Source organism: Eschrichtius robustus, chromosome 2, assembly GCF_028021215.1.
Source record: "Eschrichtius robustus isolate mEscRob2 chromosome 2, mEscRob2.pri, whole genome shotgun sequence".
Classification (NCBI taxonomy): Eukaryota; Metazoa; Chordata; class Mammalia; order Artiodactyla; family Eschrichtiidae; genus Eschrichtius; species Eschrichtius robustus.
In genome coordinates, this window is record NC_090825.1 from 7,053,983 (window position 1) to 8,207,415 (window position 1,153,433).

At 40.5% G+C, this 1,153,433-nt stretch overlaps 2 protein-coding genes, 1 long non-coding RNA gene, 1 other non-coding gene and 1 pseudogene across 4 annotated transcripts; 4 read left to right on the forward strand and 1 right to left on the reverse strand.

Moving 5' to 3' along the window:
• Positions 1-69,333: 69,333 nt before the first annotated feature.
• On the forward strand, positions 69,334-70,487 carry LOC137755747 (methionine aminopeptidase 1-like; annotated as a pseudogene).
• Positions 70,488-433,449: 362,962 nt separating this feature from the next.
• On the reverse strand, positions 433,450-925,625 carry SEMA5A (semaphorin 5A). Its single transcript, XM_068531877.1, has 23 exons — positions 925,563-925,625; positions 795,253-795,347; positions 743,970-744,166; positions 691,732-691,831; positions 674,253-674,298; positions 605,667-605,729; positions 594,287-594,385; positions 592,476-592,689; positions 572,895-573,180; positions 568,020-568,155; positions 557,569-557,773; positions 527,061-527,268; positions 511,861-511,978; positions 503,381-503,562; positions 497,315-497,458; positions 486,860-487,007; positions 453,971-454,196; positions 452,514-452,732; positions 448,854-449,024; positions 447,184-447,339; positions 445,718-445,765; positions 440,705-440,916; positions 433,450-433,569 (listed from the first exon to the last, which is right to left on the reverse strand). The coding sequence occupies exons 3-23, from the start codon at positions 744,088-744,090 to the stop codon at positions 433,450-433,452; spliced, it is 3,222 nt and encodes a 1,073-aa protein (XP_068387978.1). The 5' UTR covers positions 744,091-744,166; positions 795,253-795,347; positions 925,563-925,625.
• An 828-nt stretch (positions 925,626-926,453) lies between these two features.
• Positions 926,454-930,218, forward strand: LOC137755779 (uncharacterized). Its single transcript, XR_011072116.1, has 3 exons — positions 926,454-926,513; positions 928,915-929,569; positions 929,952-930,218. It is a non-coding gene; the product is annotated as an uncharacterized lncRNA (long non-coding RNA).
• Positions 928,746-928,815, forward strand: LOC137760370 (small nucleolar RNA SNORD123). The gene has a single exon (XR_011073324.1). It is a non-coding gene; the product is annotated as a small nucleolar RNA SNORD123 (small nucleolar RNA).
• A 74,940-nt stretch (positions 930,219-1,005,158) lies between the features above and the next one.
• Positions 1,005,159-1,006,055, forward strand: TAS2R1 (taste 2 receptor member 1). Its single transcript, XM_068531878.1, is given in 1 exon segment — positions 1,005,159-1,006,055. A coding segment is annotated over 1 exon segment (897 nt).
• The last annotated feature ends 147,378 nt before the right edge of the window (positions 1,006,056-1,153,433 follow it).

Genomic DNA, 1,153,433 nt, shown 5'->3' on the forward strand with positions numbered 1-1,153,433 from the left:
GTTCAAGGGTCATCTGCAGTCTTAATCCTCCCAGCTATTATTAGTGCAAAGTCAGTTGACATATATGTTCTTATGATGCACACAGAAATATTGCAAACACTGAATAGGCACAAATTTCTTTTTTGTTTGTTTGTTTTTACTTTTTAAGTTCAATTGTTTAGTCTTTTTTAAAAATTTTTATTGGAGTATAGCTGATTTTCAATTGTGTGTTAGTTATAGGTGTACAGCAAAGTGAATCAGTTATACATACACATATATCCATTCTCTTTTAGATTCTTTTCCCATGCAGGCCATTACAGAGTATTGAGTAGAATTCCCTGTGCTATACAGTAGGTTCTTATTAGTTATCTATTTTATATATAGTAGCGTGTATGTGTCAATCCCAATCTCCCAATTTATCCCCCCCCATCCCCCCGGTAACCATAAGTTTATTTTTGACCTCTGTGACTCTATTTGTGTTTTGTAAATAAGTTCATTTGTGTCATATTTTAGATTCCACATATAAGTGATATCATATGATATTTGTCTTTCTATGACTTCACTTCACTTAGTAGGATGATCTCTAGGTCCATCCATGCTACTGCAAATGGCATTATTTCGTTCTTTTTTATGGCTGAGTAACATTCCATTGTATATATGTCATTTATTTCTTTTTGTATAAATCAGATGTAAGAAACTTGCTATTTGTATATTTAAGAGATAAAACAAAACTCTGGGTTTTTTTTTTTTTTTTTTTTTTTGCCTTTTCGAAAAAGTATTTTCAAAGACTGACTCATAATCAGTCATTTCATATGAGGGCTTCTGACTCTTCCCAGCTCCATTTTCTCACAACTATCGCTCTTTATTTAACAGTGCATCAAGCCAGACTTCAGTAAAATGCCGTGGAGTAGGTCTCTGAGTCTGACTTGTGCCTCTCTGGCAGCACCAGGGCTTACTCTAGGCAATATGTGATAGTTGAACCCACGTGGGCGTGGGATCATTCAGTGATGTCCGGCCCTGACTGCCCATTTGAATCAGCTGAGGGCCTTTTAATGTAGCATCTTAAGCAAAAGAGAAAAAGTAAAGTGTTTTACTTTTTGAGAATGACATTCTGAGAACAGAAATATTGCAACATTGAGAAACCAACTAGCAAATTTAGCCTCAAACTCTACTATTTATCATTTCTGACCTGTAGAATCAACTATATTCCAGAAAACTGACAGATGCAGGGCTTGACTTATGATTTACTTATGCCAAGACCTAAAAGAAACTTTTAAGACCCTAGAAACTAAGAGCTCATATACTGACCTATAAGATATTGGATCAATGAAATTCAAAGTAAATTCACACTTGAGCTGCAAAACCACATTGTACTAAACAAAGTCATCTATCTCAATGTCTTGTTTAAAATATTTCATATCTTGTCATTAGACTGCATTTTAATAAGATGGCCTGAAATGATTTGGAGGCACAGAGATTTAGGAATAATTTTTAAAAACCCCAAACCCTGTTCTTTCCAAAGCTTATTATAACCACTTTTTCTAATTGCTTAAAATAAGATCATCTTGGTCATGCCAGCTGTGAGTGAATTAATTAATTCATTTTAAGAATAAAAAAACAATATCTGGAGAATATAGCTACCACTGAGCAGATTGCTCTTCACGCTTTTAAGAAATGGAAAAATAATGCATTGATAAATAACCACCATAGATAAATTTGTCTTGGCTTTATTAAAATTAGATTTCCTCCCAATATTAGTTATATTTAATATTCTTAACTCTCAAGGTAAACAATGATAATAGCTTGGTATATATTCTTTCACACCTTTCTCTGTACTCCTACAGATATATGCAAACATATATGGGTTTTTTAAAAATAATCCCTATTTTTTAAAATTTATTTTTATTTTATTTATTTTATTTTTGGCTGTGTTGGGTCTTCACTGCTGTGCGCGGGCTTTCTCTAGTTGCGGCGAGCGGGGGCTACTCTTTGTTGCGGTATGCGGGCTTCTCATTGTGGTGGCTTGTCTTGTTGTGGAGCATGGGCTCTAGGTTCACGGGCTTCAGTAGCTGTGACACGCAGCCTCCATAGTTGTGGCTCGCAGGCTCTAGAGCACAGTCTTAGTAGTTGTGGCTCACGGGCCCAGCTGCTCCGCGGCACGTGGGATCTTCCCAGACCAGGGCTTGAACCCGTGCCCCCTGCATTGGCAGACGGATTCTTAACCACTGCGCTACCAGAGAAGCCCTTAGATGGGCTTTTATTATGGGCTTTTGTTTCCTATTTACAAAAACAGAATCTTAATTAACATATTATTACTTTTACTTTATTATTATTGCATACTATTACTTATTATTAGTCTGCAATCTGCTTTCTTTGAAATCAACTTTACCAAGGTATAGTTTACATGCAATAAAGCACTCTCATTTTAAGCGTACAGTTCAATGAGGTGTGATATAAAGTTATGTAACCATCACTATAGCCAACATATAGAACATTTTCATCACCTCAAAAAATTCCTTTGTGCCCAAAACATCTCCCATCCAACACCCTGACCCAAGCAAACACTGATATGATATACTTTTTGTTACTGTAGATTAGATTTGTCTTTTCTAGAGTTTCATGTAACTGGAATTACAAAGTATACATCCTTTTGTGTCTGCATTCTTTTGTTCATCATGTTTTTGAGATTCACCCATGTTGTTGTGTATATCAGTAGTTTACTACTTTTTACTGCTAGGTAGTATTAGTTTATATGAATATACCACAATTGTTCTTATATTCGCCTGGTGATAGACACTGAGGTTATTTCCAGTTTCAGCTATTATGAGTGTAGCTGCTGTGAATATTCTGGAACAAGTCTTTGTGTGAATGTATACATATTTTTTCTCTTGGGTAAGCACTTAGGAGTGGAATTTCTGGAGCATATGGTAGGTATGTAAGAAAGTACCAGACTGTTTTCCAACGTAGTTGTACCATTTCACCAGCAAGGAACGAGAGTTACAGTTTCTCCATATCCTTTCTCACCAATGCTTGGTATCAATACTGGGTTTTGTTTGTTTGTTTGTTTAACCATTTTAATGAATCTGTAGTGGTGTCTCTACAATGAGATTTTGTTTGAGTAACTGTTTGAAATTAAAGGGAAGAAGAATGATTTTGATTGAGATGTTAGAAATTAATGTATGATACTAACTTGTTAATCCTGTAAATGCTCTCCTCTTCTCCTGGAAGTAACGGTGCAGAAAGACCCAGTTATTATAATCCTTTACGGCCTCATGCAATTTCTTCACTAGAAGCTGGAGAACCAGTTCAGATTCAAGTGCTAAAACAACATTTTTTTTTTTTAAATTTTATTTATTTATTTATTTTTGGCTGTATTGGGTCTTCGTTTCTGTGCCAGGGCTTTCTCTCTAGTTGTGGCGAGCGGGGGCCACTCTTCATCGCGGTGCGCGGGCCTCTCACTGTCGCGGCCTCTCCTGTTGCGGAGCACAGGCTCCAGACGCGCAGGCTCAGTAACTGTGGCTCACGGGCCCAGTTGCTCCGCGGCATGTGGGATCTTCCCAGACCAGGGCTCGAATCCGTGTCCCCTGCATTGGCAGGCAGACTCTCAACCACTGCGCCGCCAGGGAAGCCCTAACAATATGTTTTTACTCTTCATTTGAGACTGTAACAATTAGGATACAGACAGTCGCGTAACATCCGTGGCTTAAACCTAAGGACGCATTGATTACTTAACCGGAAGCAAAGGGCATGTTGTCCCTAGGGTATTAGTTTTCCCATAGTGGCAGGACTGTGATGGGTGCTCAACAACACCGTGACTTTTTGGCTCTTCCCCCTCGGGGTTCCAAAAAGGCTGCAACAATTTTAGCATCATTTCTCATGCGACCACCTGTGCGGTAGGAAGTAGCATGGCTGGGCAGGATGAGATTCCTCTGACTGACTGGCCTCTCAGTCCTTTCCAGAAGCCCCCAGCTGACTTCCCCACAGTTCCCATTGGAAGAGCCAGACCTGGAGGCCACTCCCACAATAGGGGATAGGATGTGAGCCTCCCTGGCCTCTGTCGTTGGAGGTAGTTCAGGCACGAGGGACTGGGAGGGCCTGGTGTCAGCCGTTCCTACAACGGGTGTTACAGAGGCTTTTGGAAGGAAGTGCATTCTGGAGAACAGTGAGACACACCACTATGGTGTGAATAAAAACGGTAGCTGGATTATCTGAACTGTTAAATTAAACAAGCCTAATGAATCTTTCTGAGCTGCTCTGCTTCTAACAAGCATCTCTCTTCCTGTCAGTCACGTGAGGTCTTCAGCAATAGGGACTCCACAGCTACACACCGACCTGGGTCAGAATATCCAGGGACGGTTGCTGAAGACACATCTCTGGGTTTGCAAACCCTGTATAACTGGATTGTTCAGCCCTGAATTTGGGTATCATTTGGAAGGAGAAAACTTTTAAATTCCTCCTTAGTAGGGAAACTTATTCTTAGCACCTTCACTTCCACCACCTTGTTTTAGGACTTCATTACCTCTTTCCTAAATGATTGTAATAGCCTCTTGACTGATTCCCCTCACCCATCCTTCCTGCCTTCAAATTATATTGCAAAGATCTATCAAAATAACATAAGAGCAATGATTATCACGTACCTTTCGTGGCCTGCTCTGTCTACAAGATAAAGTCAAATCTTCTTTTCTGGCATTGATCTTCTTTTTCACATTTTGGCTCTAATATGCAATTTCAGCCCCATCTCTCATCATACTTCAGCCAAGCTGGGGTCCTCACTTCTCCCTTTCTGTCACCTATGATTGCCCTTCTGTTCCTTTGTTTATCCCATTTCTGTTTCCTGGAATAAAATTCACCATGTCTGTATGGAAAAATCCTATTGCAAGTGGAAAGCTGCCATTTTTTCCATGTCCAACATAGCTTTTTCAGAGACCAACGTCCAAATTTTTTTTTAACTCTGCTCCACCTATTCACAATTTATGGGAAGACTGGTCAACATGAGATGTCTACTCTGGGAACGGGTGGGTGTGGGACCCCAGACAGACTTGTGGACCCTTCCAGAAAGGTGCCTGTTAAACCGGTAGCACCAAACACAAATGGCATTCACCCATGAGGTAAGCACCCCAGGGGCAGCACCCTGATGAGAATCTCTGTTCATTTTCCTTTCACTGAGCCCAGCCCTCGGAAGCCTCTAAGCTACTGCCTTTCTCAGCATGGCTGTTCCGCCCCCTTTCTCTGAGTTGCCTCACTCACTTCCTGTACCTCACCTTTTGTTATATTTCTTAGGCAGAGTAAGTTGTGTTTCATGCAAGCCAAGGTTCTGGTCCCCTGTCTCAAAGACTGAGTCCATATCTTTGAGTGCTTTCCACAGTATTCTGAACAGATGTGCTTTCCTACTGTGCACAATTTTTCTTCGTGTGGTCACTTTTGCTTCCTTGTATAGCAGTTATCTGTGCAGGTTATTAACGTGTTCTGACGAGGATGCGATGTGAGTCTGTCAGAGATGGAAACCACATCTCAGTCATTTCTGCACCTGGTCACCGTCATCAGCACTCTGGAGCTCTCTGTGGAAGGAATAATAAGGACAGCTTTTGCCAGGACTCACTTGTGCTTTGATACGTTGCCTCACAAGCTCAGTCATTTCCTGAATGTTCCATGTCTTGGCAAAATATGTGTATTAGTATGTCTCTGGCTGCTGTAACAAATTAACACAAACATAATGGCTTAAAACAACACATATCTGTCGTTTTCCAGTGATGGAAGCCAGACATCTGAAATCAGGGTCCCTGGGCTAACGTCAGTGTATCAACAGGGCTGGGTTCTTCTAGAGGTGCCAGGGAAAATGATTTCCTTGACTTTTCCAGCTTCTGGTGGCCGCCTGCATTCTTTGTCTCACGGCCTCTTCCCCACAGCATTCCAACCTCTTGTCTCTGTCATCACATCTCCTTCTTTCTTTTCTGACCTACTTGCTTCCTATTTACAAGGAGCCTTGTGATTACATTGGGCGCATGTGGATAATCCAAATTAATCTCCATATTTTAAGACCCTTAATTCATTCTACAAAGCTCCTTTGGCCATATTAATTAAAGTTCACAGGTTCAGAGGTTAAGATCTGGATACGTTTGGGGACCACTATTCATCCACCCATAGTGTGGAGGAGTAGGCCAGAGAAATGATACCCAAAGGAGGAGAAAGGGGTCTGGGATCCAGGGAAAAGCAGACAGAAACCCAACAGTAAGCCATTAGAAGCAGCCGCAAGCACTTCCACATATATTCCTTTTGACAAGAGCTTGGTATCATGACCACAGCATCTCCATAAGGTGAGAGCTATTATTCTCAGCATTTTACAAACGTCAAAACAAAGGCACGAAGAGGTTAAGTGAATTACTCAAGATCCCATAACCAGCAGTTCACACTGATTCAACATAAGTGACTTCCCATCCCTAATCCATTTGGTTAATCCATTTCTTTTGCAACATACTCTTATTGCACTTTTCATAATAAATGTTTATTTACCACTTTAAAATTTGTCTTCCCTGCAAAATTGTATGTTCCGAAAGTAAGATATGGGTCTAAAATATTCACCACTGTTTTCCAAACACAGTGCAATGTCTGCCTCATGGCATGTATTTATTAAATTGAATTACATTGGTTTGAATTAAAAGCATTTAATTGAAAGTAGGACAAAGAGTAGAATCATTTCTCTAGAAAATGAGTCCATGATTTAAGTAAAATATGAAAACCATAATGAAGATTAATAAACTAAGAAATAGGAACATAACAAGGAAAGTTGATAAGAGGGAAATCTGAATGCTATATTTCATATGCTGCATTTACCAACACAACCAGATATCCATTCCAGCAAATGTCATTACAGCTTCTTCGCGTTATTTTTCAACTTACTACTAATGTTGCAAGCCCACTTTTAAGGAGAATACTTTTAAATCTGTTTCTATAATAGGCTTTCAATAATTTAGACAATGGATGTTCAGACTGTTCACTTAATGTGAAACTTTGACCTAAAGTTGCTTCACTGAAAGAAAAATAAAAGTGTCAGAAATTTGTAAAAAAAAAAAAACAAAAAAACAAAAAAACATAAGTGACTTCTTCCCTGATGAGTCTTCAGCACTTGGTTCATAAAAATACTTGTCCTGCTGTCCTGAAAATTATTCAACTCCATGTCACTAAGCTGAGCTCTCTTGAGAGTAGAGAGCCCATTATTAACTTTGCAAACTTATTTTCTAGCCCCATGTGTGGGCGTTTGTTCTTGGGAAATGGTGTTCTTGATGTTACAGTCAGGAAATCAGCTCTTTCCTTCCAAAACAATGGCTTCCCAACCACCCCACTGCCTGGAAGGCAGGCATCTTGGCAGGGGTTGTTGCAGCCGTCTTGGATCATGAGGCTTGGATCTGAACCCTCAGGAGGCAGAGCATCCAGCCTGAAGGAATCTGGGGACTTCACAGAGCAAAGTTGCTCTACCAGCCCAGGATCACCTGTTTTGGGGGCATGCATATGTGAGAAAAATTGCTCTTTTTAAAGCCATGTAATTTGGCTTCTCTCCTCCTGGCAGAGGACCCTGATCCTAACCATCATGGAGAATGGGGTAGAATGGGTGAGTGGGTGGTGCAAGAAACTGGAATTAAACTGTGAAGGTGGTTTTTGGTCATCTGGAAGAGTTTTGACTTTAACGGACTACCAATAATATTTTCATGATTGGCTTAAAGCAGAGTTTGATTAGATTTTTCAGGAAGATAACTTTTGGGACCCTTTTGGTCCTGAGACAGAGGAGGCAACTGGTGCAGCAGCATGATGAGAGACAGTGCTCATGAGGAGAGATGACAGTCCAGAATCCAGTGATTTCTGAGGCAGAAACACAGGATTGGAGAACCATTAAATAAGAGAGGTAAAGGAAGAAGAAAAATCAACTGTGAAGTCAACATTTACCTGTGGCCACTGGGAAAGGGCTGGCCAGGGGTCGGCAGCCCAAGAATGAGGGACTGGCATTGGGCAGGTCCTTTCTTCTCTGTGGGGCTGTCATAGGCTGAACTGTGTCCCCCTCAAATTCACATGTTGAAGTCCTAACCCCAGCACCTCAGAATGTGACTGTATTTGGAGACAGAGCCATTAAAGAGGCAATTAAGGTATAATAAAATGAGATCACTAGTATGAACTCTAATTCAATATGACTGGTGTCCTCATAAGAAGAGGAGATTAGGACACATACACACACAGAAAGAAGATCATGTCAGAACGCATCTATCCATAAGCTGAGGATAGAGATGTCAGGAGGAATCAGCCCTGCCAACACCTTGATTGTGGACTTCCAGCCTCCAGAATTGTGAGGCTATAAATTTCTGTTGTTTAAGCTGCCCAGTCGCTGCTACTATGTTACAGCAGACCTAGTGATACAGACTGAATGTTTATGTCCCCCGAAAATTCGTATGTTGAAGCCTAATTTCCAGTATAAGGGGATTTGGGAGTGAGGCTTTGGAGGGTAATTAGGTGATGAATAGGATTAGTGCCCTTATAAAAGAAACCCCAGAGAGTTCCCTTGCCTCTTCTGCAAAGCAAGGACACAGCAAAAAGACCACCATCCCTGAAGTGGGATGCTCTCGCCGGGCACCAAGTACACTGGCGCCTTTATTGCAGACTTCCAGTCTTCCAACCCGTGAGAAACAGATTTCTGCTGTTTATAAGCCAGCAGTCTATGGCATTTTGTTATAGCAGCCCGAATGGACTAAGACACCTCGCTAACTAATACAGGGGCATAGTGTGTCGAGCAGGGAAACTCAGTTGAAGCCTAGTAGCTCCAATGTCTGAACTGGAAAACATCTGAGAGATGAAGAGAGAAGGCTCAACTTAATGGCCACAGGGACACAAGGCTCTTTCCAGGGTCACATGAGGCCTTGGCTCAGGAACCCAAGAGTTTCCAGAACCTTGGTCAGGGTTGATTCACATTTGGTTTAGGCCCAGCCTGCAGGTGAAAATCCCATAGCTTGTGGGTCTGTAAAGGCTTTATGATGAGTAAGTTATGAAATAGTTTTTTGCGTTGCTTTTGTGTATCTAGAAACTAATTGACAAGGCTTGTGATGCAACACAAATAAAAAAGCACTGCTTAAAACTGTATAATCTATATGAAATTAAATTAAAAATTTGTCCATATTGATGTAAGAGTATATTTTAAGTTCTCCACAATTTCTCTTACAATTGTTCCTGGGGGGCTCAGGGGTGCTATGCATTTTCCAACAATTCTAGAAGAGTCTGCAGTTTACCAAAGCACACAAAATTCAAAGCACTATTTAAATATAAGTTTATAAATTTTAAAAAAGTTTGGTAGAGGTAACTAAGTGTTATCTAAATGTTAAGGAGGATATTATGAATCAAAAGAGCCTGCATCTACGGAAAAGAAAGTATCATTTGTTACCTACCAAGTCTCACCTCTTCATGTATTGTCAGGTCAAATTCCTGGATTTTTGTCAATTTTTGATTTGTTCCTCATAAGTCATCTTTGTATCTTTTCATGAGTTCATTAGAAAGAGTGTAAAACCATGATTCCTCAGGCACAATTTCCTCCAACAAGGTGGCTGGGGACAGTTTTAATAAAACATTCTTTCAGGTCAGTTTGCTGCTCATGGTGCAGTCAGCAGGTCTGGGAACTGATGCTTCTTTTTGGTGTTATTGTCGTTAGGACAGGAGGCACTAAGCAAAGTCTGAATGTATGTCCTGATCTGGAAATGTCTTTAAAGACTTATTGGGCCAGATTCCCTGAACGTTCCTATTTAAAATCATGCAATACAAATAAATACCCATTCTCTTGATGATATTGAGAAACAGAAAATAAGCAACCTCTCAAGTTTTTCCTGAAATAGCCCTCCACTTCTCTGGACCTTGCTCATAGGGTTCTTAACAGTAAATGACTTAAGGGAACATGCCAAATATCTCGTCTTATTTTTCTCATTATCCTACCCTCCTCTCTGTCAGAGAGAAAGGACTGGTAAGCTTGCCAGTCACTGTGAATAAAATAATGGAACAAAGAAAAATGTTCTGGGTAGTATTAGCTATAATTTTTTTCAGTGTGGGTCATATGCCAGACAGCATTCTGGGCACTCTCAGCATGCTTTGTTTTCACAATATTTCAGCAAAGCTAGTATGAACTGATCCATTTTACAGAAGGAGCAGGATAAAATAATTGTCAAGGCACTTTCTGAGTCAATATGCCTTCCCCATATGGCACTGAATCTAACTGAGGGTGAGGTGCTGAGGAATTGGGTCTTGTGGATATTGCGCCACCATGATTGAATTGTATGTAAATATGTGTTTAATTAACCATCTTTCCACTAGACGTGGGTTTCACAAAGGCAGGGCTGGTGAATGACTTTTTCACCACTGTATTCACAAAATATGGTAAGAGTTCTGGGACTTAAGGGAGGCTCAACCCATATTTAAGAATGAATGAGTGTATTGGGTTTTCAATGCTCCTAACATCTCTACTGAGAAGAATGCCTTGAATAGCAACCTCTACTATGGAGTGACTCCACCATCTACTTACTCTTCATCCTGCACCAGTTTACCCTTATTTACCAGATTCCACACACAGTTGCTGGCTCTGTCTCCTTTACTCTGAAGGACCCGCCCTCCCATCTTGGCTTAACACTTGCTATAACATTTGGGAAAGAGGAAGGTTTGTCTCTCATCTGCTTTCAGGCCACCCCCTTGTCTGCAGTTCCTTGAGTATCTGTATCATGACTGACCCCCACGTCCTTTAAAGGCTGTGGGTCACCAGCTTCGCACTGGATCGTGCAATCTTCAGACCTCAATTTCCCTCATGTGATGCTGATCTCTTGAAAACAGACACCGAGAGTCCTTGATGTTCCAGGTGGACACACATCAGCTCAAACGAGCTCTTCCTGCCCAAAGGAGTAGCAGGTGTGGCCCATTTGGGGTTCAGTGTCCAGAGGGTCATTGGTGGGTAAAACATGTGTTATCTATGGACAAACTTGGATACAGCAAGAGAACTGACCATGGAGAGAAAGAGAAGCGTCTCCCTAAGATTCCCATAATGAGCAGGGGGGCCCACCCTCACAAGGTGAGAATTCACCAGGAGACAGATCAGCTTCTTCTCTTACTGCTTCTCCATGTTCATAACCTACTCCATGGACCTCCTGGGAAAATACCACCACCTCCACCCTCAAAACCAATGTCATGTGCCTGTCTATGACAACAAGAAATGCAACCTTAGGTTGTGAAATTGAGTGGTGTAAGTTCAGGATTCAGATTTAAACTTGTTTACTACCTTTTATTGATCTTTCAGTGGAGAAAGTGTGCTTCTACCAGCCATCTTTGCTAACGGTACTGGAAAATAGAGAATAATTTGTAAGGCTAGAGAGAATAAATCATGCTAAAAGTGATCATAACTTTCATTTTAGACACAGAAGAATGTGAAATAAACCCAATGGCTAGTATTGGATTTATTTTCCTGAGTTCTGTTATATATAAGCACCATATCTTTGTGTAAGCCATTTGCATACAAACGCTGGATGTCCCCACGGTGGGATGCAAACTTGGTGACACAGTTACACTGGAAGAAACCTAAGTGACTGAATTACGTAATTATACTATTTGCAGTGATAGCATTTGACTCTTCTCATTGGAAATAAATGTATTGGTACCATTTTTGCATTTTTCCTTTGAATATTCTTCAGGGGTTACATTTTCTCTTTGTGGTTTTGGGCTTGTTGAGAACTCCTCACCTCCTGCATATGTAGCTATAAAAGGACTTGTGTGTCCCTTGTGGCTTATTAAGGTCAAGATGCTATTAGGTATAGCCTGGGCATTTAAGGTTTTAATTTCCATGCCCATTTTCTCAAGTGCTCCTGTAGTCTGGCATCCTTAAGCAACTAGGCTAATGAGGTCCTTTACCCTTGGAGATCACCTTTTTGAAAGGAGCAATTCTCTCACCTTTGTTGGGTTTCATCTTCTCAGTCAACTTTCACATCAAGGTAGGAATCACAGTGCTGTAGTGAGACCAGCCTCTTCCAGGTCTAAATTGAGCATGAAAGCCACCTATGAAGCTTTCGCTTGTTTTCTTTCTGTGTTTCTTCAAAGCTGTTCTGTCACCTGTATATTCTGATTAAGCATTCCTAGCTCCCCTTGCATCTTTGCAGTGGGGTCCTGACATCAGGGCAGCCTTCAGGAGCCCATGCTCAGAAGGATCCCAGGAGTGGTGCAGTGCTCTGCCATTGTTGCCTTGAGTCTTAATTTTTAATGAAGGGGCTCTGCATTTTCATTTTGCACTGGGACCCACAAATTCTGTAGCTGGTTCTGCCTGGATTCGAGACCTAGGTAACCTCCTGAAGCAGGCTTAGCATTAGTCCTAATCACTTCTTCCACCTTGACTTTGTAGGAATCTCCAAGTTTCTCCATGGCATCCTCTTTGGGATTCATGTCTCACCTTCTTGAAATTTCTGCCTTCTTTGGGGCTCAGTGAGCTGGGAGGATAGTACTCAATTATCTCAGGAATAGCTTACTGGCCAATGTGTTACCCAACCCAGCCATGTGACATTTTACATGGGAAGAGTGGTGACTAATGATGACCAATTCTGGAATTTCAGATGTCCCACATGAATTGTGTGATACTTTCGTCTAGAGGGGAATGTGTTCACCCCCAGTGGTAACTGCCAAAGACACTTTCCAAGTACCCACCCTGGGTAAATGCTGGTCCCTTACTGTATTTATTCTCTCCTTATCTCCCTCCCACTTCCACGCTCCATCCAAAGGACATGCTTAGTGAGCGTCTGAACTATTTTAAAATAAATGAAATGCTCCATGTCCAGACTATTCTGCAGAGAGGAGAAAGGGGTCAAGAACTGCAAATCTGAGGGAGAATTAAGAAAAGAGCTCTGACTTCCCAAGGTGCTGGCACCTGCTCATCCCCCATTTAGAAACCCTCCCTGTTCTGTGTCCTAGTTCCTCTTTCCCTGTCATCACCCTCTGTCTCTCCTTCCTCTCAGCTACTCTCTCCAGGATCCCTTCTGCGGAATCACTGTTTGGGCACAAAGTTGTCTTTCTTTTCTTTAGTGGGAGGAGGAAGTGCCTATTCTCCATCTTCATCCATCTGCAAATGTGGCCTTGGGTGTCTCCCTGAGATGCTTGGTTAGAATCTCTCACCTTCTGTGTGCGTTCCCTATAAAAACACTCATGTATACCTTGGGACACCTTTGCCTGAGAACTCCCACCTGGGGCTAAAAATTAATTTAAATCTGCTTCTTACAATATATCCACGTGGCTGTCGCATCTTGGTCAAGACATATTTTCCTTTTTGTAACACAGGCCTTCTGAAAGTGTCCACTTTCTCCCCTGGTTTCTAGTTATGACCTACTTATATTAACCCAGCAGGAAGCATCCCCTAATGTGGATTATGTTGGTGGTTTATTAAAGGAAATTTTAACCAAATAATATGCATTTTTGCAGTTTCATATTATAATATTCAAAGTTGAAACATGCTGTCTTCCTGCTATCACATTTAAATATGGAGCAGGGAATGGACATCTCCCAAAGAAACTCCATGTTCTTTCCTTGATATTTAAAACTCTATAAATATCTCATATTGTCTACTTCCTGAAAAAATAGTCTGCCTCAGCTCCAGTAATAAGCCCTTCATTTATAGTGATTAATTTTTAATGTTAAAGATTAGTGTAAGAACCTGTTTAAACATTTGCCAGGAGCTAAAAAAATAATTTAAAATAATTGATTTGAAAGCCTGTAGAGACATTCATTTCAAGGTCAGATTCTCTGGCAAACATTCAGCCACTTCTGTGAGCATCTGGATGGTCCTGGAAAAGTAGAGTCAATCATCACAGTGAGGTGTGCTTTAAAGGGCAATTAAAACCTGCACCCAGAAGTCCCTTTCACTGGGCTGCTGTGGAGATTACTGCTGTCTTATCTTATTCCCACAGTTATTCCCATAGTTACCTGACTAACTATGCTTTACCTATGCAATGCATTTTTTTTTTAATGAGTGAGATATAGCTATACAGCCAAGATACATTACTACTTTAAAAAGAAAAATGCAGAAGTGTGTGGAGTTTGATTATTTTTTTAGTAATAGTTTTTGCATGACATATTTTTTCTGGAAGGAGACATTGGAAACCTAGTAGTGGTTAATTTTACAAAGAGACTGAACTTTGTGGTTTTATTTTATTAATTATAATTTTTTGAACTGTTTGAACTTGTAATCGTTAGCACAAGTAACATTTTTATTAACATCAATATGGTGTGTATTCATACAGGCATAGCTTATGCAGAAATATCGCAACATCTCAAGGGCTTCACATCACAAAAGCTTATTTCTCACTCCATGTAGACTGGCAGGAGGTCTTGGCCCTCATGGTGGAGGTTCTGCCATCTGGACCACATGGCCAGTGGCAGAGGGAGAGAGACTGGATTGGAATCAGCACAACCTCTCCAACCAGGAAGCAGTAAGGAGGCATGACACTCCTGCTCAAATTCTGTTGCCTGGTACTAGTTTCAAGACCCAACCCAACTGCAAGGAAGGCTGAGAATTATAAACGTCCTTTAAATAACTCCCAACCTTAGGGGACATTACTGTGTTAGGCAGATAGATATTGTTTCTGAGACTACAACAGATGGCATAAAAATATTTCTTGGGAGCGCCTCTGATAACCGGCATTTTGCTGTTACTACAATGTAATGGTTTCATGTGCTATGTCCTATTTACCATTTCATTGAGGATACTTCCATTTCAGGTGTGGCTCTGGCAATATGGCTGCCAGATCTCTTAATATCATGCCCTCGTGCAGCTACATTAAAAGGTAGGAAGATAAATTTTTTTACTTACTAGTTTCTCTTAGTCAGCATATTAATAAGGGTTAGGTTCAGCTGTATGGCTCCAAAAGCTAAATTTTGCAGTGGTTCAAATACACAAGATGAAATATTATCAAGTTGATGGAAGCAGGGGTGTTCTTACACTTTTATGACTCTATCTAAGTCCCAGGTTTCTTGCACTATTACGCTCTGCCATCCCTAGGGTTTGCCTTTTACACCATGGTACATGGTGGCCACTGGAGGCTCAGTAGTTACACCTGCTTCATACAAGCAGGGATAAGAAAAGAAACTAATAAAAAGAGACAAAGTTCTATACATGCTGTCTTTTGAGGAAGATTCCCAGTAGCTTCCCCTGACTCTTTGCTTACTCACCATTTTCCAGAACTCAGTGAAATCATCCTACTTGATTGGGAGAACCTTGGTAACACTACAGAATACCATACTGTTTTTGTAGGATGCTTAAAAATGCTTTCATCTTCTATTTTCAAATATGAACCTGGCCTTTAACTAGAGAATTGCTGGAGTGTTTGGTGACACTGATTCCAGAGTTTTGCCTCTGTGTTTCTGTGAGACTTCTAGCACTGATACTTGTTAGCCAATTAGAAAATTTAGTGTGTGTCATTCTTCCCAGATGTTACTTTCCCAGTGGTTTCCACTGAATAGAACATGGGCCTTTTAGAGGGCAATTGACTGAGATCATAGTCAGAAATTGAACCTTGAAAAACTAATAATTAGTATCAGTTAGGATAAGCCAAGCTTATCAAAAGAGTTTACTGACTAATACCCCAAAGATGGAGATAAATAAGCATAGGAGGAATAGTAAAAGTAGAAAGCCAAAATTTTGAAACCTCTAATAAAACAACAGTTAGGCAACTGACTGCCAGCCATGGCTGCTAATACAATAGCATCAGTGAACAGTTGATGGTTATCTGGGTGATGGATATACCAGGCAGAAGCACTGAAACACACTTAATTGTAACATCAGTAAAAGTGGCATAAAGAGAAACTATTTATCCTCTGATAATGATGCAACTGAGAAGCCCTAATGGAACAGATTTTTGGCATCATTACCACCTGCACCATATGGATTGAAAATAGAGTGTTTTCCTAAAGGAGTACCCCCAAATCTACATCTTTCCAAAAGCATATTTAGGTAGGAATTGGGAGGAACTGCATGTTGTGTTGAACCAGAATATCTCCTCCATGTTTCTACTCACTGGGAGACAGACGTTTCCCACTTTCTTACCTGAGCATTCACCTTCATACCAACACAGCCAAGATGTAAATGATGAAATTAAAGAGGAGCAGAGACAGGTATAGACACAAACATGTTGGTACAAATCGTGAGAGAATGCAAACGCTAAACTTCTGCAATTGAAATTAACAGACAATAAAACTTTCTTCATCAAAAGACTCTAATTTAAAAATCTGCCTAATTACATGTAAACCAGTTAAGGGATAGAGACAGAGAATGGGAAAATGTTCCTATGGTTGTAAAGAAACGGGTCTCCCTTGGATTACTTAAATCAAAGGAGAGGGTTAGGAGATACGGTGGGCGGTTAGTGGTGGTGGCAGTCATCCTAAGAACATATGAGTCCATTAAAGGGGGAGGGGGAGGGGGAGGGATAAATTGGGAGTTTGAGATTATCAGATACACACACTATATAAAGTAGATAAACAACAAGGATCTACTGTATAGCACAGGGAACTATATTTAATATCTTGTAATAACCTATAATGGAAAAGAATCTGAAAAATATGTATATATATAAATGTATAACTGAATCACTTTGCTATATACCTAAAACTAACCCAACATTGTAAATCAACTATAGTTAAATTTAAAAAAAAGAATATATGAGAAATCAAGAAACCTTGGTCTTATGCTGAGACCTCTTAGAAACCCATAAAGTTGCATAATCAGTTTCTCTGAAGCATTGGTCAGCTGTGCCGACAGGCTGTAGGGAGCTGGGAAAGGCAGTTCAGTATAACACAATCACCCCAGTCTCTCCTAAAATCCTCCCACTCAAAATGAAACCCACATGGTTTGTAGTCTCTCTGTCTCTCAGGCCTCATCGCAACCCACTGGCATCCTCTTCACTCTGCAGTAACTATGGGGATTTCTCTGTGCTCATCAACTCACCCAGGGGCCCGTCTTGCCCAGGGGTTCCTTCTGCCTGGAAGACTCTCCTCCCAAGTCACGGTCTCTGGCTGCACACTCAGTCCCCATTTCATAGATCTCCTCCTCCAAGAGGACTGTCCTGACCACTCTTGCTAAAGTCTCCGTTTCCCCAGTTTCTCACTGTTGCACCCTTAAGTCTAGCACTGCTCTCATCTATGGTTACCAATGAAATTTTCTTTTCAATGGACCTGAATGAGTGTAATCTATAAGCGCAGACATTTCATAATCTGAAAGAAAAGAATATAAAAAGATGAGAAATATTGATTAAGGACCACAATTGCAGCCTGATTTTATGCTGTTGGTTATAGCATGACTGTGCTAATGAGGGTAAGGAGAACTAGTTATGCGCATTACAGCTGCTTTATGTGAGTGGCAGCTGGCGAGATCACGGAAGTGTTAAGTGTAAAGTGAAAAATGTGACCAGAAATAATAGTTCTGCAGAGACAAAGCGAAAAAGGCCGTAACAGCTATTGCACCCCGTGAAGGCTGGATTTAATAAAAAACCCGCATGTGCACAGTAACAGTTTTTATGGTTAGACATTTATAGCTACTAAAAACATTATCAAGTGATTTCCCACAGAAGACAGCTTTGTTTCTGTGAGTCTGAAATGCTCCCCAGACTCCACTTAAAATCACTGATTTTATTTTTGTAACACTTTTTTTTTTTTACTGTAATTTCAAATTTACAGAAAAATGTCAAGATTAGTACAAGGAACTTTCATATACCCTTGACTCAAATTCAGGAATTGTTTGTTTTGCCCCATTTGCTTTCTCCCTCTCCCTCTCTCTCTATCTCTCTCTCTCTCTGTCACACACACACATAAATATTTTTGTATCTCTTTTTCGGAACCATTTGAGAGCAATCTGGGGACATTCTGTATTCCCTCACTAGACATCTTCTCTTGTTTCCTTGTCTAGTGAGGTGACCCAAACCTCATTCCTGAAGAATCTGGATCATTAGCAGTCCTGCCTGAATTGGATTGTTATAGTTTCCCATCAACTTTAATTACATACTTGAAGGTCCTAAAAGATGCCCTTGATGACTGCTTTCCAGACACACTCTTCCCTGCCTGCATTATGCAGTGGTCACCCACTTTTCCCTTCATAGTCAAGGTCATCACCCCCACCAGCACAGTGACCCCCTTCTCTGCCTGTTAATCCAGAGGAATGAGATACTCAAAGAGCCCAGGAGGCAGTGCTAACTTCCAGTTCGATGGGATCATCTGTCGTGCCCCCTTGTGAAACCATTCCTCCCTTTGGACTTGACCTCTAAACAGCAGAACCTAAAATCATAGCCAGGCAGGCAAATAAACCAACGCTGAAGTCAAATTAAGGAGCATTTTTTTCTATATAAGGTAGAGTGATGTATGTCAGGGTATGCTGATATATAATAGTAATGGAATACTCAGAGCAATGAACCCAAAGAAGGCAGCTCTGAGTTGCAAAAAGCTACTTGTCAAGCAGTGATTAAAATTAGCGGCTGCCACTTGCAGACAGAGAAATCAGTACTGATGACTGTAAGATTTGCCTTCCAGGCTGGAAACAAATGGTACACAGCACTGCAGTGGGAGCCCCTACCGGGAGCTCCTTACACAGCAAAGAGCCCATGTATGGGAGCTTCTGTATTCTTTTTGACGCTCATGACCCAGAGTCAGTCTTTAGTCAATCTGGAAACCCAGCAAATAAACCATAGGGAATTTTTTAAAAGACTAGAGTTCTCTTGTTTCCAATTTTTAATCCCTCCATTCATTTTTAATAGAAACCTGTGTTTCTTCGTACCACATAGAGTAGACAAAAATGATTGAAACTTCAGTAATAACAGTACTTTCTGAATGATTGTTCTACAAAATAAAGTATTAGGAATATCACAGTGTATATGGGTAGTCCTGAGAAAGAGATGCAAAAGTTTATGTGATTTAGAAAATGCACCCTGAGGTCTTGAGAACTATTACTTTTTAAATGGAATTTCTAATTTAGATAATTGTAGATTTACATGCAGTTTAAAGAAATAATACGAAGATATTCCATGAACGCTTGGCCCAGTTTCTCCCAATGGTAAACATCTTGTAAATGTGGTTGTGTAAATTATCGCAACCAAGGTATTAACACTGATATAAATCACTGATCTTATTCAGATTTCCTCAGTTTTATATGTACTTGTGTGTGTGTATATGTGCAGGAGAATATGCATTTTAGTTCTATATGATTTTAACATGAGTATAATTTGTGTATCTGTATCACAGTCAAGATTCTAAACAGTCCCATCCTCATAAGGGTCTCTCATGTTGCCTTTAATAACCCCTCCACCATCATCCCTAACATATAATGATCAGTGATCTATTTTCTATTTCTAGAATTTTCAAAAAAATATTACATACATGAAATCATGTGGTACACAACATGTTGGGATGGGTATTTTTCATTCAGCATGATGTAGTCTATCCATAGTATTCTGACACATACTACAACATGGATCAAACTTGAGGACAACATGTTGACTGAAATAAGCCAGTTACTGATAGACAAATAGTGTATAATTCCACTTAAATGAGGTATCTACAGTAGTCAGGTTCATAGAAACAGAAAATAAAATGGTGATGGCCAGGGGCTGGGGAGGGGGAATGGGCAGCTATTGTTTAATGGGTATAGAGTTTTCAGTTTTGCAGAAAAAAAAGTTCTGGAGATTGGTTGCACAACAATGTGAATATCCGTAATCCTACTCAACTGTACACTTAGAATAGAATTGGTTAAGATGGTAAATTTTATGTTATGTGTTTTTTATCACAATTAAAAAATAATAAAAATCATATAAAGACATATAAAGAACTAATACCTATCTTTCTCAAACTATTGCAAAAAATTGAAGAGGAGGCAACACTCCCAAATTCATTCTGTGAGGCCACCATTACTCTAATACCCAAACCAGGCAAAGACACTACAATCTGAAAAGGCAACATACTGTGTGTTTCCAGCTACAGGAAGTGCCCTACATCCGAGCCTTCAAATTGCGAACTTTCAAAGATGTGAACATGCATTCCATCCACATCAGGCGTGGGTGAAATTGCAGCTTGCCCTTCGTCTCTTATTGCTGACGATCCTTCAGCTCTACCATCTCCCACCTCGTCTCCCTCCTCCAGTCAGTAACTCCTCTTGCCTGTTCACTCTATGCCAGCCCCTGGATGCCAACGGTCGTGCTGTACTACTATACTTTTTCAAGGTACTGTACTGTAAGATTAAAAATGTTTTCTTTATTTTTTGTGTTTGTTTTTCTGTATTATTTATGTGAAAAGTATTATAAACCTGTTACAGTACTGTACTATATAGCCAATTGTGTTAGTTGGATACCTAGGCTAACTTTGTTGGACTTATGAACAAATTGGACTTACAAATTCACTCTTGGAATGGAACTCATTTGTACTGTATATGACATTCTGGAAAGGGCAAAACAAAAGAAACAGTAAAATTGTCAGTGGTTGCCAGTGGTTGGGGGTGTGGGGATGAGAGATGAATAGTCAGAGCACAAAGGATTTTTAGGGAAGTGAAAATACTGTATCTGATACTCTCATAATGGGTACCTGTATGCATTTGTCCAAATCCATACAATGTACACCACCAAGAGTGAATCTTACTGTAAACTGTGGACTGTGGGTGATTATGATGTGTCAGTCGGTGTAGGTTCATCAGTTGTAACAAATGCTCCACTCTGGGGGGGACGTTGATAATGGGGGGAGGTCAAGTGAGGGAGGGGCAGGAGGAATATGGGGAACCTCTGTACCTTCCTCTCAATTTTGCTATGAAGCTGAAAAAGCCCTAAAAAATAAGGTCTTCCAAAAATTATAGAATTCACATACAAAGAAAAGACTCTAATGAGTTCAAGAGAACATGAGCTGATAGCAGTGGGGAGAAGGAAAAAAGGAGCATGAAAGCTTAAGAGACCAAAGGCAAAGGCACAAGAATGAAGGAGAGGAAGTGTGAGTTAGGAGACCAGTTAGGAGCAGAAGATGCATCTTTAACCCAGTTAATCTGTACAAAGGCAGCATTGACCTTCACTCAGATTTTCTTTTATAGGCCTCCAGCAGGGGGCAGACTTCAGTCTCATTTCCATCCCCCTCTGTCTTCAGGTTCACAAAGCTTTCTCACATCCTAAATGATCACAACTGTCTATTACAACTTTCTCAAGGTCCTTCATTAGAACCCAACTGTTACTGGCCTGATATAAATGGGAACGACTGTGCATTTGTTGGCAGCAATCTGTGGCTTATGCAGAAGTGAATACTGTGTACATCTATAAGGTGCTGTTATCTCCTTGAGCACCAAGAGCAGCCTCCTTGGCATGCCTAGATAAATCGACAAGCACTCATTTCTGTAGCTGACTTTGGAGAAGTTCCAAGCTATGCTCTGGGACTAAACGAAGACTCCTGTCTGCTTTTTGAAAAGGCCTGGTGAGCTGGATGAGCAACTCAGATCAAATAAAGTTGGGGAAAAAGAGCAACTCTGTAGAGAGGATATCTCAGCAAGCCGACCACTTAAAAAGAAAACTAAATACTGCACTGATGAATATTATGAAGAAAGACTTCAGGTAAGCGGAATTATTCTCTTAAGAAAATAACAATTAACACATATGAAATAGTTGCAGAAAAAATTTAAAAAGAAAGAAAAGATATTGCTTTCTTCCTCTTCTGTAACAGTAATAGAATAAGAATAATGCCAAACCTCTAAATGATGATTTAGCAGTTTTACTGAGAGCTAAAGATGAAACAATTTCAAAATAGAAATGAGAACAGGAATCCCTAAATACTATCTCCTTTTTAGCTAGGCTCCAGAAAAAGGAAAAAACAGAGTAGCAAGAAAATGAAAGCTTTATCATTAAGGCCAGTTTCATAGTCTCTGTAAACCCTGGAACCAATGAAAAGAAAAAAAATCCAAAGAGGGAGTATTTAGCCATTTAATGAATAGCATATGATCTTTCTCCATGTCCCTTGAAAGGTAGAGGGTATAACTTTATACCTTTCATCCCATAAATCAGTGGTTCCAGGATGTGGTTCCCAGTCCAACAGCATCATCACTTGGAACTTGTTCAAAATGCGAATTCTGTGCCTCTACCCCAGGCCTACCGATCCAGAAACTCAAGGGAGCATCTCGTCAACATGTGTTAACAAGCCCCCAACTGTTTCTGATAAACTCTAAAGTTTGAGATCTACTGCCCTAAATCATGTCCATATTCCATTTTTAAGCCTCTCTGAAGATTGTGTAAGATGGAAAATATCGTATAACTGGACTCAATGCATTTATAATTCACACTTCCAGAGACTTGCAACTTGGGGATCGTACTGACACCTCCCTACTATAGGAATACTGGCATTTGAACAATGATGTCCTGGGAGAATTTTCAAGCAATAAAGAAAATGGGTGTGAAAAGTAAGAGAGAGTTTTATCACTCAAAATCGTCCCATTGTCCAGAATCAAGAGTATGTTCCAGGACGTTTCTCTGGGAATCATCCTCTTCCTGAGAAGTGGGACAGGAGAGAGATCATTATAATCAATACAGACTAAAGCAACATGAATTCAAAGAGGATCTTAGCCCTCTGGTTGACAGGCTGGTGATTGGAAAGTAGCTCACCAGATAATGTTCGTCCTGGTGACATTTTATATACATTTGTCTCCAGTATCCAAGGGGTTGGTTCCAGGACTCCTGCCGATACAAAAAAATCCCTGGATGTTCAAGTTCCTTAATATAAAGTACTAGTACTCAGCCCTCTATATTTGCTGGTTCTGCATCCAAGGACTCAACCAACCTCGGATGGATTTTCTGATTGATTTGTGGCTGCAAAGCCTGCCAATAGGAGGGCTGGCTCTATTCACTACTTTCTTTCTTATTTATGACTTTTAATGATTTTCCCTTAATTTCCTGTGTGTGAAGAGTTTGATGATTCTGGGAGTTTTTCTCTCTCCCTGTTCCTCCCATAATGTTCCAATATATTTCAGTTTACTTGAAAAAATTTTTAAAAGGCTTTAAAAAAATGAGGGCTTCCCTGGTGGCACAGTGGTTGAGAATCTGCCTGCTAATGCAGGGGACGCGGGTTCGAGCCCTGGTCTGGGAGGATCCCACATGCCGCGGAGCAACTAGGCCCTTGAGCCACAACTACTGAGCCTGCACGTCTGGAGCCTGGGCTTCGCAACAAGAGAGGCCGCGATAGTGAGAGGCCCGCGCATCGCGATGAGGAGTGGCCCCCACTTGCCGCAACTAGAGAAAGCCCTCGCACGGAAACAAAGACCCAACACAGCCATAAAATGAATAAATTAAAAAAAAAAAAGTGCCATTGACTTTGAGCTATTCTGACTCATTAAGAAAATAATAACTGAAAGTTAGTCAATCATTTTAAAAAAAGAATGATACAAATGAACTTATATACAAAACAGAAATAGACCCACAGACATAGAAAACAAACTTATGGTTACCAAAGAGGAAGCGGGGGAGGGATAAATTAGGAATTTGGAATTAACATAGACACACTACTGTATATAAAATAGATAAACAACAAGGACCTACTGTATAATACAGGGAACTATACTCAGTATTCTGTAATAACCTATAAGGGAAAAGAATCTAAAGGGAAATAGAAATATCTGTATGTATAATTGAATCACTTTGCTGTACACCTGAAACTAACACAACACTGTAAATCAACTATACTTCAATTTAAATAAGGGTTTTTTTGCACTTTGTGAGAGCAATTTAATATTGTTTTAAAATTGAGATTTCTTAATATTTAATATACCATAAAACAGTCCTTCTAAAGTGTACAGTTCAGTGGATTTTATTGTATTTAGAAAGTTGTGTAGGCATCATCACTAATTCTATAACTGGGACGTTCAGCTGTTTCCTTTTCTTTTATTCCTGTGAAATATGTTGCTTCTCTTTAGGGTCCTCGTGAGGAAGCTTCAGAGAGTGGAGTGAATTCAGGTGCATGTGATAGCACCTGTTGTAGACTCCCAGGAAGCAGTAAGTAAATCTGAAAAGCACAAGAGCGTCAACTAGATAATAGCTTGAGTTTTACAGTCAGCCCTCCGTATTCAAAGGTTTCACATACAAGGATTCAATCAGCCACAGATCTAGATTATCTGGAAAAAAATTTCAGAAAGTTCCAAAGAGCAAAACTTGAATTTGCTGCATTTGGGCACCTGTTTACATAGCATTTCCATTGAATTTACTACTATTGGCATAGCATTTCCATTTATTAGGCACTATAAATAATCTAGAGATGATTTAAAGTATACGGGAGCATGTGTGTAAGTTATATCCAAATACTGCACCTTTTATAGAAGGGACTTGAGCATCACAGATTTCGGTAACCATGGGCATCCTGGAACCAATTCCCTGTGGATACTAAGGGACAAACTACTGTACTTTGCTTCTTAATTTCTGTAGTACTTGAACATAGAAATTCCAGATGATTACATAAATGGCATGATTTTCACTCCTCTTTTGGTATACATCCTCAGGATTCAGAGAAATGCCAATCTTTTAAACTTCACAGAAACAAGAGTAAAAATGAAAGGACCTCCAAACTTTCCTCCTTTTCCCAGATGTTTGTTATTATCTAGTTCTTATCTATCAGGCAAGTAGGCTGCCAAGAATCAAGGGCACCTTGGAAGGGAACCGCCCTGAGGCCCAAGCGTTGGGTCTGCAGCATGAGGGAGACCAGATGTATCTCTCTGCTGCCTGCTCGCGTTGCACCTCACATCCTTCTGGATCTGGGTCTTCCCCCTCTCTGAGTTAAGATCTGTGATCCTGCCAAGTCTCATGTGACCAAATTATGTCAGCTTTGATCCTGCATAATTGTTTGGAGCTCTCTTCTCTGAATCCGGATGACGAATCCTGCAAACATAGTCAAAATGTCTGAGCATTTCCCAATCCTCCTGGAGGCCATTCAGCCAGATACTGTCCGATACATCCACCTGGGAAACCGAAGCAGAGGGAGATCCATTTTGATAAAACACAGAGCAAGAGAGTTTTGATATTAATATGAATGAACATAGAGAGATATAAACCATGGCAGAGTCTTCTGCTGTCTGGCCTCTGAGGCTTAAGTAAGAGCAATTACTTCACATTGTTTGATCAACACAACAAGACACAAGGTCACCCCAGACATGAAGAGGGCCGGGGTTTCTGAGGGGGCACCAGGACACTCAGCAACCAGGCCCTTATTCCAAAGCCGTGTTAGTGCTACATGAGAACTGTGTTACCTGGGCCCGCACTTCTCTCACGCAGGGGAGCAAGAAACCAAGTCCTGAAAATTTGCACCACTCAGAGACCCTGAGGCCACCCCACAGACCTAAGTCCTTTTATCTCAAATCAGAAGAGAATTTCAAAGGGTTGGGACTATCACAACCCTGATTGTTATCATCTGGTTGCTAGGGATTAAGGAAGACATGCATTTAATGGTTTTCCAACTTGGTAAAAGGGTGAAGGTAGCATGTATGAGAGACAGCAAAATTTAAAATTAAACACATTTATTGAGAGCCTGAGAATAGGGTGCTATTAAATTACTCCCAAATTTACATTTTTTAAGACTTTTGAAGATGCATTTTCCTATGTGATTTTTGTTTTAAGAAGGGGGTCTTTTTCTAAGAACTAACTGAAAGTTATTTATTTGGCATCCAAGAATCATCATGAGTGTTCATTCATTTATTTGTCCACTCATTTATTTATTCACAAATCTAATAAATGTTATAGAGCTTCTACCATATTCTCTGCCCTGTGCTGTTTGGTGGGGGAGATGGGGCAGCCATGGGCTACTTAGTGGGGAACCTCAACATTACTTCTAGAAAACGCAGGCAGATCCTAACGTTCCCTTAGATTTCTCCCCCCTTTTTTTCCCTGCTGATTGACCTCTCTACCCTAAATAATTGAGGTATTAATTATTGACACTCTGACAAAAGACAACAATGACAGATTCACATTTTCCCCTCCCAATCCAAGGAACTATATTCAATATTGAAGCTCAATTTCATTTACATGGAGAAAAGATTTACTCAAGAAAAATATTTCCCTGAGCTCTAAATTTTTAGATAATTTTTTCAGACTCACAAGAAAGGAAAATATTATTTAAATACAATTTGGAAAATAGATATATCTTTATTAACATCATTCTCAAATCATCAAATTTCAGATGAAAACATTTCTATTTTGCAAATTTAAGGATATAAGCCCAAGCTATAAAGGATTTAAATATAAAAGTGTAGAGGCGTCACTGTTATAGATTTTCTTCACAAGCGGATATGATGAATTTTGTAGTGTCAGAGAGCTCCTGCAAGTCTGCGGTGCTGAATCATATTTTAACCTTTAGCTTTATGACAGAAGAAAACATTAACTGTAATCTTATTCACATTGCTTTTGCAGGTGTCAGAGTCTATCGTAAAATCCTGGAATCTTCAGTCATCACTCTGAAGTACAATTGTCCTATTCAGACTCAGTCTTGTGCTTCAGCTTCCTCTGAGATAGGACCCTGGGAGGTGCTAATAGTGACAGGCTTTTAATCTGTCTTTTTTAACATTCACATTTTTTATAAGGTCCCTTCTGCTGCAGCACCTACTGGAAAGGCATTTTGAAGTTTGAATATAGTGTTGTATTTAGTCTGAATATGTGAGGACCCCAAAGGCATAATGAGGTACAATTAACTCTCTCTCCATTCAGACAATGCATCCAACCTTATTAAGCATGGAGTCGGATGGTCAGATGTAGCTAGTTTGCATATACAAACATCTCTCAGGGATATATGCAAAATGACACATCTGTAGGATATTGGCAGGAATCATCACTAATAGATATAATAAAGCTTGCCAAGTAACACCAGGAAAAAGTAAAATTTTGGAAGGGCAGACTAAAATGCCAGAAATAGACACAATACCACCATATATTGTGATGTTTAATTGTATGGGAGTTGCCATGCATTGTCAAAGGATGCTGACCTTAATCCACTGCTAAAAGTAGATTTCACCAAAAAAAAAAAAAAAAAAAAAGGTAACTATGTGAGGAGTTGGATATGTTAATTAGCTTGACCATAGTAATAATTATAATCATTTCACTGTGTATATCAAATCATCACGTTGTACACCTTAAATATGTGTAATTTTTGTTTAAAATTTTCAACTAAAACTTATTTTAAAAGTAACCATAATTCATAGTCTCTTTGGCATCCCAAGAGATTAAGATGTTTGTACTGGAACTAAGTAGCCTTTCCACAGGGCTGGTTTCAGAGTTAGGGTGTGACCTATGAATAGCGTAAGACAATGTATTCTGTAATATTTTATGCAGTTTTGTGCCATTTTGAATTTATTATGCCAGGGACTTTCAATCTGATTTATTTCTTAAGTTTCAAAACCCACTAAATTTGAGGAAAGAACAAAACTTTTTGGCACTGTGCAACTGCTAACAAATTCATCTTAGATATTCCACTGAGTACTTACAGAAAAGCTTGAGTGCACTTGAGGAATTCAGCCATGTATTGGACATCAGACATACTCCGGTATGTCAGACTCAGGGTCCAACCAGCCAAGGAGCATACCTGTGTTGGATACTAAAATGCATAGGAAGAGTCTCTGTGCAAGTTGCTGTGGTGTCACAGTATTTTAATATTAATCATGAAAAAGTTACTTTGATTTTCTGCTGACGTTTAACTGACAATAGCTGTATTACAAAAGAAAGGAGTCCTTTGAAAAACTGAAAATTTAATAGGAAATTTTATTAAATACATCATTCTGATTTGCAATCTTATTATGAAATTTAACAAATTCATATTCTACATTTGGATTGTCCGTATGTTTCCTTAATAAGCTGCAATAAAAATAGAATTTAAAAGGCATGCAGCATCCCATCACTTTTATCTTGGATTTAATTAAACTTTTCTGGCTTAGTAAATCTTATAATCCTATTCATATTGATCCTGATATGGGTGTTTTCTCCTTAGATATTTGTTTAATTATATCGTCTTTTTAATACACTTTTTTGTTAATTGTCAAAAACTACTTAAGCGTCACTTTTCATTCTGGTTATATTTTAAATACTCCCATGCTGTTTTATGATCATCAAGAAGCTTAATTTGTCAATATAGATAGAGAAATTTTACACAGGCAGAATATGAGTATAATTTGAATTGAAGATGAAATATTGATAGGTAGCCATTCTAGATACCTCTGCTGACTAGAGGATGAGAAAGAAATGGGACTGAGGTGGAGACTATAATTATATCAGTCTTTGGTTGATCTTGAGCTCCTGTGGGTGAGGTAAGGGAGATAAACCCATTGTTACAATTCAGGAGACCTGCTTTCTAGTCATGGGCATAACCTCCAACTAGAACAGAAGCAAGATACATTTTTCTTTGGATCTATGTTTAGATTTATGTTTTGTTTATGTCTCTGAATAAACAACAGAATTACTCTAGGCAGTCCAACTTTTCAGATTTTTTAAGAGTTTTTTCTACTTGCTTTGTTCAGTTATGGTGTGTGTGTGTGTAAAAATGAAAATTTGGGGATTTAGGAAATGTACTTTCTTATATAAGTATATATAGATTAGCCTGTCTTTACATCTACAAATCACAGAAGTTGAGGTTAGTTGCTTGTTGTAAATACTGCTTTAATTGTCCTTAATATGAACTGGAAATTCAAAAAGCTTATAAAAATACCAAGGCAACCACTGTCCCCAAAGTGAATTTCTCTTGCTTAGCTTTCAGCAAAACAGCAATATGCACATTTTAAGTTTAATATGTGCTTTAAGAAAAAGAAAAGAGTGCTAAGGAATCCGACTTGGCCCAGGAGGTTAGTAAAAGGATGTTAATTCCACCTCTGCAAGTCATCAGTTTGATTCAGTCTGAGGTGGTAGTTTCTCAAGACATCTGCTGTCTAGTTGCTCTTTTGTTATCAGTACATAAGGGAACCCAGGTGTTGTTACCTGAGTAGAAATCCCTCATCCTAAATGCCCCCAAGTGCTTGTATGTCCCTATATTTCCAAAGGTCAGATTCAAATGGACTACACATCCCTGAGAACCCTTTCCCCCAACTATGGCTTGTCAAGTGGTGGACATGTGGCCTCATGCCTCCTTGCTTGACCAGCTGGAGACATGCCTTATTCCCATGTTTCAGCTTGTGGAGGTGAAGAGCACCATTCACCTGTGCAGCTACCTGCCCTGCTGGGGAGCCGGTGAGTAGGGGGTCTGTGAAATAAATCACTATTTTTATTCATGCAGCTCTATCAATCCAAGTACCCATGAGTATTTTCTTGTGTTCTTCAAAGGAAACGTTTTTTCCCTAGAATATTTTTTCTCATCCAGTGAAGGAGATTGCTTTGTGGTCACCTATGTAAGAGGTATCAAACACCCCCTCCCCAATAAAATTTGGTTAAGTTGCCAAGTCTGTTGATGCTACACACGCACGAAGAGGATATGCAAGGGTTTATTCTCACAATCATGATGCTTTCTGGGTAGAGCAGGACAGGGTCCCAAGCAGGTCTGAAATAGCTTGAGAAAGCAGGAAGGGGCCGTGGGATGTACAGTGGTTACGGGATGGTGTCGATGCCTAAGGCTGGCATGGTGCAAACTTCCTGGCAAGTCCAGGGAGGCTGGGCTTCTCATTGGCTTACCCAGATTTAGGGCAGGAGGGGAAGAGGGAGAAGCAGAGCTTGAAAGCTATTAGCAAGCATCCAAAATTGAGTCAGACTCTTTATCACAGAGGGTTAGGGTGATTTTTTTGCGCACAGAACCCCATTTGTTGATGGATGGATGCTAAAAGGCATCTAGTCTAAACCTGTCCTATTTTTTCTAGAAGGTAGATTTTGCCATCATCATTTTGTAGGTGAATGGTTCAGCCATAGTCACATACGCCAACATTTATAGTAAATAACATATTATGTATGAGTTTAAAAAGTGTGGTCTATTTGGGGCTTATCCTGTAGACATAACAATTCTTATAGGGATAGTAATACGAACAACTCAAAACTTTTCCATCTGTAAATGCTAATATTCTTATCCCTGCCATGCAGGGGCAAGGGGCCGGGCGATGTTCTGGAGAAAGGATGGTCCTTTTGGATGACAGTGACAATAAACTAGGCATAGAAGGGGGCAGAGTACTGATATTATTTTGATATTTTGACTACACATACTACACTTTTATTTGTAAGAGTAATAAGGGGCTTGGTCACAGGCATTCACAAGTATTATGTTGACAGTTTTTCATATGCAATTCGTGTTAGAATTGGGGCGAGTCCCCCGGTTAAAAAAAGGGGGTGTCTGGGAAGTTGACTGCATTTCAGAATGGCAGCAGTGGACAGAAAATAAACATCCACCTGCGTCTTGGCCATACCCTGGTGGTCCCTAAGGATGCACTAAAGGGCTGGCTCCAGCTGTTATGGATAAAGAGGGATACTCTAAATTTGCCCAACAACTACTGAATTTCTCCTAGACAGAACTCAAAGCACATAATAGATACCATGTGCTTTCAATGGAAAGGAGAGTGTTAAAGTGCCAAGTTTGGGTGGTAAAGAGATCTCTGTTCTAGAGATAGCAGTGAACCCTCAACCACTGCGTCCAAATGGGCAGGCACAGGCCACTTGGGGTGTCCAGAGACTGCTCCAATCCCACTGTCATTTATCCACTCTCTGATCAAGGGCAGGAGCAAGACAGTTGTTTAAAAAAACAGCTCAGTTGGTGAAGACATGCAATGTGCCCTTCTTCCCCATCCCGGTGCTCTCCTTCCTTCCCAGAGCCCACCATACTTGTAGAGCTGGTGTACACCCGTCCTTCCTGTACTTATGCCTTTATTTCATCGTCCATCACTAGTCAGAACTGTGTGTGTGCCTGAGTGAGTGTGCACTTGCAGGCTGGTTGTTTTTATAATTTATTATTAATAATTAAAAATTTTACATTTATTTTAAATTTACTTGTATTTATCTTAAATGCATTTTAATATTCAAATTTACTTTAAAATTTATTGTATTCCTATTTCTTAAAATGTATTTTAATATTTAAATTTATTTGTAATATTTAAAATAGTTATACTGCACAATATTTAAAGAGTCCAATAATTTTAGAAATTGTGTTACGAACCTTGGGAGCTCCCCACCATAATATGCACCCTATTCTCTTCTTCCCAAAAGTGAATGCATTCAACTCCTTCAGCTGGTTATTTTGTTGTTTATTTCCATCACTGAGAGTAATGCTTATATTGCTGTTTCTTTTTTGTTCAGTTTTAATCACACTCTCTTGACTTCCTGCCATGAAAGATGAGTTTGGCTGTCTTGCATGCATCCTTTTGCACTGACTGCTCTTTTCCCGCACATAGGGATTCTCCTTCCTTTAATCTCCCAGGCTGCTTCCCAGCCGACAGCCTGGAATCCCCCTTCTCTATCACCCTGAAGCATCCTTTCACCTCTTTTTAATGGTGGATGCCACGTTTTCTGAATTTTCTTGTCCTTTATTTCTGTTTTCTTGGGTTACTCCCTGGATGTTGTGTGGCATGTTTTCTAGTAGGTTCTTGGAACAGAGTACAAGGGACATGTAAAAGTTTGAGAACTTGCCCGTCTGAAAGGTCTTTATTCTATCCTTGCACTTGATTTATAGTTTGATTTCCAGTAAACTTCTAAGATGCAAATAAATTTTCCTCAGAATTTGGAAAGCATTTTTTTCTGCATTTTTACCATTTTGCTTAATCCTTTATATAAAGACTCTTTTCCTCCTTGGGAGCTTGTTACATCTTCTCTTTTTTTATACTCAATGTTTTGAAATTTCACAGTGTTATCCCTGATGGCTCTATTTTCATCTGTTTTGCTAGACAGTCAGGGGTGCATTTAAATTTAGAAACTCATGTCCTTCAAGTGTGGAGAAATGTTTTAAAAGTATTTTACTAATAATTTTCTCTTCTTTTCTATGTAAATTGGTACAATCACCATGGAGACCAGTATGGAGTTTCCTTAAAAAACTAAAAATAAGCAGTTCTTTGAACTTGTCACCACATCATAGGGATTTCATCTTGACATCCTTGGCTTATATGATTAAAGTGCCACCATTAATGGTATCAGGAAATTAAATATTTTTTTCATAGTGAGCTACTAAGATTATCACTGAAAAACACAGGTACCTTATTTCACTGAATCTAGAATGCATATTTTCTTCACATTTTAACATTTCAAATTAAGGTGATCCTACAATCTATTGTATCTTAAAATATGGTTGGTGGCAGTTTTGCTTTCTTATTGGTACTTAAAATAACACTACATATACTCGATGGCGTCTGACATTCTTGACTTGCAGTCTGCAGATATCATGGTAGGCACCCTTTGGCATGGCTCCTGGTGACGCCCACCTCCTGGTAGCCATACACCATGTAATCCACTCTTCCTGACCATGAGTGGACCTAGTACGTGGAGCACTGCAGACACCACAGGATGTCACTTCCAAAATTAGGTTATAAAAGACCTATACAGATACCTGTCTTGCTGGTATCTCTCTAGGGCCTTCTTGCATGCTCATGAGGATGGAGAGGATGACCTGATAAGGAACTGAGAGCAGCCTCTGGCCTAAATACATCAAGAACCTGAAGGGAGTAATAATTTTGGAAGATAGCTACATCTCTCAAATTGGAAATATCTAAAATGCCCATCAATGGTTGATGGATATATAAATTTTGATTTTTTTTTTATACAACAACATACATTGCATCAGTGGAAATGAGTGAGTTACTGCTACAAATAATAATATGGGTGCATCCCACAAATGTGATGCTGAGTGAAAAAGGCCATAGTCAAAAGGGCAAACCCTGATTGTGTGGGCAAGTAGGCAAAAAGAATCCAGGGTGTTAGAAGCTGGGATAATAATTAACTAGAAGGGAAGAGACGGGATAAGAATTGAGAGTTTGAATAAGGAGTTTTTTCAGATGCTGGTGATATTGTATTTCTTGATCTGTGTGGTTTTATACAGTTTTGTTTATTTTGTGAATGCAGAAAACTGAACACATGATTTGTGCAAATTCCTCTCTCTCTCTCTCTCTCTTTTTTTTTTTTTTTTTTAATTCGTGTCTTTCTTATTACCATGGCAGGGAAAGAGAGAGCTGAGTGTCATGCACCAATTTTTAAATGTATGAGACCAAAAAAAACAAACTTCTATACGCAGTCCATTGGCCAGAACTAATTTTAAGTTCCTGTCTAACTGCATGAGGCTAAGGATTGGGGTGTTGGTTGTGCCCCATGTGGAGAGATTTGAAACCCAACAAACTGGGGTCTTGTCCATTATATTAAGCTACTTCCTAAGGTCGAGTAGCTGTTAAGTGACAGAGCCAGGATTTAAACCCAGGCAGTCGGATTCTGGAATGTATGCACCAAAGAGGAAAAGCAGCTTGTTAAAATCTTACAGTTACAGATATACATACTCAAGTCCAGGTGTTTCTATTCCAATTTAGTGCTCCCTTAACTGAGTTAGGGACTCAGCTTTGTTGATTTTTATTAATCAATTTCATGCATTAATAAACATTAAACATATTTCAAGAAAACTGTTGCCTATCAGGCATGATATATGCCTTGCAGATTCACAGTGTTTAGGAAAAGTCCCTCCCTCAAGGCTCAGGAGGACAAATGGATGCTGAAACAAATTAAATCAAATTTGACACAGATTTACTGGGTCCAATAACTGCTAGAAATGGGACTAAGCAGTAGGGATTCAGTGGTGGACAAGACATGAAACATGCCCTCAAGGACCTCATAATTTAGTGGAAGAGATGGACAATTTGGGAGGAAAAAAGCTATGGTCATTGCAATCTAATATTAAACACGTATAGGGCAAAGAGCTGGGTGAGCCCAGATGGCCAACTAGGGCTTATCTGGGTTTATCAATATGAATCAAATTTGTAAAGAAGACAGGAAAACATATTCAAGGATGAAAGTGCTGTTTGTGGAAAATGCATAATGTGATGGAGAGATTGCCTGACCTAGCATGACGTGCAGGAAGGGCCCCTGGGAGGGGATTGCACTGTGCAGGAGATAAGGCTTTGCCAACCAGAGCGCGGTCAGTAGTCAGGGGATAAAGGAACTTATCATGACCTTGAGTTATGGCAGGGGAGGAATGTTCTAAGAGATCATTCAGAAACATTCCATTGTTGGGGTGAGAGATAGGGAGGACTCAGGAGTGACACAAGGTTCTGGCTTGAGCAAGTGGGTTCCACTAATAGAGAAAAGAAGTAGTTGTTGGGAGGTGGAGATATTGAATACTATCCTGTGAACTGAGGAGGAACTTTAAGACTGAAAAGTGAAACAGGTAACTCCATAAAGAGCCACTATGATGTTTATTGTGGATAACTTACACGCGGGCAGGATCCGGTGGAGGACTAAGCAGGGGCATTCGAAGCTGCGCTACCTGCCGCAGAAAGGGGTACAGAGGGACTTAAAGGCGTCAAGGCTAAAAGTAGAATTTGACTACCAAGTGAGAAGCATGGCTGCACTGATGGGGTTTTTCCTCCCTTGGTGGGGAGAAGGGGAAGGGGTTCTCAAGATCATTAACCATCCGCTACAGCAGAAGGCATTCTTCTAGTTTTCATGTCAGATGAAGCCAAGGGTAAAAGTTGAAGGGGAACTTACCTGGCTTGGGAGCATTCCTTGTGAGTGGGCTGGAGCTCAGTCATGCAGAAAGGGGAGGGGGCAGGACTGCGGGTCTAAGTTGGAGCTGACATGATGGAGTCAGTGTGGTCCAGCCACACTGTAGTTGTAAAAATTGCTACTGCTTTGGAGTATATTTTTGAACTATTCAGTCCAAGCTGCCTGTGAAACATTTCCGTGAAGAGTCGAAACCAGGTCAGCTCAGTAGTAGTTTGTATATTTCTTATATTCTTATCTCTCTATTATCAAACGTTCTTTGCTCTTTCACTTTCATACATACAGAGGAGAAATTCAAGCGGGAATGTTATTACAATACACAAAAACTAAAGATCCACTACTAAGACCTACTGAGGTTGAATGCTACCTGAAGCTGTTACTATGAAATTAATTTCTGACAGTTGTGAGGGAACCTGCCGTTTTATTTAAGCTTTTTTTTTTTTTTTATCACATTTGTCTTCAAATCCAGGGTAAGGCTTTTTGGGGGTCAAGTTTTAATAATAAAACTAATAAAACATGACCACTAAATTGATTTACCAGGCTTTTTTGGTTGTTTTCACCTTTGAATTTTAACAGCATAATTGAAATATAATTTAGATACTGTACAATTCACTCATTTAAAATCTTTAATATATTTACAGTGTTCTGCAACCATCACTAAAATGTAACATGGGAATATTTTCATCACTCCAAAAGAAACCCTGTACTCATTAGCAGTCTACTGGTTCTTTTAGTATTTTATTTAAACTGTACTTATTTCTGTAAGCACTTGTTCCATTGCTAAAATATGTATCTATAAAATAAGATATTATTCATTCAATATTCACACTTTATTTATTTATTTATTTTTGGCAAATACTTTAATTCTATTAGTATACATTGTAGATATACCAGCAATATCTAATTAAAAATCAATAATACAGGGCTTCCTTGGTGGCGCAGTGGTTAAGACTCTGCCTGCCAATGCAGGGGACACGGGTTCGAGCCCTGGTCTGGGAAGATCCCACATGCCACGGAGCAACTAAGCGCGTGAGCCACAACTACTGAGCCTGCGCGTCTGGAGCCTGTGCTCCGCAACGGGAGAGGCCACGACAGTGAGAGGCCCGTGCACCGCGATGAAGAGTGGTCCCCGCTCGCCGCAACTGGAGAAAGCCCTCGCACAGAAACGAAGACCCAACACAGCCAAAAATAAATAAATAAATAAATAAATTTATTAAAAAAAAAAAAATCAATGATACAGGGACTTCCCTGGCAGTCCAGTGGTTAAGACTCCCCTTTCCAATGCAGGGTTGCAGGTTCAATCCCCGGTTGGGGAGCTAAGATCCTACATGCCTTGCGGCCAAAAACCAAAACATAAAACAGAAGCAATACTGTAACAAATTCAGTAAAGACTTTAAAAATTGTCCACATCAACAAAAATCTTTAAAAATTTTTCAATGATCCGAACAAATAATAAAATGGCAGATCTCAATGCTAACATGCTAACAATTACATTAAAAGTAAATTTCAAGAGACCCACAGAAATTGTCAGAGTGAGTTAAACAAATTAATGACTCACTCAGCTGTATGTTGTCTATAAGAAACTCACTTCTAATATAAAGATACATGTAAGAAATAGAGAAACAGATTAGAAAAAGATCAGCCCTATAAAAACTAATCAAGTAAAGGCTGACGTTCAGACCAACTAGACTTCAGAAAAAATATTCCAGGAACAAAGAAGGACATTAAGTAACAATGAAAGGACTATTTACCAAGAAGATATAACAATCCTAAAAGCATATATACCAAACAACAGAGATTCAAAATACACGAAGAAAAAACTAACAGAACTAAAAGGAGAGAAAGACAAATTCAAAATTATATTTGGGCACATTAATAACCCCTCTTTGTGATTGATAAATTTGATATAGACTGAATATCAGAAAGTATACAGAAGAACTGAACAACACCACTGACAAATGGGATATCCTTGACATTTATAGAACCCTACAGTCAACAACAGAATACACATTTTTGTCCAAGTGCCCAAGTAATAGTCACCAAGATAGTCTTTATCCTGGATCATAAAATATATTGAAACAGATAATAATTATTAGAAATCATAAAAATATGATATCTAAACATAAAGTAATTTAATTAGAAATCAGTCACAGAAAGATGAGAGGAAAACCAACAGATGCTTGAATTTAAATAACATACATCTACTAATCCATGGACCAAAGAGGAAGTCTTAAAGGAAATTTGAAAAATATATTGGACTGAATGAAAATAAACATACAGCAGAGGAGGGACCTTCAAGACGGCAGAGGAGTAAGACATGGAGATCACCTTCCTCCCCATAAATACAACAGAAATACATCTACATGTGGAACAACTCCTACAAACACCTACTGAACACTGGCAGAAGACCTCTGACATCGCAAAAGGCAAGAAAATCCCCACGTACCTGGGTAGGGCAAAAGAAAACAGAAAACATAGAGACAAAAGAATAGGGACGGGACCTGCACCAGTGGGAGGGAGCTGTGAAGGAGGAAAGGTTTCCACACACTAGGAAGCCCCTTCGCGGGCAGAGATGGCGGGTGGCGGTGGGGGAAAGCCACAGCAATCACAGAAGTGTAAGAAATAAAAGGAATCCAAAATGGAAAAGAAGTAAAACTGTCATTGCCTGCAGATGACATGGTGCTACACATAGAGAATCCTAAAGACGTTAACAGAAAACTACTGTATCTATTCAATGAATTTCGTAAAGTAGCAGGATACAAAATTAATGCACAGAAATCTCTGGCATGCCTATACACCAATGATGAAAAATGTGAAAGAGAAACTAAGGAAACACTCTCATTTACCATTGCAACAAAAGAATAAAATACCTAGGAGTAAACCTACTTCAGGAGACAAAAGACCTGTATGCAGAAAACTTTAAGACACTGATGAAAGAAATTAAAGATGGTACAAACAGATGGAGAGATATACCATGTTCTTGGATTGGAAGAATCAACATTGTGAAAATGACTATAGTACCCAAAGCAATCTACGGGGTCAATGCAATCCCTATCAAAGTACTGATAGCATATTTCACAGAACTGGAACAAAAAATGTCACAGTTTGTATGGAAACGCAAAAGACCCTGAATAGTCAAAGCAATCTTGAGAAAGGAAAACGGACCTGGAGGAAACGGACTCCCTGACTTCAGACTATACTACAAAGCTACAGTAATCCAGACAGTATGGTACTGTCACAAAAACAGAAATATAGATCAATGGAACAGGATAGAAACCCAGAGATAAACCCATGCACATATGGTCACCATATCTTTGATAAAGGAGACAAGAATATACAATGGAGAGAAGACAGCCTCTTCAATAAGTGGTGCTGGGATAACTGGACAGCTACATGTAAAAGAATTAAATTAGAACACTCCCTAACACCATACACAAAAATATACTCCAAATGGATCAAAGACCTAAATGTAAGGTCAGACACTATAAAACTCTTAAAGGAAAACATAGGCAGAACACTCTATGACATAAATCACAGCAAGAACCTTTTTTACCTACCTCCTAGAGAAATGGAAATAAAAACAAAAATAAACAAATGGGACCTAATGAAACTTAAAAGCTTTTGCACAGTAAAGGAAACCATAAAAAAGATGTAAAGACAACCCTCGGAATGGGAGAAAATATTTGCAAATGAAGCAACTAACAAAGGATTAATCTTCAAATTTTACAAGCAGCTCATGCAGCTCAATATCAAAAAATCAAATAACCCAATCCAAAAATGGACAGAAGACCTAAACAGACATTTCTCCAAAGAAGGTATACAGATTACCAACAAACACATGAAAGGATCCTCAACATCACTAATCATTAGAGAAATGCAAATCAAAACTACAATGAGGTATCACCTCACACCAGTCAGAATGGCCATCACCAAAAAATCTACAAACAATAAATGCTGGAGAGGGTGTGGAGAAAAGGGAACCCTCTTGCACTGTTGGTGGGAATGTAAATTGATACAGCCACTATGGAGAACAGTATGGAAGTTCCATAAAAAACTAAAAATAGAACTACCATATGACCCAGCAATCCCACTACTGGGCATATACCCTGAGAAAAACATAATTCAAAAAGAGTCATGTACCACAGTGTTCATTGCAGCTCTATTTACAATAGTCAGGACATGGAAACAACCTAAGTGTCCATCGACAGATGAATGGGTAAAGAGGAAGTGGCACATATATACAATGAAATATTACTCAGCCATAAAAACAAATGAAATTGAGTTATTTGTAGTGAGGTGGATGGACATGGAGACTGTCGTACAGAGTGAAGTAAGTCAGAAAGAGAAAAACAAATACCGTATGCTAACACATATATATGCAATCTAAAGAAAAAGGTTCTGAAGAACCTAGGGGCAGGACAGGCATAAAGATGCAGATGTAGAGAATGGACTTGAGGACACAGGGAGGGGGAAGGGTAAGCTGGGACGAAGTGAGAGGGTGGCATGGACATGCATACACTACCAAATGTAAAATAGATAGCTAGTGGGAAGCAGCTGCATGGCACTGGGAGATCAGCTCAGTGCTTTGCAACCACCAAAGGGGTGGGATAAGGAGGGTGGGAGAGAGACACAAGAGAGAGGAGATATGGGGATATTCATATGCATATAGCTAATTCACTTTGTTATACAGCAGAAACTAACACAACACTGTAAAGCAATTATACTACAATAAAGATGTTAAAAAAAAAAAGAAAAAATATACAGCATATCAAAATATGTGGAAATCAAATAAAGTTGCTAAAAAGGAAAGTAACAGCACTTAGAAATAAAGAAAAGTCTGAAATCAGTTATTTTACTTCATAGAAAAGAAGAACAAGAACAAAGTAAATAAAAAACAAGAAGGAAGTGAATAAAAAATAAGAACAGAAATCACTGAAAATAAACACAGAAAAGTAAAGAAAAATCAGCAAACTCAAACTGATCCTTTGAAAAGATCAGAGATCAGTAAAACTGAGAAACCTCTAGCAAGACTGGTAACAAAAAGAGAACACTCAAGTTACAAATATTTGGAATGAAGAAGGATTTTCATGACCAATCTCACAGACATTACAAAAATGAGAAACTACTACAAATCGCACTATGCACATAAATTAGACAACTTTGATAAGATGGATTAATTCCTTGAAGAGTACAAGCTATCAAAACTCACCCAAGATAGATCAAATAATTGAATAGTCCTACTAATATAATGAAAATTTAATTAGTATTTAAAAACTTTCCAGAGTTTCCAGTGGTCTCACTGGTGGAGTCTACCAAACTTTAGAGAAGAAATAACAACTCTGTCCAATCTCTTCCTGAAAATAGAAAAACCATTTCCAAAATTATTTTTGAGTGCCTCATCTTCCTGATACCAGAACCAGGCAAAGACACTACTTTAAAAAAATAAAGAAAATTACAGACCAATATTATTCCTCAAGAACATAAACACAAAAAGTCTCAATAAAATATTAGCAAACTAAATCTAATTATATATATATAGAGTAAGCCCTTGCCACCGAATTGGGGGGTGTGGTTTATTCCTGTGACAAAAAGATAGCCTACTATTTAAAAAATATCAATCAATATAATTTACCACATTAATATTCTAAAGAAAAAATGCCACATGATCAAATCAATTGATGGAGAAAAAGCATTTGGTAAAATTCAACATCTATTCATGATAAAAAAAAAATCTCAGCAACCTAGAAATAGAAGAGAATCATTTCACTCTGAAGAAGAGCATCTACAAAAGCCTACAGCTAACATCACACGTACATTGAAGGGTACAGGTACCAAGTAAAAGAGCTCCAAATGGCCAGTGCTGGAACAATTGGGGCAAAATAAATAGAAAAAGTATCATTAAACTATAACACAAAGTATAAAATAAATATCAATGAGTTCATACTAATATAATAATTGAATAACTTAATAAATGATGGAGAAGAGACCAATTTTTTGTGAAGAGAAATGTTGAATAATTTATGTAGATTCTTGACCCTCAAGAAGAGGGATCCCAAGCCCCATTCCTTACACATGGCCTGTGCAGGTGGCTTCCTTCCAAAGAGTACATCATGGAAAGGGAGGAATAAAGAGTCACTTTACTATGGAGAAACTTGCAAACACAACTTCTACCAGTGATCTTCAAAATCAACAGTGGTAAAACATGTTGATAATATATGCCCCTGATGTGATAAAAATGGCATTTAAACTCTGGTTTTCCTCTCCAAAATCCATAACCCCAGTTTAATCATTAGAAAAATATCAGGAAAAATTCAAATACGGGGACATTCTCTAATACCTCACCAGTACTCTTCAAATTGGTCAAAGTCATCAACGTCAAAGAAAATCTGAGAAATTTTTACAGCCAAGAGGAGTCTCAGGAGAAATGACAACTAAACACAATGTGGTATCCTGGAGGGGATCCTAAAACTAAAAAAGGACATTAGGTAAAAACCAAGATAATATGAATAAAATATGGGCTTTAGTTAAAAATAACATATCAATATTGTTTCATTAATTGTAGCAAATGAACTATACTCATATAAGGTATTAATAATAGGGGATACTGGATGCAGGGTATATGGGAGCTCTCTGTAATATCTTCTTAAAGTTTCTGTAAATCTAAAACTGTTCCAAAAGCTAAAACTAATTTGAAATCAACTAATGCATTTCACCATCTTATGAGAATAAATGAGAAAAAACATAATCTTATAATGTATACATAAAAATAACTTGACAAAATCCAACAACCATTTATGATGAAATCTCTCAGCCAAATTGAAATAGAACATTCTAAATCTGATAAAGAGCATATAAAAAACCCTACAACTAACATCACATTTAATGATCAAATATTGAATTCTCGTCTCACTATGATCAAGCACAAGACAAGATGAAACTCTTACTTCTACTACACATCAACAAAAAATGGACCAAATATTTTAATAGACATTCCACAAAGCAATACGTATGAATCGCCAATAAACACATTAAAAAGTTATCAATCTCATTTATCATTTGGAGAAATCTGAATTAAATCCATAACGAGATATCATCTCATACTGAAAAATGACCACCAAAATGGCTAAAGTTTAAAAGACCTAAAACACCAAATGTTGGTGAGGAACAGGATAGCTGGAACTCTCATGCAATGTTAGTAGGAATGTAACATGGTACAAACACTTTAGAATGTTCTGGCACAGAATATATTCTGACGGTTTCTTAAAAAGCCTAACATATGCCTTTTCTATGACTCAGAATTCTTCTCCTATTTATTTGTTCAAGAGAAATGAAAACATGTTTATGGAAAGACTTTCCCAAGAATGTCCATAGCAGCTTTATTTATAATAGTTAAAAACTGGAAAACATCACTTGTATCCATTGATAGATGAATGGATAAATAAACTTTGGTACATTCCTACAACGGAACATTACAATGAATAGGAACAAATGTGTGACCTATGCAAGACCGTGGATGAATCACAAAAACATGCTGGGCAAAAAGCCCTACACACAATAGACTACACAATTCTATTACGTTTATACGAAATTCTACACAAGAAAAACTGATCTTGGAAAACAAATCTGAACAATGATTGCCAATTTGAGTGAAGCAGAAATAAATACTGACTGGGAAGCGGCATAAGGAAACTTCCTGTGGTGAGATTAATATTCTATATTTTGATAGGGGTTTGGATTACAGTGTATACCTTTGGAAAAACATCAAATGTAGACTTATTAGTTGTGCATTTCATAGTGTATAAATTTTACATAGTCTCTATAAACAAATATTGAAATCTAGTTAATGGCATACATGTTTAAGCATATAAAAAGTTGTGTACTGATGTCTGCAATTTATTCTGAAGTGCTTCAAAAATTAAGTGATCAATATCAATATGTGATAAAGCATGAATAATAAAATGATAATGGTAAAATCTAGGTGGGGTATTTAGATATTCATTGTAAATATCTTTCAATGTTCTGTTTTTGAAATTTTTCAAAATCAAATCTTGAAAAAATTACAATTCTTTATACAAATGTCATTTTCCCACTAAAGCAGAAGATAGGCTGATGAAGAAACTGCTTTAAGTCAACTCACTCAATCTTAATAAGGTCACTGAGCCCCTTGTTTGCCATTTTATATTTTTGTATTTTATATTCATAACTTTCCCTATCTCTCCTACTGCTGTAATCCAGCAATAAAATTATGTGCTCTTAAAGATTATGATATCCCAAGAGACTTCAGACTAGCAAACCTAATTGTTTGGAAGGCTCTTATATATATACCGATACAAACATCGGTAATCCACCAGCAGGAGGCACATTTTAATAACTGCTTTAAGGGAGCAAAGGCTTACAGGGTCTGCTCCCAGCATGTTTCTTATTTACTCTAGGGTCTCAGCTAAGATTTTAAACCCTGAATATAGCAAAGAGACTACAGCTTACCAGAGTGCTGTGAAATTACTCATGTATTGGAGTTACACTATCTATTTTCTCCATCTATTATCGTCTCAGTCAGCACATGGTATCCATGCCCTTGGAATCAAAGTGGAAAAGTTTTACACAATTGGACAGAAAAGGTGGTTTTTAAGGACTACTCTTTGAAGTTGAGTTAGGGTGTTCTAAAAGAACTTGTACAGGGGTGGGCTATTGAGGGCTGTCTACTGGGGCAGTTACTGTTAACGTGCCTCCATTGGTACAAATAGTGTGATTAGTGTAGGGAACCTCAAGGTGTATGAGGTCATGCTTTGGTTATTGCTGTTAGCAACCCCCTTAAAACTTAGTGGTTTAAAATATGATTTATTTACACATGATTCTGCATTGTAGGCAGGGCTTAGAGGGGAAAGCAGTACTCTGCTCTATGTGGTGTCACCAGGAGGCTCGACTGGTCTGTGGTATTTGTTTCCAAGATAGTCTTAATCACATGGCTAGCAGGTTGGTCTGGGTTCTGCTACTTGTGGGTGCCTTGTTTTCCTCTGTGTGCCTCTCCCCATCACTTACAGCATGGCAGTCTTGAGGAAATTGGAAGTCTTACCTGGTTGCTGTCTTATCCCAGAGCACAAGAGTCAAAGCTGCCAGATATTTTTAATATATGAGCTTGGAAGTCTCAGAACATCACTTCTGCCACATTCTACTGTTTAGAGCACTCAAGGGCTAGTCCAGATTCCCAGGGAAGGAAATAGATTCCCCTTTTGAATCAGGGGTCAGGAGAGACAAGAAACCATTGCCAAAGAGCATATGTGTTGAGAGATAGCATTGTGGCCATTTTATTAACACAATCTACCACATCTAACACAGTCAGGTTTTAATGCATTCATTACATCCTATTCCTCATAGGTTTCCTGAATAAAGGGAGACAACATTGCAGAAAAGCCAGCTATCCAAGGATACAGAAATTTATTCTCCAACAATCCTCCTCATGTATGTACAGATTCCTCTCACCTCACCTCTCCTAATTCTCTGCTCCTCAAATACACCTCTTGCTGGGCTCAAGAGAAATTTGTCTTGACTTTTAAAATTAGACATTGAAGTGTCTTTGCTTTACCTTAACTTGTATCTATAATAGTTATTTAGATTTCTCATTGGTAAGATTTGTCTTTTCCCTCACCTTTTTATCACACTTCCTCTTTATTAGCTTTTGCCTAAGGCCGCCAAAGTTACCCCTTTCCTGATTCATGCCCCAGCTAGTTTTCTAATCAAGAAGGATCACATCTTTATACCATGCAAGCCACTCTTTGAATCCCAAGTCAAAAAGTGGGGATAGCAGGAGAAGGAGGCGTCAGAATTCTTGAAAGGCCAAGGAATACGTAGCACCACATATGTTAATTAGTGAAGCTAAGAGATACTGTTAGTCAATTAAAATAGCCTGTACACACGGTTATATTTAAAATGGATGACTAACAAGGACATACTGTATAGCACAGGGAACTCTGCTCAATACTATGTAACAACATAAATGGGAAAATAAATTGAAAAAGAATAGATACATGTATATGTACACCTGAATCACTTTGCTGTACACCTGGAATGAACACAACATTGTTAATCAACGATACTCCAATATAAAATAAAAAGTTAAAAAAATAGCCTGTAAATTGGATCAAAATTTCCCAAGGCTTCCAAACTTCCAACAAGTTCAACCATGCTCCAAAGATAATGAACAGCATCGTCAATTTCTCCTCATTTCATCCAATAAAGAAATTTAGTGTCTGACAACAGCCAAACTCCCTAGTCCTTGCAAATCACCTTGGGCTTCTTGTGCACATGAAATTATATAAAAATAAAAAGATATAAAGGGATTTCTTGCTTATCTTAGGAAAGACCACCTCTAACAGGTTGAAGTTTGGAGGCGATTAACATGCAAGGTATGGAGAGTATTTTTTTTTCTATTTTCTAGTCTTTTTTCTTCTTTGCAATCAGTGTTTGCCCTGTCATAAAACTGGTCATCTTGTGTTTTAACTTCACTTTCCCTCCATTTGTTGAAGTGAAGTAAGGGGAAGGATGAAAAAATAGAAAACAATTTTCAAAAGTATAATGGGCTATTGAGTAACCTATTTTTGTGTCTCTTGGCTTCTGCCTTAACAAAATTACTCTTTTTTTTAAAAAAAAACCTTTTATTTTATATTGGAGCATAGCCGATTAACAATGTTGTGATAGTTTCATGTGCACAGGAAAGCGACTCAGCCATACATATACATGTATCCATTCTCCCCCAAACTTCCCTCCCATCCAGCCTGCCACATAACATTGAGCAGAGTTCCCTGTGCTATACAGTAGATCCTTGTTGGTTATCTGTTTTAAATATAGAAGTGTGTACATGTCAATCCCAAACTCCCTAACTATCCCTTTCCCCCACCCTTACCCCCGGTAACCATAAGTTTGTTCTCTAAGTCTGTGAGTCTCAACAAAATTACTCTGATGAGCTTATCTGGTTAATATATACCTGCACACAAACATACACACACACAAAGGCATATGCACATATTTCTCTTTGCTTTCCTCTTTCAGAGCTTAAAACATTTTATTACCTGATTTGTGCCTCAACTATGGATTTGTAAATTCTCAGATTTCATGTCAAATATATTTCTTTGCACAGATAATGAGTTTGAAGTCTTTATGAACATGTAAAGGTAGTATGCTATTTTACCCTGGTAATGAGAGTGGAGGAGAATAAATGAGAGATGTGACTCAATTATGGAGGCAAATTAGAGTTACCAGATTAGGGGATGAATCATGGCAAGATGGGGTAGAAGAGAAAAAATAACCTATGCTAAGACTGGTCATAAACAGAGCAGATTTGGGGTAAAATACAGAACCTTTAGATTTCCTGTCAAAATCATCACAAGGTTCATCAGTGGTTTGAAAGAGGCAGATGTGTGAGCAAATAATCACGGTAAATGTTGTCCCTGATCTAACAGAAATCTTTAAAGATGCTATGAGAAGAAGATGAAGAAACCAGAACACTTGAAAAAGATTTCCTGGAGGAGGTGGAATTCACTCTGATTCCTTAGGAGGATGAGAAGCGGTAACGGCCCTTTGGGAAGCTGGACGAGCAAGTGCAAAGCATAGAGGTACCCAGAGCGCTGCCTGGTTAAGAAGTGGTGGAAATCCTGTGTTCCGGGAGCCTCAGGTACATGCCCTGGAGAGCTGGGAAAGGATACGGGGGCTCACACACCTGACAACGTTGAATAGGCAGAGCTGCTCCTCACCCTAGGAAGGAGAAACTGAGGACAATGGGGCTCAAACATTGGTGCTGGGGTTAACAACGGGCTGGTGGAGTTTCAGAGAAGGATGGAGGGAAATGGGCTAATGGTTTGAGCTTACCATGAGGACAAAGGCAACAAAGCTGAGATGACTTTGTGGGCAGTGTCCCCAGACCCCTAATTTTCCCTCCAAGAGAAATAACCCAACTTTGATTTTGGGGGCATTTGAACAGAAGGCGTAGGGAGGAAGTTCCCCAAATTCACACTGCCTGGAAAGAGAAGAGAAAGGAGAGAGTGACAACTAACTGAGAAAAGAGACAAGAGCAGAAAAGGCATGTGCATGTGCCTGTGAGGTGGCAGTCAAAAACAGGAGCTTTGGTGGCAGAGGTGACAGCTGAGGGACAGAAGAGGACCCCAACTGCGGGCAGGGCTGAGACCTGCAGTGGAGCCCCCGCCTGCAGCATCTGCACAAATATTAACTCTCCAGCCTGAGATAGAAACTGCTGGAGCTAGTAAAATTTTATTTTATTACAAAATAAAAGCATATGTATGGACATTGCAATAAAGCATATCAGGGAGTTATTAGAAATCTTCAGAGAGTTAGAATCTCTTGTTTTGAAAACTGCTACAAAACTGCAAAGCAAATACCCACAAGCTTAAAAGTAGAAATTAAATTTAAGGATATCACATTCGATGGTAAATAACACTATCTCCATATGAACCTTCAGATGAACCTATTATTGATGAGGAAGATAATTTTAAAATGAATTGCTATGTTATTGAAGATACAGTGATTGACTGCAGAAACAGGAGTTTTGAATTGTGTGCAAATCATGAATCTGCTTTTGGGTTCTTGTATTTCATCCACAGTTTACAGGAAATGCCAGAGGAAACATTAAAACATGATCATGGAAATTTACTTTTAAAATGAAATTGGTACACACAAGAACCTGCACACAGTTTCTTGTTTATAGCAGCTTTATTCATAATCACTAAGACTTGGAAGCAACCAAGATATCCTTCAGTAGATGAATGGATAAACAAACTATGGCACATTTAGACAATGGAATGTTATTTAGTGCTAAAAGGAAATGAGCTATTAAGCCATAAAAAGACATGGAGGGACTTTGAATGTTTATTACTAAGTGAAAGAAGCCAATCTGACAAGATGATTCCAATTTTATGATATTCTGGAAAAAGCAAAACTACAGAGACAGTAAATAGATCAGTGGTTTCCAGAGGCTGAAGGAAGGAAAGGATGGAATTGGAGGAAGGGAGATGGGACACAGAGGATTTGTAGGGCAGCAAAACAATTCTGTATGATACTGTAAAGGTGGATTCATGTTATACATTTGCCCAAGCCCACAGAATACAGAATACCAAAAGGGAACCCTAATGTTAACTACGGATACTGAGCGATTATGATGTGTCAGTGTAGGTTAATGGACTATAATAAATGTACCATCTGGTGGGAGATGTAGGTAGTAGGAGAGGCAATGCATGCGGGGGCAGAAACTCTCTGCACTTTCTGCTCAATTTTGCCTTGAACATAAAACTGCTGTACTATATAAAGTTTATTTTTAAAAACTAGCAAACAGAATTTATATTCAAACACAAAGTTCATAATATTTTAAAAAGTTGTTCCACAAGAATCATTATCTTTAGGTATACTAAAAAACATATTTCTTTTTTTTTTGAACACTGAAAAATTTATTTAAAACCATACAATTTATGATCAAGTGACAATACATTTTAAATTCAAAGTGTTTGCAGACACTTTAGCTAGTACTTATTTTTATTACTTAAAATTTTTTAAAAATCATATTTCAAAATAATTTAACAGAAGTTTATCCTACAGTTTTCACAGCATATAATAACCTTCAGTCATAGTTGCATCAACAAAAGATTCTACTTAAAATTAAAAAATAAAAAAAAAATGCTTTGTGACCTTACATTTGCCAAGAGCAAGTGATGTTGCTGTCAATTATGTCAATAGAAAATTAAGTTGTTTTTCTCAAGAAACAAGAAAAGTCTCAAACAATCTAACCTTACACCTAAAGGATCAAGAGAAAGAAGAACAAACAGAACCCAAAATTAGTAGAAGGAAAGAAATCATAAAGATCAGAGCAGAAAAAAATGAAATAGAAACAAAGAAAACAATAGCAAAGATCAATAAAACTAAAAGCTGGTTCTTTGAGAAGACAAACAAAATTGATAAACAATGAGCCAGACTCATCAAGAAAAAGAGGGAGAGGACTCAAATCAATAAAAATGAAAAAGAAGAAGTTACAATGGACACAGCAGAAATACAAAGCATCATAAGAGACTACTACAAGCAACTCCATGCAATAAAATGGACAAATTCTTAGAAAGGTATACCCTTCCAAGACTGAACCAGGAAGAAATAGAAAATATAAACAGACCAATCACAAGTAATGAAATTGAAACTGTGATTAAAAATCTTCCAACAAACAAAAGTCCAGGACCAGATGTCTTCACAGGTGAATTCTATCAAACATTTAGAGAACAGCTAACACCCATCCTTCTCAAACTCTTGCAAAAAATTGCAGAGGAAGGAACACTCCCAAATTCATTCTACAAGGTCACCATCACCCTGATACCAAAACCAGACAAAGATACTACAAAAAAAGAAAATTACAGACCAATATCACGGATGAATATAGATGCAAAAATCCTCAACAAAATACCAGCAAACAGAATCCAACAACACGTTAAAAGGATCATCCACTGTGATCAAGTGGGATTTATCCCAGGGATGAAGGATTCTTCAATATACACAAAGCAATCAATATGATACACCATATGAACAAATTGACGAAGAAAAACCATATGATCATCTCAATAGATGCAGAAAAAGCTTTTGACAAAATTCAACACCTATTTATGACAAAAACTCTCCAGAAAGTAAGCATAGAGGGAACCTACCTCAACATAATAAAGGCCACATACGACAAACCCACAGCAAACATCATTCTCAATCGTGAAAAACTGAAAGCATTTCCTCTAAGATCAGGAACAAGACAAGGATGTCTACTCTTGCCACTATTATTCAGCATAGTTTTAGAAGTCCTACCAATGACAATCAGAGTAGTAAAAGAAATGAAAGGAATGCAAACCAGAAAAGAAGAAGTAAAACTGTCACTGTTTGCAGGTGAAATGATACTATACATAGAGAATCCTAAAGATGCCACCAGAAAGCTAATCAATGAATTTGGTAAAGTTGCAGGATACAAAATTAATGCACAGAAATCTCTTGCATTCCTATACATTAACAATGAAAGATCAGAAAGAGAAATTAAGGAAACAATCCCATTCACCATTGCAATGAAAAGAATAAAATGCGTAGGAATAAACCTATCTAAGGAGGTAAAAGACCTGTACTCAGAAAACTATAAGACAGTGATGAAAGAAATCAAAGACAACACAAACGAATGGAGAGATATACCATGTTCTTGGATTGGAAGAATCAGTATTGTGAAAACGACTATACTACCCAAAGCAATCTACAGGTTCAATACAATCCCTATTAAAGTACCAATGGCATTTTTCACAGAACTAGAACAAAAAATCTCATAATTTGTATGGAAACACAAAAGACCCAGAATAGCAAAAACAATCTTGAGAAAGATAAACGGAGCTGGAGGCATCAGACTCCCTGACTTCAGACTATACTACAAAGCTACAGTAATCAAGACAGTATGGTACTGGCACAAAAACTGAAATATAGATCAATGGAACAGGATAGAAAACCCAGAGATAAACCCACACACCTATGGCCAACTAATCTATGACAAAGGAAGTAAGGCTATGCAATGGAGAAAAGACAGTCTCTTCAATAAGTGGTGCTGGGAAAACTGGACCGCTACATGTAAAAGAATGAAATTAGAGCACTCCCTAACATTATACACAAAAATAAACTCCAAATGGATTAAAGACCTAAATGTAAGACCGGACACTAAAAAACTCTTAGAGGAAAACATAGGCAAAACACTCATTGACATAAATTACAGCAAGATCTTTTTTGACCCACTTCCTAGAGTAATGGAAATAAAAACAAAAATAAACAAATGGGACCTAATGAAACTTAAAAGCTTTTGCACAGCAAAGGAAACTATAAACAAGACAAAAAGACAACCCTCAGAATGGGAGAAAATATTTGCCAATGAATCAATGGACAAAGGATTAATCTCCAAAATATATAAACAGCTCATGCAGCTCAATGTTAAAAAAACAAACAACCCAATCCAAAAATGGGCAGAAGACCTAAATAGACATTTCTCCAAAGAAGACATACAGATGGCCAAAAGTCACATGAAAAGATGCTCAACAACACTCATTATTAGAGAAATGCAAATCAAAACTAAAATGAGGTATCCCCTCACACTTGTTAGAATGGGCATCAGCAGAAAATCTACAAACAATAAATGCTGGAGAGGGTGTGGAGAAAAGGGAACCCTCTTGCACTGTTGGTGAGAATGTAAATTGATACAGCCACTATGGAGTACAGTATGGATGTTCCTTAAAAAACTTAAAATAGAATTACCGTATGACTCAGCAATCCCACTACTGGGCATATACCCTGAGAAAACCATAATTCAAAAAGACACATGCACCCCAATGTTCATTGCAGCACTATTTACAATAGCCATGTCATGGAACAACCTAAATGCCCATCAACAGACAAATGGATAAAGAAGTTGTGGTACATATATACAATGGAATATTACTCAGCCATAAAATGGAAATGAAATTGAGTCATTTGTAGAGACATGGATGGACCTAGAGACTGTCATACAGAGTGAAGTAAGTCAGAAAGAGAAAAACAAATATCATGTATTAACACATATATGTGGAATCTAGAAAAATGGTACAGATGAACCGGTTTGCAAGGCAGAAATAGAGACACAGATGTAGAGAACAAATGTATGGACATCAAGGGGGGAAAGCGGGGTGGAGGGTGGTGAGGTCATTTGGGAGATTGGGATTGACATATATACACTAATAGGTATACAATGGTAAGTAATAAGAACATGCTGTATAACATAAATAAATAAATAAAATTCAAAAAAAAAAAAAGACAGTTAAATTGCTTTGGATACTCATTTTGATGAGTTAGTAAAAGTATTTTCAGAAAAGTGAGCCACAGAAACCTTATGCTCAATCAAGATATCAAATTAATGAAATATTTTTATTATTTATTTGTTTTATAAAAATATTACACCAGAATATATTTTGCAATTTATAAGTTTGTGTTGTTGCTTTTGTATAAAATTACTTCTATGAAATTGTATTAATAATAAAATATTTCTAAATAAAAAGTGTCTCTGTTTTAGTACCTTTAACTGTACTTTTTTTTCCCCTGCTTTTTGAACAAGAGGGCCCACATTTTATTTTTGCAGTAGCTCTACAAATTATGTCTCTGGTTGTATTGGGTTGGCCAAAAAGTTCATTTGGATTTTTCTGTAGGAAGTTATGGAAATGTACTTATAAATGTACTAAATACATAGGATATACTTATTTGTCTGCCTCAAATGTATTTTCATTTCTTCTTAGAGGTAGTTTAAGCTGCTCAGCTTCCTCCACATTACTAATGTAATCTGGCTAATTTTCTCTTTCAGATTAATTACTCTGGATGAATTGCATGGGCCTATAGGGTAAACAAGTCTAATAATTTGTCAGCTTCCTCCAGCCCTCTGTGTGCTGTAGTTTCTAATAGAAATTGTCACTATTTAATGTATTTGTTCACGTTTGTGAACGTTTCTCCCTCCCAGTGAATAGAGGAGCGTTAAACCCATCAGCCTGAGGTGGTGTTGCCTAATCCCCAGTTTAAATATGAGCTGACAGAGCATCAGCACCAGTTCTTCAGGAACCATCCCCAGGACTGGTTCTTGGACACCATGAATGAGTTTGCATCTGGAGTCTGTGGGCCCAGAAACTGAGGGGACCTTCCTTAAACACTGCTTTGATCCTAGCTGTCCCCTGGCTTGTAGCAGATGCCAGTGCTGTGCCAACTCACTCTGTGTCACACCAGGCCTTGAAGATCCTAAGAACAGGGCCCCACTGTCCCTTCAAATTGGGAGAGAGTGTGCTTCAGGCCTGGCCAGCAGCGTGGCTGGTCTAGGGGAGCCATGGAGAAAGTGCATGGGCAGGGTTCCACGACCAGCCTTCCAGGGTGTGAGTTCATACGAATTCTGATTAACGACTATTGCTACTGTGTTAGGAGAAGGGGAGAGATACTCTGCCATGTGATATAGGCTGGATAGTCAATCTCTGAATCTAAACTATTTTGTTAGAAGAGGCAGAGAGGTGGTGATGGGAGTGGCTCGGGGAGATTTGAGTTGCTCCACAATCTCATACTCACTCCCAATCCAAGATATGACAAACCTACAATATAAGAAATATAAAAAGCAGAGGATGTTTTCAGATGAGCACTCCGAGACCCCTCCTTACATCCAGGTTGCTTCCCGAAGCCCTTTCTATACAGAAATTCTAGAACCTCCCCTGGGGAAGATGACTGATGGGAGGCATGGAGGCAGTCAGTGCTCTCCCAGGAGAAGCACAGTTTCCTGATGTTCTGTGATATGGAAGGTTCTGGAGCCAGGTACAGAGGAGGAAATTTGCTCACCCCATGGTGACCTGGTGCCCTTTTGGTAGTCCAACAGAGACGGAGGTCTCAACATAACCGTGCAGTGTTTACTCAGCGTGAGGCTGGTCTTTCTCCCAGACGTGATTTGGCAGTCTGCCCACAATTTTCTGTATCCTCTGAAGACTTAACTGCCACTCTGTTCTCTGCTTTGGATGATTAACTTCAGATCTCTAGCTGAGAAGTGCCAGTGCCTTCCTTTGACTACACACCATACATAATTTATCTGTAACAAGTCTCTCATATCAGTCCTTATTATCTCTCTTAGCTTTGATTTATGACATAAGGTGTATAACTGTATCTTTTACTCGGTTCTCCAAACTGATATGGAATTTCTCCTTCAGTAGTAAATTTAAGACTCGGTTTTCTGAGAGAAAATTTATTAGACGTGATCCAAGCAGAGGTGGATTGCTGGGGGGCCGGTTTTCTTCCTGTGAAGAATACATGGGCTATAGGCCTGTAACCATCTCTTCAGCATCCCGCCGGGAGGGAGAGGAGTGACTCCCCTGATTGGCCAGTTCCGGAGAGTAACCACGCATGCTCAGCTAGGATCTGCTCTCTGCCTTGGGAACAAGCTAGCTGAGGCCACCGCTGTCCAATGTAAACTGAGACTCAATGGGAACATCTATCTAATTCTGGAATGCAGTGATCTCTCACATAAGCTACATCCTCCAATTTAGCCCCTAGCAATAAACAGGTTATAATTTAACCACTATCTTTATTTAAGGTAGATAAAGGGAGAGAGGCAAGTAGAGCATTGCTATTTATTGTAGGCCTCGGGATAACGCAATGTGTGCTTTTTGGTTAGCAGAGCCAGTTGAAATCCACACCCATTTACCACTGAACAGTACAATTGTCTCTACTAGGTGAAGATTAACTTGACCTACAATTGCTTAGTTTTCCTCACAATTATTTACAGAAGTATAATTTTCATACAGCCCAAGAAACCCTTAAGGATGAAACCCTTAAGGCTAGTTAACGTTTGAAGATGAAGCACGGGATAGTGATTATTTCTGGACAATTCAATTATGAAGAATGTATGCATCTAGGCGGTGTTGCCTCTGGGTCCTTCCTGCTTTCAGGGTTTCTGGCAGAAATCTACGATGAAGGACCTGCTACTGGTGAACTAGTAATTGCTGGGTTCAAGTGTGTGTGGTGACCCATACTTCATCCCTACAGAAAGCTGCTCTGCTACTTTGAGATCCTCATTATTGCATTTTGTTAATCCCAGTATTTCAGAATTAATCTGTGCTTCATCCAAATGCAAAATAGGTGATAGTGCTGCAAATGAGCAGAAAGCCAAGAGGAAAAAAAACAACGACTGAGAAAGAACCGGTCATGAGACAGGCTTTTGATGAATTGTGGAGCAGTCTTGTCAGTAATGTCATGGTTAACAAATCACTTGTTGCTGCACTGTTACACTATTTTTATCCACAAAATGTAGTCAGTCTATTTTCAGCAAAATTTATTCTAAATCTAGCATAGATGGGGAATTCAAAAGGTGCTCCTCGACTTGAAGGACTCATGGGTCCTTCACCTCTGAAACTGAAACAAGTAGAATTCTACACTTGTGCAAGAGATCAGCTGAAGGTACAAGAAACTTCCCTGAGAGGTGATTTAAATTCTGTTAATGAAACCAGGGTATCTTGTCATTAAATCAGAAAGATGAGATGGTTTTCAAAATATGTAGCATTCTTGTATTTTCTAATGATGTGTAATCAATTGCTACAGTGTTATCATGGCCTATCTGGATTCTCTGTTCTGGGTCAATCCAGGTTACAGTTTGATGTCTGTTGGGCTGCATTCTCATCTGGAGGCTTGGCTATGGAAGAATCCATGTCCATCTCATTCAGGTGGACAGAATTCATCTCCATGGACTGTATGACGGAGGGTCCTGCTTCCTAATGAATGGAGGCTGCCCCCAGAATTGAGAGGCCACCCACAGTTCTCTGCCACATGATTCTCTCCATAGGAAGTCATGACATGGCAGTTTGCTTCTTCCAGTTCAGAAGGAGCCTTTCCTCTTAAGGTCTATTTCCTTATAAGGTCCCCAGTTGTCTTTTAAGTGTTTTCACCTGATTAAGTAAGGCCCACTCAAGATAAGCTCCCTTTTGCTTAACTCTAAAAAATCAGCTAATTTATGATTTAATTATCTGCCAAACCCACCACTTTTGCCTTACCATGTAACTTAATGAAGGGAGTGAAAACTATTCCTTTTGCCAAATAACATAGCCTAATCAAAGGATTGACATCTATCACATGTGTCATACTCTATTGGTTAGAACAAGTCACATTTTCTGCCACACTCAATAGGAGGGGATGAATCCTCGAGGGTCAGCATCAAGTGTATCTGCCACAATATTTTATAGTTTACAATATTTGCTATAACTTGTTATGTGGCAAATTGAGTAGAATTTAGAAAGAGGGAATTCAGTATCTTCTTAGATTTACCCAGTTCATCCCAGAGAAATGGGGATTTAACTCTAGTAAATTTTTACTGGTTATGTGGACAGATAAATACCACTCAGGTTTTCCTTGACTAATGAAAATACCCCTTAAGAAAGTCACTCCCTCCATTCTAACTGTGCTCATCAAACAACCTTGTAATTTACATTTTGTTCTCCTGAATGAACATACACATCACAAGAGGCTGTTCTCAGAAAATTAATAATACCAACAGCTCTAACCTTGTTGTGAATGATTAGATTGTCACTCTGTTTTTCTCTCCATTTTGAAATGTTTTTAGTTGAGATACTGCCTGCATGCTTGATCAACTGGAGAGAGCTAACTTTTTCCCGTAGAGACCCACATAAAGTACCTGCACTGAGCAGCTCTGTCTGAAGTGGGCAGGACGGTTTCTTCTTCAGCATCACTCTGTCTGCATTGCCTCTCTCTGCACTAATGTGATCTTCACGGTCTTCTGTCAACACGGATCTAGAATCCATGTTCTTCTGTTAAGGGAATGGTCTCTCAACAGAGCCTTTTAGAAGTATAAACATCTCCCAATACAGAACCATTTCTAGGTGGTGATAAATGAGGGAAATTGGTATAGAAGCAGACAGCTGACAAAGACCAAAGTGTCTGGGTCTGGCTTTAAAACAACATAGTGTTAAGACACAGGTAGAGTGTTTTTCTCTGTCCTGCTTCTGTTACCCCTTTAAGAATGGGGGCAGTGACTCCCCCCTCTCCCCCCAGAGCTGTCACTTAGGGAGTCATGGCAGTCCTGACTTGTCAGCTTTGGAAATTCTCCAAAAGCCTTTCCACGCATTGCATGTTACTGCTGCACACAGTAGGTCCCCCTTGGGAACTCACAGGCAGTTCAGGTTTGAAGGAATAGGGCTCAGTCTCTACATGCACCACAAGGAACTAACTGAATACCAAGACCCTGGATCCAGCTTTTTGGACCCAGAAATCTTGATTTCTGAACCAATGCTCTCACCGACCACTGCTGTCTCTGGCCTTAGATTTTCCAGCCTGAAATGCAAATCACATTAGTGCAAATTTACCAGCTCCATTTGAACTTAGCCTCAGAGAGCTGAGCAACAGCATTAATAGTGAACTACGTATTTCCTTACCAGTTTCCTCTCCCATCCTAAGAATGGGGGAAGCTCTGGAGATCAGGCCTTCCTTGTGTGTCAGATAGGACTTTTCCTTCTCCACCCCATGTCCTTCAGTGCTTGTTAAGATCCCACCACCTTTATTCTCTCTAGTCTTCTCCCTTTATTCACTCTAAGTACATTTCCCTTGTATTGGGGATGAATCTCTCCCCCACTCCAGTCCCTGTTTAAGATTTCTTCATTCCCTCATGAAGAGAAACACTCTTGAAGATACCCAATCCAGTAGGAACAGACATTAAGTAGTATTTTTGCAGAAGATTTTAAGACTTTAAGGGTATCATGAAGGTGTTCTCTGGCTTTTGTAGTTCATCTATGTTGCCAAGACATAATATTAAAAGATCATACATTCTCCAATACATCATACTTGACAAGTGAGCTCTTTTTGAATATATATGATCCTTAACATTTGTTCCATTTACAAAAAATTTGTTTTTCCTAAGGCTAGATAAAGTAAACGGTCAAAACCAAAACACCAGAAAAGAATTACTGTCATGAACCAATTTTCTAAGATTTGTAAGGTAAAACTGGAATCTCAGTATGACAAACTGTCTAATTCTAAGAATGCAGTATTGATTTCAATCAAGATAACTATTTGAAGGCCAAAGTGGAAAGTACACACAGAATGACACCTGGAAAATCTTTTATTTTATTAAATGACACAATAGGATGTCTTACCCACCCCTCACAGAGATCTTGGAGAATTCCCCATATACAGTAAGTTACAGTTAAATGAAACTATGTGAAACACATGGTAAAGCCAAATTCAGTGACTACCTTGTTTAGAACACTCACCTCTGGACCCTCCCCAAAAATGGCACAAGCACGAGAAACTTCCCAGGAAATACCATCCAGCACTCCTGCTGCACAATCTCTCCACCTGTTCTCTTTTGGACACTAATCCTGAATCACTAGTCCCCCAAATAGGTTGTGTTCGAGTATATTTTTAATTTAATTTCACATTGTTAAGCCTGAGAACACAAATGTCGCATATCTGTAAGTAATCATCTGAATCAGGTTTTGTTTTATGTCTTTGGAGTCTGACAGCTAAGGCCTTCGCTGGTGTAGAAAATTCTGTGATTCTCTTTTTGGACGGAAGAGTCCATAATCAACCTAGGGATGTGCTATGTTCAAGGAGAGACAAGTGTCGACCTGAGACAGACAGAAGAATTTATTTGATGGAATAGAGAATGCAGCTTCTGCCAGAAGCTCCTGATAATTTTTGTTTTTCAGCCTCTGTTCTTGACAATTAATTAATCCACTAATGAATATATACTGAGCCCCATTATTAAATATCTATTACATTTATACTTGTGTTAAAGGCTCCAAAGGGAACAGAAATTAGATTGATGAGATATGCATAATGATGATTGCAGAATAGTCTCAGAGAGGATGCAATAATGGCCACCTCTGTTTATTGTTTTCCTTCCATGTGCTAGGCACTATTCTAGGGGTTTCACACAAATCTGAAATTGTCCTTGGGGTGGTATTACTAGCCATCTTCTAAAAACAAGGAAGGCGGGACTTCCCTGGTGGCGCAGTGCTTAAGAATATGCCTGCCAATGCAGGGGACATGGGTTTGAGCCCTGGTCCGGGAAGATCCCACATGCTGCGGAGCAACTAAGCCCATGCGTCACAACTACTGAGCCTGCAATCTAGAGCCCATGAGCCACAACTACTGAGCCCCTGTGCCACAACTACTGAGCCCGCAAGCCTAGAGCCCGTGCTCCACAACAAGAGAAGCCACCACAATGAGAAGCCCACACACCGCAACGAAGAGTAGCCCCCGCTCGCACAACTAGAGAAAAGCCCACGTGCAGCAATGAAGACCCAACGCAGCCAAAAATAAATAAAAATTTAAAAAAACCATAAAAATTAAAAAATTAAATTAAATTAAAACAAGGAAGGCAAGGCTCAGAATAAATTTACCCAAATCTTCACATACATAATACATGAAAAAGAAAGCATCACTATTATATTATCATGACGATATAACCAACAGATAATTGGTGAGGGCTTCTTATGCAAGTGGGATTATCAGAGGATGAGATGTGTATCTGATGAGTTGGAATGAAAATAGGATGAATTTGAATTGAATAGTTCAAGTTTTTTCAGGCTAAGATGGAATAGTTTTAATCTTGGGACCTGAAAATTAGAGAACATTTATCTAGCCATGGTCTTGGTATTGAAAATAGTTACTTAATATCTATAAGCCAATTTGTTTTTCCACTGAACTGGATAGAAATGGCTAATTTTAACCTCTGTGATTATGCTGTTTTCTTTATGTTTTATGACATTTCCAATTTTTGAAGCTAATGATGAAAAGCAACTAAGATGTCAATGATAGAAAACAACCGTGGACAGAGCACATTGTATATTATTTGCCAAAAGTATGAGAGTGGGTGAGGCAGTTATCTTCACTTTCCTCACCTGTAGAAAAAGGAACAGCTAATATACATGATGTGAAAATGAATGAGATAATATATATAAAGTACTCAGTATCTTTGAGGCACATGTAAAGATAGAATTAGTAGATATTACCTTTGGATGGGGAAATTAATTTTTGTCTAATTGCCATCAAATTCAGCTTTTGAAATAAAAGTTCTTGGGTAGTATCTCAATGCATTTTCCTGGTGAGATCTACCTCTCAAATAAATCCACTAGTTTTCGAAAGATCAGTCATATTATGTAGTCAGCTTTTCATCTTGCTCAACTTTCAACACATTTGAAGATCTCTAATATCAGTTTCCCAGCACCACTTATTGAAGAGATTGTCTTTCCTCCATCTAGAGAAAATGCTAATCCAAAAAGATACATGCAGCTCAATATCAAAAAAATAAACAAGCCAATCGAAAAATGGGCAGAAGACTTAAATAGACATTTCTCCAAAGAAGATATACAGATTGCCAGCAAACACATGAAAGGATGCTCAACATCACTAATCATTAGAGAAATGCAAATCAAAACTACAATGAGGTATCACCTCAACCGGTCAGAATGGCCATCATCAAAAAATCTACAAACAATAAATGCTGGAGAGGGTGTGAAGAAGAGGGAACCCTCTTGCACTGGTTGGTGGGAATGTAAATTGATACAGCCACTATGGAGAACAGTATGGAGGTTCCTTAAAAAAGTAAAAATAAAACTACCATACGACCCAGCAATCCCACTACTGGGCATATACCCTGAGAAAAACATAATTCAAAAAGAGTCATGTACCACAATGTTCATTGCAGCTCTATTTACAATAGCCAGGACATGGAAGCAAGCTAAGTGTCCGTCGATAGATGAATGGATAAAGAAGATGTGATACATATATACAATGGAATATTACTCAGCCATAAAAAGAAACAAAATTGAGTTATTTGTAGTGAGGTGGATGGACCTAGAGTCTGTCATACAGAGTGAAGTAAGTCAGAAAGAGAAAAACAAATAGTGCATGCTAGCACATATATATGGAATCTAAAAAAAAAAAAAAAAAGTGGTTCTGAAGAACCTAGGGGCAGGACAGGAATAAAGACACAGACATAGAGAATGGACTTGAGGACATGAGGAGGGGGAAGGGTAAACTGGGACGAAGTGAGAGAGTGGCATGGACATATATACACTACCAAATGTAAGATAGATAGCTAGTGGGAAGCAGCCGCACAGCACAGGGAGATCAGCTTGGTCCTTTGTGACCACTTAGAGGGGTGGGATAGGGAGGGGAGGGTGGGAGGGAGAAGCAAGAGGGAGGAGATATGGGGATATATATATATGTAGAGCTGATTGATTCACTTTGTTATAAAGCAGAAACTAACACACCATTGTAAAGCAGTTGTACTCCAATAAAGATGTTTTAAAAAAAAGATACATGCACCCCAATGTTCATAGCAACACTATTTATAATAGCCAAGACATGGATGCAACCTAAGTGTCCATCCACGGATGAATGGATAAAGAAGATGTGGTATATATACACAATGGAATATTACTCAGCTATAAAAAAAGAATGAAATAATGCCATTTGCAATATGGATGGACCTAGAGATTATCATATTAAGTGCAGTAAGTCAGACAGAGAAAGACAATTTTCATATGATTTCACTTATATGGGGAATCTAAAAAAATAATGCAAGTGAATATATTTACAAAACAGAAGTAGACTCAGAGGCATAGAAAACAAACTTATGTTACCAAAGGGGATAGTGGGGGGAGGAAAGATAAATTAGGAGTTTGGGATTAACATATACACACTACTATATATAAAATAGATAAATGTCAAGGACCTACTGTATAGCACAGGGAAGAATACTCAATATTTTGTAATAACCTATCATGGAAAAAAATCTGAAAAAGTATATATATATACACACACATGTATAACTGAGTCACTTTGCTGTATACTTGAAACTAACACAACACTGTAAATTAACTCTACTTCAATAAAAATAAAGATCGCAGAAAGTCAAAAAAAAAAAAAAAAAAAACTCTAGGAATGTCCAGGGTTATAAACTAGTGCTGGTATTGAAAAGTTTTGCTTTTGGTGGTGTTTATCATCAATGAATTTAATATTATTCACCATTAGGAGTTCTTGGCAAATGATATATCATACACACAGTTAAAACATGAAAATGAACGAGGCCTTTAAAGAGTTCTAAGGACCCAAACAAAACTTAGACCTAGCTTTAAATTCTGACTCCCTCAGGGATCTTTTCAGATTGGAAATAATTATCTTCCCTTCAGGAAAAAATGGAATGAAATCTCTGCATTCTGGTATCTCTTTCTACTTCTACCTGGAGGATGAAACTGATGGAAACGGTAATCAAAATGTTGGATCTCAGTTAACGGTTCTAGGACAGGAAGCTTGATCTGACCCAGACAGAGACAGTTCTCAGTGAAATCTCTTTCTCATTTTGTTGGCACAAGGTCCCATTTGAACAAAGTTAAATTCAGAGAGTAACTGGTTTTTCAGGTATGCTTTTCAGGGTGGGGGGGACAAAGTCTAGCTTGATGTCATGATGGTGAAAATTTATAAGACTATATTTCTGTAAAACCTTTTACAAACAACTTTTCAATGACAGCTTTAATAAACAAATCTTAAATCATGCAGAGTTCTTTAACTATTGTATTGGAATATTTTGTTGCTTTGAAAAAACTTTAACACTCATTGGAATATTCTGTACCAATTCCAGTGAAAGCAAGGAGTTCTTCTTTTTCAGTCGTCATCTCTATCCTACCAAGGAAACAGAATCTTCTTAATAAATAAGGCCAGTAATAGCAATACTATGACACTCTCAACTGCAAACTTTCATATACCAGATGAATGGGGAGCTATTCTGGCTGTTCGCTTTCTTCCACAAAGAATCTAAAATTTTAAGAATTGAGAAAAGAAAATTCATAGAGAAGGAAAGGAAATATTACAATTTATAGGATTGAAAAATGTGTACTAATTCTATTCCCATAGACTATTTTGGATTTTTTTGAGATCCTAAGGATTTAGCCACCAACTCGCACCATCCCAGAATCTTATCACAGATAGATATGAGGCTTATGCTTTGAAGCCAAGCAGAACCAAGTCACAAATTGTGGTCAGAAGGATGCCTGGAAGAATATTTCTGACTCTTAGTTTAGGTCCACAGTCAAGCTCTTAAAAAAAAAAAATCCTAGCTGCTCACTGTTTACTGGAAACCAGCAGGTTGGGTCCCCTGGTCTGAATACACCTGCTATAGGTCACCTATTCTCTTTGCACCTAATTTCTATTTTTATAAAATGAGACTAGTCTCAAATATGCTTTGTAGTTCTACAGCATCAAAGTGGAAAAACGTGCATGACAACAGTGAACTATTCAACACATACTTATTAAACATCTACTACAGAAAAAGCTGGACAATCTAAAAATGAACAAAACATAGTCTCTTTTTATTTATTTATTTATTTTTTGGCTGCATTGGGTCTTCGTTGCTGTGTGCAGGCTTTCTCTAGTTGCAGCGAGAGGGAGCTACTATTCATTGTGGTGCACAGGCTTCTCATTGTGGTGCATTCTCTTGTTGTGGAGCATGGGCTCTAGGTGTGCAGGCTTCAGTAGTTGTGGCGCATGGGCTTAGTTGCTCTGTGGCATGTGGGATCTTCCTGGGCCAGGGCTCGAACCCGTGTCCCCTGCACCACCAGGGAAGTCCTAGTTTCTGACTTCTAAAACTTATAGATAGTAGTCTCTGTTGAAAATTATCATTTGAAAACTTAATTATTTTTCTCAACTACTATTCTTAGGATAAATTACTGGTTTCACCTCATTGTACAGAGTTGGAATAAATTACTGCCTCAGCTTGCTTTCCATATATTTTACATTAACAAGTGTCATTTAAGAGAATTTTTAATGCAAAATACCAGGTAACATAACCAGGTGAAACATTAAAATTTAGTTATTGGAAATTTAACATTTATTGCGTCCCTCCACCGGTGGGGGACTACTAAATAACCAAAGGGAATTTCCATCTAGGAGACCACATGCTGGAGTAGGCAAATAAGGAAGATAAGATTACAAATCAATAAATAAAAATACCTGCATGATATGACTTTACAAGGGCAATCTGCTCTATGATGGAAGGTGAAGCCCTCGATTATACAAATCAAACATACAACTAAGAGAAGAACATGGGATCTGAGAAGAGGATCCACAGTATGTTCTGGATATTTTTGCAAGAACGCATGTTCTCTCCTTTCCCTTCCTACATGGACTGTTCTAGAAATGCCAGAGTTTGTGCTCTTGGGTGGAGCTACAGTCTTTGTCCAGGTGATAAACTCTGTTCCCTATGCTACCATAAATGTGTGCTGCCCTACTGCCCAAGTGGGGTTTGGAAAGCAGTTGGAGAAAGGGAACAGATGTGAAATGTTTAAGTTGTAAATTACCGCAAAGTATGATTCTATTTCTTAAAAAACAAAACTGGTAATACAAAATTATATTTGTTCTTTGCGAAAAACATCTAGGTATTGTATTGGTTGTCAGTGACTTAACAAGATGGGAATACAGTGAGATTCCTTCCAATGCCAAGATATTTATGGTTTTCACGTGCATGATATTCATTCAACACTTTGTGAACACAATTGTTTATAAACTGACACTTGTAAAAGTGACTTGTTCTATGTCATGCCTTTTGTTTTCTGTCTGTATCTGTCCAATTCTTCTGAAATACTGAGAAATCAGAATTTGTCCACCTCAAAAGGAGAATATTTATCTTACATCCTCTAAGGCCTCCAAATCAGAATAAGCTCCAACCAAGTATATACAATTTTTCTGGATGGTTAAGTATTTGAAAATATTAGCGGAAATTATGAATTGTATTGATTTCACCAGATGTTGCTCCAATATATACAGTATTTTAAAAATAATTTTAAGGTCAATAGGAGCCTCTATACTGTGCTTCAGTACACAGCTTTCTCTATTGAGGTGAAACTTGCAAATCAGCTTGCATGTTACTTTCTTGGCATTCCTTGCAGCCCTCAGCCTTAGAGCCCTGAAGAGAGCAGGCAACCAGTGAACCATGTTGAAATAAACGCTTCATCTTCCCAATGCTGGTGAAAAGAAAATATACTTCAGTTTTTATCTCATTAAACAATGTAATTTGGAAACTGATAAGATCAAAATAAAGAGGTTAAAAATAAGGACAAATAATCAGAAGAGTGAAAGGAACAGTTAAATGCAATCTGGAAACCATCCAGTTTTTTTTGCCCAGTGCTTTTCATAGACTGTTTTTTGTTCCAATGAAAGTCATCACTGAATTGTCTGGTAGAAATAATCTAAGTCTATCTTTTTAAATAAACTTTTGATTTAAAAATAGGTTAGGAGAAATGTCTATTTAGGTCTTCTGCCCATTTTTGGATTTGTTTGTTTGTTTGTTTTTGGTATTGAGCTGCATGAGCTGCTTGTATATTTTGGAGATTAATCCTTTGTCTGTTGCTTCATTTGCAAATATTTTCTCCCACTCTGAGGGTTGTCTTTTCATCTTGTTTATGGTTTCCTTTGCTGTGTAAAAGCTTTTAAGTTTCAGTAAGTCCCATTTGTTTATTTTTATTTTTATTTCCATTTCTCTAGGAGGGGGGTCAAAAAGGATCTTGCTGTGATTTATGTCATAGTGTGTTCTGCCTATGTTTTCCTCTAAGAGTTTGATAGTGTCTGGCCTTACATTTAGGTCTTTAATCCATTTTGAGTCTATTTTTGTGTATGGTGTTAGGAAGTGTTCTAATTTCATTGTTTTACATGTAGCTGTCCAGTTTTCCCAGCACCACTTATTGAAGAGGTTGTCTTTTCTCCATTGTATATTCTTGTTTCCTTTATCAAAGATAAGGTGACTATATGTGTGTGGGTTTATCTCTGGGCTCTCTATCCTGTTCCATTGATCTATATTTCTATTTTTGTGCCAGTACCATACTGTCTTGATTAATGTAGCTTTGTAGTATAATCTGAGGTCAGGGAGCCCGATTCCTCCAGCTCCGTTTTTCTTTCTCAAGATGCAAATCAAAACTACAAGGAGGTATCACCTCACACCGGTCAGAATGTCCATCTTCAAAAAATTTACAAACAATAAATACTGGAGAGGGTGTGGAGAAAAGGGAACCCTCTTGCACTGTTGGTGGGAATATAAATTGATACAGCCACTATGGAGAACAGTATGGAGGTTCCTTTAAAAACTAAAAATAAAACTAGCATATGACCCAGCAATCCCACTACTGGGCATATACGCTGAGAAAACCATAATTCAAAAAGAGACATGTACCACAATGTTCATTGCAGTGCTATTTACAAGAGCCAGGACATGGAAGCAACCTAAATGTCCATCGACAGATGAATGGATAAAGAAGGTGTGGCACATATATACAATGGAATATTACTCAGCCATAAAAAGAAACAAAATTGAGTTATTTGTAGTGAGGTGGATGGACCTAGAGTCTGTCATACAGAGTGAAGTAAGTCAGAAAGAGAAAAACAAATAGTGCATGCTACCACATATATATGGAATCTTAAAAAAAAAAAAAGGTTCTGATGAACTTAAGGGCAGGACAGGAATAAAGATGCAGACATAGAGAATGAACTTGAGGGCATGGGGAGGGGGAAGGGTAAACTGGGACAAAGTGAGAGAGTAGCATTGACATATATATACTACTAAAAGTAAAATAGATAGCTAGTGGGAAGCAGCTGCATAGCACAGGGAGATCAGCTCAGTGCTTTGTGACCACCTAGAGGGGTGGGATAGGGAGGGTGGGAGGGAGACGCAAGAGGAAGGGGATATGGGGATATATATATATATATATAGCTGATTCACTTTGTTTTACAGCAGAAACTAACACACCATTGTAAAGCAATTATACTCCAATAAAGATGTTAAAAAAAAAACAATTCTTGGAAGTTTATCAATTAGAAAGAAACACGATTTCCTGTATTGCCTTTCTCTCCTAATTGCCTCTGTAATTGCCCTTTCCTATTATTTTTTACCCTTGTAATACAATACCCTCTTAACTGGTGTCTCTAACTTTTGTGTCTCCTTTCCCCAGTCCTTATTCCACATAGCAAATAAAAAATTATGTTTGTGAAGCACACACAAAAAATAAATAAATAAAAGAAAAGAAAAGAAAAATAGATTAGGATTTACAGAATATTTGTGAAGGTAGTACAGAGAGTCCCCATATGTTCTACACCTAGTTTCTCCTATTATAAACATTTTATATTAGTAATGTAAAGTTATTACAATTAATCAACCAATACTGATATGTTTTCTATTAACAAAGGCCATACTTTATTTGAATTTCCTTGGCTTTTACCTGATGCCTTTTGGTAACAATCCAAGGATTGTTAGTCCAGGATTCCACAATACATGTATCTGTCATGTCCCTTAAGGCTCCACTTGGCTGTGACAATGTCCCAGTCATTTTCATCACATCATATCTAGGGTATATTTATCACCATGACTTACTACTGTTGACGTTAATCTTGATCATCTGCCTGAGATAGTGTTTGTAGGGTTTTTCTAGTGCTGAGTTACTCCCTCCTATTTCTATGTTGTACTTTTTGAGAAGTCACTATACACAACCCACAACTAAGGAGTGGGGAGTTATACTCTACCTCCTTGAGGTTGAAGAAACTACATGAATTATTTGAGCTTCTTCTGAAAGGAAATTTATCTGTTCTTCAATTTTATTTCCTTACACAGTCATTAGTTTACATTGATATGGACTCATGACTGTCTGGTTTACACTGGGTTACAATACAATACTTATTAATTATGTTGTTAAAATTCTCCAGCTTTAGCCATCAGGAGCTCTTTTAGTTTCCTGTATCTCTTTGATGTACTCTCATCACTGGGCTTTTTCAAACACTTACTTTCTGGCACTATGAGATGCTCTAGGATTATCTAGGATTTTTCCATGTGCCAGTCCTAGAATCAGCAATTTTTTTCAAGTATCCTTGGTTCTTTTCATTGCAGAATGGTGTTAGAAAACAAGACCTGGCTGATAAGTGTGCTTGTTGCTACTGGGTGTCATTGCTTCTGGACTCTCTCAACTAACAGAGCAAGGAAATATATGTGTTTATACTAACCTGTCTATATGCACATATCTGTAAATATCTCTGTATGTATGTATTATGTGTATATATATTCATATTGGTTTTTACCACATGGATCATTCATGCCTTCCCCCTTTGCTTGTCTATAGCTTCTATTCCAATAAGCAGAAATCTGGTTCCCACCATCTGCTCTCCATTTATTTAGTTATTCAATGCCAGTTGTTCAATTCCAGTCCATGTATATAATGGCTTCACAATTTTTAACCTGTAGGGAACAACTTAATCAGCTATAGTATAGCACTTATGTACAGTTTCCTTTGCTTTTTCTGCATCAATTGATAAAGTCATAAGATTTTTATTTTTTATATATGATAAATTACACTGATTTTTGAACTATGAGCCAACCTTGCATACTTGGGGAAAAAAATGTCACGGGTCATGATATATAATACTTTCTATATATTGTCAGGTAAAATTTGCTAACATGTTTTGAGAATCATTTTGTTTACATTCATGAGAGATATTGTTCTGCAGTTTTCTTATGATTTCTTTATCTGATTTTATTGTTAGAGTAATGCTGGACTTGGATAGTAAGTTAGGAAGTATTCTTTTGCTTCTAGTTTTTGGAATAAATTATGCAAACTTGGTGTTATTTTGCCTATGTCAAAGGCAGAAGTGTTTATCTAAGGAAATTTACTGGAAAACTTTGATGGGATACATTAGATTTGTTTCCATTACAGCAGATTCTTTCAGAGTGAATAAAGGTTACTATCAGTTCTCATGATTTTCTGAAAGGATTTGAGATTACTAAAAGAATAAAATCAATGTAAAGCAACTTCACATTATATTATAGATTTGAAGAATATGTTTGTTTCAGGGAAAATTTACTGAGATTAGTCTAATCAACCTTCTGTAGTCTGGTGCAGGAAGAAGGAAGAATGAGATTTCTGCTTAGCTAATAAGTTAGACTACTTCATACCTGAGAAGCAGCAACGAGCATAGATGGAGGTTTCTTCTTTACTCAAAACGGTGTAGACTTTCACCCTGATTTACCAATTATGGTCTCATTTTTCCTATTGTCCAATCAACTTGTCCAGTTTGGCATTCGTCCTGGATTTTTCATTTTTAAAGAAATATTGTTAATGGTTGTATGAAGATAAATTCAGATGTTTGAGCCAGACTTCCACATTGTACATCCAGCTTCTCCTTTGGTTGTCATCTAACCCCATAAATAAGCCTATATGTTCCACATGACACTAAATTTTTTTAAATAAACAAGTTCTGTAGGTTTTGCTTGTTTTTGTTAAAACCCGGTTGGAAATATTTAACCAAATATTAAATAAATGTTGGATCAAAAGATGTCAACTTTCAAAGCTTTGAGTGAGTTCCAGATAGGGAAAATGAAGCTTACATGCAGAAAGCATTTATCCTATGAAAACATGGAAGAGACTACAACATACATAGATTTATAATTGCACTGTGGAATACTTCACCTTGTGGGAAGAGTCTTTTGGTGGAGTTCCCATTTTTAATTTGATATGTTAATTCTAAGTACTGCAACAGAATATTAAAATACCTGTGGACTTTCAGCATTTAGACTTGACAAAACTTTCAAAAAATCATAAACACAAGGAATAATACTCTGGAAAACTGAAGGTGCTATTTGTACATGGGAAATATTCACACATTCACTTTAAATATTTTTGTGTTGAGAATACGCTCTATTGAACAGATTTTGCTCTTAAGTTAGCAGGTACTATGGCACTTAGAGAAATGATATTTTCTCTATTAAAACTATTATGATCTATGGAAAAGAGTCAAAGTTGTTAACAATTTTAAATTTGCTAATCATAAGATGCAATTTTGAAAATTAAAACTAATATAACCATATTAATAAAATACACTCTCATAATTATGCACTTTTGGTGTGAACCAAAAAATATTATATATTTGAATATGAATTGTGGTGGTGGTAGAAGCATTAACAGACTAGACGGGGCAGGGGGGGCGGCGGGTAGGTACTGCTGTTGGAAGCTGAGAAAAGAAACTATGGCTGCCCTCTTGTATGCACCATAGTTTGAGTCTGAAAAGAGGAAGCCAAAGCTGGGAGGGGCTCGGCGAGGGGCTCCTCCAGCAGCCAGGCAGCATGGCGGCCTTGGAGATGCGTGTGTGCGAGACGGATGGTTGCAGCAGTGAGGCCAAGCTCCAGTGTCCCACCTGCATCAAGCTGGGCATCCAGGACTCGTACTTCTGCTCGCAGGAATGTTTTCAAGGAAGTTGGGCTACTCACAAGTTACTACATATGAAAGCAAAAGATGAAAAGGCCAAGCAAGAAGTGTCTTCCTGGACTGTGGAAGGGGATATCAACACTGACCCATGGGCACGTTATTGATATACTAGTAAACTCAGACCACATTATCCACTAATGTCAACAAGGCCAGTGCCAAGTCATAGTCAAAGACCAGATTATGCTGATCACCCTTTAGGAATGTCTGAATCTGAGCGGGCTCTTAAAGGTACTTCTCAAGTTAAGTTACTCTCATCTGAAGATATAGAAGGGGTGCTACTGCTAGAGAAGCCTATGTGGACATTGATGCTGGGGTGATTAAACCAGGTGTAACTACTGAAGAAATAGATCATGCTGTACACTTAGCATGCATTGCAGGAAATTGCTATCCTTCTCCCCTGAATTATTATAATTTCCCAAAGTCTTGTTGTACTTCAGTGAATGAAGTGATCTGCCATGGAATTCCAGACAGATGACCCTTGCAAGAAGGTGATATTGTTAATGTGGACATCACTCTTTATCACAATGGTTATCATGGGGACCTGAATGAGATGTTTTTTGTTGGAGACGTGGATGAGGGAGCACGGAAACTGGTTCAGACCACGTGTGAGTGCCTGATGCAAGCCATTGATGCAGTGAAACTTGGTGTTCGATACAGAGAATTGGGAAACGTTATCCAGAAGCATGACCAAGCAAATGAATTTTCAGTTGTTCAAAGCTATTGTGGGCATGGAATCCACAAGCTTTTTCATACAGCCCTCAATGCACCTCACTAGGCCAAAAATAAAGCAGTTGGAGTGATGAAGGCTGGCCACATATTTACAATTGAGCCAATGATTTGTGAAGGTGGAAGGCAGGATGAAACCTGGCTGGATGGCTGGACAGCAGTGATGAGAGATGATGGGAAGCTGTCTGCCCAGTTTGAGCACACCCTGCTGGTCACGGACACTAGCTGTGAAATCCTAACCCCGCGACTCGATAGCTCGTGGCCTCATTTCATGTCCCAATTTTAATTTCTCCTGAGATGGTGCATCTCGGTGATAACTTCTGGCTGTACTCTGTATTTTATTGAGAGTGCAGAATGGAAGAGGAAATTTTTTAATTACTTGTTTTGTTTTGATTATAGATAAGGAAGGACTACAGCATTTGATGTGTGTCCTCAAGAACTTGTCTTGGGTCTGAAAAAGCCAAGAAGAATAAAGGAATCATTTCTCCATTCCTCTCAATGCTCCCTTCTCCCCACAAAAAAGATCTCTGCACCCCTGTTTTCTTATTTTCCCTTTGAGCAATTTTACTTAAACCTGCTTCTAAGTTGATTTTATCACTGCCACAACCAGGCCATTAGAGCCAGCTACTTTCCAGGTGAATGTTGGAGACAAGAATCCTTGAAACTTTAGCAACATACATTGCTCCCGATTTTTTTTATTATATTTGTATGGAACTATATATGTATACATTTAAAATTCCATATATGTAATTACTGAACATTATATGACCTGGAGTTTGTGTTGATTCTGCTCTGACAAGGTCAAAAGCTGTCATAAATGGACTTGTCGTTTGCAGTGATTTAATCCCCATCTGGAAATTGGTCTCCCTTCCCCTTGCTAATTATTTACCTTTATAATTGTGTGTAAGGAAGCACTCGGTCAGCGAGACTTGCCAATGTGGATTCTGTGAGTGAATGGATGTAGAAAAATTCACTTTGGAAAAAGGTTATCAGATTTTTAAAAATCTAGTTTATGGCAAAAATAGCCATGTTCGAAGTGGAAGCTGGCTGTGCAGAGAATGAGATTTTTGTAATCCATTGCTATTTCAGACCTCTGTTTGGTCTTAATGGGAGGAAAAACGCTCTCTTCACCTCTCTGTCTTATTTCAAGGTCATCCCTTGGAGATATTCAGAGAAGGGTGGAAGGTGCACTGTGGATGTTGATGGGGAAAGACAGTTCTGAAATCTCTCCAGCAGTGAGCAGAGTCTGGAAATTCTAACGTTTAGTAAACCTGGTGGTGATGAGAAACGAACTTCTTTGGAGACTGGACTGTTCCCTTGCAGAAGGGATACAGCTGTCCTTGGTGTGCTGAAAACACACTTCTCCTTTACAAAGTTTGGAACCTCATTAGAAATGACCTCAGCTGCCCAACATCTGTGTTCCTTTCAGTAGTTCAGTCCAAATGGGAGTGTATCCGGTGAAGACATATCAGATCAAAGTCATTGTCATTAGAGTGTACTTGATTACTGAGTATCTGGTAACTTTATTCTAAGATAATTTGATACCACTGACATGTTACACTTGTACGAGAACACCTTTCCAAGAGTGCCTCAGACCTTCATCACTTTAAAGGGATTATGATAATGTTTTCACTACTTTTATTATTTTAATGATTTAGTAAAGTGGTTGAATCTGGTATAGACTTTTGGGGGTATGTGTGTGAAGCTTTTTAACAAACTGTAATATTTGTGAATGGAATGCCTTGCAACATGAATGCTAATATAATGTATAAAGTGAGATTTTTAAAGTTTGAATGATTATCCTGCCAAAAAAAGCTGAGAGGGGATTGTCTACACCCAGGTGGAGAGTGTAGTCATGAATTCACATACAGCCCACACGTGAAGCACGTGGACCATGCAGAAACAAACGGCTTCATGATTTCATTAGCTCCACGATCAGAAACAGTATTAATTAATTGAAGGGAGATCCAGACCCACCTCCTATTCCCACCGAGATACAGATACTGTCACATAATTGCATTTCTTCCCCACACCCAACCCATCCCTACTCCTGGAGAAGTGAGAAGATGCAGGTCACACCACACCTTGTCTTCTCTCTCTCTCGGGAGCTCACTATAACTGGGCAGAAGAGAATAAATGGCAATGATTGATTCCTAAATGTGAGTATTATTTACCCCAATAGAAGTGATATTTAATAACTGCATTAAACTACAAACTCCAAAATAATTTTATTTCTTTTTATCTAATCTCTAGAACGAATGGGGAAGAGTGGGTAGGACAATGGCAATGTGGCTTAAAAGGGGCAAGGTTGATAATGATTATTAGAATAAAACCTGTCCTATCTTTGCACCTCACTGAATTCACAAGAAAAGATAAAATACTCTGAACATCCACCCACATTCTAATGCCAGATAATTCAGAATTGTCCTTTGCCTTTCCTTATTCTCTATCTCATGAGCCTTATTGATTTTATTGGGTTGTTTGTTTTTGTTTTTGTTTTTATATTGAGCTATAGAAGCTGTTGGTATATTTTGGGAATTAAGCCTGTGTCAGTCACATCGTTCACAAATACTTTCTCTCATTCCATAGGTTGTCTTTTCGTTTTGTTTATGGTTTCCCTTGCTGTGCACAAGCTTTGAAGTTTAATTAGGTCCCATTTGTTTATTTTTGTTTTTGTTTCCATTACTCTAGGAGGTGGATTAAAAAAGGTCTTGCTGCAATTTATGTCAGAGAGTGTTCTGCCTGTGTTTTCCTCTAGGAGTTTTATAGTATTTGGTCTTACATTTAGGTCTTTAATCCATTTTGAGTTTATTTTTGTGTATAGTATTAGAGAATGTTCTAATTTCATTCTTTCATATGTAGCTGTCCAGTTCTCCCAGCACCACTTATTGAAGAGACTGTCTTTTCTCATTGTATATTCTTGCCCCCTTTATCATAGATTAATTGACTATCAGTGCGTGGGTTTATCTCTGGGCTTTCTATCCTGTTCCATTGATCTATATTTCTGTTTCTGTGCCAGTACCATACTGTTTTGATTACTGTAGCTTTGTAGTGTCTTTTACTTTCTGTGTATTTCCTGGGAGTGTTAACTTCTTTCCAGCACCACCACCATCAGCCCTCACCAGAATTAATGCAGTTTTCTCCCAACTGTTCTTCCTGTCTCCATGTTGGCTCCTCTCCAAGTTATATTCCATACAGCAACCATAATAACATTAAAGAGCATAACCATAACAGGAATTAATCAATTCAATCTATTGTTCTCTTATTTCTATGAAGCGGCTTCTTCAGAAAATAAAATCCAAGGTCATTTACATGATCTAATTGGCCCTGTGAACCACCTTTATCTACTGTTTCAGCTTCATTTCCTACCACTCAATTTTTTTCTCACTATACCCCAGGTGTACCTGTATCTTCTATTTCCTGAAAATCCAACATCACCTCCTATCTCCCAGTACCTTCATACTTGCCCTCTACCTGGGTTGTTCATCTGCTATGCTTCACCTGGATAACTCCTACTAATCCTTCCTGCTTCAACTAAGTGTCACTTCCTTCATCTTCCCCCGCTTGAATTCTCCCAGACCATTTTGAGTCTGCTAGAATCAGCTATTTTCACTTTGCACAGTTCATTATGATTTTAGTTAAATACATTGTGCGACTATGGGTTTCATATCTGTTTTGCTTTTAGACCATAAGTTCTATGGCAGAATGAGAAGGAGTGAAGGGAAACCCACACCAGCCTTGTTAACTGAATATTTGAAAGGACATGGACCAGACTGCATTCTTGAGAGTGTTATCTGGGAAAGAAAATTCTCTGTTATCCAAGTGGTGATGGAAGCATTGGCCAGTCAACACCATGGGGAGTCTCCTTCTTTCCCAGTGGTTTTATAACTTCTTATAAGGCGTTTTGTCAGCTCCTCCAGAGCCTAAGCTGGCATAAGCTGACAGAGTCAGGAATCTAAGCTGGAAGAGTGTGACTCTGTTGACTAACACATGAATCCATTCCAGAAAACAAGGATTGTATTCCCAGTTTCGTTATTAATTTTCTCTGTGCTCCTGAGCAAAGTACGCAGCATTTCCAAGCACAACTTCATCCCTTCAGCAAAATGCTGACTTGGCTCCTTAGGGAAATAACATATTGAAGTGCATTTCAGATTTTTTAAAAATGGTATTGAAATGCAAAGCAATTACTTTCTTATGTTGTAATATTGATCACAATCCAGCTATCTTATTGACCCAACAACACATTAATTATTGATATAAATTGTTTGCTTGAATCTAATTCAATTAAATGTTGTCGTCATCACCCTCATGGTAAAGTTGCGTTTATCGCCAGGACTGTTAGACAGTTTGAATGCCCTGCCAGGTGTTGCTCTGTGAGTGGGTTGCTTCATAGCTAAAAACATGCCAGAGAATGATGGGCTTGATTCTAGTAGGATGTGAAGGGCACACTCAAATGCCTCACGAGATTTCTCCTAAATTGTGACATGTTCAGTAAAACACTTAAACTATTAAAGGGACTCCTTCCAAATACTCCAAGGGGGCGGGGACTTGGCTGAAGATAGACCTTCTGCTTCCCCAAATTTCTAAAGGCACCTAATTCTTCTTGATTTAAAAGAGTATCACTACTTAGCAAACTATATGCTAAGTAGATTCAAATTAGCTAAACTAGACCACCTGATTTTATTTTTATTGTCTTATATATCCAAGCTTGTTAACAGAAATTACAGTGCCAGAAAATCTTTGCTATCATATAAGAAAACAAGAAAATCTACCACAAGCAAGGTGATGAATGTTAAGAAGATTCATTGTAGTGATCATTTTGCAATATATACAAATACTGAGTCATTATATTGTACACCTGAAACTAATATAATGTTAAATGTAAATTGTACTTCAGTTAAAAAAGAGAAAGTCCAATGATATATAACCAAATTCATTAAAAAATAATATATCCTTGAGATGAACTCTCTCCTGTACCAGGCAATTGATTTAGTTAAATATATAGAAAAATCAAATATATTTTTGTGGATTTTGACATTGGGACCAATTCACAAAAATTATACAGCACCATATATTGGTTTAATAAAAAGAAAGGCTTTAAATGATCCAAGAATAAGGTGGACTATTTAGTGAATTCCTGGTCATGGGGAGTATAGGCCTAATGGTTGCTGTCAGATAAAAATCCCATATGATCCAGAGGGTTTATTAAAGGATTTCTGATAGCACCCCTACCTTCAAAGTTCCAAATGTGGGCCATAGAAATAAATTCTGCCCCTAGCTAACATTCACAACCTTGACTATTGCTATATTAGTTATCCACGAGCGAGTTCAGGTTCAGAGTCTCTAATGAGCTTGCAGTCAGATGGTGCCTGGAGCTGCAGTACTCTGAAGGCTTAAATGGGCTGACGGATCCAATTTCAAGGTGTCTCTCTTGCATGCATGGCAAAGTGGTGTTGGCCATTGGCCAGGAGACCCAGCTTCTCTCAATGAGGGCTACTTCACAGGAGTACTTGGATGTCCTCGTGACGTGGTGTTCACCCCAAAGGTGAAAAATCCAAAAGGTCAAGGAAGAAGCTACAATGCCTTTATAACTTAGTCTCAAAAGGCACATATTGGCACTTGGATAAATGTGGGAGGGAACGACAGATTGGCATAGATATTAGGAAGCAAGTCTCGTTGGAAGCCATCTTGGAGATTAGCTACTCTAGTCCAGCGTCTGTGTTCAATGTTTCCTGTTTATCTCACATGTAAACACACGTATGCTTCGTTGGGAGACAATTCTTCATAGGTCTTTCACATTTGTGCACACCTTATGAACAGAGGCACTGACTGCCTTTTGTTTCAGACTCTCTTTTCGGGGGTGTTTGTATAATGAGCACCATGAAAGATACAGTTTTTTCCTCTACAGGGAAAGACAGGTTTGTTTATAACCTTAAAATGTAGTATCTTCCTCTGAAGCAAAGTAGAGGAATGCTTATTTTATGGTAAGATAAATATAATGTCTTCCTCTGGACGAAGGACAGGGAAGCTTTCTATTATTTAAAAATACGGGTTTCCTAAACTCAGTGTTTCTCTACTGTAATGCAATCAACTCTGTGTGCAAACACCTACCTGGGCCTAACTGCATTGTCTCCATGCTACCTGGGGGTAGGGAACTGACACCATTATACTTATGGTCATGCTTCTTGCTGTGCATTGAGTAATAAAGTGCTTTTTCTCTGATCAGGGTACCAGCATCCTTGAAACTGTGGCAAGGCAACATGTTACCATGTAAGTATGGTACACCATCCCCCAGTCTTATCCCATTATAGCATCAGCTTGAAGACCAGGATCCTGGCGTCCAAATCAGATCCAGGTGCACAGGTGTATCCTCAGATACAGCTCTGCGAGGGCAGCTCCTTGAATTTAGTTCCTCTCAGTCTGAAGACCTATGAACTAGAGGCAAGTTATCTCTCCATATACTCAGCATGCAGTGGGGAGACAGGTGTAGAATAACTGCTGTAGACCGTCCTCTTCAAATAGGGGGAATAGGAGGCACACATGAATAATTTCCCCATTGTAAAAATCTCCATAGGAAAATCCTGTGGAGAACATAATGCCAGTTCCTTGATGAGGGCTCAGTATGACTGACTGAAACCTTGGTAAAGTCTCTGGGCTTTTGGTTCTGACCTCTTAGGCATCCTTCCTTTTGGATTAGAGATAGCTAGTGTTTGCCCCTGAACTACCTGAGTAGCTTTCTCAGCTTGCTTTTTGTTCATAGTAATGGAGGAATCCACAGCCTCTTTGTATTTTGTACTGACTCTGTCCGTTTTAGTCCAAGCTGGTGATGTCTCATCTAGTACAATTATGTTAAAAGTTTGTGGGCCTTTTATGGATTTTCAGGGATTCATTTTACTGGAAAATAGACACACAAATCTTATGAAGATATGCCCTTCTTTCCCTTTTGCTTCCTATAAACCTGCTGTAGGACAATGCCTTATGATTATTAGAATTTGTATTTGTTTTTAAATTGGTGATACATGGGATGTGTGCCCTTAACATCCTTAGAGGGGCTTTGGTCTGTTTGAGGCTTCATCTTACATATATCTGGGATCATTACAAAAGGCTCAACATTTACATCCTGGACTTCACCAGTGAACCATGTTTTACTGACAGTGTCCTGGGTTTGATGTTTGCCTGGAAGCCTTTTTTAAATTTTAAGATCTTTTACTATCTGGAAGACTAGCGATGAGAAATAGTTTTATATTTGAACCCAGCAGCCCTGGTTCCTTTACCTTTGGCAGGTTTTTTTTTTTTTTTCCTTTACCTTTCTCTCCTCTCTTACATGTTGCTATTTGTTGCTACAGGAAGCCGGGCAGCACTTCAGTACCTTGCCTAGAAATCTCCTTAGATAGATCATTAAGTTAATTTTGTACTCTGGTGGGGGGGGTGTGGTTTCCCATCTTACACAGGAAATAGTATTACTAAATTTCCTGCCATTCTAAAAATGTGATCTCTTTCCCCCATTTTCCTCAAGTTATGTTAAACACTCACTGAGAGCCTTCGTGAAGGCCATCATTCATGTTTAACAGTCTCTTCAAAGCTTTTTAGGATTTTATTAACACTCTTCCGAGGTACTTGCAGCTTCTGCCCACTGCTGGGTTGCACCACCAATCTCACATGTTTTAGAATTTTTTTTTTTAATCACACCACTTTACTTGTTTGTACCAAAATCTGTACTAGTTACCTATTTTTGTGTAGCAAACCACCCAAAATTTGTATCTTAAAAAATAATCATTCATTATCTCCCAAGGTTTCTGACAGTCAAGAATTCAAGAACAGTTTGGTAGGGAAGTTCTGACTTGAAGTCTTTTGTTGAGTTCCAGTCAGATGCTGGCCTGGGTTAAAGTTATTTGAAGGTTTGACTGGGTCTGGGTTATCTTCTTTCAAGATGTTTCCCTGACTTTTCTATGAAATAGTCGCTGGCTTTGGGTCAAGGACCTCTATTCCTCTCCATATGGGTCTCTCCTTGAGGATGTTTGGGTGACCCTACAGAACAGTGTCTGGTTTAGCCCAAAGAAAGTGACTTGAGAGACCAGGGTGGAAAGTGTAATGTTTTTAATGACCTAGTGATAACTTTCATAAACTTCACTGATCACACCGGGCCAGCTCTGACTCAATGTGATGGCACATGGACCACATTAAAGAAGTGAGGACCACTAGCGATCTTCTTGCAGGCCCACCGCTACTGCTACCAGTCATGATTCTAGAAATTTAAGAGTTCTCCATGACCCATGAAGAAGCAAGTGGTGAGAACAAAACCATTTCTGTGCTGGGTATTGTTGCTCAGAGGAATATAGTCAGACTCTAAATTTTGCCATTCAAATGTGGAAACAAGGGATGATCCCAAATCCTGTGATCAGGTTGAAATGTGCATGTCTATATGTCTGTGTTTTTAGCTTTTTTACATGAAACGTGAAATTTTAAAAATATATAGATATAAGCCTTTTATTTTGAAATAATTTCAGATTTATAGAAAAGTTGTAAAGATAGTACAGAGTTCCTGTATACCTTTCATCCAGTTTTCCCTAATATTAACATCTTATATAACTGTGGTACATTTGCCAAAACCAAAACATTAACATTGGTGAATCATATGGATTAAACTGCAGGCTTAGTTTGGATTTCACCAGTTTTTCCATTGATGTCCTTTTTCTGTTCCAAGATTCAACCTAGGAAACCACATTACATTTAGAGAATGTAAAGGGTCACATCTCCCTCTTGAACCACATTTCATGTTTCCAGCTCTCCTGCTCCCTCTCTCCCACCACGATCATTTCAAACCTTATTGAGATGTCCAGTCCCTCATCTCTTTCCTTTTTCCAATCATTCTCCTCTTGGCTTTACTTAATTCTCTATACACCTGGACCACAGGTTTCACTACACTGATGGTCATTCAGTTTTCACTGTATCAGTTCTCCACCTTCCACAGGTTTTCACTATCCATCAACAGAAAACTCCATCTCTGGATAAATGAAGTCTCCAAATCTCCCCGCAACCCATCCTTAGATTGGTGAGCACTCTTAGAGAATACATACTTGCAGATTAGGACCTCTGAAAGTTCACACTGTCTAATCACCAAGTTTCCTCAGTGCTACCTGGCAGTTCTCCTGAATAGCCCTCATCACCATCCCCTATTTTAAATGGTTCTAAGAGTCAATCACTATTTTACACTTTTTATACTATTACACCTACCCCCATCACCATTCAGAAAACTCTCTCTCCAACTTCACTTAGGAAATACAGGAATTATGAAGAATGTACCAAACTTCTTCCATAGCTGTACCCACCCTGATGCCACACTTTCTGGCACCTGCTCTCATCCTTCCTTACCTCCTGCTCAGTGGAGGAAGCTCTGATTTTGACCACAGACTGTCATCCACGTTACGCTTGTGATGTACACTCTTTCTGCTCCTTTGGAACCTCACCCCATGAATCATCCCAGCTCTGCATCAATCTTTAACCTCTCCCCACTTGCTGCTCTGCTTCCTCCTGCCCATGGGTTCGTGTTCATTTCCTGCCTCAGAAAAACTCTCCTGCAATCCTACTTCCCCCTTTGCCTACTGTCCTAAAGACTTTGGTTTTCAGATGCTGTCTTGGGACCTACATGCATAGTTTTGGCTTCACTTTTCATCATTCACTCCTCAGTCTTGACAGTAGAGCATATGTCCCATTGCTCCATGAAGCTGATCTTGCCGGGGACACTAGAACCCGTACACTGTCAAATGTCACTGCACATCATCACTTATTTTTCCTGAGCCCTCTGCAAGATTGGACTCAATGACCTAGTCTTCCTTCCAAAACACTTTGTCCTTTAATATCCAGATGACAAGGACTCCGTCCTCTCCTGATCTTGCGGGTTGTTTTTTTTTTTTTCTCTGAATTCTCTTTCTCAATCTCCTTTGCAAGCTTCTTCTTTTCTACTTTTAATATTGGGGTTTCATCCTGGCTTCATTTTCTATTCTTTCTTCATGGTTAATGAAGTGCTCATGCCAACCCTTCCTATAAACTATCACCCCGCTGGCTCCAGATTAAAATATACCAGGTTTAGGTTTCTTCATACCTAATTTATTTATAGAGCATGGATTTTCAAGTAAATAAGTTTTTTAAAACTTATTTTTCTGCAAACACATGTGTGAAAGTTACAAATATTCAAAAATATTTCAATTTGAAATAATTATTAAATTAAAATAATTTTAAAATTTCTTAAATTTTACTGACATTTTCTAAAAACTGGTTAATTACAGTTTCATATTACTTGAATGCTATTTCCTAGAGATACATATAGGGTAAAATTTTAAATACTTTTCATTTCTTTTTTTATTTTCACTCTTTCCTCATAAAAAATGTCAAATATTTATTCGTATTTGTGGTCTTCCCAGTGGTATTGCAAACTTTGGAAATATCATCAAAGTTACACCTGCAATTTGAATTTTCTATGTAATACTTATGCCAGAAATTTTAGTTTTTGCATAACTTAATACTCAAAAAAAGTTAGCCATAGTATTAGTCAATTTTTCCTGTGTAAGAAACAACCACAAAATTTCAGTAGTTTACAAGGGTCCTGGGTCTGCAGGTGAGCTGTGGTTAAATTGGTCTGGGCTGAGCTCAGCTAAGCCATACATTCCAGGCCTCCAGAATGTTTCTGGGGTGCTCTCCAGGTCTTCATTTGGGGGGCACAGGCTGAATAGGGCAGGGGCCACGTGAGGCCCAAGAGCCAAGCCCAACTTCACAAGCACATTTAAAGCTTCTGTTTGATCAAGTCCAGTAATGTTCCCTCGGCTAATGTAAGTCACATGGCCAAGTCCATCGCCGATTTGGTGGAGAGGTGCATTCCACCCCAAGGGAAGGCACTGCACTCTTCCTTCCACATACAGTCCTACTATGGTGAGACAGCGCAGAATAAAGATATAATCTGACCTGCCAACACCAGTGTATGGCTATTAGGGTGGATCTTGAATGACCATTCTGATCATGGGGCATGAGCAGGAATCTGGGCTTCTTTCACTATAAACACTAAACTTATGTTCAAGAAAATCATCTCCAGCATCTTCCCTCTTTATCAGCCAGAGAGAGATCCTCCAAAATATGTATTATGCTCCAGCTTTTTTCAAGACACCAAAAATTCCACAAAAATATTTGACCTTTGCAGTGTACTGGCTTTTATCTTTTTAATTGAATTTTCTATCATTTGTTTCTGATGTGTCCTATATGGGAGCTCACTCAATTTAAACTATCAGCAATCCATGGGTAATGAAAAATCACCAACAATTTTGAAAGACTGCCAAGACACAGACCAATTCTCCAACCCTGTTCTCAAACCCTTGAAAAAGGATGTACTCCAGCACAATTATGTCAGGGGGAAATAAGGAAGAAATGACCACTTCACCCAGTTCTAAAACATATCAGATATAGTAAATATGGAGTTACTCCCTATAATTCGATTTGTGATATTCTTAGGGTTAAAAGAATGAGTAAAAATTCCTCTGTATCTCATTCCCTGGATTATATTTTACTCAGTAAGACTGGTTTTCATAAATCCATTTGGTCAGGAGTTTCCATTTACAGCCTATTTCCCCATATCAGTTTCATAAAATCCTACATTAATAGAGCCTTAATAAGCATTATCACCCCTCCCAAATGCCAAACACATTTGGGGAATTGTTAAAACAAGTTATTCGTTATGAGTTTAATCAGAAGATTGAATCATCTAAAAGGCTTTCAACTTCCGAGAGGAAACACAGATGTTCATGGTTTCCCATATGCACTGGACCCCAGACTTTTTTTCTATGGAGCATATTAGGCAATAGATTTCTGTAGAACAAGAAAGGGAAAGGCTTACCTAGGGAATGACCCATGAGAACATAATCCCCTCCCATATGCAGGGGGTGCTATGGTGGTGATTGGTCTCCAGTGGGTCTTCCTTCTGGGAAAGCAGTGTATGCCCTGCCTCAAGGGACTGACAGACCCCACCCACTTCAGATGAATACCTTAAGAACAGAATTTCATTAATGAGAAAATGTAGGGGGAGAGGGAGGAGCCCTGGGATCCCAACCATTGCACATTGCCTGAGAGGGTCCTCAGGTTCAGGTGGGGTCATTGTCTGTAATCACCTATTTGTCCCTTCACCAGTGTTGCATTTGTTCTGTTTCTAACAGACTTTGAAAACCAAATCAATTAGTCTTTTCTCTTCTAGATTCAGCCACTTCTTATCACACATGGAGTTAATTTGTAGGCAGAATAGAAGCCTGTGTTCCTCTCCATCTAAATTCTCCTTTCTGCTGTGAGCTTGAGCCCAAATAGTGGAAGGCAATATGATGATACTGTCTAATAAGGCAGACAACGAAGTGCAATGAAGATGCTTCTCCTTGTGTCTATAAATGAGCTATTACCAGAGGTGGAATCAGCAGGAAATCCTTAATGGAAAGAGATGAAGGTAGGTTAGATAGACCATCCTGCACAGGCAACAGGGGTTGCGCAGGTAGCTGAAGGACAGGGGAAGGGTAGTAACTATGTCTATCCCTGGCACTAGGGACTGAATGTGGTGCAGACTCAACAGATTGCTTTTAAACAAATGGTAACTACAAAGAATTGAGAATTGTCCAGCAGACGCCTCAGGCTTAGATCCTGATGAATGTTGTGGGAGATGAAAAGATTCTATTTTTGAATAAAATTTCCAGAGCAAGTGTTAGGTGATTTGCCAAAAAGCACAATTTAGCTTGATAAACTGTAATATTAAAAAAGGCAAAAAGTACAGCTGGCATGATCATTTCCCAGGTAATCAATGCATATGGAAAGAGGGGTCCTAAAACGGGGAAATGATGAAACCTGGATATTTATGTTAAAACTGAGGCAATCTTCTGCCTTCCGTTACCATAAGGTGGCAGGCAATTAAATTAAGAGGGAAAACTTTTCTCAATTAGAACTATTCCTTGGCTCAGGGACATTCAAAAATGACATTTTGCAATAGCATGCCCACAAGAAATCACACCCTTCTGAAAAACAATCTGAGATTAAAAATATATTTTTAACATATTAAAATTCAAACCCTGTATCAGAATCTAAATTAAAAAGTATTTGTACATGTGTTCAGCCGTCTGGAGATTCCCCCTGACCCCAGCTGCCCCCCCGTCATGCTCCTGAAGGTAACAACTTTCAACAAGCTCTAGTTTCCTCATTCCTCAGATGGCTGTCATTAATCATCATAAAATAATTTATGTTTTATGCTGACATTTATATGTGCTTATATATCTATATCAGATTCTCTACCTCTAACATAAACAATTTCTCATATTGGTTGGGGGAAGAGCGGGAGGGGGAGAGAGACAAAATGAGTGTGTATTGTCAACTTAAACAATATGTACAACCTAAAAATTGAGGGTTACATTTTATTACTATTTTTTTTTTTATTGAAGTGTGGTTGATTTACAATGTTGTGCAACTCTGCTATACAGCAAAGTGACTCAGTTATACACATCTAGACATTCTTTTTTTATATTCTTTTCCATTATGGTTTATCTGTGGTGACCTAAATGAGAAGGAAATCCAGAACAGAGGGGATATATGTATACATATAGCTGATTCGCTTTGCTGTACAGTATAAACTAGCACAATGTTGTCAAGCAACTATACTCCAATGAAAAAAAAAAGAAAAGAGTAATCCTAAGAGTTCTCATCACGAGGATAAATTTTTTTTCCATTTCTTTAATTTTGCATCTATATGATATGATGGATGTTCACTAAACTTATTGAGGTAATCATTTCATGATGTATGTAAGTCAAATCATTTTGCTATACACCTTAAACTCACAGTGCTGTACGTCAATTATGTCTCAATAAAACATGAAGAAAAAAAACGGAATAGTTTGCATCTACCAACCCCAAACTTCCAGCCCATCCCTCTCCCCTCCCCCACTCCCCTGGCAATCACAAGTCTGTTCTCTCTGTCTGTGAGTCTGTTTCTGTTTTATAGGTATGTTCATTTGTGCTGAGAGTTATGTTTTATTTGGAGAAATTTTTAGGACTTCAGGCCCAGGAGAGAGCATGACAAGTAACCCTGAGAGAACTGCTCCGAGGAGGTGAGGGGAGAGCTAGGATATATAGGAGTTTTGCAACAAAGGGCAGGTAGTCTGAACTTCAAAAGATTATTGTTAATTAAAGAAACTAGATATCTCAAGTTAAGGTATTTAGTGCTTTTCTGTGTATGGGAAGGTGCAAGAGTCTGGGCTCACTGAAATCATTCCTTTGATATGCACCTTAGCTACCTGGGGCCAGTATCCTGTGTTTTCACATCCTGAGTTTCCTCAGGGCTCACAGTAGGGAGTGGCCGCAGTGTGATGGCTGCTAGGTGGCAGGTATTCTTTCTTTCCTTCCTGAGTTCCCTCAGGACTCACCAAATCACATCATCACTGCTGACCCTGACATCCTTTGTTTACTGATATGGCAAGCAATATTGCATTTCTCAGTATAATATGTATAAAACTGAGAGCATTTCAAACACCCTCCCATGTGCTAGAATACACACACCAAATAAATTATGAATTACAGTTAAGATTGACTCTAATCTTTCTCAAATTGGGAATTTAACACAGCACTGAACAAATATCATTATTCACCTGAGATGGTAAAGGCTGGGTTACACAAAACCTGCAGCCTTCCTGCTCAATGAAAATAAAAATATTGCAAATCTAAGTCTAGGGGATTTAAATTTACAAGTTCAAATTTAAATACGCCACATGTTCAGGTATTTTTTCTTCTTCTTCTTTTCTTGAGCTGCAATGATGCATTTTGCAGAGATTCAGAAGTGCTGTTACCCCTTTAAAAGTAACGGCCAAAAATTACACTCCTGCCAGCCAATACACACCTTGGAGTGAAGAAAGCATCAGGCTGAAACCTCCAATCCAATCTGCGTGAGATGGCATGGAATCCATTTCCTGCTTTGTCCCGCTAGCTGTTTCAGATGCGGCGGCTGACCCACCGATGGAATTGTTGTTTGTGCTTGTAAGGAATGTCACACCCACGTGTCAGGGTTGGCCTTGTTCCCCTTGGCCACCTCGCTGTGATTCCAGGGTTCCTGTGGAGGCTTGTCACCCTTCTCCAAATCTCCTCTTTTTCTCCACTCCCTTGCCGAAGTAAAAAAAAATGCACAAAGTGAGACGTGTGAGTTAAGTTTTATCTGGGGCAAAATGAGGACTAGAGGCTGGGAGACAGCAGCTCAGATAGCTCTGAACAACTGCTCCCAAGAGGCAGGGGGAGAAGGTCAGGATAGATGTGATTTTGGTGAAGGGGGAGTGCATGCAATCAAGCACATATTTTTGGCAGAAGGTTCTGCTAGCCTCATGAAGGTTACTACTAGTCACCAGGAGCAGACGTCACCATGAAGGATTTTAGTGCTTTTCTAGATATGAGAAGATGCAAGAATTGGGCTCATTAAATTGTCTCCTGAAAATATCTAACTATCTGAAGACCTGTTCTGCCAGTTTTTCCCAGAGCACAGAGGGCCTCATTTCTGCTCTCCACCCTGAACTCCTTTCAGGGGGCGTGTTGAAAGTCAGCAGCTGCAGTGGCTCATGATTTAATCCTTGTAGAGGTAGATGGCAAGTGCCAAGTTGTAGTTGACACCCTGAATCTTTTACTGTTTCAGCACTATAATCTTCTAATAAAGGCCATCGTCGTGTGGATTATTTCCAAGATTAAGGTAAGAGCCAGCGCTCTTTATCCAATTTTACTGTAGTTGGATATCTCCCCTTCCTCTAAATTCACAGTTTTAATAAATAGGACCAGAGCTGGAGAACAACCAGACCCATGACTGAGGGTTTGTCAGAGAGGGTGGGGTGGGTCCGCGGGAGAAAAAGTGGATATGTGAAGTACCAGTACACAATTGTTCTTCTTTGAACATCTGTCGAAAAGCTTTCTAGAACTTCATGGGGGAAAAACAGATGGAATTTGCTCATCAATTAGTCCAAAAGGAAATCCATATTCAGATCCAGAATGGAGTTGAGCTTCCTTCTCAGTCTTACACGTGTGGAAAGAGTAACCGTGCTTTTGATCATCAAGGTCCATTTGGCAGACGCTTCGTATGGTCACACATTCCTTTGATGAGGAATTGGGACTTTGATCATTTGGGACTGACATTCAGCATTCTGTTTACTCAGGCAGTCTGGGGTGTCCTTTCAAAATCTAATTTGGATTTTGATTTGATTGGGAAAATGCTTTTCTCATTTGGATGTATGGTCCTCTGATGCTGGTAAAACTAATAATAACATTCTTAATGAGCGAAGTTGGTAGAGCAATTATTAACAAACTTTTGTCAGAATTGACATTAAGATGAAGTAAGATGGGACAAACAGAGAACCAACAGTAATTATAGTCTGTGTTAAATGCCGCTAATCCAAAAGGAAACAAGCAGTGAATTAAGTAAGAGAGTTTAATCTATATAGATGCAAAAGACCTGTCTCAAACTGCAGAATTTAAAAAAAAAAAAAAAAAAAATTTACAATCCTTGGAGACCATTAGGTCACAAAGTTCATTTTCCAGCTCTGGACTCGTGATTTTTCAGTTATTTGGGGATTTTTTAAAAATTTATTTTGTCTTAAACTTTCCTAAGCAGAGATTTCATAGCTATTCAGATCACCCTTTAATATTAATGTGAAGCAACAGTGGCTCTGTTGCCATAGGATTTAATTTAGACCGGGTGGTTTCATAAATCTATCAAGAGTACTGGGGCGGAGAACCAATTTAGTTATTTTCTCCTTTGGGAGGATATAGCATGCTGCAGTGATAATTTGAGATGCTCAGCCTTGAGTGGGCCTTGTTTTCTATGCTGAGGAGCTAGCATTTTTTGATAGCTGTTTTATGTTACTGTCTAGACGAGAGTACCCTTATATGAGACCCAGAGGAAGAAGGCATTAGTTCTAAGGGAAGGAACCATAATTTGTTCAGGGGAGGGGGGATTTCAGTTTGGAAATAGTGATAATCAGTGGATGTTAGGATATGGTGATAATCAGTGGCAGTGCTAATGACATTTTGGTAGGTGCATTCTTTATTGTAGATTACCATCCCCCACATTGTAGGACTTTTAGTAAACCTACCCTCCTCCCCATTGTGTCCCACTCAGGCATTATAGCAACCAAAATAGCTCTGCACACTTCTATGTATACCACAGAGGGGCAGTATTAACCACACTTGGGATTGAGGGTCTTACTGGGACTAGACCATGTAGAGCTTTTGATCATGTTGGTTTAGAGCCCCTGGGAAAGAGGTCTCAACCCCACAGCCACATGACATTTTATTTTAAAGGGTCCCTACAGGCTATGGCTGCATGTGTTTGGGCCAGAGCCAACTCTCACAGGCTGCAACAAAGTTGTAGAGCTAAGCTGGCCTAGACCAAGCACAGGCCATTCATTCTCAATAAAGCCAAAAAGGCACTTGGGTACCAGCAAATGAGTATGTCTTGAGGGTGGTCATAAGCAATGGTAGGGATGTGAGCTGTCACTTGACACTGAACTACAAGGGCAAAGACATTGGGCCACAGGAACCTGAAAAGGCATTGTGGTCCACAGAGGGCTTGGTAAGCAGATGTACCTAAGGCAGGGCCTACTGGTGGAAAGGCTTAAGGGGACAGCCTCTTCCTCTCCAACCGACACCATGAGGAGGCCCAGCTCTGCTCATGACTGGGTGGGAAATTTTACCTAATTCAGGAGTTCAACATTGCCATCCGATCTAAGATACATTTTCCAGTTGCTCTCCACTCCAGCCTGGGTAGGAACACGTTGGGAAGTGACCTCAAAGCCCCAACAGTTTCCCTGCTCAACAGAGACTCATATTCTGTAACTCACGCGAACTGTTGAGTATATTGTGGCAATCAATTTGTCTAAAATGAAGCCCTCACACACCAGGGTTTTGAGGGCTGGTGGAACTGCTGGAAATATTGGGTAGATTATTCTGAGGAACACTATGGCTTCACAGAGGAAGGAATTAAATTAATATCATTATGTAAGAAAGTATGAGAGTTTGGACAGAGAATGCTATTCATTTCATATTAGATTGTTTCCTTATAAAAGTGATTTCAAAGACTGAAGATAGCGTCTGACATGAGAAGTGAAAGGGAGTTATAATATGGGTTAAAACAAGACTTCACATCTGTGTTGCTTTGTTTCCTTATACAGCAGGTACACAAAAAGACCAAGTCACATTTTGGGAGAATTGCTGTGGAATTTGGTAATGAAGAGTTCTGTTTCACTGAATTGTTTGAAGCTATTTTGAGACAACATTTGCTGTAGTATTATCAAAATTCACCTGTGATCCAGCTCAGAAGCGAAGACTTTGGAACATAATATGATGGCAGGTCTTAGTACCTTCTGGAAGGCAATCACACTGCTGAACAGTTTGCACTGGTCAGGGGTGCTAGAGGGATGTGAATTAGCTTTTGGCTGAATTGGCCTCAGAACACAGAGATGGAATCCTTTAGATCCTTTTGATTGTTGCCAGTTTCCCAGTTGCCCATGTCCTCTTGGCCATATCAGCAATAGCAGTGTAAATATTCATAGTCTATTAGCTTTAATCATCCATCAGTATGTAGGACCTACTCCACCTACTGATACTGGTAGCTATCCAATATCACTACCAATATCACTATCAATTCCAATATCCAGTATGAATATCAATTCCAGAGTAGCAATTATGATACACAGCTCAAAATGGTTTGTTTTCTAATCTTCAGAGGTATTGACATTTGAATAATTTTTTAAAAGCCAGTGTAAAATTTCCCAGTTTCTCTCCTAAGCTAATCCTCTGCAATCCCATCAGGGATGTGAACCTTATCTTTAGTAATCACTGCACAGTACCACTCGGAATCTTAAAGCTCCTGTCGTTTGTAGCCACTTGGATCTCAGAGGCACCATCTCCCAGGCAAGGGGACACAGACTCCCTGTGGTTTCCCAGCTCTGTGGAGACATGTGGGTTCTGGGCATGGCCCAAGGCCCAGGAGGATTTAGTGTCATTGGTGCTTTAAGATCTTCAGAGCGTTTCCCTGAAGTGCAGACCGCCTCTCCACACCATTCTCAAGATGATGCATTTGATCGGTGCCTTGGGAAAAACTAAAGCAGGGGTCACTTTAATCTTCATAAACCATCTTTATGGCTCCTCTTGGGGTTAGACTTATGGCTTCCTCTTGTGGAAAACCCCTTTAAAGAAACAAAATGCTAAGCAGAAATGCTCATGTCAGATGTACACAAATCCTTTGTGAAACTGAAAAAAGCATTCAGAGGATTTTTATTAATATCTACAAACTGACAAAATGAGAAGGACCATTTTTAATGTTATGTCCCATGTAATGACGGCTTCTTGTCTTAGTCTGCTCAGGGTGTCATAACAGAATACCATAGACTGGGTGGTTTAAACAGCAGGATTTTATTTTCTTACAGTTCTGGAGGCTAGAAGTCCAGGAACAAGGTGCCAGCAGGGCTGGTTTCTCCTGAGGCCTCTGTCCTTGGCTTGCAGACCGTCACCTTCTCTTGCTGCATCCTTGTGTGGCCTTTCCTCTGTGAACACACACTCCTGTTGTCTCTTCCTCTTATTTGTCCTATTGGATTAGGGCCCCACCCTTATAACCTTATTTAGTCTTAATTACCTTCATAATGGCTCTATTTCCAAAGACAGTCACATTGAGGGTTAAGCTTCAACCTATGAATTTTGGGGGCACAAAATTCAGTCCAGGAAACCCCTCATGCGATGGGCTTTCTGCTTGTGGCATATGATGTGCTCACGTTGGAAATGAGGCTGTAGGACTCACATTTAATTGTGCTCATGTTAAGAGCATTAGGAGGATCTACAGGTTAACAAGCTTGTATCTGTCTGTTGGTCTCAGATCACCTGAATTGTACAGGGATGGACAGGAAATGAAATAAAATGAGATAGAGAAACGCATTCCCAGCACATTTCCGAGCGACTTAGGGTCACGTCCTAGTTAGCTGCAGGAGTCAGAGGCTGGCACTAACGGGGCTCTGAAATCAGGATCCCACGTGGGTCAGATAACTTCTCAGAGATGCGAATTCTGATACATGCTCCCAGAAGGCACCACAGACCGAGGTCCTTCCCAGAAACGTCTCCTCCGATCATCTGAGTTAGAGAAAGCTGATCCATTGTCACTACCTTAATAAGAACCCGAGGTATAAGCCCTTGAAATAATGCGTTAGCAAGATTATATTTTTCTTCTGTTGAAAATTTCCCTGGCCCTTTCACAGTAAAATAAGTCTGTGAGGTGGACAAGAGTGGCACCCAGCTTCCTCGTTCTCCCCGGACTGCGGGGTCCACCCGGGATCTCTCAGGCTTTAATTCTAGGCTGTATAGATATAGAGGGGCTGGCTGCCTATGGGGGTAGTGGGTGGATCCCTTGCTCCATTACTGCCCAGATCCTAGTCCTTTAACATCATGAAGGGCTCAGGCCCTGGGGCCCCTCCACCTGTCACCAGGAGCTTGTGCTGGATTCACTTCCTTCCCAACGGCCCTTGTCCTTTGGCAGTACCTGCCCGACAAAACCCCAACCTTGGAGGAGCCCCTTTCTCTCCCAGCACCGGGACAAGTAAGCACTCTGAGAAATTAACTGATCCATTTGGAATCCAGATTTCAGAGCCTTGTTGGTCCCAGACTCTGACCCACGGAGCTAAACACACACAGGATTTTAACTTGCTTGGACATGTTCTTGCAATTTCCTTTTCATCTCATTTTATTACCTTTTCAGCCAGTCCCTATACAACTCAGATGATCTGAGACCGATTGACAAATACAAGCCTGTTAACTTGCTGCTCTCCATCATGTTCCGATACGAGCATAAATGAGAGCGAATCCTATAGCCTGGTCCAGACTTTCCCTCATTTCCAGGGCGAGCACATCATTTTGCACAGGCAGAAAGGCTTGGTGTGACTGACCATTATTCAGTGGACATACGTTAAAAATGGCTCTCACTTTGTCAATTCGCAGAAATTAATAAAAATGCTCTGATGTTTTTTCCGTTTCATGAAGGATTTGTGCAATCTGAAATGAACAATTCTGCTTCGAGTTGTCTTTCTTTAAAGAGGTTTTTCCATAAGGGGACCCCGTAAGCCTAACCCCTGGGCTGTCTCACCCGTGCTTAGTCATGCACACCATCACCACCACTGCACACAACTCCCTCCACACAGATCACCAGTTTCTCTCTTCTCCATCGCAGCCAATCTATGTCGAAATGTCTCCAGTCTCCTCAAACTCCTGACGCCTCTGTTGCCCTCACTATCAGCCCATAGAGAAAATGGAAAACAGCAGGAGCGAATGCCCTCAGTTGCCCTGACCCCGACCTTACCTGGATCCTTCCCTCCTGTTACCTGGGGTGCGTGTATTTCCTTCCACCCAACCCAGTTCCTCCTCTGAGACTCTAGACCCCATTACCTCTTCTCTGTTAGGAGTGCAGATGAACGTAATGTTTTAAAATGTTCTAATCATTTTATTAGAGCAAATTATTAGAGATTGAATGGCAGGAGACACACTGTTTGAGAATTTTGGTGAATGGTGGTAAATGGCCTCCAGGTAACCTGAACCAGTTCGCCTCATACTGACTGTGCATGAGTGTACCCACTGCCTTACCTACTCCCTAATTCATTCTGGGTGTTGCAATTGAAAAAACAAAACCAAAAAACTTTTGCCTGCCCCTAAGGGGGAACTGGTATTTTATTTTAAAATTTGTAACATTATACTAGGGAGTAGACATTTCTTAGCATTTTTTTTCTTTGCAAGTGCTTATTGACCTTTATTTCATTTTTTCTCTTTTGTCATTGTCTAGTATTCCTTATCCCTTCTCCAGAACACTTTTAAATATCCCACGGTGGCATCCATAAGAGGTTTTCAAGATTACAAACAGATGAAATATTAACACTTTTTCTGTGCTTATTAGGTTTCAGGAATAATGCTTAGACTTTTATTCTATTATCTTATTTAATACAGTAACAATGCACAGAACTGAACTTTTTACTCTACCAGGTTTCCCCAATGTGTATATAATTGTCCCCATCCTATCCAACACTCAGCCTTGCAAATGAATTTATAATGAATATCTATTGGTTTCATGAATGAACAAGTCAACGAAAGTATGGACGTTTATATGTGACAGTCCAGATCTGATTATTTTCTTGCAAACTTCATATGACTCAACTCATCCGCTGAATTATAAATCACTATTTGATTTACATGAATGTAGTAGACAACACGAATGTCTTTTTTTTTTTTTTTTTTTTTGCTAAGACCAAAGAAACAGATAAGAGTCTAGAGGTAGCAAGCAGATGCTGATAATAAAAGACCAGGATGCCCTGTTGTGAACTCTCAGCGCCGCTCCCCGCGGACGGCGCCCCCTTTAGGCAACATTGGGCATCTCACGTTCGCTTAAACCAGCAGAGGCTACGCTACCCGCGGCGCCCCGGCGGGTGTAGACACAGGCCTCCAGCTCTGAGCATAAACCTGAAGTTTCCTTCTTGGTTTGAAACACACTGGGCCCTAACTGGGCAGATAAGAGAGCAGATACCTACGAGGCTGGGTTAAGTTTTCCTAAGTAGCATGATGCGCGCGTTTGGAGAGTCCGACATTACGGATCTCAGCTTCTTCGGCTTCTTTACCTGCGCCAGGTGTGCCCTTTGCGGACGGCCGGTCTCTCTCCGACTCGGCTGGGCTGCAGGCCCCCGCCTCGCCGACGTGTCCCCCGAGCTGGAGGGTGGAAAGTGAATCTGTGAGGCTCTCGGGTGCAGGAACGACGGTCCTGGGCCAGTTCCTGCCTTTCCCGCCGAGAAGCCTGTGCCCGAGGGTCCGAGGCGTCTCTTGACTCCCGCGGGGCCGAGCCTCCCCGGGACCCAGGCGCCCGCGGCCGGGTTCCCTCCACGGAGCCCGGGCCCCTCCGGACACGGTCTGGGAAGGTCAGGAGCTTGGCCAGACCAGCCGGTCCTCGGTCCCTCGGGGGCCGTGTCTCTGCTGAGTCGCTTCAGTCAAAAAGCACCCACCTCACCCAATTTATTTTCAGTGTTACAACCTTACCGACTGCCATTCTGATACGGGATTTTAGCCGAATCACCCTTTACAGGTCATAACTTCGCCAGGTAAAGTTGACTCATTCTTTTTCTATAAAGTTCAGTTGTCAAATTCCATCGCAGCTTCGAGTTATCAAAGTACACTTTTTTTTTTTTTTTTTTGATGGCCTCGAAGTTGTTTTTTCCTCCTATCTTTTGGAAACTTGCCCTGCATGGAACTGAAAAGTCCCAGGGAAATGACCCTGATCACAGCCAGATCTGCTGTGTGAGGTGGTTGAACAGGGCGGGTCCCAATCCCCGGGCTTCTGGGTTGAATGACACTCCAGTGGGATGTGCTACCTGACAGCACAGATTGCCGGCACGTGTAAATCGTCTATTAGAAATTACAAGTGACGCATCGGTTCCTAGTGGTGTTTGTTACCATAACTGTACAAAGCGGGAAACCCAACAGCACCAACCAACATAGGTTTATTCAAACCTAATATGCTGAAAGACTTTGAATTCAGAAATAATGGCATTTATGAAATCATTCCCTACATATTTATTGAACACTTGTGATGTGCAGTTACACATCTTCCGGGTAGAAACAAGACCTCCTCTTCTTTCTCTAGTTTCTCCCTCGATTGGTTTATGCATGTCCACAGCATCATGGGTTCCAACTGGTTCCTGACCCCAGCAGGGGCCAGCTCAGTCCTGGGGGCCTGACGGGCAGGTACACCCACTCCCCCTGCTCATATCACATGACTGAGGCTGAACCCAGCTCCTCCCACCAGCTCCGTCTGATCTGTCAATCACATTATCATTTCCTCAGGTCAGGAGTTTGCGCACTACCAGGGTTTGCCTTCACTGGGGTCACTTTGGATTCAGCATTTCCTTGCACCCCCTATCCACACGTCCAGAGAATTCTTCATGTTCTCTTTTCCTTCTGTAATTTCTGCTCCTTCCACCACCACCTGACACTCACCTGACACTCATCCTGATACCTGGATCATTGCAAGTGTTCCTGGACTCACCCCGACTTCATTATTACTCCTCCAGCTTCCCTCCCAGCCTCCTCCTCCCTTTCCCTAATACACGTCTATCCAACTTGCTGCAGCCAAGTTGATCCACTTTGATTGTCAGGTTCACAAAACGTCAAGAGATTTAGGACCATTTGCAATATGGCTCCAGCATTTAGTTCCATCTTTCTTTCCTACCTCTTCTTTCCACCAAATCTCTGCTTCAGACTCACTGATTAATCCGGGGCCTTTAAAATATGCCGGTGCTTTGGGTTCATTCTCTTCTCTACTCTTTGTTGTCTTTCTCCTCCTATCATTTTTTTTGAACTTAAGCTTGTTCACACTTTGTGAGTCTGTCCATCTCGCATAGCTCTGATTTTCCTAGCCTTCCGTCATCCTCCTCTTCTGGGCTCTACATTATTGTCTGCTCCATTAACTGGGCCTTTTCAGTCATGCCTATGTGTTTTCATAGCTTCCATAAAACTACAGATGAGCTTTCCTGTGTCGTCAGTTATCCTGCCTCCATCCAGGGCTGGGCAATATGGCCTTTTCTCTTCATCTTCATCTGTTTATGCCCCTTCATTAGCTTAGCATAGCTTAGCATTCATTAGGCATCTATTACAGCATAGGTCCTCTGTTAGGTGCTGGAGTTATAAATACTGTAGCCTCCCTGGTCCCAGGACACTCACAATGAAGTGATGGGTACTCACATAAAAATAGGCAAATACATTTCAATGAAGAACATATTTAGTAGGGTGCTATGATAATAGGTTTGAGTCTAAAGCATGCTGATTTTAATCAATTATTTTTATTGAAGTATAGTTGATTTACAATGTTGTGTTAATTTCTGCTGTACAGCAAAATGATTCAGTTATACATACCGACACATATATATAAATTCTTTTTTAAAATATTCTTTTCTATTATGGTTTATCATAGGATACTGAATAGGTCTCTGTGCTATTCAGTAGGACTTTGTTGTTTATCCATTCTACACAGAAACGCTTACATCTGCTAACCCCAACCTCTCACTCCATCCCTCCCCCGACCTCCTCCCCCTTGGCAACCACCAGTGTGTTCTCTATGTGTGTGATTCTGTTTCTGTTTCAAAGGTAGGTTCATTTGTGTTATATTTTAGATTCCACATATTAGTAATATCATATGGTATTTGTCTTTCTCTTTCTGACTTACTTCACTTAGTATGATAATCTCTAGTTGCATCCATGTTGCTGCAAATGACATTATTTGTTCTTTTTTATGGCTGAGTAATATTCCATTGTATATATGTACCACATCTTCTTTATCCATTCATCTGTTGAGGGACATTTAGGTTGTTTCCATGTCTTGCCTATTGTGAATAGTGAAGCATGTCAATTTTAAAACCTGCTCTATTATTTATTATTTCCGTCTCACATAGTGTCTGTGTTCAGTTATCTTCTCAGCAAGATGAAATTAACAATAGCTCTATCACATGGTGATTGTGAAGATGAACATGATAATTTGATGCAGCACTTAGCTCAGCACCTGGCACCTTATACAAGCACAACAATGGTCCAGGTTGTCGTTATAACACAGCCCAAGCACCAGGGAAACTGTCTGAGACTTAAGAGCAGGGAATGAGGCAGGGGTTGTTTCTCATGTGGGGATACAGGCATTAGGGTTACAGGGTAAGATTTGAAAACTTAGTAAAAATTATTTTCTCTGCTGCTATTCTGAGTACTTATTCTCCTGATAAAAATTTGCTCCACAGAAAGATTTGATACAAACTCAAGAAAGTGGGAAAAAATGAATTAAAATTTAGTTTTAGAACACACAATGTGTTTAGGCAGCAGTATTACTCCTGGAAATACTGTTTTAGGAGAGAATTTTTCATATTCCTGTGTAACTCCTCCTTAGAAATGTTAAGGAATAAACTTGGATAACCCAGTCTGTAAAATTCTCCTCTAGTTCAAAAACATACTTCTTCTCCCATTTGGGACAGTAGAAATCAAAGAGAAGTCCACGCTTTTCTGACCAAGGAACTGTGGGGAGGACGGATAGGAGGCATGGGTTCTGCTTTTCCCACCCCTGGAAACTCAGGCAAGGAAACCCCTCTCTCCAGCCCCACAATGATGTGTGAGTCCAATATCCTCTCCCTGAAACCTGGACTTCCATCAGGTAGAGAAATAAGGAGGGCAGCCCTCAGAGACACTGGGCAATTTCTGAATGAACTAAATGAGTTGTTGGTAAGATGTTTGGGCACCGAGTAAGCTGTTTGTGTATGGAGCTCAACAGGACAAAAAGATAAGTTTTGGACAAAGAAAGAGATTAAAATTTCTTTGCACATTTTTTTCTTAGTCAAATTTGCACCCTCATTCCATTAGTGAGGACAGAGATGAGGAGTAGCATAATGACTGTGGGAAAAACACTAATTCTGTGGTCAGAATGAGGCTGGATGTGTCATATCTCTTACAGTCATGTCCAACGTGTAAACCCTCAAGCGATGACAAGAACATAAGTGACCTACTGGGAGTGTATGCTTTGTGCACTCCAGGGCTGGGCCGAGTTGTATTTATTTTTACTTTATGACTTCTACTGGCAAACGGAAGACCTCCCTAAAGTAAAAATAGCCTCCTTTGTCATCTTATCATGGTTTGTTTCTCGTCTAACATTTCGCCTCATAATTTGTTGCTAGCATGATATATTTGGAAGCCAAGAGCAGGACACAGCAGTTAAGGGGGTCACAGGTCATGAGAAGGAAGGAGGAGATCTTTTCACAGAGAGGATGGGGGGGGGGGGAAATTCGAGAAAGCTCTGGTTATAATTGCATATTTTTGAAAAACAAAATACAGTAAAGTGTTCTGAAATACTGCCACATCCACTGTTCTTATGGATTCGTGAGTGTTGGAAAGGAGCTGGGAGAAGGAAGCTTGGAGACAGAAACCAGACGTGATGTCCTGGTACAGCTGGTATCCTGCCTGCCATGATTGAATGTTTGTATCTCCCCCAAATTCACCTGTTGAAGCTCTACCCTCAGTTTGATGGTACTTAGAGGTGGGACCATTGGGAGGTCACTGGGCCGTGAGGTTAGAGCGTTCATGATGAAATTAGTGTCCTCACAAAAGAGCGAAAGGTTGCTACCTGCAAATCAGGAAGCAGGCTCTTACCAGACACCAAATCTGTCAGTACCTTCTTCTTGGACTCCCCAGCCTCCAGAACTGTGAGAAATAAATGTCTGTCATTTAAGGCACCTGGTCTGTGGTATTTTGTTATAGCAGCTCAGGCAGACTGAGACACTGCTGTTGTCTTCTGCCTGCCTTTGGGTGTGCCCAGGCATTGACACTGCAAGCCCAGGTCGGAAAGAGCCCTGCCTGCTTATTTCTCAGGGATTTGCTGCCGATGACAGTGTGAATGAAACATCCTTTTGTTAAACAGGTTGTACCATGGCTCCTCAATGATTTTGATGCAAAAGTATGACCTCCCAGGGCACAAAGTTGGCAGGTTGGCAGATAATCACTGATGACCACGGGGTGGACATGATGTAGGCTGGTCTCTCCTGAGTGTAGGCAGGAGCAATGACTGCCTGGACAACTCAAGACTGCCCACTGTCTTTTTCAGCCACCTCACCCACTGGCCCCTTTAACGTGTCCCAAATCCCCAGAGTCAGAATCAGTGTCAGTCAGACTCCAACCAAGGAAAGAAAAAACAATCTCAGCATTGAAAAGCTTAGAGATTTAGCTACACAGGAAATAGAAGATGGGAGAAGCCAATGGGAGATAGTAAGACAGCTAAAGAAACTTCTCCACACAGTCTGGGGGCACTCACAGAGGGGGTGGTGTTTCTGGAGCCCAGGAACTGAGGTTGCCTGGCAGAAGCTAAGGTATGGCCAGCCCTTTGAGTGAAGCTGGATCTAGAAAGACCAGCCATTACTAGAGATGACACTTGGAGCAGAGGAAAAAGGTGGGGAGTTTCCTGTTTTCTTCCTTCCTCCTGCTCTGCAGTGGACCCATTGGCAGGAGCCAGGGGAGAAGGGAGCCTGGGATCGGCAACCCTCTGCACACGGAGCTCTGGGAGCAAAATGCCTAAGGATAAACCCAGGATGACAAGATATTTATTGAGCGTTAGCCAAATCCAGCGTTGTGCCGGGTACCCCTGGAACATGCAATAGAATCAGACTGTGAGGAGCTTATGGCCTAATGGGGGGGTGGAGCTGCCCACAAAATCAGAGTGGGAAGTCATAAATGCCAGGAGAGACTGCAGGTTAAGTGCTGTGGGAATTCAAAAAAGGGAAGAGTTTACATCCCACTAGGAGATCATGAAATTGACAGGGCAAAGGAGAATCTGAGGTGCATCTTAAGAAGAGGCTGGGTTTGTGTGTGTGAACATGGGGGAAACACACCCAATCCAGGCTGAGCAAATGGGAGATGAGATGGCACAGGGCTTGTGCAAGGGAACTCTGGATGGGTCATTTGGGCTGGAGCCCTGGATTGTGAGGGGGGAGGTGGAAGGGTGGCGGGCCTTGAAAGCCAGGCTGGGGGATGCTTTACATGAAGGAGTGCCATCAGGTCCACTGATGGAACCAGGGCCACAGTGAGTACCACCCTGGAGTAGAGGCTATGCATTTTCTCTGTCTCAGAGCAGGCAAGAAAGGTCAATGTCAGTCCTACAAGAAGCCCCAGGGATGGACCTGGAGGGTGCCCCAGGATGAGAGGAACTCGGGGTATGCTGAAGGAGGAGGTGATACTGAAGAGAAGACTGACTCAGGACTTGTATAAAATCCCCCTTCCAAAGAACTGTGGAATTTTATCAACTTTCCTGTTCTGTAGAATGGGACTGACTTCCTCCTTGGGTGGTTTAGAAGGATTAGATGAAGCAATGTGCAACGTTGCTGGTGCAGTTCCAGCCACAGCAGGCACCAGTCACGTGATGGTTTTATTCTGCTTTGGTAAAAGGCAGATTTGAGGAACTAGGACTCCATTTTCCTAGGACAGTTTTTCTGTTTTCCTAGGAACTAGGATTCCGCTTTCCTAGGAAAGGAGATGGCTGGGGGTCCCACCCTGCCTTGCATCATGAAGCTGATGTAAATGAAGCTGTGAGCCTGCTGAGTGCCCCCTCCCAGGCAGGATGACCCAGGAAGGTGTATATGGTCAGCATCCGCTGTATGGTATACATTTCTCACTCCTGCTGGGTGTGGAACCATCTCCACTGGAAGAGGCTGAGTACAAGCTACACATGGGATTTTGGCGTGTCTCAGTGACTTTTTCCCAGATTCTCTCCTTGATTCACCAGACACAGCCTCTTCCACTATCAGCATCATCCAGCAGAGTGGTATATTTGTTACAGCTGATGAACCTACACTGCTACATCATTATCACCCAAAGTCCATGGTTTACATTAGGGTTCACTATTGGTGTTGAACATTCTATGGGTTTGGACAAATGTATAATGACATGTATCTACCATTGTAGTGTCATAAGGAGTAGTTGGCTCCACCTACTCGTCCCTCCCTCTCCCCAAATCCCTGGAAACCATTGATCTTTTCACTGCCTCCATAGTTTGCCTTTTCCATAATGTCATATATTTGAAATCATACAGTATGTGGGTTTTTAAGACTGGCTTTTTTTACTTAGTAACATGCATTTAGGCTTCCTTCATGACTTTTCATGGCTTTATAGCTCTTTTCTTTTTATCACTGCATTATATTCCATTGTCTGTATTAATCAAAGCAATAGACCCTTTTTAAATAGGAGAGCCTTATTTTTTTTTATTACAAAAGTAATACCTATATAATTGCTTTAAAGAGCAATTTATAAAACAAAGTTGTATTGTTGGTCCTATAAACTATAGAATTTTAATATATTTGACAGTAAAAGCACCAAGGAGATGCATAGAACAGAGCCATATTGGAGTAAGAAATGGCATCATTTGGTTACTTGAATACACAGGAATAACTAAAAAAACAGGACGAATAAATAAGAAGGTTCATATACAAACACTACAAATATATACTTGTTCTCCTTTCTTCTCTCAGCTTCTTTAAAATATGTGAAAATATATAAAGTAATAATCATAACAAAGTACTTCTGGGTTGAAAACATTAATAGTGGGAAAATCTGATGCCTCACTTTCAGTAATAGATAGAACTACTAGGCAGAAGATAAATAAAGAAATAGAAGACTTACACTATAGAATAAAACAGATTTAACAGGCATCTATAGTACACTTCACTCAACAACAGCAAAATACACATTCTTTACAAGTGCACGTGGAGCATTCTCCAGAATAGACCATATATTAGACCAAGAAACAAGCCTCAATAGATATAAAAGTACGAAAATCCTGCAAATTATGTCCCTGAATACAATAGAATGAAGTTGAACATAAATAACAAAAAGGAATTTAGGAAATTCACAAATATATGGGAATTAAACAATGTACTTCTACGTAACCAATGATTCAAAAAAGAAATGACAAAGGAAATTTAAAAATACTTTGTGATAAATGAAAAGGAAGACAAAACATATCAGTACCTATGAGCTGTAGCTGAAACAGTAGTGAGAATGAAATACAGAGTTTTAAATGCGTATATCAAAAATAAAAAAAGAACTCAAATCAATAACTTAACCTTCCACCATAAAACCTTGGAAAAAGAAGATGAAATTAAACATAAATAAAGCAGAAGGAAGGACATACTTAAGATTAGAATGGAAACACATAAAATAAAAAATAGAAAATATAGAAAATGAACAAAACTAAAATTTGTTCTATGAAAAGATCAACAAAATTGACAAACCTATAGCTAGACTAATAAGAACAAAAAGAGTCCATTTTCTAAATCAGGAATAAAAAGGGAATAATAATACTAATTTCAGAGAAATAAAATATTATAAGGGAATACTATAAACTGCTATAGGCTAACAAATTAACTAAGTAAATAAAATGGAAAAATTCCTAGAAAGACACAAACTACTGAAAGTGACTCAAAAAGAAATAGAAAATCTGACTAGATCTACAACAAGTAAACAGATTGAATTAGTACATTACAAACTTCTCACAAGTAAATGCCAGGCCTAGATGGCTTTACAGATGACTTATACTTAACATTTAATAAAGAATTAGAATTCTTCACAAACATTTCTAAAAACTAGAAGAGGTGAAAACATTTCCAAAGTCATCCTATAAGGTTGGTATTAACGTGATACTAAAACCAGACTATGGCATGACAAAGAAAAATTCTACCCACCAATGCCTCTTATAAGTATAGATGCAAAAATTCTAAAAAAAATACCAGTAAACAAAAAGATGCATCATGTCCAAATGAGGTTTATCTCTGGAATGGAAGGCTGGTCTAGCATCTGACAATCAATTATTTTAATACACCATATCTGTAGACAAACTTTTAAGTGCGCACACACACACACACACACACACACCCCGATATCTAAACTTCCTGCAAAGCCACAACAATTAAGACACTGTGGTACTGGCATAAAGGCAGACATATAGGTCAAAGGAAATTGAGTTTTCAGACATAAACCCTCACATTTATGATCAACTGATTTTTGACAAAGATACCAAAACAATTCAATGGGGGAAATAATATTCTCTTCAAAAATGGTCCCAGGACAACTAGATGTGCATATGCAAAAGAACAAAATTGGACCCCTACTTCATACCACACACAGAAAGTTGTCAAAACAGATTCAAAACCTAATGTAAAAGCTAAAACTATAAAATTCCTAGAAGAAAACACAGGAGTAAATCTTTGTGACCTTGCATTAGGCAGTCCTCTTATATATGACACCAAAGCCACAAGCATCAACAACAACAAAAATAGCTATACTGGATTTCATCAAGATTAAAAACTCTGTGCTGTAAATGATACAATCAAGAAAATAAACAGTCCACAGAAAGGAAGAAAATAATTTTCAAAAAATATATATATGATATGAACTTTTAACCAGGATATATAAAGAGCTCTGACAACTCAAAAAAAAAAAAAAAAGTAAAAATAGGCAAAAGGATCTAAACAGATGTACAAATGGCCAATAAGAACAAGAAAAGATATTCAGTATCACTAGTCATCAGGGAAATGCAAATCAAAAGCACAATGAAAGATCACATCACTTACACCAAGATGTTTAAATTAAATTAAAAAACAAAAGAAAATAACAAGTGTTGAGGATGTGGAGGAACTGGAACTCTCATTGTAAAACATTGAATCTACATGGAAAAACAGTCTGGAAGTTCCTCAAAAATTTAAACATAGAGTTACTATATGACCCAGAAGTTTCACTCCCAAGAGAAATGAAATATATGTCTACACAAAAACTTGTACATGCATATTTATATCAGCATTATTCATAAGAGTCAAAAAATGGAAGAAATCCAAATGTCCATGTGGTATATTCATACAAAAGAATATTATTCTGCAATAAAAAGAAATAAAGTCCTGTATATCCTACAAAATAGATGAACTTTGAAAACATTATGCTAAGTGAAAAAAATCCATAAGGTAAAAGACACACCCCTCACTCTATGATTTTCATGCCTGTGACACAACAGCCATTCTCAACCAAAATCAATGATCAAACAGCATTATTAGTTATCTTTTTAATTAACTGCAAAAACAAAATACTGTAGTACAGAAGTCGAAGAATACATTAGAATGCATAGTGTTCAAATAGAAATAAAGAGGCAATAAGAGAAAGTCAAATTTTTCTCAGGACAATTGACCCTTTCTTAATTTAATTTTTAAAATTCCTACAGCTATTTTTGTTTCTTATTCTTCTGGATTTTTAAAAACTTTTTTCCCCAAATTTATCTTTGTAAATAAAAATTATAATTACCAACTTTAATCCAAGAGCAAGTAGTTCATACATTTTCATGAAAATCAATATATAGTAAAATGACCAAATTATAACCATTTATAAAGTCTATCAGACAGGCACAAGCTACTTTTTCTAAATATTAGATACTAAGAAAACAAACTTTGTATGGGTGTAAAGATTCATATTTTCATGGACACTAGTCCACAAAACATATTTATCTGAATTTAATTGAATGATGGGCCTGAAAGGTATTCTTAATATATAGACACAGAATTAATTTAATTATCTAGTCTGGATTTCCTATTAAAATTTCTTATAGGCTGTGGTCGAGTAAACTTTACAGTGACCGATAAAAAATTATAGGACTGTCTTCTGAAGTGTGAATTAGAGCACAACTCGGATGTACCAAGAAATGAATTCTGGGTATTTTGGGACACAGCAGCTCCAAAGAAAAGCTACTGAATTCTCAGAAGTGCATTTGTATGGTCTACAGCCTACATTTAGCTTTCTCCAGCACGAATTCTTGAAAAAACTGGTGCCTCAGTTCCTCACTTTGAACAGGCAGCCTAGCTTCCAGAAGGAATATTTTTCAGTGCCTGGAATACTGAGCAGAGTAACGTACACCCTGATACTGTGCAGGGCCAGCTTGTACCGACTCCCAGGGGCCAGTTGTGAAATTTTCAGGAATTTTGTGAGCTGGTTGACATCGAGCTAGTAGCTTGAAATAGGCCATCATGGGACTATATACACCACAGAAATTGGCAACGACACTTTTACTCCACTCCTCGGAAGGGGAATATTGAAGGAACACTTCCAACTTCTCTCTTTCCCTCCAGAGAGACTTTCCAGAGTCTGAACTGAGCCTGAGTGCCTTTGGATATCTGGACTTCACCTCATTCCAGATCCGCTATCCCCGGAAGCTCTTGTCCAGTGTGTGTTTGGCTTATCAGTGTGGCCACTGGTCTGAGACTGTACAGTTCTGGCTGTCATTGCACATGTTTCCTTCCTGGTGGAATATTAGGAAGCCCACAGTGGCCACACATCTAGATCAGTTGGGGCAGAAGTAACCATGGTTACATGAGGTTATATTTATCAGATCCTGGACCTATCTATACATGGTTACATCTATCAGAATCCTGGATCTGTCTTCAGTGGGTGCCAAACTCAGAAGGGGAAGAAAGATGCATAGCTTTGGCCTCCAAAGATACTCCCAATATTTTCTTCTTCAAATTAACCACTTTCTTATTTTGTAATTAAAGTTCTCCAAAATTCACCGACTCTCCCCAAAAAACAAATCCATAAATTCAATTCCCTTCTACTTCTTCTCCATTACAAACTTTATTTTTTTTAATTATTTTTTTCAAAGACTCAACAGCTTTGTCTTCAGTTTTCTGCAATCCAGTGTCATTCACTTGTAATTATCTTGTGTTATACTCTGACACATTTGCTTGGATCTGAATCATCCAGCCCCACTACCTGGAAATGACTTCCTTTCCTTTCGTTTTGTCTCTCACATTTCCCAGATTCCAGGTTGTCCTAACCTTCTGCTTTTTAAGTCTGAAAGTCCTGTGTAGGAGCCTTACTGTGAAGGTTAATTTTATGTGTCAACTTGTGCCGATATTTGGTCCAACATTATTGTGGATGTTTCTGGGAAGGTGCTTTCAAAGATGAAATTAACATTTAAATCATTGGACTTTGAGTAAAGAAGATTACCCCCCATAATGTGAATGCGCCTCATCCAATCAGTTGAAGGTCCTAACAGAACAAAGACTGACCTCCCCCGAATAAGAAGAAATTCTGCCTCCAGACAGCCCTTGAACTTGAACTGCAACTCTTTCCTGAGGCTTCCCCAGTTATGTTTTGGACTCTCCGAAATAGAGAGAGTCAATTTCTCAGATATATATACAGAGAGAGGTCATTATCTTTTACACACTTCCCAGTTCAAACGCCATTGTTATCCTGGAACTGTTCATTTTTCCCCATCTAAACCTTTTCGGCGGTTATTGTTTCAGCACTGAGGGAGTGACGATTTGGGGCCTAGATATGGAGTCACCATAGTTTTCTCTGAAACCTAATTATTTCAGAGACCTCTCACTTAATATTGGTTTCTTTGCAGATGCAAATCTCAGTTCAGATACCTTGTTCCCACGGATAAGACTTACAGTAAATTATGTCCTTAGAGATTAATTAATCAAACTGATAATCTGGCCTTCCCTGCATACAGTTTCTTGGAAGCTGGCCTCGTATTTGTCTGCAAACTCCTAAGCACACATCTCCTCTGGGAAGGGTTTTCCTGCTTCTCCCCACCCCCCCCCCCTTCCTCCAGACTTTGGAGAGGACCCACGCACAGAGGGCAGAAGCTGCTTTCCTCTCTGTTTGCTTTCCTCGGCTCCACTTGTCGCTGTCCTGTGCCTACTTTTCTTCCTGGCATCCCTGTCTTTCATAGCAGGCGTTTAACGTGCACAATCTACTCCTTCCAACCACACACATATACACACTTAGGCTTGATATTCACTGCTCAGTGCAAACTCTAGAAAAATCGGCATAATTATCTACATTTAATGGATGAGAAGACAAAGACTTCCCTCAATACTCACAACTACTCAGTGACAGAATGGGAGATGTTACTTTTGTCCTGCACCTACACGCATCTGACCAGGTACCCCAAGGGTATTTCTATCCAGTCTACTGACCTGTAACTCCCCAGGATGATGTTCCTTTCTTGACACTGAATGGATGGTAAGAGAATCCTGACTTCTTCCAAAATATGCGGCAAACCATAGACCTGCATTACTCAAAAGTAGCCTTTTAAATAAATTAATTACAGTTATCTCTACATTTCTGGTATAGAATGACCAATGACTATTAAAAAAAGACTTTGTGAAAATATTTTTAAAAATCAGATGTGTAAGTATTTGTTTTCCAATTCACAAGGGATTCCCACTATGGCTTCTCTCTAGCTCCTACAGCTATGTCTTTAACATTAGATTAAATATTTAGAATTAAATTATTGTTGAAGAATGAATTGGACTGATTATGATTTTTAATACATGCAGTTGGACAAAAATCAGTTTGTAATCCACTAACTATGAAAATTTATAAATGAATGGCTTCAACCAGGGCCAACCTAAGTGCCTGCCTTAGTGGCTGAGCCCCATCTGCTTTTTGATGTTGCATATTTTCTGAAAAGACCAAGGAATATGGAAGTATAATTTACAGTTAAAAATAAAAATTTACACTAATGCTCAGATTTTATGATGGAAAATCTAAATCTTCCAAATAAAGTATAAACAGGCATAGTTACACATGCACAGTCTTATGTATACAATTCCATGCACACAGCCCCATACACACACACACACACACACACACAGTCACTCAGTTGTGTACATACACATGCATTCACATGCATAAGCCCCTTCCTCTTACATTGTGAAAGAATACTAAATGAAAGTTATGAGAAACTAAAAAGCATATCAACAATTAAACCACAAATATGACAACAACAAAACAGCTTAAAACTTAGTCCCATGTGACCTCTCTGCCCTGGCTTTAATGCTAGTGGACATGAACTTAGCCAGTCTGACTTCACCTGGGATGCTCTCACATTTATCTATCAGCCCCTTTGAGGAGCAAACACAGATATGCTCTTTTGTTTCTCGTGCTTTTTACCTCAAATCTACTTTTCACATTAGAAAATAATCCAACTTAATGGCTTCTCCTGGGAGATATCTCTAGATTTATGCATTTATCGATAGAGTGGTCGAATGGAAATTTAATCTAATGTACATTTAAGTGGAAAGAATAAGAACAGGCACATTCATTATTTCTATTTATCCCAAGTTAATGTTTTGAGACTCTACAGCTGAATATTTTTTTAATGAGTATTAAGTAAAATGGAGATTGCCTCATAATTTAATGTTTCTGCTAATGTGTTTCTTGATTCTAAACTACTATAAATTCGTTGCAATTAAGTGGCAGAATTATTTAATGTGATTTTGCCCGTCTGAATCGATTATCGTTTGTCCACAGAAGCTGTCTGGCAAATACCAAGAATGTATATCACTGACAGGCAAATGGATTTTCCCTCTCAGCAAAGTGTAACATGTAATTTAAATTCATTATCTGAGGATGTAAGATCACATTAAATATATAGAAAATAATCATCCTGATCTGGAGCAGCTGAATTTCCACTATCAAAATATTTATCTCTATCACATAACATTTTATCTTGAAAAACAGAAGAAAAGTGCTATTTTTATCAGATTTGCCACATGTATTTGTCAGATTCTAGAATGTGCCCTACATTTGTCCACAACTCTTTAACATTAAGCCAATAAAGAGACCACATGACTCCCTCTTTCTACTACGTGAACTAGCCGCTGGTCCCCCTTCTACCTCTGTATGTTGTATGAGTACCAACATCCTAAAAGACCTTTAAACTCTGATACTTTATTAGTTTCTGAAAACAGATCTGTTGGCTTTTTAGCACACCAGAGTTCCATTCAGGATACTTCCTTCGATTCTAGAACATTCAAGTGGAAAGCAACCTACAAAATCTGTCCACTGGCCCATTTACCAGATAAGAACATTGAGGCCAAGAAATGGCAAATGACTTGCTCTTGTGTAGAAGCACAGCAGCTTTGAGTGTTTAGTGTATATTTCTTTCCCTGGGCTGCCTCTTTAGGTACATCTTACCTGTCCTTCTCCACTGTCCATGCTGAATAGATCAGCGCAGACCGCTTCCCCTGAGGGCTGCCTACCCTAGGGAAGACCTCTGAGACCTCAGAGGGCTGCGACTGGTGGCCCCAGGGTGGTTCTCAGCAGCAGCCAGGCTTCGGGCTGACATTCTCCATGAGGCCCCAGACTCACTCCATCATGTCCTCACTGGGAACACTCCCCATGCCTCACCCACCGCTGACTCATCACCAATCTCAGTGACATTTCCAAAGGGAAATCCACAGGAAGGTTTCGCTGAGCCTCCTACTGGCAACTGCAGAATCACAACCACCTTTTGAAATTCAAGATTCCCTGAAGGAACTCACTCAAAACTCCACAACTGAGCACATGAGAGAGAGAGAGAGACACAGGCACAACAGGCTCCCATCACATTCCTTCATTCAGGAAATGTTTATGGAGCAACTACTGTGTAGGCTCTGGGGATAGATACATTGGTGAACGTGGATGACAAAGTCCCTGCCCTCATGGTGGTGGGGAGGGAGCAGATTATATAACTAGTCAGTACGTAACAAACAATATTACTGCAGAAATTCTAAGTTTTCCAAAGGAAATAGTCAAGGTGAGGAAAAAAAGACAGGTTGAGAAAGCCCTACATTAGGTGGATCTTGGCTCTAAGGAGGTGATGTTTGAGCTAAATTCAGAAGCATAAAAATAAGCTTCTCAAACTCCAGTCACTTTTACCTTTACCCATGAAGCTCCTGCCTCAGTGGCCTCCACTGAGAACCTTGAATCTCCAAACTTGTTGCTGCCTCAGGGCATTTGCTTGAGTGTTTCTCATTCCCAAGGTGCTTCCCTAGTAATCTCAAGGTCAACTCCTTCTAATCTGGCTCTCAAGTTTCATGTGACCTCCTCAAAGAGGTGGGCCCCACTACTCCATGTAAAGTAGCCCCCAATGTTCTCAAACACACCACCCTGTTTCCTTAATTTTTCTTAGGATTCCAGAAATAAATTATACGACCTATCTTTTATCCAACCTTGGTTAAAATTCTAGTTGAAACTGGAAACGGAGAGCAGTTAATTAAAAAAAATTTTGAGAGAAACTAAGAGTAGAAGTTATCAAGAAATATAGTGGACAAAAATATATTAAGTGTATAGATATAATTTTTACAATGTTGATAAGTTAATATATATAGTATAAACATATTAAGTATAATGTAAATTCTACACCTCTTTAAATATTAATTAAAACCATTTTTCAGGTTATAGAAAGTATATGCCATCATAAAAACATTTTGAAAAAAATTGTAACAAGAGGATGTCTCATTACCAATAAACAGAGACAAGTGAAAGACCCAGTAGCTCCTAGTAACTGCTCTGATGGAGCAGAGGTGATCCACAAGTGTCAGTTAGTGCAACACTCATTAAGTGGTTTGGTTGTATCCAGTCAAGCTGATGAAGAGCAAGTTCACAACCCAGCCATGCTCCCAGGTAGATAACCTGGGAGACTTTACACCCCTGAACAAGGACATGTGCACAACAAGTTTGTATTGGCATTGGGGACGCAAAAACAGGACACTACCCCAATTCTTATCAGTAAAATAGAAAAAAAATATTTTTTGTCTATTTCTTCACATGTGCAATTTTGTAGAAGAGTGATTATAGCCGTACACATCAACATGGAAAATCTCACAAATGTGGCATAGACCGAATGAAGCAAATCCCAGAATACATATGTAGAGTTTAAAAACCTTCAACACATTTTGGTTAGCTATATAAACCTACACAAATACATATATTATAAGACTATTATGTACTGACTATTAAAAAAAGCGACATGAGAAACAGGAATTTCAGGAAGGTGGCTCCCTCCTAAGGCAGGAAGGGGAATGGGATTGGGAAGGAATACAGAGGGCTTCCAAGGTGTGGGGATTGCCCACATATCAGGTTGAGTGGAAGGTATGTGAGCATTTGTTGTGTTGTTACGTTAGTTGCATATGTAATTCATATAAATTCATTTATGAAGCATTTCATAATGAAAATGGGAACTAGAAGAAGAGAAACCAATATAAGAGCTTTTAGAATACAAAATTCTGAGTTAACCATTAAATTAATAGAGACATAAGGAAACACAGAGACTACGAACATATCAGTTCTCCTTAAAAAAATTAAATCTCTACTTTCTCTGTATCTTTTCATTGTCGTTAATTAATTTTTGAAACTTTTATTTTATTTTATTTTTCACCCCCTCTCAAAATACTGTTTTTTAACACAGACTTTTGGGCTTAAAAACAATATTTTCCTTTTTTAAAATTGAGGTATAATTGACAGGTAACATTATATTAGTTTAGATGTACAACATAATGATTGGGTGTTTGTATATATTACAAAATGATCGCCACAAGAAGTCTAGTTAACCCGTCACAATACATAGTTAACAAATTTTTTTTCTTGTCATGAGAACTTTTAAGATTTAGTCTCTTAGCAACCTCCAAATATGCAGCACAGGATTATTCACTATAGTCACCATGCTGTTCATTGCATCCTAATGACTTACTTGTTTTATAACTGGACCTTTTGACCTCCTTCACCTATCTTGCCCACTCCTCAGTATATATATGGAGTAAACTTGCCAAAACCTTTGTCGCTTAAATTTCTCTTAAATTTATAAACTGCTTGTCTTGGAGTTCATTTTGATCACCAACCTTCTGCTAATTAAGAAGGGAGAATGACTTCTCTACTGTGGTTAAAATGAATTTAACCAGCTTTCAACAAGTTAGTCTTCAAAAATAAATTACTAGCTATGCCAGGGTAATTGCAAAATACAATGTTTACTCAATTTTCTAGAGCTGTGATATGATAATTTCCTGTTTGTCTACTTGATTATTTTTTCCACCCCCTCATAGAATGTAGATTTTATGAGAGGAGGTTTCCCCTGTGACACAGCTCTTAGAATAGTATCTAGCTCCTAGTGAGCCTAGATAAATATTTGCTGAATACATAAAAATTTAAAAAAACAAAACAAAACCTCTTCAGAGATTTTATAGGCAATGGGCATACATCACAAGAGAGTCAAGTAAAGCCCAAGTCTGAGCTTGCTACACACAGAGAGAGTTTTCAAAATTATTGTCAACTAAAATTTTAATGAATACTCTCATTCCTCATGACTTTCCCCTAAGAATAAAAGATGATATTTCTGATGTTCTTAATTTGAAGGGCCATGGTTTTCCCATTAACTTTCTAAATAGTCGATGGCCATTATCTTTGGTGCCAAATATCAAGCAGTGTATTTTTACAGAAATTGTTGCAATGATTCTATAGACCTTCAGTCCTGAATCCTCACATATTATTTTATCAATATTTTTCTACATATTTCTACTGATTTTTCCTTAGGTGACTATCTTCCAATTCTCTGTTATCAGCTTCAGAGAAGATAGAACTAGCTTTTGAGTCACACATGAGCATGGAAGGTCTACCTTGTTCATCTCCCTACCCCCCAAAACTGGTTCAGACGCTGACCAGTGGCCCATGAGAGCTTTGACAGAAGGAAGCAGCAGTTACCAGGGGTAAGAGAAATCACAAAGGACTACCACAAAGGGCATTAAAATAAATCAAAATAGACATTTTAAAATTATTTTGCCAGACAAAATGGTAGGAGTCACCATGGCGTTGAAGCCATTGAACAAGTAACTGAGCAAGATGAGGATGAAAACTGTCAATACAGAAAGAACTGAGCTGTTAAAATGGCAGGTTTAGAAGGTTCAGGATGAGAAAGCAGATGCTGAATAGACAATGAGTTATAAAACTGGCTAATGTATGCAGTTTGATGAGTTTGGACGCATGCATAACCCATAATACCATCACCATAAACAAGGTAATAAACGTATCATGGGCGTGTGTATATGCCAAAACTCTTCAAGTTGTGTACATTAAATATGTTTTTTGGTATATCAATTATATCTTAATAAAGCTGTAAAAAAAGAATTTTGGCAAAAAAAAAGTCCCTCTACACTGAAATGTAGACTATAGGAAATGGAAAGATTCCATTATCTTACATAATGCAGAATTCAAACACAGTCAAGAGAAGTACAAGGAAAAAAATTATATAGGCCAGTCTCACTTATGAACACTATTTTTAATCCTAAGTGAAACATCAGCAAACTGAAAAAAAAAATTGGCTAAGCTTTTGTAACTTTGAGAAAGTTTAGGTTATGTAAAGCAGACATCATTGTATGGCATGAAGATAATCAGATAATATAAAAGGCTAGACTTAAAGATTTGACAATTTTTTTAAAATGGCTAAATACGGGAGTAAAAATTAAATGGAGATGAGACTGGTTAACTAATAAAAGCAGTAGGTAATTTTTTAGCGTTAATTTTGGTTTACATGGGATATCATTTCCAGTAACTCTACTGTATATGCCTACTGGATAATTTATTCATTCCTGCTTTCTAATCAGCTGTTTATTGAAGGTCAACCACATGCCAGGAACTGGGGGTTGAAGGTTGAATAAGTTTCCACCTACAACCCCAAGAAATACATGGTGTTATCTGAATAATCTTTTTGTGCTGTATCCTTGTTGAAAAAATATTCCACCATTATACACTCATCTTTTTTTTTTTTAATTTGCTGTACTGTTAAAATACAAATACTCCTGTGTGGGATGCTAACATTGTAAATATAACCAGTCATACACACTTTTAACAATTCTAAAAAGTTAGTTAAAGAAAAAATAGCAAGCATTATCACCCTCTTTCTCGATAGCAGATTTACTGGGAGTGATGGAGAGGACAGAAGAGAAGACTATGAGACCTTTGGGCGTCTCTCCAGGTAGAGGTACAGAGGCCCCTGCCACGTATGATGTATGGAAATAGTCTCAGAAATGTCTACCTTATATTCAAAATTTTTCTTAGCACTGACAATGAACATGATTCTTCATGATAATATAACACATTTTAAATTGCATATTTTGAATAGAATCTTCATAGAATTTGACTCATTTGCTGATAAACAGCTGAATTAAATATACTAATTGTTATGGATTGAATTGTTTCTCCCATTAATTCCTACTTTGAAGTCCTAAGCTCCAGTACCTCAGAATGTAACCTCGTTTGATATAGGTTCTTTACAGAATTAAGATGAGGTCATTAGGTCAGGCCCTAATATGACCGGTGTCCTTATAAGAAAGGGGAATTTGATACAGGGAGAATCCCATGTGAATACAAAGATAAACATCTGCAAGCCAAGGAGAGAGACCTGGAACAGATCCTCACCCACAGCCCTCAGAGGAAAAAAAAATCTGCCTACATTTTAATTTCAGACTTCTAGTTTTCAGAACTGTGAGGAAATAAATCTGGATTGTTTAAGGCACCCAGTTTGTGATGCTCTTGTGACAGCCCTTGCAAAGTAATATACTAACAATATCTATTGCAGAAATAACTTTGCTTTATTAAATATCAGACTTACATTCATATAGGTTGTGGTTTAAAAGAGCTATGTTTAATGCATATTGGAATATTTACAAAGTTCATAGAAAACCCATGGAGTTCACTGTGACCATTCTTTAAGTGATCACTTCTAGCAAATTAGGAGGCTTGCAATTTTGAACTGGTTTTTCCAAATTTCTGGATTCTGTTGTTATAATTCACAAAATGAAAGAATTTGGTATAAATCTAACAAAATATGTATAAGATCTATATAGGAAAAACTACAAAACTCTGATGAAAGAAATCACAGAAGAATTAAATAAATAAAGAGATATTCCATATTCATGGATAGGATGACTCAATATTGTCAAGATGTCGGTTCTTCCCAACTTGATCTATAGGTTCAATGTAATCTCATTCAAAATCCAAGCAAGTTATTTTGTGGATATCAAAACATATTCTAAAGTTTATGTGAAGAGGCAAAAGACCCAGAATAGCCAAAGCGATATTGAAGAAGAACAAAGTTGGAGGATTGATGCTCTGCAACTTAAAACTTACTATAAAGCCGCAATAATCAAGGTACTGTGATATTGGTGAAAGCATAGACAAATAGATTAATGGAACAGAATAAACCCAGAAATAGAACCATATACGTTTAGTCAACTGATCTTTGACAAAGGAGCAAAGCAATACAATGGAAGAAAAATAGTCTTTTGAACAAATGGTCCTAGAAGAGCAACATCTACATGCAAAAAAAAAAAAAAAAAAATCTAGACACAAGCCTTACACTCTGCACAGAAATTAACTCAAAATGTGGATCAAAGACTTAAAAATGTAAAACTTAAAACTATAAAACTCCCAGAAGGGGCTTCCCTGGTGGCGCAGTGGTTGAGAATCTGCCTGCTAATGCAGGGGACACGGGTTCGAGCCCTGGTCTGGGAAGATCCCACATGCCGCGGAGCAACTGGGCCCGTGAGCCACAACTACTGAGCCTGCGCGTCTGGAGCCTGTGCTCCACAACAAGAGAGGCCGCGATAGTGAAGAGGCCCGCGTACCGCGATGAAGAGTGGCCCCCGCTTGCCGCAACTAGAAGCCCTCGAACAGAAACGAAGACCCAACACAGCCAAAAATAAATATAAAAATAAACAAATAAAAGAGCCTTCCCTAAAAAATTAAAAAAAAAAAAAAAAAAAAAAAAAACTCCCAGAAGATAACATAGGAGACAACCTAGATGATCTAGGGTATGGCCAGGGTATTTTAGATACAACACCAAAGGCACAATACATGAAAGCAATAATTGATCAGCTGGACTTCATTAAAACTAAAAACGTGTTCTCTGAGAAAGACAGTGTTAAGAGAGTGAGAAGACAAACCACAGACTGGGAAGAAGTATTTGCGAAAGACACATCTGATAAAGTACTGTTATCCAAAACATACAAAGACCCCCTAAAACTCAGCAATAAGAAAACAAACAACCCAATTAAAAAGTGGGTCAAATATTTTAACAGACAAGTCACCAAAGAAGATACAGATGTCAAATAAGCATATGAAAATATTCTCCACATCATGCATCACCTGTGAAATGCATAAAAAAGTGACACCACTACACACCTATTAGAAAACCCAAAATCCAGAACACTGACAACACCAAATGCTGACAAGGATGTGGAACAACAGGAGCTCTCATTCATTTTTAATGGGAATGCAAAATGTACAGTCACTTTGGAAGACAGTTTGGCAATTCTTATAAAACTAAACATATGTTTATCATATGATCTAGCAATCACACTTCTTGGCATTTACCCAAAGGAGTTGAAAACTTGAGTCCCCACAAAATCCTGTATTTTAATATGTATATAGCTTTATTCATAATAGCCTAAACTTGGAAGCAACCAAGATGTCCTTTAGTAGGTGAGTGGTGCATGGCACAACCTGAAAGTGAAATATTATTCAGCACTAAAAAGAAATGAGCTATCAAGCCTTTAAAAGACATGGAGAAGCCTTAACTTCATACTTTAAATGAAAAAAGTCAATCTAAAAAGCTACATACTATATGATTCCAACTATGTGACATTCTGGAAAAGGTACAACTATGAAGACAGGAAAAAAAATCAATGATATCCAGGGGTTGGGGAGGGGAGAGAGAGATAAATAAGCAGAGCACAGAGAATTATGCAATTATGAGAGATATGTCATTATATATTTGTACAAAACCATGGAATGTACAACAACATGAGTGAACCATAATGTAAACTAATGTAAACTATGGACTTTGATTAATTATAAACCAGTTTAGATTCATCAGTTGTAATAAAAGCACCAATCTCCTGGGAAAGGTTTTTTAATGGGGAAGTCTATGTGTGTGTGAGTCTATGCATGTGTCAGGCTAGGGTATATGTGAAATCTCTGTAACCTCCCACCAATTTTTCTGTAAAACTTAAATCGCTCTTAAAACATAAAGTAATAATAAAAAATAAATGTACTGAGGGGTTTGCTAAATTCTGTCAATAAAATAGTAAAACTAAATGAAATCAAAATAATTGTTTCCAACTAGTATTTTCAGTTCTTGCTACATTTGAAAGCATCATATTTCATATTTTGCCCTTTCCACTTAAAATATTATGGCCAATACTTCTCCAATTCATGGTCATTGCCAACAAATTGAACTTCTATTAAAATTCCCTTATTTGGTAGTTGGCATATGTTGGCTTCCATTTTCACAGTATTGTTTGATAGAAGTCTCTAACAGGAGTGTTGGTTTAATTCACCATCTATTGGTATCTTGTTTGTGTGAAAGGTTGCATATATTTTATCTTCATTGCTAATGGGTGTTTCACTCATTCAATGTCTGGGGAAAGCAGCTTGATCTCCTGCTGCACTAGGATGAAATTTAAAACCCAAATTTTCCAGAATCCCACACAGGTCTTCTGACAACAGTCCATAATACTTCTACTTTATGGTACTGTACAACTTTTATGTCTGACATACAATGTCCACTCCATTCAAATACATAATGTGTGTATAGCAACAGTCCCATGCCTAATATGTGAATTTTCATTGTGTTACTGCTCTGCTTTATATATTTCAAAATATATCATACATCAGCCTAATTTTATTTGTCAGTAGCTACTAATTCTTTACATTCTACTCTTTATGCCTATAATTAGTCATCTGTTTTAACAAAGCATGTATATCCTGGGGGTATTAATTTACATATAGACACATTCTGCATATTATTTAATCAGTTTAATACTGGGGACGGATATCAAGACATTGAAGTAACTAAATACAGGTATATTTTTATGTTAATGGGCATCAATACAAGATAGTATTAGATAGAAAAAAGGAGCATGCAGTCCTACTTAAGCAGTCCTACTTAAACAGATGTAAGTGTGATTATGCATAGAAAAATGTTAATAGAGTTTATCTATGGGAAATGGAAATAGAGTAGGTTTTCCTTCCTCCTTATGATGTTCTGAATTAAGGAAGACATGTTAAATCAACCATATGCTATTTGGGGAACTCAGACACCATAAGTTCTAGTTGCTAAGTGAGGTTGACTGTGGCCCTAGGAAATAAGAATCTTTCAACTATTTATATCCTTTGGAAAACTTCAAACCTTCAGAGGTTGTGAATAAATTGATTAAAATATAAACAAATATAGTTTAGTAAAATAATACAGCATACAGGAGGCCCAGCACCAGCTACTCCTGAAACATCATCCCCAGGAGGGACAGAGCTGTATCCTAGGAGCTTTACAGGGGGTCAGCCCAAGAGAATAAGTTCTGTTCCGCCAGATTTGGGGAATTTTGATCTTTAGGATTCTTGCATTAGCTTACTGGGGGGACATAGTGTGTTACCAAGTCTCTTTTTCTAAACATAAGTGGTCTTCAAAGAAATGTTTAGCTCAAACATTTCAATAAATTTACTTCAGCCATTTGAAAGCTAGCAAAACTTTTGAACATAGATCAAACTTGCCAGAGTAAAGAGAAATCAGCCACAGAAGTTTGAATAGGGTTAAAACCTGATCTTAACTACAAAACCTTTTGATTTTATTCCCTCACCTAGCACAGGGCTGCTCTCAGCATAGATCCACAAATTGTATTTTATCTTTAGACCCTGTTTTATAAGCTCTGTATCCTCCTTAACACTGTGCTGTCCCCATTGACTGAAATATCCAGTTGCAGGGGACACATTTGCTCAGGGCCTTCAGCTCTGCTTTTGTTTAAAATCACACCTGGTGGGAAGGTATGCCCTGATTCTGGCTCAGCTAGACCTGGGCCCCAGGCCTTCTCTTCTTGTTCTAGGGCCTCCTGCACATCCTTTAATTCCTCTGTGCCTCAGTTTCTACAGTTGCATAATAACACAACTCTTTGATGATAATGCAACTGTTTGATAAAAATAAAACTATATTCAGCAGGCATAGAATTTTACAGGTGAGCACCTGAGGCCCTGAGAGAAGGAACAGTCTACCTAATCTAGTGGCAGAGGTGGGACTGAATCCAGATTCCCTTCTCTTAACCTGCGAGTTTTACAGGGCACTGTCACAGCCCTTTCCTAGACTAACCAAATTGGGAATCAGTCCTAAATTTCCTATGAGAAATTTGGTGTGTAAAATGCAGTGGACAGTCCTTAGGATATTATTCATATTTTATAAAATGATGGTGTCAGATCTGGATGACGCCTTTTAAAGAGCAAGGTGTAAAAAGTGAAGGACGAATCCTGCTCAGAAAGAAAGCCTCCAATGATACAATGAGGCAAATGCTTGGGTAGAGTTTTCTCCCATTCTGCCTACACTCGAGCAAAGAAATTTTCGTACCAAAAGAAAACAGCCATCACTGAAAATCCAAGACCCACTAGCTGAGGCTTTCCTACAATACAAAGGAGTAAATGCTTCCCATTTTCACTCAGTCCAGGGTGTGTCAGCAGTAAATGCATTTGAAATGCATTTACAAATCTCTTAGACTCTTTACACTAATGAAATTCGTGACTTTGCCCTTGCAAATGTTCTCATGCATAGTGTGTGGCCTTGCAAATGTTCTCATGCATGGTGGCTCTTGATTTTTCTAAAATCCTTTGGCTTTTGCTATGATCCACACAGTTTAGCAGTGGGTTATCATATATTATTTTATAATTGATTCACATTGCTCTCTAACTGATTTCTGTCTGAGTCACGTCACTGAAACCACGTCAAGAATCTCTCCAGAAGCTTAAAGAGACTGAAGGAAAATTACCACCTTCTACTGGGAAAATCTTATAAGCAAACCACTACTATAGATAAATAAACATGAATATATATATATATATATATATGAATGTTAAGACCAAGATGATCTTATAACATTTCCTTCAGCTTGACTAAATTTAAACAGGCTTCTTTTTGACTCCAGGCCTGACCTCCCTTTTCTTAGAGTGTTTACTTTGGAAAATTTACCAATAGTTTTCCTTCCTCTTTGAGATGTAAATTTTTAAAAGGCCTCTTGCCAGTTTTGCAACCCAGGGATGCCTTTCTCAAGGACCTGGGAGCCATCTCTCTGAAGTGCAATCATCAAAGAGGGTAGCACCCCTACCCCCCAGTCTCTGTGGGAGGGTAGGAACCTACCTGGAAGGCTCTTTGCTCCAAGTTGTAAAACTACCTCCTCACATGAAGATAGAAGAGTCCACATTTTGTCAGTGAGCTCTGGAACCCTTTCCCAGTTTCCTTCTTCTCTTACCCTTCCCAAAGGCAGCAGTCACCATGAACCTAGAGCACTGCTTCTGGTGTCCCTGGGAAAGGGAAGAAAGAGACACAGCTTATAAACCAAGACAACAGTGATGGGTCCTGAGTAATATCCACATCCTGCTGGGTTGGAAGAGCAGGACTCTGCCCTGGCAGAGGAGTCGGCTCCGAGGTGGTAACCCTGCCCTCTGGAATCCCTTCCCTTGTCTGTTGTTCTCCAAGGACCCTTTGGAGAGATGCAGGGGAGGCTGTCCCTTCTGGAAAAGCACCACTTAGAAACCTGTTTCTAAACCTGTTTCAGGTTTGGGCCCTCAGGGTCACCATAGGGTATAAGCAACCCCAGTTCTTTGTTTGCAGCGGACCCCCTGTGTCTTTGAGAAAACAGTCCTGTGAAGGTAGATTGGCTTTCTGTTGATTTGCATTTGGTCAACACGGTTAATTAGGCACCAATACTGAAATATTGTTCCTGGATCAAGGGCAAGTCTGGGATATTCTGCCTCTTAGAAATAGACCTGAATATGGGCCCAGATCCACAAAGTTCAGTTTAATATGTACCTTGCTCTCTGCCTCAGAACAACAGTTAAGAAACAATGGAGAGTCTGCTCTTTGTCTGGAGGTGGAATCCTAGATGAAGCCATGCACAATTCTGATATTTGTTAGACAGGGATTGGGCCTGGGAGAAGCAGACATGAGCCAGATGCCCTTTGCATCTTCAGATATATTTCCTGCCCTGGGGCTGCTATTGGCACTGTAAAAAATTAATAAACAGAAACCTCAATTAAATAGAGTCAGGAGACCAGAAGGGGGAGCTCTCATGCCCTGTGACTATAGCAGAGTCCAAGAGGAAGAAGGAAAATGCCTCTTCTTTCCTAGCAAGGATCCAGCCACTGAAAAGCCATGGACTCTTTATTTACTATGGCCCTCCCAACTTTCTTTTCCCCTGTATGGAATTGCCCTCCTTCCCTGGTTGCGAGGGGACTTACACGCGGCTCACCATGGTTGCAGACCAGAATTGCAATTCTCTGCTGATCCCAGATAAATCCATCTTTGCTGGAGAACTATCTGACAATTTATCTGTTTTACGTCAACAGTACCAATTTTAGTTTAGGAGTTGGGAGCTGGACTTTTCCAACATTAAATACTGTGATCTCAATGGCCATCCTAGATGACGGTCCTAGGGAGAAAGGTCTTCTTTCAGCAAAGCTGTGTTTTCTCCCTTTTCTAATTTATTTCCAATGCCTTAAATGTTTTCTATCAAGTCCTTGAAAGTTCAGCCACCATTGACACTTGGTGTGCATTCCAAAACAACAACAGCAAAAAATTTAACAAAATGCTGTGCTAACTCTGTCCTCGGGAAAAGCCTGGAGTGAAGAGTGACCTTTGCTTCCTCCACGTGTCTTGCCTCAGCCAAGCCCACAGTTAGCACCTCTCACTTGTCCCACCTCAGCTGCAGGTGTCATTCTCTGGACCAGTTAGAGTTTCCTGAGTGCAACTGACACACTGCCACTCTGGCTAATTGTGATTCAGGGAGGCTGAACAATGAATCCTCAGAAGGACAAGGGCCAGAGAACAGTGGGGTCCTGGGAAGTGAGATGCAATGGACAGTCCCTTAAAGGTGCAGAGTTTCATATATTTTTATCCTTGATTCTATCTCCCAGTCAAGATTCAAGTTCCAGAACAGGGAAACTCTGATTGGCTTTGTTTAGGTCTCATGCTATCTCCTGTAACCAGGGGTTATGGAGAGGGCAGTTTGATAGATATTCTCACTGTGCAGGACTTGTGGGAAATGGGATGACCAATTCTTGATTTTTCTGGGAATTACCCAGTTTTATTACTAAAAATCCTACACCCTGGGAACCCTCTCAGTCCCATGAAAAGTGGGGTTAGCTGCTCACAATGAGGGAGCCACTCACCTCCTCAGGGAGGGCTTGCTTCTCATAGGAAACTGAGACACTATTACCTTAGGCAGAGTGAATGTTGGGCTGGCCTAAAACTGTAAATACCCATGACCAAAAAAAAAAGAAAAATTGGTGTTATTACCAAAATAAGTACGGATTCTGGGCAGGCCCAAAATTGTAAGTGTTAATTTGTGCCCTCTTTTGATTCCAGTTGTGGTATGTAATTTTCTACATGCTACTGGGCCACCAGAGTGGGAAACATGGGAGAGAATGAGAGCGCCGACATGTGGACTTAGCTTTCCATCCTTGGAGCCCTAGACTCCTCTTAAAGGAGGGAGAATTCATTAGTTAGCCAGGAACATCAAAGCACTGTCATCGTCTTTTTCCTTGTGGTTTTTTTCTGATTCTAAAACCAGTTTCCTTACAAAGCAAGGGTTTGGAGGATAGTGTGTACATGTTCCACACTGACCGCATTGTGCTGTCAACAAATTCAGGTTATTCCAGCTCTAACTCAGCATCTGCTCAAAAACAGGCACAAAAACTCACCTGGAGTTACACACATGACCAGGATCCAGACCACAGCCCTGAGGAGCGTGCAGTGGAGTGGCCGCGGTCATGGAATCTGTTTCCTTGGAATCAGTTAACTTTGCTGAGTTGCACGACCACAAACCGTACCTTCCACCTCCTGCAAACCTCCCTCCAGTGAGTCTCCAGGAGTCCAGAGGAATAAGTTTCCACACGTCTTTGAAAATATCCTGCCTCTCCTGTGAAATCTATAGACCTCTTGTTCTCCTTAGTACAGTCTGTGAATATGGAGTGTTCCATACATACATTGCATAATTAAATGTAATTTCTGCATCATGAGTATATTTAATGATACATCAACTTCACATTTCTTCAGAATTCTTACTTCTATTTCCCATTTCATCAGAAAATTTATATTTTAATATGTGCAACTGAGGTAGGTACACTGGGGACACCTAGGAACTCAGCATTGCCAAAGTCATATGTGATGTCTGTTCAGCAATTGCTGAACATTATTTTTATTTTTATTTTTTAATTAATTAATTTATTTATTTATTTATTTATTTTTGGCTGCGTTGGGTCCTCGCTTCCGCGCGAGGGCCCTCTCCAGTTGCGGCAAGCGGGGGCCACTCTTCATCATGGTGCGCGGGCCTTTCACTGTCGCGGCCTCTCCTGTTGCGGAGCACAGGCTCCAGACGCGCAGGCTCAGTGGTTGTGGCTCACGGGCTTAGTTGCTCCGCAGCATGTGGGATCTTCCCAGACCAGGGCTCGAACCCGTGTCCCCTGCATTGGCAGGCAGATTCTCAACCACTGCGCCACCAGGGAAGCCCTGAACATTATTTTTAAAAAGCCAGATTTTAAAAAGCCTCCTTGAAAATTTAACTTATGCTTCTACTCTGAGAAGATTTTGGAATGTAAGAGCTAAAATCTTAGTCCTTAGCTATTCCTTTAGACGTAAGAGGATTTACTCATTTTTACTTCAAGTTTTGATTTTTTTTTTTTTTTGCATGTGTCCAGATGCTTCTTTTTTTTTTTTAACAACTTTGTATACATTTATTTATTTATTTATTTATTTATAGCTGTGTTGGGTCTTCGTTTCCGTGCGCGGGCTTTCTCTAGTTGCGGCGAGCGGGGGCCTCTCTTCATTGCGGTGCGTGGGCCTCTCACTATCGCGGCCTCTCTTGTTGCGGAGCACAGGCTCCAGACGCGCAGGCTCAGTAGTTGTGGCTCACGGGCCCAGGTGCTCCGCGGCATGTGGGATCTTCCCGGACCAGGGCTCGAACCCGTGTCCCCTGCATTGGCAGGCAGATTCTCAACAATTGCGCCACCAGGGAAGCCCCAGATGCTTCTTAAATGTTGTAAAAATAGATCTTTCTATTTTATTATATTCTTTGCATTCTTTAATCCGAAAGCCACGCACATCCCAAATTTGCAAGGGATGTCCCACTTTTTATTATTCCATTTTCTGTATCAAAAAAATTAATCAGATATTCCAATGTTCACTGTTCAAAGCACATCTCATGGACAACCTCTTGTAATAAAAATGGCACAAAGCTGATGTATTGTACAATTTGCCCCAATTTTTGTTTGGGGGAAGAGGATGATACTCTACAGATATTGCCCTGAAAAACCAAGGCAGGAGCTTCAGCTGTCTCTCTGCCTGAAAGTTGCAAATGTTAAGAGCAGCTTTGATGATCACGGGAGCATGGACAACATACAATGTGTTTTGTTTACAATTTAGTGAACAAAGATTCATAATGTAATAAGAGTGTACAGATCCTGCAATTAGCCAGCACATTTCCTGTGAGGCAGGTAAATGTTCAACATATTACTTGGCGTAAAGGAGATACAACAAAAATGGGGGACAGAATGCTTTGTGTTACGGGGTGAATTGTGTCCTCCCCAAAGAAAAAGTGAAAGCACTAAACCCCAGTACCTATGAACGTGACCTTATTTGGAAATTGGGTCTTTGCAGATATAATCAAGTTAAGATGGGGTCATTAGTGTTAACCCTAATGCTATATGATTGGTATCCTTATGAGAAGATGGAAATTCAGATTTAGACACAGGCACACATGTGATGACAAGGCAGAGATTAGGGTGATAAAGCTGCAAGCCAAGGAAAGTTGAGGACTGTCAGCCATCAGAAGCGAAAAAAGAGTAAAGGAAGGATTCTCCCCTACAGCTTTCAGAGGGAGCGTGGACCTACTGACACCTTGATTTTGGACTTCTAACTTCCAGGACTGTGAAACAATAAAAGTCTGCTGTTTCAAGCAGCCAGTTTGTGGTACTTTGTTACAGCAGCCGTAGGAAACTAATACCTCATCTTCAAAACCCAGCCCTACACAGAGATTTGTTGATCACCAGTTTTGTAATAGACAGTGGGTAATTTCTGGGGATGCAAAGATGAATAAAACGTGGCTGGCTTCTTGAAGAAGTGTGTATATTTTACACTATTTGGATGTTTTGGCACAGCTGGGCATGATAGCTGACGGAAGCCCTAAAAAGCAGTTTTGATTTCTTGCTGCCGTCATACACTTTAAAACAATAACTGTATTGTGAACCTCTTCCCAGGGTTGTAGGATATTTCAAAAAGGTGTAGATTTATAATGATAAAACCTAACAACAGACTGTTATGCAAACTGTAGTTATCAGCTCCTATATTAAGGAAAAATTTCCGTAGGCTAGAAGATTAAGGGTGGGGATTATAAGTCATTGCTTCTCAATATGTTATTTTGAAATCTCCTGTAGGGCTCCAAAAAAGAGAAATCTGTGTTCTTTACTGCTGTCTGGTCCCGAGTCTGTATTTCTTGTTGGTAATTGCTCTTGATTTTTGCATAGCAGCTTTGTGGAAGTATATCTCTTTCTGTCAAACGTGCGATGTTTGATCTTAGGAAAACATTAGTGGCAACTGGTAAATTTGGGATGTCTACCTTTGAAATTGCACTAAAGGCAAAAACATCGTCTATTGTCTAAGGCTTTTATTTAATTCCAACTATCAGCATCTTTAATAGGAAAGAAAATTTGAGGATAAATCAACAGTGTAAGCAATCCTGAGAGATTCTGGCACTATTAGGAGTATTGCTTTAAAATTATTGCTTGGCTTCCTCTTTTAGTTTTTAAACCTTAACAATGGTGTTATGACAAAGTAGATCACAATGGATCCATCTTTCTACCATATGTTCTCACTGTTTAATATTAACACCTGCCCTGGGGTCTTGTAAACTAACCGTAAACTTTTCTTAAGGAATATTACAAGTAAAAGAAAGGTTAGCCAACATTTCTCACCCCATTTTATGCAAATGCACTAAATTATGAGCTCTGAAAAAATTAGGAAGGCTATGGAATCAAATACTGTCTCTTTCATTGAGAAAATTAAAATTTAATACTTAGAGATATCATGCAACTACTGGGTATTGAACTCTGTCTCTTTCTTTCACAGAAACATATCTGGAAAAATTCAAATAAGGACTTAGATTTAGATATTATCTTCTTACCCCCCTTCCATTAGAAAAAATAAATATCGGGCCCAGAGTAGTGATGTTTTTATGATTATACAAATGGAAGTATATATACTGAAACCAAGAGTGTCGTTTTAAAATATACCCAGATATTTATTTGGGGTAACACATAATATGAAGTATACTGAAATCTGAGAGTGTGATATTTCATTTCCTAGAGAATAATAGAAGAAAATTTATTTTGATTACGCTGTGAGAAAAAGAAATTTTGGTGAATATTTTCGTGTCTATACTTAAAGCTATACTTTTAAAAAGCAAATAGAATTTAATATTGACCAGATAGTGTCATATCAGTAGTATCATTATTCTTCTAAGCACCAAGCCAACTTTCACACAGAATCCTAGAGTTTAGAGTTTCCCCTCTCCCATGCAGAGTTCCTGATGGGACTGGGGGAGCTGCTGTGCTACACTTACCAAATAGGGTGATAACACCGCCCCCATAATTACATTGCAAAACACCACCTGCCTCCAAGCTCACGGACTGGTTTGATTAAATTCTGGCTGATCCCTGTGGCATTTGATGATTGTGTCCTTCTTAGGCAGTGATGTTGGAGGAGTCATTTAATTTCAAATATTTTCAGTCTATGACTTGGGAACAAGAGCAATTTGTCACCAGTTTCCATCAGAGAATATGCAGAGCTCAGTGGTTTTTGTTTGTCTGTTCCCAATCCTGAACATGACTTTTCGTGTTTGGAATAATTTGGGAATCTTGCAGAAACACAGGGGAGGGGCCATAACGCTTCTGCATCTCGCCATTGAGCATGGCCCCAGTATTATTATTTATTTCATGCTCCTTTAGAGTAATAATAAAATCACTTCAAAAGGTAGCAGCAACATTTAACTTATGTAAAGTATTTTTTGTTATTGCCAATAAAAGTATAGACATATATAAAAGATATATTTTGAAGAGTTCTACTTTGCTTTGAATTAATTATTTATTTGATAAACTACTAAATTAAAAGAGATACACATAACATGTGAAAAGAAGACAGGAAAGAGGAATTTGGATCTTAGTCAAAACAAAGGGCTTTAACTTCATAAGGAGATTGGGATTGACATGTATACACTGATGTGTATAAAATGGATGACTAACAAGAACCTGCTGTATAAAAAAATAAAATAAAATGCAAAAATTCAAAAAATATATGTATATACAATATGTTTATCTGGCAACTGGAAATAAATATCAGAGCAGTGTTTAAATAATATGTTTGTTAGTTTACTAAAATAGTTCCCCAGCAATTACCTTGGGGAATTTATTTTAAAAATATGATTCCTCAAGAACTCTTGTTAGGAAGAAAAGTAGTGTTAATTATCAAATGAAATGACCATGTAACTGTTGCTAGCTAAAACCCGTTTGAATTTATTACAACTACAGATCTTCCTCAACTTCTAAGTGTTATCCTGATAAGTCCATCATAAGTTGAAGATATTGTAAGTCCAAAATGCATTTAATACACCTGACCTACAGAACACCTTGGCTTAACCTAACCCACCTTACACGTGCTCAGGGCACCTACATTAGCCTACAGTGGGGCAGTGTCACCTAACACAAGGCCTATTTTATGATAAGGTGTTGAATGTCTCATGCAGTTGATTGAATATTGTACTGAAATTGAAAAGCAGAATGGTTGTCTGTACAGAACGGTTGTGGGTGTATCACTTGTTTACCCTCGTGATCACGTGACTGATTGGGATCTGTGTCTGCTGCCACTGCCACGCATCAGGAGAGAGTAAGTATCACACCAAATATCACTAGCCTGGGAAAAGGTCAAAATTCAAAGTATGTTTTCTACTGAATGCATATCACCTTCCCATCATAATAAAGTTGAAAAATTGAAGTGGAATTATGTTAAGTCACGAAACACCTGCATAACTGAGGGCAATATTTTTAAGGGGATTCTGACTTATTAGTGTTAACTTTTAAACCATAGTTTAAAATAGATTAATGTTAGTGAATATAGACAATATTAACGAACATATGTTAATGCCTACTCTTCAGCAAGTTACCTAACTTCTATTAGTATATAAAACGAGGATGAAATAATACGTGTCTCCTTGGGTTACTGGGAGGAGTAAATGAGTTGATATGCTATAGCAGTATTGATTAGTATTGCTAATGATCAAAGAATGTGTGTGTGTGCATGTGTGTGTGTGTGTGTGATGTAAATAGCCCTACACACTAATTTTCACTTCTCGTCATACCATATACATTTTCACATTGTGCTACAAATTACCCTTCTATCAATGTCTGTGTATAAATCTTTTCAAAAATAGATTCTTAGAAAGTTCTAACATCAAGAACAAAATTGTTGTACCAAGAAATGTGAAAAAAAATGTAGGCACCTAGAACATGTTACCCAATTACATTATAAAATTTTATAACAAATATCTATATAAAACAAATATATATAATATAAATATATAAATACATATAAATATATACATAAAAATATATGAATATGTGTATATATATATATTTCCTTTTCACTTCAAAGTAAAACGTGAGTTGATGGCCTAAAAGATGGAGGCCTGGGTAATACACCTTTTACAGGTCTAGACTCTGTTTCGATCAAGTGTGCAGAACCTGACCAGTGTGGGAGGGCCTTACCTAAGTGCTCCTCTTCTCTCAGCCTTCCCCATCAGCCCTCCACACTGGGGTCAATGCCACTGTCGGCTCTTTGATTCTTTAGTTTGCAGCTTCTCTAGGGCAACAGCTACCTCAGATTTACCTTTAATGAGTCTATCTGGTTCCCATTCAAGTCCTGTGAAGTTGCTCATGAGGACAGGCAAGTTTAAGTGAGTCCGGCATGCGTGTAGGGGGAGGTGTTAATAGGTGACAAAATGCCTGGACGTTGGTGGATGCTTCTGCGTGAATCAGGGAGGTCTGGGCAGTCAAGGAAAGAGTTGTGGAAATAAAGACTAGCTGGTGGGAATGAGCACCGTCTAGTTATTCAGAGCTTGCTACAGCAATGGAGTCAGTCACCATCACTTACATTTGGCAGAAATGTCTTATAGTGGAGAACAAGGAAGGCTTCAGGTGTGCCCTGAATGGAGACTTTCGGCATGGGGAAGCTGGAGGTGGGCCAGCTAGAAGCAGAGGGCATCCTTTGTGACTGGTTAGGGTACATATTTCTCTGGTTGGTCCTAAGTGGGAAGTAGGGACAAAAATTAGGGAAGCTGTCAGTTATTAATCAAATCCTGGCCATTTGGGGCTAATGGTTATGGGGGTCATTGTTTGGCTTCCCAGATTATTGCTAGAGACAGTGGTCTGACTTCCTACAAGTCTGATGTAACCAGCAGGCTGGCTTCCTAAATTGGTTCCTTATATAATGGATTGGTTTCCTGGGCTGGTTGCTGCAGATGGTGGGTGGGTCAGAGTTCTATTGCTATATATGGTCCGTGTATTCAGTCTCTCAGCCTGAAGACTATGGAGGCTCCACAAGGCACAGAAATGGGATCTGACACATATGTCACAAACACAGCTTTCATTGTTTTGGCCCTTAAATACAGCATGGCTGCTCCAAGCAGTTGTGGGGTTTAGCAAACTGATAACCTAAGATCTCAGAATTTCTCTCACCCCAGTTTCAACACATTGGCCTGGAGAAGTGTTTCTGTAAAGAGAGATCATTATTCATCTTTGTTCTGTTTATGGCAAAGGAAAAATACAAATGCTGCACTTATCGAGAGATTGAAAGGATGACAGACAAAAATTTCCTCTTCCCCTGAGACTTTACCGAATTTCACTAATAATGTTCTAATTCAAAACAACAAAATCTCAGTTTTTATCAAAGAAGAGCAGACTTACATCATTTCTAGCAAAATAAAAGTTGGTTTGTGAGGTTGAATTTACATTGCCCACATCACCTGAAATTCTTAATCCCATCAGGTATGTAATTAAGTGATTTTCCCCCTGACTGCAGAAATAGCAGGTCCTTGCTTCTTTTGCTGGCTGTCATACCAATGTGCTTTGTCTACGTTATGGACACACCAAACCTCACAAGTTTGGCATTTTGACAAAACCCTTGACCCCGAGTCTTGATGGTACTCATTACTGGCTTGCTCTGTCTGTGTTTCTGCGAGCTGTATCTTGAGAGAAGGCTCTGTTGCACTGGCTGAAGCTTTTCTGAGCCTTGCAGTGAAATCTGGCAGTGACCTAACATTGACCTCCCTGGGCTGGGGTCTTGCCTTCAGGAATGTGATCAAAAAGAACATATCAGCAGCCTGCATCCCAGACGCCTATTAAACACCAGATGTTATTAAACACCAGATGTAAGTTCATGAATAATTTTCACAATCCTGACTCAACTACGTGATGATTTGGAATCTATGCTGCTGTCTCTTCTAGGACAGAGTGTTTGTAATATCTCCTTGTTGAAATGTCCAAATTGTGTTTTCTGAGATCCAGTGGAATAATCATTGTATTTTGTGAGGTGGCTAAGTGAGATGTGTTGGTACCTTCCTTTGGGTGACCATTCCAATGAACTGCTAGAAGTTCATTATCTGTGATTTGTACATCCAGTGGGCAGTCTCTCTCCAAGGACTTTTCCCTGATCAGAATATTAATCCATCAAATAACTTCAAAAAAGAAAGCTGGTCTGAGAGGTGACAGGGAGAGGTGAAACAAGATGAGAGACCTCGTGCAGAAGAGTCACAGGTTTGAGCAGGCGTCAGTCTATAGACTTAGGGACCAGAATGAACAAAGAAAAGACATAAATTGTGTGCAAGTTTATTCTGCAAGGATCAACAGGCTGACAAAATTATTTTGTGATAAATAAATAAACAAGGCTAATGAGTATTCCATTTCTTTGATTCATTCAGAAAATATCTATGTCACTTATCAATCACGTGTTGGGCCTCTCTAGGCACACCATAAGGGGTACAGAGAAAAGACACACAAGCTGATTACAGACACCATGCAAACTTTCAAAGTAAGGGAGGAGAAACTTGAGTCCAAATCCTTTTCCTGAAGACAAAGTGAAAACTCCTGGAGAATGGGTAACAATGATTGTTTTAGAATTCACAGAGACAAGAATCCGATAAGTCTCCTGGGGGAGGTGATGCTTGAGACAGGCCTTGAAGATGAGATGGATTTCAATAGGCAGAAGAGGGGGAAGGAAACAGCCGATATTCCAGAGAAAAGTAATGACATGAGCAGAGGCAGAGGCAGAAAAGTGGAAATTTGTTGAGTACATTAAGTTGTGGGTAATAAACAGGGTGAGTATATGAGAAGATTCTCATCTGTCAGATACCTTAGGTGGTTTGTGTCTTCAACGTTAGAACATTTCACACAAGCTATTACAGATTCCAGTGAGCTTTCATATTTAAACAGAAGCAATGTTATTTTTTTCTACCACCCCTGACAATTTGATTCTTATTTTTTGTACTACTTGTGTTGAGAAAAAACTTTGCACACGTCTTAACTGCCCAGTTTGGTAAGTGCATACAGGCATGCAATGCACATTCCTGCTCTGATATAGAACACTTTTATCTTCCCAGAAATCCCCACCCCCATTCCTCCCAGGCCAATCCTCATCCCCATCCAGAGGCAACCGCCATTCTTATTTCTTCATCTAGGTTACTTCTATATAACTAAAATCATACAGTGTGAATTTTTTTTTTTAAACATCTTTATTGACGTATAATTGCCTTACAATGGTGTGCCAGTTTCTGCTTTATAACAAAGTAAATCAGTTATACATATACATATGTTCCCATATCTCTTCCCTCTTGCATCTCCCTCCCTCCCACCCTCCCCATCCCACCCCTCTAGGTGGTCACAAAGCACCGAGCTGATCTCCCTGCTTCCCACTAGCTATCTATTTACATTTGGTAGTGTATATATGTCCATGACACTCTCTCACCCTGTCACATCTCACCCCTCCCCCTCCCCATATCCTCAAGTCCATTCTCTAGTAGGTCTGTGTCTTTATTCCCGTCTTGCCACTAGGTTCTTCATGGCCTTTTTTTTTTTTTTTTCCCTTAGATTCCATATATATGTGTTAGCATACTGTATTTGTTTTTCTCTTTCTGACTTACTTCACTCTGTATGACAGACTCTAACTCCATCCACCTCATTACAAATACCTCCATTTCATTTCTTTTTATGGCTGAGTAATATTCCATTGTATATATGTGCCACATCTTCTTTATCCATTCATCTGTCAATGGACATTTAGGTTGCTTCCATGTCCTGGCTATTGTAAATAGAGCTGCAATGAACATTTTGGTACATGACTCTTTTTGAACTATGGTTTTCTCAGGGTATATGCCCAGTAGTGGGATTGCTGGGTCGTATGGTAGTTCTATTTGTAGTTTTTTCAGGAACCTCCATACTGTTCTCCATAGTGGCTGTATCAATTTACATTCCCACCAACAGTGCAAGAGTGTTCCCTTTCCTCCACACCCTCTCCAGCATTTTGTTTCTAGATTTTTTGATGATGGCCATTCTGACCGGTGTGAGATGATATCTCATTGTAGTTTTGATTTGCATTTCTCTAATGATTAATGATGTTGAGCATTCTTTCATGTGTCTGTTGGCAATCTGTATATCTTCTTTGGAGAAATGTCTATTTAGGTCTTCTGCCCATTTTTGGATTGGGTTGTTGGTGTTTTTGTTATTGAGCTGCATGAGCTGCTTGTAAATCTTGGAGATTAATCCTTTGTCAGTTGCTTCATTTGCAAATATTTTCTCCCATTCTTATGGTTGTCTTTTGGTCATGTTTATGGTTTCCTTTGCTGTGCAAAAGCTTTTAAGTTTCATTAGGTCCCATTTGTTTATTTGTGTTCTTATTTCCATTTCTCTGGGAGCTGGGTCAAAAAGAATCTTGCTGTGATGTATGTCATAGAGTGTTCTGCCTATGTTTTCCTCTAAGAGTTTGATAGTGTCTGCCCTTACACTTAGGTCTTTAATCCATTTTGAGTTTATTTTTGTGCATGGTGTCAGGGAGTGTTCTAATTTCATACTTTTACATGTATCTGTCCAATTTTCCCAGCACCACTTATTGAAGAGGCCGTCTTTTCTCCACTGTATATGCTTGCCTTCTTTATCAAAGATAAGGTGACCATATGTGCGTGGGTTTATCTCTGGGCTTTCTATCCTGTTCCATTGATCTATATTTCTGTTTTTGTGCCAGTACCAAACTGTCTTGATTACTGAAGCTTTGTAATATAGTCTGAATTCAGGGAGCCTGATTCCCCCAGCTCCATTTTTCGTTCTCAAGATTGCTTTGGCTATTCGGGGTCTTTTGTGTTTCCATACAAATTGTGAATTTTTTTGTTCTAGTTCTGTGAAAAATGCCAGTGGTAGTTTGATAGGGATTGCATTGAATCTGTAGATTGCTTTGGGTAGTAGAGTCATTTTCACAATGTTGATTCTTCCAATCCAGGAACATGGTATATCTCTCCATCTATTTGTATCATCTTTAATTTCTTTCATCAGTGTCTTATAGTTTTCTGCATACAGGTCTTTTGTCTCCTTAGGTAGGTTTATTCCTAGATATTTTATTCTTTTTGTTGCAATGGTAAACGGGAGTGTTTTCTTAATTTCATTTTCAGATTTTTCGTCATTAGTGTATAGAAATGCAAGAGATTTCTGTGCATTAATTTTGTATCCTGCTACCTTACCAAATTCATTGATTAGCTCTAGGAGTTTTCTGGTAGCATCTTTAGGATTCTCTATGTATAGTATCATGTCATCTGCAAACAGTGACAGCTTTACTTCTTCTTTTCCGATTTGGATTCCTTTTATTTCTTTTTCTTCTCCGATTGCTGTGGCTAACACTTCCAAAACTATGTTGAATAATAGTGGTGAGAGTGGGCAACCTTGTCTTGTTCCTGATCTTAGTGGAAATGGTTTCAGTTTTTCACCATTGAGGACAATGTTGGCTGTGGGTTTGTCATATATGGCCTATATTATGTTGAGGAAAGTTCCCTCTATGCCTACTTTCTCCAGGACTTTTATCATAAATGGGTGTTGAACTTTGTCGAAAGATTTCTCTGCATCTACTGAGATGATCAGATGTTTTTTCTCCTTCAATTTGTTAATATGGTGTAACACATTGATTGATTTGCGTATATTGAAGAATCCTTGCATTCCTGGGATAAACCCCACTTGATCATGGTGTATGATCCTTTTAATGTGCTGTTGGATTCTGTTTACTAGTATTTTGTTGAGGATTTTTGCATCTATGTTCATCAGTGATATTGGCCTGTAGTCTTCTTTCTTTGTGACATCTTTGTCTGGTTTTGGTATCAGGGTGATGGTGACCTCGTAGAATGAGTTTGGGAGTGTTCCTCCCTCTGCAATATTTTGGAAGAGTTTGAGAAGGATAGGTGTTAGCTCTTCTCTAAATGTTTGCTAGAATTCACCTGTGAAGCCATCTGGATCTGGGCTTTTGTTTGTTGGAAGGTTTTTAATCACAGTTTCAATTTCAGTGCTTGTGATTGGTCTGTTCATATTTTCTATTTCTTCCTGGTTCAGTCTCGGCAAGTTGTGCATTTCTAAGAATCTGTCCATTTCTTCCAGGTTGTCCATTTTATTGGCATAGAGTTGCTTGTAGTAATCTCTCATGATCTTTTGTATTTCTGCAGTGTCAGTGGTTACTTCTCCTTTTTCATTTCTAATTCTATTGATTTGAGTCTTCTCCCTTTTTCTCTTGATGAGTCTGGCTAATGGTTTATCAATTTTGTTTATCTTCTCAAAGAACCAGCTTTTAGTTTCATTGATTTTTGCTATTGTTTCCTTCATTTCTTTTTCATTTATTTCTGACCTGATCTTTATGATTTCTTTCCTCCTGCTAGCTTTGGGGTTTTTTTGTTCTTCTTTCTCTAATTGCTTTAGGTGCAAGGTTAGGTTGTTTATTCGAGATGTTTCCTGTTTCTTGAGGTAGGCTTTTTTTGCTATAAACTTCCCTCTTAACACTGCTTTTGCTGCGTCCCATAGGTTTTGGGTCGTCGTGTCTCCATTTTCATTTGTTTCTAGGTATTTTTTGATTTCCCCTTTGATTTCTTCAGTGATCACTTCGTTATTAAGTAGTGTATTGTGTAGCCTCCATGTGTTTGTATTTTTTACAGATCTTTTCCTGTAATTGATATCTAGTCTCATAGCGTTGTGGTCGGAAAAGATACTTGATACGATTTCAATTTTCTTAAATTTACCAAGGCTTGATTTGTGACCCAAGATATGATCTATCCTGGAGAATGTTCCATGAGCACTTGAGAAAAATGTGTATTCTGTTGTTTTGGGGTGGAATGTCCTATAAATATCAATTAAGTCCATCTTGTTTAATGTATCATTTAAAGCTTGTGTTTCCTTATTTATTTTCATTTTGGATGATCTGTCCATTGGTGAAAGTGGGGTGTTAAAGTCCCCTACTATGATTGTATTGCTGTCGATTTCCCCTTTTATGGCTGTTTGTATTTGCCTTATGTATTGAGGTGCTCCTATGTTGGGTGCATAAATATTTACAATTGTTATACCTTCCTCTTGGATCGATCCCTTGATCATTATATAGTGTCCTTCTTTGTCTCTTGTAATAGTCTTTATTTTAAAGTCTATTTTGTCTGATATGAGAATTGCTACTCCAGCTTTCTTTTGATTTCCATTTGCATGGAATATCTTTTTCCATCCCCTCACTTTCAGTCTGTAGGTGTCTCTAGGTCTGAAGTGGGTCTCTTGTAGACAGCATATATATGGGTCTTGTTTTTGTATCCATTCAGCCAGTCTGTGTCTTTTGGTGGGAGCATTTAATCCATTTACATTTAAGGTAATTATCGAAATGTATGTTCCTATTCCCATTTTCTTAAATATTTTGGGTTTGTTATTGTAGGTGTTTTCCTTCTCTTGTGTTTCTTGCCTAGAGAAGTTCCTTTAGCATTTGTTGTAAAGCTGGTTTGGTGGTGCTGAACTCTCTCAGCTTTTGCTTGTCTGTAAAGGTTTTAATTTCTCCATCGAATCTGAATGAGATCCTTGCTGGGTAGAGTAACCTTGGTTGTAGGTTTTTCTCCTTCATCACTTTAAGTATATCCTGCCACTCCCTTCTGGCTTGCAGAGTTTCTGCTGAAAGATCAGATGTTAACCTTATGGGGATTCCCTTATGTGTTATTTTTCCCTTGCTGCTTTTAATATGTTTTCTTCGTATTTAATTTTTGACAGTTTGATTAATATGTGTCTTGGCGTGTTTCTCCTTGAATTTATCCTGTATGGGACTCTCTGTGCTTCCAGGACTTGATTAACTATTTCCTTTCCCATATTAGGGAAGTTTTCAACTATAACCTCTTCAAATATTTTCTCAGTCCCTTTCTTTTTCTCTTCTTCTTCTGGGACCCCTATAATTCGAATGTTGGTGCGTTTAATGTTGTCCCAGAGGTCTCTGAGACTGTCCTCAGTTCTTTTCATTCTTTTTTCTTTATCCTGCTCTGCAGTAGTTATTCCCACCATTTTATCTTCCAGGTCACTTATCCTTTCTTCTGCCTCAGTTATTCTGCTATTGATCCTGTCTAGAGTATTTTTAATTTCATTAATTGTGGTTTTCATTGTTGCTTGGTTCCTCTTTAGTTCTTCTACGTCCTTGTTAAATGTTTCTTGCATTTTGTCTATTCTATTTCCAAGATTTTGGATCATCCTTACTATCATTATTCTGAATTCTTTTTCAGGTAGACTACCTATTTCCTCTTCATTTGTTAGGTTTGGTGTGTTTTGACCCTGCTCCTTCATCTGCTGTGTGTTTTTCTGTCATCTCATTTTGCTTATCTTACTGTGTTTGGGGTCTCCTTTTCACAGGCTGCAGGTTCATAGTTCCCGTTGTTTTTGGTATCTGTCCCCAGTGGCTAAGGTTGATTCAGTGGGTTGTGTAGGCTTCCTGGTGGAGGGAACTAGTGCCTGAGTTCTGGTGGATGAGGCTGGATCTTGTCTTTCTGGTGGGCACGTCCACGTCTGGTGGTGTATTTTGGGGTGTCTGTGGCCTTATTATGATTTTAGGCAGCCTCTCTGCTAATGGATGGGGCTGTGTTCCTGTCTTGCTAGTTGTTTGGCATAGGGTGTCCAGCACTGTAGCTTGTTGGTCATTGAGTGAAGCTGGGTCTTGATGTTGAGATGGAGATCTCTGAGAGATTTTCGCCGTTTGGTATTACGTGGAGCTGGGAGGTCTCTTGTGGACCAGTGTCCTGAAGTTGGCTCTCCCACCTCAGAGGCACGGCCCTGATGCCTGGCTGGAGCACCAAGAGCCTTTCATCCACACGTCTCAGAGTAAAAGGGAGAAAAAATAGAAAGAAAGAAAGAAAGAAAGAGGATATAATATAATGAAGTAAAATAAAGCTATTGTAAAGCAAAGCTATACAGACAAAATCTCACCCAGAAGCATATACATATACACTCACAAAAAAAGGAAAAGGGGAAAAATTAATGTATCCTGCTCCCAAAGTCCACCTCCTAAATTTGGGATGATTCGTTGTCTATTCAGCTATTTAACAAATGCAGGCACATCAAGTTGTTTTGGAGTTTTAATCCGCTGCTTCTGAGGCTGCTGGGAGAGAGTTCCCTTTTTCTTTGTTCGCACAGCTCCCGGGGTTCAGCTTTGCATGTGGACCCGCCTCTGCGTGTAGGTCTCCTGAGGGCGTCTGTTCCCCGCCCAGACAGACCGGGGTTAAAGGAACAGCTGCTTCGGGGGCTCTGGCTCACTCAGGCGGGTGGGAGAGAGCGGTATGGAGGAGGCGGGGCGAGCCTGCGGCGGCAGAGGCGTCATGACGTTGCAGCAGCCCGAGGCGCGCAGTGCGTTCTCCTGGGGAAGTTGTCCCCAGATCATGGGACCCTGGCAGTGGCAGGCTGCACAGGCTCCCGGAAGGGGCGGTGTGGAGAGTGATCTGTGCTCACACACGGGCTTTTTGGTGGCGGCTGCAGCAGCCTTAGCGTCTCATGCCCGTCTCTTGGGCCCGCGCTGATCGCCGAGGCTCGCGCCCGTCTCTGGAGCTCGTTTAGGCGGCGCTCTGAATCCCCTCTCCTTGCGCACCGTGAAACAAAGAGGCAAGAAAAAGTCTCTTGCCTCTCCGGCAGCTGCAGACTTTTTCCCGGACTCCCTCCCAGCTAGCTGTGGTGTGCTAACCCCTTCAGGCTGTGTTCACACCGCCCACCCCAGTCCTCTCCCTGCGATCCGACCGAAGCTGAGCCTCAGCTCCCAGCCCCACCCGCCCCGGCGGGGGAGCAGACAAGCCTCTCGGGCTGCTGAGTGCTGCTCGGCACCGAGCCTCTGTGCGGGAATCTCTCCATTTTTCCCTCTGCGCCCCTGTTGCTGTGGGATCCGCGCTGATAGCTGCGGCTCGCGCCCGTCTCTGGAGCTCGTTTAGGCGGCGCTCTGTATCCCCTCTCCTCGTGCACCAGGAAACAAAGAGGGAAGAAAAAGTCTCTTGTCTCTTCGGCAGCTGCAGACTTTTTCCGGACTCCCTCCCAGCTAGCACCGAAGCCCGAGCCTCAGCTCCCAGCCCCGCCCGCCCCGGCGGGTGAGCACACAAGCCTCTCGGGCTGGTGAGTGCTGCTCGGCGCCGAGCCTCCGTGCGGGAATCTCTCCGCTTTGCCCTCCGCACCACTGTGTCTGCGCTCTCCTCCGTGGCTCCGAAGCTCCCCCCCTCTGCCACCTGCAGTCTCCACCCGCGAAGGGGCTCCTAGTGTGTGGAAACCTTTCCTCCTTCACAGCTCCCTCCCACTGGTGCAGGTCCCATCCCTATTCTTTTGTCTCTGTTATTTCTTTTTTCTTTTGCCCTACCCAGGTACGTGGGGAGTTTCTTGCCTTTTGGGAGGTCTGACGTTTTCTGCCAGCGTTCAGTGGGTGTTCTGTAGGAGCAGTTCCATGTGTAGATGTATTTCTACTGTATCTGTGGGAAGGAAGGTGATCTCTGCGTCTTACTCTTCCGCCATCTTCTCTACCTCCCCAGTGTGAATGTTTTTATGTCTGGCATATTTCACTCAGATTTACCCATGTTGTTTTGCATATCAAAATTTTGTTTTTAACTGCTCAGTAGTAATTCATTGAATTAATATAACTCAATGTGTTAATCAATTCTCCTGTTGATGGGTATTAGGCCTGTTTTCAGTTTTGCGTATTGTAAGTAAACTCAAGTCACTTTGTGGAATATTCTCCAAGTATAATATTAAAATAATGATTGTGAGGTTCATCCATGTTTTTATGTGTATCTGTAGTAGTTCTTTTTTACTGCTGAGTAGTATGGATTGTATTGATATACTACAATTTTTTAAATCTACTTACCAGTTGATGGACATTAGAACTGTTTCTGGGTTTTGACTATAATTAGATAATATGAATATACACATACAGGTTTAATTGTAGCTATCTGTTTTCATTTCTCCTGAGTAAATACTAAGGAGTGGGATGTTTGAGTCCCATAAGCACATGGTAAATATACGTTCAACTTTGTAAGAAACTTCCAAACTGTATTCTCAAACTGGCTGTATCGTTGTGCATTTCCACCAGGTAAGCATGAGAGTTTCAGGCATCCTTCTTCTTCACCAAGACGTGGAATGATCAATCCTTTTAATTTTAGCTATAATAATGGTATGTATAGTGGTATCATATTATGGTTTTAATTTGTGTTTTCCTAACACCTAATGATGCGGAGCATCTTTTCTTATGCTTGTTGGCCATTCTCATATCTTCTTTGGTGAGATGTCTGTTCAAATATCTTGCCAATTTTTAAAAATTGAGTTAGTTGTTCTCATTATTATATAAGATGTTGTTCTCATATTTTATATGAGTCTGATTATTGAGTAAAGTTCTTTCATATTCTGGATACAAGTTTTTCATCTGATGTGTGCTTTGCAAATATTTTCTTCCTAAACTCTGGCCTGTTCTTTATTATGTTAAAATATTTTTTTAAAGAGCAGAAATGTTTAATTTTGATGAGCATCAATTTATCTCTATAAGATATTTACAATTTACAGTGAGGTAAATTTGTCCATATAGATAACCATTTTTTTGCACCATTTGTTAAAATACTTTCCTTTCCCTCTTGAATATCTTTGAAAACTTTGTTAACAACCAATAGTCAGAATAAGTATGGGTCTATTTTTGGACATTTTATTCTGTTTCTTTGATCTATTTTTGTATCTTTTTGCCTTAATATTATTTTAACTGGTTCATTCATCAAGTTACTTGAGAATATATCAATATTTCCCTCAATAATTAATGCCTTAAAGCATTTGTTCAGTAACTCTATTTATTTGTGATTGACTTCTCAAGCTCTTGACTTCTCTGAAGGGACATATTCAGATGGAAAACAGACATAAATCATCCCGACGTGAAACTGGAGTTTAACTTTTGTATATGATGTAATTGATTAACTCCTCATTTGTCTGCCATTTTGAATAGTGTATAATTATGTTATTCTTTTCATCTCCTTTTTCTAAAATTAAGGAGCCTTTAAGTTGACATTTCTTACTGTTTTCTCAGACTACTGATTGGCTTTAGTGCATACACCTCAAGAAATAGTGCCTGGGTTGAACACGGCTCTGTCAATCTACTACACAGTTCAACTTCTCCTGCTGCCTAATCTTGCTACCTCCCCATTCGTTTCATAGGTGTTGATCCCTAATTTTCAATTTATATCCCAAACTCAAATCAAGCATCTGATTATGGAGAAACTGATTTGAGTCAGGAACATAAATTTGTCAGATGGGGGTTTAAAATAGAACATTCAGTGAAAATGCCTTACTTCATCTATCTTGTAACAACTTCACCATCAGTTCCTTCACACTAATGCTTTCATCAGATGACCAGTTTTGGGGGGGAGAATGTGTTCTCTTTTTGACACAGAAAGATGAACTGTGTTTGTACAGTTTGGGGGATGAGGGAGTTAGCCAGCATCTGTGTCATTAGCTTTGACTCACTGATGATCACTGTTGCCAGGCAGCCTCTCTGGGGCTCCGCGGAACTGTGTTATATGTGTTTTAGGTGTGTGATACATTGGGAGTCATTGTGATCCTTACCCCATTTTGTTTTACCATGCATGTTTGCTAAGATTGTGCAGAGCTTCTGAGAACAAACCAACAGATAACAAACAAGGCACCACTTTTTCCTGTCAATCGTTCACTCAATTATGGCAAAATGCCCCACGGATGATGGATGGTAGACAGCTACCTTATTGGAGATACCTCCTTTGTGTCAGCTTAGATGTGTCCCGGAGAGGAGGGGGAATAAAAACCAGGAGTAAAGTCAGTTCAGTCTTGTGAAGATGGACCCAAAGTTCCAGTCTCTTGTGAGGCAGGTATCTCCCCATGTTCTGGTAACTCCCTCTTCATCTGCCCACATCACCCACTGCACTTCCAGCACTTGAATTTAACAGACACTGGGTGAGGCCCTCACCATTTCAGATGCCCCTCCCTGCCTCCTTCCCCCTGCCCAGGGGTGTAATTCACGGATAGGTCATGGTTGAAAAAGGAATCAGAAACTTTAAAAAGGGGCCAAAAACAGGGCAAAATGGGTTCAGAAATATAGGCCATGAGGACTTGAAACCAGGAAATTTAATGCCAACTATACAAATTAGACCTCAACTTGAGAAATTTCCTCTAAGATTTGTTTTTATATTGTACTGGTTTTTTTGTTTTAATTAATTTTTATTGGAATATAGTTAATTTACAATGTTGTGTTAGTTTCAGGTGCACAGCAAAGTGAATCAGTTATACATATACATATATCCACTCTTTTTTAGATTCTATTCCCATATAGGTCATTACAGAGTACTGAGTAGGGTTCCCTGTGCTATACAGTAGGTTCTTATTAGTTATCTATTTTATATATAGTAGTGTGTATATGTCAATCCCAATCTCCCAATTTATCCCTCCCCGTCCCTTTCCCCCTTGGTAATCATAAGATTTTTTCCTACATCTGTGACTCTATTTCTGCTTTGTAAATAAGTTCGTTTGTACCATTTTTTTAGATTCCATATATAAGCGATATCATATGATATTTGTCTTTCCCTGTCTGACTTACTTCACTCAGTGTGACAATCTCTAGGCCCATCCATAATTTCCAAACCTTTGATTAGGGAGCTCAAGAGTTTTTCAGTTCACGGCATTTTGGCGATGGGCTCTGAACTAGAGTTTGGATTAATTTCTGAGGGCATCTCTTGAAGGGCGATGTGCCAGGAAGATCAAAAAGAAATCACTTGTCTTTGGGCACAATGGGAATTCCAGGGACATTGGGCATCAATGGAGGGCATTACTTTAGGCCCAGGCTGTAAACTCAAACCTGAGATTTTGGAGACTCAATAATTACTTTTCGTTGGTTATTGAAAGCGGCAGGCGTCAGTGACAATCCAAGTGGAAATGAAGTATAAACAAGAGACGTGAGGGGCTCATTTTCCTGACCCAGATCCACTGCCCAAGTAACACATCTTCTGAAAAACAATAGAGATTAAAACTTTAAAGGTTTCTAGGCAGCAAGAAAAATGAAAAAATAAATCGCTTTTTGACGGTTTAGGAAGTTTGAGGAGACAAAGTCATTTCTAGATCTATAATTATGAGTACATTCACATATTTATTTTCTTACATTAGCACTGAGTACTGGATTTCATGTGTGTGTGCACTCTCTTTTTACAATTGAATGGCATGTGTTGACATTTTTCACATTTTCACAGCCACCAATTACCTGCAAAATATTTAATGTTTACAGAAAATGTATTCAGTGATTCTGTAATGGATTGTTAGCCCCTGCTCTTCTTGTTTATAAATATTTATTTCCTTTTCTTATTCTTCAGGTTTGCTACCAGAGTCCAGAACATGTAAAGTTGATGTTTTTGATACTCAGGGGACAGTAAATGCTGTTAGCAGGTGAGTGTGTGGGGATTGAAACTGGAGGATGGGAGATGTCATTTCCCTTCACAGAAAATCTTTCTCAACTAAAGTGAGGATGCAGTAAGAAACGTATCCAGTGCTGATGAAGATGTGGAAGACTACATTGATGCTCCTACAAAGTTGGGTTACGTATCAGAAGATGCACATAATTTCTAAACCAACAATAATATTTGTATAGTGGTTTTCATCTGTGATGGTTACTTTTATGTGCAACCTGACTGGGTTAAAAGATGTGTTAAAACATTATTTCTGGGTGTATCCATGAGTGCATTTCAGGTAGATATTAGCATTTGAATCAGTAAACAGAGTAAAAAAGACCACCTTCTCCAATGCAGATGGGCACCACCCACTCCGTTGAGAGACTGAATAGAACAAAAAGGTGGAGGAAGGATGAACTCACTCTCTCTGCTTGAGCTGCGACATCCATCTTCTCCGTCCTCAGGCACGGGTGCTCCTGGTTCTCCAGTCTTTGGACTCTGACCAGGGCTTATACCTTCCGTCCCCTGATACTCAGGTCAACTGACTCCAATTGGGGCTCACACTATCAGTCCCCCTGGTTCTTATGCCTTTGGACTTGAATGGAATGACTCCAGCAGTTTTCCTGGTTCTTCAGCTGGCAGACAGAAGATACTGGGACTTTTCACCTCCATAACCTGGTGAACCAATTCCTGTAATAAATCCCTTCTTACATATCTCTCTATACATCTTAGTTGTCCTGTTTCTCTAGATACCTTAATTCAGCATCTCTCACTCTTTCCTACTAGTCTGTCCCACGACACGGAGAACACAGGTGGAGCAGATCTTATTATTATCTCAACATTTAAATGAGGAGACAGATCAGAGAAGTTAGGAGCCTGCCTGAGGGAACTCAGGACCTCGGACTTCACACTCAGAACACCCCTCACCAGCCTTGGAAAAGGTTTGATCTCCTGCTCCTAGAACAAGTCCAGGCAGTAATAAGCCGTTGTCTAACTTCCTCATGAGAACCTGATGAGGCCGTCAGGGCTGGACCCCAGCAGGCTTTCCACGGGCAAGGAGTTTCCCATCAGCCCTGTGAGACCTGAGGAGAAGGGTCTAGTTTTAAGTAAAAAGCTGCTTTCACTCACAATGAATTCACACCCTTGTTTTTCACTGAGAAGTTTTCTTTAGCTTTTCAATGTTAATTTTTATAAGAATATCATTGAGTGATTAAAGTGAAAAGAACGTTAGAAGAAGCAAGACAGCTGCTTCCAACTTTCTTATGGTTTCTTTTTCTAGTGGAATAAGTAACATCACCTCTAAACGTATTTTCTAATTAAAAGTAACACATATCTACAAACGATGAATGCTGGAGAGGGTGTGGAGAAAAGGGAACCCTCTTGCACTGTTAGTGGGAATGTAAATTTTTTTTTTTTTAAATAAATTTATTTATTTATTTCTGGCTGTGTTGGGTCTTCGTTGCTGTGCATGGGCCTTCTCTGGTTGTGGCGAGCGGGGGCTACTCTTCATTGCGGTGCGCGGGCTTCTCATTGTGGTGGCTTCTCCTGTTGCGGAGCACGGGCTCCAGGCGCGCGGGCTTCAGCAGCTGTGGCTCGCAGGTTCCGTAGTTGTGGCTCGCGGGACCTACAGTGCAGCCTCAGTAGTTGTGGTGCACGGGCCCAGTTGCTCCATGACATATGGGATCTTCCCGGACCAGGGCTCGAACCCGTGTTCACTGCATTGGCAGGCGGATTCTCAACCACTGTGCCACCAGGGAAGCCCAGGAATGTAAATTGATACAGCCACTCTGGAGAGCAGTATGGAGGTTCCTTAAAAAACTAAAACTAGAACTACCATATGACCCAGCAATCCCACTCCTGGGCATATACCCTGAGAAAACCATAATTCAAAAAAAGTCATGTACCACAATGTTCATTGCAGCTCTATTTACAATAGCCAGGACGTGGAAGCAACCTAAGTGTCCATCGACAGATGAATGGATAAAGAAGATGTGGCACATATATACAATGGAATGTTACTCAGCCATAAAAAGAAACAAAATTGAGTTATTTGTAGTGAGGTGGATGGACGTAGAGTCTGTCATACAGAGTGAAGTAAGTCAGAAAGAGAAAAACAAATACCGCATGCTAACACATATATATGGAATGTAAAAATAATGGTTCTGAAGAACCTAGGGGCAGGACAGGTATAAAGACGCAGAGTAGAGAATGGACTTGAGGACACGGGGAGGAGCAAGAGTAAGCTGGGAGGAAGTGAGAGAGTGGCACTGACATATATACACTACCAAATGTAAAATAAATAGTTAGTGGGAAGGAGCTGCATAACACAGGGAGATCAGCTCAGTGCTTTATGACCACCTAGAGGGGTGGGATAGGGAGGGTGGGAGGGAGACACAAGAGGGAAGGGATGTGGGGATATATGTATACGTATAGCTGATTCACTTTGTTATACAGCAGGAACTAACACAACATGTAAAGCAATTATACTCCAGTAAAGATGTTTAAAAAAAAGGAAGGTATTACTTCAAATAAATTATGCATTTGCTTTGTAGGTACCTCACAAAAAAAAAAAAAAAAAAAAGTAACATATCATGTTTGGTTTTTGCTTTTGCTTTTTGGATCCCTAATTGGCTAGTTATGTCAAAGGAGATTTGAAAAATTAAGTGGAACTAATTTCTACTTGCTGTATTTGTCTCTAGGAAATATTTCTGCCTTATCTGTTCCTGTTCCACCTTTATCCATCTTCTGAATACATATTCTTTTTCCTGTAGAATACTACACACTTCTTCCTGTGCTTGAAGGAACATCAGACCTGAGAGAGAGAGAATTGGAAGAGCTCTTACACTACTGGGTCCACATCTTTATTTCTCCAGGTATCACTTTACTTCATTTCTTTTTCCTTGGGTTTCGAGCCACCCCACCCAGTTTACCAAAGTTCAATTACTTCATATGATCTCTTTCTTTCCTGACTTTATTTGCTTATTGAATATATTAATTCATACTTATGATAGTCATTGGCCAATATACTTCTTTTTAGTGAAAAAATAAGTGAGGTAGGTAGAACAGACCCCCCCAAAGACCTCCATGTCAAAATGCCCACAGTTGGTGAATGTGATATGTTACATGGAATTAAGGTTGCAAATGCAAGTAAGTTTGCTAATTAGCTGACTTTAAAATAGGGCAATTGTCCTGGGTTATCCTGGTGGGCCCAATGTAATCACACAGGCCCTTAAAAGCTGAAGAGGATGGAGGCAGGAGAGTGAGTTAGAGGGATAGGACAAAGGACAAAGAGGTCAGAGAGATATGAGGAGTGAAAGGCACATGACACACTATTGCTGGATTTGGCAGTGGAGGAAGGGGCCAGGGGACAAGGAATGCAGGCAGCCTCTGGAAACTGGAAGAACAAGAAAATGGATTCTCCCTTACAACCTGCAGAAAGAAACCAGCCCAGCCAACACCTTGATTTTGGTGTTTTGGACACCCATTTCAGACCTCTGGCCTCCAGAACAGTAAGGAAATGAATTTGTATTAAGCCCCCAAGGGGTGGTTTGTTAGAGCAGCCATAGGAAACTAATCCAATGAAGAAGATAAAGACACGTGGGAATCGTGACAGTCATGATTAAACCACAGCTTTCTAGTAACGAGCTAGCTGCTCTGTTGCCTCTGAGTCCATCCCGCGGAGATGGAGCCTGCATGGATAGGGGACTGGTTGTCATGGGAACATATGTGCAAAAGCCTTCAAATTAACATGACCTTTTCTTCAAATGATATATAATGATATTATTTGTATGTGTGTGTGTGTGTATGGTTGTGTGTTCTAAAATTTTGTTTTGACGTTCGTATACATTTTTAATATGCCAGGAGCCTAAACACTGGGTATGGGGAAGCTCCGTGATGTCCCACTGGGCTTTTCTGAGAATCTCCATCTTCAGAGAGCCCGCCATCAATCTCTGGGTGTTTTATTACACTGATTTTGCCGTTGTTCCCTCAGGCAATTAAGACCAAGAAATGCAGCATATTTTCTTCTTATCTTTGAGGAACTTTTTATTCCCTTTCTAACTATACACAAAACTACGGATAACACTGCAGGCTCCTTTCCTATGTTTTCCATATATACATTTATATTTATATATACATATATTTATATATATTTTATATTTTCAAAATATAAACCCTGAAGAAGTGAACAAAATAAATGTAATCATCTGTGTAAGATAAAATATAAATGATAAATCAACTGCCTCTTTAAGCAATGAATGCATACGATTATATAGAGTATACAGTAGTTCCTGGCATTTAAATTATTCTGTAGAGTTAAACCAGTGGGAAATATTTTCCTGCTGTAGAGTAGTCTGTTTATATTTTCACAGCTATTTATCTTTTTTCCATGTTTGGTTAAAATAATTATTCTTGAGGTGCTCTGTATACATTCTATGTTTTGGAAACCCTGCCCGTCTTGTATTTGTGGTGTTTTTAGTGAGTACAGCTAGCACGGCATGACACTATTGCCTGTCCTTTATCCTTTATTGAATTAAAAGGTATAAATACATAATATGAGACTGTGTTTATAAATATTCATGAAAAGGCAATGTGATTGGTGTCACCAATTTTATGCAAATTTCAGAACTAAGTTCCATCCTTAAACACTTTCTATGATCGCTCTGAAAATTCGTGAGAACCGTGCATAACCCCATCACAGCAGATTATCTGTGTGGATATTTTTTTTACAGTAACTTACTGAGACCTTGAATTCTATTTTTATTATCTTCAAATGAGTGGCTTAATCTTTCCAGATAGCTGTATAACCACTGATATAGACAAAGAAAATATGCTGAGAATTTTATAAATTATTACATTCTTAGATATTAGGAACTGAATTGTGTCCCCACTCCCACCCCAAATTCGTATGTCTAAGTCCTAACCCACCAGTACCTCAGAATGTGACTGTACTTGGAGATAAGGCCTTTAAAGAGGTAATTAGGTTAGATGAGGTCATTAAAGTGGCTCCTAATCCAATATGACAGGTGTTCTTGTAGAAGAGATTAGGACACAGGCACACACAGAGTGAAGATGATATGAAGATACAGGGAGAAGATGGCCATGTGTAGGCCAGGGAGAGAGGCCTCAGGAGAAACACCCTTGTGGACATCTTGATCTCAGACTTCCAGCCTCCATAATTTGAGCAAATACATTTTTGTTGTTTGAACCTCTCAGTCTGTGGTACTTTGTGATGACAGGCCTAGCAAACCAATAGACTAGATCAGGATCTTGAAAACCAGCAACTCAACTCCTCCAAATGAAGCAGAGGATGGAATCTGTCGTCTCAATAACTACCATTTCTTCTAGACAGGGCGCTAAGAAAATTGGTGACATTGACAGTGATTTTACAATTTTTAGAATTTTTAACTTATTTTTTTACATTTTGATTAATATGTCCCTGAAATACATTCAAAACTAACTAGAACTTAAAAACATATACATTTTACATGAATTTATTTTACTTTTGTTTTCCATTAACACTCGTATTAAATTTTCCTAATCTATTTGATCTCTTTTATTTTCTAGATTTCAAGTTTATATTTTTGTCCACCCTTTGGATTTCAGAAATTCCCAAGCAAGAATAACTGGAGAAACCAGAGTCTCAACTCTTTTTAACGTTTGCAATCATTATATGCTTGTTTATAAAGAGAGTGTTCATTCAAATTAGCATAGATGATGAGAGTTCCCACTTTTATTTTTTTCTTCAACTATGGGTTCTACCCTTTCTGACTATAGAAGATTAAGATTAGCCATAGGAGGCAAGAAATCACTGGAAAATTGAGTAAGGGAAAGGAATAAATTGGAAAATGGTAAAAGTAGGATGAGGTAAAGATACTTTGGCATGTGCACTTCAAAACAAAAGCAATTTTGGACAATAATTTTCAAAGTTACTTTCTTATTGCAGTTGAGAGCAGTGACAGCCCAGGATTTGTTATTTCTTCAACCTTTTTCAAATTTCTATAACATTTTGGTCATGTAGCTATTTACCATATTTGGAAAGATTCTCTAAACAATTGTTCATTGTCTCAAAAACTACCAGTTTTTAATCATGCAGATGCATTTAGGTAAAAACATAAATAGAGGCAAGATTGGGTTTAAACAACGAGCTATAAACATTAAAAACATGGTTCACTGATTGTTGGCAAGTAATGCATTGATTGTGTATTTGCTTGTTTTTGTCCCCAGGGGTAAGAAAAGTAGTAAGTGGCACGTGTGCTATTGATTACTTTCTTCAAGGAGGTTTTTTTAATTTGATCACCTCTGAGTTATAATCTTTTTCTGACCTTTAGAGTAACTTATAATTAATGCCTATTTAGAAGTAAAAAAGTCATGGATATTTAATGTATAATAACTTAAGTGTTCAGAGTCAATTAACCATTATACCATGACCCAAGGATAAATGAATTGCTGGAAAGAACAGGGCTATTCCAGTTTGTTCATTAGGGCTGTAAGCATGAGCTGTTTTCCCTTTAAAGTTGCTCTATGAGCTTCTAAAATGTGAAGGCTGCCACATGCCCTTTATTCTTCCAATAATCATCTATTTTTTTGACATTAATTAATTCTGTAGTCTCCCTTGGCATTATTAAAGATTTCTGTTAATACAGACTAATTGCATTGGAAAAGTAAACCCATCCTGGCAAAACTTATAAATATATAGGTAATATCTGAAATTAAGTCTTTTTTTTTTTTTTATACTTTTCAATGAATAAAAAGAAATTCTATGTATATGGCTCTTAAATGTGACTTAGGGGGCTTCCCTGGTGGCGCAGTGGTTGGGAATCTGCCTGCCAATGCAGGGGACATGGGTTCGAGCCCTGTCCGGGAAGATCTCACATGCTGCGGAGCAACTAAGCCCGTGCGCCACAACTATTGAGCCTGCGTGCCACAACTACTGAAGCTCGCACTCCTAGAGCCTGTGCTCCGCAACAACAGAAGCCACCGCAATGAGAAGCCCACGCGCCGCACTGAAGAGTAGCCCCTGCTCCCTGCAACTTGAGAAAGCCCACACAGCAACGAAGACCCAATGCAGCCAAAAATAAATAAATAATTTTTTTAAAAAAAAGTGACTTAGGGCATCTTTTAAATTCTACATTTACCTTTAAAAGTTGTCTTCTGAGTTTTGAGCTGTTATTTTATTTTAACTTGTATTAATTTATTAAAAAATTTGTTTTGAACACCTACTATATAGCAGGCTATCTTCTAAGCTCTAATATGTTACCTAAAATATACCAGTTCCCAATGAAAACAATTTAAATTGAACTAAGAGGAATATCTCATCATCTGTCTAAACTTATTAGACTCTCTAGATTGTCCTGATGCATTCTCTGACATCTCAACTAATTTGCCTCATTTTTACCTCTGTTACAGGCATATAATAGTTCTAATATTGATTACAGATTAATATGGTAGATTACTCTTGGGTCATAGTAGGAAATCAGTTGATGCCATCCAAAATTCAAACACAGTTAAAATAGCAACAACAAAAATAATTCCAAATTTTATGTTTGTGATAATCCTATTTATTAGCCTTAGAGAATTTTCTAGAAATTATTCCTTCTTAAAGTTAAAAGAGGGCTTCCCTGGTGGCACAGTGGTTGAGAATCTGCCTGCCAATGCAGGGCACACGGGTTCGAGCCCTGGTCTGGGAAGATCCCACATGCTGTGGAGCGACTAAGCCCGTGAGCCACAGTTACTGAGCCTGTGCGTCTGGAGCCTGTGCTCTGCAACAAGAGAGGCCGCGACAGTGAGAGGCCCGCGCACCGCGATGAAGAGTGGCCCCTGCTCGCCGCAACTAGAGAAAGCCCTCGCACGGAAACGAAGACCCAACACAACCAAAAATAAATAAATAAATTTATAAAAAAGAAAAAGTTAAAAGAGATCTAATATAAATTCAACAATTTTTTTCAACATTGCGTCTTCTAAATTCAAGTAAAACCAAATTAAATTTAATACTTTAATTGCAATTGTTCTGTATAATCAAATATATATCTTTATATTATCATTTTTCTATTCATTCTTCTGTATGATTCTAGGCAGAGGGTATTGTAGGATGATATTTAGGTAACATTAACAATGGTTATTTATGGGTCACGAGATAATTATTGATGTTAAATTTCTTCTTTGAACTTTCTATATTGCAAGGGAATATCTGAGTGATAATGCAGTATTCCAAAATGAAAATAGGGATTAATTTCCTCCCCAATAAGTGTATGACTTTATTATGAAGCAAAGGTCTAGTCATGTTATCTAATGGTACAAGTAAAATTTAACCATACTTAATTGATAATTTAAATGGATTGATTTACATTCTAAAAAATTGTGTATAGGCCTATTTCCTTAAAATCTCCAAAATATACTTAATCACTCCAAGGGTATATTTCTGGATGCACTTGACCAACTCTAAGTGACTGCTTTGGATGAAGGTACATGATAATGGAGAAGAAAGAATCATCAAATCAGGAAAACACAAAGCCTGTTTTGGGAGGCAGGAACAGCCCATGTGGTCTCAGGACTAAGCCGCAGTAGGTATCCCTAGAGGAGCCCGGTCTTTAAAGTGGGGCGCAGACAGACTGCGGGGGATTTTCCATGTGAGGTCCATGAGGTTGTGGTCAATTACGGAACCACTGGACGTTTTGATGAATAGAACCTCATTCACTCGCTCATCCATTCACTCAACAATCGTTTGCCGGCCGCCTCTCCAGCAACATAATGGTGAGTTATGTTAATAATCTCCAATATTTTGGAGATTTTAAGGAAATAGGCCTATACACAATTTTTTAGAATGTAAATCAATGCATTTAAATTATGTAAACTCTGAGTCCCCAAAAGGAGACAGGACGGTGAGCCAATAATGAACGTCCCGGGAGTTAAGGATTAATAAGGACACGTGAACAGGAGCACAAGGTGGGTGGGATGAGTTCTCCGGGGGCTCATCCTTGAACCCGGGCAGTAAGTGCCCCCTGTGTTCTGTGGGCCACGGGGTCCTCAGGGATCCACGTGCGACGGCGCGTTCAGTGCGCACCAGGCCGGTGGACTTACCCCCCGCTGCCCTCGGATGCAGAAGCACAGAGAGGGCGGGAACCTGCGCAGGTGCACACAGCCCTTCTGCGGTGCAGGTGGAATCCTTACTGCACACCAATGCACTGGTAGACCCCACAGCCTACTGTGTGCATTCTGATTTTCATTCGATATGAAAATTTGAGTAAACTGCCGAAATTTAATTCGTTCATACGGAGTGTTTTGATTCTGCAGAGTTAGACAGGAAATGGTAGCGCTCTTTGACCATTTTTTCAGCCATGTATCCTAGAGCAGAGGTCAACGTCAATTCTTTGAGGAAGACATTAAAGAAGGAAAAAGATTATCAGATTAAGTTCTGAATTTTCCCCCAGTCTTCAACAACTCTTTTGTTTCTACTGGCTGTTTTGAAAGAATTGAAATTCAAAGCTATTGGAAAGAGGAAAATAGGTTGATTTTAACCAAATGTCTTACTAATTCTGTCTGCCTGAAATATCTACAGTTCCTTAGTGGCACATACATTTATGGCAGAGGAAGGAGGCTTGCGGGTCAGGAAGAGGTCATAGTGCTTCAAAAAATGCCAACAGCTCCACTGTTCACACCTAAAACTGGTCCCAGGGCGGAGGGATGGGGGCGGCTGCTGCATCAGAGGGGCAAACACGGAGCTGAGGGTCCAGGAGGAGACTTTGGGGTTTACAAGGCACCCACTCCCGAGTTATCCTGTTTGTTCCTCATGACAGTCCCACGAGGTACTGGACTGCATCATCTCCATGTGACAGATGTGGAAGGAGGGATTCTGAAGGACCGGACTCCTTGCCCAGAGCCGTGTGGCTCAGTTAGGGGCACGGGGATGGGAGACGGGCTGTGGAGAGGAGCCCCCAGGAAGGACGCAGCCCAGGGATGGCACTGGGGAGCAGGTCCGCATCGGATATGGGTGCACCCACACCGCTACTGCTGCTCAAGGCCTGCTGGCTGGAAATACACTTGCATTATTAGACGCCAATTCGATTCTCTAATTATAAGAACGTGAATATTCTTTTTGCAGAAAGAACCTATGGCTTATGACTAGCTAACTCCTGTAATCTATTGTGTCCAAAATCCTGTGTAGCCGCCTGTACTGACTCACAGGTTTAAAAGAGTTTCCAGTGTCAGCCACATCATAGAATGTGTTTTCTTGTTTGGGTCATAAATTGTACCTAAGTGCAGAGTTTAAAGGTCAGTGTATGTTTTACCAGCACCATAAATGTAAACTTGGTACAACAGAGTGTCATATTGGCTTCAAGGAAGAAGTAGCATTCAATAACTTTGGGATACATTCCATTTTTAAATTGCTGTCTATTGTGAATATTTCTATGAACTTGGCCAAGTTTTTATTTTAACCAGGATATTTCTCTCAGGAATCAGCCACCTGTATCATTCTCTGTTAAGTAGATACGGAACCAAAATAGGCTAAACAATATTGCTGGTATTTATGCTACAGAAGACATTTCGGTACATAGTTATCCAGACCTCAGTCATGCCTCCTGCAGGTTTTACTAATAAATGTAAGGGTTTTTAAATTGATCATTTGCTGCATAGATCTTTGGATGGAAGTAGCTTACACTGTGGCAGGAAGACACATTTTTGAGCATCCTTTTGCCTGGATTTCAAGGCATCCTTTTGTATTATGGGAATCTGAGTTGGGGAAACATTTGAGAACATATTTTGTCTGAATATTAATCATCTTTTGAATGTGGAGTTTTCTGTATTAAGAGAAAAAACACAGCAAAACCTTTGTTTCATTAAATAAAAAATTATCATAAATGATATATTTACTAAACCAGAGCTTGAGTTCTTGCTGGAAACCTGGGACACATGACGGTCACCCTGTTTTTCTCTACTTTGGGGACATCTGCAGCAGAGACATGGGAACATCCTGACATTTGTAAACACTGCTGCAGAAGTCTGGTCACTAAGAGGGGACAAGAAGTCCTCAGTTGCTTACCCTGGAAGGAAGATCTGCAAGGCAGAACGGCATGTCTCTGTGGTGTTTTGCTGTCACGGAAAACTCTCAGGTGTGATAGTTCATTGGATACGTAAGTCTGCCTTTTGTTAATCTTCCCTAACTGTATACAAAGCAGGGGACACTGGTACCTTTTAAGAAGATAAATACAAGTTATGCTTGAATTGGTTTGAACCAGGACTGAGAACAGCAGGATATTTGCTGGGAGATGGAGAAGGACCAGTTCAGCCTCCGTCTGGTGGTCTGGGGTCACAGGATTGTCACAGTCAGATCTGGAAGACCTCAATTGTCATTGCATCCTTTTTTTCCTTCTAGAAAGTTCTTTCTTCTCCTCCATAACAGATTTCTAAAAAGCATCTGCCATAAGTACCAATTATTTTCTTTGTGCTCAAATTCATGTTTCTGAAGGCTTTCTGTTGGAGAACTGAGTTGCATTTTTTCCCAAAGACTGGAAAGCAATGTATGTATTGAAACGTTGTCTATTTGTCACCTCTGGGGGCCTGGTCATAGTGGGGCAGGCTAGATCAGAGATGACCATGATCACAAAGACGCGGACTGGTCAGGGGCAAGCTGTGATGCCAGAGAGGTCCCTGGAGCAGGCAGTGGAGGACTGCTTAGGATCAGCAGGGAGGCGCCCCAGGCAAAGGAGAGAATGTGTCCTAGTAAGTACTTTTATTCTGCGTGTAGTTAAGGGTTATATGATGAGACCATCAACCAGGAAGAAAGCAGAAGACTCCTTAATCTGAGCAAAAGCTTACGTAATGACATTGAACACAACGTTCCTTCTCGTCGTCTGGCCGTGTATCTTACCAGATCTCCCCGTCGGGTAAGGTCTCCTGACAATATAAACCCTCCTTCTCAAATATTCTCTCCTACTTGACCAACCTCTCTGAGATCAACCAGTGTAATCAAAGAAGGGACTGTAATTTTCATATTTAGAACTGAGCGATCATCGTCATAAATCATGTAAAGTAGAGAGTGGTTCCAAGTTAAGAAGACAATGGCACGTATATAAACAAACAAACAAAAAATGCCAAATGTTCTAGCCAGCACTGAAGACTTAAGCTGAAACAACAAACACTGACACATTTAATGTTTTTGAGTTTCAAAACCTTGGAGGCAAGTCTTCTGAATTTCCTGGCAAAGATAAATTAAAATATAATGTTTCCAGGAAGATGCATGAGCTACACCTAGGCTTAGAAGGATTTGCACCCCTTCCTGTAAATTTGGGTAAGAAAACTGAAATAATGGCACTTATCTAGATGAGAGGGTAAAACACTCATATGCACATACACACACATACACAAAGACTGATATTCTTTGGGCTGATGCAGTGAATGGAGTGAGATAAAACCAAGTTTTAACTTTAGGTTCAAAATTGAAATTAGCTAAATTTTTCCTCAGTTGGCTTTTTTTTTTTTTTTTTTTTTTGGCTAAGTTGGCTTTTTAGTGTTGAACTATTTGACAGCCCAATAATAATTAATTTCAGACCGAGTTTTATTCTCAAAATTATCATAAATTACAAGTAAGAAAAACAGATAACTGTAATTTTGATCAATAAAATATATGTTTAAAACTTTCTAAATAAAGCATATATTTTGTGGTACAGAAAGTCATGATATCTATTCAACATCTTTCTAACTGCTGAACTTAAAAAGAATAATGGCTTATGTTATTTTAAATTTTGCCCTGTGAGAATGCAATTGTGTCTCTGTATATATAAAGAATATTTCTACTTTCTGTACACTTTATAAAAATATTACAATTCATCTTCCTTTCTCAAGAATTCAGATATTTTGCAATATTTTTGGCAAAATTCTTTCACAGATAAGGAGAAAAGAAATAAGCATTGGAGAAATGATTACAGAGACTTTTATTCTGACAGAGAGACCTCAGGAAGAATATTGAACTATAAGTTTTTTTCAAATTGTCAAGGTTTTTCAAAGATGACATCACCTCTGCAAATGAAGCCCATAGATGTTTCACCTGCCATTGTCCAGAAGGTGAACATTATGTACAGTCAAACAGCAAATGATTCTTCTTACTCTTCATCTGTCATATGATTCATCTTATGGCCTGGAGATCCATAAGGAAGGTAGTATTAAAAAGTTTAATGCATCCCACATTTAAAAATCAGCTAGTAAATGCCACTTCTGTAAAGGCAACCAACAACCCTCTAAAATCTGCTCCTCCATATAAGCAATAAGAACACTGGCAAACATTGGCAACATCAACATTTTCAAAACTCTGGAAATTAACCAAGTTTTAAGAAAATTTATTCTACATAATAACTGAATATTGGTAAAAACAGTGATGTTTTAATGTAATGTAACTTGGCCAATTTCTATCACCCTCCACGATAGCCTTAGAAATGAACAGCCTAGCAATCATCGTAGCAATGAAAAACAGCATTCTAGAAGTCACTGAAAGGGGCACAACAGGTTGGAACTCCCCAAAACCCCATCCTAGAGAATTGTTATTATTTGGTCTGTCAATTTTCTATCAATAGATACCCCAACTCATAGGCCTACTCCTGACCCGGGGTTCAGTCAGTATGAACAGCCTTTCTCTGGGATTGTTTCTTGAAAACAATTAGCAGTAGTTGTTTAACACTGAAGCTGTCTAAGGTGAACCAGTTGGGACAAACAAGAAGTTGACTACAGAATTTAAAACGAAAAACTCTAATCTCTCACCTGTGGCTAGCCTTGAGGCTTGGCACAGTAGGATTAAAAGGTAAGGCCAAGTTGTAAACTGCCTGCTGGAGAAATTAAAGCATGCCCCAACATGCACAGAGAGCCCCTCAGCAAAAGCTGGGGAACTTACTGGTTTAAGTCACTTTGGAAAACTTCTGTCAAAGAGTTAGGTGACCACCAAGCTTACTGAACAGAGACTTCAGTTGTCATACACAATAAAGAATATGGCCTTTGTTGAATTAGTTCAGGAAAGTCAGTAAACAAGCAAAGAGAAATCATAACAAAAAAATCCCTGAGAAGGGGAAGATGCTGATTGCCACAGTTGCCACATTATATTTTTTAAAATGTCCAATTTTCAACAATAAATTATTTATTTTATTTTATTTTTTAAATTTATTTTTTTAACATCTTTATTGGAGTATAATTGCTTTACAATGTTGTGTTAGTTTCTGCTGTATAACAAAGTGAATCAGCTATGCGTATACATATATCCCCATATCCCCTCCCTCTTGCGCCTCCCTCCCACCCCCCCCCCCCACCATCCCACCCCTCTAGGTCATCACAGAGCACTGAGCTGAGCTTCCTGTGCTTTATAGCATGTTCCCGCTAGCCATCTATTTTATGCATGGTAGTGTATACATGTCAATCCTAATCTCCCAATTCGTCCCACCCTCTCCTTCCCCCACCAGTGTCCACATGTCCTTTCTCTATGTCTGCGTCTCTATTCTTGCCCTGCAAATAGGTTCATCTGTACCATTTTTCTAGATTCCACATACATGCTTTAATATCTGATAGAAGCTATTGTGTATTCAAAGAACTAGGTATCTAAAGAACTGAAGGAAAATAGAAACAATGTCTCACCAAATAGAAAGTATAAATGCCGCAATGGAAATTGGGGGAAGAGGGGTAGTGGAAAAACCAAATAGAATTCTGGAGTTGAAAGTACACAAACTAAAACTAATAAGCATATTTGAGGGAAGAGATAAAAGAATCATTGAAATTTAAGATAGGACGATTTAGATCAATTTAGATTATCTATCGTGAGGAACAGAAAGAAAAAAAAATAAAGAAAAATAAAAAGCACCTCAGACACTTGCAGGACACTAATAGAATGTACATGTATGCATAATGGAAGTCCCAGACGAAGAGGTAGAGAAACGGGCAGAGGAAAATTTAAAAATACTAATGGCCTAAAATTTCACAAATGTGATGAAAAACTTTAATCTGCATATCTGAGAAACCCAGTGAACTCCAAATTGGATAAACTTAAAGAGATTCACAGCAGGACACATTGTATTAAAACTGTTGAAAACCTAAACAGAATCTTGAAAGCAGCAAAACAGAAGCACCTTATTGCATGCAAGCAACCCTCAATAAGCTAAACGGCTGGTATCTCGTCAGAATCCATGGTGATCAGAAAGCAGAAGAATGACTTATTCAACGTGCTGAAAGTCTGTCAGCCAATATTTCTATATAAAACAAACAAAACCGTCCCCTTCATAACTGAACATTCCCAGACAAACAAAAACAAGGAGTATTAGTTACTAGGAGTAATGTCCTACGAATAATAATAAAGGGAGTCATTCAGGCCCCTGACCTGTCTCCCTAAGTCCCTGATCAGCACCCGACTCCAGGGCATAGCCGCTCCAGTAAGAGTTTGTTCCCACAGGTGGTTTGTCTTTTCAGGGGTGGCCAAGGAGCGCTGAGAAGCTGGAACAGGTCTGTGGGTTGCACCTTCCTGGGTGGAGGCGGAGCCAAGAAGAAGGAAGAGCTTTGACTGACGGGCCCCAAGTCCTGGGCTCTCAAGATATGGCTCAAGGTCCCTTAGTGGCGATGGCTTTGCGCAACTACAGGGACTGCCTTTTCTAGGTCCCAGGGTCCCTGAGATATTTTGTTCATATAGAGCCTATGAAGCTCTTAAAAAGTGACTAGGGAGATCAGCTTGGTGCTTTGTGACCACCTAGAGGGGTGGGATAGAGAGGATGGGAGGGAGACGCAAGAGGGAGGAGATATGGGGATATATGTATACGTGTCGCTGATTCACTTTGTTATACAGCAGAAACTAACACACCATTGTAAAGCAATTATACTCCAATAAAGATGTTAAAAAAAAAGTAAGTGATTAAATTCTGAAAAATAAAAAAGCAAATAGCAAATAAAGGCGCTCTCTCTCTCTCTCTCTCTCCCCACCTCCCCTTCTCTCCCCCCAACACGCTCTCACTTTCTTACCTCCTGTTTGACTGACTTCAATTCTCTCATTCTGGTCTGCCACCATAACATGTAAAATGACAAAGTCCTTTATTCAGTGAGAGGAAGGTACAATTTAGACCCAAGATGATTATCTCAGAATCTGCTTTGTGTGTGTGTGTGTTGCTCACCGTAGCTGCGAAAATTCCTTTATGTTTTTTCTTTCTCATAATAACTATGCTTTCATTCTCCACAATATGAATTAACTGACAGGACCTCCTGCTGCTTATTATCTTCAGTTATTAGGTGGAGGTTTAGTTACTAAGATACCTGATACCTCATCTCTCTCCAGGCCTCATTATATGCATGTGCAGCTCTCCAGGAAGATTTAGAACATAATCACACCATCTTTATTTAAAATAGACGATTCTGTTAAAAAAAAACCTAAATGTTTATCATAAATAAGCCATCAGGTGTCTCTAGTGTCTTCTAAACTTACTTTTATGATAGACACAGATATTTTCTTAGCTATTTTTCCAGCCAGAGAATTGTAAGAGGCTTGAAGATGATGGCTGGAATTCAATGTCTAATTCATGAAAATGTACAGAGAAGGAGAAAAGGCTCCGGTAATTAAATCCCCCATGAATCCTATGAACAGAAGCAGTAACGTTATCCACAGCCTTATCTTCATCCCAGGTGCCTGCTGTTACCAACACACCTGTCACTCCTCCATGATACAGCACTTCTTCTGCCACCGTATCTTTAATTGAAGAAAATTTGTACTCTGAATGGCGATTGCTCACAGGAAGCCGTGAACTGTCAATCACTACTTTGAAATTGTTTGAGTTTCTTCTAACCTTGTGCTTGTCCATGGTTAGCTTACTTTCTATGTTTGGGTTTTGTCATTGAGTGTTTCTTTTTTAATTTTTTCTTTGGTCTTTGAAATTTGATTTCCTAAGACAGAAAACAGGGAAATCCGCACATACACAAATTACAACAGCAGGCTAGTTTAGTGCAGTGGCTGAATGGGTGGACTCCGTGTATACTGACTAGTTTCAAGATATGACTCTGGCACTTCCAAGCTGTGCAACCTTGGGAAATTACTTAACCTCTCTGTGACTGACAGTTAATTTTATGCATCAACTTGGCTAGGCTTTGGTGCCAAGTTGTTTGGTCAAACATCAGTCTAGATGTTGTTGTGAAGGTGATTTTTAGACGTGATTGACCTTTAAATCTCTAGACTTTGAGTAATTCAGATTACTCTCCATAATGTGGGTGGGACTCATTCTCATCCAATCAGTTGAAGTCCTTAAGAGCAAAGACTGAGGTTTCTTGAAGAAAAGGGAATTCTACCTCAAGAATGCGACACAGAAACCCTACCTGAGTTTCCCACCGACTGTCCTGCAGAATTTGGATTGAAGACTGCAACATCAAATCTTCCCTGAATTTCCAGCTTGCCAGCCTGCCCTACAGATTTCAGACTTGCTTGAGTCCACAAGCATATGACCCAATATCTTAAAATCCTTCCCTCTCTCTGTAGTTCCCTCACCTAAAACCCTGTCATTACCTCACAGAAGCAGTGTAATGATATGCTGCCCTCATTTAAAAATTTTTCTTTGTTTATGCATGAAAACAAACATTTATGGGAACTAGGGATATAGAAATTCAGGATCTAATGAAACAAGAATGAACACAACTCTATGTGTGAAACATTGAAATAGACAATGATTATGGATTATAATTAAGGCTATTATGGTAGAAGAAATATTATTTCCCATTCCTCTCCCACATTCTGTAGGTAAGTTGGGCTTGTTAATTGAGCTGATGGACACAGAAATCATTGGTGCAAATGTCTTTGAAGAGAAAGGTACAAAGAATCACATGGAGGTGAATTTTACAAGAGCGGGAATGGTGCAGAAAGACCTTTAAAAAGGACAAGGCACCAATTGTGCATGAATTGTGTGGTACATAACATTCCATAGGAGCATTTATGCTTCTGGTCAAGGTGAGACAGAACTATAGATCTTAATCCCCAAGGCAGGAAGTCTGTACTTGATCCAACCTCTTCCTTAGTGTCTAGAGTTTATCAATTGAACTTGTATGGAAATACAAAACAGGGATTTGTGATTGGCTCGTTTCCTTGGTCAACATGAAGATCATATGAAGAAGTTCCAATAATTTTTCTTTGGACTCTTTGTCATTATTGTCTTATCCTACTCTTTCATTAAACCATGCACAGAGCTTTACTGAGTCTCCCACCTTCTACCCTCCACCCCCTTGCTAGACCCTGAGCCAAGCACTGAAAACACAGCAGCTGAGATACGATTTTGTTTCCTTGACTCATTGAAACTCAAATTTTAGTGAATCGGCAGAACTTTCTAAGATGGCCTTCTTCACTTACATGCTTAGATTTTAGTGGCTTTGCTGTTGCAGAGAGAATTCATTTGTAATTTCTCCAGACTTAGTCATTCTGCACTTCCAAGTTGATATTTCTTTCTATCCTCTTGTGATTGATCCTAATGAAAGATATGTTTTTTCCATGATAATCATGCAATGGCCCTCAGTCATAAGGACCGATTTCCCAAGTGGAATGGGGTCTTTTTTTAATAGGTAAGGGTTTGCCCATCGTCTATGGAAAGTTCGAACTTTGCAGTGGTGGAAACTTATATTACATGGCTTCCAAGAAACCTTTACCAGCGGACCCAGGTCTACCCTCCTAGGAGTCAACACCTTTCCAAGCTTCAGGTGGAGTTGGAATGGGGACAACGGGTCCTTTACTAGATTGCCCAGTGCTGGGAAGACTTGCTTGGATAGCACTTATATCCAGGCTTTTTTCGGTCTGTCTGTTATAAGTAATTTGTTGTGTTGAAAGGAACAAAACCTGGGCATCAGACAGACCTTAGTTTGAGTTTTAGCTTCACCAATTACCATTTGTATAATCTTTAGAAAATTACTTATATATGGTAATCCTCAGTTCCTTCAATGTAAAGTGAATTGAAAATATCTACCTTGAATTACTTCAGTGATTAAATTATGGGACAATAGCTCTAATGTCCATGCCGTGACCCAAGCTTGCATATATGTAGGGAATAGAAATGATCCACATGGTGAATGGATTTCAGAAACTTCATATATGTGTCTGAATCTCAGTGGAGAGATTGGGGCAAAAATATAAAAATGGAGCCTTCAGCATGTAGGTGAGAACAGAAGACATAGATTGAGAGGAGATTAGAAATGAATGTGAAACCCTGAAGGGCCCCCAAATGAAAAGAACCGGCAGGAAAACTAGAAACCAGGTGTAATGGCTAAGATCAAATCAAGGAAAAGGTTGTCAAGTGTAGCTAAAAATTTAAAACTAAAATACACTTTAAGTTCTACTCAAAAAAAACTTTCACAACACAAATGAAGGAAAATATACAAGAAAAAAAAATCATATTAAATGTTTTGCTTTTGCCATTATAATAACAGTATTAGGTGAGCAAGCTCACATCATTGCTTTGACCCTTCAGGGAAGAACATAAGACGGTCCATCAAAGCTATGATGAATTGGATTAAAGGATGAGATAATGTAGAAATTTCACAATTCCACTGTCTATCCATTTTGCTTGTTTTAGTATAATAGTCTAATGCAGTAAAATGTAAGCAATATGTATGACTTTTAGAAAAACATGACACAAATACAATAGCAGAACAAACTCTTAAATGTTTCATTATTTTAATACGTATTTTGGCAAAAATAAAGACTATTTTCTGTGGATGCGAAAATAATAGCAGTAATTACTGCAGGAATGGTAACTCACATTAAAGTTGTGAATATCAAAATACAGTAAAATAGTATCTTTAAAAAGTGATTGATTGACATACCATACAAGCCAACAACTTTATTAAAGAATGACATTTATTTGAAGATACTTCAGTGATATTAGTAACAACATGGCAATATGTTCCAAAATTTACTGTTTCTGTCAAATTCCACTGGCTATTTTGAGGCTAAGTATGAGCACAAATATTATAAATTTTCTCAAAGAAACCCAGTACACAATTTCCTGTCAAATATAACATTTTGTGGAATTCTTATTGATATTTTCAAAGAGTGAATATGATCAATGGGGCAAATTCAAGATTTCTGTTACCATATTTAAATCTGAGATTAAATAGTGATGAAATTGAAACATGAAGTTTTCACTGAGGAATAAGGGCATAAAAAAATAGAATATTTTGAAACTTGGACTGCCTGTCAAAAACATAAATCACTGAGCATCTAATATTTTAAAAATAATTTTGTTAAATATTTTGTTAAATTAGGGAGTCTAAAACTCTCTAATGGTGGTGATAATTTGATTTAATGTAATCTTGATAGCTGTTGTGAAAGTAATTTTGTACAAATATGTTTAAAATGTATTTTAAACATATTTTGATAATTTTTAGTAAGGTTGAAAATTTGTCTATTCTACAGCCCAGTAATTATATTAGTAGATAAACTTTAGCTCCTATTACCATAAGTTAAGAATATTCAAGAGGTTGTTCATAAGAGCAAACAATTCAGATGGCAACGGGATGATGGATTCACACCTTGGAATATTAAACAGTCCTGAAAAGGAATGTACCACAGCCTCAAGCAGTAGCATGAATTAAATTTTGTAACAACATTGAGAAAAGAAAAAAAAAAACCCAAATACATGAAGACTAGATATAGTAAAGTAGCCTTGGAATAAAATTAAACAAAGTGGTAGCAAAGCAAAATGATATTCTTTTAGGCATATACATATATATGGCCAGATAATACACAGGTTTTGAAGTTTGCTCTTGGAAGAGGTGAAGTGCCTTTGGTGTTCAAATTGTATCCCCTCATTTCTTGGTACAACTTTGGCTTTAGCCATATCTGTGTGAACTCAGCCCCCTGTCATGTAGGGGGACAATAACAGAGGATTTCTGGATGCTTCTCAGTAGTTCCTTGTGTAATCAAGTCCCTGTGACCTACAGCAGTGACCTTGAAAATCCACCCCTAAGATTGTCAACTTTGGTAGAGGAATAACCATTTAGAAATTATAAAGGAAATATTGTCAACTTTGGTAAAGGAATAACCATTTAGATATTATAAGAACAAGAAAACAGCTCTGCAAACAATTGCTACCAAAAACAGCTTACAAAATATTTAAAATAAACCCCAGCAAGGAATGTTGAAATCCTTTTGTTAAAAAATATTAAACTATATTGAGCAGAGTTCCCTGTGCTATACAGTAGGTCCATGTTGGTTATCCATTTTAAATATAGCAGTGTATACATGTCAATACCAATATTGTGTAACAACCTAAATGGGAAAAGAATTTGAAAAAGAATAGATACATGTATATGTATAACTGAATCACTTTGCTGTACACCTGAAACTAACACAACATTGTTAATCAACTATACTCTGATATAAAATAAAAAGTTAAAAAAACAAACGAAAAATATTAAACTATATAAAACCTATCTGTGCCCTGAATACATGGAGAGATATACTGTCTTCCCATTTAGGCAGACTCAAGAGTGAAAAGAAAGCAATCTGGCCATAATTATAATATACAATCAGCAAATTTTGATAAAAATTTCCCAGGAGCTCTATTATTTATCTTGATAATTTATTTTTTTATTTTAGTTTATCTAAGGTGTTTTACAATGTTGTGTTAGTTTTTGCTGTACAACAAAGTGAATCAGTTATCCACATACATATATCCACTCTTTTTTAGATTCTTTTCCAATATAGGTCATTACACAGTATTGAGTAGCGTTCCCTGTGCTATACAGTTGATAACTTAATTTTAAATTCATCTAGAAAAAATCCCCAACAATAATCAAAGACATGTAAAACAATAAAGGGACTTGCCTTACCAAGTAGCAAGGTACATTATAAATCCAGACTAATTAAAACATGATATTGATATATAAATATGAAATTCAGTCATTGAAACACAATGAGATAATAACAATAACATAATAGTGAGATAATATATATATATGAAAACAATTAATCATAAAGATAATATTTCAAATCAGTGATGAATAAAGGAATACCAAAAATAAATTCCACAAGCAACCAAGTAATAAATATAAAAGAAAGCAAAGCTATAAATGTATTATAAGAAAATAAAAGGAATTAATTTTTAATTTTGAGGTAAAAATAATTTTGTAAGCAAATAAAAAATGAGAGTTTTTCCCTTTATCTCAATAACGATAAGGAAACAAATGTAAATTTGACATCATGAAAATATGCTTGAATAAGACAAAGTCACCATAAATTTAAATATGAACTAAAGACAAGAAATATTTGCAGCATGTATAAGGAAAAATGATTAATATTTAGAGTATATTTAAAAATCTCTAAGTATTCAAAAAGCATAAAATCCAATAGACCAGGGAACCATGAGTGGAGAAAGACAATTCAGAAAGGAGGAAACCTCAAGGATCCACAGATAGACACAGGGTCCAATTCTATTCCTGAGAGCGAGAGATGTGAAAATAATTTCAAGATTTTTTTTTTTTTTCTGTAAGATTTGCAAGATCAAAAAATGTAAGAATGGCACCATCTGATTTTGTTGACAATGTAGGGAAACAAGCACTGTCACTCGCTGTGATGGATTGGTCCAGCCTACAAAGGACAGCTTGAGTCTTTATTGACATGATCAATGTGCTTCACTTTTAATTCATTATTTTCACTTCTCTGTATCAAATCTTAGAACATACTTGCATGGGAAAAAACCAAGATAGTCACAAAGCTTTCGTTGCACCTTTGTACTTAATATTAAAATATGGGGGAAAAACATTTTGACAGTCATCTCCAGGGGAATAGTTATACATCCACACCATGAAGAAGTACAGGGCAGTCTCCACATTAGTCAACCTCTCTCAAATTCCATATTCCTCAAATGTAGCTATGCTAAAGTGTAGTGTCTGTCTTCCTTGAACTTTAGGTATAACATTCCAGAGTTTTATTTGGAAATTATATATGCATATATGTGTATGCATATATACAAATTTGTATATGCATGCATATAAACCTTTAATATGTAAATGTATATATAAATAATAAATAAATTTGCTTCATATATGTTTTTATAAACACAAAGCATTTTTCTAGCTATATTGTTTTGTAATTTGTATTTTTTTAGTTATTAAGGTTGTGGAAATATTCCTATAAAACCCATACAATTTTTCCTTATTTGTATTAGCCTTGCTTTAAAAACTCTTAATTGACTATAAAGCACAGGAGAATGATGTGTGTGTGTACATGTGTGTATGCACGTGTGTGTACATGTGTGTATGCATGTATGTGTACTTGTGTCTGTGCATATTAATTTTTAATTGTTAAACCAAACTTGAATTCCTGGATAAACCCAAATTGATCATGTGCATTTACTTTTTTCCTTTGTTTATTTCATTTTTTACTTTTTAAAAACTGAAACATAGTTTATTTACAATATTATATTAGTTTCAGGTGTACAACATAGTGATTCAATATTTTTATGGATTATACTCCATTGAAAGTTATTACAAAATAATGGCTATATTTCCTTGTACTGTATCATATATCTTTGTTGCTTATTTATTTTATTTTATTTATTTTTAAAAAAATTTTATTGGAGTATAGTTGATTTACAATGTTGTGTTAGTTTCAGGTGTACAGCAAAGTGAATCAGCCATATATATATATCTCCATTCTTTTACAGATTCTTTTCCCATATAGGTTATTACAGAATATTGAGTAGAGTTCCCTGTGCTACACAGTAGGTCCTTATTAGTTATCTATTTTATATATATAGTACTGTGTATATATCAGTCTCAGTCTCCTAATTTATCACTTCCCCCAGCGTTTCCCCTTTGGTAACCATAAGTTTGATTTCAAGATCTGTGAGTCTGTTTCTGTTTTGTGTTTTTGTTTTTCATTTTAACTTGCTGACTTTGTTAACAATTTGTTCAGAATTTTCGTATTTGCATTCAAGAAAGAGATTGCCCTGTGTCTTTCTTTTCTAGCACTGTCTTTCCGAGGATTAGCAGCAGTATTTTAAAAGTCATGTTTTTGTATTTTTTGTGTGATCTAACAGAGGCTTATGCTTATTTACTATTCGATATGCTTATTGGCTCATACTGCTTATTTGCGACATAATACAGTTATTATACTTTTCATTATACTTTAATAATAATAATGATACTGATATTCGCCCTGGAACTCTTATTTTGTGGATATATTGTAATTTATTCAGCTTTAACCCTGAGCACAAAATCTTTGTTCTTGTGAGTTCATTCATTCTGTGTGGCTTTAATGAGCTCTGTGTTAATGGGCCTCGTGGTAGAAACATCATGCACTGCTTTGAACAGTGAGGGGCAAAGGTGGAAAATAATTAGTATCTATTTTAGGCCTCAAGGTCTTTCAGTGACAATAGGAAGAGGAGAGGGCAAAATAGAGTAATGAGGAAAGAACTTTGCCCAGCAGGACACTGGCATAATTAATTTACCCCAAGTTAATCTGAAAAGAGTGGAAAATGGACTCAAGATGCTTATACTCACATGCATGTATTTTTTAATTACTAAGCTTTTTATTGGAAATTTTGCTTTATCCCAGTAAATAACAAATTTATTTACTTTAATGAAGATACTCTATAAACCTGAAGCAAAAAAAAGGAACACTATCATTTATTCATTTTAATGCATCCATTCTTTTTTTAACCAAATGATAAACGTTGACAATAAAGGCATAAAATGGAAGGGAAATACTTCTAAACAAATATTGTTCCAGCAATAATAAAGTCATTTTCTTCATGATTTGCCAAGATGCCTCATATGTGATTTTTTAGTTATGCTTATTCTTTAATTAGTATTTTTGTGATGTTTTCAATTAGGACCATGAAGCAGATTCAAGGTCCTGTGTGCATTTCAAATAGCCCTGAGTGATCAGGGAAAATATGGAGCGTTCTTTACTAGTTCCAAAGGAGAGAAAAAATAATTTAAACAGTATATGAGCATTACAAAGAGATTCGCTCTTGGGTTTGTAGATTTTTCTAAGAAACAACTTTCTGAATAGATTACAACCCAAGACAATATCAAAGTGAAGAGATAAAGTAATTTATCATGATGTCTCAATGAAAGAGTCTCTCCAAAATCAAAGACTTCTAATGGTCTCTTTTCATCTCAGTTCCTGACCTGGAAACTTCACCAGAGCCCCGTCTTGCATGAGGACCTCTTCATTAAGAATATGTGCACAACACGTGCTGTAAGTAATGTCACAACGTACAGCAGACTAGTCCATGATCCACTGCATGGTTGTTTGATGAGCAGCTGTGATGGTGAATAAAGCAATGAGAGACTCGCAATCACAGAGACTCACTTTCTCAACGATCTCCATTTAGAAAACCCTGTGACCTTTCTAGTATCATTTCCTCAACTGTAAAATAGACATTATTAGTCTCACTTTATCGGATATTTAGTAAAAAGGATCTTTTCTTGGAAAACTTTGCTCACTATGGTAGTATTAATTTTAATTAGGTTACATCAAATATTTCCTAAATTCCCATCTCAAGATACTGCAGCTGATACTCTGGAGTGATGTTGCCAATCATTTCTCATGAAGTACCAGGTATTGGATCTTACTCTGGGCATAAATCTGGGGATACACAGATTTATCTGTGGATTTTATCTGTAGCCTGTGGACGGACTTCTGTGGGTGGGTGTACATTTGGAAGGGAGTGCAGTGCACTGAGCTTAAACCAGGAAAATGGTATCTGTTTCCTTTCAACTACGGAGATAATTGTAGATTCACATGCTATCTTAGTTTGGGCTGCTGTAACAAACTATCATGGGTGGCTTAAACAATAAACTTTTATTTCTCATACTTCTGGAGCCTGAGATGTCTTATACCAAGGTGTCAGCAGATTCAGTGTCTGGTTAGGGCTCTCCTCCTTGTTCATAGATGGCCATTTTCTCCTGGTGACCTCACATGGCAGATTGAGAAAGAGAGGGAGACAGAGAGAAAGATTGATTGACTGAGACCACTAGCACTTGTTTCATGATAAATAAATTTGGTTTATCTTCTTCACTTTCTTCTCAGCTCCTAGGCTGTGATAACTACCATCTAACTTTTTTGTCATTTGATTCCCAGCTTTTGTAAAGGCTGCTCTATGCATAGCATCAATTTTGGACCAGGATATGACCATCTGCCCTCCTAAATGCCCCTAAATGACATCTGAGCTTCTGATAACCTTCACTGTTCCTGATCCCACACCCCTGCCGAGAAACACCTGTTTCTACACTACACTCAATGCCCAATGCCCACTGCGGTGACACAGGAATGATTTTTGTGTCAGTTCCTCCAGACCTCCACAGACCATGCTGGGAGCTGCCTTCAGATGGTTATTATTCTCGGCTTCAGCCATGGCCCCGCTAAAGGCAGAACTTTAGAGATGAAAATTCCTGGATCTCATTATCCGTCCCTACTTCAGACATGAACTCTGAAATTTGAAGGCTCTTCACGTGGTTTCTGCACCTTAAAGACACCATCAGTATCTCCTACCTGAATGAAGGCTGCACTAGTTATGGCCCTGAGATGCACAACTATCTTTCAGTTAATTGAGTTCATTTGCTAGTTTGCAAAAAAACACAATTAAGAACTTGTGCATGTTATATTTTTTGCAGGTCAACTTTGAAATGATAGGCGTTTGATCTGCTCTAAATAAAATGAGAAAAACGTCCATGCTGAACTATTCATAGGCAGAGGTGATGAACATATGTTTCTAATTTGAGCTAGGAGAAAAGCAAAAATATACAATTTTAGCAAAAGCTTAGTTCTTGACAACCACTCACAATATATTTCAGCTAAGAAATGAGCATATGTTTCAAGGTATAAAGAAACTAGCTGGCTTGATGTGGAAATGAAGCTCCTAGGCTCAGAGTTTCATGACTGCTGTAGTCTTGTTTTCTTCTGAGGTTGAGTCTTCAATATTTTCTGCAGATTCTCCCATCAGTAAAAGGACGTTGCTGAGCCATGCAGGTGAGTACTGTTGGGATGGCATGGGTGCCATCACTATTTTATATCACACTTTAGGTGGGATGAGTTTCACAAGGAGATTGTTAGGTATCTTCAGAGCTGCCACATCTGGATGTGATCAGGTAGCTTGATTTACTTCAGGTAAGTGTGAAGTGTGATGGGAGAGGGTGTTGACTGCCATCTGAATGGCAAGGAATTATGGGCTCAAAGTGGGGAAGGAGCTTGGCCACTATGATGCTTGGCTTCTTTTTCAGCCAGAATTGCTTTATTCCAGTCAGACTATGGGCAATTTATTTTATTTTTGGCACATCTGTATTTTTTTTTTTAATTCCTAACCCTAGGTATACAATACTGGCTTTGCATTGTAATTTATAGATAAAACATTGCTTTTAAGCTATCTCTAATGACTGAGTCAGACTCTGAGATGTACAAGGTCCTTAGGTGACCCCTGTACACATTACAGTTGGGGAGTGGGAGGAGACACAGTAACAGTCCCAGGTATTTTCCACTTGTCTCTTAAAGGGAAGCTGAGCTAGGAGCAGAAGACTGGAGCTGAGACCATGCACAGACCCCTCTGCAGAGGGGGTGTCAGAGGTCCCCACATCATACCCACTTTGACCTCAGCTAGCCTCTTGCTTGGTGACACATCCCTTTGGTGCTGCCTCACGTACTGATTATGTATCACCAGGTTCCCTGGAGTCATAATTCATTAAGATGCCACTACTTTCTTTCCAAATAGCATTCTTCAAATGCTGCTTCTCATCCCAGCAGTAAGGGCCAGGTATGTTCTTTATGTCTCTCCTACACCCTCACCCTTCTGAGACCACTGGGATTTTTATGAAGCTGTGTCTTCCTCTGTAGTTGCAAGGGGACCCTTGTCTGAGGCTTGTCTTCTTCCCCGAACCACTCACTGGAATGTGACCACAGGTTCTCTGCTCCCAGAACCTGGTCCTTAAAGAAGGCTCTGTAGTATCTTCCCTTGGGGGGCTGGCGGCTAGAGGACAGATCCTCCAAATTCATTTAGATCTAACTCTTATCTTTTCCCAAACTATTTCTCTCTAAACTTTCAATTCTATTCAGGCAGAAGCCCCGTTCTGTCTGCCTGGATCCTCTCTAAGACCCTTCCATCCCCTCTTGGATATATACTAACTTTAACTGATTTTGCTCCTGAGCTGGAGGTGAATGGCCATCTCTGTCTCTCACCTGCACTGAGGTGGTCATAAGTGAGAAGAGACAAAGGTGTGGGCTATTTTCTCAAATTTGCTTTCTCCTACGAAGATTAAAGCAGCTGATATGAGGGGCCCTGCCATCTACAAGATGAACTTTGCCAACCCTTTTATGGAGACCCTGCTTGAAAGAGATAAGCACATTTTGCGTTTTAAAGAAGTGGCTCTAGATGCAGGATGAGTAGAGGTCAGGAGAAAGATAAAGACAAGACCGAAGGGTTGGTGGCTTTCACCAAGGACTGGGTCCAGATCTGCCCCCAGGTGCCACATCAGTGGACTGCCTGCGTTGTAGACAGTGGGTTAGGCTAATCTCATTCCAATTGTCTACTAGCTTACTTATTTTGGAAAAACCATTTTGAGCAGGGGAGTTACTTTACAACCCAAATGCTATTTGGTTTTCCATTATTTCCACAGTCCTTAAAGTGAGTAGTGGTCTACTACCAGACTTTGCAGACAGGCTTCGTTCTTGACAGTGCACAGCACACCTGCTCATTGGGAGTACAGGTTTGTTTGCACAGGTGTGTGAGTGCCCAGCTCCTTCGGGGGGACCGGCCTGTACAGGATGGTTCCCCCTCATGGTTCATGAGGGTTGAGACCTCACTGGTGAGCAATACTAGCCTTCCACTTCCTCAGAATGGAGCCCTTGTCTTTAGTTCTCTCTCCTCATCCCCTGCAAGGGAGTTAGAAAGGACTCACTTCTCCTAATGCCTTCGATTAAAAAATATCATGGTAGGATGTGTCAATCGTTATGTCAACCAATACTGTGACTAACCTTTCCCAATAAGGTGTGGAATTCGAGCTATAGGGCAGTCCATAAACACATTCCATAAACAAAAAACAGCATAAAATCTGACTCCTGGTGTTTAGTGACATGTGGGACTTTGTCTCACCCACAAGTAGAACTGGAGTAGTTTATGTTCTGGGATGGACCCCAGGCTGTGTGCTTGAGGACATGTCTCTGAAGAACCCACCCCCCACACGGTGCACACACTGTGTACATCTTTTCTCATATCTGCCCAGAGCCCTTTTCACTTCTCTTCCCACCTGTGCTGTAAATCTCTTTTGTGTGGGTCAGCTGAATTATTTAGCACAATTTGCTGAAAAAAATGCCCATAAACCAGATTTGCTAGAACGACCTTCCCATCCATCAACCTGGCCCTACGGACCATCCCCACACATCTCATTCACAATTTTATTTCCTTCATGTTAAATGGTTGGACAAAGTTTCTTGGAAACTAACATTATCTTGAGAGTATGCTCCCTGAAAATGGAGCAAGAGAGAACTTCTACGGGAAACTGTTATTTAAAGGGAATTAGATGTGTACTTGTGTTTCTCAAGCCCATCCCCACAAATAAAAAGAGACTCGTGATCTGTTACTTTTGTTTCATGGACAAGAGACTGGCGCTCATAATGGTAAAATTAGGTGCTCAGACGCTCGTGAGAGTGTAAAAAGTGTGTTAGTCTGTAAACCAGCTACTGCTGGAAAGAACCTGTGCATCTGAAAATAACAAGAGTCGATGGCTAACCAGCATCCTTGGAGTACTTACCATCCCAGTGAAACCAATCATTGTATAATTGAGCCACAAAGATCTTTCAGGCCATTGAAGAGGTGTCACCTCTGACTACACAGCAAGAACAAAGCTTGTAGGAAAGTACTTTTGTTTGGAAAAATTACTGGAGATTCTGGAAGCAAAAATGAACTTCCACTTCACATTTTGTATTTCAAACGTATATACCTTGAAATGTAAGTTACCTTTATATAAGAATATATACCTTGTTCTTTAGTTATCTAGAGCATAAAAGGGACTTTTAATATCTACTTCTATATTTCTTTATTGAAGGTAGGTGAAGTTCAGAAATTTTGATTAAAAAAATTATTGTGGCGTCTTTGTGGATCAGTTTAGGTAAGTAAATCCATGGGCTGGCTTATGTTCTTCCTTTAGTCATGTGTCTTGATTTCAGTTATTTTGTAGGGTGTGGTTTTAAGGCTGCACGATATATTAATATTTTTATTTGGTTGTAAGGTTATTGTCTCAAAGTTGCATCCTTAAATTACCTTCGGCTCAGAATGGTTCCTTTCTCACTTGTTGGAATAACAGTATTAATAGATAGTCTTAATAGCATGATAGTCTTAATAGAATTTGATACTTGAGAAGTGAAAATATACTTCAATGCAATCCATCTGAGCTTTAAGTTTATATAAGCGATTATAATAGCAGGCCTTGTGAAGAGAGTAAAAAGATAAGGGAAAAATTTTTACATCCATTGGCAGTAGTAAATCAGTTAATTTAGTAATTTATTCAATAAAATGTTTGGGTTTCAATTATGTCTTTGCTCCTGTGTTCACTGCTGGGTATAAAAACTCAGAGGCTACAATCTGTGCCCTGCAAAAGCTCTTAGTCCAGTACAGAGTTACCCAAACTCAACACTATTGAGATTTTCATCCAGATGATTCTCTGTTGCAGTAGAGAGTGCTGTGTGCAATGCAGCATGTTTAGCGGCATCCCTGGCCTCCAACCACTAGATGTCAGTAGAGTTCCCAACCCCAGTTATGACAACCAAACATGTCTTCAGAGTTTGTCAAATGTCCCCTGGGAGGCACAATCATGGGTGACTGTCCTAGTTGGACAGAGAGTTTGTTAAGGTCAACGAGAGGTGATAAGTGCTAGGAGAGCACAGGGTGCCTGAAGAAAGCTGTGAACTGACCCCACATCAGGGTTAAGAGAGGCAGAGTGTCCTTAATGGCTTGTTTTGATGACAGTTCATTCAGGAGAAGTAGGCTAAAATTTTTAACTTAATCTGGTAGAAACTGAGATATTGTGTTGGCCAAAAAGTTCATTCGGGTTTTTCCATACCATGTTACGGAAAAACCCAAAAGAACTTTTTGGACAACCCAGTACCTCTAAAGCATTATTCTCCATGAAGTGATGAGATGAACATTTTCGTTATCGACCAATTTCTCTGCTCTGAGACTTGAAACTCGTTTATGACTTTAAGATGGGGAAGATTTTCCTAAATATTGTCCTAAGCTTTTTCACAAGTGTTTTGCTTCTTACATTCATACAGTGTATTCCAACAATTTTAGACTGAGGCATTGATCCAATTTTATGTCCTTCATGTGGTGAGCAAGTTTTTCAGCCTGGTGATCCTGATGGGTGGTGCTAGGCTCTAAACAACTGTGGTTTGCACTCTACACTTCTTCTATTCTTCCTTATTAGCGCATTTATCTGTATCTTCCGAAGAGCCAGTCTTTGGCTTTGTAATATTACCTCCTATCTAGTAGAATAAGTTCTCTCTTTTTCTTTTTCAGAATTGGTTCATAAATCTAGGAAGACTTGTACTGCCATAAATTTGAAAACCATCCAATCTCCCCAAAATCGTTTAGGTTCCTATCAATCACATTAATATTTTTTTGTTTTATTTGGGAAGGATGGATATCTTAACAATGTTTGTCCATACACCTTTTATCTACACTTTATTTCACTAAATAACTTACTTTCTAAAGAGCCAATATGCCTAGGGTAATTCCTGGCTGTGTGATAATCTAATGTTTATGCAAACAGTATACCTTATTGAATTTTCTAATTACATTTTCTGCATTGCCTTAGGTTTATGTTTTGATCTTTATAGCTACTTTGTACTCACACTTTATCAGTCTTTCTGTTGATTCTTCTGATTTTTGTGTGTATCATATTTAAATATACCCTGCAGATAACAATATTTGACTTTTTTCTCCTAATTCTTATGCTCCTTATTTTTCTTTTCTTGAGTAAAAGTATCTAAACTGAAAATCTTATAGATTCAGCTACATTATAATTAGGGAAAAAAACAGAAACAAGAGGCAAGCGATTATCCAGAAATTTATATTTCGTATATAAATTGAGAAATGACTATTATCTAAAACATTGTAGTAACTCTTAAAATCAACATGGATAAAGAAACATAATCCAGTAGATAAATTATCAATGAATCTGAAAAGGCAACTCATAGTTTAAAAAATCTGAATACCCAATAAGTTTGAGCATCTCTCCATATGCTTATTAATAAATGAGAGGATAGTACATTTAAAATTGAAATATTATTCTATGTCTCCCAATTGTTAAAGTTTAAACAGTTAGATACAAAACTCATTGCCAAGGCAATATGTAAACAATGTTTTAGTGAGAGCCTGAACTAATGCAGCAAATTTGAAACAAAATTCAAGCATTTAAATAAAACAGGGTATATGCTTAACTTAAAACACAGTGGTTCCACTACCAAGGAATATACTCGAAGGGAGTTCTGAGTGAATAATTTATTGTCCGTAGTGGAATGAAAGCAGATGCTAAAATTATCTGATCTACAGCAGGAATAAACCATGATCGCCCCAGGCAAACCTGGAATATCTGGTCACCCTCCCCATGGAACGCTCATGTAAGTTCAAAGACATCTAAAGCATGCTAATTTCATCATTGTAACATTGAAAAAATGGAAAAGTCTAGATCTATCAATAAAATGGACAAATAAATCCCGGCATATAAATATCTTGAAATACCATAAAATAACCCAAAGTAGTACATGTCTACATATCAATATAGATTTACCTGAAAAGCAAATTGGGGATGAAAAAAATGTAATCTCTTATATATGGAATTATATGTTTCTATAAAACAAATACATCAAAAACACTATTTGCTCACTATTTATTTGTATATACATAATATCTTAGTCTGTTTGGGTTGCCATAACAAAATACCATAGACTGGGTGGCTTAAACAACAGAAATTTTCTCACAGTTCTGGAGGCTGGAAGTCTGGGTGACCAGCATGGCCAGGTAATGGTGAGAGCTCCCTTCCTGGCTTGTAGATTGCTCTGCCCTGCTATATGCTCATATGGCCTTTCCTCAGTGCGTGTGAGGTCTCTCTCTCTCTTCCTCTTCTTATAAGGCCACAAATCCTATTGGATTAGGACCCTACCATTATGACCTAATTTAACCTTAATTACCTTATAAAAGCCAATGGCTACATTGGGAGTTAGGACTTCGTCATATGAATTTGGATGAAAGGAACAAAATTTAGTCCATCGAATATAGTAAATCAATAGATTTTTATTCATTTATTATAAGTATCTTTTATGAAGTTTTTATGTAGACATTGGTTTATATGAACACTAGTGTTTCACACATATAAGTATATAGTATATATAAGTATATAAGTACTTATAAGTACACATATAAGTATATAGTACATGGGAAGTAGATTCGGATTCAACATATTCAAGTTGCTGTCCATGTGGAAAGGGTAATAAAATAAAGACGCAGATGAAAGGGTCAAAAAATAAGGCTGTCCATGGACTGATGGATGACAATGTATCCCATATTGGGAAATATAATTGATGGTATAAATTCAATTCTATACCACTGAGGATAAGCAGATTACAATATATGAATTTAAAACTCTAACAGTGTGTAGAATGAAAAGTCTTTTGGTAATATATCTTGGAAAACTCCCAAGTCTAATTCAAAATTTTGCTTATTTTGACCAGAGATGGTGGTTATCAGTTATCACTTCATCCTTTGTACCCTGCATGGATTCCAAAGAAAATAAAGCAAAAATTCAGTACAATGTTTTTTTTTTTCAATCTAGTCTTCTGTGAAAAATAAATAACATGGTATCACAGTAAAAAAAATAAAAATCTAACAGTGTGAAATGTAATCAAATGCATGAAAGTGTGGAGGGGAGTAAAAATGAAGGGTAAAATGAAACTATTATGAACCAGCAAAGTTGAATTCATGAGAACTTACAATTGTACTCTAAGTAAAAATAAGGTCATATTTTTATAGATGTTAAGTGGTAGAAATGATACCAGTTGAAGGCTAGCACACATGCACGATTTTGCCCCATTTAGATGAGGGCAAATCCATTAATATTTGTGATATTTGTAGCAATTAATAACTTGAAGGTAAAATATAAATAAAATGAAGAACTCTAATTTAGACGTGGTGTACTTAATGTGATTCATTTGTGATAGAATAACATTTTCACTTATAAGATTAGCAGAGGCCCATGCTTTCTTTAATCCAGGACAATTCTCATCAACATCTCATATAACCTCCATGTTGTCACGCCCCTTGCTTACTTCCCTGTTCTCATCTTACTCATTTTTGACACAACAGATATTTCTCTAAATAACCTTTTTTTCCCTACTTCCTTATCTGTTTCTTTCCAATCTCACTTGCTGGGTTGTTGGGGTTTTTTTCCCCCTCTTCAAACCTGCCTGGGGCTGCTGTTCTCTCTTTTCTCTTCCCTTCATCTGTATGCTCTCTCCGTAAGTGGTTTAATCCATCATATGCTGCTGACTCACAAATCTGTATCTATAGTCCTAACTTTCTCTGGATCCCTGGTCGTTTACAAACAACTGCACACTCGATATCTCTCCTAGGATGTCAGATACGTATATCACATCTAACATACCCCATATGTAACTCTTGACATCTCCCAACTTAGTTCTATGATTTCCCCATGTTAAGAAGCAGCACTAGAATTCACTGAGTTGCTGAAATCCCAAACTTGAGTCATCTTCCTAACCCACCCACTTCTAATCTCTCAGCGTGTCCTGCTGAGGAGGTCCTGAACTACGCATCTTTCTTCATTCTCACTGCTCTCTCTCTAGTCCATCAACTCTAAGCCAGACGCTTGATGGGGAATGGTCCCTGCTTCCAATCTTGCCTTCCCTGTAGTGTCCCTTCCACGTAGTAGCTAAAATGACCTTTCAAAAATGTTAATCAAATCATATAATTCTCCAGTTTAAAAGCCTTTCAGGGTTTCTGATCTTACTAAGGATAAACTACCAACTCCTCACCTGGGCGATTCTGGATCTATATCAGTTGGCCACCGTCTGACGTTCTGACCTTCATTCGCTGAGCTCCCCGCTGATGTCATGTCCCAGGCACACAGGCATTCTTTGTACACTGCAGTGCACCGCTGTGTGACGTTTACGGCTCTAGCTCCCTCTGCCTGGCATTCTCTTCCCTTGGAGCTATATCTGGCTGATGCTGGCATGTCACTCAGTTCGCAGGCCAAATGCTTCCTCTGAAGAGAAGTCTTCCCACATAATCCAATCTAAGCAGGACCTTCACAGCCCTTCCCCACACCTAGCTTGCTGTCACGTTGCCTGGATGTATTTTTTTCATATTACGTTTTCCTTTTTTACTGTAATTATAATTATCATCTTTACTTTTTGAAGTCATTTGGAGTCTCCTTTATCCACTAGAACTAAATTTCACGGAGACAAAGATTGTCTCATTAATAAATATTAATATGTTCCTGCTGTCTAGAAGGGACCCTGGCACATGGGGAACAGAAGAGCTGATATATTTGAATGCTTGTTATGAACCAGACATGGTTCAAACAGTGTTACTTTAAATCACTTATTGCTTCAAACAACCCCGTGCAGTAGATGTGATTAGGATTCTGTATTACCGAGGAGCTGTAGTAGACAAGGACAACGGGCTTCCTGGGGATGTATTGCTAATAACAAGAAGACCTGGGATTTTAACCTAATACGTCTATGTCCAGAGCCCATACTCTACATGGAACATTGTTACTGTATTTAAGTGTAATGAACTAAGTTGAATGAAAGAACAAATAAAAAACTTTTATTCATGCTGTCATACATTATGTTAATTCTTATTTTAAGACTGTTCAGATTATCTAGTACCCTCAATGTTAAATGTTGGAAATGCCCCAGCCACTGGAGGTGGGAACAGTAAATATTATATAAACAAAACTGAAACCATAAAATCCATTGAGAAAGTACAATGTACGCTTATTTTCTCATGAATAACTGGAAACGTTGAGAGTAATGATTTATACCCACCACCCTGAACTTACTGGCCAAGATCCAAGAGGCCTGAGATCCCTCAGTGAATCCTAAATTATCCAATGTTTTAGGAATGTTGTCCTGAGCATAGATTTTTCTTATATGTAATTATTCTGTCTTTGTGGCATAGTATTCCATTCTCCTCTTCAGTTTCAGTGGGTGACTGTACCTGGGCGGTGGTGAGCCAAGATGCAGCTTACCCCCATCCCCTTCAGGAAATCAACCCAACACCCAAAGTGTGAGAAGTGTTTATTCTTATCATTGTTCCAAGTATCCCACCCGCCATTGCTACTAATAGTCATTAATGAACAATATCAATAGGTGGATCCATGAGTCTAAACCTGTGCCTTTAACTCATGATTTATGCCTTGCATATTACAATGTATACCGTGTGGACCCCCTGTGCAGATTCTACTCCACTTTGTGACTTTGCTTTCATATGTGCATAACCGCAAGGAAGTCAGACAAAATGGCATTCCTGCTAACTACTGAATTTCAGCAAAACTCCTATAGGGCTGCTTATTTTGGCCAAAACTTCTGTTCTTTTTAGCTGTCAGTTAATAACATATATCATCATGGCAACACACTCTAGGTTTATAGAACTGAGGCATAAGACTTCACCTTTAGCTACTGAAATAGCAATTTTCATCTTAAAGAATACTGACATATGAAAGCTATTGAAGAAAGCTTTCATATGATTGTATAAAAAAGGGTTTCTAATAGGCATAAATCTATCTCTACAGACCCGTTTGCTTTTACTGAGCCTGGCCTTATTTCAGTTTGTATTATTAATCCTTAAGACAGGCTTTATGCTTCCTTCTCTATGTTGAGCTATTTATGAGGGATGTCTCTGAATTGAGATAAGGTTAATGAGAAAAAAATATCACCTACAGCAGCTGAACCAAGGAAGGGACATAACCTCATGTCAATTTTTTTTTTTTTAAGTATGGTCAAGGAAAAAGACCTTCTGGAGAGGAGAAGGTAATGCAACATGGCTTTTTCCCTAACCACAGCCCTATTTGTGTCACAGAGCTGTACTGTGAACTGATTCAGTCCCAGCAGTGCTCACTAATATTAATACTAAGACTTGCAAATAATCAAAATGAAGGTTTGTGGTTAACTTCTTCCTCTTCTGACTGGGGGGAAATGAGTGAAAATGAGTGACTTAGGAAAGCAGACAAGAAGACTGCTCTCCTCTGTCTGGGTTGAGACTCCATAGCTCCATGGTGAATTGAGAAATGATTTGAAAAATTAGGTATTACCCTTGGGGAACACACACACACTCACAAACACAACACAGTATATGGTAATGGCCTTGATCTAGAATATTTAACATACTCAAAGGAAAAAACCACAGCCAAGTGATCTAGGTAAAGAGGAGACCACAAAGGTGGGGTTCTCTCCTCTCCAGCACCCAAGTCATTCCCACAGGCTATATGCACGGGCACTGCAATTCTGAAGAGAAAATAAACTGTTACCCCATAGGATGGGAAGAGAGTCTTATAGCTAGCATATTACCTCAAGAGGACCAATAGGATGACTGCCCAGGTTTGATCATCATGAACAGGATAGAATGTTGAATATGCAAACATAGAACAAGGAGAAATATACATCAAAGGGGACAGGAGAAAACAGAAACAATTAGGACAAAACTTAACTCAGGATGGAGGAAAATGCTATTAATTATCTCCTGATATGAAACAATAAAAAAAATTCATATTAGAAGCTTAGATATAAGACAGTAGGAAAATGAAATGCCAAGGGAGATTTCCAATGAGGAAAATAAAGTTATAATTTAAAACACCATGATTATAGGTCAAAATAATGGATTAGATCAAGGAACAGAATAGTATTATAAATTTAAAATCACTAACATAGAGGAAAGATTTGAGATCATGATAGAACACATATGAAAACAACAATTAAGAAAATGTGGATGAATATGGAAGACATACAGTAATTTTCATTCCTAAATTATACATTTCAGCATATGAAACAGATATACTTAAAGATATATTAAAATTTTCTCCAGAAATTAAAAGACACTGAATCAACAAGTCAATTGATAACATCATACTCCATGGTACTTGGATACAAAATGCTAAATACTAGCACATATTTGAGTTAAGTGATTAAACCTCAAGGAAAAAATCCTTGAGGCATCCAGGGAGAAAATTAGGCAGGTCATGTTATCAGGATTTGAATATTGGTCTAGGCAACATCTATAAAGTTCTGGGTATATGTGACTTAAGGACACTCTACATAACCAAGCCTGAGATAGCTCAGGAAACATTACTCTAGAAGCCCTCAGAAAAACTAAACTGACTTAACAATGAAATTCTTCCAGTTAGAGATAAATCAAAATAAGTATCTCAGAGATTGAGAAACCATGAAAAGTTGAGTAATAAATTCATTTAGATATGGCACTAAAATATGTTCACATGGTATTTTAAAAGCTATAGAAATAAAATTAGCATTAATGCTAAATTTGTGTAACATTTACAAAGCTAGAGAAATTATAGCAGTGGAATGTGAATATTCTATAGTGACCAGAGATCACTTCAATACTTGATTACGTTAGGACTTCCCTGGTGGTCCAGTGGTTAAGACTCTGGGCTCCCAACGCAGGGCACACAGGTTAGATCCCTGGCCGGGGAAGTTCTGCATGCCATGGGGTGCAGCCAAAAATAATAAGTGACTAAATAAATGGCATAAAAAATAATTGATTACATTAAACAAAGAAAATGTATATTCTAGGTTTGGGGAATATAAATAAATGTTTATACTCATTTTTTAATTTCTAAAAGTAAAAACGTAGAATTATTTTGGTGATAAGTAGGTAACTTTGTAAGTTTTAAGAAAATGAGGTTAATATATAGAATTTCTTACAACAGAAAAAAAGAGAATGGATGGAATGGCTAATGACGATTTCATAGAAATTGGAAATCACAAGTATCTCTAAATTACGGTAATAAGTGGCCTTAAATATAGTCTTTTCTCTTTCCCACACAGATATTAATGATATCTCTCTATGCAGAATATGGAGGTGAAAGCTAAGTTTTATCAGCTTTGCAACCAGTCAGTTCAATTTGCCTGATTGTTTTGCAAGTGAGCCTTGTATCCTGTGTCATTACATGACTTCGGCTGAGTTCTTTTGTGTTCCTTGTCAGGGTTGTTCCAGTGCTTTGGGGGATATGAAAATAACATACAAGGCCCTGATTTTCCCAAAGTGACTCCATCCTGTAGCCAACTGTTGCCATTATTAAGGTCACCCATGGGCTGGTGACTGAAAGAAAGGACAATATTCCCAAAAGCCCATAGTAAACAAATACTTCTTATATATCAGTCATATATTTACCTAAATTCATTATTTCATTGATAGTGATCCATCTGTGATCCTGTTGAAATACTGAACTTGATTTAAAATCTTGGTACCTCAACAGGATTAGCTCAACACCAAATTAATGGGCCAGTAATAGAATTGGCCGCAATTAAGAGCAAGCATCTCGCTCCAAAGCCATCAACACCCAGTCCTGTGGATGGGAGGCTGACGTTTTTCAATACTGCTGCTCTATTCTGTAGGCTTTAAATGGCTTAGCTTAAATTTTATTGGATCTATTTATGTTTAAATATTTTACCAAAAAATCTCATTAATTTGCTTTGTTATTCAACACACAAACGCACACGCACACGCACACACACACACACACACACACACACACACAAACAAGTGGTTTGTTTATCCTTCTGAAATCCACTCTGGAAAATGAATTCAGAGATAGAGACTTGAGGAGTTTTACTTCCTACCAAACAGAACTTTCACACAAAGTTGCCTATTTTAAAATATTATTGGAAGTGCTCAGTAGAAATAAACATGTTATTTTGAGTAACTTTATTAGGCAAAACTCTCATGCAGCTTTATTTTCTAGTCTTCTTATCTTATTTCCAGCTCCCTCCAATGATCCCGTACTCATGCTCTAAGCCAAGGTTGGCATCACTTCTTGGCCTTAGCTCCAGCCACTATCCCACACCAAACCAGTCACCTGAAAATGTACTCCCACTGTTCTTCACGAGCTAAGGTAAACATTAAAGTCTAAAGATTCTCTTCCTCCCGAAACCTTTTCTTTTCATTCCAACCCCAATCATCTCCACCTTTTGTGAATTTCTGGAGCATTTACAGTTACCCCAGTGAAACCTAGTTCCAGGTCATGTGCTAGGTTTCACTTTCTACTGTTTCTAGTGGGCCATCTATGCCTTGTCTCTGAGGGGCTAGACCATGTCTAGAAGAGGCAGGGCCCATGCTCCTTGGGTACCCGCAGCCCTGAACACAGAGCTGAGACCCTCTATGTACTAGACCGTCTTCACCGTACAGTGTCACAGCCAGGAGGATTCTAGCTAAAAGCTTCCTAGCCTGAGACTCTAACAAGGTTCTCATCAAAATTTATAAAATAAAATAATGTCAGAACCCAGATAAAGCATCCAAACATATACACTTGTTTTAGATAGCATGTGATTGGCTCCAGCCTTTGTTCACAAATCTGCATCTCAAAATAATTACCCAAAAGTTTTGAATAAAGAAAGTATTCTCATTTGACAAATGTTTTATTACATTTCCAGGCAGGTGCATTATGTCTTCTTTTAAAATCCAGTATTCAGCAAGAGTGCAATTTTATATTTGTTCGTTTATAGATTCTAAACATGGTTTATGAACAAAGTGAGAGAAAGAAGGTGTCAGACAATATGAACGACCCCCCTCCCAACCCCGGACAGGAAAAGCAAAAAAACAAAACAACCCTGGCGTAATATGCCAAATGTGTCACCATAATGTCAGGAGTCTACAGTCTACATAAAAAATATGTTAAAATTCACAAAGTTTGTAAATGATGAGTCTTTTCACTTATTAATCTAGATTTTCCTCTCTCAGGGAAATTTAATCTTACAGATTTCAGTGGGAAACACATTTTGAAATAAAAAAGGACACCACTTTATCTTCCTCAGCAAAGCTGTCACATGATTCTCTGCATGAGAAAAAACACTTATATTAGTGCAGACTTGTTTGCAGGTTGTAAATGTTAGCTTTTAAAAAATAACCTTTTTTAAATTTTTTAAAGTTATTCTTCTAGAATTTATTCTTCAGAAAAGACACTTTAAGCCATCTGAATAGTATCTTTGAAATTATAGCATCCTAAAATCCTTAGAGTTTTTATTTCTTCACTTTTCACACATATTTGAGATTCTAAGGAAATATTAGAACATATTCAATCAACAGAAGCAATTTGTTAAGTACCTACCATGTGCCAAGCATTGCGATGGATGCTGGGAATATGCTAGTGAACAGGACATCCCATCTTCCTGGGAGACAGACAATGAAACCTGTAAAGCACAATCATGTGATAATGGGGGACACACAGGGAACTAGGGAATGTGACCAGGGCCAACTCAGTCAGGTCTAAAGATCAGAGGAGGGGGCCCTGATAAAGAGATATTTAAATTGAACACTGAACCAGAGGTGAAAGATGCAAGTGGGGGAAGACTGTTCCAGGTGGAGGACACAGCAAAGATGAGAGAGAATATGGCAACTTTGGGACAAATGAAGGAAGTCAGCAGACTCGAACCCTGGAGAGGAATAGTGATGACAATGAGGGAGGAGAGGCCAGATCTGGAGGGCTTGAGAGAGCCCAGTAGTCTGTACATAGTCTGCACAGTGATGGGAGGCCATTAAAGAGTTTAAGTACCATAATTATGTTTATTAACATCCCTCTGCTGTAGAATCTAGAAAGGCAGAACTGGAGGCTCATGATAAGTCAGAGAGCTGGATCTATAGTCCAGGATAAAGATGACTATAGGTCCTGCCAGAATTGGATAGGAAAAAATGGAGGGATACAAGAGATATTCCAGAAGTAGAGTTAAACATATTTGGTGATTGTAAGGACTTTGACGATGAGGAAGAAGGAGAATATCAGCGCACCCCATAAGGCTGTGCAGGTTGGGCACTGAGCAACCCAGGGGTACCATTGTCATCACATCTATATTAAAGTCTCTTGATGAAGCTTTGCATTATGGTGGAAGTTGAGAGCCTGATGATGAAACACTATGTCTTGTTCTCTAGCCTGACCAAATGAAAATGGTGTTGCCATTTATTGCAAGGTAGGAGGCAAATCAGGTTCATGATGGGTAGGTGGGTAGTGGTGGCAATGACCAGGGGAGATGACAAGATGACTGCTAAACAGTTTGAATGAAGATGGATGCTAGTCAAGTGTCTGTGTGCCTGCTATTCAGGATACTGGCATGATGGTGTATGTTTGAAGGATCTCCACATTCAGATGATAATGGAAGCAAGAAAGTTTCCTGAGATGAGACAAACAGTGTGTAGGGACTGAAAAACCTTTGGAATTTCAACATTCATTGGTAAGGGAGAAGCAAAGGATGAAGAGGTGGGAGAGGTAACTGAGAGACCAGGGAAGGCTGCAGACACAGGGTCCATGAATGAGAGGGAGGAAGGGGCAAAGTAGCTGAGTTTAAAAAAGGGAACGTCTCCGCAGGGTATAATGACACAAGGGTGGCCTTGATTAGAATGGTTCCATTAGAAAAAGCAGCATCCAGACTCTAATGGCTTGAGGATGGAATAGGAAATGCAGAAGTAGAAACAGGAGGTGTCGACAACTCTTTCACGCAGTTTAATTAAGGAAATTAGGGTGAGTAGGGCAGTAGCAGAGGGAAAGGTAGAGTAAAGGGAGGTTTTAAAAATGCAAAACAGGAGTAATCTTTTTTAGCAGGTTAAGCAAGCAAAGTTGAAGCGATTAGCTTCCTGTTGAAGCAGATACATATCGTGGTTTGTAATAAGAGAGAAAGTTATCCCACACACTTCTTATTTCTGTTTCACTTGTGTTAGCTCAAATCAAAAGGAAATACACTGATACAGAAAGACATTCAGAAAGAAAATTTTCAGGAAACAGCTTGAAAAATCATATGTTCCCTAATGCAATTACTATTTTATGACTTTTTGGAGAAGTCCTTTTTCCCTTTTCAATTTACCTGTTCGGTGGCTTACAAAATTTTAATATTAGTGGTACAGGAAACTCAAATAGTGATACATACACAGAAGCAAAAGAATATCAGTCTTATACCAAGTTAGTTATAGAAATCTTGAAGCTGAATTTCAAAGCAGTAGCTGGATTCTTGAAAGAAGGGTCCTCTGCTACACATCCACAGCCTGGCAACCAGAAGTCCACATTTTTTTTCTCATAATATTCAAGGGAAGAGTAAAAATGAGTTATAAATAGAAATCCAACAATTTTTGATCAGAAAGGAAATTTCAATACTTTGAGTACTTTCAATATATATTAAAAGGAAGAGAGATTATAAATATTGTATTTATCATTTCAAGAAATTATCCAGGGAAAGATTATTTCCAAGAAAAAGTATTTGAAGAAGTTTCACAGATTACTTCATGAAAACAACACATATAATACTTTTGAAAATAGTAATTTTCAATAACTTGTGATTGCTTCTGTTGAAATAGTTTAATTCCTGTTGAAGGAATTTTCATGTTAGAATTGGAGAAACCATCTAACTCAGTATTCACTGCAGGACCTAAAGCAGAAATTCCATATAATTAAATGTTATTACATTATATATTTGGTTTTCCAAGCCATTTTCTTTCTCTTGAAGATTTGGCAAGAATCCTTTCTCAAATGTATGCCTTCATCATTTACACCAGGGAGTTTGGGGGTCTTCTGTGTGGTTCATTTTCAGTGTCTGTGTTGGCACATCCAAATGGACGGTCCATTAGCTGGGAAGCATCCAGCGTGTCTGCATTTGGCATCTTAGTCACCTGGAGCACCACCGGTCAGTCTAACATGCTGGCATTCTCCCATATTATAATCAGGTTGCAAAGTCCTACTCTTCGTTAGTGTGGGTTCACTGATTTCTCTTGAGGTGCTAAATTTCTTCAGCTGATGTTTGTGTATGATGGATGAAGTAATCGAATCCAAGCATGGCTTCAGAGACACTGTATTGTCCAGTAAATTATTTTTATTTTGTAGAAACTGTCCCATTCTGTTCTCTTTACTCCTGCAGTGTCTAAGAAATTTTCTGTTTTGCTACATCAGTTTACCAAATTGGAGAGAAATGACAGAGTATTTAATGATAATGTATGGGAAGACTAATTATAAATAATTAATAGATAAGGTGATACATTTGTTATTGCCTAATTATTAGGAACATTGCTCATTTTGATTCCTTTTGCATTCTAACTTTTTAATGCATTTTTTGTAGTTCCACTTCCCAACACAGCAAAATGTAAGCATCATTATATGACATTTCGCATAAGAATAAGAAGCCCTTTTCTCTCAAACCTCATCACCTGACAGTCAGTTCCTGGCTCTACCACCCCATAATAATTGCTTCTAATTGACAAGAAACAGTAGGATTTTATCCACTGTTAAAAATAAACAAAAAATTTTTGATGCCTTATGTTAGAAGTTTTTGATATTCTAAACAAAAATCTACTCATTTTTGAGTAGCAAAATCATAGAGGCAAGATGATTCCATGTATAAAATGTATAATATATGTAATTTTCTCAAAAGATCCTGAATTTTTTTTTCTTAAATTAAGTAAGCAAAGTGATGCAAAGTGTAAAAGTCTCCTAAAGCATATTAACCATGGTCAGCACATTATTCGTCCAGAGTGTCTCTTAGTTGAGAAGGACATATTCATTCTCAACAACCAAAACGAATCTCTGCATTTGTTAGTCCCCAAATACAAGATTCTTGCTGTCACTGAATGGCAAGGCTGGTTTTGAGGGTAGGAGGGATGAAAATCACTGGCCCCATTCCCCTCTTTTACTAAAAGGAGGCTCTTGTTAGCATCTCCTTTGCATTCTCTTGCACTGGGTGTAATTTTGGTGAAGGCTCATACTTAGAAAGAACTCGTATATGTGTCGAATTGAAAATAATGTTCACATTTCTGTATTGACACCGTCTGAGACTTTGTGGGAAGGACTTAAGGAACCAGAGGGACACTGTCTTCTCAAAAACTCAAGCAGAATCTCACATGACCCAGGGCATCAGAAGGGATGGCAGGAAGTAGCAGACAGACACTGAGAGGGGAGGGCCGAGGACAAATCTGAAAAGGCTTTTCTGTGATAACTAACACAGAACCTCAAGGCATCACACAATAAACTGTTCCACTGCAGACAACACTCCAGGGCATCTGTTGATCCAGGAATCCTCCATCTTGTCATGCTGCCACCTCCACATATGACTTTGAGTCTGTCACTTGTGGGAAGAGAGAGAGAGAGAGAGTCACTCAGTAGGTCTTAAATGTTCATGCTCAGAAGAGACAGGGGCCATGCTGCTTGTATCACATTGACCAGAATTTGTCACATGACCTTACCGGAGAACAAGGAGGCTGGAAATGTGGGTGAGGTTTGGGCTGTCCAAAACGCAGGGGTTACCTCTGATGCACCAGATTAAAGGCTTTGCCTGGGGTTATTCTATCAAGTGCATCATGTCTAAACCCTTATCAAGATGTCACGTGTGGTGTGTCAAATCTGTCCCCCTCTCTCTATTTTTCTGCTCTGTGTAAAGTAGTCAGACAAGGAAAGGTGGTCATGCAAATCGGAAGTGAGATACCATTTTCTCATTTATGAAAGCTATATTCTCTAGAAAATATTAATTGAGGTCTTCAGCTGAGGATGTGAAAGATTTGAAATTGAAGGAGAGCAAATATGGTGGGGAGGTCTGAGGAAGGGTAGTAGCGTTGTCTCATAGGGTAGAGTGTCTTCCTGAGATTTGCTTGTGGGTCCTCATTTGAAGTGAGTCTGGCCGGTACAGATACTGTTTTCTCAGTAATCTCTCAGCCGTGTGTGTGCACTTGTCTTCAATTCTGGGAAACACTTTTCTATAGTTTAACTATTGTCTTCTCTTCATTCACTGTTTTATCTCCTTCTGGCACTCTCATTAGAAAGACGTTCGAAGATCTGTTCTTTCCTCATGCCTTAAATTTTCCTTCATTCTGTCAGTTTAACACCCTTGCTCTGTGTTCTGAGAAAATTCCTCACTTCCATTTTCCAGCTTCACTGATTTTCTACCTATTTTGTATTTAAGCTACCTATCACATATCTGTTTTGTCAAAAATGTTAATTTCATAGTCTCTCTGTGATACCCTTTTCTCTTGAATACAATATTCTCTTTACACATTCTGGGATGATGACTACATTAATTTTTAATGTCTACTTTGTTGGTTTTTAGAGTTTTGTTTCTTTCTTTAAGAAGGTACACACTTCCATCACTCTATTTCATTCTTGGATCCATTTCACCACGTCACAAAGATGCCTGTGGATAAATGTCCACCAACCTATAGTCTTAATTGATATTTATTTTACTCATGTTAATATGGAAATAGAAATATTTTATGATATTTATGTTTCTTTGCCCGTATATTAACACTTATATACAAATATTTGAGTCATTTATAGTCCTTCTAACTACCTTGTAGTTTTCCTCATATATTCAGTATATCTTTGCTTTGGTTGAATTGGCCAGTCTCTTAATGAAACTGTTTTTTCCGTGTTCTTTTTATGTACTACAATCTATTTTTTGATTTACAGCTTATAACCTAGAAAATCACATGCTTTCAGTGTTAAGACTTCAAAACCATCTGTTAATGTTGGATGATTTTCTCTCTTGTGACTTTCCAGCTTTGGTTGCAGTTGTAGGATTTTTTCTGGGCTATTTTCAGATATTTAGCTATAGTCTCTACTCATTCTCAGCAGCCCACTTTTACTTTTCGAAAAGTTAATACCTCTTTAACAACAAGTATACATGATTGGGCACATGGGCAGTCATAAGGCCAAATATTCTCATGACTTGTGTGTTATTTCCTAGCAATGATGGATATGACCAGGGACAGATGTGATATTAAATGATTGCTTTAGAAACACAACTTGGCTACCTTGTACCTCAGTTTTTAGTTGCCTATGCTGCTCATTCAGGCAAAGAGTTTTGAAGGGAAATTTAGCCTTAACACGTTACCTAAGTAGACAGGAAGCACTCCCTAAGAGTACCAATGGGCCCCCAAATTGGGGCTTACTCTTCTCCTTTCTTCTTCCATCTCAAAACTTTCCCAGGGCTCCAGTTACTGGAACAGGACTTGATTCTTCTATCTGATCCTTCTCTAATCCTGTTTATCATATCTGTGCTCTGGGGAGGGTTTGGGAATAAGCTGGTTATGAAGTTTCACTGACCTATTTATAAGTGAGGCACAGAGAAATCATCTGTTTATCATTGACTCAACTGCACTAATTTAAGGAGAAAACTTAAGCAAACTGTGGGTTTTCTTGTATCTAAGTCTAGTTTTAGGGCCCCTCATTTATTTAATCAGCTTCTTCTTGAGGGAAGAAATATACTACAAATAATACATCAATTATAAGGTACCATCTAATTTTTTAAATATTAAATGCTTTAAAAATTGTGTTTTAGAATAAAGGGTATGCAATTGTGAAATTATGTCTCATTTTGATTCAAGATACATATTGTATGCAGTACCTATCAATTATCTGAATTCTGGCATTTCAGAGAAAGGGTACAAAAACAACATTTGGTCAGGGCTAGCTACATAATTTGTAGGATGAAGTAGAAAATAAAAATGTAGGCTTCTTGTTGAAAAAGCAGAAAAAAATATGTGAAATACTAAAATATGAAGGTTTTTCCTTTGTTCTGTGGTATCTTTATTTGTTATACTGCTTTTTGTATTTGTTATTTAATGTCACTGTAAGTAATGACAGTCAAAATTATAAATTATTAGCAGGGGTTTTACCACTCATTCTTATATTATGCAATACCAGTGTTAAATTCAAATATAAAAGCCTTTAATTCATTTGCAGAATCACCAAAATTATACAATTCATATTTTATATCTCATACACACATGCATCTTTTGTTCTTATCAGAAACACTGTACAACATTAAATCACCTGCTTTTTGGTTTTTGTCTTCACTTCTTGACGTGCCTGCTTTTTACCAACATTCTCTACCTCTGGCTTATTGATGAGTGAGGAAGGACTGAAAGGAAAAGGAAACATGGATTATTCTATTTTTCTCTTTCCTCATCATCATTTTTAGCACAAGTGGTTGACTAATACAGGAAAGTAACATAGGTTTAAAACAAGATATGATTATGTTCCCTCATCAATTGTGTTTCTTCCAATAATATTGCCTTCTTTCTCTGTTTGAAGCAAATTCTCGTTCAAAGCAAAGTCTGGTTTGAATGGAAAGATTGGCTTCTCAGGGCTGCCAGTGCCCCCATTTACTTTGCTGTAGACCTAACATGCTCACCTTGTGTTCATGTTGAACCTAATTGAACCACCAGCATCATGAGTCCGCAGAAATGCTGTGCTCATTGAATATTAAGAAGGTTATCTGGACACAGACTGTACACCCTTCCTAAGAATAACTCAGAACGGATCACAGACCTAAATGTAAGATGAAAACTGTAAAACACCCAGAAGATAACACAGGAGAAAACTTAGATGACCTTGGGTATGGCAATGACTTTTCAGATGCAACATCAAAAGCACGACCCATGAAAGAAATAATTGATAAGCTGGTCTTCATTAAAATTGTGTTATGGTAAAGATAACGTTGAAAGAGTGAGAAGACAAGCCACAGTCTGGGAGAAAAGATTTGCAAACAACATATCTGATAAAGGCTTCTTATCTAAAATACATAAAGAACTCTTAAAACTCAACAATAAAACAACCAATTTTTTAATGTACCAGGAACATAGGAGGGAAAAACCCCAGTACACAAGGTGGCACCCTTGCCAGCCTAACTGTGCATTTAGATAACCATAAATAGAACTTAAAGAAAAAGCCCACTATTTAATAAAAAGCAGTGAACCCACACACCTGTGTCTTTTAATTTCACTCCTAAGCTTTAAAGAACCTAGTGATTGTTTCCCTGTGTCTGCTGATGAATCAGAAGCAAAATAATCTTTCCTGAGTGGTGCCTGAATTCTGCCAGTTCTCCGGCATATTCTGCATACTTGCTTCAAGGAAAACTTCATGAACTCAGCTCCAAAACCACCTACTTTCTGAATCACTTTCTGAATAACAAATCTTAAAATAGAATTAACTCTTCTGGCTCTGGTTGGCTCTAAGAACTTTGATGACCTTAAAGGAACATGAGATATTGACTATCTTCTGCTTTATACATATACTTATTTTTACATGTTTTGTAATTCTAATTCAATAGTAAATGAAATACAAGACAAAAATGTCTTTTTTTCATTTAATTGGTAGGAAAGTACCTAATTTATCTCTTTATGTAACTCATTAGTGTGCATCTAGTTTTATTTCTTATAGCCTATACCTGTGCCTTAAACCTCAAAAGGTTATTTCCGGGTATGTGATAAAATAAATGTGCTTCCATGCTAATTGCCACCAATTATAGAATTGAAGTGAGAATATCAAAAATTGATGATTGGGACTTCCCTGGTGGTGCAGTCATTAAGAATCCACCTGCCAATGTAGGGGACGTGTGTTCAAGCCCTGGTCTGGGAAGATCCCACATGCCGCGGAGCAACTAAGCCCGAGCGCCACAACTACTGAGCTCTAGAGCCTGCGAGCCACAACTACTGAAGCCCACACGCTTAGAGCCCAAGCTCTACAACAAGAGAAGACACTGCAATGAGAAGCCCGTGCACTGCAACGAAGAGTAGCCTCCACTCGCCTCAACTAGAGAAAGCCCACGTACAGCAACGAAGACCCAACACAGCCAAAAATAAATAAATACATAAATTTATTTATTTTAAAAAATTGAAGACTAATGTATTTAAATTGTATTAAAGACAGAATGTAAACAAAAAAGAATATTGCCCTCCTTCAAGCCAACACTGATTCTGCAGCTCTCACCCGTGTTCAGGTTATTCTTTACTCCCTTGCTCACCAGTTTTCTCACCAAAGCTGCATCTCCAGTGCTGGACATCTGCACTCCGATTTGTCACCCTCACCTAGAGTTCAACAAATGCAAAAACAGATTCACCATCTAACTTCTCCTCCTCCGACTCTTCCCTTTTCCTAATGATACAACTTTTTCAGTCCATCACCCTTGGTTGAAGCCTTGTCATCTTTTTTTAAACTGTGATCCTCATTTTTGATTGATCAATTTCTTTCATCCCCTTGGGCCATCCAGCCACCAAACCTTTTCCCTTCCACTCACTGCACAGGAATTAAAGTATCAGACCTGAAACTTCTATCCTTAGAAAGACCTGCTTGCAAGGTTGGTTCCTGGCTGGAGTCTGGGAACTTGGCTGGTATACAGTGCCCTGCACTGATATAGAACTTCCCCTAAATGATAAGAATGGCTCACGGTGCCTAGGCTGTTTGTACAAACAATGTGGTCCATGCCGAACTAGTCCTTTCCTTGTGGGAGTCAGGGATTATACGTGGTAGGCAGAGAATGCCTACTTGAGCAGCCCCTTAGGAAAACCCTGGGCACTGAGTCTCTAGTGAAGCTTCCTTGGTAGATGACACTTCTCACACACTGTCCCAACTTATTGCTGGAGGAATTAAGCACATCCTGGGCGACTTCACTGGAGAGGACTGTTGGAAGCTTGAGTCTGGTTTCTTCCAGGTTTATCTCCCTGCACGTTTTCCCTTCACTGATCTTGCTGTGTTTCCTTTTGTTGTAATAAATCTTAGCTGGGAGTTTAACTCTATCCTGAGTCCTGGAGTCTTCCTAGTGAATCCCTGAACCTGGGAGTGGTCTTGGAGACCACTGACACACTAGTCATTTTGTCCCTCTATTTTCACTCCTCTTTAGATCTTTATTGTACATCATATGCTTCTATTTATTTGAGCCAAAACCCTAGCTTGCCTCTCTGGCTCTTTTCTTTCCACTTTCAAAATAACTCTAGATTATTATTATTATTAATCTTATAATAATTAATTATTATTAATAATTATTGTTATTCTAGCTCTTAAATGTAGTTCACGTCTCTCTTGACTACCCCACTTTCTCACTGGGGCCGTTGTGGCGGAGGCTCCATCTGCAACCATCGGGCCCTCATCTTGCTTAGTCCATCTTTCTTAATTTTCTAAAATAACCCCTGAAAGACACAAGTATAATCATGGTATCCCCCATTCATGACACTACAAAGGCTCCCTGAATGACAGTCGCCTGGTATGTCTCAGGAGGCCCCATGTCCCTAACTTATCACTTACTGAGTCTGAGCTTGTCCCTATAACCCACCCATAGCTACCAGTCACGCCAAACTGCTCCCTGTGTCCTGGATACACCAGATAACTTAATTGCTTTGGGTCTCTGAAAAATGCTCCCTCTCCCAGGGATATTTCCACCTTGCAGCTACACCTGAATTTCCAGAACTCACATGAAGAGTATTCTGCTTGTGAAGACTTTCTTATATCCCATTACCCTCAGGAAGATTTGACCATTTTCTGTGTGTTGTGCATCCACTCCTGGCATGGCTTCCTTCTGTTCTAAGACTCATGTTTGTATACGGGTGTGTGTGTGCCTGTGTGCACACGTTTGCAGGCACACATATATCCTTTCTCACAAGTAGACCCGATGCCCCATTGCATACTCATCCTGAGTCACTCATGCCAGCTCAGTTACTGTACTGGATTAGGCGTATAAGCCTTACTGAGGACTGAATGATTCTGATCACCATCTTCATCATAAAAATCCATTAAGACCCAGGAAAAAGAAACATGTCAGCAACTTCAGCATGAATTAAAAATAAAATTAAAGCTGCGAAACGAAATAGGTGTAATGTAGACAGGATGTTGTTTTCATTCCTTTTTGATATAGATATATCCAGGCAAATAGTGTGAAGTTATTTTCAATAGTCAGGTAAATAAGGTAAATGATTCATATTTGTTTCAGATGAAGCTGTTTATGATAATGCTTTCATATTACCTTTCACTGTTTAAAGCAGATTGCCAAAATATATACAATGATTTATTTCTGCTGTTGAACTGGAGAAAATCTGCAATATATAGTATTGAGAATAATAAAAAAATAAGGGCATGAATGATCCTGATGTTTTACCTTGCATGATATACATATTTCATAAGGTAAAATAACACATTTTTTCTTTAAAAGGAACAAGAAGATACAATTTGGACCAGTAAATAAAAATGTACCAGAAATTACAAGGAAGTATGTTTAGCCATATGAATATGAAAAGTTGAATTAATGATAATAAAACAGCAAAAATTTTGAATTCTTAAAGTAAACATAATAAAAGACAAACTTTCATTCAACAACCTCCTGGCAAAAGAAAAGTGGGTGAATTTGTTACCGGGTTGGCGTGCATTGTGTCAAATAGCTTCAACCGAGGAGGTCAACAGGAAAATCCGGACCAGCAATCTCGGTCCTTGTGACAGCAAGCAAAGAATTGCAGACTACTTCTTCTGGTAAGGGCAAGGCAAAGGGAGAGCGGGCTGTTTCTGCCAAGTGAAACCAGAACTCCTGCACAGCCTTAAGGGTGTTTATAAGGAGCTCTCTGCAAGGAGGTGGCGGGGTCGGAGGGGGACGGGGTTGGGGGAGCGATTATGGATGAGTGACAGGTGATCATTATTTGATTGACAGTCCCGAGCTATGTAACAAGTTCATTATTGCGCATGCCCTTACCCTTGATTCGCTAAAAAAAAAAAAAACAAGCCCACGGGTGGCGGGGGGAGGGGGTGGTGGGAACCACATGCAGATTTTATTATAATGATGGTATAATGAGTTTGGGTTTACTATGGGTCATATGCCTGTCTGGTCTGGGCATGCGCAGCCCGGGGACGTTCCCTCATGTTCCTGTGCTCTGTCTTTAAGTTGCCCACCACCCGACGATAGTTTCGCCCATTCTGGGTGGGATCAGGGGAAGGTCCCCAGACGGTTGGGGTGTGACTTAACTCTTCCCCTCTTGTCTTTTCGCCACTGTCACCTCCTTGCTGTTAATGTCTAACTACCTAACAAATTGGTTGTGAATACTGAATTTAATGTACATTATTAGGTAGTATATGAGTTTTCCTCACTGAATTAAATGTAGGTGAATGCAGGTAAATATAAAAGGTTGAAAAATCATTGAGTTCATAAAATAAGCATCTGAAAGAGTTTCACATTGTGCAAATGAGTAAGATTTGATAGTCGTTGAAGTTCAGAATTGTTATCATTACAATAGGGCCTACACAATCTTTTTAAATATACACAAGGTACATGTGTTATGACTATTGACTTAAAAATCAGTCTGATTAGAACTAGCTAGAAACCTGACTCCACAGGCCTCTCAGCTATAGCGCTGGACTGTGTAGCTCACGAACAAGTCTCTCCAAAGCACTCTTCTGTGGTCAGTAGGCCCTGGGTGTCTTGATTGTGCTTGAGTAGGTTTCTGTTGTTGCATTCAGGATCAGAGTGAGATTTGGTTATCACTTAGAAATTAGGACTTGGAAGGGGTGGGAAACTGCTAAGGACTGTGTATTTGCCATCTGTGCTCTGCATCTGATATCTAGGTCATTTCTGGAATGTTTTATTTATTGGTCCAAAAGTATACCTTCTTCTTTTTAAATAAAAAAATATTATTTTACCTTATGAAATGTATATGAGATTACACAATATCTAGCACAGCATATGAATAGGAAACATTTGTAGAATAGTGAATAAAATTTAAAAATTAAAACTAAAATTAACTTTATAATAAGAGGAATATTTTTGGCTCTATCTGGACCTCTGATAACTGTTGAAGAAATTGGAGCTTCCTGAAAAGGGTCATAGCCAGCTCATAATTCTCCATTAAAAATTTTGACCAGGAAAACCTGAGTATTTTGATCTCAATAACTTAGATTTCCATGTATTTCAGAGAGTACAAAAAATAAACAAGTCATTCTATAATAAATCCAGAAAAAAGTGTATAAATTAGGTTCAATTTTCTTTATCATTTAATTGATATTCTAACCTACAAGAGTAATCTATTTAATACATTGAAAGTGAAGTCATCATAATTTTTTGTAACATTCAGAATCACTTTCTTTTTAAAGTGAGTATACTCGAATTGGAGCCAGCAAGTTTTTTTGTTGGTCTGTTTAAACTTTATTTATTTATTTATTTTTGGCCACCTGGCATGGCTTGAGGGATCTTAGTTCCCCGGCAAGGGACTGAACCCGGGCCACCACAGTGAAAGTGGTGAGTCTTAACCATTGGACCGCCAGGGAATTGAGTATATATGTATAGATTTAAAAGAGAAGAAAAAAATAGGTTAGAAAATACTGAGAACAAGCAGATTATGTAGTATCTTGCTGACAGGAATTCAGTCTGAGTAAAACTCAAAGGTATTTGGAGGGTTTTGAGCAGAGGATTTGCATGATGTCATTTACATTTTAAAGGATCACTCTGACTGCTGTGTTGACAGCAGACTCTGGGGGGGTGGGGGGTCATGGCTGGAAACAAAGACCATTATTATTGTTACACGCACTAGTTCAGTAATTCATGTATGAAATGATGGTGGCTTGAACCTGAATGATATCAGGAAAGGTGCTGAGAAGTGGTCATATCATAAGTGTATTTTGAGATGGATTTGCCAGAGAACATTTCCTGACAAATCAGATGTGGAGTGCTGGAGAAAAGGAGGGGTAGGGGGGGCTCAAAAATGAATACCATACTTTTGCTTGAGCAAGTGGAAAGATGGAGCTCCCACCAGAATTTGGGAAGGTGGCACAATTACGGGGAATTATTGAGTTCTGTTTTGTACACATTAAGTTTAAGGTGTGTATTAGATCTTCCAGTGGATGTTGAGGAAGGAGCCAGTGATATGATCCTGGGAGCTTGAGGGAGAGATGTGATCTAGTACATAGATGGCATTTAAAGTCAGGAAAGTAAAGGAAATCTAAGAAAAAACCATTGATTAAGAAAGCAAAGAGGACCAGGGACTTGGAGCCTTGAGTTTCTCCAACATTAAACATCAGGGAGAAAGGGAGAAAACATTAAAAGAGACTGAAGGAGGAAACTAAGAGTGTGTTATCCTCAAAGCCAGGTTACTAAGGTTGAAGAAGTGATCAACTATGTCAAACATTGCCAAATAGTGTAAGGACTGAGAATTGATCCTCGGAATTCACAACACGGAGATCATCGCGGATCTTGGAGAACAGTTCTGGTGGAATGGTGGGGTGAAGCCTGCTTGAAGGGGGTTTAAAAGATAACAGGAACATAGGAATCCAAGACAGGATGTACAGAAAACTGTTTGGAGAAATGTCATTATAATGGGGAACAAGGAAAGGGGCAGTTGTTGATGGGAAAGTGTAGCGAAGAGAATATTATTTTTTAAGGCAGAAGATGAAACACCATGTTTGTGTAATAATGTGAATGATCCTGTAGAAAGAGAAACTCTGATGACGAAAGAAAGAGGAGAGGGGAGATGTATCAATTTTTGCTCTGGAGTAGGTAGAGGATATGAGAACAAATGTACCAGTGGAGGTATCTGTGCTAGAAAGGAGTTACGTAGTTCATAATTGCAACAGGAAGTTGGGGTAGGTGGGTGCAGATGGTGGTTGATGGGTGTAACTGCTAGTGGGCACCTGTGAAAGTTGTTTTTATCAGTGAAGGGTCCTGGTCATCTGCTGAGGGTCATTGTAGGAAAGGAGAAGTGGCATTGTTTGAAAAGAGAGCCCAAGGTATGAAATGCTCACATAGGAGAGTAGCTAAGCAAATGGAAAAGAATATGTAGAATGATCACCAGGTAGCATTGAGGGCCCAGTTGATGTTGATGATCATGAATTAGATACAACGCCATTCAGGGTGTTGTTACATTTTTATCCAACCCTGGTCAACTGCATGGGTGCAGTGCAGAGCTGGCAAAAACCCAGCAACAAACTAGAGCACAGCAAGAGAGGCACAGGAATTTTAAAGATGTATGATGAAGTAAGAATATAATTTTACTGCCTTAGCTTATGATTATATTTTTAACTGCATCTTTTGTTTGTTTTACTTCTTCACCTTCACATAGTTTGGTCTTTACAAAGTGGCATATGTTCTTCCAAAATTGCCAAGCAGCTCTTAGAAATGTCTGTCCTCTTTAAGAGTTTATTTTCCAACGTATTACCTTTCTGTTGGTCTTCAGCACTTTCTCAGAAAACTGTTTTTCCTCATTTTCTTCAGTTATCCTAAAACAGGGCCAACCTTGGTCCATGTTATCAGAAGGCACCTTGGATTGATCACTAATGTATGGTTGACAGCTAGAGTCTCTTCTTTAACCCATAGCGAGAGAGACAGAAGGATGTTCACAACTCCCATTCTTATTACCATTTTTTTCACATACATTAATTTTAGTATTTACTGTATCTAACTGTAACTAGGTGCTTTTAATTTTTGTTTTTAAATTATGATTCCCATTTTCAGGGGTAAGAAAACGGAAGCTTAGAGTAGTGAAGCCACACTGACATCTGCTTTGAAAAGTCCTGTGTTGCAGCCCTGGAATTTAAACTTTCTTTTTGTTGTGTTGATGACCAGATCATCTTTACAACCATTCTATAATATTGTTTGCCTGTAGTTACACCTACAAGTCCAAACCTTTAAGTGAGTTTGTCATCCCTACCATGGATTTCCCAAATTTCCGAGCCATGGAATCTCTGAGAAAAACAATATAGTCTGTCATAACGGAAAGATAATTAGAAGAACAAGTTAATTCACTGCGATCTATGCTGACCACAGATTGCTCCTTTCTTTTTTTTTTTTTTGAATTTTATTTTATTTTTTTATACAGCAGGTTCTTATTAGTTACCAGTTTTATACATATTAGTGTATATATGTCAATCCCAATCTCCCAATTCTACATGGACCAACCTTTCAGCTCTTGGCCAGAGATAATGCCTTGGCAAAAAGTCCTGCTGCAGCTTTCTTGGTCAGAAGTACTCTTAAATACTCTCTTATTCTAGCTTTGATTGAGTAAACATATGCTCATTTATCATTTCTTCCCCAATACTGAAAAATGTTTTTCATTATGTTACATGCTTCTTTATTTTTCAAACTGTGAATTATTCTTTTCAAACTTATTGCCTTGAGTGAGAATATTTATTATATATACATTTTTTGTTGCTGATGCCAAATTAACAAGTTTTAGAATATAATGATAGCAATTATTTCTACTCAAGTCTTTTGGACATTTGAACATATGGCTATTCTGTGCATGGTTTTTCATTGTGTAGCATAATTTTGCATTAAATCAAGGATGTTTTTGGCAAGATCATTATGGAAAAGTCAACAGGATTTTGAGATTTGTGTAGGTGCCGCTTGGTTCAAGTTTTTGCCCAATATTTTTTAATTTTGAGGCTGATAAATGCTTAATTGTCACATTATATCCAGACACAGTGAATATAAAAAAGCTGTAGTTGAAACCTAAAATGAATGGAAGTGTTCTTTAATCTCATTAGGATTAAAATAGGAAAACAGTCTGCACATCTATTTCAATATTCTCTTGTATAAAATTTTAAATTATTTTAAAAGTTTTTACTTGAAGAATATAGACTTTCCAAATCACAAGTAAACTTCAAGATCATAATGGACTTTAACTTTTTTAAAAGAAGTTTCATAGATGTTTGTTTTGTTGTTGTTGCTGTTTGCTTGCTTCTTAGATTTTGCTTTGAATGATTTTTCACTCTGACCACTTTGTAACTCTCAGTTCCTGGATTCATAACCTTTATCTCAAGGGCTCTGAATCCCCAGAGCATGAGTATTTGAAGTGAAGACTAAGAATGCCATATGACCTCGATACTCTATGCATGACACTAAAGAAGTCAAGGTCAAAGGTTTAATCTTCATAAATTCAAGTTAATACCACACAAATTAAAATGAAACAAAATGATATGTACTGTTCAAAAGAAAATTGTATAGTTCAATGTAACCCCTCATATCTACCAAAAATAAGTAAATAAACAAACATATGTCTGTATTAACGATGGTCTGATAATGTACTTCTAAATGAATTCCCCACAGCAATTTGCAATAATGAAAATTAGGTCCTATTAGGTTTATTTGTTCTTCTAATTATCTTTCTGGTATAACAAACTATTTTGTTCTCAGGGATTCCATGGCTCAGAAGTTTGGGAAGTCCATGGTAGGGATGACACACATCTCTCTCCTGGATGTCTGGGGGCTGGGGATACAGCTGAGAAGACCTTCATGACAGGGAGATGGGACACCTTGTTCCTGGTAAATTTTCGGAATTTGGAGATGAGATAAGGAGGTTAAGAAAGTAAAGTGAGGATTTATTTAAGCAAGAATATGCTCTCAGAGGGAGAGCGGGCAGACCGGTAAGGAGCTGCTGCCCTGGGTTTCTTGGGCAAGACTATTGTGAGGGGCATGCAAATGAAGGGGCGGAATATTCACTGGGGAAGGAGGAGTTCGGGGATCATATTCCCTGATTTCCATCCCAGCTCCATCTTTCTGAGCGGAAGAAGCATTTTTGTCCTTATTTAGCTTAGTCCAGAAGTGTCACGGTGTCAGTGCATGATGGGTACTTCTTATCTGCAAGGCTAATTTTATTATAATGAGAGCATAATGAGCAACAGGTTACATTAAGACACAAGAGATTCCCGCCTCTCTCCGCATTTCTTTGTCTGCTTCCAGGACATTTATCACCCAAAATGTGTGGTTTCCTCTCAGTCTGGAGCTTCCTGCTTTTCTTTGCTGCCCATTGACCCCCCGGGGTTTACAAGATGCTTGATTTCCTGCCACCTGGCCTGTGCCCCCATTTCTCTGCTCATATCTAGCTACCTGCCTGCTGTAACAACCTGGCTAGAAACTCACTTCCAAGGTGGCTTCCACCCTCACTGTTCTGATGCCTAGACTAATACTACCTGAAGGCTGTTACCACTGAGGACCTTTCTCCAAGTATCCAAATGCAGCCTCTCCACATGACTTGGGCTTCTCACAGCATAATAACTGAGTTCTGAAAAAGAACGTGTTCAGGTGGGGCCTCAAGAAAGAGAGCTGCCCCAGGACACAAGCAGAGGTTACATGAGTTTCTGACATAGCCTCAGAAGTCAAGTGTGGATTCCATTCACTCTATTCTACTGGATGCAGGAGAAAAAAGCCCACTCAGATTCAAGGGGAGGGGACATGCCTCCACCTCTTCCTGGGAAGCATGACAAGGTCACGTGGTACAAGAAGCTGTGGAAGGGCGATAACGCTGCAGCCACTTGGAGAATACAGTTTGCACACCCGAACGCTATCACCATTTGCTTCCATCCCCCAGGATAGTCACATGTATAAAGAATACATTCAAACACCACATATGAAGCCACGCCTATGCAAATAACACAAATATCCCGAAATCTCCATTGAGCCCTCTGATGCTGCCACTTGGATCTTGGCTTACTCTTGAAATCCCTTACGTGAATTATTTATTAAAAAATCCATATTTAGTTATACTATGACAACAATTCTCTTGAGCATGTTAACAGCACATGTACAGCACAGAGTAATGAAGATGAAAATCAGTGTTAATGATCTCAGTTCCAGACCAAAAGTGGTGAGATACATTTTAAAGTGAAATGGAGCCAAATCAAAGAACATGCACTACCATGCTAGGATGTCTATTTTTTAAGTGTTAGGAGGGAATTGGGCAAATATAAGATGTTTTGTAATATTTTCTATATGCACTGTAAATTGATGTTATATCAGAAATAATCTAAGAAAAAATATTCAACCACAGCCTACTACAGTATGCATTTTTGTCAATTCCCTTCTGCATAAATGTGAAAGATGTCTCTGAGCACAGAGGGTTTGCTGAGAGCAGTTTGCTTTGCTTAGACTGCATTTTTTAGTTTACTACTTAGAAGTTTTAAAATAAAATATGTTACATACATGGAATATATGAAAACATACAGAATTCTGCCATACTATATACTTTTTTTATTTTTACTGAATGAAAGTCCCTCCCCCTTCAGGAAAACTTCTGTAGTCAAGTGAATATATGCATGTAATTAATTGGATTACCAAAATATAATTTATTGGATAAAATAGATAAATATATGTATTGAGACTAAATTACTGTCCTTTAGATTATTGCATAAAGCAGTACTATAGTACCCGCAGTTGACTTATTAAAAGAGTGACATAAATTTTAAAAATTAAACTATTTAATTAGGTGCGTTGGTGACACCTAAGCCTAATCAAAAGTAATAAAACAATTTTTATGCAGGAACAGTTTATTATTTTTGGTCATGACATTTTTTTATTAGAGATCAAAATCCATGCAGATACCTACACCGTTTAAAGAACATCTATATTTTCAGAACCGATTTGCAAATTGTCCAAATAAAGCTCTGACCTTGTACTGCTTCTTTCAGACTGAATGGGGTCAAAAGTTACTTGTTCTTCTCTCTCTGTCTGTATTTTATTATTCTGTATTCCATGCTATGTTATTACAGCTCATATATCTGGTACTGCACCTGATTATCCAATCAAGTCCATTACTGCACTTGATTATCCATCATATACCTGTTACTGCACTTGATTATCCACTGCACTTGATTATCCATTATCCATTATCCATACTGCACTTGATTATCCATCTTTCCATCCCCACTGTCTAGCACCATGGATAACAATCTCCTATCAAAAACAGGAATATTCAGTCAAATTTATTATTTGGTTGAATGAATGAAAGAATGAATGTTAATTCACTTCTGAATCTGCTACAAAAATTGCTATCATCTACCAATTTCCTAAATTTTTTTTTCCGGTAAAATTGATCATATTAAATTTATTACAGTTATCCAATTCGATAACCCAGTTAAAGCTATGTTTCAGTCATTTCTTAACCTGGACTTATACTGGATATCCAGTGAGAATTGCTTTATCAAGTCACAGTGTTCCAAGGGTTTTCAGAATGATCCAATCCTTACCTTTCATTAATAAGCAAGTGAGGCAAAGCTTAAAATATATCTACTATATTCATATTTTCCTATTTATTAGATATTTGGTACAATACAATACACACATGTGTTCACCCTGGTTTTTTGGACTAAATCCATATAGATGATCATTCCAAAATAAGATGTAGAGTTGTTTTTAGTCATTTTCATGACTGCAGAGGTCTCCACTGGGAGAGTGTTGTTCCTGCAACCAGGCTGCTACGCATGGACATAGTTTTAATCATTTTTGCTATTACAAAAAGTGCTGCAATAAACAGCTCTATGTATATATCTTTAATTTTCTGCTAGTTTATCTTTGGGATAGATTTTCAAAAAAAGTATTGAAGACATGCTAAATTGTGCTATATTTTCAAATACCCCTCTGATGGATAAATACTCAGAAGTGGGATTAGTGGATCATAGAGGATCATATGGTAGTTTTTTTTTTTTTTTTTTTTAATTTTCTGAGGACTCTTCATACCGCTTTCCATCATGGCTCCACCATTTTACATTCCCACCAACAACAGTGCACAAGGGATCCAATTTCTCCACATCCTCATCAACATTAATCTTTAAAAGAAAAAAGCAATCCTAACAGGTTGTAGTGTCAACCCTGCCTGACCCTTGGGCTTTCTCTTGTTTGTAATGCCAGTGCCTGACTTAAGCTTTGAGTCCTGAGGCATCGACTTCAAAGACAGCTATCTCTAATAAACGTGTTGCCGCCACAAGACTAGATAAACATGCAGAAAGACAAATATCATGTGATATCACTTATATGTGGAATCTAAAAAAAGGTACAAATGAACTTATTTACAAAACAGAAATAGAGTCACAGATGTAGAAAACAAACTTATGGTTACGGGGTGGGGGGGGGAAGTGTGTGAGTGGGTAGGGATAAATTGGGAGATTGGAATTGACATATACACACCGCTATATATATAAAATAGATAACTAATAAGGACCTACTGTAGAGGACAGGGAACTCTTCTCAATACTCTGTAATGACCTATATGGGGAAAAAAATCTAAAAAAGAGTATATATATATATATATATATACATATATATATATATATATGCATAACTGATACACTGCTGTACAGCAGAAATTAACACAACATTGTAAATCAACTATACTCTAGTAAAAATTTTAAAAAAACAGAAACAAACAAACAAACAAAAGAAGACTCAGTTCTCCTCCCTAAGTCCCCTACCCCCAGGCTCCTTTGTTTTAGAGACCTTGATTTCATTAACTGACTATTCGGATCACTTGTTTTAATCTTCCTGCACTTTCGTTCCCACTCTTATGTTGTAAATTCACCAATGAAGAGTGAGCCTGGGAGACCCTAGGCCCTGACCCTCAACCCCAATAAAAGCAGAACCCCAGACCCGGGCTCTCCCTCTCTGTCTCTACCAGGTACCTCCCTGGGTGGCCCCACGTGTGGCAGGTAATTTCCGGATCCATGAGTAACAAACCTTTTTTTCCCCAAAGTTTCTTGATGGTTATTCCTGAGAGTGTCTTGCAATCATAATAAGAACCACAGGGGCCAGTCCAGCCACGAATTTGATTAATAATAGTTTGAGACCTGAAACAAAACACAGATATGAGGTGATCTTTCATTGTAGTTTTGTAACAGGGAAGAGCCAATTTTGACTCCATGTTGGATCTGTTTTTTTGACTTTAGCCTTTGCTTTTCATTGCTTTTGTTATTATAATCATATGTAAATGGACTGCCATAGGGAACCCTACCCACCTGTGGATGGCTGAAAGAAACGAGAAATTAACATATCCCCTCCCCGAGGCTGGCCATTCCAGATGTTTTGCAGGACCGATGGCCCTTTTTACTTTACTTCCTCCCTGCCTCTCCCACTCTATTCTGCCTTTTCACTTTACGTCCCTGTCTGATTCTATAAAAGAAACTGGCATCCAGACCCCGGTAAGATGGTTTTTCGGGGACCCTACTCTGCCATCTTCTTGCTCTTCCTGCTTTCCGAATAAAGTCGTACTCCTTGCCTCTACACCTCGTCTCCGATTCATTGGCCTGTCGTGTGGCGAGCAGAGCGGGCTTGGATTCGGTAACAGTTTTGAGTTGCATTTCCCTGATAATTTGTGGTATGTGAATGTAGACTGAAAAAATACACCTAAAAGTTGAGAGTTATGTTTTACTGGGCAGAAATTTTTAGGACTTCAAGCCTGGGAGGCAGCATCTCAAGTAACCCTGAGAAAACTGCTCCGAGGAAGCGAGGGGAGAGCCAGGTTATATAGAAGTTTTGCAACAAAGGGCAGGGAGTCTGAAAGTCAAAAGATTAATGTAAATTAAAGAAAACCAGATATCCCAAGTTAAGGAATTTAGCGCTTTTCTATATGTGGGAAGATGCAAGGGTGTGGGAAGATGAAAGGGTCTGGGCTCACTGCAATCGTTCCTTTGATATGCACCTCAGCTATCTGAGTCCAGTATCCTGTGCTTTCACATCCTGAGTTTCCTCAGGGGGCACCACAGGGAGTGGTTGCAGTGTGATGGCTGCTAGATGGCAGATATTCTTTCCTTCCTGAGTTCCCTCAGGGCTCACGTTGGAGGCCTGCAATTGCTGATGGCTGTGCCATCCCTTGTTTACTGATATGGCAGGCAATATTTCATTTCTCATGAATGCTCCCTCAATAAAGCTGCTAAAATTAAGCTAAATACAAGTTATAAGCTATATTAACAAACTTTCAAAGGTACAAGACTTCATTGGCAGGATTAAACTGGTAGGCAGGACAAGGTATTAAATGGAGCACCTCGTGATTTCCTTTGACCAAAGGCTGGGTACAGTATTCACCAGGGAAGGTGATTTTGGCAAGCAGTTTCAGAGTCTAATATGCATTATATCAAGGCCCAGTTTCCATTTTTGTCCTCAATTAGGGAGTGTGATATTTTCCTTTCTAATTTGTAAATAAAATTTCAACATTTGTGTCTTCCAATGGAAACCCTTATAGATTTTTTCTATCCCTGAATTTATTCAGAAACCATGGGTATATCTGCAGAGTCTCAGAGCTGAGAGGGAAGTTATTAGTCAATAAGTCAAGAAGTATGACCATAGTCTTCCGAAATGAGAAAATATAAGTCTAGATGTTTTTGTTGTCTGCCAAGTCAGAGGCTACTGGATTCTGGAATAGAAACTCATTATTTCAGTTCAAAACAGCTGTCCCACTGTATGGGGTGGAGGGCGGTTCCAGGAGCCGTCCCTCCAGCCCCCAATCCCAGCCTTCCCCCCAATCCGCAGATGCTCACATGCTTTATAGAAAATGGCAGAGTACAGTTGGCACTCCATATCCATGGGTTTCCCATCTGCAGTTTCAACAAACCACAGATCAAAATTTTGAAATTTCCACCCTCTCTTGAATCCACAGTTCTGAAACCCTTGGATACGGAGGGCTGATTGTATTTAAACAAAACACAGGGAGAGATGGTTTCATGAGCCAGCATTTGAGAAGTAATAAGAGCCTATAGGACATAAGCCCTAACAACAACAGCAACAAAAATACACCAGGTAAGTACAATTTGGCTATACGTGTTTGTAATTACCTGATAAATCCAGTTAGTGGCATTTCCTATCATTTTGAAAAGAAGCTTACTAAATCCACTTATGGGATAATATAAGCACCTCATTTGCCTGAGCAAAATTTTTCAGGAAATAAGCCAACATGCTATAACATTATGTAGATTATTTAAATCTAGCTTTGATAATGCTGTTTCCCATGATATTTTTAAACTTTATTTACTTTTTAATCATCACTTTGCCCTAGAAATAAATACGTGTGTGTGTGTGTATATATATGTGTATGTGTGTATGTATATATATATATATATATATGTGTGTGTGTATATATATATAATTTACTATACAGGCTACTATTGTACTTTTTATTCTAATGCTCATAAGAGCTAAAAATTATATTCGCTATCATCATGGTTTCACCAATTTACATTCCCACTAATAGTGTATGAGGGTTCCCTTTTCTTTATATCCTTGCCAACATTTGTTATCTGTGTTCTTATTGATGATGGCCATTCTGACAGGTGTGAGGTGATATCTCACTGCGGTTTTGATTTGCATTTCCTTGATGATTAGCAATGTCGAGCATCTTTTCATGTGCCTGTTGGCCATCTGCATTTCTTTTTTGGAAAAATGTCTAATCAGTTCTTCTGCCTGTTGTTTAATTGGGTTGTTTGATTTTTTGATGCCTAATCAGTTCTTCTGCCTGTTGTTTAATTGGGTTGTTTGATTTTTTGATGTTGAGTTGTATGAGCTGTTTATACTTGTTGGATAGTAATCCCTTATCCCAGTGTGAATTGGTGCAGCCGCTGTGGAAAACAGTATGTAGGTTTCTCAAAAAACTAAAAATAGAACTACCGTGTAAGCCAGCCGTTCCACTCCTGAGTATATAGCTGAAAAAAACAAAAACACTACTTCGAAAAGATACATGAACCCCAGTGTTCATAGCAGCATTATTTATAATTGCCAAGATGTGGGAGCAACCTAAGGGTCCATCAACAGATGAATGGGTAAAGAAGATGTGATATATATATATATAGATATAGATATAGATATATATAGATAGATATAGATATAGATATGTTCATTGGGATACTACTAAGCCATAAAAAAGAATGATTTTTGCCATTTGCAGCAACATGGATGGATTTGGAGGGCATTATGTTAAGTGAAATAAGGCAGACAGAGAAAGACAAATACTGTATGATATCACATGTGGAATCAAAAAAATACAACAAACTAGTGAATATAACAAAAAAATAAGCAGACTCAAGAGATATAGAGAACAAACTAGTGGTTGGTTACCAGCCGGGGTGGGGAGGGGCAGTATAGGAGTGAGACAGTGGGAGGTACAAACTATTGGGTGTAAGATAGGCTACGAGGATGTATTATACAACACGGAGAATATAGTCAATATTTTGTAACTGCAAATGGAGTGTAACTTTTAAAAGCTGTATAAAAAATTTTAAAACATCATCGTGGTTTCAATAAAAATCATAAATACCACTGTTCACTTTATTGGACGTTTAGATACCAATGACAAATTGAAATTATAATGGAGTAATCATAGCTCAGGCATACAAAACTGGAGGGGGTCAACCACTGAGCTTCTGTTCTCAGACACATCCCTGCACCACTGAGAACTTGAAATTTCTGTGAACTCTACCTAACCCAAGGACACCAGTGTTTTTAAAACAGTATCTTCTAGCTGCCTCCTTGTCTCTCAAGGTTGTTTCCCTTGTAACTATGCAACCATTTCGGGCCCCAACCAATCCCTACTTAACAAGCACCCATTACCTCTTACCAGCTTCAATATAATTCTTGATAAAGAACTCACGTAATTAGCTGTGACCTTGTGGGTTTTGCTTTTATAAGCCTCCCCTATTTTGTAGTCTGGCAGAACAATTCAAGTGCTTCTTGAATCTGTGTCTCATGGGCTGCAGTCCTAACCAACCCCAAATAGATGCCTTTTTATTTCAGTCAAGTCTCCATTTCTTTGAATGTTGGTTAACAATACTTAACATGACTTTATTTTCTGCAGCTGATTTTATTCTGGCCATCTGCTTTTACTGAACTTATTTTTTCAATAACTCTGTATAAGAAGACCCAAAGCTGTTGGAATTAATTTCAATATATAATCAATTTATTGTATATATGTTTGTTTCTCACTTTTTCAGCGTCATTATTTGAAATAACAAGTTTATATTCATTATTTGAACTTTGGATCTGTCCTATAGTAGGTGTACCAAGTCAATATTGACAATATTAGCAGCTATTAATTGGCTGACTTTACATTTCTGTTAGTTCTGTCTGGGTAGTGTTTATTCTTAACTCATGGTTACGAAAACTATTACTTATAGATGTTTCTGACATATTAACTTCTTTTTGATAGTGCCAGTCTGGGTTATTATTGTTGTTTTTCCATGGTTGTGGTTGTGGTTTCCATGACAACTTTTACATGTCATTGTACCATTATGATCTGTGAACAGTCACTGGATAAACTATGAAAATTATATTTTTTCATTACATGAGTTATTAGTCTTCATTTTAAATTTTACTTTCATTGGAATTAGAGTATTTTTTATTATTGTTAGCAAAAAATGACCTTTCCATTATAACAACTCAAAGGGAAGCATACTAAAATCATAGCTATAGCTACGTTCCTTTAATTAATTAGGACTTTAGTCTCTATCCATGTTCTTAAGGGAAGTAAAAATGTATTTTTTTTGACATTTAACAAAAGCGTAGGAGAGAACTTCCTGCTTTCTGTTAGATTTAATGTTAGATTTAAATACTTTGGTACATACCAATATGTTCAATGACTATTCAAAAAATAATATAGACTATTTTATGGCAATTATTAATTGCATCTGAGAAAATTCTCTCCTGACTTGAATCCCATCATTATGGGATTCTAATTAGAATATCCATTAGTATCCAGTCTGGTCTTTCTGAGAAATATTGGTTTGAATACACAACATTGATTCTTTCTTGTTGGACATCTTGCTCATTGTTCTTCATCCCAGGAAGGCTGCTCTCTTAGCATTTCAGTGGCTCTTTTATTGTCTGTTTTAGACCTCCCTGTAAAGTTTTTGAGGCTCCTTCCACAAATGGCAGAGTCTAATTTCTCTCCCCTTGAATGTGGACATTTGTAATGAAAAAAGAAGCAAAATTAAAATTACATTACCGCTGAGACAAGGTTAGATATAGTGATACTGCTTTTGCCTGGCACTCTCTCCCTCTTCAGATATGTGCCTTGGAAACCCTAAGGCAACTAGTAAGAAATTTGTCCACTGTGAAGCCACCATGCTGGAGAGGCCTCATGCAGAGGACACATAGAAGGAGAAATGCCCAAGGCTTAGCAGTGCCCATCTGTTTGAGTCTTAGCTCAACCCTCTGACATGGGTGGGCAAATCTTCAGATTATTCCAGTCCAGTTTAAGGCTGCCCTACTTACTGCAAATCCTGAGATGACCCTGTCCCTTTCTTCCCTGTCCAAATTCCTGATCCATAAAGTCTGTAAGCATAAAAGATGATAGCTATATGCCAAAAAGTGTTCACTTGTTTTGCAGTCATAGTAATTGAAACCTCTCTAAAATATATTCTTTAAAAAACCTAATTAATCCATTGATATCACGGGTCCCTTCAGATGTTCTTTCTCTCTCCCATCTCTTAATTTAAATCAATTTGCTAATCAATAATGGAGTATAAAAGACATATCTGAACAATAAAAAACTTTATTTTATTTTAGAAGCTAAGTACAAAGCTACTAATCTTTTCTACACTTTGAACATATTTAATTCCAATAAAATGTAACCTTTATTTACATTTATTTTTAAATATTACCTCTTTCCTTTTTAGACAATGATCATTTGAGTTGGGATAAAGCCCATAAGTGTTTTCTAAGAGACAAATTTTATATGCAAATCATTGAGCCTCCTTCTTAATGAAGTTTATCATTCAATATCCAGATAGGTGAAATTGTTCAGCAATGAGTACCAAGTGCTGTTGAATATTTACAAAGATGAGGAATGAGAGAGACTACAGGCTAATGGTAGCCTTGGTGAGAGACACTTGAATGGAATTTCATGATAACCAGGAGTTTGAAGGATTAATAAGATATGGAAAATAAAGATAGTGAGTATAGCCAAGTCAAGATTTTAGCTATGAAGTTGAGAAGAGATATAAAACTGCAATTCCTAGCAAATGTGGAACCAAAGGAAGGTGCTGATTTTCCTTTTTGTTCTTTTTAAGATGACAAATACTTGAGCAGGTTTAAATTCTTTATTGAAGGACTCAGTTAGAGAGAAAGATTGACAATACAGGTTTTAGCAAAGACAGAAAAGAGATCAAGGTCCCTAACTAAGGGAAAATAAGCTTCCTCATTTCCTACTGAGCTCACAAGGAAGGATTTGTTTAGAGAAGAATAAAGGGTATCCCTTTATGTAAGATAAAAATAAGATAAAATAATATTAAGTGCTAAATAGAAGATTAAACTGAATTTGCCAAAAAATATAAATCCTAAAGTCTTGACAGGATGAAAGGAGATAGAGAATAATCTAGAAAAAGATTTCTATATTAAAGGACTTGCACTAGGATACTAAAGAATATGACTTCTAGTAAAAGAAAAGATGGGGAAACTCTTCCATCTCCAGCTCTTCCAAGCAAAGACTAAAGAACTGCAAATATTTAAAATATCTTCCACAGCTAACAAGGAGGTCTTCTGGCAGAGATGTCCATCAGGTTTCCTTCTTGCTTTTCTCCTCCTAAAAGAAGTAAATGGATATTTTCATATTTTTAATGATCGAAGCCCTCAATTCCAGGAATATATTATACTACTATCTTGACAGTATTTCTTTGACATGATGCAAATGAATAAATCTTCTAAATATGATAACATTTGCCACTACCTTTTTGTCAAGTCATATATAAAGAAACTACACTAAGCTGTATACTTAGAAGATCCACTTTATAGCTACAAAATGTATATTCTGTGTATGTACCCATGAATCTATGAATAAAGATAAAATATACATAAAGCATTTTCACTTACATTCAATTGCTTTGACTAATAAAACTATGGATTGGTTTAAAATTCCAAAAAAACTTTGTGGAGAGTGAAGAAGTGCTATAACACAGTAACATTTTGGAACCATTTCTATTGCACATAGGTGTTTGGGTAGTATTTATTTCTCAAACAGACTTATCTCAAAAACACTATGGAATAAACGAGATTTAAAACGTTTTATTATCTTTGCTATGTGTAAAATTATTGTGTTCATTGGTTAAAAACCTCCAGCCCTAACATAAAAAACAAATCATAAATAAACATTTATGAGACTCTAGACATTTATAAACATTTATGAGACTCTAATTTGGAAGTATTCTTCAATTTCATCAACTTGCATTGTGCCATGTAAGTAACCCCTACTTCCACCAAATATCATTTGGACATTACTGTCTAAAAAAACTATTTTTATCTAGGCAGTCCTTATTATTTTTCAGGCATAAAGCAAATAACTTTAGCATTGTTTTTTGTTGGACTTTATCATTATTACATTTTATTTCTTAACATCATTCTGAGTTTGAGTGACAGGAGGAGTCTGCTGAAGATCTAGCCCGTGGTCCACACTAAAATCCTTAACTATAGGTACTTTGTGGAAGTATAACTGTAGTTATTAACATTTGTTTGTTTATACTTGCACCCCAGCCCACACATGCACAATATACAAGGAATAAAACAAAGACAAGATGTAGAAAACTGTCAGGAAAGGAACCCAAGTGAAAAGATAAAGTAGTACCAGAAATTCAGCAATGTCTGGACACACAGGCTCTTATAAAGGAAAGATAGAAATGAAGTGAACAAGAATAATGGTTGTTATTGAGAGGTCGGAACCAGTACTTGTGAGTGCAAAGGTAGCCAGTCATCTCTAGGTGACAAGATAAACAAGGCTTACCTGCCACTAGAAGTTGGTATTGTTAAAAGATCCATTGGCTTGTCAACTAACTGGTTGTTACAATCAGCAAATCACTCAATCCTTTGAGGCTCAGCTGCTTCATCTGTAGAATGCCTGGGACTGGTAAAACAGAAAATATTAATTTAAAGGCAATAGTACAGGATAGAGAAGTCCAAAGAGTAGGCGTTAGAAGCAGAAATTCTGCTTTGCCTGCTTCTTCCTCAACATCACTTGGATATGGAGATATATAGATATATAGATATATATATACACACACACACATACACACATATATAATTTCATAAACACACATATATGTATATGTATTTGATTTACTGAAATTTTGTTTAGAATATTTGTCTCGATGTTCATAAGGGATATTGGTCAGTGGTTTTCTTTTCATGTGATTTTTTTTTTTTTTTGGTTTTGATATCAGTGTATTAGGCACTATATAATGAGGTGAGAATTATTCCCTCCTTTTCAATCTTCTAGAATAGTTTGTACAGATTTGGTATTATTTCTTAATTCAGTGTTTCTTAGAATTCTCATTGAAGCTATATGGGTTTGATGTTTACTTTATGGAAAGGATTTTACCTATATATTCAATTCCTTTGATAGATAGAGTTCCACTTAATTTTTTATTTCTTCTTGAATAGGTTTGGTAATTTATTTATTTCATGTAGTTGTTCAGTTTTATCTAAGTTATCAAACACTGTCGCAAAATTAATCATAGTATTCCCTTATTATTCTTTTAATATTTAAAATTTTTAGGGCTTCCCTGGTGGCGCAGTGGTTAAGAATCTGCCTGTCAATGCAGGGGACATGAGTTCGAGCCCTGATCTGCGAAGATCCCACATGCCGTGGAGCAACTAAGCCCATGCACCATAACTACTGAGCCTGCGCTCTAGAGCCCATGAGCCACAACTACTGAGCCTGCGTGCCACAACTACTGAAGCCTGTGCACCTAGAGCCCGTGCTCCACAACTAGAGAAGCCACTGCAATGAAGAAAGTAGCCCCCGCTTGCCGCAACTAGAGAAAGCCCATGTGCAGCAACGAAGACCCAACCTAGCCAAAAATAAATTAATAAAATTAAAAAAATTATTTTAAAAAATTAAAAAAATAAAATTTTTATAGTGATGTCCTCTCTTTATTGAGTATTTTGATAATTTTCATCTTCTCTTTTTCCCCTAAGTCTGTAAATCTGTCTAGCTAGACATTTATCAACTGTATTGATCTTCTTAAAGGTTAAAAGTTTTATTTTGTTGATAATTTGTTTTGCTGTTATCTATTTTATTATTTCTGTTTTTTTAGCATTATTATGTTTTCTGCTTACTTTACTTTGATGCGATATTATTTGTCTAGTTTCTTAAGGTAAAAGCTAAGGTCATTGATTTTATACCTTTCTTTTTTCAATAAAGAGTTTATTAGTATAATATAGAATTCCCTATGTATACTGCTTTAGCTATATCTCAGAAGTTCTATATGTTGTATTTTCATTTTCCTTCAGTACCAAAAATTTATAATTTTCCTTTTGATTCCTTTTTGCCTGATGTATTATTCAGAAATGTGCTTTAGTTTCAGAATGTCTGAGGATGTTTCTCAGATATCTTTCTGTTAGTATTATACAAATCAATTGTATTTGGGTCACAAAACCTACTTTAAACCACTGAATCTCTTAGGAATTTATTGATGCTTGATAATACGGCTGACACCATGGTCTACATGGCTTGCCTCTATATTTGCAGGTTCTGCATCTGCTGATTCAACCAACTTCAGATTGAAAAGATTCAGAAAAGATTCCAGAAATTTCAAAAAGCACAACTTGAACTTGCCATACACTGGCAACTATTTACATAGCATTTACAGTGTATGTACTGGGTTGGCCAAAACGTTCATTCGTGTTTTTCCGTATGGAAAAATACAACTATTTATATTGCCTTTATCTTGTATTATAAATAATCTAGAGATTATTTAAAACATATAGAAGGATTGTGTGTAGGTTTTATGCAAACACTACATCATTTTAGTTAAGGGACTTGAGCATTCACTGATACCAAGGGATGACTGTGTTAGAAAATGTTCTGTGTTCACTAAGATTGTGTATTCTGGTGTGTGGGATGTTCTAGAAATGTCGATCAGATCGAGTTTGTTGCTTTAAGTCTTCTCCATCCTTACTGATTTTCTGTCTTACCTGCTCTATCAATTATTGGGTACTGGGTGTTGAAGTCTCCAACTATAATTGTGGACTTGTCTCTCTCTCCTTTCTAAAGCTCTGTAATTGGGTGCATGGTATAAATTATTGTGTCATCTTGTTGATTAGACATCTGAGAGTAATCAGAAAAAGTGAACAGAAATCTATTATCTCAATTGCCTTTGAATGAAGTTGACCATATTTAAAAGGAAGTTGTTTTTCTGTTTAAGACACTGATGAGTTTACACAGACAAATTAGTGATTTAAAGGATAAAAGATGGAGAGGCAATTTAAGTTCTGGGGGGGAAGCTCAAAGGGAAGATGCAGGAGTCAGCATACTGAGCAGGGCTTTGCAGAGAGAGGGGATCAAGAGGGTACCCAGTGACAGGGTGACCAAAATGGTACCTTGCAGAGTTGAAATGTCTAAGATGGCGTTGGTGTTTTCTGTGGGGTGTCTGGCATAAATCTTTCCTATAAGTGATGCACAGAATCTTCATTAAAGTCTGCTTTTATACTAATGCTCTCTGTTCGAACAGCAACTTTTTGCTCAATTCAGAACAGTTTTGAGTTTTAAGTCTGAGTCACCATGGTGAGGCCCAAAGACTGCCGAAGTGCAACAACACTGGGTCAGTGTGGCCATCAGAATGGGGGTGCCTGTGAGTCTGAGGGAATTTAGGAAACTTTGGACTTTATCAAACCATGGAATTTAGGGCTGAAGGTATTCACATATGTTCTAGCTGGAAGAAAAAGTTACAGCAAAAGAAAGGGTTTTTAATCATTAAATACACTAGATTTACCCTTTTCAGAAGTGGATACAAGGGAAGTCCTAAATTTAAAAATCCTAAAAATTGTACTGCTTCCTGTACTCACTATATGAAATCTCAATGGTGAAGCATATCACTGCAACTTTGAATGATTTGCCATTTGTCTATGGTCAGATGTTTTCTGGTTATAGTTTTGAGAATATATAGGTTTACACATTTATTGACATCAGAGGTTCCACACATATGATTATAATGAGTCATAGGGTCATTTGAAGGAAATTTACATTTAGTTGAGGAAGCCTTAAGAGCCGTTACTTAACATGATTTGAGTTTTGTTTACAGTTTTCCATACGCCCAGACTTTAACCATCTGTCACCCAGATTAAAAAAATCAGTTGCAATCACCCAAGTTTGCTTCAGCATAAAGAATATATACCCAGAAATATGTGAAGATAGTTAAAATGAAAACCAGCAGCTTAGAGCGTACCTTGTGTGAATTAAGGTATGCTACCTGCTTTAAGTGGGAATTTTTTTGATAAACACGTGCGCACTTTTCTAAAATGTCAATAGCTTTCACTGATCTACAGGGTCTTTGACTCATTCAGTCTAAATGTGGAGGTGGTGCCGTGGGAAAACGAGAGTGGGTGTGTTGCCAGCAGTGAAATGCCCCGCAAGATGGAATGTTCTCAGAATAAATGTTGAAAAGTGAGTAACAGTTTCTAATAGTTAATTTGGAGACATCATGAAAAACTCAAAAATTCAAAACCCATGCCTCATTCAACCTGTGGAATTGGGGCTAGTTCTTCCCAATATAACTTTACTGTATTTGAAATTTACAAAGAAGTTTAAAAACAGAGCAGACAAAAATCTATAATTATACTGGAAGCTGGTTTATAAGAATGGTCAAAGCACTGGCTTCATATTTTGCTGCAATAGGACCTCATCATGTACCCGTAGGGCTGTTATTTCACTTCTCTGAGGATGACTGGTTCTTCATCTAGAAGACAGAGATGACGATTTCCTCTCCTGATGAGGTTACTTTGAGAACTAAACCAACACGGTACACATGGAAAAAAACTCAGAACCACTCACTGCACATGGTCAATGTTCAATAACTGCTTGCTCACATTGTGAGCAAATTCCTTTATCAGAGGAAGGACATTTGGCACCTTTTGTACTGATTATATGGCACACTACACCTTGGGGATGTATGTTTTAATGGCTTTCATAAATATATAAGTAAAGGCTTTTCATTCATAGCTTTTTAAAATCATTCAAAAAATTTAAGCATTGGGAAAATGGCTCTGTGTCCTGAGTAAATATAAGCAAACGACATAAAAAGGGGTCAGTTTATTGTTTGGGGGAGAAAATGATCATCGCCTTAAGGCATCAACCTCTATTATTATGTTAGTGCTGGAACTTTTTGTTATGAAGTATTTGCAGGATGGAAATTCAGGGACATGCAATTTACTCCATCTCACTAATTATAACACTAAAATGAATGAATGGTTTACTTTACAAGCTTAATGAACTCGTAAAAAGGTCTGATTTACTAGATTATATCCCTACCATAGAAATTAAGTAAAGGCATTTGACTTTGCAATACAGTAAAATTGTGCCATCAGGCAATAAGTGAGGTGCAACAGATTCAATCATGTAAAAATGCAGATTGTGTTTTTGTGAAATTAGAAGAAAAAGATACTTTGCTGTTCATATACATTATCATGAAAAGCTCCAAATAAAAGGTAGTGAAACATACAGCAGCCACTGAACTTTCTCTGAACTGAGGAAATCCACAACATCAGACATCAATCACTTCTTTATCAAGTTCCCTGTAATGAAGAGCTTGAACCCAACCACATTTGACAACTGGGGTTAACAGAAGGACAGAGGTCGCTGGTGTGTTTTCTTGAACTGGAATTTACTGTCTGTTTCAATGCATCTCTTCTTGCCGGTCCACGTGCAGTGAAGATCTTTTACCAGCTCCCACTCAGATGTGAACCTCATTGTTAAGATGATACTCACTTTTCTCTGACTAAATTACATGGTAAACGACCGTTCTCACATGAGGGTGAATTGTCAGTAAAATCTAAAATTCATGTAACTCAGCTCTGGCTGGATAGTCACACTTCAAAGCTCCTCAGCCCTTCTGAAGAGGGGATCCCAGAAGCCACCTATGCCCCACACCTCCTGGGAGGGTAACCATGGTCTTCATAGAGCAGAATTCTGCCCTATGAGGTTGACACCTGGTGATAGTTCTCTGCAAGCCCAGGTAACCTCCCACAAGCACCATGCTCCATTCTGTGGGACTCAGTGGTCCTGGGGTGTAGCCTGGGCTGGACGTTACGACTTCTCATCAGCCAGGACAATTTGGTGTGAAGAGTCAGATTCCCAACTCTCTCATTTGTCTGCACAGTACTGAGGCGAGCTCTACAGGAGGGCTGAGTACTAGCCCACATCTACTAATGTCACCCAAATCTGTAGGGGATGTTTTTTAACACTGTGCTTCTCTCAGTCAGGGTGCCATTTTTTTTCATCCATAATTCTCCATATATATACATGAAGGAAATATAAAATAATAATAAGAGGACTATTTGGGTTATTTGTAACTTATATTCTTCTAAATTCTAAATGAATGAATGAATGAATGAATATACCTCTCTCTTTCAGAATAGGTCTCTGACCAAATATAACCTCCCCAAAGAGGCATCCGCTGACCTCCAATTTAAATTAGGATTCCTGTGACTCTTTAGGAAAGGATAAGTGCTGTTCTTCAGAGCACTCATCTCTACCTAATATTGTATTTTAATGTAATAGTAAGAATTATATTTTTCTATCTCACCTACCAGAATGCTACTCCTTTAAGGCGAGTGACTGTCTCTTTGGTCCCCTGTCACATTCCAGCACCTGGAAGAACAGCCGGCACAAAGAACAAGCTCAGAAATATTAGATGCATAAATCACTGGATAAATAAATGAGTGATTTGAGCACAGACAATGATGATTCCAATTCTCAGCATTTCCCCACGATAACAGTGCTTTGAGGATCCAAAGGTGATTAAGACAGATCCCTGCCATCAAGCAACTAATTCTCCTGGATGACATTGCCCAAGCTAAGACTTTTAACAACTTTATTGAATTCTAATTTGCATACCAATATTCCACCCACTGAAAATGGACCCAGTGAGTTTAGAAAATGTCAATAATCAAGCAGTCGCCATCCCAGTTCGGTTTTAGAACACTTCCTTCAACCCCAAGAGATTCCTTGTGCCTATCTTGCAGTTAATGCCCACTCCCAGCCTCCACCCCAGGCAACCATGAATCTGGTTTCTGTCTCTATAATTGTGCCTTTCCTAGAAATTTCATATAAATGGAATCATATAATAAGTAGTCTTTGCCTCTGGCTTCTTGGACTTAGCATAATCTTCTTGAGGCTCACCTATGCTGTTGCATATATCAGTAGTTTATTCCATTTTATTAATGAGAAGCATTACAATACATGGTTATGCCTCATATTGTTTATCCATTTAACACTGGATGGACATGTTTTGGCTGTTGTGAATAATACTGCTTTGAACATTCACGTACAAGTCTTTGTGTGGACCTAGGTTTTCATTTCTCTTGGGTAGTTACCTGGGATGGAATTTTTGGGTCATCTGATAAATGTATGTTTAATATTCTGAGAAGCTACCAAACTGTTTTCCAAAGTGCTGTTTTACATTCCTACCAACAAGGTACAATAGATCTACTTTTTGTAAATCTTTGCCAACAATTGGTATTGTCCGTCTTTTTGATTACAGCTTCTCTAGTGTGTATGCAGAGTTTTCTCACTGCAGTTTTAACTTCCATTTTCCTAATGACTAATAATGTTGAACATTTTTGCATCTGCTTATTAGTTATCCTCATATCTTCTTTGGTGAAGTGTTTTCTCAAATATTTTCCCATTTTTAAACTTGATTATTTTATTTTTATTATTGAATTGTAACAGTCCTTTATATATTCTAGCTATGAGTTCTTTACCAGATAAATGGCTTGCAAATATTTTCTCCTAATTTGAAGAAGTCCAGTTATCAATGTTATTTTACAGATCATGCTTGTAATACCATATGTAAAAGTCATTGCTTATCCCGAGATAAAATCCATTTTATCCTCTTTTCTTTTAGAAGCCAGATAGGTTTGACCTTGTAGCTATTATTTTCCCTTCACCTTTTGTCTTTTCTCTCATCTCCCACTTTTATTCATTGAAAATTTTTCCTCAGATTTTTGCAACCCAGGAATAACGGGGATCCCATTTTCTTCTTTAAATAGAATGAGCAACTATCATTTGCTTTTGTTTGCTTGCTTTATCTGTTTGTTGTGGTGAGAAATTTCCTCGATGCAATGGTAGCTTCCACGTGTGAGAGCCAGGCTCCTCCTGGGGCCACGGAAAAGAAAGAGACGCTGATCATTTGAGCTACATGAATCACATGGGGTGTATGTTTTTAATTTTTCCGGCTTTACTGAGGTATACTGGACAAATGAAAATTATGTAGGTTTAAGGTGTACAACATGATATTTTGTTATACATTGTTATACATATACATTGTGAAATGATTACACCACAATCAAACTAATTAACATATCCATCACCTCACATAATCATAATTTTTTGTGTGGAGGGGGAAAACACTAAAAATCTCTCTTGGCAAATTTCAAGTATACGGTACAGTGTATACCTATTACCTATACTCACCACACTCTACATTAGATCTCCAGAACTTATTCAATACCAATCCTCTGTATCCTTTGATCAACATCTCCCAATTTTTCCCACCCTGCTGCCCCTGGCAACCATAATTCTATTCTCTTCTTTTGTGCATTAGACTTTTTTTAAGATTCCACATGTAAATACAATCATACAGAATTTTCTTTCTGTTTCTGGCTTATTTCACTTAGCATAATGTCCTCCAGGTTCAGATACGGAAATGAGCGCCCATTGATGGATGATCAGATAAACATATGACATATATAATGAATTTAAAACATACAGCAAGAAGCAGGAAGAAAAAGAAGCAAGGGGAAAGAGAGTAGGATACGTGCATAGTGTCAGGAGTTCAGCTGAGCTGGGAGAGAGAGAAGCAAACTGTCAGGTGTGGGTGTAGCTGATTCAAGCAGGAAGCCCAGAATGAAAGAGGCAAGCCTTAATCACTTACTCTGATTAAAGCAAGTGTCCAAAACAGGAGAAAGTGCCAACTTGCCATGTTCCATTTGTCTCATGGAGAAGCACGCCAATCCTGGGTCAGGTGGTCAGTGCAGAGATGGGGGCCATTTACTTTTGAGGGATCCCTGAAAAAAGGCTCTGGCAGTTTTATGGGCCCAGTTTTATGGGCCCTGAGGTCAGAAGAAGGGCACAGAGTTGAACAGTACTAGGTACTGAGTCAGATTAGGGAAGGCATTTCAAGGTTTCCTGCTTCTCCCCTTCACGAGGAGGTCTCAGCAGAGAGGTCAGAAGAGGACTTCTGCCCAAGGCTGCAGGAAAAGAGACAGGAATGAATAACAAACAAACACTGGGCTTGCCAATAACCAGTTGAGCAACTGTAGCTTTTATCTGAGAGCCTCAGACAACAAACATGGAGCCAGACGATTCTACTAGAGAGTGGCTAATTTAAGGATAGCATAGCTTTCAATTTGAGGTGACAAGATCAGTGCCTTATGCAGAGATACAATTTACTTGGTTCATCCATTCTTCCCCACTGAATTCCAGCACAGACTTAACACATCTTACAAGCTACTTGCTTCTTTTTATTTTGTTTTGTTTTTAAGCCGGATGGAATATTCCATCATCTCAAGATCTTGGAAGAAAAACCACTGTTGTCCTCGTATATGAATAACACGCACAAGATTTTGTCAAATTACATTGACAGTATTTAAGAAGTACATCAAAATAAGCTTGGATTCTTAACACTGTAAAATAAAAATTAAAAACAGAAGATGGTATATGATGAGACAACTGTCTACATTAGCAGTTCAAAAAGATTGGATTTTTTAAAATATAGAATGAAGAGGAAATTTTTTAAACTACCTTCATGTTCATTTGCTAATTAAAATTTTGCTTTGTTAAACGAAAAAAATGACATACGATTTTTATTCAGGGAGAGAAAAAACTCAGCAATGAGGAATAAAAAAGGAATCACTGAAAGAAATGTTCAAAGCAGTGGGAACATGTGTCATTTCATAGCTGTATTCATTTCAACCTTTTCAAAGTAAATTTTAAGTTTTCATAGACTGTAGGGGAAATTAACATATATATGGCAATACATGAATATATGATTTATTTGGGTCTGTACATTCATTAGTCTTTTTTCCACAGGAGAAATGAGACAAAGTCCACAGAAGACCTTTCAAAATTGGCACATCTATCTTCAAACTTGAATGTCTTTTTCATACTTTCTTGTGTGCCTTCTAGTATATATATAATAAATTACCTTTCCCAAAGTATTACAACGGTAGGTATGGTAATTAGAGTGAAACAAATTGCAGTGGTCATTTAGTAAAGTGATAAACTGGTCAGAACCAATTAGAGGCAGAAAACTTAACATTAAGACTATGATGAATGGGTGAGTGATAGTAAGACTTGTCTATGAAATGGAGCTTGGCAAGAACTAACTCTCCATATTCAAAGCAACAAACTCTTCACGGTGAAATTGAAGATGCACGTAAGTTGAAGGGAGATGGATTTCAGTTTCAATATATCATGCCAAGTACTTCATTTTATGGCAAAATTACCTTTCCCCTAAAAAGAGCACCCTTACTCCCTCAAAAAACAAACTGCATAGTTAAAAAAAATCTTATCCTTTATCTTTTTATCCCAGGAAATTACTTTTTCCTTTTATGGCAAAAGTGACATTCCTTGAATTCTTATTTTACTTCTCTACTATCTTTAAAGTTTTTAAATTGATTAAATTCCTCCCCATCCCATCATACAACTTTGTTGATCCTGCACCATTAAATCCTTTTAATTTTATCCAATGGAAACTGTATTAAGATTATTGAAAAGAATAAACTTATAGTAGAAATTTCAAATATACTCTGAATCTAAAAATGTGGTAGTGAATGTGACTGCAAAAGGGCAAACTATTATTTTAAAAGTAATCATTAATTAAAATCTCAAACGAGGGCTTCCCTGGTGGCTCAGGGGTTAGGAATCCACCTGCCAATGCAGGGGACAGGGGTTCGAGCCCTGGTCCGGGAAGATCCCACATGCCGCGGAACAACTAAGCCCCTGCACCACAACTACTGAGCCTGTGCTCTAGAGCCCGTGAGCCACAACTACTGAGTCCACGTGCCACAACTACCGAAGCCCACGCGCCTAGAGCCCGTGCTCCACAACAAGAGAAGCCACTGCAATGAGTAGCCCCCGCTCACTGCAACTAGAGAAAGCCCATGCGCAGCAACGAAGACCCAACACAGCCAAAAATAAATAAATAAAATAAATAAATTTATATTAAAAAAAATCTCAAATGATTTTATGACATTGACTTGTAGACTATTGTTAAATGCAAATACATACAAATATACCTGTATCCTTTTGAATGAGAATTCTCATCCACTACCAATAGTACCTTCTTCTGGAAATAAAGAGAGCTCCAAGTTGATTCAAATTAATCTTTTACTTGTACCAACTTTAAACTCTAAAACTATTTATGGGTAAAATTATCTGTAGAAGTGAAAGATTACTAAAGATTAGTATTTGAAAATACATTATAACTTAATGTATTTTTTTACTCATTATTGCAGTAACTAAAAGTAAATTGCATCAGCTGTGTAACCATTACAAGAAGGTTCTTTTCCGCACACCCACAGGATTGTTACAGATAAGGCCATGTAAATGCAGTGAATGTCAGCTCCATCTCTGTGATTGAATAAAAGATGGTCAAAATTAATGAGCTTTTAAAAACTAGGAATGTAGACCCAATTTCACTCCATTTCTTTTGCTAGGTATTTTTTCTGTGCTTAATCAAGAAAAGAAAATTATTTTCACATTTAGATTATTCACATAACTAATTACATCTAAATATGGATAACTTTTAGATAAGTCCCCTAGAGATATTAAAAATGTCACAGTAGGACTTCCCTGGTGGCACAGTGGTTAAGAATCTACCTGCCAATGCTGGGGACACGGGTTTGATCCCTGATCCAGGAAGATCCCACATGCCGTGGAGCAACAAAGCCCGTGCGCCACAACTACTGAGCCCGTGCACCTAGAGCCCATGCTCTGCAACAAGAGAAACCTGTGTAGTGACAAGCCCATGCACCGTAACAAAGAGTAGCCCCCGCTCACCACAACTAGAGAAAGAAAGCCCACGCACAGCAATGAAGACCCAACACAGCCAAAAATTAGTTAGTTAATTAATTTTTAAAAAATGTCACAGTACACCACCATTTCTCATAGCGTACTCTATTAGAGCTGTTATAACAAATAATTAAAAAGTAATTCAACAAGAGTAATTTTAAACTTTTGAATGATGGCTGACAAATGGGGTATGGGCTGATGACTCATGGCCAGGTGAGAACAAGTCAGGTTCCTTATAACCTTGCTCATGGATGCTTAGCCTTTCTGGTGTCATATTCTAACTTTAAACTTTCCTTGTCAGATAGATTTCTACCACACATTATAAGCAACTCCAAAAAGATAAGAAATTCATCAACATCATACATGTGTGAAAATGGGGTTAAGACAGCAAGGTAAAGTTCTGATAAGCTATCAGCATTTTAATTTCACCACTTTTCTATGAAAAAGAATGAATAGTTAATTTAAATTCTCTTTTCAAACCAAGTTACCAGAATGTAGAGTGTCACTTTTGCTCTGGATAATCTTTAAGAACTTTATTTGGCATTGTATTTGTTCACTTTCCTTTCTTCAAATCTAATAATGTTACCAAGTCCAACACTGTATTGCTTGCCAAATGACAGGCCAATAACTCAAGAGACGAATTGTTGGGGAAAGGAATAGAGACTTTACTTGGAAAGCCTGAGAAGATGGTGGACTAGTGTCCCAAAGAACCATCTTACTCAAGTTAGAATTCAGGCTTCTTCTTTTTTAAAATAATTAATTAATTTATTTATTTATTTATTTATTTTTGGCTGCATTGGGTCTTCACTGCTGCGTGCGAGCTTTCTCTAGTTGTGGTGAGCGGGGGCTACTCTTCATTGCACCACGCAGGCTTCTCATTGCAGTGGCTTCTCTTTTTGCTGAGCATGGGCTCTAGGCACGTGGGCTCAGTAGTTGTGGCACATGGGCTCAGTAGTTGTGGCTCGCAGGCTCTAGAGCGCAGGCTCAGTATTTGTAATGCACGGGCTTAGTTGCTCTACTGCATGTAGGATCTTCCCGGACGAGGGCTTGGACCCGTGTCCCCTGCATTGGCAGGCAGATTCTTAACCACTGTGCCACCAGGGAAGCCCCTCAGGCTTCTTTTATACTAAAAAGGGAGGGAGTGTGGCTGGTTGCTGCAAACTTCTTGGTGCCAGAATCCTTTGTTCTTGCAGCTGTCCCCATAGGTCTGGTAACAATGTTCCTATAAACCTCCGACAAGACAAATGTTATTCTCTGTTCTGCTACTTTTTATCTATACAGTGGGAAAGTGTTATACCTTTAAAGGTCAGGGCCTTGAGAATGGCCTATCCTGTATATTTCAGGCTATAGGCAACATTCTTTTACAGAAGGTGCAGAGCCAGCATGACTAAGCACAGGCAACAGAGCACAAGGGTTAGAGCTAAAGGTATAGATCCAATATGGGGTCAGGTTTGTTCTTCTTTACTACAGTAAGATAAATCAAAGGCTTGCCTATAGTAAAAACAGAGCCATGTGATATTCTCGGCTCCGCAGGCCCCCTGACCCAGGGGATCAGGCATTTTCAACACTGATAATGGATTCTATGAATGCTGACAATATCCATAAGGATGGTTTGGTCCTTCTGACTATACTCCAGGATTTTTAGGCTCCTTGATCCTAGAGAGGGTGCCCTAGCTGAGGGATACCTGAATTCATCTTTGTCCTGGTACACCTCCTACAGTGCATGAATGCTCTGTGGATAGCAGTTAGAAGTACAAGATGCAGATGATCAGGGAGATCTTCAATTCCTGAATCCTATCATCTTCTCTTCATGGCAACTTGGAGAAGATCCAGAGAGTTGTGGACCCACAGAAGACAAGCCTGATAAGAGAACGCATATTGTACCATTAAGTCAGCGCTCCATGGCCTGATGGCATGGTCCAGTGCCACCCCCTAGGAACCGGAACTGTAGCTAACAAACATATTTTGCAGGGCTGGAGGCAGGCCCAGGGCTGGCTGAGCTGCTTCCTGTGCACCTTTCCATCTTGACTTGCCCCTGAGTCAAGGATTTTATTGACACTCTGACGATGATGAAAAGTCAGTCTCAGGAAAGCAGGACAGTCATCAAGAGGAAGGTAGCCTAAGGGCAGGAGAGCAATGTTGACACTTCCTGATGAGTTAACTTTTCTGACTACTCCTGTGAAGCTCTCACGTTTGGTAAATCTATATTTCATCTCTGCAGACTCAGAAAGGACACTTCCTGGGCATAATCTTGGAAAACAAATAAATCGACATGGAATTCAATACAAAACAGCAAGAAAAATGAAGTACTAACTGCCATCTTTTTTACATTGTAAAACCAAATTCCAGTCAGTAGAACTGGAGACACAAGAACCCATTGGGTGAAATCAAATTATGTGATTTACCCTTAGCATGTTATACTTGATCTAGGGAGCAGTTGTCTATGAGAAACTAAGAGCATTAATCCCTAATCAAACTTGGGATAAGGCTAAATGTGTAAAATCCCTTTTACACTTTTGACTTTGCTAGAAAGATTTTGCTTAGAATGACCTATTAATTTGGAGCCCTACCCCAAGATAGAGTCAGCTGGGGTAAATAAATAAACCATGTAAGCAGAATAATGGTTAGAAACACTTCTCACTGGTGATTCTATTTCACCGCTGAGAGAACTTTTCTAGTAAAAAATAGAGTTAATGGGATACTTAGCTCATCTGGATACTGTTAATTCTCTTGAATGAGCTGAAAGGAAGTTAACCAGGCATATTATCCCGATTTTACTTCATCACTAATACTCAATTGCCTGCCCCAGGTCCTACATTCAGTTCACCCCCATCCTTTTGCTTTATCTTCTCAATATTTTCCCAGACTGGCATTGTCATGAATGCTGCTGAGTTCTCACCTTATGTATGAATACAATATGTAATAAATTAGGATGACATTAAAAAGAGATGGCTCATTAAATTGTGATAGGATCTTACTATTTATCATTCATGTTTGATCATTCTTCTTTCAACTTACTGCCCTCTGGCCCCATCAGGGTTGATGTGAAGCCTATTTTAGTCACACCAGTCTCTTCCAGCTGTGTCCTCACATCCTCCTCCTCATCACCACTCCCCCATCTTTGCCCAGACTTGAAAACTGCAAAGAGTATTGATCTGATGATCACGGGCTACTTTTTCCTGCAGATGTAGGGTCTGGCCCTGGTCAGCATCTGTGTGGCCTTGGACAGGTAGATAACCAGAGTCTCGGCATCTAAAGGAGATGATAGTTCCAGTCTCAAAGGCAGCTGAAATGAAACGACTCAGTGCCTGTGAAAGACTTACCTATATTTCCACGCTGTTGGCTATCATTAAGGTTCCCCAACCCACACTCAGCACCACTGAAGTTTGCTCCTCCTTTTCTGGGCATCTTTAACATCCTCATGCCTCAAATTTATGTCCCACTTCTTTCTTACAGCCTTTGTTTGAAATTCCAGTCCCCACTGGTCTCTCATTTCCTTGAACTTCTACAAAGATAGTGGCTCTTAACTTTATACCTGATTCTATTCTTCTTAGGTTTGCTATGTCCTTGAGTCTGGATCTGAGCTGTCTTCATTCAGGATGTCTGTAGGCAAAGCCAGATTATATAATGTAGTTTTCATCTGAATGAGTAGAGGCTGGGCATGCTCCTGACTCTCTTCCTGCCCTCCATTTTCCTTCATAGGTTCTCCGTACCTTGAGTAAGAACACATGTTTCAACCTTCCTTGCTTATTAAAAGTCTACCTGTAGTGGCATCATACATCCTCTTGGTTTCATAGGTGACTGTTAATTAGCAGACAACATAAAACTTTATTTATTTTTATTTTTTTAATTTTTTAATTTTTTTATCATAACAGGATTTTACTTATTTTTTAAAATTTTTATTGGAGTATAGTTGATTTACAATGTTGTGTTAGTTTCTGCTGTACAGAGAAAGACAAATATCATGATATCGCTTATATGTGGAATCTAAAAATAAGGTACAAATGAACTTATTTACAAAACGGAAATAGAGTCACAGATGAAGGTGAAATTTGACCTAGTAAATAATTCATCCTTAGGCATCAATAACATGAGATTTTAGGAAAGAGCAATAAAATAAACCTTAGTATAACCACTTTTGTGATTGGCATCTAATCAGATTTGGACTCTTTTAAATATGTTAGACACGCCAAATCACCGTATTTGCTTACAAGTAGCCTATGTATTATGTAGCTTCTTAAAATATTTTCTTTCAATTAGAATTGTATCTTATTGTCATGCTTTATTCCTACTAATTTAGAAGTCTGCCTTTAGGAATAAAATAAAAACGTAGGGATTTTCCAAGTTTTAAATACATCCACAATTATTTGCTATATAAGTATGCCCAGAATGCTATTAGTTGCCAAATTAAGCCAGAAAGAAATGAACTACATTTGAAAATTCTCAGAAATACAGTCTATCCAGATATAAGCAGTTTCTAGAAGCCAAATAATTGTGATTGTCCAAAAGTTCTTTGATAATTTGTCTGCCACTCTATAGAGGGCTTTCAGTAAATCTTGTTCAACACTCACAGCACCCTAATAATTATGAATGCCTGCACCATGCCCTAGGGGAGGAGAATGCCATCATTTTCTAGAACTCCATAATTTATCTGCATTTACTGATATCTATGTTTTTTCATATCATATAGAATGAACAACTTGAATAGTTTAAAGTGCTCTCCCAGACATTATAAAAAAACTCACAACATTCCTTCCAGATAAATAACTGAGCAACCAAACCTCTCACTTTGTTATTTATTTAGACACAAGGTTAATAGATAGTAAAATCTAAAAAGAAAGATGCTAAGACAACAACAAAAAAATAGCAGCCTGGAAACTGCAGGGCATCTTTTTGAGGCAATCTAGACCTAAAATCTTGGTCTGTGAATGATGTAAAGAAAGGCCTGGGACAGCAGTGGGGATACTTCCACCAGCTCACGTGTTTGGCAAGTTCTCTGCATCCAGGAATCAAGCTCCCTCCACGTGCTCCTGCCTAGGGGGCTGCAGGCAGAGGGATCCAGTTGTCCTTCTGTGTTCACTGAGAAACATACAGGCTCCAGCTTTCTATGGTCTTCCCCAGAAGGCAGATAACTTCACTTGGCAAGATTCTTTAACATTGTTTATTGCTGGGAACCCTCAACTCTACTTGGTTCTACCACTGCTTAGGGTACCTGTGCCTCCCTTTGGCCTTATCTGTATCAACCAAGTCCTCTTCTCACAGCTGTGGCCCCGTTGGGTCCTGATGGTGCAAAGCTGAGCTCTGAAACTGCACATTCATCCCTCTGAATTCTTATCTCCCCGAATGAATAGAATTAATAAAAAGAGACCCATCTTCCTACTCCTTGTGCTTGACATATAGACTGTAAACATTCATTAAGATATTTCTTTTAACTGTGTGTGTTTTTTATCTATTACTATTTATTTGCTTTTTGAGTTATCAGGCAGCCCCTCTCTTCCCTGCTTTTTTATTTATTTATTTATTTATTTATTTATTTATTTATTTATTTATTTATTTAATGGCTGTATTGAGTCTTCGTTTCTGTGCGAGGGCTTTCTCTAGTTGCGGCAAGCGGGGGCCACCCTTCATCGCCGTGCGCGGGCCTCTCACTATCGCGTCCTCTCTTGTTGCGGAGCACAGGCTCCAGACGCGCAGACTCAGCAATTGTGGCTCACGGGCCTAGTCGCTCCGCGGCATGTGGGATCCTCCCAGACCAGGGCTTGAACCCGCGTCCCCTGCATTGGCAGGCAGACTCCCAACCACTGCGCCACCAGGGAAGCCCCCCTGCTTTTTTAATGTGCTTCAGTCCATCAGTTTTTTTTAGAGGCCTTTGACCTATGATCAGAAACATTCTCCCATCTGCATCCTTATATATATTTTTAAGCTTTGTTCTGGGACACAGTTTCTTAGAAAGTTACTTAGAGACTCGTTGATGTTTTGGGGTCTTGCTTTTTAAGAATTAAAAAACAGGAGAAGAGCTGTTTAGTCCAGGGCTGATTATTTCAAACCACTGAGGCAAGACCTTTCTGAGTATTCCACCCAATGACCCAGGGATTAAGAAATGTTTGAGTCTGGCTGTTGGGAATGCACACTATTTTCACCCCTGTGTGACTTTCAAGTAGAGATCTCGCCAATGATTTCAGGAGGGTTTTCCCTCACGTGCATGTGCTGATAGCTCTCTGCTGAGTAAGGGTCCTCCATGGATCTCCAGAGTTCCCGTTAGGGGCAGGATCTCTCCCCTTTGGTGTTCTGTCCTAAGAACTCCAATCACCTTGCTCTCGCCAGATTTCTGGCTCTATCTCCTTAATGAAGGAAGACGACTGAGTTCCCTCTGAGATCCCAATCCTTGCCCTGAGGCAGGGAAATTCTCCCCAAGCAGGAAGCTGGAGAAATTTCACTGCTCACCTCATTTGGATCCTGTCTCTGAGGAACCAAACCCTTGGTTTCTCAATGTCTATTTCACATATTTTGCTTTGCCATATTTGTCTACATATTTCTGTTGTTTCAGGCAGGAGTGTAAATCTACTCCCTTTTGCTCTATCTTGGCCAGAAGCAGAATCCAAGTACCATTCTATTTTAATTACTGTTCCTTTCTGTTACGTGGTTGACATCAGGGGGTCTTGTTCAAGCTTGTTCCACTGCAGTTTTGGAAACATTACACCAATTCATGCACATTTATTTTTCAAAAGTTCTTTAGAATCAGTTTATCTATATATAAAAACAATCTTCTTTCATTTATTGGTGTCCATTAAAGGCATAGGCTAATTTCTGGAAAAATGGTTTCCATACAATAAAACCTTTTATATTCCAAGAATAGGATGTGCTTTCTTATTATTCCAATCTTGTACACATTCCTCAGGAGCATTTTAAAATTGTATTCCTATGGAAAGGGTACGTATTTTGGTTTATTCCTACATATTTACCCACTTTTGTTGGTTTTGAAACTTGATTCTATTGTTTCTTTATACTTATTGTGTTGTTTCTGTTTGGGCAAGTTACTGATTTTTGCGTATTAGTTTTGTACACAGGAACTGACTGAATTCTGTTATTTATTCAACGGTTTTTATTTGAATATTTTGTTATCTTTTCATACAGTTCTATCTATCATAGATACCTACTCTGAAATAATGTATTATTCATTTGTATATTTCAATATGCACACAGCCTAGGTCCCTTTGCTTTTGGACAACCTTTATTTCTATAAATTTATTAAGTTCTGGTTCTACCTCTCACTTTTCACCATGTCAGTTAGAAAATTGTAGTTTGAGAAAAATCTCATTGATAATTCCTCTCTGCTCTTACCTATTCTTTTCCACTTCAAGGGAGTATCACATGGATATATAAGGTAAATTTCTTGAAATGATTAAGACTGTTCAAGAGAGAGATTTTGCTTAAGTATTAAGAATTAGCAGAGTGCTTTATCTTATAAATGTTCACAAATAAAGAGATAGTAACATAAGAATGGTAAGTGGGTTTGGCTGTGTTAAGAATTTAAACTATGTGTTCATGAATTAAAGATTCAGTCTTAATATAAATAATTTATATTAGGAGACGTTTAAGTACATGGCTTGGAGAAATTCAAATGCAAATATCTGTCATCTCATGTTGAGCATTGAGAAAGGACACAATTAAAAGAAAGTAGATGTGCTGAGCATTACAAGGGTGAACAATTTTCACTATATGTCAATTTTTTTTAATTTTCTAAAAATATTGTGATGTCTAGTAACTATAACAGATTAATGCTACAGGGGATAATCAATATCTAAACTTTCAGCAGCTTACCATAGAAATTTGTTCATGCATTTCAGGGATCAGTTGGGATAAAAGAAGCTACACTAAGCATTTTGGATATAAAAGGTTTAATATAGGAAATAGCATCTTATACAACTTCTGAAGATCCAGAAAGCTGCCGTGGCCATCTCAGGCAGCCTGACACACTGAAGTGAGTGTTTCTTAGTCTCGCCTGGAAGCTGCAGAAGTTCTCAGGAATCTCCAAGAAGCTCCTGTCACCTGTGGGGTCAGTGGCAGTGTGGAGAGCTCTCTTCACGGGATCACCGGGAAGCCACAGTGAATCCTGCATCCACCCAGAATCTGCCTGTAGCTGGTTCTGAGGATGATGGCTCCTCCGCTGCTGTCTTCTAAATCATGTGCATATACTCTCGATGGCAAACTCTAACCTGGACCCAGACAGGGAAGGGAATTCTCTGCTTCAGCAACACAGAGGTGTTTACAAAGGGGTGATAGACAACAGAGAAAAATGCAAACTCGTGTAATGGTGCAGAGGGTAGTGGGTAGTCCTGGCTGGTGTGTTCTCTGGTAGTTGGGAGGATGAGGTGACACTCTCCCGTCCCCTCATGTTCACTTTTGTCCCCAGCACTTCACTCACTTTCCATTGACAGGGATAGGCTATGTGGCTCCACCCAGCTACAAAAGGGGCTGCCTCTCAGTGACTATCCATAAGACGGAAGGAGGAAGAGTAATATGAGTGAAAAGCTAGATTAACAAATAAATGATTTAAAGAAAAAAATTCAATTAACCTACAATTGGCAAAAAATTAATGCTGGATCTAGTATGTAATATGAAATAATAATTTATCAACATAAATTATACTGTTGACACCTTAGATTTTCTTATTCATTGAATGATTACTTTTAATATCTTAGAAACAGTCTAGTGTTTTCCTAGGATACAAATATTAGTGCTGAAAATCAAAGCTGCAATGAGGTACCACCTTACACCACTCAGAATGGCCATCATTAAAAAGTGTACAAATAACAAATGCTGGAGAGGGTGTGGAGGAAAAGGAACCCTCCTACACTGTTGGTGGGAGTTAAATTGGTGCAGCCACTATGGAGAACAGTATGGAGGTTCCTCAAAAAACTAAAAAGCGAGCTACCATATGATCCAGCAATCCCACTTCTGGGCATATATCTGGGCAAAACTATAATTTGAAAAGATACATGCACCCCTATGTTCACAGAAGCACTGTTTACAATAGCCAAGACATGGAAACAACCTCAATGTCCACTGACAGATGAATGGATAAAGAAGATGTGTTATACATACACAATGGAATACTACTCAGCCACAAAAAAAGAATAAAACAATTCCATTTGCGGCAACATGGATGATGTTGAGATTATCATACTAAGTGAAGTAAGCCAGACAGAGAAAGACAAATACCATATGAGATCACTTATATGTGGAATCTAAAATATGACACAAATGAACTTATATACAAAATAGAAACAAACTCACAGACATAGAGAACAGACTTGTGGTTGCCAAAGGGAAGGGGGTTGAGGGAGGAATGGAATGGAGTTTGGGGTTAGCAGATGCAAACTATTATATACAGAATGGATAAACAACAAGGTGCTACTCTATAGCACCAGGAACTATATTCAGTATCCTGTAATAAACCATAATGGAAAAGAATATGAAAAAGAAAAGGTGTATATATGTAAATGTATACCTGAATCACTTTGCTGTATACCAGAAAGTAATACAACATTGTAAATCAACTATACTTCAATAAAATGAATTTTTAAAATAATTAATTAAAAAACAAATATTAATGCTGAACTAACCCCAAATTTTATTGTATAAAAGTATTGAATTAATATGCTAACTTTTCTCTGCTGACAGTCACAATGATCTTTGTCCTTAAGGGAATGGTCACATTTCTGGCAACTTGCAGAAAACCTACCTACACTATAAAGTGATGAAGAAGATCTGAAGTTTGCTGATAAAACACAATTTGGTACGAACATAAAGGAGACCCTTTTGAGCTTCACTCGATCACATATAGTATGATTATGTGAAGTTTTACAAATAAATCATTTTATAACCTTGTTTTGGCTAGAAAATAGAGTCTTGGATTTCACTCATTATTGTGAGAAAAATTAGAGGTCACCTGTGGAAACTTTTAGTAAGCAATGAGAGAATGAACATATTTATGTTTTCTGAAGCACGTTCTATTAAGTCTGGAAGGAGATTTGAAAAATTACTTAAGCTAGGAACATGTTATACATTTAATTCACCTAAATACATCTCATTGAATGGTTTCTGAATGAATGAATGGATGAAGTGAATTATTTATGTAATGTGCTTACTTTCCTGTCTCTATAACAAGGCTCTCAAATCAGATATTTTATTGCCTTCACCTAACAATATCTGCCACATTAATTTTTGTGAATGAATAAAAGTGGAAATTACAGTCAGATGTGCCTGATCGGCACTTTTCTTCTCAGCTAAATATCCTAATATTTCTCTGTGCAGAAGGATCTTAATTATGCATTCACATCACACCAATTTACTTCTCTTATGCTACTGTCCCCTTATGCTATTGAAGTTCAAATAAAATCTACACCATTAATATTACCCAGTCACCTACTCTATATTTAGCTTGCAATGTCACATGCATTTTTACTACAAAAATAGATACACTGTGTTTCCCCAAAGCAACACTACTTTTTAAAAGCACAAGAAGAGTTTTACTGTATGTCTCCAGGTCATCTGAGTTATTACCTAAATAGACTTAACCATTAGTAGCTGCCTGAATTATAGCTTCTTCAGGGATTATCTGAAATTTGTTTAAAATTGAGAACAATTAACAGAAACACTGCATTATGGTAGGCAATAATTACAGCTCTGACAAAGATATTTTACAGATCATATATTTCCAAACAATTTTTTTGTTCTAAAATAAGCTTAACCCAAAAAATCTTGTCTTGTAGATGCATTATCTAAAAATTGTAGGCAAATTGGATTTAAAAGTGAATAAACCACAAGATAATAAAGAGCACATTTCCATGTAATCTAAGGTTGAGAGTAATATTATAATTTAAATTCTACAAAGCAACTTTTCATGAATGGGGTTTTCATACATATAATTGTAAAATGCAATTCACAATGGTGAATGGAAGTGGCACATATAGAGTTTGTGAATAGTCAGGTCAGGGACAATCTAAGCTTATAGGAAATTGAGTACCTGCCACTTTATGTGTTTGTAAAGAAAACCTAAAATGAAAGGTAGTAACAGAAATTCATAACTTCCTCAAAAAGGGGACATGAAGTGTGTGTGTGTGTGTGTGTGTATATATACAAACCTTGAGAGCAGGTGCATCTTACACCCTCTCAGAACTGTGCTGCCAGGTAGAATAGATTCCCTAGTATACTTTCCACTGTGACTTAACAGTAATAGAGGCAGTTTCTCAGGATAGATTGTAGCATCCTTGGCATTACTGTGTTAGTGGTAACACAGCTGTCCTAATCAGCTGTTACATCTGTGTTAGTTTTGGTCATATAAAAAGGACTGCAGGGGTTTCCCTGGTGGCGCAGTGGTTGAGAATCTGCCTGCCAATGCAGGGGACACGGGTTCTAGCCCTGGTCTGGGAAGATCCCACATGCCGCGGAGCAACTGGGCCCGTGAGCCACAATTACTGAGCCTGCGCGTCTGGAGCCTGTGCTCCGCAACAAGAGAGGCCGCGACAGTGAGAGGCCCGCGCACCACGATGAAGAGTGGCCGCCACTTGCCGCAACTGGAGAAAGCCCTCGCACAGCAACGAAGACCCAACACAGCCAAAATAAATAAATAAATAAATAATTTTTTTAAAAAAGGACTGCATTTTTAAATTATTATGACATAGTAAGTAAATAAAAATATAATTGAGTGGGATTAATGTTGTTATTTTAATCTAAAATCTGATAATATATTCTGTCACTGGCACGTATTTTAATTTGTCACTAGGCCTCCATGACAATAGAGAAGGTAAACCTGTTATTTGAGATATCTATGCCTTTTCCATAATTAACTATGGAGAAATCAATTATTACAGAAGGTGCACAGTAATGATTGTCTTGTAATTTTATCTCATAGATGACTAAACATTTTGAAGACTTAATTATAAATTAATAAAGAAAATATAGACATGATAAGGAATATTACAACAGGTTATTGCACCTGTTAATTAAGCAGAGGAAATTGATATTTGTCCACCATGAAATATCTGTAATCACATAGCATTATATAGAAAACGATTATATTGTCTTGATGAATAAATGAAAGTTGATGTTTTTATACCCCAGATTGTTGGTCTATATTTTACCTACATTTGATGATTTTTAAAACATGAATGAAGTTATTCGCTCTGTTAAAATGCTAAATTCACACTGTAATTATACTAAAGGATAGTATGCCAACTTTCTGTTCTTTGGCAGATTTTTAGATTAATGAAATAATAGCTTAGCTTTTATTATAGTTTTGTATTTCCTATATAGTAATAAAAGAAACTAGTAAAGCTTATTTAAAGCAATCTATTTAAATAATTGAAAGTCTACAGAAAGATCTAGACAGAATGTGCAGCTCAAATTGCAAATACTCCATCAGAGCTAATACCAATGTAAACTCTGGTCTGCCTGAAATCATTACAAACTAAACTGAAAAAAACTGATATGCACGTGACTGAGCTATTCAGTGTTTAATACCTCCTCACGTGTGCATTTTATTTTTCGATGCATATTTTTGTCAGTTCCTTAGTGCATTTATATAGGAACACTTTTTTCCCTGGATTAAATTGAATATAAAACTCCTTAAGGACATTATGTTGAAAAATACTGAGTAGCATTAGAAACTTTCAGCATAAGAATTTAACCTACAGGAACAGCGGAGGTTTCAAATGCTGTGAATCATTTTAGTAATGCCAAACCCTGTCAAGCAACACTCAAACTTTGCTTAAGGTTAAACATTTTTACTTATAGGGATAGAAATTAACATTTAAATATTTAATCTGTATTTTTTTATGTTTCAAATATTTGAATTTTACATATTCTTTATTTTATAATGTATGTGTTGACTAGTAACAAAGTCATATTCTTATGCATGACAGAATTTACTTTTTTATGTACAAAGAAGTGACCAAAAATAACTTTGAATTGAGACACTTTTTTTTGTACACTTTTTTTTACATCTTTATTGGAGTATAATTGCTTTACAATGTTATTTTAGTTTCTGCTGTATAACAAGTGAATCAGCTATACATATACATATATCCCCATATCTCCTCCCTCTTGCGTCTCCCTCCCTCACTCCCTATCTCACTCCTCTAAGTGGTCACAAAGCACTGAGCTGATCTCCCTGTGCTATGCAGCTGCTTCCCACTAGCTATCTATTTTACATTTGGTAGTGTATATATGTCAGTGCTACTCTCTCACTTCGTCCCAGCTTCCCCTCCCCACCCCGTGTCCTCAAGTCCATTGTCTATGTCTACGTCTTTATTCCTGTTCTGCCCCTAGGTTCTTCAGAACCATTTTTTTTTTTTAGAGACACATTTTTATAAGTATGCCACTGGTAAAGACAAAAGACATAGCAGAAAAAAGAGGAGAGTAATTTCAAAGAGGAAGCAAAGACAGAGATGTAAGCACCAGGTAAGAGACTGTGAGCATCGTGGTTTGGTTTTAACAATTTGCAGGGTCACCATCCTTTTTGGTGAGCACTCTCTGTTAGGACCTTGATAAAACACAGCTAATCTCTTCAGCACCCTCAGGCACGCCCACGGAGGAGCTCTGGAGCCAGTTCATTCATTCCCCGCTATTCATCTAACCTCTGAATAGACCCAGCTATGTTTGTGTCATAGGAACATCTTTAACACTTAATTTTATTACTATAAAAATGCCAATCCATTGTTTCTGACTTCCATTGCTTCCATTGAGAAGTTAGCTGCCAGCCTTGGGGTTTTTCCTTTGAAGATCATGTGTCTTTTATTATTTCAGTAATGCCAAATTGAAATGTTGTATTTCCTTTGATTTTCAACAGTTTTACTATGATGTTCCCAGGTGTTGTTTTCATTGTGTTTTTCTTTTCTGGGGGTTCTCCGAAGTTTTTAATATATGGGTTGGTCATTTGCATCATCATGACTTTGATTTTTGCTCTGTACCCATTCTCCCTCTTCACTTTTTAAATTGGTTATGTATTTATTTTATTTAATATTATATGATAGCTCTATTTTTAGTTTTTTGAGGAACCTCCATACTGTTCTCCATAGTGGCTGCACCAATTTACATTCCCACCAACAGTGCAAGAGGGTTCCCTTTTCTCCACTCCCTCTCCAGCATTTATTGTTTGTAGATTTTTTGATGATGGCCATTCTGGCTGGTGTGAGGTGATACCTCATTGTAGCTTTGATTTGCATTTCTCTAATGATTAGTGATGTTGAGCATCTTTTCATGTGCCTCTTGGCCATCTGTATGACCCAGCAATCCCTCTACTGGCCATATACCCTGAGGAAACCATAATTCAAAAAGACACATGTACCCCAATGTTCATTGCAGCACTATTTACAATAGCCAGGACATGGAAGAAACCTAAATGTCCATCAACAGAGGAATGGATAAAGAAGATGTGGTACATATATACAATGGAATATTACTCAGCCATAAAAAGGAATGAAATTGGGTCATTTGTAGAGATGTGGATGGATTTAGAGTCTGTCATATAGAGTGAAGTAAGTCAGAAAAAGAAAAACTAATATCCTATATTAATGCATATATGTGGAATCTAGAAAAATAGTATAGATGAACCTATTTCCAGGGCAGGAATAGGGACGCAGATGTAGAGAATGGACGTGTGAACACAGGGTGGGAAAGGGAGGGTGGGATGAACTGAGAGATTAGGTTTGACATAAATACACTACCACGTGTGAAATAGATAAGTAGTGGGAAACTGCTGTATTACACAGGGAGCTCAGTCCAGTGCTCTGTGATGACCTAGATAGGCAGGACTGTGGGGGGGGGGGGGGGGATGGGAGGGAGGTCCAAGAGGGAGGGAATATATGTATACATATAGCTGATTCACTTCATCATACAGCAGAAACTAACACAACATTGGAAAACAATTACACTACAATAAAAAAATATTATATATAAAATACATACATACATATATACATGTATAAATATAAGTTTCTGCTGGTTTAATACTGAGTCCATTGTTTCAGATATATATATTTTTTCACCTTTTGAATGTCCTTTGGCTATTTTTGTAAATTCTCAATTCTCCATTCTTTCATATAGTTTGTATATATTTTTTAATATTTTCTTGAACATATAAATAATGTTTTTATAGATCCTTTTGTACCAGCTCCAATGTCTGAACCAAATATGATCAGGCCTCCTCGGATTGTTTTCTTTTTCTTTTTTTATTTGACGTGTAATTTTTTTTACCTTTTCATGTCTCATATTTGTTTTTTATTTTATGTTAGACATGGTATAGAAAAAAAGAAAAAAACAAAACAAAAAAAACTTTGGGGCCTTCAGATGCAGCTGTCTCCAAAAGGAAAGATTTTAGTTGAAGGGCTGATAACCTCAATCCAGTCAGGATGTGGAGCTGGGCTAATATTTAGTCCTATTCACTTTTATTGGCGTTTGTTCCTGTTCCCTAGGTGTAGTTTTCTAGGATTTTAACTGTGGGTATCCATCTCCTTAGCTCTAAAAATACTGTTGGAAATTCAGCTTTGCCCTTTGGAAATTACCAGCTTGACTGTTGGGCCCACACACTATAGTAATTTGCTAATGTCATGCAAAAGAGACCAGATGTGTGTTTGAGGAATTCCCTCAGATTGCGGCTTGGTTCCTGAACACTGCAAGACTATAAGATTTTTTATTGTGCATTGGAAAAGCCTCTAATATAGCTCTGACATATTTTTCTTCCTTATATTACTAACATCCTTCCTGGCATTTGGTATATGTTAAGTTTATTTAAATTTTGATCCATTCTTTCCAATAATTCTACTTCATATGGCATATGATATTTTCTTGTTTTTATTTCATAATTTTTTTTTACCCTTGGGTAGCTAATTCATGGCTAGCTTATTTGAGAAGCAATTTCAGAAAGCCCATGAAAGAGAGTGGGGAGAGTAAGGTTGCTACTATTGTTGCACAGCAAATTAACGCCAAACTTAGATTCTTAAAATTACCATTTCTTTTTTTTGGCGGGTAGGGGTTGTTGGTTTTTTGTGGGAGTTTTTTTTTTTTTTTTTTTTTTTTTTTGCTCCTGAATTTTTGGATTAGGAATTTGAGCTGGACTGCTAGAGCCCACATTTTGTCCATCAGTAAGTTACATTTCTTCCACATGAAAAATTCACTTATCTCACCCAAGAACCATCAAAATTTTCATCCTGTCATAGCAATGGTCCTGGGATTGTTACTATCCACATCACCTGAGAACTTGTTAGAAATGCAAATTTTCACTAACTCTCACCCCAGATCTACTGAATCAGACCCTTTGGCAATGATCCCAGCTATCTCTATTTTAAGAAGCCCTCCCACGTGAATAAGATGCATCTATTTAACACTGACTAAGAACATAGTGACTGAAGTTTCCAACATTTCTGGTTTGAGTGAATGAATGCATCAGCTATGATTCTGGGAAACACAATTTGAAGACTGTAAAGAGTCTTGATTTAACCATATTGGGTTTTTTGTGCTTATAGCATATCCAAATAACCATATCCCAGCGGGAAACTGAATACATGCCCCTAAAACTGAAGGCAGTGATAAGAGTTGAAGTTCTAAATTTGAGAATAATTAGCAAACTGTTGGATAACACTGCTATTTTGGACAAGGTTGCCCAAGGAAGGCATGTAGAAAGAGAATAACAATGGACCATAAATATAATTCTGGGGATTCACATTGTACAGTAAGTGTACAGAGAGATGGAGAAGAGAGATCCGTGACAGGTAGAGATAAGGAAAGATTGGAATTAATGGAAAAAAGCCAGGAAAGAGGAGAGGTATGCAAAATTTATTAGTCAGATAGTTTCAGTTCCCTATCAGTAAAACTCCATTCAATTTTTTTAGGCCAAAGGCGGAAATTAGTTCATTTAAGTAATAGGAACATCTGAATGAGGATTGCTTCAGCCCAGATGCCTTCAGCAGTTCAAAAGATGTATTAATATTCTTTGTTCTTGGTCTCCCTTAGCTTTATTTCCTCAATCTCAGGCTGATTCCTGCCTTGGGATGACCATCAGCAGCTACAGTGTACATTTTGAGAGATTCAAGTTAGTTGAAAGAATTGTTTTATCTTCCAAGAAAATTCTGGGAATCACTCTGATTGCATCATCCTTGCATCAAACACCAAACACAAAATTCAACGCTTGCCTGGGATGAAGTGAGAGAGTGGTATGGACATATATACACTACCAAATGTAAAGCAGATAACTCGTGGGAAGCAGCCACATAGCACAGGGAGATCAGCTCAGTGCTTTGTGACCACCTAGAGGGGTGGGACAGGGAGGGTGGGAGAGAGACGCAAGAGGGAGGGGATATGGGAACATATATATATGTATAACTGATTCACTTTGTTATAAAGCAGAAACTAACACACCATTGCAAAGCAATTATACTCCAATAAAGATGTTAAAAAAGAAAAATTCAATGCTTGCTTTGGTTTGGCCTGGGTTGCATACCCATCCCCTAAAGCCAGGATTAGCCACCAAAACACCATACACTGAAAACACAAGGTGTGTAATTCTTCATGGAAAATACAGGTTATTTTAATGAATAAGAAGCAAGTGTTGCCAAAACTCGGTCTCTGTTCACTGGTGCCGAACAGAAACGTGGAGACAGTTTTGGGTGAAGTAGAAAAGAGTAGCTTTTATTTCTTTGCCAGGCAAAGGGGGCCACATTGGGCTAATGCCCTCAAGACTGTGTGTCCCACCCTGGAAGGGGTAGTGAGGAGTCTTATAGTGTTAAATGAGCGGGGCGTGATCAGCTCACGGACATTCCTCTGATTGGTTGGTGGTGAGGTAATCGGGGGTCAGCATCATCAACTTTCTGGTTCCAACTGGTCTGGGGTCTAGGTGCTTGTGGGCAGCATACAGTTAACTTCTCCCACCTGGTGGGGATTTCAGTATCTGCAAAACAGCTCAAAGGACATGGCTCAGAATATCATCTATAGTCCTTGAGGAAGGATTAAAGGTGCTTGACTTTGCTTAATGGCTAAAGTATTATTACTTTGTCTTGCTTGCCTGTTTTCCTTTCTTTCTGCATTTTCTCACTTCTCTGATTAAACTTATTCGTTGACTAAAGTTTTCCTACAGACAGAAGGCAGGTGGAGGGCATGGGTGGGGATGTATCCTGGGAAGGCCTCATAGGGTCCTGCTCGGTTACGCAAGAAGCACACATATGCCCACAGAACATAATCAACAGAAGTAACTGAGTAAACATCTTCAAGGAGTGAGCTATTGGTAGTGGCAAATTCTACAGAAAAATTCATGAAAATCGTAGTGAGTAGTGTTAGTGGGTCATTGTCCTCCCAAATATTATTTATTGTCTTTAAAACTACTAATGCAATTCTTTTCCAACACCTGTATTAAACGCAGGGTTTTTTTTCACTCAAGCTAACTTTTTTCTTGCAGTACCCAATTAGATTATTATTTCAACTCTTTAGAATATATTATTTTTTGAATCAAGTTTTGTCTGATAGAGACATTTGCAACAATTTCTCCCAAATAGCTCTTGTATAAAGGGATTTCTGTTCAATATTATTTGCCAAGATAAGTAAAATTTAGTTATATTTTTAAAATCATCTTTTCAAAGATTGACCTTGCCATCATAATAGCAAAAAAAATGTATTTACTGAACCACCATAAAGATGTTTAAATTGAAACCCAGACACATTAGTGAATCAGTCCATTACTTTCTATTTGTTTTCCTTACCAAAACACATATTGAAATGTTCAATATGTTTCATGTATTTTGGTAACTATACATTTTTCAATATTTTCTTCTTAAGTTTGTTATTTAACAATTATTTAAAATTGAATACAGGAAATAGTTGATTGGGAAGAATCAGTCGAGAATAATAACAAATTAACTAAATTTCCTGCTGCTCTGACGACAGACCCAGCTTTGTGTTCAGATGCAGATATTTTCTTTCATAATATTTTCTTAATTTTTCTCCTTCCCTCACTTTATTATTCAGCTTAAAAAATTGCTTGTGAATATTATTGTTTTGGGGCAGTTTGCTATAAACTCCTTCAATTTATTTGAGAATGATATATTAAAAATGACTGAAACGTGAGTAAATTGTTGAATTATGAATTTTTCAATTTAGTGTGTCACTGATGGTATTTTGTAATGTAGCTTTCCATACTCAAATGAGGTTGTAGGTTGTTATGTGACACTCATTCGTGACATTTCACATTCCATGTGCTGTCATAAAAGCTTGCTCTTTCTTTAAACCCCCTTAGTGGTAAAGTGAGAAAGGCTGGAGAATGAGCAGAAATAATTTGTCTCCTAGGACTTAGAAGAAAATCTTTCTTTAGTTTATGTACTTTTAAAATTTGGGGCAGTGTCTTACTCGTTTGTTTGTTTTCAGGAAATATGCTAAAACAACTGCCTTTCCACACTCCTGAACTCTGATGAGAGCTGGAGGGTCTCTTTATAGGAGTGGTAATTATACCACATATCTGCATAAGGAAATAAACATCCATAACACTATCCTCTAATAGTCAATGTTTTCAAGGGATTATTGTTAATGCAGAAGTCTCTTTCTGCATATTTTTTTCTCATGAAGTAACATTTTAAGTTATCACTAATGAATGAGTGATTCTTCTTTCAACGTATATTTTACAGTTTTCTAAAATAATGTAGGGAAACCAGCTAACTGCCAAATTCATTTTGCAACCATTAATACTCTGTAAGTCCAGGGTAAAGATGATTTCTAAGGATACTTATTCAAGTTTTCTCAGTCATGATATTTTATGTTCAACAAGGTAATATTTTAGTTTGATGATTTCAGTGACTTATGGTCACATTATGCTAGTGATTTACAAAGATTTATTTGATTAGCTTCCAATTTTTCTCTCTCTTCTCTTTCCTAATTGAAAATATCTTTAACTCATATCAGTCATGATCATATTTTATATGAATTTCTATATACAGTGTTCTGACCTTTCTATATCAATTCGGATTTACTTTCAACTCCTAGTAACAAAAACCTGACTTCAGACGTCTGTACTCATAAGGATTCATTCCCTCACATAAAAGGGCAATGGAAGTTGGCTGTCCAGAGCTCAGAAAGCAGTTCCACTAAGTTGTCAGAGATCTAATGTACATGAATCTTCTATCTATTTTGCCACTTTTAGCATAAAGCTTCCAGCTATAAGAACACCTCATGTACCAGGATGGCAGCTAGAACAGCTGCACCCATGCCCATCACATCAATATTCCTGAATGTTGATAAAAGGAAGTCTGCTATTAGTATATTCCCCCATGTTGGACCCCAAAGTTAATGAGATAAAGACAAATTTTTAGAGTGAAAGTGAATACAATGTTGAAAACATAAATTTTTATTCACAAAGTTTCTTAAATGAGTAATTAGATATGTTTGGAGAATGTGAAGGTTCCTGAAATATAATTTCATTTTATTACAGGCAGAGAGTTTTCCAGATCTATGTTTATAAACAGGGTCATATAAAATTGTGGTTTAACAAATCATTCCTTCAGAAAATTTAAACTCTTTTTTTTTCCTTTTTCAGGAAATTCAGACCTCAAACGTCAATGCTGCCAAAAATGGTAATGAACTGAAGATGGTCTACGTCAATGAGTATAACTTGCACGCCCCTGTGTTAGCAATCTATTGATCATACCCAGCAATAAGAAAGTACATCACCAGTGATTTATAATATATTTGGACCATTAATAGTTTAACACGTCAATCACCCTACCAAACTGATTTATCCCTAAAGATGCATATTTATTTATAAGATTTATTAAAATATTCCTACCTATCTATATGCAGGGCATAAAGTTTATAGTGGTTGGACTATTAAATAGTTATAAATTGTTACGTCACAGAAATTAATTTTATTTAATGGCCATTGATTTCCCAATAAACAGCTTATTATGCACTTCAGCATCTTGTGAAATATGCATCTTCATATTTCAGTGAAATATGAAGCACTTAAAGTGAATATTCTTCTAGTGGAAGCAGTGATGTTCTCAGTAACAATACTGTAAATTGCTCGTGCTTTGCTAGCATATTTCTCTCCACGTGCTTCTGCCACAAATACTTTATTAATGCACTAAATCTGCCATTAAAATAAAGTGACTTAAATCACTCAAAACAGTACTATCCACTTAAGTTATTCATCCCATTTCAAATACTTTGTGCAAAGGCGAAAGTTAAATTAACACTCTGAAACTCATGGAATCCATGCCCAAGATGGTTTTTCATGGATTATTCTGAAAATAGCCTGGTATTAAGTTTATGTCTTGTTTATTATGTGTCTTGGAATCTCTGACGATTTTGAGGTGCCTATGGCTTCATTTGAAATCAGAAACACGAGGACTGTCTTCTCAATCTAGTTTGAGATTTTAGTGCTCTGCTTTGATAATGTATCTACTATTAGAGCTATCAAATCTAAAGAATTCTAGTCTTGGACTGCCTTGCCTATAAGCGTGCTGTATTTCATAAATGTATTTTTCAAGTGATTTTTGTCTCAGTTAATCACATTCAGTCAATTAACAAGTATTGACTTAATATCTGTTGTATCTGAGGCATAACATTTACATCTGAACTGTGTCTTCCGCTGACATCTTACCATCTTAGAGACTTTGCTCCTGTATTTGAGTCACTTTTTTAAGCTCCACATCCGTGCTGATCTAAAACTTTACCTCCTGATGACTTTCCACACGCCTGCCTCTAGGACAAGGCTGGCTGTTCTCCTTCTCCCAAACACCTCCATTCCACTCAACCTATTCGTTTAGAAAGTTCCATCATGCTCCTCGTGTTTCTTAAATTACTCCTGAGCAAGTTTATCCAACTACATATTTCATTTGCTAGTGTGAGGAAATAAATCCATAGATAAAGTTTGAATCAACTGCATGTAAAAATCATCAGTAACAACAGGGAATGGGATTTTATTGTGGGATTTAGAACTGAGACCCTAATGAATTTCTGAGAATTATTTATAATAGTTTATCAGATAGATTGTATTGCTTCATTCATGGTGTTCTCATGATCTTCTTTTAATAGTACATGGAAACCAATGAGTGTATTGTCTAAGATTTATGTATTTCTACTCACTAAAAGCCAACAAGCTTCTGACAGAGCTATATATTCTTGTGGGGAGAAAACAGATTTTAAGTGCTGGACAATTGTCATTTTCCTTGACTTCTTATCCAACTTTGTCTTTGGCACTTGTCATTTAGAATAAAGTATTTTACATTAATTACACTTTTGTGACCCTTGACTTCTCTTGTTGGAAAAACCAAGCACTTCAAGGAATAAAACTGTACTGAAAAAATCCATGAGATCATCTCATCTCTCTAGGCTGTCAATTCGAGTCCTAGTTCCTTTGGGAGATTGTTAAAAGGGACCTCAATGTCATTTCAATACAAGGATACTGAAATGTGTCTTTCATTTCACAGGAAATAGGAAAAATGAGGGGAAATTACTCATACCTCTATGATTTCACGGCACCTTCAACAGACCCAGTGGGGTGTCTTTTGCTGTGTTTACTTGATTCGGCATCTAACTCCCAAATAAGGCTATAGTTTTTTTTGAGGGACCATTAAAAAAATATAAAACCTCTCCAGTATCTAGCATCATATTTGGTATATCAATAGTGATCAACACTCACTTGAATAGAGAAATATCATAGCTGCTAATACATAGTATATATGCCTGCTTTTAATTGGTTTGTTAGATGCTATTTCTAGTTTAGCTTAGGTAAAGTTATTATTTCTTATTCATTTAGGCTTGGTGCAAACTTGTGCTTTTATATTGATACTCATGTAGCTGAGAATATATGCTTTTTCTTTTCGTATTTATATGAAACACTGCAGCTCAGCAGCCTTACACACTCAAGTTTCCATCCTATGGCTGAAGGTCTTCAAAGAGGAGATACAGGCTAGATATATTTTAGTGGGGTGTTCCTATTTTCTTGATACTCTTGGCTTAGTGAGAAGTATTGTTTGTCCTTTACTCTTTGTTAAATGCAAGAATGAGTATGGACTTCTAGGAGATGCTTTTTCATGTAAACTTCTAAATACTGCCTCACATTAACAGCTTTATTAATTTTGAACTTCTCGTGCTTCTGTAATTAACATTACTTTGTCTTATGTGCTGTCCTTCTAATATCTTACTAGATTTCATGGTAAAGGCTTTTACGGATTTTTGTATTTATATACAGATTTTAATGCTAGCACATATTAATCTGAATAAGATAAACTATGTTGAAGTAATGAACAAACTCCCAGTCTCAGTAGCTTAAGCAAGAAAGGTCTATTTTTAGCTGATGGTATAGATATAAAGCTGTTGAGCAAGGGACTCCATAAAATCACTCAGGGACTTTAATCCAAAAAGTCATATTCATCCTTTTCTGGCCTCATCATCAGGAGCATGAGACCTTCACAGTCACTGAGGCAGAGAGAAAGCATAGGAATCTATGCTTTCTCTCCAGCCGAATGTCAGGTCTTGCAGCCACTGGCTTGAAGTGGACTTGTGGCTCACTAAGAGGCCGGGTTGTGTAGTCTTTCTTGTGCCTGAATGCAGAATTGCATATTGGTAAGCCATGGTAATATGGAACATGTTTCTATATGTGTTATGTTCTGGAAGAATTGCAATAATTTATGGTAGCTACTTCATAGGATTTCTGTGATGATTAAAGAAGTTAATACGTGTAAAGCAAATAGAGCTAGGCACATAGTAAGTACTAAAACCTGGCTGCTGGTATAATTATTATACCAATAGGAGTAATAATGGTGGTGGTATAGTGGTCAAGATAGTAACAACAATCGCATTTGCGTTAGTAGCAAGAGTAGTAATACTGGCAATAGCAATAGCAGCAGCAGCAGTAATAATAGCGACAGTGGGGATAGTAGGGGCAGGAGTAGCAGTAGCAGTAGTCATAGAAGCAGTGGTGGTAGTAGTTGTAGGGGTAGCACTAGTAATAGTAACAGTAGTAGTAGTAGTATCGGCAGCAACGGCAGCAGCAGCAGTAGTATCAGGGGAGCAGTAGTATCTGAACTACAGGCAGACCTTGGAGATATTGCAGGTTTGGTTCCAGACCATCGCAATAAAGAGAATATCCCCGTAAAGCCAGCCACACAGATTTTTTGGTTTCCCAGTGCCTGTAAAAGTTATGTTTACACTATTCTGTAGTCTATTGTGTGCGCAATAGCATTATGTCTAAAAAGACAATGTACATGCCTTAATTTAAAAATACTTAACTGCTAAAAAATTCTAACCATCATCTGAGCTTTCAGTGAGTCACAGTAGTAACATCAAAGGTCACTGATCACAGATCACTATAACAAATATAATAATAATGAAAGTTTGAAATATTGCAAGAATTACCAAAATGGGACACAGAGACACAAAGTGAGCAAATGATATTGGAAAAAGGGCACCAATAGGCTTGCTCAATGCAGGGTTGCCCCAAACCTTCAATTTATAAAAAGCTCAATGAAGCAAAATGCAATGAAACAAGGTATGCCTGTAGAGCAAGAGTGGTGTTAGTAGAAGCAGGAGTGGCAGTAATAGTAAGGTAGCCACAGCGGCCGTCGTAATAGCTGTGCTACCAGCTCGCTCAACACTTGGCAAAACTCATGTATGTAGGCATACATACAGCCCTTTACCTTTTTAACGCTTAGCTCGTAGATTCCATATTCCATCTTCAATTTGCTTAGTTTATTGTTCTATTCAATTTTCCATTAGACATTTAGTTAAGCATTAGCATTTTTACCTTCATTTATTTCAAAAAAAAGTTGAAATATTCATTCTGTGATTGCACCTTATATGCTCACAAGACGGTTTTAATATCCTCTGAGGTGCTTAGATTCTTGGATACCAAAACTAGATTTTTCTGGGCTTTGGTGCTGCCCCCCATTCCTGAATTTTCTCTGTTTCCTCAACTATAAAGTGTGAATCATAATAGTACCAACTTTGTCGAATTGTTTTAAGGATTAAATGAGTTAATATATGTGAAGTACTTTGAACAGTGGCAAGCCTAAAACAATTGCTCACCAAGAATTAGCTCTTACTGTTACATAGATGGTGTCTCTTTTCCTGTGCTATTTATTTGCATTTGCTCTCTTTTTCTCTTAATCAGACTTGTCAAAGATTTCTCTATCTTTCACTTAATTGATTGCTTTTAGTTTCTGGCTGTTATATTTTGTAATCCAGTCTTTTCTGCTTTCTTTGGCATTTTTCAGTTGTTTTCACCAAAGTCCTACAGTTGTGTAATTAGTGAATTTAATTTCAGTGTTTGTTTTCTCAGTATAGGCATTTAGAGCTATACTTCTTTTCCCTAACAGTTTGCTTTGTATTTCCTTAAGGACCAGTAATGTACAGTATTTTTTCATGTCCTTATTGGCCATTCATATGTCTTCTTTGTGATGTGTCTGTTTAAATCTTTTGTTCATTTTTATTAGGTTTTTTATTATCGAATAGTAAAATTTTTTATTATTTATATTATATATTATGTTATACATATTTATATAATCTAGGTATACATTCTAGATGCTGCAAATATCTTCTCCTAGTTTATGATTTGTCTTTTCATTTTTTTTTATGACATCTTTAGGAGTGTACACATTTTTTATTTACATTTCCTTTACCATTTTTGATTTTTGTATTCTAAGAAACTTTTTCATGCCCCAAGCTCACAAAGATTTTCTTCTATATTCTCTTCTAGAAGTCTTACAATTTTACACTTAGGTCTTTGTATGGGGTGAGATAGAGTCCATCCTCCCACACCCCACTGCATATAGGGACATCCTACTTCTTTAATATCATTTCTTGAAAATAATACACCTATGTCTATTATTTTACTGTTTGTTTTCTTTTGATCTCACCAATCTGATATATCTTTTTTGTCTCTCTTTTAATTTCTTTTGGATTAATTCATTAATTATCATTATCTGCTCTTTAGTTATACATTCTTTTACATTCAGGAGTCGCTTTAAAGGTTACAACATACTTCAATGAATTATTTTATCTTAAAATAAATTATTTTATCTATATCTTCTTATACTAGTATTTGAGAATACTTTAACTTCATTTACATCAAAGACTTTTTTAAATTTTATTTTTATTGTGCTTGCCTATTTTATATTTACATATATTTTATATACTACATGGCATTATTATTGTTGTGTTCTAATGTTAATATTCATTTACATTTACCAATAGATTTATTCTCTCTGTTGTCCCTGATTCTATTCTAATTTCTTTTTTCCATTTTGGATTATTTTACTCTGGTGAGAAAACTACCTTTAATATTCCTTTTAGGGAATATCTGCAGGTGATAATTCTGTTTTTATTCACTTTCTCTTTATTTTAACTGCATATTTGTAGGATGTTTTCACTTGATATGGGGAATTCTAGATTGGAAATTATTTTCTTCAGCTTTTAATACCGTCATTTTATTTTCTTCTGACTTCCTTTATGTGCTGACAATAGCAGCTGTCAGTCTTAATCTTGCTCCTTGGAAAGTGCTGTATATTTTTATTTCTGTCTGCTTTTCATAACCTCATCATTTTATACCAGGACTTGTCTAGGTGTGGTCATTTTGTATTTAAGCTGCTTGCACTTTCTAAGCTTCTTGAATCTGTAGAGAGTGATCCCTTTACTGATTTGGGGAAAGTATCAGATTCCTATCTCATCCTCTCCTGTTCTTCTGGGATTCTGATTATATGGAAGTCAGACCTTTTGACTAAGCAACCCCCTCCCATTTTAAACTTGAGATATTATCTTATTCCAGAAAAGGTTCACCCTATCCTATGGTAGCTTGCTGGAGTGAAGCAAATAATTTTATACCAGTATAGATCTGGCTCAAATTTGTGTTGAAATTTGGAAACATCTGCCCACCGCTGATTCACCACTGCTACTATTGCATAGCTCTTCAGTTGTCAAACTTAGAGTCTAATGTATTGCCAGGGTTCAAAGCACATCTTAGGTGCTCAGTTCCAGTTTCTACCTCCTCTACATTGGAAATCAACTCTCTGATGTTCAGCTTTTGTCAGTTTCGTTTCTCATGCTTCACCTGTGCAGTTTAAGAGTTTTGCATACGACTACATGAAAACTCATTGCTCAGCCTTTCTCTTTTCTCCAAGATTTTGGCCTCTTGAACATGAATTGTCTACCATTTTGGTTCCAAGTATGCCTTTGGAATAAAATTCTAGAATAGCAATTATTGGGTAAACGTCTTAACATTAATAAAATTTTGACACATGTTGCTAAATTTTCTTTCACAAAGATTGAATCAATTCACTCTCTTACCAAAGTGTATGGCATAAAGTGTATTTACTTGTAAAGTGATTATTTTCTATAGTCTCTTGCATCAATATAGGCAATAAATAACGACGAACAAAATTGAAGGAGCGGTTTTATCTATAAGAAAATCCTTCCATAAGTAAGAGGGGAAATGTAGTGGCAGAGAATTCCTTTTAGCTTAATAAGAGAAGATAAACTAATGGCGCTTCCTTGATGAATCACAAGCATCATATAGAGATCACCATAAATTTAACATTAGACAGTATATCAAAGACTCATGTTAAGAGAACTTATCATTTCACTCACATCATTTGGCTGTGAGAAGAGATAAGTATTTGCTTTTGCCTTCTACGGGTTTGTGTATATTTTTATCAAGGCATAAATGTTTATGTGTTTTAATAGACTCTAAATTATCTGAGGTTTGGGACTCTGTCAGTTCTCCTCCAGTTACATGTCACAGATCCCAGTGCATTGTGGGTACTTAATAAAAGTGTGTTGAGTGAATATTTCTGGAAGGATGCAGACTTAGCAACATCAGCAAAATCTTTAACCTAAAATATGTCATCATATTTGCCTTTTTCTAAGAAATATTTCATTAGTTGGCAATAGATTCCTCTTTGTAGGTCAAAAAACTTTACTGGAGCATCCAAGACACAGAGAAGCCTGGACCAGTCAAATGGGTCAATTATCTTGTTAAACATATTATCTTATAATTTTAAATTTCAGAATCTTTTCTTGATAGTACAGCTAGTATCTGAACAAGAGGGAATTGTTTGTTTTTACAATATTAAAACTAAGACTTAAAAATATGGTCTGGGAATCTTTCATGATTCATGCCCTCAGACTCCCAGGGTCTATAAAGTATGGACACATATGAGCCTGAGAACAAATTGTGACTCATGCAAACTAGAGGAAGGGACTCAGATCACACACACACACCACAGTGTAGTGGGGACATCTGAAGAATTATTCACAACTGTTTCACTCACATCTTTTAGTCAAGGTTCCCCTCGTCCCATAATAAAGGCCACATGGCTTTGTTCACCCTGATAGATTAAATGTGTCTGCAGAACTTCAGGCACATCCTCACAAATATTCTCTCCAAGCACACATTTTACAGGGCAATGGAGCCCAAAGTATTGGTGAAACTATTAATCTACTTGTCATTCTTTAGAACTTTTAAATTACAGCCTTTAATATCCTTGTGACAGTTATGATTTGAAAGGACCTAGACTTCACTGTTTTTATTTGGTTAAAAATTCCCCCAAATTCTCAAAAACTTAATGTCCTAAGACACAAAGTGTCTTCCAAAATATAGGCATTTTGTAGAATTAAAGTAGAACAGTATCAGGCCTTAAGGGAAAGTCCCTGGCAAATAACCATCTCAACAACGTTGGGGAATGATTGTTTCTGCCTCAATGATTAGGTCACCATTTACTATTTTGTTAAGCCAGGTACAAGTATAGTTATAAGTGGAAAGTAGTTTACCATATAAGATTAAAAAGCAACATGAAACGTATGGACACCAAGGGGGGAGAGTGGCGGGGGGTTGGTGGCGGGATGAATTAGGAGATTGGGATTGACATGTATACACTAATATGTATAAAATGGATGACTAATAAGAACCTGCTGTATTAAATAAATAAATAAATAAATAAATAAATAAATAAATAAATAAAAGACAATTCAAAAATTAAAAAAATGAAAATAGAAATAAAATAAAAGATATAACTTGCACTTAGCTGAGTGCACAAATCTTAAAAAAAAAAAAGCAACATGGTGCACATCTAACAATAGTCAGGTTTATGATCAGGAGTGCTCTTATCTATAAAGCTGCTAACTTTCAAACCTTAAAGGGAAAAGATAAACACCAGCGGCCAAAACACCAGTCTTTTGGTTATACAACAAGAAAGCCTGGACAATGAGAACTTTTTCTGGGTTGGTTCCACTGATGCTTTGTCCTTGAAGTCAGAAAGTACCTTATCATTAAGTGACTGCATTTTAAAATTCTATTGATACTGAACAACTCCTCTGGCCACACAAAACCCCATGAGTTCAACACCAAAGACATTGAAGTGGTCTACTTGGCCCCAAACAAAATGTCTTTAACTCAGCCTCTGGATCAGAGGCACATAAAAGCCCTTAAGGCTCATTACACATGGTACTCTATGGAAAGCGTAGTCGATGCTATGGAAGAGAACCCCGAGAGAGAGGACATCATAAAAGTTGGGAAGGATTACACCACTGAAGATGCCGTCATTGTTATAGAAAAATCCACGAAAGCCATCGAGCCTGAAACAATAAGCTTCTGCTGGAGAAGTTTGTGTCCAGATTCTGTGCATGATTTCATAGGATTTACAACAGAGCCAATTAAGGAAATCATGAAAGAGATGGTGATGATGGCTAAAAAGGCAGAGGGGAGAAGGGTTTCAAGATACGGATCTTGGAGAAATTCAAGAGCTAATAGACATGCCACCAGAGGAATGAACAGAAGACAACTTGATGGAGATGAGAGCTTCCGAACCGGCCTAGGCAACAAGGAAGAAGACGTAGAAGAATCAGTGACAGTAGGAATTCCCTGGGGGTCCAGTGTTAGGACTCTACACTCTCATTGCTGATGGCCCAGGTTCAATCCCTGGTAGGGGAACTGAAATCCCAAAAGTCGCTCGGCATGGCCAAAAAAAAAAAAAAAAAAAAGAAAAAGCAGCAGTGCCAGCAAACAAGTTGACATTAGACAATCTGGCAGAAGGGTTCTAATTAATCAAGATTGCTTTTGGCTTCTTTTACAATGGGGACCCTTCTATGATATAGGCACTGAAACTAAAGTAAACAGTGGAAGAAGGATTGGTACCACATAGAAACATTTTTAGAGAAATGAAAAGCCACAAAGTCAGAAATTACAATGTATTTCTGTAGAGTTACACCAAGTGTGCCTGCCTCTCCTGCATCCCCTTCCACCTCTGCCACCTCCTCTGCCTCTGCCATCCCCAAGACAACAGGACACAGCCCCCTTCTCCTCCTCTGCCTGCTCTGCATGAAAACAATGAGAATGAAGACCCTGATGGTGATCCACTTCCACTTAACAAACAGTAAATAATATCATGCTGTACAGGTAAGAAACTCATCTCTTGTGTATGTGTGTGTCTTCATCTGAAATCTAATAACTGTATGGTAAGAACTGTATGAGATGCTTTTGTGCCATCATCATCATCGCCTAAGTATTCATTGTGTAGAGCATTGTATGTAAGACTTGTAGCAAGGCTACACTTACATGGCACAAGGTGAGTGATATTTAATATAAAATTAATAATATGCTAGTTTTCTTACTGCTTTATAACTTTGCTTTCAAAGAATTACATTGCTGTACAGTGTGTCTCTCTCTTACTTGGAGAAACTGAGTATCAGCCTATCATCACAGCTAGGTAGGTTTTTTTTTTTTTTTTTAATGTAACAATGTTTCCAATACTGTATTATAAATATGACTGTAATACTGTATGCCATAAAAATTTTATAATGACTTAGTCATTAGAGTATAGGCTAAGCTACCATGAAGCAGTTGTATCAATTACACTAGGCTACCCTAAAGCAATCTTATTTCTGCTTCTTCATTATCAATGCATAAGTCATTATACCTGCAAATAAATATGAATTTCTTTTTCACATGGTCTTTTCATTTTGGCATCTAGTGTTATAATACATATAATGTCTACATTGTTTTGTATCGTATAAGACAATACTGATGTAGGTACTGATAGATACTTCATCTTGTAAACAGATGACATAAACGTACATTATCAATAAATACAGTACAGTATTGTAAATATATTTTCTCTTCCTTATGATTTTCTTAATATCATTTTTTTCTCTAGCTTACTTTATTCTAAGAATACAGTATATAATACATAAACATACAAAATGTGTGTTAATTGACTGCTTATGTTATTGATAAGGCTTCCAGTCAACTATAGGTTAAGTTTTGGGTTAGTCAAAAGTGATATGTGACTTTTACCTTTACTTACCCAGAGATCATAAAGATATTTTTCTATGCTACAAAGGAAAAAAAAAAAGAAGGAAATAAAAAGCTCTCTCCATCAAAAAAAAAAAAAAATGTCTACAAATAACAAATGCTGCAGAGGATGTGGAGAAAAGGGAACCCTCCTACACTGTTGGTGGGAATGTAAATTGGTACAGCCACTATGGAAAACAGTATGGAGGTTCCTAAAAAACCAGAAGTAGAGTTGCCATATGATCCTGCAATCCCACTCCTGGGCATTTATCTAGAGAAAACTATAGTTTGAAAAGATACATGCTGTTCACTGTAGCACTATTTACAATAGCCAAGACATGGAAAAAACCTAAATGTCCATGGACAGATGAATGGATAAAGAAGATGTAGTACATATATACAATGGAATACTACTCAGCCATAAAAAGAATGAAGTAATGCCATTTGCAGCAACATGGATGGACCTAGAGATTATCATACTAAGTGAAGTAAGTCAGAAAGAGAAAGACAAATACCATATGACATCACTTATATGTGAAATCTAAAATACCACACAAATGAATTTATCTATGAAACAGAGACAGATACACAGACATAGAGAACAGACTTGTGGTTGCCAAGGGGGGACAGTGTGTAAGGAATGGATTGGGATTTTGGGATAAGCAGATGCAAACTGTTATTTATAGAATGGATAAACAACAAGGTCCTACTGTATAGCACAGGGAACTATACTCAATATCCTGTGATAAAACATAATGGAAAAGAATATGAAAAAAGAATGTATATATATGTATAACTGCATCACTTTGCTGTGTGGTAGAAATTAACATTGTAAATCAACTATACTTCAATGAAATACATTTTAAAAAAATAAAATAAAGATAAAGAAAAAAAAAAGTGATATGTGAACTTTCACCTGCTTAGGAGGTCGACACCCCTGACCCCAAGTTGTTCAAGGTGGGGGCTGTATACTTAAACCGTTTACTTAAAAAGAGATAAACTTGAAACCTCAAGACAATCCGGAGAACACATTTTAATAACTGTCACCAACATGATACCTAGAGTAAATAGGAAGAAGAAATAATTGACTAATGGGTATTTTCTCTCTCTCTCTCTCTCTCTCTCCCTCCTTCTCTCCCTCTCTCTCTCTCTCTCCCTCTCTCCCTCTCTCTCTCTCTCTCCCTCCTTCTCTCCCTCTCTCTCTCTCTCTCTCCCTCTCTCCCTCTCTCTGTCTCTCTCTCCCTCTCTCTCTCTCTCTCTCTCCCTCTCTCCCTCTCTCTCTCTCTCTGCAGCATTGTATACTTGAAATAGTATGTAGGAGTCTGTAGGAAGAAGAAAAAATAGTAGCATATCCTGGATAATTCTCAATCTAAATAATAACACCACAGTGCTCTTATTTGCCTTAAAATTATCTCTGTGTACATAGAAATGGAAGGGTTGGAATTTCTAGTAAAATATACAGGTTCCATATAATATCCCAGTGTTGTTTTAAAATTGAGGAGACACAAACTCTTACAAGTGGGAAAACTCTCATGACACTGTGTCTATCCAGTGTGTTTGGAACAGTTGAATTATTCAACTCTATGCCCATAAATTTACCTTACAAGTAATAGAGTATACCCCTACTACCCCTGCCTTACCTAAAGTAGTCATTAGGTAAGATAAACAATGCCAAACACTGAGAGGGGGCAGAATTTTTCAAATGCCTATTTCAAATATTTGTCTCAGTAGCTGGAAAATGGAGGAACACTCTTTCTTCCTCAGCTTTACTGAGATATAATTGACATATAACATTGCGTAAGTTTAAAGCATACAATGCGTTGATTTGATGCATTTGTATGTTGTGAAATGATGATCACAGTAAGGCTAGTTAACACTCCTATCACCTCACATAATTATCGTGTGTGTGTGTGGGGGGGTAAGAACATTCTCTTAGCAATGTTCAAGTATATAATAGAGTATTGGTAACTATAATTACCCTGCTGTGCATTAAATCCCCAGAACTTACTTATCTTATAACTAGAGATTTGTACCCTTTTGACCGACATCTCCTCATTTCTTCCCACCCTCAACCTGTAGCTATCAATCACCATTCTACTCTCTGTTTCCATGAGTTCGGCTTTTTTAGATTCACTACATAAGTGAGATCATACGGTATTTGTCTTTCTCCCTCTGATTTATTTCACTTATTTCAATACCCTTAAGTCCATCCATGCTGTCACAAATGGCAGGATTTCCTTCTTTTTATGGTTGAATAATATTCCATTTTATGAATATACCACATTTTCTTTATTCATCCATCTGTCAAGAGACACTTAGGTGGTTTCCATGTCTTGGATGTTGTAAATAATGCTGCAATGAATATGGTTGTGCAGTTAATCCCTTCCAGATAGTGATTTCATTTCCTTTGGATGTATACACAGAAATGAGAATGTTGGATCATATGGTAGCTCTATTTTTAATTTTTTGAGGAACCTTTGGGAGCACTTTTGAAACCTGAAAAGTTTCTCTTGTATATTCGTTAAAATTTCACATCGTTCCTGGTCTTATTCCGTATCTTCTCTACTGATGTATGAAATACTCCTTAATGCATCTAAATACAAAATATTTTCTTTACATAAATTGGTAAGCAGTCATTTAGTTATTCCCGTTTAGAACTTGTTAAATGCAGTAACATACACAAACAAGATAAGGTACTTAGAGATATGACACTGTCAGTGGATATATATGATCTGTGTCAGTTTTTTTTTTAACAGAGATTCCTCCTAATCTTCGTCTCACTTCTGATGATGAGTCTTTTTAAGTCACCAGCTGAAAATAATGTATCAAAAATATTTGTTTAATATACTAGTTGGATCCCATTTCCCTATTGGTAAACTTCCTTAGAAAATTAAAAACACAAAGTACTTTAAAAAAACATATTTTCTTGGAAATGTTTCATATTTAGAGAGAACAGCATTTACAGCAAAGCAACAAAGAATTAGATGTCAAGATTGAGGATTTTTGGAATTTTCTCCTTAGATTTTTAGTGTAACATTTTAAGCATGTCGCTTATGTTGTTAAACCAAATATGACAATGACATTATATATTTTGAAGATAGATACTTTACATTGGAGTTCTGGGAGTTAAAAATGCTGCTCTTCCATTATTAAAAACTCTAGAATTGCTGTTTTACCCTGAGAAAACCATAATTCAAAAAGAGTCATGTACCAAAATGTTCATTGCAGCTCTATTTACAATAGCCAGGACATGGAAGCAACCTAAATGTCCATCATCGGATGAATGGATAAAGAAGATGTGGCACATATATACAATGGAATACTACTCAGCCATAAAAAGAAATGAAATGGAGTTATTTGTAGTGAGGTGGATGGAGTTAGAGTCTGTCATACAGAGTGAAGTAAGTCAGAAAGAGAAAAACAAATACAGTATGCTAACACATATATATGGAATCTAAGGGAAAAAAAAAAAAAGAAAGGTCATGAAGAACCTAGTGGCAAGACGGGAATAAAGACACAGACCTACTAGAGAATGGACTTGAGGATATGGGGAGGGGGAAGGGCAAGCTGTGACAAAGTGAGAGAGTGGCATGGACATATATACACTACCAAACGTAAAATAGAGAGCTAGTGGGAAGCAGCCGCATAGCACAGGGAGATCAGCTCGGTGGTTTGTGACCACCTAGAGGGGTGGGATAGGGAGTTTGGGAGGGAGGGAGATGCAAGAGGGAAGAGATATGGGGACATATGTATATGTATAACTGATTCACTTTGTTATAAAGCAGAAACTAACACACCATTGTAAAGCAATTATACTCTAATAAAGATGTTAAAAAAAAAAAAAAAGAAGAACGCTCTGTTCCGTAATACATGTATTTTCAGACATCCCTATGGAGATGAATTTAACTGCTGTCACAATGGTGAGTCATTGAAGTCAGACAGAACATTTTGCTGACAAATACTAATTTTCTTATATTGTTTGTATTCCATAAAAATTATTCAACATATTTTAGGCCATGTTAACCTTCTTTTTTTTAACCATTTTTAAAATAAAATATTAATGACATGTTTTCCTGTGGCAATCTGGAGCATCACTACATATGGTTTTGTTGTCATTTGCATAAAAGTATAAATCATAGGTACTTAGATACTGATACATGCATCAGTCCAACTCTACTCCATTTACACTTCTAATTTAAAAAATATTAATTTTTACCAGTACAGTAAATGAATGTTTCCATATAATCATATCTTTATAATCTGATTTATAAAATTATATCATCGCCTGAAATCCCCAGGTTTATATACTACCTTCATTCACTGCAAGTGTAAAATGCCTCAGATAGTCCTAGCGGTGCTAACATGTCTGCATGGAAGGATAGAGTGTGGATATTCTGAGGGGAGAGAATAGCAAGTTTGTCTTTCAGTGACAGTAAGAGGCAATAGAGCCAGATTCTTTCACATGACAGCCACTGACCCTGGGCCATCCGTGAAGTCCAATTCACTGGGAAAGTTAAAGCAGTTTATCCACCAGACTGCAGAGACATTTTGTAGTTAGATAGTCATTTCCCAGCATGTTCCCTTGTGTATTGTCGTTGATTTGAATTCTTGTGGGTCAGCATCCCGCTAACCAAATCTGAAATCCTTTTCTTTGACATAGCTGATGTCTGGTGCTCTGACGTCAGACACCCTCGGTCACCTATCGTGTTGCTGACTAGTGTGGAATCAGGAATAGACTGTAGGTGTTTATGCATATACCTTATATAAATGTTTTATAGATTTCATGGTGGCTAGTACATGCGTTCAAAAGTGGAGTGTTGCTGTCCTGTGTTCCTCTAGGCTACTGCTACATCTAAGTGCTTATATAATATTTGAAGGCTCAAATGAAGAAATTTATGCCCTCCATACATTTCCCAAAGAAATGTGCATTAACCGATCATATCAAAACGTACACTCAAATAACCTATTATAAACTTGGCTCCTAAATATTTACTTTGGTTTGTTTTTGAGGGCTAATAAAAATTACACCAATTTTTCACTTTTATGTCACTATATTTATCACAGGAAAGAAAAAGGGAGGAACTGGGGAAGGGATGGTGAAGAAACCAGTCATACCCTCCAAAAAGGGTATTGAGTAAGCAGTAGCTTTAGGAAAATACCTTTTCCTCCTAGCTGATGGAGAAGCTTTATAATGACTTACTTTCCAATAAAGTTCACGTAATTAATAAATTTGTCACTAAGTAAAAGTTGGTCAAAAACAAGAATGCTTCTTTTGTCTGTGGAATTTTAAAAATGCTTTTTTATATACTAAGGTGTTCTAGATCATTTTAAATATAGTGAAAAACATACCCACTTTGCTGAAACTAAAGTTTCAAAAGCATTATCAGATTAATTGCTTAAATTGCATACAACAAACATAGCTTTGATGACTTGAGGCTATTCCTAGGAACATTGAATTTTGCAATGTCCCAGGAACTATAGGCCTTTCAGATGTGGCACTGTTCTCATTAGTCTATATTTATCTCTGCTCTTGAGCTACCTCGGACCAGATTCTCAATCTTACCTTCACAAGATTAAATCCTCTAGTTGTGTTTTGCTCCCCCAATCATCCTCCTAGGCATGTCTTTATCAAATGCAAATTAGTACAATCAAACTTCCCTATTTGTTTCATTCTGATCTCATGTGACTGCCACCCATAGCTATTTGTAGCCAGTTCTCTGTCAGCAAGACATTGCAGGGTAGACGTCGGGGAGCAGCTTACTTATTTAGTCTGGGGCTCATAGAAGGGGTCAAGGCTGGAGATTGACATTTAGAAGTCATCAGTGTGGAGACAGTATTTGGTGCCCATACATTTAGTGTCACTGGATAGTGTCTTAGTTCAGGCTACTATAACATAATACCATAGACTGGGTGGCCTAAACAACAAACATTTATTTCTCACAGTTCTGAGGCTGGGGATCCAAGATCAGGGTGCCAACATGGTTGGTTCTCATGAGAGCCCTCCATCTTGTTCAGACAGCTGTTTTCTCATTCTGTTTCACATGGACAGGAGAGCAGAGAAAGGGCAAGCTCCCATGTCTTCTCTTATAAAGGCACTAATCTCATCACAGGGGCTCCAACTTCATGACCTAATTACCCCCCAAACTCCCCACCTCCTAAAATTATGACCCTGGAGTTTAGGATTTCAGCATACGGATTTCAGAGGGACACATTCAGTTCATAACAGATAACATGTGATTTCCTGAGAGGGAGAAGCACCAAGGTCTGAACTCTGGGTTACTCAACCATGTAAAGGTTTTACCAAGAGGTTGGGGCCAGCAGAGGAACTTCTCAAGGACTGGCCAGTAAGAACAAGGGAAAACCAAGAGAATAGGTCTCAGAGAAGCCGAGAAGTATAGTGTTTCAGGAAGGAAGGAGATGTCAAAGGTTGAACGGTTTATGAAGAAGAGGATTTTAGGCAAAAAAAGGTAAACTCATTCTCCTGTAAGGCATTGGTGCTTTGGACGATCAACTGTCCATGCACACAATGAAAATACCTACAATTGTATCATAAATGTAGGACACTCTTTCTCTCTCTCATTAATGTGAATAATTATAAATCTCTTCATCACAGGTATTTTAGAAAATGTTAGTTTAAAACCTTTCTAAAATACTTTGAAGGCTAGAAGCCAAGTTGGAAAAGCATTTACTGTCATGGAACCATCTTCTGTGCCAACTGGCTTAGTGGGAAAGGTGCTGATGCACAGCCACCCAATATCAAACAAAAACAAAAGCAAAACCCTTAACTGATCATTGAGATAAAAGCAGATGATATAATGGTGTAACAGAGGAAATGAGACTAGAAGGTAACCATTCATTCCCTCAAGGGGCCTGGGTTTCATCCTCTGTGGTGCAGTAAAAGAGCACTCTTTGATGTCAGTCATAGAGACAGGACTCTGGTTCTGATGAATCTCTCACGAGCTGTGTGATGCTGGCCAAGAAGATCAGCTTCTCTCATCCTGTTTTCTTGCCTGGAAAATGGGGGGAATCATATCTGCTTCATGGAGTTTGTATGTAGACTAAATTAGATATTTCTGTAAAAAGTTTAGAAGGGCATTCAACTGTCCCTCAATATCCATCCTCACCCCCAGCATATACTGATATATTTCCACGTTATCTGAATAACAACTAACCTTTAATATATTTTTAGATGAATAAGTAAAATAAATTTCTCTTATTATGTACTAACCTTACTCATAATCTCCTATATGCTTGTTAAATAATGATGGAAAGATAATCTTTGTCTCCTCCCTATGCTATGTTTTAGCTCCTGTATCCCCCAACTCATAATATTTTAGTTGATTTTTTTTCTCAAAGTATTTCACAAATAAAAAAGCTTCAGGTCATAGTGGATGAGGGACTGGCTCATAATCATATAAACAGTTTGGAATGAACAAGGGAAGGGAAGTTCATCCAAACCTTCTGTTCTGTTCACTAGTCAGAGATTCCAGAAAACATGAAGATTGTATCAGATTCGTTAAAACTGTTGCACCGCTTGTTGTATGTTTACCCTAATATTGTGTACTTGTGGGTGTTTAAGACATCATATCTGTAATTTGGACCTTTATAATACTTAGAAAAATTGGCAGAAACCCCATAAGGCCCTATTAGAAGTTATCCACATAAACTTGCAGAAGAGAGACCTTCAGTGATCACAGATAGTTATCTTGAACAGCACCCAGAAGTGACTTTTTATCAGTTATCATTTATTTTAGAGATACTAAAAATTTTTTGGTTAATACTACTTTGAGAATCTAAATAATTCATTTTTGCTGTTATTTTTCTGTCATCTCACAGCCAAAATCCATTCAGCTTATTTTTAACATGACACATTAAGTGGGAGGTTTAATTAATTTTACAACAGTGAATCACATAATTGTCTGAGTTTTTTAAAGTGTGTTGTCTTCATTTAAAAGTTCACTGTAACTTCATGACAAAAGATTAAATCCCAAAGTCACTTTACATAAACTGGAGAAATAATTTGGCTCTCCAGGTGCGTGGGATGTTTTTACTTTAACAATTAACTGACCGAAAAATAAACATTGTCACCTAAAGATGCCAATTACTGTTGTCTGTTGGCATGGAGGATTTGACTCAATATGCCTTGTCCAGAAGCACTTTTTATCCATAACATATTGCTGCTGTACCTTCTCAAATTCAGAGCTAATCCCATAATATGCTTTAACTTTCATTGAAAGTTAAACTGGTTCCAAACCAGTTTAATTAAAGCTTTGAGGGGTTATCATTATTAATATTTTAAAGCTAAATATTATAGATCATGTTCATCCACACGCAGTTTATAATCGAAGAGAATTAATCATCCTTGATAACCCGCTGACAGGTCAATTTGAAAGCCTGCCCCATTTCTTAGTTCAATTTTAACCTAAATAATCAGCCACATTTCCTAGTTCATATTTGAAAGGTGTTGTCATCCATGTGCCTGAAATTATAAATAAATGAATGAATGAAAAAATAAAGAAAATGAAACAATACCTCCTTTGTCCTGTATAGAAGTATTATCGGCATATGATATAAAATTTAAAGATACAGAACACAAAGATAAAAGCATCACATTCAATGCCCTCTCCTGAGAAAAATCACTCTTTACCACTTTTACAATTGTGATGTTTTCTGCCTGTAACAGTGTCATTATAGAGGTGCACATGTACCTACGTGTGCGAATTTATACAAACACGAGGATGTTTTCACATACATATGGGTATAGGTAGTCATTTTGCATATTCTATGTTCAATTTTTCTATCAGATATTTCAATTATTTTTCATTTTCTAATAAGTGTTTATGTTCAGTTAAGTGGTAAATACAGTCCCTATGCAAAATCCATCTCAGGCTCTTCAGCAGCTTGTTCCTGCCATGCTGGAGAGTACCTGAAGGTGAGTGTACTACAAGCTTTACTGTCACTTCTGTTCAGCAGTCACGCTAGCCCACAATCTGCACCATATTTCATTTTACCCATAGCATCTTACACCCTGCTTTCTAAGGACATGGTCTTTCTTTTTATCTCCCTCCCTTTGGAAACAAGACTCAAATTATATTCTTAAATTTTGGATTTTTTGCCCTTTGGTTTCTCAGAGTGAGAGTGATCAAAGAAAAAGACCCACATGAAAAGAAACATTAAAAATTCTGTACACTTTGTCTCTGCCCCAGACAACACCGTTTTGCAAAGGAGAATATGCTTACGATACTAATAGAGATATTTATCTCAATAAAATGAGTATTGTTATTGTAGAGATTGTTATTAAGGGCAGAGGTGGTATTTTATATGACTTGAGAGGTCAATTATTTTTTTTCTTGGAAATTTATTTATATTGGCTACGTTGGGTCTTCGTTGCTGCACGCAAGCTTTCTCTAGCTGCGGCGAGCGGGGGCTACTCTTCATTGCAGTGCGCGGGCTTCTCATTGCGGTGGCTTCTCTTGTTGCAGAGCATGGGCTCTAGGCGTGCAGGCTTCAGTAGTTGTGGCACGCGGGCTCAGTCGTTGTGGCTTGCGGGCTTAGCTGCTCCTTAGCATGTGAGATCTTCATGGACCAGGGCTCGACCCCATGTCCCCTGCATTGGTAGGCAGAGAGGTCAATTCTTATTTTAAAAGTTCGGTGTTTTTCATTGGGAAATCTGTGCTTTGTTATTTATTAGTGCATTGATCTCTTAACATCATTATTAATAATATATTTACAGTAAATATAATTCTCTCTCTGTGTGTGTCTCTCCCTCCCACTTTCTCTTCTCCCTCTCTTTTTTTCCTCTCCTTATTCTGACCTTCCAAATGCCTTCTCCACCCAGCTAATTCTAACACTGTGCTCTTGGACTTCAAATATTCCTGAGCTAGGGATAAGAGAAAAAGAACAAAATTTAATTTTTTTTCCCCCAAGGACAAAAGAAACAAGGTTCTGTGACAGGTCAGAGAAGAAAGCAAGTTAAATAATTTATCAAAGAAAAGAAAGCCCTGCCCATCAGCCTACAGAGAAGTTGCCAGCTCATTATCTCTGTGCTGACTGGTGGACACACTGCTATACTAAGGTTAAAACCAAAAGCGGTCACCTCACGTTGTCTTCAGGCAACAAGATTCCCAAAAGATAAAGCACAACTTTTTAATTTCTCCTGAGGTTAAAAAATAAAGGTAAGAAAATGAGCTAATTTCTTTAGGAATAATCAAAAGCAATGTTTTCTTTATTAATCTAAAATGTTTAATTACTTACCATACCATTTGACTATTATACATTAATCACATGATTAATCTAATAACCTTGATATTCATAGTAGGAAAATCTTGTATAATATGCACAAAGTGAATCTAGTGAGTTGAGTTTAAGTTGGAATGATATTTAAAATTTTTGAAAGAAGAAAACTTCAGAAACATATAAAGATATGTGACAGATTTGCGTAAGTATATAATGTTTTTATAAGTTACAGAATACGTAAGATGGGCCATGATTCATGATTTAAGAATGCATCACATCTATTTCCTAGACTGCATTTCTCTCATAGGGTCCTAGGAGTTTTGCTTTAAGACGAGGTGTGTCTACTTCATACAGAGGGACCGTGAGAACTTTGCATTTCATTGGTCTACACAGACTTTCACCCTCAGCTAATGGTTCACTTTGAAAAATGTATATAAAGATACAATGTAAGTAGACACTGGGAAACACGCCACACCTCCACCCGACAGCAATGCGTATATGTAGAATGTTAGAGGTTTCAGGCATTTTCGTATTATTTAGTAAGAGTTTTTAACTTTGGCATTCATAGTGAATAGGTTGTTCAATATTTATTCCCTCCAAAAAACTATTTTTTTCCTTTACAAATTTCTAATGGATACTTTTCAAAAAATGTTAATAGTTTTCCTTTTTTATTAAGTGAATGAATGCACGTATGAGTGTATTTTTAGTAGAGCCTATCAGACATCTTAAACTTGGAAGCCTCAGAGATGTCAAGTCAGACAACACATATTGAATAATTCCATGATGCAAAAGCAATTTCAGAAACTGTCCCAGGCTGAAGCATTCCATACTGTGTTGCTCCTTGAGTTATTACATTTACTCTTTATGTTTTTCTTCTTCTGCTGTCTGCTGACATTGTTCGATGCCAAGCATATCCATTCATTGAGGAATCTTTTCAATGACGTATGGAATCTGCTCTGTTCTGGGAAGCTGCATGCCCAAACTGAAAGTATGGGAAGAAAGTAAATGAGATCTCTGAGAGGAGGCACATCGTGTAGTGCCAGAAGCTACGTGCTCAAAGAAAAAAGAAAGAAAAGAATAGAATAGAAATGAGAACACATTGTCAACTGGACACAGGAGCTAACTGAAATAACCAATAACCAAAGCTGGAACAATCTGGGCATCAAAATTAATAAATAAGTAACGGATTATAACCCAAAGTAGAAAATAAATATCCATGAGTGTATATTAATATAAATAAATGATTGAATAAGTAAATAAATGGGGGGAAAAGTTTCCTATGCAGAAAAATTCCAAATAAATTATGTTGATACTCTGTCCTCCTTCAGGTGGAATTTACTCCCCACTCCTTGGATGTGATCTTCACATAGTGACCTTCAAAGAGTACAGCAGGGAAAGAGGAGATAAAAGAATAACTTTACAGAAGAGAAATCTGACAAATGTCATCTCAGCCAGTTGAATAAGGTCGCCAACAGCCATAAATCATGTTGAGATTAGATACCCTTGATATTACGTGATGAGAATGGCACTTTGCCTCTGTGGTCTTTGTCCCAATAATCCATAAACCCTGTCTAACCACAAGAAAAATGTCAGACAAACCCAAACTGTGGGATGTTCTACAAACTACCCGACCAATACTCCTCAAAACTGTCAAGGTCATCACAAAATACAGAAGTTCTGACAAACTGTCACAGCCAAGAGAAGCCTTACTAGATATGATGGCTAAATGTAATGTGGTATGCTAGATTAGGATCCTGGGACAGAAAAAGACATTAGATACAAACCAAGGGAAATCCAAAATAAATTGGGACAACTGCATGAAATAACTTGAGTTAAGAATAATCTATTGGGCTTCCCTGGTGGCGCAGTGGTTAAGAATCTGCCTGCTAATGCAGGGGGACACGGGTTCAAACCCTGGTCCGGGAAGATCCCACATGCCGTGGAGCAACTAAGCCTGTGAACCACAACTACTGAGCCTGTGCTCTAGAGCCCACAAGCCACAACTACTGAGCCTGCGTGCCACAACTACTGAATCCCGCGCGCCTAGAGCCCATGCTCCATAACAAGAGAAGCCACCGCAGTGAGAAGCCTGTGCACCACAACGAAGAGTAGCCCCCACTCGCCTCAACTAGAGAAAGCCCGCGCACAGCAACGAAGACCCAATGCAGCCAAAAATTTAAAAAAATAAATGTATTTATAAAAAAAAAAAAATCTATTAATGTTTGTTCATTAGCTGGGATAAGCGTATCACACTAATATATGCAATGTTAGGAATATGCAAGTTGGGTTGGGATATACGGGAACCCTCTATATTATCTTTGCAAATTTTGTTAGTCTAAAACTATCCTAAAATAGTTTATTATTTAAAAATAGCAACAGCTTATTTCATAATACTTGAGTGTGTTAAATCCCCCTATAATTTATGGGAGGTGTCATATAATCTGTCACTTTAAGTCAGTGTTTCCCAAACTCTAATCTGCGTAAGAATTACTAAAGTCTTTGTTACAATCTTATAAATAGTTCAGAACTGCTGTATGTTGGCTTTCCCTGTAAAACTACCTATTCCCGCACCCCTCACTGAGAGACTCTAATTTATTTGCTCTGGTGTGTGCCTGGACAACAGGATTTTTAACCACTCCCCAGTGATTTTGATGTACTGACAACAATGGGAAGCCCTGTCTTCATTTTATATTGTAGATGATAGCAGTGTTTTTTCCCCCTCAGGATGTGAATAGCTGACCAGTTTTTTACACATGCACCTTCCTGGTTTCTACTCCACAAGTTAGAATGATGATCTCAAGGTTTAGATCAAGAAATTCCAATTTAGCAGCAAATTGCTCTTATCCCTATGTGACTTTCAATTGGCTGATAGTGTAGAATCTTAAGGAAGGAGAGAAGCATGGGGGGAGAGAATGATTTAGGGAGGGGGGAAAGTGGAGGGGGGCCAGAGGGGAGTCAAAAGCAACGGGAAATAAATTTTAAAGACTGAGAAGAGAATGAGAAGACAGAGGAAGAAGCCAAAGAAAAGAAAATAAGAACTAAAAGTTATTGGGTTTATGATTATCCATCTTCCATATATTATGTTCAATACATTGTCTTATTAAAGTCTCATAAGAACACATTTATGGTGGTATCGTTGTTCCTATTTTACAAATGAGGAGACGACTCAGTGAGGGTTAATAACTTGCCTGGAGAGAGTCTGTGGAGAGTCTAGCAAGCACGGAGGAGGGGTGGGAGAGAGGGGTGTGAAGCAGGTGTTGTCTGCTGCCTGGGAGAGGACAGAGGGAGTTGATGATGCAGCTGGAAGATTTATATCATCGAAGCAACAAAGTCAGGCAAACCCATAGCAATTCTTGTGTCTGAGTCAGTGCTTCTATGGAGAAGTGCTCTTGTAAAGTCAATACACCCATTAAATAGTTTAATATGAGAATAACTGCATGGATCGATGTAACGAGTGCTTGCCTTGACCTTTCATTGGCGTTTTCCTTAAGTTGTTAAGTATCTCCTCTTTGAAATAATGTTTTGTTTAATATAATCATAAAGAATGTGTGCATTCACCATGTATTATCTAGCTGTGGATGTTTCCTCTCTTTTCCCCGGGGGGGTTTTCTTCTAGCGCACCTGTAAAGAAGTACCTGAGTCAGGCGGACTTGTATCAGAAGAGGTAATAACCCCGTGTGGGCTCTTCCGCGTGGGGCGCTGCACCAGCTGGGTTGAGTACATGGTAGGAGTACGTATACATGAATATGAGTGTTTCAGGTCCCAGGATCGAATTCTGAGAAGTGATTGGGAAATGCTGCTGCAGAAATGGCCACAATATGGAATGAGAATATTTAATGATGCTGTAGAATATATAGACACTAATTGCAAATGAGAAACATCAGGAAAGATACCTCTTCCTATTTGGAAACATTATCGTAGTGATACGTGCTTTACTTAGGGAGAGAACTATAGTACTATTTAGCTCAGGAAACATGAAGAGAAATGTGTTCTAAGAAGAATTAGGAAGCATCCCTTGATAATGATGAAGAGCTCAGTATATGCTGAATGGAGGAACTCGTTCATCAATGGGTACCACTTGTGTTGCTAGATTCAAATGAAATGAGGGTCTTGGTTGCAGACAGTGAAAAGGAAACTAATGGGGCCAGCTGTATAAATGACTTCAGAGGGAGATTCCATCTCAAGCTACCTGAAAGACAACGGAAGAGAAAGGAAAATCCTGTGGTGGGTGTTAAGGTTTTGTTCACAAAACTCTCTGATGTTGTTAACTGTTTATATGGAAAGAAATTAGTCTACAAATGACTGAAAAAAAACCAGCAAATCAAGGGGTTAGGGAGAAAGGCACGATAAAAGAAATGAAAATAGAACTTCATAAAGATAAGAAATTTACATTTGTGGAGATATTTTCAGAAGAGAACACATGCTGGAGTAATTCCCTATTTTTTTTTTTTTCACTTTCTGTTATTGTTTCCTATGAGTTGCAAACCAGGCATGTTTTGGGTTCACTCCTTTGTATATATTAAAATATGGTATATATATATATGCAATGAAATGTTATTCAGCCTTTAAAAAAGGAAATCCCACCATATACAACAACATGGATAAACCTGGAGGACATTATGCTCAGTGAAGTAAGCCAGACACAGAAAGACAAACACTGTATGATTTCACTTACATGAGGTACCTACAGTAGTGTGACCTTGATCTTGAATTAAAGTTGTTGAAGTGTATGACAAATATTGACAGCCATGTATGTACAGAGCTGTGAATTGTTCATTCATTAACAGCATGAAAACAATAAGATAATTCCCTACTGCTGACCTAGTGCCCTGGCAGGTAGAGAGGGAGTATAACTCCGGGTTCCCCACTTGGAGTTCTGGTGCCATGAGGATGTGCGTGCCCTCTGGTGGGCTACTCCAGGGTAGCATGCCCTGTGTCCACTGACAGACCAGCCCTGGGGATGTCTTCCCAACCTCAGACCTCAGATGATGCAGACTCGTGTGTGTGTGTGTGTGTGTGTGTGTGTGTGTGTGTGTGTGTGTGTGTGCGCGCGAGTGTGTGTGAGAGAGAGAGAGAGTCTAATTATCAGCCAATATCTAATTGATTTTGTCTAATTATCAGCCTCCTTTCAGTTTCAGCCCCACTCCATCCTTAGGAATCCCAGGGTTTCCTGGGTCCTGACATAAGACAGCATTAACTGAGTCACTGTGATAACTTGTTTAATATGTTCAACAATTTGTGGAAATAACAGAACCAATACCACTCATCTACTAACCTGAAGGGCTAACGTTACCAGAGATGTGCCGTGGCTTGTCCATCTCCCTAGATGCTGTATAAAAATATTTGAGAAAATAATGTGCAAAAATCTTTCTGGCATTATTAAATGCCAGAAGCTATTTAATATTAGAGACTGGTGAGGTTAGATCTTGACTGTATAGTTTCAAAATGCTGATTTAGACTGAAAGGCATCCAGGCCAGTATAATTAAATTCAATTTATTAAAGTAGGAACCTTTATTATAAATATTCATATTTAACATATTCCATAGAATTTTTAACTTCAATTAGGTAATATTAAACCATAAATCATTTTAGAGGTCAACCTTTTCTTTTTGTATTTTGAACTGGAATGGAGGGAGTGACCCTGGGAGGTGACTGTTTTGTATAATACATAGCTTTGTTGAAGTATAATTGATATACAAGAAACTGCACGTATTTAAAGTATACAAGTCAGTTAACCCCAACATAGACACCTGCAAAGCCAACCACAATCAAAGCAATAACGTATTCATCACCTCCAAGTTTCCTCCTGTTCCTTTGTGTTTGTTTTTTGTTGTTTGTTTTATTTTTTACTGTGGTAAGAACATTTACCATGAGATCTACACTCAAAATTTTAAGTGCACAATACAGTATTGTTGACTACAGGCACAATGTTTCACATCAGATCTCTAGTCTTTATTCATCTTACACAATAGAAATTTTATACCCATGAATAGCAACTCCCCACGTCCCCCTACCCCCAACCCCTGGCAACCACCATTCTACTCTCTCCTCCTATAAGTTTCACTTCTGTAGCTACCTCATGTGAGTGAAATCATACAGTATTTGCCTTTCTGTGTCTGGCTTACTTCACTGAGCATAATGTCCTCCAGTTTTATCCATGTTGTGGTATATGGCGGGATTTCCTTTTTTAAAGACTGAATAACATTTCACGGCATGTATGTACCATATTTTCTTTATCCGTTAATCCATAAATAAACATTTAGGTTGATTTCTTGGATATGACACCAAAGACAAGGGCAACAAAAACAAAAATAGACAAGTGGGACTACATTAAACTAAAAAGCTTCTGCACAGCAAAGGAAACAACAGAATAAAAAGGCAACCTACAGAATGGGAGAAAATATTTGCAAAACATGCATCTGCTAATGAGCTACTATCCAAAATATGTAAGAAACTCCTACAACACAATAGCAAAAAAACCCCAACTAATCCAATCAAAATGGGCAAAGAATTTGAATAGACATTTCTCCAAAGAAGACATACAAATGGCCAACATGTATATGAAAAGGTACTCACTGTCACTAATCATCAGGGAAATGCAAATCAAAACCACAATGAGATAGCACCTCACACCTGTCAGAATGGCTATTATAGAAAAAAAAAAAAATACTGGTGAAGATGTGGAGAAATTGTGCATTGTTGGTGTGAATGTATTGATAAAATGGTGCAGCCACTATGGAAAACAGTATAGAGGTCTCTCAAAAAATTGAAAATAGAACAACCATATGATCCAGCAATCCCACTTTTAGGTACATATCTAAAATAATTGAAATCGGGATTGAAAAGATCTCTGAACTCCCATGTCAATTGCAGCACTGCTCACTATAGTCAAGACTCTGGGAGATCTTGCTGCCACATTAACTTAACACATCCAAACATGAACTCACAAGTTCTTGAGCAAACCAGTTCCCAGACCAACCATCTGTTGACCATCAATTTTCTACCTTCTTCTCTTGGGAGGGCTTTTACACTCCTCCCAAGAAAGGCTTCCTCCTAATTGGTATTCAAGGAGTTTTTTGAGGCATGTACTGTTTCACTGTGAAATAAATAATGGCCAAAGTATAAGTGTGGGGAGATGTAAGAAAGGGGATCTAGAGAGTTGGGGGAGGGTGTCGGTCTCATTGGAATTAGGACCAGGGCAGCCACTCATTTGGCCATTCAGCGGTTTAATTTGTGCTACAGTTATTTGGGAAAAATGGAAAAATCTTTACTCCAAGAATTTTATTTCTTTTTCGATATGACTAAGTCTTGATGACAAAAAAATTAGGTAAAATGAGTTATTTTGTTTAAAATAGGTAAAATAACCTAATTCCTTCCAAGAATGATCTAAAATAACTGCTTATATATTCAGCTTGAGTAAAATGCCACCAGACCTCATATAAATATAGGATATCCAGCACTTAATGATGCATGAAAGATTAGGAATGATTACAGACCTTCCTATTAGTTTCATTCACATGGTAGAAGCTCATTAAATGCTGAGTAATTGACAGAACCTGTAGACTGAGACACGGGACTGGAAATCAAATTCCATAGGTAACTTTTTTTTTCCTCTGGATGATTCCTCCACACTGCAATTCCTGAGTTATGAGGAAGCTCTCAAAAGAGATGTCAGTGTCCTTTGGAGGATTATTTACATTTCCAATATAGTGTGAGTTAAAAGGTCCTCAAAGAAAAATGGCATAAAATAACCTGGGCCCCAGGGGGCCCCATAGGAGGATGTGGCGGGAGTGAGTTACTTGGAGAATGTAAGGCAAATACCACCCTGTCAGTAATGACAAGCTCTTTCAGGAGATGAGTTGTGGGAGAGTGAATCATAAATAGGTTTTCAGGTGTCAATCAGGAAATAAGCCATTACTTTTTCCCAAGTGAAGTAGTTGGGGACAACAGAGCAGAATATTACATATCTGGAAGCTGCCATGAGCTCTGGGCACCATGACAACCAGGATAGGATTGGGAGTAACAATCATTCCCAAAGTAAATGGATCACAACAGGTTTCCCTTCTGAACTCAGAATACAGAGGCTAAGAGGTATAAATGGATCATTTATTTCACTAACTTCATGCATGACATTCTGAGAATGTCCAGACTTCTGGAGACCATCGGGCAGGCCCAGGGCCATGGGTGGGTGATGGAGAGCTAATTCAAGCAGTCTCTCTTCCCTCCCTTGCTGTGTGAAACTTAGCAGCATCTCATTTTCACCCTGTACAGAACAGCACGGCTCAGAAACTTTGCCAACTGCCACTGGGAAGCAGACAATAAGGGAATGAAGTGGAGATATTTTGAAATAAAACAACTTCAGATAACTCATATTTTGCACAGAATGTGAGTTGTTTGCTATTATAGAATGATAATTTTGAAATTCTAAAGACTTTCATCACCCATTCGTCCTGGGATCTTAGTAACAAGAAGATCTGGGTGGCAGGACACAGGGTGATCCCCTTGAATTAGTTCTTTGATTCTTATTTTTGAGTGGCATTTCTTCTAAGATAATAAAAACAAAAAGCTCAGATCTGGGCTTATGCAAATACGAGTGGGCCAGAATCAGAATGTACCACATGAGACATATTGATTGAAACTTTAACGTGCTATTTGCAATCTTCCTTCTATCACAGTTTTCTCTACATTAAAGTGGCAATCTGTCTGTTAAAGGCTAAATGAATTAGTTTTGGGTATAGTCAGGATCACTCCACAGCCTATTTAAAAAAATACTTTTGAACTCCCTTTCTCCAGACCTTCTCAAGTTATGGTTATGATTCTGTACCCAGTTCTGATGTGTGGGATTTCCCCGCACACCAAGGAATTCTTCTCACTAGCTGGATATCCTAGGATTCAACTCAATTCTGACACTATCTACCTGAAGACAGCATCAGATTCCACAGGTTAAGGGTTCAGTCCTACAAGACTGCTGTCCATGTCAGACACCAATCAAAAGGCCAGGTTGTTATCTGGGCTTCTGACCAACTTGCTATGGTTTGGAGGTTCCCACAAATGCATCCTTGGTTCAGTTAACGTGCTAGAGCAACTCACAGAACTCGGAGAAATATTTTACTTACTAGACTATCAGTTTATTAGAAAAGGATATAACTCAGGAACGGGCAGATGGAAGAGACACATAGGGCAAGGTAAGGGGGAAAAGTGTGAAGCTTCCATGCTCTCTCCAAGTGCACCATTCTATCAGAATGTCCACATGTTCACCAACCTGGAAGCTGCCTGAACCCCATCCTTTTGTGTTTTTATGGAGGCTTCTTCACATAGGCATGGTTGATTAAATCTCCAACCTCCTTTCTCTCCCTGGAGGTCAAGGGGGCGGTGTTGAAAGTTCCAACCTTCCAATCTCATGGTTGGTTCCCCTGGTAACCAGCCCCCATCCTTAGGTGCTTGTCAAAATTCACCTCATCGACATAAACTCAAGTGTGGTTGAAAGGTATTTGTTATAAATTCCAAGGGTTTAGGAGCTCTGTGCCAGGAATGGGGACAAAGACAAAATATATATTTCTAATTATAAATCACAATATTTTAGTGACTCATATGTTCCTGTGGGCCCAAGGCATCTTCTCAGATACAAGAATTCTGTAAAATCTTTATCATGTTGTGTTTTTATCTCATTGAGAGTCCTGATTTTTTCTGTATATTAAGGAAAGCCTTTTCTTTTAAATTCATAATCTGTGTTGAAGGATCTTTTCATTGAATAAGCCCTTTGAAACTTCAGTAAGTCTTTTGCAAAGTGGGATTGCATGTTCTTACTATTTTATTTCGACTTTAAAGGAAAATATTAAAATCTGCTCTGTTCACATCTATGTCACCACTTGTTCCCAGAACTTTGGCATATAACCCAGAAATACTAAGCAATTTGTCTCTTTCTGGGAGTCCAACATAACTGCCTTGTTTTACCTACTCTCCTGAACACTAAAATCAACACCTGTTAATACCAACATTGAACAGTAAAATACTAATACTAAAAGTGAACAATAAAATCTAACCGGTGTTGAGAAAGTATCAATCTGTACACTTTTAACGCAAAGAAAACACTTCAGATTTTTACTTTCAGTATTCAAAGATGTGGACAGAGAACTCAGAATATGACTAAAGCAAAAAAAAAAAACTATTTGGAGGCTGAGTAAATAAATGTCTGTTGATTAGTTGTAAATCCATTCAAGCACTAGAATTAAACCAAAGTGTTAGGAGACAATCCTCCATGTATTTCTCAAGTTTCTGAGAGTCATGTGAACCGATTGGATAATTGACTTTATTCTGGACTATCTTTCCAAGGAACTTTGTACAGCAAACAGCTTTGGAAGATAGTGATAGAGGGCACACTTACTGCTTAGTAAAATAAAGACACCGTCTCCCTCTAAGCAAACAGTAGGCATGTTTACTGCCTATTTTAAGAGATTCGGGTTCCTGAAGCACAGGATTCCTCTTTTTTAATGCAATCCCTGTGTGGGTACAAGTATCATCTAGCCCTCCTCACATCTTCCTGTCGCAAGTGAAAAATGTATGCTTGAGCTCATCTAATATGAAATAACAGAGATATATAGCTATGGAATTCAGTTAATGAAAGGTTCATGCAGACTATTCTGGTTCCAAAGACAGACCTGAAAACAACTGGAGGGATTGGCAGGAAGGTCAGTTTCTGGAAATTCTGAGCTCATCAGAATTGAATTGGTTAGTTTTTGAGGAAGTGTATCCCCAGCTCTTTAGCAGAGTCTGCACAGTTATGTGAAGAGAGGGATCTGTGCCTCAGGGAATGTTGGTTAGATGAGCTCCAAGTGGGCTCATTATATTCCTTTACTTTGTGGCTGGAGGACCTGGCTATTGAGAATGTGGAAACCAAAGGCTCAGCACGCAGACCAATGTGCTCTGCATATTCTATATTAAAGCACTTGCAGCCACTGAAAACACTACTAAGAATGCTAGCAATGTGCCTGCTTTCCTATCCTATCACCTTATCATCACTAATCATCTTTGTGTCACCGGGTCCACTCCCTCTGCTTGCTGCACCACAGGCCAATGAATCAGAGACGAGGTGTTGAGGCAGGGAGTACGACTTTATTCGGAAAGCTGGCAGACTAGGGTCCCCCCAGAAACCATCTTATCGGGGTCTGGATGCCAGTTTCTTTTATAGAATCAGAGAGGGAGAGGCGGTGAGGAAGTAAAGTAAAAGGGCAGTCAGTCTTGCAGAACATCTCCTGGAATGACCAGCCTCGGTGAGGGTATGTGTTAGTTTCTTCTTTTCTTCAGCCATCCACAGGTGGGCAGGGTCAGGTTGTCTCCCAGTGAGCTGAACTGCGGAGGGGCAGAGTTCCCTGAGGCAGGCCGTTATGTACGATTATAATAACAAAAGCGACGGAAAAGCAAAGGTTAAAGTCAAAGAAACAGATCCAACTTGGAGTCCGATTTAGCTCTTCCCTGTTACTTCTGTTTCCTTTTTTCTTCTGGATAAATAACGGGAAACATTCATATTGAGAGGAAGATCATTCATCAATAAAATATGTCATATGCCGTTCATCTGGGATTCACCTTTAAGGATTATCCCAGTATAAATTTTCATGGTGGTTACACAACTCTCTGCATTTGTCAAAACTCAGAAATATACCCCCAAAAGAGTAAATTTTACTGTAGATTAATTAAAATGTAAGTTTTTTAAAGCTGACTTCTAAGATTTCTTCCAGATGTAACAGTCTTTATTTAAAGGAAGATTTTCACTTCCCAGAAATGTTTTCCAACATTTCAGCAGAGACTGTCTTTGAAGGTTTGCCTTCATAAGGTCCTGACTTATACCGGAGATCTAATTAATATTGAGAGAGGGCTACACCGTATTTTTCTTGGGCTGAAAAGAGTTTCAAATTACTAGTAGTCATGAAGTTGGCTTTCGAAGGAATGGAGTCACTGATTGAGTTGAAATAGCTTCCCTTGGAGTTTGCAGAAACGCAGCATGTTTATTTGATGCAAAGTAACACCTGGTGGTGTTTTTTACTTCCATAAATGACTAAAAAAAAATTTCTAAATATACTGACATTAACAATCTTGAGGCACTGTGCAAAATGTTTCAAGTGGATTGTTACACTTAATCCTCACAACAAATTTGCAACCTTGATACTATATGTTATTTTCATCTTTTGCAGAGGAATAAAATTAATTCATTCATGCATGATTATTCAACTATAACAGACAAGGCTGAGATTTGAACCCAGGTCTGGCTGTCTCAAAAGCTCACCTTGTCAATGACGTGCAGTAGGTCACACACATCTCAGTTTCTCTGAGCTCTATTTAAATTGATTTTGAAGCTCTCTCAGAGACTGGATAAACTTTGTAGCCTTCTTAGAAAGCAGTAGGAACTCACCCCTCTGTTAAACATAAAATCCTACAAATAGGGTGTGGAAATGCTGCTTTCTATGACTTAAATAATCACTTTATTTGACTTAATTTTTTTAAATCTTTTTTTAAATTTTTAAAAATTTTGGGCCACGCTGTGTGGCATATGGGATCTTAGTTTCCTGAACAGGGATCGAACTCACGCCCCCTGCAAAGGAAGCACGGACTCTTAACCAGGGAGGTCCCTGACTTAAATTTTAAATCAACATTTAAATCCACCATTTTTGCTTCCCATTTGAAATAAGGAAACAAAGCACTATTTGGGATTGTGAACATTCTCAGCCAATGTGCCTGCCTATGAGGTTTAACCTCTTTGTGATTCTCCTAAAGTGAGACGTGCCCTGTGGGTGTCTGCAGGCTCCAAGGCTGGGGTAAGGTGGAGCTGGAGGAGGAGGAAGGCAATGAAGAGTTTCCTTCTCATCCTCAGGTCCCCTGAGGTTCATATGTTCCTGAGGACATCATCCGGTGGCTGCCCTCAGTTTTCCTGGAGGGACAATATGTGGATTGGGGGCCAGAAGGGGGCGACACATTAAAATGTTCAGCCAGACATTTGCTTCTGCACGTTACATTGAACCAGAAGTCACTCTCCTCTGTGTCTGTCATATTAAGTTGTCTTTGACAGATCTGAGTAAATTATTTCTGGAAAAGTTCAGTGGCTTGTGAACCTCATGCTTTTTTTCTGATCTATAGGCAAAGAAGTTCTGTTAGTGATTCAGTGGTTGGGGCGGAGGGGGGTGAGTAGAGGGGATCTTTCTTTGCCTGTGAAGCCTCCAGGTGGTCATCCTGTACAATGACGGGAAATGAAATTACTGACCTCGGTAATTTAGTCTATGTTGCTGTTTAATCACTTTCATACTATTGCTTTAGGGAGGTTCCAAAGTCCTTTTCATGTGTTTTCTACAGATTCCTTTCCCACAGTCGTATTCTGTTCCCCCTATAAAATTACCAGTACTTGGGAAATATTCAATACAAGTAAAGCTTCTGTATTTTCCATTACTACAACTTTGTTTTCTGTTATAACAATCTGGTTTATGAAGCAATAGAAAGGACCTATGTTCACTTAAGAAAAGAGAATAATAAAGTCACCCCAATCCGTTCAGTTTCTTAGTGTCAAGGTTTAGGTGGAAGGGAGATAAGTCTATGATAATGGCTGTAAGATATTTCTCTTCTTCCACAAAGCTATGCTTGACATCTGTGGACCTTGCTCAGAAACTGTCTGAAGAACAGGAGCCACTCCAGAAAACATGCTGCATTGTGTGTGTGAAGGAGGTTTTCCTTTTGCTTAATTTGGAAATGCATGCTACAGTGGTTCCCTACAGAACATTAAAATCACAGGGCTGTGAAGCGTGAGTTCCTCTCACTAATTTATCATTTATTTGCACTTGGATCATTCTCTGACACTGAACATCTGGTCAGGAGCTTACCGGGCCCAACACGTCCCCCCAGAGCTTCTCCAGCGTGAGAGCAGCAGACCGACCTCAAGACCAGCCCAAACGAAGCTCTGTGCGTTTCCTTTTAGTAGCAGGTGCTGCCTGAGCTACCATAAGCCTGACAACTTAGAGAAGGAGAGAAAAGATACAAAGCGATAATGCCACAAAACATAACTGCTTGCTGAGTCTCCTAAGACTCGTAATTTCACAACTTCTGCTGGGAACATGAATGGGGAATTAATTAGCCATTGTTGTGACTGATACTGAAGTCCATGATTTTTCTTTTTATGGGACTGATGTGTTATCTAGGCTAATTTGCAGAAGTTTAATAACCAGAGGTTTCACACCAGCATGAAAAATAAATCCCATGTGATGAAAACCTATTAAAAACATTCAGATAATCAGTCTGCAAACTGCCACTCCCAATCACTGAAGGTCATCAAAAGATAACAACCAAAGGAATCCATTGAGAGCTTCAGCTAAAATTCCACATAAAAAAAAAAAGGACAATTTTCACATCTTGACTGGAATCAGAGTTCTTAGAAACTCAACCTAGGTATAGATGCCTTGAAGGACAAACTGTGCTTAAATCAGGATTTAAGAAAAGAAACCAGTACCACTGGCAGGTAATGACAAGCAAGAGGATGACATCCAAAGGATCAGGAAGGTAGACAGAGGCAGGACCGTGTGGGTCCTTTCAGGCCACGCAAAGAAGTTTGGATTTTGTTCAACTTATAATGTGAAATTATAGTGGCATGTCAGTCTTTTACATTTGAGGAAGGTAATCCTTCTTCCTGAGTTGACAATAGGTTGGAGGAAGGCAAGAATAGAGGAGCAGAAAGACTCTAGGATGCTGTAAGAGAGATCCTGGTGCCACATGATACTGGTCTGGACCACGTAGTTAGCACTTGAAACGTGAGAAGTGGATGGATGATTGAAACATTTTTCAATGTAGAGCTAACTGGATGTGAGATGTGCAGGGAAGAGAAGAAACAGGGATGGCTGAAGTGTTGGCCAGGGCAACTGAATTTTTGGCGTGGGCAACTGAATTTTTGGCGTTAGCAACTCATGAGATGGGGAAGGCTTTGCGGGAAGCAGATGTGTGTGTGTGCAGGGTCGGGGCTGAGGTGGGGAGGGAAAGCTACAGTGTCGAAGTTAAGCAAACGTGAGGAGTTACTGTTGATTTCACTTTCCCTCCCTCCTCACCTGCTCAGTTCATCCATGAGGAGGTCTAGTTGACACTACCTCTAATACATATATATCCTGGGTCCTCCCATATCCCCCCACTTCCGCAGCCACTTCCCATGTAATCATCATCTCCACCTGCATCCATTCTTTACTTCCTATAGTCCATAGTCCATTTTCCATGCAACAGTCATGTAAAGTCCTTTTAAAAATGCAAGCCTGATCCTATCACTTTCCTGCTTAAAATCTTCTAATGAATTCTTATCAGATTTAGGGTAAATGTCAAACCCTGGCTCATCAAGGATCTGTATGTCCAGTTCTGCCATTTCTTCAGCCTCCAGCCTCACCACTCTCCCCTCTCCCACTGCAATCTGGCGTGAGAGCCTCCTTTTTGTTCCTCAGCCACCCCAAAGAGCCCATTTGTAGGACCTTGGGAATAACTATCATCCCTGCTTGATCTCTACATAGCTGGCTTCTTCCTGCCACTCAAATCACAGTTTAAATGTCACTCTTCAGAAAAATGTTGTCTGCCCCGCCTCCATCACATAACGCTATCGAAACTCTCATTATTACTCTCCTTACTGGCATTGTTCTTGTTAATTTGTTTGTTGTTTATAGGCTGCCTCTCCCAAATGTAATTAAGGTACATGAAAAGGGGCTCTGTTCTCTTTGATCAAGTCAGACAGTACCTGACACCTAGAAACTCAAATATTATTTAAACAAATTAATTGTTATTTCCCCAGTACCTCACAACTGCACTTGGCACATTCAGTGGTTTTGAAGGGTTGTTGTTTTTTTTTTTAAATAAATGAATTCTGGAAGAAAGAGCCCAAAAGACACTCAAGAGTCATCCAAGTGTCTGATTTCTCTTCACTGTATCACTTGAGTAGGCAGTAACATGTAATTTTCATAATCTTTGAATCAAAATACCTCTGTGACAGCTGGCAGCCAAGTACTCTGATATGCCTAATATTCTCCTTCCGTTTTGGACATAGAAGCATTATCTCAGGATTTTCAACCCGATTTGTCATGTATTGTTAAAAATTGTCACTAAGTGTTATCCCCCATGAATCACAACCATTTGTCCTGTTTGCCTGAGGATGGAGATTCGTGCACCTGCCTCACCCAAAGAAGATTAGACTCCTCCTCTTCAACTGGGTAGGGGGGCGTTTCCTTCTTTACTGGGAAACATTTCACTCTCAGATGCAGGGGTCTGGTTAGAAAAACAGGAGCATATTTGCAGATAGGCTGCAATAACCATTTATTGTAGAATAAATAAGTAAATTAAGTAGATATTCCTTTATTTCCCCACAGAAAGCAAAAAGCTAGTTCAGTCTGAATAATGAACAGAATCAGGTCTCACTAAAACAGCCATTTATCAAATTGACTCTGTTGCCCTCACGGGGATGAAGGAGGAGAGAGGAAAACGAGGGTATTGGAAACATCATCACCCAACTGGGGTCTGAGACCCAGAGTACAATGAGGAGGTCAGCAGTCTCGGGATAAACACGGCTTATTATACTGCAGCACTGATTTATCTCAAAATTTTGGAGAAAATGTTAGGCAATTAAACTTACAAGTTAAGATCATCATTTTTTTAATTAAAATAACACATTCTTAGAATGCTAAGAAGCAGAATGCATCTTCACAAGAATTTATGTGATACAAGATGACACTGTAAAGGGAGACCCCTTAAGCTTAAGGACCATTTAGGTTATATAATCAGGGCCTCTGGGGAGTTCCCACTGCCATTCATTTCCCACTGCTATTAGAGATTTCAGCAGAAAAATTCAAGAAGCCCAATGATGAACAAGACCACCTTCCTACTGCCTTTGCCCTAAACCCCAACAGACACATCCACCTTCCAGGTGTGCTTTCTTTCCTTTCTTGGCAAACCCTAACTGGCTCCTCCATGACCTGCTCATGGGCATTCCCACAAGGAGATTTTACCTTAAGGAATCCACGTAAGGTACCCACCTCACATTCCACAAGCTGCCTAGACTTGTCCATTCCACTGGCCTTCACGATCTGCTCCACCACCAGAATGCAAGCTCCATCGCTCTAGCAGCCAGCTTCATCTCTGCATTCCTGACTTCTGGTACCATCAGGCCTCGATAAATACCTGAAGATTTCATGGACTTACTTTTCTTCTTAGATAATTGTGCTGGACCCGGCGATAGAATAGTGGACAAGAAAGTCACATGAGCAAGAAGAAGCATAAAGAGGGTAGGAAGTGAGGGGTATAACGATGTGAGATGATACTGGAGAGGTAAGGAAAATCAGACCATGCAGAGCCTGGAAGGTCAAGCCAAGGGATCTGGACTCAGAAGAGGTGCAATAAGAAACCTTGAGAGTTTTCATGGAGGGCACTCATAAATTAGCAAGTTATTGCAATTTGCATATGATGGCTGAAGGACATTTTGCAAAGTACTTTTAAATCTTAAATTCATATAGTCTAAAATAATCTTAAATGTGCAGAGTTTATATGCAATTAAATGGAATGCGGAATGCCAGAATAGGAAGTGGTTTCATTTATTTTAAATATTTAATATGATTTAATTAAATTTTCTTTAAACTTAAATAAAACTTTAGCATCAATAAAAAATTTGACATAAAATATTGTATTCAATAATTATGTTTATATTCTCTTCTAATTTAGATGCGTAATTCTTAATGTTTAACTTTTTGTCACATTTCCTTTAATTTAGATGTTTGAGGAAAATAAATTCAATTTTGTATACTTCAAATACAATTACATTTTACTTTTAGTCTTTTAGATTATGAATATCGATAGACTAAAAAGTGAATTTGTGCCTCATGAAATTGGTGTGAAAAATCTTGACTATAAAAACAGTAATTTTGTCTCAATGTTATTATTTATCCAAACATTGTCATCCTACTAACAGAATACTCAGAAATAGGCAATTATAATTTGTTTCAGTTATTTTAATATTTTGTTGACTTTCAGTTATGTAAAAAACATAACTTTATTCTTTTTCAATGTAATCATTTTAACAATATATCTGGAAATCTCAGATGAGAGAACATATTTTATTGGACAAATTGTTAGCTTGGTTTATATATATTATCTGTGACATAGTTTGTCCCCTTGTCATGGGTTCTGCAATGTTAGGGACAGATCCACTGCCCTTCACAGTGAAGCACAATCAACTCTCTTACCCAAACTGGTGATTCCTTTGCTCTTGTCTTTCCACTTCAACTCTGATCCAAACCCTGACTGTGATTAACACAACCGTACTTCATGCGCCTCCTACACCCAGGAGCTGATCGGGGTGGGGCAGGGTCTGGGTGGGAGTTTGGGAATTCAGAATCATACAGATGGAGTTACCACAAATTGGTCCTGTCGCATTGATTGGCCCCTCAGTGCTTCACCACAGAGACTGTGTATCCTATAAGGCTGTTTTCTCCTCTGATGATGATGATTATTTCCACCCTCTGCTCCTCTCCAAAGTGAATGCTGATGAATCAGAAGAGTTCATTGACAAGAGCAAGTATTTGAATTCTATCTCCACTATTTATTTAACTTGGATAAATTCCAGAGCTTCTCAGAGCTCAAGATTCCTCACTTGTAAAATAGAGATAATAACCTCTATCCTTCAGGGTTGCCATAAGGATTAGACATAATCAACAGAAGGTGCCAGTCACACCTGATATGATATGTAAATGGTAAGAGTGTTACCAGATCCCCCTCCTCAAAAAACTCGCAAAGAAAATGTCATTACTTCTCACTAACAGAAAATAGGAGCCATGAAGCAAGACCTTTCTCAACTTCCTGAGTGACCAGTTAGTAATTACTCATTTTTTTATCCCTTCTCTTCTGTTGTAGATTGTCCCTGCCCCCCATAATGTAAATTTCATACCCTTACTTTCAACGACTACATTTCCTCATCCAATCCCCACTTTATTGTATCTTTACCTTCCACTGCCCATTGGTTGATACTTATTGGCTTTTAAACTAGCTTATACAATACAAAACCCAACAATTTTCTCCAAAGGAACATTATGTGGCTTAGGTCTTCTGTCCCAAACCATCCCCCCTCCCTTATGATCACATTCTTTACGTGGTTTTACTGGTAGTGACTTTTACTAAGGTGTGCCCATGGAAGTGAACAGGTCAGATGGGTTTTCCCCTTGATTCTACAAGAGTTGCTGGTTTCATCAATCCAGGGCTACTTTGTATGGTCTTGTTCCACTTCGTATGGTTGGTATTCCTGATCCGTGCAGGTAATGCAAATTCAGACTCCACACCGCTGTGTGGCCAGAACTCAATATTAATTTTCCATAATTCAACAGCTATTAACTGAGCACCTGTGATGTATGAGGCATTGCTCTGGATGCTGGTTACAGCCGTGAACCAAAGAGGTAAAAAACCCTGTCCTCATGAAGCTTACATTTTCAGAGGGTATAGGGTCTCTTACCCTGGGGTTACAGGAAGAGAGCAAGCTCTTTTGCCAGTTCTGGGTGGTGGTGGTTTTCCTTACATACTTGGACTGGCAACATTGAAAGAACTCCGGCTCTGTGCCGGGCAATCATCTCTATTTCCCCTTCTTGGGTAGACTCAAGGCCACAAAACCTCCTTCCCATGGGAACCCTATCTATGCAGGATATATGTTTAGAACCCTATCCCCTTGTGCTGGTATCCAGAGCCTATGTCACCTTAAGCTGCTAGGGATTCAGCTTGAGTTCTCCAACACTCAGTGTTTCTCTTACTTCTGAGCTAAGCAATTTATTAAGGTCATTTTTATTATTTAGTACATCTCAGGGTATCCACAGAGCCTGGAAATAGAGATTTTTTTTATACTAAAGATGCCCTAGATGATGTTTCACATGTTAATCTATGTTTTCAGACTTTATGGACACAACTGTCTGTAGAGAGCAGGTTTTGATCCCACTCAGTCCACCAAGCCACTGAGGATACATTCAGAAATCCTGCAGTCTTCACGTTGGGTGCCATGTCCCCCTTCCCACTTCTCACTTTAACATATTCTTATTGTGCAGCAATAGAAAAGGAATGAGTCACGGACCCTGTCCTGATGAGGATATACCGCTCTGCACAATCTAAGGCGCCAACGCTCTCTCCTCCTTCTCTTTCAGGACCGTGATCTCTGAGTCCATCCATTGTATGTTCTCTATTTTCTTCCAGGGTTTTGTCTCTGCCACCTAAGCACTGGTGGGGTATAAGCCTCGGTCCTCAGGCCTCTTTGCTTCCCACTCTCCCCTAGGTGGTAAACAACATTTGTTCAGCCTGCCCAGCATCTCCTCCTCCATCCTTGGTTACTGTGGTCCTCTCCACCTAGGGAACTCTTTTCTTCCTCCTCCATGGTTGCTGGTGGGACTGTTAACATGAGTGCTCTGCTCTCCATGACGACAGGAGGGGAAGAGTGAGCCAACCTGGCCCACTTTATAGCAACTCCAATATTTCAGGTATCACAGCTGGGCAGTAAAATACCCCAAAGCTCAGATTCTTAAAGCCACCTTAATTTATATTCAGTAATGTGTTCTGTGAGATCGTAGGGTAGGTCTTCTCCTCTAAGTGAAGTGATCTGGTGCTGGTAGGTGTCCCACCTGTAATTCCTTAGGTCTGTCCACTTCTCAGTCCCCTTCCCCTGTAGCCAATTTACATCCCTCATCAATCCTTATGGCAACAGACTCCTTCCATTCATCTGATCCTATCCCAGTGCTGTTCACACTGTTGTCATGGTGATATTGCTGAAGCACACATCTGATCATGTCCCTTGCTGGACAGAATCCTGCAAAGTCTCCACTTAGACTTCAGAGTAAATCCAATGTGATGATGTAGCATGAAAGAATCTGTAATCTCCTCAACCCTGTTATCTTTTCCAGCCACACCCCTTACCATATTTCCCCTTGCTTCCCCTGGGCTTCACCCATACTGAAATTGCTTCAATTCTCTAAATATATTGCACTTTCTTTAGAAACAGGGTTTTGAGACTCTGACTGGATTCCCTTTTTTGTCCTTTCATCTGATCCCCCACTCAGACCACTATAATGCTTGTGTCCAGGGGATTTTGGTAAGATTGAGGCAGCAAGTGGGAAGGAAACTATGAAATGAATATTAATCCAACATAAAAATGGACTTATCCCTGGACTCAAAAATTATACTTCTAGTTACGTAGTAGAAAAAAGTATTCAGAGTTGCTCCAAAATTATTTCACTGCAACATATTCCATCACAGCAAAAATTAAAAACCATCTATATGTCTCTCCCTAGAGAACAAATGTATGGATACCAAGGGGGAAGCGAGGGGTGGGAGGAATTGGGAGATTGGGATTGACATATATACACTAATATGTATAAAATAGATAACTAATAAGAACCTGCCGTATACAAAAATAAATAAAATAAAATTCAAAAATTCAAAACAAAAAAGAACCTATAGGTCTCTTGGTAAGAGACTGATTAAAAAATGTTTTGCACATCTATGCAATGAAATATAATACTAGGCCCCTGCTAGAGCCATATGTAATAGGACTAAGAGAAAAATCATATTATTAAAGAATATGAAGAAGCAGGGAGGCTGAACACTTGGGAATGCTGCACATAAGAGACTGTTACTTCCTCTGTTGATTGGAATTTTATTATTTATTATCAGAAAAAATGTATATGTCATTTCTGGAACATAGAGGTAGAGATGGGTTTAGATGTATCAGCAAACAAATCTTAACTTCTAGGTCAGAATTAGAAAACTTTCATCCTATAATAAAATCATCTCTTTTTCCCTTTGAGTCTTTCTAGTTTAATTTTCTGCCTGCATTTTGCTGCTAAGGTGCATGAAAGATCTATGGAATGCAATCAGCTATGTTTGAGGAGTCACTTTTATTCTAAACTCTTGTTCTTAGTTACTTACAATGTCTTGGAAAATATTGGATTTGGGCCTAAAATTTCTCTAGCTGCCTTTAAGCCAACAGTAAATTTTATTTTAGAAAACTTAAAGGGGGAAAAAAACGTAGCTCCTTTCAGTTATTAATATTTAAACCAACGTGTTTCCTTATGCACTGAGAGAAAAATATAACATTTAAAGCCTTCTGCCCTTATTGATTAAAACCTGAAAAGGTTTCCATTGAATTGACCTCAGATTAGCATGGCTGCAGTCTGAATTTTTTTTTTCTTTTTTTTTTAAAGCTAATTTATTTATTTATTTTTATATTTATTTATGGCTGTTTTGGGTCTTCGTTTCTGTGCGAGCGCTTTCTCTAGTTGCGGCAAGCGGGGACCACTCTTCATCACGGTGCGCGGGCCTCTCACTATCGCGGCCTCTCCCGTTGCGGAGCACAGGCTCCAGATGCACAGGCTCAGTAGTTGTGGCTCATGGGCCTAGTTGCTCCGCGGCATGTGGGATCTTCCCAGACCAGGGCTCGAACCCGTGTCCCCTGCGTTAGCAAACAGAGTCTCAACCACTGCGCCACCAGGGAAGCCCTGAATTCTTTTTTTAGTTTTCTCTATTTGTACCTACGTCCAGGTGAGTAAAAGTGAGCAGCAGCAAGGAATCGCTATTGCCTTTGTGACTTCTCTGTATAAACGTCAATTTCCATGTGGATCCATGCAGATGAATAAGTCTTTTCATGGAACCAGACCATTGTTTAAGTCTTTCCTTACATGAACACATTTCTTTATGCTTGCTTTTAGTTATGGCAGCAAGTCAATATGGCATCTCTCGTATTTTTACATTATTCTCTCTCTCTCTCTCTCTCTCTCTCTCTCTCTCTCTCTCTCTCTCCCCCTCTCCCATCTGTTCTTTGACTCCAGTAGACATTTTTTCTCTTAAAATGATGAACGCTGGCATGGGTCTATTTTATAGGATACTATTTATCAAAACATTTCCTTCCACCTTCCTTATTTTAGCTCCTTTGTTCCCATGCCCTGAGATGCTAGATGGTGCCAGCTTGTAAGCCATTTGAAGAATCTGCCATGTAAACTGAGTAAACTGAAGTTCCCACCTTCTCTCAACATGATTTTAGAGTAGATGCGTTCTCCCTCAAATCACAGCATCATCTGGAAGCCTCGGGTGTCCCAGGTCTGTCACCAGCATCTTCTTCCAGATTCCAAAACCCCTTGCTCTTGTGGCCTCTCCCGTGTTTTGTGTTTTTTTAAAACTAGTTCTGTTGATTTCTGCTTCTTATAGCTTGAATTCCATCTTCCAACTTATCCTAGAAGTTGTGTATAAACTTTAATACGAGTGCAACGTAATTCTCCCTTGTAAGTGGTTCTGGTAAGCTGAAATGGGCAAAGAAAATTTGACCATGACATCCACGATTGATTCCTTATTATCTTAGGCAGAAAACAGGTTGAACTCTTCAGAACTACATGTAATAGACAGAATAGTATTTTATACAATAACAAATTAAACATATTCCAAAGCAGCAGTGCTAATGCATCTAAGTTCCTGTGTTACTGAAATATTAAAGAATCATTTAATATCTTACATGTTAAGATGCAAAGTTAAAACCTTACCTGTAAAATATACAAATAAGTTAAAAGAGAATTATGTAATGCCTCTGCATGAGGTGGATAATTATTGATAACTTCCCAGCTCTAAGATATTTGTTCTAAACCATGAACTAGAGGAACATTTGAAGTGAGTTTTATGGTACATTTTTTATTATACAATTCATCTTCTCCTAAAAGTACAATTAGAAATTTATGAGAAAGGAATCAGATCTCATTAAAGAGTAAAGCTGATATCAAATTTCTAATTTGTGGACTTTCAAACTTTTAGCTTTCTAAATTTACTTCTGAAAAACATAACTCATGAGCATTCCAAATATGTTTTTTTGGAAAATGGGTCTATACTCCTTAAAAGTGCATAGAGTGAGGGACAGTTGCTGGAAAAAAAAGTATGGCAATTATACTAGGAATGAAGGTAACTGTAAATTGAAGAAAGGAGAATTAAAGAAAACAATTTTATTTATTTCAGCTTTCCACTGAATTTCTCATTTTGCATAAGCAGTCACACAGAAAATTAATTTAATACATGATTAAAATTTTGAAACATTTCTAATTGTTTTGTTCTTCACTGATTCCTAAAGTGCTTTATGATAATAAAATTCATGGTTATAGCTATTATTACTATGCAGAAGATGAAAAGATGTATATTTTTTTGCACTATCCAGAAATAGCATATATTATTTTCAGTCCTCCTCAGGCAGTTATTGGAAATATGCTTGTACATTATCAAAGTGTTTCTGCATTGATATAATAATAATTATTCTTCTGTCCTGTGACATACAAGTTTTGAGTTTAGTCAATAGAGTTTAAATGTAACATCTTCTAGATTTGCCCCCGTTCAATTAATATTTGCAAATATCTTAGATATATATAACGTAAAAGGTTACTATTTTTTAGACGGATGACAAATTCTTTTGACTTTCAAAAATACAAAAACATAGTGCATGCATTTTATCTCAGAGAAATAATAACATATGGCATACTGCAGTAAATTTATATTTATGTGAAATTCTCTCTCTTTAAAAAAAATTCAGGGGGTATATCATAACATTCAGTATTCGGAGTGATGTTTCTAAGGCCCTGCAAGTTCTTGACTCTTAGAAAAATGAATGCTTCTCAACCTGCCAGTTTCTCCCAGGATCCCAATCAATTAAGAACTGAAAATGGGGCTCAGGCATAAATTTATTTTTAAAATTTCCCTAATCATAATGTGGATACAAGATTGATAATTACTGACAAAGTTCATCAAATAGAGGTGTCTGTTATATCTCAATTGTTGTTTTTCTGATAAATATATATATGATAAATAAATACATATTTGCATATCAACTATTAATCAGAAATTTAATTCCAAATAATCCTGGGTAAGTTTGTATTTTATATTTGTTTGTTTGATAGAATATATTAAAAATAAAAATTTAATACAGAATAATAGGGTAAAACTAGGGTGCCTTGACATATATCATACAAGAGAATAAATATAATCTCACTGAGTTCCTCCAATAACACTATGAACTTCAGGGACATAACTACTGCCATTTTAAGGTAAGGAAACCAAAGCACCAAATAGCAAAGTAACTTGCCCATAGTCACAGGAGAGGAAGGAACCAAGGATGAACCCAGACAGCCTGGCTTCAGAAGTCCCTTCCTTTACACTTACACCCACACTTTCCTACTCATATAGCAGTGATTTCCAATGAAAAATAGCCTTCCTGGAACATCCATTCCAAAGATGTCTTCCTTCTGAGTCTCCTAACTCCTGAATTGTTTTCTATTACTACCTCTCAAGATAACCAGAGAAAATATTTTCATTCTTTTTTCTAAGGACAGTACCCCCGAGTGTTGGTCCCTATTATTTCTATGGGGTATCCTGGCTCGATTTACCATGTACACACAGTTCACCAGTAACTCCTTCAAACACCTTCTACTCTACAGCAACGTGAATGTGGCAGATGCTCCAAGTCCATGCCCATATCCCCTAAGGCCACCCAGAATTTACCTGCAGCTTTGGAAGAGAGCTTCCAAATACACCTATGGCATCATTGCTCATGAACCCATGTCTTTCTGCCTAAGGGCTGTTCCTGGGAGCAGGAGTGTCTAGACTCACATAAGTGGCAGGGAGTTGATGTTTCAAAAAGCAATCCTTTACCATGAAGTGAGGGAGAACAGTGGATAAGAAGCCCAGATTCCTTGCTCCTCAGTGGTATAATTCTGTGTTGTGTTTTACACATTCTCTCAGAGGTTGCCCAGTGAGAGCCCTCTACCCTGTAGCCCATGGTGATCGCCCCCTTATTAATGCACCCCTTACTGGCTTTCCCTATTCCCACTTTGTGTTCCTGGGGTCACCTTCAAATAGATTATATGCACCAAATTCCTGATTCGGAGTCATTTCTTGGGGGAACCCAAACTAAGGTGATGATAGATCACTCTTCTGGTTCTCCCCTTCCGTTCCTTGTTACTCTTTGTCCACCTCCTAAGGAAGCTCTTCTTGCTCTGTCCATTACTTGAAGGACGGTATCCTCAGGATGCTGCATGGACCTATTCTCATCTCACTTCCAGAGGGATCTCATCCTTTCAAAATTAAATTATCTTAAATTACCATCTGTATGTTTATTGTTCCAAAATCATTAACTTCAGCTCACATGCCTCTCCTCTGTTTTATCATTGTCTTTCCAGTCAGTTATTCCACAGTATTAACTACACATTTATGTTGTGTCTGACACTGTTCCCGCCATGAATATAAGATCTTCAAACACAAATCCTACCTCAGGGGTTCACATCCCATTATGGAGAGAGAGAACACCAACAGACAATTACAAAGTATAACTGACAAGATTATCTAGTGAGCATAATAGAAATACAATGGAAATTGTGTCAGAGATTCATGGAGTTGAAGGAGAACTTTGGCTAAGATGGCCCAGGAAGACCTTCTGCAAAGTTAGTACCTGAGATGAAACCTGAGTTTCCTCCTCTCCATTGAACAATCCCATCAGGTACCAGATTGCCTTTGTGAGAGCTCCACTTAGGTGTCTAGCTATTGAAAACTGAGCACACCCAATACTAAATGTGTGATTTTCACCCAGATATGCTTCTTCTGCATTCTTCCCCGTGGTCAACTCTATTGGTCCAGTTTCTCTGGACAAGGGAAAAACTAATGACCCATTCAAGTCTTGCTTTTATGATAAGTTAGGTGCGACCAGGGCAGTGTTTAATGTAGACTTAGGTATTCCTCACTATGAAGGCAGGACCCTTTGAGCATAATTCCATCTCTGCAAATTAGGAGATGTTGCAGTCTGGGTCATGGGAGCAGGTGCTCTTCTATCTGATTCTCTTGGTTGTTTCCTCCCCCAGATTTGAGGAGTTTATTTACACATATACACTATTCAGTACTCTGTGAAACATAATCTGTGAACATCTCCAGATCAAGACCCTCTGAAGACCTCTGGGTTTCTTTCTCTCTACGGGTCTCTTTCCTCTCTGATTCTCTGTCCTGGCAACTCTAGCCATCTTGGTCTTCTGCTGATATTGGAGGAAGTAGTCAATTGATGTCTATTATATCCAGCTGATTGATGGTGCTATTGAATTCAACTATGTCCTTCCAGGTTTTATGCCTGCTGGGTAGCATGTGTCTATTTCTGATAGGGGGTGTTTCCAACTATAATAGATTCATTTATTTCTCCTGTATTTCTATCAGTTTTTCCTCATATATCTTTTTTTTTTTAATTTTTTTTTAAATTAATTTATTTATTTATTTGGCTGTGTTGGATCTTCGTTTCTGTGCGAGGGCTTCCTCTAGTTGCGACAAGCGGGGGCCACTCTTCATCGCGGTGCGCGGGCCTCTCACTGTCGCGGCCTCTCTTGTTGCGGGGCACAGGCTCCAGACGCGCAGGCTCAGTAATTGTGGCTCACGGGCCTAGTTGCTCCGCGGCATGTGGGATCTTCCCAGACCAAGGCTCGAACCCGTGTCCCCTGCATTAGCAGGCAGATTCTCAACCACTGCGCCACCAGGGAAGCCCTCCTCATATATCCTGATGCTCTGTTTTAGATGCATACACATTAAGGATTGCTATATCCTCTTGGAGAATTGACCCTTTATTGTTATATAACACCCCTCTTTACCCTTAATAATTTTCCTTGTGCTGAAATCTGCTCCGTCTGAAATTAATACCACTACTTCTGCTTTCTTTTCGATAGTACTAACATTGTATGTCTTTCTCCTTCCCTTTACTTTTAATCTATATCTGTCTTTATATTTTAAATAGGTTTCATCTAGACAGCAGACTTAGGTCTTACGGTCCACTATGAACATCTCTTTTAATTGGTATACTTATAACACTGACACTTAAAATGATTATTGATGTAGTTGGATTAATATCTACCATATTTATTGAGATATAATTGACATAGAACTTTGTATAGTTTTAGGCATGCAACATAATGATTTGATATATGTATATATTGTGAAATGATTACCTCAAAAATTTAGTTAACATGCATCACCTCACATAGGCACTAATTACATTCTTTGTCATGAGAACTTCTAAGATCTTCTCTCCTAGCAACTTTCATATAAGCAATACAGTATTGTTGACTATAGTCACCATGCTGTGCATTACATCTCCAGAACTTATTCATCTTGTAACTGAATGTTTGTGCCTTTTGACCACCTTCACACAAAGCTTTCTGTTTTTATTTGTCATCCTTGTGTTTGTTCCTATTTTTATCTTCCACTCTTTGTATGCTTTTTTTGTTTGTTTTAACTGAGCATTATATATGATTCTATTTTCTCTTCTTTATTAGCATATCAGTCATATTTTTCTTTACCTTTTTAGTGGTTGCTCTAGAGTTGGCAATATACATTTAAAACTGATTCAACTCCACTTTCAAATAACACCATACCACTTTATAGGTAGTGCAAGTACATTATAACAATGACAAATTCCTATTTCTTCCTTCCCATTCCTTGTATCATTACTGTCATACATTTTACTTATACATAAGGATATATATATTTGCATACATAATCAAATACATTGTTGCTATTATTTCTAACAAAATGTTATCTGTTAGATGAATTAAAAGTAAGAAAAATAAAAGTTTTTATTTTACCTTAACTTATCCCTTCTTCCATACTCTTCCTTTCTTTGGGTAGATTCTACTTTCTGAACAATATCATTTTTCTTCCCCTTGAAGAACTTATTTTAACATTTCTTGCAAGAAAAGTCAACTGGCAACAAATTCCCCTAATTTTTGTTTGTCTAAGTGAATCTTTATTTCTCTTTCACTTCTGAAAGATAATTTTGCTGAGCATAGAGTTATAGATTGGTGAGTTGTTTTTTTCTCTCAACAATTTAAATATTTCTCTCCATTCTCTTTTTGCTTGTATGGATTCTGAGGAGCTGACATATGTAATTCTTATCTTTGCTCCTCTCTAGGTAAGGTGTTTTTTCCTCTGGCTTCTTTCAAGATTTTATCTTTGATTTTCTGAAGTTAGAATAATATATGCCTAGGTGTACATTTATTGGCACTTATCCTGCTTGGTGTTCTCTGAGCTTCCTGGATCTGCAGTTTACAATCTGACACTAACTGGGGAAAATTCTCAGTCCTTATTGTTTCAAATATTTCTTCTGTTCTTCTCTCTCTTCTTCTTCTGGTATTCTTTTATGCATATGTTACACATTTTATGCCATCCCACAGTTCTTGGATATTCTGTTCCATTATTTTTTGCCTTTTTTTTTTCTCTTCTCTTTTCTGATTTGGAAGTTTCTCATGACATATCCTCTAGCTCAGAGATTCTTTCCTCAACTGTGTACAGTATATTAATGTGTCCATCAGAGGCATTCTTCACTTTTGTTATATTGTTTTTGTTCTCTAGCATTTTGCTTTGATTTTTTTCCTTAGAATTTTCATCTCTCTGCTCACATTACCCATATGTTCTTGCATGTTTCTACTCTTTCCATTAGAGCCCTTATTATATAGATCATAGTTGTTTTAAGTTCACAGTCTGACAATTCCAACATCCCTGCCATATCTGGGTCTCGGTCTGACACTTTCTCTGACTCATTAAATTGTGTAAATTTTTACCTTTCTGTTTGCGTTATAATTTTTCTTGAAAGGTGGACATGATATACTGGGTAAAAGGAACTGCCGTAAATAGATCTTTAGTAATGTAGTGGTAAGGTGTGAGGGAAGAGAAGTGTTCTATAGTTCTATGATTAGTTCTGAGTCTTTTGTTAAACAAGTGCCCCTGGACTTTGAACTTCCACCAGTGCTTCTCAGTTATTATTCCCCTCCTAGGTGGGACAGGATGGCTAGAGGCGGCTGGATTTGGATATTTCCCTTTCCTCATGTTCAAGGCTAGAGGGAACTAGAGTTGGGCATTTCCCTTCCCCCAGGCTTGTTAGGCTCTAATAATACCCCAGTAAGGTAGGCTCTGGTAAAATAATTGCTCTTGAAGGCAAACCTTGTTAAGAAGACAGAATGCTCTGATGTATTTCAAGATGCTTACTTTTCCTCTCTCCCTGCTGGAAGCCAAGGGGATTTTTCTTAGATCTCCACTGTGAGAATCTGTTAAGAGTTCTAGGAAGTAAAGCTCACAAATGCATGGGGACCTCCCTATGACCACGTCCTCCTGAAGTTTTTAACTCACAGATCTGTCCATACTTAGTCTCCTGCAATTTGTCAATTACTGTTAATGTTTTCCTACCCTAGCACTGGTTCCCTGGGAGTTTTCTGCTCAGGGGTTTCTGTGTAGGTTAGTTGTGATTCTCTGCATCTGCCTGTCTTTCCAATTTTGGAGGCAACAGTTTGCCCTGTGATCTCACATCTCTGAAGGATCTAAGAAGAGTTGTTGATTTTTCAGATTGCTCAGCTTTTCACGTGTTGTCAGGAAGTAGTGGCAAATTCTGAACTCCTTACATGCCAGACCAGAAAACAGGAGTCTCTGATTTTTATACTACTTCATAGATTAACCTTCATACAAGTAAGGAAAAGAATAAAATTTTAAATATAATCTCACTTTTTAAATACTGAGATAAAAGTGCCATGAGATAGATGTACAGTTTTCTTGGTTGTTTTTATTTTTTTTCTAGTGTGATTTTTATGGTTTGAAAAGAAAAAAAATAAGCAATTCAGTATTTATAAGTCCTGATATTAAATATATCTTCATTGAACACTATATTATGCTTTTAGCCAACACTGAAGTGTAACTTATAGGACTATATCCAGAAGCATGTTATTAAATATCTATGAAATAGAGATTTTATACTTTTTGGAGTCTTTGCTCACTTGGTAAGACTTCTTACCAGAAAAGGAGGGTATAAAATCTGGATCCCTTGTGAAACTTGATTCTCTTTAAGAGGTGTCCCCTCCAACCCCAAATCATGCATCAAATTGGTAGTCAGATATTTTAATGGACAACACTATGGTAATTTTAAGAAGAATTTTAGGAAAGGAAGACATTTCTGATATTAGAGAAGCATACTATCTTTGTTGAGAGTGCTTCTGTAGAGCCTGGTGTCCATGGAAAAAGGAGACTTCCACACACCTGGCCACTGTCACTGTGGAGTTAACCCAGGTCAAAGGAAATTCTCTGAAAAGACAGTTCCCAATTGTACCATCTCTTTAAAAGGTCATGTCACATTTAACCTCAGCCTGACGTGAAGTAATGTATTGCAGAAAATGTTTTTTTAAATATTTAAAAATTTTGGTGCAATATGTGAAGAAATCAGATTAATACTTTACTTAGAGTCTTTTTGAAGTGATTGTCATATGTGGGTACATCACTATTGACTAACCCAAAAACCTCTTTGCACTTAAATAGACAAGATGCAAATATATGTCCTCAACCTCCAACCAGGTCTCATTGCTCTCTCTTTTCCTTGATTTCTTCTCTCTCTCTCTGTCTCTCTCTCTCACACACACATGCACACACACATATACACATACAAACCAGAAAATCTAAATTCAGTTGTCAAAATTCATCCCTTCGCGCATCTTATATTAATTGTTCGCAAGTGTTAAAGAAAGTTTATATGGTGATCTCTGAGTTATTCAGATAAAAATTCAAATTATTTTCTAATTATATTCTGTTATGTTAAATTAAATTAGTTCTCTAATTTAAAAATATTGTGTTACTGTGTAATCAGCTACAGAAGATAAATGATTTCTACTCAAAGTCCTCAGTTTGATCCTTCATATAGTGAATAAATATGAAATGGGACTTTTAAAATATTTATGTTTGCATTATCAAAAAAATACTTATTTTTTAATATGAAAACATTGAGAAATCTAAAAGAAAATTGACCTGAAATTTTGTCTAGAATTAAGATTAAGAGTAAAAAGTAGTTATCTGACCATTCCACAGACAAAATATAGAAAGTTCAGAGTGAAATTCTCTATTATTATTAAAATGGCAAAATTTTATACCACAAAAACATTATTTCACTAAAACATATAAAGGATAAAATTATCATTCTGTTCATGCTGCTCTTTGATGAATAGAGTATGAAATATGTAAATGCAATTTAATATACAAAACAAAAAATTAATATTAATTCCTTTACATGTATCAATACTTTTATTAAGATCATTGTCTGCATTTAATTATATTTTCATTTTTTTGAAGCTATAAAATCTTACTAAAAATACCACTTAAAATACAGTATAAAATAACAGTTGTTAGAATAATAGCATTTTGTAATTAAAAAGGTTTTTGCGGAAAATCATATAATGTACCAAATATTTCATTAGTTTCCCGATATGTACTTTTTCAGAAGTTATCATTTATAACAGGGGAATTAATCCAGAAAATTCATCCTGAGTTATTTTTTCCCCACTGATCAATGGCAGAGCTAAATGCTGATGCAATTGGAATATTTCCTACTTACATATATTTTTCCTGAGGACAGTTTGAAATTACTTACATTTCAGTCATTAATTTAAATAGCTTGTATCACAAAAATTTCAAATTCAAACAGGTCACACAGAGCAGCTCCTTGTTTACGGTTTACTTGTTGATTGATTGAGCCATTGATTGATTCACACAGTATGTACTTTCAGAAAGGCTTTAAGGCAGTTCGTATTAATGCACACGATGTAGTAAGATAAAATACAATTAAAGCTTAACTGGAGCTGGAGAGTGGGCCATTCTTTCACTCGTGTGTCTCCATCCTGCCTTCCTCCACAGGTCACACAGTGTTACTCAAAATCCCTAATTCTTTGAGAGAAAAAAAATGGACCCATCAAAGCAAGTCGAATCTGACTAAGACACATGGTGCTGAATGTTCTAGAATGTCACCTGTGGGAATTCTGGCCATTCATGGGTCTACAATTTGGGCAATTTTGCATCTGGCAGACGTATTTCACATGCGACCACCTGACTATTCTCGTATTATACCTCTTTGCAGACTCTTTTACTTCACTTTTTAAAGTGGAGAGGTTGTCTTCCTAATCACAAACTCACACAGAAGGAATAAGAACTGGAATTTATGATACTAGTGTTGCGGAAGCTTAGAAAATGCAGACTTAAATGCTCTGTGCTGTGGGACCAGCACCTGCTGGCCATCCAAGGTAAATAGCCATAAGCACCTGGAGCAACGAAGGAGAAAGCCACAGCCTCTGGCCAGGCCACCAACACATTCACTTTCTCAGGGAACAACCTCAAATAGGGCCTAATCAAAAGATAATTATAGCTACACACGACCTCTTGATTTGTCCTATTTGGTAACATAAAAATTTCCACCAATAAAATTATATTCATTACTTTTATAAAAGTCTCCTTTAGCAAATTTTCTTGCTTCATAGATGTGTAGTTTTATACCACTTCTCAAAAGTGAGGCAAAATGAAAATTTTCGCAGGATAAAAATTTGTCCATCTTGACAAACTGGTGGTTTACCCTTTTCTTTCCTAAAGCCGATTGGACAAGTGAAGCCTAGAAAATGTCATCAGGCCTCTGTGCTTTCCCTGAATTCTATTCTGCCCCCTCTTCACTCAGACCACCAGTCAACTGATTATCCACCAGGTGCTTAGGGTGTGGGAGACCCATGCTAGATCCCAAAGACACAAACCCTACAGCATCTATCTCGATCTAGGTGCTCCTGAAGCTCTAGGTCCATCGGAGTAGATTGTCCAAACAAGTAAGTAAGTAAATCAATAGGGAAATGATTAGAAACTGTGATGTGTGTTACAAAAGCATGAGAGCAGTGATGTGGAGTGAACCACACAAGCCCCAGGAGGCTGGGCTCTGGGCTGGGCCCCCAACAGGGTAAGAATCCAGAGGTAAGAGATGGGGGTGGGGGAGTGGATTAGGAATTAAAAGTGACTTCTAGAGGTTGTCATACTGAGTGAAGTAAGTTAGACAGAGAGAGACAAATATCATATGATATCGCTTATATGTGGAATCTAAGAAAATGGTACCAATGAGTTTATTTACAAAACAGAAATAGAGTCACAGATGTATTTAAACAAACTTATGGTTACCAAGGGGGAAACGGGGTGGGGAGAGGGATAAACTGGGAGATTGGGATTGATATATACATACTACTACAGTATATATAAAATAGATAACTAATAACAACCTACTGTATAGCACAGGGAACTCTACTCAATACTCTGTAAGGCCTATATGGGAAAAGAATCTAAAAAAGAGTGCATATATGTATACGTATAACTGATTCGCTTTGCTGTACAGCAGAAACTAACATAACATTGTAAATCAACTATACACCAATAAAAATTAATTTTTTAAAAAAAGTACTTCTAACCTCTAACTTCTAACTCTATGACCCTGGGCTAATAACCTCTGACCTGTTTCCTCACACTGTGACTATTGAACCTGGCATATAGTACAGTAGGAGTGAGTAAATATTTACAGTCTGTTCACCTTCCCTTTCCTTTGCTCTCCCTTTTACAGTGCACTTCTTCTCACCTCCATTCATACCCCAACCTGCATTTCTCTCTATTCTTGAAGAACTCACTGGGTCTGACCCAGGACTCATTCTACTCTTTAAGTCCTTTCTAATCTGATGACCAGGGGACCCCAAATATACCTGAGTTCATCTAAACAGGAGATGTGCCCTATGCTATCATGGCCTTTAGTCCAGCTTTCCCTTAAGTCAGTGACACAGGAGTCCAACCTGGGGAGCTATGGAAGGAGAGAGTCACAGAGAACACTGCCACTTCCAGCTTCAGAGTAACAAACCTACACATGGCCTGTGGCCATTCCAGGGATATTGCTGTACTGATGAGGGCACATCCTTGTTACCTGAGGATTAGCTACCACTGCTTCCAGTCACAGGTGATCCAGGGTCCTCGATAACCTCGATAACCTGGTCCTCAAATTTTATGTGTAATATATATATACCTGCACTCCCCACTAGTCAGAGTTATTGTATTTTTTACTATAAATCTGTGTTGCAGACAGAATAATGCCCCTCAAAGATGTCCACATTCTAATGCCTTGGTCCTGAGAATGTCACCTTACATGAAAACCCAGAGGCTTTGCAGGTGTGATTACATGAAGGATCTTGAGATGGGGAGAAAATCCTGGATTTCCTGAGTGGGTCCAATCTAATGAAATAAGTCCTTGAAAGCAGAGAACCTTTCCAGGCTGTGGTCAGAGAACTATGCGACCGCAGAAGATAGAGCAGAGAAATACAATGCTGCTGGCTTGGAAGAAGGAGGGAGGATGTTTTGCATTCTTTCATGGATGATCAGTCAGGTATGACCAGAAGAAGACACACAAGAGAGATGCAGGAACACAAAGTGTATCTCACTACAGGTCCTAGAGAGACAGAGTTACCGTACATCATGAGGGGACCACATGGAGGGAGGACGAAGGGAGATGACTCCACCCAGCAGGGGGGGAGCCCAGAGTGAGGACCCTGGGCCAGTGCCTTTAACGGGGTCAAGGTGAAGTACACGAGCAAAGGGCATGAGGGGATCTCATTGGTGCATGTGAATGTCACTAGGTCATAGTCAGGGAAGGGCAAGAGGGGAAGTTGGTCCCCTGGGAGGGGTATTTGCAGTCTGTTGGTGGGGACGTTCAGGCAGCAGGAAGATACTGTAAGTTAAAATTCACAAAACTGACCTAAATGGGAAGGAAATCTAAAAAAGAGTGGATATATGTATATGTATGACTGATTCACTTTGCTGTACAACAAGAAACTAACACAACATTGTAAAGCAACTGTACTCCAATAAAAATTAATTTTAAAAAATTAAATAAATAAATAAATAAAATTTATTTATTTTTGTGGTGCTTCAATATCAGCAGTACTAATTGGGATGGATGACACTTGCCACCTGGGTTGTGGAGAAGTTTAGGTGACTAGGACCATGTGACACAGCCCCTGAAGGCAAACTTTGATAAAGGCAACAACTAGGAAGAGTCCCGTTAGGCATATGATGAGGGTTTAGTTCCCACTTAGTACTCTGTGGGACAAAGTACTTAGTACTTTGTCAGGCTCCTCTGGATTAAGGGAATCTGTTGGAAGATTTGGTTATGTTATGAAAGACCTTTATCTCTTGGCCTATTCTTCATACCTTGGCCTGTACCTGCTTTTTATGTACATTCAGCTGGAGGTGTTCTGAATGGCACAAACCCCTCCTTCCCTGGCTAGTAAAGCCAGTCAAGAGCCAGTCTCTTACCCACACCCGTGGCCCCTGGGGACCCTGGCAAATATGGGAGAAACGTCTGACGTCCAAAGCTGCCAGGGGTGCTGATATAACCAATGACCCTCCTAACAAATGTCAGCCTGACCACTTTCCTCCCTGCGGTCCCCTCCCAGTGCTGCAGAAGCAGAGGATCCCCATGCAGGCGCTATCTGGAGATATGCCAGGGTGGAAATCTCCGTTCATCACCTCTGGATGTGACCTTGGGCAATTACTGAGCCTCCCCTGGCCTTAGCTTTGTCCTCTCTAAGATGGGGATAATAAGTAGTATCCACCTTCTTGTGTTTCCAGGAGAATTAAATGAGTTGATATATTTAACTGCTTAGAATGAGAGTGAGCAAGTAGTTAGGGCCAGTAAACTGTATTTTTCCCATGGTAATTATACCTCCTGACATTCATCTGAAAGAGGATAATTTAGAGGAAAAACAAAAGCAGTCAGAAAACACAAGCACAAGAAACACTGGCTTAGATGCACAAAATTTTAGGACAGAAAGAATCCTAGATACACTATCTAATCCAAATTCCTCATTTTCTGAAGTAAGGAGGAAACTGTTTTGCACTGAGTGCCCTCAGTGAGTTAGCGGCAGGATCTGGCTGCAATCAAAAATGGAACCAAGTGCTGGATTAGTGCCCCTTCTATACCACTGAGACTTCTCTAGAGACTCTTCTTTCAGAATCCAAGTGGAGAATTTATTTGAAAACCACCAGGGAACACCAGGGTGACAGCATGTACATTCTGATGAGATATATTTGCTTCTTTTTCTCTCTTATAATCCATTTTTTATTTCTAGTTTTCTACCTATGATAGAAAAGAGGAAGAACTACTTACTATCAGCTGTTCCACATTGTGAAGAGACGCTAAATTGTCTATAAACATCTTCTAAATCAGCCTGGATAAAGAAAGACCATCTAAGTCATTTATCTTCTGCAGCACACCAAGTTCTGACAGCTCTGTAAATGTCACAAGGCAAAGATTTTGTTGTCACCTGTTGGGTTCAACAGGGCTTTGAACTCTTCATATGAGAAAGGCTTTTAAAAAATCCCTCAAACACCAGGACACACACAAAGACAATTATACCAAGGAAAACAGTTAGAATTGGGTGGTCTAGCTCTCATTCTAGGCGCTTACCAAGAGAATTCTAAATAAAATGGGTAAATATTCACATGATGAGGATTGAGAGATGCATGAGAATTGCCCTTTAAAAGTCAAAAATTTCCTTTTGCCCCCAAGAAAATAAAATTTTATTTCATGGGTACCTGGAAGCAGAGGTCTGGAGGAAAGCAGTGAATACATATAAGGCTGGCCTTCCCGATTTTGGATTACTGAGATAAGCCTGGGGTCAAATAAAAATATATCTCTTGTCACAGATGTAGAGAACAAACTTATGGTTACCAAGGGAGGGAGAGATAAATTGGGAGATAGAGATTGACATATACACACTACTATATATAAAATTGATAACTAATAAGAACCTACTGCATAGCACAAGGAACTCTACTCAATACTCTGCAATGACCTACATGGGAATAGAATCTAAAAAAGAGTGGATTTATGTATATGTGTAACTGATTCATTTTGCCATACAGAAGAAACTAACACAACATTGTAAATCAACTATATTCTAATAAAAATTAATTAAAAAAGAAAATGTAGGGACTTCCCCTGTGGTCCAGTGGTAAAGAATCCACCTTCCAATGCAGGGGACACAGGTTTGCTCCCTGGTCAGGGCACTAAGATTTCACAGGCCACGGGGCAACGAAGCCCGTGTGCCACAACTATTGAGCCTGCCTGCCACAAACTACAGAGCCCCTGCACCTAAACCAAACATCCCGCATGCTGCAACTAAGACCCGACGCGGCCAAAAATAAAAAACAAATAAATTAATAAATAAAATATTTTAGGGGCTTCCCTGGTGGTGCAGTGGTTGAGAATCTGCCTGCCAGTTCAGGGGACACGGGTTCGAGCCCTGGTCTGGGAAGATCCCACATGCCACGGAGCAACTGGGCCCGTGAGCCACAATTAGTGAACCTGTGCGTCTGGAGCGTGTGCTCCGCACGCAACAAGAGAGGCCGCGATAGTGAGAGGCCCGTGCACCGCGATGAAGAGTGGTCCCCGCTTGCCACAACTAGAGAAAGCCCTCGCACAGAAACGAAGACCCAACACAGCCATAAATAAATAAATAATTAAATAATTAAATAATTTTTAAAAAAAAATTTTAAAAAAGAGAAAAAGTACCTCTTATCCCAGATACGCAAAATATAAATGTTTTAAGTTTCTTTTTGCTTCCCAGGCTGTTGCTAAGGTGCTATTTGGTCCCTATGCACTGGGTCTGTTCCTCTCTCCCCAGCCCAATTTGGCTCATTACTTCTTGTTTGGTTGGCTTGGCTTATTCCTGTTGTTTCCCAACCTCAAGTTTAGGTGTCACTTCCTCTAAAACACCTAGCTGACCCTCACTGTAGAGGGCTGGGGGTTCTTCTGTATGAGACTCTGTTCAACCACTGTCATAATGATTATCACGCTGTGTCTCCATTGTTTTGTCTATCTGTTCCTCTGAGCAGTGAACTCCTGGAGCACAGGAGTCTTCCATCTCTGTCTCCCTGGCACAGAACACAACTCCTGGGGCATAATGGACGTTCGGAGAAGACTTTACTCAATTAAGCTCCAGCCCTTTCTACTCTCTGACACCATCAGGGCACATGCTAGCTTCCATACCAACCCTTTATTATCCCCTCATGAAAGAGTTATTAGAATGCAAGTGACGGAGGGTCAGGTTCTCAGGGTAGCACTCCATCAACTTTGATACACAATAAACAAAGGGATACTATGAAGCCACTCTAACTAGTAACAGATTGCTTGTAAAACACCTCACGTCAGATTACAATTTATAGGTGTTTTACTAACCTGGAGCTGGTAAACTATACTCATGGATAAGGAAAAAGAAAGTTCTGTGGAACCGATATGTCCCCAAAACACATGAAGACACAAATATTACCTTGGCTCGTGTGAATTATGAGAGCTACACCTGTATCATTGACACCAGATGCTCCCCCATATTACCCATGTTAAACACAAAGATATGGGGTGAGAGGAGCAACTCTCAAGAAACCCAAGTTAAATGTTACTTTACAATAATATAAGTGTCTGCCTATAGCAAATATATAATGACTCTCCTCCAAGGTATGCTAAGTACTAACCATAGAGGGGTAAGGTATAGTGAATTTAGGAACTACTTCTGTTATATCTACTTAGATTTATTTGGTAACCAAGTCTACCCTGTTTTCTTGCCTGTGATTTTAAAAATGTAACTGTTGACTCATACTATAAACCCAGATTACACTCCTAGTTCACAGAACTACAACAGGAGTTGAGGAAAATCGGTTGAGGAATTAACATCAAGAGAAACTTTACGAGATGATGAACTCTAAGCTGAAAGAAACGTTCTGCCTTTGTTCCATGGTCATTAAAGTGAAAAGTGTTCTGGGCGCCATGGAGCGCACCTAATGACCATCCACGTGGAAGGATCCATCCTGTATGCAGTTGTCTCCTGTCAGTCAGGTGTGTACAGAACACCAACCTGGAGATGTCAGCCCCCTTAAGGGAGAGCCAGATGCCAGTGCAGGGTTTCAGAATCAACACTGGCAAAGAGAGACGATGCTTTAAAATCAAAATGCTGTGCACTGTTCAGAATTTTTAAACATCTACTTTCTCCATGGAGGTCAGTGCTGATGGCATCTCCCATAGTTATTCAGTCCTGTGAAACCCCAGTTTGATGTTCAGCTCTGTTGTGGTGCATTTGCTATTACCCTGTGTGAGGGTGTGGACCTCACAGGGGGAGCTGGGCAGGGAACATAAAGGCCAGGCTCCAGCCTGGCCCCCATATTGCACTTGGGTGCAGGGAGCTCTCTGCACTGAGTTTCGTCCAGAGATGGTGACAGTGAGTGAGGACCTCAGCCCAGCGAGCCCACCAGAGAGAAATATCTGCCAGGATCCCTTGGGGTGTTTGAAACAGAAGCGAGCATGAGAAATGGGCATTGACAAGGAGTGAAGGATGATTAAAAGCATCAGATATGACAACCAGGGTGCAGTTTTACCTCAATTGTTTCAGTGCTGCCCTCTCATTAAAGTCCGTGAGCAACAAATGTCTACATCTTAAGGCTTAAGGAGACTCATAAGAGCGAAGGCAACTAACTTATGCAATAAGTTGCAATAATTTTTCTGAGATATCGAGGCCTCATTTTTGTCTGTTTCTGGGTGAGGTGAATCATAAGAACATTCCTTTTCTACACTGATGTCCCCCGTGAGCCCCCATCCAAGCCCATGTGAGCAAAGCTTCAGTAGTAGCTTTCTGTGAATGTGATTTACTGGCTCATGGAAAACTGACAGGAATGCTATGGACTTGCACATCAATGTCTCAGTCTTTTGTGTAAAAACCATCAACAGCACATAAAAGGTATCCAATTAAACATATGTGGGATGTTACAAAAGGCAAAGTTCCACATATGACAGAAAATGTGCCAGCCCTCTTGGGAAAACAGAGCCCATCAGTAAAGTGGGTTATATTTTTACTCTGAAATTACTGGTTAAAATCAGAAAGTAAACAGGAGAGAGAAGGGAGAGATGAGAGAATTTCATTATATTTGGATTTTTAGTTCATGTATAATTATTTCCGTAGGCTGTTGGATTTTTTCCATTGGAATATGGGATTGGTCCAATATTTTTATTTAATAATAAATATATTATGAGACCATGCAGAGATATCATGCGTGTATTAAGGACTTTGTTCTTTTTATCCTACAAGCACTGAAAAAAATCATTGGAAGCTTTTATTAAGGGCAAGACATGATTAAATTTACTTCAGAATCTAAAAGAACATTCCCCATAGAGTACAGAAAATGGATTAGAGGATCAAGAAAGCTTGTGTTGTTGGATTGGACTATTTCCATGTTTCTCTTTGGCATTAAATGTCATGATTCTAAGATGAGAGTCTCAAAGCAGCCTTTTTTCCTTGTATGTGAGTCACATGAACTTGACCAAAAGTTACATCTGTAAAAACCCTTCAAGGAATGGTATTACTTTTTCCAAAGATGCAAGGAACAGCTTTGAATCTGTAAGACAGCAGAAATTCTAAGAGGCCAACAACAAATTCAAACAGGGTATTCAACAAATTCTGCATCCAACAGAGTATCAGTGTTCTGTATCAAATGCCTTTCAGGATGGCGAGATTTCAAGAAAGTTTATATGACAACCGCAAAGATCATATTGTGTTGTCGGTCATTTTAGAAACTGTATGATATATATATATATATATATATATATATATATATATATATATATATATATATACATATGTCATTTGCCAAAACTAAGAATTTCAGTATAGGCCATTTATTAAAAGGATGGGAATTGTGTGGATGAACTAAGTTAGTACTTTCATTGGACCAAACTCAAGGAGGTTTTGTGAATACTCAGATGTACCTTTCCCCCAATGAATCACTTATGAAGTTCTGGTTATCTATTGCTGAGTAACAACTAACTGGATTAAAACAATTTGTTGTCATCTCTCACAGTTCTGGCAATTGATTCACAGTTCTGGTTCATCTGGGCATCTCCTTCTTGGGGTCCCCATCAGTTGAGGCAGGTCAGGGCTGAGCCTGGAGACATCTGAAGCCCTCTTCACTACATGCTTGGCATCGGTCCTGGACCCAAGATGGATAGAAAAGCTGGGGGTAGACCAAGCACCTCTTTCCATTTGTTAAAAAAATCTTGGGATCCTTGCATACACAGTAGTTTCAAGGGGTCAAACATCTTACATGTCATTTGGATTGCACCAGCGTAAGTGGTCTGATAAATCATGGCACAAGTTTCATAGTGTCATTTAGGTTTCTTGTAACTTAGTCTCAGAAGTCAGACAGCATCACTGGCACTACATTCTTTTGGTTACACAGAGTCAGCTTGACTTAATGTAGGAGAGAGCTACCCAAGGGGCGTGAATGCCAGTAGGCATGGTTCATTGGGTCATTGTTCATCAGGGCCATCTGGAAGACTAGTTACTAGGAGGTTATATTCATCTACTGGAGGCTAGTGGAGCAAAGAAGGTGTGACAATAAGGGAGCATAGGTTTTCAGCCCAATTTCTTTGAATAAGAGGGATGTGTGTTACACAGTATATCAGTGCCGTGATGCCTCATTGAGCACACCCCACACAGGAAGCCAGTTTAATTAAAAAGGAAACTCATTATTATTTAATATTTGTTAATATTTTGGGAGGAAGCAGAGAGTAAGATAGGCACTGAGCATTGCTATTTCTTCCTCCTAGAAAAGGATTAAACAACTGAAATATCTCTTGGAGTCAGCAGGTTAAATTCACTTGATAAAAATTTCAGGAGTGGTTATTTATTGCCAGGAAATGAGGAACCAGCCCAGTCCTTAGACTCTACCAGACCCTTGAAGAGTCCCAGCAATCAAGGAAACTACTAAATGATTTATCTGGAAACCAGAAATGTCATTTGTCTCTATCACCGACCAGGAAGATGTCCTCTTGAGATGCTGTAAAATGTGCTGCCTGGTACAAATTACCCACGATGAATGGATCTCTTTCTCCTCATTTTCTTCATCCTTTGGTGGCTACTGTCACAGGAATCACTCCAGAAACTCAGAAGCCCCAGGGCCTTTCTGTTAAACGCTGCAGTTCTCTAAATTCTCATGATTACGAAAGCTGAATGTCAAGAGAAAAAGAACAATTCCAAAAGTGCTCTAAAAGTACCTCCTTGTTTAACTTGGCTGCCAGACAAATCGGCTAGCCTCCAGCAGGACAGAAGCCGCCTTTCCAGGAAGTGTGGAAGCCGCTGACTAATACAAAGCAACCCGACATGAGAGTTTAAGTCAGGAAAGAGAAATGCATATGCGACTGGAATCCCAGGAAGGAGAATCTCCGTGAGCACCAGGAACGATTCCAAACCCTGGGGAAGAGCCAGTGAGGCCCGCGGCCCCGGGAGGAGCTGGACTTAGATGCTCAGGGGAGCCTCCACCGTGGGAAGGCCCGCCCGCCCCCGGGCCCCGCCAGTGGGGGTCTGGCGCTGTGCAGGGGAGCTCCTTTGCCACCTGCTGTGCCACTGAAGACCCAGGAAGGTGCAGCGATAAGCACTAAGGCAAGAGCGGTGCTGCACACACACACAGAAGGTAAAAGCATCCGAGGATGAGCTAGTTTATGGACGTGCTCTCGGGATGAGACTCAACGTGGATTTGCAGATACGTGAAAGGAAAGTCATCAGATTGCTCACGTGCCACATATTTAAGCTTTTTCTTTTTTGCTAGTTCTGGAAGTCTGAAGTGAGGCAGTTTATAAATTGACTCTGTCTCGGAGCAGTTTAACAAACAGGAATAGATATGCAAGGCAAGCGGCACATCTCCACCCGGAGGACCAGGAGAGCTGCCAGAGGCGGGGCAGGCAACCGGGCTCATTTGTCTTCTCTCGAAAGTCCTCTTTGTGTTGGGCGAAGGGGGTGCTTTGTGTCACCTCCCAGGGAAGGATGTGCTGGGGTGCGGACGCCTTCAGTGTCCAGTCACCCTCACTCCTCAACCAGGGACACCAAGCATGCTAGTGAAATGGCACATTCAGGCCCAACCCGACCTCTTGGGACACAGAAGTCTCAGGAAACAAAAGTAAGTTTGGCTCTGAACTGACTCCGTCAACGCAAGGACTGTTCCCAGCAGCCGTGCAAGGCTGTTAGTGAACTCAGTCAGCACTATTCTTGGTTGATTTATTTCTCCTTATTTCACTTTGCTAAGTCTCCCCAGATTCCCAGGACCAACAGAAGAATGCAGTGTGGGGAGGGGTAGACACAGAACCCTGCGCTGGGCCTTAGGACTTGTTTCTAGAACTTTGTAGTTTTACAGCCTTGCTTGTCAACTCCATCCATTTGGATTTCATCCTCCTTAAACCAAAACACAGGGTTTGGACCAGCGGATCTCTGACCTTCTGTGGCGTTTAGAGGAAGCCATGAATGATCATGAAGCATAATCAAGATATTGTTGATTTCATTCATTCATCATTCACTTATTCCATGTATGTCTTTAAAGCCTGATATATGCCAGAAAGTTATGATAACAGAGATGATACAATGTAGCCCTGGTTCTTAAGCGGCCACCACCATAATGAAGAAACAGAGGCACAATGTCTTTGATTATGATAATTGATATATTAAAAGAAATTAAAGTTTAATGTTTACTAGAAAAAAGAATGACCTTTGACCTGACTGTTCACAATTTGACACCATTTGGTTCCACGACTGTCAAAGAGCCCACACCCACGAAGCTCCTGTGATAACGGGAGGAGTGTAAGCACGCATCTCTTAATACAGCTTGTAGGGGTTCAATGAAATAATAGCTCCTCAGGTGAGCAGGACAGATTAAAGCCCTACTACCTTCTCTGTCACACTGTTGACAGGTCACTAAACCCTGAGACAATTCTAGGATCCAACTCAGAAATTAAGACGTCTAAAGGATACCCCCAAAGTGAGACTTCAATAAAAGTGTGACAAACACTCTACATGACACGTGACATTCCCCCAGCCACTGTCACGTGCGATATTGCATTTGATTATCTCAGAGTCGTGTGAGGTACACAAATGAGGACAAGCTAGGTTCTGGGAGTTTAGTCTTCTCAAATTTTCCCAGCTGGCAAATGGTCTCCGTGAGTTTCTTTTAGTTGGAAATGCCGTCCTGTTTGTTGAAACAAAGGATGCCAATCCCCATCTGGCCTTCGTTCAGGTACTGCTTTTCCACGGGGCTCACGACCTGGGGTGAGTTATCGGGAATCCCACACACAGTCACAGCAGAGCAGCCTCTCGTGATGACCTTCAGCCCGTCCCCCAAGGCGGCCACTTCAGCATCTGTAGCCACTTCTTAATCCTCATGGCTTTTGCCCTGTGCTGCTTTTGCTTGACCTCTAGAGTTCAAGCTGTTCTATGCTGGGTTTTGTTGTTTTTGTTTTTGTTTTCTTTTCCACTAGTTCTGCTCTGTGAGGCATCAGCTCTCTGCACAGAGTGAGCTCAGGGTGACCGTCATTCGAATCTCTGGGCAAAGGTCTAGAGAGAGACCACACTTCACGGAGAAGGTCAACACACTAAGCTGTTAGCAGATCATCAGGGAGAGGACTCAAATGTCAAGGGCAATCAGAAGTGCTCCTATAAGGTCAGAGCTGAGAACCACAGACTCCAGTAAACTGGGAGAGCAGGGGGTTGGCTGGGCTTGGCTCTGTCACCTCCCCACTCCCACGTCAGCACGGGAGGGGAAAGGCAAGGCGGTGGGAAAGGCTGGGGACAGGCCCTCGACCGCCCGGAGCGTGTGGGCAGCGCTGGGCCCTGCAGGCGCGCCTCCTAATTCCCAGCCCAGAACCCTCTGACCTCCCTGGGACCCTGTGCCTGGCTTTTCCCTTTGTCAGTTACAATGACCATATTTATCCAAGAATGGTGCCCATGGGGCTTTTCAGAGGACCTTGGGGAAAGGGTATTTCTTGCGAGGCCAGGATCCTTGGCACTTAAAGCTGAAGACTGACGTGAGACTAAATCACACAAGCCGCTTGTTCCCAACAGACGCGCGCCTCAGTGCTTGTTGTGGGAGCCTTGCAGGCGGGGCGGGTGCACGTTCTCTGCGGCCCGTACTTCTCCTGAGCTGGGGGCGGCTGAATGCAGGCATTCCGGGGACGAGGAGCGATGCGGGGAGTCTCAGCTTTCCTCCACGCCCAGCAGCCTCTGACGGGGCGGGTCCCACACAGGCTGGGGCTGAGACCCGGGGCTGGTGAGTCAGCAGAGCAGGGCAAGTGTGTGAGTGCACGCGTGCGTGTGTGTGTGTGTGTGTGTGTGTGTGTGTGCATGTGTGTGTGAAGGGGAGGGGGGAGAGAGAGGTGGGGTGGGAAATGCCTCTGAGAGTGTGTGTGTCTGTAGCATAGGTTTGAAAATGTGTTTGCTGAGTGATGACGAGGGTAAGAGAGTGTGAGTGTGTGCGTATGAGAGTGTGCAAGTGTGTCTGTGAGTGTGAGCACCTTGTGAGTTTGTGTGGACGTGAGTGAACCGTGTATGAAAATGTGAGATTGTAGTTGTGACTAGGCGGTTGGGTGTAAGTGTGTAGGAGAGCGTGAGAGTGTATTGGTGTGTCTGTGAGTGAGTATGAGTATGTGGGTGTGAGAGAGCATGTGGGTGAAAGGGGGTGTGTGTTTGCGTGTTCTATAGGATTGGGGAAAGGTGGTGAGAAGGGACATTGAGTCTTAGGTACTTTCCTAGGAAAATACAGACCCTGGCATTTCCCCTAACTCACGCTCGCGTGTCTTGCTGAACCACAGGCCCCGAAAGCCTGTGAAAATGATGTGGCAACGCTGCAAAATGAAAAATAGGCTCCCTTGTAAACACAGCGTCCCAGCGTGCATTCTCGCCCTGGCCCTGCAGCACCTGTACCTCGCAGGCAGCTCTCAATGCAGGTGTGGGCTTGCGGTGTGGCTGGAAAGAAAGTCCTCTAGAACCACCTGTGGAGATCTGGTGTCCTGCTCTCTTCTTTTTTCAGCCTGTCCTTTAGTCCCTTCGTACTTTCAGAACGTATGATGCTGATCACTTCTGGGCAATAACTTTCAAAAAGAAATGATTTGGAAAAGGCCTGTTTGCTCATTTTAGATTCTGTTTCCATACACCTGTTAAAGCAACTTAGGTAAGAAAATCAGCAGAAACTAGAAGAGTTTATGAACTTGCTGTTTCTGTTTTGCCCTGAAGGAATCCCCGCAATTGGGCACTGGGAGCTCATTTCAAAGTGTTAACCGGCGAGCGCGGCCGCACTATTTTCCCTTGTAGACAGAACGCCCCTCCCCTGCTGGGGAAGGTCTTTCTCTCACGGGCATTGAAGGGCTGCCGTGGAGCAAAGGAAAACCCTCATCACGGCCACCTCTTCTGCCTAATCGCTCTGAGAAAATGAGTGTTGTCAGCTCACATCCCCCCAGACAGCTTCTTTCAATCCAGGACTTCTCTAGAAGAAGGAAACGCATTCACTTAGGGAGAAGGCAAAGATGCAGGAACAAGGAAAGAAGACAGACTGTTGGAACGTCCCATGGGTGAGAACCTGGGCTCAGGAGTCAAGACCCAAGGTTTCCTCTTCAGGCTTGCATCTTGACATGTGATTCCAGTTCTGAAATATTAACATCCCATATAGATACATTTAATAATTATTTTGAGAGATCTTTCCTTATTCTATGAGCATCAAAGATCACATTAGAAAAGTCTATTAACTACAGACTTTTGAGGCACAAACTAAGAGCTGTCAGTGGTAGCACCTCAACATGGGGGAGTTTTTGTGTCGATGATGCTGAACTACAGGCCCAGGCAAACAGGGATGGAGACATTTCAACCTTTCCGTTGGCCTTTGTCTTGGGTCCATTCTGCAGCTCCATACGGTGACCACCGCGGTCATGGTGTCAGGAGATGACCTATACAAAGAAGAGGCAGAGCTAGGTCAGGGTCTCCGTGCTCCCAGACATTGTGACCTCACCCTGTAATTACTTGGTCTTGGCTGCTTTTTCTTTTCTGAAAATGCAAATAATGCCTCTCCTTTATCTATTCATATCGGTATATGTGTCATACATATTGATATAGTTGATCTTACTGGAAGAATATTCCTCCTGATTTGTTTCTTTATGGATTTTCACTTTTACGACCCTCATGGTTCTAAGATTCAACCCAGAGCCAAAGAGAACATACCTGCTAATACTGAGAAAGGCATTTCAGTGTCATTTCTAACATTGTAAGAAGCCAAGATATTTTCATTTCCAAGAAGAACAGCACCTTCAGCAGGGACTATGCCCTGAGCTTTCCTTACTGACTTAAAATAGAGACCTGGAAGGATTTTTAAAACCTCTTCATTGAAGAATGTGGAGAAGAGTGCAGTTCCACATATTAGTGACGTCTCTGGAAAGTTACCTGGGTCATCTGTACAGGGCCTGTCTTAATCTCTCTGCACAAACACCCATCGACTTGCACTGGTCTCCTCCAGCCTCAGAAAGGCAAGCCAACATTCTCCAGTTAGGTATGTGCTACAAAGAATTGAGAGAGAAACAAGGAAGACAAAACTAAGATTCCACATTGAACACTAGAGTATTTTTCATTGTAAGGTCACTATATTCAGATGAAAATCCCTGTATATATTGCTGTATGGTGACCAGGCCTTGTATCCAGTGAGAAAGGTATCTCCTTCAGTGAAGCTGAATATGAGTGTTTTAACTTTAAGTTCCTTTGATTTATTACTCATTGAAGAGAAACCAGGTTGTTGGTTCTGAGAAAATACTGAAACTAAAAGATCAGTGTGATGTTTAGATTAAAAAATTCAGACTTCCAAAATGGTATATTCCGGAGCATGGAGTTTAGAAGAAGTGAAGTACTTTTAGTGACTGCTGGGGCAAAATTTAAAAATGTGCATCCTGGCATAGTTGAAAAGATTTTGCTTTTGGAATGTATGGAAAATGCAAGTACAGTATTGTGTTACCCTACCAATACATGTCCCAGGAACATAATGAAAAGAAGAAAGAATGCATTCATATATACCAATTTAGACATTAAGAGAGGAGGCGCATTGAAGGAAAGCGAAGAAATCTAATTGCCAATCAATGGATTATAAATTAAACCCTCATCTAAACAGAGATGCATCTATTTAAGTAGAGCTAAAAATAAGAGTATTTCTCACATTGTTCTAAGTGTACCACAACCATTTTAGTTTTGTATTCATTGTCTCCATAGTATTTTGGACAACTTGATACGGGCTTTCCATGTTCTGAAACAAGTAGCGGAATGTGAAGCTTGTGGAAGCATACCGTACCCTTGCCTACGCTCAGAAAAACCATTGCCACTGAGGCAAATTTGCCACTCCTAAACATACCTTCTTGCAGCTGTGTGTTTTAGTCAAGAATGTAAGATTGCTTAGGGGAAGGTAAACCACACTGCTTGGATATTCCATTTGCTTTGAAAGATATAAAGAATAAAATACAGGTACTGAGTTGGTTCCACTGTTGCTGCCATGACAAATGACCACAAATACAGAGGCTTAAAACAACAAATTTATGACCTCACAATTCTGTGGGCTGGAAATCCAGGTGGCTTGCCTGATTTTTTTGCTCCTGTTCGCACAAGGCTGGAATCAAGGTGTCAGCAGAGATGTGTTCTTTGCTGGACACTGTGGAACATCGCTCCTGGGCTCTTGAGGACGGCTGGCAGAATTCAGCACCAGGCGGCTGCAGCATTGAGGTCCCCATTTCCTTGCTAGCTTTTGTCTGGAGGTCATTCTTAGCTTCTAGAGGACACCTGAATTCCCTGGTGCATGACTGCCTTCATTTTCAAAGCCAATGTCAAATCCCTCTCAGGCTTCAAATCTCTCTGACATTCCTTTCTGCCTCAGCAGAAAAAGGTTCTCTGCTTTTATGGGCTCATGTGATCTGATTGGGCCCACCTGGATAATACAGGAGAATCGCCCCATCATGAGGTCCAGAAATTTAATTAGATCTGGCAAATCCCTTTTTTTTAAAGTGTACATTTCTTTAATTTTTAAAAGCATGCACAAGAGAAGCCATGCGTTTCACATAAGAATGTACACATTAATAAAGCATTCCTTACAGTTTTCTAAAACTATTATAGCAGTATGAAATTTATTGATTAAAAATATCCAAATTTTTAATGTTACGTTGAAATCCCTAGAACTACTGGACATGCTAGACTTTTTCCAAAATAGAAAGAACAGAGACTCTGAATATGGTTTGTACTAAATAAAATTTGGTTTTAGCTCTACTGAATATATTCTATAAGATGCACCTTTGGGCTTCCCTGGTGGCTCAGTGGTTGAGAATCCACCTGCCAATGCAGGGGACACGGGTTCGAGCCCTGGTCCGGGAAGATCCCACATGCCGCGGAGCAACTAGGCCCGTGCGCCACAACTACTGAGCCTGTGCTCTGGAGCCCGTGAGCCACAACTACTGAAGCCCATGCGCCTGGGGCCTGTGCTCCGCAACAAGAGAGGCCACCGCAATGAGAAGCCCACGCACTGCAACGAAGAGTAGCCCCCACTCGCCGCAACTAGAGAAAAGCCCTCGCACAGCAATGAAGACCAACGCAGCCAAAAATAAATAAATAAATAAAATTAAAAAAAAAAAAGATGCACCTTTATTGTGCCTTTACAAACAGGATAACTTTCTTTAAAAACTGACCGAAATTTTCAACACTTATAACTCTATATGACAGATAACCGTGCAACACTGTTCTCGTTGTGGGATTATAGACATATTATAGAACACAAGAGCACCAGGTAAGGAAAAGAAATACAACTCTGAGCCATCTGAGCAAGATATAATGGGAAAAATTCATGGGATTCAGACATTGGGGTGCAGACATCTCTGTGTAGCCATTATTCTTTCTGTCTTGGGTACTGTTTTTAAATAATACAGAAAGTTTAACAATTATCCCCATATAAGTATCTGCTATTTTGGAATAAGATATTAGAATTTTGAATTTAAACTATTTGGAGTTATTTAATACTGAATTACATTGTTCAAGTATCTTGGTAAGGATATATGTCTCATATTGTTTCCATTACTTATGTCTCTCACGGCACATGCACACATAATTTGTATGTTTGTATTATATATAAAATATAGCATATGTATAAATGAATGTGTGCATATTAAAAGTATAAAATAAAGGTCACCGAATTTTTCTTATCTGTATTGAGTATTTCAATCTCTGATGATTCATTACTTTCTCCTTTCTGCTGTTTTTTGATGTTTGTTTGTGGTTTTGTTGTTCTTGTTGTTTTTTGTTTTAACGGTTATCATTTATTTTCTAAGTCATTACCAAAACTTTTAAAGACAGTTTCATTGGGGAAGAAAATTGCTCAAATAAACATGAAGGAGATCTGCCTCTCTTCTCCTACACATTTTCTCCTATAATATAGTGAATTATTTTAGGGCTTGTACAAAATGTAGTGGGTTATCTCTCAAGCCAAATGCTATGATTGTTAATAGGGAAATTCTGAATTAATAGGGGAAAACTAAAATGATTATAGTTCACATTTTATTTATCTTTATAGTGGTCCACATTATTTTTAAGGGCATAATATTTACATTTATATTTTGCATGTACATTTTTGCATTCATATTTACTAGAACCAAATATTTAACTTTCAAATTGCAAACTGGGTTGATTTCTAAGAAATATATTCCAATGTGACCCCACAGAGGACAGATAGTTGCAAAGCCAGGGCCAGATGCTAATACCTGATGCTTCAGAAATCTTCATTCCAAAACAATGACTAAAAGACTGAGAAAGCACCCAGCACATCTGCATTTCAAGGGAAGCCTTTGGCTTTTCTCAGGCCACAGAGAAAATATACGAACACCCTTAAAAGCCTGAATGATCTTTGTTGCTCAAATAATTTGTCACAGTTAACACTGTACGGGAGAAAACTTTGCTCCTGTCTGTCCAAGTTTCTAAACAAAGCACTGAAATTCAGATCACCGTATTGCCAATACTCAATATGTTTTCTTCTTCTTTTTTAAAAAGTAAATTCTTTTTTAAACAACAGCTTGTAATTTCTGTTCAGAATAAAAGGCTGATTTCAACTCATTTGCCATAGAAAGTTTCTAATGTAAGAAATTCAGAGCAAAATAAATTGAATTAAATTTCTTCTGATGCGTTGCTTAGTGACGTCACCCCAGGCAGGGTGAGGGCAGGTCAGTCGCTCCAGCCTCACTCACAGGAATGAGAACACACGAACAAGGATGTGGTCACGGCACAAACAGTTCAGTCTCCCCGCGACAGGCAGGGGGTGACGGGGAGACCAAGGAGTGTGGTGCGACCCCCCCGCCCCATTTCCGCACCTGCCCTCGGCATCAGTCGGGGAGTCAATGAGCAGATGCCTCATTGCAGCACCACCCCCGTACCTGGTAAAGGCTGTTTGGAGGACACAGGCTCCTGCAGAGGAAAGGGTGCTCCCTGAGCCCGGGAACCAGCCGCTCTCCCTCCTCCGCCCAGGCCAAGGGCTGGGTCTGCAGGGCAGACTCACTGGGTCGGGCAGGTGCCCCCCGAGAGGCCAGGACAGGATGGCGCCGGGCAGCTCAGCTCGCTCTTCCCAGGGTCCCGGCGGGACACGGCTCTTCCCTGGGCGCAGCGGGGAGAGCGGGGAGAAGCCGGGAATCACGCTAAGGAGCGCTCTTCCCGGGATGAAGAATCAGGGATGGGACTTGCCGCCAACACACGGGCTTTGGGGTAGGACACCCCTGACCTTGACTCTGGACCAGCCACCCAAGGTAGGCAAGCTTCCTGATTCTCATGAGGTTTCCTTTCCTCATATGTAAATGCAGATACAGTTCATTATGTAGATTAAGGGATGGGAGATGAAATACGTGAAACAGCAGATGCTTAGTAAGTTAATATAAAAATTGTCACTCTGAGCCAAATGTATATTTAGTCAGTCATGGTTTTTTGATACTTATTCATACATTAACATCTGGCTGGTTACAGTTACACTACAGAGCCACTCTCCACTTAATCTCTCTGCATTCATTCTGATACAAATCAAAATATCCTGGGCAAGGATAATGGCATATTTTCAATCGAATGCATGCAAGCGTAACTAGGTTATAGCCAGATGCTATAGACTGAACGTTTGTGTCTCCCCAAAATTCATATGCTGAAGCCTAATCTCCAATGTGATGTAGTAGGAGGTGGGGCCTTAGGGGAGTGATTAGGTCATGAGAGTGGAGCCCTCTTAACAGGATTAGTGCCCTCATAAGCGAGACCCCAGAGAGCTCCCTCACTCTTTCTACCATGTGAGGACACAGAGAGAAATGGCTCTCTCTGAACCAGGAAGCAGTTTTACCAGACACTGAATCTGCCAGTGTCTTGATCTTGGACTTCTCAGTGTTCACACTGTGAGAAATAAATTTCTGTTGTTTATAGGCTACACAGTACATGACATTTTTATTATAGCAGGCTGAATGGACTAAGACACCAAGTTTTCCCCAAAACAATCCCTCTATTAATTTTACCTTCTTAATATGGCTTAAATTTGTTTACCTTTCTCCACTTTCTCAGATACAACCTTGGTGAAGGCACCTCTTACCTGTCCTCCTAAATAGGCTCCTGGTGACTGATCTGCTTCCTTCTATCTCTACCCCAGCTAACTGAGAGAGATTCATCTAAAAATGCAAATCAATTCAAGTACTTCCCTTTGCCTCAAGACAAAATCTAGGCTCTGCTTCTCTCTGCAACTTTATCAAACACAGTCACCTCCTAGAATCGGGGCTCCAACCATCCTTGCTTTAGACTGAGTCAGTTTCCCCCGTGTGCCCACCCTCTGGACCTTTGCCTTCTCTCATCTACATCCTGCCCTCCTCTCCTGGCCTGGTAAACTTTACTAGCTTTGCACCTTCGTGGGTATATCAGTCTTCATATTAGACATGACTTTCTCAGGAAAGCCTTCTTTGACCACTCAAGGCTGGAGTAAACACTTATATTCAGGCCATAATCTCATATTTCACTTTATGTTATAACTTAATTTTTAGCTGCCACTCCCTCCAGACTGGACACTCTGCCAGAACACAGAGCAAATTACTTCATGAGCGTTCTCACTACTAGGCCCAAGAATAAGCATATATTATGCCTTGAATAAACATTTCTCCAGTTGACTAAGAATGAATGAATAGGATAAAGGTTCATGACTTTACTTCAGTGACTCTCCTCTCTCTGTTCCCATTCAATATTCCTATTTTCCCAGTCACCACCTTTCCATCCCAGAGATCAGCTACGACAGTCCTTTACACTCCACAACCCCTAGTGTAATTAATGCCACACTTCCTTCTTTATCTGGAATAATCAGGGTAAGATTCAAAGTCAAGGTCAATATTGTGACATAATGGTGCAATCACTAGAGTTCTCAGCATAAAGATTAAAGCCATAGAACCCACTTGGTGCACCCTTTTGAGAATCTTTTTTCTTGGGGTTTCTTCCTCTTGGATTTCTCTTCTTTTGCATCCTGCTTAGTACTTCCTCCTTCTGCATGTCATAATCACCCCTCTTCTTTTGGACTGGTCAACTTGAACATTCTTTTGGCTTTTATATATTCAGTTATCAGCTAAAACTGGCTACATCTGCACAAAACCAACATCCGGAACTTCAGGATGGACAGGAAAGAACCCAGAGGAAAAAAATTCAAGTCTTTGACCAGCTATATAAGACTTGAAGAAGTAAGCATCTCATTCTTCTCCTTACGAAGTGGAAACCTGTGGAGGGTGAAAAGGAGGGGCAGGTCTAGGTGTGTGAAAGATGCTAAAGACAAGTGGATTTTATTCACTTTGGCTGTCCTGTACAGGTCAGAACCAAGTCTGTGCAACTAACATCCAGTCCAGACTGGTCCACCAGGTACAAGTCTTCCACACTAGATCACAGAAGAGAGTGATAAACATTTGCTTACTCTTCCCTGCTGATCTCCTTCAGATCCTTGCAGAAGTGGGAGGCGGTCAACTACTGGAGGTTTTAAAGACCTTGTATCCCAGCTGTTTCTCCATGGGTTCTACACGGACAAGGAGGATATCATTGCCTCCTGATGAGGGGCAATCCCCCTCCTAGAGCCTCTGACTTTATCTTACCTTGCACAATTAAGCATGACTTCTATCTCATGTCTCCTTTCTCCTCTCTGGTTGCCCCCTTCCTTTAGCATAAAGCAGTCTCTATTAGTCGTCATCTCTAAAAGAAATCTTTCCTGAATCTTCTCATCATTTCTTCCTCTCATGCAGCTGACCTATCTCTATCCTTCCCTTTTCTTCCAGACTCCTACAAAGAACCATCTAGAGCCACCGAACCCACTTCCTTAACTTTCATTAATTGTCTAAGTTCCAAACTCTGTTATTTCCTTGAAATCAATTTGGTTTCTTTCTTATTTTTTGGAAATTCCATTTGCCAAGGTCAACAGCAGCCTGTAATTTGCCATATCCAATGATTTTCTTTTCATTCGAGGGACCTTTTCTAAGTAGGCTGTTAAAATATGTTTTGGGGGCTCTTTGGCCTTTTGAAAGCATGGCCCTCTCCCTGACATCTTTACTGACAGCGCTTTCTCACAGCTCACCTCTCAGTCACTCAGGTCTGCTCCTCCTCCTCCACTCTCTCTCCTTATCTGGTGTCACTCAGAGGTCTAAAATGAGGCCTAATTTCTTCACCGTCTCTGTGTCATTTACAGATAATACTATCCATCCCCATGTCTTTAGCTACCACTAACAACTTTTAAATGTCTTTCAGCATTTTGACTTTTTTTTTTTTTTGAGGTTTAAATCCACATTTCCAAACTGCAGAGAGCAGTTTCATGAAAACATCTTAAGGCAACTGAAATTTAAACTTCTAGAACCAGATCTTATTATCTATCCCTAAACACACTCTACTTCTCCTATACTCCTTGTGGAGCCAAGATGGTTTTGTTAATAATGGTTTATTAATTATTTAAAATCATTACTGTTTTCCATAAGGAAGGTCCTATAACAGAGTCATTCTTATTGAGCTACAGAACACTTTGGGGTGGATGTAAAGCTGAGTTTATCAATGAAAGCTGGAGTGAGTTAAATGCTTGACATAAGTAAGAATTGTGAGTGCCCAGGTGCTTTCCAGGAGAAAGAATGAGGAATTAATACAGGACAAAGGAAGAAGAGAAAAGAGCAGGTAAAATAATAAACTGCAGTTTGATTTTGTAAAGAGGAGTTAGTGAGAGACTGTCAGGGTCAGGGTAGCTAAAAGGAGACACAGGTCATTGTGAGTTTCAATTCATACCGAGTGCAAGGTGAGCCCTCCCAGCATTCCAGGAAATAACCTTCCAACCAATTTAGTGATTGCCTTAGATAGAGGGAGTAAAGCAGAAAGGATTATTTCTTGGGTCTGGAATGATACCAGGGCAATGACGTAAGGACCATCTTAAGCCAGAAAGAAGACAATCAAATTCATAGACGTAATATGTTGACAAACAAGACAAGGAAATGTGGACCCTGATGAAAATTTGGAGACATCTGGGGGATGTGATCAGACTTCCACAGTTTTTGGAAAAAGGGTTGGAATCAATCTTTTCTGATAACTCCCCCCAGAGTGGATTTCCTCAACTGTGTTCACAACTTGATCACAACCAGCTATCTGAGTCACACTCAACTGAGAGATATTCACCATTACCACCTACATCTCCAACAGGTTCTGCTTCTGGACCTGTTGGTCTTTACCCCATTCTTCACCATCTTCTTGCTACTTTCTAGCACCAGGTCCATCTCTGCAGGCTTCATCTCCCACTCTCCCATGACAGATTTGTTCTGGTGGGATCCGGCCAATGGGAGGCTCCAGAAGGAAACGAGGGGGTAAAGAGAAGGGAAAAATCAGAGCATTTCTTCCCTCCGTCTATTGTTGGTGGAGTCTTTGTCAGCCGCTAAGTCTCCTCTGTGGATCCAGACAGAATTCTGTGCTTGTCCTGCCACCGGGTGACCCCAACCCTGGGCTCTGGAGACTGTCTCCTGCCTTTGAGCTTCCAGCCTGCAGAGGAGTAAAGTCCTGTCCTGTGTGGCTCATCCCTCAGTGGCCTCACCAACACGTTCAGATGCTCAATTTCTCCATCACATGTATAAGCAACGTTGTTTAAATCTTCTCTGCTTTAAGTACACGAAATGGTTTCCTTTTTCTCGTTTAAAGCCTCACTGATAAATTACTTATGGACGAAGTTTCCCCAAAAGGCCCTAATGAGACATGTACACTTGTGTTTCAGTTTGGATAGCATATTTCAACCGATATCATTTCTCAAATTGAACGTTAGAAAGATATCTAATGTATTAAGTACATAATCTATACTAAACAGGGCTATGCCAAGGGTAAAAAAGCTCTGGAATGTAAAGTGTTTTCTTGGCATTTTGAACAAACCAGAGAAAGGAACAAAAGTCGTTCATCCATTCATTTCTCTGCACCTATTTGTTTAACAAACGTTTAACAGCATCTTCCATGAATCAGAAATTCTCTTTTGTTTCTGCAGGAGAGGGATTAGAGTGTGTGGACAGGGGTAAATTACAGCAAAATCAGAAACAACAATAACAACAGAACCGGTTTCTGCCTCGGAGGAGTTCAGATTCAATTGCAGGAGGAGAACATAAACAAATAATTACTGGCTCCAAAGAGGTTCTGCTCCCGCATAAATCAGTGCCAGCTGGGGAAGGAAGAACCCCACAGTCATTCTCATTAAAAACACAGAAGTGTGATTTTTAAATAAATAGTTATTATCTCCTGTATGTTTACTCTTACTGCAATTCGCTTTTATGCATCTTCTGTTTGACTTTCTTAAGCTTGTTGGATGCTCTGTCCTGCAAGCCTTGCATTCTCACAGCTGCTGGGGACTGAAGTCCATGTTTCTGTGTGAATTTGATTTATCATACAGGAAACAAATGTGTGCTCTGCCAAAAGGACCAGAGCAGCCATATAACAAGACCTACTTTAAAACTGACTACATTATGTATTGCTTTTTTTCCAATTCATTGAATATTTCCCAGAGCAGAAATACATTTAAATTTGTTATTTCGTAGACTTATCTGTGTACCGCCAAGCACAATACTTCATTTGATTTGAAAGCCGAATGCAATCTAAGCTGTTCCCCATATCTTTTATGAAATGTTACAGCGTGGAGCAAACCTCGAAGAATCACAGATTGTGAGTGATGTCGTGTGGATCACCTCAGGATCTGTGGAGCCAGACAAATCTCCATGATTCGTAGCTAGGAGCATAATTTAAAAGGGGCACAAAAACGTTTTAGGAAATCAATTGTGTGACAGACTGTATATACAAATGGACAATGTCAGACCATATATGACAATAGAATTCTGACGCACAATCTGCAGCAACCAGCCCAGGAAACCAAACCATTATCCACATAAAGAGCCCAGGAAGCCAGCCTGCTTTCTGTGTCACACTTGTAGGAAGTCAGGCCACTATCTCTAGTGACTAATCCTAGAAGCTAACCAATAACCCCTGTAACAATTGGCCAAAAAGAACAAAGACTTGGTTACTAACTGACAGCTTCCCTAATTTTTGCTCCCACTTTTAATTTAGGACCAACCAGAGGAAACCAAATACTCACCCCTAACAGTCACATAGGATACCTCACTTCTAGTGAGCCTGCCTGCACCTTCCCCAGGCCAACAGCTTCCAATCAAGGCACACCTGAAACTGTCCCTTTTTTTCCAAAATAGAATTTCCCACTCCTCTGCCTGCCTTTGAGTCTGCCAAAATGCAAGTGATAGTAGCTGACTCCCTTGCTATGGCAAGTTCTGAATAAATAGCTTTTGCTTTTCTCACTTGGTTGGTCTTTATTTTCACGTATGATTTCTCTGCTTTCTCTTTGCACGTGCATTTAGTGGGCCAGACAAAGAGTTCATTACTGTGTTGAACAATGCACTCAGGTTTTAAAGCAAGATTAATTATCAGAGCTTCAATAAGCTACTTCTGAGAGAGATTGTGAAACTGTTTATCATAGCATCTTGACTCTAAACCTGAATATATCTAATAAACCCAATAAATGTACTAAGAGAAATTCCCTACTGGGGTCTATGTCATTTGTGCTAAGCAGAAATGTAAGTTCTTATGGGGACAAAAGCTAAAGAGGTGAAATTAGAATGTGCCTGGGGAACAACTCGGCCATATGAAAGAGGATCCTTAACAACTACAATAACCGGGGAGAGGGTCAGCAGGACACCAGGGTGGGTCTGGAAGCCTCGTTAGAGTGTGCCAGTTACAACAGGAGACAGTCCATCCATAGCAGAGATAAAGAAGAATTTCACAACTTTAAAGGGATCTGTGGTTGGAAGGAAAAGGCGGGCTGTTTTGTGCTGCTCTAAAATACAGTACAGGGATCAGCATGTTGAACGTATATGGAAAAAGATATTTCAAATGTATGATTTGGGGTGGACGTTAGACTGGATGATTTCTTATCTGTCTCTAAGATTTTATGATTCCACACAACTATAATTATTATACTGAGACAATAAAGTAGCCAGATATTTGCATTGCAAATCTCCTAACTAGTGTACTTCCACTGAACAAATCCAGGACAGTGTTTTGAATTCAGGAAGGAAGTTTTTCTCTCAACAGTAGCAAGAGCTTGCTTTATAAGAAGAAATGATAAATAAATCCAATGTTTTATCCTAGGTGAAATCCTGGAACAAAAGAAGGAGAATAGGGAAAAACTAAGATAATCCAAATAAAGTATGAAGTTTAGTTAATAATAATGTATCAATATTGGCTCTTTAGTTGTGATAAATATACCGTACAACGTAAGATGTTAACAGTGGGTGAGAGTGGAAGGAGATCAAGATGGTGGAGTAGGAGGGTGCTGAACTCACTTCCCCCCCATGGACACAACAAGATCCACCTACATGTGGAGCAATTCTCACTGAAAACTACCTGGAGTTTGGCAAAATGGCTCTTCTACAACCAAAGATAAAACTAAAAGAGTCCATCCATACTAAAACGATTTTACAAGAAGGGTTAAAGTGTCTTCTTTAAGTGGAAAAGAAAACACTACAACAAGAAGTAAGGATTTATAGGAAAAGAAAAATTCCACTAGCAAAGGCAAATATAAAGTAAAGGATGTGGATCAACCACTTGAAAAACTAGTATGAAGATTAAAAGACAAAAATTATAAAATCAAATACAATTACCATAAACCATTAAGGGATAGACATGAAGATATAAAATACGACATCAAAAACACAAAATGTAGGGGAGGGGAGTAAAAAATGTACTTTAGAATGTGTTTGAATTTAAATGATTATAAGTTTAAAACAAGTAGATATAGTTACAGGTCAACATACATGAAGCCCATAGTAACCACAAATCAAAAACCTACTATAGATACACAAAAACTACTGAGAAAGGAACACAGGCATAACTCTAAAGAAAATCAACAAACCCCAAAGCAAGAGACTAAGAGAAGAAGAAAGAGCAGAGAAAAACTAAAACAAAACAAAACAAAACTCCAAAAAGCAAGTAACAAAATGGCAATGCAATGTGTACACACCTATCAATAATCACTTAAATGTCAATGGACCAAATAATCAAATCAAGACATTGGGTGGCTGATTGGATAAAAAAACCTGGATACACCTACATGCACCCCAGTTATCATGGAAGCATTATTTACAATAGCCAAGATATGGAAGCAACTTAAGAGTCCATCAACAGATGAACTGACAGAGAAGATGTGCGATACACACACACACACACACACACACACACACACACACAATGGAAAAATGGATGAAATTTTGCCATTTACAACAACATGGATGAACCTGGAGGGTATTATGTTTAGTGAAATAAGTCAGACAGAGACAGACAAATACAGTATGCTATCACTTATATGTGAAGTCCAAAAAATAAAACAAGCAAATAAACATAACAAAACAGAAACAAACTCACAGGTATAGGGAATAAACTAGTGGTTACCAGTCGGGAGAGGGATGGGGGGAGGGCAAACTAGGGATAGGGGATTAAAAGGCACAAACTACTATGTATAAAATAAATAAGATACGAGAATATATTGTATAGCACAGGGAATGTAGCCAATATTATATAATAACTTTAAATGGAATGTAATCTATAAAAACAATGAAACACTATGTTATACCCAAAACTAATATAATATTGTAAACCAACAGTTTTTTAATAAAGAAAAAAACAATAGAGGAAAGAGTGTAAAGTATACAGGAACTCTCCAAACTACCTTTGCAGCTTTTCTTGAAATCTGAAACTATTGTAAAATTAAATGTTTATTATAAAAAATTAGTGCTCCTTGAAAATGCAAATGACTGAAAGTGCATAGTTTTTTTAATTTTCTCTTTCACTAGGGTTATTCAAGTAAGAACATTGTCAAAGTCATAACATATCAGAGATATTAGATTAAGTTCTAACCTAAATCTGTGAGGTGGGAAATTCAAATAAAGTGAACAGGGCTCATGCTACACAGACAATTCACAATAGTCAATATATTTAGGAAAGTTTGAGAATCAGTCATTGCCACAGTTTCAACCCCAAACCATTTTTATTTAATAGTTTTTCCAGTGTTCAAGATTAATGTTAAGGCATGGGAGTAGAAATCTTTATTACAAAATGTATAAAATATTTTTAAATGGGCAGGTCCTTTTATGAGATTCCACTTATGGATTTGGATTTCCTTTCTCAATAGTGCAGGAATTTTACTTTTAGTCGCTACACTAAATTAACTGTTATAACCAAAGACTCTAGATAATGGTACATTATTTAATAAACAGCCACTAAAATATTCAATTATCGGGAGTGATGACAGAGCAAAACATAACATCTGCAGGCTCCACTAGATTAAACATCATGATTCACTCAACAGAACACTCCTTGAACAATTAGGTATCCATCATAAATTAAGCCTAATTAAAAGTTAAACACGAGAGATGAAGGAAAAAAATAAAATATTTGTAAGCAATTCAAGCAATCAACACTGGATTTCATTAGGAATCCATCATAGAGATATTTTAATGCATGAAAGTTACATTATAGGAGACAATTAAAGAAAGATGACTTACTTTTGCATTTTGAAGTATGTATATATGCTGGAGCTTTAAAAAGTTTTATTGAGGTGTAACTGACATATAATAAACCATATACAGAAACTGTAAAATATGTGCAAAAAACATGACTATTACCACAACCCAGACAGTGAACATATTCACCAACTCTGTAAGAGTCCTTGTGTCCTTCTGTAATTTATCCCTCCCTTCAGTGTTTGCCTCCCATCCCCAGGCAAATACTGATCTACTTTCTAAATTTTCTAGACTTGTATATAATTAGATTATAGGTAAATACACACACAGAGAGAGAATATACTTCTTTCACCCAGTCTATTTTGTGATTTATCAATGTTGTGTGTATTACTACAATAGCCCATCCTTTTTAATTGCTGAGTAATATTCCCAATATTTTATGGTATGGACGTACCAAACTTTGTTTATCCATGCACCTGTTCATAGACAGATCAATTGTTTCCAGTTTTTGTCTGTTGACAGTAAACCTACTATAAGCATTCACGTACGAGTCTCTCTATGGACATAAGCTTTCATTTATGTTGCCTAATACTTAGAAGTGGAATAGCTAGGACATATGATAGGTGAATGTTAATGTTCTTCCAGATGGTTATACCATTCTATGTGCTCCTCAGGAGTGTATCTCTGCACCATCAACAATACTCTTTGTGGGATCTTTAAACTTTTAGCCATTCTAATTGGCATATATCTCATTATGGTTTTAATTTGCATTTCCCTAATCACTAATGAGGTTGAGAATTTTTCAAGTGCATATTTGCCATCCTTGGTGAAGTGTGTTTTGATATCTTTTGCCCATTTTATTATCAGGTTGTTTCCTTTTTATTGAGTTTTGAGGGTTCTTTATATATTCTGGATACAAGCACTGTATCAAATATGTGACTTGTAAATATTTTCTCCCAATCCTCTGTAGTGTCTGTTTTAGTTCTCTTAATATTGCCTTTCAAAAACCAGAAGTTCTTAAATTGGATGAAGTAACGTGTATCCGTTTATATTTTACATATCTACATGTGTGTGTAATTTTATTACATATAAATCACTTCTTCCATATGTTGTTTGCTTGTTCGAATTTGCCCAGCACATTCTCATTCTCCAGGAATCCGTAAGAGCCAAATGTTTAAAAGACTCGCCCTCCCCCAAGGAAGTGAAGTATATCTTCTCATGCCTTAAGTGTGGGCTGCATATAGCAACGGCCTTCTGAAAAGTACAATACTGAAAGGAGTAAAAAGAGTAATTTCACAGTGAAGAAACCTGACAAAACTACCTCAGCCAATTATCAAAGTTAACAGTAGTAATTAGTCATGTTGATAGTATGTACCTTTCATATGATGTGAGGAAAATGGCACTTTATCTCTGTGGTCTTCCTCCCAAAACCAAAAACCCCGGTGTGAGAAAAATAGACACAACCCAGTGGAGGGGGATCCTACAGTATAAGGGACCATTACTCCTAAAACTGTTACGGTCATCAAAAGCAAGGAAAGTCTAACTGTCACAGCCAAGCAGAGCCTTAAGGAGACATGACTGACTAATAAATGCAATGTGATAGCCTCAATGTATCCCAGAACAAAAAAAGGACATTCGGTAAGAATTAAGGAAACCTGAATAAAGTATGGACTTATAATAATGTATCAACATCAGTTCATTAATTATAACAGATGTACCACACTAATGTAAGCTGTAAATAATAGGGGAAATGGTGTGAGGCATATGGGAGCTCTGTGTACTATCTTTCCAAGTGTTCCTTAAATCTAAAAAGGCTCCATTTTCAAAAGTATATTTTTAAAAATTGTCTAAGGACTTGGACTTAATACCTTTAAGCTCTACTTTGGATGTAGATATTACGAACTGAAGGGTCATTTTCTATATTCCTTGTAATAGAAATTGGTCACCAACTGCCATAAAGCTGCTGATTATATAAGAGAGCAAATGTTCCTTTTCCTGTTCCTTTGGTCCAAGTGAGTTATTATCGTGAAAAGTCACTGCATATGATTTACAAAAGGAGATAAATATTTCACATCAAAGGCTCCCGTGGCTTATAGAATTTTCTTTGCTTGAGTGGTTTCTGAGGATGAAGTTCAAGCTGGAACAGATATTATAATGAAATCTTAGTGAACTTTGAAGAGTTCTGAAGGATTGAAAACATTTAGTGAAACAAGAAAAATATCACTCCTTTCCATAGATAATGCTGTAAAAATATAACCAACTGAAATATTATATTAAATAACTTTAGTGACATTTAATATTTTGACAGTTCCGTATTTACCATATGAACATAATGTGAGGATTTAATTACACGGTTGCTATAAAATCATTAATAACAGAGTGGTAATAACAGTAAGAAATAGTGCAAGGTGGTATGTCAGATTCTGGTCTCCACCCTACTTACTTGCTATGCGATTTTAGGTAAACCATTTAACCCAGGGTGTTCATTTTTTTCCATTCCGTAAAAAAAAGGGATAATAAAGTATCCACCTCCTAGGATTATGAACTACTGTTAGTTTTGTCATATCATTTACCTCTAAATACATCTTAAAACCTACTTTATAGTGCTGTTCTTTTAAAAGTCAATTTTCTTTTAAATGAAATAAAGAAGAAAGAACCACTGTCTTTTAGAGTTAATCATCCATTTATCATGTATTGTGCTCACCATTCCTACCTCTAGATCCAAGTTTCCAGCTGGCCTCATGGCCTTCAGCCTGAAGGACAGTCTGTACTTACCATTTCCTGTGTTACAAATTGTCTCAGCTTTTGTTAACACGAAGGTAATCTTGATTTCTTCTCACGTTTGGAGGATTTTTTGGCTGATAAAATTTTATTTTTTAACATCCAATACTTAAAAAAAAGTAATGTTCCTGTAAATCAGTTTTTCTTATCTTTATATGCCCGTACATAATGTGTCTTTTTTATCCTCTGGCTGTTTTCAAGGTCCTTTTTTTTCTTTTCTTTGAATTTGGTTTCTACCATTTTGACTATGGTATGTGTTGTGTGAGTCTTTTAATACTTATTTTGCTTGCGTTTTACTGAGATTCTTGCATACATAAATAAGTTTTTTCATCAGATCTTGAAAGGTTTTAGCTATTATGTCTTCAAATATTTTTTCTATTCCAATTTTACACTTTTCCGTTTCTGAGGAACAATTACATATACAATAGATAATTCAATATTGTCTACAGTTCCCTGAAGAGCTCGTCATTCTTTTCCAATCTTGTTTTCAGATTGGATAAATTCAATATTTACATTTATATTTTAGTATCATAGATATTTACTATTTTATACATCTTATAGATAAATATTATAAATGTTTAATATGCAAAATAATATAATACATGACACATATACAATATATTACATATTTATATATCATATGTTATATATTATAATTTACAATATAATTATTATTAGTAAATATATAGTATATTAATATGAATATATTATAATACAAATATAAATACTTATAATTCATGTAAATGATATATAAATAAATATATTTAACCTATAAAATTTAGACATATTTAATTTATATTTTGATTATATATAAGGTGTGTAGTATATTATATAAACATAATGTATAAATATAATATTCTGTTATATGTTTAATATTTTATACATAGTTCATGTAATATAAATATTTATACTTAATATAAATATGTAAGTATAGATGTATGTGACAATATGTATGCATATATTTCAATATGTATGCATATTTTTGCTTTAAATAATATATGTTAATTTTTTATCACTCGGAGGCCTAGCTCCTCCATTTATCTTTTTGCAGATTATAATTATGTAGCAGTTACCACCGTCCTTCCTCAGTAGATTTGTATTTCCTTGATATCCTGAGCTCACACATGGCCATACAACTTGCTTTGGTCAATGAAATGTGATTGAGAGTGACATGTGACAATTCCAGACATTTCTATAAGAGTCAGTGTGCCCTTCATCTGATATTTTCTTTTCTCTCTGCTTTGTTGTCTATCCGTCTTCCAGAAAGTGGAAGTCTCATCAGGCTGAGTTTGGCATGAAAATTACAATCATGCAAAGCAAAGATCTATAATGATCTGAGGGAAGAATAAATATTTGTTGTTCTAATCAATGAGATGTGGGTGTCACTTGTTACTGTAGCCAAGTTAATTTATCCTGCTGATACCTTAGATAATATATGTACTAATGTACTACAGTTTTAGAATAACATGTCATTTTTAACCACATTCCATTAGATATTTCTTGAAATTTTATTAGTCACACAGAATAATTCAAAGTAATAGACATATTTAGATTATTGAATCATCCCCTTCAAAAGGATAATGTGTGTTTCCATTTATGTAAATCTTCTCTTATGACACCAAGGAGGCATTTTAGTGTCTGTTATAGCATAATTTATGTCAACCTTTTTCTAATGAAGAGTAAGTATTTTTATCTTTAATCTATTAATAGTAGGATAATAAAATATTCTGCATAAATATTTGACATGACGTCTAATTAATCCCCCATCATAAATGCATAGAGTAGGATTATTAAATTAAAGATGACAATGATCTTTAAACTCTTGATTACTGCCAAATAATATCTTAGAAAAATTGTTTGAATCTACTTTCCCACCAGCAATATATCTATACTTGTAATTTCATACATACAGTATTATTATTATTAAATTTTATCTTTTCTGCAGTAAAGCATTCAGATGGGTGAGTAGATGGATAGAGAAATAGGTAGATAATGTGTGTTTTGTGAGTGTTGGTGAGGAAACCTCCACAAATAACAAGTATTTTAAATGCATGTATGTGTATGTGCATATACACACGCACGTGTATTTTTCACCTAAACAGTGAAATATACAGATATATATTCTTACACGTATTCATATATTGTTGGCTGTCGCTAGCAGAGCTAGAAACCATTATTTGGTCAGTCTTACTTAATTTGTAGCCTCTAACTTCCTATTGGAGTACAATGCAAATCCCAGACACCATATAATTTTACCTATAAATTCTTCACCCAAGAATCTTTCACAGATAAGAATGCAGCACCATTACTGCTATTAGCAAAATCATAGTACTTCCTTATATTGATAGCTATATGATATTCACTTTGCTCAAATTTCCCCAAATATCTCACAAATATTTGATGTTTCAGACTTTTTTGGTTTTTTGTTCCATTTATAAATGGAATTTTAGATGAAAAATTACTTAAAATAAGACTGCTTTTAACATGCTGTGCATATATCCTTGTAAATGTGTGATTCGTTTTATCTTTGGTCTCTACATAAAAGTGGAACTGTGGGATCATGGAACAATGCATCTTCCCCTTTTTTGGGGGGGATGATACTAAATAATTCTCCAAAGTGTTTATACTTATTTATCTAACCACTAATAGTAAATTATTATTCTTATTTCTTATTGATCTACATCCCAGCGAGAATTTACTTATAATAGTCCATTATCTATTGCTAGATCTGCTTTCTCTAATTATTAGTGCAGTCGAGAATCATTTCATGTTTAATTAAGGCTTTTGTGTTCTATCTTGATTTTTTGTTTAGATCCTTGGATATTTTTCTCTAATTAGAAGCTTTGTCTTATTATTATTAATTATTAAGATAATTTGTAAGATACCTATATATATTCTGAATATTAATCCTTTGTAATAAGCAATATAAACATTTTCTTCTAATCTTTGTTTTGACTTTTACAAGGTTTAATGGCACATAGAAGTCATGTAGAAGTTTTACATTTTAATGCAGTCAGCCTCTTCCTTTATGCAGCCTTTTGTTTCCTGTGTAAAAATTATTCCATATTACAAGACCATAAAGATATTTTATATATTCTCTAAACATTTTAAATGGTGCTTTCACATTTACATGTTTAATCTATCTAAAATGTATTTAGGATATTTCTCCACTTGGTTAGTCACTTTCCTCAAAACCACTTTTTTTTTTCTCATTTTTTCCCCAACATTTCTGCTATTCCTAGGTCTCATATTCATGTTTCTACTTCTTGTTTACCCGTTTTTTAAAAATTTATTTATCCCTCCCAGAAGAAAACTCAAAGATGGTGTAATTATAATTTTCTGATAAATCATGTTATCTTGATCAAGTCAATTACTGCTATTCCTCTTTTTCCTTCAACATTCTTCTTTATTGTTCTTAAAATTTTATTCTTCCACAGGAAGTTTAAAATTAGCTTATGAAATTTGATTTGAAAAATCTTATCAGGATGTTGATTGGAATTTATTAAATTCATACATTATTATAGATAAAATTAACATTTTACTTTGATTATTCCTGTATTTCCCCATTGTGTTATTCTTTTTTTTCTTTTCTTCTACATAACATTTCACAGTTTTCTCCATATGTTACGTCCATCTTTTTTTACTGTTCTATTTCTAGGTGATTGCAGTAGACTTTTCTGCTTTTTACCCACACTTCCATTCTCTCCTCTAGACCCTTGGAAGGATTAAACTACCCCACCTTGAAGTTAGATGTGGACAGTTTTCTTGATTTGACCAATGAGATGTGGGCAAAACTGATGTTTATGATTTCTAGATGTCAGCATTTAAGAATCAGTATCCCAGTCCTTACGATCCTACAATGAACTCACAGCAACCGAGGATGTCTCATGTTACACATGGAAGCTGCAGGACAGTGTTGCTTCCTTCAGCCTGGATGGTTGGTATACGGGGGATATGAAGGATAATTGATCTGGAGACACAATCAGACTTGCAGTGGGCACTGAATCACAAGAAAGAAGGTTTCCCGTGTTAAACTTCTCAAGTTGGGTGTTCTGCAGCATAATTTATTCTAATCTGATTGATATAGTACCCTCCCAGTAAATTTTCTATGTAGACTATATATATAAGAGTAAAAATATTCTTTCTTCCTTTGTAACCCCTATACCACTTATACATTTTCCTCATCCTCTTGCATTGGAAAGAATCTTCTGTGCATTATTGTACATGCACTGAATGCTCATTGGATAATAAGGGGACAGAGGATGACTTTGTCTTGCTCCTTTGCTTCAGGGAATATCTATTAAGGTATCTCTAAAAAGTACTACTTTTGTTGTAGGTCTCTGACAACTGATCTTTATCAGGTAATAGAATTGTAACTTTTATTCCTTCTTTATTTGATCAGTTTTTAAAATCACATATGATGCTGAATTGCACCAAACATTCTTTATATATCTTTCTCCTAAGACTTGGAATCTGGTGATAATTATTCAAGGTAGTTTTGTATTCTAGGTCCTTTGTTTTTACACAGAAAGTTTAGAATGGGCTTGCAATTTTCAACAACAAAAATAAAAACAACAGCAACAACAAAACCCACTGTTATTTTTGAGTTCGTAAATCTATTTGGGGAGAATTAATAGTAATAGCAGTATGGAATGTTTGTTAACTTCATTATATGTCATTAGTTTTATATAAAAAGACTGTAGACTCCAGATCTGAGCTGTTTTGGTTTATTTGTTTGTTTGTTCTGCTTTTTTTCCCCCAGAAAAGATTATCCCTGTCCTGTTAGGCAGGTGTGATGAGGGGCTGATTGCAGCTCAATCAGGAGATGAAGAAGGTCCCAGTTGATAGCTGCTTCAGTAACACCAAGTCCTCCTCTGGTTTCTAACATGTGTAGCCTGTGGGCTCTGCTGTTAGGCTTGTTGCAGACTCTTCCTCCAGGGGGACTTTGTCTCCTGGACTCCAAGAGGATGCAGCCCTGCTGTGTACCCTCCCTTCCCAGTCCAACACTCAGCAAATGCCCCATGGAGAAAAGCAGCCTCCTCCTAGATGGGGTCCCCCTGACGTCTGGCCTAGCAGCCTTCCCACTCTGCTGGTGTCTTTCTCTTGCAGAGTCCTGTGCCCTGAACCAAGATCATGACCATTCCCTCCAAGAATTGCCAAATGCCCCCAAGAAGATAATGTCCCATATCTCAGCCCACTGACTGAGGGCTCTTCTCCATAGAGAATTTTAGTTTAACTGGTCGCCTCTCTGACCCTCCTTTATCTTTAAAGATTTGATTTCTGTAACGTGTCCACCTTTCTTCTGGCTTATGTGGTAGGGGGCAAGAGTTTGTCACTATCTACCATATACCCTTTAAAAGAGGAAGTTCTTGTAACATTTTTGAATGAATTCTTTGGCAATTTTGAAGAATTTTACCATGATTACCGGTATTTTGAGATTTTTGTACTTCTTGAGCTAAACATGGTAATACTGTTGTCAGAACATTATACATTCATACTTTCATGCATTCATTTGTTCATTCATTGACTTTTAATTATATTAGCATAGAAATGTACATAGCTGTCTACCACATCATCTTGTTACAAATTTAATTCGTGTTTTCACTATTTCAAATTAATCAGTGATTTATTTGTTTAAGCACCTTCATCTCTTTTTATCTCATTTTCAGTTTACACTTTTACTTTCCAAATTTTATTCTCTTTGCTTTAATGTGTTTGATGTTATTTTCTACCTTTTTGAATATCCCTGTATGTAAGAATACAGAGTGAAAATTTCTGCCCAAAATAATGTTATAAACACTAAACGAGATAATAATGTAAAGGCTCTTAACACAGGTCTTAGCCCATTTCAAGGGCTCAACATCATAATGATATATAAGGTTTTGTTTAATTACATCTTTGACTTATACTATATCTTTGATACATATTACTCTCATTATAATTGTTACTTTATATAACTTTTAATTCAGTCCTTAGCCCATTTCTGATCCTAAACGTATACATATAATATTTATATAAACTATATATGTCCATATATGTATATATTTTTATAGAGAGATACACACATGTATATCTAGAGGTGTACACATATACATATAGAATAGAGAAGTTACACAGAAGGGAAGATTATATTTAATTGCTCTCCCTGATAAAGTCTCACCACGAACATCTCTCAGTGGCCCCCTCCTTTTGGATCTGCCCTCTCTCTTGCAATCGGCAGTCTCCTGCAGCCTCCCCGCCCCTCCATCGCCCACTGTGTCTGAGCAGCTCTCTCTAAGGAGCCATCCCCTAGCGCTCATCAGGCAGTGTTCAGTTCATTATGATTTTGGCTCCTACCCCTCTGCCTTCCTTCGTTACCTTTATTCTAAGCAGGAGGATACGTTTCCTGCATTCACTTACACCAAATGAAATAACCATTTGAATAGTCACTACCTTACCTTCCCTGCGCCCAGGGAAGGTAAGGCAAGAGGAGAAACTTGCAGCAGTGGAGTGAAGCTTTCTTCTGCCCCATTTATTATTTGCCTGCCCATTTGCTGGAGGCACTTGCTAGCACTAAGCCACCAACAGTCCCCTGTTTTCTTCTGCTGTTAGCTGTGGTGTGTCATCTAATGCATCGCATCTCCGTTTTAGCAAAGGCACAATTGATGTAATGCCAGAGACTTTCCTAGCTGCCAGCATTAACCAAGAATTCTCCCTCAAACACCTGTTACCCTGCAGACAGAAATATCGTTAGAGTATATCAGCCTTCAGGAAGCATCCTGAACCCTAAAACATGGTGCTTCTGGAGAGCGGTGCTGCTTTCTTTGAGGGGTTGACAAAAATGAAATCTTTCCCTCCTTGGCACATCTCACTTGGTAAAATATACACACTTGCCCCGATTCTAGTCAGTTTCTGCAAGAGAGCAATTTCTCTGTCTTACAGCAACACTTCTTAAAATCATCCTCCTGACCTAAATCTCAGGGCAGAGAGAGAAATGGGACCACTTAGAGGTCAGGGTGAAAGTATAGCTTCAGAGAAACTGAAATTCACACCGAACCCTCATGTTTCACCTGTAAATACCATGTGACTTTTTACCATGCGCCCTTTACATTTATTTTTTTCAGAGAAGTAGTATTTTGTGTAACTCATCTGCAGGCAAAAGGAATTCTACCTGAAAGTTCCCCGTCTTTATCTTGCAGCTTCTTATCTTCTCAGACATATTGAGTCCCAGTTTTTAAATTAAGGGCTTAAGTTTCTCAGTTTCTCTTACTTGGAAATACTGTATCCCTTAAGTAGCAGATCATGGAATAGTTTGTCAGTCGACTAGTCAATTACAGTTTAGTATGAATAAGCTTGGTAGATCCTTCTTAAGAGAGAGTTAGTGCAGAAGAAAAGGTAGTATAATTATGAGGATGCTGGTGAGCTAAGAGGGGCGAATGGACAACACTGAGTGAAGACAATGACACGGAGCTGAACAGGAGGACCAACGAATGACTGTGAAGCAACACGCATCCAACTATTATTTTAGGAACTAGTACTAGGGATCAGAAGCTGGCCTTACTGTTTAATTAAGGCAATTCTAATAGCTTCTATAAGCAGTAGTTCTCTTAATCTTACAAACTACATTCCTAATAACAATTAGCAATAAAAAGTAGAACATATTCCCAGATTAAAATGAGATCTATATAGGAAGTAGATATGAATGATTGAGGCAAATGCAAGGTCATCTAAGCGCACCTCACAAGGTTGGCACAAATAGCCTGCTCTAGGAGTTCCGTTCATGGAGAAGGGACCATGGAGCTTTTTAGAGGATGAAGATATATTTAATAGCCTCATATGGATAAAGTGGATAGTAAATGGATAGACTAGAAAAAATCAAGTTGTACAGGAAAAGAGCTCATGGCACAGTTGAAAAATCACCAATGTTTAAAACCGACTTCATGTTTTTAGAGCAGTTTTAAGTCCACAGCAACATCAAGCAAAAGTATAGAAATTTCCCACATACCCCCTGCCCTCATACACAGCAACTTCCCCATTATCAACATCCTCCCTCAGAGTGGTACGTTTGTTACAGCTGATGAACCTACACTGACACATCATTATCACCACAGTTCACATTAGGATTCACTCATGGTGTTGTACATTCTATAGGTTTTAACAAATGTGTAATGACATGTATCTGTCCTTATAGCATCATAGAGAAGAGTTTCACTGCCCTAAAAATCCTCTGTGTTCTGCCTTTTTATCACCCTCTCCTTCAATACCTGATACCATTGCTTTTTACTGTCTTCATAATTTTGCCTTTTCCAGAACGTCATATAGTTGGAATCAGACAGTATGTAGCCTTTTCATATTGGCTTCTTTCACTGAGTAATATGCACTTAAGGTTCTGCCATGTCTCTTCATAGCTTGATAGCTAATTTCTTTTAAGTGCTAAATAATATTCATTTGTCTGATGTACCACAGTTTATTTATCCATTCACATACTGAAGGGCATGTTGACTGTTTCCAGTTTTGGGTGATTATGAATAAAGCTGCTATAAACATCTGTGTGTGAGTTCTTGTATGGACACAAGATTTCAGCTCATTTTGGGTAAACACCAGTGAAGACATTGCTGGATCGTAAGGTAAAAGTATGTTTAGTTTTGGAAGAAACCACCAAACTGTCTTCCAAGGTGACTGGACCATTTTGCATCCCCACCAGCGATGAATGAGAGTTCCTGTTGCTCCACATCCTCACCAGCATTTGGTGTTGTCAGTGTTGCGGATTTTCATCATTCTACTAGAAATCATCAGTTTTTAACTTGGCTGGAATTCAAGGCATTTGTAGGGGAGTAGTAGAGGCTAAATAAGTAAATTGAGCTCAGGCTGTAACTGACCCTAACAGCCCTCCTAGAGGGACCACATCATTCACTAGACACATGATCTAAGTGTCCTCTTCCCATTTTTCAAAGGCCAACTCTTTCTAGGTCCAAGTGGAAAGAGAACAGAGTTTATCTTACAATCCTCCAGTTTGGGGCTCTGGATTTGCTTTTCCCTGGCCTCACCCAGTCCCTCCCAACCTGCCTCTACCCCCCAACCCCTCCCACCTAGTGTCTCTCTGCTCATTCCCTCCCCTGCAGTTCCCTTCCTGGCCCCTTCCCACACTTCTCATTCTCTGCCCCCATCCCACCCTCCCTCCTACTTACCTCTCAGCCCCCGCCCATCTCCTCCTGCGCTTTTCCTCCCCCGCTCACCCCAGTGGGACGGATGCTTCCCAGGAAGATGGTCCTCTGCGAGTGTCACAGGAAGGAGGCCTCAGCTGCCTTGACTTCTCTTCTTTTACACCCTGTCGCCCGACCCCAGCCAAGGCTCTACAGGTGGGTCAGGGCACACCTGAGCTCCTAACACAGTACTTTCTCCTCTTCACATGCCATGACTTTGAAGAAAGGGCACCACCCCAAACCTGTGATGGGTCAGTCTCTATCTGCCTTTCCAAAAATGGGACTCAAACTCACAGGGGTGGATTTGCCCCATAATCCATCCCCTCTCCCAGAAGTGCATGTTGAAATCTGACTCAGGAATGACCTGTGACATCCCAGGTGCCAAGAATGTCCCAGGAAGGGCTTTCATGATCCAGCTAAAGGTCCCAAGGGCTTCCTGGGACAACCCTGTCTACCCCCTTCAGAGGTCATGGCTTCTCATCTTTGCAGGTGACAGTTTACTGTCAGACACAGGAACCACACACGTGTGCGGAGATTCTCCCTGCACAGACATGGACCGCTGCCACCAGCTCACCTGCAGCTTCCCCCACTGCCTAAAGGCCACTGGTCCTAGTGCAGCCAACAGCCTGGGACCTCGCTCCCATCTGTTACCACAGGTCCCCATCCCAGTGACGCTGGTGTCCAGGTACTCATCCCTTCCTGGCATTTTTAGAGACAGCTATTTCATGAAGCCTGAAATATGGCTTGATCAATGTGAAAACAAATGCCTGCGTGCCTGCTTCTGGCTTGTCTGGAATTGGGCACCCACTCACTTGTGAGAGATAACGACGTGGTGAGAGAGTAATTGAGGTCAGCTTCTGTCATGCCTGGAGTGTGGCTCTACCTTGCGTTTTTCATTTTTTCATTTGGACTTTAGCCTAGAAGAGGTCACGGCAGTAACTGACCAGTTTGAAAAAACGCCAGTATTTTGATTTTGCATTTGAAGGTGTGTTTTGAAGGTGGTCATTGGAAACCATCAGCACACTCAAGGAGATTTTGTGAGAGCAGGCTTATCTGTTTCAGTAGTTTAAGCCTTTTGCTTACAAGAGGATAAATAACATTATAGGAAAAAATATTTTCGAAAAGCAATACTTTCTTATTAGTTTGTCAGCCGAGGAAGGCAACTGGCATTCTGTTCTGGACATGGATGCACATGAGGCAAGAGCACTAATACATGTGAGCCCTGAAGTCGTAGAGCTTGGGGCTTGGTTACCATGGCAATCACCCACCTCTCACCTATGGTGCACCTGTGACAATTAAGATTAACTGTTGCATTTTACTTTTGGCCCATGGATGGACATCACAAAGAGCCAGTTTGGGAATTTACACAGTTAAAATCCCTGCTGGAATAAAGTATTCTCATGCCTAGCTCCCACCCGGAGATTTTGGTTTGCTTGTTCTGTGATCAGACCTGGACATGGGAATGATTAAAATGTTCAGCCAAGATTATATATCCCTGATCACCATGCAAGGTGGGGATTAGGTCTCGGGCAACATTGTTCCAAAGCTTCTTTTCTCTTTTGAGTCTTGGTTTGAAGACTGATTAAAAAAATAATAATGGTCAGGCACCTCTGTTCACACATACTCTCCAGGATTCCAATTAGCTTTTGATAAGCACAAAGTTTTCTGGGCTTGATGGGATGTTATATTGAATCCAAGCACATTTCCTTTTCCCAGGAGGTGCCTTACTTTACGTTAACAGACCCAGGAATGAATGACTTCACCAGGAACCTGGAGGCCATCTGAGGGCTGACCCACAGGGCCCTACCCTCCACCACTCTTGGTTTTTCAACTTGTGAATTGAAGGTGTTAAACTGTGTTACCATGAAGTTCCCTCTCAACCTGCATTTCTACCAACAGCTTAACTGTGTCACAGGCATTAGAGATATTTACAAACGGGTGTCTTATCCACCTTCTTCTGAACATGTCAAGGCTGAATTTCATTTCTCTCTTTAAAAGTGGGCTGGCATGTGAGTTGATTTGGCCATTCAAGTATGAATAGAAGTGAACTACATGACTGCAGAGTAGAAGCTTTAGGAGCCAAGGCAAGATTGAATACATTCCCATTCACCTGCTCTGCAATGGTGGTAACTTGGGCTGAGATGAAGCTTTGTTAGTCTGAACATGGAATGATTATCCTGGGGCAAAACATCTTTGCCAACTCACATTGTAAAAACTAGAAGCCTTAACTGTTTAAACCACTGAGGTTTCAGAGATGTTTGTTACTGCAGCACCACATGGTTTTTCTGACTCATACAATGTATCCCAACTTCTGAAACCCTCATGCGGATGTTTTAAATGCTTGGTGCCCCACCTAGAGTGACTTAGTCAAATGTGTGATGATCATGATAATCCTGATAGAGCAACTTGTTTGATTTACCAAAAAAGAGATCATTTTTCGTGTATGACAACTATTAAACATGTTATAGTTAAACATAAATGTTTATGACTTCATTTGTCAATTTCTTGGACTTTGCCACTGTGACTTACAGATGTTAATGTGAGCCAGAGATTTCTGCTTCTAAGGATGAATGTTTAAGAATTTTGACTCTAAGTGGCAACCGCCAATGAAGCAGTGGGAGCGTTTTTGCAATTTAATGGTCAACTATTTGGACATCAAATGCTACAGAACTTGTAAAAGAAGCTTCATAGGAAGTGAATTTCCCCCTTTGAGATTTAATATTATTGGGTTTAACTTTCATACCTGAGATTTGGTATTAGCTTATACTTGTGGCAATAAACTGGATGGATGGCATTCAGCTAAGATCACATGCACAAAATTACATGAAGAATTGAAATATCAAGGTTCATGTAGCACAGCTGCTTGCTAATGAAGACCCATCACTAATGAAGACGTTTATTCTCTAAAAGGAGCTTCCACCTGAGGCTGCGAAAATACACGAGAGATGAGTAAACTAAGACAGAGACAGGAGGCATTTTTCCTAATTAAAGATCAGTGAAGTATTTGCTGAACCTCAGATACTGCAATGAATAGATCACTGGTTGTGAAGGTGGAATTCAGGCTCACTTCCTGGCTGATACTGTGCTGGACTAATTTAAATTTGAAATTGCCAATGTATTTTGCCCTGTGATCCTGTCACTTTAAAATGCAGTTCCTTGTATCTTTGGTCTTGACTCATGCGTTCCCAAATAGGGCTGTGAAATACCAAACGCTCTCGAACCTTAACAACAGTGGCCGCTGCAAACACGTACAGCAAAACTGTTCTCTTTCCTTCACTGAAGATGCTACAATACTGTTACCTGCCGGAGTCAAAGCAGGTCCTATAACTTGTCTGATGGTTGGAAGTGCATCTTTCTCTTTCAACACACTCTACAATGTGTACTTGCTTTGTAGAAAAACATGGTAAAAATGAAGAAAAAAAAATCATCTATTTTGGATATTCCCAAAGAGGCTTTCAGGAATAAGTACAACATAAAGTAACAGAATGACAATCACTGAGGCTATTAAGTTTGAGGCAATAATGTGCAATACAGAATGGCCAACGGAGCCAATGAGGGGATACTGGCCAGACATGGAAGGCTGAAGTGCCAAGGACAGTTCTCAACCCAAGGACAGCTGATTGTGGAGTCTCACCCCTGTGGTAGATGGTCTGATGCCACCCATCCACTGAGTGGTTATGCAAACAGGAATGTGTGGGAACATTTTGATGAAATCTTATGTCAAAGATTTTTTACAGACCTCAAATGATAGCTCATGTGTTGTTTCGCGTGCAGAGTTCTCCGGTCCACAGCAACAGAGTGTAATGACATTTGGATACTGACGTCTACCAGTTCATCATGGGTATTTATTGTATGCCTTGGTGCTAGAACTGAGGATATATAAAAGTAAACAAAGCTAACGCCTGCTTCTCAAGGTGGCAAATCCACGTGCCTCTTGAGGCTTATGTTCTCGTTTCTATGGGGGCTCAGCAAAGAGGTAACTTAGCTGATTGGCTTAACTCAACAGAAGAACAGGCTGATACCAGCCACTGCTCACCCTTCCTAGCAAGGAACTTCTCACAACAGAGAGCATTCATTGGTGATAGTCACACAGGTGTTCCCTGCTCCCTGACCCTAAATGTCAATGAGCGCTCTACACTGGCAGGTTGGCCATGGGACGTGGCAACTAAGGTGTGGGATAGTGAGAGTTCAGGGGTACACATGCTCTTCTGTTTCTCAGCTCTTAAGTTTTCCTAGCAAACCCCCTGTTCTACCTGCACCAAGAACTAGTGCTATTGAAACCATTCTCCAGAGAGTTAACAGAAGCTGATAAGTAGTAGAAATTCTTAAACTTGTCTTAAAGAACAACAGGTAAGGGAACAGATTATTAAAACCCCTTTGTTCATAAACTGCCTTCACTGATTAAGCTCATTTTCTTTTTTTTTTTTTTTTTCCTTTTTTTTGTTTTTCTCTTTAACTGCATACCTTCCCAGCTTCATGCAGCCCAGTTGTTTCATAGGAATTTGGAGTCACCTCCTGCCCAGTGAGAGTCGACTGGGGCTGGTTGGGACCACTGACCCTAAACCTGAGCCTGCACGGGTGTCTGATAAATGGCTGGTTGACATCAGAGGACTGGAAAACTCCACCCTCGGATCATGCTAAGCACCTCCATGTTGAACATGCATAAACATGTAACTGAGATGTACCTGTGCAAAACACTGCACAGGTTACCTCACGTTTTACCTACTTCCAATCATCTTTCCAAAGCCTCAGACCACCTTGCTTACCCCATAAATACCCCACCCCCCTCACCTTCAGGGGCCAGACCTGAGAATTGTTTCTCATGTTTCCTCACATGGCTGCCTTGTAAGTAAACTCTTTCTTGGCTGTAAACCTCTGCATTCACAGCATTTGGCTTGCTACACATCAGGCAAATGGAACTGTTTCGTTAGCAGTATCTGAAAGCAGCCCCTTTGCACAGCTCAGGAGGAGCACGAACAAGTCAACCGCCAACCCAAGTACTGTTAAATTGGCAAAAAAAGTAACCTTGTGTTGCCGGAAAAAGAGCACTAATTCCATCTGAGTCTGCTAGATGGTTTCACGGAGGATGAGGTCATTAGGTTGAGCCCTGAAAACCGAGTAGGATTTGTATAAAGGCAGAGAGAGGGCCTTGGGGTGAAAGCAGGGGTTCAGGAAGATGTGGATGCTTGGGTGGTGAGAAGCCTTGCAGGGCTGGGACGTATGTGCACTCAGCGCATTGCATCTGCCCAGAGAGCCAAGCTTGCACTGGTGTTCTGGATCCGTGTCAGCCTATGATAGTGATGCGTTCGACTAGGAATGACTGGGTACTCACCTGGTTCCCTCCTACCTGTGACAGTCCCCACAGACATTTCTCCACCAGAGCCAATGTCACGGCTGGACCAGCCCTTGTGCATCTTATTATAACTGCAAGTTGCACCACAGCTGCATCCACCAGGTAACTTTAAAATAACAAAACTTGAGGAGGAGCTTCAAGATGGCAGAAGAGTAAGATGTGGAGATCACCTTCCTCCCCACAAATACATCTACATGTGGAACAACTCCTACAGAACACCTACTGAATGCTGGCAGAAGACCTCAGACCTCCCAAAAGGCAAGAAACTCCCCACGTACTTGGGTAGGGCAAAAGAAAAAAGAAAAAACAGAGACAAAGAATAGGGACGGGACCTGCACCAGTGGGAGGGAGCCGTGAAGGAGGAAAGGTGTCCACACACTAGGAGCCCCTTCGCGGGCGGAGACTGCGGGTGGCGGAGGGGGCAAGCTTTGGAGCCACGGAGGAGAGCGCAGCCACAGGGGTGCGGAGGGCAAAGCGGAGAGATTCCCGCACAGAGGCTCGGCGCCGAGCAGCACTCAGCAGCCCGAGAGGCTTGTCTGCTCCCCCGCCGGGGCGGGCGGGGCTGGGAGCTGAGGCTCGGGCTTCCGTCCGGATCGAAGGGAGAGGACTGCGGTTGTCGGCGTAAACACAGCCTGAAGGGGTTAGTGCACCACAGCTGGCCGTGAGGGGGTCCGGGAAGAAGTCTGCAGCTGCCGAAGAGGCAAGAGACCATTGTTTCGGGGTGTGCGAGGAGAGGGGATTCAGAGCACTGCTTAAAGGAACTCCAGAGACAGGCACGAGCCGCAGATATCAGCGCGGACCCCAGAGACAGGCATGAGATGCTAAGGCTGCTGCTGCCACCACCAAGAAGCCTGTGTGCGAGCACAGGTCACTCTCCACACCGCCCCTCCCGGGAGCCTGTGCAGCCCGCCACGGCCAGGCTCCCGTGATCCGGGGACAACTTCCCCGGGAGAACGCGCGGCGCGCCTCGGGCTGCTGCAACGTCACGACGCCTCTGCCGCCACAGGCTCGCCCCGCCTCCTCCGTACCGCTCCCTCCCCGCGGCCTGGGTGAGCCAGAGCCCCCGAAGCAGCTGCTCCTTTAACCCCGTCCTGTCTGGGCGGGGAATAGACGCCTTCAGGCGACCTACACGCAGAGGCGGGTCCAAACCGAAAGCTGAACCCCGAGAGCTGTGCGAACAAAGAAGAGAAAGGGAAATTTCTCCCCCAGCCTCAGGAGCAGTGGATTAAATATCCACAATCAACTTGATGTGCCCTGCATCTGTGGAATACCTGAATAGACAACGAATCATCCCAAATTGAGGAGGTGGACTTTGGGAGCAACGATATATATATTTTTTTCCCTTTTTCTCTTTTTGTGAGTGTGTATGCGTATGCTTCTGTGTGTGATTTTGTCTGTATAGCTTTGCTTTTACCATTTGTCCTAGATTTCTGTCTGTCCGTTTTTTTGTTTGTTTGTTTGTTTGTTTTTTAGTATAGTTTTTAGCACTTGTTATCATTGGTGGATTGGTTTTTCAGTTTGGTTGCTCTCTTCTTTCTTTCTTTCCTTTTTTTTATTACCTAAAAAAATTCTTTTTAATAATTATTTTTTATTTTCATAATTTTATTTTATTTTACTTTATTTTATTCTATTTTATTTTATCTTCTTCTTTCTTTCTTTCTTTTTTTTCGCCCTTTTGTTCTGAGCCGTGTGGATGACAGGCTCTTGGTGCTCCAGCCAGGCATCAGGGCTGTGCCTCTGAGGTGGGAGAACCAAGTTCAGGACATTGGTCCACAAAGGACCTTCCAGCTCCACATAATATCAAACAGTGAAAATCTCCCAGAGATCTCCATCCCAATGCCAAGACCCAGCTCCACTGAATGACCAGCAAGCTACAGTGCTGGGCACCCAATGCCAAACAACTAGCAAGACAGGAACACAACCCCACCCATTAGCAGAGAGGCTGCATAAAATCATAATCAGGTCACAGACACCCCAAAACACACCACCAGACGTGGACCTGCCCACCAGAAAGACAAGATCCAGCCTCATCCACCAGAACACAGGCACTAGTCCCCTCCACCAGGAAGCCTGCACAACCCAGTGAACCAACCTTAGCCACTGGGGACAGACACCAAAAACAACGGGAACTACGAACATGCAGCCTGCGAAAAGGAGACCCCAAACACAGTAAATTAAGCAACATGAGAAGACAGAGAAACACACAGCAGACGAAGGAGCAAGGCAAAAACCCACCAGACCAAACGAATGAAGAGGAAATAGGCAGTCTACCTGAAAAAGAATTCAGAATAATGATAGTAAATATGATCCAAAATCGTGGAAATAGAATGGAGAAAATACAAGAAACGTTTAACAAGGACCTAGAAGAACTAAAGAGCAAACAGACAGTGATGAACAACACAATAAATGAAATTAAAAATACTCTAGAAGGGATCAATAGCAGAATAACTGAGGCAGAAGAACGGATAAGTGACCTGGAAGATAAAATAGTGGAAATAACTACTGCAGAGCAGAATAAAGAAAAAAGAATGAAAAGAATTGAGGATGATCTCAGAGACCTCTGGGACAACATTAAACGCACCAACATTCGAATTATAGGGGTCCCAGAAGAAGAAGAGAAAAAGAAAGGGACTGAGAAAATATTGAAGAGATTATAGTTGAAAACTTCCCTAATATGAGAAAGGAAATAGTTAATCAAGTCCAGGAAGCGCAGAGAGTCCCATATAGGATAAATCCAAGGAGAAACACACCAAGACACATATTAATCAAACTATCAAAAATTAAATACAAAGAAAAAATATTAAAAGCAGCAAGGGAAAAACAACAAATAACATACAAGGGAATCCGCATGAGGTTAACAGCTGATCTTTCAGGAGAAACACTGCAAGCCCAAAGGGAGGGGCAGGACATATTTAGAGTGATGAAAGGGAAAAACCTACAACCAAGATTACTCAACCCAGCAAGGATTTCATTCAGATTCGATGGAGAAATTAAAAACTTTACAGACTAGCAAAAGCTAAGAGAATTCAACACCACCAAACCAGCTTTACAACAAATGCTAAAGGAACTTCTCTAGGCAGGAAACACAGAGAAGGAAAAGACCTACAATAACAAACACAAAACAATTAAGAAAATGGTAATAGGAACACACATATTGATAATTACCTTAAATGTAAATGGATTAAATGCTCCAACCAAAACACATAGACTGCCTGAATGGATACAAACACAAGACATGTATATATGCTGTCTACAAGAGACCCACTTCAGACCTAGGGACACATACAGACGGAAAGTGAGGGGATGGAAAAAGATATTCCATGCAAATGGAAATCAAAACAAAGCTGGAGTAGCAATTCTCATATCAGACAAAATAGATTTTAAAATAAAGACTATTACAAGAGACAGTGAAGGACACTACATAATGATCAAGGGATCAATCTAAGAAGAGGATATAACAATTGTAAATATTTATGCACCCAACATAGGAGCACCTCAATACATAAGGCAAATACTAACAGCCATAAAAGGGGAAATCAACAGTAGCATAATCATAGTAGGGGACTTTAACACCCCACTTTCACCAATGGACAGATCATCCAAAATGAAAATAAATAAGGAAACACAAGCTTTAAATGATATATTAAACAAGATGGACTTAATTGGTATTTATAGGACATTCCATCCAAAAACAACAGAATACACTTTCGTCTCAAGTGCTCATGGAACATTCTCCGGGATAGATAATATCTTGGGTCACAAATTAGCCTTGGTAAATTTAAGAAAATTGAAATCGTATCAAGTATCTTTTCTGACCACAACGCTATGAGACTAGATATCAATTACAGGAAAAAATCTGTAAGAAATACAAACACATGGAGGCTAAACAACACACTACTTAATAACGAAGTGATCACGGAAGAAATCAAAGAGGAAATCAAAAAATACCTGGAAACAAATGACAATGAAAACACGACAACCCAAAACCTATGGGATGCAGCAAAAGCTGTTCTAACAGGGAAGTTTATAACAGTACAATCCTACCTTAAGAAACAAGAAAAATCTGAAATAAACAACCTAACCTTACACCTAAGGCAATTAGAGAAAGAAGAAAAAAAAAAAAAACAAATTTAGCAGAAGGAAAGAAATCATAAAGATCAGATCATAAATAAATGAAAAAGAAATGAAGGAAGTGATAGCACAGATCAATAAAACTAAAAGCTGGTTCTTTGAGAAGATAAACAAAATTCATAAAGCATTAGCCAGACTCATCAAGAAAAAAAGGGAGAAGACTCAAATCAATAGAATTAGAATTGAAAAAGGAGAAGTAACAACTGACAGCAGAAATACAAAGGATCATGAGAGATTAGTACAAGCAACTATAAGCCAATAAAATAGACAACCTGGAAGAAATGGACAAATTCTTAGAAATGCACAATCTTCCGAGACTGAACCAGGAAGAAATAGAAAATATGAACAGACCAATCACAAGCACTGAAATTGAAACTGTGGTTAAAAATCTTCCAACAAACAAAAGCCCAGGACCCGATGGCTTCACAGGCGAATTCTATCAAACATTTAGAGAAGAGCTAACATCTATCCTACTCAAACTCTTCCAAAATATAGCAGAAGGAGGAACACTCCTAAATTCATTCTATGAGGCCACCATCACCCTGATACCAAATGCAGACAAAGATGTCACAAAGAAAGAAGACTACAGGCCAATACCACTGATGAACATAGATGCAAAAATCCTCAACAATTTACCAGCAAACAGAATCCAACAGCACATTAAAAGGATCATACACCATGATGAAGTGGGGTTTATCCCAGGGATGCAAGAATTCTTCAATATATGCAAATCAATGAATTCGATACACCATATTAACAAATTGAAAGAGAAAAACCATATGATCATCTCAATAGATGCAGAGAAAGCTTTTGACAAAATTCAACACCCATTTATGATAAAAACCCTCCAGAAAGTAGGCATAGAGGGAACTTTCCTCAACGTAATAAAGGCCATATATGACAAACCCACAGCCAACATCGTCCTCAATGGTGAAAAACTGAAACCATTTCCACTAAGATCAGGAACAAGAAAAGGTTGCCCACTCTCACCACTATTATTCAACATAGTTTTGGAAGTTTTAGCCACAGCAATCAGAGCAGAAAAAGAAAAAAAAGAATCCAAATCGGAAAAGAAGAGGTAAAGCTGTCACTGTTTGCAGATGACATGATACTATGCATAGAGTATCCTAAAGATGCTACCAGAAAACTACTAGAGCTAATCAATGAATCTGGTAAAGTTGCACGATACAAAATTAATGCACAGAAATCTCTTGCATTCCTATACACTAATCATGAAAAATCTGAAAGTGAAATTAAGAAAACACTCCCATTTACCATTGTAACAAAAAGAATAAAATATCTAGGAATAAACCTACCTAAGGAGACAAAAGACTTGTATACAGAAAATTATAAGACACTGATGAAAGAAATTAAAGATGATACAAATTGATGGAGAGGTATACCATGTTCTTGGATTGGAAGAATGAACATTTTGAAAATGACTATACTACCTAAAGCAATCTATAGATTCAATGCACTCCCTATCAAACTACTAATGGCATTTTTCACAGAACTAGAACAAAAAATTTCACAATTTGTATGGAAACACAAAAGACCCCGAATAGTCAAAGCAATCTTGAGAAAGAAAAACGGAGCTGGAGGAATCAGGCTCCCTGACTTCAGACTACACTACAAAGTTACAGTAATCAAGACAGTATGGTACTGGCACAAAATCAGAAATATAGATCAATGGAATAGGATAGAAAGCCCAGAGATAAACCCACACACATATGGTCACCCTATCTTTGGTAAAGGAGGCAAGAATATACAGTGGAGAAAAGACAGCCTCTTCAATAAGTGGTGCTGGGAAAACTGGGCAGCTACATGTAAAAGAATGAAATTAGAACACTCCCTAACACCATACACAAAAATCAACTCAAAATGGATTAAAGACCTAACTGTAAGGCTGGACACTATAAAACTCTTAGAGGAAAGTTTAGGCAGGATACTCTTTGACATAAATTGCAGCAAGATCTTTTTTGACCCACCTCCTAGAGTAATGACATAAAAACAAAAATAAACAAATGGGACCTAATGAAACTTAAAAGCTTTTGCACAGCAAAGGAAACCATAAACAAGATGAAAAGACAACCCTCAGAATGGGAGAAAATATTTGCAAGTGAAGAAACTGACAAAGGATTAATCTCCAAAATATACAAACAACTCAGGCAGCTCAGTATCAAAAAAGCAAACAACCCAAACAAAAAATGGGCAGAAGATCTAAATAGACATTTCTCCAAAGAAGACATACAGATGGCCAAGAGGCACCTGAGAAGATGCTCAACATTACTAATTACTAGAGAAATGAAAATCAAAATTACAATGAGGTATCACCTCACACTGGAATGGCCATCATCCAAAAACCTACAAACAATAAATGCTGGAGAGGGTGTGGAAGAAAGGGAACCCTCCTACACTGCTGGTAGTAATGTAAATTGATACAGCCACTATGGAGAGGAGTATGGACATTCGTTAAAAAACTAAAAATAGAACTACCATATGACCCAGCAATCCCACTACTGGGCATATACCCAGAGAAAACCATAATTCAAAAAGATACATGCACCCCAATGTTCATTGCAGCACTATTTGCAATAACCAGGACATGGAAGCAACCTAAATGTCCATCAACAGAGGAATGGGTAAAGATGTGGTACATATATACAATGGAATATTACTCAGCCATAAAAAGGAACGAAATTGTGCCATTCGCAGAGACGTGGATGGACCTAGAGACTGTCATACAGAGTAAAGTAAGTCAGAAAGAGAAAAACAAATATCGTATATTAACGCATATATGTGGGATCTAGAAAAATGGTACAGATGAACCTATTTGCAAAGCAGAAATATAGACACCGACAAAGAGAACAAACGCATGGACACCAAGCGGGGGAATGGGGAGGTGGGATGAATTGGGAGATTGGGATTGGCATATATACACTAGTATGTATAAAATAGATAACTAATGAGAACCTACTGTATAGCACAAGGAACTCTACTCAATGCTCTGTGATGACCTAAATGGGAAAGAAATCCCAGAAGGAGGAAGTATATGTATAGCTGATTCACTTTGCTGTACAGCAGAAACTAACGCAATATTGTAAAGCAACTATACTCCAATTAAAAAAAAAATAGCTGACAACTGAAAAAAAAATCGTTCTCAAAAAAGTCAGGAAAAGAAAAAATGAAACATAAATATGCAATACAAATAGGAAGAGCATTAAGTACACGTAAACCTAACAATATCAGAAAGCACATTAAATGTAAAAGGTTCACAATCAATGACACCTTCACTTATTTAAATTACACCTTAAGAAGACAGAAAAAGAGCAAATTTAACAAAAATAAGTATACTGAAGGCAATAATAAAGAGTTGAAACAATGAAACAGAGTACAGAACCAGTAGAGAGAAACAATAAAACCAAAAGCTGGATTTTAGATTACATCAATAAAATTTATAAAACTCTAACTACACTTAAAAAGAAAAAAAAAAAAAGAAAGCAAAAACAAACATTACCACTGTATTAATCTGCTCAGGCTGCCATAACAAAATAACACAGGCTGGGTGGCTTGAATACAAATGTATTTTCTCACAGTTCTGGAGGCTAGAAGTTCAAGATCGAGGTGCCTCCAGGGGTGGTTTCTGGTGAGGCTTCGTTTCCTGAACTGCAAGAACACCTTCTCACCGTGTCTTCACATGGTCTTCCTCTGTGTGTGTGCAGAGAAAGCAAGATCTCTGGTCTCTCTTCCTCCCCTTATATGGACACCAGTTCAATGGGATTAAGATCTCACTCTTACGGCTTCATTTAACCCTAAATACCTACAAATAGGCCCTATTTCCAAAGATAGCTACATGGGGGATTAGGGTTTCAACATATGAATTTTGGGGAGATACAAATCAGTCCATAGCAATATCTCCCTCAGAAATAAAAGAATGAACATCACTAGAGATCCTGTTGACATTAGAAGGACGTGAAGTAATAGTATGAACAAATTTATGCCAAAAAAAATAGACAACTTAAACAAGTAGATAAATTTCTCCAAAGATATAAACTAAATTGACAAAAAAAGAAGTAGAATATTTGAATAGTCTTATGCCTATTAAAGAAGTGGAATTTGAAACTAAAAGCTTTTTTACAATGACACAGCAGTTCTAGATGGCCTTACTGGTGAATTCCATCAAATATTTAAGGAAGAAAATAATACCAATATTACTCAATATTTTTAAAATAAAAGGGTAAAATATTTTACAAAGCCTTTTATAAGGCCAGCATTGCCCCATTACAAAAAGACAAAGATAATGTAAGTAAAACTGTGACTTTCAAGAACATTTATTCAAAATCCTTTTAAAAATATTATTATTTAAGGGCTTCCCTGGTGGCGCAGTGGTTGAGAATCTGCCTGCCAATGCGGGGTACACGGGTTCGAGCCCTGGTCTGGGAAGATCCCACATGCCGCAGAGCAACAAGGCCCATGAGCCACAACTACTGAGCCTGCGTGTCTGGAGCCTGTGCTCTGCAACAAGAGAGGCCGCGATAGTGAGAGGCCCGTGCACCGCGATGAAGAGTGGCCCCGCTTGCCGCAACTGGAGAAAGCCCTTGCACAGAAACGAAGACCCAATGCAGCCAAAAATAAATAAATTAATTAATTTAAAAAAATATTATTATTTAGGGGCTTCCCTGGTGGTGCAGTGGTTGAGAGTCCGCCTGCCGATGCAGGGGACATGGGTTCGAGCCCTGGTCTGGGAGGATCCCACATGCCGTGGAGCAACTGGGTCCGTGAGCCACAACTACTGAGCCTGCATGTCTGGAGCCTGTGCTCCGCAACAAGAGAGGCCGCGATAGTGAGAGGCCCGTGCACCGCGATGAAGACTGGCCCCCGCTCGCCGCAACTAGAGAAAGCCCTCGCACAGAAGCGAAGACCCAACACAGCCAAAAATAAATAAATAAATTTATTTTTTAAAAAAATAATATTATTATTTAGCAAAATAAATGTAGTATAAAAAAGTATAAAAAGCTTAATTCATTATGGTCAAATGAAGTTATTCCCAGGAATATGAAGTTGATTTACAAATCAAAAATCAATTATTTAAATTCTTCATATTGAGAGAATAAAAAAGAAAAACTATATGATCTTCTCAATAGAGGCAGGAAAAATATTGTCAGAATTCAACACCCATTCACAATTTTAAAAATTCCTCAGAAAACTATAATTAGAGGGGAATTGTCTCAACTTTAAAAAGATCACTTACCAAAAATAATAATAATAATAACTTTACACAAAGCATAATATGGAATTGTGAAAGAATTAATCCTTCCTCTCCAAGTCTGAGAATACTCAAGTATGTCTTCTCCCACAAGTTCTATTAAACTTTATATTGAAGATCCCAACCATTGAAATAATGCAGGAAAGTATTACATTGTAAGGCAGTGAGATGGGTTATAATGTCATGGACTCATTACATAGAATATCCTAAAGAATTTTCATTAAAGCTATCAGAGTTTATAAGTGATGATCGCAGGGTAATAGCATATAAAAAGTCAACACACAAAATAAATATATAATATACAAAATGAGATATATACTCATACAAATGAACACTTGAAAAAGTAAAACAAAATCTCTTACAATTACATCAAAAACATGAAACAAGACAAATTCAATGAAAATATTCAAGAGCTATATACTGAAAACTATAAACCATTGTTGAGAAAAATTAAAGATCTATATAAGTGAAAAGATATATTTTGTCCCTGGATCGGGAATCTCAATATTGTCAAAATGTCTATTCTCCTCGAAGTGTCTATGGATTCAAGGTAATTCCAAATCAAATTCTAGCAGGTTTCTAAGGAAATTTGACAAACTGTTTCTAAAATGTATGTAAGAAATGCATATAAATTAGAGTAATCCAAACAATTTTCAAAAAGAACTACTACACTTCTTTGTTTCAAGACTTATGTTAGAGCTAAAAGGCATTAAATAGGAGCAAGGTGGATAAACCCACATGTGGCTTCATTTTAACCCCGAGGCTGTAGAAATTATGAACTTCTAAAATCATGATTCCAGAATTCAGGATTCAGTCAATGACAGAATCATCAGAGATTGTCACTAAAGCCGTGGCTCACTTCTGCTCCAGGCTACAACTAAGAACAGCGGGGCATGGACCTGTAGACTCAGTATATCCCCATTCAGAGGCCCTGACAGCCTGGGCGTTTCTGGACTAAGGAGTTAAACATCCTTTAGCCTTATTTTGCTAATTTCTTATACCTGCCCTTGTGAGGCGGTGGATGGTCTTCTTTTAAAATTTTTCTTAATCCTAAATAGTCTCCCTTAAAATTGCAAAGGCATGTTTAATGCATATAAAACCAAAGGAAACCATAAGGGAAGAAATTAAGATTTGACCATTGAATAATAAGAAAAAACTACTTAGTACTCTTTTTCGAAAGCCATACAAGCAGAGATACAGGCAAACGTGAGATGAATGTCAAATGAATATTAAGAAGCTGGTTTGGACTTACCTGTAGCAATAAACGTCAAGACAGCAGTTGCCTTCAGGACGATACAGAGTAGGAAGGAGCACTTGGAAGCCTTCAGGATGCTGGAAATATTCTCTAGTCACATGTATGTGTAAATACGTAGAATTAACTGTGCTGCACACTTAAGATTAAGTGTGCATCTTACTTTATGCATGTTTCCCTCAATTAAAGAGCACAAGAGAAAATTTGGGAACATTTATCTTGCTAGATGTGCTGGCAGAGAGAAAATGCGAAATTAAATATGGAACTATTTTATTGTCCTGTCAGAATCTTTCTTCTTTTAAATAGATCTAAAACAAATTGGGGTCAGGAGAGGCAGGTTTTGTTTTATCACGCAGCTCAGCTGTCATGTGGGATCCAATTAATGAGAAGAGAAATAAAATTATCCCCCATCAGTGAAAGTCCCCAGCACCCAGGCCTGGAGTTCTGCTGAAAGGCTGAGCAATGACCTGCTGACTTCACAAGCAGCACGCCTACGAGAGTGCCCTGTCAGTCATTATTTATGACCCTACACACTCTCCCACGACACACTCTCTCACACTTAACACAGGCATCCCATGTGCAGGTTGTGTGTGCCAGCAGATTTTTAACTACCAAGATCACTCTGGATCATGCCACTTGGGGGCACGTTCCCTCTCTGAGAATTAATGCCCATCAATTGTTCATCTTTCACTGATGCTACATTCAAAAGACATAGGCAAAGTAGCAGCAAATTAAGGAAGACTGAAAGCTGAACCCTGGGAGGCTCTCTCCAGACAGGTGGGTTTATTTGTTCTCCTTACAAGGCAAGATAATAAAGGACTTTAACTGGGCAGATCCCAATATTATTGCAGATGGTAATGACTGACTAAGGGACAGACTACTTAGCCAGCGTAGTGTCGAGTATGGAAGTCCTGGGCTTTGTAAAACAAAGGTCCTGCAAGGAGACAGGGTAAAATATTCTGCGTGAGCAATTTACAACCATTTCAAGTAAGACAAGCAAAATATTTGGAGGAAAAACAGGTGAACCAGAAATCCCAGTGACTCAGCATAAGAGAAAATTATTTCCTGCTCCTGTGAAGTACAATGGATGTGTTCAACTTTGTGCAGGCGTTCAGGGGTCCATGCCACTGGAAGCTCAGCCATATGTAACATGTGGGTCCCCAGGCCACCTGCATTTGACTACCTCCCAGCTGATGGGGAGAGAGAGAGATTGGATGAACATAAATTATATCTGCCCACATCCAATTTACCAGAAGTCAGTGACCCCATTCAGATAAAAACAGGGGTCAGCAAAAATAGCTACATTATGGAAGAGATTCATGAGTCTTTGGTGACCAGAGAGCTGTCTCCACCACAGACACCGAAGTACTGTTTGAAATAAGTTTCAAGACTATTAATGCAGTAAGGTACTTGCATGGGTCCAAACCAGAAAATGCTTGCTCTGAATATCAAAATATCCAATATAATTAGGTGAGACTATCCAAAAATAATCTGCTAGAAAGATTTCTCTTTGGGATAAAATAATTTCCACTTTTCGGGGAGAGCAATAAGCAAAATTTAATAGGATGTGAATATACATGTTGAGAAAAGGGAATAGAGGCCAATATTTCCTAATAAGAGAGAGTTCTTAATGAGGATAGGATTAACTAATTTCCTTATTAGGGTATGGGAGCAGAAATTTTAAAACATATACAACATTTAATTTTTTAAATAGCTGTTTTATTGAAATGTAATATATAAAAACTGCACAAGTGTGCACCTCAATGGATTTTCACAAAATGAACATCCTAGGAAATAAACACCAAGATGGAGATAAAGAACAAACATGACCAGCAGCCCCCAGCCCTCTTCCGTCCTACACCAATCACAAGGCCAGATACAGTTAACTGCTCTCCTGGCTTCCTGCTATTCCATACCAGTTCTACCTGATTTTGAACATTATATAAGAGGCACCATATGGTACGTACACCTTTATCTAATTTCTTTTCCCCAACATTGCATTTGTGAGATTCATACATGCTATTGCATTTAGCAGTAGAATACACACTTGGTTGCTGAATGATATTCCATTGCTACTTCTGAGACTACTAGTTTTCAGGAGCTTGTGCATAGCCTTCGTTTTCTGTTTTCTCTAAAATCTTTCTCTAGAATTTATCTCTAATTTCCACATAATACTGTACTCTCACTCATTCCACCTCAACCTAGACCCCCCTGCTAATGATAATGCCTGCCTTTTTTGAGAAGATACTAAGTATAGAGCCTTGAGGTATGGAGACTGGTCTATGTTAAGTTCTGTCTGCAGCATTCTCCAGTCTCTGCAGTTAGGTATGGCCATATATCTGGATTTCAGCCAATGGCATGTGTGTCTAAGTGATGTCTGAGACTTACAGGAATGGCCCACAGGAATGGCTTTCATTTGATCCTCCGTGTTCTTTTCTCCCCATCACCAAGCATGGGGACCTTGGAAATCACCTGCTCAAGATGATGGAGGCTGCACTCATGAATCACCGCTTGAAGGAGAGACTTCTGCCAATCCGGAACACCAGTTATGGGATTTCTATGAGTAATAAATAGTCTTCTACTCATGCTTGAGATATTATATCTGTTTTTGTTTCTTACAGCAGCTAGAATCACCTTAACTAGTACACCCGCTGCAGGTGCACATAGCCAGCTGCCCACTGACAGCTCCCCTGTAGGTTTCATAGGCTCTTCAAGCTTGGCAGGTCCAGAATTGAACCTGTTTCTCCTTCCCCACCCCAAATGAATTTCACTTTCTCCATGCCATGTCTGCAATCCACCCGCATATTTGGAAGTCAGCCTGGAACCACCATAACCCCAGAGTAATCCATCCCACCAATTTTATGGATTCTTCCTCCCAAGTATCTCTTTTCCCCATCTCCTTCTCTCATTTCTCAGCATCGTTGCCTAGTTTGAATCTCTATCATGTCTCACTTGAACCTCCTTGTTATTTCTGCTCTCTGATTACTCTCTGTATAAATCAGGGTTCTCCAGAGAAACAGAACAAATAGGATATATAGATATATAAGAGCAGATTTATTGTGAGACTTGGCTTACGTGATTATGGAGGATGAGATATGACAAAATATGCCATATGCAAGCTGGAGAACAAGGAAAGTCAGTGGTATAATTCAGTCTGAGGCCAAAGATTTGAGAAGTGTGTGTGTGTGTGTGTGTGTGTGTGTGTGTGTGTGTGTGTGTGGCAAGGACAGGTAAGGGGTGCTAGACTAAGTCCCAGAGTCTGAAAGCCTGAGAACCAGGAGTTCTGATTCCAAGGGCAGGGTAAAATTGATGTCCCAGCTCAAGAAGAGAGAGAGAATTTGCCCTTCCTCTACCTTTTTGTTCTATTTGTGTCCTTCAAGGGATTAGATGAGACCCACGCACATTGGTGAGGGCTGACCTTCTTTATTCAGTCTAATGATTCAAATGCTAATCTCTTCCGAAACACCCTCACAGACACACCCACAAATATTCTACCGGCTATCTGGGCATCCCTTAGTTGAGTCAAGTTGACACATAAAATTAACTGTCATACTGTCTGTCAGAATATTATTCCTATAATAAAAATCATTCCAAACTTCAAAGTCCTTAATGGTCCTTAATTTTTTTTTTAAAAGGCCAAATATAGAAGACTTTTTAGGATCTATGATTACTCTCCAGGCGCATCTGACACTTTCCCCAGCCCCTCCACTGTGAATGTCCACATGCCTAACCACTGACACCATCCTGTGATTCACCTGTGCTAATGAACTTCCTCTGACATGTGAAGATGTGTATTTCCTGGAGATTTTCCTTATTCAGTGTTCTCTGCCTGGCACACCCAGCATCATTTTTTGAATTCTTGGAGAATCTACTCAGAGCTACCCGTTACCACAATCTACCTTCCTTAGAGGGGAGCCAGGGTTATTAAAATCATCTGTTTTCTGTATCAAAAGCAATATTATCTCTCTCTTTCCATACTGTTTTCCTTGGCATATCCACTTTTCTAAGCATTTCTGATCCTGGAGTTCCAAGCAGCTTCATTCATACCCAAGCAATTTAAGCTACTATTCCAAAGGTGAGGTTTCATCTTCCATCATTAACAACTCATTTCACAGCAACCTGGCTTCCATGTCTCCTCCATGCTCAGATATTTCCTTTGATTTCCTAACATAAGTTTAAACAAACAAACAAAAACTTCTTTTGGTCCTAACAACTTCCCATCTCCTTCAGCCATGACATCGAAGAGTTTAATTCTATCCTGACCTCAATTCCCTCCACATGGCTTGAGCCCTCTCTGGATTTGTTTGGGACTCTTGCTAAAGTCACACTTCTTTGGCCGGCCCCTCCCTCAAAGGCTCTCTCACAAGCTCTGTCCCTGACTCTCCAGGTTTCTGGTTTACACCCTTTCCTGGATGTCCTCGTGCAACTCCCAGGGCTGTCTGACAGCACCTGGGTGATGAGGATTGAAAATCGGTACCCCAGCTCTCCTCTGGACTCGGGATTTCCTCTGGCGCCTAAAACTCATGATATCCCAAAGAAACCCGCTTTCTCTACCTGCAAATGTCCTTCTTCACTTTCCACTCAGCTTTTCAAGCAGTAACGTTTAAGCCTTCTTCAATCTTTCTTCCTTCCCTCCCCCAAATCCCTCTACCTCCAAAATCCCTCTTGTGTCTTTCCACCTCCATTCCTCACCGGGTGAGTTTCTGCCCTGATCACCTCTCTCCCAGGCCACTGGATTTGCTTCCCTTCAACTTCCAAGCAGCTGCCAGAAACTTCTTTCTGAAGTGAAATTGGAGATATTGCCGTTCTGCCTAAAATGCTCAGGTGGCTCTTTATCAAATGCAGAGTATAATATGGGGAACCTTAAAGTAGTTTTGGGGCTTCCAACCAAATAATATTACCAGTAACTGAATCCTGTATCCAAAGGCTTTCTTGCTATGCTCTCCCCATGTGTCCTACCCTGGAGGCCCTCACAATGTTTTACCTTTATCTGAGCACACCATGCACATCTTCATATACCCTTCTGTCTAAGAAACCTTTAAATAATATCTTCTCGTGCTACTTTTAAATCTGAATCTATTTTTAGAGACCCAACTCAGATATCTCTTGTGATGCTTTTTAATCTATCATTTCTTTGTATAACTGTAGCACTTTATTAACATCCTTATTATAGATTTTCTTACCATAAGTGAACACATAATACATTTCTATTTTCCTTCTAGAATATGATCTCTTCAAAATTAAGGACACCATGTTTTTCACTGTTGTATTCTCAGCACCTAGCATAATGCCTAGAATATGACAAATTTTTGGAAACATTTGGTTTTTGTCCCTATTGAAACTGAGCAGGACCCTGTAGGGCTCCTGGGAATGGAAGCCTTTCCATGTCCCCCATTTCTTGTTTGTAAGGAAGAGACTCCAGCCTCCATGACCTTCCCTGAGCTCCAAAGGGCAGATTCAAACAGTTGCTAATCTGGGAAGGGAGGGGATGCAGAGACAAGGGAGGAGCAGACAAGAAACAATAGTGCAGCCTTGGGGCAGGGTCCTGGTTCTGCCTCAGGGGATACACATAGCAATATTTTTGACTCTTTATAGAACCAAACCCCCAGCACATGGAGTGAGCCTTCTTCATGACAGAGAAGACCACCTGAAGCCAGATTAAAGGAACCAGAGAAGCTCATCAAGAGATTACCTGAGACCGGATTAAAGGAGTGCAGGTCCTGCACACACCCTAATCTTATCAGCAACCCTGCCCTTGAACCATTGCTATAAAACTCCTTACCAGATTGGGTAAGGACTCACAGTTTTCAAAGGCGGTGTCCCGCTGTGTCCCACTTTGCCTGGCAAAGCAATAGAGTTATTCCTTTCAACTTCACCCAAAACTCTGTCTCGGAGATTCGATTTGGGACCGGTGCACAGAGGCCAAGGTTTCATCATCACTATCAAGCACTTACATTCTATTTTGTGTTATATTTCCATGTTGGAACTTGAGATACTACTAAAGCAAAGCCAGGAAAATTTGTATGATGTCATTATTAACTTGGAGAAAATGTTCTTTATTCGCATTATTATTTTTTTCAGGGCCTCCTTTTTTCATAGAAGCTTTAAAGGTTATGTTCAGCACAGCATGTCTAACTACTGTGAACTCTGAGCTAATGGACTCTGAATGAGATTTTAGAACATAGAGTACTTTCTATCGTGGAACAACATGATTGACATATTAACAGCAAAATAACAGCATTTAAAGTTGAGGATTCAAGACAAGTCAATCACTTTAAATACCCAGTAACTTAACCTATAGACAAACAATGACATTGGTAACAGTGGTCCTAAATATAATTTCATGTACTTTAAATCCTTAGATATTGTCTTCACCAATATGGGGGAAACACGTGACAAATACACTGGTAGTGAAAATTAAATAGCAGTTAAAAAAAACACCACTAACGGCAAATGTATCAGACTCATGAGAAGACCAGCTGGATATTCTTTTCATGACTTAAAAATCTTGAGATAATGTAATGTATATAAGAATAGTCAATAGTTGAATGCATCTCAGGCCATCTACAAAAACAGAAACTCTTAACCGCACGAGAATTCAGATGCAGTTTCTATACCAATTACAAGGACAGCAAGGAAGCCAAAATGGGTCACAAGAATACCCGTTCTTGAAAAGGTATTCCAGGGAGGATATGAACTTCCCTCTCCTGGAAAACATCAGCACTTACCCTATGCCATGTACACATAAGACTGGAATTCTGCCAAGGACTTCTTGAACTAGAGATACCAAACATTCAGCTTCTGGACAGCCTACATTATAAAGGACAGAGCTTGACTACATCACCTTGTTTCTCCAACAAAAATGTATCCTTTTGAAAAGAAGAAAAGACAAAAATTCTCCATACTGAGCTCCTCTACATTTTTTTTCTTTTGTCTCCCTGCATATTTTTTTCCAATGTCAATCTTTATAAAATCATATTTGCTTCCTAGCCTGGTGCTTGGGCTTGGCTGTCTACCAGGATTATTGTTGATGTTGTGTTGCTGTTGATTCTGTAATTTAAGAGGATATCCAGATGAACCATTTCTACTTCCTGTGACCTGGTGTTGAAGGGCATGTCCTGGCTGGGAAATCTATGCCATGAGATGAGCATTACATCTTTAATTGCTCTTCAAACAGTCCTCTGATCCATAACAGTCCTTTGCCTCTTCCTGAAGAAGAATCAGTCCTTCCTTCAAATGTTCCCAAGTCACAGAGTCGCTAGTACCCGTGTGAAAGCACAGAACGAAAGAATAAGTTTCATATACTAGAGGGAGTATATATTTCTTTTCTTCCGTTCATAAGTATACTTTTTTTCATCTTAGTAACTGAGTTTATTTGGGTAATTAATTTTCAAAGAGGCTGCTTTAACTCAGTTTTTCATTGATCTGAGGATTTTTTGTTTGTTTCTTTTTAAGACTGAGGAGTATTCTACATCATTTTCATTAATGAGTTACTGTGATTTTCTGCAACACATTTTCTCAATAGTTTTGTTCCATGAGCAGGTGACTCAGAACCTTCATCATTCTGTTGCGTTGCTTCCTTTTCCTCAGTTCATTCCTATGGCTTCTCAGGGGAATTCCTGATGATCGGTTGAGAGAAAATGTAAAGATTCAGGCCTGATTTACAAGTGGGTCTGCACAATAAACTAGTAACACTTGAAAAATCAACAACTACAGTATTACAATCCCACTTGGAGAACTTTCTTTCACCACTGTCCTTCAAGGTCACCTCTGAGCGCTGGGGCAGACCCTTTCTCCCTCTCATCCTCTGCCTAGCACAGCCTACCTGATGTCCAGTTCCTCTGAGACCTGGGGGTCTTCAGTGTTCTCATGAAGCTGGAGCAGCAAGAGGGTCCTCCATGGTCTTTGTAGTCCGAGGTCATGAGCCCGTGGGAACTTCCTCAGAGAGGAGGACAAAGGGGCAGTCTTGTGTGTTTTGGGGGGACACATAGCGCAGCCTCTAAGAGCTTCCGGAAATAACTGGAGGACTCTTGGGGGAAAGGACGGGTGCTCCATCACTAACACAGAAGGAATTTATCAATTCACTGGCTACTGACTACATCATTATTTCACACAGCCATCTTACTGTCCCCATGAGCAGTTGCCATGGTCTCTTGGTTGAGGTGGTTTATACCATTTATACAGCAGACTTCACTTTCTCCTAAATAAATATATTCATGTTCTTATCATTTCTCATAATTCCAGAAGAATTCCACTCCCCAAACTGATTAAAATTGAAAAAAATAAAAAAGATGATTCCCCTAGCGTTATTCCTGATGGTCAATTCCTAGCACTCGTGAAGGTACTTGGAAACAAAGTAGAAATATATCAGGGTAATCTTTCCAAACAGCAACTTAACAATCAAATAAAAAGCCTCAAATACATGCCTAACTTTGACCCAGTAACTTCTTTTACAGGAAATGTCTTGAGAAATGGAATATTTCTTGCCATATCAGTAAACAAAGGATGTCACAGTCAACATGATTGCGGCTACCTCCGATTGTGAGCTGGTGAGCCCTGAGGGAACTCAAGAAGGAAAAGAATACCTGCCATCTAGCAGCCATCAGACTTCAGCCACTCCCCATGGTGAGCCCTGAGGAAACTCAAGGTGTGAAAACACAGGATACTGGCCCCAGATAGCTGAGGTGCATATCAAAGGAATGATTTCAGTGAGCCCAGACTCTTGCATCTTCCTATACATAGACAAGCACTAAATTCCTTAACTGGGCATACCTGGTTTTCTGTCATACAGAGTGAAGTGAGTCAGAAAAAGAAAAACAAATACCGTATGCTAACACACATATATGGAATCTAAAAAAAAAAAAAAAAAAAAAAAAAAAGATCATGAAGAACCTAGGGGCAAGACGGGAATAAAGATGCAGACCTGCTAGAGAATGGACTTGAGGATACGGGGAGGGGGAAGGGTAAGCTGGGACCAAGTGAGAGAGTGGCATGGACATATATACACTACCAAATGTAAAATAGAGTGGGAAGGAGCCACATAGCACAGAGAGATCAGCTCCGTGGTTTGTGACCACCTAGAGGGGTGGGATAGGGAGGGTGGGAGGGAAGGAGATGCAAGAGGGAAGAGATATGGGGATATATGTATATGAATAACTGATTCACTTTGTTATAAAGCAGAAACTAACACACCATTGTAAAGCAATTATACGCCAATAAAAATGTTTAAAAAAATAAATAAAAGTGCAAAGGAAAAAAAAAATCGTTAACAATAATCTTTTGATGTTTAGACTACCTGCCCTTCGTTGCAAATCCTGAGTCCCCCCCTCGCCTCCTCGGAGCAGTTCTCTCGGGGTTACTTGAGATGCTGCCTCCCAGGCTTGAAGTCCTAAAAATTTCCACCGAATAAAACATAACTCTCAACTTTTAGGTTGTGTGTTTTTTTCAGTCAACAGTCTTAAGACATACTTACAAAGATAGTCATCTCAGCCTTGTTTGTAAGAATGACTCTTGGAAATGACCTAACTTCCCACAGATAGGGATTTTACATTTGTGACGTGGAAACTATGGAGTCACTTAGCGTAATGGAGAAGAATACCTAACAGCTAGTTTCATGGAACAAATTCATGTACAATGTTAAGAGAGGAAATACAGGTTAAAGAGTATTTGGCTGCATATTTATAAAAATATGTATAAATGCCTAATAATGCAAACCCCTCACTGGAATAGGCACATTCTGGATATGGGTTTGCCTGGCTAGCACCACCATCCATAGATTCACAGAATCCTTATCTATTATCATGGTGTCCACACAACAATGCTTTTGATCAAGAACCCACTTCACACTAGTAAACACTGCAATGGGCTGACATCCATGGAATGGACTGCTGTCATCACATTTCCCCTCCCGCGGAAGCAGGTGCCAAAATGAATGGTGGAATGGTTTACTGGGGACTCAGGTATAGCACCAGTTTGAACACAATACCCTAAGAGAATGGCGTTCTTCTGTCTTACAGGTGCAGTTTATTCTTTGAATCAGAGATCATCATATGGTGCTCTCTCCCCCATAGCCAGAATGCATGAGCCTGGGGATCAAAGGTTGAAAGTTGGTATGTCTCTTCTCAATATTATCCCTAATAGGCAACTCACCAGAGTTTTGCTATCTGTTCCAGACACATTGAGCACTACTGGTTTTGGGGTCTTATTGCCCAAAGGGTAATGTTTGAATGAAGGGATACAGCAATAGCTCACTGTATTGGAAAATGAGACTACATCTGGACATTTTGGTCTTCTTATGCCATTGAACCAACAGAAAGAAAAGGGGTAACTCTACTGACTGGAGTGATTGATCTCTATTACCATGAAGAAATGCAATCACTGCACAATGGCAGACAGGGAAGACTGTCTCTAGAACCCATAGGAATTCTCTGGGCCGATGCTTAATACTTCCATGCCCAATGGTAAAAGTTAATGGAAGACTACAGTAATCAAAATAGTAGAACTCTTGAGTATCAATACTATAGAGGCATGAAATTTTGAACCACTCCACTAGCTAGAGAACCCTGACCAGCTTAGGTTATGGCTGAGGGCAAGAGAAATGTGAAATGTTATTGGAAGGAAAGAGCCAGAGATAATCAACTACAGTCTTGTGACCAATTTTTAAAATGGTGATTGTTGTATTGATATATTTGCATATTTCCTCCTATTTGATATATATTTATATTATTTGTAGATACTAATTTGCTTTATTCCCCCTCCTTTCCATTTTTATTTTATGGGCAAGTTACTGGCGGTAACTTTACTATAAATCTTTAGTGGTTGTTTTGGGAGAGACCAGCTTGCCTTTTAATTATCCATGCTTTCCTCCTTCCTCAGTCTTAACACTCAAGTAGGTAAGAAAAATTATTCCATGGGACTTGGTGAATATGCAAATGAATGGTTATGCCCACGCAAAGTCAATTATAATTAAATTTATCATGCTTTCAGCTTGGTCTGATTCATTACAGGAAGGTAAGTTTTCAGACAACTTTGAATTAATACTAGAATAGAATTTTGGTCTCCAGTTCCTTCCCTTGAATCACTATTAACAGTCAGCCAGTGGCTGTGATTTAAATGCATTCCATTTGGAAGCCAGCCAGAGGAACTTCCCTGCAGAATTAAGAGGAAATGAAATACCTTGGCATTTTCATAGGCTTATTTCAAACTGCACACTATTAAAATTCATTGAAAAATGTGTTTAAAATTCAGCTTCCCAATCTGTTCATCCTTGTTTGGTCACATTTCTAATGAAGTCGTTGAACTAACACACATCTTCCCAAAGTCACAGATGAAATCCCTGAACTTCCAGCAGTGCAAAAAGTCAAGCAACAACGCAGCTCAAAATACATGACATTACTAGCCTCAGTTTCCTTTTCTGTAAAATGGGGGTCAACTTATCAATTTCAAGATTTACTGGATTTAAATGAGATACTATTTTAATACCCAGTACCGTGATTGCACCTCATGGTAGGTATGCAATTGTTATTTGTATTCACCTCCTTTTCTACTCACAAACTTCAAAAACTAACATCTGCTCAGTCTAGGGCTCAAGTTTATTCTCTGTTTGGCTTCAGTTTAACTTCTACCTTGCCTTCAATTTTTCCCCTAAGTCCTCAGCTCTCTCCCGAACCATCTCGGTATCATCTTCCAATCACTGTGTGTTACCGCGTCCAGCCTTGCTTCTGCCCTGGCTGCTCTCCCTCCCTTGCGGCTCTCCACTCTCTCCACCTCCCACACCTTGGCGACCCCCAGTTTTCCACCTGCTACCTCATGAGGGCCTCTCCCACCTGCTGCAGCATCCATTGGATCTTCATAGCATAGTCACTATCTCACTGTGAAGGCGAGGCCAGGTAGCACTAAAGTTAACAGGGTGGTTGGGGATCTAGAATACCTGACTTACTAGTCGTGTGACTTGGGCAAGTGCCTTAATTAATCTCGATGAGTCTCATACCCCTGTCTGTAAAATGGGATGACAGTGTGCCTGCGTCATAGATTTGTTATGGGTAAGAATCAAATGATGGGCACCCCTGAAGTGCATAGGATAGAGCCCTGCAGGTGGCCCACGCTCACTAACCCCAGCACCCTGCATTGTGCAAGGACACGGATCCTCTGCTAGGGGGCCTGGCATCAGATGACTCATCCCAAAGCTCTCAGGGAAGCAGGATGCAAAGGGAACACCTTCTGGTATAAGCGAAGTCTCACATGTGTCCGCCACTGACAGCAAATAGGTTTCCAAAACAATGGAAACTGAAAACGCTACATTATACTTTTTATATTTCATGTGGTACCACTTGATTTCTTTCAGTTTATATCTTAATTAGCGGCATGATTCCTCTAGGAAACTGAGAAACGATTAATTAAAAAGTAAACCGCCTGCTCTTAATTTTAATTACATTACATAGTCTATACATCATACTGTAGTTGAAAAATATTAACCCGGACTCTAAATCCAGCTTGAAAAATTACTGGCCACAACACCCTAGAAAAATGCATTTCCCTTCAAGAGCCTTATTGTCTTTATGTAATGAAACACAAATAAAACAGCTGGCCTCACAACCTAGTGTATTTACTGAGAGTTCAGATTGAATAATTTATATGTAAGCTGTGTGAGAGCTTTGAACTACTGTTGAGTCACAAAAGTCTATCAGGAAGCTGAACTTACAACAATGTTTTAAATTACAAATTGCCTGGTGACAGGTTTTCAATGTATCAACTGCTCAAAGTTGCACAGAGCAAGGGGTTGTTACTTTAGTCCAGTTATGGCTTTTTGGAATTCACGATCAAATCAAACTGGACGGTGGGATGAAGTGTGGCCTTTTCTTTCCAATCTCCTTAAGTTAATTATTAATGAATCAGGTTTGATTTGTGTGTTTTTGTGTAGGAATAAGACACACAGCCATATATGTTAATGTCTAGACTCTCAGGAAAACCATAGAGAAACGACATAACGCTTCTGCTAGAACTGAGTGATTCAACGATTGTTTAAAAGGCAGAAAGAATGCACGTGATTCCAGATTTTTAAGGCTTCTTACTGTTTCCAGCTCCCTGGGTCCAGCAGGATTTCCCTTCACGGCACACCAGAATAACAAGAGTGTCACGATTGTGTGGTTCTGTCTATCTACCTGCTGTGACAGTGGCCATGAAGCAGGAGATGGGCACCATCACCAGATAAGCAGTGCTGTTTGTGTTTTTCTGCTGCTCAAATGCTGTCTATTTTTGCAGAAGTAGAAAGAAGTCACTGCAGAGGTTGAGAGCCATTTAACTCTCCAGCATTCTGTTGCCTCATGTACGGCATGGGGGTGATGGGACCAACCTTCACAGCACGGTAGTAAGGATTAAACGAGAATTCACAGACAGTGTCATGGGAATCCTGTGTCTGGCTTTTCTTCCCTCTGTACCTGCCTGGATACACACTCCCTGCCTGCAGGCAGCTGGACTCCACAGGATTCCTTGTGCTAGTATAGGAGGCGTCAACAGGTGCATCTGCCTTGAGAAAGCTTGCGATTTCTGTGGTTTCCGTGAGCGCTGCTTTCTTCTAAGTAGGATAAAGCACACAGAGCACCATTAGAAGTACCTTCCCGGGGTTTGCCAAGAGTGAGAAAGACAGGGCCCCCTTAACCTCTCCCCACCAGAGGCTGCAGAAAGTGCAGGAGAAGATCAAGGAAGGGAATGGAAAGAACTGGAATCACCAGACATTTTCACGTTCCCATTAAACCTCCCCAACGGCACTCTGAGTGGGGTTATCATTCCTCCCATGAAGAAGAAGTTGGGAGGGATAAGTCACATTCTTATAGTCACGCAGAGAGGGCACGCTGTTCCTGGTTGCCTAGATACAGACTAGATCTCTTGGAAGACCCTGCATCCCCCTGGCAAAGGAGGGGACCAGTTCACCTCCAGGCACCCATCCCCCTGGATGTGAGATGAAGGAGGGCAGGGGAGGCGGGGAGAATTACTCTGTGGGCTCACAAAACTTTTGCTTGGGGAGAATCTCTCTTTTGTTGAGATGAGCAAAAAAGGTCTTCCTTTCTCCCTGTCAAGGTCTTTATCATTTTTCTCCTCTCAGTAACTTGGAGCCAACAAAGGATTGAGAAGCACCTGGGGAATGCCCCTCTTCTGTAACTCAGAATGAAATGACAGGTGGCCCATTGGAGGGGAAGGTTTTGATGAAATGCCTCTCAGCCAAAGTATTCACCTGGTAAAATGCTGACTCCACCGTATGTCTGCCTTAGCCTTTGCCAAGTCATTTCTTGGCCAGTACGAGTGCAAGCCAAGATTCTTATGCATTGCTGGAAAGGGACAAAAGAAATACTCATTTAGTGAATCTGAAACTACAGAAAATTGGTCAAGTTAATGATATACACTTCAACATTTATCATAGAACAACTAAATTTATTCTGGATGTTGCAAGAAGATACTATTATGGGACATTTATTTTCTAGTTGAAATTATCTTCTGTATAGCATGCATTTGTTGGCAGCAATGAAAATCTTTCAGATCAAGAATATAATGATTTGTAACTTAGCCAATTCAGAAGTCCTGGTTTAGTAAGATGCAATCAAATTCTGGACTGTGGTTGATACTGTGCCTCAGAATGGTTTACAAATCAAAATTGGCAAGTAATTGCCTCATCCATATATTATTATTATTAAACATTTATAATTGAATTCTTAATTTAAATGTATTTCAGTTGCTTGCATTGGGAACACTTCTCATAAATGTATAAAAAAGAACTGGACAATTTGGATATTATGGCATAAATGTTTTAACAGATTTTTTGAATACTGTGATTTTGCAGAGGTGATATTTATAGCTTAATATAAATTTTGAACACAATATAGTAAGATGTGTGACATTGGAGCTTATATACTTAAATATTAATCTAAGGTGTGTGATACCAGGAAACTGAAAGAGCAGATACAGGTAGGTCAGGGCAGCAAACATATGACACATGACACATGAAGTGTCTTCTGTAGAAATCATGAAGAAATTGTGCTGATTCCATGGTAATATGAGGGCAGTAAAATTTGCATTTTCAGAAAAAAGAGATTGTAATTGTGCATTAAAATTGAATACTTAGTATGTTCCTGGTACTGTGCTGAGGATTTTACAGGAACGTCTCATTTAACCTTCAGGGTTTATCAATGAAAGAACAGCAGGACTCAGCAACAAGGAATAGCAGTGAACTTCAGATCTGACTTAATAAGGTGGTATTGAAAATTACTGTTATGAATGGCAAGACATCCCCTGCCACCTAGGAAGAATTTTCTGCAAAGTGAGCATTTCTTGACAGTGTATGCATGTCAAAGAGTTTCAGTTATTCTGAGCACCTTGTAAACTGGTATAGTGTAAGGATAATGAATAAACAGAGAAAAATGCACTCAGGAGGAAAGGAAATTAAATAGGATCAGATCATCAAACGAAATGGAGGACTTCCTCAGCCACGCCCCTCCAAATCCCAGAGTCAGTCCAAACACATGACATCCTATCTTATTCTTATTACATCATAAGCTCAGCTGGGTCGGTGGTTAATTGAAGCAGAAGCTGAAGAATTTCTCTTTAAGTGTAGGTCATACAGTGCTCCTGGGCATGGCAGATGGAGGAGGTTTGGGGAGATAAATATAGTTCTTCGTATATGCGCTAAACTGCAGATTGAATCACGAATGTATTTTCAAACATTTTTTAGTACCATAAATAATACAAGTTGGACATAAAATGAAACTGGGTGATCCATCACACTTTTTGACCCAGCTAGCTGTGACTTTGAGATTCTCAGTTTTGGGGACTCTCATTTTCCTTATCTGTAAAATTTGGGCAATTGATTACCTTGTCCCTTTAAGGGAGACGATTCCATGGTTCTGAAGAATATATCCCTTGCCAGGGAGTTTTATAATAGTGCTACACAGAAAATGTCAAAACATCCAATTTTCCTGCCCAATAGGTGAATTTTGTTTTCACTTCGGAACCCAACGTTCCCATAGAAAGATTGACACACCTACCCCTAAATAGAAGTAGTCGGGGATAGCAGTATAAGACAGGTTCTCGAAATGGGGCCTGAGGACCCTAGGGAGCACCTGCATCCCTATCAGGCAAAATACAAGGTCAAAACTATCTTTATAATTATTCTAAGACATGATTTGCCCATTTTACTCTCATTCGGGTAGAGTTGAGTTTTCTAGAAGCCCCATGCATGATGTCACCATCACTCTGATAACTAGTAGAGCGTATGTTTGTATATTCCTGTATTTTCTAGAGTTTTCTAAAGTAGTATACTTAGTATACAAATATAAGTGTGTACATTTTCAGAGATTAACTCAGTTGTTCTCAGTATTCCTACATCCAGTTCTGTCTTGAGCTATGCCTGCTAAATTTTCTTTAACCTCAGTATTATTAAGTAATAGTTATTTTCACAGCTGGAAATTTTCCTTAGTCATATGCAGAAACACAATAAGAGGCAAGTACAATTTGTTTCTTTTGCAATATATTTTTATTTTTTATGAAAAATATTTCTAAATTTTAAAATTTTATTTATACCTTTATCTATTTTAGAATTTGATAATGCATTATTTTAAAATACAAGATTATTTATATTACCTTTCCATATTACCATATGACCCAGCAATTCCACTCCTCAGTCTATACCTAACAGAAATGAAAATATATGTCCACACAAAAACATGTACACAAATGTTCACACAAACATTATTCATAATGGTCAAAAACTGGAAACAACCCAAATACCCATCAAGGAAAATGTGGCATAGCCACACAATGGAATATTATTTGGCAATAAAGAAAGAACAAAGTACTGATACATGGTACAACATGGCTGAATCTTTAAAGCATTAAGAATGAAAGCTAAATAAAAGAAGTCAGTTACAAAGAATCACAAGGTGTGTAAGTCCATTTACTTAAAATGTCCAGAATAGGCAGATCTATAGGGACAAAGTATATTAGTGGTTGCCTAGGGCTGTCGGGAAGGAGAAGTAAAAAGGGGAATGACTGCTAATGCGTAGGAGAGTGTTTTCAGGGTGACGAAATGTTCTAAAATTGACTGTAGTGTTATTTTTCTGGATTTTGTGAGTTTATAGCACTTGTCATCTTTTTAAAATTTATAATTCGTTGTGATTTGTTCTCATTCTAAATAGTCTCGTCTGTAAAAATAAATAAATAAATAAATTTCGTCCACAAAATCAGAAAAAATAAAATAAATAGATAAATAAATAAAATAAAATACCTGATTATTTATATTACCTTTTCCTTGCGTTTGATGTTCCATCGTTGGCCTCAGAAGGTGCTTCAGCACTCACTTTCTCGAACTGTAGCGGCACTGCCTGTATCTAAAAATGCTCCAAAAAATGGGGCTTCCGTGTCAGAGTACTCTGACTCATGAGAGAAAAGAATCTACTGCAAAGAAACTGGGTAAAGCTATATATAAGATATTAACATAGGATGCAGACAATTTTTCCTCTGGCTTCACAGGCGTTAATATAACTGACTATATTGAATCTTATGTAATAGAACATTTTAAATAATATTATGGTGCCAGGTAAGCTGCAGCATCATTTTGAGACTAATCATTCAATGATTAAAGAAAAAGGAATTGACTATACTAAGTATAGATACAATGAGCTCGTTAAGAGACACAAACTGTTACAGGCTTTCACACCAGAAATGAGAAAGCCGGGAAGCATCTTCCAGGGTGAGTTACTGCAACGTATTGGCTGAGGGACCACAGACAGCTGAGACGTGCACTGCTGAATGCCTGCTGGGTGACAATGCAATATAAGAAGCATTGTCACTTTCCCAGGATTCAGTAACTTGTTGATTCACAAATTTTGCTACAAAGACTGAGTCAATATCTCAGGGACAGAATTGCACTTTGCCTTACAAATGGCTAAATCTATAGATGTGACAGGACTTGCTATTCTGCTCACATTGGTCCAATACGAGCACCAAATAGTCGTTTAAGAAAGATTTCCCAGGGCTTCCCTGGTGGCGCAGTGGTTGAGAATCTGCCTGCCAATGCAGGGGTCACGGGTTCGAGCCCTGGTCTGGGAAGATCCCACATGCCGCGGAGCAACTAGGCCCGTGAGCTACAATTACTGAGCCTGCGCATCTGGAGCCTGCGCTCTGCAACAAGAGAGGCCGCGATAATGAGAGGCCCGTGCACAGCGATGAAGAGTGGCCCCCACTTGCCACAACTAGAGAAAGCCCTCGCACAGAAATGAAGACCCAACACAGCCATAAATAAATAAATAAATAAATAAATAAATAAATAAATAAAAAGAAAGATTTCCCAGTACAGTAAATGAATATTTAACACAAGACTTAAGTGGTGCTGAAATATTTGAACTATTGAATAGCTTTTAAAATTATAGTTTATCCCAGAAAAAAAAAACAGTGTTGATGTTTTCACTAATGATACAGAAGCAGCGGTGGATAAAACTGCTGGCACATGAATCAAAGACGTTGCAGGAAACGGTACTAGCAGGCTGTATTCCTCCCTACCACATACTCCCATTAAACAAAAGAAACAAATTTCAAAAAGAGTTATACTTAAGAATGTCCTAGATGAAGCAGTAAAAATTATTATTATTAAATCTCAACCCTTTGGTATACATCCTTTTAAAAATATTTTGGGTCTTAAAATGGGAAATGTAACGGTTATCTCAAGAAAAATCGCTTGTGTGATTTTTTTAAAATTTATTTTATTTATTTATTTTTGGCTGCGTTGGGTCTTCGTTGCTGCCCGCGGGCTTTCTCTAGTTGCGGCGAGCGGGGGCTACTCTTTGTTGCCGTGAGCAGGCTTCTCATTGCGGTGGCTTCTCTTGTTGCGGAGCACGGGCTCTAGGCGCACGGGCTCAGTAGCTGTGGCACGTGGTCTCAGTAGTTGTGGCTCACAGGCTCTAGAGCACAGGCTCAGTAGTTGTGGTGCACGGGCTTAGTTGCTCTGCGGCATGTGCGGCGGATCTTCTCGGACCAGGGCTCGAACCCGTGTCCCCTGCGTTGTCAGGCGGATTCTTACCCACTGCACCACCAGGGAAGCTCTTTGTGTGATTATTTGAGTTACAAATAATACTAGCTATTTTTCCACAGAACACCTTTTACATTTGAAAAAATAACTGACAGACCAACTATGGTTTTTCGAACATAGATATTTGGCAGATACTTTCTTAAAAATGAGTAAAGTGAGGCATTAACTTCAAAGGAAATAGCTGACAAGACTTGTTTCCAATGACAAAATCTGAGCTTTCAAGTAAAAACTGAATTTTGGAAACTTTATGCTGGCCACTGTGAGCTAGGCAGCTTCCTGATATTTTTAAAATGTTTCTTATGAGCTCGGTAGCCATATTAACAAACGCGATTATTTCCGTGATGTCTCAATAGATGGAACACTCATAAACAAAAGCTCTTTTGGATCACTCCTTAATTTTTTAAGAGTATAAAGTGGCCCTGGAACAACAACAACAAAAATTTTGGAAAATTAGGGTAGTGAACTGTTGCAGGAGAACAGAAGAGGATCAGTGGAAAATAAATCCTGGCCAGATCTACCAGAAGAGAGACAATTTTCTTACTTTAATTCAGCACCTTTGTGAGGAGGGACCAACAGTATTTTTAATACGGAGCCACTTTAACATCAATATGGTTGAACCAGTGGGGTGTAAGCTGTGCCTGAGGAAGACCGGATCTCACTGTGTGATGTGGGGCTCAGCCTGGCCTGGGTGAATGACCAAGGGACATCGGTATCATTGTTACACAGTCCACGCTTGCTCTGCTCGCCCTACGACAGGCCAATAAATCAGAGAGGGGGTGCAGAGGCAAGGAGTACGACTTTATCGGAAAGCTGGCAGACCAAGAAGATGGCAGACTAAAGTCTCAAAATAACCATCTTATCGGGGTTTGGATGCCAGTTTCTTTTATAGCACAGAGAGGGGGAGGAGATGAGGAAGTAAAGTAGGAAGGTCATAAGTTTTGCAAATATCCCCTGGAATGGCCAGCCTCGGGGAGGGGATGTGTTCATTTCTTCTTTCTTGTAGCCGTCCACAGGTGGACAGGATCCGGATGTTCCCCTGAAAAAAGGCACTTTTTCGTTTAATATTCAGGCAGAGGGCAGGGTTCCCCGAGGCAGGCCATTATATATAGACAGTATCCTTTTAGTGAACAAAAGCAGCAGAACGCAAAGATTAAAGTAAAAGAGACAGATCCAACACGTAGTCAGATTTGGCTCTTCCCTGTTACATCATGGCCGATGAAAGCGCCAATGTTGGGATAACAGGTGCCTACACGTGAGTCCTGGCTCTGTCCATAACCATTCTGTGACTTAAGTTGGACCAACTGCCGGTTTTCTTATTTTTAACGTTAGGATACAGCAGTACGTAACTCATAGGGTTGTTAAGACAATGCACATGCATGCAATGTCCTGACAAGAGTGCCTGAAATAGAGTGAACCTTAGTAAATGTTCTCTGCCTGCAGCAATTTAGTGCCCAGAGTGGCCAAATGGAAGCCATCTTCCTTAGAGCAGTGGTTCTCAAACTTGAGCGTGTTTTCGATCCTCAGCAGGACACTCCAGGGCCTTTGCAATCAGGTGCCCAGTTCTTTTACAGGCTCACCTCCCACCACTGTATGAACAGACTGTGATCTCAGTAAATCACCGGCCTGGCTGTCCCCATTCCTGGGCCCCCTTCCCCTCCCTAGTTTCCTCCAGTTAAAGTGGAGCAGCTGTGCTACTTCTATCAGGGGCGTCATGCACAGCCAGAATCAGTGTCCCCATCTTCTGATTCATCATCACCCTCTGTGGTTTCTTGTTACAGAATTATTTGTTATAATGTGTGCCATTGTTATATATGAACATACCCAACATTCTATGTGACACATAGATGACAATCTGGAACTGTTTCCTGAAGTGAACTGAGAAAATTTCCTCCATAAGGTGGCATATTATCAGAGAAGACAGAAACTTCTCAACTTCAGGGTGACCTTCCTGATATCAGTGTCTTGGTATGTAATGGTGGTATACCAAAAATGATAAGACATTGCAACAAACTCTATTGCTTTTAAATTAATGTAAGAAAATATTTCAATAAAACGTCATGTCACTCTTTTGATGCAAGTCCCGTATAATGACAGAAGTGACTAGTGACAAGTGTACTCTTAAAGTATTAAATGAGTAATAACCTTTTATGTTTATGTAAACATTCAGGAAGCAATTTCTGAACTTTATTAACTTAGAAAACTATTAGATCATGTCCAGTCCCTGGTCATATAGGCAGTTCTTTAGAGGCCAGATTTTGTACCTATAGAAAGATAAAAAGAAGTCAACTGAAAGTGTGGCCTTGTTGCCTTTATTCAAGCTTGTTTCACTTCAAGTAAAAACTGTTGATTCAGTAGGATGGTAAAGTATATGTCATTCACATTTAATATGCAGAAAAACTAGTAGACACGTCTAAAAAAATCTAAGATCATAATACATGTGGAAAGTGAGTGTTTTATGGGATACAATCGTTCTTGGTTGTATTTGGTTCACTTGAATGAGTTGGGGTACCAAAGATATCTATCACAGGCCTAATATTATGTTGCTTATTGGAACAAGTTTGGGCTTTGAACTTGGTCATCGACACCTGTCTTTGCATTCTAACCCTTACGTGTTTGGCTATGATGCAATTTCCATTATTTCTCTGTGCCCCAATTTTTCTCAACTATACAGAGAGAAGGAGATTTTCACTTCTTTGCATTGTTGGAAAACTAAATGTGATACAGTACTCAAAGTGCCTGACAGAGGAATCATTATTTTTCTGTTTATTTTGTTTGTTTGTTTTTCTTTTTTTTGAATGTCGCAGGCTTCTAGGATCTCAGATATTTTAGAGGCTGCATGGGTGATCTCATTTCCTTATTTATGAAGGCATATAAAATATGGTACTGATATTAGGGGCAAAGGATGAATTAAACAATGAGTTGTATTTACTCAATAACAGTTCATTGCTACAAAGAAATTACTGGACATAGACACCAAAAAAACTGGGTTTGAGACACTTGCAAAATGGGCATAATTACCTTTTTCTTCTCCCACAGATGTTTGTAAGATTCAAATCCAATAAATGGAAGTACTTTGAACACACACATATACACACATGTGCACACATGAAGGATATTGATTTTATTCTGAAAATTAAAGAGGAATTAGATTTAACATAAAGGAAAATGTGCAACAAACTATGAACTAATCTAATTGTTCATCATTTTCACTGGATTCTCTTCAAGAACTTAGAATATGGATACTGAACACTCCCCACCACGTATTCTTTCAACCAAATTATACAGCAAACTCTGTGCTGGACTCTGTGACAGGGAGAATGTCCATGCTATGAACAAAAAGAACACTATTCTGCCTTCAGAGAACCCTTCGTCAAGCCGAAAAGACAGACGTTAAACAAACAAGAAACAAGGAAACAAAGACAACTTTAACTGCACATGTGTTAAGTCCTATAAATGAAAACAATTATGAAAAAGCAGTTATGAAAAAGAACCTGGGGAGGGGGCGGGGCCCTGATTTGGACCCAGGTCAGGGCAGTCTCTGCCAGGGTGATGTCTACCCTGAGATGGGAAGGACGTACGGAGGTGAGGCAGGTGAGGCAGTGGGTGATCTCCAGAGGGGAGCAGCATGTGCCAACATCCTCAGCTAAGACAATGGGCCACCGTGGCTGGACGTTAGAGAGCAAGGGGGCGTGTCGGGAGTTGGGGTGGAGAGAGGGCATATGAGAGATTGTGTAACCCACGTGCAATGGGAATCCATGGGGAGCTGTCACAGGGGAATGGCAGGATCCAGTCAAGGACTGCAAAGGTCACTCCAGCTGCTCTGCACAGAGTACACAGGAGGGGAGCAGGTGGGTCAGTGAGGACAGCATCCCTGCCACCAGGTGTGTGGGGGGAGGAGGGCATCTCACTACTGGGAAGGGAGGGGGAAGGGCCTCTCACTATTGCGAGGGGAGGGGGGAGGAGAGCATCCTGGGTACTGGGATGAGAGGAGGGAAGACCGGACCCAGAGGGAGGGAAGGAGGTAAGTGGAGTCGGGATATATTTTGCAGGTAGGAAGGCCAGGTAGGTTTGCTTAAATTATAACAGCCAGACTGCATCATCATCTATCTCGCTGTGTGGGAAAGGCAATCCTATGAGCAGGAGGAAATAGCATGACTCTTTTAAAAAGAAAATTTGGCTTGACTAATGGCTTTTGAAAATTATTTGCAAATATGATTTAAAATCTATAACTCTATTTTCCTCATGGGAAAAAAAAGCAATATTCTAGTAATTTCTCAAAAAACAATTAAAGCCAAGTATTGTGTGATGCTAAGAGTGATAATTGGCAATGATTTTAGTCAATGTTATTGTTTCATTTATCCCAAAATTGAAAGTTTATCATCATAATTCTATAGTAATGATCTTTATCATTATTAGTTTTTGTGATTATACTTCAGCAGTATTATCATACATTTTCATTTGCTACTTCTACTTTTCTAAAGTTTCCCTGCATATATTTTTACAGAGACATTTCTATGTCAAATTTTTCAATATATTAAGCATTCAATAATTATATTGCTCACAGCTCTATTTGTATTTTTATCCTATTGTCTTTTTTTTAACTTGATTTTATAGCAAGGGCATTGCAAGATATGGCAGGTTTTCATAACCATTTTAAAAATAGATGTACTTAAGATGATATTTCTCTGTAATTTTGATAAAATATTAATAGCATTATGACTAGTTTGTCAAGGAATGGAAAAGGAACTTTTCACTATAGATACATAAATCATACACATAAATCATACAGAATTTTACAATAAACCGGCCAGCCAGCTAGCATCTGAGATAAATGTCTTCAGGTTTTATTCATCACCACATTTAAGCTTGTTACCTCCTCTGCATTATTATTAAGAACTCAATTATCCCTCCTCCAGCTCTGTCTGCACTCACGGTACTCCCTTCTGGGGAGCTGGGCAGGGTGGGAGGATGCATGTTGTCTCACATGAGGTACTTAAGCTGTCTGAAATTCTTCATCCTCTTGGCGATTTTCTCACAGCAAATGTTTCCATATACTCCTTCCTTTTCAACGTATCCAGTGACTGATTCTGTAATGCATCTTTCATTCACCCAGGCACTCGTAAAAATAACGTAGTTTGTTCCATGACATCAATAATAGGAGAACTACACCTGCTATTTGCTATGACTGAAGATGCTACCTATCAGCCAATTCGTATGAAATACATTGGTCGTAGCAGCAACACTAATAAAGTTTTATATCAGCTTCGTGTGTCTTAAGATTCTGAATTGTGGCAAAGCAGTAAATAATTAAGAATCAATCAACTCCACGGAGATTAATAGTTTCCAACTTAGCAGGAATCTCAGGAAGCCACCTATGGTACAGGGAGAAAGGCTTCCAAATTCCCAAGAGCTTCAGTTCATGACTTTATTGGGACACTTAGCCCTCCTGGAGGGGCAATCTTGGGGAAGAAAGAACTGGAGAATAAATTAGCTTGGCTTCTCTTAGATGTTTTCAGTTTGGTCAGAACCAGTGAACCTTAAGCCACCCGCTTAGGATCAATGATGCCAAAAGTGTTTATCTTCCCTCTGAGCCCTTAAAATTCAGGTAACTTCGAATACTGGGGGGTAAAAATAGGGCATGTTGAGTTGCTTTGGCTCTATAGGTAATATTAAATTACCCAGGAAATAAATCTAATTTTGTTTCTTCTCATAGTTCTGTCCTCTCTACAGAACAACATAATCATAAGGAGACACTGCGTGTAGTTTGTCTTCTCCTAAAGAAAAGAAATTCTACTAAAAATAGCAATGAAAGTTTTAAAACACTCTTTGCGTAATTCTAGAAAGTTGACATAGGCTTCATATCAGTCTCTCATTTTTACTTTATCCACATAGCAATGCAGTGAGGAAGGCAGAGGGATTATTGGCTCTATTTCACGGATGGAAAAGATCAGACAGGAAAGTTGTACAATTTTCCCAAAGGACTTGAAGCTTGGACATGGGGGAGAGAGATTCAAGCCAAGATGTTCTAGTCTCTTCCCCCAGTAACCTAAGCCTCCTCACTGCTCCTTTCTTCCCACTGGCTCACAGTGCTTTGGGACAGGGGATTCATGTAAATTCTATTGGTTTAAGGATAAACGTACATGAAAATCACAGATTTATTTAAATAATATTAGTACCTATTTTCATTATATTACTTTGTGTTGGCTTGGCTAGGTTTCTAACAAGTTATGGGTGGATTTGCACTCTTCTGATAATTGTATCAATAGATTAGTTTATTGCACTCCAACCGTCCCACAAAGAACAACTAGAAACACTGACAAAATAAAAGGGAATATCTGTTTGGAGGCTCGGTAGAACTACCAAGACAGGAGAAGCCAAGATCCCAGAGATAAAAGGAAGTGCAGAGAAGCAAATTCACCATGAAACATGATTTTTTCCCTTGAACCATTTGTAAATTAAAAGGCCAGTTTCCACTGGCTCAGAAGCCAATCAGGTAACTAAAGCTGAGAGGTTAAGAAGCTGAGCAGAACTTCCAGAAGTCTCATTGCATTAGAGACACCAAAAATGGAGTTCAGGTCTCAGCAAGAGGAGAATGCCTGGCAATTAACCCAGGCATTCAGTGCAAATCCTGAAGGGCTACATACTATGAGTAAGAACAAACTGAAATGAACCAACCCTTTAAGAAGAATACAGCTCAGCCTCTAGTTAGTTAATCCCTGACCAGTTTCAATTTATGGTTTGCTTCTGAGCCACTGGGTTCTGAATTTTTAGTTCACAAAATCTCAAGGGTCACTGGTACTTAACAATGAATTATCTGCTTGTCAGAAGTAAAAATAGATCATCTGTAAGGATGATAACAAATTATCTTTACAACATTTAAAAATATATGTGTGGCATTAAATTTAAAAATTACTTAACACACCAGGAGATAAGACCAAATGATAGAAAACAAAGAAAACAAACAAAAGAAAACAGACAAAGAACCATGAGAAATCCAGACATTTTAATTTATGTTATCAGACACAAACTTTAAATTATATACACACATATTAATATGATCAAGAAATTAGATGGCAAAATGGAGATTATCAATAAGGAAATTGAAGCCATAAAAGTGAATCTAATGGAAAATATAAAATTAAGTATATGCTATAAATATAATTAAGAGCATAATAGATTGTTTGACAACAGGATATTGAGAGCTGAAGAAAGGATTATTAAGCGGAAAGAGGAGTCAAAAAAAATAGACTAAAACTGAGGGAAAATATGGTTCACAGTATACAAGATAATATAGTTCATGATGAAAAAGATCTAACATTATCAAGTTTAAGTGGAGTTTCAGAAGTAGAAAAGAAAGAGAATGCAGAAAATCTGTACAGGAAAAAATTAATGACAAGAACTTTCAAAAACTGATGAGCAATATACAGTGTATACTAAAAAAAAATATGAAGAGAAACACACCCATTGGAGTAAAAACTTTTAAAATTTAGGACAAACAGAAAATCAAGAGTGGATAGAGGGGGAAAAAAAACATAGAAACTTCAATGAGGAAAAAAGTTTGACAGAACTTCTCAACTGAAAAAATGCAAACCAGATTACCTGATAGTAAAATCATCAACATGTTGAAATAAAATATATGCCAAACAAGAATTCTATCTCCACCTAAATATCATTAATTTTTAAAAGACAAAATAAAGATACTTTCAGACAAATAAAAACTGGTGGAATTTGTAACCTCCACACCAAATAAATTATCCCAGATAGGAGAACAGAGATATAGAGAAGAAAAAGGACAAGAGAAAGAATTAAATATGTGGGAAAACACCTAAACGAATATTGACTTTCTCAGACAATTAGATTGTTTCACTGAGTTTTAAATATCTAGAGTATTAAAATATATGGCAACAATAGCACAAAATATGAAAGAAAAGCAAATAAAGTGTTCTAAATTCCATGTAGTAGTAAAAGTAAAAAGCATGGATTCAGGTTGTAAACTCTCTGGCATTTGTGCACCAAGAGACATGAATAAGAATGTTATAACAGCAGTATTTGTAATAGAAAAATGAAACCTGGAAACAACCCAAATAGTGATCAACAGGAGAATGTCTAAATAAAGTATGGTTCATTCAACAGTGGAGAACTATACAGTGATAAGAATGGACACACAATATGAATGAATGTCAAACACACAAGAAGCAAAACACAGCAGAGTACTACTGTTCATGACTTTCCTTATAAAACTTTCAAAAATCATTAAAGCTTAGCTATGCTATGTGAAGTGAAGGTAGTGTTTTCCAACTCAGAGAAGAGAAAAGAGCTGGTGATAGGGAAGGGCAGAGGTGAACTTCTGATGTGCTGGAAATGCTCTATTTCTTGATATGGGTGATGTTTACATGGTGGGTTCACTTTGTGATAATTCATTACACAGAACATCTATTATTTCTGCACTTTTCTGTACATATGGTATACTCCAATAGAAAAGAAAGGAAAGATGTCTTTGAAACTAGCAAGTAACGATAATCTGTGGCCCCTGATTCTCAGGGTAATATAGAATGCCCTTTTCCAAAAGGCACCAGTGTTTGTGCCAGGCTGGAACCTCTGCTGAACCAAAATATCTGCTTTTGCTAACTCGTGTAAATTTTCCTGTGTTTTCCCCAATGTTGATATTTTACTTTTTACTGAGGCTGGAAGGAATAAGGGAGAGGATGAGGAGGAAACGTGAGGATCGTGTGGGATTGCATGAACGTGAGCCGTACAGAGTAAACCACCCACTTGCCTGGCCTGGAGCTGTGTTTATAAAGCAGTTAAGTTAGAATACATTTGCTTACATTAAGTAAAATGTCTGAAATTAAATTTAAAAATTAGAATAGAATTACTTATATTTATAACCATACCAACATTGTTCATTTATAAGCTTACTTCTGCTGGAACATTACTCAAAGTGTAAGACTAGTTAATAGTTGGATTGAAATGAGTGTACAACTCATTAGCAACTGTATTAAAAGATCAGAAATCAACCATGGGGATTTTTTTCTAGTAAAATATAAAGTAGAGAGTACACACAAGTTCCAGTACTTCTCACTAGAATACTACGAGTAATACTTTTCTAAAGTTAGCTTTTCTTTATTCCTTTGAACACCCTTCTCTCTTCTATTTTTTAGTATAGAATGATGTGGAAGCTTTTTCTCCAAATCAGAAGTAAGCACCGAACAATATCATTGTACATTCCTTCTTTCGTTCATTTTGTGGTCTCTTATCTATTTGTCTTATGAAACCCCTGAGCTTTATGAGTCAGTATTGAAATCAAACTCTACCAGATCCTTACCAAAATAGTACATGGGAAAAGGTATAACCAATAGACACAGAAGCTACATCATATTCAGAGGGGATTTTCTTTCTATCTTCATTCAAAGTCATTACTAAAACTCTGCGAACTTAAATCAATGGTTTATTTTACAGTAAAGATAGCAAATATGTAGGAGAATGTATCTTTAGATTAAAATCTACATCCCAGAATGGAATGAGAATTTATTCTCATCCAATCCATTTGAGTCTCTAAACTATAACCAATTCAGTTTCCCATTCTCTATGGGTTATTGCAAATATTTTCCCTTCTCCTAAAACTCCACTTCTACAGAAGCTCTCCTTTCTAGCATCTTTGGGAATTTAACCATTGCCTGATCTATGCCAGATTTTTATCACCAGTTCCACGCAGAAGTGCTTTCACTTGTATTCATCATTTCTTTCTCCCCTTCTGTCCTTGGGAGCAGGTGCTCCTTAGTTAAGCCAAGCTTCTCCCCAGATACCCTGTGGGCTCATCCACTTAGCCGCCTCCTCAATTCACAGCAGCCCTGAACTAGCATTTATCTTCTTTCTGCTCTATATTCAACCTCACCTTTTTTTTTTTTTAATCTCCTCATCAGCATTTAAAAATGCTCAAGATTCTCCCTTCCTAAAAAAAAAAAAAAAAATGCCCTTGACCTTATATATTCCTGCAGTTACCCACATACCCCTCATTTCACACCAAAACCTTCTTGAAAATTTGCTACATTTTTTCCCTCCATTTCTTCACCACTACTCTCCAACTCAATCATAGCTCTCATTTCTCCCAACATGCAGTTCAAACTACTGTACATAAGGCCCTAGTGACTCCTTGCAGTCGGACCCAATGAATGTTTCGCATTTCTTCCCGCCCAGAACGTGGTCCTCCTTTCCCAGCGGCACTGTGTTCTACCCGGAGTCAGAAACCTAGCAACGGGCGCCACGGAGATGAGAAGAAACATCACCTTCCTGGTTTACTGCCCAGCCTCATGGGATCCTGCCGTGTTTCACAGACGAAGTAAATGCCAAACGCTTTTTAAGGCTTTTGAAATATTTTGGCAATTATCTTCGAGAATGTTATGTCAGTTTATTATTCTACTTAGAAGTGCACGAAAGGGCAGGATTTGACAACCCTGGGATATTTTCATTCTTTCTTTTTGTCTTGGCCAACGTGGTGAGTGAGAAATGGCATTTTATATTTTTGAATTCCAATAAGACTGGGATCTTTTCCCATGTAGCTCTTGGCCCTTTGTGTATTTGGGGCTTGCATTTTTATCTTTGGCTCATTTCCTTATACTATGTCTACTTCCTGGTTTGTAAACACTCTAAAAATTGATGTGACTCTTTTGAATACATTTTTTACCTATAAAATATACCCAAATTATACATTATTTTAAGTCTATTTACATATATATAAAATACAATCAAATAAAATCAGCTCAGGGTATGGTAGAAGGTCACCAACTGTCATTAATAAAATACCAGCATCACGGTAGACCCAGCTTTGGGGCTGGGTAGATAGTCATAGGGCCAATGAATTACGTCTTACTCAGAGCGAAGAAAAACCTTGAGTGTTTTACTAGTTCATTCTAGGACAGACACTATATTGCTTCTCAATGAAGCTCAGAGTTCTTGATTTTAGTCAGTCTTCAAGGCGGGAGGATTGCAGTCTGACTTTATAGTGAGCTGTGCGGTGCCTCCAATCTCTCCCGCGTGGGTGTATCTGTCACTGCGATGAATAGCTGCTCTGCTCCTGCTCTGGGGCTGGGTCAGGGGCAGTACTGGGAGGTCGGGGGTGCTGCAGAACTGAGCAGAACAGCTGTCTCATCAGGCGCCGGTATACGTGAGAGCTCTTTCTTTACAATTATGTGATCTCAGTGCTGACAAACAAGGATATGCAGAAATCTGGACTAAGCAAGAGATTGTTTTCAGCTCTTATCAGGCAGACTCCACGTGGTTTCCCGGGCGCTCTCACCCCGGCTCCCTCCACCCCTTACCTGGAAGATGCAGCCGGCCTTCCCAGCCTCCCTGCCTGCACTGCTCCCTCCCAGCCCGAGTTAAGCAAAGTCAGCCGATAAGTCTTCCCAGACTTTGACTTTGGCGCTATCACTCTCTCCAGGCTCTAAAGGATAAGAGTAGGTTTAGGATACCTAGTTCAATGTCTGGCAGTTACTCCCTGAAGAAAGTATTCGTTGCTTTTCCAAACTTTGAATGATAATGATGATTCTTTTTTGTTTTATTCGCTAGTTTGTTATATTCTTTAGACTCCACGTATAAGTGATACCATATAGTATGCCTTTGTCTGACTTATTTCACTTAGCATAATGCCCTCTGGGTCCACCCATGTTGCTGCAAATGGCAAAATTTCATTCTTTTTTATGGCTGGGTAGTATTCTATTGTATATATATACCACATCTTTATCCATGCATCTGTTGATGGACACTTAAGTTGCTTCCAGACTCACAGATTTAGAGAACAAACTAGTGTTTACCAGTGGGGAGAGGGAAGCGGGGAGGGGCAATATAGAGGTGGGGAAAAAAGGGTCATTATGGGATTATATGAAATCACATGTGTGAAACTTTCGAAAATTATAAAGCACTATAGAATTTAAAGAATCTTTCATTCAATAAAAAAAAAATAAAGATCCTAATAATTCAATGAATCCACTCTTTACAGATGGAGTGTAAGCATCTCAGTACCCAGCTGAAAGCCTTGCGTCCCCAAAGGTATCCATTTGCAGACAAGATCCTCTGTCCCCCTCTTCATTCTCCCCTAAAGGACCCGCGGACCCAACTCGCTTTGACCTGCCTTCTGCATTTACTAGGAGTCCTGGCTCCTCCCTGGGCCCCCGTCCCTCCCGACTCAGGCTGGGAAAACCCTGTCTTTCACCCAGACACTGTTTTTCCTCCAGCCCACATGGCCCTGAGGACCTCGAACTCCCAGTGCGGGTGTGACGAGCAGAGCAGCATCCCAGAGCCTCAGAAAATGCTGCATCTGGGCACACCCTGACCCCTGGGTCAGAATTTTAAAAACATGTGGAGGCCAGTCAACGCTCCTTCGAGTCTGAAAGCACTGATGCGACCACCCTCCACGTGTGACTACCCACAGCTTTCAGCGCCTGTTTTCTTAGCTGCCGAGAAGGAGCCCTCAGCCTCTCCTTCCCTTTGCCCCTGGGCTCTCCAGGCATTGGCAGTGATCACAAATCCACTGGGCCTTAACCCCTGTCCCTCAGCCTCCTGGCTGACAGGTCTCAGGGCTGCCTCCCTGTCTTACCTGGAGCTTCTGCTGAGGCAAGTCTGGACCTGCTTGCTGGTACCTGGGTTCCCTCATGTCCCACATGGGGCCCAAGGCTACACCTTCCCACAGAGTCTGTGGCTCAGCCCCTGCTTAGCCACACATGGCCCTGGCCTGACAGACCCCAGTGCCCCCTGCTCTTCAGATGACAAGTAAATGCACCCTTCATCTGGCCTCCCCCTGATGCAGGGGTCCCACACACAGGATTTCTGAGATTCCTGAAGAGGAAGGGGTTTCCTGGGACTGCCTGATTGCCCTGGGCACAGCTGGTATTAGGAGGAGAATCAGAAATCACAGAAGTACTTTCTCTCTGACACTCCTCCCTGTACCAGACAACGCAAAGAGAGAACCCAGTATGAGCAACTGGGAAATCTAAGCTTATATGTGGGATTATGATCTGCCCAAGACAGCTTGTTTTAGTGAGGCAAATGCCACCTGCAATTTGTGGGGAGGGGAATCCAGTATTCGTTCCAAATCCCCTGAACATTGGTTTGGGTTTGTAATTCCAGGGGAAAAAAGGACAGAAACAAAATCCCCCACTTTGCTGCCCTACATTCTACCCCCTCAATGCCCACACATGATTCTTAGAAAAAAGGAGGCAGGTACGATTAAAAAGAAAAGACCAAGTGGCAAGAGTATTCACGTCTGATTCCCGTTGCTTTCGGAATGGTAAAGATCGCTTAACTCATTCGAATACAGAAGCCACTCTGATTAGTTCCTGTGTGATCATAGCACATAGAACACTGATAAAAGATTTGGTTGATGAGTTAAGCTATTAAACATTGATAACAGTTTATATTCATTCAGATCAATTCATATTGACTTCTCATGAAGTCTGATTATATAGATCAAATTGAGGAAGAAATTTTGTAATCATGCAGTTACTGTCAAAGATGGTAATTGCCAAAAGAGATTAAGTCAGGTAAAAATGGCCTTCATTTCATGCCTCACTTATGAATTTTCACTGATCCTTGCAATTTTCCATTAAGAGGTCAAAAGAGAAAATCATTCGGTCTAGCCATTTGACAATAAAGATAACTACTAAGAAGGCTAGTTCTTCCTAATTGTGGCATGTCATTTCTTCTTTGATTTTGCAGAAAAGTTTATTATTTTCTTCTAACATCTCTTTCCTTTTTACCAAACTTGTAATCATAATAACCAGTAAAACATGTTGAGACTACTGTATCACTTTAAAATAAGGTGAATATCTGTCTAAATGTGTGTGTGTATGTGTGAAATATGAAAGTATGAAAGGTTAAATGCAATCGGGGTAAGATAAAGGAAAAATGAGTAGATAGTAGCTACCTTATATTTGTCTAGTTCTGTGTTTCTTCTTGTTTTATCTTCTAATAAGTGCCTGTGGTCACACTTGGTTGCCGTTTTTCATGATGATTGTTAAGATGTCTGGAATTCTATTGATACTTCTCCTCATATTATTTTGTAACTTGTTTCGGAGTTTCCTTCAACTGCAAGTAATAGCAAACAGAATAGTGAGAATAGACTAATTAAATTTTCTCCAGAGGCACCAGAAGGGTAGGTGCATTCTGGTTGGGAGGAGTATCTCCAAACTGAACCTCAGAACCAAGTTCCTCCTACCTTCCTGTTCTGCGATCCTTAATGTCTGACTTTCATCCTCATGTTCACGGAATGGTTGCTGTGCCTCTGGGCATCACATTTGTATTCAAGGCAGCAAAAAAGAAAGCAGGAAAGGGCAAAAAGAGTGTGCTAGCTGAGTCTGACACTTCTTATCAAAAAAAGAGCAGCTTCTCCAGAAGGCCCACCCCCAAATTTGGATTCTTTCTTATTGGGCAGAATTATGTCACATGGTCACCACTAGCTAGAAGGCAGCCTGGAAAATTGAGATTTTTTTAGCTGGACACATGGCTGTCCAAACGACATAGAGGTTCCTTAGAAATGGAAGAAGAGGGGTAATAAATATGGGTAGACTAATTACAGTGTCTTCTGCAGTTCCCGCTATGGTTAGGGTATAGTTTTACGGTTATTTTAGGTGTAATCATTAACACTGGACATGAGTTAGAGATATGTAAGACTCATAATATTTGTGGTCTGAGAAGAGGGAGTTGTGATCCAGTAGGGAATCACCAAACACTGTCTGACTAGTGTGTGGCAGTGCTCACAGGATTGTCAGATGAGCCCCTGGAGGACGGCTCTAGTACAGCTGCCGGTGGTGTTAGTGTGTGTTCCCTGGGTGTCCTGGTAGAAGAGTGGGTGGGAGAATGGCAGGGGGTGAACCGGGAGAGAAGGGGCTCCAGAGGTGCAATGTGGACGGGGAATGACTTACAGAAACGCTGAGAAGGTTCACTCCTGTGCAGGGCTTCAGATACTGCATCACCGTTTCCCTTGATACTGCGTTCATCACAAGTACGTATATTTTCCTGCAGTCCTGCAAACAGAACACTGTCTAATTTCTCCACAGGACACTGGCCACCCCAGGGGGGCCAGTGATGGTCATTATAAACACAAAAATTTATCCAACATGTGCTGGTAACTGAGTTAGATTTTTTTATTGATACTGCAGCAGATACTGTGTTGGTTTCTTCATCTGCAGGGGCTCTTCTAACCCTTGTAAAAGCCCTGTGAAGCAGGAATTATTAACCCCATTTACACACGTGTACCCGTGACCAGGCAGATCTCCTGCTGACCCAAGTCCACATGTCTACAGCATTGTATTATTCAGGGTTCTTCAGAGAAACAGAACCAATAGGATGTATAAATATATATACCTGTGTGTGTATGTAGTGTGTGTGTGTGTGTGTGTGTGTGCACGTGTGCACCTGTATGCAGGTATATGCGCATCCAGAAAGTAGGGGAGGGGAGAAATGGAGAAACAGAGGTACCCGCTGATCAGGTTAGAAACTCTTGGTCCAGCCATGCCCGAACTAGATTTCTGCTCTGGGAGCCATTAAATTCTCATTTTACCTTAAGCTAGTTTGAGTTGGGTTTCTGTGTGGGTAGAATCTTTTCAACTGCATTTAATAAGCATCTCTTCTTCCCCAGCTGCCAAATGGATAACAAGCTGTACACATTTCTCTTTGAGGGGTTCTCCTTTCAGCATACATGAGCCATCCCCAGGGTGGGGGGGAAAAAGAACAGGTCAAGTGCAGCTATCACAAAGAATAAAACGTGCACAAATACACCAACACACAGTTTCTAGCCATGAGAGAACTGTCCCTGCAAGGGTCTGCAGGTGTAATTTTGAAGTCATGATTTAGAAAAATGGATTTGTACTCTTTTATAAAGAAAATGAATCTGCTCACCTTCTCTTCCTCATATCTCCTCATTTTGGTGTTCTTTGCCAATGTAAAACAAATTAGGATTCTTAGTAGAATAGTTGATATTCTTAGATTGTGTTAAATCGTTTTGCATCAGGAAAATAAACGGAGTTTCGATCTGTGATGATACACATGATCTTTCTTTCATATGGAAGTCCTAATACGATGTGTCAGACGGCATTTGTATTCTCTCCCACCACTACTATGACAATTGCATCCTGAAAGGAGCGCTTTCCTTTCCGCTTAGTCCACTGTGAAACCCTCTGCCTCGTTTCCATCCCTCTGTGAGAATAAACTCTGCTCTCTCAATACGCCCTTTCATGCAGTCACTTTAAAATACAACAAACTTATTCTCTCTTTAAAATATCTATTTTAAAATCTTTATAATTTCTGGAACTCATTGGCCATGTTCCATGTTGACAAGAAAATCATCTGATTATATGATATATATTGAATGCGTTCCATATGCACACAGCCAGACTTACTCTTCAGAAAGTAGTTTAGTAGCATAAATTGAGGACAAGCGAATTTACACACCTAGAAATAGGTGTGGAGTTCTTTCATTCCTTTACTAATTTTCCAAAATGGTTGTCCTTGCATCCCAGCATTTGAAATCTGGCTAAATAAGGGAAAGCTAAACTCCTCTTAATCGTCTCAGATGTATCACCATGTCCCATAACTTCTCTTTCTGAGCAGGACTTTCTCTCCCCTGACCAGACTTCTTCCCTCTGCTGGCACTTAGCGTCTCCCAAATCCAAAAATAACAGCGAATTTACAGGCCGTTTTGTTTCCACTTCTACCTAGTTCTGTGCCAATTGTTAAGAACCATTTAACTAAATTACTGGTGAAGATGATCAACCTTAAATTGACACTATTAGAACCAATTATTAAAAGCACATTTAGTGATTTGTTTTGTGTGTTTTCTCTTTTTCTCCTTTGGGCTTCAAGAAGTAGAAAAGGTTTGTGTATTAGATCAAATCATAAGCAAATTTATCTTTGACCTTGTTTCCCAAGGTGGGGAGTCGTGTGGCTAGTTGAGGGTCATACAGATTGTTTTTGAGTTGGAAGAAGGCTTTGATACATGTGAAAACAACCACATTCAGACTGGACAGGGTCACAGGTGGAGCATGTTCTGGAATGTGTGCAGTGGGGTTTCATTTGCATATGACACTTGGGGAACTCGGTGAGCCCCAAGTGAATTTTTACTTGTGGGTCTGTCAACAACTGTGGCTATAAGGACATAGCTGTGGAGTCTCCAGCGATTATCTTTGGAAAAGCATGTGGGATCCAAGAGATTGCTAAAGCCTAGAAAAAGATATTCTTTTTTTTTCATGAAAAAAAAAAAATGGCTAAAAGGAAAACCTTCCAAAAATCTAGGCGTAGATAGTCAAATTTAACACATAAAAGTACTGGAATGAATTGCCAAATAATCCATTTGTACTCACTTTCACAATCATAAGGGATTCGGTCCAGAAATCTATGGAGCTTTGTGAGGAACTTATTCAAGAAGACCAAACCAATTTACTCAGCTATTATGACATGCCTGAAAGCAGACAGGGCCAGTTTCCTGCGAAAGCCATTGTTCCCTCCTGCTCTCTCAGACCGCAGCTTAGAAAGTTTGGTCCTTGAGGTCTTAGAAGAGAAACACAAATCCCCTGTAAAGTTAGCCAGCACTGCAAGCCAGTAAACTGAGGATATAAGCAGACATAATTCCCAGCAACTATTTACTAAGAAAATCAACCCTGGGCAAAAACAAAACAAAACAAAACACAGAACTTAAGAAGAGGCTCTCAGTATGATTATAATAAAATTAAGCAAAAGAGAAAACATAAGTTGCACTGTATTCATATATCTCTATTGGAACTTTGCCTTCTGGGGCCTTAATTACTTAGTCATCTTAATTCATCTTATATTTTATTCAATAATCCAATAATATTGTTACTTACTATTATTATTGGTAATATTGAAGGAATACTATTACTATTAGGTATATGCAATTTCACATGCAACTGAACCCCAGTAATGATGCCGCCACAATTTCTGATTTTAAAGAGGAAGGATCTGGGTCTTCATCAGTTCACGTAAAGTGTCCCAAATACACACAGTGAGTGGCAAGAGCAGCGCTCTGAGTCAGGTTGTCTGAGCCCAGAGCCAAGTCCTGCGCACTTATGCACCGCTGCCTCCCAAATTCCTGTACTTATTATCTGGGATTTAAACATTGAAAAGGATCTTGAAACCAAGGTCACTAATTTCACCTCTGCTGGAGGCTTGACTTGTGTAGTTGTAGAAAATCCTCCCTCTGAGATTGTCTTTCTCTCAAGATGTTTAAATCAACTTTTGTAGCAGGTGCTTAAACTAAATGTCACAGGGCCAGGCAGGTAACCTGAATGTGTGATTTCTCCGAGTATAAGAAGATACATTTCAAATATCTTCACCCATCTGGTAGGCTGTCTTTTTGTTTTGTTGATAGTTTCCTTTGCTGTGCAGAAGCTTTTTAGTTTGATGTAGTCCCATTTGTTTACTTTTTGTTTTTGTTTTCCTTGCCTGAGGAGACATATCTAGAAAGATTGCTAAGACTGATGTCAAAGAATGTACTGCCTCTGTTATCTTTCAGAAGTTTTATAGTTTCTGGTCTTAACATTCAAGTCTTTCACCAATTTTGAGTCAGTTTTTGTGTACCGTGTGAGGTAGCGGCCTAGTTTCTTTCTTTTTTTTTTTTTTTTGCATGTGACTGTCCAGTTTTCCCAACACCATTTATTGAAGAGGCTGTTCTTTCTCCATTGAATGTTCTTTGCTCTTTTGTCATAAATCAATCGTCTATATGTGCTTGGGTTTATTTCCAGGATAAAGAAGATGCAGAATATATATAAAATGGGATACTACTCAGCTATAAAAAAAAAAATGATGAAATCTTGCCATTTGCAACAACATGGATGGACCTTGAGGGCATTGCGCTAAGTGAGATAAGTCAGAAGGAGAGAGACAAATGCCACATGATGTCACTCACATGTGAACTATAAAAAACTAATAAACAAACAAACAAAAAACCAAAATAAATGAACAAATCAAACAAAAATGAATACATAGATACAGAGAACAGAGTAGTGGTTACCAGAGGGAGAAGGCTGGAGGGAAAGGTGAAAAGAGTGAAGGGCATCAACTGTCTGGTGACAGATGGAAAATAAAATTTTGGTGGTGAGCACATCTCAGGATACACAAAATTAGAAATATAATGTTGAACAAGTGGAACTTATATAATGTTAGAAATCAATGCTACCTCTAATAAATAAATAAAAATACAAGATGAAGAGGTCTGTATCTACACATACACACACACACACTCACACACACACACGTGTGCTCACACAAATACTACCCCAGGCATTCAAATTCACTTTTATAACACAATATAAGCTGACCGAAGGAAAGCACTCCACAATCCAGATTGCACTTGTGAGCAAGGGTTTGTGACCCTATTTCTGATGTCAGCAATAAAATCAAGTGAGAAAAGTGCTCATTTAAAACTTTGCTCAAAGTACAATTAGTGAAGAAGATTCAGACTTTGAGGTACCTTTGTGAATGCTCTGAATAAGTAGGTTGTAAATGGATATTCTTTCAGAAGATTGAAAAGGAAAACTATTGGAATGAAGTAATAAAATTATACTGTTATTCTGAGGGCTATTACACTGAGCTGTAGTGGAATAAAAATTGGGCCATACTAATATTCTAATTATATGCATTGTTGAATGCTGTTGCTGTTATACACTTCTAAGTTTTTCGGAGGTTAAAGTCTTTTGTTCTTATCTGATGTGAACAATCTTCAGTTATTATAAATGACAAACTAGGGATGCCAAAATGAAATATTCAACTCATGCAAACTCCTTGAGCATTTGAATCTATTCTGTAGCAAGTTTACTGAGAAAGATAAGGTTCTGAGCTTCTATAATTCATCTTTGTTTAAATTGTAAAGTAGTCTAGTGTTGAATCAAAAATGACTGGGAATTATATTTACCAGTGTTGGAGAATATTAAGGTACAATGTACAATGTAAAACTGCAACTGGGATTACCATGATCACCTGGCCACTTCAACTATCATAATGTAACTACCTTTCGGAATCACTGTTTTGGAAGAAATAACCTTTTAAATTTGTACTTTAGCTGCCTTTGGTTGTCTATACCTTACATCAGCAAAACGTGTTGACATTGGATTCACACTAATTTTCAACTGTAAATGGAAAAAAGAAACATAAAAAGAGGTAGGACTGTATCAGAAGATGTCCATGTGAAGGCAGAGACACAGGGACAATGCCCTGTGAAACTGGAGGATTGGAGTGATGCATTTACAAACCAAGGAGTGCCAAAGATTCCCAGAAAACCACCAAAGGCTAGGAAGAGGCAAAGAAGGATTTCCCTACAGTTTTCAGAAAGAAAATGTCCCTGCAAACACCTTAAATTTAGACTTCTAGCCTTCACAATTTTGAGACAATAAATTTCTGTTGTTTTAAAGCCACCTAATTTGTGGCACTTTGTTATGGCAACTGTGGGAAACTAATACAGTGGAGAACCAGAAATGAACCTAATCAGTACAATTGCCAAAGACATTGCCATTTTACATTGGTTATCTTATTAATAACATTCCTTAACTCTCAAAAGTGACCCAGTTTGGATGAAAAATATTAGATGTTAATTCTATACCGTGCATCTAGCCAGTTTCAACTCATCTTTAATTCCAAGTGTTCCCATTCTTAAGCATGTGAGTGGAGGGTACAAAGAGTTAAGAGATAAAGCGAACAGTATCCTAGTAGGAGGTGGTAATTTTAAATAATCTCTGAGATAGAAAAGAAGTGTAGGCAACATGTACTTAGTTGACATGTAGGAAAAGTGGTTGCTTCAATTCCTAGCTCAGTTAATCTGCCTGTGAATGGCAAAGCATTCAAAAGACTCAGGAACAGTGAGTAGAAACTCAGATAAAGAGAAGAGGACTCTGTGAGCTCCCATTTTTTACAGCTTTTAGCTGAGACCAGGCTTCAGTCAGGGCCATGCTGGGTGTCTAAAACCCAGATGGAAACACAAGGCCTTATTGGCTTGAGAAATGAAAGGACAGAGTTCAAAGTGAACGTGGAAGCTGGAAAGAGAGAAAGGAAATCCTGATATTGGGAAAGCCACAGTGGAAGAGCCCCAAATTCTCTATATAAACTACCCACATCTCTGGCTGACCCCAGAACTATCCACATGTAGTTCTACATGTAGACTAAGCTAAGTTCATCTAAGGCTAAAACAACAGAACAGAGATTTTAGCTACTGTCCATTTCTAGGGAGACAGGGTGGGGAATTTGAGTTTAGTCACAACAGAAAACTAAATCGACACTTTTGAGAGGAATATGTCAGACTTCATAGTTTTTATGATGTCTCAGTCATAATGCACAAGATACAATCCAAAATTACCAGATGTACAAAGAAACAGACAATGTGACCGCATACTCAAGAGAAAAGGCAATCAATGGAGACCTCCTTCCCTGCAGCTTCAGCAAAAAAAAAGAAAAGAAGCAAAACACTCAGCTATAACCACTTGCTGGCATATAGAAGCTAGGCAGAGCCTTACTGCCTTGGAGTACCCACAATATTCTCTTTTTATTTTCACAGTTCCATTGTCAAGGGCCCTTACTTCAAACCCTCATCAATTAACTTTATCCTTTATTATTAGAGTGATGGACAAGGATAGCCTGAGTGGGAAAGAGTGGAAAAGAGTAGGAAAGAGGAGGGAAAGCAGTTTTGTTTTCCTAGTTAGGTGAGTTTGTTTTACCTTTATTGGACTTGAGGATATATGACATTTATGGGAGCTGCTAAGGAACAACTTTCGAGTTTTGGTAATACTGTTACTCATTTACTATACTTTGCAGGACGGAGCAGAGGAGGTAACTATGTCCCTGTCAAAGATTGTGCATTGTCTCCATTTACCTCCAAGTCATATTTCCTAGGTGCTTTATTAATTTCACTCCGTAAGAGCTTAAAGGGCCCTGGGTATCATCTGATCTACTCTCCTCTTTTAAGAATTAGTCCCAGAAAGCTCAATATATTTACAAAGTTAAACAGCTGGTTAGTGTCAGTACTGGGCTACAACACCATACTTTAGTCCCCAGCACCTATGTTCTCTGCAATTCAGCATCCTTCCACCAATCAATCGTTTGATTAATATATTGAATGTCATTTTGTTACATGCCTATTAGGTGCCGAGAATTGTCCTGGGAGATGGAAGTGCATTAGTGAACGTGATAGTGGAGGTTCATGCCCTCAATCTATACTTAGCATTCTGTCTTGGAAGCTATACATCTCCTGACTTGGACTTTTAATCAACTGATAAATTATTTATATTTATTTTTTAATTTATAATCATTTATTATAATTTTCACTTCTGATAAAGAAATTTCATTTGTTGATTTTCCTAAACTGTTATCCCTCTGCCCCTGTTTAAGTGAGTTTGTTAAATAAAACTAGATGTTAAATAAAACCAGACTTGCAAAAAACAAAACGATACCTATTTAACCTGTGCTATAACTAGGCTTGCTTCTAGGCATTACTCCCTTCCATTTATGCTATTCATCATTCATGAATGATTACTATCTATGAATCATTCATTCATGTGACAATGGACCCATTAAAGACCATTTGAAATGATACAAGTTACACTCCATGGAATATTCTCTATTCCAGAGTCATTTAAACATCTTTTACTTGCTATCCTCTTGCTGCTTTGTTCACTGCTGAGAACAAAGAAAAAAACAGAATGAGTCATTACTTTTTACTTACTTCTTTTGGTAAAATTCATTGTGATCTAATAGAAATTCATATTCCAAAAATTAAAAACAAACATTTTGCATATTGACATAAGATTCTTGTTGCTTTCCATGATTGTTTGTCTTCTCTTTCTTGAAACTTGACTCATGATATTTGGCCTTCACTAACTGGCTGTAACTATTAAAATTGAATTCAACTAAACTGTAAATGCAATGCAAACACTAAAATCATGTGGTTATTCATTTGCTCTAAGGTGATTGAATATGTAAGTGTGAGTGTGTATGCGTGTATATGTGTGGGTTTGGCTGTTTTACTACATCTATGTTATCAACATAAAAAATAACGTGACTTTTTAGAATGAACATGTGGATTACCATTTATGATACACTAGGCAATGATTACTTCTCATTTATATGCTGCAAAGAAGCCCATATCTTAATCTGCACTGTTGTACTATTCGAAATCTAATATCCAAAACTTAAAAATCAGTTAGCCAGCATTTTAAGACATTAATTATACTACTCTCCAATTTACTCAATAAAAGAGTTTTGCTAATAAAGTATTACTGAATCTGCTAGTCCTTTAATCTGTGCACGTACTTATATAACAGGAGGAAGAAATTTCCTTGAAGATTTAATCAACCCTTGAGGATATTTTTCAGATTCTCTTCAAAGTTTCCTTTGTCCTACTTTCCAAAAGTGAATCATTATTTCTAAGATTAGACTTCTATTCAAAAGAGCAGAATATGCCCAAAGAACTCTGCCTTCCACTCAAAAATATAGAAAAAGTGGAAACACACACACAGACGCGTACACACACTCAAATACAGGTCAAAAAAATAAGCAAAATTGAGGTAATATATCTTTGTATATTTCTACAGAGGGGAGCCAAATATTTAGATGTCTAAATATTCTAGAATTAGAAGCAAGCAGTGGAGGATCACATTTAATTTGTTCAGAGAAACAGCAATTGAATGCAGCCCACTAGTTGCAGGAGACCATAAAATGCCTCCCTACATGAAGTGAGGCCTAAGTCTGAGTTCTTTTCTTATGAGCAGAAGCTGAACATGCCCTGGGAAGCCAGCTGCCATATTGTAAGGAAGCCCAAGCTGTCCCACACAGAGACCACAAGGAGAGTTCACCTTCAGTGGAATCCCAGGCCCTGGCTGAAAGCCAGCATCAACCAGCCAACATGTGAATGAATGACTCCTCAGGTGACTCTAACCTCTGGGTCTTCCACATGAGGACCCTGATACTGTGGGGCTGAGACCAATTGTCCCTGATGGTCCCTGTTTGAATTCCAGACCCACAGAATCTCTGATTGTAATAAATGTTTGCTTCACACTGCTGAGTTTTAGGGTATTTGTTACATAGCTTTAGTAACCATTCACAATTTATCTCTTTATACTTTACTGAATGTTGATGATTTTGCCAGAGCTCAGGATGAGAATATGATTTATTTTCTCCCAACGTTTTCTTTTCATTAGAGAAAAATGCAAGTAGATATACACCAGGCCTGCTCTGCTGATCTTTTTCATTGGTGACTTTTGTCAATATGTATTTGCTATTTAAATTTATGTAAATAAATTGTACAAACTTTCCATAACCAGGGTTTCTCAGGATATTTTTTTATTAAGATTCATTATATCTCTTAGGTGGAGGTGAGGTGGGGAGAGTGTTTTTCTCACACTTGTTCCCATATTCTCCCCAAGTCCAAGGTTTAATTAGACTCTGCGTTCTGTGTAAGAACTCGATACTCAAGACACTTATGCTCCACTTCCATCCACACATACAATTTTGTCTTAAAAATAAGTAAAGTTCTAAGGCCAAGTCTAAGTAATTTCCACATCAACCAGAAATTAGCAGCTATGTGAAAAGTGAGCTCAAGTCTGAATACATAATCTTTTTTTACTATTTAATTGAAAGTTGGCTTTTATATAAATTCTACAGTCCTCTAAAGACATATTACAGGGTGTTCTTTGGCTAGCTTTATTTCTTTGAATAAGTTAATATTTTTGGAGTGACTTAGCATTTTTGTCACTATACCCTTTTTCCTGAAGCCAATATTACCAATGCAGTCATCTGACTGGCAACACAAACAGCAATTACGGTGGTTATTTGTCAGCTGCTATTCATGGCTGTATCTTTTCAGTATTTTCATTAGACAGATTTCTCTCTAATCCACTGTCTTCACATATCATGTAGATTTGATGTCCTCCTCACTTGCACTAAGTATACATTTCCATAGATGATAACATGAGACACAGACTCTTTCAGAGTGGACCTCAGGGGGTAAATTCCAGTGCTGTGCTGAAATTACAGTTCTTATGAGTTCTGCTGAGGGCAATTTAATTTCACTCTATCTTAATTTACTAGCAATGGTGATATAAAGTAAGATCTGGTTGAACACCTGGGGTGTCTACTCAGGGTGATGAAGATGGAGTGAGAGTCAAGATGTCCTTGATGTTAGCCAAGCCTGGACATATAATGCCCCCAAATGTGTGATGATGAGTTTTCTTTAACACCTAACAGTGTCCTTCCTATTGTGAATAAATATGTTGTTATTTTGCATGTGGAAGCACGCATGCTTCCCATAAGTTACCCAGTTCATAGTTATGAAATTCTACCCTCTTGACAAGTGAACTAAACTCCTCTCCAAACTTTTATATTTTTAGAGCTGTTTTCTGCTCTCCTTTTTCTTTAATTAAACAAAAATCTAGAGACGTAAACTAACATGACTACACGCCTCCTTATTTACGAAAAGGCAGGACACTGTCCACTACTAGTCACATTACTGGCAATTCAGTCCCACGTGTCTACATGGAGCTGAGTTAGAGCAGTTGCAGCAAAGCATCAACTTGCACATTCTGTACAATTCAAATTATGTGGAGTTAAGAATTCTGATAATATGATTTCAACACATTGAATGGTTTATTATTAAAGTGGGAACAAATATTCTATTTATTTGTTCACAGGTTTATTTTTTAAATTTCTCAATCTAGCTTTCAGGGAAGACCTGCTGTATCTTAGGTTAGACGCATTAGATGTGAAGGACATAATAAGATAAAATCCTTTCATTCACAAAAAAAAAAAAAGTCTAAAAGAGAAAAAATAGATGCTAACTAGAGAGAAAATAATCTACAGGCTAAGGTTGCCTTGTGTCCTTTCTTGAGTGAACTCTTCCATTTTTCTAAATTCTATAGCAGTGTTTGTCCTTGCATCTAATATGATGGGCATCTGTCATGGAAGTGGGAGAGAGATCATCAAAGTTTGGGGAAAAGATTATTTATGGTTGATGTTGAAAGAAAGCAAATTAAGGACATTGTTTTAAAATCCAGCGTAAAATTTAAAAATCTTAAATTTTAAAATCTCTTAAATCAATCAAAATATACTCCCCAATTTTAAGAATTCAATGCGTACTTACTTCAAAGTATTCTACTTCACAATCTCACACAAGACTTCCATTGAGATAATCATTTTCAGGTGAGGAGTGACTGCATTTAAGTGAAGCAATGCCTTTCTAGAAATGAGATGATTTCCTGTTTGAAATTGGAATGCACAGGTGGAACTTTCTTCCCTACTTGAGTTGCAGAAAGCACATGTTTAGCCCCTTCTAATAAGTTAGCCCCTTCTAATAAGCTACTCATACTACTTTGCTGAAATCAGAAGATGTGAAGAAATGATCTTCCTTCTTTCCTTCTTCAGGACCCAGTGGGAACCTGGCTGGCCCTCCTCTGAATTAAGCCATCACTATTTACCACTCTTTTGGAACTTATCAATGTCTCCCTGGTGTTCTTACATAAACACATAATAAAGTATGAGCTTCTGCAGGACAGAGGCTGTGATCATCTCGGATCCCAAACAGCCCCCGTGACGGGGGTTGACTCTCTGAGGTTGACTCTCCACCGTGGCTTCTTGACTGTGAAAGGACTAGTTCCAGGATCCTCACGGATGCTTTAATCCCATCCCATCAACAGGGCAACAGCTGTCAGTGAAAAGTTCCCTTATATTTAAGAGAGACATTTTTTCCAGAGCGTGGAAACCGCTGTTACTTTTACTTGTCATAATGCACACTTGTGCTCCACAGATCTGCTCTCTGCCTTTTTGTTAAAATATGCTTGGCTCAGTCTACAGGCTTTTATTGATGGCATCTCTGCTTCAGCACTACTGGTTCTGTCTATTATACCAAACCCACATCAAGTGCAGCAAAGCGCCACGAATTTGTGCACAACCCAAGAAGACGGGTGTATTGATACATCTCCTGAATGAGGCTGGAAGATCAGTCTTGTCTGTAGGCAACTAGCGTAAGAGTGAGGACAGTGCCAAGCATGTCATCTGTGTTTTCATGCAGCTCAGGGTGCTTCGTGCCCTTTGCATGGCTGAACTGAGAGGGGGGACCTTAGGGACCTGAGTGACACTGATAGGAGGGAGGCAGCCGGCATAGACCCTCCCACACAGGCTGCTACAGAGTGTGTTAGGACAGATGCACACTCAGGAGACCCCATCCCAGGACATCAAACGCAAGAAGAGTAGATCCCAGCCCTGACTCTGCCCCCATGACATCTGGGACCTGGAAAGTCACTTTGCCCTCCTGCTTCGGTTTCCTCAGGGGTGGAATGATGGGGCTGTAACCAGATTAGCTCCAAAGGCAATGCAAGCTGTGGTACTTGGTTCTTTAAAAATGTTAGAGACAAACACAGTCATCTTGAGTTCTATCAGATGCCCAAGAGTTTTGTGACTGTAAAGGATGTACCTCTGTCTAGAAAGAGAGTTAAAACGAGATGTGTGCAGCTGCAGCTAGTGTTTCCTGGGACAGAGAAGCTTGAAGATGGCCATAAATGATCGCATGCCTGTGAGGAAACAAAAGGCATACAATATCCCAGGATTTCTATTTTTCTCCGAAGAATTTACAGAAGCCAAGGCCCTTCAATTTTATTCTTACATCGTACAAAAGAGAGGAGTGTACCCCAAAGCTGCACAACCTGCGGTATCAAGTTGTTACTGGAATAGGACGGTGAATGCAATTTTTGACAGTATTTTTGTTTTATGAGGAGAAAGCCTTCTATTTCCTTTAAATTGTATTACCTTGAAATCCATGAGAAAAATAATGAGAGACAAAAATCAAAGAATCATTATCAAAATATGTTTATTGTATGCTTGGTCACTTTAAAGCATAGAAACACTTTACATTGATTTTGCTACAGATGTCACCTTTTTCATAATGATCATGAAAATTTTGTAACTATAATTTGGAATTAAGTTTTCTTTAAAGATACACATCTCTAAAACCTATCATGTGTAAAATATAAGTATTATCATGTAAAAGATGTAGCTATTTTTGGTAATATTCTTCTATGACTTGATTACCGACGCAGGGGATTGTTACAAGGCATTCTTATGTCCAAGACACTCCTCTATGAGGTGATTTATGGATGTGGCCACCTTGGTCTTTCCTCTGGGGAGTTACAATCTGCGAGATAAATGCACACACAAATAACCACAAAACGTCACACTGACAGGTAACTACCTATAATAGTACTTCTTGATGTAGGTTGTTCCTTCTTAAACATTAACTTTATGAATCTCTTAACAAATCTGTGGAAGAGAAAAGGGTAGATGATATTATTCCAAGTTCACTAATGAAGATGTAACCTCAGATCACCCAAGGGCAGAGTCAGCAACTGAGAAATGCAGGATTTTACTTCATCCCAGTACACCAAGCTATACTTACAACTCAGGGGTGAGAATGGTTATTGTATGCCCCTGTTGAGATCAGTAACCAGAGGAAGCTTTTGATTTGAGTCAGAAGGAACAGGTGTAAGTTATCTTAATGGAGCCCAGGGTGTTGAACACTTCAGATGGAGGGAAGAGTATGAGCAAAAGGGCACGCGTGACACAGTGTAAGGGAACAACACGCTGACTGATGTATGAGGCACCTGGAGGGGAACAGGGGCAGAAGGGCACAGAAAAGAAGGCTGCATGTGTCAGATCTGAGCTATCAGGTGGAGCTTGGACACAGAGAATTAGTCCATGGAAACTGAGAATCACTGGAACTATGTCAGCAAGCCAGTGATGGGTCAAGTAGGTGATTTGGAGAAAGTAACTTGGAAGCATCTTGTTGACTTAGCCTGAAAGAATCTAACTGGAAATAGAGTGAATTGGGAATTAATGACGGTGGAGGGTAAGAAACTCCACTGAAATTAAATAGCAACTCAACAATAAGCCACTTTTACGTCTAGAGGGCTGCCATTTCCTAACCACCCCAGCTTTAAAACCTGCCAATCCTAGTTGGAGAGATTGGGTTTAACAAACATGTATCTTCCTTGCTTAAGTAAATAAGAAACTCAGTGGCTAGATATATGATAGATGATGATAGATAGATAGATAGATAGATAGATAGATAGATAGATAGATAGATAGATGATAGATAGATGATAGATAGATAGATAGATAGATGATAGATAGATAGATAGATGATAGATAGATAGATATAGATAGATATTTCATGGTAACCTCTTCCTTTGACAAGTGGCGGTTCCACCAAATTCCTTTGAAGAGCCTCTCTTTGTCTCATTGCAAGAAACCTGAAACAAGAGGAGGACCAAGAGGGCCCCTTGATCTCCACAATTGATAAGCCTTTTGAACTGCTGCCCATGAGTCTCGAAACAGTGATATCAGATCTGACTTATTTCATGGAGCTTTTACTGTTGGATTTATTTTGTTATTCTACAACTTGTTTTAAAAAATAGGTTTTTGAATAAAGGAATTTGACCTTTTCTGGGGAGGTGCAATATTTGGTAAATATTGTCATAACTAATCTGATTCTTGTACTGCTTGTCTCACTTTTAATTTTTGTTCCTCTATCTGTACCAAGTCCTGTCTTGTATGTTTCCATTTTTTTCTGTATCATGTCTGTTGAGTGAACAAGGGGCTGCTCTAAGGGGAGATGCAGGCATGGGCCAAATAAGCCTCCAATCAAGAGAATCCCATGGACTGATGTTTGGAATCTGCAAGAATAATAACCAATTTGTGCAAAGGTCAGTGACGTTTGGGTCTCCTCTTCCCCCCATACCACCAACCAAGTCTATGTGAGGACATTCCTTGTCTTATCAAATCCTGAAAGAAGATCACGTTGCTAACTACATATTCTGAAGTCAGTCTGCCAGGTTGTATATCATATGGCTTTTTGCTAGCCTGTGTCCTTCAAAGACCCAAGACAGCATTCATTAGTTTAGACTTCTGACAGACTATAGCCTCATTCATGTTTGCCATGAGCTTGTCTTCATCAAAGCCACAACCTCCTCCAAAGGAACTCCTGTTTCCTATATTTGTCCTCTCAAAATAATCCCTGTGACCACCCTGATAACTGGCAATAGTTCATTAAAGAAGACCTAGAATTGCAACGGGCATTAAGTAGATGTTTTGGTATATAAAAGGTACATTTAAGAGGAACTCTAGAAAAGAGATAAAAAATGAAACATAGTATGGTCAGCTTTCTCTGATTGGATGTGGAAGCATCAACAAAAAGAAAGACTCCAGGGGAGCCTCCCTTAAAAACTCTATAGGAAAACCAAAAAAAAACTTCACTGCCACCGGAGTCTTCTGAAACCTACGCTCTTGCATCTCTCTACCTCTGACTTTGTCTTCGCCACTCATTCATACCACTTCCATTCCTTCTGTTCCTCCTTCTGACTTTCTTAAAGTGCTACATTTTGCTCAAGATTTGCTTGTGTCTTTTTACTTTTAAATAGAAAAGAAAAATCACGTTGAAAAACTTCCTCTTAAAATTTCTAGATCCAAAGCAGATGAATTTATACCCTGGTCTAGAAATGAGTTGAGGACTTTAAAGTTATTTCCCTAACTTTTAAAAGTATTGATGCCTGTTTCATGAAGACAGACATTAGTGACAGAATTCAGGATTTTGTTACATAAATATTGTTGTGGACTACTAGGTCTGTAGTTCCTTTCATTCTTAGGCCCTTGGAAGGGGAAAATGGTTAAAGCAACATTGTGGGAAATTCCAGGGGAGGATTTAAATAATCTTACTGCACATAAATCAGAAAATGGTTTTAAGAGGGCTTTAGAAAAGGAAATGTATTATCTGAGGCCACTTCGGAAGTATTTCCCTTAAGTTTAGGTGGGGCAAAACATAAAATTATAAACAAAATAAAGATGAATCAAAACAAAAGTGAATATCTTTTAAAATAGGACAGGAATAGTTCAAACAATATTCTGGGGGGACTTCCCTCGTGGCACAGTGGTTAAGAATCCGCCTGCCAATGCAGGGGACACGGGTTCAAGCCCTGGTCTGGGAAGATCCCACATGCTGTGGAGCAACTAAGCCCATGTATCACAACTACTGAAGCCTGCATGCCTAGAGCCCGTGCCCTGCAACGAGAAGCCACCGCAGTGAGAAGCCCACACACCGCAACGAAGAGTAGCCCCTGCTCGCTGCAACTAGAGAAAGCCCACGCACAGCAACAAAGACCCAATGCAGCCATAAATAAATTAATTAATTAATTAATTTTTTTAAACAAACAATATTCTGGGGTACATAAAGAGTTGAATTGAAGAGAGACTTATTCCTCTTTAAATGAGGTTCAAATATTAAAAAGAGGCTTAAAAATGGAATTGGAGATTGTCAATTTAGAAGATTTTGAACATTTGGATGAATATCTTCAAACAGCCCTAGAAAGTATTTGCAAATCATTATCTGATAATATGTTAGTAATCAGAATATGTAAGAACTCCTAAAACTCAACAACAAAATGACAAACAACCCAATTCAAAAATGAGCAAAAGACTTGAATAGAGATTTTCCAGAGAAGACATACAAATAGCCAATAAGCCCGTGAACGAATGTTCAATATCACTAAACTTTAAGGAAATGGGAATCAAAGCACAGTGAGATACCACTTTACACTCACAGGTTAGCCATTGTCCAAAATATAGAAGAAAACAAGTGTTCATGAGGATGTGGAGAAATTGGAACCCTTATGTATTGCTAATGAGAATGTAAATGGTTCAGCCACTGTGGAAGACAGTATGGCAGTTCCTCAAAAAATTAAACAGAATCACCGTATAATCCAGCAATTCCACTTCTAGTTATATGTCCAAAATAATTGACATCAGGGACTCAAACAGAAAACTGGACACCAGTGTTCACCAGAATTATTCATAATAACTAAAAGGTAGAAACAACCAAATATCCATCGATAGGTAGATGGATAAGCAAAATGTAGTGTATACATACAATAGAACATCATTCAGCCTTAAAAAGGAATGAAGTTATAATGCATGCTACAACATGGATAAAACCTGAAAATATTATGCTAAGTGAAATAAGCCAGACACAAAAGGATAAATATTGTATTATTTGACTTACATGAGGTATCTAAAATAGTGAAATTTGTAGAGACAGAATAAAAGAGGGGAGACTAGGGGCAGGAAGGAGGGGAATTATTCTTTAATGGACACAAAGTTTCTGTTCGGGATGATGAAAAATTTCTGGAAGTAGTGGTGATGGTTGTACAACAGTGTGAATGTATTTAATGACATTGAATTAAGCACTCAAAAAAGGATTAAACTGATACATTTTAGGTCATGTATATTTATCACAATTTTAAAAGAGAGAGAGAGAAAGTCCTAGAAAGTAAGCAAGCTAGGAAACAAAACAAATGTGTAGCATTCTATATAAAAAAAGCTGGATCACAAAATAAAAACATGACCAAAAGGCACTTTAATTTTTTAAAATTAGGAGATATGGATCAGGACACTTGTAGATAAAATAAGCACAAGGACTCCTGGAAGGACCAGTGTCCCATGTTGTCTAAGAAATAGAGAACGACTTTCAAAATCTTCCCAAAGATGCTCTGCCAATGGACACATCAGCACCCCCAGATTCCGTGTCTGTATTCCCCAAATCCTGTGTTGAATTTGTACATAAGTGTAAAATAACATGCCTTTTTTTTGTGGACATGAGTCCCTCTATAGCTACCATTTATTTTGATCACTGATGACTTAGAGTATCGATGATTTGTGTGTAGGTCTTAATTTATAAAAGCAGTGCAGTGATGACATGCAGAGGTCAATGACATTAAAAGTTTAATGTTACTCAGTTCCCTTAGAAATGAGAGGCACGGCGTGCCATGCAGGCCACAATGGGAAACATCAGAGTCATTCAGGAGGGAGAAAGGAGAGAAGGGAAGGCATAGACTGGAGTCTTTACTGGAATCTCCAGGGGAAAGGCAAGGCAGGGAAGAGTAAACAGTTTAGGATTTGCTAGTTTTGATAATTCCAACCAGCTTTGGGGCACACGAGCTATCCTTAGTTGTCTGATCCCTGGTCCTGGGTTGATTTAGGGCAGGGGAAATACCAGCCTGGTGTCTGAGAGTCAGATAAAGGATGTGGCTGGGGGTATGGACTTGGGGTTAGTTGTTTCTATATGAAACACATAAGTTTTGTGAACTCAGAACTTATCTAACTTCCTTTATAGCTTTGTCTGAATTTGTAAGAAGAAGAGCAAATAGTAAAATTTAAATACAAGATGATGATTACATAGTATATAGTATCATATGTCCCAGACAGTTTTACCTAGAATGACCACCTCTTTTTGAATCTGATGAGAACACGTAACACCCAGCCGCCCCCCTCTCATTCGCCCGAGACACACAAATTGTAAATGGATAACTTACTCAAACTCCGGCAGATCAGAAAACCCACATGACACTTAGCCTTCTTTGAAAAGAAAGGGAGCCAGCTCACCTCTCATATCCAGTCTACTTTCGATCTGACCTCTTTTACCTTTAGAACATGGCCCTTATTTGCCTGCACTCATTTTCATTCCCAGGATTCTAGACAGGATTTCCCAAAGCATGTACTATGGAACACTGTGCCCCATGGAAAAAAACAAAGTTGTAAATAAATAATTTGGGGGGAACACTAATAAATAAATAAATAAATAAATAAATGAATGAATGGGAGCCAGAAGTCAAGGGAGAATCACCCAGTTTGGTTTAAATACTCCTTGACTTTAACCCATGTGTTGTTTGCAGAGTCATAGCTGATTCCATGATGTGAAAATGCTGAAAACAGAAGAGATGACCTCATAATAGAAAGTACATACAATTTGATCTCTCCCATGGTGGTGGAAGGATTAAGAATCATTCATTTGACGTGCAAGCTAAAACCCATTAACGTACTATTTCTCGTCAGTAAAAGTAATATGATCATGAATGTAACGCATTTCCTCAAATGTTATTCAAAGTTAATTTCAATTTTAATAATAACCACTCTTTCCTGATCTTTAAATGATTCATAATAACTGATTATGCGATATAGGAACCACTGAGTTGTCTCTTCTATATTGGCATAATTTAAGAGACAGTAAAAGCACTTAATAATTTCAAATGTTTCTTTAATATCCTAGTTAACATTCTTCTTGCTAATGAGCTGTTTTTAAGTTGCATTACTCCTTAGAGAATATGCTTAAATATAGTCCTCCTTCAAACTCTATCATAACAGTTTGCTAATTAAAAATAGAGAATAAGTTATTCCTAAAGCTATCGACAGAGTAGCAACTACAGAGTTTGAACAGAAATAAAAAGATACTACATAATTCCTATCTATTGCAGGTTTACCTTTTTTGAGACCCAAATCATGGTTGATACTGAGTGCAAAACTAAGCATGATGGGGTCTTTATGATTGATGTAATCGGAGGACACAATCTCTGAGGAAATCAACAACCACCACTATGCATAAGCTGTACATTTCAGAGACATGGTATATACTTAAGGCTGCATCAGTAGGTTTCCCAAGAACAATTAACACACTCCAATGGGGTATTGATAACGGTGTGTGCAAGGTTAAAATAGAACCAAAACGACGTTCTAACACCCCAAATTTAGCAATTGTAACGCTGTGACCCACCGTAGGTGTATGTCGAGGGGGGAGAGAAGCTTCCAGAACCCAACGAGAGAGTTGTAGCTACAGAAAAAGGTCATCCATAAGAAGCAGTGCCCTTCAGTGAAGGACCACACCCATTGTCCACCCATGGTCCAGTAGGCAGTGAACTGGGGTTAAATATTCAAACTTTCTTTTCCTCCCAAGCTATGATCTGCTCCTAGGACCTCTCATTGCACAAGTTCAGCTGGAATCCTGGGGACAAAGGAACCAACTGAAGCAGTGCATAAAGGCACAGGACAGTGGAGACAGGTGGAGAACAGATCTGGAGGAGCAGATAGAGAATATCCAGCACGCGAGCTTTGCTGCTCTTCACGTCTAGCGGAATTCTTCTTCCCTTCAAAGGGAAACAAGGACATTACCTTTCCACGAAGCCTGTCCTCTTTCAAGCAACAGCTACTCTTGGAGCCCTTTATACTGACCACACTGTATTGTTTCTCTCCTGCAGAGCTGCTCAGTGTGACCTCCTCGTGAACAGAGACACTGTCTTATTAATCAGTGTCTTCCCAGCACCTGGCAGGATACCTGGCATAAAGTGTGTATAAGAAAGGTTTGTTGATTGAATAAATGTGTACTTTATTGGCACAATAAAACTGTTTGGTATTAGTTAATATTATGAAAGGACTTTTCATTCAGTGGGGAAATTATAACTACAGTGGAACCCGGTTCTTCCAGAAATGCCCCTAGTGCTGTGTTCACTTCAGTAACAATCTTATTTTTTCCCCACTAAGGCCGATTTCATGGAGTCTTCAGAATACTGCATTTCCCTGTCATTCATTACTACCATATGCCCTCAATCAGAGTCAATATCCTAATGAAATTTATCCATCACGGAGAAACTCCAAGCTTCCTGTCCTCCCCTAAATCCTGTGCTCTGCCCTGATTGTCCTTTGATCCTGGTCCCCTGAGTCATCTCCAAACACAGAGCAAGTGCCTTCAGTGGTCACCGAATTCATTTTGACTAGTCTCTCTGAATCAAACTAAGACCGAGGGAAGGTTTTCTAGCAAATTCCCTAAACAAACAATTTAAGAATCCAGTCCCTTTTCCTCACCTTCAGCTCCAGCAGTTTTTCCAGCTGAGCTCTGCCCTCATTGACTGGGTCTCAGGGCTCCCCTTTCCCTTCCCAAGTTTTGTCCGGAGAATTCCAAATCCCTCTCTCTGAGTGTGTCTCTGGAGGCCTTCTCATGAATTGAAGTGGCTTTCTTATCAAAATATTTCTTCCAGACAAATACAGCACAAAGCTCAGTCCATTGTAATCAACAATGAATATTAATTTGCAGAAGAAATAATAGCTAACATTTATCTAGAGCCAGCTCTCCTTTTAAATGAACTCATTTAGTCCTCACTAACAACCTTACGCAATGGCTGCGATTATTCACCCCACTTTATGGGATGAGAAACTGAACATAATCAATTTGGCTTGACCCAGCCTGAATAAATCACCAGCAAGAGGAGTGGGGGACCTCGTGTGCTTTGTCCTAATCAAGACAATTCCAGCTGCCAGCTCGTGAATATCCACGCTGCACTGGTGAAGTGTACTTAATGCTGAGGAATAAATAGAAACATCTCATTTGCAGGTATCAGAGCACAGTGGCCAGGAGCACTGACTGGGGGGCCGGCCTGCCTGGGTGCAGATCCTGGCCCCGCCCTCATGAGCCATGTGACTCCGGAAAAGTTACTTAAGCTCTTGGAGCTTCAATTTTCTGATCTGAGGGGTAGGGTAATAATGGGACATACTGCAGTAGGCATGGTTTAAGGATGAAATTAGCTTAGGTGGCTTAATGTTGAGAAGCAACATACAGGCTGGTACACTGCCATTTCCAGTTAGATTTTATTGCCCAAACACGTATATAACATTTACTATCTGTTTGTTGAATGCCAAAGTGATGGTATAGCTTTAGACTCATAATAAAATTTCTCAAACTTTCATATTTTAGGAGTCTGTAATATTTTACACAGAGAGGGGGAAATTGGGGCCTGCCCGCTGGGTTTTAGAGGACACAGGGACCTTATGAGGGAAAGGTTTTAAGATCCACAATGAGAGCATGTGAGGCATGGGATGAATGGGCTAGGGAGAAAGAGGAGCTAGAAACTTCAAAGCTGGAAGTTCATTACTTTTCCTAGTAGAAAAACAGGTAAAAATAATAATTTGTAATAGTAATTGAGCATTTCTAGGTGTCTAACAGTGTGCTTGGAGGTTTATAGGCGTTAGCTCATGTAATCCTGCTAATGACGTTATGATCAAGTAATAGTTTCATACTCATCTTCTAGATAACGAAACAAAGACAGATGTTAAGTAAGCGTGTCAGAATTATAGAGCTAGTAAGAAGAAAGAAGAAAGAAAGAAAGAAAGAAAGAAAGAAAGAAAGAAAGAAAGAAAGAAAGAAAGAAAGAAAGAAAGAAAGAAAGAAAGAAGAAAGAAGAAAGAAAGAAAGAAAGAGAAAGAAAGAAAAGAGAGAAAGAAGAGAAAGAAAGGAGGGAGGGAGGAAGGAAGGAAGGAAGGAAGGTCCATCCGTTTCCCAGGCTGCTGCACTTGCCATCTTACCACTGCTCCTTGCTGTTCACTGGGCTCTATTACACCCCCAGACAGCTCCAAAGTGAAACAACACCACCAGGCGCCACCCTGTTTTTACTTAAAATGCATTCCATCCATTGCAGGCTAACCACGTTTCACTTTGCTCCTTTGCCAAGAAAATCCATGGCCCTGAGCACTTGCACCGGGTGTGTAAGGAATTCACGGAAGCACAAAAGCCAATGCGCATGAGACGGCAGTTTGCTCTGGGGGTCAAGCCCCCTCTCAGCCCCTCAGTAGGGTCCTTTCATTCCATTCACACCCATGGTGTTTGAGTTTGAAAATGGGAGGGGAGAGGGGATATTTTGGTGAGGGGAGACTAAACTGAGACGAGGAGAACTTTGAGGGGTCAAGGGACACCTGCTTGCTGAGGTCCCTGGAGCTGGTTTAAGCCTCCCAACAAGAGAGGATTCAGACGCTCCAGATTGCCTACCTGGCTGAAGACCTTCGTCACCTGGGTTGCTGAGCCGCTGACCTTGTGTCCAGAGTCACAAAGTAAAGCACCTTGTTGCGGGGAGACCCCCTCCTGCCTCCCGGCTTCTTCTCCCCACCAGCCTGCAGCCTGGAGGCCCGGCAGCTCTGAGACAGAGACTGGGACGGCAGGGGGTCTTCCAGGGGTTTTGCAGGCGGAGCCGGTGGGACAGCACGGGGTGGGGTGCGGGGAGTTGGCAAGAGAAGAGGACAAAGGTACAGGATTGTGAGGGTACATGAGGCACCCTCGAAGGTCTTTCAAAATTCACTGGGGTGGAAGGGATCCTTGCGGCAAAGGACTGACGCTCCATCGTTAACACGCTAGGCACTTGGCAACCCAAAGACTGCCACCCACGGAATTATTTCAAGCAACACACCGCTGTCCCAGACCCAGTTCTGGTCATCTTCCAGGTGAGATGGTTTACGCCTTTCATACAGATGGACCTCAGCTGCTCCTAATTATCTGCATCTTCTTAGCACCGCTCACAATTCCAGAAGGATGTTACAAAGATTGTTTAAAAAGACGATCCCCCTTAGCACTAGAGAAGGTACTTGGAAAACAGGTGGAAATACAAATTGGGATAACCTTTCTAAAGCGCACTTTTGTAATCAAAAGCCTCAGATACCTGCCCAACTTTGACCGTAATTTCATTTACAGGAAATATCCTAAGACGTGCTTACAAAAATAGTCATCACAGCCTTGTTTGTAATGACAGTTGGAAACTACCTAACTTCCCCCAAATAGGGGTTGTACATTCCTGACAGGGGAAAAAAGGAGCCACTTAACATGATGAAGAAGCAGACAGCTTGTTTCCTGGAACATATTCATGCACAGTGTTAAGAGAGGGGAAATGGTTTGAATGGTATTCAAGTCTGTATTTATAAAAACATTTGTATATTCCTAATAAAATGAACGTTAAGTGATAGCAGTCATCTCTGGATGACAGGTTTACATGGCAGGTACTGCTTTCTATCCACATATTCACCCTCCTGCCCTTCTTCCCAAGACAATCCTTCCTTTGGTTAGAATTGCAGTGTACCAGGTAAAGAAGGATACTTTCCAACCTCCCCTCCCCTGCACCTGGAGGTTTAACCAGACGAGATGGCCGTCTGACAACAGTTCTTAGGAATATTTTGCTGCTCTACAGCAGGACCACCCTTTCCTCCTCATCCCCTCTTACTTTCTTCCTGTCTGGAGTAGAGATAACACTTGGAGCTGCAGGAGGGCAAAGACCCCTTGCTAAGAAGAGTAGAAACACTTTGAATAGAGAGGCTATAAACATTTGTGCACAGGTATTTGTGTGAATATAAAATTCACATCTGTAGGAGTGCAATCGCTGAGTCATATATGTTATATATATGTATATAGAGACACACCTATATATATGATTTATAAGAAAATGATCAGTTCTCCAAAGAAGCCGTACCATTTTGCATGCACATATCACAATAGTTTATCAAGGAATGAGGCTGGATCTGCCGATTGCTAGTCCGAAGACCTTTCTTTGAAGTTACCGTCTGCCAAATTTATGTTCAATTGTTCATATTTACTCTATGTTCTCAATATGTTCATATTTACTCTAATATAACTCAATATGTTCATATTTACTCTAATATAACTCAGTTATGAATGAACGTCATAAACGTTGCTATTATTGTCTTAACATTGTCATTATTTTAGTATGCTTCTACATATAGGTGTCAGCACCTTCTCCTCCCTTAAATCTGTGACTTAGAATCATTTCTATCTTGTCCAAGTTCGAGAAGTGCAATACTACAAGTAGGTGCCGTGAAGGCTCCACAGCCAGCAGCAAGTGGAAACATGGTGAGATTCTTTTAGACGCTGTAAGGGTTGGTAATTAAAGTTTCTAAAACCTCAAATCATGGCTTCCAATTTTAGAAGCTTTCTCTCCTTGAAAGCACTTAAAGTATCTTATCTCCCTAGAGGATGCTATAACCTTATATTTTCCATTTCTCATCAATGCATAATCGCCATGAACCCAACAGTGATTCTTCACAGAGGCTTGACACTAAAGGTACTGAAATTCTCTCTAGGCATGACCTTGAGCAGTTCAAAACCATAACATAGAACCTCTGTCTCTTTAAGAAATTACCTCTATTTTCTAGTAAGTACTTTGATTACTTTGGGCTAACGTGGAGAAAATATACATGGTGTAAGTTCAAGATCTTCTTATGAATAAGAGCCATTTTAAACATTGCTTATCTCTAATGATACAGCAGAGGAAACTGACCGAACAAACAGTCTTGAAAAATGTTATAATTATCTTTTTAAAAGATCAAAGGGCTTAAATGCCTGAAAGAGGAAGCATGTTTCTATAGAAAGAGACATTTTAAGTGATGTGTGTTAACATTTAGGGTAAGCTAACTGACTGAAAGAATAGATCTCAAATTGCATAATGGCTCAAACACCATAAGAGTTTGGTTCTTGTGTACCTATATTATCCTGGTCAATGAGGCCAGGAGCCGGGGCAGGCGGGGGGAGGGGCATGAATTATTGATATATTGGTATGTCAGCAATTAATTATCCTGAGTCCTTTGAGGGTCCCCAGTGGCAATGCCAATGCTTTAGCCGACACACAACTCCCAAGGACTCACGGACACCTCCAGTCAGCACTGAGAGACTCACCCTGGAAGTGAGATGTATCCTTTTCCGTTGCTCACAGCCCATTGGTCAGAATCTTTACCCGATTCACTTAAAGGCACTAGGATAGGGAAATGAAGTCTCTCTCTGCATAGCCACTTCCCAGGGAAAACTCTGGCCTATAATTGGGGGACACCAATCTTTTGTGGACAGTTAGCTCTCTTTGACAAACTATTGTTCCAGAATTTGTCATTTGTTTTATTGATTTATAGAATACTGGGACATTGAGATATGTCTTGGATATTTTTCCCTAAATCTTTTCCTCTTTATTTTCCCTGAGCGTGTCTAATCCTTTTAGTTCTAGCAACTGCATTAAATCTAAGCAAGATAGTATAAGCTGGTATCCGACAGTGCTTTTGAGTATTAATATACAGACGTAGCTGTGTATTAAATCTTTTCATTGTTTTTGTCATGACTCTTATTTTGTATTTCATAGCTGTGGTTCATTTTGTCTTATTTCCTCAGTTCTATCTTCTAATTACTGTCTTCTCATCAGTCATATCTAATTTACCATTTACCCTTCTTTTGAGATCTTTTTCAATGATTATACGGGTTTTTTTCAGAATTTTGATGGATTTTCTGAATTTCCATTTTCTTTGTGCATCATGCCCTATTCTTGGCTTATAGACTCTACCATTTCTCTTATCTTTTCAAACATCTTAAACATACTTATTTTCAAATCATTTTATAAGATTTGAAGTAGCCCCAAACTAGAAATAACCCAAATGGTCATCAACTAATGGCAGTGTCTGAATATCTCTCAAGGTGGGATCTTCTCTTATGGGCCCATATTCTTTCCTTACCTTGTGTGAGAACTGTTTCAGGGAGACACACGTTGCCCCCTGGTGTGGAGAATTTATAATGAAACTTTACATTTGTCTCTGTCTGGTCCACAATATTTTATCAGTTTCTAGACTAAATTTTTTCCATTGGCATTACTGAAATATATAAATAACACAAAATAAATTTTAAGGGTAAACTTCCATCATTGTTGACAAATATATACATTCTTTTAACCATTAGAGTCATTTATATCACCCTAAAATGTCCCTCTAGCTCCCTTAGAAAGAAGGAGCTCCCTTCCCACCACAGCCCAGACAACCCCAAATCTGTTCTCTGAAGCAACAAGGATATACTATAGAGCACAGGAAATTATAGCCATTATTTTCTCATAACTTTTAATGGGGTATAATCCATAAAAATACTGAATCACTAAGCTGCACACCTGAAACTAATATAATATTGTAAATCAACTATACTTCAATAAAAATAAAATCTGTTTTCTATTACTATGATTTTGCCTTCTCTAGAATTTCGTATCAACAGACTCATAGATCACGTAATGTTTTTGTGTGTAGAGCTTGTTTCACTTAATATCATGCTCCTGAGATTCATTTATGTTGGTGTGTATCAGCAGTTTATTCCATTTCGTTACTAAGCAGAATTCCACTTTATGAATATACCACAATTTATTGTTCACTAGTTGCTGGACATTTGGGCTGTTTTTACCATTTTGCTACTGTGAACAAAGCTGCTATGAATTTTGCATACAAATATTTGTGTCATATTTTCTTCTTTGCATGCTTGGTGTTAATGGATGCTGAAAATTGCAAATTTGTGTTGTTTAATGTTGAACTTTATTTTATTCCTGTATAGAGTATTGGGACTTGTTCTGATGACCAATTATGTTTTATTTCAATTGCTTTGATCTTTTTAAGATTTGCTTTTAAGTTTGTTAGAGTATGAGCAGATTTTATCATAATAGACTACCCTTCAACATTTATTTCTATATTAGATTTTTGCACATCATACAGGCTGTGGGTTCTTCATTGTCATGGGCTACTCTTTTCCAACCATAGCCCAGAACTAGTTCTCACATGGGCCTGGGATTCCTAAGTAGTGAGCACAGGTTGTTCATCCTTATGTCATGGATGGGCCTGACTTCCCAGTTCCTGACCCTATAGCACAAGGTCAATTCTAGTTTGCTCCAGCACAAAGAATACCATCCTTGCAGAGGTATTACCTGGGTCCATGGTGCCCTACTTCTCTACAAGAAGGTCTATAACCTCAAGCCTAATTTGCACAACCTTCTGCTTTAATAGAGCATTTAGTTTAAGAGACAGCAGGCTTTATGGCAGAACTTTCTGGATGGGAAACCCTTAAGTATCACAGCTTTTTCTGTAAATGTATTCTATTTCCCTAGAGACACTCTTTGACTATGGGCAGAATGGGTAGCATAGAAATAGGGGACATGGTAAGCACTGGTTACAGTACTTTACAGGTGATATAAGAGCAGTGCAGACCTGCTTTTCCAAAAGAAATAGTTTCCCTCTTCAAAACACATATAATCGTTAAAGGGAGAATCCAATGTAATGGAACAAACATAATGATTGTCTTCTCAAGACAAAACTGGCAATATTCTCTCTAATGAATCCATTTGTGAGTTACATGTGTTAACTTGCTTTTGTTTTAGGCTATCAAAATTTTGTAAATGACAATGCCCAGTTATGGCAGTAGAGATGTAGGACTGAGACGTGCGGGATATTTTCCCTAATCCCTTCCTCTCCGTTTCCATGCATCTAATCCTTTTCGTTCCATTAGCCACAGTAAGCTGGGCAAGGACAGTGGGCTGCCACCCCTCAGGTACTAGAAACAGATTCAAAGGGCATTTCCACCTGGGCTGGGTAACATCTCATTGTCTCACAAAGGATCACCTTCACAAGCCCAAGAAACTTCTTAGACTGTTCGATAATAGGGTTGATTGTTACCTAGGTCCCATTTTCATTTTATTACACTCTTGAAAATTGTTTTCTGAAAAGCTTCCAGAAAATAACCTGACCACATTGTAAAGTTCACAGTGATGGGTTTTAAGATAAACAGGACGGCTGGCTATTTTCTAAGCACTGAGAGCTCACCCTGGTGAGCGTCCTGGTCTCCAGGCCCGGCAACCTGACATTTGCTGACTGCCAAGGACCGAGGGCCCAACACAAGCCCAGCCCCTGCCCAAGGGGCCTTCCGTGTTCTCAGCGCACCCATCTTCCCTCCTTCTTTCTCTCCCTCTAGATCACAAAGCCGTTTTCCCCTAGCTGTGCTAAGTTTGTTGCCTCCGGGTCTATGAAAGGACCATCCCTTCCCGGTGATGTCTTCCGGGCGCCGATTCTTCCCAGGGCAGCCATGTGGTTGGGGGTTTGGACGGTACCTGCGGCCCTGGCCGTGGGTGAGAGCTCGGAAGAAGCCGGTCTCTCTATGCCTCGCCGTACCAGCTCCACTCTTAACTGTTCTAATTGTGCTTCACATAAATTTTATTTTAAAAAGAAAGGAGCTGCACGATTTAAAACAAACAAAAAAATAAGGCCACTCATTTTGCGTTGTTTGTGGCTTTGACAAAGGCTCCCAGAGCCGTCCGTGGCGGGCCCTGCCTGATCTAACTTCTCTCTCCTCTCACCTTGCTCCGCAGAGACGCTCCGTCCCGTCAAACTCCTTCCTTCCTCCCGGCCTCACTGCAAAGTGCCCCAGGCGTCCTCTCCTCCTTTCACCAGCTAATACTCGCTGCTTTGCCCAGACGTACCCCTGCCGATTGTCACACCTGCCCTTCCTCTGCTCAGTCCCCGCCTGCTGGGAAGGCGGCCGCGGGGCCCCATCTCTCAGGAGTCCCCCCCTCCCTGGTCCCGGCAACTTCACAGCGGAGCCCGACGCCTCTCCTCCTTCAAGGCGCCCGGGGCTGTGAGCATCGCTCTGACCGCCCCTCGCCGCTCCTGTGCCCGCAGCAGCCGCAGAGTGGCCTGCTCGCCGGGGCCAGCAGTCACCCCAGCTCCACGAATTCCAGTGCTGCATAACTTTAGACAAAGATGTGCATTTTCAGGAAGGCATCTTCCGATGGGATTGCTCCTAGGAAGGAGTCGGTTTGTGTTTAAATTCGGCTGCTGTAAAAGGGATGCTTTTGCCGCGTTACGTTTATCCGAGCAGGTGCCGGTCCCTCCCCAGGGACGAGGCGCTTGGACGCCGTCGGTCGACCTGATCTGGCGCGCGGTCCCCTCTTGTGAGGACAGGGACCTATGGATGAATGGGAGGAGGAAGAAGAAAGAAGAGCGCCGAATCTGGGCATCTCCCGATGAACGCCGATCACATCTCGGTGGGCGCAGTTGTGAAACTTGCTGAGATGCCCGACGCCGCCGTCCTGCCGGCCGTCCTCAACCCAGGCGTTTCCCACGTGGTGCGGGCGTCTCCGAAGGGGTTTCCAGGCCCTCCCACTGCACGCGCCGTGGCTGTGCTGTCGTGATCACGCACGAACCGGCCCGCACTCCTTCCGCCACCTGCGCCCGGCGATGCGCGGCTGTCCTCCCGTGCGTCCGGAGCTCGCTCGCGCCCGTTTCTATTCACGTCTGGTTTCCCGGTGAACTTTCTCTGGCCCGGGTACCTTCGCGAGCGTGACGGGCAGCAGGTGGGCTGGAGCAGATGCGCTCCCGCAGCTGAGGGACACCTGCGCGCTCAGCGCTTCGCCCTCGCCTGCCCTCAGGTGCTCCGCAGGTGCTCGGCCCGCGGCCACCTGCACCCCAGGGCCTCGGGAGCCCCGGGCCGGGTCCAAGGGCAGGACGCCCACCCGTGGCCACACCGCAGGAAGGGGCCCCGTTCTCCTCACCTGGGACCACTGCCCTCCCTGAGATCGGCACCTCCTGCTGCCTCTGCTTGCACTTGCTACCACTCGACACCCCCCCCCCCCCGGAGAAAGCCAGTGGTCCCGCCCGGGGCACTGCTCTGGTCCCCAAGGCCCAGGGCTCAGGGGACGGAGAGCTCTGGGCCCGCACAGACGGGGGGGAGGCAGTATTCTCCCCAACTCATGCCGCTTCTCATCACCACACCAAAACTGTGCTCCCCAAGATGCCCCAAGATGCCTGCCTTCTCTTTAAAACCCTTCGAAAGCAGATAAACACTCACAAAAGTAGTTTCACCCAAGAGCCAGCTGTTTCTCTGGGCGGCGGCCTCTGTTCTGGCTGAGGCTGCTCTGAGATTCCAGGCTGAGAAGCTCCGGCCCTGCCCTCCCTCCCCCCACCCGCTGACCCCATCACGCCTCAGCCCTCCTCACTGCGGGGCTCTCAGAGTCTCTGCCCGCCTCATCCTGTGCCCAACTCGGGGGCCCCCTTGCTTCTCACCACAGCAGGCCCGGGACCTTCCCGACTCCCCTATACATCGGGGGAGAGCACGGGGACCTCTGTGTCACCTGGTCACCCCGGACGCAAGGAAGACTCGGTTTCCTCTGCTGGCTTCCTCCTCACTCACAGCTTGGCTGGAGCACTAAGACTCACGGCCCAGCCTCAGTTCAAAGGGGACAGGAAGCGAGGAAAACAAACAAACAAACAAACAAACAGGAAGACTGGCGTCAGAAATGCAAACTAAGTCATTTCAAAAGTGTTATCCTGGCTCATGTTCCAATCAGAGCGACACCTGAGCCCCTTTCCAGGCACAGGATTGGGGCTTTCACCCACTTTCCTACGTTGATCTCCCATCACCGGCTGTGGTGGGTTCTCCACTCTCCTTCCAAAGAAATCTCATCGCCCAGGTTCTGGGCACATGTCTAGGCCCTTCCCTTGGATGCCTCGGCCGGATTGGCGAGAGGCTCTGCCACCCGAAGCTGGTGCTGCCCCTGGTCTTCAGGCTGGGTCTGGACCTGGCTCTGTCCTCCTCGGGGGACAGTATCGTCAGGGCAGCGGGCAGCCGCTTTGCTATCAAATGTCTAGACTTTCAGTTCTTTTGTGAGTGGCTCTCCTTTGGACTGAATCACAATAGCTAAAAAGACATGTTTACATTTAGATCTGTTTTCTACAAAGTTTTCTTTTTCTGCTGCTCTCAAACACCAGAATCTGGCCAAGGCTACTTTGTAGTTATGTGAGTCTGTGCAAGTTAAGACCCCACCAAGCGGCTTCAGAGTCCCTCCTGTAGGTGCAGCTAGCATGGCTCCATTCCAGCCGACTTCACTTGTTCATGGATTGCCTCTTACCTGGAGCCCCCTCCACGCAGGGGAACACTTCTGGGAAATTCCAGGACGCAGGCTGTCTGAATTTTGGTATTTTACAACTTTTCCATATCCTGATTTTCATAAAACTTCTGAAAAAACTGAAGCAGTGAAAAATCAAACCGAAAGATCAAATGAGAAAACATGAAATACCCGGGTCATAAAATATATTTTCTGTAGCAGGTTTTTCTCAAGTTCTCAAGCAGCCTGTGTGGTGTCATGATGACCTTGGTCTCCACTTTCTGAAGTTCAGAGGTTGGATTTTTGTTGTTTTTTACCCCTTAGGGCTTCCCATCATCATTTCTCTTGACAAAAGAAAAATAGACCAGAAACAAATAAAATATTCAAAACTACCTGTCTTTTAAAAACTTGTTACTTTCTCTGGTTATCTCAAGGTCAAGGAGCCCAAGGTAACTAGCAACCTTGACTACTGACCACAAAAAAATCTATCTTTTCCATAATTCTTGAAAATATTAAAGTACCTCACACTCTTTGTTTACATAATACATACTAATCATGAGAATATCGCCTTAGAGGTACAGAAAGCCTTCTTTCCAAGAGCTGTAAGAATATCATGTGTCTGAGCAAGTCCTTCCATTATACCGTGAAGAGAGGATACAGGTTGTTCTATATCCACAGAACAGAGCAATCAAGAATCTAAATGTTCCCTTCCTGTTGGCACCTCTACCATGGATAATCATTACTTGCCTGTGTTGTGTCGACCCTTGAGCAATCCCCTAAATGTGCATCTGACCAGCCAGATTCTCTGTTTCCCTGCAACGGACACATCTCTCTTCTGATAATCACTTGGCCTGAAAGCACATTTCCCCTCTTCAAATGCTGTGGGTTTTTTTTTTTTTTTCTTTTTAACTGTATAACATCCTAGTTGTCCCAAGGAGTGTTCAATAAAGTACCACTCGTTCAAATATTATTCACATTATCCTTCCATTTACAATAAAAGCAATAATAGTAATGACATGTTTGTTCAACGCTTTGTATGCGGCCAGGCCTTTTGCTATGTGCTTTGTTTGTGTTAACTCAATGAATCATCAAAAGGACCTTTCAATACAGGCAGATCTCTGAGATGTGGATTAGATTCCAGACCATTGCAGTCAAGTGAATATCCCAATAAAGCCAGTCTTATGAATTTTTTGGTGTCTCAGTGCATATAAAAGTTATGTTTATACTATACTGTAGTCTATTAAGTGTGTGATAGCATTATGTCTAAAAAAATACATACCTTTATTAAAAAGTACTTTATTGCTAAAAAACGCTAACTATCATCTGAGCTTTCAGTGAATTATAATTTTTTGCTGGTGGAAGGTTTGAGAATTACCAAAATGTGACACAGACACGCCAAGTGAGCAAATGCTATTGGAAAAATGGCGCCAAGAGACTTGCTCCGTGCAGGGTTGCCACAAACCTTCAGTTTGTAAAAAACACAATATCTATGAAGTGCCATAAAACAAGGTGGATTGATGCTCTTGTTATCTCCATTTACAGATGAGACACTGAGGCAGCCCCAAGGTCGCAGCCATAAGGACAGAGTCACTGTTTGAACCCAGCCCAACACCGCCTCCCTGTCATCAGGGATCCAAAGGCACAGCTGTCTTAGCCAACTCTGTTTTCCCATTTTCCAGCACAGACCTCGTGCCTAGTGGTCCAGAGATGGAGTGTCATGGAGAGAATGGAGCACATGCTTCATCCCCTCACGTGCATATGTCATGTGGTTTTCTAAAATATGAGTGATTTTCTAAAATGTGATCAGGTAAAGAATTCAACTGCATGTAAGACTCCTTTCTCTTTCCATCCTGATTCCCCACCCCCCCATCACATTTCCCCTTCTATTAGGGGGCACTGGAGTGGCTGTGGGCATTTCTGGGAGGGTTTGTGGGGAAACTGAGGTGGGGAATACATTCAGCTGGACTTCGGGAAGAGTGTGCATGTGATTTGCAGTCACCTCCACGTAAAGTGATGTTATTGCAGCGTCTTGTTGTCGATGTGGGAGCACTCAACCTCCCTCCGTCATGTCACCGCGTGCTGACACAAAGATGTGGCATCGGAGGGCCTGTCCTGCAGTGCACAGCCCCCAAGTCTGTGAATAGTGAAGAAAGATTTGGAAACACAGAGCCATAAGCTGGTCTGCGTAGGTAATCATCCTACTCCCTTAGCTTGTACATGAAGGAAAGTTGGTAGAGATGTTCCAGATGTTGACAAAAATCCTAAAATTTTACATGTGGTTACACATAACAAGGTAATCAACCTTGATTAATAATTATTTTCTATTCTCTCAGTAGAATAGTTTTTGTCTGGCAGTTAACACACATGCTCTGTTACTTTTCTTCAATTTATTACATATGTAGTTTCTGTCGTAATTTTTTTGTTTGAAGTTTGTACAGATTTCTTTTCTAAATCTGAATGAACATTAATTTTCATCCTTAACTTCATAGTGTGAATTTTGTATTCCTTTTTTTTCAAAGACACTCAAATTACGTAAGCTCCAGATGCTTTCAAGTGGGATCTATCCTGAATATGTCCTACAAAATGCATGTGTCACAAAGAGTTAGGTTAGAATGACTTGAAGCCCACGGAAAATGTTTCTCCCAGTTCAGAATGGAGCCCCTGCAGCCGTCCTGTGTACGAGTGTGACGAGTGTGGGTTCCCTTGTCTCTCCAGCAAACAGGAGCACCTCCTAGATTCAGAATGGGGACTTCCCAGCTGCCGTGCTGATCTGCGCGTGTGTGCGCTTGAATCCTCTCACTGGATGGCTACCTAGTCCTGGCTGCCCATCTGTCCTCCTGATGGGAACGTCCTGGCGCCATGTTGCTTCCCCCAACCATGCTTCTCTCAGGGAAGGGCGAGGCCTGGCCACCAGGGGGCGCCTGTCTCAGGCATCTAGTAGCAGGAACAAGGAGGTGACAGCAGTGCCGAGGTGGGAGAGAGGAAGAAGGAACTGAAGACGAAGAGACCTGTGGACAGACCTCTGCACAGCACTCGAGTGTGGCTGTCTTCACTGGTCCCAGCTTTCTAAGGAAAGGTGGCCCATGAAACTGTAATCAAGCCCAGGTTTGGCCAATAATTGGAGAGGCAAGTGTCAGCAGAAAGGAAAGGTGCTTTAATCAGTAGAAAGGAAAGGCGCTGGGGAGATGGTGGACTTGTGTCCAGAGACGAACTCCGAAGATTCCGCTCAGCCAGGTTGGTTTTTAAAGGGAAAAACGGGGTGGGGGGAGAATCTCAGTGAATCACTGAGGCAGGAGGTTGGGTTCTGCATCTCCATTGAGTGCAGATGGGCTGACTCTTTCTTCAGACGTTATCCTGCCTGAGTGATATGCCTGGAGGATTGCTTAGCGGGGCCTACTGGGGGTAGAGAGCTAATCTTACTTCTTTTTATCTAGGGGAAGAATCAACAGGTTAGACAAGACATGGTGAGCATTCAGGAGAGCATAAGTCAGGAGTTAGTTTCAGTTGCTTAGTGATCTCACTCTTGTAATTAGGTTCTTTTAAGGTTAGGGGGGAAGAGAAATGGGCAAACAGGAAAGGGGCAACAGAGCTGCTTTCAAAACCACCACTGTGACGAACAATTCACCCTCTGGCAAAGGCCATGGCAAATACCTGACAAATATCATGGAGCTCACATGCATTAAGATTGAAAAAGCATAGTTCAGCAAAGTTTTCTCTGTGTTTTATGGTAAGACTCATTTTCAAAATATTAATAATGGCTTTTGAAACTAGAGATGAACTTTTGCACTTCCTGTGTACTCTACGAGGGATCATTTCACAAAGGGTTACCTTTTGACTTTGCTTCTTCTGTTATGCTTTTAGTAACTGGTCTAAGGAGCTCTGCACTGCCCAGAACTATCAAATGTTTATCAAATGTGTTCCTGTTGCTTTCAGATCTGGTTCTGATTGTGATCGCAGGGGTGGGGTGAGAGCTTCATATACGCCCGAGGAAAATGTACGTCAAGCAGATTAATGAGAGAAAGGCCATTTCAGACATCAGTTTGTTTGACTTTATAAACAAACTCCTTTAAAGAAGTAAACCAAGTATAAACAAGTATAATTCCAGAAAATAAACATAGTTTCAGATACTATTTTAAGGAAAATTTCTTCTTACATTAATTCTCTACAGTTGTGCAGTCAATACAGTCAATCATCCCTACTATTCTTCACAAGCTGGGCTCAAGGAGGAGCTTTAAATGGAAATTTACATTGTATATTTCAAATATGTCCAGAAAGGGATTTTAAATGACATTTCAATTGTATTTGTTAAGAGTGAATGAAGTAGATTCTAAAAAGAGGAGGTGGATACATGAGCATTGGGTGAGAATGTCTAAATATTAGAGTACCTCACTGTAAATACAAAGATTCAGAAAAAAAATCACAAGGAAGAGAATTGTGGTACCGCATTTATTCCACTCACTTTCTAAACTAACAAACAGTCAAATGTAGGTTCTTCATGGAATGCGTTAAGATTTTAATATTTCATCTAATACAGATACTCAGAATCCAAACTGATTTGGTCTGGGATGGGGTCTGGGTGATACATTTTTTTTAAAGTCCCCAGATAATACTAATATGCAGCCAGAACTAATAATCTTCTGGATTGTCAGCCTGCCTAATCAGGAAAAATAGACCTCCCCAAAAAGCTGTAGGAGATTATTCTTCTGCCGTTTTAGCACTAAAGGACATCCAACCTTCCAAAAGCAGAGAAGTCTTTTAATGTGTAGTCAGCCTGGATCATCTAGGTAAAGACAGATTTTAAAAATTAATATTTCATTAGTTGGGGTTAAAAGTAGGTTAATCATTATCACGTGCTTCGCTAGTTTATATTTTTGTATAGCTTTATTTCATTATGTTAATATTTGTATCCATATTAAATGGGCCTTTCAGCTTTGTGCTCAACTGGAAATTATATATATGTGCAATTATACACATGTATGTTTATATATACATGTATGTGAGTATATATTAGATGTATGTGTGTGTGTGTGTGTGTGTGTGTGTGTGTATGGAGAGAAGGAGATGTAATGGGATCATGAATACTGAAATACATCTTTCAGGCATCTTCTAGCTGTGTTCATGCTAATAGTCAGCGGTTCATTCTAGAAAAACCTTGTTTTATGCAAGGAAGAATGGAATATGGTGTGCTGTAGAGAAGGCGAGCTTAATATAACAGCAAACCGATCATCAACAGTACAGGTTATCAACTCCTTGTAAATGAAAAACCTGATCGATTTTCCTTGGCCCACACTTCCTATTGTCCATAGAAATACTTGTAAAAGTTGTTTACGGCGTCACAGAATCATCACGAAGCTGGTTGGTCCTGTCTTGGCCTCCACACAAGAGGCTGTGGCATCTGATCACATAGGAGCGTGTTATGGGGTTTTCCCCAGAGGTCGTCTGCAGTCTCACTCCAATGAAACGCTCTCCTTCAAGTAGTGATCGTGCCTCAGCACATCTGGGGACACAGGGGCCACTGAGGCTACGAAAAGAAAAATGCCACTAAATTGTTTCCTAAATGGTGGAATTTATTTCAATGCTAACTTACAATGGAATGAGACAGACTATTTACATAAAGCTTAAGTACAAAAAATATAATACATTTTTTACTGTACATAATCAGGATTCTCTTATTTTGTCCCCAAAATGTTGGCAGATAGAGATGAAGAGGGGGCTGGTATGGAAGGAAGCTTGGGGGACGGTTGGCAATACTCGGGATCATCCTTCATGAATTTATCATTCATAAAAGATGCAGAGGTTTGGGTTATGGAACCTGGCAATTTGCCAAGAGCAGTGAGCGAGCGGGACACTTTCACTTCGGGGATACCAGCTCAAAAATATGCCTGTTTTCCTCTGAGTTGAGGCTGGGAGCCCGTGAGAGTTGGTTTCTGCTGACTTGTTGGGAGACACCTGCCCGCCCCTTCCCTGAACTTCTGACATTGATCCAGGGCAGCGGGCAACGGGTGCCCTGCCTGCACTGCCTCAGCTGGTGTCTTAAACTGATTTTGAAGACAATGTACCTACCAGGTGTCATTAAACAACTTTTGTAGATATAGACCTGGACAGCTCTCAAGTGAGCATTTAAGACCAGTGAATTGATAAACAGAAAAAAATGAAGACGACTGGAAATCGGTATTACACATTTTTAACAACAAGGTTTCCAGTGAAACCTTGAAAGTCAAATGTAAGGACTGAAAAACCCCCATCCCCCACTGGTCCTGAGGGGGAATACCCAGAAATCCACAAGCATTCCACCAGGGCAACCAAAGCTCTGTTTTTCTCATTCCAATAAAGGGGAGACAGTGCTACCTCATTCTAAAAAAGCTCCATCATGATTAATATATATGGTCTTTTAAAAATTAATTTCAAGATCAGTAACTTTCTGTAAGTTTACCAAGGGGTCAAGGTGGCTTCGGAGAAGGTTCCATGAAAAAAAATGAAACAATCCCAAATAAGTTTATTTTGTATCACAGAACAGCAACAGCAAATTAACACAGAATGAGGCATTTAACATTTCATAACATCTTCAAAAGTCCCATCAAATGGCATAACACACAAATTTAGTTAACACACTTTTGAAGAATCCTACATTGGACCAAGTTTGTGCACTTCCCTTGCAGACAGTGTAGAATTTTGGTGGTGGATGTAGGTGCTTGTGTTGAAGGTTCATAGTGTGCTTTCTTCCAAAGTGCAGAAGTTCAAGTTTGATTTTGGCCAACGATCATGGTACAGGGGAAAAGGAATCAAATTTAGCAGAGAAAACACTGTTAACTTTCTTAACCCAAATTAAGAATGAAAACTTTGTGAACTTACGAAGCAGTTTCGACACTGACTTCAAACAAACAAACAGCAGGCAATATTCTAGGTGGTTCTCATTCCACTCACCATATCTGTGCCAGTCATCACCAGCCTATGTCTGATTTTCCTGTATCTACAGACTTGCCTGAAGACAGACAGTAACAAAACCCTCTAACTTCTATAGGCATCCCATTGACATTTCTACTACAGAACAAACGTTAAGGTGTTTTTTGGAAAATGTAAAATTAAAGTGATGTCAGTTTCTGGAAGGCTGGGTTCACCTAAATTCTGAACACACCGTGGCACCCATTCTGGCATCATAGCCCCAGTGCGGGTGGAAATCACATCTGACAATGATGTGCTTCTTGTTCATTTTCTATTCCTGAGTTCAAAGAGGCATATAAGAATGATTTTCTTCAAAGTATAGCCAATCAGTCCTCTGCTTTCAACCAATAATATCCAGATGAAATGATAAATCATTATCTTAAACAAGGCACTGGCAACTTTCAATAGGAAATTAGACCATCTGCACTTACTAATCAGGCTCTTTCTTAGTGACATGTTAGGAGGATAGTTTGGATTTTCTGGAATCCAGATTTTGCTCTCCCAGCTTGTATTTATCTAAAATGGGGATCATTTTGAACTCTAATATTTGGGCCATTTTTGGCATTAAGTTGCCAAAAATCTGAGAAAGAACAGGATCGTGTTTGAACTGCTGGCCTCAGATTTCTGACTGATATGGAAGAGGTGGAATTTTATTGCCCATCCAACATGTTAGTTTAAGAAATACCATAGAGTGGTTTTCTATCTCAATTTTTCTCCCTTCTGGTCTTAAAGTATCTTTCACGAGTTACCGCCATCATGGCAACAAAGTAAAACATGTTTGCCTGAATGAGAATTGGTCATGAATCATGGGTAATAACCTTGATAGTTTTTTGGTTTTTTTTTTCTTTTCTATGGCAGAACTAATATGGTCTTTAGAAAATACTATATGAGACAGCTTTCACTAGGAACAGTACATTCATGTCAGGCTCTGATTTTGTTTTGTTTTGTTTTTATGAATTTATTTATTTATTTATTTTTGGCTGTGTAGGGTCTTCGTTTCTGTGCGAGGGCTTTCTCTAGTTGCTGCGAGCGGGGGCCACTCTACATCGCGGTGCACGGTCCTCTCACTATCGCGGCCTCTGTTGTTGCAGAGCACAGGCTCCAGACGCGCAGGCTCAGTAGTTGTGGCTCACGGGCCCAGTTGCTCCGTGGCATGTGGGATCTTCCCAGACCAGGGCTCGAACCCGTGTCCCCTGCATTGGCAGGCAGATTCTCAACCACTGTGCCACCAGGGAAGCCCTGATTTTGGTTTTGATGATGCTCTTAGACCCTTTGCAATATGAACTTACATTTTCAGAAGAGAACAGGTCGCCATTCCTAATGCTTCTGAAACATGTACCAAATTTGTGATGATGCAACTTATGATCATTAAACAAATCCCACTTTGAGCTATCTGCTACAAAAATATCTATAACACATCTTTAACATAAAACCATAAAAAAGAGTATGGAATAGTCATTTTAAAAATCCCTGCCAATAGTCCAACTTTACGTCTTGTTCGTTACTTTTCAATTTCCAAAAGAGAAAATAAGCAAGGATGAAAGCAATATATTTTCTTGTGTTTTATCAGGTTATCAAAATGGATAACCAGAATGCATTGGTTCTGTATTTATAGAGTCACAAAACATCTTTAAATCAACTAATATTAATGACTTCAATAGGAGAGAACGGCAGAAATAAATTCAACAATGGCCACTGGTCTCCAAATATTTTATCTTACATGGTAATACACTTGAAATATTTGGCATTCCCTTTTGTACATTTCTCAGGCCAAAATGAATGTTCTCCCACTTCACACCCATTGATCAGAATGGCTTTCTAGTGTCTGATAATAGTTAAGGATAGGTAATCAGAGGTAATCAATTTTGGTAATGTCATGTCAACATGAATCAGCAAGCCAACATAAATTACCATGACATGATAGAAACAGTAGAAGGAATAAATGTGCTGGGCATGGCCAATGAGATCGGTGTACTCCAATTTGCATCATCTTAAAAGATAAGAGCAGAGAGTTTGCATATGAGTAGATTTAAGATTAGTGTTTTAATTCCCTGCCTTCATGAACGAGGACGATTGGAGCTGTGGGATTTAAGCACAGCCCTGCCACATGGAGAGCAGCGGCTTGGAGTCAGACTCACTGCTTGGCATCCACTACTGCTACCCTACCCATTGCCTCTGGATAGATGTTCCAGAGTCACTTTTTGAAACAGAAAGACAGAATTAAATATAGTTACCCCAAAATGCCACACATAAGAAAACTCCACTGAAATATAAAAGACACCCTGGGGCTAAGGAAAGTTGATGCCGCAGGGCTAAGTCAATGCTGAAAGTGGTTTGACAGTGTTGGGGTAATGGACATGATTGATTCTAAAAGTGACGGAAATCTCATAAAGGGGCACTGGGATATTTGTAAATTCAGACTCTAAGGAGGCTGCACCTCCAATGTGCATTAAGGACGTGTTTACACAAAATGACTAGCTGAGTGTAGACATGATACATCTTTAAATAAAATCTCCTTTGATCTGCGGATACACAAACAGCATCCTTTCAGGTAGCCCCTGGGATTCCCCTGCTGAGACTTTGTCCATAACTTGGAAGGCATGTGACTCACGAACTCTACCAAAGATTCCAGTGGGAACTCTCACCACACAGGCTTTGATTCCTATGAATTTCACCCTTTTGCAAATACATAAGGAAATAGAGGCACCTTCGCCTGCACTCTGGGTAGTTGATCCCGGAAGATCCAGGGATCAGCCCACAGGGCTGTGCAAGCGGATCGTGGGTCCCCACCTGGGACCGTCCATGACATCTGGCTGGGAGGGACCAGGTTCCCTTCTTTTCAAGGTCACCTTCTCCCACATTCGCTTCCTTTCTCTTTGGCATCACTGGTGAGTCAATGGGGCCAGACCAAGGCTCACGCCATTCCCATGGGCTGACCCTTCCTGGGGACAGAGCCTTCTCCACGGCAGGGAGCCCTCACGTCCACTCACCCTTTACTCCTCTCAGTTCCTTTAAAATCTCTGCCCACGCTTGACACACACAGGGAACCCTCTTTTTTCCCAGTATTAATGCCGATTCTAGTCAGAATCTATAGGCTTAGTGAAATGTCTCTGAAGGAGCAGGGAAGCTCAGAACCTCCCATAAGTTTCCAGGGGCAGCAGCACAGAAACGTGCCTAAAGCAAGTCAGACAACTGGGTAAGGAAACACCCAAGTCAGGGGACGCTGGGTCTTTACGCAACAGAGGCTGATCCTGCGCCCCCAGAGCGCCTCAGAATTCATGGAGTCCATGTCATTCGGGGTGACAAAGCCCTCAGTGTCATCAAAGCCATCATCTTCAGAGCTATTTGGGGAAGGCCACCTGCTATGCAGCGAGCAGGGATTCTGTGGCACTGCAGGGTTGATATTAGACAGTGACTTGTCTAGTCTAGAGAAAGCACTGAGCACGGGGAATCACTTCCAAAGAACTTAAATGTGAGATTAAAGCTAGTTTCCTAATGAAAACCAGCCAAACTTCAATTGTATCCAGAAATAACCCTAGAAATTAAACTGTGATTAATGTCATTTGATGTTAGGCTCAGAGACATGCAATTTAAAAATATTAGTCTCTATCTGCACCGCTTGTACCAGAAAGAAAGGAAGGAAGGAAGGAAGGGAGGGAGGGAAAAGATAAAGAGAATGAAGAAGTCACACAGTAATTTAAAATGTGACAAGTGTTGCCAGGAATCCCAACCATCCCAGCCTAAGGAAGAGGTGCTTTATGAAGGTTCCAGCAGAAGTGGTAGGTACCAGTGTGAAAGCCCATCACATGGGGGCTTGATGAGGAGTACAGAGGGGAAGCATAGACACATAAGCAACAGCTCTACACTGACGGGAAAACAAAAGTTATTCCATAGATGCTTAAAATACGTGGATTATAGCTAAACCTAAACAAATTGATATCCTGTTAAGAAGGAGGGATGAAGGGAGGGAAGGAGGACGAGAGAGAGAGGAGAACAATTTTCTTTTGAATAGAGTGCCAGGGAACAAAAATGAGTGAACTTCTTTGCAGTGATAATTGTAAAGATTTATGTAATCAACAACACGAAAATTCTGTTGTAGGGAAGGGTGGTTTCCCTAGTCATTGCACAAGATTGATTAAAGACCAACTTTGATGTCATTTGGGAAGCATTTCCCATCAAGACCAGTGATGCTTTTTTGAAATATCAATATCCTCTTTCCTAGGGGAAAGGGAATGAACTTTTAAGCTTTGAAAATATTGCGGGGGAGGAATTAAAAAACCGGCTAAAATGTGCTACACAAATGAGGACATTTTTCTAATAGGAAAGTGATGAGACAGGTTGAAGCATCCAATGAAAATCGAACCCAAGGACAATTAGAAAACTATCTGGCTAAATTTCACTTCCTAAGTGTGGACTTTGCGTAGAAACAGAGCAATCTCATACAGCATACAAGGAGTACGGGAGATGTAGCATGAACTTCCCACTGGAAAGACCCGGAAAATCATTCATTTGAAATCTATCAGACCTCCCAGAGCCCAACTGCAATTTAGACTTTAATTTTAGTAGAGCCGTTTCTGAAAATTTGGGCATATAAGAATATTTTGAACTCACCAACATTCATTACTAAACATAGGATTTTTCAAATCTTTAAATTGGATAGGGTGAAAACCTAACCAACCTATGTAGGCTAAAAGTCTGTGTCCCTCAATGCCCACGCTGTAAGTTTTCTCAGATCTGAAGGTTCATTTATCAATAAGAACATGTTTTTATGTCCACCCAGGCCTTTATCACAACACCCTGAGGCATAAAATGAATAATTTCAATCTTGTTCTTACTTTCAATAATTATTCAACCAACTGCCATATGTTATGCATCAGTTTTTTGCGAGTAATTTATCCTGTTTTTTTTTTTTCTCCTGGGGACCCCTCTGAATAGTATCATAACACCCTGAAACGCTTATGAATGATCGAAGCTCAGAACCATGGGATCATTAAAAACCTTACTTGCAAACACCCTGACTTCTCAAGGTACTTCTTGAAATGCTGTTGCCCCCATGCAGGGAGAAGTGGGAATGGATGGATGGCAAAGCAGCACTGAGATAAAAAACAAGAGGCACCAGAGCTAAACATCTCCTCCTCACCTGAACTAGAGGCAGCAAATGACAGCTTGGTACTTGGGGAGCACTTCAATATGTACAGCCACAAGCTGCAGAAAGCCAGCTTTACACATCATTAATGCTCTTGGTAGGGGCGGATGGCCATACATTAGTTCTACCAGGGAGACGGAAAATAAAAAAGTTGCTTTTCATTAAATGTCAGGTTTTTCAATACTTTCTGTAATATGGAAAATAAAAAAAGCTGTTTTCAATTATATTTCAGTCCTTTCAATACTTTTCTCATTAGTATCATGAATGTTCAAGATTTTTCTTTGCAGAGAGAGGGGAGGTGTAGAGTCTGTTATCCAAATGCTAAACAAGTGGTTATTTTACAGAGTGGTTCTTTACGATGTTACTGTGGACCAGACAGGTGAGCTACCAGGCCGACGCGCGACAAGGAGCTCCCTGAAATGCCATGAAATCCACAAGTCAGAAGAAGGCGAGCTTCACAACAGCATGTAGAACACGTTCCCCCTTCATCGTGTCTGTACCTCTGTTCTTTACACTCACCTCCCCCAGGGACAATACAGTAACGGCAGCAAGACCAAGGGTAGAGCATCTCACACCTCATACCATCACCTTTGAAGATATAAGCCAGGTTGAATCCCTGGGCGTCCTCAGGCAAGAAGCATTCCAAGTCCAAACACACACGGTATCATCCAGATTGAGAAGATGGAGATCCATGGTGAGTCATCGTATGGCCACATTCAGATTCTTCATTTTATCAATACTATAAACCGTGTGGAGGTGGGGAAGCTCTCATATAAAGTGCCTATTTTCTTGAATTAAAACATCATGAAGATTTACGCTCAAGGTCAAGAAGATGTTCATATTTCTAAAGACCCCTTCCATTGTGGGTGGTACAGTTATGAAAAAGCTCAAGAAAACAACTGACTTGTTAGAAAAATGGACTGAACACAATAAAAGAAACCTGCACACCATGGCTCATTAAACAATGATCAAGAATTGTAGACCAGATTTTCACGATTAGATTTTTGTTGCTTTTAAGAATGTGTCTTTTTGGCAGCAATGGGACACTCGTGGCTTGAAATGCACTTGAGATGTATCCAAACTCCATCTCTGAAGTCTTGGAGACATGGGCAGTCAGGGAGCACAGGCCTTGAGGAGCTGGGGAAGTTACAGGAAGCCAAAAATAGAAGAACTCTTAGTACTCATCATAGTTATTGAGATCTGTAAAGTAGGCATTAGAATACGTCTTCCCAGTGAGATGCGGGTTGAAGTATTTGTTTCTTTCCTCTAAGATCAAGTTGTTTTTGTTAAATGCCTGTAAAAAATGAAATAGAAGATTTAGGAATATTCAGTAAGTAGTATTTCAGAGAGAGACTATAGTTAGGAGACAATTACAGTTGACCCTTGAACAACGCGAGTGTTAGGGGCGCCGACCCTCCTCGAAGTCGAAAACCAGAGTATAACTTATAGTCTTCCCTCCAGATCCATGGTTCCTCCATATCTGAGGTTCCCCTGTACCCGCAGTGCTGCATCCTGGATTCAACCAACCTCCGATCGTGTAGTACCGTAGTATTTTATACAGTAAGTCCCTACATACGAACCTTCAAGTTGCGAACTTTCAAAGATGCAAACATGCGTTCCCATGTCCAATCACGTAAGTTAGTTCACGTGTCTGGCGTACATTGTCACATGTGTGCATCCTCTACAAGTGGTTGTGCTTTTGTGTACTTTACTGTACAGTACTGTATAGAGTACAGTGGTACAACATCTTTATTTCTTGCCTGTTCACTTGATGCCAGCCCCTGGATGCCAGCTGTTGTACTGTACTACTGGACTTTTCAAGGTACTATACTGTAAGATTCAAGTGTTTACTTTTTGTGTTTTGTTTGTTTTTTATGTATTATTTGTGTGAAAAGTATTATAAACCTATTATAGTACAGTACTATATAGCCGATTGTGTTAGTTGGGTACCTAGGCTAACTTTGTTGGACTTATGAACAAATTGGACTTACGAAGCACTCTCAGAACAGAACTCGTTCGTATGTAGGGGACTTACTGTATTGAAAAAATCTGCATATAAGTAGACCCGCACAGTTCAGTATTGTTCAAGAGCCCACTGTATGTGGAATTCGAGCTCTCTCCTAAGGCTCCATTATTTTAAAATGTGTTTTCTCACTTCTCAGTTGCTTCCTCACATCATTTGCTGAGGACTTCCCTGGTAACTAGAATGAGGCTGGTAGGTTTTCAGACCAGACTACTTTTGAGCTTTACTCAGAAAGTCTACTTTTGAACTTTAGTCAGGAAGTTTCCAAGTGTTAGAAAACCCAAATCAAAATCTCCCGGAAACCTAAAACTCTAGTGATTTCAAATTCATAAACACTTTGAATATTACCACTTATAACTGAATAGGTGTTTAAGCAGCTTTTGGATTGTCATGGTACATTGGTAAGAGATTTTGAAGGAACATATTTAAATAAATGCATGAGATTCTTAATTTCTCTTCATTTTCTACACTTGTTGGAAGATGACTACCGCGGCCATTTCTGACACAGATGCTCTTCCTCATTAACAGTCATGAAAGTTACCCATACTTTTAAAGAGCTGAACTGTCCCAGAAAGAGGGTAACTTTTAAGAGGACCAAAATAAAGATGTGAGGTCGTAGGCACGCCCAAATGCCCAGGACTTGTCTGGGCAAGGAGTCAGAAGAAAGTTCTAGAAAGATTCATTAGAGACTAGGCAGCAGTACTTTGCCTTCAGAGCAGCAAGATTTCTGATGAAGTGCCTACTGGGTCTTCAGTGAGAACAGAAGACCAGCTAAATTATCTTCCGAGGCTTGAAGTAGTAGTCACCACAGATAAGCTGACGGGTCGGGATCACATTGAGAGGGGCCGCATTCTTGGGTCCTGGAGGTTTCTTCTTGAAGAGTCTTGCTCAGGGGAGCTCATGTTCCTCCTCACACTCTGGGAGCTTGGTTCTGAGAGGGTGTGTGGGGCGTTATTAATTCCTGGTGCTTCACTTCCTGGCTCTGTCATCTGATCAGTATAAGGTGCCAATGGACTCTGGATCCTGCTGTAAGTAGGGCCCATGAGTAAAAGTGAATTGGCTCCGTCTCTGTGCGTGTGGGTGCCTCATGGCGGGGGTGGGGAGGGCAAGTGTGAACACTGCAGCTCCCAGCACACAAGACCTTCCAACCAGTGGCAGTTGTAAGGGCTGAAGATATTCCGTACTCCCACATGGGAAGGAACTGAATTTCAAAGGAAACCATCATAGCAGAGAGAGGGCATCAAAATACTCCCTAAGAATATTAAGGGGAACCACCAACTTAACAGAAATATCAAAATTTAGGTAACTTAATGAAATATTGCCATTTGCAGCAATGTGGATGGACCTAGAGATTATCATACTGAGTGAAGTAAGTCAGACAAGACAAATATCATATGATATCACTTATATGTGGAATCTAAAAAATAATACAAATGAACTTATTTACAAAACAGAAATAGACTCACAGACATAGAAAACAAACTTACAGTTACCAAAGGGGAAAGGTGGGGGAGGGATAAATGAGGAGTATGGGATTAATAGATACACACCTTTATATATAAAATGAAAAGCAAGGATTTACTGTATAGCACAGGGAACTAGATTCAGTATCTTGTAATAACCTATAATGAAAAAGAGTCAGAAAAATATATGTATGTATAACTGAATCACTTTGCTGTACACCAGAAACTAACAGTATTGAAAATCAACTACACTGCAATGGAAGAAGAAAAGAGAAAAAAAAAACAAGAAAAAAATGAAGGTAACTTAGCTCATGAGAACTCCCTGCATTCATGTGGGTGGTAGGGAAGGTTGGGTGCAGTAACAAGAGCCTGTGATGTCTTTCCAGCCACATTCCTGACCTCTTGTGTAGACACAGTAAGAACAACAGCTCCTATTTGCTGGATGCTGGGCTTCATGTACCTTAGTCCATTTAAACCTCACAACAATGATACAGGAATACATAGTGTTAACCCATTTTAAAGGTTCAAAGAAGTAAGTAACTTGTACTCTGAACCAGGATGCAAAATGCCTCAAATAAAAACCGCTTTTATTTTGCCAGGCAGTGTTCAAGGCATTGTGTATAATTTACCTCACTTTATTCTCATTATCTCCAATTCACCAAGGAAAAAAATGGAGGCTCAGTTACTGTGAATACCTGTGAGAAGTCTACCTGGCTGGTAAGTGACTCATGAACCTAGATCTGTCAGGCTCACCCCTTTTCCACCTTTTCTTCCTTAGAACAAGAAGGACACTGGTCATTCACTCTAAATTTCTGGGTGAAACACTGGGTTATTAATCACCCACTCAGGAAATTTAACACAATGCATCACCTCCCCCCACCAATCGCACCAGCATCAACATTACACAGAATTGAAGAAACTTCATTAGGCTTCAAAGTTATTAGAAGACAGTCTTTATGATAATGTAACAATTGTTCCCAGGATGCCGTCCTGGGGGTTCCTGTAATGGATCTGTATATCTGATTGACCAATCCCAGTCCTCATTTCACTGCTCAGCATGTGCAGGTCCTCAGCATGGAGCGCTTCTCTTTGGTGGGACCGCTCTTTGGATGCTGAGGCACAGCAGAGGCAGATCTGGATGGTGACCAATCACTCGATAGTTTCCAGCATTTTATTTGTTGCCATTTCCATGTCCCATTTTTAACCTAATTCCCAATATGAGAAGCCACCTTTTCACAGGAACAGCAAAGCTTAAAAGGCACGTCAAAAAATGCTTGCTTGCTCCCTTTGTGGCTGTTGAGATGTCTGCCACGTGGTTGACAGGGTCTTGGTGCTCTGGCTGGGTGTCAGGCCTGAGCCTCAGAGGTGGGAGAGCCAAGTTCAGGACATTGGTCCACCAGAGACCTCCCGGCCCCATGTAATATCAATCAGTGAAAGCTCTCCCAGAGATCTTCATCGCAACGCTAAGACCCAGCTCCACTCAACGACCAGCAAGCTACAGTGCTGGACACCCTATGCCAAACAACTAGCAAGACAGGAACACAACACCACCCATTAGCAGAGGAGCTACCTAAAGTCATAATAAGTTCACAGACACCCCAAAACACACCACCGGATGCGGTCCTGCCCACCAGAAAGACAAGATCCAGCCTCATCCACCAGAACACAGGCACCAGTCCCCTTGATCAGGAAGCCTACACAAGCCGCTGAACCAACCTCACCCACTAGGGGCAGACACCAAAAACAACGGGAACTATGAACCTGCAGCCTGCGAAAAGGAGACCCCAAACACAGTAAGTTAAACAAAATGAGAATACAGAGAAATATGCAGCAGATGAAGGAGCAAGGTAAAAACCCACCACACCAAACAAATGAAGAGGAAGTAGGCAGTCTACCTGAAAAAGAATTCAGAATAATGATAGTAAAGATGATCCAAAATCGTGGAAATAAAACGGAGAAAATAGAAGAAACATTTAACAAGGACCTAGAAGAGCTAAAAAGCAAACAAACAATAATGAACAGCACAATAAATGAAATTAAAAATTCTCTAGAAGGAATCAATAGAAGAATAACCGAGGCAGAAGAACGGATAAGTGACCTGGAAGATAAAATAGTGTAAATAACTACCACAGAGCAGAATAAAGAAAAAAGAATGAAAAGAATTGAGGACCATCTCAGAGACCTCTGGGACAACATTAAACACACAAACATTCGAATTATAGGGGTCCCAGAAGACGAAGAGAAAAAGAAAGGGACTGAGAAAATATTTGAAGAGATTATAGTTGAAAACTTCCCTAATATGAGAAAGGAAATAGTCAATCAAGTCCAGGAAGCACCCAAGGAGAAACATGCTAAGACACATACTAATCAAAGTATCAAAATTAAATACAAAGAAAAAATATTAAAAAGCAGCAAGGGAAAAGTAACAAGTAACATACAAGGGAATCCCCATAAGGTTAACAGCTGATCTTTCAGCAGAAACTCTGCAAGCCAGAAGGGAATGGCAGGACATATTTAAAGTGATGAAAGGGAAAAACCTACAACCAAGATTACTCTACCCAGCAAGGATCTCATTCAGATTCAACAGAGAAATTAAAATCTTTACAGACAAGCAAAAGCTAAGAGAATTCAGCACCACCAAGCCAGCTTTACAACAAATGCTAAAGGAACTTCTCTAGGCAGGAAACACAAGAGAAGGAAAAGACCTACAAAAACAAACCCAAAACAATTAAGAAAATGGTAATAGGAACATACATATCGATAACTACCTTAAATGTAAATGGATTGAATGCCCCAACCAAAAGACATAGACTGGCTGAATGGATACAAAAACAAGGCCTATAAGACACTGATGAAAGACATTCAAGATGATACAAACAGATGGAAAGTTATACCATGTTCTTGGATTGGAAGAATCAACATTGTGAAAATGACTCTACTACCCAAAGCAATCTACAGATTCAATGCAATCCCTATCAAACTACCACTGGCATTTTTCACAGAACTAGAACAAAAAATTTCACAATTTGTATGGAAACACAAAAGACCCCGAATAGTCAAAGCAATCTTGAGAAAGAAAAACGGACCTGGAGGAAACAGACTCCCTGATTTCAGACTATACTACAAAGCTACAGTAATCAAGCCAGTATGGTACTGGCACAAAATCAGAAATATAGATCAATGGAACAGGATAGAAAGCCCAGAGATAAACTCATGCACATATGGTCACCTTATCTTTGATGAAGGAGGCAAGAATATATAATGGAGAAAAGACAGCCTCTTCAATAAGTGGTGCTGGGAACACTGGACAACTACATGTAAAAGAATGAAATTAGAACACTCCCTAACACCATACACAAAAATAAACTCAAAATGGATTAAAGACCTAAATGTAAGGCCAGACACTATAAAACTCTTAGGGGGAAAACATAGGCAGGACACTCTATGACATAAATCACAGCAGGATCCTTTTTGACCCACCTCCTAGAGAAATGGAAATAAAAATAAACAAATGGGACCTCCTGAAACATAAAAGCTTTTGCACAGCAAAGGAAACCATAAACAAGATGAAAAGACAACCCTCAGAATGGGAGAAAATATTTGCAAATGAAGCAACTGACAAAGGATTAATCTCCAAAATATGCAAGCAGCTCATGCAGCTCCATATCAAAAAACCAAACAACCCAATCCAAAAATGGGCAGAAGACATAAATAGACATTTCTCCAAAGAAGATGTACAGATTGCCAACAAACACATGAAAGGATGCTTAACATCACTAATCACTAGAGAAATGCAAATCAAAGCTACATTGAGGTATCACCCCACACCAGTCAGAATGGCCATCATCAAAAAATCTACAAACAATAAATGCTGGAGAGGGTATGAAGAAAAGGGAACCCTCTTGCACTGTTGGTGGGAATGTAAATTGATACAGCCACTATGGAGAACAGTATGGGGGGGTCCTTACAAGACTAAAAATAGAACTACCATATGACCCAGCAATCCCACTACTGGGCATATGCCCTGAGAAAACCATAATTCAAAAAGAGTCATGTACCACAGTGTTCATTACAGCTCTATATACAATAGCCAGGACATGGAAGCAACCTAAGTGTCCATTGACAGATGAATGGATAAAGAAGATGTGGCACGTATATACAATGGAATATTACTCAGCCATAAAAGGAAACAAAACTGAGTTATTTGTTGTGAGTTGGATGGACCTAGAGACTGTCATACAGAGTGAAGTAAGTCACAAAGAGAAAAACAAATACCATATGCTAACACATATATATGGAATCTAAAAAAAAAAAAGGTACTGAAGAACCTAGTGGTAAGGCACGAATAAAGACGCAGACGTAGAGAACGGACTTGAGGACATGGGGAGGGGGAAGGGTAAGCTGGGATGAAGTGAGAGAGTGGCATGGACATATATACACTACCAAATGTAAAGTAGATAGCTAGTGGGAAGCAGCTGCATAGCACAGGGAGATTAGCTCGGTGCTTTGTGACCACCTAGAGGGGTGAGATAGGGAGGGTGGGAGAGAGACGCAAGAGGGAGGAGATATGGGGATATATGTATACATATAGCTGATTCACTTTGTTATACAGCAGAAACTAACACACCATTGTAAAGCAATTATATCCCAATAAAGATGTTAACAATAAATAAATAAATAAATAACTAAGGCAGGTCATCCAAAGAATTTGAAGAATAGATACATGTATATGTATAACTGAATCACTTTGCTGTACACCTGAAACTAACACAATGCTGTTCATCAACTATGCTTCAATATAAAATAAAAATAAAAAATAATAAGAGGAGCCACTTACCTTGTCCCCCACCCTGTCACCTATGCCACCACCACGGAGCTTTGCCGTCAGGGTCCACCTGCCGTCTTTGCACACCTGGCTGCAGCGGAGGCTGCTGTTCTCTTACCTTGATGGCCTCCACCGAGTCATACTTGTCCAGTTTGTTGATGTGGCTAGTTATGCTGGTGTTGAGAGGGGCGGGCGCAACGGGGTGGATGACGGTGGCATCGTGGGACTGCTGCTGGTACCGCTGGCAGTAGGTGTAGACAAGCAGCGTAAGAAGGCAGCCCAGGATGGAGCTGCTGAGCCCCACGGCAATCATGTGGAACAAGTTGAACTCTGGGAAGACAACATCAGAAGTGAGGCCACCCTGGAAAAGGATGCGCTCCTCCCCAGCTCAGTGGGCTCAGAGGAAAAGAGAAGGACCCAGTGGAAAACTCCACACTCCTCCTAAGAGTCAGGAAATCATAGGGCCTTCCTTTGAAATGTCGTGGCCGCCAAGACACTTCTCTGCAGCGAGCTCAGTGTAGTTTAAGTCAACGCTCTTATGGATTATAGACACTATATAATATGGTGATCTTTTAAAGGTCACCCAGTACGCTAGCAGAGACACTTTTTTCTTTAAAGGCTTGTAAGAGACCGTTCTTCTGTTTCAAGTGCAGCATGATCTGTGGTCTGGGGGGTTTCCAGGGAACATGCTTTCCATTTTCCTGAACAGGCTGAGTCCCTGCTTGCAGCCTGGCTGTGTCCCGGGAACAAAGCAAGGATGTATCTAGTGCTTCCAATTCACTGCTCACCTGCAAGCCCGACTATTTCCCCCTCCTTTATCATTTCATTTTATTTAAAAATGTGTTCCGATTCTATCGTTCTTATGTTTTCCATTACATTTTTTGGAATATGAAGATACACATACTGTATAACATTTGATTGCATGAAAAAAAAAGTGCAAAAGGATATACAAGAATAAATCTTGTTTTCTTTCTGAGAGGGAACCAGTGTCACCACCTTCTCCTGTGCTCTTCCAGAGACACTCTGCGCACTTGCATGCTGTGTGTGCCTGTTGTAAATATTATCCTGGGTACCATTTTTTCACTCACATTGTATTTTGGAGACCTTATAAAGAAAATGGCTTACTCCAAAGAAACAAAGGATTTGTGTCAAAGGAATATGATCTATTAATCGTCATGAAATGACCCTCTTTTTTTACAGTGTTTTTTCTATCTAATAGCATCTTTAAGTTATTTTCTTTGAGTTATAAATACACAGTGTTGACAAAACGAGCTGACATGGACTTATGTCTCTAAGACAGGATTGGTTTGAGTGACATCAAGGTAGCTTAACCAAGAACTGCTTAATCTCTGACAAAGAGCAACAAAAGAAAAAAAGATATTCACTGTGTGTTGGTAAAATACCTTACAATCAAAATTTTAAGCCTTTCAGGGAATAAAGACGACATCTGAGCCATGACCATGAAGCTGAGATTATTGAAAATCAGGTAAAGCAAAACAGGACCTCAACTTTTCTATGCTGTGTTGGCACCGTATAGCTAACCAGTTGCCTAAGGGCTCTTGGCCCTATGTCTCCACTGCACATCCTGGGGATCTGGCTTTTCTCCCAAGGTGTCCCCTCCATGCACCACCAGAGGGCTGAGTGACACCCTTGCTCTCCCTGCACCCAAACGGGACCACTGAAGATGCCTGCTGGGCACCCCTGTGGATGCCGGGTGAGACCGCTGGGCCACGTGGGGAGGTCCCCGGGGCTCTCGGGGAGAGAAGACCCGTGAGCTTGTCTACCACACCCAGGTTCTGGGATGTTTTCTCCTTAAACACCTGGGCTCCTCCCGAGGACTCTCTGAGCTGTCCTCGCCTCACCTGGGATCCACAGCACAGGTGGAGCGTCCTTCATCCCTCTCTAAACCCTCTAAGCTTCTCCCTTTAAGCTGTGCCCCTTTGCTGTTCCTGGACACTGTGTTTCAGGGCCCTGGGCGCTGGGAGATAGATTCGCTCCAGGGGGCGGATGAACACCGCGTGGAGAGGCAGCCTCGTCCTCTGTGCTCTGCGAACCGTCACCAACGTACTCCACCCACGCTGAGCCTCCAAACAGGTGACTCCTGACACGCGCCTCAGGTGTCTTCCGCACCTGGAGCTGGATAATCCAGGAGGACGTTACTAGAGCATTCCACAGATAACACCCACTCCCTGACATCCACCTCGATTTTTCACTTCTTGATTATCCTGTCACTGGTTTAACCAAGTGAAAGGAATCGCTAAATCTTTGGCTGTTCCTGATTTTGTGTGAAGACTCTAGGGCTGAACTTGGGACAGCTGGACAAAGTATCCAGGGGCCGTTCTACCAGCAACCGCTAGAAGCTTCTACTCTAACCCTGAAGCTGCCCTCAAGATAAGCAAGAGTGATTTCATACCTGTTGTCATCTCTCGATACTTTAGCCATTTGGACCCCCCAGGGTCAATGCAGCATATGGATAAAAGTACTTCTGCTGCACTGATAAAATAATATATAGAAGATGTATGACTCTCTCCCTATGCAGGTACTTTGTTATTAGTCAAATGAATCATTCCTGCAGGTGCCTGGGGAAGGCTGGGGCCAGCTGACAATTTTATGATGAGTCTTTGTGTCTCATGCAACTAAAAATAGCTAAGTTGGAACATTTCAATAGGCCTACATTTTTTCTGCATAAGAGAAAAATCGAGCCTATGAAATCTCTTGAATCTGCTTAGCGTGGCTCTTTGCTTTGAATACAATGCTTTTTGCTGTTGATTTTGGTCAGTAAAGCTAGAATAGAGACCAACTACCCAGTCGATTCAACTGGCTGATTTTCTGTGCAAAGTTTGATTCTTTTCAACAAACTGAAAAAAAGCATCCCCAAACTTCCTTGCTAGGTGATTGTTTTTACCTCTCAGCCCCACAATTAGCCCCATCTGACCTCTTACCCACCTACGCTGCTGTGTCAATGTCAGCAGCCTAAGAGCTAAACGATTGGTTCTGAATATTATAGAGTAATTAAAGTTTCTATGATTGAATCAATAGCACCTCAAGGCTTGATTTGGTGCAGCCTTCGGTACAGCTGGTTCAAACACGCAGAAGCTGCATTTTAGGATGCAACGAGCCTTCAGCATCACGTTCTCCTGGGTGCTCAAGGCCTTGGCAGGACTCCCGTACCTTAACCCTGAGAAGGCTGGCCGAGGAAAGTGGTTTTTGAACTTGTGTTAGGCCTGGAGGGCCAGTCAAGCTGGCTGCCCCCAGGTTCTGCCTTGACCTCCCTCAGGACAGGAACACTCTCTACAAGCTCTGCTCCCGTGGCGACCCCGGGTGTTGTCCAAGAGTGTCGCCTGGCCAGGGCTGCTGTGGCTGCATACCCCAGATACCCTCCTCTGGGACCCTCGGCACCAGGACCCTTTTCCCGTGGTGCTCCGGGCTTGGATCCGAAGCCGGCTGCCTGGATCCGAAGCCGGCTTCACTTCGACTGTTTGTGTGGACCTCATCTCTCTGACCCTCATGATCCCTATTTATAAAATACAGATAAAAAGGCGTGGCTGCTATTCCTTCTCTACAATTCCCCAAATGAAAATTTCTCTGAAAACTCACTTTTCATCACTCACCTGGCAGCGAAGCCTGACCTGACCTGATCGTTTGCTGCAGAACCAGGAGAAGCATTGATTAGCAGCTTCACTTCACCCACATTTCACGGCAACGTCATTAAAGAGGTTGGTTACGGAGTGCGACCCCCAGACCTCGGGGTGTCATACCTTATATGACCCGTATTACCCATCTATAATCTGAAGAATGCTGACTTCCAAACCCTGCTCTACCTCCAAGCGTTTTACGTAAAGAACAGTGGGCTGCGGCACCCACGCGAACGCTCTTTGTGAGGATGAAACAGGATACCTCTATGGTGTCTGGCACACAGTGACTGCTGACCTAAAAATACTACAGCTATAATTCTGTTTATGTGAACCAGTCAACATTCATCTTGCAGCTGGATCCCCAAGTAGTGGCTCACTGAACTGACGCAGTCAGACACCAGACACTGCCCTTCTCAGGCACAGGGCTCTCTTGGGATATGACTCTTGGTTCCAGAGGGGCTGGGGCTGTTTGAGTCTCCACTTTAAGCTCAACACCCCTCACAAAACTGACACAGAGTGGGTGCTCAGGAAAGATGATTGAACAAATGGAGTAACAGATGGCTGACTAAACAGATAGAGCGTAACAGATAGCAGATTCTTAATCAGTGTAGTCAATAACTAAGTACATTCCTAAAACACACCAATGAAAATCCAGATTCCTTCTGAGTGTGAGAGACCAAAGCCCGTTGGGCTGAGCTGCCTGGGGCTTCCCGCTGGAATGGATTATGTTAGAAATGGTTAGGAAGAGTCATCAGCTACACACATGAAGATGCTGGACTTGTGTGTGGTTTTTGGCTCTGACACCAAAGGTGGACCAGGGCTAGGCTCTGATCAATGGACAGCCGGCCCCTCCCACCCAAACAGGCTAGAACTAGATGGGAAAGTCCACAAGCATTATGGATTTGACCCAGAGAATGTGATTTCCGTCATTCAGGGTTGCAGGAAGTTAGAAAAATATCTCTGGAGCTATAGGTATAGCCTTTTGCCCATAATAAAATTCTGACATTTTATCATTTCAGCAGTTTGGAGATTTGAGGCTGGCTTCCATGGATTTGCAATCTAAATATAAAGAAAATGGTTGAATTCTGTTTTACTCATAGGAAATCTAACTGTAGCTAATACCGAGATCACTGGGCCATAAAGCTTATGTCCACTAGACTCACCTGAAGGGCTTATTAAGCCACAGAGTGCTGGTCCCCTCTCAGGGAGGTTCTGACTCTGTAGATGGTGGTGCAGCCTGAGAATCTGCATTTCTATCAAGTTCCCAGGTGATACTGATGATGCTGGTCTAAGGACCCCCTGAGAACCACAGATCCAGATGTCAAATATGGACTCCTTAGCATTTCTACTGCCAAAATATATAAGGTGTTTGGATTCAGGAGTTTCTCCAGTTTTGTTTTATTTTTTTCTTGGCCAGTAGCAGAAACATCATATGAAACATATGGGAAGAGAAATGACTGGAAAATACCTGAAATTAATTAAAAAAAAGAACTTACCTCCACACCTTTTCTCTTCTACGCTGCTGGATCTTGCCACAGATACTTCTGGAGAAACAAAGTTTAATCACAATGTATAAAGGGTGTAGGGAAAGGAAGATCACATTAATGATTCATTTATGAAATGTCTAATGATTTTGAGTTTTATGCGAGTCAGCTTCCAAAAGCCTGATTAATTGTTTTTAAAAACATCTTTCTTTCTTTCTTTTTTTTTTTAACCAACCGGAGATGTATTTGGTCAAGATCACCTTGATTGGAAAGGAGTGAGATTCATTATTACAAAAAGAAAATGCTATGGTCCCTTGGGTTGAAACCAGGGCACTAGTTTCAAAATAAGGCTGGCATATGTGCTGATTTTCTGTTACAATGTATTCTGCCAGCTGTGGAACCCCACAGTGTTTGCCTGTAGTATTCCTGCCTCAGATTTTTTGTCTCATCAAAGTCAGTGTTGTCACGTTCCCTGGGGAGGGGGACCACTCCACCAGAGCTCAAAGGAAATTGCCAAAACAAATAATCTTCCTACTCGGAGCCCATTCATGACCTCTGCCATGCCCCATGTGAAACTGACAAGTAGGATGCCAATAAAAGGAGAGATCCACCTAAATGTTTAACCCCAAGGATAAACACCATTTCAAGAGTCCAGAAACACTATTCTCTCCTGTATTGATTTCTCATTCGATAACAAGAATTAAAAATATGTCTATGGTTGAAAAGGAAACAACAATAAACACTCTTGCAGTTCTAGACCACAGAAGATTGAGGTGACTTTTGAGGCTGAAGCTGATAGTTTTTTCTAAAATAATATCTTTCCTTTAGTGAAGGAAAACAAGGCATTCCCTGCTATTACCGTGTAAGAGGTTACTCTCTGCTTTTGGTCCACATCAGAGCGCTAAGGCACACGGTGGGCATATATGAAATGATTTGTAAGTATCTAGCCCGTGCCTACAGTGAGCCTGTGATGGGTGACTAGCTATCACTAATAACTAAACATCGATTTCACATGGAAAAGCCTGTAGTCAAAGGGCCAAGCCAACCTCTTCTCCAAGACGAGAGCAAGGACAGCCTTCCATTTTCCCAAATAAACTAAGGCTGCATGAAGAGAATGGCCCTCTTTTTCCTGTGCAAACACATATGCACAACTTTGCCAAAGCATTTAACTTAATATTAAAGTAACCAAAGAACCTATTTTCATTTTTTGAACAAACTATTCTGACTGTGTTATAGGCAATAAATTGTAGAAGACATTGTGCTTAAAAAAACCTTAAAACTCATGGCCTAAATTCAAGTCTACAGACGCAGTTATCTACAAATGTATAATCGCCTTGAAACCATAAGAGTTGATTGAATCATCTCTGTTTTAGCAAACAGGACCTCACAGAACAGATAAAACTCCCACCTACGAATCACTGGCTCTCAAAGTATTGGAAATGATTTTGTTCGCACTAATAAGCATCTCCCCCTCTTACCTGGGAGGAAATTGGAATCAAAAACACAGGGCCGGCTCTCCGTGGTGTTTCCGGAACACTGGCTGCCCACGGGGAACAGAAGAATGCATTGGCGGATGCGGACCTGGACTCCAGACACATCACACTCCGACCAGTCTGACCACTCCGACCAGCTCTCTGCAGCGGCCAGAAGACAGGAGATGCGGCAACAAGACCCACTAAGATCCATCAACCTGGAAGTTGGGTCAGCTTATGTACATTAAGGTTTCATATGATGTTTATAGTGGGTCTGTGTATAAATAAGATGGACTCGTATCTTATGACCAGTCCAGTAAATAAAATACAAAGGAGCAAGAATAAAAGAACTCATATACCTTTGATTAGAAATAATGTGCTTAAAATACATTTTCTAAAACTCACATTATTTTAATGCTCTAAATTAACTGTATTAGACACTCCATAAGCTAATGCATGAAGCCTGGCTGTGCGTGGCCCTTCCTTGGTGGCGGAGAGATCATCAATGCAGACCCCATTCCTACGGGGTCATGCTCAAATCCTTCTCCAGAAAATTTCTACAGGCCTCAGTGTTCAAGCAAGAGAAATGACAGTGTGTTAATGAGAAAGTCCTGGTTGCAAAAGGGGTTCAAGCTACTACAAATACTTTCTTTCCAGTTGTGAAAACAACTTTGCAGGGTCGGTACGCCAAAGGCAGGCTGTACTCGTGGTAGAATTCACTCTATCCCTTGTTTACTATCACTGAAGCACATAGGATCCACACACAAGTCGTCAAGGCCAAAAGATGAACTAGCTAAAGTCACTTTACCCCAAAAAGGAAGATTCGCTAAGATGTGTTAAATTCACCCAGACCTACAGATGTGTGAAAAGAGAGAGTTAATACTCATTTTATGTAAGGAGGTTAAAAAAATGAACTCTCAATATTATTTATGAAATATTAATAATGTAAAATAATGTTTTTCTATGCAGCTTGGTTTTTTCCTCTTTTTAAATTAAATTGGGCAACCAAACTTGTGTTTTGATCCATTGTAAAGGGTATAATTTTTCCTTAGAAATGTGCAAAGTGCCAGTTTTGGGGATGACTGAGAATCTGGTTTCTAGGCACTTTTCAATATACATGGAACCTTCAAGGAAAGTCTGCAGGAGCTAGTTAAAAACGTGTGTGTGTGTGTGTTTCAAAGTCGAAGTTAGACTCAGAAGAGATTGTCTCATTTTCATTCCAAGTGGTCCCTACATGGCAGAAAATGAAGCTAATTCTTGGATGGGTGGGCTCCTGCAGGGCATCCACTGAGCACACGGGCCAGCTGGCCTCGGAGCCTGGAACCCCCATGCCCACAGTCCTGGGGGGATTCCTGTGAAGCCACTTCACAAGGGCTCTCCTGCTTCCCCACCTTGATTCTCAGCAACAAAACATCAGCTCCCATTACCAGCTTAAATATTTTAAGAATGCTTGGTTATCACCGGTTTCTGTAACTAGTTCTGCAACTACAGCGTGGTGAGAATGATTCCATTGCAGAACAATGTATCATGAGGTCACTTCACCGGCAATAGTGCAGCATTGATGTGTCCCCCTCTTTTGGTCTTATCGTGATGTGGTTTCATCATTTCACCATTTGTATATCAGGAAAAGGGTGAGTCTGCCCTGCTGTCTGCACGGGCCTGGCCGGGGTGCTTACCGGGGCAGGGCTGCGTGTTGCAGAGAGCCTCTTCTGTGTGCAGGCCCAGGCAGATGTCGCCTCCATAGGCGGGGGCTGGGTTTGTGCACGAGCGGGTCCTCATGTAATGTCCACCTCCACAGGTCGCTGAGCACTTTGACCAGGAGGACCAGCAAGACCACACGCCATCCACTGGGAAGGGACACAAAGTCACACCGCTTCTGAAATCCACATCTGACCCACGTGATGTGGCTACAGAGAGAGTCTGCGCTGTGCGAACGCGCTGTGCGCGCCACTGACCATCACAGGAGGGGATCCAGGATCTTCCACCTGGCTTTTCACATTCCCCCGTACGCTTCTTCAGTTCCTCCTATTCTTTCAGGAAATGGTTCTAAGCATGTAAAATGCAAGCACGAGGATGACCAAGGAGTGCACGTGCATCTGTAGTACAAAACCCAGTCCCTGGGAAAGACCATGAACCCCGTCTGTGGTTGTTCAGGTGAAGCCCCAGCTAGCGCGACCTCTGCCAGCCGCCCAGGACAGAACCAGTGTCTTATCCTCCTTTTGTGTCACTTGCAGTTTACAGAACAAACTGTGGACTCAAAGATTTCATGGACAGAGAGGCAAGGAGTGTTCTTAGCAGGTGCTTAACTGATGTCATCCACGGAACACACACCTATCCAAATTCACTTTGATTCAAAAGGTCTCCCCTCCATGAGATTCTCACTCACTGTTCCTTCTTCCTCGCACTTACTGTTTTCATAAGAAAGAAGAAATAAATTATCTTATTGAATTGGAATATGACTTAGGAACAAAGAAACATCTGCTGTCCTTTGTCGGCCAAGGTCTGGAATCAGTTCTGAATCAAACACGAATTGGGAAAAAGGAGTGATGGAGAAAGACCAAGCTATTGCTCAATGTTGGGAATAAATTATGTCGGTGAAAGTACTAGTTAGACCAAACCACAGAAGAAAAAGGATCATTTCAACATGGGCTCAACTTTCAAAGCTTACTGCAAGTTTTGATCCACATTAGAATTGGAGATCAAATTTTTCATTGATTAATTTAAGAGGTATTTTTATATTTCTCAGGTCTTCGATTTATTTTCAAACTTAATCATAATGAGAAAACTTGTTTTTAAAGAAAATACACCACTCCTTTGTAACTGTTTCTTGTGGACCCAAGAGGACAAAAAAGGAGTAAATGCATAGGGAGGAAAGAGTCCTAAATGAAGTAAAAATAGCCTATAACTGGCCGGGCTGCTCAGCATCCAAAGCCCCGAGCTCTTCCAACCCCTCCGTGTTGAGTTGCATCCTGGCCTGTGTTAGGAATTTTCTAGGAGGTGGGAGAGAGAATTGACATTTGCCCCACTCAACCCCCTGAACTCATGCATTCCCAAGTGGAAAGTGAGGAGGGTCACTTTGAATATTTTCACAACCCTCTATGGAATCTTGGCTTTCAAAAAGAAGATGAGGACAGAGCTATTTCAAGACACTAAGGTTACGCGTACATGATACTGCCTTGACCATCAAATCAATGAAAATAAAAACAGCCACTAGATCATGTTAATGGGATGTCTCGGACGTGGGCCTGAGCCTTGCACCCGAAGGCCAGGGCAGAAACCGAGCATCTGGAGAGTCTGTAGATTCAGCCGACGGCAGCATGGACCTGCGTCTGGAGCCTGGGAAGGCGGAGTGGATGGAGGGATCCTGACTTTCCCATGTGGTTTTCCCTCCCCCACTTTACAGGATGGATCCTCATCTAATCATGTTGCCCCAGGGGTCCGCTCTCAGCCCCCCGGGGAGGAGCCCTTCCACTCTCCAGGCTGGGGCTGTGGGAAAGACATGTCTCTGTGACCTTTCCCAGCCCCTCGGCATCGCTTGGCCAGGAAAGCTGGGTAGTTTGGAGGGAAGCATCTCCTGAGGCTGGAGAAACAGAGACAGCCGAGGAGGAGTGGGGCAGCTGGAGGAGCAGGGACGTTACTGAGTGACCCAGCTACAAAGCTGGGAACTGTATTTTCAGTTCAATGTACATGTTGATTCATCCATCCATCCATCCATCCATCCATCCATCCATCCATCTATCCATCTATCCATCCATCTAATAGATGCTCACTAAGTACTGCTACAAGCCAGTTCCTTGCTTAGGGAACTCAGAAAGTTGTTTGTACCAACTGAAAAAGATGCTCTATTTGCAGCGGTCTGTGCCTTTAAAACCAAGGTACACAGTATTTGGAATGACCCCTCATGCCCCACCCCTGCTTGTCTATATGGACAAACCCCATCTGTCCCTCAAGACCCAGCCCAGGGGCAGCCTGCTCAGTAGGGCTGCCATGATTCCAGATCCATGGGTCCCCAGCTGACGTAGCCACTGCATCTTGTCATCAACCCAACCATACTGGGTTGACATTATTCACAGGATGCTTCCTCACTAAACTCTTAAGTTCCTTTCTGACCTGGACCAGGTCACTGTGTCTTTCTTCACTCAGTGAATAGTGCACAGCGGGCGATCCAAAAATGTCTGCTGAAAAACTGAATGAATAAAGAAAGGAAGATCAAGTAAGCAACTGCTTATTTTCTCATCATTCAATAACCATCACTGAGAGCTATTTCGAGTGTGTGCCAGGCCCATGCTGGGAGCTGAGGGCACTGCTGTGAGTGAGATGGTCCTGCCCTCCATGGGTGGCCACTCTGACAAAGTCAAAAGGCAGGATGCACAGCCAGAGGCCAGCACTCAGGATGGCCGTGAGGCATCGGGTTAAATTAAAGATCCTCTGACTGTGGGAAGGTCAGGGGGAAGCGATCAAGGTGACAGAGCTGCACTCAGAGCCGGGGCAAGAGGAAGGCACAGATGGTTAGAGCATCAAAGGCGACAGAGGAGCCTTCGGGGCTGTATTAGCAGACAACGCCCTGAGCGGGGGGCGAGGGGGCTCCTTAGGGTCATTTTATTAACCCTGCGCTTGTGTGGGAATCCCGCGGAATGAAAAGCCGGGGACCAGGAGGAAGACCCAGACAGCACAGCTCCTGTGGGTCTCCAGGAGACGATGCTGCGTGTTCAGAGGACTGACCTCAGGAGGATGTAGACCCCTGTCGGCCGAGGGCACCAGGGACAGGCTTGGCAGGGCCCTGCGGGGCCACCCCTGATAACTGTCACTCTGGTGAGGACTCTGGGGTATGGAGTGAGGTCAGTTCCGGGGGGCGCTGGGCACATCAGAGTCTGGGAGGGACCAGCCTCCAGTTTAAAGACAGGACACCTCTCTCTGGACCGTGGCAGCCCAGCCCACCTCTCAAGAGGTGCAGTGCTTGGGGCCACGATCCCTCAGAGGGGCTCCTGAGAATGCTTCAGTTTCTTTTAAAGCAGAAGAAATAGATGAACATAATCCAGCGTAGGAGATATCTGTCTTTATACCAATGCAGTTGGAAGATTATATCTATATCTATCTATATCTGTATCTTCATCTACATCTGTATCCATATCTATATTTATAACTGTTATATATCTACATCTATATCTACATCGATATCTATGTCTACACTTATATCTACATCTACATCTATATTTATATCTATCTATTTATCTACCACAAATTATGTCTCAAACATAAAGCCACGGAAGCTGAGTGAGAAAGTCTTCCAAGGCCCTTGATGTTTCGGTCTTTTCCAGATTACTCGATCCACTCACCTGGGCAGGGCAAGATGTTGCATTCCTGGTATTCCAGGGAGGGGCCCAGGCAAGGCATGCCCCCAAACTTGGGCTCCGGGTTGTTGCAAACACGCTTCCGGTTGCGAATGCCCTTGCTGCAGTCTCGGCTGCACTGTGACCACGAGGTCCAGGCTGACCAGGCCCCGTTGACGGTGTGGGCAGAGTATCTCCCAGCACGCAGGAAATCACCAGAAAGGCCTGCAAGGGAAATGGCCAAAGCACGATTCTGTTAGGAACTCTTAGAGTAACCGGAGTCCAAACTAACTTTCATTCTGTAGCACTGTCTGCTTTGCTTCTGCAACTATACTCTCAGATATCAGTGGAACACTTTTTACACACCTCAGAAGCACAAAACTAAATAAAAATAAAATTGCAGTTTGCATGATAATCTCCTATAACTCAAGCTTCTTTCTCTGCAGTTGCTATTAACAGGGGTGCAACTAAGAACTCAATTTGTCAATGTAGCAAAGTCCTTATACAAGTAAGAGGGTTTTTTGGGTAATAGGTCACTTATTGTTCTGAGAAATTTCTTACAAAGAAAATACACCTTTCTCACTTCCACTGGGAATTCTACAACAAATTGTCCTTGTGCAATTCATGTTCATTTTGATGGAAATGCCTACTGACTTAAAATATGAAAAAATATTCAGTCATTTTCTCAAAGGTAGGCAGTGTGACACAAGTTTTAACAAAAAACTCTCAAAGTATGCCATGAAGGTCTGGGGAAATGTGAGAAGGCAGATGTGTGAACAGTTCTATCCATTGTTAAGTTTCTTGGTTGTCTACTTAAAAATTCTGGCTCAGAAACCTAGGCAGATGCTCTTCAGAGAAAATAGATTAGAAACCTTTTTCTCTGATGAGAGAGTAGTTTGTGGTTAATCAATAAAGAACACACAATTTAGCCTCATTTCATGTGGTCAGAGGCAAACAAGTCCAATTTTGTATTCTCAAGATATCAATACCAAAACGTATGGCTAGCCATTAGAACTTGAAGCCATTAAGACACAAGAAGGATGAAGTATTTTTTAAGCCATGCCCACAATATACTTTTGGAGGAAATATAAGAAGTCTTTTATAAATGTGTGTCAAAATTTTCCTTAGTTTATATCATTTAAAATGAATATTAGCGTTGGTTTTATATGTATCTGAGAATGGAAGGATTAAAAAATATATGTTCAGATAAGAGAATAAAGTTAAAGAAACAATGTCATTCATTTTCTCTGTTTTTACTTTGATGTCATAAGAAGTAAGTTCACAGCCTGCTCTGAAATAAGGGAATAAGTGATTGAATTGGAGACAGGGTTGCCAGATTTAGCAAATAAAATACAGGAAGCCCAGTTAAATTTTAGTTTAACTGGGCTCTTCTATGAACATAGAGATAAGACAGAACACCTGTCCCTGGAAGCGAGTCAGTCCCTACAGAGTCGCTTACTCACCGTCGGTGGAGCAGCTGCTGGTTCCATCACTAGAACAGTACCGCATCTCAATTCTCTGCCTTCCCACTTCCAGCAAGTTTGGATCAGGCAGGCGGGCCTTGCACGTGTACCGAAATCGCTGCTCATAGTGGCCCCCATTGTCAGAGATGTTGACAGGCGTCCAGGGTGTCCAGGGTGTGGTCTTCTTCAGCTCAGGGCATGGGTTGGTATTACAAGGCTGGTACTCCTGGAGGGGAAAACACATGAAGTATGCTTATCATACTGCAGAAATAGAGGCAGGGGCATCCTTCCTTAAGTGAAGGAGAGGGCTCTCTAAAACTTTAGGTCCTGACACCCACCAGCTACTCTGCAAAGTTAAAAGCACATTTTTTGGTCAAATTAGGCATTTAAGAGAATGTTCGGTGTTCACGTTAACTGCAAAGGAATCTGCACAGTTTCTGCATCAACAATGAGAATGAGATAATAAATGTAATTGTATGTGAATAAAAATGGTGATTCCCCCCAAATCATCTTCCTTTCACTTGATAAGTGACCCAAAATGCTGAATATTTTGACGTTAACTTTAGCTTTTATTTTTATTTTTTTAAGATTATAGTTAAAATGAGGGAACCAGAATTTGATTTTTGGACCTCATTATGTTCAGTCTGAGATTTATACTTTAAGCTCTGGATCGCAGATTCAAAGTGTTAGAATGGTAGCTTTCCAGTTGATAACACAATACATGATAACTTTTGGTCTATAAGAAATTTTCACAAGATTTCCCTAGTTAATACGTTGATGGCATTTTTCAGTCTCACCTCCCTTCCCCAGTACCAGATACCTCCATTGTAAGCACAGTGGGGAGGACCCTGGCAAGGGGGACACGCCATTTTTGGGCAGTGGAATTTAGGAGTATAAATTTAGGTCTCTTAATCTGGCAAGAATTTTAAACATTATGTCTCCAGAAACATGACCAAATCTAAGGGGCACAGGGTTTGACCTTGAACATAGCACTAGATGTTTCATTAGAGGGAAAACCCACAACATATAATACATTCAACTATGGCCATACTTTTAAAATAATTTTATTAATGTTAAACATACATAGAAAGGAAGAGTTAAATAGCTTTCTAAGATTTATTATGAAAAAGAGAATTGTTTTATCCTCCCCCCATCTCTTTCAGTTGATTATCTAGATACTTATCCCTTAGAGCTAACAACAAGAATTTTCCAGTATCAGGCATTGTCCATTAACTGTGCACTATGGGGAAAGATTTAGCTCTTTATTCTTTTACCCTTTACCCCTCTCCCTGTGTCTCCAACCCTGATGCAGCCTTCCCATCTGCCATCATCTTAATGTAGTTATGCTGCACTTTTGGTTAGATCCAAATCCAGTGTTTGCACTTATCGCTAGACGAACACTATCCACAGATGACTGGTGCAGAGAGCTGACTGGTTTCTGTCTCGTGCCTAGTTCCCTCCCAGTCTGACTCAAGGACTCGCCTGGTTTGTCAGGGTAGTTGTCTAATTTCTATGAACTTGTCATGAATTCACCCCCCATCAGGTATTTGGACACAGTAAGAACCGTGTTGGCTGGTTTATGCTTTGAAAATAAAAAAATCTCAGTAATATTGTATAAATGAATTCTGGTAGGAGAGAAAGTAGCCATGTGTATCCACACCAGAAGCTTTAACTGGAAGCTTGTTAAAATATTTATTTTGTCATGATTCTAATTAGTCTAACTAGTTTTCTTTACGCAGGGCTTATCTTTTAAAATTTTTTTACAAGGGACAATACTCGAGGGTTCTTCATGTTTGTGACTTCATACGCTTCTAACAGAAAACATGTAGAGTAATCATCACCACGTTCCTGATTTAACACCTCTTGCTTCCCTTCCCTGGCCCACACTGATGCTCTCCATACCCACACCAACACACACTGGAAGACAGATGATTTAATTTTCCTTTGTTTACAGCACGTTTTATTATGGCATCTTTTGGATGCTGCCTTTTAAGTGAAAAAATAACCCCAATGGATGCCATAAACTCAATCATGTGAAATACTAGACAGAACATGTGCGTGCTCTTTTTCACTGGAATGGAGACCATGTAATAGGAATGCAATCGGCCTTGTCTGGGACCTTCCAGGCCCACTGTGTGGCAACACTGCCAGCCCCAGATTGAAAATGCCATATGCATTCCCTTCATCACTCTGCGTCAGCCTGGCTGGGCAAGTGTCCAGGGGCGGCTGGCTCCTTGCCTAAATGGACTTAAAACATATGCTGTTTATGGACCCCTGCTTTTAGCATTAACAAGTTTGACATCACCTACAAAATAGTAAGATCCCATGTCTCAATAAACAAACACAGAGGGTCCTCCCAATAATTCTGAGCTTCCTTGCACTAGAAATTTCACCTCTTCTATGGAGATGAAGTTTTTTTTTTTGAAACAGATGAATACAAAATATATTTTAAAGCCTGGGTTGGCCTCTGTATACTGGTAAAATGCTCAGAAGGGTGGGGGGATGGTGGCAGCTGTCACACGTCCCAGAGGAGGGTACACCTCAAGGGTGAAGAAGATCAATTCAGGCCCATTAGACCTAAACCTCTGATAACAAAGTCTGTTCTTATGTTTCATTAGCTCCTCACTGTACAAAATCCAACAGGAGTCTTAGGACCTCTCCTTTCAACTGTCTTTTAAGATCTGATTATGATGCATTCATTTAAAATATCAAATTATGAAATACTGAGAAATGGTATCACTGATCTGTTTTATATTAATGACCAAAATTATAAAGTGGTTCAATTCAGTGGTGAGTACTTGTATGGCTTAACTGAGCCTGTATGCTCCAATTTACTGAGGAACTGCTGCTATAAGTAAAACAGAGAGATGGTGACAATCCAAGCAAACCCAAATTTGAATGGAACTTGAACAGCATTATATTTGATGCTAAAAAGAGAAATTATTTTACAAGGGATTTCAGGGAGCTAATTATTATACCTGTCACATAGGATTCTTAATCTTCTGGTGGAAAATATTAGATAAGAATGGTTAATAAATCAATCCCACTGCTGCTATATATCCAAAGGAATTAAAATCAGGATCTCAAAGAGGTATCTACACTTCCATGTTCATTACAGCATTACTCACAATAACGAAGATATGGAAACAACGTAAGTGTCTAGTGACGAATTAATGGATAAAGAGCATGTGAGACAGACAGACAGACAGACACACACACACAGCGGAATATTATTCAGTCACGAGAAAGAAGGAAATCCTGCCATTTACAATAACTTGGTTGGAGCTTGAGGGCATTATGCTAAGTGAAATAAGTCAGACAGAGAAAGACAAATTCTGTATGATCCAACTTATATGTGGAATCTAAAAATGCCAAACTCAGAGAAACACAGAGTAGAGTGGAAGTTACCAGGGGTTGGAGAAAACGGGGAAATGTGGGTCAAAGGGTACAAACTTTCAGTTATAAGATTATCAAGTTTGGGGATCTAATTTACAGCATGGTGATTATAGCTAATAATACTGTATCATATACTTGAAAATTTCTAAGAAAGTAGATCTTAAATGTTCTCACCACAGTAAAGAAATGATAACTTTGTGACAGGATGGAGGTGGTAGCTAATGCTATGGTGATAATCATTTTGCAATTTATAAATGTATCAAATCAACACATTGTGCACCTTAAACACACAATGTTATATGTCAATTATATCTCAATAAAGCTAGAAAAAAATAAAAATAAAGACAGCAGCCGATGCAAGGACAAAAAAGAAAAGAAAAAGGTCAAGAACTACAAAGGAAAAAATAAACATGGTTACTACATCAATTTGAAACAGTTCTCCTAACACGTTGCCTATGTTTTATCTGTCCCAGTCAACAGTGATACAACCATCCATTTAAAAGTTTAATCTGGAAACCTGGGAGGCACCTGCCTGTTCTCCCTCACCTCTAGGCCAAGTCCTATAGATACGGCCTCTTAGGCTCCTTCTCTCCTCCCCATCTTAACTGTCTCTTTTCTAATTCAGGCCACCGTCATCTCAGTCCTGTTTCACAGAATCAAAGCGTGTATTTCACTGACATTTAATTGTGTATTTATAAGTCTGCCTCCACAAACAGACTGTAAATTTGTGAAGAGCAAGAACTTTGCCATATTTATTTTATATTACCAGTCCTAAGTACAATACTATAATTTTTTGGTGAATGGATAAATCAATTCACAAATAAGCCCATTCTGGTGGAATCTGCATAAATCTGGGGAAAAATTAGATGGTTAAGCAGGGCCCCGTTTTGCTGTTTAGTTTTCCTTTGAGAAAACTAAAATATCTTATATTCCATAGGTTGAAAGTAAAATAGATGGTAACAATCCAAGAAAAATTTTGATACCATGTGTTTAGCACAAAATAAGAAAATTACCTTTAAAGTGTTTGCCTCAATAGCTGAATATATGAACTAAATATATTCTCATATGGAATATGTATGGTTTCCATATGTAGTTATCAAATTCTCTTTCAGTAACTAAGTTGTTACACTCTGAAACAGAAAGCCATTCTGCACCAGAGGAACAAGAGAGTCATGCAGCTGTGCTCGCGAAGGGCCAAGGTACTGAAGCATATGTACAGAGGTAGATCTGTGATCCCAGGAGCTTGCGGAAGCAGAGCCCAGATTGACAGGAAATCCTGGAAATTAGTTTAGTGGTCCCAGCAAGGCAGAGAAAGAAAAGGGAGACAGCGCATTCAAAATTATAATGCCACGGAATGACTTCTGCTTCCAACCAAGATGGGCTAACAGAAATGGGATGAACTCTTTCAGCAAGAATAACTTTACAATACATAAAACAACAGTTCGTAAGACATCGGACATTAGGCAACGAAGGACAGAGACCACCAAGTTTCGGAACCATGAGGTGAGCTCCACAACTGACCCAGCCTACAAACTTGAGAAGGTTTCCAGATGATGGTGGAGGAAGAAGAGACCCAGGCACAGACTAGTGACTGGGGAGACAGAACTGGGAGGTAAAGGAAGCCAAAGGGGCCGGGGTTCTCAGCAGGAGAGGGCCGCACAAAGAAGAAACTCCAGTTATGCACAGCTCCCCCGTTAGGTATTCAGCTGAGTAGAAACCCGTGAACGTATGTGTATGAAGAGACTACACACGGGTGGGGAGAGACCCACCTGAAAAGATCAGAGGGAACAGTGCACGCCACTCACATAGGGCCGGGAATACTGCTTGCTCCGAAGAGCCAGACTGAAAAGCTTCATAATTCTCCTCACATCAGTTAGGGTACCAGGAAGGGTCTTGTCTCCACCGTGGGGAAAAATCACCCCAGACTAAACTCTGGTCTGATCTCAACTAAAGAGATCCAAAAACCAAAAAGATCAAACTAGTTTCACATAACTTGATCTTGTCCCAAAGGAGAGCTCTTGCATAATTTGGGGAATACAAAAGTGTCCAATGTACAACAAGGAAAAGGTCACAGTGTCTTACATCTAATCTAAAATTACCAGGTATGCAAAGAAGCTGCTAAAAAACACAACTTACAATAAGGAGAAAAATCAGTCAATTGAAATTGGCACAGAAAAGCCACAGATGACAGAATTTGAAGTTAAGAATATTTAAAACTGTTATTATAACTGTATTGCATATGTTCAAGGAGCTAGAAGAAAGACAACCTGTTAAGTAGAAACATGGAAGATATAAGGAAGAAATAAAATCAACTATACACAACATTCTATGAGGTCGACTTTAATCTGGTATAAAAAACCAGACACAGACATAAGAAGGAAAGAAAACTACATGTGAATATTCCCCATTAACTTAGACACAAAAGTGCTTAACAGGATTTTAATAAGCAAAACTCCAAACTATTTAAAAAGGTCAATAGCTCATAATTATGTAGGGAGTACGTCAAGGGTGCAAGGTTCATTAACATTTAAAATTGGATCAAGGTAATTCGCCTTATTAACAGTCTAAAAAGTAAACCCATATGGACATATCGATAGATACAGAAACGTCATTTGATAAGATGCCCAAACCCACTCCTTATAGAAACTCTCAATCAACGAGGATAGAAATAAATTTCCTAAATCTGACAAAGGACATTTATTAAAAACATACAAGCAACATCTTAAAGGTTAAAGCCTGCATGCTTTTTTTAAAGCTGAAGAATATAAGATCAATATAAAATATTAAGTCTGTTTCTATGTACTAGCAATGAGGAATCATAAATTAAAAGAATGCCATTTGCAATGCTATCAAAAATATGAAATACTTAGGAATAAGTCTCATAAAATATGTGCATGACTTGTACACTTAAAGGAAACTTAATCTTCTAAATGATCTATAGAATCAATGCAATCTTAGTCACAATTCTAGAAGGCCTCTTAAAAAAATAAAATTTGACAAGCTAATTCTAAAATTCACATAGAAATACAAAGTATCTATCAATAGAATAGCAAAAGCATTTTGCAAAGAAAGGACATTGTTGGAGGACTTACACAGCCTGACTTCAAGATTCATTATAAAGGTACAATAATCAAAATGCTGTGGCATTAAGATTGAAAGATTGAGCAAAGGAGTGGAATGAAAAGCCCAGAAGTGGACCCACATGCATATGGCTTATTGATTTTTCAAAAAAGGTACAAAGGCAATTTAGCGGTAAAAGCAGTCTTTTCATCAAATGGTGCTGGAACAATTTGATACCCATATGTGAAAACCTGAACTTTGATCAATAACTTGCTCTACCCATGATAATAAACTCAAATGGGTCATAGACCAATATCTAAAAGCATAAAACGTATAGAATAAAACCTAGGAGAGTATTTCTGTGACCTTAGGTTAAGCAAAGATTTCCTAGATACAATGCCAAAAGCATCAGTCATAAGAGAGGTAAAAATAAGTTGTGTTAATCAAAATCAGAAACCTCTACTTTTGAGAGACACTCACTCTTAAGAGAATGAAAGACTAGTCACACATGGGAGAGAATATTTGCAAATCAGTTATCTGATAAAAGGCTCATGCCCATTATACATTTAAAAACTTAAAACTCAACAATAAAAGAAAAAAAACAGTGTAAGCATTGTCAAGTGTTATGGAGAGACATTTCACCAAAGAAGATATACAGATGGCAAAAAAGCGTATGTAAAGGTACTCAACATCGTTTTTTGTTTTGTATTTTTTTAAGAATAAAAGTAAATTAACACAGATGTAGGGAACAAATGTATGGACACCAAGGGGGGAAAGTGGGGTGGGGTGGTGGTGGTGTGATGAACTGGGAGATTGGGATTGACATGTATACACTAATATGTATAAAATGGATAACTAAAAAGAACCTGCTGTATAAAAAATAAATAAAATAAAATTCAAAAAAAAAAATAAAAGTAAATTAAAACCACAAGAAACCACCACACACTTATTAGAATGGCTAACATGAAACAGAACAAAAGAAACCTCGAACCTGACAATATCAAATGCTGGTGAGCTTGCAGAGCAACAGGAACTCTCATATCCTGCTAGTAGGAATGTAAAATGGCACAATTGCTTTGAGAACTATTTGACACTTTGCTAAAAGCTTAAACATACACTTACCATATGACCTAGACATTTCCCTGCTAGATATTTACCCAAGAGCAAAGAAAGGATATGTCCATACAAATACTTGTATATGAATGTTCACAACAGCTTTATTTGCAATAGCCAAAAACTGGAAACAATGCGTATATCCATCAGCAGGTAAATATCTAAGCAAATCATATCCAAATAAGAGACTACTCAATAATAAAAAGAAATGAACTGTTGTTATATTCAACATAGAAGAATCTGTAAAGAATTGTGCTGAGTGAAAGAAGCTCCCCAAAAAGGAATGACAATGTATAATTCCATTCACATAAAATCATGAAAAGTGAAAACTATGTAGAATCAAAAAGATGAGTGGTTACCTGAGACTAGGGAGGGCAGGGAGGTATATGAGGGAGGGGTTACGAAAGGAAACAAGGAAACTTTTGAGTTGATGAACACATTCATTTTCTTGTGTTGATGGTTGCATGGATATACATATTTGTTAAAATTTATCAAATGTTAAACATGTGCAGTATATGGTATACCAGTCATACCCAATAAAATATTAAAAACTATGTGGTCACTGAAAAACAATTCTCTTTCTAAAAAATGGTGGTTATTTTGCTAATTTAGAAGTGATATTCAAAACAGTTGTGTTTGCACGTACCTGCACACAAACTAAGATTACAATTACTTTATGGCATTCATGTTGGAATATTTGAGACCGAATGTAACTACTAAGTATTTGTAGATAAATGTTTCATAAATACAAAATGTGCGTGATCAAGCCAATTTTACCTGTCATCCCACATCCCACATTGTATGATAGAAAATGTTATTTTCTATCATGCAATCAGCCAGTGTAGCAACTGCCTGTTTAGCCTACATATACATGTGCATCAACTGCATTCTTTTATAATCTTATTCCTCTTACAATCAGTTTCTTTAGCTTCGGTGCATTTTCATGCTGCTACAGGTCTTTGAACATGAAGGAGTTAAAATGATCTTCCATGGGGTTTGGAGATGTTTGTGAGTCACAGGATGCCTTGGTGGAAGGAGCACTCAGCCCCAAGGCCACCTTCTAACTTACTGTATAATCCTTGGCAAATCTTTTGAACATGTCTTAATCCGTTCAGGCTGCTATAACAAAATACCACAGATTGGGTGGTTTATAAACAACAGGAGTTTATTTCCCACCATTCTGGAGGCTAGAAGTCCAAGATCAGGGTGTCAGCGTGGTTGGGTGAGGGTCCTCTTCCGGGCCACAGATGTCTCTTTGTATCCTCACATGATGAAAGGGGCTGGCTAACTCTCTGGGGCCTCTTTTATAAGGACACCAATCCCACTCATGGGGGCTCCACTCTCATGATCTAATCACCTTCCGAAGGCTCCACCTCCTAATACCATCACCTTAGGCATTAGGTTTTCAACACATGGATTTTGGGGGGACACAAGCATTCAGCCTATAGCAGAACACACTGCAACAAACGCCAAATGAAGGGTTACACAAGATGATCTCAAAGTACTTAACAAACACATTTTGGAATCCACAATCTTGCTTTTAACTTAGTTGGCCAACCCAAAATAAATTTTCAGTGCACGCACTTGAATCTGGTTCATAGAAGGTAAAACGATTTGATATCCAAAGGCTACATGACAAACGGTCTACGCTAGCTACTTTGAAGAGGGGATGTTGATTTAGAGATTTTAAAGAATATTCTTGTTTTATTTCCATTACTATTATTAGTCATTAAAGGCCCAATGAAATAAAATAGAAATACTCTTTAAAATGTGAAAGCAATATTGGAACAAAAAGAGCGAATATTTTTAAGTAGAAAATCCCACTGTTCTATTGCAGTAACTGCTTGCATTTCAGCAGGCCTTCTCTGGGTAGCTACAGTCCTCTCTTTGGCCACGTTCATAAATCTTTACTGTATCACTTGCTTGCCTAAGGGTCTCCAAAGCCTGCAAGCTTTTTGAGGGTAAAGCCTGGGGCTGATGCAACTTCCTTCCCCCATTTGGGTGACTGGCAGCACTTCTGGCTCCAAAGGGGGAGAGGATTGAGATGAACATCTCAAGGGCTTTCAAATGGGTGCATTTATCAATACTTTCAACAAGCAGTCAACCTGCACTCTTCTAAGTGCAGAAAAAGCAGCAAAATATTCCTCTGCTTTCATATTAGAAAAAGATGTGTGTGCCTGTGTGTGTTAGATTATATGCGTGTGTATATCTAGAAAAATGGAGCTGGCTTTCCTCCTTGCACATACTTTTAGGCATTCCTTTTTATAACACTGTAGAAATCCCAAGAGAATAAGAAAATCAGTGCTGTCGTGGGAAATCTTTTTTATTATAGAGGCTGTGATTTGTGGGCACTCTATAAACTTACATCTCAAATGAGAAGATCCATTTATTTGGTTTATTCTCTCACTATCATGCCCTTAAATTCTTAGTCCCTGAGCGCGAACATCAAGAATTCAGATATCTTTTTTTCTGGCAAATACCTTGCAACAAGAGGAGAAACTACTTTCAGTTAGGAGTGAAAGCCTACCATTGGGAAAAATGTGTCCTTCTCAAACTGACCGTTGAAATGGGTGACCTTGAGCAAACAAGTCCACCCTTTATTTCCATTTCTCCATTTTTAAAGAAAAAAAAATGCTTAACTGTAACATACTTGCTTCAGAATATTTGGACATATTTTAAGGGTTCTTATGAGGAATTTCGGAAGAACAAGAGTAAATAACCCAAACCAAACTGACGTTGTGTTATTTAAGATTGAGGCTTTGAAAGGACAACTCGTGGGGCATTGCTTTTACACTAATACGTGGGGGCAGTTGCCCTGGATTCTTTTAAGTACAAAAAAACAATGGTCACTTGCTTTCTTACTAGAAAATCATCGTGTGTGTGTGTCTCACCACCTCACCGCACATACACAACTGTAGAAAAACATGGCTGAAGAAAAGAAAGAAAATACTCCCTATAATCATAGGATTTGGATGTTATGGTTATAGTCATATAGTCACATTTGTGTGGGCTAAAGTGGCTTAATTTCTTGGCAAGAAGATGCAAAATCAAATTAGAATAATGGAGTGGCTATGGAAAACTCAGTCATGAAGACACAGGCTAAAACCATACTCATGGTCTGGGCAAAGCCTAATTAAAAAAATTAAATGTATTAAAAGCTGTTACTTAGCAGCCTAGGCAACCGTTGGTATTTTACCAACACTTGGTTATTAGTCTGTGGTTTGATAAGTAAACATTTATTTTATTTATAAATTAATTTCTAAAATAATTTGTTTTGCGCTTTTGAGAAATGTATTAAAAATAAATGTGAGTCAGATGGTGTTGATAAATACATACAACTTGTTTTTACCTGACCATTGACTGCAAAATAATTAAATACCATTTTCCTCTTTTAGATGATTTGGATGCTTTTATTTTTTCTTTATTCTGCTTGTGTAGCTAAAGGAACGTAGGCCAAAACAGAATTGTGATGTCTTTTTCTATTTGCTTACTCAATTGGCAAAATTCCTAAAGATATCAGTTTTCTTCTGCCTTTCGTCAGGCATGGAGGGTTGAGTAGTCGTCCTACCTGGAGCCTTGGGAGCAGCTGGTCTATTTGTCATTAGTCACCTCCACCCTGATTCCTTGATTATGGCACAGCTATGACCTTAAGGGTGATCTGACAGTAAGCACCCACTCGCAGACTCTGGTAGGCAGAATTCTCACATGCCCCCAAGAGCCCCACCACCTGGGTATCACATCTTATGTAATCCCTTTCCTGTGAGTGTGGGTGGGTTCTGTGAAAATGATGGCATAGTGAGGTTCCTCCTAATCTAAGACCTCCTTGTAGTGGACAAAAGAGATTCTCCTGCTGGCTTTGAAAATGTTGGCTGCCACATTGTGAGGGGACCACATGGCTAGGACCTGAGGGCAGCCAATAGGAACTGACGACATCCTCCTACCTACAGCCAGAAGAAAACAAGGACCTCAGTTCCCGAATTTCAGGTCACTATGTTTGAGTGAAATAATGTTGGGTAAATATCTTTTGTTTAAGGGCATGAACAGAATTTAAGATGGTGTCTGTTCCTTCCATGGAAGGGCTTTCCCTAAAGTGTATCCTTATGGGGTGCTCATGGCGCTACAGAGACAAAAGCATCTGTTGTCAGGAGGGACTGAGAAGCCCTGGGTTCAACAGAGTTAAACGGGTTTCGTCAAACCAGGAGTGCTCAGAGCTGACCTTGGAGCCCTGTTTTTAGAGCTTCTCAGGGAACCAGAGTGGAAGAGAGGGCACCTTAGCAAATGCTGTCAGAGAGGATGTTACCTGGAATCAAACGAGTTCTCAAAAGGCGAGAGCAGTTTTCTCATCGGAGGACTGATGCTACCATCAACTTCATTGATTCAGAACTGAAAATAGGGGTGTATCCCCAGAGTTCTGAAGTTGTATGGAAGTCAACCCTCTTCTGCCAAACCTAAGCAGGATTTAAAAGACTGAGGATGCAGTCCTACGTTCATAAAATCCTTAGCCCACTTGACTCCATGTTCTAATCAGGAAAGCCATCTAGAAAATGATCGTGTGTGTGTGTGTGTGTGTGTATCCCTCTCCTTCAAGTCTGTTGGTGGGTGGCTTTCCAGAAAGTACATGATGTACAGGGAGCTGGCACTTCATTTGTCTTCCTCCTCCAATGACTTCCAGTCTGAGTTTATTTATAAGTGGGCTAATCCGTTCTTATTGTGAAACTCTTTGCTCATTTCCAAGTTCATTGCCTTATGTGATAACCAGGAGAGGCCACCAGGTCTTACCCTTAACCTAGGGCCTCAGTTTTCTCATCTGAAAAATGCGCACATAAAGAAACATCACTGGGACCTCCCTGGTGGCTCAGTGGTTAGGAATCCGCCTGCCAATGCAGGGGACACGGGCTCGAGGCCTGGTCCGAGAAGATCCCGCATGCCGCGGAGCAACTAAGCCCGTGTGCCACATCCACTGAGCCTGTGCTCTAGAGCCCATGAGCCACAACTACTGAGCCCACGTACCACAACTACTGAAGCCCATGTGCCTAGAGCCCGTGCTCCGCAGCAAGAGAAGCCACCGCAATGAGAAGCCCGCGCGCCGCAACGAAGAGTAGCCCCTGCTCGCCGCAGCTAGAGAAAGCCCGCGTGCAGCAACGAAGACCCAACGCAGCCAAAAATAAATAAAAATAAATAGATAAATAAATAAATAAATAAATAAATAAATAAATAAATAAAATAAAAAGAAACACATCATAATTATCGGGGAGTGTTAACAAGATAAGGTGTTCACAGTGATTAGCAGGGATCCTGGCATATGGGGCATCTTTGGTCTGCACAGAAGCCTGGAAATGAAGATGGGATGCAGAACGTGAAAACATTAGGGGTTCTGCAAAGTTGGTCACTAGCAATCTTGAGAAATCATCCTCTGTCCAAGAAAATGCGGATGGTCACAAAAACCCCTAATGATCCCAGCAAGGTTACACACAAGGGAATGGATTTACCTAACTGGCAAAAAAAGTTTAAACTTAACTTGCATCCAAGTTTCCACGTACATCATTTCACTCCCTTGGTAATGTGATCATCCAGTAGAAAATTATCTTTGAAATTTGTTCTTAACTGAGTTTACATGAAGCTGACTTTTTATCAGTTCACATTCCTTAAATAATTAGTTAAGATTTCATGTCCTAAAAGATAGTAGTAGGAGCATTTATTTAATCTAAAATTCCTACACCATGAATGACGCATTTGGAACACTCACTGCTAAGGTCAAAGTTCTTCTGTCATTTCCTTTCACCAGTATGGAAATGTTCAGAACTCTTGGGTATTCTTTTGGCTCCCTAAGCTGGGATCCCATCATTTAATGGATCTGGGAAATGAAAAACATGTATGTTTTATCAACATCTTTGCTTAGAATTTAAAGCACAAGGAACCCTTTTTTTTTGGTCTTCTTTTGGCCAATTTACCTTGGGAAATTATGTTCCTCAAATAAAGTTGTGTAAATGACTTTCTTCTTATAATTCAGATTAACTAGGTTTCTATTACCTTATGAATCTTTCCTGCCAGAAATTATGGGTAATGTCCTAAGTATCTAAATTTAAACAATTATACTTTTGAAATTAAAAGTCAAAGTAATATTGTACAAATGACGTTTTCAATGAACAACACTGTCATGAAAATAGAAGTATCATGTTATCCATCCATCCATCCATCCATCCATCCACCCATCCGCTCATCCATTAATCCTTATTCCAGTAATCATCTTGGAGCATCTATACCTCGTGCAAGATGCTAAGCTACATCCTCAGGGGATCTTAGATGTTAGTGGTGAAAATGAACAGGGGAAGTTCAAGGTAGACACGTGAAAGTGCCATTAAGTCCCACACCAACTATGTGTTATGGGAATTAAGATGCAGGGGGGACTTGATCTTAAATCACATGAGGACACAGTAATTGACACTGTGGCCAGTGCCATGGGCCACTGGGCCTGGGGTTCTGTGTCTGACAGACCGACCAGTTTTATACTGAGGGGTGTATTACTCCCCAGCCAAACAGCTTAGCTGCCTTGAGCAACCAATTCTGGCTAAATTATCCATGCCTTCATAGTACAGTGTCACTGCTAATACAAAACAATCTTATCCAGTGCAATCTTATCCACTTTAAGAAAAGTTTCAAGTTTTGACTACAGAAAATAAAAAACCGACAGGTTAAAATATAAGTTGTCAAAAGAGCTGGGTATGTGTCCGTATTTTTTCTTAATAAAGTTAAAATTCGTTATGCCCCAATTTTATAAATGTTCAGAATGTATGCACAGGGTCCCAGCAGCAGGCCTGATGAAAAGAGGAAAGTGCGACAGTAATCTGCTCACGACTGTGGTCACAACTGATGGCCAAGGGTCATTCCAAGGCCTGGGTGGTGTCTCCAGATCATCATTACTCTACTGGCTTTCCTCTCAAAGCTGGGAGCTACATTCACAAGACACCACCAATCTCCCAGCAAAGGAGACTCGTTTCAACCTGAGGATAAAGGCGTTGCTCTCTCTTGGTAGAGTACAATCTCCATGCGGTAATATAAATATATAACGACTTTCCTAATATCGTTTTCAAATAGACTATCACAAAAGTGAATGATGTTTCTCAAATAAACTATCACAAGAATGAATAATCTGTCTAAATGAAGTAACAACATCATAACACAATCATTTGTCTAAGACCGCTCTGGATGGATTTATTTCTAAGATTTATAAACTTCTCTCCCAGAACTTAATTTAACGGTTTATTGGTGTCTTGGGGTTATAATTAAATTTATTTATTACTGACAATACTATTAATGCATTCGGTTTGTTGCTGTTGCTGTTTTCCAGAGCCTAAACACATTTCTCACATTTGCTTGAATTTTTTTTTTCTGTAACCTGAGTTTTCGGTCACAGCTCTGCTGTCTTATGCCCCCGCTTCTCGTGGTCTTCTTTCTCCCTCCATCTATGTGATATTCTGGACAATGGATCATTAAGCTGATTGGAGCACGTCGCAAAGAGAACAGCCAGAACTTGTGACGGCTTGGGAGTCTGTGCCACAAGGCTGGACAGCAAAACCTTTGTACACACCTGCTTCCTAAACCTGGCCCGACCCTGGCTGCCAGCATTGCTGTGGCTGCTTTCCCGTCGACGAGGGCTGCGGTAGAATTAGGATAGTCAAGATGTTAAGTTCAAACTTATAAGTTAAACAATTCTGGCCTTTAATATACTTAACATGTGGCTATGATGCAAAACAGTTTACCTAGAAGTTTGCTATAAAAAATAATTGTCCAAATCAACTTTTAAAGACTGATCTACATTATGGATTTTCATCTACTTAAATATAATTTGAACATGTATAAATTCCTAATATACAATATGGTGATTAAATTATTAAGCGGGTAAAATTCCATCAAATCCATATATTTGTCAAAGATATTTATTTATCCTGACGTAAGTTGTACATTCCTTAGATTTTAGCCATACAAAACTTTCCCTCAATTGTCACTATATAAACACACTTGTACGTGTGTGTGTGCGTGTATATATATATATATATGTATGAAAATAGAAAAACTTATAATGGAGGTCACTTATGTGGAAGTTCCTATATGAAGATTATCTAAACCAATAACTGTGGTTACAAGTCTCTTGTTCTAGAATGTTACTTCTTTAATAAAACAGGGATGTTTCTTATTTAAAGTTATCTTTCAGGACTATAGAAAATGTCCCAGTTAAAATATTTAGGATTCTGTACTGTGAATGACTTTAAAATTCATTTTTTCTCTTCTAGGAAATATTGTAAAATTTAAGCAAGACTACTGACTGCTTTCTGCTTCAATTTATATTCATTTAGGCAAAGAAAAAACCATGAGGTGGCTGAATAAAAATGCCTGTCCTTCCAAAATATGACTGAAGTATCTCTAAATTGCTGAATTTTCCTACGAATATAAGTATATTGAATAAGAAAAATAAGCGGTACGTTAGGGTCACTATAGACATCTAAGTTTTCTCTTATGTTGTGACAGAAAAAAGTTTCGTTTTCTTCTTTTAGATCACTCCTCAGTGTTAGAGGTTATTTGGCTTTATTATACCATGAAAGGTCCTAGCCCATATTCAGACAGAACATTACGGTCAGGGGAGTGAGATGTGCGGTTCTTTTCAAACAAGAGTTTATACGGGCAGGCAGGAATGACACCAGCAGCTAGAAGCCTAAATTTGTATTAACATATAGAATATGCAGTTATATATGAAATATATATATATACATAATTTCACAAAATTATAGTCAAGGTCGTATATGAGGAGGCTCTAGCGTAAGACAGTTTGAATGGTGGAGGCGGCAGCCTCGATAAACGCTGGCTAATTAGTGTTAACTGCATTTCCGTGACTCCATGTTACCAGCAGGATAAAGCCCAAGGTGCTCAGCTTTCCAGACTCAGAAAATTAGATCCACTGCCCTGGCTCAACCCCTCCCATCCTGTGGCCTGTATCTGAGCCATGTGGCACTGTCTTAAAGACCCACAAATACATAATGTGGCTTCAGGCTTCTCTGCCTTTGCTGCTGCTGCCTTTACTGTAACATATGATTCTCCTTTATTTACCTGAAAATACCACTCCCTCCTTCATGTCACCATTGTGCCCTGGAAAGTAACAGAGGAAGGATGCAGCATCACAAGGACCTGCCTGCACAGGGGTGTCTCCAGTGATTTGTGAAGACACCTGCTACCTAGTTCTCGTGTTCTGTTTCTAGCTCAGCACTGGACACTTGCTGCTTGTCACACAGCAGAAGACCTCCCGGCCCTTCCTCCATCAAATATGGCACTAGCGGGGTCTGTGCATCTGAAAACCAGCCTTAGCTCCTGTATTTTTGATAACTTTTCCTCAACGGTCCACAAAATCTTTAAAAATACGGAATAATCTTTCAATCAATAAACAATACACAAACAAAGATCAAGCGGCCATGGTTCAAGTGGGGTAGGGGCCAGGAGCTCGTCCAGCTGAGCACTAGCCCTGCCCCCAGTGCCACCTACAGGGGCTCAACGTGGTGTCCTTTGCCAAATACACAATAACGTCTGGCCTACAGCTAACGACTGGCCATTAACTAGTAGCCCCTGATCTTTGAGACACAGGTAAGTGAGGTGGCAGGAATCCTTGGGATAAGTCATTCCCATCCTTGACCTGACAACTCTGATTTCTTTGCCTTGTTGCATTGAATTGGCCATGATCTCCAGGATAATATTAACATTAGCAGTGCTGGCAGGAATCCATGGCTTTTCTTTTACTTTAATTGAAAAGTTTCTAACCTTTCACCATTATGTGTGATGGTGTTTGCTGTATCATTTTAATAGGTAGCCTTTGTAGGGTTAAAAAAGCTCCCATCTATGCTTTGTCTGCTGACTTTTTAAAAATCCGTTATGAATGAGTATTGAATTTTATCAAACATTTGTTCTGCATCTATTGGAATGACTCTGACGTTCTTTCTTCTTAATCTTATTAATATAAAATATATTATTTATAAGATTCTCCATTTGATCATTATAAATGTCATACTATGAATAGGAACATATAAGTGCAATGTAAATATTTATATATGTAAAATTTATATTTATACATAAAGTCTGATGAATTAAGGTTGCACAATACGTACACTGCACAAAAGAAGATCCTGGCAAAGGGGCATGTGAGGGCTCAAATTCAGCCTGCATCTTTTCCTAAGCCATGAGTTTTGGCAGAGGGCTGTCTGTCCTCAGAGGAAGGAGCAAAAGAACATGCTGGCTGCCTGCCAAGACCTGAGCCTATGCCGTTGTGACCCTCAGAAGGGGAAATATGTACTACTTCACGCAAAGGCACCTTACAGGTTAGCAGTGCTTCTGGGGCTTACCCATTTCTAGCCCTCGAGGTCAACATCATTTACCAAGCAACTCAACCACTGGATATCTTATCTTGGGAGAACTTGCTACAGGGTTCTCTCACCTTTAAACAAATTGCCCCTTTCTGTCTACTGCTCAGAATCCTTGCCGCCATCTCTATGAGCTGGCACCACTAGCTCTGATTTTTAATGCCTTTCCCCTACTCAAAGGGGTGGCCACGAGAAAAGGGACACAAATGTTTAAGTGAGGGAGAGAGATACAAATACAACTTAAAATGATGAAAACCTGACTCTTCTTGCAAATATGATGATTGTTTGGGGACCTCTGGAGAGAATGCTTGATCTCTGCTCCTGGTTTAGATTTGTGACAGTTCTCCCTTCATTTGAATTTTGCCAGAGCCTTTCACACAATTCATTGAGCAACTAGTTTGTGCCAGCTACCGAGAAGGTGCTGAGGATGCAGGGCTGAGCCACAGAGACAGGGCGCCTGCAGCTGGCGGCTTGGAATCTCACAGTGTTCTCTGCAAAGTATCCCCAACCCCCTGGGGAATCTCCCCTCTCTAGGGGAGAGGACCACAGAAAAAGCATCACCCAGCTTTCTCGAAATTCAGGCTCACCAAAGATTTCACCCTGGTCCAGTTACAAGGACATGATTGACAACTTAAAACTGTGCCAAGCAAAGTTCTGTCTTCCACTGAGACATAAATAGAATGTCTGCAAAGTGTCAGATTGTAACCCTTTTTTTTTTTTTTTGGCTGCACTTCGCAGCATGCGGGATCTTAGTTCCCTGACCAGGGATCGAACCCGTGCTGCCTGCAGTGGAAGTGTAGTCTTAACCACTGGACCGCCACGGAATTCCCAGACATGTCTTTTATAACACTAGAGCCTTATCTTTTTTAACTTGAGTACATATGCTGAAAGTTAATTAGAACAAACAAATGAGGCAAAACCCGATAAATGTGTAGTAAACTCATAGCCACAACTACTCAGAGGCCTCCCCTACACAAATATTAATCTAAAAGCAACAAAAGGGAAATTGTAAGTTCTGCTAAAGAACAAGGAACAATGAGTACTGGGAAAAAAGTTACAATTTCTACTGATTATATATTTTTTTGCCAAGATCCCAGTAAAAGAAGTGAAGAGTCAGAATTTTAAAAATTGACAATTTGTATCAGGATGGAATTGGATTTCCTTTGGCCAGATTCCTTTCATTATGCGGTGACCCCTGGGTCACTTCTAAGAATAACATGATGTATGAGCACCAAGGATGACAAACAAGACAAGAGAGAGAGGGAGAGGCCCTGAGAAGGTCATTTAAGATATATGCACCCAAGCAAAAGGCTGCCAAATCCTCACGAAGGCACACACATGGAATGATACCTCCTTAACAGCCCCAGGAATTGGGGTTTACAAAATATAAAATCAACCCCAATGGACCAGAAGTATTTACATTTCCAGTTTACTGGCTGTGCAGGCTAAAGGACCCGTTTGCTTCAATGAGATCCGCAGTGCATGGAAAACATAACAAATGCACTGGAGATGCTTAGGCAGATCTCTATTCTGCAGGGTAAACGGTGGGAGCTCCTCAGTGGATACATGGGGGGTACCAGAGGCAAGGCCCCCCCAACGTGCACCCTCGGGGAAACGCCAGGGCCTCAGCCAATTCTAGTGCCAGCCCTTCCTGTTGGAGCAAACTAATGGGGACACCATTTGTATTCGAAGTCCCATTGAGCACTCGTCTTCCTAACTCTCAGTCACCCCTAAAACATCCAACTGACTTCTCCTAAAATAGTGAGGTGGGGCTTGTCCAGGGAAACCCATCCCGTGTACAGGGGGCTGAAAATTGCAAGCTTGACTCCTTGCATCCTCTGGACACCGGTAGCTTATCTTCAATATGGCACTGTCTACCAGGAGTTGATGTTATGGGGTTGTTAGTATTTCTCGTCCCAGGCTGAGAGCTCCTTGAGGTCAAGAATAGCAACTTACCCAGATTCATATTCCACGCAGCCTACATCCCAGGCCATGGCTCATACTCATGGTTGCTCAAGACTCACTTGTCGAGGGAATAGAGCTCGACTCAACGTTGACTGTGAGCATGAAGTGCACCAAGGGAAATAATGCAGCATTTGACTAGCATGCAGGATGATGGTCTGCAAAGGGCTCAGGGCCGTTACATTTAATTCCTTATTTACAAAGGAGAGCTCCAATATTGGAATCTGTGCAACTTTAAAATATTAAATTCAGATTTTCTTTTCTAATTGGGTGCTCTGTAATAGTCATATGTACTCAAGCCTTGCCTATGGGGGTCTGATAAGGTCTTGGAAGGTCACTGCCAAGTATAATCTAATATCAAAACCAATTTTAATGAACTTCATACACTATTACTGCAGGCATACTGGCTTTCAGTGCTAAATTTGATTCGTTTGGAGCAGCCTTGTAAAACTAATTAGGAAGAATTCAAAATAGTTTAAGAATATGAACAAGAAATGAAATGTTCATAAGCTAATATCATGGAAAGAAAAATTAAATGTGAACGAAAGGCAGCTCCATTGGGGTATGAAGAGTCTCTGTGAAACAGTAACCACAAAATATGTTCCTTTATAAGAAACTGTAAGAAAGAACCAAAGAGTAGACAAAAACAATATAATGCACAAGAATGATCACTTCATTTGAAAAGATGTTGCTAACATTTTGCCAAATTGCCATCATCTTTTAAAAAAATTAGTACATAAATTTAATAACTAGTTTCATTTATTCATTTTCTTACACTCTGCTAGGTATTGAGGATACAATCACAAATAAAATAGATATTGTCCTTGACTTTAAAAATCTCAAATATCTTCTTTTGTGGTATTAATAAGTTTAAAAACAAATTAATTTATCTCATATTAATGTTATGGAAATCTCCCCTTTGAAATAGGACTAAACTCAAGTTTCTATGACATATTTGGGGGCAACACTGACCTTAATTTATGTTTTTTTTAGGTTTAGAAGCATGTACTAAAGTTGAAATAACGATTGTGGGAAAGTAGCAAATTTCAGAATAAGGACTATACACCTACACCCCCGCACAGATCTGCATGCCTAACGTCAGGTATGTATTTACAATTAGATGGCTGCTTTTAGATAGTAAAATCTAGACGATTTTTTTTTTTTTGCTGTAAGGAAAAATAATTGAAAACATGATGTGGTTTACCTGCTTGAAATCGCTGATGGATTTATATTGTGGAAATATTAACACAAGAAAGTTATCCTAGCCCCAATTATGTAACTGCAGTAGCAAGTAAGTAAGCGTCAAATGGCTATCTATGCCCTTTAGTCTGATACCCAAGACCTTTCAGGAATGAAACACCTTACTTTCCCTGTCTGCGTCTTGCCATATTCCTTTATGCATCCTCAAGCACGCAAATGACACTACTTACGGCTCCCAGTGTATTCCCCACGCCCTTTGATTCACAGCCTTCGTTCATGTTTCTTTCACAGAGAAGCTCCCATTCCCATCTCAGCTTGGCCAAATCCTAGCCACACCTTTGGGACCCTTGACCCAGCCAGCCAGAGGTAGTAACCTCTCCCTCCTCTGGACTCATTGTTTTCTCTTAATGGTTCCATTGGCATTCCTGACTTCTTCCTTATATTCTGGCCATAAGATTTATATTTTTCTCCCTTGGTTTGGAGTTTTCTTGTATGCATCTGCATACCTTCATCTTCCATAGGACCTCGTACAGTTCTTTACACACAGTAAATAGTCAACATTTTTGGTTGACTACTTATAGAGATGAAAAGATCTGAAAATTCTACAGAGGGTAGAATGGAAGACATGAAATCAGTAACTGAAGCCATCGAGAATGTTCTTTTCTTCCATATGTAAAACTGTCTAGAAATTAACAATTACATATGGGATCACACCAAGCTTTAGGGAAATCAATTATCAAACACGACTCATGTAACAGGCAGAGTTCCTTTCCACCCTTCATTTTCAGATGTCAAGGCTTATCCCTAAAAGCTATTAGCAGCGGCAAGAAGAGAAGAGAAGGAAATCAATTACATAAGCTTCCTAAGGAAAACTGCTTGGCGAACATCAGAGAGCTCGCCCTGATGTCTGTATTCCATCTGTTTGCCCCTGCTATTTTTGTCTCTCTCTCTCTTTTGAGAGGCGATGGCTCATGTGCTTCTGCGGAGTCTGAATAATTTTATAAGGTAGATTCCACAGCTTATTTCTTACAGCCACTGCCATTTCTTTTTCCCACATGATGACACTCTATTTCCTTGAAAGACTGCTTTTCAATAGTTGTAAACTGGGCAATTTCATGGGACTAGGATAGACTGGAACAGATGTGGAAAACCTTTCGCATCATGATAGAAGCAAGATCCCAAATAGTAGTGTGTAGGATGTGACTTTCTCACGCAGCTTGGCTTATATAATAATGCAAGAATGTGACATGGTACGAGCCAACTCCATCTTCAAGAGCCTTTATTGCAACTATTTCTTTCAAACCAGAACCTCATGAGATTCTGCACGTCAAACAGATCTTGAAAAAAACATGCCGTGGAGTGAAATGAACAGACAACTGTTCTAAGAATGTCTGTTATTATAGCACATCCTTAGATCACAGAGCAAAATAATTCAGCTTTTTAATTATTCTGACAAATGCTGAAAGCTTCTAAACGGAACCTTGTATTTCTACTTAGAAATATTAACAAAAAAATCTAAATGGAGAAGTAGCTTCTTTATTCTTTCTTGTATTCACATAGAAGAGTTCTGAGCTAGGCTCTTATTCTTAGAAAATTTGAGGATTAATAAAGGGATACCACTTGGGAAGAAAGAAACCACGGCATCTGTGAAAAACACTCAGTGCTTTAAACCATTTTTTTTTCATGTTCCAACATCTGTTACTTCCTTCTTTACTTAATTACAAGTTGCTTTGAAAATTATTATGTATGTGCGTCGTTTTAACAACTGAAATTATACATGTTCAATAATTCCATTGGAGGCACTCAGATGAAATAATAAAAAATAGGAAATGCAAATCTTAAGCAAAACACCAATTAAAACATATTGTTGATATAATTAAACACTTACGCTACTTCCTCCAAAAGGAAGAACTGTAGGCCATGAATAAAACCAAGTGACAAGTATAATATGATCAAAACTTATTTTAAAACTCTCTGGCTGCAGTAGCATACGTGTGAACCCTTTCTACAACACACCTCACTCTTGCTAAATCAAAATTGGCACTAAAGAATATTTTGAACGACAGCACCCACAAGCCAAAACAAACTAATGAACAGACTTGTGCATAGACCAGTTCAGGTTAAGTTTCACAAGTGAAGAATCCTTCCCAAGTTTTAAGCAGGAACCATGAGTCCCTTACTCACTGTGGTATCCCCAGAGCCCGTCATGGGGCAGAAGCTTAATAGTTATTCAATAATAATGGCACGAACATGAGTAAAAAAATTAAGATGCTCAGATTCTAGCTACATTAGTATGAGTGCATGCAAACATCTCTTAAGACTGTGATGTATGCAGGTCTTGCAAACCTGAGTCAGCACCACAAGAGGCACAATCAATTAAGTAAATGACAAAGGGCTTTGCCGATCAGAGGGATGTCTCCCCAGGCTTTTGTTTGCTTGTTTATTTCCTTGCTTTTAGAGGGGATTTTAGAAATGAGTCAGCTGAGGCAGTATGTTGGCTTCTATAACACAGAACCTACAGTAGATCAGACCCCGGCTTCCCTCCATCTTTCCCATCAGTTGGTTGAGCAGAGTTGGTCTCAAGTAGAACCACGGGTCTCAGATTGGGATGGCTGGATGGACAGAATGTTCTCATGCAGCCATGGCTCAAGATACTGTAAGATATGAAAATATCTCCTGGAAACATGGCCCCAGGCTGTGCAGTGAGGTGCTGGACTGAAATGTGATTTTTTAAAATTGGGCGGGGGGGGGAGGGAAATACCCAAATGCAATAGTGCATCCTTGATGCTACAAACTGCACATGGAGGACAGGAAGTCCTCAACTCCAAATGAGAAGGACGGCAACACAGCACATCATATAAAGGCCAATTTGACAGGATAACTAAATTGCTTTTTAAAAACTATGAACAAGCAAAGCCTGTTCAGACTCCAAGAGAGCGTTCTCTTTAATTGCAGTGGCAAGTGCCCGGCGCAACTAGAAGAAGACAAGGTGAGCTACAGAAATTGACCAAAAATAAGTGTCCAAATTGACAGAGACATCAAATCGACTAAATGACCCCAGGAGTGTTCTCTGTGGATAATCCACGATTAGCCCAGAGTGTCGACAGGCCTACAAAGACTGAAGATGCATTTGGAAAAGACTATTCCCTGATTGTTTTTAGAGGAACTTCTACTAAGGCTTTAAATTTAGAAAGCCACATTTAATTACTCATTTTGTAGCAGGTAAAAATCTGGCATCATTTAAAAGAGGCCTCGGTTTCCTATAGCTGAGTATTTATTTATGCCATTAGAAAATCAGTTTCTTCTGTGTGTACTGTGTATTTGAGTAGGCCTACAAAAGATTTTTAAGCTCATGGCCATTTAGTGGAAATTGTTATGGTTGAGAATACAGTTACTGTGTTTCCATAAGTAAATTTTAGGTATTTTAATATCAGGTATTGGAAAATCTTTATCATGGAACTTATTGGTAAACTGTAAAGGAAGAATTTGTGTGTGTGTCTGTGTGTGTGTGTGTCTGTCTGTCTCAAGTCACTTTTACAACAGAAAACCTCTATTCATGAAAACTTCTCTTTTCAACTAACTTTGCAATCACTGTATTTGAATTGTTATAGGCAGAAACAAACCTGATTCTTTGCAAAGAAATCTGGGCAATAGACACTTCCAACACCGTAAATAAAACATTTTTGTGAAATGCTCCAGATCTCCACACCAATTATAATTACCAGAGATTGTAGAATAATTTTTATGTTCTAGAGGCAGACTTCTGATGGATTAACTCCTACAATCCATCATTTTCTCTTCTCTCCATCTGCATCATACATCATTCTTAAACTTGATGACCAAACTTCCAGTTCTCAATTTCAGAATGCTTACACTTCTTCGGCTCTCCACTGTACTACTACTTGATTTTGTGTACTGATATTAACTTTTTCAAAATACTCAAGCCTCTTTTAACAAAATGTGGCAGTTTTACACTGACAATCTTTCATCTTTGCAAACTCTTCACTAAGATCTCACGTAACAAAGGAAAGCCAATTTTGCATTCCCATGCTTCGGAAAGTGTAATATCCAGCCAGTTTTAGCTAGGGAGAGCGAACGTTCCCCTTGCAGAAGAATATGTGGAAATACACGTGAATGCATTTTATAAGCACAGTGCAGTGGAAGAGTGATAGTGATGAAAAATATTATTTTTATCTATAAAAACTTTTCATTGCTTCCACTGATTTAGAATCAACTATTTGATTTTTACTTAATTTTATTTATTAAATTGTACTTCAGAAAATAGCCTTTTTAGAATTATGAAATGGCATTTTCATAAACAATGGATAAAGCTAGCTGTATTTAACCCAGAAGGGCCACTGGCTCATTAAAGTAACTAGAGCTTCCAGACAGCTCAATGAGGAGCCCATGCAAGAAGCCCAGGCGAGAGGTCAGCGTCTGTGACCGAGCTTTCAAGGTATTGCTGGGGCAGCAAAAATACATGCAGAAATGGATCTTGGTCCAAAGTGAAATAATAACCCTTTAACTAACACATACAGCTTAACGTAAACTGGCAATGTCCAAGTACCTCAATCTAGCATAAGCTGGGCTTACCTTGTACAAACTTAACAAAAGCAAACAAACATAACTGGACAAAGAGAAAACGTGCTATGTACCTCCTCGTAAAAATCTTCCTGTCCTCCACGGCGGGACTGTGGATCTCTAGAAAACCACCTTTAAAAGTGAGGAAACACTAAACCGGAGTGCAAGGGAAACCAACCACCCACACCATCAAGCAGCCAACTCAGAAACTACTTGTTCAGGTTTAAAAACTTCAGTCTCTCCCAGCTAAGGTTTCCTCTATATTTTATGCAGAAAGGAGGTGCCAGCTATCCCATCTGAAGAGAAGCCGGTGCCATTGCAAGGAGGTTATTATTCTCTTGAAGGTAATTTAGTACTAAAAAAAAAAAAAAAAAAAAAAAAATGGGGCAGTAAAGATAACTTTATCATTTAGGAGAAAAGGAAATGAGTCTTCTAATAACTCCTTTTTGAACTGATCCAGCTTTGTGGGTGGGGACATTAGCTCCTGTCAGTTAATCAGGTCTTGTTCTAGCATCTTCTGAGGAGGCCACAGCATCCTGGACCTTTCAGCTCCTTAGCGGCAGAAGACCTGGACCCAGGGTCCTGCTCTGACAACCACAGGGTTTCGCATCCATAAACTATTTTCTCTGGGCCCAGATTTTCTTATTTGGAAATCCAGGAACACATGAGACGACATTTCTCTAAATATTTTGTGAACTCCACTGTGCTACACAAAAACAAGTTATTTTTGTAATATGGTCATTATTTTCATACATTACAACCTATTTAAACTTCCAACTGCCAGGTTTTACTTGCTTCTAAATGTATCCATGGTGCCATTACTTGACCCAAACAAGTGTTAGCGTGTCATATCAACTCTGATTAAACTTCACGGAATCCCTTTGACAGCATATATTGATTTTAATGTCTTTATTCTCGACCTTTCAGGGGCTTCTGTGGTCCAGTTCTTTTGCATCTAGGATATAGATATCTCTCCTATAAGCTCCCTGCTGATATGTGAAATCACAGCTTTTGTCAACTGTTTTACACCGTGGGTGATATGTCAGTAATAAATATAGTGCTGGCAGGACTAAGTCTGCTTCTGCTTTTGAATAATCTTTGCTGTATGTGACACAGTCTTTAGCTTTATTCGTTCACACATCTGCTAAACATTTGAGGGAATTCCGAGTTGCATTAATTTGAGAAGCAATTCTATTTACATACTATAACATTTTGTCTTTCTTCCTCTCTTGCGTTGTAACTTTCAAACAAAACATATAATTAAGATTTGGGTTGTGAGTTCAACTTCAATTAATTTCCATGCTCATGAGAATCTATTAATGGAACTTTCATGGTTGGCAGAAAGGATATTATTGCAATATTATGGACATCAAGGGTGCTAATGAAGAAGAGAAGCGTTATGGAAAAAAAAAAAAAAAACCCTCCTCTTTCTTTTAAGATACACTTTGTACTTAAAAAGAGTAAAGAAAAATAAAATCTTATCATTTATTACTTAACATTAATCAAAAATATATTATGCAAATGTAGTTGTGTCATTAAATTCTATTTGTGCCCAAAGAACCAGTTCTCAAATGCTGGCCTAGTCACCCACTAGCAGCTGGGTACTGGCTAAGAAGTTCATTCATCTTTCTCAAGTTGAGTTTTCCCATCTCCAAGTGGAGATAATAATGAAAACTGCCTGGCAGGGACCCAGGGAAAATAAACATAATCTATTTTGACCACTCTTAGTACACTGCATGGCAGTAGTTGCTCAATAAAAGTTAATTATTTGATTATGTAACACAGAATTTCTATCATAACACACCTAAATAATAACTCCAGTGTGCTTGGTTATAGCTTCCTTTCAACATTTCATTTGATATCATGCAGTAAGTTAGGATTTGTAAGACTTGATATAACAATGATCATCATGGCTATCATATACGGCCAAAAAAGGTTAAAAATGAAACAAAAATATGCCAAAGATAATTAAGCCCCAAGTGGCTATTCTAAAATGATCTAACAATTTTACGTAAAATAATTATAACCTCGAACTTCTAAGTCACTGCTGTGATCTAGGCTTGAATCCCAGCAGTGGGACCTGGAACAGACCCTGACCCTCTCTCTCAGCCCATCTTCTCGCAGGTGGGAGGGAAAGAGTAAGCAGAATGGTGCCACTTCTCCCTGAGGCCCACCTCTCTAGGGGCAGGCTCAGTACCCTCGGGCACTTTACCCTGGGCTGTCTCACTTTCCTTCATCCATAAGCACTGGTGTAGTAGTGTTACACTTACAGAGCTGTAGCAGAATGAGAGCAGATACATTGCACCCAGCTCTCAGCAAGTGCTCAGTAAAGAACGTCATTTCTCCTTATTTCTATTGCCATCCAGGGTTACTGTGAGCACTTTGTTATAGGACACAGGGGCCCAGTCTATCATAACATGCCTGGATAACGACTCAAGTTTGTCTAATGATAACCTCATTTCAGTAATTCATGTGACATTAGGCAGTAAGTTAGGATTTATAAGACTTGATCTGACAATCATCATTATGGTTACCAGATATTTTCAAAAGAGGTTAAAAGCGAAACACATATGCCAAATATAGGTAACATAAAATAATTTATATTTAATATAAATTTACATATCTATAAAAATACAAATTCTACAAATATTAATATAAAAGTCATTTTAAATAGAAAAACATAAAAGGTGACTTGTTAATGGTATATTATTCTAGAATAGAAAAGTTTTCCTGGAGACTGTGACTTGATGCCATCAACGATGGTGACAATTTCTATTTCTGATTGCCTATGTTGCTTTGTCACTGAGCTAGGATATATAGACATGTATCTCATACATTCTGTGTATCCTCCGAGACAGCCAGGTGTTTGCACTCGAGGATGCAGCCTGGAGACGCGGAACAGGGCCCCAAGTGTCCTGCCGACTCAGAGGCAGAGCTGGGGGGTGGCTTTTCCTCTCTCACCTGCCTACTCGCTCTGGGAGGCCACAGGCGTGAAGGGATGTTGTGGAGAGCTGGGGAGGAGCAGCGGGGACCGGACGAACCCAGCGCTCCTGTGGGTTCTAGACAAGCTTACTTGGAAGTGGGAGAAAAATGTCTGTCCATTAAGTGTCCTGATGTATCTCATTCCAAACTCATCAGAGGCCTCCGCCACCAGGGGAGGACACATGTGCCACCAGGGTCCAGAGAAGGGGTACCAGGATCACAGAATCAGTCATTTCAGGGCCAGGGAACTTGGACTCTAGCTGGCTTTGTCCTGCACTTTGCGGAGGAAGACAGGGGCCCCGAGGATAGTGGGTGGGCCTCGGAGTCACACAATTAACTGACTGCAAAAGATTCAGGCCCTCCCTCCGTGTGCATCAATCAGCTCCCCAAACAACCCAAGGCTCCATGGGCCCCCAAGCCTTCAACATCGGGAACTTACTTTTCTTTAACTTTACTTTTTATTATTTTAGTTTGTCATGGTAAGCATGACAAACATTTAACGTGAGATCCACCTTCTTAAAGTTTTCAGGGTTCCGTACTGTATCGTTGACAGAAGGCACAATGTTGGAGAGTAGACCTCTAGAACGTGTTCATCTTGCTTAAATGAAACTTGATTTCCCCATTTCCCCCTCCATGCCGTCTCTGGCAACCACACTTGCACTCTTTGATCCTATGTATCTGACTATTTCAGGTACCTCCTGTAAGTGGGCTCACATGGTATTTGTCTTTCGGTGACCGGCTAATTTCACTTCTAGCACCAATTTCACCTAATGTCCTCGAGGTTCGTTAATGTTGCCACATAAGGCAGAATTTCTTTCTTTTTTAAAGGCTGAGTGGCATTCCATTGAACCTCTACACTGCATTTTCTTTATCCATTCATCTGTAGGTAGACATTTAGGTTGGTTTCCGCATCCCGGCCATTGTGAATAGTGCTGCAGTGAACATGGGAGTGCAGAGTGCTTTTCAAGATCCTGATTTCAATTCTTCTGACGTGGAGAAATTGGAACCCTGGCATGCTTTGCATGGGAATGCAAAAAAAATGATGCAGCCACTATTGGAAACGTCATGGAGGTTCCTCAAACAATTAAAAATAAAACTACCATACGACCCAGCAAGCCCACTTCTACATATGTAACCAAAAGAACTGAAATCACAATTGTGAAGAGATATCAACATTTGGAACCTGAAGAACAGAGTTTCACAGAAAAAAACAAATGGCTCTCAATGAGGGTCTTTAACTGTCCGAACTGACCATCTCTTACTGAGATTTCAATAAAGGCGTGGAGGTTTCATCAAAGACAAGGACGTGTGAATTTCACGGGTGAAATATGGGAAATCTTTTCATGAGACTTCAGTTTAAAAATGGTGGAGCAAGAAAAGTTTCTCAAGTCTTTTTATCCCGTTCATACCTGAACTTGAAACCAACTCTTTGTTTATTGGCTGCTGTAGTGCTCAGGAAATTCAAGTTGTTATACTTTCCACAAAGCTGCCCTTTACCGTGTAAATAACATTCCATTAGCATACAGTCATTTGTAATAAGCTTGGGCTCAGAGAAGCAGCTGAAGCCCAGGAATAACAATTAAAGGAATGAGAGGAGGAAAGAGAACTCACAGGGAAGGTGAGACCTTGTGGCTGAACGTCATGTCACGGGCACCACCGCACTTGATACAGCAGCTCTGGGAGGGATGAATGATCACCCTCTTCTTAGTGGGGGAGACAGAGACTCAGAGATATCACCTGACTTGTCATCCAGCCAGATACCGGCAAGCAGATAATCAATTTCATGAATCCAAAATCCACAAATTACCTATACTTACGGCCACTACCATTTTTTCCAATTTAAAATGTCCTTACATTTGTTTCTTAATTCTGTTTTTTAATGTTTAATTTAATTTTTAGTTTATATTAGAGTACAGTTGATTTACAGTGTTGTGTGCCACTATCTTGGTACAAGACAAAACATCAAAAACGAACATACTTCGTGGCCAAAGATTTCTAAACTGCAACTAGAATATGATCAACATATTACTTTACTTAAATACCTATTATTTTTTTTAAAAAAATCTCAGGAATTGAATTGATAGGATACATTTTGTAAGCAATCCAGAGAAACCAAGCCCCTCCTTCATTCTGCTTATGTTCTTCATTTGGCATTCCTGCCTTAGAAGAGACGGAAACTGGAATAAATAGAAAAAAAAAAAAACCATGCAGGAAAAAAATAAATGCTGTGTTTCTATCGTAAAAGAATAGATTGCTCCAGTGTACCATACTAACACCTTCCTGGAATGACATGGCCAGTAGATTAACTATGGTGGCAAAGAAAAAGAAAACTAAACTAAAATACCTAAAAACTTATATTAGGCTTCTTAGAGACACTCATGATATTCCTCTGGATTTGAAAACTGATGTTATATTTTTTCATAAACCATAATTCTGTAAATTTAGACACAAATAAAGCCAAAATACATGAACATTTTAGAAAGACATTCAGTTTTTACATTTATAATCATATGTATCTCACACACACACACACACACACACACACACACACATACACACACACATACTCCAGTGACTATGTAGGAGATAGGCTACTCTTTCCTTAATGTAATTTTTCTTTCATTAAACTGTTTTTAAATGTAATAATTGAAGTCAGTTTGCAATAAGAAAATGAATGACTTGAAATGTTTTCTGAGTTCTTCGTATTGCAAAGTTTTAGAGACTAAAGTGCAAGATCAACTCAGGTCATCCATCCCTGTGGTTTCCCAGCAGAGGAGACAAACCTTGATTATGGGAGTGGAGATCCCAGTGTTAGATGTCGAGCCACCGGGAACAGGACTGATATATTTCAGCAAAGAATAAATCTACCACATTTGAACTGTTTTCCTAGAACATGTGAATGTTCACAGATTTACCTGTCACATTTTCATAAATAATTTAAAATCTTAGCATCTGAAATATCAATAAATACGTCATCCGAAACTGGATACTAAGATTTTCCTTGGTTGAAAGTTAGTTCAGGGTGACCTGGAAAGAAGTGCCTCTATAATCAGTGATAGATTCTATTAAAGTTACTGCAAACTTTGCCAGTGCAAAGGGGAAGAAATCTGATTGCAAATCCCAATAACAGAAATCTCCTTGGGTTGGGCGTAATATCTGGCAAAGCATCTAATAATCCTCTTCTTCTCTCCAAATTTCCCAAGGCTATCTGGAGTGTGTGGTCTTTGCATCTCACAAAAACAAACTATACAGCCACACAGAAACCTCCTAAGCCTCATGAGCCAACGTTACAAAATTGCTGCAAAGACCAACTGGAAGACCAGTGAGGAAGGGCGCCAAGCCAGACCTTCTCAGGCTGAACCTCTCCACCAAAACACCTGCACTGTCTTTGCAGCCACTCTGCAGGGCCAGCACCAGGAGCAGGCAAATAAAGTAAAAGCCCAGCAGCCTTTGGTGCTCAATCATTCTGACAGATGACACAGGACGAGCAACAACAGGCCTTTGCACAAGTGGAATTTTATTTGAGAGTCTAAAGTGCTAAGGGAAATAGGACCCGTTAAGGCAGAAGAAAAACAAAACCATCATTTGTCTTTTATTCCCTCAGAACTGGCACCAAATGTGCTCTGACAATGGCCCCATAAAGTTTCTCAATCCTCAGTGTCTCCGGTTTGTCCGCGTTTTATAACTTAGCGCGGGCCCAGTATGACGACTGTATCCCATTTCCCAAACCAAATATAGTGCCCAGAGTTAAGCAGACTGAAGTTTCTGTACTAGCTCAGAAATGAGAACTGGAAAACTCCTGGGGCAGTGTATCTTATATGAGAATATTTATTCCAATCAGCCTTCAGGATACCCTGAATTTCCAGTATCTCCTCCAGACATTCTCATTAACCAGAAAGACTTATGTGATTCACAGCAGCTAGTGCCTGGATGTGTCACGTTTATGGAGCACTTAATGTTTGCAGTATATCTAGTGTCTGCTGAGGATCTTGTGTTTGCAGAATATCTAGTGTGTGAGAGCACCTAGTCCTTGCAGAGCATCTAGTGTTTGCAGAACATCTTGTGTTCGCAGAGCATTCAGTTTGCAGAACACCTTGTGTTTGTAGAACACCTTGTGTTTGCAGAGCATCTAGTGTGTGCTGACTCTGGACTCCCAGCTCTAGAGTGTGGGCTGGGGATGAGGAGGACTACTCACCACACTACAGCCCGCACAGTCAGGACCATTCTCGCAGGTTCTGCGGCGAGCCTGAATGCCGCCTCCACACTGCGCTGTGCACCGTTCCCAGGGACCCCAGCCTGTCCAGAACGTGTGTGGGGGGCACAGCAGATGCTCGTTGCAGTATCTGTAATGAGGAAACCAAGAGGAAAAAAGCAAGGGTTTAGTGGAACGTGAGGCCACAGGCTTTCTACTCTCTGGCCCTGCACGGGATGTTGAACCCATGGGCATGCTCCGCGTGAGGGGCGTTTCGTGTTCCGGGTGGTCACCCAGGGAAGGAGGCGGATGTGGCGCTGGCCATGCTGTGTGTGCACAGACAATGGGATGCACGGGAGACAACGAAAAAACGTTAGACTCACGATGCAGGATGGATCTTCCTGTGCAGCCAATTAGAGGAGAAACAAACAAAAACCCTTCAAACAGACACTCAAAAAATGAGAACACATAGAAAATACCTAAGTAGGGAGTTTATCTTCTAAACATAAACACTGAAAGATAAAGTAGGTTATGAATATAAAGGCAGCAAATTGTATTTGGAATTCATTTCTCATCATCGAATCAAATAAGGCCCATAATCCTACTAATATGAGTCAAAGAAAAGTTAGTCTAATTTTAGCATGAAGTTTCAAGTCACATACTGCCAAGTTATTGTATTTTTAAATTTATTTGTAGACTCTCAGAATGATGTCTAGCTACCTTAATTTAGATGACCACCTGTTACCCAAAAAGAGTTGAATTACTATTGACAATTAGTCCTATTTTTTAGTGATTGACTATACTCCTACATGTACATTCATACTGCCAACTTTTAGCCAAATATACATGGCTTTCCTTAGCCTTAGAAGGATCAAATTTCTCCTCGTCTTTAATACGACAAGTGAAATAAAGCAAAGTGGGGGAAACAAACAAAAAATAAGAAGGAAACCACCTGGCAATGCGCAGGTTTACAGCTCATAGGGAAGAAGATGTTATTCTGAATGTAGCCAAACTTAGTGAGACACATTTGGCAATTGTGTCTCATTAAGTGCTCAAAAGCACAAAGAGTACCTCCCTACCACAGGTGTGTCCAACCTGAGATGCATACAGGGAAACAGACCCAGTCCAGGATGTGCAGGATAGAACACACTATCTTTATTTTCTTATTGAAGTACAGTTAATTTACAATGTGGTGTTAATTTCAGATGTATAGCAAAGTGATTCAGTTACACATATATATAAAATATACATTATATATATATTTTTTCATATTCTTTTCCGTTATTGTTTATTGCAAGATATTGAATATAGTTCCCCGTGCTATACAGTAGGTCCTTTTTTTTTAAAACCTATTTTATATGTAGTAGTGTGTATATGTTAATCCCAAACTCCTAATTTATCCCTCCTCCCTTTCCCCTTTAGTAACTTAAGTTCGTTTTCTATGCCTGTGAGTCTGTTTCTGTTTTGTAAATAAGTTCATTTGTGTCATATTTTAGATTCGGCATGTAAGTGATATCATATGGTATTTGTCTTTCTTTCTGACTTACTTCACTTAGTATGATAATCTCTAGGCCCATCCATGTTGCTAGAAATTGCATTATTTCATTGTTTTTTATGGCTGTGTAGTATTCCATTGTATATGTATACAACATCTTCTTTATCTATTCATCTGTCCATGGACACTTAGGCTGCTTCCATGCCTTGGCTATTGTAAACAGTGCTGCTATGAACTGGGGTGCATGTATCTTTTTGAATTAGAGTTTTTTTCTGGATATATGCCCCGGAGTGGGATTGCTGGATCATATAGCAATTCTTTTTTTATTTTTTTAAGGACGCTCCACACTATTCTCCATAGTCAGAAAACACTATCTATCTTAATGAGCAAAAAAGAGAGGTAAAGAGCTGATTTCCAGAATGTAAGAGAGGTAATTCGGGGAGCGTAGTTTCCTGACAGCCAATGTTGATAACGATTCAACTGTCTTCCCATCAAACCAGGGACATTTAATGAAGAATGTGATGGATTCCGGAACAGGTACAGCCATGAAAAGCAAGAAGCCAGGCCAAGCTGAAGGGAGTCAACAGGATGAAGCAGGGTGAGCATTCTGGAAAAGAACAGAAGGTAGGAGCGGGAAGAGTGAAGCAAAAAGGTGATGGAGGAGACGTGAATAGACAAAAGCGAAAGGAGTGGAATGATCTCTCTTTACACAAATAGGGTGGAAGAACTTGAACTTTACTTGCAAGGAAGCAGGGAAATCCCACCAAGCTCCAGAGACAAAATAGCACCGTCAGAGTTAGAGTGAAGGCTGGACTACAGGAGTTGGTGTCTCATCATCCTGCTGGTGCTGGAGCCCCTGAAATGAGGGGAGCTCTCCTTGCTTGAGTGAGGGGTCTGAGCCTCCAAAGGCTCAGGGTGAGGGGTCACGTGCAGGAGGAGTTTATGGGGCAGATGCCGGCCAGGAGGGTATAGATGCCAGCCACCTGAGGGAGAGATAGCCCGAGTTGGACAAAGAGGATGGTGATGGCAAGAGAAGGGAAGGGACATCACATCCATGGCATCTGGTAGAATGGGAATAAGATGGCAGCTGTGTGGACGTACAGAAAAGCAAGTAAGTAAACAGCAGAGTCCAAAGTCAGCCTCTCCAATGAAAGTGGGAGGCATGCTTACTTCTAGGGAGAGAGGGTCGATATTTCACAGCGGAAGGAGCCTTCAGAGAGTCGAGAACCAATCAGGAAAACGGTTAGGTCTCTAAATCTCCACATGAAAGAGTAGCCAGTGGAACTGAATAGTTACCGCTCTTCCTCGTGTGCTTGATTGTTTAAGACAGATAGTCCTCTGGGGCCCTGAGTCTCGGAGCTCAGGACTCTGGACAGTTTCACACGTGGGAAGGAAGGGGAAGGAGGCTTCTAATTAAGAGAGTGTGACCTCTAGATAGAAGAGCCAAAACAACACTGAGGACACAATAGATGAAAAGCATCTGACCTCAGGAAGCCTGTGCAGATGTGTAGAGTTACCATAAGTAAAGCAAAGCATCCTGACTCCTTAGTGATTATTAGCATACATGTTGGTGCAAGGATTGTTCTGTGAGGCAACTGCCATTTGTTTTAAGAACGCGTTTGGAAGAAGTAAGTCAAGAAAACTCAGAACATCAGAACTTTCAGCATCTAATTCAAAATATCCATGTGTAGCTTCTCTCATTGTGGATAGAAGGCCGCCTCCTGTTTCCAAGGTGATTTTGCCCATATTTAAAAAGATCTGGATGTCCTCGACTCCTTGACATGAATTTCAGCTTGCAGAAACAAAAACAAACCGACAATAAGAGTAGGGAGGGCAAAGGAAAATCTTACTAAAAATACCTATAAAACCCTCGACTTTTAATAACAGGCACAGCAATTGAGCTCCCACTTCCCCACAGCAAAATAAATCATAGTGCATAAATCCTTTCTCATCTCTGCCTACAGCAGGCCCTCCCTTGAATACGCTCAGTGTATTATTACAGCTGAAAGTCCACAGCTGGAGAATTTGATAACTGCGTGTAGCATAGAAATTTCAAGCAGTGTTATAAATGATTTGCTTGGCCTCATTTTTAGGTGGTCAACAATGTGCTTTCCCTCTTCACTTTCTCTTTCTATAGTAGTCCTATGACAAAAGGCACACCAGGATATGTGACTGTCGCCCTCTGCAAGGGAGGTCAGAGGGAACTAGAAATTGCCAGTCTGTCCCTTTATGTCTGGATTTCACTCACGAATTCAACCTGGGAGAGTCTGCTCAGAGGCTAAGCCCTTACAAGCTCCTAACTCTGGATTCTCTGCAATTTCAAGGGAGTACTGTCCCTCTGCCCCCCTAACTCCTTCACCCAACAAACACTTGCCACTGAGAGACGTACCTCTTGTTACCCTGCTGATGGGGCCTCTAGTGTTACAAACAACAATGGGCGTCTAAACTTAGTTACCTTGGTGACTCTGGGTGTACAAGGAATTTTATTAATTTGTGGAAGAAATAGCTACACAGTAGACCAGCCACTGGTTCCTCATTCTCTGGTCCTTAACACACAGCTGGCTTTTACCAAATGATAAGCTAAACAGTTTTGAAATTTTATTTGCTCTCCTGGACCTCTAGCATCTTAAAGCGCTGACAGTCACAGATGCATTTCACGATGCATTAAAAATTAGGATTTTAATTTTGCCCATGACTGCTCATTCTCACTTTGCATGTAAAAATGAATGAATAGCCCAGCAATATTTCTCCATAAATTATCCATTGTTCCACAAACCTAGTCTCTGTGAAGAGCATTGTCTTTCATAATCCTGTATAGACTAGACTTTCAATACCATATCATGTTCCTTGTCCTATTTCTTCATGCTACAAATTGTGTTCTGTGGTGGTTCAATCCATGTTGGTTTCTCACTGAAACCTCTGTGAGCCTGAACCAATCAGAGCGCTGTTAGAACTGTTTTCTTCTTGGTTTGCTTTAAGTGATTGTTCCTTGGCTGGGCCACACTGGGATAATGGAATCTTTTGTGGCACCAGAGAAACTGTACGTATATTGAGTCCTCCATAATATTATTTTTTACCCCAAGGGAAAGCTAAGGGAACCAGTAGGATAGAGTGATGATAATGGCTTGCAAACAGCATCACTTTGGTTCATCACAGGATTAAGTAAACTTGCCCATGAAGACGAAGAAAAATCATATAATAAGCCCCCATTGGTTCCTGGGTCTCTTAACTTTGGTAATGCAGTGGAAAGACTCGAGCATGGTCTTCATGAGCCTTGCTTCCTGGAATTCACATCCTGTGTAAACCCCTCCCACTCAGTGTGGGTGGGACCTGGGCCTTGCTTCTAACCAATAGAATATGGCAAAGATGACAGGCTGTCACTCCCATGACTATGTTACATAACAGTGTAATGTCCTTCTTTCAAGAAGTTCTCTCCCTTGCTGGCTCTGAAGTAGTAAGCAGTCAGATGCGTAAGGCCCAGGTGGCAAGGAATTGAGGGCAGCTTCTGGATAACAGCTTCGGTCCAACGACACGGAAGGAACTGAATGTGGCTGACAGCCACGGGATTTAGGAAGCAGTCCCCTCCCCTCTCACTGAGCCTCAGATGTGACCATGGCCACACTCTACACCTTGGTGCACCCTTGTGAGACCCTGAAGCAAAGGACCCAGGTAAGCTCTGTCCAGACTACGAAACCACAGAAACTGTGAGCCAATAAAGCACGTGGTGCTTTAGGCAGCTAAGTGTGAAGTAATATTATTATGAATGACAACTAAGACAGATCTTGGCACCTAGGCATGTAGTGCTACTGTAAGAAATATCTAAAAATATGAAAGAGGCTTCAGGACTAGAGAACGAGTAGAAGCAAGCAGAATTTTGAAAAGCATGGTAGAGAAAACCCAAATCACCTTGAACAGACTGTTAGTATACATGTAGACTTGGAGGATGCTGCCAGTGAAGGTTTAGAAGGAGATAAAATAAAGAAGTAAAACTCAACAACAACAAAGCCATCCCAATTAGAAACTGGGCAAAGGCCTAGACATTTTCAAAAAAGATATACAGATGGCCAATAAGCACATGAGAAGATGCTCAACGTCATTCGTCTTAGGGAAATGTAAATCAAAACAACAATGAGACATTTTATACTTGCTAGAATGGCTATAATCAAAAAATGAAAAATAACAGGTGTTGGCAAGGATGCAGAGAAATTGGAACACTTGTACATAGCTGGTAGGGATGTAAATGATGAAGCCAATGTAGAAAACAATTTTGCAGTTGCTCTAAAAGCTAAACATGGAATTAATATATGACCTAGCAATTCTATACATATATATACACACACACTCCTACATATGTACACAACAGAACTGAAACAAGGACTTGAACAGATACTTGCATTCATGGCAGCATCATTCACAGTAGCCAAAAGGTGGAAATAACCCAAATGTCAACTGATAGGTAAACGGGTAAACACAATACGATGCAGCCATGCAGAAGAATATTATTCAGCCTTAAAAAGCAATGAAGTTCTGATACATGCTACAACATGAATGAACTTTGAAAACAATATGCTAAGTGAAATAAGCCAGACATAAAAATGGCAAATATTGTATGATTCTACTTATATGAAATCTCCTAAATAGGTAAATTTATAGATTAAAGGTTATCAGGGGTTGGAAGGAGGAAATAACAGGGAGTTATTGCTTTTTGGTTTCAGAGTTCCTGTTTGGGGTGATGCAAAAGTTTTGGAAATAGTGTTATGGTTGCACAATACTGTAAATGTAACTATGCCACTGAACTGAACACTTAAAAATGGTTAAATGGCAAACTTTATGTTATATATATATATCTTTAGCGCAATAAAGAAATTAAAAGAAAATAGGATCATATTATTAGAAGCTAGAAGAAGGGAGACCCTTGCCATACAACAAAGAAAGCTTCCAAATTTGTCACTGCAGTTATATGGAAAGCAGAATACGTAAGAGTGACTTGAGTTATATAGCTAAGGAAATTTCCAAGCAAAGTGTTGAAGGTGCCGCCTGGTTTCTTCTTGCTGCTTATAGTAAAATGTGGAAGGAAAAATAATTGAGGGAAGCAATATTAAATGGAAAGAAGCAGGTCTGGATGGTTTTGGAAATTCTTGGCCTCTCCTGACGGCGAAAGATGCTAAAACGAAGAAGCAGCTTCTGAGCACTGTCAGGAAAGGTTGACATAGAGTAAAAAGCTGAGGATGTGACTGTACAACCTTTTGTTAAAACCTCAGAAACATCAAAAGATCAGAGTAGTGTTCAGTCATACAAGGAGTCCTTTCAAAAGGTCAAGAGCAAGAGTCGCAGATCCTCTCAGTCACAAGCAAGCTGGAGGGTGTTGTCCCTCAGCCATCTCAGCAGGAACCCCAGGTAGAGAAGGGCTATCTCAAAAAGATCTATGGGTGTAGATCTGTTTAGCGGAGTAAACCCCAAGGAAATTTACAGAAGACTTATAGAGTTTATTTCAGCAAAAAGATCACCAGCTTAGACTGAAATGTATGCAGAAAGTACAAATGAAATGAGGCTGTTGGAAACCCAAACTTGTACTGAAAGGAAGCAGGCTGATTAAACTGCCCAGCTGGAAGCACATGCTACCTTTCATGAGAAAGAAAGGAAGGATGATTCAGGGAACAGAAGTGAGAGCCCAGAACACAGAGCTAATAAGAATTGTGGAGAATCATGGCCAAGCCTTGAAACTTAATCAAGCAACTCCATACACTTGTCTGAATAGATTTCAGAATTTCAATGGAAATTTCTTTGCACTTTCCATTTCCTCTCTTTTTCAACGGAACTATCTGTAGCTGTAACCCTTTGCCTGTCCCACCATGGGTACACTGGGTGTGTTGGTGGCAGATAACGTGTCTCTCATTTTAAAGATGGACAGATTGAGATGAACTACACCCAGGAAGGCTCATTCACATGTGGGTCTGACTTAAATAAGGTTCTGGACTTTGGGGAAATGACTGAATGGTATAAAATTTTGTGGAAACTTGGGAGGGGGGAAATGCATTTTGTACACATCAGGGACAGATAATCGACGCTAGCAGATAAACTATGTGGTGATCCCAATGATCCCTGCCCTTCTGATGTTCACATCCTGTGTAATGTCCCCCTCTTGATTGAGGACCGGGTCTGTGACTTTCTTCTAGCCAGCAGAATATGGAATGGTGGTGGTTTGTCACCTTTGTGATGACATTACATAGGAGAGTAATGTCCATTTTGCAAGGAGATTCTCTGCCTTGCTGGATTTGAGGAAGCAAGTGACCATATTGGGAAGGCTCACTTGGCAAGAAACTGAGGACCGTCTCAGGCTGGCAACTAGTGAGACGCTGAGATCCCAGACTGACAGCCCACAAGGCACTGAATGCTGATAACAACCGCATGATCTTGGAAGTAAATCCTTCCCCAGCTGAGCCTCAGATGAGACCACAGCTCTGGCTAAGCAGAGAGCCCAGATGAGTCATGTAGGAACTCCTGGTCCACTGAGACTTGAGCTGATAGATGTGTGTTGCTTTAAGCCGTCAAGTTTGTGTCACACAGCAGGAGAAAACAAATACAGACAATGACATTTGCATTTTGATAATATTTATACACAGAGATCCATTGCTTCATCCTTGCTGGTAACCTTTTTAGGAGTCAGTGCTTCTATTCAGTTTCTGCTACTCAAGAAAATCATTTTCCAGGAAGTTTTAGAGCAGAAAAACAAAATGCCCATGCCTTTTAAAGTACATCTAGAATATAAGTTACATATTTTCTTTATCCATTATGTAGAAAAAATGATGTAGCTATTTCTGAGATCTCTGTTGCAATAAAGCTCTCATTGAATTTTTCATATATTGGAGATTTTATCCCAAATCAAAAGTCACTGACTGTAGTCCTAACATTAACTTCGGGACTTTCCCAGGAGAGCCAATTTATTCATTTGTGGCCACTCAGGCGTTCTTTACGGTTGACGGTGTGCAAATAAACACAATGTGATTTTATCAATGATTGTGTATGTCTAGTCCATCGTCCTTCGTACCTTCTCAGGGAGACAAGGCTCTCCTTTAATCTCGAGTTTAGTTCTCAAATTTCCCTTTTCTCAGAATCAGAATGCTGTTTCTTTATATTACTTAGGTAGAGAGACTTCCTGCATAACATGGCAAAGAAACCTAAGAACCGTTTGTTTGTGAAGACCAAGAAAGTGATATCATGTGTTTGTCTTTTCTAGTTTTCGTTATTTCCTTGAACGCCCCCTAGAAAGGCAGTTCCAAAGGGAGACTTCCCCGGCCCACAGGCCTTGTTCTTACCATCCAGGCGTCTATTACTCAAGTCCCAATGTTCCCTTCTTAAGCAAATATTCATCTAGCCCAAATGAGTGTTTCTTCTGTAAAATAAGAATGTTTTAAGTGTAAGTTCCCCAAACACATTAGCCATCCTGATCTCTTTCTGAAAATGAAGCTTTATGAACACTCGTAAATGGATACAGAACATACACCTATGTTAACCACAGAATTAACCAGCTTCTTCCTTCCCGCGTGCTCAGCCTGGGAAAGGTGATAACAGGTGTGCGGTTGTGGAGGTGCCGTGATTCTAGGAGTGGCTTCGCACAGATGAAGGCAACTTTGCCTGAATGGGCTCTATTACGTGACAACGTATAGCATTTTACAACTTCCAACCAATTTAAGTCTTATAACCCTGGGAAATAGCAGGGAGACAACTTCCCCATAATCGGCTTTCCCACTTATCAACTGGTGTCAGATTGGAAATGACAAGCTTACGCAAGTCTGTCACTGGGGACTACTACAAAAACGACCGACCCTGCTTTGTAAAAGTCATCCTTCATTTTTCTCTCTGAGTCAAAAGAACGAAGTCTTAATTGGTGATTTAGGAACACAGTGAAGAAAGAAAAAAAAAATGATTCCAGTTAATTTCACGTTGTGATAAATATTTAGTAGAGAATTATCTATACACTAAGCCTGTGGTTTTGTCTATATAAATATTAATCACATAGCAAATAACTGCATACAGTATTTTCCTGAGGCTCCCACTGAACCCATTTCACTGGCTATAAGCCTTACTACATTTTAATTAAAAAGCACTGAAAGCCAGCTTGTTTCTCATGGATCAATAGGATAAGTTAACGTGATATGGAGAGTAAGAATCCTGAAAGTGATGTGAAATTCACCTACTTGGATTTTCTCCCATAAGCGAGAGTGTACTTTAAGTATGCAAGAAAGAGTCAATTATGACAACTGTAGATTTTATGAGGCCAAAACCAAATGTCTGAGTCTACAGAAAGCAACAAACTGTTAAATGCGAGATTGAACTCAAATGTCCCTATGATGTGCGGAAAGCTTAAAATGCACGTGGAAAAGGATCCCCCCCCCCACCGCCTTCTGGGTTGTCCTGCAGCATCACTGAGGGTACCTGTTAATAGACAAGTGCATAGTTGTAAATATAACCAAAATACTGACTATGTTCTCACCTACATGCCAGTGCTTAATTTAGTTGTGATGGAAAACTTACCTCATCCAAGCAGTACCATCTGGGCCCAGGACCAGCTCGGGCCCTATTCAGAAGTGGAGGTTTGAGACGAGAATTCAACTCTAGTTGAATCCCAACAAGAACAATCATTCTCCAGCAGACCCATACGCTTAGTCTCTGGGGAGCCCAGCGCAGAGGTGCCCAGTGACCTTGGATCTCCAGTCACTCCTCGGGAACTGCTCAGCTGAATGAACTGTGCAGGCTCCACGGCGGCCCAACGATGCTGTCGACCCCCAGCTTTGCTCAGAATTAAAGAATGTCAGAAAAAGAGGAGGGTCATTCAGCTCAACAGAAAAGGATGCCACAGAGAAGCTGAGCCGGATCCAAAACTAAAACTGCAGGGGAACCGACCACGCTGGGATGACAGTAAGCGCGAGGATGGCGATGCCGGGAGCAGGGAGGGTACCTACCTTTCCTCGCGGTTCTGTCCCACACACACCCGGCCCCCGTGCCGCGGAGTAGGGCTGCTGCAGGACCTCTGGCGCACCTGGAAGCCGATGCCGCAGGTGGTGCTGCAGGGAGACCACAAGGTCCAGGGGGTCCAGCCTCCACTCCTGGGGGAGGAAGCCACGGGGTCATTGGGTCCAACTGGCTCGGAGCCCAGCCTCTGTCTGCACCCGCCCCCAAATTCACACGTTCCCGACACGGACCACTGACTGGGGGCTGTGAAGGAAAAGCCCGCGAGGAGCCGTGGGAATAAAGGTCCTGCCACAGGAACCTCAGTCACTGTGAGGTTTTCTTCCCCACGTATCTGACTTCTTTAGAATCAAAATAGGAAATCTGAGAGTCAAGTTTTAGCAATATTAGGAACAATTAAGAAAGTTTAGTTATGAAAACATTGAACTATAAACTAATGAAAAATAATGTTATTTCACTGAAAAGCAGTTAGAGATGAATCCCTGAAACGTGAGAGTTTATGAATTTAGTTGACTCGTACCATGTCAGGTGTCATCTATGAAAACTGCACATTTGAACAAAATACTCATCTAAATGCTCATTTTAAAAATCTGCTAACATCAGTGAAAATCAGTAACTTTCTCGATGGCATTCTTATTGATAGAGAGCACCAAAATGTGCGAAGTTTTAAAACAAGCTTTATTAATTAAAAATGAAGAATAGTGGGGCTTCCCCGGTGGCGCAGTGGTTGAGAGTCTGCCTGCCGATGCAGGGGACACGGGTTCGAGCCCTGGTCGGGGAAGATCCCACATGCTGCAGAGCAACCAAGCCCATGCACCACAACTACTGAGCCTGCGCATCTGGAGCCCGTGCTCCGCAACAAGAGAGGCCACGATAGTGAGAGGCCCGCGCACCGCGGTGAAGAGTGGCCCCCACTCGCCGCAACTAGAGAAAGCCCTCGCACAGAAACGAGGACCCAACACAGCCAAAAATAAAAATATAAATTAATAAAGTGTAAAATTAAAATTAAAAAAAAAATGAAGAATGGGTATTTTAAATTCAGATTCTTGGCTACTTTCTTGCAATTTGACCAAGACGTAGTGTATAAATAGGAAGTGCAAATTGCATATATCTTTATTTATGTTGTTATACATATAAAATAAGGTAGATACATTAAAAATGCAAAATAAAAGAAAAAGAAAATGAACCACTTTTATAAAAGTGGTTTATAAAATAAACTGCTACTAGCAGCTAGGGAAAATTTTTGTTTGATATTGCATTTTTCCCTTAAAATGGCTGCATGTAGAATATTTATAATTTAAATATCTCCCTTAGCAGTCTGTCCCTGCTATTTAAAAACAAGCTATAGGAATAAAAAAATGTTTAAGTATTAAAATATCTGTTAAATCCAGAGTCCAAACTCCCACATAGATGGCTTACTGCATGTAGAACTTTTTTTATTTCTCTAATTGCGTATGTGTTTCTAAATAGCTGTTACCCTCATCTATAGGATTTATATTTCCACTGAAAAAAATCAACTCACGTGAATTCTTATTTTACTTTATATGTTCCTTTAAAAGCATGGCGGTCCACAGCTATGCCACTGAAGCTCAAGGTATAAACAACAAATTAAATATGTAACTTCTAACACAATTTCAAATGAAAGTTCCTCTGAGAAAATGCTTAGTGTATTTCATATTTCCCTACTTTATTTTCTGAAACTTAAAAATAATCTCAATAAAATATAAAGTGATACCTCAATGTACAATATAATAACAAAGCTGCTTTGTGATAATTTAACCAAAATAACACAAAATAAGACGGACTTCCCAATTTGCTTCTAAAAGTAATTAGTATCTTATACGTCATTACCTACACAATTTTAAAAAGTATCCAAGTACTTCATTGAATTACATGCAAAAATAGCAATTTCAACATGAATAAAATGACATTTTTACTTTCAAAGTTTCTTTATATATGCAAAAAATGGTTAGATAACGCAGGAAACACTGCTTCCAAGATTGTTTGGAAATTCTTAATTTCCTAAACCTTTTAACAAACGTGACATCTGATGATACAGTCTACTTACAATCTATGGAAACTGATGTATACAGGGAGGTAGGTAAATGGAAGTGTTTGTAAATAATAGGACTATAATACCTGAGGGAATAAATGAATATACTGTCCACGTGTGTGATTATTCTGTGGAGCTGGGTTTGCACAACTAGAAACGCTGCTTGGGGGCAGATGTAGCAGCAGGCAACCAAAGAAGTAAGCATACATCAGCAGATGGATCATTTCTGTGATTAAGTCAGTCCAAAACAATCCACTTATGCATTTAAAACATCACTAAAGCAGATTCATTTATTTGAATTTTAGTCTTAAAATAACCACTAGTTGTATCATGGCTCTGCTCAGTGAATGACATTCCACAACTAGAACCAGAGCAGAGGAGGTATTGATAAACAAGTCACAGTAATGCCTGTGATAGTCCTTTTTTTCCATTAAACAATATAAAAAAGAATATTATTCATTGACTATAATCTTCCAACAATAACAGTTCTATGGCTTTTATAAAGTTTCTGCCAGGCATCAGTGGAAACCAACTTAGCTTTATAGAAATAATGCAGTGCGTAATGCAAGGTTGATGTGCTGTTGTTTTCTGTAATAACACAAATAATCTCATCTCTGTAGCCCTGATGGGCTCCTTTCAACCTTGTGGAGTGATCTGAGCTGGCCTATGGAAAAGGTGAGCGGAGGGCAAAATCCACCCTTGTGGCTTGCCTTTCCTTATCTGACGGACCTTCTCCTCTTGGGCAGGCAGTGCCCTCACGCCCTGGGCTCCCATATGGTGTGGTCACCCAACGTGCTTTTCACTGTTAGTGATGTCACAGACAACTCGCCCAGGGGTCTCTGCATTCTAAATAGGCTCCTGGAGAGAAGATAACACTTAAAAAAATATCCTACATGAAGTGAGGCAGAAGAGTTCGGAGACTGATCCAAGAAGCTTTCCTGGTGCTTGCTTTTTAAAATTTTTTCTTTTTTATTGAAGTATAATTGATTTCCAATGTTGTGTTAGTTTCAGGCGTCCTGGTGCTTGTTTTAAAATATGAAATATTGCTGTGGTCACAGTGCTATAGGTGATGCAGGGAAGGGAGGACCAAATCGAGTATAGTTGTAAAAGAAAAATCAAACAAACAACAACAGAACAATATACAAAGGAGACAGGAAACCTACTCCACGGATCACACTGTTTGAACCATTCTCCGGGTTACCCAGCAGCAGATGTTAGCTGAGCTGGGACGTTCGGAGTACAGCGCAGAGCAGAGCTGTGTGATTACGGACTTGGTGTCCATCTCCCAGCTACTGTCAAAGCGCGCAGTAGTGGACGCTGTGGTCTGCCTTTCTCCAGATGCTGAGGGTGTTGGTGGTTACTGCTCTCAGGTGAGAGGATCTAACAGCATCAAGGAGCTGCCAGCTCTGGAGCGCCCTGTGCGGCCAGCTGAGGTCTTTGTGCGGCCTGCAGCCCAGCTCTGCCCAGCTTCCTGCTCCCCTGCCCCACCCCAGGGGCAGATGCTCAGAGCCCCCTGCAGTTTCATTACCGCACACAGACGATCTCGCCGTCACTGGTTCTCCGGACCAACCCAGGACGGACACAGGTTTTGCTCCTAGAGAAAAGTCCCCTAAGAAGGTATAGGTAAGGACTTCCCTGGCGGCCCAGTGGTTAAGACTCCGCGCTTCCAATGCAGGGGCTGCGGGTTTCATCCCTGGCCGGGGAACTAAGGTCCCACATATATGTATGTAGAACTGAATCCCTTTGCTGTACACCTGAAACTAACGCAACATTGTAAATCAACTATATTTCAATAAAAAAAAATTTTGAGAAAAGAAGGTATAGGTAACAAACGTTGAAAGTTGTGGACTTATTGTGTTTAGATGACGAAGTCCTGTCAAGGCTCCAAGCCTTCCTTGACGTTCTACCTTTCTGCTTAGCTAGCTACAGCTCTCTCTCTCTCTCTCTGTTCCTCCCTCCTGCCCCAGGAATTAGAATTCAGAAGTGACATACACATTCCTGTGTTCATTTTAATTATAAAATTAAACCAGATTTTCCTGATTGATAGGAAGTCTGACTTGACCCTGGTTTGATAATAAAGTCTGGCTTAGCTAATTACCTTATATTGTGGGTTCATTTCCATAAATTGAATGCCTTTAATCTGCGGCTCCAAGATAGTGAGAAAACAAATTTAAATGACGTGATACGATAAAAGCATTTCATCAAAGATATTATATTTGCAAAATGTATTGAATTAGCAATATTTTGAATTTCCCAACACTTTCTGAGTATATTGGATTAAACAATTACAATAATAAATAAAGAACAGGTTTAATTTAGCATCATTAGATCAGCCTTTGTAAAGACTTTTGGATGTACTTTGCACAAATTGAGGAAGCACTTGACGTTGCTGACTGAGCCAAAAAATATGGGTTTGTAAGTTAGGTGGTTTCCAGTTTTTTGCTTCCAACAAAATTGAGGCCAACATAAACAGGTTATCAACTGATAAAGGGCATTAAAAACAATCTCTGGTGTTAGATTACCATACTTTGGGCAGATAACTTCAAAGGAATATGTAGACTAGGAGTCCCCTGCTGCTAGAACAAAAAGCATTTGCTGCCAACCGGCCTAATCCACTTGCTCCACTGTCTCTTTCCTTTGACAGCATCAGTGGCTTCCAAAGGTTAGAAGCAAGTGAGTGCAGTGGGCCGTCTCTCCAGACCCTGCCGTGAGGTGGTTCATAAGAAAGAAGGCAAATCTCAGATAGAATCTGGTGACACATACGAAACTGTGACATGGCCTGTTTTTGTAAATGATGGAGTCCCAGCTTCCTATCCCTCAGGCACGCTGAAATGTACACTCATGAGAGAGTCACATCAAGCAGATGTGACACTGCTGACAGCAGACAACTGCTCTAGCCAGCTTTCTACTCAGAGCAGGGAAAGGTATCCTACTCCGTTATCATGGCAGACACTACCCCCCAATCCATGCAAGGACAGAGATGCATGCACAGGGTATCAGCTCACGTATTCTTGGACACCCCTTAATTCATCAGCCAAAATTTACCCCTAACAGCCCATATACCAGTAAGTGCCACTCTCGTGCACATTTGGAAAGCAATATGCATTGTTAGAAGTGGGCTCCTCTGGAGTGTGAGCGCCAGTGTAGGACAGTTTTGGTAGTTTCAGAAGCGGCCCCTGGAGTGATATTCCTGAATCTGTAAAGGACAGATCTAGGGTAGCAACTAAAGTTCCCGTGATGTAGCTGTGATGGGACAGCTGTCACTCACAATGTTTGTACTTGGACAGTGTGGTTTTCGGGCACGGTGGTCTTCATAGCAAGCTTCTCACCTGCCCCCTAAAAGAATGGTGATAAACTAGATACCTCTCAACTACTTGTAAGTTGGCATCGAATTTTTTTTTTCATCAAAAGTAAAAAAAAAAAAAAAAAAAAAAAAAAAGCTTCAAAAGTTGCAAAGGTATAACTTCTGTTACGTCACTAGTTAAATGTGTGAGGGAATTTAAATGCCATAGTGATTTTTGATAGCCACCTTCCCATTTAAAAACTTGATGAGCAGGGTCTAGTTAAACATTCAGAAATTTTATGCTTTTCCTTCTTCTAACGTCGTGCACACTCAAAATACTTTCCCTAATCTAACAACGAACACATGAATAGGTTTAGATTTATCTCAACATATAAACAGGTTTAGAATCTAATTTGTAATTTTTTAAATTGAAGTACAGTTGATTTACAATATCGTGTTAGCTTCAGGTGCACAGTACAGTGATTCAGTTATACATACATATGTAGATTATATATATGAATATGTATATATGTATATTACAAATCTAATTTGTAATTTTAAATCTGCTCTCATAGATCACATCATTTTTAAGTGGTAAGTGTCCCTGTCTTTTTCTGACATTTCTCTTGAAGAGGGAAGGCATGTATTAGAAGTGGTTTCCTAAATTCCTCTGCAGGCTGAGCTCACTCGTGAGTTTAAGCCCGAGTGTTGCGAGGGACACACCTGGAACAGTTAGCGATCTCCATGCGGGGGCCCTCGCACTGCCAGCCGCCGCACTGGGGGGCCGGGCTGTCGCAGGAGCGGGTCCGGCAGAGGCAGGATCCCACGGTGCTGCCGTCGGTGTGCGTGCATGGCGTCCACGGAGACCACGCGCCGAAGCGCCCGTCCACGGTGAGATTCCTCATCTAGGAAGCAGATACAAACATGGGTGTCAGAAAGGGTTAAGGCTGCAAACATAATAGGGAAAAAAACGAAAGGTCTCCCACAGGACCATCCGAACTCATCTGGAATATTTCATATTACAATTAAAAAGAGAGGAACAGGGATGTATTTTGAAGTAAAGCAGCAGAGGTCATCGGTGGAGACAGTGATGGAGGAGAGGGAGGGGAAGAAAGAGGCAGAGGGGAGGAGGGGGCAGAAGAAAAGAAGGGTAAGAAGGCGGAGGAGGAGGGGGAGGACGGGGAAGGATGTAACGACTTGTCAATCAAGCGAAATCAGGATTGTTCACTCATGTGAGAAACCCAAGGAACAAGAAGAATTGGACTGAAAAAATCACATATGTACTACTCTGTTGCATTTTTATGTACCTTAAAAAAATGAAAGATTGGTCAACTGGTATTACTTAAGACCTGGCCTCAAAAGTCACCTCAAACTGACAACATTTAATTTATAACGTATTAAAAGAGTGTGTATTAAGCCACCAGAACCTGCCAGTTGTCAGGTGTATCCCCGTTAAACCCGTCCTATATCCACCCTCCAGGAGTTTCTAAGCTGGCGAGGAGGAGCTGGACCGCTAATTATTACTGCAAGTAAATCCAGTGATGGAGCTCCGAGCAGGGGCCGTGGGCGGAGAAGGGGCTCTCGGCAAACTCGCAGGATCCGGAAGGACGGTTAGGAGCCTGCGCTGGGCCCCGAGGCATGAGAGAGGCAGCAGGTGAAGGAGTCGGTCGGGGCTGCTGAGGAGGGGAGCAGCCTGAGTGATGACAGAGGGGAATGACGCTGCTGTGTGGGACGGAGGGCAAGCGGTCTAGAATGTCGCGGGGACGCGGGCAGCTGGTCCAGAGGCAGCAAAGCGGAGAGCTGAGCTAGGAGCCACGGCAGGGTCTGAGCAGGGGGCCCGGAAGCTCTGTGACATGGATGGTCTGAGGGCCTCCAGGGAGGGAGGAAGGGAGGGGCCTCTCTGGCGGCCCCCCCCCCCCCCCCCCGCGGCCCATGGTGACTAGGTCCAGTGCAGGTGGGAGACCGGACGATGTCACCGTAAATCTGACCAGGGGATTTTCTCAGGAGCTAGAGTGTCCTCAAGATTTCAGAGTCATGGGGCCCAGCCTTCAGATCACCCAGCCCCAAAAAGGAATCTCCCCTCTGAAAAGGGACAGAAGAAGGCCTAAAGTCCAGACCTCCTAAATTTAACATGGGGCCTTATGCATTTCTTAGAAAATATGACAAACGAAGAGAAGGGATTACAGGTAAGTTACGTGCTTTCACTGGACTCTCTGCTGCCTGCTGCCCCACCTTCTCGCCCAAATGTTCCCACCCTGGATGATTCTGGGGGATTAAAGACTCATCATTCACACAGGAGAGGACTCCACAGATGAGACAGTTAATTTCTCTGGGGCAAACTGTACCTGCACGACACAGTTTCAGAACAAAGCTGACACCATACTTTGTGTGTGAAAATCCAAGTGAGCTTTACCTCGGATCTGTATCCAAATACCACAGGAAAGAGTAAACATTAAGTGTGTTCATTTCCTCTGACCTGGCTGGTTGCCCATCTCCAGCTGCCACAGTTATGACTCTATCCCTCTTGTTTCTTATCAGTACTCCAAGGCTTTATACTCCCACTAACCACACCTGGCTATTTCTATAAGAAGCTGGGACAAAAGGGAAAGGATGAAACTGCATGATCCTCTGGATTCAGAGTGATTCACCGGATCCCACCCAGAGTGAGGGGATGTACAAAGGCAGGTTTTTCCTAAGAGGAAAATATCCCCGTTTCTAAGGTCCTGTAACCTCCCCCGTCCCACCAGGATAAAAATACAGCTCCTACGCTGACCATAAGGAGACCCCCGTGTTTTCTTGGAGAACAGACCCCTGCGTGACAAGGGGGTTCACACCACGAATTTCTCCCTGAATTTGTTGTTCAAGCAGCAAAGGCCCTGCCACTTGGGAGTTTCAGGATTCGCCCTCCATCCTTTAACAGCCCTCCTGCTGCCTCTGGCCGAAAGGGCTCTTGTGCAGGTAGAAAAGGGATCAGCTGATGCTCTCACTGGGACTGACCACGCTCACAAGTCCTCACGTGCTCTTAAGTCCAAACACCTGCCCGCTACGTAAATGTGGCTATGACTGTTCTCACCGTAAAAAGCGTGAAGCCCTCGCTCATGGAGCCAGCATCAGTAGTAACAGTGATCACACAGTGTATTTGTATAATATCCACACAGTATAGGTCCATATTATTTTGACTGATCGTGTTGATCATTACCATTACTTTGTGAATGTGCTGAGTCTGGGGAGCCCCCCTCTGCTGCTCTGCCCTCGGGGCACCGCGCGGGGCTGGGCATGGGGGCTGACGCACCAGCTACCTGTGCTATGTGGTGGGGGAGGCGGGGAGGGGGAAGGGGGCGGGGGGGACCATCCCTCCCTAGTAAAGAGGGGTGATGAGAGTTTCTACCCTTGGGCTGTGCTCGGAGGCTAAGGAAAACGGCACCTGAGTACTTGTCAAGTGGTCTGCACAGGCACTACTGTCTAGTTAAGGGCCGACCAGAGGTAAAAGCGTTGCACGGATCACACAGAAATGATGCTGAGTTCCATTTCGATTTCACAAATGCAAATATGGTTCTACCTGCCTCCCTCAAGGCATCCAAATGATGCTCTCCCTCTGACAAGACCCAGATCTGGGCCACAAGGAAGCCAGTTCCCTAGTCTTCCCCATCTGCTTCTGGCATGTAGGTGACAGCTGGAAGGGGAAATTGGGAACAAGAATTCTTATAGGGGGATAAAAAGGAGAAGGGGGGCTTCTACTACTGCTTGACACAGTTTCACATTGAAAACATTTCACAACTTTTATTCAATTTCCTGGTAGGCTTGGGCCATTGGCTGGCTTTGTACAGGATATGAGGGATTCCTTACTGAGCGGGTTATTGGTGAACAGATAAACTGTGGAAAGGGGGGATTATCAGAGCACAGGACTGGATTGTGTTTCCATGGTGCTGCTCTGCATGTGATGTAGGGGCAAATAGTTGTGCCTCTTACACCCCAAACACACACACAAACACATATGTCACAGCTCATGGAAAATCGTGCAAAAACCTAAGGAGCTTAAAAGTGAATTTTTAAAGCAACATGAAAAACCAATCAAAAGAGAATATCACCATCCATGTAGTTTATCACATCATGTTGACTCTAAAATTTTACATCAAAAATGTCCTCCTTCTCTGAGGGCCTGCTCTGCTGTGGACTAGACTCCAACCCAGCCCAGAAGGAGCCAGAAGCCTCTAGAATGTTTGCTGGAGGTTCAGGCACAGGGAGCCCACGAGTTACAGAGTATAAAATAACACGGCTTCATGATACCAGTGAGGTTTCAGAGATGAAGATCCAAGTCTTAAGCGCTTGCATTTATGATGGTCCTGGCAGGACTGTGGAACGAACGTGATGAAGGCAACCTGGGCAGAGGTGTGGGTGGGGTTAAGGGACCCATCAAGGGATGCGGAAGCCGCAGGTAGCAGAAACACGGGGAGCTACGACCGTGCTCATCCCGTCGGCCGGTTGGGGAGAGGGGAGGACAGGTTATGGGGGCGGAGGGAAGAACAGAGCCTGGGAAGGGGCTGCCTGACAGGGGCTGTGATGCGGCGTGAAGCCCCGGCCAAAGCCGCAGGCTGAGCTGAAGGAGGGCAGGAAGGAGGACCGCAGCCTCCTTCTCCTGCCCGTGGTGCACACTGGCTAGACCCAAGACAACAAGAAAGCCTGGGAGGAGAGACAGAACAGTCTGGAAGTGGGGAAGCTCAGGCCCTTGGGGCAGGGGTGGGGAGGGGATGTGGACTGACTAGCACAGACCAGCATCACCACCACCAGAGGCTCTCTGAGACTTCCGGTTCCTTCCATTTGCCTCCTTGTCTGTGACGGTGAGAAGGGTCATGTAGGTCAGGGAAGTCCTTGTGATTTTTGAATGTCTACGAATCCCCCCAATACTGATTAGAAACTTTTGAAGGGGCAGATGATTTGGGGACCTGCAAAGACGGGTTAGTTCTCTTAAACCCCCCTTGGCTTCCGTTTCCTTGTCTAAAATGCAAAGGAAACAGCACAGAGATTGTTAGGATCTCTATAACTACAAGAGATCGTGAATACAGAAAAATCAAAGACTTGTGAAGTCAGGAGGAAATACAATATGATGGTGATGAATGAAGATGGAAGCAGCAATCATTCGGAATGTTGGAAGAGGACATTTTATGATGGGAAAAGATGTAGAAACTAGCAAACTAAAAGAATAAGTCACTGACTTGTGGAAAGGGGCCTGCGGGGCCGTGAGTTGAGTGCCAGCTGAGGTGGCCTTTGTAGAAGCTAAGTTTATCAGTGAGGTGAGGCACTGCACTGAGTGACGGACAGGTATTATCTCCCTGAATCTTCACAGTATCCCTAGAACGTACACCTCACTTTATAGATAGGAAAACTGAAGCCCAGGTGTCACTCAATAAGCTCAAAGTCACTCTGGTTGTAAAAGACCCAAAAATCAGTCTAAACAAGCTTAATCCAGAGCCTGTGATCTCAGCCATTTCATTGGGTAACGTGATTCTTAGAACTTTCTTTGATGAGAGTCTTATGGAAATCAGCTTCATACACTTTTACCACCAGTTGTGTAACAGCAAAGTTCCCTTCACCTAGGAAATAATGGACTTCCAAGAGCTGGCTAGATCCAACTTTTGTTAACAAGCGTAATCCTTAATCCCACTTTTGATTTATTCATGTTCAATTCATTAATTCCCAACTGATGAAGGACATAGATGCATTTGATGAGCATAGAGGTCCCTGGAGCATATCTTTAGGTTCTTACTGTTCTCCAACCATCATGTTCTTATGACTAAATTGAAGTCTTATATTTTCTATTTGGATATTTTTTCGGAAGTTAAAAGATTTTCCTTTATTTACTTTTAAAGGCTCATGTACCTTTGGTCAGAGACTGTAACAAAGCAGGATACTGGATGCACTCTTTGGAGAGGCTTGTCTCATGTTATGACATCAACTTAATATCGTCCTTAAGTCTATCTGTATAAATGAAGTACATGGAGGGAAGATAGCACCTTTGAAGAGAACTAAGATGGAACTCTGTGTGGCCTCTGCAAGATGGGTGAATAGAGGTAATCTTTATTGCCTCTGAATCCCACTTCTTCCATCTATGAGACACAATGGAAGCAATAACGTCAAGAACATTAAATGAGATCCTCCACTGAAAGTTGCCTAACATGGCACCGAGCACATGATCTAAACACCCAATTAACCTCAATTCCCTTTTCCTTCTTTTACAGTTGATTTCAGTGATACCTCTCAGGCTATCTGAACATAATATGCCGATGACTAATGGGTCACCAATCACTGAGTCCACTGATCAGCCACTGCTTTGGGAGATGTTGACAGCTAGGAATGACATCATCTTGTAGACTAGGAATAATGTCAGAAGTACTGGATTTAAGTTGATTTCTTTCTCAATGTAGTTTCAGAATCTTGTGTAAACTTTTTAGTCTCTGGTCTATGGTACTGGCATCTAAATAAAGGGCTCTGGGCTTAATCATTGTTAAATTCTCCTTTCACTCCAAAGATGATAATTACACAGTAGCCAGGGAAGAATCTGTTATTTTAACAAATTTAGGTGCTTATTTGGTCTATGTATTTTGCTAGTCACTGCACGACGTATTTTGGAATAGAGACTCACTGTATGACATGGTATGCTAATAACCATATGTCCACACAGGGTGTGGATGACATTCACGTATAAATAAAGACCAGGTGGATTTTTAAGATTACGCTATCCTTGTTAAGCAATATTGCAAGTTATGCAGGATGTATATATTACTTGAATCACGCTAGGTATGTAAATTTAGATCTTGCTTGAGTACTTCAAATCTCTTAAACCGAGAACAATGTTTTTAATTACAATAATATAAGAAAAGAGAATGTTAACCAATATGTCGGTCAACTATTGCCCTGCCTCCTGGACAAAAGAAATCCATAAACATTTTTAAATAAGGATCTTTAAGTGGAAAATAGTTCTCTGTCTTTACTCTGGCCCATAAAGTCAAGCCTTTCTTCCATTTCAGTCAAAAATTTAAAAAAAATATATATAGAAGCAAATTACTATTTTAATAGCTTTTAAAAATACTTCTCTAAGTCTGCTCTATATTAATGCTAATCATTTCATCTAACTCATTTCTTTCTAAGAGATTTTTTGAAAGGGATGCATAATTAAAACAATATTTGGGTAATATGGGATTTCCCATTTTCTATCTGGTAGCCTATATAAGTCAGAAAAAATATATGTTTTTCTTTCCTGTGGCTTGCTAAAAGTGATATAATTTATTGTCTGTTGTTGGGTGCTTTGCATATTCTTATCAGTAGTGTATCTTGATAAATGACAAATTACATTGGATGAGATGACAGAGGTGGTTTTGTGTAATGAAATCACCTCAAACCAGAAGAAAAAAGACCTTGTTATGTATGTTTTAGGGACGGTGAATCAGAGATCACGTCTCAACTACATTTTTCAAAAAGAGATGGTGGAGGGGCAGCTGTGAAACCAGCGCAGGTCCACATCGCCCTCTGACCTTCCTTGAGTTTGTAACAGAAGCTGTCCTCTCAGCAGAAAGAAGCAACTTTAGTGATAAACCTCCTGTCGCTTCTTAAATACCAGGTCTTTCATTTTCTGACCGTAGAAACATACAAGACGTACTTGTTATAAACTAAGTGGATGAGTGTGTATTTCCCATTATGTAACTAAGCATGTCCCAGATATCCACTAAAACAGCCTTAAGTCCTGGACCAATGGCTTTACTGCTTGAGAAGAACTGCTGTTATCTTCCGCCTTTTTTTTTTTACCATTAAAACTGTAAGGTTAAACATCTACAAGAAGATGCGCTGATTCTTCTAAAGTGCGTGTCTGAACTTCAGAGCTACATTTCAGATAGTGCACTTTGTGTTTTCTTCAGCTGCAAAGAATTTAAGGTGAACACCTTTGTGCTTTTAAAGAGTGTTTCAGACATTAAGAAGGAACTTCACACAGACAGTGGCATGTTTTAACCAATTTCACAAGAAACTGCAAAAAAGTTTGCTTCTAAATTCAGAGATCCAAAGCTAAATAACCGAAAGGATTAGCAGCTAACCCCACTGCAAGGCTTTGCTCAGAGCCTGGATGTGGTGATACACCCCCCTCTGCAGTGAAAGGCCTAGATCTCCTGCCAACATTTGGGGAACAACACTGGTTTAATAGCCCTTGCCTCCCTCATGACACTCTGCCTGATTTTCTCACTTACAAACTGAAGGACAGGCTTCGTGACATGTGGCTCAGATAATGGAAAGTGCAGGTTCCTTGATAAGAAGCGGACAGACTGTTCAGATGCCTCAGGCAGTTCTGAACAGAAGGAACAGCACGGATTTAAAATAACAGCCTGTGCCCCTCGCCTTCTCACCTCTGTCTTGCAGAGGTGAGGCCGGAAATGACAGCATGGAGATCAGCAGTGATGTGACAGCAAAGGGACTTACTAAATTTTCAAATACGTTGAAGTTAATAGCTGTTACTCATATTCTCTGAGAACAGAAAAAAACTTGGAATGACTTGATTGAGGGCTCTAGAGACAAAGGGGAAGAAAGGCTGGATCCTATAAGTGAGGACGCAAACAAATAAACTGGCAAAGGAAAGTGTGGAATCTCTTTTCTTGGATTCAGAGTCCGGCTCTAAACACAGGGGAATTTATCCCTACTCTGCAGGGTTCCCTGTGGGAATGTACACTAGGCTGTTTCTCCCAGGGCTTTTTGGGACCCTGAGCAGTAGCGAGGAGACTGTCCCATGTGGGGTTCCATCATAATATCCTTTAGTTTATTCTTTCCAATGCACTACTTCTCAGCTTCTGGAATTACAGCTCCTAAGGGATATTGATGGGTGTGGAAGTTGCTAGTCTATTAATGCTACAAAGGGCAAAATAGTCCACACCAAGCTCTGGAGATAAAAATCCAAGAATAAAACAGAGACGTGGCATCCCATTTTCAAATCAGCACTGTTTTCTCTTAAGATATTTCTCTTCAAAACAGACAGCAAGGTGCCAGCAGGATCCCGTGTGGCTCCGTGCAAAGAAGGGCTGAATAAGTTAAGAGAACACAGACTGGATTTGCGAGGAAGGTTCTAATACGAAAATGCATGGACACCACGGAAGCGTGGGTTAGGATTATAAGACAGCTTGGTTCCCACGGACAGTGTTTCCAGAGCGGGACACACGGACACTCACAGGACAGGCGGAGATGCTCTGCTCCCACTGCATCATGCTCAGGCTCTCCTCCAGGCTCGTGCATTTCTTCATCACCGAATCCCAGCCACAGTAAGGGTCCTGGGCCCCAATGCAGGCACTGGAAACACACACCAAAGGGTCAAGAGAAAGGCAGGTTTATCTAAGTACCATAGACGCAAGCTAAGAATTGACTCTTAGGACTTGACATGGGACCTACTTACGAGAAACAAAGTTTTCGTCTGCACAGTAGAGAACATAGCTAACTGCATACACCAGTAAGTATCTAATTAAAATTAAAGAAATTAATTTTATTTGAAATATCTATTTTTTTCTAAGATCCAGGGCTGACAACCAAATGATTGTCCATGCTAACATGACGCCTTTTGGTGTCATGAACGATCTAGAGTCAGAATCTTGCAAAGGCTCCAGAATACTAGCTGTCATCACCACCACCATCATCATTCTCACCCCCTTAATGACAGGTACTATTTGTTGAACATCTACTGTGATATATAAAATGATTACATCCTTTATACAGAAACAACTTTTACAGGAATGTATTCATGTTTTCACTTTATTTATCACCATCATAATCATTCTCACCACCACCACCATCATCGCTACTATCATTATAATCATCTTCATCCCCTTAATAATGGGTATTATTTGTTGAACACCTACTGTGATATATAAAATTATTATGTCATTTAACCATTTAAACGACTCTAATGAGGGAGGTATTATTTTAACTTTATTGATGAGAAAAATGAGACACCGAAAATTTCCAATATTTGCCCAAGGACAAACAAATACACCCCAAACCCTGCAACATGGTTGGTTCAAATTTAATAAAATAGAGAAGTGTTCCTTTTGAGTACCTAGCTTAAAAATGCATTAAAATTTTCAATTTAATAGTGGTTTAATATAGCCCTGTCTACAATATTCAACATATTATATCAGAAATACTGTAGATGGTAGATATAGCCCTGTCTACAATATTCAACATATTATATCAGAAATACTGTAGATGGTAGATATTTTATTTTAGCTTTGTCTAAATGAAAGAGTTCATATACAACATGGGCATCATTAGATGAAGATTTCAGCCCCTAAGTTATAAACACAATATAATGTAGATGTGGGGAGGGAGGAAACAGACAGAGATGACTGTGACAGAGTCAAAATTATACAGAAGATGACCCCACAGAAATGCAGGGCATTGGACACCTTCTCTCTGAAGGGTCAAGAGGTCAGGTGTGCAGGAAAGGGTTGTGAGGAAAGGCAGGTGAGTTCAGCGCGGAAGCACCAAGGTCTTCTGAGTTAGGGCAGAGCTTACAAGGGGCTGAATCTGTTACAGAGTTACCAGTTCACCAAGAGTAGAACTAGAAATCATAGCATAGTCATCAAACATGGGGCTAGGGAGGCAGTCAAAGTAATAATAAGTCATTAATATTAATGATATTAAAATCTCCTTATTAACACATCAAATATGTAAACCTTGCACAAAGCACTGTTCTAAGAACTGGACCTCGATTTGCTCATGTAAACCTCATAAAACCTTTAAACAGAGTACCTCCGTCAGCTACTCTATTTATTCTCATTTTAAAACGAAAAAATCGAAGCAGAGAAAGGAGAAGTCCAAGTTCCACAGCTGGGGAAGATACATCTAAAGATAATAAATGAAGCAATAGAGGTATAAAACTATTACTGATTAAGTTACCATGCAATCATTGTGTATTAACCAGCCCCAGAAGTTCAAACGGTTAAAACTGGCACTTCTCACAGCAGGACTAGGGGTGGGAAGGAGTGTGAAACAGTTACCTGTCACCATAACCTCGCTGGAACTTTTTGATAAGTGACCCTGTACCTGTTAAAAGATAAACTGAGGTCGATTAAACTGTTCAAGAGTTTATCTGAGCAAATATGTGGCAGTGCCAAGGGGGCACTGGTTAAGAGGCTCTGCCCACAGGGGCTGAGGAGAGGCTTTTACAGGGAAGATGGAGAAGCAAAGCTCGAAAGTTATTTGATTGCCTACAGCCTGAGCGGTGCCTTATCTGGGAAAGCCTCGTTGCGCGCTCGCCGTTGGTTGTTCTTAAATTTCATCTTTTCCGATTCCAGGGCATTGACTGGGCATAGGCAGGACCAGAGCCCCAGTCCTACTGAACTGGCATCACTGCTGGATCCCACGGTGTACATCACACATCGGAATCCTCTTCGTGTTGGATCCCGTTTTCCCGTCGGGAGGCAAAAAGGGCAAAGTTACCCTTCGAGAATTATTCAAGAAGCCTGAATTCCGTTTCATGTTTCTTATTCAAGCAGTATGACCATGAGACAGACGTAAACTTCCAAAAACGAGGAAATTCCACCAAGTCCCTAACTTGGCGGCTTCCCCCTTGCAAAGCTGCCTGTAGAACTGAAGCAACGCCACAGGGTTACATGGAATATTTTAAGCTGTTTTCAATGAAAAGCTGCTTGTGATAACGTCTCTTTCTTCCGATACTGCGGATGGTTCTGTAGATTCTTAAGATTACACTTAAAATACTAAAACTTCTCTACAATCACAAGTGCCCATTCATTAAAAATACCGTTTATATTAACTATGTTTTCCTCACTTAAAATGTTTCATACCATGGGGAACATTCTGACGAGCTCTACCTTTATTCTAAATTATACCTTAAGAAAAACCAGTCATCATAACTTATTATTTTTGGAAGGTGTGTCCCTTAAGGAGATCATGTGGAAAATCACAGACTGCCTATGAATGTAGCCATCATGAAAGTGGCTTTTCTTTAGTCCACTTTGAAAATGTTTTTCTTTGTGTGATGAATATTTTTAATAATTTTTTTCTTATTTTGTTAAGAACCTTAGATTATTCTCATGTGATATATTACCCTGGTATCTGAAAGTATCTGAATTCAGAAAACAAGATGGTCAGAATCTGAGGTTTAATTTGAGAACACATTTAGTGAAAGTGTATTTTAGAGCAAATGTATATTTAGATGTAGGCCTTAATTCTAGAAGGATAAACTGCTTTCTTTCTTACAGGAAATTAATCTAATGACATTACAGTTTATATAAACACTTCCTTTACTTTTAAAGTTTGCGGTTATGCTATTTGTTGAGTAATAGAAATAAATGGGTATATTCATCAAAATCTTTCACTGTATTTCTGCAAAGCTGGAGCTAATTACTGAATATGATCCCCTTGCATATTAGATTATCTAAGTATCTATGACTTCATCTGGCTTGTTTCTGTCACACTAACTGACATTATGTCAGTTTATTTCTGATATTAAGAACTCTTGCCTTATCAACAACATGTATTCATTAAACATGGGATTTCAAAAGTATTTCCATCATTCATTTATTCAGCACATACTTAGCACCTGCCTTGAACTGATTTTCAGAGTGTTTCCTGGGTGTACCGGGAAACAAAACAGACACAGTCAGTTGTACCCAAAGAACTCACCTCTTAGTGAAGGAAATAAACATTAAACAACTGCCCCGATAGGTATCAACAGCCAGTTGCAAAGGATAAAACAAAAGGGGGATGAGGAAACGTGTGGGGAGAGACATTTAAGCTGGGACCAATGAGAGGAACAGAGTGATTGACGTGATATTTTTCAGCAAAAACAGAGTGTTTTAGCAGGAAGACTAGCACAGGGAAAGTGTACAACGTAGGAGGGAGTGAACTTGAGAGTTTGAAGAAACACCTGATAAATGGAGGTGGCGCTTTGGCGGAAGCTTGGGGTGTAGAATCTGCTGAGCCCTCAAGCCTCCCTCCCTAAGCATTTAGGTTCCCTTGTAAGTGCTGCACCTTTAAAGTGCTTCCCAAATTGTGTACAAAAATCACATGTCAAATGTCAGTATTTTTATTTGTATTATCATGGTGATGACACTGAGAGAGAACAATTTATCTATTCATGAATAATAGTGTCTTAATACCTAAGACAATCTCAGTTGCTTTATTCTTAATGGCTATGTCACCATATACTTCAGGATCTGCTTTTACTTTGAGTTGCATTAAAAACATTATCTTACTAAAAATAAGACTGGAAAATTCCAATTAGACAGTAACCTTCCTGAGGAATACATTCTAAGACATCCACAAGTCCCTCAATTAGTAAATCCAACTGGAACATATTTTTTTTTTCAGTTTCCTCTTCTGCAAAAGTAGGATAATACCTCACTGGGCTGTTCTGAGGATTAACTTACATCATGTGGTAGAAAAAAAAGTTTTTTTGAGATGGGCTGCATATACTTATTCTACTTAATCTATAAACATAATTACAAATTAATATATGCTGTCAACTTCTGGGAGTGTTTGAAAACATTCTATACCAAAAATACTAAATCTGTGAATGCCGTGGGGTCTTTATTTAATAAGGCGATGTGAGACACCACAGCGTGTTCCATTAAATGGTGCAAAGTATTTCAGCTACATGTCTGGATCCATTCACAATGTTTTTTTTTTACTACTTGCACGTGCAAGCACAGTGTCATGTGTTGAAGACACAAGGGTCAGGAATGAACTTTCAGTCTAGTGAGGGGGGAAGACGACGTTCATGACCACTGCTTGACAATGTCCTAGTGAGGAATGACTATTGAGAAGCCCTGGCAACCGGTGCTATAGGAATCAGAGGAGCGAGCTGTGGCCCAGAAGAGTTTCAGGAAGAGGTGCTATTTAGGCTGTCCTTTGAATGCAGCTGGGGTTTGGCTGAATCGGAAGCACATCCCTGGTCATAGTGGTTCCAGGAAAGACGACAAGGAGTCATGTGCACATGGCATGATCCTGGGAGCTGAGCGGCTTGGCTGGGTTGAAGTGTCCTTAAGATTCCAGAGAAGTGTACTGATGTGATTAAAATATGGGGGTTTTGCTTAAGCAAGGGAGATTTGGCTGTGGTGAGTAGGATTCTAGTAGATAGTGAAATCTACTAGAAGACGAATTTATAATTCCCAAGAACTAAGATACAGGTACAATTGCAACAGCATTTTTAAAAGTTAGGACACATGCCAAGTAAGCAAAGACACAATTACCAGTAAAAATATATGTTTACACTCATTATACATAACTTGCTAAAGGCATTTAATAAATATTCATGTTACATGCTATGATTTGTAGAGGAAATTAATGAACTAAAATTTCAGTTAGTCACTAACACTTAATATATTAAAAACTGTTCGCTATTGGCTTATCATTAAATTACACTGATTAAATTAAATGAGGATTTTTCACATTTCAATTTGCTTTTTTTATTAATTAATTTTTAAAAAAGATTATTATAATAATAATTTTTTAAAAAACTATAGTTCTTCATGCATCCTTTCCAACATGTTAAAGTGAATTATTTATGAATGAACCTTAGATGATGGTGATTCCATATTGACTACAGTATGAATTATCACTGACTGCAGTGCCCTGTAGGAAGTAGGTGCTCAATACATGTTTACTGCATGGCTATGAGGTCACTGAGCCTCTACTGGTTCTCTTTACTTCTAGCCCCAAGCTGTAGGAGCAGTCTCATGCATTCTAGAATCAACTTATGTTTGTTGTACTCTCTGAGAAACTTCTTCAACTTTATCTTCTAAACTTTTTATTGAGTTGCTCATATTAGTTTCTTATTGCTCTTAAAACAAATACCAATTTAAATAATATCAAATTTAAATAATTGATTTGTACTGCCAGTAATACTAAGCAAACGGCTTTTAGTTAAAATCTTAGGGACTTCCCTGGTGGCGCAGTGGTTAAGAATCCGCCTGCCAATGCAGGGGACATGGGTTCGAGCCCTGGTCCAGGAAGATCCCACATGCCGCAGAGCAACTAAGCCCGCAAGCCACAACTACTGAGCCCGCGTGCCACAACTAATGAGCCTGCATGTCTCAAGCCTGTGCTCCGCAACAAGAGAAGCCACCGCAGTGAGAAGCCCCGCGCACCGCAGTGAAGAGTAGTCCCCGCTCGCTGCAACTAGAGAAAGCCCGTGCGCAGCAAGGAAGACCCAATGCAGCCAAAAGAAAAAAAAAAATCTTATTAGGTAGATATAAAAATTTTACAGTGAGGCATTATGGGAAAATTGATAGTTTAAAAAAACAGTGAAAAAAGTAGAGGGCATTTGAAGTAAGCAAAACAAAAATGCTTTCTGGAAATCTAGCACTTGCGGTCAGCTTTGGTTTCTGATGTGATACGGACAGTCCCATTTCACCTAATTTTCCTGCACAGATTCCTGAGCTGTTTACTTTGGCCTCTGGGTGCGCCTTAGTCACTGGGGACTTTTCTCTAGAACAAACATAAAATTTTTCTGGAAAGGCCAATTCCGCCCCCTGAGGGAAGCTCTCCAGGGAAGGCAGCCTGTGCAGCTTTGTACTCAGGAACAAAAGGGGCACAGAGACTAAACATGAACCCTTCACAGCTCAGGGATGTTGAAGTAATTTCCAGAAGAGACTTGGAAAATGCTGTGTCCCTGTGCCCGGGAGGGAAAGAACAGCATCCACTGGCCTCTTCGTTCAGGGAAAAGCCTACACTCTGGTATTCGATCTTCTGTCGTCTGTAAACTAGAGGTGATTATAGGTTTCTCCAAGTCCACTCTCAGTCTACTCTCCTCTCCAGCCAGTCAAGGATAAAAATGAAGACACAATTATTTCTTGCCCATCTCATGTTTCTTCAAGAGAAACCCTTCTGTACAGGAGGGTTTAGTAGGAAGAATCAGAAGACACAGGAGAGGCTGAAGGGTCAGCCGTCAGACCTGAAGAGTGTACAAAGTGTCAAGTCATCCATCTTAAGTTTTACACAAAACCCTAGAGACAATAAGTCCAGAGAAATTTTTTCATTATTATTATTTTGGCTTCTTATAATTCACTCGACTTAGCAGTTTGCCTGCGACTGAGTAGTGAGGCTTGGGCCAAGGCGTCCTCCCGTGGGGCACAGCCCACCCCAGGAAGGACATCCGCCCGTCTCAGCAGAAGAGTTGAGGCACATGTGGTACCCACCTTGCATCTGGATTCTCTGTTGCCCTCCCCAGCCACTGGGATGGGCAAAGGTAAGCACTTGGCTCTCCTCACACCCGGCCCCGTTCAGCCTCCATCAGCCCCGCTTGTATGCGTATGTACCTGCTCACTTGAGACAGGGGATTACTGAATACCCATCCACAGACGCTCCTGCCCGTTGGTTGGGGCCATGTTGACATCACTCACCTACACACAGAACGTGCTCGAGGTAGAGTCTCACAACCGCCAGAAAATCCATTTGCCCAAACAGACCAGAGCGAGGTAAATAACTTAATGCAAGGAGCAGAATCTGGCCTGATGGGCCCTGTACATCTCAGACAAGGTGAAGTTGTTTAAAGGTGGAAGAACAAATTCACAGCAGGTCAGTTTGCCCTCTGTTTGGTCCAGAGGCAATGTGAAGTATATCTGGACAATGAAGGCAGATCACGCGTATGAGAGCAGCACGGGCTTAGCAGGAGGTACATGAACTGAATATAATGCTCAAGCGCAAAGGAGAGGAACCGTCTCGTATTGGATTCTTCTTATTTGCCAGACCCATTATATGGTCTCTGTCTTTTTGCTCTAGTAACACACTGAGTAACCTCATAATCACACACCAAGCCAAAGGCTTATCCAGGATCCACCTGCATCCAAAGCTCATGATCTTTCCGTATGCGAGCTGCTTTGCAGACACATAGGGATGATGATTTCCTTAAGAATCATTAATTCACTGGACCAGACTGCAAATACAACCTTAGGAGGAGCTCAGGGTATAAAAGCCAAGGTGTTTCTGCTCAGGATCACTCAGATGCAAGGATCTGGAGCTGAGAAAAACTGCTGCAGCCCAAGCTTTCCCGTGGAGATCTTTACATAGCGTTAAATCTGGGAGCTCAAAAGCAGGAGACCTGTAGAGTAGACGTTAAATAATGAAACCTCGCAGTGTGGGCCCTTTAGTTGTGCCTCTTAAACACACTGAGGTAAAAAGGCTGGTAACTGTACTGATTTTAAAGCTTTATCCAAGTGACTATTTGGATTGCCATTTAGAAGACAGAAACATGCTCTTTTAGGAAACTGAACAGGAAGCGGGACCTGAAACTGTTGGGTGGCTATAGCATCTCTACAAGATGGCACTCAAATATTTTCTTTGCTTTTATTGTCTACCTGGATCAAATATATGTTTATATCATTGTCAAAGGTGGATTTACCATGAAGCTAAGGAAGCTTGAACTTCCTTACTTCATGAGACCCTTTAGGATTCTGTGATTGTAGGTGACATGGATGGAACTAGAGACTGTTATATTGAGTGAAGTAAGTCAGACACAGAAAAGACAAATATCGTATGATATTGCTTATATGTGGAATCTAAAAAAAATGGTACAAATGAACTTATTTACAAAACAGAAATAGAGTCCCAGATGTAGAAAACAAACTTATGGTTACCAAGGGGGAGGGGGGAGGGATAAACTGGGAGATTGTGATTGACACATACACACTACTATATATGAAATAGATAACTAATAAGGGCCTACTTATAGCACAGGGAACTCTACTCAGTACTCTGTAATGACCTATATGGGACAAGAATCTTAAAAAGAGTGGATATATGTATATGTATAACTGATTCACTTTGCTATACACCTGAAACTAACACAACATTGTAAATCAACTATACTCCAATAAAAATCAAAATAAAAAGCCACAGCCATATCTGATTTCTCTCTGTATTCCCTGCATTCAGAATAAAGCTTGCCTGGAACTGTTCAAAAAATGTTTGATAGATGAAAAAAAAAAAGATTCTGTGATTGGCCTCCGTCATGTTTGTATTTATAATTTGATATTCTTTTCCTTAGAATAGAGAATTCCTTTTAGAATAGAGAGTCCCTCCCAAATTGTGTGTCACACCTCACATAACCTACATTTTCCCCTGATTATTACAGAACAGTAGTATGACTTACATTTCTTAATTTACTAGTCTAGTTCACGCACGTTCATGTTCTACATATCACATTTTGACTGTTCCTTTTCCACCCTGCCCAGGACTTGGGGGTGTAACTTATGAGTTTCTGGAAGACACTGTGTTCCAGCCCAAGCCCACCTCGGACCCCCTCTTACAATGTTGTAATTAGCATGTTAGCATGTATTTCACAGTTGTAATTAGCATGTTGGCATTCATTCCACGGTTGTAATTAGCATATTGGCAGGCATTTAACAAGTTGACATGTATTTCACAGCTATGACTAGCATGTTGGCATGTCTTTCACAGTTGTAATTAGCATGTTGGCATGTATCTCGCAGTTGTGAATAGCATGTTGGCATGTATTTCACAGTTGTAATTAGCATGTTGGCATGTATTTTGGAGTTGTGGACAGCATGTTGGCATGTATACTTTCGGTCTTTTCCTTCTATGTTTTAAACAGTATTAATGATGGCAAACAAATAACGTGTCTTGCTTTTTCAGTTAACATCGTATCATACACATGTCTTCATTGTCATCATTTAATGCCTTCAGAATAACCCACTGAGTGAATACGCCACTGAGTCAGTATATCATAACCTGGTAATTAATTCCCTTACTATTGGAAATTTAAGATTGGAGCACCGGTTGTGATTCAGATATAGCTTAAAAAAATAATTGGACAGCGATGGCAGGCTTGCAGATCAGGTCCTAGTGGAGTCCAGGGTCAGACTTTAATGATAAATCGATTTGGGGATAAAGCCTAAGGCAACTCCAAGGCCCTTTGGCTTGAATCCACAAGAGATATTTGGGAGATTTTATTTATGTCAGAATTTCTCATTAGATTCTGAGCCCCGCGAAGACAGGGTCAGCGACGGCTCATCTATCATCATACACTCAGAGCCTGGCTTGGTGCTTGGTACACATAAGATTCAATAAATATACTATAAGTGAGTTAACTAAGGAAAATCCACAGTCTTTAGAGGCTACACCAAAGCCAAAGCAAACAGAAACTCAAGATGTTGAGATTAGGAAAATATTAAGTTTATTTTGAAGGGAGAATATTTACTTTGTAAAATGGGTACATTTCAAAATGTCCTCCTGATGTTTATATGATTCATAACTGAATGGCTAAGGTTGTCTTGCTGGGGCACCTTGTGGGGATCCTGCAATTTCTCTCTATACATTGTGTTTCTCCCATCAGGCAGATGCTGTCTTTAGAGAATATGTAATTAATAAAGGTGACAACCTATTAACTCCACCTTTTAAACTGTAGCTCTTTCAAGCAATAAATATCCTACAGTAATCTAATTTCCACACTACTTTTCTTAATGAGGTGTGAATTTTTTTATTACAGGCTGACTGAACTAAGAATGACTAGAAACCCATTCACAAATGGAGCCAACTTTTTTTCTTCATGGTTTCCTCTTTCCTTCCAGTTTTATAAAGCAAAATTTAGAAGCTGTGTCTCTTATGTTATATACAGGCTATGAATCTTCCAGTTCCCAGATTTTCTTCTCTCTCCAAATAGTTTTTACAGTAAAGCAAAAATAAAATAAACACCTAAGGACTAAGGGTTTTCAATCCTTTGGCTAATGTTTTATATTACTACACTTTTCTGTAAAGGGAGCTTTACTGTTACACAAGAATTGAGGTTTTCTTTCTAGGTTATAAAGAAAAATAACAGAAAGGGGAGAGGCAGAGTATCCATTTGTTAATTTGATAAGTATTTACTGAGCCTGTCTCAGGCCGGACACATGCTGAAGGCTGTACGGAACCTGGAAAGACAATGCCCAGCCTTCAGGAGCTCACATTCCCAAGGGCTGAAGGAAGAATTCTAATTTCTGTTCTCTGACTGATGATTCTTTGGACATTCTCTCTCTGATTCCGATTGATCCCTCATCTATAAAATGTTAACACTACAACCTGATAGGTTTATCTTACCTCAGAATTGTGGTGGATGTCAAACAAAAAATAAAGAATATATGAATGTCTGAAGAGTAGAAAACGCTCTGTTGTTAATTTACTAGGGTTTAGAGTTAAATTATGTAATTTAACACCTAATTTTAAAAATTAGTGTATGTAATGATGTAAGGCACATTCATTCATTCAAAAGGCGTACATGATAATAATCTAATTCAGCAATCAGCAAATGACAGTGCATGGCCCTAATCCAGCCTGTTCCCTAAAGCTTTACTGAAACACAGGGGAGGCGAATGCTTGGCCCTGGTGCCCTGGCGGCTTTTCATGTCTCCACATAGGGCAAAGCTTAACTACAGCTAAGCTAAGCTTCGGCAGAGCACCTGGGGACCCGCCCGATCACGCGCATGGGAGGGTTATAAGCGCCTGCTACAAAGCTGTTTTCCTCCCATCTCCCTGTGCTCCAGGGGGGCTGTCAGGAGACGGTTTCTCGTCGCCTCCTGGGCTCTAATGAGGTATAAGGCCTTTTGCCCCCTACCCTTGCCCCTACTAGGATGCAGCCGCAGGCTATAAAACCGCAGCACAGAATCAGCCCCTCAGCAGCATGGGGTCCAAGTTCTCCCGCGCATTGTCATCTGGCCTCTTCTGTTTTGGTGTCATCTGTGGGATAAGGGACCTGGTAGCTGACACCTTTTCTGCTCTTACTTTTGTTGTCCACATAAGTAATAAACTGACTGAATCTAAAAGTGAATCCTTCCTTTGCCGGATGAACCTGTGTGCCTTTTGCTGACACACGGCCACACCCACTCACTATGGTCTGTGGCTGCTTCCATGCTTCAAGGACAGAGTTGAGCAGCTGCAGCGGAGACCCTATAGCCTGGGAAGCCTAAAATGTCTTCTGTCTAGTTCTTTACAGAGAAAGTTTGCCAACCCACTGATCTAATTAATGCACAATCCTTAAAATGGTTTTGAAGTCTCAATCAAAAGCCTTTCCGTCACCACCTCCCCAAGCTTTCCTTTCCTTAGACCTGAGGAGCTTCAATCAGCCAGACTAACTGGAAGGTTACACTGTTTCCTTGGGGGTGGTGGGGTGCAGAATAACAGCTTGATTTCTGGATGTGACTATTGCAGCTCAAGTCCTGTGATCATTCTTTTCTTCTTGAAGCAGGGAGATAAGACCTCTATCAGCTCTTGGCCAGTCTGTTTTCCTCCAAGTGGCAAGTTATGACTTTATATTGGTACTTACATCAGTAGGAATTAAGTTAGTGGCTATTCTTGCCAGCTTCACCTTGTGCATCCCTATGAAGACCTTTTACCACTTTCACGCTGCTATTGGGAGCCCCTGGCTGGGCACCGGCCTCATGTGAGGGTGGCGTCAGCTTACCTACCTTCCATTTCACATGCTGTACCCATATGCAGCCCTTTCCAGATTCCCATATTCTTCAGAATTCAGCAAATCTTAATTCATTTCATGAAACTAACACATGCGTGTGGTAAGTAAGTCTTAGAGTACCAAGGATACACAGGAAAGGTAAAATTTCTCTCCCACTCTACATCCCCAGAAGTCACCATCCAGCCTGATGAGTTGCTTTATTATTTGCATAGCTTTTCCATGTTATTTCTTAAATGGGTTGTGCAAAAAAAAAAGGTTAAAATCAAAACAAAATCTTTTTACTCAGTTTTTGAGGTCAAATTCAACTGAAATATATTTTTAAAATATTGTTCTTTCCAAACAGCTTTCCGAGGAAAACAGCTATGGGAAGTTAAAAACACTGTGCTGTTGGCTCCAAGTTTCAACGTGTGCATAGTGTGGATGGCGCAGGCGTGCACTGTTTTCAGCCCCTCCTGGGTCCAGGGTCACCTCTAGAACAGCTAGAGAATGGAGACTCATTTTACAGTAACCCAGGGGTACACAACCTCTTTTCGGTCTGCTTAACCCAGCCTGGTGGCGGGCATCATAAGGCAGGCACTAATGGGAAGAAGCTGGGAGTACTCGTCAGTACACCTGAGTTCAGCCTGTCCTGGTACTAACTAGCTCTGGCTCGCAAGAACACCGTGAAAAATGCCATCAAATGGCTCATCCCTGCTGAAATCTGACCATTGAGCATGATGTCCTCATTGTACCAGGGGCAACACAGTGAACCAAAGATAAAGTCTGGGCCTTGGGGTCAGAGAGTCCCGCTCTGAATCTGGGCTTCACATCACATGAGCTATGTGACTTTGGGCAGGATGCCAGAAGTCCCAGACACCATTTCCTCATCTGAAAAATAGAGATGATATTTGACTTTACTGTCAGGGTGTAATGATGAAGGAAAGTGGGGATAGGATCTAGCACAGTGCCAGACATGTAAAAGAATCTTGGGAAATTGTATCAACTGTTATAATTTATAAGCATTTTGATTGATAACAAACTGCATTGCCTCTGAAAAACAGATATTCAAAAAAATGAACAATGTGAATATGATTTTGAAGGAGACAGGTAATTTAGTTAAGCTCAATTTCTCTTCTAAACACTTCAGAATTCATTTATAAAAATGATTTTCTGATAACAAAATTACTTACATTGTACTATGAAAAATATATTTAACAAAGAAATGAGTATTTATTGTTACTCAATTTTTATCCTGTCCCTATGCCGTGTACTTCTTTAGGCATATTTCTTGAAAGTTAAAATTGCTTTTGTCCAGAAAAAAAACCCCACACTATCTTTCTCCATACTTTATAAAAAAGAGATCTGGTCATGTAGATACCAGTTCCTCAAAAATGGATTTTTTTTCTGCAATGAGCGTTAGAGAGGTTTTCCTATCTTTCTATAAGAGGAAGATGGCAGAGAAACATTGGGAGAAATCCAGAGAAACTCTTGGGTTGAAATCTTTAGATTTTCTTTTCTCTAATGGAATATTTAAGGGTCAAATACAAACTAACCCACTCTGGGTGTGAGCACACAGAAGAGCACAGTCTCTCAGCTTACAATAAAGTTATCATCTCTCACTGCTTTTCTCTGAGCGAGTGGACAGGCAAACAGCAGGGAGATTCAGCTCTAGATATAACTGTAAAATCTTGTCCTCCCAGGAGCCTGATAAAGACAGGCAAGGGGCTTATTCTCCTTGAAAGAAAAAGGGGGAACTGTCAACTCCTCCTGGGCGGCCGGGCCTGGTGGTGTTGATGCCTGTGGATTCATGGTTGAACTTCAAGTGCAGCTGCCTAGGAGACAGGAGTGGGCAGAGGATGCCTGGCTTCCCTGACCTGATGCAGGACCTAGTTGCCTAAGTTGCACCTACAAGTTGCTGAGCTAGCAGAGCACCAGGAAAAAGGTGAATTGCCTCGTGCTTTGCAAACCAGAAACTCCCATTTCAGCACCAGAAATACCTGTGTATGGCACAGGCCTGTTTTCCTGCCTGTTATCCCCTGTCATGTCCCCCCAGAGCATGCTGGGCTGCAGCTGGAGGACTGGTGCCCTTCCAGCTTCATTTAACTTGTGACACTCCTGTTCACGAGACCCCAACCCTCCCTGTCGCCCACTGAACCATCAGCAACTGGGCTAGAATAATTCCTGCCCTAGGCTAGTCCTGCAGGAAACACAAACCAGAACAAACTTCAAGCAGCCATTGGTTAAATTTAGGGAAAAGGTGTTATATAAAAGATAGTTGTTAATCAATATCACTATTTGTTATTATTAATCACAACAGCATCATTATTAGTTGGGAGGTCCCTAATGTTATTTATTTCTCAACACTCTGATACCAAAGGAGGCAACACATTATATACCTCATTGTCTAATATCATCTAGAAAGGAATATTGTAACGATTTTTATTAAACATAAAAACCTTCCTTCTACGTAAGAATACCCATTTGGCCCATTTGCATTTTACATTACATATATTTTCCCATTTGATTCTACAGCAATTCACATGTGTTAGATGAGAAAGTGTGGTTTAAAATACTTTGGTGGCCACAGGTTAAAAAAAGTAAGTGTGTGTGTGTGTGTGTGTGTGTGTGTATATATATATACTTGTAGCAGATTAATTCAGGAACACCAAATACCAGCATCATCACTGAATGTTATAATGCACTGAAAAATTTATTTTCATCCTGACATCTGCTTACAGATGTTATACAGTGGCTCCTCGTCCACAGATACTGATGTGTTACTGTCATCACAGAAACCTGGTTTGCATCAGAACTCTCTGCATCCTGGGATGCAGGATTCACAAGGATGCTAAGGTCCTCATCCCATTTAACCACGGGAAATCTGAAAGCCCTTGGGGCTCCTGTGCCCTCTCTCTTGGTGGCACCTCGACAAGGGGCGCCAGCACACCGGAGGGTCCCCTGGGGCTGCCCTACCTGCGCGTGTGGTAGAACTGGCACCTCTTCAGTGGGATCTTGGCCACGTGCTCCCGCAGACCCACGAACAGGATGCTCTGGCTGTGGAGGATCTGCAGGCTTCTGATGGGCTCCGGCCGCCTCTCGGGGAAGAGCTCCATCTCTTCCAGCAAACAGCTGCCCGAGGTCTGAGTCAGGGGCGCCCGCACTTTTTTAATGGTGCCGTAATCTGCGGAGGCGACAGGGAAAGAAGAAAGTGAGGTCAACGGGTCTCACCAGCCACTCGCCAGCTGAGCCCTCGGGGTTCTCCAGCCTGGCTGCACGTAGGGTCATCTGCTGATGCCAGGGCCCCACCCTGGACCTGTTCAATTAGCCCCGCTGTATGTGGGACCAGGCGCCAGTATTTTCCCAGCTCTCAGCGGCGTGGACACACAGCCAAGGACGAGGAACCCCTCGGCTACTAGCTGCCCGGTCCCGATGCAAGTCTAGAGACCCAGAGCACAGAAAAGCTCACTGCGGCTCAACGCAGCTGGCTTGGCACCATCCCCTGGAGAGCATCAGGTGAGAGGAATCCTTGGATTCCCAGTGAGAGACAGAGGAGCTGGCCCTGCCGCCCCAGCACAGAAGACCCCGCATGGGGGACAGCTGCAGATACGCAGGGAGCAGAGGACCACCTGCTTCCCTCCTGCCCCGGAGGTACATCCTTCTCTGTCTTTCTGGCTAGATCCCCTCCTTCCTCTCTCTCTCCCCCAAGCTTGTTCTTTGGGATGCTCTTCTGGGTCTCAGCTCCATGGCTTCTTCTCGCCTGTACTAATGAACATCCATTTCTTTTTTTTTTTTTTTAAAATAAATAAATTTATTTATTTATTTATTCATTTATTTATTTATTTGTTTGTTTATTTATTTATTTTTGGCTGTGTTGGGTCTTCGTTTCTGTGCGAGGGCTTTCTCTAGTTGCGGCGAGCGGGGGCCACTCCTCATCGCGGTGCGCGGGCCTCTCACTGTCGCGGCCTCTCTTGTTGCGGAGCACAGGCTCCAGACGCGCAGGCTCAGTAATTGTGGCTCACGGGCCTAGTTGATCCGCGGCATGCGGGATCTTCCCAGACCAGGGCTCGAACCCGTGTCCCCTGCATTGGCAGGCAGATTCTCCACCACTGCGCCACCAGGGAAGCCCTGAACATCCATTTCTGACCCGGTCCCCTCCCCACTCGAGGTTTTCTGCTCACCACGTGCTTACGCTCACTTACTTTGGCTATGAGCACTGCCCGGGGACAAGTGTCCTAGTGTCCCTGGAACCACACAGACTCTCCAGAGTGGCTGTGATGGGCACAGAGAAGGGTCCTCTCCACCAGGGAGGGGCACTGTGCAGCCAACCCCCAGGGTTGGGACCCAGACTTGAAACGTGCTGTTGTCCTTGGTGCGCTGTGGTGAGGCCCCCAAGGCCAGTGTGCAAGTCCAGGGAATGAGACCCAACCCTCTAGAAGCACTTCTGAAAGCCGTCCACAAGTTCCTCAAATCACCCTGAAGGCACTGACTTCATAAAACCCATGGGGATCTGAGTTTCAAAATACTGTAATTCTTATTCTGTAAACACACATAATGAGGCTATCAAGTCATCTAAAGCAGGAAATAAAATCAAGAACCTCTGGCTTCAAGGCTTCCGATCAATCTGCTAATCTCACAAGAGGTTTGGACAGAAAATACCTTTCAAGTTTTTCATTCCTAGGAGAGTCCTTAGAGAGGAAGGATGTTTACATTTAGAGAGAAAATACCTAGGTGGATATATATTATCCTGAGTTCATTAAGAAACGTATATCCGAAACATCTCCAGTGAACATTTATTATGAACTGACTGCTTTAAGCACTATGCATGTAATAGTGTATAAAATTATGCATACACTCATGCATGCAGTATTAGTAAACCACTGCTTAATTTTATTTTAGGTTAGCTGGTTAAACATGTCACTTTTGAGAAAGTTCAAGCACAAACAGGATTACTATGTATACTGGGAAGATTAAAAATACAGTACCTGTCTTTTTTTTTTTTTTTTAACATCTTTATTGGAGTATAATTGCTTTACAATGGTGTGTTAGTTTCTGCTTTATAACAAAGTGAATCAGTTATACATATACATATGTCCCCATATCTCTTCCCTCTTGCATCTCCCTCCCTCCCACCCTCCCTATCCCCCCCCTAGGTGGTCACAAACCACTGAGCTGATCTCCCTGTGCTATGCGGCTGCTTCCCACTAGCTATCTATTTTACGTTTGGTAGTGTATATACGTCCATGCCACTCTCTCACTTTGTCAAAGCTTACCCTTCCCCCTCCCTGTATCCTCAAGTCCATTCTCTAGTAGGTCTGTGTCTTTATTCCCGTCTTGCCCCAGGTTCTTCATGACCTTTTTTTTTTTTTTCTTAGATTCCATATATATGTGTTAGCATACGGTATTTGTTTTTCTCTTTCTGACTTACTTCACTCTGTATGACAGATTCGAGGTCCATCCACCTCACTACAAATAACTCAATTTCGTTTCTTTTTATGGCTGAGTAATAGTCCATTGTATATATGTGCCACATCTTCTTTATCCATTCATCCGATGATGGGCACTTAGGTTGCTTCCATGTCCTGACTATTGTAAATAGAGCTGCAATGAACATTTTGGTACATGACTCTTTTTGAATTATGGTTTTCTCTGGGTATATGCCCAGTAGTGGGATTGCTGGGTCGTCTTTAAGGGAAGAGTGTGTGTTTGTGAGCGCACAGCAAGGAAGTGGGTGGGGACAGAGAGGGGGGAGAGACGGGGAGAGGGAGGGGGGAGAGGGAAGGGGGGAGAGAGAGAGAGGCAGGGGCAGTCTACGCAGCAAGGCAGCATTTTATCAAATGCTCACACAAAGTGTGCAAAACAATTTGTATGTATTTACTGTGTAAGTCAACCTAATTTTGACTTGGAGACCACAATTTCCAGCTGGCGGGAAATTCAACCCAGTGATGTTTGGGTCTTCCTGCCTGCATGGGGCAAAGCATCAGAGATGAGCCCGGCACCAAGGCAGGGATGGGAACAGGTGGCAGCTTCAGGGAAGGTGACCTCCACGTAGTGTCTCAGCCCCAATACCCTGAGAGGAGGTCTCCACCGGCAGACGGAAGTGCCAGCCTCCTGTAGACCAGTGACAGGCACGGAGCCTTTGCTGCCCTTTGGGACATCCTGACAATAGGACGCGGTCCGAGACAGAAGTTAGGAGCCAGGGCCTGCCACCATCCAGTGAGCTGCGAGGCTCTGATGGGTCTTAAGTAAGAGACTCTTGGGAATAAACACACTACTCTATATAAAATAGATAACTAATAAGAACCTGCTGTAGAGCACAGGGAACTCTACTCAACACTCTGTAATGGTCTATATGGGAAAAGAATCTAAGAAAAAAAAAAAAAAAAGAGCAGATATATGTATACGTATAACTGATTCACTTTGCTGTACACCTGAAACTAACACAACATTGTAAATCAACTATACTCCAATAAAATTTTTAAAAAGAGAGACTCTTGGGATAAAACAGAACATTTTAGAGCAATGCAGGGGTGGAGGTGAGGAGGGGCAAAAGAGGCGGGAGTCCAGGTGGCAAACTGTCATCTTTTGACGGTTACCACGTTAAATTTTCATGGGAAACATGGGTGAGAGAACTAAATCCTATTCAACAGGTGCACAGAGACTCCTGGCTGTTTATTATTTATTTTGCTGATGGATTATTACTCTGAGAAACCAAATCAATAACAATTCAAACGTCAATATGCTCATACGCACTTTGAATTCTTAAGCAATTGTGCGGAGAAAAAACAAATTTTCAAAGATCTTTAACCATTTGATTTAAAAGAACTAACCATCATTGATCCAAACTTCTCAACGTGTATTTCTGCACATCTTGTATCTGACTTTCCAGCTGACCAGGATCCAGCAAAACTGGAGGACTTCTTAGCATTTCAGAGAAGGGTGCTTAGCGTGGACTTAGGTGCTCGTTCACCATCTACGCCTCTGCCGGGTCTTCTTCACTCTGAGCCACCTGATCACGTGAGGAACCTCGTGGAAGTTCCCCGTGCTGTTGGTAGCAGGGTCAGCACATCCGGACCCCAGGAGCCTCCTTCTGTTCCCTCGACGCCTGCCCTCCCTCAGCCTGCACCTTGGCCCCAGTGTTCACACACTGTCACCTTAGTGTAGAATACCTTCCTCACCTGGACGCCCCCAAACACCCACCCTACTCTCCTCACTGTCTCTGGCGTGAGCATCTGGACACACGCACGACCACAGCCCTCTCCTGCCTCGGACCCTCTGCATCAGGTGTCAACACGGGACCAAGTCACCCATGGGCCATGTGAGGCCCGAGCCCAACCTGGTGTCAGTAAATCAGCTTTACTGCACGTGGGCAAATGGACCCAAGTTTGGTTTGGTAACAGAGCAAGGACGTGGCAAAGCCTTTTGTTTTGTTTTGTTTTGTTTTTTTCTTTCAGAGGCAGAAAGTCAGAGCCTGGCTCCTAAGAAACCAAGGAACAAAGATCCACTTCATATGAGAGGACAGAACAGCAGGACTCGGGGAGGTCCCTCAGAGTGCTTTTATGTTTTGTTGTCTTTGCTTTATAATATCTGCCACAGTTTAACTACTAACTTAGTTGTTTCGTGGCGTCTACACTTGCCGTTATTAAGCTCCATGAGGGCGGACACTATCGGTTTTGTCCTCTGATGTCTGCAGAGCGGCCACCTCTGTGGCCTATGGAGATTAATAAATATGTGCTGGACGAGAGACTGAACTAACGAGTGAGGGAAGGAAGGAAGGAACATAGACAGGAGAGAAGAAGGCAGGAAGGAAGGCAACTGTTATGGGAATGTCATTATCACTTGTACCTTTGCTAAAAAGACTCCTGATTAATATGTTTGCATTGCAACATTTAATGAGAGGTACGATATCAGTCAGATCAGTCAGTGTGAAGGTGAAACAAGTAACAGTATTTCCCCAATTCCCAAATATTTCAACTGAAAGTGTCATAAACTAAATATAAATGAGGAAAATCATTTTCATTGGTTTCAGCTGAGAAAATATCAGCTCTGAAAATTTGCCACAGAAAAATAAAACCATATACACCTGAAACTCAGTACTCTAATCAAAGTCAGTGGAAGGAAAAAAATCAATGCTAGAAATACAGAAAACCTTCTCGATCAGTCTGTAAAATTTTGAGATCAGAAAGGAAAGAGAAAATTGGCACTTCCTGTCAATTGCAGATCACTTCCCCAAGGAGAGAGGAGGAGAGAGAGCTTCTGGAAGTGCAGAATCGGAGCTGACAGCAAGACCACGGGGCTGGCACTGCCTTGGCCCCAATTCTCATAATATTCACCTTTTTGTGAGAATGTGAAATACTAATTACGTTATGGACACACATTTGAGGGTCAGATATTTGTAGTTTATCTCTAAAATTGAAAACCACAGCTACTCGTGAAAGAGAGCTACTGCAAGATTTTTCAGGCTGATGAAAGCTGATAGTACGGTTGTCATTTGAAAGACATGAATAGTTGTAATTACATGAAAATATAAATATTGTGCTGAAGAACTTATATTTGCCTAATTTCAGCAGAAGAGGAAGCATGCTTATACTTTAGGGGGTTGGCAGATTCAATAAAGGATGCCCACTTAAATTTAAATTTTAGATAAACCATTAATTTTTTTAGTATTAGTACAATAAATGCAATATTATTCATGGTTTACCTGAAATTCAAATTAAAGTAGGCATCCTATATTTTTATTTGTTAAATCTGGCAGCCTTATTATATCCACATCTCATTTAATCATCTCAGCAAGCTGGTGAGGATGTAACAAATATATGCATGAGTATTCCCACTTTACAGATGAGAAAACTGAGTTTCAGAGAGTAGAAGAACTGATATATATTTCCTATGAACTGTACTTTCAAAATCCTGTAAGGGAGTCAGACATGAAATGGAGGTTCACGTCAACGCTAATGAACAAGAGAAAGTAACAGTGGACCCCAAGTAAACATTAATTAAAAAGCTAGTGTGATACCTAGGAAAGGGTAGTTATATTTAGATTGTTTGCATACTATTTTTATTCCATGAAATCTTCCGGAAGTCATGAAACATAACCAGTCGGGAGGTAGTTAGAAGGAAGGCAACATCCTGATCCATCGGAAGCTGCCCACGTGGAGGACAAACATTGTCAGCAGCTGCTTCAGAAAGCACCGGGGTCTCCTGGTTACCAGGACCACATTCCTTCTCACAATCCAGGCACAGACAGGCAAACACGGTGACTGACATCCGTGCTCCCTTACACCGTCTATCTAAAGACTGAGGCATGCAGAGCCAGATCAAACATGTCTGGATGAACAGAAGTTGTACGTACACTTAAAAGGCAGTATCTCTGGGAATAAGAGAAAGGGACAACTACCCCCCAAAACAACAGCCACGCAAGGCACCGTCACCAGATCAGACCTTGAACAAATGAAGGGCTTCACTGAAGTGCTTGCCAGGGATATGAGAACTCTTCTGGGCACAAATCATCAGACTGTAGGTCCAAACAATTCCTAATATTGATTTTTGCTGGTGACTAATAAAGTCATGGAAGACCAGAGGCACATCTGACACATCTGACGGCAGGTGGAAAACACAGAGGCAAAATTGGATTATCGTAATAAGAGAGGTATTCATTTCAACCTCAGTATTCTGAGCCATTAGGAAAATGACCAAAGGAAAAAGCAAAAGTCATAAACAAAATGGTATACTAAGGTAAAGCTGGAACACTGTCACATGAAACAGTAATAAATCCAATTTTAAAAGTGACTTCTGGGGAAGAAATATTTACATAAAACTTATCAGAAGACTGGAGTGCTACTTGAAAAGGACATGAAGAAATCCCCCCCAAAATTCCAACCACAAGAAATGATCCATGAAACACTGAAGTTTGCTCCACGACCTCCAACCCACAGGAAAATATGTGCACGTCCTATAGCTAATGAGCTACCAAGCACCTTAGGGAAAGAGTAAGTAAAATGAGAACAAAACCAGGGCTTCCCTGGTGGCGCAGTGGTTACGAATCCACCTGCCAATGCAGGGGACGTGGGTTCGAGCCCTGGTCCAGGAAGATCCCACAGGCCACAGAGCAGCTAAGCCCTTGTGCCACAACTACTGAGCCTGTGCTCTAGAGCATGCGAACCACAACTACTGAAGCCCATGCGCCTAGAGCCCAGGCTCTGCAACAAGAGAAGCCACCTCATGTACATAAATACACTACCAAATGTAAAACAGATAGCTAGTGGGAAGCAGCCGCATAGCACAGGGAGATCAGCTCAGTGCTCTGTGACCACCTAGAGGTGTGGGATAGGGAGGGTGGGAAGGAGACGCAAGAGGGAGGGGATATGGGGATATATGTATACATATATCTGATTTACTTTGTTACACAGCAGAAACTAACACACCATTGTAAAGCAATTATACTCCAATAAAGATGTTAAAAAATAAAAAAGAGAGAAGCCACCTCAATGAGAAGTGCACTCGCTGCAACCAGGGAAAGCCCGCACACAGCCCCGAAGACCCAATGCAGCCAAAATAAATAAAATAAATAAATAAATAAATAAATAAATAAATAAAAAAGAACAAAACCAAACAAACAAAAATGCATGTTTTTCTGCAGAAAAAAAATATTTTGGTTTCAATGAAAAAATGTTCTTAGAGCAAAGTGTGGTAGTAAAGAAAGCTGCCAGGACACATTCCTAATGCATTTCACGGGAACAGAGCGACTTGCACATGGGACCTGAGGAAGCAACAATGACTAGAATCCCCACAAAACTTTCGAGCACTGATGGCTGGAGGCAAGAGCCCACAGAGTGAGTCTAGACCAGCATCATCCAGCGGAACCGTAGTGCCATCCATGCAAGTAATTGAAAATTTTTCTAGCAGCCACATTTAAAAAAGAAAAAAAATAGAGCAGGTGAATTAAATTTAATTACAAATTTTTATTTAACCTGATGTATCCAAAATAGTAAATAATCTTCCAGTATGTAATCAATATAAAATGATTGAGCTATTTTGCATTCTTTTTTTCTACTAAGTCTTTGAAATGAGGGTTCAGTTCAGATTACCCACGTTTCGGCTGTGCAACAGTCACATCCAGTTATGGCTATGGTACTGGACAGCTTAGAGATGTAGAGAGGTGGCCCAGCACTGCCCTGAAGAGCCAGGTGCCCACCACTCCCCAAAACAGGCAACAGCTTCATAACCCACAACATGGCAAGCTTCATTTCACTGCATTTCACATATTTAGCCTTGCCATATGATTTCCACTGAAGAAAGGGTTCCAGCAGGAAGGGCTGAGAATCACTGAACAAAAGGTTCCGTCTCCACAAATGTTTGAGAACCCTTGCACTAGAGCTCCTACCACAGGTAAGATGATGTAGGTCCTCAAAGGTTAACTGAAGGCTCATGGTTGTCCAGCCAGTGAGTGTAGCCCTGATATTAGAACCTGGCCCCTAACCCCTCACCTGGCCACCTGGCGTCTCCCGCTGGTAATGTGCCCACAGGCCAATGACAGATGAGAGTGAATGCAGTTATTGTCAGCTTATATCAGAACCTTATGGACTGCCACAAAGTAAGCACAACCACTAAAGAAGATTCTTTCTGTTTTTGTTCATTTGCTTTGTAGAGTTTTCCTTTAATTAGAGGTTAAGCTTGTCCCTATTCTTTTGGAGTAGAGCTTCTGTATCACTTTTCTGAGAAAACCAATGACCCTGACTGCCTTCCCAAACAGAACTGGTGAGGGCAACCTGACTTCATCATTCACAGCCTGGATAATCAACATATGAAAGCCAGTGCAAACAAGAAAAAAAAAAAAACAACACTGATGTATTTATACCAAAATTAAGCTAACAAGGAAAGAGAAGCATAGATGTAAACTTGACGTACAAATAGAAAACTACAGACCACTTTTATTTTCCTAATTCAGTCAATTTTTGGAATCCAAGATAAGCCCTTGGGGAAGAATGCGAGAGATCCCATTGGTATGGGCACTCTAATTGCAAATGATCTACCATCATTATGTTTTCTAAACTAAAATTTCAAACAGTCGTAGGACATTAGAATTGGAAGGGACCCACAACAATATTTTGAATTTTGCAGGTGAAGAAAGCAAAGCCCACAAAGGTTGAGTTCCAAAGATCAGACGATTGGGCCAAAATTAGGTCCTCTGCATATCAATCAAGTGCTGGTTTCTAAATTTTTGAAGGTATTTTTGTTTTGAAAATATGGAAAGTATAATATACAATCCTTATAATGGTGCATCAGTAATAGTATGGCTGGTAAGTTTCTTAAAAGATCAGGTGGTCTGATAAAACAGTGCATCAAGCAGTAGTGGTTATTCAAGACAAAGATTAAGCTATGATTTACGGACACGCTTATCTTATCACAGAATTCCCTACACACGTAACTAATATATAAGTGGTGCCAGGACAGATCTGACTTCTCTACCAGGCTAGGGACTCTCATTTCCTCAAGTTCAGGAAGCAAACATGAGAATAAATGGATGAAAAATGCCTAGAATATTCTATTTCAGTTATTTTTTTAAAAAAAGAGGATTTAAGGTGACAAAAGATTGGTTTAAACAAAAAACTTTTACAATAAAAATGACTCTCTAACCACTAATTGCTTTATGTGATGTAATATAAACTCTAATGGATGTAATTCAGTTATTAGTGGTTGAAAATTCACTATATTTTTGACTTTGGGGGAAAATAGCTGGTCTTTCTCTAAATGTCAGCGATCAGTTTGCTAATTAACATGGATTCAATAGTTTAAGCAAGATTCTATTCTGCATCTTGATAGGGATACAGCAATCTCTCATTTGGTATGAAATATACCTTATAATAAAATATGGATTATTATGGGCTGGATTGTACCCCATCAAAATTCTTACGTTTAAGTTTTAATTCATAATACCTCAGAATGTGACTGTATTTGGAGATAGGGCCCTTAAAGAGGTAATTAAGGTAAAATGAAGTCATGTGGGCGGTTCCTAATCTAATGTGACTGGTGTCCTTATAAGAAGAGGAAATTAAGACGTAGACTTGTGCACCCAACATGTGAGCATACATCTGGAAGATGCCCGCCTGCAAGCCAAGGGGAGAGGTCTCAGAAGAAATAAACCCTGCCAACACCTTGATCTCGAACTTCTAGCCTCCAGAACTGTGTGCAATCAACTTCTGTTGTTTAACCCACCCAATCTGCAGTACTGTGTTTTCTTCGTTAAGGCAGCCTGAGCAGACTATTAGAGGGACTCCATGTCAAGAGTAAGAAGATTTTGTCACCCAGATAATCTGCTCAAAGCAATTTCAAAACTGGACTGCAAATTATTTTTCCACATTTCCCTAAGATATTATGACTCAAATTCTAACGCAAAGGCATTATAAACTATGTTAGACAATTTTCTTTTTACCTTGTATGATTGCAACATAAGATTCATCTTAGTAACAGCCTGGTATTATCAAATATTGTCATGTATTTCACTTAATCCCCTGTACGTATGATCCTGGGCTAGAAACGCAGCAGGAGATGATACAGAACATGTAGTATTGTGGAAAACGGATGCATTTTGATAAACATTATAAAATAATTCAAACAGCAGAAGCCTTGCTCACAACCTTTATGCTAACAACCCTGGTGATCTTTGGGGGACAATTAGAACTAAATGAGTGGTCAGGAATGAGCTTTCCAGTATTTGAGGGAAAGGTCATTGATTATAATGAGTTTCTTTTTGGAGGATGTCTAGAATTTTAGTTTCACCAAAATTTCGAGGGTTCATGAAAATAATTTTTTTTTTTTTTTTGGAAAGAGGGAAGGCAGAAAGGAAGGAGGGAGAAGGAGAGGGAAGGAAAAGAAATATGATCAGCTCAATAAAACATTTACTACTGTTAAAAATAAAAATAATAATTTTTGATTTTTCGTACTTGTATATGATCAGACAGCCTTCTGCAATTCATTAAAGCTTCAACAATGAAACAATACTTAAAGAAAAAAGTCATCATGTCCTATGGTCCTATGTGTATAGCGGCATCAACTCTGATGAACTTGAGAACCCTGAACGACGAAAAAAGGCCGAGAAATCAATTCTTCTTGAGTATAGCAGCCCGAAGCACTTCCAAAACACAGAATAAATATATATTTCCTCTAAGGTGCAATAAAACACTTAAGAGGGTGGAGCTGTAACATACTGGATACATAGAAAATTTTTGTTTTAAGAGAGGGAAAAAGTCACACCATGAAACAAAGAGAGGGCTAGTTCAGGGAAATGTGATATAAAAATGAAGGATTACTGCAAAGCCCTGGACGGTTAAATCTTTTATCTTGACTCTGTTCTCCTCTTACTACTTTTCTAAGTTCTGTTGTATTTTAAAGGGATGTTTATTATTCAACTTGCCATGTGCTGAATCCAGTACAGAAATTAAACCTGTGAACGGGACAGGCAATTCTGACCATGGTTGCCCGTGACAGGGCTGGAGATTCACTGCGGACACCAAGGCCACTAATCAGGGAAGCTGAGTTACTTTATTTCCAATTGTGCATTTGACTCTATTTGATTCTCTGCTGTTGTATCCAAGAGACATTTTTCGTGTTTGTCTCATCGACCCAGAGTTACTGCAGCGTAAAAGGAAGCACTTTTTTTTGCATCTATTACTGTTCTGAGCATTATCAGTGAGGTAATGATGAAATGCCCTCTTCCACTCACTGGGCAGCATGTTGCCATAGCAACAGATCATTATGTAAAGTTCATCAATTCAGCCAGTTGTGACTCCAAAGTAGCAGACAGCTAATATGTGTCAAAAGTTCTTTCTTTTAACCCATAATTGAGCAAATGAATTAAATTGGTCTTGGCAGTGGGAGCTCAGTATCGCATTTATATAGTAAAAGGGAATTAAAAGAAGAAAACAAGCCTTCTTGGTTAGGGTACGCCTGAAAAGGAGATTTTAATTAACTCAGTTTATCAGATTCAACTAATGGCTTATTTTTTCTCAAAAAAGGATATGTCAGCCAGCTTAAACATCCTAGTCATAAATTATATGCAACATTCTGTTATCCCAAAGTATTATTTTTAAACCATATTCCTGCATCCTCACCCTCGGCATATAAATTCCAGGTAGTCAGGTGCTGGGGGACCTAGCCTGTCTTATTCACTGTGATCTCACGGGTGTCTGTGCCTGACACACAGTAGGTGCTCAAGCAGAGCACATGGTTCCGTGTGAGGACCTGGAGCCCGATGATCCAGGTTAGACTCCTGTCTCCAGGTCACTCGCATCTGTGTCTCCTTCACCCTGGGGCCCAGCTCACAGGCCAGGGGCCATGCGGTGAGCTTATCTATGCAGAAGGCTTGGACGGTGCCTGGCACGCAGGATGCGTTACGTGAGAATTCAGTATTACTATTTTATTGCTATGTTTAGCTTATAGATTATAACCCTTACCCAAGTTTTGTCTAAAATGAGCAAGCTCCCTGCCTCTGTCAGTACTGGCTGCACATAAGGCAGAGGGGTGGATGATTGCTCTACTGCCTTACTGAAAAACAAAATGAAACAAAACACTCCTTTAAGTACTCCAAATCATAAGCTGGTGCTTTTAGGAAATTTACCAGTGGAGTAAATTTTTTATTTACTGTGAATAAATAAATTTTTTATTTCTGTGAATAAAAACCATATTCCACTTAAAACGAGAGTGCCATTAATAGAGTCCGCTGGGTATCTTTTCTAAGCTCTCCTCTAACCCCACAGCTTAATTCTAACTCTCATCATTCTGCTAAGGAGACCATTCAAGTTTCTAGAAGGTAATTACTTGCCTTAGATTTACTGTATCTAAATTACAAAACAATGACCCAGGTGGCAAAGTCGGCAGCCCTTCTCTGACAGTCACCAGGCAGGAACACAGAGTCTAGATTAGCCTCTCACCCGCAGTGGTAAAATTTATACTGTGCCTGGTCCCATTAGGTGTGGACTGAGATGGCTGAGAAAACTCTATGCAAAGAACTTTTGTAATTTTGCAACATTAATTTGGAAGAAAAGAGAGAGCTGTCTACTCAATGGAATAAGAAAATTATTTTGTCATTTTCCTGAATCACTACATTACACTAATTATGAACTAGTGGCTGAGATTCCAAGCTATTTTTTTTTTAACATCTTTATTGGAGTATAATTGCTTTACAATGGTGTGTTAGTTTCTGCTGTATAACAAAGTGAATCAGCTATATATACATATATCCCCATATCCCCTTCCTCTTGAGCCTCCCTCCCACCCTCCCTATCCCACCCCCTAGGTGGTCACAAAGCACCGAGCTGATCTCCCTGTGCTATGCGGCTGCTTCCCACTAGCTATCATTTTACATTCGGTTGTGTATATATGTCAATGCTACTGTCTCACTTCGTCCCAGCTTCCCCTTCCCCCTCCCCGTGTCCTCAAGTCCATTCTCTACGTCTGCGTCTTTATTCCTGTCCTGCCTCTAGGTTCATCAGAATCTTTTTTTTTTTTTTTTAGATTCCATATATATGTGTTAGCATATGGTATTTCCAAGCTATTTGGGAGTTAGACTTTCACATGCTTTCTTCAGGCATGATCTCATCCACTTCTATAGCTTCAAAGCCAGTCTGAGGTCTCTGTTACTGATCCGAACCTTTCTCTTTGGCCTCAAAGAAGGAGTTCCAACCGACTATCAGACCTACCACAGGAAACTGGAACTCAGCATATCCCAAAACTGAGCTGTGTCTCCACTTTGGCTCAAATCTGTTCATGCATCTGAAATCCCTTTCCATTTGTTAGGATGAAATTTTCAGTCTGACACATCCCACATTTTAGCTTCATCTTCTGTCTCTCTATCCACAATGCCAGCCTTTCAGAACACTTTCGCCTTTCAGAACACTTCATGCCTTTCTATACCTGCAGGTTTTCCATATCCTGTGCCTTCTTCCAGGAAGGCCTGTCCAAACCTTCTCCACCAGGCAACCATCTCCCTACCTTCCAAGGGCCAGTTCCCCCTCTCCTCTGTGGGGCGTTTCTGACCCTCTCAAGCTAGCTCATTGTTCCCAAGTCTCTGTGCCTCTGGGATCTAGAGGGAGAAACCCTTAACCAGTCTCTGAGGAGGGGATGGGGAAGGGAAAGTCTGCACTTTTCAACTGGACCTTGAAAGATGAATGTGCATTCACCCGGCAGAGAAGGAAATGAGGGCAGGTCGGGGAGGGAGAGTGTCCTGACCAAAGTGGGGAAGACTGGGGACCGTGGCTCACAGACGTGTAGGATTAAATGTTCCTTAGAAGGGTGATGCATTGGGTTGGAGCCAGGGAATGAACACTGGGAAACAGTCCAGTTTACATGTGTTTGTGCAATGCCACAAACTGGATCCAGTGCAATGAAGCTCTGATCTCTACAAAACACTTTGGCGAGCAATTTGGAACAGTGCAGCAGAATTGAAGATTCCCGTACCCTGTGAATCAGCAACTTCAGCTTCGCAGCCCATGGGCCATGACTAGGTTACACATATACCATGATACAGACCTCCTCCACTCCTGAGGCAGTGTGGGCAGCTTTCCCCTGCTGGGTTGGTGCCCATGGTAGCAAGTAACCTTGATTTTTCCAATGTGCCATATACAGAACGTCATTTTCTATGGTTGTCATGATTGGGAAGCCCTGTCCTGGACACAGTTCTTGGTACAGGCTCCGGGGGATGTGCACAGGGATGCAGGGACAGATTTAGCAGCACCACGTATAACAGCAAAAGACCAGAAATCACCCAAATGCAATCAACAAGATTACCTTAAATTCAGGCAGATAATGAAAAACTGTATAGAGTGGCAAAGATGAAGGGACTTCAGTTGTGTGCGTGAATATGGATGAATCGTTAATTTAAAAAATGTTGAACAGGGCTTCCCTGGTGGCGCAGTGGTTGAGAGTCTGCCTGCCAATGCAGGGGACACGGGTTCGAGCCCTGGTCTGGGAAGATCCCGCGTGCCGCGGGGCAACTGGGCCCGTGAGCCACAACTACTGAGCCTGCGCGTCTGGAGCCTGTGCTCCGCAACAAGAGAGGCCGCGATAGTGAGAGGCCCGCGCACCGCGACGAAGAGTGGCCCCCGCTTGCCGCAACTAGAGAAAGCCCTCGCACAGAAACGAAGACCCGACACAGCCAAAAATAAATAAATAAAAAAATTAAAAAATTAAAAAAAGGAATTCCTTTAAAAAAAAAAAAAAAAGTTGACCAAAATTTTAAAAAGAGAATCTTAAGAGAATATACATAGATCCATTTACCTAAAGTTCAAAAGCATATAAAATTAAGCTGTGCCATCTAGGGAATAAAATATGGTGACATTATAAAAGAAAGCAAGGAAATAATAAAAACAAAATTCAGGGTAGTGAATACTTTGGAAAGAGGGCAGGGGTTTGGGGGGGTGGTGAAAAGGGGGGCCTTTAGAACACCTGTGCAGCTCTGCTGTGTGACTTGGTTGGTGGGTAAATTGGTGTGCCCATGTTATTACTCCTTATACATAAAATATATATCTAAAATAGTAGTCTAAAATTTCCCCCCAAAAAAACTTCTTAAAAATGGAAAACTACTATATAGAATGCAATTCTTGACCTTTGCAAACTTGGCTTTTTAGGTGGATGAACACATGTATCTCTTATACCATGTGCTATACGCCCCCCTCAAGACACACACACACACACACACACACACACACACACACATGCTTACACCACAGGAAGATAATTTAGATGCAAATATATTACAGTAGAAGTGAGTATTAAAAACAAAAGGCATTATTAAGTATGTAATAAGGTGCATACACTCCTATTCCCTAATATTCCTCTGGGATGGAGGCAGGTATTCTTTGGAGCGTGTCCTGAACAGAGCTTGAGATGGGAGCCGACACGCTTCCCCTTTATCTGCCCTCTGCACCTGGATATGGGGAGGGGTGTCAAGGAAGAAAGGCTCCAGATGAGATAAGGGTAGGATTTTCGTTGGGAGCCTATTGAGAAAGAGTGAAAAGATAAAGGGGCGGGAGAGAGAAGGCAGGGAGATGGGAAACTGCCAATAAACCTTCCCGGTGACCATGGAACCTCCATGGCGTCTTCTAAACTCACACAATACTTGCTGTGTCTTGCTCTTTTTAAACACAATCTGGAGAAGGAGCTGACTTTGTGTCTGACAGCGTGAGAAACACAGTCTGCCTGAGATACACAGGACTTCGTGAGCATAAGCTCAAAATTAATAAACAGAAATTGTGGGAAGAGCTGAGACTTCCAAGGCCATGAAATTGGGAGTCTGAAATAAGGAACCAAATATTCAAGGGGCAGGCAAGTCCCAGCTGGTCTCCACTGGGCAGGCATGATACATGCCATTAAATGTCTGTGTGTAGGGGAATAGGCTTGCATTGTGATCCGTTTCCTGAGATGAAAAGCTGAGGTATTCAGCCACTAAACATGCCACACACTAACGATGCAGATTCCGGGGCCCTCGGCCTGCCAGCTTCAGCGCTGACTTTCCGATGTGGCTCCCGAAATTTCTGTGGGTGCCGATTTGTGACCCACATGGCAACCCAGTCCAGTTCTTACTCAGGCAGAAGACAAATTAGGAGTCCTAACAAAATTCCCCTAACTAGGATTCAAGTGGCTGAGGGCCAGGCTGGTCCCAACACCAGTTGTACATCCTCCAACCATGAAGGCCAAGGTGAGGGTCCCAATCAGACACCAAGAGAGAGAGGACCAGGGGGGCAACAGGTCGGTGTCTGGAGATGACCAGAAGGAGTGGGCACCCACTACAGGGCACAAGAATGGCCCTCTGCCTGGGATAAGAACATATCAGAGAAGATGGGATACAACTCAGACACTGGAGAGAAGATTGGATCACAGGTCACAAGAGAAGATGTCAAAGGCCCAGGCACTAAAACTGGGTGAGGGGTCACAGCCCAGCCAGGGAAAGAAGACCTGGCACTGGGCTTGGGCCCTTGTGTTCCTGGCACACGTGGTGCTCAAGGCAGGAAGGCCCCAGAATCTGAGTAACCCAGAGGTACAGGTTAAGGAACCCCAGCTTTGAAAGTTAGAGGGTCCTGAAGACAAGCTGCAGGTGAATCATCACAGGTCAGCAATTCAATGAAGACCAGGATAACTGGCTCTTATCCAGTCCATGCAGAGAGAAATTAATGCTGCCCACAGTATAAAAAAAAAAAAAATGCCAACATTATGTAAGCAATACAATTTCTAATTTAAAACAGAAAATTAAAATTTAACTCAAAGAGCAACAGTGCATTGTGAAGACTGCCTTTTAAAGACCCAGTTTACCAAGGACAAGTCAAGGTCTCTGCCGATGGGGCTATCTTTCACTTTGAACCAGTGTTCTTTTGCTATGGTCAAGGTCAGATTTTTAAAATTAATTGATTATATCAATGAGGACCTGCATTAAATGCCTACACTGATAATTAATCTTTGAGATCACTTTCAATACTACAGGTAAGGATTTCATTTTTTATGAGATTTTGAATATTGAGACAATTATTGAAATTTTTATCATTAACACAAATACAAGAAAATTGAGGGCATAAAAACCTCATATATCTGTTCTGGGGGTGTGAAAACCAACTTCTACTGGTCTTAACTCAGGATCATTGTAAGCAACTTATACTAATTATAGATAATTCTCAATATTTTAGCCTCACATGATAACAATGCTTAATACATATTTTCTAGTTAAAGAAAAAAATCACCTATCTTGAGCAAATTTTCTTTTCCTTTCTCTCCACTCAAGTTTAATGCCTCAAATAAAAAAAAATTACATATTTAATCAGTTTCATTATACTCAGTTGGAGGGCAAGATTAGACTAAAAATAGATAACAAGAACTGTCCTCTGAACATTGTTTTAATCTCAAAATGCCTTAAAAATTTCAAACAGAGTTAAGCTTTTGTAGCCTTCAGAAATAAAAAAAAAGTGATGATAATCATTCACTTGGTCAAAAAAGTTAATTTGCATTAAATGCTCTTAAATGGTGAAAAAGCTCAGAGGTTTTTTTCTTCTTTCTTTCATATTTGGGCTTAGTTAACACAATGACAATGGAGCTGGATGACTGCAAGGACGGCTGGATGGCCAGATGGACATCTACCCATTTATTCAGCATTGATTTAGCATTTACTATCAACCAATGCACAGCGGGGGAAGGTACTTTTTCCCTTCATGTTCATTTTTCTTTGGTCTACAAGAGTAACTTCGTGCATAATTATAATTTCTGATATTCTTGACTTTAGGAGTTGGTTAGGTTTGGGCTGCCTTGATTCTTCATCCAAGGTCTCATTAGCAAAAGTCACATCCTCAGCTTCTCTAAGGAAATACTTACTTATCCAACAGGTAAGTCAGATAAGACCAAGTAGGAAGAGCATTTGCCCCTAGCGACATTGGCTTAAAAAATTATTCCATTCTTTACACTCTGAGAATTGTATGGTTCCTTGATAAGAACCTCTGCAGCATCTTTTTGGAAAGACAATTCTGTTTAAAGACCATAAAATACCCTACTTAAGAAACATCGATTTGGCCACTTCAATATTTCAAAGAGGAAAGGGGGATGAAAATATTATAAACAAATAGTTGGACAGCTTTTTCATAGCACCGTGGGATTATCCAGTTTTTTTGCAAGAAATAAATGAAAAGAAATTCTGATGCTGACATCTCTGCAAATGACAAATACGGCTTCCCACACCCACACAGCTTTGTTTGCAGACCTGCACTGTCAATAATCACACCACCATCAAGCTGTTTGCACCAATCCCAGTTTGCTGCAGGCATCCTGGCGGAAGGATGAATTCCTTCCACCTGGGTTAATTCACCACTTCCTTTAATGGGCTCCAGGTGGGAAGTATAATATTAACAGGTATACCTCGCTCCCTGTACCTTAGTGCTCTCTTACTCCTAGGTCTGTCAAATCTCTTCCTTTTGCACTAAGGGATTTCTCTACCCACATCTCCTCTGCAAAGAAATGATGGGGTGTTGTTTTCTTCCAGTCACTCTCCTGTGTAATGACTTCTGGAAGAAAGCCTGTATATACTGTCATTGCTAATGATAGTTCATCTTTCGGTGGAGACTGCACTTATTCGTTCCTGGTCCTTCTGTGTGCGCTGCTGTCTGCTTTAGAATTTAATTACCTGGAGGCCACGGCCTAAATCTGCTTAGTAATGCTTGGCCATCATTGTTAGGCAAGGGTCGTATATACAAGCCAGTAAGGAAGGCAGAAAGTGCTTAGACAAGGAATGAAAAAGGTAGACGGCCAAAGCCAAGGCGTAAACAATCCTAGAAGTAATTTGCTGCCGTGATCAGATGTGGGTCCACTTCGGCCCAAGCAACCCGACACCTTTGCAAAGCTTCCATTACCATGTCCTCCTGCGTGTTAGACGAAATCATTTTAGAATGCTTTACTCTGAAGACCATGTTCCTTTCAAAAAGCAAGAGGGGCCAGCACTCTGGCCGAGTGGAACCCGAGTTTTCCTAGTGCAAAGATTCAATTTGTTAACACATCATAAACAGAATCAAATTATTCCAGATTTTATGGTACTAAGAAGAATGTCGCTTTCTGATTTAACAGCTTAGAGAATGACAGTGGTGGGCCAGTTGACAGCAATTTCACAGATTACTTTAATGCTCACCAGCAGTGTGGAGGGGTGGGAGAGTCCTAAGAGTCTGTTCCTTGCATCCCCAAAGGAATCACACAACTGCATCCTGATCCTGTGTGTTCACAGAGGTCCATGTCAACCTCAAGTGTCCGACAGGCTCTTCTTGTGGGAATCCTGAGAGTTCCCCAGTAGTCCTGGAATAACTGGGTGTCAGAGAGGCAGCACCCCCTGGGGGAGATAGGCAGTCGCCTCCCCTCCTGTAGGGTGACGTCAGAAGGATTCTCCTGGCAGGGTGTGTGTTTATCTCTATAGTCAGGAAAGGCCCATGCCTCAAGGTCACAGTACAAAGAAAGGAAGGAAGAGAGAGAGAAGGCAGACATGGTGATGGCCCTTACATTTTTAATGTTATAAGATATTTCATTTGTTTATTTGTTTTTGGCTTGTGAGGGAATTATCTGTTAAATGCCATAGAATATATGGCATTTCCCCCCTGCCTTCCACGTCTACGTTATTGATTTTTTTTTTCCAGTTCAGACATTAGCTCATGGAGTGCCACAGCCAATGAAAAATGACTTCATTCTGCCATGAGCACTTCAGCCGGGTCTAGATGACCAGGCACAGAACAAATAATCGATGCAACTAGGCAGCTCAAACTAGAGCAAGAGATGTTTTTTTCCCTTTACATATGAACAGCTCTAGTAATTCAAAGTGTAGATGTTTGCCCCAAGGAGAAACATTTTATATTTAATTTAAAACTTTCACAATTGAAACTTATATTTAGGAGCTCTTTTATTTGTTTGTTTGGTGGGAGTGGGTAGCAGGTATGGGGTGGGTGTTTCAAGAGACGTCCTTGGTAGCAAATTTCTAGAGTGGCTCCACAATTACATGTGTATATATATATATGTACCCCTTCTTCCTGAGTGGCCCAACCTGTGATGATGGTATGTCACTCCTGCGATTAGGTGACATTATATGGCAACAGGGAAGGGATTCTGCAGGTGTCATTAAGATCCCAAATGAGTTGATTTTGAGTTACAGTGGGATGGCCCTTTGTGGGCCTGACCTGATCAGGCAAAAGCTCTTCAAAGAGGGGCAGGACCTTCCCTGAGAAGAAAGGCTCTTTGCAGCCTGGACAGAGAAGACTGGCTGGGAAGGAGCTTCAGGCAGCCTGTAGGACATGAGAGTGGCCTCTACCAAGAGCCAGCAAAATCCTGGGGCCCTCAGTCACACAGACACGAGGACGTGAACTCTGCCAACAGCCCGAATGAGCTTGCATGTGGATTCTTCACCAGTCCAGCCTTCAGATGAGACTGCAGCCCTGCCTAACATCTCGACTGCGGCCTGGTGAGACCCTGAGCAGATGACCCAGCTAAAGCCAGGCTTCTGACCCACAGAATCTGCCAGATAATACACGTAAATTGTGTTAAACTGCTAAGATTACATATATATATTTAGCTAAAATCCCTTTTAACAAGTTTTGTATGAAGAGAAGTAGTTAACAAGTGTTGGTAATAATTGTACAATGTATTTAATGTGTTTTGTCCCAGACGATGAAATGAATGAGGATGAAGTAGCCATTTAATTGGGAGATTTATTACCTATGGAGATGTTGGTTTTTAAGACCAACTAGAAAAGTTCTTTTATAATAACACTTGCAGGTTCATCATCAAATTGGCAGACAAGTGAGTCTTCTCATAACTGAATTTCCAGGATAAAAGTATCTGCAAAAACATATCCTAAATTATGTATTCCAATAAATGGTGATCTACATTAGACTCGCCTTACCACAGCATGGCTTGTGGGATCTTAGTTCCCTGCCCGACCAGGGATCGAACCCAGACCCCTTGCAGTGGAAGCTTGGAGTCCTAAAAACTGGACCCCCAGGGAAATTCCTCACAGTAAGTGGTCTGAATATTTCTCTGCAGAAGTGGAGATCTATAATTCACAAAACAAGAAAACCTGGGATATTGGGTGGATGTTGCCAAAACCTGTTTGGAGTTATGACATCATTTCACACAGAAACAATGATATACTGACTAGAATTTTGTAGAAACAGGAGGACAGCAGGCCTGGGAACATGACGCAGGACCTGCCATGACATCTAAAGGGGTTATATCAAAAATGCACATTGGGCAGGATTTATATGAAAAGATGAGGTGAAGAGAGATAGTTTGTATTTCTTTCGTCCACAGACTGCAACGCTTTACTACCTGGGGCAACTGTCAGTCAATCCTGATCATGTGAAACATGAAAGAGAGAATGAAAGATTTACACAGGTAGGAGAGAGAAAGCAGATGGAGAAGAAAACAGCAAAATTGTCTCCTCTCTAAAGGCAGAAGTGGATTGCATCAATTTAGAGTCAATTGGGACATTTACTAATCAGTGTACAACTTCAGATTATTTTGTGGTTGGGGAACTAGGCATAAAGTACTAAAATTATTCAGAAAACATGTTTAAAACCAAAACACATTAAAAAGCAAAAATTAAGGTTCCTGTATTTAGTAAAACAAAACAATTAATTGTTGTTATACCATTTTAAGTGATTTGGCATATATTAAATTGTATTCAACAGATTTTTCATTTTAATTGGGCCTGACATAAAGTAATACTAAAATACTGATTTTGTTTTTTTTGTGTGTGTTTTTTTATGGATAATGAATGGATTGTTACTGTATTTATAAATATGCATAAATACAAAGTCATATCCTCAATTTATTATAATATTAGGTGAAGTGTAAAATCTATCCCATGTTTTCTAATATTGACTTAAGATCCTGGAGAATTTATGAATAGATAATGCTGCTTAATACACTCACAGAGTTTATCAGATCCTAATATAAAATACTAATTTTGTTTGTTAAGTTTAGGACATTGAGAAGTGTCAGGGGAGCAGGAGAAAGCCAGGCTAACGTTTTAAATTGGCTGCAAGATCAGGTGCAAAGTGAAAAAGTATACCCAGGTGGGTTAGTGTCCTGGGGCAGCTGTAATAGAATACCACGTTCTAAATGACTTAAAGCAATAGAAATTTATCATCTCACTGTTCTGGAGGCTAAAAGTCTGAAATCAAGGTGTTGGCAGGGCCATGCTCCCTGGAGACGCTGAGTAAAATCCTTCTTTGTATCTTCCCAGCTTCTGGTGGTGAATGCCCATCAGTGGGGGTCCCTGGCTTTCAGCCACATCCAATGTCTGCCTGTGTTGTCGCATGTCATTCTCCTGTGTGTGTCTTTCTCCTCTTCTTATGAGAACACCAGTCATATTGGATTAAGGGTCCACCCTACTGCAGTATGACTTAATCTTATCTAATTACATCTGCAAAGACCCTATTGCCGAATAAGGTCACATTCTGTGCTATTGGTGGGTTAGGACTGCAACATATCCTCTGTGGGAACACAATGTAACCATAACACCAGGTAATTGGAATTTTCCTACATTGCTGTTATTCACTACAATTACTTTATCATTAAACTCAAAATTCATTAAGTTTTATCAAATAAGCACTAGAACGACATAACGCTCCCTTTCAGCCTAGGGAACGCCTTACATAAATGGGCACATATAGAGCAAATCCAGATTAGGTTTGGATTTCCAATTTCCAGTGAAAAGGACAGAATTTGGAGTGATTGTGAAAAATCTTTCCCCTATAGGATTTTCACAATTTTTTTTTTATACTTTTTTTGGCTGCACTGCACGGCACGTGGGAACTTACTTCCCCAACCAGGGACTGAACCCGTGTCTCTTGTATTGGAAGCGCAGAGCCTTAACCACTGGACCACTAGGGAAGTCCCAGATTTTCACAAATTAATGCTTGCTTGTGACACTTAGGTAGTTACAAATTGCTTATAAATATTAAGGGAGATAATAGTAACGGCAACAGTAAATGTATTACTTAATTTTTGGTGCCTAAAAAGATTTCCCTAGGGTCCTTAAGTCTTATGTACTTTAGTTCAAGGCAATACTGAGGTCTGTCCCTCACTCGTTATTATTATTATTATTATATTTGGATTAAAGCCTTAATATGGTCTATAGAGCATATATCATTTATCCCTGCCTTCGTTTGTAACCGGACAACTCTACATGGTTGGGTGAACTCTTCCTTAGTGTGACTGCCTAGAAAGCAGAGTATGAAGCAAGGATTAGGAGCTGATGCATCATTAGGGGTACAACCCCAGGGCTGTGTGAGTGAGGGAAGAGATGGAGCGGGAAGAGGGGAGTAATGCCGCGTGAAGGGTCACCATGGGCCACTCCTGTATGCTGAGCCACAAAGAGATATCTGCTTGGCTACGTGAAGAACCCATTGAGTTCCTGAATAGCCCATTGGAAGGAAAAAAGAGAAAGGAATTTATTAGGCGGTTCCTTCCCATATCCTGCCTCTTGTTGGTTGAGATAAGCCTCACGGGAGTTAATCCCCCTGCACTTCCGCGTTGTATCTCCCAGATCCTTTAGCATCTGCTTGAGAAGTCATATCCCAGGCCAGTGGTGTGATGTCTCATCCATGTCCAGAACTGGCACGAGGGCCTGGCCACCAGCTGGTCAGCACCAGTGGGAAGAACCTCATGGTCCTGCCCAGGCATTTATCAGCCCAGGTGGCAGCTGAGATGGAGCAAATGGTTGAGGGTCCAGGAGAAAGGAAGGCCAAGGAAATCTGAGGAGGGGCTTAAGACGTGTCCAGTTCATGGACCTTCTCTGAGTGTTCTGTACACATGACGCTTCACCAGCTCTCAGAGCCCTTCATGTTCTACACGACACTTTAATTTTTCTTTCATCTGAAATTAAAATGGATCCTCAGCTCACCACCCACCCTTTTTCCATGACTTCTTTCCTGATATTTCAGTTCTGATATTCTTCTTTAACTAGAAATCAAGGTTTTCTGTTTTGATAGATGCTATACCCCTAAATTCTCCATGTACCTTTGTTTTTGAAGGAAAGATTAGCCTAGGATGAAACTCTTGAGTCACATTCAATTTTCCTCCAATTTTTACATATATTGCTTCACTTGAAATCTGGTCTTGAGTGTTCCATTATTTTGTTTTCCTTTCTTTCTCAAAGCTTCTCCATCATTTGTTTGGCTGAATCTAGCCAGTAATTAGCCTTGTTTTGTGCTTGTAAAAGACACTCCTGGTATTTATTCTATTGCTTGAGATTTTCATTTTGTGGCATGTCTGCCTGTTTTCTTTATTCCTGGTTGAATATAATACTCTTGATTCATATTTTCTTTTTTTTTTTTTTTTCAGAATATTTTAGACCACATTTCACAGATTTATGCAGTCAGAGAGTGTTCTGGAACCACCTAACTTTTTTTTCCATTTGTAGGTATTTTTTTCTCCTGAGTACCTGAATAATTCTTTCTTTACTTTTGCAATTTAAAGACTTAACCTGACTACATTCAGTGTTCTTTTATTCTGAGTCAATATTGCTCAAATATGGTGTGCTTTGAAATGTACAGCCTCAATTCTTCCTTTTATTTCAGAGAAATCATTCCTGGTAATTTTGTCTGTCCCTGCCTAGACCACCAAGTTCTATTACATATGATTTCTGACTTTTTTTTTAGCCTGATATATTTTAATCATTCTGTATCAGCTTGCTGCATCCTAAAATATTTTCTTTCAAATCAAGTCACATCTGTTTTGCTAACTAGTTAGCAAATCATACCAGCAACTACGGAGATGAACTGTAAACATGTCTGCTCCGCTCATATTGGATAACAGATTTTATATCTGCATCACAAACAATTAGAAATCAATCACAATAATGTCAGGGCCCAAGCACAGAGAGAGGCAAGGTACATTTATTATAGAGAAGTGATTCTAAGTTAAAAAAAAAAAAAAAAAGAAAGAAACAAAACAAAACTATAATTTCCTCTAGAATAGCAGTACTTAAATATGGAGCAGAAATGCCCAGCATTGAGTTGATCTGGGATCCTGTTAGAAACACCCCACTCTCTGTGCTGAATCAGAATCTCATGGGGTTGGGCTCAGGAACCCGCATTTCTCATGCCCTCGAGGTGAGTCTTAGCCATGCCCTCGTTGAACAGACACTGGTCTAAAATAGCGCTCCAGAAATAAGAAGGGTTTGAGTTAAGGGAATAAACAGTTATGGGAAAAAGAAAAAAATGGTTAGCAGAGGTGGCAGAGGGTTCAAAACTATAGAACGTGATACCTGAACAAAAGCAACAAAGCATATGGGAGAAGGAGCAGATTGGTAGACATATTGGAATTGAGATCAAGTGAAAATAAAGTAACATATTTCACCCTAGAGAGGACAGTAGAAACTCTGAAACTCAATGGTATTTCCAGGGAGATACCATAGAATTAGAACAACCATAGCTAAGGGCAGAGCAACAGCCATAGGTGAGGGGCAGAGAGAACACATGGAGCTGGCAAAGGAATATCGCAGAGGGAGAAGTGCCAGAAGAGACAGGGTTCCGCAAATCAAGATTCCCAGAATACGCCGATGGTCAACATGATGCTAATTTTATCTTTGTAGAGAGGAACTGAGCAGCTGTTTGGATATAAGACACAGCCACTTATAGATCTCCAGTCATAAATATCCTAAAGGAGTTACCATTGCCATTTTGCGTCCTGCTCTGAGAAGACCTTCAAAGGAATAACTTACAAAGTATTAGCACAGTCATGGCCCAGATAATGTGCCTAACCGCCGCCGGATTTCCAACAGGAGAGAGATGGGAGTAGCATGAAAACAGACCCAGAAGGGGTCCGGGAAAGGCTGTTTGACTCAGGGGGGTGGTCCCTGAGTCAAACAGGCCCTGAGTCAAACAGCCTTCCCTGGTGGCCAGCAGGGAAATGCCATTCAAGCTGCAAGAAGCAAAGTGAACTGCACAATGAACAGAGGTTTTTTCACTTCAATTTTTAGATAATACTGACAAATAAAATTAACCAGCTTTCAAATGGCCATGGATAGGTGTTCTCCAATTCGTGCTTATTCAAGTAAACTCTAGGTGAGAGAAAATAAGTTATTACAAAACCTGATTCCCAAGCCCAAGATATCAAACTGATTTTATTAGCAAGTTAGGAAGTATTCCATCTTCACATTCACTGCTTGTGAATGTTACCCTCATGCCCTGTCGGCTGAGTACTTGTTAATTCCTGAATAAGGTACAGCATGTGGACTCAGTTTATTCTCAAATGTATCCAAGGTTTGACTTGATGTAAACTACTTGGGCAAGGTATAAATAAAAGGCCACATAAACATCAGCCTTCTGAATTTTAAAGGTCAAATTCTGTAATCTTTGTCATCCCTACTTGTTAGGAGTTGTTCAGCTCTTAGCAGGTTTAGTTAAAACAGACTGGCGTTTTTGGATATTCTTTCTAATATTCCATTTTTACATTTCAATGCCTTGGAAATAAAGAAGAAAGCTATCTGCTGGATCATTAAAAATGATATCCTTTAAAGCTAAATTTTATTCTGAATTAAAACTTGTAAAAGAAGAGATCACCTTCAAAATGTATTCATCAGTGCTATAAGAGATAAACGAAAAGATCCAGAACTTGGTTGAGACATGAAATTTGTACTTTAAGAGGTTCTAAAGTTAGAATCATCAAGCTAGTCTAAACAAACTTCAATACCATCTATGTATCCAGATGCTAGGAGAACTCTGCATGTCTGCCCTGAGTCCCTGAGTCATGTGGTTGGGAGCAGGGCTCTCTTTGGGACCCCGTGTATCCATGGTTATTTCCCTGCTGGAAGGGGCCTTCACTCACTGCAAAACCCCTTCCCCTTGAGTTTAATAAACAACCTGACTACTGAGTCATGGAAACTGCAGAAGAGTTCTATGTATGGCATCGTTCCCTATAATCCCATCCTGTGATTGCTGTTAGTAACATCTTTCTATGCCATGACTGATTTTACAAACAGGCAGTAGATTAAAACAAAAGCAACAAATCAGGTCTGCAGAACAAAAAAGTGAATCTCTGTAGGACATATTTGCTGAGTGGCTTGCGGTCTATCATTATCAGAATGAGAACTGCAAACCCCGAGCCAGGATCAGACAGCCTGGGGTAACCATAGCTACTTCAGGCTGAGCTAATCCCCTAGCTTTAGCGTGGGAGGGGATGGGAACCGGCGGGGGAGGGGAAGAGCAGCAGCCCAATCATGAGATCATTCAAAACAGACTTGAGCAAGCAAGTTTCTAGAAGGCTGTACTGTTTAAAAAGCCACAGATGTTGACTATAATTTAATCTCAGATTGGTAATTTATCTATGTTGTTCTGTTGGAATTTGATTTAGATTCTGTTCAAACATGTTGTTTGTGATAAAAATCCTCAAATATTTTACCCCAGAGGCCATGTTTTAAGTTGATAGAACAAGTTGCTCATTGCTATGGACTGAATGTGAGTGTCCTCCCAAAATTCACACTGAAGCCCTAATCTTCAAAGCAATGATATTTGGAGGTGGGGCCTTTAGGAGGTAATTAGGTCATGAGGGTGGAGCCCCATGACGGGATTAGTGCCCTTATAAGAAGAGACAGGAGAGAGATGATCTCTGTCTCCACCAAGTGAGGACACAGCAAGAAGACGGCCATCTACAAACCAATAAGCACAATGGAAACAAACATGACCTTCCCATGGCCTTGGTTGTGGACTAGGTCAGGTTTCTCAAGTTGAGGCCATAGGCTGCTCTGTGCTGACCTACCCAGGCCTGCTCAGGACCAGACCATCTCCCTTCACCATCCCTCCTCCAAGTACTGATGAGGAACTCAACAGCCTCCTAGATTTCCAAGAGGACTCTATTCTCTGTGGCATCAACCAGAACATTTATGGGAAAAAATAAAATAGGAAAATTTTGGAAAGGTCCATTTCATTCATTCCTCAAGCTACCACACCCTATGGGGGAATGAAGATGAAAATAGCAGAAAAAGGGTCGTGGTTCCTTCTTAGACTCTGGTGAGCAAGATAGACACTGTGATGGGAATTCCTTATCTGCTCTTAAAACAGACTTGAGGTCCCATCCCCTCAGGCTACCACATCAATCTTCTACAGGCCTTCACTGAATAGCTTCCGGAAGCCTTGCTCATGGTAGCTGTTTCCCCCTAACCTCCTCCATGCTCCCTCCCCGTCCCCCACTCCTCCCTCAGACTGACCTTTAGAGGTACCAGTGGCCTCCTTTGGTGATGCAGTGGTCACATCTCTGTCCTTAGCTGAGCTGACCACACAGCAGCACCGGCCACAGCTGACCACTGCTGCATCTGCCTCTTTGGCTGTGTCCCTCCTTGTGCAAAGCCAGCTCTTCCTCCTTGGTCAGCTCTAAGCTTAACCTCATCGGCCAAGCACAGGAGCCTTCCTAGCTCTCCTACCACATCACTTTAGTCACACCCACTGCATAAGCGTGGCATCACTTCTCATGATTTCCTTAGTGGTTGGTTCGTTATGTGCTGTCCCCGTAGGAATATAGAGCAAGACGCTGCCGGTCTGCTCATCATCTCACTCATCAGTGCTCAGATGAACCGTGAAATAGTAAAAGCTCAGTAAATCTTAGCAACTTTGTAAATAAAATTAACCAACTGATGGATATAAGATATTATTCACAACAACAGTGGACACCGTTTTCTATGAAAAAGTGCCAACTATACAAAACACTGGACAGAGGATGTAGGGATGGGGTGGACTTCATAAAGTGAGATTTTTTATATGGGAGGACCTGAAGCAAGACAGAGCTGGGCAAGTTTGTAAAACTAAGACCCAGCCATGAGGCCGGCCTCGGGCACCCGGTGCTGTTCACGTAATGAACAGAGATGGAACCTGCCTTCAACAGGTGAGTTACTGTGGAAACCGAAGAGGTCTAGTTGTCACTGATAATTTGTTAAGCATTGTTGCCTGTGTTTTCTGTAAAATATTTTCTTATTTATGCCCCCAAACATATTCTTCAGAATGCTTCTACCTACAATCCTACAACAGGAATATATTGCTGTGAGCACTGTTTGTAAACCAACTGGAAATCATATGACAATCTCAGGATAATATTTCACCAGACAATGTCCTCTAACAAATTTCACTGTCTTAAATTATCTGAATTAAAATGGTCTTGCCAAGAAAAGATGTATTTTATGAGTAGTTGAGAAATACTAGTTAAGAAATCAGTATTTACAATAGCCAAGACATGGAAACATCCTGTCCATCAACAGATGAATGGATAAAGATATGATTATATATATATACAATGGAATATTACCCAACCATAAAAAAGAGTGCAATAATGCCATTTGCAGCAACATGGATGGACCTAGAGATTATCATACTAAGCAGAGTAAGTCAGAAAGAGAAAGACAAATACCATATATTACTTATATGTGGAATCTAAAACACAACACAAATGAACATATCTATGAAACAGCAACCAACTCACAGACATAGAGAACAGACTTGTGGCTGCCAAGGGGGAGGGGGGGGTGAAAGAGGGAAGGATTAGGAGTTTGGGATTAGCAGATCCAAACTAGTATACATATTATGGATAAACGACAAGGTCCTACTGTATAGCACCAGGAGCTATATTCAATATCCTGTGATAAACCATAATGGAAAAGAACACAAAGAAGAATACACACACACATATATAACTGAATCACTTTGCTGCACAGCAGAAATTAACACAACATTGTAAATCAACTATACTTCAATGAAATTGAAAGAAAGAAATCAGGCATTGCTTTTCCAATAAAAATTATAACTAACACAGTGAAAAAAGATGATAAGATTATTTTCAGAGGATGACGAAGATAAGGAAGCATTCTGGGCTTTGCGGCTTGGAGGAAAGAAGACAGGCCCAAAGCTTGACATTGAGATCTCGTGTTTAGAATTTAAAACACAAAATCAGGAGATGATAGAAAGCTCCTCAGAGGAGGGCGAGCCCCTACCTGTGGCCAAATAAATGATGTGGATGAGTGTGTCCCTGCCCTGCACCAGGTCGACGGCCACGTGGGAAAAGCGGCTGTTGTCCTCCATGAAGGAGGGCACTGCAGTCACTGGTTGCACCACCTCATGCATCAGGATGAACTTCTGAGCGTCCTGCAGGTTCCTTTCCGTCAGGTTCACATACAGGCCCTGGTCCACGGTGCCGCACTGCAGAAGAAGACATGCCGTTACTGGAACCAGCCACCCCAGCTGAAGGGCGACTGGGAATCTGAACACCTGAGTGGGCCAATGTGCTCCCTTCTCCATTTCCGCCAAAGTCTCCATCCTTGGTGTTCCTCCCATTTTAGGTTTGAGCTTGTTATATTTGGGGAGTCTCTCCACTCCCATCATAAATGAACAATGAGAACAAATGAACTTATCTACGAAACAGAAGCAGACTCACAGACTTAGAGAACCAACTTATGGTTACCGGGGGGGATGGGTGGGGGGAGGGATAGTCAGGGAGTTTGTGACTGACATGTACACACTGCTATATTTAAGACGGATAACTAACAAGGACCTACTGGATAGCACAGGGAACTCTGCTCAATGTTGTATAACAACCTAAATGGGAAAAGAATTTGAAAAAGAATAGATACGTGCATATGTTTAACTGAATCACTTTGCTGTACACCTGAAACTATCACAACATTGTTAGCCAACTACACTCCAATATAAAATAAAAAGTTAAAGAAAATAAATGAATGACCAGAAGCTTGAAAAAAATGGAGTAGAAGTTGTTGCTAACTTCAGTTCTAACAGCATATACAGAAAATCTCCTCATCACCTGTGGAGTCTCTTGGGAGCTGTCTGACCAAGCACACATTATTCAATCTGTCAGATAAATCAGGTTCCCAGATGGAAAACACAGCAATCAAATGCATCACGTAGATTTGCTAGTTTTCCTTGGAATGGCGGGTTTATAAGAAAGATATGGATTCCACGGAGACAGAATTAGGTCATTTTAATCTGTAAACTATGTGATATTGTTCTACTGTCTTTTACATGGGCTACAAGACACTGTGCTGGCCTTATTGCTTTGTGCTCATATTCTGAGCTAGAAAAAGCAAAAAATTCACAGAGTCGAGCACCAAGAAAAAACATGGGGCAGGGGAGCAAAACTTTCCACCCCAAAATGTCTCTCTGGCATGTGGATTATCTCGAGCTGAAAACAACGAAGGCCCAATAGACTCAGGAAGAAACTTTGACCTTCCCCCTAAATGCCTAAAAAATTTAGATGGAGGGCCTGTTCCTGGAACAGAGCTATCTCCAGAGATATCAGCAAAGAATATGGGCTAAGCGTGGTGGGAGAAACTCAGCAGGGCCTAGAGATCAGAGCCCCCTCTGGGTCCCATTGTCTCTGTAGGCCCAGCAAACACTTATTTACAAAGCATTTGCTTTTCTATCTCCAGGTCAATTGCTCTCCTCCCCTTTGAAGTCTCAAACCACTACCCTCAACATGCTCCTTCATCTATAGCTAAAGATGGTATTTAAGATGAGGGTTTCGGCCACTTGGGTGAGTTACTCAGTTTTCCTGGGTCCCTCCCATGTATATGTGTTACTAAACTTTTGTTGGATTTTCTCCTGTTAATCTGTCTCATGTCAATTTAATTCTTAGACTGGTCAGAAGAACCTAGAAGGGCAGAGGAAACTTTCTTTCTCCCCAACAGTGATGAATTTTCAAGAGGAGAGGGGAGTAAGATATAGGAAGTGAAGAAGGAAGGGAGATGGGCAGAGAGAAGAGTGTAAAGGAAGAAATCAGAAGGAAATAGGAAGGAAGGAAGAAGATTCTCAGGTAGAAGAAATACCACGAAGAGGAATCTGTGATACACAGGGAAAAAAAAATTAGGCCTGAAAATTGCTGAGAATTAAATTCAGAGCCGTGCTGCGAAAAGGCTGGCAGGTGTTATGTAGGATGGTCCTGGGCAAGGATGAGGTTGAAAGAGGGGTAGAAGAGCAAGCAAAGCTTTCTTGGGGCAGAACATAGAATCAGAAAATTATCACCAAGCTTTCTCATTTCTTTCATGAACTTTAAATTGTGGTACCCATAAAGGCTGATCCTCGGCAGAACTTGATAGAAGTAGGTTTGATGGAAATGAATTTCCCTGTTCATACCATCTGAAACTACCTTTATAACATGTCATTTCTAATACTTGGTTTTATAATAGGTTAGAGGTGCAAAAGTATAAGATGGAAATGGCTTTTTAAGAATAGATGGTATTTTTGTAGCACTTGATAAAATATCCTACATGCCATAAAATGATAGGCTGATTTAGAATTAAAGTATCTTGGAGCAAAATGGATTCCAAGACTGGTCCAATGCTTAGTTTAATGTCACACCCTTGCAGGGGGCCCCAGGTACCAGGTGGTGGGATGGTCAGGTGAAGGTGAAGGGCACAGCTCCGTGGTCTCAGGTGAGGCCCTGCCTCTCGGCCTCTGCCTCTTTACCTATAAGGTGGCTAGAAAAACACTTCCTCTGCTCCCTTCACAGGGCTGCTGTGAGGCCAACTGAGACTATCACTGGAGAGCATTTGTAAATTAATTGAAAGTGCCTGTAAGGGCCAAGGAACAAGGCCCTGTGCCTGGCACAGAGAAGCCATTCAAACAATGGTAAATGGTCAATGCGTCCCTCTAGTAGCAGGGCAGCAATTCTATGGGCCATTGAGCTGCAGGGGCCAGAGGGAATGAATGAATAAATAAAGGGAGGAAGGAATCAGTGGGTGAATACATAGCAGTTGTATTGGGGCAGGGGGGCGTGCCAGGAGATTTTTACATAATTAACGTGTTTAACAGTAACATTTGGAGGACAGAGACATTGCCTGTTGACAAATGTGTTACTAAATGCTCTGAAGTCTATCCAGGTGAGTTCTAGTTCTGAGAGTGACAGTGTTTGGAGGTTTTCTATTCCTGAAATCAGCAGCAATACTTAAGTCACAGGTAGCGATGAGCAATCTGCCTGCTGGGTGAAGTTTTACATGCAGGTTTTGTTTTCTATGCACCGTGTAAAAAATTGGCATCAGAAAAATCAGGAGACATAATATAAAACTGAGGACCTCAGGCTGCTCTTGAAGAATCTGGGGACCTAAGTGACGCAGAGGCCTGGGTGGGCTGGGTCTTCAGAGCAGGAACCCCGACAGCTCCTTGTCGTTTTCACGACGCTTTATCTGACTTAAATCAGCAACCTGAATTGTCACTGTGATATTGTGATTTATAATAAGAAATATATATTTGGTCTTTGTCCCTGTAGCTCCTAAAACCCTTGAAATTTCCTAAGGGATGAGAGCAATACAGGTGTCTTCTGTTATGTTAATGAGGTGACTTTTGGACCTCACCTAATGATGGGGGCTAGTCCTCAGGGGACCCAACCATGTGACTAGAGGGTTGGAACTTTCAGTCCCACCACCCTGGGCTCCAGGAAGGAGAAAGGTGCTGGAGGTTGGATCCATCACCGATGACCAAATGATTTAATCAATCACACCTATAGGGAAGCCTCCATAAAAACCCCAAAGGATGGAGCTCTCAGAGCTACCAGGTTGGTGAACAAGTGGAGGTTCAGGGAGCCCCACCTCAGAAAGAGTTCCACACCCTTTCCCCATACCTTGCCCTACTTGCCCTGTGAAACTCTTCCACCTGGCTCTTCCTGAGTTGTGTCCTTTATAATAAACCAGTGATCTAGTAAGTAAAATGCTTGAGTTCTGTGAGCCTCTCTAGCCAATTAACGAACCTAACGAACCTTGGAATGTCCCACCTGTAGCCCACAGGTCAGAAGCATGGGTAACTACCTGGACTTCAGAATGGCGTCTGAAGTGGGGCTCAAGGGCAGGGTCTTGCAGGACTGAGCCCTCCACCTGTCAGATCTGACGCTACCTCTGGGTGAACAGTGTCAGAATTGAGTTGACTTGTTGGACACCCAGCTGGTGTTGGAGAATTGCTTGGTGGTGTGGGAAAAAAACCCACAGGTTGGAACCGACTGACAAAATCTTTAGCCAAGAACTGGTTTTAAACTATACTCTATACTCTACAATGTCCTGGTTTCTTTTGCCAGTCTATAATGAATATCTCACCCAAGGATTCTTTTTCAAACATTTTGAAAGCCATTTAAATTTATAGCATATATTTATTGGATCATAAGGAACCCACTTAGCTCTCTAATGGGCTGCAAATTTTCCCACTGTGCCTTATACACCGGGCTCCCGCAGTGTCTGTGTGACACCCCGGCTACTCTGTGCAAGAGGAAAACAATAAAAATAGTAAAAACACAGCCATCGCCCTCCTGTGGCTTTCCATCCATAATGGTTGTCTTGCTAACACCTCTGAAAGTAATAAGATCAATACTTGTACTAATTCTTAATACAATAATACTTGCATTCTTGTTTATTTTCTTCAAGGGTGACAGATCCATCCTCATCCTAGCTTGCCAACCCTTGGTGGGCAAGTCCACGATCACCTAGCTTCATGCTGAGAGGGCCTGATTTTGGTGGTACCTTTCCTCCCATCTTGCTGCAAACATGTATCCTGTACCAAAGGGTGATGGCTTGGCCAAGTTCCTTCATCTGGTCCTCCAGCAGTGGCCTCCTCGTCTGCCTGACCACTTTTGAGGGTCTGTTTTCCATTTTGGCTCCATCACTTTTTTTTGTTTTTTTTAATAAATTTATTTATTTATTTATTTATTTATTTATTTATTTATTTATTTATGGCTGAGTTGGGTCTTCGTTTCTGTGCAAGGGCTTTCTCTAGTTGTGGCGAGCGGGGGCCACTCTTCATCGCGGTGCACGGGCCTCTCACTATCGCGGCCTCTCTTGTTGCGGAGCACAAGCTCCAGACGTGCAGGCTCAGTAGTTGTGGCTCACGGGCCCAGTTGCTCCGCAGCATGTGGGATCTTCCCAGACCAGGGCTCGAACCCGTGTCCCCTGCATTGGCAGGCAGATTCGCAACCACTGCGCCACCAGGGAAGCCCGGCTCCATCACTTTTGATTGGTGGCAATCAAAACCACCAGAGTCTGTCCCACTGCAGGTGTGCCACTGGATCTGAATAATGTTTTCTGGAAGTGACTGGTGCTTTTCCTAGTGAGGGCTCAGAGCCTGGGTGACTTTGGGGACTGCAGCCTCTAACAGGGCAGTCTTTCAGAGCACCACCTACCGTGGTTTCTAGATTGCAACTGATAAAAATAATACTTTGTTTTGTTTTGTTATTGTTTTCAATTGAGATTTCTGTATCAAATTCGAAACAGATTTCAAATCTTGAAAAATTATGCATTGTTCCTCCTAACCCATTCTTCCTCCTAAACCTGAATCATGTTTCTGCTCTCCTAATTAATTAGCTACTTCTAGTACATAAGTACTGCATAAAATTCCAAATATCAGTAGGCAAACAATAATAAAAAAAATCTAACCACTTCTAACTGTTGGTTATTGCAAACATAAGGTCCTTTATACACAACTAGTGGAGGGATCCTTAATTCAAAACATATTCCCACCCTATGCCTGCCTAGATGGTCTCATGGAAGTTAGTAAGGTTGCCTTAAGTTAGCACGGTTATCAAGTATGGTAAACCGAAAGAAAACATTTGGTACCTACTTGCACCAGGAATTATACAAAGAATCACCATAATCTATAACTTTAGTTCCATGCAAATCTTTTTTTTTTTTACCAAGACTTATTATAACACTTTATTATTCGAGGCAGTATGGTATTGGCATAAGGGTAGACACATAAATCAATGAAGTAGAACAGAGTCCAGAAACGGATCCTTACATATATGGACACATGATTAGTGAAAAAAGTTGTACCAGATAGTGGCGGGGAGAGGCATTTCCACTGCCCTACAAAACTGGTTCTGGGCCAATTGGATATCCACCAAGAAAAAAAAAAAAAAAATCTCGACTCTCAGCTCACACTATACTCAAAAATTATTTTCAGTTGGATTGTAAATCTAAAAGTAACAGTTAAAACAATAAAGATTCTAGGGAAATAATAGGAGAATATCTTCATGAGCTAGGAATAGGGAAAGATTTCTAGGAAAAGATCAAAAAATTACTTTAAAAAACAAACATACTGGTATCAAGAGTAGAAGATATCTGAAAAATTAATTCCTCAGAGGAAAACCAAAAAAAAAATCCAAATATAAAATTTAGGTGTATAAATTAACTTCCAACTTCAAATTTTTTAAATATGTACCTCTTAACTCCTATAATAAATATTTTAAAATATAAAAAAATCTTTTATCCCAATAACCATAATCCAGAACCTCAATATTTTATTTTTTCTCTGATTGGATTGGGATGACAGATCGACCTTTCTAACTAGAAATCAAGGTCATATCAATTCACTAACACCCTTTCAGTCTTCAGTAGCTTTTATCTAAATTTCAAATATGGATCATTGGCTTTAATATTAAGTGGAGCTTGTTACTGAATAATGTTTGTCTGATGCTGATAATTATACTTCCGTATTTCAAATATATCATCTCCTGACAATCTGTTAGGGTACAGAAAGATGGCTGAACCCTTACTTTTATCTTATCTTTCATGACTTTTATTTTTATATGATTTTGCAACATATGTAATAAATCAGTAATGTTAGAAATATAGAATATTAAAAGTAAATACATGGATAAACAACAAGGTCCTACTGTATAGCACAGGGAACTATATTCAATATCCTATGATAAACCAGAATGGAAAAGAATCTAAAAAAAAAAGAATGTATATATATATATGTATAACTGAACCACCCTGCTGTACAGCAGAAATCAACACAACATTGTTTTTTTTTTTTTAACATCTTTATTGGAGTATAATTGCTTTACAATGGCGTGTTAGTTTCTGCTTCACAGCAAAGTGAATCAGCTATACATATACATACATCCCCATATCTCCTCCCTCTTGGTCTCCCTCCCACCCTCCCTATCCCACCCCTCTAGGTGGTCACAAAGCACCAAGCTGATCTCCCTGTGCTATGCAGCTGCTTCCCACTAGCTATCTATTTTACATTTGGTAGTGTATATATGTCCATGCCACTCTCTCACTTCATCCCAGCTTACCCTTCCCCCTCCCCATGTCCTCAAGTCCATTCTCTACGTCTGCGTCTTTATTCCTGTCCTGCCCCTAGGTTCTTCAGAACCTTTTTTTTTTAAGATTCCATATATATGTGTTAGCATACAGTATTTGTTTTTCTCTGACTTACTTCACTCTGTAGGACAGACTCTAGGTCCATCCACCTCACTACAAATAACTCAATTTCGTTTCGTTTTATGGCTGAGTAATATTCCATTGTATATATGTGCCACATCTTCTTTATCCATTCATCTGTCAATGGACACTTAAGTTGCTTCCATGTCCTGGCTATTGCATATAGTGCTGCAATGAACATTGTGGTACATGACTCTTTTTGAATTATGGTTTTCTCAGTGTATATGCCCAGTACTGGGATTGCTGGGTCGTATGGTAGTTCTATTTTTAGTCTTTTAAGGAACCTCCATACTGTTCTCCATAGTGGCTGTATCTATTTACATTCCCACCAACAGTGCAAGAGGGTTCCCTTTTCTCCACACTCTCTCCAGCATTTATTGTTTGTAGATTTTTTGATGATGGCCATTCTGACTGGTGTGAGGCGATACCTCATTGTAGTTTTGATTTGCATTTCTCTAATGATTAGTGATGTTGAGCATCCTTTCATGTGTTTGTTGGCAATCTGTATATCTTCTTTGGAGAAATGTTTATTTAGGTCTTCTGTCCATTTTTGGATTGGGTTGTTTGTTTTTTTGATATTGAGCTGCATGAGCTGCTTGTAAATTTTGGAGATTAATCCTTTGTCAGTTGCTTCATTTGCAAATATTTTCTCCCATTCTGAGGGGTGTCTTTTCGTCTTGTTTATGTTTTCCTTTGCTGCGCAAAAGCTTTTAAGTCTGTGCAAATCTTAAATTCTACCCAAAGAAGACACACTCAGCTAAGGAAGCTCCCCGCCTGAAAGGCAGGCCATGTTCTGCAGGTTTCATTCATCACACTGCATGGCCCGACTCCCATCTCATAAACGTGAGTAAGCCCTGGCATTATAAAACCAGATGCCGTGGACTCAGGAAATGAGGGGATTTGCTGTGTGCTACAAATATATCCAGACAAAGGGGCTAAAAGTCATCCACTGCCTGGAGTCGGTTAGGCATCACAAAGTTTGTTAAGTCACTGTTCACCGTGAAGACATTTGCAATTGAAACATCAAGACATTAAAAGAACCCTATAAGTATGGTGAGCATCTTTGTTAATTTTTTTTTTTTTTTAAACTTCAGGATTTTACAGTGGACTTTCTTAAAGGGAATGATATATTTCACCTTCATGGTTTTTACAAAGGGCCTTTTTAAACAGTTACATTACCCCAAGATCCAGAGGACACAGGTGGGGTTAAGACGCAGAGACTCAACAATGGAGCAAAGAGAGTCAGTGTTCAGTTAATATTTACATAAACCGTATATATCAGGAAAAGTGACTACTTCATGTTTGGTTCCCACTAAACTGTCAGCTTGCCGAATTTCTTTGTCTAGTACTGAACTTGGTTAGTAGCGAGGCTTGGATAACCAATATAAATCTGATCACTCAGTTTCCTGACTTGTAAGTGGTGCTAATGATGCCCACTTCATAGAGCTGCTGAGAAGAGAAAATAAGACAAAGCACCTAAAATTAAATAATCCTGAAAGAGTCCTCCTTCTTCATTTTATTGATGAAAATTAGGATGGGAGATGCTAAATAATTTTCCCAAGTAAAGCAGTAAGTGGTAAAGTGGACGTGTAAACCCATCCCAATTGCCAGCCCTGTGATCTTTAGGAAAAAAAAACCTCAAAACAATTAGAATTGAATGGTCCCTGCCAAGGTCCAAGTAAAGTGTAAAGTAACTGAACTTTTCCCTACTAGCAGTTTTCTCAAAAGCCAGAGAGGTTTCATGTGTTGGGATGACAAACCCATCAGAATTTGGAGGCCTGGATACAGGACCCAGTTCTAGCACTGATTAGTTACGAAAACTAAAGTTTCTCTCGTCGGAGGAGGTTGAGGCTTTGTATCTGAGGACTGGGGTTGGGAGCCCAGCTTGGCCACTAATCAGCCAGTGTCCTCGGCCTAATTACATGCTCTGAGGTTCAACGGACGCCCATCTCTGTGTGTGGGAGAAGCTGTTACTGATCATAGCACAGTTGCCAGAATGCGACAAGATACATGGGAAGCACTGAGCCCAGTGTCTGGAACTTGGTGGTTCTAAAAATTACACCCATGATGACGATGATGACAATGTTATGAAAGTTCTTCTCAGAAGAAAGGCCCTCAAGGGAAGCCTGCTGTTATGCATGAATGTCTGTGTCTCCCCAAAACTCATATGTTGAAACCCTAACCCTCAGGGTGAAAGTTCTTCTCAGAAGAAAGGCCCTCAAGGGAAGCTTGCTGTTATGCATGAATGTCTGTGTCTCCCCAAAATTCATATGTTGAAACCCTAACCCTCAGGGTGGCTGTATTTGGGGTTGGAGTCTCTAAGTAAGTGACTGAGGTCAAATGAGGTCATAAGGGTGGGCCCCTGATCTCACAGGATTAGTGTCACTCCATGTTCACTGAGGAAAAAAAGCCACATGAGGACACAATGAGAAGGTGGCCATCTACAAGCTAGGAAGGGAGCTCTCACCAGAGAGTGAATTGGTCAGAAGCCTGATCATGGACTTCTAGCCTCCAGAATTGCAAGAAAATAAATTTCCCATCTGTGGTATTTTGTTACGGCAGCCCGAGCTGACTAATACACTTGCTGACCGACCAAACATGAGTAGATGGCTTCATCTCTTTGGGTTTCAGCTTCTTCTGAACATGGGTAGATGGGAGGAGATGATGTACAGAGCCCCTTACAGCTTGAACATGTGGCAATTTTGTGATTTGTACATGAATGGCCTCCACCTGCTCTTTATTCCCTCACAGCTGCCCCATCACATCCCATTCATCCCAAAGGGAAATCTCATCACATTCCCAATTAGAGCTCAAATTCTGTTTGTGCATCTCCACTGCTCTGTGTCCTGGACCCCATTCATTACGGCGTCATTCATTAGGAGTCAGAGCTTCTGGGGACACAGAGTCCACCATCATTAGTACTAATTGAAGCTTGGACTCCCAACCTGCTGCATTATGCTGGCCTTTTTCAGTCCAGGCTCAGGCGTCACAGCTGACAAAAGGCCCATTTTCGGTCGGGCGCCTCAGTAGACAAAAGGTCTCGGTCTGTTTACATGAGACAAGCCGAGTGTGGGGCTGTCCCCAGGGGCTGGGTGGCAGCGGCTCACAGCCGCACTGCGCATGCGCTGGGGGGTTAAATCGCCCCAGCCAGTCTGTCTACACAAGGACTCTGCATGTTGTGTGGGGGGATGATGGGAAGAGTGCCCCTTTGTCCCCAGAATTACCTGGAAGTTGGGGTTAGGGTTGGGATACGGCAGCCAGGCGGACCGAGAACTCTCCTGGTACTTGAAGGGCCCGTTAAAGGCCTGCGAGATGGCGCTGAGGTTGAAGACGCACACGGCGGAGGCGGCAATGCTGTTCCTGGGAGCCGAGGAGGAGAAAGGAGAAGGCAGGTCAGAAAGCCCCGCGGAGACCGCTGTCCTCCCACGGGCCCTGGGTGCCAAGGAAGCGCCTTCTCGGGGAAGACTCACCATCAGTCTCCTAAACACCCCAAGGATGAAGCTGAAGCAGTGAAGGGTGTCCCCCTGGGTTTTCTTTACAGGGGAACAAACACTTCACTCTAGGAACAAGGGTATTTAGCAGTTATGACACTCGTAATCCTGCCAGATGAGATGAATTCACCCAGCCACAAGAGGAGTGACAAAGGCTTTTGAGGAGCTGTATGCTATGCTTTCTGAACTCCTGAAGGGAAAAGACTTTCTCCTCCCGTGGATGGACTCCTCATCAGCCTAGCAGGGCTCTCCCCACCTGTTCATCTGCTTACTTTAGCTGGCAGTGGGGCAAGCTGCTGCTGCTGCTTTTTAGAAAAGCCCCAGATAGTTGTGGTTATATGTTATCCTTTAAAAAAAAAAAAACAACTAAAAGCATTTTGCAAAAAGTGCCTGTCAGAGACACTTCATATATATATATGTATATATAATGTATCAATATATATATGTATTTTTTTTAATTTAAGAAGAATTTTACATTCAAAGGGTCAGAGAGAAACATTTGACACAGCACCGACACAGGACATCTTGAAGCCTTAATTTAGAATTCAAGCTGTGCAGAATTGAAGGCTATAAATGAGAGGCTCTCAGAGTCCCGTGCCCTTTACTAAGTGGAAACAGCAATATTTTTTTGTTGTTAAATAAATCTGCATTGTGAGCTCAGCTATGGTTTTAAAATTTCGTGTTAATGCTTTTAGCCAATAACATGTCTACTTATCCATTTTTTTCCCCGCTGAATCAAAGAAAAAGTCAAGAAACTCCAAAATGGAAATATCTACCTTAAACTTGGTTCATCTGAAAAACACTGAAGAGGTAGGTGGTAGACACCTTCTAAAGGCTTTACAAACTCCAACTCATTTAAGCTTCATAAAGTAGGGGAAATTCACTGATAGGAAATTGGGACCCAGTGAGGTCAAGACATCTGCCCCAAATCACCCAGCCGCTAAATAGGGGAGTTGGACTGAAACTCCAGGTGGGTTGGTACCAAAAAGGGAAATTTTTGAATTCTTTGTGACAGCTCTGTGTGGACGGTAATAAAAAACACCCCCATGGAAGGTTAGAGCCTTGAGAGCAGGGGTACGTGTTCCCTCTGGAAGCTCCAGCACAGAGAAGAGAGTCTGGCGGGAAGACGCGTACCCCTCACTGCCGGCAAATAAACTCATAAACGATAAATATGAACTTATTCACATTGCTAATTTTACGCTTTTTTAAGAAGATAAGTCAAATTGTGTAAGGAAGAATTAGCCTTTGGACATGTGACTGGACTTCAGCGAGAAGTCGAAGACAGCTCTGCTGGAGCAATAATGGTCAGCCAGACCCACAGGAGGGGTTCTACCTGGGGACCAGGTGACCACGTCTTGGCCCTGGCACAGTGACAGTCGAGGGCGGAGTGTTAATAATACCTCCCTGAGCCCTCTGCTAAGTGCCTGAAAGGGAGCATCTTATTTATCACAGGGAACCTCTAGACCCTGAGACCAGCCTGACTTTACAGATGTAGGAACAAAAGCACAGGGAGGTTACTGAACCCAAGTCACAGACTGAGGGGAAGGAAAGCAGGGTTTACACCTGCTTCTCATGGGGCCCGGGGGCTCATGCCTTTGACCCCATTGCTATGCTTCTTCCCAGGAAGGGAAGGAACGTATCGTCTCCCTGTTGGCATCCCATTTCTCAGTTCACTGCGTTCACTCACTCTGAAGGGGGCTGGGCGGGGTCCCTGGTGTCACTCTGGATGTCCCAGTGGCTGTCAGCCTGAGCATCCCTGACAGGTGTTGGTGGACACTTCTTTTTGCCCCCCAGTGAGCTGAGGCCCATCGGTACAGCACTTGTATGCCATGTGCACAACACACACACACACACACACACTTCCCTATTCTCCCTCTGCCCTTTAACTTGCAGTGATCTGAGAAGGCTGGGGAGCAAGGACATGGGTGACTCCGCAGGAGCTCTTCCCCGCGCTTCCTGGGATGGGCCTGCCTGCTAGAACTGCTCACTCACCTTCTCCTGCCTGTCCCTGCACGCAGGGGAGGCCAGCCCAGGTCTAGACTACTGTGACCTTGTGGATGCGTCTGCTTAAAGCTGGGGTCGGTAGTCATAAGCCCATTTGGCTAACAGACCTTCAATCACGTATCGCAAGCTGGCCTCTATCAGTAGTCATGGTGATAACGTGGCCTTCATCTAATGCTCTGTTTTATTTCTTTACTTGTTTAGAGCCCAGGCAGGTAAAAGTGGAGGTAGCTCCCCGGCCCTTGGTGAGCCCAACAATATGGGAACTTAGAGTTTCCTTCCTTAATCTGCTGGAAGCCGCTGGTAGAAAAGTACAGAAGTTCCTCCTAGCTCTTCATCTCCTAAGGAGGGAAGAGAAATCAAAAGTTTCACCCTCCCCCACTCCTACTACTATATTATCTGAGAGCCAGCATTTTTAGATATCCAGGAAAAAAACAGGCAAAACCTTCAGAGATTCTGTTGCAGGAGCGTACCATTTCCTGCAGCCCAACTCATGCCCTAGGGGTTGAGAAAACCCCACAGCACTACAGACAGAATGAGCTGGAAGAGTGAACTTTATCCCCACTCCCCAGTGCGAGGGGCCTTGATGAACATACGGGGACAAACCAGCCCCAGGAGCAAAAGCACCAGAAAGCTTAGCCAGGGCATTCTTAGTCATCAATTCAGAGGTAGGACATAACCGGTACCTCGAACTGTCATTTTCTTTCAATTTGGAGCAAGTCTTACCAAGAATGCAGTCACCTCCCGAGAGGGTAAGAGCAAGGCTGAGACAGGAGAGGGAGCACAGGCAGAACGTATTATGGGATTAGAGATGAAAAGATCAGAAAGTTGTTCCCAAGACCTAGTGAGAATAAGTATTCGAGAGAGAAAGGGAGGTCTAGCAATTCTATTTCTGTTAGTATAGATGCTCCGTATAGGATGATTTCCAACATGATGGGCATTTGCAACACTGAACAACTAATCTGGAATAGTCTGAAACTTATGTTTGCAACCATCCAAATTGACTATCCACCCTCTTGGAATGGACCAGACACAGTACTTTTACAACTTTTTAAATTGTTCGTTTTTGCCTGGAGCCAGGGGAATGAACAGCTCAGTAAGCCAAGCTCCCATTGTGCGTAAAATTGATGTCAACAGAGCAAGCGAACATCCGTCTTGTGCAGCCTATACTACCTCTTAAGCAAGGTTTCGGAAAGCAAATCAACTTCAGAAACTATACACTGATTTTTTTCAAAAGAAACTTATCAAGGAGAGAAAATAACCTCTGGGGTTGAAAACCAGATTTACAGGAAAGGTGGGTGTAGTGGGGTTGGGAGCCGTCCATTTTAGTCTAATTTTCCTAACTTCATGTCAGAAAGAAGACCCTTCACGAGTAAACGTCACTATCAAGCGAACGTTAACACTTTAGCTCAGCTGTAGGAAGAACAGGAGGGGAGAGTAACAAGGAAGTAAGAGGCAGACAAAGGGATTCTTCAGAAATGCAATTCATGGGCAAGCTTCTGATGGCAGAAGAGATGAAGAAGTAAGTTAGCAAGACTGGGGAAGCTGAGGAGACATCACAGGGTGACCGACTGTCCTGGTTCGCCCAGGACCGAGAGGTTTCCCAGGATGCAGGGCAGTCCTCGGTGCTAAAAGCTGTGCAATCCAGGACAAACCCGGATAGTTGGTCATCCCACCCCATGGATCAGCACTTTTAACCCATCCTGATTCATATTCTTTACTTTGGATACAGATATTTGGCTTTTGTCCAAACCATTAGGTCACCAGATAAGAGATTTCAAAGGTGATGCAAAGTAGGACCCCCACTGCAGAATCATCATTCCCACAGCCGACGCTGAGAAAAGTGGAGCTCAGAGCCTCTGTGATTCCTGGGGGTGGGCTGTGGTCTTGTGGAGTCTTAACTCATCAGCTAAGAATGGACATTAAGTGTGGGGTTAATCTACACTCCACCAGACAAAGGGGGAATGAAAGACAGGCAACTTCATATGCTTTGCCTAGTCCAAACAGAAGTACCTCCCCACAAGAAATCAAATGCTGTAATTTTTTACAAAAATATTTAAAAAGTAGAATCATCATTCTAGAAATGCCTAAGTTAGCCATCATCTGGAACAATAGTTTACAATGCAGCTATGGGAAAATGAGAAGGTGCATTTCCTACATGAGCAGGGGTCCAGGTAAGAGTTACATTATCTCAAAGATCAAACTCTCCAGACAACACTGCTTTCATTATGCAGTGACATACGCGTGACGTGACTTGTGTGTAGGGAAAAAAAAGACATCTAATACATTCCAGCATTTCAAAAAGTGCCCAGAGCACACTGGTAAATCAGGAAGGAAAAACTGACAGAGAATAATTTGTCATGATGCTACCATGACATAAGGATAGACCAAAACTTTCTGATTAGCTTTATTTTCCTAATACCAGTCTCAGAAATCGCATCAGTTTTTGTAACATTTAATTCATACTCAAAATTTCTTTTGGCTGTTAGCCCAGTAAAAGAAGAAAGATTACTTTTAAAGCAACTTGTAAACCTCAAAGGTCAGAGAACAGCAGACTCATTCAGAAGGAGTAGAAAAGCAGGGGAGGAATGATTTCCAGTTACGTACACGTTGGTGGTAAAGATGCCGTAGATCAGATCCAGCTCAGGCAGGAAGAAGGTGCCCTGCAGCTCATTGTAGTAGAAAGGGAGCTCGCCAGGGCGGGAGCAGTTGAGACGGGCCTTCATGAACGTGGTCCAGGTGTCCTCCAGCAGGAACCGGCCCCCGATGTCGTTCTTGCAGAGCCGGGCAGCTCGGGAGAACACGGTCTTCCCACAGTCGTGCTCCACGGCATTTTCGCGGAAAAAGAAGTAGGTGAAATTCCCGATGTCATAAGAGGACACGAAGTTTGGTTCTAGAAACAGCAGGAAAGAAGAAAATCTCAACCTACTGGACATCACAGCAAACTCTGCTGGATGTTAGGTAACAACCTAAATGGGAAAAGAATTTGAAAAAGAATAGATACATGTATATGGAGAACTGAATCACTTTGCTGTACACCTGAAACTAACACACTGTTAATCAACTATGCTCCAGTATAAAGTAAGAAGGTAAAAAAAAAACAGGAAAGAAGAAAAGTCTCAACCTACTGGATGGCACAGCAAACTCTGCTCAATATTATGTAACAACCTAAATGGGAAAAGAATTTGAAAAAGAATAGATACACATATATGTATAACTGAATCACTCTGCTGTACACCTGAAACCAACACATTGTTAATCAACTATGCTCCAATATAAATAAAAAGGTAAAAAAAAAAAAAAAAAAAAACAGGAAAGAAGAAAAGTCTCAACGTCCATGTGCTACTTCTTTGTGTCTTGCCTGCTCGGTATTTCTTCCAAGGAGAACTGATTTTGTGCAGAAACCCACGGTTCTTATAGAAGAAACAGGAGGCCCTAAGAGCAACTTAATGGTCTATGTCACTGGGTAGAACTCAGTACATGAGCTCTAAGTGACAGGAAATTGCCAGCGTGATTCCAAACAGCACACATAAGCATCCTGAGTTAAGGCAGGATAAACATCCTGAGTTAAGGCAGCACTTAGGTACATAACATTAATACCACCAAAAATGGGCAGCAAAAATTTGCAATATACTTTAAAGCCATAAATAGTACTTCATTTGTACACTCTTACATAATCTTCAGAAACAGTGGGAGATGAACTGATTTACAAAACAGAAACAGACTCACAGACTTGGAGAATGAACTTGTGGTTACCAGTGGGGGAGGGATAGATTTGGAGTTTGGGATTGACATGTACACACTGCTATGTTTAAAAGAAAATCAATCAATCAATCAATCAATCAATAAAAGATAAAAAAAGAAAGGAAAAATAAATTAGACACAGTGAGAGATTAGCAATGATAACAATAAAATAGAACAATTATTTCAATATACTATAATAAAGGTTATGTGAATGTGAAAAGAAAAAGAAACAGTGGGAGGAAATGAGATTAAAAACATGAAATGTGATTCAGAATACAGGAGTCCGGTATCATGTTTGTGTAGAAGACACCAAAATTCTTTGATTTTACTTATATACACGAGCATGACTTTGACATAAGTTATGTGTTTTAGTAAGGACTTTAAAAATGTTTTCCATTTCTGAAAACTGAAACTATAAGGTTAGTGTCCTGAATCAGCTTTAGCAATTCCTGTTACTATGGTGATCATGTAAATGTGATGATCAATTCTTATCTTCTTATTTCCGGGTTTCTGGGGCATCCATTTAAAGGAGGGAAGTGTATTGAGATGGAGTCATTGTCTGGAAGCTTTCTGACCTCATGATTAGATTAAAATTAGGAACTTAGAAATGAAAAAATTACGGCAAACTTTTACTTAATCACCACGCTCATTAGGCATTCAGGAATTTATTATAGATTGTCAGCTGAATTTCATACATAGCATTGGAAGTGTTATCTTCACAACTTCCTGTTTGAGTCTATTGATAATAAGGATGATACCCTTTCAGACACAGGTGTGCCCTAATACTGTTCTTTAATAACCAGGTTTGATTCTTACTCTTCTCTCTATTGCTAAGAGCTTTCCACTCAATTAGCAAGTGTCTTAATTTATGGTGCAATTAGGATAATAGGACAATATCCTTTGGTGTTCAAAATTAATGGAAAGATACACACAACAACTATATCCACAAGGACATATTTCAGGGACAATTAGTTTTGTAGGACAATTCAACTGGCCTTGTACTATGCCAGATCCAATCAGACTGTACCAACAGACATGCTATTGGCGGGACAACTAAAAATATGTTTGGCTACAAAATGACCCATTAATGTTAAGAGGAAGACCCACCACAGGCTCACCTGAAATGCAGACAGTGATTCAGAGGCTGACAGGGAGGTGGAACTGAGAACCCTGCTATTCTGTTCAGAAAGGCTACAGCCAGTTTTCAGTCAAATTCAACTGAATTTCAATCAATATTTGATGTCATCACAAAATGTTTCAATTTAACTCAACTTCACATTCTAAAAATGTAACAAATATTCTCCATTGTATATGTCATGTACTTTTCTCTTCAGCCCATGATATTGTTCTTAAGTCATTTTAAGTACATTAAGTAATAGAGAATTTCATAAGAACTGATTTTAATTTATAAACTGTCAAACATAGTGTCTGATCACATGCTTTAACTTGAAATGGATATTAAAAAAAACCCCAAAACACCCTGGATTGCATTAACAGGTATGAGATGGAAGTTAGAAATATTTAGTGTACAGTACGCTTTAATATCCTGGAAAGATGCTCACAAAAACAGGTTACACATCTCCGGCTTGTGTTTTTGGAAAGTAAAGCAAAATATTGGGGGATTTTTGAACCTGTGTTCACTGTGAGTCTCCCAAAGAGACTTACTCACTGAAGCAGATCCCAAGAGCAAAGGTATGAAACAATTACAAAACTGTATGTAGTTTCTGAAGATAATATTCACATGCATGTCTAACTCTGAAGAGAAGGCTAAATCATATCAGAGCAGGTTCTGCAGCCAGGCTCATATAACCAGACTGCAGTTTGATCCTTGTACTGAAAACAAACAAAAAAACCACCATCATCGACAACAACAAACCTTACCTAAAATGAAGAAAACAAAGAAAGAAGATGCAGGTCAGGTGTGTCTAGCTACAGGTCTCAGCACATGTGGACGAGGTATGAGGCAGAGTCCACGAGGTTTATCAAACACCCTCATGACTACCTACTTCTGCTATTAACTTGGGGACGAACAGCATGAAAACCACATAGTAAACAGTATGTACGAAGTCTTGAGTAGGAAGTCGAGGAGCTGAAAAGGTAAAAAGATCTGCCTTGGTTTCTTCCTGCTCAAGGCTGGCCTATAGTTTAAAAACCCTGTCGAGTGCTAAACTCTTGTGCGAGGCTCTGAACTGGGCGGTCCCCCTTCATAAGCTCAGGAAACGCACAGGAATTATAGAGGGAGATACTGTGTTACTCCTCCCATTTCATAGATGAAGACACTAAATCCTGGAGGTTAAGGAACCTGTCCAAGTTCACACAACCAGCAGTGGGGGTTGGGTTATGTCCCGAATCCAGACCGTCTGACCTCACAGCCTATACACGTACCATTATACTACACTGAAGAAAATAATGGACTGCAAGAGGACAATCAGTGACATTAACACCATTCAAGAACAGGACTTGGAATTCTGGGCAATGCTTTAGAAACCAAAGTGGTGAGTGGGGTTACTCAGAACCAAGGTGAGGAGGGTTTGGAAACAGACCAGAGGGGAAGACAGATGCCCAGATGTATCTTAACTCTGGAGCTATTAGAGACATCAAGGATGCCACAGAAAGAAGAGCAGGAAGAAGAAGAAGCCAACAATCCAAGGGCTTATTAAACAAGAATATTGCTGGGAAGCGTTTGCCCCAACTCCAGAGATGACGTTTCCATTGGTGCCCACCAGAGTCCGGGAGTGCCCACCAGGGACCGTGAGAGCCTCTATCTGTGTTCATCATGTTCACTGTCTACCCACGGAACAATCTCACCCAGATATCTCATATGGGAGGAGTACTGAATCATGCCAAGCAGATTAGTCCACGGCTTCCTCTTTCCATGGAGAACCTCCAATGTCTCTCCAAACCACCCCAAACCCACTTTATGATAGGGTGACAAAGAGCCTTTTAGATAAAAATGCTCAACTATATTTTTTCCTGCTGGGAAAACAAGGGAAGAATTTGTGGCTGGTACATAGTGTATGTGTTTCTCTAACTCACCACATATTACAGGTCATTTTAGTTGGGGAACTAAACTACATTTGGAAACACATCGTGCAGCCCCACAGTGGTCCTGCAGGAGGATGATGGGCCCTGACTGGGTGACCTGCTGTCACATCAGGAGGCTCCAGACCCTTCTGAAACTCAGCCAGCATCCTATTCCTTTTCCAAAGATAGAAGAAAAGCAGAAATACCTGTTAAATAGACAGCCAAGTAGCTCTTGCATTTATAGATCTAAATCTGGAGGTAGGGGATGTTTGAATCTCACCAGGCAGGATAATAAGATGCATATTGTTTCCATTCCATTGTTTAAGTTCTGTCTCTTGTTAAAATGGAATTCACCATAAGCTAGTATCTGCCACTCCTGAGTGAACTGAACGAGCCATAAATCAGTCAATGGCCTCCTTGTCTACAATGAATGTGAGTGCATGAAAGAGCTCCTTTATTCATTATTATTATGAGAGCTACACAGGAATAGAAGGTGCTGCTAATTCGGAATAAAAACAGACATGAGTATGTGTCAGCTGATTACAAATATATGCGTGGCGAAGCGGTTTTTTTCCTCATGTTTGCAGACATACTGAGTTACGGATTACAGAGTATTCTACGAAATATGTCAGGTTTTAAGAAGAACTGTGTTTCATGATATGAGGACTTTTATTCGGCACACTGACTTACATAATAGCGACCATGCGGATGGGAGTACTGAGTAGGGAAACACAATATAAATAAACATGAGCAATGAGGAGAGCAAAAGCATCAGCGTCTTTGAGAAGATTCTGACCATGTAAAACCAAACACTGAACATGCGGTTGGACCCTTCCCCTCTGTCTCCTGTCTATTCCAATGCCTACTGCATCTGTCTGGAGGGGCACCAGGTTCAATGGTCCAATCTGATGATTGACTAGATCACTGAGAGGCTCTTGATATAGAAATATTTGTCTAAATTGATGAAAATGGACATTAAAAGGAAAGGAATTCCAATTTTCCAACTCTATAAAAATCTTACTAGCATCAAAATCTATCAAATTTATTTTGCAATCAAAGGCCACCTGGTGATACACCTGTCAAAGGCAGACTAGAAAATGGTGGAGGTGGAGCCTGTATGGGTTTGACCCCGCCCATCCCAGCCTGAAACCCTGGGCTGGACCACTGACATCTGGAATGTTCCTTTATCCTGTACAACAACTCAACCTAAGGATTAAAGAGACTGGTACAAAGTAGCCTCGCAATAAATGATGGCTATAATTTTTCTTTCATGATTTACTTTTGATTTCCTTTTTAATAATTTATATTTAGTAGAACTTCACATAATGATAATGAGTAATCAAACATGTATATATTAAAGGTGATCAGAATTTGAGAAACATAAATAAAGCCAGGCTGAGTTTTTAAAGTAGCAAGCCATTCCACAAAAAGAAGGGAGTTAATGGAAACAATATTTAGACATGACACACCGTGAGCCAGAGGTTTTCAGTTCCCTAATTTGTTGATGTCGGTTACAACCAAAACCATTTCTGTGCATATTCCTAGATTTCAGGTACTCTCTTTATTGTGAACACTGTTTCCCTTGTCACAGCTACATGAACATGTGCTGCAGAGGGTTCCAAAGTAAAGCTAATTTTATCTAGAGATTTATTAAGAGGGGATAATTAAACCAAAATTAAATTAAGTAAAAAGTGGTTTAAAAGCCATTGATATACTAAAATTCTTTCCTTAAGATTTCTAGGAAAAGAATATATATATATATATATATATAGATAGATAGATAGATAGATAGATAGATATAGATAGATGGATATACATGTTTGTGTGTGTATGTTTTGTGTGTGTGACATACATGTATAGGATTGAGTTATATGTATATATGGCTCAATACTTCCACCTACTGGCTGTATGAACTTAGTCAAATTACTTAACAACCTACATTCTCAGTTTCCTCCTTTTAGAGTGGTGAAAACAATACCCGATATGTAGTATCATTGTGAAAAGTCAAAGGCAATGCATGCCAAGTGCGTACCACTTGGTCGCTAATCATCAAAATATAGGTCACTATTTATTTATATATATAAACTATTATATAAATAATAAATACATAAATTAATAATAAGCATATACAAAAATATATAAATTAATACAAATGCATATGTTGGTAAACATACCATCAGTATTTACTTAACAGGTTAACTCATTAAGTTTGCATTCTGTATATCAAATTAGGGTCTGTGTTCCTTTCAGCAGCTCTGGAACCAAACATGGTGGAGGGTCTGTGGTAGAGGTGGAGGCTTGCATGCCAGCCAGAGCACCTCCATCACCAGGCACTTCCTTACCACCCACTGTGGGGCTGTCCTACTGTCCTGGGCCCCGGGTATTCCACAACCCACGCCCTCAAGGCCACTTAAGGCAACAAACAAGACACAGAGCAATGAGTCATCACAATGAGGAGGAGGACCACGGGGGCCAGGACAGCGAGGTGAATTCGAGAATCAGAAAGGAGGGGAGCAGGGAAAGGGCAGATGCCAGGTTGGGACGGGGCTCCAGGCCAAGAGCAGGAGAGAGAGCAGCCGGCGAGAAGACCCTAAGGGTGGCCAGGAACGGAAGCAAGCTAGTGTTGGCATGGAAGGAATCAATAGGACGGGCAGCAGAAGGCTGGGCCAGGCCAGCGATCCAGAGAGGAATCTGGAATTCAAGGGCCACTGGAGGGACACTAAAGAGTTTTAAAGACAAGCTTATGACCCAAATTCCCGTGTGTGTGGTGGCAGTGTCAGGTGAAGGTGGGAGTGGCATGTGGCCCAAGCGTGTCCTTAGTGATCACTGACATAGTAACATGAGCTTTGGAGCCCCAGGTCCTTCACTCGCTGAGGACCCGGCAGAAAGAAGGCCATTGCTAAATCATCTCGGTGGGACTAGAAACGTGGCTCCGGCACACATGATTCCTTCCTTCCTCCGGGGACCATAATCTGTTGAAAGTGTGTTACTCACATAGATTTGCTGGTTCAAGTAGGAGCAACTTGTACCACAGGGACACGTTGCTGTCTCTTCCTAAATGAGAACAGCCACCTGTACATCAGCTTGTACCCTAGGAGCCCAAACTCTCACCAAGCATTCTCCCTCTCTCAGTGTCAACAGGAGCTCCATTAACTGGCTATTTGTCTACCTGTTCTAGCTCACAGGGCCAGAGACATCCTTCTCTATCCTGCTGGCTCACTCCATTCCAAGCACCAAGCCCCTGGCAGCCTTTCCAACCTCCTGTAAGATTCGACTAAATCAAACAGTCCAGGGTTCAATTAGTTATAAGTAATTTCATGACTATGTATTTCTGAACATTTTCAAAGCTGCAAGTTTCCATTGACCATGTTTGGTTTTTCTTGATTATATTTTAAATGTATAGGTTCACTTCTTTCAGGAATTAATCATTTAACCTGCAGAATTGTAAAACTTAAGGAGTTTTAAAATTGGAATATTAACTTTAATTCAAAGATCTTAGAGATATTTTAATGCCTATAAAATATTTTTAAAGACTAAGAGGAAAACGTGCAAGATTTAATTGAAAGAAAATACTGGGCTACAACATTGTGCAGTTAGAATAAGTAAACTCGTATGATGGCTTGGTCTTTGTCTCCTGAGCTGATCAGGGCCAGGGCAAGAAAGAAGACAAAAACACAGAGATTATACCATCCAGTGTTCAGCAGTGAATGAAAAAATGTGAGAAGGCATTGACTGAGGGAAAACAAGAAGTTTAATAGAATAATATGGAGACAAATTTAATGAAACACAGAGAACTGAGTATCTTATAAACAGGATGACAATATGATTTATGATCCAAACTGGAAATCTTTTGAGAGGGGAAAGGAGTAATGTTAATAATCATGCCAGGTGTCAGGAGTGGTCCAGGACTGTCACCAGGAAACAGCTATGATGTCTAGACAACGAACATCAAAACATTTTCGTGAGTGGTTATATAAGTACTAGTCAATTTCTATATAGCATATTGTGTTCTCTATAATGGGGCATATCTTCTTTGTGTGGATCTTTTTTTTTTTTTTTACGCAGGTCTCCATACGTCTTAGTGTATATAGTTGGTGCCTCTGGCCTCATAACATTTTGATGGGGGAAGGAAGGGTGGGATTTATCCATTCTCTATTTTTTTTATTAATTTTTTTATTTAATTTATTTATTTTTGGCTGCATTGGGTCTTCGTTGATACACGTGGGCTTTCTCTAGTTGTGGCGAGCTGGGGTTACCCTTCACTGCGGTGCACAGGCCTCTCATTGCGGTGGCTTCTCCTGTTGCAGAGCATGGGCTCTAGGCACGTGGGCCTCAGTAGTTGTGGCGCGTGGGCTCAGTAGTTGTGGCTCATGGGCTCTAGAGCACAGGCTCAGTAGCTGTGGCACATGGGCTTAGTTGCTCCGTGGCATGTGGGATCTTCCCGGACCAGGGCTCGAACCCACGTCCCCTGCACTGGCAGGTGGATTCTTAACCACTGCACCACCAGGGAAGCCCCATCCATTCTCTTTTGAAATGTGTAAATTGGAAGTCCAAATTGCAACTGAGCAGGACCCTTCCCAGGACAAACGCCCCACCCCCGCTGTCCTCTGCCTGCCTCTTGTCTGTGAAATAAGAAATTTGGCCAAAGAATAAATTTAATCAGAGAAATGGGAAAATACAGAAGCAAAGGAAAACAGTCAAGCAAGACAAAATAATAATCGTTTAGCCATTAAACAAAGTCAAGGACCTTTAGTTCCTCCTCAAGGGCTATAGATACTATTCTGAGCCATGTCCTTTGAGCTGTTTTGCAGATACTGATGTCCCCACCAGGTGGGAGAAATTAACTGTATGCTGCCCACAAGCATGGAGACCCCAGACTGGCTGGAACCAGAAGGTCAGTGATGTTGACTCCTGGCTACCTCACCACTGCTCAATCTGAAACAGATCCACGAGTTGATCATGTACCCCGCAACTCTCTCCTCAGCACGTGGCCCCTTCCTCCTTTCCCTGTTTAATCTTTGAGCAAAACCTGGGGAGTGGAAGTTGGTTCCTGGGGACATGAGTCCACCTTCTCCCCAGAATGGCTGGCTTCCTCAATAAAGCCATCTTTCCCTTTACCTAACACTTGTCTCTCAGTACTGGATTCTTGAGGGACATGCAGCCGAACCTGAGTTCGGTGACAAAATGACTTATTGGCAAGCATAGAGCCTTCATCACAAGACTAAAGGGATTCTGTGGCTGCTCAGCTTTCAGGAACTCAGCACTCAATGACCAGGACAGAACACAACACTATTTTCAAAGAGCACCACAAGAATTGATTCCCTCCTGTCACCTACCAGATGTTTGTGTCCATAAAGGGCTGTGTTAAATAACCCCACAGGCGCTTCTTCTTTGGGTTTAATAACCCCAGCTCATTCTGTCTCCTTTTGCAAGCTTTAACCAATCAAGAAGCACCGGCCACTATTTCCAAAGTCCCTGTATCCCGCTTCCATGGCAACTTGTGCATAAAAATGTGGACATCAGGAGAGAGACGGAGGCAGCTTATGGTGGCGGTATTTCCTAAGATGTTGACTAAACAAAGGGGAGGCCAGGAGCCCACAGAGGGGGAAGGATCTGTCTTCAAATCCTAGCTCGTGCATGCTTCAGCATGTGGCCCTGGTTCAGATAACACGTACATGGAGTGTCCCATCCACCTGGTAAGTTGTGAAGAGCCACTGTGACTCCCCCTTGCACCTGGAGTAACAACTGGATGTACCAGAGGCTCCAGCAGGTGCACAGACAGGCAAATGGTATGCAGGGAGGCCATTTATTTAAACTCTTTTCTGACCCTATAAAGATCATCAGACTTGGTTTACAACACTCTTTCCAAAGGGTGTTTACATCCGTCCCGCACAAGATAGACAATCTGCCCAAAGCCCTCTGATAGGCTTGATCAAGCCTGAAAATTAGAAAAGGGCAGCTCGTCATGCTGGGTCTCATGTCACACAATTTCACTCCCATGTTCTAAGTCCACGTGTCATCACCCTAACAAGTTGAAACTTCACGAGTCAGCTGTCAGCTGTTAGCCTTTCAGCTGCGGTACTGAACAGAGCCCACTGTTCACAAGGACGCCCCTCTGAAAGCATCTCCCCAGGTGCTGTCTGGTAAAGTACAAAACTAGGCTGCTGACTCTACAATCGTGATTTTTGTTCTGGGTTTTACCTAGCTTCTTCTCCTTGATAAACACTTCAGATTTCCTAAACAAGTATACTTCATTCCCAGAGCCCGCTTGTCTTTATTTTGCTCGTCTGGGAACTCTGCCTGCATTTATGAATTTCCTGCTTTAGCAAATCTTGTCTGTCCAGGGAGAGCCTGGTGCAGACTGTTCACACCTTCAGGGACTGCACTGTGTAGACTGCCAAAAGTGATCTCACTGTCCCCAGGATGGAGCCCAACAGGGTCACCCCAGCCTGGCCGTGTCTGGACCCCCAAGAAGTGGTGTCTGCCCCCAGGGAGAAGCAGGGGAGCTCCACAAAGCACCTGTCTTCATGATAAGCAGAAACTATTTTTCCTTGAGTTAAGCACAGGATTTTTCTCCCTCCAAGTAAGTTATCTTTAATCACTAGAAGGTTAATCGTTGTATTTTAAAGACCTCAAAGAGTCTATTTAATGCCTGGGTATCATCAATAGAGTTATTTCAAACCAGGAGAATTTGAGATTGTTACAGACAGAGTTTTCTTAACTGGAAACATAATAGCTCATTAAAAATGATACAATGGATTTCAAGTGTGTTTTCCTCCAGGGCGAGGTCAAGGCTGGGATCTCAGAGAATGGGAGGAAGCAGCAGAGTTCGTGGAGAAAACCCAGGAGAGAGACAAACGCTGCCTCCAGGGAAGGAACATAAGCAGGTCGCCACCTGCCAGTGAGATTAGGCCCCCGAAGATGTCCATGCTGAAAGCTCACTGATAGATTCCTTTTTCCAAGTTCCTACCGAGGTTTTAGCCCATGTGCAAGCAAGCAGTTCCCCCAGAACCCACAAACTCAATTTGTACAATGTTAATTTGGAGATATATTTTTTTTCCCTTTTCATGGGTTGACTGTTTCCCCGATTTGATTGCCAGTTTCTTGAAGGCAAGTCTTACAGCTTCTCTATTTTAAGCATAGACCATTAAACATTTATTACCTTGCATTACCATAATCATTTAATAAGGGTTATTAACAATTAGTATTTTAATGCATGAAGGCTGTTAAGGTATTTCTCTAAACACATAAGTTTGTTTTAAGAGTGATTTTGGCACAGGGGAAAAAAATCCGATTTTGAAACTTATAGTCATGACCAAACATATAACTCAATGTTTCAAATTCCTCCAGAACATTATCCAATTAATCACACTGCCTTTGATAACTAACTGAATACGTAATGGTTGAAAATGGGAGTCCAAATGAGAATGGCAAAAGAAGATTCTTTAAATGTTTGGACCTGCATCGGTTTGAAACATACAAATCTATATTTTTAAAGTTCTGGGTTACAACTAATATGACACGTTCCCTTTGTTAACAACAAAATTCATATTTCTGCTACTTATGAATGTGCCTCTCTCCTAGTCATTCAGCAAATATTGATGGAGTCTCGACTGTGTTTCAGGCACTGTATGAAATGCTGACCACACAAAAATTGATCCCACCTAATCCCTGCCCTCAAGGAATTCAGAAACTCATGGGTGGGGAAAACAAAGATGTAAACTACTCATCTATTAGTTCATTTATTCAAAAATGATGTATTGGGTGCTTACTATGTGTCCAGCACTGTTGAAAGTATATGGGATCCATCAGTGACCAACAAGTAAGCCTGGCCATTGGGGAACATTCATTCTAGTGGAGGAAAGGAGACAAGTACTAAAAGAGCATAACGCTAAGGATAAAGGTCTAACGCGGCTAAGGGGAATCAAGAGGGCTAGATGGGGGCTTCCCTGGTGGCGCAGTGGTTGGGAATCTGCCTGCCAATGCAGGGAACACGGGTTCGAGCCCTGGTCTGGGAAGATCCCACATGCCGCAGAGCAACTGGGCCCGTGAGCCACAACCACTGAGCCTGCGCGTCTGGAGCCTGTGCTCCGCAACAAGAGAGCCCACAGTAGTGAGAGGCCCACGCACCGTGATGAGGAGTGGCCCCTGCTTGCCGCAGCTAGAGAAAGCCCTCGCACAGAAACGAAGACCCAACACAGCCACATAAATAAATAAATAAATAAATAAATAAATAAATAAATAAATAATAATTAAAGGTGCTAATAATTTAAGAAAAAAAAAAAGGCTAGACGGAGGAGGGAGTCATTTCAAATAAGGTGGTCAGGGGTGAGGTCCCACTGAGAAGCGGCATTTGAGCAAAGACGATGGAGCTAAACCCACTGGCCAGCTGGATTGCCTGGGGCTGAGAGCTCTCCAGATAGAACAGGGACCAGCAAACTATAGCCCTCAGGCCAGATCCTGCCTGCTGGCTATGAATAAAGTTGTGTGTGCACGCAGCATTCGTGTATGCATTGGTGATGGCTGCCTTCGAGCTACGATGGCAGAATTGAAAAGCTGCAACAGAGACCATACAGATGCAAAATCTAAAATATTCGCTCTCTGGCCCTTTATAGAAAATGTCTGCTAATCCCTGGAAGAGAGGAGGGAGCCAGTGGCGATGCATGTTAAGAGGTTAAAGCAGGAGCAAGCGTGGGTAGGAGACAGCACAGGGAAGCATTGGGGGCTGGCCAGCGGCACCTCAGCTTTCTCTGCAGGTGAAATGGGGGCGCGAGTGGGGTTGGAGCAGGACAGGGACCACGTGCTCCAGTACCGTGGGGTGAAGACAGCCACGCACAACGCCCGTCAAGAAGGGGTGAAAGGGACCCACCGAGTCTTGAGGAAACTGCAACTCCAACTGAACCTACAGAGGAGCAGGAATTACGGAGGAGGCAAAACTCAAGGGAAGAAAAACAGCATAAACAGCACGTGGGAAGGAGCATGGTGAGGAAGGCACGGTGCAGCCAGGGAAATGCACGCTCCGCCTTAAAGGATGCCGAGAGGGCACGTGGGCAAGGTAGCAGCGGAGTCAGATCACACAGGCTGGGAAAGAGAAAACCCGATGAAGGGGTCATAGCCAGCCCTGCTGTCCTCTCCACGTCAGCCCTTGCTGACAGCTGATGGCACGGCCACCACCTGGGTCTTGCTGCACTGGTGCAGGGGCGCAGGCGGGACACCCACTCATTGGTGGACAGCTGTAATGGGGGTGGTGTCATAAGACAATGCACCTGGAACTCTGGTATTAGATCCAAGGCGCTTAGCTTGCTCAGGGCAGGTTGTTGGAACTCTACCACGTAGTATTTATGCTGGGTCTCTGGGAGGTGTGGTGGGAAGATTAGAGGCTTGGTAGTTCCTTACTCAGGGCTCTCTGTATCCTGGCAGGACGTCACCCTGGACAGCCTGATGTCACCATTTGCCTGAAGAGTAGCCCTGAAGCAAAGGAGGTCCCCAGAGGCTTGGGTCCCTGAAGGGTCATGACTTGCCATGTTCTGTCTACATGTTCTGACAACCTGAAGAGCATCCTTTGTGCTGCGTGCTTCTCTTGCTCTGGAGGGCCAGAGTGCTGATTTTTGCCAAGCCTTCACTGCAGCCCTTTGAGGGAGTAATTCAGACCCAGAATGAGGGAGGTGAAATCCACTTTAGAATGCTGCCTAAGAGAGAGGCACCCTTTCCCCAGAGACTGTGAGGTGGAGGAGGGATGCACAGTGGATAAGGTTACAGTTTAAGTGGATGGACTGTCCACCCCAGTGCTCTGGAGCATGGAAGGAGGAAACGGGTGCAGGCCGGCTCTGCCCTGGGCGAAGACGGCAATCCCGTGAGCCCTACCTGAGGACTTCTGATGCTTATTATTGGGAACAAGAAGGCAGCGCTGTCTGTCGAGAACGAGGAGAACACAGCTGAGACCAGGAAACTGAGTGGCCAGAGGATTCACCCGCAACACAGAAAGACATGTAACAGTGTCATTGGAAAATAAGACACAGAAGTTTAAGATTTCAACACTTGAGCGTTTCCTGATTAGGGCACTATTGCGGGTTGCATTGTATCATCCCCCCAAATATATGTTGGTACTTATAAATGTGACCTTGTTTGGAAATAGGGTCATGGCAGATATAATTAGTAAAGATGAGGTCATACTGGAATGAGGGGGGCCCCTAATCCAATAGGACCCATGTTCTTATATGAAGACGGCCACGTGAGGACACAGAGCCACAGGAAGAAGACCATGTGAACAGAGAGAAAGACCGGAGTGATGTTGCCACAAGCCAAGGAATGCTGAGGGCTACGGAGCTAGAAGAGGTGAGGAAGGGCCCTCCCCTGGCGTCTTCAAAGAGAGCACGGGCTGCCGACACCTTGATCTTGGACTTCTCGCCTCCAGAACTCTGAGAGAACACATTTCTGTTTTAAGCTACCCAGTTTGTGGCACTTCGTTGCAGCAACCCTAGGAAACAAACAAAACAAACACAGCCAGCGTCCAAAATGTCGCCGAAGGCATGGCTTGAGCAAGTGGAGTTGGTCGGTGCCTGACTGCTGGCTGAGGAGGGAGATGCCTGCACAGGGCTGGCAGAGGCGAACAAGACACGCTAGTGACCGCTGTACCGGTCATGCCATGAGTTTGCCCTATATGAGTTAATTAACCCAATTATGGAAAGGGTCTACCTCCCTGTACAGGCAAATTATCCTATACACAATTTAATCACAGCAGGGAAGCTGAAGACAAAAATTTTGCTGACCACAGTTCATAGGTGCTGTCCTTCACACCTCCCCTGCCGAGAAAGTTCCCTTTCGTCAACAGAGAAATGTTGGCGAAAAACTGGTAAATGTCCAAACCAAAGACATGAGCTCTGCTTATCATAACCTGTAAGCAGCTGTCAGCTGAGTGATGGCCTCCCAGGGACCCTGAGCCCTGTGAACACCTGGAGGTACTGCGGACTGGGCAGTGAGGGGAATGTGTCTGGGGGACCTGGATGTGGCAGAAGCAGGACAGGGCAGCCAGGAGAGTCCAGCCCAGAGGGGCGGCAGGGGGCACAGTGGGGAAAGCACAGAGGAGGCTTGTCAGTGTCAGGAAAGCCAGGAAACAAGAGGCTGGTAGGTGTCAGTAATCAGGAACCACAGCCCAAAATGTTCCTCCACGCACTCAGCCAACAGACATTTACTCACTGCCACTATGCATCCGATGTCGTATCAGACTTTGGGGAGTTCACAGTAATTACGTCTATTTATCGAGTCCCTGCTGCATGCCACTACTATTCGTCATATCTTCATGGTCTGATCTTTATCTCACAACCGCCAGGTCCGGTGGCAAGTTATTTCCAGGTTGCAAACGAGGAAACCAAGAATTGAGACAAATCAGCATCCTGAAGGGTGAGCACTGATTCGCCCGCAGGACTTTCCACCTCCAAAGCCTCCATCCCCTACCTTCTTATATGACCACTGAGCCCACGAAAAGACAGTGACCTCTGCCCAGATAACCTTGTAAGTTAACAGGTGTTTGCTACCCTCCTCTCTATCTCCTGCTCTTGACCTGGGATGGAGGGCTGCCCTTCCCCAGCTTCTGGGGCCTGGGTTCTGGGATCTGCAAGTAATAAACCTTGTGACTGTACTTTCTTTGCGTGAGTGTATTGAAACCGCACCTTCAATCAAAGCCCCAGGGTTTTCACTTCCCCAAAACGAGAGGTCGGATGCTGAGGAAGCTGCCTGCCAACCCCACGTGGAAGCTTGTACCTCTTCATTCAGCAGGTCATAATCTGCATACTCTTAACACACCAGCCCTGGGATTTTCCAACACTAAGCTCTATCAAGAACAAATCTAACTCTCTGATCTCCATTTGGTGACTCCTGTGCCTTGATCCTCAATCAGTTGAAAACTCGGGAGAAGAATATGAGCGTCATTTAGTGGGTACCTAATATCACACAGGAAATAGGACCCTTCTTGGATACTGCAGAACTAAGGATGTTTTTAGCTTCATTGCATTTCTTTGTCTTTGTCTCATGGAAGAGGGAGGAGATCTGAGCATTTTTATAAAAAGATGGTGATTGTCACCAGAGAGCAAGAAATTTAAGGATGTGAAAAAAAAGGATAACAGGTAAGGCACCAACCTCCAGTAAAGAAAGAAAATTACTCCAGAGCACAGCGGAAAGAACAGAGACAGGGTGTCTGGTCAAAGGGCAGATGGGAGGAAAAGTGTGAATTCCAAGGAGGACCGTGAGAATAAATGTCCCTGCATCCGGGCTCAGCAGGGGCACAGAAGCAGAGCTCAGTGGGGCTCAGAGGCCAGAATCTATGCTGGAGGGAGGGTCAGAGCAGAAAACCAGGGCCAGTCAGAGGTAGAAATGATACCTCAGCGTTCAGTAGAAGAAGAAAGTGTCCCAAGAGAACACAGGAGAGGGAATCAACACTCAACACAGAAGAACTTGGGACCCTCAGGGCTCTCTGCGCTCTGCCCTGGGAGTGAGGGCCTTCCTGGTGGGGAACGAGAGGGCGACGCTCCCTGAGGACAGCGGGACAATTCAGTGCCATGCGAGTTATGATGACACCGTGAGCGGAGTGACGGCTCCGCCATGTTCACCTTGGACTTATTTGTAATGGCCACAGTTGCTGGATAATATCATTTATGATTTTAGGACATATATGCCTACAGTGACTGTGGAAACCCTGGGTGAGCTCTTCAACTGTCCTTACGACATCACCTGACTCTCAAATGGGAAAGATTCCACCCAGAGGGTTAACAGAATCTGAGCACCTGATCAGCCTGGGCATCTAAGTCACATGGAAAGAAACAGTGTTTCTAACTCATGCCATAACCTGAATTATTTTCCCAAGATATTCTTCAGGGTGTCGCTTCTGGGAAAAGAAAGAGATTGTACTCCGAATTAATTTTTACTTCGCTTTCAGCAAACTCTAAATGCAATGCTTGTGGTTGGGGAGTAAGTCATTTTCATTTTTAACTGGAAACTGCTTGGCCAGTAAAACTCAACAAATGAATAGAAAGAACTTTAAGCTACACAGATGAAAGAAAGCATCAGAGCGGAAAGGAGACCGTCCACAGAGAGTCGAAAGGTCCAGTTGAAACCAGTTCAACAGAAATAACGTTAACATAGGGAATCTAGTTACTCCTTTGGTTTGAGAAAACAATTCACGTTGCGCTTTGGAAGCTCACGGAGTCATTCAACTTGCTGAAGAAACTGGATGAAGACTCTTTTCTCTACAAGGGAGTCTTTTAAAGGCAAACTGTGATGGCTGGTTTGACTATCTTATTTGACAAAATGCTTGTGTGTATATATACACATATGCATAAATATGCATAAGTGATCATTCTAAACCAGTGGTTCTCACAGAGAAGCAATATTTTCCCCAGGGAATATCTGGCAGTTTCTGGACAAAGTTTTTGTTGTCACAATTCAGGAGGTGGGGCCATGCTATTGCATCTAGTGGGTATAAGCCAGGGATGCAGCGAACCGTCCTGCAACAATCAGGACAAACTCCCTCCCCCGAAAAAGAATTATCTGGCCCAAAACATCAACAGTGCTAAGGTGAGAAACTCGGGTCTACAGTAATGAGCTTGTACTCGATGAAAACCCAGTAAATCTTTGTAGGACCTGAAAGCTCAAAATAGTAAAGATTATCATGGCAATTACAAGATTTCATCTTTATGCAAACTATCAAATAAACGATTGAGGGAATGGATTACATATGGTGCATACATCTATCAATAACATTGTGTTTGCTAGCGTGTGTGTGTGTGTGTGTGTGTGTGTGTGTGTGTAACCATATTCACACATGAACGTACCCACATGCAGAGGGCTGAATTTCAGCTGGCAGGTCTCAGTACCTAGCCAACTTTAACTTCAATTTGGGTGGCTGGAATCACTTTCTATTTGTTAATTGAGCAAGTGACCAAGTTCTAGCCCAGGATTCAAGGGAAGTCTTCTGGGGGTTTCTGATTTCTTCAAAAAAAGGACACAAGGAATGTGGTTCTTCTTCCACTGGATACTGTCATGTCTGGATGCAGTACCAGGAACTGTAGCCGCAGGTTTGCACCCATGAGCAGAGCTAGCCTGAGGACCAACCTGACCGACTGTGGGTGGCAGAGACAGTGGTGACAGGACTTGGGTCCCTTACTGACTCTTGAGTCATTGAAGTGAGCAACTCTGAAGACACCTACCCTGACCTTCTAGTTGTATGACTTGATACGTTTTTTTAAAAAAATGTGGTCAACTTATATGTGGAATCTAAAAGAAAAAATGATACAAATGAACTTATTTACAAAACAGAAACAAACTTCGAAAACAAACTTATGGTTATCAAAGGGGAGACGTGGTGTGGAGGGATAAATTAGAAGTGTGGGACTGACATATACACACTACTCTATATAAAATAGATAATCAACAAGGACCTACTGTGTAGCACAGGGAACTCTACTCAATATTCTGTAATAACCTATATGGGAAAAGAATCTGAAAAAGAATGGATACATGTATATGTAGAACTGAATCACTTTGCTGTACACCTGAAGCTAACACAACATTGTAAATCAACTATACTCCAATATAAAATAAAAAATTAAATTAAAAAAAATTGGTCAAGCTATTTGGAGCTACCTGAAGCCAAACACATTCTTTTACACAATTGCCTGAAACTTTCATGAAATGCTGGTAATTTCCCTTTTTAGGTATCTAATAAAGAAGTGAAGAAAGAATGCACATGAGGCTACAGATATCTTTGACACGACATCGGATTCCCTAAACTGCAAACAATAATATGAAAAAGCAGCTTCAGGGCTTCCCTAGTGGCGCAGTGGTTGAGAATCTGCCTGCCAGTGCAGGGGACACGGGTTCGAGCCCTGGTCTGGGACGATCCCACATGCCGCGGAGCAACTAGGCCCGTGAGCCACAACTACTGAGCCTGCGCGTCTGGAGCCCGTGCTCCGCAACAAGAGAGGCCGCGATAGTGAGAGGCCCGCGCACCGTGATGAAGAGTGGCCCCCGCTCGCCGCAACTAGAGAAAGCCCTCGCACAGAAACGAAGACCCAACACAGCCAAAAATAAATATAAATAAATAAATAAATTTATAATAAATAAATAAATAAAAATTAAAAAATTATTTAAAAAAAAAAAAGCAGCTTCAGTTTGAGGAATGCTCATATCAGCATTAGCTTTATTATCATGCCCTAAGTGTGGAGAATATCACTTCTCTTCCGAGTTGGCAAAGAGCCACCTGATGCCTTTCCACACTGAAATCCAAAACCGGGTACATTTTGATTTCTTTAGAAAATGAAGACATTATTTTATTTTTAGAAACGGTGACAGTTTGCTTTTGAGCACCAAGTCACCGGGCATCACAGACCAACGAGAGGGGAAACTGGGAGTGAAGGCAAGACTCACCGTTGAGCCATTTGGAGTTGTACTGCGCGGTGCGGAGAGGGGGCAAGACGCCCAGACTCCGGTAAATGGCGGGGTCGCGTCCGGGGAAATCCATGGCCGTGGCTGCATAGACCTCCCCGCCCGCCGTGAGGAGAGCCGTGGAATTGTGCCGAGGGCTGTAAGGACAGCGCGCCATGCCGCTGATCTGATCATGGATCTCCGTCAGGTTACTCAGCTAGGTGTGAGGACGAGACAGAGAAACAAATTATCCCCCAGGAAACCCCTTTAAGAGCGTTCACGGAGCATACCCACCCAAATTGCAAATGAAGCATGCACGATAAACTCTCTGGGGCTCGTACAATGTGACAAACCTCTGCACTCTGGCTTGGAGGAGAAGAGTACACGGTGGTCATCCTGAGACAATCTACCCATCAACCTTTCTCATCATCCCTGAGAGTTACTGAACCTCTGGCTTTTGGATACTCACAAAAGATGAAGTTAGATTCTTGTCTATGACTTTACTTATAATGCATGGGACAGTGCAGATTTTTCCACTTTAATTAAAAAACCCAACTTCAATATTCATAGAAATACAAATTGCAATAAAAATTAGGTACAATTTTATCAATAAAAGTGAATCGAAATATTACGAATAGCCCAAAACTGCATTCATCGGTAAGGATGTGTGGATATTTAGCACCACGTAGCCCAAATTTCCAAGCCTTTAGTTTTTAGTTTTCAGAGAGGCAACTCAGTGTCTTGGAGTCAAGTGGTGGGAATCCAGCATTTGAGGAGCTGAACAACCACTGAATGAGAAAAGTTCTTTGGATGCGGAGGGAATCTTTGCTCCGCTGGTTTCTTTACTCTTACCTGAGAGGTACGAGAGCAGAGGGGTTAGGCAGGGGGACTCAGATACACTGCCTGCTTTATTAGACGTGCAGCCCCGGGTAAGCTACTTAAAGCCTTTAAGCCTCAGACTCTTATAAAGCGGTGACCCAAAGGTTAAGCACCACATAGGGTGAACGTGAGGATGACGTTGTACGGTGCTTAGGACAGGCCACGGTACCTAGGGATCTCTCTGTGAGCATCACTTCTTATCATCAACGTCCTCCCTTTCTTCCAATAACTGAATGTTATTTGAAAATAATGAACAGTAAAAGAGGGTGGTAAGCTCAGGTTTTGAGAGAACGTGTGTAACCAGGAAATTAACATAGTGATATTTCTTCATCATGTTCCTGGAGGAAGATCAAATGAATATCCCAAATTAGGACGATTACACGTGTGCTCTGATAACCCGGCAGTTCTACAGGTGTAAGACCTGGATGCTGAAAATTCCCGTCAATAACGACAGGTTAAAATAAAAAGAGGGTGGCATATAACTTTATTTTTCCTAGGGTTCCATTTGTTTGCTAGTTTGCTTTACTTTTTTTGACACCCTTCTCATCCAATTTGTAAACTGTATTTTCTTCACTTGGATTATGATTTTAGGGTTATTTTAATACCTAACAGCCTCCCTACGATAAAGAAGAAAAAGAAATAAGAATACGTTTAGGATTATGTTTAGGGTCTGGTGGGAAAAGAGCTGGTAGAAACAGTTTGAAAGCATATTTAAATTTAATTGAACAAGCTATAATTATTACCAGTTCTTTATACAATAGTGTTATTAGTAATAGATCAGTACATCAAATATTTATTCAGTTTGACAAAAGATGTTTTTTAAAGTTAAAAAGCAACTCTTTGGAGAATAGAAACACGTTTAAAACTAGGGTTTTAATAGAATGTTTGGATTTTCCTGGTATTAAAATCTGTCAAAGCTCCACCTGAAGCCGTACCGTGCGGTTGGTGCAGACCGGCGTGAAAGCGTTGGTTCCACAGGTAAATAACCTGTCGCCACCCACCAACAGTACCCGGATGTAGTTCTGACATTCCTCCTGGAAAAAAAAAAAAAATCACAAGAAACTCGTTAAGGAGGCCTGAGCGCAAGAGGAATGGTGAATATGAATACATCTTGTCTAGTTAATAGATTAGATGTTAATTAACTAGTAAAAACAAACAAACAAACAAAAATTCCTCTCGGATACTGACCAAAAAATAACAACAGAACTCTAAAATAGTCTTTTTCTGCACACTTGCTCAATAGAGGATATTTGTAAACATAGATATAAATATACGTTCAGTTAAAATCTCAAAGCATGTGTCTTCTTTTGATGAATGGGCTTTCATTTTGAGTTGTAGCTGATAACAGTGTGAGCCCTAAATTGCCTTTGACATATATTAGGAAAATAAATAAACACTGCTCATGAAACAGTGTCTTAGAAAACTTCCCCAGGAACTTGAAAAAACACGGTGAATGCTTCTCCAGATGCTAGGGTCACACGTGAAACTCTGATTGCAAATTGGAAGAAGTTTTACATAAAGTTCTCAAAATGTATGCACAGCAAGAATCTATAAACATGTCTGATTCTTTGATGAAAAATTAAAATATAACTAATAAGTAAAGGATGTCTGGAACATGAGGCATGAAAGCTCATGCTAATGGATGACTCAGACCTGTGAATTTTTTTTCTGTGGTTGCAAAACATACATATAAATCTAGGGCATGGTCATAGTAGTGCAGGAACTTTCAGGTAGAAAGCTCTTCATTCATTCAGCCAGCAAGCATTTACTGATTAGATACTCTTTGGTAGAGACTGTGGAAGAAGTCACAATTGAGGCCCGTAGCGCAAAATTAAAATACACGGAGCTGCCAACATACTCTAATGAGGAGGCACCGGAGAACAGCATATTGCTAACTCCAGAGGAGAGGGGAAGGGAGGAGGTGTAGGAAGGCTTCCTGGAGGAGATGACACCTGAGATAAGTTTCAAAAGAAGAGTAGGATTTGGTGAGGCTTCCTGGAGGAGGTACCCCCTGACACTTGCAGGATTTTACCGAGCAAAGGAGGGAAAACACATTCTCAGCAGAAAGAATGGACTGACAAGGCATCACGGTTGGAGAAAGCACAGTGCTTTCACTGCGTACAGAAGAGGTAGACATAAGCTGGGGAGCCAGACACAGGCTAAGTGTGCCAGACCAGTGAGTTTACATTTTATTCTGAATGTGAAGGAACCGTTTTATGTTTTCACTGCATGCAGTTTTTTTTTTTTTTTTAAACATCTTTATTGGAGTATAATTGCTTTATAATATTGTGTTAGATTCTGCTGTATAACAAAGTGAATCAGCTATACATATACATATATCCCCATATCCCCTCCCTCTTGCATCTCCTTCCCACCCTCCCTATCCCACCCCTCTAGGTGGTCACAAAGCACCGAGCTGATCTCCCTGTGCTACTGCATGCAGTTTTGACCTGAGGTGATGTTTGTAAATGAAGGACCACTCTGGACCATGTGGAAGCTAGTGGAGACGTGAGATGGAAGTTCAGGAGACAGGTAAGGAAACTACTTCCATAATTCAGTCCCTCCTGCTTCCGTGCCTGGACCACAGTGCAAGGCGTGAAAGGGCAAAGTGAGACTCCAGCAAATGAACAGGAAATGGTGACTGACCAACCAACCAGACCTAGAAGATGCTGCATGATGATATATCGGTTAGACACACATTTCCCCAATCAGGAGGATCCGGATCTAACGGCACAGCAATGCTCTCTTCAGTGGAATAGAGCCTCAGTCTCCACGAAATGTTGATTTGCCATAACTCAGCCTGTGGCATGGCCTAGGTGTGGATATAAAATGAGCTAAAATATTTGAATTCGTTTTCTAACTGTAAAGTGAAATATCAAAGGTAGATAATTTTCCTAATACTACTACTAACAATAAAAGCAACAAATTATCCTGCAGTATAAACAAACAAACAAACAATACTAAACTTTCTTTGATTTATTTGTATGGAAATATGTTAACATAAATGTTTCAGACATCACATGAAATTTCTAAAAATCTTATATGTTCTGGTATAATGTTATAAGTCATAATTCTAGTTATTACTTTAAAATGTATGTCTCAGAAATAACTACATTTCCTTGTCAATTGCATTATTATGAACTTTCATCAAATCTTTAACTGTGGTCATTTTTAAGTCTTTTGTCATTTACAGACAGTTCTGGGTATACTCTGATGCTTTTGCAAAAATGTTCCTATAAAAGGGTTTCATCTTCAAGGAATTCATGGAAAAGACTCTGACAAGTACAGGTTTCTGGTAACTGACTATACTGCTGAACTGAATGAATAAGCATTTTCAGAACTCTAATGGCAGACTGATGAATTCATAAAAGTGCTAACAAAAGATCAAGATGAAAAAAAAATTAATTACATGGGGCTGAGTGAACTGATGAGGATGATTATAATTTTTGTGACTTTCTGTCTGAATTAAAAAAAAAAAAATCCCACAAGGACTCAGAGGCAAAAAATATACAAATCAATTTTCACTGCAAAGTAAAGGAGCTGTTACAGTGGAGGATTACTGGACTGAATGTCAATATTATGACATAGTATGAGTGTGGTTCGTGTCTGGTACTTGCAATCACTGTTGCTTTTGTTGTGGTCACCCATTTACAATGCTTGGTGTCAGTTGATTTATCTCTTGTAAAAATAAAATACAGTGCATGTGTGTGTGTGAAAAAAAAAAGCAACAAATTATCATTGGCTGCTAAACTGAAGATACTTTGAGGAAAAAAAAAAAAAGGACAGAATGAAAGATCGAAGTTAACTATTAGAAGAATTAAGAAATGAGTGTCAACAGAAGACAATAAATTGAGTAACTGAGAAAGGTACACCTGATGAGGAGGCTTATTTCGTTCTGTTCCGTTTTGCTTTTATACCTGGGGAAAGGGAAGGAGAGTTCTGAAGAGAAAGAACAAAACAAGACTTCAAAAAGGCACGTCGTTATCCCTTCCCAGGGTCAGGGAGCTCTCACTCGGAGAACACAGAGGAGGGGTACGCTGCCTCAGAGAGCAGAGGGGCACAGAGTTTGCAGAGACAGGATCAAGGCCAGGGTGGAAACACCAGACCTAATGGCGTCTGAGGGCACTCCAGAAAGACAACTCGGGGAACACAGGGCTGAGACGGCTCTTGATGGCCGGAATGGACAAAGCAGACACAACAATGACACTATAATAAAGAATGAGAGAAAATTACAGACAGTGGAGAGACGTGGGGATTTTGTTTGTTTTCTGTTGCTGCTTTTAGAACTCTTTCAAGAATGAGTCAAAACGTAAAAGAACTTTGCGCGTTTCGCTTTTTTTAAAGCAGGAGACTGACACAGGTAGAAACGTGCTAGAGGCAGTCGTATCACCGTGAACTTGGCCAAGGGTAAGTTATTCCAAGAGAAACATCCCCATTGAAAAGACGTGCTCTCATGGCTGAGTCTTACGGACCCGGTGAAGAAAAAGCAAGGGCCTCTAATCCATTTTGGGAAGAGAAACAATAAAGGTAACAGATGTGGTGTTTATCTTAATCTCCCAAAAGAAAGACAAAGTGAAAACAGGACTGTAGGTCATTCACCTTCCTGAAGGCCCATCACAAACTTGATGAAGAACTAGAAAGATGGCTGGCGATGTGATACCCAGGATGCTGACGTGTGTCAGAGCCGAGGGACAAATCCAACTGGCTATCAAAAAAAAAAAAAAAAAAAAAAATCCTGGAAAAAAGTAAATGAGGGAGGGCACAATATTATTTCAATTAGAACAGAGAAGGACTTCCCTGGCGGTCCAGTGGTTAAGACTTCGTCTTCCAATGCAGGGGGTGAGGGTTCGATCCCTGGTCGGGGAGCTAAGATCCCACATGCCTCGCGGCCAAAAAACCAAAACATAAAACAGAAGCAATACTGTAACAAATTCAATAAAGACTTTTTAAAAATGGTCCACATCCAAAAAAATTTTTTTTAAAGAATTAGAACAGAGAATTTAAAAAGTATGTTCTGGAAATCACGAGAATACACTGTACCCTCTGGGAAAGGTTACCTGTGCTGTGTGTCTCCCCGATGCTGATAGGGTCCCCCAAGTTGAGTGAGGATGTAGGGAAGGAAGCAGGTAAATGTCAGGAAACAGGACAATCGGACATGGAGGCTTATGCAGTCTTTACTAAGAGGATGCAGGCAGCACCAGCTCCGTGAAAGCCGTAGTTGCTTATGGTAAATGGGGCCCGCGGAGGGTAATGCTTTAGGTAAGCCCAGCATGCAAGGTTGGAGGGAACAGGGAGGAGGATGGGGAGGAAGAGTTCTGTCTCATCACCAGTGAGGCTGGACGAGGTCTGCTCACCCTCTGTGTCCAATAGGAGGAACCACTGGAGGTGGGGTGATACTTTCGTGTTTCTTCTTAACTGTCCAGAGCTGAACTCATTCGCCCACAGCCTGGGTCAGCTCAGCTCAGCCCCTTCCTGTTTCACTCGCCTAAATGTTCCCTCATGGTTAATTCACAAACTGCTCAACTGATTCTATCTAGAAGCAGACTGGATGTGAATCCTAAGCAAATAAATACATTGAAAATCACAACTTTCTTTTTCTTTTTCTTTTTTTTTGATGAGAGATTGGAGAAAGTCCAAGCAAAACAGAATGTAAAAACAGAAATGGAAGAAAGCAGAAGTACTTTGCTTTGGAGCAGAAGATAAATTTATGAATCAGAGAGTCAAAATTAAGAATGACAGGAAATGGCCTGAGTGCCAGGCCCCGTAATACTGAGTCTGCTCATGATGGTGATTCCCAAATCCAAATTCTCCTGTGGGAAAATCTGTAGTCAATCACTTTGTGAGTCTTTGCTACAGACAGGGGCTTTTCACGGGTTATCTGAACCTACTAGAAGTACTGCTTGGACCACCTGTTTTAAAATATAACACAGAAGTCCTTTTAGGAGGTTCTACTCTAGGTTTATCTTTTAAATGAGCTTATCTAAATGTCCATGATAAGAATCTCACCTGAGAATTTGTTTCTTTTATCCCATTTCTGTAGCTCAAAAACGGCATAAGGGGATTTAAGGAATTCCAGTTTTCCAAGAAGACACAGTGCACATTCCCAAGGCTCCTGGGAGCCTGCCAGCAATGGCTGCTGTTGTTACAACGAGACTCATCTACCTCACTTTGATAATAGCACTTAAACATTAAAATAACCCGTCTGTGCCTGCAGTCCCACGGGCGGGTCAACCTGTCCTTGACTTTGAAGCAATTCCTGCTTGAACTGATAGCTGACATGCACAGTTGCTGACTCACCCAAAGAGCTTTTAGATGCCACAGCTGATGCCCACTTGATCTCAAGGACATAAGACCAAGGGCCCAGCAGGGAGAGCATGTGTTTGGGAACAATTTTCTTCATGAAATAACTGGGTTTGCCCTGCAGCACTTCATCATATTTATTTCCCAAACAGGTGTTCTGCTTGAAGAAAGACTCACTGGGTAGAAGGATGACCTATAAACACGGACGAAGCCTCAGCAACCCCCAGCCCATCACCCACCCATCAATCTGAGGGAGGAGGAGGAGGGCGGAGCCCAGCAGCCTTTACGTTTATTACAGCACTCCCACTGACTGCAGTGTGTCTTTCCTTAATGATGCCATACCTTTGAGAGCATCCAAAGTGCAGAAAAGCAACTTATAGTAACTGCATGTGCCTTTTAGGCTGAATGTATACAACAAGAATCATGATTACCAGGTGGATCTTGAAAAACCGTACCATCCAATCAGATGTAAATATATATATATAAACACATACACACACATATATAAGACATATATACATATATATGAGACATATATATTACACATGAATATATATGCATACATATTACAGAAGCATTTATATAAATATATAGACATACTATTATATCCATATTTAGATATATAAATATAGATATTTATATGTATATCTATAAAACTATAAATATACGGATACACATATATATGAATATATATTAAAAGAGTGTATGCTATATAAGTGTATCAATAAAGTATATTATATATATTTATTTACATAATGAGATTGTTTTCAACTGAGCTGACTCCAAGGGTAACTTGTTAGGGAACCTCAATTTTATGAACCAAAATTTGGTATGTGTAGTCTGCACAGGTTGTTAGTATCTAATCTTAAAGAACCCTCCATTTTTGGAGCAATTATACAGAATAAAGGCAGTTCCGTAGTGTGCTCCCTGCACCAGTTAACTCATAGCTTTCCAAATACTGGCACCTTGGATGAAAATGTTGTTTCACCCCCTACATCACCAGGTTCCCAGGCGGGATGGCATCATGTTTTTCTTCTCTGGAATTTACCTGTTTACGAGCAGAATTTGACAACCTGGGAAGCAGGACCACAGGATACAGCAGGAAGAACAACACACAACACACTGGATTCTAATCAAAACTCTCCCACTAACTTGCAAAATCATTCTAGGAACTTGGTGTTAAAAATACTGAAATGAGATCACAAACGAGAATCTTTTGAAAATTATAAAGTATAATATGTGCCTAAAGGAGCTCTTTCATTCCCTTAATAATCGGTTGTGTTTCCTCTGTAGAGTTCCTAAAGGTCACGGTGGGAAGGGCTTTGGCTTAGACATAATAACCCCAAGCAGACAAGGAGCTTTTGTTAGATCACAAGAGAATCGACTATTTATGTTTAAAATAATATTTGTGTAAAACACATTTAAATACTTCTAGAAGCCAATGTCTATAATGATGTTTCAAAAATAACTAAATACAACAGATTTTATTATAAACCCTTTTTGAATCCATAAACAACACAGATTTCCCACTCCTGTTTTCATAGATAGGATGTTTAAGCCATTTCAGGCCAAGTCACCCCCTTTCTCCCAAGTGAGCTGAAAATTTTAAGTAAAATAGAATTCAAAGCTCACCAAGAATTGACAGTCTCCGTCCTCCCTTCTCTGCTACACAGGCCCAAATCAAAGATCTGGCTACATTTTCTTGACGTAGATTCCCTAAATGGTCATTTTACTCCACTGCACGTGAAATGATGCCCGTGTCGGTCCCAGCAACACGGGGAACACGAGGAAATGTGCCCTCTCTCTTCTCCCCTCTGCAGCCCGCAGAGGAATGCTCTCCCCAGAGGACTGAGTGGGCGCAAGCAGTACCACCCCTGAAGGCCCAGCGCCTCATCCACGCTCCACATTCTTGGCTCTGCAGTAAAAGGCATTATGTGGAGAAGCACAGACCACTTTTCTTAGGGTAGGAAAAAATGAGTTCAGACAAAGTGGCTGGCATTTTTCTCATTTTTGAGATGTCACATTTTGCATTACTCTATTTCAGGGAGAAGGGGAACTTTGTAAATCTGTGTGTAAGTTTTCATATTACTCTAACGCCAACAAAAATAGAAAACAATTGAATTCTTATTTCTAAACTCAGGGCTACTAAGAAAATCTGAATTCCACTCCCCCAAAGAGATGTTACATTTCAGTCAAATGGACTCTATGGAAATGTCTTCTGATTTGGCTCCTCGAAATGTCAGAACAGGGAAATTGGGGTTGAATGAATTCTGAATTCAGGGGCTAGACCTTCGGAGCTGTTTGTTTCCTTCCCTTCTGTGTTCCAGGAGCAGGGCTCAGGTCTCTGATGGCTGCTGTGCCAGGTGCCACTTTAAGAAAGCCACAGAGATGCTAAATAAGGGAAAGGAACTGGTAACAGAAAATGAAGAGCCCTGGATGTTCCTCTGCTCTCACCACCCCTGGACCAGCCCAGCAGCACTGCCTAGGCTGCTGCCTTCATAGACCTATCACATCATTTCGTGCACATGAACGTCATTGCACATGGTTCTGCTACAAAACCGAATTCTATTTCAACCAAGCGTAGGTTGTTCAAAACTGTGAGTTTATCAGTGTACTTCATGCAACCTAAAAGAATATGCCATTTCCCTTTCTCACATTGGCACTTTGAAATTCATCATCATCTGTCTTAACGTATTCATCTTTAAAAAAAAAAAATCCCATCCACAAACACAGTTTGAATCGATTTATAATTACTGAGGTTTGCCATTGTTCTTAGCCCACTGAAACCAGAAACATGTGGAACTTAAAGGTACGATTTTCTTTGACAATGTTTGTTTTGCTCATTTTCTTTCTGTGTATCAGGAAACCTCAATTATGTATAATAATGATCTGTCCCTTCTGTGAATCAAAGATATATTCTTTTTTTTTTTTTTTTTTTTAATTTATTTATGGCTGTGTTGGGTCTTCGTTTCTGTGTGAGGGCTTTCTCTAGTTGCGGCAAGTGGGGGCCCCTCTTCATTGCGGTGCGCGGGCCTCTCACTATCGCGGCCTCTCTTGTTGCAGAGCGCAGGCTCAGTAGTTGTGGCTCACGGGCCCAGTTGCTCCGCGGCATGTGGGATCCTCCCGGACCAGGGCTCGAACCCGTGCCCCCTGCATTGGCAGGCGGACTCTCAACCACTGCGCCACCAGGGAAGCCCAAAGATATATTCTTAATAGGCATGAAAGATGGCCTTTCCTGTGTGTTCTCTGGTTTTTACCTGCTTAATTTCTAAGCATCAAACAACCAATGATCACAGCTTAAGGAAGAACATGGGATGATTTTGATTCAGCAGAAGCAACTTTTCACCCCAAGGAGTAATAATCTACTCATATAAGGCTACCACATGGATTGTTTTAAAGTGATAGACTCATAGACTATTAGCAGGACAAACCTTGGCTAGATTAAGTCATTGAATGTTTTCCTTTAACACACAGGAGACTGAAGTCCACAGAGAGGACATTTTTTTAAAGCCCGTGAAATGAATCAATAAATGTGATCTAGATGAAATATGAAAGTACTCTTAAAGGGAGAGCAAAATTCAAAACAGACAATGTAAAAGTTGCCAACGCAATACCATCTTGGGAATTACGTCTGGGATTTTCACCCACGTCACTGTCCGGCAATGTCTGGAGACATTCTTGGTTATTCTTGGTTGTCATGACGGGTGAGAGGAATGACCGGCATCCGGCAGGTAGAGGCCAGGAGGGACTCCACAGCAAGAAGTCGCTCCAGCGCCGGGAGTGGTGAGGGCAGAAGCCAGGTGAAGGCCTACGCGTTTGCTCGCTCCTCAGTGGAGTGAAACAGCCACTGCAGGCTGTGTCCTGGGCTCAACAAGAATTCATGTGGCCCGGCTCGGGGGAGGGGGGCTGAATAATTAAAACGCAGCCTGACCAGGAAATACAAATGGCTACTGAGAAGTGATGCAGAGTGGGGTGGGACAGGTCAGGCAGGAACCCCCGAGGAGAGGGGACACACACGTCCAGGGAGATGGGGGAGGGAGGCAGGGCGGGGGAGGGCAAGGGGGGCGGGGAACAGTTAGATGGGGCGTCGGAAGGGAAGGGAGGCCCAGCCACCCCCCGACCCAGGGCTACCAACTACACATGTCCCCAGACAGGCCTTAAGACAGGCAGGTGTCCACAAAGATTTTGGCTGGGTTTCCCAAAACTGAATAGTGCTGCTTGTGGGTGTACCACAGCCCCAGCAAGAAGGAAGAGGAGGAAGAAGACCTAAAGTACCAGAGGAAGAAGAAGACAAGAAGAGAAAGGAGAGAAGAGAGGAAAAGTAAAAGGGAGAAGAAAGCATGGGCAGAATGAGGTCACAGACGGTGCCCAGGGACCCTGGGGGCACTGATGTCACCAGACAAAGGGGACAGTGTGTGCACGAGAACCCTGGAGAGAGAGGCCAATGCTTCCCATCAGTGGATCTTGCTAGAGGAAAGAAAGTCCTTTTTCCCACCCTCCCCCCCCGAAGCAGATCTGAGTCCCCAGCTTTCACTCCTCACTACGGGGGTCTTACTTGAAGAATTTCTTGTGCTCCGGGATGAGTGAGGAGCAAAAAAAAGTGCAGGAATCCACCTGTCATACCAAACATGCAAGCGTTACAGGGAGGAGAGGAAAAACCAAATAGGAAGAACATTTTCAAAGGCTTCATACATGATTTATACAAACTCTTCTGAATTTGTTATAGGGGTAAATAAATTTACTATGTACTGATTTATTTATTTTGGGGGGTATTTTAAGAGACGGTATTCTGATTCTTTGGAACCTGGTGCCACTTTTAAATCTTCTTGTGCCTCTGATGATTTATCTCAGAGGTACCTTCTGAGGTTAGGTATCTTTCAGTAAACAGCATTCATCAATTTCTGCTTTTGTAAAATGTCTCCAAGTGTTTCTCTAGCTAAGATCACAGTTTCTTCCTTCTCTCCTTCCTTCTTCCTAGTTCTTTACTTCCTAGTTCTTTCCTAGTTTTGGGAAACCCAACGACTAAGTTTGCTGAGACCTGCCTCCACGTCTGACTCTCGAAACTGTTGAGTTAAAAGACAAAGCAACAGGAAATGAAATTGGGTAAAATAAAGTGCGTAACCCTCTTGGACAAACACAGGTGGTGTTAAGGATCTTTTACCAGCGCCCTCTCCACTTGCTGTATTTTTCCTCAAGCCCTTGGCCTTGGGACCACACTTTGTGCAGTGAGCCCTCTTTGCTGCTTCCCTGTGAGTCTGCTTTATTCGGTGACGCAAAGTGTGATTCACATCGGAAAGACCCACGTTCCAATAAAGTATTAGATGATCAGTAACAGAATGAGACATAATGAGCTTATGCACCAGCTGCAGAAGAGTTTCCTCAAGATGATCCAGCGGTATTTCCTCAGAAACACAGACTTCCTCGGAAAAGAGACTCATGTCTCTTACTGAGCCCACCAGTTGTGTGAAAGATAGGCCTGCAATGTGCACCGTAGCTCGAGAAATGTATTTCCAACGTTAGCTATAATCTGCTCTTTCCTTAGGAACTTGGTCATGTAGAGTTTCATATGGAGAGAGAGAGAGAGCTTATTTTAAAGACATGTTAAGATGAATTATAAAAAAAAAACCTCAAATCATTTTTGATATAGTCATTATATTTATCATATAGTTACTTTCTGGAGTTAGCTGTAAGATATGATTGGGGGAAATTAAAATAGTATTTTCAAAATTCAAGCCCATATCTTTCTAAATGACATCATAACCAATTAATTTCTTATCTTACTCTAATAACTGGGAGTGCAAATTAGATCTGATCATAAGTTCTGAATCCTAACAGCTGATTGTTGTTAATCTTGCTTCCACGTTAAAACCTCGAGAATTTACTGTGCATATATTTTGAATCTCGCTTCTTTTTTCAGTTTCCACGGCATCATAAGCGGGAATAGCCTTCCTATTAAACGTTCTATGTACTGTCCTTCAAAGAGGTTGTGACCACCCATAACGGCGTCTTCCTTACCTGGGACTTGCCTTTGCTGTAACAGGCCTTCTTGGTTGCTTCGTCACACTCCCACTCAACAGCCTATAGGAAACACCAAAACGACAACAACTGAGTAAAAGGACTTTGACTGAATAAAAGGGAAAAAAATAATAAGGTATCGGTAACCAGATTAGGTAAGGTGGGCGCACCATGGCACCAACATTTTCATACTAACATAGAATTTACACCAGAAACATGGAATTCAGTCATGTGGGTTTATACTGAGCTTTCACACTGACGCATTTTAAAGGACTCACCCCCCCCCCTAAGTATTTTCATTTACGCAGTAATAACGTGCTTTAAAACTAGTCACTATAAGAGAAGCACACGCCCTGAGCTGGTGACTACTTCACTGATGACAGAAACACTCGTTTCAGTGAAACTACGGAAGAGATTCATAGGATGCTGAAAAGAGAAGCCTTGAAACAAAATGATATAAATCCTCATTTAGAGGTGTGTATCTTAGTTTAATAGTCTGTCATTTATCAGTAGTCACAGATAATGAAGCAAGAGTGATTTTGCATATCCTTACTCCCCAAAGACATATATAAATGATGAATGGTCAATAAAATAAACAGCTCATGCAAAAGCCCATCTACTACTTCCTCCCAATGCCCATAATTTTTATACAGTTATTAGCTCTGGCTAAATACTTAGAGCCACGACTTTTACATTTTTTCCCTCACTTTCCAAATCTAACTCAGGCTGATCAATGTGATATGCATTCTTTCACATCTGACGCTAACCTACAAATGGACCTGTGATTAGTTAAGATAACACACGGCGCCTACTTCACAGGAAGAAATGATACCTGCAAACGTTAATGGCCAATATGTTGAGACTGTGAATCATATTTTGAAAAGATTTAAGCATCTGAGATATTTATCTTTTCCATTATTTTATGGAATGTGGACTTTTATAGGGCAAAAATGTTTTCTCCATTCTGTGCACCTGTCATTACAATTATGTTCTATCTTACCATTAGAGTTGGATTTCTGAAGAATTCAAGATCTCTGAAGAACCAGTTAAATCATTATCAGAAAAAATCGAAGCGAGGGACCAATTTGTTTTTAATCTGGACTATTGTTACACAATAAACTAAACTAAGCCAAAAATACTAATGTCAAATATTATGAAAGAGAGTAATGCCTTCACCCTTACTTCTAAAAAGAAGGTTTTTTTTTTTTTTTTGCTAATTCTCCTAAACTGAGGAGAATAACGAAGTCATATTAACACCATTATCTAATATCTACCGTTCTCCAAAGAATGTTACATAACAGAGATTAAAACATAAAACGCTGCATCTTGCATGTCTTATCTTACTTGGCAAATATGAATTCATAAGAAAAGTGTTCTAGAGAGAACCACTTCAGTGCCTTTCAAACAGAAACAATACTATAACTGTTTTCCCTTGTGCAGACTTAGAGATTTTTGTCTGTGTCAACATCTGATAAGAGAATTTGTTCATTCTTCCTGTGATGTTTTCCTGTTCATAATGTTTAATGGCAACAGTAAGGTTACAGCTAATTAGCATCTAATGCAAACAAATGACTTGAATTCCATGCTAGAATGACAGATACTTTTATGAGAAGTGATGACATCTCCAGAGAAGAGATAAGAACTTCAGGTACAGTTGCATAATTATATATCCTCATGAAGCACAGATAAAACAAGTGCACTGCTGTTATTCTGAGTGGAGCTTTCCTTTAGCAGATCTCTGTATAAAAGCTCATTCTGTTGTTTTCATTTAAATAGAGATATCCATGCCTTCGCCCTTACTTAAACTCAAAACAGAATTGATACACTATGATACATTCTTTAGCAAAGCAGACCCCATAATAACCTGGATTTTATATCGTCAAGAGGATTTAGAGTTATATATCACAAAGAGGAATTTGTGCTCTATAATTACTAGGAAAAGTATTCAGTGAAATGGTTTAGATAAAGAGGAATTCCTAGTGGCTCTCACTGGTTTAGTGATTTTGTTGAAAGTTAAATAGTAATGCTGCCTTCAGTAAACTTCAGAGCTGCAAGGAGCAGAGTTAGTCCCGAGTTACAAGAAGAATATTTATCAAATGCCATCAAAATTCTTCAAATCATTCTGCTGAAATGGCAAACAATCAGCTTCCCAAGTCTGCCTAACGTCCAAGTAACCTTTGCATTTTCAAGATAAACACTGGCCAAGGATTGGAAGGGGATAGTAATAGAAAAAAATGTGAGAGTTCTCAAAGATATTTCATTGCTTTATCCAGTTTAGCCAGAAAGAGCAACTGCTCACACAAGTTTATTAGGCCAACAGAAAATAGGAAAAATCTTACAGATTTTTCTGAAGACGGTTATTAAAAGTAGCAAAGTCACTTTCCTGAGGCATTTTTATTACAATATATCAACTTTCCAGTAATGTTCAAATCCAGAATTAATTAAAGACCATGATTGTATAGCTTTTCTGTTGATTCACTTTCTACCTGACTAGAAGGCAGGATAAAGGGAAATTATATTAAGAATGGAACTGAACTACCTATTGTAGCTGAACACATGTGATTGGATATCACAGAATTTGAAAAACAATGGAGTAGGAAAATGTGTCTTTTCCAGATTGGCCTAAAACTGGGTGTTCCAGACGAATCGCCTACTGTCTGTTCACTCAGCAAACTAGATTTTACCTATTTGACCACTTGGCAGCAATGGAGAAAAACACTTTCACTAGAGAGAAATACGAATATCAATGGAACTCTCCAGTACCAGATTTCTCAAAGTTACTCAGTTATTCTGTTTGAATTAGATTATGTTTTAACCTGGTCACAACTTTTCTTTATTCCACAAGATGCATTCTAATCAATTAAACTTCTTTAATCCAGCCTTCTTGTTCTATTCTCAATGGAGATTCATTGTTATTCTTTCATGCATCATAATTTTGGAACAAATCCCACTACTGATTTACGAAGGCATCTTTCTGGTTGACTCCTTCTAAGGCACTTTTCTACCCACCCTATGGGCATAAACCTATGTTTATGACAGTCAAAACAAAGGCTAAGGGGGTTCTACATTCTACATTTCAGATCTCAATGCAACACTCATGATCTTCTATCCTGGGGATTAAATCTTTAATTTTTGTCATCTCTTGTCTTTTTCTATTGCACCAGAGCCTAGTAGAGAAAAGGGATCTTAATTCTCTACTCCATTCTGTATTTACTTCATTATCCCCTTCATTATATTTTTCAACAGCAGACACGTAGCAGTGATAATGTGTTTACTTGGATATCCAAAGGCAATGAGTTTGAAACATCTACATTTTAAAAGACACAGAGTTTCCTGTTTGTGGCACAGCTTTTTTTGTCTGTAAATAGTTAGAAATAACATCTGTGCTATTCAACAGTCTGCAGAGGTGTTGCTTTATGCAAACGCATTCACCATTCTCTCTTTCATTTAATAAATATTCATTAAATACCTACTAAGTGCAAGACACTGATAGATAATGAGTGATAGAAGGAAAAACACACATACAGATAATATTTGCACACATCAGATATTAGTTACAATAAAATATAAGTGAATTCCATCAGCCTAGATAACATCATGCTAAATCTGAGAATGCATCTGTGGTCATTTTCATTGTTACAGTAGTCACGTTCATCTCAGAATCCAGTGGGACACTGGAACTTACAACATCATCAACTTTCAGGAATTGACAATGCTATGGACAGACCTAAAAGGAAAGCGAGTAGGTTTACAGAAAATCATTTTATACCTGCCGAAACCCTGGGGATGTATGGAAGCACCTATTGTTTCATGACACAGTACACACCTCCCTGTTGTGTGCACACATTTGCTCAGGTTATGATAAACAGAACTGGGATCTCAGGAGTAAATCAGATGTGAGAAAGAAAAAGATTGGCTCCTTTTATGATCGAGTTACATACATATAAATCCACAGTTCTCGGAAGTATATAAACAAAGTTGTGTATTATCACATTCTGCAGCGAGAGAAGTTAATTAGACAGGGACCAGCAAAGGCAGATACTTTTCATAAAAATGAAGAGAACAACATTCTAGGCAGATGGGCCAGTACTCTTTCAGCAGATGGCTTTGCTAATTAGATACCGGCAAAAGATAACATTAAAAAAAAAAACTAGTTTAATTACACAGTGCCAAAAATTAACAACCACCTGAGGGCTTTTTTTTAATACGTTTGCATTCATATTCTTATGGCATGGATTTCTGTGAAATGCTGGAGAATGTTAAATTGTCATGGCGATTATAAGCAAATTGCCAGGGAACGTGAGACTGTATGTGTTCAAAAGAGAAGCAGAGTGCAAAAGAGTCGGAACTTGAAACAACTGTGATTTTTATGTGACCTGACTCAAGTGTCAATCTAGTTATCCTTGAGCAAAGGCATCTTCTTTGCTAATGGCTTTTAGTGGTCACACATGATGGGTTCAAAACAAGTGGCACTTGGGAATTCCCTGGCGGTCCAGTGGTGAGGACTCCACGCTTCCACCGCTGGGGCCCTGGTTCGATCCCTGGTGGTCGGGGAACTAAGGTCCCGCATGCCTCGTGTTGCAGCAAGACATAAAGGGGTAGAGTTGAGTCACTTTGGAAGGATTTGTCCAGCTTGCCCCTCTGCCTTTACTCCTTAGCGGATATTTGGTGTATTCGTTCACTTTTAATATCAATTTGCCATACCCCTGCACTTATGCCCGTGGCAAATATAGGCAAGTCCATTTCATTCTTACTGGTGGTCTCCAAATCAGAGAAGTGGAAGGGGACTTTCATCATATATTCTAACTACCGATTTTTTTTTTTTAACATCTTTATTGGAGTATAATTGCTTTACAATGGTATGTTAGTTTCTGCTTTATAACAAAGTAAATCAGCTACATGTATACATATATCCCCATATCTCCTCCCTCTTGTGTCTCCCTCCCACCCTCCCTATCCCACCCCTCTAGGTGGTCACAAAGCACCGAGCTGATCTCCCTGTGCTATGCAGCTGCTTCCCACTAGCTATCTGTTTTACATTTGGTAGTGTATATATGTCCATGCCACTCTCTCACTTCGTCCCAGCTTACCCTTCCCCCTCCCCGTGTCCTCAAGTCCATTCTCTACATCTGTATCTTTATTCCTGTTCTGCCCCTAGGTTCTTCATAATCATTTTTTTTTTTTTTTTTAGATTCCGTACATATGTGTTAGCACACGGTATTTGTTTTTCTCTTTCTGACTTACTTCACTCTGTATGACAGACTCTAGGTCCATCCACCTCACTACATATAATTCAATTTCGTTTCTTTTTATGGCTGAGTAATATTCCATTGTGTATATGTGCCACATCTTCTTTATCCATTCATCTGTTGATGGACACTTAGGTTGCTTCCATGTCCTGGCTATTGTAAATAGAGCTCCTATGAACATTGTGGTACATGACTCTTTTTGAATTATGGTTTTCTCAGGGTATATGCCCAGTAGTGGGATTGCTGGGTCATATGGTAGTTCTATTTCTAGTCTTTTAAGGAACCTCCATACTGTTCTCCATAGTGGCTGTATCAGTTTACATTCCCACCAACAGTGCAAGAGGGTTCCCTTTTCTCCACACTCTCTCCAGCATTTATTGTTTAACTACTGTTTTTTGATTCTTACAAAACTGAAGTCATCCAACATTAGAGAAACATCTAACCTCAGACAGTCCCATAAATACGTGTTATAACTATTTTTAAAATCCTTATTTCAAAGCCCAAGATTTTCTTCCACAGAATGATACCAAATCAAACTTCCTTTTTTTTTTTTTTTTTTTTAAGATTGATTGATTGATTGATTGATTGATTGATTGCTATGTTGGGTCTTCGTTTCTGTGCTAGGGCTTTCTCCAGTTGCGGCAAGCGGGGGCCACTCCCCATCGCGGTGCGCGGGCCTCTCACCATCGCGGCCTCTCCTGTTGCGGAGCACAGGCTCCAGACGCGCAGGCTCAGCAGTTGTGGCTCACGGGCCCAGCCGCTCCGTGGCATGCGGAATCTTCCCAGACCAGGGCGCGAACCCGCGTCCCCCGCATTAGCAGGCAGACTCCCAACCACTGCGCCACCAGGGAAGCCCCAAACTTCCTTTGATCACTGCCCGGTGGAGCTGCCAACCTGTGAAGCACTCTTTGGGGCTTTTTGTTTTCTAATTGGGCTTTTTAAATTGAGCGGACAATGTATTAGATTCCTAGGGCCTTTGTAACAAAGCACCGCAAACTAGAGGGCTTTAAACAATGTAAATTTGTTTTCTCACAGTTCCCAAGGCTAGAAGTCTAAAATCAGCCAGAGTAGATTCCTTCTGGAGTCTCCAAGGGAGAAGAATCCCTTCCTGGCCTCTCCCAGCCTCTGGTAGCTGCCGGCCATCGTTGACCTTCCTCGGCTTATAGAAGCGTCACTGCAGTCCGCACCTCTGTCGTCACAGTCACATGGTGTTTCCCCCGTGTGTCTCTGTCCGAATGTCCCTCTTCTTATGAAAACACTGGTATTTGAATTAGGGCCCATTCAATTCAGTAAAACCTTATCTTAACTAATTACACCTGCAAAGACTCTGTTTCCTAAAAAGGTCACATTCTGAGAGTCCAGGTGAGCATGAATTTTTGAGGGACGCCATTCAACACGGTACAGACAGCCAGACATCGTGACATAACAAATTCTGAAACTGACAATTGATAGCACACTGAGGGCCATTGCTCTGCTGCAAATTAGCTTCCAAATCTTATCAGAACACTGATAACTGTTCGTAAGACTTTGGTTATGTGCTAACCACAGCGCTAGGTGCTTTCACCTAGCGTTTATCTCATGTATAAGTCTCTCTATAATTTTATGTGGAAAATACCATTACGGTAATATTCCGGATGAGGACAGTGGCTAAGCCACTTTCCAAAAGCCACAAAAATAGTAAGTGGGGCACCAAGATTCAAATTTGGTAACTTGGAGGGAAGCCTGGGCTCTAAACCACTCTCCCTTCACTGAAACTGTCAAAGTAAGTGACCTTCATTACTGATTGTCACAGTTTCTTTCTTTTCCCCACAATTTAGAAAAATATATACCAAAAGCACAGAAATGTGTGCACATCTAAGGTCAGAGCTGTAGGCATTCAGTAAATATTAATTAATCATAAACGCCATCGATTCCCCTGTCATGGAATGTATTCATTTTTAAAGCCTCTGGACTCACTCATGGTCCTAGCATTGATTTTAAAGGGGACATGATTCATCTAATGAAATTCTAGAGTTAACAACTGTATGGCCAGGGTATGATATAAAAACCGTCGGTTGATTTTGTGAAATTACACAACTTGAATATGAGAACACGGTCTGCTCTTGACAAAGCGCAACGTTGTGCTTTTAAAACGGATGTCGAGATACCATCCCCTCTCTGCCACAGCCCTCCAGGGGCCCTTCATTCACCTGGAGTAAAAGCCAAAGGCATCTGGAATGTTCTGTGAAGTCGAGCCGCTTATCTTCTCTCTCTCTGGTTTCCTAGTACCCTCACTCCCACACCCTGCCCTGACCCTCAGACAAGGCAGACCTGTTCCCTGGGGCTCGTGCACCAGCTAGCCCCACTTTCTGGGACCCACACCCAGCTACTGCCTCCTGCATGTCTTTGCTCAAGCGTTACCTCTTCACTGGGGCCTATATCATCATGCAGGTCAAGTGGCAATTGCTGTCCCCACCCCCTACTGGAAGGTGACTTCCACTTGGCCAGGCATCATGTCCTTTCGGTTCACTTCTATGTCCCCAGGGCCCAGAACAATGCTTCACACACAAGAACTCAGTTGTTCAACAATCCACTTGCTGAATAAATGCATGGGTATAGAATGCTCTCCACGTGCAGCCTTGGAAGTGGCTCCAGGTGCCCCCGAGTGGAAGGGACAGGTGAGGCTTTGGAGCCCTTGAGCTGGCTGGGCAAGACTACCATGCCCTGCGCTTCTGCGGCCAGCGCCCTTCAAGGATTCCTCTTCCAAACCCTTCCCTGCATCCTGACAACAGGAAGAGGGACATCAAGGTGGGTGCAGAATCCACTAGAGCACTAGAGCACGGATTTCCACACGTTTTCTGCAGAAGACTCATTTTGTTAAGTAAATTCTTACGCATAATCTCATATAAAAGAATGCAAAAGCGGTATTTACTAAATTCTTATTATAAATATAATGCAAGATGGTAGCATTAAATCATTTAAAAAATGTGAGGCCAAGTGACCACTGAGTCATAGCACTCTCAGCATCCAGTCATTTCTGTATTTTGTTTCGGCTGCTTACTTGTGAAATAATACTGATTTATACAAATTAAGTAGTATTAAACAAGGTCACCTTTGAATCTCAGTTAATTTGGAGTAGAATTTGAAATGATAGTGGACAATTTATTCCCTGCTCCACAATAAACCAGGTTATTCAGGTAATATACAATAAAAGTTATTTCACTGAGGACCGCCAATGCCTTAAAATTTTGTATATGGTATACTCTAATGTAATTACTTTTTCAATAATAGAATTAAAACATATGCCATGCATAAAATCCCTCAGCATCTATAGAATTCTGGGGCTCCAGGAAGCATATTTGGTTCTAAGGAACCAAGCATCTTTGATAAGCAATTTAAAGTGCTTGCAATGAACCTGAGGATGAAGAAAAAAACAAAGTAACAGAAAATGAGTTCTAATAACCCTACTCCTGAACATCAGTGAGCCCCTCTAGATGATTTTGTGAAAAAACGTGCATTAGGAAGGAGGCCAGTATCAAAGGACGTTATAATATCTGGTGTAATATTTAGAATTATGATTGTCAGACACCAATGCACCAAACAACTGTTATCCTTCCAAAATGTTGCCATCAATGAAAGCGTTGCTGGAAGGTAAGGCTACTAAGAGCAGCTGCTCTTAGTTTCAAAGAAATTATTTTCACGGATCCAAGAGGGTTTGGTTTGAAAAATGGCATATTGTCCGATTTGTTAGCCTCAAGGTAGGCAAAAGCATCTAATTACTAGAGAAATGACTAGTATTTTTATACATAAATTTGCTAAAGTGTTTGTATATAAAATCAATCAAGCATGGGATAAAAGTGTTGAAATCAGAGTGGACTGACTTCTCAAGGACCAGCACCCTAACTGAATATTTCCCAAATGTCTGAAAACTGTTGCTTCGAATGCCAAGTTTTCAAACATACAATTACGTCCTCCATCACCCGGATGATGCAATTCAAACATCACAAAATTTGTTATGTTCAACCAAAATTGTCATGTTCATTAGAAATTAAATAGATATATAATAACTGAATTAAAATTAGACATTGTAGCTAATGTAACATTTATTCTGCACATGCAAAGAAGTTCCTGAAAGGAATAAATTGATTATATAGTCATGAAAAATATCAGACCAAGCTGAGCTTTTTAACACCACCTGAAGACTTTACAGGACAATAACAAGAGGTCTCGCAAAGTAAAAAGTAAAAATATAGGAGGAGCAGCATATTGGCATGGAATGCCCTGTAGGACCTCAATCAACTGGAAGGGTAAACAACTTTGCGTAATTAATGTTGTGCTGGAAGTGTCTTCACAAAGCTAAATTTGTAGTATGGCTTTGACCAAAGCATTCTTACGTAGAGCGCTTGACTACTGGCAGTCACATTTTAGATCCATTGGGAAAACTGTAGAGAAACAATTCTGACCCTGATACAGGAATGAGTTTCCCAGCCATACAACAAGATTTCATTTAGGAATACAGTTAAAAGATTCCAAAGGAACTGCATCTCACAAATAACATGAAGGACCAAGGTTGTTATTTTGAGGCAACATGAAACAGATGTAGAAAAAGACGTAGAAAAAGACTTCAGCATGAAGATGCAGCAAGTAAAGATGTAGACCCCTGTAATTCTTTGTCTGACTTAGAATTTTATTTTATTGATGTTAAAAAATATTTCTGTCTTTTCAAGACACATTTGTGATGGTGTGTGTTACGTTTCTCTTGCTTGAAGCATAAGGTCACTTTCATTGGGTTCATCAGTTTTGGTCCTATATTGTATTCTGGCTAAGTCCTAATGAAGGCATTCTACACGAACTGTGAACTTAATAGTCAACATAAATGTAAATATATGGATGTTTGTTTTTAATTTTTCCGTCAATATTTTCTATCTTTTTTTGAAACTAGCTTCATGAAAATAAACAATACTTCATACCCGATTCCTTTTCTCCATGGTTCTGAGTTAGAATGTGTCACTAAATTCACTGAAGTACTTATAAAGGCCAGATTATGGATCTTTACTGGGGAGTTATTTTATACTAACCGAACCACTCAGAATTTATTATTCACGTGATAAACTCTTGCTTCCTGAGATGCACCCTACCACTACAAAGACGGACTTTACTTCAACTTCAGAACATATTGATCTATTTGCCAGATCACAAAATATATGGAAAACCCTTTTTAGCAGGCTTATTCAGCATCAGTTCCATAAATTTTAGTTTGCAGCTGAGAGAAATGAACATTAAAATCTGTTTTCTGGTATATGTTTGGGCAGTTACATTTCTCTCTTATTTTACATAAAATGTGTAACAGGGTGATATACCTCTGTTCAAGAAACATTATTTATAATATTACCACAATGTTAAAGGAGAACTTAATGAACATTATTGATATATTCACTTCCCAGTTAATATTTAACAGTCTCATAATTTTATGAATACCTGCTTGAACTTACACAATCAAATAAATAATTTAGCATTCAACAGCAATGTGTGATTTTGCCATTTATTTCTTCAAGAATTTGTCTCTCTTCTATAGTATAATCAGTTTATTTACGTACCGGGGGAATATTATCATAACTGTTACTAAAGTCTTTGACGAGAAAGAGCTCTATCTCGTAAACAAGGCCAAAAGTGTTTCAAGTATCAGAATGAGAGCTGGTGATTTTTCTGACATATGCAATGTCTAAGATATTTGGATTGAAAATGGATATTTTTGTTATAATTTTACAATAACTTGAGATAAACATCACTCAGTTCCCCTTTACCCCTTTCCATCCGTTCTCAGTAGATCTTTTGCTCTGTGATTAGCCTGAGTTGGTAATTAATTGCCAGGTGTCGCAACTTTACCCAGTTTTGTGTGAAGGAATTTGATTTTGATCTCTATGGCTCTGAGTAGCGTCCACAAACACAAATCCGTGTATGTCTAGGGGTGGGGCATTGTCGGTAGATTTGAATAATGGCCCCTGCAAAAGATATTCATATGCTATTCCCTGGAACCAATGAACGCCACTTTGTAGGGCAAAAAAGAACTTTGCAGATGTTAAATTAGCTTAAATTAACGATCTTGAGATGGGGAAATTATCCTGTATTATTCAGGTGGGTCCTAAATACAATCAAATGCTTCCTTATGGGGGAGGCAGAGGGACATTTGACAAACAGCAAGGAACAGGCAATGTGACCACGAGGCCGAGATTGAGGGCATGCAGCCACCAGAATCTAGAAAAGGCAAAGAAGCGATTCTCCCCTAGAACCTCCAGAGAGAGCGCGGCCCAGGAGACACTCTGATTTTAGCTCCATAACAATCATTTTGAACTCCTGGCCTCTAGAACTGTGAGAGAATAAATTTCTGTTGCTTTAAGTCCCCACGTTTGTGTTAATTTGTTACAGCAGCCATAGAAAAATGAATGCAGACATAATTACACATGAATTACTCATATGCGCTGCGTGCACACACACACACACACACACACACACACAAATGATTTTAACGTCATCAGGTGAAGAAATTCACCTCCATGTTTCTGCCAGACATCTGAGTTGGTCCCTGTACATAGGAAAGACGCAGTTTCTGTTATGCAAGGTCTGCTGGGGGGATACTTGCAGTGGTTTGGGGAGCGCTGAAAGCACCTGACCCAGGTGTGTTTAGGGATGAATCAAGGGACGTTTCCCAGGACGGCAAGGCTTGAGCTTGAGCTCGACTGTGAAGGAACTGACGGTGGAGGGGCGGACGTTCATGAAAAGGGGAGGAATCGGCCATTAGGAAGGCCTGGAATGGGAAGAAAGTGTGTGTGTCTGTGTGAGGACCTGCGTCCCTGGGGCGGGGAACAGAGAGGGCCGTGGCTTTCTGAGCTGCATGCAGCTCAGGACAGGCCTCACGAACCATGCCAAGGAGTTCAGCTGTTTTTCCTGAATTACAAGAAGCCACAGATAAGAGCGAGATGTTGGCATGGTGAGATCAGTAATTGAGAAAGAAGTCTCTGGGGATATGACAAGGCCTGGAAAGGAGCGTGGTAGGTGAACAGGAGATTGGCATAGAGGCCACTGCAGGCAACCAGCAGGCAGATGTCGAGGGCCTGAAATAAGCAGGGACAATGGGATACAGAAGAAGTGCTGAGTGACCAGCCACCTAGTAGTGGGAAGAGCATTGCCTGTTGAAAAAGTAGATGTGAGGGAGGGAGATGCCCACTCACCCGGCCAGACAACTGGTGGACGTCAGTAGCTCAAATCTGTCTAAACTATAATATGAAACTGATTCCACCCACTCCTCTGGCTAGGTTTGGGCTAAGCGCTGTGCGCAATTCTGGCCTGCCTTCTTTCCACCCCACAAGTAACTCCAGTCTCAGAAACACTACTCTACGTTTACAATGCCGTTTGAAGTGAAACATAATAGAGCCGTAAATCTACTATCAAAATAGCAAAGTAGTTGACAAAAAACCAAATTCATAGGATGTTTTGATCATCATACTTTTGAATCAAACATACATTAGTTCATCGGTAATAAATTCTGGTTTTTCAAAACCACGTAAAGAACAAACAACAACAACCAGAGAAGCAAACCATATTCATCACGTGAAAGGTATCACTAACATTATAGGAATTCATAGTAGTTCAGTAAAAGGAATTCTTTTTCAAAGTCACACAATAATGACTTATTTGCTTAGAATTCTGCATCCTGAGATAAGCAAGTGAGATGATATAAAAAAAAATGACACAAATGGACATGAAAAATGAGGGAAAACTTATAACCCTTGACTTACAGGACATTTAATAAAGCTCAAGAAGTTGAAATTTGTAAGTGGAAAAAATAAGAAAAATGCAATAGAAAAGATTAAGCTTTCGTGTCTGTTAGGAAGATTTCTCTTAGATTTTCACATATGTGGAAAATTCTGAGAAAGAAACATGCTATTAAAAAGTGAAATATTTATTCACTTCCTAATCAGCCAAATTCAGAATTCACACTGGAGTTTCAGGTATACTTGGGTTTCAATAACTATAATTCTCAATATTACCAGAGGAAATTTAATGCCATTTTTAGGGAACAATTTGGGTCTGACCCTGATTTTTCAAGTTGTGACTTTGAACAAATTCATTACTGCCTACCTTTTGAATCAGCATAGTGAGTTCAACCAGACCCAACAGACAAACATGGATGCAGAAAGCTGTCAGTCAATCTGGAGCTGACACAATGTTACAAGAGGAGCAATACAACAGCAGAAACCAGGAATCAGACAGGAGTGACAGTAAAACACCCTCAAATACCTGCCAGAAAGATATATCGGGGAAAATATTCTAGAATTCCTGATGCGGATGATGTCTGCTGTTCTCCTGCCCATCACTACAACGTCCTGCCCTCACAATACATGAAGCAGGCACTAGTATTAAGTTCATCTTACATACTAGATAAAAAGGTAAACAACGTACAAAGTTCTCCAAGCTATTACGCAGATGACCTGGGATTTGAACCCAGGCCACCTGGCTTTAGCATCTCTGATGTTCGCCCATGGGCTATGGTCCCTTTTTTTAGAAAGTAGGGCACTAGCACCGCCCAGATTCCTAATGCCTTCCTGCCTCACCAGAGTCCTACGCAAAGACGGAGTTTGCTTGCTTTGAACTTGTCAGAGGAAATAAAATGTGTTGCTTTCTCTTTGTAATAAAAAGAAGAAAGGCTCTTGGTGGGAAAATGGGAAATAAAATGATTTGGTTGAAGAGATGATTCCTGTTCACTCCGTCTTTACTGAGATTTTGACAAAACCATTCATAGTTTCAGCGTTGACTCCAGACCACACATACTCGTTCATTTGAACGCACTGGCAAGCATCCCCCTGCCCGTCCCATTTGAGCTCTGAAAGGGCATGGAGAACACAAAAGTAAATTTAATTGAGAATAGTCTGTCACTCTGCAATTCTGTTGAATTATTCAAACTCATTTGAAATAATATTCAAGGTAAGACACAGAGCATATATGAGAGGATAAGTGTGCATATAATCCCATCATCCTCTGGCACCTTGCATCTGGGTAAAGATTATTAAACTACATACAGGTAATTCAAACTGGGTTATATTCCCAGTGTGAGTTTATATGTTGGATTTGAGGGAATAAAGTAAAAACTCTCCCACACAGATATCATGCAAGCTGATAAGCACCCAGGTCAACAGACCCCCAGTGTCCTGAATAGGGTATGACAGACCCACCCATTACAGGGGCACAGCCAAGAAAACAGGAATTTCCAGGCTGAGATGATAACGTTCCATGTTCCTCCTGTTACAGCCCAAGGTAGGTCCCCATCTCCTCACGTGGAATATAGAGGCCAACCCCTTCTTCCCCCAGCACAGAGCAGGGAAGTCCTGAGGAGGTGTGAAGGGCCATTGAAGGGGCCATACCAGGGCTGGGAAAGACAAGGAAGAGGAACCACAGGGCCTGGGGCACTCCTGGGTGCTTATACTCGCTGGGAGCTAGCCTAACTGGTCTCTCCTAGAATGTCACTCTTCCTTGTGTCCAAACAGTCTCAAGATTCCCCTTGCTCTCCTCTTACCAAAGGACCCAGCCCTGCAGAGTCTTCCTAAATGGTCCCCAGGTTGTCAACACTGCCACCATTAAAGGGGGAAGCCAAACCTTCCTCCGGAAGCCATCACACAGGCTGTAGAAAAGCACTGGCTCTAAATTTAGTATTTTCTAGCACAATCATACCCTATAAAAGCCCTAACGTCCCTGAAATAAGTGATGCTAACGAGTGATCCTCCTTATTTCCTGAGGCCTACAGGTCTGATTGGGCTGAATAATTAAGCGAAGCTGTTTTTTCTTACTTGTTTTTCCAAACAGGATCACTTTTTCCCGTACACGTCTATATGTGCTCTCACCCAAGGGAAACTGGTTTAATGGATTATGATGATGGATAATTAGGTCTCTTAATTATTTTCTTAGGATTATTGTAGCTGTGAAAATCAAGCCATGCACACATACATTCAAATAGCAATGATAAAATATTTAATTGCTTTTTTAATTTAGAAATGATTTCTGGTTTCGAGAACTCTCTCTGTCCGAGTGTGTTCATCATTTTTCTTTGCACATTCAAAGACCTTTTCAGTCTATTCATAACAATTTTGATTGGTTTATCTTCTATGGTGGTCTGACAAATGTCACTTGTCATTGGTTAGACTTGTGTTCATGATAATACACAATCTGGGTGATTCGACCAACATATAATGCTTAATTACCCAATTTTAATCGAATCTATTTAAAAAATGGATGCAGTAAGTCCAAATGTGGCCTACACAACCTCAGAATTTCACCTTTTCTAGATATCCGACCCTGGGAATTTCTACATTTCATCCCTAGGGCTTCTCTGTCAGTTCTTGCTTTTCCTTTAAACAGTGATGAGTCCTAGGAGGGAGAAACTCTTAGCTTCAGGACATAGTTTCTGCGTTGCCATTACATACTGATGTTGCCATTACCTCAGAGATAAACAAAATTATCATTGCATAATAGTCCTAAGACGGCAAAGCAAACTTTCTCTTCTGATGCTTAACAACACTAAAGAGGGTCATTGAGGCTTGTCTGTGTTTAATATTAACGAACTCGTGAAACAGGAAATATGGATAAAAGCCCTGTGTAACCCTTAATCATTTGTAATTAGTTCTATGCCAAGAAAACACCCCTCCCCCAGACAGGCAATGTTAACTACCCAGTCATATTTTGACCTAACCCAGTTTACAACTTGTAAACTTATTTATCTAATATTTACTGACAAAGAATATTCTGCCTGTGACAGAATTTGGGATCCAACCGGCTCCTTCCCAAACCCTCCTGCGTTTTAGGAATTCTGAGCCTAGCAGAGGTGACAGAAAAGTCAAGAGTGATTATAACACAACTTGGGAAGTAAAAGTGTACCCCGGGAAAGCATGGAGAAAGGAACACACTGGGTAGAGGAAATGGGGCGTCACACGAAGCTCAGCCAGGCTCGCAGCTGAGCAGGGTTGGAGGTAAAAGGGAGGCTCCTCGGGTAAACGAAAGAGGCAGATGCTTCCTGGGAACAGGCAACAGCATGTGCAAGGTCTGTGAGAAGTGAAAAGGCATCTCAGGGTCAGGGAACTGCAAGAACGCGGTATGGCTGAAGGCCCTGAGGGATGGTGGAGGTCAGCAGGCTTTGACGCTGGAAAGAGAGAAAAGGTCGGACCATGAAGTTTCTTAGATGATGCAGTTTGAAAACAGACATTTTTACACTTAAGGGATTTAAGTAGGAAAGTAATATAATAGTTTACCTATATTAAGACATTAATCACAGTATGAGGCAGGGGAAACTAAGGCACGGAGCATTGCAAACAACTGCCCAAGGTCAGGCATACGATCAGATAAGCAGTTCAGAAATTGACTGAGGAAAAAGGATTGAAAAAATGAGAAAACAGAAGACAACTCATGAAAGAACATTACTTAGTGTAAGCCCATGAAGGATAAAGCAAAGAGGTCAAATTCAAGAAGCCTGAATAAGGCAGAATCAGGTGTAGAAGCGGGCAGAATGTATAAGCACAGGCTCCATAACGGAGATGGGAAATACCAAAGGCCTCACGTGCTCTGGACAGAACGTCTTGAGTCTGTCGTCTGAGATCAGTTTGAGGTGCTGCATTCAAATGGTGGTGGTGCTACGAAAAAGTATTCTATTGTTCAGGAAAGAAGCTGAATTGGAGGTAAAGACAAAACGTTGTTTATTTTGAGCTTTATATTGTCTTTGCTTGGGAACACAGGGGCTATAGTGATATAAGAGTGGCTCAGAGGTTGTGATTTGGCTGTTGTTTTGTTCTTTTCTGGGAAGGGAATGGAACAAGAAGTTGCGATAGCTCACACAATCATGAATCTGCATTCCACATGCTGATTAACAAACAGGCAGGGTCCATGCCCAGCTGCCGATCGTATTACCGTTATAACTGAGGATAAACCAAGACCCTTGTGTGAAACACTTGTTCAGAGTGAGAGATGATTTACTGGAACACAAAGACACATGGCCAGAGCACGGTGACATTAGGATCAAGAAAACTCAGTGCAGGTTGTTTTCCTGCAGAACAGAGTGAAGCCTCCATCACAGCATTTGACTGTCCAAGCGTTTTGTTAATGACTTCTCAAAAGCATTAGAGACTTGACCTCTCTTTCCGTCTAGAACCACCTTCTCCCCACGCTCTTCAACTCTTACTGTCCAGGTTGTCTTCTTCACTCACTAGCTGCTCCTTCTCAGCTTCCTTTATCGGTTCTTCCTCTGCTGTGTTCCCTCCAAATGGTGGCCTGCCCCTGGCATCTGCCTGGCACTCTCATCTTTCCTCTCAACCTTTCCTTCTTGAGGACGATGACCTGGTCCCATGATGGTAAAAACCATCAGTACACTGTCTCTCCATTCCCAACCATTGCCAGGAACTATTCATTCTTCTAACCCTCTCTTGGATATATCCCATGGGATAATCAAAGGGGGTCTCCAGCTGAATGTATCCAAATCACCATGCATGGTTTCCTTCAGTGTGTCCCAAATTGTTTCTCCCCACGGTGTTCCCATATCACTACCCACTCGGTTGCTCGAGTAAAAAATATATGAGCCATCCTTGATTCCTTTTGTTTCCTCATTGCCAACATCCAAGCCACCAGCAAATCCTATTGACTGTAACAAATATAAAAAGATATCAACCCACCCATTTCTTTACCAGTATCTCTTGTCTAAACTACTGCGACAATTTCCTAACTGGTGTTCTTCCTCCAATCTTGCCCCGTTAAAACCCCTTCTCTACACCTCAACAAAAAGTATCTTTTTAATATGAAAATTAGATCATATTTAATACCTTCCTGTGGCTTTCCACTGTACTTAAAATAAAATCCAGAGTCCCTGGCCTTGTTCACACACCTCATGAGATTTTACCACCACTTCTCTGACCATGTGATACCATTCCTCTGCCCCTTGACCACTAGGAACCAGTAACTCCTAACTTCTTTACATTCCTTTGGCTCACCAGGGTCATGCCCTCTTCTGGTCCTTTGGATCTGCTGGTCTCCCTTTCCAGAAAGCTCCTCCCCTCACCTCTGCCTGACTCCCCAACATTCAGACATTACCTCAAACATCGCTTTCTAAGGGTGGCTTTTCCCGACCACCTTATCTACAGAGCCCCACAGACACTGCCTATCGTATCACTGCATTTGATTCTCTAATACTTTCCTTAACTATCAATTGAGTAAATGTTTGTCTCCAACGGTTATCAAATTTCTAAGAGAAGAAAGTCCTTCTCTCTGGCTCACCCCTTTACTCCCTGCACTCAGAAGTCTGCCTGCCACATAGGACATCCTGATAAGAAAACATTGAAAGAAAAAATGAATCTAGGAGTTCAGGAAGGCACAATGACTTTGCCTTTAGAAACTTTCCGAACAGAAGACAACAATTGTTACTATTTTTTTTTTTGGCGTGGCATGTGGGATCTTCGTTCCCCAACCAGGGATCAAACCCATGCCCCCTGCAGTGGAAGCACGGAATCTTAACCACTGGACCATCAGGGAAGCCCCTGGAAGGTGACAATTTTAAGGCAAAAAACCTCATTGCATTTGTTATCACGTGACCTTGTTTCAAGACCATAAGTTTAAGATGAGTGTGCAGTTTAGGCAAATCATTTTGCACATCTATATAACGGGAATAATAATCCCTGTTTTTCTTGTTTCATTAGATTGTTGTAAGGTATGAAGAGATGGATGTGAAGCTCTCTATTAACTCTAGGGCAAAGTAAGTCAGTAGTAGCTGGGCCTGGGATCTTCTGTCTTCATTAGGCATTGGAAAGCTCACTCCTGTCCTGATGGATTTGCTGCCCATTGAGTGGGTGTGGCATAACCGGGGTGGGTGGTGGCCATCATCACATGGCCCTGAAGAGTTTTGCATCTGGCAAGAGTATTCGTATCAGAGAATAACTCCTTTGCAAGGTAAAAAACACAGAGAAAACTTCTTAGCTGTCATGTCTATTACTTCCTCAGAGCAGCCTGTAGTAAGACATTTGGATTGCTCTACAGATGAAAATCAGCTCACCTATTGCTTTCAATAGGATACATGGTACGTGTACTATTACACTGGAGAAAGAGCCACACAATTATCATAACAGGAGAGAGTAAAGCTCAGCATATCTGGCAAACCATATATATATAATATGTATGTCTTTTTTTCCTACCAAATTAAGTTTCACTGAAAGCAAATCAAACGAAATAAAGGCTTCTGTGTCATATCTAAAAATGTTCATCAAAACAGACAGCTCGGGCTTCCCTGGTGGCGCAGTGGTTGAGACTCTGCCTGCAAATGCAGGGGACACGGGTTCGAGCCCTGGTCTGGGAGGATCCCACATGCCGCGGAGCAACTAGGCCCGTGAGCCACAACTACTGAGCCTGCGCGTCTGGAGCCTGTGCTCCGCAACAAGAGAGGCCGCGATAGTGAGAGGCCCATGCACCGTGATGAAGAGTGGCCCCCGCTTGCCGCAACTGGAGAAAGCCCTCGCACAGAAACGAAGACCCAACACAGCCAAAACAAACAAACACACAAACAAAAAAAAACAAACAGACAGCTCCAGCACAAATTGTGTGGTTTATATTAGGGACTCAGATTCTGTATGGCTCTAAAAAATGGATTATAATTTCTCCTTGCAACAGATGAGGTCAGTGAATAATGTTTAGAAAAAATGAAGCTCCCTACCTTCTTCCTCCCCCCACGAGAGCCACAAGGCAGCCCTAGCGATTCTGAACAGTGGTGCTGGCCGTGGCTTCCAGATGTCTGACGGGAGCAGCAACTCGAGGCGTCAGTGGGATGTGTCCACACGGTGCGGGAGTAGGTTACAGAAGAGTGAACAGAGGGAGATGGGCTCTAGGCCACTCTACACACAGCGACGGAGGCCCCCAGGAGGCGGAGAGAAGGCTGGAAGGGGACAGGGTCGGCCCGGGTGATATCACTGCACCCTACGACCAGCCGCCGGCACCTACAGCAAAAACCCAGAGGTCTGCCCCTGCTGAAGACTCATTTCGACTCAATACTGAAAACTGGCTGAGAAGGATCACTGAGGAGAAGAGTTGTCAAATGTCACACCGCTAAAATCAAATAGAAATGTTCATGCTGATTTGGAAAGAATCTCTAGAGAAGTTACAAGTCCTGCCCTTTTCCCATCAAATAGGTTCCCCAAATGCTAGTTTGAGGTGTAACTCTATGTATTCATTTTAGTTCTTAAATGAGAAGGCTTGGTGAACCAAAATTTCACTACACAATAAAAATCCTAACTACTGGGTTAAAAACGTATAGCTCAAACTTACTCAGTCTCAGGATGGTGTTATATTACCTAACGAACACTGATAGCCAAGCAGGCAGGCTGCCAAACAAGGGGAGAGACAGCAGGTCTGTCTGTCAGTCTGGCTTCTCCACTTGCAGACTCAAGGCCCAAGTCATTACCACCATGGGCCCTCTCTCTTCATTTGCTCCAACCATCCTTGGGTCTGCCTGGGGGTGGGGAGAGCTGAGCAGAATCCTGATGAAGGTGAACAGGACCTTGTGGGACCCGCCCCGGTACAAATATTTCCATGTCCCCCGTTTCTTGTTTGTAGCAAACAGGCTTCATTCAGCCTCCTTGACCTTCCCTGACCTCCAAAGTTCAGATTCAAACAGTTGCTACTCAGGGAAGGGAGGGGATGCAGAAACAAAAGAGGAGAAGTCAAGAAACTATAGTGCAGACAAGAGAATGAAGCTAAATGACTTATTCAAGGGCACTAGCCCAGCCAGCACTATGCTATTGATTTAGATTAAGAGTTTTTATTTGGCCAGTTGGATTGACCCCCAGAAAGTGAAAAAACAATTATCAAAGAGCTCGAGTCAAATACAAAATGGATATGAGCTTTTATGATAATATCATATCCTGATCCTGGTGCCATATGGCAAAAGAGGTTGCACTGATTGAGAAATGGGACATTAAGTGTTTAAATAAATAGCACAAGGCAAGCAAGTGATACAGTTTTATAAAGTACTTTGAACTCTGACTTCCAGTCAAGTATTTTAACCAGAACTCTCCAAGCAGCATTCATATATATATCTTTAATATTTATTTTTGATTTAAATTCCAGGGTATCTTTAAATTTTTTTTCTTTTACCTAACAAGTATGTATTTATTTGACTTAGTGTCAGGAAGCTTAAATACATTTGTATTGGCATAGTTACTGAGTTTTAAGTGTCCAAGCTATAAATTTCTGAATATGGAATTTCAGATTGTAAATTAAAAATTCATATTTATATTCTTAGAAAAACAAACAAACAAACAATAGTGCAGCATTGGGAAAGTGTCCTGGTTCCTCCTCAAGGAATATATGTAACAATACCTTTGAGTTCTTCTGCAGGAACTAAGGTCCTCACCCAGATGTAGGATGGTAACTTCAGGCTGAGCACAAGATTCCCAGAACGCTGCCCTGTTACCTCACCTCCAACCAATCAGAAGAAAGTCTGCACACAGTGGAAGCTAACGAAGGCTCTGACCCCATTGCCCAGATGATTCTTGCTTTAAAACTTTCACGGTCACGCAGACTCTTTGGAGTTGGTTTTCGTACACTAGTCTGCCTTCTCCCCAGGTTGCTGGCTTCCTGCATAAAGCAATCTTTCCTTCCCAACCAGCACTTGTTTCTCGAGTATTGGCCTGCGAGCAGTGAGCAGCCGAACCTGAGTTTGTTAACACCGGCAATGTGAGTTGAGGGAACCTTTTCATTTCTCTCTCCCTTGTTATTCCTTATTGGTTAATGGGTATAAAAAGCAGCAAAAAATCTCAAGAGGTCATAGTGAGTACTAAAACTGAGCACGCCTAAAACTGAGTTCCCATGCCAAGGTTGATTAACCTCTCTATCCAAAACTGTATTTCCTTGTCCCATTCCTGTTTCCCTCAGGATTAAAGAGTATCAAAGAAAACGGGAGATTGAAAGGAGCAGAAAACCCCGAGGCGCCTTCCTGGGCACAAAAGCCCCTCCATGTCCCTCATCTCCTGTTTGCAGAAAAGGATTTAGTCTCCTAGTTACTAATTAGGGAAGTGAGGGGAAGCAGAAAAAACAAAAGGAATAGTGGTCAAGCAAGAAAAGTAATGATAGCTTAAACAACAGTTCAGTGATAAAACAGAGACTTAGTTTCCCCTCAAGGGTTATACATAACAATCTTTATGATGCATATCTTTGAGTTGTTCTGCAGAAAATAAGACCCCCAACCAGGTGGGATGGTGACCACACACTGACCACAACACGTAGACCCAAGACTGGTTGGAGCCAGAAGATTGATGATTAAGATTCCAGAAACATCACCCTGTTCCCTCAACACCAACTAATGAGAAGAAGGTCCATGAGCTGCAGCCTTCACGCCAAATGTTGCCTTTAAAAACCCTTCCCTAAAAGCCATCAGGGAGTTCGGGTCTTTTGAGCATGAACTGCCTGTTCTCCTTGCTTGGTGCTCTGCAGTAAACACTGTACTTTCCCTCCCCACAACCTGGTGTCAGTAGATTGGCTTTCCTGTGCATCAGGCTAGCAGACCCAAGTTTGGTTAGTATTAAGAAGCATTTATAAATGGCATTTAATACAGAGCCTTAATTAAATTTAATTATTTAAAGAAACATCCTTTTTAATCCCCTTCTAATCCTTCAGGTATCTGTCTTTAACTTGGAAATACAGCTACAGTGGAAGGGATAAATGCAAACAGCTACTGGGCAACAGTTTGCTTTTTATATTCTTAAAAGGTTCATAGTAACACATCTTTCCATGTGTATGGACAAGAAATTGTTCTTTGCTTTGGGGCAGATTTGAAAATAAAATTTCAAACAAATGCTTAAAGAATTCCAAATGATTTGAAAAGCTAAATCCATTCAGTCAGAAAAAAAAAATACAGATATCTGCCAAAAAAGTCTGTTCAGAATATTAAGTTGCTTATTGCAATATTTGGAGAAAGCTGGAACAAACAGTGCTATGCATTGAGGAATTCATGAAAATTTGTTATCAGTGTGTGATACAATGAGAAATGTATATTTGGTCTTTGTCCTATCCTTCTCACCCTCAGTTCCTGACACAGAGCTTCTAAAACCCTTGGAATTTCCTTAGTGATAGGAATATCTTTCGTTATTCATAACAAGCTACTTTCAACCACATCTGAATTTAAGCTAATAAGATGACTCTTGATGGGCCCAAAGATGGCTTCAGGATGGGGGCTCATTGCCGGGTGAAGCAGCCCTGTGATTATAAGGTTGGAACTTACAGTCCCATCTGCAGGAAAGGGGAGAGGGGCTGGAGATTGAGTTAAATCATGAACACCCAAAGATGATTTATTCATCCATGCTGATGTAATGAAACCTCCCCCAAATGCCTAAATGATGGGGTTCAGAAAGCTTCCTGGTTGAGGCTGGTGAACACTTTAAGGTGCTGGGAGGGTGGTGTGCCCGGAGAGACCATGGACTCTGCCACACACACCCTCACCCCATTGCCTTGCCTGATGCATCTCTTCCATTTGGCTCTCCCTGAGTTGCATCCTTTATGATAACCTGGTAGATGAGTAAAAGTAAAGTGATTCCCTGAGTTTTGTGGGCTGCTCTAGCAAATTACTGAATCTGAGGAGGGGGTGGTGCAAAGCCTTGATTTACACCTGTTGGTCAGACTACAGATGACAACCTGGATTTTCTGAAGCAGGTATCAGTCTAGTGGGGCTGAGTCCTGAAACTGTTGCAGGGTCTGGCGAACTCCAGGAAGTTAGTGTCAGAATTGAATTGAACTGTAGGACACCCAGTTGGTGTCAAGAGAGCTGGAGAATTGTTGGTGTGGGAAAAATACCCCTCATTTGATGTCAGAATTGTTGTGAGTAGACACAGATCAGACAATGAAAGGAATAAAATTGTCCCTGCTTTTTCACTCTGTCCCCCAGGTTCACTGAAGACACTGGAACACATGTATGTTGCCACTTAACCTTTATCTATGGCTTGAATTTAGCTTGCAAAACATAAGAGAAAATGCTCTTCAATGCCTATGACTTGTCCTAGTTCCCCACCATGTGATTACGTGGTGAAAATCAAGTTGTTCTTATTGATTACACTTGGGTTTTTAACCATGAGCTGCTCTAAAAGACGTCCATCTTGGCATGGGTTTTCCCTCTTTCACTTTGGTGTTTTTTAATATGCAGAGACGTTGCAGAAACAACCTCAAGTGCCATGAGGATTTCTCTTTTCGCAAACACATGCTCACCTCATCTCTCCCTATCTCCCCTGCAGAGACTAAGAGGTGAATTTAGCTTGTAAATCTACTTTTGTTGTCTTTAAGCAAATTGTAGGGTTGGAAACTCTCAAATGGTGGCTATGTGCCTACTTTTTTTTTAGGAAATATGGGTCAGTAATGAAAGATGTAAACAAACTTAAATTCAAGTCTATTTTGGGGAATTATGTTGTAAGACCGGAAGAGAATAAAACATATCCTCGAAATAGATCACTTAAGTTTTGTTTAGGTCTATTATTTCCTATCTGAGAACATTTCACATTTGCCCAACACAGTCCTATAAGCCAGGAGGAATGGGGCTTGTGGAATGAGGATAAAGATCATAGAAAGAAATAGGGGCAACAAAGGAGGGAAGGGAGAAAGAAACAGAGGCCAGGAAGAAGAGGGGAAATGGGTAACCTAGAAGCTAAGAGGGTGACAACGAGGAAGAGGGAGTTGGAAGGCATTAAACACCGGGCATTTTGTTTCAATAACGTTCTAAGAAAATCCCAGAATAAGGTACCAGAATAAGCACTTGAAGTTAAAACGTGGCCACACATTCAGGGAACCATTCTGTAAGGAAATAAGTTCAAAACTGATGTCAGATGAACGACTTGAGTAGAAAATATCCTCTGGTCCTCAGTTTCGAGATTCCAGGTTGGCCAGCAGTGGGGCATCCTCATGTTTACACCCTCCCTCTCACTTCACCTGTGGGTAACGTTCAGTGTTTCCTCAGTGGATGCTGGAGACTGAGATGGAAACACAAAAAAGGAAGTGCATCTCTAGTTTTATCATTTTGTATACCCTATTTGAGGACAAAGAAAGCTACTTTCCTCTCAATAACGACAATATCTCTTTAACAAAGGACCTTCATTGCTACCTAACATGTGATGTTCTCAAGATTTGCTGCCTCAAGCGTGGAGGGAAGTGAAGTGAGGGAGGGTGGCCTGTGGCCAAGAATCAAGTGTCTTTATCTACTAAGTAATTTATCCCTTATTTGGAGCCCCCGAAAGGTGAATAAGATTGTCTTTGATCTAAAATTCCTTCTAATCTGACTCTTGGGATTCTCCACTGTAATGTATATACACTTTAATATTTAGGAACAGAAAAGTAGGGAAAGAGTATTAATATATGAGCTGAGTGACCGAAACAATGTGTGAGTGGTCCATGGGGATTGCAAAGAAGTGCATTTTTTCTTTTTTCTTTTTTTTCGAGTGTGGTGGTGTAAGGCCTAAAATTAAGGGCTACTGTTATGTGCTGCCTCCAAATCTGGGGGAAACCTGGAGGGTCTCGAACGGCGTCACTGCCAAGGTCTCCTTCTGTTCTGCTCCAGTGAATAAGGTCCCTTAGCCAATGACCCTCCTATTACAGGACCAGGCACTGTTCCTGCTCATCCTTGTGTCATGGCTTCAGTTCCCTGTCAGCCCACATGGTTATTCAAACAAGCCCGTCACATCCTCCTGTGGGAACCAAGGGGCACCCCACCCTTTGATACTATAAAGCCTGCTTCCCACAGCCCCGGTTGTTCGCTCTGTTCCCAGTGTGGCCCTGCGTGCCTGCAGTGTCTTCCTACCCCAGCTGTGAGTACACGTGACTCACAAACTGTTATCATCTCATCTGTCCAGTGCTGGGTGTCCTGTGTTCAGCCATCTCTATAACCCCAATGGCAGGGGATCTCCTCTCTCACCATTAGGGTGAAAGAAGGCAATTTAAACAGACATCACCTCCAGGGTTAGGCTAAACCAAGTTCAACTGAGCTGCCCCCTCAGCTTCCTTCCAACCTTCACAGGACTCGTTTCCACCCACATTGAATGTCTGGGGTCCAGACATGGGAGCAGCAAGCCCGAGTCTGTTCCCCACCAGGCGCTTGCAGGAATGTGAGGCACTCCACTGGCATGCCGTGTTTTCATGTTGAGGGCCTGGCATCTGAAAAATGCGGGAAGGAGAAGGGCAGTGCTTTGCGGAGGACGACTAAAGAGGAATTGCTAAGTTTTAGTATTCCTCTTCCCACAGCAGCCCCTCCTTCCAAGCCTCTCCCACATTTTCTCCCACTTCCACCAAAAAACCCACTTATCTTACATTTCCCAACCTGCTGGTGAACAAAGGACATCAGTGCTTGATTGCTCACTGTGTGAGCTCTGAATGTTGCCGGCTCTACGTCTGCCCTGAGGGCATCACAGGAGAAGCTGGATCCTTCAAGTCTCTGAACACAGGTTGATGTTTCCAAGGAGAGAACAGTCTTGGCCACAGTTTTGTGTTTTGTTTTGATGTTTCAGATAACACGGAATGTCAGAGTTCAACAGGGCACGTTCTAAAGCATTGAGAGGGTTTCTGTATTTTCTAGGTATCCTATAAATAGAATCTATTGGCAAACCTCTACTTGTAAATACTGTTAATAAAAAGGATGAATAGAAACATATAATTTGGGGGATACTCTGTTATTTGTGACAATCTCTAGAGGGCTACGTCTCCATGAATGTGACTATTACACATTTACCAAGTCTCTATCTATATAATGATGTAATGCTTTATTGAGTAAGCCCTTCTTATTTAATGTAATTTTAGGCTACAGTGGAAATCAGGTCCCTTAAAACATTACTAGAAAAGAATATGTTATGTTTAAAGCAACCTCTTCCCACCCTCTTGAGAAAGAATGTAGGAAGATTACAGCAGTGAAATTATTGCAACTACTCTCTTTCAATAGGAGGAGGCAAGCATGGTTAGACTAAAAATATCCTCGTTTCTCCCAGAGTGATGAAGAGAATTCGATCCATCCCAGAATGCCCGCCACACTCTAGCCTCCCTCTGAACAGACCTTGTGTAACTCATCACTGTACCCCCAGGTCAGACTGCTGAACAAATTAATACAAATTCAACTGTATCAAAGCAATATTAACATGGAAGATTTCAGAGGCTCTGGACATTTGAACAGTAAGTTCAAACACTAAATATTAAGCAACTAACTGAGTACACAAGAAAGGAGAGAGACTTAAATTATGGCCCCTTGTTAAATTTTCAGAGAACTCCTTAAAAATCCCATATTAAAGATAAGCAGGCTGAGGTTCAGGCTGAGGGAGATATCTCACTGAACCCTGCCCAGCTAGAAAGTGGCAGAATCAAGGTGAATTGCTAGGTTGCTGGCTCAAAACACTAGGATCTTTCCGTGTCCCTAGGTACCCACACTACAAACAGTAGGATGAAGCTCTTACCTGGCTTTCATATTCAGAAAAGATTAGATTCCTATTTCATAAAACTATAAAGAGGTTGAGCTGAGAATCCAACCATACTTCACAGGCTCTTGGGTTTGGAGAGAGCCATGTGACTTCAATCTCACCTAAATCCCTTCTACCTGCCCCTCTAGGTCACGCTGCCAAGCTGTTGCCCTATCCACTTGATAAATCCTGTTGGTTGAAAACATCAGTTTCTTGTGACAGTCCATTGAATCTTCAGCCCACTTGGCTGTAGGAAGCTCTTTCTTGAACTGAGCTGATATCGATCACCCCATAGCTTTTACCTATTAGTTCTGGTTCTACGCCTTGGAGACACGAAGATAAATTCTTAACCTTCTTCCACATGAGTGTCCCTTTCTTGTTTATGGACCCCTAAATCGTCTTCCTGGGTCTTCTACTCTCTAGACCAGTATACCCAAGTTCTTTTTCTCATTTCTCCGATAACATGGTATCCGATTCCTATTATTATTCTGGTCCCTTTCCTCTCTCTTCTTTCCGACGGCCTGTGACTCAAAAGTATAGAATTCAGCCAAAATGTTGGGAGATGATATGACATGTTGTTTCAGATTTGCTTCAGAATAATCTGTGGCTAGGGGTGGGTGTGGGAGAAGTGGTTAAGGGAGTAGATGAAACAAGATTTGCAAAATATGTGGATAAATTTTTTAACTGACTGATGAGTACACAGAATTTCATAATGCTAGTCTCTTTATTTTTGTCTAAAAGACTTTTAAACAGTATAACATCCGAAAACACACATGATACTTCAAACATGATAGGATTTTTTACAAAAAAGCGAAGGCAACACATTCTGTATCATAATATTGTACATTGATTAATGACAAGCATGATTGCTTTTTTTTTTAAGAGCCATGTAAATTTTGTTGATTTGTGTTTCCTGAAAAACCTATGCTATTTCCTATTCTTGATTAACGTAATCAGTTCTTGTTTTTAAATATTATTTTGGAAGATGTCATCTGTTAAGCACCAATGGACCCTAAAACTGTCAGTCAACTTATTCATTTTCGACTTTACACAAATATTTTTAGCGCATCCTTTAAATCCTAATCTGAATCACTGGTGAAAATACTGAGAGGCTGAGGTTAGAAACCTGGAGAATGAACTTGCAAAACGTTTTGTGTGTGTGGAGGATGTGAGCAGTTAGCAATTCAGTCTGGAAGGCTGATTCAACAGACAATGGCAAGACCACCCGTTCACTGAGGAAAACACAGAAAATGAGGTCATGCAACTCTCAGGGAAGGAAATGTAAACCTTACTCCTTATCCTTTGTTTTGCAATAAAGTTCAGAATTTGTTGGTAATGTGATGACACTGACCTGGAATGTAAAAAGTCTTAATGACAATGGAACTAAAAATGGTATGTTTGTTAATAACTATTATTGTTCCTGAGCGGTAAGCGTTGCTGCAGAGGTAGGACATATTGAATCTCGAAGTGAGGGAAAGAGATAATTGGATGTCAATAAAGAATTTATTTTCCTTCCGCTGTGGCAAATTTCATTTATATCACACTTTATAAATAAGCACCTTCAACACTTCAACAGATTGCTGCAATTTATCATGAATTTTTAAAATGCTACCTTGTATATAGATAATGAATCAGCCCCAACTGTTTGATTTGTAATTGCTTAATAATTTGGGGATAAAGTATATTTATCTCTGTTTTAAACATACTAATTTATTTTTGAAGTAGGTATATTTCAACGTGTTTTAGAAACGATGACAATTTCATGATAAATAAGCTAGTAAGGTGTACAACATTTGCATCATACCATTATCTTCTGAGATGTTAAGCAAAAACACATTTTTTTTTCCCTCTAGATTGTAAGATCCAATCTTTAGACTAAAGGAACTACCAAAAATTCTTCCCTTAGAATCATCACAGAAAGCCAGGCGTGGAGGGAACTGTACCAGGAGAAAAACTATTAGATGAAGAGCTGACAGCCTCATGCCTCAAATTTGTTATGTCACGGAACCGCCTAAAGCCCTCACCTGCAACAAACTGCCAAGAATAGAATCCCCATCCCCAGTTTGAGACACCTTGGTGGCAGTTGGAGGAAAGGAGATAGGCAGGTAGATGACATATAAGGGAAAGTTTAATACTATCTCTGGTAGGCATGAAAGAAACAAACAAAAAATTAATGCTAATAACAACCTATTGTGTTGCAGGTATGACTCTTATCTGACTCAGGACAAGACACTAGAGAAAGGTGTGGAGTTCAGAGAGCAATATAAGGACAGTGTTTGTGTGTTCTTTTTTTTTTTTTTTTATTAGCTATGCAACCTTGAGCAAATTGTCTAACCTGTCTAAGTTAGTTTGCTCATCTGGAAACACGGAAAAAAAATAAACGCCCTAGTTACCAAAAATCAGTGATACAGAGTTCAAAGGAGATAATGTCCATGAAAATACTCTTGTATTTTCACTAAAATAGACTATAAACACGTTAAGTACCATTATTCATGTAATACTAGCAAAAAAAAGCATAAAATATAGAATGCAACATTTTGTATGATAAAAGATGATCTTAAGGTTTCTATAAATGTGTATAGGATTTCTCAACATATATTCTCTACTTCTACTTATGCTGGATTAAAATATAAGAAATCTACATGGGCATAAAGTAAGGGGTAGTTCTAAGGGTCTTTTCTGACTCAGGGATCCAGTGCTATTAAATTAAATTCCTCATGACAATGAACTCCAGTCCCCTTTTAATAACTGTACAGAAAGGAGTCCATAGAGCAGATCTGAGACTGTGATCCCTAGAAGGGTCTGTTTGCAAAGTTGGCCTTCAGCCGGTTTCTGGGAGCTTGGATCTCGGGAGGGTTTCCACCATTTCCCAAGAAGAATGGTTCACTGCGCCTAAACCATTTATGGAACGAGGTGGTTTATGCGGAAACCTGCTTTCCTTCAAGGAGTCTGGAGGTTTAGTAGGTCCCAGGCAGAGGGTGCCTATGTGACCAGCCCTCATAAAACCCCTGGACACTGAGTCCAATGAGCTTCCCTGGTAGGCAGCGCTTCGCAGGTGTTTTCACAGTCTGTTGCTGGAGGGATGAAGCCCATCCTGCATGGCTCCCCTGGGAGAGGACAATTGAAGTTCACGCCTGGTTTCTCCTGGACTCTCCCCTTGTGCCTTTTCCTGCCACAGACATGGCTGTGTATCCTTCACCGTAAGGAACCACAGCCCTGAGACAACTGTATGTGGAGTCCTGTGAATTCTCCTGGAGAACCACGGAAGCTGGGGGGGAGGGGGGCTTGGAGACCCTCCCCCGCCAAACACAATAACTTTACAAATGTATGCAGAAAGGAAAAATTTCAGAAGCAGATGGCCAGACACTTGAGCAGGTAGATTTCATAAGTCAACCTGAAACAATCACAACCATGTCTCTAGACTCTGGTCAGAAAAGAAAGTGTGAGCGGGCTGGAAGCGAGTCCTGGCAGCTCAGACACGCAGCCTTCACTTTGAAACACCTTTTCAGGTTGGCCTGAGCGCTGCTGGCTTGGCCCTCGATGAACCACTGGAGAACGTCAGCCTGGACCCACTCCAGTCAGATACAGAGATATCTCCAGGACAAGGTGATGAACCTTTGTTTTATCTGGAACTTTTGCTTAGGAAGAAGGTACTAGGAAACGTGAAGTTGTTTTTAAAATAAATAAATATATAATTCTATGTGGATGTGTGTCTGTGTTTATACCTTATAATTTAAAAATCTCTTCATTAACTTAACCCGATTCCTGGTTGATAATATTAGTTAACATGAATTGAGAGCTTCTAGGCAAAATAAAAGCCGCTTTGTAAGTCTCATGTAATCCTCACAATAACGCTGTGAGGTAGGTGCCCTTGCCATCCCCATTTTATAGATGAGAAAATCAAATATATTATTATTACTGAATTAAGATGGGTTATCAAAATTTAATTTCTAATATTTAACGATCTTTAAATCTACCTTTACCAGACTGACCTGGTAAAATAACAAAATACAAAAGCAATAGACAATTACTATACTTTGATAATGGCCTATTTACTTCTATCAGAATAAAATTTCCATTTTCCCTCTAACACAGAATGTCTCTTTACTGGAATTAAAATATTCTTCACCTCATTCAAGCACCTAAATTAATCCAGCCAACAGCTCCTAGGCAAACTATGTTTTCCCTGCTATTCTCGGATATGTTTATACCAGTGGTCCCAACTGGGGATGAGTCTGCCCCCTTAGGGACATTTGGCAAGGTCTGGAGATGTTTAGGTTGTTACACTAGGAGGGGGTACGCTCCTGGCATCAGTGGGTGGAGGCGAGGGTTGCTGCCAACCATGGTACAATGAATGCCTAGGACAATCCCACAATGCAGAATTATCCACCCAAAATGTCTACTGTGCCAAAGTTGAGAAACCCTAGTTCATAGGAAAAGTAAATCCTATCCCCATATTATTGAATATTTTATTGATTTTCTACTGATTTATTGATTGACAGAGCTATGGAGAGGTAACTAAGGAATATCCAGATTCTTACAAATATTTCTAAACAGTAAGGTAAAGAGAACCATGAAACTGGATTAAAAGAGATCAAGGAATGCTGCTGTCCTTGACAGGGGAGAAGACAGCTATGTGACATTTGTCAGGTCACTTAACCTCTCGGAATACTGGGGCCTCCTAAGGAAAGTGAGAGGCGGCTCGTGTCTCCTTTCCTTCCCACTTGACCACCAGAGCATCGTCGGAATTCAGGTCAAACAAGGTTCATTCTCTGGAGCAAACAGATTAATGTCAAACACGCTTTTAAAACAATAATGAATACAAATAAAATTTCGAAGACCCAACAAATGGAGGAAAGTACGAAAAGAAAAATGAAGCAAAGAGAAAATTAAGGTTGGAAGGATGAGAAGCCAGAACAAGCAGTGAGGCCTGTGGACATGCTGGTAGTGAGCCATGGATTTGTCCCTGGGCTTTTCAATAAGGCAAGCGAAGGGGACCCAGGACCCCATAAAGGCAGTGACTGGAAATGCAGTAAATGCACGTTCCCACAACTTTCAATCAAAGGAACACACATGTACAAAATGACACACCCTCTTTCTTTGTGAAATGAGTATTAAGGGAAATCTACATTATACAACATTTATTTATAGCCAAATCCACTTAATTTACTACCATTTCCAGAAATAGTGTAATCTCAAGGACCATAGGTACAGTGAGGCATTACCCACTTGCTGGCAGTCATACCTGGCCAGATGGAGAAAGGAATTCCCAACTGGGCTCCCTGCCATGCCATCGGAATGGTCCTTCTGAAACACATATTCCACCATGTCGCACGTGTACGTCCCCAATTCCACGACATAAAACCTGAATTCCCAGTGGTAGGCAGAATAGAGATGTCTATGCCCTAACCCTTGGAAACTGAGAATACATTAGGTTACACGGCGAAGGAGGGATTTAGGCTGCAGATGGAATTAGGTTGCTAATCATTTGACTTTGAAATGGGGAGATTATCCTGGATTACCCAGTGAGTCCAATATAGTCACAGGGGTCTTTGTAAGTGAAAGGGGGACGCAGGAGGGTCGGAGTCAGAAAAAGAGGTGTGATGGAGAAAGCAGAACCCAGGGTGATGAGATCACTACCTTTGAAGATGGAAGAGGCCATGAGCCATGGAACGTGGGCAGCCTTTAGAAGCTAGAAATGGCAAAAGGAAAAAGATTGTCCCTGACGGCCTCCAGAAGGAACACAGCCCTGCTGACACCTTGATTTTACCCATTTTGAACTTCTGACATCCAGAAAGGTAAGATAAAAAATTTACACTGTTTTAAGTGACTAACTATGGGGTAATTTGTTACAGCAGCAACAGAAAACAAATGCACTCTTGTTTTAGATTTCTATTGCTTTCTAACAAGTTGTCATAAACTTAGAGGCTTAAAGCAACCCATTCATTAGCTCACAGTTCTTGTGGGTCAGAAGTCCAGATGTGGCTTAACTCTGTTTAGGATCTCACCAGCCTGAGGTCGAGGTGTCAGCTGGCACCGAGATCCCTTTTAAGGCTCAGGATCCTCTTTCAAACTCAAGGGCTGTGGCAAAATTCCATTCCTTGTGGTTGTAGGACTGAGGCCCTCTGCTCCTAGAGGCTGCTCATCAAGCTTTGCCGGGTGGCCCTTTCCACAACATGGAAGTTTGCTTCTTCAAGGTCAACAGCAGAGCATCTGGCACTACTTTGGAGTCCCTTTTAAGGGCTCATATGGTTAGGTCAAGTCCACCTAGGATAATATCCCTTTTTGATTAACTTATACTCCACTCATTAGTGTTAATTACCTCTGCAAAATCCCTCTACCATATAAGGTAACCTGATCATGGAAGTGAATCCTATGATCTTAACAATGATGCCCACACTCAACGAGAGAGGATTAGATAGGGCATGTCCACCAGGGGGGCCGAATGCCGGGAGACACTTAGAATTCTCTCTACCACACTCCTTGGCTGGGGAAAACTAGGTACTTGACCAGCTTGCCCCTGCCGACATATCTTCAACCAAATCCCACAACACAGGCAAATGAGTAAGCTGTAAGAGACTGCCCTGAATATGCTCATGGTTACATAGAACCTGTGTAACCTCAGGCATGCCCCTCTCTCTCCAGTGATGGCCCCCAAGCGGTTCCCCCAGCTCCCTCTTACCCATCTCAAAGAATGCTTAAACTTCACCTTGTTTTCGTGGTCAAAGTACCTAACGCAGAACGTGGGATGCATGGAATTAATTACTATACACCTTAATGCACACGATCCATGGTTTTAGTAAAAATATGTATATAATGATTTTGTCTGTATCAAATGTGTTTTCCTGATTGAATACTCCAATTCCACATGAAAGCCCATTGTAATGAATATCTAGCAATGCAATCATTTTCAGAAGACTATAAAACAGTAGCTAATATAGAATTCTGAAAGAAACTAATAGTGACAAGGGGAAAGCCAAAGACCTTCATTTTCATAATGTAAACTCAAACCTAGATCTGCTTGCCTGAAAAGTATCAACGTTGACACATCCTGAATGAATTATGTGCAGAAGATGGCCCTATGGGAGTTAGCACTGAACCCTTGAATAAGGAAAGACCAGAATATAATTACTTCCATTCCTTTTGCAGGACGGATCGGGTTGATTCAAATTAGACACTATTTATCAATTATTATTAACAATCACTAGTGATGGAATTGTTTTCCTTTATTTTCTAACTCAAGAACTGTTTCTTAGGGTCACATTTTGAGAAAATCACAAATGGAACAGACTCCCTGATCATGGGCTAGTGAGAACCTAGGGGGCTTTTATGTGAAATGAAGAACAGTCTTCTTCCTTTTTCTTGCAGTTTTCAGCTGGAAGAAGCCTACCAGTTCAAAACGGATACACTTTAATAAATAGCTCTCCTTGTGCCAACGCACCACACATTGCTTCAATTATAGTTCTACTCCAGCGCTGGGGGAGGAGGGATCAGTCCTCACAGCCAAGCCTCAGGAAATGTGATGGTAGCACAGGAAAGAGGGCTCCCCCTCGGCCAGCCAGATATGCTCGGCCAGGCTGGGACAGCCGGTCCAGCAAGAAAGCTCACGTTTCCTAATAATTCTAATAATAACACCAAAGGAGAGGAAGGCAGAAAGAAACATCTGTAGTTGTGTGCTAAATTCCTCATGCCTCCAACACCTCCCCAGCCTCCACCCCGGCTTTAATTAGAAGCATTTACACCTCCTCACAGTCTCCTTTGCCTTCCATCCACTAAGCCTAAGATGCCTTCCACTCTAGTAAGAATGTTGAGCAACTCTTGTTAGAAAATGTTCCTGCCCACAAAATGCTTGCATTTCAGGATAAAACTCACCTACCTCCATCGTGCGGTGCTGGATTCTGCAAACCATCTGGGAGGGGATTCCAAGCGTCAGTCACTGAGATGGGAACCGGCCAAGACAGCGGCCTCTGTGAGTTAGCTTGAAAGGCCAAGATGCCTAGAGCTCTTCCTCTCCAAAGACACACGGTTTTAACAAGGAACTCCTTACTTAGTCTCTCTATATCCTAATGTCCAAATTAAACACATTGTTTAACTCAAACCATAGTCGCCCTGTTAAAGCCATGAGTCATGAGACTCAAAACCAGCCAGGCCTGGTTCTTCTCTAAGCCAAACTTAGACATCAGCTCTCTAGTTTCCAGAACAGCTGTTTCTGGCTACCTGATCCATCTCTCTGCCAAACAGTCATCTTGGGCAGGCAGTGGTGACCTCTGATGCATGGAGGGCTGATCTCAGGAGCGCAGGTGAGGAGCATAATTTCCAGGGGGTCTCGGAACAACTGTCTCCCCCTGTGGAGGTGGTATCCTATGATGAATCATGACCCAGATGCTCTGCTGGGGGTTGCTTCATGGGCAGTGGAAGAAATACCATCAAAACACATGAATGCCTCCCAGAAAACTGAGGGAGAAGGTACAAACGTTGAGGCAAATATTCTATAGAGCTGCACTAAATGACACTTAACTCTTTGTATAAAGCTTCCAAGAATACTAGAGAGTTATACCACCATCCTGACCAAGTACAGATGCTAAATTAAAGTGCTACAATTCTATCTGTAATACTGTATTGAAAAGAAATTACAAAGAGGTTTCTCATGAAGCTATATTTGAAATGTACCTGTGTGCTGCAGGTAGGTGGGATACCCTCACCTGATTGTATCAACATAAAGTCAAATTTTCAAATAGTTACAATTCTTAAAGAGCTATTTTTAAAAATTATATATACATATATATATATATGGAATAGTTTTTTCCTACCATTTTATGGATAGCTTTACTTTCCATAGACTCTGGAAAATAAAGTAGACCTTTCTCTCTACCACGCAGTCCAATAGGTTAAAAAGGGTCAGATCCATCTTTGTGGCCTTATTTGGAATTCTCACATACTGCTTTGGGCAACAGAATAGACATTGGTGGTCTTCTCCTCAGCTCCCCACGCTCAGTGCCAGGGAAATACTGCTTCAAAGAGTGGCCCCAAAAGACATGGGCAGTCTGCTTCCTGGTCTTAGCTGATTGGACCAGGCATGGACAGTTAACCTATTCCACTCCAAATAAGATATTCCTTAGTCCTTTGCTTTCGATCATCATTTATTGAACAATCATTTATTCAAATGTTCATAGTCAACCTCTTCCTATCTCTTACACACACACACACACACACACACACACAATTAAGACTGCAAAACAGTAAATTGATGTCTGCCAAACCTGAAGTAAAGCCAATCAGCAGAGAAGAAAACAATCCGTGAAGAGACACACGTGAGTCTCCTGAGATCTGTCTGGGGCCAGCATCCTCCCGTACTCTGACTTTGGACCCTTCAATCTTTGAACACATTCCCCTTCTTTAGATACAGTCACCACATGCAAGCCCATTTCGGCCCATTGCTTTTGTTCTGCATGCACCCTTTGCAGTGAAGGAGACGGCACACACTCCGCAGTGGTCAGCAATGCAGAAGACCAGGAACTAATGGATCGTGCATGCATGCACAAACACACATGCACACATGGAGAAAAGGAATGAGGACATTCACTTTTATATGTAACTCAAACATCAGCATGATCTGAAAAATACCATCTGTATCCACACTTGCTAAGGTTAATTAAATATCTGTTAAGTGGTTTCAGAGTCAGCAAAAGTATCAAATGTTATTTTTAGGCTTCACACAATACACTAAATATTATTCAATTCACACAAACTAGGCACTTACTCAAGTTCTTTTCATACATACGTAGTTCTTACAGGCAAGTATTTCTTTGTACACTGTAATTATTTTTAGACGAATATAACTAGGAGTTTTCTGTAAATAGAATTTAAATAATAATTTAAGCGGCAAAGTTTTTATAATTTTATCCATTGTGAAGCTTGGTAATTTATATGCCTTTAAAAACTCTATGCTTTTGAAAGGAATTATATCCATTTCCCAACCTTGTGTTACTCCAGTACAGAAATTAGCAAACCACAGCCAGCAGGCCAATCTGGCTCACCACCTATTACTATAAATAAAGTTTTATTTATACAGCCATCTCAGTTCATTTACATATTGTCTGTGGTTGGTTTTTGCAACATATGGCAGAGCTGATCAGTTGCACCAGCGATCACATGGCCTGCCAAAGCTTCAAAATTCACTATCTGATCCTTTGCAGAAAAAAAATTACCAACTCTTGCTGTAATCAAGTATGGCAAAGCACTTTGAAAATCTTCTTTCCTCAAATGAGGAAACCCTAACTTAAAAAATTTAAATGCTATCCTATTCAACCAAACTCAATTAAAAATGTAGATTCTTAAAATCTCTGTCTCTCTTCAAAACCCTGATGGATAGAGAGAACTAGCAAATAAATGACTAATGTAAAAGAAACACATGATGTGTATGCTGTGTTCTAAAATAGAATTAAAATACTTCCAAACCTGGGAAAATCATACAATACGTTTATAGGATACTTTATTAATCAAGGGTCATATAAGAAATACGCAACATCATCACATGAGATAATTTGAGGAAAGCTTAATAAGAGGACTATAAATTAAAATGTGAGTGGGTAGAAGGAAACACCAGAGTCCACAGTGGCTACCAGGGGGTCCAGACGGACAATGAGAGAACACTGGGTCCCTAAAGAGAGAGTCAGGCAGTACAGAGCTCTGATATGAGGCCTTGGGAAGCTGGCCTTTGGTCAAGAGCCACAGTCAGTCTGAGGTAACCCTATGGGAATGATAACCCTGGCCTCCCTCTCCTCTCTACCCAAGTTCTATGTGACTTCTCCATTGGCCCCATCCAACCAACGGGAAGCTTGAAGGCACAGCAATATGAAAGCGGTCCATGCAGCAGGGCCCCATGGAGAAGGGGAGAGTGTACTGGGAGGGGCAAGAGAAGATGCCCAGCACAGGTCCACGTTCTTTCAAGGGTGATGAAACGGGAGAAAATAAATTCACTGCCATTCTCAATGGTGTTTGTATTTCTAGCAACCACAGTCTCACAAATGAAATGCATTTTCTAAAATCAAGAATAAGGGTGTTTTTTTTTTCCAACATTAAGCTAAAAACCAATTTTACCAAAAACAGGTTGCATAATGAAGTGGCTGGAACCAAAAAGCAGTCTTGATAAGATTACAATTAATCTGGCAGTAGGGAATTCACAAGTTTTAAACTAGATCTAATTAATACCATGTGATATTTGGAAAAAGTTGAAATGACAAAACAAAGCAAACAAAAAAGCAGAGAACATTTAATCATGTTCTCCAAGCAAAGGTTTTGTTGTCTAAAAAATATTTTTAGATGAAGTGGCTTTTTGCTGGAAAGAGAATCCTAGCTGCAGTAATATTTTTTTTTAACTTTTTATTTTATATAGGGGTAGAGTTGATTAACAATGTTGTGCCAGTTTCAGGTGGACAACAAAACGATTCAGTTATACATATACATGTATCTCTTTTTCAAATTCTTTCCCCAATTAGGTTGTTACATAATATTGAGCAGAGTTATATTTTAATCAGTTGTTTACGCTTCCTAGAGACCAGTATGTGATGTTCACAAAACATCTTTAATATGACTACCAGTATTTCCCAGAATGTTTTGCCCATACACTCTTAACAGGAAGACTTTTGACATTTACTCTCTATCAGTATATATTTCACCATTTATATATTATACACACAACTGTGCGTGTGTACATATATATTTTCATTACATTTTAAAAGAATTACATACAGATACAGTGAAAGATATTATATAGAACAAATGTTATTTTATATTTTAACTGAACAAGTTTTTTAAAATCTTGGAATAATAATTTATGATATAGTGATACAGTGATTTAAAATTTTGTTTAGAGAGTTCGTTTTCACATTCAGTTTATTCTGACTTATAGTTTAAAACTGTTATAACTAAAGTAGACATCTCAAACAGACGGGTAAATCCAACTGCATTCTTGACAATTCTTACTAAATTTTGATTTCTTTCAAACCCATCTTCTGATTAGATGATTTTTTTGTGTGTTGAAATTTGCTAGTACATTGCCATCCTAAAATCTCTTGCTTGAAAACTCATAAGAAAAGTTTAAAATGAGCACAAAGCACACTGAAACCCTCCAGTTGGAAGCTTTACAACCAAGTTAAAAGTGTAGATAAGAAAGTTTAAAAAAGAATTTTCTAAATTTCCAAATCTAAAGTATGAATAAGGCCATTATTATAGTGACACTTTTATTTCATTTTCTTTCTTTTTTTTTGGCCACGCAGTGCAGCATGTGGGATCTTAGTTCCCTGACCAGGGATCGAGCCTGCGCCCCCTGCATTGGAAGCATGGAATCTTAACCACTGGACTGCCAGGGAGGTCCCTTTTATTTCATTTTAAACCACAAATTCCTGTAAGGATGGAATTATTTTAAAGTGTCTGATTAAAAAATTACTTTTCCATTGTATTAGTTTTTTGTGAAAAGCAGACTCTGTCTCATTCTTGAATTATTCTCTTATTTTTAATTATTAGAGAAAAACAATTATTCTCTTATTTTTTCCAAAAACACCTATTTAACACACTATTAAAAATCACATAAAGTTCAGCAAATTTGCACCACTTTTCTCTTTAAAAAGATTGATAGATGGATAGATAGATAAATAGATGAATGGATAGATATTGAATAGATAGATGATAGATAAATAGATGAATGGATAGATATTGAATAGCTAGACAGTTGATAGATGATAGATAGACACACATTCATATATTTGTATATACATACGTTAAGTTTAATTATGTTTAATATATTATATTAATAGGACCATTTAAAAAATATGTTGCCACTAAGTACCTATGGAACCTCTCTACGGAACACAAAGTAACGGTCCCTCCACACTTCATCACAAAACATGCAGATCCTATCACATAAATAACATAATGCAAAAATTCACTTTCCTAGCACTTGTAAACTAAAATCCTTCCCCATTTGTCCATGATTCCCTCAGGATATCCCAGAAACTGACCCCGACGTGTGTCAGCAGCTTAACATATTGAGAAAGCGAGGGCACCGGCATCACCTTGCATATTAATATTAGTAAATTTTATGCTACTTACTTTTATATAAAAATAATAGAAACAGAAATTCTAGTATTTCTTCCCATCTATTTCTGAAATAATTGCTTTTGACTCTAGACTCCCTGCATCAGACTCACCTCCGGGTGTTTGTTAAAAATGAAGATCCTTGGTCAAGGGGGTCAGAATCTATGGGAGGCGGAGTCACAGGACACAGGCCTTAAAGAGACAGGCAGACCGTGAGCCCTACAGATGGCTCCGCAGTGTCTCCCCACCACGGGCCCTTCTGCAACGGGACCTGCAGATCCCCCCCCCCCCCCAAGAACTGGAGTCCGGTTCTCCACCACTTGGCATCCCTACAGGCCTGTGACTGCTTGACCAATAGAATACGACATAAGTGGCCCTGTCCCCGCTAGCTCCCTGCTCAGTCCTAACTGGCCTGACAGCCTAGCTTCCTGTCTCGTGAAACCAGCTGCCAGGTAAGAAGTAGGGCTGTCCTGAGAGCAGCGGGAGAGTCCCCTAGGGATAAAATGACAAGGAGGGGTAGGCAAGGAGATAGATGGGAAGAGTGGGGGGCTGGGGGACAGAGAGTGGGGAGAGAGAGAAGGAGGAGGAGGGGAGGAAGAAGTAGACAAAGAAGAAGGAGGAGAAGGGGGAGGAGGAAGAGGAGAAGGGGAAGAAGAAAGCAGAAAGAGGAGGAGAAAAAAGAGGAGGGCGGGGGGCAGAGAGAGAGCGGGAACCCAAGAGGCAATGAAGTGCAGACACCGTAGTGGATAAACCAGCTTGAATAAGGAACTTCCGGCTCCAAGGGCCTCCATCTGATGCTATGTTGGTCATACACCAACTCCCCAACTTAGGCTTTTGGAATTTCCTGATTCACAAAATTGTGAGCAAAATAGCAATAAAATGGCTGTTTTAAACCACTAAGTTTTGCGGTTGTCTTAGGCAGCAATCAATAGCCAACCGAAGCAAGGACTCTGCCACAACTCTAGGTGTCTAGTAGGGACACTTTCCCTGCTAATCACAGGTGCGCATGTCAAGCCCACCCTCCCGCGGAGTCCGCGCTCAGCCTGCAGCCCCAGAGACAAGCTGGCTTTCACCCCTGTCTCAACAGCCTGCCCAGGCTCCCTTTGCCCAGATGGGCAGAACCATAACTGGGCCAGGGACAGTCGTGGTACTTAGAAGATGCCAAATATTAAAATAATGATGTTTTTAAACGTATGCAAATGTTTAAGCCCCCTTCTCCCTTAGCAAATGCCTTTGGCCCCAAATTTACAAATGAATTCTCTGTCTCCCAGCCCATTTATGGTCTTCATCTTAAAATACAGCAGTTACCAGAATACACTTGATTTGTAAAGTTCGCGATTAAAACAGTAAAATAATAGTGACACCCATTTAGTGCTTATGACAGACCAGGCTGCTTGCACAGGGTTATCTGCATTCACTCGTCAGAAAAATCTGCAGGAAGGCATCACAATTATTTCCAAGAGGAAACTGAAACACAGTGAGTTTAGGTAACTTTCCCAAGGCCACACACAGAGACAGGGAGCACCCAGAGAGCATTTTCCAAAACTCCTCTGCACTGCCTCTAGTTATTAATACAGAAGTTGTAGATGAAATGCCAGATGGCTAAACTTTGCTGAATTTATAGGAAGATGAACTACTCTAGAATTCCTTGTAAGTTTAAATAGTTTTCATGGTACTTTATTAAACAAAAACTAGCACAGAAAATAATATTTGTTTGAATGTCCTAAGTAACGTAATAGGTATTCAACTGTTCGTGTCACGTGGGTAATTCCAAAAGCTGAGCAATTGCTGTTAGTTTCGACCAGTAGCTCAATAGCCCCCCTCCGGCTCCAGGGAACATATGGAAATGCCTATGACATTTCGGTTGTCATAATTAGGGGGGAAAGGCACTGGCATGTGCAGATAGCCTCCTCCCTCCCCCACCCTTGTCATGAAAAAGGATTATCCAGCCCAAAATACCAGTAGGGCAAGGAACCCTGATATGGAAGGTGATCTGAGCTTTGCCCTGTCTTCTCTGACTGTCTGGTCCATGGTCAGTGATCCCGTCTGCCTGCTCTGAGCTCCCCTGTCTGATGTCACGCACTGGCACTTAATCAAAGAGGGCCTGGGATAGCACTACCACTATTACTATTACTTTTGCAAGAGCATAAATCTTACCTTGTCAACTAGAACATAAGATTCAACTGAGTTCTCAGGTCCCTTTCTTCCCTGACAGAACGCACTGCAAACAGTCAGCACCTGATATCTATTTGTCAATATGATTTACCTTATGCTTTCTGTTTCTTGAAAACTTGAAGCGAGGGATTGAAAGCAATCAATCATTGTTTCCCTCTGAGAAAATGTCTTCATTCAACGTCTTTGACTTCTTAAAGGTTTATGAAGTCATCCTTTCCACCTCCCCCTCCAGAGGCATATGAAAAACAAACTCTCTCTAATTTTAAATTGCAAGAAAAAGTTATCATGAGAGAAACACAGATGTGAATTTTTGAACATGCAGTGTTGACAGCCAGCTGTTTTATATTCACTATATGGACGACTGGTTAATTGCTGCTTTTTTGCAATAATAATAATAAATCTAATGCATGTCATTAAATTCCACACTGTTCATACCTCAGTTTGTCACAGTTTGCAGAATCTTTCTTTCATGTCTGCCTCTCCTATACCATTTGCTCATCTAATTTCCTTTTCTCACTTTTCTCTCTCCTCTTTCTCCAAATTTAAATTTATTTAGATCATTTCTTGATCTGCCATATGCCTACGTTAGCCATGCTACACACAGTATTCAGAATTCGGAAACTGTTAACCCAGGTTAGTCACTGATATTCAGGTGGAGATGGAGGGGAGGCTGGTATTTTTTGCAAAAATCAATAACTAAGCAAATAAAAAGGTGAATGTTATTGGCATCTATGTTAGCTCTATATTAACTATGTCAGCTCTATATTTTTCTCTAAAGTATGTTTTTCTTGATTTGCATATCATAATTACAGTCTATAAATTTCACCCTCTCTGACTTATCACCTGGTAGTACCTCTGCCAACAGAGGTATAAGTGGTTCGAAAAAATGTTGGCTTTCAATTAATCATATAATCGAAGGGAGAAAAGAGACAAGAAAATGCAATGGGGAACAGAAGCTCAGATCACACCCAGCAGTGGATACTCTCCAAATCATGTCTTTGAAAGATGGCCAGAAGGCACTGGGCTGGTCGCCATGCATCTGTGATGCAGGGACCCTCTAACCACCACCCAGCTCAGCTCCAATGTTGCTGCTCAGAATTTAAGAGCTGGAAGGGCCATGACTCTTTGGAGGAGCTACACTTGGGAATAAGCCTCAGCACATGCAACCTGTATCACTTTGGGGAATCAGACACACTCATGAGATATTCTCCATCGACACCAGCAAAGTTGCCCCAGACCCGGGCAGCAACCCTTGCCTTGGGCTCAGAAGTCATGGTGCTGCCGGACACCACGAGATGGACACTGGAACTCATCCTTCCGTTCTCTCTTGGATTCCTCCTGCTGTTCCTCACATGAGGATTGACATTATGCCGCCGTCATGTCATACCCACTGGTGCCAAACTCCCTGCTTCACATATCCAAATACTCAGTGCTGTCCAGATGCCTTGGCCAAAAGCTCTTCACAGATCCGAGGACCAGCCTACTTACTTAACCTCTCAGAACTCCCAACCCTGCACCTGTTACCTGCTTTGTCCAAGGACACTGGAGTCCTAAGACCTCATCCACAGAGCAGACCGCTGCCTCTTCCTTTACACTGAGGACTCAAGGCAGAACTGGCTTCCTCATGAGCCAACAATCTAAGCCCCACTTCCAGACCTACCTGGTCCATAATTCATTCATTCATCCACTTATTCATTCATTTTCTCTCTCACTCTTTCACTTTCATTTGCTCTGTTTTCCTCCTCTTTCCCTCTCCTTTTCTATCCCCACTAAGATTCTGAACTGCCTTTTCAAATATCCACTGGACAGCCAGCAGGATGCCTCACCATCACTCAAGGTCATTAGCATCTAAGGAGAATTTCCCATCTTCCATCTCCTCAACCCACCCAACATCCAGCTCCTTCAACCCTACTCTTCTCACTGCTCTCCAGTACTTCTAGGCTTAGATGCACTATTTTCACAGCCCATGTGTGGATCCTTTCCCACAAAGTATGACTGACACCAGTGCTCAGTTCATGTTCATGAACTTTCCCAAAGTTCGTGTTCAAAGCAGGAATCCCAGTGGCTCAATCCTTATTCAGTAGGCATGGAAGGGATTTGGGTATTTCCACCTTTAAAAGTCTATTCAAGTGAATCCGATGATCTAACAGATTCTAGAACCACCGTGTTAAAAAATCAGTGAGCCTCTTGTCCTAACTTGCATTTGTAACATTCATGCTAGTGGAAAAGGCAGCACACAGAGATAAACTAACCTTTGTGAGTTAGAATTAAGTGAACAAAGAGAGAGATGAGAGACCAAATAATTCACAGCGAGTGCTTGGTAGAATTTTCCAGTGGTTCAGGTGGTATGCGGAAGCTAAAAGGGAAAGGGACGGACAATGGGGAGGGGAGGAAGAAAAGCCACTGTCCCCCCATCCTGCTCTTCAGTATTTATATTAGAAGGTTAAGAACATGCGGTACAGCCAGGAGGCCTGAGATCTAATCTGGAGTCCACCAAGTTTACAGGTGTGTAATACTGACAAGTTTTCTTCAAATGCAGAATCAGGATAAAGTTGGTGTCTATCAAATAGGAGCCCTGATAAGAGTCTAAGAGCAATGCACGCTGAGCTCTTAGCACACAGATATATATACACACACACACACACACACCCCCACAATGATATCTCAATATTGGCTAAGGTCACCATCGTGTCAGTAAGATTCAGGAAAATGTGACCTCCTTCTATTGTTAAATATCTTCAGAAAATTATATCTGGAAGATCTGGCTGGAAATCACTGTCCCCATCCAAATAGCACCCAACAATTCTAGGTAGAACTAGAAGAAACTATAGTTTCTATTTGCCAAATAACAACTCTGATAACCAGTGGAGGAAATAGATTATTACTTATCATCTAAAGGGTATTTTAATGGGATGAATGATAATTAAGGACTCAAAACTTCAAATGCTACCATGTTAATTTAAAAGGGGATGTCTAACTGGGGCAAGGAAATACAGAATTGAATCCCGCATGAGGAAAGCAATAGGGTCTAAAAAACACCAGTCATTTTAGAAGGTCAGGAAAAGGTTATCAGTGTATGAAATGTGTAATTAATATACTATCTATACCTCCATTTATAGGCTTATCATGTCTTAGAGGCTGACCTATGAATCTTCAAAGACGCTGGCTATATTTAAACTGCTATGACAAGCTGAAATTTGTCAAAACCCGATAAAACAGGTTTCTTTCTGAAAAAGCTAAATGTGATATATTTATACAGAGCTCTCCAAGCATCAGGCTGAATGTATAGGATGTGGCATACTCTGTAACTATGAAATATACATTTTCCACGAAAATAGATAAGTCCCTGTGTTCTATTTGAAAAATGGTACTTTTCACAAATGTATTTATTAAAAACTAATGTGCCTTTTCTGGCAGAGTTCACTCCCATTTTGAATGCTATGGAAAACAATTAATAATTTGGGGCTTGAAATTTGACTTATGACCTAATAAAGGTAAAAACAAAATTAACTGAAATTTACAGGAAGATAACAATGCTACAGTAAGACAAATAATTTCACTAGCAGTTTACTTATTGCATACGTGTCACGGACACTAAAGGGTTTTGTTCAAACTGAATCACCTTTTTCTCCTCCTTTCCAATTCACTTCAAGCCTATACATCTTCTCAAGTTTACCGCTCCTGGATCATGCATTTTCTTTTTGTGTATAAAAAGAAAATTCATGTTTCCTTGACCATGAGCAATGAGCTTAAGATCATATATACTTGCTTCAATCATGCTTTAAAATGATAAAGGCCATTTTAATTATGATTTCCTTGTGGGAAAAATCACCTATGATTAGAACTATACTTTTTTTTTAAGCATTTAAAAATTTTTAATTGAAATATAGTTAATTTACAATGTTGTGTTAGTTTCAGGTATACAGCAAAGTGATTCAGTTATACATATATATATTCTTTTTCAGATTCTTTTCAATTATAGGTTATTACAAGATATTGAATATAGTTCCCTGTGCGATACAGTAGGTCCTTGTTGTTTATCTATTTTATATTTAGTAGTGTGTATATGTTAATCCCAAACTCCTAATTTATCCCTCCCCCACCCCTCTATCCTCCTTGGTAACCTTAAGTTTGTTTTCTATGTCTGTGAGTCTATTTCTATTTTGTAAATAAGTTCATCTGTATCATTTTCTTAGATTCCACATATAAACCATATCATATGATACTTGTCTTTCTCTGTCTGGCCTACTTCACTTAGTATGATAATCTCTAGGTCCACCCATGATGCTGCAAATGGCATTATTTCATTCTTTTTCATGGCTGAGTAAAATTCCATTGTATATCTATACCACATCTTCTGTATCCATTCAACAGTCAATGGACATTTAGGTTGCTTCCATGTCTTGGGTATTATAAATAATGCTGCTATGAACATTGCAGTGCATTATCTTTTAGAGTTTTCTCCAGATGTATGCCCAGGAGTGGGATTGCAGGATCATATGGTAACTATTTTTTAGTTTTTTAAGGAACCTCCATACTGTAGAACTATACTTTTATTCACACATGCAAGGCTAATAAAAAAGCCATCAATGTGAAATCTCTATTTACCAAGGTAAATAAATTACACATTCTTTTCTGACTCAGGGAACACATTTACATTTATGGTTATGTGTAATTCCATTTTATACTCAGTTGTCAAAAGGCATTGTATTATTATGTGCTTGGTCAAATCTTTATAATGCCGGATTTTTTCTTTTTACACTTTATAATTTTGATGCTCAGGGTTAATTTGGTTACTTGTTTTTTCTAATTACAAAAGGAAATCTGCATTTTAGAAAGTCTCCAACCAAATATAAATGTAAAACATCATACAGAAAGTAACCTGGTCCAGATGGAATACTTTATTTATGATTTTTAAGTTTCAGGATTAGCTTATGAAATAATACCTCTGCAATATTTTATAATTTTTAAATTTCAGGATGAGTACGGACAGCAAAAATATCAGGCAGGGAAACAGGGAAAGGAGATAAGGGGAGGGAAAGACAGAGTACATTCTGTGCCTCAGTCATCATGCTCCAAACTGCATGGGCTCAAAAAAACATGTAAAAGTACTCTCCTTTCCTCAAGGAGCTTTAACTGAGTTATGGCAGAAGCTACAGGATCTCCCTCTGGAGGACAAGACAAAGGAAGAGATACATGACAGGCAAAAAATAACAGTTAAATTTCAGAGAAGACAGCCAGCATCACTGGATGCTCTGTTAGGAGGGAACAAAAGGGTGGGGAAAAGATGAACAACAAGGTGGCATAACCGAGTCGCTCTGCTGTACAGCAGAAATTAGCACAACACTGTAAACCAACTATACTTCGTTTAAAAAACAAAAGGAAATAACACAAGGTGGCATGGTGGTTACCTAAAAGAAAATCTAACAACAGCCGAATGCTGCTGAAAAGTGATAAATTCAACTTAAAAAAAAAAAAATACTTTTTTCTAAATTCCATACCATCAACTAAACTATTCCACCGGGGGTGGGGGGGGTGTCGATTTACTTGTTCACACACGTGTGCAGAATTAAAGAATATGTAGATATGAACTTAGGTGACCAAAATGTCATCTATCATTAAAAATGACATTGATAGTGTTAAAGGTTGAATTGTGCCCCTCCCCCAAAAAGATAGGTTGAAATCCTAACCCCTAGTACCTCAGAATGTGAGCTCAACTGGAAATAACGTTTTTATAGAGGTAATCAAGTTCAGATGAGGTCATTAGGGCCTGCCCTAACCCATATGGCTGGGGTCCTTCTAAAAAGGGGACATTTGGACACAGAGATGGGTAAGCACAGAGCGAAGCTGATGTGAAGACACATAGCGAGATGGCCATGAGACTAGGGTGACATCTACAAGCCAGGGATGCCAAGGACTGGTGGAAAACACCAGAATCTGGAAGAGGCAAAGAAGGACCCTCCCCTAGCGCCTTCAGTGAGGGCACGGCCCTGCTGACACCTTGATTTCTGGCCTCCAGACCTGTGAGGGAATATAGTTCTGTTGTTTTAAACCACTCAGTTTGGTTGCTCTGTTACAGCACTCCTAGGAAACGAATACAGATAGAATAAAAGCATCCCAATCCAACCTTTTTTAGAAAGGTTTTTGAACAGTTCTCTCAAACGACCAAAAATGCATAAATAACAAAAAGTATTTACATAGTTTAATTTCCTAGTGCTGTATTGATTCCACTTTTTAAAAGAATCTTAAATATGAGTTCTGTTTTCTGGCATAGAATTCTGAACAAGGTTCTTAAAGGAAAATATCTGTAATTAAGGTGCTTTTTCAAGATTGTGGGAGTAGCTGACATTTTTGCAGCTTTAAATTACATAGTGACATCTTTAGTGAAAACGGCTGGTAAGATTTCAAACACTTTAAAATGGCCCCATTGTTGTATGATTTCCAAACCATTATCATAATATTTTAGCAATGAGCTCTCATAGTCTCCGGCTCCGCCCGCTGTAGAATGGAGGCCATTAGCCTAAGTAAATACTTGCCTCATGGAGCTGTTAGGAGCTTGGGATCTCTTCAGTTAGTCATTTGGACAGGCTTGATAAACCAAGCCCACAGTCAACCGGCCATTAAAGGCACAGAATGAGCTAGATTTGTTGCACCCTCAATATTAATTAAACATTGAAAGGGAGCTTAACTGTTCTGAAGAAGGGGACAACCACAGCAATTGAACATGTAAATCTCATAATCTTAGAGCCCAACGGGCCCTTGGAGATCACCCATCCATCTAGTCTAATTCTGCTGGGATGGAGGAGAGCAAATTAGAACTGGGACAGGAGCGTAATGAAGAAACAGCTGGCATGGAGGAGGACAATTAAAATAATAGTTGCCAGGAGTTGATTGGGAAGAGAATATAGACAAAGGCGTAGGGTCTGAATAGGAGAAACAGCACTTGGAGACACAGGTGGGAGATCTGAATTCAGCTGGAGGAGATCAGGCCAACACTCAGGAAGCAGGAAAGTTGGGAATAATTAATTGATGCCCATCTTGTCCTGGGGACTTTCTCAGAGCTGACCTTGCATTTTTATCAGCTCGCTGTCTCAGGCTGGGCACTGATTGATGGACCAGGGAGGGAGGGCAGTGAGGGGGGAGAACAGGGCAGAAGAGTGTCACCAGCAGCCCAGCCGAAGTCCACCTTCGCAGGGTGGGGCTTAGGTGCCAACTTTAAGCAACCCCTTAGGCACAGCCTTAGGCAGAATTTCATCATTTGTAAACACCTGTCATTTGAACAGGTTTTGGGAAGGAGGCCATCAGTGTGTAACACCTTTCTCTGCCCTCCTAACTGAAACTATAAAAAGTCAAAAAATATTTACAAGAAAAACTGGGCAGTGATTATTACAAATGGCAGAGAGAAGAGCTATGATTCACATTTCCTTTTTCCCTATGGGGCTGGACAACGGATATCCTAATGTATGAAATACAACAGAGAAGAGCTCCTGAAACCCTTCAGGGGCCCAGCTCAAGTGAGAACTATAAGCCCCCAAGGCTGTCACCCTGACACATTACTGTACTGAAACAAAACAGAAACAGAAGGAAAACTGCATTCCCACCCTCTCAATTCCCCACTACTGTATCCAAAGGCGTTTCCAGTATGCTGTGCTCTCCCATAGCTGCCTCAGGGATGTGAGGATACCTGTAGCACCCGCTGGTATAGCAGAACAAGCCGAGCTGTGATCATCTTCAAGGAGTCGTCTTCCAGGATATCACTGAGATGCGTGTTAGGACAAATATGCTCTATGCCACCATCAACCTCCTTGTATGTCTAAGGTATGTCCACTCCAGAAAAGGGTCAGAAAGGCAGGTTTCCATAATGCATTTGTTTTGCCAGAGAAAATCCATTCCTTTCACTTCGAGCACAGGAAAGGCAGAATTTACATTTGCCTCTGTGCTCTCCAATTTCCTGTTTTCTCATCTCTTTGCCTTTCTGTCGAAAACATTTATCATCATCATTGGGTGATGTGGGGATAGAGCCATGCTTCACAAGTGGGGACAATTTTGCCCCCCAGGGGACATTTGGTGATGTCTAGAGAAAGTTTTGGTGTCCCAACTGGGAGGCGAGGTGCTACTGGCATCTAGTATACAGAGGTCAGACCTGATGCCTCTACCCTACATCCTAGAGTGCACAAGACAGCCCCCACCAGAAAAGAACCCCAAGGAATTATCTGACCTAAATGTCAATAATTCTGAGGTTAAGAAACCCTGAGACAGAGGAAAAAGGGAAGAGTCGTTATAAAAATGCTTGCAGAATAAAGACACAGACCTACTAGAGAATGGACTTGAGGATACGGGGAGGGGGAAGGGTAAGCTGTGACAAAGTGAGAGAGTGGTATGGACATATATACACTACCAAACGTAAAATAGATAGCTAGTGGGAAGCAGCCGCATAGCACAGGGAGATCAGCTCTGTGCCTTGTGACCACCTAGAGGGGTGGGATAGGGAGGGTTGGAGGGAGGGAAATGCAAGAGGGAAGAGATATGGGAACATATGTATATGTATAACTGATTCACTTTGTTATAAAGCAGAAACTAACACACCATTGTAAAGCAATTATACTCCAATAAAGATGTTAAAAAAAAAATGCTTGCAGCTATAGCACAAGGAGAAGTCTCAGAGCACCATGAATAGGTAGGATCTCTTTGAAACAAAGATGCATAAACTTGGAAAGATGTCTTCTAAAGACCCCCTGAATACTACCCGCTTTGGGTTGAATGGCCGCCTCACAAAAAAGATATATCTACCCAGAACCTGTGAATGTGACCTTATTTGGAGAAAGGATCTTTGCAAGTCTAATTAAGGATCTCAAGATGAGATCCCCCTAGATTATCTGATGAATCCTAAATCCAGTGACAAGTATCCTTATACAAGAAAGGTGAGGGAGATTTGAGACACTCTGACACATGGAGAGGATCATATGAAGATGAGGGAGAGAACAGAGTGATGCACCAACAAGCCCAGGAACTCCTGGAGTCGCCAGAAGCTGGAAGAGGCAGGACAGTTCCTCCCCTAGAGCCTCTGAAGGAAGTGTGGTCCTGCTGGCACCTCGACTTCAGACTACTGACCTCCAGAGCTGGGAGAGAATAAATATCTCTTGTTTTAAGCCACGAAATTTGTGGTAATTTATTACAGCAGCCCTAGGAAATGAATATGCCACCCAAAGGATCGTATGTTCAGACTTAACTTGTATGCTCTCTAAAGGACTGAACTGCCTGGTCTAAATGTGACTTCCAAATGAATTCTTTGAGATCTGCATTTATAAGCCAAGCGTGTTTCTCAGAGCTAAGTGACTCCCTTAACCAATGGTAACGTTTATTGTAAACAGAAGATATCACACTTGGTGACCCAAATCACACTTTAGACCCAACGCTCTAAGACAGCCTCTTTTCTCAAAGGGTAGACAAATTTTAGGTGGTAAATGCATAAGCTTCAGGAGTCTCAAAATAAGAGTACACTGGCATTCTAATCTATCTTGAGAAGTTTTAACATTAACATCAGACAAAATTAAAATCATTTTAACCAAGCCCTTAGAACTTGTCACTATCACTGTGACAAGTGATAAAAACTAAACTCCAGTTGGTTTAAGCCAAAAGCAAAAGGTTTAAACTATTTTGTAACTGGGAAGTACAATATGAGAAACCCAGATTCAAGCACAGACAAGCCCAGGGATTCAAAGTATGCTGTAAGAATTCAACAGTGCTGATTTCTAGTTATGATAGCCTCTGTTGGGCCTTATTCTTCAGCAGACACCACATGGTGACAAAATGGCTGCACGTAGCCTATAGTGACATCATCCTTCAAGCTCATGATTGCTAAGAAAAGAGATTAGCCTTGTTTCTTTCAGGGCATATTTTAAAGTCCTTTAAGGCCACTAATTAGCTGCACTTGGGTCATTTACAGAACCCTGGAGCAAGGAGATTGGATACTCTTATTAGGCTTCCTGGGTCACCAGCCTGACTGCAAGATATAAGAAATAGAGGTCATGTGCATTACTTTCCTGTGGCTGCTGTAATAAAATGCCATAAATTTGGTGGCGTAGATGAATAAAATTTTATTCTCTCAAAGTTTTGGAGATCAGAAGTCAGAAATCAGTAACATTGGATCAAAAATCAAGGTGTCAGCAGGGCCAAGCTCCCTCTAGAGGCTCCAGGGAAGAACTCTTCCTTACTTCATCCAGCTTCCAGTGGCTGCTGCATTCCTTGGCTTGTGGCCACATCACTCCAACCTTGAAGGCCAACCTCTTCAAGTCTCCCTCTGCTCCATCTTCACATGGATTTCTTCTCTGCATGTGTGTGTTAAATCTCCCTCTGCCTCACTCTTAATAGGACACTTATTAATGCATTTAAGGCTTACCCATATAATTCAAGATAACCTCCCCATCTCAAGATTCTTCACTTCACTGAATTTTTGTCACAATAAGGTAACATTCAGAGGTTCCAAAGATTAGGACATGGAGATCTTTTGAGGGGCCCTTTTTCAACCTACCATACCAGGTCACTGGCAATACGGCCAGAATCACAGAGAGTGGGGTCCTGGTAATCCCAGAAGAAAAATAAACAAGCAAGGCAATGACATATGCCCCTTACAGGCTAAAACGTGGACTCTTTCAGTTAACCCTCCTGCTGTTGATTCTCTAGATACTTGAAAGTCATTAGAGTGGACCCCTGAACAACACGAGGGGTGGGCACCGACCCCTATGCAGCCGAAAATCATGGAATATCTTAAGTCGACCCTCTGTATCCACGGTTCTTTATCCTTGGATTCAACCAACCACAGATCATGTAGTACTGCAGGATGTATTTATTGAAAAAAATACACACATAAGTGAACCTGTACATTTCAAACCCATGCTGTTCAAGGGTCAACCGCATGTACTTGAACCATCACATAAGCCAAACGGAATCTCAGACCTGCTGTACCTTTACGGTGGGACTAAGAAGCAGATAGTGGTGGAAACAGCATTTAATTTCATTCTCATTGTCATGTTCTGCTCATGACCATTGTGGGCTGTTTCTCAGGGCAGATTCGTAATGATCATCAAGGCGTGATCCCAGATCACAGGTATCTAAGCTGCCTTGACAGTAACGTCAACCACATCCAGACAAAGCCAAAGCTTTAGAACTGAGACAGAAACAGCTGCTGTGCAGGTTTGAAATCTGAAGTCACTTGCTGGCACTGCAGGGAACCGTGTTGAGGGTGGAAAAGGAGATATGTATCCATTCTCTCAGAGTTTCTTCTCTGACTGCTCTACTGGGCTCAAGCTGAGAGGAAGAGATAGGGACCCCTCAAGAAACTCTAATTATAATACAGCAAGAAGTTCTGAAATCAGATTTCTTTTCCTTCGTGAGTCTATTTAAATTTATTAGCCTTTGATGATACTAGAAATAATGCATATATATGGCAGGCGATTATGAAAATTACAGTAAAGTTAAAAAGGAGAATCCAAACCACCCACCACATAGAGATGAGCACCGGTTAACTTACTTCTTTCAGATAATAAATATAAATTAAATATAAAAAAGGAAAGGAACTTGAAATCAAATTGAAGGAACGTCTAAATTTCATATTTCTTCACCATACATATAAACTGCTAAAACATTCCTAAAAGATACCATTAAATTTTGAAAATAAAGTTTTAAACATGTATAGGATGAGGTCATTAAGGTTGCTCTTTATTTTTTAACCACATATTTCTTTACAGAACATGTTTATGTTTCCAGGTAGTAAAGCTTGGGTCAGTTATTTAAGAAGAATCAGAAGAAACAAGTAAAAAAACAGTTCTTGAAATTACAAAGTTTAACAAACCCTATATAAAATATTTTGAAATGGGACCAATTTTAAAATCTAAGCTTGCTTTTAGCTTGATTCTCAAAGAAATATAGAAGACAGAAGATGAGGATTTATCCAGCAAAATATCCCACTCATAAAAGACAAATCACTTGTTGGGGAAAAGTAAACATTATTGAAAATTGACTGTGTCATTAACTATAATAAATCCTAAGAAATTACATACAAATAAAAACTGCAGTCTTTATGCTCTATCCACATTTGTTGCTTTCAGTTTCTCATACTAAAAATCATCCCAAGTTTATTTTATATTTGGCGTACATGCTTGTTTTTAGAAAAGTTTGTTTTATATTTAAAATGTTTGTTTTATATTCATTTTATGTTTATATTTGTTATATGTTATATTTATATTTGTTTTATATTTGTTTACATCCTGTTTTAAAAATGTTTGTTTTATATTTGGAGTATATTCTTGTATATTTATTATTTATCTTTGTTTTCCCATAGAATTTATAGTTGCATTTCTACTTTTCCTTTTGATAAAAATAATCATCATATAATTAACCACTTTCCAGTTGTTAATCTTGTGATTTAGATAAAAAATATCTACTTTCTTCTTACAGGCATTTTATGGAACCCTTTAGTTTCTTTTTGCATATTTTTGATGGATTGTATATATGAGATACCATATTTTTTTTTCTATGAATTCTTTCTTGATAATGGTTTTCTCCTTTCCATGGCAGCCTTTTCATGCTTTATGGATAGAGTATCTTTATTTATATTATTTTTTTAACTAAAGTTAAACAAGTACAGGGCTTAGCACAGAAGACTGTGCTAAGCACAGAAAGCCCTCTATTTTGTGGCCCATAAACCGTTCTAAGGAAGAACTTCCAACTCTTTCACTGGTCTATTTTGGCATTTGTCTCCAAATCTCTAAATAATGCGGTTTCATTGCTGTTTCTTGATTGCTTCAGTTAAAAATATCATTTACTGGCTCCTTTTCCAACTTATCCCACTCCCTCATCAACACATACACATCCTTCCACCTCTATTTTTTCAGTATGGATTTATTATAATTCTCCTTGGATACTCCATGTTTACATATTTATGACTATGACAATATTCACAGATGTATACTCACACATACTCACAGATGTGCCATGGAATAAGATAAGTTTCTCAAAACAATTTTATTTTTTCTTGGAGGTAATAATAATGGTCTTAGCTTAGTCTGTTCAGGCTGCTGTAACAAAATACCAAAGTCTGGGTGGCTTATAAAGAACAGAAATTTATTTCTCACAGTTCTGGGAGCTGAGAAGTCCAAGATCAAGGTGCTGGCAAATTAGGTGTCCAGTGAAGGCAAGATTCCTGGTTCATAGACGGTGTTGTAACCTCACACGGTGGAAGAGGAAAGGGATCTCTCTGGGGTCTCTTTTATAAGGTTACTTATCCTATTCATGAGGACTCTGCTCTCATAGCCTATTCTTCAGTGATCCATTGCTTGTTCAGTAGCATATTGTTTAACCTCCAGGTGTCTGCATTTTTTGCAGTTTTTTTCCCCTTGTAGTTGATTTCTATCTCATAGCGTTGTGGTCGAAAAAGATGCTTGATATGATTTCAATGTTCTTAAATTTACCGAGGTCCAGCATGTGATCTATCCCAGAGAACGTTCCATGTGCACTTGAAAAGAATGAGTATTCTACTGCTTTCAGATGGAATGCTCTATAAATATCAATTAAGTCCATTGGGTCTAATGTGTCATTTGAGACCTGTGTTTCCTTATTGATTTTCTGTCTGATCTGTCCATTGATGTAAGCGGGGTGTTAACGTCCCCCAGAATTATTGTGTTACTGTCAATTTCTCCTTTTATGTCTGTTAACATTTGCCTTACCTACTGTGGTGCTCCTATGTTGGGTGTATATATATTTACAATTGTTGTATCTTCTTGGATTGACCCCTTGATCATTAGGTAGTGTCCTTCTTTGTCTCTCCTAACAGTCTTTATTTTAAAGTCCATTTGATCTGTTAAGTTTTTAATTTGTGACTACACCTCTCTGTGACTGCCAAAATATCTACTGGTTTCTCCCTTTCTGAACAGCAGCCATCTACTGGAGGCTCGGCCTCTAGCTAAACCTCAAATAGTTTTATCTTCTCTCCAATTTTACTTGTTCTTGTGGGCTTGTAACGTTAAAAAAAATATGTCTTATGTCCTCAGAATGGTGTGTCAGAGAAGAACTGAGATAATCCTGAGTGTTCAGTCTTCCATTTCTCACTGAATATCTACAATATTTTCTTGATTCTCATTGAATATAACATTTGGAATTTCTTTAATATCCTATTATACTCCTTGAACTATTACTGATTCACCTGAAGTAATTAGTTTTGGTTTTATCTGGCTTTTACCATCATGTTTTGTATTGCAGTTTTCTCTGTTTTTTATCTTTCCAAATTTCCAAAAATCTGTTTCTCAAAAAAACCTTCAAATTTGGTATATATATATATATATATATATATATATATATATATATATATGATTCCATTTCTATTCTTCATAGAATTTTTCCCTTTATGCACCTTTATCTTTATTTAAATGCTAAGTTTTGACGGATGGAAGATCAGTACATGGGTTCTCTCCTTCTTAAACCAGAAACTGATGGCTATACTTTAAGACTACCTTTGAGTTCAACACTCCTTTATTAAAATGATAATTAAAATTTTTCAGCAAAAGACTCTACAAGGTCTTTGTACTGCAAAAGTTAACACAATTCCATACATAGTTATACCCATTTCTTATAAATAGAATATTTATAATAGGAACTCTCATAGGGTAACTTGCCTCTGTGCCCTCTAGAAAACATGTAAATAATAATTGATTGTCCCCAAATCTTGAAAATAGGCTTGAACCTCAAGAGTTAAACTGTACAATCAACCCACATAAGATCATAACAGACATCATACCCTATAATTCGAAAGAGGCGGAGTAGCCTCCAGGTTAGTAAGAAATGATGCAAATAGATTAAATATTGTGACCTAATGAAGAAGTATTATATAAACTCTAAAAGGTTAGCTATGTGAGAACAGCAGAAGGAGAGTTTGATGGGTATATACTAAGCAAAGGTAGAACCCCTCTCAGCTCTATCCACAGTTACTCTTGCCAACTCCATCACAGTTACTGAATAAATTCAGGATGACAAAGAATGTTAAAGAATCACCAAGTCAAGAATTTCAATCCATTCACTCCAGAGAGTGGTAGGTGGGCCAATGTGCCTCACATCTTTTCATTTATATTTCTCCCTTGCTATTCATTTTCCCTTGGCCCCTAGGTAGCCGGGAGACTCCAGCTTCCAGGATACATAATCTCTTACCCAAACAAGAAATCCATTACTTCAATTTGAAACGAAGGCTTTTCCCGGTATGTTGGCTTATCTGCTTGTGTCAGCATTTTGGGAGAGGCACACAAATAAGGAAAAAGAAACAGACTAGAGAATTGGTGAGCATATGCTCATCATTCAACAGTTACATCAGGCAGTGGGGCCACCTTTGAAATAGAAGTAGAAATGCATTTTAGATAAACGAAATGGACCCCTCCATTTGTCTACAGCCTGTGACTGTCGGACAGTGTTTGCTATTGGCTTACAGAAACTGCTTGACCTCGTTTCATGAAACTAAATGATACACATGACTAAGAAAAATATCCATGCATCTTCAATTTAGTTTTTGAGGCTCCAAATGAAGAATAAATTCAGAAATGGGTAGGAAAAATTATTAAAAAGTAAGGCGTGTACAACGCAACAGAATGCATTCAATAATCAAGTATGTGTTGCATTTTTTTCTCGAAGACATAAAAACATTTTGCTTTCTTGGTGGTGGGGACCAGTGTCTGTGCAGTCAGGGTCTAGAACATCAGGACAAGCTGAAGTAAGATACCTACAAATACTGAGGTACATACTACGTACTATAGTGAGTGCTCCTGGCGCCCTGCCCAGCTCTCCTCACAAGCCAGTGCACCTCCTTCTGGCTGCTGTGTTGACGGATTCTGACTCAGGCTGCCCCCTTCTCCGGAGAACTGCTCTTGGCTGATGAGAGCCACTCTGCCAGGAGATTTACCACCCACCCCCCGCCCAAACTCAAAAACCTGTTGCTAATGACTGAAGGACAAGGGGGGATAAATCACCATCCCCTTGCCTCAGAGGGGACCAACTAAGATTCCATTCATGCTCTGGAGTTCCCCTGGGATCAGGCTGATGCTGAACTCCAGCTGAGAGTAAATTCTCGTCCTGTTCCTTTCTCTGCCATATTCACCTGCTGAGAACACACCTTCAATAAAACACAAGCATGTGAATCTCTGTGTCAGACTTCCAGGGAATCCGACTTAAAATCCAGATACAAATTATAATTATAAATTAACAACTGTATCCATTGTATGCCAGTGGTCAACCACAGGTGGTACGGCAGTCAGCACTAATGACTACGATAAAGTAGAGTGTAAGTGATTAAGAGACTGTGCTTTGGGGCCCAACATGCCCCTATCCAAATCATAGCTCTGCCACAAACCAGTTGGGTGATCTTGGCTAAATCACATAAACTCTCCAAGCTTCAACTCCTCCTCTGTAAAATACTGAAAATAATACTTACACCTTAGTGCCACTGAGAAGACAAAACTGAGATGATGTATGTGAAGAGTTGAGTACTCAGTAAGGGCACAGTAAACACCATCTCCTATTACTGTTGTTGTTCTCTTTATCTAATGACAAATTAGGTCATTAAAGTTACATCGAATAAGCACAATGCCAAGTTTCCCATTACAGGGGAAGTTTTCCGTAAAGAAGGAGGAACCCAGGAGTCACATTCAAGCAGTGACAGAAAGAAGAGTCGGCAGAAGGATGGCACATATTAAGATTTTAATGCTGAAAGGGATTGCAGGGATGATCCAGGCTACTCTTCTCTCTGACTCTGCTCTCCCAACGCACCATCAGGACATCTGAGGTCCAAAGAGGTTAAGTGGTTTGTTCAAAGTATCCCTTCTTTGTTATTTAGAGAAATGTTAGAAGCGTGGATAAATCTGTGTGTGTAGTAAAAGATTAGAATTGTTGGAATGGCGGAGGGTAGGCGCAGACAACAGGATCAGTTAAGTGCATCCCTAGGTGCTAATCTTGTTTTTCTAGCACCTTCTGGGAGAAAATGCTAACGCATGCCGATGGATGTCTGAAGGTCTGAGTTTTCTGCTTCTTCCCGGGTATGCAGACAAACTATAATCCCAGCCTCCTTTCTGCTTCTTCCCGGGTATGCAGACAAACTATAATCCCAGCCTCCAAACTATAATCCCAGTTGGTTGAGGCCATGTGACCTAGTGGTGGCCACTGGGCGGAAGGGAGGCATGCCATTCCCTGGCATGGCCCATGTAGATCTCCTCTGCATGATCCTCCACACTTTCTTCCACGCTGCCCTGGAGGTGTGGGTTGAAGATGGAGGCACCACAAGCAGAACACCCTGGGCTCCTGGATGGCAGCACAGAACAGAGCCCCTACAGCTGCTGCCCTGGACAATCGTCATGTAAGTAAGAAATAAGGCTTCTGTGTGTGCGTTTAGCCACTGAGAGTGAAGGGCTGTTTGTTAACAGCATTAATTCAATGTGACTAATATTCTCTGAAACTAGTAAAATCTGAGTCCTCATCTACACAAAATGTACGTCAGCAACTATAAATCCTCCAGGAAGTTATGAGAAAAGGAAAGTAAATGTGTTTCAATAAACAGGTAGGTAAAACAGCTCCAGACAGAGAATTTTTCACCAAGGGAGTGGAAGAGACAAGAATCTGGGGATGAGTGGTGACACTATGGGATCCCAACCTATGGGTCACAGTCTAGGGAGGACCATGAAATTATAGCCCAGGGAGTCAAAATTAACACTGTTGTCCAAACAACCAAATATTGTCCGAAGAATAGCAAAAACAAAGACAAAGAATTACACTGCATTATCCTGTGTTCACTCACCAGGAAATACTCACTGAGAACTTGATCTGTACTAGTACCAGGTGACAAACTTTTCCTTAAAGGATCAGATAGTAAATACTTTAGGATTTGTATGCCAGACAGTACCTGATACAACTGGTCAACCCAGTTGATGTAGCAGCCATAGGCAACATCCGAAGGAATGCACATGTCTGTGTTCCAGTAAGATGTATTAATGATGACCATGCGCTGGCAATATGCAAGTGAATGGGCATGGCTGTGTTCCAGTAAAACTGTAACTATGATCGTCAAGTCTTAGTTTCTGAAACCCTGAAAGGTTTTAATAAAGATCTCTAAGATCTTTAATCTCTAAGATCCCTGCCACTTCTATAACACTATGATTTCAAGAACATATTTGATAAAGAAGGCAAAAAAGAAAGTTTAGAATCATGACTGTGGATAACTACATAGGACACCAGTCTCCCCTTGTCCAATATAAGACAAGATTTAAAAAATTAATAAATACAAATATCTCATTTGAACAGTTACTCTAAATTACTAATTAAAATATCATTTTTAAATTATACAGAAGAATTCCAACAGAAAGTAGTTGTATCAAATTGTTATGACCCATTAGAGAGGGTAATGGTATTATAAATTGACTCTATTTTTAAATTTAATTTCATATTAATAAAAGGAAGCAATTTATACTCAAGAATCCCAGCAGCTTCTTTAGAAATGGCCACTAAGGGCTCATACACGTGTTTGGTTAAATATACAAAGGAATCTAAAGAGGAAAATTCCCCAAGAATATCAAAGATCTTCTGGATTCAATCAAGAAATGTTCACATCACAGATTCAAAAAGTGGCTTCTTCAAAACCTAACATAGGGTTTCTCAACCTTGGTGCTATTAGCATTCCGAGCCAGGAAATTCTTTGTTGAGCGGGGAGGGGCTGACCTGTGCATTGTAAAACATTTAGCAGTGTCCCTGGCCTCTACCCACTAGACGCCACTAGCATGTCCCCCTCCAGGGGTGACAACCAGATGTTTTCAGCAGGTAAAACAGCCCCTCGTTGAGAAACACCAATTTAGAAACGACTGGAGTTGAAAGGCAATTCCCCAAACCCAAATATACAAGAAACAAAAGTTAACATTTACCTTAACTTTGGAGAGAACTCTCCACCAATATTGACCAGGTCGTCAGAGACTTAACAGTTTTCAATTTAGAAACCAGAGAGAGGAAGGTGGTAAACTGGCACACAGATTGCAATTTTTCTGCTTATTCCAGCAGTCATGAGTGAGAAACAAGCTGTGAATTCCTTTCCCTCAGTAACAAAACAATATAAAAATTGATTTTGAGCTATTTCCCAAAAGACTGTTAGGAAGACATTGAGATGAAATGAGCTGCAGTCTCTTTGTGTTCTTAGGACCGTGCTCAGCGCACGTCTACCTCGGGCCATCCCAGGCACGATCCCAGATGGGCAAATGCTGTCAATTCGGCTTAGGGCCAGCTGCATTTTTATATTTTCCGAAAAGCTTTGTTCTTGTAACATAACCACTGTGATCAAGGCAAGAAGAAAAGTGATGCTGAAGAGCCGGATCTGTTACCATGACAAGAAGTAGGAGAGATGCCTGATGGGAAACCTCCACATCCTCTATCACTGTGCCTGAAAGTGACCGGTTTCCAAGACGTGATGTCTACATTTCAGCACATGGTGAGTTTCAAGGAGATTTATCACAGCCTCAGAGTGGAAAGACACCTTATAAATGACATCATATGAATATTTGATTCTCCAGTCATTGATGAAAAACAGGTTTTGTTTCCTTCAAAGCAACTCTTGGTCTTTCACTTTAATACACTGAGGTATGTTTGAAAATCACAATATTCCATATAGAGCCATTCTACCTCATGGTATATTTATATGTGAATATTTTTGTGGTGATGCTAAGAGACTTCCCTCAAACAGATAACGTTCACTGGGGGTAATAATAACCATGTACCGACCCGATCCTTGCTCAAATCTTGACTGCTTCAGAAACTCCACTAGTGACGTCTCAACTTTATTAGGGAGAAAAAGGGAAAAAGAACTCTTGATTCGGGTTCTGTTGATGCCCGTTCCGGACTGTGGTCGGTATCAAGCTTATCAGGCAGTCTGACCTCACAGTTCGTTTTCTCACTCTAAAACCACTTCACAAAAGTCCATTTTTCTCATCAGTGGGTTTCCGCACGGTTCCACAAGCTGAGCCACAAGGCACAACCACGTTGGATGGACAACGTGCTCCTGTGAATAATGCCGGGAGCCCATGGCCCACCCTGCCCTCACCGCTCGGGCAGGAACAAGAGCTGGGACCCTTCTTCTCCTCTCACTAAAAACAGAAGTTGGGATCATCAAGTCACTGTGTGGGGACCACCTTGGTGTGAGGAAGGGAAGATGGAAGGATGCACCACGGGTGTGCCTCGTGCCCCCGCTGCAGCTGGGAACTGTGCCGGCTGAAGTACACACACTAGTGCATCGAATTTGGGGTCATTGACTGGGGGGTGCTTAGAACTCTGTGAAAATCACTAAATAGAAGAAAAACAAAGGAACCTTGTTCAACAACTGCTTTCTCATTACTGATCCTAAAACAAAGTCCAGGCAGAAGAATTTAGGGCAGAAGAAAAGTGCAGAGCAGTATCGAGCAGACAGGTGACTGGTACATAAGAAAGGAGTGGATCAGAGTCAGGGATTACCTGTACTGTCCTAGAAACTTCCTGTGGGGTGAGAGTGTGCATGCGTGTGTTTTAGGATGCCTCTTCCAGCAGGCATTCCTCACTGCTCCAGTCGCTGGGTTTCATTACTTTCCTTCTCTTGAATTTAGGGACACAAATATGAAATTCACCCATGCCCTACTAATGATGAGTTTTAAAAAGTTGCAGAGTGAACATATTTATTAAATATCAAGGGATTCAAACTTTCACAGACATTTGTCTTGAGTCTATCACCTGCCAGGTAACTGCATCTAATGATCTACTTTCATCTAATACTGAGGAGACAAGAAATCAAACCCTCCTCACAGCGCAGAGTGAATTTCAATCTGAGACAAGAGGGGCTCATCAGAAATAAAGGCTGAGGCTATGAAATGCATCCGAGGGTCATCAGCCCAAACAGACTCAAGGTGGGTTACAAGGAGGTGACAGTTAAAGTGAGACCGAAGGTTTGGCAGTCTTCTTCTAGATCGAGAAGAGGATGGGGTTAAGATTGTTCACGAGAAAGAGGACATGAGTAGGTGCTAAAAGTTGGGAAATGGCCTCCAGTCTGGGAAGCTATAAGCAGCTTGGCGTTACAGACACAGGGAAGCGTCCCGAGGTGATGGGGAGCTGCCACTGGAAGTGGACCCTGCTGTCAGGCAGAGAGGGGCCAGGTCAAATGAAGCCTTGTCTGGTGTTAAATAAGGGCTATTCTCAGTTCTAATGCTCTCCACTGTTTATGCAAATTGCTTTTCCTGCCTCATCTTCATTTCCTCATTTTCCCATGTTTCAACAATTACTTTCTATCCTCAAAGAGAGAAGGAAGGAGAAAATTTTTAGCCTACCATATCCAAATTAATCCGGATGGTCCCTGGAGAAAACAATATTTCTACAACGTAACTGAAGGCGTACAAGTCACAAACGCTTCTACTCCCCATGATCGTAAAGTGCACTGTCCAACTGGGTAGCAACGGCTCCACTGAGCTCTTGAAGGGTGGCTAGTCTAAACCCACACGTGCCCTAAGAGTGAAATACACCCCAGAGTTCGAAGACTTAATACAATTAAAATAAAGAAATGTATCTCATTAATTTTTTGTAATTATTGCATGTGAAAATGACATTATTTGAGATATAACAAGTAAAATATATTATTAAAAATAGTTTCCCCCAAAGGGATTAAGAGGTACCAACTACTATGTATAAAATAAATAAGCTACAAGGATATACTGTACAGCACAGGGACTATAGCCAATATTTTATAATAACTATAAATGAAATATAACCTTTAAAAATTGTGAATCACTATGCTGTATACCTGAAACTTATATAATATTGTACATCAACTATACCTCAATAAAAAAATTGTCCCGTTTCTTTGTACTTGTTTCAATGTGACCATCAGATAATCTTAAACTACCCATGAGGCTCACATTATGTCTTTACTGGACAGTGCTGTTTGTAACACCAGTACAGCCCTTTCTTGATCAGTGTGCCAGTCTTTTTTGTTACGCTTAGAAATGGTCATTTCACTTAAAATAAAGTATTCATAGAAATCAAAAGGACAACTTAACTGGAGACATGTACGAAAAAGCAGTCTGTCCTGAAGAATTCCCAGAGTTCTCTCTCCACAGTGAGTGAAAGGCAGGCTGTAGAGCATCGTACACAACCACGAAGCACAACAGAGGAGGGTCGCACTGTGTGTACCCACCGCACCGCGTGGTCTGACGTCTGTTATTAGGGCCGTGTTGTCAAAGCTTCCATTCGGAAAGCCCCTGTCGTCCTGCGTGGCCCTATGTCAGCAGACTGTGCTCTCTCTTACCAGGAGGTGATGCTGATGAGTTTTCCAAACCTCAATAAGAACACTTCAATTTCATCAGTAACCTCAACCTGATTTCCACCACAAGGTAGTCATGACAATCAGAAGCAATAGTGAGGAAACTACAGTTAGTTCCCTTGCCCCTAAAATAACATTATACACACAGTAATGGCAAATGCATCTCCTGATTTTTTGCAGCTATTTATTTCGAAATAACATCGAGAAAAGTTGCAAGCAAAGTTCAATGGACTCTCATAAACCCTTCACCTAGAATCTTAGGGTTCCCTCATTCACATTTTATCGTATTTGTTTTATCATTCTTTCTCTCTGTGTGCACGCATGCATGCGTGTGTGTGTGTGCATGTGTATGCCCATAAACACATATACATATATGTATATACACATACAGTAATTTTTTAAGTCACTTCAGAATAAGTTTCAGAAATGATACTCTTCACCCTTATTTACCTCAGAAGGTTTGTCCAAAGAACAAAGACATTCTCCTTCATAACCACATTACAGTTATCAAAGTCAGGACATTAATATTAATACATTTCTACTATCTTCTCCGCAGACAGTAAAATTTCACCAGTTGTCTCAAGAGTGTCCTTTACAACAAGAAAAAAATTTTTTCCTCTTCCAAGATGCAATTTGAATCAAATGTTTCATTCAGTTGACATGTGTATTTTTTTTTCCCTTTATGATGGAATAGCTCTTCTTTCTTTTGACTTGGTGATTTTTAAAGAGTAGAGACCAGTTTTTTGTAGAATGGCCTTCAGGTTTGGTCTGTGTGATGGTTCCTCATGATGAAACTGGTTATAATTTTTGGCTTTAATATCATGGAAATCTTGCTGTGGCCTTTTCAGTGCCTCTAATCAGGAAGCTTATACTAACTCTTTGCCCCATTCCTAGTGAAAGTGCCTTTAACTAGTTGGTTATCATGGTACTGGCCAGCTATCTTCATTATCAAGTCACAGGTTTTCCTCTGGCAATTAATACGTATTTTATAGGTAAAGATTTTGAGGCTATATAGATATCTTGGTCATCATCAAACTCTCACCCACAAATTTTGCATCCATTGATCATTTTTGCCTGAATCAGTTTTTAGTGTGAGGGTTGCCAAATTATAATTTTCTAATTAAATCATTCCTTCAACATTTATTAGTTGGCATTTTAGAGTAAGGAAGAGCAGTCCCTTCTGTCTCATTTGTTTATTTATTCATTTATTTTTATGTTAGTATTTACTCATAGTATTTACTCATATTTGATTCACTGTGCTATAACCTGATATTATCATTACTTATTCTAACAATCAAATTGTCCCAGATTTCTTCAGTGAGCCCACGTCAAGCTGGCTCCTAGATCCTTTTGACCTGCTCTCATCATTCTTTGAATACTCCCTTAATTTCTGAAACATCAAAATCTTCCAGGCTTATCTGGAACTTTGGTTGTCCAGGCCCCCCTGGAATCAGCTACTTCTCCAAGAAGGCTTGGTTCTTTTTTTTTTTTTTTTTTTTGGCCACACAGCATGTGGGATCTTAGTTCCCGACCAGAGATCCACGTCCCCTGCAGTGGAAGCTCGAAGTCCTAACCACTGGACCACCAGGGAAGTCCCAAGGCTTGGTTCGTTTTAATGGAGAATGAAATTTAGAAACCAAGTACTGGGTACTAAGTGTGCTCATTGCTATTGGAATGACAATATCCTAGACCCTCTCAGCCAAAGGAGCTGGGAAACTAGGAAATCAATGCGCATGTATATGGAAACATACGTTGGTACACACACATATTTGCACATTTCACTTTTTCAGCACACACAATATGCCAAATAATATCCTGAGAATCAAAATGAGCATAATCCTATCAAATAATCTATATATTTTATAAAAGATTATTTAAAACCAGAGCTTTAAAATGGTATTCTGCATTAACTGCTGATCATTGTGAGTTCTTCTTAATACACTCATAATTTTACCAATGATCAACTCATTTAAAGACTTCACTTATATTACCAAATTGCAGTGGAAAGACAATTCATTGTCCAGTGTGATGAAATAACACTTATATTACCAAATTGTAGTGGAAAGACAATTCATTGTCCAGTGTGATGAAATAATTATAAGAAGTTATTATTTATTGTTATCACTTTTAAAAAACAAAAGCAATCAACATTTGTTGCAAAAGTACTATGCCTTATCTCTTGTGCATGCCTTACTTTATTTAATTCTAGCAAAGACAGTATGGGGTTGGTAGTGTTTTGTGGCCATTCCACAGATGAGGAAACCCACAATTGCTGGGAGTCACAGAGCTAGATAACAAAATCCAGGTCAATGGGTCTTCAAAGTGCTTTACCAATATTAGTTTTCTGGGGGGTATTGGCTTATTTTAAAGCCCTGGTGAATAAAACATACATCTAATATTAAACCCTAGATCTAAAGTTTCCTGAATGTTCACAAATATCAGCATCACGTAAGAGAAGAAAATAATATAAACTTCTTTCCAATCACTTCTTAGAACTCTAGTAGATGAGGGTGATTAAAGAATTTTTCCAAACTACACACAGCCCAAGGATTCTGGCGTGCTCCATGGGGAATACCAGAATCTTGGTGAGGTGGATATTTATGCCATGACCCTGTCCTTCTCCAAGGAGACCCTTCTAAAAGAATAAAAGGGCGAAGTGGGCCTTTGTGGTTCAGATCTGCCACTAAAATAAACACTCCATTCAGGCATAAGCATCTCAGGTGCCTCCTCCTCCAAACCGCAAAAAAAACACAAGTAGGTAAATTTCATTTTGATCTATCGTCACTAATTCTTTGTTATATGTGGTTTTTAAGCCGTAGAGGCATGTTTATTTAATTATAAATAATAAAGAGGAAACAAAGATGTTTTTCTAAAGGGGGCTGATTTTTACAAGAATATGGTGGCTGGATGCATCACACTAAATAATCAATGATGATTCTAACAAGGGGGAAAAGCCCACTTCCTAACATTGAGGAAACGCCCTTCGAATTATCTGTCATTTGGTGAAGAGTAAATCAGGATGATACCCATGAAAGGAGGAGAGGCCGCACAGTAGGAAAAGGGCTAATTGGGAATGAAAGCAGGTGATGACTCACGTCAAAGAGGGCAGCCAGGCGCCCCGTGGCCTGACCCGCTGAGGAAGGAACGGCCTGCTCTGGCTTGATTCATACCTTCACATACATCTGTCTTCGTCCCCTCAAACACGGAGCTAACTGAGATGGAAAATGAAAGTTTGAGAAAAATACATTGCACCTACCTGGATCAGAGACAGATCCTCAAGCTGTAACCTGAAGAGGTAGTTTCTACAAAATACAAAAAGAGAGCAGTTTCATTTTTAATAGATCTAAAAAAATTACAGTTTGTAACAATTATGAGAACCAGGGGAAAAAAACCTAACAATTTTTGGCTCCCGAAGCAATCTCCTGCTAATAAGACTGTGTGTAACACAGTTTTCCTTGGAACTCAGAGTTCAAAGAGGCGTTCAATACGTCAACAGAAACGCACGTTTGAGACTGGTGAGAAAGCTAAGGAATAAAGGGGTGGGGACTAAGGGATATCTAAATTATTAATCAGCTCTCTTAATCGATGTGAAATGGACAAACGGAAGTGGGTCTTTGATGCTGAAACTGAATTTAAGTTGAGCAAGATGATATAAAACCACTCTTCACGAGCCTTCATCCTGACAGATCACCTACATTCACCATGTTATATAATTAAAACACATCCAGGTTTTGAATTCACCAATGGTCTGAGCATTACACCGCTCTGCCTCGCTGGATGGATTCAGTGTGTAATAAGTTTAGAAGCACGAACTTGTCTGTCTGACTGTTTGAAAGAGTCAGCTCTGGCTGCCCAAGCGTGAAAGAGGAAGTCAGAGAAAAGGAAGCGATTAGCTTTCAACAACGAAGGGGAAGAACGGTGAAATACACAACAGACATCAGCAGAGCACGGGGGAAAATGTAGATAGCAGTCACGTGAGACTTTGGACTGTACTGTTGTAACTTTTAGAAACAAGGGACTGGCCTCCAGCTTAAGCCATGAACGAACGTCTCCTTAACATCATGCAGATGAGAAGCTGGTGCAGCAGGAACAGCAACGCAACGCAGGGATGGATGGAGGAGAAAGTCCACCCAGGTGTGAACAACCACGGCAGGGAGAAATTGGCATGTAGTGGGAAGCAGCCCCTAAGAACGCATGAGTGGGGAGGGGTCTCTGAGAAGCTGAGACTATTGTTATAATGGACTGGTCCAAGGTGATCACTATGGCATCAGGAGAATAACAAAACAATGCCGGCACCAACAAGAAACAAAAGTAAATGACTTTCATTCCCTGGGAAGGCGGGCAGATGTCAGAAGTGAACACACTGTCCCAGTAGAGGTGACAAGGGACAGCCACGTCAGGCCATGGGCACAGCCCTGAGAGAACCAAGAAACATCCCTATGGTGTGGATGCAATTTGTGTTTTGGAGCACAAATCAACAGGGACGACCCCATCCCGGGCTGGCTGCTACCAGTAGCACGCATGCGCACACTGCCGGAGGAAGAGAAGGGGTTTCGTTCACCTTTAGGGCGGGCTCACGAGTCCCAGGCAGTGCCCCCTGCGCGCTCAGGGTTCTCACAATGTGTCCCCCGCCATGGGAACACTGCCATCCTGCACGCTGAAAACTGCCTCCTCAACCACTACAATGGCTTGTTCACCGCACTCTTTCTGAGCCTCCAATTTAACCTCCGAAACAACACCAGAGAAGCAGTGCGTGGCACGTGGCGCTTCCCTCACAAAGCCATTGGGGGAAGCGTCCCCTCTCCTTCCTTACAGTCGAATCAGCCCTCTACGCAGAGCTCAGGATGCCTTTGAGGAGGGAATGTGGCAGCAGAGTCTACTTCTGTTTAGCCGGCCCCCTTGGAGAGGCAAGGTTTCCACCAGAAAGGTCTTCTGCGGCGGAAGGAATGAGAACTCAGCGCAGATACGGGGGAGCGGAGCCGAGCTGCCAAGGTAAACGCCACTGGAGGCCGCCTGGCATTCGAAGAGTCGCCAGGCTCTCACGTGATGTGGAACAGATACCAGCACAGCTGCTCTAAGAGACGTTAGAGATCTACACGTACACACAGATAAATCTTTCAGAGGAGGGGCTTAGAAGAGCCCCCAGAGGCAATTACTGGCCCCGACGCACTCGCACTCATTGCCTCTATGAGCGCCACGGCTCCCTACCCTCAGGCTGGCTTCATCGCGGGCTTCCAGCAGCAGAAAGCTGCCAACAGCCCCTGCCCCTCCACTGCGGGGGGCAGTGTTGCCTAGTGGTTAAGGATATTTGTGTCCATTAACAGATGAGTGGATAAAGAAGATGTGGCACATATATACAATGGAATATTACTCAGCCATAAAAAGAAACGAAATTGAGTTATTTGTAGTGAGGTGGATGGACCTAGAGTCTGTCATACAGAGTGAAGTAAGTCAGAAAGAGAAAAACAAATACCATATGCTAACACATATATACGGAATCTAAGAGAAAAAAAAGGTCATGAAGAACCTAGGGGCAAGACGGGAATAAAGACACAGACCTACTAGAGAATGGACTTGAGGACACAGGGAGGGGGAAGGGTAAGCTGGGATGAAGTGAGAGAGTGCCATGGACATATATACACTACCAAACGTAAAATAGATAGCTAGTGGGAAGCAGCCGCATAGCACAGGGAGATCAGCTCAGTGCTTTGTGACCACCTAGATGGGTGGTATAGGGAGGGTGGGAGGGAGGGAGACGCAAGAGGGAAGAGATACGGGAACATATGTATATGTATAACGGATTCACTTTGTTGTAAAGCAGAAACTAACACACCATTGTAAAGCAATTATACTCCAGTAAAGATGTTAAAAAAAAAAAAAAAGAACATTTGTGCAAAGGCCAAAGCTCTGCCACCAGACAACCTGGGCGGGGGGGGCGGCGGGGGGGGGGGGGCGGCGGGGGGGGGGGAAGCTGAGCACTGTATGCTTCAATCTTTTCAACTGTAAAACGGAGCTAATAGTCATATCTACCCCCTGATGTTGTTGTGACGTTTAAAGCCAAGGAAAACACTTAGAATGGTGTCTGAGCCATTATCAGCACTCAATTAATAGTAGCTACTTCTAGGCAGTTTACGGAAAATATTAAAATTTCCAGCCATGTTGAAATTCTCAGCATCTTCTCCATTTAGGGAGAAGGAAAGAGCATTTCCACCCTCCAGCAATGGCAGGTTACGGGCATAAGTGGGCACATTTACCTCTGTGTGTTCGGGTATTGGGGTTGTTGTCAGTAGGGATGGTGGCGGCACCACTGGATTTTTAGGAAAGAAGATAACACTGTTTATCTTGTCTTCGTTCTGGGACCCAGTCATCACACTCTTTCCAACTCACTGGCTCTTTTAAGAAAAACTTTTTCTACAAATAGTCCCAAAAAAGAAGCCATTCATATTTTTAATCAATGAATTAGTTGAGAGCTTTGATGATATTGCAAAGCTCTCTCTCTCTCTCTCTCTTTCTCTCCTCCCACCCCTGCCCCGCACACATACACGTAAACAAGCATGAATGCCCACACTACAGTATCTGTCTCTGAGAACTTTCTAGAAAGGCAGCTCTCATACACTAAGGAAGAGCTGGAAGGCCTTCACATCACTGAGGAAAGAAGATGGTAGTGTCCATGATTTTCTGTAGAGCTACGGGCAGGATGACTGGACAGAAAAGTTCAAAGTCTCTCTCGTTGTGCTAAGGGTTGAAGGAGGTATAGAGCCCATTCTCTGAAAACACTGGGTCCCGTTTTCAGGTGTTTTTCACAGGGCAAGTGCTATGGTCTGAATGTTGATTTCTCCCCCAAATTCGTATGTTGAAATCCAACCCTCAAAGGTGACGGTATTAGGAGGTAGGGCCTTTGGCAGGTGATTTGGTTATAAGGGTGGAGCCCTCACAAATGGGATTAGTGCCCTTATAAAAGAGGCTCCAGAGAGCTCCCTTGCCCCTTCCACCATGTGAGGACGCAGCGAGAAGTCGGCCATCTGCAACCTAGGAGAGGACCCTCACCAGAACCCAACCAGGCTGACACCCTGATCTTGGACCTCCAAGCCCCAGAAATGTGAGACATAAATCTCTGTTGTTTATAAGCCATCAGTCTGTGGTATTTTGTAAGAGCAGCCCAAATGGACTGAGACAGGAAGACATTGATTTACGATGACAAACATGCCACACTCTCAGCCTGCATCTCCCCAACAAAATCTAACTGTGCTGGCCACTTCTGCCTCTCAGGTCCCAACAGTCTGAAAAGGGACCCCTCTGTTCCCCCAGGCATTACCCAGGTGGATTTCAACCATTTACTCTTCCTTCCCCAGACACCTGAGATCTATGGTACCCTCACAACCATCTCATCAGTAATCAATCAGTATGGCAGAGGTATTCAATAGGTGAACAGAAGGGGCAGAGAAGAGGGGCATGCTTACTAGGAAAAACAACACAGTAATTATGAGATATCATCACCACCACCACCATCACCATGCCCAAAACCCTAATAAAGAGAAGCACCAAAGATTTGAACTTTTCCTTTGGTATTTCCTGGGTTACAAGATGTAAGGTGGTGATTTTTTAACCCATCCTCAATTCTTTTTGACCTAAAAAAATCATAGAACCCAAGAATTTGGAGCTAGGTTGTCATTAGAAAGTATATACCCCTCAACTTTTAGATGAGGAAACTTCTGCAAATTAGGAGGTGCACTGTGATTTATCCAAGATTATTAGGATTCAGAGAAAGTTCTATGATTAGAAACAAGACCTTCCCCCCACTTTGCTGTCCCTTATCCCATTGTGCCAAATGGCGTCACCAGTCAGTCATCCAATGTCCCTTTCTAATTTAACTGGCACCAAACACACACACACACACACACAGAGGAATCATTCTTACAGTACAATTATTTCGTCATCATTGTTCATTCACAGGTGCATTTACAAATCATTTTGAGACAATTCAAGTCTTAGCACTACTCATGACAAGCTTTAGACAAAATTCAACACCCATTTATGATAAAAACCCTCCAGAACGTAGGCATAGAGGGAACTCTCCTCAACATAATAAAGGCCGTATATGACAAACCCACAGCCATCATCGTCCTCAATGGTGAAAAACTGAAACCATTTCCACTAAGATCAGGGACAAGACAACGTTTCCCACTCTCACCACTATTATTCAACAAAGTTTTGGAAGTTTTAGCCACAGCAATCAGAGAAGAAAAAGAAATAAAAGGAATCCAAATCGGAAAAGAAGAAATAAAGCTGTCACTGTTTGCAGATGACATGATACTATACATAGAGAATCCTAAAGATGCTACCAGAAAACTACTAGAGCTACTCAATGAATTTGGTAAAGTAGCAGGATACAAAATTAATGCACCGAAATCTCTTGTATTCCTATACACTAATGATGAAAAATCTGAAAGTGAAATTAAGGAAACTCCCAGGAGGGGAGGTGTGGGTAGTGACCTGTGCTCGCACACAGGCTTCTTGGTGGCGGCAGCAGCAGCCTTAGCATCTCATGCCCGTCTCTGGGGTCCCTGCTTATAGCCGTGGCTCATGCCCATCTCTGGAGCTCCTTTAAGCGGCACTCTGAATCCCCTCTCCTCGTGCACCCTGAAACAATGGTCTCTTGGCTCTTAGGCAGTTCCAGACTTTTCCCGGACTCCCTCCCGGCTAGCTGTGTTCACGCCGCCAACCCCAGTCCTCTCCCTGGGATCCGACCGAAGCCCGAGCCTCAGCTCCCAGCCCCCGCCTGCCCCGGCGGGTGAGCAGACAAGCCTCTCGTGCTGGTGAGTGCTGCTCGGCGCCGATCCTCCATGCGGGAATCTCTCCGCTTTGCCCTCCGCACCCCTGTGGCTGCGCTCTCCTCCGTGGCTCCGAAGCTTCCCCCCTGCCCACCCCCATCTCCGCCAGTGAAGGGGCTTCCTAGTGTGTGGAAACTTTTCCTATTTTACAGCTCCCTCCCAGAGGTGCAGGTCCCTGTCCCTATTCTTTTGTCTCTGTTTTTCCTTTTTTCTTTTGTCCTACCCAGGTACGTGGGGAGTTTCTTGCCTTTTGGGAAGTCTGAGGTCTTCTGCCAGCATTCAGTAGGTGTTCTGTAGGGGTTGTTCTACATGTAGATGTATTTCTGATGTATTTGTGGGGAGGAAGGTGATCTCCACGTCTTACTCTTCCGCCATCTTGAAGCTCCTCTCAACAATTTTTTAAAAATTGTGAAAGATGAAACATACATGAAAAATTTGTGGAATTCCCTAATCACCTCCCTGGACCTCAGAATCTGACAAAACATAGAGTGGATTCTACTATTCTCAAAACCCTGTCCTCAAACTATTTGGTTCCAAATACAATGCCAAGTATTTTTGCTTGGAAAAATTCCAGCTCATCTAGCAATAAGAGGGACCAGAAATCTCCCAAGACAGCTTGATCCATCACAGTTTAGGTCAAAGACCTATGAAGTTAAAGGTTACAAAAAGAAAGAAAATCTTCTAAAGGGAATAAAAAATGGATACTCCCAAATGCTGGGTCACTCGGGCACTAAAGTAAGATCTATGGTCCCCTGCAAGTGGCTGCTCTCCAGGGCACTGCAGAAGAGGCAACCACTTTATCTTATAATTCTAAGCACACAGAGGAGGAAAAACAATATATGTGAGGTTCACGAGAAAGGCTACCAACCTTTCCAACAAGAAGGAGTAATGGTTCTGGCTCCCAGCCAAAGCGAATGCTAACCGAATGTTTCACATAAGGTCAGTTTCTCTAGTAGGGCAATGCTTTGAGCAACCCAAAGTATTTAAGCGGCCTCATTAATCTTCCTAACACCCCTAGATGTAAATAGGTAGTGATGAGGAATACTGCCATATTCTTCAGGGAGAAAGGCAGTGGTGCAGAAGGTTAAGAGATTAGATTCTAGGAGCGTATTAGTTGCGTAGCTTAGGGGAGCTAGTCTCTGTTGCCAGGTCCCCCCTCTCATCATAGAAGTACAAAGTAAGAATTTAACCAGGCTGTAAATGTTCAATTTTATGACCATAGTAAATGAAAGTATGGGATCTTCTTCCCTTGGTGTGGACTTACTTTTTTTCAAATGCCTTGGAATAAAATTTGACATTGCACATTCAAATGTAGTAACCTTATTACTTGTAGGAGTGATATATGAGGAATACAGAAATCCAATAAACTGAATAATTCAAATCACAAAGCCATTTAATTTGGCAGATAGCAACTGACAATTGTGAAGTTCATCCTTCCCCCACTAGATACCTGAGTGTGTGGTCTCCCCTCTTGACCAGAGTGTATTTCTTTTTGACTATAGGACTGAATAACTCATTCCTGCCTCTCATCACATCCCCCAGTGGCCTATTAGAAGCAAATCACTAAGCACAACAACATATTCTCTGAGGTAGCAGTGATGGCCTTAATAGACAAAGTTCATTTGTGTCTTCATGTAAAGTAATAAAATTCAGCCAGCATTAAAGAAAAGGTTGAGCCATCATGAGCATATTAACTAAATGACTCATTTTATCTAGAGACACTATAAAACTCAACTCTGACCTCCATTAATTATGAAAGACACAGGTGTCTTAAAATGACATTCTCTTAGAATAACTCAATTGGTCTCTGATGAATATAGCTATAAAATCAAAGGAAAAAAATTCAAGTTCTTAATGAACATGTAGGTTAGAGGCTTGCTTATAACAGCAGAAGATGGAATAGACTTGCACGTGGCACTAAGAAAATCAAGTAAATTGAAAAGAGACAGTAAACCTATAAAAAATGTTTTAAACAACAGTGATAGAAACTTATGTTTGTTGTTTAATAAAAGTTTAGACCATTGTTGATGATGAAACAATCTGAGGACAGAATACCCACTACACGTAAACAGTGACCATTTGGGCAAATCTGATAGTGAAGCTAGTCTCACCTGTACCTGTGCCAGCTTCACCCGCTCTGTGATTTCCATTCACTGCATGATTCTATCCTAACTTTGTCAATATCCCACTGGCACAGAGCCTGACACTGTGACTTCCTACATGACACCCAAATTTTCAGTTGCATTGATAGACCTAAAGATAAAAATATAAATGTGTGACTTTGAAGCTAAAGTAGTACCTATATCTTTTATAGCACAAAATGTTTTCATAAAAATTATTTTAATTATCTACATGTAAATATTTAATATCTCAATCACATCAAAATTTTAAGAATATGAAGATTTAATTTCAGCATGTAACCTTGTGATGTATTTCACGAACCTATTATCTATACTTGCTATTCCTAAGACTTTCACTATGCCGATTGATTCTAAACAAATTCTAGGAGCCTTTATTTTTTTTCTGTTATTATAACCATTCCGAAAATATCTCTTTAATGTTCTTTTCCCATAAGTTTCTGGGAGTTTAATTCAGTTTTAATATTACCAAGTTATGTTAAAGATATAGCACTATATTTAAATAGTGGGATCACATTCAGATCACAGTTTTTGAATGCTGATTTTTTTTACTTTGCTAATATATTTTGAAATATGGTGACAAATGTATAATATTATAATGTCATATTATGAGCTACCTCCTCAGTCAGAATTTTTTCAACCCTCTTCAAAAAAAAATAAATATATGTACTTTAGGCTATAAAACATTTTAAATAATTCTGATTTTATTATTGTTGTTGTTACCATATGTGTCTAGTACTCACTCTTCCAAAATTGTATTGGCTTATCTCATTACCTAGCCCAAAAAGTCTATTCCAAACCCCTGAAAAGTCTTGGTTACTATAAATAGGTTTCAAAGAATACATCAAAATCAAACCATTTTAATAGTGCTCTTATACGTTTAAAGACCAAGATTAAAAGGCACAGAAGTAGATGGATAACCTCTTACTATTTTGCAAGCAGAATCAAATAACAAAGGTGGATTTTTAGTGGCATGCAACAATTAAGACCAGTGTTGTTAGCAAATTTCAGAGATATGAAACCAGAAAAACCTTTTCCCATAAGCACATTTAGGGACAAAGTTATTAATCAATACTGTCAATAATCACACTGATAATTTAAATTTTATTATGTTCTAAATATTATGTGCAAATCTCTAAGTGCTTTGAGGATTACAGATGGTGACTTATTTCTCTAAATTTAACTCCCGACTTCTGCTTTTGCTGGTCCATTGGGTATTTGATTTGTTCCTTTCATTTTTCAGTTAATAGAGATCATTTTTCATTTGAAAAAATACCAACTGTGTTATTCTATGATTCCTTTAACCTATGCTTTCCTAGGAATATTCACTCTTCAAATTATCTCCATATACACTATTTTTCAGGGTTATCTTCAGAGTTAGTAAAATCTGAGATTTTTATCTCATGTATCTTCAAATAATCGAAGAATTACAGCTCCTTTCTCAAATGCTCAGTCCCAGCTCATGTTATTACAACAAGCCTCACTTTCAAATCTCACTCCCAAATCTTATCCTTGACCCTTGCCCTCAGCCACCAATCGTGATTGGCCATCAACCACTGTCAAACCCAGCTCTGAAATGCTTCTCAAATCTGACTTATCTCCATTTGCACTCTCACTGCCTAAGTTTAAGTTCTCACTACTGCCTCCTGATCCACAGCCCCCGATTGCTAACCATACCTCCAAACTCTAGTGCATTCTGCACGCAGTATGGGGGAAGCACCTCCCTAATGCAAATCTGAGCATGTAAATGTATGACCCTAGAAATCTCCTGAGTTCCTACTGTCTTTAGCAGAGGTTCTCAAATTTTCCAGGCCAGGAGATTACCAGAGGCTTGATTAAACCAAACATTCCAACGTTACTTCTAGAAAGTCTAATTCAAATGTTCTGAGGAGAGGAATGGCCATCAGCATTCTTGAAAGATTTCTCAGGCCACTCTCCTGACTCCCGGAATTGGAACCACTGGGCTAGAGGAGGAAATCCCAGCTGCTCCAAAATCTAATGCTCCAGCCTCATCTACAATTACTCCTCCCCTCAGTCACTAACAGGTCCAGTCAAGGTGAGTTCTTTTCAGTGTCATCAGGATCTCTGACTTCCCCGTTCTATGGTCCTTCTGGCAGGAAGACTCTCCCCCACCTGTCAGACCCCTAATTCCTCTCCAAGGCCCAACTGAAAAAGCACCTTCTCAGTGCACCCTTTTCACCCCCAAGGACCATCACCTTTCTTTCCTCTTGGTGTTTCCAGGGCCCTTTATTCAGGCCTCCCTGGAGAACTTAATTGCTTGTATTCCCCATACCCACCAGGCCAGGAGTGAGGAAACCTTTTCATGGGCTACGTAGCAAATCCTGCACCTTTGTGGTCCTGTTGGAACCACTCATCTCCGCAGTGAAAGCAGGAAGGCAGCCACAGGCAATATGCAAATGAACAGATGTGGCTGTGTGCCAATAAAACTTTATTCACAAAATCAGGAGGCCAACCTAGGGGCCTTAGCTTGCCAACCCTTGCACTAGGCTCTAAAGTCTTTATCAGGTAGAGACCGCTGCATCTTCGTTTCCCCAATGTCTAGGATACTCCCTGGCACACAGTAGGTTCAATAAATATTTGACGAATGAAGAGTAACTATGTGAACTAATAAATTCTGATGGACCCCATGTGGGACTGGCTAGGAAACAAGCTCTCAACACTTAAAACTTGTAGCACACACATGCACTCAGAGAGGCTGGTTAATTTTTATCATGCTCCTTTGTTGACTCATTCAGGGAATATGGGAAAAGGGAAGACTGTATGTATATTTATAACCTAATAAGTCACGATTCTGCTGGGTCTATCTTCTCCCCACCTCCAGCAGAGAAGAAAATGCAGAGATTATTTTGTTTTTTATAACAGCGAAAGGCAGACAATGGTTGGACGTCTTTCCCACAGGAGTGTCTGCAGACCACCTGTTCGTTAAAAGCTCACACTCTGGGACCACCTTCCAGCCCCCTGTATCAACAGAGCTGGAAGGAGGGGCAGAGGAAGCTTCATTCTGAATGAATGCCCCGGGTGATACTTAGGTACACTGCTGTTGGTAAATTCTGGGCAGAAAGGTACCAAAGCAGGTAGACAAAGAATGGATTATCTTTTTTAACGCATATTAAGTTAGTTAATCAAACAGGCCTGTTGGCAGACAGGGGAGAAGAGGGAGAAGGAGGAATATAAGCAAAGAGAATCTTAAGAGCAAAACACAGCTATGAATCAAGAGCCAACAGGGAGAAGGAAATATTTAAACCTGAAAGTACAGTTTAAAAAAAATTCCTGTTGGGGTGGGCTAAAAATGAAAAGCAGAAATGACAGCTCCATCCCTCCTTTCCTCACCAGCTGTTTTCCTAAGTCATATTTAATGTAAATACAATGTCAACATCATCATTACCTCGGATTACTTTGCATGATGGGGGTTTACTGCTTTTTGGATTCACTCCTAATTGCTGATTTCACTCCACTCAGCGAGAGTTCCCTTTAATTGCATAAACTTGACTAAAATGTGTCCTTTGGAAAACGGAAAGAAGCTGTGGCTACTGGAAGCAGAATTGCCGATCTCGTATAAATCTCCAGTTTTTCTTTGAATTATAGACTGCTTCCAACAGATTAATGCCAAGGTAAAACTTTAAAAGAAAAACAGTAATTACAACCACCAGAAAAAGAGAGAATTCTATTGGTCAGTTTTCAAAGGTGACATTTATGTGACTCTAAAATTTAGCTCCACTTGTTTAGAACCAATGGCAAAATCATTTTGAAAGGAGGAATTTACACTAATTACATAGAAGCCTGCTCATTCATTTAATGAATCTCATAAGATCTCATAAGATCTTATGAGAACTTATGCTTGGAATACTTAAAGCAAATTCAGTCCCAGCACAAGAAAAAGTAAGTTAATCTTTCCTTTTTATCTTTATTTCTGAAGATTCAAACCATGGGCAAAACAATGGTTTAAAGTAATACACTAAAATTTGTCAAGACCAATTTGCTGTGACAGTAGGAAAGACCAAGCTTTGTCTTGAAAGCACTTGGGTTTTAGTTTTTTTATTTTTAATAGTAAACATGCTGATTAGAAATCCGTAGTATTTGTCACACAGATATGTGTACAGAAATATCTTCCAATATACGGAAATAGTCTATTGACTGTAATGGCAAGTCAAAGAGTTCCGTACAAGGCACACACACGGCTCTGGGCTGGTACTCACATGAGTCAGCTGTTGGAGGAGACCCATGCATCCCCGCTACCCTTTCAATTGATATCTTCATAATGTTCCCATTTTAATAGAATTGAAATTAAAAATTTCCCAAGACATACATAAATCTTATATTTGTCATCAGTTATGATTTTCACCTGACCCAGTGTTGGGTCTATGAGCTTCAATCCCATCACCTTAATCATCGGCAGATGGGTGGGCCTCCTGGACTCACAGGCACTTGCATGAGAGCTCACGGGTGAGTGTCCTTCCTAAAATATCATAGGTTGCAAGACTATGCCCTTCAATGATGAGTTTCTATTACACTGAAGCTTGTTAGAGAAGAGTAAGATAACCAGAAGTCAACTTACAGGAAGAAAATGAAGAAAGACCAAGAAACAAACGGAAAAGCTGAAAGAAACTCACTTTCTCTTTGATGAGAAGCTCTCTTTTTCATTACTATTGTATAGCTTTACACTTTACAAAAATATGGCTAATTTGTAAATGCCCTGATTATTGTCAAACACCGCTTTGTGTATGGATCAAGTTAGTTGCCATTTGGAATAACATTTGAATTCGGCACAGAATCACTTGTCATGCATACACTGAACCCAAAACACTAAAGACAGATTCATCTGGAGAATAAAATGTCATCACTCTCTCTTAGATCTGTTGTTACAATCCTATACACTGTGAAACTGAAACTTTTATCAACTTTGTGAACTATTATTACTATCATTACTTTTATAATTATACAAAAACCTCTAAACGTCAACATAGTCTTTCATTTGGAATTTTCATGTATATATAAAGTAGAAACTGCTTTTAGTAGGTTCTTTTAACAAAGAAGTATACAAATCATCCATAAAATATTATCCCAATAGAATAAATAAACAGAAATCAAATACTGCGGGGGTATTACTGAAAAGGTTAACTGTGATTATTTCTGAAATTGTGTTTTTTCTTTATGCGTTACAGTATTTTCTACATTCTCTAAAATGAAAGTGCCTGAGTCTCATCACTGAAAATACACATTATTAGTTTTTAAAGAGGCACGGGTAAAACAGAATATGAATATCAATGCTTTTAAAATAATATGAAAGATTATGTGCACCTTGGAAATGGTAAATTTGAGGATCCTTCCAGAAATTGCATGAATTCAGATGCAACTACCTTCTGGTACTAGATAACCACAAATCACCTAAAGAGAAGTGGCTTTTTGGGTTGGTATTGTTTGTTTGTTTTTGTTTTTGTTTTGTCTTTGTTTTGCAGCAGGAGAACTTCTTTTTGCAAAGAATTTTTAACTGATTTCAATTTCAGGAACATAAAGTATCACTGGTATAAAGTGAAACCATCCAATAAATGGCTTTACAAGGCCTAGTGCTAACTATGAAGAAACAAAAATACTATCACTGTATTTTTCCACTGCTCATATATTTAAACCATTACGGATTTCTGCAATATACACCTGCTACCTAAACTTCTTTTGCTAGGTCAAGCCCTCCTAAACAGGAATCTGAGGGCTGGATTATTTTTAAAGTTTTATAACTGGCTCACACTCCCTCTCAAACCTTCTGAGCCTAATCCCACCAAGTATCTTAGGTAAAGTTGCTATTCTCTGCACTCAGTGGTATCTGCCCGAAATGCATATGCGCACGCATGCCGAAACCCACAGATACCCACACAGCTGCCCCTCCACTGCACGCTTACAGGATGCCTGTCATTGTGACAATCTCTCTTCCTGGATTATTTCACTTAATCCTCACAACAGCTGAAAGGGGTAGAAATAATTATATCAACTTTAAAGATAAGAAAATTAGAGTCCGAAATGGGCTCAAGGTCATGCAGTTAAGCAAGTCCATCTACCTCTTCCTTTCATTTCATTACTGAGTATCCACAATGTACCACATCCTGTTCTAGAACAGAAATACAGCCCATGCTCCTAGGGTTGCTTATCTGAAATTCAAGTTTAACTGCACATCCTGAACTTTTATGTGCTAAGTCGGGTGATCCTATTGTTCCTGGTCACCATGCCATAGTGCAAGCTAGGTTGACTCAGTGGGTAGGCCAATCCCTCCCATGGCTGCTCTGGGACTGTGGTGAGATGAGATGGATGGAGACCTTAAGAAACGCTGGGATGGAGACCTCCAGGGATGCTGGGATAGAGACCTCCAGGGATGCTGGGATGGAGACCTCCAGGGATGCTGGGATGGAGACCTCCAGGGATGCTGGGATGGAGACCTCCGGGGATGCTGGGATGGAGACCTCCGGGGATGCTGGGATGGAGACCTCCGGGGATGCTGGGATGGAGACCTCCAGGGATGCTGGGATAGAGACCTCCAGGGATGCTGGGATGGAGACCTCCAGGGATGCTGGGATGGAGACCTCCAGGGATGCTGGGATGGGGACCTCCAGGGATGCTGGGATAGAGACCTCCAGGGATGCTGGGATGGAGACTTCCGGGGATGCTGGGATGGAGACTTCCGGGGATGCTGGGATGGAGACCTCCGGGGATGCTGGGATAGAGACCTCCAGGGATGCTGGGATAGAGACCTCCAGGGATGCTGAGATAGAGACCTCCGGGGATGCTGGGATAGAGACCTCCGGGGATACTGGGATGGAGACCTCCAGGGATGCTGGGATAGAGACTTCCAGGATGCTGGGATAGAGACTTCCGGGGATACTGGGATGGAGACCTCCAGGGATGCTGGGATAGAGACTTCCGGGGATACTGGGATGGAGACCTCCAGGGATGCTGGGATAGAGACTTCCGGGGATACTGGGATGGAGACCTCCAGGGATGCTGGGATAGAGACTTCCGGGGATACTGGGATGGAGACCTCCAGGGATGCTGGGATAGAGACTTCCGGGGATACTGGGATGGCGACCTCCAGGGATGCTGGGATAGAGACTTCCGGGGATACTGGGATGGAGACCTCCAGGGATGCTAGAATGGAGACTTTCGGGGACACTGAGCAGGAAACCTTCAGGCAGGCTGGGATGGAGCCCTCAAGGAACAATGGAATGGAGTCCTTCAGGGATACTGGGATGGAGTCTCTCAGGAATAGCTGTCGCCTGGGGACAATTCTCAGGTGCTGTCTGCAGTCAGGACAGAACTACGGTGATGTCTCTTCCAAATCTTAGTTTTCTCAGTGGCTTCTCACATCCCCATTAGGAGAATCGGTGTCACTGACCAAAAGCCTACCACCTGCAGAGTGTAGGCATATATGTGACACTGCCCTGTTTGTGTAGTGCCGAGGACCTCCAGAAACAATGGAGAGTCTTTTGAGTCAAGCTCACAGGAAAACTGTTTCCAAAGCTCTTTAGAGTTGAATGAGACAGCAGGACTCAGCTACACCAGTTAAGGCCATATTTGTACCTGCTACCCCAGCAGGGGGCCCTTCCCCTTGGCTAAGGGTGAGAGTCCATTTTCCCTAAGGATTAGCTTTGGGGTTTAGAGGCTGCTACTCCCTGTGTCTTGCCCAACTGTAGGCATCTGGAATAAATCTGCTACAACTCCAGCCCCCCTTTCCCTAAGTGTCCTACCAAATGCAGAGGGTCACACATACAAATCAAATCCTGGAAATAAATATGGTGAATCAATAGATATCTCTTTGAGCTTCTACCCAGAGGAGAAAGTGTGCTACATTTTAGAGAAAACAAGAAAAGACAGCCCCATCCTCTACCATCTGGTACGTCACTATCTGAGAATGGGAAAGGGGAGAGTGAAACATGAACAGAAATAATGCAATAAGTACAGTAATGAAGAGAGATGGCAGGTGTGCCAACAGAACCGTACAGAGCAGGGAACATAGCAGCTCGGTCCCAAAGGAGGACCCTTGAGTCAGATCTTTACAATGAGTATGAGTTCACCCAGTGGATAACTTGAGATGTGGGTGGGCGGGTAGCTAATATTCTAGGAAAGCAAAAGAGATTACCAAATCCCAGAGGCAAGAAAGAGAACATTCTATAGTTGTGGGCAACATAAATAATTCCACGTGCCTGGACTATGTGAGAATGAAAAGTGTGTCTCTATAGGATGTAGGATGACAAGCCAGAGGGTCTGATAGGCCACACCAAAAAAGCCTAATAAATCCAAATTAACCCAGATGATCCCTGGAGAAAATAGTATTTCTATAACATAAGTGAAGGCATACAAGTCATAAGAGCTCCAGTAGGAGCTACTGAGGGGTGTATTTTTAAAAGATGACTTTGACCATGGTATGCAGAAGGAGGAGAAAATCTGGAGGCCAGGAGACCAGTTAAAAAGCCCTGCAGTGCATGGCCCAGGCTCCCAGTGATGGAATTTGATGGAAGTCAGCATTAGAAATCCCCCAGGTAGTCCCAACGGGCTGAAGTAAGTAAAAGAATATCAAGTAAGCCCATCCAATCCACACTCACTGTTCACTCAATAAACACTAAAAGAGATACAAGTGACATGTTAAGTGCCAGGAACTAAGCCGACTTCTGTCTATTCATTTAAGTTATGACCGTACGTCTTGAGTCTTCAAGTGTTGGGTTGGATGAACGAGGTCTTCTTAAGATCTGAGACCAAAAGCAGTGATTCTAGAAACTGTTCAGTTTTTCCAGAGCTTAAGCCAGATTTAGCTTCACTCATGTAGAAATTGCACAACCTCTCTTGTTATGAAAGGTATGTTTCATAATCTAGTACATTTGGCCAAAACAGATAATGTGCACTCCTTTGCCTAAAGTGCTTTCCTTGAAGGCCAGAAGAGTCCAAATCTACAAATCATCTCTTTGGGTTATTACATCATTTTTCCTAAGAGATGAATATAAAATGTTTTTAAAATATCATCCTCAAAACACACTGGCAGGATAGGTGATTTGAAGGCAGGGATTACACATGTTTTCTAAGGAAGTCATGGTAAATACGAGGGGTGCAACACAAGATCTGTTCTGATTGGGTTCCAGTGGCCTCACCTTCAAACTAGAAGGTCAGGCATTGACCTGGAGACAGGAGCACGTGCTCCTTAAGAGAAGTAAATATTAACAACACCCTTGAATTCTCAATTGACTGGTAACTATCATAATGGGGGTCACAAAGAAAGGTAGTGATGGGTGTTGGAATGGGTATCAAGGTCTCCTGATGTCTAGAATTGTGCTGAAGAGTATACTGACAAATAAGAACATGGCTTTTGGAGTCAAACTGTCTGGGTCTGAAACCTGGGTCCATCTTTGATTAAACATAATAAGTGTGTCCCCGGGGTAATATATTTATCCACCTTCTGTCTCAATTTCCTCATCTCTAAAATAGGGATGGTGACAATACCTATCTCTCAGGTTTCATTGGTGGAAAAAATGAATGAATTCATGTTAGAACTGCTCCTGGCACTCGGGAAACACCCAATAAACTCTGGCTATAAAGAGCAGCAGTCATCTTATTAGTTGTAGCACACTTCATGACACTCGAACGGAATTTCATTCTTAGATGAAACATTACTTAGCACTCGTCAACTATGGCAGAGAAGCTCATGTGTAACTGCAGAGATGTCAAATGAAGTCCGAAAATATCTGCGGAGGCAAAATGTAAGCTCTCTCACCTTGCTCCTACAAGAAGTTCTTTCTGTCCTGGGTCAAATGTTAACTGCGAGAAATCCACAGCATTCTTCGCTCTGAACTCCTGCAACCAGGGGCCAATTTCTAAAGAGGAAAAATAAATAAAAAGATAAAAATGAATGTTTTTTTCCCCTCCTCTGGGGACCACAGACAATGCACATCAGGTAGCAAACATTACATTTCAGAGGATTGGAAGGTCCCCCCAGGTGATCATTTAGGGGCCACTGGAGGTTTCTGTCAGGATGTCACATAATCCACACTGAGAATGTGTAAAACATAGAGGACAGCCACCCAATAAAAAGGGAGCAAAGCATCAATGCTTGGTTGTGATTTACAAGCCAGATGTGCATTTTCCCTTTGCCTCTGGACTGGGCAGAAAATACACAGCATTCACACGATTCATTAGAGGAATATTGAATGCAAACAAGACCATTTCCTGTGCAGCTTGATGGGAAGGAGCCAAAGATGTGGAAAAATCACAAAAGCCACAGGAGCACCATTTGCCTTCTTTCAAAGTGGATATTCCATTTCCCTGTCCTTTAGATTTCTATTTGGGCCCCAAGATTAGACTAGTTAAACACACTCAGTCCTTTCTAGGTGAGAAATTCACAGTAAATTCTAGGCCTCATTTGCATTTTTTTTCTAAGGGAAATCAGAAAAGAGCCACTCTTTAGAGACAGGTTTTTTATAAGCACTGTTAACTCCTATTAAATGACCTCCAGCCTAGAGTCCGATTATTACAACATGATAGTATTTGAAGAGGGATAGAACTCAGCCATATTAGCCATTTTTGCAACTTTCATTAGCTCATTTCTGACCCAGAAAAATCTTCAGTGAGTTGTCTGCCATTTGTGCTGAACCTTATCATTATCCTTGACAACTAACCATGTGATCTGATTGTCTTTTTCCTTGAGTTTAATATTCTGAGTGATATCACACTGAGTAAACAGGTGCATGACAACTGGCAAATCGACACAGTTATTGGTTTGGGGAAAAAGTGTATAGCACAGAAATAATCTCTTCCACAAAAACAGATGCTAAAAAAGATCTAATATGGAAATATGCCCATGTCTTAACACATGTCCTGTAGAAAGGCCTTTGTTGACGTAAATGAGGTAGATTATTTCCAAGCAATAGCTTTGTGTAACAAATATGGCTTTCCTCCACTATCAGTTATTGGGGGAAAAAACTGACATGAACTGAAAGTTCTATTCTGCTTAAAGGAAACCAGTGTTGAGTTATATAAAGATCTGTATTTGGTTTTTGATATTTTCATGGTATCTTGATTGTTTTTAGTATTTTATATAAAATTCTTCATTTTATAGGCAAGTCAATTTTTTAAAAAATCCTTATTTATTGCAAAATAAGTACAAAGGTCCTGGAGCTATAAAAAGATGTTAATAAATGATCTGTTCCAGGAGTTTTTAATTCAGTTAGGGAAGGAGCACAAATATCTTCTTTAAACACAGTATCTATAGATACAAGATCTTTACAGGTATTCGTAAGGTTACAGGAAGTATTCATACATAGAAAGGAGAGATGACTGAGGGGCTTAGGGACCAGGAAAAGAGAGATCTGACCAGAGATTCACAGAACAGATGTGTCCTGAGGAAGCAAGAGTGCCATGTGGGAGATATGGTGCCCCCTGTGGCTGTAACTGGTATTGTTCATATTCACTCCTAAGGGGCCCCTGATCAGTTTCTCTGCTCTTGGGCGAGAACACTAAGGCTCTTATGTCTGCATTGCTCACTGCAGTGCCTGCAGCTCAAGGTACAGTACCCTGAATGTATAGGCAATAGTAAATGCGTGGAATGAAAAAGTAAGAAAAAGCTAGGGTCTGTCCATTTTTTTTTTAATTGCTTAAAAAAATATTTTTCTTAATAATTATTTTTTATTTCTTATTTTAATAACTTTATTTTATTTTATCTTCTTCTTTCTTTCTTTCTTTTTTTTCTCCCTTTTATTCTGAGCCGTGTGGAGGACAGGCTCTTGGTGCTCCAGCCAGGCGTCAAAGCTGTGCCACTGAGGTGGGAGAGCCAAGTTCAGCACACTGGTCCACAAGAGACCTCCCAGCTCCATGTAATATCAAAAGGCGAAAATCTCTCAGAGATCTCCATCTCAACGCCAAGACCCAGCTCCACTCAACAACCAGCAAGCTACAGTGCTGGACACCCTATGCCAAACAACTAGCAAGGCAGGAACACAACCCCACCCATTAGAGAGAGGCTGCCTAAAATCATAATAAGGCCACAGACACCCCAAAACACACCACCAGATGTGGACCTGCCCACCAGAAAGACAGGATCCAGCCTCATCCACCAGAACACAGGCACTAGTCCCCTCCACCAAGAAGCCTACACAACCCACTGAACAAACCTTAGCCACTGGGGACAGACACCAAAAACAACAGGAACTACGAACCTGAAGCCTGCAAAAAGGAGACCCCAAACACAGTAAGTTAAGCAAAATGAGAGAACAGAGAAACACACAGCACATGAATGAGCAAGGCATAAACCCACCAGACCTAACAAATGAAGAGGAAATAGGCAGTCTACGTGAAAAAGAATTCAGAATAATGATAGTAAAGATGATCCAAAATCTTGGAAATAAAATGGAGAAAATACAAGAAAAGTTTAACAAAGACCCAGAAGAACTAAAGAGCAAACAAACAGTGATGAACAACACAATAAATGAAATTAAAAATTCTCTAGAAGGGATCAATAACGGAATAACTGAGGCAGAAGAACGGATAAGTGTCCTGGAAGATAAAATAGTGGAAATAACTACTGCAGAGCAGGATAAAGCAAAAAGAATGAAAAGAATTGAAGACAGTCTCAGAGACCTCTGGGACAACATTAAACACACCAACATTCGAATTATAGGCGTCACAGAAGAAGAAGAGAAAAAGAAAGGGACTGAGAAAATATTCGAAGAGATTACAGTTGAAAACTTCCCTAATATGGGAAAGAAAATAGTCAATCAAGTCCAGGAAGCACAGAGAATCCCATACAGGATAAATCGAAGGAGAAACATGCCAAGACACATATTAATCAAACTATCAAAAATTAAATACAAAGAACAAATATAAAAGCAGCAAGGGAAAAACAACAAATAACACATAAGGGAATCCCCATAAGGTTAACAAATGATCTTTCAGCAGAAACTCTGCAAGCCAGAAGTGAGTGGCAGGACATATTTAAAGTGATGAAGAAGAAAAACCTACAACCAAGATTACTCTACCCAGCAAGGATATCATTCAGACTTGACGGAGAAATTAAAAGCTTTACAGACAAACAAAAGCTAAGAGAATTCAGCACCAGCAAACCAGCTTTACAACAAATGCTAAAGGAACTTCTCTATGCAGGAAACACAAGAGAAGTAAAAGACCTACAATAATAAACCCAAAACAATTAAGAAAATGGTAATAGGAACATACATATTGATAATTATCTTAAATGTAAATGGATTAAATGCTCCAACCAAAAGACATAGACTGGCTGAATGGATACAAAAACAAGACCCATATATATGCTGTCTACAAGAGACCCATTTCAGACCTAGGGACACATACAGACGGAAAGTGAGGGGATGGAAAAAGATATTCCATGCAAATGGAAATCAAAAGAAAGCTGGAGTAGCAATTCTCATATCAGACAAAATAGACTTTAAAACAAAGACTATTACAAGAGACAAAGAAGGATACTACATAATGATCAAGGATCAGTCCAAGAAGAAGATATAACAATTGTAAATATTTATGCACGCAACATAGGTACACCTCAATACATAAGGCGAATACTAACAGCCATAAAAGGGGAAATCGACAATAACACAATCATATTAGGGGACTTTAACACTGCGCTTTCACCAATGGACAGATCATCCAAAGTGAAAATAAATAAGGAAACACAAGCTTTAAATGATACATTAAACAAGATGGACTTAACTGATATTTATAGGACATTCCATCCAAAAACAACAGAATACACATTCTTCTCAAGTGCTCATGGAACATTCTCCAGGATAGATCATATCTTGGGTCACAAATCAAGCCTTGGTCATGTAAGAAAATTGAAATCGTATCAAGTATCTTTTCTGACCACAATGCTATGAGACTAGATATCAACTACAGGAAACAATCTGTAAGAAATACAAACACATGGAGGCTAAACAACACACGACTTAATAACCAAGAGATCACTGAGGAAATCAAACAGGAAATCAAAAAATACCTAGAAACAAATGACATGAAAACACAATGACCCTAAACCTATGGGATGCAGCAAAAGCAGTTCAAAGAGGGAAGTTTATAACAATACAATCCTACCTTAAGAAACAAGAAACATCTCAAATAAACAACTTAACCTTACACCTAAAGCAATTAGAGAAATAAGAACAAAAAAACCCCAACATTAGCAGAAGGAAAGAAATCATAAAAATCAGATCAGAAATAAATGAAAAAGAAATGAAGGAAATGATAGCAAAGATCAGTAAAACTAAAAGGTGGTTCTTTGAGAAGATAAACAAAATTGATCAACCATTCGCCAGAATTATCAAGGAAAAAAGGGAGAAGACTCAAATCAATAGAATTAGAAATGAAAAAGGAGAAGTAACAACTGACACTGCAGAAATACAAAGGATCATGAGAGATTACCACAAGCAATTATATGCCAATAAAATGGACAACCTGGAAGAAATGGACACATTCTTAGAAATGCACAACCTTCTGAGACTGAACCAGGAAGAAATAGAAAATATGAAGAGACCAATACAAGCACTGAAATTGAAACTGTGATTGAAAATCTTCCAACAAACAAAAGCCCAGGACCAGATGGCTTCACAGGAGAATTCTATCAAACATTTAGAGAAGAGCTAACACCCATCCTTCTCAAACTCTTCCAAAATACAGCAGAGGGAGCAACACTCCCAAACTCATTCTAAGAGACCATCATCACTCTGATACCAAAACCAGACAAAGATGTCACAAAGAAAGAAAACTACAGGCCAATATCACTGATGAACACTTATGCAAAAATCCTCAACAGAATACTAGCAAACAGAAACCAACAGCACATTAAAAGGATCATACACTATGATCAAGTGGGGTTTATTCCAGGAATGCAAGGATTCTTCAATATACGCAAATCAATCAACGTGCTACACCATATTAACAAATTGAAGGAGAAAAACAATATGATCATCTCAATAGATGCAGAGAGAGCTTTTGACAAAATTTAACACCCATTTATGATAAAAACCCCCCAGAAAGTAGGCATAGAGGCAACTTTCCTCAACGTAATAAAGGCCATATATGACAAACCCACAGCCAACATTGTCCTCAATGGTGAAAAACTGAAACCATTTCCACTAAGATCAGGAACAAGACAAGGTTGCCCACTCTCACCACTATTATGCAACACAGTTTTGGAAATCCTACCCACAGCAATCACAGAAGAAAAAGAAATAAAAGGAATCCAAATTGGTAAAGAAGAAGTAAAGCTGTCACTGTTTGCAGATGACATGATACTATACATAGAGAATCCTAAAGATGCCACCAGAAAACTCCTAGAGCTAATCAATGAATTTGGTAAAGTAGCAGGATACAAAATTAATGCACAGAAATCTCTTGCATTCCTATACACTAATCATGAAAAATCTGAAAGTGAAATTAAGAAAACACTCCCATTTACCACTGCAACAAAAAGAATAAAATATCTAGGAATAAACCTACCTAAGGAGACAAAAGACCTGTATGCAGAAAATTATAAGACACTAATGAAAGAAATTAAAGATGATACAAATAGATGGAGAGATATACCATGTTCTTGGATTGGAAGAATCAACATTGTGAAAACGACTATACTACCCAAAGCAATCTACAGATTCAATGCAATCCCTATCAAACTACCACTGGCATTTTTCAAAGAAATAGAACAAAAAATTTCACAACTTGTATGGAAATACAAAAGACCCCAAATAGCCAAAGCAATCTTGAGAAAGAAAAATGGAGCTGGAGGAATCAGCCTCCTTGACTTCAGACTCTACTACAAAGCTACAGTAATCAAGACAGTATGGTACTGGCACAAACACAGAAATATAGATCAATGGAACAGGATCGAAAGCCCACAGATAAACCCACACACATATGGTCACCTTATCTTTGATAAAGGAGGCAAGAATATACAGTGGAGAAAAGAGAGCCTCTTCAATAAGTGGTGCTGGGAAAACTGGACAGCTACATGTAAAAGAATGAAATTAGAACACTCCCTAACACCATACACAAAAATAAACTCAAAATGGATTAAAGACCTAAATGTAAGGCCAGACACCATCAAATTCTTAGAGGAAAACATAGGCAGAACACTCTATGACATAAATCAGAGCAAGATCCTTTTTGACCCACCTCCTAGAGAAATGGAAATAAAAACAAAAATAAACAAATGGGACCTAATGAAACTTAAAAGCTTTTGCACAGCAAAGGAAACCGTAAACAAGATGAAAAGACAACCCTTAGAATGGGAGAAAATATTTGCAAATGAAGCAACTGACAAAGAATTAATCTCCAAAACATACAAGCAGCTCATGAAGCTCAATATCAAAAAAAACAAACAACCCAATCCAAAAATGGGCAGAAGACCTAAATAGACATTTCTCCAAAGAAGATACACAGATTGCCAACAAACACATGAAAGAATGCTCAACATCATTAATCATTAGACAAATGCAAATCAAAACTACAATGAGATATCATCTCACACCAGTCAGAATTGCCATAATCAAAAAATCTACAAACAATAAATGCTGGAGAGGGTGTGGAGAAAAGAGAACCCTCTTGCACTGTTGGTCGGAATGTAAATTGATACAGCCACTATGGAGAACAGTATGGAGGTTCCTTAAAAAACTAAAAATAGAACTACCATATGACTCAGCAATCCCACTACTGGGCATATACCCAGAGAAAACCATAATTCAAAAAGAGTCATGTACCACAATGTTCATTGCAGCTCTATTTACAATAGCCAGGATATGGAAGCAACCTAAGTGTCCATCAACAGATGAATGGATAAAGAAGATGTGGTACATATATACAATGGAATATTACTCAGCCATAAAAAGGAATGAAACTGAGTTATTTGTAGTGTGGTGGATGGACCTAGAGACTGTCACACAGAGTGAAGTAAGTCAGAAAGAGAAAAACAAATACCATATGCTAACACATATATATGGAATCTAAAAAGAAAAAAGAGTAAAAGGAAAAAAGGAAATGGTCAGAAGAACCTAGGGGCAAGACGGGAATAAAGATGCAGACCTACTAGAGAATGGACTTGAGGATACAGTGAGGGGGAAGGGTAAGCTGGGACAAAGTGAGAGAGTGGCATGGACATATATACACTACCAAACGTAAAATAGATAGCTAGTGGGAAGCAGCCGCATAGCACAGGGAGATCAGCTCGCTGCTTTGTGACCACCTAGAGGGGTGGGATAGGGAGGGTGGGAGGGAGGGAGATGCAAGGGGGAAGCGATATGGGGACATATGTATATGTATAACTGATGCACTTTGTTATAAAGCAGAAACTAACACACCATTGTAAAGCAATTATACTCCAATAAAGATGTTAAAAAAAAAATTGAAAGAGAAGTGGGAAAAAAGGAGAGGAGAGAAAAGCAAAGCAATGGCAACTCAAAGAACTATTGGGAAAGGTATATTGAAATATAACTGTAAAAAATTTACGTACAGGTTACCTCCTAGAGTAATGGAAATAAAAACAAAAATAAACAAATGGGACCTAATGAAATGTAAAAGCTTTTGCAGAGCAAAGGAAACTAAAAACAAGATGAAACAACCTTCAGAATGGGAGAAGATATTTGCAAATGAATCAATGGACAAAGTATTAATCTCCAAAATATATTAACAGCTCATACAGCTCAATATTAAAAAAACCAAACCACCCAATCTAAAAATGGGCAGAAGACCTAAATAGACATTTCTCCAAAGAAGACATACAGATGACCAAGAGGCACAGGAAAAGCTGCTCAACCTCACTCATTATTAGAGAAATGCAATCAAAACTACAGTGGGGTATTAATCTCCAAAATATATTAACAGCTCATACAGCTCAATATTAAAAAAACCAAACCACCCAATCTAAAAATGGGCAGAAGACCTAAATAGACATTTCTCCAAAGAAGACATACAGATGACCAAGAGGCAAAGGAAAAGCTGCTCAACCTCACTCATTATTAGAGAAATGCAATCAAAACTACAGTGGGGTATCACCTCACACCTGTTAGAATGGGCATCATCAGAAAATCTACAAACAACAAATGCTGGAGAGGGTGTGGAGAAAAGGGAACCCTCTTGCACTGTTCGTGGGAATGTAAATTGATATAGCCATTATGGAGAACAGTATGGAGGTTCCTTAAAAAACTAAAAAATAGAACTACCATATGACCCAGCAATCCCACTACTGGGACTACACCCAGAGAAAACCATAATTCAGAAAGACACATGCACCCCAACATTCATTGCAGCACTATTTACAATAGCCAGGTCACGGAAGCAACCTAAATGCCCATCGACAGATGAATGCATAAAGAAGTTGTGGCACATATATACAATGTAATACTACTCAGCCATAAAAAGCAACAAAATCAGGTCATTTGTAGAGACGTGGATGGACTTAGAGACTGTCATACAGAGTGAAGTAAGTCAGAAAGAGAAAAACAAATATCGTATATTAATGCATATATATGGAATCTAGAAAAATGGTACAGATGAACCAGTTTGCAAGACAGAAATAGAGACACAGATGTAGAGAACTAACGTATGGACACCAAGGGGGGAAAGCAGGGGGTGGTGGGCAGTGGGATTGGGAGATGGGGATTGACATGTAGACACTAATATGTATAAAATAGATAACTAATAAGAACCTGCTGTATAAAAAATAATAATAAAATAAAATTAAAAAAAAAATTTACTTACAGGTTAAATAGTCTGGACTTGACCTCATCTGTGATAGCAAGGCTCTGAAAAGTTTGCAAGCAAGCACTCGACACATTAAAGCAAATATCCTAGAAATACAAATGAGCCATTGATAGGCAGGAAAGAGGAGGGAATGGAGGCAAGAATATTAGCTTTAAAAACTAAAAACGATACAATTTAGGTAATGGGTATGAAAATGCAAAGAAGATGTGATGGGAGAGTCCGGTTGGCCTGATAACTAATTGGAGAAGAGGCCAAAGGGAACAAGTTAAAGAAAACAAAACAGTTTTGAGATTCAATGAAGACGAGAATAATGATGACTGAGACATAGATTTCAGGGGTAAGGCTGGTTTTAGAGAAAGCTAATGGCTTCGGGGGCGACCAGGCAGAATGTTACCTATGAAAAATTTCCAGTGACATGTTGACTCCAAAGTCAGTCATCGCTAAGCATCCCTAAGACCTAGAAGTGTCAATCGAGTTGTTTTAGTTCGAGAGGCTCATCCGACAGATTGGAAACCCATGACCAGGGAGCCCTGCCCGAACTACAGTCCTGAGTGCACTTCTAGGGCTCCAGCCCCCCAAACTCACAGCTGCCAGAGCTGGGCACATGCCATATTCAAGGCATTGAGGTGGTCTAGGTTGTGTGAGGGAAGAAAAGAAGGCCAAGGGCTGACCCTTCTATTCCAGAGTGGAAATGTGAGCCGCATAAGGGGAGAGAAGACTGAAAAGGCAGGGGAAGAACATTAACGCTTCTCCCATGCATGCATCTTTCTTTTTATTGAGAAGAATTGCAAGAGAGTGATCAAAAGGAACCAGGATGAAGAGACATATTTCAGGTTTTGATTCCTATACTGAGCAACAGGAAAGTGACTACACTACTTCCTAAAGTAACTTCAAGTAGTAAAAGGAGCCACATAAAGAGGGGAAAATGAGTTCACATCATAGAGTTCTGTCAATATTGCTCAATTTTCCTTATGTAAATTTCTAATGAGCTCCCCCATGAAAACTGTATATTTTTATGGTTAACACTAGATCAAAGTTGGTCAATCTGCATATTCTCTTCTTTTCTTATTTCCTTGTGTGTCCTCCTCCAGAGGGTCGGAATATCTCATGATATTTGCATAATGCACAATCTTCTACGTTACTGGTTACCATGAGGGCCTTGATGGAAAGTTCCTGCATCAATCCATCTCTCTAACTGAAAATATGCCTGCATCATTACATACTCTTCCGACTTCCTATATAAGATCAGAATCACAGAGTTCCATTCTCTTTTTGAAGACCAGTCCCTCCAACTTTTCTTCAACCCCATCTCTTCCTTCCTCTTTAATCCCATCCCTAAATTACCTCTTTTTTCCTCTATCATCTCCAATGTTACCAAGTCCCCTCCCCTCTGCCTGTAAGAATATGCATACTCCCGGCATTTAAGAAAAAACCTTTTAAAACACATTTTTATTACACTCTTTTGTTATTACAGATTCAAACAGCCAAACAATATACGTAATAAACTCCCAAGCGCAGTATGTTAAAAAGAGCTCCGTTGGTTTTACATGTAAGTTTTGCCAACTCCTTAAGGAACATATAATCCCAGTTTTATATAAATTATTTCAGAGATTAGACAAAAGGGTAAAGCTTCTCTTCTCTCTGCAGTTTTGAAACTATTATAATCTTCATAATCTTGATACCAAAGCTGGACAGGATATTATGAAGGAAGGGAAATCCTGGGCAACCCTCATTTAAGAACAGGGCTGAACACATTCCTAAGGAAATACCCAGATTAGCATATGACACACAGTGATATGCACACACACAGGTACACACACACGCACTATTTCATATGGGGTAGGATTTATCCCAGAGACACAGGGATGGCTCAACAAGTGTGACATCAGAAAAGCTACCAGTAGAATTCCCCACTGCAATAACAGATTTCCATAGTAGCATGAAGAATTCATCAATGCTGCTTTCTAAGGACTCAGAAAATGAACAGGTATGGATGCATAAGTAGAGCTAGGAGAGAACAGAGTCAAGTAAGGCAGGAGAGGAGAGAGCACCAGGGCAGGTGGTGGTGAACAAGCCCACCAGATGCCGAAGAAAGGTCAGGATGGATAGGAGAGCAGGGTGGGCACACAGCACATGGGGAGCTGGGAAGACACAATTTTCAGTAACCCTGACTTTCTTAATACGTCTAATTACCCCCAAATAATGAGTTTACCTTTCCCCCCCCCATCCCTCTCTTCTGATCTTGCTGAAAGAACCATATGATGAAATGGAACTTAAATATGGCAGCCAATATGACCACTGTTTGAAAGTCAAGTAGTGACATAAAAACCTATAAATTCAAATTGAATAATTTATAGATAATTTTTAATATTTGATATTAATCATCCTAGCTAATCCATTCATTACACAAACCTGGTTGTTGAAATATGGCCTGTGCCGATGACTTTCTATTGCAAGGTTAGCTGTTATGATTCACATTTGCCTTCTCTTACTACCATATAGGCACCTACGTGATTGCTTTATAAACAGTCTAGCAAAGGTGTACCGATTCAATTTTTAAAAGAGCTCAGTGTTACAGCTTCAAGAAATAATGACTTTAATGAACATATATCTATTACTAAATCTGGTCTAAATAATTGGCATATATAAATTAGAGACTAGTTTAACAGATTCAAGTTCATCTCTCCCCACCCACCAAAAAAGAAGAGAAAAAGGAAAAGGAGTAAAAGTTACTATTTTAAAAAAAAAAAGCAAAAACTCTAAAGCTGTCCAAGTTAGTGATGGTGGTATGTTAAGAAAGCCTTTTAAAGCCTGATGAGGAAGAATCACAGTAAGATTCTGCTGTTGAAGTCCAAAAGTCAGAAGTTCAGAAGTCCTGTCTGAAATTCTTCAAGTGATTATAGTCGATTTCAGCCCCAAAGCCCCAGGTGGTTGTTGAGTGGTGGATCAATTGCAAAACACATCATCAGGGAGGGAATAAGCAAATTCACAAACATTTATGCTTGGGGAAAAGTATATCAGAATAACTGATGTCTCTTATTCACGCTTTTTTTTATTATCTACATTTTCAGTGTTCACTTGGTTTCAGGAACTATATTAGATGTTTTTACATGTTAACAACTTCTTATTTCATTTAATGTTCATAATCCTATGAGGCTAGACCTGTAATTTTTGTTGTAGAAATAAAATTTTTTTAATAAAAAGCCCTGAGATTTTGACAAGTTAAATATCTTGCCAAATGCAGCAAAGTGGGAAGCAGTTTCATTGGAATTTAAACCCAGGATAGGACTAAGGCAATATTTCCATAAGGTCCAAATTAAAAATCAACTTTCCAAGGCATGTATAAAGTACATTAATCCTTAGCACCTAGTAATATATCAGCATGGATTAATTTAGTGAAAACGGTGGTCGCCACCCACCAAAAGAGAGAAGAATTGGAAAGGAGGGAATTGGTGGTAGTTTTCCAATTAGGGACAGGAATGGTCCAGCCCAGGCTGTCTACCGGTCAGGGCACAGTTTGAAGAAAGAAGGTCCCAGAGGAAAGCAGAAAGAAGCCAGGGCCCGCCACAGGTGACAAGGCATCCAGAGGAAGAAGATGGCAAAAGTGAAAAATGTAACTCCTTCACCATTTTTTTCCAAGACAAGTCCTGGTTACATGGGCTAACTTAGAAATATGCAAATATGCTATATGCCTTACTTTAGTTTTGTAGAAAGATTGGAAAATATCAGGCCTATTTTGTTTCTCCAAATGTATCGACCTCAATTATTTTAACGATAACTCCTACCCAGGACTTAGTAGAATGAAAGTAATTACAGTAGGACATGATATTAATTATCCTGCAATCCACCCTCCTTATTTTATAGTTGATAAAACTCAGGGCAAAGAAGTTACATGACCCCAGAGTCACAGGCCAATGAGTGGCAAAGTGGAAAACCTCAAGTCCTGTGACTTCTTTACCAATATATATTCTTCTCCATCACAGCAGGAGGACACCCAAGTGGAAAACCATGGACTGGTCTCTGTCAGACTTACCTGAGCACATAAAACTTTCCAAATTGTAGCATTTTAAGGGACCAAAATATCTATATCTATATTTAGGTATATATTTCTATATTCAAACATATATTGGTAGATTCATGTGTATTTACATATGTTTATTAACACATATATAAATATATAGATATATAAATATGTATATACTTACATATATATCTAGATACAAATATATAGTTGTACATATTTATATCCAGATACAGGCATTAATATGTTCATATATACACATATGTGTGTATACATATGTATTTACATAAGTATATGTGGAGAGATATAAATATATTCACACACACATATATCTTACACACTGAAGACTTCAGTAAAGAGGAAAATAATGGTCTCAAAAACTTGCTACAGGAAACGATCAAAATGTTCCATTGATGTGAACTTTTCTTTAAAATAAAACAAAAATATTCCATAATAACCTGTTAGATAAATTAAAATATTTTTATATCAGTAAAAGTGAAATAATACAACTACCAAAAAAGCATAAAGTATCCTTTATTTACACTTTTATTTGCAAACATGACACATAAAACACAGCATTTAAAAATGCTAACAGTGCTTTGCCAGATCCTTTTTGTTTTTAGCTGCATATCTGCTCACCATGAGTCTAGCGTTTTATCAAGTCTCTTCATACGTTTCTTTGCAATGACATATAATAATCCATTTCTCACAGGTTCACTATAGGAAAGATCCACAAACTGCAAGTTGTACAAAATATTTGTGCTCTGGAATTGGGTTCTTCTAAAATTTACTGCTTCACCTTGGACAGCCTGCCTGGGTGGATATCTAAGAAACCAAAAAGTTATGATAGTTCATTTTTCTTGAAGTGCTCCTGATTTGGGTGTTCTTAACTCAAAAGCAATTTAAAAACCACAAGTCTCAAATTAGGCTATGTTTTACAGCCTGGAATCCATGGTATAATAGGTATTCACAACATAAATCGACATTAAATAATAACCACAAATCAGTTAAATTATAGGAAAGAATGCATATATTATTCTAGGAAGGGCAAAAGCAGACAGCCTGTATCAGGGGGTAGCTGTTAGATAAGGCTGGCCAGGGGCAGGGTGAGGGCATGCTTCACTCTGAGAAGGACTTCTTGTGTGACTTTTGGACATAGCATTTCTCAAAGTTAGATAATTGCAGGATAACACAGGACTAAATAAATGCATTTCATACTTATCCTGGGTATGTATTTTAAGAAAAATCTTAGGAAACAAAATTTCAGTGGGATCAACTACCATTTCATTACGAAATGAAATGTACTCCCTTTCCGAATGAAGTGTAGGATTTGTGATTTCCACTGTTTCCCCAACTTTTCATTTGTTTGCATGATTTTCTGGCCATATCAGAAACACTTGTTCATTCTCAGGATCTAAATGTAAGTGTTAGGCGAGAACCAGGCTTCTCTGGTCCCCCAAATTCTAGAGTTGTACAACGGTTACCGCAGACACACCTGGCAAGGTATAAGGAGAAGCTTCTGGAAAGTTGTTAGTGAGCTGGGTTCAAAATCCACCTGGCAGGGAGCGTTGCCTTCTCTTTTGTTTATAACTTTTAAGATAGTGGAAACCTGTTTCATTAAACCATCTAGAGCACTTATTGCTGGTGACTGCAGGATAAGAGCCAAGCTAATCAGTGGCAGGTTTTTACTGCTGGATAGCTCACACAAGAAGCAATTTCTATTCATCCATCCATCAAGGAAGATTTTTTTCTTTTTTTTTAGTTAAAAGATTATGCAAATTCATATGTAAACTAGGCGAGACCCTCAAATTCCTGGCCTGTGGCTGGCTTTGTCCTCCAGGTTGTGAAGTTGGTGCCTGGGCTGTCCTGCCCTGAACTCTGCTTGGCTTATAAGCACCCTGTGTCACCCACAGGAAACTTTCCTGGTGCAGAAGGTCTTAATTTTGCCTTGTGACCTGAAGCATATGACTGTGGGCTATAAAATCTAATTGCAAAATCTTAAATGCTGTGCCAGAGGACATTAAAAAGTAATTTCCTTCACATTTACAACTTCAGAATTACAAATGATGTTAATATGACAAAAAGTATAAAAATGAGCGATTCCTATTCAACAGGCACTTAGATTATTCCAAGAGTCAGCCATGTGCTTGTGTGTAAGCAGTCATGACCAGAAGTCTGAGAGGCACAAGTAAAGCCATTTGCCACTGGGTAACGACAGGGATGGCAGGAGACAGTTTCAGGAATTTCTTAGAACCTTAGGGTATTTGGTTTTAAAATGTTCTTACACTTTGTTCTGCCACATACTCAGGAATCGCCAGACTTTGGCTTTAATAAATCATTTGTTGAAGCTAACATCTCTTTCTGACAATTCATGCTCAGTTTCTTCTCTGTCTCCTTGCTAGTGGAAACAGCATATGTTCTCATCTAAGACTCTACCGCCACAGACCTCAGGAGTCAGGGGAAGAAGGAAGCCTCCACCACTCAAGAGACAAGCCAGGGTTGTCCCAGGAAGTCTCCTCATTTGAAGACATTTGAAAAAGTCCCCACGTGGTGTCTGCACAAGTATTGATTCTATCTGTACATCAGAACTAGAATGATTTCCAAAAGAGACCCGGATTTTTCCAGGAGCTTTAGGGTTAAGCATTAAGACAATATATACCAAGAATATTCTTAGATAGTTTACGTAGTCAACTAATATTTCTTGAGTACCAGCTGCATGGAAGAACCTACCGTAGGTACTGGCTAGGATACAAAGTTACATAAGACAGACCTCTGCCCTTGAGACACTTATAATTTAGTTTAAAAAGTGAGATATATACACAAGAGAGTTAAGCCAAAGAAGAGAAATGCTTGCTGGTCCCAAGGAAAGTGTGAAGATAAATGTTCCAAGGCTGCACTGCCAATGAAAATATATTGTTACCTACACATGAGAATTTTTCCAGTAGCGACATTGAAAAATGTTGATTTTCAACAATACAGTTTATTTAACCCATATAGCCACGATATTATTTCAACATGTTATCAAAATAAAAATTTTGGAGACATTTTCATTGCATGTGTATGTTCTAAGTCTCTGAAAGCCAGTGTGTATTTTGCACTACCTACCGTGCACCTCAGTTTGAACTAACACATTTCAACTGCTCAGTAGCCAAACATGGCTAGTGGCTACTCATGAGACAGCACATATCCAAGGTATTAGGAAAAGGGCCTCCTTGGTAATATAGAGGCATGATTCTGTTACAGCCATTACTGAAAAGGAAATTAACTCTGGGTCTTCTCAGAACCAACTGCCAGCACCGGTTGCCTTATTTTTTTTTTAACAAACAATAAAACAGGAAAATAATAGAACAATAGTATGTGTTGGGAAGAATATGTAAATTAATTCCCAGGAAGCAGCCCGAAGAGTACCTAAAGCATGGGAGGGTCTCAAGAAATACCAGTTCCCAACCTCACCACCGGGGGCAGTAAAGGGTGGTTTTCACCCATCTCACAATTTTACCACGAGGATGGCTCTATTAAATCTTTTGACAACATCCTGTGGACGAGGCCACATATCTGACATCAGTTTTGCCTCCTCTTAGAACTACATTCACTTTCATGTATTGCAGTTGGCCAAAAAGTTTGTTCGGGGTTTTCTGTATGATGTTATGGAAAAACTCGAACAAACTTTTTGGCCAACCTAATAAATCACATTCTATCAATACCTACTCAGGGTGTAAGACCCCTGCCAAATTTAGAAAGGCATGAAGAAACATTCAAAACCAACTGAAAAAGTAACACCCTCTGTCAGAAAGCTATTAATCCAGTGAGAGGTTGTCCAGAAACGGGTTGACTCAGCAGGTCTGGGGCATTCAAACCCTGTACTTTCCGAATAAAGTCTGATCCTTTACCAGCTCCTGGGAGATAATCTCTAAGACCTTGGCATATCCTGCCTGATAAGAGTGATTCTGTATACCCGGGAGCCCTGATTAATGGTGGAGACCTTTGACCGCGGTGTATCAGTCTGAGCTCCATAGGGATAGGAGTCTAAATAACTAAGGTCAGCCACATGGGTGTTCCATGCCTACTGACTGAGTCAAAAAATAAATAAAAAATACCCTGGACCCTAAAGCTCAAGTGAGAGTCCCTGGTTGGCACTATTCCATGCATTTTGTCACGCATCTTGCTAAGAGAATTGAGTGCTGTCCAGATGATTCCACTGGGAGAGAACAAATAGCAAATTGCACCTGCTTTCTCCTGGACTTTGCTCTATGTGCCTTGTACCTTTGCTAATTTTAATCTGTATCCCTTTTTTGTAACAAACCATAACAATGAGTATAACAACTTTGCTGAGTTCTGTGAATCTTTCTAGTGAAATCATTGAAACTGAGAGTAGTTTGGGGGACCCCTAACTCAGAGGTTATCCCCCTTGTGATGATAATCACAGTAAATAAAATAATAAGACCCATATAAATATTCCTGGGAGGTATTCAAATACAGACATGTGGGTTTAGGTGAGTCAGAAATACACAGAAATCACTCTCTCCCTATATCACAGGATTATCTAACCTGCTTTTCTAAGAAGAGATACTAGTTCCCTTGAACAGCTAAGACTCTCGTAGGTAGCCTGTCTACAGCTTTTCCAAAGGGGCAATTCTTTCCTAGGATCAAGCTCACCAAATTCTTTTTGTGAGTTGTAATCGATCTATGGCTGGAAAACAGGTAAATGTTATTCATAATATTATTAGTACATTTCACTGTGATTTTCTTCACATATTTTACAGCCCCTGTCCTGTTTTTTGTTTTTATTTTTGTTTTCCAATCCACTACAATAAATTCTCTGCTTAGGAATTTTTACCTTGGATTCTTCCACAGAAACCAACAAGATAACAATAGATTAAGAAAAATGAGCAGACATTCCATTAGAGTATTCGTTGTTCTATTCAATAATTAACACTGATATTCAATGAAGAAAGAAAGCCAAAATGCAACTGCTTTGGAGAGGTCTTTTAGGAGGGTTGGAAAAAAGAAAGTCAGATTCCAAGGCATGAGTGTCCCAGTCCTCTCGTGCAATTCACACACACATTTGAAGGCACATTCTTAGTTTATGATGTACCTGTGAACTTCCACCGACAGCCCTTGGAAGGCCATCCAATCTCAGGTGGCAAGGCTGCACTCTGCGTGCCCTGGCTTCCTCTGCCGGCAAGGTTCCATGGGCCACGGCCAACTGCCTCTGCTGGCCGTCAGCCCCTCTCAAATCCTCCTGCCCTTCACTTCTCTTCTGTTTTTCCCCAACAAACCCCCACTAGCTGTACCACAATCAGCCCTTCACTGAACTCATTCCCACTTCCCCACTTTGCTAACCCGATTCCACCTTTTCTGAACGACCTTCCTTCCTGCTCTCTAACAAATATAACAGGCTGGGAGCCACTTAAGAGTAGGGTGCAAGTTTATTAATATCTGTGTTTAGGATGTACTACAATAGGCCTCAAATGAATATGCACTTGAAAATGACAATGAACGTTGAATAATATAATGCTGAACATTTCAAGGCCCAGTGCAGTCCCAGAATCTACCTGCATCCTTCTTTAACAACCCTCACTAGCCATTCTCTATCCCTTCTGGCCCACCAGATATCACCTGTATAATACCTCTTGGTTGTTGATTATGTTTCAGTGGCACTTATGAACTATGCCATTCTTTTAACTGTTTTATATGTGAACAAGTTCATATACAAATAATGTTGTATATTTATCTTTAAAAGCCATTTTTACTATTTGGTAAAGTTGTTGATATCTAGGCTCTAGAACAGGGACCAGTAAATGATGGTCCATGGGCCACCCTGGACCCATTGCCTGTTTTGTAACTAAGTTTTTCTGGACCAGAGCATTCTCTTATGTATATTCTAGGGCTGCAATTGGGCTACACTGGCAAAGTTGAATACAGATTGTCTGACTTCCAAGGTCTAAGATATTTACTATCTGACCTTTCATAGCAACAAAAATGTATTCCAGCCTCTGCCCTAGAAGATCATAAACTAAGAAGAGCTCAATAAATATGTACTACAGATAATTAAACATAGTACGTATAATTCTTTAGTAACAGACACAAAAAATAATACACAACCTTTAAGTAAGAAGGAACCTCTAGACACATCTACTCAAATGTCCCATTTTAAGGATGAGAAATCTGGAGTAATCAATCACCCTACATGATTTGCTCTGTAACACTTAGCATCCATAATTAATAGCATTTCCAGAATATTTTATTCCATTAGTTTCATTTGTCCTTTAATATCTTTCAACTAAAGCAAAAAAAGGCACACAGAAAATCATTATTCTCCTCATGGACAAAAGTTGAGTGTTCCCTGCACAGAATCATTTTGAAACACCAGCTAATTACTATACTTCCATTTCCTCCCCCAAAAATAAATAAGCCTTTTGAAATTCCTAGCATGGCCTATCAGCTGATGTTATCTATGGTTCCAGAAAACTTATGCATCTCCCTCCCAGGCTTACTTTGGGACCAGTAGCACCAAGTCAAACACTCAAGATGTTAGACTGAAAAAAAATGTGTTTTAGGTTCGAAACAAAAGCTGACATCTATGCGTTTTTATTCCCAGCAGAGGTGGATTTCTGCGTGACCCAGCATCCCCCAGAGAGCTCTGCACTCCACGCCTTCAAATCACCAACCTCCACAAAAATGAGTTCACAAGTGGTGCACAGTCAGAGGAGACTAGGGAGGAAAAATGCTCTCTTTCCCTTTGTTTTGTCCACTCTGGGCTTATTTTGGTGATACTGTGGTTGTGTTCATTTCCGGTATTAACCTGACAGGGACCATAAGGCTGATTGTGTAAGAGCTGCTCTCATCCCCAGCAGGCAACCAGGCCCTGTGTGGACAAGCCAGGAGCTGGACTTCTAAACTCCTTGGAGAGAGCTGTGAATTCAGTGTCACAGTCACATTTCCAATCTTGTTTTAATTTTTTCTTCACAAGTTCACACTCTCATTCCCTGATGTACCTCAAATGATTTCAGAGACCCTTCCTGCTCTGTGCCCAATGTTCACGGCGTTCCCCATGGTCAACTTTGATCACTGCTTGATCCCATTCATGTGTCCTCCCTGGACCACCCACTACCAGGCATGTGGTGGCTTTCATCTGACAGACACGTAGCAACTCTGCGTCTGGCCCTGTTCTAGGAACCAGAGACCCGGTGGGATAACAGACAGAGAAGGTTCTTCCTCTCATTAGACTCATATACTAGTGAGGAGGACAGAATCAGGTACATAACTAATAAGCGCCATGACGTAACTTGAAAGGATGACTTTTTAGGATGCGGCTTGGAGCTACATTACGCAGAGTACAGAGAAGACCGCTCTGCCGAGGGGACACTTAAGCTGAGACCTGAGTGACAAAAACAGTCACACAGAGACCTGGCAGAAGGGCACTCCAGGAGAGGGACCTGTCTGGGGAGAGGCCCCGAGGTGGGCATGAGCCAGGGTCAGTGGGCAACACAAACGAGGCGCATGTCCTGAGAGCTGAGGCCAGGAGAGGCCAGAGGGAGGCAGGGCCAGCTCAGGTAGCGACTTGCAGGTGAAGGTGAAAAGTTCAGACTGAATCCTACAGGAGTGATTGGAAAATTCTTGCTGTAAAGGGCCAGAGAGCATTCTAGGCTTTGCAGGCCATGTGGTCTCAGTCACGACTACTCAACTCCACTGCTGTCACTGCAAGCAAATACAAATGAGAGGGTGTAGCTAGGCTCTAATACAACAATATTCACATCGCTGGAGGTGGGCCAGATCTGGCAATGCGTTGCAGTTTTCCCCAACCCCTGTCCTATGGCACAAGGAAGCCAAGGTGTGATGGAAGCGGGTGAGGATAGAGGGAGAAGCATGAGCTACTTTGCATTTTTTAATTTCTTTATTAAAAAAAATTTTTTTTTGGCCACAGCACGAGGAATCTTAGTTCCCCGACCAGGGATCGAACCCACACCCCCTGCAGTGAATGTGCCGGAAATGAGGAGACTTAACCACTGGACCGCCAGGGAAGTCCCAGCTTTGCACTTCTTAAAGCGCCTATGGTTTCAGCGTGGAGAAGGACCCCAGGGGACTTAGAATGCAGGAAGGGGGCTATACCTCAGCAGTACAGGGGAGCCTGAGGGAAGGGGTGAATGTAGGAGGGGTTTTGAACTAGCTGATTGGGGAAAGATGGAAATGTGAGGGATTAGGGATGACACCCAAGTTTCCCCCTAGATGACTCAATCTATGGGGACATTTCTGAAATAGGAGAGATTAGAAGGAAAATAAGTTTGGGAGTTTGGAAATCTAAGTGGAGATCCCCACTAGAAATCCCAGTGTCGATACAAGTAGGTAGGCGCGGGGCAGTTCTGGGGCTCAGGAGTGGTTGAACTTGAGAGAGAGAAATCTGACCTCCATCCACACAGAGATGGTATTTGATATGGTTTTCGACAGGGATGTTCAAGGAACAAGTTATTCCCACATTGAAAGTCAGCAGGACGCCTTCTGGAATGTCAAGCAAAGGAACAAATAGACACATGCAAGGATGAATGAAGGAATTCCACACAAAGGAACAAATAGACACATGCAAGGATGAATGAAGGAATTCCACACTCTGCATTCATAGGGTCATGTTAGCCCTCCCCCATCATCTCCAGCTCCTGTAGAGTTCACTGTAGAATTTCAAATCTAATCGCCCTGATGGTACTGATCTTAGAATTAATTTGACTACTTAACCCCCTCCCTGAAACCAGTAAGCCCTTTATCTCATATGTGCTTTTAAGTGCCTCCCAATTAGATGCTGTTTCTAGCGCCATAAATATACATTCTAATGTGCCTCCTTGCCCTTTATAGGTCCAGTTAGGTTCTTAGTCTCCCTGAAGGTGCATTTCCTCTCCGTGGGCTCCCTTGAAAGACATAAACTCTTTTGGTGGTAATTAGATGGGTAACTAACATCTTTTTTGAACCAGTTACTAGATATTTGCTCTGATTTGTTTCTGCCTTTTTATGTTGTTACACCCATTTTATGTGCATGAGCAGAAAAAGGACCACGTGTGCGTCTGTGTGTGTATGTGTGTCTGTGTGTGTATGTGTGTGTGAAGAAAATTTAGTTCTGCCTGTCTTTGCCTCAGGGTATGGAATGTAACAGATGTTTCAGTAACTACAAATCTTTATGCTTTAAGAAAAGGATGAAGGAGGTGGAGTGGGCTGACTTGAAGGCTCTTTTGGATTCCAAATCAGACCAAAAAAAAAAAAAAAAGGCTTTGCACACAGTTACAAGAAGCGCAAGCAGAAAAGAACCCCCATGGAGTTCAAAGGGACCTGAGTTTAATCAGACAAAAACAATTTCTATAGCCTCAGGAACCCACTGGGTGAGCCAGGAAGTTGTGCATTAGGCATTAAAGCCAGCATGCATTTGTATTATTCTCTCTTTGTTTGCAACGAGTGTTCAAAGCAATTCACCTGGTAAAACAGATACTGAAGTGGACCAGACCCACGAATTAACATTGTCATGAAAAGCAGCTTCCTACTCTGAGCAAGATAACACGTGGCCTGTCAATTACACTTCCTGCCGAACTCCCCTCTCCCTGGGGTCCCATAGCCTGGTTCACTTTGTCTCTTCCAATGATGCACTTGATATGATGACCATCAAGCTACCTCCTGACCTCACCAATGAGCCCGACTTCAAGAAAAAGCCCTGAAAGAAGGGGCAGCAAAAGCTGGCAAGATGTACAGCCCTTTTCCTCTGAAAAATCTTTCTCCTTCCTGGGCCCATTCACACCAGGCTTTGTCTGCTTCCTGCCTGAAGGTCACATGCATGACCAGAACTCCATCTTATTAATTACAACTGTTGGCAAGCCATTAAAAATCTCATTTCATTTTACCGTTCACCCTCCTTTTAACTGACTTTTCATAATTATAATTCCATCTTTGATATACTAGACCTATTAAATTTAATGCCATACAGAGATTTTAGAACTCCTGAAGAAAAGACCAATGCTGGACTGTGTCCACTAAAAAAAAAAAAAAAAAAAAAAAATGTAGTCCTTGCTTGAGAATAAGTGAGGGGGAAACTGCAGAGAGTTCTATTTTCATGTGGAGAGAAAGAAAAGTCAAGTTAATTGCATATGGTCAGTATAATAATGCTGTCCTTCTGGAAGGGCTATAATTAGGCAGAATTGTTTTCACAAGCGGGACCGACCAAGCCTATGACTCTAGCTTGCATTAGTTCTTTTTTAAATTTCCCCACCTGTTATAAACATTTCTATTTTTATTCTTCCCAAAACATAAACACTACTACATTCAAGATGCCCAAGCATAAGAGATCCTGACAATATTTTTATAAACTCTAGGAATAAATATAAGCCTCTTTTCAAATGTTGTGTCTATTAAAAGGATTAGGGTGATGAGAGAGTAGTACTGTGACCCAAGGAGCCAACACTGAATTGGTGACGTGAAGACGAAAAGCCCCAGGTGAAATGTCTCTTGTGACTGTGTTAGTACTTGTACTAAAGGGAGACACACAGAAAAGTCATCTGATGCCCAGTGTAAAGATGAGAGGGTCATCTGAATCTTTCATGTCTTAACATTTATAAGGCCATAAAAAGAATGAAATAATGCCATTTGCAGCAACATGGATGGACCTAGAGATCATCATACCAAGTGAAGAAAGTCAGACAGAGAAAGACAAATATCATATGATATCGCTTATAGGTGGAATCTAAAAAAATGATACAAATGAACTTATTTACAAAATAGAAATAGAGTCACAGATGTAGAAAACAAACCTATGGTTACCAGGGGGTAAGGGGAGAGGGATAATGTGGGAGATTGGGATTGACATATACACACTACTATATATAAAATAGAGAACTGATAAGGACCTATTACTGTATAGCACAGGGAACTCTAATCAGTACTCTGTAATGACCTATACGGGAAAAGATAAAAAAGAGTGGATCTATGTATCTGTATAACTGATTCACTTTGCTGTGCAGCAGAAACTAACACAACATCGTAAATCAACTATACTTCAATAAAAATTTTTTAAAAAATTTATAAGGCAAACATTCTTTATCTCTACATCATACAGTATAATATCAATGAATATTTATGGATACATTTCTAATCCACTTTTTAAACCAAAGTTATTTAACTAACATTATTGGGACAAGAATTACGAGAATACATGTCCCAGTGCTGAAATTCAACTAAAAAGGTAGGAATGGTCAGGTTTTAATTAAACTGAACCGAAAGCAGTGAATTACCCTGGAATATATTGCAGTGACGCTCGCCCCGCACCCATTCATGGAATCCTGTTGCTTCTACTTCTTCAATGTGCATTCTTTGTCCCCATCCCCCGGCCGTGGCTTTGCTGTGGGCCGTGGCTCCCCTGGCTGCGCGGAGGGTTGCTCTCTCAGTGCCCTGGCCCTGCAGTGTCCCCTGCCTGTGACCCCACGTCAACATCCCTGGATGAAACGTCAGCAGAACCACACCGACCTGGCTCCTCTCCAACCCATTCTCTTTGCAATTTGGGCTCTAGCTGTATCAAGGACTTTTGCTCCAGGGATTCTCCAGACCTCCCCTCCCCTCCCTTTCCTCACCTGGAGCTCTGTTGCCTGTTTGCAGATGCCAGCTGTGACGGCAGCTCTTCGGGAGAGCCCGAGTCTCCCGAGACAAGAGGAAGGATGCCTGCCACGCGCACACGTGGCACAAGCTTTGCCCTATCAGAACCCGGGATGCCTTGTCAATTTGCCTGTTCATGCAACTGTCTTCCCGTGTCCCGTATTCCCAGAGCCTAATACAAAGGCTGACACAAAGCAGGCACCCACGGGGGAAAAACGTATTTAATGAATGAGCGGATGCTGGTTTAATGAGTAACTGAATGAATGAATGTTGAACACAAAGATGAATGAATGAACATCAGTCCTTAGGTAGCCGCTCTGCAATGAAAACCATCAATCTGGAATATAAGACAAAGCTGTGGATGTAGACGAGTTCTTCCAACTACATGTGGGTGGGCTGTCCCTCTGCAGTATAATAAAGAGCCCTGGAATCTAGCAAAGGAGACCCTTGTTTTGGCATGAGGTACATAATGAGATACTCTTGCCTCAAACTTTTTGACTCCAGGGGCACAGCACTGGCTGAGAGCCCCTTGTAAAGCTGGCAGCCAGCAGGGCAACGAGAAGCTTCTGTTAACCTGAGGAGGGGCAGCATACATATGTAGGCTAGGATGGAGCCTTCATCCCTCCCATCCAGGCCCCCAGCTCCTCAGGGACAACCAACCCCCGCCCCCACCAACCTGCAACACACACACACAAACTGAGACATGCACAGAAGGCTGGAGAACATAGAACAAGCTCCTTCCCACCAAGGCTAAGGGCTGCAAAATTTTAGAGCCTGACCTATGCATTCCAACAGGTCAGGTTTCCAGGCCCTGCTCGGCTACATATGCACCGCGGACTTCTGGGCAAGCTACTTCACTTCTGTTAGCCTGTTTCCTGGGCTATATAAAAGGGTAGAGACAGCGCCACGTTATAGAAATTTCATAAAGACTAAAAACCTGTGGTATGTATTATAAAAGACTCAATAAATATTAGTTGCTGGGTTGTGAGGCATTGTTAGAATTCGAGACTGCTATTCTTTATTTTCTTCATAACCTGTCATGATTATCAGCACTGTTTTCCTGCCATAGGTTCCCTTTGTAACACAGTGGCCCAAATAATGAAGTGGCCAGAGAGGGAACTTCCAAATATCAATTCAGATTAAAGCTGAACTGATGACAAGCTGACATCCATGGAATCCGAAATGAGTCCTTTCTCTCATCGAGGGCACTTTCATACCCATAATAATTATTCCCGTACACCCAATTTTGCCCCTTCCTTTAAAAAATTCAAAAAGTCATCAATGCCAGCTTGCTCTGTCTTTACGTTTGACACCACATCATGGTGGCTTGTTGAGCAGTGACATATCCACGTTAGTGTAACTCAACCATTTTCATGAGGGCGAGGGAAAAAAATCAACAAAAAACCACGGAAAAAGTTACACTTTGAGGACAAAACATCCACCCAGTTTCATAAAAACCACTGAGGCAGAGGAGGCAGAATGATCTGGAATACAAGACTGTGAATAAGAAAGTTATTCCTTTGACAACCCTTCATGATTGATTCTCCTGAGGTCATGGTAACGGATTTTAGAATTTTTGTTGTCCTAATTTTATAGGCAGATAATAAGAGACAATTTTTGTTTATTTTTTAAATTCAAGATAAACAAGAATTTCAACTGTGACATCATTTCTTGGCAATGGCCTTTGAGCCCTTTGGGCAGTTCAATGACCTAGTCACCCAATGAACCACCGTTCACCTCTGTGGTGGGTATCATATCTCATCTGTACTGTTTGGACACTAGTCCCAAGTTAGCATCAAGCAGGGGCACAAATACTTGGAGATAATGTTTAGGGCGCTATCCACAGGGATGGGATTTTGATTCTGTTAGCAACCCTAATAGAGTACAGTGAGCAAGATCTTAAGAAATTTGACAGATTGAATGTATTTCAAAAGAGACAACATTTTAATAGTCTAAAAATCAGTAAAGGTGTTTTTCGAAATAAATATATTAAGAAAATAAAGGCAACTATAAAGAGAGGTTAGATTAAGAGACAGAGACAGAAAAGAACTATCTCAATAGTATTCCCCAAAACAAATAATTTTTTATTACAACTCATACCTTGCTTTTTATAACAAGACAATAGCTACCAAATGAAATGAAGCCTTGAGGAATTTTACTTTGGATGATGGTGAAAATAATAAAATTACAACGAAAATAATAAAAGCAGTGATGGTATGTATTTATTGCACACAATATTTTAGGCTTTAAGCTAAGAAAAAAGGCGGTTATTCTACAATATACATCCCTGAATCTTGAAAAGTCCTGAATGAAGCAAATATTATTATCCACATTGTAAGAAAACTAGAATTCTAAGAGTTAAAAGGCAAAGAAGAGCAAAAACCACAAATAATGAATACTATTTATTTCATAATTTTCTCTCAGTCTATGATTTACCTTTGAAATGCCTTTTTTTTTTTTAAATTTTCTTTATCCTATTGGAGAAAGTAAGCCGTTTGAAAGCAAAGAATTAAATATAAAGTCATTCTCTCCACCATATCTGTGAAGTCCTTGTTTTGGGTACAATAACAAGTAAAACAGAAATCTCACCCTCTAAAAACCCAAGTCTATGCTGAATCACATACTTTTCTCATTGAAAATAAGGGAAGAATATATGGCTCTTTTTAGAGAGAAAGGAGGGAAAGTGATAAAACTTAGACCATGGAGACTTCTATTTTTTTTCTGTGACGTAGGACTGAGTCATCTATTTCTTCAGTGTTATGATTTCTAGATAAATACTTAAATGAATCCCTGACTCTGAATTCAAAGAGAGATTAACCTATCCTTCTCTCTGTACTACATTTGCACAGATTTCCTCAGGATATTTTTCCAATTCAGATACTCTTCTTTGGTACATCTGTTTTGTCTCACCTATACCCTGGCCTCTTGCGCTGGACATTTTGATTCTACTTGGGTAACCCTTACACACTTTAAAATCTGTCAGGGGTTGGTCTCCTATACGGGTCTCGGGGTATAAGTTCTGCATTGACTGTGTCTGCTGACTCTCTTGGGGCGATTTATGGTCTCAGTGTTATGTCTTGTTTGACTCTGAGCTCATCTTCAGCAAGAGTTAGTCCCGCAAGAACCTATGATCCAGGAATGATGGAGGCATTTCTAGAGAGCAGAACACTAGAGGGCCCTCTCAGGGTCCAAGATCTGGTGTTTTCCTCTCAATTGTCAATTTCTTTGTTTGTGGCTCCTCCCTCACAGGGTAGTATATGTTTGGATCCACAATGGGATCCCATAAAGCAGGCGTGGTGTTTGAATTTCCCCTTCAAGGGTCTGTTTCCACCCACAGCCAGCTTCCCTCCCCCTGCTTCCTAGGGCCCTGCTTCTTCTGAACTTCCACTTGGCAGGTAGGACTTGTGGCTTGTAGCTTTATACTGGAAGTTGAGTTTCTACTCTTCCTGCCCATCAGGACCCCCACCACCCACTTCTTCTATTCCTAAGCGTGTTTTAAAACCTCAGCCCCTAAGACTTTTCAACTTGGATTCCTACTGAGAATTCCGGACCTGACTCTTATGTTTGATACCTGTCCCCCAAGACTTTCCCCTTTTTGCTTTTGGAGCATCTCTGTATTTTTTAATGCCATTATATGAGGGTGAGGGATTTCTCCCATCAACTCAGTTTACTGTTTTGCTGGAAATCTTAAATAAGAACTGTCTTCTTTATGTTTTTGCATCAATTCCTCAGGAACTAAGAATATTACACCAAAATGAACAGAGACAATTATTCCCAACATTTTCACATCCATAAATATTCACATTTTAAAACTTCAGGGAAGAGCTGTGTAATTTTAAGTCCCTACTTTCTATTTAACATCTGCTTTTTTAAAATAGAATTTAAATTACTACGGTAAATCTCATTTAACTATTCATTATATCAAATAAATAAATAAATAAATAAAGAACATAAACACCAAGTGAACACAAAATTAATCTCTGTGCCCCATGATTTGGGGATCCAGCCCACACACATCCTAATCTCTTTACGGGGCCTCCATGCTAGATAAATACCAAATGCGACATGATTTCAGTGGTTAGGAGCTGAGGTTAAAGTAGAAAACCTTTTATCTCCAATTCAAATCTTAATTTTTTCTAACAGTTTTATAAATCTTTTTTATTTTAGCCACCAGTCTGGTCAAAAAGATATGTGTGATAGATGCAAAAATCCTCAACAAAATACTAGCAAACAGAATCCAACAGCACATTAAAAGGATCATACACCATGATCAAGTGGGGTTTATCCCAGGAATGCAAGGATTCTTCAATATACGCAAATAAATCAATGTGATACACCGTATTAACAAAACTGAAGAATAAAAACGATGTGATCATCTCAGTAGATGCAGAGAAAGCTTTCGACAAAATTCAGCACGCATTTATGATAAAAACCCTCCAGAAAGTAGGCATAGAGGGAACTTTCCTCAACATAATAAAGGCCGTATATGACAAACCCACAGCCAACATCGTCCTCAATGGTGAAAAACTGAAACCATTTCCACTAAGATCAGGAACAAGACAACGTTGCCCACTCTCACCACTATTATTCAACAAAGTTTTGGAAGTTTTAGCCACAGCAATCAGAGAAGAAAAAGAAATAAAAGGAATCCAAATCGGAAAAGAAGAAGTAAAGCTGTCACTGTTTGCAGATGACATGATACTATACATAGAGAACCCTAAAGATGCTACCAGAAAAATACTAGAGCTAATTAATGAATTTGGTAAAGTAGCAGGATACAAAATTAATGCACAGAAATCTCTTGCATTCCTATACAATAATGATGAAAAATCTGAAAGTGAAATTAAGGAAACACTCCCATTTACCACTGCAACAAAAAGAATAAAATATCTAGGAATAAACTTACCTAAGGAGACAAAAGACCTGTACGCAGAAAATTATAAGACACTGATGAAAGAAATTAAAGATGATACAAATAGATGGAGAGATATACCATGTTCTTGGATTGGAAGAATCAACATTGTGAAAATGACTCTACAACCCAAAGCAATCTACAGATTCAATGCAATCCCTATCAAACTACCACTGGCATTTTTCACAGAACTAGAACAAAAAATTTCACAATTTGTATGGAAACACAAAAGACCCCGAATAGCAAAAGCAATCTTGAGAGAGAAAAACGGAGCTAGAGGAATCAGGCTCCCTGACATCAGGCTATACTACAAAGCTACAGTAATCAAGACAGTATGGTACTGGCACAAACACAGAAATATAGATCAATGGAACAGGATAGAGAGCCCAGAGATAAACCCACGCACATATGGTCCCCTTATCTTTGATAAAGGAGGCAAGAATATACAGTGGAGAAAAGACAGCCTCTTCAATAAGTGGTGCTGGGAAAACCGGACAGGTACACATAAAAGTATAAAATTAGAACACTCCCTAACACCATACACAAAAATAAACTCAAAATGGATTAAAGACCTAAATGTAAGGCCAGACACTATCAAACTCTTAGAGGAAAACATAGGCAGAACACTCTATGACATAAATCAGAGCAAGATCCTTTTTGACCCACCTCCTAGAGAAATGGAAATAAAAACAAAAATAAACAAATGGCACTTAATGAAACTTAAAAGCTTTTGCACAGCAAAGGAAACCATAAACAAGACGAAAAGACAACCCTCAGAATGGGAGAAAGTATTTGCAAATGAAGCAACTGACAAAGGATTAATCTCCAAAATTTACAAGCAGCTCATGCAGTTCAATATCAAAAAAACAAACAACCCAATCCAAAAATGGGCAGAAGACCTAAATAGACATTTCTCCAAAGAAGATATACAGATTGCCAACAAACACATGAAAGGATGCTCAACATCATTAATCATTAGAGAAATGCACATCAAAACTACATGAAATATCATCTCACACCGGTCAGAATGGCCATCATCAAAAAATCTAGAAACAATAAACGCTGGGAGGGTATGGAGAAAAGGGAACCCTCTTGCACTGTTGGTGGGAATGTAAATTGATACAGCCACTATGGAGAACAGTATGGAGGTTCCTTAAAAAACTAAAAATAGAACTACCATACGACCCAGCAATCCCACTACTGGGCATATACCCTGAGAAAACCATAATTCAAAAAGAGTCATGTACCAAAATGTTCATTGCAGCTCTAGTTACAACAGTCAGGACATGGAAGCAACCTAAGTGTCCTTCAACAGATGAATGGATAAAGAAGATGTGGCACATATATACAATGGAATATTACTCAGCCATAAAAAGGAATGAAACTGAGTTATTTGTAGTGTGGTGGATGGACCTAGAGACTGTCACACAGAGTGAAGTAAGTCAAAAAGAGAAAAACAAATACCATATGGTAACACATACATATGGAATCTAAGAAAAAAAAAAAAAAAAGGTCATGAAGAACCTGGGGCAAGACAGGAATAAAGACACAGACCTACTAGAGAATGGACTTGAGGATATGGGAATGGGGAAGGGTAAGCTGTGACAAAGTGAGAGAGTGTCATGGACATATTTACAGTACCAAACGTAAAATAGATAGCTAGTGGGAAGCAGCCGCATAGCACAGGGAGATCAGCTCGGTGCTTTGAGACCACCTAGAGGGGTGGGATAGGGAGGGTGGGAGGGAGGGAGATGCAAGAGGGAAGAAATATGGGAACATATGTATATGTATAACTGATTCACTTTGTTATACAGCAGAAACTAACATACCATTGTAAAGCAATTATACTCCAATAAAGATGTTAAAAAAAAAAGATATGTGTGTATGAAATTAATATGTGCTAGAAAGTAATGAATTTTTTAAAGTCTTAAGTTGCTGAATATTTTTTAATTAGGCAATTATTTTTGAGGTGTTTTTTGCTGTTTGTTTTTACAAAATTCTGCTTTGAGGATTTTTTAAAAAAAATTTTTATTGAAGTATAGTTGCTCAAATCTTAATTTTTACGTGCAAAACCATCTGTAAATGCTTAGAGGAGAAATTATGAGCTCCCCAGAAACCATTCAGCACCTCATCTGGCCCTAGGGAGTACTCAGGAGGATCCCTCAGTGACTTACTGGTCATGTAGGCATGCTATTTGTGAATGAGTCTTATTTTTTTTGTTTGTTTTGTTTTGCATTTTTCTTTCCTTTAATATGGTTAGGAAACCCACTCATTAAAGATCCCAGAACTCCACAGTACATTTCATTAGAGTAGGATTTTTCATGAAATCTTATAATCGTGTTAGGTTCTTCGGACATTGTTTGTGTGGTTCTGTGGCCAGAGGAATTGGGTCTCAGACTATAAAAGGCATGAGTCCTTCTAATCTGCACATGAACAAACACAGCACACAGGAAATCATTGCCAAGTGCTGATAGAACCGTTTGTTTTACTCCATCTGAAGACGGCTGCTGTCCTCTCCGGGCGCACTGGTCCCTTAACGTTCTGCAGATGATAAAAACAAACAGCAGAATCTGCACCTAAAAACACTTAGGGCTTCTACCCTCACCTACCGCAGTAGAAGAGGGAGGTCACCATTATCTGGTAGGGCAGGAACAGGTCAAAAGCAAATTGCTGGGATGAGAGAAGTTCTAAAAGGCCACACGGTGGGATTGGCTGGAAAGTAGCTCCAGCTCTAGCAAATGCTTTTGCTTGGCTTGAAGTCACAGCAAGAGCTGTTGCTACATAATAGAATTACACATCCTTTGGGAGATATCTTTCTCTCACTTGGAGTGTGAAATTCTTGGCGACATCAACTGAAGTTTCATGTAGGTATAAACGTAGAAGAAACCCAGAGCGTTTGAGAATTACGAAACATGCCGCAGATGGAATATTATCTAACTATATGCCCCAGCCCCGCCCCCCTGCTAGGCAACAGTTACATGGCTCTTGCCAAGAGCTACAGACCTGCAATGGGTCGGTTGCTCAGTTGCAATGAAAACAATTTTTAATTCATGCAATGGGATGGCTCAATCAAAAAATTAAGTAAAATAAAATAAAAAGGCATCTCAAGTGATCAGAAAAAAAATGAGTATATGGAAATAGGCAGGGCAAGAGGCAGGATATAGCTGGGAGAAACACAGTATTTCATTGGTTGCTTACAAAAAAAAAAAGGTTGTTTAAAAAACCAGGGGTGCTCAGGTTTGGCTCAGGAAGAAGGGGAAGTCTTAAATAAGAACAGTAATGATAAACACATGCAAAGCTCACTATAATCTTCCCACTTTTTCTTTCACTGTTGTGTACGTTAAATTTTCTCATAGCAGGCATCTTTAACAACCAACTATGAAAATTATTTCCATATGATCTTCCTTCTTTTCCCCTCAGTTCCAAACATTGCCCTCGAGAGCCTTCAAAGCTGAATTAAATCAGAGAAGACACTGAGCAGTTTTGTGCAGACACATTTGAGACTGAAGAATTTATATCTCATAAATGGTGTGAATAATACATTTGACCCTTAATACAAACTTATTTTATAGCCTTGCAGGAAATTCTCACAAATATCTATATTAGACAGGCTTCACAGGTCTAGATGAAATTTTTTCATATGAAATTTTCATCGTAGGAGGGTTACTTGTATTCATAAGGAATAAACTGACAGAATTGTAAAGCTTTCCCAGTGAGAGATGGTAGCCTTGCTTTTATCAGGTTCCTTGAGGGGAAAAAAAGCCTAAGAGGCTTTCAAATAAACAGCTTATCAATATCACCTAAGAGTTAATCAGACCAAAGACAGAATGAGATTAATATTACAGAAGGGTGAATTCTTTTGTACCAGCTCTCATATTGCATAATTATAATTTCCACAATTTTGCAACATGAGTTCTTTGAGGACATTCTTAGTCACTCAAAGAGACTCAAATTCCCACTGCCCACTTCAAGAGACATGAAAAGGCACCAACAGATCTTTCTACCCTCTCAAACTTTTCATGAATCATCTTTTGTCTCAAGCCATTCAACAATATTTCTTTTAAAAAACGAGAAAACACAAAAGTGAGGAATTCTTGCTCTTCTTCATGGGGTCTCAGATTTGGTTGGAAACAACCTGCTAGGGGAAATTTTTTCTGTCTCCTATCATGAGAGTGTCTAGTCAGTGTTTCAGTCAAAAAGAGTATTGACTACTACTCCTGTTCAGAAATAAATATAGAGTATACACTCTGTTTATTAACCAGGGTTTTAGACTATAAAATATTCTATGAAGCATATATAATGATTTATTCATGGGACAGATACACAAGAACCAGTGGCACAGCTCTGGAGACAAAAGCTATGAGCTGCTCGACAGTTCCACAGTTTCTCCTTGTGAAATTTAAGAGGGTGCCAAAAAACTCAGCAATCAAGATAATAATTTAATGCAATATTTTTCAAGGTGTAAATTAACACAAAAAAGCTCATGAAGAACAAACTATCAATATTTTAAATAAAGACATTGGCTCTCCATAGGGCTTGGAAGGAGACTGTACTGATCTTGACTATTTAAAATCTGGATAGTTTGTTCATCATGGATTTTTCTGTCATTTGTATTGATTTTAAAAAATATATATCGCATTAACGTATCTTAATTACCGAGGTTTTTTTGATGCCTCTTAAATATGCACCCAAGGTGAGTTCCTCATCTCACTCTATTCCCAGGCCTACTGGACTCAGGGGTTAATTCATGACTTTTCCCATTCCACTTTGCCAGACACTTCCTTTCCCTCTACAACTTGAGGCAGCCATGTGACATAGCTCCGGCCACTTGCATATAAACAATTCTGCACATGGCGCCCATGAAAGATTTTACACTTGTTGTTGATTTCTGATATGAAACAGATGGGTCAAGAAGTTGGTTATGCCCCATTCTCCTGCTGCTGCCAGCCTCTGAATGCTGCCAACAGCCATCCAAGCATGAAATAAAAACAAAAATCAAAGGCCAGCTCCATGAGGATGATTGAGCAAAATGACAGAGCTTGGGACATTGCTGACACTTCTGAGCTTGGATGCCGAATTCTTTAAGTCTAGTCAGGGAACAATAAATATCCTTATAATTTAAACCACTATTAGGTCAGCTGTCTGCTAGTTGCAGCCAAGATACTTCTAACTGATATTGTAAGTTTAACAGCCAGTGAGCTTTCAGAGTAGGAGTTTCTAAACGTCACTGCGTTAGTGACTTAAAATATAAATTAAGATTTCACCTCTGAGTTGTTTGCTTCTAGATAGAAAAAGTGCCATGTCTAAAATGAAATTAATTCCACTTTAATACGTTAATTAATTGTGGAAATGTATGAAAATGAAAGGGCAAACCATTCTTTATACATGAAATAAATTCATTTTTCCTACTAAACATTTGTGATAAAGATGTTGTCAACGTCAACAGTGTCAATAGAAATCTCAATTTCTATTTTGCTTTTATAATACAGAACTTTACGTTACTATTGTTTGAGGAATAAGAGAGGAGGGAGTTTTCTTAAAGACCTAAGGCATGTCCCAAATGTCCTTTGGGCTACCTTATTATCCTAGTTTGAAGAGCAGTAACATCATAAGTATGGTAAAAACCTTTGATATAATAGTCCAGTATACTCATTTTTCATTTACAGAAACTGAGATCAAAAGGAAAGACAACAAGAGATTGCCATTACATTAGAGAAATAGTTAATAGCAGAATTATAACAATTACACAATTTTCCTTTCTCTAGCCCCGTTTTCTTAAAACATGAACCATGATGCTTTCCAAAAAACTGACTCAGAGAGGATGCCAGGACACAGGGCCTTTGCGTAGACACACAGGAGCCTATGCCAATATTTATTACTTAGTGCTAGAAGCCAAAGGTCCGTACCTGTGCTATCCAACATGGTTGTCACCACGAATACATGCCTTTTTATATTTTAATTTTAGTGAATTAAAATTAAATAAATTTTAAAATTCATTATTTCAGTTGCACTAGCAACATCTCAGTCCTTAACCGCTACACATGGCCAATGGCTACCATGTTTGCCAGGGCAGAACGTCCTTCCATCCTCACAGAAAGTTCTATTGGACAGCGCTGCTTTACACAAATGGGTCCTTTAATTGCCCCATTTCTAACTGTAGAAGTAGGGAAAAGGAAAGGACCACCTATAGAAAATCAGCCCTGTAAAGAATAAAGAAGTATTATATGCACCATGACCAAAATTATTGTAGCTAAATGCATGCCTCTCTCATTTCCTCGCTATGCTTTTAATAGCTGCTAATTCCAAGAAGTAGTATTATCTCTTAAATTGGAAAGTAACTTACAAATCAGCAGTTCTCAGATGTGATGACATCTTCTCAAAGTACATATGAGTCAGAAATATTTTCCTCCAAAGATTATGCTTGGGCGGGGGCAGTGTTTGAAGAAGCACCTTTCTATATAAATTACCTCTCTTATACCAAGTTAACCTGTGCTACAGGGTTTTTGGCTTTTAAAATAGCGCTGGAGGGAAAAACTTTAATGATTAAAACAGCTTATGTGGTGGTTTTCCATTGAAGAACTGAATATCCTGGATTTTAAGTAGCTCTGCTGATACACACATACATAATACACACACGTCTTATTAAATGTTGCATAACATTATTACACATAACAATTTTTCTCATCATAAAGTTCTCACATAATGCTTGGCCTGAATGCCAAGGAAATATGGCACTCACTGTGTTTTGACAAACTCAGGCGATTTCTTAAGCAATTTGATCCTACATTCTGACAAGTCCATTCTTTTCCATTAGAGTTGGAACTAACATAGTTTTTATTTATTTTTTCCATTTTATTTATTTATTTTTTACATATACACGTATCTATTCTTTTTCAAATTCTTTTCCCATTTAGGTTATTACAGAATACTGAGCAGAGCTCCCTGTGAGAACTGACATAATTTTTAAAATTCACTTCACTGAGGTATCATTTAAACACAATAACATTTACCCACTTAAATTCAATTACTTTTACCAACTGTATAAACCTTATCACCACCACCTCAATCGTGACATACAATGATTGCATCAACACACACATTTTCTCAGGAACCTTTGCAGTGGATTCCTTCCCTTGCCCTGTACCCAGGCAACTATTAATATGTATCCTGCTACTTTAGTTTGGTCTTCTGTAGAATTTCACAAAATGGGACAACACAGAATATGTAGTCTTTTCTATCTGGAATCTTTCACTTAGTATACTACTTTTAAGATTCATCCATTTCATTGTCTGTGTTAAGTAGTTTATTTCTTTGTATTTTCTGGTAGTATTCTATTTTACATAATTAATTTGTCCACCCCCACTGATGGACTTTTGAGTTGTTTCCAGTTTGGATTAGATGGGATGACGCTACTGTGAACCTTTGGGTACAAATCTTCCTGTAGACATTATTCAACTTTTTAATTATCCTTGGGCGAAGAGCTATGAGTGAGTTTGCTGGAATTGAAGGAAAGTGTATATTTAACTTTTGAAGAAACTGCATGTTTTCCAAAGTGGCTGCACCATGTTGCATTATCAGCAGCAAAGCATAAGAGGTCCATTTTCACCACATCCTCCTTGATGCTTAGTATTATCGGTCTTTTTAATTTTAGTCACCCTGCTCAATGTGTAGGGATATCTCACCACGGTTGTCATTAGCATTTTCAGATTGCCTAAATCTCTAGTCCATTTATAAATGTCGTAAGAGTTTCTTTATATATTCTGGACACAAGAACTTCAGGAGATATGTGTTTTGTAAATATTTTACATAGCATCTGGATTGTTTTTCCTTTTCTCAATGGCGTCTTTGAAGAGCAAATGTTTTTAATTTTTATGTGGTCCAGTTTATCAAACTTGCTTTTATGTGCTGTTTTGTATCCTAACAAATCTTTGCCTAATCTAAGGTCTGAGAAATTTTTTTTTCAAACAGTTTCTTCTAGAGAGTTTATAAGTTTGTCTCTTAACTTCAGGTCTATGATCCATTTCAGTTAATTTTTGCATTGAGAGGTCCAGTTTTTCCAGCACCATTTTTTGGAAGAACTATATTTCCTCATTAAATTACCATGGCCACTTTGCTGCAAATTAATTGACAGTATATATGTGGGTCTATTTCTGGTCTCTGCTTTCTGTTACATTGATTTCTATGTTTATCCTTGTGCAAACATCACACTGTCTTGAATTCAAGTACTGTTAAGACTTCCAAAATTACTCTCCTTTTCAAAAGCTCTTTCAGCTTTTCTAAGTCTTTTGTATTTCCATGTAAATTTTAAAATCAGGTTTTCAATTTATACAGTAAAAGCACATGAACTTTTCACTGGGTTTGTAAGAGTCTATAGATTGCAATGCATATGCTACAGTTGAATTTATATCTTAACATTAAATTTCTGATCTGTAAATATTTATCTCCAATTGTTTTGGTCTTTTTAATTTTCTCAGTAATGTTGGGTAGCTTTCAATGTTTGGCTCCTGGACATATTTTGTTAAAGATATCCTTATTTCATATTTATGAGCTACTATAAATGATAGAATTTAATTTCCATTTATAATTATTAAGTGATAGTATATCACAATGCAATTGAATTTTTTTATATTATGTATCTGGAAATCATGAGACATTCACTTAATAGTTCTAATAGGTCTTTTTAAAATTTCAGTGACCGCTCTTATTCTTCCTTTTTATGTATGCCATTTGTTTATTAAATTACTTTGATTATAATATATTATTTATTTATCTAATATTACCTTTCTCAGGGGCTAGTACAATGATAACTAAAAGCACTAAAAATAGTAATGGTAAACATCCTTGTGGGGAAAGCATTCAGGCTTTCACCGTTAAATATTATATTTAGATTTTTTTTAAGGTGCCTTTTGTCATGTGTGGCAACAACCTTTACTTCTAGTTTTTATCATGAATGTGTGTTGAATTTTATCAAATGATTTTTCTATATCTATTGAGATGAATTTAAAAAAATATTTTTGGTCAGTTAATGCACTGATTTACACTGATTGATTTTCAAGTGTTAAACCTTGGAAATCCTATGCAATCTTATATTTATGCAATAAAACCCACTGGGACATGATGTACTATCTTTTTTACAAATGGCTGGATTCGATTGCTGAACTGTTATTAAGGATTTTTGTGCCTATGATTGTGGGAGATATTGGTCTATAGTTTTATATATGAAAATGTCTTGTCTGATTTTGGTAAGAGTAATAATGACTTCTTAAATAAGCTGAGAAGTGTTCCATCCTCTTCTACTCTGGAAGAGTAGAATCAGTGTCCTTTTTTTTTCCTTGAGTACTCGTCAAAATTCACTATTGAAGCCATCTGGATTTGAAGTTCTCTTTGTTGGAAGAGTTTTAAGTACAAATTTAATTCCTTTAATGGACACAGAATTAGTTTATCTGACTTTTCTTAAGTGAACTTGGAGAGATTGTTTATCTTCAAAGAATTTGTCCACTTCATCTAAGTTGTCAAATTTATTGGCATAGAGTTGTTCATTGTTTGCTATTAATCTTTTTTAACTTCTGTAGGTTCTGTAGTGATGTCTCCTCATTCATTCCTAATATTGATAAATATATATCTCTCTTGTTCCTAACCAATCTAGTTAAAGGTTTATTGATATTATTGGTCTTGTTAAAGAACTAGGTTTTAGTTTCATTGATCTTCATTATTCTTTATTTCCACTTAAACTGATTTATACTCATCTTCATTTTCTTCTTCCTTCTGTTTCCTGTAGGTTTAATTTGCTTTTTTTTTTGTAGACTTCCTTAAGGAAGATCCCAGAACCACTGATAGCAGATCTTTCTCCATCCCTAATATAAGTAAATAATGATATAAATCCCCCCACCCTGAGCTCTGCTTTACTATATACCACAAATTTGGATAAGTTGTGCTTTTATTGTCATTCAGATGAAAATATTTTAGAATTTCCCTTTAATTTTTTATTTGACCTATGAGCCAGTTAGAATTATACTGCTTAAATTCCACTATAATTTTCTATATACCATTTTGTTACTGATTTTTAGTTTGATTCTGATGTGCTCATTGATTACACAGGCACGATTTCAATCCTTTTTAATGTATTGAGACTTGATTTATGCTGGTCTGTGTTTGTATTCTCCATTACTGTGCTATGTCTTGGAAACTACTTTCAGTGAGCTGAGCCAATCATAGGACTCATCTTGTTTACTTCCTTTCCCTAAGAAATTACAATCCTGTGCCATCCTCTGCCTGTTGTACATTGTCTGAAAACTGTACTTGCTAATATTTTGTCTGGTTTTCTTGTTTAAATCACGAAGGTAAATCAAATCCCTTTTTCCCATCATGGTCAGACAGAAAAGTCCCCTATATCATTTTTCAAATTAAAAATCATCTGTTTACCAAATCTTGGTCAAACAAGAAACATATATGACAGAAAATTTCTGTCAATTTATATACAATTTGCAAAATTAGTATTAGATGTTGTAGTTAAAAACTCTATCATGATAGTAGAATTCACACATTCATATATTTTGCATTGGTTTGCATCTATAGTCCCGAAACTAATTATTTTGTGTTAGGGATTTATACTTTTATCCATGGATTTATCAGCTAAGATTTTGTTTTCTCACTATGAAATGGAGAAATTATTATTTCCATGCTGGAGCTTTACTTTTGTAAATATGTTTTTTTAAGTAGGGCTGACCCTTTGGAATTAAGAAATAAAAGCATTTAAATGAGCTCTAAATTTGAATGAGTCATGCTTTATATTATTCTAGTCTATTTTTTTTAATTCAGAAAATGTTTGAATCTGGCTTGAACCATCCATGCAATGATTTGAAGTTTTCTCTTTAACTACTAAATTATAACTTCTCAATATACTTTTGCATTATACAGTAACTAACATTAAAATCCAGACAAAAATCATAAAGACTAAATATTCAGATTTCTTGTTCTCTTCATCACTGCTAGTTTCCAAATTGCTGTGCCTCATAGAGCTTTCAAAAAATCGCTTCCCAGAAATACAGACTTGTATATGCAGCTGATTACTAGACATTTCCACTTGGATGCTAAAGAAACATCTCACACTTAACATGTCCAAAACTGAGCCTCCCAAACTCCTTCCAAGTGTGACTCTCTTACAACCTTCCTCATCTCAGTAAATAGCACTTCCACTCTGATCAACCACTCAAGCCCAAAGCCTTAGAGTCTCTCTTGCTTTTCTCTTTCTCTCACAGCACATGTACAATCTGAAAGGAAATACTTTGGACTTGACTTCCAAATACACTCTATCCAGAATATGGTCACTGCTCCCTGGTGTCCACTGTTAACACTCTCAACTAAGCCACCACCATCACCAGTCTATATCACTCACCAGCCCCCAAAATGCTCTCACTGCTCTAAATCCCACACGCCCAACCACAGTTCAGTCTGTCCTCAGCACAGCAGCCAGAGTGACCCTGTAAGTCATGTTAGTGCCTTACACTATCATTCCTCTGCTCAAAATCTTCCAGTGTCCCCCCACCCTAAATAAAGGTCAAATTCATAAAGGCCCTACAGAACGTGGCCCTTATTATCCTTCCAAACTCACCTCCATTACTCCCTCCATTCAGGCCACACTGGCCTCCCTGCTCTTACTCAGACCTACCAAGTACCCTCCCACCTCAGGGCCCAGGCACTTGCTCTTCCCTCTGCCTGGAACACGTTTTCCTCATTTATCCACATGGCTTGCCCCCTCACCTCCTGAAGTCTTGACTCAATGGGTCATTCTGTATGCCGCACAATTTAGTCAGGAAAAGAGAAACTACCCTAGGTACCTCAAACAGAGAACATTTAATATAGGGAACTGGTTGTAAAGGTATTGGAAGATAAAGTACAAGAACGAAGGAAGAATGCATGACACGCAGAGATGAGCAGCTGCTAACAACCTGGGCTGGACCCCATAAGCCTGTTCCTGCTGCTGTGCTCTTCTCAAGCAGCTGTGACTCAAGCTGTGACTGCCTGCTCCCCAACTGGGGACTTAGAATCGCCTCAGTCCTCAGCCACGCTACGCAGGCATAAATGTGATCCTCACTATTCCTCCAGCCTTCTCAGCAACTGCTGGTTCCTCCCATTCACACATCCTAACAGGAACCCAGCTGGGTCGGAAGCCTGAGAAATTTCACCGACTCTCTGACCAGTTGTACAAAGTGAAATATAAAAGGGACAGCTGTGGGGATGGAGGCAACAGGTAAATGCCGGGCACACCTGGTTACCCTGATGAAAACTGCAAGACCCCTCCCCTCCTTAACGCATTCCCTGCTTTATGTTTTTCCTCAGCCCTTAGCACCACATAACCCAGTCTATATTATATCATCTTATTATTGTCTGTCTCCCCTAATAGAACATAAACTCAGCACAGGCCAAGATTTCTACTGTTTCACTTATTGGGGTAACCCCGTGACTGAAACCATTTCTGGCACATCATATGCACTCAATAAAGATTGACTGAATTATTAATGAACTGGAGCTCTGGTTTTATCTTCAAACAAGCAGAAGCTAAAGACTCTGTGTGATGAGGTGAGGGACTCCAGTGGCACAAAAATCAAAACTACGAATAAGAATGACAATCGTTAATCACCCTCTGAGAGCCACCAGGAGCACTCTGCCAGTCCAGCTGTTCTGGCACCAGGGTCTCGTTTCATTGATTTTATTTAATAGGGTTTGTAGTCTATCTAACACGCAGTCCAGAGGTGCTTTCAAGGTGGGAATGGTCAAATAGCATTACGACAAGTTTGTCATCTTGCAGATTGGAAGAATCTATTCATTTGGCGTGTTAGCATGCATTATCACCGCACTCTTGATTATGAATGAGAACGCTTCCTGCCTCATGTGACCCATGTGATGAGGCTTTCTGAAGTCTATCCCTGACTCACATGAGGGAAATGGGAAAGCAAAAGAGAAATTAAAAAATAACTCCTTTTCTTTAAAAAGCTTCAGGAAAATAAAAGGTTATGGTGCTGATTAAATTAGTACACAAACTAAATAAGATTTAGAAAATTCAGTGTAGTCTTTTCTTTGTTATATTGATAACAGAAAAATTTCAGCACTGCTGTCTGCTGAAATGGGCGTAATGTTTTGTCTCCTCAAATGTGACCATGGCAGATTACCTTGCCTTGATATTAGAAGAAGACAAGAAGTCAAAAATCCAAGAAAAAGTATTGCTTAATTAAAAGTTTATTCACCCTACATTTAATCTCCAACTCTTACTCATAAATAAAAAAAGGATTAGATGTTTGTCTACCGTCATTGTGAGAAATGGATGAATTGCCCATTTAATGCTTAGAAAGACTATAATATGCTTAAAGATAAATAAAACACAATAACATACCATTTGAGGCCCAACAAAATGATCGTTTTAAATCAGAGTCCTGACAATAACTTCACAAACTCTTATCCCCAGTTTTAATGCAATCCCATTGAACTACTTAACTTCTAAAGTATTCCATTTGCAGTCTCAGAAAAATAGAAACTATTTCCCCACCCAGACAAATCAATCAAAAATTGATTATCTCAAGATAAAATATAGATGTGGAATCTTACAAATTATTTCATTAGTGGCGCTAGAACACAAAAGTAATCCAAAAGTTATTGATCATTCTCAAAACTCAGTAAGTTATTTTCATCAGAACTTAATCATTGTTTATAAAAAACATACAACAGGGACCCTCAGCTTTCATCAATCAAAGATCAATAAACATAAAAGTACAACACAGGTATTGCAACCAATTCACTCAATGAATAATGCATAGTGGTTTTACAATGAGTGCATTTTCTTCTAACACCTCTATGCACTCATGAATGATCATTACATACCTACATTGTAGAGTTGAAAAGTAATGTGTTTTTTAATATTCCATTTTTTCAGATAGCAAACTAGCAACAGACTTTAAAATAAAAAATGTATTACCAAGTGTAGCTCTTAACGTATAGAATAGGCAGTGTACTTATACCTTAGCTGTTTCATTTGCATATAGGTTCAAATATTCTGCCCACATAATTTTGAGATTACATTATATGAAACATTCAGTCATTTGCATGATAACAGCAGTTAAATTATTGATGGGTCTAAGGACTTTTTATAGGATCCATAACAACACTTTTCTTTCCCAAATAAAGGCAAAGGAGGATAACTCATAACCCGTTATGAAACCAAAGAGAATCACACTTGATTTATGTAAATTTTAGTTTTTACAAAGAAAAGCATTGAGTTCAAGACACTTTTCAACAGTAATCGGTATCTTGCTATTATTTAATCAGATTCACATGAAAATATTAAAATGAAGTTTATGCAATCTATTTTTAATTAAAATAAATTTTCCTAATTCTTCCTTGGAGAAAGCGGGCCATTGTCACGCAGTCATACACACTTAATGATTTATAAAGGTCAAATGGCAGATCTGAGACTAGAAGAACAGGGAGAAATACTGTAAGCAATTTTAATCAAGGTCTTTACAGGGTCAAAGACTCTGAAATCTCTGAAATCTGACAGGGACTCTAGAAATTATCTACGACAGCCCCTCCTGTGGTGATGAGCGTCCTAGATCCTAGGAGAAGAGATAAAATCCAGCCAGGATCATGAAACCACATGCCTGTCTGGGGCATGAGAGACCGCACAGCAAAAACCCAGAGAGAAAATGGAGGAGCAGTGTGGGACACGTACAGAGCCCTGGGATGTTCACGAGGCCATGGGATAGGTCTGGAGCCCCGAGACAGGCATGGAGCCTTGACACGTGCATGGGGCTGTGAGGCCACACGAAGAGCCGCAGGACAGCTATAGAGCCATGGGACATGCATGAGGCCACAGGACAGGCGTGGGATGCTGGGACACACGTAAGGAGCCACAGAACAGGTATGGAGCCCCAAGGGGAGCAGGTGGTGAGCCAAGCAATGCCAGGGGTCCCGAGGTCTGTGAGCCAGTCAAGGGAAGAGTGGTAAGAGGCAGGACCACGGGCAGGGTTGGCAGTTAACAGGGAGAGAGGAAATGTGTACATGACACCCTCCAGACTGGGAGAAAGACAGCCTCTCGGAGGTAGGGAAGAGCTGGGGCTCCCAGTAAGTTAACATAAAGAAGAGCCAACAGAGAGTTACAAAACTTGCCACACATTTTTATTGTCAACACTGAACACATCAATGCCTTTAACAGGAAGGCAATGGAATATAGTTATACCATTTGAAAGAAAAACACAGGATCCATGAAAAATAATCATTCATCCTGTGGTATGGGAATAGAACGCGAGTTTAAAATCCTGGGTTGGCCCCTTTCGGTCATGGATTTTTCAATCACCTAAGGCTACATGTGGGGATAAGGCAGTTGTTTAAACTCGAGGGCCACATGCCACATCCCGGTCCAGTCCCAGTGATGGCCCAAGCTGGAATAGCCATTCCGAGTCCCTCAGACCTGGGGCCAAATATTGCTAATCTAGTGTCAAGCATCCATACGGTTCTTCCATAAGTTCCAAAACAATTCTCAGGCCAAACAACAAATCCAGAAGTAGGAAGACACTCAGCAGGAACATCCAGGAGTTACAGATAGAGATCCCAGGGAGCTGAGAGGAGAATTCACAGCACCTGGCCTGATTCTGCAGGCAGAAGTCATCTTGGGCATTAATATTAAGTGCTGTCAATCCCAGTCCTGGGCAAATATGTGAACAAAACTATAATTCAAAAACATACAGGCATCCCTATGTTCATAGCAGAACTATTCACAATAGCCAAGACATGGAAACAACCTAAATGTCCATTGACAGATGAAGGGATAAAGAAGATGTGGTACATATATACAATGGAATACTACTCAGCCATGAAAAAAGACTGAAATAATGCCATTTACAGCAACACGGATGCAACTAGAGATTATCATACTAAGTGAAGTAAGTCAGAAAGAGAAAGACAAATACCATATGACATCACTTATGTATGGAATCTAAAATACGACACAAATGAACTTATCTACGAAACAGAAACAGACTCACAGACATAGAGAACAGACTTGTGGTTGCCAAGGGGGAGGGGACGTGGGGGAGGGAGGGATTGGGAGTCTGGGATTAGCAGATGCAAACTATTATATATAGAATGAATAAACAACAAGACCCTACTGTAGAGCACAGGGAAATATATTCAGTATCCTGTGATAAACCATAATGGAAAAGAATATGAAAAAGAATGTGCACATATATACATATATATGTATATTTATATATATATATGTGTACCTGAATCACTTTGCTGCACAGCAGAAGTTAACACAACATTATAAATCAACTATATTTCAAATGAAATAAATTAAAAAAATACTAAGTGCTGTCAGCTAAGACACTGAAAAAAGGCCTCCAAATTAGTCATGATATTAAAGCTGCAAGGCAAAGTAAGCCTGAGTACAGCATGACTCACCCCAGCGGTGGTCTTCCTCTGTGTGTTATGTGAAATTGCCCAATTCCTATAACAGGAGCACATTCTCTAAATTGCGAGCGTGCTGGGTAAACTTTAATCAATAAACAAACAAAAGCAGAATATGGCACTAATCGCCTTAAGTGGACATTAAACATTTAAAACTCATTTCAGATACAGTTATGAGATTCAGTAAGCGTGCTGAGAAACACGCTGTCTTGAAGGGTCGCTATTTTCCCCCCTTTATTGGAACAGACATTTAAGCAAACGACAAGGACATAAGTGTGAAGGGTGCGTCTGTCACGGGTCAGGGTGTTTTAGCAGCCACTGCACGAGCAGGGATAAATATTCCAGAACATGCAGTCAAGGGAGTACCCTTGCAAACACAGCAAGCTGTTAGGGCTTGTTGAGCAATGAACTCCACAAGACAAGCAGAGCCCGAAGTGGTAAATATTTTACCAAGGCTGGGAAAAAAGATCCTGCCAACACCTTCTGCCCAGCCAGGTAAATCAAATCAAGACTTCAATGAAATGTGCTTCCTTGTACTGAGATGTTCCTGCAGACGCTTCCTGAGAAGCCTCCCGTGCAGGGTGCCTCCAACGTATAATGCTAGATCATGAAATTTTAAATGTACCCAGAAACCAAGATGGTAAACATCAAGATGATCCAGCCCTTCCTTTAGTTCTCTCTTATCAGTGTCTGATCACACCTTCTCAAACTTTCCTGTGTTGAGCGCAGAAGAGTGTTGATGGGGCATAGCCATGGCCCTGCTCAGCTATAACAGGAGCCATTTCAAGGGCTGACTGGGCTCCAAACAGCCACAGGGAATCTTTTATGTCTGTTTTTGATCAACAGTCTTATCCTTTCTTAAGAGAAGCACTTCCTTCCTAAAGCACCCATACTCTTGGCCCATGGCCTGCATACTCCTTCTCAGCCAAGACGGAGGTCCCCAGGTACTCCCTCCCTCTAACTGCCCTGCATCCTGGGTGCCCTGGCCTCCCTCCCTCTGGGCTGGCTGGAGGTGGGGTCTCCTTCCTGTGAGCTAATCCCTCACCTCTGCCCAATATCCTATCCCCTCCTATAGCCCCGGGGAATTTGCCTAGTCAATTATCTCCCCCTGTCTTTTCTCTCTTCACCAGTACCATTTAAGGATGATTAAGTAATACTCTCTTGAAAGCCGTTCCCTGTCCTCATGTCCCTGCCAACTGAGACAGTAATTCTCTATTTTTATGTCTATTTCTTCACCTCACATTTATCCCTTCACTCATGAGCATCTAGTTTTATCCCCAGCACTGCTGCCAAACTGCTCTGATAAATGCCGTTTGCTACGGGTTGATGTGTCCACCCCACGCCCACCCAGAGATATCTTGAAGTCCTAACCTCATGCACCTGTGATGATTGTGACCTTATTTGGAAATAGGGCCTTGATGTAATTAATTAAGATGAAGTCATGCTGGGTGAGGGTGGGCCCTAAACCCAGTATGACTTGTGTCCTTATAAAAAGCAGAGAAAACAGACACAGAACACAGACGCACAGAGAGAATGCCACGTGACTACAGACTCAGAGAACTGGAGTGATGGGTCCACAAGCCAAAGAACGCCAAGGATTGCTGACAGCCCCCCGAAGCTAAGAAGCGGCCAAGATTCTTCCCTAGAGCTTTCAGAGCGTGGCCCTGGTGACACCTTGCTTCTGGACTTCTAGCCTTCAGCACTGTGAGAGAAGATACTGTGATTGTTTTAAACCACCCAGTTTGTAGTATTTGGTTACAGCAATACTGGGAAACTAGTACACCATTGCTGACAGAGTTTCTGGGAGGGTGACCATCTGTCCCAGTTTTCCCAGAAGATAGTAGGGCTTTCAGTGCTACATCCCAAAAAGTCTCGGGCAAATCAGGATGAGTTTGTCACTCTACCTTCTGGCCCACAGGTGCCTTGAACTGGCTGCATCATGAGACACGCTGACGGCCACCTCCCTCTTGGAAAAGCTCTCCTTTCTTGGTTCCCATGATACCTGCTCTCAGTTAGTTAACTCCAGCCGATGGCAGCTAGGAACTCAGCTTTCTCGATCTAACATCATTTCAGATTCCCCTTCTTTATTTCGTCTGGAATCAACAGCCAAGAACCCAGGGCTCACTCTCAGTGCCTCCTGCCCCCTCCTGTCTTATATCCTCTAAAACATCAACAACTCCCTCTTCACATCTCCAGGATCCACCCAATTCTCTACATTTCTGCTACCACTCCCGCAGCTCAGGCCCTCATCGCTGCTCCCTTTGGTCACAGCAGTGGTCCCAGAATTTGCTCTTCCTGCCGGCATTTCTCCATCCTCCAAGGTGAGCCTGTGCAGACAAGAGGGGGACTTCTTTTTTTTTTTTTTTTTAAGACATTGATTATTCTTTTTTAAAAATTTTATTTATTTATTTTTGGCTGTGTTGGGTCTTCGTTTCTGTGCGAGGGCTTCCTCTAGTTGCAGCGAACGAGGGCCACTCTTCATCGCGGTGCACGGGCCTCTCACTATTGCGGCCTCTCCTGTTGAGGAGCACAGGCTCCAGACGTGCAGGCTCAGTAGTTGCGGCTCACGGGCCCAGTTGCTCCACGGCATGTGGGATCCTCCCAGACCAGGGCTCGAACCCGTGTCCCCTGCATTGGCAGGCAGACTCTCAACCACTGCGCCACCAGGCAAGCCCGAGGGGGACTTCTTGAGATGCCTTTTGATGCCGTGCATTATTGAATCCTCACTGTAAGTTTCATCTCCTTCTACTTCCGCTCTGTAATCTGAACTAAGATTTCATGGCTTACTGTACTCGACACTTGCCAAAAACCGCTGTGCTCCCCTCATGAGATTCATAAACACCTTCTAACAATCATCTGGGACTCAGCTCTGCCGTTGCTGCATCCTAGAAAACCTCCTTAACCATTCCTCTACAGCACAGGCTGTCTGCTTCAGACACCCCTTCCCTGGGCTCACACAGCACCCGGCAAAGACACCTGAGAGGACCCTTAATACAGTGTAATGCAATGGTCCTTTTGGTTTATATTCCTCAAGATATTCTAGACCCTTAACAGGAACTAGGTTTTTTACCTCTATCTCCTCCATATTTAGCACAGACCCCGGTACATATATAGGCAGTTATTAAATGTCTGTTGAATGTTCAGTCCAAATTTTAAAAATGAAAATCAAAAGTATGTTGAGATGCCATTTATGAGCTATGGGGTTTTCCCAAATCCCACAGCTTAACAGTGCACTCTGTTGGAAAGTTTAGTGCGAAACAGATACTCCTATCCAGGGCAATGAGAATGCAAAATGGTGCAACCTTCATGAAAGGGAATCAGGCAGTTATCTAGCAAAACCACAACTGCAGTCACCCCGTGACCCAGCAATCCCAATTCCAGGAATCTCTGTCAATGTTACACTTGCAAAAATATCAAAAGTGCAGGAGGCACTACACATTGTAACACTATACATTATCACTTCTCCCAGCAGGGAGTTGCTGAGTAGACTAGAGTTCATTACATAGAGGAGAGCTATGTGACTATGAGAAGAAGTGACATAAATCCATACTACTGGGACGTGGACTCCAGGGTATATCACGATGTCAAAAAATGCCAGATAGAGAAAACTCTGTATATATGCTACTCTTTAAGAAAAGAGGGTATGAATATATATGTGCATGTGTATGTGTGTGTGGAGTTTGGTTTATATTTAAAAAGAAGCATAAACTATAAACTATAAGTAAAAGGTCAGCTAAAGGCAGAGAGCGTGAACAAGGTAAGGAAAACAGTTTCTCTGAACACCGCTTGTTTTATTAATTTGACTTTAAAACACTACAGAATAATGTAATGTAAATTTTGAAAACCTCGAAAAATCAAGTGAAATTAAACAAATGAAATTAACTGGATTTTGAGTTGGCGGCACAACCCTACAAAGGGAAATTCTTTCAATTTCGAGGTGCTAATTTTGCTTCAATTTTCCGGTGAGATTTATACCCTGAGGACTAAAAGAAAAGAAGAAAAATCATCCGAAAGGGTTTTCTGTAGTCAACAAGGACTAAAGTTGCACAGAACTGTTATTCTGAAATGACTAAGTATGTATTACAGGAAAAGGCAAAGGAATAATTATGCTGACCTGCAGAGACAGGATTCTGTGCACAGGAGAGAAAGATAGAGACATAAAATGGAAGAGGATCAGAAAGTCTCTAGAGTCCTGGAGATGAGCTGGAAGTTTCCAGAGCAACTTCTGGTGTGTTTTAAAGAACGTTTTCCTTAGCTCTGTACACTGAAAACACCTGACTTTGATCACCCCTATGCTTGAATCAGATAAAAACGGCTGATTCTCAGGTCAATAGAAGGAAATGGATAAGAGGAGTCTTATTATCCCAGAGAATAATCAAGCCATCCAAGGCCACTTGGGTTGTTGCCAAAGAACTCAGGGGCCAACCTCAAGAGGCTCCCCTAGGCCTGAAATGTGATGATTTCACCATCTGTAAGAACATAAGCTGCAAGTGATGGAAATATACAAATACTGAAATCCATGTATTAAAAATAATTCTAATAACCACTTTTTTTTTAAAAAAGCAAACATAACATTTTATTTGTCCCCTCTGGATAATGTTGGAGAACCAACTAAGTAGGCTCTTAACAAAAATGGTAAAGGGAAGAAAAATAAGCATTCACTCTGCCTTTCCTATGTCAGTTGCACCCTCAGGATATTCAAATAGTTGAGGAGGGAAAGTTACTTTATGTAGAAATATTTTACCCATTAAATGCAAAAAGAATTGTAAAATTAAAAACTCCCAGTTTTTCACCCATGAATGAATCAGGAGATTTAGGCCGTGATCCTCGATGACTGATCAATTCACATCCCGATGAAGGACGCAGCACCATCCGTGACACAGCAGAGACACAAAGATGCACACCTGAATCTCGGCGGCCTCTGGATATCACTACTAATTTACAGACACATTCAGGACGGAAGAGCGTCTGAACGACGGCAATGGGAAGCGCTGGGCAAACCCTGGATTGTGGAAACTCTGCAGGACGATGGATTCAAGTTTCTTTAAAAATTAATTTGCAAGGGGAGAGCAACAACAACAAAACACAGCGAAGGATGAAGAGACTCAAGACATACACCAGCCAACTGCAATAGACGACACCAGCCAACTGCAATAGATGAAGGTCCTTCCGTTCCTGACTCAGTTCAACCGTTACCAGAACAAGGCACAAGCATTCCTGGGACCATCAGGGCTCTCACAGGACTCACTGGATGTTTGCTAATTTTATGGCATTGGTTTTTGTCTGGGTTTCTGATGTTTTGGTGTGATTATGGCATCACGAATTCCTTATCTTTGATAGCCAAGAAGTGAAATATTATGGCACTATTGTATCATTTCTTGAATTTGCTTCAAAATAATTTGGTGAATGTGGGTAGAGCATGGGTGGGGATATACATGAAAAAAGGTGGGCCAGGGATTAATAAATACAGGGGCTGGGTGTTCCTTAGACTCTTCTATTTTTGTATATATTTCAAATCTTTTTGTGATATAAAAGTTACAAAATTACAGACTACAAAACTATTCATTGGATGAATTATTAAAATACAATGTCTGATTAATTATACTCAGTTTCATGATATAAGAGCAAGTTCCTTGAGGACAGAGACAAAGACTAGTTTACTTATCACCTTAAATGCTTAGAAATGTCCAGGGTGTAAAGAACCCTAAATAAATTTTGATGAATTAAAGAATGAAAGAATGTGTATACACACTAATCAATTGATCCTACAGATATGTAGGCATATTTGAGACAGTAAACCAATTCTGTCTGCCACGCAATGCCAGACAGAGACAAAGGCGTACATTGTGTGGTGGGACTAAGGCTTTGTTGGGAAATGCTGAAATGAAGAATTTTTGGTTTGGTTTGGTTTTGTTGTTATTTCTGTGGGTCACATTTTTCTCCCCCGGTTCAAATGCCTAGGAGGCTGACAGCACCTGTTAAGTAAAAGTGGCCTCAACAATGGAACTTTCTGCCTATGATTATTCTGAGCTTGGATTCTTCTTAAGATAGTGATCAGTTTCAGAATATGAAACTCTGGTGATGGGGGATTTTGTATTTTTGCTCTGATTTTAAACAATGTCTAAAACAAGACTCACAGAATAATAGAGTGATAACCAGTGCTATTATGAGTATGGAACGAGCATTTAAATGGTGCCTTTGCAATCAGAGCGTGCTCGACCCTCACCTTTATAGGAAATGACCGGGTGCTCTGCTCTCTGGCACTGAGATGCGTCTGTCTCCGGCTGGGCGAGTCTCCACCATCCCAGGCTTGAGAAGAGCCACGCAATGATGCAGGGTCCGTTCATGGTGGGCAGGAGACCTTAGGCTCTGGACACTTGTCTTTAACCAGAAGTTCGTCGTCCCGTCATGTGGGGAAAGTGCCTAAAACACGCAAAAGAGAACAAGTGCGTTAACATGGGTTCACGTTTTCTGGTGGGTGGTCTTTCAGTAAAGCCCCATCACGCCCTTTAAAAAAAAAGAGCCTTGCCGTGCTTGGACAAACACACCTTTTTCTAGGAGATATTTCAGAAATGTGTGAGTAATGATGTATGTCTCAATCTAGACCTCTTTTCCTCCCAATAATTTTATGAGATAAGCCATTGACTATAAAAGAAGGAATGTTCAAGTTTAAGCTCTATCAAGTTGTCATCGTCCCCTCCCCCGTGAAGAATTCGGTTTCAGAGTTGTGATCATCGATTGGTTTTCCCTTGGAACGTCATTCTTGCCCCCTCATGCAAATGCAGATCTATATGTGGAAGCCCTAAGAATCCCTCCCCTTCCCTTTTCAAAATACAAAAGCCCCTATTAAATAAGGCCATGACCATTGTCTGTCCTTGACTAATAACCTGATTAACACTATGCTACCCAACTCTGAAAAATCATCCACAGTGGGTGCATTTCTCCTTTGAAATTTACAGATGACCTGCCTGCAAAGTTTTTGGCTAGAGATCAAGTGTGCATCAAATAAAACCTAGATGGAGCACCTACTGGGTGAAATGAAATGGCCGTGCTGGGAGCAGGGAAACTTTAAAGATTACGAATAATTTAAAAGATTAATAAGCTTTAAAATAAGATAGGTTCATAAAAATAACTATAATCCAAGCTGTTAGAAAATCATAAAAAAGAAGCAGGAGCGCTATGGGGGTTAGGAGAGAGAGTACGACTGCTATTTAGAGAGATCAAGAGTGGGTCAAAGGAAGACTTCGTATTTGAGTTTAATAGTGGAGGATAAAGAGGATTTCAACAGATGGAGACTTCTGGAGGTAATCCAGGAGAGGATGAAAGGATGCACTTGAGGGCCAAGAGGAATGAGTAGGCAACATGTGTTTACTGTACTTGACCCCAGGGGATAGACAGGGGAGAACTGGAAAGCAGCTTAGAGAGAATGTTGGGTTAAGATTTGGACGGTGAACGATACTAAGGTCTGAGGTCTCTGTTCTTAGGCAATAAGCTACCACAGTATATTAACATTAGAAGAAATAGTAATCATTCTCACCATAGCATACATAGGAAATAGGCTAAAGAAGAGCATAAAGGTCGAGAAGTTAAATTGAAGATACAGCAATTGTTCAGAAGAGAAAGAAAGGAAGCTGTGACTTCAGGTGGGGTCAATGTGAACAGAAATTAAGGCAAACCCAGCGAACACTCAGTGTGATGGGTGAGGCAAAGTACAGAAAATTAAACATGTCCACAGCTTCTTCGACCTTCCTCCCACTGAAGGTTGGATCTTCACCCCCTCTCTTGAATCTGGGTTGGCTCTCTGACTGCTTTGCTCAGTCAGATACAACAGAAGTGATGGTACCCTAGTTTCCAAGCCCATACCCTAAGAGGCTAGCAGTTTCTACTTCCTGTCTCCTCTGGGGCACTGAGACACTGGGTCAGAAGTGATGGTACCCTAGTTTCCAAGCCCATACCCTAAGAGGCTAGCAGTTTCTACTTCCTGTCTCCTCTGGGGCACTGAGACACTGGGTCAGAAGTGATGGTACCCTAGTTTCCAAGCCCATACCCTAAGAGGCTAGCAGTTTCTACTTCCTGTCTCCTCTGGGGCACTGAGACACTGGGTCAGAAACCCACTGTCCCTGAAACTGCCATGCCAGGGAGACCACATATAGGTCCTCCTGGTGATGTTTCCGACTAAGCCCAGCTTCCCAGCCAGCCCCACCAAGGCACCTGATATATGAGTAAAGCTGAAACCCACTGAGTGACTTTAGTATCACAAGAGCAAAGAAATCAACTAGTTGAGCGCTGTCCAATTTCCTAACCCCCGAAGTGTGAAATATAATAAATGGTTGTTGTTCTAATCTGTTAAATTGGGAGGAACAGAAAGCAAAGAGGCACAGATGGACTGAAGATAAAGAATGTGAGTCACTTTGAGGACAGTCATGCCATTTTTTAAAATATGATAATCAACAGGAGAAGTTTTAGAGGAGGATATGATCATTTGGTTTTGGGCATGTTGGGTTTAAGATGCCAAGAGAATATTTAAGGAAATGCAGCAGATTGTGGAAAATCCAGGTTGGATGCTCAGGAAAAAAAAGAATTCAGAGACAGCATATAATCTTTGGAATGTTTAAAATCATGGGTGTGGTTGAGACTCACCAAGGGAAAGCATGAGAGAAAAAAAGGGCTAAAGAGAAGTGAATATTTAGAATTTGTTCAAGAAAAGTAACCACACGAAGATGAGACAAGAGAACAGATATAGCGCATCAAGTGAACACAGCACCATGGGAGCCAAGTTAAGTTGGAGGATAGAAATAACACATTTTAAAAAGAGGTCTCAGATGTAAAATAGATAGCTAGTGGAAAGCAGCTGCATCGCACAGGGAGATCAACTCGGTACCAAAGCACCTAGAGGGGTGGGATAGAGAGGGTGGGAGGGAGACACAAGAGGCAGGGGATATGGGGATATATGTATACATATAGCTGACTCACTTTGTTATACAGCAGAAATGAATACAACACTGTAAAGCAATTATACTCCAATAAACATGTTAAAAAAATTTTTTTAATAAAAAATAAAAGTAAAAAGAGGCCTCATCCACTGTACCCTGATGAGGTAGAGCGAAGACTACTGGCTTTAGTCAAAGGACAGTCAATGGTCAACTTTGGGGTCAGTTTTAGAAAAACAGGAGACAGAATCCATGACATGAGAAACCAAGAAGGGAACAGATGAAGCAGAAGTGGGACAGGATATCTGTGGTAACTTGAATGCTAGGTAACCCCAGAAAATTCAATGAAATCAGGTAAGCACTGAAGGACCAAAGTTCAGAAAATTTTAGGGTACAGAAAACAGATCCTTAAACGTGGCCTCTTTTCTGAGGAGTGGTGAGTGGAGAAGAGATTGTAGATTTAAGAGGGAGAGGTGGTATAAGATCCAGAAAAACAGGGGTGGCAAACTATTAAGGTTCCAGTAAAGAGGGTGGTTATGAAAGGGAGGAGAGGGGCCTCTTCTTTAAAAAGGGGTGTGCACACGAATACACGGTGAGATGTCAAGACGGAGAAGACACGAAGAGGAGGGTACATCAAATTTCACAGTCTCCATATTTTGCGCCCCATTGACTCAATCCTCCCATGGGTGGAAATGTTCAAATTAGGCAGAGAAAAAAGTGAAGGGGCTGCAAATCATGATGAGGCAAGAGTATGGTTTCTGGAGGAGGGAGAGAGTCTGAGCATGAACAAGGAGGAAGGAATGGAGAGGAAAACTGGGAGCCAAGGATACATCTGTCCAACGGGTCCATAACCCCTGACCAGGCCAGTACATTGTAATGGACAATGGAGGCACACGTGCTATTTTTTCCCGGGTTATAAAGTTAAAAGTATGATTAATTTCACTCTTGGAAGAGGGGTCACAGTCTGCAAAACTGGAGACTGCTCTTGAACTCCAGTCTGGAGGCAAATACATGAAGCAACCCATCTTTCTTCTCCCTCTGACCTGAGACTTACGACATGACATTTTACCAAATGACGTATCTTAATAGGAGTTTGGGATTAACACATAGACACTACTATACATAAAATAGATAATCAACAAGGACCTATACTGTACAGCACAGGGAACTCTACTCAATATTCTGTAATAACCTATATGGGGAAAGAATCTGAAAAAGAATGGCTAGATGTATATGTAGAACTGAATGACTTTGCTGTACACCTGAAACTAACACAACATTGTAAATCAACTATATTCCAATATAAACTAAGAAATTAAGTTTAAAAAGAGTAACACCTGTTAGAGGCATTTTATTTTATTTTTTTATTTTTATTTTTTGGCTGCGTTGGGTCTTCATTGCTGTGCGCGGGCTTTCTCTAGCTGTGGCAAGCAGGGGCTATTCTTTGTTGTGGTGTGCGGGCATCTCATTGTGGTGCGCGGGCATCTCATTGTGGTGGCTTCTCTTGCTGTGGAGCATGGGCTCTAGGCGCAAGGGCTATTGTGGCGCACGGGCTTAGTTGCTCTGCGGCATGTGGGATCTTCCCGGACCAGGGCTCGAACCTGCGTCCCCTGCACTGGCAGGCGGATTCTTAACCACTAAACCACCAGGGAAGTCCTGCTAAAGATGTTTTAGATGTAATTTTGATCTGTTCAGAGCAAGGAGATTTGGAGCACTCTACCAGTCCACTTGGGAAAGGGCTGCAGGTAGAGTATCACTGCCCCACATCAAAACAAAATGGTGATGATAAAAAATTATGGGAAGGATAATGAAAGTAGCAGTGAACTCTCAGCAAGTGCTAGCTAGCTCAGTGGCAGGCAGGACACCAAGCAATTACACCCACACCTGGCACCCAAGAGGCACCCAGGGCAGCGTCTCTGACACATCAACTCCCACTGAACAGAAATCCATCACAGAAATGGACGGGAGCACGGCCATCTCGACCTCTGAGACTGAGCTCAGGTCACCCTCGGGCTAAAAGCAAATTCTTCTCTTGCAGATAGTGTTCAGTGTGTCAGACCCAAGCCAACACAGAATCCCCTTCTGTTAACCATGAAACAAGTTATACAGACAACTGCCAATTGGACCTGTCCTGTATTTCCAATAGCCATGCATTCCCATCTCAATCCTAACATCTTGCTTCCCGAAGGAAAGGTGAAGAAGAATAACACAAGTGCCTGAAACGTTCCTTCCCTGGGATGTTGAAAGTGATGATTAGAGAAGAAAACGCCCTGTCAAGTGAAAGAGCTGCTAAAATAGGACAGACCCATGGTCCTTTGGGGATGAGATGAAATTATATGTTTGCCACGTTAAGCTAAGGGAAGCACATTTAATGAGAACAGGTGATTTTTAGAAGTTTATAATTTTCAGACTATAACATGTTACCTTTTTTAAAATAAAGGTACTGTAAACAGTCAGCCTGGTAAGGTACCAGGGAGGGGTTTTCACAGTTTTCATTTAGATCAGGGTTTTCTGAGCATCCTACCATGCAAAGCTAACTCATTGAATAGTCCTTTACTCAAAACAGGCTCAGATCTAAATTATCAGGTCCTTCCATCCTGGACTCTCACCTCTCAGTGGGATATGGTGGGGTGGGGAGAAGCATATTTATATCAGAGATTTTAGTGCTCAATCTACTGACATTTTGAGCCAGGTAATTCTTTGTTCTGGGAGCTGTTCTGTGCATTTAGCTGCATCCCTGGCCTCTCCACCCACTAGATGCCAGTAGCAACCCCCCAATCTGTGCCAACATTGGCTCCAGACTTTGTCAAATCGCCCTGGTTGAGAATCTCTGATTTCTATGTATCAAAATACCTCTCCCTCTTTAGAAATTAAATAAGCTATCATCACTTGAAAGATTATTTTTAAATATGCTTATATAAATCACCCAACTGAATTCGTATCGAGTCATTTCAGCAAAATTTCAATAAAAACGAAAGTCACATTAATTATAACTATTTGCTACATCGGGGAAATACACGATGAAGGAATTTTCAAAGGATCAATTTCAATAAAAGTTGTTCGAATTTCATCCTACCACCTCTGGAAAATTAAAAATATGTTTGGTGACTTAATACTGAACAAGTTGATTTTGCCAATAGGAAGATTTATTACAGCAGGCCACTTTGGGCTACAAAACAGAAGAATTTTTGTTGCATCTACTTCAAAATCCCTGAAGCCTTCCCTTTAGTTTCCTGATGTGGGAGTAGGTTCTCTCTATAAGCTCGATCTAAATAAGCAAAACTCCGTATATACATGTTTGTGCAATAAATAACATTTCTCATTCACACCCACACTGCAAATGAATAGGCTTTGGGGAATAGAAAATAACTGTTCCTTTTAGTTAAAAAAAACTGCTGTCAGATAAAATAGAAATCAAAAGAATGAAAGCTTACACAAGAAGTTTTGCTTCAGGTACAAAGTCTAACTAGTGATTAATAAAAACAGATCCAAAATAAGCTTCATGTACTTTTTTTCAGGGGAGGCTGGTGTTCCTCTGAGTCTTTGACCCACTGTAAAGTTGGAAGTGGCCAGATCCATGGGCTCAACTCAGAGAGTCCACAGAAACTCTGCCAGCCCGGCTCCTACCTGATGGCTTTAGGACCTCCACTGCAGACAAGGTGGAGAAGTCAGGTGAGAGAACTGACCAATGAGCTGCTTGGAGAGGACCAGGAAGCCGAGCCCCACACCCACTGGAGCACAGCAGCCCTTTGGAGGATACTTCGTGTGCGCATCTCAACTGCAAAAAGTTACAGTCTGTTGTAACATCAGAAGCACAACGACAGGATTTATAAGAAGGGGATGGACAGCTCTTCTGAAAGGTCTGTGTTTGCCCTCATCTTTCCATCCATCTCTTGGCCCTATTCCATGGGATCAGATGAAACACTCCCCCAGAGAACTAAAGCCCCAGCCCGAACCGAAAGCAGCAGAACCACTGAAGAAATCAGTCCATCATCTGAACAAACCACGGAGCCTTATTCCCGCACACCCTGGCACAGCCAAACATGGTGTTACGGCATCTACTGCACAGTCGTCAGCTGCTGCCAGGTAAACAGCCTTGCCCTATTCAAACCCTCTCAGGATTTTCCACTGCTTTCCGAAGAGAATACTCTGCCCTTCCACCAACGAACCAACTCCTCCTAATTTCACCTCCACTACTCCCAGTGCCAAGGCTTCCCTTCAGCCCCTCCAGCCTAGCCACGGTCCTCCGGGTAAGCCTTGCACACTCTTTGCATGTTTGCTGATGCCTCGGGCCCCACTTCTGCCCTGAGTCTTCCCACTACCCAAGGTCAAGGCTGGCCTCCACCTTCTGCACACACAGCGGCCGCCTACTCCAGCCAAGGTGGCAGATCCTTCCTGGGAAACCCTGATGAACCAATTACAGTGCCTGCCTCCTCATCAAGGGTTCCATGGAAAGTCATATAACCTTTCGCGTTTCTAAGCTTTGACGTCTCCTTTGTATCGTAAGCAAGCTACGGGTTGAACACGCAGTTACAGCCCCAAATGTATGCATTCCAACAAGCTGAATCGGCCATCTGAATGAATCAGAAATCACGTAGCCGACGTTCTCTTTAGTATCACCAGAACTCACCCATCCCTTGCCCCTGAACAAGCACCATTGTCAGATGGTTTATGCAGCCCCTTGGCACACAGGAGGCAGGAAGTGAGTCAACAACTCACTGAATCTGAGAGGTGGAAGGGCCGGCTGAAATCACCTCACCTCTCCCTTCACTTTGCAGCAGAGAAAGCGAAGGCTCAAATGAATTGAACGGATCTTACAGGTTAAGGTAAGATCAAGTGCGCAGGGTCAGGCCATGTCAAAACAGGAGCAAAACCCTCTGGTCCTTTGCCTGGCACACTCAGCCTTCCTGCTCACACTGGTAAAAACCACACATTTATGGCCACAAGTTCAAATGACCCGAATTACCCCCAGAAACATAGTCTTCTCCCCAGAGTAAAGCGTAAGAGATGAACCCATGGCCTGGAAACAGGGGGCATCATTAATCCAGCCAGTCATACTGCAGGATGCCACCTGGGCAAGGGACAGCCCTCCAACACAGAAGAGGACACAGTCTGGGCATTTCCAGCTCACAGGTATGAGTAGTCCAGCAAGTAAAAGTCCATCTTTTGATAATTACCAAATTATCCTAGAAGTAGGAGCAAAGTCTTAGGGAACATAGAAAAGGGAGGAATTCCTCTGAATGGAGGAAGAAGACAGAAGCTATGGCTTCTGAAGGGGTTCAAGTTCAAGTGTTCAAAGAAGGGGGAGTAAAGGTCAGGGGGCATCCAAGCCCTCAGTGTCTTCATGGCTGGAAGGAACGTGTTGAATGAATCTGTGCTCTTTCCTAGTAGTAATGTCAGACATTCTAGGTACTGAGCAGGAAATGGGATTAAATGAGGGACCAATAAAACAGTAAACTTAAGTTAATGCACAGTGTTCAAGTAAATAGATTCTTCTAACCTTTTTCAAAAACAATAACCGAACATTTTATTCTTTGGGAAATAAAGCAAAATTAAAGTTTTCTTGTTATTGCGTTGAGTCTATAAGGGCAATCAGGATGTTCACCAGACATATTGCATCTTCACTTTTTAGGTACATTTTTATGAAAATTGGATCCTCTTTATATTATTTTAACCCATGTACCGTGACTGCCAAATTTCAGCCAAAAGAGGTTTAACACAAATGAATTAGTGCAACGTTTTTAGGAATGTCTTAATGAAAACACTGACTGCCCTCAAGTACAGAAACACTGCCAGATGCCACCTTCCGGTAACTGAGTAAGAAAATGACTTTATTACTCATAGGTTTTCATCGTATCTGAACTGAGATGAGATAGGATTTTATGGCTATATAAAATGACTTCATGGAATAAAATGGGAAAAAGCAAACATTGACGTATTTTACACATTTCAATAATGGTTCAGCTCCAGTGACCTTATTTTATATCTCTCTTCAAAGGGAATTGTTATTACACTTTTGTCTTTTTCCCCTTGTTTAGCTCCAGATCGCCTGGAGGGACCATAAAAATAAATGAAGTCCATTAGGTAAAATTATTATTTACACAAAGGCAATATTAATTTTATCTGTCAGCAGGTTTTAAAACTAAGTGTAGGTTCATTCAATCTACTTCCGTGCTAGCTAAATCAACAGGAATACTTTCTAAGAATGAAAAAAAAAAAACCCTTAAATAATGGGTCTTTCAAGGCAACATAACTATATTGACAATTTCTAAAGGATTTTTCTAGAGAGAGGAAACTCATAGGGACAGAACAAAATAATCACATTATAAATGACTCTCATAATGTGACAATTACTATTCATGGCTCCCGTTCATTTTTAGGTAAGATAGGCAGGAGCTGGAGGGCCACTTTGTCTCTTGTCACCTAGTAGGTGTGACGTCTATGATGACCTGCAAGAGCATGCAACATTGGCAGGAAGAAAGGAATGCTCCCCAACGTTTCTGTCCTGGTCAGCATCATTGGTCGCCTTCTGATTGCCAAGTCCGGTAAGCTGATGCAACTGGACATCTATCACCATGGCATCTGCGCCCATGACCTCTCCTACTGAATATCTCCGCAAACCCTCTCCTCCCTGGTTTCCTTAACACCCCAATCTCCCTGTGTGCTTACTGCATCCAGAACTCTTACTCCCGTCTTCCCTTTAAATGAAAGTGCACCCCACCCCAATTTCTCTCTTTGAGGACTCACCCACCATTTTCTCCTCCTTCATCTTCCCAAAGGTCATGTGTCATTATGTCTCTATGTTCTGACAACTCTTCCCTTTTACCCATATTTAGAATCATGCCCCACTCCCCACCCTAACCAACCCTCTCTATTTCTCACGTCTACATTGTCAGCTGTTTTTGACAGGTTTCCCTGCCTCTAGTTCCAATTCTTAACCTTCATCTCTGAGTAGCCTTCTCTGACTTTTTCCCAGTCCCCCCCCCCATCTCCATGTGGCCCCTCTGTACATCAACACTCATTTCTATTATAGTCGTTATCACCCTGAACTACAATTGCCTGTGTATGTGCCTCATTCTAAAATAGGCTGTGAAAATCTCAACCTCTGGACAATACAGGATGTAGCAGACACAAAAAGTTACCACCTGAGGAATGAGTTAATGGAGAAAAACAATGTAAATCAACATACACCTCTCTACCTTCTAATCAATATTTATGCTTCCATTAAAATGCAATTCTTGTTCCCTTTCCTTCTACGACTTCTGCTATTCATTGTCACAGATGTTTTATTCCTCTATTAAAATTCTCTTAACATCTGGTCCAAATATGAGGATTCCCATGGTTTTGAGAAATGTCCTTTCTAAATGTCATAATTTTCCAATTAGTGGTCAAAGGGATGAAGGGATTACTATAGGCAGACCAGCTAAAAAGAGGAAGTCTCCCGGGTCTGGAAACATGAAAGCACATGGAAGATATAACTGAAGTGTGTGAACCCTGAGGGGTTTGAATAAATTATTCTGGCACACCATAATTTGCTGGAACCACTTGAAAAATCAAAAGACAAAAAAAAGAGGAAGATATTACAATTCACAGCAGAAGTAAATTCATCAAATTCATTATTCTAGCGTGAAAATGCAAATACCTTGAAATTGTATCAGATAAATTTACAGATAATAGCCTACTGATACACTTGGGAAAACTAGGCTATTTAGTGAAAAGGCCTCTGATAGGTGTTTTCAGATTTCAGTTGGGAATGGCCCTTGTGTGTGATGTCCGATGATACCTATTAGGCCAGTGGACCAATACACCAAAGCTGATTCATTTGAGTTCAACTGTGTCACACTCTTTGGTCTAAGGACAAAAAAGGTAGACGTCAAGAGCACTAATTACAATTTTGGGGTCCGTTTATTAAAAACAAGAATAAGAAATCCTTACAAAAATAAAAAATAACTATATTGTACTGCATATTTGAAATTTGCTAAGAGAGTAAATCTTAAAAGTTCTCAACACAAGAAAAAAATACCGAGCCACATCATATCAAAATCAAAGATTCTGCTAATCGGAGAACAATGAAATACAAGAACCTGCAAAGAAAGTTATATGTTGATGCACAGCATTCATACATCTCTTGTTTTCCTGAAATAAGCCTGTAAAATAAGTATTAACATTCTTTCCTAGTCTACAGATGTGAAGACTCAAGGAGGTCCCACAGATAAATGGAAGAGCTAACAATTCTAACAGGTACATCCCTGGCTCCAAATCCATGGTCATCTCGCTACACTGAAGGTACCGTCCCAGCGTATACCTCGTTTCTGCAGTTATCATTTATTGACTAGGAATCGGGAGCTCTGCTAGACACATGGATCCTCTGGCTAAAAAAAAATAGCAGGTGCTCTATTTCTACCAACTGACTTCAGTTGGGCCTGAATACGTGTTTGCTCGGGGACAGAAATTTCACGAAGTGACTGGCAGCATCATTCACCAATCCTGGAGCCTGAGACCTCACTGATCATAATTTAATCTAGATAGCGAAGAATGTGCACCAGCCCTTGAACAACTACGACATGGGCTTAGCATCTAGTGTCACCCTCTGCTCACCATCCACACATCCTCCTGGGAGCTCAGGTTATGGAAGAGCAACCATCAGCAGGTGAACATAGATGTATATCCCAGCTCCAACCTGACCCTGACACTGCAACTTCCATCCTCTCTTCTCTTCTACTTGAGTGCGGAGAATTACCTCCAACCAAACATGGACCTAACAAACCCTCAGTTGCCCCTCTTCCCCAAATCTGCTTCCCGCCTGAGTCCTCCCCATCACAGCTAGAGTCATTTTGGCTTCTCTAATTCCCCCACCTGCCACTCTAAACCATCAGTAAACCCTGTCCTATGGATCACGCAGCTGGCCCCCTCTCACCTCCATGGCTGCAGTCCCACGTGAAGCCGCTTCCTCTCTCCCCCCGACTCAGCAGAAGCCTCTCTAGTCGGGGTCTTGGGGCTTTCACTCTTGCCTCCCCTGCAACAAAGCCTATTATCTACGTTACAACCAGAGCAATCTTCGTAAAGAGACTGAACAAGTCAAACTCAGAGAAGCAGAGAGTAGAATTGGCTGCCAAGGGCTGGGGAGTGGGAGAAACGGGGAGATGTTGATCAAGGGGTACAAAGATTCAGTTATGCAGGCTGGATACGTTCTGGAAATCTAATGGACAGCATGGTGACTATCGTTAATAATACCATATTGTGTGCTTGAAATGTGCTAAGAGAGTAGATCTGAAATGTCCTCACCACACACACACACACACACACACACACACACACACAAAGGTAACTATGTGATGTGATGGATATGCTCATTAGTTTGATTGTGATAATCATTTCACAAGGTGTACATATATCAAAACATCACGTTGCAGTTTGTCCTAATGATATGGTATGTTTATATGATTTCCTAATACTGGAGCACCTTTGCATTACAAGCCTAACTATAACTAAATCAAGGCAGATTGTTATTTTATTACAACTGATTAATTCACTTGACTAAGATCTTAAGTCAGTTGTGATTGTGTATTACCTTTTTTAGGTTTTGTTATCGAAGTTACGTAAGTTTCATAAAATTGTTTAGATAATTTTCCAATAAAATTTCCATCTTATTTGCTCTTAACAAAAACAAAAACACATCATGTTGTACGCTATAAATATATGCAAGTTTTATTTGTCAGTTGTACCTCAATACAGCTGGAAACAAAGAATCAACGAAAATAAAATATCTGTATTCTTTAAAGGGTTGTCCCCACCCACTTCTGCACTTTCCCCAGCACTGCCATGCGCCGTGCTGGGGCCACGCACACGCATACACTCATCTCTCTGGTATTTTCGCCCACCGACTCATCACCTTTCAGATGCCACTTGCTGGTCCTTAGGTCCAGAGGTTGTTTCTCTAGGTCCTTCCAAGGGGCCTCCTTCTCATTACTCAGGTGTCCTTCAATGTCGCCTCCTCAGAAAGGCCTCCCCAACCAGGCCAGCTGAAGCACAGCCTCTTCCCCTCTACCAGATTCCTCTATGCTCACTTCTTCAAGTCACTCAAAACTACGTGAAATCACTCAACTGATGTGTATCTGTTTATGGCCTGTTTAACCCACAAGAATATCAGAACTGGAGGACTGAGCCTGGGTCTTGCTTGCTGGATGTCCCCAGGGCCCAGAAGACAGTATGATATTAAGTATTATCGACTGACCGACTAGATCCTAGAGGGGAGAGAAACCAAGACAGCCTTCATCTAAGTGATGGAAAAATCATTGTAAAGGCCTGGATACTTTCTGCCAGTGCCGCTGAGGAGTGCTCACGGCAAGTTTCGGGAGCGTTTCCATGGAAAACTACAAGTTCCCTCACAAGGAATCAATCTATTAGGTGAGATTTCAGGAGAACAAGTCAACGAAGACCATGAATTAGCTGCCACAAAAACATCGAACGATCAGCACATAATGCAATGCGGGGACACGCAGACGTGCTGTGGACACATGGTGTTTTATTCTTCAGTTCATTAGCCTGAAATGTGGAAAGGTCATTGAGGACATTACAATAAAGGTCTCCGTGGTTTAAAGTAATCGCCAAGTGTGTTAAATTCTGCACTTCAAAATATTAAAAGCTACGTGATGGTGGATATATTAATGGAAACACAAAAAGAATGATTCCTAAATACAAGTCCAGGAAAAGCAATGACAGATTGCACCAATTTGGCACGCTGTTCCTTAACAGTGAAGGGGGCTAAACACTGCTGCAGGATGCCTGCTTGCTTGATTTTGCCTTGTGAAAATTAAGAACTACCTATGGTACCCCTCAGCCTACAATGTCCTGGTGACCCGCCCTGCCCACCACCGCTACTTTGGGAGAGGCAGCATTCCAGAGATGCTGAAAACACGGACTCTGGACCCAGACCACCTGGGTTCCAATTAGCTCCAACAATAACTTTATGTCTCAGGTTCCATTATCTGTCATATGGAGATAAAAACCCATAGCTTAAGATTATACAAGTTAATTTGAAAGAACATAGAAAATTCCCTAGTGATTAGGAAGCACTAAAAAAGTTTTAATAAGTAAGAGCTATTTAAAAAAACGCTTCTTAAATCTTGCAGGAAAAGAAAATCTCTAACCACCAAATTAGTGTCTTCCTACAAAGAGATGATAAAATCAGTTCACTGTTTAAAAAGAGCTGTGATGGTGGGTGGCCTCAGCCTTAGGAAAATTCCACATCTCCCCAGGAAGCTTATAATGGAACATTCATAGCAGCATTTTTCATAATAGCAAAGACCCAGAAATAATACAGGTGTCCACTGAGAGAATGGAAAATTTTATGGTGTATTATATCACGGGGAAAATGGATAGACACCAGCTACATACAACATAAACAGATAATAGAAACATCACAGTGAGAGAAAAAGTCAAGAATAATATATAATATAGTAAATCACTATTTAGTGCAAATACACAAAGAAGCAAAACTAAACAATAATTTGAATTTGTTAAGACTATATTTAAACACAATATTGTAAATCAATTATATTTCAGGTTTACAAAGATAATAAATATCATGGAAACATGTCTTAAGACAATTTAAAAATGTGACAAATAAAACATAAAAAATGTATTTAAAAAGCAAGGAAATGTAAACAGAAACTTCACAGTCGTGCTCACGTGAAAGTGAATAAATAACTGAATGAACAATGGAGATAATTCACTACTTCATCACCTCTGCATGATCAAACCACTTGGATCAATTAGACTCACTAATTCTCCTCAGCCCCACCCACCCTGTTTGTCCACTTCCACCTTTCTGCCTGGAACACACTCTCCTATGTCTGTATTAGAACCCCATGCCTCCTCTGAGGTCCAGATCAAACACCAGCTCCCCCATTCCCGTGACCACTTCCCCAGTGAGAAACAAGGAGGCCTCCACTGAGCCTCCTTGTGCTACAATTGTCTCCACAGCCCTCAGCTCACACTGTCCAGCTTCTTCTGCCTGTGACATGGCATCCCTGCTGCATGGGAGGACCACGCAGGAGAGCCTGTGCCCTACTCGCGACTGTAGCCCCTCAAAGCCCACCACATTTTTTTGCACATAGAAAATGTCTAATATTTGTTGAATGAATGGATCAACCAACCACTTACAAATAGTGGAAAGAAGGGTCCGGCTAACGTAGGAGGAAGTTGGAGAACAGGTGAGTTTTGGAAGCATGGGAATCATGTGACTGAATTGGAAATAAAAAGATCACTTTTTGGGCAGAGAAACAGAATAAAGTCTCAGGGTAGAATTTACTGAGAATGGGGGTAGTAAACACATTTATCTGCATGAAATTTAAAGACCAAAGTTATAAATAATGAAATCAAATAAATCATGGCACATCCATCCTATTAAATAGTATACAGCTTGTAAAACCAATGTAGTAAAACTCTGTACACGGACATAAAAATCCAATAATGATGCTGAGTGAAAAAATAAAGTGTAGATATTTATTTATCTATAGAGAGAGAAAAGAGAGAGAAAGAAAGAGAGGAGTCCCATTTTTGACTGAAATAAACCAGACGATTTTTATGTTTATATGTTTGTAGGTGAAAGAAAATTGTGTTTACTCCTAGGCAGTGGGGCTATCTTATATTCTTCTGTACTGTTTGAATTTTCAACAAGCATTGATTTAGTGTGTAACTTAAAGTGAGTAAAAATATTTAGGTTTAGTATAAGTGAATGGGGTGAGATGTGTGTTCTAGATTAACTAATGAGACTGGAGCCCTAATGTCCATCTTTAGATTCAGCTCAGGTTGACTCACTGGGGATAAGGGATAGAAAATGATGGGAGAACAGGAGCTGAGGGCAGGACAGAAAGCAGGGCATGTTTAAAGAGGGAATGGTTAGAAGGTAGAAATGTTGACAGAGCAGAAGCCAACTTCCCATAAGGATTCTCCAAACAAAACAGGAAATTCCTATTATTCTCATTTAAAGTCGGGTGAAGAACACTTATGATGTTCTTATGAAAACACATGACATGCTGGTGTAAACCATGAGTCAGTACAGACATTTCTACAACTGGGACCTCCAACTCCTTTACTTACTACACTCATTTTACCTGGGAAAAAAAGGAAATCTTCACTCTAACTAAGAAAATGGGATTGGTTTTATCAGCCTTGGCAGATAAACCATAATAAGCAAAGCCCTCAGCTCATACAGAGAGGAAATGATCAGGCGGACAGGCTTTGACAAATGCTTTCCATCCTGACATGGCCATCCTGCATTTTTGTTCTCAAAGTTGCCCCTTTAGCTTGGTAAATAGCACATACCGTGAAATCATTACAGGAAAGTTAGCTCACATGTTTGTTTTGTCGATATGCGGTAGATCGTGTTTCCGGTTGAGTGCCTAGATGAAAGTGACGTACCTTCTCTAACACTGTATGTAAGAGGCAAAATGTTATGGTTAAGCTCGCTATTCTGGAAAATTCACGCGGTTCTCTTTGATTACAACCACAGGACCACAAGAAGCAGGTCCTTACCCACAGAGATAAGATTGGAGGTGGAGAGGCTGTGCTTTCACTCACAAACACTTCATTCTGGAAAGTCGGATGTTTTCCAAGCACAAAGCTCGCTGTTTGAGGACAACCCCTTGCAGCAGGGACAGATCTATCTAGTTGGTAACTAGTCTCATGAATCATAATAAATTGGCAAGTTATGGAAGAAAGCTACGTATTTAAGAAGTCCAAAAGAAAAGCTCGTTTCCACCTTGCAGAATCCGGTATTGCTTTAACAATTGCTATTTTTGAAATGTGAACAACTAGGCACTTGGTGGTGGCTATGGCTGCTTGACAAAACTCAATTTTTTTTTTCCTTTTATACACCAACACACACACACACACACACACACACACACACAGAAAAATCTTAAGGGGCTTAATAGTATTCATACACTTTGCTTTGGCGGTTTCATCTCTAGGACTTTCTCCAAAGGAATTCATCAGCTAAGTCAACAAAGATTTACTTTGAAATATATCCCTGCTAGTCTGATTATTATGTATTACAACCATGATCTGGAAGCTTCTGTTTAGGGAAAGGGAAATATACAAATAAAGAAGATCAGGAAGGTCTGATCTGTTTTTAAGGGAAAAACAGTAAGAGGATACTGTTTTTAAGAGAAATTTTAAGGACATGAGAAATACTCAAGATACAATATTGAATGTGTGGGCAGAAAACTAAACTCTGTGCCTAGCATATAAACAAGTGCATGTGTGCACACAGAGCACACCCACAAATGAGAGCTCACATGCATGGACACACAGACATTCTCATAGAGAAATGTAAACATACAAACGCTGGGAGCCTGGGTGCTGAGTCTGACTGACATTGATGCAAATCCCAGTTCAGTTTCTTGCTGGTTGTATGGCCTGTATTTCTGTCTTCAAGTGGAGATAAGCTTTGAGGATTTAATTTTTTAACCAATGTGAAACCCTTAGAACAATGCCAACCCCACTGTAAGTGCTCGATAATTGTTAGACACCACAACGTGGATCTGAATTGTTACAATTAACATCTGGAGGAAAATACACCCGATCATTAGAATCATCTGAGATGTGCAGTTCTGCATAGATTTTTAATACCTTTGGGGGTTGTTTTGCAAGTTTACTGCAGATGGGCATGTGTAATTATTATCATCAGAAGAAGTGTTTACGTATTCTTTTACTGAGAAAATGCTACAGAGGAGAATCAAGATGAGTTGGGAATGTAAGTCCCCTCTCTGACTCTTTTCATCACCAGAGGACAGAAGCAGCTCTAATTAAGTCCAGTCTCTGAACATTTGTTACACGTGTCATGCTTGAAGATGCTAGCAAGAACAGGAAAGATGGTTTCGAAAACAACCATTAATTATTTTTAAAAGGACTAGATTCTTGCATCTCATCAGAGCTAGGTCACCACCTGAAAAGCATCCCCCTAACTCAGGAGCACCTACTACATCTGAGTGGCCCTCTTCTCAGAGAAGAGCTGATCAGGGCTGTAAGCTTCAGAGAAAAATACAACAGAACAAGATGACATACCCAAATTCTCTGGAGGAAATTCCTCATGGCCAAAGATTTTGCTCACAGTAGGAAACTAGAATTTAAATTAGATTCATTACCTAAGCAGTACAGTGACCCAAGACCTGCTGGCTGAAGCCAGCGCAGAAAAAAACAAATCGAGAAAAACAGGATAATGTTCGAAAGCCTAGAAAAACTATGACGATGGTGTGGTATCAAATGTTAGATCAAATGAAGGGCGTTTGCGGTGGTCATCCATAGCTTCCTAAATGGAAGTCAGAGCTAAAGTGTTCAAAAGCATGTCGCTGGAGTCTTCATTTCTCTTGTGAGTTTCTCCCATGCGCCATACTTAAGATAAAATACAATGAGATCATAACCCTTCAAAAGCTTAGTTTATAGTCCAATATTTTTCACTAGTGGTTAATGGTGACTCTCAGAGATTAGAACAGAAGAGGTTACAGGAAAAGGCAAGAGTACAGACACATTGAGAAAACAATTTCCTAGCAGGTGAGAGCCACAGGTGAGTAGCCCGGTATAGCTTAGGATACCGAAGAGCTGCAATCCAGGTGTGCCGGGGACCACCCCCTTCCACCTCTAGGTAAGTAGTCTCCACCGTTTACCAAACCTACCCACACAATGTTACCATTTTCTGCATGCAATGACAAGAAATACTTTGGAAAAAGCTGTGAGAGTTTGTGAATCACAGACCCGCGTTTTATCCAGTCAAGATACTATGACTCAGAGGACTCAAAAGCTTTTGGCTGCAGGTTATCAGCCGTCTAGAAAGGGGCAGCGCCAGAACGTGAATTCACATGTGCTTGACTCAGAAACCACTGTGCCATCCTGTCTCGCCAATGGTATAATGACCGACTGCTTTAGGCAGACTGACAACTTTGCAGCCATAGAATACCAACCCCACTGGAGAAAGTCCCACATTTAAAAAATGTGTAGAGTGTATGCTGCATTTCAAATGTAAGATGGTACTAAACTATTTGTCTCTCTGTAAAAATGAATCCCAATGGTCTAGCAATTCCACTTCTAGGTATATACCTAAGAAAAATTAAAACATATATCTACGCAAAAACATGTACATGAGTGGTGATAGTAGAATGATTCATAACAGTCCAAAAAAGAGGAAATACTGTGAAAGCCCACCAACTATTTAATGATGATTAGAAAAAGGAAATGTGGAATGTCCTACAATGGAATATGATTCAGCTAGAAAAAAGGATAAAGTGCTGATACAGTCACAACCTGGATGAACCTTGAAAACATTATGCTAAGTGAAAGAAGCCAATCACAAAAGGCTACATATTCTATGATTCCATTCATATGAAATTTCTAGAAGAGGCAAATCCATAGAGACAGAATATATGGGGCTTGGGGGAAGCAAATGAGGAAATTTTGCTAATGGATACAGGTTTTCTTTCGGAGGTGATGAAAATATTCTAAAATTACATGGTGGTGATTGCACAACTCTGTGAATATATGAAAAAGTGCTGCAAACTTTAAAAGGGTGAATTTTATGGGATGTGAGTTATATATCAAGTAAAGCTATTATAAAAAAAAATTCCAAATTCCAACTCAGGCTACCATGTTCTTGTGATGATGAAGCTGGGAGTAGAGAAAGAAGCTTTGTGTACAGCTGATTTCCAGGAGGGATGTTAGGGGATCTTTTCAGTTTAGGGGAGGAGGGCCCCCAGCAGTGATGGAGGTGGCAGTGATGGTGGGGACCCCGTAAGTAAGGAGAGACCTCCTCATATATAGAGCTTTTCATAGGCTGGGTTCCCCTTAGGCTGACATAAATGGGGGCGGGGGGCAGGGGTGGATGAACTACTGGTGTATAAAGAAGTAAAAGAGCCATACAAAACCCAATCTGAAATTCACATTGTTATTCAATACTTTGAGGTCAAAGCAGATTTTTAAGTTGAAATGCACTAATTATCCAGATAGCTTGTTGCCACATACATACTCATGAAACAACTGACTCTGCAATAAATTTAAATATCTTTCACTATTTATAATGAAAAGTCACTTTATAACTTATATTATCCATCATTAGGAGTTACGTCATCATTTATATTACTTATATTCTATTACTTAATAATTGTATTGGTGGAGACCTGGCTCTAAGCCCAAGAGCTGATGTCCCCAACATGCCATGTGCATGCACCTTTGGACAATCTCCAAAGGCGATGGCCACACTTCCTCACCCAAACATATTCAATAGAAATTCCTATTCTTTTCCCAGTGTTTTTCCAATGTGAGAGCAATTATATCAGATAGCTAAGGAAAGTTTTTCCAGTACTGTATTTCTCATTTTCCAAAGAGAAAAGTAAACAGAAGAACCAATGAGCATGCAGGTGGCTGGGTGGCATCTGTACCCTTGGTCCCCTTCTCAGCCTTTAAATATTAGTCTCACTCCTCCCTCCACTGTCCCCACAGCATGAGGTCACAGAGTGCTGTGAACTGTCAACTTAGCATTTCAGATCACAAAAGAGTAATGTTTTCCCCAAATCACAACCCTATATAAGTCTTTAGCCAGCGTGTCTTTACAAATCTTTTCCTAGACCACAGAGCAAGATTCTCAGCCTATGGGGATTTTCTGGGCAGGGTTCTCATCACATGGGAGTTTTCCTAAGGAATTCAAGGATAAGAATAGGCCTGGGGTTGCTAGCTAAGCACAACTCAGCCCTAACAAACAGCTGCCTCTTCTCCTGACTGTCACCATTCCTTCCAGAGCAGTGTCTCTGAGCAGGCCAGCGCGTCTTCAGCACGCTCTGATAAACCAAAGGCAAGCCTGTCCCAATCCAAGTGGGCCCCGTATGTGGCTCGCTAGACAGCCCTCTGCACTGGTCTACAGCATGGAGACTTGTGTCCTTATTTGCTGTAACCACGTGCGTAAAATGATTAACTCTGCACACAAACTCTCTCTCTCTCACACACGCACACGCACACGCACACACAGGACTCAGATGTCTAAACCCTTTCCTCTTGGTCCACTCTTTTCACTGAATGTCAAAACCCGTGAAGGAGGATCCGTGAAACACCCACATATCTTATTATTAATAAAGTGATTTTGCCCATGGCCAGGGGCTAATTAGTTCCATGTAAACATACAATCACAGAGCAACAAAGGACATTGACATCTTATCTTGTCTACCGACACTTCTCTGGAATTTTTAGAAGGAGCATGTTTCAAACTCGTCCTCCATCTCAGAAGAGATGCTACAGATTTATCTCAAATCGGATTATTCCACAGGTCTTCCCAACGACTTTTGGAATCAGACAGATGGGAGTTTGAATTCAGCCTACCTTCTAGCTTGAGAACTTTGGGAGAGTTTCCTAACCTTTGCCAACTCTCTTTCCTCATCTAAAATACTAGGACCATCTAACTGCCATGGTTTGTGTGAGGACCACACAAGCTCATGCTTTTAATGCTCCCAACACGTCACCAGGCATATATTAATGGTACGTGGTGAATGCCCTTCTCTTCCTGCCCCAGCCAGTCTTCTGGTTGAATCATGACTGGCTTTTTCTTTCTCTTCCATCTATCCCCAACATGGTTTAAACGCCTCTGTCCTGACCCTCTGCATTTGATCCTGGGGACAGTCCCTGAGCATGGCTGGCAAGACACAACACAATCTTACTCCAAACTCCCGTCTCACCCTCCACCAGGCACCACGCACGATTCAGCATTCTTGAGACACCAGCATGCTTACCCTTACACACCCCTTTCACTCTTTACGCTCAGAATGGCTTCTCCCAACTACAACTCCTATCCTGTGAAGGCCCACCTCAGATGCATCTGCAACAGTGTGTTTATATACCCACTCTCATCCCGCATGAGAACTACTTGTTCCTTGGACCTTGCGCTCAAAACCCACTGCACGTATCTTTTATCATTCCACTTACAAAGTGATATAATTCTTCACGAACTTGGTATCCTCAATACAGCATCAGCCCATGGGCAGAGACAGTCTTATTAGTAGGCATTTTTTTTTTATCACAATAGACAACTTAGATATTAAACATTATGGAGACACAGTCAATGTTTGTGAGACAAATGAGGAGGTACAGGAGTGGTTGGGAAGTCCAGCTCCACCATCAGCCTTCCTGAGTTTCTGCCCCTTGCTGGATGAGTGACTTTGGGTGAGTTACGTAACCATTCTAAAGCTCAACTGCCTCATTACAAAATGAGGATATTAATTGGACTTTCCCCGTGGGTTGTTGTGAAGATTGTAATATTGAATTCTTTACATGCAGCATCTCACACTGACTAGCATGCTACAATTGACACACACCTGCTGTCACACTGTAATGAAAATCGGAACCCCTCATTTCAAGCCATCTCATACTCTGTTGAAAAATGGGCTAATCTTCTTTGCTGAGTATTCCTTGTCAGTGCTCAGAGGTTTAAGCCTTAGAAACAAACAACTTAATAAGAGAGAAGAGGATGAGAGAAAAGACAAACAGAAACTGTACACACACAGCTCTCCTATTCTACTATTGGAGCTGGTCAGAAACACAGTAAAGGTGATACATGGCGTTTATATCCAAGTTCTAAGACAGGCTCAGTGTCCTACTGTGAATCATCTTTAGAAGACGTACATGTGGCCCTTCTCTTAATTTCCTCATCCATGAAACCCAGAGTTGTCATATTTCCCCTAACCATGGTGATACATGCTTTCATTAGCTGCCTGCCATGAGGTTAAACTAAGCAGGGTACATCAATGATTTTTGTTTCTAATCAAAGTCATAAAGTCAAGTGGTTCCAACTAGCCCTCTTCTATATATATATATATATATATATATATATATATATATGAGAAAAGCAGGCCTAAAATTGCAGCTTGGTTACCCATAACTTGGTAACCAAGTTATAGTTACCGTAACTAATACCATTGATAAATCTCCAAGCCAAGGCTAAACCATTTATAAGATTTAGTAACAGCTCAAAGTCTCTAACACTATATCACTAGGTTCCTTATTTAATCAAATTATTTTGAAATGTATATTTGCAACGATGAGTGATTAGAAGGTTCCTCTTATAAAGGATCATTCCAGTGTCCCATTGGCACATAATTTGAAGACAAATAATTTCCCCTTATTAGGCAGAAATCATGATTAGACTCACCTCTGATAGCTGGTTCTTGAGATCACAGGATGAAAATAACCACAAATGAATGAACAAACACTAAGTCCTTCCAGGTAGACCGTCTCAGGTGACCTCCGAAGGTTAACTCGTGTAAGGGGGATGCTGGCATTCCAACCCTAAACCAACAAGCAATGGGCTGTTTTGCTGTCTCCCTCTTTCCAACAGGTACTAGATTCCAGAAGGGATTATCCGGCCGCCCAAAGAAAGGGTGACTAGAGGGTAACCAGCTCTCAGGCATGTTCTCTCACTGATTTAATGTGGTTTGGAAGCAATTTCTAGAGTTACAGAAAGTTAATCAAGATACTCATTATTTTATCCTACCGTGAAATAACAGGCCCGAGCAGCCAACTCCAGGAACGTCCCCGGAGACTGTGTTTGCGCACGTCAGGAGACAAAGCAGGGTGTTCAAAACACCTGCTGTTACAGCATTTGTGTCCCTCCAGAGAATCTGAATAACACTTAGAAAATGGCTTCACAGAAAAATGGTCTCCCCAGAGATCGAAAATTCTGCAGGAATCCCACAACGGGGACTGTCCTACATGCTCTCACACAAATCCTCCCTATCATCCAGGGGCTATGACTTGGTCTATCTCAGGGCTTCTCAAACTTTCCATTCATACGCAGCACCTTTCCTAATTTTAAGCCATATTTAAAGGTAAGTTTCTGAAGGCCCAGGACAGCGTTCCTTCCACACCTGGTCACCTTCCTTCACTCTCATGGAACTGAATGATTTATAATGTATAAAAGCCAGTGGGGTTCTGGTGGGGAGACACAGTGAGAAGAATACATTACTTGGAGCTAGGCAGACGTGAGCCAAACACAGAAATACAAACCTTGGCTCAGTGACTTCAGCTCTGTGAGGTGAAATAAGGATACCACGCCCACCTCGCTGGATGATTGCAAGGACTAAATGAGCTAATATAATAACCTGCAAAAGGTTGCCAGGGTGCCTGGTGCCCAGCTGAGGGTCAGTAATCATGAATTTGTTTGCATGGCCTTTTAAAAGGGGGACTTTGAATCTTCTAGATTCTCTTCCATATCATACTGCTGAATAGACCATACTGCTGAATGGACCACCTGGAGGACGTGTGTGGATAGACAACGTCTGTAAGAGGGGACACCAGCACAGCTGCCCTAAGTACACACAGCCTGCATCTTACACACTCACATGACAGGCCAGCAGGAGAAAGGGACCCACAGGCCAGCAGAAATGACCAAGAATGATGAACGTCTGGGCTCTCCCTTTACCTACCAGGAAAAGAGGAACTTTGGTTTTCTAATTCCCCATGATGAGGCTAATTCATGACCCCTGGCTTAACTAGTCAGAGAAATGGACACGGAGAAAGAATTTGTTAGAAATTAAATAAACAGAACACAGTGAAAATGACACCACCAAATCAGCTCTTTCTCAGAGGGCTTCACATGCCCAACAGCAGGAACCCTCCAAATAGATACATTTTCCTAAAGGCAACTGCTTACTCATCATTAAGTTTGACAAAGTCATGGATATCTATTTATAATATCATAAGAAAAAGAGAGCATAACACAGGCTTTTCAAAGTTTGGCTAGCGGGAATAGTCTCATAAAGACTCTACCCTAGATTTATTAAAAATAAATACAATAATTAAAGCATAGAAAAGTAGAAAGCTAAAAATATTTCCTCAGACATGAAACAAACTGTCCTCATGTCAATATTCAAATCCAGTGAGATTTGAATGTATTTCTGCTTTGAGAGTAAAAGAAACACTGATTTTTCTCTTCAATGAAAGGAATTATGGATATCAAAAAATAGTATTTTGATTTATATGAACGCTTCAAGTATCACATTTAAACATTAAATGTGTATTGGATATGTAAAGCATGCATAGCACTAAACTACATGTTGTAAATAATTCAAAGAACTTTACACAGTATTAAGGAGCTTAAAACCAAATTTGGGGAGAATCAACACATACATAAGTTGATTACTAAGAACTGATAAAAATACCAAGTGGAAATGCGTAAGATAGCTGTAGCCTTAACATTTAAACTAGAAATGTTTGTATCTAGAGAACAGACAGAGAAGATATAAAAAGAAATTAGTCCAATGCAAGAAGGTTTTTTGTGCTACACAGATTTCAAAGAGGTCTTTAAGTAAAGATTAGATGTTCACTGTCATGAAATTTGGAAAATGAAAAAGAAGAGATTCTTGAATGAGAAACATGGGGGCTTCCCTGGTGGCGCAGTGGTTGAGAATCTGCCTGCCAATGCAGGGCACATGGGTTCGAGCCCTGGTCTGGGAAGATCCCACATGCCGCGGAGCAACTGGGCCCGTGAGCCACAACTACTGAGCCTGCGCGTCTGGAGCTTGTGCTCCTCAGCAAGAGAGGCCACAATAGTGAGAGAGGCCCGCGCACCGCGATGAAGAGTGGCCCCCGCTCGCCGCAACTAGAGAAGGCCCTCGCACAGAAACGAAGACCCAACACAGCCAAAAATAATAAATAAATTTATTTATTTATTTATTTTTAAAAAAAGAGTAATTTAGAATGAGAAACATGTATTCTATCAAATTTCTCATAGAATAAACACTACATACCAGAGTTTCTTAATCGCAGCATCACTGGCATTTGGATGGGATCATTCCTTGCTGGGGCAGGGATGGCGCTGGGGGGAGCTGTCTGAGTACTGGAGGCCGGTTAGCAGTACTGCTCGCCTCTACCTAGGAGATGCCAGTAGCTCAAGGCAATAGTCTTGACAATCAAAATGTCTCTAGACATTGACAAATATCCCTGGTTTGGGTGCGTGGGTGGGGCCTGGCATCGCCCTCCCTCCCCCTGAGAATCACTGCTACATACAAAGTTAGTATCTCAAAGAAGTTTCTGAGTTGTGACATAACAGGAGGACTACACGTAAAAAGGGAGCATTCCAATCTTTTCTTCGTACTTCCATTTTCTTGTCTATTTACTGTGCCAGTATGATCCTGTAAACAGAATGTGCTGCACATATTAATCCAAACCGTACCCTAATCCCTACAACACACAATTTCGCCACAATGAACTGTGGGTTTCACAAAACAGTTATATAACGGAAACCAGATAAATGTGCTTGTTACCACAGTAACAAAGACAGCACAGTTTGGTAAATGAAATGAACACTGCCAAAATTTGTAAGCAAAGCCTTCACCTAATCCATTTCAAAAACCTGGACAGGAACCCTGAATGTCCTGAGGAAGCGTCCTTTGATCTCTCAGCTACCTGGCTGCTTTTGTCTCGCTTTGCAGATGGGTAACGGAATTAGAAGCCAAGTACGCACCTGCGGAAGAGGCTACATGACCTTCACAGGGCTCAGCCGTGAAGTATAAGAAGAAAGAAAGCTATCTGCCTATCCCCACCTCTCTTCTCCCCTTGCAGCTAAGGGCTTTCTGCCTTCAGTCCCAAGAGTCAACTGAGACTTTTCTTATCAGTTGGCCTGGAAGCTCTGGGTGGGGACAGCACAATAGTTACTTAAGATAAAGAGGAGAGTCTCCTGTCCTGTCCAGTACCGTCACCACCACCTCACCATCATCACCACCATTATCACCATCAAAACCACCACCCCCACCATTAACATCACTTCCACCATCAATACCACCACCATGACGATCACCACCACCACCACCATTTCCACCATCAATACCACCACCATCATCACCACCACCATCATGATCATCACCACCACCATCATCACTACCACCATCACGATCACCACTACCATTAGCTGGAAGGTACAATTCCTATAGCAAGGAATCCTGCAACCCTGCATTGTGCTCCAGCACAAGCTAAGCCCTTCTTGGACATAAGCCCACTGAACTTTCCCAGCACACACTTGTTACCCACACTAGACTCTTCCACTTCTAGAACGTCTACATTTCCAAAACTTGCCCAAGTTGTTCTCTTGGCCTGCAACTTCTGCTCTACACAAATGCTTAATCTACCACTTTATGAAGCCAAGGTGGAAACACGTTGGACACGCAGAAAATACTGAAACTGTTCACAAATCGCAGAAATTCTCTCCGTGTTACAAAACAAGTTTTCCAGTGGGTGAGCATTCATTTATTTAACTCTTACACAGCGCTTCTCGGTGCCAAGTGCCGTTCTTAATATTTTACAGCTATTAACCATCTTGCCCCATAACAACCCAATGAAACAATTTCTATCATTATTATCCTCTTTTTAAACTAATAGACTTTATATTAATTTTACATATATTAATTATGGATAATTAATATATTAATTTACATTTTTAAAGCTGCTATCATTTCGTCGTAAAATTGAGGGAAAGGTAGAGATTTCCCACGTGCCCCTTGACCTCACACATGCAGAGCCTCCCCACAATCAACATCCTCCCCCAGAGTGAACCTACACTGACAAACCGTTATCGCCAGAAGCTACGGTCCTTTTTTCACAGATGAGGAAACTGAGGCACGGGGACATTAAGAAACTTGCCTATGGTCATAGTAAACGGCAGAGCTGAGATTCGAACCCAGGAAGCAGTCTCTCCAGGGTCTCTAAACCACTCCACTCTGCAGCCACTCTAAACTGAAAACAGTTCCAAAGCTAATTTTATGTTACACCTTTTGTAACATGTAATATTTTTTGTAAATTTGTAAGTTACACTTTTTAAATAAATGTCACAGACTCATACCGAGCTCCAGGAACCTTCGGTCTGCTGATTTGCAGCTTTTTTTCCTAACAACAGAACCCTATGTTCAAAAGCCTTGACCCCTCTGCCCAGAGCACTTTGGGGAAAATCTGGGGCCATTTTAAACACAGGTTAGAAACCACCGATTTTACTTCGACCTTTTCTTTTCGCAGACATGGACACTGAGGCCCCAAGAGGGAAAGTCGTTTGCCAGAGAACCGCTGAGCTAGCTGATAACAGAGCTGAAACAAGAACACAGGAGTTCTGGTACCAACCAGCCACTCTTCGATTATTCCTTGGCACCCTGGCTCATCGACAAAAACATAAAAGTGCAGTTTATTATCTGAAAGTCTAGAGACGTGGCTAAAGACACACGAAAACAATTCCGCAGGAAAGCCAAAAGATAACCACTCACTCAAACATACCTCTCTCTCTAAACCTTCAGGGTCAAATATCCTAGTGTGAAATCTGGGATCCGGGGCCGTATGCCTCAGCTACGGAGTCCAAAGCCCTTTTCAGGCAAATCTGGGCAACCCAGTCACCGGCACAGTTGGCCAGGGAGAAACTAGAACAAACACTTTGGGGATCTGAGTTGATGGCTGAGCAAGAACTAAAAGCCGGGTCCTCTGTCCTTCTGTCCATCGGTGTCCAGTGCGCCCGCAGCCCCAGGCTCTCCCTCCCAGCCCACACCTGGGAAGGGTCATTTACCTGCGTGTGGAGGAGACACAGCGGCTCCTAGGTGGCTGCTCTGTAATTGATTTATGAGTTGACCTTGAGACCTTCGCATCTTAAACCTTTCCATGACTAAGTTCCTCCCTGCGGATAAGTATTCCTCCCTCCCTGAGGAGTTGTTGAGAAATGACTGAACACACCTGGCCGCGGAGTGAAAGTGCCTCAGACAGAGGCACGAGATGGGGCGTCTGTGCTGTTACCAGGATGGTTCCCGTCCCCCATTCATGCAGCTGCTCAAACCAAAGTCTCCAGGCAGAGAAAAAGACTTCTGGAAAAACTGTGGTTTTAACAAATGAGTAAGACCCCCTACTGCTCTGTGGTCTCATACTGAGATTAAGTGTGATCCTATATCCTTTGCTTAGGGTTTTTTCCCCTATATCCAGGCATGATGCAAGCTTAATAAAAAATGTTACGTATCTTCCTGTAACAATAATAATTTGATAGGAAAAAACTCTTCTAGCTTTTATTTTATCATGAGAATTTTTCTTTCCTAGAAACTGTTAATTAAAAGTTAGTGCTAGAGGGCTTCCCTCGTGGCACAGTGGTTGGGAGTCCGCCTGCCAATGCTGGGGACACGGGTTCGAGCCCTGGTCCGGGAAGATCCCACATGCCACAGAGCAACTAAGCCCGTGCGCCACAACTACTGAACCTGCGCTCTAGAGCCCGCGAGCCACAACTACTGAGCCCGTGTGCCACAACTACTGAGCCTGCGTGCCTAGAGCCCGTGCTCTGCAACAAGAGAAGCCACCACGAGAAGCCCACGCACCACAACGAAGAGTAGCCCCCGCTCCCTGCAACTAGAGAAAGCACACACGCAGCAATGAAGACCCAACGCAGCCGAAAATAAATAAACAACAAAAAAATAAATTTATAAAAAAAAAAAAAGTTAGTGCTAGGGGTTTTATTTTCTGGCATCTTTCATTTGTTCTTATTAAATAAAGGAAAGTATATAAATAAGAGATAAGCATGTACCTACACCTATAATAGGACAAAAGAAATCATACGGTTGTGTCAGTCTATTTATTAGCAAGTAAAAAATGATAACAATAATAATAAAGAGCTCCAGTGAGAGCCTAAGATCTTATTAAAAATATCCTATGTGTAACTAATAAATTTTCTCTGACATTACATGGGCTCCAAAAGGTAGGACCTTTCTTTATTCACCTTTTCAAAGCATTTTGTTCCGTTTTCCTGGGGCTGTTTTAATGTTTGGTTTCCCTGGGCAGTCAGCTGTCAATCTCCCCAGGATTGGGATTTCCATTTCATTGGTCTTTAATCTTACAAAGCATCCAGGCTATTCTTTTCACAGATTATAAATAAGTAAATAAAACAATCTGCAAGTAAGGAAAAAAAGGCATACAAGCTGCTTACATTTCCACAACAAAGCATTCTGTACCTACTCACTTTATTTATTCTTGAGTTACAGCAAATGACAATTTCCATCTGGACATTTTTTTCATAAAAGGCATTTCGCATCTCATTCTGTGATAATTTGAAAAACTGTGTACACTGTGTAACCATAAATAAAATAGCTTACAGCACCACTCCAAAAATTATTCTCCAACTGCATGCATACTAAAGCTAGCTGTTCCAGCCCAGCCAAAAGAAACAGCGTCAGATGGCTGCACGATGGACGGGAAGAAATAAAATGGCATGCCTCTGGCATGTTCTCTGCTATGTTGCTGATTATCTTGTGGGGCTCCAGACTTTAATAAATCTTCTTAATTGGACACTTAGCTAGGCCACTGGGTTAAAGCAGTCGAGTAAGAGAAGTCTCTTTGTCATCCATTTGTACTCTGTGCCTTGTCTATACCACAGGTATCCTCTGAATTCAGCCACTTCAGGGGCCATACATCTCCAGCCCACATCCAAGCAACATCAAGTGAAAGCAAAAGTGTGACCCTAGCTGCAGCCTGATAAAAGCCACCTGTCTCACGTATACTATCCTCAACTACAATAAGCTGGGCAATTCTCTTAAGTCACCCATAGACTGATAGTCAAGTCACATCATTACCATGTTTCACCCACCGCCGGAAGGATGGCTCATCCCCAGCTCAAAGAATTAAACTGTGCTGTGAACTACCCACAAGGAAGGGATGGAAGAAGAAAGAAAGAAAGTTAAACTTGTGCCCACCAAACAGAAAGACTTACATTAAATATACAATTACGATTAGGAAATACCACAAATTATAACTTACAGGAGGATAAACTGAGGCTAAGTAAGGTCAAATGATATTGTGACTGCCAGTACTAGAGCTGTATTTAGAATGAGACACAGGGTCTTAGCTAAATCCATCCCTGGAATTAATAGACAGTCTCCTTCAAGAAGGCTGTGTCCTGTCCTTGTAAATGATGGGTGGAAATTCAATCTCGTCATGGATTCCTTTACCTTTCTCTTCTTCTGCTGCTTGTTCCAATTAAGCTAGACAATTCTTTCTATGAAAACAAAATATAGTCAACCACTTCCCAGATTATCCTATATGTAAATGACTTATCTTTGGAATGGCTATCTTGATTGACTAAGAATAATCTTTAGACGTTCATATTAAGAGCATCATATAAAGCAAGGAACTATGAACCACTTTTACTGTGATTCCTCTACCACTTTACTATTGTTTTCAATACTGAACAGTCCCCATTGTTAATATTTTCCTGTATAAAGAGACTTCATTACCAAAACACAGAGTTCATCCATCCATCCATCCATCCATCAGCAATCTCTGGTGTTTCATCCACAGTATTTACCATTCCATATAACCCACCATGTGAAATGTATGTGGACTTATTGCTAGTAGGTGGTAAAACAAAATCTGCATTCCCAGCTAGGGGCCATGAGGTCAGGTGGCCAGGTGTTGGGCTCCTTGGGGTCAGAGTGAAGAAAACTTTGGGAATGACAGGCACGTCCCCAGGAGAATGGGATATAAAATTATCCAATGACAGGACAGTGGGCAAAAATCTTTCCCTAAATCACTATTAGAGTACTCCAGGGAAGGAGAAAGGGCATGACTTAAACATATACCACCTATGATAGCAAATGTAAAAGTATATACTTGCTAGAGATGGGACTAATTGGAAATAAGGGAGTTGGGCTGAGAAGAGTGAGAAGGAATTCAACCGGCTTCTGCAGACTTAGATGAGATTTAGAAAGTTTAGGCGAAGAGTATGTAAGGCTTACATGGCATGCCCGTGCTATCGGGGAGGGTGGAGCTAGGACTCACATCCATGGGCTGGTGTACATTGCTACGTTGGGGTACCTTCTGGTACATTGAGTCCGACCTCCTAAAGGAAGAAGAGTAAGACTTACAATAGTATGAATTGGAAAGAATGAAAAGGTGAGCTGGAGTGTGTGACAGAAGGTGGGTAGAAGAGGGAAGGTTAGAAGAGAGAGTAAGAATGAATGCTTGAAATCACTGCATAAACTGGAGAAATTAAGTCATGATGTTATTTCCACCCTATGGCATATACTTAGTTACAGGAACGGAAAGACAAATGATAGCAGATATTATTTCACAATGTTCTGTTATACGTGGACAACAAAAGCTCTATCTGCTTAATAAAAATCAAATTACATAGCATTAATAATTTATTTGTCTCTGAAACATTTCTGTACTCTGCGTTTCCCCAACAGTCTAGCATTTACAAAGCTTATTACTTCCCCTTTAAATGAATTTCACTGAACGCAAGCAAGGTGTGTCCCAATACAGGTATGTAAAATCTCTATAAAGTAAAACTCATCTGAGGAAATTAGGAGACAACATCTCTAACTTTTTTTTTCTATCTAGTAGAATCGTATTCAAAATTATCATCTACTGTATTTCCTGTTTATCTAAAAGGATACCCAACTCTTTTGTCACTGTGAAATGAAAATTGATTATGTTATTATTTTAGGAAAACACATATTACATGCAAAAATAGACATTATTATAATCATCATATTTCATTGCAATAATATCTGAGACTTTAAAGAATACCATCAAACAAAATTAATTTCATTTATAATAAATGAAGCATAAGATATGGAAAACCTTACTCAGTTATGTTCAAGATCTAGCAATTCACTATGAGTGAGAAAAAATTACTTTCATCTGAGATGAGAGTTTTTCTCCAGCTCTTTCTGCTGATGCCTAGACAGTATATTGTCTCCAAATGAGCATAAAATAAAAAAGTCCCTCTGATTAGATTTTATAACGTAAATTTACATTCAGTGCTCTAAGTATCATGAATTCTGCATAAATATTAAGATGGAAATATGTCCATTTTCAAATGTTTATAAGGCATTTGCTTGAATGATGCTTTTATTGTCTACTAATCATAATATGAAAACACTGGCCACATTCTTTACTAGAAACCTTCACACAATGATACAAGAAAGTCATCCAAAAAACCTTAGCAAAACCTACCAGATCTACTGATGAGAAGAAAATATCAACCGCAGGTATCATTCACAACTAAGAGAAGAATATTTCCCAAAATCAGAACAAGGGTTTTTAAGTTAGAAGATCCTGGAATGAATCTACCTTCATGATTCTATGTTGGGAAAGTTAAAAATGTCTGTGTCTCAGCTTTATCTATTAAACGGGAATAAAATCCTTTACTTTGCAGGGCTTTCGTCATGACTGACATAACACTCAAAAAACTCCTAGAACCATGCCTGACACATAGCAGGTCTGCTGTAAATATTACACCATTTCATAGATGGCTATTCAATAAATGTTACAGCATTTCATACATATGTCTCAATTTTGTGTGATTCATTGCCACCCAAAGCTTAGTGCACTCGATGCTGAGTTGGAGAAGATCTGGTCCCCATGGGTGATGATGGATCTGTAAGCAGATGGGCATTTGACCCAAATAAAACAGAGCCTTGTATTTTTCAAATGTTAAATCGACCACTTCTTGACTTGTCCAGTAAGTGCTTCCAATCAGTAGTTACTTTTAAGATGCAGCTTTCAGAAAACTGTTTTCTTAAAGCAAAATTTCATCAAAGAATGAAAAAAAGAGTCTCTGGCCAGTATACAAGAAGCTGTATCAACCAGAGGACCTTGACTGCTCACTGTCTAGGGTTCATCGATTGTAACATGGAGCTCTCCTACCTAATACAGTAAAGATGATCACTGAACACAGACACATGTAAGAAGTATTGGGCCTCGGAGTTGTTAAAGGACAGCAAGAGGAAGGGCGGGAATCTAAACACTCTGTTACACATACCAGAGGACAAACACTTACCAAAGAGAACTTAAAGGATCTTAATTTAACTTAGTTCATGTGTTAGAAGATGAAAAATTAGCATTTCTTTTCACATTCCTTTAAAATCAGTATTTTTATAATTTTTTCATCCTCTATCTTTTTTTCCTTCAGTTGGCAAGGTGTCAAAAGGCAATAGAGAAAATACTTCCAGACGGTGGGTCTAAGCAAATTGGGTGGAATTTTCCTTTAAATAAAATGGAAAATGTATGGAATAGAGGACGTGCTGAACGCCTATCAAATCAAAATGACTACCGCCTGCATTGTTATAATTCACTCACTGCTTTACGGCCTCACTCTATTTCAAAGAGTTTCCCAAATTCACATCATGTTCTGCAGTGCCAGAGTTCGCATCAGGTCTCTGATTTAGCACGAAGATACAGACTGTGTAATCTTCCGTTGTTAGAAAACATTCTTCTTGGGAACACAGTTGAGAAAGCTGAGCAACAACAAAATAATAATAATTTTTAAAAAAATGTGTGTCCTTTCAAAGGCAGCTTTAACCTGCGCTCACTCAGCGCAATAAAATCCATGGGTCTCAGGGGTAACGTCAAAAAAACTCACTTTGACATTCCAAGTATACGTTTTACTCTAATCATTGTGTTGTTTTGGAGGGTTGTCCGTTAAAATAAGGGAGGCAAATGAAATGATGGTAGAGGGTCATCAGATCATAGATTAACTCTCCAAGCTCTTAGAAAAACTTACTCTTAATTTCTTCAACCTTCAGTTGGGGGGTTGAATTTTATTTGTTCCACCCTTTCCACTCTAAAATCCATAAATGAGGGAGAAAAGCGTTGAGATTTGGAGATGTGGGAAGTCAGGGAAGGTAGGGGGTTAACCAGTGGCAGCGTTGGTCGACTCTAACCCATTTCTGATCACTGGTAACTACGGGGTGAGCCCCCAAGTCATGATTCATCAAAGGCAGGCCCCGCACTACCCAGCAACTAGATCCAGGTGAGTTTCCCAGGGCCCCGAGGCGGGGGAGAGCAGACACCGTTAGCTGCGGGTCTTGATCGCCTCCTTCCCCAGGCAGGGCTGTCTCGCCCGTGTACTGGCTAGAGGCTGTTGGCCCAAGGTCGGGAATACTGTCAAAGGCAACAGGAAAATTGCAGTGTATCGAGTCCAAGCCCGGGCCTTCACAGACGTATGGCTACACGAATACACACAACGTTTTCAAGACTTAGATTTGTCCTGCTTTTAATTTAGTAGAGTGCGTTCACATCAATAGCTCAAAACCAAGGGCAATTTTAGTCCCTCCACCTGGGAACATCTGGGAATGTCTGGAGACAATTTGGGCTGTCATAACCAGGGTATGCTACTGGCATCTAGTGAGTACCAGTTGGGGATGCTGATAAATTTCCTATAGTGCACAGGAAAGCCCCCCATAAGAAGAAACTATCCTACCCAAAGTAGTGCCAAGGTTGAGAAACTACTCCAGCCTAAAAAAAAAAAAAAACGAAACCCTGCAATTTAGGGAGAACTGCGCCCTGTGAGGAGAGGAGGACTTGGTACGACCAATTACCAGTCGCAATGATCAGACCCCCTCCATGATTGCAATGAAAGCCTTGCCATTTGCTCACAATTCCTGTCCCAACAGGAAAGCTCCTTATCCCCTGCCTGTGACACGTATTCTCCATAGCTCACAAGCTGTAAGCTATGGAAAAGTATAAGCTCCTTACCACTGAAACTTTTCTCAGCTGCTAAAATCGGAAGCCTGCTACAGTCATTGGACAACTTCCTGATTATCTTTTATATCCTATACAGATTCTCTTTTTATTCTACCATGTAAAAAATAAGAGAGGCAATTTATAGCAAGCATTTCAACTCTCTGCTATATTATTTCAAGACGCTGCTGCTTTTACATTTTACCCCAAAGAAGTCCCACTAGGATATAAAAACCAGTTGGACACAATTCATGAACAATTGTTTTTCAAAGAATATTTTTTTCAACGTCATAAGCTGCAACTTCTAATTAAATATTTATTTCCACTGGATTGTATACGCAGAATGTATTTATTGTTTCTACTTAATGCACATCATCTGCTTTGCTAAAACATTTTTTTAATTTCTCACATAAATCTACATTTATTTAAGCCCTGAATGGGATCTCAGTTTGTGCATTTTTCCTCTCAACTACCCATACCCATCTGACCCCAGTTATTCCTTGGCACTGCCTATAACCTGCAAAGTAGGAACCGACTATTACTTCTTACAGTTTTCAAAGTTAAGAGGAATAAGAATGATCCTGAAGGTTCAATCCACCTGATTCCATAACTGCATTCCTGTCTCTGGAGACATTTTTCCTTCACTTCTGTGCTGTATCTTTATCGCCACAGATACTCAGATCCACACGACCCTTGCCTATCAGTCATTCTGTTTGATAACTTCATTTTAGCATTTATTAAACCCCTCCTGTCTTAGTCAGCTCGGGCTGCTATAACACATTACCAGAGACTGGGTGGCTTTTTTTTTTTTTTTTTTTTTTTTTTTTGACTAGGTGGCTTTAAGAGCTAATATTTATTTTCGCAGCTTTGGAGGATAGGAAGTCCAAGACCAAGATGTTAGCAGATTTGGTGTCTGGTAAGAACCCTCTTCCTGGTTCACAAAGGCTGTTTTCCTGCAGTGTCCTCACACTGCACAGAAAGTGAGGCGGGTAGGGGAAAGAAAGGGGGGAGGGGGAAGCAGTCTCATGCCTCTTCTATAAGGGAACTAATCCCATTCATGAGGGCTCCACCCTCAGGATCGAATCACCTCCCAAATGCCCCACTCCTGACATCATCACATTGGGATTAGAAATTTAACATGAACTTCAGAAGGACACTACCATTCAGTCCATAGCACCTTTTATATGAAAGATGGAGCAAAATTAGGGCACACGCTCCATTTTCCAAGTTCTTTTCCTCAGTAGGAGCAGCACTGGACTTCAGTCCACAATGATCAGACATCCTCCCATGATTCCAATCAAAGCCTTGCCATTTGCTCGAAATCCCTGCCACCCAACAGGAGTGTTCTTTATCCTCTGCATGTGGCAACTGCCCTCCCTAGATGACAAATACTGAGGGCATGCTAAATGGCAAGATCCTTAAGATCAGGAACTCTGATATCTGTCTTTATACACAGAGAGCAATAAACTTGTCCTAAATACGCTCCTTATGTTAATGAGGACGAGTAACGGGGTTTACTCTACTTGACACCCCCTGGTGCTCAGAGGGGCTCAGGTGGCCAACAAGCATCTTAACCATTTAGGACAAAGTAAAGGACAAATAGAACATGTCTTGGCCAGACTGCGTGCCTCACTTAGGAAGTAAAGGCAGAGGCAGAGGAAGCGTGGTGCAAAATCATGCTCACAGTCATGCTCAGTGAGGGAAACCTGCACCTCTGAGCTGAGCATCAAAGGGGACAAGGTGATGACAGCTACCTAGTCATGACAGGTAGCTACCTTGTCTCCTGGGTACAGCTGGGCAACCTTTGTGATGCTGTGGGTGCCCGAGAAGTCGTAGCCCATGGACGGACCTGATAGTGTCTTGACAGCGGGGATAACGCTCGAGGCCTCGGGACATCCCTGGGGGTCCAGTGGTTAGGACTCTGTGCTTCCACTGCGGGGGGGAGGCACGGGTTCGATCCCTGGTTGGGGAACTAGGAACCCACATGCCACGTGGCGTGCCCAAAATAACAAAAACAAACAAACAAACAAAAAACAGGAGGCCTCAGCTTTCCTGGGGTCTGCATCCATGCACAAGTGCACGGCAGATTTAAATGTTTATAAATGACACCCACATGACTTCTGTTTATTAATCTGGGGAGCGTTTCACTTTCTTCAAGAACCCGTGTATGTCAAGATACAGCAAAGCCCAACTAAATGAACATATAACCGGTAAAAATAAATCAAGTTTTCAGAAAGGCAAATTAAGAACAACTTTTGTTTGTCTGTGGTGTCACATAGAGAAAAGTTACAACTAAGCAGACACTCTTTGATGTGCATCCTCAAAGCCCTACTAGTACATCTGCAGCCAAACCCCTGGCTTCAGGATGTGCTCTGCTGGGCCCCTGGCTACCATATTGGTTCCAGATGGAGTTCAAACACTGGAAGGGCATTTGCTCAAGGGCAGCACCACTGCATTTCTCCTTCGTGTCATTTGCTGGTACATGTGCTCACATGGCACTGGAGTGAACCATCATGAACCAAGCACGGTGCACTGGACATTTTCCAAAAGTGGACCACAGAGTCTACTGAAACTCATGGGGACGCCCACGTTTGTCACTGGCTCACATGTATGTGCTCACATGTATGTCACCATGCATCTTTCTCTCCTCCACCCCCTTGCCAGTTTCCCTTCTTTTAAGTAATAACAGCAGCATTCATGCACAAAGCAGTGCAGGAGGCTATATGAGGTTCAACCTTTCTGTTTATGCAGCACCTCTTGATAAAAAGTTACACCATTATAATTTACCTGAATTATAATATTTGTCACTACCCATAATACCCAAGAGAATTATGGTATTTGAACACACAGAAAGGGAAAAGGAGACCCAGGAAGCATTTTTGACTTGACCAGGTTACTCATGTGCTGGAGAGAAGGGGAAATATTAAATATCTGACATCAAATACCTAAGGGCAGACTTAGGATTTCTAATGCGCTGCTGGTGAATGTTTGCCTTCTATGAAGGGAACTTTCAAAGGAGAATGAATGCTATGAAAAGACAGTGAGAAAGGATTCCTGACATAAGGAAGCAATGGCTGGGGGATGAAGAAGAGCTTACACCCTTTGTAGGAATTATTTTAAGCACCTTAAAGAAATGCAAAGACTCTCTGATGATCTTACCTATATCCAGACCTCATCTACATCCAGAGCAACAGGATTAGTGTTCATGACCCCAGATTCCCCAGTCTTCATACTTCTGCAAGCTTAATGCCTACTGTAGGGCCATTTCTCAGAAGCTGCTTCTCCCCCTACCCACAGAGCCATCCTCAGCAGTCTGGTGGATACCCGTCTAGATCTTTCCCCATGTTCACGTATCACACACAAACACAGTACAAAGACTTGGGGGATGAAGGTCTTTCTGCTTTATAACATGAGATCTACTTTTCTTGCTGATTACGAAAATCTCTCCATGTTAACCAGGAGTGCTTTAAATTAGTGTTTAAATTAGGCTGCATCATATCATAGGCATTCTTATAATCTAATTGATATGTAATCTACAATCAATTGATACATACTCAATATTTGGGGTAGTTTTTACAGATTTTTGGGGGCAAAGGAGAGCACTGAAAACAAAGGTACTACAGACACCAAATGTACATACCCTTATACATGTACGCTGGTGTTTTCATTTTTATACTCTATATTCCCAGAAGTGGTAGTGCTTCCTCAAAGAATGTGTACATTTTAAATAAGAACTGCCAGACCGCTTGCCCCAAAATATAAACAATTCACACTTCCATCAGGAATGGGTGAGAGTCCTCTTTTACTAGCATCCTTACTACCAGCAGCAAGCGTTTTCTTTCCTTTTTCTTTTCTTTTTTTTTTTTGATAGTTGGAAGTGGATGGAACATTATTTCACCTACTTACTGGACATCAGAATTTACTCATATGTGAATTGCCTATTCATATATTTGCCCATTTGCTTGTGGGCTGTTTGAATTTTTCTTATCAATTTACATAGCTTTTTGTATATTAGAGATATTAACCTTAAGGCCATCATATGCATTACAAATATTGTCTGTATGTGATACTCAACTTGCTAGATTGTTTACATTATCTCGTAGCATGGATAATTCTTTTAAATGGCAACCAGATTACATTCTAGTCCTTCGGTTGCCAAAAAAACAAGAGGAAATCAGCAGAAAATTCCCAGTCTGCAACTGCTAAAATTAAGACTCAAAAACCCATTGAAACATAAACTTGGAAAGGATCCAGTATAAATAAAACGACATGTCCAAAAGTGCACTCTTCACCATTGGCACAAACGTCATTTTTCCCCTTCCCTGGCTGAGAAGAAGGTGACTACCCACCCAGTGGATAATGTGGCTGGTCCTGCCTGCCCCCTGGGGTGGATGTTACTAAATGTAGCGCTATTTGTAATTCTTAAATCTGGGCAGACTGTTTGTTTGGGAGTTTTCAGCTACAAATACTGCTCTGTGCTGTCCAGAGGATGGACGTTTTTTTTGACCAGAGCAGATACATGGTATGCTTAGCTCAGAAACTATCTCCAGCGTTGGGAGAATCAGGGATCCCAGAAGGAAACCAATGTAGCTGTGTATATGAAATGGGGTGAATTCGAGGGAGAAACTTCTCTCTGTCTCTTTAAAAAAGGTATGTGGCATTAGGGTTTTTCTCTACTTGAGAGGTAAAGAAACGAGAAGGCTAGCGTGAGGTACAGTCCTCCAGAGAACCGGTTCCTGACATTTTCATTGAGAGTTTGTTTACCAGCTCTGTCATCTCCCAGAATTCTGCAAGGAATCAAGTCCCAGGCTTTTTCGTCGGGTGGTAAAGCGGGAGAGAAATATATTTATCATTTTAGCTGATCCCTGCAAGCACCTTTTACTGTTACTGGGTTGTTTCATCTTGTTGAATTTTTATCGGACTCTCGTTGGTATCAATGTTAAAGATGCTGTATAGTGTTACTAATCCCAAAAATTGTGGAATAAAATTAAATGACACACTGGAGAAAAGTAACTTATTCTTTAGTTCAGCGCATCAGTTTTAACAAGTGCTTCACCACTGTGCCTTACAAATTATGAGTGTCCTTTTGACAACGGTCTCTGTGTGGGTTCTGGATGCTCAAACCCATTACTTCTCAACATACAGCTCTATATCCTGGCTTACAGCAGAACACGTCCGTCTCGGGGAATCTTAATGGCCAGTGCCAAATCTTATTTTCACTAACTAGGAGAAATGAGAGTCCTCAACTTTACATTAATCGGCTCAATGCATTTCTCTTTGACAGAAATCAGAATTCTAAGCCACTGATAAAATTCTGGTGACATCCTAAGATTTGTATCTTTGAGCCTTTTACAAAAGGTGTTAACAATGCAAGTGGGGTTAACTAGAATCCTTGCAGGGAATCAGACACTGAGTGGCTCTCTGGCCTGCATCATTATCCGCTGCATTATTATTAACAGCATGTCATAGAGTCTCTTACCCAGCACATTGCAAACGGTCATAGAGATTCATTTAGTCAACAAATATGCAGACGGCTGCCAGAACTGACGTTCAGAATGTGAAATTCACTGGCAAAAACATTCCCCAGGCCTCCTAAATACTGAACTTTCACTAGCCCAAGGTCCCTGGAAAAAAATATATGATTACAGTAATTAAAAGAGCACAGTGAGGGATGAGAGAACAGTAGCACAAAATTTTAATGTCAGAAAGTAGCATGTTGTTAATAAAGAAAACTGGGTAGGTCGTTCAAACCTACGTCACACCTTGCCCCATGCCTCCCAAGACGCAACTGGCAAGAGACTGCTTTTGAGAAACGGTGGGAACCGGAACTGCTGATTGGAAGAGAAAAGCAAAACAAAGGCTGAAAAGAAATTACATTACATCACATACAGTTGACCCTCTTATCAGCAATTTCCATATCTGCAATGCAACCAACCACAGATTAATCTGGGGAAACTGAGGACCAACTGTATTCACTGCACTCCACCATTTAATATAAGGGACTTGAGCATCCTCGGATTTGGGTATCCAGGAGGTCCCAGAACTAATCCCCTGCAGGTACCAAGGGAATACTGTACTTCATTCTAAGGATATGACCTTATTTCCCATAACCAGAATGGCATTTTAGGTTACAACAGTGAAGAATTGTGCTGCTAACACGTTGAATGAAATCCCTCAAGGGGAGAATTACCTTTGGGACTTTTCGTCCCTTTTAAGATCACTTCTGAAGTATCAAAGCACTAGTACGTCAAGCGGAGTATTGTGAAGTGCTCTCCAACGGATACCAGCCCCTGCTCAAAGCCTCCAACGCCCACGGTTCTGCCTGAGGTGCCCTTTTACTCTCTACAGTCTCTCCTGGGTGAATGAAAGGCCTGGACTTGAAATACTGTCAAATATGGAGGTGACTCCACAATACTGATCTCTGGTCCCAATCATCCCCAGACGGTCCAGACTCACATATATGACTGCCTATTCTCTCTGACCTTCAACCCCAGATTTACATGACCCTAGGAGAATCCCTGACTTTCCTTCCAAAATCTACACAAGTCCCCAGAACTTCTGTCTCAGTAAATGGTCCACAATCCAACAACCTACTCAAGCCTAAAGCTTACTGTGGCTCCTGATTTTTCTTCCCCTCTCCCCCAGTGCCCAAGCCGCCAGAGTACCTTTGACCCTGCTTCTAGAAACATGCCACATCCATCCAGTTTCTCCAGCAAAACCCTAGACAGTACCACCATCATGCCTCGCCCGGTCCCCTGTGATGGCCATCTAGCTGGCCGTCCTTCTTCCCCTCTTGCTGCTCTACAATCCATTTTCTCCATGGCGACCACGAAAATTTAAATGACAGTTTAAAAATGCAAACAAATCCTGTCCCACTGCTACTTCGGCAAAGGCTTCCCAATGCCCATAATAAATATCGAGGTGTCCTGTCCTGTCTTACAAAGTCCTACGCACCCTAACTCTTGCCCACCTCTTGCTCTCTATTCACACCACTCTCCCCTTCCCCACTGCACACAGGTGGCCCAAAGTTGCCCCCTAGTCACTGCCTATCACATGACCCTATCTGGAGTCTCTGCATTGTACTTACCACTATATGTTACTTTTTCATTTATTGGGATGTCATTAGCGTTTATAATCTAACTCTCCCCCAAAACATACATTCCATGAGAACTGGGAGGCTTCATATTTGTCAGTATATCACCAATACCTAAAAGAGTCTCCTACCCTGTGTGTACTCAATAAAGATCTGTTTGGAGAGAGCGGGTGGGTGGACACAGGTTATTTCTCCTTGTCACTTTCCTTGCAATTTTCAAGAAAAGTGGTTAGTGTGTTACAACAATAATAGAAACACAATTTCCAACCCGACATTAATTGGGTGCCCCTGATGACCCCCGTGTACAGGAAGAGATGTTTCAGAAGCACCATGTGTTTATACAGATGTTTTATCCATGACGGATTTTCGTTTAAGATTAACCACCAATCATGTGCTTTCTGCAAGGAAATTACACAGTGAGAGTGGGTTCCAACCCTCAAAATACTTGCTGCCTCAGTGAAAGAAAACCAAGATACTATGTGCAGAAACCTATAGCTGCTTTTAGATAACACTTAGGATAGGTGGGTCTATTGCTTTATAATTCTTCTCTGTAATAGTCTGCCATGGGAGCTCCCTTGGTGACCATTATAAAATAAAGGGGGTAAAACACACTTTGGATTCAAAAGTTATATATTATTCACTGGGGTCGGCATCCGAGTAACCTCTAAATTACCTTAGCAAGTTTCTTAACCTCTCCATGCCTTGGTTTACTCATCTCTAAACTGCAGATAATATTAGAACCTGCTGTGTATGGTTGCTGAGAAGATGAGACGATACAAATAAAATAGTTATACCAGTGCCTGGGATGTAGGGTGTGCTCAAGTAACTTGAGCCACTGGTATGAATTATTGCTAAGTTAGTACCAGTGGTTTATAAAATGTTCCATATTATGAAATGCTGGAGAACCTCTATCAAGTTTCTGTTATCATTTCCACATTACAAGGGGCTGTTCAATGACCTCCTCTTTTTAACTGGTCCAAGTCCTTCAGACCCAAACATGCAGGCAGGTGGAGGTGACATAGAGTATTTACACTCCACCCTTTCTACGCGCGGGGAACTGGCCTGCATTCGGAAAAAGAAGAACGTACTCCAATTCAATAAAGTCTTCACAAACCATGCACCTGCGGTTAGAAATGTTAGCTGTAGGTATCTCTGACCAGTCAGGATTTGCTTAAGAAAACAAAAATGACCTGTAAATGCTCTTCCATAAAGACAAAACCTGAACCAGAAAATAAGAGTCAAAGTTAGAATATACATGACACTTAACATTATAACCACAGAACAAAGTTAGACCATCATAATTCACTTTTCTTATTATTGCTATTATTATGAGATCCCAGAAGAAACTTCTAAGACCTTGACACCACCCTAATTACAGCTGGATTATGCAATAATCTTAGAAGAGCATAACAGCACATAAAATAGAAAGCTGCAAACGAAATGTAATCAGCTCCTAGAAATATAGCAGTGGAATGATCAAGTTAGCATATAACTACATATCAAATAGAGTTAAGAAGGAATTCCAGAAAAAAAAGAGAAGAGTCATAGTTGGGAGAAAAGAACTAGATTTGCCTACTAAAAATATGCTTGCTTCAGTGAAGATATTTCAGAATGAGCATTTGTATGGGAAACATGTGGTCATTCAATGCTTCACTGATGTTGTTCCTTCTTCTTTGGGTCCTACTGTGTGCCTGGCCTGTGGAAGCTTCCTACCTGCTGGTCACAGCTCAGCTCAGAACATGTGTATGTGTTCCAGGATGGGTGATAAAAATGGTGGCCAGCGGTCCACACCATCCAATGAAAAACACTGTGTGTGTATGCGTATGTGCACGTGCTGTAGCACCAAGTCAGTGAAAGATTATTTAAAAGGTGCTGCATAGCTGTGGATCCTTCAGTAGCTATCAATTAATTTATCAGAAACTCATAATTAAGCCACAAAGCTGGGCTTTAGTACACTGTTTTAGACATTTATTTCATTGATTGTATTCCTGCCTTAGTGATCTTCATGAGCTCAAGGCTAGTGCTATCTGTGCCTATATCTACAAACCTATATATCTATCAATATATCTGTATATATTTATATCTATCTCTCTATCTACCTACCTATCTATCTATCTACAGATATACATATTCAACTGACTCAGAGCTGTACTCCCAGCATAGCAGGGACTCTGTAAAGGCACATCCGTCCTGTTGTTTGAACATGCACATCCCTAATAACTGCTTTACAGGAAATACGACTTCAGAGTTCTGAGCCTGGTCAGCCCCATAACCTAAGAGGCATGCTACTCTGTGCTATTTTTACATTTAATAATACGTACTCCTTGAAGACGATACAGATGAAATTCCAGTGCGATACCAAGAGTGCGTCTGAACACTCAATTTAAGAAACGTTAAATGCCAGGAAGAAGCAGACATTTGATCCTACTGCATAGTGGAGGGGGCCATTGGTCTTGGTCTATGTGATACTAGACTACTGTCAACTTCTCTTCCAGTTATCTTCTCGACTCATAGACAACCATCAGGGAGAAACTCTCCTTCCGGAGAAGGATTGTGCACTCTTTCCTCTCTAAGAAGTACTATGAATGATGTGCACTTACACTAGGAAAGCAGCAAAGACTCTGGAAAAACAGTGGAATGAATGGCCTCAGCTGGACAATATGGGGACAGTCCATAATGGCTACCGCAAATCTAATTATTTAATTATTGCAAAATCATGAAATAAGCATCTTAAATCAAACATAGCATAATCAGAAGGAGCACATTCTTATCACACTCTTAAGGACCATTAGAGTAAATCATGTTTTACAAAATTTCGGTCAGAATCACTTCACTAAATAACACGTACATATTCAGTGCTTACTGTATGTTAAGTACTGGGAAGATGAACACAATCAAGTCAAGGGTTCCCTGGTCTGAAAAGGAAAGACTGCATGTTTACAAGGAACAGTACAATGAAGCCAACTTTAAATTGCCATTGTAGGGGCATGCCCAGGAACGTGGGGACACAAAGGAGGTGCCATGTAATTTATCTAGCCATGGAGAGAGAAGATAAGGGTCTATAGAGGAGGTGACATATGAACTGAGAATGGGTGAACAAGTAAGTACCCACCCGCTGGACAATATGGGGAAAATTATACCAAATACACTAAACTCTGGTTGGGAGGGTAGAGGGTGAATAATCCCATTCCTTCCTCTTGCAGACAATCTCATGTACTCCCAGTTCTGTATCCAAATTAGAAATAGGGTTTTTCTTATCCAGTCTGAAAAATCCCCAAAGATCCATCCGTCCATCTACCCAACCAATAAACATTGACAGCTTTTATATCTCAGGACGTTCGCTATGCCTGAAGATAGAGCAATGATCAAACTAGGCAAAAATCCCTGCCCTCACGGAGCCTACATTATGGGTAGGGCAGAACTTATACAAATGGTGAGGATGGCGGGGGGAAGAGGTGAAGTCAAGGCACTGAACCCTTTGGACTCCAATAGGGAAGGGAGATGTGCGGTTGAGGTAAAGGCCAGAGATGTGGGAGTGACACCAGGGAATGGTGGTGTCCTGAAGCCAGATGGAGCAAGTGCTTCAAGGAGCTGAGAAGGAGGGATTGTGCTGTACGAACGCTGCTGACCCTGACTGTCACGTGTGAGGCTGCCTGCACGTCGACCACTGGATGTAGCAACGTAGCAGGACTGATGGAAGGACCGTGTGGTCCAAGTGGGTTCAAGAGGAAGTGGACACACAGGAATTGAGGATACTAAATATAAACAAATGCTTTCAAGGAATTTTTCTGTACAGCGAAGAAGAGAATTGGGTCATAGCTGGAGGGGAAATTCAAGTCCACACTTCATCTATTTTTAATGGTTTCATGTTTGCATTCCTATTGGAAAGATCCAAACAGAGTGGGGAAAATTAAAACTGATGACGCAAGAAAGAAAGGGTCTTTGAGTAGAAGAGACTGAATGGGATTTTGGTGCCCAAGCTGGAGTCTTGGCCTCAAGTAGAACTGTTCAGAGTGGCCACCAGGTGGGATGTGTGATTGGCCAGTTGGGGCAAGAGCCTCACCATCACTGGAGCAAGGAGGTGACTTTCTATGGAAGGAGGAAGAACAGCTCTCAAAGGCTGTGAAGCTGTGAGCAGGGCGGTCACCTCCCCCCATCCCCCCCACAAATTCTGAGCAATGATAAACAATTTAGATATACCCACCTAATTCCTCAACGCTGGAAATGGAAGATCTGATCACTATTTTTAAAACTTGTTATATGAGAATATGGTGGTATTTACTTCCCAGAATCTCCTGACCATCTTTCCAACCTTTGCTTTTCCTGCTTTGGTTTAACCAAGAGTGGTTACTGCCCAAGCTTTACGCAAGAGCAAACGAAACAAAATGACTCTGCTCCCTTTGTGGCCTGGGAGGCTAAAACAGACACAAACACACATGCAAACCGCATGAAAGGCCCCAGTGGATAAAACATGAACTGATTAGGTTTGTAACCCTGCAGCTATAGAAGCCTCTCCAATACTCTGATCTGGAGACCACAAGGCAGGAAAACCTCAAGTCCCATGAAATCCAAAAATCCAAACATGGGGTCATTTTTATGCCCTTTGGAGACTTCTGCCAAAAAAAGATCTTACGCACAGTTTAATCAAGGGGGCAGTATCCTCACACACACACACACACACACACACACACACACGTAAGGCTTCAAATCCAAGCAATTAACCCCACACACCTCTGCCCCTCAAATCGGTGTCTGAGAATGAACAGTACACATATGCCATTCCCGGCCCGACTTAAACACAAAACGAAGGAAAGAAAATGGATTCTGAACTTCACCACACATCTGTGACTCACAAATATTTATAGTAGTCACAAAGCCGGGACAATAACACACTTGGCAGTTACTCACCTAAACAAGCAATTAAAAAAGGCCAAAATCGCAACAGGGAAGAGAACAGGAGAGAAAGCAAGGTTTCCCCAGCTCCGTAGCGGGGTCTCCGATGCCTCCTCGCGTGGATAATGGAAGCAGACAATTCTCCTGTCCGTGGACTTGGCTAATGTGTAGTGAGATGCACACGACAAAACAGATGAGATCTGCATGGGGCTTTTCCAGATCGCCTCATGGAGATTTTCCATCCGGCTGACTAGACAATGGGACAAGAATAATAAGATGTGGAGACCACAGCTTTAGTATTCCAGACTTTATTGAGAATGACAGGCTAAATCTTGATCCTCAAATACAACCACTCAGTGTGTTTAAGCAAGGGCTGTACCTTGTGTCGATAATATACATAGAAATGCACTGCAAATGCCACAGAATAGAATTCCTATCAGCACAGCGGCACCACCTGAAACAATGACAGCATAACTCAGAATTTTACAGCCAACAAATCTAGAAAACTAAGGAAAGATGGAGACTTGAGTCGGGGTTCAATCTTTCCAAGTTCACGTCCATCTCAGAAAGAGAAATCTAGCTAATTCTCTATCTTTTAGAACTTATAAACTATGAAACCATTATGGTAGGCACATGAAAATTAATAATGAAATTAATATTTTAGGTAAGTGCTTTAAAGTCAACAAGTGAAGACATCAACCAATACACATGAGATTCAACCACTGTTGCCTTGGTCTTTCAGACGCACCACAGAACATTTAATGCAAACACCAAAAGTTAGGTGCAGAAATGAAACAAGAGGAAAAACACTGAGATATGACTTAATGCTGCTCAACATAATGAGTTAAGTTCTATTAAATAAAAAATGTGAAATACAGTTGTTAAAAAAATAGGTAAAATGCAAAAGTTAACCATTCCCTAACCAAAAGAGGAAAGTAAAAGAATGAAAGAATTTCAGTTGTCTGGGTGTAAACTTGGTCTCTATTTGTAGGATGAAGCAATGTGTCGTTGAGATCTCTCATTCCTACAAATATTTTGATTGTCTGAACATATTCCTTAGATTAACATTGTCAGATAACTTTTGTCAGAGTGTTAAAAGAGAGGCAGAATAAAACTATGAGAAGAATTACAAAAAATGATAGCTATTCTTAAATAACTGAACTCTTCCCTGAATGAAAGAGTTGAATATTTTTAATAACATCAGAAGAAAGTAAAGGAAAATTTTTATTAAATTTCTAAGCACTAATGAAACAATTATGAAGGAACTATTTGGCAACACTAAAATGAACTTCTTTAAACTTAAAAGGATAAAGTTAACAAGCAAATAGAGTGGGGGGGAAATGACAACAAACGGTTAATATTCTTAAAAATAAATTCTGTTAATATCTGTAAGAAAATGCTGAATCTCAAGAACTAAACGGGTATAAAATAAGGACTAACAATTCTTTCACCCATGTAAGTTCCCTTTCTCCCTTCTACTTTCTCTCTCTCTCCCTCTCTCTTCCCCTTCTCAAAAAAATGGCTAATTATCACATAAAATTTTACAAATCTACCAAATACCATAATGACTAAACAATAGAACATATAAAAGGAAGCAATACTATCAAATTGATTAAAAAATTAATGATGATAATGATAGTAAGGTTTTAGCAAAACAAACTCTCTAACATATTATTGGTGAAGTATAAACGTCTGGGACACTTCTGCAAAGCCGACTGGCAATCTGATTAAAACTCACTGGCTCTGAAATAGCAAAGCAACTACAGCTATTCTGACTTAATGAATTAACCTTCAATTTTAAAAAAAAAGCTTTATAATAATAGCTGATATTATGAAGCATCTACTTTATGCTCCAAAATTTCTACTCTTCATAAGGTAGTGATAGTGTGAGGTGTAAAAAACCAGAAAGCAGCAGTGGAATCCAGGTGTCTGCTACACTCCCCTTGTCACGATCCTTTCGCATTGTCTATGATTTTTGTTAACTGAAAATAATATATACCTCCAGCAAAGAAGAAGCAGTAAATTCCATTATAGTGCCTTTACATGATAAAATATTATGATGCATTAACATGAGATTTATTAACAATTTTCAATAAGATGATATAGGCAAAATTTTATGTCTAGTGTTATTTCAACTCTGTAAAACACTCACAAAAGACTACATTAACTGACAGCAGTGATTGTCTTTGGTGGAGGCATTAAGGGTGAATTTTCCCCTTCTTTTACATAATTTCCATAGTTAGCATTCACTATTTTAATCCTTTTTTTCATATTTTTAAACTGCAAAAATACAACATTCTTGAGAAAATTTTAGATAGTGAATATATGGCTCATAAAGGGCACACACCCTCAACCCCAGAGATAATCTACTGAGAGTTTGGTATGTACTGATGTATGTTCTAGCAGACTTTGTAACACACAGCCACTTGTGTGCAGAGACGGTGTGTGTGTGTGTGTGTGTTTAAGATGAATGGGATTATATTGAATATATTATTCTGCAATCTGCTTTTTCCAGTTAATAAGGTACCATACACAACTTTCCAATACTTTTATTATCTGAATTTTACTTTTTATATCATTGCCATTAAAGTGAAGAACACTTTTCCGTTACTTGTGGAACAAGTACCAAGGGATGAGTGGCTCTGGAAAAAGGCGTATCTTCAAAAGTGATCCTACATCAGGCTCACGGGCTTGCTACAATTACTTATTTCTATGAAAGAATGAACAAACGAATAGGACAGGTCCCTGCTTAAACTCCTTCAAGAAACACAAATTGATTGGCTTTGCTTTACCCGTCTTGCTAGATGATAAGCAGTGAGGTAGAGAGTCAAACAAGCCTTGAGGTGTCAGAAGTATCCTTTTGTAAGAAAAAGTTAAACAAAACACAAACCCACTTCATCTGATGTATCTGGCCAAGGGTATGGCCATGTTATCCCATGATTTAATATGTCAATCTTGTTCAAACTTGACTCTTGTAGTAAACATCTGCTTTTGCTCAGAATAAAAGATGCAGATTTGATACCAGAACACTTCTATGCAACGTAATTATAAGACAGCCCAAGATAATTGCATATTTGCCCTAATATGTATAAGTAGCAGCATGTATAAGGCTACAAAATAAAAATGTCACATTTAGAAATTATATGGAGACCAAAATAGGAAATGCTATCTGAACTTATCTTGTAAATGAGCTATACATTCTGGATTACCAAAATATTCTTGATCAGGCCCTGTTTTGAGCAGAGCTATAGTCTAGGTGCTTGGACTTAGACTAATACACTCGGGGCATGCCGACCATGGGAAGCATTGGAACACCAAATGCACTCACTCCATGGAGTAGGTTTTTTCAGCTACAGTAGGCTTCATTAAAAGTGGCTTATGATTAAATTCTGAGCATCCAAGCTAAATTTTGTTAAAGGACTCATACCTACTGGCCACTAAAACACTCTCACTCTCTACACTGGGATCTTTGAGCACTGCATGCAGATCAGGGCTCAGTGAACTACAGCCTGAGGGCCAAATCCAGCTCAGCTTGACAACAGTCTTTGTAAGTAAGTTCTACCGGAACACAGCTACGTTTGCTCATTTACATATATCATCTGTGGCTGCTTTAGGCTACAACACAGAGCTGAGTTGGTGTAACAGAGATGATATGGCCAGCAAATCCTAAAATGTTTACTACCTCACCGTTTTCAGAAAAAGTTTACCATCTCCTGATATAGACTGCTGTTTGAAAAACTGATTGCTTACTATTTATTGTGAGCTTTTCTTTAAGGACCTGAGTATTTCCAGTACAGAATAAAAGTGTGTCTGTCCTTATTCTCAGGAGCCATTCTTAGTGCTAAGAGGGAGTACTGGGTTAGGGCTTAGAACATCGGTTCACATCACAGCTCTGCCTCTGACCGCTTGTGAGATCTTGAGCTGATTACTTAACTTCTCTGTGCTTTCACTTTCTTTCTGGAAGCCTGCTCATTCATTCACTGCCATTTCTAACAGCAGAGATAAGCGATGCTCATCAACCATCACAGTACCTCAATCTATAAAACTGTTGGCTTCTTCATTTCCCATTTGAGTGTCCGACTTACCAAGGAGGGAAGGGATGGAGCGTTTCCTTGATCATGTATCACACCAAGGATCCACAGTCACTCGGGCAGTGCAGCCGAACTCTCACACACCAGTGCTTCAAAAAAGAAAAGAAAAAAAACAGAGATTCTATTAACCCATTTTAAAAGAGGACATGGTCATTTTTTATCGATTCTGGAAAGTTCCATGAATGCCCTGCATAACCAGCTGCCTTGGCACTGTAAGGCTTAGCACAGAACAACAGAACAACCTGGAATCACAAATGTGACAGCCCTAGCCTCGCATCCCATGCACCAATGCACTTCTTTCTTCAGAAAAGAAGAAATAACAATTCAAATGTTAATATATGAGAACAAATCTCATGAAACTAATGAAAGGACCATCATTTCACACCTAGTTGAATTACTTTTAGCAGTTTGAACATCAAATTCAGACAGGTTGCGTGAATCTACCCATTTTATGATGGCTCTTTCATTCTGTTTTTGGGAATATATAGTACCTTAAGTAATGCATTTCAAAAAATAGGAGATAAAGGCAGAAGGGATAGAATAAACTATACTAGATTTTGAGCTTGTATTTTTATTTACATATTAATTTATTTGATGCACAATATGATAACTTTATTCTAAAAAGGAATTGTAAACCATAAAAATAATTCACTTTACTAAAACCAAGTAAAGTTATCCAATCTGCTCATTCAATTTAACACATAAAAATCCTGAAAACTTGATATCGGAATGTGATGAAAAACTACCACAAAGCACCAGCCTCCCTAGAACCATGTATGCCAGAAATTGAAGAAATGGGTTACTTTCCATTTCCTATTCAAAAAAGAAAGGTGTCCATTACTATTTAAGGATGCCTGTCACTTCATATACTACAATTTGGGGGCTCGTGCTTTTTTCTGTTGTCCTAGTTCATGTAGTGTCTTTCTACTCTCTTCACTCCGCAGTTTCTGGCTGCCATAAACCTCAAACACACTGATGTTGCCTATCCCAACACAAACACTTGAGTAGCAGCTGAGGATGATGATGAGAAAAGCGGGAGAAGAAGTTCCCAGAACATTCTGGAACATTCTGGCTATCCCTCTATGCAATGATTCCTACACTGTCTACTTAGTAATTATCTAAAGGCAATCATCTGCCTGCAGAAGATCAACTGAATTACAGCATCTGGAAATTTATAAGATTTTCTATCTGCTGAAATGCCATTTGAAAGTCCTGAGGTTCAGAGGTGAGAGGGCAGTGGCTTGGTGACAATGTCTCTCTATGAGGCTCCTGGCCTCCATGAGGTGCCTTTGGTAAGTTCATGGGAAGCAAGTGGGTGATCCAACATATTCAGAACTTATTCAGAACTGCCCGGGAAGGCACCACAGCCCAGGTGCACTCATGCACTGCAACATCACCGATCCCTACGAGGTCCCAGCTGAGTCTTTGAAAGTCTGTGACTTCACTCTTTGGAAAGGAGGAGGTGCAGATGCAAATCCTTGAGGCCAAAAGAGGAGTAAGGGAGCTCTCCCCAAGGTAAGAAGGCATACTCAGCCCAGGAAAAATTCCTAGGAGCAGCCAATTCCTTTCTCACAACACCAATAATATCTCCTTTGGGTGTGGCAACAAATATGTTAGTTGAGGTTTCTTTATTAAACAGCACGCTTGAATACAACAACTTCCTCTCTTGAGCCCTAAAATCTATTTTACAATTAGTACTAAAATTTCTTTGCATTTGTTTATCTCTTAATAAAGTTGGACAGGTCCATTGGTTACTGCCATGAATACCCAGCAATTCCTACAGACTCCCATGTGTCAGAATTAAATTAAAAACAGGCCTGCTAATTAGGTCTGGAGGCTAAGCGCTCCCATCCTCCCTCAGTGAGATCATAAATTAGCTGATGTGGCCTCTCAGCTAGGACATCCAAGAGTCACGCCTACAGAGAATGGCCAGCCTCTTAAACGGCAAAGGACACAGAGGCCAAAAAGCACATTGGAAGAATCCAGAAGCATTGACACAACCCCACGACAAATACCACAGGAAGAGAACATCCCTGCTGAATCCAGGCAGGGACAGCCTGCAACCTGGACAGCCACACACTCCAGGCCCAAACTTCAGACTTCAAAAGCGAGTCCCTTCCTTGTGAAAAGGCAACATTCAAGGCACAGAATGCCCATAGAGAGTTCACACAGCTTGGGGGACAACAGGACTCCCTTTAGAATCTGAAATCTAAACCAGAAACTAGTTTCAGCAGCAGGATCCAGAGACATACACCCTGAGAGGCTGTAACTATGCCTGTAGTTACATCAAAGGTGAAAAGCACATTTTACCACCCTGGCCCATGACAGCCAAGCAAACAGCATCAGGACCTTCTACTATGGAGGGTAAACCCTTGCCTGGGTAGGCATGCCACCCTCTAAAGGAATATATTCAACATGACACCCACGTGTTTTAAGCAGTGTAGGGTCAGGAGCGGAAACCACAGCAACAAAGCAGTGACCTTGAATAGGCTAAGCTGAAGTCACGGATATTGGCCCCTTCAGGTCTGGAAGTTGAGCTCTCCCATCCTCCCCCAGTGAGGTCATAAATTAGCTGATGTATAAACCGTAAATCACTGACGTATTTTCCAGAAAACTGAGGGAAACTTCAAAAGCTTAAGAAGCTACAAAGCCCCATAGGGTCATCTCAGACTGAGGTTGGAATATTTTAAAGTGGATATTTAACTCCCCATTAAATAAGAAACTGCTTATGTTTTATTAATATATATAAATGTCCCCATTTGACTCGATTCCATATTACCCTTATTATTTTCTCTTTTACTTAATATCAACCTTAGTAGAAACAATTCCTGCGTCCTCTGCCTCATGATTCTCGATTAGAGCCTCACCACAGAAAAAAAGCTGCCACCAGGAATATGTGGACCAGCTGGGGAGCACGCAAGGCCAGTCTATCTGAAAGGCCACTCCCATGCACAGCTAAATTGGAAGGAAGGCTCAAAGGAGCAGCTCCAAGGAGCTAACAGACTAGAAAAGCAGACAATTAGGGCACGTTAACATGAAAAAGAGAGGAGACTTCATCCAAAGGAAGGGGGTGTCATGGAAGCCTCAGTAAAATGCCAGGATGAGAGTGGTATTTAGGAGAATCAATATGGCAGCTCTGCAGAGAATAGACAAGAATGGGAGGAACCACGGGCGAGAAGCTGCCACAAGAGAACTTTAGGTTTTAAAATATTTTTTTTTAAAAGACTATAAATCATAGCCCATTTTTGCAAAACATTAGTTGTATAGGAACATCAGTCTAGAAACTGAGTATGGACCCATGAGGAATGAATGTCTTTGAAATTAAGACAATAACAAGCTCTGAGAATCAGAATCTTCTCACTAGGAATGAAGATACAAAATAAGTAAAGGATATTGTTGTTCCCTCCCTCGTCCAACACCACTCAGAGGTGCACAAGGAGTTGAAGAAAATGGGTTGACTGTCTCTGTACACGCCATGCCGCTCCCCTTCCTGACACTGTCCCTGACTTCGCGGTCCTTCGTGAGGTCACCTCTGACAGTCTCTGTCGTTCCCTTTCAAACACGTGTGCCTCGCTGGATGGTGCTTGGAGAAATCAACAGCAGACACTGAGGGTAAAGAAAGACGCTGCCTGAAAGTAAGGCAGGCTCCTGTGGGCTGGGAGGGTCATCAGAAACCCCCAGGCATCCAGAAAAAGAAAAGTGCCAGCAACAGGAACAGGGAAAGGGGCAGGAAAGCAAAAATAGTAGAGAGGAGAGGGGGAAGAGGGAAAGAGGGAAGAAGGACACTTAGAAAAGCGGGGAGGGGAAAGAGAAGTAAATACACAAGCAGCAGCCTGCAGAGACACTGGGGCGCTCTGAAAGGTGCAGACTTCTAAGGACATAAGTGATCGCAGGCAGGCTGGGCTCCAGGCAAGAGGGACGAGGGCAGAGCCTCTGCTCCTAAGTTCCTAAGCAAAAATCCCAGCATTCAAGAAAACAACGTGAAGACTGAAGACGAAAAGCCAAATGCACGTAAAGCTTGAGGTGATGAACAAAGCATCTGGTAAAGGTAGCGGTCTGTACAGGGCCATTCTGAGCGTGCTCTGGGGAGCGGCCACCTGTCCCTCCCCTCTGGGCAGATGGTGGCTGGCGTCAGGGGCTGGTCCACGGGGCCAGATCTCCCCAGATATAAGACGGCCAACCACTTTACACTTAAGATGGGGTCAGGATTCACGTTTTGAAAACTGTTTTGTTTTTAAGACAGGTCTGTTGTTTGTTCAATATCCCCATCCAAACTTTGAACATTATTTGACATTATGATGTATAAATGCTGAAAGCAGCATTAGAAAAGGATGTGATGAGGTGGCCCAACTCTTAGGATTTTTTTCTTTTTGGAAAGGTGTTCCTTCACCTCGAGGTTTGCCTGCACTGGCCAGTGTTATGGAATCTGTGCTGCACCCCAGTCAAATTCTGTTTACAAACAGTGTCTGAATCAAGTAGCGTTCCATAGGGACAACATCAGTGCAAACAGCTGTGGCTTTAGAAGGTTAGAGATCTTACACAAACATGCATGATACAACAAACGTATGGGGAGAAAAAAAAACATTTAAAATCTTTAGAGTTGTAACTACACAACAATATTGTATCTGAAAAAGCAAAATGGATGTTTTGCCTTACTTTCCACATCAGTATACACGGCCAATCAGACAGTTTCCTGTGTCACAGTTGGGTTGAGGATGTATCAAAGAATGGCATACATAATGCGTGTAAGAGTCCTGTCCTCAAGGAATTCACCCTTTGGCTTTCCCCAAATCAGAAATAATCTCTTTAATAACCAACTAATTCATTTCTATACAAATAATGCCACATGTTGATCAAGACCACTTAGTAAAAAATCTCTTTGATAATTATCTCACCTACATTTAGAAAAGACAAGTACCAAATGTCACCATTTCCCTTCTTTAAATCTCTGGCTGTCTTAGGGCCAGAGTAGGAACCCCTGGAGACCAGCCCTAGCAATGGCCGAGGCTTCAAGGACAGTTTGTCCTCACGTGGGGACACAGGACCTCACATCTGGGTCATTTCACGACACAATCATCTGGCTCCAAGACCAGCAGAGGTAAACCCTACTTCCCTGAGTAGAAGAGACACTTCTGACAGTCGTATCCAAAGACCAAGATGCACAAGGAAAAGACATACCCTTCCTGCTTGGAGCCTTCCCACCCAGATCTGCGCCGAGACCCCTCTCTCCATCAGACAGTCGTCACTGTGAAATGTGATGGTTTAGAAATATTAGACACAGCTGAGAACTACAGAAAAGGGAAGGCGGAAATTGGGGATTTCATTTCTCAAAGCGTTGACTAATCCTAACAACATTTGGGAAGAAAGAAACCCAATTGTTTTCCATTTCGTCTTCCTGTAGCTCATCCTTTGGTGAGTATTTCAAGCTGGTAGGAATTGCTGACCCTGGAACAAATATACTGCCTCAGTAACTGACACAAAGCTTGTGTAAAAAACTCTTTCTATCCCTCTGCTCCCACACCAGACAATGAGACATGTTCTGAGCTGCCAGGAGGCATGGGAGCAGAGAGAAAGAAAGAGCAAAAAATGACAACTTTATTCAAGCAAACAAGTTGCGCAAAACTAAGCGACTGCTCAAAATGAGCAACTTCTAAGATCGGCTCTCTAAGGACACCAACGTCTCTGAATGGTGACTACTTTCTTCTTTCTGCTGCCATGTGCCTAGTTTTCAAAGGACAGCCTCACTTTTCACGCAGGCAGTTTTGAAGCTCTTGCACAAGTGGTTAATTTGCATGGGCAGTTGGCCTCTCAGCTTTCATTTTGACAGCTAAATTGATCCGTCCTTTGTAGACTAGAATATCAGTACCCAGAGAAAGAAGGCTGTCTGAGGCTTTTTGAAAAATCTGGTCTCTCAATTTCTACTTATTCAGAACAACACACTCAAGAAGACTACCCTGTAAGCAGTAGCTTGCCCACACAAAAGAGATTCAAGATTCAACTTGGGCTCGAAATTCAAGATTTAACTCAAAAAATTACTTAACTACTGTTGCTACTTCTGTTAAAGAAAACAGGACGGGCTTGGGTTCTTAAATCAGCCCTTTGGTCGTTACATAGGAAGAAGGAAATGCCTGCCACAGATTAAACTCACAACTGACACCAAAACCCTCTCAGGACGAAGCTGAGCTAAGGCAGACAAAGGTCTCATGCAAGAGCATGAAGGAGAAGACAGTCTTTATCCCTGGAAAGATGGCAGACTGTGAAATTCACAATGAACTGTTACTGAAACGGCAATGGAGTAAATCACTCAGAAAAAATATTTTCCTAAAAAAAGAACAGATAGAAGAAGTCTTTTGGAACTTTCCAGCTACAAAGGATGCTCTCTCTCCAATTCAGTAGAGAGAAACATAAAGATGTTTTCCTTTAGCTCAGTAAGGACAATCAGATTAGTACAAACCCATACAAGCCAATCCAATATGCATGCTGGGCTGTGTCAGTTCTGGGTTCTCCATGTCTTCATTTATTTTATGTACCCAGACTCTAATGCTGCTGTTTTACATGGGATACAGCAACCTGGGCCAAGCAAATCGTGTTTTGATTTAACAGTGAAACTATGCCCTTGTTTTTTGGCTTAAATCCAGCAAATGCACTGAAATCATTTCAGAACGTTCATATCTCCAAAGGCATGAAGAATAGTGGACATTTAAAACCTGCTGAGATCAGTCCCAGTGACCTGCTGGGTCTTCCATTGTCAAAGGTGGGCTCCAAGACTAAGAAAGAAGACAACTCCTTTCTTCATTACTGCGAGAGGCCAAGTTGCTCAGAGATGCATTTGTTTCATGCTTTTGAGGCTACAGCAGGATTAACACTATATGAATCCCTGGGTGTGTTGCATAACCCAAAATCTACTTCTGTTCTATTTGCCAGCCTCTTAATATAAATTAGTGATAAAAATAAGAAATAGGCTACTCTGTGTTGAACCAGATGGTGTCTAACTTTCCGATAAACATGGCTGTGTTTAGAGTGTTTACACATGTAGGGGACTAAAAAGATCTTCATTTCTTTACATTTGGCAACGAGTCATGTCACCCATTTCAGCACAAACTGTACTGAAACTTCTTCCCCAGGAAGAACCAGCATAGCTTCACAAATGTTTAAAAACAACCATGTCAGCTGCCTTAGATTAGTCATGAAGCCGTTCTTCCCATCCTGCAGCCTCCAGCAAGGACAAGATCTGATCAAATCGGACTCGCTAAATGGAACCAGAAGGCCGGGCGCGTCCTGATGCAAACCTGCTGTAGAAAAGACACTCTTTTTTTGTATGAATCAAAGACGCTTTCTCCATTTTCTTTGCGACACGCACCCTTAAACATGTCAGCCCACGACCCTGACTTAAGGGCGTCACCCCTACCTGCATCTCTCTCCCCGCCCTTGATTAGTGACACCACGGACCAAAATAGCAGACCTGGGACAGGAGTGTTGAATAACGGGGAAACTTCCTAGCTTACTGACTATTAAAGGAGCCACAGTCAATTGCTAAAACCACTGTATTCAGTACAAGCCCTGCTCCGCTGGACTAAGTGGAAAGGAAACGAGACTGGTTTGAAAGGCAGACGGCATTTTACAAAATTGTGTTCCGTTATCTTCCACTGACAAGCTCTACCAGCAAATGTGACAACACGGAGAGTGATCCAGGTCACGTCTGACCCATACAAACCCCCAGTGACTGTCTGCCCTGTCCCTTCTCCCTGCCTCCACCGCGGGGTGGGTTTGGGTTTCCTTTTCATAAACCGTCGAGAAGACAAATCCCTCCTCTTTTGGATAAACAGGATGAAACTGACCACTGCCATTGCTTTGGTTTGTTTTTTTCTTTTGATTTTACAAGCTACCGAGAAAGTAACTCCCCTCCTTGTGGCACGTATGCAGTTTATTTATGAATCTGAATCAAGAACTCTGTATTTCTTGCCCTTTTGGATTATATCTTGTTGGCTCAACCTCGTCACTCAAGCCAATCATCCTAAGAGCCGTTCCTGCATCCCAGCTGCTTCTCTGAAATCCACGTGTCCCCTGTGTCCCCATGCGATGCAGTCACCCCTCCTCTGTGACCAGGACACCCACTGCCCGCCTCTGGTTATATCATATCACCCTCTGTTGTTTATTTGTCTGCTTCCCCCATCAAGGGCACTCATCCTGTCCCGTTCAACTATGAGTCCCCAAGCCCAGGCTTAGGCAGATGGGCAAACATCAGATAAGGTTTCCTTCATTTTACTTCCTGGCGCGTGCAGATGATAATGGACCCACGGACCCAGGGGAATAATCCTAAAGTCAGCTTCTTGAGATAGTCTTCCAACTTGGCATCACATCATCCAATCTGACAGCAATCAAAATCACCCAGAAAAACAGAGCACGCCAAACCTAGGTGGGATCGAGATGCTGCCTGGCCCTCCTCCAGGTCTAGAAGATGCCAGGCGCTCAGCAGGTGCCCGGGTAGGAGATGGTGGGTGGCAGCCGTGTGGGAGAGAAAGTCCTGAGGAAAGGAAGTCACACCTTCCTGGACCAGAGGCTTGAGGCTTGCCTTGATCCCATCTCTGCTCAAAATAAAATTCTCCTTTCACCTCTCTTTAGAAGGATTTCAAGTCTCAGAGGCGGCTTTCTGACGTTACTCCTACAGGTTTGGGTCCCCTTTCTTACATTCTGTTTATGCTCTTGTAAGATCCAAACTTATCCCAGACTCTCCTGTGCGAAGAAGCCAAAATTGCTCTCTTCTTATCTATTAAGCCGACTGACATATACAAGGGTCCTTCTGCAGACTCCCTGGGGGAGCTGCCTCCACTCCCCCCAAAACCTCTCTAGGGGCTCAGAGATGTCCCCATGGAGAGATGGCCACTCACGTGAACAGTCAGGACAGGAGAACAAGGCCAACCCGGTGGCCGACAGTGACCAGTCAGGAAAATGCCTTTCCTTAGTGATACACAACATTATTTTTCGTAAATCGAACGCTTATAATGATAATTCCCTTAGTAAACCCATTTTTCACAGCTATCAGGTGAATTGCTAAGTAAACATTACTCTAAGTTCTGAACCAATAGTGTCCATTTGAACTGGAGTGTTTCCTACGTAGCAATTCTGCAGCGACTGATTAAAACAAAATCCACAGTTTTTTGTTCTTGGGCTTCCGTTCTCTCTACGATCACGGGTTTCAGGCCCCTTCACCCACGCAGTGTCCTGAACATACTTGACGTCAACCTTGGCTGATGGCCTGCTCACCCTGTGTCCCTTCTCCCCAGTTAACTGCAGAAGAAGGAAGTATAAAGCAGCTCCCTTTCACCCTCCAGTTTCCCACGTCACACGTAGCTTTAGAAAACATGAACGGGCTCTGGCCCACGTGAACATGAAATTATGACGTGCTTTACCCAGTTAAAAACATATTAGCATTTTAGATAATTTAGCACCAGAAAATCAATCTGTGCTTAGGGACATTTTATGCTTGACTTTAAAATGTGCATTTTAATCTCGATGCTATGTTTTTTGACTCCGTTCATACTTAGGCCTACAGAAGTGATGGTATTCCATGAGGGTAATAAGCCTAACAATTGAATCCAGCTTTAAAGAAAGGTCTATATGACTCTAGTGAAGAGGACAAAACAGTGATGCAGAAAATAAAGTCAAGTGACAGCAGGACACAGACTTGTCCTTGCTTTGGGATTTTGTGTTTCAAACTATATACTCACGTTAAAATAAGACATTCTTGTCACATCAGGTTTCTCATCCACGTCCCCTCTCTTGGACCAGCAGACAGCTAGCCTCTCAGCACAGTGTTGGCGCAAAATCTGTCTCTCTCGCCTCACACATTTCACCAGAGGAACTACAGTCTAATTATGGGCCATCCCATCAATGCAGCCGTCACTGTGAACACCAGGGAAGTTAAACCATAAACAGAACCCCTCATTCGCAGGGAAAGCTGATAGCAATGTGGGAAGGCGTGATAAGACCCGTTATTATTCTTGGAACAAAACATCTCACCCTGTTGGCCATTTACGTCGTCATGTGCTTCAGGTTGCCCTTGGGCAGGGCTATGCATTATTTACTGACAATTTCTCAAGTCATGCTGCCTTTCCAAATATTGTAAAAGAAGCTGTAAATCAGAAAAGTGGCATGAAATTTTGGTGACAGCTGCTTGTCTCAAAGACTCCTAAGGTAAACCGCCAAACCATAGCTTGATGTAATAGCATGGTCTTTACCCACATTCCTTGACAAACTCCTATTCCCCAGCACAGTATGTCTCTCCTAGTTGCATATTCTGGGGGACACAGGGGTCTTTCAACAGAAGCTAAAAAGATGCAAATTGATCATAACCATCCTGAGATGAGAAAGACCCAGCTTTCATGATTTCCCTCTGCTGTGAACCTTGCGAGAGGTCAACCTCCCCATCATCATCTTCTTCTCTTGGCCATGGATGGCAGACGGGAACTCCACCACTTGGCAGACAAGGCACCTGACAAAGCGTGGACACCAAGTAACAGTTTTGGTTCTATCTGAACCATACAGTAGTAGGAAAACAATAATCATCACGGAGGAAATCTGAAGAACTGGAAGGTTTTAGCGCTACACCTAGTCTTTCTGCCATCAAAGGACAAACTGTCAATAGAAAGACTCTTCTCCTCGTTCCCTTGCTTCATCTTTCCCACCAGCACTTTTTCCTTTTGTCAGTCCTACAGCCCGCATGGGCTCTACAATGCTCCTTATGGCTACAACAGACCTTTAAAGAAAGGAAGGGCAGAGAACTTACAAGGACACGAGCTCTCCTCCCTCAAGGACATTCACTTTGGGAACTGTCACTGCTCAGAAGACATCTTCATCCCTGCCGAAATCACCAGAGGGAGCCCCCTTCTCCTCTATTTCAATTTGCTCTGACAGACACACAGTGATCGAGGAACCGCAGGCTTCCCAAAGCAAAATGCTGTGCAGGAATTTCAGAGCCGTCCTTGGCTTGTCAGCAGACGTCGGCAGCTCGGGGAGAAAGCTCTGCTGCAACTCAGCCAGCGTGCCAGCCCACGTGCCAATACACGATCTCACAAGCAGAAAAGCATCCCCGCCCAGATTATTCCAGCCCGGCCCCTTCTGGCTCCCACCAGGGCACGGAGGCCGGCACTGTGTTTCAGAAGGAAGTTTCACAGCCCTGTTAAAAGAAGAATCATGGTGGGCTCCCACAAATAAGGCCGCATCTTTAACCCGGAGCAAATGAAACTTTCTTTTACCTTCCAGCCACACTCTCCCTAAGCAAAATTTAAAAAGAGAAACTAGAGATGCAAAGTAACCACTGTTGTCACTTGCTCGGTAGATGTGCCTAGTTTCCTCACCCAGCTCATTATTCAAGGTGCTACTTATTACAAAAGCTCTAAAATCATTGTTCTCCTCCAGGTCAAAGCAGAAGCACTGATGTCCAGAGATAATGAGGCCACACAAGGACAGGCAGGAAAGTGTCCAAAGAGGTCTAATTCCATCAGGAAGAAGGAATGTCTGAGAGCTGCTTCAAAGCCTGGGAGGTTTTCCACCAGTGATGCTGCAAATACCAAGGCATAGGGATTGACAGAAAACGCTGCTTCCTTACCAGGAGCTTAAACATCTACTTTGCACCTATGGGATTCAGAGTACAAACGGAGTTGGACAACTCCAAACATTACTTCTTTCAAATGGTAACTGATATTCATGAAAGAAAAAGAAAATACAGTCAGTCTTCATTATTCACGGATTCCACATTTACAGATTCCATATTTGTGAATTCACCTACTGGCTAAAACTTATTTGTTACTGCAAAATGTGCTGTTGGCTGTAAGTGCAAAGGTAAAGGATCAGCTATATATTAAATAAGGTGTCTTTATCAGAAATATGCATTAAAATGAGGTTCTTTATTCGTAGGTTGATGAAGATGTTGGGACCAGAAGCTTGCAGGAACCTAGCCCTGTATGTCCCCTAGGAGCAATGATTCAGGACTAGCTAATTCATGGTTCATGATGTACTTACGGGGCATGAGTACTATGAGTCCTCCATAAGGACAGACTGTAAATAGTGAAGGTCATGAACAAAAGACAGAATACCGTAACCATGTCCCAGCTCTACATGGGAATGTCAGACGCTGGCTGACGTAAGATGATGTGAAGGTGGGAGGCAGGATTGCGTAAGTGGAGTGTATGTCACACAGAGGAGGGGCACCTCGATGGATGGAGGAGATAAGGGGTCAGGCAATGGAAACTCCAAAGACACCTGACTGTTCCTGAGAAGCTACCTGACTGTTCCTGAGAAGAAAACTATTGGCCCTCTGGCTTCTGAGGAGCCCAGAACTTATCACGCTAGCAGCGAACTGTGGGAGCCCTTGGTGCCTGGCTGTCTGGCATTAACCTTTCTAGAGTGACAATTAGACCCCTCAGAAACAGACATCGGGATGATCCCGGGCATCAGGGATGACAGGCCAGTGGCCAAGGTCACTTGCTTGCCGACTGCGGGCTCTGGCTTTGGCTGGCAGGACTCTCTAGAGCCCTCATTATATGATGTGAACCAGATCCTTGGGTTCTGCAGCAGATGATGATCCTTGCTCCCTCGATTTAAAGGATGATGACAGTCTAAAGAGTTGATTGTGTCTCATTACACTTGAGATAATAGATGCCTGACAACTGAGGCTATTAACTTGAAGTTCCAAACACATGACACTGGCCCTCTGGTATATTCCCATCGGTCACATGTCAAATAGGAAAGTGTTTTCTTGCTACACAGCGTGTAAAGGAGAAAACGCTAAACTGGTACAGACCGGCGAGTACTGTTTTTTTTTCCTAGTCCATGAAAGTCTTAATTCAATTGAGTCACTACACTACAAAGTACACTGAGACCTTTAACATTAAAAAACAAAATAGGCAAAGCAATCCATAAAGGCCATAAAATAAAAAGGCCCAAAGCCATTACTTTCTTGTTTCCTTATGGTTTCACAGGCTTTTTCCTCTAGAAAATTCTCCCCTTTTATTACAATATTAAGAATTATAGGGCTTCCCTGGTGGCGCAGTGGTTAAGAATCCGCCTGCCAATGCAGGAGACACGGGTACGAGCCCTGGTCTGGGAAGATCCCACATGCCGCGGAGCAACTGGGCCCGTGAGCCACAACTACTGAGCCTGCGCGTCTGGAGCCTGTGCTCCGCAACAAAAGAGGCCGCGATAGTGAGAGGCCCGCGCACCGCGATGAAGAGTGGCCCCCGCTTGCCACAACTAGAGAAAGCCCTCGCACAGAAACGAAGACACAACAAAGCCATAAATAAATTAATTAAGAAAAAAAATTAAAAAAAGAATTATAATTACTACCTTTTGGAATGGAACTGACTTCCTTGTAAACTACATTCCTTCTTTTATAATGAAGAAAAGGAAAGAAAACTGAGCATCTCCCCCCCCCCCACCTATACACAGGGAGTTGTCCAAAGAAAGAGAGTGAAAAGAACAGAAATGGCTCACATGTGCCCTCAGACTAAGAAAACATACTGAAAAAGCAATGCACAAAATTTCCCAAGTTCAGAAAGAGTACTTTCAACCATGATCACAAAAATATAAGCCGGTAGGCGCCACAGACACATTCACAGAGAAAATCAGAATCATCTATAAATGATAAATCAAACCCAAGAATGATGGCTATGAGTCAAGTACCTGCATTTTTATTTCACCAGCATCAGACAAGGCTGTATCTTGCCTACACCTGAAGCTGTGATTATTGCAGACTAACCACACCTCTCAAGGAGTTTCCTGGTTAGTTAGCAGACCAGGGGCTTAGCTCTCGAGACTAGGAGGTAATGTGCCTACAATGAACAGGCCAGGACAGGAAACGGGTTTCAGACTGGGATCGAGCAATCCTGTAATAAGAAATCGTGAGAATTTGGTTTTTAACGACTATTCCATCTGGCTTTTCAGCCAAAGCTGGCTCTAAAAAGTCCCTGCTCTCTCCGAATACTAGATGCTAAAAATAAGGACGTGTGTATACGTTACTGAGAGTTTGGAGAGATCTAGTGGCAGCATGAAAGGAAGGCTTAAGCACCACTAAAATTTTGAGCTGAAAAGCAGAGAAACGGTTGGTGTTTGACTAAAACTTTCAGAAGACCCTTCCAGGTAGTGTGAGTCAGCAGGGTACACGTTATCTGGAGAGCCTCAGAGGCACAAAGCACAGAGAGAAGAATGTGCTCTAAAAGAGTTTGAGGACGACCAGAGAAGGTGCTTAGAAAGAATCAAGTCTCCATCCGCCAATTACAGCAGAAGTCAGCTCTTTGTTTCCAAGAAGCCTGCAGTTACGGGACTTAGATCGGGGCATAAATTCTAATTAAAGTAAATCCTTCTAGGTTCCCTGCAGAATTTCTACTCACCGGCTTCATCTTCCAGCAGGGTTTGAATTCCTTGTTACCCAGCTCAACAAAGAGCTACTCCGTCCCCAGCTGGGCCAGGGAGGGACATACGTGTCATGGTCACACTGTGTCTTCCTGGGCAGTTTAATCTCTCCTCTACAACCCACTGCAAATAATTGCTGCTATAAAGACAAGTGTCAAGAATCTGAGTGCAGGTGAGAATCAGGATTTGCCTGGGGAAGAAGAGGGGGTAATTGAAAGCAGAGAACAAGAACATCACAAAAGGAGAAAATGAAAAACCCTGACTTTCAAGGGAATTCAAGGAGAACACGGAGAAGGGAGAGGAAAAGAGAAACGTTTCTGGTGAGCGGGCAGAGCCCCATTAGGGGCACCTGTGACTCTGGGTGCTAACAGAAAGCAGATGTGTCCGTGGCCTTGGTCTCCTGTCCCTTCAACCCGGTCCTAACGCTCCAAACAGTACCCCAAACCACAAAAGGGCTGGAGGAGACAAGGGAGGACTAAGTGGGTCCAGCTGCAATAACAAACCAGAAGGGTCGAACCGCGAAAGCTTTTAAAAATAAACAGTGTGATTCCAAGCGAGGGGGAAACCCAGCTCTGGGGAACTTCAAGGAGTACTGGACCTCACCAGAGCTCATTTTAAAAACCATTTAGAACTGCCTTTCAATGAGGTGTTTAAATGACAACAGAGGGGCCTGCCTCACCAAAAGAGAAGAGGATCAAACAGGGAAATCCTCAGAAGAACTCTACTCAGACTGCTCTACAGAGAGACTCAACTCGCCTTTCCTCTCACCATGGAAACTTCCTTAGTCTTGAACAGGCCTCAAAGTCCCCAGGGCTTAATACTGTTACCCCCTAAATTTTCTGAATCAATCCTAACAAATCAGCCCAACCATGTACCTATTTCAGAGCTTTTGGGAAATAATTGGTCTCCCTGTTTCTGCTAAAAACCTGCTGCTTCTAAGTTCAACTCCTGAAAGTACATGGCCCAGAACTTTCCAAGTTACTTTAAAAGGAACAGAAGAACATGTCACCCACCCATAATGGCTGTGCCTGAATGAATCCACAACTCCTTCTTCTCTAAGAAAAGTTGGAAAAAGGCTCCCCAGAAGACTAGAAATGGCGCCATGACTCAAGTTAAAACCCTGTTACTACTTTCTACCTGGGTAGCATGGACACGGTTTTTTGTGGTTTTTTATTTTGTTTTGTTTTTTACCTTTCTTAAGTTGTTTCCCATGTAAAAGCAGGGAAATAACAGCAATCAGGTTAAAAGAAAGGTATGAGCTTTCAAAACTATGCATAACAAGTTCCTAGCTCAAAGTTGGTACTCAATAATTCTATCACTATGACAAATGGAATTGTTCCTTAAACCAAAAAAGGGATGGCCTAGAGGGCCAGGGTTAACTTATTCTATGAGCCTGTGTCCACAGATTTACCTTTGTGGGTCTCATTGTTTAATCTATAAAATGAAGTTGGTATGTTTAGATAATTTTCTTTAATGCCAGTTTCAGGTCTAGAAAATCTAGTTGTCTGGGAATTTGGTTTCTTCCTCTGTATTGTGCAACTGCAAAGACTCATTCTATGCCTATCATGACATTTTTTTCTCCTATCAACTTTTCCAGAAAAAAAAAGCAAAAACTAAGAAACTTCAATTTGATGCCCTCTAATATATAAGGACCATGTTTTGAAAGGGTCACATGACAAGTTTTTGATATGAAGTACAAAAGGAAAAGGAAACTTATTCTCTAAAAATCAGCACCTCTCCATTCATATGAGAATGGGGCGGAGCAGTTATGCCTTACCATGTGGAAAGGTCCAGAGAGCTGATGACAAATGGGTCCCATTTTTTTCCCTAGTGATACTAGTTTTGTTCTAAATCTTCAAGTGGGCTACCTTCTAAAAATTGATCAGACCAGTCTTTTGGTCTTTCTCAACGATTCAGCATAACGTAGAAAGTATGAACCTGAGGTAACTGCCTGAAACTAAGAGGAGCATTTGGCAATGAGGCACTTTCCTCAGATGTTCAGCTGCTCCACTGTCTAAGCACATCAGTAATAAACCAGTTAATGAAATATGGACGCAGGCACCCATCCACGTGTGGTCCAGCATGTAGGTTCAGGCAGCTAATGGTCGGATCGCGCATCAATACATAGAAGGGGGCTGCAGACTGCTCTGGGGCTGCATGATGAGTCCATTAGCTGAAGCTCCGGGATGGACCAGGGAAAGTGTCCGCAAACGGCTGGTTGTCCATATGTAAAAGTCAAATTTTCTATGAAATATATTACAAGAAGCTTTGGATAGCCGTGGATGGCAGTGCCAACTCCGTGGAACATGTCTGAGTATCACCACTTGGGAGACCCAATGACAGCTAACAGGCAGGTGTAAGAAGCCGAGAGGCTCAGCCAGGGAGTCCCAAAGGGGTACACATTTTATAATCAAATTTGCATCAACAGTGACATCCTTTAAAACCATCACATGCTACTATCAGCTTCAGTCAGGAGAAGGTAAGCTATGCTGGATGAAAACTGATTCGGGTAGTCTTAGAAGACTAAGCTCTTGATTTCATCCATTTTCACAAGATAAAATATGGACCAGGAAGATTTTTAATCAATGCTGGTGGTAATAATTAAATACATAGTGCATTTTATATATTATAAGGTTAATATCTAATATCTAATTTTTAAATTTCCCATAATTGCATTGTTTTCTTTAAAAACTGGAAATGTCTTCCAGAAAGCTATTGATGGGTCATGTTTCAGGAAGACTCTCAGACAGCTCCCAGGATACCTGCCTTGCAAGATCCCCTTACTTGAAGGTAGGTGGGACCTGTGACTTGCTTCTACCAACAGAACACAGCAAAGGTGACAAGCTATGAGTGATTACATGACTCTGTTATATTAGAGTGCAGCACCTGCCTTGCTGGAGTCTCCTTCTCCTAGCTGGCTTTGAGGAAGCAAACAGCCAAGCTGGAGAAGTTCACGTGACGAGGAGCTGTGGGCAGGCTCTAGTTGCTGAAGGAAGCCCCTGGCAAGAAGTGAAGCCCTCAGTCCTACAACCACCAGGAAATGAACCAAAAAGCAGATCCTTCCCTGTCAAGCCTTCAGATGAAACCCCAACCCCAGTCAACTGCCTTTGATTGCAGCATTGCTGAGAAGCCAGAGAGGCTGTATCCAGACTCCAGACCCACAGAAACAGTAAGATAATAGATGTGTTCTTTTAAGCCACTAAGTTTGTTGCATTATTTTAATATATTAATAAGATAACTGATACAGCCCATTAGAATGATACAAGCAATTTTATTTAAAATAAGCATATATAGGATACTATTCCATTGAACTGGTCTATCATAAACTATAAATATATATTTCTTAAGTGACTGATTTTAATAAGATTATTTTTAACTACAGCACAAAATCAAGCATTGTGTCAATAGATGGCTGATCCTCATTTTCCACTCACTACTCCACAGTGGTTCTAAAGATAGCAAGGCCTTAACCTAGTAAGAGAAATAAAGTTGCATACGATCAAAACAGCAACATTTGAGCATTAGTTACTAACCATGGATAGTTCACTTTTAAATTGACCTGTGATTACTAAAAAATGTCACATCTATTATTGTCAAAGTTTATTTTCAAAATTCTGATAGCTTGTATAAAGCATTCCTGAGAACGCACACTAGGAGATTTTGATTTTGATGTTAACAATAGTATAAATGAAGGATCTGGTTGTCTGAACAGGCATGAGAAAGGTATTGCTAAATTGTTTTATGTAGACTGTTTCATGTTTGGGAGGTATATTTAGACTGCAGGATGTGTTGAAATAAACAGTCAGAATAGAAAACTAAAAACAGAATTACCATATGATCCAGCAATTCCACTCCTGGGCATATATCCAGACAAAACTATAATCCAAAAAGATACATGCACCCCTATGTTCATAGCAGCACTATTCACAACAGCCAAGACATGGAAACAACCTAAATGTCCATCGACAGATGAATGGATAGAGAAGATGTGGTACATGTATGCAGTGGAAGAGTACTCAGCCATAAAAAAGAAGGGAATAATGCCATTTGCAGCAACATGGATGCAACTAGAGATCATCATACTAAGTGAAATAAGTCAGAAAGAGAAAGACAAATACCAAATAATATCACTTATATGTGGAATCTAAAATATGACACAAATGAACCTATCTTTGAAACAGAAACAGAATCACACACATAGAGAACAGATTGGTGGTTGCCAAGGGGGAGGGGGTTGGGGGAGGGTTGGAGTGGGAGGCTGGGGTTAGCAGATGTAAGCTTGTATATATATAATGGATAAACAACAAGGTCCTACTGTACAGCACAGAGAACTATATTCAAAATCCTATGATAAACCATAATGGAAAAGAATATTTTTTAAATGTATATATAAATATAAATATATATATATACATATAACTGAATCACTTTGCTGTACAGCAGCAATTAACACAACATTGTAAACCAACTATACTTCAATAAAAAATAAATAAGTAGGGGCTTCCCTGGTGGCGCAGTGGTTGAGAATCTGCCTGCCAATGCAGGGGACACGGGTTCGAGCCTTGGTCTGGGAAGATCCCACATGCCGCGGAGCAACTGGGCCCGTGAGCCACAATTACTGAGCCTGCGCGTCTGGAGCCTGTGCTCCGCAAGAGAGGCCGCGATAGTGAGAGGCCCGTGCACCGCGATGAAGAGTGGCCCCCGCTTGCCACAACTAGAGAAAGCCCTCGCACAGAAACGAAGACCCAACACAGCCATAAATAAATTAAAAAAAAAAAAAAAAATTTTTTTTATAAAAAAAAATAATAATAAAATAAATAAGTAAAATTTAAAAATAAAAAGATTTGTTTCTTATAGTTATGGAGGCTAGCAATCTAAATTCAAAGTGTCAGCTGATTCAGTTCCCTGGTGAGGGCTCTCTTTTCGACTTGCAGACAGACGGCCACCTTCTTGCTCAGATGGCACAGAGAGAGAAGCAAACTCTCTGGTGCCTCTTCTCACAAGGGCGCTAATCCCCTCATGAGTGTCCCACGCTTATGACTTCATCTAATCCTAATTATCTCTCAAAGGCCCCATCTGCAAATGCTACCACATTGGGAATAAGGGCATCAATATACAATTTTTGGAGGGACACAGTTGCGTCCATAGCAATAAGCATGAAAGTATTTTTTAAAGCATGTTTATGAGTTAATTTAAACTCATGATTGGATGTTTAAATACATGATTTCTGTCTATATTCTTTTAAAGAGTCTGAAAATGCATGTAATAAAATATAGTATCCTAGATTTCCAAGTAGGAAAATTTTGCTGCTTACACAAAGCTAAATGTTTTCAATCACATCTTCATTTGGGGAGGAAAAGGGGGAAATGTTTTCCTCATCTTGACATGTTTAGCAATTTGAAACAGAACCAAATGTTCCATGTTTACATTTTGTAGCTCCCAGAAATTATGGAATTCCTTAGTTCATAGAATTTATTCTTCTCTTGTCACTGAAAGTGTACAATACAATCAAATGAAAATAAATACTATATTAAAGCCATGTATTCCTCTACTTATAATAAACTGATAAGACTTTGTCTTTATGTTTTGAAAAATTTTAGATTATTTGTTGCCTTAAGACATAGAGTTGGTTGGTTATCTATCATCTATTTTGCTATTCTTATGGAGAGTAAGCTTCCAATTATTCCCTCTGTTTGCTGTCTTAGACGTCCCTAAGCCTTGCTGAACAAGTAGCACAAGGCTTCTCTTTGGAACTAACCCCAAAGATGGCTAAGTAAACCAAATACGGACAGTCTACTGTAATTTACATCATTTGTGGAAATGCCCATTTTCTTAGTCACAGGCTTGGCCGTGCATTTAGCATAGAGATTTCCTAGCACAGAAATGATATTTAAAAGCTCTAGGGCAGAAGACCTAAATAGATGTTTCTCCAAAGAAGATTTACAGACAGCCAACAGGCACATGAAAAGATGCTCAACATCACTAATTATTAGAGAAATGCAAATCAAAACCACAATGAGGTATCACCTCACACCAGTCAGAATGGCCATCATCAAAACATCTACAAATAATAAATGCTGGAGAGGGTGTGGAGGAAAGGGAACCCTCTTACACTGTTGGTGGGACTCTAAGTTGGTACAACCACTATGGAGAACAGTATGGAGGTTCCTTAAAAAACTAAAAATAGAGTTACCATATGAGCCAGCAATCCCACTCCTGGGTATATATCCGGAAAAGATGAAAACTCTAATTTGAAAAGTTACATGCACCACAGTATTCACAGCAGCACTATTTACAATAGCCAAAACATGGAAGCAACCTAAATGTCCATCGACAGATGAATGGATAAAGAAGATGTGGTACATATATACAATGGAATACTACTTACTCAGCCTTTAAAAAGAATGAAATAATGCCATTTGCAGCAACATGGATGGACCTAGAGATTATCATACTAAGTGAAGTAAGTCAAAGACAAGTATCATATGCTATCACTTATTTGTGAAATCTTAAAAAATGATACAAATGAACTTATGTACAAAACAGAAATAGATCCACAGACATAGAAAACACACTTACGGTTACCAAAGGGGAAGGGGGGGGGAGGGAGGGGTAAATGAGGAGCTTCGGATTAACAGATATACACTACTATGTATAAAACAGATAAACAACAAGGTCCTACTGTAGAGCACAGGGAACTATATTCAATATCTTGTAATAACCTATAATGGAAAAGAATCTGAAAAAGAATATATATATAACTAAATATATACATAACTAATATATATATATCTAAATCACTTTATTGTACACCAGAAACTAACACAACACTCTAAATCAACTCTACCTCAATAAAAATTTTTTTAATGTAAAAAACACAAATGTCTTTATCTTTTATTCCCTATATACTTCCCCTTTGTCTTTTACTCCCCTATATATTTCCATTGTTATGATGGTTGCATTGCGACATACAATCTTGGCCTAAAGCCTGGAGACCACTATGACCAACCTTGACCTCCACTCCAGTGCTAGAAGCATCTGTATCCCAAGCCTGAACTAAATGTGCAGCAAGTCTTCCAAAAAAGAAGGATGCACCAAGCTCTCAAAAAGACTCATATTATGGGGAACACTCAATTTATTTAAAACAAGAAAGTCTTATTTGGGAAAGACATGACCCGAAAAAAACCCAAAGGATTCTCAAGTGCAAAGTAACGCTTCCAACACAACCAGCGCTAGGTAAAAGTTCATTGAAACAAACAAAAAGAGAAGGGAGATTTGGTGATAAACTGCATTTGAAAGAGTTGCTTTAGATACAGAAAAAAACAAAGCTACACATAAACGTAAGGTATCACCTAAACGGGAGAAGTTGCCCATAGCCTCTGGGAAGGAAAAGAGGTCTGGACAATATTAATAATTAAGCATGGTTTTCCTAGCAAATTAGTTTGTTTTTTTTTTCTTAAACTTAGTCAGTAGCAATCATTCTATAAAGAAAACATCCTTTCTCCTGGGTATGAAGTAAACACAGCAGAGCTGCGACAAAAATAAAGCAGCCAGAATTTAAAGCATACAAAAATCTGGGGCTAAAAATGGATACTCTCATTTTGCCTGTGAAATTATAGGTTTGGCGGGTGCTCCAGGCCACCAAGGTCTCCTCTGCCAACGCGACCTTCCTCTGTCCCCAAGGAGCTAGCTCTCCTCCAGCAGAGCCTTGCAATAGGAAATAACAAGGAATGTTTACTATACACATAGTAGGCGCTGAAACCACCGAAGTCATTCCAAACCAACAGATGCATCAGTCAAACCCAGACTGGAACACGCTGCCCACACAGCAGTGCCCCTCACCCCCGAAAGCGTTTTCACGGTCTATATTTTGTGGCTTTGGGGAAATGTTATCTATGTTGTTGTTACTGGTTGGTAAGCTACACTCTAAAGGCAAATCCTGAGGAGTCTTAAAATCAGTGATGCTATAGCAGGTTTCCTCCACAGTGGAAGCACTGACATTTGGGGTCAGCTAATTCTCTGTTGTAGGGTCCAACCCGTGCATTTAGGGAGATTGACAGCATCCCTGGCCTCTACTCTCTAGAGGCCAGCAGCACCCAGTACTGCCCCCCCCAGGCTATGAAAACAGAACCTTCTTTAGACATTGCCAGATGTCCCCCGGGGAGCAAAATTGCCACTGGTTGAGAGTCACAGGGCTAGAAGCATAGGATGGTATAACTTTCAAATGCAGGCATTGAAAAGGATGGGGTAAATCTATTTGCTGCCATAGAACTATCTTTGAGACAAAGAGTTACATGAAAACAAGCAGGAGTCAGAACAATATCTAAGTTCCCATTTCTTACAAAGAGTCTGTGTGGTATGTTTCCGTCTGCTTTGAAAACTTCTGGAGAAAAACCTGAGACTTAATCCTGCTTGTCTCTGGGGAGGGGGATCTCGTTTACATTTTTCTACCATTTAAATTGTTTGCTATACTCCTTTTCATCATTTAAGAAATAATTTTAATAACTTTCCATATTTTTAAAATTGTAGCCTTCAATATATTTTCCAAAAAACTAGGAGTTTTTTGTTTATCTTTTAGTCAAATTGCAGTTTATTTTTTTTATTGAAGTATAGTTGATTCACAACATTGGTTAGTTTCGGTTATACCTACATATATATGTATGTATACAGTGATTCAGTTATACATACAAATATATATTCATACATATATATGAAAATATATACCTATTCTTTTTCTGATTCTTTTCCCTTTGGGTTATTACAAAATATTGACTATAGTTCCCTGTGTTATACAGTAGGTCCTTTATGGTTATCTATTTTATATATAGTAGTGTGTGTATGTTAATCCCAAACTCCTAAATTATCTCTCCCCCTCCCCTTTCCCCTTTGGTAACCGTAAGTTTGTTTTCTATGTCTGTGGGTCTATTTCTGCTTTGTATCAAGTTGAAGTTTAACTGGGGCTTGAACCTCGGAGCCTCAGCTGGGGAAGCTGGCTCCGGGGGCATGATGCCACCAATGCCAGCCTCTCTCGGCACTGGCACTGAAGCCTGCTGACCATCGCCGCCTACTCTGAGTGGAAACGGGGAGAAAATGTGTGAAAGTGACACAAGTGCCCATAAATGATTGCTCGCTGTGAGGCAACCTTAGCCCTAGAACAAGATCATGACGACTAATGGACTCGGGCCTCCTTTTAAACAGATGCGGACGGCAAGTCCCACCCGCTGGTCTGCAACCACCCGTGACTGGAGGTTTGCTGCACCATGCCTCCATGGAGTCATGTGGGGAGAGGTGCATGTCCAGGTTCCACGGGTCTCCTAGTATCACCCAAAACCTTTCGTTGCATCGTCAGTTTCAGGAGTCCCAGTTCCATCACCTGGAACGCACTCAAAGGCTGGATGATACGCGGTCGTTTAGTGCTGGGTTCTGGCTGCCCATCAGAATCAGTAAGGAAGCATCAGAATGCGGGGTCCCAGGCCCGTCCCAGACTCACTGAATCAGAATCTCGACTTGTGGGGCCTCAGAGTCTCAGCTTTAACAGGTTACCAGGTGATTCCCAGGAAACTGTCTTCTTATTTGTGAATTTCCTTGATTTTTCCGGTTAAAATCAGAATCTTATGTAAAATACAGTAACTTTTCCGAGAGCTGAAACCTCAGGATTTCCCCCAAAGCCTCCATGTATTGATCTTGAAACAGGTGAGAGAAATTTATTCATCAGAGAACAGTTTCAATCACCCACAATGAGCTAAGTTAATATAATCAGTTTCAGTCCTTTGGGCCGACTGCCTGTAGATATTTAATTACACCATTTTGGGTCCTAGTCACTGCCTGGAGTTCTAGAAGCATGAAGAAGAGCGTGGAAGGCACTAACGTGGAGAAGCAAGAACAAAACTTCCGTGAGAAGTTCCATGTGGCTCAAGTGTAGACACCCCGGCAGGGAGTTTGGAGATGAGGTTACAAGTTAAAGTCATGCTCAGCTTTGGACCGGGAAGGCCTTAAAGTTCCCCTCGGCTTGACTAAACTTTAGGCACATTTCTTCCTGACCCTGGGCCCCTGACCACCCTTTTCTTAGAACATTTACTTTAGAAAACTTAAGAGTCATCAATTCTTTCTCTGCCCCTTTGAGATACAAATCTTCTCACAGCCCCGTGCCAGATTTACAACCCAGGATTGTCTGTCTCAAGGACCCAGGGGCCATCCTTTTGAACTGTGATCCTCAAGAAGATAGGGCGCCTGTCTCCCAGTCTCTGGGGGAGGGTGGGACCCTAGCTGCTGGGTGCCAATTAGTAAACACAGGTGGTCTCATCACACCAGCCGGCCACCTCCCTAACGCCCTCCAGAACTTTTGCATTAGCTCTCCCCAGCGCCTACAAACTCTTCCACTTTTCATTTCAGTGGGATTGAGTTCAGTCTCTCTCCTCTGTTGCAACTGTCTTGACCCCTATTGCAATAGCCTTGAATAAAGTCTTCCTGACCTAAAGTGTAACTTCTCCAGTACAATTTTTCTTTGGCATTATCGAAGGCACCTGCATATAAGGAAAGTCTGCTTCTTACTTTATCTCAAGAGCGATGGGAATTCAGTGAGGTCTCAGAGCTGGGGGTGCACAGATCTGAGTGGCTGTTTATAAAGGTAATCTGGTTACCCTTGGGAGGAAACATGGATTGTTTGGAAACAAGGATTAAGCCACTAAATGGTGGAAACAAGGATTAAGCCACTAAAACTAAGAGGAGTCATGAGGCCAGTGAAGGAATGATACCTCCATCTATCAAAGCAGAGAAAGAGAATGGAAAAGAAGGGCTAGAATTTTGGGGGCGGTGTGGTTTATGAGATAGACTTTGGCAGCTATTAGAGAAGGGGTGTGAAAAAAAAAGGATAGAACGTAGGATGAGTCTGAGATGTCTAGTTTGGAAAGCTAGGTGAAATGTGTTGATATACAAAGATAAGGAAATCCAATTACCAAAGAGTCCTTAAATGAATACAATCTGTTCTTATGTTACTATAAAGTTATTATTTTCAATGTTTATCATAAATATTTCAGAGTTAATGAACCGAGATTGGTTTCACCTGAGTAGTTGGCTGATTTTTCTCATTCTTCCTCTTCCCACACTGCATTAAATAATTGGCATCCACTCCCAACAAGCATTTCTAAAATACTCTTCAAAGTCACTGCCAAGAGGGAACCTGTGTTTTCAGATCAGTGTGTCTCAGATTTATCACAGGAGTGTGCAGATGTGACGGAGAAGGAGAAGGAGGCCTGGCAATCCCAATAGGGAGACAAGTTTCATTGTTTTAGTGAGTACCAGCAGACAGCAGGCAAAGGCATCCTCACAAATGAGTGTCCAAATCAATCCTCTTCCCCAGACACAAAGTTTCTGGCCTTTTCATCTCATGAGCCATATAAACAAAAGGAATCCAAAGCCGGAAACAGGGAACTGAGCTGCATGAACTGCCCTGAGCCCAGCTGAGCCTTGACTTAGTCCCGGATTATGACTTTCAGCATCTTCCACTTCCACAGGTAGGAGCTCTAGGGCACTCACTGGGGGATTCCAAGCTTCCACCTGGCCGCGCCACTCTGCAGAACTCCCGCAGCTTAGGTGGAAAACTGTCTCTGTTTCCTGGCACGGACTAGAGGGCTGTAAGCATGGGTGGCTTTCTACCTGGACAGAATTTGGTAAATAAGCCTCAGGAGCCTAGAAGGCAGAATCAAGCTGAGGCAGGTCCCAGCAGCTCTGGGCCTGGCGGTAGGGGCCAGGGTGGGTGGAGAGGCCAAGGCAGGCCTGAGCCCATCCTGGTCCGGCGTGGGCCTGGCACCATGCCTGCAGGAGGCTGTTTCCTTGTGCGGAATTACTAAATGCTACAAATAGGGGAACATTGCTGATGAAAGTTTTACGGGTTTATTAGTAATCGCACCATTCAGGGCACTAAAACTTCAAAGTCCTAAGTCCCACTAATCCTTACAACACCCCAGTGAGCTAGGGAAGCAAACAGGGATCATTATCCCCATTTTAGGGAGAGCAGAGAGGGGTAAGAAGCTTGGCTCGGAGCTATAGGAAGATCAGCATTGCTCACGTCTTGGTGACCACCAAGTCCAAATTCAGAATGGCAGGCTGCACTGATTCATGCTAGGAGGGTCAGCTAAGGAGTCTTTCGTTACTCAGAATGAAACCTGTGATCAGATTTTATTTAAAATAAAAGAAGCAGACATTGTTTTTTTGTTGTAGCTTTAATAACAGTAAATGACAGTAATTTTGCCAAATTAGAAATGTCTGACTTGAGGCGCTGGCCGACTCCTCTACTATCGGAATGTAGACTAAATGATTTTGACAGATCTCATCCAGAGCTGGACCAGGATCCCCAGGCCTCCTCCCTGACGTTGTCCCATACTGCTTCCATGGCAACCCGAAAAGCTTAGGCATGAGTACTAAACCATCCTTAGTGGTTTTCTTCAATCTCCTTTTAAATAAATTATAATATTTTCTGAATATCTATATTGTGAGAAATTTTGGAAAATACAAAAAAGTAAAAAGAAAATAAGAGTAGTGAGGGATCTCTTACTGGTGGATTATAAATGACCTCTGGTAACATTTGGGGGCATGTGCTACCTGTCAATTTTTAGGTGTGTAAATACATTTCTATTAGGTAAAATTGGAGTTACTTTACCTATTTTTACCCAACTCCTTGAATATCATTCAAACATATGGATTAAATAACTACATAACAATCCATCAAATGGTGGTATCCATTTATTTAGCCAATCCCCAACTACTGGGTACTTTGGTGGCTTCCAGTGCTAGCATGACACTAGATAAACCTTTCAAATAAACCTCTCTGATTATTTCCTTAGGGCAAACTTGTAGAAGGTGAATCACTGAGTCAATGGATTCACACATATTTAAAGCTTTTCCTATATGTATCAATACTACCACACTATTCTCCAGAATGTTGTATCAGTTTCCACTTTTGCCTGCTTTAAGAGGTTAATTTTTCTGATCCCTCCAAAATTCCTCTACTGGTGGGGCTTAAGAGTGGCAATGGGTTGCAATCATGGCTAGAACATTTGGCATAAAGCCATGTTTCAAGGAAACATAGGTTTCAGTCAGATGGAATGCTTATTTGGGATGGCTAGTGAGGGCTGCCAGCCAAGGGAGAAAACTAACATCTCTCCATTCCTCCAAAAAGCCACCCCCATTCATTAAGTGACCATGGAAGACAATTCATGTTCAAGGCCCTTGCAAGGTGTCCCCATTTTACACTTGAGGAAAATGAGGCTCACAGAGATTCTCTAACTTGGTCATAACATGTTGGAGCCAAGATGGCAGCCCCCGGCTGTCTGCTCCCTCCCACCGAGATATAAATGGGAATCCTAACCATGCTGTAGACTCCGAGCAGTGTGGGTAAGTGGCCCTTTTGATCATGGCTATTGCCCCTCCTCTTCTTCAAATACTAATGGCAGAAAAGTTTTCAATCCTAGATCCAAAGCAACCTTTACCCTGCCATGAACCTCTAACAGGCCTGTACTGAAGGAGTGCTCTGTAAGAACCCGGGGTACTTGGAGTACTTTTACTTATACCCTAAGGCACAAAGGGTTTCAAAGGCAAGCTCTGAGTCAGACAACTGTGGGCTTTAGTCCTGACTCTGCAACTTATGACATGTATGACTTCGGGCATGCCACCCACTCCTCATTTCTTAAATGAGGATGAGTAAGAGTGAAGGAGACAGTGCAGGGACTTCCCTGGCGGTCCAGTGGTTAAGACTCCACGCTCCCAATGCAGGGGGCGTGGGTTCGATCTCTGGTCAAACTAAGATCCTGAATGCCACGTGGCACGGCCAAAAAAAAAAAAAAAAGAGAGAGAGAGAGAGAGAGAGAGACAGTGTACGCAGAGGGATTATCCCAATGCCCAAAACATGGTAAATGCTCAAGAAATGTCCTCTAATAAGAATTCCTATCATTGCAAACAAAGTGATAAGGATGTAGCACAGGTATTTGACTCAGAAGGAGACAGAAAATAATCTGGCTTCCACACGCTGCAAACTCTATCCTCAGGATGTTACGGTGTTTCCCTGGGCTGCATAACCCAGGCAGGCACAATTAGAGAAGGTCTGGGAATGGCAAGTTTCTTGTCCCTGCCGTGCTGGCCTCAAAAGAATTCTGCAGCAACCTCGTGCAATGGCAAGATCTATGGCTCTGGGGAAACAGACAAGACTAGATGCCACAACCAACTCTGTCCAACACTATCGGGCAGCTTTGAGCACGTGCACATCCTATATAAGCCTGGGTGTAAAATAAGGATCATCAGAGTTCCTACCTGTTGGGAGAAGTAAATGAGATGATACTACACATGAAAAGGTTAGGGTGACCATGCCTGACACATAAAAAAACAAACAAACAAAACTAATTGTGAAAGCTGTTCACTTGTCTTCCTGGAGCTCTCCTCCCAGCACCTGGTAGAATATCTCACCTCCCCACCTCTTTGAAGTGGGCCATGGACACATAATTTCTTTGGCTGATAGAAGTGGATTGGACTGGAGTCCCCTTGGGTAGAAGACTTTAAGAGACAGTGGTCCATATTACCATGTTCTCTCCCTCCCCATCAAAATGACCAGCAACAATCCAGGTGACAGTGGCCCCAGAAGTCAGCCTGCCCCCCAAGAGTGAGGATCGGGGTAGCAGAGCTTCTGGAAACCCCAGAAGCACACAGAGCATGAATGAGAAACAGACACTAGCTAATGTATGGAAATTTAGGGATCCTTTGTTACTGTAACTTAACCCATCAAATTGATGCTGATATAATTATGAGTAATCTGTCAGACTAGCTCAGAAGATGGAGAAAAGAGCCCAACTTTTGATCAAAACATTAATAATTGTGATTGAGGACTTTCTCAATGAGAGTAGGTGGCTAAGGAGAAAGGCTTTTCCGAAGCAATGGAAAGTCGGAAGCGAGAACTTTGTTCAGGACCAGGTGGGAGCAGACTCTCCTCCCTCTCCTGCAGGTCAGGAACCAGGAGAACCCAATTCCCTCACCTCCAAGGATCACACCCCTAAGTCTACACGAAGAGTGATGTCGGTGACTTGAGGATGAAAGCGTGATGGGGTCTAAAACCAACCGGGCTGATTCCTAGGTTCCTGCAGGACTATGGGTCTCCCCTCGGCACTGCCCAGCAGGTGCCCGGAGACAGATCTATTCAGGGGATACTGCACAGGGATAGAACAGATTTGCTGGGACTGGGCATGCACACCCCACCTCCCAGAGGTTTCTGTTATCATTGACTGAGTCAGTGAGGGAGAGAACGGTGTGACTTCTTCCCGCCAATCCATAACCACCAGAGACACAGGAAATGCTACAGTATCAGGTTTAGAACTAGCCACGACTTCAGAAAATTCAAAAAGATTGTTGTCAAAGCAACCGGTTTGGGGTTCGATTACAATAAGCAAGAGAGATTTGTTAAAATATCCAAAACATGCAGCATAATTCAGTTTTACAAGTCATGTGTAATATGTTGAATAACTGATGCTATTAACAGTTTCGTCAACCAGTTAAGTCTGTATATATTCATTTTAACAAGATTCATTAACAACCTTGCTGAACGATACAGTTACAAGCAAGCTCATTTACTTAAAATTAAATGCTCTGTGGTACATTTTTATTTCCAACTTGGCTTGAAGGAATAATACAGAAAAGTAGAAAAAGTAACAAGTTGCTGCTTTCAGTAAAATGATGTAAAATACTCTTTGCTGTATAAGATCTAAATGCAAATTATTAAGAATGGGGCTCTACAATTTTTAATTTTAAAAAAGCTATAAATTCTCACTTTTGTCTCTCAAAAGTACATACAGCCAGTCATGTTTTCTAAAGGCATCTGTCCTTTGGGAAATTTTTCTTCCACTTTTTCTCTAAAAACTTGGCAGTGTTTGCTTTTGTTTTTGCTTTTGTTTTTCTTCTATCTGCCTCGTCATTTTTGAGCATAGAAAAGACATCATATAGTGCTCTGGAAGAGTTTTTTGTTTTGATTTTTGTTCTGTTATGGCACCTCCTGATAGCATTACGTGACTCTGGAAATCTATTCTGTGCTCTGCGAATAAGGTATGAAATGGAAAGTTCCTGCCCTGTGTTCAAAGAACAGAGTCAGTCCTATTGAGGCTGTGTTGTATTTTTTCCTGGATTGTTCTATAGGCACAGAAATAATCCTTAGCTTGGTCTGGGGCAACAGCCAAAGGAATTGTCTAAAACAGCAGAACCCGAGGGGTATAAGAAGGTTGGGAGGTGATGGGGGGAAGCAGTCAAAAAAAACTGTATAATAATAATTTTTGTTCATTTCCAGATATGTTCTTAATGTTTTCATAGGCCTTTTTTTTCTTCATTGTGTAATCTGCATATATTCATTGTAGACATTTATAAAAGTATAAAACAAAGAAAAAAATACTTCACAATCTGACCACCAAGAGATAATCACTATTACCATTTTGCTGCATTTCTTTACAGTCTTTTTTCTTAGAAATGTATTTTATATATATATGCACATATATTGCATAAATTTATACAGGCTTTATAGTTATTGAAAAGGTATGCATAAAATATATTTCCAGGCATATAAAGTGAAACCTTTTAAGTGCAGGATTTTTAACAACTGCATAATATTCATGTTATTTATGCAACATTATTCATTTAACTGTTTCCTTACTGCTGGCCATTTCTTTGATCCATATTTTAAGTTGGTTTTTTTTTTTTCTATTTTTTCCTGTCTATTGCCATGATTAACAAGAACGATAAACATCAACAGGGAAGGAACTACCAGATCACCTAGTCAAGTGAATGATTTAAAATAACAATGAAAAAAAAAAGAGAACTTAAAAAAAACTACTTGTAAGCACCAGTTTTACAGTGAATTATACAGCTTTAATTAGTACAACCTATTGGCAGACTATGGAAATCAGTAGTGAAAATGAGAACTACTAACTGACCAATAAGCCCAGCAAAGACCAGTACAACAGCAAGGTGCTGTGACTCTGGGTTCTGACTCTCCAGGGGATCAGACCAGACACTTGGGGATCAGACAGCCAAGACCAAGTTTCCCACCCAAGGAAAACAGCATGTAGGGCCTAAGGATCTGACCCTGAAATTTTGGCCAAAACTAGGGTACAGTATATTAAGTGGAGAGAGGAGTGAAGAAAGGGAGAAGGGGTGGGGGGGAGATGGGGAGGGGAAGGAGGGGAAGAGGAGCCTGGGGAAAGGATGAAAGGAAGAGAGAACAAAGCAATCCAGGAGATGGGGGTGTGATGGCCCAGGGTGGGTCAGACAAGGACCCTGACAAATGCCCAGCCTGGCCAGCTGACGTGTACTGAGCACATGAGCATCTGCACACAGGTCTTGGGGAAACCATAGCCAAGGACTGGAGACCCCATATGCCCTCCTGGGCTGGGGGCAGGGGGTCAGATCAGCAGGGCAGGAGCCCAGATGCTGGAAGCTGGAATAGCAGAGTTGGGAGTCAGTGATCAAAAGACAGGGTCACCAGAGTGACACCATTCGTGATACCAAGGAGTCCAAAGATGCTGGTGAGAAGCACGGCCATGATGCCCACTGCACACTGCACGTGACTGCTTGTTACGGAGCATGCAGGACACATACCATAGCTGTCTGCCTCCAAAAAAATCTACATCTATATCTACGTCGATCTATCTATCTATCATCTATTTATCGTCTATCTATCATCTATCTATCTGTATCTATCTATGCCAAAGAGCTTTTTTTTATTGAAGTATAGTTGATTTACCAAAGAGTTTAAATACTAGAAAAATGGTGGACAATATGTTAAAGGAAGAGCTAATAAAAGCTGCAGACGTTGAAATGTGGTATCACCTCACACCGTTCAGAATGGCCATCATCAAAATATCTACAAACAATAAATGCTGGAGAGGGTGTGGAGAAAAGGGAACACTCTTGCACTGTTGGTCGGAATGTAAATTGATACAGCCACTATGGAGAACAGTATGGAGGTTCCTTAAAAAACTAAAAATAGAACTACCATACGACCCAGCAATCCCACTTCTGGGCATATACCCTGAGAAGACCATAATTCAAAAAGAGTCATGTACCACAATGTTCATTGCAGCACTATTTACAATAGCCAGGACGTGGAACCAACCTAAATGTCCATCAACAGATGAATGGATAAAGAAGATGTGGCACATACATACAATGGAATATTATTCAGCCATAAAAAGAAAGGAAATTGAGTTATTTATAGTGAGGTGGATGGACCTAGAGTCTGTCATACAGAGTGAAGTAAGTCAGAAAGAGAAAAACAAATACCGTATGCTAACACATATATATGGAATCTAAAAAAAAAAAAAAAAAAAGGTTCTGATGAACCTAGAGGCAGGACAGGAATAAAGATGCAGACGTAGAGAATGGACTTGAGGATATGGGGAGGGTAAGCTGGGACGAAGTGAGAGAGTGGTATGGACATATATACACTAACAAATGTAAAATGATAGCTAGTGGGAAGCAGCTGCATAGCACAGGGAGATCAGCTCAGCGCTTTGTGACCACCTAGAGGGGTGGGATAGGGAGGGTGGGAGGGAGGCTCAAGACGGAGGGGATATGGGGATATATGTACACATATAGCTGATTCACTTTTTTATACAGCAGAAACTAACACACCATTGTAAAGCAATTATACTCCACTAAAGATGTTAAAAACAAACAAACAAAAAAGCTGCTGGACGTTGAGAGAAAGAGGCCCTCTCCAAGGTGAAGAGTTCAGTCCCTTAGGGCTGGCTCTGATCTGATGATCAGATGTGCCTGTGAGCAGAAATGACTGTCTATTGAGTCAGAACACCTTGAGAAAGCCCGCTCTCACACACCCGTCTGAGGCCAAGTTTGAACATGGCGTGTGGGGTAGGGCTGAGCCTGAGGGCAGGGTTAAACCAAATCATCTACCAGTTAGTGGGGTTCTGGGGGAGAAGCCAGACACATGGGGACACCAGCTGCGACAGATGTGAATCAAAGGCAAGGACAGACCTTCCCACCAGGAAACGGGAGTCTGGCTTGAAAAAGACCAAGAAGTCAATAGGCACATCTGAGAAGCACCGTAACTTGTTTTTGTAGGACATTCTGATATTTCATCTGGAAGAGTCTATACATGTTTTAGAGATTTATCCATTCACCAAGTTATTAGGAGAGGAATACCCACCCATGTGCAAGGCGCTATGGAATTAATCTTCTACCTCAAAGTTAACTGGATTTTGCCCGTCATCTCAGAATCTTTTCCATCACAGGGTGCAAACAGCCTCTCCACTATGCACAGTGGCAATGCAGCCTTAGGACCACCTGTCACCTGCCATCCAGGCCCTGCCCGCCTGCCCTGCCTTCACTCTGGCCACACCAGTCCACTTTGGCCAACTCTCGACCACTGGATTCTTTTTTTTTAACTGAATGGAAGATTATTTGAATTCTATTGTGCTTTACAATATTCAAAAGTTTCACACACATGATTTCATATAATCCCATAATAACCCTTTTTTTCCCCCTGACACTATATTGCCCCTCCCCCCTTTCCCTCTTCCCTCTTTTGTTCTTCATATCTGTGAGTCGGCTTCTTTTTTGTTTAATTCACTAGTTTATTGTATTTTTTTAGATTCCATATATAAGCGATATCATACAGTATTTGTCTTTCTCCATCTGACTTATTTCATCTAGCATAATGTCCTCCAAGTCCATCCGTGTTACCGCAAATGGCAAGACTTCATCCTTTTTTATGGCTGAGTAGTATTCCACTGTAGATATGTACCACACCTTCTTCATCCATTCATCTGTTGATGTACACTTAGATTGTTTCCATATCTTGGAAACTGTAAATAATGCCATGAACACTGGGATGCATATATCTTTTCAAAATTAGTGTTTTTGTTTATTTCAGATCTATGCCCAGGAGTGGAACTGCTGGGTCATATGAGATCTTTTCCTGTCTCCATGATTTCACACATGGAAAGCTCCCCACTGCTTGTATGACTGATTCTTTCCCATTCTTCTTGTCTACTTTAAAGTGTCCTCTCCTCAGAGAGACTCTTATGAACAGCCCTGTCAAAATCCAGCATGCTCATTTCCCATTACCTCAATTTTAATGATATATTCAACGCTTTGTTTCCATATTTGGTTTCTATTTCCTCAACTAGACTTTAAAAAGATAGAACCAGGACTTCCCTGGTGGTGCAGTGGTTAAGAATCCGCCTGCCAATGCAGGGGACATGGGTTTGAGCCCTGGTCCAGGAAGATCCCACATGCAGCGGAGCAACTAAGCCCCTGTGCCACAACTACAGAGCCTGTGCTCTAAAGCCCACGAGCCACAACTACTGAAGCCCGCACACCTAGAGCCCGTGTTCCACAACAAGAGAAGCCACCGCAGTGAGAAGCCCACGCACCACAACGAAGAGTAGCCCCCGCTCGCCGCAACTAGAGAAGGCCCGCGTGCAGCAATGAAGACCCAACGCAGCCAAAAATAAATAAATAAATAAATTTATTTTAAAAAAAGAAAATAAAAAAGAAGAAAGAACCACATGCATCCTGCTCATCAAGCCATTCCCATTGCCCACCACGTAATCGGCTCTCTGTGAACACATTCTCCAATGTATGCATTTCAGACTGTGACACACACACAATAAGTTTTGAAGAAAATGCAGCTCTTAAAATAACATTTATTTCCTATATCATAATGATTCAAAAACTATTTCAGAAACATGCAAAATATAATTCACTTGCACAGTACCGAATAACTTTATTTCTATTTTAACCTAATTGTCCTGAGCAACAAAGCAACTGAGGACCACAAAAATAGAAAATGGGATTAATTTGGCCAATAAGTATTTTTTAAAGTTTGCCTGAAAGCTACTCTAGAGCAGGAAAAAATGTCTCATTCACATTTGTGCCATCAGTGTTGAGCAGAGCACATGGCGATTAATAGGTGCTCAATAAATGTGTTCTGGGTGAAAAGGTTTTCCATTTTAAACTAATATATAACAGTCATCTTTAAAAGTATAGAATTATATAAAGTGCAAAAAAACCTCCCCTCCTTCCTCCCAATCCAATTCATTTTACAGAGTTAGCCAATGAGAACAGGTTAATGTATATTCTTTCATTTTCCATGTATTTATGACCAAAAATGTGCACACGAAAAGATTTACACATGCTATTTTATAACTCACTTCATTCACTCAATACATCATAGACATATTTCCATGGCTGCAAAAATAGATATGCCCCAATCTTTTTAAAGGACATGTATTACTCCATCCTTTATAAACCATTTATAAATGTCCCTTCTTGTGGACATCTGGATTTTTCTACCATTAAAAGTAAGAAATTAGTGAATATCTTCTACCATTGCACAATTAGTTGAGCATAAACAGAGGATAAATCCCTAGACATGTTACTGCCTGGTCAGTTAACCTTGAAAGATACGTTCTAAACTGCCCAGTGGCTGTTACATTCCTATCAGTCCTTGCACACGTTCCATTTTTTAAAAATGTCTGCCAATCCAATAGGTGAAAATCAGTTGACAGTTTAAATGTTCTTAATTATGAGTGAGGCTAAACAGCTTTCCATACTATTAGCTGCCTTTTATATTTGTTTTCTAGCTAATGAAGATGATCTGATGCCTCCTCGCCAGGCAAGATGCTAGACACTTGAGGAGGATGTTGGAAGACTAACAGCCCCGTGGGCAGGAGGCTGCATGAGTCAAGACTGCAATGCACACAGAGCCCGATCCAGCTGCCCCTTGAGCTGAATTGGCCCAACGCACCCCTAACTCACCCAAGCTTCCACACAATATGCCTGATGCGTTGCTAATTGCATGTGTGTCGTTTCGGCTGATATATTCTCCATTATTCCTTACCATACCTTTGAATAAGACAAAATAAAAATGCCTGCTATCATTTGGAAATAACAGGGCTTCTCTTCCTAACAGCTTCAAAGAGAAGACACAGCAGAGATGTGGGATGGGCATGGACCCCGCTGCTTGTCAGCCGTGAGCCGGACACACAGCTTACCATTCCCGGGTCTCAGTTTCCTCATCTGTGACAGCATCAACCATGCAGGAACGTTGTGTACAGTGCTCTGAACTTTCATGTGGATAAAGTGAGAAATCAAAGTGGATATTACTGGCCATGTGAGACAGGGTTTTCATGTTAAGCTGTAAAATCCCTCTTGAGGCATTATTTCTCACTTCACACAGGAATACAGAGCAGGAGGCATATCTGCTCTCTGTCCCCACCATGAATCACGACTTCTGTCTATCCATCTCAAGGCGGGAGTCATGCTGGGCATGGTTGTTCCCCCGCTAGCCCACCTCCACCGGATGCAGCTGCCCGCAGAACGTGTAGGGCGACGATGCTCACGCCCACTCGCATCGTTACCCCCCCCCCGCCGGCCCGGTACCCGAGTATAACCGGGGCTCGCATCGTTACCCGCCCCCGCCGGCCCGGTACCCGAGTATAACCGGGGCTCGCATCGTTACCCCCCCCCGCCGGCCCGGTACCCGAGTATAACCGGGGCTCGCATCGTTACCCGCCCCCGCCGGCCCGGTACCCGAGTATAACCGGGGCTCGCATCGTTACCCGCCCCCGCCGGCCCGGTACCCGAGTATAACCGGGGCTCGCATCGTTACCCCCCCCCCGCCGGCCCGGTACCCGAGTATAACCGGGGCTCGCATCGTTACCCCCCCCCCGCCGGCCCGGTACCCGAGTATAACCGGGGCTCGCATCGTTACCCGCCCCCGCCGGCCCGGTACCCGAGTATAACCGGGGCTCGCATCGTTACCCGCCCCCGCCGGCCCGGTACCCGAGTATAACCGGGGCTCGCATCGTTACCCCCCCCCGCCGGCCCGGTACCCGAGTATAACCGGGGCTCGCATCGTTACCCACCCCCGCCGGCCCGGTACCCGAGTATAACCGGGGCTCGCATCGTTACCCCCCCCCCCGCCGGCCCGGTACCCGAGTATAACCGGGGCTCGCATCGTTACCCCCCCCCCCCGCCGGCCCGGTACCCGAGTATAACCGGGGCTCGCATCGTTACCCCCCCCCCCGCCGGCCCGGTACCCGAGTATAACCGGGGCTCGCATCGTTACCCACCCCCGGCGGCCCGGTACCCGAGTATAACCGGGGCTCGCATCGTTACCCCCCCCCGCCGGCCCGGTACCCGAGTATAACCGGGGCTCGCATCGTTACCCACCCCCGCCGGCCCGGTACCCGAGTATAACCGGGGCTCGCATCGTTACCCACCCCCGCCGGCCCGGTACCCGAGTATAACCGGGGCTCGCATCGTTACCCCCCCCCCTGCCGGCCCGGTACCCGAGTATAACCGGGGCTCGCATCGTTACCCCCCCCCCCTGCCGGCCCGGTACCCGAGTATAACCGGGGCTCGCATCATTACCCCCCCCTGCCGGCCCGGTACCTGAGTATAAAACTGGGGTTCACATCATTACACCCCCTGCCAGCCCGGTGCCTGAGTATAACTGGGGCTCACATCATTACCCCCCCTGCCAGCCTGGTACCTGAGCATAACTGGGGCTCACAAAATGCCTCTCAAAGAATGAATGAAATGTCCACCCAGGAAGCTCTCTGATAAATGCTCATTTTGTTTTTCTCCATAAGAATCTGCTTAGACCAAGGGTTCTCAACCACGGCTCTGCAGGCGCTTGGAGCCGGATGATCCTCTGCCGTGAGGGGCTGTCCTGTGCACTTGGCAGCAGCCCTGACCTCCACCTGGACACACCTGGCACACACACCCCACGTGTGACAACTACAACTGTCTCCAGACATGGCCAAATGTCCCCTGGGGGACAAAATCTCCCCCAGTTAAAGAACCACCGGTTTAAACCAAAGGAAAACAACCAAATATGTTTTTGTTTATTTTTAAAAATGCAATGCTGCAACTTGCTTAGTTTTTACTATGTTCCTGAATCCAGAGCCGTTGTGAGAGCTGAGCCAATAATATAAACCGTAAGTTAGCAAAATAAGTCCTCGGGGCTACTTACAACTGATTGGAGAATATTAACCACCTCAGACAAATCAGTCATTAGCTACTGCTGACCTGGTGGGGGACACAGCATTAATAACTCAATAAAGCAAAGGCTGCAGGCAATAAAACCTCGGGGTTATTTATACCAAATTAGATTCGTTTTTGGTGGCAACCCTGCTCTTGTGAGTGGGAATAAGCCATGTGTACTTATCAATTAATCAGGAATATTGTACATCACAAATCTGCTCTTACAGCCTTTCAAGCTGGAAGATGTGAGGTGTGAGTGGTCCCCCGGCCTGCGGAGGAGGGAAAAGAGAGGCACGGGAGGGGTGTGTAAATCAGACACCTTGGCCGCAGCCTTCCCGCTCCACTCCCTTGCAACTTTCCATCCTCAGTCCAGGGCAGGACAGGCAGGAATCCCACAAGGTGAAATTTAGATGTGCTGACAGGTGGACAGACACAGTTTATTACTGTTAGTGATGAACAATCCTATCTTAACCACTGAAAGAGACTGGAAAACATGGTATAAGCATACGTCTGGTATCATAAATGCAGGATTGTTCTGTTTACACCTTGCTCTCGATTTAGGATATGAGAACCATGGGTGCTGGAAGTGGACGTTTTTGGGGAGGGAGGGGGTTATTCTGGTCCAGGTCACAATGTGTCCTATCAATCAGGAGTCATCTCTGAGCCCTATAGGCTGTGATTGCCAAATTGGGGGGGGGGTGGGGGTGGGGGTGGAAATCACCATTAAAAAGACTATCTAAACCTACATACTTTTGTTCACTGAGACAAACCAATGGAAATTCTAGAGATTTCTGCCTAAACTGCTGAGATTTAGAAATGTCTTCTTTTTTTTTTCAGTTGCTTGTTTCCATTTCTAGTCTATACTTCACTTCCTTTTCTCCTTCTCTGTCTCCTTTCCCATTTTTTGGCTCTACTCATCTGTTCAGAGGCCAGATTTATATTTTTTTATTTAATTTTTATTGGAGTATAGTTGCTTTCCGTTGTTGAGTTAGTTTCTGCTGTACAGCAAAGTGAATCAGTTATACATATACATATATCCGCCCTGTTTTAGATTTCCTTCCCATTTAGGTCACCACAGAGCACTGAGTAGAGTTTCCTGTGCTATATGGTAGGTTGTCATTAGTTATCTATTTTATACATAGTATCAATAGTGTATATGCGTCAATCTCAGTATCCCAATTCATCCCACCCTCCTTCCCTGCTTGGTCACCATAAGTTTGTTTTCTACCTCTGTGACTCTTTTTCTGCTTTGCAAGTAAGTTCGTTTGTACCATTTTTCTAGATTCCACATATAAGCGATATTATACTGTATTTGTCTTTCTCTTTCTGACTTACTGACAAGGAGAGGTGCCTGTAAGCTCGGAGGCACCAGGAAAAAAGCCAGACGCTCACGGAGACCGGCTGCTCCCTGAAAGGCCACTGACAAGATTCCAGTGAGGGGGTGGCCTCCTCTCTAGACAAAGAGCATGGCCCTGCAAACCCCCCAAAGAAAGATTTCAAATGCACAGGCACATCTATTTCAGCCTCCGTGGACACACAGGGTCAGTCGCATGGCCCTGATGAAGGCACAAAGTGGAAGTCACATCTCTAAGCCATTGCTGGTTCCCTGAAATTGAACTGATGTTTCAGTAAACAAAGCATAAAGAGTCTCTGCTCCTCAGGAAATTTCACTAACCTCAACAATTATCCTGGTCTACCCAACCATACTTTTCTTTTGTCCTTTAATGTGCTTTTGGTTGTGTTGCCCAAGGTCCGGGATGTACGCAGGCAGATTCGGATGACACTGCTGTGACCTGGGGGCTGAACAGGGCCTGGCGTTGCCTCCATTTAGGTGATGGGTTTGTCTGACTCCAGAAGACCTTTGTCATGTTTTTAAATGTGGCACCTAGGAGCAGGACCCTATTAATTCAATGCAGTCGCAGGGCCCTTGTACCAACGGAATCGGAAGCCCTCTAATACAGAGCAGTAGCCTATAGGAATGGAACTCAGGGCAAATGCCATTCGATTGAGGAAGAGAGAAAAATCAAGATATCCACAAGATACCCACTGCCTAGAGAGGATATCCTTAGAGGTCAGCACTCTGGGTGGGAGGGAGGTGGGATGGGAAACAGCCCCTTGTGGGCGCCCAGTAACAAGTGCTGTGGATACTGGTCACTGGAAGAAAATAAGGGCCACCCAGAGGCGTGCTGGTCAATGTTTAGTAACAGGATTTCCCGGGGAGCCCTTACTTGTAGTATTTGCCAATTACCATGGTGTAAACACTCCCACCAGGGCCCACTTCAAGCTACCAGCAGGAGGTCACTGGACACGAGAATGGGATGAGATGCACACAGTTGGCTCTCAGGAGGTGAGAGGATGGACCCAGCCCGGCCCACCACCGGCAAAGGAAGTAAGAACTGAAGGGGAACCGGTTTGGGGCCCTGAGACCCATTTCCCACGTGTGGGGACTTGCTCTGTAAGGGGCTTTGATCTTGATACAGCCGGGCTTTACAGATCGTGGTCGGTGAACGGAGCTTCTTTCCTTTATCTCTCTCCACTTGCCTTTATAAAATTCTTAGGAATTTAAAAATTCACGACGAGCACATATTAACTTAAACCCAAACCTCAAGGGACTGTTCATTTTCTTCCTGTTGTGACCCTACTGCATTAAATATTGCATGAAATTATCAAGCCACTAATTTGGATTCAGATGCACTTTAGTTATGCACAGATTTCCTGTTAATGGCATTCACTGACCAAAGATTATCACCTTCTCATTCTGAGACTTGCTGGTCTGTCTTCACCTCTCCCTCTATCACCCCCTTCTCTGTCCTTTCCTTCCCTCCCACTGTTTTCTCTCTTTGGGGGGATCCTCCATCTCTTCTCCATTTTTCTTTCCTAGTCTCTCTCCACACCTCTCTCAATCTCTCCTACTCTCTCTTCCTTCTCCTCTTCCCCCTTTTCTTCCCCCTTTACCATTCGCTTCCCTCATACCTCTCTTTCTCTTTCCCACTCTTCTCTCAGTTTCTCAGTAAGGCAAAGATTTATATGCCTATCCTCATAACATACCTGGCAACCCAGGCCCTGGTTTCCAATCATGTTTAAAGGAGTGAATGACAAGCCAGACTGTAAAGGGAACAGAAAGAAGTCAATGAATCTGAGCACAGAAAATACCACCCCTTAACGAAAGCCCAAACAAAGCTCAGAGTGCATAAAAAAGTACACATTATCTATACAGACTTAATATAATGTACCAAAAAGAAGTGTGGTGGGACAGAAAGCATGTACAGACACAAGAGAGTAAATCACTAATCATTTAATAAAGTTAGCTGAAAATGCTGCAATAAGAATTCTGAGTGTTATTTCTCTTTCATTTTCTGGTTTCCCCTTGCCCTTGTATGTACTAGCCAAGGCCTTAAATTCTTACGAATCAAAAGGTTCAGAAGAGAAAAGTAAATTAGACCCAAAGATTGAAAAGCATAAGTCACAAAATGAGTGCAGTTAAAATATATATATATATATATATATATATATATATATATATATATATATATATATATATACTCTAAGATTTAGGGGGAAGCAAACAAAAGCAGCTGTGAGGGATCAGACAAAAAATAGAAAACCTGTTAAAGATATAGATAATGTCAAGGTCAATTACTCCTTTCTGCCTGACACAGACAGTGCAGCCAACATGTGCCTGAACAGATAGAAAGTAATATGACTCTAAGTGTGACAATTCTTTGGGAGCTAATTCTTTATTCACAGAACCATACTCTGCAATGCAGGGGTCCCAGGAAATACTAACTCAAAATAATGTCCCCTGAGAATAATAAAAAAGGAGAAAATGAATTGTTGATATCCACAGACTTTGCAGAGGAAAAAGGAACAAATTTCCAACCTGAAAACATTAAAATGCAAGCAATTTTATACAGAACTTTTTTCCAAAGATTAAGGTAAAGCATGCACTCCATGTTCTTCTGCTAAATAAAAAACGAAAGCTATATTTATAGTTTTTAGAATCATTTAAAAAATATGTCAATAATAATTAGCCACTAACATTACTTCATTGGCCTCCCACAGTCTGAAAAATATTAAAATTCCTTATGTGATCTCTTTGTTTTAACACACTCCTTATTTAGCACGTCATCAGGAGGCTGTAAGCAAACAACTATTTAGCTAGCTGTCACAGTCAACATTCAACATCTTTGAAGTTAACGATACTAAGTGGAAACTCTAAAAGAACTGTAATTAAAGAGTGTGTTTTAATAATACGACTGAATAAGTATTTTAACATTTCAAGCAAAGTACTAGAAATAACTCAGTAGACTATATGGTATCCTATTTGAAGTGGCATTTATCATTATATATCAGCATATTTATTGTTAGAAATTCATTTATTCACAGTTAAATATTATCTGAATCATTCATATACTTAACTATTGCTATGGTCTGAATGTTTGTGTCTCCCCTGAGTTCACATGTGGAAATCCTAACTCGAAAGGTGATGGTATTAGGAGGTGAAATTGATTAGGTCATGAGGGTGGAGCCCTCAGGACTGGGGTTAGTGCCCTTATAAAAGCAGCTGAGAAAGTTCCCTTCCCTTCCACCACATGAGGACGTGGTGCGCAGGCACCGTCTATGAATCAGAACTCAGACCTTCACCAGACACTGGATCTGCTGGCACCTTGATCTTGGACTTGCCAGCCTCCAGAACTGCATATGATATTTTATTATAGCAGCACAAACAGACTGATTGTGAAGTAGTCATTGAGAAAGCACCAGACAATACCAGGTAAGTCAGTCTTGGTTCAACTACCAGTTTATTTGGTCCAGTTCTCAAAGTGGATGATCTGAAGCATCTGCATTATCAGGGTCTAGGGAGGTCCATCCTTCAGGGTCCCTAAAGTATGGGTCATTATCTTCTCTGCCCCTACTCTCCATCACACGCATTCCTGTAGAGTCAGTGCAGCTTCTGTTCACCAGACACCCATGGGTAGGGTTGCCAGACTCAGCAAATAAAAATATAGTATGTGCAGTTGAATTTGAATAGAAGATAAACAACACACAATTTTTTTTAGGTTAAATGCAAATTTCAGATAAACAGTGGATACTTTTTTTAGGTTAAGTACAGGACAGATTTATACTAACACAATTATGCATTGTTTATCTGAAGTTCAAATTCAAATGGGCACCCTGTATTTTATCTGGCAATCCTACGCAGGGAAAACTGTGTGAAACCATGTATAGTTCAGGGTCCTGACCCTGGGTACCTGCCTCCTCTTCCCATCCTGGGATCCTGGAGATGACAAAAAGGACGTGTGCATTTAAAAGAAACTGTTCATGAAAGTGCTAGAAGATGAAAATGCCACACGGGCCAGAAATCTTGAGGAATCCCTGAAAGACAGAAAGGAAATCAGCTCACATAAAAAGAGGAACTCGCAGCCTCAAATATGACCTGAAAAGACTCTAGGGCTTCTCCAAGTTCAGAAGCAACAGATGCGATGATGAGCAAGAGAAACGAAGGCCTTGGGGATTAGTTGGGGAACCCCATTCAGAACCTCTAAACAATGGTCCCTTCCACCTCCACCCGGAGTCAAGTAGCATGAGCATCTGCTCTTGGGATGGAAGCACCGGCATGAGTACTTGGACCAAAGAGGCAGGAAGGTGCCCTGAATGACTGCTGACACTCAGGAAGCACAAGAAAATAAGACCTACTGTATACCCAACCTCATTATCCTCAGTCAATGCACTCCAACTACGGAAAGCAAAACAGCAACCACAGATAGAAGATTCCAGGCTCTTAGGATGATCTAATGACCAAGAACCTCAGGAAAACCAACATCAATATCAGGAGTCACCAAAGAGCTATATGGGTCTTACACATTCTTTTAAGTTAATTCTTAGATATTTTGTATTTGCACTGCCATCATGAATGGGGTCACATTATGCTGTTATACATTCATCATTTATTGCTGGTAAATAGAAAACTGTCGACTTTTGCATATTTATTTTGTAACTTGTAAACTGACTGAACTCTTATTTCTTCCAGTACTTGTAATTGATTATCTTGTGTTTTGGGGACAAAACACAACATAACATGGAATAATTTTATATTTTCTGTTTCAACATTCATATTTTCTTATCCCCTTTTCTATCTAATTGCGTTGCTTAAAATTTCCAGTACAGCATTAAATCACACTGGGAAAGCCAGCATCATCCTTTTCCCACTTTAATGGGCAAAGAACAGTTACCTCCCCCCCCCCCCTTTTCTCTTAGTAGTTATGTGCTGCCTGGAAACATATGCTCTACCAGTGTTCACCTGTAAGGCTACTCCATCCGCACTTCAGCTTGAATCACTCGCTCTTTGGTCCCTCTTTGGAAAGATGAAATCTGTCTAGAGGGGCATCTCTACCTGCAGGTGAACTGAATTGAAGCTGGAATTCCCACACTTCCGGATGGGCCCACTGAGCATTTTACAACTTGTAAGTACCACTTATAAAATAACTCCAGATGTTAAATACACCGCCTGTCACAGGTAAGCTTGTCGTGAAAGACCACTTTGACCTGCCATATTCTAATGTCACAATATTCTACGGTTTGTGACCATATTTTTCATTACTGCTCTCAGGTCAGGAAAATCAATAACTAGTCTCAGCCCTGTGTCTGTTGATACCAGCACCTGTATGGAGCTTATGCCTGCCACACACCTGCCGAAGACCGTGTCCTCAACTTAATTTCTAAACTGACCTGGCCCGTGTTCTCTAATGTGCTGCTTGTGTATCCCCAGAACACAAGTATTTACTACAATTCTTTTCGTTTTATATTTTGGAATAAAATTTGCCCATTGCAGAGTCTTTTCCGGAAACAGAAAGATATTTAAATCTATTTGAAATCCACCATCGGTTTAAAAATCGTGGAAAGGAGAATGTTAGAAATCTATGATAAAGTTCCTTCTGAAGTGAGTAAATTTTAGTACGAACTCTACTCCTGTGTTCTTTTGGACTTTAAGTCAACACGGCCTTGTTCGCAAAAGCACCTTTTGAAATGTTCAATAGTTGGTTGGTTTGATAGGTTTGGTTTCTGTTGTTATTTATTTTGCGTTAAGCTCCAGCGAGAATCTGCTTAACATTTTCATGACTATCAGCCCTCTTTGAACAACCCAAAATCTCTGGTGGGGCTCACACACCATCTTTTTGCAGGCTTTCCCCAGGTCCAGACAGGAAGTGACACAGACCAACACTGCATCCAAAAAGTGTGCTTTCAGCACTTTACCCCAGTTAGAAAAAAAAAAAACTAGATTTGAATGCAGAATGAAACTAACAATGGCAGCCTTTAATTCTAACGAAAATTGTTCAAAAGAGAACAAAATGTTAGCTTTTTCATAAAACCTGTTTACAGGCCCTTATTAAATGGCAGGCGCTATGCTTAGCCCAAGTTACAACGGTTCTTTTATTCCAATTAAAATTGCACAAAAGGGAACAAAACATCAGCCTTTCCATAAAATGCATCCCCTTGGTCCCTCCTGGAAGACAGGTCCTCTGTGAGGCTCAAGAATGTAATCAAGAAGCTGCCATTGGGAAGACAGCCAGGGCTTGGTGGAGATGGTGGTAATGTATTTTGCCACAAATAGAGGGTGCGTGCTAGATATTGTGGATTACGCTGTGAATGGTCCACCGTGTTCATTCTGAGTATCAGAAATTTTGAGAAAAACCACTCTTCAAATAGCATGGTCAAAGTAATTCAAATAGAATAAAGGAGTGAAGTAGGTATTTAACACTTAAGAAATGACAGTGCCCTTGAAGCAGAGCTGGGAGGAGGATGAGAGCAGCTCCAAGTGGAAACAGCAGTCACAACTCTGCACATGGACGGATGCGTTATTTCTAACACTACCGTCCATTACGATTCATTACAAATTTCTATCTAATAGGTTACCCAAGTGAGGCTCTGCTCTAAATACACCGCCTTCAAACACCACTCAAGGCTTCCAATTTTTAGCTATGTAATGCTGAATTTTAGTTGGCACTGCTTTGCCCTCATGCTGTCTTTGGCATTTTTCCTCTTGCTACGTGATCATGGAAAAGATACACAAGTGAGCCAATCGGCACAGACCATTTGAAATGAAATATATGAGAAACTTATAATTAGAGATGGGAATGATTCTCTTTTGCTCCCCAAACAAATTGAATTCCTTCGTGAGAATGCCTAGGTAATATAGTCAAACATATTACGCGTAAAGTGTCTGAGCTGATTTCTTCAAAACAAATGCACTCAACAGATAGGACTGCCAACTTTCTTCTGCTCATTTGCTAAAAAAGAGCAACGTTTGCAATTTGAGAACATTAAAAAGGCCCCATTTGAATTCACTAAAGGCCTCATGCAGCAGGGAACAAAAGGCGAGCATAATACATCTTATTTAAATTGACACAAGTTTTGTTTTAGTACAACCCTAGCCTTACACTGCAGCTTTTGGAGACTATAAGTCAGATTTTGAGGAGTGAGTAAGATGGAAAAATAGAAGACCATCTTCTTCTTTCATGTGATCCATCATTAATTTCTCTGTATCAGGAAAAACATCCTGTGAAAATAATTTTACACTAATATTATGCCTTGGCCATCAGCATTTTATTTCAAAAACATTAATAAGGCAGATATATAATAAATAAATGTGTATTCCTCCTTCAGGGTGGTGTCCAGTTACTGTACTCACAGGGGCTGGCGGGGAGGGTAGCTGCAGCTCTTAAAATAACCAGCCTCAAAGCTCCGATGCTAAAGCCTAATCCCACGTCTGGTGGGAGAATGGGGCCGCTCTGCTGCTGCTTCTTGGGGAGAATACAATTAACTGACTTTCCCGTAGTGGTCCTAATTTATGGACATTCACACTCTTCCTTGGCATATCTGTGGTCAGGTTTCCTGAAATATAGACAAAAGGCACCGAGCAGCTCCGATAAAGCCCATCGGTTCCTTTGGAAACTTCATTCACTCATTCAACAGCTATTTATTAAGTGTATCAGACATTTTTCTAGGCACTGGGGATCCATCAGTACAAGTCAGATAAATAGATCTGCTCTCATGGTGCGCATATTATTATAGAGGAAAAAAAGACAATAAACAACATGAGAAGTAAATGTTAGAATAAGCTGGAAAGTGACAGTTCAATGGAGAACAGTAATCTCCCATTGACCACCTGTGTGCCAGGCTTTGTGCACACATCACCAAGAAGGCATTACTGACACCTTTTCTGGAAGAGAAAATCGAGGCTCAGGAAAATTCAGAATCTTGCTTAAATTCATACAAATGCGAAGCTGACTCACAAGTGGAGATTCAAAGGCACATCTGGATAACATTACAGAGTGTTTGTCTAATCATCACACTATTGGATTCTTGGGAAGTCCTAAAGAGACCTCATTAACTATCTGAATAGGGAAACCAGGTCCCACACCAAATGCAATCTGGGTAAGAAGTTAACACAAGGGAACTGGGCACCAGATGAACCAATGCCTCTCAACATCCCCAATACTCAAGCTTCTCCTCACTGTCTCCTTGGTTTCTGCAACACCCAAATTCCACTTCCTTTTCATTTTTACAGAAATCTTTATTTAAAAGAAAATAGCATAAAAGAGATTTCCTTTAAAAGCATACTGTCTTATCCAGAGTTGTCAAAACATGGGAGGAACCAAGATGTCCTTTAGTCGGTGACTGGATAAATAAACCATGGTACTTCCAGAGAGTGGAATATTATTCAGGGCTAAAAGGAAATGAGCAAACAAGCCAAAAAGACTGGAAGGACCCTTAAATGCCTGTTACTAAGTGGAAGAATTGAATCTGCAAAGGCTACATTCTATATGAGTCTCACTGTATGACACCGAGAAAATGGTAGAACTATGGAGACAGTAAAAAGATCAGTGGTTGCCAGGGGTTAGGGAGGAGGGAAGGATGAACAGAAGGAATGCAGAGGCTTTGTTAAGGCAGTGTAACTACTCCACGTGGTATTACAATGATGGATACACATCATTATACATTTGCCAAAACCCATAGAATGTACAACACCAAGAGTGAACCCTAATGTAAACAATGGGCTTTGGGTGATAATGATGCGTTAATACAGGTTCATCAGTTGTAACAAGTGTACCCTCTGATGGGGGATGTTGATGGCAGGGGAGATTGTGGGTGTACAGGGCGGCGAGGGGGTATATGGGAAATCACTGTACTTTCCACACAATTTTGCTGTTCACCTAAAACTGTTCAAAAATAAAGCCTATCAATAAATGTGTGCATATAGATATACACATATATATTATATTTATATATATGTATTATATGTATAATTGTATAAATTTAATACAATTATATAATATATATAATTGTAATTATATGTATAATGCATAATTTATACATTTATAAATACATGTGTGTGTGTATATACATATATACACATATAAAAAAATGTTAAAAAGCATACTGTCATCGCCACCTATTCATTCAGAAAACTTACAGTTTTTCAAAACAGCTTCCCTCTATCTTACCCACATAAGCCCCATTTGATTACTGCAAGACTCCTCTAGAATGATGCCCTGGTAACATTAATAATTAATTTTTAACATATTCATTTCTATGGGAAGGATGTCAGTACAGTCTATTTATAAAACAGAGCTAAAAGCCTGTTTTACAGAAACAGAATAGAACAAGGGAACAAGAAGAGAAAAATCTCATTAGGGCCTGACAGTCTTTGATAATGGGATTAAAGTTATTTTCCTCCCAACTACAAATGTGCCGAGTTAAGTCCATATTGTGTTTTCTCTTCTTAGAAATGTGCGCTACCTCCTTGCAAGGAACTTTCCCACGCTATCTTGTCCCTGATTCCCGGGAAACAAAGATGAAAAATGTAACCAGGTGATGGCTTTCATGCAACGTCAGCAAGAGGCCAGCACCTCATGAAGTGACACACACGCTAGCAGCAGCTCAGAACTGACCTTTATAGAAATGAACGTTTTCAAAAAAATGTTTTCTAGCGGCGAACCAACACATTCCCTGATCTTATCTCGCAGTGCACTCAGGGTCAATGCAACAGATGTAGGGTCACCATACTCTTCACAAGTAGCATCTGTTTCTAGCATGTGCTAAATATTCTGCCTATTTTTAGTGAAATTTTAAAGATACATTTTTAAATATGAGTGAGCCATGTTCTTATCTGGATCTGTACTTCCAAATGTCCTCCATAAAGACAGAGCTTAATTATCCCTTTTTTAATAAAGCCAAATTAAATCAGCAACTATCCACAGAGCTCTTTCCTTTTGCGTAATTAGCCAAGTGTTACACGAATAATAATATATAAAAGAAATGCAAGGTGTAGACCCTGACCTCAAGGTGCTTTACTTATGGAGGCTGAGAGAGAGCTAAAAGGATACCAAGAAGTTAGCCTTTTAACTCTCAGACTCAAGACAACTATAGAAATAAACTTAAAGGCAATACAATATTCACTCTGAAACTGACAAGGTAGACTGTATAATGAAAGAAATAAGTCTACTTCTCAATATAATCTTTGTGCTTTCCAAGCGAGTTCCCAAAGACCGGACCCTTGACCAGAGCAGAATCTATGCAGGAGACATGTTGATACGATGGACCAGTGATTCTCCAACCAGCTTGCTCATCAGGCTGACCTGGGAAGCTTTCTAACCAACCCTGCTCCTAGCCCCAGGCCTCCGATTTTCTGATTATTAGGTCTTTGATGAGTCAGCTTCTGCCAATTCCCCTTCTCTCATGGCCCTCCGCCGACCCAATATTTGTATTGTACTTTAGAGTCTGCAAAACTTCCTTAAACCTCCTAACTTTGAATCTTGTATGAGATCATGATTGCCATCATTTTAGATGAGAAAACACAGGCTATGTGGCACATTCCTATTTGCAGCCAGCAAATAATAAATGGCACAGGTTAAATTTAGACATTATTCAAGATATATTTCCAAAACAAGTATTTTGTCCTAGAGACTGGCGTATATTAGTGGCATCAACTCACATTCAAAAAGTCATGCTTTCCAAAGTATCTGGTTAAAATGTTCAAGTTGCTCTCTCTAAGAAATAATAATAAACGCTCCTTTTGGCCGTTTTTACTTTAAAAGTTCTTGGGAACTGATTGTATATATTAAAATATTCATTCCGAAGGGAAAACTAGGAATTTCAGGAAAAGAACAATATTTGTACTTAGGTGCATGAACCTACTTCAAAACCAAAGTAGTTGTAAAATACTTCAAAGTGCTGAAATTCTTTATCTCCTTTGAGACTGCCATTATTTCAGGTACAACAAAAATCTGTGTTCCTTCTAAGCCATGGGGCTGCGACATCTTTAGCCCTACCTGCAGTACACGGGGGTCCCGACGAGATGATTAATTACCCAGAGGCAGTGATTAAAGCGCCATTACTAGGAGTCAGCAGGCAGGCATGGGCAAGGACAGGGTCTCTGAATAACAGCTTCACCCAAGAGCAAATTCAAGAGCTACCTGTGAAGCCTTCTCACAAGAGAGAAAGTCAGTGAGGCAAAGCTGGAAATGTTCTGGGTGGGAGAAGCTGATTCTTACAGGTACCTCTACTGCCCTGACCTTCACGACTTCCCAAAGCAAAAAGACTCACTCCTTCATTTGCAGCAAGGACCGTGCCTAGAAAGAGAATCTGTGTTTTCCACCATTCGGTATGTATTTGCTGACTCCCTACCAAGTGTCTGGCCCAGTAGGAAATGCTGGACTATGTGAGGGAGCAAGACTGAGCCCACAGTGAGGAATTTACCTGGTTGAGTGACTAGTCCCTCAACCAGTAAGTAGTCACTTAAACAAACGTGTCTGCATGAGGCTGAGGAAAGGACTGGCAGGGACCATCCCAGCCGCAATAGTCAAGGGATATTCGTGTATTTTTAAGTGATTCTTGGCAAAGCAAACTAATATTTTTACATTTAAAACTGGACAGTAAATAATAAATCAGTCTATTTGAGTTTTAGCCTCAATTCTTCCAGTTTAGCAACTTATCCTTTTTCCCTAAGCTCTACTTAGAAAAACTAGGAAATGAGCTTCGAATGTAATTTTCTTTGTTTGTATTTCTGAATATATCTCTGCTCTTTAGTGAATGCACAGGAGATATGCGATTTGTTATTTGATAATTAAAATGTAATAATTCTTTCTTATTAAAAATTTCCTTCATGCCAGTTCAAAAACTACGGTATGTAACTTCATTTGTATCTTTTTTTTCTTTTTTTAGATTCCACATATAAGCGATATCATATGATATTTGTCTTTCTCTGTCTGGCTTACTTCACTTAGTATGATAATCTCTAGGTCCATCCATGCTGCTGCAAATGGCATTATTTCATTCTTTTTTATGACTGAGTAATATTCCAGTGTGTGTGTGTGTGTGTGTGTGTGTGTGTGTGTGTAAACACACACACACACACACACATCCCACATCTTCTTTATCCATTCATCTGTCAATGGACATTTAGGATTTAGGCTATCTACAAAACAGAAATAGACCCATGGACACAGAAAACAAACTTATGGTTATCAAAGGAAAAAGGGGGGGAGGGATAAATTAGGAGTTTGGGATTAACACATACACACTACTATATATAAAATTGATAACCAACAAGGAACTACTGTATACCACAGGAAACTATACTTAATAGTTTATAATAATCTATAAGGCAAAAGAATCTGGAAAAGAATATATTATATATATGAGTGTGTATACACATATATAACTGAATCACTGTGCTGAACACCTGAAACTAACATGACATTGTAAATCAAATACACTTCAATAAAATAACTATTTATTTATTTTTTAAAGCTGCAGTATAAATTCAAGTTGCAAAGATTCTTCTAAGCATTTATTTAAGGTTTTAGCTGGCTGAGAATTTATCCTCAGAGTAAAAGTAAGAAATGCGTGTAAACTGTAAAGTGCAGAAAAGGTCCCACATTCATTAGAAGAAAGTGTTTAGTCACCGTCCTGCTCCCATCTGGACCACAGCTGTGTGATCGACTACAGAAGCTGGCGGCAAGGGGTTTGCCTTTCACGGTGTGGGGTGAGCCTGCAGGCATCTCCTGCACATGCAACACCTCCCCCCATCACCTCTGGGATCAGAAGGCTAGTGGTCTTCCAGAGGACAACTCTCCTAGGATGGGCGTGACAATCTGACATCACCAATAATGGACGAGTTTTAAAAGGAAAAAAACCTAGCCATTTCCTAAAGGTCCAGCTAGGGTTTGCAGTGAAAATACATGTGCAAGTGTTTCAGAAGAATTTTCTACTAATACTGCTGCTTTATTTTATTTATCCTTCCTATCAATAAAAAAGTAAACAGCAGATATTCGAAATGTTTCTTTTTGCTAAAAAGAATCAAGAACACACTTATTCATCAATTCCTTCAACAAACATTTATTTGCATGAACGAGCCTGCTAAGTAGCAAGCATGGTACTAGACACTGGACATGAATGCCCTCCAGATGTTCATGGCCTAAGAAGGACATCAGAAAAATATATCATTGGTGTGAATAAAAAAGAAATACATGATATGATGCCATGTTAGGACAAGAAGAGAATAATCAGCTTTGTGGGGAGATCAAAGAAAAACTTTCAAAAGTTAGGAATAATCCGTTGGACAAGGGCAAATATGGACGAAGTCACAAACCTTTGAGCTCCCAAGAAGAGCTGTCAATGGATACTTGTGAGTGTTGGTGAACAATTCTCTGTGGATATCTCATGCTTCGTTTTTTTTTAAATTGAAGTATAGCTGATTTACAATATTGTATTAACTTCAGGTGTACAGCAAAGTGATTTGATTATACATATATATGTGTATATCTATACTACATTCTTTTTTCCAATTATTTTCCATTATAGTTTATTACAAGATACTGAATATAGCTCCCTGTGCTATACAGTAGGTCCTTGTTGTTTATTTTATATATGGTAGTGTGCATCTGATAATCCCATACTCCCAATTTACCCCTCCCCCCTTCCCCTTTGGTGACCATAAGTCTGTTTTCTATGTCTGTGAGTCTGTTTCTGTTTTGTAAATAAGTTCATTTGTATCCTTTTTTTAGATTCCACATACAACTGATATCACACAATATTTGTCTTTCTCTGTCTGACTTTTTTCACTTAGTATGATCATCTCTAGGTCCATCCATGTTGCTGCAAATGGCATTATTTCACTCTTTTTTAGGGCTGAGTAATAGTCCATTGTGTATGTACCACATCTCCTTTGTCCGTTCATCTGTCCATGGACACTTAGGTTGCTTCCGTGTCTTGACTCGACAAATAGTGCTGCTGTGAACGCTAGGGTGTTCATCTCAAGATGCACTGACACCTTTTGTTCTGGACTATCTTTCCAAGGATGTCTGTAGAGCGAGCAGTCTTAAAAGACAGAGATAGTGTCTCTTCCCAAAAGCAGAGGGCAGATTTGTACAGATAAAGAAAAATACGGTTGACAAAATGGTAAACTGGTAGTGAGCCACAAATGCTGGGCTTCATCGCGGACAGCGTCCACTTCAGACTCAATGCACTCAACTTCATGCTTCTAATGAAATAACATGGGTGGCACGGAACATTCTTGGTTTTCAAGTCCAAATCCTAGAGCTGCTAATCTAGTTTTAAGTGTATTTTCTACAAGTTCGTCAAACAGGCTCTATATGAAAACACCATTTTTTTACACCAAAGGAAGCTGTCCAAGTTGAAGGGAGAGCGTCTGTAAAAATTCAAGAGGCCATTTAACAGAGTCTTCTTTACATCTTATAAGGGACTGTCTTCAAGAATGTCTAGGGCTTTCTAAGAGATTCCAGTGGCCAAGCAGTCTCAACGGGGAACATTACAAGGGAGTATCCTGGGGCATCATTTCTACCGCTTTATTAACAAGAATAATGCTGGTACACACAGTTCCTCTAAGAGTCACATCTACAGGAATGTCTTTGAAGGAGAAGCCTGAGGAGGTGAGAGCAGGTGCTCCCGCCCAGCTCAGACGCCTCCCTCAAACCTTCATCGCACTGTAATTATAGGGACGGGGAATGAGCAGACCCTTGCATGACCCCAAGTTGGGGCCAGTCCAGACTGATCCAAAGTGCAAAATGTGTCGCTTCTTTGCCTTCTCCTACCATCTAACCAACATCCGGTCAAAATGCAGATGTTCCCAGGTTTTAAACCATATCAAATGTGGTAGAGGGGAGCTCGGTGGGGAGGAATAGGTAAATGAGACGTACATGACTATTTCCAAGCCACCTTTACTAACGAAAACAAATCTATCATGGTGTTAAGAGCAAACTATAAGTGAAGTCCATGCCAGTACCTGTTTATAATTTTAAAGGCAAAAGAAGATTTTGCCATCAGACTTGCTTAACAGGTCCCGATACCTGCCCTGATACATCCTATAGAGACCAACATAAAACGTGGCTCTTCTCAACCAAGCTGAATACTTTGTTTCACCAAAAGTAATGACAGTATGGAGGTTCCTTAAAAAACTAAAAATAGAACTACCATACGACCCAGCAATCCCACTACTGGGCATATACCCTGAGAAAACCATAATTCAAAAAGAGTCATGTACCAAAATGTTCATTGCAGCTCTATTTACAATAGCCAGGACATGGAACCAACCTAAATGTCCATCATCGGATGAACGGATAAAGAAGATGTGGCACATATATACAATGGAATATTACTCAGCCATAAAAAGAAATGAAATTGAGTTATTTGTTGTGAGGTGGATGGACCTAGAGTCTGTCATACAGAGTGAAGTAAGTCAGAAAGAGACAAACAAATACTGTATGCTAACACATATATATGGAATCTAAGAAAAAAAAAAAAAAAAGGTCATGAAGAACCTAGTGGTAAGACGGGAAGAAAGACACAGACCTACTAGAGAATGGACTCGAGGATATGGGGAGGGGGAAGGGTAAGCTGTGACAAAGTGAGAGAGTGGCATGGACATATATACACTACCAAACGTAAAACAGATAGCTAGTGGGAAGCAACCGCATAGCACAGGGAGATCAGCTCGGTGCTTTGTGACCACCTAGAGGGGTAGGATAGGGAGGGTGGGAGGGAGGGAGATGCAAGAGGGAAGAGATATGGGAACATATGTATATGTATAACTGATTCACTTTGTTATAAAGCAGAAACTAACACACCACTGTAAAGCAGTTATACTCCAATAAAGATGTTAAAAAAAAAAAAAAAGTAATGACAATTCACACAATTAACCTGCCCTTTAAAATTCTGTGAGAGCTTTCCCCACCTCTGAGAAGGCAATTGACACGACAGGGTTTTCCAAGGTATTGTCAGTGTTGGAGAAGGGAGAGGACAGAAATGGAGTCTCACAATTTAGGCTGCTTCATTTTTCTTCACAGAATCTGTTTGCCCCTGATAGACTGAATACTCACCTGTTTGCTCAGCAATGATCAGCTGCCCCTCCCTTGTCCACACGCTCTGTGATGTAAGTTGCATGAGGAATGTAAACTCCGGATCCCCAGCGTGCCTGGCACACAGTGGGCACCAAATATTTCTTGAGTGACCATTTGAGTCAATGTGAAGTCCTTTAATGAAGAATGTATGATTGCATATCCTGATACAATGTGTTTTGGAGGCAGCTTAAGGATAATATAATTATAGAAGTTTATTCCGCAGGAAGCACTAGACACTTCCATCAAGACTGTCTCTAAAAGCCATGACACTGTTTGAAGCAGCTACCTGGAACACTGAAGCTGCAGTGAATACAGTCCCCCAAAATAATATTATATGCATTTTTCAGATCGTAAAACATTGTCTAATTTAACCCAGCTAAGTAAGTGGCAACATCAAAATTCAAAATTCAGGGCTGTTGAAATCTGAAGCATATGCTCTCTCCAGTCAGTACACGAACCTGCCCACCAACAGACAACCCCAATCACTGCCCTGGAGCAGTTGGTAACTTGCCTAAAGAATGCTGAGTTTTTACGGCTGCTTTGATTCTTCATTTTTTTATTTTTAGGTATACACTTTCTAATTTACAGATTAGTCCATGAGAATATTTTTAAAGTCAAAAAAACCATGCACACTCTGCTACCAGTTTCCTGGAAGGACAATATTCTGAGCAGCCTGAGATAATCACTGTTCATTTACATTTTAATATGCATGGAAAAAAAGGCCTTAAAATAGCCTTGCACACGAATCCAATATTTGTCTTTTAAATTAGTTAATCTGGAATGGGCTTCTAAATGCAGTGCCTTATTAAAGAGAACATCATATGGTACCATTTTTCTTTCTCCTTTTAGCTTAGTGTATCAGAGACTTACAGGGACATGATATTTCTCTTTGAAACACTTGGAGCTGGTGAAACCATCAGGATATGGAGACAATCAGCATTCACACTGGACAGAAAACAATGACTTCTAACGGTAACTGGCCTGTGTATATTTAACGCCAGTGGTTTCTCAAGGAAAGCACCACGATCGTTCATACTGCCTCAAAAGCTGATATGCTCCGGCTTCCGTGGTGGCGCAGTGGTTGAGAATCTGCCTGCCAATGCGGGGGACACGGGTTCGAGCCCTGGTCTGGGAAGATCCCACATGCCGCGGAGCAGCTGGGCCCGTGAGCCACAATTACTGAGCCTGCACGCCTGGAGCCTGTGCTCCGCAGCAAGAGAGGCCGCGATAGTGAGAGGCCCGCGCACCACGATGAAGAGTGGCCCCTGCTTGCTGCAACTAGAGAAAGCCCTCGCACAGAAACAAGACCCAACACAGCCAAAAATAAATAAATTAAATTAAATTAAAAAAAAAAAAACTTTGTAAACTACAAAGCACTAAAAAAAAAAAAAAAAAAAAAAAAAAAAAAGCTCATATGCTCAAATATCTTTTTATCCTTACTTTAAAAAAAAAAGGTCTGCATGTTTTTTGGGGGGGCTGCACCCCACAGCGTGCGGGATCAAACCTGTGCCCCCTGCACTGGGAGCGTGGATTCCTAACCACTGGACTGCCAGGGAAGTCCCAGACCTGCATGTTTTTGATGCTTGCTGATTTTCCATGGTAACTTCAAATATAGAATCTACCCTGTGTGACACATTCACCTGGGGATAGACGCTACTATAATGGCAATGATGGAAGATGTACCAGAGCTCAGGTCATTATTTTCTAGGACATGTCAGTAATTGGGCACAACTCACATTATCTGAGACTTGAGGTTGAGTGTCACAGCTACTCTGGTGACAAATGTCTGAAGGGAGGTTCCCAATAAAGATGGTTTTAGCTAATATTTAGCCAGCACTTCAAGCTAGGAGGCATCTGAGCATGACGGTGATGGTTCAGATTCAACACAGCCCCATAAGGAAGTATTAACTCTTGTCCTCACTTTACGGAAGAAGAATATGAGCCAGAGAAGTCAGGATTTTGACAAAAGTCACACAGCAAGGAAGTCTGAGCAGTGATTCAGCCGGGAGCCTCCCTGTAAAGTTGCTGCTCTTAACCATTGGGCTGATTTGCCTTCATGAATTTCTTGCTAAAACTGCATATTTCTGATGTCAGTCCCTGTTTCCCACCACGGGGTGGCCTCTCGTCTCACTCCTGGCTAGTGCTCAGAAGCAGATGGACTGCACTGGATTCTAAGTTGTAAACTGTGCATTGATGGTTGGGATGTGATGCGTGCAGAGCTGGGTACAGTGACGGATACCAAGACTTCATCCCAAGTGAACTGCACAGAGGCCGAGGGCAAACCCCCGGCACAGTCCATCTGACCCTGTACATCACTGGTAAGTCATTGGAGTTTAGGCTGCAAATGAAGGCAGCCAGTAATGTTCAATGAACTGCCCCTTATTCTCCTCAACTGAACGATAACAGCTGAGTATTAAATTATTGAGTAATTGAAAATTATTCCTGCATCCTTAATATGTTTCCATTGCCAACAAACATTTTTCTTTTGATATTATGAAAGAAACCTGTGTAACTAAGATAGCTGGGAGGACCATTTATCACATTCTGCTGTCACTGGAGATTCACGGTCACCTTTTAGGTGTGATGAGCTCTCATGGATCCCCTGGCCGACTCCTCACTTGGGGCAGGACAGAGGCTGGACAAAGATGAAGGATCCTGGCCAGGGACACTCCTGGCTCCTCCCAGCCGCCCTTCCTAATCTGCTCAAGTTCAAAGGTGTTTTAAACAGGTGCGTTCCAGGGAAAGGACACTTCACTGTACTCTAGGAAAGCGCTTCTTTTCCACTGGGTCAGAGAGGTAAGGACATGAGGGAGGAGGGACAGGGCAGATGGGATGGGGCCACTCGGGAGCTGGGCAGGCCGGCAGCTCTGGGTGGGGCTCTCAGGCTCCCTGTCTCTAGAACCAAGGTGAACACCAGCAGTTTCCCTGAGCTGACGCCAGCCTGAGAAGCCAGGTGTCAGCCCCTAAGCCTGGGCGTCCCGGGCACTGGGGAGCTCCTGACGGGCGCTCCTCTGCGCTTCCATATTTGCTTCTTTTATATAGGCTGGTTGATCTTTTTCCCCAGATTGGCCTTGCCTCAATAGTGAAGGGGTCAAGATTCAAGCAGAGGTTTGCAGGGAAATGGGTGAAGAAGGAAGCTTTGCCTGCTTGAGGACCGAGTTCCTAATGCAACAACAAATGTGTCCTTGCTTCAGATGGGGGGGGGGGGCGGGGGGAGGGGGGGAGGAGCTGAAATGGAGGGGGCGGGACAGAAGACAGAGACTAAGCTGGGATTGGGGCAGGTGCAAGAAGGTGCTCTGTACCTGGCCTTGGCCTTGGCTTCTGCACTTTCATCTCCCTCTGGAACCTGTCAGACGGTAAATGCTCAGAAACAGGTTCCAGGTGTTCCCAAGCTCCGTGCTGTCAACCTACGAATCTTACAATGCTTAATACGAAATTTACCCTGATGGGATGTCTTATCTCTTCACGTAGAATTGAGAAACCATTTCCTGAAATTGGGTGCAATCACTGCCCACAGAGTACAAATTCTGAGCCCACACTCAAAGATGCATTTGTTACCTATATTCGAAAGAGAGTTTCTAGAATCACAGCACAATTATGACAATACATTTGATAGCATCGTTATCATAAATAAACACAAAGAGTCTAAAATAGGGCAATGCCACCAGAAAGGAAAGTGACTTTCAGTTCACCCTCCATCCAGCTCTTTTGACAAAACTACACCAAAATCTGTCATATTTTCAGTTCAGAAATAAATTTTAGAAACTGTAAAACACATTTCTGGAAGTTATGACATTGTTTTAAAAGGCAGAGTTGCAGGTATTCTTCAATACGCTCAGACTCCTGCGTGGTTTCTAACACGGAAGGCACTCTGTCACTGAGGCAGGTCCATTAGGGAGATGAGGTATCCGCAGGGCCCATTTCCCAGCCCACAATACGGCACCAGGGAGCAAAACAACCATGAAACAGTAGCTGAGCCTCAGATCACAAAATCTTCACCAGGCATTCTCTGCAGCTGCGCATTTCCCATGGGTATGCCATCCAAGTACGACAATAACCAGCTCTGACCAAATAAACACATCCCGCCTGGGGCCATTATGACTCAGGACTGGACGGCTGGAGTTGAACAAGAACCATAACACAAAAGGCGATGTTTAGCGTGGCTGGAGCTGGGTTGGGTTTAGCATAGCTCCCATTTGTTTTCCTTCTGTGTTTATCTCGTGTATTTGTTTTGTGTGTATGATTAAGAATTACAGAATTCACTCTATCAAACAGATATATCAGTAACTGCAAGCTAAAGGAACGTAAGGAAAATGTACGCATGCTGCAATTATGATAATGCCACAACCCAATGAGTAAACGAAAAGGAGTGGGTGTAAATACAAGCACAGAAAGGTCCCATGCTCTCCCGAGGGTGTGAGGATGCTTGTGATTTTGTGGTGCCACCTGGTGGAGCCAGGGAGGTGGGAGCACTGATCGTAAAAAAGGGGTGACTGGCCCCCACCTGCCTCCACCACCACCAGGAGACGTCACAGGAGTACAAAGCGTTACTACTACTAAAACTTCAAAAACCTTTATAGAACATCCGAAAAACAAGGATTTTAGGGAAAACATCAAACAGTTTACTGTCTGTCGTTCCTTTACTTGCTTTCTATCCCCACCTGAGTTATTTTTCCCATATTTAAAAAAGTCAGCAAATGCCAAAAGGAACAGACAAAAATAATGGGTGTATTTGGTAATGAATGCACTACAAAATCACAGGAATTAAACTGTTAGAAATGGCACAAAGAAAGCCTGCTGCCTATGCAACATGAAGAATGTCTCATTGATCTAATTATCTGGATATATGCTTTCTCCTCCCCCCATTAAACTGCAATCTATCTGAAATCAGAGAAACACCTCCTGTATTTCTGAATATCAGCCAATGCCTTACATACAGCAGGCTCTATAAATAATCTATGTAGGAGCATAAAGTTTGACGACTGACTTCTTTTCCCACGGTCCAGAAACAGACACTTCGATTCTTTCGTATTTTATTTTTCTGTTATCATTAAGGATAAGGAAACTACAGCCATTGCAGATAAATAACAAAACCATTGTCATCAATACGTGAATATCGCCATTACCTTCAAAGCGTTTCAACCTGGTTATGTATCATTAACTTCCACCCACTAATAACAAAAGCCAAACTCCAGGGCACAGCGACTCTTCCATCCCACAGGAAGGTGACAAGAAGAAACAGAGATAAGAAAGTGTAGGGGGACTTCCCTGGTGGCCCAGTGGTTGGGACTCCACGCTTTCAATGCAGGGGGCTCGGGTTCGACCCTTGGTCTAGGAACTAGGCTCCCACGTGCTGCACAGCACGGCCAAAAGAAAGAAAGCGTAGGAAAAGTGAGGGAAAAAAGGCTGAAATTAGTGCTGTCCTGAGAAAGAAAAATTTTATTTTACAGGAATAGGTATATAAGTAATTAGAAAACTATAAGGAGAAAATATATGGGATGTGAAGCTCCACAAACAAGCGTCCATCTGTTACTCATGTTTTAATATCTTCTGTATCACCCTACAGCACCACATATGCAATTAAGAAGAAACTGCAAAGCAACTGTTTTTGAATAAGCCATTGGCAACAGGCCGACCACACAGAGCCAGATGCAAATCAGAGGCAATTCAGCACCAGTTGATAAAGCCTTGATTAATCCTCAGCTCGTTCTGTGTTATTATAATTCATTATTAAATGCAACACACGGTTCAGACTCCACCCTTTGTAAAGTCGCCCCCTACCGATCGTTGACGGTGGGGCAGCTGTCATCCCCATGAGGCCTCAGAAGCGATACTCTTTCCCAATGACAAGAAAACTTCTGTTCATAAGACACATGTGCAGATCTACGTGGCAAAGCACCAAACGTTCCAAAGGCTTTGAAATTTCATCACTTGGTAGTAAACACTGATAATACTGATATTTTGGTATATAACTAGCCAAACATTTTTCTGTCCGTGTGTATGTTTTCTTAAGCCATAGACATGTATTTGTTTTGTTAAACTAGAATAAAATAATACAGATTAAAAAAACATCACACTAGCTCTTGATATGTGTGCATTTTTAATCAAAGTGTGCCTGGTTATTCTACCCAGAGCACTCATTTTCTCCCGACTGGTCCAGACACCACCCTTCCAGCCCTGGGGACGGCACTGAGCTGATCCACGGTGATGGAGCACAGTGGCCATGCAGAGGTCCCCTGAGGATGGAGCGCCAGAGAAAACCCGGGACACCCAGTTAAATCTGTATTTCAGATAGGTAACAAACAACGTCTTGGTATAACTAGACCCGAAGCAACACTTGGGACATACTTACGCTAAAATACTTGTTAACTCAGGCAACCCTACTTGCATAGCTTCAGGTTGTGGTCCGTGCCTGGCCCCGTCCTCGCTATTTGTTTCAGAAAAGGAAAACATCGGTGGATCTAGTTTCAAGTTCCCTTGCTCCCCTGTGGGTCTCTCCCTGCCTTTTTGGTGCTTGCCAACACATCCCTTCTAAGCTGGGCCTTTATTCCATAAGAATCTTTCATCGATATCTTCAGAAGCTAAACTGTTAATTAAAGATCAAAATAAATTAATTCCCCAGTGAAAGAATTAGCTATCCCTGCCTTTATGAAAAAACCAGACACTGATTTAATAGCCCCTGTGTGAAGCTAGAATCTCTTACACTGATTTTCTTGATATTTATAATGATGTCACACAAAGACAATGGAAAAAAACTAATTACCAACGTTTTAAAACAGCTTTTCTCCAATAAAAACATGTCTGAATCACAAAATACATTAGCAATTTCGTATAACTGTGTCAAAACGGTTGCTAACACAGTTTAATCTCTAAGCTGTTAGAATTGTAATATACCATAGAAATAAAATCCATGTATATGTATATTTAAAATGTAGGACGCTGTGACTTCCCTGGTGGCGCAGTGGTTAAGAATCCGCCTGCCAATGCAGGCGACACGGGCTCGAGCCCTGGTCCGGGAAGATCCCACATACCGCGGAGCAACTAAGCCTGTGCACCACAACTACTGAGCCCGTGTGCCACAACTACTGAAGCCCCTGCGCCACAACTACTGAAGCCCCTGCACCTAGAGCCTGTGCTCCGCAACAACAGAAGCCACCACAATGAGAAGCCCATGTGCTGCAAGGAAGAGTAGCCCCTGCTCGCCACAACTAGAGAAAGCCCGCGTGCAGCAATGAAGACCCAACACAGCCCTAAATAAATAAATAAATAAATAAATTTTTTAAATGTAGGATGCTGACATAAAAGAACTAGATTGCTGATCAGTCACCTGTTACTCTAAAGGCAATTCAAATATACATATGTGTCTGTATGAGTGTGTGTGTGTAAAATACTCTATTATAAAGTATATAGACATGCATTTCTTTGAGTGTTTTTCTATGTGCTGAATTTTTTTTAAAAAATAGAATACAAAGTGGGCAAAAGAAAGCATCCAAAAGCTACATCAGTAATTGGAAGAGTTCAGGAACTTGGTGCAGACATTGACACTGCCCTCTCAATATCCCTTCTCTCCTTCCCCCCAACTCAATCATCCCTACTCAACAGTCCTGGGGCAGTCACATGCCCACCTCCCCCTCCCTTGCCATCAGGGTGACCTTGGATGGTTCCAGGCCACTGGGAGGCCAGCAGGAGGCACTGGGGAGAACTTTGGGAAGCTCTTTAAGAGGAGGAAGAACCGGCTGCCCTGCCCCTCTTCCTGCTGGAATACAGGCTCTCAGCTGGAGGTGGGGGCAGCCTTCTTGCACCCTCGAAGTGCCAGGCATGAAGACAAAAGCCACACACCAAGGATGGCTGAGGGAGGGAGAGAGGAGCCTGGGTCTCAAAGGTCACCCAAAAGGCTCTGGACATGCAGCGTGCTACATGAGAAAAACAGGGCTTAGTTGGCTAATCTGCAATAAAAATCAAGCCTGCAGATACATGTGGCTGAACATTTTCCAAACTGTTACAAAAGGGGAAACTTAAAAAGCTCTCGAATCTACCTGCAGAAAAGGTAACTTGTTCAATTTCTAGATTATTCAGCAGTAATTCCCAAACATAAGATGGAATTCAGGTATGTACACTGTTTTCATGCCATAAGGACAATACTGAAAACAACCAAAGCTACCGCATAAACCAAAACAGACAAACATCTAATCATGAGCATTCTGAGCAAACTCACTCTCTGCCCTTAGAAGAGGTACAAACTATGTATAAAATATTACACAACACAGGGAATAAAGCCAATATTTTTTAAGTCAAGTGTAACCTTTAAAAATTTTGAATCAGTATATCGTACACCTGTAACTTATACAGTACATCACCTATGCTTCAATTTAAAAATTTTTTTAAAATAAATTTATGTATTTGTTTTTATTTTTGGCTGTGCTGGGTCTTCGTTGCTGTGCACGTGCTTTCTCTATTTGCGGCGAGCAGGGGCTACTCTTCGGTGCGGTGTGCGGGCTTCTCACTGTCATGGCTTCTCTTACTGCAGAGCACGGGCTCTAGGTGCCCGCACTTCAGTAGTTGTGGCACACAGGCTCAGCAGTTGTGGCGCACAGGCTTAGTTGCTCTGCGACATGTGGGATCTTCCCGGACCAGGGATCGAACCTGTGTCCCCTGCATTGGCAGGCGGATTCTTAACCACTGCGCCATCAGGGAAGCCCTAAAATTTTTTTTAAAGATGTCATTTTTTAAATAAAAATGGCAATACTGCAGAGGCATCTTGAAGGATCTTTGTTAAGAACTGAGAAAAAAACTGATGGGTACATACTGCATAGCACAGGTTACTCTACTTAATGCACTGTGGTGTCCTAAATGGGAGGGTAATGCAGAAAGGGAGGGGGGATATACGTATGTGTATGGCTGATTCATTTTGCTGTGCAGTAGAGGCTAACACAACATCGTAAAGCAACTATACTCCAACGAAAATAAATAAATAAATAAATAATTTTGAAAAAGAACACATCTCTGGATGCAGCACGGATAGTTTTTCCTGGAGGGTAGAGTTCACTGCTCTGTAGCTCTTAACACGGAGGCCAGGAAACATTTCCATGCATAACTGGCCTTTAAATAACAGCGGAAGCGGCCACCGATCTGCAACGCAGACCAAGCTGTGCTTACACTTGAGGACTCATTCTCATCGATACGTGTGCATATCACAGGCACCACGTGGCCCAGGGTAAGAATGCCTGGCTGTGCCAGCAGGTTCCTGAGCACACGTGACTGAAGAAACTGAGACATGCACGTGGTGGCCAGGCCGACAGGACGGACAGCAAACCGCATGCCAGAAATAGCAGAGCGCTAGCCTGGACTCCCTTCCAATCGTGCCCGAGTATCTGGACACATCCTGCATCTCAGGCTTACAGAGTTTCCACGGGCTTCCCTGAGTGTCAGCCAGCCTCCTCCTGTGCAAGGAAACACGTGCTGAGCTTGCCACCTGGCGCGCTCCTAGCGAAACCAGAGCGTGAGGTCCTGGTGGGAGGCCCCGGCACTGCAGCCCCCAACTTCAAGGAGAGAAGCAAGTTCAGTCTGAAATCCATCAGGGACAAGCTGCCTGGGAAAACAGAGGCAACCCTGTCATGAAACACCCTTCCCAGAGGGAAGGGGGAGGAAAGAGGAAAGAGAAGCGAAGTTTGGGAAGGCAAGCATGGGGAATCAACAGGGTTCGTTCCGTTCTCTGATTTCCTGGATATTTCCACAAAGGGACACTGGAATGCTAAGCCCCGACTCAACCAGTACTGCAAAGTTTTCCTCCAGAGAAGACGTCTTCTTGATCATCTTGCACCGTGCTCTGCACATGGTACGTGACCAAATAATGACAGTACAGAGAATGTGTGAATCCCTGGAATAGAGCTGTCAGTACAGGAAACAGAGCCTCTGGCCTCTCCCACGTTTAAACAAACAAAAAAGAGATGAGGAGGACAGAGAGTATTTAAAACATTTTTATAATTCCACCCACTTGCAGGACTAGGTGTGCGTAAGAGGGGGGACTTCTGATCTCCACACCCCATGGGGAAGAGACTTCCTAACACCGTGCCGGGTGCCCTGCTGGAGGAGAGCAGCTCCTTCCTCCACAGGAGCACAGAGCGTGACCTAAGGCAGAAGGGAGGGCTTCAGCTGAGGAGGAGAGGCTGAAAGAGCCCCAGGACCCCAGCACACGTTATTCCTTGGACATTCACAGCAGGCTGATGCAGAAAGCCTTCTATACCTGAGAGCCGCTGTCCTCCGAGGCTATGTATTTCCATGAAAAACTCCCAGTAAGTGGATTTCACAGCCAAACACAGAAGGCAGGTGTCACAATGCCCACGTCCATTCCATTACTATATACATTGAACAGACTGTCCATGTCCTGGGGCTACCCTCAAATGCTCTGAAACGCACATGGGGACCAGCTATGTGCATTTCAAACCACATACTAAAGTTATGTATGTTAAAAAATTTTAAAATAAACACTTCCAACAGAGGACAGCTTGTAATGGATAAAAGTCAGCACAGGGGCCCTACTCCTAGATGACATCACTCTTGACTAACGATAGAGGAGTTCACTGCCCGACACTGGGGAAAATATATAACTGCTTGTTGCAATGGGATAAAGATTGAGTCATTAATCTCTTTCAAACCCAACACTTGGTATCATTTGAGACAGGAAGTGTCCAGATGCCTGGCACAGAGAAAGTGCTCAGTAAATGACAGTTGACGTTAACTATGACTCTTAAAGGGTGTTAACCAGTTACAGATGATGAACTGTAATCTTCTCCATGTTAATGTTATTAAGCCAAGAAAATACAAATGTTTATTTTTATAGTTTCCACAAAAGACAATGTTAATTCTTTCAAATACAGTACTCATTTTACAAATGTTGGAGCATCTACTGTTTTCCAGAAATTTCTGCCAGCCCCAGAGATGCATAGGGAGCCAGACAAAGTCCCCATTCTCACAGAGGATGGCTGCATGCCAGGGGACAGAGAATAAACCAATAAATACATAGATATATGATGTAATGGTGGGTTATTAGTGCTAAGAACAACAAAGTATGATGAGGGACAGCGAGTGATGATGGGTAGGACCACAGATGGAGCAGTGAGTGGAGCTGCCCCAGAGCAGGTGATAGTGGGGCAGAACCCTTCCTGAAGGAAGGCAGGAGCCATCGCACCCCCTGGCAGCTCAGGGACGAGCATGTGGGTGAGCGTGGCTAGAGGATGGGTGCAAGGGAGAAGGCAGTGAATGAGGACAGAAAGGGGCCAAGGGCCAGGCCACGTGAAGCTCTGCCATTGGTGAGTCCTGAGCAGAGACGCCATATTGCTACTGATGACATCAGTGGATTACATCATGGTGCCAACCGAATGCTGAGGGGCAATTCATTGGGTTTCTTCTTTATCCCATCGTCATTTCTCAGTCTATCACCTCCTCCAAATGCTTGGACGTTCCCCTCTGTTTTCATAATCCCCTATGCTTGGTCTAGCAAACAGCTTGATGTCCAGTCATCTTTGGCATTACAGTAACTGCATTTTTCATGGAAATCAAAGTTCATCACCTAGTAATTTCTCCTGACCAAAAATTGCAACAAAATTCAGACTGCTGAAGAACTAAAAGTCTAATTTAGCTTCGCTATATTTCTTCTATCTAGGCAGAAATATAAAATAACATGTGGGGGAAAAAAGAGTTCTGGAAACATCTAGTATTACTATAATAATGACTGAGCAATTTCACATGGAGGGGACTAAGGATGAGATGCCCAATTTCCTCCTCCTATCCTGGATCTAGCTCTTATTTTAATAGTTCACAGAAGGTAAATGCATCTTGATTTCAACAGAGAGCCCATTTGGGCTTAGTTTACCCAATGAAGAAATCCATTTAGTAGAATTTTTTAAATTCTATTTCACATGTCTCTGACTCAGACTTTCAAATCACAACCTCACTTCATCAGTGACTTTCACTAATTACCAGCGGGAGCTCTCAGATACAGCTTCGCTGCCAGGGGAACAGGAGACAGTCTGTAAGACAGACGGCAGCCTCATCTTCCCCTTGGGGACGGGTCCACAGCTTGTCGGAACTTTTTGATGACATGGTGGAGGCAGTTAACTCTCCTTTAGTCCATTTGACTTCCCTGAAGCAGTGGGAGGAGAGCTGCTTAATCACTCTCTTCCAGAAAGTAGAGCAGCCAGAGAGCCAGTGCCTATTCCCAACTAATCCCAGTCCTTGAGGCCTGAGGACCTGGAGAGGCAGAGCCCATGGCACCCAGCACACCTCCACTGGCGTCTTTTCCCGAGAGGAAGAGCAGATTCTTAAAGCTAAGACGGTGATCTCTTTTCTAACTGCTGCAAGGAGAGACAGCGTGGGCTTGAGAATGGGGAGCATGATTTTTCTCCATTGTTTTTCACTTCCAGGTTTAGAAGAATTTCAGAGATTAATGATAAGAATAGTCTCAAAGTGAGCAATCAGAAATGTATCCGGGTAGATTAATGTCACACGAGCAGCCCTTCTCCACATTCACCAAGAACACAGCCAAATGAAATATGCCCCAAAAAGCACCTTGGGCCACCGAGGTGGGTCCTCAACCCCGTGGGAAACTTTCAAGTATAATTAAATTAACATACCCACCCGGACTTCCCTGGTGGCACAGTGTTTAAGAATCTGCCTGCCAATGCAGGGGGAATGGGTTCAAGCCCTGGTCCGGGAAGATCCCACATGCCGCGGAGCAACTAAGCCCGTGCACCACAACTACTGAGCCTGCGCTCTAGAGCCCGCGAGCCACAACTAATGACCCCACGTGCCACAACTACTGAAGCCCAGGTGCCTAGAGCCCGTGCTCCACAACAAGAGAAGCCACCGCAATGAGAAGCCCACTCAACACAACGAAGAGTAGCCCCCGCTCGCCGCAGCTAGAGAAAGCCCGCGCACAGCAACCAAGACCCAATGCAGCCAAAAATAAATAAATAAATAAATAAATTGATTAATTTAAGGGGAAAAAAAAACCATATCCACCCAGAATGATTTATATGATGGCTTCAGACAGCTGAAAGAAGAGAATTCAGGCTTCCTCTTGCAATCATTTAAAGATTAATTTAGCATTAGACAGGGGCCAATTTAATTGAAAAAGCTTAATTTTATATTAGCTGTAATGGGGACACTCTTTTATCAGGCTACATGTATTAATTTCATACCATTGGTTAGGAGTTGCTAAAATTACCTGACTTCTTAGTTTGTTCATGCCTCCATTTAACTGCTATAAAATGTATTCATACACACTTAAGGTTCCAAGTTTGTTAAACAGATCTGATGTTTAACTCCCAAATTATTTTTTTAACCTAATACCAATATAAAAGGTCTTTTTTTAAAACTTTTGGGCTGCAAATAGCTATCATCAGACAATCTTATACATGGTCCAGTTTTTAGAGAGACAACTGCAGAGAATCCCATTTAAGGAGGAGGCATATGTGCTGGTGGGGAATCCCTGTGGGGCTTTGTTGCGCCCCTTACAAATTGTGGGCAAAGGTGGCAAGTAGACATGTTGAGAAGGTGATGAAATCCATCCAAAACAAAGTCTTTAAAAGCCAAGGCCAACAGGGAGCTTCTGGAACATCAGGTTCCAGTTATGAGGTCCCAGACCACAACCAGCGTCAATTCCCAAGAGCTCACTATTATCCTGAAGACCTGTCTCCCACCTACACGCCATCCCAGGACCAGCATGTTTTTTTACTGGGGAGCACTCCACTGTAACTTCTCTGAAGCATGAGCTTGTGCCAAAAGAAGCTTGAAAATTAAATAATTACTGAGGATTTGTTTAAAGCTGGTCTTATTATAAGTTTGCTACAACCAATAATAACATGAAATGGGTGTCAATTCCTCGTAGAAAAAACGTCCGCTCTTGTTAGAAACAGGATGAAATTAGTGAGGTAGCAAAGGTGTTACTTTACTAGGAAAAAAATACTGTTAAGCAATGACATGGTTGTGTTCTGTCACAATTAGATCTAATTATGTTTATTGCCATAAAGGATAAAGGAGCACGTGCTTTGGAGAGACTGAGTTTTTAACCATCGCCCCAGACTATCAGGTCTTCAGGTTAAAACCATCCCAGAATATTTGGGGCAGATTTACATGTTAACTAGTTCCTTGGAGAGAGGGGATATGAGCAGTCTTAGAAAGCAAATGCCATCTGGCGCAGTATGACTTCTCGCTAACCGTTTATGAGTGCCATCATCTTGTGGGAACACACATGCCTTAATCATCTTCTTCAGAATAAATCGGCTGTCTTGTCAAACTTGCTTTTCCATGCCTTCTACACAATATAGTTACAGATGCTTATTACTTTGTGCAGGATGTACTGCTGAGGTCTTTCCTTATTTCCTGGCTTCCATATTTGATGCACTATGGTGCACCTAAAGCCCGTGACATAAATTCTCAGTCGGCCTTGGGGGGAAGGAAACAGACTCCTATAACTGCCATATGGTGCCCCGGGCAGGACCCAGTTTCCACCCTAGGAGTGTGCACCACGGAAAGCTGTTCTTCCAGCACAAAGGAAAACTTTAGAAAGACAGTGTGGGGAATTGTTTCTAGAACATGATCATGAAGCTATCATATCAACTGGAAAGAGAAGAGTCTCTGCGAGTGGGTTGAGTCTTGAGAGCCAAATATTTGAATTCATTCCCCCCAAGCCCCACCAACAGCAAAAGCTCATATGCCTTCTCTAGTTGCTCACCTTGGAACAGAGCAGCCCTTCTTCTAAGGATCAAGCAGGAGACCAGTGAGTGTCACCTCCCATCATGAAGGCCCCTCCTCTTACCACATCCACTAGTCACCAAATCCTGCACATTGAGCCTCCTAAATTCCTGCTAAATGGACCATTTCCCTCTCACCCACTGTTACCTCTCCAATAAAAGCTGCCACGATATTGGGCACGGGCTATTGAAGAGGCTCCCAAACTGGTCTCCCCACCTCCAATCTTGCCTTCCTCCAATCCATTCTCCACCGTGCAGAACAGATGGTTTGGAGAATCCCACAGATGCACGCCACTGACCATGGGACAGACAGTAGCGGGACAGACGCTGGATGGACAGAACGTTTCCAAGTCTGCAGCGGCTCCAAGCTTTCTCACACCCCAGCTCCCTCTGCCACTCCTACCGCCCCACCTAGGTCCTCTCCTTCCCTGGGGTGTCTACATAAAGGCCTCCTTTTTAAGGTCTTCCCTGCCACCTCCCCACTGCTATACACTCTGGATCCTTCTCTATTTTCCCTTCAGTAACCCTCCTCCCACTTCAATGCAGTTACTCTGTGACTTTCCCATCTTCTTTGGCACAATGGAAGTTCTGTGAGATTCTACTGCCATATCTGTCTTGTCCACTACTGTGTTCTTGGTACTTATTACCAAGTAAGAGCTTAAAGTTAAGGACAAATGTAAAGTGAATTATAATGAAGGACAAAGGTTCAAGACAGAGTCTCACTGGCAACCCTAGAGGATGCTTATCAGAACCCTTGTGGGTGCGACAGTAAAAGCAGAGTATTTGACAATGAAATCATGCCTCCGAAAAAGAAGAGAGACCAAGTAATCTGCAACCATTGACCAATTCTGGACACGCAGAAGGTATCGGGGTAGGTGCAAGGAGAAGCCCACTACCTCTCTCCAGAGCTGCATTACTAAAAGTGGAAGGCAGCTGATGATGGGGGCTGAGGACATGAGAAATGGATGGGGGGACAGGACTTGGGAAGTCCACTTTTACATTTCTTCCAAGACCCACTAAGCATCCATTGCCCAGCACTTAGTGGGCACTCAACAAAAAAATGTTGGATGAAAGAATATTATTGGTTCTGGAGCCCCAGGGTCCCTACAGTACTGTGGTGTCAGCCCATCCACATGGGCCCAGGGGGTTATCATTCTAATATTCTAAATTCTGTCAGCAGTCTCAGCGTTTCATCTTAACGCTTAGTTTCTGGGGAAGATGATATACAAATCAGCTCATTTCACTAGACAGTTTCTTTTCAAATGATTTCTTCCTTCATGCATAAAATATTTACTGAGAACCTACCACGTACCACTCACTCTTCTAGGAACTGGAGATATATTATTGAATAAGATAAGGTGCCTCCAATCATGGACCTTAGTGGAGAAGACAGAAGAAAAACAATATATAAACTAGAAAGCATATGATTTCAAATACTGATAAGAATGAGAACATAAAAAAAGGCAAAGAAGCAGCAGCTCTCTCATGGGAATAGCCATCCTATTTCAGATAAGATGTCCACACAAGGACTCTCTGTGATAGGTCAGGGTGATAGGAAAAATTAACTTCATGGAATCTGGAAAAAACTTTGAAAGAAAAAGCCTTAAGACTGGAAGACATACCGCTTTAGCCCCGTGGCTCCTGGCACAATCCTGAGCCCCAAACTCATACGCATTTACCCATTCAGTCTTCCATTCATTTACTATCTCATTTATTCCTTCAACAAAGGGTCCACTGAGGATTTACAGGCTGCCAGCACCTCTGGCAGACAGTAATAATCCACTATAATAAATGTTTGTTGCTTGACTGGAAAAATTAAAGTGAACCTGATCATATAAAATCTCTAATATTTGACAAATTTTGACCTACAAAATGGCAATTTCATATGATTCAGAGGTGATGTTTTATTCCTAAATTAGTAAGCACAAACTATTGGGAGGTAAATAACATGTTTTAGAACCTGGAGTTTTCAAGTTTTTTGTAAAAGCTCATTTATACATCATCACAAAATATTAGTATTTTTAGTTAGCAAAGGAGTCTCATCTCTGGGTGATGGGATACTTTTTAAGGGATCCTTTGTTAACCTTGTTCCATTTACAGTTATAGCTGAAATGAGCAAAACTGCATGTTCTTTAAAAAATTTTTTAAATTTTATACTTCAGACCCTTGTCTCAAGTTAATGCAAAGTTAACAATATTTTACATGTACTGATATACAATAGAATTCCTTCCGTTTACCTCCCAACAAGAATTTCAACCTAAAATTATCTTTCCAATCCCTCAGGTGAGAAATGTTTTAAAATATAATTTCAGATAGCAATTCAAGGAACTCAGTTAAACAAGTTTGGAAAATATTTTTGGTAACAACCATTACACACATTAAAAAAAAAAAAAAAAGAAAAAAAAAATACCTGCTACACTAAACGGAATCATAGCCCATTCAGCCTATCACATCAATTCCAACAGACACATAATTGGAAGTTGCTGTTTAAGTCATTCAAATTTCAGTCCACATTCTGTGAGTTAGAAATATTCTGAATTCTTTCAGTAGCCATTAATGGCTCTTTAATTTATGAGCTCATCCAAGCCCTTATGGAATTCAGGTACAGTGAGTAATTATAATAGATTCCTTAACTCTTGGGGTGATGAATTTTAGAGGTGTATTTCCCACTGTGCAACACAGTCCTTCCACAGCGAGGCAAGAGTGTATCACATTCAAGAGATTCCATGATGTACTAATATAATGAAGTTCCTCTAATCTACGTTATTCACGGTGATACAGAATTGGACTCTGTCCTGTTCTCAGTTCACTGTAAGTCGAGGAGATATATCCTTTTTACAATAGTCTAAACCTTTTTATCTGGATGATTCAAGAGGCAACCACAACTACAAGGGTGAAAACTCTCTGATGTTGTAAGTACTTGTGAATATCATTCCAGATTCTCAGAATCCAAGAAAAGAGGTATCTCTGATATACCGGAGACACAACAGCCCTGATGAAAGAAACTGAGGGCACCAACTCTCTCAGAAGACCCCTCCGTCCAACCTGCAGATGTTCCAGTCTGACTTGTCTGGTACCTACGTCCCAAATATACTCTAAAAACAAAGCTAAATTACCCTGTTAATAACCAGGAAACAAATGATTTGAGGGGAAATTACGATAAATAATAGTATGTAACACAAATGCAAACAATACCTTCCTCAGACAAAGTGTGACTTCTCGTCACATCTGTTCTTCTTGCACAGACCTCTCGTTCTCTCTTAGCAAGGAATGAACAATGGAGAATCCGGAAACATCTTTTATATAAGTTTGGGGATGAATGAAGGCAGAGGGGTATTCATCGGCCTTAGGTTCCTGACATCAAAAGTTAGAGGAAGTCACAACCGTGGCTCCCAGAAGAGAAAGGAGCTGAACTAGCCCAGGTCCACCTCCCCTGCTTCACTGCATGGGAGAAGACCCAATTCGTCTCACTTTCACCCCAAAAAGTAAACAAGTGTACAAAAAATGTACCTTCCTTCTACTTCAGCCATGTTCAAAACACCCTCACAATTAAGCATTTCTTTTTACATAAAATTATATTTTATGAAGTGTTTGCATGGACCTAATTTTTAGATCCTCCAAAGAATCCTAAGTAGGAAGCAAGGTGCAGACTGCTATTTTGCAAATGAAGAAACAGAGGTTCATGCCTTGAAGGGATTGTCTAGAAATATGTGGGTAGGAAATGATGACTCAAAAAGTAGAAACCCTGGTCTTCTCATTCATAACCTAGAGTTATTTCCTTTCTTTTTATTTTTTTAAATTACACGTTCATAGCAACTGAGCAATCTCAATGCACACAGAGTGGATTTAAAACGGAACCCTCATGTTCAATTCCACTGCTGTGGACAGTATTCTGGCACCAGGGACAGACCTCAAGAAGAACCTGGTCTCCTGCCAGCAGGAACACAGTGATGCATCTTGCTTCTCCTTTTAAGGCATTTTAAATTAATGCCTTAGATCCCATCTCTTTTCCACTCACAACCAAATCCTTTCAACAAAAGCGCCCATTTAGTTTAGCGGCAGATTATTTTTATCTATTTTTGAAAGTCACGTAAACTTAACCTGAACAAATATGTTCCTCTGCATGTTCTTCCTGAATTGCAGTCAAAGTTTTTCAGTAATTAAGCATTTTTTCTAGAGCATTGTGAACCAAATAGTGCTGTGTGCCAAAGCAAGAAAAGCATTAATGAAAACGGAAAATAAAATGAAGCCAAGTTCAAGTAGTAAGAACGTTCTGCCTTATTTCATCTAAACGAGATGCAAAAGAAAACTACGCAGAGTAAGGAAGAAAGTGCGTTCATGGTTGTCGACATGAATTCTCTCACTAAAATCTTTTAGGAAAATAAATCTCCCATCTCAAGAACTTAAAAAAAAAATAACGGTCACATGGGTTTAAGGTGTGTTTTGGTAAATTAAAGAACATTAATGATTCATTCCTATAATATTATTAAGCTGGAGAATTTTACTATCTTTAGAGGGGAAAAAAATAATCCAGAGAGAATCTTATCTCTGCATCTCATCCAAGAAGGTATCAAATCCTCTAGATTTCATCAAATTAATTTAAAAATTTGTTTTTCTTTCTGAAATGTGTTAAATCAATTTTAAAAATATATATATCCTAGAGAGTAGTCTTCCAGAAAACATCAGCCCCTGGGAACACATATTTGTTTGAGGGGGCTGGGCGGAGAGGGAGAAGAGGAGGGAAAGGTTGGGAAGAAAGAGAGTATCACATCCTCAGCAAAATTTACAGGCTCTGACTGTACTATGCCCTGGCAGTAGCAGCCCCTTGCACAAAGCAGATGGTACAGCACAGGGCTGTGCCATAAAGTGCCAAGAAACTAAAGAATCACTGATCCTGTCTACTTCCAAAGCCTTCCCAATCTATACCCCAGAGTCACCTTCTGAATTTTCGCATTTTAATTCTCCCCTTATTCCAATCACTATAGCTATTATAGTTTCACACAGGCTCCATTACACATTTGAAAATTAATTTTATTTTTTAAAAACTCAATGCCCTCAGATGCAATGCTTACTAATTAGATAGTAAAGTGACATATTAGTTTCCTATGTAAGAAATTACGATAAACTTGTGGTTCAAAACAACTTAAATTTATTCCCTTGCATTTCTGGAGGTCAGAAATCTGAAATGGGTTTCCCTGGGATGAAACCTAGACCTCGGCAGGGCCTCGCTGAACGCTCTAGAGAGCAGCCGTTTCCTTGCCTTTTCCAGCTTCCAGCGCTGCACTCCTGCATCCCTTGGTTTCATCCCCTACATCTTCAAAGCAACAACAGAGCATCTTCAAAGCTCTCTCTGCTCCATCTTTACATCCTCCTCCCCTCTGTCTGTAGCAAATATTCATCTGCTTCCCTTTTACAAGGACCCTTGCGATTACATTCAGAACTCACATGGATAATCAGGATAATCTCTCATCTCAAGGCCCTTAACTTAAGCACATCTGCCAAGTTCCTTTTGCCATGTAAGGTAACATTCAGAGGGTCCAGGGATTAGGAGGGGGACCTCTTTGGGGTCCACTATCCCGCCTAGCACAGCAGTCTACGTTTACCTCTCAGCGTCATCCTTCCAAACTATTTGCTAGTCACCTTCCCAATGAATACATGCTTTCTAATCACAACAATCAGATTGTTGAAATCTTTGATTAGTTTAATTTCTACTCCCACTTAATCTTTAACCCTGTGCATTATGAAACTCTTGGAGAAAAACTACAGGATGGGATCTTTGATTCCTTCATTCTGCCAAAAGAGAGGGTGGAGAGTTTCAAGTCAGACTCCTCAAAATGTTTTCCCCACACACTCAAATCATATTTTTATAACAGCAGTCAAAACCCAGCTAGAAATTGGTCCAATTTGGTAATTTCTATCTGTCACTAAAAAAATAAAAGTTTATTAATTTAACATTAAATCCACTGCCCAAACACATTACAGTCATGGCATGTAAGAGAAAAATATCATCATCTGAATGTGATCATGGGATATTTGGGTTACAAAATAAATAAATTGGATATTTGAGCCCAGACCCTTGGTTATCTTCAAGGTACTGCTAAGCTGATTAACATTATATTTTTAACTAATAGGTCAGAAGGAATAAAACTTTCCAGTTGTAATTTTAAATTATTTCAACAAAGGCCGGATGAAACAACCAACTTCAGTAGGTCACAAGGGCCCGTGTGAACCACGCTGCAGCCCCCAGCTCATTCCTGCTGGAAGGTCACAGCCAGGGAAGACACAAGAGGGTCTGCAGCTGCTCAGGCCGGTGAGCCAGCTGTCCCCGCACCCCACCTGCTGAGCAGCGTCTGATGCCTCTGCCCGCTGCACAAGCTCTCCTGCTCCATCACTCCCCTGGACGCATTTTCTGGTTGCGTTTATTCTGTTGCTGCAAATGTCTAGGCTCCTCAGGTAGCTCTGTGTGTCCTTGGTGACATGTTGTCCTGTAGCCATGGCCCTCGGTAGTTTCTGGAACAAGCACCCCATCTCTTCAAGAACTTGGTCAGCTCTGGAGGGCAGAGCACCCATCCTATCCTGCACTTTCTGAACAAAGGCTTCCGAGGTAGAATTTGATTCATGCTGCTGGCTCTTCCCTGGATGCTAATTTAACTGTCATTAGGTTAGGGGACCACTGAGGTTAAATAAGTAAAGTACACATTACTGTGATCAGAATATAACTGCCTCTCCTCCATCCCAGAAAAATTAGTCTCCCTGGTCGCAAATATTTCATGTAACTCTGCGGTCTCTAATGTTTAATAAGATGAATAATGTTGCTGTTGATGACAATAAAAATAATACATACATAGTGTACACCGGGCAGGGTTCTATATGCTCTTTTATATTAATTCATACATTAATTCATGAATCCTAACAAACTTCCTAACAGATGAGCATTAGCATCTGCATTCTACAGATAAAGAAACAGCACAGAGAGGTTAACTCTTTTGCCCCATGTCACACAGCTAGTAAGTGGCCCAGCCAAGTCCAGACGATTGGTGTCCAGAATCCATGCTTTTAACCACTACCCCAAACCACTTCTTTATTTAAAACATTTAGCATAAAAAGAATTCTAGAAGTTTATTCGTATTATTTTTTAGATTCCACATATAAGTAATATCACATAATATTTGTCTTTCTCTCTCCCCAGACCTCACTCCATCAGATGCCATCGGAGTGGTGCCTCACAGACAAAATCAGTGACAGAATTCTGTTCTCTTATTAGTTCGTTTGCTCCTTTATTTGTTATTTGAGATTGGTGGAGTCAATCTGAAAGCAATCGCTTTTCATTCCATCAAACGCAGTACTCAACTCACTTTAACCAAAGAACCCTTCTGTACACCTACTCGATGTAAAGCATCATGCGGGGCACTGCAGAGGGTACCAGGCTGGACTTGACTCCAGCCCTGCCTGCGAGGAGGTACACATGCATGCACACACACACACACGACATACACATACACGCATACACACCACACACACATACACACACACCACAAACATACACCCCACTCACACACATGCACACATACATACTGCACGTACCACACAAACCACACGACACACACACAGACCCACATACAGACACCACGTGTATGTACACACATATACCCATAAACATACCACATATACACACACACACCACACAAAAACATATGCCACATGCATGTATAAAGACAACTGTACACACCACAGAAACATGCATGCACATACACGTACATGCACATTCACAAGGGCATGCAGATACACATATACGTGCATATGTACACCCCACACATACACACAGATACACACATGTTCACATGCACACACATATACATGCATACACATACTGTACGCCTAATGTACAACCCACGAAGAGCAGGAGTTGTCTTATTAGCGGCAGGGAAAACTAAACGGCCTCCACAGGTAAGGGGTTTGGGAGCTCCATTGCTTGGGTGGAGGGGGTTCCACTTAGAATCCCTAGAAAAACAGACTCCTACCCACAGCTTCTACACGCTTTCACGGTGACCCCTCCACATACTCAGTTACTCGGGTTATAGCCCACATCGGGCAAATGTGAAAAATTTAGAAAACTGCCTTCCCTTTAGTGTGAACCAAAGAATCTCCCCCCAAGAGGAACCCAGTGCGAAGAGGCATGATGGTCTGTAAGGTCTTCCATTTACTGAATGGTTGACCATTTCCAAAGATGTTGCCTCATCAAAGCATCCGCAGCCCCAGCGTAGGGACGCCCCTTGAAGAGCGTCAAGAGGCAGCTGAGTGGGAGCAGGTCTGGCTGCCCTGGGCACATAACTGGAGAAGCAGCGACCAAGGAGTCCTGGAGCCACGCTGGAGTGACACCTCATGGGACACAGGGGGCGCCCTGAGAGGCATCATGGGACCACGGATCCACATACACCCTTACTTAAAGAACATGCCCTCCGCCGTTAGACTCTGAAATGTGCGTGATATCCTAATGGAAGGAACACAAGTACCACTGAACTGAAAAGAGCCTCTCAGTTCTACCAAATCCTGGTATTATTCCCACATCAGCTTCTTTGGAAGGGAATAGAGAAAAAAGTCAGTCAGATCAGTTCCTGATTATTTACTTTCTTCTCAATGACATTAAAACAGGAACATCTACAACTTCTTCGTTGTAGTACAGTCAAAAAAAAAACCAACTCCCAAGTCTAGGTGGATGGGAAAAAAAGCCCATCATCGTTGTCACCATTCAAATAACCAAACACCAGTGGAAAAACAAATTCTGCGATGCCTGTGGATAATCACATTTTTTTCTAAATAAAGAACAGTAAGGGGCTTCCCTGGTGGTGCAGTGGTTGAGAATCTGCCTGCCAATGCAGGGGACACGGGTTCGAGCCCTGGTCTGGGAAGATCCCACATGCTGCGGAGCAACTAGGCCCGTGAGCCACAACTACTGAGCCTGCGCGTCTGGAGCCTGTGCTCCGCAACAAGAGAGGCCGCGATAGTGAGAGGCCCGCGCACCGCGATGACGAGTGGCCCCCACTTGCCGCAACTAGAGAAAGCCCTCGCACAGAAACGAAGACCCAACACAGCCATAAATAAATAAATAAATAAATAAATAAATAAATAATAAATAAAATTTTAAAAAAAGAAAAGTAGTAGAAAATGCCACCTATGAGAGAAGAAAACTACCTGTACTTTAAAAAAAAAAAAAAAAAAAGAACAGTAAGGGTCAGCGGAAATTTTGCCTAGCCTGTTCACTAAATGTCTGTGGAGGAGGAAAAGGGAATTTACGCAGAGGTTTTTCAGGGCTCTGGAGCTTTGTGTAGCCTACTTGTGGCTAGTCAATTTGAGGGTCCAAGACAAGTAGCATCAGTTTCATCTGGGAGCTGATTAGAAATGCAGCATCTCAGGCCCTGTCCTAGAACCCTGGATCGGGATCTGCATTTCTACAGCATCCTCAGATCCTCTGTGTGTACCTTTCGGGAGGCGAAGCAGTGGAATAAAAACCAGGAGTGCAATCAAGACCAAAAAAAGTCACTTATAGTTTACTTTTTCAAACTTTTGCCTATAATTAATTTCTCTAATTAATGAAGCTAGCCTAGCAATGACTTGGAATTCCCTGGCTAAAAGGATGAGTTTTACTATAATTAATCAGTGCAACGGTCAGTTTTTGTGCATCATTAAAGTTTACAAAGATTATTTTCCCAGCTCATTATGAAGAAAATAATATCACAAGAGAATAGAGGGACTGCAGCTTACCAATGAGCAACTCCCTCCCATTTGATTTCCTGTTAGCATAGCAGCTCACATTTGCAGACTTAGAACACAAAAAAAGCAAGCAAACTAACACAAAGGAGTTTTCCCCCTTCTGGTCAGGGTTTATGGTAGCAAAAGGTGAGAAAGGTCAAGACAAGCAATGATTTGCACCATCCCATGAAAAAGAAACATGAGTAGTAACTATGGCAACCAGACAAAAACTTCAAAAATGACTTGCAATTTACAAAAGGCAGGGCAACTCTTATTTCCCTCACACAAAACAAAATTAACCATGGGCAAATCCACAGAAACTTTTCCCAGAAATAGCCCAATTTGCAGAAGACAGTAACACAAATGTTTTACTTAGGGACCTTCACAGATTGTTTGATTTGCTGTGGAATTGTTAAATTACATATTTTTACCCTTGGGTTATTTAGGTGTGACTCCATTTAAATCTAGGTTTTCATGTCGTCTAAAGACGACATGGGCCCTTACTTGAGTCAGCTCATTCTTTAGGTGAAAGGCATATTGTTTTCCAGGTGAATTAACTGTTGAAGGTAAGTAGGGCGGCATCTCACCAATTTTCAAGATTTAAGGAATTCACGTAAATTCTGAAGTGTCTAACTTACACCTTAGGAAGATGAATGATCTCAAGGATCCTGCCCATTATATGCTTACTAAGTTGGTCTTCTATAGATTTCCTATGGAAGGATCAATCTAAATTGACATATTATTTACAGAGAGAAAATGAAGAAGGAACACTTCAATGTTAATGTGAGTTTACGCACTGCCTAGAGATGTCTGTCCATCCAATCCCATTGCCGTAAGCGACACTCCCATGGGTTTCTGTAGATTCTCCCATTTATCTATTTGATGCTCTCTCTCCCGCACTTTCAGACCAGATGTTACCTTCTCCCTTTTCAGATCAGCTTGTGCACTGCCTGATGCTTGATGGAACCCCACCAGGAGAAAACGGTCACTCCATTAACGAAATGAGAAGATACTGAATCACAACAGAAAGGAGTTTTAAAAAATTGTGAATATGAGTCTCAATGATACATTTACAGTCCAGTTTATCTTTCATTTATTTTTTTCATTCCACATCAGAGCAGAAAATATTTTGGGGGCTGGATAAATGAAGGCTCATTTGGGGCACCTGCCATCTGAATTCCCGCTCTCTGGGTTAAATGAATTACTCTGGCATATTATAAAGACATAAATACAACACTGAGCTCCATCCTTCCTAGTGTATTTATGTGAGTTTTTGCCTCATTTTGCGTGTTTGTGCTTGGTTTTCCTCCTGTCTCTGCAAAACACGCCACCGCTAATCATCACTGTGTTATTACTTACCCGCAGGCTGTGCAAATAAACGCTGACATTGTTTGCGAAGCTCTCCTGGTTGTGACTTTTTTTTTAAGCGAGTGCCTCATTTTCAACTGACATCTAAAAAGAACTCTAAAACGTTTCAAAATTAAATATTTGATTCTACTATGTGCCTAGCACACTTCTGATAGATTGTCCCTCCCAAAAAATTTCTTTAACGCTGGTTGTTTATGTGGCATTAAAAGAGAACAATGCCCTTGAACTTTCCGTTGTTCAACTCAGGGTTTACAAAGTGAGAAAAAGCTTTCCATCCCCCAAAACACAAAAACAACCTGAACTAGCTGCTGTGACCATTCGGCGTCATTTTAATTTGGGGCTAATTCTCTAATTGGCTCATTTATTTTTTCTAACCACATAATTAACACTAAAAGAAACGTTTGAGAGGTTTGCCACTGAGTGCTCTGTGTCTTAGTAGAAGGAAAAATTCCTTAGATAGGTTTCCAATCGCGGTGCGTGTACTGAAGCCAAAAACCAACAAGCTATCACAAAATCCACACAATTAAGCGCTGAAACCAGTAGGGCCCAAGACAGCTAAGACCATGCTGAGACCAGCACAGGCAGTTTTTTCTGGCCTGTAAACGGGATTGCACTTCAGTGCTTTCTCTCACATGATCATTACGTGCTAATGCATCATTTATCCAGGATCTAAAACATCGATTACATACTCTCTTCCTTTTGCTTTCGAGTAACATGTTTCTGATAGATTCTGATGCATTTCCCTGATTGAAACCCATTTCAATACTCCTAGACTGTGTGCTTCTGCAAATACTGTCACAACACATACAGTAACCAGAAGTTCAGACCTTTGGGAAGAAAAGTGCTGAAGGAAAACAGCGCCACTGAACCCCACAATTCTCAGAATATAAGTTTGTGAGAAAAGTTGGCAGAAAAAAGCCAAGTGATTCGCACCAATGGTACTGGAGGAAGGCCCATCACCGTGGCCCAGGATCAGGCTTTATTCACCCCCAAATTGTAACCTCAGATGCAGAGGAGCGTGGTCTAAAGGCTGTGACCTTTCTTTTGACAAAAGGACACATAACCTACACAGGACGCTGGCGGTGATGAGCCTCATGGGGAAAACAGAGCAGAACAAAGGGTAGCAGAAGCGGGGCGGGGAGGAGAGGGCTGAGATGGGATGCGGAGGAAGGCACTGGAACAAGAAGACTCCGCGCAAGCACGGAGGGAAGGACAGCCGCAGGGGTCTGGGCAGTGAGGGCGGGAAGTTGGGGGAAGTAAGGACCGCAGGCTGGAGCTTGTTTAGGGCCTTGAACCCCTTCAGAGACTCTGGATTTATATATCATTCCATATTTTATGCCATCTCAGCCAGGTAATCAAGGTCAACATCATCAGGCTTCCCTGGTGGCGCAGTGGTTAAGAATCTGCCTGCCAGTGCAGGGGACACGGGTTCAAGCCCTGGTCTGGGAAGATCCCACATGCCGCGGAGCAACTAAGCCCGTGGGCCACAATTACTGAGCCTGCGCGTCTGGAGCCTGTGCTCCGCAACAAGAGAGGCCGCGACAGTGAGAGGCCCACGCACCGCGATGAGGAGTGGCCCCCGCCGGCCGCAACTGGAGAAAGCCCTCGCACAGAAACAAAGACCCAACACAGCCAAAAATTAATTAATTAATTAATTAATTTTTTTAAAAAAAGCTTGTGCTAATCTATATGCAATATATTAAAAAAAAGAAAAGGTCAACATCATCAGTGACAAGTCATGCTGATGGCTGGACCCTTGATACCCAAGAGGATGATATTTCACCAGTGTGGTCTTCCTCCCAAAACCCCTAACTATGGTTTAGTCCAGCGAAAAACATCAGACAAACCCAAACTGAGAGACATTCTATAAACCACCTGACCAGTACTGCTCAAAACTGTCACCACAAACATGCACAAGGCTGAGAAACTGTCACAGCCGTGAGGAACCTAAGAAGACACATGACAACTGAATGTGGGATCCTGGGTGGGATCCTGAAACATGAGCCCACAGGAAAGGACGTGAGGGAAAAACTGAGGGAGTCCAGGTAAAGTACAGACTTTAGTTAATAATAAAGCAATAATGCATCAATGCTGGTTTTTCCTGGTGACCAGCGTAGCACTCTAACATAAGATGGTATATGGGAACTCTGTACTATCTTGGCAACTGTTCTGTAAATCTAAAACTATCCTAAAATTTTATATTTTAAGCTTATATTGTTAAAAATATGCAAAGGCTCTCTGTCTAGAAATAACGATTCTGGAATACAAACTAAAACAAAAATGATGGATATGTAACAACTATGGAATAAATGATTCAGGATTTAATGTCTCTCTGCATGTTCCTGCTGAGTGGTTTATCAAATCTATTTGAACGCTCAAAGCCAGCCCAGTCCATTCCTTTATGACTCTAAATTATAATGTTTTTTTTTCCCCATTGGCCCTAGTTCTTTCCTTTGGGGCACAAATGACAAGGAAAACCTCCCTCCCTATCAACAGTCCTTCAAGTCTTTCAAGAATGCTCTTCAACTCAAGTACCTTCTTGCCTTCACTCGTTCAAGCTTCCCTGCATCAATAATGTGCGTCACTGTGTCCCTTATATGTCCATGGTGTGTCCCTGATGTTTCCATGGTTGCCATGACTCCAGGGAGGGGGGCCAGCCTGGCATGTTCGAGGGAGGAGGTCACAGGTGAGACTGTCTGCTGGATATTCATGCAGGTACCTGAGACGCTCAGGTAGGGCTGCTGCCACACCTGCCCCGAGCCCCTCCTGCACCTTCTCTAGGCTCCAGGGCATGGGCTCAAGGTGGCCTCTCTGTATAAGAGCCCCCCTGTCGGCCTGGATTAAACCTTCTCAGAGACCTCACTTTTTCCCTCCTCTGTCACCTTCATAGCCAAACACAGCGCCTACATCCACGGATCATTCAATAAAAGATGCTGACAACTTCCAGAGAGTAAAGCAAGTTCAAGCTAATGTAATAAAGGATCTCATGCCTCTGGAGCAGCCAAGTGTGCATACGAGAGAGAAAATGAGGAAAAGATTAGGGGCCAAGGGAGAATAAAGGAGGTATATCTGGAATGATGCCCCACTCTCCTGAATGGTTTTAATTCCTGAGCTTCCAAAATGAGCAATTTTAAACTGGAAAGTTAAACTAAGCCTTTGAGGTTTATCATAACTATAGAATTAATAATATTTAACAGAAAGTGAAATCTCCTAAATGTGGTCTCCAACCAACAAGCCTTAAATTAACATAATTCAGCTTCTCCCTTTTATGTTTTAGTTGTGGAACTTCATCACAGTTCTTGATCAAATTGATCTTCTGCTGAAATTGAATTCACACAGCTTTTTACATAGTCAGGACCATGCAGCTGCTTATAACATTATTGAAACAATTTATTGGAGGTAACTTTTTTCTTTTTCAAACTACTATGCACATGCATATTTTGAGCTTAAGTAAAATAAAGATATAAGCAATTTTACAGGATAAAGCAATTTGTAACTGATAAGAGATTTGATTTACATAGCTAATAAAAGAGTATTTAAAATCTATTAGAAGCTGAAGAAATCTGTCCTTTACTTAGATAAAATGGGAATTAACTCTTCCAATCAAGAGAAATATGAGATCTGACCGAGGATTAACCAAGATGGCGGAGTAGAAGGACGTGCTCTCACTCCCTCTTGCGAGAGCACCAGAATCACAACTGGCTGCTGGACAATCATTGATAGGAAGACCCTGGACTTCACCAAGGAGGATACCCCACGTCCAAGGACAGAGGAGAAGCCACAGTGAGACGGTAGGAGGGGCGCAATCAGAGTAAAATCAAATCCCATAACTGCTGGGTGGGTGGCTCACAGACTGGCGAACACTTATACCACGGAAGTCCACCCACTGGAGTGAAGGTTCTGAGCCCCACGTCAGGCTTCCTAACCTGGGGGTCCAGCTATGGGAGGAGGAATTCCTAGAGAATCAGACTTTGAAGCCTAGTGGGAATTGATTGCAGGACTTTGACAGGACTGGGGGAAACAGAGACCCCACTCTTGGAGGGCACACACAAAGTAATGTGTGCATCGGGACCCAGGGGAAGGAGCAGTGACCCTGGGGGAGACTGAACCAGACCTACCTGCTGGTGTTGGGGGGTCTCCTGCAGAGGCGAGTGGTGGCTCTGTTTCACCGTGGGGATAAGGACACTGGCAGCAGAGGTTCTGGGAAGTTCTCCTTGGCGTGAGCCCTCCCAGAGTCTGCCAATAACCCCACCAAAGAGCACGAGTAGGCTCCAGTGTTGGGTTGCCTCAGGCAAAACAACCAACAGGGAGGGAACCCAGCCCCACCCATCAACAGTCAAGTGGATTAAGGTTTTACTGAGCTCTGACCGCCACAGCAACAGGGAGGGAACCCAGCCCCACCCATCAACAGTCAAGTGGATTAAGGTTTTACTGAGCTCTGACTGCCACAGCAACAGTCAGCTCTACCCACCACCAGAGCCTCCCATCGAGCCTCTTAGATAGCCTCAACCACCAGAGGGCAGACAACAGAAGCAAGAAAAACTACAATCCTGCAGCCTGTGGACCAAAAACCACAGTTACAGAAAGATAGACAAGATGAAAAGGCAGAGGGCTATGTACCAGATGAAGGAACAAGAAAAAACCCCAGAAAAACAACTAAATGAAGTGGAGATAGGCAACCTTCCAGAAAAAGAATTCAGAATAATGATAGTGAAGATGATCCAGGACCTCGGAATAAGAATGGAGGCAAAGATTGAGAAGATGCAAGAAATGATTAACAAAGACCTAGAAGAATTAAAGAACAAACAAACAGAGATGACCAATACAATAACTGAAATGAAAACTACACTAGAAGGAATCAATAGCAGAATAACTGAGGCAGAAGAACGGATAAGTGACCTGGAAGACAGAATGGTGGAATTCACTGCTGCGGAACAGACTAAAGAAAAAAGAATGAAAAGAAATGAAGACAGCCTAAGAGACCTCTGGGACAACATTAAACGCAACAACATTCGCATTATAGGGGTCCCAGAAGGTGAAGAGAGAGAGAAAGGACCAGAGAAAATATTTGAAGAGATTATAGTCGAAAACTTCCCTAACATGGGAAAGGAAATAGCCACCCAAGTCCAGGAAGCGCAGAGAGTCCCATACAGAATAAACCCAAGGAGAAACACGCTGAGACACATAGTAATCAAAGTGGCAAAAATTAAAGACAAAGAAAAATTATTGAAAGCAGCAAGGGAAAAACGACAAATAACATACAAGGGAACTCCCATAAGGTTAACAGCTGATTTCTCAGCAGAAACTCTGCAAGCCAGAAGGGAGTGGCATGATATACTTAAAGTGATGAAAGGGAAGAACCTACAACCAAGATTACTCTATCCGGCAAGGATCTCATTTAGATTTGATGGAGAAATCAAAAGCTTTACAGACAAGCAAAAGCTAAGAGAATTCAGCACCACCAAACCAGCTCTACAACAAATGCTAAAGGAACTTCTCTAAGTGGGAAACACAAGAGAAGAAAAGGACCTACAAAAACAAACCCAAAACAATTAAGAAAATGGTCATAGGAACATACATATCGATAATTACCTTAAACGTGAATGGATTAAATGCCCCAACCAAAAGACATAGACTGGCTGAATGGATACAAAAACAAGACCCATATATATGCTGTCTACAAGAGACCCACTTTAGACCTAGGGACACATACAGACTGAAAGTGAGGGGATGGAAAAAGATATTCCATGCAAATGGAAATCAAAAGAAAGCTGGAGTAGCTATACTCATATCAGATAAAATAGACTTTAAAATAAAGAATATTACAAGAGACAAGGAAGGACACTACATAATGATCCAGGGATCTATCCAAGAAGAAGATATAACAATTATAAATATATATGCACCCAACATAGGAGCACCCCAATACATAAGGCAACTGCTAACAGCTATAAAAGAGGAAATCGACAGTAACACAATAATAGTGGGGGACTTTAACACTTCACTTACACCAATGGACAGATCATCCAAAATGAAAATAAATAAGGAAACAGAAGCTTTAAATGACACAATAGACCAGATAGATTTAATTGATATATATAGGACATTCCATCCAAAAACAGCAGATTACACGTTCTTCTCAAGTGCGCACGGAACATTCTCCAGGATAGATCACATCTTGGGTCACAAATCAAGCCTCAGTAAATTTAAGAAAATTGAAATCATATCAAGCATCTTTTCTGACCACAACTCTATGAGATTAGAAATGAATTACAGGGAGAAAAACGTAAAAAAGACAAACACATGGAGGCTAAACAATACGTTACTAAATAACCAAGAGATCACTGAAGAAATCAAAGAGGAAATAAAAAAATACCTAGAGACAAACGACAATGAAAACACGACGACCCAAAACCTATGGGATGCAGCAAAAGCAGTTCTAAGAGGGAAGTTTATAGCTATACAAGCCTACCTAAAGAAACAAGAAAAATCTCAAGTAAACAATCTAACCTTACACCTAAAGAAACTAGAGAAACAAGAACAAACAAAACCCAAAGTTAGCAGAAGGAAAGAAATCATAAAGATCAGAGCAGAAATAAATGAAATAGAAACAAAGAAAACAATAGCAAAGATCAATAAAACTAAAAGTTGGTTCTTTGAGAAGATAAACAAAATTGATAAGCCATTAGCCAGACTCATCAAGAAAAAGAGGGAGAGGACTCAAATCAATAAAATCAGAAATGAAAAAGGAGAAGTTACAACAGACACCGCAGAAATACAAAGCATCCTAAGAGACTACTACAAGCAACTTTATGCCAATAAAATGGACAACCTGGAAGAAATGGACAAATTCTTAGAAAGGTATAACCTTCCAAGACTGAATCAGGAAGAAACAGAAAATATGAACAGACCAATCACAAGTAATGAAATTGAAACTGTGATTAAAAATCTTCCAACAAACAAAAGTCCAGGACCAGATGGCTTCACAGGTGAATTCTATCAAATATGTAGAGAAGAGCTAACACCCATCCTTCTCAAACTCTTCCAAAAAATTGCAGAGGAAGGAACACTCCCAAACTCATTCTATGAGGCCACCATCACCCTGATACCAAAACCAGACAAACACACTACAAAAAAAGAAAATTACAGACCAATATCACTGATGAATATAGATGCAAAAATCCTCAACAAAATACTAGCAAACAGAATCCAACAACACATTAAAAGGATCATACACCACGATCAAGTGGGATTTATCCCAGGGATGCAAGGATTCTTCAATATACGCAAATCAATCAATGTGATACACCATATTAACAAATTGAAGAAGAAAAACCATATGATCATCTCAATAGATGCAGAAAAAGCTTTTGACAAAATTCAACACCCATTTCTGATAAAAACTCTCCAGAAAGTGGGCATAGAGGGAACCTACCTCAACATAATAAAGGCCATATATGACAAACCCACAGCAAACATCATTCTCAATGGTGAAAAACTGAAAGCCTTTCCTCTAAGATCAGGAACGAGACAAGGATGTCCACTCTCACCACTATTATTCAACATAGTTCTGGAAGTCCTAGCCACGGCAATCAGAGAAGAAAAACAAATAAAAGGAATACAAATTGGAAAAGAAGAAGTAAAACTGTCACTGTTTGCAGATGACATGATACTATACATAGAGAATCCTAAAACTGCCACCAGAAAACTGCTAGAGCTAATTAATGAAGATGGTAAAGTTGCAGGATACAAAATTAATGCACAGAAATCTCTTGCATTCCTATACACTAATGATGAAAAATCTGAAAGAGAAATTATGGAAACACTCCCATTTACCATTGCAACAAAAAGAATAAAATACTTAGGAATAAACCTACCTAGGGAGACAAAAGACCTGTATGCAGAAAACTATAAGACACTGATGAAAGAAATTAAAGATGATACCAACAGATGGAGAGATATACCATGTCCTTGGATTGGAAGAATCAACATTGTGAAAATGACTATACTACCCAAAGCAATCTACAGGTTCAATGCAATCCCTATCAAATTACCAATGGCATTTTTTACGGAGCTAGAACAAATCATCTTAAAATTTGTATGGAGACACAAAAGACCCCGAATAGCCAAAGCAGTCTTGAGGCAAAAAAATGGAGCTGGAGGAATCAGACTCCCTGACTTCAGACTCTACTACAAAGCTACAGTAATCAAGACAATATGGTACTGGCACAAAAACAGAAACATAGATCAATGGAACAAGATAGAAAGCCCAGAGATTAACCCACGCACCTATGGTCAACTAATCTATGACAAAGGAGGCAAAGATATACAATGGAGAAACGACAATCTCTTCAATAAGTGGTGCTGGGAAAACTGGACAGCTACATGTAAAAGAATGAAATTAGAATACTCCCTAACACCATACACAAAAATAAACTCAAAATGGATTAGAGACCTAAATATAAGACTGGACACTATAAAACTCTTAGAGGAAAACATAGGAAGAACACTCTTTGACATAAATCACAGCAAGATCTTTTTTGATCCACCTCCTCGAGTAATGGAAATAAAAACAAAAATAAACAAGTGGGACCTAATGAAACTTCAAAGCTTTTGCACAGCAAAGGAAACCATAAACAAGACGAAAAGACAACCCTCAGAATGGGAGAAAATATTTGCAAATGAATCAACGGACAAAGGATTAATCTCTAAAATATATAAACAGCTCATGCAGCTCAATATCAAAGAAACAAACACCCCAATCCAAAAATGGGCAGAAGACCTAAATAGACATTTCTCCAAAGAAGACATACAGACGGCCACGAAGCACATGAAAAGATGCTCAACATCACTAATTATTAGAGAAATGCAAATCAAAACTACAATGAGGTATCACCTCACTCCTGTTAGAATGGGCATCATCAGAAAATCTACAAACAACAAATGCTGGAGAGGGTGTGGAGAAAAGGGAACCCTCTTGCACTGTTGGTGGGAATGTAAATTGATACAGCCACTATGGAGAACAATATGGAGGTTCCTTAAAAAACTAAAAATAGAATTACCATATGACCCAGCAATCCCACTACTGGGCATATACCCAGAGAAAACCATAATTCAAAAAGACACATGCACCCGAATGTTCATTGCAGCACTATTTACAATAGCCAGGTCATGGAAGCAACCTAAATGCCCATCAGCAGACGAATGGATAAAGAAGATGTGGTACATATATACAATGGAATATTACTCAGCCATAAAAAGGAACGAAACTGAGTCATTTGTTGAGACGTGGATGGATCTAGAGACAGTCATACAGAGTGAAGTAAGTCAGAAAGAGAAAAACAAATATCGTATATTAATGCATGTATGTGGAACCTAGAAAAATGGTACAGATGAGCCAGTTTGCAGGGCAGAAGTTGAGACACAGATGTAGAGAATGGACATATGGACACCAAGGGGGGAAAACTGCGGTGAGGTGGGGATGGTGGTGTGCTGAATTGGGCGATTGGGATTGACATGTATACACTGATGTGTATAAAATTGATGCCTAATAAGAACCTGCAGTATAAAAAAACAAACAAAACAACTAATACTAAACTTTTATTGGGTTATTTGTATGGAAATATGTTAATATAAATGTTTCAGACATTACATGAAATTTCTAAAAATCTTATATTTGTACTTGTATGGAAATATGTATGGAAATATGTTAATATAAATGTTTCAGACATTACATGAAATTTCTAAAAATCTTATATGTTCTGGTATAATGTTATATGTAATAATCCTAGTTATTACTTTAAAATGTATATCTCAGAAATAACTAATTTTCTTGTCAACTGCATTATTATGAACTTTCATCAAATCTTTAACCGTGGTCATTTTTAAGTCTTTTGTCATTTACAGACAGTTCTGGGTGTACTCTGATGATTTTGCAAATATGTTCCTATAAAAGGGTTTCATCTTCAAAAAATTCATGGAAAAGACTCTGACAAGTACAGGTTTCTGGTAACTGACTATACTGCTGAACTGAATGAATAAGCATTTTCAGAACTCTAATGAAAAACTGATGAACTCATAAAAGTGCTAACAAAAGATCAAGATGAAAAAACAAAAATTAATTACATGGGACTGAGTGAACTGATGAGGATGAGTATAATTTTTGTGACTTTCTGTCTGAATTTAAAAAAAAAAAAAATCCCACAAGGACTCAGAGGCAAAGAATATACAAATCAATTTTCACTGCAAAGTAAAGGAGCTGTTACAGTGGAGGATTACTGGACTGAATGTCAATATTATGACATAGTATGAGTGTGTTTCATGTTTGGTAATTGCAATCATTGTTGCTTTTGTTGTGGTCATCCATGTACAATGCTTGGTATCAGTCTATTTATCTCTTGTAAAAATAAAATACAGTGTGTGTGTGTGAAAAAAAAAAAAAAAAGAGAAATATGAAATCAAAGTTGAAACATACATAAGAGAACTGTGTAACTGTCAAACTGAGCTTCCACAAAGGACAATATGATTTGAGTAGAAAAACTGAATAAAGCACATTGGCAATGATGCATTCTTTTTTTTTTTTTTTTTTAATATTTTACCATTTATTTTTTTATTATTATTTTTTTAATTATTTTTATTTTTATTTTTATTTATTTATGGCTGTGTTGGGTCTTCGTTTCTGTGCAAGGGCTTTCTCTAGTTGTGGCAAGCGGGGGCCACTCTTCATCGCGGTGCGCGGGCCTCTGACCATCACAGCCTCTCTTGTTGCGGAGCACAGGCTCCAGACGCGCAGGCTCAGTAGTTGTGGCTCACGGGCCTAGTTGCTCCGCGGCATGTGGGATCTTCCCAGACCAGGGCACGAACCCGTGTCCCCTGCATTGGCAGGCAGACTCTCAACCACTGCACCACCAGGGAAGCCCCGATGCATTCTTTTAAATGTTTAAATGTCACCTCTATTTCCAGAGCCTTATCATATCACGGTCCTGTTAGAGACGTAAGCTCCTGTACCATTCACCTTCCTTAGAAGAAAGTGGTTTCAATTTCTAAAATGAGAAACTTAATCATGCTCACGGATCCCATAAAAATGCAGGAATTTTAAACATTTACAAAGTGAGAAACTTTCACTGCATACTTTTCAAATCTCAGCTGTAATTGTAACCCCTCTATATAGTATGCGATTGTTTATAAGAGCTCAGAAATCAAAACCATTAAACACATTCTAAGTGTTTCTAAATTATATATAAAAAGATATAAAGAGGGACCAAAGGGAAGGTGACATAAGTCAGTGTTTCAGCAGTGAATTATCAATTATCAGTCATCATTACCGCATCATAATCACCTCCTGGGTGACCCTATTTTGTCAGCAGTTGGTCTCGAAGAAGTGCCTCCCAGGCAAATTAAAATCAGCAAATGTTCATTAAGTGCTCAAAAACGTAACTCTCCATTCTAGGTCCAAAGCAAGTAACTTGGGACCACCCCAAGAGGCAGGAAAGTCTCTGTGGACCTGACGCAGCTCAACCATCAGGCTGCCAGCAAGGTACCGTCTCTGGTGCCGGGCACCCCGCATCCCTCCCTCATAGATGGTATACTGGGCTGAACAGTGTCCCCCTAAATTCATGTCTACCTGGAACTTCAGAATGTTATGTGATTTGGAAATAAGGTCTTTGCAGATATAATTAGCTAAGTTAAGATGAGGTCTTTCTGGATGAGAGTGGGTATTAATCCAGTGACTGGTGTCCTCATGAGAAGAGACACAGGGATACACACAGGGCGAATGCCACCTGACGACAGAGGAAGAGCCTGGGGGGATGCGTCTACAAGCCAAGGGACACCAGGGACTGCGGGAAACCACAGATAGGAAGCTAGGAAGAGGCACGGAAGAGGTTCTGCCTCGCAGCCTCGGAAGGAACCAAGCCCGCTGACACCTTGACCTCAGACTTCTGGCCTCCAAATCTGTGAGAGAACGAATTTCCATTGCTTTAAGCCACCATGTGTGTGGTGTGGTCACCCTAGAAAACAAATATAGGTAGAATCGACAACCACGACAACAATTACGAAAATCTCCCTGGTCATAGTGTAAAGACTTAGGAAATCTCAGTCACTACTAATGTGATTATAAATATAAACATCTTTAGGGTAACCAAAAGAATATTTAATAAGCTAGAAGTTTTCTTCCAGTGAAGGGGTTTTGAGTTTAGGGTTCTGCATTTCATCATGAACTAAACATACACTTGCTGCATGACCAAAATATTTCAGGCTTTGACTTGGCCACCACGGAGACTAAAAAGCTTAAAAAAAATAAAAATAAAAATAAATAAAAACAGGAGGCTGAGAGAGATTCAGACGTATTTGGAGTAGAAATGAGACACATTCAGATGATAGTGAGCTTTACAACAAAGTATGCAATGTATTAGCTTGAACCATATGAAATTGCCAACAGTTGACCTTTTTTGAACTACAAAAATAGCTATTTCATATGCTTTAAGCCAGGGATCAAAAACTGCAGCCCAGGGCTTCCCTGGTGGCGCAGTGGTTGAGAATCTGCCTGCCAATGCAGGGGACACGGGTTCGAGCCTGGTCTGGGAAGATCCCACATGCCACAGAGCAACTGGGCCTGTGAGCCACAATTACTGAGCCTGCGCGTCTGGAGCCTGTGCTCCGCAACAAGAGAGGCCGCGATGGTGAGAGGCCCACGCACCACGATGAAGAGTGGTCCCCACTTGCCGCAACTAGAGAAAGCCCTCGCACAGAAACGAAGACCCAACACAGCCATAAATAAATAAATAAATAAATAAAAAAGAACGTGAATTTAAAAAAAAAAAAAAAAAAAAAAACTGCAGCCCATGGACCAAATCTGAACCGCAGCCTGTTCGTAAAGTTTTATTGGAACACAACCATGCCCACTCCTTTGCATGCTGCCAACGGCTGCTTTCATGCTTCAACAGCACAACTGAGTAGTCATGACAGGGATCACGTAGCCCTCAAAGCCTAAAATATTTGCCAATTGGCCCTTTACAAGAAAACTTAGGCAAGCTTTTTTAACTTAATAGTTACATCAAATGACTGGCAGAGACAGCAAGGTCAACAGAAGTTCAGGAGCAGGCAAGATGAATGCAATGTGTTTCCTGAGAGCCCAGACTTGAGCTGGAACTTGAGAAAGAGCCAGATTCTGAACCAGAGGGGAAAAGGACTCTTCAAGGGATGGCAACAGATGATAATGGCTGTGCTGGCCCTTGGGACCCAAATGCCCCAAATGGCACCCCCAGTCACTGGGACAACCAAAAATACCCCATCACTTGCTTCCAGGCACTGTCTCTGCTGAGCCCCCTGGGGTGAAGTGAAGCTAGAATGAGGAAAGTTTGGTAAGGTTTTCAGGGATGTCAAAATTCCCGGAACACCAGACAGAGAAATGGTATCTTTTTACTTTAAGCATGAATCAATAGAGGGGCGGGACAAAGGTAAGACAGATGTGTTACGTTAGGGAGAGAAGTTCTATAGATGTGAAATAATTAAATCTAAAGCAAAAACTGTATTATTTGGAATATCTATCCTTGTGGCCCTTCGTAGGATTATATAATGAAGAATAATTATTCCAATGTTTGCAGTAATTATATTTTAAAGAATTCTGGGGCATTTCAGACAATTGGGAACCCCTTTGGGTTATCAAATTGAAACGTAATCAAAAGGAGCATTTCTTCCTCATTTATAAGCCACACGTTTCATCCAAAATATGACCTGCTACAAAGCTTCTATTTGTCCTGTACATTGAGTTGCAAAGTTCTTGCTACCAAATGCTTCCCAAAGATATAAAAACGTTGAAAGGAAGAGGGACATTTGTCTGTGTCAGGAGAGCCCTCCTCTTTTCCAAAAGCACATTAAAATCTTGTGGTAACAGACACTGAAGCTGAGGATTCAGCTAGAAAGCCAAGTGGGATGTGGGTGTACAAACCAGTAAGTAAACAGATATTTGCATGTTTATATATCTGAAATTACATATATCTTGAATTCCATTTATGAGGACTGTTCAGGGTAAAATAGTTTACTGGTTTTATCAAAACTAATTCACAGCATACAGGTGCCTTTCATTACATAAACCAGCTATCCACTGCCCAGCGAAGACTTCAGTTTGGAAAATAAGAATCATCCAGCTTAGAGAGACTGATGTAGAACACGATTGCTCCCAGTTTCTAATGGAAATGCTGCCAGCCCTTAGGTACCTTCCAGAGGTGACTTCTTCCCCGAGAGCCACCAGTGACTGAAGAGCACTGGGCTTCAGGCCGCCAGTTCGGGCCCCTGGTTCCAACCCCACTAGTGGCTGGTGAAGTTGGGCGATTAAAGGGCCAGGATTCTGGTCCTGTTCAGCACACGATCGTCTTTCTGGTGTCATGATCTGCTTCATCCCTACTGTTTTGTTTTTGTTGTTTTTGTTTTTGTTTTTAATGAGGAAAACAAAAACAGAAACAAAAAGTAATTTACCTCCCAAAGTTGTCAAAGGAATTAAGAATTTTTTTTTCCAATTTTTCAACTTTAATTTATAATCTGATACATAGCAATAAATATGACCCACAAAAACCAAAACACTTTGGAGGTTCTCAATAATTTTTTTTTTAATGTTTCCAACTGAATTTATTTATTTATTTATTTTAAACATTTTTATTGGAGTATAATTGCTTTACAATGGTGTGTTAGTTTCTGCTGTATAACACAGTGAATCAGCTATATGTATACATATATCCCCATATCTCTTCCCTCTTGCATTTCCCTCCCTCCCACCCTCCCTATGCCACCCCTCTAGGTGGTCACAAAGCACCGAGCTGATCTCGCTGTGCTATGCAGCTGCTTCCCACTAGCTATCTATTTTATATTTGGTAGTGTATATATGTCCATGCCACGCTCTCACTTTGTCCCAGCTTACCCTTCCCCCTCTCCATATCCTCAAGTCCATTCTCTAGTAAGTCTGCATCTTTATTCCTGTCTTGCCCCTAGGTTCTTCATGACTTTTTTTTTTTTTTTAGATTCCATATATATGTGTTAGCATATGGTATTTGTTTTTCTCTTTCTGCAATATTTGCAAATGAAGCAACTGACAAAGGATTAATCTCCAAAATTTACAAGCAGCTCATGCAGCTCAATATTAAAAAACAAACAACTCAATCCAAAAATGGGCAGAAGACCTAAATAGACATTTCTCCAAAGAAGATATACAGATTGCCAACAGACACATGAAAGAATGCCCAACATCATTAATCATTAGAGAAATGCAAATCAAAACTACAATGAGATATCATCTCACACCAGTCAGAATGGTCATCATCAAAACATCTACAAACAATAAATGCTGGAGAGGGTGTGGAGAAAAGGGAACCCTCTTGCACTGTTGGTGGGAATGTAAATTGATACAGCCACTATGGAGAACAGTATGGACGTTCCTTAAAAAACTAAAAATAGAAGTACCATACGTCCCAGCAATCCCACTACTGGGCATATACCCTGAGAAAACCATAGTTCAAAAAGAGTCATGTACCACAATGTTCATTGCAGCTCTATTTACAATAGCCAGGACATGGAAGCAACCTAAGTGTCCATCAACAGATGAATGGATAAAGAAGATGTGGTACATATATACAATGGAATATTACTCAGCCATAAAAAGGAATGAAACTGAGTTATTTGTAGTGAGGTGGATGGACCTAGAGACTGTCATACAGAGTGAAGTAAGTCAGAAAGAGAAAAACAAATACCTCTAGTGTTTTATGTGACTTTATGTGAGCTTCGTGTGACACCTCCAATAACAGGATAACTACCTACCACACAGGGATGGCAGTGACATCCACCTGAGAAGCTGGGGAGGGAAACACACAAGGCATAGTTCAGAGCCAGGGCTAGTCACAGCTGGCTCAGCTACCATCACTGGGCCTGCTGCCCTGGGAGGAGGGAGCATTTCCCAGTCCTGAGAACCTGTGTGGAGGCCCCTGATGGGCGCTAAGGCCTTGGGTGGAAGGGTGCAGCCAGCCCATGGAGACCTCTCGGGGCACAAGCCCTCCTTCCCCCGTTCTCCAGGGCTCCCATCGGGGAATGCCAGCCAGAAGCAGAGAGCTGGCCGGCCTTTGATGTGGTCCATGCAGATGAACCTTCCAGAGCCTGGACAAGGCTCAGACAGGATGTGCGGTGGCAAGCAGAAGATACCAGAACAAAAGGATAAGACATCACCAACCTTTCCTTCATTTATTCCTCACCTAGGGATAGGTGGGATAGGGAGGGTGGGAGGGAGACGCAGAGGGAGGAGATATGGGGAAATATGTATATGTATAGCTGACTCACTTTGTTATACAGCAGAAACTAACACACCATTGTAAAGCAATTACACTCCAATAAAGATGTTAAAAAAATTAAAAATTAAAAAAAATTTTTAATTTAAAAAAAAGAGATACTTGTTTTCATGTAGAGTATAGCGACAATTTCCATTCCAACAATTTTTATTTTTAGCCAATTCCGTTCTTTCCTCCCACCTTCCTTCCTTCCTCTGCCCTGTGTGGCATTCCCGTACAGGTGCCCTAAGAGCGGGGCTGAGCCAAGGGCATTGTGCCACATGCTCTAAAGTATAGGAAGATGTTAACCCACACCATGGCCTGTCGAGAGAACGTCTATTCATCGAATCATCACAACAGTAATTAAATACCTTCTAACATTAAGAGGGTTCACTATGGAGCAGACAATTTACATGCATCAACAGTCACGAATGTTCACAAAGACCCCTACGAGGCAGGAACTACTCTTATCACTTTAGAATTGAGGAAAGTGAGGCACAGAGGGATTGAGTACCTTCCTCAAGTTCTCATGGCCCTTTAGCGGCAGAACTGAGCTACAAACCCAGCCATCTCCATCCAAAACCCACTCTCATAACCACTACATCGCATAACCTACAGTGAAAAGGTTTAGAAGACCTTGATGCTTAAAGAAATCCTACAACTAATCTTCCTTGTGGAGTAAAAAAAATCCATCTGAGTGAAAAGGATCACCCATTTGGTGATTTATAAGTTGGCCACTGCATGTTGTATTTGCTGAAGTACCCGTGTGCTGGCTTCCAAATCCTGTCTACAGAAATGAAGTCAAGGATGATTGACTTAAGCGAGCGATTACACATTTATTTTGTCGGTTCTCATACACTGAGGAATGGGGTGGCAGATGGCACTTCTCCACAGAGGGCCTCAACACACCCTGCCCCCGACACATGATCTTCTGCAGTGCACCTGCCCATCAGTAAGCAATCTACTCCTCCAGCCTCCTGAGTCTGGGCAAGCCCTAGGACTGCCCTGAGCGATAGAATACAGTGGAAATCCTTGGTTCTGGGTACAGCCTCTAAAGGGCCTGGAAACTTGGGTTTTCTGCCTCTTGAAACCCACGCCTTCATGTGAGAAGAGGGAGGCCATATGTCCAAATGAAGCCATCTGCAACATCCAGGTTTACAAAGTCTCTGATGAGGCAAGCCCGCTAGCCCCAGCTGCCATATGACCACAACTGCAGGAGAAACGGGAGGAGAACCACCCAGCTGAGCCCAGCCCACCCAAAGGACTGTGAGAGGGAACAACAAAATATTGTCTTAAACCACTAAATGATGAGATTATGTGCTACATAGCAAATAGCTCATGGAAACAAATGAGTTTATCAATTTAATGTATTTTCTTTTGAGAAGAGTGAAAGGGTAAGAGGGCCCTGAGCCGAAAATAAGAGAACTACATTGTTTCCTTAAATTCCCAGGCAAGAAAACAATTTGACCTGGAAGCCAGGCATCTATAGGAAATTTCAGTAGGACCCAGCTCCAGAGGTCTGGAAAGCTTTTATGATAGGCAGTCTTTTCCTTTTTTTCTTTTTTCAACTACCAGTTTGTACCTTGCGACACTTGTCACCAATTTTGCCCACCCTCCTCCCCTACCTCTGGCAGACACCAATCTGATCTCTATATCTATGAGTTCTGGAGTTTTTATGGTTGTTTTCTACGAATCCACATATAAGTGAATCATTCGGTATTTGCCTTTCTCTATCTGAATCATTTCAGTCAGCATAATGCCCTCAAGATCCATCCATGTTGTCATGAATGTCAGGATTTCCCTATTTTTTATGGCTGAATAATATGTGTGTGTGTGTGTGTGTGTGTATGTATACACCACATCTTCTTTATACATTCATGCCTCATGGATACTTAGGTTGTTCCCATATTTGGCTATTGCAAATAATGCTGCTATAAACATGGGAGTGCAGATATCTTTTCGAATTAGTGTTTTCCTTTCCCTCAGATAAATACCCAGAAGTGGGATAGCTGGATCAAGTGATAGTTCTATTTTTAATTTTTTGAGGAACCTCCATACTATCTTTCATAGTGGCTGCACCAATTTACATTCCCACCAACAGTGCACAAATGTTCCCTTTGCTCCACATCCTTGCCAACGCTTGTTATTTCTTGTCATTTTGATAATAGCCATTTGACAGATGTGAGGTATTATCTCATTTTGATTTTGACTTGCATTTCTCTGATGGTTAGTGATGTTGAGCATCTTTTCATGTGGGCCATCTGTATGTCTTCCTTAGAAAAATGTCTATTCAGATCCTTTGCCCATTTTTAAATTGGATTATTTGGCTTCTTGCTATTGAGTTGTATGAGTTCTTTATATATTTTGGATATTATCCCCTTATCAGGTATATGATTTGCAAATATATTTTCTCCCATGCCACAGGATCGCCTTTTCATTTCACTGATGGTTTTCTTTGCTGGGCAGAAGCATTTGAGCTTGATGGAATCTCACTTGTTTATTTTTGCTTTTGTTGCCATTAGGTAATTTGTAAGATATGGCAATTATATTTGCAGGTCTTGGTGCTTCCAGAAAATCCAGAGAGATAGACAGAGGGCAGGCTTTTCTGAGCTTTGAGACTCGTTGTAGCGCTGTATCCAGACGGTTCTGGCTCTTACCATGAGTCTCCCTTCCAATTCTGAAAGCACAACCAGCTGTCAGCTACATCACGGCCTGACGAACTGTCCAGGGATGGCAGCCAGGCCTCGGGTATGAAGAGCTGCCTGGGTCAGGTTGCCAGCCTTGACTGACATATTTCCACCAGTATCACTGAAGCAAACGTCCCGCGGTGTTCTTTCTGGCTGCCGGCCTTGTCAGCACCTTTCCGAGAGGTCAGGATGCCACATGGCCAGACCCGGGAGGCAGCTGAGAGCTCCCTCTTCCTCTGCCAACTCCCCAGCAGAGACATGGCTCCTCCCAACATCTTCAGGATATAGGACCATGGCCTTCATTTCACGGTGAGCTACTGAACCAAAGTTACCACTAATAAACTTCAATTAAAAAAAAATAAAACATGCAAGCTCTTTATACCATGAACATTTCAAACTTTGACCTAGAGGCCTAGGCCAACATGATTAAGATATCTACTGACCTGGAGCCAGAATTTTTTTTCCACATTATAAACTGATAACTTGCATTTAAATACTGACCTTCCCTTGATATTTCGATCCATATAAAATTCCATGGGCACATTTGCAAGTAACTCTGAAGCTGGCCTCCAGTTACTCATTCATTCTGTCTAAAGCTCTTCAGCAAGAAGGGGGTGGGGGATTGTGAAATAAAAGTTCTTTAGGGGACTTCCCTGGCAGTCCAGTGCTTAAGACTCCGCACTTCCAATGCAGGGGGTGTGAGTCTGATCCCTGGTCGGAGAACTAAGATCCCCCATGCCACATGGCATGGCCAAAAAATAAAGAAATTTTTAAATTAAAAAAAAAAGTCATTTGGGGGCAACCTGATGTATGCTTAAGTTCTCTTTTTACTACTTCACTACCCAGATTCTCAGTGCTTTATACTTTCCCTCAGATCATGTAGAAGTGTAGCCTTTGGAGTAGTTATCTGAAACTTAACCACCATAAAACCCAAAAGGTGTCGTGTTCAAATAGACTCCACATAGTTTCCAAAAGGCTCAGTGGCCAGTGTGACCTCTGAAGAGAAGGCAAAGTCAAAGAATCAGCCAGGCAGACAGAAGTGCTGGGGGCATTTACTCAGAACACCCACTTGCTGTTCCTGATCCCCGCATCCTCTAGCTCTCTTAGACATGACTGTTTCTGGAGATTATATCAAAAACCAGTCGGGCGGAACCCACATGCCAGAGACAGAGAGAGAGACTGTCAGTTAAGGATGCTCCACTGATTATTCTGGAGTTCATTGGCTTTAACCAAAGTGGTAGAGATGCCTGAGTATTTCCAACAGAGACTGAAACTAAGAAGCACTAAACCAGAAATCTACAGCTTAGAGATAAACTTTTTAAATATTAAAAGGTTGAACTGAGAGGGGACCTTCAAGATGGCAGAGGAGTAAGATGTGGAGATCACCTTCCACCCCACAAATACATAAGAAATAGATCTACACGTGGAACAGCTCCTACAGAACACCTGCTGAACGCTGGCAGAAGACCTCAGACCTCCCAAAAGGCAAGAAACTCCCCACGTACCTGGGTAGGGGAAAAGAAAATAGGAAAAACAGAGACAAAAGAATAGGGATGGGACCTGCACCAGTGGGAGGGAGGCGTGAAGGAGGAAAGGCTTCCACACACTAGGAAGGCCCTTCACTGGTGGAGATGGTGGGTGAGTGGGGGGAAGCTTCAGAGCCACGGAGGAGAGCACTGGACCAGGGGTGCAGAGGGCAAAGCGGAGAGATTCCCACATGGAGGATCGGTGCCGACCTGCACTCACCAGCCCGAGAGGCTTGTCTGCTCACCCGCCGGGGCGAGCGGGGGCTGGGAGCTGAGGCTCGGGCTTCGGAGGTCGGATCCCAGGGAGAGGACTGGGGTTGGCTGTGTGAACACAGCCTGAAGGGACTAGTGCACCACAGCTAGCCGGTAGGGAGTCCAGGAAAAAGTCTGGAACTGCCTAAGAGGCAAGAGACCATTGTTTCGGGTGCACGAGGAGAGGGGATTCAGAGCGCCGCCTAAATGAGTTTCAGAAACGGGCGAGAGCCGCGGCTATCAGCACGGACCCCAGAGACGGGCATGAGACGCTAAGGCTGCTGCTGCAAGAAGCCTGTGTGCGAGCCCAGGTCACTATCCACACCTCCCCTCCCAGGATCCTGTGCAGCCCGCCACTGCCACACTCCCATGATCCAGGGACAACATCCCCAGGAGAACACACGGCGCACCTCAGGCTGGTGCAACGTCATGCCAGCCGCTGCCGCCGCAGGCTCACCCTGCATCCGTACCCCTCCCTCACCCAGCCTGAGTGAGCCAGAGCCCCCGAAGCAGCTGCTCCTTTAACCCCGTCCTGTCTGAGCTAAGAACAGACGCCCTCAGGTGACCGACACGCAGAGGCGGGTCCAAATCCAAAGCTGAACCCCGGGAGCTGTGCGAACAAAGAAGAGAAAGGGAAATCTCTCCCAGCAGCCTGAGGAGCAGCGGATTAAAATGCCACAATCAACCTGATGTACCTGCATCTGTGGAATACCTGAATAGACAACGAATCATCCCAAAATGAGGAGGTGGACTTTGGGAGCAACTGTAGACTGGGGGTTTGCTGTATACAACTGATTGGTTTCTGGTTTTATATTTATCTTAGTTTAGTATTTAGAGTTTATTATCATTGGTAGATTTGTTTATTGATTTAGTTGATCTCTTCCTTTTTGTTTTTAAATATATATTTTTTTCCTTTCTCTCTTTTTCTGAGTGTGCATGCGTATGTTTCTTTGTGTGACTTTGTCTGTATAATTTTGCTATTACCATTTGTCCTAGGATTCTGTCCTTTTTTTTTTTTAGTATAGCTTTTAGCGCCTATTATCATTGATGGATTTGTTTTTTGGTTTGGTTGCTCTCTTCCTTCATTCTTTCTTTTTCTTTTTTTTATTACATTTTTTATTTAATAATTTTTTTTTAATTTTTTATTTTAATAACATTATTTTATTTTTTCCTTTCTTTCTTTCTTTTTTTTTCCTCCATTTTCTTCTGAGCCTTGTGGCTGACAGGGTCTTGGCACTCCAGCGGGGTGTCAGACCTGAGCCTCTGAGGTGGGAGAGACAACTTCAGGACATTGGTCCGCCAGAGACATCCCAGCTCCACATAATATCAAATAGCAAAAGCTCTCCCAGAGATCTCCATCTCAACGTGAAGACCCAGTTCCGCTCAATGACCAGCAAGCTACAGTGCTGGACACCCTAAGCCAAAAAACTAGCAAGACAGAAACACAACCCCACCCATTAGCAGAGAGGCTGCCTAGAATCATAATAAGGTCACAGACACCCCAAAACACACACCGGATACGGTCCTGCCCACCAAAAAGACAAGATCCAGCCTCATCCACCAGAACAAAGGCACCAGTCGGCAACACCAGGAAGCCTACACAACCCACTGAACCAAACATAACCAACCTTAACTGGGGACAGACACCAAAAACAACGGGAACTACAAACCTGCAGCCTGTGAAAAATAGACCCCAAACACAGTAAGTTAAGCAAAATGAGAAAATAGAGAAACACACAGCAGATGAAGGAGCAAGACAAAAACCCACCAGACCTAACAAACGAAGAGGAAATACGCAGTCTATCTGAAAAAAGAATTCAGAATAATGATAGTAAAGATGATCCAAAATTGAGGAAATAGAATGGAGAAAATACAAGAAACGTTTAAAAAGGACCTAGAAGAACTAAAGAGCAAACAAACAGTGATGAACAACACAATAAATGAAATTAAAAATACTCTAGAAGGGATCAATAGCAGAATAACTGAGGCAGAAGAACGGATAAGTGACCTGGAAGATAAAATAGTGGAAATAACTACTGCAGAGCAGAATAAAGAAAAAAGAATGAAAAGAATTGAGGACAGTCTCAGAGACCTCTGGGACAACATTAAACGTACCAATATTAGAATTATAGGGGTCCCAGAAGAAGAAGAGAAAAAGAAAGGGACTGAGAAAATATTTGAAGAGATTATAGTTGAAAACGTCCCTAATATGGGAAAGGAAATGGTTAATCAAGTCCAGGAAGCGCAGAGAGTCCCATACAGGATAAATCCAAGGAGAAACATGCCAAGACACATATTAATCAAACTATCAAAAACTAAATACAAAGAAAAAATATTAAAAGCAGCAAGGAAAAGACAACAAATAACATAAAAGGGAATCCCCATAAGGTTAACAGCTGATCTTTCAGCAGAAACTCTGCAAGCCAGAAGGGAGCGGCAGGACATATTTAAACTGATGAAAGGGAAAAACCTACAACCAAGATTACTCTACCCAGCAAGGATCTCATTCAGATTCAACAGAGAAATTAAATCCTTTACAGACAAGCAAAAGTTAAGAGAATTCAGCAACAACAAACCAGCTTTACAACAAATGCTAAAGGAACTTCTCTAGGCAGGAAACACAAGTGAAGGAAAAGACCTACAATAACAAAAACAAAACAATTAAGAAAATGGTAATAGGAACATACATAATGATAATCACCTTAAAAATGAATTAAATGCTCCAACTAAAAAACATAGAGTGGTTGAATGGATACAAAATCAAGACCCATATATATGCTGTCTACAAGAGACCCACTTCACACCTAGGGACACATACAGACTGAAAGTGAGGGGAAGGAAAACGATATTCCATACAAGTCGAAATCAAAAGAAAGCTGGAGTAGCAATTCTCATATCAGACAAAATAGACTTAAAAATAAAGACTATTACAAGAGACAAAGAAGGACACTACATAATGATCAAGGGATCAATCCAAGAAGAAGATATAACAATTGTAAATATTTATGCACCCAACATAGGATCACCTCAATACATTAGGCAAATCCTAACAGCCATAAAAGGGGAAATCAACAGTAACACAATCATATTAGGGGACTTGAACACCCCACTTTCACCAATGGACAGATCACCCAAAATGAAAATGAACAAGGAAACACAAGCTTTAAATGATATATTAAACAAGATGGACTTAATTGATATTTATAGGACATTCCATCCAAAAACAACAGAATACACTTTCTTCTCAAGTGCTCATGGAACATTCTCCAGGATAGATCATACCTTGGGTCACATATCAAGCCTTGATAAATTTAATAAAATTGAAATCGTATCAAGTATCTTTTCCGACCACAACGCTATGAGACCAGATGTCAATTACAGGAAAAAATCTGTAAAAAATACAAACACATGGAGGTTAAACAATACACTACTAAATAACCAAGAGATCACTGAACAAATCAAAGAGGAAATCAAAAACACCTAGAAACAAATGACAATGAAAACATGACGACCAAAAACCTATGGGATGCAGCAAAAGCAGTTCTAAGAGGGAAGTATATAGCAATACAATCCTACCTCAATAAACAAGAAACATCTCAAATAAACAACTTAACCTTACGCCTAGAGCAATTAGAGAAAGAACAACAACAAAAAAAAAACCAAAGTTAGCAGAAGGAAAGAAATCATGAAGATCAGATCAGAAATAATGAAAAAGAAACAAAGGAAATGATAGCAAAGATCAATAAAACTAAAAGCTGGTTCTCTGAGAAGATAAACAAAATTGATAAACCATTAGCCAGACTGAACAAGAAAAAAAGGGAGAAGACTCAAATCAATAGAATTAGAAATGAAAAAGAAGTAACAATGGACACTGCAGAAATAAAAAGGATCGTGAGAGATTACTACAAGCAACTATATGCCAATAAAATGGACAACCTGAAAGAAATGGACAAATTCATAGAAAAGCACAACCTTCCAAGACTGAACCAGGAAGAAATAGAAAATATAAGCAGATGAATCACAAGCACTAAAATTGAAACTGTGATTAAAAATCTTCCAACAAACAAAAGCCCAGGACCAGAAGGCTTCACAGGCGAACTCTCTCAATCATTTAGAGAAGAGCTAACACCTATCTTTCTCAAACTCTTCCAAAATATAACAGAGGGAGGAACACTCCCAAACTCATTCTACGACGCCACCATCACCCTGATACCAAAACAAGACAAAGATGTCACAAACAAAGAAAACTACAGGCCAATATCACTGATGAACATAGATGCAAAAATCCTCAACAAAATATAGCAAACACTCCAACAGCACATTAAAGGATCATACACCATGATCAAGTGGAGTTTATCCCAGGAATGCAATGATTCTTCAATATATGTAAATCAATCAATGTGATAAACAGTATTAACAAATTGAATGAGAAAAACAATATGATCATCTCACTAGATGCAGAAAAAGCTTTAGACGCAATTCAACACCCATTTATGATAAAAACCCTCCAGAACATAGGCACAGAGGGAGCTTACCTCAACATAATAAAGGCCATATATGACAAACCCACAGCCAACATCATTCTCAATGGTGAAAAACCGAAACCATTTCCACTAAGATCAGGAATAAGACAAGGTTGCCCACTCTCACCACTATTATCAACATAGTTTTGGAAGTTTTAGCCACAGCAATCAGAGCAGAAAAAGAAATGAAAGGAATCCAAATCGGAAAAGAAGAAGTAAAACTGTAACTGTTTGCAGATGACATGATACTATACATAGAGAATCCTCAAGATGCTACCAGAAAACTGCTAGAGCCAATCAACGAATTCGGTAAAGTAGCAGGATACAAAATTAATGCAGAGAAATCTCTTGCATTCCTATACACTAATGATGAAAAATCTGAAAGAGAAATTGAGGAAACACTCCCATTTACCACTGCAACAAAAAGAATAAAATATCTAGGAATAAACCTACCTAAGGAGACAAAAGACCTACATGCAGAAAACTATAAGACACTGATGAAGGAGATTAAAGATGATACAAACAGATGGAGAGATATACCATGTTCTTGGATTGGAAGAATCAACATTGTGAAAATTACTAGAAAATGACTATACTACCCAAAGCATTCTACAAATTCAATGCAATCCCTATCAAACTACCAATGGCATTTTTCACAGAACTAGAACAAAAAATTTCACAATTTGTATGGAAACACAAAAGACCCTGAATAGCCAAAGCAATTTTGAGAAAGAAAAATGGAGCTGGAGGAATCAGGCTCCTGGACTTCAGACTATACTACAAAGCTACAGTAATCAAGACAGTATGGTACTGGCACAGAACAGAAATATAGATCAATGGAACAGGATAGAAAGCCCAGAGATAAACCCACGTACATACGGTCACCTTATTTTTGATAACGGAGGCAAGAGTATACAATGGAGAAAAGACAGCTTCTTCAATAAGTGGTGCTGGGAAAACTGGACAGCTACAGGTAAAAGAATGAAATTAGAACACTCCCTAACACTATGCACAAAAATAAACTCCAAATGGATTAAAGATCTAAATGTAAGCCCAGACACTATAAAACTCTTTGAGGAAAACATAGGCAGAACACTCTATGACATAAATCACATCAAGATCCTTTTTGACCCACTTCCTAGAGAAATGGAAATAAAAACAAAAATAAACAAATGGGACCTAATGAAACTTAAAAGCTTTTGCACAGCAAAGAAAACCATACACAAGACAAAAAGACAACCCTCAGAATGGGAGAAAATATTTGCAAATGAAGCAACTGACAAAGGATTAATCTCCAAAATTTACAAGCAGCTCATGCAGCTCAATATCAAAAAACAAACAACCCAATCCAAAAATGGGCAGAAGACCTAAATAGACATTTCTCCAAAGAAGACATACAGACGGCCACGAAGCACATGAAAAGATGCTCAACATCACTAATTATTAGAGAAATGCAAATCAAAACTACAATGAGGTATCACCTCACTCCTGTTAGAATGGGCATCATCAGAAAATCTACAAACAACAAATGCTGGAGAGGGTGTGGAGAAAAGGGAACCCTCTTGCACTGTTGGTGGGAATGTAAATTGATACAGCCACTATGGAGAACAGTATGGAGGTTCCTTAAAAAACTAAAAATAGAACTACCATACGACCCAGCAATCCCACTACTGGGCATATACCCTGAGAAAACCATAGTTCAAAAAGAGTCATGTACCACAATGTTCATTGCAGCTCTATTTACAATAGCCAGGACATGGAAGCAACCTAAGTGTCCATCGACAGATGAATGGATAAAGAAGATGTGGCACATAGATACAATGGACTATTACTCAGCCATAAAAAGAAACTAAATTGAGTTATTTGTAGTGAGGTGGATGGACCTAGAGTCTGTCATACAGAGTGAAGTAAGTCAGAAAGAGAAAAACAAATGCCGTATGCTAACACATATATATGGACTTTAAAAAAAAAAATGGTTCTGAAGAACCTAGGGGCAGGACAGGAATAAAGATGCAGATGTAGAAAATGGACTTCAGGATACGGGGTGGGGGAAGGTTAAGCTGGGACAAAGCAAGAGAGTGGCATGGACATATATACACTACCACATGTAAAATAGATAGCTAGTGGGAAGCAGCTGCATAGCACAGCGAGATCAGCTCGGTGCTTTGTGTCCACCTAGAGGGGTGGGATAGGGAGGGTGGGAGGGAGACGCAAGAGGGAGGAGATATGGGGATATATGTATACGTAGAGCTGACTCACTTTGTTATAAAGCAGAAACTAACACACCATTGTAAAGCAATTATACTCCAATAAAGATGTTAAAAAAAAAAAAAAAAAGCTAGTTGGCAATTCTTTGCTGTGTTGGGTTATCCCATGAAGAGAGAGACCATGTGTTTAAAAAAAAATTATGTTCACTTAGGGCTGCAGGTGACAGGAGGAGAGTTCAGATATTCCCTTTTAAACTAACAGCCACATTTTTGTTTACATTTCGAGGCTTTCACAGATGCATATAACTTGATGGATAATTATAACATCAACACCTTTATCCAAATTAAACATCCAAAAGGAAACAACCCACAACATCAATAAAGTCTTCAAGTCTCAAACAATGTCCTGAAAAAAAAAGGGGGCTCCTTTAAAATAGGCCCTTTATTTCCAAGATATTTGTTAACATTCATCCCCAAACGAGGTGCTTCTCTTTCAGGCTTAAATAAAAGACAAAGGGAAGAAAATAGAACAGAAGTGAGTTAATTCTTCTGGCTCACAAACATCTCTGCAATGCGAAATGATGGATGGACCACATCGGCACACAACCTGAGTGATTTAAACAGTCATTGGCATTCTGTAGTCATGGAACCCACTGATGATGGCTCAACTCAGAGAAAGGGAGCATTTGGGATACACGGAGGAAGACTTCTGGAAGAGAGAAATGACCCTCTCCAGCAGCACACGGCCTAACTAGGGATCTTGACCAACAAGCTGGAATCCCTCTACAAAGGAGCGTTCACATAAACCCGGACGCTATGCTAAGGGGCTCGAAATCAGCATGAGAGAGGCAGGCGGAGTGTGCGGGCATCCCTGGGGAAGGCTGGCCGGGAGTGGGTCTTAAGCAGCTTAGTTATCTGACTTTGCTCCAGCGCCAATCCCCCTCTTCACATCCTGAGTCTCTTCAATTTCGGGAAAGGTCAGCATCCCTTCTTTATCCTGACTGCAAAGTGCATTAGACACTGAAAATGACAGTTCTGCATTGAAGGGGGATTACGTGATTTCTGTCTCTTAAAACACACCAAGAAACCTATCTCACATTTGGAACCAGTGACATAAACACCTTTCTCCAAATCATACAGTGAGCTAATCATACAGTGGTCTCGGCATCCAGCCCTGATGAGGAAGGACTCTGAACCACCCCACGGAGATGCCTGCAAACTTCTCTAAGATCCTGAAGGGAAGGCTGTGAACAGTTCCATCTTTCCCTTAGCCATCTTGAAGTCATTTCTGGGTTCCAGGCCCTCTATGCACACAGAGAACCACATCTGAAGGCACGTATCCCGGCTGCACGTGCTCTGAATGGGTGCAGCTGTGCACCCAGAGTGATGGGTCCTCCCCAAAGCCCTGGACCAAGTACCAACCATGTGTCCGTGCCAGTGGGGTATCTTCCCAACCTCCTCAGCTCCCTTTAGTGCCAGCAAGGAAGGAAGCTCTGCCAGGGCGTGGAGACAAGAGTGGTGGTCCAAATGTTCCCATGCCCCTGTCTTCCACCTGCTGTCACCTCATGCTGGCTCGAGGTTCTAGGCAATCTTCAAAGTTTGATGGTGTCTGAAGCATCATTCAGGTTCTTAAGGAACACCGGAGGAAAATGGCACCCATGCCACGACAAGGAACATCCACCTGGAAGATCGGCACCAAGAGAGCAGAGACCATCTCTGTCCTCTACACACTCTGTATTCCCAGAGCAGGGCCTGGGATCTGGCACAGAGGAAGTTTCTGGTAAACACTTCTTGGATGACCAAATGTCATCTTTCACCCAGTGCTCCTCTGTAGCTGGACTACAGTATAAACTAATGGCCCACATTATACGGCAACACCCATGTTAGTAGACAAAGAGATGCACTGGACAGCCTCAACAGTGTCCCCCAAATTCTGCAATTCTATGGAATGGTTATATCAATTAGAAGGCAGTCAGCAGTCAACAAATAAGACACTATGCTTCAATCAAGTGCATTTCCCTTCCTTCAAATCAAATCCACCTCCCGGCTGCCATGTCGATTTAAATTAAGACAACAGAAAGGGTTTGTCAGAATAAAGCTATTAAAAATTAGCCCATCCTCTATCAACTATAGATTACTTTACAAGCAAACAAAAAACCTTCGGGAAAAACAGTCATCAATGAACACAGCAAAGGATAATTGTATGCTGCGAATATATTTAATACGGAAGTGTTTCTCTACACATAGGGAAATGTAAACTTAATTCTTTCAAAGTGAATTGGTCATTTGTCTCTAGAATGATTGGGGGCAACATGTGTAAGAAGAGATCTTTTCAGGAGGGTAACTGTATCTCTCCTTTTTCTACAGATGAAAGACCCCTGTGATCATCAAGCCTTTCCTGCCCTAGGGGTCCCGTCAACCTTCTCCTTTGACCTTCTTTTCACGTAGACAAAACAGAAGAGGAAAAAAAAAAATCTCAGCTGTTCTTTTTTATGACCCTACCAATAAAATTAAAATGTCCCTGTTAGGTATTTAACTGTTCTCATCACCAAGAGACTGTCACCTTCCAAAAGTCTGAAAGTGTTCCCAATTTTAGTCAGCACCCACTTTGCCTAGCACGTAATTCCATAGCTCCTGACCTCTTAGCTCACAATGAGAGGTTATCCTTTTGTTTTCTCCAAAGAATGATATATTGTTCGACCAAAGCAATCAATGCTAGCGGTAGATTTAGGTGGACAATTTAAAGATATGAAGCATACTGATCATCTGAACCCCAGACACTGTGGTGGCCAAGATCCCATGACTAATTTTGGATCATTGGAAATCAGCCACCACAGGATACATTGGAACTCGTTAAAAATAGCCCAGCTACCCCTCGGAACATTTCAACTTACTGTGGCAGCCACAGAAACGTGCTTCTCATTTCAAAACTGCCTTCCTCCTGAGGAATGCAGTAAAGGAGTAGCATTTCATGATAGGGAATTTTTCAGGTTGCCCATAAGATTTTCTTTAAACAGATTTTTCACTTTAGAGCTAACAGTTAAATAATTTTAAAAAGATTATTAATATAAAATTGAATGTCTTTTCTCTAAGTATAAGCAAGCCATAGTGCATATTGCAGATCAATACAAAACAACTGATACTATTTTCAGAACATTCCCTGGGCCTCCACTTCACTTAAGTGTGAACATTTAATTAAATAAATCCCATTAATCATCTGGAAGCTAATGTAGGAAAAGGAAACAGCTAACAACCTCCCAATTGCTCAGAAAAGCCAAGCATTTCAAACATGTATAGTTTACAAGTTTCAAATGTACCTCTAATTGTATCTTTATATGAATTCCTTTAGCTTGCAACAAATTCTTAAATATCTAATGCAAATTCTTTGATAGAAATACATTTATAATACAAATTGTTTTCTTCCCACATAGAGGAAAGACACAGGGATGGATCTGGCTGGCACTGATGGTCTCCTTCACCAGGGGCTTTTTAAAGATCTGACACAAACTGTAACATATTTGGGTCACATGGCCATTAGCAGGCAAAATGGCTAATTGGCAGACATCAAGGTCCATCCCAACAGCTAGGTTTAAAAAGACAGGGTACAGGGCTTCCCTGGTGGTGCAGTGGTTGAGAATCTTTCTGCCAATGCAGGGAACACGGGTTCGAACCCTGGTCTGGGAAGATCCCACATGCCGCGGAGCAACTGGGCCCGTGATCCACAACTACTGAGCCTGCGCATCTGGAGCTTGTGCTCTGCAACAAGAGAGGCCGTGATAGTGAGAGGCCTGTGCACCGCGATGAAGGGTGGCCCCCGCTTGCCGCAACTGGGGAAGGCCCTTGCACAGATACGAAGACCCAACACAGCCAAAAATAAATAAATAAATAAATAAATAAATAATAAAATAAAGGAATTCCTTTAAAAAAAAAAAAAAAAGACAGGGTACATATATACAATAGAATATTACTGAGATTGGTTCAAGGTGGCAGAGTAGAAGGACCTGCTCTCACTGCCTCTGGCAAGAACACCAGAATCACAGCTAACTGCTGAACAATCATCGACAGGGAGACACTGGAACTCACCAAAAAAGATACCCCCCATCCAAAGACAAAGGAGAAGCCACAATGAGACGGTAGGAGGGGCGCAATCACAATACAATCTAATCCCATAATTGCTGGCTGCGTGACTCACAAACTGGAGAACAATTATATCACAGAAGTCCACCAACTGGAGTGAAGGTTCTGAGCCCCCATCAGGCTTCCCAAACCGGGGGTCCGGCAACAGGAAGAGGAATTCCTAGAGAATCAGACTTTGAAGGTTAGCGGGACTTGATTGCAGGACTTCCACAGGACTTGGGGAAACAGAGACTCCACTCTTGGAGGGCACACACAAAGTAGTGTGCGCATCGGGACCCAGGGGAAGGAGCAGTGACCCCAGGGGAAACCGAACCAGACTTACCTGCTAGTGTTGCAGGGTTTCCTGCAGAGGCAGGGGGTGGCTATGGCTCACCATGAGGACAAGGACACTGGCAGCAGAAGTTCTGGGAAGTACTCCTTGGCATGAGCCCTCCCAGAGTCTTCCACTAGCCCCACCAAAGAGCCCGGGTAGGCTCCAGTGTTGGGTCGCCTCAGGCCAAACAACCAACAGGGAGGGAACGCAGCCCCACCCATCAGCAGTCAAGGAGATTAAAGTTTTACTGAGCTCTGCCCACCAGAGCAACAGCCAGCTCTACCCACCACCAGTCCCTCCCATCAGTAAACTTACACAAGCCTCTTAGATAGCCTCATCCAAGAGAGGGCAGACAGCAGAAGCAAGAACTACAATCCTGCAGCCTGTGGAACAAAAACCACATTCACAGAAAGATAGACAAGATGAAAAGGCAGAGGGCTATGTACCAGATGAAGGAACAAGATAAAACCCCAGAAAAACAGCTAAATGAACTGGAGATAGGCAATCTTCCAGAAAAAGAATTCAGAATAATGATAGTGAAGTTGATCCAGGACCTCAGAAAAAGAATAAAGGCAAAGATCGAGAAGATGCAAGAAATGTTTAACAAAGACCTAGAAGAATTAAAGAACAAACACAGATGAACAATACAATAACTGAAATAAAAACTACACTAGAAGGAATCAATAGCAGAATAACTGAGTCAGAAGAACGGATAAGTGACCTGGAAGACAGAATGGTGGAATTCACTGCTGCAGAACAGAATAAAGAAAAAAGAATGAAAATAAATGAAGACAGCCTAAGAGACTTCTGGGACACCATTAAATGCAACAACATTCACATTATAGGGGTCCCAGAAAGAGAAGAGAGAGAGAAAGGACCAGAGAAAATATTTGAAGAGATTATAGTCAAAAACTTCCCTAACATGGGAAAGGAAATAGCCACCCAAGTCCAGGAAGCACAGAGAGTCCCATACAGGATAAACCCAAGGAGAAACACGCTGAGACACATAACAGTCAAATTGGCAAAAATTAAAGACAAAGAAAAATTATTGAAAGCAGCAAGGGAAAAATGACAAATAACATACAAGGGAACTCCCATAAGGTTAACAACTGCTTGCTGCAGCAGAAACTCTACAAGCCAGAAGGGAGTGGCATGACATACTTAAAGTGATGAAAGGGAAGAACCTAAAACGAAGATTACTCTACCAGGCAAGGACCTCATTCAAATTCAATTGAGAAATTAAAACCCTGACAGACAAGCAAAAGCTAAGAGAATTCAGCACCACCAAACCAGCTTTACAACAAATGCTAAAGGAACTTCTCTAAGTGGGAAACACAAGAGAAGAAAAGGACCTACAAAAACAAACCCAAAACAATTAAGAAAATGGTCATAGGAACATACATATCGATAATTACCTTAAACGTGAATGGATTAAATGTTCCGACCAAAAGACACAGGCTTGCTGAGTGGATACAAAAACAAGACCCATATATATGCTGTCTACAAGCGACTCACTTCAGACCTAGGGACACATACAGACTGAAAGTGAGGGGATGGAAAAAGATATTCCATGCAAATGGAAATCAAAAGAAAGCTGGAGTAGCAATACTCATATCAGATAAAATGGACTTTAAAATAAAGAATGTTACAAGAGACAAGGAAGGGCACTACAAAATGATCATGGGATCAATCCAAGAAGAAGATATAACAATTATAAATATATATGCACCCAACATAGGAGCACCTCAATATATAGGGCAACTGCTAACAGCTATAAAAGAGGAAATTGACAGTAGCACAATAATAGTGGGGGACTTTAACACCTCACTTACACCAATGGACAGATCATGCAAACAAAAAATTAATAAGGAAACACAAGCTTTAAATGACACAACAGACCAGATAGATTTAATTGATATTTATAGGACATTCCATCCAAAAACAGATTACACTTTCTTCTCAAGTGTGCACGGAACGTTCTCCAGAATAGATCACATCTTGGGTCACAAATCAAGCCTTAGCAAATTCAAGAATACTGAAATCATATCAAGCATCTTTTCTGACCACAACGCTATGAGATTAGAAATGAATTACAGGGAAAAAAACGCAAAAAACACAAACACATGGAGGCTAAACAATACGTTACTAAATAACCAAGAGATCACTGAAGAAATCAAAGAGGAAATAAAAAAATACCTAGAGACAAATGACAATGAAAACACGACGACCCAAAACCTATGGGATGCAGCAAAAGCGGTTCTAAGAGGGAAGTTTATAGCTATACAAGCCTACCTAAAGAAACAAGAAAAATCTCAAGTAAACAATCTAACCTTACACCTAAAGAAACTAGAGAAACAAGAACAAACAAAACCCAAAGTTAGCAGAAGGAAAGAAATCATAAAGATCAGAGCAGAAATAAATGAAATAGAAACAAAGAAAACAATAGCAAAGATCAATAAAACTAAAAGATGGGTCTTTGAGAAGATAAACAAAATTGATAAACCATTAGCCGGACTCATCAAGAAAAAGAGGGAGAGGACTCAAATCAATAAAATTAGAAATGAAAAAGGAGAAATTACAACAGACAATGCAGAAATACAAAGCATCCTAAGAGACTATTACAAGCAGCTCTATGCCGATAAAATGGACAACCTGGAAGAAATGGACAAATTCTTAGAAAGCTATAACCTTCCAAGACTGAACCAGGAAGAAATAGAAAATATGAACAGACCAATCACAAGTAATGAAATTGAAACTGTATTTGAAAATCTTCCAACAAACAAAAGTCCAGGACCAGATGGCTTCACAGGTGAATTCTATCAAACATTTAGAGAAGAGCTAAAACCTATCCTTCTCAAACTCTTCCAAAAAATTGCAGAGGAAGGAAAACTCCCAAACTCATTCTATGAGGCTACCATCACCCTGATACTAAAACCAGACAAAGACACTACAAAGAAAGAAAATTACAGACCAATATCACTGATGAATATAGATGCAGAAATCCTCAACAAAATACTAGCAAACAGAATCCAACAACACATTAAAAGGATCATACACCACGATCAAGTGGGATTTATCCCAGGGATGCAAGGATTTTTCAATATACGCAAATTGATCAATGTGATACATCATATTAACAAACTGAAGAATAAAAACCATATGATCATCTCAATAGATGCAGAAAAAGCTTTTGACAAAATTCAACGGCCATTTATGATAAAAACTCTCCAGAAAGTGGGCATAGAGGGAACCTACCTCAACATAATAAAGGCCATGTACGACAAACCCACATCAAATATCATTCTCAATGGTGAAAAACTGAAAGCATTTCCTCTAAGATCAGGAACAGGACAAGGATGTCCACTCTCACTACTATTATTCAACATAGTTTTGGAAGTCCTAGCGACGGCAATCAGAGAAGAAAAAGAAATAAAAGGAATACAAATTGGAAAAGAAGAAGCAAAACTGTTACTGTTTGCAGATGACATGATACTATACGTAGAGAATCCTAAAGATGGCACCAGAAAACTTCTAGAGCTAAACAATGAATCTGGTAAAGTTGCAGGATACAAAATTAATGCACAGAAATCTCTTGCATTCCTATACACTAATGATGAAAAATCTGAAAGAGAAATTAAGGAAATACTCCCATTTACCATTGCAACAAAAAGAATAAAATACCTAAGTATAAACCTACCTAGGGAGACAAAAGACCTGTATGCAGAAAACTATAAGACACTGATGAAAGAAATTAAAGATGATACAAATAGATGGAGAGATATACCATGATCTTGGACTGGAAGAATCAATATTGTGAAAATGACTATACTACCCAAAGCAATCTACAGATTCAATGCAATCCCTATCAAATTACCAATGGCATTTTTTACGGAACTAGAACAAATCATCTTAAAATTTGTATGGAGACACAAAAGACCCCGAATAGCCAAAGCAGTCTCGAGGGAAAAAAGCAGAGCTGGAGGAATCAGACTCCCTGACTTCAGACTATACTACAAAGCTACAGTAATCAAGACAATATGGTACTGGCACAAAAACAGAAATATAGATCAATGGAACAAGATAGAAAGCCCAGAGATAAACCCAGGCACCAATGGTCAACTAACCTATGACAAAGGAGGCAAGGATATACAATGGAGAAAAGACAGTCTCTTCAATAAGTGGTGCTGGGAAAATTGGAGAGCTACATGTAAAAGAATGAAATTAGAACACTCCCTAACACCATACACAAAAATAAACTCAAAATGGGTTAGAGACCTAAATGTACAACCAGACACTATAAAACTCTTAGAGGAAAACATAGGAAGAACACTCTATGACATAAATCACAGCAAGATCTTTTTTGATCCACCTCCTAGAGTAATGGAAATAAAAACAAAAATAAACAAATGGGACCTAATGAAACTTCAAAGCTTTTGCACAGCAAAGGAAACCATAAACAAGACGAAAACACAACCCTCAGAATGGGAGAAAATATTTGCAACTGAATCAATGGACAAAGGATTAATCTCCAAAATATATAAACAGCTCATGCAGCTCAATATTAAAAAAACAAACAACCCAATCCAAAAATGGGCAGAAGACCTAAATAGACATTTCTCCAAAGAAGACATACAGATGGCCAAGAAGCACATGAAAAGCTGCTCAACATCACTAACTGTTAGAGAAATGCAAATCAAAACTACAATGAGGTATCACCTCACACCAGTCAGAATGAGTATCATCAGAAAATCTACAAACAGTAAATGCTGGAGAGGGTGTGGAGAAAAGGAACCCTTTTGCAATGTTGGTGGGAATGTAAATTGATACAGCCACTATGGAGAACAGTATGGAGGTTCCTTAAAAATCTAAAAATAGACTTACCATATGATCCAGTAATCCCACTACTGGGCATATACCCAGAGAAAACCATAATTCAAAAAGACACATGCACCCCAGTGTTCACTGCAGCACTATTTACAATAGCCAGGTCATGGAAGCAACCTAAATGCCCATCGACAGACAAATGGATAAAGAAGATGTGGTACATATATACAATGGAATATTACTCAGCCATAAAAAGGAACAAAACTGGGTCATTTGTTGAGACATGGATGGATCTAGAGACTGTCATACAGAGTGAAGTAAGGCAGAAAGAGAAAAACAAATATTGTATATTAACGCATATATGTGGAACCTAGAAAAATGGTACAGATGAACAGGTTTGCGGGGCAGAAATAGAGACACAGATGTAGAGAACAAACGTATGGACACCAAGGGGGGAAAGCGGCAGGGGGGTGGTGGTGGTGGTGGGATGAATTGGGAGATTGGGATTGACATGTATACAGTGATGTGTATAAAATGGATAACTATGAGAACCTGCTGTATAAAAAAAAAAAGAAAATAAAATTCAAAAATTCAAAATAAATAAATACCTTGTAACAAACAAAACAAAACAAAAAAATAGAATATTACTCAGCCATTAAAAAGAATGAAATAATGCCATCTGCAGCAACATGGATGGACCTGGAGATTTTCATACTAAGTGAAGTAAGTCAGACAGAGAAAGACAAATATCATATGATATCACTTATATGCAGAATCTAAAAAAAGAAAATATGATACAAATGAACTTATTTACAAAACAGAAACAGACTCACCAACTTAGAAAACAAACTTATGGTGACCAAAGGGGAAAGGTGTTGGGGGGGGGGGGCAGGGAGGGATGAATTCGGAGTTTGGGATTGACATGTACACACTGCTATATTTAAAATGGATAACCAACAAGGACCCACTGTATAGCACAGGGAACCCTGCTCAATAGTCTCTAATAACCTAAATGAGAAAGTAATTTGAAAAAGAATAAATACATGTATATGTATAACTGAATCACTTTGCTTTACACCTGAAACTAACACCACATTGTTAATCAACTATACTCCAATATAAAATTAAAAAAATTTTAAATAAGATAAAAAGATAGGGTAGCACTCACCTGAAGAGTAACAGCGATAAACACGAGGGTTCCCACACTCTTTCAAGCAAGCAGCCTTCCCTAACGTGCTTTTGACTTTTCGTAAGTCTACCCCCACAGGCTTAATTAAACTGGGTGTTCACTCAAAGGTGCAATTAAAGAAGAACCCACAAAGGGCACTTGGCCCTGCGGGTCTCCCACATCAGTCCCCGATCTGAGCCGTGCACTAATTGTGCCCTTTGCCCGGGCCTCTTAATGATGATTTTTGCCAAGCCTCTGATCACGATTTTAATTCTTCCCACTTATCCCCGTCTCCAACAACCTCCAGGCAGGAAATCTGGGCCCCGAAGCCAGTTCTTCCGGCAAACATACACTTTTAATTTAAAAATGAAAAATTAAAAGGCCACTGAAAGGCACTTAGCGGCAAATCCAAAACCTGCATCAACGTTCACGCGCTACCACCAGAAATGAAAGAGACTCCAGATTACAGATCATCCGGGGGTGAACTCGTAGCCTCGCTTTGTGGGTCACAACCTCCATGGCGCCCACTCCAAGGGGCAGGTTGGCCAGTGTCCCAGTCCACTGGGGCTGTGCTCCCACGCAAATGTGTGACATGGTGCTCCGTGGCTCTTCCGCAGATCACAAGCTCGCTGATGACGGGAAGGATCGGAGCTGTGATTGCTTTTGCAAAAAAAGGATCACTGTCTGGGTTGCAGGAGGAAGACAGAAAAAGTCAGTATAGAATTTATTAAAGGAAAAAAAAAAGACTAAACGGAACCAACGTTCTCTGGAGCACAGAAGGATTTCCAGCATTCAGGACACTCTTTTTCCTTTCTGTGTCCCTTCTTCATGTTGACCCCAAACCAATGCACCAATGGAGCTGGGCATTCTGATAGAGGACAAAGATCTGGGTGACACTCTGGAGAAGTATGAAACAAGATCTGCACCTGACTTTCTCCTCTAATCCATACTTACTAGGTAAGAGGTCATGATATTCTTTTCCCTCTTGACAGAAAAGAGCAAAGTAATTGGCCACCAGAAGAAAAACTGAGATTCTTCTGAAAGATTATCAAGGAACTCAGGGTCCCAAAGACTAAACGAAGAATGTTTATCTGGTCTTCTCTTTCCCAAACTCACTCCAAAGCTAGTACTACTCCCATTCACAAACCCAAACAAATAAATCAAATATACTTCTAAAGTGGGTTTGAATCTGAAGTGTTTGATCTTCTGTTATTATTTTCATTATATGAGAAAAAAAAAAAAGTCCCTTTTAAATACTACGTAGGCCTTGGGAAGTACTATTCTTCCTAATCAAAAACGTAAGGTGGGCTTCCCTGGTGGCGCAGTGGTTGAGAATCTGCCTGCCAATGCAGGGGACACGGGTTCGAGCCCTGGTCTGGGAGGATCCCACGTGCCGCGGAGCAACTGGGCCCGTGAGCCACAGCTGCTGAGCCTGGGCGTCTGGAGCCTGTGCTCCGCGGCGGGAGAGGCCGCGATGGTGAGAGGCCCGCGCACCGCGATGAGGAGTGGCTCCCACTCGCCGCAACTGGAGAAAGCCCTCACACAGAAACGAAGACCCAACACAGCCAAAAATAAACATAATAAATAAATAATAAATAAAAATTTAAAAAAAAAAAAAAAAAACTTAAGGTATGTTACTCTCTGTGTTCTCCTCCCCACGTTGGGCAAGTCAGTCTCCCCTCTAGCCATGGTCCAAGTTCAAAGCATTGATTTCCTTGAGCCTCCCTCAATAAACAATTAATTCATTGACAGACACTCTTCTTAAAAGTGTCTTCAAGGTATTTGAATTGACAAGGTATCTAACCACTATGAAGACTGACTGTTCCCCTCTACGGTCTAACTGGGGTTTACAGCTTTAGCAACTAACGTCCAAGCACTGGTATTTACTCCACGGAGTTCAAAAGAAATGGACCTTACTGCACAGAGTCCTGGGTCAGGGATGAGTGAGGTGTGGGACATCCAGAAGGCCCTTCTGCCAGTACCATCTCTGGGGCGTGTCCACCAAGATCCCCACTGTGAGCCCTTTACCACCACGGACTTTCCTCTGCACCAAGATAAACCACAAGGAGATGGAAACCCAGCAGGTGGGCTGGAGAAATTGTTCGAACTTAAATAAAATTTTCAGGCGTCAGCTTTCAAGTGAATGAATCTTTGCAATTCTTACTCACCAGCTTGCAGTTTCCTGAATGATTTCTTTTCACGAGCTGGCGATAGAAGCTAGGGATTCCATCACTGCCGGCAGACGGAGTAAATCTGGCTCCAGGCCTGACTTAGGAGTCTGCTTAGGAAGCCTTGACAGCCAGTGTGCCCTGCCTGGAGGTGCAGAGCTCCGGGACCTCCCATCTCCACCCTCACCCAGCCCCACCCCCGACTACGGCACAATTTCCATTCACGAGGGGCATTTACACTGGTTTCAGATGTGCATTGTAAGGAAAGTGGGGATAGACACGTAGAGTGGGAAATATTGTCAACTCAAGCATCTGGGTTCAGGTATCCTTACCTTCCTGGCACCAGCTTTGTGACCAGGGGCCAGGGAAGTGAGAGTTCAAGGTGGAGAAGAGGAAGGGCCTTGAGAAGCATAGCTCCAAGGCTTCCGATCTCTTCCATCAGGACGCAAGGCTGAGGGATGGAGAGGTTCCCACTGCCTTCTCACAAGTGCTTCTCTCACCTGATAAGCCGATGCATGCTTCTCCCAGCTCGAGAGCACCATCAGATGTGAAACAAATGCTGGGATGAAATTAAATAGCCACTGCGTTCCCGTCATACTTGTAACTGACCTAGATGAGGACTGACCTATACAAGCCAACATGAAGCAGCCCAGGAGCAAGACTGAGCCAAAGAGCATGTCTGTCAATGAAACCTATGGTATCACATCATCCAGCAGCAGCTCTGAATCCCCAGAGCAAAGAGCCAGGTACTGGAGATGCCACTGTCTAAACAAAGCCTGGCAAGTCCCTTTCACATGGGGGAGGGAGTTGAAACAGAGGAGGGAAGGGCAAGAGAGTGAAATGATAGGCAATTCACATGTATCTCTGCCCATAACCTAATCTCAGCTTGTGCTTTAAACTGCAAAAACATGTCAAAGAAAAATAGAAAGAGCCAGAAGTGATCCTATGGCTCTTCTTCTAATGGGGAAAAAAAAAGGCACTCTTCACTTTAACCATTCAGGCTCTGGGCATTCAAAAATCTGCATTCTGCCACTGGCTCTGGCTGTTAGAAGTAACCTCACCAGGGGAAGCAGAAGCTCTGCTAAGTGAACAAGGATACAGAAGCAGGTGTCATGCACTTTGCTCCATCCCAGGAAAGCAGCAACCCTTGGCGAGCAGAGCCATGCTCTGGGAGCCCCAGACCCTGCAGCTCTAATGAGATCAGGAGACTGTATGTTTTCAAAGATTTCCACCCCCCCCTCCCGGAGCGATGTCCATGTACCAATAAAACTGGCAGAAGAGAAGTATCCTCTAACAAACGACTGGGAATCGGGGTGTAGCAAACGTTGAGTAGCCAGGTGGGCCGATGAGTTTAATGGATTTGATTCGGTTCCATGGTCTCATCTGGAAGCAACCTGGGTTTGCTTGTTTTCATGACAGAGATCACAGCTCTGATACACTTCCCAGGAAGTGCCGCGGGATCAAAGAGACGCTGCTCATCCTGGCATCTGGTGGCCAAGGCACTAGGCTTTGTGAAAATCCTGGAAACACAGACACAATTCCCAGGAAACACAGCAGGATTTGTTTAGGCCATGGCGGTTTCACGTACTCTAACTTTAGAGATTATGTCCCAGATTTCTTTTTTTGTAAACAACTTTACTGAGGTATAGGTTACATGACATAACATTCACACACTGTAAGTGTACAATTCGACGATCCTTAGTGAATGTACTGAGCTGTGTGACTGTCCCCACAATGCAGTTTTAGAACATTTCCATTGCCCTGAAAAGTCCCACCTGCCCATTTGCAGTGCCTTCCAACCTGCAGCCCCAGCCTCAGGCAACTGCGAATCTGCCTTCCGCCTTCACAGGTTTACCTTTTCCAGACATTTCCTATAAATGGAATCATACGACACGCGGTCTTTTGTGACTGGCTTCTTTCACTAAGCACAATGTTTCCAAGTTCACGCTTACTGCAGCCTCTATCAAGAGTTCATTCATCTGATTGCTGAATAGTAGTCCGTTGTACGGCTAGACCACATTTTATTTATCCACTCATCTGTTTCAGCTTATTAAATCTATAAATCCAACTAAGTGACAAGGCTTATGGGCCTCTTCACAGAAATAAAATAAGAAAGGCTTCCCTAGTTCTAAAATATTCTAGAATTTCTAAAAGTCTCTGTAATGTGTGAAAATACATCATGAGGATACAATACATTCCCTGGAATTTTTGTGCCTATGGGTGGGCGAGGGGAGGGAGCTGGTTTCAATAAGTAAACAACATCCCTGAATTTCACTTTTTTATGTTTTAATAAACATAAACTATTTGAATACACATAAAGTGTTTTATGCTAATCTCCAAGTCCAGCAAGGTCATCAACTCACGGAACAAGCATTTACAATGGTGCAAATAGCCCTGTATTAGGATATGTGAAGTGCACAGTCTTTGGCTCACAAAGACATCTTTATTTCAAGACTGTGCAAATAAATCAGTTTGGGGGTATTTGAAACACTTTTCTCCACCTAAATAGTGTTTAGCTTCCACGGTTGGCCCCCAAAGTCTTCGTAAAGTCACAGCCTTTATCCAGGACACTATATTGCAGTCTGTACTATTTATATACCACGTAAAGGCATCTACCGATTCATTCACTCACCACACGTACGAACCCAGGGCAGCCTGTGTGCCAGGCGTTGTGTTAGACATGGAAGGCTCACCAGTGGCAGTCTCATGTGGCTGCTGAACTTCCATTCTCTGTTGGTGAAAGTCTTTAAGAAATACAGCATGTTGGGCTGGAGCAACCCAACATCTTCATCGCTCTGGTAGGGAAGTCCTACCCCACCTCCCGGCTCCTCCTCCCCTTCTATCTTCTGGAGGACCTGCTTCTAAGGGGAGGACCCCCAGGGGCGAGGCAGGCCTGGCATCCTGACCCACCACTGCCGCCTGGCCGTCTCCAAGTCCATCCACATGCTCCGCCCACTTCCTCTGTGCAGGGCTCTCCTGGGACCTCTGACACCCCTCAGTCACATGGGGACAGTTACGCCACTGTCAACTGCTGCTGCCCTCATCACCCCTCTGCAGCTGGCCTGCAACCTGTCCAACCACCACTGACATCGCTACAGCACAGTAGGCGGGCCTGTTCCGTGGGGACCTCTCCCTGGCCACCAAGTGCTTCATCGGAGGCTGAGGCCTCTCCCAACTGCCCTGCCCAATTAGGCAAGTACTCTATTAAAGCCCGGGCTTCTGGTAATTTATTCTACCCAGCTTTCCTAGCACTAACTTTCCCAAAGTCAAGTCCACAGCTAGAAGAGGCAGGAATTAACTTGATAGGCGTCTCAGAAGCAAATTCTTACTCAGTTCCCACATGTACCTCGACTGGCATGAACCGTGGCTTAAGAGCAACGTCTGCTGAACAAAGAAAGGAAGGTTAACATCCAGAGCAATTATTTTTGCTTCATGCCACCAGTTACAAACAATGTTCTCAGCTTTACAATCGGTGAAGTTTTACAGCAGATCTAAATCTCAGCCACGTAAAAGGAATCACAGAAACAGGGTGTGATGCTAAAGCCCATTTGGCTGCAGGATGTCCAGCCATAAATGTCCCTGGCCTCTGTCGGGGACGCTGGCCTGGCACTGAGAGCTTGAGTAGTCCTGGCCGCGGGGCAGCTGCATCCTTGGTGACTGACTGAGCACAGCTTTGGAAGCCCTCCCCAAGATGTGTCACATCTCCAGTTTCTTTTACAGAAAGGGAAGTTCTTTGTATGGAATTGCATTGGGGTCAGTTGGTGAGAAACGGATCTCTTCCGGGAAGTCACAGCAGGCACTAACCATCTTATGTTTCTGCAGACAACTTAAGGAAACGGCTTAGCAGAATATTTCTTAATTTTTTTTTTTTTTGACTCTGTTTTTCTTTGCATAGGCATATCATATATCGTTGCCAAATGCTGGGTGAATTTGAACTGATTGAAAGAGGCTCTATTTCCTGTGAACAATTTGTCCTTGCTCAATCCTGATTGTCACTTGCCTAGAACTTATTTAATTTCACATCTCAGCAAATACAGTATTATTTCTCCAGTAGAGTTGTCTTCTGATAGCATCAGTCTCCTGGTTATTTATCATACATATCGTAATTGAATTACCTACTGCAGTAATGTAATCTACTCTCAAATAGACATAAAAATGCAACATAAAATAAAATTGTTCCAGTGTGTACCTCCTCAACATTCTACGTGAATCCTAGTGTAGCTGATTCCCCAGAGAGATGGTGACAAGTAATGAATGACAGATGGGAAGATAAAGATTAGTGAGTTCATGGCCTTCCAGAAATAAAAGAAATTCACCCTCTAAAACTTTATTCTCTTCTAAAATATAGTGTTTTTCAATATTAATCAGGAAGCCAATTCTAGTGTATGTAGGAAAAAAAAGAGTAAAGAATGGAATGATTTAATTTTTTCCAAATGCAACAGTACTACGCTAATATATTTTAAAACTTAGGAAAGAGAAGTAAAGTGCTCAACTTTGCTCTTGTCAAACAACCATTCATCTTGGGCAATAAAAGAAGGTAAAGAAAAAGACAAAGACGACAGCAATTCCTTTGAGAAAATTTTCTGTTTTCTTGAGCCCACCATTGGGTTCATCCTATTTTAAATGTCACACCCCAGGGAACTATATAACTTGTCTTTGAAGTTGCTTCAGAATACTCTGCGAAATTCAGAGCCAAGTTTCCCTAGCTCTAGAACCTTTAGATGGCAAAGATTAATTGTGTCAATACCAGTATGTTATAATAAGTTACTTGTTATACTGGACCTTCTCTTGGATCAAGTTTTCGTTTGCTTTGCTCTGTCTGGCATAAATTCTGAATCAAAACAAGTTTGTCTACGTATATTCCAGCTTACTTTTTAATTTTTTTCCTCTTTTCTTGCCGTTAGAAATTGATTCTATATATATCTAAGATACCCAGTACCCGGTAAATTCATCAAAGAAATCAGTGATATCTTTATCAAGCACAACAAAAGCTGCTTCTTCAAACTACTTCCCAATGAACTAGCTACTCCTCACCTGTTGAATTTATCTTTAAGATGCCACCAATTTGTGCAGGAATTAGAGACAGCAGATTGCCCCCTATCTACAGCTGATTGTTTCTACAAGGCAGCAAGCAGAGTGATAAAAGCCAGTAATTTTCAACAAAACTTCTGCATCTCAGTTTTAAAAGGTAGCCGGAGACATATGTGAAAATGTCTACGTTATCAACAACAGTACACAAAGATAGTATAAACAACTTAAAGTGCTTATGTGTACTCATCTTAGGACTCAAGAAAATCGTTCACTTTCTCTGTATAAACATGCAAACAGACACGTGTGGGCAGAAGTGTACCAGGTTCTGCACACAAACTTTGCACTTCGGTGTAACTCAATTTGCTCGAGGGCAAAAGCTACATTTTAAAAATTATTTAACTCTAAACATAAAAACGTGTCACTTTGGCGTTATAATTATACTCTAAGCAATTTGTCTGAGTACCTGTAGCAACAATGTCAGGAGCATTTTTAAACACAAATATGGTGTGATTTTAGAATCAAGAATTATGGGGGATTTACTGCAGGATGTGGGACTTTTCTCAAACACCTGTGCGTAGACTACTCCATAAACGGAATCCTTGACTCTGACATATTATAAACTAATTAACTTGTTCTGTCTCACAAACTGGAGGATTTGTGATCCAAATTTCTTGTTAGGGATTAGTTCCTAACCTTAGTTAACTCTAGAGTTGCTGATCACTTGTTTACATAATGGAATGCCTTTAGACCTTTGGCTGGGCCTTTAATAAAGGTCTGTTCCCCCCTCCGCCACTTTCCGGTATGCATATCAGAAGCAAAGCCTTAATTTCGATGACTTTATAACAACAAAAACAGACATTTGGAATCATTAAAAATAATCACGAAGTTAATAAAAATTATGTAATGATTCAGCTAAGCAGCTCTCTCTAGTATCAGGGGCGTATGAGAGAGTCCCAAGGAACTAGCATCTGTTATTTTGAGCAATTAGCATACAACACAGAGAAAAGTTTGCTGCTTTTTAACATCTCCGATCAAGAATCTAAAGTGAAGCAAGATTTCTCACTACAAAGCTGTGAGTGGGGATTCAGAAGGTCTACACATGCTAACACTTAAGCAAAAGATTAGAACGTGCGTAATTCATCATGCCCCACTGGCCGACACCTTTTAACAGCCGCTGCGCTATACGTTTCTATGTTTCATCCTATCCGGACACGGAGAAGGAATCATTTTAAAAGGAGACAGCAGTGAAGAGCACAGGCTTATTTTTACCTAGTTTTGAACATCTCAGAAACTTCTTTTGGACAAAGGAAAGCTTTACCACCCAGGAGACCAAAGTCTTTGCTCGCAGCAGGAATCTCACAGCTGTTTGCCATTAAAGCAACCAAATAAGTTAGTGCAGTTTGTAAAAGGCATAAAATGATTAGCATCATTCATCTTCTCCCTATTAAGGAAGTACCTACAAGGCTAAAAGCATGTAAAAGCAGGTACCAGTTCATCACCCCCACGATTCCATGAGCGTGCAAATGATGAGCCTGAGCTGCTATTTCGTGGCAAAGTTTCTGCAAGGAAGAAACTCAAGAAAAAAGAAATCTGCTTCAAGGGGCCCAAGCAGTTACATTTCAGACTGCTTTTTCATTTAAGACAAGCATGGCAAAAAAATCTTTGGGGGTACAAAATCCCTGTTTCCTCTGCAGTAAACGCAGACATAGACAGCAAAAGTTATTGAAATGATACACAAGTTAAGGTATTATCTGCTTGAACTGAAAGTGTGAATTGGTCGCTCAAAATAGTGTATGATAAATTTTACCCTCTCTTCAATAATGAAAGTGGCATTAACTAGCAATTAATTTAGCAATCCTAATTAGGTGTTACAAATCTTCCCTGGTAAAGTCTGTTTTTGTCTTTCTGTGTCTCCGTAGGAAAGACTAACTCTATAATTAATAACATACATATCTGTCGTTTCCAAAGGTGGCCATCGTGACAGAGCTCTTCTGGATAAGCTAACTGTGACATACAATTGTTTTGCTTAAATACGAGATTCAACATAAACCTCAATTAAAAAAAAAAAAAGATGCGACAATCATTTGTAACTCCTGGCATTTTAACTAATGTGCACCTGAGAACTTAATGTCAATATTAAACATAACTCACCTTATCTTCACTCAATTTCGATTTCTTTCTGAGTAAATACAGCGGTCACAGGGAGGAAGACAGATGCACAAACAGGAAGAGTTTACAAGGATACGTTTGTCTCTGAAAGGAGTCTTTCTACTTAAGGGCCTTGAGTTTGGAAACCACCTTTCCTGTCCCTTCTTCTAACAAGGCTGACAGCTCCCTCAGGTCAACAGAGCGACTCCTCCACCACCCTCCGCCTCTGTGAAATTGCTGCAAGAGCCGCCTGGTCTCGCTCTGCGGACTCGGACCTCCACCCACTCACCCAGCACGGTGCTCCTGGCATCCTCTCGCCCTTTTCCTGCGCTCGCTCTCAGCGCCCCCTGCCGGGGATCCCGGGGACGCCGCAAGTGCAGGAAAGTTAAATCCCAACTCTTGAACAGCCGCATCCAGGTACAAAGCGAGGAAAGGGCGAGGAGGTGAACGCGCTTCCCGCCAAAGCCCGGGGAATCGGGATCTGACTGCGCTAGGCCGGGCACCGAGCGCCGCGGGGAGCGATCCCGGGGAGACCACTCCTCGGCGGCGGCTCCTTCGCACGTCTTCCCTCCGGCCCCGAAATCCTGAGCCAGGGGATGCGAAATCGTGGAGCGGCGTAGAGATGCCCGCGGAAAGGGACTGGCCTGGCTACAGCCCACGGAGCAAGCGGTTCCCCAGGCCCCTACATCCCCGGCCGCGACGTTCAGGGCGACCGCCAGCCTCCGTCTCCCTCATTAACCAAAGCGCTCGGTGGAGTTGAGCCCAAGTCCCACCGCCTCCCGGGTTCTCGCGGGCGCCGCAAAGCCCCAGTAACTCGACCAGAAAAACCTTGCCCCAGGCGGCGATTACCGGACTGCGAAGTGTCGGCCACCGGGACCCCTGCCTTTAGCTCCCGACGATGCGAGCCTGGACACGCGCCGGCTGCGTGCAAAGACCTCCACTGCGCACCTTATGGAGGTGTTGGGTAGGGGTGCCCTCTCTCCCACCGCCCGGGCGCCCACCGGGTCGCTTCCGCTCCTTACCTCTGCACACTCAGACCTCTGCAAAGGCAGACAAACTTCCAGCCAGTGTACTCGCTCAACTGTGCGCGCCCCTGCACTAACGGTAGTCCAGACCCTGCCCCCGGGCTGCCCCCCGCCCAGTGCCTGCAGATCGACCCGGCCCGAGATCGACTCGACCCACCCGCCGACCACTGCCGCCCCCGGGTCCTGGCCCCAACGGGGCTCGGTCGGGGCTGCGGCTACGGTCACGCGGGGACGGGGCGGGGGGTCGCTCACCAGGTGGGAGGCGCGCTCCTCGTGCCAGTCATCCAGCGCCGGGGACCCGGAGCGGCTCTGAGGGTCTTCTTCAGCGTCCGGCGAGGGAAGTCGAGGCAGCAGCCGCCGCCCCCGCCACTTCCCCAGAGCCACCCCCAGCTCGCTGCGCTCCGGGCTGGGGCGCCGGCTCGAGCGCCAGGCGCACGGTCCCCGGGCGCACGGGCGGACCGCGGTTGAGCAGGTTCGCGCCCAACGGGGTCGTCGGACGAGGAGGCAAATTTGGCTGCTCCAGCCAGCTCCGCAGAGGAGCCCGAGTGGGAGAGGGGAGCCCCTCGGATGCGCCACAAGGGCCGGGCCGCCCCAGCCGAGAGAAGTGGAGGGTGGGGGCCGCCGCCGGGGAGGGACCGCGAGCGGCCGGGCGCTGCGGAGCCCACCCGCGGCGGGAGCGCGGCGCGCGGGAGCGGACGCAGGGAGAGCAGCCGCCGCCGGCGCCGCCTTCCCAGCTAGTAGAGCTGCGCGGGGAGCACGGGCCGGGAGCGCGGGGCCGCCTCGCCCCGCCCCCGGCCCCGCCCCGGCCCCGCCCCCGCCGCCGCGCCTCCTCCTCCTCCTCCTCCCAGCCCGGCTGAAACCCGAGCGCCCCTCCCCGTGCCTGAATTCCCTGGGCCCCTCTCCTGACACCTCCCCTTCCCGGGACCGGACCCCCTCCGCTCCCCCGGCGTCCCCCCCGACTCCAGGGGCCCCACTGCTGCCTGCCCAGTGCGACTGCGCCCGAGCGTGGACTTTCAGGGACTCCCTCTCCCCCGCCTTGCAGAGACTTTCTGTAGCTCCTCCGCCCCCGGTCCCGCAGCTCCGACGTGGCTGCTGCGGGGGGAGGGGGCCGGGGGGAGAGTGCGGGGGCAGCATAAAGGGCCGGAGGCAGCGCGGGCGGAGACCCGAGATGTGGCGCGTCCACTCCGCCGGCCTCAGCTCCAGGTACGTGCGCGTCCCCCGGCTGAATGCGGCCGTGTGATGAGAGCGGGGGCAGGGGCCGCGGGGTCCTCCCGACTCCGAGTCTGTGATTTTGTTCTTTCTGTGCGACATCCTCCTGCGCGCTCTGAGCTGGAAACTTCTTAAAGACCGAGGGAGTTGCTGCGGGTTCTTGGAGGAGTGATTTGGGGGTGCGCCTCCCGGCTAGATCGGGTCAATTTCTGCAGAGTTGAGTTAGAGAAACGAACAGATGCGGCGAACCAGGGAGGCAGGTCAGGGGGTCCCCAGGTGGCCACGCTGAGCGTTAAGAGAGGGGCCCCCAGATGGACAAAGTCATCTCGTCCAATTTTGGGGCAAATGTTATTGATACTTGCTGCCCTTTTGCCGGATGTTTCGCCTTTATCGAGCGAGTACTCAGGTGAAAAGATTCGTAATTGGAAAGCAGAGTACCTTTCAAGACTCCTGGAATTTGTTGCAAAATTTGTTGATACTCTGTTGCAAAACTTCGGCAGGGAAAGCTGTAGGGCCGCGCCTGACCCTCTCCTTCTGGATGGGGGTGGGGAACAGTCTCTCTGAGCCCTTTTTTCTCCATCTCGGCCTCAAAGAGTGGCTTTCAAGTTTCCCTTGCGTATGGAAACTCATGAACGTCCCCACCACGACCCTCTTACCGCAGTGACAATGGAAAGCTCTACGGCCCACATTCACACAGCCGCTCCAGGGCCAGTGGCCGGGTCTTGGGATTCCCGATAGTGGGAGTGGCCCAGCGTGCCCAAGACTGTGCCCTTGAGTTCATCTACAAGACAAAGAACCCATCTCTGGCTGCAAGGTGTCATGGCTCCCGCTGTAGCCACCCAGATCCAAGAGAAAAACAATCGAAAAACAAATTGACATTGATTTGTCTTTATTTTCTAGAAATATTTTTTAATAAAAGAATTAAATGAAAGTAGTTCCGCAGGTTTCCATGGAAGCTCAGCCCAGCCTCAGAACTCCAGCCTCTCTGTAGCGCTGGTGATGGAGCTGCTGTGGGTACTCAAGGCCTCACTCGGATTTCCTTTAAGACGTCCGGAGGAAATGTCAGTAGCTGGGCGGGTCTTGGAGGTGCATTCTTCCTTGGGTTGTGCTGGGGGCGCTCAGCCTGGTGCCTGGCAGCTGCCGGGCTCCTGAGGCCTTAATGAAAAGCTTAACACGCCTCCTTCTGTGCTTGACACGTGGGGCACTAGCTCCATTCCCGACATTCCGATTCTCCTGTCTACGTGGCACAGAGGCCCAGGAGCGCTCCCCCGGGAGGAGGAGGCTGGCCAAGGTCTAGCCCGGCTGCTCTGTCCCTGGGGAGGTGGGGAGGGGAGGGAGGACACTGCCTTACACCTGCCCTTGCAACCCTTGGGTGGATATGCTGACCTTGTATCCTCCAGACGCCAGGGCAAAGGAAGAAAGAAACTGGAACCCAAATGTGTTTAACTACTCCTTGTTCTTTGCCCCTCAACACTACAGTTAAAGGCGTTAAAAAAAAAAAAAAAAATTCTCTGCATATAGAGAGCTAAGCAGTGGGAAGGAAGTAGCTATCTACTCCATAACCCAGGAGGGCTAGTAACATTTAACTCAATAAGTTATGTAACTTTATGTGTATGTTTGGGGGGATCGATTTTACAGGTACTTTACAGACTACACCGAAGCATTATTAAAATATGTATTTTTAGTGATAATGAATTACAAATACATTAATAATAAAAATGAGGAATGGGAGAAACCAAATAATAATTTAGGGTGCATCCTTAGTTTTAAAGCAAAATGGAACTAAACTGAAGTCATGATTTTGCCTTGTGACCTGGAGAAAGTTCCTGAACTTTTCTGAGGTATAGTTTCTTCATCAGGAGCTTAAACAAACCTGATGGCACATAGGTCCTTTGTAAACATTAAAGGAAAAAGAAAGTGACATAGGTGAAATACTCACCCAGGGCCCAACACAGAAGTAGGCTCTCTACAACAAAAATTATTTAAAAGAATCCACAGGTGTTTCCTTTTTCCAAATGCAATTTCTGGGATTTTTTCCTTAAAACTACTCACTGAAGAAATTCTGGCATTAAGCTGCTACACATCGCAGTCAAAACTGGAGGTGATCATTTCAAAACAAAACTGTTTAGTTCTCTTCCTTTAAAAATGAAATCATAGCTTTCCCTAAACTGTGTTAGGTAAGCCGTGCAGTTAATGTAAAAGAATGAGAAATCCAACCAAACACGTGGTGGAAATGATGAATTATGGGGCGCTGATTCATGTGATTTGAAAAACGCCATCCATTTCCTGATTCACCTCAGTTTCTGGGTGGAACTGTGAAGGATCTCTTATGTCTCTGAAATAAGTAATTGATTTTGTCTTGTCTTTACTTCCCTCCCTTGTGCTTGAATTCCAGCCACATGGTTAAACTGCCACCTTAGAGGAGAGAAGCCGGGAGGGGGCTGCAGAGAACATCACCCAGAAGAGCTCATGATGCTGCTGTGGGTCACAAGTGACCTTAAAGGGAAACCTTGCTGTTTGTGATCCTTACAATGTGATGAGATTATATTAATATCATGAAAAACTTCAGCCCAGAAGTTGTGACTCTGGACATTTACATCGTAACTGGATTTTCCTACCAATGAGGCGGGAACAAATTACAATCACTATCAACATATGTTCTCTTTTCACCCCTGTTTTCCTTCTTTTAGATCCATGGCATTTAAGAATTGAAACAACTGCTGGATCATCTGATCAACCCCATCAGTTTTTTTTTCTTAAAATGGCCAAACATTGATAAAAAGATATCTGTTTGAGCATCACTAAAATTGCACAATGCTGCTTTTTGTTCACCAATTTTAAGTATTTGGAAGACCCATGATTAAGGTTGCATGTGACATTGGGATGCTCCCCAGAATTTTTACAGATGAAGAATCACCGAGAAAGGAGAGTTCAGGGAGTCGTAAGCTCCTACTCACATCCCTTGAGCTTCCCCAGAAACTCTTTAGGTTTTTTTAACCCAAGAAACGCTCACTCCGCTTTTGGTGTAGCAGCCCACTCCCCTGGCAGAGGTAAGCAGACCAGTTTTATTCAACAAAAGCAGCCCAGAAACTAGGACAGAATAGAAAGAATAGTTATAGCACATCTGAGAATGAGCATGGGCATGGGACAAAGTGCAATTTCCTGGACCTTAAATGGAAGGACCAGGTCAACCACGTGGGCACCAACGCTCTGCCAGTCTGTGCACTGGGCATTCCATCGTGTCCCCTTCTCTGAAGTCTCAGTTTCCACCCAAGTCCATCCAGGGCCTGCTTCAAGCTTCCCACGTCTGGTCAGGTGAACATGCTTTGCCACTGCCGGTTGTTCCGTACAGGTTAGCACAGAGTAACCTGGCCCTCGCCCCATCCAGGTGAGCTCTGGTCACCAATGAGCTCTCTTGATCTCACTTCACAGGTGAAAACCACCTTCCCAGACTTCACAGCCACGTTCAAGGGAACAGCCTGCTTAAAATCTATCGTCTACTGCGGACCTCAGCAAGAACTCAAGGATACAACAATCAGAGCATATATTCAACAAGAAATGCTCACTTATTTTTTACTTAGAAAAGCTTAGTAATTAATCTCACTTTCAGTAAGGGTCTATTAATAAAAGATGTGTTTTACCTCAGCTATGTATCCAGAAGGCCAAAGTATTCTAGAAATCTGAAGTATTTTTCCTTGTGTTTATGGTTAAATGTCTAGATATATTTTTCTAGCGACCCACTTTCCTTAAAATAAAATCGGTATGCTCAAAATACCTCAAGTCGCCTTTTTATAAGTATTGTATGGGCGGGGTTGGGGGGGGAATGCTAAATTTAAAAGATTGTGGGAATACCTAGAGGAAATGCAAATGATTTGCAGCATGGAGATAAAACACTCCTGAGTGTAATTTTCTGACATTGAGCCTTGTATATATCTTGAGTATCTATAAGCAAAGAAAGACTGTACTTTTAAAAATATATATATGTTTAATACTTATTAATGGCCTCTATATTCCTCTGTCTTTGAAAATAGAGCTTTGGTGGGGAAATAAGTACATTTGGGAATATATTTTAAAAAATAATGTTTATCCTACATAGATTTAGAAACACAAATTAGTCTGTCTTAATTTATTCCGTCATTTACCAGGGAGATCAACTCATAATGATCTTGAGTTCAATGAAAAGAATATCTACTAAGTGAAATTACACCAGTAGGCAAAGTGTCTTCTGAAGCAAATCAGCAGGAAGATGAACTGTTGAAGATCCTGTCGCACCGTCTGTCAAATCTCATTTCAGACCCTCCTTTCCATTCCCATTATTGTTGCCTCAAAGCAGAATGTCAACTTCTCTCACCCGAAATACCAACCCCTCCTCTTACCTGTCTCCTTGTCACCCCTAGTCTATACCACTACACCACAGTGATCATCTGCAAACAGCAACCCCTGCCCCCATCACCCTTAATAACACAGACCCCCTGATTATATTTAAACTGCAATCTTCCTGGCTTTGAAAATAATTTTTTTTCTTGCACCTAGGTTTGACCGTGGAACTTAGCCATGACGAATAAGATGTAAGTCCCTGGGATTCCAAGGAAGGCTTCATAAAGGGGGGCAACACCTACCTGGGTGTACTCTTTCTTGCCCTTCCCTCCCCCTTCCAGATTCCTGCCTGGAACTTGGTTGTGATAGTTGTAATTCCAGCCACCATCTTGGATTTGTAAGGTAACCTTAGGATATAAGCTATGAGCTAAGGGTAGTAAAGCTGGGAAGGAAAAAAAAAAAAAAAGGCCTGAATCCCTAGTGACTTTACGGAGCCTCCTTATCAGCCCGGGATTGCTACCTGCAGACTTCGTAACATGAAAAAGAAATGACTTTCCCTTCTGTTTTATCCATCATTGTCTCTATTCTGGTTTTCGCAGAAGAATGGGATTTCTAACTGACAGAACATGGAAGACTCTTCCAGATCCAGCGTCCCTGCAGGTTCATCTCTCAGCATTACCCCCCATGCAGCCCTCCTTCTCTCCATGCCTCCCTCCCACACTGCTTTTCTGCTTTCAATATAGCTTGTTGCCTGGCGTGTGCCCGGCACTTGGATGCAGGTTGAGTAGAAGGGACAGCAGCACAGCCAATGCCCGCCCTTTCAGAATTACCTTGGGGAGGTGGGAATCAATGACTGATCTCACAAGTATGTCAGCATAAGCCCTGGGAAGTGCTATGAAAGGCAAGTTTAAGGAGTGTCTGCTTTAGTCTGGGGAGTCAGAACAGGCGTCATTGAGAAGGTGGCATTTGAGCTGACATTGGAAGGATGAGCAGTGACTAACAAGAAAATGGGGGAAGAGAGTAAGATTCCAGGAAAAAGCAGAAATATTTAACTTTAGAAGTTAACTCATACACAGTTGTTAAAATATCAAGGATAGTAATCGTAATTGCAAAAGAACAGCCACAGATACAATCTTCTAAAACAGTAGAGAGGAAAAAAGATGAAATAAAGACAACTTGATCAATCCAGTAGAAGGCTGGAAAGGGAATGAAGACAAGTGTAAAGAAAAAAATTGTAGAAAGAAAAACTAGAAGAAATTAAGTAAATATATAAAATCCAGTTATATCAGAAAGCACAATAACACCAAGGGAAAAAAATACATCAGGCAAACATCAGTCAGAATAAAGCTAGTTTACAAATACTAATATCAGAAACACAGATATTTAGATTAAAATCTTTTTCAGTAAAAATATTTACTATCTAAAAAAGATTCAGTTTATTAGGAAATACAAATACGTATACAACTAAAAAGAGTTTCAAAATATAAAAAGTAAAAATCTACAGTATTGTAAGGAAAATCACAAATCCTCAATCATTGATGGAGCATATTTCTCTCACTAATTGACGGATCCACAGGAAAAAAAATAGTATGAATTTAGATATCCTGAGAAAAGCAATTAGCAAGGTTATTCTAATGGATATATCAAATGCTCGTGCAAGATTTAGAAAAATTAATCAAGCCTGGGGCTGCAAAGCAAGCCTCAATAAATTCTGAATAGTTAGTACCATGATTAGGTTACAAATTAATAATTTAAAAAAAAGTTTAGAAAACTTCACACGTGTCAGTTGTAAGCCATATTTCTAATAACATGTGACAAAGAAGACATACTGGAAATCAGAAAAATTCATATGTTGCATAAAAATACAACATGTAAAACTTACATGATATAGGTAAAGTCATATTTACAGAGAAATTTAGCCTTAAGTGAAATTTTAGCAGTGAAATTTTTTTCTTCCAACTTTATTGAGATATAATTGACATGCAGCACTGTATACGTTTAAGGTGTACAGCATAATGATTTGACTTACATCATAAAAAGATTGTCACAGTAAGTTTAGTGAACATCCACCATCTCATATAGATACAAATTTAAAGAAATAGAAAAAAATGGTTTTTTGGGGGGATGAGAACTCTAAGAAGGACTGCAATTAACAAGCTAAATGTCTAACTCAAAAACCCAGAAAGGGCTTCCCTGGTGGCACAGTGGTTGAGAATCTGCCTGCCAATGCAGGGGACACGGGTTCGAGCCCTGGTCTGGGAAGATCCCACATGCCGCGGAGCAGCTGGGCCCGTGAGCCACAATTACTGAGCCTGCGCGTCTGGAGCCTGTGCTCCGCAACAAGAGAGGCCGTGATAGTGAGAGGACTGTGCACCGCGATGAAGAGTGGACCCCGCTCACCGCAACTAGAGAAAACCCTGGCACAGAAACGAAGACCCAACACAGCCATAAAAAAATAAATAAATAAATAAATAAATAAAATTTAAAAATTAAAAAAAAAAAAAAAATCAAGTAAGGCCTCCATTTCTTTAAAAAAAACAAAAACAAAAACCCAGAAAAAGAAGAGAGCAAGGAAAATAATGTAGTTACTATCACATTTTAATGAAATAGGCTATAAAGATACAATAGAGAGAATGGACAATACCGAAGCTGTTTTCAAAAAATCATAAAAGATTAATAAAATAGACCTCTGAAAAGATATGTAACTCACTAGAAAAAAATCAGCTTTAGAAAACTAACTAAAGAAGAAATGAAAATCCAAAAACACTTACAACCGTTAAAGAAACTGAATCAGTAAAAAGAAGAACAAGCAAACAGGCCTGCATGGTTTTCTAGGAAGATTCTACCAAATATTCAAGGCACAATTAATCCCTATTCTATGAAAGTTATTCCAGTGAATACAAAAACCATACACCAAACTCCCCAAAATTCAAGGATGTTTTATCATTAGAAAATATACCAATATAAAGCACCTCATCAACAGAATAAAAAAGAAAAACCGTATGATCATTTCAGAAACTACATAATATGCTTTGATAAAATTCAACATATATTTATCATTTTAAAAAACCTCTTAGCTATTAGGCTAGTAGTAGAGACCTAAATGTAAGACCGGACACTATAAAACTCTTAGAGGAAAACATAGGAAGGACACTCTTTGACATAAATCACAGTAAGATCTTTTTTGACCCACCTCCTGGAGTAATGGAAATAAAAACAAAAAAACAAACGGGACCTAATGAAACTTCAAAGCTTTTGCACAGCAAAGGAAACTACAAACAAGACAAAAAGACAACCCTCAGAATGGGAGAAAATATTTGCAAATGAAGCAACTGACAAAGGATTAATCTCCAAAATATATAAACAGCTCATGCAGCTCTATATTAAAAAAACAAACAACCCAATCCAAAAATGGGCAGAAGACCTAAATAGACATTTCTCCAAAGAAGACATACAGATGGCCAAGAAGCACATGAAAAGCTGCTCAACATCACTAATTGTTAGAGAAATGCAAATCAAAACTACAATGAGGTATCACCTCACACCAGTTAGAATGGGCATCATCAGAAAATCTGCAAACAACAAATGCTGGAGAGGATGTGGAGAAAAGGGAACCCTTTTGCACTGTTGGTGGGAATGTAAATTGATACAGCCACTATGCAGAACAGTATGGGCGTTCCTTAAAAATCTAAAAATAGAATTACCATATGACCCAGCAATCCCACTACTGGGCATATACCCAGAGAAAACCATAATTCAAAAAGACACATGCACCCCAATGTTCACTGCAGCACTATTTACAATAGCCAGGTCATGGAAGCAACCTAAATGCCCATCGACAGACGAATGGATAAAGAAGATGTGGTACATATGTACAATGGAATATTACTCAGCCATAAAAAGGAACAAAGTTGGGTCATTTGTAGAGACGTGGATGGATCTAGAGACTGTCATACAGAGTGAAGTAAGTCAGAAAGAGAAAAACAAATATATATTGACGCATATATGTGGAATCTAGAAAAATGGTACAGATGAACTGATTTGCAGGGCAGAAATAGAGACACAGATGTAGAGAACAAACGTGTGGACACCAAGGGGGGAAAGTGGTGGGGAGGTGGTGGTGGGATGAATTGGGAGATTGGGATTGACATATATACACTAATATGTATAAGAAGGATGACTAATAAGAACCTGCTCTATAAAAAAATAAATTAAATAAAATTCAAAAATTCAAAAAAAATAGACTAGTGGTAGAAAGAAATTTACCTAATCTAATAGACTATCTACAAACAAACAAACAAACAAACAAACAAACTTGACGTTTAATTGTGAAAAGTTGGAGATATTTACTTGAAAGAGAAGATCAAGACCAGTATGCACATATCAACACTTTTATTCAACACAGAAACAATGGTTGAAAAGGAAGGAACAAACTTTAAATTACAGACTGTATAAGTGTCTCCAGTAAAACCACTTAAGAACATCTACAGATAAATAATTAGAATAAAGAGAAAGTTCTGCAAGGTTGCTAGATAGAATCTCAACATACAAATCAATTGTGTTCCCATAAGCCAGCAGCAAATAGCAGAAAATATAATTTAGAAAAGGTAACTTAACAAAAAAAAACAATTGTTACCTAGGAATAATGTTGGCAAAAGATATGTTGAACCTTTGTGGAAAACTTATAAAACTAAATTTAAAGATCCTAAAGATGATCTAAATAAATCAATCCTATCTCACATTTAAGGGTGAAATGATTCAGTGTATAATATCTTGAACATGACATATTCATTTCGAAATGTCCATCCTCCGCAAATTCATCCTTAAATACAACGTAGGTCCAATCAAGATCTCGACTGGCTCTATGGAACTTAGGTAGATCCTAAAATGTATAAGCAAGGCAAGAGCAAATGTTTAGGAGTGGTTAAGTAATTTCTATAGAAAATGAACAAGATAGATGGGGGTCATTAGATATCAATACTGTTCATAAAGCTATAGCAATTATGACATTTATATATTGGCACAGGGAGAGGCAGAGAAAACAATGGAGCAGAGGGTCCATAGACAGACGCCCACGTATGCCAGCTTTAACATGCGACAAAGGGGCTCACTGGGGAGAAGTGGGGCTCAAATGGGTCTAAGACAATTGACTATCCCGATGCAAAAACGTTTCATCAGATACTTCCCTCAAGCCAGTCATAGAAATAACTTCAAAGTAGATTAAAGCCAAAGTGAGAAGCAGAACATTCAAACATTTAGGAAAACATGTTAAGCATCTATCTATATGACCTCTGGGTAGGGAAGCAGTTCTCAAAATAAGATACAAGCACCAGTCTTAAAGAAAATAAAAAAGATCAGTACAGCAAACAACATTAAAGTTTAGAACTTGCATATGACAAAATACAACTTAAAGCAAGCCATAGCCCGGGAGAATTGTCACTGCATACAAATGACAAAAAATGGTAGACAGAATATATCTTCTAACTCCCACCCATCCACTGGAGAAGGAGGAAGCAATAGAAAAATGTGCAAATGGAACAGGAAGCTCAGTGGCCAATAAACATACGAATAGAATACAACCTCCTTAATAATCATGGAAATTTAATTAAAGCAAGATGACACCATGCCAAACCAATCAGAGTGGCAATAACAAAAAAGTCTGGCAATACCAAGTGCTATCACACATTGACTAGGGGAACTTTAGAGGTGTAAATGGGTACAATCACTTGGGAATGCATTTTGACCACCCCTATAAAGTTGAAAATGTACATTCCATACAGCCCAGTGGGCAAAGTTTCAGAGGACATTCAGTATACTGCCGGTTCATATAAAGTAGTACAACCAAAAATCATAGCTGTATAATGTATGGATATATACACAGTAGTTAAATAGCAACAGAAATGATAAACATTCATGTCTGGGGAGGGAGGGGAGAAGGAGATTGTAGAAGTATAAACAAGGGACACCAACTCTATCTGTGATTCTGTTTTCCATTTAAAAAAAAAAAGGATATGAAGCAATATTAAGAAATGTTAAGATTGGATAAAGCTGGTTTGGTGGGTGTTCATTAGATTATTATCCTTTTCTGTATGCTCACAAGATTTCATAATTCAATAAAGAAGGTTCATAGGAAGTAAGAAAGTGCACACAGTAGGCAAAGAAAACTCATTAGAGCAGTTTTGTCCTGAAGAGGAACAAAAGGACCGGTACCAGCTGGAGAGATGTGTGTACAGAGGGCTATTTATTAAAGTGGGTCATTTGAAGCATGTTTATACATGGATTGAAATACCTTCAGAGACAGAAAGAAATTGTCTATGTAATAGAGGAAAAAAGATAATACCAGGAACAAAGTCCTTGGGAAAATAGGAGATAATAGAATTTGTGTTTGGAGAGAGCAGGGGTTTGTCTTAGCGTTGTCATAGGAGAGAGGGCCAGGGAGAGACCAGGCACAGGGGGGAATGGAGCTTTGTTGGTACAGATGCACGCCTGCCCTTCTGATAACTTTTGTTTTCCTAGTGAAGTATGATGTCAGGTTCGGGTATGGAGTAGGTAGAGGGCATGAAGTTTAGAGAAGAGAAGCTGTGAAATCAGCATCTTGGAAATCAGGAAAATAATCTTACTGGGATCTCCATGCTGCACTGAATGACAAATGAGGCTTGTGGTCGTCATCATAAAATTAACCCCATCCACGTGCTAGTGCCATTTTCTCCAGCAAAGTTCAGCAGCCAAGGCACTGGTGTGGGGAAGGCCAGTGATTGGGTCCAGCCAGGAGATGGTTTCTCCAGGCAACGGAAAAAGAGAAAAGCAGGAAAACTGGAGATGTTTACAAGGAAGTGACTTTACAGTTATGCAATGGAAGCCAACTAAGGAGGACGTGGGGACAAAAATGATGGTGGCAGTGGTCTGCAGGATAAGATAAAGTCAGGAATCACTGTAAGGGATCCCTTTGAAAGTGAAGCAGAGAAGTTGTTATGGGGGAGGGGGAGGTTGAGGAGGTGCAGTGCGTCAATGTGTTTACATGGAGATGGGGGCCAAGGGGGAGAAGTTAGTGGTTGTTGAAAGTGGGGAGGACAGATGGGTCATGGAACAGAAGCCCAGCATCTTAGATGTGTGATCAGTGTAGATGCTGAAAGCACCAAGAGGAGCCTTCAGTGAGAGAGGCAGGGTGACGCAGGCAGGTCAGCAGACAGCAGCCACGAGAAAGGGGCACCACCTTATTCATTTTACAGAGTTTGAAAATGTGGTTCAGAGAGAATGAGCCTCTATGAAGTAACCCACAAACTAATAACCAGAGGAACCCAGAAGGGTTGGACTCCAAACGCCACCCTCTTCCCACTGTACTAAACTTCTCATACAAGTTTCAACACAGTAAACCTGAATAACTGTGCAATGGAATTCGATGTTAATCTCCTGTATCTCTTCTAGAAGGAACTGCTCATCACAATCCTTAACCAGTGTGACTAATCAGAAATATCTCGGGAGTTTGTCAACAAACACAAGCCCAGGCTGACCCTCAACCCAGTGAATTCGTCTCTAGGGGGTGAGTTCAGATATGTGATTTTGAAAAAGCTCCCTGGGTGAGTCTGAAACACAGCCCATATTGACTCGGGTTACTGTCACTTCAAAAGCTTACTTGTCTCTAAATCATGAGTGGTTCTGATAGTCCTGAGGAAGAAATGATCCAATAGAACAAAGGCTTGAGTGCTCAGCTGGGAGTGTTTTTCTATCCATCTCTAAGCTTCTGGAATTCTTGCTCTGAGTAGCCTATAGAGCAACTCATTCCATACTAAGCTATATTGAGAGACACGTTTTTCTGTTTAGAATCTTATATAATCAGAGCAGATTCTTAATATTTCCTCACCTTGCCCCAAAATTCATTAAAATTCAACTTTTATCAATTGATTTCTATAGAATATTTTGTTTATCTGTAGTATCTCCTGCAAAATGTTGCCTTGATTATTAGTTTAGAGATTGCCTGTATTATGAGAGCCTCTGTCTCTGTCTCTCCCCTTCTGTCTCTGTCTCTCTCTCACACACACACGCACACACATACACACACTTTTCTCTTCTGCTAGGATCAGATTTTGCAGTTTTGTACATGGATGAAAGCACCTTCTGTGGGATATGGACTGAGAAAGTATTCCCCATTGAGTAGCACCAAGACCATTTTGACCATTGTTTACTCTCTCCCTACCCTAAATTCTCAGCTCAACCGGCACAGACATGTTTCTTTAATCATGCAAGCATAGGAGCTACAATAATATTTATTTCACCTTTCACTGCCCCTAGGAGATGATATCATTCCAGCTCACCCCGGAGAAACATGTCAGACTCTTGGGTGGGTGAGGAAATGGCCTGTAGTTACCTCATTCCCAGAAAATTATGCCACACCTGCCAGCCTCCACTGAGCCCAGTACTGCTACCCTCTCCGAGTGGGCAGGATTGTCTTCTATGTCATTCCTCAGAGCCTCGTGCTGTTCAGGGCACGTGATTCATCATCTATGGTGACTGCTCAGGTGAAGTCACAAACATCTGAGGCTCAGAGAGTCCCCAGCCAAGTGTCTTACAGTGTGTCTTTCATGTATCAATAGTTGACATGTGTTGAGTATTTCCTGTTTACCAGGCTCTGGGCTTAAAGGTTTAAGCTATTAACCTGCTAAGTCCTCACAAAATCTCTACATGCTGGAAACGATTATTATCACCACTTTATGGATGAGAACACTGAGGCAGAGAGATTAAGTCATTTCCCCCACAATCAGACAACTGGGAGGCATAGATGGGACTCAGTTCCTGTCCTCTGAGGCTGGATCTTCTCTACCACCTCTACTACGCACTAGACCAGAGGTTGGTGAACTTTTCCTGTAAAGGCCAGGTAGTAAATATTTAGGCTTAGTGAGCCATGGGGGTCTCTGTTGTAACTCCAGACAAGAGATAAATGAATTGTGTTCCAATAACGCTTTATTTACAAAAGCAGGTGGAGGGCCACCTTTGGCCCCCGGGTGGCTGATCCCAGTGGCGCCCAAACTTGAACATGCCTCAGAATCATTGGGAGAGTTCATTAAAACCAAACTGGTGCCCAACACCCTCCCGAGTGTCTGATTCATTAGGTCTTGGGAGAGGCCCAAGACTGCATCTTTAACCTGTCTCCAGGCAATGCCGATGCTGCGGGTCTGGGGACCGCCCTTTGAGGACGGCAGCCGCGGGGAACGCTAGCACACACAGCCTGCATGTTACCTTCTGAAGGTAAATCAGAATTACCATAAAGTCTTGCCATTCCTATAACTAAATCCCTGTCATCTCCTTCCCCTTGCAGTCTTTACTCTCAGGAATTTTGTTTCAGGAACATCAGCTTTTCAGACCTGGACCAGATTTTATCTTCTTGGTATTCACAGTGCCGGCATAGTGGCTTACGTTACCAGGAGTTCAAAACTATTTTCTTGTAGAGTGAAAACAAAATGAATGACTCTAGTGCTCTGTTAGATTATTTCTAACAGTTTTTAGAATGTGACAAAAATACTAAGGATTTCGGTAAATTGCTCAGACTCAGAGCATGACATGACCCAGGGTGGGGAAATCATTTGTATGGTACAGTAGCTAATTTTTCCCACTTCACAAATTTAAGGAAAATCTACATTTTAAAACAGTCCTGAGTTTTGTCCAAGTCACATTAAGTGTAGCCTGTCATTTTCCATAGAAGAAGCCCTTGCCTGTCAAAATATTCCTTAAAGATTGGAGACAAAAGGAGTTGTAAGTTATAGGATTTCACAAAAGGCATTAGCAATCTAGGCAACAACAGATCTTACTGTTAAAAGATTGGGTTAAGGCTGACTGGACATGTGTACAAATAACTCGAGCACAGGATACCTGTCCGGACTGACTCCCCTTCAGGGTAAGTAGCCAGATGTAAGGCAAGGAGCAAGCCACTTACAGATCTCAGTGCCCTGGCCAAACCATAAGGGCATCAGGGCCCCCGGTTCTCTTTATTTAGAAAAACGGGTGGGAAATTTAAATGTTCTCCAAACTATTTGAAATAAAAGAAAAAGGAATCTTGTTTAGCTTCAAAGCATGATTTTTCTTTTCTTTTTTCCCAATTCTTGGAAAAACTGAATGCAGCAGCAGAGTGAAAAGATTGTTCGCTGTGTTTGGTACCCAAGCGTCAGGGCCGTCCTGTGTCCAAATGTTAATTTGAACTGACAAAACACTCTTGGCACTTTAATTTTATTGCATAACAAAAAGGCAAACTTAATTTCTAAGTGTTTTTATTCCAAGTTTAATGGCTCCTATTCCCAAGGTCGGCAAACAGATGGAGTTGAAGGCGAGAATGTATAACTGCAGATTAGGAAACTGCAAAATTAATATTACTTTGTTAATGTCAAGATAAGATTTGAGAGCCAAATGGGATTTTCAAGATCATTGATCTTGAACTTCATCACACAGATGAAGACAATGAGGCTAGAGAGATGATGTGTCCCTTCTGGATTCACAGAGCCAGTTGGGGACAGAGCAACATCTGATCCCGGCCTCCTGGCACGTAAACCAGGCCCCCTGCCCCTGTGCTTCACTCTCCGCATTAATTCCTTACAGGAAAGGGGCTGTGATTTACCTCTCACTGCTTCACCTTCCGATGGGCATGTAGGTGCACAGGTGCACACGCATCTATAATAATTATTTGGCTATACATTTGATTTTAGTCCCCCATTTTCAGATATTTCATAATTACTTGGATCTGTCAGCAAAATATTGTACAAAGACCATGAAAGGATTATTCAAGTATGACTTAACCTCGCTATGTGTGGTAACAAGGATTTAATTGGGCTTTATGTGACAGAGACGCAAAATAACAGGGGCTTAAACCCTGGGGGCAAAGGAAAAGCCAGGGCTGTGATGATAGATCACTTCCAAAATTCCTCAGGAGACTGGTTCCTCTCTGGGGCCATTCGTAGTGGGCTTCCCATGTCTTCACGGTCCAACATGTTTAACCACCACCCCAAAATTCCAGCCATGAAAGAAGGGAGGGGAAGAGAAAGGGAATGCATACTCTTTCTCATGTGGACGTGCCCTGGAGGCTACACACACATGACCTTGGCTGGAACTTAGTTACATGGTCAGATATAGATTCTGAATCACCATGTGCCCAGCTAAATATAGTGTATGGAATTACATACTATAGAAGAAACAATGGTTATTGCTTTTGCGTTAGTTCTGTCTTAATTGGCCTTTCTGGCCATCCAAATATCCAAGCCTAATCATCTTCTAATGTGAAGACACATCCAACCCCTACCCCAGGCAGGCAATCCCATATTGTCATTGCATTCACCTCCAAATGTGTGCTGTCTTCACCAGGTCCAGGCTTGGTCCCCTAGTCTAGCAAGTATACATTAAAAGATAAGTTTTCTGCCCATCCATCACATCCAATATACAATGGTAAAGTAGGAACAGGAAACTTCAGTGAAAAAAAAAAATCTCCCAGTGGAAGACAAATAGCAGCCATGGGTTCTTACTGGTTAGCACATCCTTCTGAAGTCGCCCTGCCCAGGAAGTGGAGTCAAGTCTCTGGTCACTTCATCTGGACGCCCTGGGCAGAGCTCTCTGGAAGGAGATCCTCGTCCTTTGTCTTGCATGGCTTTGTCTGCTGGGTGTACCTGTGTGGTCCCTTTGCCCTTGTGGTCCCTTAGCCTGTGTGATCCAGCTGGGGCAAGCACAACCTCCAACAGGATGACAGTGGGTCACCAATCACATAGGTACGCAGGCTCGCCTTGTGGTTTCCTTAACAACACCCTTTTCTCAGAAAAACTTAGCAGTGACTGCCATTTCAACCTTAAAATTCAGCATTTTTATTTCCTCACCTCGGTGCTCTGCCAGAATTCAAGTAAATGGTGACTGCCTTGAGGGTGTCTCAAGGAAATAAGGAAATTTCCTTGTTCTGGTCTCCCATTGTCTGACAGAAAACTCCTGATTTGAGGAGCATGAGAACAATTGACAAGCTCTTGCCTTTGTCGTCTTCTCTAAGCTGCCTCTTGTCACTGTTTCAGTTTGGGGTAGGGTGTGGATTTATCAGCCTTACCAAGTCCCAAGAGGACCCTTAGTCAACTCAATTGACTACAGGGGAGTTAGTCGCTTCCTCAAGAGAGAAGGTGACTTAGCAGAGCTGAGGTCCTTCCATCTTTGCTGAATGTCTCGCTGGCTCTAGTTGTAATACACCTCTCCTATGTGTCAAGTAGCAGCCCGAACACACCAGCATTCTGAATTTTCTGATCATTTTCCTGAATGGTGGTGATGGCATGTGCTTTGCCTCCCAAGATACTGCAGAAAACAGTATCACTGAATGTTTTGTCACTGCATAACAAGGATCACCAGCTTTCCAGCCTCCAAGATCTGTGTCTTGGCCACCCACTGTCAAAATGTTTCCTCTAAGACAATGACATCAATTTTAGTTTCTAACAAAGGCAAAGTTGCACTCCCAGGAATTAAATTCTGCTCTATAGATTCACCCAAATTTATGATGGCTTAGAAGTTGACTTCTTTCTCACTCAGAATCTAAACTGGTATCTCTGTTCCACAGGGTCACCAGGCACCCAGGATCCTTTTTCCTGGTCGCCTTGCCATGCCTTGGTAACTCTCTGGTCTTCAAGGCTCAACATTTCTTAGGACCATGTCCACCAGTAAGGAGGCAGAACAAGGGATGCTATATCCCTGGAGATTTCACACATCATTTCTCTTCAATCCTATTATTCAGAATTAAATCTTAAGAAGAAACTCATTTTTCAGCATGGCTTAGTGCCCAGACAAAACTCAAGGTTTTTATTGCTAGAGAAGGAAGGGAAGTTGGTATCATGGAACCCCTGCCACATCATGGAATCTTTTTAATGTGAAGCATAAATATTTAGAAAACAACCTATAATTAGTTTATGGATGTAATTGCAGGACGACTATACATTTTTACCTCTGAATCTCCCTCCTCTAGAATATTGGCGATATTGCCAACAAGGAAATTATAGGAAATTCCTTATTTGAAATATTGGGGCAATTTACCTCACCCTCCACTGTCATTTGATCTCCCCTCTGTTCCCAAACAGTGGGCATGCACCCTGGGTGATGCCAGAACAGGTTGTCCTTCTATCTGAAATGACATTAAATTGAGTGAATAAGTCGTTAGGTAACTGCTTGAAGTTCTCATTTCAGATACAACTGGTTTAACTCCTTATTTTAACATGCCCATTAGGCTTTTATTTTCAATGGGCATAATTTTCATTGTTAGAATGTACGTGGTCTTTTTGTAAGAATATTGAGCTTATTTTCTGCTTTCTTTTGTGGCATTAGTCATCTCAAGTATGCTAATTTTGTCCTCAGTATCCTATTTTTCTACTGTCTGAATCTACTGTTTGTGTTTTCTGCTCACTTGTGCACATGGTAGATTGTTCTTTTGTGATTTTTAAGTTGAGATTGTGAGTTTGTGCTCAGTGGGACTTTATCTGTGAAAACCCTGAGTGTCCTGGATTAAAATATGTCCCTTGGAGAAGGTTTGGGGTCTCCCAGGAGTGATACCAGACTGGGGTTACGTTTTTGTTGTTGTTAATTTCCTCCTTTGGGGATCCCATGTGCAGTAAACTCAAAACCTTCCTGAAAGAAAGCTCAGGGTTATAATTTTTAAGAGAAGAGTTTTTCCCACCATGAGCCCAGGAGAAAGTCACTTTATTGTCTCTTTGCTGGTGAGTGGACGTTTCACAGTCCCTTTCACTGAGGATATAGCCAATCAAGGGCTTTTGGGGTGGAGGGCGGGGAAACAATGTCCTCATACCCTCTTGCATGCCCCAAGGCCTTATTTCCTGTGACCTTAAAATCTAAACCCCTTGGTTATTGCTCACCAAGATAGGCGTGCCCTACCTACCCTCTCCCCCAGTTCACACAAAGCAACCAAGTGAATTTCTATTCTCTCTTTATTTTTAACCCTTGAGGGTTTCCTTACTTTGTTGTGAGCACAGCTATGCATTTTAAAGAAGTTTGGTATATTTTTTATCCAGCCTTTCCTGGTGTTCTGCACTTCAGAATACCTAGTGGACCATGTTTCCATAAAAAGAAGTCAACTCCTTATTTTGTTCATGTAGAGGAAGTTACATACTTCAACCTAATAAATTATAGCAGAAGCAACAGGCTAAAAGAAAATATTTGCAACATTTGTCACAGACAAAGTCTTAGTGTGTTTGTATATCAGGGCACATCTGGCTACTTGAGCTGGATCCCAGATGCTCCTAGGTATAGACAGCTGTTCTACCTCCCTTCCCAGGCTACTCATCCCCTCTCTTAGGCCTGGCAAATTCTTGCACCCGAAGGACAGCCATCCGCAGAGTTTACAGGAATGACACTACTGCTTTGCCACCCTAGAGAAGACCGTTTCTCTGTTTATTCCCAAGAGTATTCCTGACCATTGATGGCAGCTGTATGGTTTCCCAATATGTTGTCTTGATGGTACACATGGCAAGTGGGAGGCAGACCAAGGTGGACAGAAGTTAAACAGCAGGTGGTGATGGCAGCTCACTAGCTCGGCTTATTAGCATGTGGTCGGAGGGCTTCCCTGGTGGTCCAGTGGTTAAGACTCTGTGCTTCCACTGCAGGGGACACGGGTTCAATCCCTGGTTGGGGAGCTAGGATTCTGCTGTCATGCGGTATGGCCACAAAAAAATAAAATAATATAAAATAAAAATAAAAATAATTAGCATGTGGTGGAATTCCTCTGGGGTCTCTCAGAAGTAATAGGGAGTAGATGCTTTTCAGTGAGCTGATTCCTGGCAATCAACCTGGGTGGGGGCGACTAAGTTTCCGTAATTGATTGGGTCCCTAAAGCTAGGGTGACTTTATACCGCTAAGACGTGGACCACCTGCGTGATGCTAAATACACAGAGTGCTTAAGAAAAAGAAAATCCCATATAAAAGATGAATGAAGGATAATTCATAAAAGGACCAAGAAAATAGACATCAAACATACACATTAATTTCACTAAAAAATTAAATAACAATGAGATATCATTTTCAACTACCAAATTGACAAAAGTTATCAAATATGTATTTTACCTTCTTATTTTTCTGACTGATGGGCATGTAAATTTATATAAATGTTATGAAGAGAAATATTTAGCAAGAGCTTTTAAAATGAACACACCATTTTACTCCAAATTAATTTAAAGAAAGAGTAAGAGGTTTACAACAGTTGGGGACAGAGATTGTCACAGTGGCACTGTTACACACAGTAAAAAGATGGAAGCAACATAAATATCTCACAAGAGAAGTATAAATACATGTTTTTCCATCCATTACATAGCTAGTATGGAAACATTTGAATCTCACTTTCTTCTCAAAGCCTATTTCAACTCATGGGAGACTGCTTATGACATTCTTATGAAAATTATTTACAACGTAATTATGTTATGACATAGGTGAAATACACTGGTTATAAAAATACACAGTATATAAAAGTATGTAAAATATATAGTCCTAATTTTGTATTTATACAAGTATTCATGACAAAACAACTAGAAGCATGTATACAGATGAGTGATTATCGCTTTCTCCATCATGAATTTCTCCATTTTCTCAATTTTTCACAATGAACATGGGTTATCTTTATGGTCAATGAAAAGGACAACAAAAGCCATTGTTATGACTATATTGTCGCTATCAGTTGGGTTTCCACGGCTCTAGAGTTTTTACTCCCATTTCCCCTGATGTACATGTCTGGAGAGATGCTCACCGAGAGGATGGCTCTGTGTTCCCATGACCAGGGCTGGTCCCTCCTGGTCACTGCCCACTGCGAGGAGGACCCATGGGGACCACACTGGCTCTGGGCTTGGAGGGGTCCCACTCACGGTACGGATGTTCCCTGAGTTGTTTGTCGTTATCGAAGACTCGTATTTTGCGTTCCTTTTCGTTTCTTTCTTTTCTTTTTCCCTTGCTCGGAATCATCTCTTTCTGAGTTGTTCTGCTCGTTAGCGATTTCATCACTCTTCATACTGAGGTGCCCGTACATATTAGGTTCAACCAGATGAAAGTGCCAATATTTAACAATTTTTTTACTTCTGTAGAAAAAACTTTCAACTGGTTTAACTTACATCAATTGCGTCTGTTCCTCATTTAGTGGAAAAATCTTTCTCCTGATTGATTAGACATTCCAGTTAGCTGGTTGCCCCACGTAGGCAATGATGCCACGTAGAGCTGTATGGGCTCTGAGCAGTGTTTTCACATAAGCAGAAATTGGTTGGTTTTTACTTAGTATTTTTAGAATAATACTTTCCTACGCATCAATTTACAGGGTCAGGTTGGAGTACTGACATTGAAATGGGCTTTATATATATATAATATATATATATGTATATATATATTTTATATATATATATATATATATATATATATATATATATAAAAGTACAGTTTCCACCTGCCTTCAATTTAGAAGAATCAGCCTGAAAAAAAAAATTACAACATTTTATAAATTGATTAGATTTGTGAGGTATTTCAAAATAAATTTTAATTCAAATGTTAAAAGCTACAGATGGCTGGAAATAATGTAAAAACAGAAAATCCAATTTTAAAATACATAGTTCATGTCAGAGTAGAAGAAATATGCATCTCAAATTATTCCTGAAGTTTTCAAAGAGGAAGAATAAAGTAAAATGTAATCTAGAAACAAAAGCAGAAAGATGTTAGCAGTTCTTGGGCAACGATTAGCAAACGGTCAAGCAATTCCATCTTAAAATAATCTATATTCTCTTTCTAATATTATTTTGCTTTTAGTCTTGGTTTAAGAAATGAGGTTGTCTTGGTGCAAAGTGATGATACAAAGTATTCCTCGGGCAGGCAGTTGGGGTGTACAAGTCTGAAATTGAAGAGAGGGATTTGGGAGTCTTCAGTTCAGATATGATTGGACAGGCTAAGAACAGGGATACAGGGATGGGGAAGACCAGAGTGCAAAGAGGGAGCCCCAGAGCTCAGAATTCTGGATTCGGGGGTGGGAGGAGGTGGAACGAGCAATGGATTCAGGAGTTCCCAATGAGACAGGAGGAAACCAGGGATGGCTCAGTGACCTGGAAGCCAGGAGAAGGAAGCAGGTCCAGGGAAGGGGTGGAAATCAAATCCACTGATGCTGCTGAGAGGTCAGCTAAACAGAAAAACACCCACTGGATTTAATCACATGAATCGATGAGAGCAGTTATTGGGAGTAGAGGGGCGGAAGTCTGAGAGCTGGTGAGAGAAGAAATGGAGGAGCGTGGACCATTTTTCAAAGGTTTCTTGCAACTATCTCCTAACATTTATAGACAGAATGAACAGTAAAAAGAGGCCCACTTTACTAAATATCTAAAAATGTAAATGCAACTAATAAGCTGTTACAGAAAAGATGCTCAATCCTCATACTGAGAAAAAAAAAAAAAAAAAAAGATACTTTTAACGCAAGATGTTGCCATTAGAAAAAAACCAAGTAAATCGTGCCTAGGATCTCGCTGGAGATTTTCTTACCACTGCATGTGGGTCCACAATTTCTCAAAAGTTATAATTATCTCAAAAGTTAAAAGGTGCTATTTTTGAAACCTGGAAGGCCGTGTTTGAATATGGTATTAGAACTCCCTCAACCTCTGTTTCAGATCTGGGAGAAAGGACTACGTGTATCGTTTGCAGGACAAAGTGCAAATGAAAACCGGGGTGGGGGTGGGGGGGCTCATGTTCAAGAATGATCAAGAATTCCAAGATGTGGCCATTAGATGTGGCTTCAAGCATTAAACCAAGTGTGAAGCCGACCTGAGCAAGGCTGTGTGCCTGCCCGGGCTGCGCAGCCCCTTCTAGCAGGGGTTTGGGCTAGACCTCCTGGGGCACCACCGCTGCACTGACATCTGGGGCAGAAGGGGAGGGAACGGCAGCGGTGTTCCCTTGGAAGCTGTCAGCAGCCATACATCAAAACGGGGTCAAACTTTTCCTTACACGCTCTCACCTCCTCCAAGCATTTGTCCACATGTCGGTTTCCCAGCGGTGCCTACCTGATGGTTCCATTTAAAATGTCACCCCCCCCCCCATACACCTAGTTCCACTATGGAGTTCCTTCTTTGTCCCCCATCCCCAGGGCACCTATCACTTTATAACAAACTATACATTCTATTTTTATTAGGAAAAGAATACTTTCACTAGAAAATAAGCTCCATAAGGACAGGGATTTTTACCTGTTTTGTCCTGAAACCAGTGCCAAGCTGATATTAAGTGCTCAATCATATTTGTTTTTGAATGAGTGGATGGATGGATAAATATAAGGTCTAATACATCAGCCTTGATGTGAGGGCTCCCTGCAAAAGCCTCCAACCCAGGACATCTCATCTCGCGGGTCTTAAATTACACCAGTGGAGCCCACCTCCTCCCTCTCCCTGCGGTCCTCTCTAAAATGCCAACATTGCAAGGGTTGAACATTATTTAACACTAAGATTGTGCCAGCCTTTTACTGCTTTTGACCCCAGAAGGTAGAAAGACTCACAAAGCAAGGAAGGGTGGAAATATCACCTTTAAAGTTTAAAACTGAAAACACCAGAAGTTAGAGAGTGACTGGGCAGAAGAATAGGCAACATTTTAAAAGCTGATTTCACAAAAGCAGTCATCAGACACCACTGTGTGATTTTAACTTGAGATGCTCAAGTAGCTCTTGCTCTGATTGTTGAAACAGGAGAATGATTGGCTTTAAGAGGATTTACTCCTCCAGGGAACCTGAGATTCCCAGATTGTCTGGAGGAACCAGAGTGCTTGTGATGGGGGAGGGTGGTGGGAAAGAGGAGACCTGTTAAAGGGAGAACATCCAGGGGTCCAGAAAGGAGGGGACAGGAGAGGCGTCACAAGCAGATTTCATCCTTTCCCCAGAGCCCCTCAGTGCCAGGCCTGATCACCTGAGTCTAATTGGGAAGCATGGACATTAGATCTCATTTCAGGTTAAACGATGAAATCAGTCTCATGTCAATTCATCTTTCTTCTACTGTCCACGTTTATTGAGCTTCAGAAATAGGGGAAAAGCCAAATGAAGAGCTCCTTCCGAGCTACCCACATCTTACTCTATCTCTGCCCTTTATGACCCACCTGAGTAAGTTCTACCTACATTTCCATGGAACTGAACCCACTGTGTTTCTTTATTATTTAAGTTCTCAATCAAGATTAAGTCTGATTTATGGGCCTTCTCGTGTCTGCTCATGGGGGCAAGATAAGAGAGTAAACTGAAGTTGCAAAAAGGACAAGAGGAAATAAAGTAAGTTCATCTGATCCAACCCTACACTCACCAGTACCCTGCATCAAAATCAATCTCTTTATTTGATGGTCCTGATTCTGGAATCTGGATTTGCCCCAGCTGTGAGGAGAGCCCGCAGTCTTTCATCCCCTGCCCTGGATTAATTTCTCTACTTTGCCAGCCTTCTCTGTGGATTAGGGAAACGGCTGTACCTCAATCTTCATACAAAATGGGAAGGAGGAACACCAAGGAATTATCATTTCTACCTTTGAGATAGAAATATATTAAAAAGAAAAGCAAAAATCCTTACTCACTGCCCGGAAATGATCACGAGTTTTCCCCTGGGACATGTAAGGTTACACTATTAGATAATGGTGTCATGCATAATATGTCAGTCTTTGGGCTTCTGTATCAGTCATAACATTAGCAAGAGAAGAAAACCTTCCACACACCCTACCCAGCCACAAATGGGGAAACACACCAAAGTCAAACTAGGGAGTTTTTTAAAATAGTTGGACCACTTGCTAAGGAACCCATTTGTGTTTCAATAGCATTGAGGGGAACAATAGTAAAGTTCCAACATAGCAAATCAGTAACTCTTGTAAAGAATTCAAGAATCACAATACCCTACCCCAGGGTAAGGAGACTTAGCAAACTTTGCCCAGCTGATGTGACTGATGTGTGCCTACTATTCCTCAAAAAAGGAGTGATTATTGTGTGCTTTTTCTTCAAAGATAACTTTTTGGCCATTTGTTTGTTTTTGTTGTTGCTCTTGTTCTTGGGTCTCCAGATGAGACCTGATGGAGAGGCTTTGTGAAATCCTGAACTTTGATTGAAAGGGCTCTGGGGAATATTTTCCTCTGCAAGAGGGTGATGTTTGTTGCGTGCAGAGGTGGGTAAAGGAATATTTGTGACTGAGAGATTGCACTGGGATAGCTTTTGCTACTGTTGTCAACTATTGGCTCCTCCTCTCCCACTTGACCGTGTGACTTGTGGTGGCTGACAGGTGTGAGCTGACAGGATGTAGGCTACCTCTGAGCAGGAGCTCCAAGAATCACGCAGTGTTTGCCCCACCTCTCTCGTTCTGCTCCTTTAGCCAAACCCATGGCATGTCCCCATCAGGGGCCATTCCTCCAGCTCTGGTGCTGGAAAGAAGATACCTGAAACTGACCCGCAAAGGACATCAAGTGTGAGTGAGAAATAAACCAGAGATTCGGGGGTTGTCTCCACAGCAAACTCTGAAAACTGATGGATGGATTCTGGAATAACCGAACTCTTTGTTTAGTTGATTATTCCCATAAGGAGAACAAAGCAATGCTCTGCCTGTGAAGTGTCATGTAATATAGTCAAAGGTATTTGTCAATTAAAGTTTAAAAAATCTGAAAGATGAAGGATTGACAGCATGTAAACAACACATCTGGATTATATACCAAAATTTGCACTCAAGTAAGATGTTGCCTACCCAACTATTGTTTGACTCTAGTCATCATGTTATGAGAATTCTTAATGCTTTTGAATTTAGAAGTACCCAGTAATTAGAACTTGCTTGCGCTCTGCTTAACTGTAACGTGTGCTGTTTGTGATTTTCTCAGGGAGTAATCAAAACTGACTTCTTCAAAGATGAAGCAAAATTCAGAAGTTCTTTTAGCTGGATATCTGTGAGTTTAGAATGGGATATCCACCCGTAACTGATTCAAATGTTATTTGATTTCTCTCCTGTTTTTATTTTTCTTTATTTATTTTTTTTGATGTGGACCATTTTTTTTCAAGTCTTTATTGAATTTGTTACAATACTGCTTCTGTTTTATGTTTTGGTTTTTGGGCCACGAGGCATGTGGGATCTTAGCTCCCTGACCAGGGATCGAACACGCACCCCCTGCAGGCGAAGCCTTAACCACTGGACTCCAGGGAAGTCCCCTCTCCTGTTTTATATAAGTTAATTTTAGAGGAGAATTGACACACTGGTATTCTTTGCCCTATTCCTCTCTTTTTACCACAGATAAAAACATGAAGACTCAACAGATTATTATTTTTTTTTTAAATCAACATTTAAACTCACATATTCAAAGTCATTTGTATAAATTGCCAGGAAAGCTGTTGCCCTCCTTTGATCAGTGGACTCTAAACAGAAGTTTGATAAAGCCTGTCAGTCTGCTTGTTACAGTATCAATAACCTTGGCCTTTAGGAAGGAGGCTGAATGAAGATGGATGGGTGGCGGGCTCTGGCCAGGCAGCCTCTTCCACTGCCAATTGTGGATGCCGACAGATTTCCCAGCGGCAGTGCTACCCAAGTGCAATTAACAGATACCGTGGCCAGAACAACTGTTCATCTCACTCTATGCCATCACTCTGACTTTGCTTAATCAAATCTTAATCATTTTAATAAAGTGACACCCTGCTATTTTTGTTTGTTTGATACACGCTGGAGTGACAATATTTTCCAAAGAATTATTCACAATGTGATAAAACCCATAGGTTAGTTGTGAAAGGTTTTTGTTGTCTTTTTTTAATTGTGACATTGCATATAGTATATTCTTCTTTTTCCTTTTATTTTAAATTAATTTTTGTTGGAGTATAGTTGCTTTACAACAAGTTTTAAGTATTTTTAATTGCAGGAAAATTAGCACGTATGAGTGTAGTCCTGACAGTAAAAGAGGCACCTTGGAGTCTCCCAGTCAAGAGGAAAATATAACCACACGTATACCTTATGTTTCCTTAAACACTTTATATTTGCTTAAAGATAAAATATAAACCTACCATGCATTAATTTACTTAAGTTGTTTTTTATTTGTATACTTTTTTTTAGTCTATACCTCGGTTTTATTAGGGCAGTGCTATAATAAACCCAACATTTGGATGTTTTAAGATAATGGGATTTTTTCCTTCTTGTTCGTGTAATAGTACAAGGAGAAATTCCTGGTTGGTAGACAGTTTTCCTCTAACTTGTGATTCAGAGACTCTAACGCTTTCCATCTTGTGGCTCCGCCATTCCTGGGTGCTGTGTTGGAGCCCTGAAGTATTGTTTTCAACCAGCAGAAAGGCAAAAAGACAGTGGATAAGGCTCCTCTGCTTCTTAAATACCCCAGCGAAGATGTGATACGCATCACTTCTGCTCGTATCTCACTGGAGAGAAATGGTTCATGGCCAGACGTGGATAGAAAGCTGAGCTGAAAAATGTCCTAAGTTGGGCAACCGCCTACCATAATGTCTCTATATTGTGGAAGAAGGAGCACAATTTGGGGTTTTTAGCTAGTTTTCCTGCCATAATCACCTGGTGGGGTAATATACTTTATGATTTTTTTCCCCATATATTTAAAAACACTGACCTTCTTTTATGTCAATGATATGTCAATTCTATTTTGAAATTCAAGGGATAACGTCTACATACAGCCCTGAATTATTCACAATCCGACTCCATCTTTCTATAGAAACAATTTGCATTCTAGTTCTCAAAGCATTGTTGTATAAACACTTGCTAATTAAAGTTCATCTAGTACTACTGGGCCCACTTGGAGAGTTTCAGTCTACACTCATGATTTGTGCGTGGGGACAAACCTGGTATCATGCAAATCACACATTCCTTCTTTCAGATACCATAAAAATATTAAATCTGATGACCTCAGAAAGTCCTAACCCTAACCCTAGGAAGGAATTCAGATAATTTTCAATTATCTCATTCATTCATTCAGAAATATTCATTATTCTCCTACTAGGATCCAGGCACGAAGTCTCATTTTACATTCCGGTCAGTATAAAATATTTAATTTAATTACCTGTAATTTTTAATGTAAATTTGTTAAGGATTTCCCAAAGGGAAATAAATTGTGTTAACTGATTCTCCACCCCTCTCTCCAACATGTTGAACTTGTTGTTCATTTCCTCAAAATGCTCTGGTTTATGGGTCAGTCAGGGAGCTGTTCTCCTGGTAGTGCCCTATTTATTAAAACATAGACGTTGAGCTGGCTTTCCTGTTTGGAAGCCATGACTCACAGCCCCAGAGACCATACTCTCCAGTTCCCTTCCCCAACTCCTTTTTGTGCTTTCTGCTCACCCAGGGGACCCAGTGGTTCTGTAGTTTTTTAAGGGGTAAAAAGTCATTTTACTGAACAAAAGCATTCCTCTCACTGTTCCTTGATCTTCCAAGGTAGCTGTCTCAAAGATGCATACTTCGAGAAATGGGGAAATGAGTCTATACTAATGACTTGATAATAAGTCAGATTGGTTTCCAATTTTTTTTCAACAAAATTAAAGGAGAACTTAATTGAATTGTCAGCTCATCAAATATTGAAAGTAATTTTTGATGATAGATTGTAATATGATTTCTGAAGTGTAGCTTGGAAGAGTTCAAAGAATTCAGCAACATAATAGGAATAGAATTGATACTGAATGCTCTTTCGTTTTAGCAATAGGTAATATTCATCCAGAGACATATGAACTAAAAGGAAAAACAGAACAAAAAAAGAAAAGAAAAAGAAGGAAAAAAAATCACCTATTTCACTAATGATGCATTTTTTTCAATAAAATGTTATGTTCTTTCTTATAATTATCAAAGTTTGTGAGACATTTTCATTTTTGTTCCATTATGCAATAGTAATTATTGTAATGATAACTAAATCCAGAAGTAATTATTCAAAATGTAGAGCAAGGTTTTTAAAATATCACATGATATTTTAGAAAATTAAATTTAAATACAGACCCATATTTATATTGTAGAGAAGTATAATGGAAATGCAAATTTAATGAGCAAAAGAAATGATGTAAAACTTCTCCTGTAAAAGAAGAGTTTGTTCGTGTAGTTTAAAGATAGCTGGTGGTGGATGTCAGATCACTCTGGGATTGAGATTCCACTGAATATATTTAAATATATTTAAAAGAGAAAATATTAGGGTTTTACTCTAAGTTTCCAATGTTGACAAGACATTTGAAATTATAACCTTGCAATTATTTAAATTTATGATAAGACATTTTGGATATTAACCTAAACATGTGTGAAGGGAAACATTCACACATTCAACATTCTGTTAGGAAAAATATTTGAAGATGCCAGTCCCGGTGTTGGTGCATTTCCACATCGGCATGCACCTGATTGGGCTAAAAGCACACAGTGGAAGGATGCACAGATCTTTACCCAAAGCTCCTGGGGCTGGAGATGTATGTTTACAAAGGTTTTGGGTACCTGTATTGTAGAGTACATTAGCATCTTGTGGTGGGTTAAGAGTGGTCACCAATTCTTTTCTTTTTAATTAATTTTTATTGGAGTATAGTTGATTTGCAATGTTGTGTTAGTTTCTGCTGTACAGCAAAGTGAATCAGTTATACATATACATATATCCACTCTTTTTTACATTCTTTTCCCATATAGGTCATTACAGAGTACTGAGTAGAGTTCCCTGTGCTATACAGTAGTAGGTTCTTATCAGTTATCTATTTTATATATAGTAGTGAGTATACATCAATCCCAATCTCCCAATTTACCCCTCCCCCACTTCACCAATTCTTTACCACGTCTCCCATTGAGAGGTAGAGTCCGTTACCCTGGTCCTTGAATCTGGGCTGGTGTGTAACTCGTTCTGGCCACTAGAAAGCAGTGTAAGTGACACCCTAAACGTGGAGCCTGTGCCTTGAGAAAGCTGTAGCTTTTCTTCGATCTTCTTGGAGTTCACCCTCTCAAAATTCAACTGCTGTTCTGAGGAAGCCCAAATGAGTCACAGAGAGAAGGTTGTGGAGGAGACCTGAGACATCTCAGCCCAAGGCCCGGCTCAGCGCTGGCTGCCAGCTGTGTGAGTGCGCCATCTCAGAAGTCCCCGCCCAGGTGGACCTCTGATGACTTTAGCCCACAGCTGACACCAGCCAGAGCATAAGAACCACCCAGATGAGCCCCTCAAACCACAGGATCTTGAGAGATAATAAATTGTGGTTGCTGCTTGAAGCCATAAGTTCTGGGGTCCCTCTTTGCATAACACTAATATAACTGGTATACACCAGTATAGAGGCATCTAGAAATAGTCACGATGTGGGATAATAGCAATTATAAATAGCCTCACATCAGTTCATGTCAAGTTTTCACTAAAAAGTTTATTAGGTCATTTCTTGTAGCCACATGAGTTATGAATAAAATGGTTTTTGAAGCATTTTGAATTTTGGAATTGTGGGTATGGGATTGGGATTATGGGTATGTATAACTCTCATTGTGAATTTAAATCTGACCCTTAGTTTAAAACCCAGATGAAATCCAAAAAAATGCAACTAATAACACCTATCACAGGTTCCCTATAACCTGATAGCCATCACTGTACATTCAGAGGTATCTTTCCTCATAATTTTGTATATTTTCTTGTTGCCAAACTAGGTTGTATGCTCCCATGAGGCAAGGAAATATCCTTCTTCTTCCCTATCTTTCTAGTAATTTCAAGAATCGGGTTTTATGCCCAAAGGTAGAAATTTGCCATTCTCACTGTTCCAATGTCTCATCTTTATTATATGTCTACAATTATCCCCATTTTGTAGATGAAGAAACTGAGGCCCAGAGAGGTTAAGTAAGCTTCCCAAAGTCACAGAGCTAATAGATCGCAATATCTAGATTTGAATCTGGGAAGGTGAGATTTGGAGCACTACAAATGCAGCCTGCATTTTGGAGAACCACCACCTGAGCTGGCAAACCCAACAGGTAGGCATTTCTCAAATGAGAGGAGGTTATATACGAACCTGTGCTTTTTTTCTTACAATCAGTTGATACAATTCACAGATCTTTATAAAGCAGCCAAATATTGTATTCGTTACTCAAGGCAATGCAAAGATAATTGACTATTCATGGAAATCTGTAAATACACAGATATAAAAATGTATATTGCTCAATTAATTTTGTTGAATCATTGAATGAATAAACTACCAGTTCGATTTCCCTGGCTCTTCTGTCAAGGGAGACCCCCTTCACTAAGAAACTAAAACACAGATTCATCAAAGTAGATGCTCTTGTTAAAAGCAGCATGGTCCAAAGAGAGCACATAGTAAAAGAAATATAAGCTTTAGTAACAATCACAGTATGCCTGAATAATGAATAATGCTTATCAGATATAAGCTTGACCAAAGTATTTTTCTTTTTTACACTTAGCTTTTGTTTTTCCTCCTTTCCAAGACATCACAGACCTTCTCAACACCCCTATTACTTCCAATGCCAAGTCCATTTCATTCCAAGGTTCCTCTCTGTCTCTCTTAATTCTTTCTGCTCTCCTTGTTTTGCATCACCAAGATTCTTCAACCTGGGCTGGTAATTGACCCTTCGTTCCCTTCTTCAAAACTGACTGATTCAGAAACCTCCCCTCCTGGTGAGTTTTCCAGTTTATAACTGCCTTCTACAGAAGCCAGGTTCTTTTTCTTCGGAACATTTATAAGCCAGCAAAAACAACCAAACATGTAAAACAACGTGTGAGTAGATTCCCTAGAGGTGCATCTAAATGAGTGTAACCAGTTTGCTGCACTGAGATTATGACATAGCACGTTGGAAGAATGTACAATTTGGCAACATTTCCAAAGTTGGTAGATTCAGAACCTCCAGCAAATAATTGGCCTCCTTATTTTGGGAGCAAACACTTTTGGAGAAGGCCAGCATTCCACTTGCTAAATCATGTAAAACAATATGGAAGAGAAAAAGATTCAATTAAATAATCATTTGGGGATTTCAAGGAAAAAAGATAGTAATTTCTCCTCATAAAAACCCTTAAACCACAATTATGATGAAGTTGAATGATTAGTAATAATCTTTCAGATTTAAAAATCAGAGAACTTGATCACTGAATTGGAACAATCTCTTACTATTTAAATCAAAGTTATTAGAGGTTGAGCTTTTAAGTTTATGGCTTATGTTAATAAAATTAATATAAACAAATAAGGTTAATATTTTTATTTGTAACATAGCTTCATATATAAATGCATGTTTTGCCATTTAAACGGTTAACATCTAGAGCATTGTGTAATGCATATTTAGGTTCATGCAGAGATCATATATTTAGGTAGTATTGTTGATAAGTATTTTTTGTCCCAAAAGACTGTTTCTGAAATAAGAGAAGCTTTCGTATTTCGAAAGAAATGCAAATATTTGCCTATTTGCTGCTTACTCTTATTGTACCAAAAACCCACCCGAAGGGCGACTTGCTTTTAGACTTCCTCATCTCAAAAGTAAATTGTGGGACTTCCCTAGTGGTGCAGTGGTTAAGAATCCACCTGCCAATGCAGGAGACACAGGTTCGAGCCCTGGTCCAGGAAGATCCCACATGCCGCAGAGCAACTAAGCCCATGCGCCACAACTACTGAGCCCACATGCCGCAACTACTGAAGCCCACGCGCCTAGAGCCCGTGCTCCGCAACAAGAGAAGCCACCGCCATGAGAGGCCCGCGCACCACAACAAAGAGTAACCCCTGCTCGCTGCCACTAGAGAAAGCCCGCACGCAGCAACGAAGACCCAATGCAGCCAAAAATTAAAAAGTAAATTGTGTTGACAATGAAAATCATCCTGTGCCTTGATGCAGATCTGAATTTTCAGCTCGGTGGAGGGTGAGGTGTCTGTGCCCAGTGGTGTGCATTGCACCTGGAGAGGTTAATAACAACTGTCCACACCTGGATAGTCTCCTCCTCCTCTGCCCGAGGTCAGGTTACAGCTGGGGCCTCAACTCAGAAGATGAAGCACATGTGTGAGACACAGTCTCCCTGACAAAGTCATTCCAAAAATTCAGGTCCTTTTTTTTTTTTTTTTTAACATCTTTATTGGAGTGTAATTGCTTTACAATGGTGTGTTAATTTCTGCTTTTATAACAAAGTGAATCAGTTATACATATACATATGTCCCCATATCTCTTCCCTCTTGCATCTCCCTCCCTCCCACCCTCCCTATCCCACCCCTCTAGGTGGTCACAAAGCACAGAGCTGATCTCCCTGTGCTATGCGGTTGCTTCCCACTAGCTATCTATTTTACGTTTGGTAGTGGATATATGTCCATGCCAGGTCCTTTTGTAACTTGTTATCTGATCCAAGAGAGCTGTCTGCATTTCTCCAAAGCAGTCAGCTCCTAAAGGCTGGTTAACATAACTAGCTAACCGGCACGGGGCTTCCCCCAGCACTGTTCTGGGCATGTAGGCTGAGCGCACAGCACTGATGAGACAGACAAGGGCATCAGGCCTGTGTTCACAGAATGTCACCCACTTGCCTTAGGTGGCCATTCTGCGGTTATTCTAAACCTCAGGTCGGTAATGATCATAAATTAATTGTACCAAGGTGCCTTCATCAGGGTGCTTCACAGACTGGAGATTGCACCTTGATGAAGTAGCTGGCCATCCCCACACTTCCTGGACAGCCAGCTTATTAGGAATACATCCTTGTCATCAAAGGCTGTTTGCTCTCTGCAGAGAGGGCTGCAAGCTCCTCTTACCCACGCCAGGGGTAAATGTCCCTGAGGGAGGCTGGTGGGAATGTCAGTCACAGTCCAGGGAAACTGGTCACTGTTTGTGATGTGGATGGGAGGAGTGGGCGTAGAAAAGACCAGATGGGTTGTTTCCTTCCGGTGGCCCTAGAAGGTTAGATTTTGATAAAACAACCCAACAGTAATAATGCCATTTTACATCATTTATATCTGTTGGGATTAGGTTCGGCTGTATGGGACAGAAAGCCCAAATTGGCAGTGGTTTACACAAATTAGATGTGTTACCTGTCTTGCCTGTAAAAGTAGTCCAGAGGCAACAGTGACGGCATGCATGAGCCTGCTTCCCTAAGTCTTCAGGACACAGGATTTGTCCAGCCGACACCTCTGCTATCCCCAGAATGTGCCCCAGGACCTCAGAGTCCCAACCGAATGCCAGAGCTCCAGCCATCCCAGCCATGGTCCAGGAAGGAAGAAGGTGGCCCTGGTTCCTTTAGAGACACTTCCTGTGACTTGCACAAAACACTCTGACTTAACATTTCCTTAACCAAAGCACATGGCCACATTTAGCTCTGATGAATGTGGGTGAGCAGTCATTTGGCTTAGCGACAAAAAGATGAGAAAAAAAATTAGGAAAAGGGGAAGGTGGAACGGGGGAGCAACTGAGGTTTCTCTTGCATATAATTATAACCTCTTACCATGCAAAGCATTTTCATTAGGGACTACTCTTGGAGAACGATTTTCTTTTTTAAAGCAATCATATCCTATAACGCTAGAAAAAAAATAAGTGAAGAACATTTGCCTATTCGTTAGGATGATACATAGAATTACATCCTGACTAGAAATTATTTGAAATCCTGTAAAATGTATTAATTATATATTGAATCATCAAGTTTCTAAAGAAACTTGAATACTGTAAAGATAACCATAGAATGAAAATAGGATTCTCATTTTGTTAAACCAGAGAAACAGCAAAGAATCTGTGAGAAAAAGTTACATTTACCCATCTGGAAGTTCTAAAGCTCAAATCACTAAAGCATTCTATACAAGCATTTGGTTTCAAGTCATAGAAGAATTAAAGTTTATTTATTTACTTGGAGAGGGGTTTCTTACTACTATCTCCCCAGTGCCCTCCCAAAATATAAAATCAAAGTTTATATTTTGAATTCTAAATCAGGTTGCTATGACAGTTACAATAATGACACTCAATTCCATTGGATCATACGGGTTTCATTTGTTTTTAAAGGAAAGGGTATATTTTAGTCCCAGGGAGACAGGGATGATGGATAGAGTCTCAGACAAGAGGTCGGAAGACTGGTTTCTATTCTCAGCTCCCAGCATTGATTTGTGTGGCCACAGGCTAGTTACTTAAAGTCTTTGGTTTTATATCTACTTTCCACAAAGCTTGGCTACTTTCATTTTACAGCTACTCCATAAAGATGATAAGTATTAATTGGGGAATCTACTATGAAAACCTTCGAGGTCCTCACATTCTGAGCACTGCCCGTCTTAATTTCCCTATGTAGGTAATTCCTCTACCTCACCCAAGAAAGTGTAGTCCATGTAGCCGATATATTTGGAATGCTCTTTTCTTGGCAAGACTTCCTCTCTCCAGACATCTGAACACCTGCAGACTCAGCAGCTTCAAAGAATTTTTGGATTCAGATGTATTCAGACTTTTAAAAACTCATTTATAACCCATTTGCAGCCAAGGCATGGGGAAGCAGGTTTCTCTGGACACTTTGTGTGGAATTAGACAAGACCAAGAGAGTTCAACCAAAGCTCTGGGAAGTTCAATGCCAAGTCTCAGATCTAGGTAGAGATGTGAATGAAGAACACCTGGGACTATCCATTTCTGGCACAAGACGGTCATTTTCATCTGCCACGCAAATGTGCCCAAGGAGTTTTTTCTTTTACTTCTGAATGGTTTCCTGCCACGCTGAAAAATACCGTGAGATCGTCAATTGCTCTCTTACAGTAGAGTTTGGCGATAAAACTACTCATGTCAAAATAAACCAGTCCGCTAAGAATATTTTGGTTCACTAGAGACTTTGAGACTGCCTACATGTCCATAACTGGAAAACCAACCCTTTAAAATATTTTAAAAGGTCTGTCAAAAATAAGAATATGTGAAGGGCCAGTATGATAAGTACCGTGCACAGAATCGAATTGCTGCTTGTGAAAGAAGTCATAGAGTTTTTATAGAGTTAATAAAAATCTATATCCTGAGGACCATTATGATATTTGAGACCAACATTGGTAGCACTTTATTTGTTTTATCGGGGTATAGTTGCTTTACAATGTTGTATTAGTTTCTGCTGTACAGCGAAGTGAATCAGCTATATGTATACATATATCCCCTCTTTTTTGGATTTTCTTCCTATTTAGGTCACCACAGAGCACTGAGTAGAGTTCCTTGTGCTATACAACAGGTTCTCATTAGTTATCTATTTTATAGATAGTATCAATAGTGTATATATGTCAGTCCCAATCTCCCAATTCCTCCCATCCCTGCTTTCCCCCCTTGGTGTCCATGCGTTTGTTCTCTACGTCCGTGTCTCTATTTCTGCCTTGCAAACAGGTTCATCTGTACCTTTTTTCTAGATTTCACATATATGCATTAATATACGATATTTGTTCTTCTCTTTCTGACTTACTTCACTCTGTATGACAGTCTCTAGGTCCATCCATGTCTCTGCAAATGAACCAGTTTCATTCCCTTTTATGGCTGAGTAAGATTCCATTGTATATATGTACCACATCTTCTTTCAAAATTGATATCACTTTAGATCATCAACTTTACAGACCTAGAATAAATCTTATCTTCGTCATTTACTATTTGTGTGATCTTCAGCAAATACTCTTTCTGAGCCTCCATTACCTTATCTGTAAAGTTGAAACAATGTCTGCATTTCAGGGCTATGAGGGTTAAAAAACTTTAGGGATGAGAATGCAACAAGGCTTTAACATCGTCAAGTATCAAAAAGTTATTTCCTTTCTATTTAGAAGTTGTCTCAGTGGAAGCAGGAGGCACACCCCAGGCAGGTGGCAGGATTTTATGCTCATGCCTGAACGACTTTGACTCCCTCCTTCCAATTTCTGTAAAACACATAAGTAATAAAATAAAAACTGGAGTTCCATAATCAGTGCAAAACCCCATCAAGACCAGATGGAGTCTCTGTGTCTCACTCTTTGTTTTCTCTTTCTGCTTGTTTGGAGGAACATCTTTATCCTGTGGACATTTAAAGAAATGTCAAGGTGTGATTAACATATTCACACTACTATATATAAAATAGATAACCAACAAGGACCTATTGTATAGCACAAGGAACTCTACTTAGTATTTTGTAGTAACCCATAATGGAAAAGAATCTGAAAAAGAATATATATATATTCACATATATATATATATATAAAACTGAACCACTTTAAAAAAATTTTTATTTATTTATTTATTTATTTTTCACTGCATTGGGTCTTTGTTGCTGCACCCAGGCTTTCTCTAGTTGTGGCAAACGGGCTGCTCTTCATTGTGGTGCGCAGGCTTCTCATTGCGGTGGCTTTTCTTGTTGAGGAGCAAGGGCTCTAGGTGTGCGGGCTTCAGTAGTTGTGGCACATGGGTTCAGTAGTTGTGGCTCGCGGGCTCTAGAGTGCAGGCTCAGTAGTTGTGGCACATGGGCTTAGTTGCTCCATGGCATGTGAGACCTTCCCGGACCAGGGCTCAAACCCATGTCCCCTGCATTGGCAGGTGGATTCTTCACCACTGCGCTACAAGGTAGGTTCCAAAACTGAACCACTTTGCTGTACACCAGAAACCAACACAACACTGTAAAACAAATATTCTTCAATAAAGAAGAAAAAATGAAATAAAATCATATAAAAATAAATAAAGTGAAAAAAATAAAGAAAATGTAAAGGCACCTGTAGCTGGTGCTGGGGACACAGGACTCTGTAAGAGAGGAGAAAACATTCTGGGTGTGCTTTTGGCTTAGTTCCGCCACCTTGATAAGAGCATCACCCAACCCTGCATTCATGGAGCTTCAGGATGGCATGTAGGACTCAGAAGTTTCCCTGGATGTTCGTCTTCTTCTGTCCTTGCTCATCCACAGATGTGAGTGTAAGGTCTCAGGAACGTAGAAGCTGGGCTATCCTGGAGCAGGAGGAGCCCCTTAGCACCTTGGCTTTCTTTCCTATCCCTCGGTAGGCTGAGTGGAGCCCAGGGACTCCATAGTTAGGGAGTTTGGGATTGACATGTACACACTGTTATATTTAAAATGGATAACCAACAAGGACCTACTGTATAGCACAGGGAAACCTGCTCAATACTCTGTAATAACCTATATGGGAAAAGAATCTAAAAAAGAGTGTTTATATGTATATGTATAACTGAACAAACAAATGAAGAGGAAATAGGCAGTCTACCTGAAAAAGAATTCAGAGTAATGATAGTAAAGATGATCCAAAATCTCAGAAATAGAGTGGAGAAAATACAAGAAATGTTTAACAAGGACCTAGAAGAACTAAAGAACAAATGAACAAAGTTGAACAACACAATAAATGAAATTAAAAATTCTCTAGAAGGAATCAATAGCACAATAACTGAGACAGAAGAACGGATAAGTGACCTGGAAGATAAAATAGTGGAAATAACTACCACTGAGCAGAATAAAGAAAAAAGAATGAAAAGAATTGAGGACAGTCTCAGAGACCTCTGGGAAAACATCAAATGTACCAACATTCGATTATAGGGGTCCCAGAAGAAGAAGAGAAAAAGAAAGGGTCTGAGAAAACATTTGAAGAGGGGGGACCTTCAAGATGGCGGAGGAGTAAGATGTGGAGATCACCTTTCTTCCCACAAATACATCAAAAATACATCTACATGTGGAACAACTCCTACAGGACACCTACTGAACGCTGGCAGAAGACCTCAGACTTCCCAAAAGGCAAGAAACTCCCCATGTGCCTGGGTAGGGCAAAAGAAAAAAGAAAAGACAGAGACAAGAGAATAGAGATGGGATCTGCCCTCTGGTAGGGAGCTGTGAAGGAGGAAAAGTTTCCACACACTAGGAAGACCCTTCACTGGTGGAGATGGAGGGTGGGCGGGGGGGAAGCTTTGGAGCCATGGAGGAGAGCGCAGCAACAGGGGTGCAGAGGGCAAGGCGGAGAGATTCCCACAAAGAGGATCAGTGCCGACCAGCACTCACCAGTCTGAGAGGCTTGTCTGCTCACCCGCCGGGGCGGGCGGGGGCTGGGAGCTGAGGCTCCGGCTTTGGAGTTCAGATCCCAAGGAGAGGACTGGGGTTGGCTGTGTGAACACAGGCTGAAGGGGGCTAGTGCACCACAGCTAGCTGGGAGGGAGTCCGGGAGGGAGTCTGGACCTGCTGGAGAGACAAAAGACCATTGTTTTGGGGTGCATGAGGAGAGGGGATTCCTACCCCACATGCCCACAGAAGGAAGAGCTCTGCCTAAATGACCTCCAGAGACAGTCACGAGCCACCAAGAATCCTGTGTGCAAGCACAGGTCACTATCCACACATGCGCTCCCCCATCCCTGGGAGTCTGTGCAGCCCGCCACTGCCAGGGTCCCATGATCCAGGGACAAGTTCCCCAGGAGAACACATGGCGCTCCTCAGGCTGTTGCAATGTCACATTGGCCTCTGCCACTGCAGGCCCACCCCACATTCTAATTATGACTACTGTACCCCTCCCTCCCCCCAGCATGAGGAAGCCAGAGTCCCCTAAGCAGCCGCTGCTTTAACCCCGTCTTTTCTGGGTGGGAACAGACGCCATCAGGCGACCTACACGCAGAGGTGGGCCAAATCCAAAGCTGAACCCCAGGAGCTGTGCGAACAAAGAAGAGAAAGGGAAATCTCTCCCAGCAGCCTCAGGAGCAGTGGATTAAATCCCTACAATCAACTTGATGTACCCTGAATCCGTAGAATACCTGAATAGACAATGAATCAACCCAAAATTGAGGCGGTGGACTTTGGCAGCAACTGTAAACTTGAGGTTTTCTGTCTGTGACTGACCTGTTTGTAATATTTATGTTTATCGTAGTATAGTTTTTAGCGCTTGTTATCATTGGTGGATTTGTTAGGTTGGTCTCTTCTTTTATTTTTTTTTAATTACTTTTTTATTTTTTATTTTAATAATTTTTAAATTTTTAAAAAAATTATTGTATTTTATGTTATGTTATGTTATTTTACTTTCTTTTATTTTACTTTCTTTTTTTCTCCTTTTCTTCTGAGCCCTGTGGCTGACAGGGTCTTGGTGCTCTGGCCGGGTGTCAGGCCTGAGCCTCTGAGGTGGGAGAGCTGAGTTCAGGATATTGGAGCACCAGGGACCTCCCTGCCCCATGTAATGTCAATCGGCGAGAGCTCTCCCAGAGATCTCTGTCTCAACGTTAAGACCCAGCTCTCCCCAATGGCCATCTAGCTCCAGTGCTGGACACCCTATGCCAAACAACTAGCAAGACAGGAACACAACCCCACCCATTAGCAGAGAGGCTGCTTAAAATCATACTAAGTTCACAGACACCCCAAAACACATGACTGGACGCAGCCCTGCCCACCAGAAAAACAAGATCCAGCCCCAACCACCAGATCACAGGCACCAGCCCCCTCCACCAGGAAGCCTACACAACCCACTGAACCACCCTTAGCCACTGGAGGCAGACACCAAAAACAACAGGAACTATGAACCTGCAGCCTGTGAAAGGAGACCACAAACACAGTAAGTTAAGCAAAATGAGAAGACAGAGAAATATGCAGCAGATGAAGGAGCAAGGTAAAAACCTACCAAAACAAATGAAGAGGAAATAGGAAGTCTACCTGAAAGAGAATTCAGAGTAATGGTAGTAAAGATGATCCAAAATGTTGGAAATAGAATGGAGAAAATACAAGAAACATTTAACAAGGACCTAGAAGAACTAAAGAGCAAACAAACAATGATGAACAAAACAATAAATGATTGTTTAAATTCTCTAGAAGGAATCAATAGCAGAATAACTGAGGCAGAAGAACGGATAAGTGACCTGGAAGATAAAATAGTGGAAATAACTACCACAGAGCAGAATAAAGAAAAAACAATGAAAAGAATTGAGGACAGTCTCAGAGACCTCTGGGACAAGATTAAACTCACCAATATTAGAATTATAGGGGTCGCAGAAGAAGAAGAGAAAAAGAAAGGGTCTGAGAAAATATTTGAAGAGATTATAGTTGAAAACTTCCCTAACATGAGGAAGGAAAGAGTCAGTCAAGTCCAGGAAGCGCAGAGAGTTCCATACAGGATAAACCCAAGGAGAAATATGCCAAGATGCATATTAATCAAACTATCTAAAATTAAATACAAAGAAAAAATATTAAATGCAGCAAGAGAAAAGCAACAAATAACATACAAGGGAATCCCCAGAAGGTTAACAGCTGATCTTTCAGCAGAAATTCTGCAAGCCAGAAGGGAGTGGCAGGACATATTTAAGGTGATGAAAGGAAAAAAACCTACAACCAAGTTTACTCTGCCCAGCAAGGGTCTCATTCAGATTCAATGGAGAAATTAAAACCTTGAAAGACAAGCAAAAGTTAAGAGAATTCAGCACTACCAAACTAGCTTTACAACAAATGCTAAAGGAACTTCTCTAGGCAGGAAACACAAGAGAAGGAAAAGACCTACAATTACAAACCTAAAACAATTAAGAAAATGGTAAGGGGAACATACATATTGATACCTACCTTAAATATAAATGGATTAAATGTTCCAGCCAAACGATATAGACTGGCTGAATGGATACAAAAACAAGACACGTATATATGCTGTCTACAAGAAACCCACTTCAGACCTAGAGACACATACAGACGGAAAGTGAGGGGATGGAAAAAGACATTCCATGCAAATGGAAATCAAACGAAAGCTGGAGTAGCAATTCTCATATCAGACAAAATAGACTTTAAAATAAAGACTATTACAAGAGACAGAGAAGGACACTATATAATGATCAAGGGATCGATCCAAGAAGAAGCTATAACAATTGTAAATATTTATGCACCCAACAGAGGAGCACCTCAATACATAAGGCAAATGCTAACAGCCATAAAAGGATAAATCGACAGTAACACACTCATAGTAGGGGACTTAACAACCCACTTTCACCAATGGACAGATCATCCAAAATGAAAATATATACAGAAATAAAAGCTTTAAATGACACGTTAAACAAGATGGACTTAACTGATATTTATAGGACATTCCATCCAAAAACAACAGAATACACTTTCTTCTCAAGTGCTCATGGAACATTCTCCAGAATAGATCATATTGTGGGTCACAACTCAAGCCTTGGTAAATTTAAGAAAATTGAAATCGTATCAAGTATCTTTTCCGACCACAACGCTATGAGACTAGATATCAATTACAGGAAAAAAATTTGTAAAAAATACAGCCACATGGAGACTAAACAATATGCTACTAAATAACCAAGGGATTACTGAAGAAATCAAACAGGAAATCATAAAATACCTAGAAACAAATGACAATGAAAACACAACGACCCAAAACCTATGGGATGCAGCAAAAGCAGTTCTAAGAGGGTAGTTTATAGCAATACAGTCTTTCCTCAGGAAACAAGAAATTTCTCAAATAAACAACCTAAACTTACACCTCAAGCAATTAGAGAAAGAAGAACAAAGCTAGCAGAAGGAAAGAAATCATAAAGATCATATCAGAAATAAATGAAAAAGACATGAAGGAAACAATGGCAAAGATCAATAAAGCTAAAAGCTGGTTCTTTGAGAAGATAAACAAAATTGATAAACCATTAGCCAGACTCATCAAGAAATAAAGGGAAAAGACTCAAATCAACAGAATTAGAAATGAAAAGGAGAAGTAACAAATGACACACAGAAAAACAAAGAATCATGAGAGATTACTACAAGCAGCTATATGCCAATAAAGTGAAAAACCTGGAAGAAATGGACAAATTCTTAGAAAAGCACAACCTTCTGAGACTGAACCAGGAAGAAATAGAAAAGATAAACAGACCAGTCACAAGCACTGAAATTGAAACTGTGATTTAAAATCTTCCAACAAACAAAAGCCCAGGATCAGATGGCTTTGCAGGCGAATTCTATCAAACATTTAGAGAAGAGCTAACACCTATCCTTCTCAAACTCTTCCAAAATATAGCAGAGGGAGGAACACTCCCACACTCATCCTATGACGCCACCATCACCCTGATACCAAAACCAGACAAAGATGTCACAAAAAAAGAAACCTACAGGTCAATATTACTGATGAATATAGATGCAAAAATCCTCAACAAAATACCAGCAAACAGAATACAACAGCACATTAAAAGGATCATACACCATGAGGAAGTGGGGTTTATCCCAGGAATGCAAGGATTTTTTAATATACGCAAATCAATCAATGTGATAAACCATATTAACAAAGTGAAGGTTAAAAACCATTTGATCATCTCAATAGATGCAGAAAAAGCTTTTGACAAAATTCAACACCCATTTATGATAAAAACTCTCCAGAAAGTAGGCATAGAGGAACTTAACTCAACATAATGAAGGACATATTTGACAAATCCACAGCTAACATCGTTCTCAATGGTGAAAAACTGAAACCATTTCCACTAAGATCAGGAACAAGACAAGGTTGCCCACTCTCACCACTATTATTCAGCATAGTTTTGGAAGTTTTAGCCACAGCAATCAGAGAAGAAAAAGAAATAAAAGGAATCCAAATCAGAAAAGAAGAAGTAAATCTGTCACTGTATGCAGATACATAGGGAGAATCCTAAAAATACTACCAGAAAACTACTAGAGCTAATCAATGAACTTGGTAAGGTAGCAGGACACAAAAGTAATGCACAGAAATCTCTTGCATTCCTACACACTAATCATGAAAAATAAACCTACCTAAGGAGACAAAAGACCCATATGCAGAAAACTGTAAGACACTGATGAAAGAAATTAAAGACAATACAAACAGATGGAGAGATACACCATGATCTTGGATTGGAAGAATAAACATTGTGAAAATGATTATACTACCCAAAGCAATCTCCACATTCAATGCGCTCCCTATCAAATGACCAATGGCATTTTTCACAGAACTAGAACAAAAAGTTTCATAGTTTGTATGGAAACACAAAGACTCCAAATAGCCAAAGCCATCTTGAAAAAGAAAAATGTAGCTGGAGGAATTAGGCTCCCTGACTTCAGACTATACAGTAATCAAGACAGTATGGTACTGGCACAAAAACAGAAATATAGATCAATGGAGCAGGATAGAAAGCCCAGAGATAAGCCCATGCACATATGGTCACATTATCTTTGATAAAGGAGGAAAGAATATACAATGGGGAAAAGAGAGCCTCTTCAATAAGTGGTGCTGGGAAAAATGGACAGCTACATGTAAAGGAATGAAATTAGAACACTCCCTAACACAATACACAAAAAATAAATTCAAAATGGATTAAAGACCTAACTGTAAGCCCAGACACTATAAAACTCTTAGAGGAAAACAGGCAGAACACTCTATGACATAAATCACAGCAAGATCCTTTTAGACCCACCTCCTAGAGAAATGGAAATAAAAACAAAAATAAACAAATGGGACCTAATGAAACTTAAAAGCATTTGACAACAAAGGAAACCATAAACAAGATGAAAAGACAACCCTCAGAATGGAAGAAAATACTTGCAAATGAAGCAACTGACAAAGGATTAATCTCCAAAATATACAAGCAGCTCATGCAGCTCAATATCAAAAATCAAACAATCCCATCCGAAAATGGACCAAAGACCTAAATAGACATTTCTCCAAAGAAGATATACAGGTTGCCAACAAACACATGAAAGGATACTCAACATCACTAATCATTAGAGAAATGCGAATCAAAACTACCATGACGTACCACCTAACACTGGTCAGAATGGCCATCATCAAAAAATCTACAAACAATAAAAGCTGGAGAGAGTGTGAAGAAAAGGGAACCCTCTTGCACTGTTGGTGGGAATGTAAATGGATACAGCCACTATGGAGATCAGTATGGAGGTTCCTTAAAAAACTAAAAATAGAACTACCGTATGACCCAGCAATCCCACTACTGGGTATATACCCTGAGAAAACCATAATTCCAAAAGAGTCATGTACCACAATGTTCATTGCAGCTCTATTTACAATAGCCAGGACATGGAAGCAACCTAAGTGTCCATCGACAGACGAATGGATAAAAAAGATGTGGCACATGTATACAATGGAATATTACTCAGCCATAAAAAGAAACGAAATTGTGTTATTTGTAGTGAGGTGGATGGACCTAGAGTCTGTCATACACAGTGAAGTAAGTCAGAAAGAAAAACAAATACCATATACTAACACATAGATATGTGTTATATGGAATCAAAAAAAAAATAAAATAAAAAATCGTTTTGAAGAACCTAGGGGCAGGACAGGAATAAAGATGCAGACGTAGAGAATGGACTTGAGGACATGGGGAGGGGGAAGGGTAAGCTGGGATGAAGTGAGAGAGCGGCATGGACATATATACACTACTAAATGTAAAATAGATAGCTAGTGGGAAGCGGCTGCATAGCACAGGGAGATCAGCTCGGTGCTTTGTGACCACCTAGAGGGGTGGGATAGGGAGGGTTGGAGGGAGATGTAAGAAGGAGGAGATGTGGGGATATATGTATACGTAAAGCTGATTCACTTTGTTATACAGCAGAAACTAACACACCATTGTAAAGCAATTATACTCCAATAAAGATGTTAAAAAAAAAAAAGAATCATGTACCACAATGTTCATTGCAGCACTATTTACAATATCCAGGACATGGAAGCAACCTAAGTGTCCATCTACAGATGAATGGATAAAGAAGATGTGGCACATATATGCAATGGAATATTACTCAGCCATAAAAAGAAACGAAATCAAGTTATTTGTAGTGAGGTGGATGGACCTAGATTCCGTCATACAGAGTGAAGTAAGTCAGAAAGAGAAAAACAAATATCATATGCTAACACATATATATGGAATCTAAAAAAAAAAAGTTTCTGATGAACCTAGGGGCAGGACAGGAATAAAGACGCAGATGTAGAGAATGGACTTGAGGACATGGGGAGGGGGAAGTGTAAGCTGGGACGAAGTGAGAGAGTGGCACTGACATATATGCACTACCAAATGTAAAATAGACAGCTAGTGGGAAGGAGCTGCATAGCACAGGGAAATCAGCTCAGTGCTTTGTGACCACCTGGCAGGGCAGGATAGAGAGGGTGTGAGGGAGACACAAGAGGAAGGGAATATGGGGATATATGTGTACATATAGCTGATTCACTTTGTTATACAGCAGAAACTAACACAACATTGTAAAGCAATTATACTCCAATAAAGATGTTAAAAAAATAAAATAAAATAAAGTATCGTTGTTTTACAATATTGAAAACAAAACCCCAAAAAACAGAAATAGACTCACAGATTTCAAAAACAAACTTATGGCTACCAAAGGGGATGGGTAGGGGGAGAGATACGTTAGGAGTTTGGGATTGACATATACATACTACTATATATAAAATAGTTAATCAACAAGGATCTACTGTATAGCACAGGAAACTCTACTCAATATTCTGTAATAACCTATATGGGAAAAGAATCTGAAATAGAATGGATACATGTATATGTATAACTGAATCCCTTTGCTCTACCCCTGAAACTAACACAACCTCGTAAGTCAACTATGCTCTCATATAAAATAAAAATTAAATTAAAAAAATTTTCCACTTGTGATTGGTGAGGTATCAGACAAGATAGATTGGACAATGCTGTAGAAACCACCTGAAACATCACAGTGGTAGATGACAGTTTATTTCTTGCTCACACTGTGTGCTGCAGGCTCCGCTCATCTTAATCTCTCAGAGACCCTGGCTTGCAGGGGCTTCCTGCTTTCATCATCTCAGATGAGGGAAAGGGAGCAGGGGCTGGCTCGTAAAGCTTCCATCCAAACACACTCATATTTCATTGGCAAAGACAAGTCACGTGGTCCCCTTCAAGGCACTGAATAAGACTGGGTGCTGATGCAGTCTCCCACATGGGGAACTTTGGGGGAACTGAGAACACGAGATGCTGACCATCATCACTTATTTTTCTTCCCTGGTGTAGTTTTGAAAGAGGAGCACATTCTGTAATGAGGGGGAGGACACACCCTCAGTCAGCCAGGTGAGTGGAACCAACCCTTGTTCTCAATGCGTGAGTATAGTCACACTGAGAAACAGCCCATCCAGGCAATGATATACGTGTTAACTCTGCATAATTAGAGGGTCTCCTGGGTGGTCAACAATAACTTACTTCCATTTTGTTCAATGTGTCCAGTGGATTACCCTAAAGAACGCCTAAAGAAAAATGACCGCATAATCAAAATGTGGGGAAATAATCTCTTGGTGGAGATGTGAAAGGTTCTGTATTTATTAGCTTACGGATAAGGAACAGGGGGACACAGTCCACAGACATTAAGTAGATGAGCTGATAATATGTAAATAGATTTCCTCAGTCTTCCTAGAGAGGAGAAAAAAGAAATTATTTCATTAATAGCAGAGTCACCTTAGGTTAAACATTAGAAAGAGCTGACTCTGCATTTCATTGTCTAAGGAGGCTGTGAGGTGTTAAGATCCTGGTAAATGTATTGATAGTATCATTGAATTAATGTCCAGATCCACCCCCCCCCCCCCAAATCAAATTTGGAAACATTTACTAAGGCTTTGCCCCTTATATACTAAATCAACCTCTTCTTTACCAGAGCAGTCGACTGAGCATATGCATGGTCTCTGCAGTTCTATAAAGTTTAAAAGAAAACAAAATAAAAATGAATTTTATACTGCAGATATTAGGGGCTCGGAATAAGTTGTTAATTTTTTCAGGTGAATTATTTTGCCATAAAAGTAAGTTTCTGCATTTTCTAGAAACCCTCATTCTGCCTGGGGATCTGATAGAGCTGCTTCTCAATACTCACATGGCTCGGCTTGCAAAGGGAGAAAAATGATTGTAAATAGCTTCGCTTCTCCTCAAATGGAGTCCTTTAGGGCTTTGGAAGCTGAGGCTCTAATGAAGGGAGACGCGCTGCTCGAAACTCCAGGTGCAGAGCTGTTTCTGATAAGATTAAAAGGATGTTTTTTCTTACCAGATACATTCCCTCTGAATGCTGTATTTCCTAAACAGAGTGGATTATATGCCAAATGGTGCAGTTTATCTCATAGGAGCCCGATTACTCGCTTCTTAGTTCCTGATACAGTGATTAGCTCTGGATTTTTTTTGGTCATATTTTGTCCCTTTTTTTTTTTTAATATTCCCGCATCAGAAGACAAACTCAGAAGCTATGGGCAGAAGAAATTAATGTCCATTATGAATCTGCTTTATTATCAAATCATACTAAATTATGAGCCTAATTTAAGCAAATTATTTCAAATTTGGTGAATTTATTTCATTCTTCCCATTGATTTAAAACCAAAAGTATTATTATATTGATGCCTAATTATTTCTTGCAACTTGTTTTATAATACACTCAACCAACTAATTTTTTTACTGTGATAAAATACAGATAACATAGAATTGACAATTTTATTGATTGATTGCTTGATTGATATTTATTTTTATTGGAGTATAGTTGATTTGCAGTGTTGTGTTAGTTTCAGTTGTACAGCAAAGTGAATCAGTTATACGTATACATAGATCCACTCTTTTTTTAGATTTTTTCCCATATAGGTCATTACAGACTATTGAGTAGTTCCCTGTGCTATACAGTAGGTCCTTATTCCTTATCTATTTTATATACAATAGTGTGTATATGTCAATCCCATAGAATTGACCATTTTAACCCTTTTTAAGTCTACAATTCAGTAGCATTGAGTTCATTCACAATGTTGTACCAACCATCACATCTATCCAGTTCCAGAATTTTACTAAAATTGAACATGTGTAATAATTCAAAGAAATCTTCCTTCCCATGGAAAATGAGTATCTGTTGCCAAAAGATTTTATCAAACAGTATTTTTTTCCAAAATAATTTCTCGAGCATAAGGACAGGAAATCATAAGGGATTTTCCTCTGGAAATCCCACTCTCCACTCAAGTTCTGCTGCGTGCTACATCTAGGGTATCTCTGGGATGACACCATCCTCCCATGCAACCGTCACCCTGGCCATACACCAGCCCCAGAGGGATGACCCCAGAGTGACCTGCCACGGACACAGTTAAATCTAGAGAAGCAATCAGTGTTAATGAACTGCGCAATGGCTCCTTGTGTAACAACTCACTTGCAATCTCAACCATCACAAGTGTGGGGGGGATACCAAGGCCGATGCCTTCAGAACCAACCGAGAAGCTTGGCATTTTGATAAGAGCAGTTGCAAAAGTGAGAATTGAGTCTCACACCTTTATTTAACCTGAAGGTTCTCTTAATTCCCTGTGTAACAGTGCCAAGAACTCTGCTTTCTGAGACTCAATTGGACTAAGGAGACATGTGGATTTGATTTCAGAGGGAAAAAGGGGCCAAGACAATGAAATGAGCACCTTTCCAAACGTAACATTTAGGTTCATGAAATAATTTCATCCTATTCCTCAGCCCCCTCTCCCCCCCCTCCCCATGCAAACCCCTCATCAAATCCCAAACGCATCTGGCTGCTTTCAAATATGAAATAAGCCTTTTAATTCATACCAAAAATGCAGGCTACAACTTTAAACCCTTAATCATTCCTGTGGATGCAAAGGCTTAAGAAATCTGGGGTAAAATAATCTTTCTTTGAAATATAAACTCTAGAATTTTATAATGAAAACAAAACGTGTTTCCTAGTAGAGAAAGCACTGCATGTCTCACTTGAACCTGAGCCTCACTGATGTATCCCAGCACCTAGAACACGGTCTGGCAAGGAATAGACACCAGAAAATATTTGCTGGATGAATAACCAGTGTTGTAGTGCCTCGTGACAACATGGTATAACTTACTCCAGAGACAAGTATTGGGTCCGGGGGTAGCAGCAGGGTGAGCTGGGTACCTCACAGTACAGTTTCCACTACCCTCCCTCTATCTCTTCTTATGCTCATTCATCGTGTTCCCTGACCATCCTCCCTCCCTGCTGCCAGCTTCTCTATAATATTATACATTTAGACGCTGCTTTTTCTCCTCCTTCCCACCACAGCCCTGTGTCTTGCTCTAGGCTGAATGTATGTGTCCCTCCAGAATTCTTATGTTGAAACCTCATCCTCAATGTGAGAATATTTGGGGGTGGCATCTTTAGAAAGTGATTAGGTCATGAAGGTGGAGCCCTCATGAAAAGGATTAGTGCCCTGATAAAAGAGGCCCCAGAGCTCCCTCTCCCCTTTCACCACAGGAGGACCCAGAGAGAAATCCACTGTACAGGAATCAGAACTCGGACTTCACCAGACACCAGCTCTGCTGGCATCTTGAGGCTGGACTTCCTAGCTTCCAGAATTGTGGTGTTAGAGTTTTTTTTTTTTTTTTTTTTTTTGGCTGCACTGCACAGCATGCTGGATCTTAGTTCCCCAACCAGAGATCAAACCCATGCCCCTTGCAGTGGAAGTGTGGATTCTTAACCACTGGGCCACCAGGGAAGTCCCTTGTTAGAGTATTTTTATTGGAGCAGCCAGAGTGGCCTGAGACCTGCCTTTTCTCCTTCTATTTAATTCCCATTTCTCCCTCTGTGGGTTTTCTCTTCCCTCTTGCTCTCATTTTCCATTTTGCTTCCTCTCTCCTGACCATCTTCTCCCTTTTTTAACAAATACATGAAACTAAGCTGTATTTTAAATTGGTATTCTGATTTATTAAATATTAGTCTCCCAGTTCTTAGTTTTTTCCTATGGAACATTAAAATTGTATAGGTGTCTGCACTGCAACAAAGAACAGTTATGTTTTACTTGTCTTCAACAAACAAAAAAACAAACAAACAAAAAAACAACAAAAAGGCTGTCTCCACGATGGCAAGTGCAGTAGTGTTCCGGAAAGTTGGACGGTTCCATATGATGGAAATAAATTATTCTATTGCCCACAACTCCTACTTTATGAAGAAAATAGAACACAGACTCAGGGGAAAAAATAATGCTTTTGGAGATAAAGGATAATGTTGCTCTTTTAACTGGGATGACTCAGGTGGTGTCTTACCTTGTTAGGGGACTAGGTAGATGGCTTGTGAGGAATGGATACTATTATCCACAATCTCTGCTTTCCCATTTCCAGCTTCCAGTTAATGTTGGTACAGCATACATTAAATTGAGGGGTATCCATGCATGCAGCAGAGTGCAATTCCTGAATTCCTGGGAGAAGAGAAGCCTATAGTTTATTTCTTAAGTTAACAAAAATAAGCATGAGCCTTATTTCTAGTGTTTTCTATAGGACAATCAATACTTACTTCTCATCATATATCTTTCTCCTTAGTTTAAAGGAATAACTGACAAAAGTTAATCAGCAATGTCAGCACGACACATCACACTTTTTCTGTCCTGATTTCATTAAAAAAAATTATATAAAACTGGAGGATTGGAAGAGAAAGCAAGATAGTTCATCCTTCCTAGTTTCAAACAAACACCTGAGTTTTCAAGTTCTCCAGATAAGTTAAACAGATTCTTCCAAATAATGGAAGAAAGAAAAACCTTTTTCTGCTCACATCCTATCCATTTGTACTCTTTCTTTTTGCAAACTTGTAGAAGAAGCAATTGTTAGCTTCTTTTCCTAGTCGGCGGCTTAACTTGCCTCCACTGTGTTTCTCTGCAGTTTTCCCATTCGTTCAGATTATACTGCAAAGTCAAGAAATATGATTTGACAATTAGCCTACCTGTGATTTCCAGAGCCTTTGTTCACCTCCTGTTGATTCCTAAGCTCTCGCCAGGGAAGGTAAGCTAGCATGTCAGTAGGCAAAGACTCTTCTTCAATAAGTGTGGGTGGGTGAAGGAATGTTGAATAGCAAGAGAACAAAAAGGGAAGAAAATAGCATAGTTTGTCATTTCTATAACCTTTGCTAAGATTTTTCTTCTGAGGCTATAAATTCATTTCTTTCAAACAAGAAGCTTTGTTGAATAAAACTATTCTTAAAATTGCCATTAAGTGCACCCTTTTGTTCAAGATGAACCCATTAAACATTTTCTTTATTGTAATTAAGTCCAATACACAGCAATTGGAAACATTGTCCAAATACTAACAGATTAGCTATCAGCTTTGTGTGAGGTGGGAAGCCAAAGAATAGATGTATATTCACTAAGCCCCAAAGAGCTTGTTTTGTTTTGATGCCAAGGGAGAAAAGACAGGTGCCTGAAATCCAGGACAACTGCTTTGTCTCCTCTGTATAAGCCTATTTAGCTCAGCTTTGTTCATATCTACAAATGCAATCGTTTGGACCAGGGACGGAGGGGAGTCCCACAACCACACCAGTGACCTGTAGAGGAGAGCAGACAACCAGGGCAAGGCCAAGGGCAGCCTGCATGGTGCACCCAGATGGGAATAAACCTGGTTAGTGGGCTGTTATGTAAGGAAAGCTGGTCACCCAGCCTCCCAGAGCTGGCTGTTAGAACCTGGACTGTTTTCAATTGCATTGCATGCCGTCTAGATGTTTATCTGCAATGCTGTCTGTTTCTCTTTAAGGCACAAAGGGATTGACTGATAAAGACTGTTCATGTAGAATGAAAACTACTTACAGTTTACTGAATCATCAGTTTAAGTCTATCCAAGAGACTGTAAATAATATGGAACTGCAGGATAACCTGATTGAGGACATTAATTTTTTTCCTGTGGTTATAAAAAGAAAAGAAGCATATTTCCTTTTCTTTTCTCAAATGGAAAAGGGCTCTTGGAAGGAAAGAGCTGGATCCTTGCAGAAGAGGTGTGGAAAGAGACAGGGAGTGGACCGGTGCACATGGCAGGAGTCACTGGGGCTCAGGGATGGATATTGATGGGGACTTTGCTGGGGACACCTGGCCTCCAGGGAGCACCTCATCTTGTAGCCACCTATTAAGGTAGTTTGTAATGGCTTGAAGACTTACCCCCAAGAGCTGTGCCCTTTGAGGCTGCATGGAAGATCCAAGTCACCAGATTTGTTGCAAGGGAGTGGAAGTTTGCCTACCTTTGGGTGGTCCAAGGAAAAGTCCGCTAACTGTGGCATGTGGACCACATCCAGGCTGCAGCCTGTTTCCTTAAATAAGGTTTCGTTGGAGTGTAACCGTGTCCATTTGTTTACGTATTATCTAGGGCAGCTTTCACACTACCAGAGCAGAGTTGAATAGTTGTGACAGAGACCACAAAGTCTAGAGTATTTACTACCTGGCTCTTTATAATAATAATGTGCTAACGCCTGAACGGTTAGCCTGGAATGTGGGTTTAGATGATGGGCACCTCAGCTGTTCTTGTCAGAGCCTGAAGTCAGGAGATCCTTTGTAAATCGTCTGCATCACCTAAGTCCTCAAGGATACAGGTGAGATCCTAGGCCAGGAGAGAGATCGATACTGACTCATAAAACACCTTTCCTTATCATCCCAATTCAAGCCAGTTTAGTTCTAGGTTTAAATATGAGATGATATTCTATATTTCTAGGATGACATACCTGTTAGAAATTCATGTGTTTCTTGGACTAAAGCACTGTGGCACACATCCATACCCGTTACATACTGCGTGAGTTTCCCATCACTGCTGTAACAATGACCACAGACTTAGTGACTTAAAACAATACAAATGGATTATCTCACAGTTTGAGCTCAGAAGCCCCAAATCAGCCTCACTGGGCTGAAATCAAGGTGTTGGCAGGGCTGTGCTCCTTCGGAGGCTCCAAGGGGAGAATCTGCCCCTTGCCTTCTAGAGGCCCCTGCAGCCCTTGGCTTGTGGACGCTTCTTCTATCTTCAAAGCCAGCAGGTCAGCATCTTCTCTCCTCTCTGACCTCTGCTTCTCTGTCACCTCTTCTTTGACTCTGACCATCCCCCCACCCTCCCCACTCCCCTTTTATAAGGATCCTATGATGACATTGGACCCACCAGGTAATCCAGGATAATCTTCCCAGTAAAATCCGTAACTGAATCACTCTGCAAAGTCCTTTTTGTCATGTGAAGTCACATATTCACAAGCACCAGAAATTAGGACGTGGTATCTTTGGGGGTCATAGTCAGCCTAATGAGGCTATGATACTGCCCTCAACATGTAAGGAATTGCTGAACAACTATGGAAGGCTACAGGAAATGGGTCTGTTCTGGTCCAGTACAGAGTCTACTTTTTATCCATCTGGAACTCTCGTTCAGGAAAGGGGTGAGTGGTAATGGCAGAGGTGGTCCCTTGTGGTGTCACCACCCCCTGCTGGGTGAGAACAGCCCCACCCGAGCGATAGAATGAGCTCTTGGACTTGCTGGTTCTGTGACCTCGGAGGGGTTCCCTGACTCCTGCTTTGCTCCCTAAGATGGACTTCATTGTCTGTGTCACATCCCTCCTTGGCCACATCTTAGGAGGACTTTGGGAAGGAAAGCAGAGTTTTAGTAGAACAGTTCTTGTGGTTGCAGGCTTACTGACCAGGAAACTGTCTCAGGGTCAAATAGTCAGAGGCTATTAGTGACTGGACTCCAAATAGCTTTAGAAAGGGTTTTCTTGAAAGAAGGAAGGAAGGAAGGAAGGAAAGAAAGAAAAAGAGAGAAAGCGGGAAAAGAAGGAAAGAAAGGAAAGACTTCTAGTCTGCTATGAGCTGAATTGTGTTTCCTACAAAATCATGTGTTAAAATTCTAACTCCCAGGGCCTCAGAATATGACTGCATTTGGAAATAGGGCTTTTAAAAAGGTAACTAAGGTCAAATGAGATCAGTTGGGTGGACCCTAAATCAATATGACTGGTGTCCCTGAAAGAAGAAGAGGTTAGGACACAGGCAGACACAGAGGGAAAACCATATGAGGACACAGGGAAAAGATGGCCACCTGTAAGTCAAAGTGAGAGGTCTTAGGAGAAACCAGTCCTGCCAATACCTTGACCTTGGACTTCTAGCCTCCAGAGCTGTGAGAAATAAATTTCTCTTGTTTAAGCCACCCAGTCTCCGGTTCTCTGCTGTGGGTTCTCTAAGAACCAATACAGGCTCCAGGAAGTGGAAGCTCTGGAAAGGCAGGGGCCATCGGTGAATCTTTAGCAGCCAATGCTCCCAGCAGCTGGGGACGCTGGCCCAGAGAGGGCATCTGGGCCACCAAAACAGCGTCTACACAGCAGGCAAGGTGCAATCATAAGAAAGAGTGCAGATGCTGGAGAGTGAAAAAGAATGACAGCTTTTCACAGCTCTGAGCTGTGAAACTCAAAATTGGGACACTATCAGGAAGTTTTGAAGTTAGAGTTTGAAGCCTCTTTGCAGGCAGAGTATCTTTGCCTTAAAAATAGCATCCAGGGGTTGGGGGGGGAACACCCAATGAAAAAAAATGGCACCCAATTAAAAATATGGTAACCAAAGTTAAGGATGAACAACATCTAAATCTGCGTTGCATTGTCGTAATGGGCTACAGTCTTCCCTCTGGGTTGACATCAATTTCATTCTCCTCTTTGCCTAAAGTATGGCCTGGAAAAGCTGATGAATTCCTAAAGCAGGATGGAGAGATAGGTCATGTTTTCTTCCCCTCTACCTAGATGCTTCTCAGTGTAGAAGCTTTCCGCTTACAAGATACCCTACTTCCCTTTGTCCCTTAATCTTCTCAAACTTGGTTGCGGTCATCACTCCATACTAGATGGATGGATTTTCCCTGGTTTCCTATTTTCCACCCTGGTACTCCTGTCCCTTGCAGGAATAACAGAGCACTGTCCTTCTCTTCCTTTAAAAGTTCTGTCCTACAGAAATGCTTCTCTTCGATGCTCTGGTATAAACCATGGCATCGACCCCTACTCATGATTTCCCTGACCACAGATTCTTTGTGGCATAGATTCTTATTTCTCATTTCTCCTGTGATATTCCACCCTGTGTCAAGCACAGAATGAATAATGGAAACAACCTTAACCTTTATTTTCCATGCTTGGTAGAACTGCAGAGGCTTGTAGCACATGGCGTCAAAAGGTGAAGGTACAATAAGACATTCAATTTCGTAATCAAAGAGGTCACTTTAAACAAGATGGAACACCAGCTTGCGCGCTAATATTGACACAGTTGTTTAATCCAACAGTGACTCAGGTTATGTTTTTTAAGCAGCCTACATGTTTTCTGTTGCATAGGACACCAGGCAAAGAAATACAAATATTTGGGGTTTTTGTTACAATCAAAGCTGGGAAAGTTTAGGGTGTTTTCTTAGTAAAATGTCTTGGTGTGGTTGGGAAGAGGTCTGTGAGCCCATGAGCAATTTCTCTATAAGAAAATTCTATGACATTGCACTTTCTGCTGAATTTAGTTTTCAGATACTGAATGCATATAAACTGAATGGACATTAATAAAAAGGATTCAGTGAGGGGGGAAAAAAAACCAAACCAGATGAAGTCTGGACCTTTCTTTGTTGCTGATCTGAGGACTGCTACATCCAGAAGTGAATTACTATGAAGAGTGTAGCTCAAGCAGCAGAAATAATTAGGAACTATTAGGAGCTATTTGAAGAATGTAGGTGGACAAGCTGATCCCAAGTAGGCAGGTAAAAAGATTTTGAGCCACTAACAATATTGTGCAAAGATGCGCAGAGCAGGAATGATGAGCTGCACGGCTGGTTGTCCTCACTGCGTTCGTGAGTGGGGTAAGGCCATGGGGACTGGGAGCTCAACGGAAGAGGCTAGTGTGGAGAAAAGAGTCTTTGTTATTCACAGGACTGGTGTTGAAATCAGCTCCATGTGTGTTTGGTTGATAGTAGCTCAACAGGAGGTGGATTCCACAGGAAAGAAGCCTGCAAAAGAACTATGAAGGAAGCAAGTCTATTCAATATCCTTCAGTTCAGCTGGTGGTCTCCTTAACTAATGCCATGGCTCATCCCTTCAACCTGTGTTTCCTGAAGGACTGAGATGTGCAGTCACTCGGTCGATACCAGGAGTGAATCAGGCAGTATTCAGGCTGCTGTTACAAAACACCACAGGCTGGGTGGCTTATAGACAAAAAAAGACTATTTCTCACAGTTCTGGATGCTGGGAGGTCCAAGATCACAGCACCAGCATGGTCGTATTCTGATGAGAGCCCTCTTCCCGGTTCATAGCCAGCTCTTTCTTACTGTGTCCTCATATGGTAGATGGGGCTGGGGATCTCTTTAGACCCTTTCTTTCAAGGGCACTAATCCCATTCATGAGGGTTTCACCCTCATGACCTAAATACCTCCCGAAGGCCCTGCCTCCTACCATCATCTCTGAAGGTGAGGGTTTCAATATATGAGCTTGGCAGAGACGGAAACTTCAGACCATAGTCATCTCTTCCCTCGCGGAGCTAACCTTCCCAAGGAAGAACAGGGGATCCTGCTACAATGCAGGTGAGGGGCTGGAGAATGTGGGGGAAGGGAGTAAGGTTTTCTACTGTGTGTTATAGAAGGTCTCACTGAGTGGGAGGTCTTTGAGCACAAAGTGGAATGGAATGAAGAAGTGAGTCGTGTGGAGACCCTGGGGCCAGGAGAGGAGGGAACATTCCAGGCAAAGAGACGACGTGCAGAGATCTTCAGGTGACAATGAGGTTGGCAAGCTCCAGGAGCAAGAGGTCAGTGGGGCTGAGCAGGGATCACGAGGGAGATGAGAGACTCAGACAGTGGCCAGGCGTGTGGGGTCCTATAAGGAACCAGGATTCCATCCTTCATGGAATGGGAAGCTGTCAGTTTTTCATGATTAGAAAGAATGAACTAGAAAGAGATGCAGTCCAACTGGTGGTCTCACTGGCCATCACCATAGTACACTGGAGTAGTAATCAAGAACCTGAAATCCCAGAATAGGCTCTATCACGTATTAGCACATTGGCTAAAGCAAATCACTGAAATCCATCTGGGACCTGGTGTTTCACAAATCCAGTTGCTGAACTCAAAGACTCCAAGTTACTTTTTGCTCTCAGTGAGCTGTATAATGTATAAGTGAAATACGGTGATATCAAAAACTTTAATATTGAATTTTATTGTGCTTTACACATAATTTTTATTCTATTGCAATAATAGAATAAAAATGTTACAGGACTCAAAGGGTCCCAATTAGCTCATTTAGTTTATTTTTAGCTTTGTATATGAAAAATAATGAAAAGCACAATAAGTTAAAATAACTCCATTGCGTATATATGTATATTACGCACACATCCTTCCACCCCAAAGGAGTGTTTCCATGTTGTAAGTGCCATCCCAATGTGATCAACACTCCCTGAAATTCTACCATGGAATTCCAGCCACAGCAACCCCTCTGTTTTTACCCTCCAGATATGATCACTGTCTACATTAGTTTGGAACCTATCTCTGCTGGACACGTCATATTTTCTGGCTTCACAGCAAATTTGAACACCCTTGGTATGTCTGGGCATTTCTAGCCTTCTGAGTCCCACCTCCCTAAGGCAGATCCCAGAGGACTTGGGGTCCCAGCTCTTGGAAGCTGGACCCCACGTGTTTCCAGCCTCCACCAAGCTGATCCTCACACACAGGCCCTGCTTTGGGAAAGAGCATCCTGAGAAAAGAAGCTCCAATGGAATCCACTTTTGGTGGAGGCATGTGGCTCCTGGGGGCAGCCGCGCTTTCCTACCTAGTCCCTGGAACAAAAGTGGTGTGGGATTTGGGGCAGCTGCAACTGTGGTCAAGCCTGGAAGCAGTGCACACTGTAACATCCCAGGCTTAGTGACAGCAAAGGTCCCACTGTCACGGTCACGCCAGTCTTTGTACATGGTTTGGGACACAGTTCCTGTAAGTGGGGAGCTTATTTCTCAGATATCTCAAGAATATCAAGAGCTCCTCAGTCTCTTCTTTTCTGCTGAATCTGCCATAATTAGTTATTGTTACTTGCAACTACTAACTTGATCTGATCCTGGCTGTCCTAGCCTTGTGAAAACATCTCCCCAGAATCTATACACATATAAGCAACAGGCATGTACTTTCATATTTAAGAATGGAAGTCTGCTGTATGCACTAGTTAGTTTAGACCCGTAATCTCTTATCAACAGCCATGATGTTCCGTGGTACTGTATCCTACACCATAATTTGCTTAACATGCTCCCTATCAATTTACACTTGAGAGATTTTCCTAAAACTGTTATATACAATGTAGCAGTGAGAACTCTGACACATTTATGTTTGCCAACTCACAGTATGGTGTTTGTATAGATTCCTAGCAGTAAGATTGCTGGATTATCATATATACATATTAAAAATTTTATTATATGAATTATATTTTAAAAGGTTGTACTAATTCATACTCCCACTACAGACGCATGAAGAAATCTATTTTTCCCACACATGCTCTAACACTTGATGTTATTAGCCTTTTTAGATGTTGCCATTTTGAAAGGCAAAACTGCATCTCACTTTAATTTACATTTTAAAAATTATTAGTGAGATTAAGTATATTTTCATATATTTATTGGCTCATTTGTATTTTTCATCTTTGTTTTGTCTATTTATATCCTTTGTCTATTTTCTATTTTTTTATTAATAGAGATCACATTATATTATATATTCTAAATATATAATATATAACATATATATTGTGTATATATTGTAAATATATAATATATATAACATATGTTATGTAGTGTGCAATTTGTATGCATTGTATTGAAAATAATTTCTCTAAACCTCCCACTTACCTTGTAATTTTATTTATGATATCTTCTACTACATGCATTACACAAAAGTTCTATTCCAGGCTTGCTGAAAATGGTTCAACTTTAAGGAATCTAGAAATATTATTAAATATATTAATAAAAATTTGAGGAAATACTTATATCATCATATCCTGAGGAAAACCTAATCAAGAAGAAAATTTTGTGATTAAAAACTTTAAGTAAAATAGAATTTCTAATTAAATACTTCAAATAAAATAAAAACTTCTTAAAATGATTTTAAAAATAATGCCAGATATTATTATAAAACCTTATATTAAATAGTAAAATCCTAAATGTATTCTTACCACACTTAGAAACAGGACCAAGGTCAGGGATTTGCCTACTAAAATTCAGTCTTTTCTAGAAGAATTTAGCTAATGCAATAAGCCAGAATCAAGTAAACTGTGTAAATATTGGACAAGAGGTGAAAGCAGTATCACTATTTGCAGCTAATGTGATTTTATACCTAGAAGATTCAGGAGGCTTAACTAAAAGAAAACCTCTTAGAACTAATTTTTTAAAACAGCACCGTATGAAGATGTCACTATATAAGATAAATATTTGAAAAAGCCAACAGTTTTACTCAATAACCATTTAGAAGTTGAAATGGTAAAGATTCCATTCATGACAACACTAAAACTACAAAATGACTAAAAATAAATTTATCAAGGAAGTCATAAGATTTTTTCAGTATTAATATTTTATAGATGACATAAAAGAAAGCTTCAGTAAATGAAGACATGTCATATCCCTGAATGGGAAGACTGAATATCATAAATGCATCTCCAATCAGTGTGTAAAGTTAATGCAACTCCAGTCAGAATCCTAATGGTTGTTTAAGTATTCTGATCTTGCTTTTGAAATTAGCCAAACTGATTATAAATTTCATATGAACAATAACCTTGATCATTTCTGAGAATGTTTTGGAAAAGAAATTATAAGGGACTTATTTTCCAGATACTTAAATGTATGTTAAAGCTACTCTAATCCAAACAATATAGTTTGGGAATACTGGCACAGGAACAGAAAAATTGATGAGCAAAACAGAGCATAGAGTCCAGAAACCAAACCAAAATTGCTTGAGTTTTTAATATATGATAAATGATACTAGGACAAATAGCTAACAATTTATAAAAGAAAAAATATATATATATATGCATTTATACAAAATTTAAAAATGATTTCTAGATTGATTAAAGATCTAGAAAGGTACAACCCATTTAATGATATAATAAGATACAGGAGTTATGCTTTTTTTTTTTATAATCATTAAGAAGGGAAGGTACTTCTAAGCAAGACTGGGAATTCAGATACCATACAGAAACCAAAACAAAATAACCCCCTTATCTCTTTGATTATATATTAACTCCATCATTTTACAGGTTTGGATATAAAGCCTACAGAGGAGAATAAGTAACTCATCTAAGATCACTCAGTTCAGTGGAGATAGGGAATAAATGGCTACTCAGGTGATTAGAATATTTAACTTTAGTCAATTATACACTTTTCTCTTTTCCAGTGGTTCTTAAACTTCAATGAGCATAAAAATTACCTGAAGTACTTGTTAAAACAGTTATCTGGGCTCCACTCCCGGTTTCTGATTTAATAGATCAGGTTAGGGCCTGAGAATTTGAATTCCTAATTAGCTCACAAGTGATGTTCACACTGCTGGCTGGGGCCACACTTGGAGTCATATTTCACTATAAAACTTCCTTATACAAACTTTAATGGTGCTAGTATATACACTAGTTTGAATGCCATCAATAAATACACATTTTAGGAGTGTACTCATGTTATAGGACAGTGAAAACTTGGGCCAAGGGGGATAAGTAAGGACCAAGAATCAGGGTCAAATTCCTTCAGGAACAGAGCTATCAGGTCAGGCTGAGGTTACATAAAAGGAGCATAATTAAGATACTTCATGTATCAAAAGAAAGTTAAGGGGCTTCCCTGGTGGCACAGTGGTTGAGAATCTGCCTGCTAGTGCAGGGGACACGGGTTCGAGCCCTGGTCTGGGAAGATCCCACATGCCGTGGAGCGACTAGGCCCGTGAGCCACAACTGCTGAGCCTGCGCGTCTGGAGCCTGTGCCCCGCAGCGGGAGGGGCCGCGATAGTGAGAGGCCCATGCATCGCGATGAAGAGTGGCCCCCACTTGCCGCAACTAGAGAAAGCCCTCGCACGAAACGAAGACCCAACACAACTAAGAATAAATAAATAAATTAATTAAAAAAAAAAAAAAAGAAAGTTAAATGACATCAATGAAAAAGGCAGGAAATTCTTTTCTCCAAATATTCTATTCTCCATAAAAGCAATGAGACAGCTGGCAAAAGTTGTCAGAATCAAATTTTTCAGACCTCTGGAAATTAACCAAAGGCATGGAGTAATCTGAGGAGCATTTATTAGAGAATAACTGGCTAAATCTCAGTAAGACCAGTGAGCTTCATGGCATTTAACTTGCTCTAGTCCCATCCCCTGCTCTCCAGATCTATAATAACCTTGAAAAATGAAAGCCTGTATTTCCACTGCAACCTAGCAAACACTAGAGGTAACAGAATGGAGCTGGAGCTCTTGCAAAGCCCCAGTCCCAAATAACTGTCATTATTCGACCTGTCTCAGCGTTCCCTGGAAGATCTCACTTGCAGGGTTATCTGCATTTAACTTGACTTAGAGCTTGCCTAGTGCAAAAAGCCTTCTCCCCAAGGGGTGCTTGTTGAAAACAATTAATGTTGACATGTTTAACTTTGTAGCTGCCTGAGGTGGTGGATAACAGTTGGGAGAAACCCTAAACTAACCAAAAAGCTTAAGAGAAAAAACTGGGGAATGAGAAATTCATGGGGGCTTAGCAAAGCTCTGACATATTCCTGGGAATCTAGAAAGACAGCGCACATGCCCTGGACTGTTTGCTTGCTCAGGAAAGTCCTAAGAAGGTCCTGCTCTCACCTTTGGCTGACCTTGAAGCTCTGCGCAAGCAGGAAAGGAAGGCAAAGGCAACATTATCAACTGCCTGACTGAGAGTTGAAGGAGCACCTCAAAACACATATAGAGCCCCTTGGCAAAAACTGGGAGACTTTTCTTTCCTTTTATGAGGTTCCCAATGTTTCTTCTATCAATAGATAATTATTTATGCAAGTCAGGTGACTCTTAGACCAAAACACCATTTCATGATAAACAGATTATCATTAGGTGCTTATCTTATGGATATTTTGTGAAATGCTATACCTGTTTAGCAAAAGTTGAATAGTTTTGTCTTTATATATTGCTGTCCTCAGTGTACACATGTTTTACTTAATTAAACGTTACTGTTTAATATTTTCTTCTTATACAAGAGACCATGCCCTTTTTTATGACATGGTTTTTTTTGAAATTTTGAATTTTATTTTATTTATTTTTTTATACAGCAGGTTCTTATTAGTTATCTATTTTATACATATTAGTGTATACATGTCAATCCTAATCCCACCACCCCCCAGCCCCCCGCTGTACCCCCTTAGTGTCCATACATTTGTTCTCTACATCTGGGTCTCTATTTCTGCCCTGCAAACCGGTTCATCTGTGTATGACATGTTTTAATAAATGTTATCTGTCAACTTTGTAAAAGTTTTGTTTTTCACTCTGGAAATATGACCACATGTCTTTGTTTTCATTCTGGCTTTTGCCTCCCGAGAATAAAAGTTATATTGTGGCCTTTTGACAAGTAAATGCCAAATAGACAGCCTGAAAAAAAAAAAACTGGGAGACATCGGTGTCCAGGCATTTAAGGAAATCTCTGTCCAATCACTAGCTGACCGCTAAGTTGAGCAGAGACTGCAGTGGCCACACATGAGGAAGATACAGACTTCGTAGAATTAGCTCAGAAAAGTCACCAGACAAACAACAGTGGCAACAGCAATCCAGGGTGGGGCAGGGGTGGGGGGCAGGGGTGGGGGGCAGGGGGAAGTCTGATTTTCAGAGTTGCCACATTCTATTATTTTAATAGTCTGATTTCAACAAAAAATTATGGGACATGCAAAGAAACAAGAAAGCATGGTCCATATACAGCAGGTGGGCAGGGGGTAAGCAATCAATAGAAACTGTCTCTGAGGAAGATCAGACATTGGACTTATTGGACAAAGATGAAAGATTTATATGATCTGAAGAGAAACCAGAGTATGGACAAAGACTTTAAATAAGCTATTCAAATATGTTCAAAGTGTAAAGAAGGCTGTGTCTAAAGAACTAAAGGAAAAAAATGATGTCTTATCAAATAGAGAATGTCTATAAAGAAAGAGAAATCATTAAAAATCACATAGAAATTCTGAAGTTGAAAAGTACAATAACTAACATGAAAAATTCACTTCAAGGCTCTTGAAGTTGAGTTCTGAGCAGGCAGAAGAAACCCTAAGTGAACTTGAAGATAGTCAATTGAGATTATCTATTTTGAGAAACAGAAAGAAAAAAAAAGAAAGAAAAAGGAACACAGTCTCAGCGACCTGTGGAACACAAGCAAAATCATCAACATATGAATAATGGGAATCTTAGAGGGGGTGGAGAGAAAGGAAGGGACAGAAAGGATATTTGAAGAAATAATGGCTGAAAATGTCCCAAGTTTGATGAAAAACAATCTACTTATCCAATTAGCTCAAGGAATTCAAAGTAAGATAAACTCAAGCTATCCACATACATACATCATCATCAAACTGTCAAAAGCAAAGACTGAGGGAGAATCTTGAAGGCAGCAAGAGAGAAGTGACTGATTTTGTACAAATGATCCTCTTTTAGATGGATGGCTGATTACTCATCAGAAACCATGGAGATCAGAAGTAAGTGGCATGACATATTCAAAGCACTGAAAAAAAACCTGTCAGCCATGAATTCTATATCTGGCAAAACTATCCTTCAGAAATGAAGGAGAAATTAATAGAGTCTCATGTTTCAAAAACTGAGATAATGTGTCTCTAACAGAACTACCCTACCAGAACTACTCTAGTGAGTCTTTCAGGTTGAAGTAAAGGGACATGAGACAGCAACTTGAATCCACACAAAAAAATCAAGAGCACCAATAAAGGTAAGAACACAGGTCAATACAAAAGACAGTATAAATGATTGTTTTATTTGTAACTTTTTTCCTCCTATCAAATGTAAAGGACAACAGCATAAGGAAATAACTATAAATCTGCGTGGATGGGCATACAGTTTACAAAGATGTAATTTGTGACAATAATACCACACAGGGGCGGGAGGGAATGGAGCCATACAAGAGCAAAGTCTTTGCATAACACTGAAATTAAATTGATATAATCTGAACTAGATTGTTATATGATAAGACATTACTTATCATCCCCAGGGCAACCACTATGAAAATAACTCAAAAATATATAGTAAAGTAAATGAAAAGAGAATTATAAGGGTACACTAGAATACATGTATCTAACATAAAAAACAGCAGTAATAGAGAAATAGAGGAACAAAAAAAGACATAAAACATATAGAAAACGAACAGTTAAATGTCAGATGTAAAAGCAAGGTGAGCATTCTTGTCTAGGGTGTAAGGAGTGGGAGGGGATTGATGGCCAATACCAGGACTTGGCAGGAATGAAGAAGGACCAGGACAAGAACACATGTAGAAGAACACCTGGAAGCATAACCATGGCAGTAAATCCTGTCCCCTTACCCTAGAAGGAAGTCCCATCTGTCTCTCCTGCAGGCTTTTGAACCATTCCTACCTGCTCCAAAGTTGGCTCCTGCTCAGCAGTGAGGTTGCCCTGAAGAGAACGAAGCTTACACGAGCTGTGCTCTCCTCCAGGGATGCAGGGAGGTTTCAGCAGCTCCACCTGCTGGCCAGAGGCATGGAGCACTGCCCCATCCTAGGGTCACCTTTACGCCCTGCTTGTGGGGACCAGAAAACTGCCAGTACCATGTCCCATCCTGTGGCCCCAGCATCAGCCTGTTTCTTGTGGATTCATAGAGCATCTTTGAACTCAAGGAGAAGGATCTGAAGGTGCTGCTCTGTCCTCTGCTTGGAGAGGACCACCCCTGCTGGGAGGATGGACCTGCCACTGAGGCAGTGACTGGGGGAGGCCATATCCAGAGAGCCTGGGGGATGAAGGCTGTGGACCTCTGAGGACTTGACCTGATCCTGCACCCATCCCACCCGCCTGCCAGGAAAGACCCGAGGTCCCCGAGGGCTTCCCTTGACTCTGCATCCCTCCCTAGTCCCGCTGGGAGGACACACTGAGCAAGAAACTGCACAGAAAGTTACCACTGTGACATTGCCATTTAAGGAGGTGGCTCCGAAAGCAGCTTTTCCAAACTATCAACAGTAAAAAACAAATTTCTGTCAACCTTGCTGGAGGAAAGATGGAATTAGCTTTCTGTTCTCTCTACAGAAAATGATATTGCTAAATTATTGTCATAGGAGGAAGCAATAAAAATGTACAAGGAAAACCCAGAGAAGTGAGCATTGCAGACGTGTGGCAGAAAGTCAGTTACGGCTACTGCTAATAACAATGTCATGTGATTTTTCTGGGTTTTACGATCTTTGTGATATTTGTCAGCTTTTTAGTATGTAACTTTGTGTGATTTTTCTCTCATGTCATATAAGCTTCAACCCGCACCTCTCCTGGGCTGGGCCTGTCCCCGCTGTGTACAGATGGCCAGCAGGGGGCGTCAGGGCAGGCAGGCCCCCCAACTCAGAGGAATCTTCCATTTATTGTATGAAGTCGGTCAGGGAAGTCTCTTATAATTTTCAAAACTTTTCCTTTATCTGTTTTACCTCCCTTGTCATCACTAATATAATTTCTTTGTGTCTTCCTCTTTTTGATTTAATCTGCTTTCTCAGTAGTTTATTTTCTATTTTCTAAAAACAGCTTTTGCTTTTGTGATTTTGTTTCTTTGTCTTCCAGTTCATTAATTTCTGCTATTGTTCCCTCTCTTTCTTTTCACCAGTAAATGTGGACCAGGAAGTTTTTTGGGGGGGGGGGGAATTGTGGATACAGCAAAGAACAAGCCAAAATCTCCCCATGATGGAGTTTTGTTGCAGGCAAGAGAGGCAATAAACAAACAACGAACCTCTCATCACGTGGTGATTGAGGAGCTTTACGGAAAAATAAAGGTAAGTCAGGGAAAATGGAATGATGGGGAAGGTTCTGTTTTAGATTAAATGATCAGGAAAGGCTTCTTAACGGGGGTGACACTCTAGCAGAGACCTGAATAAGTGAGGAAGAGAGGCTGACTGTGCATTTTTCTGGGCCAAGGGAAGCAAGTGCAAAGGCCCTGGGGTGGAAATGGACTTGGTGTGTTAACTAGAACAGCATTGAGGCCATTGTGTCCCATGCAGACGAGGTAAGGTAAAGAGAGAGGGAAAAAATTCAGGGAGGTGCCAGGGCTCAGATTTCATGGGATCTTATAAGCAACGGGGAGAGTATGGTTTTAATTATGAATTTGAAGGTGAGACAATGGAGGATTTTGAGCAGCAGAGCGATAAACCAGATTTACGTATTTCAGAGCAGCCACTGGTGCCCATAGGCCTACTTTGGCTTTCAATTCTGCTTCTGGGAACTCATTCCTGGTGTGAAACCAGGAGCCTAAAGGAGCTGGATCCCACGGGGAACGGCTGGGCAGGAGTTAACATGGGATGTGGGCCTGATAAAAATGAGAGAAAGAGTTACAGGAGAGTCTGGAGGATTCAGACCAAAGCCCAGCTTTGAAGGTAAGGCAGAAAGTGGGAAGTCAGAAAGAGTCATCCACTTCGAACAAGTTCCAAGAATCAGAATAGGTAGCGAAAAGGCTGCTCAAGAGTCACAGGGTCTCTTTTGATTTTTATTATTTTGCTTTTATTATTAGTTTATTACACAAATAATACATGTTGCCTGTCAAAATCTTAGAAACTACAGATAAGAGAAGAAGAAATGAAATCATTCTGATTTGCAAATCTACAGATAGCTACTGAATGATATTTTGATACATGTAGTTCCAATTTTTCTATATATTTATGTATAAGTATATGTAAGTATACTTAGATATTTTACATAAATAAAATCATATATAATACCTTAAATCTATTTTTTGCCTTTAGTATTTTATAAACATCCTCATGGCCATAAGTGTAGGTCAACATAAATATTTTTAATAGATTCAGGATTATTCCATTGTATGGTTCAACTGGGGTTTATTTAAACTCTCTCCTAGTCATTTAGGGTTTTCCACATTTTTGCCTTCATAGCGTCACGTCATGAAGCTTTCCAAATTTTTGTTTGGAGTACTTATTATTTCTTGATACTCAGTACTTAGATGTGGAGTTGCCAGGTCAAAGTATTCAGACTTTCCAGTCTCAAGGTACAATGGCCAAAGGTTCTCAAAAAACTCTACGCTGATACCAAACCCGCCCGCACACCACCTCCTCCACCCGCAGAATCTCCAGCTCTGGCTACCGCATCCTTCTGCATCTTTGTTTACCTGCCAGCTAAACTACGGTTCTACCCAATCGCTGTTCCAGTTTGCATTTTGGGTACAAATTTCTCATGTACTTTCCAGCCTTTGTTGAATCGCCCACTTCCTATCTTTAGCCGGCTCTGTTGAGCACACTAAATCTTTTCTCGTTGCTTCTGAGATTTCTTACTATGTTAATATTAATTCTGTTGTATAGGCTGTGATTGTTTCCCAATATTCTGATGATTATCTTTCAGATTATTATTCTGTAGAGATATTTGAAATGTTTCTGTCATCAGATTTGCGAATTTTTTGACTTTTGAGTTTCTGCTAGGAAAGACCTCTCCCACCCTCAATTCTATCAGGACGCGGTTTATCTTTCTGTTGGTAAAGACTTATATTTACATGTTAACCCAGCTGTCTGTCTTGGTCCACCTAGCATTCTGGTGAGAAAAAAAAAAAATTAAAACAGAGTCATACTCAGAGAAAGAAAAATATATGATACCACTTATATATGGAATCTTAAAAAAGGGTACAAATGAACTTATCTACAAAATAGAAATAGAACTACAGAAGTAGAAAACAAATTTACAGTTACCAGGGGGTAAGGCAGGGGGAGGGATAAATTGGGAGATTAGGATTGACATATACACACTACAATATATAAAACAGATAACTAATAAGGACCTGCCATATAGCACAGGGAACTCTACTCAATACTCTGTAATGACCTACATGGGTAAAGAATCTAAAAAAGAGTGGATATATATATAACTGATTCACTTTGTTGTACACCTGAAACTAACACAACATCGTAAATCAACTATACTCCAATAAAAATTATAAAAAAACAAAACAAAACCAGAGTCATACTGTTACACTAGCACTGCACACTGTTACACTCACAAACATTCCTTGCGACACTCGCCCTGCTTGTGCGGTCAGAGTCTCCAGAGAGCAATCAACCTGTCGCCATTTGCCGGGAGGTCTGCACGGGCTCCCATCAGATAAGGCACAGTCCCTCCTCAGGAGGAAGTGCTGTCCCCAGCTCTGAGAGTGGCCACACATAGCTTCTCAGGAAGGAGGCGAAGGGCAATAGCACTGCTGGCTGGACAGCCCGCCTGCTTGACTTGACCTCTCCCCCAACACATCTAAAGAAGTGATGGATGACGGTGCTGGAGACCCTCTTGAACTCTCTGCAGAGGCTTTTCTGCACCCTTAGTGACCTGGCAGGCAGACAGTGGACGCCGCGGAAGAGGAGCGTCTGGCCTGGTCTTCCTGCACTGCAGTTGCCCCCATTTGCACTCTGCGCTCTAAAACCCACGCAGAGCATCAGATGGTGTTGTCCGGGCTTTAAGGACAGCGTCCTCCTTAAGAGGAGCTACAAACAAAAGGACGAGGCTAGTACGTACCCATACCATTGAAATGTCCTTATTTGGGGGATATAACAGCTGTTTCTCAGAGGCCATAAACAGTGGTTTGAAACAGGAAACAAGAGAGACCATGTCCAGGGGAAAGCTTCTGGGAGAAAGACAAGAACAGAATTTGAACCTGGCTCAAATGGCACAGGTCTGAGTTTTATCTGGAAGGTGATATTCACAGAGACTCAGTGCTCTATTATTTAATTGTATAATTAGTACCATAGTCACAGATTACTTTTAAATTATACAAGTGTCCATCTACATATTTATTAGTCCATTTTCCCTTTGTAGAGTAAAATAAACGAGTTCTGCTAAGACAGTTGTTCCCACCCGGGGGCGATTTTGCCCCTGAGGGACGTTTGGCAACATCTGGATGCATTTCGTGCTGTCACATCAGGGAGGGGAAATCCCGCTCCTGGCATCTAATGGGCAGAGGCCAGAGGTGCTGCCTTTCATCACCTCCGTGCACAGGCCGGCCTGTCTCCCCTGAATGATTACCCAGCACCAAGCGCCTATAGTGTTGAAGTTGAGAAACCTGGTCTAGAGCAACGAGGAAAAGGGTCTCCTCCACGGTCCCTTTCAGGTTTTCTCTCAGTTTAATCCAAGAAGGAGAATGTTGACCTATACCTGGAGAAACCTAAGTGATGCAGGAAGAACGTACATGAGGAAACAGGGCTCATTGCTAAACTGATGGAGAGGTTCTGGGAAATCAGCTTTGTTCAGGGGGCTAGGCCAGCCCCTTGCCCTGGGTCGTGTCACCCCCCATAGTGTGACTTGAGGGTCCCTCATATTGTGAAAATCCACCAGCAGAGGCTCTGCGGAAACTCCAGCCAGTCTGCTGGCCAGGGCACTGGGAATTTCCTGAGTGCTTGACTGCGGAAGCACAGGTCTGCGGTGGCCTTGCGGCTCGATCCTCAGCCCCTACTTTGTAGGAACCACGAGGTCCACAGGTGGCTCTCAAGGTCCCTCTCCACCTCCTTCTTAGCTCCTTCTCCTGCTCAAGGTGAACTCTGGCCAGCCCTGGACCCTCCATCCTGTCTGTCACTGTCCCAGAAACACATCTAGAGGGTCTCCCATCTCTCCCTGCCCAGCGCCCCTCCTCCTGCCCCTGGTCGCCTATGACGACCCTGAGCCCACGTACCAGCCTCTCTCCTGAACCCCGCCCCCCACCCCGGCCACTCTCTTGCGCACGTGGCTTCCGCTTGCTGTCTCCCCCGTCGCCCACAGTCCTGTGTACCACACCCGCTGCTGAGCACCCCACCCTCAGCGCGCCCTCAGGGCCGGCGTTGCTACCCTGCCCCTCATGCAGATGAGTTAGGAGACCCGTAGGGAGTCATGGCTGTGCCCGCCACTCCGTCTCTGGGGTTCAGTCTCCTCATCTGTAGTGGGGTCGACAACAACCTACTCAGGTCTCAGTTTTTAAACTACGAAGATCAGGACAATTAGCGCCCATCATCATCTTCATCATCACTGGTACTTCCATGTATTACTGATTCAACATTAATTTCTAAACAATAAAGAAGAAGACAGCGTGTAATCATTTGACACACGTGTGACCTTCTTTCCGGCTAAACCTCACTCCAGGTAAGACTTTGAAGGACTCACACCCAGCCCAGGGTGTCCCTGTGCCGCCGCACTGCAGGGCAGCCCTCCGAGCAAGCAGCCCTCCGATCTGTAGAGTCAGATCACCTGAGCCTGGATCCCAGCGGCCGAGGCATCCTGGGCAAACAGCATCCCCAGGGCCGCATCCTGAATCTGGAAAGTGAGGATGAAAGTGAAGCTGCCTTGCACGCCACCGTGAGGATTTAACAAATAACTGATGCCCATGTGAGGACAGACTGGCCGATGTGAAGCGCGAGGTAGCTGCCAACCCCACGAGGGCTTCAGGGAGGATTGTCAATAACAACCTCACGGTCTTCCACACACATCCCGCCTGAGCGCCTTCTCTGCCAGCCGGGGGCCACCCTGAGCCCTGGGCCTCGGCCCTAGAAGAATTTAGCGACGGCATGCGGCGACAGCTACCATGGGCCAGGCTCTGTGCTGCGGGTGGTTAAGTGGTTAGGGACAGTCCAGTGACTCAAACTTGTCCCCTTTGCCACACAGAGCCAGTGCAGGACGCCTCCCATGCTCACTTTGAAACTCTCCGACTCGCTGAAAGAAGGTTTCTTGAGAAACGTTAGAAGCGGATCCAGTTCTGTGTCAGGCCGTAGGACAAGGCTTCTAAAATGAAGATAAAACGTGAAAGTTACTCGGTAATGATTTTAAAAGAGATTTGCAAATTGAAATCTCTCACTCTCTCTGCACCTATGAGATTAGCAAATATTAAAAAGAAAAAGTCAAGCAAACAGTACTGCTCAGGAGATAAAAAACCCAGCTGTCTTATGCATTGCGAAGTGACAATGCAGCAAATCTGTACAATCTTCTCATAAAGGAATTTGCTGGTGCACTTAATAGTCACCGACCTAGGAATCCTATTTCCAAGAACTTTTCCTAATGAAATTATGCAAAGAGTAGGAAAAATCGTAAGAGCCATTAAACATTATTTAAAATAAATAGTCGAAATGGAAGCACACTCAATGCCCCAAATAAGGAAGTAGATAAGTAAAAATACATTAATTCATCTTTTCAACAAATATATGTTAATTGCCTCTATTTCTGGGCATGGTGCTACATATCAGCTCAACAGAATATTCTGTAGTCATTAAAATAATCAAAAAGAAAAAAACAATAAAGGAAATGAAATTTATAAAAATATACCTTTGCCATGATGATAATAAGGTAAAAATTAAATATTTTAATTCACAGCATTTGAATGGGAACATGGACAGATCCAAATGGCTGATTTATTAGGATGTGAATTCTGGATGATTTTCTTCTTCACTGCTTGTTAGTCATTTTTACGTTATTTGCAGTAAATAAAAAAATCTAATTGAAAATGTAAAAATCCCCTCTTCCAGCCCAGTGAGAGGACGGCTGGACCTTTGGAGCCCACAGTCCCTTCAGGATGCCCCACACTTGAGAGGGAAACCGCCAGGTCTCACTTGATCTTGGCCCCGAAGGCCCAAGGCGCCTTTCTCAGTTAGTCTTTGCCAGCTCGTCTGCCCTGTTCTGCTTTATTTTATTTTTGTTCTCTCCAGTATGATTTAAAGCCCCGAAGAGAACATGCTGGAGAGTTATTTCACGTGAGGTCCGTTCATTCTCTTCCTGTAAAAACAGGGAGAATGAGAGCCATTCATACTCCGGATCCCTCCAGGAATTCTTCAGAAGGAGTGGCGCTCAGCCTGTAACTGATAAGCACATTCCAGTAGATCTGGGTGGAAGGGATGAAGAATCAGCTGCGATTTGCAAGGGCAGAAACCTGGAGGGTAACAAAGCAGGGAAAAAAAGAAAAGTACTGGGCTTTTCTGGTGGCGCAGTGGTTGAGAATCTGCCTGCTAATGCAGGGGACAGGGGTTCGAGCCCTAGTCTGGGAAGATCCCACATGCCGCGGAGCAACTAGGCCCGTGAGCCACAACTACTGAGCCTGCGCGTCTGGAGCCTGTGCTCCGCAACAAGAGAGGCCGCGATAGTGAGTGGCCCGCGCACCGCGATGAAGAGTGGCCCCTGCTCTCTGCAACTAGAGAAAGCCCTCGCACAGAAACGAAGACCCAACACAGCCAAAAAAATAAATAAATAAATAAATAATAATTAAAGGTGCTAATAATTAAAAAAAAAAAAAAAAGAAAAGAAAAGTACTACATTTCCAGCTGAAATTGCCCAGGTGAGCTAGCTGAACTAAACACTGGTCACATTCATGACTGGACAAGGTCAACGATCCCCAAAGAGGCACCCCAGCTTGCTCCCTTTGGGGGCTCACATTGACAGATACTGGTTCCATCCAGGGAAGTGTTTTTATTTTGAAGGTTCTGGAAGCAGGCAGTTCGTAATCAGTTTATTCTCTCTGAATTAGCTACCAGTGGCTGAATCAGCCTTTAAAATTCTCTGCTATAGCCAATCAAGTACAACTTCGATGCCCTGAGGGGTAAGAATTTCCATTCCCTGGCAATTTGCCCCAAGTGCCCTCTGCCTATTAAAAAAAAAAAAAGGAAAAGAAAAAGAAAGAAAGGAAGAAAGGAAGAAAGAAAGAAAGAAAGAAAGAAAGAAAGAAAGAAAGAAAGAAAGAAAGAAAGAAAGAAAGAAAGAAAGAAAGAAAAATTTATACTTTTTAGGTTTATTTGGCATTGACCCTTGAGATGAACTTTTTGAAGATGATGTCAGAGGACTTGATTTTTTTCTCTATTCTAAACAGCCACTGCATATTCTTAGGGTCAATGGCCTGTAAAAACCTGTGTACTTAGTGTAGTAGGATCTCCTATTCGAATGGTAATTATCTATTTAGATTCTAAAAGCATCTGGGTTCGTAATATTTATCTATTCCCACAAGCTGATTCTAAAGAGGAAGGCTGATTTAAGATTTAACAGTGAGTTCATTCATGATGGAGAATTATCTCTGACTTGTTTTGCCCATGAACCATACCACAGCACATTAGGAGTTTGGGATTTAGATATACATACTACTATATATAAAATAGATAATCAGCCAGGGCCTACTGTATAGCACAGGAAACTCTACTCAATATTCTGTAATAACCTATATGGGAAAAGAATCTGAAAAAGACAGATATATGTATATGTATAACTGAGTCACTTTGCTGTACATCTGAAACTAACACAACAGTGTAAATCAACTATACTCCAACATAAAATAAAAATTAAACTAAAAAAAAAATAGTACACCCAGCCCTTGCCTGTTTCCTTTTCTGGTAGAGTTTTTTTATTGTAGTAATACATACATAACATAAAATTTACCACCTTAAGTGTACAATTCAGTGGTATTAAGTACGTCACAGTGCTGTGTAACCATCACCACTATCTAAGAACTTCTTAATCATCCCAAACAGAAATTCTGTACCAATGAAGCAATAACTCCCTCCTCCCTCCAATACTTGATATCCTCTTTTCTACTTTCGGTCTCTATGAATTTGCCTTCTCTAGGTACCTCATATAAGTGGAACTGAAGCCGAGCAGGACCCTGTGGGGCTCCTGGGCATGGAAGCCTTTCTGTTTCTTGTTTCTTGACTCCAGCCTCCAAGATCTTCCCTGAGTTCCAAAGGGCAGATCTCAACAGCTGCTAATCCAGGAAAGGAGGAGATGAAAAGACAAGGGAGGGGCAGCCAAGAAACAACAGTGCAGCCTTGGGGCAAGGTCTTGGTTCCACCTCAAGGGATACACATAACAATGTCTTTAAGGGCTTTAAGATGTCAGCATTCTTCATACCATAGAAAGACCACCTGAGGCTACATTAAAAGAACCAGAGAAGCTCATCAAGAAGATTATCGAGACCAGATTAGAGGAGTGCAGGCCCTGCACACACCCTAATCTTATCAGCAAATCCACCCTTGAACTTTTGCTATAAAACTCCTCATCAGATCCTCCCGGCTTGGGACACATAGTTTTTCAGGGCAGGAACCCGCTGTGTCCCCCTTTGCCTAGCAAAGCAATAAAAGCTTTCTTTTCTACTTCACCCAAAGCTGTCTCCAAGCTTCGACACTGGTGCACAAATGCCAAGCTTTCGGCATCAGAACCATACAGGATTTGTCCTTTTGTGTCTGTGTTCTATCACTTACAATGTTTTCAAGGTTCATGTATATTGTAGCATGTATCAGAATCCCATTCCTTTTCACGTCTGAATAATATCCCATTGTATGTCTATTCCACCTTTTTTTTTTTTTTTTTTTTTTTTTGGCTGTGTTGGGTCTTCGTTTCTGTGCAAGGGCTTTCTCTAGTTGCGGCGAGCGGGGGCCACTCTTCATCGCGGTGCGCGGGCCTCTCACTATCGTGGCCTCTCTTGTTGTGGAGCACGGGCTCCAGACGCGCAGGCTCAGTAGTTGTGGCTCACGGGCCTAGTTGCTCTGCGGCATGTGGGATCTTCCCAGACCAGGGCTCGAACCCGTGTCCCCTGCATTGGCAGGCAGTTTCTCAACCACTGCGCCACCAGGGAAGCCCCTGTCCATTTGTTTTTTAGGGTTCTTTTTGTTTGTTTTTTTCAGTATAGTTTTTAACACTTGTTATCATTGGTGGATTTGTTTTTTAGTTTGGTTGCTCTCTTCTTCTTTTTCTTTTTAATTACTTGTTTTTATTTTAATAATTTTTTAATATTTTTTATTTTAATAACTTTCTTTTCTTTTTTTCTTTCTTTTTTTATCTTTTGCTCCTTTTTCTTCTGAGCTGTGTGGCTGACAGGGTCTTGGTGCTCTGGCCGGGTGTCAGGCCTGAGCCTCTGAGGCGGGAGAGCCGAGTTCAGGACATTTGTCCACCAGAGACCTCCCGGCCCCTTGTAATATCAGTCAGTGAGAGCTCTCCCAGAGATCTCCATCTCAACACTAAGACTCAGCTCCTCTCAATGACCAGCAAGCTCCAGTGCTGGACGCCCCATGCCAAACTACTAGCAAGACAGGAACACAACCCCACCCATTAGCAGAGAGGTTGCCTAAAATCATAATAAGGTCATAGACACCCCAAAACACACCACCGACCATGGCCCTGGCCACCAGAAAGACAAGATCCAGTCTCATCCACCAGAACACAGGCACTAGTCCCTCCACCAGTAAACCTACACAACCCACTGAACCAACCTTACCCACTGGGGGCAGACACCAAAGACAATGGGAACTACGAACTTGCAGCCTGCAAAAAGGAGACCCCAAACACAGTAATATAAGCAAAATGGGAAGACAGAGAAATACGCAGCAGATGAAGGAGCAAGGTAAAAACCCACCAGACCAAACAAATGAAGGGGAAATAGGCAGTCTACCTGAAAAATAATTCAGAATAATGATAATAAAGATGGTCCAAAATCTCAGAAACAGAATGGAGAAAATACAAGAAATATTTAACAAGGACCTAGAAGAACTAAAGAGCAAACAAACAATGATGACCAACACAATAAATGAAATTAAAAATTCTCTAGAAGGAATCAATAGCAGAATAACTGAGGCAGAAGAACAGATAAGTGACCTGGAAGATAAAATAGTGGAAATAACTACAACAGAGCAGCATAAAGAATAAAGAATGAAAAGAATTGAGGACAATCTCAGAGACCTCTGGGACAACATTAAACACACCAACATTCAAATTACAGAGGTCTCAGAAGAAGAGAAAAAGAAAGGGAGTGAGAAAATATTTGAAGAGATTATAGTTGAAAATTTCCCTAACACGGGAAAGGAAATAATCAAGTCCAGAAAGTGCAGAGAGTCCTATACAGGATAAATCCAAGGAGAAACACACCAAGACACATATTAATCAAACTATCAGAAATTAAATACAAAGAAAAAATATTAAAAGCAGCAAGGGAAAAACAACAAATAACATACAAGGGTATCCCCAGAAGGTTAACAGCTGATCTTTCAGCAGAAACTCTGCAAGCCAGAAATGAGTGGCAGGACATATTTAAGGTGATGAAAGGGAAAAACCTACACCCAAGATTACTCTACCCAGCAAGTATCTCATTCAGATTCGATGGAGAAATTAAAACCTTGACAGACAAGCAAAAGCTAAGAGAATTCAGCACCACCAAACCAGCTTTACAACAAATGCTAAAGGAACTTCTCTAGGCAGGAAACACAAGTGAAGGACAAGACCTACAAAAACAAACCCAAGACAATTAAGAAAATGGTAATAAGAACATACATATCGATAATTATCTTAAATGTAAATGGATTAAATTCTCCAACCAAAAGACATAGACAAGCTGAATGGATACAAAAACAAGGCCTATAAGACACTGATGAAAGAAATTCAAGATGATACAAATAGATGGAAAGTTACACCATGTTTTTGGATTGGAAGAATCAACATTGTGAAAATGACTATACTACCCAAAGCAATCTACAGATTCGATGCAATCCCTATCAAACTACCAATGGCATTTTTCACAGAACTAGAACAAAAAAATTCACAATTTGTATGGAAACACAGAAGACCCCGAATAGCCAAAGCAATCTTGAGAAAGAAAAACGGAGCTGGAGGAATCAGGCTCCTGGACTTCAGACTATACTACAAAGCTATAGTAATCCAGACAGTAGGGTACTGGCACAAAAACAGAAGTATAGATCAATGGAACAGGATAGAATCTCAGAGATAAACTCATGCACATATGGTCACATTATCTTTGATAAAGGAAGAAAGAATATACAATGGAGAAAAGAGAGCCTCTTCAATAAGTGGTGCTGGGAAAACTGGGCAGCTACATGTAAAGATTGAAATTAGAACACTTCCTAACACCACACAAAAAAATATGTTCAAAATGGATTAAAGATCTAAATGTAAGGCCAGACACTATAAAACTCTTAGAGGAAAACATAGGCAGAACACTCTATGACATAAATCACAGCAAGATCCTTTTTGACCCAGCTCCTAGAGAAATGGAAATAAAACAAAAATAAACAAATGGGACCTAATGAAACTTAAAAGCTTTTGACAGCGAAGGAAACCATAAACAAGATGAAAAGACAACCCTCAGAATGGAAGAAAATATTTGCAAACGAAGCAATTGACAAAGGATTAATCTCCAAAATATACAAGCAGCTCATGCAGCTCAATATCAAAAAACAAAAAACCCAATCCAAAAATGGGCAGAAGACCTAAATAGACAATTCTCCAAAGAAGATATACAGATTGCCAACAAACACATGAAAGGATGCTCAACATCACTAATCACTAGAGAAATGCAAATCAAAACTACAATGAGGTATCACCTCACACCAGTCAGAATGGCCATCATCAAAAAATCTACAAACAATAAATGCTGGAGAGGGTGTGGAGAAAAGGGAACCCTCTTGCACTGTTGGTGGGAATGTATATTGATACAGCCACTATGGAGAACTGTATGGAGGTTCCTTAAAAAACTACAAATAGAACTACCATACAACCCAGCAATCCCAGTACTGGGCATATACCCTGAGAAAACCATAATTCAAAAAGAGTCATGTACCGCAATGTTCATTGCAGCTCTAGTTACAATAGCCAAGACACGGAAGCAACGTAAGTGTCCATCGACAGATGAAAGGATAAAGAAGATGTGGCACATATATACAGTGGAATATTACTCAACCATAAAAATAAATGAAATTGAGTTATTTGCAGTGAGGTGCATGGACCTAGTGTCTGTCATACAGAGTGAAGTAAATCAGAAAGAGAAAAACAAGTACCGTATGCTAACACATGTATATGGAATCAAAAAAATAATAATAATAAAATAAAATGGCTCTGATGAACCTAGGGGCAGGACAGGAATAAAGACCCAGATGTAGAGAATGGACTTGAGGACATGATGGGGGGAAGGGTAAGCTGGGATGAAGTGAGAGAGTGGCATGGACATATATACGCTACCAAATGTAAAATAGATAGCTAGTGGGAAGCAGCCGCACAGCACAGGGAGATCCGCTTGGTGCTTTGTGACCACCTAGAGGGGTGGGATAGGGAGGGTGGGAGGGAGACGCAAGAGGGAGGGGATATAGGGATACATGTATACGTATAGCTGACTCACTTTGTTATACAGCAGAAACTAACACACCATTGTAAAGCAATTATACTCCAGTAAAGATGTTAAAAAAAAAAAAAAAGAAAGACTCACAAATGTTAAGTAGAATCACACCTGTAGACACAATTAAATATTCATGGTAGAGATGAAGGAATTAAGAAATTTCCACTGCTTATGTAGTGGAGAAGCCCTTCTCCCAGCCTTGAAGGTGATTCCACCATTCGCTTGTGGTGAAGTTGAATGCTAAGTAGACCTGGAAAATGCCAACACCATCATTAAGAAGCAAATTGTTGCTAGAGTCTCTTTCTTATTTTGCTGCCTCGGAACTAAATTGAGAAAACAGTGATACAAACAAATGTCCACCACATTGCTACCTCATTGCCTTTATTGTTAAGAGTCATGTCCTCCAAAGGCATTCTAATCTAGTTGAAGAAAAATAGAAAACTTGAACAATCCAAACTGTCCCAAAAATCTATAACTATATCACTTTTTACAGTAAATGATTTTTTCTTCTCAAAATGCTGGAGTCTCACCTCACCAGCCACCTCTGTTTGGCAGTGATACAATTTCTCGTTGGGGTTTTAGTAAATGGCATCATTGTGGTTGTGAATGGCACTCACTTGATCAAGCAGCGAAAGATGATTCCATTGGATCTCCTTCTTTCCTGCCTGGCGATTTCCAGGATTTGTCTGCAGCCAGCCATCTTCTACATTAACCTGGCTGTCCTTTCCTTGATTGAATTCCCTCAGCTTGCTGAGAAGTTCGTAATTCTCACATTTATAAATGAATCGGGACTTTGGTTTGCCACATGGCTCAGCCTTCTCTACTGTGCCAAGATTGCCACCATTGCTCACCCACTCTTCTGGTTGAAGATGAGGATATCCAAGTTGGTTCCTTGGCTGATACTTGAGTCCCTGCTATATGCATCTAGTACGGCTGTTTTCCACAGCAAACACAGATGGATATTTTCCAAAGAACACTTCCTGGGCCTTTTCTCCCCAAATGCAACCACTCAAATCAAAGAAATACCTGCTTTACAGTTTGCCTTTCTTTTTGCTGAGTTCTCATTGCCATTACTTATCTTCCTTATTTCTTCTCTGCTCTTGATATTTTCCCTGGGGAGACACATCTGACAGATGAGAAACACAGCAACAGGCCCCAGGAACCCTCGCACACTCGTGCACATCAGCCCTCTTCTCTCCATCCTGTCCTTTCTGGTCTTCTATCTCTGCCACTCCATGACAGCTGCTTTGCTCTATTCTCAAATTTTCAACTTTAGAAGCTTCATATTTCTGTTCTGCATCTTGGGGGTTGGTTCATACCACTCTGGACACTCTATTACCTTAATTTTAGGAAATCCTAAAATGAAACAAGATGCAAAGAAATTGCTCCTTTACGGAAAGTGCTGTCAGTGAGAGAGAACTTTGATCCAATCAAAGAACTGGCAGTTCAGTGAGTTAACAGTGCCTGCCATGCCTCCTTAACCAAACGAAGAAGTCTGTTCATAAATATACAAAACATCATCTAAAGATTATTTGTCCAACCTGAGACATTTTTATGGATTCTCTCCTTTTTCAAAGGGTTACACTGATTTTCAAAGCATAATGCATGTTGCTGGATTACATCAATGTCAGTACCCTTGCCAGATGTTACCTAACTGTTGAAGACTGGGTAAGTGTTACAGGGATCTTTCTGTATTATTTCTTACAACTGCATGTGAATCTACAATTATCTCAAAATAAAAAGTTTAAAGAAAAAGGGAAGCACAAGTTTGAACTTGTGATGGCAGAAAGATGCACGAATGTCGTGGGGACCCTGTGTGTCTGATGCCTGGTCTTAGATGATTTAGCCTGGCTGGAAGCGCTGATTGCTCATTTCTTGTTTACCTGGATATTATTTCTGCACTGTTTGTTAGAGTCACAGACAATAGAACCATTTTTCCTCATCAGATCAGAGAGGAAGCTGAAGACAGTCTGACTTTCTCTGTCCTTGTAAGTAGGCTCACCTGCTCCATGGTGCCAAGATCCTAGATGCCGTGGTGACGTGTCCCATCAACTGATAAAAAGGCAGACAGATGGAAGAGGAAGAGAAATCAAGAGCTGAACTATTTTTTTCCATTCCCTTAATTAGACACACCGAACAGACAATAGCTTGCAAATATATTTCACTTTGCACTTGTGTTCTCAGCTTTGGGACCCTTTCAACTGATGGTGGCAATTTGGAACTCCTACCACATTGCATGTCTTCCCAATGAAGCGACATCAGTAGGTGGGTGGGCTGGGGTTATCTCCATCTGCTTGAAGTCACAAATGCATTTTCTATTTGACGATGATGTTGGATGCTAGCTAAGATATATATGTATATTTCTAAAACAACTTCAGAACGTTTCTGCTCCCAGTGAAGCAAAAGACATTCCTCATTTTGGCTATAGCTTAAAGTTCACACATGATGATAGAAAATGTGTTTAGGTTTGGATTTGCCAATCACCAATAATGTGGATTCAAATATTGGTTTATAAGCCTAAGACACGCAGGTGTGGTTGTACTAAACTGAGGTCTTTGCTTCAGAAGATCCAGGGAAGTATTCATCTTCCTGGGTGTGGGAAAGCTCTGAGGCTATTCTTCCTCTTCCCACAGAGGATGGAGCAAAATAACAGCCTTGGTCTTCCCACTATTTTGTTTTCCCATGTCCCAATAGGTGGGAGGTTTATAGCTAACTGTGCAGTCAGGTGGTCAACTCTGGGAAGAGCAGTTGTGTAGTGGAGGTGATGATTGCCCCTTCCTTTGGAGGGGACAGTGAGGGATCACTTTTATTTTCTGTACATCTCAAATTCAGATGCCTTATCCTTGAATCATGGTGTGTATACCTGCAGGTGGAGAAAAGGAGAGCAGAAGAGATTTCAAATATTCAGGGGAAAACTTGTAAATATACCATTCTCATGTGACTTTTTTACTCAGATGCCAAATTCTCATTCAATTTCATGCAACTCCTGCTTTAATAATGCTGGTTAATAAGATGAACATGAAGGTATGATTGTTTGTACACTTAAAAGTTACCAAAGTTATAAAAAAGATAATGCATGCTAAAGCAAACTCTTCTAGAAACACTTTTGCAGTCTACTTTCCTAGAAATATATTTCTTCCAGAAACGTCGCCTAGCTATCACGTTGATGGGTAGTGTGTGGGACACTAATTGCTCCATCGTTGAAGCAAAACTAACTGGGTCTCTTGTGTCTCTGGAGCCACCCTTATGTGGACTCCCTAACCTTGACAAGTTGTTTTTGTCCTGCTCATTTAGCATGGGGTTAGCCTCTATCGTGGTACGGCATTGTCCTCCACCCCGTCCCTGAATTTTTTGAGATGGAGTGGGGCACAGTTGCCCAGGAGACTTGGCTATGGGATCACATGCCCATGGGTCCAGCCAGAGGAGTGCTGACTGCAGGATGAGGCGTTGTCCACCCTTCCCCTACTTCCTGTGGCCTCCCTGCTCAGTCAGTAGCAAAGGAGATGCGCAAAGAGGCAGGCTCTCAGTGAAAAGGGGGCCAGCAATAGCATTCCATTCCATTTCAGAGAGAGGTCAGACACCCCAAACCAGGAGACAAATGTTGCCACTTTGCGTCCCATTCTCCATTCTGATGTTGACCCCTTCGGTGCCCAAGGTCCAGGGATTCTCCGAGGTTTCAGTGACCATAAGATTGTGACTCCAACCAAGAAGGTTAAATCTGTGTGCTTATAGCAACAGATTTCTCAAAATATAAATGCTGCAACAATTTGACTCAGGAAATAAACGCAACAATTTTAAAACTCTCACAGATTAAGAATGCCTTTTAAATTCTCAGTCTCTCATTCAAATGTAGTAACGGCTTGAAGTTAGAATAATCTGGACCTAAAAATGGGAGGAAGACATAAGCATTTAATGTTTACTTGTCTTCTTTAGGTTAGGGACCACCCATTCTAGAGACTTCAGACAGTTTAAATATTATGCCCCATATGCTTAAGTACAGTCGTTCTTGTCAAACTATAAGTATTCTAATTTTAGGCTTGGGAAATCTGATTTCCACAACTTTTGGGCATGTAGACCTACATCTCTTTGGGTAAGAGGAGGGATAGGTAGTCAGAAATATCCAAGAAAGAAAGAAGCCAGCCAGATCATGCAAATCAACTTTGGCAATCAGTGAGATAACAGATGTTGCAGACAGATGGCGCTCATATTGGAGAACAATCCAAATGACAGGGGCAGGGAGACTCACCTGTTTTAAAGAGGGTCTTGCTAGGGTATGAGTTTGGAATCACATTAGAGACTGTATTAACACAAACTCTATGTCAGTGGTATATTCTTTTTGAAAGAATTATTCTTTTGCCACCTAATCATTGTAGACTGTCATCTGAAAACTTTATGCTGGGAAAAGGGTAGGGACTGAGAAAATCGGTCACCACGAGCTGAAAACATCAAGCTTTTGGGGAGAGTCAACATAAATTCAGATAGCTCGTGGGTTTTTGTTTCATTGTCTTCCTATGTAAAGCTAGCATCTCCCCCCCTCTCTCTCCTTGATACATTAGACCATCCGATGCATCACTCCATACCTTTGCAGGACGAAATAATGATTGTGTTTAAGATGTGATTTAAACATTTGGCATCATATCTGTGACATCTGGATCTGCTTAATCATTCTGGTTGGGGGTCAGGTTGGTGATTTTAGCCTGTAATTCAAAACATTCAAATCAATAAAGTGTGGGTTTCCTTTTTACTTTTTGGTGCTCTATTTGTTTCTGTTTTAAATGTTTCTCCACAAGATGAGCAATATGACATAATTTTGAATAAAATATCTACTTAAATCTCTGAAAATATGTCTGTTTTTAAAATGATGACTGAAGATTCATTTTATTTCAACCTCAACATTCCTGAGCAAAAACACACATTGTGACTATTTTAATTTTTGAGGTTGGAATGCATGTTCTTAAGTGAAATCTTTAGTTTCTAGTAACTAAAATCTCCTCCTCTATAGATTTGTGTAAGTCATATAATATAAGCACGCACTGTGTGTTAACCAGGTAGAATTTGAATTTAGGAGTATCTAAGGCCCCATAGCTAGACTGGGCTCAGCACTTAGTAAGCACGCTCTGAATGACCTAGATTCCAGAACCACTGGGGAAACTTCAGCTTATTCTGAAGATAAGCAGGTGGAAAAGGATTGGAAAAAAAAAAATAAGTGGCTAAAAGCCAGCTAGGATATTGTATTACTAAATATATGGAAGGCCCTCTGGCCACAAACTCACTCATTTGGACAGCAAGAGCTATGCTTGTGATTGCAGATTAATAAGTTTTACTTCACTTGAAACCCGGAGAATTGGCTTCCAGAAAGCATTGACCAGCTATAGTCAAAAAACTTGGTTTCATGACAAATATTCTCTAGCATATGCACCACTGCGTGTCTGCTGTCATACTTGAAATTCTTGAGTCAAGGACTTGTGCCTTTGATCACGGAGGCATGATGCCCTTAATGGCACCAGTTGATGACGGATGTGGAGAACAGGTTCTATGGGAGGAGAGAGGAAACCTTGAGCATAATAATTTAGATGGGGAGGCTAAGTAGATTTGTGTCATACCTTACAGAGATCAGAAACTAATCCATACACAAGACAAACCACTGTCTTCCAAAGCCAGTAACTTGGTCTCCTCAGTTCTTGCTAGAACTGCCCCTGCTTATTTGGGTGATTTATGCAACGTCTGTGCAATGCCGTAAGCACGGTAGTAAGCTGAGCCTCTGTTCCTTGATCTATAAGACGGGGATGATAATGATGGGTACCACATGCTTAATAAAGTTCCAGGTACGTAATTGTGAGCAGTAATGAAGGCAAGTCCCAAGTAAAGGGGCTGAAATGGATACGGTCTCAGGGAATCTCCAGCAGCACCTTGGGGTGGGGTGGGGGGCATTGGGGAGAAACTTGTTGAACAATAGAGGGTCATATTAAAGCCTGGTTTGGAATCTAGACCCAGCACTCGTGAGCTGGGTGACTTGACGAGCCTGAAGCTCATGTTTCCCCATCTTTGAAGTGGGCACATGGATTATCCCGGGCTGAACGAGATATGCTAATGAGCCAGTGGAATCCATGCCTGGCTGCTGCTAGTGTTGTTTTTTGTTGTTAAACCATATGTAACTGCTGAAATGGGGCCATTTTTGATCTGCTGAAATGACAGTTTCCTACGGTTCACCCCAATAATCAATCAAACAAACAATCACAGAGTTTGGAGGAGAGCTAATTCCAGATAAAGGAAGCAGCATGTGTAGAGGTATCTGGCAAAGAAAGGAAATAAAAACATAGAAAAGCGCAAGAGTGAAAGGAGGAATGAAGGGTGTATCAGGCTGCTTTGCTGCAATAACAAGTGGGGCCAGCGTTTCAGTCCTCGCAGCCACGAGTTCACTCTCACGTACGTTGCGTGATGGCTGTGAGTCTGCAGCAGCCCTGTTGCTGTTCTGAGTCCCGAAGCCGCAGCCCCTGTTTGGGATGCACTGTTCTTGAGGCAGAGGGAAAAGAACGAAGGCTGGGGAGTCACAGGGCAGTTCTACAGCTTCTTCCATATCCACTCCCAGGGGCAAGTGGCCAAACCCAACAGAAAGAGGGGAGAGAGATGAAATCTTACACCAACTATTTGGGAATAAAAACAATTCTACCAGATGGGAAAGTAAAATGCGGAAGCTGCTGTGCAGAGCAGCTTGGTGGCTCCTCAAAAACTTAAACATAGAATCACCATATGACCCCGAAATTCCACTCCCTGGTGTATGCCCAAGAGAACCGAAAACAGAGACTTGCACCAACACCTATAAACTGATATTCACAGCAGCATTGTTCACAATTGCCAAAAAGTGGAAACAACCCAAGAGTCCATGAATGGGTAACAAAAATGTGGAATAGGGGCTTCCCTGGTGGCGCAGTGGTTGAGAATCTGCCTGCCAATGCAGGGGACACGGGTTCGAGCCCTGGTCTGGGAAGATCCCACATGCCGCAGAGCAACTAGGCCCGTGAGCCACAACTACTGAGCCTGCGCGTCTGGAGCCCGTGCTCCACAACAAGAGAGGCCACGATAGTGAGAGGCCCGCGCACCGCGATGAGGAGTGGCCCCCGCTCGCCGCAACTAGAGAAAGCCCTTGCACAGAAACGAAGACCCAACACAGCCAAAAAAAAAAAAAAAAAAAAAAGTGGAATAGACATACAATGGGATATTATTCAGACGTGAAAAGGAATGGGATTCTGATACATGCTACAATATACATGAACCTTGAAAACATTGTAAGTGATAGAACACAGACACAAAAGGACAAATCCTGTATGGTTCTGATGCCGAAAGCTTGGCATTTGTGCACCAGTGTCGAAGCTTGGAGACAGCTTTGGGTGAAGTAGAAAAGAAAGCTTTTATTGCTTTGCTAGGCAAAGGGGGACACAGCGGGTTCCTGCCCTGAAAAACTATGTGTCCCAAGCCGGGAGGATCTGATGAGGAGTTTTATAGCAAAAGTTCAAGGGTGGATTTGCTGATAAGATTAGGGTGTGTGCAGGGCCTGCACTCCTCTAATCTGGTCTCGGTAATCTTCTTGATGAGCTTCTCTGGTTCTTTTAATGTAGCCTCAGGTGGTCTTTCTATGGTATGAAGAATGCTGACATCTTAAAGCCCTTAAAGACATTGTTATGTGTATCCCTTGAGGTGGAACCAAGACCTTGCCCCAAGGCTGCACTGTTGTTTCTTGGCTGCCCCTCCCTTGTCTTTTCATCTCCTCCTTTCCTGGATTAGCAGCTGTTGAGATCTGCCCTTTGGAACTCAGGGAAGATCTTGGAGGCTGGAGTCAAGAAACAAGAAACAGAAAGGCTTCCATGCCCAGGAGCCCCACAGGGTCCTGCTCGGCTTCAGTTCCACTTATATGAGGTACCTAGAGAAGGCAAATTCATAGAGACCGAAAGTAGAAAAGAGGATATCAAGTATTGGAGGGAGGAGGGAGTTATTGCTTCATTGGTACAGAATTTCTGTTTGGGATGATTAAGAAGTTCTTAGATAGTGGTGATGGTTACACAGCACTGTGACGTACTTAATACCACTGAATTGTACACTTAAGGTGGTAAATTTTATGTTATGTATGTATTACCACAATAAAAAAATTCTACCAGAAAAGGAAACAGGCAAGGGCTGGGTGTACTATTTTTTTTTTAGTTTAATTTTTATTTTATGTTGGAGTATAGTTGATTTACACTGTTGTGTTAGTTTCAGATGTACAGCAAAGTGACTCAGTTATACATATACATATATCTGTCTTTTTCAGATTCTTTTCCCATATAGGTTATTACAGAATATTGAGACCCAACACAGCCATAAATAAATAAAAAAACAAAACAAAAAAAAATTAAAAAAAAAAAAAAACCCAAATGGACAGACAGAACCCTTGAACAAATGGCAAAAGCAAAGCTATACAGACAAAATCACACAAAGAAGCATACACATAGACACTCACAAAAAGAGAAAAAGGAAAAGAAAAAATATATAAAAGGAAGAGAGCAACCAAATCAATAAACAAATCTACCAATGATAATAAAGTCTAAATACTAAACTAAGATAAACATAAAACCAGAAACAAATTAGATGCAGAAAGCAAACCCTAAGTCTACACTTGTTCCCAAAGTCCACCACCTCAATTTGGGATGATTCATTGTCTATTCAGGTATTCCACAGGTGCAGGGTACATCAAGTTGATTTTGGAGATTTAATCAAATCTGCTCCTGAGGCTTCTGGGAGAGATTTCCCTTTCCCTTCTTTGTTTGCACAGCTCCTGGGGTTCAGCTTTGGATTTGTCCCCGCCGCTGCATGTAGGTCGCCTGAGGGCATCTGTTCTTCACTCAGACAGGATGGAACTAAAGCAGCAGCTGATTCGGAGGCTCTGGCTCACTCAGGCAGGGGGGAGGGAGGGATATGGTATGTGGGGCAAACTCGCAGTGGCAGAGGCCAGTGTGACTTTGCACCAGCCTGAGGCGTGCCGTGTGTTCTTCCGGGGAATTTGTCCCTGGATCACAGGACCCTGGCAGTGGTGGGCTGCATAGGCTCCCAGGAGGGGCGGTGTGGGGAGTGACCTGTGCTCGCATACAGGCTTCTTGGTGGCGGCAGCAGCAGCCTTAGCGTCTCATGCCCGTCTCTGGGGTCCGCGCTGTTAGCCGCGGCTCGCGCCCGTCTCTGGAGCTCGTTTAGGCGGCGCTCTGAATCCCCTCTCCTCGAGCACCCCGAAACAATGGTCTCTTGCCTCTTAGGCAGTTCCGGACATTTTCCCGGACTCCCTCCCAGCTAGATGTGGTGCACTAGCTCCCTTCAGGCTGTGTTCACGCGGCCAACCCTAGTCCTCTCCCTGGGATCCAACCTCCGAAGCCCAAGCCTCAGCTCCCAGCCCCGCCCGCCCCGGCGGGTGAGCAGACAAGCCTCTCGGGCTGGTGAATGCTGCTCGGCACCGATCCTCTGTGCGGGAATCTCTCCGCTTTGCCCTCCGCACCCCTGCGGCTGTGCTCTCCTCCGTGGCTCCGAAGCTTCCCCCCTCTGCCGCCCGCAGTCTCCGCCCGCGAAGGGGCTTCCTAGTGTGTAGAAACCTTTCCTCCTTCACAGCTCCCTCCCAGAGGTGCAGATCCCGTCCCTATTCTTTTGTAACTGTTTTTTCTTTTGCCCTACCCAGGTACGTGGGGAGTTTCTTGCCTTTTGGGAGGTCTGAGGTCTTCTGCCAGCGTTCAGTAGGTGTTCTGTAGGAGTTGTTCCACGTGTAGATGTATTTCTGATGTATTTGTGGGGCTGAAGGTGATCTCCACGTCTTACCCCTCCGCCAGCTTGAAGGTCCTGTCTGTGAGGCATTCTTTACAGAAAACTCTTTTTTGAAACCATCACTTGTGCTATAATGATGTAGTACAATCGGCAACACAAGCCCCCTAACTAGTAGTTCTCCAATATGCAATTGTTGAGCAATTTAGGACCACCTAAAATTTAGAAGAGATATATATTAAAACATATGTGATAAAACACAAAGCGTGACATACTATAATGGCAAAATAATTAAGCTTACACGTCTGTGTACACAGTAGGTCAAAAGCTTAAAGGAAGGTAATATAAGAGCCATTCAGCACCATTCCCATCAGTAGCCAACCATCTGCAGGATAATACAGGGCTTGAAACCTTTTCCCTACTAGTTTTTCAAAACTATGACAATTTTATGACATGAGCTGGTTGTTCCAGGAAAAATGTAATGATAAAAGAGTACATGATTCAATTTGTTGTTATAACTGTCTTACGGACTGTTTTTGGAAAAATTACATGAGTGTTTATTAAAATGTATTCTGTGTGAGGTGTTATGCTAAACCAGGTTTTCTCCATCTTGACACTGTTGACATTTGGGGCTGGATATTTAAGGGGGGTTGGTGGATGCTATCCTGTGCAATATAGCATGTCTCCCAGCCTCTAAGCATTAGATGCCAGCAGTACACCACTTGTCCCAGGTGTGACAACCGAAAGTGATTCCAGAACTTTGCCGAATGTTCCCTGAGTGGCAAAATCACCCCCCATTGAACACCACTGTCTTAACATGTGGGGACAAAGGTGGATACAACAGTTTCTGTCCTCAAAGCATTCAGAAACTAAAGGCAGATAAAAGCAAGTCACCTTGTACAGTGTGGCATAAAACTAAATTCAGTATTTGGAGAATTCACCAACAGAGCACAAAGTGGGGAGCGATTTATCAAACCTTTGTGGAATGGAAGCTTTTCCAACCTAGCAGTTGATCACAATGGACCCAGCAGAGCCCCAAACAGGGCATATGTCCCTATGGATACTTGTTACTTTGTCTGAAGGTGTCCTGAAGGTCTCTTAGGATGAATCTCACTTTTAGAAAACTGGAAGGGAAACCATATGAAACCATTCGAGGTGAGAGCAGGTGCCTAGGTGATTCTTCTCTGAATATGCAGCGTCTGTGCCACCTAGGACTCTACTCTGTTCTTTGTGTTACAACTTCAATGAGTTGTAGGGAACAGCTGTGAACATCTTCAAGGAGGCATCGAGGGAGGTGGTTCATGGGTGGGTCCTATCAAAAGTGATCCAGATTAAAGCATGACGATCAGGATAAACCTTGTTCTTCTCCCTTGGATGGAAAGAGAAAAATACTAAAATCTTTCCAATTTTACATTCTGCAGGCAGGAAAAGCGAAAAAGGCAGGGCATCCTCCTATGAAATGAGGAAGCCAGGAGCTCTCAAAACAGCAGTGACTACGGGTGATTTCTCCATCAAACCTCCATCGTTGTGCCTGTCACTTTGCCTGCAAATGCTGGGTCCTTGTCTGTACCCTGCAGACTCTGGGAGGGCATATCTGGGTTTTCTTCTCATCCCCAGAATTCCTTCTCCCTTTTGGTGTTTGGCAGATGGTACATTTTTAAGTAGAACAAAACTCAATTATATTAGGGTTTTCATAGCAAAGGAAAGAGAAAAAAATATTACAAAGTCACTTTAAAAGAGAGCGTTTGTTTTCTAATTCTCTGTTCCTAAAGACATCAGGTCACAGGACCAGCACGTGCCTCTTCCCTGTCACCCAAGTCTTGCCATGACGTTTACATACTGAGCCCTTCAGCATGGTCTGTGCACTTCAGTTTCGCAAAAAAGTCATGGTAACACTAAAGGGGAAAAAATGTAAAAAAAATTCTGTTCTGAGTCTAGACCAGCAACCTCGTTTTTCAGCACTGACTCGAACCAGCGGAGGTAACGCACAGCACACCGAAGACTTAAAGGAAATAACCATGCCGGATTCTACGTATTCATGTGCTGTTTGTCTTTTGAATTCAAGCACCTGGAGGGGGTATTTGGTTCTCAAATATTCTATTATGACTTTTGTGAGAACTAGCTTGGGGAGTAGCAGTAATTCTTCATAGAGAACTGTATTTCAAGTAGAACAGGTCTTCTGGTGCAGGAATCTCGAGGAGTAAAAAGTAAAAATTCATGAGGCTTAAGCTACATTTTTTTTCCCATTCAATAATTTCCATCACCAGTCTCTTCAGTGAGCACGCGCAAAGGCTACTGAAGGCACATCAACTCGCCTGAGACGTGCACTGGTTCCATGGAAGGATGGGGGGATAAGAAAAGTCTGTCCCAGGCGCGCAGCCTTCCTGCCGCTGTGGAACTGATGCCATTGGGCCCCGGAGGCTGCATTTCAGTGCTCGTGGGAAGACCTCCGTGGTCGCCTGGTGCAGCCTCCCCCTTACAGTCTAGCGCATCAATCAAGATAACCATGGTCGTTGGTCGTGCTCTTGTGCTAAGTGAGGGTGAGCTAAGTATTTTAATGAGCAACGCAACAAACCAAACAGAGGAAAGTGGTCCTGAATACAGAACCGCTTTGTGTCTTTGAAGCCATTTGTTTTAGTGAGAAGGACACATCAGAGAATTTCTGACTCTGAGATGAAAAACGTACAAAAGTCTGGCCTCACCTGTCAGTCATCAGCTCGGAATGGTGACAGTTTTACATGGACAAATGGCTCGGAACAGATGGAACAAATCCTGATGTGGAGGAATTCACATGATGATTACCCCATATTACCCTGATTAAATCTGCTCACTTGCACTCATCTGTAATGAGCAGTCATTAAAAGAGACAATACTAAATATTCTTGAGGTAACTGACAGGCGGAGAGGGTCGCTTATTTATATTCAAATCATTCAGCTCCTCCAAAGAAAGTGCTATTTTTTTTCACATGCAGTTAACTTGACATTGGCAAGCTTCTCACCAGGTAGACAGCTATAATGACCATCCTTCTGCTTTCCAGCGAACACGGACATTTACTTTGGGATTAGTGTCATCATGAAAGTGAGCGATAGTTTTAATACCTTTCCCAAGTGGGTCTTCCCACTTCATTATCAAGGGAACAATTCCTGCTTTAAGGAACATGCATCTGTATTAACGTTATTGTATATTTAATAAGATTGTTCAAATAAGAAAGAAATAGACTCTGGGCAAACCAGGGCAGACATCCTTTCTGAACCTTCCCTGTAGAATAGCTCAGCCCTTAGAAAGCCTATATGGAATTTATTCCGTCTAAAATTCACAACATTTTGGTTGAAAAGCTCCAGAGTCTTTCAGACTAAGAATTCTTTAAATCCATTCATTTGCTTCTCTCCACTTGAATTTGAGGTTGATCTTTAGGACTAAAATTTTTGTCTTTAATATTCAGGTCACTCCCAGATGCTTGTCCCTCCTCTGCTCTATTTATCCTGATAATATATTTCTGTGCTTTTCCTTACTCCTCTCAATGTCCTGAAATTTACTTGCATTACAGCAAATAGAATAATGGAGTCATGTGATACATTGAATTTGTCTTACACATAAAGAACTCAAAGTGCTTTACAAGCAAGAATCCCTTGTTAGTTACAATGAGGAAAGGGTGCTGCACTTATATCACTTGAGTAACCGCTGGTTCTCACGATTTTGTCTTCAGCTCTGAACTGAGTTGGGAAATTTCAAATCCTTCCTTGCTTCTTCCCTCCCTTCTCCCTTCCTCTCTCCCTCCTTCCCTCCTTATGTGTCAACACATATTTATGGGGCGTTATTACTAGGCACTGTTCTAAGCATGGAACATGTAGCAATGAACAAGACAGACAAAGTCTCTGTCATCTTGGACATTACATCTTAGTTGGGAAGATAAGAATTGAGCAAATAAGGAAATAAATACTTCCAGGTAATGCAGAGAGAGGTGCACTTTTAGGGAGCATGGTCAGGGAAGGTAGACTCCTCCAGAGAGGAAGTGATAACTGAAAAGAGAACTGAACGAGAAGCAATCGTCTATAGATATCGAGGGAATGAGCATTCCAAGTGGAGAGGGCAGGAGACAGCAATGCCCCCTTGAATCAAAAAAAGAGCTTGAAGTGCTCCAGGAAAACAAAGGCCCAAACTTTGCGGTGCCTGGAGAACATGAGCAAAGGGAAGAGCCCAAGGAGGGGATAACAGAGGGGTAGGCAAGGCCAGATCATGGCAGGCTTTGGGCCACGGTAAGGACTAGGTTACATCCTCATGTGATGGGAAACCATTGCAAAGTTTGTGTGAGTGTATGTGTTTGGCAGGGGAGGGGGTGCATTTGTCATAATCAGATCTATGTTCTGAAACATTTACTCTGACTGCTGTAAGAAAAGAAAAGAGAAGAAAAAAGGAAAGTAAAGGAAAAGAAAAGAAAAGCATTTCCTCTGGAGAACAGACTTGGGAGTCAGGAAAGAGCTAGAGTGGGAACAGAAAGACCAGTCTGAAAGCTGCTGTGGTACACTAGGCAAGGGATGTTGTTGCCCCAGATGAGACTGGTAGAAGAGGGTGGAAAGAAATATCTGGATTTGAAATCCCAGCAGGGATTTAAGATGGTTTTGATAGGGGGAGTAAGGGAAAGAGAGAAATCAAGAATACTTTGAGGTTGTTGGCATGCCCCACCGGTGAGCAATGGTGCCATTTTTCAAGAAGGGAAGATTGGGGGGAAGTCAAAATCAAGAGCTCTATTGTAGGCATTTTCAGTCTTAGGTGCCTATTCCAGGAAAAACTGTTACTAAGCAGTGAGTGATAAATTTGGAGTTTTGGGGGAGTGACAAGGGCTAGAAATATGCACTTGGAATTTACTTGCATGTCCATGAGGCTGGACAAGATTATGTAGGAAAGAGGTTGCCAACTGGAGTGCCCAAGTTCTATAAATAAGAACTTATTTTGTGCACTCAAGTCACTCCAACTGTCCTGTCTGATGCCACCTCTCTGGGGAGGGAAGGGTAATGAGAGCAGAGTACGTGAGTTAATACTTGCAACCCTGAAATCAACCCTACCAGTCATGGGAGCCTAATCTCATTATATATGGCTTATTCTATTTGCTGTTTAATTTAGAAATACCGCTCCTTTATGTACAGGGAGGATTGGTCCGGAGATTTTTCTGGTGCTATATTTGATCAATTTGATTATCCATGTTCTGCTAGATTTATCAAAAAGTTGTTAAGCTTTTCTTATTTTCTATGCACCAGAACAATTTAAATTGCATGGGAATTATCTGTTTCTTGGGGGATGGAAAGAATTCGCAGTGAAAGAATCTGAAGCCAGAAGCTTTTGGGAAAGAGCAGAATCCTTACCATTTATTTAGTTCTTAAAATGCTAAACTGTTGACAGACACAGTATCAATTTGCCTTCTTGAAGACTCTATGAAATCAACATTATCTCCACTTTACAGATGATTAAATTGAGGTGCACAGAGGATTGGAAATTGCCCAAAGACACGTAGTTAAAAAGTAACATTTCCCAGATGTGGACCCAAATCTGATATTAAATACTATTTGTGTCCTTAAACATTAAGCATCGCTTCCTCCCACGTTAAAGCTCAGTGACAGTGAAAATGCCTTTGAGCGGTTTAGGGATAAAGGTTGGACAACGGCTATTTTGGGCCTTCCCCGCATCTGTTCCCTCCTCTTTACCCTGACTTCCTTTGGAGGAAGCAACACCCCCGCACTCCATCCTTGTTATGTCTCTTATTTGGGGCTGTCCTCATCTCTGAATCCAGGAAGAAGCACATGATCAAGTGTTAACAGTTAACATAACCACTCACCTGGCCAGGGGAGATCCATTCAAGGATGAGCATGAGGTCTAAATTCATCAAGTCAGAGCGAATCCCAGAATTTTTGATATAGCAGGCTGGGCAAAATGAGCCTCTCCGTTCGAGATAGGATGTTTGCCTGAAGCTGCTGGCAGCCATCTTGCCACCATGAGGAGGGACCTGAACCTGCCAAAGAATGGATTCTATGCAACGAACATCAGTGCCCAGAGAAGAGAGAGCAAGACCAGTGCTCAGAACTCGTCAGCCTCCAGAGTCAGCCCTCATATTCTGTTGGCCTTGACATTTAAATGAACGTTTAAATTCCCAGTTTTTGCTGAAGAAAGCTTGAGGTGGGTTTTTCTCACACTGGATGTACTATAATATAATAGCTGCGGGCTATATAGAAAAGCAGAGATGTGCTTTACATTTTTCACATTTAAGAATTAGAGCCAGAGAGGTGACTTTCCTACAGCCAGGCATTTAGTGATATTCCTAGGGCCCAAACCTGTGAAGTTAAAGTTGAGTGCTCTCTTCACTAAATTCAAAGTTTTTTCAAACATATTTGTAGGAGAGTTGTTTAGAAAAAATAAAAAATTCTTTTCTGGGGTCTCCCCATACATTTTTTTTTCCAATTTATTTATTTATTTATTTTTGGATGTGTTGAGTTTTCGTTGCTGCGTGCGGGCTTTCTCTAGTTGTGGCGAGCGGGGGTTACTCTTCGTTGTGGTGCTTGGGCTTCTCTTGTTGCAGACCATGGGCTCTAGGCACTCGGGCTTCAGTAGTTGTGGTTTGGAGGCTCTAGAGCACAGGCTCTGTAGTTGTGGCACACAGGCTTAATTGCTCCGCGGCATGTGGGATCTCCCCGGACCAGGGCTCGAACCTGTGTCCCCTGCATTGGCAGGAAGATTCTTAACTACTGCGTCACCAGGGAAGCCCTCCCTATACATTTAATGATTCCTTCCCTGTCACAAACTCACTTGAACAGGTCAGGGTTTTATTGTGTTATAGGAAGAGTTCACAAAGCATGAGGTTACCATATGGACGTCAGTTTTATTCACTCCACACTGCATAGACTGTCACTGGCACTGAACACTGAATGGCTACACTTTGTTCAGAGGATGCATGGTCCTATAGACTGTAATCTGCGTTGGCGTATAAGTTGGTTGCAACCATCAGACTGGACACATGGATGAAGATGGTGCATATGTGGTCTTGAAAACCATAGCGCGGTTTCTGCCCTGGTCCAATCTTGAATGGTTCCCTTTTAACCTAGGACCTGAGACTCTTTTTCCTGCCCTACAGAGAAAGGATATTACTTAGGAATTACAATGAAATGGTAGGACTGGGCATTCTGGATTTTCATGCATAAAGACTTGTTTCTCCTTCTCCCCCTCAAGACAGGCTTCTCCAGACATAATTTTGTCAACTTCTAGAAGACCCTGATTGTTGCTTCTTGCTTTGTTTCCCCAGCAGCTGGAAGTAGGCTTCATGGTCTCCCATGTCCTGTGGTTTGGGGACACGGCCCATCCCCTGCATCCAAGAAGAGACATATATGTGTGGATATATACGGTGATACTCTAGAAACATCTGCTGAGTGAACAACAGTGAAAAAATAAATAAACAAAGCTTCTCACCTTTAGGAAGGTGTTGCTAGTCAGACTTCAGTATTACATAATCTTTGTAATGGTTTTCCTCTGGCAGAGAATATTATTCCATCTACCCACCATAGTCTAGCATCTACCTGTTGTGAACATTTCTGGGACAAGTGAGTGGAATGAAAGATACAACCTGTGACTAGGAAATAGAATGAATCGCACTGATTCAGAGGGAGTGAAAAAAAAAGAAAACATGAACTTGACTTTCTGAATTCAATACAGTAAACTTAATACAGAACCACATCACCTCAGATCTGCAAAGGATATTAGTGCTTATTTGTTCCAACTCCTTATTGCATGAAGAAAGAGAAAGCAGACTCCCAGAAAAGATATACAATTCTCTTTGACTTATTCCAGGGAATAGTCAGATGTATTCCAGAAGAGTGGATACTGTGGATTTACTTCTCCTAGTTATGACTAGGGCAGCCTTCATGGGAGCAGGATGGAGAAATGGTAGGACATTGATGAATGGGACATGGTGGCTATGGTCCTTCCAAGGCATGACTAATGACCATTTTTGGGCTGAGAGATGTGCAGCCCCCCATATATGTACCTGTATCCCACCAATGTTGACTGCAAAGTATAGACACAGGAATTTGCAGTCTTTTCTCCAAAAGTGAGAAAAAAAGAACATTTAACAGTGGTACCCAAGGCTCTTCAGCCATTCATAGATTAAAATTGGTCCAACATAATTTAAATTGCATGGTAATATATTAGAAATGGAAACCCAAAGGCAACCTTTCATTATAATTTTCTGTTGTCATTAATACTTACCCTTGTACATTTAAGGCTCCTTACATATATAATAAATGATGATAGGGAATTTTCATTTTATGAAATATTATCCTTCCTCAATTACTCACCAATCTGAATATTGTCTTGTTATAGTTAAATCGATAATACCAATTTTTAAAATCTACTCTTCCTTCCAGGCACAAAACATGTTTTAGATAATCATAGATTCTACTGTAGCAGAGGAGATTTGGGTAATGTTAACAATTAAGCAATCAGGAGTAGCTTAATTTTTTTGTTAGGTTTAGGTGACTCTTTGTTAGGTTTAGGTGACTCTTTTTTTCTAGTTATGACTTAACACAGTGATTTACAAGACTTACTTCCTCCTAAGAATTCACACAATCATGAAAAAAGAAATTTTGGCTATAAAAACGAGATGAGATCAAATATACCCCAAAGTAATTGTTGTCAGAGATATTCCGAATGCATCATGCTTTGATCTAAACCAGAGAAAGAGAAAGTAAATATGACCGTGGATACACAGTGGTATGGAGCCGGGGAGGAGGGGAAAACAGCACGACACATGAGAGAAAAACATGGTCTTAATTATATGGACTGTTAATTTATGCAGCTCAGATCTCTTGTGTTGACCCAGATTGCCAGGAACAGACATTTAGACCTCATTTTAGTTTCTAACCACTTTTAAAACTGATTTATAAAACCTATTTTCATGCCTTTTTTCCCCCCAAATAATCTATCCGGTCTACAACGGAAGTGATCTGCATTGCTTCTGCGTCATTTCAGGTGGGCCGAAGTGTGACAGGAAGACGCCCGAGCCACACCCTCTGTAAGGTTAGATGAAGCTCCCATGCACTGGGCCTTGGGGGACATGAAGGCTACCCCAAGCAGAAGCAGAGGCCACCTACTTTCGCCAGGTCTCCATCGGCCCCATAATCGCCACTACTGGAGGGACAGCAGTAAGGAATGACACATTCTTTGCAAAGCAGGGTCCTGGCAAAATGAAGACCTCAATTTCTTTTGACACCTCTGCCCTTTTTTGCTAGGGACTTGTATCATCATGTAGGAAGAATCTATAATAATGATCTACGCCCGGTGACATCTAGCAAACATTTGGAGCTCAACCTCAATTCAGTCCTAGCAAGGCTGTCCACTCATGTAGAGGGGTGGAGAGCAGCGTCAGTACCAAAGCACCCTTGAAGGGTCTCCTTTCCAGCTTTTCTCCTCTGGAAAGCCCCTTCTCCATCAGCTCACTCCTGACTCTGATTTAAAGCTCTTTTATCTTGTGGTTCTGATAGTGAGTTTGTTGTGAGGTCCATAATTCCTCATTGCTAAAAGGGAGCTAGAAACACCTGCTTAATTCTGAGGGTCATCATCAAAAATGGACCTGACCAAAGCAGTGTAGGAATGATTTAACAACTGAAAGCTATCTTAAGGATCCACTAACTACTTCATTCAGCAAATGTACCAAGCACCTTGGCACACACAGGTCTTTGACATTGCACTTATTTATTTGTCCACTGAACAAATACTTCCTGGGCACCTACTGTGTTATGTGTTTATTCATATGCCTCATTAGCAAAGTCTGGAAGCAGCAGAATGATTAAGTTAATGTATCTACTCATAAAACTGTTCACAGAAACAGACTCACAGACATAGAGAACAGACTTGTGGTTGCCAAGGGGGCGGGAAAGGGATAGCTTGGGAGTTTGGGATTAACAGATGCAAACAACTACATATAGAATGGATAAACAACAAGATCCTACTGTATAGCACAAGGAACTATATTCAATATCCTGTGATAAACCATAAGGGAAAAGAATACGAGAAAGAATGTATATATACGTATAACTGAATCACTTTGCCCTACAGCAGAAATAAACACAACATTGTAAATCAACTGTATTTCAATAAAATAAATTAAAAACCAAAAAACAAAAAATTGTTCACGATTGCATCTGAAATAAGTTACTTGCCACTATTTTTTTTAGAGGCCATAATATGGCAAATGTTACGTAGAGAAGTATAGTTAACAAGAGTTGGGAGTGTTTGCAAAAGATCTGTGCAAGAGCTTGCCGACTCCAATGTTGTAGCCTCAGTGTAGTGTCTCAGGGTTACTCAAGCTACATCTTATCTTTCCAAACTACTCCTGGCCGATGCCTCGCTGGAATGTAACTTTATCAGCTTCTAGTTTCCCAATTTCCTCTAATTCAATCAAAAGTCAGCAGTCACATGTCCTAGGGCAAATTCTATCTCAAATATGGATTTTTAATGACACACAAATATGCACTGCATGTTCCAGCAATGTATTCTGTGCTATGCAAAAGTGTATTAAAAGTGGAGCCACATTTACATTTGTTTTGCACTTGTGACTGAAGAGGTCAAACTATGCAAACTGCATCCACTCTTGTCAATACTTTCAAGCAAAAGAAAATTTTATTCAAGTAAAGTTAGATTCATGACTAACAGAACAGCTAATATTCCTCATTTTGGAGAAAAGGCTGCATTTTTTTTTTAAAAAGTAGGCATTTACGTTTTATGTAAAGCTGAGAATACTTAACAAATATGCCTGTCTGTTTTAAACCAGGTATAATAGCCTGCATATAAATATGCAGTTAAAAAGCAGATTTAATTATAAGCAGTTTACAGCCCAAATGGAGACAGTTATACAGTCTGCAATTGGTGCTGGAAATTTTCATACGAAAAATAAAATTAGTAACAGAGGAATAAAAGACATTTAGTGATTTCCAAGGAGGTGTTTTAGAGACAGCCAATTCTTACCCAACATCTACAAATAAAGACTACATCCATAAGAAACTTTGTATTTTCTAAGTGAGGTGATAGAAAAAAATCTTCCCTAACATAGCTACAGAATTATCATCTTATTATATACATGCTGGACTTATTTATAGCTGCTTCACCATGGGAAAATTTTTTCCAAATGAGAGAAATCGGATTTTTAAAAAAAAATCATCAACAGTGTTTGTCCCTGAAAACACTGAACACCAAATGGGGTGGGGGGAAGCAAAATAACAATTTCACCTGTGCAGTGCACTTCCCATGTACCCCTTGGCCGTGTAGAGTGCATAGATCCATGCTGGCATTTCTATAGAGTTGCCTGGTTCCTCTATGAAGCTCCAGATCTGCCACATCAGGGATAATGGGACTTTATGTCTCTGGTTTTGCAGGGATTTTTGTTGGATGTGGTGTACCCCATGCCAGGATGGACCCTGTGGTGTGCAGGTGTCGCTATCCAGGTAGCCTGAGTTTAACATGCTTGGAACACTCTTCTATAGCCACACGATTCAGGCCCTCTCCTAATTCAGGTCAAATGTCACCTCATCAAAAAGGCCTTATCTGATTTCCCGATCCCACACCATCATCACTCTTCACGCCTCCCCCACCCCCGCTTCAGTCTCCTTTCCTTCCATAACACTTAGCACTATTGAACATATTAACTTTTTTCTTTTAACATCCTTATTGGAGTATAATTGCTTTACAATGTTGTGTTAGTTTCTGCTGTATAACAAAGTGAATCAGCTGTATGTACACATATATCCCCATATCCCCTCCCTCTTGCATCTCCCTCCCACCCTCCGTATCCCACCCGTCTAGGTGATCACAAAGCACCAAGCTGATCTCCCTGTGCTATGCAGCTGCTTCCCACTAGCTATCTATTTTACATTTGGTAGTGTATATATGTCCATGTCACTCTCTCACTTCATCCCAGCTTACACTTCCCACTCCCCATGTCCTCAAGTCCATTCTCTATGTCTGCGTCTTTATTCCTGTCCTGCCCGTAGGTTCATCAGAACCTTTTTTTTTTTTTTTAGATTCCATGTATATGTGTTAGCATACGGTATTTGTTTTTCTCTTTCTGACTTACTTCACTCTGTATGACAGACTCTAAGTCCACCCACCACACTACAAATAAATCAATTTCGTTTCTTTTTATGGCTGAGTAATATTCCATTGTATATATGTGCCACATCTTCTTTACCCATTCATCTGTCGATGGGCACTTAGATTGCTTCCATGTCCTGGCTATTGTAAATAGTGCTGCAATGAACATTGTGGTACATGACTCTTTTTGAATTGTGGTTTTCTCAGGGTACATGCCCAGTAGTGCGATTGCTAGGTCTTATGGTAGTTCTATTTTTAGTTTTTTAAGGAACCTCCATACTGTTCTCCATAGTGGCTGTATCAATTTACATTCCCACCAACAGTGCAAGAGGGTTCCCTTTTCTCCACACCCTCTCCAGCATTTATTGTTTCTAGATTTTTTGATGATGGCCATTCTGACCAGTGGGAGGTGATACCTCATTGTAGTTTTGATTTGCACTTCTCTAATGATTAGTAATGTTGAGCATCCTTTCATGTGTTTGTTGGCAATCTGTATATCTTCTTTGGAGAATTGTCTATTTAGGTCTTCTGCCCATTTTTGGATTGGGTTGTTTGTTTTCTTGATATTGAGCTGCATGAGCTGTTTGTATATTTTGGAAATTAATCCTTTGTCAGTTGCTTCATTTGCACATACTTTCTCCGATTCTGAGGGTTGTCTTTTCATCTTGTTTATGGTTTCCTCTGGTGTGCAAAAGCTTTTAAGTTTCATTAAGTTCCATTTGTTTATCTTTGTTTTTATTTCCAATAGGAGGTGAGTCAAAAAGGATCTTACTGTGATTTATGTCGTAGAGTGTTCTGCATATGTTTTCCTCTAAGAATTTTATAGTGTCTGGCCTTACATTTAGGTCTTTAATCCATTTTGAGTTTATTGTTGTGTATGGTGTTAGGAAATGTTCTAATTTCAATCTTTTACATGTAGCTGCCCAGTTTTCCCAGCACCACTTATTGAAGAGGCTGTCTTTTCTCCATTGTATATTCTTGCCTCCTTTATCAAAAATAAGGTGACCATATGTGTTTGGGTTTATTTCTGGGCTTTCTATCCTGTTCCATTGATCTATATTTCTGTTTTTGGGCCAGTACCAAACTGTCTTGATTACTGTAGCTTGGTAGTATAGTCTGAAGTCCAGGAGCCTGATTCCTTCATCTCCGTTTTTCTTTCTCAAGATTGTTTTGGCTATTCGGGGTCTTACGTGTTTCCATACAAATTGTGAAATTTTTTGTTCTAGTTCTGTGAAAAATGCCATTGGTAGATTGATAGGGATTTCACTGACTCTGTAGATTGCTTTGGGTAGTATAGTCATTTTCACAATGTTGATTCTTCCAATCCAAGAGCATGGTATATCTCTCCATCTGTTTGTGTTGTCTTTAATTTCTTTCATCAGTGTCTTATAGTTTTCTGCATACAGTTCTTTTGTCTCCTTAGGTAGGTTTGTTTCTAGGCATTTTATTCTTTTTGTTGCCATGGTAAATGGGAGTGTTTCCTTAATTTTTCTTTCAGATTTTTCATCATTAGTGTATAGGAATGCAAGAGATTTCTGTGCATTAATTTTGTATCTTGCTACTTTACCAAATTCATTGATTAGCTCTAGTAGTTTTCTGGTAGCATCTTAGGATTCTCTATGTACAGTATCACGTCATCTGCAAACAGTGACTGTTTTACTTCTTCTTTTCCAATTTGGATTCCTTGTATTTCTTTTTCTTCTCTGATTGCTGTGACTGAAACTTCCAAAGCTATGTTGAATAATAGTGGTGAGAGTGGGCAACCTTGTCTTGTTCCTGATCTTAGAGGAAATAGTTTCAGTTTTTCACCATTGAAAATGATGTTGGCTGTGGGTTTGTCATATATGACCTTCATTATGTTGAAGTAGGTTTCCCTCTATGCCTACTTTCTGGAGAGTTTTTATCATAAATAGGTGTTGAATTTTGTTGAAAACTTTTTCTGCATCTATTGAGATGATCATATGGTTTTTCTCCTTCAGTTTGTTAATATGCTGTATTACATTGATTGATTTGCGTATATTGAAGAATCCTTGCATTCCTGGGATAAACCTCACTTGATCATGGTGTATGATCCTTTTAATGTGTTGTTGGATTCTGTTTGCTAGTATTTTGTTGAGGATTTTGCATCTATATTCATCAGCAATATTGATGTGTAGTTTTCTTTTTTTGTGACTTCTTTGCCTGGTTTTGGTACCAAGGTGATGGTGGCATCATAGGGTGAGTTTGAGAGTGTTCCTCCCTCTGCTATATTTTGGAAGAGCTTGAGAAAGATAGGTGTTAGCTCTTCTCTAAATGTTTGATAGAATTTGCCTGTGAAGCCATCTGGTCCTGGGCTTTTGTTTGTTGGAAGATTTTAAATCACAGTTTCAATTTCAGTGCTTGTGATTGGTCTGTTTATATTTTCTATTTCTTCCTGGTTCAGTCTCAGAATGTTGTGCTTTTCTAAGAATTTGTCCATTTCTTCCAGTTTGTTCATTTTATTGGCATATAGTTTCTTGTAGTAATCGCTCGTGATTCTTTGTATTTCTGCAGTGTCAGTTGTTACTTCTCCTTTTTCATCTCTAATCCTGTTGATTTGAGTTTTCTCCCTTTTTTCTTGATGAGTCTGGCTAAAGGTTTATCAATTTTGTTTAACTTTTCAAGGAGCCAGCATTTAGTTTTATTGATCTTTGCTATTGTTTCCTTCATTTCTTTTTCATTTATTTCTGATATGATCTTTATGATTTCTTTCCTTCTGCTAACTTTGGTGTGTTTTTTTGTTCTTTCTAGAATTGCTTTAGGTGTAAGGTTAGGTTGTTTATTTGAGATTTTGCTTGTTTCTTGAGGTAGGATTGTATTGCTATGAACTTCTCTCTTAGAACTGCTTTTGCTGCATCCCACAGGTTTTGGGTCATCATGTTTTCATTGTCATTTGTTTCTAGGTATACTTTTAATTCCTCTTTGATTTCTTCACTGATCTCTTGGTTATTTAGTAGCGTATTGTTTAGCCTCCATGTGTTTCTATTTTTACAGTTTATTCCCTGTAATTGATATCTAGACTCATAGCATTGTGGTCGGAAAAGATACTTGATACGATTTCAATTTTCTTAAATTTACCAAGGCTTGATTTGTGACCCAAGATATGATCTATCCTGGAGAATGTTCCATAAATACCTGAGAAGAAAGTGTATTCTGTTGTTTTTGGATGGAATGACCTATAAATATCAATGAAGTCCATCTTGTTTAAGGTATCATATAAAGCTTGTTTCTCCTTATTTATTTTCATTTTGGATGATCTGTCCATTGGTGAATGTGGGGTATTAAAGTCCCCTACTATGAGTGTGTTACTGTCGATTTATCCTTTTATGGCTGTTAGCATTTGCCTTATGTATTGAGGTGATCCTATGTTGGGTGCATAAATATTTACAATTGTTATATCTTCTTCTCGGATTGATCCCTTGATCATTATGTAGCTTCCTTCTTTGTCTCTTGTCATAGTCTTTATTTTAAAGTCTATTTTGTCTGATACGAGAATTGCTACTCCAGCTTTCTTTTGATTTCCATTTGCATGGAATGTCTTTTTCCATCCCCTCACTTTCAGTCTGTATGTGTCCCTAGGTCTGAAATGGGTCTCTTGTAGACAGCATATATATGGGTCTTATTTTTTATCCATTCAGCCAGTCTATGTCTTTTGGTCGGAGCATTTAATCCATTTATATTTAAGGTAGTTATCGATATGTATGTTCCCCTTACCATTTTCTTAATCGTTTTGTGTTTGTTTTTGTAGGTCTTTTCCTTCACTTGTGTTTCCTCCCTAGAGAGGTTCCTTTGGCATTTGTTATAAAGCTGGTTTGGTGCTGCTGAATTCTCTTAACTTTTGCTTATCTGTCAAGGTTTTAATTTCTCCATCGAATCTGAATGAGATCCTTGCTGGGTAGAGTAATCTTGGGTGTAGGTTTTTCCCTTTCATCACTTTAAATATGTCCTGCCACGCATTTCTGGCTTGCAGGGTTTCTGCTGAAAGATCAGCTGTTAACCTTCTGGGGATACCCTTGTATGTTATTTGTTACTTTTCTCTTGCTGCTTTTAATATTTTTTCTTTGTATTTAATTTTTGATAGTTTGATTAATATGTGTCTTTGTGTGTTTCTCCTTGGATTTATCCTGTATGGACTCTGCTCTTTTTGGACTTGATTGACCTTTTCTTTTCCCATGTTAGGGAAGTTTTCAACTATAATCTCTTCAAATATTTTCTCAGACCCTTTCTTTTTCCCTTCTTATTCTGGGACCCCTATAATTCAAATGTTGCTTTGTTTAATGTTGTCCCAGAGGTCTCTGAGACTGTCCTCAATTCTTTTCATTGTTTTTTCTTTATTCTGCTCTGTGGTAGTTATTTCCACTATTTTATCTTCCAGGTCACTTATCTGTTCTTCTGCCTCAGTTATTCTGCTATTGATTCCTTCTAGAGAATTTTTAATTTCATTTATTTTGTTGTTCATCATTGTTTGTTTGCTCTTTATTTCTTCTAGGTCCTTGTTAAATGTTTCTTGTATTTTCTCCATTCTCTTTCCAAGATTTTGGATCATCTTTATTATCCTTGCTCTGAATTGTTTTTCAGGTAGACTGCCTATTTCCTCTTCATTTGTTAGGTCTGGTCGGTTTTTACCTTGCTCCTTCATCTGCTATGTATTTCTCTGTCTTCTCATTTTGTTTAACTTACTGTGTTTGGGGACTCCTTTTCACAGGCTGCAGGTTCATAGTTCCCATTGTTTTTGGTGTCTGCCCCCAGTGGGTGAGGTTGGTTCAGTGGCTTGTGTAGGCTACCTGGTCAAGGGGACTGGTGCCTGTGATCTGGTGGGTGGGGCTGGATCTTGTCTTTCTGGTGGGCAGGGCCGCATCCAGTGGTGTGTTTTGGGGTGTCTGTGACCTTATTATGATTTTAGGCAACCTCTCTGCTAATGGGTGAGGTTGTGTTCCTGTCTTACTAGTTGTTTGACATGGGGCATCCAGGACTGGAGCTTGCTGGCCATCATGTAGAGCTGGGTCTTAGCTTTGAGATGGAGATCTCTGGGAGAGCTCTTGCCAATTGATATTACTTAGGGCTGGGAGGTCTCTGGTGGGCCATGTCCTGAACTCAGCTCTCCCACCTCAGAGGTTCAGGCCTGACATCAGGCTGGAGCACCAAAACTCTGTCAGCCACACAGCTCAGAAGAAAAGAGAGAAAGAAAGAAAGAAAAAAAATTATTAACATAAAAATAATAATAATTTTTTTAAAAAAGAGAGCTACCAAACCAATAAACAAATCCACCAATGATAACAATCACTAAAAACTAAACTATGATAAACATAAATCAGAAACAAATCACTTGCAGTCAGCAATCCCCAAGTCTACAGTTGTTCCCAAAGTACACCGCCTCAACTTTGGGATGTTTCATTGTCTATTCATGTATTCCACAGATGCAAGGTATATGAAATTGGTTTGTGTGGATTTAACCCACTGCCCCTGAGGCTGCATGGAGAGATTTCCTTCTCTCTTCTTTGTTCGCACAGCTCCTGGGGTTCAGCTTTGGTTTTGGCCCCACCTCTGTGTGTAGGCTGCCTTCAGTGACTGTTCCCTGCCGAGACAGGGGGTGGTTAAAGGAGCAGCTGATTAGGGGCTCTGACTCACTCAGGCCAGGGGAGGGAGGGGTACGGAATACGGGGCGAGCCTGGGGCGGCAGAGGCCAGCGTGATGTTGCACCAGCCTGAGGAGCACCATGTGTTCTCCCGGGAGCGTTGTCGCTGGATCAGGGGACCCTGGCAGTGGCGGGCTGCACCGACTCCCGGGAGGGGAGGTGTGGAGAGTGACCTGTGCTTGCACACAGGCTTCTTGGTGGTGGCAGCAGCAGCCTTAGTGTCTCATTCCCGTCTCTGGGGTCCGCGCTGATAGCCACGGATCGCGCCCGTCTCTGGAGCTCGTTTAGGCAGTGCTCTGAATCCCCTCTCCTTGCGCACCCCAAAACAATGGTCTCTTGCCTCTTCGGCAGCTCCAGACTTTTTCCCGGACTCCCTCCCGGCTAGCTGTGGTGCACTAACCCCTTCAGGCTGTGTTCACGCAGACAACCCCAGTCCTCTCCCTGCGATCCGACCTCTGAAGCCCGAGCCTCAGCTCCCAGCCCCCGCCCACCCCGGCGGTTGTGCAGACAAGCCTCTCGGGCTGGTGAGTGCTGGTCAGCACCAATCCTCTGTGCGGGAATCTCTCCGCTTTGCCCTCCACACCCCTGTTTCTGCGCTCTCCTCTGTGGCTGCAAAGCTTCCCCCCTGCCACCCACAGTCTCCGCCAGTGAAAGGTTGAAACCTTTCCTCCTTCACAGCTCCCTCCCAGAGGTGCAGGTCCCGTCTGTATTCTTTTGTCTCTGTTTTTTCTTTTTTCTTTTGCCCTACTCAGGTACGTGGGGTGTTTCTTGCCTTTGGAAAGTCTGAGGTCTTCTGCCAGCGTTCAGTAGGGGTTGTTCCACATGTAGATGTATTTCTGATGTATTTGTGGGGAGGAAGGTGATCTCCACGTCTTATTCCTCTGCCATCTTGAAGGTTCCCCCCGAACATATTTCATTTTCTGTTCCTCTTCCTAGAATCTAAAATTCCATTAACACGGAGAAAAATTTTTCCACTGATGTGTCCCCAGTAACTAGATAGTGCTTGATACGTATAGTAGGTGCTAAAAATTCTTTGATGAATGGATGCTTCATTAAATTTTTAAAATAAAAATACCTCTGTTCCTCAATGACACTGTGGAAAGTCCACTAGATAATGCTGCCTGCAGATTGGCTGGGTAATAATTATTATAATGGCTACTGTTTGGAACACTTAGCAAATATCAAGATCACTTCATGTGTTTCAGACAGACTCAGAGTATGGAAAGTATCAGAAGATACTGTGCTGTGCTGTGGTGTGGAGAAATCCCAAACAGAAAAACTGAACATGCTCTCTCATCAGACCCCATCAGACTGATGCCCTTAGGGTGATTGATTTGGCAGCCTGGGTGAGGGGCAATGTTTCCAGTTTCATACATACATCTCTGAATTGATCCTCAATGCAGCTACTAGATTTAATTAACACAAATCTATGCAGAGACTTCTGTTTTAAATAATGGGGTCAATAATTATTCACACAGGTACCATTATGGAGGAGGATAAGGTCTTGGGTTGCAGAAGAGGTCCAATCCAGAAACAGGCAGCGAAAATTTCCGGAAGAAAAGTGTGAAATAATTCCACAGTGTGTTACTTAAAATCACCCAACATGCTAAATTCCGAGCTGATAAACGAGATAAATTGGGAAGTGATTCACATTCATGAAGATTTTTCATCTTAACGTGGGCATATTTAATGGAGAAATCTGCAACAAATTTTAAAGCTTTCATTTTAAAAAAATTATAACCCAGACCCAAAATTTCATGAATATATGTATAATATAAATACAGGTGAATTTATAGCTCATTCCCTTTGAATGAGTGCAGCTCAGCTCTGTGTAGATATTGGTGTTTCTTAAGCAGCCCTGGTGAGGGTTCAGGAATAGTGAACACTCCAGAGACCAGGAGCCAACTTAGAATCCACAGGAGCTATGGCTGGGGCTCTGCAGCCCCCTAAGTCCCTCTATCCACTCTCCTCCACTTCAGCTCCAAACCGTCTTGGATGGCGTTTTGTGCTGGTCTCAGCCTATTGATAACCAGTGTTGGAGTTGGATGAGCCCTTATGGTTCTTATGATTGCAAGATATTTTTCAATAATAACCATCAGGAAACTGAAAAACTAGAGGTTTTATTACTTACAAGACCTGGAAGTTACACAGCACACCTGGGGCCACATTGCACTGTTGAAGGGGGTGTGGGTGGTGAGGTGAGCCTGAGGTTCTGATTTTATTGAGATGGAGGGTGGAGGTCTAGGGTTTCAAGGGTCCACTACTTACTGGGGAATTTAAAACATGAGAGGGGGAATTTATAGAACAGGAAGGGAAAAAAACAAGTAGCCCAAATGGTCAGTTATCTAAATCAGCTGGGCTCTCTAAAGCAAAGGACCCTCAGAGCAAGGACGCAGCCTGACCTCCACCTAGTCCTGTGGCTACAATTGTGTTTACTCCAATTAGCTTTCTTTGAAGGGGATGCCTCATCATCAAAGCTTAAGTCAGGCACTTGCATTACAAAAAAGGGAAAAACAAACGACTGTCCAAGCTTACACTACAGATGGGAAAGTTGTCTAGAACCTGGCAGTGAGCCTCTAGTTACTGGGTTTCCATATTCCCATCCGTACCAGTGGTGCCTGTCAAGTTTCTGGACCATCGCTTCTATGAACTTGATCTGATCCTAGTAATGACTAGCATGGTTAAGAGTCACTTCACTTGGAACATCAGGAAGAAGCTTCGAGGTCAGTTGCTGAAGCAACCGATCTTCATATCAAAATGCGGCTTAATTGAAATAACTGTATGTATAGTCACGTGACTGTATATTATCATGCTAAGGCAGCGGTGTGGGACTGATCGGTAGACATCGTATCTCTCTTCTCCCCATGAGAAGTATCTTTCCTACAAAATTCTGACTGCTAGGATTGTTACTGATCTTCTTATCATGTTGTTATGTCCTGCACAATGTCTGTAGCAGAGACCCGCAGTTCCCAGGAATATCTGAGACCCACTCTTCCTCTGACACAGCTGGACTACATTTCCCAGTGTCCCTTGCGTGAGGTGTCTCCCTGTGATGGAGTTCAGGCCAGTGGAATATGACCAGGACAGATATGGGCCCTTCTGACATCTGGCCTGTAAAAACTGCCCAAGCACTATCCTCACCCTCTTCTTCTTTGCCTGGCTGAACAGAGAGAACTCCAAAAAGCCAGAGGAAGGTGGGGTAACGCGATGGAAGAATGTGGTTCCCTGAATGACCGCATGGAGCAGTCATCCCCACTGCCACCTGCCCCCTTCAAACCCACAATGGGTGGAAATATGAGTGAGAAGTAAACTTTTATTGCATTGAGCCATCCAAATTTGGGGGATTGTTTGTTTCACAGTTAATATACCATGACTAATACAATGATCCTGAAAGGTTTTTTAGAACCTGGAATTCCTAGGATCTTTTTATGTTTTATTGGCTTTTTAAAAAGATTTATTTATATTGTGCCAAAATATATGTAACATAAAAGTTACCATTTTAACCATTTTTAAGTGTACAGTTCAGTGGCCTGAAGTACATTCAGATTTTTGTGCAACCATCACCACCATCCATCTCCAGAACTTTTTTCCTCTTGCAAAACTGAAACTCTGCACCCATTTAAAACCTTCCCATCCCCGCCCCCTCAGCCCCTGGCAACCACCATCTACTTTCTGTCTCTATGTTCCTCATCTGAGTGGAATCATATAGTATTTGTCCTTTTTATATAGCATATTTCACATAGCATAATGTCTTCTTCTAGGCTCCTCCTTATTGTAACAAGTGTCAGAATTTTCTTCCTTTTTAAGGCTGAATGATATTCTGTTGTGTGTAGAGATCACATTTTGCTTATCTGTTCCTCTGTTGCTTTCACCATTTAGCCACTGTGAATAATGCTGCTATAAACATGGGTGGACAGATATCTGTTCTTGTCCTTGCTTTCCATTCTTTGGGGTATATACCCAGAAGTGGAATTGCTGGATCATATGCTAGTTCTATTTTTCATTTTTTGAAGAACTGCCAGACTGTCTTCCATGGCAGCTGCACCATTTTACGTTCGCCCAACACGGCGCAAGGGTTCCAATTTCTCTACATCTGCATTAACTCTCTTTTCTATTTGGATTTCCTAGGATCTTAACATCCAGCACATGTGAAGGCAAAAAACAACATGCTATTGCATCAATTATTGTCTTAAATTTTAATCAATATCTCTGAAAATTAGTCCCCAAATAAGAGCTATTCCTAAATATTCAAAGAAGTCCACTGTTCTTTCCTTGATGTGGAACACAGCCACTCTTTCTCCCCAAAACAAGCCTCATGGTCCTATGCTGACTTCTGAGCATGAAGTAAAGTTGCAGGTGGCTTCATGGTTAGTCAGTGATCTCCAGGTAACAACTTGCTCCATCCGTGGGTGACGTCCAGCAAGGTCTGGATCTGACAGCTCAGCTAGGTTGTTTTGGTCATATGCCTTGAGAGTTTTGTAACCTTATCTGGAGCAAATTAACAAGAAATGTAAATTCCCTTCCAAAAATAGATTCCAGGAAGTCAAGAACTTTTAAAATTACTTTCCATAGGGATTTCCATAGTGCCTGAAGGTCTAATTAAAAGGACTCCTGAACATCAACTTAGTATGGAATTCAAAAAAAAACAAAAATCCTTCCTGCATTTGCTGTGTAGAAAATACACCTGTTTCTTTAAAAAGTAATATTTTTATTACAGGCATATATACACTACTATATATAAAATAGATAATCAACAAGAACCTACTGTATAGCACAGGGAACTCTACTCGATACTCTGTAATAGCTAATATGGGAAAAGAATCTGAAAAGGAATAGATTTATGTATTTATATAACTAAATCAATTTGCTGTACACCTAAAACTAACACAACATTGTAAGCCAACTATACTCCAATATTTAAAAAAAAAAAAAAAAAAGATGGCCAACATCTATGTTACAGGGGTTCTAGAAAGAAGAAAGGGAAAACCAAAGCAAAGGCAATTATCAAAGAAATTATACAAAGTTTCCCATTGCCAAAATGACCCAAACTGAAGTGGCCTGTTGCAGGGTGACTGAGATGAATGGGAAAAGACCCTGCAACATGATGCATCACCATGAGATTTGGAACAAGGATAAACAGAAACTCCTAAAAAGTTCCAAAGTTGGGGGAAGGGACAGGTGACTTGAAAGGAATGAAAACTAGACTGGCATTAGTAACACTAGATGCTAGAAGTCAGAGGTATATAGGAGAAATCCTGAGAAATGGAATTGCTGGCAAAAAGTGTATGAATATTTAAAAAATTTATTGATGTTGCCAAAGTGTTCTCCCAAAATGCTTACCTAATTTACATTCCCAAAACCAGTGTGGAAAAATACTCATTTCCCTGCATTCTCACCTATACTGAACAATTATTGTCTTTTACATTTTTCTTTTGATTTAACTTCAATCTGACATATGATAACGATTGTTTTAATTTGCATTTAGATGACTACTAGTGAGATTGCACATTAAAAAATACTTGAGTGTAAAATATTAATAATATTTTGAGCTGTTATTCCCTTGGGCAAAAATTTACAGAAGGCTGGAACAATCTCTTAATTTTATTCTCTATCCCTCCATCACTCCTTGACTTATAAAAATCAAACTTTTAGGGAAATAATCCTAAATGTCAAGGAAAACTAAAGGTATAAAAGAAGCCAGAAACCTTTTAGAACAACAAGGACAGAAAAGAGTAAAGAGGAGTGACTTTCACTCTCAGATATTGAAATGTATTATGAAGCAACAGTGACTAAAATGGAGCAAAACTGGCCTCAGAGAACCAGAGAATAAATGATAGTCCAGAAAAAGAAAAGTGTGTATATAAAAGCATTTGGGTATTTAAAGCAATGGAGGGGCTGTGGACTCTTTGATGAGCATTGTTGAGGTAAGCGGCTAAGCCCCCAGGGAGACATAAAGTCAGATTCCTATTGCCTCAGAATTTACATGGAAATTAATTAAAAATGAAACAAGTGGCGAAAATGTGGAAGAAAGCATCTTGCTGGTGGGAGTGAAAATGATATGGCTAGTCTGGAAGATAGTTTGTCAGCTTGTTATGCAGTTAGACATACACAGTGATCCAGTAATTTCATTCCTATCTCTATATTTACCAAAAGAGGTAAAGCATATATCCACAGAAAGACTTGTACAAAGAATGTTCATAGCAGCTTTCTCATAACAGCCAAAAACATGAAAGAAATCAAATGTCCACCAAGAGACATTTGGATGAATAGGTAACCACACTGAAATATAGTCATGCAATGGATTACTGTTCAGAATGAAAAGGAACAAAGTACTGCCACGTGCAACCACACGGATGGATATCAAAAACATTATGTTGGGTGGAAAGAGTAAATACTGTGTGACTGTATTTACATGAAGTTCTAGAATAAGCGAAATGAGTCTCTGCTGCTAGAAATCAGAACAGTGGTGGTCTGTGGTCAGAGCATGGTGTGTGGAGGTAATTGGCTAGTACAGAACAGAAAGGCGCTTTTTGTAATGAGAGAAATATTCCACAACTACATCGCAGTGGTGGTTACATGGTGCATAGATTTGTCAAAACTCATCAAACTACAAACTTCATAATATGACAATTATATCTTAATAAAATTATTAAGTAGAGGAGGGTTAAATATTGAAAGGAAAGGCTGACAAATATGACTGTTCAAATTTCTGTGGGATCAAAAAAAACAATAAACAATATTAAAAGATGAGTAACAACCAGAAAAAAAAACTTTATGTATAAGAGACTAAGTGGATACTTTATCTTAGAAAGAAATCTCAAAACTAAAAAGACCAAAAAAAAAAAAAATCCACTGAATGAACAAAAATTATAAAATAGGCAATTTATTAAAGAAGTATATAGGCCCTAAACACTATTTTAAATGTGTGATTGACCAAAGGTTAATATAACTCTAAAAGGGTTCTTAGAAGAGCAAAAAACACCAAACCCTTGGATGTTTAAGCAAAAGATATGAATAAACAGTTCACAAGAAAGATATACATATATGACCAATAAGTATTTAAAATGTTCAACTTGTCTAGAAATCAAAGAAATACAAATTAAAACAACTGCATGCCTTGTCCTGACCTTGCCCTGTTTCCTCCTGCCACTGGGTTTCCATTCTTTCTCCAGGACCACCATTTCCCAGCTTGAAGTCTGGGTAACTCCTATTAACCCTCAAGATCTCAATTCAGATGTCACTTCTTTGATAGTTTCTCCTGACTCCCAATTCTGATGAGGGACCCTGGCTCTGCAATGCTGTGCCATGCGTGCTCCCTTGCAGGGCATTCACCTTACTGCACTTAATGTGCAGCTTTCTTCTGACAATCACTGTGATAATAAATTCTGTAAGGACAGTGATAGAGCCTGAGTGCCTGGGACATACAGGTTCCTAATCAATGTTTCTTGAATGTTTCATCGACTGAGAGTGCACTTTTAAATTGGGAAAGATTAAAATGAAGCACAATATCCAGTGTTGGCAAAATTTTAAATTAAGGCACTTGTACGCACTACCGGTGGAAGCAGAAACAGGTATACTTTTGGGAGGAGAGAGGTAATTTGGCAACATTTAATATAAGCCCTTAAAATGCTTTGCCCTTTTGATCTAGCAAGTCAGCCTTTAAGAATGTGTACTAAGGAAATTATCAGATGTGTCCATGAATATTGGAACATGAGATTTCATTGCTCATTGGTTATAAGATGAAAAAAATATTTTAAAAATACCTAAAGGAGTAATTAAATAAATCAGGAATTACAATAAAATACAATTCAATAATTAACAGTGATATACAACCTATAATTATTCGTGTTAAAAACTCATTCACAATATGTTAAGTTTTAAAACCCAGTTAAAAAGGGAATTTAGTATAATCTAAATTCAATTTAAAATATATATCCAGACAAACCTGCAGAACCATACATCTAAAAAATTAATTGGTATTTTCTCCAGACAATGAAATTATGGGTGAATTTTTTCCTTTTGCTAATCTGGTGTTTTTTTTGTTTTTTTTTTAATTAATTAATTAATTAATTATTTTTGGCTGTGTTAGGTCTTCGTTTCTGTGCGAGGGCTTTCTCTAGTTGCGGCGAGTGGGGGCCACTCTTCATCGCGGTGTGCGGGCCTCTCACTGTCGCGGCCTGTCGTTGCGGAGCACAGGCTCCAGACGTGCAGGCTCAGTAGTTGTGGCTCACGGGTCCAGTTGCTCCGCGGCATATGGGATCTTCCCAGACCAGGGCTCGAACCCGTGTCCCCAGCATTGGCAGGCAGATTCTCAACCACTGCGCCACCAGGGAAGCCCCTGGTGTTTTCTAATTTTTATTTCAACGAACATGACTTATTTGTGCAATTTTAAAGAACCAAAACATTAACCTTGTGCTTTGGAAGCTCTGTTATCTTTACAGTGATGGGCTTCACCTTGAAGTTCAATCTCTCAGTATTGAAATGAAAAGCAGATGACTGAGATCCTCTCCTTAAAAGTTTTATTTGCTTCTACTACAAATATTCCTGCCCTGAATGGTCTGAACACTGGCCTACACTTTACCTGATGTTACCCTAGCAGGACAAGAGACTGGGATGATGTTTAGAAAGAAAGTTTCAAAGACAAAAGTGACCTTAAAAACCAACAGGCCAGTGGTGGTGAAGAAATGTTCATCAGATACATTCAATGGTGTGGCCAAGGCCTTGGAGATACAAGCCTATTCTTCCTGTGCCATATCTGGGGCTCCTCAGCCTTCAATCACCACCATTCAGAGGCTGAGCTCTCAGCAAATCAGAACCAGTAAAGCAGACACTTGTATATTCTCACTCTATCAGCCCTGGAAGGAAAGCAATAATAATAGCAAACACTTAGCACGTGCTTCCTATTTGCCAGGTACTGTTCAGAACACACTTTACCTGGGCTGACTTGGTTAACCCTCACAACAACCCTGGGAGGTAAGAACCATTATTAAACCCATTTTACAGATGAGAAACTTGAGTCTCAGAGAGGTTATAAGTAATTTCCCCAGAATATCCAGCCTGCAGTGGAATAGCCAAAATACAAACCCAGGCAGTCTGGCCCTAGAATCCATGCTCTTAACCATTTGATGCACAGAAGTATCACCCAAAAGATTCATTAACACCATTTCCTGGACTCCGTCCTCAGAGAGTCAGATTCAGTAGACCGTGAACCTGCATGTCTGTCAAGCTCCCAGGTGGTGCCAATACTTCGGTCTGAGACCCACAAGCTGAGCAGCTCTGCAGACACGAAGGGGTGCAACAAAGTGCACAGCTACTTCCAGAAAGTACCTGTACTTTCTGGAATTAAATCTAGTAAACAATTAATAATGGATGAGTTACCCACGGATCAAATTAATTTACCACAAATGACTTCCTATTGATATAGCAGTGATTGGTAGCAAAGTTGGTAGATAATCCAGTTTAAAAGCTGTTACTTATTCATCTACATTGCGGCAAGTGTGAGATGATGCCTTCCCGTGACAAGCCTGCTGGGAGCCCAGAGCAATGGATAACCGAGGGGTATCACTTACCGTAAAACCGCCTGAACGGCACAACATGTTCTTCTAATCACTAGAGCCTCGTTTTCAGAAGTCATAGAAGACACAATATGAATACAACATCCCACAAAGCCCTCATGCTCCCTTTGCTCTTGGTCTACATCTGTTTTTCCTGGAGAGATTGCCTTGGATATAAGTATCCTTACGCCTGCAAAGTCTATCCCCTGTGGCAAATTAGCAAATCGGCATTCAGTTTAATAAATCTGCCTGCTATTAACTTTCCTAAATGGCTCAAACTCCCAAAGATTTCAAGGAGATTTGATAATCTCTGTGAAAACCGACAAAACCAGTCCCTGGACTCTCAAATTGGACAGCTGAATCCAGACTTCTGGTGACCATTGTGGGGGCACAGGGACCGCCCTGAACTCCTGCCCCATGGGAAGGAGAGCTTCCTTCTTGCTAAAGACACTGGGACTGCAATGACTGAGGTTGGCTTCTGAAAAGCCACCTGGACTTCCCTAATTATGCCTAACACTCAAGACCTAGACCAGCTGCCCTCCAGGAAGGATGACAGTACAGCATCCTTAATAATGATCTCAGGCTTGACCTTCCACTGCTTAGAAAATCAGCCAGGGCAGTAGCATGGGACTGCTTTCCCCCTGCCGGGAGGTCTTCCATCCCTGTGAGCACCCTGGAGAGCTACCATGCTGGTGGCCAGTGGACAGAACCACATGACATCATTTGGCTCCACAGTCAGGTCTATCTGATGTATAAGAATTTGGTGAGCGAGCACATACCTAGTGATGGCTCCATGGCACAACAATCCAAAGCTATTAGAAGGGAAAACACATGACATGAGCATTTTGTTAGGTCATAAGGGGTCAGGCCCAATAGAAGATCTTCATTTTATTACTGGATTCCCTTTTGTATTTATCATCCTGCCTCTGAACAAAACCCAAACAATGGTCCCAAATAAATTCCCTTGCTATTTGCACTCTCCATTCACCTGTGCTTACCGTGAAAGAGGGGGACCTGTCTGGGTCAGAACCATTCCCCACAGAGTCAGGCGAGGAGGCTGTGGGACATCCTTCAGGTTGTCTCACTCTGCAGTGAAGAGACTCAGACGTCAAGACTCAGATTCACCCTGAGCCTCGAATTCACCAGCGAATCTCTCAAGCCTGGGGAATGAAAAGCACTAAGCATTCATCTACGAAGGAATTCCCACATAGAAGGAGGTAGTTAAACATGCTTTTTAAGAATAAATAAAAGGTATTATGGAAAAGTCCATTATATTTCTAAACAAATTGGCCAAAAATAAGGCCTACACATGAACCTCATTCTTCCTTACACAGAGCATGCCCTAGCATTCACTGAGTTCCCCAGATATCCTAATCCATTCCCCAAACTGCCCAGACTGGGAAGTGAGACCCAGTAGTTATGAGGTATTTAAGACCTACACTTCTAATCATCCTATGCCTCTCTGTAGGCTGTGAGGGGCTGAATGATGCCCCACCCTTGGCAACAATGCCTACGTCCTGATCCCTGGAACCTGTGAATATGTCACCTTATGTGGTGAAATGGACTTTACAGATGTGATTAAGGGACATACCTGGAGATGGGAAAATTACCCTGATTATCTGAGTGGGTCCAATCTAATTGCATGAGTTAAAACTGGAAGAGGAAGGCAGGGGAGTGAGTCAAAGAGATGGCAGCATGAGGAAGACCTAGAGGTAGGGAGAGTGTGCCAAGATCTGAGAGAGGCCTCTGGGAAGTAAGGGTGGCTCCCCGCTGACAACTGGCAAGGAAATGGGACCTCAGTCCTACACCTCTAGGAACTGAATTATGCCAACGCCTGAATGCGCAAGGGAACAGGTTTTCCCTAGAGCCTCCAGAAGGGAACTCACCCTGCTGACACCTGGATTGGAGCCCAGTGAGACCCACACTGGACTGGACTTCTGACCTCCAGAACTGGAAGATAATAGATGTGTGTAGTTTTAACCCATGTCGTCTGTGTTTATTAGTTATAGCAGCAACAGAAAACGAATACATAGTTTTCATGCAAATTTCCTTTTTAATTAAAACCTTTCCATTAGCTAAAACATGGAAGCAACCTAAGTGTCCATCGACAGATGAATGGATAAAGATGTGGCACATATATACAATGGAATATTATTCAGCCATAAAAAAGAATGTTACTCAGCCATAAAAGAGAATGAAATAATGCCATTTGCAGCAACATGGATGGACCTAGAGATTATCATGCAAAGTGAAGTAAGTCAGACAGAGAAAGACAAATATCATATGATATCACTTATAAGTGGAATCTAAAAAATGATACAAATGAACTTATTTACAAAATAGAAATAGACTCACAGACATAGAAAACATACTTATGGTTACTAATTAGGAAGGGTGGGGAGGAATAAATCAGGAATTTGGGATTAAAATATACACAATACTCTATATAAAATAGATAACCAACAAGGACTTCCTGTCTAGCACAGGGAACTGTACTCAATATCTTGTAATACCTATAATAGAAAAGAATCTGAAAAAAGAATATATATCTATATACATATATATGTAAAACTGAATCATTTTGCTATACACCTGAAACTTACACAACATTGTAAATCAACTATATTTCAATTAAAAAAATAAAAACTTTCCACTTTAACCAATCCTATTCTTTCCAGTTGAAGACTTTAATCAGCCTGAACTCTGGTTCTGTCTTGTAAACCAATCCCCTTCCTCAGTTGAGATAATTTAGAAATGTTTTTATAATTTTTATACTAACTTTTCAAATATATTAAAAGCATCAGTGGATTTCCATGCTGCATTTTAGCCCAAGTGATTCCAGCTTGACTAATCACAGCAGTGTCAGTTAGGAGTGATGTAATCCTGAACTTCTAAAGGAGAATGGACACTATCTTCCTGACCCTGAAGGTGGTCTCAATCACATCTGGCAATGACTGCATAGCGTATTCTGGAATGCATCAGGGCGTAGAGGGAAAAACAAAGATACTGATCTTCTAACCTCACAATCTGGTTTTAATATCATTTGTCTGCAGAAGAATCAACTATTAGAGAATGATTTCCTCAAGTCCAAATTTTAAGACCCCTTTAATCTAGCCATCTGTTAAGATTATCTTGATAGGAATGAGGGAAATTTCAGTGAACATATGAATTTCTTTGTTTATAAAATAAAAACGGAATCACATTCTTGACCCAGTCTGCTGATAAAAATTATGTTGACATATACACATCAGTACGTGTGTATATGTATATACTTAATGTATATACAGATTTATACTATACACACACAATGATACATATGTGTATGTGTATATATAATATAGTCACATTTATATGACACACAAACACGTAACTACACACACGCATTAATCAGGATAAGCTAGTTCAAGCTGCATCTGTTATTCATTGCCACATACAAACTACACTACCTTAGTGGCTCAAAACAACAAAATTGTATTCACTTGCATTTCTGTGGGCCAGTGGTTTGGACTGGGCTCAGCTGGCTGTTCTTCTGTGAGTTTTGCCTGGGGTCACCCATGTAGTTCAGTCTTCTGTGGCCCGTCCAGGGCTGAATGGTCCAAGGCATGTCTATTCCCATGCCTGGAGGTGGATCCTGTCTGTCAGCCAGGTCTCTCTCTGCACGTGGTCCCTCCCTATGGATGCTGGCTACACAGGGTGGTCCAAAGGCAGCATGGAGGTCGAACAGAAGTTACGAGGCCTCAAGAGGCCTTTGTTGGGGACTCCCTCAATATTACTTCTCAGTTTATCCATCAAAGAAAGTCACAAGCTCTGCCCAGTTTTGGGGGCTGGAGAAAGAAAATGTACCGCCTGATGAGAAGAGCAACAATTCACATTGTGAAGGTGACGGAGGAATTTATGGCTATTTTCATAATCTATTGTAACCCCCAAATCTCAAAGGTTTTTTTTACTAATGCTGCATGCCCACCTTGGTCTGCTAGGGGCTCTGCTCCACATTATTCCTCATAAGGAAGTGTGAGGTGATGGATTTCTTCCTCAGTGCAGAGCACACTGGGTTGGTTACCATAGCTGAGGGAAAGATACCAGTCAGGTGTCTTGCGGGCAATTAAATGCTCTGTCAAGGAGTGACATGAGTCACCTTCAGCCAGTCACGGTCCGAAGTAAGTTACAAGGCCACACCTGACCTCAGAGGAATGGGAGGCAAAGTCCTTATCATGTGCCTACAAAGAGGGGAACTCAAATACGAGCAAACATATATGCTAATAAGCAACAAAATATATATGCACACACACATACATGCATACCCTGTCAATCTGTTAGTTTCACACAGACATTTCAAATATTTGGAAGTGTCCAGAATGCTATCAGTGTTCTGGAAATTATATCTTCTATCTGTTGAGAAGGAAAAACAACAAAATTGGTAGTATTTTTGTCATTTCCATAAGAAATTTTAGTAGGAAGACTAATTCTCTCTTGTTTGTTCCAGAGATAATGATGAAAATGGAATTTGCTTGTCAATATCCAATTACCTTTGATCAGATATGGAAGGATTTTATCCACAATCTGACGAAAAAGATATTTTGCCATTTTGTAGTAAGTCTTTGGACATTCCAAGCTGCGGTAGTTCGGGTGTTCACAAATGTTCAGTCTCTTTCTCTTTCTGGGTGCTGGTTAGTCCCCCATCCAAGTAAAATTAAATGCTGTCATGCGACTTGATTTGGCCAATGAAATTCCACTTTATATTTGCATACAATTCTACATTACAAAGCATTATTACAAATATTTTAACAAAGTTATCAAGACAATAATTAGAAGTTAGCTTGCTCTCATGAAAACTTTGCTAAGTAAAGATGATTCTACAAACAACATCTGTGCTTTTTAAAAAAAGGCAAACCAAATACTGAATCACCTCGACCACCAGTTAGAATTGTTGGACCCAACTAACGGTAATATTTTTTAAAAATTTGAAATGAAGGTGGAAAATAGTTTGTATTTTTTAATTGTATTTTTTCTTAATATTTTATTATTTTTCATGTTGGAATCTTTACAAGTCTGGAATGTAGTAAGAGGAGAGGTTTATAAATTCTAGTTGCATATAATGGCCCAACTTTTTTCAGGGACTCAATCTTTTCTTCCTTCTTCTAAGAATGAGCTTTTCTCTTCATGCAGAAGATTACACTAATATTTACCTGACATCCAAATTAGAGAATTTTTTTAACTTAAAATGCTACCGCCATAAATTAGCCACATTGGGTTTGCTCTCTTTTTCCTCGTATAATTCCACATTTATTTAAGAAGGTTTATGCTATTTCTCAATAGGTTTTAGGTAATAGTCCATCTAAGGATTTGAGTGTCCAACCCCAGGAAAGATATGCCCAAGTCCTACCCCCTAGGACCTGTGAATGTGACTATTTGGATCAAGAGTCTTTGCAAGTGTAATTGAGTTGAGGATTTTGAGATAAGATCACCCTGGATTGCCCAGCTGGGCCCCAAATCCAATAACTAGTGTCCTGATAAGAGACAGAAGGAAAGAGGAGAAGGCCATGTGAAGACAGAGGCAGAGACTGGAGCAATGTATCTATAAGCCAAGGAAAGCCAAGGACTGCCAACTGCACCAGAAGCCAGGAGAGAGGTAAGGAAAGAGTCTCCCTCAGAGCCTCCAGCAGAGACCAATATTGCCAAAACCTTGATTTCAGACTTCTCACCCTCAGAACTGTGGGAGAATAAATTTCTTTTGTTCTAAACCACCCAATTTGGGGTGATTTTTTGTGGCAGTCCTAGGAACCTAGGAAGACCCTCCATGTCTCTCAGGATTGCCTTCCCTCCTACATTTTTTTTTTTTTTTTGGCATTTCCCAACAAGGCAGCAGAACCATAATCTCTGAATTAGTGCTGTTTAAAATCTCAGTGATTTCATTTCACAAGACTTCGTTTGAGTTCTGTAGAAAAGTGATGGTTATCATACCATGTATACCAGGTGTCAATCACAGATGTGAACGTGCATCTTGTGCTTTACACAGTCATTTTTTAGCTCTCATTTGCACATACAGAGTAAATGGTAGAGAGCTGAAATAAAAATGATCCCTGTGTTGGTCCTGCCCCTGACAGTTGTCTGTGTGAACATATGGGCTATAAACTACTGTATATATTCTATACTGATTTCCTTTTTTTTTTTTTTTTGCTCCTGTTTTATTTTCCAGGATTGAAAGTTGCCTCCAAAAGATGCCACAGTCTGAGATCAGTTAATGTTCTTCTGCCTATTAAAATGCAAATTCATACTTCTGCACGAGTGATAGATTTGGGTAAACTGTAGAGTTTTCTCCTCTCAATTCTTCACTGGTTTAATTGTAATCTGGATTGTCTATCAAAACTCAGCCTACCTCTCAAAGTTCAATTAAAGTGCCATTTCCCTTGTTTAGTTTCTTTCTTTCACTCTTGACTCTTACAATCTATTTTTTATACCTGTGAAATGCAGGCACATTTATTGAACTCTTACTAAGTGTCAGGTGCTATGCCAGACTGTCATGTAATGATTTCATTTATTCTTCAAAGAACACACCTACCATAAAGCCCTCTTTACAGATGAGGAAACAAACTCATCAGGGTTCAGAAACTTGTCTGAGGTCATTATATTAATATGTTATTGCTATGTAACAAAGTTCCACGAACTTAGCCTCTTGAAACACCAATTTACTATTTCACTGTTCTTTGGTCAGAAGCCCAACACAGCAGGACTGGTTACTTGACTTGGAATCCTTCAAGGCTAAAAATCAAGGTGTTGGCCAGGCTGTGCTCCTTTCTGGAGGCTCTCTGGTAGGCTCTGCTTCCAAGTTCAGGCTCATTGTTGGCAGAATTCAGTTCCTTGTAGTTGTAGGACTGAGGTCCCCATTTTCTTGACACCCGGCCTCCTCCATCTTTATGTCAGCAACAGCACATCGGGTACCTCTCGTACTTTGAATCTTTTCGACTTCCTCTCCTGCCTCTGCTTTTGAGGCCTCCTGGGATTACACTGGGCCCTCCTAGATAATCCAGGATAATTTCACTATTTTAAGGTCAACTGATTAGTAATCCTGCTTACATTTCAAAGTCCCCTTGCTGTGTATGGTAACATATTCATGGGTGTGGTATCTCATCATTTTCAGTCCTGGAGATTAGGATTGGAATGTTCTTAGGGATATAATTCTGCCTACCCACATTTTTCATAGCTTGTAAGGGACAGACCAAGGCTGTAAACCCAAATCTGTTTTATTCTTTGAGCTATGTCCCGCTTCCTCCTTACACTCACCTTAACCTAGATCTGAGCTGTGGAAACACAAACAGTAAACTCTGAGGATGCTAGTGAGATGGTAGAGTGTAATGTCTAAAGCCACAGACTCTAGGTCGTCCAGTCTGGAGTCAAATACTCAGTCCCCTCATCTGTAGGATGGGTGTAATATCAATATCCACCTCTAAGGGTTGTTATGAGAATTAAGTGACTTAATATTTGTAAAAGCCTGAGAACATTGCCTGGCATATGGCAAACATTGTAGAAGTGATTTTAAATAAATAAAAATAAATGAACATAAGGTGGGAGAGAGAAAGAGACAGAGAGGACAGCAATTGAGAAGTGATTTTTCCCATGTTATTACACCATGATAGTTTATAACTTGTTTAAAAGTTGAAGTATTTGTGATTGTAACACCACCCTACTTTTCGGCTAATACTGTAAGATGTATCTTCACCAAGTTTCAACCTACTTTTGGGGATAAGGAATATGATTTCTATGAATTAGATGCTCACTAATCACTTGAGGAGTTGAAATGGATTCAGGAAAATTATATAAAAGGGGCTTCATGATTTTTTTTTTTGAACCTATTTCCGGACAGGTTATTAAGTGGGAAAATAATTGTAAAAAGATATTTTTCTGTTCTTAAAAAAGTTTCATTTTAGAAAGGATTTGGAGAGTTTTATTTATTGAAGCAGCTGCTCTGACTGAGAGTAAAATCACAACATAGTTAATAAATAGTTAAAACAATCTCTGTGATTGAAAGACCCTCGCTATAACTATGGTGTTATAGCTGACATAGCCGCCGATGTCCTCCATGGACAGCTCTGATGTGTAATATGAAGGTATCTACAAAGCTTGCATCTGCCCTACAATTCCATGTCCCCTGGCTGACCACAGCTATGGGAACTGCTCTTAATGTCTAACAAAATATCTTTATTAATACTCATGATATCTGGGAAGGATAAGACTTCATCTGTGAAATAGCACCTGGTAATTTATCAGATGATTGAGAGAAAAATAAGAACTATTCCTTTCTTGGAACTGATGCTTAGAAAAAAAACAGATTTTTCCCAATGAAATTATGTGTTATATTTTCATACTAGCATATTTACAGTATAAATATACTGGTAGGACCTTAACACTAAATAATAGTAGAATAAAGATAGGTTGCATGTCTTCAACTCGCTAGAGAGTGAAAAAATACAGGAAACAATATCTAGATCAGCAGAGGAGAGGGAACAAAAAAAGGAAACAGGAAGCAAAAACAAAGAAAGCAGAAGTAAGAACTAACATATCAGTTATAACAGTAAATATGAGTTGAACTCAATTATAAAACAAAAGATTCACAGAGTCACAAAGCAAATTCTACTATATGCTATTCAAAAAGAGACACACTTAAAAAAATACTATATGGCTTAAAAATAAAATGATGGGAAAATATGTAAGACAAATGAAATTAAACAGAGAGAAGTAGGAATAACAATATTAATTAAAAAGTCAATTTCAAGGCAAAAATTTTTTTAAAATGGTCATTTTATGAAGCTAATTGATATGTTCCAAACTGGAAATTCATGAGACATGAAACATTTGTATTGATTTCTAGAGTTCATTTTTCCTATAAATATTTAATGCATGTCTACCATGTGCCTGGTATTGTGTTAGAAACTGAAAACCCATATTTTTAACAGATGTGAGTAGAGTCTCTGCTTTAAAATTTAAGCTTAAAAAAGTAAATTAATGTACTAATAATTTAAATATACATGTAGGAGAAAAAGACTGGAAGGAGATACAACAAATGTTAAGTGTGTAGGCATTATGATTTCTTTTTTATTACATGCTTGTTTATGCTTCTATCTATTTACAATTTTTCTACACTAATAAATACTATAAAATCATCATATGATACTTGTGCTCCCAACCACTGCTCATGGCTTGCCCTTGCCTCCAGCCTCTCTGCCCAACTCAGAGAATGTTGGGAGATTCTCCTAGGATTGCTTCAGTCAGTTCTGAGGAGAGCTGGTCCCTCACAAAAGATGACATCAGCAATTACGCTCCTTTTTCACAGTTTCTGGCATCAGGATGGCTTTTTCTCCTGGTTTTCAATGCTGACTGAGATTGAGAGTAGACATACATATAACAAAAATATGGAGTAGCCCCAATAACTGTATTTTACTTGCAAGCTATGTCAGGCCCTACAGAAGAGTCAAGCCAATACTTTCATACCATTAATCTTGAATAGAATATTATATTATGAAACATTCCAGATATTCAAAAAGTATGAAGAATACTATAATGATCAACAATGTACCAACAGCATAGCTTAAGAAACAAATGAGTACATTTCCACTTAAACATCCCACATATTCCTAGAACATATATGCCAAAGACTGAATTAACCTTCATCCAGTATTACATGCAGATAAGAATTATATATGGTTAGGAGCATTGATCCTGGGGCCAGATGGTCTGGATTTAAATCTAGTTCCTGCTGTACAACTAGGTAGCTTTCAGTAAGTTACTTAATTTCTTCATGTCTCTGTTCCTCATCCGTAATTGGAGAATAATAATGGTATCTACCTCATAAAGAGTAGTAAATATTGAGTTTAATATATGTAAATGCATCCAGGATAGTTCTTAATACTTCTAGGAGTTTCCTCTCTTTTTTTTTTTTTTTTTTTTGAGACTATGAGGAATCTTTTTTTTTTTAGAAATTCACGTTCTTTTATTTATTTATTTATTTATTTATTTATGACTGTGTTGAGTCTTCCTTTCTGTGCGAGGGCTTTCTCCAGTTGCGGCAAGTGGGGACCACTCTTCATCGCGGTGCGTGGGCCTCTCACCATCGTGGCCTCTCTTGTTGCGGAGCACAGGCTCCAGACGCGCAGGCTCAGTAGTTGTGGCTCACGGGCCCAGTTGCTCCGCGGCATGCGGGATCTTCCCAGACCAGGGCTCGAACCCGTGTCCCCTGCATTGGCAGGCAGATTCTCAACCACTGCGCCACCAGGGAAGCCCCATGAGTTTCCTCTCTTGATGAGTGGTGCTGCTTCACTGCTTCAGTGTCCAAGCCAGCTAAGTTATACTTGCTGATAGTCACCAGGTTCTACAGATTTGTCATTTTTCTTGAATCCATCTTCTCCTTTAAATTCTCCCTTCCACAATTTTGAAAATCATTTCTTAATTAGGCTACTGCAATACTGCCTCCTTTTCTACTTCTACTCCTTTTCTCATGTAACTCAGAAATTCATCATTTAAAAATTAAATTATGAGAATAAGGCAAGGATGTCATCTGTCACCACTCCCATTCAACTTCATCCTGGGAAACCTAGGTAGTGCAATAAGACAAGAAAAGAAAAGGTAAGTGAATTAGGAAGGAATAATTAAAACTGTCTTTGTTCACTGATGACATGATTGTTTGTGTAGAAAATCCCCCAAATAAGTCAACAAAAATACTCCTGAGACTAACTAGTGATTATAGAAAAGTTGCAGGATACAAGTCTAATGTTCAAAAGTCAATTGCTTTCCTATATACTAGTAATAAATAATTGGAATTTGAACTTAAAAAAAAATTACTTAGCACCAAAATAAGATACTTAGGTATAAATCTAGCAAAATATGTATAGGATGGATATACAGAACACTACAAAACTGTGATGAGAGAAATCAAAGAATCTATAAATAAATGGGGAGATATTTCATGTTTGCAGATTAGAAAACTCAATATTATTACTATATCCATATTTCCCAACATGATATATAGATTCCACACAATCCCAGTCAAAATATCAGCAAGTTATTTAGTGGATATCAACAAATTGGTTTCAAACTTTATAGGAAAGGCTAAAGATCCAGAACACTCAACACAATACTGAAGAAGAAAAAAGCTGGAAGACTGACATTACCTGACTTTAGCACTTACTATAAAGCTATAGTAATCAAGACAGAGTAGTGAAAGAGTAGATACAAAGATCAACACAATAGTATGGAGGACCCAGAAATAGACCCATACAAATATCATTAGCTGATTTTTGACAAAGAAGCAAGGGTAACTTAACAAGGAAAGAACAGTGTTTTCAACAAATGATGCTGGTAAATTGGGCATTCATATTGCAGAAAAAGTGAATTAGACAAAGGCATACAACTTTCACAAAAATTAACACACATAGATCATATATCTAAATACAAAATACAATGCTATAAAACTTCTGGAAGAAAACATAGGAGAAAATATGTGACTGAGCTTAGCAAAGAATTTCAGATATAACACCAACAGTATAATACATGAGAGAAAAAAATTGATAAATTAGACATTACTGAAGTTAAAATTTTGGATATATGAAAGACACAGTTAAGAGAATTAAAAGATAAGCCACAGACTGGAAGAAAATATTTACAAAAGACTTATTTGATAAAGGACTGTTATCTGAAATATATAGAGAACTCTTAAAACTAAACTATAACAGAAGGAACAACCCAATTAAAAAATGGGCAAAGATCTGAACAGACACCTCACCAAAGGAGATATGCAGATTGAAAATAAACATATGTAAAGATGCTCAACATCATTTCTCATCAGGGGAGTGGAAATTAAACCAGGTAGATATCACTACACATTTATTATAACATACAAAATCCAAAAACTATGAATACTGAGTTCTGGAAAGGATGCAGAACAATAGGAACTCTCGTTCATTGCTAGTGGGAATGTGAAATAATACTGCCACTTTGGAAGGCAGATTGGCAGTTCCTTACAAAGTTAAATGCTAAACATAGTTTGCCATATGATCCAGCAACTGTGCTCCTAAGCACTTACCCAACTGACTTGAAAACTTATGTCCACACAAAAACCTGCATATTAATATTTATAGCAGCTTTATTATAATCACCAAAAGCTGGAAGCAACCAAGATTCTTTCACTGGTGAATGGAAAAACTGTGGTACACCCATACAGTGGAATGTTATTCAGCAATAAAAATAAATGAGCTATCAAGTTACAAAAAGACAAGCAGCGACTTTAAATGCACATTGCTAAGTGAAAGAAACCAGTCTGAAAAGGCAAGATACTGTATGATTTCAACTATATGACATTATGGCAAATGCAAAACTATAAAGGCCATAAAATGACCAGTGGTTGCCAGGAGCTCAGGGAGAGGGATAGAAGATTAAATGGATGAAGTGCAGGAAACTTTTAGGACAATAAGACTATTTTTATGATAACATAATGATGAATATATGATGTTATGTGTTTGTCAAAATCCATAGAATTTTACCAGATAAAGAGTGAACCTTAGTGTATGAAAATTTAAAAAAATCATTTAGAATGTTGGGCTATCCTAATAAGAGATACAGAATGTGACAAGAGAATATAAATCTATTACAAATGTGTATAATTTCTCCTCACCCTCATTAAAAGGAGTGAGGAGGAAAGTTGCTGACCTAAGTGACTTTGGAAATGAGCAGAGTCTCTAAAACTAAAGGCCATAGGAACTGCTCATAAACACAGTACTCTAGTTGATAAAGTTGTTTCCCATGGGGTGTGGGTTAATGTTGATACTGCTCTACATGCACCCTGGAATTAAACAAATAAGTAAATGGATGGCAAGCGGTGGGAAGAAGGTTTCTCACTGTAGGACTGAGAATTTACAGGTAAGCACAGGGAGGAGGCTAGAATGATACCTGTGGTACTGGATTAGAGATGGAGACATGAGTGTGAACTTACGTTTAGCCTAATACAAACGTAAATTGTTACCTACAGAAATATTTATAGCTATGTGTATACATGAAGGTTAATATATACCCACTTATTTCCTTGTTCTATCAGCTGAGAGAGCCTAAAAGAAACAACACCCTAGGAGCAACGAACACCCTTAGCACCCAAATCTTGGTATCTGATACCATCTTCCAATAGAAGGAATCTGGGCTCCTTAAAGAAATGGCTGGTTCTAGAACTGGGGCAGGGAAAATACAAGGTAAGCCTGGAGCATCTTGTAGTCCCAGATAATGAGAAAGTACCAAAAAGGAAACACCCTCATGATGGGTTATGTCAATAAGACGTAGGTGCCACTCGAAGAGTTCCCAATAAACAAAGCTGGACAGTGTGAGCAATAAAATCAATAAGCACTGAATAGTAAAATAAATAAAATAAGATAGCCTCTGAAGAGTAAAATAAATACTCATGAGTCGGTACTGATATAAATGATTGAATAAAATCGTAAATGGGAAGAAGAGACCAATCTCCTATGCAGCATATTTCCAAGTAACTTATGTAGATACTCTGTCCCCAAGAAGAAGGAGCGTAACTCCTGCTCCTTAAGTGTGAATCGTGCAGAGTAACTACCTTCCAAAGAGCACAGTTTGGAAAGGGGTTGGGGGAGGAGTAACTTCACCATAGAGAAACTTGAAAAATACTAGTTCAAGGTCAATAACAACAGTCATAAGTCACGTTGATATTATGTACCCTCAATATTATGGGATGAAAATGGCACTTTCCCTCTGTGGTCTTTCTCCCAATAACCAAATAATCCCAGTCTTATCAGGATAAGAATTCCAGGTAAATCCCAATATTGGGGCATCCTACAAAATATCTGACCAGTACTCCTCAAAACTGTCAGTCATCAAAAATAAGGAAAGTCTCAGAAACAGCCAGAGCCAAGAGAAACCTAAGAAGACATGACAACTAAATCTAATGTGGTATCCTGGATAGGATCCTGGAACAACAACAAAAAAGGACATTAGGTACAAATGAAGGAAATATGAATAAAGTATGGATTTTAATAAATAATAATATATCGATATTGATTAATTAATTGTAACCAATGTACTATGCTAATGTAATATGTTAATAACGGGGAAGATTGGTAGGGAAAATATGGGAGTCTTCTGTAATATGTTCTCAATTTTTCTGTACATTTAAAACTATTCTAAAAATTAAAGTCTGTTAAAATTTTAAATTAGATCATGAAAATTCCCTTTAAGTTCTTTAATACCCCCAGTCACTTGCAAGATAAGATCGAAACTCCATCCTTAGCACTGAATTCCATCACTTATTTTCTCCTCTTTCCAACACACACTCTGTTTCACACTTGTGGGAGCTTTTCATGGTTCAGCAACAACCAAAACAAACAAACAAACAAACAAAAAACAAAAAAAAAATCACTCTCTTCCACAGTTCCTCACCTGGAACTGGAAATTCCTTTACTCCAGATCTTTCCTGACAAATGGCTCATCTTTGAAGATTCAGCTTAGTTGTCCCCTCCTCAGAGAAGTCTTCCCTGGCCTTTCCAAAATGGACTGGGTGAATGCACCATCTCTGTGCAGTTTGGCTCTTAGAGAGTGCAATTTTTTGTGTAGCCTTGCTACTCGCTACTCAGTGGGGTCCATGGACCAACAGCCTAGGCATCACATGGGAGCTCATTAAAAATGCAGCATCTTACCTCACCCTAAGCCTACAAAATCAGAACCTGCATTTTAACAAGATCTCCAGATGATTTGTAGCCACATTATAGTTGGAAATGCTTTGAGCATCCAAAATTTAGTTCTCTCCAAGCCCTTCACATGTGGTTCTCTGAATTTTTTTAATTGTCTGTATCCTTGCCAAGTTATGAAATCATTGAAGACAGGGGCCATGTTTCATTTGTTTTTTCTTTATCTCCAATATTATCACAGCATCTGGGACATTCATGGGAACAGAACTGAATTAATGAGTGGCTCAAGGACACATTAAATGAGAGGCTGTATTGGAAAGATATAAGTTTTATAGGTTAGTACCTAACACTCCATTTATCCTTGTCAAAATTTAGGAACCACTGAGAGACAGGCCAAGGGTCAGGCAGATGATGTACAAAACATCAAGTTTATTGCCGATAAAGCTGATTTGGGAGAACATGACTTTGCTCTACAGCTAGGCAGCTTCTTTACACCTTGCCCAGAATTAAGCAGACATAAAGCTTATCCAAGCTTCCCCTTGAGGAATGGGGATCTGCTCTGATAAAACGTAAGGCATGGAGGCACAGACCTGTATTGTTCCCTCTCCAGGCAGAGTCCAAAGAGTGGAAACAGAGGTGCCTGCTCAACCTGGTCAGGGTCTTCTTTCTAATTCTCAGGCAGCCCTGCTCCCTCCCTCCTGTAGTGAATAGTTAGTAGGTTACCCTGGTGAAGTAATAAGTACTGCTACCCACAGTGGGAAATTCAGAGGAAGAAAGGAAAGAACAGGGATTATGGGAGAAAACAGAAATATAATACACGAGATAAGATCCTGAAGAACTAAAAAGCACAGAGTGAAGATGGTGCAACTGACATGCCTATAGAATTCTGAAGGGATTGACTTGGCTGAATTTTGCCTTCTTTAGGATGAGACCCTTAGACCTGCTCCGCTGTGAACCAACCTAGATCTGAACTGTCTCCATGTGGTTTCCAGGTAAGCCAAGGGTGGTCTAAAATGCCTGGCTCAGCATCCAGCCCCAACTAGTCACACCAAACTGAAGGGAATGAGGGTCACTATTGTTCCACTTCTTCCAGTGAGCTCACTTTCCAAAATCTCTTCCTCTATTGACTGGAAAATTACATAGTATGACACATAATGGCGTCGTTAATCCATTTGATTAACAGAACCAACCAACAGAAATAAGTTGAATTTTGAGATGACCAGGGACGTGGAAAGATCCTTGAATGTAGTCTAATACAAAACTACAAGAGCTCAGAACCATGTCATTTGAAGTATTACTTATTCTTTGCCTTTTGTACAATTGAACTCACAAAATTTGTGTTTTTCCCTAGAATCTTTGGTTTATATGTATTATAGTATCATATGCATTACAAAAATGTAATATTATAATGTCATATTATTATCATTCTCCATCAGGCAGAATACCATACTCCGTAAGCTTCCAAGTCTTTTTGGAGAGCCTTTTACACAATGATTTAAGACCCATGTGTACGTTACCTTAAAAAATTAAGATAACGATACTCACTAGTCATATACATTAAAAAAACACACAGTACAGTTTGGCAGCCATAATTTTGGAAGGTTTAAGTACTGATATAATTACCCTGGGGGAGCAGAGTCCTCCTGAGGCACAAGGGGCTTTAAACACAACTCAGCAAACCATTCTTATGCTCAGGCAAACATCCAGTGGTGGTTTCCCCTAGTTCTGTTAGAAAGAAATCTATGTTAGGAATATAGGATGTAAATGCTTAGAATTCATGACCATGTACCTCTAGCTACTGCCCCTGGCAGACATCACTAATTGATCACAGCAGTCTTCTGTCTCAACCTAGATGGAGCCCTCTCAACCCAGAGCTCGAGGCAGCCACGATTAACTGATTGGAGTTTGCACATGAAATGAAAACTATCTGCTTTCCAGAGCTGGGACCTTCCTCTCTCACCTGCTCTTCCCCCCATACACAGAGCTGCATGTACATGCCTCAGCAGCTTCTGCTTTTGCTGTGATTTTGTCAGAATGTCAGCTCAAGCTCTATATGCCTTACTGTCACGTTGCCAGCATCTAGCCAAGTGCGTGGCACATTTTTGTTATAAGATTAGAAGAATGGGTCAAGGGAGGTGCCAAAAACTGAAACAGGGACTAGGGGAGAAGAGCAGGTCTGAGCTAAGCCCAGAACAAGTTCAGTTTGATCTGTGTGAACCTGAGGTTTTGGTAGGATATCCCTGCCACCCTCCTCCGCTGCAATCTACACCCCCAAAGAACAGAGACTTTGGAGGGTTCAGAACTGGCTCTGCAGCTCATACATGTCCAGACTGTATTTGCTGAAAGTAGGGTGAATTCACAGGGCACATGCACGAGGCCTTTGCATGTGTGGGTCTGGAGAGCAAAGGTAGACTGGATCTGCACCAGGGGTAGGTATGAGAGGCATCAAGGTAAAGTTCACAGGCAAATCTACAGGGAACGGGACCTATAACATAACCTGGTAATATTCTCTCCTGGTGAAAGCGCTAGAGAGCAGTTTTATCATTTAAGCAACCAAAGGGGAGACTATAAGAAAAAAAGTGGACTTTTGCTCTTTGAAATGGATTAATTGACCACACAATACAACCTTACAGAAGCATAGAAAACACTTCATCTCGACTAAAATATGTCAAGGAAAAACACTTTTGGAGTGCTAAAGATACAATAATTAATATTTGTATATTATATCTATAATATAGTTATATATTTATAGTAATCTCTATTACACTATCACATTTTATAGTATTGTATTATGTTATATCATAAATATAAAAATGAAACTGGAAAAAATGTCTCTTGGAAATCAAGTACGCTGGAACCACAAGCCCACTGGGATTAGTCACATATTTAACAACTGGGCTGAAGTCTGGGCATATTAGTTTTGTTTGTTATATACTAGCATCAGGTCTTGTAGGACTGTGTATAGTGCTGGTGCAAACCACCCAGCCAGAGCTGATGGCAGTTGATAAATGACATATACTAGTATAAGTCACACTATAGGGTGCCAAGGAAGAAGTCTAATTATTTCTACAAATCATTTTTTAAAAAATTATTTATTTATTTATTTATTTACTTATGGCTGTGTTAGGTCTTCGTTTCTGTGCGAGGGCTTTCTCCAGTTGCGGCAAGTGGCGGCCACTCTTCATCGTGGTGCGCGGGCCTCTCACTGTCGCGGCCTCTCTTGTTGCGGAGCACAGACTCCAGACGCGCAGGCTCAGCAATTGTGGCCCACGGGCCCAGTCGCTCCCCGGCACGCGGGATCTTCCCAGACCAGGGCTCGAACCCGTGTCCCCTGCACTGGCAGGCAGACTCTCAACCACTGCGCCACCAGGGAAGCCCACTACAAATCATTTTTAAGAAAAGCATAGGGCATTGTCCTATATATAGAATTAAGTGTTTCTACATAATGCAGGCAAACTTTACAGATCACACCATTTTGATTGTATCTTTTAAACAGCAATTGAATGACTCTGTTTCATAAAATCTTCAATTCCTAGATTTATTCATCAGCAACTCAAAAACAGATAACTGTCCTGAATGCCAGAGTGTCATCAGGAAGACAAAGCTGTTGCCATTGGGAAAAATCTAAAAAAAAAAAAAATTCTTATTCTTGAGGAAAGAAAATAGAATGTTGATCCAGCAGTCCTTACTGTTATCACTAGGTATTTCCCAGAGACTAGATTACCAGATGGGAGATCTGGTCCACGGTGAACTCCTTCCTAGGGGCCATTAATCCTGAGAAATTCCTTGAGACTTTGCTTTGTCATGTTATTAATCACACACAGACCCGTAGTGTGATGTTCAGGGTAACTTTATTTACAAGAGTAGCAAGAAAAAAGAGAGAAAGAAGGAAGGAAGGGAGAGAGGGAGGGAAGAAGGGAAGGAGGGAAAAAATAGGAGCGAAGAAAAGAAATCATCTAAAGGTCCAACGTATGAGGAAATGGCCAAAAAAATAACATTATATCCATGTACTGGAAACTAGCAACTATATGCCTGGGAAAATCTGCTTTTCAAAAAACTTAATGTTATGGAGAAATTCTCCTAATACAAGGTTAAGTTTTTAAAGTAGAATTTAACGTAGTATATACCCCAAAATTCCAATTTTATTTTAAAACACTTGTTACTATAAAAATGAACCTAAACATTAATAGTAATTATATCTTGGTAACAGTTTAATGGATTATTTTTATATCCTTCCACCTGTCTTTCTGTATTTGTTATTATTCCGTATTACCCATCAATATAAATATCTAGTTACCTTTTGTGTGTGTATTTTTCACACATATAAAATATTCAACAAAAGTTTTAAATCGTGATGTTTTTGTATAGACAAGAGAAAGATAACTTGAGTTATTAATATATAATTCAAATACATGTCCTAATATATGATGTACTTTAATTCAGAGTCACTAACTTATGATGCCTTTTAAAAAAACCCACAGAACAAATGGAACTTGCTTTGGTGTGTCAATTTACAGAGCCTGCTGTATCTAATGATCTCTCAGAAGCCAGTGCATTATGACATAACAGTACATCACTGGAAATGAGTCTTAAGAGCATAAATATCTACAGGCTGCAGAGAATTCTATCCATGGTTTTGCTGCTTATACTAAACCATTGCCAGATGAAACAAGGGCCACCAGTGAAAGGGGAAGCGTGGGTGCTTTCACTCTACTTGGGAAAGGTTTTTGACTTTTAGGTGACGCTGGCGTCCTTATGCAGTTCTATCTTGTGATCTTCCTGTCAGTGAGAGCCCCAGGAGAACTGCTTGATGAGACTGATGGACCGTGGTGGGGAGTGGAAGGGCCAGGCAAAGGCTGCCCTGGGCTCAGATGAAGGTTTAAGGACCCCAGCATCGATCTGTTCTTTCTGCTTTATATTGTCCGACTCCCTTTAGCCAACAGAGTCATTTGTGCCTGCAGCATATGCCCCAGCATCTCCAAGGGCCATGCACAGAGCAGGGCAGAAATGGTTGTCCAATGACAGTAAATTTCCTGGTGTCACCAGCTCCATCCTTGTACCTTCTCTAAAGCTTCAAGAAGGCAGAGTTGGTGTCGCATCCTCCTTTACGGCTCTCTGAAGCGCCTGCAGAGACGACTCGCCTGCAGTAGGTCTTCAATTAGCACTTGCTTTGTTTAACTCTAATTGAATGAGGCACTGAGGAATAGAAGGTGAGAGCCCTCCTATAGATGAGAATCGATGGGGAACTTCGTGGGTAGCTTGGTGCTGGATGTGCCTAGGTCCAATCAAAAGAGGCACTGTGAGAAATCCCCGGAGTCACTGACGTGGGAGAATGAACTCTTGCATAGAGAAAAAAGTAACCAAAAACTTATTTCAAAACAAAGCAGCAAATGAACCATTGCCCCATGCCTGGGAGATTTGAGTACCAGAAACCTCAGAACAAAGACGTAATTTTTCATCCTATGCTTAGATAACTATGCTAAGTGATATTAATTATCTATCAATAGAAATCTGGGAACCCTTTATACCATTAATGGAGTGACCTTTACAAAGCTTCAATATTCTTGCCATGTACGGAGGGTTGATTTATCACTTGTGCAGGTTGAATGAAGTCTTACATGGTTATATGAAAATGTGTCCTTTTCAGAAATAGAGCAATTCTAGAAGTCTACTGAATAAAGAATAATCTGTTGGGATTGTTTTTAAAAATAGAGATTCCTAGATATCCTTCAAAGATTCTGATTGAATAAATCTGAGACGAGGCTGGGATTTGCATTTTCGACAAGTACCATAGGTGAGTTGGACGCAGGTATTTCTTTCCTTTTTTTTAAATTAATTTTTATTAGCATGTAGTTGATTTTACAATGTTGTGTTAGTTTCCACTGTACAGCAAAGTGAATCAGTTATGCATATACATATATCCAGTCTTTTTTAGATTCTTTACCGATATAGGTCATTACAGAGTATTGAGCAGAGTTCCCTGTGCTATACAGTAGTAGGTCCTTATCACTTATCTATTTTATATATAGTAGTGTGTATATGTCAATCCCAATCTCCCAATTTATCCCTCCCCCTTCCCCCCTTGGTAACCATAAGTTTGTTTTCTACATCTGTGACTCTGTCTCTGTTTTGTAAATAAGTTTATCTGTACCATTTTTTTAGATTCCACATGTCATACGATATTGCTTATATGTGGATGCATGTATTTCTGATGTACGCTGGACAATGCAGACAGAGGAAAGAAACAGACAGACTTTGGTGTTAAGTAGATGCCCGCTTCCACACACTTCTCGGGGCAGGGGTGAGTTCCCTAAGTTCTGGAAGGCTCAGCGTCTGCACCTTTATTATGGGGATCACATCAAACGCCATGAAATGTTGGGAATGTGAAGAACCTTGCCCAGTAGATGCCCCATAGGGTATCATTCCCACCAGGTCCAGAAGCCCACTGTGTAACCACACTGTAAAAACTGTGGCTGTAGGAAGGCAAATCAGGGCAAAATGGAGAGCTTGAGGGCCTTTCCATGTTGGCAGCTTCATGCCTGGGGACTGACTGCTTCAGTACAGGACACAGATCACTTAGAACTGGACACTGGGAAAAAGTGCTCAGCAAAGATGGCCCTGACCATCATTACATGGGCACCACCTGCATCTGCTAATATAGGGCATTTAAAAGCTTGAGCTAACTAAGGTGCCCCTGCAAGCTGTTCCAGGACCACTCTGAACAGAGGACTCTGATTCCTGCCCATTTACTTACTTTTATCAACCCTATTGCTTTGTTCTGGCCTGGCCAGGCTCCTTCCATCTATCTATCTATCTATCTATCTATCTATCTATCTATCTATCTATCTATCTATCCTGTGACCTTTAACATTTTTGCCCATGTACTCAATTAATCACTCCTGTAAAAATATCCAAATATCCAATGGACTCCAGATACCTAGGGGTGATCCTTCTCAAAGTGTAGTCCCCGGACCAGTAGTATCAGAATTTACTGGGAACATGTTAGAAATGCAAATTTGCAAGTTCCATCCCAGACCTACTGAATTTGAAACTCTAGGAGTGTTTAAGAAGCCATCCAGATGATTCTGGTACATTTTCAAGATTGAAAGCTATTGTATAGGGAGTTAACATCTACCACCATCCATTTAAATTTACATATATAACAATAAGCTCTTTTTTAACAGTTGGAAAATTTCTCTCATTCTTTTTTCTCCTTGGGCTCTTCTTCCATAGATTTTTATTGTAGTGTAATACATTTTTTAGGCTGGAGAGTCTTTTATGGGTTACTCTATCGTACTTCTCTGGAATAAATATAGATAGATAGATGGATAGATAGATATAGAGATACATATAAATTATCTTCAAATATTTCCTCAGTCTATGAGTTTCTAAATGTTAAAGATTTCTTCTATTATTATAATTTACGTTACAATAAATAATTGAGAAAAACTATATGATACCAACTTTGATATTATTCACCAAAAACAAAATATTATTACAGATTCATCTCTTAATGTGATGAGTGATGGTCTTTTATTCTCACATATAGAATGAGCTAGGAATCCTCACCAATTCTATTCTTATTTAATGTCAAATGTTGAAAACTATGTTTGTATAAATAAGTAGATGGGAATAGAAAGAGTTTTGTTAAAACATTTTCACTCAATTCATTGAAATTTGTCTAAATTATGTGATCAAAACAATATAGTAATATAGCATCAAAAATTATCTTTAATAACCTAATAACATGACTAGGACCTTGTCTACATTGAAAGCAAAGGACGTGAACCCATCTAACTGGTAAAAGAATTTGTTACCTTATTATCACTACATTATTATAATTTCTGGAATACACATTCCAAAAAAAAAAAAAAAAGTTACCAAGATATATCAAATGACTTTCCTGAAGAAGCACTTTGTTTAATTTGATATACTCATAAGCATTGAGAAAATAAGATTTTATGAATTATATTATTGCACAATAATTTAAAAATCAAATGTCCAGGTTTGTGAGTCTGACCTCACAGCTTGTGCACTGACCAACTTAAGGCGATAACATTTGCAGAGACTCTAACACAAGTGGCAGCCCTGGATAGACACAAAGTGGTGGCCCTCAAATGCTTTTGTCTTATCAGGTGCTTTAAATCTATTCTCATTAAAATTAAGGACATAACTCAGCTTGCGGAAAATCGCCTTCCTATCATCTAATGAGTCAAATGAGTCATTGTCAATCCAATCAAGTCAGCCTTAATTTCTGTCAGGGAAAAAGAAAAGTCTGCCTTCATTTTCAGTTAAAAGTGTTGATGCCTCCCTTGACCAACCATCTTACTTCTGAACTCTAAAGTGGAGACGAAGAGATAGATAAATAAGGCAGAGATGCCCACTGAGGTTGCTGACCGCGTGCAATAAGACACAACTGGCTTCAGTTCCAACACCTTTGCCTCCATCGTTCTGGTGGGACTCGTCCCCCTGAGCAAGCCATCCTCGGCCAACAATCAAGGAATAAAAGGGAGGTCATGAAAAAACGAACGAAGAAAACCCTTCTCACTACCCACTCTACCATATAGCTGAACTCAGATCCTTCAAACCCAGGCCAAAGCCCCTCCCTCTAATACCATACTTCACTCTTTCCAGAAATGCGTGTAACCCCAGGAGATAACTCAGTCCTGTGTGTGTGTGGGGGGGGGAGGGGTGTGTGTGCACTGCAGTGGGTTGAATGGTGTCCCCCCAAAAGATACGTCCGCATCCCAAACTCTGGGGCCTGTGAATGGGACCGTATTTGTAATGATGTTAAGGATCTCAAAACGAGATCATCCTGGAATACTCTGGTGTCCCCTAGATTCACAAGTGTCTTTGGAAGAGACACACAGAAGGAGACAGATACACAAGAAACAGAGGAGAAAGCCACGTGAAGACGGAGGCAGGGGTTGGAGTGATGCAGCCACAAACCAAGAACGCCTGGGGCCACCAGGAGCTGGGAGAGGTGAGGAAGGAACCCCCCCAGAGGCTTTAGAGGGAGCACGGTCCTGCCAGCACTTTGATTTCAGACCTCCAGCTTCCAGAACTGTGAGAGAATAAGTTTCTGTGGTCGGAAGACACCCAGTTGTGGTATCTTGTCCCAGCAGCCCCAGGAAACAGCACCCACACTCTTCGATTGTACGAGGCTTGCCAGTGACACCCTTCCTAAATGTGCAGAGCTTGCTGTCTCCAAGCTTCTGGGAAGATTCCAGGAGAGTGAGAAATGTGCCTTTGGTCTGTATTATAGGTGATTATAAAAGGGGAAGGGAAAGTAATTCTGGCATGACTATGGAAGAGGTGAAGCGAAGTCATGTTCTAGAGCCAACCAATGTGGGCCAATGTTCTAGTCAGGGAACAGGCAGGACGAGGGAGCCCTGTGATGCTGATTACTTGGTGAAACAAAATGAGATGCCTAGTTCTTTATTTGAGGTCTTTTCTTAGTTTCTGATTCTACCAATAGGACTTACTCAGCTTAGACTTAAAAAAAATGTCTGCAGACTACCTATCCCTTAAAAACAAAGCTGAGGTTCAGGTATGGGCAGATCAGATGATACTTTCCAGGAGGATTAAACAGGGGTGAAGTGCAGCCCCCCATGGCCCTTTCCCTGGGACTTGAATTCCTCGGGGCCATGGCCAGAGATGCCACCTGTGGGCCATCCTTTCTCTATTGTTTGGAGGGGGTGGAATCTAAAATATGACACAAATGAACCTATCTGTGAAACAGAAACTGAATCACGGACATAGAGAACAGACTGCTGGTTGCCAAGGGGGAGGGGGTGAGGGAGGGCTGGAGTGGGAGACTAGGGTTAGAGGATGTAAGCTTTTATATGTAGAATGGATACACAACAAGGTCCTACTGTGTAGCACAGAGAACTATATTCAATATCCCGTGATAAACCATAATAGAAAAGAATATTAAAAAAGAACGTATATATGTATAACGGAATCACTTTGTTGTTCAGCAGTAATTAACACAACATTGTAAATCAACTATACTTCAATAAAAAAAAGAAGTCTGGTCTCTGTCCTCAGCTATTGCTCATTCTCATGAAGAAGAGCAGGGGCCTTACACCTGGGCTGTGTCCTTAGCTCCCACGCCACACTGAACCCAGCTCCAGTGACTGTCAGAGCTTGTGTTTCTTCTCTGGTTGTCCAGGACACCAGCCTTCTAGGTGCCAGGCAGAGTACACCTTGGCCTCCAGTCAAGGGTTACCAATACCTCAACTCAGAGAAAAAATATTGGCCTAGGGTTGCCTGAGAATCGGAGACCACCCTTCCTCCAGACTGGTGATTCTTAAAAAGTGCGGGTCTCTGTTCCAGAGCCTGCTGACCTTATGGAATTTCATGAGGCTACACACTCAATTTTTGCGTACAATTTTATGCGGTTTATAGCCCATTCCTATAAAACACAATGATTTTAAATATTAAGCTTTTATTCTTGAATTAACTCAGACTATCAAAGAGCCTAGGCACATAGTTTGGTTACCTGTTAAGATGCTCAAACCAAATAGCACTTTGGTTTGATGCCATCTGCTTCCAGTAAGGGATACTGAACCAAAGGGCGATTCTCACTTGATTTGTGGTCCAACTATAGTGGACCCTGTAGCTCATGACATCACAGGGCACTGTCTCCATGAAACAATGAGAGGACTGAAATGAGCTGTGCCTCCCTTGAATAACATGTTTATATTTTATGGACACCAAGAATTACATGAAAAAGCATGTTCTCTCTGCGTGACATGGAGCTGGCTTTGCGGCTCACCTATTCATCCATAAGCCTCATCCTGACCCCATCTTACTTTTTTTTTCTTCACCCTGACTTTCTCACTTATTTTTAAAAACTTATTTACCAAGAAAGATGACGTTCACTGAGGACGTGTGAGACCCATGTTAAAGGAAGAATCATTTCTCTTGCCTGTGTGGACTTGTTGAATTCAGAAGCCGTTTCCCTCCCCACCCAGCTATTTCCACAAGAAGAGCTTTGAAAGGCTGCTACCCATCAGTGGATGATCCCTGGGCTTGAGCAAAACACAAAATTGATGGTGAATCAGAGATGGCTGTCTGCCTTCAGTCCACCAAATGAAAAATAAATATATATAAACTTAAATACAGATAGATACATTGTACAATGATGATTTAAAACACTTGGCTTCTTCAGGCATTTTACAAAGCTTCCTCAAACCTTTTTCAATAGAGAGGCACAATAAAGAAGCAAATACCTTTCTTAAATTTCTTGTTATCTGTATCCCTTGCTCAGTGGTAGCACGATCTCTGTTGTGATGCTTTCTGTTGCCAAACTGAGTTTGCTGACTACATTGCCTTTTTTAAAAAATATGTTTTATCACACAGTCAGCAGTTAATCAATGCATGGGTCCATTTGGAGTTTGGTTTGTGTGTAGTGTTAGTTATCATACAGCAGTTTAAATAACATGGCCAGTTCTTTTCTTTTTTAAAATTTTTATTGGAGTATAGTTGATTTACAATGTTGTGTTAGTTTCAGGTGTACAAGAAAGTGAATCAGTTATACATATACCTATAGCCACTCGCTTATTTTTTTTTTAAAGATTCTTTTCCCATATAGGCCATTACAGATCATCGAGTGGAGTTCCCTGTGCCATACAGCAGGTTCTTTTTTTTTTTTTAATTTTATTTATTTTTGCCTGCATTGGGTCTTCGTTGCTGTGCGCAGGCTTTCTCTAGTTGTGGCGAGCAGGGGCTACTCTTTGATGCGGTGTGTGGGCTTCTCATTGCAGTGGCTTCTCTTGTTGCGGAGCATGGGCTCTAGGTTCACGGGCTTCAGTAGTCGTGGCTCGTGGTCTCTAGAGCACAAGCTCAGTAGTTGTGGCTCATGGGCTCAGTAGTTGTGGCACATGGGCTTAGTTGCTCTGCAGCATGTGGGATCTTCCCGGGCCAGGGCTCGAACCCGTGTCCCCTGCATTGGCAGGCAGATTCTTAACCACTGAGCCACCTGGGAAGTCCCAACAGCAGGTTCTTATTAGTTATCTATTTTATATATAGTAGTGTGTATATGTCAGTCCCAATCTTCCAATTTATCCCTCCCCCCACCTTATCCCCTGGTAACCATAAGTTTGTTTTCTACATAACATGGTCAGTTTTATGCTCAAGAACAAGTTAGAGTGTAACACTTTTTGATAGAATTAAACCAGCTATTATGACTCAATAACCCTCACCTCCAAGATTCAAGCATAGACTATCTTCAAAAAAATTACTAGCTTTTTAATTTTTTCCCCTGTGTGGCATCAATTTTAATAAAGCTATTCCAGCCCTAGTTTTACCATGCAGGGAAACTGCTTCTTAGTAATTCACAAGGGAAGATTTATAACTAATTAGGCCCCCTTTGCCAAAATTAAGACACAAATGAATCACAAAATCAACCCTTTTAAGTGCAGCCTCTAAAGATGTTTGCAGCTGTTGACAACAAGAAGGCAGATGATAAATTGTAACAAGTGGAAAAAACAAAATCAAACAAGTTTTTAATTCACAAAAATATGGAAGAAATTAAGTTGAGATCAAAGGAAATTTAAGTAGTTGCAAATCAAACAAGAGACGAACCCACAGTGATTTCTTGTCTTTAGCTTAAGGGCCACCAAACTAAGGCCTTGAAACTAATATTTTCTTCCAAAAATAAAGGTAAAAAGAATAAGAAGAGGGGATTGTGTTACCCTACTTATAAAACTTTTCATTAATTTTGGCTTCCAACATTTTAATAGGTGCCATTTAGTGTTTGAAGTATATTACTTCTTCTTGCCACCCGCAAATCTGTGAAGGGAAAAGTTAAAGGGCCAATTGTTTTCTAATGGGTTTATGTTGTTTGATCTTAATTTTACATCTTTTTCTATTATCTCACTTTAAATCTAGTTTTGTAAGTGATGATGTTTGGTAGACAGTTGTGACAGTTACAACATAAGCATTGATGAGGATGGTATGTGACAATTAACTTGAAAATCAGTAAAACAATTATTCTTTAGCTCTTTCTCGCATATGGATTAGTTAGGTTAATTTTGATCATTACTATCCCATGGGAGTCATTCCAGAAATTTGTCTCTTTTTTAGTAGCTCTCTTTAGAATTCACTGAATTTTCAATTTTCCATCATGTTACTTCACTAGTTCACCATGAAAGGACTTTTCTCAATTCCATGACATTGTTCAGAGTTTTATTCTTGTGCTCTGGGGGTAGACTAAGTAACATGTAAAATTCTTTCTCGTTCCAGTGCACGGTCAGCAGTGCTGATTCCAGAGTTAAACTGTCTGGATGTTCCGACCACTGTTTACCTGCTGTGTGGCTTAGGGGCAGATTCACCTCTCTGTGACCCTTTCCTCATCTGTAAACAGGAGGGAATAATATTATCTATTACACAGAGTGTATTAATAAAGTAATTCAGTAATTCACGCCTGCTGCTCAGGCAAGCTCTTAACAAAATCATTTCTGTCATTGCTCTTTTTACTGTAACTAGTAGTAATATCATTATTGTTTTTGTTGTTTCAGTTTGTCATCCCATGATAGCCCTGAGAAAGCCTCAAGAAAGCCACAATTCCTCTCTCAAAACAACTTTGAAGATACAAGGGAACATGAAAACTCATAAACTAGATCTACATCTGACAGAGTTACACTTCTATTTCCAGCATTTGGAAAACGTTTGCATCAACCCTGAGACATATGGAACTGGTTTGAGATCAATTTGGGCCAAATGAAAGTCTGTATGATCTTCCATATTCCCTACACAATGAACTAAGGAGGGTGGGGGAAAGCTCAACCTAGATGCTGGATATTGAAGCTGTAAAGATCGACAGAACCTCCCTCTGAATATCTAAAAAGCTGTGTGGGTGCCCCCAATGGGATGGAGAGTAAGGCTGTCTGGAGCTCAGAGACTCAAACTTAGAGAAATGGCGGGTCTCCATGACTGCAGCTGAGGATGACCACAGGAAGAAAAGACCCTCACACCCAAGCAGCACCAGTGAGAAATCCCCTCAGGATGAGCAGGGGGAATGGCATCTTGAAGATGCAGCAGGGGGACCGACCTCAGTCAAATATCTACCATAACAATTGAAGCATGATTCAGGAAATGGAGTGTGAGGGAGAAAAACAAGTAGGAAGCTAGAAGATGTCACTGCTGAGAAACAGCAAGGAGAAGAACAAAAAGAGAAAGGCTTCAGTGAAATAGACACTGGATGAAATAAAGAGAGATTACCTGAAAAGCGTTTAAGTGAACTACATAAAATATACACTAAAGAAAGTAATGAGCCACAATAATGGTGTAGAAAATAATTATATAATGGATGAATTTAAGTGGGCTGCTGACAGTACAGAAGAAAACAAATGCAAGACAAAAAATAATAAGTTAATGACAATAATTTAGTTTGAAAGTCTCAGGATATATTACAAAAGGCAGACGGAGAGTAGAACTTCTGTGATTTTTCCTATTACCTGGTGGAGTCAAGGTACAGGAGAGATTTTAGTCTTCCCTTTGAAAATAGGAGGTTAAACAACTTTTGTAAATACATCAAATTTTAAAATAACCTACATAACCATTGGTTTAAAATAAAATCAAAATCACAAGCTATAAACATAATAATAATAATGAGAATAGACCATATAAAACGTTAAAGCATATTGCCAAGTATGTAATCAGAGGAAAGTTCACAGCTTTAAATGCTTTCATTACCGATGAGATAAAACAAAGATAAGTGAACAACGCAATCAACTAAGGAAGTTCAGAAGGAACAATAAATAAGAAAAAGAAGGAGAAGAGCAAGAAGGGAAAGCAGGAAAGAAAGAAGGAGGAAGGGAAAGCAATTGCAATGGAAATAATTGAATTCAAATTCAATCTAAAAACTGTCTTAAAGAAAAAATAGATAACCTCTTGAAACAAAAAAGAGATAAAACAGGAATAAATACTATCAGGAAAGTGAAAGGGGATATTGTCCCCCAAGCGCAGAAGATTTTGTTACAGTTAAAAGAATACTAGACTGTGGTGAAAGAAATTGAAGAAAACACAACAAGTGGGAAGATATCCATTCACTGATTGGTAGAATTAATATTGTTAAAACGTCCACACTACCCAAACCCATCTAAGATTCAATTCAATCTCAATCAAAATTACAATGACGTTTTTCACAGAAATACAAAAGACTATCTTAAAACTCACATGCAACCACAAAAGACCCCAAATAGTGAAAACAATCTTGAGAAAGAAGAACAAAGCTAGAGGCATCATACTTCCTGATTTCAAATTATACTGCAAAGCTGTAGTAATGAAAACAGTATGGTACTGGCCTAGACTCATGGAACAAAACCAAAAGCCTAGAACTAAACCCCATATGTGGTCAACTAATATTTGACAGGGAGCCAAGAATACTCAATGGGGAAAGGATAGTCTCTTCAACAAATGATTTTGGGAAAACTGGATAACCACATGCAGAAGAATGAAATTGGACCCCTATTTTATATCACTCACAAAAATTAATCGGAAATGGATTAAAGTCTTAAACATAAGAACTGAAACCATAAGACTTCAAAAGAAAACATAGGATAAAAGCTTCCTGACATGGATCTTGGCAGCAATATTTTGGATATGACACCTAAAGCACAAGCAACAAAAGCAAAAATAAACAAGTGGGACTACATCAAACTGAAAAGCTTCTGCACAGGAGAAGAAACAACCAACAAAATGAAAAGACAACCTATGGACTGGGGGAAAATATTTGCAAATTATACACCTGATAAGGGGTTAATATTTAAGATATATAAAGAGCTCATACACTCAATAGCAAAAAAAAAAAAAAAAAAAAAATCCAATTAAAAAATGGGCAGAAGCTCTGAATAGATATTTTTCCAAAGAAGACCTACAGATAGCCAACAGGTATGTAAAAAATATGTTCAGCATCACTAATCATCAGGCAAATGCAAATCAAAACCACAATGAGACATCACCTTACACCTGTTAGAATGGCTATTATCAAAAAGACAAGATATAAAAAACATTGGCGAGGATACAGAGAAAAGGGAACCCTTGTGTACTGTTGGTGGGAATGTAAACTGATGCACCCACTATGAAAGACACTATGGAGGTCCCTCAAAAAATTAAAACTAGAATCTTAATATAATGTAGCAATCCCACTTCTGGGCATATATCCAAAGGAAATGAAAACAGGATCTGGAAGAGATATCTACACACCCCATGTTCACTGCAGCATTATTCATAATATCCAAGATGTGGAAACGACCTAAGTATCTATGAATGGATGCATGGGTAAAGAAGATATGTGTATACATATACAATGATAAATTATTCAGTCTTGAGAAAAAGGAAATCCTGTCATTTGTGACAACATGGATGGACTTTGAGGGCACTGTGCTAAGTGACATAAGGCAGACAGAGAAAGACAAATACCATAAGATATCACTTATGTGTGGAATCTAAAAAAGACAAACTCATAGAAACAGAAGGTAGAATGTTGGTTCCCATAGGCTGGAGGTGGGGTAAATGGAGAGATTTTGTTCAAGGGTATAAACTTCCAGTTACAAGATGAATAAGTTCTGGGGGGGATCTAATATACAACGTGGTGATTATAGTTAGCAATACTTGATAATATACTTGAATAGTTGCTAAGAGAGTGGACTTTAAATGTTATCACCACAAAAAGAAATGATAGTTATGTGACACAATGGTAATTTTATGATGTTAACTGATGACATGTTGGTAATCATATAAATGTATCAGAACAACATGTTTTACACAAAGTTATATGTCAGTTATATATTGATAAAGCTGGACAAAGAATATAGCATATAATATCTACAATGGAATTTAAAATTGTTTTTTAACAAATGGATTATTTCTGAGGAAGTATGTGTGTGTGTATGTGTGTGTATTCTGAATGAAACAAAAGCTACAAAACACTACACACCATAAAGATTTCAGAGCTATTTTACAGATGAGTTCCTTGAAACTTTAAAGAAAGAAGTAGTCCCTATAATATGTAAATTATTCAGAGGATAGGAAAATAGACAAAGCTAACCAGTTCGTTTTATCAAGCTAGCAGAAGAGCATTTGACCAATGTGTAACATATATAACACAAAATAAATGAAAACTCAAGTCTCACTTCACTTGGAAATATGGGTGTTAAATACAATTTAATTATACCTTGAAAAAAAGTACCCCAGAAAAGAAAGTTGACACCACCAATGCAAACTGGTTTAATATTAGGAAATCCACTAATATAATTTTATAAATTAAGAGAACCAATATGAAAAATGAAGAATTATGCTATTTGCTAAAAAAAAAAAATTCATGGAATTTTATCACTATTTTAACACTATTTTTTTAAAAAAGCTTGGGTAATATACAAATAAAAGATTACTTTCATAAGACAATTTTTTTAAGTATCAAACCAACAACTACCACACTTAATCTTAAAATACTAAGGACTCGCTGGTTAAAATAAAGAACAAGATATCATTGCTGTTATTATTTTATATAATTCTGAAAGTCTGATTTATGCAATAAGATACAGAACAAAAATTAAAATGTAACCATTAGGAAGGATAAGGCAAAAGTTATTACCAACTGCAAAAAAGGAGATTTAAAAATCCAAGAAAATCAATAAAAAAAAAAATCTCTGAGAATTAGAAAGAAAACTCAATAAAGATGACAAAAATTAATATTAGCCTCTGTCCCAGAAATATTTTATAGGCAGGCAACTTGTTCTCAGCACATTCGGAACATAAAGCATCAAGAACTAACCTCATTAAGGAAAGATAATGTTATTGTGAAAGACAAAATATTTTTTAAAAAACTGAAGGAGCAACATGCTATGTTCTCAGATAAGAACATGATGAATATTTTAACACGTCCATTTTCCTTAGTGAATACATAGTTCTAATGGAATTCTAATCAAAATCCCAGTAGTATTTTTTCTTGGGACTTGAAAAACATGATTCAAAATGTCTTGAAAGAATAAGCTTGTATAAATAGTTTAGGTATTCTTTATTAATAGTTTTCAAATGAATTATTTATATGTGATTGCTACAGCAATATCATAACATAAGATGTATGCCACCTTTAAACATTGTCAACATAATATCAAAATTGGATTCCTAAAATCCTGGTTAATCTATTTCAACGGTTGTACAAAAAGTGCCTTTCTGTAAAGTTGTAGTATTTAGTTTTGTTTTTAGTGAACATGAGACAAATTTTTCCATTGACTTGCAAAGTTTAAAAATGTGCAGGAAAACATAAAAGGAAGGAGGTAGATATCCTCACAAATACAAACACACCTGAGAATAAAATCAGCAGATTTTATTTTAACAACAATGACAACAAATTCTTAGTAATTACACCCCTTGAAGGCAGAGAATATTCTGGAAACTTCATCCTTTACAGTTTGTGAAATTCTTGTGAACCGCAAAGTTAAGTGGCTAAACTGTATGCAGATACAGCCGGAGGTCATAGATTTCATGAATGTTAATTTTTTAAAAAAGTTTTCAAAGAAAATGACTCTGTATATGTTCTTTCTCAGTGTTTGTGTTCCAAATTTGCTTGCCCCATTCCCCCATATTTTAGTACATATAGTGAAAATGGAGTGACAGCCTGTTATTCTTTTATTCCAAGAAAGGAGTTATTCTTTTATTCCAAGAAAGGAGTTCTACAGTAAAGGAGACTTTCCTATTTAAAAACTAGGCTGAAAATAGATCCCAGCTTACCTCAGCGTGTGTAACACCCAGCTGGAAGAATTTCAAGAGAAATGTCAGATGGTACAATCCCAAAGAATAGATTGAAATTAGGATCTCGAAGAGATATTTGCATTCCTGTGCTCATTGCAGCATTATTCACAGTAGCAAAGATATGGAAACAACCCAAATGTCCATCATAAATGCATGGATAAAGAGAATGGATAAAGAATATATACTTACAATGGAATATTATTCAGTATTTAAAAAAGAAGGAAATCCTGTCATAGTCAACAACATGGATAAACCTGAAGGACATTATGCTAAATGAAATAAGCCAGACACTGAAAAAAACACGGCATGATTCCACTTATATGAGGTAACTAAAATAATCCAACTCAGAAAAGCAGAGAGTAGAATGGTGGTTGTCAGGGGCTGGGGGGAGGGAGAAACAGGGAGTTTTTGTTCCTGGGTATAAACTTTCGGGTATGCAAGATGAGTAATTTCTAGAGCTCTAGTGTATAACATACTGCCTATAGCTAACAACACTGTATTGGAGACTTAAATATTTTAAGAGGGTAGATCTCATGTTAAGTGTTCTTACCACTGAAAAAGTGGGTACAGGGGCAGGAAACTCTTGGAGGTGATGGATATGTTTATTACCTTGATTGTGGTGATGGTTTCATGGGTGTGTGCATATGTCTAAACTTATCAGATTGTATATATTAAATATTTTTTTGTATATCAGTTATATCTCAACAAGCTGTTTAAAAGGAAAATTATATAGGTAAACTGTGAATTCAGTGAGAATAGGCCAAGACATATAAAAATAAACTTGTTCTCACCGTCGCCCTCAAACTATAGAACAAACATAATGATTAAAAGCATCTAGTTCATGTAAACATACCGAATGATCTACCTTGTAAGTCCAATCAGAGGTGTAATTAACTCTATGAACCAAAGTCAAAGTGATGAAGCTGAACATCCATGAAAAGAATCAGTTCCCTCTGATGCCTTCACGCTCCTATTAACATGTAGCTGATGCAGCTTTCTGACTTCTAAGGATGGTTTGTTCCTCTGGGGAAGATTTATATGAGTTGCAATGATACAATCCTCTTTCATTACTTGTGCCTAATGCCTTGAGCCACTACCAAATAACAGAGATTCACATCAAAAGCCAAAGTGAGATTCTATCACCAAAACTCATATGGTCTCCAGGATTCTGTGATTGTTTTTTCTGGCATCTAAAAGTCTGTCTCTAAACACACTTCCCCCTGTGGACCTACATTACTCACCGGAAAGTCAAGTGCTCTGTTGTTTGGCCACTTGTGGGCAGCTTGATAGGACCCTGATGTGCTACAGGCCAACTGTCCCTCGGCCACCTTGCCTTTCTTCTCTCAACAAGCCTATATTCTTTTAATTGTGACATGCTGTTTCTGATTCTTGACTACTTTGCCCTCTATAAAGACATTGTTAGCTAAAGGTCTATAACGCCTTTGAAGTAATAATTCACTTTTTTCTTATACCAACATAAAGTTAGCAGGGTCTGTGGGTCATCATAAGCCCAAGGAATAACCACAACTATGCATCTTTGATGGAAAAGAATTGAGCCTATTTCTTCAAAGTTCTTCAGAGAAAGATAGCCTGTCATTTCTCTGATAATCTATTTTAGTATCTTTTAAACTCCAAAGAAATTCTGGTGTTTAACCTAATCCCAATATATGAAAAACAGAGCTTCGCTCTGCCTTAAACAAAGAAAACTAATCCATAAAATTCTGAACACGGTGAGATTTTTTTCTCATCTTTTTCATCACTGTCGTCTCATCAAGATTCTAAGTGAGCTGATTTTAAAAATGACTCTGATTCAGAATCCAGCTTATGTTTCCTAACGTTGTAATTGAATCATTCATCAAGTTCACAATTTTGAACTAATGAGGTTTTTGGACCAGAAACTGTGTCTACTCTAGTTCCATTATGAGTACAATTTAACAAATAATGAAAATTGTGATCTAGGCAATGTATTGATTGAATTCAGTTACAGACAAGCCATAGACATAAGGGGAAAAAAAAAAAAGTATATATATATATATATATATATATATATATATATATATATACATTTATCTCCATGGAGATGCCCTTCATTATCTTTGCCCTTATTTTCAATGTGTATAGTTGGTCAGGAAGCAGTAGAAAAGACAGACTGGGGAGGTCATTCTAAGGAATTTAAGGACTCTATATTACACAATTGCACAACAGACTTGGAATATAGTATATGAGTTTTCTAAGGCTACCATAACAAAGTACCGCCGACTGTGTGGCTTCAACAACAGAAAATATATTCACACAATTCTGGAAGCTGGAAGTTTGAGATCAAGGTGTCAGCTGGGTTGGTTTCTCCTGAGGCCTCCTCCTTGGCTTGTAGATGGCTGTCTTCTCCTTGTGTCTTCACATGGTCATCCCTCTGTGCATGTCTGTATCTTAATTTCTTCTTCTTATAAGGACACCAATCTGTTGGATTAGGGCACACTCCAGTGACCTCATTTTAACTTAATTCTCTCTTTAAAGACCCTATTTCCAAATATAGTCACACTCTGCAGTACTGGAGGTTAGGATGTCAACATGTGAATTCTGGGTGAGGGAGCGGGCATAATTCAGTCCATAGCATATAGGAAACGCCAGCATTGCAACAACATTTCTCAAAAGAATGATGGAGCTGTTCAACAGTTCTGATATAGGGGAACACCACTGGCCAACTAGTCTCTCAAAAGTAGAAGTGGTAAAAAACAAATTACATTTCCCCATGTACATAGGCGGTAAGCAATTCTTGCTGAAAAGAGGTTACTATTTCATTCGCAATATGGCGGACGTATCACATAGGGAGTCTTGTAATGATTTTCATCTCTTTCTTCCCTGAACTCTTCTTTCATTGAAATGCCTTCTCTTCATATGTCTGGCAAGATGAACAGCAACTTTTCTGGGACTAGGTTGGATAACTTTGAGTTACTGCATGGAGCAAACTACTTTTCTGACAAGAAAAATAAAATGTGATGGGGTGACACTGGTGTTTCAAAAGTCTTACTAATATTGCATATGAGTATAACTTGGTACAATGATAAAGGGAAAAAGATGCTTGTTTCTCTGTGAAGCAAGAAACCAATGGTCGGTATACATAAACTGAAGGAAACCTAAACACTGGAAATTAGAACCAATGATGATTTAACAAATGCAAATGTTAAAGCATACCTGTGTGTGTATTAACTCCAAATACTTTTGTAAAGTTGTGTCTTCATGTATTGGAAAAAAATTTCCAATTCTTATTACAACAGGCTTTCACATGTTCCATATGTCTTGAAAGATTATTAAACATTTCCCAAATCAAATTTACACAAATTTCTCTTCTTTCTTGCAATCACATTGCTACCTTTCATGATAAAAAATATTTCTCAAAAGTTAGAGAGTCTTTTTTAGAATGGACTATTTTAAAATTTAATATAATTAAAGTCTCTGCTAGAATGAGGTGAGTATGACTTGCAGGGGACAAAACTGGCCCAAAGGTCACTTTATGTAGAACGGAATGAAATTTAGATGTCCCATCTCAAGAAAACTTTAGAAGAGATGGTGAGCACTGAATCTACTGTTAGAGCTGTGTGTTTTCCACCCTCTCATTTCTCTAAGGCAGTCAGTTGCAAGGCTATTTCCTTCCTCTCTTTCTTTTAAGCCTTGAAATACTCCTCCTGGTAAGAATCTATCAAAGGTCTGTCCAATAAGTGTCAAATGCTTCTAAAATTTTTGCATCTGTGGGAAAAAAAAAAACGCATTCACTTATTAAACATACATTTATTCAGTTCTCAGTCTTTCAGCTATTGTAATAGGTCAGTGCTTCTCAATCAAGAGCAATTCCGCCATCCCAACCTCAAGGGACATTTGCAACGTCTGGAGACATTTGGGGTTGTCACACTGAGGAGGGGGTTTGTAACCAGCATCTAAGAAGTAGAGACCAGAGATGCTGATTCACAGCCTACAATGCACAAGACAGGCCCTGCCCCCGCACACAAACAAAGAACTATCTGATCCAAATGCAAATAGTTTCAAGGGTGAAAAGCCATGTGATAGATCCTTGGAAACAAAAATATACTCATACAGTAGAAACTTATAAGTGCACAGAAACTCACCCAGCTGAGCCCAGCCTAAATTGCTCATCAGAAGAACTATGGGTTCAATAATTATTGTTTCAAGCCACTGTGTTTGGGAGTGATTTGTTACATGGAAATAGCTAATTGACATGAATTGGTCATTTAAAAAATTGGCCTAGATGAGAACACCCAGAATGATCTTGTCAAGCTAGAAGAGATGAAGGGAGAAGGATGCAGTGCTGGAGATAGGCAGGTTTTAAAGGAATGGTGGAGTGATGGAAAGAGCCAACAAAAGTGAGGGAGGGAAAAAATACACAAGAGAGACAGACCTTAAGGGAGCCAACAGTGACGAGAAATGAAAAGGAAAGGAAAGTTCCAACAACAAAGGGGAAAATAAAATCAGATGAAATGGAGAGGCCAGTAAGAGAAGCACTGAAAGGGCCAGTTAAACAATATCTCCTTTAACATCATCGCCTCTTTTTTTTTTTTTTTGGCTGTGCCATGCAGCATGCGGGATCTTAGTTCCCTGACCAGGGATGGAACCCACACCCTCTGCATTGCATTGGGAGCACGGAGTCTTGACCACTGGACCGCCAGGGAAGTCCCATAACATCATCGCCTTAAAGCCAAAACAAAGCTAAACCCCAGTTGATTGTTTCCAGCCTCATGTACCAGGGTACTCGTGGAGACTTGATTGCTCTCCTGAGAGGAGATGTAGAGATTTGGGACTCTAACACCAGAATACTCATAATACCAGGATTAAGGGCACCCCCTCTGCCAACAACTAGAGGACAGTTCTTATTGGAGAGAGAAGATGTCCAAAGGAGGAGGAGGAGGAGGAGGAGGGGGTGGGAGAGGGAGGAGGAGGAGGCATGGGCATTCCATCAGGGGCCATGGCTGGTCTGTGGCTGCGGTGACTCTGGGTGTGATACTGTTCAGTAGAGACACAGACTCTAGTACTTTTCAAACCAACATCCCCCAAAGAGAAGACTGGGGAAAAAATGAATAAATAAGTCTACAACACTGATCAGTGCTTTAGAAACGGAGCTCATCAGACTGGTCAAACTGGGCATCCAGTAGAAGGACAGTCAGTTTAGGGAACCCTCACTTTGTAGAACAGCTATGAGAGCACCACTTTGGGGGAAGCAACAAGGGCCACATGGAGACAAGAGGGGCAACATCCAGGCAGAAAGGATCCAACCACAAATACACAAAAGTTCATCCCACTCAGCAGAAGTGACTGCAAGGAATGAGGTAGACCAATCCTTGGTAAGCTAGGATGGCCAGCCATTGAACAGAACTTAAGTGGCTACCAAGAAACCATGTAACTGTTCTCAGAACATGAAAGCCAAGATCTTTTGGGAAACTTGGCAATCCCATCATTTTCCAGGTAAAGACTCAGAGCCTGGCTGACATTGCATCTGTGCCCACAACTGCTCAGATTTGAGTGGATGGTGAGGCAGGACTGACTATAAGAAGGAGAATTTGTTCATATTCTTATAAGATAAAGTGTCTTAGCCACTATGAAATTCTTCCTCTGGGAATAAGCAATATCCTATAAGATCAAGATTTTAGGGCTGAAAGATTCAACTTTATAATAGTGGAAAGTGATTCCAGAGTGGTCAAAGTTATAAAGCTGATTTGTAGTAAAATCAAACAAATAGTTATTTACCCTGAATTCCTAGTCTAGAAAAATTTTAACTGTACTATGTTCTATTTAAATTAAATAGGAAATATTAACTGACACTGATGGACGGGTAAAAAAATTACAGGAAAAAAACTAATGCAGTGATTTCCCTACAATAGAAAACTTAGGATGAAATATGAATTCAGACCACAAGTGTCGGACCCCATGAGTTTAAGAATGCCTTAGCTTTTTATTTTATGTTATGTTCATCTGAAATTTCTATATCACCATTTCTTCCCTCAAAAACTTAACCCTCCTTAGAGTATCTTCTTTTTTATTGACCCATGTTCTTTATCCACTTCCTGCAGCAACAGCTCCACTGAGAAAAAAGTTTAGATATTATAAATTTAATTTACTAAGTGAAATAGATCCCATGAGATGCAGGCTGACTGTTCATGAGCTTCAGTGAGATTTAAGTATTTAAATGTAAACAGTTAATACCTTCAAAGAACAACAAAAGGCAATTCATGATGAAGAAAGCAAATAAAATCATCCTAAAACTATAGGTTTTTTTAAGAAGCAGAAGCATGCAGATTTCAAAAAGAAGGAAAAAATGGATATGAAAAATTAGTCCACACACAAATCAAACAAGTGGCCAGTTAGTGACCAATTTATTCAGGCCAACAGTGAACTGAGATTCAGCTTAATTTATGACTAAAATAATGCAAATAAAATTATAGCTTATTTTTCACTATCAGATTGCCAGAGATGAAGGAGTTTGAAAACATTCTCACGCATTGTTAATAGGAATGTAAATTGGTGCAATGTATCTGTAAACACTTCTAAATTGTCAGAATGTAAAATGGACATATATGGTGGTATTGCCACCTCTAGGAATTTATCCAGTAGGTACATGTGCACACAAATGTGCTTACTCGTTTATTCACTGCAGATCGTAATAGCAGAAAGCACAAGCTAAATATCCACAAGTGGCCAATTTGACATTGCTCTTTGGTGGGAAGAAAACTATACAGTCATTTTTTAAAATTTAAATAAATGTATACGTGTTCTTAGGGGTGGAACTTCAAAATAGAGTTACTGCAAGGAAAAAAATGTGGAAAATTGTTTGTAATGCATGTATACCTGTGTGTAAAGAAGCGTTTATATGCATTGAATGTTAATAGACTATCATCAGGAAACTCTTGAGAGAGCCCCGGGCTAATGGCTGGAAGATCTAAAGGATGGGTTTTTTGGTTTGTTTTCTTTTTGTTTTTTTGGCCACACCCCTGAGGTTTGTGGGCTTTTAGTTCCCCGACCAGACCAGAGATCAAACCCAGGCCCTCGGCAGTGAGAGTGCTGAGCCCTAACCACTGGACCACCAGGGAATTCCCTGGAGGATGACTTTTAATTGTTATGCTGAACTGTTTTGTCCTGTTTGAATTATTTCCTGTGACTATGCTTATATTGCTTTTCTAATCACTACGTAGTGAAAAGAAGCCATATTATTTCAGAGGTGTAAACTAAAATTGAAATTCTGTTCCTATTGATTGTATCTAAAAATCCCCAAATCCTAATCATCATTTTGGTCAGCCTAGTCCTGAGCCCAGGGGAGTCTAGGGGTCTTGGGTGACCAACTGCCCCAGCATGTCTGGGACTGAGGGGTTTCTGGGATACAGGGCTTTCAGTGCTAAATCAGGACAGTCTGGGGACAAGGTAGTCACCCAACTGGAACCACTGAGATGCAGCTACCTGGGTGAGCAAGTTTCCTCAACAGGACCCAAGCTATTATGGGTGGGCTTTTCCAAGGTCCAGTCCGAGTTTGGGGGAAGGAGTTATCAAGTCCCTTTTGCCCTCCTTCCTAAGGCACATTCTCTAAAATCAGCTCTGTTCGAAATACATGTACTATTTTGACCTCCATCAGAATTTAGGCCCAGAAGATGGGTGTTTGGTTTTAAACCTTCCTCAGACCCTCAACAAATAATTCTGGGGCTGCTACGACAAACTAGCACCATTTTCCATGGTGCTAACAATTCAAGTGTGGTCACCGCAGCTTTAAGGAATGCCGAGGCTACCTCAGGGCAGGGGGGTGAAGGAGAATGCTGAGCTGCGCTCATACTCGGGGCCAGGGGAATTGGCCTGGCCATCAAGGCCAGCAACCCAAACCCTGGTGCCCAGGTCAGGTTCCACTGGGGCCAAGACATCGGTAAGAAGGAACCATCCAGTGGATAGACAGGGAGTACCGAGCAACTCCTGGAGTGCTGCGGTCCAATCTCCTGTGTAATATTCTGAGCAAACCCCAAAGCACTGGTGGGGACCTGGCCAGTGAGTGTTAGATGCGGGGGCCATGCTCCATGCAACCAGGCAAGGGTTTAGGGAAAGCCACCTTTCTCATCAAGGGGGAAATACTATTGGAAACCAAACAGAAGTTGCGCTGTGCAGCCCTGCAGACCCAGGTGTATTTGAGTAACTGAGAAGGGCAGGCAGAAAAATAGAGCTCAGAGGCTATTTGGGTGCTCAGAACTCACCACATGCTGCCTGATAAAGAGCAGAGAGCATGGAGGCTAGTTCTGCACACTGGCTACTGGTGGGGAGGGGGCTTCAGCCTTGGTAAGGCCCGGTTTACAAATAAGGTAGTGAAATTTTGAACCTTCACTGAGCAGGACTGGTGAAAGCAGACCCTGACGTTAAAGGGATATTTTGAGATATTAAATGATGCTGTTTTTCTTGTGTGGGGTTTTTTTCCTTCATTTTGCTCTCCGTCTTTCCTCACGTCTTCCCATGCAAGATACCTATGAGTTACTCTGCGCATTGTTGCCTCCGGGGTGGGATGTGACAGAGTGAAGGACAGAAAGATCTCAAGACCTTTATTTCTGCTCCAAAGCCAAGAGAGAATTCCAGAGACAAAATTTCCAAACCCTTGAGAAGAGAAGGATTTCCTCAAGACTAAGGAAGGATTCCCTCTGGCTGGTGGTAGAGATGGGAAGAGGAGTGAAGAAGCAGGAGCCCAGGGAGAACAGAGAGGTCTCCTAATTGTACCTCGAATGCCAGGTGGAGCTGCCAGATCCCTAGAGGACACCATGGTGGGGAATGTCTGGTCCTTATCCTTCAGGACCCTGGATGGCCTCACAAACGTTTCTACCCCCCAAACGAGCTTGGAAGACCAGAGAGCCTGCCCACCTGAACTTACCACTTAACAAAGCCTAAGTGATGCCTTAAGAGCCACTGTGGAGCTCTCAGCCCATCTGTCCCCGAGCTTTGGCACTGTGTAACATTCTGGAACCAGGGCACCAATCCTGTGGGGAAGTGATGCAAAATAACTCAGATTAACTGCTGTACCAGAGCTGTGAAGATCCCTACCGAGACCCCGGTGGCACTCGCTGGTCCAAACCACACTATTTTCTCACTGCAGACACATGTGACTCTCTGCCTGGGGCTGCTTCCCACTCAGGGTTGCTGGCTGAGCTCAGCTGTGAGGCCTCCATCTGTAACTCTTATCTCTAGTGTCTACTGAAAGTGAGGGAACAGAAAGGACTCGACCATAATACTCTGTCTTTATGGTACAAGCTCCTACTAGGATATGTCATCATTTGAAGGTAGCCTAGAAAATGGAAATAAACTTCAAAGTCCAAAGGGGAAAAAAAGAAGATCCCATAGAATATCCTTCAAATGAAATTAGCTGACCAACCAGCACTTTGAGGCTTTCAGGCTACTCAGTTTAAATGAGAGTGAACGTATAATACGGATGGCAGAACCTGCTTGGCTACAGACCGTCACTTCCTTTCGGTTCTCAAATAAGAATCCTTGAAATGCTGGGCCACATGGCAGATTCAATTTTGTTCACTTAATTTTCATCTCTCTGACATAGTTTTCTTCTGCAAAAAATTGGAGATACCATTTTCTTCAAAGGCAACTTACCATTTAAAGAAATACACATAGAGAGGGAACAGAAAATGAAGATCCTCATAAAGCAATGCATTATCGTACACAGTGATGTCTCTCTTTTTGTACAGTCTAAATTTCACACACATTGACTAGGATCTGTCACTCACCATCTACATTGGAGTTCTGTAGCAAAACAAAGACAAGTAGACAAGTTTTTTAGCCCCATGACTGCCAGCTTGGTTTAGGCTCTCAGCATCCTTCCTTTCATTCATTTGTTCACTTCCTCAGAATGTGTTAAGCATCATACTAGACATGAGGAATAGGAAGATGAACTAAGCATGGTTCTCTCCTTTAAACATCACCTGCTGGTCTTTTTCACGTGGATGTCCCACAAGCAGGTCAATTTCAGCAGAACTCGTATGGACTGGTCCCCGCTCTCCTTTTATCTTTTTCATTTTATCGAGCATCACCATCATCTACACTATTTATGAAACAAAAATGTTGCATAGTTTTTATTTACTCTAGCCTTAAACCAATCAGTCTTAGAGCTTGGAATGCCTCTCTCTCCCCCTATATGTCAGGAATGCTTTCAGCAGCACATGACAGAATGGACAATTCATGGTGGCTTAAATTCTTAAGATATTTATTGTTAATGTAACAAGTTCTAGGGTTGTTTGGTGACTCAACAATATCACCAGACACTCAAGGTCTGCCCATCCTCCCACTCCACCACATCAAATATAATGATTTGTCACCTCATTGTCACAAAATGGCTGCAACAGCTCCATGCATCACATTCCCACACAGTTATATTCAAAGGCAGGAAAATTCAGGGAGAAGCCAGGGAAATTTTAGTACCTTCATTCTTCAGCTCTCTCATTGATCAGGATAGAAAAATTTTCCCAGAAGTTCCCACCATCAGACTCTCTTATTGATTAGAAATGAGTCATTGAATCAGCCACAAGGTTTCAATGATTTTATTTTTTAAGTATTTGTCAACTCAGTTTCTCTTTCTTTTTTCTAATTACAATAGCCCCTCATCAACATTCTACTGAACAATATTCTCCTAAAAGGTCCCTACCTCAAATCTATCCTCTACATAAATGTTAGCCCAATATTTAGTGTGGTAGCCATACTTAAAGATGGCCACCAATGATCCTTGCCTTCTAGTATCCATACCCTGTGTAGTCCCTCCCACATTGTTCCAGGGTGGCGGGTGGCCAGTAGAAGATGGCAGAAGTGATGGAATTTCACTTCTGAGTTTAGATTATACAAGGCACTGTGGCTTCATCTTGGGCTCTCTCATCCCTTGCTCTGGGGAAAGCCAACTGTCATGTCCTGATGATGCTCAGCAGCTCGATGGAGAGGTCCACATGGCGAGGACTGAGGCCTCCTACCAACAGCCACATGAGCAGGCTTGGAAGTGGATCTCCATCCCCAGTCAAGCCCTCAGCTGACATCTTGACTAACAAGTCATGAGAAGCCCTGAGCTAGAACCACCCACAAAAGCTGCTCCCCAATTCCTGATCCGTAGAGACTGTGAGATAATAAATGTTTTTGTTTTGAGCCACTACATTTGAGGATTATCTGTTATGCAGCAATAGATAATGAATTCACTTAATGTGAAATTGTCCTGTTTAAAACCTGTAAGTAGTCCCCACGACTTAGAGCAGAGGACCTGCCCTTACCAGCAAGTGATGTTTGGTCCACAGATTTAAATAGTTTGAACTGACATTTCAAATTAGGAGATGTCACATAAGCATCAGAACAACTGGCCACACTAGCTCCCCATGTCTACAGAGCACCGTGTGCTGGGCCAGGGGATCAGTTGTTTCCTTTAAAACTTCAATTCCAATTCATTAAGTGTCCTCCACTATTATTCCTTCAATGGTAGTAAGGACACATGATAGTTGCCATTTTTTATCCCTGCTTGCACCTTTATTTGGGACATAATGGAGACATACTCTTGTGTAACAATACCCCTGTCCAAAACGGGGAAAAAATAGACCAAAAATTCTCTGTTAAAAAAGCACCTGGGGGATCATCTTCATAAAAAAGAATGTTCTCATGTGTTTAGTATGTAAACAAAGTGTAAGAAATATAAGCAGGTCTCAATTCACCCATTTATCTTACCTGCCTGGTTCCCTTAGGCATCTGTGTTTATGATCCCAGATCTACCGAGCAATGGTAGTTCATTAGCACAGTTCAGCTTCTCTGGAATCCAGCCCAAGATCACTGATTTATCATGTTCACCACCCCTTGACTCATCACCCACTGTGAGGGTTTTATGTGTCAAACTGGCTAGGCTGTGGGACCCAGTTGTTTGGTCAAACACTAGTCTAAATGTTGCTGTGAAGCCTTTGTAGATGTTATTAACATTTAAATTGGTGGACTTTGAGTAAAGCAGATTGCTCTCTATCATGTGTGTGGGCTTCATCCAGTCAGTTGAAGGACTTAAGAGCAAAGACTGAGTCTTCCTGAATAAGAAGCAATTTGGTCTCAAGATAGCAACATAGAAAACCCTGTCCAGCCTACCTGGCCTGCCACGTGGAATTCAGACTCAAGACTGCAACATCCACTCTTGTCTGAATTTCTCGCCTGCTGGCTTATCCAACAAATTTTGGACTTGCCAACCTCCACACCGTGTGAGCCAATTCTGTTTCTCTCCTTTCAGATACATATAGTTCTGTTTCTCTGGAAAACCTTGACTAATATACACACTACTATTGACTGAATTGTCTCCCCGAAATCATATTGTTAAAGCACTAACCCCTAATGTGATCATATTTGGAGATGGAGCCTTTGTGACGTAATTAGGATTACATTAGGTCATGAGGGTGAGACCCTCGTGTTGGGATGGGTGTCCTCATAAGAAGAGAAAGATAGAGTAATCTCTGTCTCTTTCTGTGTCCCTTCTTCTCTCCCCCACTCCGCAGCAACACAGAGGAAAGACCCTGTGAACTTTCAGTAAGAAGGCAACCACCTGCAACCCAAGGTGAGAACCCTCAACAGATACCACCCCTGATGGCACCTTGGTCATAAACATCCAGCTTCCAGAACTGTGGAAACATAAATTTCTGTTGTTTAAGCCACCCAGCTTTTGGTACTTTGTTATGGTAGCCTGAACAGAGTAAGAGACCCACCTTCTTCATCCTTCCTGATTCTATCTTCCATGGCCTCGGTCACACCACCCCCTTCCACCCAGGTCACCTTGCCCCCACCTTCACCACCATCACCATCTCCTCCTGTAAGACTCAGCTCAGCCATGACCTTGCCCAGGAAGCTTCCCATGACCATGCAGCCTGGGACACGAGGTCCTCCCTGATGACACTTACTCTGCAGTATCCCCTCCATGCATATGTCAGATTGGAATATAACTATCTCCTTTATGTGGCTACCAGAGTAGGAACTGACTCTTGTTCTGTCCGGTGAATGAAGAAATAAACAGATGAATCCTAACATGTTGTCACCGAGGAGGACACACAGAGAATAACTTTAGACACAGAGAGTCAGATTTATTTGCTGAAATGTGATGAGAAGTTTGATAAGAGACATACTTTACACGCGGCGCCAGTTGCTAGCACAGCTGTATTTCTGAGAAATATATTTTAGTCCTTTTGCTCCATTTCTTATGTAATTTAATATCTGAAGTACAAAGCTCATGAAAGCTGGGAACATGTTGGAAGGTCAGTGAGAAAAAATGTGTGTGGTATAGTTAGGAAAGATGAGGGAGTTAAAATAACAGGGTAAATTGATCTTTCTGACCAATGGTTGATGGTTAAACGTCTGTTTCAGCTAAAGACCAAACATTGGCTTATATCCAAAAAAGGGTGTAACAATTAACAAATTCAGAGTCAGAATTACTTTTGTTCCTCTACTGTCAGTATAATTATTTGTTTAAAAATTATTTTGTTTAAGGCGAATAGAGTAATATCTTCATGTCAACATATAAAAGGAAAGGTGGCACTGGTTCTGCTCTTTGAATGACAGACCTACACATTCAAACCTTTTTTCTCAGCCAGCACAGAGCCTTGCATGCAGCCTATGCCATGTGCATAAATGGCTTTATGTCAAAAATCAGCATGCACTGAGGAACCAGAAACTTGAACAAGTCACTAATGATGGGCTGATTATCCTCCCTGAAGGACAGTAGTTTGCAGTCTTTACTTGGTATTACATCTGTAAATAGGATGTAGATAATATCTTCATGGTTTCCAGGGAATCTGGTGTTATCCACACCAGCGTTCATGATAACAAACTCAGTGTCCCAACTGAACTTTTTCATCAGCACTTTCAGGAGAATGAAGTCTGCTTTCATTTAGCAAATGTATTTGATGCTATTGAACCATCTGATGCTGTGATGAAGTACAGAACACAGTCTCTGTAATCAGACAGAGCTCCAGCCATATCCAGGTTTGGCCTCACCAGATGTGTGATCTTGGGCAAGATGTTTTGCCTCTCTGAACCCCAGTACCCTACTCTGTAAAAAGAGGTAAATAAAAGCCACCTTATAGGAACAAAATGAAAATTAGTTCAAGAATTTGGAATAGGGATTGGCACACAAGAGGCGATCAAAAATGGTAGAAAGTGTTTGTAACAAATTATGGTTGACACCCTTCCCTTTGGTTCAGGATTCTGGCTGAAGCGTCAAACGAATAGGGGGAAAGCCCCTCGTGGTTCAACGTAAAGTGCTTAACACATTCCATCTGGACTTTTTAAAAGACTGAAGAGCCAGTCTAGTGACCAAACTGTGTCTAGCATGATAATGCAATATGTGTGCAATATGCAACTTATACATCTATATCATATATATATACACATCATATATATGCTATATAGAATATTTATATACACACATACATATATGTGAATAAATGAGTTCATTGAAGGGAATGAGCCAAAGCAAGATTTGACAACCAGGGAGGAGATTGCTGTGGACTGTCCCTCTAGGAGAGAGGGAAGTAGGGTGCTTGCCCACCCTTTCAAGCTAAGGAAAAGGAAGCTCCAGGAAGAGATGTCAGAAGAAACTATACACACTTTAAGAGGGAGAGATTGGCATATTTCTACCCATTACAGCCAATGCCCTGCATGTTAAGTAAAGCAAGAAAGGGAGCTCCTGGGAGGGTTAGATCTGTGTTTCTTAGAATTGGGGGGTATATGTAAGAAGAAACTGTTGCCTGCTTCTCTCCTGGAGAATTTGGAAGATGAGAGGCTGGTTGGAGCAGTGCAGTGTAAGAGCTAGGGAGAGAGGACCCACTTGGGGCCCTTCCGTGCCCACCATCTTGAATGATAAGGATACTTGAGATGGTGGCCAAGCCACAAAGTTTGGAAGCACCCACCCATAGGGAGCCTACTGAAGTGAGGGTCCCCTCACCAGGATGCCGTGGGTATACCATCAGAACAAATGCAGAAGGATTTCAAAGGTCGCCCACTGAATTCACCCATATATTTGCAGAGGCCTCTATGGGGCTGCCCGACAACCACAGAACCACCTTCAAAAGAAGTACCAGCTTTGGAGAACCAATCACACAGAGGGGGCAGGTGGATTGCAGCAGCATCAAGCACTGAAGATTTGTCCCCTTTCTTCCATTCAGTTTTGCCCTGCCTCTGTCCTGGAGAGGTGAGGAGAAGGAAAAAGGCAGGAGAGGAGGGATGGAAGAGAAGGTGTCTCCCTTCCGCACTGCGGGACCCTGAGCTGGGGTTGGGGAGCGGCTCTGCACGGAATGTAAGATTCAAGCTTTTAATCTAACTAGATTTGTAATACCTGACAGTGAATCTTCTCTAAAACTGAGCCAAAGCATCAAGAAAACTGTATGAATCTGCCTAAGATGTCTTCAATGGGCAGAGAGGGAAACTCCAACAGAGCAAGATTGAAAATATGAGTGGGGGGAAAATGAAGTCATTTCCTGTTTGTATATTTCAGAGTTCAGAGGTCACAATAAACCAGTTACATCCTATCATGTTATTATGGCATCCCCCAAATAGGGAGTGGCACACCCAATTTCACAAGTCAGATACTTTTTTACTGCCCAAAGTCAGAACATGGCAGGGAAGGGTGTGGGGAGCAGTGTATGGTGCCATTCATTTGTGAATCTTATTAATTTAAACACAACCTAAATTAGAGTGCCTAAATTACTATAGTGGGACAAATCCCCAGGGACAGCAATCAAATTAAGTCAAATCCAGATTTCCACCAAGTCTATGTTTTATAGTTTTTACCCGAACTTACTCCTGAAACTCTTTCCTCAAAATCACCCAAACATTGGACTAAATGGATTCCCTAATTTCTGCCCTCAAAGTTTCCCTGAACAAGCCCCTTTTGTGTAGAGGCACAGAATTTCTTCATCAGTTGAAATCGCACCTTCTCTTTACTCCATAGTCTGTGAACATACTCAAGTCTTTCTCCAGTTGGGGGAAAGACAACTTCTGATTTGAAATTTAACTCTAGGTTTGCCTAGATGTCAAGCTTGTTATTAAAAATACAGTCTTCAGGGTTGGGAGAACAAGGATGGGAAGGTTCTGAACCTTGGCTTCCCTTCCAAAACAACCATGAAATCAATAAGGAAAAGAAATGAAACTTAAAAGAACTCATGCCTTCAGCACTATGAGAGTAGAGAAAAACAGCAACAAATTCCAGTGGTGCTCCTCTGTCCACTCTTTGCTTCTGAGAACCTGTGGATGGAGAGAGCAGAGAGGGGAGACTGGGAACAGCTGTGAAAAAGAACAGAAGAAATAGAGAGCTTAGAAGAAGTACAGAGAAAAGCAGACCCAGAAAGAGGAGGTGAAATTATAAATGCAAAATTACTCAACACCAGTCAGGAGTTGGAGATTCATAGGACTGCTGTGGAAAATGAGCTTGGAAGTGGGACAGACCAGAGGGACAGCCTCAAAGAAACATTACTTGTGGGAGAGACGCTGACATGTAGTAAAGACATGGTAATCCTTGGAGATGAGGCAGTGAAGGGAAAAAAGGAAATAACAGGGGGAAATAAGTATCCTGCAGAATAACTGAACAAAAAGAACAACATCCCCTGTTCTTTGTTCAGATGTCTCAATGTTATCCAGATGTCAGTACTCCCAAAATTAATTTATAAATGTAATGCAATTCCAATAAAAATTCTAAGGAGTTTCGCAATGGAGCTAGACAAGTTAGAAAAATAAACACACAAGAATAGCTAGGAAAACACTGACAAGGAAGAGCTCAGTGGGTGGGGGAGTTCGGGGAGAGGAATAGGCCTACCAGATGTTAAAACATAATACATATCCTATACAATTAAAACAATGTGGTACTGGCACAGGAGCAGACAGAATTGTGGAACAGAATGCAAAGTAAAGGGGAAAAAATGCAAACAGGTATCTCAAATCACCGAGAAAACAATAATCTCTTTAATAAATGATGTTGGGACAATTGGTCAGTCATTTGGAAAAAGATAAAATTAGATTCATTCCTCAAACCATACATAAAAATAAATTCCCAGCAGAAAAGTGAGCTAAATGTGAAAAAGAAAACTATATGCATATACATACTAAAAGAAAACAGAGGTAAATTCTCCTATAAACTGAGTATAGTAAAAGGCTTGCTAATTATGACTTAAAAATTAAATGCCATAAAACATTAAGTTTAACTGTAAAAATAAAATAAAAATTTTGGATGGCATAAATACAACATAAGCAAAGTCAAAAAAGACAAATGGGAAGAAGAGACAACATATATTACAGAAAAAAGGATTCATGTTACTAATTTATTTTAAAAATTGTAGTGTTGTAAAGCCATCTATAAATTCAATCAAAATTCTAATGGAAATTTTTACATAAATAGAAAAAAACAATCCTAAAATTCATATGGAATCACAAAAGACCCCAAACAGTCAAAGCGATACAGAGCAAGAAGGACAGAGCTAGAGACATTGTACTTCCTTATTTCAAAATATATTACGAAACTACAGTAATCAAAACAGTATAATACTGGCAGAAAAGCAGACATACAGACCAATGGAATAGAATAGGGAACCCAGAAATAAACCCACACATATATGGTCAACTGATCTTTGACAAGGATACCAAGAATGTACAAAGGGGAAAGGATTGTCTCTTCAATAAACTGTGTTGGGAAAACTGGATATCCACATGAAAAATAATAAAATTAAACCCTTATCTTACACCATCCACAAAATCAACTCAAAATAGATTTGACTTAAACATAAGACCTGAAACTGTAAAACCTCCAGAAGAAAATATAGAGAAAGAGTTTTTTGACATTGGCCTTTGAAACAATATTTTGAATATAACACTGAAGCACAGCAACAAAGGCAAAAATAGACAAGTGTGATTACACCAAACCAAAAGCTTCTGCACAGCAAAGGAAATAACAAATGAAAAGGCAAACTGTGGAACGGGAGAAAATATTTGTAAATCATATATCTGGCAAAGATTTAATATCCAAAATATATAAGGAACTCCTACAACTCAGTAGCAACAAAACAAAACAAAAACACACAAAACCACCAAATAACTCCATTTAAAAACAGGCTAAGAAACTAAATAGACATTTCTCCAAAGAAGACATACAAATGGCCAACAGATATATGAAAAAGTGCTCAACATCACTAATTATCAGAGAAATACAAATCAAAACCACAGCAAGATATTATCTAACACTTTTTAGAATGGCTATTATCAAAAAGACAAAAGAAAACAAGTATTGACAGGGATGTGGTGAAAAGGGAACCCTTGTGCACTGTTTGTGGAAATGTAAATTTGTGCAGTGACTATGGAAAACAATATGGAGTTTCCTCAAAATATTAAAGCTAGAACTAAAATATGATGTAGCAATCCCACTCCTGGGTATATATCCAAAGGAATTGAAATCAGGATCTCAAAGAGATATCTGCACCTCCATATTCATTGTAGATTATCCACAACAGCCAACACATGGAAGCAATCTAAATGTCCACTGAGAGATGAATAAAGAAAATACATTCTATACAGACTATGATATATTATTCAGCCTCAAAAAAGGAAGGAAGTTCTGTCATTTGCAACAACATGAATAGATATAGATGACATTATTCTAAGTGAAATAAGCCAAATACAGAGGAACAGTAGGTTTATTTATCATAGTGATATGGACAAAGCAATTCTGACACTATTTTAGATATAGGACTGAGCAACTTAGTAAACATGTTAATATTTTTGGAAGCCAGAGTTCTCACTATGGAAGAAGGGACATGTTTATATGGGAAATGGAGAAGGCAAGAAAGAACCTTATGGGAATAGATTGAAATTACTGTGACTGTCTTCAAAAATGTGTTTACGTATGTGTATATGCATGCTCATGTGTACATGAATAGATGTATATTTATATGCATACAGGAAGTGTCTGGCTGATCTTGGTGGAGATTTTCTGGCCGTGGCTCTAAGCTACAGGCTAGTCTTGGTCTGCTCTGTGTGTGTCTCACCCTCCATGGAGCAGTGGGTTGGCTGGGGCATGCTTTTATGGCAATGGCAGAAGGCAAGAAAGCAAATAGAAATTAGTTATGTCTCTGGAGCCCTGGGCCCCGAACCGGCTCACTGTCATTTCTACTCACATGCCATTTGCTAAAGAAAATCGAAGGTCAAACTCAGTCAAGGAGCAAAGAAGGATACTCAGTCTCCAGTGGGAAAAATGGCCAAGGCTCACCGGAGACAATATTGCCACAGGGAAGGACGCGTCTGGAACCCTCTAGAAGCAAAAAGTATGAAGCCATTTGGAAACTGTCTCAACTGGCTCTTGGTAAGGGTTCCTGTAACTGAAATGATGGCAGCAGAAGTACGCAGGCATCGTGGTGAGAAGCCACGGGGGACCGACCAGTGTTCTTCATGGTGGGGACACAGGTAAGTACAGGTGTCAGGGAGGGGGCAGACAGAGCATCCACCTGGAATATCCATTACGTGGAGGTTTTTAAAGAGCCTTTCTTTTTTGGGGATGGAAGGCCAGATCTTCCACTCTCTAAGGTTTTTAGATTTCTTCCCCCACCCCACATTTCTGGGGAGCTTCAGGGGTGTCACAGTGAACTTGGGGGGTTGCTGCCCACACTTCTCCTGGTGCTGTCATTTCCAGTTCCTTTGGGCATGTGCAGTGGCTGCTTTGCTGCCCTGGACCCTACAGGTGATGTGGTGGCTCCACTGGGACCCCCGTGTGTCCCATCGCCTCACTTCCCCATCCCCGCCTTCCCGAGGCGGTAGCTGAGAACTGGGGTGTGTGTGTAAGCTTTTCCCTGCTAGTGGGTAAGCTGCTCACATCGACAGCTAATAAAGCCTGTTTTGGCAAAAGTTCTCTGACAGGCTAGGAGCAATGTATATACCAGCAAAGAGCAAAGGAGTTTTCCAAAACATGGCTCTTGTGAGAATAGTATGTTTGATACAAAGGCTACACACATTCTTTAATGCATTTTTTTTTTTCAAATGGTCCAGAAGAAAACTATATATGACAGTACTTTCTAAAACCAGAAATATGGAGGAGCTGTGGAGCATAAAGGTTAAAGCTACAGGCTCTGGGGTTAGGCTGGGTCACAGCTCTGGTGCTGCTAACAAGCTTTGTCGTCTTAACTCTCCCAAGACCGCATTTCTCCATGCATAAAATATGGCCCATCCTAAGCTTGCAGGGTTGTATACGAGTGAAACGGAAGACTGTATTAAAAGCCCTTAGTGTCCTGACTGACCCACGGTAGGCACTGAATAAATAAAACCTTAGGGGGCTTCCCTGATGGTCCAGTGGTTAAGACTTCGCCTTCCAATGCAGGGGCTGCGGGTTCGATCCCTGGTCGGAGAGCGAAGGTCCCACATGCCTCGTGGCCAAAAAACCGACATAAAACAGAAGTGATATTGTAACAAATACAATAAAGACTTTAAAAATGGTCCACATCAAAAAAAAAAATCTTAAAAACAAAAAACAAAAAACAACCCTTAGTATCCTGACTAATCCACAGTAAGCACTAAATAAATAAAACCTTTAAAAAATGTCCAACAAGAAGTATTATCAGCATCATAGTTTGAGTGTTGCTGGAGTTTTGTTGTTTTTTTTTTTCTCTTTCTTGCTCATCCACTTCAGATGTGTTACTCAATTTTGACAGATTTAGTTTTGAATATTTTTAGCCCCTTCGTGTAATCTCCTCCCCTTGCGGGTGGGCTGGGCATCACTTGCTTCTAACAAGTGGCGTGCAGCAAGAGTGATGGTATGTCACTCCTGAGATAGCTTATACAAGACTGATTTCCCTCCCGTTTTTCCTTTCTCTCTCTTTGGTTCTTCTGGCTTGTTTGCTCTGTTGAAACAAGCTGCCGTTTCGTGAGGTGAGGGGGCCAAGGAACTGATGATGGCCTTTGGCCAATAGCCAGAGAGGAACTGAGGCCCCCAGACCAACAACCAAGGTTGGTCAGTTGTAACACAGTGTAATTTTTTTATGCAACAAATACCTAACTGATACATCTACATTGTACTAAACACGATAAGAAAATTTGGGTTTAACCTCCAAGAGGAGAACAGGTTCAACTTGCAGCTTTCTAGAGAAACCCAGTGGACTGCATTCTTGCCAAAGCACTACACTTGCCTTTTGAGCAATGGCTGTTTTGGAGGGTTCTACTGAAAAAAATTAAAATGCTAAGCCTCACCGTCATGGGCTGGCCTCAGATTTGCAAAGCAAATATTTAAATTCCCATATTCTTTTCACCTGTATCCAGTACCTATGGTTCTATCCTCTTTCTTTCTATTGCCTATGCTATTTTCTGCAAAACTGATCCCTCACACAACCTCCTAAGCTTACTACAGAGAAATACCACCTAGTACTTAGAATGTCAAAAGCACATTGTGAGTGAGCAGGCGTATTCACAGCACATAGTGATGCCAAGGCTGAAAAATTGACGCTTGGCGTACACCCAGCACCATCACTCCAGATTAGGCCCTCGCCAGGTGCCATCAGCTCGGCCTATACTGCTTACACAGAGATGGTCATTCAGGCTGTAAAATGGCCCAACAGAGCAGCCCATCAGTGTGCCTCTGCTGCAGGACAAAGCTTTGTCCAGTTCTCGAATGGGCCACCTGCCTCCAAAGCAGATGGACACGAGGGAAAGCAGGGTGGAGATCAGGAGTGTGCACAGACATATTTCCGTCTGGGGTCGCATTGGCATTTGGGAGCTTCCCACCATCTGCTGCCCCAGGGTTCCAAGTTTGCTAATCCAGCTTGCAGATGGATTGACATTCTGAAATTCTTAAACCTTGGGGATAGATTCAATGGTTCTCTGCGGTTGCCATGAAGATCGTGCCCATGCTCTATCAAAAGACAGCTGAGGTCGATAGCTCTAAGGCTCCAATATTTTACCATCTAATTATTATGGGCCTGTAGTCTTTTCCTAAGGGGAGAGTGCATTGTCACTGTGGACTCTGAGGGACAAAACCTTATTACCCATCTCTCCATTGTGTCACGGGGGGCCCACAGCACATCTTTTTATGAACAGAAGACAAATTGAAGAGGTGAGGCCAACCTCAACTCCAGCCGCTCTTATTCCCTGTGGTCCAGCCGTGGACAATTTCTTATACAACATCACAACTACCACCAACAGCAACAACAATAACAACAAAACCACCAGCAGCACTACCACCAAAAACAGCACACTGACCACCACCACCAATGACAACAAAACCACCACCAACAAAACCACCACGACCGTCACCACCAACAAGAAAAACCACCACCACAACTGCCCTCAGCAGCAGCAAAGCCACCATGACCCCTATCAATCACCACAACAACATCGCCACCACCATCCCAACCAACAACAACAAAATTATCATCACTCAAAATAACCACAGAACCATCACCCCACATTTATCAGATGTCCTCCCTGTCAAGTACTGTACTAAGTGTGTAAGTGTTGCATGTGGATTCCTGTACTCACTCCCTACTCACTGGTGTCCTTTGAATGGCTCATTCTCTCTCAAGCTTTAGAACTTGTGCACATTTACTGCTTAAAATCCAGTACCTCTATCCTGTCACTCAGCGCAGCACCACGTCTCACTCTTTGGCAAACTCTATGCATCTTTTAAAACTTGACTTAAGCATTTTAGGGAGAATCAGGTGCCTCTTTCCTCTTCCTGTGAGCACTGCTCTCCCAGAAGTTATCACGTTGTAAGGTAATTGCGTCTTTCCGTGTGTCTCCTCCAACTGTGATTAAACTTCATGAAGGAGACAGATTGTGTCTTTGTCACATTTGTGTCTTCAATGCCAAGCACAACTACATAGAATTCACTGCAATGAGTAGTAAAGCTCCACTGGAAGGAGGCAAAAGGGGCGGCGGGGGGGGTGGGTAGAGCGAGTGTGAGCTAGATTTGCATCTATCATAATAGAAAGTCAATAAATAGTTTAATATTTACATATCAGTAATGAATCACAGAAGACATTTGTTTCGTGATACGGACCTAACTACTAGAGGAAACAGCTCAAAGAGTTAAAATAGTTTTCCCGGAAAGTGGGTCTGGATTGAGAAAGGGGGAAACCTGGGGATTCTTGCTTTACGGTGAGAAGCAGATCGAACTTGGAGAACATATTTCCGTAGGAAAAGATACGCTGCTGTTCACCAAATACCACGTTCCTGCCTTTTCTTTTTTAATCATCGTAACACCCAAGGCCTTCAAGTCACTAAGACCCCAAGCTCCCAGGTCTCCAGCAGGAGGGCAGCAAGGAGCGTGGGTTTGATGTCGGATCTGGGCAGCTGTCCCAGCTCAGCCAGTTACCTAGCGTGTGATGCTGGGAAAGTCATTCATCTCTCTGAACCTCAGATTACACATGTATGCAGTGAGGAGGACAATTCCTACCTGACAAGATTCTTGTGGGAATTAAATGGGGAGATAAATGCAAACTGCTCAGCATAGAGTAGGGTTGCTCTCCCAACATCCCTCCCCCCAAATATACCAGCACCGGTTTGCAACACTGATGAATTACCTGGGCAAAGCCAGTGTCACTGCACCCAGACTGTGCACATTTGATTTTTTTTAAGATCCATAGTGGCCTTTTACTGAAGTTTGTAAACCCCATCTTTCTTTATCTCTACCATTGGTCCACGTGTGTGTGTGGTACCTGTTTCTCCGATGAGAATTTTTCTATTTTTGCCTCTCCCTGCTACTGCTGCTTTCTCTCTGTCCTCGGCATGGCTCTGCTTTAAGCTCTCCCACGCTGGGCCCAGGTTTCTCTGCGCTCCCTTCTGGAGCAGAGTTTCTCACCCTTGGCCCTGCCGACGTTCTGGGCTGTGTAATTCTTTGTTGAGAGGCTGCCTTGTGCTTTGTAGGATATTGAGCAACATCTCCGGCCTCCACCCAGTACGTGCCAGCAGGACACCACGATTCGTGACAATGAAAAATGTCTGCTGACAAACGTCCCTTGGACAGCAAAATTGTCCTTACTTGAGAACCGCTGTTCTAGAACTGGGCTTTATCCCAAAGCGTGTGCTTTTGCCCTAGCCCCTTGCCTTCTCCTGGCCTAGGTTTCTCAATCCCTATAAAGGCCCCACCAGGATCTGCCGCCACACTAGGAACATTGGGGAGCCCTCCACCTGCTGTCACAGCTGCTGGTCACCCCTGGTGGCACTGGTCAGGGATGACCCCACCCATCTTGTATGACCCCACCCATCTGGTATGACCCCACCCATCTGGTATGACTTTCCCAGGGGCGGGGCCCAACCAGCTTGCTCAGGGTTCTCCAGCGGGGCCAGGCCCAGGAAAATACTCAGGGTTTATTTTATTAAAAAGAAAGACAATTTATAAAGAAAAGAAACGCGGGCATCTGCAGGACAGAGAGCCCCCGACCGGTCCACATCTGCAAAGAGACGTCCACGTGTGAGTGAAACGCACTGACCATCACCAGCAAGGAACCCAGGCTGATTCCACCCTCAAGGGGATCAGTGTCAGGTGCCTTCAGGACACCTGACGGAGACCAGGGATCAGAAATTGGCTGCTCTTTTCACCCTCTCCACGCACCTGGACCTCAGGTAGGGAAGGGCTGGAGCTTTGGGCGACTCCTTTCAAGCGTGGAGACATCGACAACTCTGTGTACTGGGGACCTCACTTCACTTTCCTGTTATGATAAAATGACTCTTTTTAACAGAATATATAAGAAAGGTGAAATTTTACAATCCCTGCTTATATACAATTATATTTGCAATTATATTTGAAAAATAAAACACATTTTGGGGGGAAAGAAGTGCTCTCCACTCTCTCAGTCCAAGGGGAAGCTTTTATATTGGATTCAGAGATAAAGAAAGAAAATGTAGCGTCCCAACAAAGTAAAACTGGGAACAGCGTCGCTGAAATAAAGGAGAGCATCCTCTGTCTGCTTTCCTTCATCCCTTTGGAATGACCTCACGACCCTTGACCTGTGGACCTGGGGCACATCTCAGACAGTCTCCTGCAGGCCTGTGATTGAGAATCGCATTCATCCCTTTGCAGAAAGCCTTTCCCTGTGAAGACTCAAGGAAGAAATAGTTCCTTTCTCGGTGTCAGGAGGAGCAGATACTTTCCTGACCAGTCTACACCTTTTTAAAATTCAACTCTGAGACTGATTTCATTTGTGTCTTCTTTTTGACCTCATCGGGCCCAGAACTAAATTTGTGATTTACCTCCTACTATGTGTAAGACTGTCTGACCTGCCAGGAGACCCTCCCTCTGATTCTGTTTTCATTTCAGAACCCTTATCCTTTATTTGCCTTTCTAAAAATGCTTCTCTTAGATATTCCTAAATTTTTTATTATGTTGAAATATTGCATCTTCTTAAGCCATTTTCTATCTTTGCAAGGAGATACAATATAAATGAATCACTCAATATGCAAAAGGAAACTTTCTCCCAATTTTTATTCCCAAGGGGGGAAAAAAAAAAACTGCTTAAATTCTGCCGCACGGTGGATGGACTACAAATGTAGTCTTTGTGCTTTTCTCAAGCACATCTTCCAACAAGACCTAGCGCCTTCTGTGAGCCATGGCGGCAAATTGTATCCTTGTGCTGGTAACAACGGACAAGTCCCCAATATCATGCAGCCAGTCTGAGTACAAGAATGGCCACATTTCTTTTTTTTTTAAATAAATTTATTTATTTATTTATTTTTGGCTGCATTGGGTCTTCGTTGCTGCCCGCGGGCTTTCTCTAGTTGCGGCGAGCGGGGGCTACTCTTCGTTGCCGTGCTCGGGCTTCTCATTGTGGTGGCTTCTCTTGTTGCGAAGCACGGGCTCTAGGTGCATGGGCTTCAGTAGTTGTGGCACACGGGCTCAGTAGTTGTGGCTCACGGGCTCTAGAGCGCAGGCTCAGTAGTTGTGGCGCACGGGTTTAGTTGTTCTGCGACATGTGAGATCTTCCCAGACCAGGGCTCGAACCTGTGTCCCCTGCATTGGCAGGCAGATTCTTAAACACTGCACCACCAGGGAAGCCCAAGAATGACCACATTTCTTCAACATGATTTTCCCTTGAGGGAGATCTACGAGCAAGTGTTCTCTGATGGCGTGGCTTCAGGGCCAAATCCTAAGTGCGTACCACGTGTGGCCACCTGGCTAGACGCTGGACAAAGAGTTGAAAATGGTTTGGAGAAACTTCTCTTTGAGGACTTTATAATTTAGGAAAACCTACTGATTGCAACGTAGTTCTTCCAGAGCAGTGATAAGACAATAAATCCAGAATTATAGAATCCTGAGACGGTGTGCCTTAAGCCCTGGAGTCAGGCAGGCATTTCTTCGGGCCGTCCATTTTGGACATGCTTGTGTGATACGGTAAATTTTAGGATTGTATTTCTGTGAACAATGCCACTGGAATTTTGATAAGAATTGCATCGAATCTATTGATGACATTGGGTAGTATAGACATCTTAAGAATATTAATTTTTCCTATCCATGAACCACGTGGGGCACTGGGTCCTTGAGCCCTAAACATACGGTGTGCATAGTGATGCAGGGGGAACTCCTGAGAGAATGGGGTGAACCTGTTGAAGGAACCCTAGAGCCTACTGGGTGTGATCTCTCATAGATTTTCCAAATTTAAAAGTGTGACTTCTAAACAGAGGGACTAAACAGTAAGCCTTCATCAAGCAATTTTTCTTATGATAAGAGAGTGTTCATCGCACAATGCATCCCCTATGGAAGACCTGTCTTCACACTGGTGTACCTACCGACAGATGACGCTTTTCATGTCAACCGTGAGCAGCTGAGGGACACATTTTTCAATGTTTAAAACAGGATCTGCAAATTGTCCTGCTCCATCCCTTCGGGAAGGATCCCCAAATTGCTTCACATCCATGGTAAAGCAGTAATTTCAAATTCTGGACACAGCGATTCCTGAGCTCCAAACAATACCCAAGAAACAATGCAGATGCTCCAGTAGCCCCAGGTGACCTGATCTGCGCTACCAACGTGCTTTGTTTACACCCTATTATCACGCTTTTCACACCGAGGCAGCTCATTTTTTTCATCACCTTCCTGAGCTTTTAGGCCTTAAAGAGACAAGGTATTGTCTGATATTCACCTATGCATCCTATAACCTTAGTACATTTCTATCAGAAAGCAGACTTTCAATAAATGGTCATTTAATAAATAGAGCTGATGAAAAAGAGAAACTGTTTGTCTCAGATAAAACTTTTCAGTACTAGCTGACATTACCCTTCCATACTGGCTTGGACTTTGCACCCTTTTACTCTACTGGGGAAACCAGAAGGAGAGACTTCATGAGCTCAGGTAAGTAACGTCACAGCAGAAAGCAGTGAAGAGGCTTTAGAGTTTTACAAGTCTAGGTTCCAAGTAAAAAAAAGTCTTTCCAACCTTTTCATCCAGGAAAGATAAGGATCCCCAGGCTGGCAGGAGAAAAATCATCATAAAAACAATGGGAGCTAAGATGCTGGCAGGGCTCTGAGCAAAGCATGGCACCCGTGCTCCCCAGAGTCCGAGCCTGAGGGGTGTGGACAAGGATTCCGGACTGGTTGGGGGTTTGGGTCTGGCTCCACATGGGGGCTAAGGAAGCAGCAGGACCCAGAGTAGAAGTGCTTGTGCAGGGTGTCTTGCTGGAAGAACTAAAGCAGCCTTGTAGAGCTCCTGGAACCGCAGTGAGGTGCAGGAATGGCTGAACACTCGATGCACCCAAGCGTGGCATGGAAGTCACTGCACTCAGCCCCATGGGAGTTGCTCTCACCCAGTGTGTGTGTGGAGGAAAGGCAGGATGAATCCTTGGTAGAGATGTTCAGCCGGTCGCCGGATCTACAGGTGAGCCATACAGAGATGGAGGATGGTGCAGAGACGAGGACCAGACATACAACAGGAGATGCTGAGAATTCTGGACATACAAGTGCCAAATGTTACAAGAACTCTCCCATCTTCTCTTGCAATCCTCTTAGAACTTACATACAACCCCGGAAATGTTGGGATAACCCCAAGCTGACAAACATTTCTACCACCCCAATGCAATGGAGTCATAAAGGTAAATTACAGAAGAACAAAGAAATATCATTTCCTGCACACCAAGACAGTGCAGAATGAGATCTACCCAATGCCATGGACAACGTGTGCCACCTGAAATACAGAAATGAAGGTACAGCAGATCTGATTTCAACACAGCTTTCCTTGGTATCATAACTGAAACATCTAAAAAAATAAGGGGGAAAACGAACAAAGTTCCTATATAACATTCTGTTTACATAGTATTTTCACTACCTGAAATCCAAATGCTCGTAGACAAAATAGTCCAACCTTCCCTACACTGTCACTGCTGAAGAATGCCATTGAGTGTCGTGTTTTTAAGTGTTCAAGGGAGAAAACAGAACAGGATTCTAAGAAGTCTGCTAGAAGTCAATTTTGCCCAAAACTAATTCACTGCGAATTCTGGAAGCTTGCCCTACCAGCGTGGTCATTTCTGTGTGGATGTGAGTAGTGAATGTGAAGTGGGAGCCGCTGGGATACAGAGGTACAGGGAAAGAGAAGCCCGATCCCAGGAGAGGCCAGGCCAAGAAGAGTGGAAGCAGAGGGGAGCTGGCACATCTGAATGTAGAGCCTGTGTCCTCTTCTGTTCTTTTTCCAGCCCTGAGTGTCAAGATCTTGGGGCTAGGAGTTTGAAAGACTCAACACACTTGCTTCTTGGAGAAAACCAGAGGCTTCCTGGACCCCGGAGAAGGAAGATTCTTGCAGAGAAACTGAGGCCCGGAGGGGGTCTTGTGAAGGACCAAGGGGAGCAGGCAGAAGGCAGGTCACCAGACCAGGCCAGGCTCCCGTGTGGCTCAGAGGGGAAGAAAACAACATCCACCTGTGCCACACAAGTACCGCCGCCTCTCTTACCCTCCAATCCTGGCCTTTTCATCCCGTCTTGTAAAACCGCACACTCGGGGGTAAAGCCAGGGTGGACCCGGGTCTGACGGAGCCACGGACCCAGCTCGCCATGGATGCGTGCGTGTGTTTGGTGGGGTGGCTGTTGGAGAGTGCAGGAAAGAAGGTCTAAGCAAGAAGGACTCATGCCCTCGCAGGGGCGACGCTCTCAGGGAGAGGCCTGTGGTCTCTGACATCACAGGGTGATCATTGAAGAGTAGGGGTCCGTGTTCCAATGGCCTGGCCTCGGCCTTCCGATCACCAGGCAGCTTGGAGAAAGTGATGTGCCAGTCGGTCTTAATTTCCGCCTTCCTGACCAGCTGTGACAACACTTTGCTCCTAACAGGGGCCCCTGTTTATTCCTGGGCACATCCCCTTCCGACACACCACCACCAGCCTCCCTGTCGAGAATGTCTGGGAAGTCGTGAAGAAGCTTCCGGAAACCAAAAGCCAGCGAAAGGCCCTCCCTGAACCACAATGGAGACAACTAGGGTAGAGTGAGTTAAACCAGAGACAGAATGGGGCAAGTAGGCACATACACTTCTTGGAAAGTTGTTTTAAAGTCTACCTTCGCCTAGAAATTCTTTTAAAATGTTAGTGGTTAATGGTCAGTTGCCTGTTATTTCAGAGAAGCGTCGACACTGCCGTCCTCCACGACGCACTTGAAAGAACGAGGTTTGCTGCCAGTATGTGGGCCGACTCAGTGGCCCTCGGGGGATGTGGGGGGGGGGGTCACATTTTGAGTTACACCTCATCGAGCAGTGTTAAGCTTCTTTTTTTCCCTTTTTCTCACTTTTCATGCTGATACCCACGGACATCTTCCTCTAATTTTGTGTGATGAAACTGCCGAATGTGTCAACAGTGGACAGGTTAGATGCAGGAGGCAAGAGTTCAGAAGAGGAAATTCTACGGGAGGAAATTTAGAGTTTATAAACATATAAATAACAGCTCCTTGTTTTTATGTTTTTAAAGACATCTTGTATAGCATACCAGTATAAAATCATAGGATGTCGTGGGAATGATTCCTATTCGTCTATGTGCATCTTTAGATATTAACTTTTTCAAAAGACCTAAAGATGATTTTGACACATATGGATTCCAAAGATCACTGCGACATGAAGAGGAGGCTCAGGCAGAACCAAGAGAAAAATTTTACTTCGGGCTCTTTCATCCAAGGTTTGGGTTCTCCACCACTGCCGTCTCCTTGACCCTCATAGTGAGTTTGGGGGGTAGGCTGAGGGAAGAAATTTACATCTTGGCTGTGCATAAATGGCAATGGAGACAAAAGTCTCATCTTCACACGATGACCTTTTGGAAATAAAGTACAAGGCTTGGTATCTGATGTGTTTTATGTGTAGCTACAAAGCAGCACATATAGGCAGGTGTGCTATACCTGTGCAAGTAAGCTGATGAGGTACAGACCACAGAGAGGGCTCAGAGTAGGATGGAGCCATGTAAATAAGGTGAGGATGGGAAGGAAATATGTTTCAGAGGCAAAAGCAGGAGGCTGGGCTGCCTTCAAGGATTCTGGCTTTAATAACTGATGGATTGGTTTCCTGAGATGGGAAAGATTGCTGAAAGGATGGATGGATGGATGGATGGATGGATGAGTGGATAGGTGGATGGACGGATGAATAAACAAACAAATATGTAAAGATAATAACACAGTAAAAGAGAATGAGTCTTCAGGGCAAAAAGTAGTTCATCAGGCATATTTCTCCTGTATCAGTCAGGGTTCTCCAGAGAAACAAATCTTAAGATATATAAATATATATAGATATATATATATATCACGTGCCTGGGGGCCCTGACAAATGTGATATTTTTAGGGTAGACCAGCAGGCTAGAAACTCAGGCAGAAACTGGTTTTTCAGTGTTGAGGCAAAATTTCTTCTTCCTAGGGAAACCTCAGGGTTATGTTTTGTTTTGTTTTTTTCCCTTTAAATCCTTCAACTGATGGGACGAGGCCCACCTACATTATTGAGGATAATCTCCTTTACTTACAGTCAACTGACTATAGGTGTTAATCACATCAAACATTCCAAATGCCCTTCACAGCAGCACTTAGATTAGTATGTGATTAAATAACTGGGTACTCTAGCCCAGCCAAGTTCATAAAAATAACCATCAGAGCTGCAAATAACTGCTCGATAGAAACTGCTAGACTTCACTAATGGTATAACTCAAAGGTCAGCAAACAACAGTCAGGGGGCCAAATCCTGCCCATCGCCTGTTGCTGTGAGAAAAGTTTTTTTGGAACACAGCCAGAACCATTCATTTGGGCATTGTCTACGGCTGCTTTTGCGTGACAACTGCAGAGTTGACTATTTGTGACAGAGACCAAGTGGCCCGCAAAGCAAAAGTGTTTTTGCTACCTGGCCCTTTACAGAAAACGTTTGTGGAGTTACTCAGGCAAGGCAATGCGACTGCTCGATGGAAAAGATTCAGGATTCAAATAGTCAGCAGGTCTGAACCCAGGGGAGATCTGGGGAAATTTTAAAAGGATAGTCAAACATGACATCGGGGAAAGAAACCCAAAGCATTTGCATTTGCCTTCAAAGCAGCTCACAATCTGGCACAGGGCAACTGTTACCTCACTGCTCAAAAATGAAAGCTTGGGGCCTCTGGACAAAACGCCAACTCGTAAGAAATCTCACACAGGAAATAGCACCTGCAAGGCAAACCCGGCCCACTTGCTTGATTTTGCAAGTAGCAACTGGCTCACGTTTTCATCTAATTTTTAAGCAGCTTATCATCACCTTGAAAAGAGGGAAAAATAACTTTCAAAAACTTGTAATGCTTTTTTTCTGATAAGAGCATATGATGACATTTTAAATTTTAATGAAATAGTTTTCCCACATAATTATTCCTAAGTTTTGTCTACCAGGGGATATATTTGAATATTTTATCTTACCACTGGAAACTCCCCCCTTCCCACCATCCCGTCGTTTCTTTTTTGGGGGTAAACTTTGCTGAAACCAACTGAGTCATATCTCAATTCATCACCCTATATCTGAACCAAAATAATGTTTGTTGAAATACGAACTGAAAGGAAAATTTTTAGATTTTTTTTTATTGCCAAGGTGTGAGAAAAATACATAATAATATAAGCATATGATGAAATAAAATTAATTTTTACAAAAGACAAAAAAATCCCACAATGCTTGATCAAATAAAATTAACTCCAATACTTTATCATGTATTGTAAATATAATACATGGTACTATCTACCTGGTGCTATACCATGTTTTTTGCATAGAAAATCTCCTGTAATCCCTATGGTAATCCTGGGAGATGCGTACATTTTAATCTCGGGTTTACAGGTGAGAAACCAAGCCGGGCTGAAAGACCCACCTCCAGCCCACATCCCAACCACTGCATGAAGCTCTATCCCTAACTTAACAGAAATTGCTACCCCGAAATAATCAATTATATAATTGTATTCCTCTTGGCTGACCTGAATAGTGTTTGTTTCTACCTAGGAATGTAACTTAACAGAAATTGCTACCCCGAAATAATCAATTATATAATTGTATTCCTCTTGGCTGACCTGAATGGTGTTTGTTTCTATCTAGGAATGTAACTTTTTAAAGAATGTATGATTTCATTTAAGAACCTGCGCAGCTATCTCATATAACGGAAATATGCCTGTCCTTATGTTCTAGATGGAGAGCCCTGAAACAGCCAACTTTCCCTCCAATATTTGGTCCACATTCTGTGATGGGTGACAGAGAGGACACAAGAACTTGGCATCTGAGCATCGGTTTTCTTTGTCACCCCTGTCAAGACTCCATTTATCCAATTTGCAGACCTTATACTTGTTTCCTTATACTGAAAATGCATCATTAATCCTCTAGTGTTCTTTGCATTTTAACTAGTTTCACCTTATTCTCAGTGCACAGTTCCATATAAAAGCATGGCCGAATGGTCCACTGCTTGTCCCAATGCGTCATATAGGTGCTGTTGAAATGGGTACCCCTGCCTATCGGTCCTCTTTCTCTTTCTCACCTGCCAAGGCAAAGTCAGAATTTATCTGTGAGAGACCCCAACCTTTTTGAAAAGACTTGCTTGTAGCTCCCCTCGCTGGAGAACCACAGAAAGACAGATTGCACATGCGTCAATAGCCACCCACCCCTCTGTGCTCACACATTGGTCCAGGGTCAGCCAGGAGTCCCATCTGCTCTCTTGTGGCGCAGACCCAAAGTGTCCAGGAATTAATGTCCCTTGGGTTGAGAGTGGTGGGTCACCACCGCAGCACCCTTGGTCCTCTTGTGGGATAACTTTAAGGTGCATCCTCTAAACCATCTCCCAATGGGCTTGTGCTCCACGTGGCCACAGTGGTAACTTGCTTGGAGATGCACCCTTTCTCCCTTGCGTGCCTCGAAAAACCCACTTCCTACGTGGTGTTACTGGGGATGGCCAACAAAGTACTCGTGTTGAAACCCTTGTCTCGGGATCTCCTGGGAGTCCAAACTAAATCAGCATGATCCATGACTTACCCCACCTCCCCTGCTCAACGTACACTTCTCTTGAACTGTTTCTTATTTCAGTCCTGAGTTCCACCCTAGCAAGTCTTGCGGATCCCCAAGAGGACCTGGATAGAAGAGGAAATCTCTCTGCTGTATCACACGCAAGGTCACAGAGAGGAATGACCCTGCCCGCCTCACTCCAGCCCTCACCCTCTATCAGGTGTTCCCTACACAGTGTTCACACTTGGCCTTTCATTCAACTCTTCCCAGTCACATATTTGAGACCTTGGTTGATTTCAGCAACTCTACTCTACCAGTTTTCATTGTACTAGAGTCTTGACTGAGTCGTACAAATGGACAAATTGTAGAGCTAGAGATATCACTATCCCTATAGATTCTGAGAGTAAGCAGTGGCCCTGGTCTTCGTTCTTTCCCAGTGTATTCAAAGGACCCACAGTCTCACCTCCTGCTAGGATATAGACTCTTCTTTCCTCATTAACAACTGGGGTGTTGAGGCACATGATGAACCAATGTAGCTGTGAGGGCCTCTGGAATCTGACCAACGTGGCTCTATCACTAGCTGAGTGACTTTGGGGAAGTTATTTAACTTCTCGTAGCCTCAATTTTCTCATCTGGAAATTGGGAACAATAGTGATAACTATGGCATTAAGTCTTCATGAGATTAGGTGAAATAATGCATGACAAGCACTACTATTTTTGACAGCACCTGGCACATCAAAGTCTTCTGACTGATGTCATTTGTGGCTGACATCCTTCCCCCCTCCCGGGGCAGGCCCAGCCTCTGGGGGGTGATGGTGAGGGTGGAAGAGGGATGTGGTCTCCAGCCCGACAAGATAAGCACAAGGAGGTTGAGGTGCTGCCGTTCCTTTTCCTGGCTCCTTCCAGGTGGCCCTGTGGACAAACAACAGGCAGGACATTGTGGGCATGCAGCTGAATGATGAGTTATTCACACTGACTTAACCGGAGTAAGTTAGCAGTATCCCAAAACTCTGAAGGACAGAGGCTCAATTAGCCTTTCTATTCATAAGTCAAATTCCTCCCCTTCATGACTTCCTTCTTTATGAGCCAAAGTGTCCCAAACCCCTCCCAGACCTTCTCCAGGGTGGAGTTCACTCTCAGCAGTGGGGCTGCCTCCTAAAGACTGAGTCCTTCACTTGTGTGTGTTTTGTCCCCATGTGATGCTATTTCCATCAATGGGGTTTGCATGCCAGGACGATCCAGAGAAGAACATGCACAGGGCCGTCTTCATCTAGCTGTTCCCACCTGGTTGGAGACCCACTTCACTCCAGCTGCCCTCATGCTTGTGGTTAAAAGTATATAAATCATTTCACCATTCTGCCTTCTCCCTCTCTCTCTCTCTCACTCCCCGTGTGTGTGTGTGTGTCTCTCTCTCCCCCCATGTGTGTGTGTGTGTCTCTCTCTCTCTCTCTCTCTCTCTTCCTGCCTCCTTCCCTCCTCCTGCAAGATTTGATTTGTTTTCTTTTCAGGGTCTGACATTGTTTTACTTCCTGGGAAATTACTACTTTTTCAGGAGTTATTACCATTCCATTCTCAGAGTTTCTAAGTCCATGAGTGAGACATGGTCCAACCAGAGCTGGAGCTACTGTTGGAAATGAGAAGCCAGTCTCTGTGTGCCCTGGCCTGGGAGAGGGGACACTCAGGCCCTGGTAGCTGTCCTGTTTCCTGAAAAATGAGCCAGAGAAGTGAAGGAAGCAGATAGGGAGAGAGGAGGTTAGAGAAAATGGTGTCTCCTGGGGTTTAGATTCCTGATTCCAAGCTTTCCTGAAGTCAAAGCACAGTCCTTACTTCGGGTCCCAAGATGTGACACCGTATTATTCTAACAGCACCACCTTTGTTTAGTCTAAGTTGAGAATGGTCATTAGCCAATCCAGCAATGAGTGTTATATTATTTAAACTGACCCCATTTCTGTTTCTTCAGGGCGCTAATGAATGACCAGCCCTCTGGTTGATAAGCCAGTTCACGCTAAGGTGGTGACAGGGAATAACAGTCACCGTGCTGACTTTGCCTTGAAATCTGACGTTTAGTGTCGACTCAAAGTAATGACTTATAAACCAAGTGTCAGCTCTGGAGACCCTCGGAGAACAAGCTTCAGTGCAGATTGGCCTTCAGACAGCCCTGGGTGTCTCTCCCCCTGGGTGCACATATGCTAAGGCTTGAGTTTAATTTTTTTTCACACTATAGAGATAAGCCCTGCCAGTAATTCCCACGTCAAGCTGCTAGAAAAGCCAAACTCATATCATCGTATTTTTCTGACTGTTTTAACTCAGTTTGAAAAAAACCCACAAATTTTCTTCAGTGCCTGCGTAGTTCTAGAAAAAGCTAACTGGAAACTAGAAACACAGAAGACTGCCTTTACCTTCCTCAGTAATGGAACTCGGTCCCTTTGCTTCCGTGCCCTTCCTTTTCCAAGACACTAGTCCGTATTCACTTATTTGTAGAGGACAAGCTCCCTCACTCCTATGAGTTCAAATCCAGTTGTCTTTCCCCTTTGGTACTTTTTCTGGTGAAGTGGTCGCTCTCACAGTGAACAGTGGCCCATCTGGTTCCTCTGGCCCAGTCACCTCCTCAAGCCCTCCTCTGCCCCCTGCATTTCGGGTGGGTCAACAGTGCCCGGGAGGGGAGGGGCTTTGCCTTACCAGCCACAGGAGGGACCATTTATTGGGCAGTGGGAAGCCCAAGGTAGATTCCAGATTCACTCACTTGAAAATGGAATTAGTAAAACTAAGGATTAATAAATAATGATATTTTGAAGTAGTTACAACACGAGCCATGTAAACGCATACTAACATCCAGAAAAAATGCTGGAATTCACTCTGTCATCTTTGGTGATGTCCAGTCTTGTTACATCTTTAGCTGCATAGTCTGTAAAAGGCAAGTATGATTCCCAGCAATTCCTTAGAGTTATGGTGAAAGTTATTCATGCAAAAATTATATTTAAGAGATTCAAGCATAAAGGCTTTTAATGCTTAAAAATCTCTTTCTAATGCTCTTCTCCTTCTCCTCCTTTCAAGCCCTACTAGCCAAAGCATTCCTAATTCTAAATACGTGAGTACTACTTGAATTTAGGGAATTTAAGATATCTCTCAATCAGGATGAGTCTTATAACAGAAGCCATGTCATAGTTTAACTAACAGCATTTTTTTCCTTAGAAGTACATAAAATAATGGTGCATTTTATAACCAGTGGCATTTTAAGATTCTATGAAATACAGCAACTAAATGAGTCCTTCTAGAATTCAAGGTCTTTTCAAAAGCAGGTTAACTTTGTTATTGGATTTAATTCATATCTCAGTAGCTTTTCTCAAAATTCACAGAAATCGTGTCTGTGGACCTCCTCATGGAATTGGGAAGGATTATAGAGGTCATATGGCCCCATGTTCCTCAGGGGTGTTCCTTGGTGACAGAATTTAATGCAAAAAGGTTCCATTGTTTAGTAAGTTTGGGAAGTGTCGTGACAAAGTTTCTCAGGTTCTTTGATGCCCTAATATAAATGATGGGTGTTCTAGTGTTCAGGATTTCCCTCACTTATTTGACCACTAAACCTTTTTCTTAGGACTGATTTGTAGGTGAATAGAAATGCTGAGAAAATGAGGCCCCAAGAGATTATACAATTTGCCCCAAAGACCCAGCCAATAAGTAATAAAGGCAGGAATACAGTCTGGATCTTCCCATTCTAGTTCCGGTACTTCTACCACGCAGCACTATTTCATGCATCATTTTTCAGTGACGCTAGTAAGGCACCATGGTACAGTTCTCTCTTTCTTAAAACACTGCCTTACGAATTTCAAAACCAGCAAGTTAGTGGAATCTAGCTAAAGATAATTTCACACTGGAGATCAACAACTACCTCAGTTGTGGGATTTTTTAGCGCACTGGGATGTCCATTGGAATTTGTCACGCAATTGCCTTCCAAGAGCCAAGAGCAGCTTTTGGAGCACAATTTCAGAGCAGGTACAGGTTCAGAGACAGAAGCTAAGAGATAAGCAAAGACACCTCCATTGCTCCAGGTCCCTGTGCCTTGAATTTGACAGAACCCTCGAGCAGGTAACACCGCCCAGCAGCAAGTCCATGTTGCTGGCTTTGCGACGCCTTCACTTCTGATTATGAAAATATCCTGATTATGCTGCACTGCACTATAATCATTTTCATTTTTATTGTTTTCACTCAAAAGCTCCAAACTTATTAAGATAAGCACCATTAAACAAAAATCTGAGTAATTAGTTCTTTTGATGCATCCTGGTGGCAGCAGAGAAACTCAAAGATGTTTATTAACAAAAGAATCATTCTCAGGTGAGACTTATTATAAACAGAGCTTAGCCCCAATGCAACCTCTCATTAAATCCTGATCAGGAATTAGGTGTTTTTCTCTTCCCATGCCATACTTCATCAACCAGCCTCTGCCACTTGGGTAGGATCATTATACCTTTCCCTCCACTAAAATACCACAAATCACTGCTAACGTGGTGTCCCAGAGGGTGGTCAGAACACAAGCACACACTTCTTCAGCATCCACAGACTCAGAGAACTTTAAAATCAGAAGAGGATCTCAGAGATCGTCTACCTTACTCCCCTCATTTGACCCATCAGAGAAAGAGATCCAAGTAAACTGAGATTCCCCAAAGGCCCACAGCTGGCAGTGCAACCCATCTCCAATCTCTTGTCCCCGTGAATTTTCCAGCCCACAACACTCCAAAGTGTCCCACTGAAGCCAGTGCCTGAAAGTCACCAACAGATTCCTGCTGTTCTAAGTTACTCATCTACGGCAAAACACCCACACTCTCCCCAGAATGACAGATGTTATTAATGTCAAATGTTGATGTGAAGTGCATTAAAATAAGGACATTTGTGGGATATTAGAAAATTACCAAACAAAAGATTTACATGAAGAAAAGAGCGATTTTATTTTGCATTCGTTGGAAGACAGAACTGTGAGTTGATTGGCATCTATGGCAGGCAGGGGACCTGTGGCCTCATCTGTCCTCAATCACCTCTGAGATACCCAGCGAACATTGGACCTGTTGGGGTCTCAGCCCCACATCTGGAAAACAGGCTGACCAGCAGCTGACTTGAACGCAGTGGGGGAGGGAGGGAAATGAGCTAACTGACCCTTGAAAGCGCCTTGGAGCTCCAGGAGCTCCTCTTCCATTCAGATGCCTTCCCTCTTGTAGGCGGGGCTGCTCTACAGTGTAAGTGTCGTTGTTAATGAGGCTTTCTCTCCTGTGTCATGTAACATACAACAGCACAAATAAGATTTCAAGTAAAAGACTTCCTGTTAATCTCTCAATGTTTTGTGAACACATGATCTCCAAGGAATAGACATAGAAAGAGAGCATTCACCTGTCTCCTTCACCCTCGTGAAAACGTTAGCCGGGTGTCAGGTGTCATGGAAATGAACTTCTACCTGCATACCTACTCCTGAAGCATCATACAAAACACATGCTGAGTCTTTAGCGAAACAACTGTACTCCCCCCCAAAATATTTAGACACAATCTATCTCTCTAACATGATATTTTCTACATGCAAAAACAGAAAAACCCAAGTTTAGAGGGGAAAATACTTCAGGTGGGCAAAATATCTCTGAATTTGACCCTAACTTCCTAGTTTTCCTCACTTCTATAGCTAAGATCTGTGAAAAACAATGCAAAGTTTAGTACTGATTTTCTTAAGAAAATACTTGAGTTGTTTTTTTTTTTTCCATACGCAGACTTTATTTTAACTCAAATTCCTGCTGTCACCATGTACCACATTAATAACCTCATGTGCCGAGAAGATTTGAAATGGGAGGTGGGTGAGGCTTGGCTGAACCTAATTCAGTGTCATTCACAGGAGAGGCTGAAAATCTTTACCTGCCTGAAGCGCTAAATGGTAAAGGAAGAGAAAACCCAAAAGCTAAATGAGAGATGCATGTCTAGGTTAGACCTGAACAGGGGAAGTTGGTGACATAGAGGGTCAGAGACAAGAGTGGTAAATTCAAATGTGAGGAGTGACTGGGAGACATTATTAACATAAACAAAAGCCCCCGTCAGGAACCAATCAGAAGGGCAAACTCAAATTTGCTGACACGTGAAAAGCAATAAGTAATGCAGAAAAATGCTTGTGCTCATTTCTTTTCCATTTTCTCCAACCAGACAACGCACAAAAGAGACTGTACTTGCAAAAAGTTCCAGATTAACTTTACCAACTACATCGTTTGCCTTTACTGTTAATTAGCACCAGAAGCAACTCCCTTTTGCTCTTCTCTCTCCCAGGATTCCCCTCTGGATGCTAATGAAGTTGAGAGAGTTCTAAGTTTCACAGTCTGCCTTGAGCAGTGCTATTCTTTTCCACTGGCAATACAGACAAAATAAATTAACTTGGAGGATTTCTTGATGGAAACAGTTTACAATCAAACACCCTACTGTTGACAAAATCGTCATGACTGTCACTTCAATCCTCTCTGCCAACTGCATACTTAGTGTCATTACCCAGTAAGTCATGGGAATATAAATGAGTGTGGATTATACAACACACAATTGCATAAATATGAATATTTTATAGAACCTAAGAATGTTGCAAATTGTACATGACACGCACTTGGCACTTGCTTCTAGAGGATCTTAAGATCTCTCACCCAGACTAAGTAAACCCTCTCATGGTAGAACTTTAGAAAGATGTTTCTGGGTGGATATTCCTGAAGGCAAGTGATGAGGGGGAGAGGAGGGGGAAATATTCTGTTTGGAACTGGTTTAAAAATACATAAATTTGTTAGCACATTTTTATGTTTAGGACAGCCATTTCATTTATGTATTTTCCTAAGTGGAACATAATTTCCTAAAACAATTTTGAAAGAACAGAGTTTAAAGCCAAATGCGTCTAATTTGGTATCACCTACTATTCTGAATCATTCATGTTTGAACACTTTGACAAAAATGTTAGACCAGACCACTCTGCACCCAAATTGCCTGTAATTCCTCCACCAGGGGTGCCCTTCTTCCTTCCCCTCTGTCCAAGACCAGCTCAGGATATGGTTTTTTTTCTCCCTTCTTTGAACTTATCAAGCCTGGATCCTTGGAAGTATATCCTTTGACATTTCTTAGATTCTGTAAGATATGACTGTCAAACTCTTTGTTTGTGTTAATTACATCTATGACATTTCCATACTTCTGCAAACCCTCCCCTTCTCAGTGTCCAAAACTGGGCTCAGAAGTCATAGGCACTCCCTAAATATGTAAAGAAAATTATTAAATAAAATGGCATGTTCTTCAGTTTCTATAGAACATAATATGGAAATGGGAAAATAATAGAAGAAGCGTGAGTACTCCTTTCAGCCAGGTGAGATCACAACCTTGGAAACCATAAATTCATACACAAAAAAGTAGTGGGTTCATTAAAACTTGCTAATGGAGGTTGGTAAATACTTTATTAATCAAGATTATTTATTACAAGTGTGGGTGTAAATTAAGAAGCTGCTGAGTCTCACATGGTATCACTGAATTATCAGCTCCACAAGGAAAGTTTTGTCTCACTGTACATAGCTATGATAGGCAGAATAATGGCCCCCAAAGAGGTCCACAATCTAATCCCTGGAAACTGATTGTGTTAGGTTACCTACTAGGCAAAAACAAAACACAAAGCTCAGTCTTAAGATCCAGGAACTGCTTATCATGTTTAAATTCTCCACTTTGACTCAGTTATTATGCTTTATGAATATTTGTACAATGTAATGGCGAAGTTTCAGAAAACCTTTGAAATTTGCAACTGCACTAAACTAAAGAAAAATCCACTTGTTCAAAGTTCAAAATACAGATTTTTATTCAAGAGATGAGGCTGGAGTGATAAAAGTTTGAAACTTCATCTTACAAGGGACTTTATCTTATAAGATTTGAAGTGGCACCAAGCAATTGACATGATAACATTTGAGTTTGTGGAAACTCATTCTAGGCACAGTACAGAGAATGAATTGTTTGAAAAAGTCAGCAGAAAGACCAGGTAGGAAGTACTGCATTAACTCTAGCAAGAGGTTCAAGGGCTTGGACTTGGAGAGTGGCCATGGGAGTGGAGAGAAAAGGATGAATTCTAGGAAAGTTTATGAGGTAATATTGACAGGAATTGGTGACTGGAGGAGGGAGAGAAAGAAGTCAGTGGGGATTACAATTTTTGAGTTTGGACAACAGGGTGGACAATAAGCATTTGGTAGGTGCAGAGCATGAGATACTATGGCTGAGTATGAGATATATTATGCTTGGTCATAATGTAATGAGCCCTGATCTGGACATGTTGAGGTTGTAATGGGGGAGAGGACAGTAAACGATTGTGGGAAATAATAATAATTGGATATATCAATCTCCAGCTCATGGAACAGATTTTGTTAGAAACAGAGATTTGAGAGTCATCAATACATGAATGCAGATGGAGGCCATTGGGTATGACAGTACAGAAGATAAATGTATAGATTAAGAATCTAGGGGAAAACTCTGGGGAACACTATTTTTAAGGGGTAGGATCAAAGAAGAATATACACAGGAGATTAAGTGTATAGCCAGAGAGAAGGAAAACCAGGAGAATTCAGTGTTATGACAGCCAACAGGCCATTTCAAGATTGTGGATGTAATCCAAGTTGCCAAATGCTGCTGAGAGATGGAGCAAGATGGAAGGGTGGGCATTGAGTTTTGCAACAGGGATACCATACCATTAGGAACCAGAATGAGAATGTTTTTAGTGGAAAAGTGGGGACAGAGGTGTCCTGAAGGATGTTAAGGAGGGATGAGTGCAAGGGGAAGAAGAAGGGAAACAAGTTAAGAAGCTTGACAAAAAAAAGAGAAGGAAGAAGTCGACTGATAGGGAATTGTGAAAAAACACTGTATTTTTAAAAGAGAGAAACAATGATCTGAAGAGGGCAGTAGAGAAGATGAGGTTGATAATTTAGGTTGACTAGGAGATAACTATTATCATGAGGGGATGGATCCAGAACAGAAGGGAAGGGATGTGCTATGGATGGCGGTCCGAGACGTGTGTTCCGCTCTGCTGAGCGGGAGCAAGGAAAGGATGGATGTAGGAGATTGAAGGTCAGTTTTTAGGTCTGACAGAGGAAAACAGATAAAGTTGCCATCTGTTGGTTTTTTATTCTTTTGTTAAGTAGGAGCTGAGGTTATCTAAATGCTTAATTTTGAAAAGAGAGATAAATCTTCCAGAATTTAAACCAAAATTTTAATACTAATAAATCCAACGTCCTCAAGTGGTACCATCTTAGCATAGGTTTGAATTTTTAAAACCCTAATCGAGTGGTCTGAAGTAATTTAAAAAGGGATTGCAAACTTATTTGATGTTCAACATGATGGAAAAGCTCATTCATAATACAAAGAAAAAATTCTCAAACCTCTTTCTACTCCCCCATGAATCTCTCGCTCCTATAGGTTCTCCAGAGCTTCTCAAACATCAGACACCAAACATGCTTCTTCATACCCAGCCTGTGACCACTTTCTTATCCTCTTCTCATTTCCTGCTCTCTGACTCTCTGTTATGAATATAAACTGAAGCTCTTTCATTAAATTATTTTCTCTTTCCTCCTACTTCTCAGGCTTTTTTCTCTCTAACCATTCTCTAGATTCAAAAGTTTGTATCATAAAAGATCCAGGAACAGTTCCGGAAAATACAGAATTTTTCTTGGAAGACTGGGACAGGAATATTAAAAAAAAAAAAAAAAGGAACAAGGAGAAAGAACTCACACATTATTAAGTTGTGGGACAGCCATCTCAGTACGAGAGCAGCTTTTGTTGAATGTGATGTCAACATTGGAGAATGACCCAGCATGGCCATCACCTTGGAGTGTAGACCCAACCACTGAAGGCTGCCTCCAAAAGGGGGCAGGGGTTAAGTGGATAAAAGGGTGATCAATAACTCTGAAAAATTGACCATGGCACAGTACCGTGGCTGACACTGCACAAAATTTGAATTATTGGTCATGTATGTCATGTATATATTTTAGGCATAATATTCCAGATACTGAAAGAATGAAAAGGAATGAACAGGAATATTGACCACATGACTCATCGGAGACTTGAGGTTAGGTTGAGCCAGTAACAAAATCCCCTTTATGGGTTTTGAACGGGATAATGAAGCTTCGTAAATCCACAGGGAAACAAGGAGGTGCATTTCACTCCTCCATCCAGCCGTTGAAGGGATTATTATCTTTGCACACAAACAAGAGGAACATCAAAACTCCTCCCCTGCAAAGTGCCCAAGTGCCTATTCAGAGTGGTTGTCTTAGTCAAGTACAAACAAACAAACAAAATCTCACTGACAACACAGCGAGATCATTTCTTGCTCATGCAAACTTATTGGTGGATCCAGCAACCCTTCAGGACAGCTGTCCTCCAAGTATGGTGCTTAGCCCTCCAGGCTGCTCTGAACCTGTGTCTCTTCCATTGTGCCCACTGCAGGGGAGAAGGTGCTAAAGGATTCTGTGTTGGACAGCTCCCTTTCCCCTTCCAGAGCCCCTTGCCAGCATTCTCCAGCCTATTCAGTCGCAAGAGTCTGATCTGTGTGATCTTGTTCTCTGGTTCTCATTGCATTTGACCAATGGGGTGTACCACACCAGCAGAAGCTAAATGAGTTTGGGGTGTTTTTTCTCCACTCACAGTCTGTGGTGTCATGGTGGCCTGGCTGCATCCCTCTACTGAGGACGAGAACTTTCTCTCTCTCTCTCTCTCTCTGCATTCTGATACTGACTCCTTCTCTTGTCTTTTCAAGCCCAGGTGCTGTAATGCCTCCCTACTGTTACTAGACCAGAGTGTACCACCATCAGGTGCTGCTTTCTTAAAACCTAGCCCACATGCTTGCAAACATTTTTGCAAACTTAAAATCCAACACACTCTTTTAGTAAACTCTCTTCAGTTACCCAGATTTTAAATGCTTTGGTCTGAAAATGGCCCATGTCATTTCCACTTGAAATCATTGACCAGAATTAGTTACATGCCTTGCTTAACTACAATGGGCCTGGGAAGTTTAATCCCCTCAATTACTCCAGAGGAAGAAAAACCCGATATTGGTAAAGACCAGAAGTCTCTATCACAGAGGCCCAGCAATCAGTATAACGTGATTTACGTGATAGTTAGAGAAAATGGTCACTTTGCCACTTTCATCATTAGAAACAGCACATAACTCATCACAATTCCTTTTTGGTGTGAAGAAAACTGGAGCACTTCCAAAAGCAGTGATCAAATGACAAAACTGCGAAATTAACCACCAGCTGGCAATCAGATTGAGATAGCTGTTTCCTCTCAGGTTAGAGAAGATGAACCATTAGCTTTACAAGAATAAGCAAGGCAAGTCACAGACCTCAAGCAGTAGTGATTGGATGTGCCCTCACATACAAAACGTTGTAGAGTAGCTTTCAAAGAGCTATTACAGGGAACTCACTGGCGGTCCAGTGGTTAAGGCTCTGTGCTTCCACTGCAGGGGGTACGAGCTAGATCTCTGGTTGGGGAACTAAGAATCCACATGCCACGTGGCCAAAAATAAATAAATAAATAAAGGGTCTGGACTTAATTCTTAAAAAAAAAAAGAACCTATTACACAACTGTCACAGAAGGGGCAGAAACACAATGTTGTCTTTGAAATACTTTGCTGATTGATTAAAACAACGAGACAGAGGTAAGCATAGTACCCAATCCTGAACAGATGTGCCGAGGGTGCACAGGATATAGTACTCCCCTGACTCTTACATACTACTTAGAGTAGTATGTAAGAGTCAGGGACCCCAGACCATGCTCTCCTAGTAACTGGCTGGAGGCCCTTGGCCACATCTCCTAGTCTGGTTTCTTATGTGTAAATTGAGGCAACTGGATCAAGAGCCTTTTAACCTGTGATATATGGATATATCATGAGAGCTGCTAAAACTGTGCAAATTTTGGAATATATTTGTATGTTTGATTTTATTTTTACAGAAAGGATTCACAGGTTTCATAAAGCACCAAAACATCCTTTATCTCTCCCCTCAAGAAAAAGGTTAGGACCAGTGGGCTAGATGATGTCCAATGACTCTTCCTGATCTAACATTTGATGATCCTATGTTCATTTCTGGTCAATATATTGGCCAGATGAAAAAGCATATAATATATTCTCATAAAACAATAAAATTGTCTTAGTATAGTTGACACTCAATAGAGGTATGTAAATCGGAATCTGCATCTTATTTTTTTTAATTTTTGAATATGTCATCTTCAGAAGGCCATAGAAGCATATGTTACAAATAATATTTTCTGTTTCTTTTTCCATTACTTAGTAATGAGTCCTTCACTTGCTTTACATTTCATATTTTGATTTTACTCTCAGTGACTCTATACAGAACATGAGGTTGACAATAATTTCGTCCAAATGAAGTGAGAGGACACAGTTAAACTATTCAAGTTGGAGCCAAATCCTAAAACACCTATTTAAATAACTTGTAATTGTTCTGCCCAAACTCTTGTCCAAAGTACAAGCTTTAAAATGATTCTGAGCCACTCTTAATGGACCAAATTTTCTGACTTACATGTCCTAAGGTACCTAAACCGCCAGCTCTCAGCTTCACTGGCCAGGTGCTTTAATTAACCATAGGTTCAGTTTTACTTGCATTCTAATTGGGTCTTTGACTAATTGTGCATTAAATACTTGGCAGTACATTACAGATAATCTTACAAAGTTTTCATTGCTCCCAACTTTAATTTGTACATAGGAACAAATCTGGGAAGGTTAGGATATCAGAGTATTACAGTTGGTAGTTTCCCAAGGAAACAAAGGAAAGAGGAAAAGATTTAATATGACCCAAAAGCATGATCAGTATCCACAGGCATACAGCAGAGGTTGGAAATCTTTTTTTAAAACAACGCTTTGTGTTCAGTTAGGAACACTTTCCATCCTGGCATTTTCAGAGTGTATTTGGGGTGAGGCTGAATACTTCTTTGGTCTTCAGAAGGGGGTTGAATGTGCAGATTCTCACAAGGACAGGTGAGCATGTGTCCTGTTATTCAGTGTCCTGTCAGCCAAGATTAACTTTTGGTAATGGCAGAAAATAAGTATGAAGGAACTTTTGTACTCAGTATTACAGCCTCAGGCTTCTCACTTAACACACACTGTTTTTGTGCTTGAACACACAACTCTCATTTAGGGATTCTTAGCTAAGATGTCAGCATTAAATTCTTGTCCAATATTGTCTTCCTATAATTTCCACTTTGGGTTTTAAAATTTTTTTGATGAGACATGGGATTGGTCAGGTGGGTTCATTACCCCACTTCTGCATACCTCAAAAGCAGAATTATCAAAAGAGTGCTCCAAACATGGACTCAGAAACAGGCAAATCCAATGAGCTGCTTGGTGTTAGATGAACGACGTGAACTGGACAGACTGTTAAAAGATGATTTTTCAAAAGGATCATTTTCAAATTCACGAAATCACAACTGTTGTATAATATAAAATGAACATATGTAACTGGTTCAAAGAAGAGGCTCAAGACCAGATATATGTAGAATATCAAAAATGCTAAATTTGCTGATAGATGCAAAACTAGATGCAAAATGTAATCTTTGTAATGATAGTTGGATCATCTTTTCTACAGGGTAGAAATGAGTTGTATCACTACCAAAGTTCATCTGCATTTCTGTAGACAAGAGTCATTTGCATTTCTACCAGGTTTCTACAACTTACAGAGCTGTGGTATAGCCTAGACAAAGACAATCAAAGGTGCATCCCTCTACATAATCAAATAACCCTGGAGGATCTGCTAGATAATTCCCAGCATTGTATTTAAAAGGACAACTTTACAAGTTTTTCAAAAATGTTCCCAACAAGCTTGCCCTGGGGATCATAAACACCATGTGCTAATATTCTGCTTGATCACAAAAGTGCTGGTCTCATTGGTTTGGCCTTCTTATTTCCATAGGTACTGCCCAAGGGCTAATTAACCATGTATTTGCTTTGTTAATTGAGAACCATGCCATTCTGTGCTACTACTAAGGCTGCAGAATTAACTTCTGTCTCAAAGTTTTCATAAGGAGATTGAATTTTATTTTTTAAAGCCTCTGTCTTTTGCTATCCAGAAGCTAGGAAACCAAAATTCAAAGAAACTTTCTCTACCAGATTTCACTGGCTAGGCCTACAAATTTATGTGAATTCCTTCCTTCTCAATGTTCCCAAAACTTGCTAAGTTTCTTGGCCCAACCGGAAGTGACCTTCCTCACTATCTGTAAGGCCAGGACCCTAAGTCAGGCTAACCCTAAGAGATAACCTTTCTTCTTTAAAATAGCTTGCCATTCTTGATTAAATAACCATTCTTTTCAAATATGACACCCTTGAGGGGCCGTAGTTGCACAATCTAATTATATTCTGGTAAAAAGGTGGAGAGATTTGCATTAAGCCTACGTAAATAACTATATTGCCATGAAAAGACTCAGTAAAAATTGATGATTTCTGAGGGATGAGTGAGAATCAGATATCATTTCAAAATGTTTTATTTCACTTTACAAAAGCAGAGTCTACTTATCAGTTAGTGATGATTCAGAAAGAAAAAGGACCTCTTAATATAAACATGAAAATAGAACATTAACCAAATATTTTAAAAATTCCAAGCAACCAATCACAACAAAATTTCTGTCATCGGTTCATTCGGTCTCTTCTTCTGCTGAATCGTGGGTCACCAGCCTGTTTCATGAAGCCTTCTGCTTCCAGACTAGGAAGAGTCCTGGAGATCCTGCCTCAGGCCAGTGGTAGGATCTGACAGCCTTTAAATGATGTCAGTTCAGAAACCTGTACCCAAGAGTCTTTACTTTGAAGAATCAATAGATCAAAGTACCTGCTATGGTCATTTCCATGAGGATCTAAGACTATAGACAAAACTGCTCACCTGTACCTTATAGTAGAGCCTTCAGGCCAGCATCAGAATACAATAAAAATGACCTGTAGATGACAAAGACTTAGTGATTAGTATCGTCATTAATATCAGAATGCAGGAGAATAAACTCCCTATTGGAGTACAGTACATAGTTGTTTCATAAGGGTTGGATCAGTGCATCCCCCGAGAGTAAGACAAACCTCCAGAGTCTTCTCAGAAGACACATACTGTCTGTAATATTTATACTAATAGCATTGTACATCAACAAACTCAAGAGAAGGCTAAACGTCTCTTCTAATTTGATGACTTTTCCCATGTAGCTCTTGCTATAGCATTGAGCTAATTTAAGAGATATATAGTACATTAAAATAACTTAATTATTTCTTGTGTTTCTCATTTTACAAGGTAAAAAATAAATCTTGGAGATTGCTCTGGGGCCTTTGCAAAATCTCAAACATGGTTTTAGGTGTAAAAGATATCCCGAAGTTTTTATTTTATTTTTTCTAAATATAGGAGCCAATCTTGGCAAGGCAAAATCAAAACAGCTGTCAGAGGAGATTTTGAGCACTTGATTTTGATTGGATCATAGGTGCCTGAGAACCAACTGCATGGTGACCTATTTAATCAAAGTGACAACAAAATGTTTTGAAATACACATAAAAGGTAATAAACTTGTAAAGAACCTCAGCTCTTTCACAGTGAGAAAACTATGTTCTTTGGTTTGTTTTTTTTTTTTAGCAACCAAGGACATAATATAGTTAACATAATGCACAAAAAGTTGTTCTGGTAGACACAGGTTCTCTGCTATGTAGACAGATTTTGCAAAAGGTAAAGAATTTTCTTTCATCTTGTAAATGAAGGTATTATGCAGTAAACTGATGAAACCAACCCATCAAAACTGAGCAACCTTAGCTAAAATGTTAACTTATGCCTTCTTTTCAGATTCAGTTATAAACCGAATCAAATAAAATTTATTTTTTGGGTCCTGCCTTTTTTCAAGCTCTTTCATACTCTGGAAGGAACTGACTCACATGAGAACAAAACTACTCTTTTTCTTTAGAAAATAAAGGCACACACCCCCTTGCATTTCTCCATCATCATTGCTTGTAGTATAGTCTCAGTCACGTATGTTAATTATAACTCCTGACCGGTGTGAAAATTTTCTATTTCACAGAGAAAACTAGAGAATATATGACTGAGAACCATCTGTCACTCTGTAGCTTTTCAGCAGAATGACATTGCTTGTGAGTATACTTAACACAGCTTTCTACTTCTACACTCATTGCTTTTATACCTTCTTAAGGTAGCACAAATGAACATATTCAGTAACATGACCCAAAGATACAGACCCTTGTAGCATATAGAAATATGAAGCTTAAAATTATGCTTAGACATTAGTATTTCAGAATTCCATATCACTTAGAAAATATCTAGCTATCTAAGAATTCTCCATTAATTAGCTCAATTTAATATTAGTTTAAGGTTTTAAATTACCTGAAGACCTTGGAAATTATGTTTAAGCTGACACACTACAGAACATAATTACTATTGATATAAAAAGTTTGCTGGAATAATGATTCAATTTAGTTGAGCACAAATTACTTTTCATAATTTTTAACACTGTGTGGGAGTATTATTAGCTTGTTTGATCATGAAACTGGCATAATTTTAGGAAGTTCAGACTATGCTCTTTGTGAATGAGAAAATCAATCAACTAAAATAACATATATGCTTTTATGTAGTTAATACTGGTAAATGAGACAAAGGACATAGACTTCTTTTGAAAACCATAATTATTATACCAGTCCAATTTGCCAAACCTATATCTTAATTATGTAAAATTGAATCCTTAAAATGTTTCTGATCTAGCAATATAATTTTTAAGGGTAACTCTCTTAAATTATTCGAAATTCAATTTCATTATTCTGCAGGAGCTTTAAGAATATTTTATTTATATAAGTGTATATTTACCTCTATAAACAATCAGAAGGGAGCTCCTTTAGTTTAAGTGACATAACAACCTAAGTCATTAATATTCTCTGGAGAAAGGGGAAAAAATCCTGCTAACACAATGAGAGGAAAATACCTTTCTCAACTACCCACACAGACACATAGACATGAAGACACATAGAGAACTTACAGCTTCAGTTCTACTATATCGGTCTCAGGTCAAAAGTAAACACAGACACACAAATACTCTGTGGCCCACATCTCAAAAAGCTGTGCCCCGTCCCAGAAATTCTTAATTGGAATTCAAAATAGACAAACAAACAAACAAAAAGGACTGAAAATATGAATCATTTGTTGTATGTCATCCAAGAGACAATAGATCACTATCCTCCATCTATAGAAATTAATAAACCATGGGTGATAGAACCAAATTTTCAATAGTTGACTCCAATGGGGAGTAAATTAGCTTCTATGTGAACCACCTGTGTGAACCAGAAACAAAGACTAAACACAAAATCAAGGAAGAAGAAGAAAATAAAATAGAGCATCAACAATGTTAAAGCTCTATGGTCTCTTGGAACTCAGACTGGAAGCCAAGCAAAAAACAAACAAACAAAAAACCCACACAGGCTTAAGCAGTCCAAGGCACAGACTTCTCCAGCAAGACAGCTTTCCAGGTAAATCTTGACATCTCAGTGGGACCTCCAAGCTAGAAAAAATAGTTTTCAAATGTAAACCCATGACTCTCCTAAGAACATAACATAAACACGTGTGAAAGATCTTATTTTCCTCTTCAATTAATGAGGGAACTCTGATATGTAAGCATCTGTGTCTAGAATGTTCAGCTGGATTAGTGAACCATGTCATTTTGTACAGCTTCCGCAAGTCGTAGGTATTGACTGTGTAGACGTCAAAGCAGACAGCGGTGACACCATTCTCTAATCCTGTTGATGAAACATCATATCTGTCACACGCTCTTTATCATTTCTAAAGCAATTATGTATGTTCCTTATTTAAAATTTGATTTTTATAATTGTTAAAGTACATTCAAAGTTTAGTTGGATAATCAAGCTGGACAATCATCGCCAGTGTCCTGAGCAGTACATCATTGTACAAGGAAGCAGAAATCGTGGGCTGTTTCCAGCACAGACACTGACTAACAGCACTGCCCCCTCTAGAGGTCCAGTATCTCATGCATAAAATGAAGGGTCAGGCTGCATGCACTCTGAAGGCCTTTCCAGCTCCAGGGTCAATGGCAATGTTCTCAGTGAAAGGACAGCAGGCCACTGCATTGTACTCAACTGGGGTGCTTGCACAATTAATAATTTTCTGGTGTGTTATTTCTACTAATGAGTAACTTGGCCTAAAATGCCTTTTATGTGTGCTTAGGATATTTTTTTCAATATCTGAAAGTCCAAAGTATTTCTGTCATAAATGTAAACAAACTTATCCTAAATGTATTAAAACGATCTTGGGTACTTTTTGTATATCCTACAAGCCCTTAAAATCTGTAGGCTAGTCCAAATTGGCACGTTTTAGAATATTCAAGAAGACAAATAACTACTTTTAATACCAGTCTTTTAGATTTTATGAAGATTTTGATGAGGAATAATAGTGTATAAGCATTGACAAAACTTTGAAAGTTCCTTTCTATAGAATATAAAATACTCAATATCTAAATACAAGTCAGGCATGGGAGATCCGTGTGTAACATTGGATCTTTTGTGTTTTTATATTTACATTATAATGTTTAAAATACAAGTATAACATTTAAATATTGGTCAACTTGACTTTACAAAAGTAAATCCTAAATCACTAAGCTTTATTTGTTCATCTGTTCTCATACTTTTTCAAATGACTGTAAGGAATTACTTATTGTATATTTTAAAACTCCCTTACCCCCCCGCTTCAAAATAATAATAATTTTCTGGTCTCCTCTACAGACATACTGAGTAGAATTTGGGTGAGATCCAGAAATTTGCATTTTAAATAATCTCCACATTATTCTTACCCAAACTGAAGTTTAAAATTTTTTTCCTGGGAGGAAAAAAGCAGTTATGATTGAAAAATAGTTTTTGAGCTTTTCTGGTAAATGATACATTACTTAGTGCCTTCAAAGCAAAGGTCACCCATATTTAAACTTTTCTGAAATGACATTGAAAAGAAACCAGATTGTCACTATTTTTAAAGTGGTAGTTTACCACTGTTCATTATACCTGGCATAAGATTTAGAGTGCCTACTCGGCTTCACCAGAGTGCAGCTGTAAACCAACGTGCAGTTCCCTTTACTCATTTCCATTGCCTTTTACTTCCTTCTTTCTTATAAATGATTTAAAGAAAATTAATGGAACCAAAAGCTGGATCTTTGAAAAAAATCAATAAACCTCTCACGATACTGACACAAAAGAAAGAAGACACAAATTATCAATATCAGAAATGAAAGAGGAGTCATCATTCTTGAACCCACAGGCATTAAAAGGTTAACAAAAGAATACTGTGAATAATTCTATGTCCACAAATTTTATAACTTAGGTGAAATGGACCAATTCCCTGAAAAACACAAACTACCAAAACTTATACAAGAAGTTTTTAAAATAGGCTTGTATTTATTGAAGAAATTAAATTAATAGTAAAAACCTTCCAAAATAGAACACACCAGACCCAGATGGGTTCACTGGTGAATGCTACCATACACTTAAGGAAGAAATAATACCAATTCTCTACAAACTCTTCTAGAAGATAGAAGTAGAGGAAACACTATCTAACTCATGCTATGAGGGCAGCATTACCATGATGTCAAAACCAGACAAAGACATTACAAGAAAGGAAAACTACAGACTAATATCCCTCATGAACACAGACTTAAAAATCCTCCAAAAAATTAGAAAATAAAATCCAACAATGTATAAAAATAATTATACATTACAATGAAGTGGGAAATGTTTTAGGAAACATGCAAAGCTGTTTCAACATTCCATCCTTGTAATTCATCATATCAATAAGTTAAAGAAGAAAAATAATATAATCATGTCAATTGATGCAGAAATGCATTAAGAAAATTCAGCACCCAGTCATGACAAAAACTCTCAGCACACTGAAAAAAGACAGGAACTTTCTCAACTTTATTTAAAACATCTCCAAAAACCAGTAGCTAACATCATATAGAGACTAGATGCTTTCTTATTTTTTTAAAATTTTTAGGGAGTATAGTTGATTTACAGTGTTGTGTTAGTACCAGGTGTACAGCAAAGTGAATCGGTTATATATATACATATATCCACTCTTCTTTAGATTCTTTTCCCATATAGGGACCATTACAGGGTATTGAGCAGAGTTCCCTGTGCTATACGGTAGGTCTTTATTAGTTATCAATTTTACACATAGTACTGTGTACATGTCAATCCCAACCTCCCATTTTATCCCTCCCTCATCCCTTACCCCCTGGTAACCATAAGTTTGTTTTCTACATTTGTAACTCTATTTCTGTTTTGTAGATAAGTTCATCTGTACCCCTTTTTTTAGTTTCCACATATAAGTGTTATCATAAGATATTGATATTTGTCTTTCTCTGTCTTACTTCACTCAGTATGATAATCTCTAGGTCCATCCATGTTGCTGCAAATGGCATTATTTCATTCTTTTTTTATGGCTGAGTAATATTTCATTGTATATATGTAACACATCTTCTTTATCCATTCCTCTGTTGATGGACATTTAGGTTGCTTCCATGTCCTGGTTATTGTAAATAGTGCTGCAAGGAACACTGGGGTGCATGTATCTTTTTGAATGATGGTTTTCTCCGGATATACGCCCAGGAGTGGGATTGCTGGATCATATGGTAGCTCTATTTTTAGTTTTCTAAGGAACCCCCATACTGTTCTCCATAGTGGCTGTACCCATTTACATTCCCACCAACAGTGTAGGAGGGTTCCTTTTTCTCCACATCCTCTCCAGCATTTATTGTTTGTAGATTTTTTGATGATGGCCATTCTGACTGGTGTGAGGAGATACCTCATTGTAGTTTTGATTTGCATTTCCCTAATAATTAGTGATGTTGAGCACCTTTTCATGTGCTTTTTGGCCACCTGTATGTCTTATTTGGAGAAATGTCTATTTAGATCTTCCACCCATTGTTTGATTGGGTTGTTTGTTCTTTTGATATTGAACTGCATGAGCTGTTTGTATATTTTGGAGATTAATCCCTTGTCAGTTGCTTCACTTGCAAATATTTTCTCCCATTCTGAGGGCTGTCTTTTCATTTTGTTTATGGTTTCCTTTGCTGTGCAAAAACTTTTAAGTCTAATTAGGTTCCATTTGTTTATTTTGTTTTTATTTTCATTACTCTAGGAGGTGGATCGAAAAAGATCTTGCTGCAATTTATGTCAAAGAGTGTTCTGCGTATGTTTTTCCTTTAAGAGTTTTATAGTTAGATACTTTCCTCTTAATCTGGGGAAAAGGCAAGATGTTCTTTCTCACCAGTCTTATTAGATGCCATTCGAGAAATTCTAACTAGTGCAATAAGACAAGAAAAATAAATAAAAATTATACAGATTGGACAAGAAGAAATAAAACCACCTTTATTCATAGATGATATGACTGTCTATGCAGAAGATCCCAAAGAATCTACAAAATAACTTCTGGAACCAATAAGAAATTATAACAAAATCAAAGGACAGAAGGTTAATACACAAAAGACAATGGCTTCTTTATAAATGGTTTATCTTTCTTTATGGAAAAATGTTAACCCAAATAAATTAACATTGCCACTCTGAGAAGGTTGTGGCCAAATTGAGGAGAAAATACACCTTCCCCTGAGGAATTAGTAGTCTTCTGAAAGAGTAGCACAACATATGCTTTTTAAAATTACTTTGTATTCATTTTAGGTTTTCTTTGGAGTTGGATGAGAGAAAGGATTCTAGTTAAGAGTCAGGTATTAACTGGTAAGTGACCTAAATCAAGAAGATGGACTTGATGGCTATACTTTAATAACAGAAAGAAAAAACTGTATAGTTTGATGAAGGAAAATGGGGAATTTATCCTTCCTTTATACAAATGATAAAATGGAAGACTTAAATCTCTATGCTACTTCAAAGGTTCAGAAGGATAGAGAAAATTGTGTTAATACCTTTGCAAAATAATTTTGATAATTTTCTTCTTTCCTATGCATTTAGCTTAAACAAGGGCTATTTATCATTTTTCTCTAAACTCCACCTGCCTTTTGAAATTTTTTTTATATAGATGTTTAGTGCCTTTGCTCAGTTATTCAGTGGGTTATGACTCTCTGTGCCTGTTCTCTGACGATGTGTGTGTGTCATCAAACACAAGAACTGAGACAGTAATTATTACTCTGTTACTAAACAGCCCAGTAATCGCTGCAATAAAACCAGACATAAATGTTCAGACCACATCTGGACATTTAGTTTGGCTCCAGACAGTGTTCGTTCATGAAGCCTACTTTACCCAGCTTTTTGTGGAGCTCCACTGAACAGTTTTCCAGAACCCTGAAATCTAACAAAATCCCCAAATCCTGGAGCTAGTCCCATGTACTTCTCTGAAGAGATGCAGCAATAGGAGCCTGGAGGATGTTAAGGGGCACTGTCTTTAGGCTAGTGTATGTGAGTCCCCTCGAGCCTTGCACTACCCACCATTATTTTCCTGAATGCTCAGAGCCCTCAAAGAGCCAGAAGAGTTCTCCAAAGCACCACATCCCTCTCTTCTATTTTGAGAATGTGAGACCCTTTCTTCAGCCTCACGTTGCTAATGATAGAAGAACATCCTGTCTAAATTCCTTCCACACTTACCGAGCAAGCTGAAGCTGCCAAGGGTGGATCTCTAGCCTATCCAGCACTCCTTTCACTGTTCCCACCCCCGCCTACACAGCCCACAAAATAAAAGAACCCTAAGAAGCAAAATATCTATTGAAAGGAATTTCTACACATAAAGGTACAAAACAAGATATTGTACTTCTTATTCTTTCAGAAGAGCCAAAGGACCCCAATCTTGGATTATTACAATTACTAAAACCTAGTTTATATCACCAGCTTCACAGAGGATAAAAATATGTTAGATTTCACAGCATTTCCAATTAAATTGTATCGTTGGTAATGCATCTTACCCAACCCACAACAAAGACACCATTTGTGTTACTACCTGCGTAAGTGTGTGTGTACGTTGCAACACAGAGCTGGTATGTTGTCCTGGGAACTTTCCCTTTTCCAAATTAAGTTTCTGTGTGAAAGTTCGCAATGATCTGAATCTTTTCCTTTCGTTCCTCATTTTTTAAAAGATAGCACAAAAGCTGCTAACAAATCTGGGCTTGACACCTACTTGGTAGAATTCAGAGAGGAAAGGGTGACAAACTTCAAACTTCGCACCACTTGGGAAGAGGATCTCTTTCAAAAACACCCTTCTGGCCATTGAGAATGATTTGCAATTTGTAAGAGTTCCTTGTCTCTAACCTTATGTTGGAAATATTTCCTCTGGGATGAGAAGCTTTGCCTAAATTGGAAACAGAAAGAATTCTCTTTGGGGAATTCCTATCAAAAAGAAAGAAAAAAATATGTCCCATTGCCATTTCTCAATGGAATTCTCTTCTACAAACACATGCCAAGATAATAAAAGATAATATTCCAGAAAGTCTCTTTATACATGGCCCCTTCAGAGAAAAATATATGTGGATTTGTGATAACAGAAGGTAGCCGCTGAACCACGAGTTTAAATTCACTTTTACTCTTCCTCAATAATGCCCATATCAAAACCTTGTTTAAGCTTAACCTTTGGAGAATCAGTTTTGTAGGATTTAAAATAAACTGAAGAAGTAGAATTGAGAAAGTCACAAAAAGGGGGTGTTAGATATATTATGTATGAGAGAAAACAGGAATGCCAGCATTCATCCCATGACTCCATGAATCCCAACGAAAATCTAGAAAAAGAAACAATCATACGGGATTGTCTATAAATGCACCAGATGTGCACCAACATCTGAAATCCTGCTCTGCCAAGGGGCAGTGAGGGGAGGAAAGTGAGAATCAGGGGAACATAGGGAATCACAGGAAGAGAGATAATACCGGGAGCCCGGGGTACAACAGAGAATTAAATCCATCAAAACCACAGTGATGGGGCATTGGACTCCGCCAGGAACAAAGGAGTAGGAAATAAACATGAAACAGACGATTTTCAAATGAACTGCTGTGTGCTTGTAACCAATCTAGAGTGGCATTGTTTAGCTAGTAAAACAATATGGAAAATAAAAATGAATGTTTGTAGAAGTTCAAAAAGGAAAATAATGTAAGACTCTAATTACTTCACAATTTAGGGAGGATAAAAGAGAAGACAGAAAAGATTGAAGGGAAAATCGAAATGACCTCCTAGCCTTTATCCTCCCTAGATTTCCACAGGGATGCTACTCAAAAATAAATTAAAAGGTCATGTGTTTAACAGTCAGACTGCAGAAGGATAGCAAGGGGCCCTGGGAGAAGAGGGGTGATAGACAGTCTATGGGAGACAAAGTTGGGTTTTGAAAAATTAAATGCAAAACTCATCATTATTTTACCCTAATTCTGGGAAGGATTATAAATCACTTGTGCATCTGAAATCCTCATAAAAGTGTGGCAATTACTTTTCGTCCCCTGGTAGGACTTACTTCTCATATTTGTTCCAACATTTTTCATTGCTTTTTAGGAAAACACTTAGTTCTATAGAAATTTCAAAGGTCACCTTTGAAAGTATCTTTCAGATTAGAATGCCCTGATAGGATTGGGGTTTTTAAGATTAAAATAACTTCTGGCTAGCCTTTTTGAGCTGCTCCCAGCATCTTATTTAAATACAGGTATTAAATACAGGTATGTAAAGACCACCTGTAAAGACAAAATTTGCACTTCCAACATAACTAAGAAGCATAGTCAGTCAGCTTATCGCTTGGGTCCAGGAAGAATTTCTGATAAGGAAAAGGCAAATTTAAGAAGAATTAGAATGTATTTACTAACGCGTATGTTCATTGTCAACCTCAAAGAAGACTACCTTGGTTGAATGGGTCTCATAACCCCTTATAAGGCTGTGATCATGGATCCATTATCCCTGATCAGTGACCCCCTCCAGGTCATTCACACCCTCTCTGTCCTAACTCAGAGAAGCATCTGTATGGGAAACAATTTCTCCTGATGTATCAAACAAGAGCAGATAGCCCAGGACCCAGTGATCCCAGTTTTAGAAGCCAGACCTAAAGAAAGAACCAGAGATTCCAACTGAGATTTATGCATAAAAATTTTTTATGGTATCTTTTAAAAATTCAGTTAAGAAAGGAGCAACCCCCTGAACAGCCACTAGCAAGGGAAAGGTTAAATAAATCATGATATAGCCATGAGCTAATTTATAAAAACTGTGTCTGGGGAAAATTTAATAACACGGGAACATGCTCACAATACAATATCAAGTGATGAAAAGTAGAATATAAAATTTATTTATAGCATGAAGCTAAATATGTTAAAATAACATACATACACAAACACACGTCCAGAGAAAGGCTAAAAGTTCACATATAAATGAGTTAACAGTGGTTGTCTCTGGGTGGCAGAAACACAACATTAATTTTACTCTTCATACCACTAACTTTTCCCTATAATGAGCATATGTAGCTTTTAAAATAATAAAAATAGTATATAATTAATTTAAATAAAAAATAAGTGAAGTGTTGGTCGTGAGGCTTAAAACAGCATTGAACTTTGACTATCACTTTTTCTTATATTAACACAGACAAATTTACTGCTTTTTTATGAATCTCAGATAATATATGCCCCCTCAGTTGAGATGGATTTAAATGGAATAATTTAATTAAAATCACATATTTTAAGCGCCAAATACAACTGTAGCACAAAATAGGTATGAATAAATGCCAGCCAAACCTGCACACATACAACAGAAGTAGTCAGTGATGTATCAAAAAAAAAAAAAAAAATAGCCCATTCCCGATCAATATTTCAATGGCTACTTCTCCATGGGCGTGGGAATATCACACCCACACTTGATTTTTAGGGTCCCTCTATTTGGGAGGGGATTCTAGATGCAGGAAACAACCCATCCTTTGCTGGATTGCCAGATGGCATGGAAATCTTTGAAGAGTCCCTTCATCATGGTGGCAGAAACATGACAGCAAGACATACAGAGATGAAAATAATGGAAGACCTAATACAAGAATAAATGATCCAGTACCTAATTCTACAGCAAGTCCTCACATCAGTGCTCCTGGAAAAAATTTACAGCATATCGTTAAAACTGTGTTTTCATGTCCCACAAGGACATAGACTAGATTACACTGAGACAAAAGCATCAGTGTGTCAAATGCACAGATAGGTGGCCTAAGGCAATGAAAAATACGTTTTCATCTCATTCTATTAATATTTTATCTGAATTGCCTTTCTTGTTGTCTGGTGCTCTGTGATCACATACGGATGAGTTATTCATAGCCAGGATGCTACTTGGCCTTTCAGATTTATTCTTCATCATCTCCAAATAAAATAGTTAAGCTTTATACAGGAATTCAGCACAAAAGCCAAAGATCTTATAATGCATTTTTTAGAGTAAATCATTATCATCCATCTAGAAAAGCAACATAATGGAATATTTCAATTTCGTTGCTGAAAACCTTCAAGAATCCTAGATAAACCTGACTATGTAGGTGTTTAATATTTTTAATGCAAAAAGATGTTAAATAAATGTTTACAAATGCTTACTTTAGATTCAAAATCAGTTACTGTGTGAAACCAAACATGTGGGAAAGAGTGGTTCAGAATGTTTTACTTTTTAATTTTACTCTTTTTTTAAAAAATTTGAAGCTGGCTGAGGATCAGACTAAGACAGACTTCAGGCCCTCCTTCTTGGGGATTTCCTTATGGAAACAAAACAGAGATGTTGAAAGAAGGCAGGACGCAAAACAATTAACACGAAACAGCCCATGATGTAGGATTTCCCACGCTGCAGATCTACCTGGGCCGGTTCTTAATCCCCCAAAGGATCCCAGGAGCCACCTTGGTTGGATAGGTCTCATAACCCCTGATAAGGCTGTGATCATAGATCCATATCCATCCCCCAGCCTACGGTGTCCCCATACACAACCATCAGCCAAATACAAAATCAGGCTGGTGTTCCCAATGTGGGCTAGACCTTGCACCACTGTGTTGATACATTTATCTGGGTGAGCCTGAGTTTCTCTTCTGTCCCAGCAAATCCTATCTTAGAGGGTTGACTCAGATCAAGGGTCGCTCCTTGTCTGTTCCCAAACTCAGGAAATAGCCAGGGAAGGAATGCCATGAGTTCAGCTGAAGAAGCGCACAATATCGGCAGAGGTTAAAGCACTGAGAGAAAGAGGGTTAGCAAGTCCTTGGGGTGGGGTGGTTAGTTACAGTCTGGTCAGAGCTGGGAGCTCACAGAACCCCCCCTTGGTCTCTTCACACATCCCTGGCTGCTCCCCCTTAGTCTCTCACTGAAATCCCCTCTCGTTGACAATGAGGCTGGAGAGTCCCACACTCAATCGCCATCTTCTTTCTCTTTCATGTACAGTCTCGTCCTTTCCATGGGTCCATCTATACATCTATACATCCGTCTCTACATCTATACACGATCTATACATCCGTCTCTCCAGCCCCAGCCTCTCCACAGCTTCAATGAGAGCATCCGACTCCCTATGCCACAGATCCACAGAAGTTTCTGGAAGGCATGCATACCTTATCATATTCAAAGCTTATTATTTTCTCCTCCAAACTTGCTCCTTTCATGGTTCTTCCTATCTTGGCAAATGGTACTACCCACCCACAGAGTCGCCCGGACCTCAAATCTAGAAGCCATCCTTCATTTCTCTCTTTACCTTGCAGTTCGTGTGTAATTCATATCTGCCAGTTCCATCTCAAAAATATACCCTGATCCTGCTCTCTCCTCACCAACTGTCCTACTTCTTCCTGCGTCTGAGCCATCCAGATCTCTCAGCCAACAGATGCAGCATCGCACCTGGCTCTGAGCCTCACATCTAGACCCAGACCACCAGGGTTTGACTCTTACCTCTGCCCCTTATTAGCTGGGTTAAATCTGTGCCTTCGTTTCCACAGCTGTAAAATGGGGGTAGCACTATTTCCCAGTCTCCTGGGGTTGCTGAGGGGCACATAGTGAACACCATCTCACGGGATCTTGGTCTTCAATAGACCTCCTGACCAGTCTCTCCTCTTCCACTGTCGTCCCCTCACAGCCCATCTCCTCGGCGGCAGCCAAGGTAAACAAACATAAACACATCACATGGCTCCCTTGCTTCCACTTCACCCTGCATTGGCTTCCACTTTTTATTAGAATCAAATCCACCCTCTTTCCTGGGGCGCACGAGCGTGATCTCTCTCCTGCACCATCTCTGACTGCATCTGCTACCAGGACCCTCTTGGTTCAATACCATCCAACACGTCCATCCATCCTTGTGTTCCCCGCACACTCCAGTTACATTCTTCCTAGGAGCCAGTGTACTCTCTCTACCTGGAATGTTCCCCCTGCAGTCTCCACCGGGCTGACTTCTACAGGACTCAGCCCAGATGTCACTTGCTCAGAGGATTTGCCTTGACCGTCCTATTCTGCCCCTGTCCCAGCCACTCTCCCTACGTCCCTGCTATGTTGTGCTGCATTCATGACGCTCACCATCCCTCTCTCTCCTCCCTAAAGATCCCAGCTTTGAATCTCATGTCCCCAGACTATATTACCCACTAACCCTAATGAGGCTGCCAACTCTCCCTCTCATTTCTAGCACGTATGATTTCCTAAGTCAGTGTCACTCTCCCAATGCCACTCTCTTTTATTCTGGGCAATTTAAATACATCTATAGTCCAGCCTGTGCACTCTTGCTTAGTTCCTTGAATTCCTCTCTTCCACAACGCCTCACCCCTTCCACCTTTCCTCCCTCTCTCCCTCCTTACTCGGCTCCCATTCCTCGGGTGATCATTACAATTTTTCTTTGCCCATATCCTTGACTCTCTTGGCTTCATGTATTTTCATCCTTGCTTGGCAAAACCACTACCCTGAAATCCATCTCTGCCAATTGAATGTAGCTGGAGAAAAACACATGCTGACTGATCTCACTTGAAATTCACGATGAAGAAACTCCGGTGGACCTTTAGTAATGTCAAGCATATGATCTATCGACCTTGGTTTACTCACTTTCCCATTTCTCCTGAATGACTGCTTCACCAGCTTTTCCTCTTTCCTCAAATTCCCCAAACCTTCTCTCCTCTCCCCACTTTCAGCTAGTGACCTGGCTTTCTACTTGACTAGGAAGCTGGAAGCACTCCGAGGAAGATGTTCAGACTGTCCCCACGCCATCTCTCTTCTTCCAAGCATCTGTGTTTACATATTCTGCCTTCCACCTGCTCACAAAAGTCCGTGGTTCTCAGAGTGTGGCCCTAGACTAGCAGCATCAGGGGCTCTGGGAACTTGTAAGAAATGCAGATTCACAGGCCACATCACAGAACTCTGTTTGAACAAGCCCTTGGGGAATTCTGATGCAGGTGCAAGGTTGACAAACACTGCTTGAGAGAAACCCACGATTAGCTACATCAAAGGTCAACCTTTTGTGTTTCCCATCCCCTCTGCCCTACTCAAGGGCGTTGCTCCAGCAAGGCCCCCTTTCTCTCCTAAATATATTATGAATCTCCCCCCTTTCTCTGAGATCATCCCCATCAGAATAGAAATCTGCTATGAATCATCTCATCTTACCGAAAAAAATTATTTGACCCTCAGACAGAAGCTGACGCTTCTGTCTTGGGGCAGAATTCCTTCCTCTGTAGAAAACCTCAGTTTCACCCTTAAGGCCTTCGACTGATTGGGTGAGGCCCACCCACACTGTTGAGGGTAATCTCCTCGACTTACGGTCAACAGATTTGACCACATCTACATCTAACTGTGTGTATAAAATACTTTCAGAGCAATACCTAGATTGGTGTTTGATTAAATTACAGGGTACTATAGCCTAGCCAAGTGGACACATACAACTAACCACCCATGTGCTGTGACTCCCCAAATCCATATTTTAGTCTAGGCCACTTTCCTGAACCGCAGACTTGTGTATCTGCCAGCTCAATATCTTCACTTGGAGACCCAACACAATCTACAAAGTTGAACTTTACTGCCAACTTCTCCATCTCACTTGGTGGCAACTTCATCCATCCAGCCCCCCATTCTTAGACCTCTGAGTCATTCTTAAGGCCTCCCTTTCACACCCCTCAAGCAAATCTTGTTAAAGCTCCTTTTCTCACAGCCTCCTCTGAGACCACCTTGGCCCCCAGCACCGTCACCTCTGGCCTGGATGCTGTAATCACCTCTGAAACGCTTCCACCCTTGTTCCCTAATCTCAACAGCAACTTGAGTGATCCTCTTCAGATGTAACGTGAAACATGCCATTTCTTTGCTCTGGACCACACCCCATCTCCACCTTGCGCTCAGAATAGAAGGCAGATCCTCACCACAATCCACCAGCCCTACAGGATCTGCTCACTTTCCCTCACTGACCAGACCTTCTTCTCTGCCTTTTATGTGGACCTCTCTGACCACACCGGCCCCTGGTGCTCCTTAGATACAGCAGACAATCTCCAGGACCTTGACGCCAGAACATTCCCTCTGCCTAGGATGCTCTTTCTCGGATACCCACATGCTCACTCCCTCCTCCTTCAAGTCTTTACTTGCATCTCACTTCTCATCAAGGCCTCCTGAGCCTGTTATTCCAACCTGCACACCTGTCCACGCCAGTGCTCTGACCATCCTCATCCTGCTCTGACTCTCCCTTGGGTTCACAACCTCCTCACTACATTTATTTCACTCCTCACCTGCATGGTCTAGCCCTTCCTCTAGAAGGCAGCCTTTCTGTTCCTTACATGACATCTCCCATATGCACAGAGGGCACCTGGCACGTGTGGAAGGAATGAGCCGTCTTGTGAATGTATCTTCTCGATGCATTTTTGCCTTATTTCTCTGCTGCACTAGAGTAGAAGCCCCGTGAGGACAAGGACTTGCCTCTCATTCAAGTGCCTTGAATAGTCCCTGGCACAGGGCAGGCGCCCATCTTTAGGGGGTGCTGGGAGCTTGTCTTAGTTCATCAGGCTGGTATAACAAAATACTTTCAAACATACTATAAACCACAAAATCCATTTCTCACAGTTCTGGAGGCTGAATGTTTGAGATCAGGGCACCAGTGTGGTTGGGTAGGGGTCCTCTTTCAGGTCACAGACTTTCCTTGTGTCTTCATGTGGCAGAAAGGGTGCGGGCTCTCTTTTATGAGGCATTAATCCCATTCCTGTGGGCTCCAACCTCATGACTTAAGCATCTCCCAAAGTCCCTACCTCCTAATACCATCACTTGGGAGTTAGGACTTCCACATATGAATTTTAGGGGGACACAAACAATCAGACCACGGCAGAGCCCCTCTGACTAATGATGGTCTTCAGGGATGAAAGACAGGCCAGTTCCTGCGATTTGCACTAACTCATCATCCTCTTGCCCAGGTGCAGTGGGCTGGGCTTGCCGGCTTCTGGAAGGTTTGGAAATGAGCACTACTTTTAACAACACAATATCCAGTTTACAGACACCCCCACTCTGCTCTTTCCCCTGCAAAACCAGATGCTCAATATCGTATAGCATCACTTCTATGTGGAGTCTAGAAAAATGGTACAGATGAGCTTATTTCAAAGCAGAAATAGAGTCACAGATGTAGAGAACAAACTTATGGTTACCAAGGAGGGAAGTCGAGGTGGAATGAATTGGGAGATAGGGATTGACATATATACACTACATGTATAAAATAGATAACTAATGCAAACCTACTGTATAACACAGGGAACTCTACTCAATGATCTGTGGTGACCTAAATGGGAAGGAAATCTAAAAAAGAGTGGAACTGATTCACTTTGCTGCACAGCAGAAACTAACACAACATTGTAAAGCAACTATACTCCAATTAAAAAAAAAACAACAGATGCTCATATTAAGCTGATTTCTCCTGGGTGGGCACCCCGATGGGGTAGGGGAGGTCCCACCCACACAGTAAGTCCTGATCTTGCTGAAACTGACCTGAACATTTGAGCCTCAGAGCAGGTCAAAGAGAGGCCCCCGGAACCCAGCCAGGCATCCCTTTAGAACCCTGGATCTATCAGCTGCTCCATCTCCAGGCATCGGAGATCTGTCTTCCCATCATTCAAGAGCACATTAGCCAGAGACTAAAAGGTATGCGTATTAGAACTCGCATCTACCTCATCCATGACTTCAAAACATTTTTAAAGGCAATAGCTTTCTCTTTTCCTTCTAATGCTGGAACTAAATGTTGTGTTGTCAAGGAAAAGGATCCCTACTTATAAAAATCATCCTTTGGAGAAAGGGGGAATGATTTTTATCTGGAAACCGAAGGGGCAAAAGGGCTAACAACTGACACGCTGCAATCAAAACCAGGAAAACTCCTCCGAATGAGGACAGCTGGGGAAGGGCAGAAACTCCTGAACAAGAAGACAGAGTTGTGGCTCTCAGGTGGGTGTTGCTGGAGCTGACAAAGATCCTCTCCTCCCGATGGCTGTGTAAGGGGCTTGTCTCCAGCCTCCATCAAATTGCTGCAGCCCCACTGCCTTCCCCTCTCTTCCCTCGATTGGCTTCTGAGTATGTCATTAACTTTTAAATCTGGACGTTTAAATGCTTGCATAGCCTGGCTCCCCTTCACCTGAAAGAATCATTACAACCTGTGTCTCTCCTCATACACGTGAATCATCTCACTCAGGCACGTGGAAAGATCATCTCGATGATTCTACTTGAACTCCTTAGTTATTAAGAAAAGCAGTAACGTCAGCAGGCCCAAGTGGCCCTCGAAACAGGAGCTGCTCCCAAGAGCATCTGGTCAGCTTAGCTGATGCAAAGGCCTGGCTGGCCCGGGGGACACCCCAGCCAGAGTCGTCCTCCGGAAACCAGATGGCCTCGGGACTGTGTCCATCTGAACTCCACTGGGGCCAGGGGTGGGGTTCTACTTAATCACCTTTGGGCCTGCCCTGCCCCTACGGGAAGTCCTTCCTCATGTCTCACCTGAACTCCTCAAGCCCACGTCCTCTTCTCTGCATGACCATTTCCTGAATAGGCTTTTGGGTCTGACTTCCTCCAGAATAAAAGTATTCTATACCTTTTTAAAGGAACAAGATTATTCCATGTTTTCTTTTTTTTTTTTTTCTTTTGGTTATTTCTAGAGCTTTAAAATATAAATGTAAAACACCAAAACTGTATGTTATCATCTCAGGAAGGCCAGAATGTTGTGAAATATACAGTAGCCAAAATGTGTCTCAGTTCACACGCTCATATTTCAGAAGAAACCACACGCACTTAAGGAGGTAATGAACGTGACACCTTCAGAACGGGTACTTGCTCAGCCCTGGAGCGGCCAGGAGTCTTGGGGTTGTGTCATCCAGTGGTCACAATCCAGCCCCTGGGAGCCGAGCTGCCTGCATTCAAGTCCCAGCTCCTCCTCTTGTTAGCTCTGTGACCTTGGGCAAGTGGCTTCACCTCTCTCTGCTTCAGTTTTACATCAGTAAAATGAGGATGACAACAGTACCTAGGGCATTAGGAAGTGGTGAGGTCTAAATAAGTTAATTAACATAAGAACAAAGTATGGTATTGAACATCTTGTACCATAGAAAGGTCTACTATGATCATTCATTCTTAATTTTCTATAAATAAATACAATTTTGATTCTGAGAATCCATCTAACCGGACTAGCAGGAAACTTACTTCTGGTCTTCAGGGGTTCCTCTGAGCCCCTGGGACGTCAGCAGGCCCAGGTCTGTCCGCACAGACCCCTGCCAGGCCCCGTGATCTCCAGCAGGTCCTGGGCTCCTGGGCCAGGCTTGGACCACAGCACTCTGCCCAGGTCTCCCAAGAGTCCACATGCCAGGACACACCTCAGGCACAGGTATTCCCAGCACCTGGTACAAGGCCTGGCGTGTGCCCTGCACTCAACACAGGCAAAGAAGGAATGACAAGAGTCAGGCAGTAGGAATAGGACAGGGTCCCAGCCTTCTACTTAAGCATCGGTGAAAAGCATCCCTCCCCAAATCCCCAACCTGCCCTTGAGGACCCAACTGGAGCAGAAAGGCCCACAGTTCACTTTATAAGGTCAATTTACAGGACACGAAATGCAGCCATACTTTCAGAGTACAGATACAATTTAATCTTGGATATTGTAGCAGAAACTTGAATGACACGGAAAGATGTTCACAATATTTTGTTAAATGAAAAAGGTCAGGTTATAAAACAGAATCAAGAATTGTGTCTGTATGAATTTTCCAGGGCTGCCGTAACCAAGTGCCACAAACTTTGTGGCTGAAAACAAGAGAAATGTATTTCTCATAGTTCTGAAGGCCAGAAGTCCAAAATCAAGGTTCGGGCTGGGCCGTGCTCCCTCCGAAGGCTCTAAGGGAGGACACTTCCTCGCCTCCTACAGCTGCCGCTGGTTGCCAGTCCTTGATGCTCTTTTGTCGTGCTGGCATCATTCATGCGATGCTCCCCCGAGCGTCTGTCTTCACATGGCCACCTTCGTATAAGGACAGGGGTCACACTGGATTAGGAGTCCACTCTACTCAGATGACCTCATCTCAGTTTAACCACGTATGTCTGCAATGACTCTAGTTCTAAATGAAGTCATAATCTGAAGCTTATCTGAGGACTTCAGTGTATCTTTTTTGGGAGATACAATTCAGCCTATAACAGTCTCCCATGTTAAATGAAAGAACCTATGTCTTTTTCAACAACAAAAAATGAATGCATCTCTTTATGAAGCCATACATACACATACTTTTACCTGAATGAGATCTTACCCTACATGCTGTTTTCACCACTGTTACCACCTCCTCCCCAGCTCTTCCCATCACCCCACTCCCACTACCAGGTGAGCTATGTTGACACCTGTATCCTTCCAGATGCCTATATTTACCCATAGGTTCCTGCCCATGCCTTTGGAGACATACACTCATGATGTAAATGTGCATCTTCAGGGGAGGGTTTAGTTTTTTAAAAACTAAAATATTTGCTGTGCCTTTTCTGAACCTTGTTTTTCTAGCACAATAACATCTAGGAGAAATCCCTTCAAGCCATCTAATAAGGCTCTCTATCATTATTTTTAACGGTTGTGTAATACATTCTACAGTGTGGGCATTAGACAAACATTAACCGTGATTATCTTAAGATACTTGGGGACAGGGATGCCCTTCCATTATCTCTGTTTATCTGAGTCTAGCACGGCACCTGAGATAGGATAGCTCTCCAATAAACACGTGTGTCTTTGAGTTGCAGCTAAAGCATTTTTCAGAAATGTCAACTCTAACTCCAGTAGAACTGAGACCTAAGTAATATCATTCCTGCCTGATGTTTTAGGGTCCAAGAGACTAGTGTTTAACATTCTACATAAACCATTACATTTAGTTATCCTAGCAGTTCAAGGGGGTGAAGTTCACCTACAGGTAAGGAAGGGGTCTCTGGGATGTGAACACCAAGCTGTGTAGCCTAGTGGTCAGACTGAGGAGTCAACCCCTAATCTACTGATCCCACAAGAACTTCACTCGGGTTTCATAAGAGAAACCTCAACTCATTTGCTAGAACTGGCTCAGAAAAATCTAGATTTGGTTGTTCCCAAACCCACCTTGCAAAGTTTCATGACTATTGAAAAGATACAAAACAACGAAGCAGACCAAAAATTTTTGAAGTTTTGGCCATCTAGGATGCAGCCACTCTGCAGAGAACTGTTTTAGTTCTCCTTTGCTTATTTAAAATCAATGACTTGACTTTAGAGCCAGATGTGTTACACAAAAAGGGTCTAGATTCTAAGGGCAGAATAGAAACTTTAACTCATACACGATGGGGCAGTGAGTCATCAGGAAGTGGTGAGAGAGGCAGGAACCTGGGGTTTCAGGCTCTGAATTGAGGGCGGACAGTGGTGACCTGTGAAATCTTACCAGGGCTAAAGTTGCTATGTATGCCTGCCGTTTCTGGGAGAATATTTTCTAGGAAGATGTTTGAGAGCTTTTGACAAAGATGCCATATGAAATTTCCATTCCTTTAGTTACTCGTAAATTTATGTGTGACTTTGACAGATACTGCAAACCTTGATGCAAAAAGTGACAAAGGACCATTGCAATTAGGAAAGGATGTGAATTTCAAAGGTGAGTGTTGCCTAGAAGTTGCCTTTCTTACCCTCCTTAAATAGCAGATAGTAATGTGGTTCTCAACCCAGGCTGAGCATTGTAACCACCCAGAAGGCTTTAAAAGTACTGATGCCTACATCCCAATTAAATAGTATTGGATGCAGCTGAGCACTGAGATTCTAGAAAGCTCTTCAAGTGACTCTAATGTGCAGAAGAAGTTGAGACCCACATCCCTAGAAGATTAAAGGATTAAATCTTTAGTTTAAGAAGTGGAAAGGATTAAAATTGCTAAAAACTAGAAGGGCTGTTTGTGAAATAAGATAACGTTAAGAATGAGAAATAACCTCCCTCAAGTGGCAACACAGCCTTCTATGATCTGATCCACACCTCGCTCTTTAGCCTTCCCTCCAGTTACTTCTTGCACTTTCTTGCAGCAGCTGAACTGAACTTTCTCTGCATAAACCACACCATTTCTCTCCTCCATTCCTTCATGTGTCCTTACCCGCTTCCAGGAATCTTTCCTTAAAGACCTGTGATTGTTCTTGGCAATTCAACCCATGGTCTATCTCAGTGAACCTTCCCTATGATCCTCTAAGGTGTGAGCTCACTGCATTGCATTTAGTGATCTGTTCTGGTGCAGGTTCTCCACTTGACACCAGTGAACATCCTAAAAGCAGAGATTCTGCCCATTCATTTCAGGTTCCCATCACCTATGCTAGCAGGTGGCCCACCAACAAATGATTGTGAGATGAAGTCAGGAAGCAGGACCACATTAGGAAGCACTGTAATATCAATATCATCAATTGTAATATTAGGAAATGTATAGTCTTGACAGGTATACACACTTAAAAGAGAATTTGCTTTGTAGATGATAGCATCCAAAAGCTTAGATGAGAACATTATGGAAAAGGAGGGCAATATAGAATTAGTTGCGTTTTATACAGTGTTTATAAATTTGTCTGCATTTCCCCCCTTTGTCCTTGTTTTAAAAAGCCAAGTAACACTCTATGGGGAAGCTTTTCACAATGTATACATGTATCAAATCATGATGTACACTTTAAAAATCTTACAATTTTATGTGTCAGTTATACCTCAATAAAGCTGAATTTTTTTTAAAAAAGACCAAGTAACATAAAAGCATCTTAGTAGCCAGGAATTTTTTCCAGCCTGTTGGAAATATAAGATACTCAATTTCTACAAGTGGCCCTTCAGATGAAAGGCTTTCCCTTGGGGAGATTGCAACGCCCTGAAACACGGCTGCAAACATTTGCTGACCTGCCAATCATCTCTTGCAAGCGAAGTAGCCAAGTGGCAGTGACACTTCAGAAATATCAGAACCTGGTAATTTATTCCTTGACTGTCTTCCCAGACAATTAAGAACCGAACATCTCCTGTGTGCTCAGTAACCCCTGCGCTACTCCTTTCCAGCAGCTTCGCAAGAGACACTGCCAGAACTCCTTACCAACAATCAAGTCTGAAAGAGAGGTCTCTGGAGAGCGTCTGCATTTGAGCAAACAGTGCTGGAGCCGAAGCAAGGGCAAACTTCTCCTGCCAAGTGCAGCGCCTGCTGTTAAAGATGAAGTTCTTATCCAGGGTTTCTCACAATCGTGTGGCACTCTGGATTAGACTTTGCAGAATGACAGCAATTGGACCAACAGCGCTTGGCTGGCGGATGCTTTATGTACCCTGTCAAGCTTAATGTGGCACGCTCCAGGCGATTCTGCAGTGCTGGGCACGTGGCGAGCCTGTTGAAGGCGGTCAACGGTCCCACAGGATGAGGATGGAGCGGAATCACAGGGTGGTCAGCATTCACAGGGGGTCAAGAGATCATCTCTGTCCGCCCCTTCGTATTGCAGATGAACTAAGAGAGAGCGGAGACTTAATTGTTTCTTGCTGAAGGATCACACAGGTAAGTAGGTATATGCGTGCCCGATCCAGATTTGCAGGCTTAACTGGAGTTGTCTGCCTGCATGTTCTAAATTGGCTGTTTGCACTGTCCAAACACAGCAGCTGCCTTTCAGAACTTCATTTGACTCTTTACCCTATAGGCAGCTTAAGGATGACTGACTGTATCAACTTGGGCAGGTCAAGTTGGAGCTGTACAAATGGTTTATATCCATTCACTTCTGCTGTGTATCTCTAATACGGCTCAACTAATCCCTGCTGGCATCCAGTTATTTTGCTGTCACTCACCCAGTCTGGCTGACCCTTATCTTTGGCCTAAAGATCCTCGAAAGTTAATTCTTGGAATTTAAAGAGTTTCCAACAGGTATGTGAGGGTAGAAGCACTTCTAATAAGATCTTTGTCTCTTTTTTGAAAAAAAATAGGAATAAAGGAGGAGATAGGAAGCCGAAAGGAAATATAATTATAGCTCTCTTTGCCTTGCCTTTCATCTCAGAGGGAAATGTGGGGTCTTGCGTAGCCTGTGGGTTGATTTCCGCTGAATCACATTCAACTCATTAGAAGCTGTTAGGGTATTTTGGAAGAGACTACAGAGTGGAGGTTGTGAGTGAAAAATGAAAATGTTTTGTGTTCTAAAACAAGAATAAATTGTCTTCAAAATATAGAGACAAAATTAAGAGAAAAAGAAAGATGGAAGTGCGGTCTCAGATTAATTTTTCCCCCCCAACCCATAGGTAAGAGCTATGCACAAACAGTGCCTGCGTTTTTACAGGCACCTGTGTACCCTGAGTATCTATTTTCTCATATGGATCACGATTTCATAATGACGATAACTGTCCCCTCCTGTTTGAAAGCAAATACAACAAAAGTGAGTTGGCAGACGCAACTCTCTTGACCTATCCCTCCCTCATATCCAAATAATTTATCCGTTGTTTAAAAAAAAAAATGCCATCTAAATAAGAAAAAGGAGCATCAGCTGCAAGCCGGGAGAGCTTCCTCTGGGGCATTGGAGACAAAGTAATGACTTCAAACGCAAGGAAACAACGGGAGGCCTTAGATCTTCCCTCCAGGAACAATTTGACATTTGCTTTAAAAACAGCACTATTTATTCCTTGCTTGGAGGATATACATACACAGAGTCCTTTTCTTCATTAAACTGCCTTGAAATGAACAAATCCTCTGGCAGATTTTTCATTCAGGATGCTTGAGAAATGGGCACAAGTGATTCAGCATGTGAAACAAAACGAAACATGGCGCCTCAAAGTGGGGCAGCTACTGTTTCATGAATTCTAAGACAACATGATTGCAAGACACACTTTTATTTTTCAAATGACTGAGAAAAACAAATTGTAAATTAGGTTACAGAGGGATGCCTTAATGACAGTCTGTGAATTAGACGCGTGAATTGATCACACCATTCTCTCCTTGCCTGAACGCCTTTGTTCTATTCTCTGGGATTTGGCGATTTCTCTCACTTTCGGTTGCGTTGGTGGTCCTGCGCTAGGCAATCCGTCTGCATAGATTTCCGTAGTACTTTACTTCCACCTACTTCTTCTCTTAGGCCCCTCTATTAGTCAGCTTTTGATAAGTCATGTGTGGTAAAAACCACCACCAAAATCCCAGGGGCTTACAACAACAAAGGTTCTGTTTTCGCTGGGTTCAGTGTGCTTTTGGGTTGGCTGTGGCAGCTCACCTCCACAGGTCCTCATTCTGGGGACCAGACTGAGAGAATGACCTCTACCAGGGGCGTGCCATTCTCATGGAAGAGGGAAAGTGAACAGTGTGATGGCTCCTGAGTCTTCTGTTCAGGAATACATGCATCACTTTGCTCACACGCCACTGACCAAAGGAAGTCATGTGGTCAAGCGTGGCATGATTTGGCATGAAGTAAGCTCCTCCTACAAGTAGATGCAAGAAGGAGGGAGGGATCCGGTAGAGAAGGGCAGCAAGTGTCTTGAACCAATATTATAATCTGCCATTAAGCCTTTGGCGGTCCCTCTGCGAGAAATAGGAGACTATGCCATTCTACTAAAAAGCCATGTTCGCTTTACTAACAACACATTATACCCTGCTACTCTGTTTTTGTGCCTTTTTGTGTAATTAATAAATTTTCCTTTAAATGCCAAATCGTATGTAATTTTCAGAGATCTTTTAACCATCAGATAAACTCAACTATATAGTTACTAATCACACTCATGACTCACTGAAGTACCATCAGCGTGACAGCCAGGACCAAGTCTACCTGCACATGGGCAATGTCAGCTGTGTTGGCTGTTTCTTGGTCGACAGCAAACATAAGACATCATCGTCTGGAAGACTGCACATTTACTGAAATGTGGGAAAAAATTGAAATATTACAATCAATGAAAAATGGTATTTGTGTGTGTAAAATAAGATTTACTGATTAGTCTTTAAGTGCTCTGTATCCTTGCTCCTCAAAGTATGGTTTGTGGCTCAGAGCAATTGATGTCCCCTGGGAGCTGGTTAGAAATGCAAAACTGCTGGACCCCAACCTAGACCCATTGCCTCAGAACATTAACAAGATCTGCAGGTGATCCTGTGCTCAATAAAGTGTGATAAGTAGTATTATAAATAGCATCAGCCTCAGAGCTGTGAAGTGTATTACGCTAGAGTGAACACACACACACACGCACACACACACACGTGCACACACACACATTTGCATGGATCATGGGGACATTAGGATGACTCCCTTCCCCACTCCTCTCTGCATCCTGGAGCCCCAGCACGCAGCACAAGAGGAAAGAGCATCTGAGGGTTATTCCATTCATCAGAGGAAGTGTGATGACAAGGACAGATTAGGTATCTCAACCCCGGCTGCACATTAAAATCACCTGGAGATGTTTTTTTAAAAATACTGGTTCCTGGTCCCCACCCTCAGAGATTCATTTGGTTTGGGGCATCCGTGTTTTTAAACACTTCTTAGGTGACTATGGGTGGGGTTTCTGATGCAGTGGGGGACAGAAGATCTACTTGTGAAGTGAGCTGTGTGTGAGCTAGGCACAGAGCTGTCAAGCTCTCCTGTGAGCACATGAACCCTCGCCGTTACTCTCAGGACCACTACATAAATATGTTCAAATTTAGGGGCAGGAAAGAGAAAGAGGTTGGATAGTGTTTAGAGCCACCAGGAGTCAGGATCTGAGTAGCACACCCGGGACTCCTGATCTGATTTGATTACTCCTTGAGCCTCAGTGCTCTGCTCTGTTAAATGGGCTTAAAAATAATAACTGCCACCTGCCCTCCTCTGTCCACATTTCCTGGGATTCTGAGTTTACAAAGACACTCTTTACGGGATGAAACTTATTAATTGTGCTACACAGATACAAAAGTGTGCTCATTTTTGTACACATTTTTAGAATTATTCTTGGATTATTTTATCTCTCAAGAGAGGTCCTGTTTATTTATAGTTAAAAGAGATTGCCTCCTACTTTATATCACTTGAATCTGGGTAGACAACCTAAAATCAAAAGTTTTCAAACTGGGTTCCTTGAGACACTGGGATTTACTATATTTGGATTGAAGTATGACTAGCTTTTTTTTTTTTTTTTGGTGATTTTATTTCCACACTTTAAATTTATGAGAAGATATTTTATCTGAATTTAGTTTTTTCTTCTTCTATTTCAAAATTATGTTTCCATATTATGATGACATCATGTGGGTCTGTGTAAAGGAAGCCTAAAATTACACCAGAAAATACGCAGCAAAAATATTGCCACTAATGGGTAGAATATTTGGAATAGCATTTAACTATTTTGGTGTTATTATCATTTTTTCTGAGTTAATCTAAGTATTTTTTTACTGTATATATATGGGGGGTGTATACATATAATATTGATAGTATTTGCTTTTCCATGTAATTAAAGAAGTATAATTTAAGTTTCATACGTGTATATGTATGCACATATATATGTATACACCTGCATGAACATTTGTATTCACAGATGGTAATTTTGAAGAGGTGGTGAACTTCTGCTCTTTTAAAAACCTCTTAGGTTGTCAAGGTCATAGATATAGAATGAACCCATCTGTTCCAGCTGATAGCTTGTAAATATGAAGACCTGGGGTGGATTACATTATTATTGGAGCAAGAAGACTTCCTTCATGTATTCTAACTTTGAAACGTCTAACCATCTGAGTGGGTTACAAATGTTAACAACAATCAACCAGACTTTTGAAGAGGAAAAATTACTTGCACTGAAGCTACTGACAACAGACCTTTTATTCCAAAAGGATAAAAAATTCAAAAGTGAGTATGAATGTTGGTGGCCCCGCATTTCTTTGCTCAGGTGTCAATACTACATCTTTGGGAAGTTCCCAAAAGACTACTCCTGCTTGACGACTTATGAGGAAATGTGGCAGTGATCATTAATCTCATGGGGAAAGTGATGTGTGTAATAAGAAGAGATCTCTCTAGGAATCTTTGCTTTGGGAGATAAAATAGAGCTGATTGGGAGGAAGAAGATGAGGCCCCTATATCTTTTCCACTTTTCATCTTTAAACTGGTGATATTTTGATCAAAATGTTCATTTTACCTGAAATCCAAGTGTATGCTCTTGGAAGTGAAGACAATCTTAAGATTAAAAGCAAGAATCCCAGGGAGTTCCCTGGCTGTCCAGTGGCTAAGACTCCACGCTTCCAGTGCAAGGGGCACGGGTTCCATCCCTGGTCGGGGAACTAAGATCTCACATGCTGCGCAGCACGGCAAAAAATAAATGAATAAAATAAAATCCAATGTCTAATTATTTTTCTTTTAAAATCTTTAAAAGCAAGAAGCCCAAATCTCTTCCCTATGTTTGTAGGGATAACAGAGCATAAAAGAGAGCACCTTCATGAAAGAGAATGTCCTTGGGCTCATCTACAAATAGAGCGTGAAGGCCACCAAGAGGCTGCAAAGGACCACATTCAACCAACTAAAGTCCCAGAAAGAAGTGCTAATCAGAATAATGGAGACCTTTTATTTTTCTTTTGTAGATTTTATGGAGGAATGGTAGGGGGTCAAGGGAGATAGGACATGTGTTGAGGTATATTCTAGAAACAACTGGATGCTACCCACAGTGTTAAGGGCTAATTGGTAAATAGATAGTTCTTTCAACTCAAGTAACAAAGAGAAAACAAAGCTTTGATCACTTCAAAGGAAACCAAATACCACAAATGGGAAAACCTTAAGGACAGATGGAAAAGGAGAGTGTTAGCTTGTGAGGGTGTAATAATAAAGCAGCCCTTGCAAGGCACAATAAAACGAGCCCAAATACCCTATATGCATCCATAGTGTAGGTTTCTGCTGCAGTTCTTCATTAAGGATGGCATCAAGTCCACAGTCTGAGGGAGGTGAACCCTTTGGCGTTGGATGCAGAATGTGGTCAACTGAAGAGAAACCAGATGCAACACTTAAAGGGTGCAGAGTCTTATCAACTTAAGTCAAGGCATTAAAGGCTATGAATCATTAGGATGCTAATTTTTAAAAAGTGGGTAAAGAGACAGCACGAGACATCAGGAAGCATGAAAAGTGATGCTCTGAGAAGTCCTATCACCTATGAGCCCATTGTTCTGGACATGGTGCCAGATCTCTGTCTGGGGCCAGACTCTGCAAACATACCCTGGATCTTGAACCACTTTCCAGAACTGAGCCTTAAAGGTAAGTTAGCTCCCTTGGGACAGGTAAGCAACTTTGTAATCAGGAAGGTGAAGAAAAAAATTCAGAGAAAATGAGGCAAATCTAACCCACAATATTAGTACTTCTGTACTGAATTTAGGAATGAATTATGTAATCATCATTTTTTTAAAAACTCTGTGTCATTTAAATCACTTGAAAAATCTATAGGATTTCAGCATATTAGAGCCTAGGACATATTGGCCCAGGGGTTTGATTTGAAATTTTCAGTTGATTGTAGACTTGTGGTTTCAGTGTGAAAGGAAGAGAATTTGATTAAGCTTGTAAAGAGCTGTTGATAGTTTATTAGAACTTGGCTTATTCACTTGTTATATTTATAAGAGATGAGTAAGTGCTTAGAAGGAATTTACATGTTAGATTTGTACGTCTGTCCTGTGGGAGATATGAAATATTTCAGATATATTAAATTTTGAGAGTAGAGTTTTAAAATGCTTAAGGAAATTTAACTAATTAAGTTTCTAAGTTTGATTGGTTGTTTAGGTGACTTCCATTTGTTTAATCCTCTTTGTTTAATTTGTTTAAACAAATATTCATAAGCACAAGCAGTTATTTTATTTTATACCAAAATTATTAAATTTATTAGTTAAAACAAAATTTGACATTTTTAACTTAACAGCTTGATAAAAAATTTAATTTTCCACTTTAAGAACTGAGCATTGATTTAAACAAAATTATTCTAAGTAGTCTTTTCTCAAATGAAATCTTTACTAAAATGTCCTTTAAAAAAATCTAAACTATTGTATACCTCAGATAGACTCAGAAAGAGGTCCCATTTTGCTCTGAAATATCAGTAGGGTTGTTTTGGTTTTTTTAAAGAGTCCATTTGAAGAGTGATCCTAATATTGCAGTGAATTTTAAAGCCCCTGCTGCATTGAAGGCTATATTTTTTAGTATAGTATCTACGTTGCAACCATTCACCTTCCACTCAATAATAATGTAATAATGATATTTTTAGCATTTTGGTTCTTGAAGCACGTCCACTGGCTGTCTAATCAGTGTTTGCTACATAGCAACCAGAAGCAATTTACAATCTGGCTCTTATTTATGTCACTTGAAAACTGGAGGCACATGCACTCCACCAGCATCATTGTCAGGTGTCCTTAGACTGGACAGCTAAAACTATTGCATTTCTAGGAGGCTTTTTTTCCCCTTGGGGCTGGAGAGAAAAACAATGGCTTCAAAAGCTAAAAGCTCTTTAACAAGAAAAG

Bases quoted from the DNA above. Each gene is read 5' to 3' on its own strand.
- SEMA5A (XM_068531877.1), bottom strand. From the start codon at position 744,090: ATGAACGGACCCTGCATCATTGCGTGGCTCTTCTCAAGCCTGGGATGG. The intron at 674,299-691,731 runs GTGAGAGAGCTT...TGTATTTTGTAG, and splicing joins GAACTTCTTGTAGGAGCAAG to AAACTACCTCTTCAGGTTAC. The intron at 487,008-497,314 runs GTAGGTACCCTC...TCCTCATTACAG, and splicing joins GGACAGAACCGCGAGGAAAG to ATACTGCAACGAGCATCTGC.